General features: G+C 47.3%; 1 protein-coding gene across 2 annotated transcripts; it reads right to left on the bottom strand.

Annotated features, from left to right (window-relative positions):
* Positions 1 to 179,884: 179,884 nt before the first annotated feature.
* On the bottom strand, positions 179,885 to 831,268 carry ADGRG5 (adhesion G protein-coupled receptor G5). 2 transcript variants are annotated; one of them, XM_069654199.1, is made up of 14 exons: positions 830,947 to 831,268; positions 748,357 to 748,446; positions 634,293 to 634,404; positions 588,407 to 588,445; positions 516,680 to 516,830; positions 407,096 to 407,200; positions 391,506 to 391,622; positions 389,519 to 389,561; positions 363,034 to 363,137; positions 342,723 to 342,844; positions 328,495 to 328,763; positions 304,552 to 304,651; positions 289,321 to 289,586; positions 179,885 to 182,574 (listed from the first exon to the last, which is right to left on the bottom strand). In XM_069654199.1, the coding sequence occupies exons 2-14, from the start codon at positions 748,430 to 748,432 to the stop codon at positions 182,489 to 182,491; spliced, it is 1,590 nt and encodes a 529-aa protein (XP_069510300.1). In that variant the 5' UTR covers positions 748,433 to 748,446; positions 830,947 to 831,268; the 3' UTR covers positions 179,885 to 182,488. The 2 variants fall into 2 exon arrangements, with proteins under 2 accessions (XP_069510300.1, XP_069510310.1); XM_069654209.1 differs by lacking the exon at positions 588,407 to 588,445 and having other exon boundaries at positions 830,947 to 831,266.
* Positions 831,269 to 1,153,433: the final 322,165 nt, after the last annotated feature.

The following is a 1,153,433-nucleotide window of genomic DNA, read 5'->3' as shown; positions in this document are numbered from 1 at the left end:
TAATAGCCAAACGTTCCTTATCTGTAATGGTATAGTTGATTTCGGGAGCCGAAAATTTGCGGGACCAAAATGCCACTGGGTGTAACTGGTTTGTCTCTGGGTCTCTTTGCGAAAGCACTGCTCCCATTGCGAGACTGGAAGCATCGGTCTCAACGATATAGGGGAGTTCCGGACGAGGATGTTTTAAAACCGGAGCCGAGGTGAATTTTGTTTTTAGTTCTTGAAAAGCTTGTTCAGCCTCTGTCGACCACTCGAAACGTTTATTTTTTCTAAGGAGGGCTGTAATGGGTTGGACTACTCGAGAGAAATCTGGAATGAACCTACGATAAAAGTTGGCGAAGCCCAACATGCTTTGAACACCTTTCACAGACGTTGGTGAGGGCCACTTAATGATAGCGTCCACTTTCCTTGAGTCCATGTGGACTCCATTAGGTGACAAAATAAATCCTAAAAATTCGACCTCAGTGACATGAAAAACGCATTTCTCCAGCTTTGCAAAATGTCTGTGTTTACGGAGCCTCTCCAGTACTGCTGTGACATGTTTTCGATGTTCCGCCTCAGAGGACGAGTAGACCAGAATGTCATCTATATAGACAACTACACACACGTCAATGAGCTCTCTGAGGACGTCATTCATAAAATACTGAAAGGCAGCCGGTGCGTTGCATAATCCAAAGGGCATTACTTGGTACTCGAACAGTCCATATTTAGTACGAAAGGCCGTCTTCCATTCATCGCCCTCTTTTATTCGCACCAAATGGTAAGCTCCTCTGAGGTCCAGCTTTGTGTAGATACAGGCACTTTTAACTTGGTCAAGAAGTTCAGGGATCAATGGTAACGGATACCTGTTCTTAATCGTAATCTGGTTTAGGGCACGATAATCTATACATGTTCTTAGGTCTCCCTCTTTTTTTGGAACGAAGAACAGAGCTGAGGAGGCTGGGGACTTCGAAGGACGGATAAATCCATTAGCCAGGTACTGGTCCAAATACTGCCTCAGGTGAAGATTTTCAGGTTCTGTGAGGGCGTAAATTCGACTGCACGGAGGAGTGGATCCCGGAATCAAGTCTATCTGGCAGTCGTAGGATCTGTGAGGAGGCAGTGAATTAGCTTGATCTTTCCGAAAGACATCTTGAAATTCCCGGTATTCTGGAGGCAGTTGAGGATTCTCAAAAGTAGTTGCTGCCAGCTTAGTAAGGGGCTGAGGATAACAGGTAGGAGCGCATTCTGGAAACCGGATTGTCTTTGCTCGCCAATCAATTTGAGGATTGTGCTTCTCCAACCAAGGGATTCCCAGGATAACTTGAAACTGCGGAGCCTTGATCACGTCAAACACGATCTTCTCTTGATGTCCATCTTGGCTTATCAATGTCACTTCCATGGTGGTGTGAGTTACTGGTCCGGAAGCTATTTCCGTACCATCCACGGTGGTGATGACGTCTTTCACCATCTTAGGACAAAGAGATAGATTCATCCTGGCGGCCAATTCACAGTCCACGTAATTGCCGATTGCGCCACTATCAATGTATGCTTTAAGGGCATGCATACGATTAGGTTGTTCTGGACTCACGAGGACCATGGGCATGATGAAATGCGAGGTCAAAGAACTGGTTTTAATGCTCGGCAAGCGGACCTCTACACTTGTCGGGCGAGGTCGTTTTCCGACTCAGAACCTTCGGCACCTTTATCAGAAGCTCCTACTATCTTCTTCCTTGGTTTCACTGGGCAATCTCGAAGAAAGTGTCCAGAGTTTCCGCAATAAAGGCACAATTGCAATTGTCTTCTTCTTTCCCTTTCCTTTTGGGTTAGAGGTCCTTTCACAACCCCAATCTGCATGGGTTCCACGGTATCATTTCCTTTAGCTGAACTCTGTGGTCTAGAAAAAACTTGAGTTTCAAATCTGGAACGATCGGCCTTCCGATTCTGTATTCTATGATCCAATTGAACCACCAGGTCGATGTATTCGGAACAGTCTTGTGGAGGATTCACCACCTGAGCCAGAACGTCTTTAAGTTCTCCACGCAGGCCTCTGTAGAAAAGGGTGATTCTCTTGTCCTCAGGCCATCCGGTTTCAACCACTAATCTGTTGAACGATGCAATGTAGGCCAGAAGATCTTGATTGCCCTGTCGTAGTGAAAGAAGTTCATTGTCCAGGGCCTGTCCCTGCGAGTGTCTTGCAAACAATTTTTCCATACTAGCTTGGAAATCCTGGAAGTTATGAAGAACAGGGTCATCTCGAGTCACTAAAGGAATAGACCAATCTGCGGCGCTGCCACTAAGATATGAGAGCACGAAGGCCACCTTAGCGGTGGGTCTGCATAAAAAATGCAAGCGACACTGATTGATGAACACAGCAAATCTTTTCGGATCACCTGAAAAGCGCTCGGGCGGAGCCAAAGGTACATTTCCTGGTAGGTTAATGTGCACCGGATTGGTAGAGGTCGGATTGCCTACTCCACTAGGAGTAGGCAGAGGAGTTTGTCCCGCTTGGGCTTGCAGCAACTGTCTAGCCAAGTCGTCTGTTCGTTCCTTAGAGACCACTAACTCCCTCCTTAAGGCATTCGTTTCCTGGTGTGCTGCGTGTACTTCTGCCCTCAACTCCCCAAGTAACTGGGCCAATTGGTCTGTGTCTGAAGTTTCCATTGCGCCTGGGCGGGAAATATGTGGTAAGGCTTTGCGTTCTGTAACGCTCACCTGATTCCCTCTGAGGCGCGGGTCTTGACTGGGCGGTGAAACCGTCTTCAGCGTTAGGCGTAGGATTCGTTTGGCTCCCGGATTAGGTCCCTTCTTCACTGAAAATTTGACCCGAAGGGTGAGGTATCTGCAAGTAGAAAATCTAGGTATTAGTGGCTGGAAGGTTGGGAGAAGTTCCAAGCCCCTCTCTCCCTCTCTCCCCGTGGTACTGGGTTGTAGTCGCGCTCACCTTAAATAGGTGAATGCCGGGCTCTCCATCCTGCGTCTTGTGCAGGGGCGCTGGGTCCAGTTACTTCACTGGATTCGAGTTCAGCCTCTTGATTGCAGAGGGTGATTTGAGAGCGATGCCGCCGTTTGCTGCACGAGCGTGACTTGTAAGTATTAAAGTTCTTTTTAGATTGCTCTCTTATAATGTCTATGTCTTTTTCCTTTTCAGTTGCTGCCGGTGCCAAAGAAGATGCCCTCCCGGTTCGTGGCAATGAATAAAGCAAGAAGATGGAGAATAGGATGGCACGTAAGAAGAAAGGCTGCTCTAGGGCTGTAGAATGCACCTTAATGTCTCTTTTTGTCTTTACAGGTGATGGAATGCGGCGCGAGCAGAGTTGAGGCGAGCGTAATGCAGGTAAGTCGTTTTGCAACTAAGCGTTAGTAACCAATGTTCTTTGTCTTTGCAGGCCCGATGCCGGACGAGAAATGCAGAAAAAACGCCTTGGATGCTGCCGATGGATCGGGTAAGTTGAAGCGCCAACCTTGCTTTTGCCTAACCTGTGCCTTTTGTTTTTGCAGGAGTTGCTGAAGACTGCAGATTGGTTCCAGCAGGTAATTTTCTTATTCACAGGATCCGGAGCTGAAGATTCCCCGGAGCTGACACGGTGAGCGTCCTGCTGCAGATGCAGAATAACGCGAAGCACGTTGCACCAATCGGGTGTGGTTTAAATAGCCCACAGGAGTGCTTAGGTGTCTCCTTCCTCAGCCTCGCCCAGGAAAAAAGAGTTCCTGCTTCCAGAAGGATTCCAGCATCAATGATCCAGGGAGTGGTGCCTGCCCCACCCAGAAGAAAAAGTAGTCCCTGCCAGAAGAGAATGAAACATCATTCTGCTGGTAAGTAAGCAGCATGGTCTGCTGCAAGTAGGTCCACCCAAGCACTTTCACACTTGTTATGAGCCCGGCGCTTCCTGTGCCGGGACTGGTCCATTTTATGAGCCTGGCACCACCGGTGCCAGGACAGGGTCCAAAAGGTCCCCATTGGGACTGGCTGGCGCCGATGGTATATGTTATGAGCCTGCTTCCAAGGGTGATGGGTTGGTCCTGACTCCTTGGAAGCAGTGGTCATGACACTCTTTGCTCTTCTTCCAACCTTTGCATGTTCTGTCTGAACTGTGCATAGGCTACACATTGTTTGCGACTGAGCGGTTTTCCTTGCTCTTTGTGATATAGCTGTTCTCGCCTCAGCTCATCTTTCTTTTTTATTCCCTCGTCCCTCATTTCCTTTTCCATCTCCTTTTCCCTTATCTGTGCCTCATCAGACTTCTCTCTTATATCATCACTTTCTTTACCATCAAGTTTCAGCAATATCTGTCCTCCCATCCATTCGTCTTTTGTGAATGCTATCTCATCAGTTCTGCCTTCGCTTCCCTTCCATTTATTTCTCTCTCTTTCCTTAACAAGAGGTGCACTACTCTGTGCCTCGTCTTTCCTCTCATCATCGCATCTCTCCTTGTCCCTCGGGACTGCATAGCTAAGATTAATTTCCTGCTCCTTCTCCTTGATTTCGTCACTACTGTACATAGGTGACTCATACACAGGGTTGTTGTACCCTGTAGTTGCCTTAAGCTCTCTTAACGGGTAGAGTCCCTCTGACTTACTCCCCTCGATCTCTGGCTTGGGTGGGGCTGGTGGCGCAGTAGGCGTCTCACCCCCCTCCGTACATACGTTTAGTATCCAATCTGCAGGAGGCTCTTCCTCCCTTGGCTGTTCAAACATTTTCCACAGTTCTAGAACAGCAAGATGTTTCTCTAGTTTCTTGCCTGTGTATGTGGCATGCAGATAAGTCATCATATGCTATAAGACAGCTTTAGATAAAGACCCGTTATGTGGCCACGGCATAAACATTTTGTGAGCGGTACCCTTAACCCACTCCGCATTATACTTCTTGAGCTTGAGTGCGTGCTTGGGTAATTGCTTGCACAAATGGGCAAGTGGGGTAACCTCCTCCATTCTCAACTTTCGTTACCAACACTATTTTATGCAATTTTCACACATCCAACAGTATGAGCGAGCACCAAATACGCAAGCTCCAATCCAATCTTACCCGCCAAAATTCTATATCATCACTTTATTCAAGAACATCAATTCATTGGCGATTCCCTCTTAGATACGGAATTGCGTGAAGCCCAAACTTCATTTCAAACAATCAATGATACAGTTCTTTATGTTTGACATATAACAGGACACGTATGACAGACATTTGACAGACTAGACTACCAGCTGGACACACATATACCTGCCTTCTAATCAATACCCCGACATTGGGTTTAAACAAACCCCATTAGTGCTGTCTTTAATCGTCACCGTAGCCTAATGTTCCCCTATTATGTGGGCTCTGAGTTCACGTTTCTTCTGACCGCTGTATTAAAGCGCAGGAACAAGTCAAATGTTCTTACTTTTTCTCTCGGGTGCCCTCCCGGTATCCTCCACTTTTTCGTCTCGGGTGTCCTTCAGGTAACCTACTTTTTATCTCTGGTGTCCTCCCGGTAACCTACTTTTTATCTCGGGTGTCCTCCCGGTAACCAATTTTTTATCTCAGGTGTCCTCCCAGTAACCAATGTTTACCTATTATACTCGAGTCATTAACCCCATATATATATATATATAAACGTGAACAAGCGGTTTGTTACCGCGAAACGCGTCGTTTTTCATGTTTGTTTCTCCTGTCCTGGACATTGGATTTATTAAAGTATGAATTTTTGGCTGACATATTATGGTTTCCTGACTCAGTGTTTTGCTGTGACTACTGCATGCAAGACTGCTTCCCGGAGTGCCTTCCGCCTTCCCTGGACTTCTGGACAGGGTTCACTACATATATATATATACAGTCTTCTCTACTTCTGACTATTTTATTTCATTTTATTTTTTTCTCGGCCACCCTCCGTTACCTTTCCCTTACTTGTTCTAATGTCTACAAGACATTTGCCAAAGTAATGAGTTTATTGTTTCACTCACCGCTCGCATCTTTTCCTCTCTGGAACTTCGGGATCACCGCCCCTCCTTTTCCCGCTTCTTGCAGACTTTTCGTCCGATCTGCTGCCCGTGGGAAGGAGAAGGGTTATGCTTGGAAAGACAGGTTCCTTCAGACCTACTGCAGATTTGATGGACTTCTATCATTGTCCATGGGAAGCTTCTCAGTCTACTCAGCCGAATGGCGAAGGACTCGTGATATTGCCGAAGGCCTAGAGTTACTTCGTGCCATCGGTCTATGGGTGTCTTAGTATTAATTGATCAATAGTTGATGGTCGAACCATCCTCACGCTACCAAGTGTACAGGAGGGCAGAGCATCCTCTGACGGGCCCATAGGTCAGAGCTCACCCTCTAGTACCTGTAAGACAAGAAATCTGCACCATGTGAGGAATGGGGGTGCAGGATTCACTTACTCCAACACAACTCAATAATGAGGACTCAATAGCTTGCCAGAGGGAAGTCCGTTTAATGACAAGTACCAAAAACGGGGAAACAAATGGTAATCAACAATGATGCAATCACCTGTCTCGCTTCAACTCCTGAGTCCTTCATTCAGACAGCAACTTTTATGGGCAAAATTTATCATCAGTTGACATTAACACTCATAAGTTTGTCATGCGATTCTATTGGTCGGAAAGGTAACTCAAGTATAAGTGCTATATTTGTATATGGTAACAGAGCATGCGGATTGGATAGCTCTTATCGGGTGGGCATCTACGCCCATCCCACTACATCACTCGTGATAGACGTCACTACAACTACAACGTCTTATTGGTTCTTTCAGCTATAAGACCCTAGATTATTTGGTCCATTGTGATTGGGTGGGTTACACCCCTAGGCATAAATCTCCACTTTAATTAGCAGCATGCAGAATGGACACCCAGATGCGGAGTGCCCCATGATTCACCCTGCCACCCTTCCATCAATCAGTAGCCTTAGGGCTATGTGTCAATTAGTTGGCTAGGGATGGCCTCGAAAACTGTAGTTCTTATCGGGAAAAGTTATGGCATCCTCGGGTTCTGGGTGACATCAGACGTTGGTACTTATTTGCCCTTGGCTGATCACGTGTCTGTTCACCGTGAATCTGCTTAATTTTCCCTCTTATTCGTGTATTTGATTCTTCCATAGCCTCACCACCTTCATGGGGCCTCCTTATCTCGACCTTCACTGGCTGGCTGCTATGCTCTGAAGTTTCGATTCTTCAGATTTGCCGCTCTCCTCCCTTCCTGGAGTTGACCTCGAATTCCCAGGCATTGAGCTGCTTCTTACTGAGTTTTGATTCTACTCTTTCCTTCGTTTTTAGCTGGAATATGAATCTTGGCCTTGTTAGTCCCTTGCAGCCTGGGCTTAATTCTGCTTTTACAAAATGGAGTTGCACTTGTATAGCGTGCTTCATTGAGGTAGATATATACTTGGCGCATGCCGCTCTATTCTTCTACTAAGCATTGCAAGCAGTACCGTTTTTCTTAGCTTCTTGCATTCCAAGCCTATTCACATGCATTCAGTTAGTCGCATATTTTCATCTTACTTCATGGTTACGTTTCTGTTTGCTAACATTGTTTCTTCTTAAATGTCCATTACATCGTTACTCTTTGTTTTTAGTCCTTGTGTGTCAGTTTTTTGTTCGTTGTTTGTGTTCATTTGTTGTCACCATCTGCACTCCATTAAGGCTCTCTGGCTCTCTTCAGGGACTGTTTGTAAATAATCTTCATTTCATATCAGCTGCTGATATGGTTGTCTCAGTGGGTATCTTGCAGCCCACGGTTGTCTGGTTATTGGCGCTTCAATAGGTATACATGTCCCTCTGATGGGTACTGGACAGAGCCCCACTGTGGCTCTCTGTTGGTTCATTTGTTCCTTATATGTCACATATCTTGGCGAGTGCGCTTCTGGCATTTCGACATGGGTGGCTGGAGTGCAGGCCATATTTGGGTCCTCCTCTTCAATAGGACGACGTAGAAGACCAGAATTGATTAAAGACGATCTGAAAGAAATGGGCTTAAATTCCATGTCGGAATACAATTAGGGGCAGAATGCATCTGAAGAAGCAGATGGCATGAGATTTGTGTAGCCGGCTGGAGTCTGTCTTGTCCGTTTTATGTTTTATGTTTTTTCTCCTGACGTTATGAGCGTTATGAGGTAAAAAACATTTTAAAATAGCAGGAAAATTGGCCGATTGTGTTGATATGATGTTGCATGCCATGGATTGATGGCTGTAGTTAACAAAAGTAAAAGTGAGATTTTTGATGAAAAAACGGGATTGGAGCTTGCGACGATTGGTGCTCGCTCATATTGTTGATAGTGGTTGTGAAACGTAAAGCATAATAAAGTGTTGTATAGAGGAGAAGATGAACAGGTTGAGCATGGAAGACATTACCCCTTTGTGTATGCAAACAGCTGCCGAAACCTGCACCTAAGCTTAAACAGTACAGTGCAGAATGGGTTAAGGGGACCGCAGACAAAATGTTTATGCCATGGCCCCAGGGAGGATCGCTATCTAAAATGGTCCTACAGCACATGACAACATATTTGCACGCCACATTCACGGGCAAAAAGTTAGACAAACGCCTAGCTAGTTTAGAACTTTTGAAAATGTACCAACAAGAAAAGGAGGAGGAGCCACCGTTAGTTTGGATACTGAATGTATGCAGAGAGGGGGGTAAGAAGCCTTCTGTGTCACCCACCCCGTCTGAAGCGAAAAAGCGAAATTAGGAAAGACAAAGGATTATACCTGTTGAGGGAACTTAAAGCAGCCATGGGATATAGCAACCCAGCGTATGAGTCACCTACGCAAAGTAGTGACGAAAGCCAAGAAAAAGTCAGAGACAGAGATATTACCTCCAAAGTCCCAAAGGACAAGGAGAGGCGCAAAAAGGAAAAAGGAGACCAAACACAAGCAACTACATCTCTAGATACAGGATGAGAGGGAAAGAGATGGAAAGGAGATGAGGATAGGACTTATGAGATGGCATTCGCACAGAACGAATGGATGGGAGGTCAGATTTTATAGAAACTCAATGGTAAAGGCATTGAGGATATGAGACAAAAAGGAGAACGGGACGAATTAGAAACGAGGGAAAAGGAAAAAAGATCAAGAGACAAAGGGGCTAAGAAAAAGGATAGATAGAAACGAGAGCAGTCATATCATGATGAACAGGTCTGAAAACAGGAAAAGGCAGAAGAGCAGAGAAATCGCGCTCATAAGCAGAGAACAGCCGATGATCGAGATACAATAGAACAAAGAAGGATAGAAGAACAACAAAAAATAAGTGAGAAGAGAATAAAAAGATGAAGAGAGGAGGAAATGTGAAGGGCAAATGAACAGAGAAATGCGAGGAGACAAGAAGAAGATAGGGTCAGAGAGGATGCAAGGAAGCGTAGAGAGTTTGATGACGACATAGAACGTAATCAAAGACAGAGAGCACGGGATCTTGAATATCTGTAAAGAGAGGTTAAAAAGCCCGATCCAGTAGTAGGCTGGGAAGTTATTGAAGAATTCTTCCCTGAGTACAATTCAGTACCAGGCACGTCTAGGCCAAATATCGAAAATGACTTGGACACCAGCAGCATCGGAGAGGCGATCAATAGAATATATGATGAGATGGGGCTAGAAGGAGTACCCCAAAGGGAAGGAGAGGATGAGAGTCTGGAGAGCACTCAGTTGTACGATACTGAGGACGCCTCACGAAGTGCAGAAATAGAGAGCTGTCATTAGATAGGTTGACCCTAACCAGAAATGAGGAGGATGAAAGACGTTGCACGAGTTGGGCACAGACAATATCGAACGCAGAAAAAGAAGAATGTGAAGAAAGAGAAGACGAGAGAAGATGCGAAAAACACTTTCCTAGGGGAAAGGGAGTAAGGTGGTCAGATTCTAGTGGGTTCGAAGACATCAGAGTCAGCCACACCAGCAGATTGGCATGAAGGAGTATCATATGGCCAGAGGGGGGTGTATCCACCACCCTATGTGAGCAGACTAAGGACATTGCCAGGTAGACAGCGATGCAGGAATATTACCCCTGCGATAGATAGAAGAATGATGAGAGAGGAAAAGGGGTGTCATGTGTCCCAGTTCCCTTTACTAGAAACAGGAGTAGCTGGGCCACAATATATACCCTGGCCTCAGATGGACAGAGAGAACCTGAAAAATAAGCTCCCAATGCTGGCTTTGGGAGCCGGAAAATAGATACATGAGTTAGAAAAAATGACAGGAGGGAACACGTTAGCTATAGGGGATATTAAGGGTCTTTTAATTGCCATACTTGGTGATAGAGCTGACGATGTATGGGCACAAGCAGGTTACCCATGAGTGACTACAGTTAACACCGCGCATGACAGAGCGCCGTTTAACAATTGCTGAACCACGGTATATAAAGCGCTTCGAGTGCTATACCCGGACACTTCTGATATGGGAACTTTAATGACAGGCAAGATGAAGGAGTCAGATGATCCGTTGCTTTACATTCAGAATTTCCAAGACGCCTGGGTGCTGGAAACTCATGAATCTTGGGGAAAATCTATACCCCTGTTTTACCATATACTATGCCAAGGGCTGCCAGAACAGGTACAGAAGCAGCTCAAGAAATTGGTAGGGATCGAGGCTAAGCCATGGTTTGAAATACAGTTGACCATTGCGCACTATTGCAGGCTACTGCAAGAGAAGAATTGCAAAAAGGACGCTGCATGAAAAGGTGAAGAGGATAAATTAGTGCAGAAAAAATTATCAAAGTATGCCCTTGAGGGGGCAATGATAATCAATTCAGATGGATCAAACATGCAGCAGGCCAATAGCCAAAGACAGTTTGATCAAAGCAATAATGGGCTTTACCCAAGGGGAAGAGTCCTTCGAGGAAGAGGATGGCAGAGTAATCAGGGAGGTTTTCAAAACAATCAAGGATGTTTTCAAAATAAAATATGCAAAATGGAAACCAGGGTATGCAAAATGGGCAAATAATCAGACCACCACCAATAGGTTGGACGTGTGGAATGAAAGGTATGAAAGGGCAATTAGCACGTATGTGCAGAAGTCAAGGCATGGTGCAGAACAACCAAGTCACAAGAGGAGGGTTAGTGAATCCATCTGCGTTCTCACAGCAGGGTGGAAATGGAGTTGCGCAGAATCACACAGTGCAGCAGCAAGCGCCGGGAGTACAGCAAAGTCTACAACACCAGAATGTGACAAATCTTCCACAGAGACAGTCTCAACAGTCACCAATGCAACTGTCACAAACAGGTACAGGACAGATACTGAATTCAGGAATGAGAAATGCCACAAGTGACGGAGGAAATCCGTTCACTCAGAATGGGACAAGATTATATATAGAATAGGACAGCTCACTGGGAGACCTGATGTGCTCTATCCTATCAGTGACACCGAACCCTCATGAGGAACCAAGGGTAGATGGCTGTATAGGGGTTAAAGAATATCCTTTCTTAGTTGACACAGATGCGACACGCTCGTGTATACGTGAAGGCAAGTTTTCCTTGTCCGGTGATGCCATAAATACTCAGGACTTCACAGGAGCAACAAGTCGTGTTCCTTTTACAACAGAACTTCCAGTCTCCATAGGAGAATGTGACATGAACGTGCCACTGCTATATTCAAGGCAAGCCCCGGTGAACATATTGGGACGAGATCTGATGACAAAGTTAAATATGACAATCTCATTCACGGAGAAGGGCATAGTATGTTCAACTCATTAGTGCACGATTACCCTCCCACTATTTAGCACAAGCTGCAGTATTATTGACATTGATACTCGCACTGGAGAATCACACAGACCAGGAAGTGACAGTGTACAGTGACTCCGCCTATGTGACATCAACAGTGCACGCAGACTTAGCGCGCTGGAAAAGGAGGTGCTACCTCTGAGCGGACGGCACACGAGTGCAACACGCAGCCTTATTGGACAGGCTCATCAGCTCCCAGTGGGCATAGCGGTCATGAAATGCACCGCCCACACGAAAGGGACAGATTTTATCTCACATTGAAATGAAGCAGCAGACACTGAAGCCAAACGTGTGGCGGCTAAAGACGAAATAATCATGAGTGTGGAAATAACTGATGTGCATGAGAGAATGACTGTTGCACGAAGTGAGCCTGAAGGCTATAGCAATTTGGCAAGAACTCAGTTTGTAGAGCTCCAAGGGGAAGCTCCACAGGAAGAGAAGAACCTATGGAAGTGACAAGGGTGTTCTTTAAACCCCTCCGAGAGCTTGTGGCGACAAGACAACACTGGTAAACTGGTGATGCCTATAGCCTTATTAAAGATAGCACTGGAACAGTTACACTATCCAGCGCACATGACAAAGGAGAATCTAGCGTCGACGATTTCTGAAGACAGGTTCATACCGAACTTGGCAGAACATGTTGCATTTGTTATGGTGAACGGTATAATTTGTCAGCAGTTCACGGCTGGGCATACACTACGTGTCATTAGAGGAGTTATCCCAAGGTCTAATGGGCCTTTTCAGCACTTGCATATTGATTATGTCGATATGATTCAAGTATGTAATGGGTACAGATATCTAATTGTTGTGGTGTGTCCATTCTCTAGAGGGGTAGAGGCAGCTCGATGTACACACACAGACTCTACCTGTGCGGCCAAATTCTTGGTGAGGGAGGTTTTTCCCAGATGGGGAGTGTGTCAAGTCATGAGGTCAGACAATGGTCCTCATTTTGTTAATGCAGTTTTTGAACAGATTAGCTTGTTACTTGGTGTAAAGCACAAGTTTTCTTTGGCGTATCATCTTCAAGGGAATGGCATATGCGAGAAGCTCAATGGCTTGTTAAAGGAAAGGATAGCCAAGTTGAAGCTTACTCTGAAGTAGGGATGGCTACACTTTCTTCCACTGGCACTGTATGCACTCAGAAACCAGCATGGTTCTGACCATCATCTCACGCCGCACGAAATCGTGACAGGCAGAGGGATGTGCACGCCATTGACACCTCAAAATAGAGCTAGATGTGATGCCCAGCCAACAGAAGAAATGTTAGGATTGGAAATTCAAAACTACTTGAATTGCATGACATCTTGTCTTACTGCAATTTCAGGGCAGCTGCAGCGACGACAAGAAGGGTGCAGAGCAGCACTGTTACGCTCACCTGGTATCCACAGGGATGCCACCCAGCCGGGTTACTCACTGGTATGCTTCTCAGCTTTGCCCTGATGTGGTCTGCGGGGAAGGTTCTGCCTGAAAATACAGGACGACTGTGTTCAAGACTGACCGACTGGGGAAGTATCCTTCCTCCACCCCTGTATGATTTCAGTCCCTCTGGCGCCCTCTCCTCACCTTGTGGTAGAATTAGGCATGCTCTCCGTCCTGCCTTCTTTGCAGGGGCGCGTTGTCTTTCATGGGTGAGTGCGGTCCAGTTACTTCACTGACGCCGGCCCGTTTGCTATTGTTCAGGTAGGTCTTAATGCTGTTCTTTAGTTTGGTTGCTATCCTGCATGGCTTTCTTTGTTTAAAATGTCTTTTTTCTCCCTTAGGTATGCGGAGCTTCAGCACGGCGAACTGGTTTGGTTGAGCCCTGCTGGTAAATGATGGCGCATGAAGAGCGCTATCATGCGGTAAGTAAGCGCTATGCGCAGCGCTGCAAAGTCTTTCCTTTGCTAACCTGTGTTTTCCTTCCTTGTAGGTCGCGGTGTTCTTCAGCGTGAGTGGAATGTCCGGAGTGGTGCCAGCCGAGAGGCGACCAGCCAGGTAAGCCTTTTGAGCAGTTAGTAATTTGTAAATGACTCTACTGCTTTATTTAATGTTGCCTCTATCTTCCTCTTTCAGGTTGTACTGTCCGGGAGGTGTGCAGATTCGAGGAAGCTGTTCTCAGTAGCTGCGAGTGTTTAAATATGAAGACTGCAGGTAAGATGCTGCTTCTAATGATGTTCCTTTTGTCTACTTGCAGGTTCTGCTTCTCAGAGGTTCGAGGGAATAGCTGGACACGGTGAGCATCACGTTGCAAGCTGCAAAGTAATGCGAAGCGTGTTGTCTTGCTCGGGTGTGGTTTAAATAGCCCCAACAAAATAGTCCAGGTAAAGTAGTCCCTAGGCTGCCACACCCAAAACACTACACCACATAGCTTGGTTCATAGGAACCAAGCTATGTGGATGCCTCCATGTTGGCTGACAATACAATAAAGTAGTTCCCAAGCGCATTGTTTTTCATGGTGTATGAGCCTGGCGCCATAGGTGCCAGGACTGGCCCCATGAGGGCTTTTGAAGAGGATTCCAGGCTCTAGAGGCTCGAGTCCTGACTCCACCTGGCCAATGGGTTTGCAAGTGGGGGTTTTGGGCGAGGGTCATGACAGCACTCCCCCTAAGGCCCCTCCCATGGTGTTTCTTCTGTCTGGCCCAGGTTTGGTTAGGAAGTTCAGATGGAATTTCCTGATTAGACGTGGTGCGTGGATATTCTCACTGGGCTCCCAGGATCTATCTAGTGGTCCAAATCCTTTCCAATCAATGAGATAATATAGCTTGGTCCTAGAGTATTTAGAGTCCAAGATATCTTTGACTACGAATTCTGGTTCTCCGTCAACAAGTATGGGCTTAGGTGGTGTCCCAATCCGTATGCCGGGTTGCATTGGTTTCAGGAGGGACACATGGAATACCGGGTGGATGTGTAGATTAGGTAGTAAATCCAGTTTCACGGCAGCTGTGTTGATATTTGCCTTAATGGTATAGGGTCCTAAGAATCTGGGATGAAAGGACCGGGTTCCCTTGATGGGTACGAATTTAGCGGCTAACCAAACTTTGTCTCCTACTTGATAATCAGGGGCCTATTTCCGGTGTTGGTCGGCGAATCTCTTTTGTTTTTCTTTGGCATGAATAAGGTGTTCCTTTGCCCTTTTGAAAGCCTGAGTAATGGTTGTGTGTAGAGTCTTTACCGCTGGCATTTCCATGCTGGCTGGAAGGTCTAGTTCAGAGGTACGTGGATGTCTGCCATAAAGGGTATAGAAGGGCGTTTGTCCCGTGCTTGAATGCAAATAATTGTTATATGCATATTCGGCTATCCATAGCAGGTCTTTCCAATTCCTTTGTTCGTGGTGCAGCATGCACCGTAAATATTGCTTGAGTGTCTGATTGGTTCTCTCGGTTTGGCCGTCCGTTTGAGGATGGTGACTGTTAGATAGCCGAACGTCGATCTGCGCCATTGCACAACATTTTTTCCAGAAGTTTGAAACAAACTGGCTGCCTCTATCAGAGACCAGAACTGATGGGAAGCCATGTAGCTTAACCACGCCATCCAGGAACACTTTTGCTAAAGTGGCTGCGTCTGGGAGGCCTTTGAGAGGAATAAAATGGGCCATCTTCGAGAATAAGTCCACAACTACAAGGATGGTGTTGAACCCTTGGCTTGGAGGTAGATCAGTGATGAAGTCAAGGGAAAGAGTTTGCCATGGAACTGGAGGAATGTCCAATGGTTGTAGAAGGCCAGATGGTTTTTATTTCTGTGATTTATTTTGAGCGCAGACACCGCAGGACTGAATATACTCAATGATGTCCTTACGCCAGGTAGGCCACCAAAAGTTCTCTTTCACCTTAGCTAGGGTTTTGGTGATCCCAGGATGCCCTTCGATCACTGAATCGTGAAAGTTTGAAATAATATGCTGTTGTAGTTCCTTCTTGGGTACATATAGGCGATCCCTAAAAAAGGGTAGATGGTCCTTGATAGTATATTGTTCTCCTTGAGTTTGCCATGCGAGGTAGGCATCAGGATTCATTGTCCGTTGGATTTCTTTGCGTAGTTCTGCTTGTGTTAAGGCTGTTGTGATACCCAAGAGTTTGTCTTCAGGTATAATAGGTACTGGGTCTGGAGTTGTATATACTATTTCATCTATGCCCATGCGAGATAAGGCATCCGCCTTTCCATTTCTGACTCCTGGTCGAAATGTGATTACATAATCATATTCGGCGAAGAAAAGGGCCCACCATAATTGGCGCGAGGACTGGGCCTTAGCTGTTTTGATATATTGCAGGTTTCGGTGGTCTGTGATGACTGTAATAGTGTGTCTGGCCCCCAGAAGCTAGTGCCTCCAGGCTTTAAAGGCAGATTTGTTAGCCAGGAGTTCCTTGTCTGTGATGGCATAATTAATCTTTGTAGGCGAGAACTTTTTCGACCAGAAGGCCACAGGATGTAGCTGGCCGGTTTCCAGGCCTCTCTGTGAAAGGACAGCCCCCATTGCGAGACTGGACGCATCAGTTTCAATGACATAAGGGAGGTCTGGACGAGGATGTCGCAGGATTGGAGTGGAGGTAAACATTTGTTTAAGTTCCTGAAAGGCTTCTTCTGCTTCTTCGGTCCAAGCAAACTTTTTATTGTTTTTTTGTAATAGTACTGTGATTGGGTGCACAACCTGAGAGAAGTCTGGGATGAACCGGCGGTAGAAGTTCGCAAAGCCCAGCATGCTTTGTACCCCTTTCAGAGACGTTGGTGAAGGCCATTTCAGAATGGCATCTACCTTGTGCACGTCCATTCTGATGCCTCCTGGAGTAAGGATAAAACCAAGAAATTCTACTTCAGTGACGTGAAAAAAGCATTTTTCAAGCTTTGCAAACAAGCAATGTTGACGGAGCTTGGTGAGGACTGAACGAACGTGCCTGACATGATCTTGTTCCGAGGCTGAGTATACTAAGATGTCGTCTCTGTACACTAAGGCGCACACATCAATTAACTCCCTTAAGACGTCATTCATGAAATATTGGAATGCCGCAGGAGCGTTGCATAACCCGAAGGGCATGACTTGATATTCAAACAAGCCGTACTTAGTACGAAAGGCGGTTTTCCATTCATCTCCTTTTCTGACTCGGACCAGGTGGTACGCTCCTCGAAGGTCCAATTTGGTATAAGTCTGGGCATCTTTAACTTGGTCTAGCATCTCAGGGATAAGTGGCAAGGGGTAGCGGTTCTTCACAGTGATCTGGTTCAATGCACGGTAGTCAATACAGGTTCTCAAGTCTCCTTCCTTTTTCGGTACGAAGAACAAAGGACTGGCTCTCGAGGGACTTCAAAGGACAGATAAATCCGGTTGCAAGGTACTGGTCTAAATAGGATTTCAAATGAAGGTTTTCTGGTTCTGTGAGAGCGTAGATCCTGCCGCAAGGGATTTGTGCACCAGGAACAAGGTTCATCTGACAGCCATAGGGCCTGTGCGGTGGCAATGTATTGGCTTGGTCCTTTCGGAAAACATCCTGGAAATCATGGTATTCACTTGGCAAGGTATTAGTTGCTCCCAGGGTTGATACTGTCGCTCCAGGGGTCATGGGGATACAGACGTCGGGTTTCTCCTCTTGGTAATAGCAGGCAGGGTAGCAGTCACCGGGGAAGGTTAATTTTCATGCACGCCAGTCTATCAAAGGGTTGTGAGCAACCAACCATGGCATCCCTAGTATTAGCCTGAACTGAGGTGCCTTGATGAGATCGAATGAAATAGACTCCCAATGTCCGTCCTCGCACAGCAAGGTTACCCTGGCTGTGCACTGGGTTACTGGTCTGGAAGCGATTTCTGTCCCATCCACGGTGGTTACCTTGTCCATAGTTGGCTTAGAACACAAAGGAAGCCCCATCTCTGCTGCCAGTTCTTGATCAATAGAATTTTCAACTGCTCCGCTATCGATGTATGCTTCAACGGCATGCATTCTTGACGACTGTTGGTGGTTAATTAAGATTACTGGTATTGCAAAGTGCGAGGTCAGCAACTCTTTCTTCTCACTCGACAAACTGACCACTACGTTTGTCGAGCTTGGTAGTTTTCTGATTCCTTAGCTTCATCCTTCTCTGTGGCCCGACTGTTCTCCCTGGGGGTTTTACTGGACAGTCCTTCAGGAAATGTTCTGGTTTCCCACAATACAAATAAAGCTGTTGTCTTCTTTTGTCCCACTCTTGTTTTGTTAATGGAGGCAGTATCCCTCCAATCTGCATGGGTTATACAGCATTTTCAGGTACACGGGGTGTGTTTTCCCTTGGTCGAATATACACGGTCTGAGGGTCCGTCTTAGACCGGTCTGCCTTTCGGTCCTACAACCGGTGGTCTAGCTGCACGACCAGATTTATGAATTCTGCACAGTCTCTGGGTGGATCAAACACCTGGGCTAAGGCGTCCTTTAATTCACCTCGTAAGCCTCGATGGAATAACGTGGTTCTTTTGTTTTTTGGCCACCTAGCTTCGGCAACCAGTCTGTTGAAGGTAGCAATGTACGTTAACAAGTCCTGATACCCCTGTCGGAGGGACAAGAGTTCATTGTCTATTGCTTGTTCCTGGGAATGGCGAGGAAAACGGTTTTCCATTTCTCTCTGGAACCCCCCCAAAGTCATGTAATAGAGGATTGTCATGGGTTACCAACGGCACCGACCAATCTGCTGCACTACCACTCAGGTATGATAAGACAAAAGCTACCCGAGCTTGGTCATTTGGAAATGCTCCAGGCCTACAAATAAAATGAAGGCGGCACTGATTGATGAATGCCGCATACTTTCGTAGGTCACCTGAGAACCTTACTGGTGGTGCCAGGGGCACTGTTCCAGGTAACGTGATCTGTACCGGAGTGGGTGGTATAGCGGGGTTTTGCATTGTTGGATTTCTTCCAGGTAGAGACGTCTGTCCTGCCTGTGATTGCAAGTATTGCCTGCTAATCTCTTCAGTGCGTTCTTTGGTCACTATTAGGTCTCTCCGGAGGGCATTAGTCTCTTGTCGGACAGAATGAACCTGAGCACGAAGCTCTCCTAGTAATTGGGCCAATTGGTCCATTTCTGATGTCTCCATGGCGCCCAGGAGGATTTGTTATGGTAGGGCTTTACGTTCTGTTACGCTCACCTGGTATCCACATGGACGCCACCCAGCCGAGTTACTCGCTGGTATGCTTCTCAGCTTTGCCCTGATGTGGTCTGCGGGGAAGGTTCTGCCTGAAAATACAGGAGGACTGTGTTCAAGACTGACCAACTGGGGTAAGTATCCTCCCTCCACCCCGTATTATTTCAGTCCCTCTGGCGCCCTCTCCTCACCTTGTGGTAGAATTAGGCGTGCTCTCTGTCCTGCCTTCTTTGCAGGGACGCGTTGTCTTTCATGGGCGAGTGCAGTTCAGTTACTTCACTGACGCCGGCCCATTTGCTATTGTTCAGGTAGGTCTTATTGCTGTTCTTTAGTTTTGTTGCTTTCCTGCATGCCTTTCTTTGTTTAAAATATCTCTTTTTTTCTCCCTTAGGTATGCGGAGCTTCAGCGCGGGGAACTGGCTTGGTTGAGCCCCGCTGGTAAATTATGGTGTATTAAGAGCGCTATGATGCAGTAAGTAAGCGCTATGCGCAGCGCTGCAAAGTCTTTCCTTTGCTAACCTGTGTTTTCCTTCCTTGTAGGTCAGTGTTCTTCAGCACGAGTGGAATGTCGGGTGTGGTGTCAGCTGAGAGGCGACCAGCCAGGTAAGCCTTTTGAGCAGTTCGTAATTTGTAAATGTCTCTACTGCTTTCTTTAATGTTGCCTCTGTCTTCCTCTTTCAGGTCGTTCTGTCCGGGAGGCGTGCAGATTCGAGGAAGCTGTTCTCAGTAGCTGTGAGTGTTTAAAGATGAAGACTGCAGGTAAAATGCTGCTGCTAATGATGTTCCTTTTGTCTCCTTGCAGGTTCTGCTTCTCTGAGGTTCGAGGGAATATCTGGACACGGTGAGCGTCACGTTGCCAGCTGCAAAGTAACACGAAGCATGTTCTGCAGTCAGGGTGTGGTTTATATAGCCCAGGTAAAGTAGTACAAGGTAAAGTAGTTCCAGGCCTGCCACACCCAAAACACTAGACCGCATAGCTTGGTTCTTAGGAACCAAGCTATGTGGATGCCTCCATGTTGGCTGACAATATAATAAAGTAGGTCCCAAGTACAATGTTGTTCATGGTGTATGGGCCTGGCACCATAGGTGCCAGGACTGGCCCCATGAGGGCTTTTGAAGAGGATGCCAGGCTCTAGAGGCCCGAGTCCTGACTCCACCTGGCCAATGGGTTAGCCAGAGGGGGTTTTGGGCGAGGGTCGTGACAAGCACAGAACACGGAAGGAGATACTATAATAGATCAAGTTCCAAAATTACATGTTCCTCCAATGTTCCCTGGGGACACGGTCCTGGTGAGAAACCACACAAGAATAAAGTGGGACGAGCTGAGGTTCAACGGCCCCTTTAAAGTGGAGGACGTTACACCCTCTGCAGTCAAGCTACTGGGAAGAAGAGCTTGGATCTTTCTGGGCCACATCAAGCCATACATCGGAGAAGACCCTCTGCCCGCACCCCACCGCGTAGAGACTACAGACAACGGGGAAGAACCACAGCATGTGCAGACGAGATCCATGACGAGGAAGAAGGACGCATGGCCAGCAAAACAGAGACAAAGAACATTTTGTGCAAGTTGTGGCTTAGGTCGGACACTTCCTTTGAGCAAAATAAGGGAAAAAGGGACATACAAACATGGACACTCTGTGCATCCTAGTTGCAGGGTGAAGATGAGGAATTGCACGTATAAGCCACAAATTAGATTGTTGATTTAGACTTTGGACTGAGGCACAATAAAGCCTTGAAAAGAAAAGATATGCCAGATTTTGATCGAGGATATGTAAATTGGAAGAGAATACAGTATCTTGACTCTTTTGATACAGAAGCCTTAGTTGGACTTACTCATGGTATCATGCAATAGTGACCTCACCAGAAACATTCTGATCTATTTTGAGTTAGTATTGAGGTCATACGCATCGCTGGTGGGAAGAATCACAAGCATAACAGAGTTTCTTCAGGACCCTAAAAACGAAAAGACAATCAGGAGGCTGCTCACAGTGATTGTAGAGCAGTTTCTTTTGCTTCTGGAATACAGCGAGGACAAGACAAATGTCCCTGTCACGAGAAGATAGCAGACTAGCTAGTAACATTTTTTTTCCACTTAACTGAAGACTTTCCAGAACTCGTGATGAGACATACCAGTGTTGAGGTCCTCACTTTCATTAGAGACCCAGCAAACTCTGTACAGATGAGTATGCTCCTGCATGGTATCATAATGCAGGTCGAACTTTATAATCAGCAGCAGAATCACTGGAGAAGATCGTAAAAAGAACTTTCCGTCGAGGGACAGATCGTGAAGGCGTTGCCAAGGAATTCGTTTTTTTAATGCTGACAAAAAGGAACGCCATGTCATCCGGAGCGAAACAGATAAAGAAACATTGACTGGGAACTGGTCTATTTTGAACACACGGATTAAAAGACTTGCTGAATTTATTGCCTCATTTGGAATTTTCGTTTTCAGAAAAAGAACTGTTTCCAGAGAAAAGAGACAGTCTATTATTCAGACAAATTGTATAAGCAGTTTAGCATCTGTAACCTGCAAGCAGAGACAGCACAATCCAGATAAAAATGGCAATTGTTTAGCATGTATTAAAAGTTAATTTTGTTCCTCAAATGATCGAGATGGGAAACCAGAGCAGTAACGTTGTCCTCCCTCATCAGGAGAGACGTTCATATTGGCCAAGGAACAAATGCTGTAAACTCACTTATAAATGCATTATTTAAATATGCATAATATTCATTATCATATTACTGTCATTGACGATTAGAACTGCATTTTTCATTGGTGCACAGAGCGTTCAGGTTCCCGTGCACCCACCTAATGATGTACGCATGCAACCTACAAAGGTACCCAGACCATACATAGTCATTCCAGTTCCTAGAAAAAATGACAGAGTGACTGAATTTGAAATGGATGTGATAAATAATGACACACGCACTAAACTTGGGGTAACAAAAGAATTGCAACACCAGAGACGGGGTCGGCAAAGTAAACCCGAGAAGGGGTTGAGGGAAGGTACACATTCACAAATAATGAGCACATACACACCTGGTCTAGTGTCAACAACTGCAGAATCACATTCCAGAAAATGGGAAGAGGCCGGACAGGTCTCAACAAGAAGCATTTTACCAAAGGGTGGTACAAGACACATGGAAAAGGAACTTTTAAAGAGGCCAAAGACTCAAGAGAATGAACAAGCGGAGACAGCACCAACAAGCACGCCTGATCCAGTAATTAAAGGGTTGTGCACAAGGCCTACAAGACAATCACGTGCAGAAAGGATAGCAGAATCAATATGGTCATTTACAGCTATTGTCAGAAAGAGGCAGAGGGATAGAAAAGGCTTACTGAACTTTCTCCTACTCAAATAATACAGACGAAAATGCCTAGATCATTGATGACGATACCTGAGAATCCTCCATCAAGAAGAAGCTATACAGATGTGTTAAGGATGTGGTTATAGCAAACTACAGGAAGACTTTAAGAATTAGAAGGAGCACACAAGAAGACAATAACAAATTGAACAATTACTTGGACAGCACAGCACACTTGGGAAACAACATATGGTACCAACACATGAAGGAAGTTGGATGACGAACTTCAGAGCAAGAATGCTTTGTGTGTGCGCTCCTACCTTACAGCATGTGGAAGTCAACAATCTTTGTAGCTGTTGAAGTAGATGTGCAGACAGAACACTGTCTGTCACACATAGCAATGTGCAAGACCAGAGGTCAGTTCATGGGAAGGGATGCTTCACTCAAATGTGAAACTGAAGCGACTGATCCAGGTGAAGATGATTATGTACAAGACTTAAAGACAAGAAATAACAGCAAAACAAAGAACATTGTGATAAGATATGAAAAGCCTGGAGTTAATGGAGCAGAAAACAGAAGAGAAACAAACAAAAAACTGAAAATCAAAGGGAAATCTCCAGAAGAAGCGCGAAGATGGAAGAACAGAGGTCAAATGCAAAACAGTGCTTTCACCAGACAGATGGGAGAAAGGAGTAGTGATCTGCAGAGCATGGATGATCATTGGACACTATAAGGAAACCATTGAAAATGCACAGAGGGTTTGCAAACCATTGTGGCCAAGACTGGCAAGACTGCTAACATGGGTCAAAGACAGAGGAGGACCCCAACAGATAGTGCCATTGGAGAATTCCAAACTGTGCTTCAGAAACAATGGTACAAGAAAAATGGGAGAAAATCAGAACTGTGGACGGATCTTCGAAGCTACAGGAATGGCACATGGTATTTCAGTGATCATGGATCATTATTGGGCATGTGGATCTAAAGCATATATTAGGTTGCGAAAGAATTGGGGAGGCATATGCACATTGGTGAATGTCCATGTTCCAGCGTTGGTGATTCCAAAAGGTGACCTGAATTTTTACAGTTTCTCGAAAGCAGATGCTCACATGAGAAAGAGGAGATGTGTGGAACTGATGAGCCGAATCAAGAGAGAGAATTACTTCTCTGCCAAATCAGAAGAAGCCTTTCATGCAATCCCATATGAACACAGGTTGGTCAGCTTGACCTCATCAGTGTTCACGACAATCTTGATGCCAAGAGTTCAGATTGGAGAAAATGCTAAATGGTTGCAGATAACCAGATGGGAATTACTGCAGACCACCAACACAACAATAAAAGGATTCAATGCAATCAAAGAAGAGTTAAGAGCGATTCGACTAATGACTCTCCAGAACAGATATGTTCTAGACATAATCACAGCTATGGATGCAGGTGTTTGTGCAAAAATTGGAGAATCATGTTGCACATTTATACCATCTCATGATGATGAAAATGGAACCTTAACAGAAGCCATAGGTATGCTGACAAAACTACAGAATCAGATGATTGATGAAGCTGACGAAGTTGATGATGACAGTTGGTTTGGATCACTGTTTTCATGGGTTGCACAATGGATGGCAGATGCATTCAAGTTCCTAGGAGCCCTATTGGTGATGATATTGCTTGGATTCTGTGTTATCAAGATAATAATCTCTCAGTGCCAGAAAACTGCATAAAAGGCCATAGGAATGAAAATCATGATTGCTGTCGAGTCAGGATGGAAACCTAAGGACCTAACTGACAAAGACTTTGTGAAGGCCAGCACTTATGCACCAGAAGGAAGAAAGTTATGGTATCCGAGGAAACATAGAAAATATATGGGATAATGGATCTATTGCAATCCAAGTGAATGTCAACTAATGACATGGAACAAAGACGAGCACTTAAGAACCGCAGGATCTTTAAAGGGAGTGATAAAGATATGGACCCCAAATGAACAGTTCTGCAGACCTAGATGTCTAGATCCAGAAGATTAAAGAAAAGTAAATACAGAGAAAGAAGTAAGAGTGGTCGATGAATCGCCCAGAGGGGGGAGTGAAGAGGAAGTGCCAGGCATCATCTGCACTCCAGTCACCCCCTTTGAAGTGCCAGGAACATTCACGCCAAAATATGTGACGTATGGAGAACAGTTAAAACAGCAGAGAGCCGCAGTTGGGCAGCATCTATTGAAGTACTGACACCTAAGCAAACCTGGACAGTAAGGTACCCACTGAGAAATCCATATCTACAGACACGACAAAAGGACGTTTGTCAGAACGGAATACCCGAAGAAACCAGAAAGACACTAAAAGAAGACGACTGGTGACGTCATGAGAAATTGGACTGACGCACATATAAAATATATAATGACCTAAGAATGCTGATAAAGAGACAAAATACCATGGATAAGTGACATCTTGAGCCTAAGGTGAAACAGTTGATTTCAAGATGAAGAAACTTACGCCATATGCCCGATGAAGACATTAAGTCAGTTAAAACGTGTACATACGCGAGAAACCGCAAGAAGCAAAGAAATCGGGAAGGTTGCTTACGCTTAGTAGTGAAATAGATCGCAGCAAGAGCCAACTATATATATATTTACCTCCAAAGCACTTTATAGATGAGTGAAAATCCACTACGCACATGAGCAGAATTGAATAGAGGTTACTAAAGGCCTCAAGAGGAGAGGGCCGCAGTAACAAATCAAGAAGTAAAGACAAAGAGAAACCCCACTGAAGGTAACCATGAAAAGAGGCCAAGGTCGTATCAGGCGGGAATAGGATAGCAATGCCTACAGTTATAGAGAAGAATAACAGAGTCTCCTGTTTAGCAAGGTCAAGATAAGCCGCAGATGGTATACGACAGACAGAATTAAATTAAACACACAGAATTGCATGAAGAAGAGGCCAATTTCACGGTGTCCTAGTCACGTGGCAAGGCAGGAAGAAAGGGATGGGACTTTCACACCTACGCATGGAGCCTTGTCGTACCGATACTCCTTAACTTTCTCCGACCAAGAAGCAGACTCAAGGCCAAACTACAAAGCAGTAATTGACACACGGCCACTGAGGTGAAGAATGGTTGTAACATAAATTGAAGGGAAGCTGGGGTGCAGGCTTACTCCCTGCACCTGGCTAATTATTCTGCATGCTGCAAAGCGCAAGTGGAAAAGTATGTGTGGGATCAATGCCAACCCAATCATAGTGGACCATGTAATCTAGGGTCCTATAGAGAGTAGAGCCAATGGGTCGTCGTACTTTTAGTGACGTTTACAGTGGCCAGTTTGAAGAAAGGGCTTAGTTGCCTCACCTGACATTATCCAATCCCCTCTCACCGTTACCATATACAGATATAGTACCTATGTTAAAGTTACCTTCCTATAACCAATCAAGTTGCATGTTAGGTTTTTAAGATTACACATCAATGATGACGAGTTTTTTGTATAAATGTGATTTTTCTGAAATTAATTGGAGTTTAAGCGAGAAGGAAGATCGAGCAGTTGCTGATGTTCACTGAACTCCCTGTTTTTTGTACTTGTCATTAAACGGACTCCCTTTGCCAAACTATTGAGTTGTCATTATTATTTTATGCAAGAGCACGAATCTGCATCCCCATCTATCTTGAGGGTGCTGCTGCTCATCTTAAAGGGCTGTTTGGAGACCCCGAGTCTTATGGGCCATCTGGGGTCCATCCAGTTCAAAAGGATCAGAATATCAGTGGAGAGAACAGCAGTTGAAAGCCTTCGTAGAGGTCAAGGAGGGTATCACGCATGCGCCCTTCCTTCAGCCATTTAACCCACAGTGGAAAACGGTGATCACCACTGATGCCAGTTCATACGGATTGGGGGAAACATTAACCCAGAAGAAAGGCGATGAGGAGCACATTGTGGCTTTCGCATCAAAGGCACTTTCACACGCATAAAGAAATTACTCTACCATATAGAAGGAAATGCTGGCGTGTGCTTGGGCGGTGGACTACTTTCGAACATACATGTGGGGCACAAGATTTCAGTTAGTAATGGACTACAAGCCTTTGGTGCACATGCTGAGTCCAGGAGGTACCCGAACATCCAATCCCTGCCTGGTACGCATCACAGCAAAATTGCAAGAATATACTTACGGGATAGTGCATAAAACGGGTTGTAAAAATGCACAGCCGGACTGCATGTCCAGGTTGCCCAAACGAAGAGATTCAGAGAACAGCTTCCTCAAAGATGAATGCGTAGCCGTGTCTTTGGGTGACCTTAGGAGCAAGGAGTTCCTTCAGATGAGTGAGAATCACTGGAAGAAAGAGGCTGCTGAAGATACCACAATGACACAGGTCACAGAATGGGTCAGGAAAGGCTGGCCGGACAGACGAGAAGGCGGTCCCTGAAGGCCTTTGTCCATACTTGAAGGTGGCTGATGAGATTGTTTAACACAATGGTATGCTAATGAGAGGTGATCATGTGCAGGGCTCACGCAGGGCACCTGGGGAGCAACATGACAAGAAGGCGTGTGAGAGAATCCTATTTGTGACCTGGCATGGACCAGGACATAAGATCAATGACTGAAAGGTGTCATGCCTCAACAGCGACAAAAAAGTTAAGGTCAGGCAAGCTCCATTACACCCAATGGAAGTACCAGAAGGGGTGTGTCAAAAACTGGGGCTGCATTTCATAGGCCCATCAGACTTAATGACACAAGAACACAAGCACGGAATCGTGCTGGTAGACTACTACTCGAAATGGGTGGCAGTAGTTTGTCCAAGACATCACTAGACCCACTGTTTTCCACCTCCTCAAAAACATCTTCCAATGAGAAGGGTTACCAAAGGAACTGGTCACAGACAATGGGGTCCAACTATTCAAGATGGAACATTTTCTGAAAGACAACAATATCCACCAGATAAAGGCGGCCCTGTATCATCCTCAGGCAAATGGCCTGGTGGAACGCACAAACAGGTACATCAAAGTAGCTATGCAACCAGTCACAGCAGTGGGACTAGACCCTCATAGCACAGTTAAGGAGGCAGTGGCAGCCCATCGTCTGATCCCCAATGGGACCGCAAACATATCATCATTCCGCCCTCCTCGGAGGACGTGGAGCAGCGTCCACCATGGCTGTCAAAAATAGGGGAAGATGACACCATGGACATGGAGGAATTAGTATGGCGATTCAGAAGAAACAAGGACAGCATGAAACAGTGTAGCAACTGGAGGAGAGCTCCTCATCGAAGTACCGTACAAGTAGGTGACCTTATCAAAATAAAACTGTTACACAGAGACCCTGTGACGGGATCCAAGTTTAGCCAACCCGTGAGAGTATGTCAGCGAGGGACCAATCATGTGCATACTCAAGATGGAAGGAGATGGAACCTGGAACGTGTAGAATTGTATGAAAAGAGAACGACGAGGTGCACAGTCCAACGATTCAGGAACATGACAGTGTTGAGAGGAGTTTCGGCGGTGTCAAGTCGCTAGCTGAAGCGCAATCAGAATAGAAGATTGTGCAGTCAGAAAGAACTCAAGCACAAGAAGCGTACAGTCCAAGGAGGTGTGAAGTACAGCGGGAGAGAACAGCAGAGATGGAAATCCTGGCAGAGATGGAAATCCTGCCACGCAGTGGAGAGTTAGAAGGGACTTACCTCTAAAGAGAAAGGAGAAGACCTGGGCATTTTGCAGACTATGTGATGGAGTAACTCCTTGTAGCTCAACAAAGGTAGGTATGTAGAGCTGACATGCTCGCGAGAAGTCACTGCCGACCTCTCACGAGAGGACGCGACTTGGCGAAGGCGGAGCACTGCAAAGAGGGGGGTTATGGGTGCACACCTCTTCCTTAGTAGGAAAAAGAATCTGTTTTGGAGTATTGAGAATCTAGCATTGCTGACTTGAGGTATTAAAGGTGCAGGGGAGGAGAAGAGGCGTTACAAGGCCTCCACTAGATACAAGAAAAGAGACGAGAATCCAAGATTGGAATCCCCCCGTCCCCTGCACACTATATATCTGCTACCTCCTATAAGACGGTTAGTAATTTTGATTGAACACAAAGTCCTTCAATTTTTAGGTCATATAAGGTTCCAATGGCTAAGTTGTAGAATGATTAATCCAGCCAAATGTTGTGTAACAAAGTAGGCAATGTAATGGTGAGGAATATTCAAGCAGAATATGTCAAATAGTTCAATATGATCAGCTGACGCGTTGCGAGGGTATTCCTCTTCTTGAAAAGCATAATTGGACTGTTGAGAAAATGACACACAAAGAAACAACAGAAGACACAGTAAGTGTGTTGTCACACATGCCTACACTGTGAAATCATTATATGCAGAGCGAATGCATTCAGAATATGGGGATCTAACAGATAGTTCTTATATAAAGATTGATGTCATCAATCAATAGAGAACTTCCTAACTTGTGTGGAAAAAAAGGAAACCAGGAAAAAATGTGGTAGTTAACTGGCTCTAACTTCAGCAGGCCGTAAAATATCAAAACATGGTCGGGTGCATAAGAACCTAAGGAGGACCAAACGGAAATGAACATCGTGAATCCCTGTTTGAGGTCGTGGGTTGACTCGCATTTTCAGGGAGATAGTGGAAAAGTAATTTTGCTGTAACTTCTAGGCTGCAAGTCACCGGCTATATTCAGTTATCGCACTTTCCAGCCAGACATGACACATGGTACCCACAATACAAACCGCTCGCGCGCCCAGGCCTTCCAGAGAGATACCAGCGCCGGAAGCAGCTGCCGCCAAACCATTGACGTGCGGCGCATTATCCTTCGCGCATGTGGACAGACAAGCCCGAAAGCAGGGGTTGCCGAGAGGTGTGTGTGATGTGCTAATGTTGACACTCATTGGCATGTGAGGACATGCCTTTCTCAATATTTGTCACTTTACTTAGTAATCCCCCCTTCTCGTACGCCCCTGCATCCCTCCCGCTCCCACAGCTGTGCTTCAGTTGAGCGCTCATTGTTTCCCGCCAGCAGCTGGGCAAACATGGGGCTAATTACTGTCATGTTGCTGCGTCTCCTTACTCCCCATTTCTGCAGAGGTACACTTCACGGCCTTCTTGGCCCCGTATTCTGTATAGCGATTCACAGTGGGTACTTCTGGGTTCTAAGAGCTGTAATAATGGATGTAATTGTTAACAACTTTGATGATACTCGGGGTGACGTTCTGCCATGCCAGGTCTCGAACCTGTGTCGTGCAGGTGGGGCACAGAGGTTTAGTGAGCGCATACCTCACGGAGTTGTTTTACTGACATATCTCTGCTTGAGCCACACCCGTCTGCCCTGTCTCTGCGTTCCATATGCAAATCACTCGTAATCCCGCCACCAATGGGAACAGCCCAGTGCAGCTGGAGCTGGTCAAGCACAGTTCAAACGCCGCCCCCATGGGAATGCAAGCTACCTTAGAGATGGTGTGGTCTTGTTCGGTGTCATCAGTGTGGAGCAACTGGATTCCCTAGGCACAGCAAAGAAGAGCCTGGGCACCCCCTCTCCCACTTAGGGAGACTCACAAAACGCAATGAATGGAAATCGCATCTGGACATGCCCCTGCGACCTACGGAGGATGATAATAGACAGAAAAAAGTGATGACTGGAAACCTTTAAATTAATCATAAAGACTGGCAATTACCTGGGTAGCCTCCATTTCATTGTTTGCGCCATTGCAAAAGCTACCAGCAAAATGCCAATCTGGCCTGGTCCTGCCATCACTGGCCGTAGTCCTGCCCTCGCTGCTGGGCCACGTGGCCTCTGCACTGGAACACAGGCACCCCCAGATGAGTGTCTGCCTTAATGGGCTTCATTGGTGAGATGACGCTTGATGCCCCGGGCACCGCATGCAAGAGACTCCGAGCAAACCCATTCCCGCACCACAGACACCAACAAGTGATGAATGGAAAGCTTTGAATTAATCATAACATTTTCTAGCCCTTTTGCGCCACTACAGAAGGGGACCATCCATATGCAAATTAGTCTTGGCCCCGCCACTGAAGGGAGCCAGCAGTTCACCCCGAGCTGCTTGGCCTCATCCCCGTATTCCCAACAAAGGTTGGAGCGAGAGTTGCAGCTGTGAGGTCTTGCACAGTGCACTGCTGTTCAGGATGTGCAGGGCATTTGTAGCCATCAGTGAATGGGTGATTTTACAGAGAGGGAAGCCAATAATCCCCGGATCCAGCTTCTATAAAACAACATTAATGTTCCCCGGGGTACACAATTCACAGTGGCATTCTGTATACCACTACACAAGCTCCCAACTCACACAGATGAGCACTAAGACAAGGCCCCTCCAAAACAGCCAGGCTCTCATTTGGATGACCTCTAACGCTCGCTGGGGTGGGAAGGGGGACACATTAATGGGAGTATTTTGTGGCGCCGTGCTGTTTTCAGGCAAATGACCCTAGGCCCGATTCCGAGCTGTGGCAGTAACTGGAGAGAAAAGCCAGCCTTCGCCCCTGCAGTTTCCAGCAACCGCATTCTGAGGCGAGTGGAAAGCTTGGAGGGTGAGCTGCCAGGCTTTCCATCATCTCGTGCTGTGGGAGCTGCCTTGGCACTAGTGTCACTGCAAGGATTTCTAAAAAGTGATCCACTTTCTTACTTGTGAAAGTGTGCTTGCCCCTTCGAATAAATAAGAAAGTAAGACTGAGAAATGCCCTTATTACCAAATAAACAAAATGCGCAGTAGCTATGAGCAACATATCACAGGTGCCATATTGGAACTCTTTTTTTAGTTTTGGCTAGTAGGTGGTGGCAAAATGCCATCTATAAGTCAAAACTATTGCATTAGAATACAGCTAGGGAGAAATGGTATACAAGGAAGAGCACAAAGCTTGTAGGTGTTGTTTTATTTACCCATGCATTGACTGCCCAAGCCCTTGCTAAACCCTAACGCCATTCCCAACCACTTCCTACCCTTCCCCGCCCAAAGCACATCCTCCTGGGATCTCTTTGAACTAGCTTTAACAAGCCTTACCATCAAACTGTGTGCTCGAAGTGCCCGGCAGTGTTTTTTCAAAGCAATCTTCTGACAGTCAGTTACTTGATTGGAGTTGTTAGAGATTTGCTGATGTAATAAAAATGCCTTAACCAGGTCTGCCTTCAGCCCCTCGATTTACAAAGACTTTGCGTGTCCTTCACTGAAGTCCTCTTAGCAAGCATTGGCAAAGCCAACAATTTTAGCTTGTGCATAAGTGTTAGAAGTTTGCCAGGCATTGCTATGTCCTCAGGTACTCATACCATTTTACAGCTACTACCATTGATGGCCATTTAATACTACTATGGCAGCGCCTGTCAAATGCCTTTCCCGTGCCTACACATAAGCTAAATCTGTTGCCATTGTTTTTACATGCAAAACACGGGATTTACTAGGAGAATCCCCTCGTAGTGCCTGCCCTGAATTAGTGACTCTTGCTAGGGCTGTTGTCTGGCTGTGAATCAGGCACATGCAAATGTGATGCTTTGAAGCCAGGGTGCCACAATCTTCATTAACAGAATATGGTGCTTTTAAGAAAAGAGTTGTTCCTTTATGGAACAACACTTTTCTCTTTTTGGATGCACCTCAGAATCAGGCCTCCAGGACTCGATTTTGAGCTCTGGATAAAAGTAGTGTGGAAAGCCGACATTCTTCCCTCCAGTTTCCAGCCCACCCATTCTCAGGTGGGTGGAAGGATTGGCGGGGGATGTATTGCTTTCCAGCAGCAAACCCTACTATAAATATATCGTTTTGGGGGCAGCCTGTGCACCAGGGTCACTATGAGGATTTCCAAAAAGAGAGACACTTTTCTGAGTTACAAAAGTGTCATTTAGCATTCAATAAATCAGGTAAATGGTGCTGCTGTCCTGGAAATGCCTTGATAACAAAAGAAAACCTACGCAGTGTATGTTAAAGACACCTGAGCTCCTTTTTAGTTTTGGCTATTAGGTGGCACTACAGCACCACCTATAAGCCAACACTATTGCATTTGAGTGCAGCTAAGGATGCATGGCATCTGAGGAGTTAAGCAATGCTTTTAGGTGTTGATTATTTACCCACCCATTAACTGCCCATGGCCATGCTAATCCCTATGACCACTCCCACGCACTTCCTGCCTTTCTGCTCCCAAAACACATCCTTTTGGCTTCGCTTTGAACTAGCTCTATTAAGCCCTGACATCAAACTTTGCACTGGAAGTGTCTGCCTGTGTTTTTTAAAAGCAGTCTTCTGAGTGTTCATTACTTAATTGGAGCTCAAACACACTGCTGGTGTAATAAAATGTCTTAACCAGGTGCCTTCAGCCGCTTGATTTATAAGCACTATGCAAGTATGTCACTATAGTCCTGTTAAAAACAAGCATTGGCAAAGTCAACAGTGTTGGCTCTGGAAAACGTTAGGCATTTGCCAAACACTGCTACCATATGCCCAGGTTCTCACTCTATTTAGCAGCTTCCCCCAGTGTTCCTTAGTAGAACATGTCACCTGGAAACTGTAACATGCACTACATTTGGAGAGGGCACATATATAGGAAATCCAAGTATATATGTATAACCTGTATATGTTATGTATTACATATATGTCATGTACATTGCACCGTTGCATCCTCATGGCCATACTAATCCCTAAGGCCAATCCCATCCACTTCCTGCCTATCCCTGTCCAAAAACACACCCTCCAGGGGCCTTAAAATCAAAATTTGCACTCAAAAGCCAGATAAGGTTTTTTCAAAGCAGTCTTACAAAATTAAATGGTTTAATTGGTGCTGTAAAATCACTACCGGTTTAATAAAAATGTCTTAAGCAGGTCTGCCTTCAGCCACATGATTTATAAGCCGTATGCATGGCCTACATTGAACAACCATTAGCAAAGCCAACAGTTTGGGCTAATGCATAGGTTTCGGCAGGCACTGCTACCATATGCCCAGGTATGCACACCATTTTCCAGCTGCCCCCATTAATGGCCAGTTAATACCATTATGGCAATGCCTGGCAACTATCTTTCCGATCGCTACCCAGAAGCCTAAACTGTTGGCATTGCCAAAACTTGTTTAACGACCCTTTGCCCCACCGCCCTCCCCGGCTGTCCCTTGAAGTGGGAGAATGGAAGACCAGGCTCCCGTCCTTCACCTCTCGCGCTTGGCCTAGAGGGTCACGACCCAGACACCCGCCGCGAGAAGAGTTTGTCCATTTACCAGACGACCAGGTACCCTGGTACAGGAACATACGGATGTGTCCATCTGCCTGCCCAGCAGCCCGCACTGGCCATGCCGACACCTGCGGCACGGATCAACTAGACTAAAATCTACACGTCGTTAGAGATGCCATGACGACCTCGACAACGGGAAGCACATCTGTACAAATATACACACTGAACATTCCCACACCAATCTACACGAAGAATATACTCAGTGCTATGACGTAGGCGACAGGCATATTCACGGACGTGCATCTTTATTATTTTTACATAGGCTTTCAGAATGCAGAAACGCAAGACGCGTCATGAACTCATCTATAAAGCTTGCTCACGCTTCTCTTGAAACCCGTTACCACCATGAGAGGTATAATGAAGACACGATACTGGTCATGGAACTATATGCTACTATAACCTAAAGCACCTATGCACCAAACGGACTACTTATGCACCAGGCCCGAGTAGGCCTCAAACAAGAGCTCCCGTGGACATTAACAAAGCAAGAGTCAGGTTGCTGATCCTGCAGAAAGAGCCCGGTGAAGCAACCAGCCAAGGTCGCAATGTTGCAAACCCACATTCCAAGAACAAATCATCAAAGGCACGATGTTGCAACCTCGTACTCCGCGCACCAACGTTAAAGTCACACCGGCAAATTAAACCAGACGCACAGTGGAAAAGCAATATTAGTTGTGCAGAATTCTGCCTCTTTCACGGTCCCTCCCCACGTGACCAAGCCGAACCTGACGAGATGCCAAACCCAGGAGAGAAGAGGCGTCTGGATCTCTCGCTACGAGACACAGGCAGATACACATGAAAGGCTCAATGGACATCTGCGACAGTGGGAGCGGTCAGCCTTCCAGCTATGAATAAATCCTCACATTGTCTGCACGTACCCATAGTGAAACATTGTTGCAACTTGCAGGTACACCGAGAGCTGGGAACAGCGGTGGTCCCAGGCTGGGAAGCTCACGGGCGCACCAATCAGAACATGGGGCTCTTATCACTGACGCCAGTAATATTAACCAATCCCCAGGAGTCTTCATGTAACAATTCTCATGTATCTAATTGTAGGGACAACCCAGATATACCACCTGACTACCCTTTGTCCACTAATATCGTTCTCTATATGTGTGCTATACTAACCCTACCACTCGAGCAACCAATTAAGAGTGGCGATAGGTTTTTTGTTAACTTTCTGAAGTGACGCAAGTAACGCGTCATAATACAGTAAAAAGGGCCTGCGAGCCCCACGATTGTGTGTGTGTCAGGACGAACGCGTACGCTCCTTGACCCATCCCTGCCGTTTTGTCTAATAAACAGCAGAGTCACCTTGCTCCTTGTGTGTGTCTCATACTCTATCTCATCTGGGATATACGGGAGGAGTTGGGGCCTCCCTGCCCGGAGGTCTGCGGACGGCCCGGCCGACCCCGGCAGAATTTCCCCCCGACAAGTTGGAGGCACTGCTGAGATCTGTTTAAGATCGACTTTTTATTTTTTACTTTTTCCAGGCACTCCCGTTGCGAGGAGGCCCGGCGGCGCGGCCCCCTCTGCCGTTGCCCCCTTCTGAGGACTACAGGACCATCGCGGAGCTGCGAGAAGACCGGACAGCGCAATCCGGATATTGGCCCTCGGGAGCCGGTTGAGAAGTATCCCGCCCGCGGTCGGCGAGTGTCCAGACGTGGTCCAGATGAGGGGAGGTGGCGAGCCGCTTGGAGGGGTGCACGCAGTCGAGCGGCCCTGCATCGAGAGAACTTGGTGAGCATGACACGCACAACAAGCAATGCGAAATTGTGAGGGAGGGGGAGGAAGTAAATAAGGGAGGAGGGAGGTGTTGTGCAGATGCGCGGCGAAGGTATAACAACTGTTGGAAATGGAATGAATGGTAGCGAAACGAGTGCGAGAGCAGTCGGCTACGTTACGCGAAAGAGGGGGGCGGGGCACGAAAATATCACGTGCGGCCGCTCGTAAGACACTGATTGGCCTAAGTCGCGACTACGTGTGAGGGTGGGTGTGTGGTTTCCTACGATTTGGCATTTATTGATCAATGAGTAGACGAGGATCCCTATTGTTCGAGCAAGAAACTCGATAGGATGATGACGTTTCCCTGTAGACGGTAGCTAGTTGCCTAGTTGCCCAATACAGAAGATAATTGGCTGGTTAAGCCCTCCTGTTGAGGGGCGTATCACACGCGAGGCGACGCAGCGTGCGCAGTCCGATTATATTATTGATTTGATTACCTTGTTCCAGGAGAGACAGGAAGACAGCTGTAGGGTTAGCGGGGTAGATTGCAAGTGTATTTTGAACTTAAAGAACATAATAAGAATGTACCAGTAGCTCGAAGAAATCGGTGACGTCACCAGTAGGGATTTAATAGGATATAGCGAGCACAAGGAACTTTTGAGAATGGTGGGGAAGAGAAATATGATAAGGGAGCGGATACGTAAATAAACGATAGACGAGTGGATCGGAAGAGGAGAAGGGGAGAGGGGCGTGGCTGCGCACGGAGAACGCCGGACACGGCAAGTGTAAAAGGAAGAGGAGAACGGGGAAACAGGACGACTGTATAAGAGCGTCGTAAGGGGTAAGCAGCCGCAAGGGGCTGCGTGCGCTTCGGCCGCAGGGGGCCGTAGGGGAAGGAATATATAATATAAAATGATACATATATATATTTTGTTTTATGTTTTTTAATAAGTTTTACTGCATATTCTGTCAAAGGATTGTCGTAATCCCCACACTTGCGGGGCCAGGTAAACAATATAAGGTTGTATATTGTAAACTGCTAGTGAAGGGGAGGGTAACAAGGGGAGCGCCACTATGTCATACGGGACAGGGTCGGGAGGGTGGGGGAACACCCTCACTACCCCACTACAACACATATGCACCACACTCCCACCCCATAGGGAGAAATTAATTAAGTACAGTATAGAGTGGACCCAGGGGACGGACAACAAAATGTTAACACCATGGCCGCCTAATGGTAGTTTCGATCCATATGCCCAACATTCACTGCTAAACCATCTGCACAATACATACAAGGGGAAGAAGTTGGCAAACCATGTGGAGGTGTTTAACTTATGGAGGATGTTCCAGGGGTCCCGACCAGGACCAAATGGAATGTTCACTATGGGGAAAACACCGGAAGAAAAGGAGATTAAGAAAGAAGGAACGGATGGGGAAGAGGGGTGTGAGAGCAAAAAGAATACGGGGAACGGAGGACAGGGAGGAGAAAAGATTGATAAATCAGACGACATAAAAAAGGAACCGAGCAATGAGATACCCATTACACCGGGAGTGAAAACAGAGGGAGGAGGGTTGTACCCTTTAAGAGAATTAGGAGAAATAGAAGGACAGTTAAGGGCGGCTGAAGGATACTCGAACCCGGCATACAGCCCTCCACCATATGTGGCTCATAGGAAGATACCAATGGGGGAGGGGAGGATTGGAGAAGAGCAGACTGTAGAGATAGGAAATGATGAGTGGGTAGCTGCACAGATATTATTAAAATTACGAGGTTCACTAACTGGAGAAGAGAGGGAGGTAGTAAAGAGAACAGACGAGGATAGTACAAGAGAGAGTGAGATGAGGGGGGAGGAGCTATTACGACAAAAGGAAGAGATTTTGGAGGAAAGGTTAGCAAAACTAAGGGATGAGCAGAATGAATTGATCAAACAGCTTGAGAGGGAGGAAAGAGAGAGAGTGAGGAAAAGGAAAGAAGGTAAGGACGAATTGGACAAATTAAGGGAACGAAATGAGGAGCAAAGGAGAGAAGCTGAAAGGGTAAAAGCAGCAGCAGACAGGGTGTCAAGAGTAGTGCTGAGAGAAAAGAAGAAGGAAGAAGAAGAAAAGGAAAAGGAAATGGCAATATGGAGGAGGAGGGTACTATCAGAGACAGCTAAGAAATATGAAGAGGGGAAAGTAATAGAAAGAGAAAGGGTGAAATGGGAAAGGAAGAAAGAGGATGAAAGAATATTGGAACAGATGAGCAACGAAGTGATGGAGGAATTAAAAAGGAAAAGGGAGGAAAATAGTAGGGAGATGGAGGAGAGGAGTGAAGGAGAAAGAGAAGGGAGGAGTAGGGAGAGTGAAAAATGGGGGGATTTATATAGAAGTAGAGAAGTAGCAACATCATCAGCACTAGGGGGAGCAGTTGGTAACAAAGGAAAAGGAGAAATGGACCTAATAGACTTAGAAACAGTAACAATAAAAGGGAAAAAGGCAGAGTGGGGGATACCCTTTATGACTGATTTTTGCAGTGAGGAGGAAGAAGGAGTAGAGAGGGAAGGAAGAAAGAGTGAAAGGGAAAGCTTAGATAAGCTATACCTCACTCGAACAAACATAGACTCGCCATGGATCAGTAGGAGAAGGGAGGAGCTGGAGAGAAGTGAAGAGGGGGTGCAAAAACTAGTGGAAGAACAAACCCATGAAACCACGCCATCCCCATCTCCATCACGCCCTCCCCCATCGCACCCTACATGCTCAACCGCCACACGCTCGCTGCGCACAATAAAGCTCGCGCCCTTCATGGACCAACTGACTCCCTATGCATGTCGGCTTAGAGACCTCCCTAGTCGCAGGCAAGACAGACAAATAAACATGCCCACATTAAACACAGGAAATGATGAAAAAAGGGGAAAGGACGGAGAAGAAGGTAGGAGCAGGAGTAATAAGGACGAACTTGAAGAGGTAAAGGAAACGGGAGAAGAGGAGGGGTGTGAGGACTCGATATTATGGAACGTAAAGGGGGACACAAGACACAACTTAATGCCGCTGTTGGAGAGAGGAGGGGTTAGACCACAGTATGTACCTTGGAAACATACGGATAAAGAAAATATAAAATGTAGGCTCCCATCACTAAGTGGAGGTGCGGGTAAGTGGATATATGAAATGGAAAAACACACCGCAGGACAGAAACTAGCAGTAGGAGATGTGAAGGGCCTGTTAATATCAATATTAGGGGATAGAGCGGATGACATCTGGAAGAGAGCGGGATTCCATGGGGTAACAATAACGAACACATCGCATGATGGGGCACCATTTGCAAACTGCAGACATGCGCTATGGCAGGCACTGAGAGTACAGTACCCAGACACATCAGACATAGGAGCAATTACTTCCCGTAAGATGCGTGAGAATGAGGATCCTGTTGATTATATCCAGGATATTCAAGAGAAGTGGCGCATGGAAACTAGAGAACAATGGGACAAAACACCAGCCATATTTTATCATATACTAGTACAAGGGCTCCCAGAAGGAGTTCAGAAACAACTAAAGAAAGTAGTGGGAATGGAAGCAAAACCATGGCCAGAAATACAACTGACTATAGTACATCACTGCAGGACATGGCAAGGAAAAATGAAACAAAAGGAAGAGGACAGGAAAACAGAAGAGGCCAAACTAGTACAGAAAAAACTTACTAAATACACAATGGAAGGGGCACTAATAACTACGCCCACACCAATGGCCCAAAGCCCCACACAAGTAGTGGCTGCACAAGATCCCGCTCAAATAGCACCTCCACAAAGTGTAATACAGCAAGTGCCGCCTCTGCAATTACACGCACCAAACATGGGTGGAGGGTACCCAATGCAAGGAGCTGGGTATTATAGTTATAACAGGGGGAGAGGAGGATTTATGAGAGGGAGAGGATACGGATATAATACCCAACAGCAGGCGGGGGGACTTAGAAATTCCTACCCCACAGGGCAACCCGTATACCAGGACAACACAGGGAGCTTCCCATGGCAAAGCAGGGAACCACCCGTGTGTTGGAGCTGCGGACTATTAGGAAACATGTCACGTACGTGTAGGGTCAGGCCAGGAACACCAGCATGGAATGAACAAGCACAACCTAGGACCTCACAAGAACAGCAGGGCATACAACAACAGCAGATGTCACAACAAGGAAGTGACCCACAACAACAAACAACACAACAGCAGCCACAAACATATTCACTGCCACAACAACAAATAACACAACAACAGCCACTGCCACAACAACAAGTAGCGCTAATACAACCACCCCAAACTCAACAAACGCAATTGGGTAGGGTGACGGTGTTGGGACACAACCCTTACACAGGGAATGGCCAATCATTATACCCCCAATAGGACAGCCCACAGACGGCCTTGGTGTGTCCCATCCTGTCAGTAACACCTAATAGTGCGGAGGAGCCACGCATAGAGGTAACGATAGGTGACAAAAAATTATCATTCCTTGTTGACACCGGGGCAACCCGGTCTTGCATAAGGGAAGGTAAATTTAAGATGTCAGGCGAAGCCATGAACACCCAAGGATTTTCTGGGGCTAAAGGGTTGGTTCCATTTACTGATAACGTTCCCTTATCTATTGGAGATTATGATCTGTCGGTTCCACTTTTGTATTATAGTGCCTCACCAGTAAATATACTGGGGAGGGACATAATGAACAGGTTGAATATGACGATCTCCTTTACAGAGGATGGCATAATTTGCTCTACTCCAGGGATTAACATGCTCGCAGCACGACAGATTATGCAAGCATACTGTGGGCAGACAGCGATTAGGGCGGAGCCAGTAGATGGCGAGCTATTCCAGTATGGCACAGACATGGCATTTGCATGGATGCCAGGGATAGAAGGGAAAATATGGAGGAGGCCAGCAGCCTATCTGTTCCGACCAGAAACACCCGTTAATGAACCAGAAGGAAAGGTGTTTGTAATGGACATCGAGAGCATTATTGCAACAGCTGATTATGTTGCTGTGCACGCCCAAGATAAAGAAGGGAGAGCATGGAGGGCAGTGATAGCACTAGCAGAAGGATGTAGGTTGACCCAGGTGTCAGATGAAGAGCTGTTCTCAGAAGAAAAGGAGGAAGGTGAAATGGTGTTCATGATGAGTGTAGAAATATGGCTAAGAGTGGCTCACAAACAAGTAGCACAGAAAATTGCAATGGCACTTGAGGCACCCGCAGGCACCCCAGTCCCATTCTTTAAGGAGGATATGTCAAAGGTGCCCAAATCATTATGGACTATTAGCCCTTATGACGTGGGATGCATAAAAAGCATAGGGGGTGTAAGGATAAAATTGAAAAAAGGTGCCATACTACCAAGAGTGAAACAGTACCCATTGTCAAAAGAGGCAGATGAGGGCATTTATGAAACCATAACGGCCCTTATAAACAATGGCATATTGGTCCCCTCAGAATCACCATGTAACACAGCTGTGTACCCGGTGCGCAAGGCTAAAGGGGGGTCTTGGCGCTTCATACAGGACCTCAGGCCCTTGAACAACATAGTAGAAGCAGAGTATCCAGTAACAGCAAACCCGGCCACAATATTGTGTGGCATTCCAGCAGAAGCATCACGATTTACAGTGATTGACCTTAAAAATGCTTTTTTCTCAATACCATTACACCCAGACTCACAAGATTTGACAAGCTTCACTTACCGAAATACAAAGTGGAAACATACCAGATTACCACAGGGGTATTGTGAATCACCCTCAATTTTCAATAGAGTAATACAAATGGATTTGGGTAACGTTGAGCTGGAAAGCACAGTGTTACAGTATGTGGATGACATAATAATTTGCAGTACAAACGAAAGTAAATGTAGAGAGGACTCCTTAAAAATGTTGACAATATTGGCTGAAAAGGGGTACAAGGTAGACATGGAAAAGATACAATACTGTCAGGAACAGGTACTTTACATTGGCCAACTGATACCCAACATGGAAGAAAGATTGCACCACAAAGAGCACAGGCCATTTCAAGTACTCCCGTGCCACAGACTGTGAGAGAACTGCAGCAGTTTCTGGGGCTGTGCAACTACTGTAGAGCATGGGTATTTGATTACAGTTCATACATAGGACCCCTGCTTGAGGGTTTGAGGGATGCCAATAAAGGGGAGAAAAAGTTGGGGTGGACTATGGAAATGAGGGAGGCCTTTGACGAATTGAAAGACGCGATATCAACTGCTCCAGTACTGGCATCCCCAGACTATGAGCGACGCTTTTTTATATTTTCACATTGCGATTCAGCAGTGATGAAAGCAGTATTGGCCCAAAAAACGAGCATGGGCTATAAACCAGTAGCATTTTACAGCGGTCACTTAGACCCTGTGATGTTAGGCCACTTCCCTTGCGAACAAGGTCTCGCTGCAGCTGCTTTTGCAGTGGAAAAAGCATCAGCAATAACCATGGGGTGTCCAACTACACTGTTTGTGGAACATGCACTATTTGCAATATTGAATAAACCCAAGTCCACACTAACGACACAGAGGGCATCAGGTTATGAGATCATTTTGTCTAGAGCTGAACTAGCAATTGTTAGATGTAGCACGGTTAACCCTGCAAGGTTCCTAGCAGAAGTAATTGAGGAGGGAGATTACGCCCACGACTGCACCCAAATAACTGAAATGTACTCATGTACTAGAAAAGTTGAAGAAAACGCACTAGAGGGAGGTGAGCTTTTGTTTATTGATGGGTCATCAACTATTGATCAAGGAGATGGGATACAAAGGACTGGGGCAGCAGTAGTAAAAATGATGGAGGCGCCGGTGTGTGTGGCTATGAAGTGTGTACAATTACCACAGCATTACTCTGCTCAAGCCGCGGAACTGGTTGCACTAATATTGGCATTAAAGGAAAGTTTTAACAAACGAGTAACCATATATTCCGACAGTGCATATGTTACATCCACTGTCCACTCAGGGCTATCAAAATGGAGAAGAAGAGGGTTTAGGAGAGCTGATGGCACTCCAGTGCAACATGCCCTCTTGTTGGCTGAACTAATTGAAGTAATAAACGACCCCCAAGAACTAGCCCTAGTCAAATGCACCGCACACACCAATGGTGAAGACCACGTCTCAAAAGGGAATGCAGCAGCAGACGAACATGCGAAATATGCTGCATACTTTGGTGAGATATGGAACCCCACAGACTCACAGAGAGGGAGAGGGAGGGGAATGGCTAGGGAGATGTTAATAAGAGAAGGGTACACCCATCTCCCAGCCACACAGATTATGGAGCTACAAGCGGCTGCACCAATGGCCGAAAAAGAAATATGGGTAAAAAGAGGATGTACAATGTCACCAACCGACGCACTATGGCGCCAGGGTGGCACTGGGAAAGTTGTAATACCGTTGGCACTCTTAAATACCGCCCTGAGCCAATTACATCACCCAGCCCATACAGGCAAGGAAATAATTGCAGCACGAATTAGGGAAGATTGGTTCTGTCCTGAGTTAAATTCTCATGTGTCAAATGTTATCAGCAATTGTCTCACATGTCAACAGTTTACGGCCGGTCATACTCTAAAAGTGATAAGAGGTACCATACCCCGGCCAGAAGGACCTTTTCGGCACCTTCACATTGACTATGTTGATATGATCAACATATGTCAAAGTAATAGGTATATGATTGTAGTAGTATGCCCATTTTCTAGGTGGATTGAAGCAGGGCCCTGTTCACACCCAGATGCATTTAGAGCAGCCAAATTCCTAGTAAGGGAGGTCTTCCCCAGGTGGGGAGTGTGCGAGGTGTTAAGATCAGACAATGGCCCGCATTTCGCAAACGAAATGTTCCAGTATATCACATCCCTGCTGAGCATAAAACACAAATTTGCATGTGCATACCACCCACAGGCTAATGGTGTATGTGAACGCCTGAATGGCTTATTGAAGGAGGCAATTGCAAAAATACAACAAACAACAAAGAAAAGTTGGTTGTATTGCCTTCCGTTAGCCCTATTCGAATTAAGGAATAGGCCAGGGTCCGACCACCACCTCACCCCTCACGAGGTGGTTACTGGACGTCAAATGCGCCTTCCCCTAACGCCAACGTCAAGGGCATTCACTGACCACGAAAGTTCAGCGAGTGTGTTAGGTGATGAAATGTATCAATATGTGTCTTCTTTGATTACTAGTGTCGTGTTTGTGTCTCAACAGCTCGAGCGCACACGGGGCGGGTCTACCAGAAATCAAGAAGAAGGTGCCAGTACAGAATTGGAAAAAGAGAACTTGTGCAAACTTGCCAAAGGTGACCACGTGCTGCTTCGCAATTTCAATAGGAAGTGGAACGATAAAAGGTTCACCGGCCCCCACCTGGTAGAGGACATATCAACAAGAGCAGTAAAACTAAAGGACAAGCGTGCCTGGAACCACCTACATGACGTAAAGATCTACAAACTGCAGACCCACCCCAGCGCCAACGACAGGTCCATTGGAAGAACAGCAACAACATCCCCGACAGCGGAAGGAAGTTCCACCACAGACAACGACCCAATTGTTCCCTTACCGTGCCACTACCCAGCTACCCCGGAGACAATAACTGACGAAGAAAGGGGTGATCCCCATACTGCCCACCCCATGGTCACACGTTCAAAGAGTAAAAATACTCCCGCCATCTGAGCCCAAACCCCCCGCCCATTGACTCCCAAGTACAGTTATAACTGAAACTGAAAGACATTGCCTGCACAAATACACATGTAAACACGTGAATGTTCTCTTTTTTCTCTCGCACATACAGGAACTGCGTAATATTGTATTGCCAAGAAAAAGCTAACTAACAAGCTCACTGTCCAGGCGTAGATGGTACTCCCAGACGATAACTACCCAGAAGAATTGTCACACCAATTTGTATACGAAATAAAAAGGCCAACATACCTAAAAAGGAGAAGGGTACGTGTCTACTACACAGCATTCCTCCTGGCCATAGAATATTCCATGCCCCACCTCCGCCCATACTTGCCGGTCCTAAGAGACCGATCACTTAGAGTAGCGTGGGAGCAGCTCTTCGCCTGGGCACTGAATGACTATTTGATAGGGAGAGCTTAAAGGAAACAAAACTAACATTTAATAACAAGCATTTTGAGAATTTTTAGGCGGGCAACTTTAACGTCGCAAGAATACGCTGCCAGGACTGCAGAAAGGTAAGAGCAAAATGCCGGTGAGATTAGCATATGTAATAAATATAATAGGGATTTTTATGATCACCGGGTTCTTGGCTGCCTCTGTCTGGCAGTACAGCTATGCTATCAATTTTATTGCTGCACCCAAACCTAATATACCCCCGTTCCCTGCTGCAACAGGTGTTACGTCAGGTGGTAATAGTAACATTGCACCCAAGCAAAATAGAGTTAAACGCAGCACATACTCAGACAATAAAGGTATTGATAATTATATACAAGATTCAGCACACGTCACAAACAACATATGGTACCAACACATGACCCGCATTGGTAAGCAGACAACTGAGGATAGCTGCTACGTTTGCTCATTAATACCATACGCCATGAGTGCTTCACGAACATTTGTTGCCACAGAAATAGATGAAAAGACAGCACAGTGCATAATATACTTGGCACTGTTCCAAACGAAAGGAAGATTTCAAGGAACAGTAGTGCACATGACATGGAAAACACGAGACTCATACCCATATGAAAACAACTTCCTCAAGACCTATTTGAGTTATCACAAGACCAGTTTACATACTGAAGCATTCAAATACATAACAAGTGGCCCTGCAAAAGGAGAAACAAAGAAAGTAACACTGCAGTATCTACCATGTGATTGGTACGCCACTGAAGTTCCGGGTAAACAAGGATGCTGGGAGAGGCCGCTGGTGACGATAACAGGAAAGGTGTATCTGGACAACAGCTGGGAGATAGGAGTGATTGGCAGCAACATGGTAACAAAAGAAACTATCTCAACCATCGAGACACACAATCACCGATGTTGGACGACGTGGATCAAGTATGTACCAATGCTCACGTGGGTAGAAGAAGATGAAGACCCAATAACAATACTACCGTTGACTGCGCCCAAGGTATGCTACCAGCATAAAGGAGAGGTGGACGTAGGATATAACACCAATTGTGCAAGTGTGATGGAGTTACCTGAGGGGGGAGCGGGAACAGCAGTAATAATGGACCATTATTGGGCCTGTGGAGAAAAGGCATACCATACACTGCCTCCCCTGTGGAATGGTGTGTGCACAATGGTACACGTCAATGTACCATCACTAGTGGTACCTAAGAAGCACGTCAATGTGGCGAAATTTCCTAAAATGGATGAAGGGGATAAGAGAAGAAAGAGATCTGCACCACTTCAGGAGGAGCAAGGGAACAGGACCAACAGCAATGATACTGTCCTAAATAGGAGAAAAAGACAAGGAGAGCCACTGACAGGAAATTACCTGTGGGGAAGGTCGGAAACGGCACTAACATCAATACCGCCAGAACACAGACTATTCAGCAGAGCAGCAATGTTCTTCTCCTCAATAATACATCCGGGACTGCAGGCTTACGAAAACGCAAAATGGCTCCAAATAACTAGATGGGAACTAATGATGACCATCAATTCTACAGTAAATGGGTTTAACGCAATAAAAGAGGAGCTGCGAGCTGTAAGGATGGTAGCACTCCAGAACAGATATGTATTGGACCTTCTCACAGCAATGGAAGGAGGAGTTTGTGCAAAGATAGGACAATCATGCTGCACGTTCATACCTGCCAACGATGCTGACAATGGTACACTGACAGAAGCAGTTTCACAATTGGCCCAGATGCACTCCAAAATGATGGATGAAAGTAACGGTGTAAACAAGGATAAGAGCTGGTTTTCACTATTATGGTCATGGATGCCATCCTGGCTGTCAGATGGACTGAAAATAATAGTGGGTTGTACTATTTTGGCTGGAGCTACTCTGATCATAATTAGATTTTGGAAGGCCCGGAAGGCACGCACCACTGACGAGTTGCTGGAAATGGTGGGAATGCACCCCTTGATGCCAGCAGATGACGGCCAGCATACAGGTGTGATAATACAGGAGAGGGAGAAGTTGCGCACCCAAATAATAACCAACCATCTTGACCCACCATCAGTGAAGGTCGAGAACCCAAGAAACCCCAGGAGCTACATAAGAAGATGGGTATACTGTACTCCTGGAGGAACCTGTGAATATATGTACTGGTCATTTGAAGATCATGTAAACCATTATGGACATCTCGGAGGAATAACCAAGATATGGCGAGTAAGAGGAGATAACGAGAAGGATATGTTTGTGGTCGACAAGTCGACCAGAGGGGGGACTGAAGTGGGAGAATGGAAGACCAGGCTCCCGTCCTTCACCTCTCGCGCTTGGCCTAGAGGGTCACGACCCAGACACCCGTCGCGAGAAGAGTTTGTCCATTTACCAGACGACCAGGTACCCTGGTACAGGAACATACGGATGTGTCCATCTGCCTGCCCAGCAGCCCGCACTGGCCATGCCGATACCTGCGGCACGGATCAACTAGACTAAAATCTACACGTCGTTAGAGATGCCATGACGACCTAGACAACGGGAAGCACATCTGTACAAATATACACACTGAACATTCCCACACCAATCTACACGAAGAATATACTCAGTGCTATGACGTAGGCGACAGGCATATTCACGGACGTGCATCTTTATTATTTTTACATAGGCTTTCAGAATGCAGAAACGCAAGACGCGTCATGAACTCATCTATAAAGCTTGCTCACGCTTCTCTTGAAACCCGTTACCACCATGAGAGGTATAATGAAGACACGATACTGGTCATGGAACTATATGCTACTATAACCTAAAGCACCTATGCACCAAACGGACTACTTATGCACCAGGCCCGAGTAGGCCTCAAACAAGAGCTCCCGTGGACATTAACAAAGCAAGAGTCAGGTTGCTGATCCTGCAGAAAGAGCCCGGTGAAGCAACCAGCCAAGGTCGCAATGTTGCAAACCCACATTCCAAGAACAAATCATCAAAGGCACGATGTTGCAACCTCGTACTCCGCGCACCAACGTTAAAGTCACACCGGCAAATTAAACCAGACGCACAGTGGAAAAGCAATATTAGTTGTGCAGAATTCTGCCTCTTTCACGGTCCCTCCCCACGTGACCAAGCCGAACCTGACGAGATGCCAAACCCAGGAGAGAAGAGGCGTCTGGATCTCTCGCTGCGAGACACAGGCAGATACACATGAAAGGCTCAATGGACATCTGCGACAGTGGGAGCGGTCAGCCTTCCAGCTATGAATAAATCCTCACATTTTCTGCACGTACCCATAGTGAAACATTGTTGCAACTTGCAGGTACACCGAGAGCTGGGAACAGCGGTGGTCCCAGGCTGGGAAGCTCACGGGCGCACCAATCAGAACATGGGGCTCTTATCACTGACGCCAGTAATATTAACCAATCCCCAGGAGTCTTCATGTAACAATTCTCATGTATCTAATTGTAGGGACAACCCAGATATACCACCTGACTACCCTTTGTCCACTAATATCGTTCTCTATATGTGTGCTATACTAACCCTACCACTCGAGCAACCAATTAAGAGTGGCGATAGGTTTTTTGTTAACTTTCTGAAGTGACGCAAGTAACGCGTCATAATACAGTAAAAAGGGCCTGCGAGCCCCACGATTGTGTGTGTGTCAGGACGAACGCGTACGCTCCTTGACCCATCCCTGCCGTTTTGTCTAATAAACAGCAGAGTCACCTTGCTCCTTGTGTGTGTCTCATACTCTATCTCATCTGGGATATACGGGAGGAGTTGGGGCCTCCCTGCCCGGAGGTCTGCGGACGGCCCGGCCGACCCCGGCAGAATTTCCCCCCGACAAGATGGCCGGCCCCACAGTTTGAAGACCGCCTTGCCGGAGACAGGGCCAGTGAGTTCAAGAGCAAAACTGTTCTGCTCCTTAGGACACTGGGCAGCATTTTATCCCTACTTTTCTGAAATGCACAAGAGAATATGTAACTCACTGGAAGACCAGGCATGGCACACTCCGGCGAGGTGAGGGCACCCTCGTGCAAACCAGTGATATTTGTATCCCTCGATTCCAGCCATTGCCAGTTTTCTGGTTTCAGCATCACAGGGTCTAGCCAAAGAGAAACACAGAGGCCTGGCGGGGGGACGCTGCGGGGTCCCTCCAGAAGCACTTTGAACATGGACTGAAACCTCTGAGTGTGTATAATAGGTTGTGCACATCAATTCTTTGTTTTTGAGGGGTCTGTAATGTAAAGGGTAGATCTGCTGTGAACAATGGGAATCACAGAGTTCCTCCTGCTCCTGTGTGTTCAAGACTCCATTTAGTCACACCATAACTGCTATCCCGAGAGTTAACATAATGACCAAGCTTAACATATTCATGTGTTTACCAGAGACCTGTATTTTGTTCATTTATGTATCAAGGTGTCTGTATTTTCCCAAAAACATTTCCTTGTTAAAAAACATATAACCTAATACAGTTGACGAAATCACAATTCGCAAAATGCCCACATTCATTCTGGGTTAGTGTACATCGTGGCATCACATTTCTGCCATAGGGTTCTAGGGAACTCTTGTGTCCATGATTTTAGAAGTTCAAATTAGTGCCAGGACTTCTCATACAGGGCAACATGTAGTGGGGTTCAGAGAAAGGAAACAAATCACATATACATTTTTTCACTCCATTAATCACTGCACAGGTGTGTTTTTATAGCAAAGATAGACTGGTGCTTCCATACGTTTTCCTAAAGGGACTTGTCCTTTCTTAGTGTCTTAGAACCTTTTCTCCTTATACCCCTTTCGTTGTCTCTGAGAGGTACTGACTTCCTGTCACCTCTTTTTAATTTTTGTTTTCTAATGGATGTTTATACAGATGATGTGTTGACGAACTGCGTTTCGGCCTCTTCGTCTGAGATGGACCCCATTCAGAATTGGTCTTCTCATTGATTATACCAGGCCTTCCTCAGGACAGAAAGTGGATTATTAATTCAATGATCTTTAGTCTTCTAACCCCATATTTTTTCACAATCTTATTCAATGGATGAGACAGGGACAGCGTTCTGTAGAGGGCATTGCTCTGTCATGCTGAGTATCGAACGCCTTGTCAATTTGTTTGGTCTTGTAATTTTTCATGTAGTATTTCCTGACGAAAAACAAGGCGCACTGCAATACATCGTGTTATTTGTCGTAGCGGCTCCTATGTTATGCGCCGTGTGCACCTTTTTTTTAATAAGTTTAAATGGTAGCGACATGTCTTTTTCCTCGGAGGACAGTCAGGAAGCAGACAACTGCCAGGTAGGTCAGGCGCGGGGCGGCGTTTGAAGGGACACACATCTCATGTGGTTTGGCAAATAGGAGCCACCAATGGCCTTTTACACTGTCAGAATATGGGAAATGGGGTCGTGCTTGTGCACATTTATTCTAAGGTCTTTATTAGAATGAACACATTGCCAAAAACGCGAGCTAACGATTTAAACAGGCTGAACGTAAGTACCTCTAAAGTAGCGACCGCCGTAATTGATTTGTTTCAGTGTTTGTGCATTATTGAAGTCTATGCAAAAAGGATGAGTATACTGCTCCTTGGCACTTAAGAGGTTAAGATGAAAGATATTTCTTCATGCGACACCTGCACACAAAACGGAGCATTTGACTATTTCTGGACACACATGCTACTTGCATGTTGCCAACATACACTGTATGGGTAATGTCACTGTGCAGCGATTGCCCTGGTGGGGTGTGTGCTTGCTGCATTGACAGGGAAATGACTAAATACGGCGCATGTTTACACTGGCACAATGTCAGGATTTGTGTTTGTGTAAGTAACACCAAAATGCGCACTGACTCACACGCTGGAGTTAGCAGCGTCACTAACAGCAACACAAATCGGGCCATTGTGCTCACCGTAGTACCCGCACAAATCCTGTCACCAATGCCCGGTCAGCACAAACTGTGTCATTGCAACTGCAGTGCTCATTGTAGTGACAGCACAGTGACCACATGTGGCTGATCTTAGCCCTGCTGCAACGACATGTTCAGCAATGTCCGCACTGGACCTGACACCAGTGCAGGTGTGGTCATTGCATCAGCGCAACACTTTTGCAAATCCTTTCAACGTTTCAGCACTGAGGCCAGTATATAGCGGGTTGTCGGGCTGGCTCTGCAACAAGCAGCTATTGCACGCTAAAAAAGTAGTCTGGCAAACACAGTAGTAATCTGGCAATGCCAGTTTGCACAGGCCCGGCATACTCACAGTTTTGACATGGCTACATGACATGAAATGTCATCATGCTATGATATCTTGGAAGCAAGACAACGCAGAGCAAAACCGGTTCGACCACCGGGTCCACGCTTATAAATCTCTGGATATTAAGCGCGTTGCAAATAACTAATTATAATAAGTATAATCATGACATGACATCATGATATCAAGATATTACTTGACATCATGACATGACCACTTGATATGTATAGCATACCATGATATAACATAAAAATATCACTTGGCTCCCAGTTTAACAAACCTGGTATACTCAATTTGTTGCGGTTTATTAGGCGGTCACTCTAAACCGAGGGAGTCCTCCTAGCAGGGAGTCCCCCCCCCCTAGCAAGGTGGTGCGCATCCAAAGCGCTTTATACAGATTCAATTTTAGTTAGGCCTCCAAACCGTTTCACACCAACCCCAACAAACACCGCTAATAAGCTAGGTACCAGGGCGGTGTATAGTAAGAATATATATTTATTTAAGGTTTGACAAAGAAGACTAGCAATCAATATCAACCACCAATGCTGTGACACTACACAATATCACAAATCAAATTTCTTGCACCAATTGACTAACAGCTGTAAAGGACTTACAGTTTCGATATGACACAGGTAAAATTTCGAATTTGGCAGTGACAATTTCCATCAGATTTAATTACAAATTAACCAGCAGAAAACATTCACAATACAATGGAAACATCGTTTTGGCTTTATTTTTAGAAAGGCAATATTTGAGAAATAACTCAAATTGGGAAATCGTGTTCAGGCTTTTATTTGAAAGGCAATGTTTGAGAAAGAACTCAAATGGGGAAATTGTTTTCAGGCTTTTATTTGAAAGGCAAGGTTGGTAAAAAGTAACTCATACGGGAACATCGTTTTTCAACACACATTCCGGGGACATGTAATGCTTGGCAATTCTGGTTAGGGATGCACATACATAAGTGGGAAATTGGGATTCCACACTTTACATTCACTTGAAAGGTAGCATTTTAGGATTACTTCTTTTGGGATTCATGACCCCTGCCCCCTTTCTGGACAGGAGTCAGGGATTTCAGAAGGAGAGTCACCCAATTCTTTATTGCCTATACTGGCTCTAACACAATGGCCATGATCTTTGTTAGTTTTGAATTATAACAACACTCATCCTGTGATTTTCTATATGAGAATTAATTGATTTAACTTCAATTCAATGCGCTAAGGATCTACACAGCTTCCCCCCTCCCCACAATTTAATGGGAAGGATTAAGGCAGGATATCCCCAACACAATTCAATTTAAATGGATAGGGTGATTTGCTATAGTGGAATATATTTTAATGGGATTTAATAAAAAAGTACCAAGGGTCTTCCCAGTGCCACCCCCCCTACCCGCTATGCGAGATGGAGATTAAGGCTGGCAGTTTCCTCCCCACACACTTTTGATAGCTTTGAGATATATGTACCTACATCGGAGGCCTTTTTTAGGAGGCATCCAGGGAACAGCAAAGCTCCTCTGTGGTCAGCACAGGTCTGGTCAAGGGCTTCAGTCAAGGATTTTCTCCTGCACCCAGACTTCCTTTGGCCCCTCTACTGGGTCCCAGCTAGCTTCTAGATTTTCCTGTCACTGTCTCCAATGCAAGGATTGAGGCCTTTCGGCAGTAGACTATCTCCCGGAATAAAGTGGAAAGCCCCCTTCAGATGCAAAATTGACCTTTTATAGGGCTGATGACACTCTTACATTATCATTCCCATGGTAAGGATTGGCTTGCACTCTCCCTTCACCTCCCACAAAAACGCCCACTGGCTGCTGATAGGACTAGGAGTTGTGGGGTTTATGATGTAGGCTGAGGGAGGAGAAAGATTTGTCATCCCAAAATGACATTTGGGTTTTACCTTTTTGGGTTCTGAAAATCTAACAACATGGCAGCTATGCTGGTTTTTCAGACAACTACATAAGTCTATATATTTTCTAATTCTATATTTTATGGTGAGTCCAAAAATACTTCCTGGGCAGAGACAAAATTATTGTGCTTGGTGGCTTCCCCGTAATAGTCACAACTCTGAAATTACATACTTCCAACATTAATTCCACTGTCTACCACTTCACCAATTTTACAGCTCCTCAGATGTATGAGAATGCCAGAATCATAGTTTTGATCATAACGTAAGTAATGTACATCACAAAAATGTTGTTTATACATGGTCCCAACTGGATTTCTATCCCCTTTAAAATGAATCCAGGATGAGCTTGATGGGACACACAATGAACTTTTTTATTCTAGATAATGACAATGCATCACATGGGTCCATCAGTTTCAGATGGCCCCCACCAACTCTTTTATTTATCTTTAAACATGTGACCATCCATCTGCTGGCCCATGTTTATTCTACCCTCTTCTCCTGAGCTTCAAAGGGTCTTTGCTCAGAGCTAATGCGCCCTTTATAGGGAACTTGACCTTGAAGGTCATTTCTGTATGTCATGTTATCTGTGACACCATAGTTCCAATCTCTCTTGCAACATTTCTTATATTTTGAACTAAAGCTCCAAGCCTGTTTCCTTGATAAATCCAGCCCCAAAGGCCTTGGGCTCGAAATTTTAGCTCAGAGAGCAAAACAAGTTGCAGTTCACAATTCTGAAAGAATAGCATTTTAAATGGACAATGTGGGGAAACATGAACTTTTGTATTGCAACTGGGCCTGCTGGCAAGAAATAAACTCTTTCTTTACATCATGTTTGAACAGACATAAGTTCCCTCTGGATGTTAGTCACACAGATACGCCATAGTTACATAAGAAACCAGTGTTCATTTATGCAAAAACAAAATAAGCCTTTCCCTATAAATGTTGTCATTTTATGAACTGAAATTAAGTCTCTTTATTCCTGAAAACGCAGTCTGTCATTTGACTTTATTTCTTAAATGCGAGGCATCATTCCTCCTTTTTAGCTTGCAAATGCACAGTATTTCAAATGTATTTATTTCCTTCCATGTGCACTTCTGCAGCCTTAAATCTGTCACACGTGCCGTTACACAAAGTCTGCATCTGCAATGCCACATGTCTTTTTGGAATCCATTGGACAATGTTACTAATATTTCAGTTCTCAGTCGCACTTTTCTTCAGCTGAGTGGCTGTATATTCTAACAAAATGGACGGAGGCCCATTCTCGATGATTCACTAAGCTTTATGTCGAAATCACTGTTTTGCACTGGCTTTTATATTTCAATGCAACTCCACACTTAGCCAGCTTTACTTTCACAATGGGGCCTAGCACGACCTCTCCATCTCTGTCGCTCTGGGGCTTTTTACGCCACAAATTCTAGTTATCTCCCGGTTTACTGGTGCACAATTCCAATATATTATCAGTTTGCACCATTCCAGTATTTGCTCAGTTTGCACAATCGCAGTATGCTCTCGTATTAACAAAAACAGTATTCTCATAGTTGGGACTTTCAAAATCAGATTACATTACCAGTTTGTCAACCCCAGTATAATTCCAGTTTAAGAACCCAAGTAATGGGTTGTTATTTATTTAGCACTTACTCCTAAGCACTGTGCATACAACATATTTGCATACATTAATCATTCCAACTGAAGTTGGTACTAATTTTTCAACCTCGCAAGGATGAGTTGGCCTTGCCAGGATTCAAACCTCCAACCTGCAGATCACACATAGATCGCACCAGCAAGCACTCAACCTACTGAGCTATTTTACTGCAATCCCATTATATTCCCACTATTGTATTCCAACTATACACCAGGTTTGTAAAATCCCAGTTCAACAATTACATTATGTTTCCTGTTTGCCATTTCCAGTTTGAACAACCCAGTATATTTCCACGGACGCAACCCCCGTATAATAACACTTCACACACTATAATCCCATTACATTTCCACTTTGAAAATCCCAGCAGTCTCATCATTTGTTAAACTCAGTATTCTCCCATTATGAACACCCCAATATTTTCCCTGCTTGCACAATCACAGCATTTTACCATGTGGCACAATTTCAGTATATTTCCCTTTGACAATCCCAGTAAACTCCTAGTTTTGAAACCCAATATATTGACATTTTGTACCATTCCAGTAAATGTTCTGTCTGAACAATCATTGTGTACTTCATGTTGTGCAATCCCAGAATACTCCTAGTTTCACATGTCCAGTTTTTACAATGCTGGTATATTTCCTATTTAATCTCCCTGTACAATCCTAGTTTGACACACCTTGTGTTTGCCTAGGTGTACAATCTCAGTGTACTCCCAATCTGAGAAACGAAACAACGCACCCAGTTTCCAAAATACCACTTAAACAAACAGACTATATTTGCAGTCTTTGCAATCCCAGTTTGTTCCCAGTTTGCACAATCCTAATGCATTCCCACATTGCACGATTTCAGTATGTTCCAAGATTTATAATGCAGGTTGCAGAATTTCAGTAGATCCACAGTTTCTTGTTTCACAATCCCAGTATACTCTTAGGTTGCAAAATCCCAGTATATTTACATGGTGGACAATCTAAGTGTAAACCAGTTTGACAGTGCTAGCATGCACACAGTTTGTCAAACCCCAGCATGTTACTAGTTTGACATCCCCAGTATATTCTCATCTTGGATTATGCTAGTTAATACCACATTTTAAAGTTCCAATATGTTTCCCAGTTTGTATCCCAAAATACAAAATTCAACTTTACGCCCAGTTTGACATTGCACAATTGCTGTATGCCTCTAGTTTGCGCAATCCCAGTGCATTCTAATTTCTAAAACTCTGCTATTATATTCCCAGTTAATAGCCCAGTATTATGATTTTCAACAATCCATGTCTAATCACAGTTTACACAATCCCACTATATTTCCAGTTTGACCACCCCAATATACTGAACTGAAAATTCCCAAATCAGCCCAACACATCATGAGGAACGGGTTGCGGCTGGAGAAACCCTGATTGTACAGCTCAAACAGAAAAGACACAATAAAAACTAAACTAAACTAAACAATGCATATACTTACATCCCATAGGAGAGCCTGGCAAGCAGTGTGATGAGGCGCAGGACTCATTACTCTGTGTTTTCAAGTACCAGGGGAAAAAGAGTGCATTCACCTACCAAAGATGACAACTTGATTGATGGAGCATGGTTGTTAAATACTTAGGTGTGAAACCTGAACTTTCAAAGTATGGCTTCACATGAGAACATCTAAAAGATGAATTGCGGCAGGTTTTGTTACGAGTTTGGCGGTGTGGTAAATAAAGCGGCTGTAGTTGCATTGCTGCCCCTTTTTGGGGCAGAAATGGAATTAGTGCCATTTTTACTAAACTGCCAATCGCTGAGTTGGAAGGTAAAGAGAGGGATTCACCACCAGAAAAATGCTGGAGGTGACTCCATCACTTTCCCTCCAAAAACGGGCAAAATTACTGCCCCCGGTTATTCTGCCAAAATCGTAATGGAGTCCTTCGAGACTCCAAAAATGAGGTTTTACATCACCTACTCGTAATCCTGTGGTAAACCCACGACATCAAGTGCTGGTAACAGAAAACAGTGTTTCTGATAATTTGACAGATTTACCACCAAACGACCGCCAAACTCATAATGAGGCTCTGTGTATCATCGATGATACGCTTTCATAGCTCAATGGCCCACCTGCAGAGAAGGTGGCATAACTATCCTATTTGTTTCTTATATAGAATATGATGATCCTATTATCAGAGAAGACAAAGCTGATCTTCTGTAACATGCAGATTATTTGCACTAAAGCTTAGGATATATATTTTTTTACTATTACTTGAATTTAATCAGATATGATTTTTACAAGATTCTTTGTCAAACAAGTGGAAAAATTCATTAATTTAAAGCGTCTCCGTCAAACTAACACGGTTTCCGACATGTGCTGAGTATGGTTCAAACGTGGACCCGCTCAAAGAGAGGAGAGGAAGTTAAGGAGAGCACAAGCTCTAGAGGCCAATCAAAGTTTTTTGGCACCCTCTTTCGTTAGTTGGTTGATCTTTTTCAGTGCTAAGTCTATTAGTTTAACGGTTGCCAAGGTCCATCTTGTGGTCTCCCCTGATATCAGTCGATTCCAGAGAGTGTCTTCATCCGCCATTACATTGCCTGTAAGTAGGGGTGGCAAATAGATACATCTGTTTTTGTTTTGTTTTTGAACATGACATCACTAGATGGATTAAAGTTTCTGGCTGCTACGGATTTTTGCATAGGCTGCATCCATTCTCTGCCGATGGCGTTCTAATAGCCAACATTTCATGAGTCATTAGCAGATTTAATCTGGCTTTTATGAAAGTTTTCCACATCAGTTTATTCGGGAATTTAACACAGTACTTTTGAGGAACTTTTACTTTGTTAAATGTCGGCGGAAGATGGGCTAGTAGTTTATTCTCTCTTGCTTTGTCAATTGTGTCGATCCAGTCGTTGTATTCCATTTTCTTTTTACTCTTTGCAGGTTTTTTCTCAGATCTTCTTCTGAGCATGCCACCTGAATCCATTTTTCTTTTTGCCGAGCAACCCATATGTTTAATGCCTTGTATTTTTCGTTTTTAATTTCTTCAGCTATGAAGTTGTAAATAGGCAGTGTGTCGGCTACTAGGATTTTTCTGCGCAGTTGCATTGCACTTTGCTCCACCGATCCCGCTAAAGACACAAGGCCCAATTCGCACCGAATTGCTGCCATGGATGTTGACTTGGGTACTCCCAACACCGCCTTCCACACATGGCCTTCCAGTTTGTTCCATATTGACATGGGCATATTTAGAGTTGCATCCATTCCGTAGATTAGTGACGGTACAACTTTCGCCTTATAGAATTGGATGGATGGGAGGAGTGAAAATCTGCCAAATTTCTTGTCGACGGATCTAGTTTGTGGTGTTAACCTCTTTGTTTTTTCCCACAGCATTTCCTGCATCATGGTTTCTCTAGCTGAGCCATCAATTATCACTCCTAGATATTTGAAGTGAGACACAACAACAAAGCTTAGGATATTAAAAATTGCAAAAACATATCGACATAGAAGTATACATTGCTGAATCCCCGGCCAAAAGCTAAGTAGATCAGTTGAAAACTATTTGTAATGAAAGGGGATTACGTATCTCTGGCATGAGTTGAGCCAGAGACTAATGGAGCGCCAAGCATCTAGAAATGTTGCCCCCCACGAATGAGGGTGAGGCTGATGCTAGTGCAGCACCTAGGGATAGCACCCCCTTAGTGTTTATCTTTACTCCCAGCCTTTTGATTTCCAAATGTGAGGCAGAAGGAGTTTTGGATCTGGCAAAAGAAAACCTAAAAATCTAAGAAATGGAGCCTGGCCACATATTCACACAATTTAAAGCTGATATGAGAAGGACAGAAAGGGAGAGATCACAGTGAGAGGGAAAGTACCAGCTACAAAAGGTTAGGATGGAAACTGATTTAGCGAAGACAACATGTACAAGGTGCTCCACTGGGGGTTCCCATAATGGCCCTGGTTCCAATTCTCATCCAAGGTTTCCTGAGTATCTGTTGGGAGTCTATGATGAGAAGAATGGCACCATTGAATGGATTACTTATTTTGCATTTGCTTGGGAGGTGCATGGTGTAAGGGCTTCTGATCAAGTTGCCAGGTTACTCACAGCAGTGGCTGTGGTGTTTTTATTGATTTGTGTACACGTCCTGATAGAAAGAATTATACTAAGTTCAATAAGGCTCCCATTCTCAAGTTTGGGAAGACTTGTGTACAATAATTGTTGTAGAGCTCATAAAAAAGGACCATAAAACGTGGGTTATCTTTGTGGATAACTCTGTGAAGAACATCTCTGTGTGGATTGATTGGCATAAAATAACTACGTTTGAAGGCATGATCACTTTGGCCATGCAGGAGCGTGTTTTTGATTCTTGTTTCCCAGAACTGAAGCCGCATTGGCTGACTCCAAGGCGTTGGCAATAGCTGCTGATTTGTGGGTGTGCCTTAGAGTATCCAGCAAATCTGAGGTGGAAAAGAAGCATAAAGACAAGGAGGGGGGGTCCAAGTTAAAAACATCAATGCAGTAGGGCCAACAAAAAACCTATGGGGGCTAAGTCACAGGGTGACTATATAAGGGGTAGCAGGGCTTCTAGTGCCAAGGAGCAGTCTGGTCAGTAGAAGACCGCCTACTTCAAGTAGCTGCTGGCTAACAGAAGGGGCTAGCCAGATACAAGGGTAACATCATTGAGTCCTCTCTGTGAATCTGGCCTTCCTTCAGGAAGAGGGAAGCTTACTCACAAGGGGAATCCTTCTCTTCAGATTATGTACTCAGCTGTGTCAATGCTGAAGTTGTGCTAGTGTCCCTTGGATCCTCAGGGCACCGGGTGGCTGACACATATGCCTCCATGCATCCCTGACAATAGCCATTGCTAATGAAAGGATATTGTTCTCATTGATAGCCATGATCAAATGGCATCAGGGACACTGGGACCAGAACTGTGGACTCCACCTTGGTAAATGCAGTGGATCTTGCCAGAGCCCCTCTGCTACTTACTAAATGGGCTGATGGTCCCCCTCAAATGTCCACAGTTATGGCTGTGGTCCTCTCAGTAAATGTGATGACTGTGAAGATACCTGGAAGTGTTCAGGTGTTCAGGGGGAAGGCACAGGGAAGGTTTGTTAGGATATGACCCACAAGACTTAGTACCTGTGGGTGATACTCCAGATCCTCTCCCTAGAAAAAGGTATCACACTGAAAAGGCAGCTAACTTTAGAAAAGTTAAAATTTCGGACTAAGGCCAAAAAGGGAAGACGTCATAAAAAAGCACCTGTAACTGTTGTTGAGGTGCCAGTTCCCAATCCTGCTTCGGGAGAACTGGAGGAGGTATAGTTTCCTGATGTTCCCAACACCGGAGACCATCCAGAACTGCAACCTTTACTTGCAGAGGGTGGACCCTTCAAGGTGGATCTCAGTAAGGTTCAAAGAGTGTCCCTCTCTTGGAAGCCTAAGGAGGCAGCCTTGCTCCCAATTGTAGGGTGACCCCCTTCGGCCTGCAGGATGCAATTCATCTACTAAGAAGATGGGTACCTTCTATTGTGGGCCTATAGAGTACACAGCTGGTGGACATTGGAGTTTGGTAGTCTCCAGTATATGAGACCCTACTGCAATTGACCCGCAAGGAGCTTCTTGTGAAGCCTTGAGAACGACTAGATGACAAAACGCGTGTGGGTTTAGCGCTATCATTAAAGAGATCAATATCTTACAAAATGAACGGATGTTTTTCAATCATTATATAGATATCAATTATTGGAGAAGCGCAGTCTAAACTTCTGGGTGGCAATCTATATTGTTTACTTACGCTGTATTAGGGGATAGGGGCAGAATCCCTACCACCCAGAGACATCTCGTTGTTCTCAAGTGTGTCTTGTTGATAGTAAATTGTCCTGGTGTATTAAAAATTTAAACTTACCAAAGCCCCTGATATTTACCCACCACTGCCAACATCTCCGTCATATTGGGGAGGGAATGCCTCTCCACCACAACACATTTGTTAAGCTCTCGTAAGTTTCAACTCTCCACTAGACTTCTTCACTACCACCAAGGGTGACACCCATTCTACACTTCCCGCTTTCTTTATCAACCCTGACTTCCTCAGTTTCTCATGTTCCCTCCTCACACCTTCTCTCATCACCAAGGAAACAGCACTCCTCCTTAAGCACTAAACTATGCTTCATTCCCTTCACACATCCAATATTTCTCGAAAACACACTGGGATAGCTATCAACCCCACTTTCACACTCCCTCACTTGTAACACCTGTTTGACGGTGTTACGGTCAAGCCTTATGCCCAGCCTTTTCTGCTCCCACCATCCCAATCGCGTTTCACCACTCTTTGTGATATAAACCTTACCATAGGCCTCTCTCCCCTTAAAAAATATAATCTTGCAACAAGATATCCAAGCACATCGATATTTCCCAAATGATACCCACCCGATTTGATATTGGGGTGGGGTAGTAAGTCCTTTATGCATCCACTCACCTGTCTCTGAAACACTTCCTGCGACATCAAAGAAACTTTCACAATGGACTCTGCCATTATCCTCACACTTCTACCATCTACTCCAACTTCCCGACATGGGCTCTCACACATTCCTCATCACCTGTACATCTCACCATATTGACAGTAATTACTTCCACATGCTTGTCATCTTCATCTCCCGACGATTGCTGCAACTCCTCTGTAACATATAACACTCTTCTCTGTCCTCCAAGTGCGAAGTTCTTGCAGCAATTCGCATAATGACCCCATCTCTTACATTTAGAACATGTAACCTTCCTCCCTGGACGTGCCAGGACCCTTCAAAATTATTTGCACTTGTACATCTAAACCATAAGCATTCGTCTGTCCCTTGGCCTTATCACCTTTAGGCTCAGGGCCGTCCCATAGATGTTGACCATCCCCCCTCTGCTGCTTCTTCTTGCCCTTCCCTGCTTCACCCACTCTCAGAAGTTCCGCTGTTGCCCCTTTACCCCCCTCCTTTGTCACCTTAGCCACACATGCCATTGAATGCCCAACCCTTTTTGCAATACATATGACTTCATCCGAATTCAGCTCGTCTTTGAGCCACAGTTCCTCCCTTATTTTGTCTTTATTATTACTACAATGAATCATGAATTGATCTCTTATATGCACATCGAACTTGTCACAGAACCTGCATGACCGAGATACATGGTGGAGCGCACTGCACTCTAATGCCAAAATTATATCTCTCCAGTATCTCTCCAGTATCGTGCTGCTCTTTGGCTTAACATGCATATGCAATTTATGCAAGGCAGTGTCAAATTCATTGGAAACAGATGCCTCGTCCGACTGATCCAACTCTGGAAATATTTCTTCATATCCCAGGAAATGCATCAAGAGTGAAACATTGTGGTCTGTAGAAATGGTATTGCCACAAGCAGCCCTCAGATAGTGAAGAAGTCCCTTTTTCCATTGGGCCGATTTTATTTTTTCGGGACCAGGACCGGCCATACATATTGGAGGGCAGGCACTCCTGGCATAGCCATAGCAAATCCAGCAGCTCCTTTACAACCCACCAACAAGCTCTGCAGGAGCTATCGCAGACAGTTGTAGTCACCAGTGCTATGGGGATCCTACGCTTCGAGCAGGCTGCTCGGTACTCTGTGCAGGCTGCTTGCGGCGCAAACAAACAGTTGTCTTTCAGCTTCTGCAGTCCCATGGCTTTGCCATCAGCCGTGAGCTGTAAATTCAGCTTTTCCCTCTTCTTCTATCGGGGCTCCGGAGTGTTGGAGACATCACCAGTCTCTCACTGTCTTTACACGCAGCAGGACAGATTTAACCCCCAATTAGGTACGATTGGTTGCAGGGACAAACGCCACACTGCTGCAGAGAGCTGGGGTGCCCGGGCAGCCGGCTCCGGAAAAACTTCCGCTCACAACCTGGGGACAGAACGGGGAGGCGGCAAGCCTGGGTGCCGGGTGGCTCCTTCCCATCGCTTGGGTTCCGTAGCAGGTCTCACAGGAGTAGCCAGGTCTGGAGATCACGCTGAGCCGCCAGTTAAGATATGGAACATGCCGGTGGCCACGGAGTGTTTCCTGCCCTCATCGCCAGTGAAGTAAAGGCACTTACACGTCCAGGACTCCAGGTAAGCAAACTCTCATTTATTTAGAACAAGAGCAGACGCTGTGACGCCCAGCTCCAGTTAGCCCACAGCCCCAACCCCAACTGACTGGGTTCCATGGCACTTCAAGTTGAAATATTCCATAGAACTAAAAGGTGCTCCATTTATCCCTGGATAGCCAATAAAAAGAGTTTGTATTTGTAAAGTGTTGTGTAATCTCTCTTTGAGATTAGAAACTGAATATGTATATATATTTCCCACGCTTTTGAATCTGCTTGGGTTCACATGGTTTCCATAGGCCGCCATCTAGTGTTTGGTGCGGAGTATTACATCTGTTTTTTCTTTTTGGATTAAAAAAGCAGGCCATGACAGGGTTGTTCCTCTCTCACTATTCCTATCCTACATGTATGGGTATCCATGATCCCTCAGACATCTACGTCCTCTGTATGTTTTTTTCCTCCATTGGGTTGCACGCATACATGCAGAGTTCAATTCTATCGAGTGTTTTCTACTGCCGACGTTTGCCGGAAAATCAAGGCTGAGAAAGTTACATTTTTGACATTGAAAAACATGGATGAATCGCAGCACTCGATGACTGACTGCACTTGATGACACCATGCCGAAGGATGCAATAGTGGGGGGATCATAAGTCACATGCATCCAGGATATTTGCAGAATGCCTCTGTATCTCCTCCATTTCCACAACCTCAGCTCCAACGCTCCCAAGGAGGATACCCCTTTTACATTTTGCCCTAGCTGTAACTCTACAATCCCTTGGAAAGACATGCTCCATATGCGCAACCAATGGACAATAACGAAGATTGGGGTGGAACATGCCAGATTTTCAAACCCAAACCTCAAAAGAGTGCCGAACAAAGCACTAGGCCGAATAAGCCATGCAGGTCAAAGTTCTCAGTGCAAGTCTACCTCTACTATGCAAGGCCTCGAGGTCGAGTGTCGGTTTTGAAAGTGAAACCAAAGAGCTTCTTCTCGAGGAAAAACAATGGATGTTACCATAGGGCACACCACATGCCATGCCGTCGAGACAACATCTGGCATCCCCAAGGCTGTGCAACTATCAGGGGTGGCACTCTATTAAGAGTGGCACAGGACACCCAGAAAGGGTTTGGGTGGTTGTGCCAAATAAAGTGGACAGATAAGAAACACACACAGTGGAAAGGAAAGAGAACGAAGAGTAAGCAAGAGTAGCAAGGAAAAAAGGTACAGAATGAATACCCTCTTGGGGTGTATGCAGATATAGGAAAAGAGTATTCCACGAACCTTGGAAATACTCTAGCCTTCTGCACAGTTTGCTATAACAGAGGCCCACGCTGATTGCTCATGACTTGGAACAGCAGCTCTGGGTGTCTGTAATGTAGAAACATGACAAGGGAAGGGGCAGAGGTTGACTGATGGGAACCAACAGACAAGCTCTGTACAAAAGGGTCTACAAACAGTACAAGAGAAGATACTACAGACAAATCCAGTAAAGGAGGTGATAGCAAACTAGCAGAAGGAAATGAAAGGAAAGTCGTGTAACAGGATAGGATAGCAGAGGACAGTAAGGAACAAGGTTGAGAGCTCAGAGGAGCAGGAAAGCAATGAGTAAGCCCACAGGAGTAGGACTGTAAGGTAGAACGCCCAGAGGAAAAAGGGCTTAGGGCAGCAGAGTAAAGCAGAGAGAGGTAGGCTGCAGAGCAGGGAGCCCCAGAGGACAAGGGCTAAGGCAGCCGGAGTGAGGCAGGCTGCAGAGCAGGGGAGCCCAGAAGACAAGGGCTGAAGGCAGCCGGAGTGAGGCAGGCTGCAGGGCAGGGAGCCCAGAGGACAAGGGCTGAGGAAGGAAAGCAGCAGAGCGTGATCAGCTGCAATGTAGAGGGTCCGCAGGGCAAGGGCGGAGGCTGGAAGGCAGCAGAGTGTGATCGGCTGCAATGTGGAGAGCCCGGCAGGGCAAGGGCGGAGGCTGGAAGGCAGCAGAGCGTGATCGGCTGCAATGTGGAGAGCCCGGCAGGGCAAGGGCGGAGGCTGGAAGGCAGCAGAGCGTGATCGGCTGCAATGTGGAGAGCCCGGCAGGGCAAGGGCGGAGACTGGAAGGCAGCAGAGCGTGATCGGCTGCAATGTGGAGAGCCCGGCAGGGCAAGGGCGAAGGCTGGAAGGCAGCAGAGCGTGATCGGCTGCAATGTGGAGAGCCCGGCAGGGCAAGGGCGGAGACTGGAAGGCAGCAGAGCGTGATCGGCTGCAATGTGGAGAGCCCAGCAGGGCAAGGGCGAAGGCTGGAAGGCAGCAGAGCATGATCCGCTGCAATGTGGAGAGCCCAGAGGAGCAGGGCTGTGAGGCAGGGAGCCTGGCAGGCTATGGCTGGAGGCAGCAGGGTGGAGCAAGCAACAAGGCAGGGTCCAAGCAGGAGTGAAGGTAAGCAGCATACAAGATCCGTAGGAAGATGCAAAAGGTGGAGGAAGGACTCTCAGATGCAAGAGGCTGAGCCACTGCAGGCAGCAGCCTTTATACTGCCTAGCCCAGCACAGGGGCAGGCTAATTGGTTGCACCTGGCGAAGCACACCTGCAGGCAATCGGCCACCTCCCTTTCTGTTCCTGGGCTGGTGGAAGCAGGGCAAGTCCCTAGGGCTTCTGGGGGGTGTAGTTCCTTTGATAACCAATAGGAACAGCCAGGAATCGATGCTTGTAGCCAGGTGCATTATGGTATGCGTAGTTTGTTGGAAATAATAATAAAGCACCAAAGTCTCGCAAATGGGAAATAAAGTTCCCAAAGTAAATATAGATGGATCCGAGAGTCTGTTGTAACTAAATGATAAACATATAGTCCAAATTGAGCGTAAATGGATGCGCCCATGGCGCAGGCATGACAGTATGCCCCTCTCCAGGCCCCTCTCCAGGCCCCTCTCCAGGCTCCCTGAAGACCGACCTATAGGAAGAATGTCTGTCATACCGTACAAGAGTCTTACTCCAAAAAGGCACATCATGAAGCACCAGAAACGGGTTGCAAGGTGAGAGTCTTGAATGACGGAGATAGTACCAATGTTCTGAACTTTTGATGTAGAAATCAGAATAGACGAAGTCTTTGGAACTCAGACCCCAACTGTGGGTGCATGAAGAGAGGAACTGCGAAAAACTGCTGCAGGCTCCATGATAGATTTTGCTTTGACGGGCAACAATATGGTGCTGGAAAGTGGAGCCATAGGTACAGCAGAGTTGGTAGCTTTAGGAATCACAGTAGCTATAGCAACCTCAAGATTTGCAGCAGAGACTTGAGGGGTCTCAAATGTGGCAGGGAGTTTAGGAACCACAGCAGCAGGAAGATCATGAATTGCAGTTGGAGGTTCGGGTGCTCTAGCAGCTACAGATAGTACAGGTGTTGCAACTACTGGTAGATCGGGTACCACAACCACTGGCGATTCAGGGGGTATCGAAGAAACTGAAGATGTTGATTGCTCAAGAGTGTTGTCTGATAGCACAGCCACACTTTGGCAAGACCCGCTAGCCAACTCAGCATGCTCGGTGTGAACTGCGCCAGTCTCTTCAGCTGCCAATGTCATTTCAGAAGAGGTTGTAAGTGTGAGTACTGGACAATAGGCAAGGGTGAGGGCGGAACCATCCTTTGACTCAGAGGGATTTCCAATCAGAAGACCACCCTTGTTTTGTGGTGTAATGGCTGTGTGCGTGATTTGACCCACCGGAGGAGTTAATTCTTTTCTGTCAGTACAACAACCTGAGTTTCTGTGGCTGGAAGGTGAAAGAGCTGTGTCAGTCTTTAGAAGGGATACATATGCTATATTTAGGTCTTCCATTTGCTTGGTATAAGTCTGTATACGTTTCTGTATGGCAATTCCAGGCCTTATCATGTCGATCTCTAAAGATAAGATGTCAGGTGTTGGACATAGTGTCAGATGGTCTGGTGACTTGTGTCCCTTCATAAGATTCTTATAATGCAAATAAACAAAGTCATCATAGAGGTCTTCGGTCTTTCTTTTAAGGCGTAGGAGTTGTTCGTGTAGCAGGTAAGTATCATTAGTTTGATCTAAAGCTTCAGAAGCTGGTGTGGCAGAAAATTCGGTTGTAGCAATGGGAAGACTGACCTTACTTAGGGTTATTGTGGTTAGTAGATACTGTGGAAGCATTAAGACAACCGATGGTTAGTATAGGTCTTTTGTACCCAGGACCAGATGCACAAACCTCAGGATAATGACTGCCTTGTCCTGTCAAATAAGGGTTTCCAGCATTCTGGGGAGCTTGCCAAGCTGATCTTGCGCATATCACTCTGGCAACAGCGTATTCTGGTTTAGAGTCTCCCACAATGAGTGCTATATACTTGGCTGTTGCGGTGTTAGAAGGCTTGTCAGAAGACACAGGAGTGTTTTTCACTGTTTGGCTTAACAAGATCTGTAAGAATTCATTATCTTGCTGTAGCTCTGCAACAGATAAGGACTGCGGGTCATAGTCGCAAATGTCATAATAATTGTACATGGAAGAAGGGTCAGCTAGCCAGTGAGTATAGTACCGTGCTTGTAAATCTTTGTTTACTGAGGCGAGACTGTCCTCTAGACTAAGGTTCTTGTTTGCTGTCTTTAGGGAAACCATAGGTTTATGCAAAGGTTTCTTTACCCGAAAGGAAAGCATCTTTGTTCTGTGTGTGCCTTTCCGGCCTATGGAACAAGACATTTTTGGCTCTTGCATTCTATCAGGGGTGGCACTCTATTAAGAGTGGAACAGGACACCCAGAAAGGGTTTGGGTGGTTGTGCCAAATAAGGTGGACAGATAAGAAACACACACAGCGGAAAGGAAAGAGAACGAAGAGTAAGCAAGAGTAGCAAGGGAAAAGATACAGAATGAATACCCACTTGGGGTGTATGCAGATATAGGAAAAGAGTATTCCACGAACCTTGGAAATACTCTAGCCTTCTGCACAGTTTGCTATAACAGAGGCCCACGCTGATTGCTCATGACTTGGAACAGCAGCTCTGGGTGTCTGTAATGTAGAAACAGGACAAGGGAAGGGGCAGAGGTTGACTGATGGGAACCAACAGACAAGCTCTGTACAAAAGGGTCTACAAACAGTACAAGAGAAGATACTACAGACAAATCCAGTAAAGGAGGTGATAGCAAACTAGCAGAAGGAAATGAAAGGAAAGTCGTGTAACAGGATAGGATAGCAGAGGACAGTAAAGAACAAGGTTGAGAGCTCAGAGGAGCAGGAAAGCAATGGGTAAGCCCACAGGAGTAGGACTGTAAGGTAGAACGCCCAGAGGAAAAAGGGCTTAGGGCAGCAGAGTAAAGCAGAGAGAGGTAGGCTGCAGAGCAGGGAGCCCCAGAGGACAAGGGCTAAGGCAGCCGGAGTGAGGCAGGCTGCAGAGCAGGGGAGCCCAGAAGACAAGGGCTGAAGGCAGCCGGAGTGAGGCAGGCTGCAGGGCAGGGAGCCCAGAGGACAAGGGCTGAGGAAGGAAAGCAGCAGAGCGTGATCAGCTGCAATGTAGAGGGTCCGCAGAGCAAGGGCGGAGGCTGGAAGGCAGCAGAGTGTGATCGGCTGCAATGTGGAGAGCCCGGCAGGGCAAGGGCGGAGGCTGGAAGGCAGCAGAGCGTGATCGGCTGCAATGTGGAGAGCCGGGCAGGGCAAGGGCAGAGACTGGAAGGCAGCAGAGCGTGATCGGCTGCAATGTGGAGAGCCCGGCAGGGCAAGGGCGAAGGCTGGAAGGCAGCAGAGCGTGATCGGCTGCAATGTGGAGAGCCCGGCAGGGCAAGGGCGGAGACTGGAAGGCAGCAGAGCGTGATCGGCTGCAATGTGGAGAGCCCGGCAGGGCAAGGGTGAAGGCTGGAAGGCAGCAGAGCGTGATCCGCTGCAATGTGGAGAGCCCAGAGGAGCAGGGCTGTGAGGCAGGGAGCCTGGCAGGCTATGGCTGGAGGCAGCAGGATGGAGCAAGCAACAAGGCAGGGTCCAAGCAGGAGTGAAGGTAAGCAGCATACAAGATCCGTATAAAGATGCAAAAGGTGGAGGAAGGACTCTCAGATGCAAGAGGCTGAGCCACTGCAGGCAGCAGCCTTTATACTGCCTAGCCCAGCACAGGGGCAGGCTAATTGGTTGCACCTGGCGAAGCACACCTGCAGGCAATCGGCCACCTCCCTTTCTGTTCCTGGGCTGGTGGAAGCAGGGCAAGTCCCTAGGGCTTCTGGGGGGTGTAGTTCCTTTGATAACCAATAGGAACAGCCAGGAATCGATGATTGTAGCCAGGTGCATTATGGTATGCGTAGTTTGTTGGAAATAATAATAAAGCACCAAAGTCTCGCAAATGGGAAATAAAGTTCCCAAAGTAAATATAGATGGATCCGAGAGTCTGTTGTAACTAAATGATAAACATATAGTCCAAATTGAGCGTAAATGGATGCGCCCATGGCGCAGGCATGACAGCAACCTAAAATAAACCCCAAGATAAAATCAAACAAATCTCGTCGAAGTTGAGCATCAAATGCTCCATGTCTGTTGCAAAAACTAAAATGTATGAAAGCCACTCCAGAATAAGAAGTCCATTTTGCATCTGACGAAACATAACATGGAGGAAAGCCACTCCAAGTTCAGCTCAGAATACGCAAGGTCTGCAAGCAAAACATCAGAGGGACCCCTGACAAAAAATGTCTACTCCGGGAGATGCAGCTAAGCAACGCAAAGACACACACACAAAAACAGACATACCTATACCTGACGTTGCAACACCAGACGCCAACATTGTCAGCAGCCATGCTAGACTTTCTGGAATGAGAAGAAGAGTTCGAACAAAGGGAGCTTCTCATTACAGAAACCTCTTTCACCCAGTGAGAAAAACCAAAGGAAAAATATGGAACACACGAATTTCACTATGGCCAAAATGGTCTGTCATGAAACACTATGAGAAACGTCCCATCCAATGAAAACATGATCACAGTGAAGACCAAAATGCTAAATCTCAGAACAAATAGAGAAGGAAGATAGTTATTGTGGCGCGATGGAGTAAGGAGGCTGACAAGGTGATATCATTTTGGCTATATACTTTTATTAAATGAAGTAAGAAACCTATCTCTCCCTACTTTTAGAGGGGGTGTTTTCCCTACGTCATCATACAATAACTTGGGTGCTCATCAGAATGTAAGTCAAAAGAAATGTATATACCTTCCTCTGTCCAAACCAACTACTATATAACCCTGCCACTAAGAAAGTAACCCCAATAGCATTCAATAAAGTTCTTATTTAACCACCAGGAGAAATACTCCCTTCTCCTGGTCCGTCTGGAAAAGTTCCATAAACTGGTTCTTGGCAGTGCTTCTCTCAACTTTTGGAAAGTCTCTTTAGTTCCTTCCATGGACTTTTAAACAACAGTGTCAAGGTCTTATTCTCTCTTTTCATGGTTGCCAATACTTTACTGGGAAAATTACTTTCAGACTGTTCTTTATCCTTCTGGTGTGTCTCATATATTTTAAGGTTCTAACTGTGACGAGGGAGCTCACTCCCGAGACACTCTTGTACTCTGTGGCTTCTTATCTTCACAATACTCTGAGGGAGATCACCCCCAATGAAGACTTGACTTGTGGGTTTCTGGGTATCACTATTGTGATGAGGTAGTTCACTCCCAAAGTATATATGACTCTTGGCTCTTTGGGTATCACTACTGCGACCAGGGAGTTCACTGCCAAGGAAACCATGTATCTTGGTTCTTTGGGTTGATACCCAAAGAACTATTGTTATGTTATGTTTTGTTATGTTTGCATTTATATAGCGCCTTATGTACCCTTGGTATGGTCTCAAGGCGCTGGTAGGTTGAACACCCTCGGGAACCGAAGTTCAAGTCAGTAGAGAGAATAGAGAGAGTCAAAGGTGCGTGTGAGCACCGGATATGTATGCAGCTGGTGTGGCATTCATGTGATAGCTGCTTCTTAGCAGTAGGTGTAGTGGTTGAGAGATCAGGAGTATGTGTTCGTTCTGGCAGGTTTTTATCCAGACCGATTCTGGATGCATTAGGCCTGAGGAGAACGCCTAGGCTGGAGGGTGTGTGACCAGCAGTGTTTAGTTAGGGTAATGAGGAGTATGAGGCAGATGATGGTATGAGAACAGCTATACCGAATGGTGTCATAGTATCGCTGTGTTCTAGTTGAGTGGTGGTGTAAAGAAGAGAGTAAGCGTGGAGATGTGATATGGTGGTTTACAGTAGGTGTTTGAGATCGGGCCCACTCCAATAGTTCCATGTACTCCATCCGTTCCATGTACTCTGACTGTACCATGCATTACAACCGTTTCAAGCACTCAAAACCGTTCTTTTCCATGCTCTTTCAGACGTTCCATGCACTCCAAACCACTCCATGTAAGTCCCGCCATTCTATGCACTCCAACCCGTTCTATGCACTCCAATCTGTTCCATGTACTCCAATGTTATGTATAACATGCTGAAGTCTGCATATGTAATTACTGTCCTGTACTAGAACAACCGTGTGTATTCAACAACCATGTATATTCTTGCCTGCTTGTAACCATGTCAAGCGCCCAGTTGCCATTAGACTAAACTAACCTAAATCCGTTCCATGTACTCCTAGCCATTTTATGCACTCCAACCATTTTATGCACTCCAACCATTTTATGCAATGCTCCTTTCATTCGTTCTACCCACGTTATCCTTTTTCCATGCATCATCCATCCACATACATCATCTTCACACGTTCCATCCACTTCACTGGTTCCACCCATTTCACACGTTCCATCCACTTCATCAGTTACACCCACTTCACCGGTTCCAAACACATCACCCGTTCATCTACCCACTTCACCCATTCTACACCCGTTCCACCGACATACTTCACCCGTTCGATCCACATACTTCACCTGTTCCTTCAACATATTTCACCCGTTCCTTCCACACATTTCACCCGTACCATCCACATACTTCACCCGTACCATCCACATACTTCACCCGTTCCATCCACATACTTCACCCGTTCCATCCACGTACTTCACTCATTCCTTCCATGTACTTCACCCGATCCATCCACCTACTTCACACGTTCCTTCCACATAATTCACCTTTTCCATCTACATACTTCACCCTTTCCGTCCACATATTTCACACATTCCGCCCTGTTCACCTATTCCACCCTGTTCATCTTTCTGCCTTGTTCATCCATTCCACCCAGTTCATCCAGTCCACCCATTTCATCCGTTCCACCCAGTTCATCCATTCCACCCAGTTCATCCGTTCCACCTAGTTCATCCTTTCCACTCACATACTTCACCTGTTCCAACCCCATACTTCCTCCGTTCCAACCACATTTTTCACTTGATCGATCCACTTCACCCATTCCATCCACATACTTCAATCGTTCTATTTACAATATTTGACCCATTTTGTCCACATACTTCACCCGTTCCTTCCTCATACTTTACCCGTCTCATCTATATACATCACCCGTTCTTCCAGATCCATCGTCCGTTCCTACCACCCACTTCACCCATTTCTTCCCCTTACTACACCCATTCCTTCCAACCACTTCACCTGTTGTTCCATCCAAATACATCACCCATTCCATCCACATACATCACCCGTTTGCTCCACACTTTACACCCGCTCTGCACTCTACACCCGCTCCACACTCTACACCCGCTCTGCACTCAACCCCCGCTCCTCGCTCCGCACTCTACACCCGCTCCACACTCTACACCCGCTCCGCACTCTACACTCGCTCCGCACTCTACACCCGCACCATACTCTATATCCGCTCAACACCCTACATCTGCTCAATACCATCACGCCCTACATCTGCTCAACACCCTACATCTGCTCAATACCATCACGCTCTATATTCTCTCAACACCCTAAATCTGTTCAACACCCTACATGCGCTCCACTCTATTATCCACTCACACAACCTACATCTGCAGCACAACCTACATCCGCACCATGCTCTTATCCATTCCACGCTCTCATCTGCTCCATGCCCTCATTCATTTTGCGCTCTCATCCGCTCTACGCACTCAACCTCTCTGTGCACCCATCCGCTCTGTGCACCCATCCGCTCTGTGCACCCATCCGCTCTGTGCACCCATCCGCTCTGTGCACCCATCCGCTCTGCGCACTCATCTGCTCTATGCACTCATCTGCTCTATGCACTTCTGCTCTATGCACTTATCTGCTCTATGCACTCATCTGCTCTATGCACTCATCTGCTCTATGCACTCATCTGCTCTACGCACTCATCTGCTCTACGCATTCATCTGCTCTACGCATTCATCTGCTCTACGCACTCATCTGCTCTACGCACTCATCTGCTCTACGCACTCATCCGCTCAACGCACTCATCTGCTCTACGCGCTTCATCCACTCCACCGACTTCATCCACTCCACTCACTTCGTTCATTCATCCTGCATTATCGGTTCAGCCCATGTCACTTGTCGTACGCACTCGATCCGTTCCATGCTCTCCATCTGTCCCATGCACTACACCCATCTCATTTACTCGAATCGTCTATTCTGTACTTTCCATTTATACTATGCACTCATACATTCCATGCCATCTGTCTGTGTACTCATCCGTCTCCTGTATTCATCTTTCCATCCTCTTCACTTTGCTCATTTCGTCCATTTTGTTCCTTTCGTCCATTGCAATCATTACATCCATTTCATTAATTTCAACCGCTTTACTGCTTTCGTACAATGTATTCTTTTTATCCACTTCACTGGATGTACTTCACTCATTCTATTCTGTTTGTCCTTTTCGTTTACATTAGAGGTTATTATTTGTCGATTTCTCGCTTGGATCTTGATGTTGTATTGTCATTTGTTTTATTGTTAATTAAGATCTAGTAGTTTGGGTTAGTTGAATTGTTTTATCCACTTTATTCCTCACGTCCACATTGATCCTCTTGTCCATTTCATTTATTTTGTCCATTTCCTTAATTTCAGCCACTTTACTGCTCTCGTACAATGTATTCTTTTTATCTACTTCGCAGGTTTGATCCTTTTTACTCATTCTATTTTGTTTGTCCTTTTTAGCTAACCAATAGAGGTTAATTAGTTTCCGATTTCTCGCTTGGATCATGATGCTGCATTGCTATTTATGATCTAGTAATTGGTAAAGTCATTGAGATGCTGTTATCAAGTTTTAGTTAGTTTGAGTTCGGGGTCGGTTTTAGGGGAAGAGCCAAGTTTTCAGTAATTTGCCGAAAGACAGGAGGTCTTCAGTGAGTCGGATGTGGGGTGGGAGTGCGTTCCATAGCGTGGGGGCCAAGGCTGTGAATGATGATCTGCCTAACCTGACTGAGTTTGTTTTAGGTATGACTAGGAGGCCGGCTGAGCTTGATCTTAGAGTATGTGGAGGGTGATAGGGTTTTAGTTTGTCTTGAAGATATTGAGGTCCGGTTTTATGCAGTGCTTGGTGAGAAATGCATATGGTTTTGAAGGTCAGCCTTCGGGCCACCAGAAGCCAGTGCAGAGTTTTGAGAGCTGGGGAGATGTGGTCTCTCGGGCCAAGTGCTAGTAGCAGTTTGGCTGCAGTGTTTTGGGCTCTTTGTAGTTTGGTCAGTTGGTATGCGTGGACTCCGAGGTAGAGGGGGTTAGCGTAGTCCAGTCTTGATATAACAATTGATTGGACCACAGAGAGTCTGTTGGGAAAGGAGAGGTATGGAAAAATGCGCCTAAGAGTTTTAAGGTGGTAGTGGCAGGACTTTGAGACGTTGTTGACTTGGTGTGAGAGTGTTAGGTCAGAGTCTAGGGTGAATCCAAGGTTTTTTACTGAATTGGAGGGAGTTGGTGAGTTGCTCATGGCAGATGGCCAGGGTAGTGGGTGTGGAAGAACCCCAGCCACTAGCTCATGCAACTTCACAATTACACCCTTCCCTGTTTTGGCACAATCTTGAATGTACCATTTCCAGTTAATAATGCTAGCCTCTTTAGTCTGTCCTATTCAATGTGTTTTAGGAGATTGTGACGAGGGAGATCACTCCTGAGTTCCTCATGACTCTTGGTTCTCTTGGTATCAGTACTGTGATGAGGGAGATCACTCCCAAGTATCCCATGACTCTTGGTTGTCTGGGTATCACTACTGTGACAAGGGAGATCACTCCCTAGTGCTTCTTGACTTTTATCTTCACTTATGTACCTTGCCGGATCCCACCCACGTCGCCCGTTACCTTGACTGTGGCTGAGGCACTTTGCCGGTTTTTCCCGGGGTGTTGGATCAGTTCTTGCTCTGCATGCATTCTCTATGTGTCGTCTTTCGGCTTCTCTGTTCTCTGCACGGCTCTGCAATGTTGTGGCTTCCCCGGTGGTCTGAGCACAGTTTACGGCCGCACAGTCCACCTCGGAGATGTCGCACCACTACCTAGTTCCTTTTCACTGCCAGGGAATTTGGGCCTTTGCCAACTCATGGAAGGCTTCTCCGTTCCCTGTGCAAGGTCTTCTCACTTGAGGACCAACTGTCTCTCAGGACGTCCTCTGTTCCGGGTTTGAAGTTCCTGGGTTATACTGGAAGAATGCTAGCTTCCCTCGTAGCACTCTGTGCTTCTCTGCTCCCCTAGTACTTCTTTGATGTTTACTTTATACAGCTGGGCCCGTCCCAGCTTAAAGTCACCTTTGGCCACCAATGTCTCTGAGGTGATCTTCCTGCCTTCCTGTGGCCACCTCATCACAGTTCCTTTTTGTTTCCTCCCATTGCTAGTCTGTATGTTTCTTTGGTTCTTAGTGCTATTAGGATTTAAAGATGGGACAGTAGAGGTGAAAGGAAAGGTGAAAGGGAAGGAGCCAACAAAGGCAAGGCTTCTGGGGGCAAGGGTTTGGGAAGGACTTTCACCAGGTGGGAGTCCCCATTCCCATGAGAGGAGTCTCTCCCTATTAGGTCCTCACGCTTTTTAGCACCACTAGGGGTATTATTGCGTAGCAGCCTCACCTCACTAGCCTCAAAGAAAAGGGCTCCCCACTGGGGAGAAGTACAGAGATCTGGCGAATCATCACATTAGTCATATCAAGATGAGACCTAGACAGATGAGATTATATTACTTGAAGGGCAGGACATTGATCCTGATGAGTTTCCTTTACCCTTGCTAGATGTGGAACAGCCATCAATAACGTCCTTACCAAGTGAAGACCAGTGGTTATACACTGACCTACTTAAAAGAGCGGCAGTCGCGTTTGTTATGTATACCCATGAAACAGATAATGATACTGATTCCATGGAAGACATACTGCAAGACAGGAACCCAGTATCCCAGTGCTTTCCACTCCTTCGGCCTATCAAAAAACAGAGTCACCCCATCTCTGGTCAACCCAGTACTTACTAAAGCAGGTAACCATGATATAAAGAAAAATATAAACTTGTGCCCAGCGACCCACCATATATTAGAGGTCAGATACCCCTGTATTCCCTACTTGCAAGAACAGCTCGAAAGAGGGGTGGAGCATCATTGTCCAACAACGAGTACCCACCAGAAAAAGAGAGCCAAAAGATGCGCACCTTAGGAAGGAAGGTAGCCATTTCCATGGCACATGAGGCATGCATCACCAATGCAACAGCATTTATGGCAAGGTACAACATGACACAGTAGGATGAAATGGATGACCTCATTAAAGGGGTTCCTGAACCAGTAGAACCTCCATGAATAAAGTCATACACGAAGGGAAGTAATCAGTGAATGCAGTAATAAAAAAAATCACTGTATCACTGGATTCTGCAGAGAGAGCAGCCAACAACATTGAGAGGCCGTACTCATCAAAAGACATACAAGGCTAAGAAGTTCAAATTTGAAACACGTGTGAACTTGCCCGTTTGTGAAAGCAGTAGACAAGGCCCTCGAACAATCCACAAAAGAGCCGGAGGCAAACAAAAGCGTTGGCCAAATCAAAGGCATATCATGTTAGCACAGATGGATCTTCAGCCAATCGCACGAATGTGTACACCACTGAACACACATTTTACAACCCAATACACCTGTTAGCAAACAACACATGGTTTCCCAGTCAAAAGACACAGCATATAGGTTTCACAGGAGCTCAACCCTAACATAAACATGGCAGAAGCTGTGGTGGAGACCAACCCCCTCGCCCCCTAGAGAGACAGCCTCCACTGCAAAGCAATGACTCAGCTACAGCTGTCCCTTTCAATATTTCCCCAATAGAGGGATGAATAACTTCTTACACTCATGCTGGGAGGGACTAACTATGGAGGAGTGGGTATTAAGCATTGTCAAGGAAGGGTATTGCATGGAACTCTTAACAAAGCCACGCAGTCTACTTCCAGGAGACAGGAAAATTCCACCCAATCATCCTGCTCTACTACAAAGAGATAGAAGTGAAAAAGACCTGATAAAAAAGAAGCCACCAAACCAGTCCCTCAGGATCGTATACAAGAGAATTAACTCTTTAATTCCTTGTCCCCGAAAAAACGAGAAAATGAAAAGGGCATTGTTATACCTGCGACCAACAAACATGCCAAACTACAAAAATTCAAACCGAGTACCCTCCAAGCGGTCATTCCATTATTAAAGAAGGGAGATTATAATGCAACACTGGATAGGAAAGATAGGAAAAATACTTTCATATTTCACGGTCCAAAGTCATCGCAAATATCTCTGCTTCAAAGTAGATAAAAGACATTCCCAATTCAAGGTGCTTCCTTTGGGAATTGCTTCAGCACCTCATGTGTTCTACAAACTGCTGGTAGTGGTGGCAGCTTAACTGTGCCACGGTGGAATCCCAGTGTACCCTTATCTGGACAACTTGCTAATAACAGGAAAGTGCATAAAGGTGCCGCAGGCTCACATGTAACACAGTAAATCTCCTACACAGCCTAGGATTCTCCATTAGTGTGAAAAAGTCAACTCTGGTTCCAAGACAAAACAAACAATATCTTGGGGCCATGCTAGGAACGCAAAAAGCAATAGCTTGTCCTTCTCAGGAGAGAGTGCAAAAACAGCCCGCTCAAATACACATATCCAGTTGCCAGATAACCATCAGAAAAGTAATGCAATTCTGTGCATGATGGCGTCTTGCATTTTTATAGTGCTTGTGCCCGCCTCAAAATACGCTCAATGCAGCAGTGGCAAGTGGAGCAGTGATCTCAAGGAACAGGCGATTGGGACGATCTAGTGGTGGTCTCGCAAAATGTAGTAATGGCTCTCAAATGGTGGACAAAGGAGGACATGGGAGATCTTTTGTCAAACCTGCAAGTATGAATAACTATCACAGCAAATGCAACCATGACCAGCTAGGGGCCACATTGTCAACACCTCACTGGCCAGGGAAAGTGTTCAGCTCAACAAATCAAACAGCACATAAACTTGCTAGAGCTACTGGCAATGAAAATAGTGATATGCTTGTTTCAAAACATTCTGATGGGAAAATACATCCTCATCAACACAGACAATACCACAGTCATGTTGTTTTATCAACAAGCAAGTCGGATCACGCTCAATAGCATTGTTCATGCCTGCACAGCACATGTTGCAGTGCCATCTCCAAAGGAACATCCACATTCAGGAACAGCTTATTGCAGGGGAACACTATTGTCTTGTGGACAGTTTAAGCAGAGTCCTGGCAAAAGAACATGAGTGGATACTCAAAATCAGTGCACTTAAACTGATTTGTGCACAATGGGGACATCCAACAGTGGACCTGTTTGCAACAGAAAATGATGCGAAATGCCCAAGCATCGCATCCAGGGATCTCTAGGCAATGTTCTGTGGATCAGCCCACCGAAACACTGAAAAAGGATACTTGCTGCACCAATGTGTGTGAGGCAGCGGTGGTATGCCCACCTGTTGAATCTGCCCGTGTCCACCTATCACACTTTCATCCTCATGTAACCGGCTAACTGTAGGCAAGGCATGGTATCATAAGTATGACACTGACACAATGGGTACAGTTTGTAAAACCTTTATTGAAATTGTTGGGCTGGGGAAACACCTATTTTGCCCTATAACTAAGATGGGAGTAGACTCGACCATTGAATAATAAATAACGCAGTCCTAGTGTCAAATCAAAATGGCCTATGCTAACAAAACCTAATGGCTGCCCTATCTCTTGTTCAAAAAAGTGTAAAAAGGAGAAACGTATGGAAAAGGAAAAATCAGGGTTTAAATAAATGTGTGGTTGAACCAGCTTTTTTTCGCACGTTTGAACTCAGAGTAAGGCTGTCCCTGAAGGCAGGATGACACATTCTCACTCGGCTTCCAGTACAATAAACAATTCCAGAACGTGTATCGAGGCCCGTCTGGCCTCCACGTTTAGTCTCTTTTCTCTGTTTCCAAAATTGTGTTGCAACCAAAAAAGTTCACAAAGGTCCCATTCTGTCGGACTCAGACCTTTTACTACACAGTTCTCGTAGGTCCCCCTCTGCCGGGTTCAGACCTCTCATGATAAAGTTCAACACAAACTTGCAAGGAGGGCTCTCTTCCCCAAGCTTATTTCATTTTGGGTCTCCCTCTGTCGGGCTCAGACCACTTTCAGATGTCGCAGAGTTTCGAATGTGCGTGGTTTACTTTTCAGACCACTGCAGGACCACTTTGACTGAAAGCTTACAGTTCAATTTTCATTTGTCCCTTCTCTAGAAGTTAAACTTCTTTATTTCTCTTTTGCTGTTCATGTGCTTTATCGATTCAATCAATGCACCTTTCACAGAGACTTTTGAGTGGGCTACTTCCTTCTGCTGGACCACTCCGTTACATAGTATCACTGATATCACAGCTGTCTTTTACTTCAAAGTTCATTCACAGGTCTGCCTTTACTTGCATCTCACCCACACGCGTGCAGCCTTCACTTGCAATATACTGTTGCTACTTCAAACTTTAATGCATACCGGTCTCTCAGGTTGCTTGCCAACTCACCGGCTGTGTGAGTCTCTTTCTCGGTTTTGCGGTATCCAATTCACGAATCAAGGTCTGTACCACAGGTTTGGCCTCGCCTCCACAACTCTGCTGTTCACCCGGGAGGGTCAGAGGCATCCTTGAAACACAATGCAATCTTCACTTGTGGGATCTGGCCTTCTCCACATACTTTCCTTGGCCAGTCGGAGGCAACGACTTGCGATAGGGAACACTTGTGATTTTCGACCTGCTGCTCTTCCCCCTTGGTCCGTCGCTCTGCTCCAGTAGGTTTGCCTTTGTCCCAGAAGTTCTGCTCGTACTCGTGTTCTGCCTTGCTCAGAGTGTGTCTTTGGGTTCTGCCTTCTATTAGTGTGAGGAGAGCTAATTGGTATCAGGTGTGCACCTAGAGTCAAGCGCCTGACTTTGCCTAACCCAATTAGCGGGACATGTCAAGTATGATGTATGAAAGTTGATGTTGTTACTTTCAGTCACCCTCTTTCTCAGCCCAGTGTTTGTGTAAAAAGTGGGAGGGAGTTGGGACCTCTGTGAATCCTAAAAAATAGGATGGGTTGGATAAACAAAATTGGGGGGGAATACCGGGACTCACCATCGGCTGCCTCAACCCCACTCCCTGAAGACCCATCGCCCAGGTAATCCTTCCACACCTTTCCACCCCCAGGGGCTGGATCCAAAGGCAATGGCTTACCCTGGCCACCTAATAGAGAGATCCCTAGGGACTAGCAGGTGAGACACCCTCTGGTTTCTCACATAACACAACAACAGCCTCGCCCTCAGACAACAAGCTTGGAAGTGTGGCTCCTAACAGAGTCAGACATGGGCATAACATTGTCTCGAGCACCAATGAAAGTGTATCCCACGGTTGTCCTTTTGTGATAGACTGTTTGAGTATTAGCCAAGGGGAAGTTTTTTTAATAAAATGTGATGCAAATTGTGCAATTTAAAGAATATTTATTCAGCAACACTGGTCAAAACTACTAGCCGCACAGTGAAGTAACTTATCAAACTGGGCCACATTGGCCAAAAAAGTGTCCCACTTTAACCAAACAAACTGGTCCACACTAGCATTTTGTGTTGTTGGTTTGGGCATTGTCCTATTGCCCTATAGGCCAGTCCGAGACTGGCTCCTAAAATCATAGAGTTAGGTCATTTACAACTTTCCCCTTCGATGTGTGGACTTAGTGAAGGAGGCAAGAAATCGAAACACCATATGTTAATTCAATAAATTGAAGTGGTTTGTTGTCTGGTGTGCACAAAAACACATCCGCTCCATTAACTTCTTACCAACAAACATTGTTTTGACCTGTTTCCTTTATTCGACTCCGGTCTTGTATGCATTTCACTCAAGGTGCAGTTGGCAGCAGTAGCAGCAAACAAAACATCACAACACAAAATATATTGATGGATGGTACCACTTGACAAGGCTGTAGACACACATAACACCAGTAGCACATCTGCCACCAGGTTGGGATAAAACACAGTTCTATGTAAACCAATGAGACCCCCATTTGAACCAATGCGCAAAGCCCCCATAAAATAACCCTCACATAAAGTTACATTTCCTATTGCAGTCATCTTAATCAAAGGAGTTTGTGACCCTCAGGCATTATCAGTGTCAGAGACATTTGCCTCTGCACAAACACAATGTGGTTTTAAGGACACACACACTAGGATCTCTCCAAAAATGTCATTCAATCGGTCAACTGGTCAACTGAATTGCCAGCTTTCTTTCAAAACCCACAAAACATGGTTGAAAGGTCACTATATATACTTGACTTTCATAGGACAGTCATGTATTACCTCAGTAGAACCAAAGAACTTCAGATCAATTCTTTGTTACAATGACAACATGAATAGAGGGACATCCGGTCACAAATTCAACAATTTCAAGATGGATTGTTATCCCTCCCTTTTGCCCCAAAAGCAGACTCTTCATGCAGTACAGGAGCAATGCTCGTTTCCCTTACTAATGTCTACAGGAAGCAGTGTACAAAGCGCCAACATAGAGCTCTGGGCACACTTTCACACATCACCATTGTGCAGAAACCTAAGCAAAAACAGATTAACAAGTGGACAAGTGGTTGTAAACCATTTGTCACAACTGGTCCTCACCACCTTCATCAGGTTCTGCATGCTAGTCTATGCAAAGTGTGTGAATCTGTACAAGGCAATATTATCGCAGGCCGCAAGCTCCAAAAGGTGCTGCTACTTACACTGTCAAAAATGAATGAACTCAGTAGTGGCTCATTACAAATGTCTTTACCAAACCATATATACATTCTACTGTAACATGGCATGTTCTTGGCATGTGTCTTTGCAAACTTTCAAAGTTTGACCCTGGTAATCTTGTCTTTGCCCGATGAGTTTTTGTAACATGGCTGTTTCTTCTCTTGTCTTTTTTCCACATTGAATTTTAATGTTAAACCTCATTTCGTTACTGTATACAAACAACATTACTTAAAATGTTCTCACTGTTGATTTTGTACCCCTTCAAAAATGTAAGAACTATGGCAACAATTCAGCCCTACCTGTGAGAGCCTGAATATTCAGAAGAGGAAATACTGGAAAGAGAAAGAAGCCAAAACGATGAGGAATCAGATGAAAGTCACAACGATCAATCACCGGAGCCTGTACCCAGTCGCATGGAAGACATTTCCACCTGGTGTGCCTGCCATCGTTGTGAGCGTATGCCTACTATGGCAGAGAACTGCTGTTGCAGAGAAATCTTTGGCTGCTTGACCTACATTGCCGAAAGAAGACACACCACCGCTATGCGTTACCGAGCTGCATGACTTCAGGGCAGCCTGCCTTACAAGATCCGTGTTGCGAATGATGATGGTTTTTATGCGCAAACTTCGAGCTACAGTTCACCCTCGTGTCGTAACGAGTATGTTTACTCTATATACGTTGTCTGTTTGACAACGAGACGGCTAACATTATATGTTGTTTCCATACATCCTTATAACTTTGATAAATCACTGATTAAATACTTTTACTGTAAATCAAATACATTTCTCTTCCTAATCTGAAAACAAAGTATTCATCATTAGATTTAATGTCTGCAAAATTACATTTCTTTCACTTGGAAGTTAAAAACAATATTTCCCTAATTCCCAAACTGTTTTTGCTGGAATGGGCGTTCACATTTCTAATTGATCCCTACTTGATATCACAAGTACTGTCAGTACTTTGCACAAAAAGATAATTTTTAAAGCATAACAATGCCTTACATTTTTTTAGAGTGCAAACAAAATAAATGCAATTATTTGGTTCATTCAAGTAAACTATTTCTGTATCTCTTACACAGGTGGTACAGGTTTGTGGCCTAACGTGCGTTTACATGGTGGATTCATGGAAGAGTGGCATTCCGCATTCGATGAGTAATACTTGCCTGTGTGGTCCGAGCCATTTGTTAGAAATTCCCCAGTGACTACGGGCAATACTGGGGATTTATACAGACAGTACCTCGACTGCAGCAGTACAATTTGTAGTTTTTCACTGCCATCCACTTCACCAAAGTAAATTTTTTAAAAAAAAGAGCTGATAAGAAAGGTTCTTATACAATTTAAGTCTAAAACACGTATAAACATCTAAGACAATCATAAAAGATCAGTGTTCTTTGAACATTGATTCTGGGCCTATTGCGTTCCCCTCATCCACATCCATCCCCCCTCCGGTATCAATGGCAGTTTGCACCTGTGACCGTGCTCTCACAATGGGGCTGGGGGAATGGGAAGGCTCAAATACACCATGTACACCTCAAAGGGTTCTTTCGCATGGTGGCCATAGGCTGCATGGCCACTCTATGACCCGGTGTCTCCACACCATCCTTTGAAGACTCCGTCCCTCCAATCTACATATCACTATGTCCTTTGAACATTGATTCTGGGTTTATTGCACTCCCCTCATCCACATCCATCCCACCTCCGGTATCAATGGCAGTTCGCACCTGTGACCGTGTACTCGCAATGGGGCTGGGTTGATATCAAGGCTCAAGGTGCCAAATGCCTTGCACACCTCAAAGGGTTCTTTCTCATGGGGGCCATTGGCTCCATGGCCACCCCAGACAGAGTGTCTCCACAATCCCCTTTGAAGACCCCATCCCTGCAATCTTGATATCTGTGTCCTTTGAACATTGATTCCAGTCCTATTGCGCTGCCCTCATCCAGATCCATCCCACCTGTGGTATCAATGGCATTTTACACCTGTGACCGTACACCTGCAATGGGGCTGCCCTGGTGGGACTGAGGAGGTCAAACATTGTCATAGAGGCCTTGTGGCGGTCAACAAACACATCAGACAATCATCTACACGCCCACTTCTGTAAACACTGTGGTCGTTACCAAGAAAACATCTCTGAAATCGACAACAGATATCACCATCTATCCAGTTTTTACCCTGCTTGCTGAATTGGCTCCTCTGTTCTTCTAAGTAATGGTTAATCAACTGTTACTTGTGTTTTCTGTAGTGTCAACGTTCTCTGCTTAGCCACTTTGTTTGTTTGTTTGTTTGTTTATTTATTTGGTAATGCGCACCAAACCCTTGGGTAACCGGGCGCAGCAATGTACATGAAGACTTAAGCTTGTTACAATATTTGGCATGAATATGGCGAACACAAGGCAAAAAGAAATATATACAGTGATACAATATTTGGCATGAGTATACCGAACACAAGGTAAATAATATTGCGGTATACTCAATGTACACCCTATTCTCATTTTGATTCATAAATTCTTCACCATTATCAACCGTCCTATGTAATTGTATCTCTGCAATCGCACCTACACTAAAGAGTTTTGTTTTCAAATGTAATCTTTCCTAGTGCATGTTTTCAATGCATGTTTGCCTTAGGTGGCATGTTATACAATGTAAAGAAAATGTAATATCAAAGCAATGTGATGTTTGATTTACTCGCAGCGATACATTTGTAATAGTAATATGAATTTATATATTTTTAAAAGATCATATGGACAATCTAACAATGCCTTCTTGTATCATTTTGGGTTGCCTCAATATCAGCCATGCCAAAAGTCATAGTACAGTCCTGCATGTATTTCCAAAGGATTTAGATGTATTAGTATCCGGCGAGAGACAATCAGAATGCAACAAGCATTCTGATTGGCTATCGCCGGGTCATTACCCGGCCAAGAATCCTTCGATTCTCGGCCAGGATTCCAGCCGCCTTGTCCTCGGCGGGGGCATGGCAGCCCCTCAGCCAATGAGGAGGCTCGAAGCAGGGCCATCCCCGCTCCGAGCCTCCCCATGACTGAGAGGCTGCCTTGGCCCCCCAGCGGGGACTCGGGTAAGCTTTTTCCCTTCCTCCCTCCTTCCCTCATTCCCTCCCTCCCTCCTCCCTACCCCACTTTTTGCTCCTGCGTCCCCGCTGGGCAACGATAGCAGGCTCCAGCAGTTTGGAGACTAGGAGATATGTTTTTTTTTCTTCCCCTCCCTCCCTTCCACTCTCCCAACCCCACTTACCTTCTGCTTCTTTTTTTTTCTCTTTTTTTTTCGGGAGCGGACGCGCTGGGAACATCTGTGTTCCCAGCGCGTCCGCTCCCAATGGCTGCCATCCCTTTCCCGGTGGCCATTTTTTTTTTTGTTTTTTTGTTTCGAAACGCGGCGAAATAGAAAAAAAAATACCTTAACATCCCGACCTTATTGTGGCAATAAGACCCTCGGCGGCGGGCCAGTACCGCCCACGGTAATGCCCCCGGGGCTTCGCTAACTAACTACGGCCCGGGGGCATTACCTGGGGCAGTATTGTCCCGCCGCCTCGGCTCCTTTTGCCACAATAATAACATGGCTGTTGAACTGCGGATTACCAGTGTCTGATACTGAAAGCAGAACCAAGGATGTCTTGGATGAGGTGAGGGGCAATCGATTCCACGTCTGCAGCATGCACTTCTCAGAAGATATGTACGAACCATCAAAGCACACTAGAAAGAGTCACTGCAGTCTCCTTGGCAAATTACATCCTAATGCAGTTCCAACTGAATTTCAGCCCACACTGACCCAGGTGAGTAGTAGACACTGAATGTTTTAATGCATTCTACAATTTACTAAAACTGTCTATAACATATCGTCTAAATGAATATATTGAAATAGTCTGTGAACAGGTAACATAATGAACGGTTTTGAGGTTTTTGTGAATAGTTCCATCGATATTTTATGCACAAGTTTCCATTGTCACACAATGTACTGTGGTTTATACATTTTTCACTTTAGATTACTTTGGATATCCCTACTTTAGGTATACACTAATAGTTTAGTGCAATAGGAGCCTTTCTAAACACTTATATTGCATCCTTTAAAAATAGGTCATTTTGTTTCATGTTTTAATTAACATGTCTGTCTTTATGTAGACCACACTGATGGAAGTACAGACCGCTGCCATGGAGGAAACCACAGACACGTCCAACAACCAAATGGTGAGGCAAGCTACTTGTACATAAACTTATTTTGTAGCTTTTTATGTGGTCTAAATCATAATACTGACATACATTTTCTATTGAACACTGGTATGAACATATACGTTCATTAAAGGACTGAGAGTCTACATTGACCAGTATTCCATAGTCAACAACAACCGCACCCACCCGCACTCTTTTATACTACTCCTTCAGATGCGACTGCACAATATATTTATATGGTCAAGTTCAACTTAAAACATATTGATTATTGTTATGTATAATATTAGCTTTTGATGCATAGAGGCATGTAGGCTTGTATTTCAATATCGACCATCTTTTGCATGTAATGTTTCTTATTATTTTTAAAATACTTTGATATAAGGCGGATGCTGGAACTTCACCAGCGTACTATTCTTCTACTGCAACCGGTCTGGAGAATGAGGTATGAGAAGTGAGAATTTACCGAATTATATTAATAGTTGGTGATTAACAATATCTTGTTTAAATTTAAGATAAGTGTTATTTATTTTAATAATTTGCAATACTGTCAGCAAATCGCACAGCATTCTATCAACAACCTTGATGTATTATCACAGAAACACGTCCAACAATGAAAGTAAATCTTCACAAAAAGTACTTTGTTAATAAATAACATAGACCTTTCACTATATGAATGGTGTTTTGTTTTGTTCATAAACATTTGCTGCATTGCGAAAAATTGAATTGGTTTAAAAAAGCATTAAGGGGTCATACATTAAGGGGTCATAATTTACTCATTATGTTTTGTAGGATGATCTCACACCAACTCCGTGCGACATCTCGCAAGGTTATCAGTTACAATTTCAAATATGTCTTTTTAAAATATTACATATACACAGTGTTTGACTATGTGTTAATAATAACGTAAAAATTGTAAACCGCCTATTAATCGTATATTATTTTAAAATGTAATTGATATTGCTATGTCGGCAATCAAAATATCAACTTTCTCAAGATGTACTTTGTGAGATCAAGGATTTTAACATTAAATTGTTTTAACAATTGAACCATTTTTGTTGAATTTGTTATGTACAAGGAATGTACTACTGAAGCAGTCACAATTGAAGAGACACATTGGCTACAGGCAAACATAAGATATTGTAAATATCAGTTATCATCCATCTTGTAATATTTAATATGTTTGAATGGTTTCCATAGGGAAATGTGGTTATATTTGCAGGTATGTATAAATGACTCTTGAAGTGGAAGAACACATTGCATGGTTTATACATTTTAAAAATGTTGTTTTCCAGCTTGGTCTGGGGCTCAGCAAATCAAAATTGACAGCTTCAAGGTGAATTAGGAACACAAGGGTAAATAACAAACTTGTTTTAAAAAGAATAAGTTTAGTTATTTTATTGATATTACATTTTGAGGTTGTAATTCATATACTCCGTATGTGTGCTATAAATTAAGCATGTTTTATTTTAATTGATTAGAGGCCTAAGTAGAAGAGGAGCATAAAGACTCAGACAACAACACAAACTGATGTCACTTGCCAAACCAATGTCACTTTGGAGCGGCTACATTTTGACACTCAGCATGATCTTCTCAAGATGCAGAGTCATGATGCAGATCTCCAGTGGCCGTAATTTCAATGGAATGTCACCAGTGACCCATGTAAAGTCACCATGGATCATTGTTGCAGCCGACAACGTCACCCCGAAGAGACAGATAACATAGAAGATGTTTCAGAATTGCTTCCAGACCCGCTCCCACCCACCAAGAAATGTCAATCTATGAATAAGTCAATGTTCCCTGTTTCCCCACTACATGTGGACAATCCAGAAATATCACACACAGTAATAACTGAAGCATCTTCACAACTGATAGCACTCAAATGCTCATGATCTGGACTTCACTCTTCTGAGTGTGGAGGAGTTGTCCACCACCATGGAATCGCAAACAAGTGTACTGCAGGCCGATTGGCTATTAAGGGTGACAAAATACATTGTATTCGACTTCTGCTTGATGGAGATTATGAGAAGTATAAAGTGTGATCATCAATTACGTAGGGGAATTTGAGGCAAGCCATTGGTGAAGTTTACTCATGTAGTCAAAGGCACCAGCCTGAAGATAAAGGGTAACTGTGTACACCTTCATAACAATCATAATAACTTTATTGTACATAGTTCTTAAAAGAACTTTTACAATCAAACGTTACACCCTGAAACACTTGTGTACGAGCGCAATATGAATAAAATATCATTTCATTTCATTTACAAACATGATTAAACAGTAGCATACACTTTTAATAGCACATATGCACACTTCAAACAATCATCTTACAAATCACTCAATCAGGCACTCAAATACATTCAAACAAAATGACCCCAAGTTAAGATCCTATAATGTGGTACTCAATGTAGGATAGCATATTTGTTTAGTATCTATCCTAACTCGTGCATTTTAAGGTACTTCTCAATCATCCCACATACCTGAAATAGTGCCAGTAGGACTGACCTTGACTCTGAATTTAAACAAAATGTCCTCAAATCTGAGGATTTTATTGTAGTCATCGACAAATGGGCCCAGCAAAACCATATACAGTGTGCCCCGTTGCGGGCACTCCATGAGAACATGTTTGGGAGTCTCTAAGTTGGTTGGAACCCTACACATTCTACAATATCTGGTTTCTGGTGCCAGTTTCAGCTGTGGCCCTCGCACAGACAACACTGGCAGCTGGTTCATCCGTAGCCTCAATCGGAAATTACGTGCCGCTGGATCAGGATATAGTAGCAAATTAAGTTCCAGTTTCATAAACTGATATGCCACATTTGCCAGATTCACATTACTCTTTAACAAAGCAAGATGGTTAAAATTACAGTGGCATCCCATTTGACTACTCTGCGTGTAAGCACCCCTTTTAATGTTAAGAAAACGGAGCATCTGCCGAAATCAGGTATCCAGTCAATCTACGTGCATCGTTCCTGAAACTATTTCGACTGAGGGGAGGAATATTTCCCCCGCTTACAGAGGTCATGGCTCTTACCCAGGTTTGTTAACGGGGGACATATTGGGTCAGTTTTTGCCTTCAACATCAAGGAACCTCTCTGGATCAGGAGTTGTGACTTCAGGAACAAGAACGTAGCTCGAGCCGGACATATTCAATTGGGGTAGAGCTTAATAACCCCAAAACAACTTTCCAGAAGTGAGATTCCACTCTGTCTAACCATTTTAGATCTTTCATCCACAATGCTTCCAGTCGATACAACACAGTAGGGCATAGATACAAAAAAGGTAGCAGGCGCCTCTCGCTAGAAAGAAGATGGCATGAAAACCTGTTCTGTGTTTTTTTCCCACTTTGAGAGTCAGCAGTCCTCACTTTTAGCTCACTGTACTTTTCACAAAAGAGGAATATGCATTTGCATATCAGTCTTTGTCCTGCCCACAAGGGCAGTCCAGCACCGAAATGCCAGGCAAACCTCCTTTGAACAAGAGTACCAACAGCACCCTCATACACGTATTTAGCCTTGTTGGGCCTCATCACTGAGGTGGAGCAGTGCCTCTCTGAGCACAGTGAGCAAGGGGTCCATGTCTGGGTTCCCTCAGGTAACTTAGGGTGACCAACCCCAAGTCCCTTCAAAAAATACCAAAAAGGTGGTAGGCACCCCTCTCTAGAAAGAAAATGGCATGAAAACCTGTTATGTGGTTTTTCCCCACTTTGAGAGTCCGCAGTGTAAAGACTGGAGGGGGGTGTCTGTACTCCTGCTCTCTATATAGCAGAGGAGAGGCACAGAGGACCCCAGCCAAGATTCTCTATTGTTGGTAGCAATGGACGAGCAATCGGGGCCTAGCTTCTCAGGAGGTGATGCAGGCTGGTTCTTAAGTACAGTGTAGTCCCCAAGCACTCACAAAGGAATGTCCACACACTGTGTTAGTAAAAACACAGTCTTTATATAATTAAGGTTCAATGATATGTACAATATCACAATAACTCACTTTGTGCTCAGTTAATCTACAATGTCAAATATATACAGTTCTAAGTGGTCCCACAATTATTATCAGATTTCATTAAAGTGCATCAACTGTACTCTGGTTAAATGTCACACAAATCACTTAATAAAGGTAACCAACAATAGATAAAGGAGGAAAGCAGTTGGTTAGAACAATTGGCAGAATACTGGCCCCTACCACTAGACACAGTTCTGTGTGGAAATCCCCCCACCTGGGCAACCTGTAAAATAAAGATATACTACAAGCCCAGTCCAGATATTGTTCAATGAGTCTTATTTCCTTATGCAATGTTTCTACCACCCCAATGTACCTGGAATAGCAGAATTCGACGACAGGTCGTCGACAAATCCTTCTTGAGCGGCTCCCTTAAAAGCTGGAGCCACGGATGGTCGAGATCCCTCGAAGAAAGTGAACTTGGCGTTGAGGCGGCAGCTTTGGTCCCAGCGGTGCTCGTTGACGATGAAGCAAAGACATCCTGCAAGGAAGAGGTGTGCGGGGCACCTCGATGCTGATAGTTCAGGACCGCAAAGAGTTTGTGAAGAACTGTTGCCCAGCAAGAGTGTCGAATTGTCTGGGGTCTCTATGGTCTTTGGGTGGCGGGAAACTCACAGGCGGATGCTCCTCGGCATGCCGACGGCCTGACCTTCTCCGGCGGGATAAGGCGGGCGGCGGTGCGGACGAGCACATCCGTGAATCAAAAGTCTTAGGCAAAAGGAGCGTTGCGGCTCCGGTCATCGATGGCACGGCGTCAAGCCGTTCCCGCTTCTGGACAACACGGCTTCCACGGGCCTCCAGCGGTTATAGCAAACCTGCAAACCCTGGTCAACGACAGTGGATGGAATGTCCGGTGCTTCTCTTCATTCTCCTCAATGGTCCCCGTCTCTGGTCAGCAGCCTGTGGAGGGTCTGACTTCCAGGGAGCTTCGGCAAAGGTTAGCGGTGCTTGATGGTCCCTCGGAGTACGGGAAGAGGGTGCCTAACCAGGTCCTCTCTTGGATCAGTCTCGACCTCACAGCAGATTTCAGATTGTGGTGAAGGTAACAACAGTCAACCTTCTTCATTGGGCTCGGCTTCGAGATTCAGCTTCAGTTTCAATGTCAGTTTCAAGTCCAACTTCTGAACGTTTTCTAGCAGTGAGAGGCCCCTACATGTACTAGTTGATTTCCCATTCATTCTGCTGGGTCATACTCAGTCAACCAATCAGGTGCACAGTGCATTCAGGACATTCTTCTCCACACATAATGGATTCGGACAAGTACCACACCATTCAGCACTACACACTGCATTCAAACCAGTTTCGGGCAGGGCTGTCTCAGTCATTGTATCAAACACCAGATACTAGACATCCACAACATAGAATGCGTATTCATCACCCACTCCGTTCACCCAGGTCCCACCCACAGGCGTACCCACAACATACAGTCACTGGGAAGGCTCAAGCCAGTCTGGCCTGGAATTCACAACAACACCATATATGGAACTTCCACCCAACAGCCAGTCAGGGGGAAGGGACAGAGCCAAGGCTTCCCAGGTCTTTAGGAAAACAAGGTAACAGGCAATAGAAAGCAAGAGGCCCAGGGTCCATCTTGTTTCCTATCAGGAATCAACTGATTCCAATGGCAGGGCCTGGGTTTCCCAAAATGGAGGATAATCAGAGCACCTGTTAACTTCAGCATGGAGCTGCCACCAGCCCATAACCTGCTCTGTGGGCCACACTCAGTTGCCCAAAAACATACACTAGGGGCACAGGGTTGTACCCCCACCCATGGGTGCCATAAGGGTAACCCATGGGTCTGTACACCAAATCAAAAACAGGAAGAGCTGCACAGCCAGGAGTCCCACATGGACTCCTGGGCAGAAAACAATACAGAACACAAATGAAAAAGGACTACAGGACAAGGACAGGGAGGCCGTGTCCCTCCAGTGCATTTCCAGCATCACAGTCCCCCCCCCCGACTGAGGTCAGGGTGCCTAATCTCCCACGAGATAGACACCCTCATCCAGACGGTCAACATACCTTCTGGAAAGGCCATCTGCATTATTGTGACTCTTCCCTGGTCTATGCTCTATGGTGAAGTCTAGCCCTTGCAGGCTAATGGACCACCTTAGCAGTTTCGGGTTGTCACCCTTCATCTGCATAAGCCACTTCAGGGGCTTATGATCTGTTTGGACCTTGAAGGTAGACCCGGTAAGGTAGGGCCTAAAACGCCTAAGGCTCCTAACTATGCTAAAACATTCCTTTTCAACAGTAGCCCACCTAAATTCTCTACCCTTGAGTTGTCTACTGATGAATATGATCGGATGTTCCCTCCCTTTGTCATCTAACTGGGACAAGACAGCTCCAATTCCGGTGTCGCAGGCATCCATCTGGACGATAAAGGGTTTGCTGTTGTCAGGCACACACAACACAGGTGCCCTGCACAGACTTTCCTTCAAGCCATCAAAGGCCCTCTGACAGTCTTCCATCCAATTAACCTTCCTAGGCTGTCTGGGTGAATTCAGAGCTGTCAGCGGGGCAGCTATGGTTCCATCGTCCGCCATGAAATTGCGATAATACCCAGTGAGCCCCAAAAAGCCTCTCACCTGGGTTTGAGTAGTAGGAGTCTCCCAGTCATCTACATCCTGTACTTTACTGGGAAGAGGTTGGATTTGACTCCCTCCAACCTCATGACCATGATACGTGACTTTCCCCTCAGCTATCTGGCACTTGGTGGCTTTGATAGTGAGGTTAGCCCTTTTCAAGGCCTGCAACACCTTATCCAGATGTGTCAAATGCTCTTCCTTGGTGGAACTGTAGACAGCAATGTTGTCTAAGTAGGCCACACAAAAGGCCTCCAGCCCACTGAGTGCATGATTGACCAATCTCTGGAAGGTTGCAGGGGCATTCTTCAACCCAAAAGGCATGATCCCAAACTGGTAGAGTTCGTAATTGTAGGTAATTTTCCTTCCATGTGGCAACCCCTAAACTTTTTGCTGTTGTTTTTCACCTTGTTCTTGACTTTGCCAGAGAAGTGCAGCCTTCTGCCGCACTCCTCTGGGCTTTTGCTCCTTTCTTACGGGGAAACTGACATGCCCTTAAGACAGTCAGTACCGGGGAACGCTGTTTCCCGTAGTTTCTTTTATCATGTTGCGGCTTTCGTGCAACATGACACAAGAGGGCACTGTAAGCTAAGTTACAGCTCTCTTGGGTCTCTAGCCTTCTACAGGCCCTAGATACTCGTTTAGGATTGTATCTGATCGGTGCAAGTGATTCAGGGACGGGAATGGTGTTTTGAGCTCCTTTTGGCGTTCTAAGCGCGTTTTCCGCGCTTAACCCAAAATGGTGGCCTGTCTCCCAAAATGGCCAGACCACGAGGCTCCTTTGTCCTGTCCGCTGACCGTCTTGCTCCCTTCCCCTTCCCCAGGTCGAGCCGACCCGGGGCCTTCCTTATTTGGGCATGTACTTTCCCGTGAAACACGGATGCTTTCGTGGGCTTCTACATGTCTTGTGTGTACCTCCAGGATGTGGGCTGGGATGTCTGGTCCCAATACACATCCTGGGTGCCAGAGAGTCTAGGGTGGTGTGAATGCCTGGTACCACCGTGGTCCGTGATTGGTCCACGAATGGTGTGAGTGTCGATGAGCGGATCTCCCATTGGGTCCCCTCTGTTTTGGCGCGAAGGGAACCGTGGATAAGAGGGGGCTGGAAACACCACTACCATGTCAATCTCCTGAGTTCTCATGAACGAAGGAATACAGGAGCCAAGTATCCTGCAACCAAGAGGCTGGACCGAGGAATCGCTGGTGACCCGCTGAAGGACTTCTCCTCTGCACTGCTGTCGCCTTGTGAAACCCTTTTCACCTTTTATTGAACCAGAAGGCCTGTACTGGTACTTCGACCCTTGGAATAGCGGGAACAGCTATTCTCGGCATCTTCACCATCTCCTGCCAGTAAGCCTTCGGAAGCGTCTCTGGGCCATCCAGCTGACTGACCAGCTTACACGGGAGTCTTGCTCTGTAACCGCCGCCAGGTTGTGTAGTATTTCGAGTCCTTGTCACTCTCACACGCTTCGTACACTTGGCGTTCCCAGGTCTGAAGTGAGTAGTGTACATTTGGCTCAGATACACACGGCCGCTCCGTTGCCCTGCTGTGGTAACAAACTGTGCGGATTTCTTCGATTGGGACGTCTTTTTACTCAACACGACGACGAGGCGTTCCCTGCTCTTCTGAACCTGCCAGCTACTGAAACGGACGCAGAGAAGCCTGGGTCTGCTTGCATCGGGGACCGGTGAGTAGCATAGCCAGGATCTGGTCGCCCTCCTGCAGGAGCCCATTGCTTTTCCCCGCTGTGTCAAACAGCACCCTTTTCCGTACTCGCGCTCTGCTTCTGCCCACTGTGGAGGCTGCGCTTGAGTCGCGGAACTTGTTCTTCTTCTTTTGTGCACTAAACTGAACTGCCTGATTTCCCTCGAAGAGCTTCTCCTTTTGCCCGTTGGCACCAGCGCGTGCAGGTACTTTTGAGCACAAGGCTCCACTCTTCGCAGGGCTCGGACTTCCATCTAGTTAGGTGCCTCTGAAGGCGAACTGGGTCTAAGCATTATTGCGCACTGCCTGTTTTCCCTCCCTTTTAGGTGGACTACACATTTCGTGCATATAACGCTTGAGACTTGTTGTATTTGTATATATATTGTGTTGATATGGTATGTGTTGGTTTACTATCGTTATATTGTGATTTTCTCGCTACGGTCATTGTTTTAAAGGCCTTGAAATAAATGTGTATATATTTTTAATATAACAACTGTTTGGAGTAGTTTGTAAGTGATCTTGCTTTGTGTGCTCATTGCGGGCTTTCAGTCACCCTCACCCCTCTTGAGACCTAGTCTTGACCGCCGCGATCGCTACCTTGATTGGTCTGGCTCGTCCAGAGGTTACCCTGTTCCAAGTAATTAGGTTGGCCTTCTGAGCTTCTGCGCCACCAGGACAGAGTTCAGAAATCTGTCTTAACAGTCCGCCATGAAATTGCGATAATACCCAGTGAGCCCCAAAAACCCTTTCACCTGGGTTTGAGTAGTGGGAGTCTCCCAGTCATCTACATCCTGTACTTTACTGGGAAGAGGTTGGATTTGACTCCCTCCAACCTCATGACCATGATACATGACTTTCCCCTCAGCTATCTGGCACTTGGTGGCTTTGATAGTGAGGTAGTGCTGTAGACAGCAATGTCGTCTAAGTAGGCCACACAAAAGGCCTCCAGCCCACTGAGTGCATGATTGACCAATCTCTGGAAGGTGGCAGGGGCATTCTTCAACCCAAAAGGCATGATCCTAAACTGGTAGAGTCCCTCAGGTGTTCAGAACGCCGTCTTTTCCTTGGCATGGTCTGTCAGAGCTATTTGCCAACAGCCTGAGGTAAGGTCAAAGGTACTTACAAATTTGGCAGCACCTATGGTATCCACAATCTCATCAGCCCTGGGTAATGGGTGTGCGTCAGTTTTGGTGACGGCATTGACTCCTCGGTAGTCCACACTGAACCTCCAATCCTTGGTACCTGCCTGGGAACTTGCCTTGGGGACAAGGACCACTGGGCTGGACCAGGGACTGGTTGAGGGTTCAATTACACTCAGATCCAACATCTTGGCGACCTCAGCCTGGATGTGGTTCTTAACAGTGTCTGACATACGGTAGCACCTGCTTTTGACAGGCACACTGTCACCAGTGTCAATTTCATGCCTACACCACGGTGTAAGGCCTGGCGTCAGTGAGAACAGAGAGGCATACTGCCGGAGCAAAGTCCTGCAGGCCCTCTGCTGCTCTGTCGTCAGATCTGGAAAGAGATGTACTCTCTCAACTGAGCAATCCTGAGGGTTGCTATGCAGCAAATCAGGAAGGGGCTCACTCTCCTCTTCTTACTTTGAAGCTAGCAAGAAACATGTGACCTACACTCGCCTATGGAAAGGCTTGACCCTGTTGACGTGGAATACCTGAGGGGCTACCCCAGAGACTCCCATGTCAACCAAATAATTGACTTTGCCCATCTTGGAAATTATCCTGAAGGGTCCAGTCCATTTGTCTGCCAAAGATCGAGGCTTGGTAGGCTCCATTACAAGGATCTCCTGTCCTGGAGTTCAATCCACTTGTGTGGCTTTAAGGTCATCCCAGTACTTATTCAATTCTTGGCTGGCCTTGAGATTCGCTGTCGCCTGACCCATCATCTGTGCCATCCTCCGTCTGAGGCCTAACACATAGTCCCCCACTTGCTTGGCAGAACCTGGATGGATGGCCTCCAAACCTTCTTTGATCAAGGTAAGTGGCCCCCTCACGGGAGGTCCTAAGAGTTACTCAAAGGGGCTGAAACCAACACCCTCTTGAGGTACCTCTCTGTAAGCGAACAGCAGGCATGGCAGGAGGAGATACCATTTCCTCCTTCGGGGCTCTTCCAAAGCACCTAGAATGCCCTTGAGAGTTTTATAAAATCTCTCAACCAGACCATTGGTCTGGGGATGGTAAGAGGTGGAGAACTTTTAGGTTACCCCGCCCTCTTTCCACATGGTTTTCATGTAACTAGACATGAAGTTGGATCCTCGTCAGAGACAACCTCCTTAGGGAATCCAACCCAGGTGGAAATGCCCAGGAGAGCCCTAGCAACCACCTTGGCAATTACAGTCCGAAGGGGTATAGCCTCAGGGTACCTGGTGGCATGATCAACCAGGATGAACGGATGTCCACCTGAGGTGGGAGGGTCAAGGGGACCGACAATGTTGATGCCCACCCGCTCAAACGGTGTGCCAACCCCTGACAATGGTTGCAGTGGGGCAATGACACTGCCTCCAGTCTTGCCAGACAACTGACAAGTTGGGCAGGTCCTGCAGTGGGACTCCACCTCTACTCCCATCCGAGGCCGAGGTTAAAGATCTGACATTGAATGTGCTGACCATACAAACGGGTGGAATTGGTCCAGATTGTGTTTCCAGGGCCCAGTCTATGCCACAGAACATTGCAAAAGAGGTTTTTGTCCTCCCAAAATTGAACTTGTTCGAAGGTTGACTTCAAGATTCAAATTATGTGTGGCTGTCTTCACAATTTTTAACAAAGCCAGTTTCAAGCTTTTGCACAATGTTTGGACACTGTTTTTTTATTGTACAATAAATTGAATAGTATATGATTTGCAATGTAATTGTTCCATAATTTATTTTTAATTTCTTTTAAATAGGCATTTAAAGTTGGATTGTTTTGCCTTTTTTATTTATTTCCCTCAATATAATTGATTTATATTGCAACAATAAATGTCAATTAGATTAATTTAATTATGTGACTTTCTTTATAAGTCACTATAAAGTGATTACATGTATACTTTTTTTTATTCTCAAACAATTTGTAAAAGGGCTCTGCAAATTGTTTATTACACGAAATATAACATACACAGTAAGTAATGCAATCGCATACTTGAATATTTTAAATACAACAGATAAATGATGTACTATTACAATTGTTAGAATGTATCTTGCACACGGGAAATGGATTGATGGAACAATAACTATTAAGGGCATAATTCACAGAAGTGTTTGATAATGGCAAAACCCCATTGGAAAACGCTCTGGTGTTGGCTTGATAGTCAAGGATAAATATTTTGCAGCAGCCATTCCATGTAATGACAGAGCGTTCATAATGTATGCCTCTATATCATTTACCCTATTTTACATACACCACATCACATGGTGTTCATCCATTGCAACATGTCCTTGATGCCCCTTCACCCTACAATTACTTATGTAATAAGTAATATATGTCATACCTATGTCACAATTTTTCACCATCCCTTCACTCTTTAATGTCTTGCCTTCCCTTACCTGACATGCAACCCCTTTCATTTGCCCACATTGCCCTTTGGGTAATTGCTTGTAAATATCCCCCTTCCATTGCCCTGCTTCACATGTACATGCCAGTTCACATTTATTTGCCACTAATGTTATGCAAGACACAAGAAGAAGTTGTGGTTGGGCAGTTGATGATAATTGTGGCTATGGGGACTGCTCATGGACAAATAGTGAAAGACGCTCAGTGGACTTAACATTTAATTTTCAGACATATTGCACTCTCTTGTCAAGTTTGCTACATATTTCAATTCATGGAAGCAGAGGTAACTGTGGGGTGTCACCCATGGATATGGTGATGGAGAGGTTGTAAGTCTAACCAATAATATGTACTTGTGTTGTGCACTAAGCAGAAGAGCTTTCTTTCGAAAGACTTACTTTTTTCAGAAAGGGCTGAAAAGGATGGCATCTCAGATGTGGACATTCTCACAGCATTTCACAGGAAAAGCTCTAAGATGACAATATTGTCTATTATGTGTATAGAATATGACCATTATTGGAATTATAATATGTAATATCTGACTGTTACATCCCTCTGCACGTGTTGTTGAGCAGTGAACAAAATTGAGTACTACAATATACCATAATTCTATTATTCATGGTTATTACTGGGGGTGCTACCAAACTATTTATTTGTAATGAACTCACAATAGTTAAAGAATCTCAGCAGAATATTTGGAGCAGCAGACATACAGAATGAAAGCAAGTAAAAAGTATTTTAAGATATGTAGTCTAACTTCGTTGGCAAGTAGGAAACATGCTAAGTGGCTGCAGATTGCAATAGCCAACATTGAAATAATAGGCGAAAGAACATGTCACTTAAATGCATACTTTGCCAATGTGCACTATGAACATGCGCCTGTGGCCTTTGATCAGTTTCATCTTACTGTGGAGGCCCACATGTGGAGGACACCCAGGCATCAATGCAGAAATCAAGATGATTGCTGTAATGGATCTACACAGAAGCCAGTAATCATTTAAAAACTGAACTCATTCTAGGCATGCTAGAATTTTATTGATGTAATCTTTTTTTCTTTAATTGTTGCTCATTGCACGTGTGGACCTCGCTGCAACAGTCCGCCCAGCCTGGTGCGGAATGGACCCTTTGACCCACCTACCCTGTCCGCCCGTGCCGTCTGTATATATTAACCCACTGTGTTTCGTCCATCTATATCCATGCATCTAAATTTCATGCTGTAACCATATCTATATGTCAAATATGATTACTGAAATGAGTTTGTGTGTTTTAAATCCACACTGAAGGTGTGTACCGAAGAGCTACTTAGCTAACAGCAATACATACTTCTCAGTCATTGGAAACTGGGTGCATCGAAGTAATGTTGCAATAGGTTACTTAGTCCAACAGTGAAATTATTTAACCAATGGACAGAATTTACAAAGTCGTTGTATTGGGGTCAATGTGGAAAAACGTGTTTTCATGATGTGTATTTGAATTCTGTTTTTTGAGAAAAAAACGTGGCTCACTGTGACCAAAAAAACTGACCCACACTACAATTTTGCATTTTTGTCTCGGGCATTGTCCTATTTCTGTATAGCCCAGTCCAAGCCTGTGTGCAACTCACCTATGCACACCTGTGAAATAATCTGTAAATTTTGTGGTACCAGCCACCTTGATACCGTTCATGGAAGTAAATATTTGGCTATGTGGAATACTTTAAATATTTCATTCTGTTTCACTGCACAACTTTGCATTGAAAATGGTTGATAATATTGTTCATTTTTGTGGCAGGTGTTTCCGAAAAAAACTAAACCGACCCATAGCTCGCTGTGAACACAGAATAAAGGGCCTCATTGTTATTTGTCCTTGAAACAACCATTTTAACAATTTGAAGGACACAATGTGTCCATTATACACAAAGAATTGATAAGATTCACTATACTGAAAGCAGACAAAGGAAAGTTAAGTTTCTATTACTGAGATGTGTCTTTCAATGCGGTTGGTCATCCGTCACATAGAGACAATGGAAACTGAAGACATAATGTAAGCATACCTTTACCTAATATTTAGGCGAATGATGATGACATGTGTGCTGTATGCTACATGATTAACGATGTGAAGGGTGAATGTTCAATTTGACGCAAAGAATATACATCGAACATGTTAATTGTAATGTTAATTGATAGTTAACATATGTATCTACTGTGTATATTGCGTTGTAAAATGCACACTGAAGTATATTTTGGCATTCTCAATTTTTCATATTTATTTTCTACCAATATGCGCCTGTCATGGGTTCAATCTTCCACTTGACAGCTTCTACAAACCGTAATTGTACAATAATCATCAACAACGCATCTGTGATAACGATTATGTGGTACTATTGCAAGACAACAATCTCTCCTTTCGTGGTTACAGTAACAAGGAGCAACATGGCAGCCTATAGGGTCTGAAAACATGCGGATGCGAAATTACTCCTTTCGTTTCCCTAGCTGAAAGAATGCCATGTGCTTCGATGATGCATCCATGATGGAACAGAGCTTTCTCTGAAGAATGCAAAGACTGGGATTAATCAATCGATGAATGGAAGCAGCATTATAAGATCAGCTTTCACAGTTATACAAAAAATGCAAACCATGCAATGTTTGCTAGCTCTAACCTCTATTGCCAAAAATGTTACATGTTTTTGAGGACATAATCTCCTATTTTGAGCTTTTTGTCAAAAATAAAAGTACTTGTTACGTTCCCGACTATTGCTGTTTTTCTTCTTAATATAATTATTTTTATCCTTTTTGTGAAAAGAATCAAAACGTTTGTGTTTTTTGTGAATGTGTGTATTTATGTTCCTGGATCTGCGTTAGGTAACGTTATGACATGGGTGATGACAGGGGACGTTTGGCTACACTGCCCACGAACGAGATTACAATAGGTGGAGCATATTGTTCTGACTAGTGATCTCAGCTTTAGGGGTGGGTGATCTGAATTACTGCCACAAGGGCACTTGAACTTAGGACGATGGATCAATGGATAGAATTAGCACAAGATGGCAGTACCCGACACGTTGTTTTCGCATGTGTAAAAGTAAGAAAAATAAGGTAGGATGCATTGGAATTTCCATTAAGATCGATCTATGTATGCTCACAAAATACATGCCTGATCCATTTGGCCAATAACATTTCTGAGCAAATTATCTCTTGAACTATTACTTGGTGTGCAAGGAGCATACTGATGAATGTATTTTAAATATTGCAGGTGCATAATCCGATACCGTTGTTATCCCCATGCCAGCATCTCTTAGTGAGGAAGCAAAATCCTTCTAGAGAAGGACTATGCTAGTTCCAGAGTATGTGCCATGCACCTGAGACTAGTAGGAGAAATAGATCCTTTCCAGATAAGCTACCCCCAGCAGTCGATTAACCTGAGTTCCCATATTCTTTTTCATAGCTTGGCTGTGGTAGCTCATACTCTGGCCTACCCTGCCTCAGAGGATCTGTCTAACTCAGGGATCATTACCATGTTGAAGTCTCCTGCAAGTATGTCTCCTTCCACCCATTTCTGTAAACCCCAAAGGTACTGATTGTGAATATCCGAACCTTCATCTCCTTACATTTTATATTAAAAGCAGTCCCCTTAATCCCTTTTTTAAAGAGCCTGGGCCCTCCCTGAACACCCTTTGGACACTGCTTTTTCTACTATAGACACCTGTAATGTAACTGTACTATCCCGATCAACAAAAAGGCAGCTCAAAGCAAATTTGATTGGAAAGATGTAGAGATGACTATTACACAATTCTCCACCATCCCCCTGTCAAGGCTTTAGCCTAGTGGTGTAACTTGACCACCCGTCAGAAAAGTCAAGCGTCTTATTCCGGAAAAATTACATAGTTGGGTTCCTTTATGCATTTCTCCGTCCTATCTTGCCCGGTGTCCTCAGGACCCAATGCTGCTTCTGCTAAGTTTGAGCTTGGTGATCTGTTTTGTCTCTCTCATTGGCTTGAGGGCCCGAAGTTCAGCAGAAGCAGACTCTCCTCTTTCGTGGAGACGGCCACTTCCCGATCTTAAAGGCAAAACTGTCATCCAAACAGAAATGGCCATCTGGGCTGAAGCTTCCTGGCATTCCGGATGTCTGTGTCTGGCTGAATTCCATGCTGCTTTGCTATGTTCGTGGGAGAGAGATCTTGGGAGATTTTAGTGGACCCCGGCCGAATTCAATGTGCTTCTTTCTCTTAGCAGCTGGCAGTATTTTCTCCTTCACTCCAAAACCAGGTTGAGGATGTCAAGGAGAGGAGAGATTGGCTCTTTCTTGGGAAGTCCAACCCTGTCGCTCCGCTCCTATTTACACGGATGCCAACTACATTGCCATCTGTAAGAAGCAATCAGAAGATTCCCCTGACACATTCCAAAAGATGTTGCCCCTGTGGCCCCTTCTTCAGGAATTGAATGCATATATTTCCTCTTTGTGATCTATTTTCAAGATCTTCACATTTATCCCAAATGTACTTTGTCACTACTTGTGCAGCACCAACATCCGCGGGGAGTGATGGAAGGCATTGACATGTATGTTCATCATGTCATTCTCCCAGCTTTCCACTCAAGCGCCCAGAGTGCATGTCTTTCCTTTATTATCGGTAATGCCCTTGGTCTGGTCCGCTCTGAAGCTTAACCCTTACACTGAAAATTGATTTAAAATTGTACCCATGTGATGCAAAGCTTAGATTATTTTCTATGGCCCTTACCTCATTTCTTTTGGATGTTCACAGTTCCCTTTTATGTGAGGGCACCCTGAAAGCATCTGCCCGGCTAGCAAAATGCACTATGAAGGACAGAAACTCCTCACTTCATGTGGTCCCTTCATACACCAAACTGCCAGTCCAAGCTTGAGTCTGTGTAGCACCCCTGAGAGAAACCACCCCAATTGTCAAATAGGAATGTTATTGATAACAGTTGTGATAGCTGTGCCCACCTGAGAATGCCCTCACAACACAATCTGAGTCATGGCCAGGGCGGCCGCATCCCGCACATGGCAGAGCCTCCTCCACCCTTCCTGCGCAGATCTTCTCCCCTATCCCTACTGTACAGGAGCGGACCTAGGCTATGCAGTCTCCACTTTATTACGCTGCGTCCTGCCTCTGCTGCCATTTTGGGTGGGGGGGGGCTCTCATTGCATTGCCTTTGGGTGCATGCATATAATTCTCATGAGGTTCCCAGGTAACTAATGGCCCCTGATCCTGTGTGGCTGAGTGGTGTGCCTTGGGACTCTCTGTCTGCTGATCTTGTAAATGAGCCCCAGAACTACTCCAGGGAAACAGAGCCACTCTGAGAAGTTATTCTGATCAACACCGTTGAGGCCTGCAGGTCAGCCAGACAACCACCAAGTGATCTCCACCTCCACAGGTCTCGCTGCTTGCAGGTGCCAGGCTCTGCACCTATTCAACGTCACCATGTCACAATCTACTGCAATAGCTAGGCAATTCATGGGTAGTCTGGATAAGATTGCCTGCCAGCAGATCCGGGTATTTTCTGGCCAGCAGGTCCGGGTATGTAGCACAGGCTCCTTTCAGGGAGCCACTGGCCGAAAAAAGGAAGTCTGCAGATTTCCCAGTGAGCCTCCACACCATGGGCCTCTTGTGTGGGTATCCTACTTTTATGTCCCCCCTTACAGTCTCCCCCAGTCACTGGTCACTGCAGCCCCTTCTTTCCATCGCTCTTCATCCCCCACTTCTTTTTGAAGCAACACATTTGTTACAAAGCTCCCAGTATATTAGTCCTCACTCTTAGCAGATGGTCTATGTTGGTTATTTTGTTATGTTTAACTACTTTGTAATCTTTATATAGGGACAACTGTGCTTTAAAATTCACTAGTTGGGCACATTTTTCCAAATGTCGCGCCTTGAAGCACTTGTGCATAGGCGTGTTATAAATGCCATATCATATCATATCATGCAGACAACAGCCAAACCCTACTTAAAGTGGCTGTGCTTGCTTGCTACATTCGCTCGCGTGGTGTCATGTGGAGCCACTTTCAAAATCATTCCCAAGGCCTCTTTTGGTTCCCGTTCACCCCTGGTCACTTCTAATCTTGGGCTGGTTTTAATGGTGTGTTTTGGGCAGCGCAGGAAATTTCGATCCCTGTGAGTGAAGAGGACTGATAGGTATGTACTCCTAAGCCGCCATTTTGTCTCCCAGCGTTTCTTTTGCACCAGTGAACATTGAAACACGTTTCCCACACTTTTCCTGCTTATATCGGGTGTGACTAGCAGTGTAGTTCTCGCAACACAATAAATGGTCAAAGTTTAAGCATTGAGTGTCGCCAACATCTCCAGAATCGGGTAGGCCACTATCGAGTGGCAGGACAATTACGCACAACCAAGTGAGGCTTTGATGTAATTGCACACATGGTAAGCAGTGGTGTTACCAGGGTCTGACCCCAGTGGTAACCACCATCTGAGCGGCAGCTAAAACAGAGATTTCCCTAATAGTTTGGCCCTGAGATTTGATAACATTTGGATAGCCTCAGCTGTTTTTAAATCAAAGCCAAGTCGTGGCTTCTTCCTTGTCTGGTGTCCAGTACTTCAACTATCTCAGTTTCTGTGTGTGGATGAGCTAGGACGTGGTGTGGTCTGAGGTGGCAAGCCGGTAGCGCAGCCCAGGGGAGTTGCTAGGTCTGGAAAAGACCCGGGGCTAAGCTGATGTCGGAACTGTTGCGACTGGGGGCTAGCTGGCCTTTTGGCTGTAGCTCCTGAGATTCTATCCGAGGCTACAACCAAAAGACCAGTGGCTATAGTCCCCTTAGCTCCCCCCCAGCAACGCCCCTGGCGCAGCCGTACAGACCCACACCGCAGTCACCCTTCCACCGTGGCCAGCAAATTGTCTCTTTTCGTTCCTAGGCTTTCCTCACACGTTCGTTCTCAAATCAAACACACAAAGCACTTTTTTTTAATGTTCTCTTGCAAAGCCCCCCATCCACCTGTAGTAATGCATTTGTCGTCCAGAATTTCCCGCCAATGAATGGTGCCTTGGAAGTGAGACCTCGCTGCGGGCATGCCAGTGCGCCTGGCTTGGTCTTTTTGCTATAACAGTAGAATGCTTGTATACATTCGCGAGACAATGATTCCGCGTTAAGTCTTTTAACGTTGTGTGTGTGTGTGTGTGTGTGTCCCCGATAAAAGCCTTTTTGGCAGTATTTTTTATTTCATCATTACTGTTGGCATTATGACCAAACAAACATCACAGCAGGTATGCATTGACATTTTTCCACAATTGCCCGTTTCATGTGTTACAGGCAAGCTACCAAATCACGCGCTCTTTCAACATTCCGAAGTCTAGCCATTGCCTGGCGCGGGAATGCCAGGTCTAGTTGCTTAGTGTGTGTAGAGCACAGTTCTAACGAAACTGTTTCTTCAGAATTTATGTATTTTATTTTGCATTTTTAAAGTGCTCACACAGCCTGGGGGCATGGAGACGCTGCTGTTGCAGGAATATGTCTTAGTTGCGTATTTGTAACGAGCTTATACAAAGAGGTTTTCAAGCACGGACCCGGGGATCGAACCTGTGGTGCACCGTGTTGTCTTGCTTCCAAGGCGAGCACGTTGCTGCTGAGCTATCCTCCTGGAATGTTGTGCTGTGCCTATGCTGTTGTTTTTTCTTCTCCAGTAGGGTTCGCTATGGGACACACTAGGGTCAGCATCTCCCGGGTGTGCGGTATAACGTATTTTCACATATTTCTGAATGAGATGAAAGAAAACACATTTCAAGGTTAATCCATCTGAAAGCGGACGAAAACCAAGCAGAACCTTCTCAGTATTGTTAACATTAAAACATTATGAAAAGAGGTTGAGAAAGAGAAGAAACAACTACTCATATATTACCACATATAACCCCCCCCCAATATCAATGCTCTATATTTCATTGGCTCTCAGCTCGTACCTCGAGCGTCCCAGTTGGGCCTCTCGGCTAACTTCCAAAGATCGCAATTTTCGGATTGGACTAGCAGGGGCAAACACATTGCAATTCATGCCAATTGTGAAAGGCCCCTTTTTTTTGAGGCACTAAGTGTTACTGCGTTTATATGTTTTCTGGGGCTCAATGGCTAGCCAGGACTGCCTCCTCTCCCGCTGGGGTGTTGGGAGCAGTTCCCCATTTCACTTGCAATGGGAGGGTCACTTACACAGGGCCTTGAATCAGCGGCCTGCTTCCGAGTCAATTACACACTTGCAGATTAGGAATCAGGACATGGGAACCACCCTCCCTGCGCCAAGATGCCGCCATGCTGGACGCCCAACAGAGAAACCCGGGCAAATGTCCAGAACAAGAAAAGCTGCACCGCCAAATCAACAAAAATGCACGCAACGAGGCACCCACAGATGCAGCAGTGACTCCTGATCCCTCTTCCCCTCAGCATCACCCGCGCCCCAAGCCTCACACTTCCTTTATGTCAGGACTACTCAACATCCAGCCAGGTTTTACAGCAGGGCACCCCAGAATAGAGCAGTAAAGAATGGCTTTATCAAAATGGCAGGCCTGACACCGGGGTGGAGGGATAGGACTTGGGGAAAAGGAAGGAGGGGGCCAAATTCCCTACTGGCCCACAGGAGCCACAAAGAAGATCTGCACACAAGGTAGACCCTCCACCCCCCCCACAGACCACAGATCTTGCAAACAAGAGAAAGAGCAGGAGAAGGAGGGAAATGGAGAAGGTCGTGTCACACCCTAGCATGTGTTCAAGCTGTAATTAATGCCACCCTTCACCCTTCCTAAGAGTGAGGCTAGACTGCTCCGTCACACTACCATTGTGAGGGTCATGAATAACTCTCAAAGGGTGCCATGTCCAACATTATTGGATGACCTTCTCATGCGCTTCCCAGAGGACTTGTAAAACATCTCCCTAACAGATTGACCAGGGAAAAGGTTTGGTGAACCATTCAGGAAAAGGATCAGGGACTCGTGTCACAACCCCAGCTCTGCACTTTCATCCTAATACTTTAACCCTCCGCTTTGAGTCCAATCATTTTGAAACCGCTGGTTCGGAATGTGGCTCGGCCCACTGTATAACAGCCAATTCAAGCACAGAACCTTCCATTGATAATATGTCGCACAGAGATGTTTCTTGGGTCCTCTCTGTGGGAACCAGCTGTATCATCCTACTTGGTTTATGGGGGTCCTCAGCATGTCCTGAATCTCCAAGTGGTAAATGGCTAAGCAGTCGGGGCAAACTTTTAGGAAGGAGCAGGATTGTTTAATAAGTGCAGTCATTCTTTATATAAAAGTGCGCAAAGAAAAGATTTTGTGTCGTGTTAGTCCAGTTTTTAAAATCGCATTAAATGCATGTTTTGTTTCCTTTTAGTGCACTACGTAGACCTATTATGCAGACATGCAACACGCATTAGCTTTCAAAGTCCCATAGACTTCTTCATCAGATGGTGCAAGTGAAATGATCAGAAAAGTACATACTAGTTAGTTAATTCTATGTCATGACACAGAGGCAGGAATCCAAAAAAAGGGCAACACACCAACTTTTTGTTATCGGGGAACAATTCTCAAATGGGACATTAGTCAAGTAGCAGAAAGTGGTGCATAAAGCACAGAGAATTGAAAAACCCCTCACTCCTCCGCCCTATGGATAGTAGAGATTGAATGAATATCGTCACATACAACTTACTTTAATAATAAATATTAAAAACAGAACATATTCATACATCATACATCACAGAAAACACAGAAGGCATCTGTCTAAACAATAAGACATACAATACAGAAAGTGGAGGTTTAATGAATCCTGCTTTCACATAAAGAGATTTCGATTATCACAACTATATTTAGACGCTATTAGAGATAAAAAGTGTCGACATGTTTCGGCCCAAAACCAGATTGGACATGTTCTCAGGTGTCCATTCAGAAACAAGTATAGTGGCCATCTTCAGGACAGAGGATTTCTTTATAGTGAAGCTTGTGTGTAGTTTAGATGAGACATCATGGATCTAAAAAAATTGTATGTATGAATAATTAGTTTAGAAAAAGGGCATGGTTACAGAGGTTACAGTTGCCTTCTATTGATATCATCCACAATGATTTATAGTGTTTAAAAATAGACAGTACATGCAGTCTACCGCCTATACGAGGTATAAATCATGTTATAGCCTTAAAAATTAGATAACTTACAACAGACAAGCAAGATATAGTTCTATGACAGAAAATACAAAAGACAATCTCTTACTTATTTCCCCTGGGTCGGGTGTGATGGAGTAGATGTAAAATTGAATCCGTCTCGGAAATAATTTAAATACGTCTAGCGGCACAAGGGCGGCATGGATCGTAGGTTCTATGGCAAGGTTCACCTCGTCCTATTTATAAAACATATTGAATTATGTTCACAAACTAGTAGTAAATACCGGTTACTTAAGTGTGGGATACAATTCAAAAATATAGCACAGGTTGCTAGAAATTTAAAGAAACCAAAGGTGCAATCATACTGAACTCTATTAGGGATCTATAACGGAACAGCAGGGAAGACTTACAATTCGTTTAGTCACCCGGGCACTTTACACTGTGTGTTGACAAAGCATCTCTGTGTCTGCAGAAGTCGCGCACAGATGGGCCAAATGTACCCACAAAGAAGGTGGGGGCTGGGGGGCCGCCCCTCTGTACATGAAGATCAGACAGAGCAGAGGACAAACAGTGAGTGACTCGCACAACATGCCAAATTGTGAGAAGAAAGAATGCGAGAACTAATCAATAGTCAATAGCGGGAAAGCGATATATAGTTTACCTCGAGCGGCTTACAATATGTGTGCCATGAGCAGGAAAACGCAATAGTTTCTTATATTAATCAGGCTTGAACGCGGAGCATATGAGCGTCGGGTCAGAGCTAGCGCGTGTGCCAGACGAGAAGCAAGGGCAAGAAGACTGTAACAGCCTAAATGGATATGGAAAAGAATGAATGGGAAAATCACGTTATATCACTGTGCAATGTTTAAACAGATGCCGGATGAGTAAACTGGTCTCGGCGACATCGAAAAACTCTATATAAATCTACAACACTCAGGTCAAGTACGTGATCGAAAAGGGACCTGCACAGGCATAAATAATTTAGCCTTGGTGGTTCAGAACACCTCGTCCACTCCGGATAGTGGCTAGTCTCCAAGTGGGGAAAGCACGAGCCACCCGGTTTAAAAAGCACGTGCTGACGTGAGCGCTGTATCGGGTACATCGCATCTGACGCGAGTCACGTGAGTAACCCGCATAATATGAGTTACAGAGCTAAATGGCCGTGACACAAGGCTAATCAATAGCGTAGTAACCCAAACGCTTGCCAAGATCGATCAAGGCACCTCAATAAGCACTCAGTGAATCAATCCCACATAACTCACAAGAGATGCAATCGTGGCGAAATGCCAGGAAAACCTCAGTGTAGAAAATGTTGTCTCAAGGACTGCATGGTAATGAGTGGTGTTATCCGACCGACGAAGAAAAATGCACAAAAAGATGCACAAAATCCAAGAGGGCCAAAGAGGTGACATAGGGCCTCATTACGACCCAGGCGGTAAGTTACCGCCTGGGCCGTGACTTTACCACCATGGCGTAAACTACGTTTACGCCATGGTGGTTGGCGGACTTACCGCCCCATTCCGAGGTTGGCGGGGGCGGTAAGTCCCCAATCCCCATTTACCCTTCCCCATTCCCATTTTTGCCCCATAGGGCATAATGGGAGTGGGGAAGGCGTTAATTACGCCACCGTAAATTACGGTGGCGTAATTAACTCCATGGTCCCTTAGCGCCATGGATTTTAACACCTGCTAAAAGCAGGTGTTAAAAGCGCCATGGCGCTAAGGGACCTCGTAATTGGCGGTAAGGGGTCGGCGCAGCTAACGCTGGCGTAAACCCCTTACCGCCAGGGTCGTAATGAGGCCCATAATGTTTAAGATATGAGGCTGTTCCATTCAACGGATTAATTTAAACCCTGATTTACTGTATCAAGGCTATAAATCCATTTTTGTTCTGCCAGGCTTAATGACAAGTCTCTATTCCCCCCCTCGGTAAAGATGGAATTTTTTGGATGACAAACCAAGATAATTCTGTGTATTTATGGTTAGCTGATGTATAATAAGCTACAAGAGGTTTCTTTTCAGTTTTGTTTTTAAGACAAGATCTGTGTTCACAGATTCTTTATCTTATATTTCTACTGGTTTTTCCTATGTAGAGTAAGTTACAGGTGCATTTTATGCCATAGATCAGCCATTCGGAGGCGCAAATGGCACAGAGGGAGGCATTATGTTTTAACTCTTTTATGTTACTCCTCCAGCAGTCTTTTTAAAACCTTTCTTTTTTGTTTGTTTACAACAGTAAACCAAACTTTAAACAATCTCTTCCTCACAAGGGACTACAAATCCACAGAAGTCCCTGTACTGTGTAGTTGTGTACTTTTCCCAGTAACCAATCCTATCTCAGCACACTCTTCATGTCATATCCTGCCTTCGACTCCTCCTCTTTCTTTGATGATCCAATGAGAAAAAGTACAACGGACAAACTCTGCCTTATGAAGACTAAAAATGTAATCCACTGCAATGCGGGAACCCGTTCTGTCCCGAACCATGGCCACACCAGCATGACCTGCGGCAGCACCGACTAGCCCATCTGCTCAGCTGTTCTTGTGGTCATCACCTAGGAACCCAACAAACCCACAATTAGGGAGGGAATATGCAGCTCCAAATTCGCATATCCATACATCACTGCAATACCAGTACATTGTCATAATCACAGCTAAACCAGCTTTAACCCTGCAACCCGCACTCTGCGCATGTTGGGCCGGATAATGCTTGCCTCTGTGTCTTTGATAGAATCAAGACACCCGACGCTATAAGTCTGGGGGTTCCATGTAATTTCATCGCAGGATGTTTTTTTTTCACAGGGTTTTTTACCATGATTTGTTTTTATGGGAAACCCCATCAAATTTGTAAAAAAATATTTTTGGGGGGTTCTCCCAAAAAACCCCATTTTCTTTAATCTATATTTATTCCCAAACACCCACACCCCATATATATAATTTACTAACCCCCCCTAAAAAAGTAGATGGGTTTGTTTGAAAAAAAATTGCGGCAAAAAACCATCCTGCGAGGAAAGGACGTTGTACCAGTCTAGGTAATGTTCATTCTATGTCAAACTTGAGGGGAGTATTATGCTTGTTCAAAGCAGTCTAACACCAGTGAACCCAATGGCAAAACAGGCTTAAATAAAAGGTCTTAAAGGTCACCTCAGTAGACCAATCGTCAGACTTCAAAATATCATGCAGAGATGCCCCTGCTGCAAAAGCCTAAGATGCCACTGCCCCTCTGACCGAATGGCCCAAATATCTATACCTGTCATATTCATGTTATCTCTGACCCATCCGGCTATGGTGGCTGAAGCAACCGCGTGAAAAGGTTTCCTACGCGTCTAAGGTCGCCTTCTCATAATCCTTAATGCATTGAGCTACACCCAATTTTGGCTCGTCAGGAAAATACGGGAGAGAAATAATGGATGACTGACTCTTATTTCTCTTAGCAATAGGAAAAGCCACCCCTTCTGGGTAGAAAACCTTCTTATTAATCTCTAGGGCCTTAACCTCAAACACTCTCGTACATGTCACCACGCACAAAAGCATCACTAACTTACCAGATAGCCTGTGGCTGGGCAACTGATTGTTGGCCAACAACTGCTTGAAAAGGCAGAAGACCACTTCCACATCCCAGAGCATCTTATAGTTGGCCATATGGGGCTTGAGCAACTTCACTCCTCGCAATAGCCGAACTATGGCCGGTTGTTCACCAATCGGCAGGCCGTCACACTTCTCGTGTCCCACTGAAAGAGCAGAGGTATACACTCCTATAGTACAAAATGCCTGGCTATCCCTCGAAAATTTCGCTAGAAAATTGAGGACATGAACTACAGCAGAAACGGGGTGAACTCGCTGGAACGTGCACCACTTTACCCAATTGGGCCAAGAGGCGTCATAGCTCCTAAGGGTGAAAGGCACCCATGAGTCCTTTTTATACTCTGCAACGACTTCCGAAAGGCCAGGCAAAGTCCAGCGCTGCCTGAAATTCTGCACGCCAGAAGCTGCAGTGTCTCTGCCAGCACTATAGGATGTGCCTGACCCCCGGGCTGGTCAGCAGGTTCGGCTGGGACGGAATCACCCGTGGAAAATCCAAGGAAAGTTCCATCAGAATCGGAAACCACACTTGCGATTTCCATAGCAGTACTACCATTACTTAATCTGCTTCCTCCCTGCAGACCTTCGCTAGAGTTCTCGCCAGCATGATGAAAGGCAAAATACAGTGCTCCCTCCCAACTGTGAAGGAACACATCCGTTTCCAGCACCTCGGGATCCAACCTCCAACTGTAGTACCTGGGCATCTGCTCATTCAACCTGGAGGTGAAAAGATCGATGTCTAACGTCCCACAGAGTTCCTGTATCTTTAAGAAGACTGGCCAGTACATGGAATTCCATTCTGCTACCACATTCTGTTTCCCGAGGATGTACTCTACTGCAATCGCATTCTTGGTCTCTAGGCAATAATGGCAAAAGTCCTTTGCGAGCGCCACTAACATCTTTGACCGGGTCCCCCGTAATCGATTTATTTATCGCACTGCTGAGATGTTGCCCATCTTCAATAGAATGCAGAAATGCACTCTATCTCTGGCAAATGGTCTCACCATGAATGATCCCGCTAACAGCTCTAAACAGTTTATATGCAGCTGCAGCTCTTGCACAGACCACTTTCCTCCTGGCTGCAACTGCCCGCATCTTGCGTCCCAGCCGGACCTGCTTGTGTCTGACTCTATCAGTAACTCTGGCACATCCCTGAAGATGGCATTGTCGTTCCAGGCTGCCATAGTTTGCAGCCACCAGTCTAGCTCTATTTTCCCTTCCTCGTCTAACAGTACCAATTGGTGATATCTGACACACCCCTGTAAGTGCCTGATCTTCAGTCTTTGCAACGCCCTGTAATGTAAAGGGCCTGGGAATATGGCTTGAATCTAGAATCCCAGAATCCCTACCATCCTGGCTGAATTCTGAAGCGAAATATGCGACCTTTGAATCATAGACCTCAACACTTTCCTGATTGGTCTCATTTTCTGCTGCAGCAATTCCAATGTGGCTTTCCGGGTGTTTATAATGAACCCCAAGAACTCCATCTGCTGCCTCGGGACTAACTCGGACTTCTCCTGATTGATCAGAAAACCTAAGGAGGTCAGCAAAGCCCTCACCCATTGTACCTGCTCCCCTAATGTTGTCTTGTCTTGCTCTAGAATCAGGGTGTCGTCCAGGTAGACAATAATCCTGATTCCCCTGTCTCTGATGGCTACTGCTACCAGCCTCGTTACCTTGGTAAAAGCCCAGGGGGGTGATGGTAGCCCAAAGGGTAGACATGCAAACTGCCAACTCTGCCCCTTCCATAAGAATCTGAGAAACTACCTGTCGTCTGGTGCCACCGGTAAGGTCAGGTAGGCATCCTTCAAATCGAGTCTCGCTAGCCAGTCTGCTTTGCGAAGAACATCCCAGAGGAGGTGAATACCCTCCAGCTTGAAGTGCATGTAAATGTGCCGGCCATTCAACTCTTTTAAATTGATCACTGGCCTTGACTTCCCCTTCCTGTGGACCAGGAACATATTGCTGAAGAAGCCTGCTTGCCCTTGCAGGCATTGTTCTATCGCACCCTTCTCTAACAGGTTGCTTAACTCCAAATTGAGGAGCTCCTCCTCCACTGACATCCTGAGCTTTGTCGGTATGTGTGCTTGTTGCGGGTAGTCTAGGAACTCTAGCCTGAAGTCTGCCACTGTCTGCAAAACCCAAACATCACCTGATAGCTCCTGATCCTTGGGGTAAGGAACGCAGTGCGCACTTACCACTGGTAACGTTCTGCTGTCTAATAGCCTCCACGACATGTGTCCCCGCGTAGACCTTTCCCTTCCCTCTCGACAGGAAGAATGCGTCGTGTTGGCGACGCTCCCAGTACTGAGCTCTGGGTCCTTGGGGCCTCCTCGTCAAATTGAAGCAACCAGTTGACCTATCCCTGTATCGGCCAGTCCTTGCGAAAACTTGTACAGGGAATATCTTACGGATGTATGTATGTGCCTTTTCCAGGCAGTATATGTGCCTACACACCGGGACATCGCCTTTGCAAATACATCCCCAAATAGCATTCCTTGTGCAGCCTCCCCAGCTTCATAGTTGGCGAGATCCCAAATTTACTATCAATCTTTAGCAGTAGGCTGAGCCGTCTCTCCAAGGAGAGAGCGCAGCTGGCATTGGCCAGTAGGCATACTATCCTTTGCGACCAACTAGCTAGGGTGAAAGCCTCCACGGGTTCACCGGTGTCCTTAGCCCTCTCCGCTAAGTCCATTACCTTCGCCAGGGGCCCAGCCAGCTTTAGGACCCTGTCCTGGCAATTTATCCAGGTGTGGTGTACGCCTTTCCTGGCGTCTTTCGCTTTGGTGACAAAGGTAACCATTTTGGGGTCTAGCTCCGGCATGTCCATAACTTTGTTGGGATGTTCCGGCCTCAGACACTCCGCCTTCATTGTAAAAGGAAACTCCTTTTCCAGCATCTTTCTATTGCATTACGCTATGTACTGGGCCACCTTCGGAGAGGGAAGCCACCCCGAAAACTTCGGGTGTCTCATATCGTCGGGGTTAAACATCTCTCCCATGTCGTCCCCTTCCCGCCGTCTAGCTGTGGGCAATTGTGCTGTTTGTTTGAGCTGACTAGGCTTCCTGCTGCCATGGCCCACCACATCATCATCATATAGATAGTCATCTCCCTTCTCTTCTTCATCAGAGATTGAATCGCCTTCATTGGTGTCCCCTGTATTTCTGGCCCCTGGGGTAGGGGGTAAGAGGTTCGGCACACCCGTTAGCCCCAGAAAGGCACTTTTTAACTTGCCAAATGGGTCAGCTACCTCCTGGGGCATCTGATTGACCCCATCGTTTTTATTCGGGGGTAGAAGAGGGGGTGTTCTTCGGCATCTTGTCTTCCCCCTTTGACACATCCCTTTTCCTAGGGTGCTTGGATGACGTACCCTCGCCAGGGCTGAGCTGTCTCCTTCTTTTCCTAGGGGCCATGGTTTTTGCAGTCATGAGAGATTTCAGCGCGTGTAGGCGCTCTTGGAAGGGTTGAACCCGGCACTATAAGCCTAGGTAACCTTCATTCTCAAAGCAAGAAAAAAAAGTGTTTTTAGTTTAAGTCATATTATTGTGTGAAAGAATAGTAGTATGCATGAGATTCAGGACTGGAGTGGCTGCCTCATCGGAAGGACCATAAAACTACTGGAAAGAAGGAGCATGCAACAGCTTTCACTGAAAGCAGTCAACATTTTCATCTGATGGTTGCATTTTAAGAAACGAAACCTTATTCATATATAGCTATTGGATGTAATATGTTTGTAAAGCTAGGGCCAGGCAGTCTTAAAGCGCGCTGGAGTAATTGCCTGAAATGACTGATGTTCTTTCCGAAACATGTGATGGATTGCCATCTGTGAGTGTGTGAAAGCCTCAGCATTTTTAATTTTTATTGCATAAATTATAATTCTGTTGCTGAAAGGGATGTCTGCTAACCAGATTCCCCCACTCGAAAATGCTCAATTCCAAAATGATAGTGCAAGCAAGTGCATTTTGCTAAGACAGTCTGCAGGCACCCTCAGCCCCCGCTCTGTAGTGTCACAGTGCAGATTAACACTAGGCAGAAACTACAGCAAATTGGGTAGCACCAGTCTTGAAACTATGTTTCCCATAAATCTTAAAGGATTTGCAATTGACAAAATGTTCTGGCCAGTACACCCTCAACTGATGGACATTGGGAAGACTTGGATTCAGCGCAGAGACCTGACTTGTCTGAGGTAGACTTTTTAAGTAGACATTTGTAAAGTGCCTCATTGGGAGCAATGATAAGCTTTTCACCCACACACCACCTGGCATGGTGCATGCAGAATCTGGTCATTTACAGAGCCTTTTATAAATAATGTACATGGTATGTCTAGTACCCGAGACCAGAGGTTATGCTATTAGCTAGCATGTGTGGCTTGTATCTGTGTGCAGACTGCACACACTGGTGTCTCTGTCCCAGTGTCATTCCTCTTCTGTGCTGTTATTATAATGATAATGTATTATTATTATCATAATTGTAATTATTATTATTATTTGGGTATTTATTGAGCACAGGCCTATCTTCAGAAAGCAACAGAAAGCTTGAAGTCACAGGCGGAAGGACATGGTGAGGAAAACAGAGATATAAGGGAGCAGGGGCTAACAATGGAGGAGGGGGAGGGTGGGCAATTTGGCAGGAAGAGATCTACAAGCAGTTAGGGGAGGAAGCAAGGGGGAGCGGATCACCCAGTCTCGGGATCTTCAGTTATATCCTGGGCTAAGCATAGTTAAGGAGCCCCCATGAGTGAACATGTAAATCCTGACCGTACTTTAGGGTGACATTTAGTAAGCCAACGAAGGTAAAAGTCTTCACTCAAGTAGAGGGAGCAGAAAATGCAAAGAGTGGTTCATTTTCCAAGTCCCTGAAGTGCAAATGAAGGTGTAAAAGACATGCATAAAAGTCTTAAACCTGTCTTAACACCTCCATTCATGCACTGGGGCCTTTCATGGTTTTTGAAGGTGAATAAGGGCAGCAGAAAGTAATTGTAATTGGTTATTTATTACCTAGTGGTTTCTCCATTTTCCCCTCTGACTTCAAAAACCACTTGGTTTGATGCCAGCAAGACATCTTCATGCTGGCCTGAAACCGATGGCTTCCAATGGACTCCACCTGCTTTTTACACAAGCAAAACCCAGGCAGATTCCACTAGAAACCCTGCCTGCCACGTGTAATTGGCAAGCAGCGTTTGCAAAGTGTAAAAGGAGGTGCAAAGGTACGTCTGCCACCCTTTTACATCTCCCTTTTGTACTCTGCAGTGCAAATGACGAAAAGTGCCCAGAGGGGTCCGGCTTGCACATAAGTGCAAGCGCAAGCAGTCTGTTACCTCCGGACAATTGACGTCTTTATTTAAATAAGCTCCAGAGAAAAGAACCTGGTGGTATGGTGTCTAAAGAAGTCATGTGTTCGAGCTGTGCTCTCCCAATAGGGTGCTCAGGCATTTGCCAGGAAAGACAACAGAGTAAGAGGGGTATTTTAAATTTTTGTTGAATTGTTTACAGGGGACCAACCCCGTTACTACGTGCTGTGCGCTCTCCCGCATCAATTGTAAATGTCCACAATGTAGAGTGGACCAGGAAAGAGTAAAAGTGCGGCCCACTTGCTTCTACTCTTCCTTTTTCCACACCAGCGTGTACGAATGGATTCCTATGGAATTCGCCTGTTCTGGATCAGGTGCAAAAACGGAAGCGGATTCCATAAGAGCACGTTAGTGTACGCCTGCATGAAAACCTTACGCAGGCAGGCAACAAAACACACTGAGAAGGCAGACTATGAATACACGTCTGAGACATTACCCCGGCTGCATACCCCTCCTCCCTCTCATCACCGCTGGAATATGAGGCGAGCTGGTAAAAGGAGCATTACGCCTCGCTTTAATCTCCCCCACCTGACACCCCCCCCTCATTTAAAATGAGGCTGATCATGGGGACCTCCAAATGTTTTGTGCTAAAATTCCAATGATCTTTACCATGGTTTATGCTGGATGGGGATCACAGGTCTTGATGTCTAGACCATCCGGAGGGAACATATTGAGTTGCCATGCAAGCTGCGTGCCAACGGATGGCCAAGCTCTAAGAGTTGAAATCTGGGGTAAGCAGTTCTAATCAGCTCTGGATGGCATGCATAAGTTAATTACCTGAATGCTCATGCAAAGCTTATTAAAAAACGATATCATTGTATCAGATAATTACAAAAAAAAGATTCAAATAAAAATGGAGAAAAACAATAAAAAATGGAAGCGCATAAGCATACAGGGTATGTCCATACATCATCTTCTGGACTCACTGAAAATAACATATTGAGATGGTACTGTGCATGCGCTCTCAAAGCACCGGTACCACCCCTGTGATATCTGCTCACTTTGAGTGTCTCCTTACCAGCTTTGCAGCACTGGAGCCAGCCTGCACACCAGAGTCCTGCCTTTTGCAAAAGGGAACATTCTGCAGCATATGTGAGCCTCACTGAGCCATCTTCCATGGTTCCTACTCTGTGCTATCCTCAGGAGACCGCTCCTGCAGTGCCATCAAAGTCAACTAAGCCATGAATGCCCTTGACTGTAAGAGAGCAAGTATTTAACAGTTCTGGCTGACAGTAGTCATGGATTCCAGATAGCGAAGCATACATGCATTTGACAGATGGACGGAAGGGATGCCAAAGGGTTCCAACTGAGAGGTGCTGGCTGGTCAACCCCTACGTTTGAGAGTAACTGGTCCTCACCAGGGTTTGGTAATTCGGATCTCATGCTCTCTGGAATGCTCCTAAAGGTTTGGCCGAAGAGGATCGACCCAAGGGTTCCAACTGAGAGGTGCTAGTTGGTCAAAGCCTACGTTTGAGAGTAAGTTGTCCTCACTGGGGTTTGGCGATTCGGAATCTCATGCTCTCTGGTATCCTCCGAAAGGTTTGGCCAAAGCGGATCGACCACATCAACCACTAGATGAGCAAAGGGAAGTACAAAGGGCACGGTTAGGAAATATTGGGCTGCACCAGACCCTATCCAAGGGCCTGGAAAAAATACCTGACATCCAGCAGCAGCTGTGAAATTCATGAAGGGGCACAAGCTCTAAAAGCAATGTCAGCTTTGGAAGCTCGAAGGACGCAACCTCACACAAGGGTTGTTCATAGACAGCTTCTAGTTGTGCCAAAGGGAGCATGGATAAGCTCCGTTACCAAATCAATTCCAAACAATAAAATCAAAGAGGAGGGAGCGGACTGCACCATTCAGCCTGTCGCCTCTGCACCTTCCTCGAACCCGATCAATCCAATCATCCCTTGAACAGAAACCCCGCACCAGAGGAGAAATGAAGCATCTCAAGGCCCTAGAATTGAAACTTCAAGGAACTCAACTGGCAGAGCAAAAGACCCTATGAGATATGCAGCGAGACAATCTACAGGTGGAGAATAAGAGATTGACTGCTTATCCATAAGAAAAGGAGATGATTGTGCTGGGGAGGGGAAGGAGAGAGCCTTGGAAATGGAGCTTAAGCACCGGGAGATAGAAGTAGCAGAGGCAGGCACCTACAAAGGCAGGTAAAGGGAATACAAGCAGCACTACCATGACAGGTAATCGAACAAAACCATTGTTCTTCCCACATCACTCAAAAGATTTGGCTAGTGGGTTTATTTTGTGGGCTCCAGTGTTTTATTTTGATCAGCACAGCCTTGAGTTATCATTCACTCCCCATTGGCTGAGTGATGACTACAAGGCGGTTTGCTTATTGAGTGAACATGTATCATTACCACTGTCTGACTTTTCAGTTCTGAGTCTTTAAGTCTGGTGGACCAACCAAAGGGCCTCTGATAACACTGCTAGTGGTAATGGTACCTGTTGAGAGGGGTGGGGTGACAGTGCCTGCCCCTACCCTACACGACCAGCCATCTACTCCAGGGCCCAGATACAGATCTAAGCAACTAGACATCCCGAGACAATACCACTGAGAAACCTCACTACCCTGTGGTAGTACTGTCAGACCAAATGTCCTATTCTGTTCCTTCGCTGTAATATTCCTCTACATTTTATTTTTTTCCTGGCTGGCTTACCGACCTTTTCCCTGATTAGTTCTTATCTAAGGGCCTGTCACAGACATATGCCCCTAAAGTAACTTAAGACCCCTGTGTTATTTCTATGCAAATACCCGTGCAGCGGTGGCTAGGCGGGCTCCACTGTCAGGCAGCATATATCTAATTATAGTGATTAAAGTCCACTAGATCCGGGGGGGTGCATATACCAGCAGACCCCATTTAAAGTCTGCACCAATTGCTCTTGCATGAGAAAGAAAGGACCATGTGGCCATGGCTATGACATCCTTGAATTTCCAGCAATGGCATTGCCTCTCTGAAACATGAGGAGAACCATCTTCGTTTCCGGAAGCACCTCAAGACCTTCCTCTTTGCTTCTGCCTTCGCTACCCCTCTCCCCTGCTGAACTCCTGGCTAAAACTGAAACTGCACTGGTTACCTGGCTACCCTCTGATCTCGGGCCCAGGTCCCCTCCTCGGCAGTTGCACACATGCACTACCCCCCTGGCAACCCTTGCACTTTGGGACTGTTTCTGTATCCCTACAGCTCCCTACCAGCACTTAACACCTGCTGTCTGCACTTACCCAGCACTTGCCACCAGCTGGCCGCACTCTTTTTTTGTCGTATTTATTTTACTGCTTCTTTTCTTATGTACTGCACTGCCCCTCCTCCTTACCCCCCGCACTTCTCCCCTTCCCCCCTCCCCCTGTGCGATCTCAACGTCACCTAGCCTATTAGGATCGTTGTCTCTGTCTTCCCTCTGTTCCCCTCCCTTGCCTCGTCGCGCCTTGAAACACTTTTGTATAGGTGCATTATAAATGCTACATCATATCATATAATGTCATTGCCATCCCCCTTCACAACATGACATGTACACCAGAGCACAGATGCAGGTTAGCAGTGATGAAACAGGCAACTAGAGGCCCTGGAGCAGTAGCAGAGGAAAGGACCAGATGCGGCCAGTTAGTGGATGGGGTCTGCCTTCTATACTGTTTGCCCAGAAAGAAACTGGCAGAATGTCTGTCAATGCAGCAACCCCATTGATATGTGTGTTTCACAAAATCTTTGAATGAATGCAACCATGTGATTGTGTTTCTGTATCCACCCCCTCCCAATCCCTTATGCATATGCATATGGAGTGGCTGCTTTGGCTAAGTGTATACATGTCCCTGAGCACATAAGGAGAGGCTGACCCTAAGGGCCGGTGGAAGGAAGCCCTTCTGGAAATGCAACCTTCAAAGACAGGCCCCAACAATTCCAGAATAATGGTACCAGGCTAAGCATGAACATTATAAGGTAGATATCCATACCTATGCAATGAGACGATGCATTGCTAAGGTGATTCTTTGACAATATGTACTTAGAATCTATGATACTAAGGCGATTGTGTATAGGAACAACAAGGATTATACATACATAACATTACGTGTTTCTTTGTTTGTAAAAAATATCATCTAATCAATGCCTCTGATGAAGAGTGGAAAGCTCGAAACACATTGGGTGATATTAATAAATGGATTCTTTTGAATTTACATTAAGCATACCTCATTCTTGAATTCTACCTGTCTATAGTTGATCTACATGATTGGTTATAATTACTGCAAAAATAGAGTTATTAAGACTGTATAAGGACCGTTTCCATGGAATCCTCATGTTACGTTCCTGGCTGATCAGTTGGCCAGTGAGAGTGTGCAGGGGACGGGAGTTCCCTATTTATGGGAACCGTTCTCTTTTTGATATGATTGGCGGGCTGTTTATTTCTCCCCTGTACCTTAAAAGATTGAAGTACATAGCATTACCCATATCCCAAGTACTACCACCTTAAGTTCATTGTATATAGGTGTGCATTCTATAAAATTTCGGACACCAAGGGGGAGGGGACCCATAGAGAGCTACCACCTTGAATTGTAAGTTTTAGCAGCACTAAAACACGCTCATGCGCCCATTACGTCGAGAAAGAAAACAATTGGCCTCTTTTTTGGTGATACAGTATTTTTATATCAAAGAGTGCCCTTTGTGATGACACGTGTTTCGATGGTATTTCCGTCTTTCTAAAATCAGGGCCAGTCCTGTGTATTGCACTTTATTTTCTAAACATCTTTCAGATCCAGTCATGGGGTAATCCCAGCTACTCCTTAGTTTAACTGCTCTGGGTGTTTCTGTCAGACTCTAACGAGGACAGAAACATACAGCAGGTAAACTAAGGAGTAGCTGGGATTACCCCATGACTGGATCTGAAAGACGTTTAGAACATAAAGTGCAATACACAGGACTGGCCCTGATTTGAAAAAGACGTAAATACCATTGAAACATGTGTCATCACAAAGGGCACTCTGACATAAAAATACTGTATCACCAAAAAAGAGGCCAATTGTTTTCTTTCTCGACGTAATGGGCGCATGAGCGTGTTTTAGTGTAACTGCTAAAACTTAATTTTCTATCCAAACGGAGTTCAGGAACCAAGGACTCTGTTGTTACCTATGCTGATGCGACCTGGATATACATATTCTCTGAAAATACGATAGGGTGCTGACCTCTACCAAAAGGTACCCCAAAACAGGTTCCTCACAACAAGACACCTTGAATTGTATTATGGTTGTCTTAGCCCTCCCTCAACCCCCTAACACTGGCTAGTCTCACAGGTGAGTTAGTGCACCAGAGGTTCTCATAAAGCGGACTAACTGCAACAGAACCAACAAAGCAGAACATGTTTACCCACGTTGCTGCAAGTTAATCAATCAATCGACTTTAGTTTGACATTTTCATTTCATACAAGTACAGAATAAGCATACAAAAGGTTTCACATCCGATAAAAAAAAGTTTTCAAAACCGCTTGATTTTCTGAAACATTGAGCATTTTCAATAAAACCATAAAACGACTTAGCCACATTATTACATGGAAGGAAGCACACCAACAACTTTACTGCACCCAGCGAACAAACATTATATGTTCTGAAAATGGGTAAAAGAAACTTTCTTCGAGGCAACTTTAAAATAGGACAGATAAATAAAGAATGAATTAAATCTTCCACCGTTCTTCCATCACAGCCACAAAAAGGGGCTGCAGTCTGTGTCTTGTTGAAAGACCATTTTGCCACCACCAGAGCTAGCGGTAGGCCGTTTACTCTAAGATTAAACCGAATACCCCTCTTACGTATGCTGCCAATCCAGCTGGTGTAATTATCCCGACTCAACTGTGGGTTATGCTCCAGGATATCGCAATGTGGGCTTTCCTTTTTCACAGCTTTGACGTATTAGTTATTTTCACTGGATAAAGACAGCTTTTACTTTTGAGATAACAACTGCCCTTACCTTAATCGGACTCGTAAAATAATTCCTAAATCCAATCGAGAATAGAACTTGCTTTATAAACTTTATCCATGGGCTATACTCTACGGTACGACATCCTTTCATCGCCTGTTCATCCCCAGGCTTTTTAACGTGCACATTCCATCGAATGTGTTCATCAAATTATCACATTTTTTAAGGGGGTTGGAAAAGGGCAGATAAGGGTTGGGCGGGTTGGCAATTGCAAATAATTAGTGTGGGAGGGTGGCTTGGGGGTACCCCCCCCAACAAAAAGAGCATTTTCGATGGAATGTGCATGTTAAAAAGCCTGGGGATGACCAGGCAGGCGATGAAATGACGTGGAACCATACTCTCCCACCTCTGAAGCCAGTAGATCCTTTATGATCCAATGTGAGAGATGCTGGTCAGCTTCCCTCATGCACCACAGCCTTGCCCACAATAACAATGGTTTCAGATTTAGGGTATCAGAGATATAATCCCAACCAGCTTCCAAATGCAACAGATATAGAGGGACACCTAATGATACGCCAAACAAACCACGCAGGAAAGGTTTCTTTTTGTGTTAACAACAAAAGTCACCATGCTTGCATGGGCCATCGAGAGTACTGCTCCTCGGGATAATGAGGGGAACTCTTTGCTATGTCCTGTTATGCTATCTTATTGCATCATTTATTTGCGTCACAATGGGTGGGACTTATTATTATTACATGTTTTCGCCCCTTTCTCTTTTCTGTTGCAAAGCACTCTGGTTATGATCTCATGCATACAGGAGACTGTTGGTGGGGACCCAGGATTGGTTCTCGAAAGTAGACCTAGCCTACATAAATCACTGTAGCCCATTTTGCCTTAAAAGAGGGCTGAACCCCTCTTTTGGCAGATCATCTGAAGACTTTGTTACTGAGTAACAAGAACAACTCAGCATTGGACCCTGGCTGAAGGTAGAGTCTGCCTTACATATTCTGCCAGTGAAGGAAGGCCAGGACCTCCAAAAGGGAAGCAAGAACCCTCCCCTAAACATCTCCCAGGGAACAGAGGGAGAAGCTGAATCCAGAGGACCTTCAGGCAGCTTCAGAACCGGTACCCAGCCAGCACACAGCGTGCCCTGCTATGCTCTACAACAAGCTTCCTAGGTGGGAAGTGCCAGAGAGTCTCTGAACCAAACCAAGGACAATGCAGCTGCCGGCAACACTCTCCTCAGATTTGGGCCATCTGCCTTAAATTATGACACAAGCCCAGTGAAGATGCTAGGAGGAGTGCACTGACAACCATCTACGAGCGTCCGCCTTAAAGGACAGTTATGAGCCAGTCGAGCCCCTCGAGCTGCAACCGACTGCACCGCGGACTGTTGTTACACCACAGTCTCTAAAACCATCTGAGATGCCTCGACCAGTGCTTCAGAACCGCTGACCAGCACTGAGACAACGATTCTTGAGCCAGTGCCACTGTGTAGGCCAGCCAGCAGCGGCTTTCCATCTTTGGCCTCCAAACGGTCTGCTGCCTGATACCTGCAGCTGTTTGCCGTCTTGAACTCTGTTGCAGAAGCTGCATAGCACCCTGAAACTGATTCAACCCTTTTGAGCACCAAGAACTCGCACAGCAAAAGTTACATTGTGGTTCTGTCCCCCTGGTCCTTCTCCAAAGGCCTCTAGTGAAATTGTACAACCCATTGCTCCCCTTGTGTTGAAACAAAGTATCCTTGAAGTATTGCGATTAATACTATACCAACTGCCCTCCTGTCAGTATCCAGAGTGTATCCCTTCTTCTTCTTTGAAACTGTCTGTCCTCTGCATTCCTTACAGGGCAGTTTGTATTTTCTTGTGGGCTAGAACTGTCTGTTCTGTCAATAATTAAGTAGATATTTGTATACAACCTTGACTAGACAGTCCTTTTTATCATTGGGTAATCATTATATTTTGGCTTTGTTGCAACTAACCAACGATCCACGACCTTTCGGAGATAAGCCTGCCGTTCCGTCCACGTTAGCAAAATTGGACAAGGAGGTTTATAATTTGTTTGTGTTTCCAATCTGTTTGGTTCCCTTCTGGTGTACTAGAGGTGTGGGGCTGATTGATGTTTTAGAAACCGATATTCATCCCTGCATCACTGGTGCCCCGGAATTTGATTCATAACAGGGTTAGTCTGGTGTTTAGAAAAATTTAGTGCAGACACGTTCCTTCGGATGATGTATGTTCCATTGTGTAACCTGTGTTGTTTTGGCAGATGGATTATGTGCATTGTCAGTTAGGGTGGGAGGTAGATGATCATTGATGTGGATATTATTACCATATCTTTCTCCAATCAATGCCTCATTTGATTGCATGGATAGCCCATGCAAGAGTGGGAAGTTGAGACTTTTAAATGACACTTTAAGCAGCAAGAGCATCACAGAAAATAGAAGCCTTTTGCTTCCGGTTGTTTTTGTCGGTGACTCACCAGGGAGCCAAAGACCAAAGGATAGATGGACCAGAGGAGCAACTCACAAGGAAGCCAAGGACCAGGGGAGAGTGACTCGCCAGAGCTGCCAAGGGCCACAGGGGCACCTGAACAGCATTGCTTTTACCTGATTTTTACTTCAGTCTAGTTTTAGTTTTGGCTGTAAGCTGAAACTATTGCACTGGAGTACGGCTAGGGGGGCGATGACATGTGAGGAGTGGTGCATAGCTTGAGGGTGTTGTTTAGTTATGTAGCAACCCATGGCCAGGATAATCCCTATGGCCATTCCCACTAGCTATCTGCTCCTCCCTGGCCAAAACCCACCTTCCCACAATCTATTTAAGGTAGCTCTACCAAGCAGTCACATCAAACTTTGGCCAGCCGGTGTTATCTCTTAGTAGTCTGTGAGTTAATTGCTTAATTACAGCTGTACATGTGCTACTGGTGTAAGAAAAAGTCTTAACCAAGTGTGCCTTCAAACATTTTATGTATATCTGTTCCTTACATTGAGGTCCTCTTTAAACAAGCACTGACAAAGTCACCATGTCTGCATTGTGTATATAATAGATAGGCATATGCCAGGCACTCCTGTCATATGCCTAGATAATCGCACCAATGTCCATCTGCTGCCAATTTGTGGCCAGGTAGTACTGTTATGGCACTGTCTGGCAAATGCCTATTCCACACATTCACAAAAGCCCAGCTGTTCTCTTTGCCAATGCTTGGATTCAATGGAAGTGTCTGCAGCCAGATGTTTACTGGCAAGTATAAAGTGTGTTGAGTTTTACACAGGGGTATGGGATTGCCTTGAACCCTGAATTTCTATTTTATTTAATTGCCTTTTTCCCTCATAAAAGTATTCAGTAAGAGAAAAAGATACAGGCCCTCATTACACGGATGGCGGTAAGGATTTACCGGTACCGGTAAAATACCGGTACCGGTAAATCCTTACCGCCTTACTACGAGGTCCCTTTGCGGGTTGGGGGATTTAACGCCTGCTTTTTGCAGGCGTTAAAAACCAACCCGCAAAGGGACCCGGGGAGCTAATTACGGTACCGCAATTTGCGGTACCGTAATTAGCGCCTTCCCCATTCCCATTATGCCCTATGGGGCAAAAATGGGAATGGGGAAGGGCAATGGTGGAAGGGGGAATTACCGCCCCACCAACCTTGGAATGGGGCGGTAATTCTCCTTTCCGCCAAGGCGGTGCCGGTATTTTACCGGCATGAACCATGGCGCTAATAGCGCCATGGTTCTCCGCCATCCGTGTAATGAGGCCCACAGTAACAATTTAAAATGATCGTTAAATGTTCATCTGTTTTATGGATTAACTTTCTGGAGTATTCATGTAGGAAAATATCATGTTTACCTGCTGGCACTGTTTAGAAGCCTATGCAGGTGAACTATAATAACAATCAAAATGTGCTTAAGTTATGCTTGTAATTGTGTGTTTAGTGTGAATGTCGATTCACAGAGTACACTAATGAACATGTTCTAAAGCGATCCGTGTCAAATAGTATCTTTTTTACTTTGCATGCACAGGCGTGTCAAAGATTGAATGTATTGTTTTGATATTTGTCAGGGACAATCTAATGCCATTAGTGTTTTTATGTTGACTAAAGCCAATACTATTGCATTGGAGTACAGTTAGTGAGAAATGGCATATGAGGAGGGATTCAAAGCTTGTCGGTGTTCTTTGGTTATTTACCCGCCCATTGACTGCCTATGCCGTGCTAATACCTACGGCCATTCCCATCCACTTCCTGTCCTTCCCCACCCAAAACACTCCCTCGTGGGATCTCTTAGAGCTAACTTTTTCAGGCCTTAGCATCAAACTTTGCACTTGAAGTGCCTGATAGTGTTTTTTTAAAGTAGTCTTCTGAGAGTTAATGAATAAATTGGAGTTGTAAACGCACTACTGGTGTAATAAAAATGTCTTTACTAGGTCTGCTTTCACCGATCCAATTTTTAAGCACTAGGCAGTGCCCTTCACTGAAGTCCAGTTAAAAACAAGCATTGGCAAAGCCAACAGTTTTGGCTTGTGTGTAAGTATTAGGCATTTGCCAGGCGTTGCTATTAGATGCCCAAGCACTCGCACCATTTTGCAGCTGCTACCACTGCACAAAGGCCTGGTAAATGCCTTTCTCATGTTTACACAAAATCCCAAACTGTTGGCATTGCCAATGCTTGTTATAATTCCAGACAGTGCCTAGTCTAGCCACAAAGCAACAAGAACCATGGCATATTGAAACCAAAGGTCAAGCCCTGTCCAGCTCTGCCCCGCCACTCCTCACCTCCCCACTGACTCCTGCCACCATCTCAGTCCCTCCTTTTTAGGTGCAGCCAAAGAACAGCAGTTCCTAATTTCCGCATCAAACACTCAGTAGGGTTCAGAGTAATGGGATATCCAGTAAGCATTTACTCTCAACATGGCACATTAGAGTCTTTTTGCACATCACATGAAAACCTCTGCCTGGGTGACGCATCTGGTATCTAACTGTCTGGGGTCTCTGAGGGAGTAGGAGTGCTGCTACTGGAAAGCAGACCCTAGAGCACCCTCGTGCCTGGCCTGAACACGGAGGGATGATAGCTCAGGGGCAACGTGCTCTTCTTGGAAGCAAGACGATGCGGTGCAACACAGGTTCGATCCCCGGGTCTGCGCTTAGAAACCTCTGGGTATTAAGCACCTTAGAAACAACCCATTACAACACGGGAGTTCCGATGAATTCATGAGTGTCCACACCGCAGACAGATACGCTGGTGTCACGCACCTCCAGTACAGAAGACTACACGGGTTTCCACAGACGCAGACCGTGCTGGCGTAATCTCCTGCGCGTGAACACGTTTCTCAAGTCCTTCCTCGTGAAGAAAATATCCACAAATAGTCGCAGATCATGTTACCTCTCTTCGTTCCTCAATACGGATGCGCGTATACTTCTCATTAACACCAAGGAGGCAATAGTGAAACATTCACATCAGTGTTGCTTTGAAACCAGTGTTACGCCAGACAATGCACAACCGTCTGACTGCAACACCAGTCACTTCATGCAGAGTTACACAAGATTGCGTGGGGCACTCTGACCGCAGGGCCAGCCCCTTTATGCTGTGTTGCACCAGGCTGCGCGAGACAATCTAACTGCAACGCCAGTCCCCTCATGCAGTGTTTTACCAGGCAGTGTGAGACAGTGTGACTTCAATTTCCTACTGTAAGGAATCCTACACTAGACAGCGTGAGACAGACTTATCCAAACCCAGGCCTCACATGCTGCCTTGCAGCAGACAGCATGAGGCAGACTTACTGCCACACACCAGTCCCCTCTTCAGCATTAATCAGAGACAAACTATACCGCCAGTCCCTTCATGCAGCATTACACTAGACATCGGGAGAAAGTTTAACTGCAACACCAGCCAAGTCATGAAGTGTTATTCTAGATAGTGGGAGGCACTCTTTATTTAATTTTTTTATTTTTGGATTTTTAGAGCGCGCTGCAGCCCAAAGGCATCGAGGCGCTATGAGGAACATAAGAAGGCTTAATTCAGGGTTACAAGAATGCGGCCCAACAGGGTAATGCTTGGTACAATTTGTTTTGTTGCATAATACAGTTGATGACGGTTACTTAGATGAAGAACCGAGATACATACAGAGGATAAAAAAGCCTGTTCAAACAAGAGCCTGCTTTTAATGTCTTTCTGGAAGGCTGCATGAGAGTCAATCAATCTAATCTGGGATGGGAGAGTGAGCCAGAAGGTGGCAGCCATAGTTGGGAAGCTGGAGCCACCCGCCCGCATTCTGCGGGTAAGAGGAATGGTGCTTCTGTTAGAATAGGCCACCCTAGAAGGTCTAGATGGTGTCTGCCTGATAATCCTTTGAGCTAGATAGGGGGGAGCCAGGCCGTGGAGACATTTGTGTGTCAAGGTGAGGGTTTTGAAAACAATTCTTTCCTTGACGGGTAGCCAATGAACCTGCCTCCTGACCGCCAAGATATGGTCCCTTTGCGAAATGCCTGTTGCATCCCTCAAGGCGTTGTTCTGAGCTAGTTGAAGTTTGGCCAGATTCTTGTGGGAGGTCCCTACAAAGAGGGCATTACAGTAGTCTAGCCTAGACCCAATGATTGCCCTAGCAATGGTGAGGCAATTCTGTTGGGAGAGGAAGGGTCTGGCTGCATTAAGGAGTTTGGAGTGATAGGCTGAGGAGGAAGCAATTGCATTAACCTGTCTATCCATGGTCAGGTTGGGTTCAAGATACATGCCCAGTGTCTTGATAACTGTTGCGACAGCGATCGGGATGTTATCAACGGTGAAGGAGTAGTATTGCTTGTCCAGTTTACCCAACATGGAAGGGGAACCAATTAGCAGAAGTTAGTTTTTCTCACTGTTGAGACATAACCAGTTCTCTGCCATCAAAGATTGGATTTGAGTAAATGGAATTGAGGGTGTTCAAGTCCAAGAGATAATCACCCGAGAGGGGGATGAGCACCTGAGTATCATCTGCATAGTTAGTGTATGAGAGGCATCTACGATTTTGAACAGGGACCTCGTGAAGAGGTTGTAGATGGTAGGGGCTATGCAAGAACCCTGTGGGGCCCCACATTTAATGAGACTAGGGTTAGCACATGAGGATTCAGAGAAAACCTTCATCACTCTTTCCTGTGGGAACAAAGTTATCCATGCACAGGCCCTCGGGGAGAAATTGGCTGTGGAGGAGAGATGATGGCAGAGGGTCTTGTGATCCACCAGATTAAAGGCAGCGGAGAGGTCTAAGAGAAGGAGGAGCGCAGCTTTGCCTGCGTCTCTGAGGTCATCCGTTTGATTTTTTAGGTCAAGCAGTGCCGTTTCAGTGCCATGTTGTGGCCGGAACCCGGACTGCCGTAGACCAAGAATGTGGTTGTCTTCAAGGAATTTTTGGACTTGCAGGTAGGCTGCTTTGTCCCACATTTTTTGCAGAAAGGGGACAGTGGTAATGGGCCTGTAATTTCCTGGGACGAGTGGGTCAAGGGAGGGCTTTTCTAGAAGCTTTCGGACCCACGCTTCCGTGAGTCCAGTTGGGACATGGCCAGATTGGAAGGAGGAATAAATGAAGGCGGTGATAAATGGGCAAGGGAGGAGGCACAGTCTTTGATGACCTGAGCGGGGCAGGCGTCCCCTTTACAATTGGACGGCTTGATGGATTTGAGTAGAGCAATGACTTCCGGTTCGCCCATATCCTTGAATTCAAACACCAGTGATTGGCGTGATGGGTCACTGGGGCGGAGGTATTGTGACTGTTGGCCAGTATGTTAGACAGAGCCTTTTGGTGGCCTAAAATTTTGGAGTGCAAGGTATCAAGTTTATCAAGCATGGCAGCTTGAATGTAATTACACCAAGTCTCATCCTTGAAGAGAGTAGGAGGCAGGGGTGAGGGAGACTCCAATTCCCGAAAGATAGCAAAGATGTCCTTTGTCCAAGAATTCGCATTTTCAATCCTAGAGTTGGAAGAGGCAGCTTTGCCCTGAATGATAGCAGTTTTGTACTCTTTGGAGATTATCTTGAAGGCTGCTTTAGATGCATCATTAGGGTTGTTTTTCCACGTAGCAAGCGCTGCCCTTTTTTTCGAACAAAAATGAAGGAGCTCTTGTGTGAACCAGGCATTACAGTGCTTTGCTTTCTTGGCTTTTGTGGGGGTGAGCGGAGCAATAACATCTACCATTTGGGTAATGAACCTATTGAAAGCTTTTGCCAAAAGCTCTGGGTCATTAGCGAAGGGGGGCAAGAAGGTGGGTACCAGGAGGTAGGGGGCTAGATTTTCCATAGTGAGCTTCCGTGAGCTTCTCGCGAAGGCAGGAGGAAGAGGGATGGTAGCCTTAGTAGGCCCCTTGGGGGCAATGATGTCAACTTTGATGCATAAATGGTCAGACCAGGGAATAGGAGAAATTTCAGAGACGAAGAGGGAGCAATTGTGATCGAAAGCACAGTCAAGCGTGCAACCTTTAATGTGAGTAGGCTCAGAAATGGCTTGGGTAAACCCTAGGGTGGATAGGCCTTTTTGCAGGGCGGAGGCGTTGGCATCATTAGGGTCGTTGAGCCCAAGATTGAGGTCACCCAGGAGTATGACTTTGCAGGATTTTTTGAGGTTATCTGATACTTCCTAATGTTACCAAGATATACACCTAAGATTAGAATGTACCATGCCGAGTGGATAACAGGCATGACCAATAAAATGCTCATGTCGTGGCCTCAAGAAGGTTTGTTATCAAAAACAGTTTTGTGGCACATGACTACATACTTGCATGCTACATACACAGTTAAGGAAAAGGTTAGCAATTTTGGAATTCTGGAAGCTGTATCAGAGTGAGAAAGAAGACCCGCCTGAGAAAGAGTGGATGCTTAATCCGCAGAAAGAGGAGGACATAACGCCCTGAGCTCCTCTTTCTTCTCTTACAAGTGATAGTACAAAAGAAGATAAACAGGGAATATATCCTTTTAAAGCATTCAAAGCAGCAGTGGGGTATGTTAATCCAACATACACACCTCCTGCTTATAATAGTGAAGACAGCATGGAAGACAGTAAGAATAAAGAACATAAATATATGCCAATATGCGGCGAACATAAAGAGCGCGATGAGAGAAAGGACAGACACATATAAATAGAAGAGGAAGTCAAGAGATAAAAAAGGAAGAAAGACAAAGCAAGAGGAATGACAATAGTAAAGAACAAGTGGATGGTAGGACAGATACTACTTACATTAGATGGAAAGGGAATTGACGATGTTAAAGAGAGAGAAGAAAGAGAGGAAAGAGAATAGAAGGAAAGAGAACATACAAGGAAAAGAAAGAAAAAGAGAGAAAATGAAAGGAAGACCGAAGAAGGTATGAAGAACAGAAAAAAGAGAAAGAGAGAAAAGAAGAGAAGAAACAAGAAGACATAGAACCCAAAGATTGAAAGAGCATAGGTTGTAAAGAAGGTGACAGGAGGAAGAAAGAAGAGAGATGAGAAGGGAAGAAGAAATTAGAAGGAGTAGAGGACAAAAAGGTGACAAAATAGATCATATTGTTAATCGAGGCTGCCTACCGTTGCTAAGCAACAAACCCCCGGTTTGCCTACAGCATGGGTGCACAACATACGGCCCGCGGGCCAGTTGCGGCCCGCCATGCTCTTTTGTCCGGCCCGCGAGGCACAAAGACTTTCCTAATGGAGGGCGGCCCGCGGCCGCCCTCCATTAGGAAAGTCTTTGTTGTCTTCCGGGCCGGACAAAACACTGGCCCTCATTGGCTCAGCACACACACGCACCACGTCGCTCCTACGAGCCACGTAATGCGTGTGTGCTGCACCAATGGAGGGCCAGCACTACGGCTGGCGTGGTCCATAAGGCTTGATGCCGGAAGGCATTTCAACCTTGGACCACGCCAGCCGTAGTACGATTCCAGTGTTCCAGCTTACCTGCCGCTTACCTGCCTGCCTTCCAGCACGTCTCCGGTAAGTGGTCTGTTTGTGTTTGTGTGTCGGGTCTGTTTTGATTTATGTTTGTGTGTGTATGTTGCGAGGGGGGGTCGGATGTGTATGAATGTTTGGATTTTAATGTTTTTTGTGTGTATGTTGAGATGCGGGGGTGGGGGGATGTCGGATGTGTGTCGGATGTTTGGATTTGAATGTATTTTGTGTGTATGTTGAGATGCGGGGGTGGGGGGTGTCGGGTGTGTGTAGGATGTTTGGATTTTAATGTTTTTTGTGTGTATGTTGAGATGCGGGGGTGGGGGGGTGTTGGATGTGTGTCGGATGTTTGGATTTGAATGTATTTTGTGTGTATGTTGAGATGCAGGGGTGAGCGGGTGTCGGATGTGTGTCGGATGTTTGGATTTTAATGTTTTTTGTGTGTATGTTGAGATGCGGGGGTGGGGGGGTGTTGGATGTGTGTCGGATGTTTGGATTTGAATGTATTTTGTGTGTATGTTGAGATGCGGGGGTGGGGGGTGTCGGGTGTGTGTAGGATGTTTGGATTTTAATGTTTTTTGTGTGTATGTTGAGATGCGGGGGTGGGGGGGTGTTGGATGTGTGTCGGATGTTTGGATTTGAATGTATTTTGTGTGTATGTTGAGATGCAGGGGTGAGCGGGTGTCGGATGTGTGTCGGATGTTTGGATTTTAATGTTTTTTGTGTGTATGTTGAGATGCGGGGGTGGGGGGGTGTTGGATGTGTGTCGGATGTTTGGATTTGAATGTATTTTGTGTGTATGTTGAGATGCGGGGGTGGGGGGGTGTCGGATGTGTGTCGGATGTTTGGATTTGAATGTATTTTGTGTGTATGTTGAGATGCGGGGGTGGGGGGGGTGTCGGATGTGTGTCGGATGTTTGGATTTGAAAGTATTTTGTGTTTATGTTGAGATGCGGGAGTGGGGGGTGTCGGATGTGTGTCGGATGTTTGGATTTTAATGTATTTTGTGTATATGTTGAGATGCGGGGGTGGGGGGTGTCGGATGTGTGTCGGATGTGTATGAATGTTTGGATTTGAATATTTTTTGTGTGTATGTTGAGATGCGGGGGTGGGGGGGTGTCAGATGTGTATGAATGTTTGGATTTGAATGTTTTTTGTGTGTATGTTGAGATGCGGGGGTGGGGGAGTTGTCGGATGTGTATGAATGTTTTGATTTGAATGTTTTTTGTGTGCTGAGTTGGGGGGTGGGGGGTTCGGGTCTGTATGGGTGCATGTTTGTGTGTGTGCTGAGTTGGGGGTGGGGGGTTCGGGTCTGTGTGTGCTGATTTGGGGTGGGGGGTCGGGTCTGCATGGGTGCATGTTTGTGTTTGTGCTGAGTTGGGGGTGGGGGTTTGGGTCTGTATGTTTGCATGTTTGAGAGTGTGCTGAGTTGGGGGGTGGGGGTTCGGGTCTGGTTGGGTGCGTGTGTGTGCTGATTTGGGGGTGGGGGTTTGGAGTTTGGGGGGGTGCATGTTTGTGTTTGTGCTGAGTTGGGGGTGGGGGTTTGGGTCTGTATGTTTGCATGTTTGAGAGTGTGCTGAGTTGGGGGATGGGGGTTCGGGGGTTCGGGTCTGCATGGGTGCATGTTTGTGTTTGTGCTGAGTTGGGGGTGGGGGTTTGGGTCTGTATGTTTGCATGTTTGAGAGTGTGCTGAGTTGGGGGGTGGGGGTTCGGGTCTGGTTGGGTGCTTGTGTGTGAGTGCTAATATTTGGGGGGTGGGGGTTTGGAGTTGGGGGTGGTGGGGGGCTCGGGTCTGTATGGGTGCATGTTTGTGTGTGTGCTGAGTTGGGGGTTGGGGGTTTGGGTCTGTATGTTTGCATGTTTGAGAGTGTGCTGAGTTGGTGGGTGGGGGTTCGGGTCTGGTTGGGTGCTTGTGTGTGTGTGCTGATTTGGGGGTGGGGGTTTGGGGTTGGGGGGTGGGGGTTCAGGTCTGTATGGGTGCATGTTTGTGTGTGTGCTGAGTTGGGGGTGGGGGGTTCGGGTCTGTGTGTGTGCTGATTTGGGGGTGGGGGTTCGGGTCTGTATGGGTGCATGCTTGAGAGTGTGTGTGCTGAGTTGGGGGGTGGGGGTTCGGGTCTGTATGGGTGCATGCTTGAGAGTGTGTGTGCTGAGTTGGGGGGTGGGGGTTCGGGTCTGTATGGGTGCATGTTTGTGTGTGTCCTGAGTTGGGGGGTGGGGGTTCGGGTCTGTATGGGTGCTGGTTTGTGTGTGTGCTGATTTGGGGGGTGGGGGGTTTGGAGTTGGGGAGGTGGGGGGTTTGGGTCTGTATGGGTGCTTGTTTGAGAGTGTGCTGATTTGGGGAGGTGGGGGGTTCGGGTCTGTATGGGTGCATGTTTGTGTGTGTGCTGAGTCGGGGGGTGGGGGGTTCGGGTCTGTATGGGTGCATGCTTGAGAGTGTGTGTGCTGAGTTGGGGGGTGGGGGGCTTGGAGTTCGGGGGTGGTGGGGGGTTCGGGTCTGTATGGGTGCTTGTTTGAGAGTGTGCTGATTTGGGGGGGTGGGGGGTTCGGGTCTGTATGGGTGCATGTTTGTGTGTGTGCTGAGTCGGGGGGTGGGGGCTTCGGGTCTGTATGGGTGCATGCTTGAGAGTGTGTGTGCTGAGTTGGGGGTGGGGGGCTTGGAGTTCGGGGGTGGTGGGGGGTTCGGGTCTGTATGGGTGCATGCTTGAGAGTGTGTGTGCTGAGTTGGGGGGTGGGAGCTTGGAGTTCGGGGGTGGTGGGGGGTTCGGGTCTGTATGGGTGCTTGTTTGAGAGTGTGCTGATTTGGGGGGCTGGGGGGTTCGGGTCTGTATGGGTGCATGTTTGTGTGTGTGCTGAGTCGGGGGTGGGGGGTTCGGGTCTGTATGGGTGTATGCTTGAGAGTGTGTGTGCTGAGTTGGGGGGTGAGGTGGGCCAGGGTGAATAACATCAGAGACAACGGGCAGCCTTGCCTGGTGCCCTGTAGGATCACACAGGCAAGTGAAATGTGTTTGCCAGTGCGAACTCTGGCCACTGGCCTGATGTATAGCAACTGCACCCAGTGTGTAAATCCCGGGCCAAACCCAAATCGGCATCACCACGTAGATCCGTTCCCATTTAGTGATGCTCTTTGGCATTCGCTGCAGTCCCCTAAAGATCATACTCCTAGGTCCAGAATTGTCCCTGGACATGGTATGATAGCAACAAATGTTTGCCCCCCACCCCCACTTACTATCCCCTCTCCCTCTCCAGCACTATCTGAAATGTCGTCAGGCCTAGTACGATAAAAGCTTGTTTTGTTCCTCTCCCTCCTTTCTCCTCCCCTCTCCCTCACCTTGTGTAATTCTCCGGCTCTACCAGAAATAAACTATCATAGCATATCATTAGAGATGTTGGGCCAGAGTGTCAAGGGTCAGCAGTGGGTGTGGTTTATTTGTACTTTCCTAAAGCTTTCAATATCGGCTGCAGCCTTTTCTAGTATGGTCCTTGATGATGTCTGCTCCTGTAATTTTGCAACTAAACCTCGATCAAGCGTTTGAGACCCATTGAGTGTGGGTAATTGTTACCTTTCTACAACCCTATCAAGCATTGTTCAGCGGGATAGAAACACAAGCAGAAACTATTTCTCTGGCGCAATATGGTGGAGCTCCTGCCAGTTTTGCCCTGCCCAGGAAGAAACTGAGATCAGTTTCTTTGTATGTTCACTAAAGTAATTGGTCATCCTGTGATAATTCCTTTCAAAAGCTCATAATTTGGCAACAGCTTGTGCTTTGAAATGTTATTTTTTTTTTAAAGTATGTCTTCAATTTCCGCCTTAATCTCAAACATAGCAGGTTGATGTGCTATGCAGCCCGCTATTCCTCAAAGTATACATCAATAAGTGCATGAAAAGGTATGCTGGCAAGGCAATGTTCTTTATCTGATCTTGTTCTTTTGTCGCTTCTAGGATTCTCTAAAAAGTATATAATTTGTATATACTCTAGACTTGGACCGTCGTAGTGGGAGCATAACAGTGGATTTCGTATCTTTATCCAAAGATGTCCCTGCCAATGTTTAGTGCAGTAAAAAAAAGAAAGATTGACCAGGAGCACCGTCAATTTAAGGATGAGTGGACTGAAGTTTTTTTTCATCGAGTCCAAACCTGATGTGTACTCGTGTCTCATTTGTCTCGCACGCATAGCAGTCCCCAAGGAATATAATATCCGCCGCCATTGTGAATCAAAACATTCACAATATAAGGATTTGCAGGGGGAAGCGAGAATTAAGAAAGCTGGGGAGCTAAAAGAACAGCTGGCTAAGCAACAGGGTGTTTTTGCCCAGAAAAAAAAGAATCTGAATGTGCCACCTTTGCGAGTTAAAAGGTTGCACAGCTTATTGCAAGGTCAGCATGTCCTTTCACAGATGGGGATTTCGTTAAAGACTGCCTGATGGAGATTTGCGAGGCAGTGTGCAAAGAAAAAAAAGATGCTTTTACAAATGTTCCCCTTTCACGTATGAGTATCCAGCGGCGTATTGTAGATATGGCTGACAATTGTTACAGCCAACTGAAAATGCAGTGTAAGGATGTCAAGTTCTTTTCAGCTGCGCTTGATGAGAGCACAGATGCAAGTGACACAGCCCAACTCTTAATTTTCATTCGGGGGGTCGATAATCAATGCAAAGTATTTCAGGAACTGGCTTCCCTGGTATCTTTGCATGACAGGACTACTGGTGCTGACATTTTTAATGCCTTTCAAAAAGTCATTGATGATTTAAATTTGCCATGGGATGCGTTGGTAGGCGTGACGACTGATGGGGCGCCAGCCATGGTTGGGGAGCAAAATGGGTTTATTGGCTGCTTGAAAAGGCACTTAGGCGAGAAGGCTGTCCATTTAAAAAATTATCACTGCATAATCCACCAGGAGGCATTATGTGCAAAACATTTGAAATTCACTCAAGTGATGGACTTTGTTGTGAAAACGGTTAATTTTGTCCGTGCACGCTCTTTAAATCACCGATTGTTTCAGGCGTTTCTAGAAGAGGTAAAGGCGGATTATGGTGATGTCCTATATCACACCGATGTTCGATGGCTTAGTCGTCACAATGTGCTGAAGCGATTCTTTGCTTTACGACACGAAATAAAAGCATTCCTTGATGAAAAGGGAATGGACACTTCTGTCATGCTAGATATTGACTGGGTAGCCGACTTTGCTTTTCTGACTGAGCTGACAGGCCATTTCATTGATTTAAATTTACAGTTGCAAGGAAGCCAAAATCTCATATCGGATCTGTTTGAGGCAGTTTGTGCCTTTGAAATAAAGTTAAGGCTTCTGACAGCCCAACTGGAGAAAGGGATGCTGGCACACTACCCCGCATGTGCAGAGGTTTTCCCCCATGACAAGTATGGAGGGTGGTATCGGCATGTGAAGGTCCTGAAGGAACTGCAAAATGTTTTTGAGAATCGTTTCTCACAATTCAAATCCCAGCGAGCCTCTTTTAAACTTTTTGCAGACCCTTTCACAGCTGATGTTGACAGTGTGCAACCTGAACTGCAACTGGAACTGATTGAACTTCAGTGCTGTAGTGCCCTCAAAAATAAGCACAGAGAGATGCCTTTATTAGTCTTCTATCAGTCTCTGGACACTGCGCAATTCCCCAATCTGTCACGGGAAGCATTAAAGATGGTTTCTAGGTTTGGCAGTACTTACATTTGAGAGCAAGTTTTTTCACAAATGAAACTACATAAATCCAGCCTAAGGACAAGACTAACTGACCAACATCTCCATGCTATCCTGAGAGTAGGAACAACCTCACTGGAGCCCGAGATCCAGAAACTGACAGCTGAGAAACGCTGCAATGTTTCTCACTGATCAACTATGTCTGGTTCACCGTTTCATCCTGTATGATTTGGGGAAATGTATAGTACAACATGTAAGTTTTAAATACAAATAAAATGGTACACCTCCAAAAAGATGTTTTTTCCAACTGCCATAGTGTTTGCTTGGGGGGGTGAGGGGGCCATGGGGCATAGTGTTTGCTTGGGTGTGAGGGGGCCATGGGGCATAGTGTTTGGTTGGGGGTAAGGGGGCCCTGGGGCATAGTGTTTGAATGGGGGTGAGGGGGCCATGGGGCATAGTGTTTGCTTGGGGGTGAGGGGGCCATGGGGCATAGTGTTTGGTTGGGGGTAAGGGGGCCCTGGGGCATAATGTTTGGTTGGGGGTAAGGAGGCCATGGGGCATAGTGTTTGGTTGGGGGTGAGGGACATGGGGCATAGTGTTTGGTTGGGGGTGAGGGACATGGGGCATAGTGTTTGGTTGGGGGTGAGGGGGCCATGGGGCATAGTGTTTGGTTGGGGGTAAGGGGGCCCTGGGGCATAGTGTTTGCTTGAGGGGTGAGGGGGCCATGGGGCATTGTGTTTGCTTGGGGGTGAGGGGGCCATGGGGCATAGTGTTTGGTTGGGGGTAAGGGGGCCCTGGGGCATAACGTTTGGTTGGGGGTGAGGGACATGGGGCATAATGTTTGGTTGGGGGTGAGGGGATGGGGCATAGTGTTTGGTTGGGGGTAACGGGGCCCTGGGGCATAGTGTTTGGTTGGGGGTGAGGGAGATGGGGCATAGTGTTTGGTTGGGGGTAAGGGGGCCATGGGGCATAGTGTTTGGTTGGGGGTGAGGGTGCCATGGGGCATAGTGTTTGGTTGGGTGTGAGGGAGCCATGGGGCATAGTGTTTGGTTGGGGGTAAGGGGACCCTGGGGCAAAGTGTTTGCTTGGGGGTGAGGGGGCCATGGGGCATAGTGTTTGCTTGGGGGTGAGGGGGCCATGGGGCATAGTGTTTGCTTGGGGTGAGGGGGCCATGGGGCATAGTGTTTGGTTGGGGGTGAGGGACATGGGGCATAATGTTTGGTTGGGGGTGAGGGGGCCATGGGGCATAGTGTTTGGTGGGGGTGAGGGGGGCATGGGGCATAGTGTTTGGTTGGGGGTGAGGGGGCCATGGGGCATAGTGTTTGGTTGGGGGTAAGGGGGCCCTGGGGCAAAGTGTTTGGTTGGGGGTAAGGGGGCCCTGGGGCAAAGTGTTTGGTTGGGAGTAAGGGGGCCATGGGGCATAGTGTTTGGTTGGGGGTGAGGGTGCCATGGGGCATAGTGTTTGCTTGGGGGTGAGGGGGCCATGGGGCATAGTGTTTGCTTGGGGTGAGGGGGCCATGGGGCATAGTGTTTGGTTGGGGGTGAGGGACATGGGGCATAATGTTTGGTTGGGGGTGAGGGAGCCATGGGGCATAATGTTTGGTTGGGGGTGAGGGGGCCATGGGGCATAGTGTTTGGTTGGGGGTGAGGGGGCCATGGGGCATAGTGTTTGGTTGGGGGTGAGGGGGCCATGGGGCATAGTGTTTGGTTGGGGGTGAGGGACATGGGGCATAGTGTTTGGTTGGGGGTGAGGGTGCCATGGGGCATAATGTTTGGTTGGATGTGTGGGGGCCATGGGGCATAGTGTTTGGATGGGGGTGAGGGACATGAGGCATAGTGTTGCACTCCAACAGTGAACCCAATAATAAAGCTAAAACAGGCACAGTTAGGAGATGTTCATCTTTGGCTTTTTGAGGAAACCTGACTCAATGAAGGCCATACTCCTCTTGGGCAACCCAAATAGCAAACTGTAGCAGTCCAAAATAACGGCATGTCCAATCTAGGGTCAATAAAATATATATACGTTAACTAAACAGGCGAGATACAATAACTAAATAGAAATAAATTATAACAATGGAAAATGTGTAGTACAAAATGTAAGTTTGAAATGCAAATAAAAATCGTTACCCCTCAAAAACATTCTTTTTCTATGTGTTTAGTACAAATTGGGGGTTTAAAAAGCCTCCTGCCACGCCCCGCCTACCGCCCCGCCCACATTTACTTTTCGGCCCACTATAGCCCTCATGTAAGGTACTTTCGGCCCTCTGTCAAAATCAGTTGTGCACCCCTGGCCTACAGCAACATCCGCCGGCAGGCGGAAGCCGGCCACGAGAAGGCCCGGCATGAAAAGGCCCTGTTCTGCACCTGTTATGCGCTTGAATGCGCACCATCCTTATAGTCAGCGGCGACAGTATAAGGTATGATCCGCCGCCTCAATCCTACAATATCCCTACTCTCCCTATGCTCGCACGACGGTGAGCTGGCCCTACCATCCGTCTACTAGCAAATCCAAAACTATTAGCGGGCATATACGAACGCTCAGCCGTACACTCCTCCACCTGCTCAAATACCCTATGCAACTGATACTGGCCTACCTGTGCAATTTGATACTGGCCTACCTGCGCAATTGATATTAGCCTACCTGTGCAATTGATACTGGCCTACCTGTGCAACTTCATATTAGCCTACCTGTGCAATTGATACTGGCCTACCTGTGCAATTTCATATTAGCCTACCTGTGCAATTGATACTGGCCGACCTGCGCAATTGATATTGGCCTACCTGTGCAATTGATATTAGCCTACCTGTGCAATTGATATTAGCCTACCTGTCCAATTGATATTAGCCTACCTGTGCAATTTCATATTAGCCTACCTGTGCAATTGATATTAGCCTACCTGTGCAATTGATACTGGCCTACCTGTGTAATTGATATTAGCCTACCTGTGCAATTGATACTGGCCTACCTGTGCAATTTGATACTGGCCCACCTGTGTAATTGATATTAGCCTACCTGTGCAATTGGTACTGGCCTACCTGCGCAATTGATATTAGCCTACCTGTGCAATTGATACTGGCCGACCTGTGTAATTGATATTAGCCTACCTGTGCAATTGATATTAGCCTACCTGTGCATTGATACTGGCCTACCTGTGCATTTTGATACTGGCCTATCTGTGTAGTTGATATTAGCCTACCTGTGTAATTGATGTTAGCCTACCTGTGCATTTGATACTGGCCTACCTGTGCATTTGATATTAGCCCACCTGTGCAATTTACATCAGCATATTGAACATGCTTGACAACCTGAGAACCCAATCTTTAGCATTTACACTTAGCCTCCTAGTCACTATGTAACTAGCCACCCTCCTAACGCACCCTCCTCTGGAGAGAAATATGAGACTTAGATCCAGACTATCCCGGCTCTATGATCCTAAAAATACCAATAACCGAACAGTGTTACCCACTCCCAATAACCGGATTCGGTCCAATATAGTAAAAAAAAACATTGCTAGTCCTAATGAACTAGAAACCAAACCTCCTCCCTACTCTACAAATAAAGGCACCCTAACTCTATCTGGATCACTTATCAACGTCAGATCCCTAGTAGCCCATGCTCCTGAAATTGCAGACACATTACACAATGAGAAACTAGACTTACTAGCCGTAACTGAAACTTGGCTCCATGATGCGGCAGGTCCCGCCCTTATGATAGCAACACCCGAGGGCTACCAGATATTCAGAGTGGATAGGTCTAACTCTCGCCGTGGCGGCCTAGCCATTATCGCCAAAACAAGCCTCTCCATTAGACTTGCCACTCCAACTACATGTCCCTCATGCGAAGTGCTCACAGCTAAACTTCTCCTATCTAACAATCATACTTTAACGATCCACCTGATATACAGACCTCGTGGCCCACTAGGAACTTTTGAGGAGGACCTTAGAGATATCATAACCAGCAACACTAAAAACCACTCACAAACCCTGCTATTGGGGGATTTCAACATCGACTTCAATGAGAATGAAAACAAACACACCCAAGCCATAGCAACACTTCTTAAAGTTCATGGACTCTCACAAAAAGTCCTATCCCCTACCCACATCAAAGGCAGAACACTGGATTGGGTGGCTGACTTGAACTGTAACATCATTATTACTGATAATGCACCACAATTATGGTCCGACCATCACCTCATTACTTTCTCAGCCACACTCAACCTCCTTAATCCTAAAACTATCAAGATGGCACCCCCACTCCCCACAAGAAGTAAAAAGGACATCACAGCAGAAAAACTACTCCCTCACCTCCTCCCTTCTCTGAACAACACTAACAATAATGCTGACCCCAAATCCTTAGTGGAAATTGTTATGTAGTAGCTGTCTGGGTAATGCTGTCTTGCTGTGAGCATGTGATGTCACATGGAATGTCACTGTGTGGATGGTGGAATGTTTATCTGAAAGTTCCATACTGAGGCAGTTAGAGCTCCCCTGCCTGGGTGATGGGGCCAGTGCTGATATATGGTCCATACTCCTGTATTTACTTCCATGTAACTGTAACTGAAGTGTCTTGAATAAACCTAATATATAACCTAAAAAAAAAAAAAAAAAAGAAGAGGAATTACACGCTAGCAAAGACCCTTCGTTTTTTTTGATATTTTTCCTATATTTTGCTGTGCCAAAGACTGCGTTTATCCAGACAGTCTGTTTGGCATAGTACTCTTGTAGTTCTGTTTTAGGTCATCAGTAGTCAAATGCCTGGTACGCAGATGTGCTTGGGATGTCTGGCCAGTGTCTCATGGTGATCTGTGGTATTTGGTCGTGTTGACTAATCTGGTTACACCTGATAGGCTGCGTCTATGTGGAACTCTTTATTGTTTTGCCTGTGTGTGGGTGTGTTTGGTAGGCAAGGAGATGTGTTGTGTAATGACCTTCTGTGTGGGTGTCTGGTGAGGAAAGGACATGTGTTGTGTAGTTACCTTCTGTGTGGGTGTCTAGTAAGGAAAGGAGATGTGTTGTGTAGTGACCTCCTGTGTGTGTGTCTGGTAAGGAAAGGAGATGTGTTATGTAGTAGCTGTCTGGGTAATGCTGTCTTGCTGTGAGCATGTGATGTCACATGGAATGTCACTGTGTGGATGGTGGAATGTTTATCTGAAAGTTCCATACTGAGGCAGTTAGAGCTCCCCTGCCTGGGTGATGGGGCCAGTGCTGATATATGGTCCATACTCCTGTATTTATCCTTCATGTAACTGTGTCTTTAAGTCCTGTAATAAACCTAAGAAGTAACTAAGAAAGCGTGGAAGTCACATCACAACAGAAATCTTCAATACTTCCATGACCCAAGCCCTGGACTCCACTGCCCCACTAAAAATGCGCAAAGCTAGACACAAATCCCACCTCAACGCTTGGTTCACACCTCAACTCAAAGAGTCAAGACTACAGAAAAGAAAATTGCAAACTATCTGGCGCCAAGCCCCAACTACTGTCAATAAGGCTAAACTAACAGAACTCTCCAAACACTACAATAAAGAAATAACCAACACAAAAAATAATATATTCAATGACAGAATTGCAAAAGCAAGCTCCAATACTAAGGAACTGTTCTCCATCCTCCGCGAAATGGAAGCTCCAACTCCATCGGCAGACACTGTCCCTAAGGACAAGCCTTGGTACACTGCAATTCAAAAAGCCCTCCTAAACAAAATCACTACACTCCAACAGAAAATAGCAATTAAAAAAGCCTCTCTACCCCCATCTGAGCAACAACCATCCCCTGACACAGGTCGTAACACAGCCACACCATTTACCTTTATAGAAATCTCTATTCTTGATACGGAAAAAATCATTCTCTCTCTAAAACCATCTAACTGCAAGGGCGACAGCTGCCCAGCACAAATTATAAAGGATGCGGCTAGAGATCTTGCCCCATTTATCTCAAAGCTCATAAACGCCTCCTTTAAAACCAATACAGTACTCAATAACCTCAAAGAATATTGGGTCCTCCCCCTGCTTAAAAAACAAACACTAGACCCCACCATCCCCACCAACTATAGACCGATTACCACTGTCCCCTTTCTACTTAAAATCATTGATAGAGTAGCCTATATTCAAATTCAGGATTACCTAGAAGCTAATCACCTAATAGTATCATGATAGTCTGGCTTCCGCCCACTTTACAGAACGGAAACTGCCCTGCTAGACCTTAAGACTCAAATTGACGAGTTGAAGGACAAGGGACAAACAGCTATGCTACTTCTCCTGGACCTCTCTGCAGCGTTCGACCTAGTGGATCATGCAGTCTTATGTAATCATCTTAAGTCGGTGGCGCACTTTTCAGGGGAAGCCATAGCCTGGGTCCAATCCTTCCTGGGCCAATAGGACAATGCGAGTCTTTTCCCCTTTAACGGCAGCTGACCCAACTCAAATCTCCTGCGGAGTACTCCAAGGATCCTGTGTCTCACCCACTATGTACAACATCTTTACTAAGCCTTTGATCAACAAATTGGACAGACTGGGTATCACCTACACAAATTATGCAGATGATACCGAGATCCTCATTCCCCTTTCGGGCAACTTTTTGGAGGACACAGCCTTAGTAAACAGAGTATACCTCCTCATTCAGGCATGGATGGCATCCCATGGCCTCTGCCCGAATGATGATAAAACTGAGATACTAATCCTAGGCTCTGAAACTAACATAAAAAACCTAGCCCCAGCTATACCGCCTTCAATATCGACAACAATCTCATCAAGGTGATGCTAGTGGTCAAAACTCTAGGGCTCTACCTTGACGCCACTCTCTTGCTTAAGAAACAAGTTAACTCACTCGCATCCTTCACAGCTTATACCTGTAAGCTTATCCGAGCATGTAGACCATTCCTCTCCACCTCGAGTTGCATCACCCTGGCCAATGCCCTCGTAATGTCAAGATTAGACTACTGTAATGCTCTCTACTCAGGCGCCAACAAAAATATCATCGACAAAATACAAAGAATGCAAAATAACGCCCTAAGAGCAGCCCTGAATATCCCTAGGAGAGAACACATTTCAGATGCTAGAAGAGAGGTCCATTGGCTAAAAATATCTGACAGGATTCTCCTAAAAACAGCCTCCCTCACCTCCAAATGTTTAAACAACTTAGCCCCTCCCTACCTTGCTGAAAGGATAAACAGAAGATCCTCCACATGCCCAACAAGAGTAGCCAATGCCCATACCCTGAAAATACCTAGATTTAAACGTGTTACAGCTGGAGGATCTAGCTTCCCAGTTATTGCAGCACAAACTTGGAATGCATTACCACACGACCTCAGAAAGGAACAACCGTATCCCAAATTTAGACTCAATGTAATTAAATGGCTATGAACAAATGACTGCTAGTTTACCTTGTCGGTACCTCACATTCCTGTCTCTGCTGCATGCCTTTTACCGTGCTTCTGTCTGTATGCCACTGTAACCATACTGGCAGTACTTACTTCTCCAACTGTTTTGTATATTATATGCCTCTCTGTACACTTTCTGTAACTAAGCTTAAGTTGTCTTGACCTCTACTGCGCCCGGCTACCTAATGGGTTTGGCGCGCAATACCAAATAAACAAACAAACAAACAAACAAACAAACAAACAAATAGCATGAAGCACAAGAGAAAAGGGAAGAAGAGAGAGGGTTGCAACACCCCCGTAGGGATCTGCAAGGGACACCCAGGGTATAGACATGGGCCAACGAGCATGAGGCAGAAGGTATAGGGAAAAGGATTGGGGAGCTATATAGACAAATGAGAGAGAATGGTGATTACGAAGCTAAGGGGGCCATTGCAGGATCTCCACCAAAGGAAACAGGAGATAGACTGGACAAAGTATTGATGGACGAGCATAAAACGCTGTCCCTGAGTAGACTAGACCTTGATGATGAGGAAAGGGATTATAGCCATTCCAGTTGGGGTATAATTTTGCCAGTTGAAGATAGATAGGAAAATGAGAAAGCACAAAGAGAAGAGGCATGCAGTTTTTCGATAGATCCGAACATAGATAGAGGGGTAAAATGGTCAGATTTAGAGGACCCAAACGAAAAAACACCAGAACCTACACCATATTCTGAATGACCACCAGCATGGTCGCGTAGTGCAGTGTATATGTCCCTGCCCTATGTAAGCAGGTTAAGGTCATTGCCAGGAAGAAGATGAATGGGCAAAAATAACCCCACATGGAATACGCAAAGTGTAGATAGATATGACTTTGGACCAGGATTTACACAATTCCTGATATAAGAGAAAGGGGGGGGACGACTACAATATATTCTGTGGCCACAAATGGATAAAGAAAATATGAAATGTAAATGACCTAGTTGGATTGCGAGAAAATGGATTTATGAATTAGAAAGAATGACGTTAGCAGTGGGTGACATAAAAGGCCTACTGGCAGATATTGTAGGCGAGAGACCTGACAACATTTGAAGGTGAGGAGGATATGCAAGTGTAACAGCACACAACATGACACATGATGGAGCACCATTTAATATTTGCAGGGCAGCCATAAGGAGGGCGCTTAGAGTACAGTATCCCGACACATCAAACATTGATGCGATTATGACAAGGAAAATGGGAGAGGAGGAAGGTCCTGTTACTTTTATTCAAGAGATTCAAGAGCATTGGTGTCTGGAGATGAGAGAACCGAGGGATAAAACAGTGGCATTATTTTATCATATGTTGTGTCAGGGACTGCCTGATCCCGTGCAGCGGCAGATGAAGAAACAGGTAGGGATGGAAGTGAAGCCCTGCCCTGAAATACAGTTGAATATTGATATGATATGGCATTTATAACTTGCCTATACACAAGTGTTTCAAGGCACGATGAGGCAGGGGAGGGAGAACAGAGGGAGGACGGACAACGATCCTACTAGGCCAGGTGTCATTCAGATCACGCAAGTGCATGGGAAGGAGAAGGAGGAGAAGAGCAGGGGAGAAAGGGGAGAGGACAGCGCAGTACATGGGGTAAAATAAACAGTAAGTAAAAGTGTGGCCAGCAGGTGGCAAGTGCAGGAATAAATGCCGACACCAGGTGTCAAGTGCTGGTAGTGGGACTGTGGGATACAGAAACAGTCCTCTAGTGCGGGGGTTGCCAGGAGGGCAGTTCAGGAGTGCGACTGGCTGTGGAGGGGACCTGGGCTCGAGATCAGGGGGTGACCAGGTAACCAGTGCAAATTCAGTGCCAGCCAGGAAGTTAGCAAGGGAGAAGAGAAGAAAAAGCAGAAGCAAAGAGAAAGGTTTTGAGGTGCTTCCAGAACCGAAGATGATTCTCCTCAAGTTTCAGGGAGGCAGGGAGGCTGTTCCAGAGGCAGGCCCCAGCTGAAGAAAGACGTCTACCACCAAATCGTTGCTTTGAGAAGCGCCTGACCCTGAGGTAGTTTGAGGTAGATGAGCGAAGAGCTCGAGAAGGAAGGTATTTGGGGAGAGTGAGTTGAAGGTATTGAGGCCCCTGGCCCCAGAAGGCCTTGTGAACGATGCAGAGGGTTTTGAACTTAATCCTCGCAGGCACTGGGAGCCAGTGCAGATATTTCAGTCCTGGAGAGATACGATCCCTGGGCTTGAGGCCAAGGACAAGTCTTGCGGTCCTGTTCTGGATAAGTTGCAGGGGGCAGAGAGTACAAGTAGGCAGATTTAGAAAGAGGCTATTGCAATAGTCCAGCCTAGAGAGAACCAGAGCTCTGGAGACCGTGAGCTTCTGGGGGAAGGAGAGGAAAGGAAGAATACCTCTGAGGAGGTGCAGCTGGTAGTGTGACTTCTTAGAGACGTCAGAGATGTGAGGAGAGAAGGAGAGTGTAGAGTCGAAGATGACCCAAAGGTTTTTAGCCTCACAGGTGGGAGCAGGAGGAGGGCCAAGAGAGGCCGGCCAGAGAGCTACAGGGAAGGAGGGAGCGGGTGTAACGATGAGGAGGATCTCAGTCTTATTGGCACTAAGGCAGAGGTCATTGGCGGCACACCACTCCTGGATAGCAGACAGACACTCAGAGATGAGGGACGGGGAGAAGGCAGCAGAGGGTATCCTGAAAATTAGCTGGGTGACATTCACATAGCACTGGAAGTTGGGGTAGAGAGTGGTCAAATGATAAATGACCCTAAACTTTCTGGGGTACTCCTGGTTTCCCTTAGTCATGTCTTGTCAGAATTGCAGTTAGTGCAAGTCATTTGTGTTAGCATTTCTGGCGCCATGAGCAGTGTGTAGCTGTAGCCAAGTTATATTTGCCTTAGAAACCAGAGATGGTGAATTTGAGAGGTTTTGTTATTTTGGACTGCAGCCATAACGTCCCTTTAGCAAAGCTTGAGAGGTTTGTTTCAGATAAACGTAAGCATATTGTCCCTTTGATAAACCCGCTCCCACGCTCTTTGTTAGCTCCCCACTCCCTTGTATGGATCCCTTGCGACCCGGTGCCCTCGCAGTGTACTTTCCCATGTGACTTCTAAAATGTTGCGTCTCTTCCCTATGCCAAGTCCGCTCTCAATCAACACCATAAAGATAGTAATAATGATGACCCAGGAACTCCAAGCCACCAGCTGTGGCCATTCCCAGAGGCCATTTTGATTGTGGGAAAAGCTATGACCCACATATCCCAAGCTACCCCATTTAGCTTGTGGACAAGGAGTATGTCTATGTCGAGCGACACTTGTGCATCGGTTTGCGCCACTGAACATACCCCAGTCACCTACATGCCATGCGATGTGCCCACAGAGCATGGTGTGCGCCCTGCCCAATGGCCACTTTACTCAGGGCATGGTTGAAGGCCACACCCCAGGCTCCTCCCAGGCCTCACTAGGCTTGGTCTTCCTTCATTCCCATTGGCCACTTTGCTCAGGTCATGGCATTTGGGCGTGTCCCAGGCCCTCACGCCACCTGGTCCGGCCATGCGCAGTGGCTACTTTGGCAGGCCATGGACCAAGCACTCTAAAACCACCTGCTGTGCTCTCTGGGCATGGTCTACAGCCAATGCCATTTGCGGCTTTGCCCAGGGCATATCAAAGCCACCCATAGTACACAGCCAGTGCCAGTGGCCACCTTGCTCTGGGCATAGGGTCATGCCCCATCAATCATGACAAAATACAGGGACTGCGTGTGAAATATTACATTGAAGAAACTGTTATATGTCATATGACGCTGCAGACATATATTTTTTATGAAATAACAGAAATGTAATTGTGCTAAAAAAAAGAACGATTTCACTTTTTGATCGTTTTTTTACCAACCTGAACATCGCTCTTTATCACCGCCAAGTGGTTATCTCCCTTCTATTTGTTTCCATTCCTTCTTTAATTGACGAAAACATTGTTTCTCAGACTTTGTTCGCATGCTGCCATCTAGTGGATTGTTATAACATCAAGACACAGGTACAAATACAAATTGTATCTTCCCAATCCAACCTTTGAACTTTCTTAAAACATATGAATTTAAATATAAATCGACAGGGGGACACACCGAACCTCCTTCTTGCCGCCTTCCATCTCCCCACCACCCTACCCCTTGCATTTATAATAAAGGTATTTCCTGAACTATCCTTCCACACAATTTTTCCCAACGAAAATAAAAAAAATCGGTACATTTTGTTGTCTGTTTTTGAATACGTTGCTTTATATACTGACTAGTGTGAAAGCCTGTGTACACGGACCAAAGTGCAGGATTTTATTAACACAGTAGAACCTCTATATGGCCTAAGGCAACAACTCCCTCTAGTGGTGACAACAGGTGGGACAACAGGTGGAGCGTCTCTACTGCTCATGGCTGCATTGGACCCAGGACAAACATGCATCTGGCCTTTTATTATATTGTTAGATAAACTGACAGGATACTGAATAAACTAAGTCTCTTATTGGTATTTTTATTTATTTAAACATGAATGTATGGTATAATGATTCCAGTCTTTGTCCAGCATGGGTCACACAGGAACAATTTGTAGCAAAAGAATTTTAGTTAAAAAACAAAATACAAAAATAACACAGCTCTTTGAAATTTGCAAAAAAAAGGAGGCATGAAATGTATGTGCTTAACAATAGCATTAAGAGCCCCGAAGTAGAGCGGTTTGCCTCTTTTTCACCCGTTTTAGGATTCAACATAAGATGCAATGATGGATGCGATGCTCCATTTATGTTGGACAGTGATCATGGGCGTGATTTTATGGGGGACAAGGGTGTTTAATCCCCCCAACTTTGTGGCACACCAATTTGTCCCACTCCTTTGGCAGGGGCCCCTTTCATTTAGATGTCATGTCGCCTCAACAACTTCAGCAAAGTGACTCCACTGACTTTAATATAACATTTTATGTGTTGGGAGCATTGGACTGCACAATGTAGAGCTGGTGGCCCTCACACCTCAGAGGAGGTGTACAGGAACTGTAAGTAGTACCATTACCTCAATGTTCAGGTGACATGTGATGCCGACCTGACCATCACATACCGCTGTGCTTGCTTCCCAGGATCAACCCACGACTCCATGATACTGCGAAACACCACCCTGCCGGCATAGATGGCGCATCATTTCAAGACAAAGGACCTGGATGTTGGGTTAGTACATGTACAAGTACACACACATTGCTGAATGGGTCACAGGCTAAGGGGGGGGGGGGCAGTGGCACAAATGCATGTCCCACAATCACCATGAATTAGTGGGATCAACCACAGCACACCCAATTGACAGGCTACAACTCATTGGAGTATCACGAGGCTGAGGTAGTATCCAACAATGACAAATCTATACCAACACAAGAGGAGAAAAAACAGGCAACACACTACAGGTACCAGAATGCAACACTGCCACTCCACCACATCAAGTGGACCAGAAGAGTGTCCCACCCAGGTCCATGAGAGGCATGTCCTTGGGAGACATGGTGCATGCATGCATACGCTGACAGTGTAGAACCTGCAGTCACAGGCAACACCACTGCTGTGCACCATCTTCCATGCATGTCAATGCCATTGTCAATGTGAACGTCAAAGGGTATCATGTAGTGCAATATTGCCACTTGCGTAGATGCTCTGCGCTCGAGTGAGACTGCAATGTGATTAGCATTGGGATTGTAAATCAGTGGGATTGAAAGGGGGATGGCCAAGATGTCCATGTAGTGCCATCGCCAGCTTCAGTGATGCCAAACATGTCATCGGTTGACCGGGCCTACTGTGCATGTAAGCCTCCATGTGGCGTCGATGCATGTCAGTGAATGTGCCGACCACAGCGTGGGTGTCATGTGGTGTGTGCAGACACTGTTTCGGCAGAGGCATGGCGATGTCCACACCAGACCATGGGGAGACACATTGTACTGAGGGACCCCCGGCCGTCCCATAGGGTCAGGGTTTTGCCCTGCAGTACTTTAAGACGAGATAGCTGCACCTTGAGATGAATGGGGGTACAGGGTCTCTTACTCCAACACCAATCAATAAGGACAACTCAATGGTTTGGCAAAGGGGAGTCCGTTTAATGACAAGTACAAAAAATTGGGAAACATGGAAATCGACAGCAGTGCGACAGCCCGTCTCGCTTCAACTGCCCCGAGCTTCACAAACAACATAACTTTTATGCTCAAAATGCATCACAATCTGACGTGTAACACTCAAAATTAACATGCAATTCTATTGGTTGGAAAAAAGGTAACTTTAGTATAGGTGCTATATCTGTATATGGTAATGGAGTGAGGGGATTGGGTAAATACTGTCAGGTGGGCATCTAAGTCCTTCCTTCACAAATGACTACTGTAGACGTCACTAAAAGTATGACGTCTCATTGGTTCTACTAACTATAGGACCCTAGATTATTTGGTCCATTGTGATTGGGTTGGCATCATCCCCATGCATAACTTTCCACTTTGCTTAGCAGCACATAGAACGGTCAACCATGTGCAGGGTGTCCCCCAATTCACCCTGCCTTCCTTCAATCAATCATCACTTTATGGGCTATGTGTCAATTAGGTCACTGCAGTTTGCCTTGAAACTGCATCTTCTTGTCTCTAAAAAATGTTGATGTCTCTGTCTGGGTCGGTGCCAGGCGTAGGTGTGAAACCGTGTCTCTTCTCGCTCGGCTCATCACGTGCTAGGACACCATGAACTTGCCTAGTTTTGTTCCATTTATGCATTTGATTTTCGTTTCACCCTGCCACCTGCATTCACTTTCTTATCTCGGTTCCTTAGAGGCAGGATATTCTGTTCTTAGCTTCAATTAAAAGTAGCTACTGTCTACAGTTTTTATCTATGTGGTCTCGGCTTTCCTGGCACGAACTGCATCCGCCAAGTTTCGATTCAGCCTTTTTCCTCTTAATACTAAAATATGAAGATCCTTGCGTTTGACCTGGAATAACCTGGGTTGGTTCTGCTTTTTATGCAAAGTGGATTCACACTTATAATATCGTGCTTTGTTTTGACGTAGATTATGTACGGTGGCACTTGCTGCTCTATTCTTCTACTAAGCATTGCAAGCTGCACTATTTTCTTCAGTTTCTTGCGGTTCCAAGCATATGGACAGGCGTTAGTTGGTTGAGTATCTTCACCATGCTTTCAGCTTAAGCTCCCTTGTAATTTCAACAATGTTTCCTTCTTTTACTTTCATGATATCGTAATTGATGGCGTTTCGTCTCTTTGTGTCATTCTTGGGTCGTCATATCCTCCGTCTGTATGTTAGTCCGGGCCTTTGTGACATCACTATTCGCCCTCCATTAAGGACTTTCTGGTTTATCCCTGTACAGAACTTAAGTGATCTTCATTTCGTTTAATTTGCTGGTAGGGTTTTCTCAATGGCTACCCAATTGCCCATGGTTGTCTGGTTATTGGTACTTCAATAGGTGTCATCCTTCTAATAGGCCCTATTGCGGCTCTCTGTGGGTTTATTTGCTCATTATACATCACATATTTTGGTGTGAACTTTCCTGGTACTTCAAAATGGGGGACTGCAGCGCAGGCTATATTTGGGACCTCCTCTACACTCCCCCCTCTGTTCGATTCATCGACCACTTCCCTTTTCTCCTTTGAATTTGTCTTGCTTGGTTCATCTGTATTTATCTTTATTTCGTCTTCTGAGTTCATTCCTTCTTCATCCTCTGGTTCTGTACATGATGGCTTGAAGAAGTGTCGCTTTGGTGTCCATATCTTTATTACTCCTCTTAGGCTTCCTGCAGCCCTCACATGTTCGTGTTTGTTCCATGTCATCGGCTGACATTGTCCTTTTGGGTTGCAGTAGATCCCTTTTCCCACATCATTTTTTAGTTTTCTGGGATAGAGAAACTTTGTACCTTCTGGGGCATGCTTGCTAGCCTTCACAAAGTCTCTTATTTCTTCATCAGTCAGATCTTTGGGCTTCCATCCTGGTTTTATATCAATTTTGATCTTCATCCCTATGGCTTTCTTTGCAGTCTTCTGGCATTGTGAGATTATTATTTTGATAACGCAAAATCCGAGTATTATCATCACTAGCACGGCTCCTAGGAACTTGAATGCATCCGTCATAATTGTGGAACCCATGAAAACAGTGATCCAAACCAGCTGTCATCATCAACTTCGTCACTTTCATTGATCATCTGGTTCTGTAGGTTCATCAGCATACCTATAGCCTCTGTTAAGGTTCCATTTTCCTCGTCGTGAGAAGGTATAAATGTGCAAAATGATTCTCCTATTTTGCCACAAACTCCTCCATCCATAGCTGTGATCATGTCAAGTACATATCTGTTCTGGAGAGTCATCAGTCAGATGGCTCTTAATTCTTCCTTTATTGCACTGAATCCTTTAATGGTCGTGTTGATTCTCTCCCATCTTTCTTGTGTCATTTTTTCTGAAGCAGAATTTTGGGCTTTCCAGCGGCACTATCTCCAAGGGTCCTCCTCTGTCTTTGACCCATGTCAGCAGTTTTGCAAGTTTTGGCCACAATGGCTTGCAACCATTTTGCACAATGTCAATCATTTCTTTGTACAATCCCATGATCATCCATGCTCTGCAAATCACCACTCCTTTCTCCCATCCATCTGGTGAAAGCATTTGTTCCCCAAATCTGTATTTGGGCTCAATTTTTCCACTTCCGTGCTTCTTCTGGAGTTTATCCTTGGATATTTAGTCTCGGGTTTACTTCCCATTTTATTCCTGCTCCTTGAACTCCAGGCTTCTCATATCTGATCACATGATTCCTCGTATGAGCTCTGTTTCTTGTTTTAATGTCTTGAACATAATCATCTTCATCGGGATAAGCTGTTTTAGTTGGCCATATTAGTGAAGCATCACTTCCCATAAACTGGCCTCCAGTTTTGCACATTGCCACGTGTGAGAGGCAGTGTGCTGTCTGGACATTAATTTCTACAGCCACAAAGATCTTGGACTTTCCCATGCTATATGGTAAGAGTGCACAAACAAAGCATTCTCCTTCAGAATTTCGTCTTCAAAATTCCTTCATGTGCTGGTCCCAAATGTTATTTCCCAGGTGTGCTGTGCTGTCCAGGCAATCGTTCAGTTCATTGTCGTCTTCATGCGTGCTAATCTTGATCCTTAAGGATTTCATGTAGTTTGCTATAACTACATCTCTGAATGCATCTAGGTGGCTTTTTCTTGCTGGAGGGTTCTCAGGTAGCCTGGTCCACGATGCAGGCTTCTTCATCTGCGCCATTTGAGCAGACAAGGGTCTGGCATCCCTTTTCCTTTCTTCTTGCATTTTTTTTCTGCTGTGTGCAAATACGCATGCCAGCCAGCCTGACACTGGTCCGGTGTATGGCTGTACTGTGGAACTGGTACTTGTCCCTTGTGTTGGAGCATATATCCTTGGCAATACAGTTTCTGCTGTTTTGATCTTCATTTCCTCTTGTAGTTTCCTTGCTCTGGCCATATATGGGAATAGTACGTCTATTAGCATTTGTGTCTTTGTGGAGAGCTTTTCTGAGGCCACTTCTGGTTTCTTAAGAGTTTCTGATAGGACTGCTTCCATTGGCTTTTCCTTTAATTATTCTTGTTTTCTCATGACGGCTTCCGTGACTTTTCTCACAGTAGGAGGTATCTTCCCTCCTGCTGCTTCGGTTTGTGGTTCTCCAGTCATTGATGCTAGGCCTGCTTCGTGTACATTCAGTGTTTGTGTGCGTGTAGTTTTCAGTGATGTTACTTCATACATTTCGTGCCGACCCTGTCTCCGGCTTTCCTTCTCGTTCGTTACCACAAAAGAGTGTGTATCATTGCTAGTCACATCCATTTCAAGTTCACTCACTCCACCATCAGATCTTCTAGTGACTGGAATGACTATAAAGGGTCTGGGTGCCTTTGTGGGATGCATGCGTATATCATTAGGTGGGTGCACTGAAATTGGGACGCTTTGTGCACCTATATAGAATGCAGTTCTAATTGTTAATGACAGTAAAATAATGATAAACACAATGCATAAGTACATAATGGTTCGATATGTGAGGCGACAGCATTTCCTTCCAGAGAAGCCAGAATGCCTCTCTTCTTGTGGGAGGACCAGGTTGCTGCTCTGGGCCCCCATCTTGATCATTCACCACTGTTAATGTTAGTATTTCCTTATTCAATGTTGCCCTTCATGTTCAGAATTTACAAGTGTCTGTTATTAGGAAGGTGTTCCCCTTCCCTTTCTTGCAAGTGGCAATTGTCTTTTTAGTTCAGGATACAGTTCTTTTGCAAGACTATGGAGAAGAAATCAAATTAGCAATACTTCAGTGTGTCCCTTTACTGTGCGTGTTCAAAGTAGGTGGCCTCCCAATCCACCCCCCGAATCTGCTTCAATCCTGAGGACATGCTGGAAACTGATCAGTGTGAGGAAGCTAGCAAGGAAAAACAACATATACTACAAGTGAAGTTATCAAATCCTTTTCCTCGATCTGTCCCTCAGCAGAAGGTTTCACGATCTCCTCAGAAAACTTCTCTGATAATTTGAAAGTTCCACCTGTAGCATGATTCCATGCAGTAGCGTTCCCATTAGTGCCATGTTAGCTGGATCTTTGATGAATGTGAGAATGTCAACATCGATTGGTCTCCCCACTAGCTCTGGAAAGTCAGTAACTAGGCGAAACAGAACATCATCGCCAGCCTGCTGTCCTCTGGTGACAGGGACATTTTGTCCTGTCTTGCTGGGTTCAGGATTATGTGTTTCTTTCTTGATGTAAACAATGTCTGCACTGTCCAAGAAGATTATGTTGTTTAGGAGACGCCTTAGGTTTTCTGTATTCGTTGGATCTTGAAGGAATGTTAACGTATCCGTTGTTCTCCCGACAATAGAAGGACAGTCTTCAATTATGGGAAAGAACAGTATGTTGATGAGCTCATCTGTTTCCGCCTGTGTTGGGAGCATTTGCTTCTTCCTTATGTACTCGGTGAATTGTTCTGCAATGACAGTAAGCAGTTGCCATATTATCTTTTCGTTTTCAGGATCTTGAAGAAAGTCTGCAACACTTGTGATTCTTCCTACTAGTGACGGGCATGATCTGAGCACTAGATTGAAGTATGTAACAACGTCCTTCGTGATGTCTCTGCCATGGGACATCATATGTGATTTCCAAATAGGGTCTCGGTGTGGAATGAACTAGGGTACTGTATCTTGTTTCAATTGATGTGTTTTTGGTCAAAATTTGGCATAGTCTTTCTAATCAAGGCTTTAATGTGCCTCAGTCAAAAGTTCAAAATCAACAGACCCTGTTGTGGCTTATGAGCAAAATGTTCTTCGTGGATCCTGCTATGCCCACTGGGAGCTGTAGTGCCTTAATCAGCCTGTCCAATTAGGCTGCGTGCTGCACTGGCGTGCCGTCCGCTCAGAGGTAGCCCCTCCTTTTCCAGCGCACTAAACCTGCGTGCACTGTTCACGTCACATAGGTGGAGTCACTGTACACCGTTACTTCCTGGTCTACGTGATTCTCAATGGCGAGTATCAGCGCCAATAATTCTGCAGCCTGTGCTGAATAGTGAGATGGTATTCGTGCACTAAGAAGCACTCGAAACCATCCATTTGCTGTGTGTTTCATCACAGCAATGCCTGTGTATCTTTGCCCATCACCCTGCAACTAGGATGCACAGAGTGTTCGTTTTTATGTCCTTATGCTCTTTTTTGCTTACAGGAATGTCCAAAATGAAGCCACAACTTTTTGCAAAAAGTTTCCTTGTCCTTTACTTTGCTGGTCATGCGTCCTTCTTCCTCGTCATGGATCTCGTCCGTACGTACTGTGGTTCTTCCCCCTTGCTCGTCGATTCCTCTCGTTGGGGTGCAGGCAGGAGGTTTTCTCCGATGCAAGGTTTAATGTCCCCAAGAAAAATCCAAGCTCTCCTGCCCTGTAGCTTCACAGCGGACGGAGTGCAGTCCTCTATAATGAAAGGACCGTTGAATCTTGGTTTGTCCCACCTTTTCCTTGGATGATTTTTTACCAAGATGGCATCTCCAGGGAAGACGAGTGGAACTCATAGACCTTGAGCTGAGTCTGGTGTAGTGTCTGCTTCTGTGTTCTGTGCTGCGCTGCACCCTTTTTGCCGTTGCTGCAGCTGGTCTGAAATTACAGTAAGGCAAGATGTCATGCAGTTCGGATAGTTTTGCATCTCAGACCCTAAAACTCTCCTGTTGACTGGGCATCACATCTAGCTCTGTCTCAGGGTGTGAGGGGATTTCTCATTCTTCTTCCTGTGACTATCTCATGGTGCGTAAGATGATGGTCGGAGCCGGGTTGGTTTCGAAGAGCATACAGTGCCAATGGAAGGCAGTGAAACCATCCCCTCTTTAAAGTAAGCTTCAACTTGGCTATCCTTTCTTTTAACAAGCCGTCGAGCCTCTCACAGATACCATCTCCTTGCGGATGATACGCCGACGAGTACTTGTGCTTTTTACCAAGCAGCAAGCTCATCTGCTCAAAGACTGCATTTACAAAGTATTCCCCATTATCTGATCGCATAACTTCACACACCCCCCACCTGAGAAACATTTCTCTCACTAAAAATGTGGCCACACAGGTAGTGTCTGGGTGTGTACATGGACCTGCTTCTATCCATCTAGAGAATGGACACACCACAACAATTAAGTATCTGTACCAGTTGCATACTTGAATCATTTCCACATAATCGACATGCAAGTGCTGAAAAGGCCCATCTGGGCTGGGGATGACTCCTCTCATTACTTTTAATGTGTGCCCAGCGGCGAATTGCTGGCAGATTATACAGTTTACCATGAAAAAGGCAACATGCTCTGCTAAATTTGGTCTGAAACATTCTTTCGCGATCGTTGCTACTAGATTCTCTTTTGACATATGCGCTGGGTAATGTAATTGCTCCAGCACTATTTTTAATAGGGCTACAGGCATTACTGGTTTACCAGTGCTGTCTTGTCGCCACAAGTTGTCAGAGGGGTTTAAGGAACACCCTCGACGTTTCCACAGGTTTTTCTCTTCCTGCGGTGCCTCACCTTGGAGCTCCATTAATTGGGTTTGCCCAAGATCATTATATGCTTTGGAAGTTGTTTGAGTGACCAACATCCTTTCATTTGTGCACACCATTTCCACTTCCATAACCGTCTCACTTTTGCATGCCATACGCTTGGCTTCCGTGTCTGCTGCATGATTTCCACGCAAGATAAAATCTATCCCCTTGGTGTGGGCAGCGCATTTCACGACCGCTATGCCCACTGGGAGCTGTAGTGCCTTAATCAGCCTGTCCAATAAGGCTGCGTGCTGCACTGGCGTGATGTCCGCTCGGAGGTAGCCCCTCCTTTTCCAGCGCACTAAACCTGCGTGCACTGTTCACGTCACATAGGCGGAGTCACTGCACACCGTTACTTCCTGGTCTGCGTGATTCTCAATGGCGAGTATCAGCACCAATAATTCTGCAGCCTGTGCTGAATAGTGAGATGGTATTCGTGCACTAAGAAGCACTCGAAACTCTCCATTCACAGGAATGCCTGTGTATCTTTTCCCATCACTTTGTTCGATTCTCAAAGACCCGTCAATAAAGCCGATCTCTCCTCCTGCCAAGGCATTTCTTTTTTTTACCCTGGGAATTTCATTCTTTGAATTCTTCATAGTTTGCACAGTCATGTATTGGCTCTCCCTCAGTGACTGGTTCTGCAATTAACATAGCTGGGTTTACTATCTTACACCAAATTATTTTAATCGAGGGGTTAGATATGATCACTTCATAGGCAGAAGCTCTCTGAGATGTCAATGTGCCCTTTGGTTTCTCTAGAATGGCAAATAGTGAGTGCTCGACGTACAACATCATGGAGCATCCCATTACCATGGTTGTAGCCTTTTCTATGGCGAACGCTGCGGCAGCTAAACTTTGTTCGCATGGGAAGTGGCCTCTCATTACTGGGTCCAGATTCCCACTGTAGTATGCCAAGGGCTTGTACCCCAAGGAGGTTTTTTGAGAGAGTACTGCCGTCATAATGCTGCCATTTGTGTGTGAAAAAAGGTGAAATTCCTCTGCATAATTGGGAATTCCAAGAACTGGAGCTGTGCAAATCACTCTCTTGAGTTCAGCAAACCTTTCCTCCATGGCTTCAGACAATTTTTCTTTTGTCACTTGGGCCTTCTTTAAGGCCAGAAGTAAAGGCCTAGTATAAGAGCTGTAATCGAAAACCCATGCCCTAACGTAGGCCTAGAAAAGCTCTGCATTTGCTTTATCGTGAGTGGCATAGTCGTGTTCATTATGGCTTCAGCTCTTTCTGGGGTCACTTTCTTTCCTTCATGTGAGATCAGCTGACCTATGTAAAACACTTCTTGTTGACAATATTGTAACTTTTCCTTGTCAACTTTATATCCTTTCTCAGCCAATATAGACAGCAGCTGTATAGAATCGTGCCTGCACTGCTCTTCTGAGGTGCTGCAAACTAGGATGTCATCCATGTATTGTAAGATGACACTTTCTAATGCAATATTGCTCAAATCCATCAGTAGGACTCTGTTGAAAATAGATGGAGACGCACAGTACCCTTGTGGCAGCCTTGTGCTTTTCAGATGCATTTGTCTGAATGTGAATAACGTCAGATCTTGTGAGTCACGGTGCAACGGGATTGAGAAAAATGCATTTTTCAAGTCAATCACCGTGAAATACTTTGCCTTAACGGGTATGTTACATAGAACTGTAGACGGGTTAGGGACTAAAGGGAACTCGGCCTCAACAATATTGTTTATCGGCCTTAGATCTTGAATTAGCTTCCAAGACCCCCCTTTTGATTTCTTGACAGGATAAACTGACGTATTACATGGTGACTCTGACATCACTAAGATGCCCTGGTCCATCATAGCAGAAATTGTCTTAGAGATCCCTTTGTCTGCCTCTCGGGACATAGGATATTGTCGGGCTCTTGGTAGGATTGCTCCTGGTTTCAATTTAATTTTCACTTCTCCCACCCCCTTCAAGAGGCCTACGTCATAGGGTCCGGTAGTCAATACTGAAACAGGGACTTTGGCTATATCGTCATCAAAATATTCGGGACGTTTCAGTGCCAACATCATTCTTTGAGGTACTTCTCTTTTAAACATCATTGGCCAAAAGTTGACACTTACTTCAAATAGATCGTCATCGGTGACGTCAGTCACTCGAAATCCTTCTTCGATGGTGATAATCGCGCACCATTGTCTGCCCTCATCGTCATAACTGTCAACCAACACCACTTTCCCTCGCAGTGCAGCTGCGTGTATTATCAAGGGAAATACCTGTCCCTCCTCCTCACGCATAGGTATCCATTGTCTAAATAAAAACTCATCATGGGTTCTCACTACTTCCTCTGCAAGGCCTGGCAATCTCGCCATAAGCACATGCATGCCATATGCGAACATTTCTGGCTCTAATGGTATGGCCCTCATGGCTATGTGTCCTGAGTATGCTCTGATCATTTCACAGACATTCGAGTAGTGCATTCCTGGAGAGGAGCATATTATGCCCTTTTCCGTGAACGAAATTGTCATGTTAAACTTCGTCATTAGGTCTCGAACCAAAATGTTTACTGGGGTCTGACGTGAGTATAATAAGGGTACATTCATTTCGTACTCTCCTATGGAGACTGGGAGTGCGTTTGTAAAGGGAACTCGACTGTGAGCTCCTGTGAAACTCTGAGTATCTATGGCGTCACTGGACAAGGAAAACTTGCCTTCATGTATGCACGAGCATGTTGCACCCGTGTCTACTAGGAAGGAATAATCTTTACCCCCTATAACAACATCCACCCTAGGTTCCCTGTGAGGGTATGGTGTCACTGATAGGATAGAGCACATCAGGGTTCCCAGTGAGCTGTCCTAGTTTATATACAAATTTGGCCCACTGTGCACTTGTGGATTTCCTCCGTTCTCGTTGTTACTCCCTCTTCCAGGGTTTGGAGCTTCTCATGTGCTCATCGTGTGTGACACTTGCAATGGTGCTTGTTGGACTTGTCCTTGCGGGAAACTGCTCACACTCTGTGGTTGTACTCCTTGTTGCACTCCTGGCATTTGTTGTTGCACCGTGTGATTCTGTGCAATGCCCTGTTGTAAAACTGCAGTTGGATTTGCCATGCCTGCTCCCATCCCTTGGCCGTTCTGCATCATGCCTTGGTTTCTGCATGTGCGTGCCAAGTGCCCTGTCATTCCACACAGCCAACATACTGGCAGTGGTTGGATTATTTGTCCATTTGACATATCTGTGTTTCCATTTTGCATGTTTTGAAAACCTCCCTGATCATTTTGGAAGCCTCCTTGACTGCTCTGCCATCCTCTTCCCCAAAATCCTCTTCCTCGTGGGTAAAATCCTACATTGCACTGATTATTCTGTTGCGGATTGGCCACCTGCTGCATGCTTTGTTCGGCTGTGCTAGTTAGCATGGCTTCTTCAAGAGCATATTTTGACAGGTTTCTTCTGCACTGGTTTCGCTTCCTCACCCTTTTGAGTTACTTCCTTTTTACGATTCTTTTCCTGTAGCAGTCTGCAGTAGTGTGCGATGGTCAACTGTATTTCAGCCTAAGGTTTAGCCTCAACTACTACCAATTTCTTGAGTTGTTTCTGTACCGGTTCGGGCAAGCCTTGGCACAATATTTGATAAAACACAGGTATGGATTTTGTCCAAGATTCATGCATTTCGAGCACCCACGCGTCTTGGAAATTCTGTATATTAAGTAACAGATCTTCAGAATCCTTCATTTTTCTAGTCATTATAGCTCCCATATCGGAAGTATCTGGGTAAAGTATTGGCAGCGCTTTCTATGCTGCTGCTCTGCAATTGTTAAATGGCTCTCCGTCATGTGCGGTATTGATTGTGGTTATACCAGGGTACCCTGCACGTGCCCACACATCGTCTGCTCTCTCACCAAGTATGGCGATTAGGAGACCCTTAATGTCCCCTATGGCTAACATGCTTCCTCCTGTCTTTTTTTCTAACTCCTGTATCCACTTTCCCGCTCTCTGCGTCAGCATTGGAAGCTTGTTTCTCAAGTTTTCCCAATCCATGTGTGTCCATGGAATATATTGTGGTCCTACTCCCCCCTTTCCTAGTAGCGGAAACTGGAATGTGTAGCCCTCTTTTTCTTCTCTCATTGTTCTCTCTATCGCAGGGGTAATATTCCCACATCGCCGTCTACCTGGCAATGTCCTTAGTCTGTCTAAATAGGGCGGTGAAGGCACCCCCCTCTGACCACGAGATACTTCTTCATGTCATTCAGACTGCGTGGCTGACTCTGATGCCCTCAGTGCAGACTCGCTCGTGTCTGACCATCTTATCCCCTCTTCCCTTGGGAGTCGCCTTTCACTTTGCCTCCCTTCCTCGTTTTCTTCACGCTCTTCCCTTTCAGAGTCGGACATTGTCTGTCCCCAGTTTATGCTACTTCTTGTAGCCTCTTTATTCCTGCTTATTTCTAATCTATTCTTGTATAGCTCTCTATTCCCACTACTATGTGTGAGTTCCTCAGTGTCATACAGCGGAGTGCTTTCCATGCGCTCGTCTTTCTTCTCTCCTTGGGGTATTTGTTCTAACCCCATTTCATCATATATTTTATCGATCGTTTCTCTGATGCTTCTGGTGTCGAAGTCATCGTCAATATTCACCCTAGACGTACCTGATATTGAATCGTATGCAGGAAAGAACTCTTCAATATCTTCCCAGTCTACAGCTGGATCGGGTTTTTTAACTTCCTGCTCCAATCACTCAAGATCGCATGCTCTCTGTCTTTGCTTACGTTCGATATCGTCATCAAATTCTTTGCGCTTCCTTGCCTCTTCTCTGACCCTATCTTCTTCCTTTCCCTTTTCATTTCTACATTCATCTGCCCTTCACATTTCCTCATCTCTTCGTCTCCTTATTCTTTTCTCACGTACCCTTTGCTCTTCTTCTAACCTTTGCTGCTTCTGACTGTCTGGATCGTAGGCTACTCTTCGGTTGCGATCGAGCTGTTTTTCTTGCTCCTCGCGATATAGCTGTTCACGCCTTTGTCTGTCTTTCCTCCATATCCTTTCGTCTCTTAATTCCTTTTCTTTGCCTTTTCTCTGTGTCTCATCTAACTTCTCCTTTTGCCTTGCGTCATCAATGCCTTTACCATCGAATTTCAATAGAATTTGTCCTCCCATCCATTTGTCTTTCTCGAATGCTATCCCATCAGTTCTGTCTCTGCTCCCTTTCCATCTCTTCCCTTCTTTCTCCTCGCCGAGAGATACGCTTGTCTGCGCCTGATCTTTTCTTTCATCATCGCGTCTCCCCTTGTCCCTTGGGACTGCGGATGTAATATCCCTGTCCTTATCCTTCCCTTAATTTTCATCACTACTATGTATAGGTGACTCATATGCAGGGTTGCTATACCTTGTGGCTGCTTTAAGTTCCCTTAATGGGTATAACCCCTCATCCTTACTTCCTTCATCTTTCGTTTTGGGCGGGGCAGGTGGTGCAGTAGGCGTCTCAGCCCCCTCTGTGCATACATTAAGTATCCAATCTGTTGGCGGCTCCTCCTCCTTTGCTTTCTCGTACATTTTCCACAATTCAAGAACGGCAAGGCGTTTTTCCAACTTCTTGCCTGTATATGTGGCGTGCAAATATGTCGTCATATGTTGTAAGATGGCTTTAGATAAAGACCCATTTTGGGGCCATGGCATAAACATCTTGTGGGCAGTTCCTTTAACCCACTCGGTGCTATACTTCTTTAGCTTGGGGGCATGTTTTGGCAATTGCTTGCATAAGTGTGCTAATGGAATTGTGTCCTCCATGCTTAAACCTGTTCCCTCCCCTGTTATATGACACTCGTCAATGCTTTAGTGTGGTTTGAACAATTTGTGACAATATGAGCAAGCACCAAACACTGCAAGCTCCAGTCCAAATTTTCCCCAAAACTTTAAATATTCCATTTTACTCCATGTGCGATTCTGTCTCAGCTAGTGAATCACGCAAAAATGTTCACTCAGTTTAATAAAAAAACGTATGATGTCACAACGGAAAACATGTAAGACGGACGCTTAACAGACTAGACAGACACCTGCTGGACACAAATATCTCTGCATCTAATCATTACCCCTTCATGGAGTCTAAACAAACCCCTTTCACAACGTCTTTAAACGTTGTGGTAGTCTAATAGTTCCCCATTATGTGGGACTCTGGGTACAGGTTTCTTCTAGCTGCCGTATTTAAAGCGCAGGAATAAGGCGAATCCTCTCTCTTCTCAGCTGTCCGCCCTGTTAACCTCTCTCTTCTCGGCTGTCCACCGCGGTAACTTTTATTTATTTATTTATTCTCAAATCATTTTTTCCCTCCTCCCTCCATTACCTTTTTTCCCTTTACTTGTTCTAAGGTACGCACTGCTTGCCAAAGCACTACATTTTTCCTTCACTCACCGTTCGCATGGTTGCTCTCTGGATCCTCGGGATTACCGCCTTCGTTACCGCCTTCTTCATTTCTTCGCCCGATCAGCTGCCCGTAGGAATGGGAAGGGATATGCGGGAAAACGGGTCCCTTCAGGCCCTTACTGCAGATTTCTTCTACACTACCATGGTCTACGGGGAGCTTCACGGTCTACTCAGCCGAATGGCAAAGGACTCGAGTTACTTTATGTCGATGGTCATAGGTGTCTTATTTCAATTAATAATCGATAGTAGATAAACCATCCAATCTTTGCTACCAAGTGTACTGAGGGACCCCCAGCCGGCCCATAGAGTTGGGGTTTGCCCTGCAGTACTTAAAGACGAGATAGCTGGGGGTGCAGGGTCTCTTACTCCAACATCAATCAATAAGGACAACTCAATGGTTTGGCAAAGGGGAGTCCGTTTAATGACAAGTACAAAAAACAGGGAAACATGGAAATCGGCAGCAGTGTGACAGCCCATCTCGCTTCAACTCTCTCGAGCTTCACAAACAACAAAGCACACCTTTAACCTATAACTTTTATACTCAAAACGCATCATAATCTGACGTGTAACACTCGAAATTAACATGCAATTCTATTGTTTGGAAAACAGGTAACTTTAGTATAGGGGCTATATCTGTATATGGTAACGGAGTGAAGGGATTGGGTAAATACTGTCAGGTGGGCATCTAAGCCCTTCCTTCACAAATGACTACTGTAGACGTCACTAAAAGTACAACTTCTCATTGGTTCTACTAGCTATAGGACCCTAGATTATTTGGTCCATTGTGATTGGATTGGCATCAACCCCATGCATAACTTTCCACTTTGCTTAGCAGCACGCAGAACGGTCAACCAGGTGCAGGATGTCCCCCAATTCACCCTGCCTTCCTTCAATCAATCATCACTTTATGGGCTATGTGTCAATTAGTTCACTGTGGTTGGCCGCGAAACCGCATCTTCTTGTCTCCAAAAAGTTCTGATATCTCTGTCTGGGTTGGTGCCAGGCGTAGGTGTGAAACCGTGTCTTTCCTCGCTCGGCTGGTCACGTTGCCCTCCCGATATTCTGTGCAAGATGAACAAGGGAAGATGCTGTGCGGCCCAGGGCACGTGCGCAGCAGGCTGCTAGCTGTGATGCGCTCCCACATCAGCCTGGGTTTTGTAAGTTGCTGGCAGACCATATCCGCCATCTCTGTGTAAAGTTCCTCCATACAACATATACGTGCATCCTTCTCATGTATTTTGGGCATTGGTGGGTGTGGAGGACTGTGCAGGGTAGTGGGTCTGAAGGTGGCTGTAGTGTATGAGGTGTGATCCAGTGAGGTATCGGTGCCTTCCAATCCATCCACTGCCTCAGCCTCATCAGAGGTGGTGCTGTGATGGGACGATGGCTGGTGTTGAATTGGCGCATAGATAGTGCACATTGGCTGTTCCACTGGCAGAGGTGGTGCAGCAGGCTGTGCGGCTGGTGCCACTGGCAGCGGTGGTGCAGCAGGCATTGGCAGGGATGTGGTAGGGGTTGAGCCATCCTGCCAGATCTTGCACAGGCTGTGGAGGGTGCAGCGGTATTGCTGTCAGTGGATGTGCCTGTTAGGGTGAGATGAGCAAACAGTTAGACACCTGTGTGTCATGTCGACGCACTTGCATCACACAAATATCACATTGTATGAGCCCTAGCCTGGACATGATGTCTGGGGGTCCAATGTGCTCTGATGCGGCCATGCATGCATGTCTGGTGTGAGTCCACTTCGGTTGTTGTTGTGGCACGGTGGGTTGTAGTTGTCTGTGCTATGAGGAGGTGCTAATTATCTTGTTCTGCCATTGTGCACATGGGCAGTGCTCATGTGCGTCGATGCAATTGGTGTACGATGCATTTGTATGGCTTACTCTGACCCCAACCCCTGGCAGCTATGTCTGCACGGAACATTTTGATGTTGAGATCACGTGTCGTACCCCTTTCCTTGGACACATTTCCCTGATCTGTTAGGCGTATTTACAATTTGTGTCATGCTTGGAATTTAGATGTGGCTTGTTGTACTCACCGCCGTCTCCTTGTGTCCCTGTTCCGGCCTCTGCAGATCAGACCTCCTTAATCCCCTTCAGATGCATGATGGAACTGCATGTCTCTTCCTATGGCATCAGTTTGAGGGGTGAGACCATCCCACCTCCAGTGGTCTGGGATTCCCTATGATGTGCCGCCAGGATGTTGCATACTTTGTAGCCGCAGATCATCCCACCTTTTGTGGCAGTGCTTGGTTGTACAGGAGACGGGTCCCACTGCTGAGACCTTACGGGCCACCTCCTCCCATAGGGCTGTCTTGCGCCACTGGCTTAAACTACGGTTGTCCCACCCATGCAGTGCATTTGCATTGGCCACTATATTGTCCGTCAGGGCTGTTAGTTCTGCCTCTGTGAAGCAGGGCTTGCGTAGGCGGACCTCAGACAGGTGTGACTTTGCGCTTCCAGAAATCTTGCCGGTGTTGGCATCAGTGTTTGCATCATTGTGATTTTCATGACTGGGAACCGGGAAGGCTTCGACTGCCAGGATATGAAAGCAAATGGAATCTGCATGGTCTTGGGTGGCTGAGATTAAAATGGGCATACCGAATGTTCCTGTAAAACACTGGATGGAGCATTCAACTTCATCTTGTCCCTCATCGTGATTTTCATGAGCGTGAACTGGAAGGCTAAATGAGCATTTTCTTCGAGATACCAGGAAAGTTCCCGCATTACACCAGATGGAGACAAGGAGCAGAACATTACATTTACTTTAAAAATAATTTTCATCTATTCAATGTGGAAGCTTGGCACCGAGTGACCTGCAGCAACTTCGGCAAGCCTCCCCACCATGAGGCATGCCTCTAAGATGACTTCAACATCAACGCTGCAAGTTGCAGGTAAGCGCTGATAGGCTTAGGGGAATTACAAATTGCGAATCCTTCATTCCTCGACTTCGTCTTTGGACATCAGTTACATTTTAATCAGCCACGTGGTCTGGGGCTATACTTGGTGATATTGTGCAAACATGGTGGAAATCTACAGCAGTTGATCACATCTCACTAGCCCAGTTGGGCTGTAGAATTCAATTGTGTGGCACCTATTCCAATATGGTCGACACCATCTTTGCTCCACAAGTGCCTCCACAGCCCACCCTGCATTGGTCTTTCTGGGCCACTAAAGACCAATCAAGGAGTCGACAGGCTTGACCGGCCCTCCAAAGAAGGCCCACCAGTAAGGCCCCTGTCTGGCCATGTGTGGAGCTGGAGGGAGCCCCTCTCCATGCCTCGCTCCATTGAGTTGTCCCCGCCAATGCTCCACAAAGAACAAACTGGCAATGACCTCTGCATTCAATGACCAAGGAAAATCTGCTTTGGACTGCACCGGTAAGCACCCCGGATCGCCCTGTATTGGTCTATATCCCTCCCCTGGAACTTATGCACTTGGTGGCTTGGTTGAATCATGCCTCCCTTCCCCTCTAGCTTAGCTACAAACTGTAATTTCTGGACAACGTGAAAAATGTATCGTGCTGTGCCTCAAACTCACACATTGATTCCTTTCTGCTGCTTTTAGAACCTTGCTTAAAATTCAAATTTAGGTGTGCTTTTAGATCTGTCCATTCTCCATTGTGTGCTGCATTTTGGTGCCTTGCTTAAAATTCACATTTAGGTGTGCTTTGGGATCTGTCCATTCTCCATTTTGTGCTGCATTCTGGTGCCTTGCTTAAAATTCGAATTTAGGTGTGCTTTTAGATCTGTCCATTCTCCATTTTGTATTGCATTTTGGTGCCTTGTTTAAAATTCACATTTAGGTGTGCTTTTGGATCTGTCCATTCTCCATTTTGTGCTGCATTCTGGTGCCTTGCTTAAAATTCGAATTTAGGTGTGTTTTTAGATCTGTGCATTTTCCATTTTGGTGCTTTGCTTAAAATTCTCATTTAGGTGTGCTTTTAGACCTGTGCATTCTCCATTTTTGCTGCATTTTGGTGCCTTGCTTAAAATGTGCATTTAGGTGTGCTTGTACACCTGTCCATTCTCCATTTTGTAATGCATTCTGCTGCCTTGCTTAAAATTCGAATTTAGGTGTGCTTTTAAAAAATTTGCATTTAGGTGTGCTTTTAGACCTGTACATTCTCCATTGTGTGCTGCATTTTGGTGCCTTGCCTAAAATGTGCATTTAGGTGTGCTTTTAAACCTTTACATTCTACATTGTGTGCTGCATTTTAGTGCTTTATTCAAAATTCAAATTTATTTGTGCTTTTAGATCTGTGCATTGACTTTCCTCTATTGCATTTCTCCTGCTTCTGTGCTTGCCTGGCTGCTAGGCCACCTGGTGAGTTCCCGTGCATTGCGCAGCACCCCTGTCTGTCACTCTCTCTCCTCCACTACTCCATGGCACTCTCTATCTCCCCTATCTATTCTAACTGCTACTCTATTACCTATACTACCTCTCTCACGAAGTCTGGAAGTAAAATGCTGAAAAATCTCTCCTGGACTCTAACCCTGGCCTACCTATTGCTGATTCCTATGCCAGCGCTACTTCCAAGCCGATTATTACTGACATCCTCTTTTCTGTCCCCTCCCCTGACCTATGGATGCCCCATCTGGTCTCCACTCTCTCCCCTTTCTCCTCCTCACCCATTAATGGTGGCACTAGATGGGAAGTACTCCTGGCATACTTCTCATCCTCTAGGTGTATCATTAATGTCTATCACAATGGCACTTTCATGGCCTAAAGTTCTAAACCTACTCTTCTCCTCGCTCGGCACCTGCCCTCTCTCATAAACCCCCCCCCTTCTCCTACAACTGCTCCTTCTTCCTCTCCTCTCACCTCTCCACCACCATCGACGGAAGTACCATGCCCATGTACTCTCCCCTCGGAAAACCTTCAAAGGTTGTAACCAACTACACTTAGCTACCCTGAATGCTCGCTCTGCTGTCAAACATTCCTCTGACATCTGTCTCCTTCTCGAAGACTTTGACCCAGATGTCCTCACTCTTACCGAGATGTGGTTACATGCCAGCTCTGTCACTGCTCTTGACACTCTCCTTCCTGAGGGCTACAAAATCCTCTCCAAACCCAGACCCAAGAGGTCCGGAGGTGGAGTGGCTCTGATTTTCCATGAGTGGGTCCCTGCTTCCATCATACCTACTCAATTCTATTCCTCTTTTGAATGCCTCGTCTGTAGGCTTGGGGTCTCGTCTACTCTCTCTCTCACCCTCACCACTATTTACAGGCCCCCTTGTCCTATCTCTCTCTTCCTCTCAGAATGGACCGACCTTGCCTCCTCCCTCTCAACCTCTTCTTTCAAACACCTCCGTCTTGGTGACTTCAATTTCCACCTTGACTCCCTTGAATCAACCACTTCACAGTTCTGTGCCCTGTGACTCCATCTCTCTCACTATTCCGGCCTGACCCACTCAGGGTGCTCTCATTTCTGGTGACATCCCTATCCCTGATCCGGTCACCGCTCCCCTCTCCTGGTCTGAGCACTCTCTCCCCTCCACCTGCCTGGGGCCCTTTAGCCCTCTATCCGAGCCCCCCCAGCAATGCCAGACTCCTTCGCTATCATCCAACCGATTAAACGGGTGTCAGTCACTGCTTTTGCTTCGACCTTCATCCCCCCTCCAACCCCACCTCTGACTCTCCCTCTGAATCTGTCCTTGCTAACCTGCACTTCTCCATCGCCAACACCCTTGATATCATTGCTCCTGTCATGAGGATCTGGCTAAAACCTGCCGCCAAGAGCAACGGCTGGTATGACTCCGATCTAACATCTTTGAAACATAAGTGCAGAGTTGCTGAACGGAAATGGCATACCTTGGGTTTACCCTCTGACAAACTGGCCTGCCACCTGCTCCAAAGGGAATATTATTTCCTTATTCTCGCCAAGAAGAGGGCCCACATCCGAGTCCACATCTCTGGAACAACGAACACAGCCAAGCTTTTCCAAATCTGAAAGCAACTTGCCAATCCAGCTGCAGTCTCTACCTCTCTCCTTCCTTTCCAGACTCTCTGCACCTCTTTGGCCTCCCATTTCACATTCTGTCCTCACTCTCCTCCACCCCATCTCCCCTCCGACACCTGCTCCCCTGCCTCCAAGAAAGCCCACATCCAACTCCACCTCCGCAGAGGCATTCTCCCTTTTCTCACCTTCCCCCAGAAGCTCAATGTCTCTAGAGCTCTGGTCCTCTCTAGGCTGGACTACTGCAACAGCCTCTTCCTCAATCTCCCTCTTTCCTCCCTACGCCAACTCCAGCTAATCCAGAATAGGGATGCAAGACTTATCCTTGGCCTCAAGCACAGGGACCGTATCTATGCCAGCCCTAAAAGCTCTCCACTGGCTCCCAGTGGCTGCAACAATCCAATTCAAGACCATCTGCATCATCCACAAGACTTTCTGGGGCCTGGGACCATGCTATCTCCAACTTTCCCTCCATAAATACTCCCCTGCTAGAGCCCTCTGCTCCTCTAACTCCAACTCTTTGATTGTCAAACGATTCTGCAAGCAGAGAGTGGGAGCCAGGACTCCCTCCTTGGCTGGTGCCACCCTTTGGAACAGCCTCCCTGCCCCTCACACTTGAGCTGGACCACCTTAAGTTCCAGAAACTGCTTGAAACTCTGCTTTTCCCTACCACTTTCCCTTCCCTGCTAATCACCCCACTGCCACTGAGACCGGTGGCCTGGTCCTCATGAATCTCACAGGATACCAGGCCCTTCAACCCCACCGTTACCTGCACTTCCCCTGCTTGGTGGCTCCACATCCCACCCATGGGAGTCACCTGAACTAGCACTTAGTCTGAGGCCTCCTCCTTGGCTCCCCTTGACACTTCCCTCCCGGGCCCCCCACCAGCACTTGTCCATTCCTTGCCCCCCTTCCCTATCTCCTGCAGTTCTCTTCACTGCACTTGCACGTCCGAATACCACAAGGCCTAGAAGTACCACGACTTAATATTTACTGTTTTTCCAACGTTTTTTCTGTCCCCTTGTTCCCTTACAATTTAGCCTTGTAGCGCTTTGAAGCACAATTCTGTTGTATAAGCACCTAACAAATGATCAATAAAATAAATGGATGTCAACAGGAAGTGCCTGATTTTAAATCAAATGAGTTTTCCAAAACGGCCACCAGCAAACTTCCAGTTCCTGTGATGATGCTATTTCCGGTGCCGGTAGTAGCGTTGCTGATGTTACCGACGGATGCACCGGTGACATGCCGAAATCACTCTTACTGGCATGTTTGTTCACGGAAACACCAGCATTTCTCATTTTTGCCAGTGTTTCTGTCACACCGGTAATAACATTTCCAGCAATAAGGGGTGCGCACGATCGTCCAGTTGTAATATGCCAGTGGTTTCGTCGCTCGGGTTAACGGAAACGGTACTACCGGCATGACGGAATCACTGGCATTGTTCCAGTTTACTCACAATGAGGGCCTATTTCTTCCCCATTTCTATAAGGTTCTGAACGAGCCCGATGTTGATGTAGGAAAGAATGTTATCAATTATTCAAGTGCAGGGTACCTAATCTCACATGGATATTTACTATTCTTACTCTTTTGAGCACTGCTATATGCATACACACACACATCAAAAATGGATCACAACAGACAATAAATCAAACGAACTAACTCAATCAAGATAAAACAAGACACAAGAAATACCAAACAATTAAACCAGTGTTCCCAAAAAATGATGCATCCCTTTTCAGTGTTTGTGCACATAGCTAGTAGTCTTTAGACACGACAAGCGTGATTTGACATGGAATAAGCTCTATTTTAAATCGCTAGCCTTCATCAGAGTCTCTATTACTTTCATTGGGGCTCTTCATATTTAGTGGGGAAAACACCAATAATCTCTTTGGGTGCACACATCGACTCCATGTAAGTATCCACTCTGAGTGAAGTAGGATCAGCAACACTACTAGGCTAAACAGTTCCCACAGTTCATAATCAGTTGCATGAGAGTGCACTTGAAAAGACTGAATTTCAAGTAATTGATCATTCATTGCCAAACTTGTACATTTAAAGTATAGTCTTCATCCTCTAAACTCTGTGTATGTAATCACTAACATTCCAGATTGTTACCAACATCATCCTTGTGGCAACCCCTCACACCGCCACCCCACCCCTCAGGCAACTGGTTATACAGCCTTTGTACCCACTTGGCTCAGGTACCTCATAGACACCCTTATGCCCAGCTATTTTGGCCTTTGGCTATGCCAAGCGGCAATGCCCTGAACACCCCAGTCCACATGCTGTGGCCTCTGGTCATGGCCAGCAGCCGAAGGCTGCCACATGAGAAAAGGCATGGGAAGTACGAGTTTTGGGCCCCCTTCAACTCCTCCTTAACAAAACCTCACAAAACTATCTAATGAAATTCTTAGTCAGTGCATGTTCGTTTTGGATTGTTTTGTGAAGATGTATTGAAAAATGCCAACATTATAAGCAATTGCTTATACCTATACCTTTGGGAGAGTCCAACTTAACCATTACTACAAGGTCCCAGGTCCCCACCGGTCTTCTTTCTCACCACGAAATACCTCGGGTACACTCCGGAGCCTCATAGGTGCGATGGAACGACTTCTAGGACCCCCTTTGTAGTAGGGACTGAATTTCTTGTAGGAGGAGGAGCAGATGTTGCTCCCGTCTTCGTACTGGTGGAATAGAGGGGCATTGGTCTTTAAATTCCAGCATGTGATCATGCCGGATGATGTTGAGCACCCAATTGTCAGTGGTGATGTTGAGCCACTGTTCGACAAACTGTGAAAGTCAGCCTCCCAATGGGGGGCTTGAAACCCAGGGCTAGTCAGGCCTACTTAGAGGTTTGTGTGCAAGTGGAAGCACCACATCTTTGTTGCATACCTCTATAGGCTTGGAACCTCCCTCTGTATGCCTCCTGTGGTCTGGTTGCAGGAAGTTTGACGCTAGGCAGGTCGATAATCTCTAGAGGTCCAGGACAGCCTTCTCTGTTGCAGGGTAACCAGGGAACGAACAGTGTCTGTGTCCATAAGCTAAAAGGTCTCATCAACCTTTCCCAAGAGGTCTACCCCATCAAAGGGCATGTATATTACCTTAAACTGCACATCAGAGTGAATGTTTGTGGCTTTCAACCACCTCTGGTGCCTCAAGACCACTCCGTTACCCATCTGGCGGAAACCTGTGTCCGCAATGTCCAGAGCCAAAGTGATGGCGTGATTTATTGCTGCCTCTCCTTCACGTAGCAAACCCAAAGCCTCCTCTCACTTATCGTCACACACAAATCTAAGATTGGGGTCATCTTGTACCATAATTCCTTGTCATAACAGGAGAGGATAGCTAAAGATTTGGCTGCCTTAAAGTGGTTGCGACAGTGGGGGTTACATGCTTTCAAAAAGTGTCCAGCTGCTTGCCGTCCTAGTCTGGGGGCACCATGCAAGGGGAGGACGGATTTGCTGACCTTTTTTTAGGCCGCAGTGGACACCACTGAGTCGGGACCCGGCTGAGTGCAAAGACACTTGGGATCGGAGTCTATGACCGTATATGTTTTGTGCAGTCGGTCCTTCTTTGGCAGTGCAGAGGAAGGGTTCCTCATAACCAGTAGACCATCCTCCCAGATATTGTGAAGCATTGGGATGGCTAACACCGATTTCCTTGAGGCTTCCCACCTTTGAAATAGGAAACCTTCCTTCCTCAGGAACAAAGTCAAAAAGCTTCATAGCTGTGTAAGCAGAGCGTGAAAGAGCCTATTTCATCCAGAGGCGAATTGCTTGCAGGCATGTCTGTGCGCTCCACTTCTGCTGGGATCCAGTGTGATACTCGTCAGTAGGAGTATGCATGTCCAGAGATGCATTTGTATCTGGACCAGTATCTGTGTCACAGGGCAGGCAACAATTGAGAAGATGGAGCTTGTCTCGGAGGTCGGGTAGTGGAGTGTCATGACCAATCTTCATTCAAAGCAGGAGATGACTTCCCTCATGAAACGGGAGCGGCGGCGAACAACGGAACTTCAAACAAGATAAGCAAAGTTATGTTAGAGAGTATTCATACGATCCTCTCTCATAAACAACAAGCGCCCAAGGAAGGCAAAAGATTAACCCCTCAAGAACCAGAGTTTCTATTAGTAACTCATTTCTAGACAAAGGGAAAGTATTTACAAGTGTGGAAGAGCTGAGTTAGTTAGTCAGGAAAAATGTACTTAGCTCAGGAGTGAAAGTTCATAACCTTAAGTTAAATCTTCTTTTCTTAAATGAAGTCTTTTATTCATAAAATGAAATTTGTCTTGTATTCAGGTTACTTCAAGATAATGATGGCTTCATAAGAGAACCTAGGCCCAAAACTCAGGAGAAAAATAAAAACATGACCTGCACTCATGAAATCTAAATGAAAGGCAGTTTAGAATGTTCAATCCAGTCACTTGTTCTCCCATCCACCAATCATGACTCCTGTTCCTTTCCTCCATCTTGGCTTGGGCTCTCACCAGCATTCTGAAGACTAAAGTTAAGGCCCAAACCAACTCCTGGAAAACTTCACTGATTAACAAATAATTAAATGATAAACACTCTATACAGAGAAAGTGAAGCACAAAGAAGGTAATAGTGTATGAAAACATATTAATAACTTTTCCTGAGGCCTGAATTCTACTGGTTATTTACCCAGGGACGCTACTGGGAGCACATTTAGGGGCACCCTGAGAGGTTGGGGGAGGCAACCTCTGCTGTAGTTCAGTGACAACAGTCAGCAAAGTAGACAGAATGTCTAGCAACAGGTCCCTGGGTGCTGATGGAGTTCCCACAGGAACTATAGGCACAGCCATTGGTGGAACAGGTGTACGGACTGACTTGTGAGGAGCTGGCAGAATTGGATTTGGTTCATCCTCTATTTCTTCCTGCTCAGAGAATAAAGCCTCCAGAGGCCTTTCATCTTCTGAGAAAACACCTTCTTGTAATAGGTGAGCAGGTGGTCCTGCTTCATTTGACCTAGATACCAGGGTGAAGAGCTGTTTGGTCTTAGTAGGTCGTGATAGAAAGGGGAGTGCTGGAGGCATCTCTGTGTCCACATTTGTGCTCCTTGGAATGTAGCGAGCACTGGTGCTTGTGGAGTCGATGAAGTTGTTGTAGGCGCCAAAGGTGCTGATGCTGGCCTTTCTCCATACGATGAAACTTGTCTTGTATTCAGGTTGCTTCAAGATACTGATGGCTGCATAAGAGAACATAGGCCCAAAACTCAGGAGAAAAACAAAAACATGACCTGCACTCATGAAATCTAAATGAAAGGCAGTTTAGAATGTTCAAACCAGTCCCTTGTTCTCCCATCCACCAATCATGACTCCTGTTCCTTTCCTCCATCCTGGCTTGGGCTCTCACCAGCATTCTGAAGACTAAAGTTAAGGCCCAAACCAACTCCTGGAAAACTTCAGTGATTAACAAATAATTAAATAATAAACACTCTATACAGAGAAAGTGAAGCACGAATGTGGTCATAAACATGACGAAGTGGTCGACGAAGCGATTGCCGACGGAGCAGTCGTCGATGAGGAGGCTGACTTCACCTTTATTGACCGAAGATGGGGGCATCGACGGGACCGTCGCAGACGAGGTCATGGACGAAGTAATTGGCATCAAAGACGATTTTCTGGGGCTGGTCGACTGAGTGTGATTGGTTGACGGGGTTGTCGATATCGTAGTGGCAGTCGACGGGCGTCTCTTCTCTGAAGATTGGATGGCATGCTTCGTAGCCGTGGTTGTAGACAATGAGGCTGTACACAGTGCCGTCGACATGGATGTAGTCGACTGGGGTATCGGAAGCATGCAATGCATGACCCCATTTAGGTTTCTTCCACAAGAAAGTGTCCTCATGTGACCTCAACCTCTTTTTAGAAGGAGTCTGTTGTGCAGGTCTGCCAACCCCAACAGAGGAATGGCTTCGAACCAGCCAAGCCACCAACATTCTATGCAAGCCTTATGGGTTTTAGTGGGGAAGGACTGTGAAATGGAGTAGTTGTCCACATTGTGGTCCAAGTGAAGGCAATAAATGTATTTTTTGCATCAATTGTCAACATAAATGTTTTTCAGGTGACACTTAGAGCAGGACCTGAAGAGGCTTTTCTTGCTGGCGTCTGCCATGGTAGTGTGGAAAAGGCCAGAAAGTTGAGAAGAAGACCTCCCACAACAAGATCTTTGAATGTTCAGATCTTCGAATGTTCAGATCTTCACCAGCAACGGGTCCCTGCTACCAGCAGTCACAACGATGACATATGATGAAGTAAAAATCAAAGAAAGTCTCCAAAAAACAGATGAAGCATTGCGATTCTTGAGGAGCGAAACACAAGGACTCCCATCAGGCAAATGTGTGGGAAACATTTGAAGATGGCCACCAGCAGTGGAGCTAAAGAGGACCACTCTCATTGGCTGGGGCAGTATGAACCAAAGTGACAGTAATGGCCTATACAAGTCCAAGCAGTTTTACTGCTTTATTATTACCAATGATTCCCGGCCTGACGACTGGGAATATTCATAAGCATGTCAATCCATAAATGATTCCATGCTGGAAAATGCAAGAATCCTATTCCTAGCTGGCAGCATTTTATATGCTGGTTATGAAACTTACAAATATGTAAGGACCGGTGGAATATAATTAGTTGGATTTCTGCCTTTATTAGCAAGTTCACAACCATGCGCTATTACGGACCAACGTGTGGTCCACTATATGGATTCTGTATTAGCTCCCTTAACTCAGTTTAACACCTACATCACTTTCTTAACTTTTACACTCTCTATTGAAGCCAGCAGATAGTGGTTCAACAGTCATTGTTGTTTGAAGATTTTCCCACAAAAAAGAGGCAGTGAAAGCAACTTCTGCAACTTATTGTGACAGAAAGGAGAGGCCCTGCTAACATGTAGAGACTATCCTTCCGTCTCTGGGGCAATCACTGCACATGGCTATTTCCACCCTCTTACCTGGTGCCCTTCCAGTTAGTTTCAAGAGGGTAGGTTGGGGCTGCAGCATCTTCCTCCTGAAGGCATCCTACAGTGCTGTGGATTTCAGCTCCCTGATTAATGGTCTTCTGGCAATATGGGCGGTATCAGCCATAATTATGGGTCAAAATGATGTATTTATCAGTCCCTCTTTGCCTAGCCAAATGGCGACACACTGAGAGCTACTACCAAGCAACAAGCTGTTGTGGTATGGGCACCAAGTTCATGCTGCTGGATGGTGCCCCTTGGTATGCATAGCGCAGAAGCTCTTGGACAGGCTCAGTGGGTGAAGGGAATTGCGGAATGTCTGTGTTAGTTTGTCCGGTCATGAGCAGCTGTGCCCTCTTATGAGGGACCCTCAGACACTCCCTCATTGAGGTGCATGGTAAAATCCCAATAACATTACATAACATTGTTGCCCCCACAGATGGGGGATGATGTGCAAGAGGGGTCATGGTGGGACAGTGAGTTGTACACACAAGAACTATTCAGAACATGCCTGGACTGAGTGTGCTTGAGCAGTGTTGTGGTTACCAAGACACAATCCATGGGTTTTATACCGCCACTTGACTGTTGTCTTGCACAACCTGCATATCACAGTGGCTTTGTCCCCCTTCATAGTTTTTCACTTCAGCTATCCAAGGTAGTCCCAAACCGATGACAAACGGACACTGTCCCCAAGTCAGGATGTCTACTCTTCCTGAACCTTGACATGGGATGCCTGCACATACCTGACCCCCACAGCAACGGCAGGCATAGGTGTAGAGTCCTCAGTATCTTCCTCCTCTTGTTGCTCTTCGGTCTCCTGCCTCCCAACCATCTGCACACTATCCTTGCCCATTTCCGAGCAGCCCACACTTCTGAAGCATCCTAGCCCCCTGAGCTAGCACAATCTCCAATCCACTCGAAAGTTGATTAAATCATTGCCCACGAAATTCCAGTGTATCTGCCGGTATCTGCAGCTGTAATGGGATCCTTGTGTATTAATTAAAGAAAATGTATGTGCTTTAGGTTATGCAACACTTTACACATTGGGCCTCATTACGAGATTGGCGGTAACGTGCCGTTGTGCCGGTGGGTTGCCACCAACTCCTAACACTGTTTCCGCCGCATGATAACCCAGTGCCAGTGGGATATCATAAGTGGCGGCGGAACAGTAACTCCCCATTCCTGTGGAGTCCCATAGGACTTCATGGGAATGGGGACACTGAAGCACCAGCACCGTTGGTAATGGTGCTTCAGTGAGAGACATGCCAATAGGGGGCTGAAAACCTGGCAGGTCAGGCCTGCCGGGAGTTCCGTAGCCCCTACCGGCATTCTCGTAGTTTGACGGTCTGGAAAGGGTGCTGGTATATTGCTACCAGCACCCTTATTTCCGGACCGCCAAACCTGTATTGAGGCCCATTGTGTATTAAGTGAACCAATGCCAACCAGTCTCCTGAACATCACCAACTCCCTCCACAAGTTCTGGTACAAGGCCTTTCTGCATCAGTTGTGCCTTCTGCACCTCCCCCTTTGCCTGCACCACCTGTTGTAGTGGCAATCCTTCAATTGTCGGCCCTGCTTACCTTCATCACTGCCTCTATGGCGAACTCCCCACTGCCACCCCTGCCATGTCCACTTCCTCCTTCCCCCTTCACCCACTGTGGCAGTGGCAAACTCACCATTGCCAGCTTTGCCTCCTCCCCTATTTTTGAGCCACCCATGATTTACCAACCTTTTACCAAAATCTGCTGCATCTCTGGGAATATGGCATCCACAGTGACCACAACGACAAGGGGCAAACCATTCTACCTCAAGGCTGCCACCTGTCAACAACCAGCCTCGTCCACCGAGAAGTAATCTCCTCTTCCATCTCTCTCGTTCGTTCCAAATGTAGCCCCCCACTTCATAATTTCTATTCCTTTCTAAAGATGTACTAGATAAAAATCAATAGGGATAGGTGGCTGGCTAAAGAAAACAAATGAATTCACATAGGATTCTTTGGGGGACACAGGAAGGGGACTAAAGCACAGAAAGGATTCTCTGGTTCTCACATAAATGGGAAGGTTTTCAAGGTTTTACACACAGCAGGAATAAATAAAAGTTTTTCTTTCTTATTTTTTTTTACAGCCAAGGTAAAGGGACCAGTGAAATAAGTCAAACAAGGCCGCAGTTGACACACACATGGCAAAATGGGATAAGGAATACAAAAGGGGAATGTTTTTCTTCGAATTTTGCTTTTTGAAACTTTTTGAAGTAACACAATGTGGAAAGGAACCATCGAAAGTCACCAGGAGGGTACAATGTACAACTCCTGGGATCTAGCCTTCTGTGCATCTTCTCAAAGCCCAACCCTGTTAGACGCATGATCCGGGCAACTTCAGCGATGACCAAGAAAGATACAGCGAGGACCAAAAAAAGAGAGCACAGCACTATCAATCCAAAAGACTGTGAGTGACTGTTTGCTGCCAAGGGGTCAAACCTGAAGTGGGGCGAGAGGGAAGGACTGAGGACCATTGTCCTAAAGAAAGCCAGACTTAGTTGTGAAAGGATAAACCCATACACAGATGTTCTGTCAAATCCTGTGCTGTTGGTACACACTAAAAGGAAAAGTGACATCTCATTTGGTTTACAGTCATTTGATATTCTCTCAGCTGGAAGCACTGTAGGCTGTTTTTATATTATTAAGTAATTTCACACGATTTACTTCTATGCAAGAGATTAAACTCAATCCAGGAATCAACTAGTAAAGAAAGTAATTTATAGGAGATCAGTGAAATATGCCCTTCTGTGATGTTATTTGTAACTATCCTGTTTGGCATGTTGTGGAAGTGACTGCACAGAAGAAGTTACTTGATGAATGTTTTATTGGTATGGTCAATTCAGCAATTAATTACAGTTGTTTATGTACTAATTTTCCAACTCTGTGAATCCATTTAAAAAAAGCCATTTAAAAAAAAGAAATATAAAATGCAGCTTTTTATCAACATTACACTTTCAATTCAAGGTATTTCATAAGCAATTTCCAAAAAGATCAATACAAATGTCTTAATGTATTGCCATGTCACTTGCAGCTCAACATAGCTCACACACAGTATTAAAAGGGCAGTGGTAATGTTCACCAAAGCAGTATTGGCAAACCTTGTTCTACTCAGTGCATGATTTCTAGCATAACTCTGAGACCTGGGGATGAATGCTTCGGAGATTTAAAAGGCACATGTGTGAATATTTCACGTGTTCCTTGGGTATAGATGCTTCAGCTTGCCTTACTCTTGTGTACCTTCTTAAGCACCGTGAACCCGTGCCAGCTCAGTTAAAATAAATCTCAGTTCACCATGATCTATTGCATTGATGGCCACAATGGTTTTTACATGCCACCTTGCTGTCTTTTAATATCTCATAATTGTCGTACCTTTGGACATTTGTGTGTTGGATACGCAATACATAACTGCATGCGCCCAGCCATCCCCTGTGTCCCATTTCCCTATATGCACTGTGCTTCTCAAATGGGTATCCACTGCTTCATTCCGTTTCAACTTCCGGTTCAGTGTATGATGACAAATCTCTTCATCTTCTTGACCATTTCTTCCATCAATGAGCGAACAAGTGTCTTTAGTTTAAAGCAACCTCCTATTGAACATTTATTTCCCAATGGTTCCATTGCAGGACAAACTCATATCTTTTCTTCAAAATGTGTCCATTGAGTGAAATGCCCTCCAAAGTAATCCTGATGCAGAGAGTTATTATTCGGTTTGCCTTTTTATAAGTGATTACAATGTTAAGCCACCAATAACCTGCTAACAATCCTCTCAGAATAAAGGCCAGGCACTGAGACCTATTCTTAATGTTATTTCTATGTAGCCCTCCGGACCTGGTGGCTATCGATACAACATTTAAGTATTTAATTTGAAAGCATCGGTTCCACACTGACACCTTTACAATACCACTTACATACTCTGTACAGTCATTGCCTTTTTTTAAAAAATGTCTAGTAACCTCTATAAATTTAGACTGGTGTTCTTCTCTGAGAAAAGTGATTGCTGCTGTTATACTAAGTTCATGGCATTCAGAACATGACCTCGAAGGCTGCAGGAAGGAAGAGAAAGGTCTAAGGAGAAGCAGGGGTGAGGCTGGATGGGATTGGCAAGAGGAAATGAAGCCCTGTGCAGTTGCGGTTATTCTCCAGCTATGGGAGCAGGTTAAACTCTGCAGTAAGATAGCTCAGTAGATTCATTCACTTGCTATAGTGGTCTCTGTACAAACTGCAGCCCCAAGCTGTGAAATTGGGCAGGACCACCTCAGCAATTCATCTTTCCAAAGTTGACGAAGTTAGCAAGGTTCAAATGGACGGTTGTAAGATTTCCTATAAGACAAACAGAATCCGTCACATGTCACGCATGTCTGGGTTTGCTTTTCATGGTTCGGGCGACAGTGCATTCAGTATTATTGAGGTGAATAATGTTAGAATACAGAGAATTCAAAACAGATATGCACCTCTGAAAACCCTAAAGGCCGGCGAGGAGTCGGCCATGCATTAGGTGTGCATGAAGTTTCATCCTGCCGAGTTTGGTTTCCTGAGGATCTTTCAGCCTAGCTATTTTAGAATAGGGAGAGATCGAGGCTGCAAGTCAATAAACTCTGGCGGGTCAGTAAAGCTGAACGAGAGGGGGTCAAACAAAAAGCCTACATGATGCAGACTTTCCTCCGTTTCTGGATATTTTCAATATGTAAATTTCAATTAATTACAGATCAAGAATTGCCGTTGTGGTATATACAATCAATGTGGACAACAAGGATGATTTAGGAATCTATTTTTGAGCCATAACAGCTTTCGTAACAGTGGCATAATCCATCTCTGCGAGCAGAGGATTGGTCCTCCTTGGTAGCTTTATAAACTAGTTAAAGTATTTAAAAAACGTTTACTAACATGACCCGTCAATTATAACTTCATCTGCAGCGCAATCCCCACTGTGTTCGATTTTATTTTATCAGTCTAGTGATCTTGGTCTTTGTAATAGTTACAGAAAGATGCAAGGCCTTGGCCTTGTCAAACCTATCGAAGAAGACTCCGTTGATTTGCATCCAGCTGATCTTCAACCACTTCTGTATTCACCTGCACACTGCGTGGGATGCACGTCACAGGCAGAGCTGTATATTGTGCAAAGGAATAAAAATTCGCGCTCAGTCGAGGAAAGAGATTATGAAAGAACTGGACAGACAGAGGGAATAAACAAGTGCCCCTCCTTGTCGTACACACAACCCGATATGCTATGAGCCCTTGCTTCAGCTGATGGACTGTCCAAGCAAACTGAAAAACCTGTGTAACCGTTTCTCATTCTGTCAGCAATGAAGGTTTCAACACTGCACTGGTCTACCTAATTCATATGTCATTGGTTTCTTAGGGTCAAAGTAAAGGATTCTGGAACTGTGTCCTTCAGAGGCCAAACGTCTCCCTCCATCACTATTTCGTGATCTGTGTGGGGCCACTCTCAGAGGTGCCCCCTGCACGGGTCTGGACTGCACAATACCAGATGAAGATGAACAGCCCTACGGGAGACAGAAAGGAAAACAAGTTTAAGTGGTACCTTATTTGGCTCTGAATGTATACAAAAGAGCAATTTTAAAGCACCTTTTTAGTACTTTATGTTCCTCCCACCCATCATGCATTCATTGATTTCGGCTTCCATTCCTCCTTCCCTGCCTTGCGTATCCATCCTTTTCACTGTCTTTAGGCAGAAAGCTCCCAGTTCTGCCTCTTAGTTCTGCTCACAGCCTTCTCTATCTGCAAGCCTGTGACACTTCCACCTGCAACCTTCTACAAGCAATCCTACCCCGGGCATCGCCCAGGACAGATTCCACTTTCTGTTTGTTTATCTATGTGCTCCTCCAATTGTAGAGGTGAGCGCCTTCCACCTACAGCTCTCGCCATTAACTACTACTGCTTGTGTGCTGAGCTTCTCATGTCTTCAGAGTTTGCACTACACTTCTTCGACCTCCACCTGTGGTGCTGAGTTCCTTCCCAAGCTCATCTCAACTTTCACCTACGTCTTAAGCTACTATTGAAAGATGTTCACATGCTCATGTTTTTTACTGTTGCGATGAATTTCCATACCTGGTTCTGGGGACCAACAGAGTGGTGATTTAGGGAGCCCAATACCACAACGAGCTAGTGGATGTTGGGCCTGAGGGCAGTATGGTAAGGATCCCCTGGTAACTCTCCCCAGGCCGTGTCCCAGGGCAGGGAACAATCACTGTCCCTTATTAAAGGCCAGTCCTGGCAGCCTGGATTCTTCCCACTTCTCCCCTCAAACAGAGCAGGCCAGTTTTTAAAGTTTTCACCCTCCTAATCCCCATTGTGAGGCTATGCAGGGCAACAGTAATGGACCCTATCCCTACATGAGGGAGCCCAAAGCTCTCCCAGAGCAGATCCAAAGCTTTCTGTAAGGAAAATCACTTCCATTCAATCAAAATTAGCAGTGTGTGTTTAGATACACTTTCACCTATCGAGCACATCAGAGAAATATTTCCATACATACAATGTGGCAAGTCCATGGCTTCCCCAACAAGTAGCATGCAAGAAAAGCAACAAAGCACAATCCAGTTACACCATCCAAAGGTGGCCACAGCAAAATATAACTGGCAGGTAAACAACATTAAGATAGTAGCCCAGAGGCAGACAATCTATCTAGGCTTCCAGCTCTGGGAGAGAACATCGCGTGAGGGCAGCATTAAACAAATATTGAATAAAAGCGATCAAATGGTCTATCAAATGTAGAAGATCCTTTGCAAATTCTGCAGGTTCACAATTAAGCCACATTTGACTTATTATGTAAGTTAAGTGGTCCTCAAGATAATGTACGGGGTGGAAATTAACCCAGTAAGTCTAACTATTCCCTGGGTCAGGATCGAGGGTTATATATGGAAAAAGGTTCTAAATGTACCAATGGGGACACCAATGCCATCAATTCATTATAAACTGGGGCTTCTATCCTTGGCATATTGGTACCAATGGCAAGCGCTGACCCTAACAGAATTTTTTGAATCCAATGAGAAGCACACTTTTTGAGAATTTAGGAAAATAACTAGTGTCAAACAATTCACCATTTCTTACTGATATAGTCAGTAGTGTTGATACACTTCTATTTGACTGTGGTACGGGTAGACGAGAGTCCAGAATCAATCAGAAAACGAATAAAAGAGATGGACTGGATTTGTGCAATTACCATTGTCAGTAATTACAAAATTCATACCACATGTTTTAGGATTAACAACCCATTGGGCCTGTTGCCAACATATTCAAAGACATTCAGTGTCCAAGAATAAGGAGTCAATTCCTCCGTTTTCACCTCAATCTATTGCCTATGGAGAATTAGTGGCTAAGAGATCTATACGTACACCTGAAATTAAAGACAGGGTGTTGTTACAGTAAAGAGCCCAATGAGAACTTGCATCCTATAATGGTAGATTGCGGAGCTCTGAAAATAATCAGAACATGTTTTCTGAGTAGATTTCTGTCAATGGGCAAGGTAGATCTGGCACTAGAAGTCTGGGACAGATTAAGTGGAGATAATGAGGTATTTTTGACCGTAGAGGTGATCAGAATGTTGGACAAGCTTGGTTTCACTAGGCCTAACTAGGAACGTGGAGTATGCTTTGTAGGTGTGGAGAAGAAACTGATTAATCAAATAACTACAGAAGAGGGTTGCACATGTTGGTGTGTTGATTGTTTAATCAATGGAATGAGTGGTACCTATTTTGCCTGATTTGTAATTTTTATATTAATTGTGAACGTGTGAAGAATGTTAGTATGGTATATTTATTGAAGAGTGTATTAGTGATGAATGAATGTTATTCCTTAAAAGGATATATGACTGTTTTTTCGTTTATGTATTTTGAATGCATCACTTGCATTAATGTTGATGTGTAAAAGTTCAATTTTTGAACATAAGCACAATAAAATAAAATAAAAAACAAAGCAACAATGCATTATTCCCCGGTGGAATATTCTCATTTCAGGGGTACAATATTGCAATTTCACTACACGCACATTATTCTGAAGTAAAATAAAGATTGTAAACAGCTTACCGAATGTATTTCCAGCATTTAATTCACATGCATCAAGCCTCGTCTCAGCATTGGAAGCATAGAGGAGGGTCAGAGGGGCTAATGTAACTCTCAAGATGGCGCACAGGCATGTTATGGACTTGGTCCAGTCCCTTGAGCCCAAAGCCCCCTGATGCACCTAGGGGCAACAACCAATACCAGCTTCCACCCAGGTAAAAGCCACAGGTGCAAGCCCCCACTAAAAGCCACATGGGCAAACCCTCACTAAGGGCCTCATTAAGAGTTTGCTAGTCCGGAAACAAGGTTAAGTTCACCGGCACCCTTGTTCCCAGATCGGCAAACTCCGAGTCTGCCTGCCGTGGCCGCCGTGCCCGACAGGTCTGACCCTGCCGGGCGAGGCTGCCACTGTAAGCAGACCAGTCAGGAAGAATGCTTCTGTGTCCCAACTCCCATAGAATGGGGAATTACATTTACCAGCGCCTGACTTCCTGGGCCGCCAGAGATGTAATTTCCTGGTGGCAACAGGAAGTTCAGGCGCCGGTCAAATATTATGGGTCCGGCGGTAACCCGCCTGTAGCACTGGCAGGGTTGCAGCCAGGCCCGTCATGAGGTCCTAAGTGTCCATTCCAGGGTAATCAGAGACCCCAGAAAAAATGCATGCAGCGCCAGCTGATCAGAGCTGTTGGGAGGAGCAGGGGGCTAAAATGTGGTAGTTGCTGGGGCCCGGAGAGTGGTGGAGGAAGCAGAGCATGTAGACTGGAGAGCACTCGAGGAAGCAGAGGCTGGAGAGATTGTGAAGAGTGGAAAGGTGGTGCCAGTGAAGAGCAGATGGAGACGGTAAGAGGAATAGGGTAAAGGAGCAGGTGGCAACCTCACAAGAAGAACGTGAGTACAGAAGCAAGTGGTGAGAATTAAGAAGTCAAATGAATAGGTTTTAACATTAGAAGGAGGGTGGTTGTAGGAGGAGGTGATAACGGTATCCGGTAATTTTTTTTTAAAACTTATTTTCGAAACAGCATTTTGTCGAAAACATTTAGCCGATTTTTTCTTTTTGGTTTTGTAAGTACAAGAAAGTGTTTAAAAAAAGGGGGGTTTGAGGGGAACCCCCCCATTTCAAAAATCAAATTAAAAAAAATAAACCTTCGAAGAAAATAAAATTCGGCTCAATTGTGCAGAGAAAATGGCATTCGAAAATATGCCATTCGAAAAAATCACTATAAATCGGTGATAACATCAGGAGAAAGGGTGGAATTCAAGAGGAGGTGGCAAGAATCAGGGTGCAGGCAGAAGTGGTGAAACCCAAGGGGAAGGAGAACGTGATTACATCGGAGACTGGGTGGGACATAGAGGAGGCAATAACAATGAGGAAGACGATGAAGGAACATCAGAAGGAAATGGTACTAGTGATGTTACTATGGAGGCGGCTTGAGGGGAAACATCAAGAGAGGAAGGGAATAGCCTGGATGAGATAAAAGCCCAGAGGAGCCAAAGTGTTAGAATTAATAACAAGGGGTGAACAATCCATATAGATTACATGGTGACAACCTGAGAGGAGAGTGACCGGGCTACATCAGGAGCTATTAAAAGAGGAGGCAAGAACATCAGATAGTGGAGAAAGGCAAATGCATCGCATGATTTCTTAGATAGCTGGAGCAGGAAAGTTACTGTTGGGCCAGCTTGCTCTAGACAGGACTGGAATGTGCAAGGAGCACTGGGACTGGCTCACAGAGAATATTGTGAGATCAGAGAGGGGAGGAGAGGAATCAGGAGGAACCCTAGGTATGGCTAAAAAACTCTCTGGTTCTCCCCTTTAGCTATACTTACTAACTAAGCCGTCTTTCTTGCAAGATTTTGTGTCTGAGTACGTTTTGGTATTTGGGACTCCAGAATGCCCAAATCTAGATAAGATACATAAGAAGGATTTGGGTCACACTAAGGCTCACAAATCCAGGATGTTGTGCAGTAATCCCTCTTGAGCAACATGAACTGGGACAATTCATCCAGAGGCCAAGAAAACCTAGTAACCTGCAAATTGCCAACGAGAAATTGTGTAAGTGGAGGGCCTCTGACAGAAAAGGGACACAAATCCATCTAGGAAAAGAGCCAACTTGTCCATTGCTTTGTTTGGGAAAATCCCATTCTCATTTAAGTTGCCCTTTTTGTAAAACAAATCCCTACATAACATATGGACTTAGTGTACTTCTTGGTCCTATGACAGGTGATGTCTGAAGTGGGATCAAGAATGGTTAGGCTGGTAAGCTTGCCCAACAAGACAATACCTAGGATACGTACCTTCACCCTCCAATCCTGAGCCAAGAAGGATTATATTTTCCTGCTTCGTAAAGGAAACCGACAAACTTGAGGCCTCAAAACACATCATTCAGGGTTGTGGCCCACTCATCAACCCTATTAAAACCAATAAAGGAGTCCAAACTTAGTCAGTGAGGGCGTGAATCTATTAATGCACCCTTTCATGACTTATTAGGCTTTTCCTTCAAATCCCAGGTGCAGGATGCCTATAGACTCTCCTCACTGAACAAGACTCTGAGGATCTCTGGGAACCCAAAGGTTCATGCAGTGACTTGAAGGAGCTGTTGCAAGCCAGAACTCATATTTGACTAGATCACACAACTAGGAAGACTCTAGCAAAGTAGGACCAGCAGCAACCTCTGCACCCTCTAAACGGCTCAGTTTTCTTCATCATACCACACTGTAGGAGACAAAGGGGAAACAGGAACAAGTGCCTTTCCAGGTCAGCAACATCTTTGTATAGTATCAGTCCGACCCCACCAAGTCAGTGCAGAACGAGGAGGAGTCAAGGTCTAGCCTGTGTCAGTTGAGATAGTCCTTTTGGGTGGTTTTGGACTTTTCTTTCTTGCAATCACCAGAGTCTGTTGTATCAGTGTCCTTGAAGAGGTAGGGCCCATCCGGACCCGCCGCCACAATGACCTTCTGTAGGTAACCACACGTACGGCACAGTGGCAGTCAGGCAGGACGTGTCCCGAGATTGGGGGGAAAAGACTAAAGGCACATAAACCCTCCTTAGGTTGATGGTGGAATAATTCAGGCACACGGATGGATGGTAGTATTTGGAAGACTTTCCGGAATGAAGATGCAGGAAGATGCAATAGGAAATATGTCTTCTTTGATGATTGGATAAAGAAAGTTGAGGTAAGAAGTACAGAGCACATGAAGGGATGGAAAAGAGAACCGTAAGGAAATGGGAGCACAGGACAGTGACAACAGAAAGAGAACCAACGGGACTGAAAGGAAAGCAGGGAAAACTGAAGGGAGGAGAGCAAGCCACAGCGGGAAGCCAGGAAGCAAGAAGAAATCAAGTTCGCAGAAAGGGAGGGGAGCCGAAAGAAAGGCACTTGCGTCTTTACCCAAACAGTGGGGTGATCAGGTTTGCAACGCAATGCGCGTTGGTACTTCGCCGGCATAAGAGGAAATGCCTCAATGTGAGTGGGCATCTTGGATGAAGACTAGACCGTTGCAGCGGATAGGTGGACAACGTGATGGAACACTCTTAGCCCTGGAGCATAGTCAGTGCTTTAAGTGAGGTAAGAAACTGAGGAGGGGCCCTCATTTGGGGGCGTGGCCTAAAACACGATGGGCATGGCCTAATTGGTGGGCGGGCCTAAATGTGACATGGTAAAACTGGTCGGGCCTACATTACTAAGTACATATTGTGTAGCAGACTGCTTGCTACATGGCTTAAAGTATAACAAATTAAAGCTCAAGGTGATTATTTATTGGACCCTTAACTGGGCCGTTGACAAAAGGATAGGTGTTGAGGTACATTAACAGGTGCATTCAAATGTGTAAACAATTCATTGACAATTTCCCAGAACCCCACATAATAATCTTCAAGATAGTCCTTCTTTGCATGAGCTTGCTCGCAGTGCGTTTCCTCAGCGGTTTGTCTCCCTTTTGCCAGACAGCTTTTCACAAAGGAGAATGGGTTAAATGCTTTTACTGGAGGGCCATTAAGTTTCAGCCATAAACATGAGGAAATAGTGGCCACATGGAGGGATGCTTGGCTTGGCGAAGCAATTAAATTCATGGTGCTGAAGCCCCTTTCGCAATCTGCATTACTTGCGGGCAATGTTTCCATGTGAGCAACCAAAGCCCTAAATGCTTCAGGGCGCCTTTTGCCACCAAAGTCCTTAAAATCCCTGAAGTCATGGATGGTGTCTCTGATTGGGAGCTGAAATTTCGTGCACAGTCTCTGAATCTCATTTTCACCATAAAGTAATGTCTTCATCATTCGGTAAATTCTTTGCGCCCAAGACACTGAAACTGGCTACAAGTTCTTTATCCAAGTCTGGAGCACACCATTTGGCAAGGTTAACTGAAAGGCTTTGATAAAATTGCCTTTCATTCAGAGACACAGAGTTTGCTCTTACCTGGGAAATATGAACGCCCTTGAAGTGTCCACAATCAACTGCACTCTGAGCAGTAGAAGCAAACTCCCCCGGAGATTCTTTCATCGCAAAGAATCTCCGGACTTGCCCCACCAAGAGTCTGTGTGCATCCACAATTGTGATATCCGGCTCTGAAGAGCCAGAGACAAGTCTTTCAGTTCTTGAAGGGCATCGCACATAAGCCCTAAATCTTTCACAAAAGAGCAGGAGGTAAGCTTCTTAAGAAGACCCTCGTATTTGCTTCGGTCCCTTATGGGTATTGAGAGATCCTTAGCAGCTTCTCCGAAATGCTTACACAAAGCAGGGAAGCAGTTCCAAACAGCTTGAACCGTCCTATAACTTGATGCAACCCACCGTGTGTCCAGCATCTTCCCTATCTTCTGTATCTGCAGACCCAGATCACTGGCAGCCATTTCTAGCTTTCTTGTGTTTTTTGGTTACATGCTGTATGTGGCATATAAAGAGTCCATTAACATTTTAAAATGATTGGCCCCACCAACCTCATCAATAGTGTCTCCAACGGCCAGTTCAAGGCGGTGAGCTAGACAATGCCACGATAACACAAGATTTGGGAATTCCGCTCGCAATAATGTTATCACCCCCCCTTTGCTACCAAACATTACAGCTGCACCATCTGAACAAATAGCAATCCAGATCTCATGCAACAGGGTCTTTGTGATGCCAACATTCTCAAAATACCCCAGCAGAGCTTCATTTATGGCCAAGGCAGTTGTCTCTTGGAGCTCCACTAGGCCAAAGTAAATGGTGACTGGTTTACAATGAGCCCCCAAAAGACCCCGCAGATAAATAATCAAAGTTGATTTGTTGATTGATGCTCTCGTCCACAAACATAGAAATCTTCGGCTTGTGTTCTCTGATAACACACACTAACTTCTTTTGCATTTGTGATGCAATATGTCTCACTATCTCTGTTGCAGTAACATTACTGTGCAACACACGACCCATTTCAACGCTATTCACCTCCTGGAGGTCCACCAGATCAGGGTGATCTGTGAATGGCTGATTCTTTTTGGTCAGGTAGAAAACAGGGTGAAACACTCTGCATGTGCTTTCCAAAATGTTTGCCACTGCTTTGCTGCATGGACTTGAAATCTGCCTCTGCAAAAGAAAAGTACCAGAAAAAAGCCTTCTCTGCCTATGGCCCAACGCTATAGAACAACCTCCCAGTCAGCATCAGACTTGCCCCCACACTCCTAGAATTCAGAAAAGGACTCGAAACCCACCTCTTCAATGAGTCTCTTCCCCTCAACAACTAGGCCATCGTGTGGCCTACTGTGCCACCTGACTTGCTAGATGCCATACTCCCCTCTACTCCCTGCCACCCTGTACAGCTGTACCTCTCCTCTGTGTCCCTTTATATCCTACCCCCGCTGTATATCTGTGCTGTTATGCATCTCTACTGTTGTATACCACTGTAAAGCGCTCCATTGCTTCTCAAAGCTAGGTCGGTGCTCAATAAATACAATGATATATATATAATAATAAAATAATAATAATAATAATAATAATAATAATTATCCTGCTGCTCCTCCTCCTCCTACCCCTCATGTGGGTTTATATCCTGCTGAAGCACCTCCACAGGCTGGTAGTTCCCTTGAGACCCTCATGACAGTCCTTCCCTGCATCTGTTTGGTGAAGAAACCTTCCTTCTCTATGCCCCACAACGTGCGAGGTGCCAATAAAAACAACTCTACCAAGTTTCTAGCTGTGACCACATCCATGCCACACATGATGGGCAGGCCTGCCTGCTCCTCCACTGTTCCAGTGAGGACTTCCAAATGAGGCTGTCCTTCCCCTTCTTCTGTGCTTGAATCTGCCAGGTAATCTCCCAACAGCCTAGCCTTTTCACTGCCTAAAGAGTTGTTTCTCAATGACTAAATCACTCACCCTGAGGTGATGCGATGCTCTGTGGCTCAGGCTTGCAAACCAGCACTCTCAAATTGCACAATCCTCCTTCACCTCATCTATATAGGGAGAAACCATTTCCTCATGTGAGCAAAATGGCAGATTCTCCTCCTGTTCCACTCCACCAAACTTCATCTCCTTTACCTTCCCAAGTGTCAGCCGTTGCACCATTGGAAATAGCCACAAAGTCTGAGAAGCATGTGAACCAGGTGGACCTGAGAACCATAATAACTACCAGTACAATACCAAGCAGACAAAGATGTGGACAAGAAAGAGAGCAAACAACTGAACACACAAAACAATCCTGAAGCTATGACCGCAACTGAAACCTACAAACTACATGCACAATCTAAAACTGTCACTAACACCTACCACCTACAACTACAACAATACAATAACACAATACATTACAAGTGCACAGAGGGAACATGTATACTTTTGTGTTTTGGGTGTTTTTGTGAACACATACATGGGGAGTCATGTTCTTTTTTTTCTCCATTTTATAACAGGACACAAATTGGCAAAGGGACAAAATGAGAATTCAAACCTTGTTTTGCCTAACTGTCCTAACCTGTCAAAAACCCTCCATCCACCATCTAAGAAACCTGCAAGCAACCTCCAAGCATGAGTCTGCTCTGTGTTACTCCTTCTTTCATAAAACACATGCATGAACAGGAATGACCACTGCATTATTTAGGTGGACAAACTTTCTTTTAGTACGCACGTTGGATTGGTTGTCAGAAAGAGCATGACCAATCACTCAACAGGGACCTTATTAGCTAGACAAACTGGACAAACAAACCAATAATTCATCTTGAGAGTCGCGCCCCGGAAAACTGCCACAAGCTCATTGCGTGGGAACAACAGCAGAAAGTTTGGATGGGGAAAAGAAACGAAATAAAATGCATGCGAGGCTCGAATGCATTTTCTTTCATTCTCCATTCCAAACTTTCTGCTGTTTGTTCCCTTGCATTGCGAGGGAGCAAACAGCAGAACGGTTGGAACTGGAAATAATACATGAAAGAAAATGCATGCAACGCGAGGGAACAGCAGAAAGTTTGGATGGGAAAAAGAAAGAAGAAACATTTGGAATGGGGAAAAGAAACTAAAGAAAATGCATGCGAGGGAACAGAGAGCAGAAAAGTAAAGGGGAATAAAGGAAAAATACATGGTGTAAAAGCAACAGAATTGTCTGTTGCAGTTTCAGCTTTCCAAGGCGAACACATTGAAGTGCGAAGTTTGCCTTGACCAGCTGAAACTGCAACAAGAAACATTAAAGGCAGTGGCAGCAGTGACTTTCACTAACCTCGTGGTTTTGTAGCTTCTCTCGTCGGATGGGGGTCGTCGCAGGATCCAGTGCCAAGAAACCCAAACACATCTATGGCGCACTGTAACTTCTTCTGATAACCTCGCGAGCAGTGTTGCCAACTCCTCAGTGAAGAAAGTAGCTATTGGCTCCCCTAGAAGTCGCCAGAAGTAGCTAGATGACGTCACTGCCCAATTTGCATAATTACCTCCTCTTTCCCCCTGCGATTTATGGCTTTTACTGTGGCCCCCTCCCCTTTTAACACCTCCCTTTTAAGTTATAAGTGTGTTTTACTGTGGCCCCCTCCCCTTTTAACACCTCCCTTTTAAGTTATTTGTGTGTTTTTACATTACTCCCGTTAGAAAACGGGCGAATTACAGCACTTTTTTCAATTGGTTTGGAAACTTGCATAAATGAGCAAGTCTCCAAACCAATTGAAAAAAGTAGCTAGATTTCTCGCTAGCCGCTTTTTTATAAAAAAGTCGCTAGGGGGGCGTACTTTCTCGCTAAATATAGCGAGAAAGTCGCTAGGTTGGCAACACTGCTCGCGAGGGGTTGCCAGAGGAAGTCACGTCACCATTTCCAACGTGATGCCCTTCCGGCAGCAGGCAGCTGTGACTGGCAGAAGTGTCAGCCAGTCACAGTGTTGCTCAAGCTGTGACTGGCTGGCAAGTCTGTCAGTCACAGCTTTGCCTGTTTCCTGACTCTGCTGTGCCCGACCTCTTGATGGGGGATCGGCGGGCTCATCTCCCGTCGCGTCTGTGGTGGGAGATGCACCCGCCGTGGCTTTGGTGGGATCGGGGGGCGCCGGCAGGGCCCCGGCTCAGTCTCACTTTTTGGAGACTTCCGGGGCCCTGCCCCAGCAGGCCCCGGCCCACTTAAAGCACTGAGCATCGTAACACGCAGTGAAGCGCTCATTGCCCTTTACACCAGCAATGCCACAGTGACCAACGGGTCGCTGTGACGCAAGGCCACAGGAGAGCACAACGTTGGCCAGGTTCCTCGCCAAACAGGTGAGAAACAGGTGACTGCAACTGGCCCTCCTTTGCTATTTGGAGATCACGATCCGAGTACTCTCATTATCCTTACTACAGAAGTACATGGAAGGTTAGGAACATGAGGTAGACTTACATAATTTTAAATGGGTAACAGAGGCCGCCTGATGGGAGAAGACCAACTAGCCTCACTACATTCCAACACTATTTACAGGAGAGATCCAGTATACATAACAGGTGCTCAACACTGATGGACAGACTGATTATGACACTCTCTAGAATGGCATCAAGGAGAGACTGGGCAGAGACTCAGAATACCATTGCCAATTTATGAGCCAGATCCAGCTACAGACCCAGAATAGTCTGAGTCAGATGTCCTACTAGATATGGTTTCTGGTGGAGAAGTGACTGGGAAGAAAGATTTTGGATGAGATTACTGAAATACACATTCTGCAACAGTTCATATCCTCCTGCACATTCCAGCACAGAGACCTGCGAGGTAGCTCTGCAAACCAATCCTGGAGCTTGCCATCCAGTCAACCACAAGGATACCATGGGTACTGTATTGGAGGCACGCTGGATCAGACCTGCCACCCTACAAGCCAAGTTCAGTACTACTGAAAAGAGACCAAGGGTTTGTTCAAAGACCTCAACCACAGTTGGACATCAGACCCAGAAACATAGCCCTGCTCTCCAATTCAAAGAAAACCTCTAACAACAACATCGTCCAGAAGCCAGCTGCAGTGAGTGTGCCTGAGAAGGTCTGACCAGGCAGATAGATCTAAAAGACAGGTCCATCTACACCAAAGCGCCCCACAGTCTGGAATTATGCGTGTGGCCAGCTTGGGCATATGCCTAATGTCTGTCCCACCATACCAACATCAGAACTGATGGACATGAGCTATTTTGTCCCAGAGGACACATACCGCTCAAATAATAACTGGTGGCTGAAACTGGAATATCAGACTTTGTAGTAGGCACAAGACAAACCTGAGCGTTTGACAGTCCTTACAGAGAGGTCCAGAGAGCCTTCATGAGCACCATGTACCCAAATACTTGACCATTTATCAAGAGATCCCCTCCTCTATAAATGCACAGCATTACAATAGTATGCCACTGTACCCTGTAAGGGTGTGAAGATAGGAGGAAGACATAATGGTAAGTTTGTTGGCATCAACTTTTATTCAAAAGAAAATAAGAAAAAACCTACCTAGCCCTCTTACTAAGAGGAGTTTACCTGCCTCAAACCAAATACAGTATGTCTGTAAAAAGTATATAGTCGATCGTCCTTTGTCAAAATCCTATTTCCGTTCCTTATCAACCAAACTAGAAAGAATGTGGGTCTTCTTGATCTAGAAGAATGAATTAGAGTTCCAAATTGTGGAAAAACAAAGTTCCAAAGTAGCATGCTAAAGTTCTCTGGTTCAAAAGAAAGCGAAGTTCCAACTCAAAATTGTTGACACCAAGGGATTGGCTCCCTTCTCTTGGTCTCTTCTTCACAACACCAGGAAGGACGCGTTCCTACCCCTGGTCTTTTCTTCATACAAAACCAGAGAGGATGCTTTCCTTCCCCTGGTCTCTTCTTCACAACACCATTGAGGACGATTTCCTTACCCTTGGTTCCTTTTCACAAAATACCAGATAGGACGCACCCATTCTGCATGTCTCTTCTTCTCACCTTGCTTTCAAGTCTCGGGGGTACGGGTTCCAAACCTGTAAGGTTCTTTCATAATATTGCCTGGTTCACTAGCCTGCCAAATACTGCGACTATGAAGATGATTGACAATGGTAACCTTCATTAATGGTGGTTCTGTCTTGCGCACTCAGGAAGGTTACTTTACTACCCCGAGCTTCCATTCTTACCCTGTTTAGCTGGGTCAGGATATCCCACTGCTCCCTTCTGCCCCTATCACCTTTTGGGTCTCTCCTTGTAGTCTTTGGTCAGTCTTGGGGTCTTTCTACTTTGGGTTTCATCTTGTGCAGTCTTCTCCCCTTCTCCAGTGTGCTGCAGCAGGTCTGCAGTATGTGGTCCCTCGCAGCGAGCACACCACCTATCACCCGCACAGTCCCCTGGCTTCGCCCACATGGACTGCTGCTTCTCCCTCTAGCCAGACGGTCCCTCCACATTGGACTGCTTGGGAACACCTCTGCAGTCTCAGTAAGCTTCTGCTCCACAGCCTCTTCCCCTGCAGCAAAACTTTCCTGCTACCTTCTCCCCCAGGGTGGGCTTCTCTCATACTTATTGAGCATGTCTTCCCTTTTATACTGGCTCTGGCCAATAGGACTTGGCAAGACACTAGACCGCTCAACATGGTTCCTATGGGTAATACTCATGCCGCCACACTTCTCCCTCATCACAGTACTGATCTTAGGACTCCCTTGTGAGTCATGGGGGTTCTTCCTTGAAACACTTGTGTATAGGTGTGTTACAAATGCCATATCATATCATATCATTTCCTCGTCACAGAACTGGGAAAGGTACTTCAATTAGGCAACTCCTATTCTTCCTCATCCCAGTACTTTCTAGGGGAATGGTAGGGTGACTACAAGTTATGAATTTATTAGGGAAGTAGTTGTTCTCAAGGTTAGAGGAAGGGGGTCTAGGGTCTGGTGATTGGTGGGGATACCGCAGCATAAGGGGTTTCCTCTCCCATGTGATCCTCCCCCTGTTCACCACACCCAGGGGGTCAAGTATACTAAGGATTTTTATTCTAAGAAGGTTGTAAACTGCGTTTCAGCATGTATTGGTCCTGGTGTCCCCTCGGGCCCAATCTGGACAGAGATTTTACTGAGCCCTGGTGAGCCTAAACCCAACTGTGAATCTTGTGGTTGACTCTAACCCTGCAATTTAGGAGAAAACAAATGTTTGAACCTAACAACATTCTATCATTTCACTTACGTTTCACTGTAAAAAGAGATTTTCTTACCTGCAAAAAGAATAATAACAAGCATATTAAGATATAAAGTATATTATGTGGATGTGAATATCCTGGGAAAGGTCATTGCTATGAGGCTGTCCAAGAGTGCCGGAACTGGTACATCACACCAAAGTGATTTTGTGGGGGGAGGGAATACTTCCATGAATTTACGACGGCTGCATTATGTCATGGATTAAGTACGGTTGGTAAGAGCGGAACTGGCAATAGTGTCCCTGGATGCAGTCAAGGCCTATGATTTGCTGGAATGGGCCTGGTTTTTTGGGGTCTTGGAAGCATTTGGCCGGGGGGCGGGTATACTTCAATGGCTTTGATTGATGTACAAGAGTCCGAAAGCGACAGTGAAAACAGGTAGTTGGGTATCCTCTAGATGGACTCTATGGAGAGGTAGTTGATAGGGATGTCCAGTGTCTGCTATTCTGTTCGCAATGGCACTGGAAATTTAGGCCAAATACTTCAGGAAATATATATCGGAGATGGGGATATGCATACAGTGACTTCTCCACAACATATCCTTATATGCAGATTCTGTTTTATTATATGTAAGCAATCCGACATAGACATTTTGGAGAATTTTAGAATACTATCTGGATTCCTGATAAATAAGGACAAATTCATACTGTTCCTTCTGGCGGGTCCAAGGGATAGACACAGAGATCCATTGCTTGGGTGGGGGATAAAATAGGAGCAGGAATACTTTAAATATCTGGGTATTCAGTTATTTCATAAAACAGAAGAGACGTGTATATAACAAGGGCAGTGCTTTGATAGGCATTGGAGATGCTGTTGGCTTCTAGAAGCTGTTGCCATTGTCATTGATGGATCGGATAGCTCTATGCAAAATGCTGTTCCTCCCCAGATTACTATATCTCTTTGCTAATATTCTGAGTGCGATAAAATAAGATGTTTTTTATAAAATGCTGGATGCGAAGATTGGGGAACTACTTTAGAGGCAGAGAGTAGCACTGAAGACACTCCGAGGATCGTATCAGGAGGGCAGGCTGGCTCTCATCGATTTTGAGCTCTACTTTGTTGCAGCTTGATTACAATTTGCGGCCCAACAGGACAATTCAATGGAAGGAGAAATAAAAGGATTGTTAGGAACTCTCCCAAGGAACAGGCAGGGAATAGAATTGCTCTGGAATGCGATAGTTATTAGGGGGGCACAAGTATATTTTATATCCTGTGCACAGTGTGCAAGAAATTGCTAGCTAAATTTAAGATCAAGGGGATGTATAGTGCAGACCTGCCTTCACGGTTTGATGCCACCATTTTGAATACGCTCAGAGACATGGGCCTTTCGACATTGCGAACTAAGGAGTGTACAAGGGTAGGTGATTTTTTTGCAGACGGGAAACTGCTCACTTTTGAACAATGAATGGGAAAATCTGACATGCCAAGGGGCTTTTTCCTTGCATATGCAAGAGGGGTTAAGGGGAATGGCCGAATCCGGGAGGAGCCGGATACTGATCTGGTGTTACAGACAATGTTGGCCTTGAATGAAGGGAAGGGGGGATTTCATGATTGTATAGGGTATTGCAGGAGAGGAAACGTCTGTTGGACCTTGGGATCAAGGGCAAATGGGAAAGGGATGTGGGGTTTGAGATATCAGATAGGGAATGGCTTCGAATATGGAAACAAGTGAAAAAGGTTTTGCAAAATGCTAGATTCCGATTGGTCCAATTTAATTATTTACATAGGGCATATTTGGCCCCCAGAGAAACTCCTTGCTATAGATGCAAAATTGGCTCAGTGTTGCCCAAGGTGTAGATGGAGCTCGGCAGGGTTTTGGCATATGGTGTGGGACTGGCAATTATTACAGTTGATTGGGAGGCGGTGATGACCACGATAAATTGTCTAATGAACGGATCTTACGGATGGACACCATCTGTCTGCCTATGGGGATTGGTTCCTCAGAGAAAAAAGGATAAGACTCGGAAAAGGATGTGCAGTTTCTATTGATACTGACCAAAAGGAGGATCTCAATATCGTGGAAATGTCCTAAGGGCCCAGTGTTAGGAAAGATATCATATATGTGCATTTTCCCCTCCATTTATGGACCCCCCCAAACTTTATGCTTTTGTATGGCTATCCTAACCAGACTTTTTTTACAGTCGAGCCCAGCCTTCAGCTGAACTCCCCTGGGCTTTTGCTCACTTGGTATGGGGAAATGTACACGTCCTTCAGACTGTCAGTACTGGGAAACTATTTCCCTTAGTCTTTGACTATGTTGCATTTCTTGGTACATTTTTAACAGTGCAAAATGACCTTCCAGTACTGTGCGCTGGGGTCTTTTTCTATTTTATGGCCCTAAACACCCTTGAAGGATTTTTACGAGTGTGACTGGGACGAACTGGTGGCAGCAGTTACTTTTAATAATGTGCTACTTCTTTTTACTGAGTTTAACCGTGTTTACTACGTTTGGCTCAAGACTGTGGCCAGGTCCGAAAATGGCTGAGCCACAAAGTCTTTTGCTCTGTCCCATGCCCATTATGTCCCTTGCCTTCACTCAGGTCGAATAACCCAGGTTTTCCTTATTTGGGCATGCAGACTCCCACGAAAACCAATCTCCTTCACTGGTTTCTGCCTGTCATGTATGTGTGCCAAGGAAGAGGACTTGGACTGTCTAGTCCCAATCCACACTACTGGTGCCAGGATGTCTGGAGTGCTTCAATGACTGAGAAAGCGTGGGCTGTGATTGGTCCATGTCTAGGATGCCTGCAAGAGAACAGGTCTTCTTGTTAAAACACTCACCCGGAAAGCTGCGGGACGTTATTCCCCTTGGCAGCTTTATTCCAGGTATCGGTTCGCCGGGAAAGGGTTCTACCGTCATCCAAGCCCGCTACCTTGTTTCACTCGCGGGCGCGCACATGCACCGCGGACCAAGGCGACCGACGGCTTGTGTGCCAAGCCTCGATCTCGACCCGGCAGGGCCGCGGCGCATGCGTGGCCCATCCCGCGCTCCAAGCCTCGGCTTCATGCCGTGGCTGTAAATAGCGGTCGAGTGCAGGAACAAGTCGCGTCTTAACGCGGTTTGTTCCTGACTCGCCGTTGTTTTTAACCTCCTTTTTTGCCTGCTCCCGTTTAGCTCCTGGATCCTGCTCCTGTCCTCCCGAGCCTCCTGTTTTTCGGGCCTGGGGTTCCTGGACCTCCTTCCTGGGACCCAGTTGTCTTGTGGGTGGACCCACTACCTTGGTTCCCTTTTCCCGGGACTCTCTATTCCCTAGATTATCTCTCCTGATTTTTCCCCTGGCTTCCTTCCTTGCTGCCCTGCCTGAAAATAGTCCAGCCTGCCTCACCTCTACTGGCTCTCTGTTTCTCCTGGACATCCCTTCATTGCTGCCTTGCCTGGGGTACCAGTTCAGCCTGTCTCACCTCTACTGGCTCACTGTTTCTCTTGGACATAAGCCTTGGGCCGGATAACAGTTTCTTCTCAACAGTCTCTCCTGAGTCCAGTTATAGACTATCTTCTTGGAACTGCTATTGGAATTGTGCGTGTTTATCTTCACTGCAAGCGACGGAGGGCTTCATCTTCTGCCTACTATCATTGTACTGCATTCCTTGGACTTACCTCCAACATTGCCTTCTGTCCTGCCTGTGCAAGCACCATTCAGACATCTGATCGCAGGAGAGAGGTCTGTGGTGTCGGGAGGTGGTCCCTATCCATTCCTGTACCATCAGGACTGGGTTGAGGCTGCTTCCCTGTGCCATCTTCTCGACTACCAGTTTCCTGATCATCAGCCTGGCTGCCCCAATACGGACGTCATCCGGAACTAAAGGTACTTCCAAGTTACGTGAGACACAACTTAACACTTCTGTTGGAAGTCCTCGATTTTGGTGCAAAGCTAATCTTGGATAAGAGAAGGGGCTCTGCAGCCATACCAGGTTGATCCCCTGTGTTCTCACCGAACTACATAAGGAGCCAAGTCTCCTACACAAAGATACAAACTCATGAAACCACCAGAGACACTTTGGAACATTTTGGCACCCTTTGCCCTCTTTCTTCGATCTTCGGAGAAGTGTCAACCACTACTCTAGGTGCCCCCTGCTTACCTACTGAACGGGCCCCTTCGGAATTGTTTCTGGGCCATACACCGAACTGTCCAGCTCTACCTCAGTGTAACCCGCAGCTCCGCCTCCATCTGAAATGCAGACCCGAGACTTGGGGCATTGCTTGCTTCTTTTCCCATGCATTCTCCTGCCAAATTTCGCAGGCCTAGCCCCTCTTGTTCCCGAATAAGGAGAGTGCGTAACGCTGCCTGTATCCACGATTCCGCATCACTGCCTGGTGATGATGGTTGCTATAGTTCCTCTCTCCAGCTGCACCAGAACTTTCTTCATACCTCCTGAGAAAAGGCAACTGTCCCATCACAGACGTTCGTTCTCCCCCGCAGCTGCTGAGAGCCAGAGCACCGCAAAACTGCAGGACTCAAACCTACTAATGACCTTGACTGAATTGTTGAAGTTTGGTCCGGACTGTGCCGAGGGTCAGTGAGTACTTGCATAACTTACCGGTGGTCCCCTGGCACAGCCAATCGTTTTTACGCACGAGTATCCCTTAAAGGTATTCAAACTTGGTGCTCTCTACTTTGGCACACTACTTTGCCACCAAGGGCAGGGCCTACTCGAATAGTGGGAACCAATTCTTCATCGCCTCAATCCCATTCCTGACTTGCTACAGACCCTATAAGAAGACCCGCTTTTTGTTCATATGCACGATCGTGCGTTTTTACGCACAACAACGGTACTGTTGAGCACAAGGCTCCCCACTTCTTTGGGTTGGACTCGAAAGATAGGGAACGAACTCTGAAGAATTACCTAATGCCATTTTTGTGTTCATGTAACCCTCTCTTCACAGGTTGTGGTTGTGTCTCATCCCTAAATTACATTAGGACATGTATTGAATATATACTGTATAGATTAAGGATTTGTGTAGCAACTGTTTTTCTCATTGCTAAAATTACTTGTGTCTATTTGGTCCGGCTGACAATAAATGTATAGATATTTTTTATATACACTTGTTTAAGAGCAATTTGTGGTTCGTTGTTTTGTGTGCTCACTGTGGCCTTCCGATAACTCTCATCCCTCCTGAAACGTATTCTTGACTGCCTGCCAAGCTACCTAGATTGGTCTGGCTTGTCAAGAAGGTTCCCCTGTTTCACTAAAACCGAGGGTGGCCTCCTAAACCTATGCCCACCAAGTCTGAGTTTAGAAATCCATTTTAACACCCTGTTATACAACACCTGTTGGTGGGGATTGGCAGAGGTAGAGATTCTACAGAAATATAGAGATCTGGAGGAGGGAGTGTAGCTTTATTGGGATCAAAGGGTCAAATTCTGAAAGAGCCCACTTCTTCTCCAGACTGGAAACTGCCATGAGGGAAGCAGATGCTCAGCACAAATGCGAATAGTGGAGGGAGGACACATAACAGGAGGAATGTGGGAAGACATGTTGACAATGATGTTTGAAGGTATGATGGATTATGCAGACAGGGACATCCAGGGGGTGCAACAAAAAAGAAGGAGGGAGGGACTCAGAAGTTGAGGTTATGATGGAGACACCTTGGATTTAGATCTATATACTCAGGAATCTAATATTGCATAGTTACCACTTGATTGTATGTGGTGATAACACTTTGGCCCTCATTAGGACCCTGGCATTAAGGGGTTAACGGTGCCGTAAAAGGTTGCGGTGCCGTTAACCCCTTAACGCCTTACTACGAGGTCCCTTTGCGGCTCCCGACCTTAACGGCTGGTCTGGACCAGCCGTTAAAGTAGGGACCCGCAAAGGGATCTTGAAGGTAATTACGGTACCGCAATTTGCAGTACCGTACTTACCGCCTTCCCCATTCCCATTGAGCCCTATGGGGCAAAAATGGGTATGGGGAAGGCCCAATGGTGAATGGGGAATTACCGCCCCGCCAACCTTGGAATGGGGTGGTAATTCCCTATTTCACCATGGCAGTTTCGGTAAGTTACCGGCGTTAACCATGGCGCTAATAGCGCCATTGGTTAACGCCGGGGTCCTAATAAGGGCCTTTGACTCATTTATTTGTTTGTGTCACAAAGCAATATAACATAAAAACAGATTTATATTAACTATATGGTTGCAGGCATTTCTTTATTCTGGGGGTTTTACTTGAAATAAAAATAAAATCTGGATGTTTTTGTACACATTTGATGCTATTGAAGATGCAACTTAAAGTACTGTGCAATCTGGACTTCAATGCTCTATAAGCAAATGGTAAACAGAACACTCATTCGAAATCACACCAGTTATAGTTATGTGTTTTCAGCCAAAAGTATTGTTCAATAATTATTAGAAGTAAAAATGGTTGAGATTGACAATGTTCTCTTTTTGAATTTCACAGAAAACACCCTGTGCATTATTGAAATCCTGTGAATGTATTGAATGTATATACTATGAACTTCAACTGAACTGAAACCTTCATGTTACGGTCACCACGCCCATTAATCAATTATTTACAACAATATTTGGAAGATAAACAAATCAGCTGTTTTTTTAAGTTAATGTGCCTTGCTTCCAAACTGAAAATCCTGCTTCCTCCAGCTACGAACGCCCAGGAATTTTCTCGTGGTTCCTGGCATTTCTGCAGCCCTGTTTGCTCTCTCAATAATTTTTTTCCCTCTTTGCCGGTGAGCCCCTTGGCTCTGCCATACCGACTTGTGCCTCCAGCTTCTGCACGCCTCCAAGGAGATGCAACGTCTTCTCCTGAGCCTTCTGTGCTTTTTCTCACAGTTTGGTTTCCATTTTTAATTGTCCCTTGCATATGTGCTTTCTCAAAACAACTAGCACACTCATTGAGCTTGAGACTCCTGCTGTTTTGCGTCATTGCCTTCATCCCCCTCTTCTCAGTACTTCAGTGGTTGTGGGAATTGGAGTCCACTGATTTCAACTGATGCACATTACTTAGCGAACCGCTCTCAATGATTCCATATGAAGGATCAGTTCTATATGAGGGGGAATTAGAACTGAAAAAGGTTTCCTTGGAGCTTTTACTTTTCAGACCATGGATGGGAGTTTGGTCTAAATGATGTTGGGAAAAGGGTTCTCTATTCTCCCCAAGGGGAGGAACAGACACATGGCACTAGGCCATTAGGGTATTGGGCATAATGGGGTCTTTCTCATGGGCAAATGGGCGATACATGTCATAGCCAATGAAGTCATGACATGCCCCGTCAGTCTCCTCCCATGTGATCCTCCCTCATATAGCCGCCCTTACGGTCAGGATCAAGTAGGTAGCGGCTGCTGCCCCATGCCATGGGAGGATGCTACCACCAGGGGGTCCGTGATGGCTCCATTGGATTCATCACGCACCCGAGCCGGTGGGCTGAATCAGGTGGTAATGACCTGGGGCACTGGTGACATGAACACCCAATCCGGCCCGCCTGCATGGTTCTTATTGGTATTAACACCCCAGGTTGTTAATCTGGTTTACTGATAGCAATTAATGTATGAACATGATGAGCGCTAGTGTGGTCCTGTTTATTCAAACAAATACTTACCTAGCATGGCCACCATGGAAATGAAAGGCGGACCTCCATGCGTGCGGAGCTCCTCTTCCATTTCCAATGTGGCCAGGTATGTGGGAGCATTAGCATCCCCAGAGGAATTAGGTAAGTGGGGTGCGGAAGGGGGGGGAGGGAGTGTAGACCGGACATAAGGGGTGGTGGGGGCAATATGGCGAGGTGGGAGCTCGAAGTTCCCAGCTTGCTCGGAATGCAGGCTTAAATTGTGGGATTTAGCCTGTGAACCAAGCAATCTTATTGGCTGCACCATCTGCCCCAAGTGCTAATATTTGGTGGAAGGTCTATTTTCAAATGTTCCGTGGAAATCCCTTCACTATGATCTTCTTTCTTCAAGGAGATGATTGTGATGTTAGGGACTTGTTTATATCTGAAATGAATGTCCACTCTGTTTAGATGCTTTTTAATCAGGTGACAAGTCCTCTTTATACTGATGTGATACTGATGTAATTGGCACTTCTTTTTCATTTAATGTGGTGGCAGATTAAAGTCCAGAAGACCTGATTCACGCAATCTATCAAAAGCCTTTGGATTAGATCGTTCCCCAGTAAAAACACCATTAAAATTGCATAGTTCTCCAAGGATGGGCTTGAGGGCAATGCAATGATTTTCACCGCCTCTTTGGTTTGACATACTGAAATCAAGGTTGCCTGAGATCCTGTTCCCTACAAAAGCCAATAAGCCACACTGTCCCTGAACCTGGATCAGTGCGAACATTTTCTCATCTTCCACTTCTAGCCTACAGAGAAAATGCAAACTAGTGGGACATTTGTACTGTATCATTATTTAGGCCTGTGGAGTGTTGAATTTGACTTTGGGCACCACCATGTGGGACAGTGTATTTACCTCTATTGCGTATTATTGTTTACCCATATGGTGAGCACCTCGAATACTACTTATATTAAGCGTTGCACCACAGCACCATATTGACTCCCATTATGATTGCTACCACTACCAACCTTTGCCGTCCCCTCTATACACTGTACTCATGCTGTATTGACTCTTCCCCAGCAACCACCAGTCTATGCCTGACCCATCACTAAAAAATCGATTCCATCCATATGGTGTGCACCATAGAAATGGATCTTAGGCATTGTGCTGTCATACTTTGAAAATCGAATCTAGGCATTGTGTTAGCATACTTTGAAATTCGAATCTAGGCACTGTGTTAGCATACTTTGAAATTCGAATCTAGGCACTGTGTTAGCATACTTTGAAAATCGAATATAGGCATTGTGTTAGCACACGTAGCATCTAGGCTTTTGGTTGTGCTGCCTAGAAAGCCGGCTATAAATACTGTATTATGCTACATTGCTGCCACTGTTTCACCTGCCACCAGTACCCTATGCCTCTCTGAATCTCCTATCCAGGCTCTGCACTGTATTGATTGTGACCACACAGCCCAGCACTAATTGCACATTCTCATTATCCTCACATACACAGACACCCCTACCTACTTTCATAATGCTCACAAGTACACATCCACATCACAGCACAGGCAAACACCCCTGCAATCTCCTAGACACACTCCACCCAGCTTGCCTCACAGCCCTCGTCATAGCTCTCACTGTCATGGCCCCTATGCCTCCCCTCACACACCCATCACTCCTCTCTCAATACCAGGCACCTAACGAACAGGCCTTAGTATCAGACTATAACAGCTCACAGTCTCAGGCACCCAGCCCAGACGAGAGACTCTGTAATCTCAGACATTGCACACACCCTAGGTACTTTCACTGCTCACCCACACCCGTCACGACCAGAAATACCAGATTAGGCATCCGCACCACACCACTACCCCACTCTAATGTCAACAAATCGACTGCCCCTCTCTCTCCACCACCACAGCTGGCCTCTGCACCACCTCCATCTAAGACCTTCACTCCCACACACCACAACAAGCACACCCAATCCTACACTAGCACAAACAAAAACTTCAAAAGCACGCAATACCCTCCACTCAAATGTGCACTACTGAACGTACGCTCACTAACAGCCCACGCACTAGAGATAAATTATCAAATAGCCACACTGAATCTGGACCTACTCTGCATCACCGAAACATGGCTCAATGCTGCCTCCTGGCCAGCCATCGCACTTGCCCTACCCACAGGCTACACCATCCATAGACAAGATAGAGCTGACAACAAAGGAGGGGGAGTCGCCCTTATCCACAAAGATGCACTGTCCATTAGACTGGCAGACCACAGCACATGGAGTGGAAATGTTGATATCCTATCAGCCAAGCTCACGCTCTCCCCCAATAATCTTAGTAATATCCACAGACCGCCCGGACTACCAGCAGACTTCCAAGAACTCCTCTCCCACCGGCTCAGTAATAACATAAAAAAAACCTCCAAAATCCTTCTACTAGGAGACTTAAACTTAGGATTCAATGATCCAAAGGATAAACCTGCCACATCCCTTGCTAAAGAACTCACAGACCTAGGATTCTCCCAAAGAGTCCTTACCCCCACTCACTCCAAAGGCCGAACCCTTGATTGGGTCATGGATCACAACTGCTCCTCCAACATTATCTCCAACTCCGCTCTGCCATGGACGGACCACGCGTGCATTGAATTCCTCATCCCCACCGACCCCAGACAGAAAACCCTAACACACGCACCACCTGCCATAACAAGAAGCTTGAAAAAACTCAATGCAGACAATCTGCGACCCTACCTCAAAAATCCATGCCTAGCACCTCCCTTCTCCCAAGACCCTAATATACTCTCAGCCATCTCTAATGACAACCTCACCAATTCTATAAACTCTATAGCCCCACTGGAAAGCAAGAAAGCAAAAAAATAATTTCACTGTAACTCCTGGTTCTCGGACGAACTCCAAACCCTCCGAGCACAAAAGCGCCAGGCTCTAAAAAACTGGCAATCAGATCACAGTGACCTAAACAAGAGCATTTTTAAAAAGCTAGCCCTCCAATACAAAAAAAGCCACCCTAACAGCAAAATCCAACTCCTTCAATGATAGGATCTCCAAGGCTAACTCTCAAGCCAAAGAATTATTCGCAATCTTCAATGAACTAGTTACACCACCGGCTGCCGCAGACGAGATAACGAAAGACAAAGCATTGTGCGCTAGCATTCAGACCGCCATGCTTGACAAAATAAAACTCCTACAGAATAAAATACAAAACCACCGTAAGTCCCTCCCAAACCAAAATACCAACCGCCCCACACAAGACAAGTGTAACAATTTTAATCACGTGCAATTCACCTTCAGAGATGGCACTGAACCTGAGGTCCTTAACCTCATCAAAAACCTCAAACCATCTCTATGCAAAGCAGACATCTGCCCTCCCAAAATCATCAAGGAATGAGCTAATGACCTAGCTCCATTGAGTATTGCATTCATCAATGCATCATTCCAAACAGGAACGGTCCCAGATAATCTCAAGGAAGCCTGGGTGTAGCCACACCTAAAAAAAGCCACTCTTGACCCAGCGCAACCCAACAACTACAGACTGATAACGACAGCCCCATTCCTCCTCAAAATTCTGGACAAAGCAGCTCACAACCAGATCCAATCATACATAGAAGCTAACTGCACACTAGGCAAAAGGCAATCTGGTTTCCGGGTCGGCCATGGAACAGAATCCGCCTTATTAGACCTAAAAAACCAAGTCACACAAATCATGGACAAAGGCAAACCGGCCCTGCTCCTCCTCCTCGATCTATCAGCTGCCTTTGACCTGGTAGATCACCAAACACTCACCACCCACCTCACTCATGCAGCCCATTTCTCCAAACAAGCAGCTTCCTAGATCACCTCCTTCCTCGAAGGAAGAGCCATGAAGGTCTACTCTGATACAGCAAACGCAGACCCCACCACTATAAATTGCGATGTCCCCCAAGGATCTTGTACAGCCCCCACCCTCTATAACCTCTTCACAAAACCCCTTTTTGACCCACTTGATTCCATCGGTGTGGCCTATACCAACTACGCAGACACTCAAGTACTCATACCCCTAACTGGACTCTACAACCAAGACGCCACTAACCTTAACAATATCTATGTTACAATCCAAGCTTGGATGGCAATCAATGGCCTCTGTCTCAACGGAGATAAAACTGAAATCCTCATTCTTGGACAAAAAAACACTATAACGAAGCTAAACCCCCAATACGCCAACTTCAACATAGACAACTCTACCATACCGGTATCATCATCCATCAAGACCCTAGGTGTTCACATTGACGCTAACTTATCAATGAACAAACAAGTCAGCGCTATAGCCTCTGCTTCAGCATTTAGCACCAAAATCATCAATGCCATCAAACCCTACCTATCCGCCCCTAACCGTGTGGCCATAGCTAGAGCAACTATTGGTGCTAAACTCGACTATTGTAACACTCTCCTAGCTGGCACCGCTGCCAAAAACATCCACAAATTGCAGATCACTCAGAACAACGCCCTCAGAGCCGCTATGAGCATCCCCAGAAGAGACCACATATCTCATGCTAGACGCTCAGCACGGTGGCTTCAGGTCAAAGACCGAATTACGCTGAAAATCCTTACCATCACACACAGATGCATCAACAACACTGCTCCTACATACCTCTCTGAAGCAATATCAAGGACCATTTCCACCCGCCCTACCAGAGCCCAGTACACCAACCAGCTACACATCTCGCACATCAAGAGAACGACTGCTGGAGGCCTAGGCTTCTCCTACATTGCACCACAACTCTGGCACTCTCTCCCTGCCACCATTACAGCTGAAACATCCATCTCTGCATTCCGCAATAACCTCAAATCCACATTTCTTAATTAGTACTACGACCACCTCTTCCACCCATGCCATGTATATTGTATTATCATAATCAGAAATGTAATATAACTATTGTAATTTTTGTATATATATTGCCTATGACTATGTAACTAAGCATGTACTGTAACAAGTGCCACGATCTCCGCGGACTGATGTGCGCTATATAAATGCTAATAAAACAAAACAAACAAACAAACCGTTCCCAAGATCCAGTTTAAGTTGGTTAATGTCATAGATTCCAGTCTAGAGAATAATGTCATGATGAAGAAAGACCCTCATGTTACGGTCTCTTTATCAGCTCTATTTTAGTGTTTTTTATGTTTTAGCTTTGGTGGTATCTAGGGGTTTCTTGGTGAAACATGTACTTTTCTTTTAAGTTGATCTATTGTTCTTTCAGAAGTGACTCTCCATCCCTGAAAGAGAAAACCTCTGATACTGCATCAAATAAGTTCTCGTCTTTCTAACTGTAATGGCCACATTGTCTATTCTCTGAACTTCACGTTCTTGCTTTTTTTTACCTCAATGGATTTGTCAGCTATCTAAGGCGTGGCATATCCATTCTACCATATCCCCCTTTTGTTCTTCTTCTTGTGCATCTTCAATTTGGCATATTTTCATCCTGTAATTATCCACCCTGACCAGCTGATTCAGTATGGACTGTGAGCATTACTGCAAACTGTTTCATCTGTTGCTCCAATTGAGAAATCTTTTCTCGCTCGTTTGATTGTGAGGTGGTCTATGAAAGCTCTATTCCTTCTAAGACTATTTATCAGGGATCATGTAACACAACACAACAATGCAACTTCACACATCCATGTGCTCTTGAGCACAATCTGCGTTGCGAATGCGGTATTGTGCTGACATCAGTGTCATATAACTTGCATCTCCTGGCTTGGGCCACCAATTTGTAAGAGATTTCTAAGTCTTATTTATTTTATTTTATCCTGGTTCTTTTATGAGTGAGGAATGGTACCAATATAAAAACCCCCACTCCAGCACTCCCACTCTCCAACACGGAAAAGGCTGCCTGAATCTGGATATTTTTATTTTAATAATACATTGGTGAAACCACAGGTGGGCCCCTAATTCGCAAAGCTGGGAAAGTAACCTCAAAACACTACGAATTAATTCACACTACAATAATAATGAATGCACTGCATCCTTGTATCTTTTGTCCCACTAATATTTTCATTTAGCATAGACTATCACATTTATTTTACATATTCACGCAAACATCCATAAATATAAAAAAAAATATTAATGACAATTCTGAAAATCTTGAGGTATTTTACTATACAAATCTAAACATTCAAGGTACATGACATTTATAAAGACAATAAACAGTTTTGTTCTGTCAGACTGGGAGGCACCTCGAAAATGAGAACCCTTTGTCAAATGTATCTTCACCTAACTCTCCACACTTGAAATTAAACATTCAGCTTCCTTTTTCAACATAACAGATGACTCTGAAATAAACTCTTTAGAGGTGTGGGGAAAATAATCTAATCGGCTATTTAATTGGAATTTTATAAAGAAATCAGTGTATTATAATACAATGGAAATCAAAGATTTGTTTTAGGAACAAAAGAGTTTCTATTCAGAACTCATGGAAATAAATATTTGAAAGGGTGTGGGTTTTAAAGTGACAAAAAAGTAAAAGAACAGTTTCAAATGGTTTTGCTTTCTTTCGTAAAAGGGAAGGGAAGCCCTCCACCCATATTGTATCATTGGAAAATATGCAATTACATGACATTTGATTTTGATTTTATTTTATTTTATTTATAAAGCGCAAAAAACCAGGCCCAGGGGCAACCGGGCGCATACTCTTAAACATGTTACAAAGAGCAGTAGTTACAGTGAATTACAAAAATATACAGCATATATACATGTACCGAGGGGTACCATTAACAGCGTAAATACAGGGACAGAGCAGAGAGAAAATGTATATTTAGTCCTGTACCCCACATGGAGTCTGGACTGTGTCAAGGTCTCATGAGTCTTGGGAGAGCAGCCATGTTTTAGCATTGTTCTTGAAGGAGTGGAATGATGGTTCAATTCTGATAGGTGTGGGCAAGGTGTTCCAGAGTTTGGAGACCAGGACGGGGAAGCTCACCCCACCAGCTTTTTGGAGTTTGCATCTAGGCACGATGAGGCTGTGAGTTTGGGCTGCTCTGGTAGGTCGAGTGGAGGTGTGGCATGAGAAGCGAGCGGACTGGTAAGGTGGGGCGTTGTAGCTCAGACATTTGTGAGTCAAAGCTAGGGTTTTCAGGGCAATTCTCTGTTTTACCGGGAGCCAGCGTAAGTCTGATCTGACGGAGGAGATATGAGAGCATCTCGGGATGTTTAAGGCTGCCCTTAAGGCATTATTTTGTACAGTTTGCAATTTATTAAGGTTAGACGGACTGGTCCCTAGGTAGAGAGCACTACAGTAGTCGATTTTGGCCATAATAAGAGTTCTGGTGAGTGTGATACAGTTGGTGGAATTTAGGAAGGGTCTACAGGCAGTGATTAGTTTGCAGGTATAGGCCGAAGCTGACCTAACTGCATTTATTTGGCTGTTCAGAGAAAGCGAGGAGTCAAGATAGACCCCTAGCGTCTTAGTATCTTTGGAGACTTTAATGTAATTGCCGTCAATAATGAAGGACTTGTAGGTTTGGTCTAGTTTGTTGAGCCGATGATTTGATCCTAAAAGTAAGAGCTCAGTCTTATCATCGTTAAGGCAAAGTTCGTGCTGTGCCATCCAGGCCTGGATGACCGAGTAAACATCGTTAAGGATTTTGGTGTCAGCTGTGTAGTCTCCTGTGATAGGGATGAGTATCTGGGTGTCGTCCGCGTAGTTAGTGTAGGAGACAGCCAGATAGTCAAGCACATCGAAGAGGGGCTTGGTGAATACGTTATACAACGTAGGGGATACACACGAGCCTTGAGGAACGCCACAGTGAATAGGGGAGGGATCCGCTGATGCCAGCGGTGAGAAGACCCTCATGGATCTATTGCTCAGGAATGAATGGATGGATCCAGGCATTGGCAGAGTCGGAGAAGTGGGCTGGGGATTTGAGATGCTGGCAGAGTATTTGGTGGTTGACCAGATCAAAAGCCGCGGAGAGATCGAGGAGAAGATCTAGCTTCCCATTGTCCTTCTGAGTTTTCAAGTCGATCAGAGCTGTCTCCGTGCCATGTTTAGGGCGGAACCCTGATTGTCTTAAGCCCAGGCGATTGTTTAGTTCGAGGTAATCCAGAATCTGCAGGTAGGCTGCGCGGTCCAGGATCTTGAGCAGGAATGGGACTGCAGTGATAGGTCTGAAGTTAGTTGGGATATTAGGGTCAAGGGAGGGTTTTTTGAGGAGTGGGATAACCCATGCATCCTTTAGGTTGTCGGGGACAATACCCGTCTTGAAAGAAGCATTTATGAATGCTGTAATGAACAGGGCTAGCTCATGAGATGCTTCCTTGATAATAGGTGCTGGGCAGGGGTCGCCTTGGCAATTGGAAGGTTTTAAATTGTTTATGATGTTTTCTACTTCGAGAGTAGTGAGTGGGGAGAAGGAGACAGGTTTATGCGGATAGGTTAAATGTGTATTAAGTGTAGGTGTGGTCGGTGGTTGGTCAAGCTGTAGGGATTTCTGTTTGTCTCTGATTTTAGATTGGAGGGTAGCAATTTTACCCAGGAGTGCTGACTGAATATTGGTGCACCAAGTGTTGTCTTTGGAGCATGAGTCAGGGGGGGCTGCAGGTGTCTCGAGTTCCATAAGGATATTAAAGAGTTCCTTAGTATTGGACTGGGCTGACCTAATGCGGTTATTATAAGAATCTTTTTTTGCCTGGAGTACAGCTTCTTTATAGTTAAGGGTGGCTATCAGAAGACTGTCCTTGTGGGCATCAGAGTGGTGACTTCTCCAGCGTGACTCTGCTGTGCGTTTCTCTTTGCGTAACACTCTAAGCTGGGGAGTAAACCACGAGTTAAGGTGTGCTCGTTGTTTGGGTTTCCTCAGTTTGAGCGTTGCGATAGAGTTGATGGCTGCAAGCAGTGACTGGTTATACATGTCGGCTAGGTTGGTGGGGTCTGAGCAAGTGTCAGGAGAGTTATTTAGTGTGGGAAGGATAAGGGGGAGTAGTTTTTCTGTCGTAATGTTCTTTTTATTTCTAGTGAGGGTGGCTGGGGCGACCAAAGGCCTGGGTGGTGGGTCTGCTTCGATGCTGAAGGTGATGACATGGTGGTCAGATCACAAGCAAGGGGCGTTGGAGATTACGCTAATATTGCAATTGGTGTCACTAAGCCAGTCAAGGGACCACCCTTTAATGTGGGTGGGTTCATGTATGTGGTGAGTGAAACCTAAATCTGTTAAGGTATTAGCTAGGTCGAGGGCCGCAGGATCATTAGGGTCTTGGTGTCCTAGATTGAGGTCGCCAAGAATGATGGTTTGGGAGTTGGATTTAGCATTGTTGAGTACTAACATAGAAATATCATCCACAAAGGATGTGGGTGGACCAGGGGGTCTGTATATTAGGTGGATGGTAGCCGTTTGGTTAGCTGAGAGTCCGAGCTTGACAGAGAGTAACTCTGCAGTTTCCACCTTAGTGCTTGGGATGGTTCTAAGTACTAATGAGTTTCTAGCGATGAAAGCAATTCCTCCACCTCTCGAGGTGCGATCACATCTGATGATGGAGTAATCAGTGGGGATGGCCAATGAGAGTGCCGGGCTGGAAGCCGCATGCAGCCAGGTCTCGGAGATGGCGATGAAGTCGAGTTCCTGAGTTTTGATAAGATCAGCAATGTCCAGAGCGTGCGCAGCTAGGGATCTTGCGTTAATCAAAGCAGCTTTAATTAAACCAACGTTGCTTGATGAAGCTGTTATGGTTTGAGGGTGATGGGGCGTGGGTGAAGTTTTGAGGTATGGGCTCAGGTACATGGGGTGTCCCTTCTTACCCATAAGTCTAGATCCGAATCTTAGGTTTCTAAGAGTGATAGGACATGGTTGGTTGGGTGAGGGTTTTTTGGTGAAATGGTCGAGCCATAGGGCCGGATCGTTGAGGTAGATGTTGTGGTATTGAGGTGCAGTACTTTGGTAGGTATCAGGAGATCTGTGAGAGGTGGCCATGGATGAGGTGTGCAAGGAGCTAGGTGCAGCTAAGTTGGGAGGTGTGACGACCTGGTAATTGACCACACTGAGAGTAGTACTTGTAATGAGGAGAGCAGTGACCTTATGGAGGACCAGCGTGGTAGCATGTTACCGAGATTAGAGAGGAAGGGCCGCTGGGTCTGTGAGGCAGTTATAGGTAAGCGTTACAGGCGCTATTTGGCTAGGCAGTGCGTGCTCTGTACGAGCAATGCAGGCTAATGAGTTTAAGACAGGTTAAGTCTACTTATTCAGAGTCAAGCAATGGGGGTGCATCAGATCAGGGTACACAGGCAAAGCAAATACCAAAGCTTGCATATACATTAGCATGTTAGGCAGGGAACAATGCAGAATGCAAGAAGCGTGATCTAATTGTAACGGTGCAACAATTCAGGCAGAGAAGACATTCTAATGTCGGCAGCAAGTATTGGCAGATCAGGTAAATGTCAAGTTGAAAGGCACGTCAGAGTAAGGCATGGAACCCTGGAGTTAGCTTAGATCATGTGGACATGCCTTATGCGGAGCGATGCAACATATGCAAGCATAGATCAAGGTGTGGCACAGCAAATTAGGGAATACACAATGAGCGTATCAGGCAGGCAGAGTAGCATATATCATGGAGCTAACAAGTGGGTCCACGTTGCGATTCTGAGCAAGAGCTTAATCATTTCAAAAGCAAGCATGGGGTTGGCAGCATAGTAATTTCAAGGCAAGCACAGGCGAACAAAGCCACAAATGAAAGCAGTGCTGTGGTCATGCAATGGGAAGGTATGGGCTGGGTGGCAATGAGAACAGACATAGGCAATGCCAGCAAATAAGGCACTGAAATGGTGCGATCGCTTGGTGGTAAGCAACCGCAAATAGGTAGCGACTAGGGGCTCAAATATGCAGTCGGCTCAGCTGATTAAAGTCAGGACGCTCGTAATAGATGTGCAGACTTAGTACAGAGGTGTGCATGGAACACGTTGCTATGTTGCTACAGCTCGTCAAGTGACGTATGTGATTATATTAGCATAGTAAAGGCATTATCAACATCAGGATAGATAGTATGTCAGCTAGTTCAACAGGCAAGATAAATGCTTGTAGGGCAGTAGGCACAGAGCGGACAACTTATATAGCTATACTAGGTAGCAAGCTCGTGGGAATAAGCATAGCATCCGGAAGCGCTGAAATAGTTGATAACGTTACTAGTCTTACTTTCAGGATGATGAGAGCGCTAGTCCATAGGTTCACGAGGAGGAGAGTCAGCTGTGTAACCACAAGCAGGGATTAGTGCGAGGTGAAAAAGGGCATAGTGTCCAGGGGAACGGCGAGTAAGGCTGAGGACAGGCTAGGACAGGAGTCAGCCTTGTTTCACTGGGCCTTGGTGAGAGTGGGCCGGCTTCGCATAGAGCTGCTGCAGTGCCTCAGGGATTTTTAAATCTGTGAAATTGCGTGAAGAAATCACAGTTGTGGGTCCCCGTTTCTTCCTGGAACCAACACAGACCTCCTTTATTTTACTTTATATGGAGAGACAAGAGATGGCACCCCAGAGTTCAATCACTAAGGGATGTTTATTTAAATAAAGTGGGGTGGGACTTCACTTATATTTTTCGTGATTGAATTAGGTCTCATGGACTGGAATCACTCCTCACTGGGACATCTGAAAGCACCTGTATGGTTGGCACTATCCACTGCTTAGATTGTAGAAGGCACCAGGCATACAAGTCTTCTGGACTTCCTCAGCCACTTTGAACCCAGGTAAGAAGGTATCCCCGAGCTCCGTTCCCATTCCGACTCAAATGGGAAATCCTTCCTGAACCCAGTCCTCTTTCCCTTCTGAAAACCTTGGTATAGGTTCCTTCAGCCAAATTGTGTGTCTAGGCAAGCAATGACAAAATGGTGAATCCTGCCCACTTCCATCACTTGTTATTGTATGCTGAACACCACCAGTGTAACATCAATCGACACAACTCTTTGGATTGGGTGAGTTCTATGGTGGGTTTCTCTAATGACACGTCCACAAGGGCCCTTCCCCTAGATTCTATTGGTCCCTTTAACTTGATGGTTTATACAAGGGTTTTGTTAGCTGCAAACTAGCCTTTTTCCGGGAGTGAGAACAGATACTGAGCAGAAATATTGATCTTTAATATAAGTAAATATTTGATCATGGGGAATGTGACATATTTTTTTTTAAAAATAATATTCTGAAATCAAGGATATGATTTGGGTTTCTGTCACTTTGTACATAATAGTGTTATGAATATTTGCATATTATGCACACATTAAAAAATGTATAATGTAATTAGTATATTGTGTATGTGTCTTATTTGCCTGATCAAGCTGAGTTCATAAATGTATTCAGTTATTCAGTGGGTTTAATTCCTTTTCAATGGGTAATCCTGAAGTCATAATAGGTATATGCTGTATAGTTGCACTTGTTAAATCTTGTTAAATGGGGACCACACTATCTTCAACTTTATCCGACTAAATACTCTACCTGTAGACCACTTCACTCCTCTGGCACCAACTCTTTGTGTGTAAAGCGTTTTGCTAAAAAGAGGGCAGGTGGTCGCTCACTTTCTTCTGCAGGCTCCCTCCTTTGGAATAGCATCCCCCTCCACCTGTGTCTTGAGCAAGATCTTCTCAAATTCCAGAAGTTCCTTAAAGGCATACTCTAGTAAAAATGTTTATTGTCCCTATGGGTCGGCCATGTTTTTTTAAGGCTAAGTGGGTCGATTTTAGAAAACCTTCCTATGGACCTTACCCGAGTTTTCGTCCATTAAACGCACGTGAAAACAAGCACCTGTGAGCCGCCATTTTCTGATAATCCTATCTTTTCCCCGATCACCCTGGCTGACCTGCTTTTGCGGCACTAAATCAATTCCCCCGCCCCTGAGCCTGACATCAGCAGACTTGTACCGCCCATTTCCCAACGCCAAAGCACGTCTCGTGTCAACATTCGCTGCGCTTCAGCTAATGACGTGTCGCCATGGAAATGGCCGGACGCCTCTCTCCTCAATAAGTATAAACAGACCGTTCCACAACACACAGCAGCCGATTTTCGATTCCATTCCTCTCTCTGTGTTACTTTGAGTATTCTGTGACTCGTTTCAGTGCTCTGGTCAGCTACCTTCGCCGCTTGTAGCCCGTGTAAACACCTGTACCATCTCGGTAAATTATTTTACTCTGTTTACCACACAATGGCTACAATAATGCCCTACATGTACGAGCCCGAGTATACCTAGGAGGAACTACTGGAAAGGGAAGCACGCGAAAACGATGGGGATTCGGACGGCAGTTGGGAGGACGATTCAACAGATGAAGAGTCTGGGCCTAGTCGCATGGACGGCGTCTCCACCTGGTGCACATGCAATCGGTGCGAGCTAATGCCAACCGAGGACGAGAACTGCTGCTGCCGAGAAAACTCAGGATGCCTGGCCTACATTTCGGAAGGCGAGCCACGACCGCAATGCATCACCGAGCTGCCAGACTTCAGGGCAGCCTGCCTCACACGGGCCGTGTTGAGAATAATGATGGTGCTTATGCACGAACTTCGAGCAACTGTTCGTCCTCGTAATCCGAGTAACGAGTAAGTATACTCTGCATGTCATGCCACTCCTATTTCATGTTCTTCTACTATATCCAAAATTACATCTACATATCATTGTAACGCATGTAAGTCATTCAATAGTGTGCATTGTCTAGATAGCATTTGTCCGTGTAAAATGCCATTAGTTACAAGAATTGTCATTGACAACAAACATTTATTAAACTTATCTGGGTCATTTAAAAACAGTTTGTTTCATTCCTTTTCACAGGTGGTACAGGCTGGTGGCCTATCGTTCCTATACATGGTGGCTTCACGGGAGGCTTGGACACCGCGTTCGAAGAGTGATACCCGCCTGTGCCGTTCATGCCATTAGCGACACGTTCCCAAGTGACAGCGGTCAGTACAGGGGATTTTCTCTCGCTGTGCTGCAACCTGACCTGTATAACCTTTAAAGTCTTCTATTTTTTTTTTTTTTCATGAAAATAAGATACAAAATAAAACACCACATTTATTTTAACAACTTTTGTCTCGATTTTTTAAATGAATCACATATATCTATACTATCAATTACCATTGGATTATACAGGCATTCGGGTCTTGGCCACTATAATACACTGGTTGAAGTGTGGGTCTGTGCTCACAAGAATCTGCGGTATGTGGCATTTGTTATTGATAAGCAACGATATACTATCATTCATATATAGGCGATATACTTTATATTCATATAAAGGCGGTTGGCGTCGGTGGATGCTCGCTGGCATGGGGGGGGCTGTCCGGGGCGCGAACGGCCAAGGTGCCAAAGTACATGTACACTTCAAAAGGTGTCCCACGCCAAGGGGCCATTGTTCACATGGCCTCCTGTTAGGATTAGCCTTCCTTTCTATGGTTCACCTTCTGTATGCTGTATGTATGTGGTGATGTCATTAGTGGAATGCATGAGCTAGCGTGGAGTGTTTGTGTATGAATGGGTTCTAACCCAGGCAGTTGATCTAAGGAAGCCTGGGTGGTGGGAGCCAGTGGGTTTCTCTCATGATTTCCTCCTATCTCCTTATGGACTTGATGAGACCTGATTTGTACCTGTAACTGAAGAACCTGAATAAAGCAACCATTAAGCATACCTGCAACTGTATCCTGATTATATCACTATGACCCAGACCGGGTCATAACAATTGGCGACGAGGTCTGGTCTTGGAGGGGACTGGAGATGGATGGACCCTGAAGGCAACAAGGCAACAGGTACCTGTGTGTGTGGTCCAGGATAAAGAGAAAGGAGATACTGCTGTGGGGGGTGCAGAGCAGGAGGGAAGCTCAAGTGAGAGACTGTACAAGGAGAGGGAAACCACTGCCCCCCATGGTCCAAGAAGAGTCCCACCACCCAGGGCTGAGAAAGTGACAGTGCCTTGGTAGGCGCAAGGACAGCCACCCAGGGCGGAGTAAAGCAGGCTGTACTGGTAAGCATCCAGGTTTCAGCAAGAGTGGCATCCAAGGCAGAAAAGCAGGCTGTCCCGGTAGATTGTGAAGAGAGTATCCTGCCAGGCACTGTGCCTCCATTAGGCAGCAGTTCACAAGAGTAATGTTGCCCTTAAACTGGAGATCGAAGTGGGGCCCCAGGGCAGAAGATAGAAAGGGTGCTGCGTCTAGAAGAGTGATCGCTGAGTGAAGTTGTGAATGCTGGAAGTTGCTGTTTCTGCCGGCCGCGACAACCGAGGGGGCCGTTTGGAGCTGCGGAGCTCCGTGAGGTCTGGAGGACAGAGGCTGACTGGTGACGTCATGTGAGCATAAGTAGGATATGGCAATCAGATGGAATGATCATTCTACTTACATTCGCGCTAGGAAGTTCGTTACAGTTGGTGTTGCTGGCGCTGATGATACGAGGTGCAATGAGGAGACCAGTGAGAATGAAGAGTGACTTTGGAGTAAGGCACCTTAAAAAACGTCATAACGTGACCAGGAAGCGATCTTCGTTAAGTTTGTAGACTGTAGAGCAGTCACGGGGCAATTCTCGGGAGGCAGCCAAAACATATGAGGATAAGTGGGAAGCAGACCGCTAGGAGCGTACCTGTGTGGAGCGGCTACAATAGTTAACAGTTGCTCCTCTTTGGATTAAGCTGTTTTTTTGATGTCTAGTTGCTCCATCTATATGGTAAAAGATTTTTGAAGCCGATTTTTTATACTCATTATGGACGCTATGCAGCTCCCATTGTTTTGTCAAACCGATGAAAATGAAAATACCAAGGTTTTGAAAATTGCACTGCATCGTGGGGCGTAAATGACTAAATTAAGTGTTCTCTCCTGTACCTTAGTAATGTCATTTGAAGCATTACCTTGAACGGAAGGTTGTTGCGGATGCGTGGGTGATTGGAGGTGCAATTGTGGTTTAGGGATTAACATGTTAGTGTTTAACCAATTTTGAGGCATTGCAGGAGGGTCAGCTTTGGACTTTTAAAAATCACAATGAGTGTGGAGGTTTACACTCTTAATAACATTTGCTGAAATGTACAGAGTGTATTAAGTTACATTCTTTAATCATATGACAAGGAATTCATAAAGGTTAGGTTAGATGCAAGTTTGCGTATTTGTGCTGATGACTGGGTAACAATTTGTGGGGTGTGTTAAAAGGAATTGATTTGTATGCTGCCTAATATGTAGTGTTTAATGATGTTGAGGATTTGCAGCTTGTAGCGTTGTGTCATGGTTTGGACAACATGGACTTATAGATTTTGACTCTACAGACATTACTTCAGAGTAATGTCAAATTGATGTATTTGCTTTTGCTAAGTGAATTGTAGGAACATGTTCTTTTGATATGAGTGTGGGTAGGGCCCTGCCCGCACTCCACAATTTTCACCTGCTAATAACCAACATGTTTTTTTCTTAAGTGTTGAGTGGTTATGCTGCGAAACTGTTTGAAGATGCATGGCGTGCATGTAACCAGTGTGAAGTGTGTGTGCTCTGACTGGTTGTGGTTATTCTAGTGGCTCAGAGGAGTCTTGATAGTGATTTGTGTGACTAGTGGTAGTCTAGTCATGTGGCTCACAGGAGTCTTGATAGTGATTTGTGTGACTAGTGGTAGTCTAGTCAAGTGGCTCAGAGGAGTCTTGATAGTGATTTGTGTGACTAGTGGTAGTCTAGTCATGTGTCTCACAGGAGTCTTGATAGTGATTTGTGTGACTAGTGTAGTCTGGTCAAGCAGCTCTGCGGAGTCTTGATAGCGATTTGATTGACTAGTGGTAGTCTGGTCAAGCGGCTGCGGAGTTGTGATGGTGAATTGTGTGACTAGTGGTAGTCTGGTCAAGCGGCTCTGCGGAGTCATGGTAGTGAATAGTGTGACTAGTGGTAGTCTGGTCAATCGGCTCTGCGGAGTCTTGATAGTAATTGGTGTGGCTCTGCGGAGTCATGATAGTAATTTGTGTGGCTTTGCGGAGTCATGATGGTAAATTGCGTGGCTCAAGAGGAGTCAGGGTAGTGATTTGTGTGGCTCTGAGGAGTCAGGATAGTGTTTTGTGCTGAGCCATGATGGTGAGTGATTGATTATTATTGTTTTACTTGAAGTGTTGCTTCTGGGGTCATCCTGGATTATGTTCTGGGTGGTTCTGGGAGCATGGCAACAGAACATCTTAGTAGTGGGGTTACCTGGTTGTTCTTAGTAGTCATGAGGGCTCGAGGTGTCTGGCCAACTCCTCGAGGAAGTATGGTGGTATGGTTGACTGGTTCTCCACTGGTTGCCTCTGTTCTCCGTGTTGCTATGAATGTTGAGTGGTTGAGGATGAGTCAAGTGAGTGTGTTTTGGTTGATTGGAGGCGCCTGTCTCTTTAGTTGCCATGAGTCTACGGTCTGGTTTAGTAGGTTAGACATGTTCCTTGTAGGTGTGTAGCGGACTTCATGCCAACCCGTATAGGTGGCCGTTTGTGCTCAGGTGTGGCAGTCCTGAGGTCTACCAGTGGCAGTGGTGGACGGGAGGTGTTTTGTTTCCTCAGGTTGTGTATGGAATGCTGGTTAGTAGCCCAGAGGGGCAGGTCTGTGTTCCAGCGTGGCAGGCTGGTGACCCGTTGGTGGCGGCGACGGGTGGAAGGTGATGCGTGATTTTTTGAAGGACAGAAGTTTTGTTGTTTAGTTGGTGGGGTGCCGCTACCTGATTGTTAGTTACGCCTGTTTGTCCAGCTGTTAATTTCTTGGTCTTTTAGAGTGACTGGCAGGGCATCGGTGCTTGAGGCCCTTCCAATGGTTAGGTGTGATGACCGCTTTAGGTCACGGTGTGCTTGTGGTGTGAGACTGGATTGTTTGGGATTGTAAGGGAAGGAGGTGTTAGGATTAGCCTTCCTTTCTATGGTTTGTAAGGGAAGGAGATGTTAGGATTAATCTTTCTTTGCATGGTTTGTAAGGGAAGGAGGTGTTAGGATTAGCCTTCCTTTCTATGGTTCACCTTCTGTATGCTGTATGTATGTGGTGATGTCATTAGTGGAATGCATGAGCTAGCGTGGAGTGTTTGTGTATGAATGGGTTCTAACCCAGGCAGTTGATCTAAGGAAGCCTGGGTGGTGGGAGCCAGTGGGTTTCTCTCATGATTTCCTCCTATCTCCTTATGGACTTGATGAGACCTGATTTGTACCTGTAACTGAAGAACCTGAATAAAGGAACCATTAAGCATACCTGCAACTGTATCCTGATTATATCACTATGACCCAGACCGGGTCATAACACCTCCTCAGACCCCGTGTCTCCAGCCAGGCCTCCCCTTGAAGCAGGCCGCCCCCCTGCAATCCACATAAGTGTGTCTCCATTCAACAGTCTTCCTGTGCCTTATCTGCACGCCCCAGGCTCATCCATCCCACCCCCCTGTATCAAAGGCGGTTCGCGCCGGTGGATGCTCGCTGGCATGGGGGGCTGTCCGGGGCGCAAACGGCCAAGGTGCCAAAGTACATGTACACTTCAAAAGGTGTCCCACGCCAAGGGGCCATTGTTCACATGGCCTCCTCAGACCCCGTGTCTCCAGCCAGGCCTCCCCTTGAAGCAGGCCGCCCCCCTGCAATCCACATAAGTGTGTCTCCATTCAGCAGTCTTCCTGTGCCTTATCTGCACGCCCCAGGCCTATCCATCCCACCCCCCTGTATCAAAGGCGGTTCGCGCCGGTGGATGCTCGCTGGCATGGGGGGCTGTCCGGGGCGCAAACGGCCAAGGTGCCAAAGTACATGTACACTTCAAAAGGTGTCCCACGCCAAGGGGCCATTGTTCACATGGCCTCCTCAGACCCCGTGTCTCCAGCCAGGCCTCCCCTTGAAGCAGGCCGCCCCCTGCAATCCACATAAGTGTGTCTCCATTCAGCAGTCTTCCTGTGCCTTATCTGCACGCCCCAGGCCCATCCATCCCACCCCCCTGTATCAAAGGCGGTTTGCGCCGGTGGATGCTCGCTGGCATGGGGGGCTGTCCGGGGTGCAAACGGCCAAGGTGCCAAAGTACATGTACACTTCAAAAGGTGTCCCACGCCAAGGGGCCATTGTTCACATGGCCTCCTCAGACCCCGTGTCTCCAGGCAGGCCTCCTCTTGAATCAGGCCGACCCCCTGCAATTCACATAAGTGTGTCTCCATTCAGCAGTCTTCCTGTGCCTTATCTGCACGCCCCAGGCCCATCCATCCCACCCCCCTGTATCAAAGGCTGTTTGATACAGGGGGGTGGGATGAAGGGGGTTCCCCTTGAAGCAGGCCGCCCCCCTAAGACCACGACATACATACGTCATTCAACACACCCCTGTTCCAAATACTTTATAAACCACTTGATATGTCTCATGAGAACATCTTTGTGCTTTGCAAGTCAACTCCTGAACGTGTTACCTGGCAACCACCGAGATCTACGCTAATCTGGTCGTCGTCGTGCTATCCGTGAACTTCTGTGACCGCTTAGAGCAAACCCATCAGTGTGCTACCTGTGGCCACCCACCTATTCTCCTGCAACATACTGCTCTGCTTGCTGAATCCAACTGTTTGTTGGTCAAGGTAAGGCCATGTATCCTAGTCATATTTCGCAGATTTTTAAATTTCTATCTATTTGCGAGCAGAGTACACAATAGTGCTATGTTCATTGGTCCCATTGCTATTGACTAGAGTTTCCATTGCTATGCTATCAATAGATCTATTTATTTTCATCTGTGTCTATTGTCATCGAATTGCATTCTTCGGGGGTCCAGTCTATAATGTAAGCATGTTTCCTTCTCGTGCAATACAGAACATCCAAGGGATGAGTCACATGTTCAGATTTTAGTCACATCATTTATACATTTCTGCAATTTATGCAAATACTAAGCTGCACATAATGAACTGGTACAGTTCCTGCGACCAAAACAAACCTTGCATTGATCATTGTATGATTCATTTACTTTTGTATCAAATCTTTATTCTTGAAGATTGTATAATAATGTCGATATTTACTTTTCAGATTTATCAACAATGCCTGCCTGTTCGATTAGCGGTTGCCCTTCGAAGACCCATGCGAAATCTGAAGGAACTACAATGCATGTATTCCCGAAAACTGTTGATCAAATAAGAGAATGGGTCAGACATTGCGGATTTCCACTGGATGAGCTGGAAAGTAGAGTCCAACAAGTCTTACAGGACAAGAGGGGTGATCGATACCACATCTGCAGCCGGCACTTTTCCTTGGACATGTACACAACTTCTTGGGTAACAAAGAAGAATAAACGGCAAACTACACGGAAATTGCTCGAAAACGCTATTCCCACCCTATTCGTCCACATTCCGCCACCGGTGAGTCAAGTGTCCGGATTTAGCTTTAGGCCTTGCGGTAGTGTGTAGTCGAATGGACTAATAGATATTGTAGGTGTTCTATCCCTTGTAATAATTTCGATATTGATATGAGTGTATAGTTTTTTGAATAATGACATTTATCAATATATTCTTTTTCGATTTCATAACCCACAAACGCAATGTATATATATGGGAACAGGGAACTGTGCTGTATTGAGCATTTTTCAAGTATTCTGTCGGCTTACGTGGCTATTTTTTATATTGGCATTTCATTATCAATCATTGATTGACCTTTACAACTTCTTGACTATCCCTTGAATCTGAAGCAAGAACATTCTACATCCTTGACGTGGTCGCAGTTATCAACCACTTCTAGCGCGTATCAGGTAATCTTACTAGGCTAATCCGCTACATACTTGTGTTATGCATGTCAAGTAATAGTTTTATTCTATCGTGTAATTATTTTACCGAATGTTTGGTTACTGCTTTCCAATTAATATACACCTTAGTTATCGTCCACTAGTGTTTGTTTTCAGTTATAATTAATGTTATCCATACTAATGCAAGTACTGTCTTTCAGGGAGATGCTGAAGCGTCTGCCACATCTACAACGTTTCTAGATGTTCCTCACCAGCAGGAGGTATGGATACTGACAGCTCCATCGAGCGTCATCTTCAGAGCCGGAATTCCTGTCGTTTGATTGTTCTACACAATGTTTCATTTGTGGTTAGCCGTTGATATGTACCTGTGCTGTCGACCCCAGGTGTGTGTTATGTTTCCAATATTGAAAACCATACTAATGCAAGTGCTGTGTTTCAGGGAGACGACGGAGCGTCAACCCCTACACTTGATGCAGAGCCTGACATTCAAGTATACGAATCGGCGCAACAGCTTTCGGAAGTGCGCACTAAATTTACAAAATCCATAGATATTCTTCAGCAGCACGAGGTATGGATACTGACAGCTCCATCGAGCGTCATCATAAGAGCCGGAATTCCTGTCGTTTGATTGTTCTACACAATGTTTCATTCGTGGTTAGCCGTTGATATGTACCTGTGCTGTCGACCCCAGGTGTATGTTATGTTTCCAATATTGAAAACCATACTAATGCAAGTGCTGTGTTTCAGGGAGACGACGGAGCTTCCAACACAATCAGAACATCTCATTTAGATGATGCAGATGTAAAGGAATCGTTGAAATAAGTCGATGAAATGCGATCATATTTGGATTTTCCTTGATTCTTTTGGACAATGCATCTTTCGCGGTTATCTCTTTATATGTACCTGTGCCTTCGACCACAAGTGTGTGTTATGTTTCCAATATTGAAAACCCTACTAATGCAAGTGCTGTGTTTCAGGGAGACGACGGAGCTTCCACCACAATCAGAACATCTCATTTAGATGATGCAGATGTAAAGGAATCGTTGAAATAAGTCGATGAAATGTGATCATATTTGGATTTTCCTTGATTCTTTTGGACAATGCATCTTTCGCGGTTATCTCTTTATATGTACCTGTGCGTTCGACCCCAAGTGTGTGTTGTGTTTCCAATATTGAAAAGCATACTAATGCAAGTACTGTGTTTCAGGGAGATGCGGATGCCTCCTCTCCAATACACCCATTCATGGCAGTCCATGCAGAGCCAGAGGTATGGATACTGACGGTTCCATCGAAATAGATCATCACTGGTCGAATACTTGTCGTTTGATTGTTGCACACAATGTTTAAATCGTGTTTGGCTATTGAAATGTACCTGTGTGTCCTCACGTGTTTTATGCTAACAATATTTTGATACATAGTAATGAAAGTACTATGTTTCAGGGAGACGATGGAGCCTCATTCCTTGCTGTCTATGCGGATACAGAAAATATAGTCCTTGCAGCGCAAGCGGAAGGGAGGACAAGCAGAAACGAATCGGAGCTACAGCGTGCAGATGTTGAAGGTCGAGTCAAAAAAGTTGCAAAGAAAAAAAAACAAAAAAAGGTTAGTTACAAACAGTTAATAACTTTAAAACAATTGTTGTGGTGGGGACTATTTTATGTTTTTTTCTAGTCAATTCTACTACACTCCATCTTGTGTTTAAACTGAACATCCCTTTTCCAATCTCTCCTCCAGTTACCCGTCGGCGTCAGAACTATACACACACAGACGGTGAAGCGAATGAGAGATGTGGCTTGCCAGACCATGTACACTATGGAGGAACTATTAATTGAGGCGAGGCGTGTTCAGGCTCGAGATGCTTATGTCCAATGGCCAGAACATGAATTAGCTCTGTTTGGAGACTACAGCAAAGTTGCATTGGATCATAGCCACTGTGCGACCGGACCACCACAAGAAGATGTTATTGAATGTTTTGGAGATAGCTCGGAAGTAGTTGCAGATAAATTTGCACAATCTACACCAGCCAAAAAATTGCCACCAAAAAACATGTCGACATTGTTGTGTTCTCCCATCAATGTTGAATTAGCAGATGTTGAAATGAGAGAGAATGAACCAGCCGCAGCATCCATAGACGCAACAATACTTGATAGCAGCGATATTACTTTCCAATGTGTTGACATCCCCACAACGTCAAAGGCCGAAACAACGTTGACACAGGATGACAGTCTAATGAAAGAGAGCAAATACATTGTATTCGACAGTTGCTTGATGGAAATTATAAGTATGCTGAAATGTGTGCATTCCGTTAGAGGGAAAGTATGTGGGAAACCATTCATTAATGTGACTCGTAAAATTAAAGGCAGTAACCTTAAAATAAATGCCGCCTGTAGATTAAATCATAGGTTCTCATGGTCTGCACAACCAATGCTGGGGAAACTGCCAGCAGGCAATTTACTGTGTGCAGCGGCTTTACTTTTTAGTGGCTCAAGTTTTAGAAAGTTAGAGGCTTTCTTTCAGTTTGTGGGACTCCATTTCATTTCAAGTGCGCTGTACTACACATACCAACGTGATTATCTGTTTCCGGCCATTAGTGATGCTTGGAGAATTGAACAATTGTCTCTAGCAAGTACATTCGAAGGCAAACGATTCAGGCTAGCCGGCGATGGACAGTGCGATAGCCCTGGATTTTCTGCCAAGTACTGCACCTACCACTTTCAGGACATGGATAGTGAGAAAATTGTGAGTTCGGTTGTCGTGCAGGTAACACAATGTACCATCATCAGTGGCCATGGAGAAACTAGGTTTTATAAAATCAGTGGAATATCTACAATCGAGGGGAATGCACATCGACCTCATAGCCACGGATAGACACGTTTCAATTGCCAAGACAATGAGAGAGCAGTTCCCACATATTAAACATCAATTTGACGTATGGCATCTTGCTAAATCAATCAATAAGAAAATCTCGGCTGCAGGGAAAAAAAAAGGTTTTGAAAGTATTTTGCAGTGGTCACATTCTATCACCAACCATCTTTGGTGGAGCTCAAAAACTTGTGAGGGGTCAGTGGAAATACTACTTGAAAAATGGCGGTCACTGATGCACCACTGTACCAACGTTCACCGCTGGACAGCAAATGAACATTTCCACCAATGTGAACATGGCCCTTTGTCCCCAGAGGAGGCACGGAAGAAGAAGTGGTTGATTCCATCATCGCCGACACACAAAGCCATTGAGAAGATTGTTTTCGACAAAACTCTATCAAGAGATTTGAGAGGACTGACAGAATTCTGTCACACAGGAGATTTGGAGGTGTTCCACAATATGTGCCTAAAGTACAGGCCAAAGCGCTTGCATTTTAGCTTTCGGGGCATGAAACATCGCACCCTACTAGCGGTCTTGGCCCATAACAGCAATGTCGGAAGAGAACAATCTAGGACTAGGGGTAAAGTAAGGATGCCTCGCTACACCAAGGTGTTTTCAAAACGAAGTAAGCAATGGGTGATCAAACCAGTCTATGATGAAATGCAGTTCGACTTTGTGAAAGGCCTTATTGTTGCTGTGTTAGAGAAGCACAGATATGGAATTTTGGACGTTTCTGTACAGAGCAGTGATCCATTGCCACCAAACATTGCGACTGTGCCATGCCCACCCGATGCACAGCTGATTGTAAAGTACAAATCGCGGTTTAAATAATTGCAATAGGATTGTATTTTTGTAAATAAATGTTATTGTACAGTGTACCAGTAAACCTAACCCCCCACTTCACCATCATGGGTGGCGAAGAAGCTGGGTGTCATCTTTGAATTCTCTATATTCACCTCACATATGTGTATGTATATATTTTTCTCATGTCTCATCTCATGTAAATGTAAATGCTGCGCACTGTTAACGGAGGGGAGGCTTGCGTATTGCAAATAATAAAACAAACAAACAATAAATCTCACTTTTAACTCAACTCCTGTGGTACTTTATACTTTCCTGACCTTCCGCAAAAAATTAAATGTCTCAATTTGGGCTGCAAAGCTCGCAGACAACGGGGAAAAAATTGGGGCACTTAGAACGCACCAGCCAAGCAGGCCGTGGCATTTGGGAGAGAAGCCAGTTTGCATTTGCACATTGAGGCGCACTACATAGACGGGTTCAAAACTTCAAGTTCTCATAGATGCCTATGCTACGTGATGTGGCAAATAAAGAATGCGAAGGACAGTGCACAGATGAGGCCCACAAGTCGCACTGGAAGTATAAGGGTCTATTGTTTTTTGACCTTGAGACAGGGACCATGCAGAAAGAACTACATTTGAAGGGAGTGCGCAATAACGTAAGAGACGATAAGGCAGAGAATTCAGAAACTAGACCGAGTTTCAGTTTTAGGTCAGTATACGAAAAATCATTGTCAAGAGCACGGTCCGTTTTACAGACTGCATTACGAAGAGACACAATGGAAATTTCAAATATAATGTAAGTAAATCTTTACACGCTTTTATACCAGAATGAAGATTTAATGAATGGATGCATGAATAAATGAATGAATGAAGACTGTAAAAGATGTTAAAACTATTCGTAGTGGGCACATGGGCATGCAGGATCACTGGTGTCACCGATCTCGCTCCTTGGCCCAGCCACTTTTCCCTGCACCACGGGACTGTCTCTGTATCCTTCAGCCCCTTGTCCCGGCATTTACCTTGCACTTGCCAACAGCTGGCCCAATTATTTAATTTGTATTCAACTAACCATGTACAGCCCTTCCCCATGCGCGATCAGAAAGACACCTGGCCTAGTAGGATCGTTGTCTGTCTGCCCTTGGTCCCCACCTGCCTCGTCACGCCTAGAAACACTTGAGTATACGCGCGTTACAAATGCCATATCATATATCATATCATTCCTCATGCATGTAGAGTGTCGTTTATCATTGTGTGTTGCCCTCGATTTATCTCGTTACTTTTCGCATTTATGTTAGAGAAGAACATACTCCATTGAACTACCCTTGCAAGCAAATAGTTTCTTATCGGTCGTAATAAATGAAATGAGTAATATTAATGAAGTTTGGCTAGCGAGACTAATTATCATTTATTTGTTTTCTTAACAGGTATTTGATCCCGTTCTGCAACTGCCACCTGTTTGAGACACCGGCGGACGGATTCTTCAGCAGACACCTGCAGCTTCGTGTCAACAACTGGAGCACGATCACCATATTATGGGACGATCGCCAAGGGCCCACATGCCCTTACGCTGTACTAGTGGCTAGAAGTAACATAACACACTTTAGGCTGGACTAGTGCCTAGTTGATGGAACAGCCTTGCGGTTCACCGTGCTTACAAAGTGATTCTTTTTACGAAAATGAACACCCTGTGTGCCATAATGGAACAGCACGTGACTCAAGATGAAACGGAACAGTTATTGCGGATACAGATAAAAGAAAATAAATGGCTTCCGGAGTTCATATGAATAATCTCTAAACATTTGATGCCAAATAAATGTACTTTACCAAATGTACCGTGTTGCTGTTTCATTGTAAAGTACAGTTTCATATTCTAAATTGTGGCGCGCTGTGTTGTGAGTTGATCTGTGTTGGTTTCCGGGTTCTGTGTGGAGTCGCGCAGAAGACGACTGGGCGCGTTTGCCTACGCAGCACAGTAACGTCACGGGGAGAGCAGGGGAATATGAATGTTTTGATAATGTCAGGCTCAGGGGAATTGATTTAGTGCCGCAAAAGCAGGTCAGCCAGGGCGATCGGGGAAAAGATAGGATTATCAGAAAATGGCGGCTCACAGGTGCTTGTTTTCGCGTGCGTTTAATGGACGAAAACTCGGGTAAGGTCCATAGGAAAGTTTTCTAAAATCGACCCACTTAGCCTTAAAAAAACATGGCCGACCCATAGGGACAGTAACATTTTTTACTAGAGTATGCCTTCCCTCCTTCTCCCCGCTGCTAAAACCACGGTTGCTGAATTAGTGTCCTTGATCCTTATGCATCTTCAGGGCCTTGGCCTCCCACACCAATTCTTTACAGCTTCCGTCTATCCACAGCACTTTGCATCTGCACCCCCTCCGCTCACAAGACGTCAAATCGGTCCAGATAGGAAGGCAAGCAGCAGAGCTGCGCCACATAAGCCCGACCGAGGCCCAAGATGCCAGGCAGAGCCAGTGAGTCAGCCCAAGCGAAGTGGGAACCGTGGGGTGTTTCAGCGACCGCATCAAACACAATCTGAACTTTGTAAAGCCACAGAAACAAGAACGATAAGGAGATTGTTTGAAAGTCAAAAAGACAGAATACAAAGTCAACCCCTAACAACGTATGAGTGCATGGAATGCCGAAACATGGAGAAAACTGAAAGTGAACATTGAAAGCATTAGAAATACTGAATGAAGGAAAATATATATAATTGTGAATGTAAAGAGAGACTGTTACATATATAATGGGTGTTTAGAATTTGGGTGTGTCTTGTAAAGTCAAATTTGGGTGTGTTTTGAAAAGTCAAATTTGGGTGTCTCTTGAAAAGTCAAATTTGGGTGTGTCTTGAAAAGTCAAATTTGGGTGTGTTTTGAAAAGTCAAATTGGGATGTGTTTTGAAAAGTCAAATTCGGGTGTGTTTTTCATTACACTTCCCCTTCCACTTAATAGCCCAGTGACTATACCGCTTCTCTGTCTCTCACCACTCCCTCCCTCTACCCACCATGGCGCTTTTGGTCTCTCCCATCTACTCTAACTGCTTTACTATCGACTATCCCTCCCTTCTCACTAAATCTGGCAAGAAGAAATTTAAAAAGAACATCTTATCTTCCAACCCTGGTCTCCCCATCGCTGATACCTACTCCAGCCCTTCTGCCAGACAAACCCTCACTGACATCCTCTTTGTCGTTCCTTCACCTGATCTTTGGACCCCTCACATGGTCTCTACGCTCTGTCCTCTATCTTCCTCTCCCATTAATGGTGGCACCCGCTGGGAAGTCTGTATGGATTCCTTTGACTCCTCCAGAGTCTTCATTAATGTCTACCTAAATGGCTGTCATGGTGCAAGGCCCTCAGGCCAACCTACGTCTCTTTGACAGGCGGCTCCCCCGCCTCATCAATTTCCTCCCTTCTCTTGCTGTCCCCCCACCCCTCTCAGCTTCCATGTCTTCCACCACCTCCCCTCTCCCCTCTCTCACCCCCTCTACACCTACACATGACTTACCTCAGCCCTGCAGCCCTCCCCGTAAGGTCTTCAAGGCTGGCAACCTTCTTCATCTTGCCACTCTCAACCCTCGCTCTGCTGTCAAACACTCCTCTGACATCTGCCACCTTCTGGAAGAACTTGACCTTGATGTCCTCGTTCTTACAGAGACCTGGTTCACCGCCAGCTCTGTCACGAGTTTTGACACTGTCCTCCCTGATGGTTACAAGATCCTCTCAGCACCCACATCCACCCGACCTGGAGGGGGTGTTGCTCTGATCTTCCCTGAGTGGATTGCTACTTCTATCATCCCCACTCAGACTTATTCCTCTTTTAAATGCCTCGTCTGTGGGCTCTCTCTCTCTCCCAGCCACTCCCTCACTATCGCTACTCTCTACCGGCCCCCTGGCCAAGTCACCGCTTTTCTCTCCGAGTGGGCTGACCTCTCCTCAGCCCTCTTGGCCTCTACCTCTCAACTCGTCCACCTCAGTGATCTTAACATCCATCTTGATTCTCCCTCCTCTCCATCTACACTCTTCCGCGACCTCTGCGATTCTCTCTCCCTCTCTATCCTTCTCTCCGGCCCTACACACTCTGCTGGCCATACACTTGATGTCTTGATCTCCTCTGGCCTCCCCCTTAGTACCCCCCTCATCACTCCTCTCTCCTGGAGTGATCACTCCCTTCTATCCTCTTTTCTCCCCATCTCCCCCCCTCCAGCCAAGCCTTCTACAAGACTGCCACCCACCTTCTCGGACATCCGACCCATGAAGTATGTGTCAGTCGAAGCTTTTGCTGCCTCCTTCTCACCCCCTCCTCCACTTCAGGCTGACTCTCACCCTGACTCAGCTCTTCCCCTGCTCTACTCCTCTATTACTGCCACCCTGGACACCCTTGCCCCTGTCATGAGGATCCGCCTTAAGCCCAAAGCTAAGTGCAACACTTGGTTTGACTCTGACCTATCCTCACTTAAACGTAAGTGTAGGGTGGCTGAGAGGAAATGGAGGGCCTCTTGCTCATCCCCAGACAAACTGGCCTGTTGCCTGCTCCAAAGGCAATATCGCTTCTCTGTACGAACCAAGAAGCAAGCTCATATTCAAGCCCGTGTTTCTGCAGCCTCTAACAACTCGACTGAACTCTTTAAAATCTGCAAGGACCTGGCCAACCCTGCTGCAGTGCCCACCTCTTCTCTCGCCTCTCAGGCCCTTTGCAATCACCTTGCCTCACACTTCATCTGTAAAACCAAGGACATCCTGTCCACACTCTCCTCCTCTCCTTCTCCCCCCCTTCCCTCCTCTCCCTGCTGATCCTCCCTCTGATTCCCCTCCCCCCTGTTTCTCCTCCTTTCCTCTTTTCACCCCAGATGAGGTTGCCAGACAAGTCCGATCAATGAAAGCCTCATCAAAACAGGTTCATCCCTGTTCCTCTAAAACCATTAAGGACCATATTGACACCCTTGCACCTTCCCTTGCAGACTTCTGCAACCTCCCCCTTGCCTCTGGGTCTTTCCCCTCCACTCTGAAACACTCCACTGTGCATCCTCTACTCAAGAAACCCTCAGCTGATCCCTCCTGTCCAGCTAACTATCGCCCCATTTCCATCACCCCCTTTCTGGGTAAGCTCCTGGAAAAGCTTACAATCCCTCATCTCAACCTTCTTTCTGACTCTGTCGGCTCACTCCATGACCATCAATCTGGCTTCAGAGCTTCCAGAAGCATGGAAACTGCTCTCCTGAACCTCCGTGAAGATCTGCTCTCCAACCTTGACTCTAACACTCCCTCTGTCCTTATCTTACTTGATCCCTCCTCCGCCTTCGATACGGTCAACCACACCATCCTGCTCAACTGTCTCTGTGACAACCTTGGCATCACTGATCGGGCTCTGGCTTGGCTTACCTCCTTTCTCTCTGATCGACCCTACCAGGTATAACTTGGATCCTTCCTCTCCTCTATCTCCCTCTCTACCTGTGGTGTTCCCCAGGGGTCTAACCTCTCGCCCTGGCTCTTCAACCAATACTTGGCAACCCTTGCCTACTGCATTTCCATCTTCTGCTCCAACTTACAATGCTATGCTGACGACACACAACTCATTTTCAGGCTTCCCTCTGCCACTTCCTCTCCCTCCCTCATCTCTGACTGTCTAACTGCCTTTCAAAACTGGTGTGCCGCCAACGATCTCTATTTAAATGCAAATAAAACTGAGATCCTCCTCATCGGCACACCCTTTCCTTCCTTCCCCCTTACTCTCTGGCCTGCCTCCCTCGGCCCCCCTCCTACCCCTACCTGCGAAGCAAAGAACCTCTGGGTCATCTTTGATTCCACACTATCCTTCTCCTCACACATCTCTGAAGTCTCAAAAAAATCTAACTTCTTACTACACCTGCTCAGAGGTACCTTTCCCTTCCTCTCCTTCCCACAGAAACTCACTGTCTCCCAAGCTCTTATTCTCTCTAAGCTGGACTACTGCAACAGCCTCTTTCTAAAGCTACCTGCCCCCACCCTCCGACCTCTACAGCTAATCCAGAACAGAACTGCAAGACTTGTCCTTGGCCTCAAGCCCCGGGATCGTATCTCTCCAGCACTGAAATCCCTCCACTGGCTCCCAGTGGATGCAAGGATTAAATTTAAAACCCTTTGCATCGTCCACAAGGCTTTCTGGGGCCTGGGTCCAAAATACCTTCAACTTTCCCTCCGTAAATACCTCCCCTCTCGAGCCCTTCGCTCCTCTACTTCTAACTCCCTCAGGGTCTGCCGCTTCTCTAAGAAACGCGCAGGAGGCAGATCTCTGTCCTCGGCCGGAGCCCCCCTAAGGAACGGCCTCCCTGCCACCCTGAACCTGGAGGAAAACCATCTACGATTCCGGAAGCTCCTTAAAACCTTCCTCTTCGCATCTGCCTTTGCCACTCTCCTCCCCTGTTGATCTGCCGTTTCTTCTCAGCAATGCCTCACCTGCCAACGGGGCCCCCCTGACTCAGCTACCTGCCCTCCCGGGCATCCTCCGGCACTGCCTCTTGGCCACCCTTGCATTGGGACCTGTTATCTGTACCCTTACAGGTCCCCCCACTCCTCTCCTACACTTATCAGATGTTATCCTATCTGCACTTATCAGATGTTATCCCATCTGACTTGCCCTGCACTTCTCCCCTCACTGGCTGCACCTATCACTGCTCTTATCACCCTATTTATTCACTTATTTTATCCACTAAGTTATATTTTTCCTATTCCTTGCACTTCTTTGCCCCCCCTCCCTTTTTCCTTTGCACTTTTCCCCCTTTCCCTTCCCATGCACTTGCACGGTCTCAATGTCACTGGGCCTAGTAAGATCGTTTTTGTTTTTGTTTTGCTCCCCTGCTCCCCCTCCTTTTGCCTGGTCATGCTCTGAAACACCTGTGTATGGGCGCGATATAAATAAAATATCATATCATATCATATATGAAAATAAGAACTCCTGGCAGGCGAGTATACCAGGCAACTGCAAACCTGCAGATAAGTCCCAAGAAAGGACAGTGTGTGATTGAACAAAGAAGGAACATTTTAAAGAAAACCACAAGGTTGAACAACCTTATACCTAACAGGATTGTTGTGGGCCAAGAAGAGACCCAAGAAACTATTGGAACAAGAGACATTGTCATCCCATTGAAGAATTCAGAGGAAGAGAGCCACCATCTGAAACAAAGGTTCTGTTACCTTGGAGAACTCTTATGTTGGAGCTGTTATATTTTAATTTATGAAAATGTTTGCAAATACCAGGTTAAAGACAATTCTCTTCTCACCTTTTTATTTGGTATGTAGTGTGAGGGTCATGAGAAAACGTTTGGACAGAAGGACAGCGTTTAATTTCTGACTTCCTGACAAAGACAGATCCTTCGTTTTTTGGTAATAGGCAGGGAAACACCTCTTAGAGCAGGGTCAGAGAGGAATTTTCCCAAACCGTTTATGTTAATAAAAGTCTTTAACCAAACACATGACAACTTTGTGTCCGGCTTTCATTTCTGACCCCTCACAGGTGTTAATGCCTACATAAGATCTTCTCTATTTTGGATGGACATGATTTGAAGTTCAATCCATGGAAAATGCCTAGAGTGGTTCTAGGTCAATGAATGGATAACTCAGGAGATAGCATATTGAACTGTCTTGGTACTCCATAAACATTCATATATTTTAGTCTTAACCTGTGGGTGGTATCAGTGGGCATCACACAGTGAGGAAGGATAGCTCAGGGTCAATGCGTTTGTCTTTGAACCAAGACAATGCAGCAGAACACAGGTTTGAATCCCGATCCCATGCTTAGAAACCCCTCCCTGGTATTAAGTGTGTTGTAAAAGAACAATTATATATACATACATACGTACATAACATCAAGTACATTGATAACATCATACTATGGCTGCGTTATATAGATGATCTGTTCGTTCTATGGAAGGGTAGTGAAAAAGAGTGGAAAGAATGTGTCCTGATTCTTAATACCAAAATGTTGAATCTGAAATTTACTGAAACGCACAGTCCAAAAGCAATCATCTTTCTAGATGTAATAGTAAGAAATGGTCAAGGTGAAATGATAACATTGTTGCATCGTAAACCCGCCAGCTCAAATATGACATTGTTTGCCACCAGCAATCACCCTTCCTCTCTCAATAGAGCATATCTTATGGCGAATTTGTCAGAATACGCCAACACTGTACCCAACTGCACACGTTTGATAAACAGTGCCATACAACTGGGCGAAACCTTTTGAAACAATGCTATCCAATGGCAATACTGGAAAGAGCATATACCAAGGCGCGGAACCTACATCGTGATCTCCCTTTGATTCAAAACAAAAGACAAGACAGAGAACCAGAATCTGATCGGACCCATCTAATTCTCACCTTTGGGGCACATTCCAGCAAGATTCGACAAATTACACAGCGTTATTGTCATGTGTTGAAATTAGATAGTAATCTATCATCCATTCTAGGAGAAAGAGTGAGCATTACATTCAGGAAGTCAGCCTCCCAAAAGGATTCATTGGTTCAAAGCTTCATGCCATCAGATAATCCTAGCTGCTCTCTAACCTGGCTAAATCAAAATCTGCCAAATTCTACAAATGCATACACTGTAAGGTATGCAAATATGCTGAAAACAAGTCCAGCTAGCAACATCCAGTATTAATACACAAAGTCGAACTACATTACAATATCACATGCAACACATAATTTGTAGTTTACATTTTGACGTATCCCTGTGCATTGTGGTATGTCAGCAGTACTATTGGTAAACTGAAGCTATCATCCAGCACATGAGAGCCATCAAGGACTTTTATTTATTTATTTATTTATTTTATTATTTTTTTTATTTATTTGATTGATCCATCTTACCCTTTTCATAATATTTGTTATCATTACATTTCTAAGAAAAACTGATGGAAAACTAGAAGGTCATACACAATGTAGAAAAAAACTGCAGAGGAGGAAATAGAGCGCTTGAGCTTCAACAAATGGAGACGAAATACATCCTAGATCTTGAAACAAAGAAGCCAAGAGGACCTAATCTTGATGAAGAACTTTATACCTTTTTAGGAACATAACATAAGGATGCAGCGATTCGAAATTACTGAATATCTGTTTGGATCCATTCGAGCCCCGCTAATATGATCCTTTGACTTACAGACCTTCTCTAAATTTGTCTGACCTTCTCTGACTCCTCTCCATTTTTGACTCTATAATCTTTTTCAGACTTTTCTTTCCTCTAATCTTCCTTTTTTATTATTGATTGTTTTTAATATTTGAGTGTTACTCTGATGAATTATTCCACAAACAACCCCCTAGAACAATAAGCCTTGGAGGGTATTCCATCAAAGCCCACGGGGAATTTCTTCTCCCCAGTATGTCCTTTTAAAATACGGGTGCTAACTGGGAATAAGGTCGGATATTATCTCAACAATTTTAAGTTCATGCATTTCTTTTAGATATGATACATTTCAGAATTTAGATTGCTGACTTCTATTGCAATTGATGGTGATTGTAGTCTGAACTTGGGCAAATGTTTTAAGATGCATCAAGCTATTATAGCAAGTTGGTTTTTAATTTGCAACAGAAACATCACGAAGTGCCATGTACATTAACTGCAAGTTTGCACATAAATCTATCTACAGTGTATGCATTAGCAACACTGCACCATATTGATCGTCCCTAATGCATGAAGCCATCCTAACAAGTCTGGTTGCAATTCGCAGCAGATATATCATGAAGCACTATGCACTTTGATTGTGAGTTTGCACATAAACCAATCTGCAGCGCATGCATTAAAGCACATACATTAAGCAGTTACAGCTAGTTTGGTCCCAATTCTCAAGAGACTAAAAGTGAAGCAATGTGCACTCTAAATGCGAGTTTGCAAATACATTGATCCAAAGCAGATACATTCAGTAACTTTGCATAATGTATTTTATTTATTTAATTGGCTTACTTGAACACAAGCATGCCTATATTTGGACCTAGTCTGTGATACAATTGCGTTTAGTTCTGCAGCCCGATAAGCACTACGGAATTCACTCTGCAGCATATGCACCAAGCACATCTTTTCAGAACTACCCTATTTAGAGCTAGCCAGTTCATAGCTTGTTCTAGTCTGGTGTCAGTAGTTCGAGCAGACCGGTCTCAAATCCAGGCATTTAGCTAATCAATTGCAGCATAATATTTGAAGCACCATGCACTTATCTGTTATCATTACATTATGCATTTTCAACCACTGTCTCGTTCAGCGAACACGTGGCACTAAGCATTTCAATCAGTACTCATTGGATTAAGCGCGTAATTGTTATGACCCCATAATCAGATCCCTGTAGCACCTTGGATCCCCCACCCACGCAGGTTGCCAGCAAGCCACTTTGTGTTCCCCACAACCATTACTATTTCTATCATAGTAGTTACACTCATAAATGGCTGAAAGCTTTTACACCGATCTTACCCATGCCTCACAAGGTGAGCCTTTTGGTTGAGGAAATAGAAAATGGACTTGTTTTCTTTGGTACCATAGTGAACTGTCTTTTTAAGCACATTTCCAGAGTAACAGTGTGATTGAATATGTGAACAAGTAGCCAGTGGGCTATGAAAAGCATTGTATCTCTTTTTACCTATGACCTCAATAAACTGGAATTGGTCCGCTACAACTTCTTCTGGCTGATGGACATTTGATTTACTGGTAATTTTGTGGACTCTGATGAGTGCAATCCTCAAGCGCAGTAGTTTGTGCTGCTGTTTATTGGAAATATATGGTTTATAGTGATATTATCGAAAAAATAATAGCGAAAAGAAAACATTTTGAATATTTTTTTTTAATGTGAATATTTGGAAATTACATACATACAGTGGCCATAGTCATTTGTCCGAAAAAAAATGTCAAAAAAAATTTGAAAACGCAATGCTAAAATATCAATGTAAAATGTCCAAAACAGTAATGTTGTTATGGGAGGGGGTTCCACCCTCAACCCCCAACCCCCTGCGGAATTGTCTCACCCTCCACGAAAAATGGGCATATATTACACATTATGAATGACGAAACACACATAAAGTACGATTACTAAGGGTTAAACGAATGAATGAAAGCAAAGAGTAAAGAACCTTAAATGAACGCTGAGGAAGAGATGACGGTTGCAACAAACTGTCATTACCTGACAGAACCTGAGGTCAGAGCAAACGAAACAACGTACACTGCAGCTACTTCACGTAAATACAGGTAATATTACATTAATATACAAAAATCTATATAGGCAATTAGAAAACAAAACTATACATAATGTGTGACAAAAATAATGAAACGTTGTTTTCATTATTCTAGATATAAGATGAGCAAGAACGTGGACTATGTTACGTCTCAGAAGGGAGGAGAACAGCTGATTCATGAGGGATACGTGTATAATAAAGAATCCAAAAAAAAAGGAAAGAACATATTGGAAGTGCACAGAATATACAAAAACAAAGTGTACAGGAAGAGTAATAATGGAAAATGCCATGGTAAAAATAAAAGGGGAACACAACCATCTACCTGAAAGAACCACTATAGTGATTAAAAAAACGATGAATGAGCTGAAAAAAAAAGCAATAGAATACCCTACTGAGGCCAGCGGGTCTGTGATTGCTAGGACCTGCAACAGAATTCCATAGCACGTATCGGCACAAATGCCAGTGGAAAAACACATGCAACGTACAATAAATAGAACAAAACAACAAAAAGAAAATCTACCGCCAGCACCCAGAAATTACGACGAGATAAGCATACCTGAAATATTTAAAATGACAGAAAAAGGTGAACATTTTCATTACACAACATTACAAGTAAAGGATGAAAAAATTATAATGTTCACAACAAACAGCAATTTAAGACAACTTGGTGAGTGTGAGATTTGGCAAAGTGACGCAACATTCAAATCATGCCGCCAACCTTTCCATCAATTTTATATTGTACATGGATCCATCAATAACCATCTTATTCCACTAATCTACGTTTTGATGCCCAAAAAAACTGAAGAAATATACAAAATAGTGCTTCAGAAAATTAAAGACGCCATACCTGAGAAAACACCTGCCGCTATCATAATGGACTTTGAACTGTGACAAATCAAAGCATTCACAGCAATATATAAAGAGACAAATATGCAGGGATGTTTTTTCCATTTCACTCAGGCAATTTGGAGGAAACTACAAAAACTGGGGCTCCATACCAAATACATCGAGGATACCACTTTCCAACACAATGTAAAAACATTGTTCGCATTGGCCTTTGTAAAAGAAGACAAAGTTATTACATTTTACGAACATTTAATTGAAACAGATTACTTCAAAAACAATGAGGAACAGAACACAGAATTAATGGACTTATGGAAGGCACTTGGTTAGGACAATTGGCGCGAAATGGCACAAGAAGGATTTTGCTACAAAACAGTGATGGAAGGAAGGACAAAAACGAACAATATGTTAGAAGGGTGGCACAACAGGGTTAACAGAAACTTTAATACTGAAAACCCAACAGTGTGGCATTTCGTAAAGGACTTAATATCGGAACAATCACATCAGGAATTTAGATTATCCCAAAGTATTTCACTTGAAAACACACATTTGAAAAAAAAGAAATATCGTGACTATGAACAGAGAATTCAACAAATAGTAAAACAGTTTGAAACAGAAGAAACATACAACTATTTAGAATCAATTGCATATAATTTAAAATGTTAACATACTCCCAGATTGAAGAATCCACAATCCTCCATGGAAAATCCAATGTACCCAACAATGCCAATCCAACGTGCCCAACGATGCCAATCACTCGAAACTAAAATCCAGCCAAAATGAAAAACAAAATCCATATTCAATTCCATGCTCGAAAAGTGAAATCCAGCCAAGAAAAATCTAAATCTAGATCCCAATCCACGGTCGAAAAATCAAATCCAGCGAAAAAAAGTCCAAATCCATGCTCGAAAAGTGAAATCCAGCCAAGAAAAATCAAAATCCATATCCCAACCCACGGACGAAAAGTCAAATCCAGCGGAAAAAGAAAGTCAAAATCCATGCTCGAAAAGTGAAATCCAGCGAAAAAAAATCAAAGTCCATAATCCAATCCATGATCCAAAGGTACAATCCGGATAAAAAAACAATCCCTGAGTTCCAGGAATCCCAGGAAAAAAATCATCCAAAACCAAAAAATCTAAGAAACCGCAATGAGGACACCCGACCGGAATGAAAGAGTGGAACAAATGGACTTTAAAAATGGTGCTTACGTAGAAGTACAGTTACGTCAAGAATTTAAGAAATAACAATAATACGTTACATTGCAATTTGTTATACAATGGCACCATCTAGTGGTGAAAATAAATAGCAGTTAAACTAAGTTACAACTCACAAATACTACTGTTATTATTTAATAAAATATTTATTATAGCTACAACTGTTATTATTTAATAAAATATTTATTTTACCAGTTACAACTTAATAAAATATTTAATGGACCACTGTTACTTTTTATTATAATATAATTATAATATACCAATTTTACTGTTTAATAAAATATGTACTATATTATAGCACTTACCTTGTATTTCGAATTATTTCGAAAAAATTTGATTTATTATGTATTCAACATTAATATTTTCGAAGTAATATTTTCGACATTTTGACTTTTGAAATATTACATTTGAAAATATAACTGCATACCGAAATATATATATGGGATACATTACTCACTGTAATCGTATTTCTGATGCTTGTATCTGCTTAGATTCACATGCTATGCATAGGCCGACATCTAGTGGAAGCTGCAGAGTATTACAGTTGTTGTTTTCGAAACTCAAAATGGGATGCCGACAGGGCGTGCCAGTAATATTATCCCTTGTGTGACGTCCACTGTACCCATGGTTCTTCACGTGTCAAGGTCCCTCAGATTCTTTTGTTTCTGACATGAGGTTGCATGAAGTGTAGCATGAGTACAGGTGTATTAAAGCAGATATGTATCAGATAAAGCCCAATGACGCTCAGAAAAAACAGCTATGCAGCTTCTACTCCAAGGGGAGGAAGGGTGGGCGCATGTGAATCTAAGCAGATACAAGCATCAGAAATACGATAACGATGAGAAAGGCATCCTTTCAGAGGCTTGTGGAATCTGCTTAGATCACATGCTATACATAGATTAGCGAGCAGTGTTAGGAGAAGGTGGTGGGTTGTGAGAAGGTCGCTTGTCCCACCTCAGTATCTGTTTTAGAGTGTGTGTCAATGCAATAGTGCTTATTGGAAGTGTGTACTGAGCTCCATTTTGCTGCTTTGCAAATGGCGTCCAGGGGGACGTTTGCGATAAAGGCCAGAGTACCTGCTGTACCCCTTGTGGAGTGAGCATTTGGTGTGAAAGGCAGTGTTTGGCTTGATAAAGAGTAGCAGAGCTGTATGCATCTGACTATACATGTGGAGATGGCATTCTTGGAGATGTGGTCTCCTTCTCTGCCTTGAGCTACAGAGACAAACAGTTGGTCTGTTTTCCTGAGTGGTCTGGTCATGTTTACATAGTAAAGGACTGCCTTGCTTACATCTAGTGTATGAAGTTTTTTCTCTGTTGAGCTTGTTGGGTTCTGAAAGGCCAGTAGCTCAATGGATTGGTTTATGTGGAATTTTGAAATGAATTTAGGTGAAAATCAAGGGAGTGTTCTCAAAACCAATTGATGTTTGTGTATAGCAAAGAAAGGGTCGTGCACTGACAATGGTTGAAGTTCGCCGACTCTCCTTATGGATGTGATCGTCACCAAGAAAGTCGTTCTCTATGTGAGATGTTTAAGGCTTGACTTATGCATAGGCTCAAAGGGGGCTCCCATGAGTTTTGCAAGTACTACGTTGAGGTCCCAGACTGGCAGTGGGTTTGAAATAGGAGGGTGGAGTCTCTTTACCCCCTCCATAAATGCCTTAATGACAAATATTTTCCACCATGACACCTTACTTTGAGAGGTGGTGTATGCAGATAGCGCCGCCAGGTGAACCTTTATTGAGTTAAATACTAACCCTGAGTCTAATAAGTGGAGCATGTAGTGCAAAATGTGAGTTGGAGTACATTCTATCGTATTTATTTGTTTTGACTGGCACCAAATTACAATTGTCTCTACTTGTCAAAATAACAGTGTCTGGTGTTTGGTTTACGTGCCTCCTTCTGGATATCCGTACATCTTTTAAGTTAAGATGTCCAAACTGTATGACCTCAGGAGCCATGCTGCCAAGTTCAGTGAGTAAGGTTGAGGGTGTAATGTTGTCCGCCCGTGCTGGGAAAGCAAGTTGGTCAGGCACTGGAGCTTGATTGGATCACACAACGCCAGTTTGCGCAGATGTGGATACCAAGGTTGTCTCGCTCACATGGGAGCAACTAGGATCAGCATCATTTGTTCTTTGTGAATCTTGTACAACACCCTGCTCATAAGTGGAGTTGGGGAAAAAGTGTAGGCAAATTTCCCTGACCAACTCATCCATAGGGTGTTCCCCTTGGAGTCTGGTTGGGGAAACCTGGGCGTGAAGTCTGGGCATTGCTTGTTTTCTCTGGTGGGGAACAAGTCTAGCGTGGGGAAACCCCACTGTGATCAAAGGTGGTGTACGACATCTTTGTCGAGTCGCCACTCGTGATCTTCTGGTAGAAGATCTCTGCTTAATGAGTTTGCTAGGGTGTTGAGTTCCTCTGGAACATGTTGGGAAGTTAGGAACATCCCCTGTTTGAGTGCCCACTTCCATATTTTCTGTGCTAGCTTGGACAAATTTGGAGAATGTGTGCCCCCCCTGCTTGTTGATATAGAACATTGCAGTGGTGCTGTCTGTGAGAACTTGTACTGCCTGATTTTTTAGGTGTGCTTCGAAGGCTTGAAGAGCTTTGAATATTGCTAGAGGTTCCAGCAGGTTGATATGGTTCTGTGCTGTGATATGAGTCCACAGACCATGTGCTGTGAGATAAAGGTGATGGGCACCCCACCCGGAGCGTGATACGTCTGTTGTAACTACTGCTTGAACCGCCGGGCCGTGGAAGGGTTTTCCCTTCAATAGGTTCTCCTTTGTCCACCAGTGTAAGGCTTGTACTAGTGTTGGCGAAACAACCACTAGATCGTCCCACAGACCACTTGCCTGAGACCACTGTTTCGCCAACCACTCCTGCATCGGGCGCATGCACAATCGTGCGTGTGGGACCATGTAAATGCAAGATGCCATCATGCTGAGCAAATGCATAGCTTTGCGCGCACTTATCTGCTGACTGGCTTGATACTGAGGTATTTGCAGCAGTATGTTTTGGATTCGCTCCTGTGATGGAAAGACTAACCATTCTGTTTTATGACAGCTCCTAAGAACTGTTTTGTCTTGTATAGTAGGAGGTTTGATTTTTTCTCGTTTATCGAGAAGTCCAATTGAAAAAGAAGGTTGATTCTTCTTTGTGTATTTTGCTTGCAAATTTGGGTTGTTTCTCCCGTGATCAGCCAGTCGTCCATGTAAGGGTACGTTGGTATTGCTTCCATGCACAGGTGCGCTGCCACCACCGCCAGTACCTTGGTGAATACCCTTGGAGCTGAAGCTATGCCAAAGTGTAGTACCTTGAATTGGTAGTGCTGGTTTGATATCTTGATACGCAAGAGTTTTTCTGTGCGCTGGGAACATTGAAATATGAAAATAAGCATCTTTCATATCCAAGGTTGCCATGTAGTTCCCTTGCTTTAGCGGTGGGATTACTTCTTGTAGCGTTGTTATGCAGAATTTTTGTGGCTTGACATGGGTGTTTGCAGGACGCAGGTCTAATACAGGGCACATTGTCAGATCTTTTTTGGGCACAAGGAAGTACGTTGAATAAATACCCTTGTTTACCTAGTTTGCCAGGACAATTTCGACAGCGTCCTTTAACAGCAGCACTGCAACCTCTTCCGGGAGTATGCGCTGCTCCTACCTTGTGGTGGCTCTTTGTCGTAGCTGGTGGAAGGAGGGACGCTGCAGTAGTTCTTTGCAATAACCTCCCGCTACGGTAGAAAGCACCCACTTGTCCGAGGTGATTCCCTCCCATGCATGGTTGAAGTGTGTTATCCGTCCTCCTACTGGAGTGACATGGGAGGGTACCTGAAGCAGTTGGTCATTGCTTTGGCGGTGTGGACACATCTTTGGTAGAGGAGGATCTGCCCCGGCTGCGAGATCTTCGCTGGCCCCTATATCCGGATCCTCTCTGTGAATTTTGGCCCCCGAAACAATGACAATTATTACCGTCCCTTTAGCCGGAGGGCTTATTGGTGAGTTAACCTAGAGACTTAAGAGTGTCATACTCTTCCTTTGCACTCTTTAATGCATCCTCTGCTGCTCTGCCGAAAAGCATGTTAGGCTCTACTGGCATATTGAGGAGGGTTGCCTGTGTCTCCAATTTGAATCCTGACTGGCGCAGCCATGCTTAGCACTTTATAATTGTGCCCTCTGCTATAATTCTGCCTCTTTATCGGGGGGTGCTTCCGATGAAGTGAGGGATGTTACTGCCCTCTTTCTTGTTGTGGTAACTACCAGTGAATCTGGTTTTAATTGAACCCTTATGTAGAGGGGATCTGATGGGGCTGGGCAGAACATCTTCTCAATTCTGTGGTTTACTGCCTGCGTGAGATTAGGGGTTTCTATAGAGGGTTGAATCCTTCTTTGTACGGATTTTAATAATGGTATAAATTGGGTTACAGCTTTTCTGTTGCCCTATATGTCCTCAACTAAGTCTTTGTCAACTTCTGTTTCCTGTGTTTGAATTTGAAAATGCTCTGCTGCCTTTAGCAGCACGTCATTAAATTGAAGTTGGTTGTCAAATGGTAAATCTGCCACTGGTGGTTCTACATGATCTGGAGAGGGTAAGACGTAGACGTCTTCTTCATCGTCATCAAAATAATGATCTACCTCCCCTAGGTTCTCTTGATCATCAGAATCTGTATGAGGGTCATAGAGATCAAATTATTTTGGGTCCTGCTGAGTGGTGTCTTGAAAGGTGTCTGGCCGGGCTCTTTTTGCTGGGGGTTAAGACATTGTCGCCCGGTAGTTGATGTTGTGTTCAGAAGACTACCCATAGATTGAGGGTTTTTCTCAAATGAATCGGCCATAAAGGACATACGACTCATCACTCTATCTATATCCTCATCCGACCAATGTGAGGAACTTGGGATCGTGACTGGAGTAGGGGGTTGTTGTGGTGTAGGTTGCTTCTTGTGTTTCATAGTTGCAGGCAAGGTACCCTCCCCCTGGGAAACACTGTCTTTTTCCCTATGGGATGCAATCTCTTTCTCCCTATGTGATGCACTCTCTTTTTCCCTATAGGGTTTGTGGTTCTTTGAGGCATGGTGTTTCGAAGCCCGCCCTTGAAGCAGTGTTTCCGGGACATTTTTCTTGACTAAGTGCGACAATTTTAATGTTTGCGGGTGTTTTGCCAACTTCAACGTTATGGAAGATTGTAGAGGGTCGGTGGAAGGGCGTGCCGGAAACACGTCTCTCGCCCCTCGGCAACATTTTTGGACACAGCGTCCAAGTCGGATTTATCTCTCGACCATGGGGGCATGTTGTGCGGCGAGCGTGATTGCGAATGCCCAGTGGACAGGGAGCTTGTGGACCTTCCCCATGACGCTGTGTATGGCCGTGACGACAGTATTGTTGTCATCTGGCCTTGGGTTGTGTGTTTTGCGTGGGATGACATGACTGTGCTAATGCTGCCGGGTGTCGTCCCGTAACAGTGCCGTTTTACAATGGCCCTTGTTATGATCCCAGCGAAGGCTTAGGTTGCACACCTGGTGCAAATCCTTCTAGGGAAATTTCTTGTTACAATTGGGACAGAATTTAAAGGGTGTATTCTCCATTATTAATTGGTAGGGCAGCCTGGCATTTATAAAGGGGAGAAGGGGTAAAATGCATTCTCTTAGTAGGCTAAGATGTGTACCTTGTAAGAGGATTCAATCCAGCACTACAGCTAAGTCAATGCCTAGTCTGGGATACTGAATGGAAACCCTTATTGATATATCTTTATGTCCAGTTCATGAGTTCTGGATGACTACCCCTATATAACACCCCTCTCTTGGAACCCCCCTGACCTCACTGAGCCAAGAAGTAGTTCTGTTTTGCAAGTTTAAACGGTTTATTTGAGAATGTAAAAAATATATATATATCACACTTTATAATAAATTAATAATTAATATCACACTTCAGAACATGAGCAGTTAACAACAATGGGTAATGTTCTACTAATAAACTGATTTGATTACCCAGGAGTAGTATAAAAGATGAGGTAGCACGCTTGGGAATAGGAACAGAAGAATAAGGTGGTAGAGAATGCTTTATCTAGTTTCAGATGGATGCAATGTTGAATGAAAATGCAATACAGAAAATACTCAATATGATTTCAACAAAACAATGTAATCACTTTTCTCTGGCAATCCACTCCCCCCCCTTATGCAATGTAAGGAAATGAAGAGGAGAGCACACAGTTCTTAGAAATGCAATCAAATGTAATTCAGTTCACCCCAGCAAGCTTAGACTACAGAAGTTTGAAACACAGGCCCAAAATGCTTTTATATGTGCTGGCAGTGAAGTGAGCAATATGCTGAAAATGGTTTTAATTCCCTTCAGGAGATTCAGGGTGAGTGGTATCTAGTTAATATGAGTTCAGGCTCACTCTACCAATGATTCAGGGATGGTTCTTAAGAGGCAAACGAAATTTAGCAGTTCAGGCAAAAGCAGCTATCTTTTTACAAGTAAAGAAATCGGGCCCAATCGCAAATCCCAGTAAAATTCGTGAATGCGTGAATCGTGATTGCGGAGAAAGTATAAGGAGTAGGAAGTCGGTTCTAGGCTTGTTGGAAAGGTAAGATTCTAGGCTTTCAGAGGAAAGTTAAACCAAGTTCCTAGCCCAAACGGTTACGGGGTTATGAATGATTTTGTGAAGGTTGTTTTTCGGATTTGAAATTTTAAAAGTTCAAAGCGACAGGTTACAGCTTGCAGCTAGAAAATGACAGGTGACAGCTTTGCAAAATAACAAGTGACAACTTCTAGGAGGCAGTTCTGGTTAGATTAAAATAGTTTGGATTAGATTATTTTAACTAAGAGATTGGTTCTGCACAGTTCTGTTAGGTACTCACAATATATTCTTGAAATAGGTCTCGCCACGGATCTGGTCAGGTTTTGGACTGGACTCCGGTTCTGGTCTCGGCACTTCACAGTGATCTGGGTCAGCTCTCTGGTTCTGCGAACAGCGGTCTGGGTCAGCTCTGCTCTGCTGGTCTAGCCTCTCCGGATTCTGGATACTGCTCTGCTTTCTGGGTACTGCTACAGGTTCTGGAGATTGATGGATTTGAAGTCTGGATCTCTGGATGTGAAGTCGTCGGTCAGCATGCTCCGCAGCAAATGGAATTGAATGTCCTCTCTAGCTTCCAGTGGCTCTTTTTATGTCTTTTGAAAGTGGGTGTGTGTGCAGCATCACTAGCCAGCCCCTCTCTCAACTGCCCATTGGTCAAGCTTTCCGCACTGCTTTGATTGGGGGAAGGAAATGTGTGTCATGGTGATGCTGTTTTATGGTCTGCAGAAAGGATACTCCACTGTCAAATTGCACACAAATCTATATTTGACCTAAAGACATGTTTCATAGATACACAGTGGTTTGAAATTACATGCACCCATCACGTATCACATGAGGTATACTCTGTTCAAACTCTGATGTTTCTAAGAGCTCGCATTCAGAACTGGCAACATTTTGCCTTTTTTAACTGGTTTTGCAATATTGTTTTTTCATTAAAAATTATACACATATACACGGCCTGTCCATACATACTCCAGTAAATTCCCATGTCTCTAGCTTAAACACAGAGTCTGTGGTGTCAATAAATAGCGGGGTTTTGCCCCAGAACATCACACAAATTCCCAACGCGTCTTAAAACGTGCACAGAAAAATCACAAGAATGATGGTATCATTTAGATAATTTTGACAAGTCCGCACCATGAGTTATACATCTTTCTTAAAATCATATTCTGGCCAACAGGGGTGTGTCTTTTCAGGTCACATGGTGTAGAAACCAGTTTATCCAGTTTCTGCCAAGCTCAGAGACCCTGCCCCTCCCAGCTTCTGCCAAGAGGAAGCTATTTTACGGCCTACCCTATAAACCATCTGCCTGAGTCAAGGAAGGGCTTTGTTCAAAAGGAAGCCATTTACGACCACCCTAATAAACCATCTGCCTGGGCCCAGGGCAGGCCTTTGTTCAACTCCCTGTAGCTGCTCCACCCCTAATCTAATCAGAGAGGTGACAACTCCTTTTGGCAAGGGGAAGAGTGGCTGAGCAGGTTTTAACTCATGTGGGGGTAGATGTCAGGCAGAATTCAGTTTCATTAAGCCAGGTTTCAGATAAAATGTCACTTTTTGTTCCCCAGTTTAAGTCAAGACAATTTTTACACATGCAGCTAGAATGCTGATTCTAAGTTCAAAACTATGACATTTTAACAGTTACAAACTATGTGACGCTCAAAAGTAGGTCACTCAGTTAATTTGAAAATTTTCGATTTTGGTGGTTTTAATCCAATTTCAGTTAGGCTGCTGCAGACCTGCAGAGCTCAGCCAGTCTTGTTATGAACATTGTTTTGGGGCTCTTCAACTTCCCAGATTTAGTATGCACACATACTTCATTCTGCCAGATGTCCGCTGGTGTTCAGTGAGATTTTTGGATGTGTTGCAATGTTTGAAAATAGGCATTTTGAGCTGGCATTCAGAGAAACCAAAGGTAATTTTAAAGTGCGGTTTTTCCTTTGGCACACATTTCACTCATGGCACCCCGGCCCATCCTGCTCGCACTGGTGGGTGGCAAGTTAGGCAACCATTTTAGTGTGCACAAACTGCGTGGTTCCCCTGGATTCTGGCGCACATGTGGGCTTTTTGGCCATCTTGGATTTTCTAAGCCCACAGCACCAAATGTTGCAGCATGATAGCTCAAATGTGGGTCAGGACACCCAACAAAGCCCCCCCGCGCGACTGCACTTTGAATTTGAGTCGATGGGGAGTCGGGTGCACAAGGGTTTTGACCCACGCACTGGTATGTCCGCATAATCTTCTTCCAATTCTGCAAATGGCACAGTTCAGCATCTTTTCCTCCATCCCGTATTGATCGATCGGTTCTCCTCGCCGGTCCTGATGGGAATATTGGGCGGTACCCCGGCCCCCTTGCGTCTCTGCTCCCGGTCTCCGGATCGTCCTCCTTGGCCAGTCTCCAGGTTTTCTTTCTCCTAGGACGACAAAGGAAGAGCGGCAATACCTATTCATGGACATTTCTCCCCCACCATTGATATAGTGGGGTGGCATATATATTTTAGAACTCAACAGATATGCACATGCACATTTTTTTAAATTAAGCGACAGGAACACATAAACTTGAGAAACACAGAATTTGATAGGTTATATGTAGGATATTTTAGGGCTGGAATTGAATTACTCTGGAGCGGTACCCTCTGGGATTGCAGAGGACTCCTCCAGTTGCTGGAAAGTGTGCCTGGGATGGCAACACTTCAACTGGTTTATGTGGACCCGCTTGTCTTCCCCCTCTGCCAAACCGCCTTTGGGGATGCGGATCTTGTAGGCCACAGGGGAGATCTTGTCTATAATCTCATAGGGTCCCTTCCATGTAGGCAAACATTTTCACTGCTTTGCCTGGTTTCTTTGGAAGTTGTATAAATAGACCCGGTCCCCCACCTGATATTCCTTCCTGGAAGTTTTCAGGTCATAGTGGCTCTTCATACTCTCGGCTGATCTTTCTAGATTCCGCTGAGCATAGGCAAAAGCATGCTGAAGGTGTTTCCTTAAATTCTCCACATACCCATGAGTTGTGGAGGCATTTATCAACGTTTGCTCTTGGGTTCTGTAGAGCAAATGCTGAGGAAGCACCATCTTGCGTCCAGTCATCAACTCAAATGGTGACATTTTGGTTGCTGATGAAGTGGTAGATCTGATGGCCATTAGGACCAGAGGTAATCGGACATCCCAACTTGGCCCAGAATCTGCCACAAACTTTTTTAAGATGCTCACAATTGTCCGGTTGTAGCGTTCCACTGCTCCAGAAGAAGCTGGCCGGTAAGCAATATGCAACTTCCTTTTGACCCCCAGTATCTCCCACATCTTTGTCATTACTTCACTGGTGAAGTGGCTACCTCTGTCTGACTCAATCCTTTGAGGTAGACCAAAATGGGAAAAGATGTGGTTAATCATCAGGGCAGCTGCTGTTTCTGCCTTGCAGTTTGGGGCTGGGAGACATTCCACCCACTTGGTAAACAAGCATGTCACAGTCAACATGTACTTATTCCCCCTAGCGGAGCGAATCACGGAGCCTACAAAGTCGATTTGTAAATCTGACCATGGGAGTGTCATTCCCCTCTTTTGGAGAGGCGCCCGGTGTGTGAGGGATGTTGGCTGAAATTGTGCACACACAAGACAACCCTTCAAATATTGGTTGAGGTCCTGGCCCATGTGTGGCCAGTAGGCAACCTCTCTTAAGATCTCCAGTGTTGTGTGAAACCCCCTATGACCGGCGGTGGCCGCATCATGGGCGTGACTTAACATCAGGCTTCGGAATGAGGTAGGAACCACCCACTGATCATGGCCAGCTTGGGATTTCCTTACCAGCAAACTGTCTTGGATCCGGAACATTTTTGGACATTTCATCAACACTCTAAGGTCCTCTTTCCCGTTGTAATCGGTATCCGTCAGGGGAAAGTTCTCAGGGTCCTCAATGTGTTGGTAAAATTTACCAATTATTGGATCCCCCTTCTGAGCGGTAATCAAGTCAGCATCAGGGGTCTCCTTACTCCATTGTGCAATTGAAAGATCATTGTGAGCATTTGTCTGGGACCTAGTGATAGCAGTGACCTGGATTTCCCCCAACAGGGACTCAATCTCAATTAGATCCCCTTGGATGGCCCCGGTTTTGGCCAGCTGATCAGCTAAGTCATTTCCAGTTTTGTCTGGTCCCTCGACTTTGGAATGACCCTTGATCTTCTTCCAATAGATGGTCATCCCCTTCGAGGTGACCAGATCATCAATGTTTTGGATTAACTTCCCATGTTTCAAGGGTTTGTTGTTAGCACATAACATGCCTCTGGTTTTCCAATTAACCAGGTGCTCCACGAACCTGTTCCGTACATAATCAGAATCTGTGATTATGACCAGTTCGTGGAGTTGGTGTTGGACAGCAGTGAGGATGGCTTGATGCACAGCCATCAATTCTGCCACCTGACTACTTCGGGGACCAATTTTGTACCCAGCGGAGGGTTCTGGGGTCTCCTTCACCCATGCATTCCCTACGCCGGCCACCAGTTCTTTCTCCCCGTTGTTATCAACATGGTAAGAGCATCCGTCCGCATAGACAGTGGGCATTCCCTCACACTTGTCCTCTTCAAAGACTTTGTGTGGGGAATTCAGGTATGCCTCCATGTTGTCCTTGATTTTTAGACTTTCGTCCTCGAGACAGTTTTCTCTGGCACAATCATGCAAGTCAGCCAGACCTTGCGCGAGGGGACTCTTCTTGTTTTGGCCATATCTGACCTCCACAGGAAAGCCTTGCATTGACAGAATCCAGGAAGTAATTCGGGAATTACTCACATTTCCGGCCCGGATTCTGTCACTTTGGAGATATTGCAGAGGCTGGTGTGGAGTCTCCACTATGATGTGTTCCCCATGGATGAACGGGCGGTAATTCTTCAATGCCCACACCGTTGCCAGGAGTGCCCTCTCACAATTGTTGAATTTTTCCTCCACAGAGGATAAAGTTTTGCTCGCATAGGAGATTACTTTATTGACCTTGTCATGCTTTTGGTATAATACTGCCGTCAAGCACGTATTCGAGAACCCTGTCTCCAGGAAGAACTCCTTGTTTCTGACAGGGTAAGCTAGGCAGGACGCTTGTGAGAGGCTTCTTTTGAGTTGTCTTACTGCCTCGGCTTGTTCTGGACCCCATTCCCACTTGACCCCCCCCTTCAAGAGATGAATCAGGGGTCTAGTGATCTCTGCGTAGCCTTCAATGAACTTTCTGCTGTAATTAGTCAGTCCAAGGAGGCTCCTTAGTTCCCGCAGAGTTGTGGGGTCTTTCAGTTTCTGAAGTGCTTCCACTTTCTTTTCCTGGGGACAGAAACCCTGAGGAGTAATCTCATGCCCCAAGAAATTAACACGGGTTCTACACCACTGTGCTTTCTGAAAGGAAAGTTTTGCTCCGGCGGCCCTCAACTGGGTCAGAACATAACGGATCTCCGCTATGTGTTCCTCCACAGATGAACTTTTGATGAGGACATCATCTACATAAGCCAGGTTACCCCTTGCACCCAGGTCAGGCATGGCCTTGTGTAGGAAAATGTTGAATTCATTGCCGGAGTTGAGGTATCCGAAGGGAGTCCGGGTCCATGTGTACTGCTGGCCCCCAAAGGTAAAAGCCAGTTTGTATTGGTCCTCCCTACTGACAGGCATGGTCCAGTATCCATTGGTCAGGTCTATTGCAGTGAATACCTGTGACCCTTGGATCTGGGCCAGCCCTTGGTCAATGTAGGGCAGAGGCCATCGGGAAGTATGGACCCGTTTGTTGAACTCCCTGAGGTCGGCGCAGAGTCTCCACTGGCCGTTTGGCTTCAATATTCCCAGCACCGGATTATTGAAAGTGCTGTGGACTGGACGGATTATTCCCCGGGACTCAAGGTTCTTAATTATTTCAGTAAGGGACTCCATGGATGCGAGAGGCAAGCGATATTGCTTCACAAACACTGGAGTCATTCCAGGGTCCGTGGGGATTGTTATTGTGTGGATGTCGGTGCGACCACAGTCATATGAGTCTACCGCAAAGAGATCTTGGAAATCCAAGAAAACTTGTTTCAACTTTTGCTTTTGTTCCAGAGTCACACAGGCATCAGCTAGGTTGACTCTCTCTTCCACCAGCTGCCTGAAGCCTGGAAAGACTTCTGGTCTGGCTATCTCAGCAGCCTCCTCCAGCTGGGTGGGGAAGTCCCTGGTCAGAGTGCTGATTTGGACTGGGGGCTTCAGGTGGGAAAGGCAGCCCTCATGGACTTGAAAAATCACCTCATCCCTCCTGAAGTCACAAGTCACATCTTCCTTACCATAGGGGCAGGAAGTGTGCACCAGGAAGTTCCCCCCATGCCGGGTAAAAATCCTGTCTGGTGTTGTATTGTCCTCACTGTCACTGTCAAAACAGTCCTTGGGGATTGGTCCTAACAGTTCATTTCCTAGATCAATGGAAAAATGTCGGTCATCAACCGCCATTCCAATAATGGTGCCTGCGGCTAGAGTAATACTCTTTAAGTCGCTGTTATCCACCTCTATTGGAATGGTGTCATGTTCTATGTTAACTAATGGTGTTGGGTTTACCCCTAACCCTTGCTGTTGGAGAGAAGCATTTAGATGTATGTAAGCATCAGGGTTTTTCAAATGTTGTCCTCTTTTAACTTTCACTTCCAGGGAGAATTGTCAGGTCCTTTCTGGGATGGTGACTTCCTCTTTAATCTGAATTTCAACTGCATAAGGTAGCAATTGAGCTGACCTAAATGCTTTTTCTGGATCATCAAAGCCCATGGGATTGTCCGCTAATCGGGACCAAGCTTTGAAGTTTATTAGGTCCAAACTAATGGCAAAGCGATTGAGAATGTCACTGCCTAAGTAAAAGGCGGCAGTGACGTCTCGCACGACCCAACAATTATGGACTATGCTCTTGTTGCCAATGGAGATTTTGAGCATACACCTGCTTGGCAGGAGCTGTTTGGAATTAGGTGCTTCCAGGTCCATTTCCCATTTGTCTATCAGTTTGAATGTGGGAATGGCTGGATCTTTTGGGAGTTGGCGGAACATGGCTTTGCTGATGAAGCTCTTACCGTTGTTCACACACTCGAGCGAGAACAGAGTCCTTCCCATCATTTAACTGGACAGGGATGAACAACTCCTCTCCAATTTGCTGAATATCAGCCAGGCTCTGAGCTGATTTCACATCTTTCTGGACTATAGGAGTGGTAGTTTCTGATTGTGGATTAGTAAAGAATTTCAGGGTGTTTCCTTCCAGTGTGGAATACCACCTTAAACTGGAAGGAAGGTTGATTTTCAGAACTAGAGAGGACCCCCCCATCACCAGTCTGTTGTCCTACTGCTATTACTGTCACGTCTGGAATTTGGTTGTTCTGGAAGTGAAATTCTACTTGGTCAGATTTTTGTTCAACCATGTGGCAGGTGCCGTTTAAACTAACATGGTTGACACTCTGTTTTAATTTTATTGGTCGGCTAGTCTGGGTCCAGAGGACCTTGTTTCCACAAACTATTAGGGGTGACAACCTTCTCAGGAGGTCATTCCCTAGTAAACAAGGGGTGCCCTCTGGAGTCACTACTATGACCGGGTGTTTCACCTTGTGTCGCCCAATCTTAATGTCCAAGTCTGCAGTCCCCTCAACGGGAATTTCCTTCCCGTCAAAGTTCTGCAGTTGTCCAGGAAGAGAGGTGAGAGGAATTCAGTAATTCTCCCCCCTTCCTGCGTTTAGTTCCTCAAAGGCCCTTTTGGACAGAAGGGTAGCTTGGGATCCAGTGTCCACCAGTGCCAAAATTGTACCCTGCCCCTGTACTTGTACCGGGGCATAGTATCTTCCCTCCTTCTCCTCAAGGGGGCACAGATAATGCACATTTTTGGACAACTGGTGGGCTAACTTTCTGGTTTTGGACATTGCTAGAGAAGAGATTTGGGCAGAATTCTGTGGAGAGTCTTGGGAATCTGAAAGAAAAAGTTGGCGACTGGAGATCAGAGCCATTGTGGGTTCCTCTGGTTCCGGTTCTGGGCCGCCCCCCCCTTTTTGGAGGCAGTCATCAGGATGGGTTTGAACCAGGGGATTTTGGTATTGTCAGTTCTGGGATGAGATGATGGGCGGCGGTAGCTCCGTCTCCACATCTCCCCAGTCTGAATTGACATCCCTTGGGACCCATTTTTCCTTGGGAGGAGTTCCCCCATCTCTGAAGGAGAAGATCCTTTTCCCAGGATCTTCTGAGGATCCCTCTCCCTCAAATTGGAAGACCTGTACCTCCTCCACAAAGTGGGTCCGTTTGGGTCCTTTGTTTCTCCTACCCCCCCTCTGCTCCTTGGGAGGCAGGCTTTCAGGGGCAGGAGATTTTGTTTCCGGTTCCTGGTTTTCCAGGGGCTGTTTACAAGTTGGGAAGGAAGCTTCCTCCAAGGTTTTACACCCCCCTTCCCCTTGAGCCTCCTCCCTGGGAGCCGGTGTGTCATCGGGGTGCTGCCCCCGTCATTGTTCTGGAGCACCAGGTCCAGAGTTTGGGGCATTCTGCGGTGGCACGCTCATCTGAGGGTTCTGTTGAGCCCTTAGTATGTGACCCAGATCCCGTGCCATATTTTGGACCTGGCGCTCTAACTGGGAAACCCGCTCAGGCTGATACGGGGCTCTATTTTCTCCCCTGGGCTGATCCCGGGAAGGGTAGCTATCCCTTCTCTGGTAGTACCCCTGGTTGGGAAGATTTTGGTACCCCTCCACCCTTGGCCTCCCCTCTCCCGGATTAGGTTGTCTGGGCTCAGGGAATTGGGGAAAGAAGGATGGATGATTTTGGGGCTGGAAATTGGGTGGATACCTGGGGAAAAAGTTCTGCCCAAGATTTGGAGAATTTCTGCCCTCCTGGGGTAAGTTAGGAGGGAAGTTCCCCGGGTCAGGTGCTTGGCTGGATCCCCCCCCTTGGGCTGGAGGAGTCCACACATAACCCAGGATTGGTCGGTTTCCCTTGTAGCGGGGACTTACATAGTCAGGGGAGCGGGGGACCCCATTTGTGGGACTACCTCCTCGACTCCCTGTCTGTGACTGGCCCGAGGGCCTTCTGGGCTGTGAATTATTTGGTGCAGGCAGGTTTTTAGGCCCCCCCCATCTCCAAATCTAAAACGGGGGCAACCTTTACCTCTGCCACCTTGGCAGCAGCAGGGGTGCTGTTGGTTTTGGGGTTTTTTGGCGCATTATTTTTATTTTCTATGGGCTTCTGCACCTCATAGATCCGGGTAGCCTGTTCAATGACCCAGTCTAAAGATCTTTTCTCATGCAAATCTCTCACGAGCTGGGTCATTATATATTTGGGCAAGGCATGGAAAAATGTATTGACAAATTCTCTGCTGTCTGTGCGCACCCTTCTGGTGGTCTGCGCAAAGGCACGTTTCAGTTCTCGCACGAATTCTTGTGGGGCCTGATCCTCCCCACATTGCAAATTGTAGGCTGCCTTGCGAGCCTCTTGAGGATTTCTGTGAACAGAAAAATGTTTCAAGATGGCCGCCTTATAGGTGGACCATCTTAAATGATTTTGGTCCTCCAGCCCCGCAAAGAAACTGGAGTATTCTGGGGAGAATGTCCATTTGATGTACTGGATGCAGCTACTGCTGTCCTTCAAATGGAAAGTCTCCATCATTTGCTCATAGAGCTCCAAGTGTTCCCATACGGAATACTTGGCGTTCTTATGATAAGGCGTGAAAACACTCCTTATTGCCTTTATTTGCTTCAATGGGTCCTTAAGCAAGGCCCTTTTTGCCTTATTGGCCTTTTTGGTTCGGGTAACCCTGGTCCATTCATCCTCTGACTCGGAGGCACTGCTCCCAGAGGTTCCTGTCTGATCTTCCAGGTTTTCCCGGATTCTGCGGGCCTGGGAATGGCTGGCAGAATGTGGGGACCTGGTCTCCTGTGTCCTGCGCCATTCAGAGGAGTCTTCAGATTCCTCTTTGCTGCCAGGATTTGATGGGTACCCCCTCCCACTGACCTAACTGGGCAGAAGTTTTCAGGATGCCCTTAATGGGCCTATTCTCCTGGGTTTCCCCACTAAATTGCACTGTGCTTGGGTGCCCATACCCGGATGCCCGCCCATCCATTCCTGGGAGGTACTGGCCTATGAGCCCCATGCTTCTGGCTGGATAGTAATCTGCCATCCCTGTGGCCCGGTGCTCATGTGCGCCAGGGGACATGGGGCTGGCAGAGTCCAGGGACTGAGAGAGATAAAGGCCTCTGATACTAGGGCTCCTGAGGTTATGCTCAGGAGTTTTCCTTTCCCAGCGAACCTGGTCTCTATCCGCCCCTGCTCCCTGTTGCAATGCAGGAGCCTGCGACTTCAGTTCCTCAGTTAAGGCCTTACTAGACTCTATTAGTCTCTCCTGCATCGCTACCTGTTGTTGGAGCCTATCATTGTGCTGGCAGAGAGCCTCATTCTCTCTCTGCATTTCCTGATTGGTCCTGGAGCACTGGGCCAGTCTTTGCTGCAGGAGGGTTACCTCCTGAGCTGTGTCCCTATTGGCCTGCTCCTGTCTTGCCAGAGCCTCCTCCACCCTCCTGGTGTGCTCTAGCAAGTCCTGGTGTTCTTTTTGGAGGTCACCCAGTCCCTGGTGAACCAGGTGATTTTCTTCCATTTTTCTTCTTAAGTGGCAGACTTCCTGGCCTAAGGTGTCCCTTTCCTGACCAAGAGCTTGAATTTGTGATGCCAGGTCATCCCTTTGCCTTTGGAAGGCACCAGCTTTCTGGCGCTCCTGATCAAACTCTGCCTGGGTATCCAGGTCTTTCAGGATCAGTTTATTGCTCTCCTCTTTCTCTCTGTCTAGTTGGATTTGCAGGGTGGCTATCTGCTCTGTGCATGCCCTGTTGAAATTTATCTGTTGCTCCAGCTTTTTCTGGCTCTGCAGTAGGGAGTCCAAACTGTCTTGGCGTTCCTTCTGCAAAGCCAGAATTCTGGTATCCTGGTCAGCCTTTTCCTGTTGCAGGATATCCATATCCTTCTTTATTTTAATGATGTGCTGTCTACTCTCATTTTAGGACTCCTGGCTTCTGTGCAGCCTCTGCTCAGAAGAGTCCAGATCAGATTGGGCCTTCTGTAATGCCAGCAGTTGCCTACTCGCCATATCTTGGCCTTCAGCACATTTGTCCTGCATGGCTCCCATATGTAAATATAAATATGCTGCTACCCTGGCAATCTTGTGGTGCTCATCCTTGGCCTTAGGGGCCATATATAGTTCACTCAGGGCCACATGTAGGGGACCCTGATCTCCCCATATATCTGACCCTGTTTCAGTGATCTGGGGTGCGATTGCCTGCAACCAGACCGTCTGGTCCTGATGAGTCCACTCACCTCTCACAAATAGCTTATGTAAGAAGTGCTCTCTGGCTATTTTCATATCTACCAAGGTCGTCATTCTGGAATTTGAGTTCCTTCCTGACTTACAGAAGTTTGTCTTTTATTTTTGCAAAACAGACCTTTTCCTTAGAGCGTTCCTTTGAGGAGTGCTTTACAGCGTAACACAGCGTGGTGATCCGACCGGATATGTGTATCTGGTCAGCTGGCACGCTGTATTAATCTGCACAAGTGATAGATCTAACCCAAACGTCCCGGACGAGCCCCCAATTTGTAAGAGGATTCAATCCAGCACTACAGCTAAGTCAATGCCTAGTCTGGGATACTGAATGGAAACCCTTATTGATATATCTTTATGTCCAGTTCATGAGTTCTGGATGACTACCCCTATATAACACCCCTCTCTTGGAACCCCCCTGACCTCACTGAGCCAAGAAGTAGTTCTGTTTTGCAAGTTTAAACGGTTTATTTGAGAATGTAAACAATATATATATATCACACTTTATAATAAATTAATAATTAATATCACACTTCAGAACATGAGCAGTTAACAACAATGGGTAATGTTCTACTAATAAACTGATTTGATTACCCAGGAGTAGTATAAAAGATGAGGTAGCACGCTTGGGAATAGGAACAGAAGAATAAGGTGGTAGAGAATGCTTTATCTAGTTTCAGATGGATGCAATGTTGAATGAAAATGCAATACAGAAAATACTCAATATGATTTCAACAAAACAATGTAATCACTTTTCTCTGGCAATCCACTCCCCCCCCTTATGCAATGTAAGGAAATGAAGAGGAGAGCACACAGTTCTTAGAAATGCAATCAAATGTAATTCAGTTCACCCCAGCAAGCTTAGACTACAGAAGTTTGAAACACAGGCCCAAAATGCTTTTATATGTGCTGGCAGTGAAGTGAGCAATATGCTGAAAATGGTTTTAATTCCCTTCAGGAGATTCAGGGTGAGTGGTATCTAGTTAATATGAGTTCAGGCTCACTCTAGCAATGATTCAGGGATGGTTCTTAAGAGGCAAACGAAATTTAGCAGTTCAGGCAAAAGCAGCTATCTTTTTACAAGTAAAGAAATCGGGCCCAATCGCAAATCCCAGTAAAATTCGTGAATGCGTGAATCGTGATTGCGGAGAAAGTATAAGGAGTAGGAAGTCGGTTCTAGGCTTGTTGGAAAGGGAAGATTCTAGGCTTTCAGAGAGAAGTTAAACCAAGTTACTAGCCCAAACGGTTACGGAGTTATGAACGATTTTGTGAAGGTTGTTTTTCGGATTTGAAATTTTAAAAGTTCAAAGCGACAGGTTACAGCTTGCAGCTAGAAAATGACAGGTGACAGCTTTGCAAAATAACAAGTGACAACTTCTAGGAGGCAGTTCTGGTTAGATTAAAATAGTTTGGATTAGATTATTTTAACTAAGAGATTGGTTCTGCACAGTTCTGCTAGGTACTCACAATATATTCTTGAAATAGGCCTCGCCACAAATCTGGTCAGGTTTTGGACTGGACTCCGGTTCTGGTCTCGGCACTTCACAGTGATCTGGGTCAGCTCTCTGGTTCTGCGAACAGCGGTCTGGGTCAGCTCTGCTCTGCTGGTCTAGCCTCTCCGGATTCTGGATACTGCACTGCTTTCTGGGTACTGCTACAGGTTCTGGAGATTGATGGATTTGAAGTCTGGATCTCTGGATGTGAAGTCGTCGGTCAGCATGCTCCGCAGCAAATGGAATTGAATGTCCTCTCTAGCTTCCAGTGGCTCTTTTTATGTCTTTTGAAAGTGGGTGTGTGTGCAGCATCACTAGCCAGCCCCTCTCTCAACTGCCCATTGGTCAAGCTTTCCGCACTGCTTTGATTGGGGGAAGGAAATGTGTGTCATGGTGATGCTGTTTTATGGTCTGCAGAAAGGATACTCCCCTGTAAAATTGCACACAAATCTATATTTGACCTAAAGACATATTTCATAGATACACAGTGGTTTGAAATTACATGCACCCATCACGTATCACATGATGTATACTCTGTTCAAACTCTGATGTTTCTAAGAGCTCGCATTCAGAACTGGCAACATTTTGCGTTTTTTAACTGGTTTTGCAATATTGGTTTTTCATTAAAAATTATACACATATACACGGCCTGTCCATACATACTCCAGTAAATTCCCATGTCTCTAGCTTAAACACAGAGTCTGTGGTGTCAATAAATAGCGGGGTTTTTCCCCAGAACATCACACAAATTCCCAACGCGTCTTAAAATGTGCACAGAAAAATCACAAGAATTAAGGTATCATTTAGATAATTTTGACAAGTCCGCACCATGAGTTATACATCTTTCTTAAAATCATATTCTGGCCAACAGGGGTGTGTCTTTTCAGGTCACATGGTGTAGAAACCAGTTTATCCAGTTTCTGCCAAGCTCAGAGACCCTGCCCCTCCCAGCTTCTACCAAGAGGAATCTATTTTACGGCCTACCCTATAAACCATCTGCCTGAGTCAAGGAAGGGCTTTGTTCAAAAGGAAGCCATTTACAACCACCCTAATAAACCATCTGCCTGGGCCCAGGACAGGCCTTTGTTCAACTCCCTGTAGCTGCTCCACCCCTAATCTAATCAGAGAGGTGACAACTCCTTTTGGCAAGGGGAAGAGTGGCTGAGCAGGTTTTAACTTATGTGGGGGTAGATGTCAGGCAGAATTCAGTTTCATTAAGCCAGGTTTCAGATAAAATGTCACTTTTTGTTCCCCAGTTTAAGTCAAGACAATTTTTACACATGCAGCTAGAATGCTGATTCTAAGTTCAAAACTATGACATTTTAACAGTTACAAACTATGTGACGCTCAAAAGTAGGTCACTCAGTTAATTTAAACATTTTCGATTTTGGTGGTTTTAATGCAGTTTCAGTTAGGCTGCTGCAGACCTGCAGAGCTCAGCCAGTCTTGTTATGAACATTGTTTTGGGGCTCTTCAACTTCCCAGATTTAGTATGCACACATACTTCATTCTGCCAGATGTCCGCTGGTGTTCAGTGAGATTTTTGGATGTGTTGCAATGTTTGAAAATAGGCATTTTGAGCTGGCATTCAGAGAAACCAAAGGTAATTTTAAAGTGCGGTTTTTCCTTTGGCACACATTTCACTCATGGCACCCCGGCCCATCCTGCTCGCACTGGTGGGGGGCAAGTTAGTCAACCATTTTAGTGTGCACAAACTGCGTGGTTCCCCTGGATTCTGGCGCACATGTGGGCTTTTTGGCCATCTTGGATTTTCTAAGCCCACAGCACCAAATGTTGCAGCATGATAGCTCAAACGTGGGTCAGGACACCCAACAACCTCCCCCACTCTCCCTGCTGTCTGGGACGAGGCCTGGAGTGGCTTTTCAAGGCTGTAGGATTGTCGAGTCAAGTTCTTTGCCCGATGAAATTTGTCCTCAAAAACCGTCGTCGAAGTTGTTGTCAAGGTGCGGCTTCAAAAAGGACAGACAGAGAGAACTAGCTCTAATTATTTAGTTAATATATGGCATTAGCCAAAACGGAGCTCTGTGTTTAGCATCCGACAATGATGGTGGGAAAAACCAATCTGAGGCACTGCGATGCGTGAAGGACCATAGGTACAGTGAACGTCACACTAGGGATAGTATTACTGGCATGTCCTGTCCACATCCCTTTTCGAGTTTCGAAAACAACAATTGTAATACTCCGCAGCTTCCACTAGATGTTAGCCTATGCATAGCATGTGATCTAAGCAGATTCTACAAGCCTCAGAAATATATGTATCAGTGGGCATCGACACATACACCATTTGGTTACATTAACAGCGGGAATTAATTTAATACAGTACATCATAAGACCATACGTGACCTTGGAGAAGTGGGAACTTGGCCTATGTGGATGATTTGATAAAAAATGAAAACTGTGGGAGAACACTTGCCGGAGATCCACCACAAGCGGAATCAATTAAGAACCATTTTTACTCCAGAAAGCACAATGACGCAGAACCAAAGCAAAACATCTAGGCCACGATATCACAGCTGAGTGCCACAAACCTCAAACAAAGAAGGTTGAAACTTTACTAAGTGGAAGAACGCCAAAGAAAAATCAGCCCACTGTCCATCTATTAAAGACAGGACTGAAGTTGTATTGGAGAGACTCACAGACAGAGGCTGTGAATCAAATGAAAAGACGTCTTTCCCAAGCTCTGTGCTTGGCTTATCTCATCAAAAAGAAGGATCTGTTTCCAGGAGACAGGATTTTCTGACATCTATTTAACAGGTGGCTATTCAGAAGCCTGACTGCATTAATAAGATAATTTCATATGCAAGTAAGTCATCGCCACTTGTTGAAGTAAAAACAAAAACCGCGATACAGAACTCCTGACCTCTTCCATGGGCAACATATTACAGCTGAGACCTCTCACTAGCCCCTAGAATATGTGCATAGTGGCCGGAGACAGACTGGGAATGTCACTAATTCAAGAATTACTACCTGGAATCTTTATAAGCAAGGCTACCCTGTAGAGATCGGATATGCCCAACACGAAGAGAGTCCTATGGCTCAAGGATTAGCAGACCTCCATAACTCTCTAGAAGATGAAGAATTAAAAACAACTGCCAATATGGTGGCATATCTAGCCTCTCCTCAAAAGGTGAATGAAGTAAACATATCAGGAAACATTCACAGTATGTGTGCATGGATGTTCTGATCATTTCACTGAAAATGGTGAAAAGGAATTAGTAGCTGGTGTAAGAAATGCTTGCACCACTAAACACGGACCCAGTTATATAATTTGTCCCCAAAGTAGTCAGGTGGCAGACCGGATGGCCATATATCAAGTTGTCCTCACTCCTGTAAACCATCAACTCTAGGAACTGGTGATCATTTTTTATTCCGAGTTTGCTCAAAATGGATCTGTGGAACAACTGATCAATTTGAAACCCAGGGGTATGCGTTGTACTAACAACAGACCATTGAAACATGAAAAACTGATCCAAATGGCATGTGATTTGGAGAAATCAAACATGACACTATACTGGAAAAAGATTAAAGGTCCTGACAAAACAGGACACTATTTGACAGTCCAATTAGCCAAAACAGGAGCTATACATGGGGTATCCATTGAATTGGAACACTTCCTGGAGGAAATACAAATAACAGCAGTGACATCAGCAAAAACACATGCTTTAAGGAAACTTTCCACCCTTCAGTGTAGAGATGTTGTGGATATTGATTAAATTACTGTTCAAAACAGAGATCCAATTACTGGAAAATTTCATCAATACTTACAAGATCCAGAAAATGTTCCCCTATCTGACCAAGAATTCGAAGGAAGGAAGATTTGAGAATAGTAGCAACATTTCAGAAGCCATTACATATTTAAGGTTAGGAAACCTCAACCTGGCTTCGACCAGGTGGTGGAACCAACCTCATTTATAAGTATTATATTAAGCCCCGCCCATGATGCAGCCACCGCTGGTTAAAGGGAGTTTCAAAAGACGATGTTCCTACGTCAAGTCCCTTACTGGCCACACCTGTGACATGCCCTAAATATATATTTAAAGGGCTGTCTGGTGTTTGTACCGTTTCAGCTGGGTTCTCCTACAAGCTAGGTGCCACTAAAGAAAACAGAATTGACATTACTTTAGTCTGTTTTGCAGGTTGACCTGCAACTCATTCCGCATGTGGAAACAAGTAGATGTTGATAATGACTTGCCTATTGACAAAGTGGCTTGAATGTCATTCAGCCTCAAATGGTAAGGCTGAGACTGAAGTAGTCACTTTGCCAGTGAACTGATGACTTAGATGTTGAAATTCTAGGAATAAACGGAAACTACATATTGTCTAACACCTGACATCTAGCACGGATCAAGATAGAGCAATATAACAAGACAACTGTAGGCCTTCTAAAGCTATGTGTGGTGGATTCTGGATCCAGTTATGACTTAGACTGCCACTGGTTCTGATGACACTGAGCTATCCCCCTGCTTCAGCCACCGAAATTTCCCTTTTTGTACTCATGACTGGCAGAAAAATGGTTGTACCTCTGTATCTGTTATACCAAAAACAGTTGGACTAGCTTTAGCCAACTCAACTGCTTTATTCTTGTGTATATATATATCCAAGAGTTGTACCATTGAAGACCAGTCAGACACTTTTTTCTTTCTCATTTCTGTCCTCAGGGGTCCCCCCATTTTCACACATGTCTTTGGTCCTAAGGAAGGCGGACATTCCAGCACCCTGCCGAAACGTAGATCACCCTTGCGTCCCCATCCAGTCACGCACAAGTGGTGCGCCTTTCAGGAACAACTCCAGTGCTACACATAGACCCCAAGCAGATTCAAAAGACAATGGGCATCATTACGAGGTGGGCGGTAAGGGATTACCGGCACAGGTAAGGCACCGGTGCCGGTAATCCCTTACCACCCTACTACGAGTTCCCTTTGCGGGTCCTCCCTTAACGCCTGGTTTTTCCAGGTGTTAAGGACGGGACCCGAAAAGGGACTCTGGAGCTAATAACGGTACCGCAATTTGCGGTACCGTTATTAGCGCATTCCCCATTGCCATTGAGCCCTATGGGGGCTCAAATGGGAATGGGGAATGGCCCTGGTGAATGGGGAATTACCGGTCCCGCCAACCTTGGAATGGACCGGTAATTGCTCCATTCACCAGGGCGGAGTCAGAACGAGTTTGGAGGTAGCCATGGCGCTAAAAGCGCCATGGGAACCTCCAACCTCGTAATGAGGCCCAATGGGCCTCATTACGACCCTTGCGGTCCCGTAATGAAGGTTGCCGGTACGGGATCGGCACCCTTCATTATGGGAGCACTGATTACAAGGTTCCCTTTCCGGGACTAGGAACAGACGTCTGGTAAAACCAGATGTCCTTTTCGGGTCCCGCGAGGGGAAGAGGGAGGTAATAATCGGCCAATTGTAATGAGCCCTTTATTACCTCCTTCCCCATTCCCATTGAGCCCTATGGGGGCTCAAATGGGAATGGGGAATGGTTCCTGCAAGAAGGAATTACCGGGTCCTCCAATGTCGGAATGACCTGGTAATTCCTCATTGCAGGAACCCGGTATTGGAGCCCGGTTGGGCCTCATTAGGAGGTTGGAGGTAAGTAACTGTCCTTACCGGCAAGGAGCAATTACCGTGTCCGTGTAGCAAACAGCCCGCTAATAGCAGGCCATTACGAGTCCGCGAGCACGAGCTTTGCACCATGCCGCTAAGGACATTACCGACATGCCGCTAAAGTCCAAAAAATGGCCCTTAGCGGCATCAAGGAATGCACTGAAAGCACTTCTGCCATCGATGGATCCAGCATCAGCGGTTACTGCTAATAGTGGTCACCGCTATTAGCGGTGACCATAAATGAGCAGAACAGGAAGTATCGTCATCGCACAGGAACGGGAAAGAGCAAGACGGCCATCTTTAAAAACACAATCCATTGCCATCCTCAGCACCCAGGACCTGCATCAGCACAACAGCAGCCCCAACGTCAACTAACACTCTATCAGAATGCCCAAGACCCTGAAGAAAGGTGCTGCGTGCCAGCGCAAGGTCCGTTTCTCGGTGGAAGAGCTAAATATGCTTGCCGACACACTCGCCGAAAATGCGGAGGTCGTGTTTGTGCAAGACATGCGGTGTGCTGCCCAGATGAGAAAGAAGAAGATCTGGGAGGAGGTGGCACGCAAAGTCAGTGCGGTCAGTGCGGTGGGCAAGCACTGAGATGACCTGCGCCTACGTGTCAGGAGCATTCTTGCAGCCAATCGGAGCCAGGGCATGGGAACAGGTGGTGGAGGAGGCTCACCTATCAAGATGACACACTGGGAGGAGACATGTGCCAGCACAATTGGCATAGAGACAATTGAGGGAGTGGGGGAAATGGAGCTTGGAGCGCCGTCATCGGCTGATGGAGGTGAGTGTCCACACAAACCACTGTAATGCAAAGCATGATGATGTCCCCCAAATGAGCCAATGCATGGGGCATCACACACACATGTACACAGCCCTGCCTATAGGCTGTCCACAGCACCATCACATCCCCATGCATGCAGCACCTCATACATGTGTCACCCAGACATATGCCTGCATGACCCACCCATATGGCAAGCAATCTGTATGTCACAACTCAAAGTCCAAATAGCCTCAAATGTAGAGAACTGCAACAATACTAATATATGCATGATGCACGTAGAACCATCACCAATGCTGTCCCTCTCTTGGTCCCCCACAGGCTCACAATCTGACAGTGAGGACCAGGACTCTGTGGTGCAGGCCACTACACCCATGAAGAAGGCCAGGGGCATGGAAGGAGGCAACAGGCCTAGCACATGAAGGGGCTCTGGCAAACCAGGACTGCCGCAGAAGCCCAAAGCTGCTCAGGATGCAACGGCACCAAGGCGTGAAAGGGGCACTGAAACCGCCATAGCACCCACACCAGCCGCTATCACCACACAGGAACCAGTGGCAGAAGGCTCACTGTCCCCTGCCAACAGTTCGGTTGGAGAAGCAGCTGCCACGGCACCCCTATCGGATGAAGAGGGACAATGCCAAACACCCGTAAGACATGGCACACCCAGCCCGCAGCTGTCACCCCACCTCACCCCATACCCCACATCCAATGCCAGCAGCCATGAGATGTCTGGTGGTGAGTCATTGCCAGGGAGATGGAGCCCCAGGGAGAGCTCACCTGTTGGGGGAGCCATGCCGCACGCTGCGTCAACATCCACCGGTGTCAGGGACAGAGACCAGGGAATCAGCCTCATCCAACAGCGCCAGGAGGGCGCTGGTTGGCCAGCATGTGAGCGAAGGTGCCCTGGCGAGGGAGGAGTGCCGTGAATACGCTACGGCCATTAAACTCGCAATAGAAGCGAGTACCACACGCATCTGTGATGAGTTGGCAGCTGTGAGGCAGGTCCTCAGCCGCATCGTGGATGCCATGGAGAGCCAGCGTCCCGCACAGGGACTGGAGCAACCAGGCACCTCCTCCTCTGCCAGCTCCAGGCAGACCAGCCCCCTGAGCAGGTCCGCGTGGACCTTGCGGCGGCCAGACATGCAGCCACCCAATGCTGGAGAGGACATGGGATGTAGGGGCAGCCTGTTATTGCTAACTCTTGCGGACTAATGCAGCACTGAAGTGCACATCATGGGTGGGGGAGTTTTGGGGGGAGGGGGAGGGGAGAGAGGGTGTTTGGGGGAGTTGGGGGAAAGAGGAGGGAGAGGATGTTTGGGGTGGAGAGTTTATGCACTTTCTATACACTTTATGGTTAATACACCCGTTGTGTCAACAATAATCACATGACTGGACATTGGTTATTGTGTATCTGTGCTTTATTGGTGAACAGTGCACAGTGTCCATGTTCCCCCCACACCCAGTGCCCAGAGTCCCACCTCCATGGCACCCTCCGCATCCATGTACATTAGAAATATTGGTCTATCATATTCTGGCGCACAGCACGTCCCTCCTGTGCATCGCCACCTGCCTGACGTGCAAGCCCATCTTCTTTCTCCTCCTCAGCATCACCAGGCGGTTGCAGTTCAATGTCAGGGGGCAGAGGCACGTTCCGTCTGATGCACATGTTGTGAAGCATGACACATCCCATGATGATCTTGGCCACCTCCTCATGCCCGTACAGGAGTGCCCCACCCGACCTGCTGAGGCAGCGAAACCGTGCCTTCAACAGGCCAAAGGTCTGCTCGATCACCACACGGGTAGGGGTATGTGCTCGATTGTGGTCCTCTTCGTGCCTGTTCTGCGGGTTCCGGACAGGGGTAAGGAGCCACCTCTTCAAGGGATAGCCAGCATCACCTGCATGGGTGCAACATTGGTTATGTGTAAGTGATTTCATCAAATGGAACCTGTACCTATCACTCACAAGCCTGCAGTTATGTGTTGCTCACATCCACATATCCCTGCATGAATGGAGATTTTCAAAGTAACCCCAATGTGTGAAGTCACATGGTCCACAGGTGTGGGTAGCATTGTCTAGTTGATGCAGGGTGTCCTATTCCTTGCTAGTGTTCATGCACTGTGGTTGCCTGCGGCAGTTGTTGCCATGATCTATGTGATGTGTAGTTAATCGTATGCATTGATCCTGTCACCATTGGCACCAGACTCTTAATGATCTGCCATTCCACGCTTGATGTCCTCATGCTGGCATGCTGCACTTCTGTGGTGGTGTGCCAGTGACATTCTGTATATTGGCTTTGTGTGATTCCTTTGTGCGCACTCATGGACGCATGTCCGGTGTGATGATGTTCAGCGGTCATTTGCATTGGGCATACTGACAGCATATTGCTGCATTGTGTTGCAGAGGGTACGGTCTGATGATGTGCAGTGTACGTGTTGATGGATATGGCATGGTTGCAGTACTGGCATGTTGTCATTGTTGTGCAGCTTATGTCTTGCGTATTGGTTTCAGGTGTCAGGTTCAGTCTGGGATGCTTTGGGGCACAGTGTATTTCAGTATGGGCATTGTCCAGTCTCTCAACTAATACCACCCAGGTGAAGTATGCATCTCCCCCCCCTTCTCACCCAGGTGAAGTATGCATCTCTCCCCCCCTTCTCACACAGGTGAAGTATGCATCTCTCCCCCCTTCTCACCCAGGTGAAGTATGCATCCCCCCCTTCTCACCCAGGTGAAGTATGCATCTCCCCCCCTTCTCACCCAGGTAAAGTATGCATCTCCCCCCCTTCTCACACAGGTGAAGTATGCATCTTCCCCCCGTCTCACCCAAGTGAAGTATGCATCTCTCCCCCATCACACTGCCATGTGCTTGCCATGCAACTCACCAAGTAGCCAGGCATGTCCGGCATGTCGCTCCATGTAGCGTGGTATCGTGGAGTTCTGCAGGACCATTGAATCATGGGTTGATCCTGGAAATCGGGCACAACAATGTGTGATGATCTTGTTTGAGTCACATACCATTTGCACGTTGATGGAGTGGTATACCTTACGGTTGCGGTACACTACCTCCATGGCATGTGGGACCACCAATTCCACATGGGTGCAGTCGAGGGCACCGATGCAATTTGGCATGCCTGCCAGTGCATGGAAGCCAATTTTGGTGTTGGAGATCTCCTGGGCAGTCCGTGGTAGGGATATGTGGTCGCGTGTGCTTCAGGAGGGCATCGAGCACTTGGGTTTGCGTGCATGAAAATAATGGTTGTGATATGCCATGCATCTGCCCCAACGTGTGCTGGTAGTTGCCTGTAGCCAGGAAGTGGAGCACAGACACCACCTTCAGTAGAGGGGGGATGGCGGTACGGATGTCAATGAGGCTGGCGATGTTGTTGTGTATCATGTCCACAATGGTGGTGATGGTGTCCCGGTCCAGATGGCGCAGGGTGTGGATCTGCTCAGGGGTTAGGTTTAATGGACTTGCTCTGATGCGAGGGATTGGGGGCTGCCTGCGTGGTACGACTGCCTGTACTGGTGGGGCATGCTGTGCCTGTCTCACCCTCCTTCTCCTCCTGTGTCTCCTCTGTGCTGCCTCTTGTTGTTGTTGTTGCTGGTGTAGCAATGCAAGCATGTCCTCCAGCCCCAGTATTGCTACTAGTATTGGAATCATTTTGGTGTGGGCAGGGGTGTGGGAAGGGGTGTGGTGTGCTCCTTTTGTGCTGGCCCAGTCTACTTTGCCTCCACCTGTGCTGATTGTGTGCACCTGTGGCAGTTGAGAACACTGCACATGGCAGTTTACAGGTGTTCGCGATGCCGGTATTGCCGGCATGCCGGAATACACTTTTAGCACCTTCTTGATGCCGATATTTGCATGTCCGCCTGACTTGTGATGTCCTCCTGTTTACGGCATGCCGGTATTGCCGCCATGAAGGGCTGTGTGCCCGCGCCCATGCCGCTATTAGAGGCACCGTTATTAGCGGTGCCTCTAATACCGGGTTCTCATGTCGGAATAGCCCGGAGTGGTATGCGATGCCGGTAATCCTTTACCAGCATCGTTTTTCCCTTACCTCCAACCATGCAATGAGGCCCATTGTATGCATTTAGAAATTGTTAGTTTAACATTCTTTGTGATTTTGTTATTTAAAATAAAATGTGTGAAATTCATACATACGCTAAGTGGCCAGTGCAGAGTGTTTTAGCACCTGCATATCTGAGAGCATCACAAGGACATACCATTAGGTGTTATTTATTAACACAGGGTGCTGGCTCTCTGCTTCACAGAGAGCCACCACATGTGATTTTGTTATTGAAAATAAAATATATGAAATTCATACATACGCTAAGTGTCCAGCGCAGAGTGTTTTAGCTCCTGCATTTCTGAGAGCGTACACAAGGACATACCATTAGGTGTTATTCATTAACACAGGGTGCTAGCTCTCCGCTTCGCAGAGAGCCACCACAAGGACACCAGACTAGGTGTTAACTATATGCACCTAGCAAAGGGGCATCCTTTTTCAGCAATCATATATTGAGACAGTGGGCCTCATTACACGGTAGCCGGTAGGGGATTACCGGCACCGGTAAGGGCACCGGTGTCGGTAATCCCCTACCGCCCTACTACGAGGTCCCTCAGCGGGTCCCGTCCTTAACGTGTGGTCTGCCCAGGCGTTATGGATGGTTCCCGCTGAGGGACCTCAGAGCTAATAACGGTACCGCAAATTGCGGTACCGTTATTATCTCCTTCCCCATTCCCATTGAGCCCTAGGGGGGCTCAAATGGGAATGGGGAATGGTTCCCAGAATGGGGATTTACTGGTCCCTCAAAGGTCGGAATAGACCGGTAAGTCCCTATTCCAGGAACCCCGACTCCGACTGCGGTAAGGGGTAGCCATGGCGGTAATAGCGCCATGGCTACCGCCTACCGTGTAATGAGGCCCAGTGCACAGTGACTTTTTCCACTGTTAAAACACACATTTTTTCCTGTTAGGACACACTCTCTTGTTTGAATACCAAACACAGGAGCAGATGAATATTATCACCTCTTCTACTTAAGCAATAGGCCCGAGCAGGGGGGGATTACCATTTCAGGTAATGCCCCGGCACGAGGGCCTTAACAAAGTGGTACTGCCCCCCTGAGAGGGGCCTATTGCTTTTACTACCCCGGACCGTAAATCTGGGGTACTTAGAGCATTTCTTTCTGTTCTGAAAGGCTCCAGCGTTTCGGAACAGAAAAAAAAAAAGAAAATGTAAAAATAATGGCCGCCGGGGAAGGGAAAACGAAGTCCGTTTTCCCTTTCCATGGCGGCCATTGAGAATGAAGGACAAAAAGTAAACAAACAAAATGGCCACCATGGAAAGCGAGAAGGGACTACAAGTAGTCCCTTCTCGCTTTCCATGGTGCTCATTAAAAAAATAGGGAACAATGTAACCAAAAAATATGGCCGCCATGGAAAGGAAAGAAGGGACTACAAGTAGTAGTCCATTCCATGACGGCCTGTCGCGGATCTGGAGCAGACGCGTCCGCTCCCGAAATGGACAGAAAAGAAGGTAAGTGTTGTTGGGAGGGCGGGGAGGGAATTCATTGGATGGAGGAGGGGACATGGGGAAACTTACCTTGATCCCAGGCGAGGAAGATGGCAGCCTTCAGCCGTGTGGTGGCTCAGAGCGGGGATTAACCTGTTCCGAGCCTCCTCATTGGCTGATAGGCTGCCACACCCCCACACCCTGCCAGGGAAGGAAGGAACATTGTGGGATTCCCGGTCGGGTAACGCCCCAGCGAGGGCCAGTGAGATTGCATGTTACAATCTCATTGTCCCTCGCCGGGTCCTAATAATGAATACATTGAAAATCTTCAAATACAGTTGCAAAATGCATTTGCCTATACCCAACAAAACTTGAAGAGGTTTGTGGATAGTATGAAGACATACTATGATCTCAATAGCTTGAGGTCATAGTATGTCTTCATAAATTGATGAATTGTTTACTTTGTACTTAGTGTTGTTTCTGCCAAATAAAGCATTTCAAGAAGAAAAAGAAATACTAATTATGTGGCAGAGTCTAACTCTATAACTTTCAAAGGAACCAATTTTAGGAGAGAAAGCTTGTACTTTTGTGGAAAAGATTCTTCAAAATTACAGACAAGAAATCTCTAGTCGGCTACAAAAAAAACTGAAAGCGGATCAGACAGAGAAATGCTGTATACACATTAACCGACTGGGCAGTTGTAAATTCCTGTTCAACTCTTAGACAAGTAGAAGGATCCTCTTTAGCCAAAGCTGAGGTGGCTTCTGAAAGGGATCAGAGGGAACAGTCAACTGGAATCTGGATTAGCATGGTGAATAAGGATGTTAAATTGAAAGGATGAATGCTAGAATTCTAACATTTTGCTGGGATTATAATCTTAAAGTTATTACAAATAAAAAATAAATAAGTAAAATGTAGTGTAGGAAGCAAACGTATCGTTGGTTTCGATGCGCTATATTAAAACAACCGTTCTACTCCTCTATTGCAGTAAAAATCAAATGTTTTACCAGCTTGCATATGCAGCCTTGGAGAAGGTGAGTGGATGACCCCATCCCCAAAGGAAAGAGACAGAATTATCACAACAAAACAAGACCAAAATCTAAGAAGAGCCTCCAATTCAAGAAAAAGTAACAATGTACATTTTGGTAAATGTCATGATAAATAGAAAAATGTGTAAACCTTGATCCTGATACATAGTGCTTTGAACTTTCCAATGCTGCTGTACATTTTAATTTTCCCAAGGCCAAAAAAGTAGCTCCAAATCCTGAGACCAAAGAGGGCTCAATGAAAAGAGAACTCACCTTGTCCCTACTTTTTTACCTGCCAAATACAGAACAAAAGAGGGGGTTTTGTGGGGACTCCCTTGACATAAAAATATCAGTTGAATGTATTTCTACATTTATTTTAGTTATGTTCACATCTATAAAGCGCACCAAACCCTTGGGCACCAGGACACTGTTACAGAGATACAGAGTGTAATCACAGTTGGTAGGAGGTCAGTCCTTAAAGTAGAAGTGGACCATATGCAAAGAGAAGAGTCATGAGGGGTTTTCTGAATGACCAATAGGATTGATCTGCTTGAGTGCAGTGGGCAAAGATTTCCAGTATTTGGAGGCAATGACTGGGAAGTTAGATCCACTAGATCTCTTTCGGTTGTATCAGCTTAAAAGTGTTGGCAGCTCCGGAGGGTCTTGAAGACTGAATATTTTAACATTTGTGGGTAAAGTAGACAGGGACCGTGCTGGAAAGACATTTGTGCTTGATGGTTACAGTTTTGAAAATGATGCACTCACATACTGGGAGACAGCAGGCCCGGTTTCCTGGCAGCAGATATATGCTCCTGCTTGGGGATATTTTATGCGGCTCTGGGGGCATTGTTTTGTATGACTTGAAGCTTGTTAATGTAACGAGAGGAAGTGCCTGCAAATAGTGTGTTGCAATAGTCAAGCCTCAAGCCAATGAGTGTTCGGGACATGAAGGCAGCTATCCGGGGAAAGAAATGGTCTCCTAGCATTGATTAGTTTCATGGTATAGGCTGATGAGGAGGCGATGGCGACCTGAGGCACTAGCAAAAGGGTGGCATCTAGGTAGACGCCAAAGGTCTTTATGTCGCTCGATACTGGGATGGAGAGCCCCTTGATGCGAATGAGCTGTAAGCTTTGTCAAATTTGTTTAGGACTCTTTGGGAGCCGATAAGGAGGATTTCTGTCTTGTCGTCGTTCAAGCACAGCAACTGAGAAGCCATCCATGCCTGAGTAGTTTGGTATACTGCTCGCAAAGTATCAGAGTCAGATGCATAGTTACTGGAGAGAGGGATAAGGATCTGCGTGTCGTCCGCATAGTTGGTGTTTGAGGCGCCTCGTTCACTCATAAGATCAAATAACAGTTTGGAAATATATTATACAGTGTGGAGGAGATGCAAGAGCCTTGGGGGAAGCTACAAGTTACTGGGACGGGGTAGCAGCATTGTCCCTGAACACTCTCATGGCTCTATCAGCCAGGAAAGAGGAGATACACGCGATGGCGTCTGGTGAGAAGTTAGCTGATGTGGACAGGTGCTGGCACAGGATTTGGTGATCAACCAAGTTGAATGCAGCAGACAGGTCGAGAAGCAGCAGGTCTGCGGCCTTGCCTGCATCCTTGATATCATCCAGCTGTTTTTTCAGTTTAATAGCGCATATTCGGTTCCTTGGCCGAGTCTGAATACTGGTTGGAGTAGTCCGAGGATGCTGTTAGCTTCAAGGTATTGTTGAATCTGGAGATAGGATGCTCGATCGAGGATATTCAGAAGAAATGGGACAGCGGTAATGGGACGGTAGTTGGTGGGGACGTCTGGGTCTAAGGTGGGTTTCTTGAATAATGGAAGAACCCATGCTTCCTTAAGGCTAGATGGCACTTGACTGGTCACAAATGATTTATTACTTCAGCAATTATATGAGCAGACAAAACCCTGAGGTATCTAGGCGCTAGTTACAATGGATATGGTGTTAAAAGATGTTGAAAGGTGTTAGTCAAATTACATCTGCAGCACAAGGCTGAAGATCATGATAGGGTAGGTCACAGGCAGTTCATAGGAGCAGCACAATGCTGAATAGACATAATCAGGTGCTTTTAGACAGGTAATGTGTGCAGCAAAATGTTGCAGTCATTATTAGGTAGGTTACAGGTATAATTGCAGCACAGTGCTGACCAGTCATAATCAGGTGGTTACAGACAGGTAATGTGTGCAGCAAAGGCTGTAAGGTCATTATTAGATAGGTTACAGTTACAGGTGCAGCACAACTGAACAGTCATAATCAGGTGATTACAGACAAGTAATGTATGCAGCACAAGGCTAAAGGACGTTAGCAGGTAAGTTACAGGTACTTAATAGATGCAGCACGCGGCTCCAGAGTCATTTTCCGGTGCATTGTGGGCATGTCACTTAAGCAGAAGGCTAAGTGCAAATGCACTGGGCTTAAGCAACAGGCTACAGTACAATAAACAGGAATGGATGAAAGAGGTGAAAAAGGGCGGGAGTGCTTCGGTGCAGTGTTTTACGATGGAGGCTGGACATGTGTCCCCTATCCAGGGAGTGTGTTTAAGACCTTTCATAAGTTGAGAGACCTCTGCCACGTCCACAGGGCAAAAGTGGAATAGGGGCTGGTTGGGTTTGTCTGCGGGCAAAGGGGGGTTGAATGGATACATTGAGTGCCCAGCGCTGTATTTTTTTAGATGATCTTTTTTTGTAGGGTCTCAATTTTGTTGATAAGGGCATCTTGGATGCTTGATGCAGGAAGTCGGGGTGGCTGTAGGGGATTATAACTCGCACAAGATTGAGAAAAGCTCACCAGAGCTTGATTTGGCATTTGCGATTCTGGAGTTTTAAGTGTTGCTTTTTGCCTGGAGTCTGGTCAGTTTGTATTTTTATGCAATGGAGGCAAAGTGTGCTTTATTAGAGTCTGTGGGGGAATTCCTCCAGGTGGTTTCCACCTTGTGTTGTTCATGCCGGATGGTGTGTAGATCATCGGTGAACCTAGCCTTCCGGTGCTTGGCCAGTTTAGGGTTACGCATGGCTAGAGGAGCGATAGTGTACACGGCAACTGTGATAGGTTTGTTGCAGAGATAGACAAGGATGATCGGGTTAAGTGACTGAGGTAGAGGTGGTTGAAGCTTGTGCAGCAGGGTCAAGATGCCATCTTTGGTGAGGTTATGGGAGCCTCTGGCCAAAGAGGCTGGCCAGGTGGAGTGGGAGAAGGCTTAGGAGAAGAGGAGGGAATAAATATAGTGATGAGGTGATGGTCACTCCATGGGCAGGGTGAGATAGAGGTAATTAATGCACCATAGCTCAGGTCTACTAGCCAATCCAGGATGCAGCCGTTGCAATGTGTGGGACTGAGACTGTGTTGGGTGCAACCAATCGAGGTAAGGGAGGCATGACTGTCCTTGGTGTCCTGGAAGCCAAGGTTTTAATCTCTGCTGAGTAGGACTTTGGAGGAGGGTTTAGTTTCGGTAGACATAAGGTGCATGTTCTCTTCTTCAAATGAAAATGGGGGACCAGGGGAGCGATTAACCAGATGGATGGTGATTGATGGTGATTGAGCTTTAGTTTGGCTGATAGAAGTTCACCACTTGGTAAGGGAGATGAGGATACTTCTCTGAGTGGCAAAGACTCTTTATGAGTGCAACTCTGCCACCTCTTGCATCTTGCCTATCCTTCTGTAGGATGGTATAACCTGTGGGTAAAGCGATAGAAAGGGAGAGGCCGGACGCAGCCTGTAATGAGGTTTCAGATACCACTAGGATGTCCAGATTGTTAGTAGTGATGAAGTCGACGATGTCTAAACGGTGGGCTGGTATTCCTGGCATTCACTAGTGCACAAGTAAGCGAAGCGGGAGACGAAAGGTTGGTGTCTTTATGGTTATTGTGCAAACTGTGAAAGTTTGTGATGTCAGGGGGCTGGGGCTATCCTGCTTGGGGCTATACTTCTTAGGGTGAGCCTTCAAAGCATGACTATGGTCAGGAATGCTGGTATGGGCACAGGGCAGCAGTAAAGATGGTGCAGACTGGGGGGCATCCCAGGGGGGCATTAGTGGACCCGACATGCTTGGAGTCATCGTTCATGATCTGTGTGGATGTCACTAAGGTACTGTTTGCAGTGATGGGAGTGTCAGAGTGGTCGGCAGGGGAATTTGCTTAGGTCGAGTGCCTGTTTGGTGTCTTGGAGCGAGCCCTGGAGATGGGTTCAGTTGGTGCTTTGGGCCAGTTTGAGTACGTGTTGATAGCGCCTAAGGCTGAAGCTGTTGTGCAGTGAGGCGAGGTGTAGTGGGTGAAGAGAGTGGAGCGAGACTTGAGGAGGAGGTTCCATAATAACAGGGTTTTGGTTCAGTGACCTAGGAATAAGGAGCGGTATGTGCCAACAGGTGGGACAGTCCTAAAGAGCTACTGGCAGGCACACTAGGTAGATCTGGAAATGCACTTGTCACTGGTGCAGTCACCATAGGAGTTGGGGTCGTATGGTGGTGAGTGGGCGGTTGTGCGAACATGGACGGGAATCTCATGGAGGGGAGGGAGAAATGGGGTCGGGATGATGCTTACCTAGTGGGGTAACAGCTTAGTTAGGAAGCAATTTGGCTTGCATAGTTCAGTTGAATGCACGTACCTTAGGGATTTTGGGTCGAGGCAGCCATCTCGCCCCTGACTGGCCCAGACAGGGTTAAAATTGCCCCTTTGCAGTGGCCCTTCGCAGTGGACTGGATTTGCCTGCCGGTTCACTAGAAATGCTTTATGGTGATGTGAACAAATCTCCTCCCTTTCCTTCGATCACAGAGGTGGACCTTTTTGTGTGCCACGTCGCTGGAGGCACGGCCAGAGCGGCCATATTGGAATGGAGCTGGTGCTCCTCACAGCTAGTGGATAGTAGCCCCGGTGGGGCTGTTTAATGCTATTCAAGATGCAACTTGATAAATTGTGCAATTTGGACTTTAGAGCTTTATAAACAAATGGTAAACCGAACACTCATTCTAGATCACTTCATTATGTTTGTTCTATATGTTCAGGCTAATATATTGCTCAATTATCTTTAGAAGTAAGAATGGGTGAGATTGATCATTTTCTATTTGTAAATGCGACGGAAAACACTTTGTGCAGCATAACAAACCTGTCCGTTTATAAACTGTGTATTTCAGCTCATCTGAAACCTAAATGTTTAGTGTACCACACCCATTCATTTATCATTTATCACAATGCCTATATAACAGTTGTGTTTGTTTAAGTTAATGTGTCTTGGTTCCAAGCAAGAAAATATATGAAAATCCAAGTAGTATAGGTTAAAGCCAGCCAAAATAAGGGCTTGTATTTCTAAGCCAATCTAAAAGACCACCATCGCTTTGATAACTGGATGTGTGGTTGTCAAGAAATGTATTCTCTTAAGAATAGATACCCAGGAAGAAAACATTGGGCCCAATGAAAAAATGTACACATGTTCCAGTAGTCCAAAGCGAAGGTAAAAACGACCCTTAAATCATTCATTTGTCAAGTTAAATAAGCTCCTAAACAATAAATGGTCAACAATACATGGTCAACCACTGATAATGATCAGGCTGCACACATTAAATAAAGATTTTACAAGCTCAAATGCACAGCATACACCTAATTAAAATATACAGTAAGGATTACGCAATGGAAATCTTTTCTGCTGTAACATCGGACCTATTAATCCCACTGAAAACCCACATGCAGATCTGAATTCAGTATGATCAAGTGAATTAAACACATACACAAATGATATATTAAAACGTATACTTTGAGCATAATCTGCGTGTATTGATAAACTCACTGTGCACAAAGTAACAGAAACCCAAGTTATATCCTAGAATTCAGAGTACTCTCACAAATATGAATATGTCATTGTCCTAATGATCAAATATGTACTTAAGGAATAATATACAAAATAAATATTTCAGCACATTATCTGATCTCACTCATGGGGTGCTAGTTTCCAGCTGACAAATCCCTCTTATGACACACCAAGTTCCAGGGCCCGATAGAAGCAAGGAGGAGAGGCCTAGTGTGAGTGAGACAATGGGAGAATCATAGAACTCAACCAATTTAAAATGAAGGGTGAAATGGTGCTATGTTGGTTTGGTATAAAAAGTGATCTTCCTATGGGAGTAAGGAAGGGTGGCTCTTTTTGTCATTGCCTGCCAACACACAGAATTTGACCCAGGAATGTATGCCAACATCTGCAGAAGTAAAAAGGGACTGGGCCAGAAGGGATATCCCAACTGAGCCAGCAGCGGACTGGGGATGGGGAACACCTATAGACCTGGATCCATGAGGCTGAGGAGGACCAGATGACATGGATGCCCAGTTCTTCCACATTCTAACCAATGGAAACAGCCAACCAGAGGGGAACCCTGAAATATCCCAGAAGCTGATTCCTGACCATGAGGTTCAATTTGACAACCAAAACAAGTGAATTCCTACCACACTGCACGTGACCATAAATGCCTTCATAGCAGAACTATGAAAGAGGGCAGGGGTTATTTGTTGCTCCATATAAAGTAAAATATTACATTTTTTGGGTTTGGTTCAACAAGCAAAAGGGGACAGTAAACTGTGATTGCTTCACACAATTACACTGATTTGACCATGAGATTTCAAAAACATGGATGCTCTGCAGCAGCTCTAGACCATTACATTTCTTAATTTAGCATATTGTCCTTAGATACAAGATGTTTAGTTCTAGAAACCTGTTTAGAGTGTTTCATTGCTATGTTATTGAAATTTGTATAGCGCACGGTCACCCCAAGGTATCTTGGCGCTAGAGAGGGAAGTAACAGAAACCATCATCCAGCAGCAATGCTCAACTGAAACAGAAATGTTTTCAGAGCCTTCCTGAAAGTCAAATGATTTGGCAGATTTTGTATTGTCACTGGCAGATCATTCCAGATTTGAGCGGCAACAACTGAAATTGCCCTCGGGCACTCAGTGAAAAGTGGGCACAAACAGCAAGCCGGCTGAAGCCGAGCGCAAAGACAGAGTAGGAAAATACCGGGTACATTTGGGATGGAGGCATTCTGTCCCTTGTCCATGCAGCGCCCGATGGGCAATACAGAGTGCCTTAAATTTGACCGGCTGTGCCACTGGAAGCCAGTGCAGGTTACATAGCACTGGAGAAATGTGCCCAGTAGGGAGACCCTGTTGCCACCCGGGCGCCAGGTTTTGAAGGCGCTGAAGCCGTTGGATGATACCCTTGGGCTGAGCATTTCCTGAATTCTCCCCTGACCGTTTAATACAAAGATAAAAACCTGTTAAAACCTCCCTTTTAGCTATTCACTGCTTTAACACTCAAGCTCTTTTGAGTTTTTCTGACCATGGAGCTCATGTGGGTAATTTGGTGGTGGGGCCCCATTACGTTTACGCTGTGCCGTAAGCCGGTCTACGCCACTACATGTTCATCATTTGCATCGCGGATAGCAGATCTAAAGGGGGAAAGGCAGGGGCACAACGTGTGAGCCGCTTTTTGCCCTTCTCAATTTGAACCCTGCAGTGCAAACGTGTAAACGCTGTCTGGCATGCCAGGCAGCATTCACTTTTCATTGGCAACACCACTTGCCATGCGAGCCAATTGAAATGAACCCTCTCCAGCATGCAAGCATGTCGGGGATGATTTCATTTCAAGTGAGATCACTGCTTATCATGCGTGCATGACAAGCAGTGTTCCCAATTGAAAGTACACCCTCCTCGACATGCAAGCATGTCAGGGAGGGTTTCATTGTAATTGTACACGATCCCCTGAGGGTGTACAGTGGATCACTATGAGGTCCCCCTGTAAAGCCGGCAGGCCCCATAGGGATCTCCAGCATTTGCGCGGCCTGCAGCATTTCTAGGGTGGAGAGGAAGGGAGGTGGGGGAAATGCAAGTTGCATTCCGGCCCTCCTCTCCTCCATACAAATGATTGAATATGAACTGTAAAGTTACTGAATGCTGTAAACATCATTCAATTGTTTTACATTCTCATGTAACATGAATACCTGTGTGCTCTGAACAAAAACACTTTTTTCTTACTAGTAAAAACTTAAACCATTTGAATTCCATTTTATGATTTTATTCCAATACAAAGATTTACTGATAGAATTCTAACTACATGCCCACTATATTACATTTTCCACATTTCTATATCGTTTACTTTGAGTCATCTTTTATTTTGAACAAGGAAGCTGGATGCTAAATTAACTCAAGATACATTTGATATAATGTTCCCTTCAAGCGAGAATTATGAAGCTGTATTTTATTCCTATGTGAATGTCATTTTGTGTTGATAAATGTTTTCTCGTGTTGATAGCTCGCATTCTGACACAATAACACTGTTTATCTACACACATTTGATGTACCTTGAATGTTAATTCTTGAGATGAGAATTGCATAGTAAAATACCTTAGCACATATTAGCCATTAATATTTGGTTAAATATATATGGATGCCTGTGTTGTATCAAACTAAAATATTAGTGATAAAAAAATAGCCACATTAAGTGCATTAATTAAAATTGTAGCCTGGATTCATTTGTATAGTTTTGAGGTGACTTCTCCAGCATTGCGATTTGGGGGACCACCTGTTTATTTGCCAATTTATTCTTTTTGATAGAAGTTAAATACTCTTATTAAAGCAGCCTGGTTCATGTCGAAGATTGTGGTTTTGATTGTTATAGTGGGGGGAGGGTATTATATTGGTGTTACACCTCGTAATAAAAGCGCCACTGCAAAATAAAAATAAATTACATTTCAAATAGAACATCTCTACATTTCAAAATACTGAAGTGTTACCCTGCATTGTCTGCTTCACTACCACCTAAGAGCGTGCTTTTGCTTTGTTCACCATACTTAACCAATCGGTGAGTCATGGGAAACCTATGCCACAAGTGCCCTGCTTTTATCAGAAGCCTAGATGCACCCACCCCCTCGGCTCCCGGGAAAACCCCATATCAACACCTCCAGCTATGTTACTGAGACCTCCCCCAAGCAACCATTTCTTCAGCCAGACCTCCATCTAGTTGGAGTTCTGAACCATAAATCTACCCTTCCAAAACTCTGCACACAATCTCTTCAGACCTCTAGCTGAGCACCTGAGCTCTCATTCCCTTTCTACACTTGGTGTACTTTGCCCACACTCTGCCTCATTACTCCCCAGCCTGGGGCGTGGCTGTGACATTGTTCATTTGGCCAGCTGCCCTACTATCTCATGCTAAAATCCTGAACTCAGCTTTCACTCATTGTATCTACATTTATCTCTGATCATCTTCCATTGCCACAGCTAGGTTTCAATTCTCCACCCATCTACCAATATACCCGAGTTCTTTCAACTGCAAGTTTTGTGCCTGAACTCTTGCTCTTTCCAGTTACATTACTGAGTGTTGCTTCTTTCTCTTACCCTATGTGTACCAGACACTCAGACTCTCCAAATACAGTAGAGTATATTTGATCCCCACCCATATTTGCTCCCTTGAAAACACCATGTCGGCATTGCACCTGACAACGAGACGGTACACAGGATTGATTCTTTTATTAATTCTCATTTTCACAGTCGTTCAGCTTTTCACTCTGTAAAACATATGGCTTAAGGTGTTCCTGGAACAACACCTGACCTGCCACAATTATATGTTATCAAGAGGTTGATTTTTATGTGGGAGGACTGCCTGCATATAGATATGTGAATTAGATACTGTGTCTACTTTGATTCCGATGATAAAAGCATTACCGGGCAGTCTAGACTTTGTAAACCCTAAGTCTAGTTTACGCAACACTTGAGGGTTCGCTAGATATCCAGTGAACACAAACTCTTTCCTGCTACACAAAGGATTTGACAAGAAAAATACTAGAGAAAAATGTTTGGTTACTATCAAAATATCATAAACCACTTTTGGCAGAAAAAAAGAGTTCTTAACTGAGTCTTATTTTGGGGAACAAGTAAATGGATTGCAAATAATAATTTCACTAACTTTTCTTATTGAGCTAGTAGCCAAATAAAAAATAACGCAAGTCAAAAATATATATTTGCATTAATGCATAGACTGAAGAGCGGATCCCTTGAGCTTTGTATTACATTCTGATGAGATAGGATTTACAAGTGGCACCAGCTTTCTTTAGTCTCATCCTGAATGCAGGTCTGGCCAAAGGGATGATTTTAATAAGATCTGGCCAGTTGAAGTAGGCTGTGAGGGTGGTCATAGGTACTGCGATAAGTACATACAAATTTGTTTGGATGTATCCACTGCACATTATATCGGTGATCTGCATCAAATCCACGCATTCCAGCTTCAGCCCCCAGCTACTGAGGGTTTCGACTCCACCCGTTTGCGCATTCATATCACTCCATAACACAGACCTTCCCTCACCTGCATTGCCCCTGCCGCCACCAACCGCCTGGTTGATCCCTGGCACGTCCACTTGTTCAAGAACACCAATCGTGCACTGTTGCGACTTCAGCCAGTGGGGCGCTGTTTTCGCTTGTTAACTAAAGTCTTTCGGTTTATCACTCCCCTGTTCATACTGGATCCACCTCCGACGTACCCTCCTGCATTTTAATGTTTATGCCACCTACTTTGACTTCCACAGCTTGCTACTGCACATGGATTTAACCTGGAACTTACCTTATCTGATTTGCATGCCGCATTTTGCTGTATATGGTCCTAATCTGGCATTATGTAACATGTTGCTATCTACTGACGTTTCCTGCACTGCAACCCATCTAATGATGTATCTTATCTTTGCCCCCTAGTCTAATGTTAAATCTGCAACATACCTGTTATGGCCTTACCTTGACTCCTCATGCTGTAACCTAATTGTGTCTCTCACGCATCTGTATGCCTGATGTAGCCCCCGAACCATGAAGCGCGGCTTTGCCAAACTGTGCATTTACCTTAATTTTGTCTGTCATGCATTTGTATGCATGATGTAGCGCCCCTGTAACATGAGGCATGGCTTTGCCAGATTATGCTTATAAGAACCACCTGTATGTTGTGATCTGTATGTGTGGTCTTGCACTTTGAAGAATGCCACCTCACACTTAATGTAACTAGCACCCTGATGCCTGAGGGTTTGGCACTCTGCAATAAATGCATAAATAATCAATGGAGCACATTAAACTATAGCAATAACCACAGCTATGTGAGGTGGACTGAGTCGGTAACTGCCCGCCAGCCTGAGCCAGGCATACCCAACATTACAGTGTTTATCACTATTAGAATCCCGGACTCCCTCTGGGGTGCTGATAGGTTGGGTTTCTTAAGGGAAATTGTGGCTGTGACCTTTGATGCACCCTACCTACCCTAAAAAATGACATACTGTTGTGATGTGCTTTGCTGTATGAATGGATGGATGCAGGTTTGGAATGTATGAGATCAGAGTGAATGATAGGTTGTCAGAATGCATACGTATGAGTGTGAGAGTGATGTGTCCTTAGTGTTCTACTACGAGCAGTTGGAAGAATGTAGCCAGGGTGGTGGGAGCGAGCGGGTTCCTGTTCTGTATCTTATTGGACTTATTTAACATCTTAATAAAGAAACTAAGAATGGACTTACCCGCAATGCCCTGGATCATCCTTTATAACACAAACCAAGAAGATGGTCATGATGGAAAATAGTAAAAGGACAAAGGGCCTCATTATCAGTTCCCCGGTCCGGAGAAAATACTGGTAATTCCGGCACCGGCATTCTGTCTGGACCGGGGAAACACAAGTTTGTCATTGGGGCAGTGAAATACCAGCAGGCCTGGGGAAGGGATTTTCAGGCCGCTACCGGCAAATAAATGTAGGAATCACTGGTGCCGGTACTACCAGTGCTGGTAATTTCGGCAATCCCATCCATGGAATGGGAGCTTATCGGTGTCTCTGCTGCCCGTAATATCACAGTAACACCAGGATATCGGGCGGTGGAAACGATAAGGTAGCTTTGCTGCTATCCCGCTGGAATTAACGGCAGGTTACCGGCAAAACTGTAATGAGGCTCAAAGTCCCTTTTTTGCTTCCATGGTGGCTATTTTGGTGGGGCAGGGCCAGAGCGGCAAGTGCAGATGGGGGCCAGCAGGAATCCATGGGGGCCAGGTGCATGGTTTCCAGTCCCAGTTCTTTATTCCTGCAGGAGCAGATGATGGCCCCACACACCCCCTAGGTTCATCCTCTCTGTAATCCTCTAATTTACAATTGCAGGGCTGATAACCCTGGGGGGAAAGGGGAAGTGTATAAAATAACAAACCAGGTCCTGCTTTGCCACCCTCTGAAGCCTTGCTCTGGGTTGACGACTCATTTCGTCCTGTGAACAAACATACAGATAGTACATTACCATGTGGAAAACTTCCTAACATCCCACGTATATTTCCCAAAGCTCCCCTCTCATACCTGAGAGCCTTTGCTCTCTGCTGCAAGGCCTTTGGGTAAACTCCTTCCCTGAACTCCTCTTCACTTTACTCTGACTTGTCTGATGCTATTTCTACACCATACTAGACTTCTGAATTTTGCTTTAGTTCTCAGAAATGTCTTGAGTTAAATATTTACTGAAGAACCTCTATTAAACCTCTTAATTGTTCCTTCTAAAGGAAATCATGAATTATATTTTCTTTTTTCCCTTAAACACTTGAACTAGGATTTTCAAAAGAAAAATGAAACTTCCTAAAACGCTATGAGCAAACATGTTCCCTAAGAATCTATAATGAATGGTCCCAGGTATTTGTTCTGTATTTTCAAATGTCTGTGGATTGAAGTTTTTTTACTTGTTCTGGAAGTCAACTTGAAAAGCATTACCTTGCGCTCTTTTAAATCAGTTAACTGCTGGCTCTGAGCTGCCTCGCAAAACTGTGCTCACACTCACCGTGCAAATGTAAAAACTGCGTTCTCCTCAGAGGTATGCTTCTCTGACACGGCGAATCAAATGAGCTTTGCGAAGACCGGCGTAGTGCGCACACGCAAAAAACACAAACTCCATGGTCCCTTATTCGAAGGCCAGCGAAAACGTCTGACTCTCCAAAAAGCCTATTGCACAGAGAATGCAAGTTAAAACTCATGCTATAGTTAATTGTTTGTACGCGTGGTACACCGTGGCAGATTAGGTCATTAGTTCAATGGATTGCTGCCGCTTCACGCACTTGCTTTTTGTATTTAAGCGCACAAAGTTAATAATTCACTTCTGTACATGCCCCACAGAGTGAGTGAAAGCTTTTGGAAAACTTCCAGGAATAAGATGTGACCCAAACAAGAGTAGTACATTAAAGTCTTTGTACATAAACAGTTTTACTTTAGTCATTAAGTATTAACTTCACTTAGCTTCAGTTGTTGCTGTAGACTATGATTTCTCTAGAACACTGTCTCCAGTTGCTGCTCAATACTGTGAATCTTCTCAAAACTCAGTTCAGTCCTTCCTCTGGATCGTGACCTGCGTATTCTTTTCTTTTGTTTGGGTTTTCAATGCATTTTTCTGTTGAGCTTGATGAACTGTGACCATCTAAACTGAGTATCTGAATGAAAGGCAGTTTAGAACCTCTCTCAAAGTTCCAAACTACCTGACAGAAGTTGAAGAGCCAATAAGCTCTAAGCATTGCAGTCCCCATCTTGAACTGGGATCACTCCTGTCTGTTTGATTTTGACTTTCTAATATTCCATAACAACATTTAGAATCCCGCATGTTTGGTTCATTTCACACCTGCCCAGAGCTGCCAATGACCTTCCCTAGCTTGTAAGCTAAAGGGGAACCTGACACAAGGCAGATCAGGATAAGGGACAATGGGGCAAGGGGCCTGAGGTGCCGAGGCTGAAAAGAAAATGTCAGACACCTGCGGGAGAATAACCAGAAAATATGTGCCACGATGCACTCAATGCTTAAATGTTTTATAACACTGTCTCAGACTTCGATCTTGGTCATAGATCAAGAATGAATCATGAGATAACTGTCAAGATAATGGCAACTTCAAATATGATATCTTAAATCATAAGCAATTTCTATCTGTGTTCTTTTGATAGACCGTGAACACAAACTGATTGGCAGTTGACAGGAGTACAACAGTCTCCAAAAAGGTAATACTTGGGTTTGACAATGTGAAGGAGAATTTTATGGTGGTATGAATTGTTTTCACAAATGAAAGAAAATTCAACAAATGATCATCAGAGCCTGTCCATAGAACAAATAATTAATCAATATTCCATGACCATAACAAGCTTCCTGTGTGCCCGTCAAGGGAAGATAGAATCAGTTCTTCCTCCACACTTAGCATGAAATGATTGGCAGATGGAAGTGCAAATCATGCCTCCATTGTTGTGCCTTTGATTGTTGGAAAAATGCATTGTGGAATCTTAAATAACTGTTACGTAACACAAAACAAGTGTTTTAAGTGCAGACATTAAATTCAGTGATCATTTCATTATAGAGCAAGCTGAAGCAAAATGTTCTGTAATTTTGAGTTACATATTTATGTGTATGATTTGGTTTGGATAATGGTCAAGTGCTTACAGTTATTGATTTATTTTATTTAACAGTCACCTGAAGATGATCCTTTTAGATTGAAACATGTACATGTAGTGGCCCTTTATATTTCACAGGTCGCCTGATGATGTTTTCCAGAAATGATTTACATTTATTCAAAATTATTGGAACATCATAAATATATTGTGGAATAAGTCCAAGTGGTTTTAACTTATCATTTAAGGACCACCTCATCCTCAAATGTTCCATTATCTCGATAGTTATCTTATTGCACCTGGGGGATGTTCATATTGCTGAGAGAACACGGGCAGATTCTGTTGGATTCTGCCGACATTCCCTACCAAACAATTGGACAAACACTCTCTTGGGTGCTAATTCTTGGATATTCATTAGTAGCAAATCCCCATCTGTTCATAATGGTAAGAATTCCTAATGCAACATTTTCTTCCCACTTGGACAACCCACACAGATTTCTGGGGCAAACTCAAATAATGGTAATCAAGACGGCAGGCAAATTTCAATGGTGGTGGGTCTGGTTTGCGAATAGGCCTGATCTTGGACTGCATCTCCCCATTTCCAATCATCTATTATTGGCAAAATCCTTTCATACTTTCTCCACAGGCCAGTGCACCTCACCCCACCTCAGCACGGTCAGAATAATTTGAAAAGTTCCATGGACCTTTTGTACATAAACAATATTTTCTGATGTGCAACATACAGCTTAACTGAAGATAAACAAAGGTCATTTATCCATCCAAGATTCAGGGTTTCATACAAAATAAACATGCAATCAAGGACAAGGTGAGAAAAGTGGCAATCAACGTTTTCATGACTCTGCTATAAGGAAAATATTACAAACCTTGCAGCGAGTTGAGGATGGTGAAGGCAAAGATTTGTGTTTCTAGCATGGCCCCGAAGGAGAAGAAGGCCAGGCCCCAGGTGAGCCCCAAAAGACAGGTCAATGCCAGCACAGTCATTGTATCTCGACAAGCCTGTCCCTTCGCTGTGTGGAGATTTCGTATCTTCTTCGTCGCTATAATAAGGATGCTGGCATTGAAGACGAAAATGAAGCCCACATAGGCTAAATTCAGGCCATAGTTTACTTCCCAAGACACAACCCAGCACCTGCAGGGATAATCAGTATTAGCCATTTGATAAGGGCCACTCCCACAGAATCCCCAAAGTTATGCTTTCCATTTCAAAGTATATTTTCTGTTAATGATGAGAAAAGCAACAGGAGAATACTGCTAAGAAGTGGTAGAAGGGGCAAGGATCACAATGCACCACAAAGGTTAAATATATGAACTAGCACAGCTTAGCATAGAAATATAAAGGAAAAGAACACACACAAAAAAACCTTACATAACCTAATATGTGGAATTAGTCTTCAAATGGTGGTTAAGAACAGGCCATGATAACTCATAGATTCAGCATTCACAGGGGGTCAGAGAACAGTGACCTCAGGCACACATTTGAATTGTGAGTGAGCAAACACATAAAAACAAAAGAAATATCTGAGGTCACAGAAACAAAATCAATGGTGGTCGAGCCAAGTGCTTGTGGTTTTGGCATCTCGGTGCTCTTAAGACCTAGCTCAAGTGAAAGCTGGTAATGGTCCTGAGCCGCCTGACTCAGCCCCTCATCATTTTGTAGTCAGTAAAGTGAGTTTTATTGAGTTGGGTAAGAATAATGCCCGCTGTTATCGTGCTTAGAACTGTGAAGAATCTGGGATGGGGCTTTGTGGTAAACTGTGATATTATAAACATTATCCTTTAGTGATACCTTTCAAGGCTCATTCCATGGTTCTAGCATCTAAAAAAGTGCATGATCTGAAATCTTCATAACCAACATGGCACTTACATGGCTCCTAAGACTAAACAATGCTAATACTGACCAATCACTGCAGGACTCAAAAAGATTACAAACTCTCCACTGAACGTAATCTCTCTCAGGCAAAGGGCATAGTCGTGATCTTACTGAATCGTTGCTGTTTCTAATGGCTCTCTGCGTGTCGCTGGTGATACAAGGTATTGGTAGCCTGAACGCATCAGATACCCTTCATGCAAGCACAAGAGAAACAGGTAGTTCCAGCCCGTAGGTTGCATATTTTACCCGATATACAGATACCTCTCCATGTGATACGTGACGCTGTTGGCAAGGCCAGAGATTTCCTACCGCTTTGGTGAGATGTGCATTGAGGTGAAAGAATCCACTAGGGCCCATGTTCCTTGTTCTGAAATCAAGTTATACATTTTGACATTGATTGGCTGGTTGTGGTGCGCCAGAGTCAATGAGTCCAGCAGTACGTTTGTGTTACTCACTGTCTACACAGTGCCTTTATGCCATTGGCTGTTTGCACAGTGACTCTTCCACCCTTACTGCTTCATTTGGTGTCTGACAAGTACTCACACATGCCTCATGCTTCCGGGCACTCACTGTGTAAAAGAGTGCTATTCCTCCACTAGTTCTTTGCACAGTGTTTCTCCTCCATTCATGGTCAGCAGAGTCATTCTCCCACACTTGCTGGCTGCATGGTGTCTCCCTTCACATTCTTCTTAGTGCTCCTTCCTCATTCAGATTCAACAGCAAGCCTTCCTACCTTACTGCCTCTAATGTGGTGCAAAGCCGTTTGGTGATTGGAAAGTATTCCTGCATGCAGCTCCAATGACGATATAGATAATAATAATTACAATAAGGAGCACTTGTCACAAACCGAGAAAATCAAGGAACTCAAAATAGAGGTGTTATTATCACACAATTGAATGGTATTCGTTTCATAAACCTCAGGTGGCATCCCTTGCTGGGTTGGCATGGAGAATGATGAATGAACAGGCACAATAAACCTGTGTACTATAAACCGAGTGATTGAGGGAGTTTGGTATTACATGCTCTGAATGTTGGAGCATAAAGAGCTTCACCAGTGGAACAGATGGCGTAATTTGGCTCTGATCAAGTCTTGGCTTTTGCACTAAGAGGAGGCAGTGGTGGGCAGAGTGCTCTTCACTAATTGTACTTCTGGTTGAGGATGCAGGATGACCTTCTTAATCCAATTGAAATGGCTCCATAAAAGGCTTGTGCTGGTTTCGGAGGTGCACTGGCTTAGAGAATAATTGGAAGGCTGTGCCTCCCAATGACAGGTGCAGCTAGCGAAGCGTTAGACACAGTCCAGCTCAGTGATTCCATAAGATTGCTAAGAGTTACCCACATGCCACCCTTTTCCTTGCCACGCTGAATTTTGATTGTGTGTATATGTTGTCACATTGCCAAGGGAATACACAACTACTGACTCTGGAATAAAGTTAAAGGGTTTTATTAGGCAAAAGTAAAACATAAGACTATTGAATGGAAAGGGTTTCAGGATGGTTGTGACATAAAGGTTCTTGGGAAATGTAGTCTTTTATAGCACAATTATATATGGAGGATGGCAAATAAAAAGGCATACAGAAAGTTCCAGACACACAGGTCTGCTGCTTAGTGATTGATAGAGCTGAGTTCTTATCCTTTCTTCTGGGGACCATGAGGCATCTTTTTGTCTCTCATGCTCTTGGGGCTTTCTCCCTTTGCCAACTGTCCTAAAGGTCCTCACCTTACTGGGACTCTCCTTCTCTCCGTAATTTACTCCACCCTTCCGGGAATGGCCTTTCCTCCTCCAATACACGCTCCCTTCAATGCAGCACACCCCTCTTTTTGGCTTGCACGGCTCACAACCCCCTCACTGAAGCATGCCCCTCCTCTGGAGGTCAAGGGCCTCTCTTATGATACACGTACCCTCTTCTGGGGGTCCAGGTCACTCTCTCTCTTACTACTTCCCATACCCCCTTCCCTCAGGTATGGGGTCTCTTTCTTCCGGTCTCAATGGACTCTCTTTCCTGGAGCACGCCCCTCTTCTGGGGCCTGAGGGGCTCACCTCTTTCACAGAGACAAACCTCCACTTCTGAGGTTCAGGGATCTCTTCACCTCCTCACTTAAGCACACCCCTCTTCTGTGGCTGAAGGGGGCTCTCCCCCTCAAAGTAGCCCATCCCTCTTCTGAGCTTCAGAGGTTCCCATTCTCTTGTGCTCTCCAGTGTTCTCAACAAACTCCTCTCCTCAGCTCCCAGCTTGGTCGCTGTCTGTGGATCCCAGCCTCAACTTTAAAAATCTCAGTGTCATCTCATTGGCTGATGCAAACTTTCAAGTTGATTGGTTCATTGGCTTCCTATTCTAACCCACGGAAGGGAAGTCTTTAAAAGGCTTGCCAACATTTTGAATTTCTTTTAGTCGGTTTCCTGTGCAAGAACTGGTGTTTGTCTGCCGCTCTGCTACTGCCTTGCATCCTGGCTGTCCCCCTCCATAGAAGTTTGTTTTATGGGTTTCTGGTTTTAGAAGGCCATCACAAGGGACAGGAAATCCCATAGTAAGTTCCAATTTGTGCTAAACCGTTTTCCTTTGGGGAGGAGGAGTGAATCTTGTTATATGCTGCAGTGGGGGAAATAAAAGGTTATCTTTCACAACCACTGCTGCTGGGAACGGTCGGGGGTGGAGGTGGTTGGGATAGATTAGGTATTTGCCTTCGAGGAGATCCAGTACCTAAAACTCCGTCAGTTCTTTACCCGTTCCTCTCTCAGGCAGTTTCGGGAAGGGTCCAGGGCTGGTCCTCTCAGTCCTACTCTCAGTCGGACAGGGGACTGGATGCAATGCTAGCAGTGTGACTAGGTCACAATGTCCAATGTATAGCAACTTTCCATTACATTTGTCACTCTTCCACCATCACACGTGGATACCATTAGCACGCCAATATTTGCTAGCATAATGGCAAAGGATCCTGTGGGTATATAGATTAGTACCAAATGTGTTTGTGTGTGTCTGTGTGTCAGGAACCACATTTCCATTGTCGAGTGCACACTGAAATACAGTAATGCAGGGGCTAGGTGCTGCCACCTTCTATGTGATGCTGGACTCCGCCACAGTGTGGAGGGGATTCCTGTGCTACTCCATCATTCCCCAGTCCTTTGCTAGGGCTCATTCCATTGAGCAAGAACCTGCCATGTCCATTAATTGGAGGCTCCAAGCAGGTATATATTCAAGACATGAGCATCCTTGCTGTGCACCATTTCCTCAAATCTACCACATGCAGAAACCACCTGACCTCTGTTTTTGCAATGTGTGTTTACAGGCTATTCACACATCTTGGCCATTTGACAATGTGGTTGGCAGGAGACACGCATTTTCAAGTCCTGACCATATAGAAGAAACTGTGATCAAATGACCAGAACCAGGGGAGAATGGTGTTCATGGAGGAAGGACCACACCCATCTTTCAAAATTCTAACACCCTTGTGATGCTGGAAATGCATCAGAGGGACAGGGCCTCTGAATCCTTGTCCTTTACTGCTTTTTATCGTGTGTTCTGTCGTATTTTCTGCCCAGGAGTCCATGTGGGACTCCTGGCAGTGCAGCTCTCTCTTTTGGTTTGGTGAACAGACCCATGGGATACCCTTATGGCACCCATTGGTAGGGGTACAAACCTGTGCCCCTAGTGTATGTTTTTGGGCACCTGTGGGTGGCCCACAGAGCAGGGTATGGGCTGGTGGCAGCTCTGCCATTGGGATCAGTTGATTCCTGATAGGAAACAAGATGGCCCCTGTGGCCTCTTGCTTTCTATTGCCTGTTACCTTGTTTTCCCAAAGTCCTGGGAAGCCCTGACTCTGTCCCTTCCCCCTGACTGGCTGTTGGGTGGAAGTTCCATATATGGTGTTGTTGTGAAGGCCCAGCTAGACTGACTGGAGCCTTCCCAGTGACTGTATGTAGTGGGTACCTCCTGTGGGTGGGACCTGGGTGAATGGAGTGTGTGACCAATATACACTCCTTGTTGTGGTTGTCTTGTTTCTGGCATGAGAGACAAAGACTGAGACAGCCCTGCCCGAAACTGGCCTGAATGCAGTGTGTAGTGTTGAATGGCTGGGTACTTGTCCCAATCCACATTCCTTGTTGTGAGTGTCTGAACGGGAGGAGTATGGCCTGAATGCACTGTGTGCCTGATTGGCTGACTTACTGCATGAATGCCCTTCTGTATGATTGGCTGCTGAGTGTGTGCCAGCAGTGTGGATGAGAGACAGAATAGTATATCTGGGGACCTCTCACCACTGGTAATTGTTCAGAAGCGTTCAGAAGCTGAGTCTCCACTCTAAGAGTAACTGGAACTGCTGATCCTCGACGCCCAGCTGGAAGAAGAAGACTTGCTGTTGCACTTGCTTCGACCGATCTAAAAGCTGCCGAATACCTCGAGGACTGACCCGAGAGAGGACCTGGTAAGGCGCCCTCTTCCCGTGCTCCGAGGGATCATCGAGCACCGCTACATCTTCGCCGAAGCGCCCTGGAAGTCAGACCCTCGAAAGGCTGCCGACCCGAGACGGGACCGCCGAGGAGATCGAAGTGAAGCACCCGGACTTCGCCGCCGTCGAAGTCCATTGCCGTCGACCAGGGTTCGCAGGTCTGTGTAACCGCTGGAGGCCCGTCGAAGTTGTGTTGCCCAGCCGTGGGAACCACTTGACGCCGTGCCGCCGACGACTGGAGCCGTCCGCTCCTTGCCTAAGAACATTTGAATCGAAGGACTCCCTCGTCCGCACCGTCGACCGCTTTATCCTGCCGGAGAAAGTCGAGGACGACCAACGCGCCGAGGAGAAACCTGCCGGTGGGTTTCCCGCCACCCGAAGACCACAAAGACTCGAACGACTCGATGCCCTTGCTGGGCCCCCGTCTTCACAATCTTTGCGGTCCAGAACAATTGTCATCGAGGTGCCCCGCACGCCTCTGCCTTGCAGGACGCCAACGCTCCGTCGTCGACGAGCACCGCTTGGATCGAAGCTGCCGCCTCATTGACGCCGTTCTACCCTGTTTGTTGTCGGACGTTCGACGCCCCGTGTCTCCCGCTTGAAAGGGAAGGCATTCAAGAAGGGCCGTCGATTCCCCGCCGCCGAACGCCGAGTTCCTCGATGCTTCTCGACGCCTCTCGACGATCCGTGACTCCCGCTTGAAAGGGGGTCGCTCAAGAAGGATCTGTCGACGCCTCTTCGAAGAACTCGACTCCACCAGGTACATTGGGGCGGTAAAAACAATATAGGAGGGAATAAGACTTGCAGAACAATATATGGACTGGGCTTGTGCTATATCTTTATTTTACAGGTTGCCCAGTTGGGGGGATCTCCACACAGAACTGTGTCTAGTGGTAGGGGCCAGTATTCTGCCTATTGCTCAACCATCTTATTTTCTCTCCTCTCTCTATTGCTGGTTTCACTCTATTGATCTGTGTGACATTGTTACCGTATTGTTGATTTTCCTAAGTACAAAGTGAGTTATTATGATAAGTGTACATAACCTTGAATATTGATTATATAAAGACTGTGTTCTAACTAATACAGTGTGTGGACATTCCTTTGTGGGGGCTTGGGGACTACACTGTACTTAAGAACCAGCCTGCATCACCTCCTGAGAAGCTAGGCCTTGATTGCTCGACCATAGCTACCGAATAGAGAATCTAGGCTGGGGTCCTCTGTGCCTCCCCTCTACCATATAGAGAGCAGAAGTACAGATCACCCCCTACCAGTCTTTACAACTCTGCCCTATTAGCCGTGCGCAGCTATCCCTTCACTCCACAGACTGCATATGCAGAGGATTAGTGCAGTGGCTTTGGGTGGCAGAGCTAGTTGCAGCACCATTCCCACTTCAGGCATCTACAGCATGTGATTTCATAATAGTCGCCTGCATTAATCAAATCTTGTAGTTGTAGTGAGGCCCCATGCAGAGAGGTGAGGTGAGGTGCTACAAATGGGCCAGGGAAACTGCGGACACCCATGACTAACTAGTCTGCTCCCATAAACAATAAAAGTAAACACATGAACTTGGTTGACCAAGAGCCACTATATAGACCGCTGGCATTTACACCATAGTGTGGGTGTTCAGAGGAGGAGGGGAGCTTTGGAGAGAGTTGACAGTGAAAGCAGAAGGCGATTCAGGTGGATCAGGAGGAAGTAGGCTGGACAGACAAGACCAGAGAGAAAGAGAGGAGGAAGGATGTGCAGAAGAGTACAGAGGTGGTGAGGAAAAACGCCAGAAAAAGCGAGATGTCTGGAGTGAGAGCGAAAAGAGGAGGGGAGGCAGGAAGCTGCATTGAGGAAGTTGGATACGGCATCAAGTGAGAAGAGTAGAAGTGTATTTAGGAGGAGGTTGGAGGGCCATTACATTAAAAGGGGGAAGAAAGAGTGTGTTAAGGAAATAGGCCGAGGAAGAATCAAAGGGGGAAGGGCTACCAGAGAGAAGGTCAGATGAAAAGACCTGAGGTAAGTGAGAGAAGAGCAGGCACTTCCTAAAACTGAGGGGTATGAGTGGGATGGAAGTACAGCCTGTGACAAAGATTAGTGGAGGCAGCAGTGAGAACAAAAGGAGAGGAGAGGACAGAAGGTTCAGGAAATGTCCCCTCAGGCATAAGATCATTGCAACTCGTCGAGGGTTTTGATGACTATGGGTGTTGGGGACGAGAGCCAAGAACCCAAGAAAAAGAGGTGCAAAAGTCACGCCCCTGACCCAACCTGTAGAGAAGTTCAAGTGGCCAGCTTCTTGGTGAAAGCTTTTCGGGTTTATGCTGGTGTTGCCAAGCCCTTACTTTTTCCACTGTTTAGGCCAAGTGTGTGGAGACTTTTGACAGCACAGAGGATTTTACGAGACCCTGTATGACCACTTTGACCGATCTTTGCCTTTTCCCAAGGACTGGTTATGGTAGTCTCTGCCTTCGGGTAATCGTCCAGAATTTTCTGTGTGGGCACCCACGTGGTGCCAGATGCCTCTGTTGCAGGCTTCCCCCTCACTTTTTCAAAAGTTCCTTTAAGCTTCCCAAAGTTCAAATTAGCGGTTTGCCACTTCTCATTTAACACAGCCTGGTTTTTTATCGACTCCCCCTTGACTCACCGGCTGTAATGAACCGCTTGGCTTTCATCTCCTTCGAGTCAAGGTTGGTACCACAGAGACCAGCGTCTCTCCCTGGTTTGGCTATCAGCAGAGGAAGGTCTTGTGTACCATCGACATCTGCTGCAACACACGCTGGCCTTTGTTCGCGGTCTTCTGTTTCCGTCTCCTGCGGAGGTTTCACAGGCATTGATGGGAAGGGGCAAGGTTACTTCTACCCTTGTCACCCTTTCGGTATTCTCTGTCTTTCGCCTCCTCTTGAACTGCTGTGCCGAGTTGGCTCTCACGTTGTGCGGTCTGCCTTGCTCGTAGGGTGCCGTTGTGCTCCACCTTTTATCCCTGTGGGGAAGGGAAAGGGCCGTCAGGTGTGTGTGACTCTGGTCAATTGCCTGACCCTTGTATTGGGACTTGTCAGGTAGACGGCTCTGGTATTAGTCCATTGTCTTTCGTGTTGTGAGAAAGTGTTTGTGTCGGAAAAGAGGGGGACAGTGTTTTGGAATACCCTACATGGTATGATGGGGAAAAGGTGTTGTAAGAAGGGGATACAGCGTCTCACCCGTCTGTGTCCCACTCCCCATGGACCCCCATCCAGGTGGTCCTCCATCACTGGTCCACCCGCAGGAACTGGATCCAATAGCGATGGCCGTGTCCTGGCCACCAGGATGACAAACCCCCGGGGACTAGCTAGGGAGAAACCTTCAGGTTTCTCACATTAGTCAACCTACCTGTATAATGATCCCTAGAAAATATGTACCTTTTAAAACCTGAACTTCTCTGTCAGATTTATATTCCAATTGTTGCATCTGTGTAATCAAAAACTGCACAATGGTTGCTGCAGCTGTGTTTCAGGTGCAGAAAGGAGATCAAAAGTCCAGTGACCACATTCAACCTCAAGTGGACTACCACATTTGGGTGATCAGGATTGTCCAATACCTTGGAAGAAACGTATGTTGTATTATGTGGATTTTATGTTTTTGGGAGCACCCCTCAACACATCTATATGTGTCCAGCACCACCATAGTTTCCGGCTACAAAGTCTTCACTGTTGCCATCAACTAGATGACCCCTTAAAAATCTAACTTAGATGATATCACTTCTGTACAGTGGCAGCATGAAATTTGGAAATCAATAACTTGGCATTTCTTTCATGGGCAGCACCATACTTATCCCATGATCTATGGCCCTTAAGCTTTCTCTGCTTGGAGGTAAATCCTTACAATACAGTTTATTACCCGTGTCCATTTCAGTCACTGCCATAAGAGTAATGTTGTACTGCAATATTTCTGGTGATAAGTGATCGCTCACACTAACACCGATATGCAGCAAAATGAAATATTTAAGTTCCACATAAATAATTAGGGCCCTTTGGGAACTATTTTTTACATTGCAGCCCAGTTGCACAAAGCCAGTTGGAACTACGGATGTGCATTTGTTGGATTTTATCCCTTTCTTCTGGATTGACTCATCTCAAGGGACGATGCCCAGGAAGAACATCTTGGCAAATTAGAAAGATCATGCTTCTTGATACTAATCACTTTCTGTCTAAATCCAGTATCAGTATGCAGAATCCCACCATCTGAAAAGGATTACTTTAGTTTCCCTTCTAATCCATACTACCATCTTCCATCTCTGGTGAGAGGACTGAGCCTCGCCTTAGCAGCCTCCAGCCACTGATCCCCTACCAACGTCATTCCCTAAGGTTGCCATTAGCGCTCCTTGAGCTCCCCGACCCTTCAGGAACCTCACCACCTCTCCCCCTCCCACAGGCCCACAACCTGATCCTGAATGCCTGCCCAGGTCAGCACACCTGGAAAGCCAAGGAGGACCAGGACCAACAGACCGCATCTTGGTGTTTCCGATCTTCCATCTCTGGTGAGCAGATTCATCCTCGCTTCAGCAGCCTCCAGCCACTAACCCCCTCACCAGCAACATACCCTAAGGCTGCCATTAGCACTCCTTGCGCTCCCCAAACCTCACTGCGTCACCTGCTGCTTCCACGGATTGCACCACCTGATCCTGATTGGTTGCACAGGCCAGCAGACCCAGACAACCCTTATTTGAAGCAGTCTCCCATTGTAGCCTTGCCTGGGCAGCTGGCTAAGTGCCAGAGACAAAGGGCACCCCCCTTGGGCAGTCCCCATTTCCTGTTTGTTGCTGTTCGCCTGTGGACGCTTGATGGAACACCATACAGCTACAACTCAGGTCAGGTGGTACGGGCGGAGAGGGCACAGCCATTACGGTGCTCTGGTAAAACCCTGCCACTTTTACTCCTAATCATACTCTAGCTAGCCACTGTGTTAAACCAGGTTGTGCTCCTTAGGTAGCCATTGTTGCACATAGATGATTCTGGGGGATGGCAGTGAATTGCACCTGTGTGAATTTTGGGAGTGGGCGGTATGTTACACTCGGATGAGTTCAGGGGGTAAGCAATGTGTTGCACCTGTGAAGATTAACCATGTGTCACATTTAGAAAGAATTGTGAAGATTAGCCATGCAAGACATTTAGAAAGAATTGTGAAGATCGGCCATGTGTCACATTTAGAAAGAATTGCAAAGATCAGCCATAAATCACATTTAGAAAGTACTGTGAGGACTAGCCATGCATCACATTTATAAAGAATTGTGCAGACTAGTCATGCATCACACTTAGAAAGAATTGTGAAGATTGGCCACGCGTCACATTTAAGAAAGAATTGTGAAGATTAGCCATGCGCTTCTTTTAGAAAGAATTGTGAAGATTAATCTTGTGTCACATTAGCTATTTAATCTTACTGCACTCAGAAGCACACTTTGTGCCTACTAATTCTTGCTGTGCACAGAGGGGCTTGTGGGAGCAGCTAACATATTGCACTTATAGGAATTTGTGGGATTGGCTAGTCTGTTGACTTGGAGGGGTTGTGGGGGTGGCTAGTGTATTGCACTTGGAACAATTGGATAGTACCATTGTGCTGCAGTTGGATGAGCTCTGAGGACATACTTGGAAGAACTTTGAGAGTAGCCAATGTACTAACCACCCTGCTCCTGCTCCCCTCCAAGTACTATACACACCTTATTAGCTAGCCAAACTACACACAAACACACACCCAACATAACTAACATTCACATACAACAAACAGTCCAGACACTGGACCTGTCCCTTACGGATACAACACGCCAGTGCACACGATCAAAACTGCCAGCCAAACTACCCATGAAACACACAAACACACACCCAACATAACAAACATTTGCGTACAACAAACACTGGGCCTTACCCTTATGGCTACAACAAGCCAATGCATGGAATCAACTCATCAGCAAGCCAACACGCACAGACGCCAACTTCTCCTGGTTCTGGACCTATCCTAGCACTCTTCCCTCACTAACCCACCCAAACTCTTTCTTGCTGAGCCACATGAGAGCCAGTAGACCATGCCAATGTTAACAGTGCGTGCTATAAGACAAGTTAACGTAACATAACTTACAGTCAGGATTGAAAGGTTCACGATCTGCAATGAAAGATTGAAGCTTATGCCCACCAATTAGGATGTCCTTGATCAAGCTACTACTCGCCACACTCTCTGGGAAAAATAGGCCTTGTTCTCTGGTGCTCTTGAGAGCAAGCAACATGCTAAGCTGCCTCCCACATCCATACTGAATAGACCCAATATCACTCCTGTGCAGCACTGCCACCTGCACTGGCCCTACAAATGACTCAAAGAACCTGTGAGTATTTTAAGCAGTTTGGCACCTCTCAAGCAGCAAATTTGTGAATTTAAGTGGTTTGAATATTTTGTTTAGTTTTCTAAACAATCTATTCATCTTCTGATTGATATTCAGCCTCCATTACCTCTGATGAAGGTCTACTGACAGAAACACATCAAGTAGGAATACCCACATGTGTATTCCTTTGAGGCTATTGATAACTGTATATTTGTGATATAAAAATTACTTTTTTACTAGCAAAAATTGGCTCATTGTATTTGTATACTCTCACTTTTGTGAATTTGATACTAATGTTTGTACATGCAATATACCTTCATTGGATTATTTAGTGACTGTGTTGTATGAAACCAGTGTTACACAACACACATTAAACTTATAAACCATAAGAATATTGCTGGGTTGCGCATAAATGGCCTCTCAGAGTGACCTGTGTGCCCCTATGACTATAGCCTCTCTAGCAGCTTCAGTTCACCAGCACAACCCTTTTGGGGTTGAGCATTCTTTGTGTGCTATTGTCTTTACTCATGGTGTTATCAGGCAAGCCTTACACAGTGAAGGCACAGACTTCAATCACAGAAACTCCTTAGAGCACCAGGGAAAGTCCTATTGGTTGATAAGCACAAACACAAGCTAAAAGTTGGTTATATTTTTCATCACAATTAATTACAGCAAAGTGTAGCAAGAAACACAGGTTCAAAGCAGTGTAGGAAAGATCAAATGAATAAACGTCCTGGTGATATTAATAACAAATATATAGCCCTGAGATTCTGAAGAAAACACAAATGCTGCTGAACATCATTTTTGTAGATTTACGAAGAGTTAACACAGAATGTAAAGTTCTTGCCCATAGGCACCTTGGCACCCTATTACATACAAGTCATAGTTAAGCAAAAGCACAAAACACTGTTTGGTAAAAGCTAGTCATCAGACACCCAACTAAGCTTGTATAGATATCTGTGGAGCAAATGCTCAGAGCTGCAAATGACTGTTACTTGCACTGGCGATCTTGCCCAATCAGTTAACATTCCAAATCATGGCACTCAGTATGCATAGGTTTTTCAGAACCAGTACCAGTGTAGGGTTCCGGGAAGCCAACCTTACGGAACCTGTTACGGTTTGGCACAAAAGTCTCACTTTAGCTCTCTCTTAGTAACACAGACAAGTAGTAAGGCTCAGATTTAGGTGGTAAAGGTTTTGATGCAACGTACAATTAATTAAGACACAGAGGTTTGGAAATAAGAATGTCAACAAGGATACTGATAAGCATGTAAAGCAATATCTACAAATGTACAAAACACAGTTTGGTGTCCCACTGGGAACGCCACTGCACTTTGGAATTCACATAACTCAAGTAGCAGTTCAAACAATCCACAATAACAATAGCGGAGCAAAAAAGATGCTCCAATTTTACTAGGCTTCATATGTTTGATAAGGAAAATCAACACATTAGAACAAAGCTTCACCAGTCTAAACCCTATTCTAGAATCAAGGTCTCCAAAGTTCAAGGTGAGTAAACCAGTTCTTGGATACTTAAAGGATACGTTGCAAAAGTATTTCCATTTCTCCTGTAGCGAGGAAAGGGTCACAGTGCAAGCAGAAGACTTAGAGTCAGCGCATGAGCTTGTAATACAGTCAAGCCAGATTTCTCTTGTAGGGAAGCTGCATGTACCTTACACATTATACCAGAAGGTACTAGGAAGGGTGGGGGTGGGAGGCGGCAGACGTCCACCAGAAAACGTCAGGCCTAGGTAGCTGCAGGAATGAACGTTACAGCCATAGAAAACAAAGGGGACCAGTGGGGCTTCAAAACAGGTATGTACTCCAGCCCTTCAAACTCTGAATGAAGAAAACATCAACCTCTGGCAAGTGAGGGTCTTTGGGGACTGCTGCCCTTGTGGTTGGTTGCTGCAGATCAGGTCCCTGGGTCGCAGGTGCAGAGATCACTTGCGGTGCTGGGTTTGAATCGGCTAGGTGGTGGTTCTGTTTTCCGGTTCCCCGAGTGTTAGATGTACCTCCAAGTTGGACTACAGGATTCCAACAGTTAGGGAATCCTATTGCGTGACAGTACATTGAGAATGCAGCAGAGGAAGGATGCAGTTGTAGCAACCCTGCCAATCGTCAGCAGATACAAGGAGGAAAGACAAGTGAACTCAGGCTGCCAAAGAATTCCCTCTTTGGACAGAAGGCAGCACCCCCAGGGCAGCTAGGGTCCAGTCCCATGATGAACATGCCCACAACGTTACCAGCCCCAGGGAAGGATGAGATATGTGCAGTGAGTATGACCCTCTCCATTGGAGGCTGGTCAGGTACAGCCCCCGTGGCTCTTCCAAGGTCCAACTCAGGACTAGTTGTTCCCACTAGTCCAAGAGAGGGACGCATCAGGCAAGAGATCTCCCCTGTCAAAGAAGAGGTAGATATTCACCAGGGGATGGATTGGCTTGCCCAATGTAGGTTTCAGCAACAGTCCTCCTGACGTCCCCTGTTGGAAACATGATCCTTGTATTCTTGGCTCTGGCTGTCGACATCCAGAATGCATCGGGCCCTGACCTTTTATCTTGAAATTTGGGCAGGGGAGACCTCAGTCCATCAATACAAGGACCTGCAACATTCAAACAGGGAGAGGGTGTCTGATACTGGACATCCAGCAGACACAGCAGCTGCTGCTGAACAACCAACACAGCTCTATAACTGAAATGTGTATTGGGGCCAGACAGCTCCTCTATCCAGTTTCAGCCAGGTCTACACACCTCATTACGAGTATGGAGTAAGCCATGCTGCTTTTAGCGGCATGGCTAACCCCATCCCGGGTACCGGGTCCGGATTCCAGGAATGAGGAATTACCGGGCTATTCCAACCTTGGAGGGCCCGGTAATTCCCTTTCCTGGGACCCGGTACATCCCCATTCCCATTCGAGCCCCCATAGGGCTCAATGGGAATGGGGAGGATGCTAACAACGGGCCCGTTAATGACGGGCCCGTTGTTAGCATCCTGGTCTGCTAGCGAGTCCCGCTCAGGACACCTGGTTTTACCAGACGTCCTTAGCGGGACCCGTGAGCAGACCTTGTAATGAGGTGGTAGAGGGTTAACGGCGCCGGTAGATCTGCTGGCGCCGTTAACCCTCTACCGCCTCATTACAAGGTCTGCTCGCCTTCCTCGTAATGAGGCCCATGTCCACTTAATATCTAAAAAGGTCCTATTTGCAGGGCATCATTGGTTCTGCCATGGATGATTGGGTTTAGATTGGGGCTTTCGATCTCTGTCCCGAGAACTGCTTATATATTCCAAACTGATGTCAGAGACAGAGTTGATAAATTTCATGAACTGATTTTCCTCACTCCACTAACACAGGGACATCCTTCCCCCACCTCAATATGATAGCTGTCTTGGAGAACTGCATTTCAGGTTCATAGCCAAGTCAAATATATTGCATGCCATGATCACACTTACATTGTTCTGTTCTGGTAGCCTTCGTACGTGCCGATTGTGTGTGTCCCATAGGAATCTCCGCGAATGAGGGCAATAAGAATTACTGTAAGAATTGGAAGACCTGCAACGTTGTAGGGATGATGGGGAAGACCAGGAACAGAGGGAGGTGAAGGTATGCAGGTTTAAAGTGTGACGAGTTGGGATGAGAAAGGAGAGAAAATAAATATATAAATTAACATTGTCAGATCTGGATGGACATATCAATAGCTGAAACATTTCCTTACACCAAGGTCACATTAGATCAAAGATGTGACAGAACATAACACTTTGATAGTTATCAATCAAGCCCAGATAATGGAAACACATGAGCAGTCACCCCAGATGTTTAAATGTACACAGGTAGAGGTGTAATGCTTCCAGACTAATGTTAATGAAAGCTCCCACTGGCCTCAGAAATACTTTTGCTCAGCCACTACTAGTTGTAGCACGCTTTCAAGCTATGAAAAGCTTCCACCCACATGACAAACAAGAGATTGCACTACCACCAAAAAAGTGGCAGAGAAGTAACTATAACAGTTCTCTGCAGAGAAAGGTCAAGCTATTTCCTCACTAAACAAGATGTTGGTAAATATAAGTCAATGGCTCAATCAATGGTCTAAAGTGTCCCAACCCGTGGTTGACATTGTCTTCTATACTAGTGATGTTTTAATGGGTGGAAATAAATGCTCTGGCAGTTAACCAAACAACAGTGGGCATTTCTGACTCAATAGAAACCACGGACTACTTGCATCAATCAACCAACTCAACAGAAGAACCCTGTCAATGAATCAAAAATGTTAGCTCAGACGGTAGGTATCCTCCAATCTGATAAATAGTAAACAGCTCTGTCAGCAGCCAACAGATGGCAAATACCTCAGCCACAGCCGATATCAATCACTCAATGTGTCAATAGTAGAGGCTCCTGATGTACTGTTTTTAGGACTTTTCCCTCAAACCTGCACTGATTCTTGAGTTAATCCCTCTATGGACACCTGCCCAACCATTGCACCTACTGAATGATCCAAATTCTGCTAACCCTGCCCCCTGTTTCGACTATTTGATCTGTGTGGTTTACAGACATGTGGGTCCACTGATGGCATGTGTTTCATACTCATCACACAAGGTGCTGCCCCAATAACTGATAAACGTGAGTGTTATCGCAGGTTGGCGATTCAGGGCTGGGTGGATACATGTCTGGAAACAGAACTTGTGAACATAGATGAATGTGCAAAGATCCATAGTCTATTGTGCAGATACAATACAGTGATGGATCTTCCTCCGAAGATATGCTAAATACGATGAGTGAGTGCATGAACAGCCATAGAAACAGAGGTTTTTCATGCATGTATAGTCCATGTACTGCCACATTTGGGTTGGAGGAGGGTAAAAGTCATCACTGCCATATGCTTCTCACCTGGCATTTTTTATACTCTGCAAAGGTTGCTCCCATGTGGATTTCTCTTTAGATTGTTTGGCCTTGGATCTTCCCTGACTGCTTTCAAGGTCTTCCTTCACATTTGGTACCTCCCTCGAGATAATGCTGATCTGCCTCCTTCCAGTTTACCACACAGCATTGTATAGGTTCAAGATCACTGATAGGGGTCTCAGTGATTCTTCATAGGTGTAACCCAGTCTCTATTATATACGCCTAACCTAGGGAGGTTTCACTCTGTACCAGGTGAATACTCATTCATTCCTTAGGCTTGTATCTGTTTGCTCTCAATTGATAAATGCTACAGGAAGCAGGGCACCACCCCTAGGCCTTGTTCCTTAGTCACAATCACTGGATTACACCTGTTTTTGTGAATAAGTTGGTGGTATGCGTTGTCCCATTCCACGTGTCACTGGGTGGAACCTAGCAACCGCAGCAGAAACCAATTGCCTCTCATTCACTGTATGCAACTAAAGAAATGCAGCAATTTACCACAGCACAGGCTATACACCAATGGTGGGTATCTGTGATGGAATGCCATCTGCGACGGTTCAATAGGGTTAAATAGCCCAAGCATATTTGATCTGTGCCTTTGCTGTGACCTTCTCCTGACATCTCCAGCAACTGTGGCAGCAAGGCAGGTTCAAAGGCCACATGTGCCCTCCTAGAAACACCTGTGACACCCAAGTTCCAAGAGGCAGTGGTGGCTTTTTAATTGTCTGCATCTCTTATTCAAAGCATAATAATTGTGTACGCTAGTCAGCCGGGTGGCATGCTGAACTGTAAATATGGGCCATGTCTGGTTACGGCATGGAGGCCTCTGAGAGGTCACACAATTATACAGCCACATCACTTGGATGTTATAGTAGTGTCAGCTTGGTGAGCAGTGCTCCAGTCCTAACAAGGTGGGTGTGTATTAGCTGTCTGGCGTTTTTGTCTTCATCACAAGCATTTCGGACCTTGCCCCAGGAAGCTGCTCTTTTGATCCCCCTGAGGAAGGTAAAACCTTCCTTCAGGACACAGGAACTAGCCTTGAGGTTCCCTAGGAAATAGTGCTTCAATGACAGTCCTGATATAACAAAGCCACTCTCACACCAGGGTGCATCCCACTGAAGTACTTTTGAAGTAAGCAGACACAGGAAGAGAGTAGAGTTAGATTAGCTTGGGACAGAGGTATAGACCACTGAGCGGTTCCAACATCTTGGGTTGTGTTGGGGGCACCTGAACTCCCTGCCCCTCTTCAGTTCCTGTAGACAAAGCATCTGGTTGTGACATCAGAAAGCAAAGGACACTTGTTACAGCAAAACAAAAGGGCAAACCCCTACAACAGTGGAAGTTGGGGTAGTCAAAACTAAGAAACACCAGGGTCTTCCACCCTTAAAAGTTCATAAACTTAGTTAGAACTCTCTGTATGAGTCACACTAGTAAGCATCTGTGCAGTGCAGGTGTGAAAGAATTTTATCTGCATATTTTTGAGCCGATTAGAGAGCAATTTATGAATCTTGAACTCATATAATAAATATACATATATGTACAATATTCACATAGAAGTAAACATAAATGTGTCAATGTCATCTAATGGTCATGAGAACAAGTACAGACAGAAATGATCAGAAAAAAAAGACAGAAGAGGTGGTGAACCAGAGGCACAAGATATAAGTAATAAAAAAAATAAACCAATAAATAGTGAAGAGCATTGCAATGAATAAACAGCCCTTCAGAGAGCGGGGCTATCTTTGTGTGTTAGACAATATTATGCATTTCATATTGTAGTAAAAGCTTCATGGTATATTCCTAATATATTATAATAAAAATATACATCTTGGTGCCACCAATAAATGTATGGAGTGAAACTGATTTACATTATTTTCTGCAAACACATCTTTACCAAATGTGAATAACAATGTAAATTAAGGTTGTGGCTAATGTCGCCTGCAATCCCAACATTTTAAACATCCTCAAAAAGGGGCAGTATGTTGCTTTAATTCTAGAGCATTACGTGTGTCATCAGGTAGATAGTGTTCTAATGATCTTAAATTAGAGCATTGATTTTGTCATCAGAAAGTAAGGGGTCTTCTGGTATCGACTTATGTTGTTAGTTATAGACGCATGTTGGTGCACTTATAGTAATAATAAGCAACACATTTGGGAGGGAACCCGCAATATGGAACGTTTTAGCAGGAGGGCTTAGTAAAGACCGCCTTCGTCAGGATTTGACTCGTGAGCCATATCTCAAAGGTAAATGCAGAAAAATCTTTCAAAGGTAGAAGGAACTTGTTTCAAATTGTTTTTCCAGGTGGAAGACTTGGTGTTTCTTGCACTTGTTACAGCAACCTCGATTGGACTCATGATAGCAGGCTTGCTTTAGGCCAATACGCCGTAGCATTTTGCCTTCATAATTGGGGGGAAATCCTGCCCTTACTTGATTCATATTTGGACTCTCAGAAGAAGAATCAGAATTCACAAAATATATAATCTATTCCAAAGTCCTCTGCCAAACAAATGAAGACAGAAGACTCCAAGGTAACGGCAAGCTGTCCTTCTTATCCATACCATGGGCACATTTGGGGTGACCAGCTGTCTGGACGAGGCCTACTGACACTGAAAGTCTGGTACCCAGGACACTGCTAACTGAAGGTGTCAGAACACTGCATTTGTGCTCTGCACCTTCCTGACTTAATTGTAGGTGTAGAAAGACAGGACTCACCTTGACTGTGGAGACCTTGCAGAAGGCCTCCCAGCAACCCAGAAATCACGTACCAGCTCTGGCCCATGATGCCTGTATTAAACCACTTGTGATCTTCACTGACCAAGACATCGCCTGCCTGTCCCAAGCTTCTTCATATCCTGTTCCGTTGCTGCTTGTAAACCAAACTGTGTGTTGAACCCAGCTGCCCAGCTCTCCAACCCAACTATGAATCACTGCCTCAGTAAACTGCTTGAAGTCTGTCTTCATGCTGTTGAGTCACAGGAAGAAGACGAAAAGGTATTTGCGACAGTCCTGGCTGCTTGGCCCACCTCTGAGGGCTCTAGTGACTCGTAAAACCCCACTCTGTGCCTTTTTCCAAAGGCATGTTTTTAATGACATTTCTGATTAAATATTGCCTGTACTGCCCCTCTGTACAAAACCCACAGTAGCGTTTTCACTAGGCTAAAGATGTTTACGGTTTTTAATTTTGTGTATTTTTTTCTGATTAAAAGTCCTATTTTTATAGAGCTTTGATGTGATATTCTTTTATTTGCTGTATTCTACTGGGGAGGATGGAGAGGAGGACGTATATCTGAGGCCATTGTACACTATCATACGTCTTCCCACCTTCCTCCTGTTGAATCTATCTTACCCAAACCTACCATTCCCTCTGTATGTACCAAATTATCTAGGATCCCACACTCCGTTGCATTCAGAAACCATCTCTCACAGAATGCTTTCCTGTTTCCTATCTGAATACTACCCATCATTCTTCTTTAGGTCCCTCTGGTTATTCTGTCCCGAACACCCAGAATACAGCATTGACACCACACTACCATTCCCACAATCCCCCTGTTCAGATCACGATCAAAACTCTGGTCATTCTTGTTCATTCCACAACCCCTACCAACTCCCTAGTAAGAGATCTATAATCCTGTAACACCTTTTCTCCATCCTACCCCATAGGATACTCAAGAACTCTACCACCCCCCCGTTTCCAACCTGAACACTTCTTTAACTTTGTGACAGACAACGGACTTGTAATAAAACTGGAATTAGAAAAAGAAAGGGTTTGCTCTGAAACTGCGCACACACATAGAATAGTAAGCACAATGCAATTTAAATGAGTGGTTTTAATCAGTGCTGGTGCAGCCTGACAAGTGTTTTTCGAGCTTCCCGCTCTTCTACTGAGGCTGCTTGTACAGAATTATAAAACATTGATGTACAACAAAAACATATGTTGAGCATGATTCAATAATAAAACAAACAAGCCCCCAGACCCAGGGCAAGTAAGGCAGTTAGGGTATGCCAAACCAACACATAGGTATAGGTTAAAGTAACAGACAGTTACACCGAATGCACATTTCAAATCAACCCAGTTCAGAGAAAGGAAATTAAATTCACAGAAAGTGCGTAATTCGGTGGAAAAAACATATCACATTGTAAAAAATAAGGAGAGGGGGGGAAAGAGAGAAGAAAAAACAACACAATTATTCAGTGAGAGAAGATGCTCATGGTAATCAGCCAGAAATACATGTATAGGGCCACTGACTATTGAAATTTTACCTTGATCTTGGCTTGTATAAAGTCTGGGTACTAGAGAAAATGCAAAATTAAATGATTGTATCGAGGGGCAAATTTAAAAATAAAAAATCAAATGCGGTAAAACAGGGTCTGCAAATGTGTTGCATAATAAAAATTGTTTTAATATATATATAATTATGCCCCGCTTACCATTGATAGAGGTTGAATAATCTGACAAAGTTAGACGTGGGCTCCCTATAAAACAAAGAAGGGATGGCTGTTTGTATGGAATTCTGACTAACTAGATTTCCACCTAGCAGTCATTTAAAAATAAAGAAATGACATACCAATATTTTGCAGTTGCACGAAGAACGTTTCAGTAAATTATTAAATTGCTGCGGCACGGGCAGGAATCGAGGAATGCAGTTGCGGCAAGAACCAAAGAAAACAAAACAACAAAGGGTCAATTAGCTAGTTAAGTGGGCTATCTCTGCGGACATCTAAATCAACAATGATCGTAAAGTGATGCTCGCAGGAAGGGTCTGTGTACAAATTATCAAAGTTGACTCACCAGTGCGTTCACTGCTATGTGAAGAACTGGAGCCAAACGGAGACCCTCTGTGTCCCGAGTTAACTCGGAGCTGGGAGGGAAGCAACAGTGAAAACGCCCGTGCCCGGGCGAATCACCACAAAATTAAGGGGAAATCACGAGCGCCATGGTGGACTAGTGTAGGTGTAATGGAAATGAAATCATTAAGGCTACTCGATATGGGCAATGGTATATTTGAGATGTGCGTATGCCGGAAATAAATTGCGCATGGTAAATGCACAAATAGAAATGACTTGCAAACAGAATGCAAGGCAGAAAGACATACATCCGGAAGGAATTAACTAATCGATTGAAGTTTGAAGTCACTTGGGCTGTGCACGGATGGCAGTAGTGTATTGTGAATACACATGTGCCTGCATCTAGGATATAGGGTATCGCGCGTACTGGCAAAGATGCTAAATAAAGAAGGGGCGCCTGGACCTGGTTAGATTTACATAAGTTTTGTATAGGCGGTGGCGCCCGTGCTGGCAAGGATATTCATTAAAAATTGGGGGCTGCGCCCGGGTAGATAGTGTAATAGTTGGATAATGACATGTATATAACGGCTGATTACCATTAACATCAATACAAATGACCAATACCTGTTAGGCATAACATGTGGAAAGACCTTAAAAGACACATGTGCAATGACTTTTAGACAACATGCAATCACAAAAAGACAGATAGTTCATGGTCTGTGTTCAGGCCAAACTCTACAGTACGGTATTGACAAATCAAGCGGGCTTCCAATTGTCTGAGTTTAAGTATCTGGTTACCTCCACGTTGCGGGAGGGACACCTTCATGATCCCAGCAAACTGGATCATTGCCTTGTTATCCATTTGATGGGATCTTTGCCAATGCATAGCTAGGGGGTATTTGGAATCAGATTGAGTAATTGAGTACAGATGTTCCCTGATGCGAATTTTCAGCAGGCGTATAGTACTGCCAATATAGTAAAGACCGCAGACACATTTAATACAGTAAACACAGAATTTCAAATTACAATTGATAAAAGACATAATCTTGTGTGTACCTAAGTGTCCGAAGTCAATGGGGGTGGTCTCCAGTGCATGTGAACACATAGAGCAACCCCCACACTTGTGAAAACCAAGGCGTGGAGGCTGGTGTAACCAAGTATGTTGCTTGGGTGGGATTGACATGAATGAGGGGGAAAGTATGTTCTTAAGGTTGTTTGCCTTGGTATAGATAAAACTTGGTGAGTTGTCCACCCAAGGGGTGATATCACGATCAAGTTGTAGGATGTGCCAATGCCGTTTGATTATATTGTAAAGCACCGAACTATCCGAGCTAAATCTGGTGATGAATTTGAGTTTCTGAGAATGAACAGTCTCGTTCCTTACTTTCGGAGTGAGTAGATCGCATATCTTCATGGCCCGTACATCATGTTCTGCTTTTGCTACTGAGCGTGCGTCATAACCTCTAGCTATAAACCTTTGGCGTATCAATGAACATTCCTGGTCAAAGTCATTCGTAAGCAGACAATTCCGTCTTGCCCGAATTAATTCGCCTTTGGGTATATTAGAAACTACAGTTTTCCTCTGGCAACTAGTAGCATGCAGAACTGCATTCACGGATGTAGATTTTCTAAAAGTTTTAGTTACAAACTGGTTGTCTGATATACTGATAGTAAGGTCTAAGAAATTAACGCATATAGGGCTATACGTGTGTGTAAATTGAATGCCCCAATTGTTGGAATTGAGATAAGCAACAAATTCATTCAAATGCTCAATAGAACCATTCCAAACCAAAAGCACATCATCAATATAACGTTTCCACATGTGAATATGGGGCGTGAATAGCTGGTTAGAGAAAACGAGTTGTTGTTCATAGTTATGCATAAAAATGTTAGCTAACGCAGGGGCATAACTTGCCCCCATTGCAACTCCGATCAGCTGTCTGTAATAAGTGTTATTGAAAAGGAATACATTGTTGGTAAGAGCAACAGATAGTAAATCTTTGATCATTTCGATATGTTCGAAGAACAAAGCTAAATGGGCACGAAAGATAAAGTCTATACTACTGATTGCTTGCTGATGATTAATAGATGTATAAAGCGCTTTTACATCAAGTGTAACCAGGACAAGATTGGGTAACATAGGCAGTTGGTTAAGCATCTGGAGAATATGCATTGTGTCACGGATGAAAGTAGGTATATTGTTAACTAATGGTGAGATGCATTCATTGATATACAGGGAGGTGGGCTCCAGAATACCACTACCTCCACTCAGTATAGGTCTCACTTCCGGTATTTTGACAAACGGTTTGTGAATTTTTGGCAGGAAATAAGCAGTTGGTATTGTTGGCCCATCAACAGTTAAGAATTGTCTTTCAACATTGGTTAACACGCCTGCTGTATGCCATTTGTCAACCACTGATTTGATTGTTGCACGGAGGGAGGTCATAGGGTTACCAGGTAAAATTTCGTAACATCCAGGAGAATCAAGGTGGGCAAGGCCCATTGTAATGTAGTCTACTTTATCCAGAATCACAACATTGCCTCCCTTATCTGCCTCCTTTATGATGATCGTATCAATTGAGGCCAGATTGTGCAGAGCTTGTTGTTCTTTACTAGAGAGGTTAGATCTCGTGTTCTTGTGTTTGGCAGAGTCTTGTAATTTGTGGATGTCATTGGTTACGACTTGGTGGAAAGTGTCAATCAAGTTATCTTTAGGAAATACAGGAGTGAATTTCGATTTGTTTGATAATTCTTTTATTTTCAAAGTTTGTTGTTCGATATTAAGGTCATGCATCAAGTTCATTATATTCATGTTAGGGTCTAATCCATATTCATCAATAGACATGAGTACATGAGTACTCAACATGGTTTGTAGTGTGATGTCAGATGGTTGTGGTTCTTGGGGCTTACTTTTGTAAAGCTTAACTTGTGTAGCAAAAAATTTCTTTAATTTTAATTTACGAACAAATTTGAATAAATCAATCTGAATTTGGACATATTCGTTAAAGCCAGTAGGAGCAAAAGAGAGCCCTCGGTTAAGGACTGCACGTTCGTCAGAGGAGAGCGAATAACTACTCAAGTTATGAATTAAATCTATCTGATTTGGTTCCTGAGAGTCTGTTGGTATGATGCCCGGGTGACTCTGCGTTGGGCGATTGGGGCGTTTGTGCCTGGTTGGTTGGCCACTCCTTGTGCCCCTAGGCTGGGGTCTGGGGTTGAAATATTGGTGGGTTGGGGGTAATTGAAATCAAACCTTTTTGGCCGCTGCTAGTGCGGCTTGGCGGTTGCCTTTTTTGTACCTGCGTATTTGTTCTAAAAAAGGTGTGGGCTGAATAATGGGTATTTGTTCCCCTTCTCTGAACTCAATCTCATCAGAGGGATTAGGCTCAGAAGTAGCAATACCTACTTCGGAATTAGTCTCAGAAGATGGTTTGTTGCTTCCCTCCCAGCTCCGAGTTAACTCGGGACACAGAGGGTCTCCGTTTGGCTCCAGTTCTTCACATAGCAGTGAAGGCACTGGTGAGTCAATGTTGATAATTTGTACACGGACCCTTCCTGCGAGCATCACTTTACGATCATTGTTGATTTAGATGTCCGCAGAGATAGCCCACTTAACTAGCTAATTGACCCTTTGTTGTTTTGTTTTCTTTGGTTCTTGCCGCAACTGCATTCCTCGATTCCTGCCCATGCCGCAGCAATTTAATAATTTACTGAAACGTTCTTCGTGCAACTGCAAAATATTGGTATGTCATTTCTTTATTTTTAAATGACTGCTAGGTGGAAATCTAGTTAGTCAGAATTCCATACAAACAGCCATCCCTTCTTTGTTTTATAGGGAGCCCACGTCTAACTTTGTCAGATTATTCAACCTCTATCAATGGTAAGCGGGGCATAATTATATATATATTAAAACAATTTTTATTATGCAACACATTTGCAGACCCTGTTTTACCGCATTCGATTTTTAATTTTTAAATTTACCCCTCGATACAATCATTTAATTTAGCATTTTCTCTAGTACCTAGACTTTATACAAGCCAAGATCAAGGTAAAATTTCAATAGTCAATGGCCCTATACATGTATTTCTGGCTGATTACCATGAGCATCTTCTCTCACTGAATAATTGTGTTGTTTTTTCTTCTCTCTTCCCCCCCCTCTCCTTATTTTTTACAATGTGAAATGTTTTTTCCACCGAATTACGCACTTTCTGTGAATTTAATTTCCTTTCTCTGAACTGGGTTGATTTGAAATGTGCATTCGGTGTAACTGTCTGTTACTTTAACCTATACTTATGTGTTGGTTTGGCATACCCTAACTGCCTTACTTGCCCTGGGTCTGGGGGCTTGTTTGTTTTATTATTGAATCATGCTCAACATATGTTTTTGTTGTACATCAATGTTTTATAATTCTGTACAAGCAGCCTCAGTAGAAGAGCGGGAAGCTCGAAAAACACGTGTCAGGCTGCACCAGCACTGATTTAAACCACTAATTTAAATTGCATTGTGCTTACTATTCTATGTGTGTGCGCAGTATGAGAGCAAACCCTTTCTTTTTCTAATTCCATTTTCCAGTGGGAATTTGGCAGGCTCCTATTCAAGCTCTCAGCCGCAGCCCTTCCACAGCCACATAAGTTTCCGCCCTATGCGCTGAACCCTGCTGGCCCCTTTCTGCCACTCTTCCCTTGTAATAAAACTGTTTACCTGATATGTCCCGACAAAAGGGATAGGCAAAGTCAGGCAATAAATCAGAATCACACACAACTGACAGACCTTTACTTTCCCCACAGGGATAAAAGGTGGAACAAGAGAGCACAGTCGAAACAGCTATCCAGACCCAGCAATTCAAAAGGAGGAGAAAGGCAGTGAATATCGAGAGGCAGACGAGGAAAGGCAGGACCTTGCCTTTTTTTTCGACAACACCCAGCGAACCCTTTGCTTACAGAATTGTAAGGCTGTGGACAATAGCTCAAGTTTGCTGTAGCAGATGTCCATGGTACACAGCGTTTCGAAGCAGATAAGCTAGTGCGAGGGAGGCTCATGCTTCCGTGATACCGACCTTAACTCCAGTAAAGAGGAATGCCAAGCAGTTCATCACAGCCGGTGCGTCGAGGGGAGAGCCAATTAGAACAGGGCTGTGGTGAATGAAAGTCGTAAAGTAGCAAACTGAAAACTGTAACATTGTAAAAGGGAGACCAGCTGCAAAAGGGTGCTGGCACCACGTGGGTGCTACTTCGAGAAACCCTGGTAAATCCCCATCTGAATGAAACTACAGATACCAGAAGGCCTTGTGAGTGCCGCCACGTTAGGTCAAGGTGGTCATAGAGGTCAAGCAAAATACCTGTACAGTCAAAAGCCTTTGACCTAAGGAACTGTACAGAAAGTAAGCAAAGTGAATCCTGCCTCGTGAGAAAGCAATGGAAGCGAATTCAGCAAATTATTGAAAGCAAAGTGAATGTGAATTTGGCAAGAGTGAACTCGGAAGAGGGATGCTGACGCAAAGGGGGCAAGTCTAAAGTCCCAAGAAACAGAACGCCTCATTACGACCATGGCGCTCCCGTAATGAAGGGTACCCATACAGGACCAGCACCGTTCATTACGGGATGCCTGATTACGAGGTCCCCTAGCGGGACCCGGAACAGCCGTCTGGGAAACCCAGTCGTCCTTTCCGGGTCCCGCAAGGGGACCAAAGAGCTAATAACGGGCCCATTGTTAACGGGCCTGTTATTAGCTCCCTCCCCATTCCCATTGAGCCCTATGGGAGCTCAAATGGGAATGGGGATGGGTTTTTCCAAAGTGAGGATTTACCGGGTCCTCCATGGTTGGAATAGCCTGGTAAGTCCTCATTGGAGGAACCCGGTACTGGAACCTGGTATGGAGGCAGCCCTGCCCTTATTAAGGGCAGGGCTGCCTCCATACTCGTAATGAGGCCCAGTGTGTTGACAAAGGTGAACTCGACCGAGGGATGTCCACTGGAACTGTTTAAAAAGACATTGGGCCTCATTACGACCCAGGCGGTAAGTTACCACCTGGGTCGTACCCTTACCACCATGGTGTAAACTACGTTTACACCATGGTGGATGGTGGATTTACCGCCCCATTCCAAGGTGAGTGGGGCGGTAAATCCCCATTTCCCATTTTACCCTTCCCCATTCCCATTTTTGCCCCATAGGGCATAATGGGAGTGGGGAAGGCGCTAATTACGCCACCGTAAATTACGGTGGCGTAATTAGCACCATGGTCCCTTAGCGCCATGGATTTTAAAGCCTGCAAAAATCAGGCGTAAAACTCACCATGGCGCAAAGGGACCTTGAATCAGGCGTTAAGGGTCGGCGCCGTTTACGGCGCGGTTAACCCCTTAACGCCTGATTCGTAATGAGGCCCATTGAAATGCATGAGACTTTCAAGTGAAACGAAACTTGCCCATCGATGGTCCCGAGAGCTGCAAATGGAACTGTTGTCTCGTGCTGGGGAAGCTTGAGCCTGTACTGTGCTCCAAGACCCCAACTTACCCACTGCTTAAAACATGGGGGAGGTAGACCCAAGCTACCGCATCCTGACATATTATTTCTGAACACTTCTTTCTTTTCTTGAAAACTATCCCACACCCTTTTTGTATTAGTTGTAAGGTTTGGCACTAGGTTTCTTAGTATAGGCCCTTATTTTTACACAACGCCACTAGGACTGCCTTATTTTCATTTCATAGTCGACACACGCTCCCGTCTTAGATTTAGGTTTAGATAAGGCATTTTTGCCACCCGCATACAGTTTAATAAACACCCTTGAACTGTGATCACTTATGTCTGTCTTTGCTGTTGCCACCATGGGTTCCTTACAGTGAACTATGTCAGTAATAGGGACTTGCTCATGGCAGTCGGTTTAGCAAACCAAATTGCTTAAGAGTGTCCAAGCTTTCAAGCAAGCAAGTATTAGGGAGGTGGTCCTGGGGGTGGGTGAAGATCCTGTCCCCCAAAGCTGAGAACCCATTTGAGGGGGCGTGATAGAGGATGAGGTAGTGACAGTGGCAGCTGCTTCTGACATTCTTCCCAAAGCATGGGTAGTATTGTTTTCCATAAATCCCGAGCCTCAGTCATATATTTTAGTTAAGTCCCACACCTCTTCCAGGGTAGTCTCACTGGGGCTAATCTAGCTGCTAGAAAGCTCATTCAAGAAGAAAAGTGGTGGCCCTAGCAGAACAGAACAGAGAGATGAACACAGAAACAAAGGGATTTAGCAGCCATTGCAGAACTGAAACAGGGGCATCGGGTAATGCTGAACCTGCTCAAGCCAAAGCTTGAGGGGAAAAGGGAAACCTGCAGACAATCTTCTGAAGCGGAGGGAAGTGTCTCAAGCAGTGGCACCTAAAGAAAGCCTAGGCGCTATATCCCCAAGGACTTAACCAGGCCATATGAGGTGGGAAAAGACATCTGTGAGTGGTTTAGGGCACTAGAGTTATCCTTCTAATCCAATTGGTGGAAGAGGGATTTTGAGGTGCAGATCTAATGAGCGCTGGAACTGAAGTTATTATTAAGTTGGCTCCCGAGGAAAGGACAATTTATGCCAAAATGAAGGAAGTTTGGCAACACTCCATTGCAGTACCCCAGGAACTTTAGGGAGCTCACAAAAAGGGAGAATCAAACTTTTGAGGAGTTTATACATTTGTCACTGAAGTAAATGAATGGGTGGATCAGTGGTAACAAAGTAGACACATTTGAAGTAATGTTTAATTTGATTGCATGCCAGCTTCACCAAAGGATTGTGAGGCAGAGTTATGCCAGCATCCGGTAGACGAGACTATCACCAACCCTAGGGGGCTGGCAAGGACGGCCTATATGTATGAGAGTACCACTGGTTGAAGAAGTAGTGTTCCCTGCTGCTGGCCTTCCCCCGTTCAACCCAAACCCCATCGCCATGCCCTCTCCCATGCACAATCCAAACCCCCAAACAAGCACACCTGCTGTTTATGGGAAGTTTGAATGCAGTGCAGCGAGGTGCAAGTTTCAACTTCTTCCTACACTTTTATTTTTAAAATAAACCATTCCAGAACAGTTTCTTTTTTAATAGAAAAGTATAGGAACAGTAAGATAGAGAAGCACCGCTCCCAACCTTTCCCGCCCACTTCAACCACTGGAGAGTACTCATGTCGAGAAGAATGCTCAGGTGAGCGCAGCAGAGACGTCTGCTAAAACTAAACATAGGGAGGTTAAGGGCAAAGGTTTTGACCCTTCTTACCAACACCTGAAGGGAAATCACAGACATATGGCTTGTCAGCTACTACAGAAAAGGAAAGTGAGGCTATCTCTTGCACTTAGGAACTCAGACATTCAACACCCAAAGGATGCCTTCTTGTGAGGATTTGACACATAGGAAGAGTGATCCGGCCTGCCAGATTAAACCCAAACAAGCAATCCTGGTTGCTGGACTCATGGAAGAGGCCATAGTCAGTATGGGCATTTTAGCAGATGAAGCCTCACTAGGCCACATAGTGACTGAATGCTGCCTAGTTAATCTGAGTGGGACAGTACCGGATCCCCAGAGGAGGCTCGGGTTCTTTCCAAAACTCAGATATTTTGGGATCATTTATTCATAAATGAAGAAAATGCTCTCGCCTTGCTGGACGCAGCTTCTAGTGTCACATCTGTTAAGTGACAATGCATGCAAAAAAGGCAGAATATCCCAGGCCCAGACAACCCTGTCATGGGATTTAATGGCCTTAGCCAGTGTGCCAGATAAGATTTTGAAGTGGGAGTATTTTACTCCATATTTTTGAAAATTGGGAGTAAAATTGTTTATTAGGGATTAAAAACACAAGTCCCGTTCCCAATGGGAGTATTTTATAAACAAGTAAAAGTATGTTCAACTGTAAAACAGAAATGTTTTTGTGAGAAATACTTCTTTGCACCAAGTTATTCATGTATATTAAAAGATACACTTGACCTCTTCCATAATTGTAGTCAATTCATCTTGTGGTACTACATGAACTACTGGTACACACACATACATGGATTGGTTTGTGGGAAAGCAGGGACACAAGCTCCTATGTGTCAATTTCCCATTTTTTATTGGGAGTATTTTTTACTTTTGTTTTTTGAGAGTTTTTGCCTCCCATGCATTCCACTAGGGAGTTTGTTGGGTAATGACCTTCCTGAATCAGACATAGTCACTGCGGTCTATAAAGTAAGAGCTCTGAGAGCAGAAAGGAGAGAAGTGCTTGTGACCATCTGGCCCTGAAGCTTTTTCTGCTGGAGAGCACGAGAGACCAGTCTCACTGGTTGCTCCAAGTCCAGACCTGAAGTCACCTGAAGTGCTTGCTACTGCAGGAGAGAGCCCAGTGTCCACTGGCGTGCCTAATGTGGTAGCGCAGGATTCACTAATCTGGGGGTGCCCACTGATGTAGTGTCAGATGTAGTATCAGAACTTGATTTGGAGAACCAGGTAGCTTCAGACCGGTAGGGCCTGCAAGAACTGAGCAAATTATTCTGAGCTGGAGGCCCGGGTAGGATTGACTTTTGCCAATAACAGATAGACTGCCCTGCTCAGGGAGGGTCTGTGGGAGCTGGCCAGGGTACAGACGCAGGGTGAGGGCCCTGTTCGGTTCCAAATCAGGGAGGAGGCAAAACGGGAGAGCCAATGCATGCTCAAAACCACTGAGTCCAAGAATTCTGAGGCAAGGTGCAGCCAAAAATGGGTTGTTTTCCCCAGCCCAAAGAGGTCCATAACACACTTGGCTCCTGAAACACTGGCTGTGGGGCATGTCACATAATGCCTTCTTCAAGTGTTATATAGCCGAAGCTTTAACAATTTTTAGAACTAAAATGATGCCGGTAATTCTGTTTCTGAAAAGTAAGTCAAAACCCCCTTTCGTAATGCTTCATGCCAGAATGTTAGTGCATTCATGTACCTTTGCTATGATCATCTCCTGACAGCTCCAGAACTGTCCTGCAGTGGCAGCAGGCTAGGTTCTAAGGTCACGGGTGCATTGCTGACATTTGCTGGAACACCAAGTTCCAAAAAACAGAGGTGGCTTTTTAATTGTCTGCACCTCTAACTCAAAACAAAATAACTGTGTACCATAGTCAGCCTTGTGGCATGTTAAACTGTAAATATAAGCCATGTCTGGTTATGAATGGAGGCTACTGGAGTCACACCATTACAAAGCCACAGCATTAGGATGTCAGACTAGTGTCAGCTTGGTGAACAGTGTTTCGGTACGGACAAGACGGGTGTGTATTGGCTGTCTGGCCTGGTTGTCTCTGCCACACCACCACAACCAAAAGGGACCCTGCCACAGGAAGCTGCTCTTGAAAAAACAAATATGTTGGTTTAATATATTGAACTTCAGGACAGTCGCCAGCCTCTAAGTGCAGGACCGGGACTAGGTATCGAAGGCATGTTGCTGAGTGTAGTCTTGTTTCCAATATGAGCTTGTTGCCCCTGAGCTATCGTCCTTAGAAAGGTGACACCTTTCTTCAGGGCAGGTAAACTGTCCTCAGGAGGGAAAATGGTATAGAGAGCTTCAAAGAGAGTCCTGAAATAACAAAGCCATCCTCATATCATGGTGCTGATCACTGGAGTTCTTTTCAAGTAAGCAGTCTTGGGAAGGGGTTGGCGTTAGAGTAGAATTGTAGAGAAGTACAGTCCACTGAGTGGTTAAAAAATCTTTGATTCAGTTAGGGCTCCCCAGAGGCCATCTATGCTTCCTAGCAGTGACTAGGAAGGAAGAAAGAAAAGGACTGGGGTGAAAGGAAGAAGCAGAAATACTAGGATCAGGGAGGAAGAAATAAAAGTACTATTATGAAGAAGGAAGAAGTAGAAGGACGGGGTGAAAGAAGAAATGAGGAGAAAGACAGGAACGTAGAAAGAAGAGGGACTGGGATTAAAAAGGAAGAATTGTGACAATGAAAGAAGAAAGACTGGGAGAAGGAAGCAGATGAAGGACTGGGGTGAAGAAAGGAAGGATCGGGATGAGGAAAGAGAATAATTGGGATGAGGAAGAAGGACTGGAATGACAAAGAGAAACATTGGGATGAGGAAGGAGAAGGATTGGGATGAAGAAGGAGAGAACTAGGAGGAGGAAGGAGGACTGGGACGAGGAAGGAGAAGGAACAGACATGGAAGAAGAAGAACTGGGATGAGAAAGGAGAAGGGGAGCAGGTTTGAGACGAGGATGAAGGAGGACTAGGATGAGGAAGAAGTAGAAATACTGGGGTTGGGGGACTGATCTGAGGAAAGAAAAGGAGAAACACTGGGACTGGGATGAGGAAGGGGAAGAACTGAAATTGGGACAAGGAAGGAGGGGGAAGACCAGGACAAGCAGGGAGGAAGATTGTGACAAGGAAGGAAGTGCTGTGATGAAAAAGGAGAAAAAGGCACACTGGGATGAAAAAGGATAAAGGCTGAGACGAGAAAGCAGAAGGACTGGAATGAGGAAGAATGAGAAGGAGTGGGATGAGCATGAGGAAGGTCTAGGATAAGGACAACCACTGGGATGAGGACAGAGAAGGAATGGGGCAAGAAAGCAAAAGGGGAACATGGCTGATGCAGGAAAAGGACTGGGATGAGGCAGGAGAAGGACTGGGACAAGGAAGGAGAAGGTCTGGGACAAGGAAGAAGAAGGACTCGGGCGTGGAAGAAGAGGATTGGGATGAGCCAGGAGAAGCATTACTGGGATAAAGCAGAAGTAGGAGAGAGCAGCCTTGAAGAGGAAGAAGAAAGACTCAGACAAAGAAGAAGGACAGGATGAGGAAGGAGATGTACTGGGATGAGGAAGGAGAAGGAGTAGGATGAGGACTGGGATGAGAAAGGAGAAAGAGTCAGATGAGGAAAGAAAAGGAGTGAGGTGAGAAAGGTGGAGGACGGGGGTGATGAAAGAGGAGGACCTGGATGATCTGGCAAGAAGGTCTGGCAGAGATAAGGAGAAGGGCTGGGATGTGTATGGAGGAGGTCTGGGATGGGGAAGAAATAGGACTGGGATGAGGAAAGCGGAGGACTGGATTGAGAAAGGAGAAGGAAAAGAACTGGGATGAGGCAGGACAAGGACTGGAATGAGTCAGAACGAGAAGGCTTTGGACTGGACTGGGACGAGGAAGGGGAAAGACTTGTATGAAGAAGGAGAAGGACTGAGATGGGAAAAGAAGGACTGGGATGAGGACTGGGAATACAAAGGAAAATTACTGGGACAAGGATGGCAAAAGAGAGGAACTGAGATGATGAAGTGGGAGAAGGACTAGGATGTGGAAGAAAGAGAATTTCTTGGATGAAGAAGGATACGCACTGTGCCAAGGAAGTAGAAGCAGAAGGACTGGGATGAGGAAGAATGAGAAGGAGTGGGATGAGCATGAGGAAGGTCTAGGATAAGGACAACCACTGGGATGAGGACAAGGAGAAGGAGTAGGATGAGGACTGGGATGAGAAAGGAGAAAGAGTCAGATGAAGAAAGAAAAGGAGTGAGATGAGAAAGGTGGAGGACTGGGATGATGAAAGAGGAGGACCTGGATGATCTGGCAAGAAGGTCTGGCAGAGATAAGGAGAAGGGCTGTGATGAGTATGGAGATGGTCTGGGATGGGGAAGAAATAGGACTGGGATGAGGAAAGCGGAGGACTGGATTGAGAAAGGAGAAGGAAAAGAACTGGGATGAGGCAGGACAAGGACTTGAATGAGTCAGAACGAGAAGGCTATGGACAAGATAGGAGAATGACTGGGAAGGGGAAAGACTTGTACGAAGAAGGAGAAGGACTGAGATGGGAAAAGAAGGACTGGGAATACAAAGGAAAATTACTGGGACAAGGATGGTAAAAGAGAGGAACTGAGATGATGAAGTGGGAGAAGGACTAGGATGTGAAAGAAAGAGAATTTCTTGGATGAAGAAGGATACGCACTGTGCCAAGGAAGTAGAAGCAGAAGGACTGGGATGAGGAAGAATAAAAAGAAGAACAGGATGAGGATGGAGAAAGCTAAAGACTGGGCGAGTAAGGAGAAGAACTGAGGCAAGGAAGGAAAAAGAGAAGAACTTGCTTGATATAGGAGAATGACTGGAAAAAGACAAAAGAAGGGATGGGAAAAGGAAACAGAAGGCGGACAAGGAAGGAGAAGGTTGGGGAAAAAGAAGAAGGAGATGGACTTGGGTGAGGCGGAGGTAGAGGATTGTGATAAGGTAGGAGGAACTCTGGGATTGGGATGTGATAAGAAAAGGAGAAGGCCATGGGCCTTGTTGAGGAAGGAGGACTTGGATGAATCAGGAGAAAGAGAAGGCATGCAAAGAGGAAGAAGAAAGACTGGGATGAGGCAGAACGATGGTGAAGAGGTAGGAGAAGGACTGGGATGAGAAAGGAGGAAACTAAGATGCAGAAGTAGATGGACTGGGATTAGGAAGGAGAAAGACTGGGGTGAGGAAGGAGGAGGACTAGGATGAGGAAGGAGGAGGACTGGGATGAGGAAGGAGAAAGACTCGGACATGGAAGAAGGACTAGGGGGAGGAGAAAGATGTGAATAAGGAAGGAGATAAAACGGGGCGAGGAAGCAGAAAGGCTGGAACAAGGAAGGTGGAGGTCTTGAACAAGGAAGCAGAAGGGCAGGGACAACATAGGAGTAGGACCAGCTCGAGGAAGGAGAAAGAGTGGAACGAAGAAGGAGAAGTACTGAGACATGGAGAAAGGGTTGGGAGGATCAAAGGAGAAACACAGGGATGAGGAAGAAGGACTGGGATGAGAAAGGAGAAGTAGGACTGGGATGAGAAAGAAGATGTACTGGTACATGGAAGAAGGACTGGGATGGGGAAGGACAAGGACTGGAATGAGAAAGGAGAAGGAGAAGTACAGGGATGAGGCAGGAGAATTATTGGGACAAGGGAGGAGACGGACATAGATGAAGAAAGAGAAGAACTGGAATGTGGAAGGCGGAGGACCAGGATGAGGAAGGAAGAGGACCAGGATGAGGAACGATATGGATAGGGATATGGTAGGAGAAGGGCTGAGATGAGGAGGGAGAAGGGGAATGACTAGGATGAGGAAGGAGAAGGACTGGGACAGAGAAGGAAACAAAGACAAATTGGCTTGATTCAGGAGAATGACTGGGAGAAGACACGAGAAGGACCGGGACAAGGAAACGGAAGAAGGAATGGGACAAGGAAGGAGAAGGACTGGGAAGGGGAAGAGGAAGAAGGAGGATGGGGGTGAGGAGAGAGTGGAGGATTGGGAAAAGGTAGAAGGTCAAGGAATGGGATGGAGAAGGAAAAGGAGAAGGGCTGGGGACTTGTCGGGGAAGGAGAAGGAGGACTGGGATGAAGCAGGGGACACAAAAGGACTGAGAAGAGAAAGGAGAAAGGCTTGGATACGTTAGAATGATGGGGATGAGGAAGGAAGAAGATTGGCATGGGAAAGGAGGACGACTGGGAAATGAAAAGAGAAGGAGATGGAGAAGGATTGGAATGAGAAAGGAGAAGGACTGGGATGATGAAGGAGAAGGACTAGGACATGGAAGAAGTACCGGGAGGAGGATGGAAGAGACTTAAGTAAATAACGAAGGAGAAGAAACAGGAAGCAGAAGGGCTATGACGAGGAAGGAGGAGTTCTGGGACGCGGAAGGCGAAGGACATGGCCAAGATAGGACAAAGACTGGAATGAGGAAGAAGGAGGACTGCAAAGAGGAAGGAGAATGATTGAGACGTGTCAGAATGAGGAGGAGGGAGAGGGAGAAGGACTAGGATGAGGAAGGAGAAAGACTGGGATGAGCTAAGAGGAGGACAGGGATGAGAAAGGAGACGGACTGGAGGAGGAAGAAGCAGGACTGGGATGAGGAAGGAAAAGGAGTAAGATGAGGCAGGAGAAGGAGAATGACCGGGACAGGATGGGATGGGACACGTATGAGGAAGTAGGAGGACTAAGATTATGAAGGAGGAGGACTGAGGCAAGGGAGGAGAAGGACTGGGATGAGGAAGGACAAGGATGGGGACTGGGATGAGGAAGAAAAAGGGAAATGACTGGGCTGAAGAAGGAGAAAGCTAGGGACTGAGATGAGGCAGGGGCAAAGGACTGCAATGAAGTGGAAGGCTTGGGATGGAGAACAAGAAGTTCTGTGGCAAGGAAGTAGAAGGAGTAGGACTGAGATGAGGAGAAAAGAATAAAGAGAGGCACAGGGAGTAAAGAGAAAGCTAAATAATGGGGCAAGGAAGGAGAGGATCAGGTCTGAGGAAGGCGAAGAACTGTTAAGATGAAGAAAATGAAAAGAATTGGAATGAGGAGAAGGAGGATAACTGTAACTGGGATGAGGAGGGAGAAGGAGAAGTACCAGAACTGAGATAAGGACGGAGAAGTAGAAGGACTGGGATGAGGCAGGAGAAATCGAAGAACCATGATGACAGAAGGGCGTTGTTGGGGAAAGAGAATCGACTGAAGGATGAAACGGACTGGGATAAGGCAGGAGAAGCACTGGGACAGGGGGGAGGAGAAAGATTGTGATGAGACAGGAAATGGAGAAGGACTGCAATGAGGCAGGAAAAACAAAAGGACTGGGACAAGAGAGAAAAAAGACTGTGACGAGGAAGTGGAAGCATTATAAGAAGGCAAGAGGAGGATAGGGGTGAGGCAGGAGAAGGACTGGGAGCCGACAGAAGGACTGGGATTTGGAAGAGAAGGAGAAGGCCTGAGATGAGGAAGGAGAAGGAAAGGGTGAAAAAGGGTAAGGACTGTGACAACAAAGTAGAAGGACTGGGAAAGGAAGACATGAATGACAGGGATGAAGGAGAAGGACTGTGCCAGAGAAGTAGAAAGAGAAACACTGGGATGAGGATGAGGAAAGAGAAGGACTGGGATGGGTATAGAGAACGCTGAAGACTGGGACAATGAAGGAGCAGGACTGGGTTGAGGGAGGAAAAGAACTGGGGTGATTAAAAAAACAGAGAAAGATTGGAATGTGGAGGGGGAAGGGGAAGGACTGGGATACAAAGGAGAAAGAGAAATCCTGTGTCTGGGATGAGGAAGGAGAAGAAGAAGGACCAGGACTGAGATAAGGAAGGAGAAAGACTGGATGAGGCAGGAGAAACAGATTGACTCGGATGAAGAATGAAAAAGACTGAGATGAGGAGTGAGAAAGAGTGGCATGCGGAAGGAAAAAGATTGGTTTAAGGAAGGAGAAAGGCTGCGATGAGGCATGAGAAACAAAGGGACTGGGACGAGGAAGGAGGTCTGGAATGAGGAAGGAGAAGGACAGGGACAAGAAAGGACTGGGATGAGGAAAGAAAAGAATTGGGATGAGGAGGGGGAATGACTGGGGCTTGGACGAGAAGAAAAAGGGGCGGGACTACGAATGGGAAGAAGGGAAAGGACTGGTATGAGGAATGAGAAGGAATGGGACAAGGAAGGAGAACAACTGGGAACTTTCTTTCTCTCTGGCCCCGTAGGGATCAGGACCTCTGCACAGGGAGCTGCAGAACCAGGTAGGAGGAAGACAGAGGATGGGCATGCAGTGGCAGGATTGGGGCCTTCACTCTTTGTTGTCTGGCAATGGAAACTGACTCACTGCAGCGAGAAGAGCCAGTATTTATTTATTTATTTTATTTATGTATTGAACATTTGTATGGTGCCTATACAGCAGAAAGTGTTTCCAGGCTCCACAAGACAAAAGGGGAGGGCGAACATAAGAGAAAAACAACAGTAACGGTCCTACTAGGCCTTGTGATATTCGGATTGTGCAAGTGCAGTGTCAAGAAGTGCAAAGTGAAGCAGGGAAAGGATGTGAGGGGATAGGTGTGGACTGGGAACCAAAAGAAGCCCTAGAAATAATGTTCAAAGTGGCGCTATATTGCACCTTTTCAGCATGGCCAACCCTTTTCCTATGTGAAAATTATAAAATAACAGGTTACCACACAAAAGTATCCCAGGGTGCAGTGGCCTACCCTGAAATCTCCAGAGTTCCCTGTAGGCCAGTCCAACCTTGGAGGGGAGTAGCTCAGCAGCGCGTTGTATATGTGTTCGTGTGAATGATGAAAACCAGTTCTGTGGAGGGCACAAAAGCTAGAAAAAGCAAGAGAACGAGGGATGGAACTGTCCATTGCAGGGACACTTATTTTCTATCGGTAGTGCTATGATTGGTCTGACAGTAATCCATTAAGATATCCAGTCAGCCAATCATCGAGTCAGACGCAGTCATCCAAGCAGTCATCCAAACAGGGAGCTCCTGATGGTATCTTGTAAGGTTCAGCGACAAACCTGATTGGATGAATGCTCAATAGGAAGTTAACAGCAAGCCTAACTATTTTTTATCCTTACACAAATCTGAAAAGTTCATATACATAAAGCATACTTTGCCTGGCTTCAACAACTTTTTTCATCCTGAACTAAAAAAGGCCATCTATATTGTGGTTTTCAACTGACACTCACCATCTCATCACCCCAGGATGATAAACATCTCTCACCCAGTGTCAATGCCCCCCAAAGAGGATGATGAAGAACTGTCACATAACAAAGCTGCCCCCCTGTGGATGATGGATAAATGTCTTCCATCTTACACTAAGCAGGACACATGTTCGTTAGAACTCACCATAAATCTGACCGTCCACCACCAAAAGAGAGCATTCCATAGACTATTAATGTACTTCCCTGGAAGATGGCGGAGAGCTGTCACTTACTATAAAGACAGACCTCCAGAAAACAGGGCAGTGCTGTCATTCACCATCAAGACCTTCCCCAATGGGATGACACAGAGCAGTCAGTCACTCACCCCAGCCGACAGCTGAGAGCTTGCAGAGGTAATGCCTGACGTAGATGTTGTACACTTTAATCAGCAGTAGGTAGAGGTGGAACCCCTCGATGGCCATCCAGGTGAAGCAGCAGAGCAGGGAGCAGTGTAGAAGTGTGGCCGTGGCCATGCAAAGCCCCGGATGCCCATGGGAAGCGAGGGCCTCATTCGTTAGGAAGCAGAGATTAAGAAGTAAGATCGCTGCTACAAGGTTCATATGAATTTTTGTTGTACAGTCATTCTTGCGTTTTCTGAAAGAAAAAAACGACAGAAGTTCTGATGGAATATTACTCCAGTATGAAGAAATTATTTTTTTTATAAAGAACTTCAACATGATAAAATAGGTATTGTGATTATATATAAGCACAGATGGATATTGATGTTGTTAAAAAGAACAATAGTAGAACTCATACTAATAATAGTATTACTAATAGTATGTAATAGTATGCATAATATATATTATATAGAAGTATACTATAGAACATATATAGAATTGTAGATCGGTAACAATCAATCAAAAGCGCGGATACATTCCACTGAGAGGTTTCAGTGACAAAGTTATAAACAAATGATATCACTCAGAAATCAGGGGTGGAATGTATTTTATTTATTTTTAGTTACACAAACACAAAGTAATTTTGTGTGTGCCTTATCCCTGACTCCCTTTTCGACCAGCTATGCTGTCCCCATCAACTAGCAATGCCAAAGGGAATGGAGCGGGGAGGCAAGAGGAAAACATTACAACACAAGAAATACCTGGTGTCCTTTCACAATGCCGCAGCATCCTTGTGTGTTTCCCTCCGCTGTACCCCAAAAAGGAGAAAACTTACCTATTGTTCAACCTCGAATTCCCGCAGGATTCCATCCTCCTTGCCCATTGTCAGCAGGTTTACACTGACAGCTCTGGATCGTGCACCATGTTCCTGGCCCAGAGCCCGAGTGCACTAAGGAACGATATGCTCATCAACAGGACTAGGGAGCTCTGAGGTGAAATACTGAGTAAGGCACTGCTCCCCAAGAGCGTACGCAGGTCACCCCCGCATACATTTCCACTTTTGCATGGTGGAGTGCAAAAAAGGTGGCATACTCGGTTTTACGCCACCCTATTGTACTCCGCCGTGAAAAATTGATAAACGCTACCTTACTTTTAAGCATTGTAGAAGCGGTTTTATGGAATCCACCTGCTTTTTGCTGGTCTAAAAAGCAGATGATTCCCGAGGAAAACACAGCATTTGCAGCAGCATGAAAATACATACTGCAAATGCTAGAGTATTTGCATGTTGCAGAGGAAGAGCAAGGCAGAATTGTAACCTATGATCCGCCCCTCCTCTCTGCCATGCACATGGTTGAAAATGAGCCACACCGTTAATTGAATGCATAAAAGTCTTACGCAGGAATTTTACTCATTTAATTAATGTCAGGGCTAAACGAAAACGAGCCCTTAAGAGTACATGAGTCTGTGAACTATTATTACCCTAATTGCAGTTTGGGAGTCTCAAGGGAAGCCACAGTGAGGTTATTCCTGCTCCTTTTGCTACGAGGCCATCCACTGCACTAGAGAGAAGAGCTTGAACATGTCTTTACTATGAGAAACCTCTCACTGCCACTCTCTGCCTGGGCAAGTATGTGAATCTACATTCTTCTTCAACACTGCTTATTAGCACCATTTTTCTATTTCTAAGTGCTCCTAGTTTTAGCAGAAAGCGATAAACTGCTCTATTTAGGAATCAAACTGACCAGAGAGGGAAGGACGTCTTACCCCTTGCCTCTTTATTTGGCGCGTCCACAGCAATCAGTGGACATCCTGCTGTCTGTTCTCCTTCAAAACCAGTTATCAATCAGAATATCAAGTTCTAATCTAGAGTAGATGTGTAATTACACTTTCCCAGTATCTACCCGACGCAAAGGTGCTCTGAAGACCCCACAATGCAACATGTAACATTGAGCAATACTGAACAAGTGCACCCACATTAATATTGCAATTAGTGTTTTTATAATATTTGTATTATTATTATTGCTAGTACGACAACATTTAGTACAATCACATGTCTTCTAACTACCATTCTTTTTATGTTTCGTTTTTCTATTAATAATATTATAAACAATTCTCTTGTATTAAAAATGCCATTAATATCTGTATTTTTGATATCATCTGTATTGTTAAAACTGTTTTATTGGTACTAGTAGTATGTTTAATATTGTTGTTTTGATGGTGCTCTCATTTTTATTAGTTATTGATATTTGTATTATTACAAATATTGTTGACATAATTTATTGATATTATAGATATTGTGAATATTATTGATCATAATTATTTGAAAGCTATTCAGATTAATTAGTTCCAGAGTTTGCGTCCTAATGAAAAAAAGCTGTATGGTGAAAAAGGGGGAGATACGTTAGAATCAAATAATTAAAAAGTTCACCCCTCCACTCAGGTGGGCAGCCATCATACCCCTAAATCAACAGATCTTAAGCCATCATTTGTATAAGTACAAATATCGTTTTATCATTATTTCCATGACAGATTACCCAGAGAGAGAGAGAGGAGTACCAATGTTTATCCTAACTGGCATTGCTAGTTCCAGGCTCAGACTGTTCTATAGCGCAATACGGGAAAGCCGAAATGCCAGCCCATGATTCTAGGATGGACCGTTTTTTGGGGGCATAATGGGCCACTTTTCTGGGCCAATGTAGGCCAATTTTATAAGTTACTACACTGTTACTAATCGTATATACATTCAAATGCATTATTTGCAACATATTTTAGCAAAATCACCCCTTTGGGTAGTACTCAGTTTATTTTGAAAAGTGACAAAATTGTAATGTGTTATTGCGGGCCACTTTTTCATTGGTGCCAGTGGTTAGAGGATGGTTTACCAGTGGTACAATTAAAGGTTCAAGTCCACTCATCGAATTACAATGCTCAACCTGTTATGTTCAGTTGCCCACTGACTGGTAAAAGATGTAGTTTTTAATGTGTTTGACTGTTATAAAAATATATTTGTTTCATTATTTCCTTTGCAATTGGCAGAGAAAGAGCAGTGCTTATGGTTATCCCAACCAGCATTACTAGTTCCAGCCTCGTACTGGCCCATTGCGCAATGCCCGAAGTGCCAGCTATAATTCTAGTATGGGCCTGTTTTTTGGCCAGAATGGGACATGTTTCTAGCCAGAGAAGGCCAGTTTCATAAGTTGCACTAGCTTTAACCAATGTCAATAATCAGATATGCATTCCAATGCATTATTTGCAACATATTTTACCAAAAGCATCCCCTTGGTTAGTACTCAGTCTGTTCTGAAAAGTAACAAATAGCAAGCAGTGTGTGATTTTGGACCCCCTTTTCAATGGTGCCTGGACCTATTTTATATCCCAGTGCGACTCTGATTAGTTCCCAAATGCATCGTCATCCCTTACAACTCTGACAGCGTTGTCATAATGAAAGGAGATATGCCTTCTTAAGGGAGAATCAGTAGATCAGAGCTTGGGTTTATGCATTGCAAGAGCATAAGTCCACGTATTGGCTTGAGAATACTCAACCTAGTAGGTTGAGCTGTGCATTGTGAGGGTTTACATTACAATATTAGGTTTCAATGTTGCTTACTTTTATAAACTATTGTTTTATCATGATTTCCATTATAAATGACAGAGAGAGAGAAAAAGAGAGAGAGAGAGAGAGAGAGAGAGAATCACCTGTGTTTATCACAACCAGCATAGCTAGTTCCCAGATGCGTCATCATCCATTACTCCTTTGACAGCTATGTAATAAAACAAAAAGCTATGGGCCTCATTACACCAATGGTGCTAAGGGATTACCGGCACCGGTAAGGGCACTGGTGCCGGTAATCCCTTAGCGCCATACTACGAGGTCCCTCAGCGGGTCCTGTCCTTAACGTGTGGCCAGCCCACACGTTAAGGAAGGGACCCGCTGAGGGACTTCAGGGCAAATAACGGTACCGCCAGTAGCGGTACCGTTATTTGCTCCTTCCCCATTCCCATTATGCCCTTGATTCTGGCACCCGCAAATGGGCAATTACCGGTTCCGTCAAGCTCGGTATGACCCGGTTCTTGCCCATTCACGGGTGCCGGAAAAAATGCAACTCCGGCAGCAGCCGTGCCCTTAATAAGGCTACGGCTACCGCCAGAGTTGTAATGAGGCCCGATGCCTATGGAGTTGGTGAGACTCCATATCCATGAACACAAAAACGTACAACACATAGCCAAAAGAACATGTAAGATTGGGGAAAAAGGCTCACACTCTTACCAGGTGGAAAAAATACATCCTATAAATCCTGCAAAGCTGCTGAGGGACTCAGTAGGTAAGGGAAATTAGCCATTCTGGAGAATTTTCCCTAACAAGGGAGACCTAACAGCTTTGAGGTTAGAGTGTGTGTTTACCAGTGGCAAGGTTTCAGGTTCAAATCTAGTCATAGGGGGTCATTATGAGTTTTACTGGCGGGATACTGGTAAACTGACCCTACCTTTACCGGTGACTGATATCCCAGTATTTCCTGGATATTCCAGGTGCCGTAACAGTGGGAAATCCCCATTCCATGGAGTCCCAAAGGACTCATTGGTGGTGATTGCTGCAATTACTGATATCAGTAATATCGGTGCCAGTAATTGCAGCATTTATTTGCCAGTGGGGGCCTGATTTCCAGGCAGCTCAGGGCCAGCAAAACACCTGTGCTTTGCTGGTCCAGTAAAATTGCTGGTGCCGGAATTACCAACAATTTTTCCTGACCCGCGGAACTGTGATGACCCTGCCATTCTATAGAAAATGCTCAACCTGGTAGTTTGAAATGTGCATTAAGAGGCAATAAGTAAAAGTTGTAGTTATTAATGTTTTTTGTACTGTTATACAAATATCTTTTCATCATTATTTCCATCACAAATTACTAAGAAAGAGGGAGCAGCACCTATGTTTAGCCCAACTGGCCCTGCTACTACCAGACTTGGAAGATCCTATAGGGCAATTTGGCAATGCCTGAAAGGCCAGACATGATTCTAGAAGGCGCCAGTTGTTTGTCCAGAATGAGCACATTTTTGGATAGAATATGCCAGGTTTCATAAATTACTATACTAGTTTTAACCAAAGTTAGTAATGAAATATCCTTTCAAATGCACAATTTTTTTTTTTTTTAACCATAAATACGCCTTTGGGCAATACTCTGACATGGTCCGTACCAAAATGTAATGTAATGTAATTTGCTCTTATGTAGAGCCCTTTTGGCAATAATGGTGACCTTGCTGCACATGACTGTGAGAATTGAGGGCACAGAGTCTTTGTCAAATAGCGGGAAGGCACGTGCAGAAACATTCAGTGTTCATGAACGTAGGTCGGAAGTATCCATTATCCGTGTGCCGGTATGAAAAGCTCTATGCTGTTTGTGGGTAGTACCAACCAGGCAGGTTAGCCATATAGGCATCCGTTGGATTGTGGAGTGCAATTGTCAGTCTGGATGCTGATAGAAGATGCACAGGGTCTGAATCTGTTAAGTACACTATACCTGGAGTTCCTCTGAAGAAGTGTGGCAGGTGTAAGGATGCAGGCTTCTTGTGGTGAGGAGTTAGGTGAGGGATCAGCGGGGTCGAGTGAGGATGTTGTTGCTTCCTGACTCTTAGTTGTAGATTTCACATAGATTACGGTGTGGGCCAGTTTCACACAGCAGAGGATCCATGAATCAAATTGGTTTCACACAGATGGTGGTGACAAGAGTTTCAAACATTTCTTGTCATAAATTAGCCTTTAGTACACAGTTTTTAGTTGGTCGCTATTATTTTTAATTTCTTTCAGAATAGTTGGTTGGAATGCCAAGTCTTGAGCTGTTTCCTGAAAGTCAGGAACTACCAGGCGGATAGTTTTGGGTATGGTGTTCAACAGTTTTGTGGCTAGAACTGAAAAAGAGGATTCTCCTTGCCTTTTCTTGTTGAAGTTGGGGCTAGTACTGGTGCAGCATTGCTGGACCTAAGTGTTCTGGAAGGAGTTTAGTGTTGAAACTTACTTCTGAAGGAGGAAGGACCCCCTCCATGGTATGAAAAATGGACGATCCACAAGGTTTTGAAATCAATCCTTTTTTTGATGGGTAGCAAGTGGAGAATGTGCAACGCGGGTGTGATACATTTAAATCATTTAATTCTGAAAAGTAGTGTTGCTGCTGCATTTTGAACTCTTTAGAGTTTTCTCATTAGGTAATCTGGGAGTTCCAGATATAGGCTGTTAGGTGAAACAGCTTCTGATGATAGCTTTGACCTGTGGATTAAGAATGAAGGTGTTATACATTGGCGTTCCAACTGGGAAGTACAACAAAACAAATCGTATGTGCACTAGGTGTTCACTATTGAAATTAAGTTAAAAGAATAGTGCAATCAGAAATATTATTTGCTAAAATGATGGCCAACAGTCTAAAACATAGTTTAGACATATTTTGAATGAAAGTTCCTATGTAAACACTTTGAGCAAACGAGGCTCAAAGCGTTTACATGGGAGCATCCATTTTGCCATTTCAGGCAGCCTCATCAGCCCGGCCCTGGCTGCACTAAACAAGCAGCAAAAGCCCCATACTGGGAGCTTTTGCTTACTGCAGACAGAGCAGAGCTGAGGAGGCTGCGTTCACTTTCATTTTACGTATTCAGTGCTCCCCAAGCCCAGGGAAGCACAGAAAACGTAAAATGAAGGCAAAAAGCCGAGGCGCGTCAATTAAAAATACAACTTTGTTGTATTTGTGATTGCTGTGGTTAGAAAACCATGGAAATCATAAATAAAACAATGTTGTTATTCTGACTGCGGCGGCTTTTGCCATGAGACTCCAAGCGAAAGCTGCTGCATTCAAAATAACAACGTTGTTGTATTTGTAAATACAGCGGCATTTACAAATACAACAACGTTGTATTTCTCACTGTGGCAGCTTTTGCTTGGAGTCTCCTGGACTCCCTCAGGGTAGGGGGAGCCCAGGAGACTCCACGCAAAAGCTGCCGCAGTGAGAAGCACTGCAGCATTTCAAAACACACCCGCGTTGTGTTTCTACCTGCAGCGGCTTTCACTTTGGGGCTCCCGGGCTTCCTCAGGGGAACCCGGGGTGCTCAAAGTGAAAGCTGCTGCAGGCAGAAACACTGCGGCATGGAAACACAAACACGTTGTGTTTCTGCCTGCCTTGGCTTTCACTTTGGGTCTCCGGGCTCCCCCGGGGGAGCTCCAGAGACAGAAAGCCAAGGCAGGCAGAAACAGTGCAGCGTTTTTGAAACACAACTGCGTTGTGTTTCTGCCTGCCGTGCTTATCACTTCGGGTCTCCGAGGAGCCCCGGAGACCCAAAGTGATAGCCACAGCAGGCAGAAACACAACGCGGTTGTGTTTCAGAAATGCTGTGTTTTTTCTTTTTTTTTCTTTCGGAGGAGCGCGAGAAACTTAGAAAGAAATCCGCAGCGTTTTTAAATACAACAATGTTGTATTTATGTTTGCGGTAGCTTCAGCTTGGATCCCAAGCTGAAGCTACCGCAAACATAAATACAACGTTTTAAAAGCTGAGGTTTTCTCTCTAGGTTTTCCGGGCTCCGCCAGCCTGGCAAACGTAGAAAAAAAACTGCAGCTAGTGCTTATTTAAACAAAAGGAATTAGCACTTACCGAGATGCAGCTTTCCTGCCTGCAGTCTCTGGTCTCCGTCCTCGGCACCAATGAAGCAAAAGCCACCCAGTGGTAGCTTTTGTTTACTACAGCTGGCTGGCTTTTGCTTCATTAGTACCGCAAGGGCAAGCACAGGCGGCATCCATTTCACAAAATGGATGCCTCCTAGTGCTTCCCATTTTAAAGTTTGAGCTTCATTTGCTCAATACTTTACATAGGGACTTAAAAAATATATATTTTATAGATATTTATTTGATTATTGGCCATCTTTTTTGCCAATAATATTTCTGAGCGCACTATTCCTTTAAACAGTTGGTATGGGTGAATGTATAAACGGATTTGAGTTATGTAGCTATGTGCTAGGTAACAGGCAACACAGTGAGTCATCTATGCAGCTTTTGTCGAATTGAATTTAGTTATGTTATATATGCAGTTAAAAGAGCCATACACGTGTGGGACCAATGTAATGTTTCAATCTGCCTCTGCGTTGCGCATATGTGCACACCAAAAGAGTCTATGTGGCTATGTGCTTGTGTGGGAAGTTAATAGCCGGACACAAGGATTTAGTTTTAGAACCACAGGTGTTTATTTGAGAAAAGGAAATCAAAATAAATATATTGAATCCAGCTTCTCTTCAGCAAGTCAAAATTGAAATAACTTCTACAGGTTCTTTTTGTTAGTTCTGGACTAGGGATTTTCCAAAGCCTTCCTTTCATTCCTTCTGGTCTTCAGTCAAATAGGCATAGCAGTACTTGTAGCCTTCTGACAGAGGTTCTTCCTCTGCATCGTAAGGAATCCAAATGACACAATATAACCGTTTTGTTCGCTTTTATATGTTCCTTCCTGCCCATCCACCAACCAGCACCTTTTTGCTAGGACCAATAATCATGTTAATTTCCCAGGATCTGCCCCATGCCTTCCCGACATGTTGCTTTTTGCCCACCTGCATGGCGTCAGCCATCGCAGCCCTCCCTACATCTCTACAACGCAAGTTGCTCTTCTGTTCCCGTTTCTCTGGTAAGTGATACGGCAGGTTTGAGAATGCATTCCAGCGACTTCCCAAAAGTGTTCAACTACCTTTTGAGGGTTCCCCGCGTCGCAATGTTCCCTGCTTTGGTACGACTCAGGCTTAATTTCAGCCCCTGTACCTCGCCATGTCACTACAGCACTGGCCCCGCCTCTCCCACTGAGCCCAGGCATTCTTGCCTGCAACCACTGTTTTGCCCGCAAAGAACCATAGCCCCTCCACATCCCACGGCAGCCTCTGCCACCTCCCCCAGACCCGACCTCAGCATCTCTGATAAAACCTCTTCGGAAGGTTGGCAGGGACTCCCAATGTTCCCCCAGAGGATCAGTTCCCTGGGAAGCCACAGCCTGCAAGAAGCCACAGGCCGCATCCTCTTCTCCTCTTTCAAGGCGTCCATCGCTGCCTCACAGCTTGGTATGCAAGGAATTACAAAGAGTGAAATCCAGCTATGTGCTAGGTATTCAGTGAGCAGTATGGTGAGAACAAAATTGTTGTGATGACTAACTCAATGATTAGCAGTTTATCAGTTAGGTATGCATGAGGTAATATAGTTAGCTGTACGGATGTAGAGGAGGCTTAACACACATTCAGTCTAGATAATTGCTAGCCATGCAGTCAAACACGAGTCAAGATTTGTAGGTAGAATTTCAAGCAAAACAGACAGCGTAGCTATGTGTTATGGGTCCAGCAGTATAATCAGCTATACACATGTATTGGCTGCTAAACACAGATTCAGTCAAGATAATTGCTAGTCTAACATAATTAGTCAAGCGTTTAGCTGGAATTTCAGGCAAAACAGGGTCGGTCTAGCTATGTTATGGGTCCAGCAATATAGTGCGCTTTGAGATCAGACCTCTCTATAATGGTAGCTTGTGGCTGAGCAATTAGGCTTAACACAAGGGAGGGAGAACGGATGGCAGTAATTTAGAGTTAGTCCCAATAGTCCTCTCAAAAGAATATACTACACTTGTATACTGAAAAATCAAGCACTTTAAGAAAAATCGCACATAGAATTAGGTCAAATAATTATTTACGTTAAGCATACAGTAACACACAGAGTATGTATAAAAACAATAATGGTCAGTGAAGACCGTACCTACTTCAAACATTAATTGTTAGCCCACTACCTTGTGGTAGGCACTCTACATATTGGCTATGAGGTCAGAAGAAAAGGAAACCATAGACAACAAAAACATACAGTAATGATCAGGACCCAAAATGCCACACAGAAAAGAGTTGCAGCGATTTCCCCTCACCTCTAGCACATAGTAACATACACAATATAAAAGCACACTAGACAATAAATGTAGCCCCTAGAGGAATTACAAAGGAGTTAATAAGTCTACACGGCCACCAAATGTAAGGACACATTCAGACTGATAGAATCAGACCGATACAAAGGGTCGGACCGTGGCATAAAATCCATCCAGGCACCAATGAAAAAGTACTATCCAAGGAGGTGTTTTAGTTCGAATATGTTATGATGTATGCATTTTGAAACATATTTGCTTAATAATATTGGTTAAAACTAGCGAGTAACTTATGAAACTGGACTAGTTGGGCCAAAAAAGTGTTCCATTCTGCAAAAGAAAAACGGACCCACCCCAGAATCAAAGGCTGGCACTTCAGGCATTGCCCAATAGGACAGTCCGAGCCTGCTGATACATTCTCATCGCACCCCTAGAAATAGAGTTGTACAAATGTAGCCAGAAGGTTTACACAGTAGGATGAGATTACCAATACAGGAGTGATTTGTAGAAATGTAAAAATACATAAACATTTATGATACATGCTCAAAGTCCATATCTTTTGCTTAAAACTGCAAGGACAAAAGAGGGAGCCAGGAAGAATGTCCGTGTACAGGCGAGTACCTACCAAGTCACTTTAAAGGAGTTTCAGGTGAATTAAAAAGTCCTCCATCGGATGCAATGTGACAAAGTCTGTAGGTTGAGCTGTGGTTATGGGGAAGTGTATTTCCCACAGGTGTGGAGAAGACAGCTCCCGTTTAGTTGTGGAGGCCAAAGGTGACTATTAGGAAGAGTTGCAGTCCCAAGTTCTAGACCCAGAAACCCCAAGAAGAAGAGAAGTAAAGCAGGGTTTGGCCCAATATAATTCCATGACAAAATGCAGTACAATGGGACCTACAGAAACCCTTAAGAGTGAGTTTGGCGAATACTCCACCAGCTCAGGGCCATGAGGTAAGTACTCAGGGCAGCTGTACCTGAAAACAAGGCACAAGAAGGACGAAACAACTTGGACAGTAGGAATCTGCTGTTGTAAGTCAAGTTACGGAACTCGGTCACACAGAGACATGAACTACAGACCAACGAAGACCCAGACTATCCAAAAGAAGAACAATCCGCTTACTCCGAAGGGTGATCCACCTGCCAGGAGTGAAAACAACAGCGAGGAAGACCCTAGGAAAACTGAGGATATGACCAAGCATACCCGGGCGGGTCGATGGGTAAAAAAGAGTAGCCAGTCAGCAGAAAAAGGAGCAACAAAGGAAGTAGAGGCAACCCAGGAAGGGCCACACAAACAGCAGAGGTAGGGGGCTTCCTATCCCGAGGCGCATGCCCTGCCTAACCCCAGGTGCATCACCAGGAGGATAGTTCTGGAAGACGCTCAGGAGGACCAAAGGGAGGACCCAGGAAGGACACCCACTAACCAAAAAATTAAAACCACAGCTATGGGTAGGGTGGCAGGGCCCAACCAATATGGCCAAACCTGGCCGCAAAATTGCAGCAACACAGATTTGTGGCAAAAATCCTCTACCTGGGGAAGTTTGGTTAAATATAAAAATAAAGCTATATCTGATTTGACATGGGAGATACAAGTATAATTGACAATGTGTCATTGTACTGTCAATCTTGTTTCTAGTGACTCATACAACTGTCAGATTTTGTATGTATTACTCTGTGGGGCTGAGTTAAATCCACAACAAACATTTGGGTCCAGCCCTAGAAGCTTTCTCCCTCCCAGATTGATTGTTTATTTATTATGCACTTATACACAAGTGTTTCAAAGGGACATGATATATCCCCAGGGTGTAAGGAGGAGACTAGTGTTTCAAAGGAAACCCTGTCAGCAGAACAGGAAATCGCACCATGAATATGACTGGAGTCTATTTGGTGTAAGGCATACAGGGAGTGGGTGATGTTTAGAGTAGCCCAAGAAAGGAGATCCACCATCTAGAAAAAATCCTAGGCCACATACCCTGTGCTCCCTCCCCACTTTCTGCATACTAGAACCTCTGGAAACTGACATCAGAAGGCAATACTTAACAGCTGAGATTGTCTCCTTACAGCCTTACAGAAGGTTTGAAACGGCTCACTGTGGCAAAATGATTATATGAGGGGACGTGGCACCCTTAGGGTGAAGAAGAAGCTTTTCTAGAAGGGAGACAAATCCTCTCCTAAACCACTTCAGAAGAAAATTTGAAGTGACCTAATGTTGGAACAGGGGCTGTCTGCTGCATGGACAATGGTACCCAGGACTCTGCCTGCAAAAGCAGAAACAACTGCAAGTGTTTGTGGCAACATACCTGGCTTTAAAGGGCAGAGGAAGCCCTCACTTTTCCTCAGAGGACCTGGACAGGGCTTTACACCACACCAAGGAGCTTCTGCTGGAAATGAGCTGCCTGCTGCTTGGGCAGTAGTGCCAAATACTTGCCTGCCGAAGGGTCAGCCCTGCAAGTGTCCATGGCAACATTCCTGGCTGGGAAGGCCATAAGACTGACTCACCTTTCTTCAGAGACCCAGGAAAGGGTCTCTATGCACTCTGAGGAAGACACTAAGGTATCTAATTAACGTTCTGCCCCGAACCTTGCTCTATGACTCCTAGTAACATGTAAGATCTCACACTTTACCTTTTAAGACACATTCCTGAATTTGAACATTGCTGCTAAAGACAACTGCCTGTTACTCCTGCCTTCAAACCCCAAGTGCCACTTTCATCCAAATGCCTGCATCTTCTATGTATCCCTTTACATGGGTGGGTTATTGGCGCTTATATTAAGTTTGTTTGCATGTTCAGTTTAATGAAAAACACCTATTTTTAATAGAACCTTTATTGGACATTCCCTTTATACTGATACCACAATATTATGGTTGTTTGAATATTTCCTTGCTGGCTCACATCCCTCTTGAATAGTATAGCCTGCCCTTGGCCCATGCTAACTTAAAGGGGAGAAGGCAGTGTACCATTCACGTTGTAGCTGTGTTACCTTTATGACTGAGATCACTGCTAGCTCAAAAGTGGTGTGTGGCTTAGTAGGAGTTTAGAAACCAGTACTCATCCCGGCACTTCTACAGGTCAGTAGTCATTTTGTCACAGGTAAAACCAAAGATGCCTCTGTCTTTCAAGTCATTCCCAAACAAAACATTGCCAGGGACATTTTTTTGGATACTGACAGGGAAGGTTAACTTCCTATCAGCTATCACAATATGGAATGCTTTAAGGGGTCCACTAAACAAGTTGGTGGACGTCAGAGGAATGTTTGACAGAAGCTTGGGCCCAAAGAAAGTACTGTCTACAACAGTCATAATAGCAGCAGTGTCTCTAATTTGGTGGGCATATCCCACAGTATAATGTAATGGAAAAGCTGTTGAGTGTTAGGGAGAACCACAAAATCTTTTCTGGAACTTAACTTCACCACTAGAAGAGAGGCTGAAGAACTGTCTGGGATGTATGCTGCATAGCAACACATCCCCCTAGAGTAGGCCCATGCATAAGGCACTCATATCAGCTGTCTTTTTGGGACAGCTGGAGTGACCTCTGGGATGGTCCGTTTTTTCACAGACCCAATGAGTGCTAGTGTGAGGGAACCATTCAGGGTTCCTTTTTCCATACTTCTTGTGGGACCCATTCCAATGGGCTTACGCACCTCTATTATATGGACATTCAGCCAAAGAGCAATTTTGGCACCACCTACCATGCAAAAGGAAGAAATGTAATGCTGGTTGGGCCATTCTAGCGACCTTCTTGCACCAAACCAGTTAGTGGCACCTTTGGCAGCAGGCATGTATTTCCAGTCTGAAGCAGATCACCGCTAGACTAGGGGACTATACGGACACTCACCCGAGAGTAAGAGGTGTCACCCTCTACCATTGCTGAACTTAGGAATTTCAATTCCAACCATCCGGGAACACGCTAACCCTATATTTGTCACCTTGCACACTGTCACTCATGTCACTAATATGCAGCCTTGAGAAAGACCTCAAAGGTTGAAACACGTGTCGGCACTAATGGAATAAAAGTATATCACATACTCTGTACCACATATGAAGTTTTAGCAAAGAATATATTGGTCACAAGAGTGACAACCAATGTGTGAATTACTGAAGGAAAAATAAATCAACAAATGTTGCAAACACCTAATATGTGTGGAAATTGATACTCATTGGATACAAAGGAACCACTGTCCAGCGCTTAATTTCAAGTTTTTGGATCTCAGTAACCCAGAATAACCCTTGTATTTCCAGTCCCATGTGCTCAAAGCTGGTACACTCAGTTCCTGGGGATATTAAAAGTATAGGGTATGGAATAGCAGTTATGTCTTACCTGCAAAATATGAACATCAGGATAGTGAGGAGAGCGGCCACTGCCGAGATGCCACACCCAGCATAAGTGATGTATGTGGCTGACGCCAGAACCCAGGCATCCAATGGAGCTGTCGAGATTTGCTGCAAGTTAGATCATATACGTTAGCTTCTTAAGATCCAGATCATGAAGATTATTTCCATTTACATAGACCATATAGCTACCGTGTTTCCCTGATTACTTCACTTTCCCACCGCCACAGAAGAAGAGAGACCGAATGGCAGAAATGTTGAAAGAGTGGGAAAGTTTAAGGCAATGGATAAAAGGGAGCAAAGAGGCAGTTGAGAGGAAGAAAGCAAAGGGAGGTGGAGAACGAGACACAGTGAGAGGGCAAAAAGTGTCAGAAGAAAGGGAAGAACGTGATAGAGAGAAAAACAAATCAAAAGAAAAAGAGGAGGAAGTGGGACAAAGAAAGTGAGTTTTGTTGTAAGGCCAGATGTGGCCAATTTATGCACTTTGCTATCTGTTGTATTTATGCTTAAACCATCACCAGCAAAGGACGTGAATTGCTTTTTTCTTTTTTTAGGACCCTAACTATAGAACCTCTGAAGTGCAGGCACACCAATCATTTCTTCTGAACTGAAAAAAGTGTGGACGCTCCTCTGGCAGCTAAGTTTACCTTCGGTGTCTTTCTCTCATTTGGGGATGCCTGATTTATTTTGGGGGATATTTCCAAGATTATCATAGGTCATGCTGCATTTGTTGGGTCGGGATTTCTTCAGTCTGTTGTTCAGTTCATTTACTATGTTCTTGTGTAGGTCCATTTAATAAGCCTTGGTTCATGGTTCAGGTGTCCCTTTTTCTTTTCTTTGTCGAATGGGCTTTCCTGGATGCACTTAGGCTTTTCACTCCTGCAAGCTGCTGCTGGACATTTGCCATGTGGCTGAGCGGGCCCTGCAACTGTTGGAGGCAATTGCGAGCAGCGGATGCAGATGCCCCTGCACTTGGCACTACCTTGACTTGGCAGCAGTCTTGGTTTTGGGGGCTGGTGGGCATTGTGGAGCCAAGTCTTGTGGAGAATGGCAATTATTCGATAACCTTTAGGTCTTGCTAGACTTGGGGGACACTTGGTTTGGAGAACGTTTTAGTGGTATGAGATGTCTCATATGTAATAACATGATATATAACACGTTTTTACCAAGAATTTTGAAGTGTTCGGCTAATGCATTAGATACTTTGGTCAACACAAGGAACCTACTGGGGACATTTGTCTTGGGAAACTACACAGCCCATGATCGTTATAGCTAGAAAAATACTGTAAAACAATTCCAAAAAAACAGATTCAATTCTAAGCACGTCTCAGGTAAGCAGGATTTTGGGAGGGAGCAACAGCACAGGAATAAGGTAATACCAATTCAGACAAGGACAAATCCAGGTTGCTCACTGAATCAAATCATTCTATGAGTTAGAGAAAGAAAGACGGGAAGATTTCAAAGCCCCACTCAGGGCTACATATATGATTTAAAACAGTATTATAACAAATTGGCTCCCTAAATTGGCAAATGGCTGTGTCAGCCAGACGCATGGGTTCATCACCCAAAATGAATGGTGTCAGGCACAGCAAACAGAAGCCGTCACTTTCCAGAGTGAGTGCAATTTGTGGTTGTAAGAATGGAAGAGGATGATCTCCCTGAATTTGCCCTGCTTCGCGATAGCTAAGGTGTATATAATGGCATGGATGAAATTGGCAAAGAGACCTTAAGAAGTAAGCATTGTGGCGGACACTTCTTATTTTATTTATTTTATCGTTTATAGCACAAACCTAGCTTGAGAGTTATGGAGCATGTTACAATGTGTGGAAGCCAGTGTTGGGCATAGGGTTTCTGAACAGCATCCTTCTCCTCCAACACCATACCAAGCAATCTCAAAGAATCCTGGGTTCTGCCTCTCCTCAAGAAGCAAACCCTAGACCCCGCTATTCCCACTAATTACAGGCCCATCACCACAGTGCCATTCCTGCTGAAGATAATAGACAGAGTAGCATACCTACAAATGCAGCAATATCTTGAAACTCACAAACTCCTAGGTGCCGGCCAATCCGGATTCAGACCGCAGCACGGCACAGAGACAGCCTTAATTGATCTTAAAACCCAGATCAATGAGATCAACGACAAAGGAAACACCGCCATGCTACTCCTCCTCGATCTATCGGCGGCCTTCGACCTGGTAGATCACACGGTCCTGTGCGAAGACCTGGCCTCAGCTGCCTACTTTTCAAAAGAGGCCATAGCCTGGATCCAATCATTTTTGGACAATCGACCTATGAGAGTCTTCTCATCTCTAGCCTCAGCAGACCCCATCAAAATAACCTGCAGTGTACCACAGGGCTCCTGCGTCTCCCCAACCCTCTACAACATCTTTACCAAGCCCCTATTTGACAAGTTGGACAGACTGAGTGTTACATACACCAACTATGCAGACGACACCCAGAACCTCATACCCCTTTCGGGCAACTTCAATTCAGATACGACATTGGTAAACAAAATATACCTCATCATTCAGGCATGGATGGCCACACAAGGACTATGTCTGAATGATGAGAAAACCGAAATCCTGCTCCTCGGCTCTAACGCCAACCCAAAAAAACTCAGCTCCGACTACAAGGCATTCAACATTGATGGCAACACCATCACAGTTGCCAAAACTGTGAAAACTCTTGGTTTCCACCTTGACTCAGCCTTGTCACTAAAAAAACAAGTAAACTCACTAGCATCCTCTACCGCCTACACATGCAAGCTTATCAGGGCAAGCAGAGGATTCCTCACTCAAGCCAGCTGCATCATCATCGCCAATGCCCTAATACTTTCCAGACTTGATTATTGTAATGCCATGTACCTAGGAACCAACAATTACATAATCAACAAACTTCAAACACTGCAAAACAATGCACTTAGAACAGCCCTTAACCTACCTTCCAAGGAACACATTTCTAACAAAAGAAGAGAACACAAATGGCTCAAAATCTGTGACCGCATATCACTCAAAACGGCATCACTCACCTTCAAATGCCTAAACAACGCAGCCCCCGTAACTCGCAACCAGAATTGTAAAAAGAATCTCCACCCGCCCCACCAGATCCATTAACTCTTACTGCCTACAGGTACCCAAATTCAAACAAAAGAAAACGGGCGGTAGCAGCTTCCCTGTCATGGCAGTACAACATTGGAATGCTCTCCCACTCAACATTAGAACAGACCAATCCTACCACAGCTTCAGACAAAATACTCTCACCTGGTTACGATCCAACGACCCCCATGACTGATCCGAGCACTCCCACACCAACAGACCTTAGCCAACCTGACCCACACCAACAGACCTTAGACAACCTGACTGTACATATGTACATTCCCTTAATGACCAGCCGAAATGTAACCTACTGTATGTATATATGTATATATGCCATTTCACCAGATTCTACGAAATGCAATGTTTCTGCCTTATACTCAATTGTGCCTTACCTTGTAAGTAAGTTTTTATGCATTCTTATCTTCCTGTTCTCTGTTGCGCCCTGTTACCTCTGGGTTTTGCGCGCCATACTAAATGAATAAATAAACTAACAAACAAATTTTGTATTTGTCTGGAAACAGGCACTGCCACCCAGGTATTACAGCGCTCGACCAAAAAAATACTGTTGTAGAACACAGACTTATTGCTCTGTATATGGAAACCTAAAACAGAAACGTTTTCACTTTTCCATAATTTGGCTCCAATAACAGTACAGGATTTGCCAAGTGCTCTGCATATTTTGAATATCTTTAGAGAGATAGTATAGGAGGATGAGATGAAGTGTGTAGCTTTACTCTTTATTTGATGCAGTTAGAGGCATAACCAAAAATTAGAAGTTTAAAGGCAACTCTAGATTTAATCAGGAGGCATTGTAACCCGCAAAGGGTAGGTAAAACAGAACTCTGACCATCTCTACAGGAGTTGGTAACAATATGAGCAGTTGCATTTTGGAGAATGTGTAGATGTTGGAAAGTGCAATCAGCAGCTCCAGCGTATAATGCATTAGAATAATGTAACTTGGCTCCTATGATAGAATAGGGCAGATGAGATGAGCTTAGTGCTCAGTGGACACTGTGATGAATCCTGCAGAGTCATCACTGATCCCCAGCCTAAAGTCTCCTCCCAAGTGGCCAGGGGAAGGCAGCCGCTACCTGACTGTGACCCTGGGGGTGGCATTCTCGAGGGAGGATCACATGGGAGGAGATGGCTGTCAGGGAGAATTGGTGACTCGCTTAGGAGAGATGTGGTATTTGTACTTTTGTGAGGATGAAGATCCTATAATTCCCAAATACCTAATGGCATGATGCTACTGCGCAAAACCAACCCATGGTACAGCCCAACAGGTAGCATCAGTGAAACCACCCAAACAGAATAACCTTTCAACTTTGGGAATATATGGGTCACGGGTGGTACCCCCTGACTGCAATAGTTCTGTCTTAGGTAAAAATCCTAAACTTAAGGTTATTGCGCATGATGTTCATATGACATCTTCTGTTTCGTCTAACCATCAGTTGAAACAAAATAACTTGGGGAAATCTAAAAACATTATGGACTTCAATGTCCAGAATGCCTATTCTACTGGGATGAGGAAGAGAAGTGAAGAGTTAATGAGGATCAATGGTGATGTAAAGCAGACCATGCAGTCTAGTTGTTTGTATTCTTATCAGATGAGCAGGACATTTAAACTGAAAACCCAGCCGCAGGTGAAGGGCCGGCAAGAGAAGCAGAAGTAGAAGTGAAGGCCACGGAAGAGTTTGCAGTTGGAGTAGAAGTCGCAGGGTGCACCGAGGTCCTGCTTGCATCGAGACCACCCTGCAGCAACATGAGACAACACAGAGACGCTGAAAGAAGTTGGTGAGTCAACCTAAAGAGAGAGGTAAACCCAGGGCGCTCCATAAGGGACAATTACAATTCAGAGACAATTGTGAATACCAGCCAAGAAGAAAAGAAGGGGAAAAAGGGTGCACTTCTCCTCACATGGGGCATCAGTTTGGGGAAACCTGGAACCCGCATTGCCACCATCCAAGAGCCTATTAAGAAGAGATAGAAGGACAAAGGGTGCAATTCTCCTCACATGAGATATCAGTTTGGGAAAACCTGGAACCTGCATTGCCACCAGCCAAAAGACTATAAAGAAGAGAAAGAAGGGCAGAAAGGGTGTGGTTCTCCTCACAAGGGATACCAGTCTGTGGAAACTTGGAACCCACATTGCCAGAAGCAAACAAACAGACAACCATTGTACATTTCTCCTCCTATAAGATGTTGGTGGGGAGAAACATTGCCACATGCAGAGAAACCATTGACAGTTGTGTGTAGTTAAAATCATTCCTGGCAGGCAAGTAAACCAGGAAAAGAACAGTTGCTTTCAAGAAGAGAACTTTGTTGTCATAAAAAGAGTTGTGTATGAAGTTGAAATCATTCCTGGCAGGGGACCAGACCAGGAAAGAAGCAGTTGCCTTCAAGGAGAAAACTCTGTTGTTCTAAAGAGTACTGAGGAAAGAAGATATTTGCCTTACCATTATTTTATCCCCCTGAAAAACTATTGTGCATCAAGAGACATTTGCTGTGCTGTCCTGACAAATGTATTCTATGGAAAGGATGGTTGTGACATCAATCTAAGTAATCATTTTTGAATCTTGGAAATAATACTTTGTGAAATAGACATTTTCTGTGCTGTCCTGACGAAAGTATTCTATAGAAATGAGGTTCGTGATATCAATCTAAGTAAATTGGGAAGAATCTTTGTGGAAGAAACAGGTGCTTTGGTTTTTAACAAGGTTTTGTGAAAGAGACATTTCCTTTACCCATTTGAAGGAAGTGTTGGATGAAAGAGACATCTGTCATTGAACTGAATAGAGCATTGTTGAAACAGAACTCTTTCAAAGGTCTTCTTGAATTGATTCAGGGGAAGGGAATCAAACCATGGTCATAAGGATTGCTTTGCTGGAAATTTAAGTTTGAACTTTTGCACACTTCGGTTAAACTAAAAACAGACATATTTACCTTTGGCACTTTGATTGTATGTATTACTGTGAGGATCAGATACATTTGGACAAAAGGTCATCTTTCTTTAGCTTTTAGTTTGCTAGGTAGGAACCTTCAGATTAGGATAGAGACAGATAGGCATTCATACCAACCCCTTTTAATTTTAATAAATATGTCAACGTTGAGAAAACTACAACTTTGTGTCCATCTCTCATTTCTGACCCCTTACACCACCCATGGCTTAAACACCAAGTAGTAATTACAGGAGCTGATAACCAGATTATTAAGTGGAATCATTGATAGGGAAGAGTCAAGAAGCATCCCAGGGTTTTCACTTTCATTTGAGTTTCAATATTATTGTCTAGGAATGGATTTCACAATAAAGGTGTTGCATGACTAACAAAATAACAGTTTTGTCTTGCTTAAGACCAAGCAAATTTTCTGCCATCCATTTGTCAATTTGAGTAAATACAGATTGTATCTGAGAAAGTTGTAGTTCCCATTCAATTTAAACATGATTTGGGTGTCATCTGCATAATTCTGGAATATAGCACCCAATTCAATTAAGATATCATGAAAAGGCTTATTATAAATATTAAACATCAAGGGGGACATATATGAGCTTTGTGGGACTTCATATGTTACCGGGGTGGGATTAGAGATACAATTGTCTAATTTGACTCTCAAAGTTCCTTTTGTCAAAAATTCTGAAATTCAGTCTAAGCTATTTTTAGAAGCTATGATTCTTTTCCACATGTCTTAATAGTATATTAGGATACAGGATGTTGAAAGCTGCTTACAAATCCAGCATCAATAATTAGGCAATATGACCTTAGTCTACAATCAGAGAAGAGAGTGCTTGCTATCCAAGAGGATAAGTTCAGTCCCTCTGTGAGGGCAAAATCCTGATTGGTGATCGCCTAACAAAGAATGCTCTTCAAGGAATATTTGATGCTGCTGAGCAGCGACTTCGCCTAGTATTTTCAGCAGGAAAGTTCGTGATAGGGCAGTAGTCAGTGCAAGTATTAGGGTCCAAAGAAGATTTCTTTTCAAAAGAGGTGTATTCCAAGCGTATTTTAATATGGTTGGGGCAATACACTGAGGAAGTTGTACATTTACATGTACATTTAGTAATGAAAGGACTTATAACTTCTGCACAGTCTTTTATAATAAAAAAGGACAAATCTCTCCAAGGTAGGTAGTAGATAGGAGAGAAATGACAACATTTATAATTTCTAGAAAAGAAAAATGTTTGTGTTGGAAAGAAGATCCCTACAACAGTCAGGTAAAATTATTCAGGTAAGCTTTATTCATAGTTCATTACAGGATCTTATAGCAAACCTCTGGACCCCATCAGCCAGGCTAACTTCTACCAACTGACTAGTCCTAGAACCTTTACATTGCATTCACACCCATAAATTCCGCCACAGCACACCAACATTCTCTCAGCTCATCATACACATTCATACATTGCAAGCACTTCACAACACATCTCCCTCCCTACACACACACACACAAAACCACAAAAGGATACACATAGGGAACACACTAAAGCCATCTTTTTAAGGAGAGATGCAACTCACACAAAATGGTTGGAGAGCGTCCCCCCAACATGCTCTGCATCCGTACATGGAGAGCGTCCCCCCCGTCTCTACATTTGCTGGCTCCCATGCAGCACTCTTCAAACATATTGGGATGTGCCTACATCCCTAATTTGGTACGGAATACATTCTACTCACTCTCTCTCTTCTCTAACGGAAGGCGCGACCTCCAATCCTTGTGGGACACCACATGCACAAATACTCTGGGAAGGCGCGACCCTCCAATCCTCACCATACCAACACACACACACACATGGAAAGCGCTACACTTCAACCTTGTGCTACACCATACACCCAAACACTCTTGGAAGGCGCTAACCTCTGACCTTGTGGGACACCATACACCCACACACTCCTGGAAGGCGCTACCCTCCAATCTTGTGGGACACCATACACCCACCATACCCACATACTTACACTGGGAAGGCGCGACCCCACAATCCTTGTGGAAATCGTTTCCATCCACTCACTCATGCCTACATACTTCTCAACAGGCTTTATTAAAATACATTAACTCTTTTCTTATTAAACTTTAAAATTGAGTAGCTAAGAGTCCATGCTGATTATCAGCTCTAACCTGAAAATCCTCAAAAGATTAATTCTAGCCTACAACTCAGGCTCTCAAACTACTTCAGACACACCCTTGCCCCTTAAATAAAATGTCAACAAATACTAAAAGTCCATGGCGCGCTGCACCTCTAACCTGGAAAATCTAGAAGAAAGTTAGTCCCTGTAAGTATACCGTATGCTCACGGTAACAAAAACTTCCATTGCTCTGATGCACACAGAGAGGTTCTTGACACCTCTACATGTCACCTCTTGCCCCATCTGACACTACTCATACTGGATACTTAAACACAGGTAACACCCAAATATTACCACATGACACACGTTTTGAAAAGGATACACATACCACATTGTGCCATCTGCTTCCCCAACAATGCACAATGAAAAGAAAAACAATGTCATGACCGCGGCCCGTATGAACTCACTTTTGGACATGGAGACACGTCATCTGGAGTCAATTTGAACGTCTCATCCAGCACGTTACCTGACCTCTCACCACTAGATCAGGGCTCGTATATCCCAATGCTTCATACGCCACATGCTGCCTAAACTGCGCCCCAAGGATATGTGTCTCGTCGGCTGCCAAAGGGCTCACCAAGCACATATGCCACTGCTTCATACTCCACAGGCCGCCTGAACGGTGCATCAAGGATCTGGTCCACGTCAGCTACCGAGCTGCTCAGCAAGTACTTATTCCATATTTAATTTCAGTTTTCCCTTATCTTTTTTGTCAGAAGGGTATGCTACGCTCGGATGCTGTACCCTTCACAACATTGAAATCAACTTCTTCTTTTTGTATCTAGGCCACATCACTTACGTCATTTGGTCCTTTCTTCTGACCCTAATCACAGCAACTGCGCAGCACTCGCAGTTCATCATTAGAGAACGCTGACAACACAGCACTCCACTCCTTCACCATCTCACCCAGCGAACTCCCTGACGTCACCATAACCTTCTCACCTACGAAGCACACCGGAGGTCCCTGTCATCAACAGTTGCTCACTCACTTCCAGGCACAGTTAGACAAGGTGGGTGACGAAGGCCATGTCTCTGTGCTAAATACTCCCCTTGCAAGGCCTGCACACATAACATTAACATTGTTAAATGCCTCCTGCTAGCATGAGGCCACCTTGGGGTTGGTAACCCTGTACCTCTGCATATTTCACTTCATGCTCATGCCATTGTAAGCGCGTCTCATACCCCATCTTGGGTCCACCCTGGACAGCACCTCTGCTCCTTTTTCTCAAATCAGTCAATATTACAGCAGGATCCCTTTCCTTTAATGTATCCTGGCCCTTGGCTGGGGAAGAGTGTTCATTATTTTCGTCTGGTACTTTTCACCCACCATTTCTTTCTCTCTGCCCTGGGGTGTTCTTTTGTCTTGAAGCACCCGCACTTCTCTACCCATGAGCTAGTGGTGGGCTAGGCTCCTCAATTCTTCACTAGAATCACCAACTTGACAGCACCATTATGATTGCAGTTCCATCTTTTTTTCTCCTCCGTGGGTTCTACACTAGGGCTTCCCTTCCCCCTCTCTTCTGGGAGGAGGCCTGGGCTTTGCGCTGGTGATTAACTTCCCCCATCATTTTCCCCAGGGTGATGGGACTTACTTCTCTTGGGGGCAGTGATTTGTCTCCTTCTCTTCTGCTCTCCCCTCAGCATACAGTTACAGCGTTTCCTGTTTTCTTTTTCTTTGCTCGCAGGTTCTTTTTCACTGCTTAGAAGAAATCTTCGTCGTCATTGTTGGAAAGCAACACTCAGGTAAGCTTTATGCATAGTTAATTACAGGATCCTATAGAGAACCACTGGGTCCCATCACCCAGGCTAACTAACTTCTACCAACTGACTAGTCCTAGAACCTTCACATAGCATTCAAACCCAAACATTCTGCCACAGCACACCAACATTCTCTCAGATCATCATACCCATGCATACATTGCAAGTACTTCACAACAGTTTGAAAGTAAATTCTTCCAGTGATGACCATAGTCTGACTCAACTGTGACCCTGATGGTAAAGGGCACATGTCATTAGCAATAGTTGTTGGGGGGATGGTATTGAGAGAACATAGGGCTGTTCTTTCCCTTATGTGTTTCGATTTTTCTAGGGAATGCTATTTGGATATCATTGCAACATTTTACTGAAGGTTGAATGGAAGAGACATTTTACGTGGGCTGTTTTAATCATCAAGTATTGGGAAATTGTTTTTTGTAGAATTTTCTGAATTATTGATCTGGTTTGCATAATATTCACACTTGGTTTTCATGATGGCTGTCTTATAGTCTTATAGAATTGTCTAGCGAGTTTTAAATGTACGTTATTTTCCTCATTGGGTTTCTTCTCCAGCTACGCTCATGCTGGATGAGAACTATTCTGAAAGACTCCAGCACAGGTGAGTACAAGGTAAGTGCCAAGTGTTACCATGGCTTTAGCTATAATCATTTTAGATTTATAATGTCGACAAGATAGGTGAGACAGGAATTAAACAGGTCAACAAATCAATTCCAATGTCCAAGAACTGAGTGTTTACAATTTCTGGCTCTAATTATTTATATTTGATAACCTTATTCGAATCGGTGCAGGCTCCTTGCCGGAAAGGTAATAAAAACCCTTGCTATGAGTTGGATCTGTTGCTAAAACATGATAATCAAGGTCAGTATGTGTTTTCATCAGAGACTGTGCTTGTGTGTCATGTATAATCAAAATCCCCTTGAGAACACAAACATCTTTTTTATAGTATTTAAAATAGTTTCTAATAGTGTTTTGTTAAACGTGATATCGCATTGAGGTGGATGATAGACTATAAGACATTTGTGTCACTGGTTTCTTTTATTTAAAGGAATTGCCAAAGCCTCGCAACCAGGAATAACCGGGGTAAAAGAGGAGTGTATCTTAATAGATTTTCTAATAATGAGGGCAATGCCTCCACCACTGCCATGTAATCCATTAGTAGCATATGCAGTGTAGCCTTCAGGTACCATGGCTCAAATTGCCAGCCCAGAATAGTCTTTAAGCCACGTTTCCAATATGGCTAAACAGTCCAATCATGTTGATTAATGAAATCAAATATCTCAAGTGAGTGACTAGGGACTGATCGGGCATCGAGCAGTACCCATATGCATGCATTAGAAACTGTGGCCCTCATTACAACTCAGGCGTTAAGGGTTAACGCCACCGTTAACCCTTAACGCCTGATTCTGATTTTAACGCCTGCTTTTAGCAGGCGTTAAAATCCATGGCGCTAATCCGCCATGATGCTAATTACGCCACCATAATTTACAGTGGCGTAATTAGCGCCTTCCCCACTCCCATTATGCCCTATGGGGCAAAAATGGGAATGGGGAAGGGAAAATGGGAAATGGGGATTTACCGCCCCACTCACCTTGGAATGGGGTGGTAAATCGGCCATCCACCATGGTGTAAATATAGTTTACACCATGGTGGTATAGTTGGTGTACTTAGCACCAAGGTTGTAATGACCTTGGGCCTCATTACGACCCAGGCGTTAAGGGTTAACGCCGTCGTTAACCCTTAACGCCTATTCTGATTTTAACGGCTGCTCTTAGCAGCCGTTAAAATCCATGGCGCTAACCTGCCATGATGCTAATTACGCCACCGTAATTTACGGTGGCGTAATTAGCGCCTTCCCCACTCCCATTATGCCCTATAGGGCAAAAATGGGAATGGGGAAGGGAAAATGGGAAATGGGGATTTACCGCCCCACTCACCTTGGAATGGGGCGGTAAATCCGCCATCCACCATGGTGTAAACATAGTTTACACCATGGTGGTAAAGTTGGCGCAATTAGCGCCTGGGTCGTTATGACCCCCCTTGAGTGTGTTTTAAGAGGTCTCTTGTGGGGAGATTGGGTGGCTTGTCAGAGGTCTTAAACGGCCTGTTGTATAAATGGAAGGTACCTATGGGCTGTGGTAAGTTTTTTATAGAGCTTCAATAAAGATGGGAAGGCTGTACATTTAAATTGCTATCAGATGTTTGCACTCACCTTTAGGAGGGTGCCTGCTTGTGGCCAAAGCAAAAGACTATTTATTGATATTTAAAGTAAGCAACCACTTTGACGCCCCCACTTTGACGATCTAATAGAGCCTTGCTATGCCTGAGGGGTGAGGGAGGATGACACACAAACGTACTGTTGGTGGAAGATGGAAAAACATAGATTAAGTTATGCGTCTTTAGTGTTTTGCGAAACTGGAGGATGTTTGGCCATTCCAAACCTGCAGTTGGATAGGTTTCCAGATGGTGGGGCATAGTGGGAGAAGGACAGTTTGCAGGCCTTCTCTTTGCATTCTAGCTTTAACTCCATCCTTTTGATGAATTTGCTACAGAAAGTGCAAGAGCTCCCAGCGGTATAAAGATTAGTCACCAGATCTTTTGGTGTGCCATTCAAGACTGCTGTGTAGCTGATGCAAACAGTTTTAATAGGATCCTGGTGGGGAGGGGGAGTCAGTGTAGTTCGCACAGGGACAGAGGGAGATGTGGTCGAAATTCTGAGGGATAATAACGAGGTGGGTTTGTGGCATGGTGGACAGATTGATGGAGGCCAGGTGCATAGTTGGGAGCCAAGTTAAAAGGGTGTTTCGCCCGTCAATGTGGGAGATTACGAGAGCCAGAACCTTAGTGCAGAAGTGGTTTTGCGGAATGTAGCGATCTGTAGCCAGGCCAGTTGGGCTTTCTTGGCTATGTACTTTTGGAAAGAAGTGTTGTTGTGTACAATTAAGCATAGGGATTTGGCTGAGTCTCACCACTGTGAGGTGAAGCCTTCAAGTTGCATATCATCAAGCCACAATTTGAATGTGCTGTTATTTGACAAGGAGACAGATGAGGACACATTCTTGGTGGGGGTTCAGCTTAAGGCAGGCGTTTACATGGTGGATAGCCACTCACAGGTGGGTGATGTCCAGGGGTCTTTGACTTTTAGGTACAGGTGGGTGTTTTTGACTTATTGATGAATGGCTATATCTGTGTCTTTTAGGAACATTATCAAATGTTCTATATAGTAGTTCAAGTTGGTTGGGGAGAAGATGGAGCCTTGGGGGATCCCACATGTGTCTGGGAGTCACTTGGATCTGAACAGACCCATCTGTATGGCTTGGCGCCTTCTGAATAGGTAGGAAGAAAGCCATTTTAGTATGGTCCTTCTCTAAAAACGATGATTTGTACATACACATGATCAAAGATTAAATGGGAGATGAGATAAGTGGTTCTCTGGGCACACATCATGACCATTCAAGAGACTGATGTCCCATGACTAACATGTATAAATTATACACTATGGCTTTGGGAAACACTTGATAAACATGTACAAAATATTTTCGCTGGGGAACGTTCTTGACCAGCGGTGGAGCGATATTTCAGTTCCATCCCAGACCCTGAAATGTACAATCAGTATGTTGTTTTATTTGGCCAAGGCCCCCATGAAGAAATAGGCAGAGCCTTCAAGACACAGGTTGAGAAAGTAATGGATATGGTTGGACCTTCATTATACATATTACTAAGGACGTCCCTGTGGTTGCAACTCTGCTAAGAGTATGCTTTCAAAATGACTGAGTCTATCCTGTAATGCAATGCTGGTGCATATGCCAAGTATAGCCCAGGCAGGCTGTACCGAAGCATACAAGTCTTCCTGGTTATGTCCTTTACAGAGCTCTGAGGCAAACAGCTGCTTAATTGATGAAGGTACTGTTTAAAAACGTTTGCAAATAAGTGCGTTTATTTCTCTGTCTCAAGCAGGCCGAGACCTATGTGAAGAGTATTTTGGAGGTGTGGTCTCTGTGGTGGGAGGAGAGATTCTCCTAGTCATTTGCACTATCAGATGCCCCAGTGTCAGTCCAGGTGAGGATGATGGAATTTTTCAAATGGTACTAGACTGAGGCAGAATCATTTACATAAGGAAACATGATCTGGGAACTCCTGGAGTGCATAAGGGTAAGGAGAACAAATCCCTCGCCATGACCATAATATTTTAAATTCTCCTTCCAAGAAGCCCTTAAGGAGAGGTTGTCCGTATTTGCTTAGGAAGGAAAGAATGTTTGTATGCTGCAAACATTTAAAAATGAGAGACTCTCTACTGACCTTCCTCACACTTCCTCCTCCTACATTTTACACTCTGCCTACTCTACCATCATCTCCTGCCTCTATCTCCCACTTTAGTCACACTAATACTGACGAGGTGCTATCTCTTTTGATGAATGTTAACCCCTCGTGCGCCCATCATACCCTCTTGCTCCATAGCTAGTCAAGCGTATTGCCCCTTTAGTGACTTCTCACCAAGCTGAACTCTTCAACAAGTCCTTCGACGCCGCTTGCTTTGCCTTTCCCTCTGTTTTCAAAATAGCCATGGTCATCCCTCTCCCAAAAAAGCAAGGAGCTGACCTGAACCTATCAGCTAACTTTTCCCCTGTGTCTCTCCTTCTGCACTACTCTAAAGTGTTTGAAAGGGTTGTGTTGAACCGCCTTACCAATTTCGTAGACATCCACATTCTTTGAGACCCCCCATGATCAAGTTTCCGCTCCTGTCACTCCACAGAAACTGCTCTCATGAATGTGTCCAACTTCATTGCCTCTGCTAAGCACTCCAACTATTCTCTATCCTAATTTTCTTTGAATTGTCTGCTGCTTTGACACTGTCGATCACTCTGATCTCCTTAATACTCTCTTTCTTCTTGAGATTCATGATCGAGCCCTTTCATGGATTTAATCCTATCTTGCACCTCGCAAATTCTCTGTCCTCTGAAGCAACAACACCTCTCAACTCACTCCTCTAACGGTTGGTGTTCCACAAGGCTCTGTCTTGGGTCCGCTCCTCTTTACACTGTACACCTCTGCTCTTGGGGCAGGTTCTCGTACCAACTCTTCGCAGAAGACACCCAAATCTTCTTCTCTTTTCCTGAACTCGCCTCTGATCTCTCTATCAAAATTTCAAACTGTCTCTCTGCCATTAAACATTCGATGGCTTCCCACTCACTGATGTCAAACACTACCCAAACAGAGCTGCTCTTCTTCCCTGCCAAAAGCTCTCTCTCATCTCTCCCTCTGCCTATCCAGTTCCCACCTGACACTATCCCCTCCTCTTCTTCAGCTTGAATCTTCAGCGAAATTTATGACCCTTCTCACACCTGCTCTACTTACATCTCCAAAACTGGAACAGCAGATCGCCTCAATCTCCTAAATATTAGGAAAATCTGGCACCTCCTTCCTTTCAACACCACCAAGACTGTCTTAACGACTCTTGTATTCTCCAAACTGGACTACTGGACCAGCATCCTCTTAGATTCCCACAACTATGCTTTCTGTCTTCTAGACAAGATCATTAACTTTGCTACCAGGACTCTCTTTGAACTCCATCACTTCACACATACTTCCTCGTACCATCACCAGGCTGGATGGCTGACGATGCAAAACAGGGCTAGATTTAAACTTCTTCTCTTCGTTCACAACTTTATCAAGGTAAGGCACCACTGTATCTATCCTCCTAAATCCAACTCTACAAGCTCTCTCATAATCCCTGCTCTGCCTCCTCGACTACCCTTGTGGCTGCTCGTCCTCTCTGTGCTTCCTCTCGTTGCTGCTCTTTCTCTCTTCTTGCACCACTTGCATGGAATTCTCTTCCATCGAATGTCCAAAAAACATTCCACATGGATTTGCTCAAAACCAAACTAAAAGCCTACCTCATCGCCTCCAAGTTACCCACTTAACTTACCGCTCATCTGCTTGCTAGCTAACATTTTCCCTTTGCCTCTAACCTGCCTCTGTCCCTCACTTCCTTTGCCTCTACTCTAACACTTCACCCATCATGGTCATACCCCGAGCACAGCTGGCCTTACTGCACTTACAAATTTCCAATGTTCATTGTCCTTACTACTTATGTGTTGTCCCTGGCGACTGTTGTATTTACCCCCGTCCACAACCTGGTCAGAATGTCCCTCAAAATCGCCCCATTGTAAAAATCTCACTGCCTCCCGTCAAATCTGATTTCTTATCTACTGTACGTTCTTTTGTGATCAAAAGGGCGTTGCTCCTCTTATATATAAATAAATACATATAAAATAAATAAATGTTCTTGTATTTATTTATTTAAATTCTTGATAGAGCACCACATTGCCCGCAGGCCTCGAGGCGCATACAAAAACAAGACACGACAAACAGACGAAACAAGCAGAGAGGCCAGAAACACAGTGAGCTAAGCAGGACTTAAGGAGCAGTGAAGAGATGGGTCTTCAGTTTCTTTTTAAAGTCAGCCATGGTGGTGGAGGATTTAAGATGCAAAGGAAGAGAATACTAACAAGCTGGGGCGGTGACGTTGAAGTTGGTTTAGCCAAATTCAGCCAGACAAAAGCGAGGCTGGCAAAGCCTGGCTTGTTCAATTGATCTGAGAAGTCGCCCTGGGACATATCGTTCAATACGTTCTGCAAGATAGCTGGGTGCAGTGGCATTAAGACATTTAAACATAAGCGAGAGAATCTTGAAAGAGACCCTATGCTTAACAGGGAGCCAATGTAGGTTCTTTCGGGACTCAGTGGCGGAGTGCCGCCTTGACAAGCCATTATATTAATCCACCCCAGTCATATGAAAGGGTGATTAGGCATAATAAAGAATACTTCAATAGCAACTCAAAGATGACTATGGTCATCTTAAATGGAAGGTGCTCAAAACAGCATATTTCCATCACCCTTTCTCAGCCCCATGCCCTTCTCTAAACATGAGTAGCTATCCGAACATGGAACATAAGGCCCTGTTGGGATGCACATACAGCATCCCAACAAGGAAAAGAGGTTCACGTTGCGTAGGTTTTAGCAAGCTGTATGTGGCTTGTTTAAAACACGGTCATGTTGTAGTTAGTGTGTGTTCTATGTAAATTGGAGATTTGATATAGGTGTTACTTTGCAGCTAGTGTGAATACATTTTAGTTTGCATCATGTACCAACATATCGAGCAACAATGTAATCGCAAATGTCATCATGTGGGGTACAACTTTCTAGTGCATGGAAGTGGGTTGAGGTAAACTTGTGAAGTAGATGCATAGGTACTTAGGCTAAATGTGTGGTTAAATTGCTATGGTCTCAAGAGTTCTGCCATCTTTAAATAAAAAGTCTACTCAAAGATTGCAGGCTCATCATAGTTAGAGCCTTATGCTGCAGAGTTTCTGATTTGCAGCAGTTGAGTGCCCTTCCCTCTGCAAGTGTTTTGGATGATGAAGGCCATGTGAGGTGGAAGAAGCAGAGCACTATGGGCAGATGGCGATAGCAGGCCAAATGATTGCTGGAGGCAAGAATGGAATGAACTGCAATTAGGTTTGCTTTATGGTTAGATGGATGTGTAGATGTGAGGGACAAACTTCCTGGGAACACGAAGGGCTCATTACAAGTTGTCTGGTGCAGAATTAATGTGCTGGTATTAACGTATACTGGCACGTTTCTGCACCAGCCAACTACAAGTGTGCCAGTCAGGTGGCGGAATGACCTCCAGCTAAGAGCTGGAGATCATTCTGACACCTTACCGGCCAAAATCGGCGGTATAAGAGGTGCCGGTAACACCGGCACCAATAATATCGGCAAAATCCATTGGGACTCCATGGAATGGGGATTAACACTGTCATTCGGCACTCGTAATCCGGTGGACATTGCACCGAACCGAGTGCCAGTAACAGTAAATCCATTCACCGCCTATCCTGGCCGATTTAATGCCAGGATACCGGCAATGTTGTAATGAGCCCCAAAGCCTTGTTATTGAATGACCAATGGTTCTGGTTAGGTTGTGAGAATCAGATTGGGGTTAGTCAATAAATACATGAAATGGATGCTCAAGGGCAGATCTTGACCAGTGTTTTATGATTCCATTTGGGTTCTTAGGAAGATAAGTAGGATACGAGCTAGGGATGCCATATGATTTAAGCTGGAAGTCGCAAGAAGTGTTGAAAAGGAATGCTGAAGGAGCAGTTCGGTGCACCAGCTGGTCCGGGATAATGAGGAGACCATTAACCGCAAGGTACGGTGACGCACTATACCGGGATAAGTGTCCTAGGAGGCAATCCATTCCTGTTTCTGGGTACAAGCACATATCCTCACTAGGACAGCCCACATGGAACTCTGACATGTCCAGTCCTGAGCGTCACCACCGATCTGGAAGAGGAACCCCAGGTAGGTGTGACGATAGGAGACCGTGCATTTACTTTTATGGTTGACAACTAAATCTTGCATCAAGGAAGGTAAGTTTCCCCTGTCAGGAAGAATGATGAACAAGCAGGGATTCTCTGGGGCTATTCTATTGGTTCAATATATTGAAGATCTCCCTATTACAGTAGGTATCAGCTCCTTTGTTGTATTGAGCAGATACCCCAGTGAATCTTTTGGGCAGAGATCTCCTGAGCAAGTTGACTATTATGATCTCGTTCTCGGAGGAAGCTATAGTATGCTCAACACCAGGTTTGTATCCCGCTAGGACAATAGTGCTCATGCAAGCATGTTATAGTGACAGCGCAGTGTGTCTGTACATCCAGACATGTTCCTTTACACAGTAAAGATAGCGCTAGTATGGGTGCTTGGGATTTGAGATAAAGCACTGAGCGTGTCTGCTGAGTTTTGTATTTCAACCAGCTGTCTCCAGGCACTAGAAGCAGTGATTATGAAGAAGGACAAGGTTATTCTTTTAGGCACAGACAAGGAAGGAGGCATGGCGCATCGTGGACAGAGATTTTAGCACACAAGGTTACCGCAGGGGTATTGTGAGTCCCCTAGTATCTTTAATAGGGTGGTACAAATTGATTTAGGGAACTTACACGTTCCAAGCACAGTGATCCAGTATTTGGATGATTTGTTAATGTGTAGCATCACGGAGGAGCAGTGTGAAAAAGACTCAATAACGCTTCTCACTCTGCTCACCGACAAGCAGTACAAGGTGGACAAAGTGAAATTGCAGTATTGTCAGTAAACGCTAGTGTACCTAGGGGAAGTAATATCGCCGGCAGGAAGGAAAGTAATGCCAGAGAGAGCAGTCGCACTGAGAAACAACGCACATTCAGTTACCGTTAAGCAAATGCAACAATTGCTAGGGTACTGTAACTATTGTAGGTCATGGATCTCTGACTCCTCTAGCTACATGAGACCCCTATAACAAGGACTCAAGGAAGCATAAAAAGTGAAGAGTTCAACTTGCTGGACAGAAGAAATTATCACATGTTTCCAGGAGCTTAAAGCTGTGATCAGTAATGCTCCAGTTTTAGCAACACCGGATTATAAGAAACAATTTTTCTTATTTTCGCACTTAATTGCACAAGTGATGAAAGCTGACCTCAAGCAACGAACATCTATGGGTCACAAACCCTTGGCCTATTTTAGCAGACTCTTAGATCCAGCTTAGCAGCAGCAGCTTTTGAAATCCAGAAATCTTCGACCATTGCTATGGGCTGCCCAGGAACCATATACGAGGAGCATGCTGTTTTTGCAATCTGGGAAAAATCTAAATCAACCCATACTACGCAGAGATAGGGATAGGAAAGAAGGAAGTTGTAAAATGATTGGAAAAAGCATAGGGAGAGTTGAGTAGCAGGAGCAGCAGGAGCAAATGCATTGTAGGTGAGTACTGCAGTGTGGAGAGACAGCACGGTAATTGGTAAGCTAGCATACTCAAAGGTGCAGCAGGGAGGACGGTAAAAGCAAAGGCTCATAGGCAATGAGGCAAAGAAGCTGGTCAACGACTGATCTTTGCCCTTTACTGTTCTGCCCTTAACTGAGATGCCCCTGGCTGGGCACCCCTAGAGAGTACAGAAGTGATGTCACATGCTCTCATCAGCTGATCGCCTAGTCCATTAGTAGGTCGTTCCTGATTTAGTCCCTGGTGTTGCTGGGATGAGGCGATTTCTTACCGATTGGTGTTCCCAGAGGAGTCTCTTGATGGGGACAAGCAAGTGGGTCAAGACAAAGCAATGTGCAAAAGGACAATGCAGTATGAAATGGGGCTCCCATTAGAATGGGGTAGATACAGTAGGAGAATGGGAAGTAGAGGGTGAGGGAATTAGGACACAACTGTGGCTGACAGGACGAGTAAGAGACATTCACACATGTTGAGGTTGACCTAGCTCAGCACCACTTTTTTCATACCAATAACACTGCAAAGTAGGTCAGGTGATTACATAGACACATGGTGTGGTTTGGCTGGTGCACAGTTCTACAGCCGTCAGTGCTCCAATTGCCAGGACCGTTGCCTAAAGCGGGGCATAAAAAGACAGAAAACCTCAGTAATTGAAAAACAGTGCAATAAAATAGATACCCTTTATCTCGGCAAACATGCTAATAACTTCTAGTCATTTACTTCACAAAGAAACCAAGAATGTCGGTAAATAAAGTCACAGTCATATTTAGAGTTTCAGACAATTATAACCATATTTGGCTCTTTTTCTTTGTACAATTAACTCCATGCCCTCTACCTCATCATGAATTTGAGGTGGTTTGACCCCCTGAATAGTAACTCTTAAAAACATTTTGAAATTTTATTTTAAGTGTTCAAATATTTTAGCCCCGCCTAACCCCAAGGGAGTGGCATAAGAACCTCCCACAACCCAGAATCCTCCTGTGTGTTTCTTGTCTCATTGGATAGGAACTCTTTGGGGCATACCGTGCTTGCCCTGTTGCTTATTATTATTGATGTTTCCAGAAGATGAGGATACAATGGGCCTCATCACGAGTTGGGCGGTATCCCGACTGGTATTACCGCCCGATCAAGGGTTGGGCGGTAAACGGAATTTCCCATTCGCAATTGCTCCCGAAAATTGCAATCTTTCTGGCACGTTTACCCCCAGCTCGGAGCTGGGGGTAAACACGCCATACTCATGTTTGGGTGGACCCTTAAATGTGGCGGTAATAGCATTACCAATGCATTTAAGGGCTACCGCCCAACTTGTGATGATGCTCATTGTATCCAGGGAGATTTTGGATGATAGTCTCCATGGTATAGTGTCTCGAGCAATGGCTCTGTGGTATATCCACCTGCTCTCTCCCCTTACTTGGCTTGGGCTGAGATAGTAGCATTGTTTTGTGTTACTCTGAAATTATTTTAGTCCTAGTTTGAATCCAAAGGCTGCTATTTCAATGTCTACCAGCCCCTTGTGGACTTAAGAGTGGGTGGATCGATAAATGGATGCCAGTCACATGTTTGCTTGTGGATCCGATCTGGTGACCAGGGTTAGATACATGTTTGGTGCATATGAAGGAATCTCCTATTGTTACGCTCACCTGGCTCCCACAGGGGTGTCGTGCGGAATTGGACAGCCACGGTCTCCACCAACGTGATGCGTAGTGCAGAGATGACTGACTGGACTGGCCCACCTAGCTTCATCTGCTTGACCCGTAGAAGTAGTCTCCTAAAGACGGGGAAAGGGAATTAGCCACCCGTGGATTTGAGTATTAACACCTCACTGCGTCCCCACCTATCACTTCTGACATTCCCTTTCACAAAGCTCACCTTATAGTTTTGTATGATGAGCTCTCCATCCTGCGAAGAATGCAGGGGCGTGTTGATGGCCAGTTACTTCACTGGCTTGAGGATATTGGAAGAGTTCTGGACAAATCTTGGCTCCAAACCTCCGGGCCAAGCCTTGAAGGCGGATTTGATAGCTAATAGCTCCTTATCGGTAACCGCATAGTTTAACTCGGGTGCGGAGAACTTTCTGGACCAAAATGCTACTGGGTGAAGTTGACCGGTTTCAGTATCCTCCTGGGACAGGACAGCTCCCATGGCTAAACTGGATGTGTCGGTTTCAACTATGTATGGGAGTTCAGGACGAGGATGCTTTAATGCAGGTGCAGGCGTGAATTTCGCTTTCAGTTCTTGGAAGGCATTCTCAGCTTCTTCAGTCCAGAGGAAGCGTTTGTTTTTTTGCAAGAGCGCTGTGATAGGGTGTACAACGTGCGAGAAATCCGGAATGAATCTGCGATAGAAATTAGCAAATCCGAGCATGCTTTGTACTCCTTTAACTGAACTGGGTGATGGCCATTTGAGAATTGCGTCCACCTTTCGAGAGTCCATTCGAACTCCTTTTGGAGTCAGGATAAATCCAAGAAATTCAACTTCTGTAGTATGGAAAACGCATTTTTCCAATTTTGCATATAATTTGTGCTGGCGTAGTTTCTCACGGACTGCACGAACGTGCTTCACATGGTCAGATTCTGAAGAGGAGTACACTAGAATATCGTCTATGTATACGACAACACAGACGTCAATGAGTTCACGCAGGACATCGTTCATAAAATACTGGAAGGCTGCTGGTGCATTGCACAACCCGAAGGGCATCACCTGGTATTCGAATAACCCGTACTTAGTGCGAAAAGCAGTCTTCCATTCGTCGCCTTTCTTTACACATACCAGATGGTATGCCCCTCCGAGATCTAATGTAGTGTAGATGCAAGCGTCCTTTACTTGGTCTAGTAATTCTGGGATCAGAGGTAATCAGTATCGGTTCTTAACCGTGATCTGATTTAAGGCGCGGTAGTCTATGCACGTTCTGAGGTCACCTTCTTTTTTTGGCACGAAGAACAAAGCTGAAGATGCAGGGTACTTGGATGGAGGAATGAAGCTATTGGCAAGGTATTGGTCCAAGTATTGTCGTAGGTGAAGATTCTCGGGTTCCGTAAGTGCGTAGATCCTACTACATGGAGGTTGTGCACCAGGTATGAGATCAATTTGACAATCGTATGATCTGTGAAGTGGTAAGGTGTTTGCCTGTTCTTTTTGGAAAACATCCTGGAATTCTTGATATTCATGCGGTAACTGCACAACTGGAGTAGCGACTTTGGCCAGGTCCTGGTTCAAGGTTTTTATTGGGTAACAAGTATGTGCACAATCCGGGAAGGTTATTCTCTTCTCTCTCCAATCAATACAAGGATTATGTGTTTGCAACCAAGGTATCCCCAGTATTATTTGGAACTGCAGGGCTTTGATTAAATCAAACACAATAGTCTCTCGATGCCCATCCTGACCCAATAATGTCATCTCTGCGGTGGAATGAGTTACAGGCCCAAAGGCAATTTCAATTCCATCGACTGTGGTGATGACATCCGAAGTGGTCTTTGTGCAGAGAGGTAGATTCATCCTAGAAGCCAATTCGTGGTCCACATAGTTTCCTATGGCCCCGCTATCAATGTATGCCCTAACTGCGTGCAAACATGATGGCTGCCTTCGATCTATAAGGACCATTGGTATGATGAAATGCGAGGTCTGAGAATCCTTCTTCAAGCTCGGCAAGCGGACCTCTACGCTTGTCCGGCGTGGTCGTTTCCCGAGTCAGGCTACATATGGCTTTTATCAGCAGCTCCTACCACCTTCTTGGGTGCTTTTACAGGGCAATCACGTAGAAAATGTCCCGAAGTTCCACAGTATAGACATAATTGCATTTGCCGCCTTTTTTCTCTTTCCTTCTGTGTCAAGGGTCCTTTAACTCCTCAGATTTGCATGGGTTCTGAGGCATCTGTTCCTTTGGGGGTAGCGTTGGGTTTAACCAACACCCGGTTCTCGAACTTGGCTCGATCAGCCTTTCGATTCTGAAGTTTGTGATCTAACTGGGCCACTAAGTCTATATATTCAGCACAGTCTTGAGGTGGGATTACAACTTGAGCCAAAACATCTTTGAGTTCTCCTCGAAGTCCCTGATGAAACAACGTAATCCGTTTTTCCTCGGGCCATCCAGTTTCCACCACCAACCTATTAAAGGTTGCTATGTAGGTTAGAAGGTCTTGGTTACCCTGTCGTAGGGACGAAAGTTTGTTATCCAGGGCCCGTCCTTGAGAGTGCCGGGCAAAAAGTCTTTCCATGCTCGTTTGAAAACCCTGAAAATCCCGAAGAATAGGGTCATCCTGATTGACTAGTGGGATTGACCAATCCGCTGCAGTGCCGCTGAGATATGATAATACGAAGGCTACTTTGGCTTGATCGTTTGGAAAGGCTCCAGGTCTCCATAAAAAGTGAAAATGGCATTGGTTCATGAACACGGCAAATCTTTTCGGGTCCCCCGCAAAGCGTTCTGGCGGGGCTAAAGGGATATTGCCTGGTAAAATCACTTGCACAGGGTTGCTTGGTGAAACAGGGTTTGGAATCCCACCCGAGTCCCGGTAGGGGTGTTTGCCCTACTTGGTTTTGCAGTAATTGTCTAGCAAGATCATCAGTGCGTTCCTTCGAAACAATCAACTCTCTCCTGAGTGTATTAGTTTCTTGGCGAGCGGCATGTACTTCAGCCCTAAGTTCCCCTAATAATTGGGCCAGTTGGTCAGTTTCTGAGGTCTCCATGACACCCGGGTGAGAATTTGTAGGAAGGCTTCGCGTTCTGTTACGCTCACCTGGCTCCCACAGGAGTGTCGTGCGGAACTGGACAGCCACGGTCTCCACCAACGTGATGCGTAGTGCAGAGATGACTGACTGGACTGGCCCACCTAGCATCGTCTGCTTGACCCGTAGAAGTAGTCTCCTAAAGACGGGGAAAGGGAATTAGCCACCCATGGATTTGAATATTAACACCTCACTACGTCCCCACTTATCACTTCTGACATTCCCTTTCACAAAGCTCACCTTATAGTTTTGTATGATGGGCTCTCCATCCTGCGAAGAATGCAGGGACGCGATGATGGCCAGTTATTTCACTCGCTTGAGGATATTGGAAGAGTTCTGGACAAATCTTGGCTCCAAACCTCCGGGTGAAAGGCCGTAAGTATATACTTCTAATGTTCAAAATGTCAGATTAATCACTCTTGTCCAATTCCTTGTTTCTTTTGCAGCTTAGACCCAAAAGATGATCATCTTGTGGCAGCTGAAAGCGTTCAGGTCAGAGTCTGTGTTTTGTAACACTGTCCGGTAAATGATGCCAAGGTTTAACTCGCTGCTTTCTCTTTTCTTGCAGGTGCAGCGTAGGAAGATTTGGTGTGCTGGTGGATATTACCTCCTACGGTAAAATCAGGTAAGCATATGGTGGCAAGAGATTGTCCTTGTTTGTTCCCTTGGCTCACCTTGTTGTTTTCTTGTCCCCCTTAGGTGCTGGAATGCGGCAACCAGGTGATGGAGACAGCACCGGATCGTAGAGATGCTGCGAGGAACGGTGAGTATGGCGCAGCGCTGCTGCTGGCGATGCGATGCGTTTAAAATGAAGTCTGTTTCTGGTTCGAAGATGCGCTGAATTCCGAAAGCCGAAAAGGTAAGAAATCCAGTAAATTTCTTGTTCTAACCTTTCTTCTTCTTTCCCTTCTTTCTAGGCGCTCTGGACTCAAGGAGGGCGTGGCAGGATGCTGGATGTTTACTGCAGACACGGTGAGCGTTACGCTGCTGCATGCAGAATAACGCGAAGCATGTGCTGCTCTTCGGGCGTGGTTTAAATAGCCTTCAAAGTAGTCCCAGGTAAGTATTCCTCCACAGCCACACCCGAGTAACAAAATAGTCCCTAAGATAAAATAGTCCCTTGAAGCCTCACATGGGCTTGGATGCTTGGATCCCTTGCAGCATGGTCTGCATCAGGTAAGTTTTAACATATGAGCCTGGCGCCATAGGCGCCAGGACTGATGTCCCATATGAGCCTGGCGCCATAGGCGCCAGGACTGTACCCAGATAGCCCCTAACAGGGGTTGCTGGGTTTGCTCCAGGTAACATGATGCCTGCTTCTGGGGTTGATGGACTTGGTCTGGATGCTCGGGGGTAGGCATCATGACACCTATTTGCCATATGGACACCATCAAACACTGCATCAGCACCATACCAACCCCCGCAGTACCATGGAGAAATGCAATGCGATCAACATGTTCTTCACAGACTAATTTGACAAGGTCTGTTGCCACATTAATGACAACCTACCCACCATAGACACCTATACCATATCATGCCACAAGAGGATAACAATTCAAGATCCCAACCCTGAAAGAACTCACAAACATGCTTGCATCACCCAAGCGCACCTCCTATGAGGAGAAAGTCATCCAAGCCTTAACCAGGAAGAACACCACAGGAATGGTCTCACTACTCTGCTCCACACTATCAATGCCTCACTCATTCAAGGCATCTTTAAAAACTGGGCAGAGCCTATCTCTACCAAAGAAACCCACACACGACCCAAGCGACCTAGCAAACTGCCCCCCATCACCCATCTACCTTTCATTGGAAAGATCATCAAGAAGACTGTCATGCTCTAACTACACAAAAAGATTGCCCAACACAACCTATTTCCGAAATACCAATCTGTGTTTCAACCAAGATGTAGCACTAAGACCGCCACCATCCAGGTCATCGACAAGCCAATACTCATCATGGCCCTCAATTCGCCTCTGGTGCAAAGTTTCTCGGCTTCACCATTGATTGCAGCCTGTCCTTAAAACATATATTGCCACGAAGACACAAACAGAATACTACCAGTTCTCAATCCTGCACCTAATCAAACCCTTCATGCCCACCTCAGACTTCAGATCCATCATCCAGGCCCTGGTGCACTCCCATTTCGATGATGGCAATGCCCTCCTGGCAGGTGTCCCAATCATTACTCTGGCCCCCCTGAAAGCTATTAAGCATGGCACAGCATGCCTTATCTTTGGACTGAAGAAATTCAGCTGCATTTCCCCAACTTTCAAGATACTACACTGGTAACCCTTCCAAGCTTGTATTACTTACAAGGCAGCTCGCATCACATACAAAGCTCTAATGCCATCAAACATAGCTGAAAGGATCTCCCACTGAGGAGGTCAATGTGACACCAGGAGCCAAGAAGCGCCAGAATGAGTCCAGGAAGTGAAAAAAGGAAAAGACCAGATATCAAATATCCTTCAACTATGCTCCCATGCTCGGAACAACCTTCCTGCCAACAAAAGGCTGGCTCCCTCACTCCTGTGATTCAAGAAAGATCTGAAGACCCTGCTCTTCAAGGAACACTTCCACTGAAGAGTATGGACCACAAACTGACAAGACAATCCCCCACACACCCACTCGGTTCATTTATTGTACAGCATTTCACTACTTTGCAGCTAGGCTTGCGCTCTATGGATCATCTTGATACATACATATATGACTTGATACATACATATATGAAGTCATTCACCTCAGAGAAATGTGCCCATATTATCTTACTCTTTATGATAGTACTCTTGCATGCAGAGTAGCTTGCGGTAGGGAGGTGGCCCACATAGTGCAGGCATAAACAGAACATGAATGTCAGGATCAGGTACGGTCCCTTAAAGTGGATGATATTTGTGCTGCTCATATTAAGGGCACATTACACAGCAAGGAAGGAAACAATAGCATCAAACAGTGATACAATGTATATCCTAGGCTGGAGAGTAAAACGAAGAATTAAACATCCCTAATAAACAAAGGGGAGTCTCTAACAATCCAGGGCTTGTGAGGAACTCCACTGACCTTACGGGGACCCTAGGATAATGCCACAGGCCAGATAAGTACCTTGCAGTGTCACTTGTAGGTGTTCCAATGTTTATAACAGTGCCCCATGCAAGTATCGGTTTCTTTCCACAGGTACCCAGAAGAACAATTGACCTCAGGGGTACCAGTGGAGAACCAGAAGATGAGATCCTGTGGAAGGTTCATGACCCAGATCAGAAGTCTCAGGAGCACAAAAGCATAGTAGGATTCAGCCCTGTATGTTAAGCAATGCCGAATGCGGTATAAGGGGACCTGCTGATCCCGACGACCACAGAACGCAAGCCACCCTGAGAGTGAGTATCAAGAAAAATTCACCAACCCAAGGCCCAGAGGTAAGTACTAACAATGTTTGCTTCCGGAAAACAACCCATTAAGTAACAGCTTTTTGTTAAAGGGCAAAATGAAGGATGTGGTCACCCAGGGATTGGCGCCCTGAGCCAACAACGACCCCAATGGCCCCAAGAAGAGCAACCATGCTTTAGAAGAGTGGGGCTCACAATCTAGAAGTGGAATCAATGACAGAGAGGCCTCCAGGATGACGGAGGAACCTGTCAGCTCAGCAGGCAAATGTGGTCAGCACTCTCTGAGGGGGTCAAAAAATGAGAGACGGACGCAAAGTTGTAATTTTCTCATCATCACACATCTTTATCAAACAGAAATGGGTTGGCTAAACGCCTCTCTATCCCTATCCTAAGGAGAGTTTCCCTACCCAGGAAACTAAAACTAAACATCAGTCTGTGTTAAGCCATTAAACTTATAAACTCTCTGTCTGTCCCAAACATTTTAATCTAGCCCTCACACTAGAAATGAACAACTAAAGGTGCAAGGAAATGTTTCTGACTTATGGTTAGCAGAAAATGTTCATAATCAAAGTAAATAGATAAATCCAAAAGAAAAGTATTTTCCAAGGAGAAACCCTTGGATCAAAAGGGTGGTTCCCTTCTCCTGAATATTTAGGTAGAATAGCAAAAGTGTCTGTTCCAAACAACAGTTTCTTTTGGTTCTTGAAGCTAGGTGTAGAAAGTTCTTATGCAGACTCCTTGGTTTTGTTGTACTGGATTCAAAAAAGGGTCTTATAACATTTAGTTGTTCCTTAGTTTCTTTGTACTGGATTCCCAAAATGGTCTTATTCAGATGAGAAATTCCACACAAGGGTTTCATTACCTTCTCCTATATTTTGGTGGAGTCCCTGGTGTGTTTCTTTACCAGGAATCCTTTGTGAGCTCTTCAGATTTCCTGGTGTACTCCCCTGCCAGGTATCTTGTCATAATATTAAAAGTTCATATTCATTTTCAAAGTGCCTGGTCTATTTGGCCACCGGGACTTTTACAGCGTTGGTAGATCTCCTGGTGTACTCACTGCCAGGAATCCTTTTGTGGAGCCTTCAGATCTCCCGGTGTACTCTCCTGCCAGGTATCTTCCCAGTTTTGAAGTTCGCATTCAGTCTAAAAGTGCCTGGTCTATTTGACTGGGAGGATTTCCGCTTTGGGCTTCCTAGATCCCCTGGTGTACTCCCCTGCCAGGTATCCTGCCGCAATGTCTTATAACTGTTTTCTTTTGTGTGGATTGACTGGTATACTTCCCTGCCAGGAATCCTTCTTTGGGTTCCTACAAATCCCCTGGTGTACTTCTCTGCCAGGTAACCCTCCTCCGCCCATATGTCCACTGCCTGGTATACTCCTTTCACCAGCAATTCTTATAATTTACACTGTCCTTTAATATGGCACAGTTGTATAACTTTGTTGTATTTCTATTTTCTTACTTTACAGTAATAATTGTTCCAACTTTCCCCACATTGACACCTCATACATATGGACGTGTTCAAGTTTTGTCGCTGTCTTCATCTTATTGGTATTTGTTTGCTTAGGATAACACTTGCTCCAAATTTCCCAATATTGCAATATTGACATCTCATACATCAGGACTTGATCAAGTTTTGTCGTTGCACTTTATCTTGTTGGTATTTAAATATTCTTAATTCATTCATTTGTTGACAACCCTTTCGGTATGCTGCAGGATCCCCAATGGCTCTGGGCAGGCTCACCAGTGATTTGTAGCATCCCCGACCTGTGCCATGTTTCTACGATGAAGCTTCCTCTCTGGGACGGCCTCCTTTGCGCTGCCGACCTTCCGGCGTTTCTTTCAGCTCCGCGCTGACCCGCCGGTTTCTCACTCTGGCCTGGACCGGAGAATGCAGCTTTCTAGCACAGTGCCTGCAGCATCTCTCCTACCTTCGCACCAGGCCGGTACATGACTCTCACATTTGCAAGCTGACGCAGGAATCCGCCTGTCCTCTCGACTTCCTCCGGCACAGCCCTCACCCATGCTTACTGCATTTTGAGTGCGGATGCCATTTTTAAATGTCCCGCGCACTCGTGATTCAATGAAACAACTATTCTGCATATTCAGTTTTCGGTTTCTTTCAATACGCATCAATTCCCTCCTCCTTGTCCTCGTCTCAGTACTTGAGGCTTTATGGGAGTTGTAGTCCATAGAGATTATGGGATTTCTAGAATAATGTTGTTTAGAAGTCTTACTTAGAAAAACATCAGAAACAGGAGATATTGTAGGTGAGTTATATGTGTTTAAGGTCTGAATGGAACTTTGCCTAGAATGACTTCAAGGAAGGGGTTTCTGTGTTCTACAGTAAGGAGGATTTGTGGGGTGACAACAAGCCATCAGGAACTTGGGTATTATAAGATCCTCTTCAGGGGGAGGAAGAGAATAGCGTGTCTCTTCCAATGGAGCTAGCACCCCCCAACCCCGAAATCGTCTCCTCCTATATGGTCCTCCCTCATATTACCACGCCCACAGGTTAGGATCAGGTAGCGGCTGCCGTCCCCTGGCCACATAGGAGGAGGTCATTGGGGGGGAAATCGTGATGACTCCACAGGATTCATCACAACTCCAGCAAAAATGGCCCCTGCAGCAGGACAATGGTAGTTGCAACCTAAGAGGGCTGAGGCAAGCAGATTTAGTGGGTTTTTGGAGTCCCATTACCTATCCAGAGAGTGGCAGCTTCCAAAATCAACTCAGCACAACTTGATGGGAAACAGTGGTAAATTCTGGCAAAAAGTCCGGAAAATGGCCCCAGGAAGGAAGGGCTTGCCCCAGCAAAGGCCTTGTCCCTGCAGATGGGGAAGATCACTAGCAGGATGAGGACATTACAGGAAGGAAAGCAAGCAGCCAAAAACCCAAACCTGGGCTATTCCCAGAACACTGCATCCAGCCTATTTGGCCAGAACATGGCCTAAAAATGCCACAAGGGTGCGAAATCGCTGAAACTGTTTGAACAGGTAAGCAGACCTGCTCACCTTTCGAAAGTCCAGCAGCACTCAGCTCAGGAACATGGTTCCCCCTTGATATCCCTTCACTCATAGGGGCTTGTATCTGTCAGCCCACCGGTCCCATTAGGGAATTTAAAACCAAGGGTTTGGTGGCCAGCCAATCAGGTTGGCCTCATAAATCGCCAAACACTGAGGTCCAAATCCCTTGGGCGCAGTAGCGGCATTCCCAAGGCCAGGAACTTGTCTAAATCTGTCCAAACCACTATGGAGGCTGCATCTTGGGCTCACAAGGAGCCAACACCTCAGAACTGCCATTTTAAAGCCTGCCTCGTGGTTTCCCTGAACAAAGGAAGCCCCCTAAACAAAATGGCCAAGAGTAAGATCTAAAAGAAAACATGAGTATGCCAATGGTGAACCGAAAGGTACATTGGGCTACACATGCAGTAAATCATCTTGCGCCTGTGGTAAAGTCAAAACTAAATATTAGCAGCCACGAGCCTAAACCCTAATTTTGGAGGTGGGAGTACTAGTTATTGTTCTCATGAACGGAATGAAGTACCGCCTTGTCAAATAAACACTCATTGGAGGAAGAGGCATCTAAGCAATAAGGCTTGATGAAGGTATGCACTGATGCCCATGTTGCAGCTGAACAAATATCTGCTGCAGGGACTCCCCTCTTCAGAGCCGCAGAAGTAACCATCCCCCTAGTGGAATGGGCTCGAAGCCCATCCGGTGGGTCTTTTCCCGCCAATCTGTAGCACTCAATTATAGCCAGAATGATCCAGCGGGATATAGTCTGTTTTGTCACTGCTAATCCCAATTTATGGCCTGTATAACCCACAAAAAGTTGGTCATCTTGATGTAACTTTGACATTCTTGAAATTTAAAAACTGAGGGTCCTTTTGGGGTCCTGTCTATGTAGTCTCTCCTCTTCTTTGCCCAAATGAGGAGGAGGATAGAATGTTGGTAAAATTATTTTTTGTGACAAATGGAAGTCAGAAAGTACTTTTGGTAAGAAAGATGGTTTAACTTTAAGAACTACCTTGTCCTTGTAAAAAGTAGTATATGGGTGTTTACATGAGAGAGCCTGTATTTCACTAACCCTGCGGGCTGATGTTAAGGCTACAAGAAGAACAGTCTTTAGTGTTAGAAGCCTCAAGGGACAGGAGTGCAGAGGCTCAAATGGTATACAATTTAGAAACAAGTACTAGATTTAAATCCCAAGTTGGGACATGAAACGCTACTGGAGGGTATACATTAGTAAGCCCTTTCAGAAATTGAATGGTTAATGACATTTTGAAGTAGGAAACCTCTTCCGAGGAGCGCTTGAAAATGGACAGCGCAGCAAGATATCCTTTAATTGTTCCGATCTGGAGCTCCAGGTTGGCTAGATGCAGTAGGGAAGAGAGCACCATTGGGGTGCCACATTGAAAAGGGTCCACATCCTTATCTTTGCACCAGTTACTGAATTTGTTCCAACGACACCGGTACAAAAATTTTGTTGCTGGCCTTCTGGCCGAAAGCAAAATCTCCATTACATCATCTGGAAGATCCCAATCCTTGTATCTCAACCTCTCAGAAACCATACGTGAAGGTTGAGTGTCTTGACCTCTAGATGGAGAACGCGACCTTCCTCTTGCGAGAGAAGGTCCTCTCTTTGCGGAAGACTTATTGGAGGGCAGATGGACATGTCCAGAAGGTCTGGGTACCACGTCACCTGGCCCAATCCGGGGCAATTAGGATCATGGTTTTCCTGAACTTTCTCAACCTCCTGATTACTTGAGGAATCACGAGGACTGGAGGAAACGTGTACAGAAGTGGAAACTTCCAGTCCACCACGAACACTGTTCGCACTTCCTGTTTAGATCCACTTGAGGGGTTCCCCAAAGGGCGAAGATCTCCAGAAGGAATTCCTAAGCTAGCTCCCACTCGTGGGAGACTGTGCTCTGCCTGCTCAGAGCGTCTGCTGCCGTGTTCTGCTCTCCGGCTAGGTGAACTGCCGATAGAGAGATTCCTTCTCATATTGCCCAGAACCAGAGCTGCATTGTCTCTCTGCACAGTGGTAGTGACCCTAAGCCTCCTCTCTTGTTGAGGTAGTACATGACCACCGTGTTGTCCGTCATTATCAGGACATTCTTTCCCTGTACAGAGGGCAGGAAAGCTTTCAGTGCTAGTCTGATTGCTCTCAGCTCCAATAGGTTGATGTGTAGTTTGGACTCCGATGGAGACCAACAACCGCTGATTGTCAGATAGTTGGTATGGGCTCCCCATCCCGTGAGTGAGGCGTCCGTTACTACTGTTATCTCCGGCCATGGTTGCCAAAAAGTTTCTCCCTTGAGGATGTTGTCGTTGTAAACCCACCATAGTAGATCCTGAGCAACTGCGCTCTGGACTTGCAGAAGATCCGACATACTCCCTGAGAACTGGGACCACTGAGTTCTGAGGGCCCGCTGAAGGGATCTCATTCTCAATCTGCCCTCTAGCACCAGAATGATGCAGGATGCCATGAGGCCGAGCAACCTGAGAAAATCGAAGGCCGGCAGATGTTGGGCATTCTGGAATTTTGTTACCATCTGCAGAATGTGGAGAGCTCCTATCTCGGGAGGCGGGGCTTTGCCCGAGGAAGTGTCCAAAATGCTCCCATAAACTGGAGTTTTTGGGATGGTATCATTAGGGACTTCTTGAAATTGAGGGAGAAGCCCAGGTTGTGAAGGAAGTGACAGGGGATCGACAGATGTTTTTGAGCTTGTTCGGGAGAACGTACTCTGATCAACCAATCATCCGGGTAGGGGTAGGCGTGAATCCCCCCTTTCCTGAGACTTGCTGCCACCACCGCCATCAGCTTGGTGAAAACCCTCGGGGAGGAGGTCAGCCCGAATGGCAGAACTCGAAACTGATAGTGAGAACTGGCAACTGCGAACCTCAGGTACTTTTTGTGCCTGTGATGGATTGGCACATGAAAGTAAGCATCCTGAAGGTCCAATGATACCAACCAGTCTTGGAGTTGGAGAGCCTGAAGGATCTGAGAAAGGGTTACCATCTTGAACTTGTCCTTCCTGAGGAACTTGTTCAAGTTTCTTAAGTCCAAGATGGGTCTCAATCCTCCGTTCTTCTTTGGGATGAGAAAATAAGGGGAGTACCAACCCTTCTTCCTCTCTGCTACCGGTACATGTTCTATTGCACCTTTCTCTAGCAGGGTTAACATTTCCTGCAACAGGAGCGGGTCTGGAATTTTGGCAGAGTTGGCTCCCGGTGGATGATCCTGAGGCCTTTTTAGGAAGGGAAGGCAGTAACCTTGAGCTACTGTTTCCAGTGCCCAAGCATCTGAAGTAATGCCCCGCCATTCTTTCAGATGCTGAGAGATTCTGCCCCCCGCTGGGGTTTTGTGTGATAAGGCCTCAGAGTGATTTAGAGCCGGCTGCAGGAGCGGCTGAGGTTAAAGATGCCGTTCCTGAGGAAGGCTTTGCAGTCATTAATCGTCCACCACGAGTGACATTTCTTTTGCCTCTTTGAAAGGCCTGTCCTCTTCCTCGACCAAAAGAGGAGTAGTACCGAAAAGGACAATCCCTCCAGGAAGATGAGCCCGAATAGGGTTTCTGAGGCTGTCGCATGGAGGCACTAAGGGATTTAGCTGCCGTTTTTGAGGTCTGAAGTCTTTCTAGGCTTTCATCAGCCTTACTAACAAACAGTCTCAAGCCATCAAAAGGCATGTTGAGGAGTCTGGCCTGCACATCTGGTGCAAACCCTGACTTTCTCAACCACGCAAATCTGCGTAGCACTGTGCTTGTAGCCATGGACTTGCTGATACTTTCAGCATTGTGCAGTCAAGACTGGAGACATTCCCCCATTGCCTCCTTGCCATCTTTGACAATATTCAGGAAGCCTTCCCTTTCCTCGGCTTCTGGAATATGTTCAGCCGCTGCCGAAATGCAGCCCCACAGGGTATGTGTGAACCTGGCCAGGGTACAGGTGACGTTAGTTGACTTTAAGGCCATGCTACCCAAAGTAAAAACTTTATGGGCCCAAGCATCTACCTTCTTATCCTCTCTATCTTGAGGGATGGTTGGATATGCAGTCTGTCTTGAAGTAGTTTCAGTCTGAATAACCAGACTTTCTGGAGTGGGATGTCTGTTCAAATACTCAGGATCAGAAGTAGAAGTTCTATACTTCTTAGGAAAATTACTGTTTACTGCAGCAATGTTGTCAGGAGCTTCCCAGTTCCTTTCTACTGTTCTCTGAAGTGCCCTATGAAAGGGGAGAACTGGAACCTTCTGGGGGCCCCGATCTAGAATGTCCGTCATGTCATCCTGATCAAATGTGGGTGAGGATCTACCCCAACCCATATATTCCATCACTCTTTTCATTAAACTCCTGTACCCTGAATCTGCATGTTCTGCAGGGTCAGGTCTCGCAAACTCTAGCTCAGGTGACGTATCAATGCCACTAGCAGAGTGAAGAGTCTCGCACAGGTCTCTCATTTTAGATTATGGGTCTATTAATTCCTCTGGAACCTGTCTAGTGCCATATTGCACTCCAAAAGGAGAAGCCTCCTCATCTTCAGAGCCACTTTCTTCAAATATCGAAGACATAGGGCCTCATTATGACCCTGGCGCTCCCGTAATGAAGGGGACCGGTACGGGACCGGCCCCCTTCATTACGGAAGCGCCTATTATGAGTTTCCCTTTGCGGGACCCGGATCAGACGTCTGGTAAAACCAGACGTCTTTTCCGGGTCCAGCGAGGAGAAGATGGAGGTAACAACTGGACACTTGTAATGTGCCCGTTGTTACCTCCCTCCCCATTCCCATTGAGCCCTATAGGGGCTCAAATGGGAATGGGGAATGGTTCCTGCAAGGAGGAATTACCGGGTCCTCCTATGTCGGAATGACCCATTAAGTCCCCATTGCAGGAAACGGGTAATGGAGCCTGGTGTTGCGGCAGCCATGGTGCTAATAACACCATGGCCACCTCCAAACACGTAATGAGGCCCCTAGACTTAAAAAAAGTCTGATTTTGGTAATGGAGTAAATCTCCTGTCTTGTTCATGAGTTTTCGTTGAGGGAACGGAAGGATCCTTCGAAGGTATCGAAGACGCTTTAGGCTTCGATGTCGAAGCTGTCGGCGTCAATGGTGTCGACGAAGTTGCAGATGTTTTCGACAACTTCTGTTTTTATGCGGTGTCGGGGAAACACTCGACTCTCGAAGATTCCTCGACGACTTGGCGTCGACTCGAGTCTTACGAGTTTTACCCATACTACTGGCTTTTACTGCAGTAGTTCCTGACTTCCCTGTGTCGTCCGATTGAAGCGACAGGGGTCTGGCTCTTCTGAGGTTTCTTTGAAGGGTTCGAGGCTGCATTCTCGAAGACCTCCATCATCTTTTTTCTAAAATCTTCCCATTTTCTTGGGGAATCCGACTTCGTCGGGCATCATCCCAATTCGGTTGATGTATCGGATGATGATGAGGGAGATCTATGTCTCCTTTTAACTCTTTTAGAAGAGGAAGATGAAGAGCGCCTCGATCTACTACGAGATCGGGATCTCTTAGAGTGTTTTTTGTGACGCTCCGATTCTTTCAAATCGGACGATTTGTTATGTCTTTTCGACAAAGCCTTCAAAGAGGCCTTAGAAGCATCCCGCCCCACCACCAGTTTACCTTTCCTCTCACGAAGGGCCTTCTCCGTCATCGCGTGACAGGAGCCACAGTCGCTGGTTTGATGATCTGAACCTAGGCACCAAAGACAAATGCGGTGAGGATCTGTTATCGACATCTTCGAACCGCAGTCGATACATTTCTTGAACCAGGTTTTGGGTGTAGGAGGAGTAGATGAAGATGACATTTTCTGACAGAAAATTTTGAAGCGCGCCGTTCTCCAGAGCGAAGCAGTCATAAAAACGGAACTGAAGCCAACGGGCGCAGCACAAGCTATTTATACTGACGGCGATGTCGACACGGTACGGAGCCCGTCGAGGGACATCGACGCCACAACCTCGTGCACAGTGCCCTCTGCAGAATTTTTTTTTCAGAAGCAGCGAAGCTGGCGAATACGAATATCATAAGATGAGGAATACGTGGGAGGACACAATCTATTCGAAATAGCTCTCCCCTGCTGACGACTGTTCTCTAATTGAATCCCTCTGGGATAGGGAGTGTAGGGCACTTCAGCATCGCACTGAATGTCCTGGCCCAGAGTTTAAAGCTCCACTGCATTTATGCATCATAATTACTTAACTGCTATGGTAGCACTGTGAAGTATTAGTTTTTCGCCCATCACTAAGAAATGCCCTGTAGCCATGCCTTGCAGAGGACATCAAGCATCTCTGTGGGTACAAGTGGGCTGTTGATTTGTTTTTAGGTTTCATCTCAGTGTGTGGAGGATAAAAGTCTAGCATGAGTAATAATGAAAAATGAGAAATAAAGAGACACACCCTGAACCAGCCTGAGTGCCAAACAAGTGTATTCAGACACAAACGGAAGCTGAGATTTGGAGAGAGTGCCACAGCAAGTCTTGCAGAATTTCCATGACCATCTCTGAGGATTACACAGAAAGATCAGCTTATATAGGCAGTTCACTAATATAAATTAACATTGGCCCGCTTCCAGGTAGGAGCTACCAGACGGTTTTGCATAACGATAACAGTTTCTTACAACATATTGCTTAAAAACAGCAGTTAGGCCTTGCAGGTTCTACCCTTTCGTAAGTGGGTTCAGCTAGCATTGCTCCTGCATGTATTATATGGACAACAACACCACAATACTAGAATAGCAAATAAGGTCATGAACGAAGAAGACGAACAGTGAGATGTGACGTCAGGTTGCTGGGGCTCAGCAAAGTCTGCCAGGCCTGGCGTGTGTGCATTGTGTAAGAGTGGTTAACACAGAATGGGCCTAGGGGAGGCATGTATATATTCTGACACAACAGGTGTTGCTAGGAGACATCTATTTGAGCCAGAAATACATTTTATTACAGTGCAAGGGGAGGATCAGATTTGTGAAGTTTTATTTTGTTCAGTGCTTTGGCCATGTGCCAAGCCCACCCTCTCCAAACTCATGCCGCTCAGGGACTGGGAATCCATGTCAAAACAGGACATGAACAGCAGGATCCATGGTTCCTCACTGCTTTCTGCAGCTGCCCTTTAGATTTTGCAAGTGCCTTCTTCTAAAATACAGCTATGTTTCCTTCTCTTATCTCACTCCACTGTTGTCACTTTTACCTGACTTGTTTCCAGCTAATGGGCTGCAGAGTACATTACATTGGTTTCTTGCCCGCTAATGGGCAACAAAAGTGTGACAAATCTTTGCTATGTTTTCTAGCAGCCTTGAGAAGTAATATATCTGCCTTTTTGTTGCTTCTCTAAGTGTGGAAAGTCTACTTAGAAATGCACATGGAAGATAAGGGAATAGTTTCTTACCTGTAACTCCATTTCTCCAGCATTGGTATCTTTCATGGATTCACATGCTTAGAATATTCCCCATCGTCAGGCTGGGAATCCTCGGTAAGTTATATAGACATTTTCCATAGGAAAAAATTAGACACTTTTGTGTCCTATCTACGTCGTTTTGGGCCGCGCACGCCGGCGCCACTAGGACGTAGAGGTATATTTAGCCCCGCCCCCGCGGCTCCCTCAGATTTCGGCCCCCAAAGTAGTATGGGGGGATCTCTGGTTTGCATGCTCAGGGGAGGCAGGCAGGCGCATGTGAATCCATGAAAGATACCAATGCTGGAGAAATGGAGTTACAGGTAAGAAACTATTCCCTTCTCCAGCATTGGATCTTTCATGGATTCACATGCTTAGAATAGATTGTATAGCAGTATCCCCCAACATTGGAGGCGTGTATGCAAACCAACATCACGATAATCACAATGCATATTTACCATGGCAACAAATTACATTATAGTATGTTAACCGTGAAAGACACGACACTTTAAAGCATAGTTGCCGAAGGGTGTAACCCCCACTTGGGGCTTACCTTATTGGAACATGTGACGTAGTACTGCACGCCCCATCTGTGTATCTTCAGCATGTTGCTGTGCGAGACAGTAATGCCGGGTAAACGTGTGTGGTACCGACCAGGAAGCCGCCTGGCAGATATCCCCCAGCGGAATTCCGGACCACAACGACGTCGACGATGATGTAGATCTTGGACGCTTCTCTACCGGTTTTCCGGCCTTGGAATGACAATAATAAATGGCCAAAGACACCCATCTGGATAGTCCTTGTTTGGAGATCGCCTTACCCTTAGCCGCAGGATCATAAGCTACGAAAAGTTGTCTCGTGTCTCTGAAGCTTTGAGTGCGATGGAGATAAAATTTTAAAGCTCTTTTCACGTCCAATGTATGGAGAGTCTTCTCCGCCACTGAAGACGGTGTTGGAAAAAATGTAGGCAACACTATAGAAGCGTGTTTATGGAACATGGAAGGCAGTTTAGGTATGAAATGCGGGTTAGTGGCCAGCACAACTTTATTAGTGAAAAACCTCAAATACGGAGGGTCGATCACTAAAGCTTGTATTTCTGACAGACGTCGAGCTGAAGTAATGGCCACCAGGAAAGCCAATTTCCAAGACAAAAATTTTAATGATGTCGACGACATTGGTTCAAAAGGGGGTTTCATCAGGGCTGCCAGAACCAGGTTTAGACTCCAGATCGGAGGAAACTTCTTCGTGGGAGGAAAGGTTCGAAACAACCCTTTAAGGAAGTGTTTAACTAGGCGATCACTGAACAATGGAGTTGAATGTCTCGTCCGAGTAAATCTCGAGATGGCAGCCAGATGCACCTTTATGGATGAAACAGACAAACCGTTTTTAGCCAGGATCAACAAGTATGGTAGGAGCTGTTCCAGTGTGATCGTCAGCGGGACCAAACCTGGTTGACCTGCGCACCATATGCAGAACCTTTTCCATTTGTATGAATATGAAGCGTTCGTGGAAGGTGCCCTTGCAGCTTGCAAAATGCGACGACAATCCGCTGGAATCGCTAACGCGCCAAACTCGGAGAAGTCAGGAGCGAGGCCATCAGACTGAGGCTGTCCGGGTCGTGATGCCAAACGACCCCTTTCTCCTCTGACAGAAGGTTGGGGATCTTCTGGAACCTCATTGGTTCTGCCGCTGAAAGGTGAAGTAGATCGGAGAACCACACTTGTCTGGCCCAATACGGGGCCACCAGGATCACCCGACATGGATATCTGTGGATCCATTGCAGAGTCCGACGGATGAGAGAAAATGGGGGGGAAGGCATACAGAAACTTGCCCGTCCACGGGAAGGAGAACGCGTCCCCTAGCGAGTATTGTTGTGGCCACCTGCTCGCGTATTGTGAGCATTTCTTGTTGTCTCTCGTCGCAAAGAGATCGAGGGCCGGATGACCCCATTTCGCGAAGATACGGTGCAGTTGTTGGTCGTTCAGTTCCCATTCGTGTAGACGATTCATCTCCCTGCTGAGAGCGTCTGCTTGCACATTTTTTACTCCTGGTAAGTGGAACACCAACAGATGTATGTCATGTTGGAGGGCCCAATGCCAGATCTCCTGGGCTTCCGTCGACAGGATCCTGGAGCGAGTTCCTCCCTGCTTTCGTAGATAAAACATTGTTGTTGTGTTGTCTATCATGATTCTCATCACTGAGCCCTTTATCTGTGGTAGAAAGGATTTCAGGGCCCAATGCACCGCCCTCAACTCTAGCAGATTGATGTGAAGGGCGGATTCTTCTGATGACCAACGACCCTGAACCTGTAGGCACCCCAGGTGAGCTCCCCACCCAGTTAGAGAAGCATCCGTCACCACTGTCCTCTGGAACGCAGGTTCCAGCAGGGGCATTCCCTTCGTCAGATGTATGGAAATTCTCCACCATTGAAGAGCCTGCACGAGCTGACCGTTGATGGTCAACTTGTCCGACCAGCGCCCTTGACTCTGTGCCCATCGATCCGCCAAGAATTCCTGAAGAGGCCTCATGAAGAGGCGACAATTGTCGATCAAGGGTATGCAGGACGACATGGTCCCCAGCAGGGACATGTACCTTCGCACTGATACTCTGGTGTCGACCTTCCATTCTGATGCCTTTTTTTGCAGTTTGTGAATCCTTTCGAGGGATGGCCTCACCAGCCCCGACTGTGTGTGGAACTCTGCCCCCAAAAAGACCAAGGTCCTTGATGGCTTTAATGAGGACTTGTCGAAGTTCACTGCGAAGCCCAAACGTTGTAGGAGGGACATGGTGGCATCTAGGCTTTCTTGTGCCCTTTCCGGAGACAATCCCCTCACTAGCCAGTCATCCAAATAAGGGTACACATGGTGACCTTCCTTTCTTAACCAGGCTGCTATTGGAGCCAGACATTTGGTGAACGTCCTGGGGGACGATTTTAGTCCGAACGGGAGGACCTTGAACTGATAGTGGGTTCGTCCGATGACGAACCGCAGAAATCTTTTGTGTCGTCGACGCATCGGGATATGGAAGTATGCGTCCTGAAGGTCTAGCGACGACAAATAATCTCCGGGTTGTATCGATCGGATCACCTCCTGGAGCGCAAGCATTTTGAATTTTAAATTCTTGAGCAGTTTGTTGAGTGCTCGTAGATCCAGAATGGGACGCCATTTTCCATTTGGTTTCTTGACGACAAAGTAACGGGAGTACACTCCTGTCCTTTTCCTGCCACCGTGACCAGTTCTATAGCCCCTTTCTGCAGCATAAGCGCCACCTCCTGCAGTAGTATTTGAAGGTGGGGCTCAGCCGAGAACACTGGTGGAATGTGTGGTAGCTTGTCCTTGAACTGTAGAGAGTGGCCCAGATGAATCGTGTCCAAAACCCATTGGTCTGTTGTTATGCACTCCCACTCGTCGACGTGACGAGACACTCGGCTCCCCAGGACGTCCTGAAACATGTCATTGTTGGTTCTTGGCTTGTTTATCTTTCGTCGATGAAGGGTAGGCACCCCGCCGTCTAGAGGTTTGGTGATCTCTGCCTCTACGAGAAGACTGGGCCGCACGTCTGTAGCCTTGGGACGAGTAGGAGGGTCTGTTGAAACCTCGGTCTCTAGATGACCCAAACCGGAGTTACCAGAAGCCCCTCTGAAAGGATGACCCAAACCAGAGTTACCAGAAGCCCCTCTGAAAGGATGAAAAGAACGAAAATTCCTACCACTCTGGAGGGCTCCGAGTGACCGCGCCGTGTCAGTATCCTCTTTCATGCCCTTCAAGGCCTCATCAACTTTTTCACCGAACAGTTGTTCCCCTTCACACGGCATATCCAAGACTTTATATTGCACCTCCGGTCTGAACGTAGTGCACTTGAGCCAGGCTTGTCTTCGTAGTACTACGCCATTATTGATTTGCTTAAATCCGGACTCGGCTAGGTCGACAGCAATGTTTATAGCATGGTTGGAGGCCTCTTCTCCTTCCCGTACTAGCAACATGGCAGACTTTCTATGTTCTTCGGGCAAATGTTCCAAGATAGGAGCCAGCCGGTGCCACATTTCCCTGTCATACCTAGACATAATCGCCAAGGAGTTGGCTGCTTTAACTGTAGTCGCGCCGACTGACAGCACCTTCTTGCCAAAAGCGTCTTGCCTCCTGGCTTCGTTGTCCGGCGGGGTCGTGCATTTATGTTGAGACCTGACCTTTCTAGCCGCCGCATATACCACCGATTCCGGCGAAGGTTGAGACGTCAAGCACTTGGGAGTCGATTTCGGAGCCTTGAATTTCTTCTCCAAACGACCTTTTACTGCCGGTTCCGAGAAAGGATGACGCATGGTCTTCAGGCCCTCTTGCCAGACATGGTCTAAAATAGGGATGGCGTATATGGATTTCCTTCTCTTGCCCATATCATCAAAAAGAAAACAATCCTTTTTCTCTTCTTCAGGGACTAGGCCAAACTCAGCACACGCCTTACTCATCATGGCATGGAACGCCCCCACTTCGTCAGGTGGTGATGGCTGGGCCGGACTTCTCGGAGCTTCCATTTCCGCTTCAGAGTCCCATGTTGGGTCCCTTGAGGGGGATAGTGAGATGTCTGAACCCGACCCTTCGTGGTCTGAATCAGAGTCCGGTAGTTCTCCCTCTTTTTGTGGGCGAGGGCGATCTTCCGCAGCTTGGGAAGCGGCAGTAATCCTGGTCGTCGAGCGAGGAGCCGGGCCCGGCTCGTCGACGAGTTGCGTAGACTGTAGCAGTGCCGGGGCACTGGGCTGAGGAATCCGTGTCCAAACGCTCTAACAACTTCTGTAGCGTATCTAGCACCTCCAAGGACAGAACTGCCTGGGGGTTCAGTAATGACGAGGTCATAGGGATGGTACCCCCACTCAAGAGCGTCACCGCACTGGTTGGTTGCAACCCCAGATCGGTTGGGTGCGCGACCGGGCCACGTTCCTCGTCAGCCAACGAGATGGAAAAAGCCGCCTCTGGTTGCAGCAGGGCCTCAGGCGGAACGGGGTCAAAAACCTCCAGTTGCCATCCCATAGACGGAACCACCGTTGACGACGATATGTTTCCTACAGCCGCAGTCTGAACCGTTGGAGGAGCCGCGGATGATGCAGGCGTCGACGAGCGGGCCGTCGACGAAGCAAGTGGCGCAGGGATTTGAGGTGTTCCCGCCGCTTTCGGGGCCGACTTGCTGGCCGAGGCCTCTCAACTCAAGGTAGACTTATGACGATCTCCTGAGGAGGATTTAGATGGTTCTTTTCTCTCCTTTTTAGACGAGGAGGAAGAAGACGACGCCTTGTGTGAAGAGGGGGCCTTCGAATGTTTCTCCGAATGCTTCTCCGAGGGGCGTTTTTCGGCAGAACGCGCCTTCTTCGTCGGGGGTTCTGACTTACTTCTCGAAGCCGTGGAGCCCACCTCCGATGCCAGGTACGCACCCGCCCCGTCATTGAGTCAATCGACAAGGCGTCTTTTTCGGTCTTTGAGGGTCTTCTGGGAGAAGCCCTGACAGATTTTACATGTGTCCGCTGTGTGGTGAGGATGAAGACAGTAAATGCAGTCCATATGACCATCCCCTTCGTACACCTTCTTAAGACCACATGTAGCACACGGACGAAACAACGCCCTTCCAGAAATCTTTTCGAGAAGAAAAAACAGAAGTAGAAAGTACAACCTAACCAAATAGCAGATACGCGAGGTAATCCCACTACTTTGGAAGACGGTTGAAATCTGAGGGAGCCGCGGGGGCGGGGCTATATATACCTCTACGTCCTAGTGGTGCCGGCGTGCGCGGCCCAAAACGACGTAGATAGGACACAAAAGTGTCGGAATTTTTCCTATGGAAAATGTCTATATAACTTACCGAGGATTCCCAGCCTGACGACGGGGAATATTCTAAGCATGTGAATCCATGAAAGATCCAATGCTGGAGAAACACGATTGCATTAACAAGGCTCATGCTGTGTTCGCAGTGTGTGATGTAAATGTAATCTACGTCTAAAGAAATGTGCGTATTTAGTGTTCATGCAGACTAATGTAGATGTAGTGCTTAATGAGATGACTAAGCATATGAACATTTATGGTAGTATGACTTCAAAAAAACTGTGTTGATTACTGTAACAAGCTTACATTAAATAGAAACACATTTAAAATTAATTATGATGCGGTATATTTATGATAGCTTTTGCAATTATTAATATTTAAGGATGTCAGTTGAAAAGTCTCTGATAATATAGTGCCATGGTGACTGGGGTATAAACACGTCTGTTAATGGGGTGCTTCTTACATGGAAAGCATTCCTGGGGGAGAGGCCCTGAATATCTGTAATGCCTGTTGTTTTCAGAGATATAGTAGCTTTTTCAAATTTTGGAATTTAATGGAAAAACCCCAAGTGAAAATTCCAGGTGATGATTTGCATTTATTTTTCACTGGATCTAGTTATTTTTAATAGGGACATTCCCATTGTTGTTACAACTCAATCCAGTGAAAACCATTTCCTAGCTATCAACTGTGCGTTCCGGTAACATGGGCTGCTCACAGCTAACCTGATACCATTTCAGATATCCTACCTGTGCTTCAAACAGCCTCTGTTTTCTCACATTTTTTACTCAAAAGCAGGGTGTTCGGTGGAAATTCAACTTCACCATTCGCAAATGGCTTCTACTGTATCCAGTTTCTGACATATTCATTTTGATAAATCTCCTGTACTTCTATGAAAAAAGGTTTCAGTGGTGATTCTTCTCTATCCCTGTGCCCCGCACCACCCTCCCACTCATTGTCTGTACACCTCAGACATAACCCGGAATGCAGAACATTTTCCCTACAGCATCGTCCCACTTTTCTCCGGGACTCATCACCCCCTTGCTCCCTTACTCTTTATTTTATATTGAAGCAATCTGTTGCTGCCTTGTGTCTGCTACAAACATGAGCGCTCTGTGACTTTGCATGTACAGAACGTGAAGCACATACACGCGGACATACAATTTTGTTTGGCGGTGGGTGGCCGATAAGGAGATTTGTTTCTACGGCTGGCTTACTAGGCCAACATGTATTGATTTAAACAAGAAATACTGAAAAGCAAATTTAAAAAGTGAGTTTCCTCAAAGTCTCCAGTCAAAATAGTGTCAGACAAAAATAAAACTGTTCTTCTTGGGAAAAGGGACCTATATCATTCTTAATCTGTTCAAGAATTACCTGCAAAGCTAGACTTGAATTCAGTTATCTATTTGGAATTGTATATAGCATGTTATTGCAAATGGCATTTGCTGGCAGCAGCTGCACATGTGGTGCTACGTCTCACCTTTTGGAGACTATGAGAGGCAATTGATTGCATTATTGGGCCATGTGAGGCTGTAATTGACATATAAGAGCAACACCTATTGGCTTTACCAATGCTTGTTTGCACTCCGCAAGCTGATGGAAAGTCTGCATATCCAGTTCAATATTCTACTCCTGCATGTAAGAGTTACAGCACGATTCTGGGGTCGGTGGTGCAGCTAATACCCATCATGAGTGCCACTACAGGGCCTCGGGCAGGGGGCCATCTGCAAGTACATGGCAGACAATATTATTGAATTAAGTGCCAGCAGCCCGTAAAGATCTACATGGGGCCCACACGCCCATGCTGTGGGAGTTCTGCAAATCGTGCTTGATCAGTGACTGTGGAACTCAGGAAAGCGCTGTGGTAGCAGAGACTAAAAGACCATGGGAAATGTTGTGGACTCCTGACCTGAGATACTCTGCAATGGGCTGTCTGAGCTCAGACTAAAAGCTCCTGGGGGATGTGGAGCCAGCTCAAACTGAGATGTTCTGGAAAGATGTGTTTTGGGAGCATGATCTGAACCACCCCACTATCGAAAGCAAAAGTGCCTAAACAATATCTGTATTTGTGAGAATTTGGGGTAGGCTGGAGGAAAAGGGGAGTATAGATTCAACTACTCCCTACTTGTGACAACCCTATCCCAGCTCCATTTCACCCACAGGAGCAGGCATGAGGCACATGGGCAAATCATGCCCTATGTTTGAAGTGTCCCAAAAGCCTTCAGTCCAATCCGCTAGATGCACTGACTTTCACAGTGTGCTGATGGGAATGGTTACATTGAGCACAAATGATTATGTTGCTTTTGACCTGTAACGGCACGGTGTCCAGATGAATGATTCATTCATTTATCTCTCAGAGTTGCTTCCTTTTGTGCTGTATGGGAGCGTGGCATCATTAGTACACAATAGCTCCATATAAACATAACATAAATGAATAACTATGGGAAAACAAGATGGCTACCAGAAGATTGGGGCATAGCCCTAGAAACTCATCTCTGAAATCCAACAGTAGTAGGCTGCCTGGGTGGCCCAGGTCTACATGCCTACGTCCACCGGAAGTTCCATTTTCTAAATATTGCAGAGCCATCAACACAGATTCCTAGTCATTGTAAACACACCAAGACATAGTAGAGCATTAGGAAACTCTTCCACAGAGACAAAAGACAGGAGAAGGGGCTTGTCTTACCTGTCCCTGTGATCCAAAAGACACACTTGGCATTGGATTCATCCTGCAGAGAGAGGACAGAGATTGGGTCAGGCGGGAGAAGGGTCAGTGGATCTTGCGAACCAAGACAGAGAGAAGCTGATGGGAGTGAGTATCAATGAGAAAGGCAGTGAATAAGGGAATGAGTGAGTCAGGGTGGGTAATGTTTGAGGGAAAGAAGCATGAGGGAGCAATAAAGCAATAGGAGTAAAGGAATAAGTAAATAAGTGAGGAAGTAAATGAGAGCAAGGAGGAAAGGGATGGAGTTGCAGCTGATGAAGTGGACCGGCCACAACATTTAGATCTCTTGTGTTGATGGAGCAACAATTGGATCTGGGAACCCATTTTATGGGCATTCTAAAAAAAGGAACTGTGCCTCACTCAACCACAAAGAAGTGTGGAACAGACTCGAAGAAAAGGACAGGACTCAGAAAATGCGTCTGGATATATGAAGGGGGTAAAACATACCTGCACTGTGCTTGTCTAGTTCCAGATACACCCCAGGATATACAGGCATCAATCATACATTTTTAGCGAAAACAGGGATGTATTGTGGTACAAATCTATACATTATACGGCATTTATGCTCCATTGAAATAGTCATCGGTATCTACTAAACTTACATCATTCCAATCTGTGGTCCTCCAGCTTAAAAATAAACTTACTATGGGAGTTCCTTCATACATGGTACTTAGAAAACTGTTGCTGTGGGTTTCAGATATCAGAAATTGACATTGGGATGCCCTTCAGGACCTGTACAATGTGTCCAGGGGCCTCATTAAAGAAACTTTGCACCAGTGCAATGGCAATTTTGCATGGTATTAGAACTAGAGCAAAGACTACCCTAGTGCGCAGACATATTAGTACCATCATCATCGCCAGATGTACCCAGAAGGAAGAAGCACATGATGGGCACTGTGGATTATACTCAGACACAAAGGGGGGGGGGGTATTACATGGGCGCTAGCAGCACAAGTTATAGTCCAACATAGAAGGGTTTATAGCCACACTAATCAGACCACGCAGCCCACAGCGATTATATGTTCATGACATAAAAGCAAAACTTGTCATTTTCAAGTATGCCCCCAAATTTCTGAACTTCAGCTAAAAAGGCACAATGCACATCTAAAGCCTCAATACAGAAACTTTGCACCAGTGCAAGGGCAATGTTGATTGGTATTTGCAATAGGGCATTTCCCTAGTGCAAAAACATTTTCTTTCAATGTATTTTTGCACCAGACAAAGACCGCCCTGAAAAGAGGCTGCCTAGGAAATACCACCCATAGAAGCCCACAATGTAAAAGGAGGGGCGCAGAGAGCAGAGCAGGCCTAGATGAACGGAGACCAGGGTTTTGGAGCAGGTACATGTTTGTGGGGTTGAGGGGGATCTAGATAGAGAGGCGGCCTGAAGGGAGTAGGGGCGAGGGGGATGTAACATGGAGGGTTTGGACTGGGTGGGCATGGAGCCAAGTAGGATAAGATCGGTGGGCGGGGGCACTTTACATGGGGAGTTGGGGACATGCAACCCACTGATGGATGCATATCCTTGCTCGTTTAAGGCCACTCTGATGTGGTAAAAAAGACGTTTTAGGAGTGGCTTCAAGCATGCAGGATATTAACATAGAACTGTGATAATACCATGCAAGGTTGTCCTTGCACTGGTGCAAAGCTTCTCTACTCGGGCCCCTGGACAAGCAACAAGGTCTCAAAGGTGAACTCTCTGTGACTACCTTCAGTTATGGACAGTGACTCTGTGACTGTCTCCTGTAAGTGATGACCACTCACCTTGATGGGCAGGTGCTTTGTGACTGCTAGTTTAGCGCTTTTGCACATAGTTGTGCAGCGTTGCTTGGTGTGTGTGCTGTGCACCACCAATTCCTGCGCACTCCCCTGGTGGCATTCCAGATGAGTGTTGTCAGCAGAGCGTGAGCACCGGCCTGCTTTTCTGCTACACCCCATTCCTACTCACAAGTGATTGATTGTGCCAGAAGTGGACCTTTACATCGTTGCTGAGGTTGGCGACTGTTGATCCATACACTGTTGCACCGACGATGTTATCATTCAACAGAGAGCTGTTCTTCCCATCCTACAATTGGCAGAAGAAACCAACATGTAAAACCTGCACAGAAGTAGATCTTCCAAAGGACACAGCACAAGGCCCACATTGCAGGTCCAGCAAGACTCACACCCCTGCCTAAATCTGGCCAATGTCAAGTGTTCGGGTGTTGCCAAAGTCATATCTTCAGTATGGCCACTCAATGTTTACACGCAACTCATGTCAAAATCCATGAAGAGCAGCCTACCTGCCCACCCTTGGGGTTTGGCAAAAGGTACTAAGTCTACCATATTAAAGGCAGGAAACATGGGTGAAATATTCTACTGTTATCTTAAATTTCCTCTCACATTATGTGAAGAATTGGAGCAATATTATTCTAGGTTTTCGCTAGTATAAAAATGGAGCAATCACTTTGCACCAGTTTTGCTCTTTTCAAAATAGGGACTGCAGCAAACAGATTCTGCGCCGATTCGCTCTAAATAAAAATGTTTGCACAACCGCAACAAGGGAGCAAATGTTTTTTTCTGCTATGTTTGATACTCATAATAAAAATGGATGAATATTTGTTTGCCTGAATCAGAGGGTCGTCTTTCACATTTGCATGCTGAGCAATATTTATTTGCACTGTTCCTAATTATGCAAAATTGCAAACAAAGTAGAAAAAAAAGTTTGTTCCATTTTATTACCCTCCTGCAAAAAATGGGTATATGGTCCCCACACTAAATTTGCACCAAAGCCTGTCTACTACACCCCTCTGATCAAGTCTGGGGCTTTGTTTTTCCCACGTCCATAGTGTGTCATTTGCTCTGAGTCCTACTGGTGTCGCCTATGGGATACATGGTGTCCCTGGATTTAAAAACTCCATCCAGTGTCTAGGAACGCCGGCGCTTCTAGTGACAAGCAGGTCTTGCGCCGGTCCCGCCGGCCTCTATCTTAAAACCTCACCTGTCCTCACTTCACCGCAAGGATTGGAAAAGGTGGGTGGATCTAACAGGCACAAGGCTCATATCTTGGGTGATTGCTTTGCTTTGCTGGAACAGTGCCTTGTTACCAAGGTCACCAAGTACACTGCTGCAATTACTAATTACAAACTTCAACTTTACTGCAAACTATTATACCATCTCTCTGCATTTAAACTGTGTGAATTCACGTGCTGTGATCTTATAAAGCAGCACGTGCTTCACGTGATATTCGTGTTGAGCTTGTTTTGTATTGCTGATATTGTTTGATTGACAAACTGCGCAAGTGATCAGTGTCAGGGGCTGCCTTGACTTACTCCTCACCTAGTGCAGTAAATACCGTTCCTCAGCCTAAACAGGCATATTTGAGCATTACAGGACTACAAGTCCCAGAAGCACCGGCACCCTTCATCTAGATCCGTCAGGCGCTTCAGCACTGGTGCTTCTAGTGACAAGCCGATCTTGCGGCGGTCCCGCATGCCTCTCCCTTAAAACCTCATCTGTCCTCACTTCACCACAAGGGTTGAACAAGGTGGGTGGATCTAACAAGCACAGGGCTCATATCGTGGGTGCTTGCTTTGCTTTGCTGGAACAGTGCCTTGTTACCAAGGTCACCAAGGACACTGCTGCAATTACTAATTACTAACTTCAACTTTACTGCAAATTATTATACCATCTCTCTGCATTTAAACTGTGTGAAGTCACGTGCTGTGATCTTATAAAGCAGCACGTGCTTCACGTGATATTTGTGTTGAGCTTGTTTTGTATTGCTGATATTGTTTGATTGACAAACTGCGCAAGTGATCAGTGTAAGGGGCTGCCTTGACTTACTCCTCACCTAGTGCAGTAAATAACGTTCCTTAGTCTAAACAGGCATCTTTGAGCATTACAGGACTACAAGTCCCAGAAGCACCGGCACCCTTCATCTTGATACGTCAGGCGCTTCAGCACCGGCGCTTCTAGTGACAAGTCGGTCTTGCGCCGGTCCTCGCCATCCCTCGGCATCGCCCTAGACCCCTGCTCGTTTCTCTCCAGCTCTACCCCAGTATCTGGTAAGGATGGGAATTGAAGTTATGGGTGATTTTTGGGTTGAATTACATGACATGCAACACATGGAGGTTATCCAACAACATGCTATGCAAGTCATGGAAAGGGGTACAACACACCCTCACAATACCCTACACTGCGCGCTCCTGAAAAATAAACCTCTCCAAAAACAGAAGCATAAACGTAAAACAAGCAAGAGTATTTCAACCCGAAGTGAAACAACATCCAACATAAATTTAAAAGTATGTTTGCTTAACACGCGCTCCCTAAACCAACATGCACAAAACGTGCATGATTTCATATTAGAGGAGAACCTTGACATCATGTGTCTCACTGAAACATGGTTACAAGATCCGATTGGTCCCATTTGTACCATCGTGGTCCTCACAGGCTACACCATACATAGCACCAATAGAGACACAGGTAAAGGAGGTGGGGTAGCAATGATAATGCAAGATTCACTACTTATGTTTCCGTCTACCCTAACGTGCCATGGCTGTGAAACACTTCACTTGAAACATTGCCCTACCGACACTAATTGCGTGAATTTCGTCCTCATCTACAAACCACCTTCTCTTACGTCTGACTTCAATGAGGAGCTCACTGGACAGCTCAATGTACTTAAAAGTCCCAACTCATCTACACTGGTCCTAGGCAATCTCAATCGCTGGCGGGGCGATCACAAGGATAAAAAAGCGATAGACCTAGAGAAGGCTCTAATCGATCTTGATTTCCAAGTTAAAAACTCTGAAGCCACAATGGACAATGGTCACCAGCTAGACTTGATCATCGAGAACAATCTAACGACCACTCCGTATATCTGGTCTGACCACAACAAAATACCCTTCACACTGACCTTGCCCATTCCTCTCGAGAAAACTCCCAATGAACCCAAGAAAACGATATGTAGAAATATGTAGAAATATGTAGAAATTTCAAGACCCTTTCAAGAAATTTAGGACCCTGGCGTTAAGGGGTTAACAGCACCGTAAAAGGTGTCGGCACCGTTAAACCCTTAATGCCTGATTACGAGGTCCCTTTGCAGCTCCCGACCTTAACGGCTGGTTTGGACCAGCCTTTAAAGTAGGGACCCGCAAAAGGACTTTCGAGGTAATTACGGTACTGCAATTTGCGGTACCGTAATTACCGCCTTCCCCAGTCCCATTGAGCCCTATGGGGCAAACATGGGAATGGGGAAGGGCCAATGGTAAATGGGGAATTACCGCCCCGCCAACCTTGGAATGGGGCGGTATTTCCCCATTTACCATTGGCGGACTTGTTACAATACCGGCAGCAACCATGGTGCTAATAACGCCATTGGTTACCGCCGGTGTTGTAATGAGGGCCCTTGTGTCCTGTGTCAACAACATCCTAGCAGACATCAGCGAGGACGATACTTGGGAGAAAATCATATCTAAATATGAACAACATACCACATCTCTCATTGACCAAATAGCTCCTCTACGCCCAAAACAAGTTAGACCTAATACAAATCATCAGAAATGGTATACCTCAGATTTAGCAGTTCAAAAAAAGGAAAAAAGACAGCTCGAAGCCAGATGGCTACAAAAAAAACAACCATTAGCAACAAGGACAGCTGGAAGGAACTCGAGAGGTCCTACAAAAAGAACCTTGTAGAAGTTAAAAGGAATTACTTTAATACACAAATTCAGAAAGCTTCCAATGCCCCAGCCAAACTGTTCGAGATACTAAAATCGATCAACAAGCCTGAATCATTTACTCCGGCTTTTGTCCCGTCCCAAGCAGAATGTGAAAACACACGAGCCGCATTCTGTAACAAGATCACTAAAGCAAGAGAAGTAATAGCGAACGCCCAACTTAACAAAGCTAAATACCAACAACCACTCATGAAAAAGAAAACAGATAATCTTGGTAAATTCCGTTTTCAAGAAATTACGACCACAGACATGCTTAACACCCTGGCATCGATGAAACCTTCATCATGCGCAGAAAACATACTGCCTCCGAAAATCATTCTGGAAAATGGCAACATTTTTGCACCTTTATTAACTACAACGGTAAATTCTTTTTTCCAGGACCAAATGGTACCCAAGAATATAAAAAAGGTGACCATCACCCGACTGGTCAAAAAGCCCAACCTAGACCAACGAGAACCAGGAAACCTAAGACCCATAACTAACAGTAATTTAATTCTAAAAGTTATGGACAAAGTTGCAACTGCTCAATTGCAAGCTTATGTAGAGACCAATGAAATATTACACCACCAACAATCAGGTTTCCGTGCTGCACATAGCACTGAAACTGCGATGCTGGACCTGCAGACAAAAATGCTAAGGGGCAACACTGGTTTGCTGATTCTACTAGATCTTAGTGGTGTGTTCGATTTACTAGACCACCAACTACTACAGGAAGCACTGGAGAAAATTGCCAAATGCTCTAGTGAAGCTATAGGCTGGCTGTTGTCATTCTTAGCACACCGAATTGCCAGAGTTAATTGCGGTGGCAAATTCTCAAGCGAGTCTAACATCTTCTGTGGCGTCCCCCAGGGAGCCAGTCTCTCGCCACTTCTCTTCAACTTATATCTACGCCTCCTGTGTGAGGTTTTAGACAACATCAATGCCTGTTTCACGAACTATGCTGGCGACACTCAGCTAGAAGTGGAACTGAGTGGAGACCACGTAAAAGACAATAAAATGGTAAATGAACTCTACAACATCATTGAACAATGGATGGATCATAACTGGATGTGTTTGAACGGGAAAGAAAACGAGTTGATGGTTTTCGGGTCCAAACAAGCCAGGGCCAAACTATTATCCAGCTATGATTCCTTCATGATAAAAGAGCCCAACATCCAAGTAGTGACTAGCGTAAGAACCCTGGGCATGACTCTAGAAGCCTCCCTGAGCTCAGATACTCAAGCCTCCTACGTCAGCAAACATTGCTCATACTACTTAAGACTGCTAAAAGCCATCAGACCTGTTCTGAGTGAATCAAGCTGTGCTATCATTGCCAGAGCGACCATCCTGTCTAGACTGGACTATGGCAATGCCTTACTACTAGGGGCCAGTAAACAATGCCTGACAAAATTCCAGCATATTCAGAACCACGCTGTTCGGATAATCAAGCGGAAGGCTAAAACCGACCATATCAGTGAAGCACCAAAGGATCTACACTGGTTTAGGGTCGAAGACTGTGTCATTTTTAAATCTATGACACTTACACATAAGTGCCTATATGGTAAAGCTCTGGCGTACCTGAAGTCCAAGATCATGGGCTACACCCCAACCCGCACAATCAGATCTGAGACTCAAGGGCTTATTACAACTACTCTTCATAGGAAAACAAATGGGTTAGGCAAAGCCTTCCCAACCGATCAGCTCAGCAATGGAATAAATTGCCATTGAACTCGAGAGCGGAATCTAAACTCCTCAGATTCCGAAACCAATTAAAAACCTTCCGATTCAAATGAACCAGACATCCCTGAGTAGTACTTAACCTCTTCTGTGTCTTGGCATTCCAACCGTCTTGTGATCTGTTCCATTTAGTCAGCATGTTATGTGTAAGTCAATGGGCCTCATTACACGGATGGCGGTAGGGATTTACCGGTACCGGTAAAATACTGGTACCGGTAAATCCCTACCGCCTTACTACGAGGTCCCTTTGCGGGTTGGGGGATTTAACGCCTGCTTTTTGCAGGCGTTAAAATCCAACCCGCTAAGGGACCTCGGAGCTAATTACGGCACCGCAAAATTGCGGTGCCGTAATTAGCGCCTTCCCCATTCCCATAGAGCCCTATGGGGCAGAAATGGGAATGGGGAAGGGCAATGGTGGAAGGGGGATTTACCGCCCCTCCAACCTTGGAATGGGGTGGTAAATTCCCTTTCCGCAAAGGCGGTGCCGGTATTTTACCGGCATGAGCCATGGCGCTAATAGCGCCATGGCTCACCGCCTACCGTGTAATGAGGCCCAATGTCTTTATGTGGCACCCGATGCCTGCAGGCTTTCGGCGCTTCACAAACAAATAAATACATTTAAAAAACAAATAATAATAAATTGTCAAGATGATGGTGAGCACTGTTGATGAGATGTTTGTATTAACTGTCATCAATATCTATTCAGCAATGAATTTATAAAATTGATAATTGTCAGACAATCGCACAGATGGAGACTTTGCCCTTCAGTCTTCTGAAGATGGCTGCAGGCTACACATTGGTAAAAGGTTTTTCTTTTTTTCTTACACATCCACCCATTATCCAGAAAAATTGACGATTATCTACAGGTATGTGGACCTTTCGGAAGGAAGGCCTATAGAGATCTCATTTCCTGGGGTTTGCCGGATGATTGCAGACAACCACTGATCTCCATCTTTGGGTTATGGCTCTGATGGAGAACTTCCTTGAAGAACCCAACATGCAGAATCAGTCGGGCTCCTCAGGGTGAGTTTTCGGAGAGAACCAATATACTGCTGCCCTTCCAGGTGTGCACTGCTCTTCCATCCACCTACCTCACCTATGACTGTTTAATGCTTGCCAGCTGTGCAATCGCAATGCTGGAGATTGTCAAGGCGCAGTGTAAGTGCACAGCGTAGAGGCTTTATTCTGCTTAGCAGACTTTGGATGGCTATCCTTTTTGCCAGTTTTCTTGTGCAGGTTATGTTCTAACATTGATGTTCTATATCCCTGAATTTCGTATCCTTTGGATGAAAGATAGACTATATTGAGCTCACGGAGGAGGATCCATCACACTAGCCCATAATTCATTGTCAATTGCGATATATTGTGTTGGTTATCTTAATGCATAACGCTGCTTTCTTACGAATGGGATATGATCTGACATTTGTGCGCCAAAAACAAAGCGTATCCCATAATATAGTCCCACCCCTGCACACCACCTGTTCAAGGGAGGGTAGAAAAGCTGAAGCTTGCATGTGCTCAACTGGGCTGGATTCTGGGTCAAAAGGTGGGAAAGGAGTTTGGCTGGCTGAGCTATTGCAATCTAAAACTATCAGCGACCCTAAAGAGTATAATTATACACTTTGCATTGTTGGAATACAAGAGGCCATAGCGATCTAATAGGAATCAAGAAGTCCATACAAATTCTACGTCAGGCAGACATCTTTTTGATACAGTAAAGTTAGATAGTGGGGGACTTCCACCTGGACAGCTATAATGTGATCCTTCATTCTGCTAGGAGGGGTGTAGCCGGATGATGGCAGGAGGTCTGGTATTGGGGGTAAGAAATGTGTTTAGACTTGAGCACATGGAACTGAGTAACGTCACCCCCCACCTCGCGGCGGCAAAATTGGAATAGGCACTAATACATCTTTGATGGTTATTATTTTATACAGCCCACCAGGTGGGGTCCACACTACATCTATATTGGAAGATATTGAAAATGTACTGAACGTGGCAAGAACCTCGCAAGGTAACATAATTGCTCTTATTGAGGATACTTCAATGCCCACTGTGGGACTACATATGATAAATAACTGCTTGGGGATTGGGTCCCTTCTCAAATCCCTGTCATGCAATTGAAATGCAGCATGGGAAATAAAACAGGCATGGAATGGTTGTACTTTGTGGCCTGTCATGAATTTATTACGATGAACAGTAGAGCCTCAGGAGCTACCTCGGGCCACCCTACATGGCAGATTGCCAACAAAACGGCAATTCTTGACTATGTTGTCATGGACTGCAGTACAATTGCCTTAGTGGAAGAGCTGCTTATAATAAAAAATGTATTCAGTGATCATGCGCTTGTGGCCCTGACTCATACTCATGTCTCAAAAAATCTAAATACTCTGCAGGCAGAGGGCAGACAAACTCTCAAGGCAACATAATAAAATGGACATGTAAAAGTATCCATAACCCGAACTCAGCATTGGAATTGGCACACTTAGACATAGAATCCATTCCCTGGACTAATCCAGAGGCTTATAAACTATGGCGTGATCCTTATATAGGTTTTAGAGGGGGGAAAACATGCAATACATGCTAATAGATCCCATCCTCTTACTTATGATATGCAAATAGTTAGGTCAAAACATGCAATAAGGGATGAAATAAGAAAATTATGTTACTGCCCATTGTAATAACAAAGCTACCAGAGTCCAGTGAAAATAGTTAAAAACCAGTATAAAACGGGCTCACCATGTACAATAACGCTCATAGCACTAGACATTGGCAAAATATGCTTAAAATCTCAGTGACCGATGATGTGAAAAAGTTCTGGTCCCTCATTAACATCAAAACTACAGGAGTGGACCCATCTTTAATCAAGGTTGACATATTGGATAGGTTCCATAAGCAGCAGCCATGTGCTACTCAAGTTCCCTCTTTGCCATATAAAATGAAGGACATTGACGAGACTGATTTAGAAATCATAACCAGGAAACTGAAAAACTCGGGCACTCCTTGGTCAAATGGGTTGACGAATAAAATAATGAAAAGTGCTCCTTCCCTTTGGGCTACAATGCTTATGAGGCTCTTTAAGGCTGTAGAATGCAATCCACCCCACCCCTCGCCCCTAGATGGAAACTCTCTTTGCTTATACCTTTCCGTAAAGCCGGCAAGAGAGCCAATCCTCAAAATTACCGACTACTTGCGATGCTAGATGTCTCCAGCAATATATTTGCTACAGTTCTTTTGAAAGATCCCTCTATTTGGTAAAAAAAAACTCACTCCTTAGCCAACTGCAAACGGCCTTCAGAAAGGGCTGCAGTACTCTAGAATATACTTAATCTGCAAACTCTAACAGATAAGGCCCAAAAGAGTGAATTGCTACTGTATGTGGCATACATTGATTTCAGTAAGGACTTTGTCACTATTGATAGAGCTAAACTCTGGGAAAAATTGCAAAGTTAGAGGGCCACGCCTGGTCTGATTAATATCATCAACCAGTTGCACACCACGACGCAAGTTAGAGTAAGGCTGAACGATGCAGGTGATTTTTCCAATAAAGTCTGTACTAACACAGGGCTTAAACAAGGCTGGGTATTAGTGCCTTTACTTTTTAATCCCTACACACCCGACATGCCTCTGGCACTTCAAGGAGTCCATGTCTTTCCGCCCAGATGGGGAGATACACACATTAAAATAATGGCTAACGCAGACGATATTATAGTGATGGATCATACACCTATCGGTCTGCAAAGAGTGTTTTTCCCCATAAAGAGATATACCACTGAGAATAGTTTGATTATGAATCTCCAGAAAAAGTCATGAGCTTCAGCAGGAAAAAAAGCCTCCTCGTTTGTCTGGAACTGAAATAATCAGCCCCTCGAAGTGACCATAGATTATGTGTATTTAGGCATGTATTTCACACAGAAACAATCTGAGACGGATCTGCAGGCTCGTACGAAGTTGAAAGCCATTCAAAAATTGAGCGCCATTATGGAATATGTGAAATAAGGATGTGGCTATAGTTTGAACGGTCTCCTTCTGGTGTACAAACAGAGCATCACGCCGGCCATTTTGTTTGTTTGGAATGCTATTGAAAAAGTAACCTTAAGTGGATGGATACACTGGAAGCGGAAATACTTCATCACAAATTGGGACTCTCCAATTGTGTTCCCATAAATAGTATTCGATTGGAATTAGGACTTAAGGCCTTATTCATTAAGATAAAGAATTTAATTGTAAAGGTATACCTCCATTCAGTTTATTTAATGAGGAACTAGGTAGCATAATTAATTCCAAGCTTAAGGAGTTTGTGGATAGTGTAACTTGCTTCGCCCACCTAATTGAATGGAAAATGGACTGACCATGGAATTTGCATTATTATGAAAGCAACTCCTAGTAAAAGCAGTTGACTGGGATAGATGTCATAATATCACCTGGTTAACTAATTATAAGCTGACCCAAGATAGCATCCAATACACTTACTTCAAAAACAGACCTCAACGATACCTCATTACATTTCTGTGCCCGATCATATGTAGGCTGTTTATGCAACTTCGTTTTAACCTCTTACCATGTACAGCGGTCACTGGTACACGAATGAAAATAAAAACAGCAGAGTGACATTGTAGGATCTGTGGGGAGATTGGTCATTTTGAACCCACTAGACATTTTCTGACTCAATGTGCGGCCCTAATTGATACTAGAATCTTATACCTGGGCAAGTTTGTACACTCAATCGAGCATCTGGAAAAAGATTACGTTTGGATGGGCTGCCTTACAGGCTGCTATACGCCTTTAACCATTGCACTGATGAACTCTTGGAGATTGATTGTTGTGAATATGCTGACAAAAGAATGCTGTCCTGCCTAATAATTTAATTGATACTTTGTTAGATATGATGAATGAGGTGGAGAAGTTTGGCTTTTTAGACTAGATAAGAATTGGTGCCTTGGGAAATCGACTATTAAGAAATGTTTTTCTTACTTTTTGTATGTGCTAGACCCTGATTTTATGGTTTGTATTTAGACAATTTTACTTGGTTTTGCATTTAGAAAGTGGTTTTATGAATGTTCTTTTTTTATTTATATTTTTACATTTTATATTGTTGAATGTATAAAAAGTTATGAACTGTACTTCACTTAAACAAGTACAAATAATAATTGTCAAGCTGCAGTGGTAATCAATAGACACGCCAGGGCACAGCCAGAAGGAGCCGCGGTGCACTGCTTAAAGGTCTGCCTTTGAACCCCAGAGGTCCAAGTTCTGATAATACCGTCATTCAGCACATGATGAAAGTTTGAGGTGGTGAAGTTGCGTCGTAAACTGTAAATTGATTTAAAGTGTGTCGTCTGTAGACTGTGCTTACTCCCCACATTCTCCAGCATTGGTCACATGTAGGCTGCACTCCAGCTTGAGGCATCTGTGTTAAAAGAAGCAGTTTGTCTGTCTGTGGTTAGTGTGCTCAGAGTTCAGGATGAAGAGACGGAGCAGTGAGAGGCTCTAGCGGGTAGATCTGTTCTGGATGTGGGGGTCAATGAGAAGTCTCTAGGGGCTCCTTAAAATGGGAAGCACACTCTAAGACTGTAGCTAAGGGCTTAGAAACGAAGGGGACTATGCGGTGGAGGTTTACTGTGAGGGGGGAGTTCAATTTAGGGCTGGATGGTTTGTGAGTGAATATGGGAAAAGGGGCACTTTGGGGGTGGGGGGGTACATGGTAGAGGGCTGATAATGGCCTCAAATGGGATTATACCTCTGAGGGGCTCTGTCACTTATAGGAGGTCAGGGGGCAAGGGCCTTGGCATAAAGATGCAAATTAATCAAAGACAATGTGGTCTAGAGATGTTTGTGGGACATCATGCAAACCTACTTTAGGTGCATGGTAACTAGCTGAGAGCTTTGGGGGTACTGGGATATTCGAGAAAAAAGAGAAGGGGAAAATAAATGTAGATCAGTGAAATCAGTGCCATCAGTGTTGCCTTGCACTGTTATTTATTGATAGACTCAAGCTAGTAGCTCTATTATTGTTTGTTTTGGATGGTTGGGGGCCACTTAAGAAGCCGTGAATGGATCCGGTTTGCTAATACAAGTGTACAGAATGCTCAGCGATCAATGGGATTGAGTGCTACATTCCATAGCATTGCCTACTGTGTGCATCCTTCAGTAAAGTAGATAATGCATTTCACCCGGTTGCAAGTAGCGGGATGCAGATTTGCTGCCTTTGCAAGAGGAAGCCCCAATCTGGAAGCCCTCGCCATTTCTCTCACCTGATCAAGGCAGCACTCACCACTCTGTAAAATTGAAGGAGGCAAGGGATGCAAGCCATAGCCATGTCACATGCCTCAAACAACGGCAGGTAGGTGCTGCATACTTCCCTGATTTTTGTGACCTAAGTTGGCCAATGACAGTCATGCCCATTAATCCACCTTAAAGCTCACTCTCATGCTCTGCCCATTAGATCATGTCTTTATCCATTACTCCCCTCAGAATTTGGAGGGTTATGGTTGACTCTTTGCAGAAGACTTTCTTCACACTCTCTGCACACCACAACTGTCCTCAGATGCTGAGTTGCCGTTGCTGCTTGCACAATGCTATCTTGAACACCATCTGCCTCTGCTACAGCTGATCCCCCCTCATTGTCACAATATACTGCTCTGAGCGCTGTCTACCACGCTTTGCATCCAGTAACCTGCATGCCCATTGTTATCTTGAATACATTCAGTCTCTCCTAGTGGATCAGTTAATGAGCCCCACTTCCCTGCACTGAACACTGTCTGTTTCTCATATCATCGTTAACTGATGAGTCCCTTTCCATGCGGCCCCTGCTGCACTACACACAATTGGCCTCTCCTACTACCCAAGCCGAAAGATCCTCATGTGCTGCTCCAACTCTGCAACCCTGAACAATGTCTTCCTCTATAAATCCCCTGGGGTATGGAATCTCCCTTCTCTGCTCCTGGGGTATGGAATCTCCCTTCTCTGCTCCTGGGGTATGGAATCTCCCTTCTCTGCTCCTGGGGTATGGAATCTCCCTTCTCTGCTCATGATCTGCTGTCCTGCACACATCTTCTTCCTGTAACCCCGCAGCTGACGAGTCTCCCTCCATGCCCACACCCTGCTAGACTCAACACTTCTACCCCCTTCTCTGATAAGTTCATTTCCCTGCCAACACTCTGCTACCTTGAATGCTCACTGCATTTCCTACTGCTTTGAACACTATCTGCAGATCCTACACCCATCAACTGATGAATCCTCTTTCCTGGTCTCACTCTACCAGGTGAACCGTGTCTTCTTCTCTTAGCCCACAGCTGCTACATCCCTTTCTCTGGTCACAAACTGTTATTTTGAACACTAGTTGCCTTCTTCAGCTCATGACTCTTCCTTCCCCATTTGCCCTCTGCTGTCCTCAAAATCTTCTGATCCCCGTTCATAAGCTATCACAAGATGGATGTGATTTCTCTGCCCTGTTTTAGCACTCTTTCTGTTTTGCCTTTTGAGTTTTCACACACGCCTAATTCACCCAGGATCCAGAATTCACAATGGAAAGGAAACTGCCCCGGAGCTTATTGTCCTTGGATAGTTTGGCGCATCCTCCTAGGTGTCTGCCCCGCACAGCAACACACCTGTGAGTTTCTCTTTCTCCCTCTCAGAGAACCTCCCATGAGTTGTGAGTGCATGTTTTGAACGTAGATTTGTGGTATGATGCTAAAATATGCCATCAGGCAACTTGAAAGCACTAAAGTCAAAAGAAAAAGGGTCTAGCCTTGAGTTAGAAGTTAGAGATAGAAGAGAGCTACTAAGAGGGATATCTCCTACATGCAGCCCTCAGCCTCTTCCCCAGGATCTCCCTCAAACATCTTCATTGCTCCTGGCTCTCCCCCAAACAGAAATATTTTTCTGGAGACCCCTGTGCTAGTAATACATATTCGGAGGGAGCGCAGGGGGCACTGCTAGATGCACCCCCTTTCATTTCGTTAGGCTTCTGGAACTTCTTGGAGGAAAAAGAAGACATCAGGATTCTAACAGGGTCTCCCTCATCAGGGTAGGCCTCACCAGGGTGTAATGAATCAGGTCATGTCTCTCTCCTGCCCAAGGGTGGCCAAGTCTAGTCTGCAGAGCATAGGTTATAAACCTAAACTGTGTGGGTGACTTCACAATAGATGCTGCATTGGACTGAGGGCTGTGCCCAAAGAGGTGTGTGGTTGCATTTGAGAGCCTTAGGGGTACTTGGAGGACGCATAGCACATAGCTTTGCTCCTTTTGCTCCAAGGTTAGACCAAGACAGTGACAATGTCAGAACAGCAAGAGGAAGGGAGGCAGAGTGGGAGAGGGTCACTGAGCCTGGCCCATGTACATGGAGGGCAGGACGAAAACGTATGTTATGTCATAAGGGCATTTGCAAAGCAATACATCTCCATGGATGGCAGGCCTCTTAGCGACCAGGGCCATATGATAGTGCAGCGCTGTGCAAGTTCTATACTCGGGAGGTCAATACAACATACATTTGAATACAGCAAATCTAAACAGGCTATATTTATCTAGCCAGTGGTCAGTCTGAAATAAGCTAATCACCCTAATCCGACTCAGAGCCAACTTCCTCCCTGGAATCTGTAAATCATAATCATAGGCAGCTTCTTAGCTCACGCAAAGCCTAACCTGAGAACCCTTCGTCTCCTGTCGCTGAGCCTGCATCCACCTCTATTTTCACTGAGCCGCCTCCCCACCCACTTGAGCATTCCAATAGAGCTTCTTCAGCAAACATCCCTAATCCCCTAGAACTCCTCTCTGCACTTAACAAGACCTCCTGGATGACCCCTCACACTACACATATCAATGACCCTATCGTCTAGATCCCCACCTTTCAGCCAATCCCATTAGCTCCCAGAGCACATACTTGGGCTCCGGGTGAGTGGTCTCCCCTAGTGAGTGCAGCCTGACATGAGTCTGCTAAGAGGCCTGCAGCTTCCACTGTGTCACTGAGTGGGGCTGATGACAACAGTTGTCCTCTCAGCCACATAGTCCTGCTGCTGACCATGGCACAGGCAATGGGCCAGGGCGCCTATTCTCCTCTATTTTTCGTCAGTCTGAGAAGAGCAGGAAAAATGGGAGGAGATATTGTGTTAATTTCCTATGAATCCACACCAATGTAATGTGGCACTTGTCTTCAACTGATGTGACAATATTCAGAAAATTAAATATTTCCAAGCACAACAAAGCTATCACATCTGGTATCAAAATAGCACAATCAGCCATGTGAGGCTTTGTTAACAGCAGTAACAAAATCCTAGTGTCCCACTTCGTACTCTCTATGTGTATATCAAGGATTGTAAATACAGAGTATATTTTGGGCCAATGATTCATAAGCACATGATAAAGGTGCAACTTGAAGGAGAGTGCAGATGCTAGAAAGAGCAGCGGTTGACCATTGTGCGGGGTAATGGAGGAGAAAAAGAAATCTGACCCCTTGATCAATCCTCACTTCATAAATATTGGCCTCTGTTGCTTGAAGCAACTCCAGAGACTATGGAATGAAAGGGGGATACTGCAACAGCATCACAAATACTGAATTGCCTGTGCCATGCACCCTCACTTATATATTCTGCCTGATAAACCGGACAGTTACACAGCTCAAGTCTAGTAGACAAATTGGACTGAGGGGTTAAGGTGTGAATGGAATAGAAACACAATTCCAACAGGATCAGTGAAACTGCTAAACGCAAACTTGTGTTGCAGTAAGAAAGCACATTTCCAGGACCACAGGAAATTACAGTCTAGGCCCCATGCAACACTCAAAAACAACAGCTCACTCAGTTGTGCCATGCTCAAACACAGTACCAAAAATTGGTTTACCTGTGGATGCGCACAGGGGCTGTGCATGCATCTATGACCACATTATTGTTTGCCTTGGCACAGGTTTTCCCATCTCACACATGCATGTGTGGTCATGCTTGTGAAATGATTTATAAGTGCAGCCTTTGTTTTCTATGCACCCTGGCTGCCTGGCAACCCAACAGTATAGCACATATCATTGATATTGCCTAGTGTAATACCCTTTATGGCTCCACCATGGTGTCACAAATCTTTGCGTGTCTCTCTTACCCACTGATAACAGAAGTACCTGGAATAAGATAGAGGAGTCGAAGTAGATGCAGACGAGCCGACATTCCCTTGCTTTGTTTCTTCTTAGGATCTCTGCCGGAAAGCTCATGGCATGATGGTTTTCCTGTTAAAAGTAAATGATATGACAAATGATGATTTAGTAGGAGTTATGACTGGTTGCGAGATACATTATTTAAAATGCAAGGTAGGAATGTAAAGGGCTGCCTTGAATTTATCTCAGCCCCTAGAACAGATACTGTACAAATATGATCAATGTGAACCATCATCAAACCACTGGAGCGGAGATTGCAGACCAGACAATGAGAACCCCATCTTCTAACATAGAGTTGGGTATGCTGGTAAAAATGAAAACGTCTATGTTTCGAGTTTTGGCTCACTTATTCTCTGCTAGGAGAGCACTTTCCTTAATCAAATGCAAAGGCATTGCATCAACACTCTCTCTGCCCAGGGACCCAGAGCCAAAGATAGCCTGTGAAGTGGGATAAAGTTGGAGATCCTGTTGTGCACAGTGTCTGTTCACTGTATGAGCACTTTTGTTTCAGTGAATAAAGCAGCCATGGTAACAGCAGAGCTGGGAAAGTAGATGCACCTCCTCTACCCTAGTCAGTGCTCCCTAAGGATCACAGGAGTTCAGAGTCTGTATCTCAAACCTCCCTCTGCAAATCCCAGAAATCTATCCTGGACGACGGAGACAGAAGAAGGGCCAGGTGCTGCTCTTCGGGGATGCCGGAGAGGAGGCAATCGCCTCCCTAGATCTGCAGGAAGCGTCCCTTCTGGTGCTCACCATCTGAGTTCATAATTGGTTGCATTGACCAACTGCATTGATCCCTTGAACAGTATTTTGAGAGGAATTTGTATCTGGCAGAGCACACTGAGGTTTCAAAGTTCTTTGCCAATTATTTTGAGTGCTGCTTTTCCTCTGCCACTATATTCTCAGGAAACCATTCTTCCAGGACAGTATTCTCTTTTTCACAATTAGTACAGCAACTCAAAACCAAGGTAACATCACAAAAAATATTCACCTGTGGATTTACATCTTGCTGTCCCTGGGTGTGACTTAATACACCTTAACTCAGACAAGGTTGAAATGCTTTGAGACTACTAAGGTGGTAAACTGGTGCAGTACAAACCAACTAATAATAATAGTGATAATAATGGTGCACTGTCACCTTTAGTCGACAGTAGAATGGTGATCAAGATGCATATTGAGTGCATGTACTGAACAGACTGCTAAGGTTTTGCAGTCAGGGAGAGTTTAGAGACACTTCATTCTAGTGTACCGCTCCATGCAAATAAGAATCCTGCTAAGTGCTTAGAGATACTATTAGCACCTTTTAGCTGTGATATCTATATTGTTATATCTAAGTGCTCCAGACGTAGAATATCATGATGTAATTCAACATGGTAATGCAGTTAGCATCACCACTTTACAAAGAAAAACAAAGCAGAGAGCATGCACCAGGTGTGAGTCTCAATTACTCTGCAACACAGCGTGAATGTGGCCTGTGATCGTGCTGGCTGGGTGCCCGCCTAATAGCACATGCACAGATCAACACGGTAGGTGCCCACAAAAACTGGCAGCAAAGGTCAGGGGATCCCGTACACCCACAAAAACGAAAAACCTTAAAACACAGCGAAGAAATCAAGATTTTCATTCCACACCACAACAAAACTGTGCAGTGTGCTCTGCCCCACCCTGTGCAGATTGTGTTATCAGTGTGGTGCTGCTGCAAATCTCATTAGGTGTGTATTCCTGCAATCCCAGGCTGCAGTACAAAGGTAAGGATGTAGCCTCCCCAAGCCAAAGTGCAAATAAAATAGCAACACAAATAATATAAGTCAGTAACATAGGCTTTGCTAAATTCAAAGGAAGTGATACTGTGTTGGTGCCACTATATCCGCTCTTAAAATCTCCAGTCCTCCAAATGGGTCAGTCGTGTCATATTATTCTGTGACAGTTTGGAGACCTGTCACAACTCTGCTGCTCCACATGGTTGCTACCAAACTCCACGTCTGTTTGTTCCTGATGGCCATCTGTTCAGAGTTGGATTCTTGAACTCCAACTTCCAATAAGCAATCTGTGTTGCTACAGGGAAAGGTTATCTGTTTAAAAAAGGAGTCACGCCTCAATGCCTAGTAGAATAGTTCTAGTATCAGATTCACAAACTCTTTATTGCCCTTACGTTGAATGCAGAAATAAATTGAGGAAGGATGCATGAAAGGAAAACGGGAAGGGAATGTAGATAGCAGGGTGGGTAGATGAAAGGAAAACGGGAAGGAAACAGAGAAGGGTGGATTGGTGGATGAAAGGATAATTGGAAGGGAACAGAGATATGATATATGGCTGGATGAAAGAAAGGAGGAAGGCAAGGGAATGGAGACAGGATGGATGGAAATATGAAAGGACATTTCAAAGAGAACAGGGATATGATGTATGAATTAAAGCATGAAAGGAAAATGGGACTGGTCTGAAGATTCGTGGACAAAGGGAAAATTGGAAGGGAATTGAGATTGGATGCATGGGTGGGCGGATGGATGAAAGTAACATTTGAAAGTAATGGTGATATCATGGATGGATTGAAACAAGCTAGAAAGGAAAAGACTGGCTGCCATTGGGATAGATTTGTTTGTAACCACCGAGGGTCCTTTGTCATTAATGATTCCTGGGTTACACCACAAATGGAGTCTTGCCCCTAAATTCATTTATGGAAGATGGCAGTGATGGGGGGCAGGGCTGTCTTTGTGTAACTGGACAGGGAAATGATTATCCATATTTTTTTGTTTACCCCCATTACAAAATGATTGGGTTCAGATGGACTAGGCCCTTACTGCTCACTCAGCAGATTAGGGTTTGAAGCAAGCAATGCAATGGGTCTTCAGGACTGATTCCCCAACTGTAACCTTTGCGATTGCTAGCTTTTCCTGGAGAACCTTGAAATCAAGGGCAAGGGTATTTATTTAAGAATTCTATGTAGAGCATTAGTTTTGACTTGCGGGCAGCCACTGCTGAAATAATATGTACATAGAGCAACGTCCAACAAGAAAGGGCATAAAACCCACAGTAAGGGTGTGAAGATGTAAAGAAGAGAGAGGGAGGCACCACTGGGGAAAAGGCAGCACAGAGCACCGCAGTGATGAAAGGGTGCACAGCTGGCTGGAGAAGAGGGACAAGGGGAGTGATTGAGGGCCACAGTAGGAAGGATCAAAGGGCTGATGGGTCCCTTTCTCTTGTGTCGTTGACATGAAGCGCCGCAGGAGGTGTAGAGGTACGAGTGGGCGCAATGAGGGAGAAGAAAAGCTGGTGACGCTGTGAGAAGGCTCTTGAGGATCGGCCCGTGTTGGGGCAGAGGTACCAGTGAACTGTGAGAAGTTTTTGTTGCACCACGATAGTGCTGTTGAGTTAGCCCGCGTTCAGGGCTGAGGGATAGACAACGGAGAATGCGGTTATTGCGCAAATGCGTGCCCGCCGACAGAGGCCCAGTGAAGGATGACGGGCAGTGGGTGGTAGCGAAGGAAAGCTAGATCATACGCCCGCTTCCTCCTCCCTCCCCCACTGTGACGCTACGATGAAGGACAGTGAAAGTTACTTTGGCAATATCCCATCAGTCCTTTCAGTATCATAATAGACAAGAACTGATAGGAAACATGGAGGAGACCAGCAGGAGCCTGTTGTCTTGGGGTATTAGGGCAATACAATCTCAGTGCCTTTACAAAACTGTCAAGTGTTGGAAATTCTTTAAAGACTGTTAAAAATAAAGAAATGAGTATTAATAAAAATCTACTGAGAGTCTGTCCTTATTCCCACACCGCTGCGCTGTGACAAGTGGTTGCAAGCGGAGGGATAAGGAGGAAGACCATGGAAGCACTGACCAGGACCCTAAGCGAGGGACAGCACCAGCTGCAACAAGCGCTGCAATTGCAGAGTCAATAGGCGCAGGCTGACGGACAAGCAATTCAGCAGACCATTCAGGTACAGCAGGCCCAGATGATGGATGCAGCAAATTTAAGGAGGCACACGCAGGTAGCCGCTACGGTCCTACAGAAGTATGCACCTGGAGAAGACCCCGCACACTTCTTTGTGAACTTTGAAAGGGTGGTGTGCAATTTGTGGAGGCCCTTCCCCTGCCAATCGAGTGTTGGGTGCAACAACATCATAGGCCCAGTCTGACAAAGTCTGTTACCATACCCTCAGCCGACCAAAACGCGGGGAAGGGGAGGCTGATGACGTATGCTCCAACCGGACGAGAGCTAGAAGCAACGACTGTCACAATGGCCAGACCAACCGTCTGATGTTGCACCAACCCCATGAACAAACAACCGGAGTTAGGAGGTCCAAGGATACGACTAGGAGGTGAAGGAAGCATGCCAAGACGACCCCCTGGGATGTGGCCCAGGGGTCCCCAATGTTACAAATGTGGGGTCACATTGCCCGGGTGTGTCCCAAGAGAAACAAGGCAGAACCCATGGATATCGGAGTTTTCGATGTGCCCAAGGAAGGAACTATCCGGAGCTTGAAGGACCCCCGAAATCTCTCTATGGGTACACCTGCAAAGCAGAAGTGGATGGACGCCTGACCTGAGCCATGATAGACTCTGGAAGTCTGCAGATGGCAGTCAACGCAGAACTGGTAGGTGCTATCCATGAGACTGGCATGAGCATTCCTATCAGGTGTATGAATGGGGATGTGAAAAGATACCCTATGAAAGAGATCCAGGTTAAGTTAGAGGGAGAACAAATAGCCTTGAGGGCTGCAGTGTTGCCTGTGCTGCCTGACCCCCTATTAGTGGGCTCTGATGTGCCAAGCCTGCCTTGTATTATACAAACTATTGAGCAAAACTGGCTGGAGAGAGCCCCGTTCCACAACTATGAGATTTCTCCTCTTTCCGTTAAGGAACAGAAAAGTAAAACCGAGAAGATAGCGATACAGAGGAGATGGCAGGAGAAAACCATGCTCCCAGTAACAGTGGACTGGAAACTAGACGAACAGGAAGACAGCTTCCGGTTGGACCAGGAACTAGATCTAGTGCTGAGTAATGCCCGGGCATCAGCAGAGGAAGCACAAAGAGCCCATACTTTATCATACATACAGCAGTGTTCAGAGTGCCAGAAGAAGAACAAACCCAACATCTCAAAGGCCCCACTGCAACCCAGGACCTTGATTCGCGAACCCTTTCACCGAATAATTATGAACAATGTGGGACACCTCAACCCCATGAACAGGGGCCACATGTATTTGTTAGTATTTGTGGACTATGTGACGTGTTTCCCAAAGCCTTCCCCTTGAGGAGCACTAACGCCCAACACATTTGTGATACCCTGGTCCCATTTAAAGCCAGAGTTGGCATACTAAGAGAAATCATAACAAACAGAGGCACGAATTTCATGTCGACTGTCCTTAAACAAGTCTGTGAAACTTTGCAAATCAAACAGCTAAGGACCGCTATCTACCATCCCCAGACCGATGGGCTGGTGGAACGTTATAATCAAACCATTAAGCAGATGTTGAGGAAAGCAGTGAAGGCAAAAGGCCAGAATTGGGACGGACTAATACCCTGGATACTTATGACCATGCGGAACACCCCTCAGTCTGAATGCAGGTTGCACCCTTCGAACTGTTGTTTAGAAGGCCAGTCTAAACTCTGCTTGGTATATTGAAGGAAAGGTGGGAAGAAAACCCCAACAAGAGATTACCCTGACAAACTATGTGGCATAGCTCAGAGAGAGAGTGGAGAACCTACAAAGAATTGCCCAGACTTTTCTCCAACAAGCCCAAGGGAGACAAGAGCGAAGCTACAAGCAGGACACCTGAGTGCGGACATTCCTGGTGGGGGACACAGTGTTGGTCCCCCTACTGATGACAGAGAACAAGAGTTTAGTGGCCTGGAGAGGACCCTGTACTATAGAACAAGTCATCGGTCCGGCAATTTATAAGGTATGCCAGAATGATCGGAAGGTACCCGTACAAACCTATCATGTCAATCTCTTGAAAATATGGGTGGAACCCCCAACCACTGTCGCCTTCATCAACGTTGAGGAAGCTTCTACCAAGGACCTACCCCAGAATGGGGATCATGTCAGAAAGGAGGACCTCAAGATTAATCCAGACCTACAACATCAAGAAAGGGCAGAACTGGTGCAGCTAATCAATAGGTTCTCTCCAGTGTTCTCCTCATTATCCAGGCGTACCACCAAGGCCTACCATCAAATAGAGACAACTCCAGGGACCACGGTCAGACTACGCCCATATGAAGTGGGTGGTAGGAACGGAGGATGGATCTGGAAGAACGGGTGATGTATATGGATGAGACGGGTAAAGTATAAGGAAGGAACGGATGAAGTATGTGGACAAAATGGGTCAAATATATTGAATAGAACGATTGAAGTATGTGGATGAAACGGGTGAAGTGGATGGATCAAATGAAAAATGTGGTTGGAACGTAGGAAGTATGAGGTTGGAACAGGCGAGGTATGTGAGTGGAACGGATGAACTGGGTGGAACGGATGAACTGGGGGCCACGGATGAACTGGATGGAATGGTAAACAGGGTGGAACGGATGAACAGGGTAGAACAGATGAACGGATGAACAGGGTGGAATGGGTGAACAGGGTGGAACGGGTGAAATATGTGGACGGAAAGGATGAAGTATGTAGATGTAAAGGATGAATCATGTGGATGGAACGGGTGAAGCATGTGTATGGAACGGGTGAAGCATGTAGATGGAACGGGTGAATCATGTGGTTGGAAAGGATGAAGCATGTGGATCGAACGGGTGAAGTATGTGGATGGAGGGGGGGCGTGGCTTGGAAGCCATGTGAAAGGACGTGCCTGTACGGGAGCTCCCGCTGATCCGTACATAATCCGACTGTTACAGCACAAGGACCGCTGTGATTTGGCAGAAAGTGGGAAGACTGTGAACATGAAGTCCGGCTGCACGCGAGGACACATTTTTACACGGGTTTGTGGTGCGCACGTGTACTTAAGAGCCGAATGAAGCACTGGTGGCGAGATCACGACTGACGACAAAATGGCCGCCGCCGCTTGACGAGGGGACAAAGGAGCGGTGGATTGGGACCACAGCATACGTGCGCCCTCTCAGCGGAACAAAGGGGGCAGCGCGACCTAGCCCATCTGGGGGGAGCGCCGTACAACAGCGGTGCCCGAGGCTGTGGGGCGAGCTGGGACTCTCAACTGAGTCGTGGTGTATGGGCACGGTGCCTCCCTGGCCTGGACCGGAGCGCTGCCAGAAGGACGCTCCTGACTGGAGATATGTCGAACAAACCTCTGAGGGCGAAGAATAAGCAGCCTACGCTCGACGAATACGCCAAGACGTCGCCCGGCCTGGAAGGTGCCAGGAGCAAGGATAAAGCTCAGACCAAAGAGATGGCCGCCGGGGGTGCGAACCAGGAGGTCCTCGCTGCGATCGCGGACCTGAAGGCAACGTGGGAGACCAAGCTCCAACTTGCTGTGGTCGAATTGAAAACTGCTTTGGAACTACAGGTCGGGGCGGTGCAGGAGGACGTGAACCTCCTGAGGCAGGATGTACGAGCCCTTGCTGAGCGCACGGAAACTCTGGAAAAGGAGATGGGCCCTACTGTGGTGGACTGCACTGGATATAAGAGCGATATCCATGCCCTGGTGCAGCGGGTGGGTAACTTGGAAAGTAGGGCCGAAGAGGCGGAAGGACGCGCTCGGAGAAATAACGTTCGCATCGTGTGCCTGCCGGAGGGGGCTGAAGGCCAGAACCCCACGGAGTTTATTGAGAACTTGCTGTTGCAGGAGATCACTGGGGGAGCCGTGTCGCAGGGGTTTGCGGTGGAGAGGGCGCATAGGGCCTTGAACAGAAGACCACCGCCGGGGAACCCACCTAGGCCTGTGATCGCCAAGATCCTTAACTATCGGGATCGGGAAAGGATCCTTGAGCACTTTCGTAAGGGGGGCACCATACAGCGAGGAGAGGCGACCATTACTGCTTACCCCGACTACACCCTGCAAGTGCAGCGTAGTCGCATGAACTTTGGGGCGGTCAAGAGGCGATTGCGGGCAGCGGGGTACAAGTATATGTTGCTCTATCCGGCCAGATTGAAGATATTCTTTAAGACTAAGACACTGTTTTTTGACACTCCGGAGGAGGCCATGGAATGGCTCGATGCACAAAATTGTCTTCAAGAGCCAGATGAGCGGATGGCGGATGGAACGGGAAGAGATAAGTGATGCTGCGGGCCCGGTTGGGCGATGAATATTGGGACTGGAATATAGTTGGTGGGACTTTGTTATGGTAGTGTATGCGTTAGGACTTCGAAACATGGTCCATGTGTGCGGATACGGAATTGTGGGAGGGGAGCCTCTGGGGACTGTTCTTTGTACCCCAGTTTGTGTTTAGGTTAGTCACGGTGTGTGGGGTGACACCCTGTCGGGTTCTCTACTTGGGTTCCAGAGAGAACCGAACACAGGGATGCCTGAGATCCAGGGATGGAGCTGGGCAGTTGGTTGGGTTAGGGAGGTGGGGAGGGTCAGTTTTTATATGAGCCTGGGAGAGAAACTGGGGATGGGGGCCCTTGCGGTAGGGGGGAGGCGAGTGGACCTGGGAAAGGGATGGGAGCTACTGATGCATCATGGGGGACCTTAGGATACTAACTTGGAACGTTAGAGGGCTTAACAGCTACCTTAAGCGTAACAAGGTCATGTTGTACCTAAAAAGACAAAAGATAGATATCGCCTTGTTACAGGAGACACATCTGACACGGGATAAACTGGAACTGGTGGGGAGAAAGTGGAGAGGGACTGTAGTTGGATCCACATATTCGGCCTATGCTAGAGGTGTGCTGATTTGGGTTGCACCACATGTCCCGTTTAAGCTACTTGGGGAGGTTGTGGAGTCTGATGGGAGGCTGGTCATGGTAAGGGGAATTGTGGAAAATAAAGTAGTGTGCGTCATAAATACCTATGCCCCCAACCGTGACACGGCGACATACTTTAGGACACTGACCACTAGACTGGGTGAGGGGATGGGGGGTCCTGTGATTTGGGGAGGGGACTTTAATTGTGTACTAGACCCCAAGGAGGACAGGTCAGATGACAGGGTGGACAGGCCCAGCCCGACGGCTAGGGTACTGCAGGCGCTGCTGGTAGACCTAGGCCTGGCAGACGTGTGGAGGACGAGACACCCTGGCGTGAGGCAATATTCGCATTACTCGGCCCCGCACCAGTTACACACAAGGCTGGATTACTTTTTCGCCACTCCGGACGTTGTCGCGGAGTGTGACCAGATAGACTACAGGGCGAGAGTCCTTTCGGACCACTCGCCCCTGGTCATGCGTTGGCAGCTTTGTCCTCCACGTGCGCGAATTCCAACATGGCGCCTTAGGGCGGAAGCGCTCAGGGATCCAGTCTTCAGAGAGGAAGTGAGGGAGGAGATAGTTGCTTACTTTGAAGCGAACACAGGCAGCGTCAAGTCGGCTGGTACTTTGTGGGAGGCCTTTAAGGTTGTAATGAGGGGGGTTGCCATTGTTAAATCCAAAGGATTAATGGGAGGAGTCCTGGAAGATCTGCGGAGGGCCGAGATTGAGTTGGAGAGAGAGCTGGGGGAGGGGGAGACGGACATGGAGGAGGTCATTAATTTGCAACAGAGGTGCGCAGAACATTGGGACAGGCTTTGTAATCTGAATTACAGGAAGTATATTGAGAGGTTGCATGCCGGGGGAGACAAGACGGGCAGGCTTCTTGCTTGGCTGTATAAGAGCGAGACCCCAAGATCCCCGATCCGATCAGTTATCACTGAAAAGGGAGTGGAGCAGGACACCCAGGAAGGGGTGAATGGAGCATTCGCAGAATATTATCAGACATTATATGAGGATCGAGAGGGGGGAAGCCGGGAAGAGATAGAGGTAGTACTTGAAGACATAGGCCTGCCCAAGATAAGTGACGAAGAGCGGGAGGAGATGGATGCTCCGATCACTCTGGAGGAGCTGCAGGAGATTGTGCGGCAGCTACCCACTTGTAAGGCCCCAGGTGCAGATGGGTTCCCCAGTGAATTTTATAAAGCGTATGGGGAGGAGGTGCTCCCGCCCATGCTGGAGATGTTTAATGAAGCGTTCGAGGTGGGGCGGCTGCCGGAATCACTCAGGGAGGCGATTATAGTACCGCTCCCCAAACCCAATAAACCGGGGCATGATTGTAGCTCCTACCGGCCCCTGTCGATGCTGAACCAGGACAGCAAGATCCTGACAGCGGTCCTGGCGGCCAGAATGCGTAGGGTAATAGGCAAGCTGATCCATCATGACCAGACGGGCTATGTCCCGAACAGGAATATTACTCACAATCACAGGCGCCTTCACAGGGTGGTGGAATGGGGGGGCAGTGAGGACAGCGAAATGGCAATAGTGGCGCTGGACGCGGTTAAAGCGTTCGACTCCGTCGGATGGCCATGGCTGCTGGCGGCTTTGGGGCAGTTCGGACTGGGACCATGCTACATGAGGTGGGCCGAGTTATTATATAGTGCGCCTCTGGCTAGGGTCCGTACGGGTGCAGTAGTGTCAGATAGATGGCAGTTAGGCAGAGGTACCAGGCAGGGATGTCCTTGGTCCCCAATGTTGTACATACTGGCCCTCGAACCCTTAGCAGTTTACCTCCGGCAGCAGTATGATCCGGTGGGCATAGAGGTGGGAGGAGAGTGCCATCTTATATCCCTGTATGCAGACGATATGCTGTTATACCTGAAACATCCAGAAGAGAATTTGCAGTATATCTTGGAGGTATTGGAGAGGTACGCCTGGTTGTCCGGCATAGCGGTTAACCCTCAGAAATCCGTATTATTCCCGCTGGGCAGTTATGTGGGGATACCGGCGGAGAGGTTGCCGGTGCTGCGGATTCCGTGGGCAACGAGCTCCTTCCGGTACTTGGGCATTGACGTGTATCACACGACCGAGGAAGAACACAAGTATAACACTGAACTAGCTGTGGGAAAGATTGAGAGGTGCATGAGGTTCTGGGAAAGATTGCCTTTAGCTATGATGGGTCGCGGAGTTATGCTTAAAATGGTGGTGCTGCCCAGACTCCTGCATTACTTTAATAACATCCCGTACATGATACCTATGAAGTTTTTCGCTAGGTTACATAGCGTGTGTAGGAATTTCCTGTGGCACGGCACGCGCAACAGGGTCGCATTATGGAAATTGCAGAACTCTTATGAGAAAGGTGGCGTGAAGCTGCCGAACTTTGAGGCCTATTATATTGCGGCGCAACTGCAATATGTGGCCAGGTGGATTTCAGATGAAGAGACCCCCGAACATAGGCTGCTAGGGAAAGACTGCTCCCCCTTCTATCTGCGGGAGGTGATTTGGGTGACTGGCTCATGGATGACAGAGCGTCCTAAGATGCTAGCCCTTGGCAGGAATATATGGCGGCGTGCCTGTCGGATGGCGGGTGACCCCTTGCCGTGTATGCCGCAGTTCCCTCTGATCGCCCTGGCAAAGGAGGACGGGCAGCTGAGAACCATTATCCGGACGTATTGGGAGTCAGTGGGATTGATCACTATGGGCGACATCTGGCAGGATGGGACCCTGATGGAGTTCGATGAACTGGAGGCAGGGTCGGGACTACACAGGGGTCAATATGTAACATATCATAGGGAGGTCCGGGAGGTCCGGAGCACGTGGGCCGAAACTACTTTGGCCGATGAACCGGATGCCACGCTGGAGACGATGTATGACGCATCAGAGGGTGGACACGAGGTCTCTAGGTTGTACGAGATGTTGATGACAAAGGTTGGGAAGGATTTGGGGCACCTTAGACTGGAGTGGGAAGCGGAGATGGGGCCCCGATGTCGGATGGGATGTGGGAGCGCGCCCTGGGGTACCACAAAAAGGTATCGAGGAACGCCAGGTTCAAGCAGATACAGCTCTATATTACGCACAGGGCATATATGACCCCCCTTAGAATTTCCAAATTCCTAGGTAGTGGGCGCCAGGCGTGCCCCAAGTGTAACGAAGAGAATGCGGACATGATACACATGTTCTGGGCGTGCCCAGTGATTGCAACTTACTGGGGTGAAGTGGCGCGGAGGCTGGCAGGGAGGGGTATTACACTTAAGGTGGATTCGGCTTGGGCTTGTCTGCTGGGAGGGTATCCCAGGGCGCGTAAGCTTCGACATGTTGAGAAACTTAAAGATCTGGCCTATGTGCTTGTCAAACGTAGGATAGACATGGAGTGGAAGAAATGTCACAAGCCGCGAGTGGAGGTCTGGTGGCGGGATCTCCAAAAATGGGCGGATGCCGAAACGACAGCGTGGCAAGATGGCAGTATGGCAGGGGATGGGGAAGAAATAGGCTCTCTCACGGCATGGAAGTTGTTGTTAGCTGAGCTGTTTGGTGCGGGATCAGCCTCGGCTGGACTTGAGAGCGATGAGGCCCCACCGCACGGAACGGACACTGAGGGCGGACACTCTACAGGCTCATAGGGGGGAGGGACGGGGATTGCAGTGCCTTACTTTTTGTTTGTTTGGTTTTGTTGTTTGAAGTGTTTTATTTATGTTTTGTTGTAATGTTGTTTGGTTGAGATAAAATAAAAATATATTTAAAAAAAAAAAAAAGTATATGGATGGAATGGGTGAAGTATGTGGATGGAACGGGTGAAATATGTGGAAGGAAAGGGTGAAATATGCGGAAGGAACGCATAAAGTATGTGGATAGAACGGGTGAAGTATGTGGATGGAACGGGTGAACTGATGTAGAATGGGTGAAGTGGGTGGAACGGGTGAAATGGTAGAACGGATGAAATAGGTGGATGTACAGGTGATGTGTTCGGAACCGGTGAAGTGGGTGGAACCAGTGAAGTGGGTGAAATGGGTGAGGTGGATAGAACGTGTGAAATGGGTGGAACCAGTTAAGTGGATGGAACGTGTGAAGATGACGTATGTGGATGAATGATGCATGGAGAAGGGATATCGTGGATAGAACGAATGAAAGGAGTGCATTAAATGGTTGAAGTGCTTGGAACGGGTTGCAGTGCCTGAAACGAAGTAGAGTGCATGGAACGGATGCAAGTGCACGGAACGGATGCGATTGCATGGAACGGATGCAAGTGCATGGAACAGACTGGAATGCATGAAACGGATTGGAGTGCATAGAATGGAATAGTATGGAGAGCATGGAACGTTTGAAAGAGCATTGACAGGAACGGTTTGGAGTGCTCGAAACGGTTGGAATATTTGGAACAGTCGGAGTACTTGGAAGGGATGGAGTACATGGAACTATTGGAGTGAAGCACCTAATGTAAACCACCATATTCACAGCTCCACGCCTACTCTCTTCTTTACACCATCACTCAAATAGAACACAGCAATACTATGACACCATTCTGTATAGCTGTTCTCATACCATCATTTTCCACATACTCCCCATCACTCTAACTAAACACTGCTGGTTACACTCCCTCCAGCCTAGGCGTTTCTCCTCAGGCCTAACGCAGCCAAAATCGGTCTGGATAACAACCTGCTAGAATGAACACATACTATTGATCTCTCAACCTCCGCACCTACCGCTAAGAAGCAGCTATCACATGAATGCCACACCAGCTGCACACATATCCGGTGCTCACACGCACCTTTTGACTCTCTCTAGTCTCTCTACTGACCTGAACTTCGGTTCCCGAGGGCGTTCAACCTACCAGCGCCTTAAGACCATACCAATGGTACATAAGGCGTTATATAAATGCAAAATAACATAACACAACATGTAGAATCCTGGAAGCCAGAATCCACACTGTGAATCAGGAGGTGCAGTCAATGTTACAAATGGGAGTGATAGAACTGTCCCACAGCCAGTGGTGCTCACCCATCATAATAGTTCCCAAGCCCAATGGTAGTTCCAGGTTCTGTATGGACTTCCGCAAGCTTAATGAGGTCTCCAAGTTCGACGCATACTCTATCCCCCGAATCGAAAACCTCCTGGACAAGCTGGGTAGAGCCAAGTATCTGACCAACATAGACCTCTCAAAGGGATACTGGCAGATTCCCCTGCATCCTGAGGACAAGGAGAAGATGGCCTTTGCGGCCCCCTCAGGGCTATGCCAATTCACAGTCCTTCCTTTGGCGCCCCAGCAACCTTCCAGGAACTCATAAACACAGTTCCCAAGAGCCATGAACAATATGTGGGGGCCTAGTTGGATGACATCATTGTGTACAGAACCACCTGGGGAGAGCACCTGAAACACTGGAAGCTATTTTAGGGACCTTACAGCAAGTGGGGCTCCATGTTAACCCTAAGAAAACCCATATGGCCAACTTTCACACTAAATACTTTGGATACTTTGTGTGACAGGGTACAATACGACCTCAAAAAGAAAAATGGAGGCGATCCAGAACTAGAGTTACCGGCCAACACCTGCCAGGTAAGAGCCTTTCTCGGCTTCGTGGGCTATAACCGCCGATTCATTCCCCATTTCTCGACGATCGCCGCACCACTCTCTGATCTTCTTAAGACCTCCACCTCCCCGAAACGAATCTGGAGAAGTGAAGCTACTGAGAGAGCCCTCCTGGCGCGAAAGAACAACCTCACCGATCAGGCAGTGCTACGATGCCCCGATTTTTGGGCACCTTTCGTTTTACATACTGACGCTTCAGGAACCGGCCTGGGAGCCGTCCTGTTCCAAAATTAAGAAGAGTCTGAACGACCAATCCTCTTTATCAGCAGAAAACTACTACCTCCATGGGATGGGCTATGCCACCATCGAGAAGGAGTGTTTGGCAGTCAAATGGGCTGTTGAGTCCCTGCGGTACCACTTCCTAGGCAGGCAGTTCACATTGGTGACAGATCACGCCCTGCTGGTCTGGTTGGTGAGGAACAAGGACACGAATCCCCAGATCTTATGCTGGTTTTTATCCCTGCAACTGTTCTCATTTCAAACCAATCAGGGCATCAGATGGCTCAAGCAGACATGTTGTCACATGCTCCTGCCCTTCCCAAACGTAAGGGCCTGTAAAGGGGGGTCTGTGAAGACGTAAAGAAGAGAAAGGGAGGCACCGCTGGGGAAAAAGCAGCACATAGCACCAAGGCAACAAAAGGGTGTACAGCTGGCTGGAGGAGGGACAAGGGGAGTGATTGATGGCCACAGCAGGAAGGATCGAAGGGCTGATGGGTCCCTTTCTATTGTGTTGTCGACAAGAGCCGCTGGAGAAGGTGGAAAAGTATGAGTGGGTCTACTGGGGGAGAAGAAGAGCTTGTGAGGATCAGCCCGCATTGGGCCGAGGTACCAGTGAACCCGGAGAAGTTTTCTTTAAGCCACAAGAGCGGTGTTGATTCAGCCCGCGTTCAGGGCTGAGGATAGACACTGGAGAAGCTGGTTATGGCACAACTGCATGCCTGCCAACAGAGGCCCAGTGAAGGGATGACGGGCAACAGAGGGAAGCAAGTGCAAGCTAGATCATAGGCCCGCTCCCACCCCCTCCCCACTGTGACGCTAAGACGAGGCACACTGAAAGTCACTGTGGCAATATCCTGTCAACCCTATCAGTATCATAATAGACAAGAACTGACAGGAGACACAGAGGAGACTAGCAGGAGCCAGTTGTCTTGAGGTATTACTGCAATACAATCCCAGGGCATTTACAAAACTGACCAGTGTTGGGAATTCTTTAAAGACTGTTAAAAATAAATAAATTAGTATTAATAGAGAGTCTGTGCTTTTTCCCACACTTCGCTGTGACTGAGAGGTATTGACAGATGGAGTGTTTGCAGAATGACGGGCAGTGGGTGGTAGCGAAGGAAAGCTAGATCATATGCCCGCTTCCTCCTCCCTCCACCACTGTGACTCTACGATGAAGGACAGTGAAAGTTACTATGGCAATATCCCATCAGTCCTATCAGTATCATAATAGACAAGAACTGATAGGAAACACGGAGGAGACCAGCAGGAGCCTGTTGTCTTGGGGTATTAGGGCAATACAATCTCAGTGCCTTTACAAAACTGTCAAGTGTTGGAAATTCTTTAAAGATTGTTAAAAATAAAGAAATGAGTATTAATAAAAATCTACTGAGAGTCTGTACTTATTCCCACACCGCGCTGCGACAAGTGGTTGCAAGCGGAGGGATAAGGAGGAAGACCATGGAAGCACTGACCAGGACCCTAAGCGAGGGACAGCACCAGCTGCAACAAGCCCTGCAATTGCAGAGTCAATAGGCGCAGGCTGACCGACAAGCAATTCAGCAGACCATTCAGGTACAGCAGACCCAGATGATGGATGCAGCAAATTTAAGGAGGCACACGCAAGTAGCCGCTAGGGTCCTACAGAAGTATGCACCTGGAGAAGACCCCGCACACTTCTTTGTGAACTTTGAAAGGGTGGTGTGCAATTTGTGGAGGCCCTTCCCCTGCCAATCGAGTGTTGAGTGCAACAACATCATAGGCCCAGTCTGACAGAGTCTGTTAACATACCCTCAGCCGACCAAAACGCGGGTAAGGGGAGGCTGATGACGTATACTTCACCTGGACGAGAGCTAGAAGCAACGACTGTCACAATGGCCCGACCAACCGTCTGATGTTGCACCAACCCCAGGAACAAACAACCGGAGTTAGGAGGTCCAAGGATACGACTAGGAGGTAAAGGAAGCATGCAAAGCCGACCCCCTGGGATGTGGCCCAGGGGTCCCCAATGTTACAAATGTGGGGTCACATTGCCCGGGTGTGTCCCAAGAGAAACAAGGCAGAACCCATGGATATCGGAGTCTTCGATGTGCCCAAGGAAGGAACTATCCGGAGCTTGAAGGACCCCCGAAATCCCTCTATGGGTACACCTGCGAAGCAGAAGTGGATGGACGCCTGACCTGAGCCATGATAGACTCTGGAAGTCTGCAGATGGCAGTCAACGCAGAACTGGTAGGTGCTATCCATGAGACTGGCATGAGCATTCCTATCAGGTGTGTGAATGGGGATGTGAAAAGATACCCTATGAAAGAGATCCAGGTTAGGTTAGAGGGAGAACAAATAGCCTTGAGGGCTGCAGTGTTGCCTGTGCTGCCTGAACCCCTAGTAGTGGGATCTGATGTGCCAAGCCTGCCTTGTATTATACAAACTATTGAGCAAAACTGGCTGGAGAGAGCCCCGTTCCACAACTATGAGATTTCTCCTCTTTCCGTTAAGGAACAGAAAAGTAAAACCGAGAAGATAGCGATACAGAGGAGATAGCAGGAGAAAACCATGCTCCCAGTAACAGTGGACTGGAAACTAGACGAACAGGAAGACAGCTTCCGGTTGGACCAGGAACTAGATCTAGTGCTGAGTAATGCCCGGGCATCCACAGAGGAAGCACAAAGAGCCCATACTTTATCATACATACAGCAGTGTTCAGAGTGCCAGAAGAAGAACAAACCCAACATCTCAAAGGCCCCACTGCAACCCAGGACCTTGATTCGCGAACCCTTTCACTGAATAATTATGGACATTGTGGGACACCTCAACCCCATGAACAGGGGCCACATGTATTTTGTTAGTATTTGTGGACTATGTGAAGTGTTTCCCAAAGCCTTCCCCTTGAGGAGCACTAACGCCCAACACATTTGTGATAACCTGGTCCCATTTAAAGCCAGAGTTGGCATACTAAGAGAAATCATAACAAACAGAGGCACAAATTTCATGTCGACTGTCCTTAAACAAGTCCGTGAAACTTTGCAAATCAAACAGCTGAGGACCGCTATCTACCATCCCCAGACCGATGGGCTGGTGGAACGGTATAATCAAACCATTAAGCAGATGTTGAGGAAAGCAGTGAAGGCAAAAGGCCAGAATTGGGACGGACTAATACCCTGGATACTTATGACCATGCGGAACACCCCTCAGTCTGAATGCAGGTTGCACCCTTCGAACTGTTGTTTAGAAGGCCAGTCTAAACTCTGCTTGGTATATTGAAGGAAGGGTGGGAAGAAAAGCCCCAACAAGAGGTTACCCTGACAAACTATGTGGCACAGCTCAGAGAGAAAGTGGAGAACCTACAAAGAATTGCCCAGACTTATCTCCAACAAGCCCAGGGGAGACAAGAGCGAAGCTACAAGCAGGACACCTGAGTGCGGACATTCCTGGTGGGGGACACAGTGTTGGTCCCCCTACTGACGACAGAGAACAAGAGTTTAGTGGGCTGGAGAGGACCTTGTACTATAGAACAAGTCATCGGTCCGGCAATTTATAAGGTATGCCAGAATGATCGGAAGGTACCTGTACAAACCTATCATGTCAATCTCTTGAAAATATGGGTGGAACCCCCAACCACTGTCGCCTTCATCAACGTTGAGGAAGCTTCTACCAAGGACCTACCCCAGAATGGGGATCATGTCAGAAAGGAGGACCTCAAGATTAATCCAGACCTACAACATCAAGAAAGGGCAGAACTGGTGCAGCTAATCAATAGGTTCTCTCCAGTGTTCTCCTCATTATCCAGGCGTACCACTAAGGCCTACCATCAAATAGAGACAACTCCAGGGACCACGGTCAGACTACGCCCATATGAAGAGGGTGGTAGGAACGGAGGATGGATCTGGAAGAACGGGTGATGTATATGGATGAGACGGGTAAAGTATAAGGAAGGAACGGATGAAGTATGTGGACAAAATGGGTCAAATATATTGTATAGAACGATTGAAGTATGTGGATGGAACGGGTGAGGTGGATGGATCAAATGAAAAATGTGGTTGGAACGTAGGAAGTATGAGGTTGGAACAGGCGAGGTATGTGAGTGGAACGGATGAACTGGGTGGAACGGATGAACTGGGGGCAACGGATGAACTGGATGGAATGGTAAACAGGGTGGAACGGATGAACAGGGTAGAACAGATGAACGGATGAACAGGGAGGAATGGGTGAACAGGGTGGAACGGGTGAAATATGTCGACGGAAAGGATGAAGTATGTAGATGTAAAGGATGAATCATGTGGATGGAACGGGTGAAGCATGTAGATGGAACGGGTGAATCATGTGGTTGGAAAGGATGAAGCATGTGGATCGAACGGGTGAAGTATGTGGATGGAATGGGTGAAGTATGTGGATGGAACGGGTAAAATATGTGGAAGGAAAGGGTGAAATATGCGGAAGGAACGCATAAAGTATGTGGATAGAACGGGTGAAGTATGTGGATGGAACGGGTGAACTGATGTAGAATGGGTGAAGTGGGTGGAACGGGTGAAATGGTAGAACTGATGAAATAGGTGGATGTACAGGTGATGTGTTCGGAACCGGTGAAGTGGGTGGAACCAGTTAAGTGGATGGAACGTGTGAAGATGACGTATGTGGATGAATGATGCATGGAGAAGGGATATCGAGGATAGAACGAATGAAAGGAGTGCATTAAATGGTTGAAGTGCTTGGAACGGGTTGCAGTGCCTGAAACGAAGTGGAGTGCATGGAACGGATGCAAGTGCACGGAATGGATGCGATTGCATGGAACGGATGCAAGTGCATGGAACAGACTGGAATGCATGAAACGGATTGGAGTGCATAGAATGGAATAGTATGGAGAGCATGGCACGTTTGAAAGAGCATTGACAGGAACGGTTTGGAGTGCTCGAAACGGTTGGAATATTTGGAACAGTCGGAGTACTTGGAACGGATGGAGTACATGGAACTATTGGAGTGAAGCACCTAATGTAAACCACCATATTCACATCTCCACGCTTACTCTCTTCTTTCCACCATCACTCAAATAGAACACAGCAATACTATGACACCATTCGGTATAGCTGTTCTCATACCATCATTTTCCACATACTCCCCATCACTCTAACTAAACACTGCTGGTTACACATCCTCCAGCCTAGGCGTTTCTCCTCAGGCCTAACGCAGCCAAAATCGGTCTAGATAACAACCTGCTAGAATGAACACATACTCTTGATCTCTCAACCTCCGCACCTACCGCTAAGAAGCAGCTATCACATGAATGCCACACCAGCTGCACACATATCCGGTGCTCACACGCACCTTTTGACTCTCTCTATTCTCTCTACTGACCTGAACTTCGGTTCCCGAGGGCGTTCAACCTACCAGCGCCTTAAGACCATACCAATGGTACATAAAGCATTATATAAATGTAAAATAACATAACACAACATGTAGAATCCTGGAAGCCAGAATCCACACTGTGAATCAGGAGGTGCAGTCAATGTTACAAATGGGAGTGATATAACTGTCCCACAGCCAGTGGTGCTCACCCATCATAATAGTTCCCAAGCCCAATGGTAGTTCAAGGTTCTGTATGGACTTCCGCAAGCTTAATGAGGTCTCCAAGTTCGACGCATACTCTATCCCCCGAATCGAAGACCTCCTGGACAAGCTGGGTAGAGCCAAGTATCTGACCAACATAGACCTCTCAAAGGGATACTTGCAGATTCCCCTGCATCCTGAGGACAAGGAGAAGATGGCCTTTGCGGCCCCTTCAGGGCTATGCCAATTCACAGTCCTTCCTTTGGCGCCCCAGCAAACTTCCAGGAACTCATAAACACAGTTCTCAAGAGCCATGAACAATATGTGGGGGCCTAGTTAAATGACATCATTGTGTACAGAACCACCTGGGGAGAGCACCTGAAACACTGGAAGCTATTTTAGTGACCTTACTGCAAGTGGGGCTCCATGTTAACCCTAAGAAAACCCATATGGCCAACTTTCACACTAAATACTTGGGATACTTTGTGTGACAGGGTACAATACGACCTCAAAAAGAAAAATGGAGGCGATCCAGAACTAGAGTTACCGGCCAACACCTGCCAGGTAAGAGCCTTTCTCGGCTTCGTGGGCTATAACCGCTGATTCATTCCCCATTTCTCGACGATCGCCGCACCACTCTCCGATCTTCTGAAGACCTCCACCTCCACGAAACGAATCTGGAGAAGTGAAGCTACTGAGACAGACTTCCTGGCGCGAAAGAACAACCTCACCGATCAGGCAGTGCTACGATGCCCCGATTTTTCGGCACCTTTCGTTTTACATACTGACGCTTCAGGAACCAGCCTGGGAGCCGTCCTGTTCCAAAATTAAGAAGAGTCTGAACGGCCAATCCTCTTTATCAGCAGAAAACTACTACCCCCATGGGATGGGCTATGCCACCATCGAGAAGGAGTGTTTGGCAGTCAAATGGGCTGTTGAGTCCCTGCGGTACCACTTCCTAGGCAGGCAGTTCACATTGGTGACAGATCACGCCCTGCTGGTCTGGTTGGTGAGGAACAAGGACACGAATCCCCAGATCTTATGATGGTTTTTATCCCTGCAACTGTTCTCATTTCAAACCAATCAGGGCATCAGATGGGTCAAGCAGACATGTTGTCACATGCTCCTGCCCTTCCCAAACGTAAGGGCCTGTATAGGGGGGTCTGTGAAGACGTAAAGAAGAGAAAGGGAGGCACTGCTGGGGAAAAGGCAGCACAGAGCACCACGGCAACAAAAGGGTGTACAGCTGGCTGGAGGAGGGACAAGGGGAGTGATTGATGGCCACAGCAGGAAGGATCGAAGGGCTGATGGGTCCCTTTCTATTGTGTCGTCGACAAGAGCCGCTGGAGAAGGTGGAAAAGTATGAGTGGGTCTACTGGGGGAGAAGAAGAGCTTGTGAGGATCAGCCCGCATTGGGCCGAGGTACCAGTGAACCCGGAGAAGTTTTCTTTGAGCCACAAGAGCGGTGTTGAGTCAGCCCGCGTTCAGGGCTGAGGATAGACACTGGAGAAGCTGGTTATGGCACAACTGCATGCCTGCCAACAGAGGCCCAGTGAGGGGATAACGGGCAACAGAGGGAAGCAAGTGCAAGCTAGATCATAGGCCCGCTCCCACCCCCTCCCCACTGTGACGCTAAGACGAGGCACACTGAAAGTCACTGTGGCAATATCCTGTCAACCCTATCAGTATCATAATAGACAAGAACTGACAGGAGACACAGAGGAGACTAGCAGGAGACAGTTGTCTTGAGGTTTAACTGCAATACAATCCCTTGGCATTTACAAAACTGACCAGTGTTGGGAATTCTTTAAAGACTGTTAAAAATAAATAAATTAGTATTAATAGAGAGTCTGTGCTTTTTCCCACACTTCGCTGTGACTGAGAGGTATTGACAGGTGGAGTGTTTGCAGAATGACGGGCAGTGGGTGGTAGCGAAGGAAAGCTAGATCATACGCCCGCTTCCTCCTCCCTCCCCCACTGTGACGCTACGATGAAGGACAGTGAAAGTTACTATGGCAATATCCCATCAGTCCTATCAGTATCATAATAGACAAGAACTGATAGGAAACACGGAGGAGACCAGCAGGAGCCTGTTGTCTTGGGGTATTAGGGCAATACAATCTCAGTGCCTTTACAAAACTGTCAAGTGTTGGAAATTCTTTAAAGACTGTTAAAAATAAAGAAATGAGTATTAATAAAAATCTACTGAGAGTCTGTCCTTATTCCCACACCGCGCTGTGACAAGTGGTTGCAAGCGGAGGGATAAGGAGGAAGACCATGGAAGCACTGACCAGGACCCTAAGCGAGGGACAGCACCAGCTGCAACAAGCGCTGCAATTGCAGAGTCAATAGGCGCAGGCTGACCGACAAGCAATTCAGCAGACCATTCAGGTACAGCAGGCCCAAATGATGGATGCAGCAAATTTAAGGAGGCACACGCAGGTAGCCGCTACGGTCCTACAGAAGTATGCACCTGGAGAAGACCCTGCACACTTCTTTGTGAACTTTGAAAGGGTGGTGTGCAATTTGTGGAGGCCCTTCCCCTGCCAATCGAGTGTTGGGTGCAACAACATCATAGGCCCAGTCTGACAGAGTCTGTTAACATACCCTCAGCCGACCAAAATGCGGGGAAGGGGAGGCTGATGACGTATACTCCACCCGGACGAGAGCTAGAAGCTACGACTGTCACAATGGCCAGACCAACCGTTTGATGTTGCACCAACCCCATGAACAAACAACCAGAGTTAGGAGGTCCAAGGATACGACTAGGAGGTAAAGGAAGCATGCAAACCCGACCCCCTGGGATGTGGCCCTGGGGTCCCCAATGTTACAAATGTGGGGTCACATTCCCCGGGTGTGTCCCAAGAGAAACAAGACAGAACCCATGGATATCGGAGTCTTCGATGTGCCCAAGGAAGGAACTATCCGGAGCTTGAAGGACCCCCGAAATCCCTCTATGGGTACACCTGCGAAGCAGAAGTGGATGGACGCCTGACCTGAGCCATGATAGACTCTGGAAGTCTGCAGATGGCAGTCAACGCAGAACTGGTAGGTGCTATACATGAGACTGGCATGAGCATTCCTATTAGGTGTGTGAATGGGGATGTGAAAAGATACCCTATGAAAGAGATCCAGGTTAAGTTAGAGGGAGAACAAATAGCCTTGAGGGCTGTAGTGTTGCCTGTGCTGCCTGAACCCCTAGTAGTGGGCTCTGATGTGCCAAGCCTGCCTTGTATTATACAAACTATTGAGAAAAACTGGCTGGAGAGAGCCCCGTTCCACAACTATGAGATTTCTCCTCTTTCCGTTAAGGAACAGAAAAGTAAAACCGAGAAGATAGCGATACAGAGGAGATGGCAGGAGAAAACCATGCTCCCAGTAACAGTGGACTGGAAACTAGACAAACAGGAAGACAGCTTCCGGTTGGACCAGGAACTAGATCTAGTGCTGAGTAATGCCCGGGCATCCACACAGGAAGCACAAAGAGCCCATACTTTATCATACATATAGCAGTGTTCAGAGTGCCAGAAGAAGAACAAACCCAACATCTCAAAGGCCCCACTGCAACCCATGACCTTGATTCGCGAACCCTTTCACCGAATAATTATGACCATTGTGGGACACCTCAACCCCATGAACAGGGGCCACATGTATTTGTTAGTATTTGTGGACTATGTGACGTGTTTCCCAAAGCCTTCCCCTTGAGGAGCACTAACGCCCAACACATTTGTGATACCCTGGTCCCATTTAAAGCCAGAGTTGGCATACTAAGAGAAATCATAACAAACAGAGGCACAAATTTCATGTCGACTGTCCTTAAACAAGTCCATGAAACTTTGCAAATCAAACAGCTGAGGACCGCTATCTACCATCCCCAGACCGATGGGCTGGTGGAACGGTATAATCAAACCATTAAGCAGATGTTGAGGAAAGCAGTGAAGGCAAAAGGCCAGAATTGGGACGGACTAATACCCTGGATACTTATGACCATGCGGAACACCCCTCAGTCTGAATGCAGGTTGCACCCTTCGAACTGTTGTTTAGAAGGCCAGTCTAAACTCGGCTTGGTATATTGAAGGAAGGGTGGGAAGAAAAGCCCCAACAAGAGATTACCCTGACAAACATGTGGCACAACTCAGAGAGAGAGTGGAGAACCTACAAAGAATTGCCCAGACTTATCTCCAACAAGCCCAAGGGAGACAAGAGCGAAGCTACAAGCAGGACACCTGAGTGCGGACATTCCTGGTGGGGGACACAGTGTTGGTCCCCCTACTGATGACAGAGAACAAGAGTTTAGTGGCCTGGAGAGGACCCTGTACTATAGAACAAGTCATCGGTCCGGCAATTTATAAGGTACGCCAGAATGATCGGAAGGTACCAGTACAAACCTATCATGTCAATCTCTTGAAAATATGGGTGGAACCCCCAACCACTGTCGGCTTCATCAACGTTGAGGAAGCTTCTACCAAGAACCTACCCCAGAATGGGGATCATGTCAGAAAGGAGGACCTCAAGAATAATCCAGACCTACAACATCAAGAAAGGGCCTAACTGGTGCAGCTAATCAATAGGTTCTCTCCAGTGTTCTCCTCATTATCCAGGCGTACCACCAAGGCCTACCATCAAATAGAGACAACTCCAGGGACCACAGTCAGACTACGCCCATATGAAGTGGGTGGTAGGAACGGAGGATGGATCTGGAAGAACGGGTGATGTATATGGATGAGATGGGTAAAGTATAAGGAAGGAGCGGATGAAGTATGTGGACAAAATGGGTCAAATATATTGAATAGAACGATTGAAGTATGTGGATGGAACGTGTGAAGTGGATGGATCAAATGAAAAATGTGGTTGGAACGTAGGAAGTATGAGGTTGGAACAGGCGAGGTATGTGAGTGGAACGGATGAACTGGGTGGAACGGATGAACTGGGGGCAACGGATGAACTGGATGGAATGGTAAACAGGGTGGAACGGATGAACAGGGTAGAACAGATGAACGGATGAACAGGGTGGAATGGGTGAACAGGGTGGAACGGGTGAAATATGTGGACAGAAAGGATGAAGTATGTAGATGTAAAGGATGAATCATGTGGATGGAACGGGTGAAGCATGTAGATGGAACGGGTGAATCATGTGGTTGGAAAGGATGAAGCATGTGGATCGAACGGGTGAAGTATGTGGATGGAATGGGTGAAGTATGTGGATGGAACGGGTGAAATATGTGGAAGGAAAGGGTGAAATATGCGGAAGGAACGCATAAAGTATGTGGATAGAACGGGTGAAGTATGTGGATGGAACGGGTGAACCGATGTAGAATGGGTGAAGTGGGTGGAACGGGTGAAATGGTAGAACGGATGAAATAGGTGGATGTACAGGTGATGTGTTCGGAACCGGTGAAGTGGGTGGAACCAGTGAAGTGGGTGAAACGGGTGAGGTGGATAGAATGTGTGAAATGGGTGGAACCAGTTAAGTGGATGGAACGTGTGAAGATGACGTATGTGGATGAATGATGCATGGAGAAGGGATATCGTGGATTGAACGAATGAAAGGAGTGCATTAAATGGTTGGAGTGTTTGGAACGGGTTGCAGTGCCTGAAACGAAGTGGAGTGCATGGAACGGATGCAAGTGCAGGGAACGGATGTGATTGCATGGAACGGATGCGAGTGCATGGAACAGACTGGAATGCATGAAACGGATTGGAGTGCATAGAATGGAATAGTATGGAGAGCATGGAACGTTTGAAAGAGCATTGACAGGAACGGTTTGGAGTGCTCGAAACGGTTGGAATATTTGGAACAGTCGGAGTACTTGGAACGGATGGAGTACATGGAACTATTGGAGTGAAGCACCTAATGTAAACCACCATATTCACATCTCCACGCTTACTCTCTTCTTTACACCATCACTCAAATAGAAAACAGCAATACTATGACACCATTCGGTATAGCTGTTCTCATACCATCATTTTCCACATACTCCCCATCACTCTAACTAAACACTGCTGGTTACACACCCTCCAGCCTAGGCGTTTCTCCTCAGGCCTAACGCAGCCAAAATTGGTCTGGATAACAACCTGCTAGAATGAACACATACTCTTGAACTCTCAACCTCCGCACCTACCGCTAAGAAGCAGCTATCACATGAATGCCACACCAGCTGCACACATATCCGGTGCTCACACGCACCTTTTGACTCTCTCTATTCTCTCTACTGACCTGAACTTCGGTTCCCGAGGGCGTTCAACCTACTAGCGCCTTGAGACCATACCAATGGTACATAAGGCGTTATATAAATGCAAAATAACATAACACAACATGTAGAATCCTGGAAGCCAGAATCCACACTGTGAATCAGGAGGTGCAGTCAATGTTACAAATGGGAGTGATAGAACTGTCCCACAGCCAGTGGTGCTCACCCATCATAATAGTTCCCAAGCCCAATGGTAGTTCCAGGTTCTGTATGGACTTCCGCAAGCTTAATGAGGTCTCCAAGTTCGACGCATACTCTATCCCCTGAATCGAAGACCTCCTGGACAAGCTGGGTAGAGCCAAGTATCTGACCAACATAGACCTCTCAAAGGGATACTTGCAGATTCCCCTGCATCCTGAGGACAAGGAGAAGATGGCCTTTGCGGCCCCCTCAGGGCTATGCCAATTCACAGTCCTTCCTTTGGCGCCTCAGCAACCTTCCAGGAACTCATAAACACAGTTCTCAAGAGCCATGAACAATATGTGGGGGCCTAGTTGGATGACATCATTGTGTACAGAACCACCTGGGGAGAGCACCTGAAACATTGGAAGCTATTTTAGGGACCTTACAGCAAGTGGGGCTCCATGTTAACCCTAAGAAAACCCAGATGGCCAACTTTCACACTAAATACTTGGGATACTTTGTGTGACAGGGTACAATACGACCTCAAAAAGAAAAATGGAGGCGATCCAGAACTAGAGTTACCGGCCAACACCTGCCAGGTAAGAGCCTTTCTCGGCTTCGTGGGCTATAACCGCCGATTCATTCCCCATTTCTCGAAGATCGCCGCACCACTCTCCGATCTTCTGAAGACCTCCACCTCCCCGAAACGAATCTGGAGAAGTGAAGCTACTGAGACAGCCTTCCTGGCGCGAAAGAACAACCTCACCGATCAGGCAGTGCTACGATGCCCGATTTTTCGGCACCTTTCGTTTTACATACTGACGCTTCAGGAACCGGCCTGGGAGCCGTCCTGTTCCAAAATTAAGAAGAGTCTGAACGGCCAATCCTCTTTTTCAGCAGAAAACTACTACCCCCATGGGATGGGCTATGCCACCATCGAGAAGGAGTGTTTGGCAGTCAAATGGGTTGTTGAGTCCCTGCGGTACCACTTCCTAGGCAGGCAGTTCACATTGGTGACAGATCACGCCCAGCTGGTCTGGTTGGTGAGGAACAAGGACACGAATCCCCAGATCTTATGATGGTTTTTATCCCTGCAACTGTTCTCATTTCAAACCATTCACCAATCAGGGCATCAGATGGCTCAAGCAGACATGTTGTCACATGCTCCTGCCCTTCCCAAACGTAAGGGCCTGTAAAGGGGGGTCTGTGAAGACGTAAAGAAGAGAAAGGGAGGCACCGCTGGGGAAAAGGCAGCACAGAGCACCACGGCAACAAAAGGGTGTACAGCTGGCTGGAGGAGGGACAAGGGGAGTGATTGATGGCCACAGCAGGAAGGATCGAAGGGCTGATGGGTCCCTTTCGATTGTGTCGTCAACAAGAGCGGCCGGAGAAGGTGGAAAAGTATGAGTGGGTCTACTGGGGGAGAAGAAGAGCTTGTGAGGATCAGCCCGCATTGGGCCGAGGTACCAGTGAACCCGGAGAAGTTTTCTTTGAGCCACAAGAGCGGTGTTGATTCAGCCCGTGTTCAGGGCTGAGGATAGACACTGGAGAAGCTGGTTATGGCACAACTGCATGCCTGCCAACAGAGGCCCAGTGAGGGGATGACGGGCAACAGAGGGAAGCAAGTGCAAGCTAGATCATAGGCCCGCTCCCACCCCCTCCCCACTGTGACGCTAAGACGAGGCACACTGAAAGTCACTGTGGCAATATCCTGTCAACCCTATCAGTATCATAATAGATAAGAACTGACAGGAAACACAGAGGAGAATAGCAGGAGCCAGTTGTCTTGAGGTATTACTGCAATACAATCCCGGGGCATTTACAAAACTGACCAGTGTTGGGAATTCTTTAAAGACTGTAAAAAATAAATAAATTAGTATTAATAGAGAGTCTGTGCTTTTTCCCACACTTCGCTGTGACTGAGAGGTATTGACAGGTGGAGTGTTTGCAGAATATAAGTAACGGGTTAGCCAACAGGGATCATGTAATTTATGCATACACACTAGGATGGCCTCTGCATGGTTAGGGGACTAATAGAGGATGGCGAGCCATGTAAATCCACCCCATTGACTGCCTTTCTATGGAGGACATGTTCACAAGAGCCATAACGTGACTGGAAGGCATAAAAGCCTTGAGTAAGGCTTTAACGCCTTCCATTCAAGCCGCGGCTCATTTTCAAGCATTTGTATGGTGCAGAGGAGGGTCAGAACGCATATCAGTTTCCGTGGCTCTCTTTCTCTCCGCCGTAGAAATTCTCCAGCATTTGCGCTGGCCTGAATTTTCATGCACGTGCATTTGCTGGAGATCCCTATGGGGTCTGCATGTTTTATGGAGTAGCAGAAAACATGCGGACCCCATAGGGATCCATTGTACATGCTCCCTGCCATGCATGGTATGGAGCGTGCACAGTTACAAATAAACACTCCCTGACATGCTTGCATTTCGGGCAGGGTTTAATTGTATTTTTGAACACTGCTTACCATGCCTGCTGCTTGGCATGACAGTCAGAATTTACTCACTTTACACTGCGGAGTTACACCAATAGCCTAGGTGCTGTGAGAAACCTGAGGGTATTCTCCCAGCAAGACCTCAAGAATCCCTTTTTCAGGTGGCATGGGAAGGGCTGGCGCTCTCTGATCCCAACCCTGGGGGAGGACGAGCGAGGGATGATCACCTGGGTAGGGGAGCCCGTGGTTAAGCTCGGGGGAATGCCCCAGGTGAGACACGGTATGTTAGCGGGGAAGAAGAAGCGGAGGATAGGATCTCTGAGACCTTTATGGGCTGTACCACATCTGCCCCCTTACCTCCCATTGAATCTCTCTTAGCCAAATCCACTGACCCCTCTGTACATAACCAATCCCCTAGGGTCCTAAACCCCATCACATTCAGAAACCATCTCTCTCAGAATCCCTGTTGTCCTGTTTTCTACCCGACTACTCCCAATCATTCTTCTCCACGTCCCTCTGATAATTCATTCCCGAACATAGTCTACTTGGACTAAACACTACCATTCCCACAATCCCACTGGTTCTTTTCACAATAACAATCCTGGTCATTTCTATCAATCTTCCCCTTCTAAGATCATCAACCCTCCTGATACAAGGGTTGTAATTCCCTATAACACCTCCTCCCCATCTTACCCCGTAGGATACTCTGAGACTCCAGTCCTCCCCTTTCCCAACCACAGAAAATACTGGACTAACCCTAAAGCTGTTTACCTGACATGTCCCCACACAAAGATCAGGCAAAGTCAGGCAATTAACCTAAATCATACACACCTAATGGCCCTTTCTTTTTCCCACAGGGATAAAAGGTGGAGCAAGAAAGCACAGTACGAACGAGGCAGACAGCACGACAAGACAGCTATCCAGACCGGCAGTTCAAAAGGAGGAGAAAGGCAGCAAATATCGAGAGACTGACAAGGAGAGATGCGACCTTGCCCTTTTCGACTCAAACCACAAAACCTCTGCAGAGGGAATCATAAGGCCATGGACAATAGCCCAAGTGTGTTGCAACAGATGTCAACGGTACACAGAGCATGTCTATGCCAATAAACAGGGGCGAGACAAGCTCCCACTACCATGTAACCGGTCTTGACTCAAAATACGAGGAAAGCCAAGCAGTTCATCACAGCTGGTGAGTTGCAGGGAAAGCTGATAAGAACCAAACTGTGTTAAGTGAAAACCGCAAAGTGGCATAATGAGAAAAGTACAAAGAGACTTTGAAACAGTCAATTGTTAAGGGAGACCAGCTGCAGAGGGGACCGGCACTAAGTGGGTGCAGACTCAAGGAACTACTGATACCAGAAGGCAGTAGGAGAGCCGCCAAGACAGGTCAAAGTGGTCATACAGGAGGTCTAGCAAAATCCACGTACAGTCAAAAGTCTTTGACCTAAGAACATTGAAAGCAAGGGAAGTGAATCCCAAAAACATTGAAAGCAAAAGGAATTGTGAAGTGGCAAGAGTGAACCCGACAGAGGGATGCCAGTGAAAAGGGGCGAAGTCTAAAGTCCCAAGAAACAGTGTATTGACAAACGTGAACCCGGTAGAGGAATGTCCACGGAGAACTGTTTAAAAAGACATTGAGATTGGTGAGCAGCAGAAAAGCCATAGTGAACCCGGCAGAGGGAGCCTCATCCTAAATAACATTAGGAAAATAACTATTATTTGTTAAAGGAACTTTTTGGTTGTTATTTGCAAAATTCTATCAGGCCCTCGGAAGGAAGAGTATGACACCGAAGGTCCGGATATCGATAGAATTGAATTCTGGGATCTCAGCCGGGAAGAGGAGAATGCAGAGGTGAAAAGCCAACACCCTGAAAAGTGGCAAAAAAAAGCCATAGTCAACCCGACAGAGGGAGGCTGAAAGTAACCAGGGGTTAGCGCCCTGAAGATGGGGACCCATGGGCGAAGAATCCTCACCCTAAGTAAAACAAGGAAACAAACTTTCATTTTGTTGAAATAACTTTTGTTTTTGTTATCGTTAAGACATCAGGTCCTCGAAGGCAAGAGACTTTCAAGTGAAACGAGACTTGGCCATCGACAGCCCTGAATGCTGAAAGCGGAATTGCTCACTCGTGCTGGAGAAGCTCAAAAGTGTACTGTGCTCCAAGATCCCACCTTACCCCGTGCTCAAAACGTGGGGAAGGGAGCCCCAGGCTAACGTATCCTGACATATTATTTGTGAACACTTATTTCTTCTGAATACTATCCCACACTCTTTTTGTATTAGTTGTAAGGATTGGTAATAGGTTTCTTAGTATAGGCCTCTTTTATTTGACACAACGCTACTAGGACTGCCTTATTTTTATTTTGATGGTCGAAGCTTGCTCTCATCTTAGATTTAGGTTTAGATTAGGCATTTTCCCAACCTGCATACAGTTTAATAAACACCCTTGAACTGTGATCACTTGTGACTGCCTTTACTGTTGCCACCATGAGTTCCTTACAATGCTAATTTTCTTGAAATGAGTAATTTGACGCAGGGAGCCGTTACATTTACACTGGAACGTAATCGGATCCCCGCGGCCAAATCTTTGTCATTTGTACTGCGGGGTAAAAATGTAAAGGGCAAAAGGCAGCATACAAAGGTGCACACCGCCTTTTGCCCTTCACATTGCACTCCGCTGTGCAAAGTGAGTAAGCGATGCCTGTCATGCGTTTACATTTCGTTGTGAGCGCATCTTGTCCCCACCCTCTCTGTGATGCTATGACGAGGGACAGTGCAATATCCTGTCAGCCCTAGCAGTATCATAACAGACAAGAACTGACAGGAGACACGGAGGAGACCAGCAGGAGCAAGTTGTCTTGGGGTGTTACGGCAATACAATCCTGGGGCCTTTACAAAACTGCCTAGTCTTGGGAATTCTTTAAAGACTGATACAAATAAATAAATGAGTATTAATAAAATCCACTGAGAGTCTGTCCTTAGTCTCACACTGCGCTGTGACAGAGAGGTACTGACAGGTGGAGTGTTTGAAGAATTCAAGTAACAGGTTAGTCAGCAGGGCTAATGTAATTTATATACACACACTAGGGTTGCCTCTGCATGGTTAGGGGACTAATAGATGATGGCGAGCCATTTAAATCCACCGCATGGACTGCGTGTCTATGGAGCACATGTTCACGAGAGCCATAACGTGAATGTAAGGCGTAAAAGCCTTGAGTAAGACTTTAACGCCTTCCGTTCCAGTCACGGCTCATTTTCAAGCCTTTGTATGGCGCAGAGGAAGGGCAGAATGCAACTTCCGTTTCCGCCGTTCTCTACCTCTCCACCATACAAATGCTCCAGCATTTGCGCTGGCATGAATTTTAATGCAGGTGCATTTTCTGTAGATCCCTATGGGGTCCGCCTGCTTTATGCAGCAGCATAAAACAGGTGGAACCCATAGGGATCCATTGTACGTGCTCCCTGCCATGTGAGCATGGCAGGGAGTGTGCACAATTACAAATAAACACTCCCTGACATGCTTGCATGTAGGGCAGGGTTTCATTGCATTTGTGAACACTGCTTACCATGCATGCATGGTAAGCAGTGTTCACAATTGAAATTAAGCCCTCTCCGACATGTAAGGATGTTGGGATCGTTTATTTTAAATTGTGAGCTCTGCTTGTCATGCACGCTGCTTGGTATGGCAGTCAGCATTTACTCACATTACACTGCAGAGTTACACCAATAGGTGCTCATTTTCTTCAAATGAGCAATTTGACGCGGGGAGCCGTTACATTTACACTTGAACATAAAAAGGTCCCCGCTGCCAGATTTTTGTCATTTGAACTGCAGGGTACAAATGTAAAGGGCAAAAGGCGGCATACAAGCGTGCACGCTGCATTTTGCCCTTAACATTGCACTCCACTGTGCAAAGTGCAAAGTGAGTAAACGATGCCTGCCATGCGTTTACATTTAGTTGTGAGCGCTGCTTGCCATGCTTGCATGGTAAGCGGCGCTCACAAGTACAAAGAAACCTCCTTACCATACACGCACAAATACAATTAAGGGTGTATTTGCAATTGTACAGCGTGTCTGGAAGGGTTTATTTGTAATTTTACACGCTCCCTGACATGCTCACTTGACAGGGAGCGCGTACAATCGATCCCTATGGGGTCCGCCTGCATTGTGCTGGTGCATAAAGCAGACAGACCCCATAGAGATCTCCAGCATTTGCACCGACATGAAAATACATGCCGGGACATATGCTGGAGCATTAGTATGGCAGAGAGGGAGCGGCGGAAATGCACGCTGCGCCCTTTCAATCCTCTCCACCATGCAAATGCCTTACTCAAGACTTTTACAACTTCCATTCATGTTACGGCCCTCATGAACATGCGCTCCATTATGTTTTATATGTTATGTGTGGTGTAATGGGAATTTTTGCTGGGAGAAAAATCAAATGGACTGATTGCTTGAAACCTTGCTGAACATAAGTGAGAATGTTTGCCGATGGCAAACATTCTAGGACCACCATTGGACATGCTGTCGTTGTTTTACAATCTGATCCGTGTTTTCAGCCTCCCATCATATGGAAATAAGGAGGACAGAGTTAAAGTTAAATTTAAAAAAAACATGAGTTATGGTAACACCACCAGTTGATTCTGTGCATTACCAGGAATGCATTGGGCGGAATCCTATAGAAGGGCATGATTTGATCCTCAATGATATTAGTAGGCTGGACTTCCCTGGCTTTGTGGACAGTGCTTTTAAAAAAATCCTCTGAGTGTTGGAGCACCAGCGTATATACATTTATCCATCAATATACATGCCAACATGCTCCATTCCAGTCAGAAGTTGCTAATCCAGTGCTGGTTTCAACTACACATTCTGGGACACATAGTCCCAGATGTTCGTTCCCATTATAAACCTAGGAACACAGGAATGGAAAGTTAGAAACGAGACCGGACTAGCATCTCCCGGCTGAAATGGAGCACGTTGGCATGTATGCATCCATTTTAATCCCTATTCTGCACCACACAGAAAAAGGGCTGCCGCAAGGCTCCATAAACTCACAGGAATTGTCTCTGACAGAGAGTCCCACTGTTAAGGCGCGCAGTTCCTCCTGCATCTCCCTGAAATATCAAGCAACATTTAAAAAGAGAGGTGAATCCTGAGATTGCTGGTTTACATAAATGAAGACCGTATGAGAGTGATGCAGAGCAAGAAGCTTGGAGGGCGGTGTAGAAGGGAGGATGGATCGGAAGGGAGAGAGCGCTGGAAGGGCAGAAGTTTGGGGATGGAGCAGGGACTTCCCAACCCAACCCATGCTAGAGCACTGGAAATAAAAGAATTGCTGACTTATTGCTTGCACTAATTACTCACTTGGTAAAGTTGGTGAACTTTGGAGCTGTTGCTGCTGTTATCGACGTACAAGCCCGGTGACTGCAGGGACCAAAACCCTTCAAGCCAGTCTCATGATTGCCTACTATTCACAGCTGCACTACATAAACTGTGCAATCCAATGAAGCAGCGCTTCAGCGCCAGCAGCGCGCGCAATGCGTGCAAAGCGCATTGTTGTCATACGTTCTGCCGGAGATATGCAGACTGGAGCCCCGGGAAGAGACGGTGAGGCACCTCCTACACAGGTGAGTGGCCCCTGCCTCTAAAACAGCAATGTCTAAAGCTAGTGGTCTACACATGTATGAACTGAGGAATAATAAGAAAATATTAAAGACGAGTGCAGGGATGAGAGGGGAACATGTGGAAGACAATTCTTGCACCCCAACTTACAAGAAGGTGACTAATTACTTTCCATCTAATGCAAAGGACTTGTTGTGCTTGATGCTTACAGACCAATTAAGCACTTCAATCATTTGTTTGGGTTTGAAAATAATGGAATCCACCATGACTGCTCTTGGCATTGACAACAGTATGTATCCTGTTTCTAAAAATACACCAGACCAGGAAGATGCTGGCAAACAGGCAGAAGCATTCAAGACACTAATATTAAGAGTCCAGTGGCACCTGAAAGGGACAATTTAGTTGAATGGACATGTTTGATAGGATGGAAAAATGTATTTTACACACGCCAGCATTACCTACATTAAATTCCACAATTATGGGCTCTGAGCTCACTGAACACATAAAAGCAGGACAGCCTCCCTCGGACGGTTGTGTCAATGGAGCAAAGAGGATAACATTGGAAGAAGGAGGAGACTAAGGAAAAAATCTGTCGGAATCTTCGAGATTAGGCTCTATCTCATTAATTTCTAATAAGCTACTAACACAGAATTACCTGTCTTCTAGTTAAACTTTGTGAGAGCGCACACAAATAAGTTGTACAACATTCTCAAGCCCCGAACTCCACCATCAAAATTCTCGGTACTAAACCACTGTTAAAAAATATAGACTGCTATGCTTCAGAGCAAATTAGTCCCAAAGAGTGTCAGGTAATCGGTGACATTATGACTGAGGTGAAGACTATGACCCGTTCCCAGAAACCGCAGTTGGACAGTATATGACAACCAACCAGGCACGTACAGATTGATGGTGCTGAGAGAAAGGACTTCGAGGAGGAATCTCAGACTACCCAAAAAAGGGAAGAAAAAGGCTTTGCAGAAAGCAGTCTACATTAAAACAAGACTTTATTATATATAAAAAATCCTGGCAAAACAAATGAAGTTCACTTGAACCTTTTTGGTTTGAGTTCAGGTAATGTGAGTTTATGGTCTATAAATGGCCAGCATGACCTTGTGGAACATAACAAGCAGCATCATCAGAAGAAATATTGTACCTTTTTAAGGGAAATAATTCAGATGAAATCCCATTACCTGTTAAAACCAGAAAATAAAAACAAATAAAACAGAGTACATTTAAAAACCTTTGGTTGGTGAAGCAGAGGCAAGGTTACAAACAACAAAGTAGATACTATTGATTACACAATTCTTCTCCAGCTATTGAAGCAGACTGGGATGTCAGGTGCTCCTTTAGCCTGGATAACCTCTTTTCTTTTAGAGTGCCAACAGACTGCATCTCTGTTTCTGTTCTCCTCTGCCCCTTCCTCTGTCTCCTGGGGGTCCCTCATGGGTCCTCTTTGTCACCTCTTCTTTTCGATCTTTATCTGTGCCCTCTTGCTGACCTCACCGCCTCCCACGGCATCTGCTTAGACATGTATGCAGACGATACTCAACTGAATTTCCGCCTCTTACTGAGATCGGGCACTGAATGGCAGGAAACTGGCTGACATTAAATGGGGAGAAGACTGAGGTCCTGGTGGTCGGCTCCACACATCCCCTGTCCTTTTGGAACTCTGACTTTTGGCCTGACTCTTTTGGCCCATGTACGGCCCCCAGTGCTTGTCTGAAAAGCCTTGGGAAAAAGTTTCTTCCTACCGGTTTGTGCGGGGTTCAGATTGCCTCGGTTTGTAATGCTGGTTTTCGTAGGCTGAAATTGCTGAGGAAGGTTCTGCATTTCTGCCGCCACACTGCTGTTCCATGGTTGTCACTGCCTGTAACATGGGCTCTTTGGACTATTGTAATGGCATTTATCTGGGGCAGCCTGATTCTCTAGTTCAAAGACTCCAGATTCTTCAAAACTCTGAAGCTTGCTTGGCCCTAGGTGCCCCCAGGCTCTCCCATTTCGCCACGCTGCTGGCCGAGCTTCACCAGCTTCCAGTCAGAAGCTGGATCAAATTCAAGGTCTTGTGTATTGTACATCGTTCTGTCCACCCGTAGGTCCTGTTTTTCTTTGGTCAAAGCTCACTGGCTATGTCCCGGCACGCAGGCTCAGATCTGATTGTCAAAACCTTTTAGTTGTTCCATGCTTCTGCAGGTCAAGTTCTGGAGGATGCTCCTTTTCTGTTCTCGCACCGATGTTATGGAACGCTCTCCTGCAGGGTTTGTGAGATATCTCTGATCACTTGGGTTTTCTATTTTAAGGCTGCTGATTCTGTTGCTTTCCTGGTTTACTGCTAGTGCCCATGTACATCTGGGCCTGGTTTTTTTGCGCTCTACAAATATGAATACATACTTACATATAAGGTGCTGAGCCACTTCATGATATTCGTGAGATATTCCATTTAAATATGTGTTCAATAAGCGCAAAGCATAAGAAGCAGGCCATTTGAGGCCATTATCCTTCTTTTCAAGGATGGAGAAGACAATATATATCATAAAAAGGATGCAGGACGGCAGCTATCTGTGAGAGAAGCCATAAAATGATGGTCACAATGCAAAACATTCAATTTTTACAAAGGTCAAGGACAGACCAAATACGGAGCTTAAGTGAGATCTGTGGTAGAGAGAACAATTTAAGTCTGCAGCATACCTCTGTTGATGAGGTGCATCTCTTGGGGAAGGCTATTATTATACAAAGTTTATTTTCTTTGCCCAAACAGTGTAATCTGAACAGAAAAGCCCTTTTAAATTGATATTTCACCTGTGTTTGATTGACACTAATGATATAGCGATTGTGGATTAACTGCAAGAGGAACCACTGGCTACGGCCGTAGTAGATTTTTATTCTGATTCAGTTGTATTCACTATAGTAACATATCAGCAGGAATGTTTGAAATTGGGCCATGAATGCCGTAATGTGCTAATGCCATTAAGGAAAGGCCCAAGTGATACTGTATAGTTACCAAGTCATGAATTCCTCTTGCCTATAAGCATGAAACAAGAAGGAACTATCAATGTTGACATCTTCAGGAATAGTACCGGGAAAACCTTCATCAATCCCCCTAGAGCTGCAATAACTTTAAATGCAGAAAGGGAAGATTGGTCTTGGTTAGTCAGGGTCTTATAGTCTAGGAACATCCGGAGGCCCTAACACTCAGTCCCAACTTTTATCTTGGAGCACCAGGAGTCATTCCCATTATTCTGCAGAAGAAGATTTTTGGTCCATACTTGATGACATTGCAGTGGTTGGCTTCCAAGAAACATAGGCAACAGGAGTTCTAAACTGCAATGACAGTAATAACTTACACTCCCCAGCTAAGCTGGGGAAAAGGGGAAGACCCAAAGGAGGTATTTAAAAAAAAAACACTTATTCTGTGACTCAAATTAAGTGTGACTTAGTTTACATACTAGTGGGACCTATCACAGGGGAAAGGATGGGAAGTCACATTAACACTATTGTAGGTAATATATATGATCCTCTGGGAGAGGTCTACACTCTGAACATCTTGGACCATTTGGCACACTTAATTGAAACATATTCTTCTTGAAGCCATACTTCAATTATTATACAAGGATATTTCAATGCCAATACTGCTCAGGTGGAACCAGATTAATTGGGATTGGCAATGGATAGTCCCCCATACAACTGAATCAAGTTCCAAGTATGTCAAGGGGAAGAACTGGCTTAATTGGCTTAGAAGCCAGGGGTTCATTATACTTAATGGCGGATGTTAGGAAGTCACTGACTATAAGGCTACCTTCCTGGATTATTGTTTTCTTACAGGTCTGCATTTCCATCTAGTTAAAAGCTTAAGAATAGAACATAAGGATGAGAGTGACCATCACTCTTTAATCATGACATGCCACAGAAGTCTTCATAAAGAAAAGGAGGACCACATTGGATTGTTGGATATCAATGAGGGTACTAACCGTATATTTCTGCTGGGAGTAATGAGCATCTGCTCAGTGATAGCCTTAAAAACCTATCAGCAAGTTTCGTATTTTTGGAATCTGAATAATTCAGCTACTAACGCCTTGCAGGGTAATTCATAGAATTTCGCAGAAAAGTGTCGCAAGTGGCTGGCGCAGAGTGTCCGCGTGCGATTGTCTGCGCCAGGCACGTGCGCTAAAACCGATTTCCGCGCACAGCGTATTCATGGATTTTAGGCTCCCAAACCAGCCGTGGCGCAGAGTATCGCAGCGACCCTGCAGCAGCGCCAGTAACGCCCCCAAGAACGCCCTCGCGCAAGGAAAAGCCATCACAATCGCTAAATCATCGCAAAGGGCTGCGCTAACCCGGGACCAGTTTACAGGGCTGCCAAACAAGGAACGCAAAGCGGGTAACGTTCATATCAGGGGTACGCGGGAAGTTTTACACGCGATTAGCCAGGGTACGTGTATTACAGGGGTACGCGGGAAGTTTAACACGCGATTGGCCAGGGTACGTGTATTAGAGGGGTACGCGTGAAGTTTTACACGCGATTAGCCAGGGCACGTGTATTACAGGGGTACGCGGGAATTATCACACGCGATTTGGCTGGGTAGGTGTATTACAGGGGTACACGGGAAGTTTTACACGCGATTTGGCTGGGTACGTGTATTACAGGGGTGCGCTGGAATTATCACACGCGATTTGGCCAGGTACGTGTATTACAGGGGTGCGCGGGAATTATCACACGCGATTTGGCTGGGTACGTGTATTACAGGGGTGCGCAGGAATTATCACACGCGATTTGGCTGGGTACGTGTATTACAGGGGTGCGTGGGAAGTTAAACACGCGATTAGGCTGGGTGGGTCCTCACAGGTGTTCCCTGTACACCCTCCACGGCCCCTGCAGGCAGCCCACAAAACAGGGGACTACCCTGCACACCTGCTCATGTCCCCCTGCACCCCCACCCCCCAGCCACCAGGGGCAGCCTCCACCAGGCCCCCACTCATGTCTCCCTGCACCCCCATCCCCCAGCCACCAGGGGCAGCCTCCACCAGGCCCCCACTCATGTCTACCACCCCACCCCCACCCCCCAGCAGTGCAGGGGCACCCTCCACCAGGCCCCCACTCATGTCTCCCACCACCCCCACCCCCCAGCCACCAGGGGCAGCCTCCACCAGGCCCCCACTCATGTCCCCTATCACCCCCACCCCCCAGCCACCAGGGGCACCCTCCACCAGGCCCCCACCCATGTCTACCACCACCCCCACCCCCCAGCCACCAGGGGAAGCCTCCACCAGGCCCCCACTCATGTCCCCTATCACCCCCACCCTCCAGCACTGTGGGGCACCTGCCAGCAGGTCCCAACCCATGTCACCCACCACCCCCACCCCCCAGCAGTGCAGGGGCAGCCTCCACCAGACCCCCACTCATGTCTCCCACCACCCCCACCCCCAGCCACCAGGGGCAGCCTCCACCAGGCCCCCACTCATGTCTCCCACCACCCCACCCCCCAGCCACCAGGGGCAGCCTCCACCAGGCCCCCACTCATGTCTCCCTGCACCCCATACCCCAGCCACCAGGGGCAGCCTCCACCAGGCCCCCACTCATGTCTCCCACCACCCCCACCCCCCAGCCACCAGGGGCAGCCTCCACCAGGCCCCCACTCATGTCTCCCACCACCCCCACCCACCAGCCTCCAGGGGCAGCCTCCACCAGGCCCCCACTCATGTCTCCCTGCACCCCCATCCCCCATCCCCCAGGGGCAGCCTCCACCAGGCCCCCACTCATGTCCCCCTGCACCCCCACCCCCCAGCCACCAGGGGCAGCCTCCACCAGGCCCCCACTCATGTCTCCCTGCACCCCCATCCCCCAGCCACCAGGGGCAGCCTCCACCAGGCCCCCACTCATGTCTCCCACCACCCCCACCCCCAGCAGTGCAGGGGCACCCTCCACCAGGCCCCCACTCATGTCCCCTATCACCCCACCCCCCAGCAGTGCAGGGGCACCCTCCACCAGGCCCCCACTCATGTCCCCTATCACCCCCACCCCCCAGCAACCAGGGGAAGCCTCCACCAGGCGCCCACCCATGTCCCCCTGCACCCCCACCCCCCAGCCACCAGGGGAAGCCTCCACCAGGCCCCCACCCATGTCTACCACCCTTCCCACCCCCCAGCAGTGCAGGGGCACCCTCCACCAGGCCCCCACTCATGTCTCCCAGCGTGCTACGTGTATTTCAGGGGTGCGCGGGAAGTCCCACTCGCGAATAGCCTGGGCGCGTGTATTTCAGGGGTGCGCGGGAAGTTCCACACGCGAATAGCCTGGGCGCATGCATTTCAGGGGTGCGCGGGAAGTTTTACACGCGACTTCAGCAGGGTACGTGTATTTCAGGTATGCGCGGGAATTCTCACACGCGATTTGGCTTGGTACGTGTATTACAGGGGTGCGTGGGAAGTTACACACGCGATTAGGCTGGGTGGGTCCTCACAGGTGTTCCCTGTACACCCTCCACAGCCCCTGCAGGCAGCCCACAAAACAGGGGACTACCCTGCACACCTGCTCATGTCACCCACCACCCCCACCCCCCACCATCCAGGGGCACCCTCCACCAGGCCCCCACTCATGCCCGACTCATGTCTCCCACCACCCCCACCCCCCAGCACTGTGGGGCACCTGCCAGCAGGCCCCAACCCATGTCACCCACCACCCCCACCCCCCAGCAGTGCAGGGGCAGCCTCCACCAGGCCCCCACCCATGTCTCCCACCACCCCCACCCCCCAGCCACCAGGGGCAGCCTCCACCAGGCCCCCACTCATGTCTCCCACCACCCCACCCCCCAGCCACCAGGGGCAGCCTCCACCAGGCCCCCACTCATGTCTCCCTGCACCCCCATACCCCAGCCACCAGGGGCAGCCTCCACCAGGCCCCCACTCATGTCTCCCACCACCCCCACCCCCCAGCCACCAGGGGCAGCCTCCACCAGGCCCCCACTCATGTCTCCCTGCACCCCCATCCCCCAGCCACCAAGGGCAGCCTCCACCAGGCCCCCACTCATGTCTCCCACCACCCCCACCCCCCAGCAGTGCAGGGGCACCCTCCACCAGGCCCCCACCCATGTCCCCTATCACCCCACCCCCCAGCAGTGCAGGGGCACCCTCCACCAGGCCCCCACTCATGTCCCCCTGCACCCCCACCCCCCAGCCACCAGGGGCAGCCTCCACCAGGCCCCCACTCATGTCTCCCTGCACCCCCATCCCCCAGCCACCAGGGGCAGCCCCCACCAGGCCCCCACTCATGTCCCCTATCACCCCCACCCCCCCAGTCACCAGGGGCAGCCCCCACCAGGCCCCCACTCATGTCCCCCTGCACCCCCACCCCCCAGCCACCAGGGGCAGCCTCCACCAGGCCCCCACTCATGTCTCCCTGCACCCCCATCCCCCAGCCACCAGGGGCAGCCTCCACCAGGCCCCCACTCATGTCTCCCACCACCCCCACCCCCCAGCAGTGCAGGGGCACCCTCCACCAGGCCCCCACTCATGTCTCCCTGCACCCCCATACCCCAGCCACCAGGGGCAGCCTCCACCAGGCCCCCACTCATGTCTCCCACCACCCCCACCCCCCAGCCACCAGGGGCAGCCTCCAACAGGCCCCCACTCATGTCTCCCTGCACCCCCATCCCCCAGCCACCAGGGGCAGCCTCCACCAGGCCCCCACTCATGTCTCCCACCACCCCCACCCCCCAGCAGTGCAGAGGCACTCTCCACCAGGCCCCCACTCATGTCCCCTATCACCCCACCCCCCAGCAGTGCAGGGGCACCCTCCACCAGGCCCCCACTCATGTCCCCCTGCACCCCCACCCCCCAGCCACCAGGGGCAGCCTCCACCAGGCCCCCACTCATGTCTCCCTGCACCCCATCCCCCAGCCACCAGGGGCAGCCCCCACCAGGCCCCCACTCATGTCCCCTATCACCCCCACCCCCCCAGTCACCAGGGGCAGCCCCCACCAGGCCCCCACTCATGTCCCCCTGCACCCCCACACCCCAGCCACCAGGGGCAGCCTCCACCAGGCCCCCACTCATGTCTCCCTGCACCCCCATCCCCCAGCCACCAGGGGCAGCCTCCACCAGGCCCCCACTCATGTCTCCCACCACCCCCACCCCCCAGCAGTGCAGGGGCACCCTCCACCAGGCCCCCACTCATGTCCCCTATCACCCCACCCCCCAGCAGTGCAGGGGCACCCTCCACCAGGCCCCCACTCATGTCCCCTATCACCCCCACCCCCCAGCCACCAGGGGAAGCCTCCACCAGGCGCCCACCCATGTCCCCCTGCACCCCCACCCCCCAGCCACCAGGGGAAGCCTCCACCAGGCCCCCACCCATGTCTACCACCACCCCCACCCCCCAGCCACCAGGGGCAGCCTCCACCAGGCCCCCACTCATGTCCCCTATCACCCCCACCCCCCCAGTCACCAGGGGCAGCCCCCACCAGGCCCCCACTCATGTCCCCTATCACCCCCACCCCCCAGCAGTGCAGGGGCAGCAGGCAGTCAGGCAGCAGCAGGTGGGAGCGTGCTCGGGCTCTGGGGGGCAGTAGTTCGGCCTTCCGGGCAGGAGCGTGGTATTCCGTGTGCGTACGCGTGGCCAGCTTGGTACGGAGTGATTTTGCACGTGAAAATCCTGCACGTCAGCGTGAAAACTGAGGAAAGGCCCTCAGCGCGTAAGCGAGTCTGTGACGTGACCCGCACAGGTGTTTCCCACACAGCACGTGATGACAGAGCACACGTGGAAAGACTGCACGTCAGAGTGTAATCGCGTGTGATTGGTGGAAATGGCCCTACACGCAGAAGTGACAAAGCGTGTGATTGGTGGAAATGGCCCTACACGCAGAAGTGACAAAGCGTGTGATTGGTGGAAATGGCCCTACACGCAGAAGTGACAAAGCGTGTAATTGGTGGAAATGGCCCTACACGCAGAAGTGACAAAGCATGTAATAGGTGGAAATGGCCCTAGCGCGTACACGCCGCGTAAGTGACGCTGGACGTGTGGGCCTGTATAAAAGGTACGTGTAGAACACGTTTTCCTTGTACGTGCTTTTCGTGGAGAGCGAGTGGGTGAATTCTGTACTTCTTGTCGTTTCACACGCGATTTACTTCACGGCGTTTCAAGTTCGTATTCCCTGTTACCTCTGACAGCTTTTTCTCTTTTTTCTCTTTTACTGGTTTACCTGGGCCTGTTCCCTCAAACAGTGTTCCCTTCTACTGTTGTCCTGTCTCCTCAGACAGCGGACAAATCTTCTTTTGGCGGGGGTGTTGCCAACCAAACGTGCTCCTTTTACACGCTCGTTTACCAGGCAGACGGTGAGTCACGCACGTATCTAACATCTGTGCTTGCCCCGTGTGTAGCCTACCCCTTCAGAGGTCATTCTAGGCTGCGTGTGACACGCATACGTTCATTCTTGTGTTTCTGGGTGCCACAGCGTAGTGCAGGTTTTTCTTTCTGCACACGTGGTCTAGGAGGGGTTGCGTGCACGTCATCTCCCTTTTTTGGGCCTCCTGTGCGTTGCGTGACCCGTCATCTTTCCCCAGGGGTTACATTCAGCCTTGCTAGAGCACTAGGGTACAATTACCATCTGGTACCCAACCCCTTTGACCCCCAATTGCCCAGGACAATAGTCTACATCCACTCCCATACGCACATTAACATCAGTGCCATGGCTGGGAGGCGAGGATTCCGTAAGGGTGGCAAAGGTGGAAGAGCCACAAGTGGTGGCCGTGGTGGATCCGGTAGGGGACGTGGTCGTAACTTGCAGGGTGAGCCTGTCCCCCCATGTGTGGAGGACCAGTCACGGGCACCCATAATCACCCCCCTCCCCCCCTCCCATTGAGGCTGATGTGGCTGACACCATCCATGCTCAGCCCTTGTTGGACCAGCCCATTGTGGCACCAGACCTGGCTGACTCCATGGCTGACTTCCAGGTCAGCAGGGCTACGACACGTGCGCTGGTGCACGTTGATGCCATCATGCCACGTGGATCTGGGGCAGCAAGGTCATCTGCTGCACCAAGGAGGCAGGGCGGAGAGGCTGCAGGGGCAGCTGCTGCTCCATCCACCCCAGCCCTCACACACCCAGCCAGGACAGTGTCGGTCCTAGTCCATGCTGCTGACATTCCCCCTGACACCATCACACTAGAGCCAATGCCTGCACCAACTCCCATGCTGAGTGTGCAATCCCACACTCCTGATACAGAGTCCACCAGGGCTCCTGCCCCTAGTGTCCAGAGCGGCGCAGGACACTCAGGATCACCACCACCTTCCAAGCGGAAGAGGAAGAGTGCTCGTCCGGCACAGGCTGATGCCCCAGACACGGCTACACAGTCCGGCCCGTCCAGGAAGCCCAGCTTCACGGATGACGAACTGAATGCACTTGTCGAGTATGTGTCCGGACATGACAACGAGATGGTCATTGTTGCAGGATCCAAGACCACACCTGCACAACGCCAGGCACACTGGCAGACCGTTGCGGACATCGTAAGTGCCCTTGGAATCGTGAGGCGCACAGCCAATGATTGCTATAAGCGCTGGAATGACCTAAAGCGCAGGGCAAAGAGTAAGCTGGCCTCAAGTCATGCCGCAACTCTAGTGACTGGAGGTGGGTCTCCAGTAGTAGACATGGAACTCACTCCACATGAGTCAGTCGCTGGGACCTACGTCACGGAGGAACAGATCCAAGGCGTGGGAGATCTGGCTGATTACGAGGCATTGTCCGGTGAGTGCACATGCATGTGTGTGTCATCCATGTGCATGGTGTGTGTGTGAGGGCTTCTGTTCGGGTGCCAGGTGAGAGTGTGTGCGCCTGAGTCGTATGGGTCAGCCATGTGCTTCATGCAATCCTTCCTGCGCAGCTGCATTTGGCCATAGCAGTATCCCTTCTGCCAACAGTAGACATCTAGCCCAACTGCACGCCAGTTGCCCTTGAAGTGTCACCTTGCCACAACATATTTGCTTCTTTTTCACTGTTCATTCAGTCAGTTTGTTTGCATTCCACCACTTTCACTAGGCATGTCGCTGTCCACTAGTCACATGTCTGACATGGGTATGGTAAAGTGGAGTGACTTTGTTACCTGGATATCATTTGTACACACATGTCCCTGTGCAATTTGACCATTTCAGACTGGCAGCTCCAGGTGAAAAATCTGACCTGTTAGAATTAGAAAAGCAATTACATGCGGGAACTGGACTGAATGAATAGGTGCTGCCCTCCTCTCCATCTTCACTCAATAGCAATGGTACATGCCATCTGTGTGATGGCATGTGTGTTTCACCTGCCAATCACAGGCCAATGTGTGATGCCACTGCCAGGCAGCATGCAGAAAATGTGTTCATCTTCCATCTTGGTGTCATCAGTGTGTGCCATTTGCCTGCACTTCATACGCAGTGAGGGTGCATGCATGGGAGGGTTTTAGTCATGTGGGACATGTGTCAATCAAGTACTGGTTCTCTTGCTTCTCAGCCCTCAATGTGTGCCATGGTGCTAATGCCTGTTTCCATTTCTTTGTTTTCATGTCTTTGCAGGGGAAGACGCACCTGATACTGCTGGGGTTGTGGAGATGGTGCAGACCCAGGAGGGGTCCGAGGGCCGACCAACCACCAGTGAGGGACGTGGTGTGGTGGTGGGGGAGAACCCACAAGTGCTGCAGGTCGTGCTCTCAAGGGGTGTCTCTGGCTGCACCTCCCCCGAGCTGTACTCAGGTGTTGATTCGGAGGAGACCTACGTGCCGTCGCAGGTGAGTGTTCCAGGGAGGGATTCTGTTCTGTCTCACCCACCTGCACCAGGGTCAGAACCCCCCATGGGGATGTCAGTGTTGGCAGCTACGCCTTCGGTGGTTACGGATGCAGGGTCACACTCCGCGACATCTGATCCTGTTCCTGGGCCAGCAGATCAGAGGGGGAATGCAGTCCTGCAGCCTCAGGCAGTGCCGGCACAGCAAGGCGCAGTTCGCCTTGCCCCAGACAGGTGTGGTGCCCGCCGACGTGGTGGCCGTACGCCACCCGGCCATACCGCATGGGAGCAATCCATTTACGGTATGGCTACCCAACAGGCTGCATCATCCGAGATGATGGCTCAGGCCATGGATAGGGTGGCCACTTCCATTGTCCCCCCCAGAAAGGCTGATGGAGCGACTAGAGCAGGCAACCGACTCCATCTGCCAGTCACACAGGGAGGACATGTTGGGGTCCAACAGGGACAGGCGGGCGGCACTGGCGACTCTGCAGGAGGCCATCTCCATTGAGTCCCAGGGCCACAGGGAAGCCCTGAGGCAGGAGCTCCTTCACCTCAGGACGACTCTTGTTGAGCTTGAGGCTTCAACACACCAAAGGACAGAACAGCAGCTGGAGCGTCTCACCTGTACGCTCTCAGCTGAGATGCAGGCAACGAGGGTGGAGGTCCGGGCATCCCGTGAGTTGTTGCATGGGGACCTCCGCACACTCATCCTCCAGAACCAGACCTACCACACCCGCATGCTTGCAGCCATGGAGGAGCAGACTAGGGCCTTGCGTGGGCTGCCTCCCATAGTGCAACCACCTCCGGATGCAGCTGCACAGGGTGATAATAGCGACAGCAGTGATACTCCCACAATAGGGTAGCCGTGTGGGCCATGAGCCCATGGAGGTGTTTTATCTTCCCAGGATCCACGCAGGTGGGTTCTGGTGTGCATCCTGTCCTCGGACCTCCTGGGTGGCCTCCCCAACCCCCCCGGGCCCATCAATGGCCATTTTTGATTGTTTCTTATTTTTATTTTTATTTTTATTTCTTTTATTCCCAATTTTTTTGGGACGATCTGTTGGCTTCCGTGGTTCCTGTGGGCATACGCTGCATTGTGGCTGGGCACATGCAGGCTTGTAATGTATTTGGTTCAGATGCTTGGGTTTGAGTCACACACACCCCTCCTGCTTCCCGTTTCCATGGGCTTGCAAAGGGTGTGCCCAAGTGACAGTGAATTACACAGTGACGTTGGACTCCCATGAGCTGTGTGGGCAGTCTGTAGTCAATACTGTGTATACATTCCTAGTGCATATTGCTGTTGTGTTGTACACTGCATGTTGCATTGATGTGTAACTCTTCTTCTGTGTCTACCTCCCAATTTGCAGGTCCCTTCCTCATGTCCACACAAGGACCTCTAGTCTGGAGATGGGGTCCATGTTGGCAGCAGTGCACCTACAACTCTACATGGCGACAACACTGCACAGTTGGTAGTGGTGGGAGTGCAGGCATTTCCAGGTGGTGAGACTACTAATATGTAACATTTGTGATGTCATGTTAATGGTACTACGTGCTCATGTATGTTGTTGGTCCGGCATTGCTGTGAGCATTTCAGGTGTTTCAGGTTTCTAATAGTGCCACTGTACATAGTGAGACTGATGTCATGTTGTGGGGATTACTTTGTTTACCTGCATTTAGCATGACATGGCACGGTGTGTCGTGTGGCGGTGCTGGGGTTGGGTTGGCTGACATGGCACTGTCCTCTTGTTGCATTTTGCAAGTGGGTATTCATTTTAGCTGCTTCAATGTGTAACTTCACAAAACTGCATTGGTGGTGTCTGTGTGGGTAGGGATGCACACATTGTGACACTTCCAGGTGAACAATCTCAGGCTGACATGGTATTCCCGGTTCATTCTCCAGACATTCAGGATCAGTGTCAGGTTGAGTCATCATTGATTGTCAGATGGAATGTGCCAGGGCAGTGTGCACTCCACAGGGGTGTGATTTCTATGTGAAGTAATTAGCCACTAGCTGTGTACGGGCTGCCTCCCCCCGTGCCCTTTCCCCTCCCATGCGCAGCGGCTGTGCATGTGGTTGGGGATGTGGGGCCACCACCATGTCCATGGCCAGGCCCCGGCGTGTTGCAACGTTGTGCAGGACACATGCTGCCACTATGATCCTGCACACTACTGGGGGAGCGTATAACAGCTGCCCGCCAGAACGGTCAAGGGAGCGAAAGCGTGACTTTAGCACTCCAAATGTGCGCTCCACTATGCCCCTGGTTGTAATGTGGGCTGTGTTATATCTTACCTGGGGTGGCGTGGTGGGGTTCCGAATTGGCGTCATCATGTGGGGGCTGAGAGGGTAGGCACTGTCCCCTGTGGAGGTGGTGATTGGTATCATTGGTGGGGTTGTGACCTTGCTCAGTATCCAACATGCATGCATGTGCAGTGGCATACATACTCACCAAGCAGCCATGTATCGCCATGCCGCCCAGCTTCTAGGTCCCGGCTTAGGGTGGACATTCGGTAAATGAAGCTGTCGTGGGTGGAGCCGGGATAGTTGGCATATACTGAGGTGATGATTCCCTTGGCATTACATGCTACCTGCACGTTGATGGAATGCCAGTGCTTGCGGTTCCTATAGATGTGCTCAGATGCCCTGGGGGGACGTAGAGCCACATGGGTGCAGTCCATGGCACCTAGCACTTTGGGGAATCGTGCCACAGCGTAAAAATCCACGGCGGCAGCATGCCTTTTTGCAGGTGTTCTGGGCAGGTATATGTGCCTGCGGACTGATGGGCGTGCAGTGATGATGTTCAAGACCTGGTGTAGGCAGCGTGACTGGGTGGCCTGTGACACCCCACCCAATATGGCACTTGTCCGCTGAAATGATCCAGTGGCTAAGAAGTGCAGTACATTGAGGACCTTCTCCAGGGGGCTGAGTGCTTGGGAGCACAGGGTGGGTGATGTGAGGTCATCCTCCCACTCACTCACCAGGTCCAGTATGATGTGTGGTGGAAACCTGTACCTCCCATACACCTGGTCATCAGGCATCCCGAAAAGGCTGGTTCTGGGTGTGAATATTCTGGCCCTGACTATCCTCCTCCTCCTCCTTTGGTAGCCCACTGCCACTGCTGCTAGGAACTGTATGTTCATCCTGGCGTCTGAGCTTGTTATTGTTAAAGTCCGCAAATTTATGCTTTGCGCGTGTTCTAGGCGAGCGTGTGACCCGCGCACCCCTGGAATCCAGTTCCCAGTCCAATAGCGTGTGGAAATTCACACGCACCACGGGATACAGCGTGTGACCCGCGCACCCCTGGAATCCAGTTCCCAGTCCAATAGCGTGTGGAAATTCACACGCACCACGGGATACAGCGTGTGACCCGCGCACCCCTGGAATCCAGTTCCCAGTCCAATAGCGTGTGGAAATTCACACGCACCACGGGATGCAGGTTCGCTGACGTACTTGCGTGTGTAAGTGGCCGCGCACCCATTAAATACACGTACATAGGCCAATCGCGTGTACGCGCACTTTTGTCCAATTACACGCGATGACACTCTGACGTGCAGTATCTCCATGTGTGCCCCGTCATCACGTGCTGAGTGGGGAACACCCGTGCGGGTCACGTCACAGACGCGCTTACGCGCTGAGGGACTCTGGTCCAATAGAATCGCGTATGCGTGCTGACGCGCTTACGCGCTAAGGGCCTTTCCTCGGATTTCACGCTGACGTGCAGGATTTTCACGTGCCAAATCACTCCGTATCAAGCTGGCCACGCGAAAACACACAGAAGACCACACTCCTGCCCAGAAGGCCGAGTTACTGCCCCCCAGTGCCCCGAGCAGCCTCCCACGAGCCATCTGCTGCTGCCTGCCTGCCTGCCTGCCTGCTGCCACCGTGCCCTGCCATTTGGTGCCTGCACATCAGCCATCTGCAGGGGTCCAGTTGCTGTGTCCACCCCTGCTGGAACTGAAGACTCCCGACTGGGATTACATCGCTCCACAGCCCAGCCCCAGGACCCAGTTGCCCACCCACACCTGCCTCTGGGGTTGCCATGTCGGGCACTTCCACATCTGGCACCAGTGGCAACCCCAGGCCAGAGGGGCAGAGGGGCACCAGCTTCACTGTCACCGAAGTTGGTGTCATGGTGGAGCATGTCCTGGGGCAGTATGATGCCCTCTTTGGATCGTCCCGCGCCAGCAAGGAAGGACGGCAGAGGATCTGGGCCGACTGTGTGGTTGCCATCAACGCGGAGGGGGTGGCAACCCGCGACGTCCTGAAGATCAAGAAGCGCTGGGAGGACTTGAGGTCCAGGACCTTTGTGAAGGCCCGGCGCCTCGTGGAGGGGGGCCGGGGCCGCATGAGTTCCATCCAGATGAGGGTCCTGGAACGCGTACGCCCAGCGCTCCACGCCCAGATCCTTGAGAGGGAGGCCCGTCTGGAGTTGAGCGGTAAGTGTCCATGCATTACTGTGTGCGACAGGGCATGTTGCGGTGTGCTGGTTCTATGATACTTGCCTGTATGTGTGCCATAGGCCATGTATGCATGTATGTGTGCAGGGACATCATGGTAATGCATGTGCGACCAGTGATGTGTGATGCACATGGTTGTTGCATGTGTTGAAATGCCTCATGGGGAGCCCTATGCAGATTTTGAACATGAGAGCATGCCAGTCTCTGTACCTGGACATGGGTGGGGGTGAGGGATGGGTGCTGATGCCAGGTACATATATGGTAGCCATGTCTGTGTGCCTGACCTGCGTGTCTGTGACTTGTGCATGCCATGGATGCATGACACATGTGTGTGACAATGCACAGATTCAGTAAAGCAGCCAAATTACCCTTGTATCCGCTGTGTTTGGTGTGTTTGGGGCCAGATGGATGTGACTGAGGTGAAGTGTGTGCATGTGATAGGCATGAGCCATGATGCATGTGAGTTACATTTCATTGAATGTTTCAAGAGTCCATTGGTCATGCATGGAAATGTCCATGGCATGAACCATGCCTGTAACTGTGTGTGTTTTGCCTGGACTGACCCATGTGTTGTGGAGGGACATGATGGAAGTGTACTTTGACAGTGGTGCTCATCTGCTATTGCTTCCTGTCTAGGGGACCATTGTACAGTGCCCTGATGCTTGTGTTCTTTGTCTCCCTCTACGCAGCGGCTAGTGAAGAGGAGGGTGGAGACGGCGCTGTGGAGCAAGGCGGCGGGGATGCCCCCACGGCTGCAGCGGAAGGGGTGGGTGAGCCCCCACAGGGGCCTGCTACGGTGGGAGACGGTGAGGAGCCATCCAGGTTGGTGGTTTGCACAGAGGAGGAGGAGGCCGCCACTGGGGCACACATGGGGCCTGGTGGGGCATCCCTGCTGGTGCAAGTGGTGCAGTCCAGGGCCAGGGGCAGGAGGCAGCACAGGTCACCGTGGAGGGGCCTGTGCATGTCGCTGTCCCTGACCCTGTGAGTGCACCACCATGCACCAGCAGGGATGCCCCGTCCCAGGCCTGTCCGCAGGTAGAGGGGATGTCCATGTCACCTGACTCCCCTCCACCTGCGGACGTGGGAACCCCTGGCCGTGCGGAGAAGGTCCTGATTGGGGTCGCGATGCGCACGGCTGTGATTCGTGATGCCGTGCGTGCTTCCCGGGAGGAGCACGCACGTCATCACGAAGTGCACCGTGCCGACGTGGCCCAATTGGGATCGGCCATGTTCGGGGGTTTCCTGCATGTGTTGGCCAATGTGGCGGCCCTCTCCTCCTCTGTGCAGGCTATCCACTAGTCGTTCTCCTTGCCGTCTTCCAGCCCAGATGCCACCAGGGCCCCCTGTGGACCTGCCCCGACCAATGCAGCCAGCTCGGTGGGGATCCCATCCCTGCCACAGTCGGGAGTCAGAGATCCAGCAGGGGTGGACACCACAGCAACTGGACCCCAGCAGATGGAGGATGTGACGGCATCATCGGGCAGGGCACGTGCACGACGGCGTCGGTGGTTTCCATCAGCCTGGATGCCGTTGTGCTGGCACAGGCAGTTGCGTGGGAGGCAGCAGCAGGCTCAACGTGGGAGGCATCATGGCTCGGGGCCATCAACATCAGGGGTGCAGGCATCGGCCGGAGGGCAGGAGAACCCTGGAATGGGAGTGGCTTCCGTGTGGGAGCGGTTGTGCCAGCGGATAGGTGCGGAGCGGCAGCGGGCAGAGGAGGAACGGCTCACGATGGTCAGGGCGGAGGACTCCATGCGGAGGGCGCTGAGGCGGGCTGAGTGCCTCGAGGGTCTTCGCAGGGAGTTTGAGCTTGACACTGCGTTATCCCTGCGGGACCTCGGGGCCAGGGAACATGCCCGCCTCCAAGCCATTGACCAGGAGTTCGATGATGCCCTGGCCCATGACAACAACCAGTGAGCCGTCCGAATAGCCCGCTGCCTTTGTATATAGTTGTATAGTTAGGGTTAGGTTTCCTTTGTTTTTTTGATTTTTTTTTGGTTGCGATTGGACAATGCACCACTTTTTTGTATATAGTTCAGTTTTTAGTTAGTAGTCATAGTTAGGTTTAATTTGGTTGGGCTCATGGACCCAGGATGATCTTCTTCATGGTTCTTCATTGGCTTATTTTAATTTTTCAGATTATTTTCTTGGACATTCATCTTGTTTTATTTGATTTGCTTTGTGTTTTTTCTTATTTCATTTCCATTCTACTTGCTGTTCAATACATATTTATTTTTTAATCTTCAATGTGTCGTATCATCTCATTGCTTTCAGGCATGTCATGTTGGGTGTTTTGTCATTCACTTGCAGCCATTGTGTGTGACAGACATGTGTTCAATTGCATTATTTGAATTGGGGGTGTAACATGTAATTGCCTTTGATATGTGGGTGGGTGTGATAGTTGGTTGGGCCTTTTGGCAGGGGAGGATGGGCATTACGGACATGATTGGGGAATGTTGGGACCCAGGTGCAGGGGGGCATGGATTGGACATGGGTGGGGGCCTGCTGGCAGGTGCCCCACAGTGCTGGGGGGGTGGGGGACATGGGTGGGGGCCTGGTGGAGGCTGCCCCTGGTGGCTGGGGTGTGGTGGGAGACATGAGTGGGGGCCTGGTGGAGGGTGCCCCTGGTGGCTGGGGGGTGGGGGTGGTGGGTGACATGAGTGGGGGCCTGGTGGAGGGTGACCCTGCACTGCTGGGGTTTGGGGGTGGTGGGAGACATGAGTGGGGGCCTGGTGGAGGGTGCCCCTGGTGGCTGGGGGGTGGGGGTGGTGGGAGACATGAGTTGGACATGGGTGGGGGCCTGCTGGCAGGTGCCCCACAGTGCTGGGGGGTGGGGGTGGTGGGGGACATGAGTTGGACATGGGTGGGGGCCTGCTGGCAGGTGCCCCACAGTGCTGGGGGGTGGGGGTGCAAGGGGACATGAGTTGGTGTTCATTAGTTCAAGGAGACAGGTGCCTTTGCTGGGGGGCATGCCCATGGTGGGTGGGATGCCTGCGGGACATGACCAGGGATGCAGGGTAGTCCCCTGTGGTGTGGGCTGCCTGCAGGGGCCGTGGAGGGTGTACAGGATACACCTGGGAGGACCCACACTGTCAAATCACATGTGGAACTTCCCGCGCACCCCTGATATACACACGCCCAGGCTATTCGCGTGTGGAACTTCCCGCGCACCCCTGAAATACACGCGCCCCCAGGCTATTCGCGTGTGGAACTTCCCGCGCACCCCTGAAATACACGCGCCCAGGCTATTCGCGTGTGGAACTTCCCGCGCACCCCTGAAATACACGCGCCCAGGCTATTCGCGTGTGGAACTTCCCGCGCACCCCTGAAATACACGCGCCCAGGCTATTCGCGTGTGGAACTTCCCGCGCACCCCTGAAATACACGCGCCCCCAGGCTATTCGCGTGTGGAACTTCCCGCGCACCCCTGAAATACACGCGCCCAGGCTATTCGCGTGTGGAACTTCCCGCGCACCCCTGAAATACACGCGCCCAGGCTATTCGCGTGTGGAACTTCCCGCGCACCCCTGAAATACACGCGCCCAGGCTATTCGCGTGTGGAAATTCCCGCGCACCCCTGAAATACACGCGCGTGTGGAACTTCACGCGCACCCCTGGAATACACGCGCCCCCAGGCTATTCGCGTGTGGAACTTCCCGCGCACCCCTGAAATACACGCGCCCAGGCTATTCGCGTGTGGAACTTCCCGCGCACCCCTGGAATACACGCCCCCCCAGGCTATTCGCGTGTGGAACTTCCCGCGCACCCCTGGAATACACGTAGCCCGCTCCCCCAGGCCCGATCGCGTGAGGAACTTCACGCGAACCCCTGTAATACACGTAGCCCGCTCCCCCAGGCCCGATCGCGTGAGGAACTTCACGCGAACGCCTGTAATACACGTAGCCTGCTACCCCAGGCCCGATCGCGTGAGGAACTTCACGCGAACCCCTGTAATACACGTAGCCCGCTCCCCCAGGCCCGATCGCGTGTGAAACTTCACGCGAACCCCTGATATACACGTAGCACGCTCCCCCAGGCCCGATCGCGTGAGGAACTTCACGCGAACCCCTGTAATACACGTAGCCCGCTCCCCCAGACCCGATCGCGTGTGAAACTTCACGCGAACCCCTGAAATACACGTAGCCCGCTCCCCCAGGCCCGATCGCGTGAATTACTTCACGCGAACCCCTGTGATGCACGTACCCTGCTGAAATCGCGTGTTAGACTTCCCGCGCACCCCGGTATACACGCACACGTATTTTTTGTCAGCGGGTGTCCGTGTTTGTGGGTACCCCTTTGCACGTCATTTTTCCTGGAGGGCCACAGTATGGGACATTCATCATGGCAGTATATAGGTGCTATTTGTTGGCGCACCTTTTGGCGCACATTTCTTACAGCCGCAGAGACGCTACCGCCTGCTTTCTTGTGGCGGTCGTGTTTGTGCCTGTGCGCTGGTTTGAGCGTGCGCTTTTTTGCCCTATTCTATTCCATGAATACGTGTTGTAGGCGAGCGTGTGGGCGTTCCGCGCACTTGTGCCCTGTACTTCCCCCGTGACGCCCACGTTTTGGCAAGTTGTTCCCCATTCCGAGTGTTACGCCCGTGTTCCGCCTACTTTTGTTGCGTGCGCCGCGCTATGTGCGAATTTCGCTGTGGCCTGTGCGATTTTCGCTGTGACCTGGCACACGCTGTTAGATGGCCTGTGCGCCAACGTGCACCGCGCACTTTTTTATCGCACATCCGCTGGTTTTCTCGCGCACGGCCTTCCATGAATCGACGTGCGCTGCTTTTCGTGCGATTTTCGCAATTGCACTGCGATTTTCGCTATTCCACTGCGATTCGCACGTTTTTGCCCACTTGCGCCGCGCTAATTATTCCATGAATCTTGATATCATCCCTGTATATATGAGCTAAAATATTGAGAAGGTATGCTAAGAATACTATCTGCATGGACATCATCAAAGAGGGCATTATCTGGGAGCAGTGACTTAAACTTAATTTGAACATTATCTCCAGGGTGAAATAGAAAAGATTACCGAAGAATTCCATCACTGATCTAGATAGAGAACAAAATCGGACCAATTTAGCTACTAAACAATGCTGCAGAGACTACATTGGTAGTCGCTTGGCACCTGCACACCCATCACAAGATCTGAAAGAATTTCCAAACTCTTTCCTTCTATTGACTTATAGGAAAGTGAAATGTAATGTAGTTGATTGTCTTTAGCAAAAGAAGACAGAACTTGTAGGCTATGCAAGACACAAGAATTAGAAACAGACAAACACCTTCTCTGCTCTTGCTATCAATTAAGGGAATTAAAATGTGATGTTTTGATAGCAGTGGAGGGTGGGATTAACAAGAATATGGAGGCAGACACAATATGGAATCAATATATATAGGTGGTCAACCCGATCCCACTCATATTAGACACTTGGAAGGAAGAGAAGAGCTACTGTTAAGTGTGTGAAAAATGTTTTTAAATGTTTTGGAACTCTGCTTTGAAGATGAATGGTATGAAAAGCTGATTGGATTCTTATTAATTAATTGATATGATGGTTTTAATATTGTAATTTGGTACGTGGCTGTATTATAATTTAAATAAAGCAGACTTACCTAGAAGGGACTAATATTTTGGATAAAGGTAGTGAATATTTGTGGCCTACAGTTGTTACAATTTGGTAAATAATTTGGAGACCATCAGACTGGTGAAAATCTCTTACCATTAAGGTAACCTGGTAACCACCTTTAATTTTAAAGAGATGCCAAGGACTGAATGAAGATGACTTCACAATCTGACTTATTTTGTTGTCTTACCATAACTGATAAGGCAATGACATGGCATGCCAGAGCTTGAAACTCTGGGAATCGTCCACCACTGCTGCATGCTAACCCTGCTTTGTGTACTGTCATGATTTGTTTTAGCAAATGCAAGAGTAAACTACGTGTGCAAGTGAAACCTATATTCTTTTAACATTAACTAAAGACTAGCTTGGCAAAGCTGAAGAAAATGCCTGGAATTATAGTTATCAGGAATTCAATGCATCAAAGTACTAAAACATTTATTCCACCATTGCCCTATTAATGCTTATGACTTTGCTTGTGTAAAAGTATCAAGAAGGGGCCTAAAAAAGTGTAATGTTAAAGGTTTTCCTGGCAGACCAGAGTAGAGATGCTGACATTTTACTTAAACCATAAGAAGTTGAAATATAAGGTAAAACTCAAAGCTCATTTAAAATGTAAAAGTCGGGAGGCCACCAGGGGGCGCAGGCAGGATAGTCGCCTGAGCTTCGAGCACCGTACCCAGCCCCGGGTGAACGACGGTGCTAGCACGGAACGATGGTCCCACGAACTGCGAGACCCCCACCATACACTGTGGGAACCCGTGGCCACCCGCTGCATCTAACTCCGGTGCCGATCCGACACCCCTGGGCCGAGTTCTGCGGGCCTGGAAGTTCACGCGGCCCCTCCCCGCGGCTCGGCGCGGCGCACTGAAGGAGGCCGCAGCTCCCGCGCACACACGGCCACTGTGGGAGTAAGGAAGCCGAGGGTGAGAAGGAGGCGACGCTGCACGGAGGAAGACCCCGAGGCCGTACACCCGCAGCGCATCGGGGCTTACCGCCCCAGCCCTCGATACTGGGCACGGATCTGGCAGAGTGCGACTGACGCGGCCCAACGCAGAAGAGGCCTAAATCAGAGAGGGCCAACGGCCCACGGAACGGCAAAGTCGCCGGGGGGCCGACGGGGGAGTACACCCCCTGACCCCCCCTTTTTCCCCCATCGTGGCAGGCCACGACCCGGAAGGACCCCGGAGCCCCGGAGCCAGGTGAAAAGAGACGCGGGTGAGGCCGGAATCAGAGAGGGCCACCGGCCTCCCCTCCTCAGATCACACCGGGCCGCTACCGGGGTGATCCCGGGACCCCGGAAGAGCTGTGTCGGGGCCCTGGAAAACTGGACGCCCGCCCCCTCTCCACATTGAGCGGACCTACAGGCCACCAGGAGGCCATCACCGCACAGCGAGTCCCCTTAGACCCGGGGGGTCTGGGTGCCCGGGGGCCGACGCGGGAGTGTGCCCCCCAATACGCACCCCTCCCCCACGGTCACTAGAGGGGGGCATCCAGGGGCGCCAGTGATCCAGAGCCCCCGAGCCACAAAATCCGAGAACCACCACCACAGGTAACTAGCAGATCCAGACAAGCCGGACAGGTACAGGGACAACCACGGAAAACGCGCTACCCCGCCACCCTGCCATTAGCAGGTGGCCAAAACAAACCTCCCATGAGCTGGAAAGAAAACCTATCGAAATACCAATTTGTGGGCAGCGAGAACATCATGGCGACCGGGGGCCCCTCCACCCCGCCCCCAGACTTGGGTGCTATCCAGAACAATATCCAAACGATTCTGGAGGAGATCCGCAGGATAAGGACAGACATAGGTGCCAAATTGGCAGACCTCACGACTAAAGTCACCACCTTGGAAGATCGAATGGAGGGAGTCGAAAACAATCAGCTCTCCACAACCCTCCTTGAGACCCAAATGGAAATCAGATTCCGGGACATGGAAAGACACGAAGAAGAACTCCGGCTCAAGGTGGACGATATGGAAAACAGGGAGAGAAGAAATAACCTGCATATTTTTGGTTTAGTGGAGGCCGAGGGAGAAACCATACAAGGCCTTGAGGGCAAAGTACATGACATTTTAAGGATTGTCTTGGGGCAGACGCCGAAGGTGCGATTAAGTTTGACACGGTCCATCGGGCAGGAGGAGGGGGCAGAGGCCCGCGTTCGGTCCTGGCCCGGCTACACTATTACAAGGACAAAGATAACATTCTGGAGAAAGCGAGGAACCTTGGCAATATTCAATACGGTGACTCCAGGGTGTCCATCTTTCAGGACCTATCAGCTCTCACCCTGTCAATGAGAAGGAAATGTGGAAATCTCACAAGATGGCTTCAGGGAAAGGGGGTGCGATACCGCTGGGGCCACCCCTTCTATTGGGAATTTGAATGGCTGGGGGAAAAACATCGCTGGGTGTCTGAGGAAGACATTCAAAGGGCCACGGACGATCTGGTTGGCGACCAGGCGGGCCACTCAAATGGCCAAGAAGGAAGAGCCCGGGACCCCCCGAGGGGCCCCGACAGCCTGGGACAGCTTAGCGGCAAATCTAAAGTCAAGGGGGCTCGGAAATTTTGGAAAACCAGGCACCCATCAATGACCTCCGAGGACCACCCGAAGCCATAATAGCATTGCCCTTCCGGAGGTCGAGGAAATCCTACAATGAGCATCAGTTCCAGGATCTGGCAGTAAGAGGTCCTGGGTGCCCGGAGGGGTCACGCCTGGGCGCCGCGTTAGCGCGGCATCCGGCCTGCTGCTTTGGAGGGCGGGCAGAACTTTGTTAAATGTTGGTTGTTTTGTTGTGGTGACCCACGCAGAAAGTCTGAGTTTGGTGTTTACAGGCTGAAGCGGGGGTTCACGGTTCCAGAATTCTACCTTGGTCCTTTGCACCGAGGATTTGGTGGGGTTGACCTATATTGATTTTAAGATTTGAGATTCCCGAATGCAAAAATCCCGGGGCTGGGGTTAGAGTCCTTGGTGGTTCGTTGACCAACCCCGGCACTTGTTGGGGGACATGGACGAACGCCTTACATTACAAGGGAGGGGGCAAAGGGGGAGGCTTGGGCTTGGGGGGGCGGGGGTGGAATGACCAGTGAAAGAGATAGGGAGGAAGGGGGGGGGAAACCAGTTCAAATCACAGATACTTGCTTGGCTGCGGGCTCTGAAACGCAGATGTTACGAGGGGTTCAAGGTGCACAACCTAAAAGACGATAATGATTGAAGGAAGGATAGGCACGCTGAATGTCAAGGGTCTTAACGCCCAAAATAAGAGGTCCCTTACGAGCAATATGTTCCGAAAACAACATCTAACAGTCCTCTTCCTACAAGAAACGCATTACAAACGGGGAAGGGAATCCAGAATTAAGGGGAAGGATATTGGTTCCAACTACTGGGCCTCACATGCGAACTCCAAGAAAGAGGGGGGTAGGTATTCTCCTGGGAAGAGCGTTCCACCTCACGGGGGTAGAAACCAAGAGAGGTTTTGGGGGCCGATTCTTAGGCGTCAAGGGGTTCTGCGAGGGACAACGCATCACCCTGGCCACCTTATATGCGCCCAATTCGGGTCAAGCGCAGTTCCTCACTTGGATCTTTAATGTCATGGATGAATGGGCAGAAGGGGCCATGATACTAGGCGGGGATTTCAACTTGATAGATGACCCCCGCCTGGACTGGTGGTCTGCCAAATGAGGGGTGCCCAAGGGGATCTCCAAGGATAATCTGGCCCTGCAGGCCCTCCTGAGGGACCATTACTGGATGGACGTCTGGCGCAAGGCATAGCCGGGTGAGGGAGGTTACACCTTTTTCTCTCCCCCACATTTTACCTACACTAGAATTGACCTCATGCTAATCTCCGAAGAGGGGGACGGGGTGGTTCAACACCCGAGGGTGGAGGCCATAACGTGGTCGGACCATGAATTGCTTGTGGCTGACTGTCGCCCCAAGATCCACCCGTTGGCGGTGCAATGACACGCTTCTTAGGGATCCCGTGTTTCGGGACTTTATGAAACAAGAAATGTCGGCTTACTTTGAGACGAATGACAATGGTGAGACCGACATGTCCACAGTATGGGATGCTGCAAAAGCCATTTTTAGGGGTCTCCTCATAGCAGAGGGCTCGAGGCGTAAACGGGAAAGGGGCCTGATTGAGGGCAGGCTCCGGCTGGAGTTGGGGGTCTTGCGGGCCAGACTGGGTGCTCCCGGGATAGACAGAGACGCACTTCTGGAGGAGATGCAGGGCAAAAGACAAGAGTTACACACAGTTCTTATAGGGGAGGTTACAAAGAAAATGCGGTACACCAAGCAAAGATACTATGAACGGGGAGACAGGGTGGGAACTCTTTTGGCACAAAGGTCCCGGGGCTGCAGGGTGGAAAGGGGGGTTGCCCAGCTTAGCGATGGTGAAGGTAGGATTCACAGGGGCCGGGAGGAAATAGCAAACTGCTTTGCTGACTATTACAGCAAACTTTATTCCAGGCAAGCAGGCGAATCACTGGAAGATATCTCAGCCTACTTAGCGGAGCACCCCCTCCCCAAGCTATCCGACGAAGACCTAGGGGCCCTTGAGGGGGAGATTTCAGAGGAAGAGATGGAGAGCGCCATTAAGAGACTGAAGGCAGGAAAGGCACCGGGGGGGGCGGCTACACGGCTGATTTCTATAAACAGACCCAATCGATCTTGGTGAAGCCCTTTTCCAAACTGTTCAATCAGATTAGGAGCCGAAACTCAATTCCACCGACGTTTCTGCAAGCCCTCATCACCGTCATACCCAAGTCCGGTAAAGACCAGACAGAATGTGGGTCCTATAGACCCATCTCACTCCTTAACTTAGATGCCAAGATTTTTACCAGAATCTTGGCCTCCAGACTTGAGAACTGCCTTCCACGCCTGATACACCCTGACCAAGTGGGATTCGTCCTCAACAGGCAGGGCTCTGACAACGTACGGAAGACACTCCATATACTTGCCACAGTGGGGGTCCGGGACGAGGGGGCCTCTTTTACTGGCTCTCGATGCGGAGAAAGCCTTCGACAGGGTCAGCTGGGCTTTCATGGGGGAGGTTTTCACATCTCTGGGAATGGGTCCTAGGTGGCTGGGGTGGATGGCCGCGCTTTACTCTTCCCCCTCGGCTACAGTGGTGGCAAACGGGACAGAATCGAGAGAGTTCCCCCTCCAACGTGGCACAAGGCAGGGATGTCCCCTGTCCCCGCTAATTTATGCACTAGTAATGGAACCATGGGCAATCTCAGTCCGCAATGACGAGGCTGTTAGGGGAGTACAGATGGGAGACATGCAATGCAAAATCTGCCTCTTCGCGGACGACTCCCTACTCTATGTCACCAGACCGTCCCAAAGAGTCCCCCGGTTATTACAGGGCCTCTCGCGCTATGGGGAGCTATCGGGTTATAAAGTCAATCTGGATAAGTCAGTGGCGTTTATGGGTGGGAATCTGTCAGATCTGGAGATGGCTTTTGTGAAAGGGCTCCTCTTTAGATGGACTGAAGAGGGATTCCGGTACTTGGGAGTGCAGATTACCCGTGACCTTGAGGAACTGTACAGAGCTAACTCCCCCCCCCCTGAGTCCGCAATCAGAAGAGATGTGGAGAAGTGGGCGGGATCGGGGCTCTCCTGGATGGCGCGCCTTAACCTCATAAAAATGGTTCTCCTCCCAAAGTTTTTATTTCTCTTCCAAATGCTCCCAGTGATAATCCCCAAGACTTTCTTTATTGAAACGAAGCGAGTCCTGCTCAACTTCCTCTGGTCAGGCAAAAAGCATAGGATTTCCTATGAAGTGTTGACTAGGGCTAAGGAAGATGGGGGAGTGGGGTATCCTGACCTGGAAACGTATCTCAGAGCTTCTCAGCTGAGGGTTTTCGTCGATCACTTCTCCCCAGATACGAAAAAACAATGGGTTGCCATGGATAACAGGCCCCTTGCCCCGGTCACAATAGAGGGATGGCTTTGGGGCCCAAGGAAAAAGATCCCCAGAAGCGTCCTGAATCATCCAATCTTGAAGGTGTTGTGGTCCCTGTAGGGAGAGGGAGGTTACTATCGGTGGCTTACGACGTGGCCGTCCCCGTTGAGCTACATTTGGGCCCCTCCCTTCCTGCCCAAAATAGCAGAACCAGCGGCGTATCAGTCGTGGTTTGAGGCAGGCCTTAGCAGGACCGGCCATTTGTGGGTGAAGGGTTCTTTCCTGCCCTTAAGTGATCTTGAGGAGGCTCTGGGAATTGGCACCCTGTCCCCCTTTCGCTACCTCCAGTTTAAAGGTGTCCTCACCGAGCCATCTTGGGGCGACACCCTCAGGAGGGATCTCACGGAGTTTGAAAAGCTTCTCCTATCTGCGAGGGGTTCTAAGGGGATAATATCTCGCCTTTACAAACTCTTACTATTCTCTGTCCCCAGGGATCCTCCACCCGCACGCACACAGTGGGGTAGGGACCTAGGAGAGGAGATTGATGATGAAAGATGGGCGGAGATGTGCAGGCGGGCCAACCGATCCACGGCCTCCCTCCAATATCGCCATCAAGCCCTCAAGATACTACACTGATGGCACTACCCCCCACAGAGGATTGCTAGGATAAAACCAGGATATGACCCACACTGCTGGAAATGTAGGACTGAGAGGGGGGACTATATCCACATGTGGTGGGGATGCCCAGTGGTCCAAAACTATTGGGAAAAGGTACTCGCCTGGATCAAGGGGGTGGACGGGGTTGAGCGGTCTCCCTGCCCTTGGCTCCTCCTCTTCGGAATCGACATTGGGGAGGGTCAGTAGGGCACTCAAGACCATATGCTCCAAATCATGTTGGTGGCAGCCAGATGCTGCTTTGCACAAAAATGGAAACACCCGGAAATGCCGGGGGAAATAACGTGGGTGACCAAGGTGCGGGCCATATATAACATGGAGTTTCTCACACACCTACTCGATGAGTCCAAGTCCAACATCGAGGAAATCTGGCTCCCCTTTTTTGACAAATATGGCCGACCAACTTAACGCCCCGCGCCTGGGCCGGGGGTCTTCCCCCAGGGGCGCTGGACCGTTGCACACCGACCTGATTGTGAACTTCCCCTAGTTGGACCCATGACCTCGGTGCGCCAAGTGCACTGTATAACGATACTACTGTCTCAGGAAAGTCCATCAAACAAGCAGCAAGCAACTAACGAGAACTTGAAATGTAGGAGGGTGTGGGGAGGGACAGGGGGGAGGGGGGTGGGGTGTTACGATTGGTTGTTTGTTAACTCATGCTTACACATGCTATGTAATGTCGTACTACATATACAAAACTTAATAAAAATTGATTTTCAAAAAAATGTAAAAGTCTCACTGTTGTGCACACTAAACGGAAACATGTTGTAGTTGCATTTCCAGGCGTACCCAGCTTGGGAATGTGAAATAATAGACACATGGAGAATCACAACAGGACACAGAGGTCTTCTGTCCGTTTGGGGCCTGTTAGAACATTACTGCATTAATAGTCAGGCCAGATGGATGTTGGTCCACCCGGAACTGTTGATCTACTGTATTAAAGGCTGATTCCTAAGGAAATAACACCCAATAAACCTATTTCACATTCCAATAATAGGTTTGGGAGTCCTCAAATTCAAAAAGGTTTCATCATTCATCAAATTCAAAGGTTCATAAAAGTTGCAAATGAAAGGTGAGGGGGAAAATGTGACTAGCATACAGATGCTCAATACACACACATCTGCTTTGAATTATTCAACATAAAAGGCTATGGAAACTATGCACACCGTGAGACATTTACTTTGTAATTCGTACATTTATACATTTAATTTGGATAGCACTGACATAAAGAGGGAATATGTAGGTGGTGTATTGTCACTGCAACCAGCTGGCGAACAGCTGCAATTGCACAAAAGAAAATCTAATGAATTTACATGAGGTAATCTCACATTAAAAAGGAAATCTCTGATTGAGGTGAATGTTTGATACGTTGTAGTAACGGGTAGTATCTATCGGATTATGTAAAATAAAATGGAGGTCTCCATGTTTTGAATTTCCCGAAAAATGGTAATATGAAAAAGTGTCAGGGTTTATCCCATAATATTCATTAAAATCTCACAATCCTCATTCTTGCATGATGATTCAGAAAATATTGATGCCATTAAGCTGGCAGGTCCACAATCAAAATTATATGAAAAACAAAATCACCAGGTTTTTAGATACTAGTATTATTACCTCGCATCATGTGGATAAAAAAGCACGCTTCTTTGACAAGGCAGAGCTGAAGTAGAAAGCTAAAGAATAGCATACATACTAGGAGAAATTTTATGGAAGATTAGGTGAAGAAGATTAAGAAGGGGAACAAATTGGAGATTTGGTAGCAGAGAGACTAACACTACCCAGAGGGTAGGCCTGTCCATTGAGAGAAGGAAGACAGTCTAGGGAGGAGTGAACAATCCATGGAGATTGATTCCCCAATAAACCACCTGAACTGAGTGTTTGATGATGGAATGATGTCTTGCTGACTGGTCTTCTTGCTTTGTCTCCCAAAATCAGAAGATACATCTTAAAAGGTAAGTTAATAGAAACCCCTACCAATCCCCAAATTGCCCAATTTGATTACGGTACAATCTGGGAAGATACAAGAACTGGGAATGCAAGGTGTGCAATTTGAAAACAGGGAAACAGGTGACTCTGAATGTTCTGTATTGCTTATATATGCCCTGGAGTGGACGATTTACCGAGTTTAGCACCAGAGCTTCTTTTTTATCAAAAAATATATTTATCAGTTACCAAAATTATTCTTACTTTTCATAAAAATAACCAGTCACATGAATTTCATAAAATCATACATGATATATCACTCGTAAAGTCCTAATTGACTTTGTATTGAAAAACAAAATCAAAATCTGAAGGCATTCTGGATGCCACTTTAAGGTTGAATTGCCTATGTTAGTTAAGTATTGTTTGTGAATAGTTAGTGATTGAAGCCGGTGTTGAGTCAGTTAGATCATAGCCATGAGCCACTATAGTAGCAGAAAGACTGAATTTGCACAAATCCTCATGCATGAAATGTCAGGATGGGGAACTTTGGAGCAAAGATGATTACAAGCAAATACATATTAATGAAGAAGTTAAAATCCCTAATGTGTACAAGTCTCCATATCTGAGATGCCAGTATGGGGAAAGTTGGAACAAGCAGTAGCTAAAGTCAATAAAGTATAGACCGTGCAAGAGTACAACTGTGCTATACTGAAAAATAAGAGATTTATAAAAGAAGTCCTGGTAAATAAAATACATCAGACAGTGAGCTTTTGGGGAAGAGCTACCTGGCAGGAGAGTACACCAGGGGATCTGCAAGGCTCATAGGAAGATACCTGGCAGGGAAGTAAAGCAGGTAATCCTTGTAAATTATAGGAAAGGAAAAGACAAATACATTGTGAATAGATACCTTGCAGGAGAGTATACCTGGAGATCTAAAGAATCTGCTGAAGGATTCCGGGCAGGGGAGATGTTTCCAAAGTTCTTGAACAGATATGAAAACCATACACAACACACCTAGTACATCAGACAGAGTTAATGGCATATGACATGACCTCATTCTACTCTAATAGTGTTTATGTACTTCTGTGTCGAGTTGTGGGAAGGGCAAATAATTGTCCTCAATGGGAAAAGGACTAGTCAGTTGATGGTGTCTAGTTGGGTCTTGGTCGACACAATGTGTTTCGGCCTTCCTCTTGAGATATGCTTGTCCCCTTCGTTCTTGCGTTTTGTTAATATTGGGCCTTCATCAGGACAAAAAACGTTTTTGTTCTGCAATTTAATCTGATGTACCACATTCATTTGTGCCAAACTAAAAAGCAAACAAACATATACCTATTAATTTAAATATTCTCTGTGCTGTTCAAAAGATCTCTTCAATTTGATAGTGTGTCACCTACTAACCTTATTGTTGCTATAGCGCATGTAGGGAAGGCTTCTAATTGTTTCGAAATTGTTTCTTGTATTCAATAGCCAAGTACGATTCTGTTCTGTGGGTTGATATGAACCAGTTTTAGATATGTATTCAGTAACCCTGGTATATTCAGTTATTTAAGAACTTATTCTTGAAGAAGCATCTTTTATTCTGACTTCGTTCATACTTATACTAACCTTTCAAATGGAGTTCTTTCATTAACCACTTGATGTAGGTTCTTTGCATTTATTTATTCGTTTTCCATCCCGTTTAGTATATTTTCCTTATAGGCCGCTCCTATGATCAGGTCTTTTATCGTGCCGAATGAGAAGTCATGTTCTAATTGGTACATTTTCAACTTTTTAAACAGTACTTTGAGAAAAAGAAAGAACATTAAATTAGCATTTTCCCCCAATAATCAGTTATTTCGAAATGCTTGCTTTTTCGTTTTGCCCGTGCTACTGGGTTACATTATTTTATTTCCTTCCTTTTCTTACTGTACCACTGCACGCGTGTCACTCATCTTGATTCTTGGTAAAAACTGCTCGCAAACCAAGCGGCAGAGTCAGTACATGTTAAGAGGGGAACGGACGCTATATGTCATACAGACGTTGCGTCTGTTTCTGGTGACCATCTCAGTATGATATTTCATGTTTGCTTTTTTTTTCTGGTCATACAAATCTCTTTTCAGAGGGTTCATCAATATTCTAAAAGAAATATCAACCAACAAAGCACGTTTGTTTCTGTCACGGTATTATCACGTTTGAAACTCTCATTTTGTCAGTCGAGTCTGTGTTGTAAAAAGATTTTATTTCCTGATGATTTTGGACTTTCTTCTTAATGAAAATAACCCCATTTAAGGTTTAGTAGGCAGCCTGTTGTAATGCATTCTGGGGCTGGATGTGCTATACTTTGACCAAGTGCCTAAATGCATTTCCTGCCAATCAGTCACTTTTCAATCGCATCCAAGGGTGTGGAAACATTATTCAATCCATAAACTGTTCCTGACACTCACACTGGCCCTCATTACGACCTTGGCGGAGAACCATGGTGCTATTAGCACCATGGTCCATGCCGCTAAGGTTGCAATTCCGCCATGGTGGTTGGCGGACTTACCGCCCCATTCCGACCTTGGCGGGGCGGTAAGTCCCCAATCCCCATTTACCCTTCCCCATTCCCATTTTTGCCCCATAGGGCATAATGGGAGTGGGGAAGGCGTTAATTACGCCACCGTAAATTACGGTGGCGTAATTAACTCCATGGTCCCTTAGCGCCATGGATTTTAACACCTGCTAAAAGCAGGTGTTAAATCCGCCATGGCACTAAGGGACCTCATACTCAGGCGGTAAGGGTCGGCGCTGTTTACGCTGGCGTAAACCCCTTACAGCCTGGGTCGTAATGAGGCCCACTGTGTCTTTAATTGATTTTCCTCAGACTTACTACCATATGTTAACAACACCTTTCTATATACTAGGTTTCTTAGCATGTTCTTCTCTTCTGAAGGCTAAACTGCTTGATTACTGGAAGTCTTACACCTTATCTTTACCCATGCATGAATAGGCCTCACTCAGTATTTGTGTGTAATTTGTTCTGTACTGTATAACGTTTAAAAATCAATTTGTGTTCTGCTCACCGTAGAAGTAGATCCCAGTCTCCACCTCCTGGAGGGGCCTCAATTACCTGTATTACAAACCAAAACATGTCTGTAGGTTTATGCTTTAGTTGCATAAAGTGTGCCACCAAGAGTTTTCCGGACGCTTGGTTCTTCAGGTAAGACCGGTGTTCGCAGATAAACTGTTTTGCCCCCCGTTTTGTTTTGCCAATATAAATCAGCCCACATGGGCATTTAATGCCATATATGACCCACTGTGTTCTACAATTGGCAAATTTGTCCAGTCGCCAGTTTAGACCAGACAGGTCTATTTGTTTGATATCCTTGGTTAGACAGCATACCGAACATCGTCCACACTTAAAATGCCCCACCACTGCTGGCATTGCCCATAACGTTGTTTGTTGCACTAATATAATTCTTGGGTGTCGTAGGTGTGTACTAAACTGTCTTTCAATTTCTTTTGCCTTTTAAACCCAAACCTGAGTTTTTCCGGGGCAAAGTGTGGAGTTTTTACTATATGCCAGTTTTTTAGAATGGCCCTTCTCAGATAGTTGCTAATAGTGCTGGAGGTGGTAATACGTGTTATTATTTCCAGTTTCCTTTCTTCTTGTTTAGCCAGACATCTGTCTCTTTGGGTGTTGCAAGCCCGTTTCCAGGCTCCTCACATGATTTCTTGCAGATATCCTCACTCTTTTAAACATGTCATGAGATACATACTATGTAGGTCAAACTCATGTAAAACAGTTCCTTCGCACTCCGAAGAATTGTCCTACCGGTAGATTGTTCGTTAGACTCTCTGGATGGAAGCTGTTCTACCATAACAGGGTGTTTGTGTCCATTGGCTTCCTGTATAAAGTTGTTTCTAAACATCCTTCAGTAGTTTTTCGAATTAGCAAATCCAGAAAAGCCATATTCTTCTAGTCGTATGCCATTGTGAAGTTGATATATTGGTCTTGTTCATTTAACCATGTGAGAAGAGTCAAGAGATGTTGTTCAGACCCCTTCTAAATCAAGAAAACATTGATGCATCAATGCCACCCATTTATATTGGCGCTGAATGGATTTCTTTTGCTGTAGATGGTTTCACATTCAAAATGGTCCATATATAAATTTGCTATGTCCGGCGAAAATGGTTGCCCCATGCTAGTGCCATGCTTTTGGTTGTAGAATTTTCCCTCGAAGAAGAAGTCATTCTCAGTGAGAGCAATTTTAATGCAGCCCAGGATGAATTCTGATGGAACTTGATTTTGTATGTCCGTACAGCAATCCAGATATTGGGCCTCATTACAGGTTTCCAGACTGTAAAACTACGTGTTTGCCTGCCTTGGCCGCTGTTCCCGACAAGTCTGAACCTGCCGGGCGCAGCAGCCACATTAGGCAGACACTTCACGGAAGCTCTGCCACCGTTATCAACAGTGCCAGTGCTTCCGAGTCCCCAGTCCCATAGATTCCTATGGGACTCTAGGAATGGGGTCTGACATTTTACCGGCACCTAACTTCCTGGGCAGCCGGACTTGTAATCTGCCGATGGCCCTGGGAAGTCAGGCACTGGTAAAATAGTACGAGTCCGGCAGCAACCCACCGGAAACACTGGCAGGGTTACTGCCACACTCGTAATGAGGCCCATTGTCTCATTATTTCTGCACTAGCCATCTGAGAGATGCTAGTGTAGAGGGATTCTACGTCCAGGGTCACGAGAAAGTCATTTTGTTCAGTATTACTCTGGGCAAGAATATTGATCATCTCTGTTGTGTCTCTAACAAAGGATTTCATTTGATGTACAAAAGGACGCAGAAAGATATCTGTGTAAATGGAGAGAGGCTTGAGAATCTAGCCTATCGCAGAGAGTATAAGTATACAAGGTGGTGTTTCACTGGTTTTATGAATTTTTGGCAAGATGTAAAAAGCTGGGATGGTTGGATGTGTTCTTGTTAAAAAAAATAATAAGTCTGTGTCTATCCAGCCATGAAGAAAAGCATGGGCCATTAAGCTGAAGATCTCATCTTTTAGCCTTTGAGTAGGATCAAACTCTAACCTGGTGTAAAATAAAGGAGTACTTAATTGCCTTAAGGCATCTGTTTCATAGGCCTCTCGGGACCACAGAACAATTCCACCTCCTTTGTCAGCAGGCTTCACTATGAGTTTAGGATTATCTTGCAGATTTCTGAGTGATTGTCTTTCTGTCAAGATTCTCTGCTTCTGAGTCACTTAGCACAGTTGAGTCCCCCTCTTCCTCACCTGATTCTTCTTTTGAGGACAGTTGTGTCTTGCCCCTCTTCCTCCGGTCAGTATTCTTCTTTCGAAAGAGGTACGGCCTCCCTCGGATGGAAGCCACTATGCCACCATATAATATATGGCAGACAAAGGACCCCCCCGCCCGAGAACGCCTGGAAAGAGGAAAAAGCCAAAGGCTAACCTCTTGTAGTACCGGCCGTGCAAGGTGGTCTGTAGTAAGGGCAGCCTTGATTGGAGTGGAAGAACGGAGAGATTCCTGTGGAGTGAATTGGTATTGAGTAGAGAGCAGGCAATCAGAATCAGCAGTCTAGGTAAGTGTTCATATCAATAGTACGGAGCAATAAGAAAAGGCAGCAGAATCCCTCGAGCGCTGGTGGAAGAAATGGAAGCAAAGCGCCAGCCAGGAAGATTGAAGGCAGCTGCAGCGTTCCACGAAGCAAAAGCAGAAGTAACGAACAGAAAGTAAACAGAAAAAGAACAGAAAAAAGAAGATCAATAGAGGGGTAAAACAGAAACGGTAAGTGAGTACCAAGAGAGTACAGTAAGAACACGGAAGGAGGCAGGTGAGAAAGAAACAAAGAGAGCAATACAGCAAAGGCAACGCGGAGAGACCGCAAACAAAAATGAAACAAAAACAAACCTAGCTTCGGAAAACAGAGCGGGGTCCGTAGAAGAGAGGCTGGTGAAAGGCAAAAACACACTCTGTAGCTGGGGAGAGGATGAGAGAGTAAGAAAGGCAGAAACAGGTCAGCCGGAAGGCTGAAAGTGGAACACGTAGCGCTTGACCCAAAACAAAGGCACTGGAAGGGTTGCAACGAACAGAAAGGAGCAAGAGGCGGGGCTAAGCAGGAAAGAGGAAGCAGAAGGACCAAGAGACTACAACGCTGTAAGAGGCAGAATGAGAGACATGGTAGGGCATTCTAGTGGTGGCGAAACCTCCATGCGTTCCATAGGCGCCAGTACGGCAGGCGCGTGTCACTTTCTTCTCTACTTTCACAATGGTTATTTTTGTGTTCGAGGTGTTTTTTTCTTTCAGTAAGTATTTTATTTTCAAAAGCTAGTATTTTAGGGCTCACCATTTATGCCATTGGGAGGAAAGTAGAGGGGGTGGCGGGTTTAACCCTGTCACACTTTTCTCTCGCAGTTTGTCAGGGGTGGGTGCACAGAAAAAATATTTTAGATGTAATAATCTAAAACACATTTGTAATTCCACTTCTGTCTCAAATTGATCAGCTCTCGTTGTTGGTACAAAGCTAGGTCCGTTGCTGAGCATACCTACTTCATGAGTTGACAATACATGATCTCTCAAGTTAAACATGGGTATCACCATTCCTGTTGTGGTCTGGTGTCCCACTGTCTGGTGCACATTCTGGACCCTCCCTGTTGTCTTTTCCTGCCTCGTCGACCCTGTCCCCCAAAAAACTGGGGCTGTTGATTTTGTGGAGTACCAGATGATGTGGAGGACCCTGCATTACTAGGATCTGAATCGCTTCCATTTCCACTATTCGACGTGTCTGAGAAGGTGACAAATGACTTTTTTACTCAAATTCACATTATTTGGCCTACTGGTAATAAGGTGTGGAAATCTTGTTATTCGTCTTAATGGTGTAATCCGAATGTTATTGTGTATTAACCTGCTGATGGTTGTAGATCTTTGTGAGGGCTCGATCCCTACGGACGCCTGTGTTTCTGAGAAAAATACACCTTATTACCAGTTACAGGTTTTAACAAGAGGAATGATTTATCTTTAGATTGGAACAATCACTACACGTTATCTCATTGTGGCAAATTTATCTCGTCTATGCAGAGCATACAAAACTGGATGATTGCTTTGAAAACGACACTTGTAGTAAAGACATTACACTATATGCATATTAGATGCATCTGAATCTTGAAAAAGTTTTAAAACTAGTAATTTGGATATATTTACAAACAATGGGCAGAGCGTGTCACGCCAGTCACGCATTATCTGAACTAGATATGGATACATCTTTTCTTCTTTAAAACTATCAATATCTTTTTTCAGTTTCCATATACCAAGAGTCTTTATAGACAACCCTAAATATAAGGTCAACTTCAGTGGAGTAGGGAACAAATGTTCGAGAGATTGGGTGATCTTGATCATTGAAACTGCAGAAGAAGAAGCAAAGAAACACAAAACAGAGCTAGATGACATGGAGAACAAGATCCAAAAAGAGAACGTGATACCAGAGGTAAAGAAATTAAACTAGATAAAATTATTGATGAGAGGAACTGTTCTACATTAGCTGAGTTTAACCTACATAGTGTGAAGAACCAGGGATCCTGTACTCAGGTGGCTAGACAAAGGCCATCGCTTTTAGATCTTGACCCTGTGGGTGGAAAAGCGAGGGCGCATCACCTGGGTAGTAGTCCTCTGGAACTGGAGGAGAAGCACCTGATGGTGATACATGGTATCCCCCTTTTCCCACAGCTCATCTAACCCCTATCCATATCTATTTTATAGGAAACTACAACTCCCATAATACCTCCCCACTTCACACTGACAACACTACTGAGCCGAAGAAGATGAGGAAGGAGGACAGGAAGATTACCTGTCATGACTTGCAATGGCTCTGTCCCCTTAATGAGATCAGGCAGAGTCAGGCACGTAATCCCAACTGCACACACCTGCCACTTGTTCACACTCCCTGTTAGGATAAAAGGCGTCGTGCACAGGCACACTCTGAGCGAGGCTGGGTACAAGAAGGTGCAGCCCTTAGGGGGCTGATGCAAACCAGGCTATCGAAGTTGGAAGGCCAAGGGGCTGATCAGCATTTGCAGAGAATGAGAGAGAGACAGACGAGAATTCCATACTTTCGGAAAGCTGTAAGCGTTCCAAGACTGAAACCGATTGAGATGGAAGGATATACCTTCAAAGTGCTTCAAAGCAGCCCACTACCCTCTGGGGTGATCGACAAAGTCGAGGAGGAGCAGAGGAGGTATTGGTAACGGCCTTGACTGCCACATGAAAGGCATTGAAGAAAGAAACCTAATTAACACGACCGGTGAGTTATTGAAAGCAACAAATACCCGGTTTTGTTAAAAGCAAATGAAACTGTAGCAAGATTGGAAGGTTGCGCATGTGCGGACAAACGCGTAATGGAAAAGACAATGGCTGAACTGTGATGAGACTATACAAAGTAACAGAGTGGGCCAGCGAGGCATAATCACACATTCGAAAGTCTCTGTAGAGTGTTTGAAGTTGTCATAAAGCGCAAAACAAAGGCAAGAAAGTAACCGTGATCCTGAATGAAAGTTGATTGAGTGGAAATCCGAAGTATAGGAACTTTAAAACGCAAAGAGGGCAAAGTAGGAATTTTAAGCACGGCAAGAGGGCAAAGTAAAGGAACGATCATTCCAAGGAACTACAAGTACCAAGAAGCATTGGTGTTGAGAGTTGATGAAGATTGTTAAATAGGGGAAGAAAGGTCAAAGTGGTCCTGCAGAGGTCTACGTAAAATCCTTGCAGTTTCAAAAGTCTTCGACAGTGAAAGTAAAGTAAGATAGAAGTTGTATGGAACAAACCTTGGGGAAGGGAACCCCCACAAAGAAGTGTGAAAAGAAAGACAGTCTCAAGCTTGGCGGAGCGAAGCCTGTGGTAAACTAGGTGGTAAAGTAAAAGTCAAGTGTGAAAGGAAAGACAGGGTCGAGCTCAGCAGAGGGAAGCCTGTGTTGGATTGTGGTAAAGTACAAGTTAAGAATTGAACTGTGCAATTTTGACAAGGCAGACAAAGCCTAAAGAACTTGTTGAACTGTTGAAAGCTTGAAGCCCAAGCCTGAACTGTTGAATTGTACCAGTAAACCAAAGTGTGCCAGATTGGCAGAACTGTGCCAACCACCTATCCTTTTAAGAATCTCTGGAGAGCCTGTGATTCTGAACGTGGGAAAGGGTGTTGTTACCTAAGCCATTCTGACATTTCTTCTGAGACACTATTTTTCCTTTTTATATTCCCTTTACACATGTTTCACTTGAGAAGAAGGGCAAGGTTCGATTTTCTTTTAGTGTAGGCCTTTTTATTTTGACTAGACTGACTTGGACTTTTTTGTTATTGGTTTAATGGTCGAGACTACTCCCATTCTAGAGTTAGGGCCAGTTAGGAATTATCCCAACCTTATCAAATACAAAATAAAGGTTTTGGACTCTTGCATCTATTGTGTCTGTGTGTGCTGTTGATACCATGCCTTCCTTACAATACTAAGGATCTCAGGACACGTTTCAAAGAGCAAGAGTATCTGCAGAAAATCAAACGAGAGCCCCGAAACGGGCTTACAAACCTGCAGAGACAGATGCCTGGCTAAACAAGAAAAACGAAACTGGAAAGAATAACATGTATTACCACCTTCTGCCCTATTGGCAACAATCTGAGAAGGGCCATTCTAAAACACTGGCACATAGTAAAAACTCCAGACTTTGCCACGGGAAAACACAGGTTTGGGTTTAAAAGGCAAAAACAATTGAAAGACAGCTTAGTACACACCTACGAACACCCAAGAAATATGCCGGTGCACCAGAAAACTTTATGGGCAATGCCACCAGTGGTGGGGCATTTTTAGTGTGGACGATGTTCAAAATGCTGTCTAACCAAGGACATCAAACAAATAGACCTGTATGGTCTAAACTGGCAGCTGGAGAAATGTACCAATTGCAGAACACAGTGGGTCATATATGGCAATAAATGCCCATGTGGGCTCAACATGAAGAGGTGAGACCGGGATCTACTTCTACGGAGAGCAGAACAAGAATGGATTTCTAAACTTGATACAGTACAGAACAGATTAAACACAAACAATGAGTGGGGCCTATTCATGCATGAATAAACATAAGGTGTAAGACTTCCATTCATCAAGCAGTTTAGCCTTCAGAAGAGAAGAACATGCTAGGAAACCTAGCATATAGAAAGGTGTTGTTAACATAACGTGGTAAGTCTGAGGAAAAACAATAGTAGACACAGTGCAAGTTTCAGGAACAGTTTAGGGAATGAATAATGTTTCCACACCTTTGGGGGCGATTGAAAACATCGGCATTCAAGCGACTGATTGGCAGGAAATGCACTTAGTCAAAGTATAGCACATCCAGCCCCCAAATGCATTATATCAGGGTGTATATTTATCCTTATATAGGGTGTATTTTCATTAAGGAGAAAGTCCAAAATCATCAGGAAATAATGTTTTAAAACACTGACTCTATTGACAAAATTAGAGTTTCAAATGTGATAATAACGTGCCAGAAACGAACGTACTGTGTTGGTTTATATTTCTTTTAGATTATTGACGAACCCTCTGAAAAGACATTAGTATGAGCAGAAAAGAAACATTGAAGGACAGAAGAGTCCTGTGTAATTGGAACTGACATCAATGGTATGAACCACTGTAAAGAAAAAGTATCACTTTGGCAGGACCATACTAAAATGGCTGCCAGAAACAGATGCAACGTCTGTATGACGTGCAGCGTCTGTTCCCCTCTTAACAGGTACTGATGCCGCCACTCAGTTTGCAAGCAGCGTTTAGCCAGAATCGAGAGGACTCCCATGCAGCGGTACAGTAAGAAAAGCAAGGAAATAAAATAATGTAACCCGATAGCACGGGTGAAATGAAAAAACAAGCATTTCTAAATACATGATTTTGGGGTAAACCGTGAATTACATTTTTTTTAAATACTAACTAAAAAGTTGAAAAAGTACCAATTAGAACGTGGCTTCTCGTTCGGTCTCGTAGGAGACCTGATGATAGGAGCGGCATAAAAGGAAAATGAATAAATAAATACAAAGTACCTACATCAAGTGGTTAATAAAAGAACTCCATTTGAAAGGTTAGTAAAAGTATGAAAGAAGTCAGAATAAAAGATGCTTCATGAAGAATAAGTTCTAATATAACTGAATATACCAACGTAAAAGAATATATATCTAAAACTGGTTCATAGCAACCCACAGAGTAGAACAGAACCAGACTTGGCTATTGAATACAAGAAACCAGAACCAGACTTGGCTATTGAATACAAGAAACCATTTTGAAACAATTGGAAGGATTCCCTACACGCGCTACAGCAAAAATAAGGCTAGTAGGTGACATACTATCATATTGAAGAGATCTTTGAACAGCACAGAGAATTTTAAAATTAATAGGTATATGTGTGTTTGATTTTTAGTTTCGCATAAATGAATGGGGGTACATCAGATTAAATTGCAGAGCAAACATGTTTTTTGTTCTGATGAAGGCCCAATATTAACAAACGTGAGACCGCAGGGGACAAGCGTAGAGGACGGCTGAAAAACATTGGGCCTCATTACGTCTCTGGCGGTAATGCAACAACGGCGCCGGTCTCGTTACCGACGCCGCTGCTATCATGCCGCCACATTACGAGTTCTGCTCATGGGTGCCGCTCTGCACGCCTGGTCAGACGGTACTGCTGCTACCATCCTCCCCATTCCCATTGAGACCTATGGGAGCTCAAATGGGAATGGGGACGTACGGGCTCCGGGTCCCGCGCAAGGGAAATTACCGGACCCGCAAACGTCGGAATGGCCCGGTTGTTCCGCTTTCGCTGGACCCGGTGCCGGACCCGAGTTTGGGGGTAACCATGCCCTTTTTGAGGGCATGGCTACCTCCAAACTTGTAATGAGGCCCGTTGTGTTGACCGAGACCTGACTAGACACCATCAACTGACTAGTCCTTTTCCCATTAAAGACAAATATTTGCCCTTCCCACAACTCCACACTGAAGTACATCAAAAAACTATTAAGAACATAATCAGAGTATAATGAGGCCTTGTCATATGCTATACACTCTGTCGGATGTACTAGGTGTGTTCTGTGTGGTTTTCATATCTGTTCAAGAACTTTGGAAACATCTTTTTGAACATCTGCTATGTACTGATGTTTTTTTTAGTACAAACAAAACACATTGGCCCTCATTACGACCCTGGCGGATTTTTTCCGCCATCGACGGACTTTCCGGCCATGGCGTAAAGTCCGTTTACGCCATGGCGGATGGTGGACTTACCGCCCCATTCCGAGGTCGGCGGGGCGGTAAGTCCCCATTGACCCATTTACCCTTCCCCATTCCCATTTCGGCCCCATAGGGTATAATGGGAGTGGGGAAGGAGTTAATTACGCCACCGTAAATTACGGTGGCGTAATTAACACCAAGGTCCCATAGCGCCATGGATTTTTACGCCCGCAAAAAGCGGGCGGAAAAATGACCATGGCGCTATGGGAACTCGTAGTTGGCGGTAAGGGGTCGGCGCAGCTAACGCTGGCGCAAACCCCTTACCGCCAGGGTCCTAATGAGGCCCATTGTTGATATTAACCCCTGGGCACAAACAGTGAAGTTTATGCGCCTCATTACAGGTCCGGTGGTAAACGTGCCTGTAAAGTGCTACCGGCGGGTTGCCGCTGGACATGTAATGATTTACTGGCGCCTGACTTCCCGGTGCCACCGTGGGATTACAACCGCGGCAAATTGTAAGTCCCCATTGCCATAGAGTCTCATAGGACTCTATGGGAGTGGGGATCGCGGAAGCACCACCACGGTTGCTAATGGTGCCAGTGCGTCCGTGATGGTCTGCCTACCGTGGCCACTGTGCCTGGCAGGGTCAGACCTGTTGGGCACAGCGGCACTGGCAGGCAGACCCGTAGTTTGCCGGTCTGGAAACAACGGTGCGGGTAAGCTTACCGGCACCGTTGTTTCCAGACCGGCAAACTTAGAATGAGGCCCTATGTCTTTTTTTGTGAAATTATTTTTTCTTTGAAGTTTATGTATGATTTTGTGAAATTCATGGGACTGGTTGTTGAAGAAAATTAAGAATATTTTTGATAAATGATAATAAATATATTTCTCAATAAAAAAGAAGCTCTGGTGCTAAACTCGATGATCAAGGTAACATCGGGTGAATCTTGTGTGTTACCGTAGATTAAACAAGGGAAAAAAAGGGAGGGGTAACCTGTTTTCTTTCTATATATTGTGCAAAAAAACTTCCTAATACAGAACAGGTCCCCCAAAAACAAAAAATAGGGAAGTACCCATATATGTAATATGTGTGGAGGATTTACCTCCAGGATAATGCTGGAGGTAAATACTCCAACTCACTGCTGAAAAATCGTCAAAATCGGCAGAATTACTGCCGCAGTAATTCTGCCAGAAAATCCCCATAGAGTCCTATGGACCCATAAAAAATGGGGATTAACACTGCCACCGCCACTTCCAATCTGGCGGTAATTCCGCCGGACCAAGTGCCAGTAACAGTAATTCAGTTGGGTTGTATTTCAGCAGATTTATCGCCAGCATACCGCCCAACTCGTAATGAGGCCCACTGTTTGGAAAATACACCTTTGCCATTCCACCTGAAATATTCCTACTATTCTTAGGAGAACATTGCTTGGAAAAGACACTTTCACCACCATTTCTTAGAATAATCCAAGGAAAGGGAACCATCCATTGGATCAAAGGAAGTATCTTTGGAGAACATCATTTTGTTGCTTTATCTATTTGTTTGCATTTGAACACTTTTTTGGCTAAATCTTGATCAGTGAAAATCTACCTTAAACTTCTTATTTCTTTCATTTCTAGTGATATATTTTGAATATAAGGTCAATTTACTTAATTTTGAGAAGACACAGACGGATCTTTAGTTATAGTTTCATAGGTAGGTAAACTCTCTTTAGGATAGGGACAGAGAGGCCTTTATCCAACTCTTTTCTTTAAATAAAGGTGTCTGATGTTGAGAACATTACCACTTTGTGTCCACCGCTCATTCCTGAAATCTTACACAATGCACAGACAGAGTCAGGTGTAATATGGATGGGAAGGGTGTTTTCAGCTAATTATCTATTACTGGAGAATAGTGCCTCTCCATTCCAGAAATATAAAGAGATTGAAAGCATTACATGTAGCCCCCTTAAAAACTGTGCATGCATCTAGATTGAAAGGGATGCATGTGTATTCAAGCATAGTTACACATGCACACATATGCAATGATAAACGAAAAAAGCAAATCCAGGTTTAATGAATGCCACCTACACATGCTTATCGAGCGCTGCACCCACACATTCAAAGAACGAAGTATACATGTGGGTTCAGAACAGAACATATTGATTCTCGAGAACATTACCTATGAATTCAAAAGTACATGAGCCAATGCAAAAAAGCCACTTTTGCATATACATGGCTTAACACATAGGGCCTCATTACAAGTTTGGAGGCAGCCATGGAGCTATTAGCTCCATGGCTGCCTCCAAACCGGGCTCCATTACCGGGTTCCTGCAATGGGGACTTACCGAGTCATTCCAACATAGGAGGACCCGGTAAGTCCTCCTTGCAGGAACCATTCCCCATTCCCATTTGAGCCCCCATAGGGCTCAATGGGAATGGGGAGGGAGGTAACAACGGGCACATTACAAGTGTCCCGTTGTTACCTCCCTCTTCCCCTCGCGGGACCCGGAAAAGAAGTCTGGTTTTACCAGACGTCTGATCCGGGTCCCGCAAAGGGAAACTCATAATAGGCGCTCCCGCAATGAAGGGGGGCGGTCCCATACCGGCCCCCTTCATTACGGGAGCGCCAGGGTCGTAATGAGGCCATAGGCCCATGCTAGTCAGTCATTGGGCCTCATTACGAGTTTAGCGGTAGCCGTGCCTGTTTTACAGGCACGGCTACCGCCAAACTTGCTACCGGCAACGCCACCCACGATTGGGAACTAATCGGGCCATTAAAAGTTGAATGGGCCGTTAATTTCCCATTCGCGGGTGGAGGTATTGCCGGGCTCCCGGGGAGCATGGTTGCACTGGCACCGTTGATAACGGTGCCAGTGCAATAACGAGTTATGCTCGCGGGTGCCGCACAGCCTGCCAGGTCAGACCAGGACGGTCAGGCGGGGCGGTATGAACGGTGCCAGTGTCTTACCGGCACCGTTCATCCCGTATCCGCCAACATTATAATGAGGCCTGTTGTCTATATCTCAAGTGAATACGTTCACTTTGGTGGAACGGATGGCATTTTCGATTGTTATTTTTCCTTTAATTGTCTCCGGTACCATATTTGACTTGAAGCTAGAGAAAATCAAATGTTTATAACGATACCTGCATTATGTGAAATATTTCTATTGAGAAATTAGTGTTTGTAAAAAAGCCAATATTGAGCAGACAGAAATGTTAGAATGTCTAGTGTTTTTCAGATTACCATACTATTTAGAAGAAGACTGCATGATTGAAATCGGATACCTTTGTGAACTTGTGAGATTCATATAAGCAGGCAAAACTTCGTTTTGTTCAACTATTTATTTTGGATACATATAATACTGTACTGATCTCCAGGGTAAAGTTGGATAGTCAGTTGGTTAAAATGCCTTCTTTTTATAAAATTTCGATTTTTGACTACTTCACTGTCTGTCCTTTGACCTGATTTGTGGGAGTGGGATTGTACAGATGGGAGCATGAGACTGGCATGTTACATCTGCATGAGCCTATATCAAACATATATATAATTAGTTCAACAGTACCCAAAAGACAACTCAACATGCAGTTGTATACGTCTCAATCTTGTCTACCCCAACGCATGCAATTCAGTCTGGTAAAATTCACATTCAGTTGGCATTAATCCTCATGCTTAGTCCTGCCTACAAAGCAATGCTCTCTGGGCCTACAGTACCTCGGACTCTGCCTGCACTTCTGGAAGCTATACGGAACACTGTGGGCCTCATTACGAGTATGGAGGTAGCCATGGAGCTATTAGCTCGATGGCTGCCTCCATACCGGGCTCCATTACCGGGTTCCTGTAATGGGGACTTACCGGGTTACACCGTCAGAGGAGGACCCGGAAAGTCCTCCTTGCAGGAACCCATCCCCATTCCCATTTGAGCCCCCATAGGGCTCAATGGGAATGGGGAGGGAGCTAACAATGGGCACATTACGAGTGTCCCGTTGTTGCCTCCGTCTTCCCTTAGCGGGACCCTCTCCAATAAGTCTTCCTACATCACTAACCATTTTGAATCTTACCACCCTTAACTTTCGCTTCCTGCTATCACAAAAACCTGGATCTCCCCTCATCACTCTGCTACATTAGCACCTCTCCACACTAACTCTACCTTCTCCCACTCTTCCAGACCTTTTGGAAAGGGCAGTGGACTAGGGTTTCTTATCAATAAGGCCGGCAACACTGCCCCAATATCTCCCTCTGACATTAATTCTTCCTCTTCCACCGTTCAACTCCTCCCTCCTACTCCTCTCACTGTTCTGTCTCTCTATCGACCCCCTGGTCCTCTCAAGTCCTTCTTCCCTGATCGTACCCTTTTCCTTGAGTCACTTCCTGCCAACGTCCCCATTGTCATGCTGGGGGAGTGTAACCTTCCCAAGCACTCTGCATCCACCTGCTTTGAACTTAAATACTTCATATTGAAGCGCTCACTTTACTCCAATGGGTCTCCAACTTTTACGTTAGTAAGAACTACTTGTTGTTGTGAGCCAATAGTGGGAGCAAATGGCGAGAATGGGTGGGAGATGGTCATAAGCATGGAAATGTGTAGCAACATTTTTTGGGCTGTTTATTTCCTCTTTATACAGAAGGGGAAACATATGCATTCACAGTTATATAACAACTTCAAAAACATCTTTATTTCAATATTATTTATTAGCACATGCCAGCCAATCAGGTTGCTCTAATTGTGGGCTAAATCGCACGATCCGAGACTGCGTTCCGAGCAAACTGAAGGCTGCTCTCCCCCACCCTGGCATCTTCACCCCACCGTCCCCTTCTTTGCTTGTATCCCCAGCCACAATGGAAATGGAAGAGGAGCCCTGCCTTCCATCTCCACGGTGGCCATCTTCTATAAGTATTTTGTTTGAATGAACAGGACACCGCGAGCAAGTTCAGTTTATTCAAACAAAATACATCACTGTTTTTCGATTGAAAATCTGGGGTGCTAATAGCAAAAAAACCTGATCCCGTCTGCTGGATCAGGTAGTAATGGCACCTGGTACTACCATATTACTTGGTCCCGGGCCGTTGGGTCCCTCTCCTCCCCACCACCCTGTACAGCTGTACCCCTCTTCTGTGCCCCTCTGTATCCTACCCCCCGCTGTATATCTGTTCTGCTGTTATCTCTGAAAAGCACTCTGTTATGCATCTGTCCTGTTCTTTACCTTTTGTAAAGTGCTACCTTGTGTATTTGTTTTGTTGTATACCTCTGTGAAGTGCTCCATTGCTTCTCGAAGCTAGGTCTGCGTTCAATAAATACCATAATAATAATAATCAGGTTGTATTGCTATAATAGTCGCTGTCTGATAAAAAAGACTATCAGAAAATAGGAAAACGATAGGAACATTAATTGTGACTGCATGCTACCCACCCAGTGCAATGTAATATGGTGTTCAACAAAGTATCAATGTCCTGTTACCGCCTGCTACTATATTAGCATGCAAATCCATCACCTGTAAATCCTGAGGGATCCTAGACACCATAAAAATAGGAGCAGCATAAAAGGGCATAGACAAGAGTTTCACTCATTCTCTTTTGAGGCATAGCTCTAGACACCTGAGCAACTTCAGTGACTGGCAGCAGGGGAGAAAATGACTATTGGTGCTGTCTTATTCCTTCTGCTATACTGAAATCTCTGGTGCAGTGAACGGCTGGTGAGACTATGGGCCTCATTACACGGATGGCGGTAAGGGTTTACCGGGACCAGTATTTTACCGGTACCGGTAAATCCTTACCGCCTTACTATGAGGTCCCTTTGCGGGTTGGGGAATTTAACGCCTGGAAATTAACCAACCCGCAAAGGGACCCAGGGAGCTAATTACGGTACCGCAATTTGCGGTACCGTAATTAGCACATTCCCCATTCCCATTATGCCCTATGGGGCAAAAATGGGAATGGGGAAGGGCAATGGTGGAAGGGGGAATAACCGCCCCGCCGACCTTGGAATGGGGCGGTAATTCCCCTTTCCACCAAGGCGGTGCCGGTATTTTACCGGCATGAACCATGGCGCTAATAGCGCCATGGTTCTCCACCATCCGTGTAATGAGGCCCTATACATATCTACCTATCAAAGCAAATGATATGGGACTGAGAGAGGACAAGTGCAACAATAATGCAATTCTAGGTGACAGCATTGAAGGTGCATGAGGGTACACCATTTTGCCTCTACAATCATCAAATCTGCCCGCTGTTAAGTCAGGCTGAGATCATATTATTTGCTCATGATCACATTATGGAGAAACAGTCAAATACGGATTTTGACCAAATGCACAATTTAAGCATTGAACTCACCTTCCCAACTTTACTTGGCACAGATATTTAAGTTTGGGATTTTAAGTCTGACAATATTGTCATATAATTTAGTTGCAAAATACAGACATAACAGCAACTGTACAACATGTACATTCTTGACGCCCTGGTGGTGGGTCAAAGTATGGGGAGTCATGGCAATGGAAAACATCTGTGCCATAAAAACAGGGAAATATCTGAAATTCCTGTCTATTTAGGACCCCTTCCAAGACTATGTAGAGGACAAGGAAGCCCACTACTTCAAACCTCGAATACTCAGAAACATTCATATCCGATGAAGAACTTTGGGAGGACTTATCTTACATGCCGGCCCTGGGAGAAGACAGAGAGAGAGACCAAGGACTTTTGGCTAAAAGAGGAGAGAGTAGAGGGAGGAGAGGAGGGGGAAGGGGGGGGGGGGTTGATGTTAAATGGTATAAAAATTGAAGACATTTCCTTTGCATCCGACAACGTAAAATTTTGAAAGCAGACTCTAGTTCTGTATTATAGAACAAAGCATAAACTGTTGTATGATGTATGCCTCTTTTGAAAAATAAAAGTGGTTTAAACAATAAAAAAATGTACATTCTTATAGAAACACGTTAAGCGTAAAGAATATCATTGTAGCTTTATTTTTCATATCCTCAAAGGAAAACTGTAAGTCCCAGAAGGCAGAATAATGCAAGCCTGAAACAACGATTTAATACCACTGTACTTTCACCACTTTAAGACACACACCAAACTCCATTAGGTATGGAGATTGTCACAAACTTCCAGCTCATTTTTATGAATGTTAAAAATATTTCACTATAGAGAAAAAGCAAACCTTTTTTGCATGTCAATAAAGTAGACTTAATGGATATAAACACATTTTGAAAAGAGGGCTTTATTCTTTTACTCACTTGAACTGATTACTGATTTTTAAGTAGACACATATTTGCTAGGTATATTGTGCTGTGTTAGTCCTTCAGTACCATTGGTGCTGGTGGTTCCAGAAAAAATAAGTCCTTCTCCTGGAAAACCAATGGAATCTCTTTGAGTTCTGTGCATTCCATTCGATACCTTGGAATAACTTTCAACCCTTCTATCAGTGAACATCACTGGAAGTTGGACCTCACAAATCGGATGATTCAATTCAGTATTCAAGCCTCAAAAATAAATAAGCAATATGGCAAATTTTCTCTTGAACCGGTACAAATTTTTTACATTCAAAATGTAATACCCGCTATTACGTTTGGATCTGAATCAGGCTGGAATATTGATGCCCTATTCTGGCAGAAGCTTGAAGGCTTATTTTGGCGTCGGGTATTGCATCTACCCTCGTACATTTCAATGGTGTCTCTTCGATATGAATTATCAATAAATTCAATACATAGTTGTGTCATGTGGAAATCAATAATGGTGCTACGAAAGATGAAGCTGCACCCACTGCCTCCGTCATATCAACTTTTTGAAAATCGTCCAGGCTGTGGGCCACTGGGCCTTCTTGGAGACTGGCAGCAATTACTGGAAGCCACTCTAAACAATGCCGATTTGAACATAGCTGACTTGCTCAGCCAACCTCAGTGCGTAAAAAAGAAATATGACCGTTGGTGTTGGATCCAGAATTACGATCTGCTGAAAACGAAGCCTACATTCTTGAGATCGGGATTAGGCGTACACAAACTCAATGCTTATTGTAGCGACTTGGTAGCTTGTCCCACGCAACATCATCGTGACCAATTTTTGAGGCTGCGTTTGAATGCATTAAACACCAGGGAAATGCAATTTCTACGACACATTAACGAAGCAAACGGCAATCTTTCGAATCGAATCTATCGAACATCTAATTACCGGATGCCATGTGTTAACCTTACGTCGACTGCGTCACTTAGGAGACTTTACCCCTGTTGAATCAAACAATCAAAATTGGTGTTCTTATGCGGTTGCCGGACATAACATTAAGTTGACCTACGCAATTGTGAACTTCTTGGACTCTCTAAATTTAACTGAAAAATTATGTTGTATGGAACTCTTAAATTGTTATTAATATGATGACATGATACAACTTTATATGCTGGATTGCTGATTGTTTTATTTTCTTTTACACTGTAATGGATAACAAGGCACATATGACTATGTGTTGTAACAAAAGCTTGGTGACTTGTTGGTTTCCCAACAGGTTCGCTGCGCTGAAGTTTCAATAAAAATAAATAAAAAATGTAGTCCTTCAGTTGGAAATCTTTGATCACAAATGTGAAAGGCCCTGCTGATAATAAAATAATTATGTTTGGGAGGTTGTTAAGGTGCTGGCTGCCTGCAGAGCCAGTTTTAGTGATTGCTCGGAGAGCAGTTGATTCCTGTGAAAGAAAATTCAGTTACTTTGCAGGGATAAATCAGAGGGAAGGGGCAGCTGTGTGTGTGATGAGGAGAGGGTGTGGGAGTGAGTGACTGGAACGCCTCATGCAAGCTACCAGTCGCTCACGATTGACGAGTTGGACACTGCTTCTCTACTCCCTTCACAAACTGCTTACTCACTCTGGTGAGAACTCCCTTGATCTTGTCTTTCTTTCTAATTCACTCTCCTCCTCCTACCACTCCATTGACCCTGTGCCTCTGATAACGCCATTGTTCACTTTAACATCTCAATCCCTTCACCTTCTACTCCTCATCTCCCCTCCTCAATGACTAAGAGGACATTCAGGCAGGACTCTCTTTCCCATTACCTTGATGATATGAAGACCTCTCTCCTGCCTCTTTCCCCTTTTCATGTCTCTTGCATTGAACGTGCTTCCTTTGACTTTCACTATGCACTCATGACTCCATTTGACCAATAATATCCTGCTCACACATTCAGATCTTCCTGTGTCCGTCCACAGCCTTGGATCACCTCTGAAATCCAGACCCTCAAAACAAACATGCAACATGACCTGCGACCCTGGCGCAAATCACGGGCACCTTCCCTATTCCTAATCTACATAAATTCCCTTGCTGTTCTAACCTCTGCACTAGACTGCTAAATTGAATCTCCTCTCTTCACATTCACCCCTGCAAACTATTCATTTACCTTCCAATATTTGTTTGAACGCCTCTAAAGCCAATTTTCATTGCTTCCTTTCAGCTAATGGCTTTGCTCAATAATGTTCCTCTAAAATCTCTAAAATTCATGAAACTCACAACCCTCCTCTGTCTCCCTCCCCAAGCCTCCTTCTGTCCACCACCCCCTTACCTCTTCTGCACTCGACTACTTCTCCCCTACCTCTCTTATTAAATTAGCACCCATCCTTCGCAGTGCCAACCCATCTTGCGCTCCTATCAACCCTTTTGCTCCCCAAGTGTTCAAAGACTTAATCTCAATCACATGCCTCTAGCTCTCTGAGCTCTTTAACCACTCTCTCTCTGCTGGACTCTTCCAAGCCACCTTCAAATCTGCAACTGTCATACCCCTATTCAAGAAATCCTCTGCTGACCAAAACGTAACAGAAAACTATCACCCAGTTTCTCTCCCTCTCCATTATTCAAAAGTCTGTGACCGGGTGGTCTTCGACCGGATCACGAAGTACCTTGAGAATAATGGCCTTGAAGATCCACTTCAATTTGGCTTCCATAGTAAACTCTCCACTGAGACTGCACTCATAGATGTCTACAACTAGCTCTCTGATGTTCACCAATCCAAACTTTCTTCTATACTCTTACTTTTGGACCTTTGACACTTAGGGCCACTGTTCTCTCCTCCTCACTCTCCAGGACCTTGGGTTTTACAAATCTACTACGACTTGGATCACCTGATACTTGGATGTTCGATCATTTCAAATCTCTCGGAACTCGCAAACCTCTGACCCGACCCCTCTCCCTGTGGGCATCCCACAACGATCAGTCCTTAGACCTCTGCTCTTCACCCTCAATATCTGTGCCCTAGGAACACTTATCGCATCCTTTGGCTTTCACTATCACCTTTTTGCTGATGACACTCACCTTTTTCTCCTTTCCCTCCTCTACCCTAAACATCTCGCAACGGATCATGAATTGTCTCATTGCAATTCATCACTGAATCTTTTTCCACTGCCTCATGCTGAACTCTTCAAAAAGAGATGTCATCTTTCTCCCAGCTTGTTTTTCTTTAGTCACCTTGAGTGGGACGGGTATACTTAGACGTGGGTCCCGTGCCTGCTGGGCCTAGAGACCCAAGCTTGTTTGGGGATGCTTGTGGTCTCGTGCAGAAGAGATGTGACCTAACAGTTCGGGCTGGACTTCCCCTTTGGTGGGCGGACCAATCTTGATTTGCATATGGTCTTTCCCCTTTCTGTAATGGCTTGGCAGGTGAAGAACAATGGTCTGGAGGGTTGCTGAGAGCAATGCCAGAGGTTAAAATGTATTCAAAACCTTCCAGCCAACACCTTTTCTGTTTTAATTCAGTCACCCCGAGTGGGACGGGTATGCCCACCTGTGGGTCCCGTGCCTGCTGGACCTAGAGACCCAAGCTACTCCACACTGATGAGGCCCAACGAGGCAGAAATTTTGGGGATGATTGTGGTCTCATGCAGAAGGGATGTGACCTAGCGGTTCGGGCAGGGCTTTCCCTTTGGGGTGGGACCAAACCTGATTTGCATATGGTCTTTCCACTTTCTGTAATGGCTTAGAAGGCGAAGAACGATGCTCTGGAAGGTTGCCCAGAGCAATGCCAGAGTTTAACATTCATTCAAATCCTTCCACCCATCACCTCTTTTGTTTTATTTTTGTCATCCCGAGTGGGACAGGTAAGCCCAGACGTGTGTCCCGTGCCTGCTGGGTGTAGAGACCCAAGCTACTCCTAACTGATGAGGACAAACAAGGCAGAAACTTATTTGGGGATGCTTGTGGTCTCATGCAGAAGGGATGTGACCTAGCAGTTTGGTTGGACTGCCCCTTTGGGGGTGGAACTGAGCTTGATTTGCATATGGTCTTTCCCCTTTCTGTAATAGCTTGGCAGGCGAAGAACGATGGTCTGGATGGGTGCCCAACGTTGATTTATTCGAAACGTTCCAGCCATCACCTCTTTTGTTTTGCTTTAGACACCCCAGGAAGGACAGGTATGCCCAGACGTGGGTCCCGTGGCTGCTGGGCCTAGAGACCCAAGCAAGTCCTCACTTATGAGTCTAAACAAGGCCAAAACATGTTTGGGGATGCTTGTGGTCTCGTGCAAAACGGATGTGACCTAGCAGTTCGGGCTGGACTTACCCGTTGGGGCCGGGACCAATCCTGATTTGGATATGATCTTTCCCCTTTCTGTAATGGCTTGGCAGGCGAAGCACCATGGTCTGGAGGGTTACCCAGAGAAATGCCAGAAGCTAAGATTTATTCAAAACCTTCTAGCCATCACCTCTTTTGTTTTGCTTTAGTCAACCTGAGTGGGACGGATATGCCCAGACATGGGACACATGCCTGCTGGGCTTAGAGATCCAAGCTACTCCTTAATGACGAGGCCCAACGAGGCTGAAAAATGTTTGGTGATGATTGTTGTCTTGTGCACATGGGTTGTGACCTAGCAGTTCGGTTGGACTGCCCCTTTGGGGGTGGGACCGAGCTTGATTTGCATATGGTCTTTCCCCTTTCTGTAATAGGTTGGCAGGCGAAGAACGATTGTCTGGATGGGTGCCCAACGTTGATTTATTCCAAACCTTCCAGCCATCACCTCTTTTGTTTTGCTTTAGTCACCCCGATTGGGACAGGTATGCCCAGACGTGGGCCCCGTGCCTGCTGTACCTAGGGACCCAAGAAACTCCTCACTGATGAGTCTAAACGAGGCAAAAACATGTTTGGGGATGCTTGTGGTCTCGTGCAGAAGGGATGTTACCTAGCAGTTCGGGCTGGACTTCCCCTTTGGGGCTGCGACCAATCCGATTTGGATATGATCTTTCCCCTTTCTGTAATGGCTTGGCAGACGAAGGACGGTGGTCTGGAAGGTTGCCCAGAGAAATGCCAGAGGCTAAGATTTATTCAAAACCTTCTAGCCATCACCTCTTTTGTTTTGCTTTAGTCACACCGAGTGGGACGGATATGTCCAGGCATGGGTCACATGCCTGCTGGGCCTTGAGACCCAATCTACTCCTCACTGATGAGGCCCAACGAGGCTGAAACATGTTTGGTGATGATTCTTGTCTTGTGCAGAAGGGATGTGACTTCCCCTTTGGGGGTGGGACCAAGCCTGATTTGCATATGGTCTTTCCCCTTTGTGTAATGGCTTGGCAGGCGAAGAAACATGGTCTCGAATGTTGCCCAGAGCAATGTCAGAGGTTAAGGTTCCTTCAAAACCTTCCAGCCATCACCTCTTTTGTTTTCCTTCAGTCACCCCGAGTGGGATGGGTATGCCCAGACGTGGGTCCTGTGCATGTGCCCAGAGACCCAAGTTACTCCTCACTAATGTGGCCCAAAGATCAGAAACATGTTTGGGGAGGCAGGTGGTTGTGTGCAGATGGGATGTGGCCTAGCCGTCTGGGCTGGACTTCCCCTTTCGGGGTGGGACCAAGCCTGATTTTCATATCGTCTTTCTCCTTTCTGTAATGGCTTGGCAGGTGAAGAACCATGGTCTGGAGGGTTGGCCAGAGCAATGCCAGAGGTTAAGATTTATTCAAAACCTTCCACTTCCAGCCATCACCTCTTTTGTTTTGCTTTAGTCTCCCCAAGTGGGATGGGTATGCCAAGACGTGGGTCCTGTGCCTGCCGGGCCTAGAGACCTAAGCTACTCCTCACTGATGAGGCCCAACGAGGCCGACACATGTTTGGGGATGCTTGTGGAGCCATGCAGAGGGGATGTTATCTAGCAGTTTGGGCTGGACTTCCCCTTTAGGGGTGGGACCTAGCCTGATTTGCATATGGTCTTTCCCCTTTCCGTAATGGCTTGGCAGGCGAAGAACGATTGTCTGGAGGGTTTCCCAGAGCCATGCCAGAGGTTAACATTTATTCAAAACCTTCCAGCCATCACCTCCTTTGTTTTGCTTTAGTCAGCCCGAGTGGTTTAATGGTCGAGATTACTCCCATTCTAGAGTTAGGGCCAGTTAGGAATTTTCCCAACCTTATCAAATACAAAATAAAGGTTTTGGACACTTGCATCTATTGTGTCTGTGTGTGCTGTTGATACCATGCCTTCCTTACAATAGTAAGGATCTCAGGACACGTTTAAAAGAGCAAGAGTATCTGCAGAAAATCAAAAGAGAGCCCCGAAACGGGCTTGCAAACCTGAAGAGACAGATGCCTGGCTAAACAAGAAAAACGAAACTGGAAAGAATAACATGTCCTTCTGCCCTATTGGCAACAATCTGAGAAGGGCCATTCTAAAACACTGGCACATAGTAAAAACTCCAGACTTTGCCACGGAAAAACACAGGTTTGGGTTTAAAAGGCAAAAACAATTGAAAGACAGCTTAGTACACACCTACGAACACCCAAGAAATATGTCGGTGCACCAGAAAACTTTATGGGCAATGCCACCAGTGGTGGGGCATTTTTAGTGTGGACGATGTTCAGTATGCTGTTTAACCAAGGACATCAAACAAATAGACCTGTCTGGTCTAAACTGGCGGCTGGAGAAATTTACCAATTATAGAACACAGTGGGTCATATATGGCAATAAATGCCCATGTGGGCTCATTTATCTTGGCAAAAGAAAATGTGAGGTAAGACAGCGTATCTGCGAACACCGGTCTTGCCTGAAGAACCAAGTGGCTGAAAAGCCCTTGGTGGCACACTTTAGGAAACTAAACCATAATCCTGTATGTGATTGCGGCACCTCGAAGAGGTGAGACTGTGATCTACTTCTACGGAGAGCAGAACAAGAATGGATTTCTAAACTTGATACAGTACAGAACAGATTAAACACAAACATTGAGTGGGGCCTATTCATGCATGAGTAAACATAAGGTGTAAGACTTCCATTCGTCAAGCAGTTTAGCCTTCAGAAGAGAAGAACATGCTAGGAAACCTAGCATATAGAAAGGTGTTGTTAACATAACGTGGTAAGTCTGAGGAAAAACAACAAGTGCAAGTTTCAGGAACAGTTTAGGGAATGAATAATGTTTCCACACCTTTGGGGGCGATTGAAAACATCGGCATTCAAGCGACTGATTGGCAGGAAATGCACTTAGTCGAAGTATAGCACATCCAGCCCCCAAACGCATTATATCAGGGTGTATATTTATCCTTAGATAGGATGTATTTTCATTAAGAAGAAAGTCCAAAATCATCAGGAAATAATGTTTTAAAACACTGACTCTATTGACAAAATTAGAGTTTCAAATGTGATAATAACGTGCCAGAAACGAACGTGCTGTGTTGGTTTACATTTCTTTTAGATTATTTACGAACCCTCTGAAAAGACATTAGTATGAACAGAAAAGAAACATTGAAGGACAGAAGAGTCCTGTGTAATTGGAACTGAAATCAATGGTATGAACCACTGTAAAGAAAAAGTATCACTTTGGCAGGACCATACTAAAATGGCTGCCAGAAACAGATGCAACGTCTGTATGACGTGCAGCGTCTGTTCCCCTCTTAACAGGTACTGATGCCGCCACTCAGTTTGCGAGCAGCGTTTAGCCAGAATCGAGAGGACTCCCATACAGCGGTACAGTAAGAAAAGCAAGGAAATAAAATAATGTAACCCGATAGCACGGGTGAAATGAAAAAACAAGCTTTTCTAAATACATGATTTTGGGGTAAACCGCGCTTTACATTTTTTTTAAATACTAACTAAAAGTTGAAAAAGTACCAATTAGAACGTGGCTTCTCGTTCGGTCTCGTAGGAGACCTGATGATAGCAGCGGCATAAAAGGAAAATGAATAAATAAATACAAAGTACCTACATCAAGTGGTTAATAAAAGAACTCCATTTGAAAGGTTAGTAAAAGTATGAAAGAAGTCAGAATAAAAGATGCTTCATGAAGAATAAGTTCTAATATAACTGAATATACCAACGTAAAAGAATATATATCTAAAACTGGTTCATAGCAACCCACAGAGTAGAACAGAACCAGACTTGGCTATTGAATACAAGAAACCAGAACCAGACTTGGCTATTGAATACAAGAAACCATTTTGAAACAATTGGAAGGATTCCCTACATGCGCTACAGCAGAAATAAGGCTAGTAGGTGACATACTATCATATTGAAGAGATCTTTGAACAGCACAGAGAATTTTAAAATTAATAGGTATATGTGTGTTTGATTTTTAGTTTCGCATAAATGAATGGGGGTACATCAGATTAAATTGCAGAACAAACATGTTTTTTTGTTCTGATGAAGGCCCAATATTAACAAACGTGAGACCGCAGGGGACAAGCGTAGAGGACGGCTGAAACACATTGGGCCTCATTACGTCTCTGGCGGTAATGCAACAACGGCGCCGGTCTCGCTACCGACGCTGTTGCTATCATGCCACCACATTACGAGTTCTGCTCACGAGTGCCGCTCTGCACGCCTCGTCAGACGGTACTGCTGCTACCATCCTCCCCATTCCCATTGAGACCTATGGGAGCTCAAACGGGAATGGGGACGTACGGGCTCCGGGTCCCGAGCAAGGGAAATTACCGGACCCGCAAAGGTCGGAATGGCCCAGTTATTCCCCTTTTGCGGGACCCGGTGCCGGACCCGAGTTTGGGGGTAACCATGCCCTTTTTAATGGCATGGCTACCTCCAAACTTGTAATGAGGCCCGTTGTGTTGACCGAGACCCGACTAGACACCATCAACTGACTAGTCCTTTTCCCATTAAAGACAAATATTTGCCCTTCCCACAACTCGACACTGAAGTACATCAAAAAACTATTAAGAACATAATCAGAGTATAATGAGGCCTTGTCATATGCTATACACTCTGTCTGATGTACTAGGTGTGTTCTGTGTGGTTTTCATATCTGTTCAAGAACTTTGGAAACATCTTCTTGAACATCTGCTATGTACTGATGTTTTTTTTAGTACAAACAAAACACATTGTTGATACTAACCGCTGGGCACAAACAGTGAACTTTATGGGCATCATTACAGGTCCGGGTTGCTGCTGGACATGTAATGATTTACTGGCGCCTGACTTCCCGGTGCCACCGTGGGATTACAACCCCGGTAAATTGTAAGTCCCCATTCCCATAGAGTCTCATAGGACTCTATGGGAGTGGGGATCGCGTAAGCACCGCCACCGTTGCTAATGGTGCCAGTGCGTCCGTGATGGTCTGCCTACCGTGGCCACTGTGCCTGGCAGGGTCAGACCTGTTGGGCACGGCGGCACTGGCAGGCAGACCCGTAGTTTGCCGGTCTGGAAACAACGGTGCCCGCAAGCACTGTTGTTTCCAGACCTGCAAACTTAGAATGAGGCCCTATGTCTTTTTTTGTGAAATAATTTTTTCTTTGAAGTTTATGTATGATTTTGTGAAATTCATGGGACTGGTTGTTGAAGAAAAGTAAGAATATTTTTGATAAATGATAATAAATATATTTTTTAATAAAAAAGAAGCTCTGGTGCTAAACTCAATGATCAAGGTAACATCGGGCGAATCTTGTGTGTTACCGTAGATTAAACAAGCGAAAAAGGAAGGGGTAACCTGTTCTCTTTCTATATATTGTGCAAAAAAACTTCCTAATACAGAACAGGTCCCCCAAAAACAAAAAATAGGGAAGTACCTATATATGTAATATGTGTGGAGGATTTACCTCCAGCATAATGCTGGAGGTAAATACTCCAACTCACTGCTGAAAAATCGTCAAAATCGGCAGAATTACTGCCGCAGTAATTCTGCCAGAAAATCCCCATAGAGTCCTATGGACCCATAAAAAATGGGGATTAACACTGCCACCGCCACTTCCAATCTGGCGGTAATCCCGCCAGACCAAGTGCCGGTAACAGTAATTCAGTTGGGTGGTATTTTAGCAGATTTATCGCCAGCCTACCGCCCAACTCGTAATGAGGCCCACTGTTTGGAAAATACACCTTTGCCATTCCACCTGAAATATTCCTACTATTCTTAGGAGAACATTGCTTGGAAAAGACACTTTCACCACCATTTCTGAGAATAATCCAAGGAAAGGGAACCATCCATTGGATCAAAGGAAGTATCTTTGGAGAACATCATTTTGTTGCTTTATCTATTTGTTTACATTTGAACACTTTTTTGGCTAAATCTTAATCAGTGAAAATCTACCGTACACTTCTTATTTCTTTCATTTCTAGTGATATATTTTGAATATAAGGTCAATTTACTTAATTTTGAGAAGACACAGACGGATCTTTATAGTTTCCTAGGTAGGTAAACTCTCTTTAGGATAGGGACAGAGAGGCCTTTATCCAACTCTTTTCTTTCAATAAAGGTGTCTGATGTTGAGAACATTACCACTTTGTGTCCACCGCTCATTTCTGAAATCTTACACAATGCACAGACAGAGTCAGGTGTAATATGGATGGGAAGGGTGTTTTCAGCTAATTATCTATTACTGGCGAATAGTGCCTCTCCATTCCAGAAATATAAAGAGACTGAAAGCATTACATGTAGCCCCCTTTAAAACTGTGCATGCATCTAGATTGAAAGGGATGCATGTGTATTCAAGCATAGTTACACATGCACACATATGCAATGATAAACGAAAAAAGCAAATCCAGGTTTAATGAATGCCACCTACACATGCTTATCAAGTGCTGCACCCACACATTCAAAGAACGAAGTATATATGTGGGTTCAGAACAGAACATATTGATTCTCGAGAACATTACCTATGAATTCAAAAGTACATGAGCCAATGCAAAAAAGCCACTTTTGCATATACATGGCTTAACACATAGGGCCTCATTACAAGTTTGGAGGCAGCCATGGAGCTATTAGCTCCATGGCTGCCTCCAAACCGGGCTCCATTACCGGGTTCCTGCAATGGGGACTTACCGAGTCATTCCGACATAGGAGGACCCGGTAAGTCCTCCTTGCAGGAACCATTCCCCATTCCCATTTGAGCCCCCATAGGGCTCAATGGGAATGGGGAGGGAGGTAACAACGGGCACATTACAAGTGTCCCATTGTTACCTCCCTCTTCCCCTCGCGGGACCCGGAAAAGAAGTCTGGTTTTACCAGACGTCTGATCCGGGTCCCGCAAAGGGAAACTCATAATAGGCACTCCCGCAATGAAGGGGGGCGGTCCCATACCGGCCCCCTTCATTACGGGAGCGCCAGAGTCATAATGAGGCCATAGTCCCATGCTAGTCAGTCATTGGGCCTCATTACGAGTTTGGCGGTAGCCGTGCCTGTTTTACAGGCACGGCTACCGCCAAACTTGCTACCGGCAACGCCACCCATGATTGGGCACTAATCGGGCCATTAAAAGTTGAATGGGCCGTTAATTGCCCATTCACGGGTGGCGGTATTGCCGGGCTCCCGGGGAGCATGGTTGCACTGGCACCGTTCATAACGGTGCCAGTGCAATAACGATTTATGCTCGTGGGTGCCGCACAGCCCGCCAGGTCAGACCAGTACGGTCAGGCGGGGCGGTATGAACGGTGCCGGTGTCTTACCGGCACCGTTCATACCGTATCCGCCAACATTATAATGAGGCCCGTTGTCTATATCTCAAGTGAATACGTTCACTTTGGTGGAACGGATGGCATTTCGATTGTTATTTTTCCTTTAATTGTCTCCGGTACCATATTTGACTTGAAGCTAGAGAAAATCAAATGTTTATAACGATACCTGCATTATGTGAAATATTTCTATTGAGAAATTAGTGTTTATAAAAAAGCCAATATTGAGCAGAAATGTTAGAATGTCTAGTGTTTTTCAGATTACCATACTATTTAGAAGAAGACTGCATGATTGAAATCGGATACCTTTGTGAACTTGTGAGATTCATATAAGCAGGCAAAACTTTGTTTTGTTCAACTATTTATTTTGGATACATAAAATACTGTACTGATCTCCAGGGTAAAGTTGGATAGTCAGATGGTTAAAATGCCTTCTTTTTATAAAATTTCGATTTTTGACTACTTCACTGTCTGTCCTTTGACCTGATTTGTGGGAGTGGGATTGTACAGATGGGAGCATGAGACTGGCATGTTATATCTGCATGAGCCTATATCAAACATATATATAATTAGTTCAACAGTACCCAAAAGACAACTCAACATGCAGTTGCATACGTCTCAATCTTGTCTACCCCAACGCATGCAATTCAGTCTGGTAAAATTCACATTCAGTTGGCATTAATCCTCATGCTTAGTCCTGCCTACAAAGCAATGCTCTCTGGGCCTACAGTACCTCGGACTCTGCCTGCACTTCTGGAAGCTATACGGAACACTGTGGGCCTCATTACGAGTATGGAGGTAGCCATGGAGCTATTAGCTCGATGGCTGCCTCCATACCGGGCTCCATTACCGGGTTCCTGCAATGGGGACTTACCGGGTTACACCGTCAGAGGAGGACCCTGAAAGTCCTCCTTGCAGGAACCCATCCCCATTCCCATTTGAGCCCCCATGGGGAGGGAGGTAACAATGAGCACATTACGAGTGTCCCGTTGTTGCCTCCCTCATCCCTTCGCGGGACCCGGAAAAGACGTCTGGTTTTACCAGACGTCTGATCCGGGTCCCGCCATGGGAAGCTCATAATCGGCGCTCCCGTAATGAAGGGGGCCAGACCCGTATCGGCCCCCTTCATTACGGGAGCGCCAGCCTTATAATGTGGCCCTGTGACAGTCTCGCAGAATGACCTGCGGCACACTGCCTCTTATATTCAGACTCCTCTGGACATTCAGCCTAGACATCTGCAGCTAAGGGCCAAATGCAGTAAAGGATAGTTCCCATTTTGGCCTGTTGGAGCCATAAACCCTGCTCAAGCCAGAATTTCACCAAACTTGCCCTTTTCCTGACTTCGGCTTCCACGCATAGGGATCATTCCACCCATTGACTATTCATTCAGTGCAGAGCTCCTTTTACCTCACAGGACTAAGGGACATTGCTGCTTTGTGCCTGTGAATTGTCTTTTTGTTACCTGTGGACCCACTCTAGCCCAACTCAGAACAAACTCCTCCTTCTTCTCAGCCAATCATCCACCCCTTTCCTTTCTGCTCACCCATCCACCCTCCCTCTCTCTTGGGCTGCACCCTTTTTTCATTGTCTTCACTTGCCTATTTCTTCTACCCTTCTTCATGCATCCTGATTTCGCTCCAATTTTCCTCACTCTTCCCCTTCCCTTGTCTCATAGACTTCAGCCTCAACTTAGTGTAACTTCTGCATCAGTCTCTGGCCTCCCCATATTCCTCCTTCCGTCCTAATCGCTCACCCCTCAAGTAAGAAACGCCTGTGCTCCCAGGATGTCCAACCTCATCTATCCATCTCACCTACCACACAACACCTACTCCTCTCTGACACTTCCTATCACTCTTGCACTTGGCCTCTGGAATTGACAATCCCTTTCCAATGAGTCTTCCTACATCACTAACCATTTGACTCTTACCACCCTTAACTTTCGCTTCCTGCTATCACAAAAACCTGGATCTCCCCTCATCACTTTGCTACATTAGCAGCTCTCCACACTAACTCTACCTTCTCCCACTCTTCCAGACCTTTTGGAAAGGGCAGTGGTCTAGGGTTTCTTATCAATAAGGCCGGCAACACTGCCCCAATATCTCCCTCTGACATTCATTCTTCCTCTTCCACCGTTCAACTCCTCCCTCCTACTCCTCTCACTGTTCTGTCTCTCTATCGACCCTCTGGTCCTCTCAAGTCCTTCTTCCCTGATCGTACCCTTTTCCTTGAGTCACTTCCTGCCAACGTCCCCATTGTCATGCTGGGGGAGTGTAACCTTCCCAAGCACTCTGCATCCACCTGCTTTGAACTTAAATCCTTCATATTGAAGCACTCCCTTTACTCCAATGGGTCTCCAACTTTTACGTTAGTAAGAACTACTTGTTGTTGTGAGCCAATAAGTGGGAGCAACTGGCGAGAATGGGTGGGAGATGGTCATAAGCATGGAAATGTGTACCAACATTTTTTGGGCTGTTTATTTCCTCTTTATACAGAAGGGGAAACATATGAATTCACAGTTATATAACAACTTCAAAAACATCTTTATTTCAATATTATTTATTAGCACATGCCAGCCAATCAGGTTGCTCTAATTGTGGGCTAAATCGCACGATCCAAGACTGCGTTCTGAGCAAACTGAAGGCTGCTCTCCCCCACCCTGGGATCTTCACCCCACCGTCCACTTCTTTGCTTGTATCCCCAGCCACAATGGAAAAGGAAGAGGAGCCCTGCCTTCCATCTCCACGGTGGCCATCTTCGATAAGTATTTTGTTTGAATGAACAGGACACCGCGAGCAAGTTCAGTTTATTCAAACAAAATACATCACTGTTTTTCGATTGAAAATCTGGGGTGCTAATAGCAAAAAAACCTGATCCCGTCTGCTGGATCAGGTAGTAATGGCACCTGGTACTACCATATTACTTGGTCCCGGGCCGTTGGGTCCCTCTCCTCCCCACCACCCTGTACAGCTGTACCCCTCTTCTGTGCCCCTCTGTATCCTACCCCCCGCTGTATATCTGTTCTGCTGTTATCTCTGAAAAGCACTCTGTTATGCATCTGTCCTGTTCTTTACCTTTTGTAAAGTGCTACCTTGTGTATTTGTTTTGTTGTATACCTCTGTGAAGTGCTCCATTGCTTCTCGAAGCTAGGTCTGCGTTCAATAAATACCATAATAATAATAATCAGGTTGTATTGCTATAATAGTCGCTGTCTGATAAAAAAGACTATCAGAAAATAGGAAAACGATAGGAACATTAATTGTGACTGCATGCTACCCACCCAGTGCAATGTAATATGGTGTTCAACAAAGTATCAATGTCCTGTTACCGCCTGCTACTATATTAGCATGCAAATCCATCACCTGTAAATCCTGAGGGATCCTAGACACCATAAAAATAGGAGCAGCATAAAAGGGCATAGACAAGAGTTTCACTCATTCTCTTTTGAGGCATAGCTCTAGACACCTGAGCAACTTCAGTGACTGGCAGCAGGGGAGAAAATGACTATTGGTGCTGTCTTATTCCTTCTGCTATACTGAAATCTCTGGTGCAGTGAACGGCTGGTGAGACTATGGGCCTCATTACACGGATGGCGGTAAGGGTTTACCAGGACTGGTATTTTACTGGTACCGGTAAATCCTTACCGCCTTACTACGAGGTCCCTTTGCGGGTTGGGGAATTTAACGCTTGCTTTTTGCAGACGTTAAAAACCAACCCGCAAAGGGACCCAGGGAGCTAATTACGGTACCGCAATTTGCGGTACCGTAATTAGCACCTTCCCCATTCCCATTATGCCCTATGGGGCAAAAATGGGAATGGGGAAGGGCAATGGTGGAAGGGGGAATTACCGCCCCGCTGAGCTTGGAATGGGGCGGTAATTCCCCTTTCCACCAAGGCGGTGCCGGTATTTTACCGGCATGAACCATGGCGCTAATAGCGCCATGGTTCTCCGCCATCCGTGTAATGAGGCCCTATACGTATCTACCTATCAAAGCAAATGATATGGGACTGAGAGAGGACAAGTGCAACAATAATGCAATTCTAGGTGACAGCATTGAAGGTGCATGAGGGTACACCATTTTGCCTCTACAATCATCAAATCTGCCCGCTGTTAAGTCAGGCTGAGATCATATTATTTGCTCATGATCACATTATGGAGAAACAGTCAAATACGGATTTTGACCAAATGCACAATTTAAGCATTGAACTCACCTTCCCAACTTTACTTGGCACAGATATTTAAGTTTGGGATTTTAAGTCTGACAATATTGTCATATAATTTAGTTGCAAAATACAGACATAACAGCAACTGTACAACATGTACATTCTTGACGCCCTGGTGGTGGGTCAAAGTATGGGGAGTCATGGCAATGGAAAACATCTGTGCCATAAAAACAGGGAAATATCTGAAATTCCTGTCTATTTAGGACCCCTTCCAAGACTATGTAGAGGACAAGGAAGCCCACTACTTCAAACCTCGAATACTCAGAAACATTCATATCCGATGAAGAACTTTGGGAGGACTTATCTTAAATGTCGGCCCTGGGAGAAGACAGAGAGAGAGACCAAGGACTTTTGGCTAAAAGAGGAGAGAGTAGAGGGAGGAGAGGATGGGGAAGGGGGAAGGGGGGGTTGATGTTAAATGTTATAAAAATTGAAGACATTTCCTTTGCATCCGACAACGTTAAATTTTGAAAGCAGACTCTAGTTCTGTATTATAGAACAAAGCATAAACTGTTGTATGATGTATGCCTCTTCTGAAAAATAAAAGTGGTTTAAACAATAAAAAAAATGTACATTCTTATAGAAACATTTTAAGCGTAAAGAATATCATTGTAGCTTTATTTTTCATATCCTCAAAGGAAAACTGTAAGTCCCAGAAGGCAGAATAATGCAAGCCTGAAACAACGATTTAATACCACTGTACTTTCACCACTTTAAGACACACACCAAACTCCATTAGGTATGGAGATTGTCACAAACTTCCAGCTCATTTTTATGAATGTTAAAAATATTTCACTATAGAGAAAAAGCAAACCTTTTTTGCATGTCTATAAAGTAGACTTAATGGATATAAACACATTTTGAAAAGAGGGCTTTATTCTTTTACTCACTTGAACTGATTACTGATTTTTAAGTAGACACATATTTGTTAGGTATATCATGCTGTGTTAGTCCTTCAGTACCATTGGTGCTGGTGGTTCCAGAAAAAATAAGTCCTTCTCCTGGAAAACCAATGGAATCTCTTTGAGTTCTGTGCATTCCATTCGATACCTTGGAATAACTTTCAACCCTTCTATCAGTGAACATCACTGGAAGTTGGACCTCACAAATCGGATGATTCATTTCAGTATTCAAGCCTCAAAAATAAATAAGCAATATGGCAAATTTTCTCTTAAACCGGTACTAATTTTTTACATTCAAAATGTAATACCCGCTATTACGTTTGGATCGAATCAGGCTGGAATATTGATGCCCTATTCTGGCAGAAGATTGAAGGCTTATTTTGGCGTCGGGTATTGCATCTACCCTCGTACATTTCAATGATGTCTCTTCGATATGAATTATCAATAAATTCAATACATAGTTGCGTCATGTGGAAATCAATAATGGTGCTACGAAAGATGAAGCTGCACCCACTGCCTCCGTCATATCAACTTTTTGAAAATCGTCCAGGCTGTGGGCGACCGGGCCTTCTTGGAGACTGGCAGCATTTACTGGAAGCCACTCTAAACAATGCCGATTTGAACATAGCTGACTTGCTCAGCCAACCTCAGTGCGTAAAAAAGAAATGTGACCGTTGGTGTTGGATCCAGAATTACAATCAGCTGAAAACGAAGCCTACATTCTTGAGATCGGGATTAGGCGTACACAAACTCAATGCTTATTGTCGCTACTTGGTAGCTTGTCCCTCGAAAAAATCATCGTGACCAATTTTTGAGGCTGCGTTTGAATGCATTAAACACCAGGGAAATGCAATTTCTACGACACATTAACGAAGCAAACGGCAATCTTTCGAATCGAATCTATCGAACATCTAATTACGGGATGCCATGTGTTAACCTTACGTCGACTGCGTCACTTAGGAGACTTTACTCCTGTTGAATCAAACAATCAAAATTGGTGTTCTTATGCGGTTGCCGGACATAACATTAAGTTGACCTACGCAATTGTGAACTTCTTGGACTCTATAAATTTAACTGAAAAATTATGTTATATGGAACTCTTAAATTGTTATTAATATGATGACATGATACAACTTTATATGCTGGATTGCTGATTGTTTTATTTTCTTTTACACTGTAATGGATAACAAGGCACATATGACTATGTGTTGTAACAAAAGCTTGGTGACTTGTTGGTTTCCCAACAGGTTCACTGCGCTGAAGTTTCAATAAAAATAAATAAAAAATGTAGTCCTTCAGTTGGAAATCTTTGATCACAAATGTGAAAGGCCCTGCTGATAATAAAATAATTATGTTTGGGAGGTTGTTAAGGTGCTGGCTGCCTGCAGAGCCAGTTTTAGTGATTGCTCGGAGAGCAGTTGATTTCTGTGAAAGAAAATTCAGTTACTTTGCAGGGATAAATCAGAGGGAAGGGGCAGCTGTGTGTGTGATGAGGAGAGGGTGTGGGAGTGAGTGACTGGAACGCCTCATGCAAGCTACCAGTCGCTCACGATTGACGAGTTGGACACTGCTTCTCTACTCCCTTCACAAACTGCTTACTCACTCTGGTGAGAACTCCCTTGATCTTGTCTTTCTTTCTAATTCACTCTCCTCCTCCTACCACTCCATTGACCCTGTGCCTCTGATAACGCCATTGTTCACTTTAACATCTCAGTCCCTTCACCTTCTACTCCTCATCTCCCCTCCTCAATGACTAAGAGGACATTCAGGCAGGACTCTCTTTCCCATTACCTTGATGATATGAAGACCTCTCTCCTGCCTCTTTCCCCTTTTCATGTCTCTTGCATTGAACGTGCTTCCTTTGACTTTCACTATGCACTCATGACTCCATTTGACCAATAATATCCTGCTCACACATTCAGATCTTCCTGTGTCCGTCCACAGCCTTGGATCACCTCTGAAATCCAGACCCTCAAAACAAACATGCAACATGACCTGCGACCCTGGAGCAAATCACGGGCACCTTCCCTATTCCTAATCTACAGAAATTCCCTTGCTGTTCTAACCTCTGCACTAGACTGCTAAATTGAATCTCCTCTCTTCACATTCACCCCTGCAAACTATTCATTTACCTTCCAATATTTGTTTGAACGCCTCTAAAGCCAATTTTCATTGCTTCCTTTCAGCTAATGGCTTTGCTCAATAATGTTCCTCTAAAATCTCTAAAATTCATGAAACTCACAACCCTCCTCTGTCTCCCTCCCCAAGCCTCCTTCTGTCCACCACCCCCTTACCTCTTCTGCACTCGACTACTTCTCCCCTACCTCTCTTATTAAATTAGCACCCATCCTTCGCAGTGCCAACCCATCTTGCGCTCCTATCGACCCTTTTGCTCCCCAAGTGTTCAAAGACTTAATCTCAATCACATGCCTCTAGCTCTCCGAGCTCTTTAACCACTCTCTCTCTGCTGGACTCTTCCAAGCCACCTTCAAATCTGCAACTGTCATACCCCTATTCAAGAAATCCTCTGCTGACCCAAATGTAACAGAAAACTATCACCCAGTTTCTCTCCCTCTCCATTATTCAAAAGTCTGTGACCGGGTGGTCTTCGACCGGATCACGAAGTACCTTGAGAATAATGGCCTTGAAGATCCACTTCAATTTGGCTTCCATAGTAAACTCTCCACTGAGACTGCACTCATAGATGTCTACAACTAGCTCTCTGATGTTCACCAATCCAAATTTTCTTCTATACTCTTACTTTTGGACCTTTGACACTTAGGGCCACTGTTCTCTCCTCCTCACTCTCCAGGACCTTGGGTTTTACAAATCTACTACGACTTGGATCACCTGATACTTGGATGTTCGATCATTTCAAATCTCTCGGAACTCGCAAACCTCTGACCCGAACCCTCTCCCTGTGGGCATCCCCCAACGATCAGTCCTTGGACCTCTGCTCTTCACCCTCAATACCTGTGCCCTAGGAACACTTATCTCATCCTTTGGCTTTCACTATCACCTTTTTGCTGATGACCCTCACCTTTTTCTCCTTTCCCTCCTCTACCCTAAACATCTCGCAACGGATCATGAATTGTCTCATTGCAATTCATCACTGAATCTTTTTCCACTGCCTCATGCTGAACTCTTCAAAAAGAGATGTCATCTTTCTCCCAGCTTGTTTTTCTTTAGTCACCTTGAGTGGGACGGGTATACTCAGACGTGGGTCCCGTGCCTGCTGGGCCTAGAGACCCAAGCTTGTTTGGGGATGCTTGTGGTCTTGTGCAGAAGAGATGTGAACTAACAGTTCGGGCTGGACTTCCCCTTTGGTGGGCGGACCAATCTTGATTTGCATATGGTCTTTCCCCTTTCTGTAATGGCTTGGCAGGTGAAGAACAATGGTCTGGAGGGTTGCTGAGAGCAATGCCAGAGGTTAAAATGTATTCAAAACCTTCCAGCCAACACCTTTTCTGTTTTAATTCAGTCACCCCGAGTGGGACGGGTATGCCCACCTGTGGGTCCCGTGCCTGCTGGACCTAGAGACCCAAGCTACTCCACACTGATGAGGCCCAACGAGGCAGAAATTTTGGGGATGATTGTAGTCTCATGCAGAAGGGATGTGACCTAGCGGTTCGGGCAGGGCTTTCCCTTTGGGGTGGGACTAAGCCTGATTTGCATATGGTCTTTCTACTTTCTGTAATGGCTTAGCAGGTGAAGAACGATGCTCTGGAAGGTTGCCCAGAGCAATGCCAGAGGTTAACATTCATTCAAATCCTTCCACCCATCACCTCTTTTGTTTTATTTTTGTCATCCCGAGTGGGACAGGTAAGCCCAGACGTGTGTCCCGTGCCTGCTGGGTGTAGAGACCCAAGCTCCTCCTAACTGATGAGGACAAACAAGGCAGAAACTTATTTGGGGATGCTTGTGGTCTCATGCAGAAGGGATGTGACCTAGCAGTTTGGTTGGACTGCCCCTTTGGGGGTGGAACTGAGCTTGATTTGCATATGGTCTTTCCCCTTTCTGTAATAGCTTGGCAGGCGAAGAACGATGTTCTGGATGGGTGCCCAACATTGATTTATTCCAAACGTTCCAGCCATCACCTCTTTTGTTTTGCTTTAGTCACCCCAAGAAGGACAGGTATGCCCAGACGTGGGTCCCATGCCTGCTGGGCCTAGAGACCCAAGCAAGTCCTCACTTATGAGTCTAAACAAGGCCAAAACATGTTTGGGGATGCTTGTGGTCTTGTGCAAAAGGGATGTGACCTAGCAGTTCGGGCTGGACTTCCCAGTTGGGGCTGGGACCAATCCTGATTTGGATATGATCTTTCCCCTTTCTGTAATGGCTTGGCAGGCGAAGCACGATGGTCTGGAGGGTTGCCCAGAGAAATGCCAGAAGCTAAGATTTATTCAAAACCTTCTAGCCATCACCTCTTTTGTTTTGCTTTAGTCAACCTGAGTGGGACGGATATGCCCAGATAGGGACACATGCCTGCTGGGCTTAGAGACCCAAGCTACTCCTTAATGACGAGGCCCAACAAGGCTGAAAAATGTTTGGTGATGATTGTTGTCTTGTGCACATGGAATGTGACCTAGCAGTTCGATTGGACTGCCCCTTTGGGGGTGGGACCGAGCTTGATTTGCATATGGTCTTTCCCCTTTCTGTAATAGCTTGGCAGGCGAAGAACAATGGTCTGGATGGGTGCCCAACGTTGATTCATTCCAAACCTTCCAGCCATCACCTCTTTTGTTTTGCTTTAGTCACCCCGATTGGGACAGGTATGCCCAGACGTGGGCCCCGTGCCTGCTGTGCCTAGGGACCCAAGAAACTCCTCACTGATGAGTCTAAACGAGGCAAAAACATGTTTGGGGATGCTTGTGGTCTCGTGCAGAAGGGATGTTACCTAGCAGTTCGGGCTGGACTTCCCCTTTGGGGCTGGGACCAATACGATTTGGATATGATCTTTCCCCTTCCTGTAATGGCTTGGCAGACGAAGAACGATGGTCTGGATGGGTGCCCAACATTGATTTATTCCAAACGTTCCAGCCATCACCTCTTTTGTTTTGCTTTAGTCACCCCAAGAAGGACAGGTATGCCCAGACGTGGGTCCCGTGCCTGCTGGGCCTAGAGACCCAAGCAAGTCCTCATTTATGAGTTTAAACAAGGCCAAAACATGTTTGGGGATGCTTGTAGTCTTGTGCAAAAGGGATGTGACCTAGCAGTTCGGGCTGGACTTCCCGGTTGGGGCTGGGACCAATCCTGATTTGGATATGATCTTTCCCCTTTCTGTAATGGCTTGGCAGGCGAAGCACGATGGTCTGGAGGGTTGCCCAGAGAAATGCCAGAAGCTAAGATTTATTCAAAACCTTCTAGCCATCACCTCTTTTGTTTTGCTTTAGTCAACCTGAGTGGGACGGATATGCCCAGACATGGGACACATGCCTGCTGGGCTTGGAGACCCAAGCTACTCCTTAATGACGAGGCCCAACAAGGCTGAAAAATGTTTGGCGATGATTGTTGTCTTGTGCACATGGGATGTGACCTAGCAGTTCGATTGGACTGCCCCTTTGGGGGTGGGACCGAGCTTGATTTGCATATGGTCTTTCCCCTTTCTGTAATAGCTTGGCAGGCGAAGAACAATGGTCTGGATGGGTGCCCAACGTTGATTTATTCCAAACCTTCCAGACATCACCTCTTTTGTTTTGCTTTAGTCACCCCGATTGGGACAGGTATGCCCAGACGTGGGCCCCGTGCCTGCTGTGCCTAGGGACCCAAGAAACTCCTCACTGATGAGTCTAAACGAGGCAAAAACATGTTTGGGGATGCTTGTGGTCTCGTGCAGAAGGGATGTTACCTAGCAGTTCGGGCTGGACTTCCCCTTTGGGGCTGGGACCAATCCGAGTTGGATATGATCTTTCCCCTTTCTGCAATGGCTTGGCAGACCAAGGACGGTGGTCTGGAGGGTTGCCCAGAGAAATGCCAGAGGCTAGGATTTATTCAAAACCTTCTAGCCATCACCTCTTTTGTTTTGCTTTAGTCAAACCGAGTGGCACGGATATGTCCAGGCATGGGTCACATGCCTGCTTGGCCTTGAGACCCAAGCTACTCCTCACTGATGAGGCCCAACGAGGCTGAAACATGTTTGGTGATGATTCTTGTCTTGTGCAGAAGGGATGTGACTTCCCCTTTGGGGGTGGGACCAAGCCTGATTTGCATATGGTCTTTCCCCTTTGTGTAATGGCTTGGCAGGCGAAGAAACATGGTCTCGAATGTTGCCCAGAGCAATGTCAGAGGTTAAGATTCCTTCAAAACCTTCCAGCCATCACCTCTTTTGTTTTCCTTCAGTCACCCCGAGTGGGATGGGTATGCCCAGACGTGGGTCCTGTGCAGGTGCCCAGAGACCCAAGTTACTCCTTACTAATGTGGCCCAAAGATCAGAAATATGTTTGGGGAGGCAGGTGGTCGTGTGCAGATGGGATGTGGCCTAGCCGTTTGGGCTGGACTTCCCCTTTCGGGGTGGGACCAAGCCTGATTTTCATATTGTCTTTCCCCTTTCTGTAATGGCTTGGCAGGTGAAGAACCATGGTCTGGAGGGTTGGCCAGAGCAATGCAAGAGGTTAAGATTTATTCAAAACCTTCCACTTCCAGCCATCACCTCTTTTGTTTTGCTTTAGTCACCCCAAGTGCGGTGGGTATGCCAAGACGTGGATCCCGTGCCTGCCGGGCCTAGAGACCTAAGCTACTCCTCACTGATGAGGCCCAACGAGGCCGACACATGTTTGGGGATGCTTGTGGAGCCATGCAGAGGGGATTTGATCTACCAGTTTGGGCTGGACTTCCCCTTTAGGGGTGGGACCTAGCCTGATTTGCATATGGTCTTTCCCCTTTCCGTAATGGCTTGGCAGGCGAAGAACGATTGTCTGGAGGGTTTCCCAGAGCCATGCCAGAGGTTAACATTTATTCAAAACCTTCCAGCCATCACCTCCTTTGTTTTGCTTTAGTCAGCCCGAGTGGGACGGGCATGCCCAGACGTGGGTCCCGTGCCTGCTGGGCCTATATACTCAAGCTACTCTTCACTGATGAGGCCCAAGAAGGCCTAAACATGTTTGGGGATGCTTGTGGTTTCGTGCAGATGGGATGTGACCTAGCAGTTTGGGCTGGACTTCCCTTTTGAGGGTGGTTGCAAGCCTGATTTGCATATGGTCTTTCCCCTTTCTGTAATGACTTGGCAGGCGAAGAACAATGGTCTTGTGGGTTGCCCAGAGTACTGCCAGAGTTTAAGATTTATTCAAAGCCTTCCAGCCATCACCTCTTTTGTTTTGCTCCCAGCTTCCAATGCCATCTCTACCCACTCATATCTCCACTCAACCTGGACTTTTTTCTCCCTCACATAAGGCTTGCAATCTTGGCATCTTCTTTAATAACAACCTACAACTACAACAATTCATCACTAACACTGTCTCTGTTGCTCATATTAACTTCCTCAGAAAATATGTCCTTTTCTTACTAACCACTATACAAAAACTCTATTTTTCCCTCTTGTGCTCAGCAAACTGGGCTACTGCTCAAACCTACTCCTTTGCCTTTCTCTCTACTCCTTCCTCCCTCTAGACAAAGTCCTCACCTTTGCAACCTGCACTCTCTACAACCTACCCAGATCTTCTGACACTTCTACCTACCAACAACATGCTAGTTGGCTCTCCATGCATAACCAGTCTCTTAAACTTACTTCTCCTAGTGAACAAAGCTATCAATGATCTTTCTCCTCAGTAGCTGTCTAATTGCATCTCAGTTTACATACCATCTCCTTGCCTTCAATCCGCCTCTGTTCTCAACTTCAGCATCCCATAACCTCCCTGTGACTCCTTTCGCTTCCGCTCTTTCTCCCTGCTCACCGGCTCCACTGGAACTTGCTGCCAATAACAATCAAAGCCAGCCCAACTGTAGATGTCTCCAAAGCTCGGCGTAAACTTGCTAAAGAGGGAGCTCCCCAGACCCTTTCCCCATCTTCCCTACCTGACCCCACCACTGCCTCCAGTGATGCTTAATAATGTAATTGTGTATACTTAATTAGCTCTCCTCTTTAGTTTGAAGCACTTGTCTCCTTATGTTAATGTTCCCTTGTTAAGTCACCTCTTTACTTACATACATTTTGTTATTGTTTGTTTTGTTTTGTCCCTGATATATGTCTTAATTTTGTACACCCCATGAACTGGTTTACTACTTGCTCTCATCTTTATGCTATTATACAGGCACCCTTAGTGGGAATGCTTCCGCCATCTGTAAATGTGTTATTGTAAGTCATTTCTGATCGAAATTGACATCCCTGTTCTTCAAACAAAAACAATTTACAAATGTAATGCACTCAGTACAAGTTTACGAGGCTGCTGCCCCAAGGAGGAAACATCCACTCTTGCGCATCAACGCCTGTGCGGTGGGTAGAATGTCAAGCAGATAGGTTCAGGTTAAGTTTGGTTTCACATACGTGCTTAGTAGAATTATGGGTGATGTCCAGGCCTTTGAAGGTTCCAGGGTTGATTTTGAAGACCAGTGCCTGAACATGCGACATCTTCACGGATATATTTTGACTCGAGAGTGGATTTGTGCCCAGCAAGTTTTCCAAGATCAGGATTTGTCTGAAACAGATTAAAGAGATCAGTGACCGATAGCAGGACACATGTTTTCATTCTTCCTTTGATTTTTATTTCTAACAGTTTTGTAATGGCAGAGGAGGCATTTCTGAATACTTTCAGAGGCATTCCAGAAATACCACTTCTGCCACTGATGAACTTAAAATGAATTCCAGTTTGAAGGTGGAAATGGGAAATGCACAGTAGTGGTTAAAAACTCTTAATTCAGAAAAGGGTCAATACCAGCCCCTTTTTGCATTACATGGGTAAGATGATATGACGAGGCATTCACAATGCCCACCTTTAAACCCCCTTATTATGGACAGGGTATAAACTTACTTTAATGTACTGGAGGGAAGCGCCTGTGCCTCCCTGCAATACAGTCAAAAAAGTTTTTAAAATGTTTGGTCCACTCTTGAGTTTTAAACTCCACCTGAAGGCTGGAGGTAGAAATAGATGGACTTTCGAGAGAAATTGTGATTGGAATACCGCTGAACACTAGCAATATTTCACAAAATCCAGAATTTGGCAGAGGGTAAATATGCAAATGTTTGTCAAAAGCTGCCATTTACCACTACCACCAAAATCGCAATGAGCCCCTAATCCTTGAGGCTATGTCAAGGCATTTCTGGCACACTTTCTTTTTCCATACTCAATTTTAACCATTCTTTTCCTGAAATCCTGTGTGGTACCCTGGAAATCCAGTGTTGTTCAAGAAGCCCGTGGAACGCTGAATGCCATCTGTGGAACGCTTAGAGCCCATTGTCATTGTGTTGAACGAGAACCTTGAGTAACCCTTTTTGCATATATTTTCTCAAATCTTCCTCAGAGGAAGGTAGATTTTCCAGGAGACAACATCATAAAGGCTGGAAAAATCCCCTGTCTCTCTACGGTGGGCACTGTCATCATTGGCCCGATGTCCTCCAGACTGGGCTATGACAACAGCCTTCAACTTGGCCTCCCCTGCTTCAATATCAGAAGGCTTTAGAAAATACAGAACTCTGCTGCAGTCGTCTGCCCGTACTAACAATATGACCACTGATCTTATGCCCCGGCAGTCAAGAACTGACTTCCAGGGGAGAAAATAATTAAAATCAAAGCACTTTTGTGCTATCCATCAGTCCATCCATTAACTCGGCCTCCCCTTCCTGATGCAGACATGTACAGACATCTCCCTGACCAGAAGAAGGATCTTCTTCAAGTACATCAACACAAAGCGCGCGGCAGGGCTTTCTCAGTTACTGCTTCTCATCTAAGAGACAAAGTGCTGCACATCAAAGACATAGAAGACCACGTGGCCTTCTGCAAGGACAACAAAACTCTCCTTTACTCCTTGTAATTAAATCCTGCTACTCCTTGCCTTCTACATTTCCGAATTAATTGCATATACATAATTGACATGGGCCATAGGTGACTGAGCCATCAAACAACAAATATCTCAGTTCTCTTTCAATTCATTTAAAAATGTAACTGACCCCCTTACCCTGTTTATCCAGCATTAGCCCCTGGAGGGAAAAAGCCCACAAACTGGCAGAACATATTAGTCCAAAACCCCCAGAGCTAGAGGAAACACTGGTAATCCCCGCAACCCTGGTACTAGCTCTGTCAGGGAATTTCAGTTAGAACCTGTTGAATTTCAGACTTTACGATTGCAGGTACAGAAGAAATACACAAAATGAGTCAAAATGTAGGTGAATGCCAGCTTCCTGACTGGTACTTCTCCCATTCGCATGTCTAAGAGATGGAGTGGAGAAGTACACGTAGCACATTAATGGAGGGATCACTGTCACCACAAGATCACACAACTGGACACAAACAGTAACCTTATATACCATCATTATTTTTCGCTATTTCATTTCTATGTAAAAGAAAAAAATAAGACAGTGGCATTATTTTACACCCTTTAAACAAAATCCATGCAAAGATAAACTGATGAAAAAAGTCAAATAGTTCAAGCCTGTCCCAGTTTTTGAAAACTTACTGCAGAATATTAACTGTTGAAAAGAGCTCATATAAATACAATAGCTGAATTCCGAAAGGCAAAATGTCCAGTGACTACATTATATTTTAACTTTACAAAGGAGATTATAGCGATAAGCGGGTAAACACGGCTGGTAAAGTGAACACAAGGGCCACACATGGGTTCAGGGCTATCACCAGTCCTATCTGCCCCTAATGCAGTGTTTATCTCTACTAGCATGCTGGACCTTTTGTCCAGTGTGCTAGTATTTTTTGGGGGGAGTTTGGAGCGGTCCCTGCTGTGACATTTCATGGATGCCTAATTTCCCTAAAGAAACGTACAAAGATAGCCAGCAACAGAAATTGCATATGTCTTTTGCTTTTCTATTGCTAGGCCACAAGTGACTGTGAAATGGAGTTGGGAGCCTGGGGGAGAGGGGACAAAGCAGCCTGGAGAACTGGCAGCACAACAAAAATGGAGAGAGACTTGGGCGGTTGGACAAGACTGTGGGTGTTCACTGCCTGATTACTCCTGCACTTGGCTTCCACTGATTGAACAGCGCCTCTCCCAGGGTACTAATATTGAATCGGGAAAGGTGGTCAGTTGAAATGCCGCTCACAGGGCTTTCTCTAACATTCTGTTAGCACATGCCACATTATATGTTGACGTCAGGAATGCTCCAGGCCTCGGTGGTTTTCAAACTGTGGGGCTGGCCCACCTAGAGGGGCCCCAATGATGTCGAGGCATAAGGCTCGTCCAAAAGTGAGTACAGAAGGTGTGGGAGTAGCAGAATAGAATATGGCATTCAGGCCCATCAACAACATTTTTCCTCTGGGTAGGGGAGTGGGGGACTTGGCAACCGCATTTTTAGCCGAGGGGAGTGGGGGGTTCAGCATGAAACATTTCATTACCACTGTGCTAAGTGGTTGGAGGAGTGGTTGTGCTATGATATGATATGGTATTCATAACGCTCCTGTACACAAGTGTTTCTAGGCGTGACAAGACAAGGAAAGGGAAACAAAGGGAGGACAAAACAACGATCTTACTAGGCCTTGTGTCATTCAAATGGTGCAAGCGCGGGGGGGGGGGGACCAGAAAATGTGGGGTTAGGGGGAGTGGAGAAGTGCGCAAGGGATGGGAGAGGGAGAAGTACAGCTAACAGAGTGCTGCCAACAAGTGGCTAAGTGCCTGTAGTCAGAGGGTGCAGCCAGTGGTTGGCTAATAAGTGCAGAGAGTGGGTGGACTGTAGGGTTACAGATACAGACCACAAGTGCTAGGGGGCCAAGAGGCAGCCCAGGGTGCAACTGGACAGGCATGGACCTGATCCCAAGTTTCATGTGGCCATGTAACCAGGTGCGCGGAACAGATGGGTATTCAGCAGGGGAGAGGAAGAGAGAAAGAGGATGCGAAGAGGAAGGTCTCGAGTTGCTTCCCGAACCGAAGATGCTTCTGCTCAAGCTTGAGAGAGACAGGGAGGCTGTTCCAGGGGGAGGCCCCAGCTGAAGAAAGAGATCTGCCCCCAACTCTCTGCTTGGAGAAGCGGCTGACCCTCAGAGAGTTGGTTGTGGATGAGAGGAGAGGTCAAGAAGGGAGATACTTAGGAAGAGAGAGTTGGAGGTAGTCCAGACCCAGGCCCCAGAAAGCCTTGTGGACAATGCACAGGGTTTTGCACTTGATCCTTACCGCCACTGGGAGCCAGTGAAGAGATTTAAGGGCTGGGGAGATACGATCCCTGGGATTGAGGCCAAGGACAAGTCTCGCAGTACTGTTCTGGATGAGTTGCAGAGGACGGAGAATAGAGGCAGGAAGATTTAGAAAGAGGCTTTTGCAGTAGTCCAGACTCAGAGAAAGAGAGTTCTGGAAACTGAGGTTATGGGGGAAGGTGAGGTAGGGAAGAATACCTCTGAGGAGGTGCAGCTGGTAGTTTGACTTCTTAGAGACATTGGAGATGTGAGGAGAGAAGGAGAGTGTGGAGTCGAAGATGACTGAGGTTCCTAGCCTCACAGGTAGAAGGAAGAGGGCCCAGGGTGGGCAGCCAGAGAGTGAGAGGAAAGGAGAGAGCTGGTGTTCCAATGAGGAGGATCTCAGTTGTACTGGCATTAAGGGAGAGATCATTGGCGGCACACCACTCCTGAATTGCAAAAAGACAGTCTGGAATGAGAGAAGGAGTAGAGGCGGCTGAGGGGAGCACCAGAAGTTTGAACAGAGGGTGGCTATGTGGTGGGCAAGAAGTGCCAGGTATTGTTTGAACAGCCTGGGAGAAAGAGAGAGAGATAGAGGAGAGGGAGGACCCCAGTTGGACCCTGGAGGGACGATCAGTTAGAAAGAAGGGCCGCCAGGCCAAGGCCTGATCAGTGATACCAAGGTTATCAAGGAGCCGGTGGAGCAGGATGGCATGGTTCACCATATCGAATGCAGAGGAAAGATCGAGGAGTTTGAGGACAGTAGGAAGGTTTGAATCGAGGTTTGAGAGTAGGTATTCACGGATGTTCAGGAGAGCATTTTCCGTGCTTCTGGCCACTGTGAAGTCAGACTGATGGTCATGGAGACAACTAACAGATTCAGTGTGAAGGTTAGGCTGGGAGATGGACAACTTATCCAGGAGTTTGCCCAGCGAAGGAGTAATGGAGATCGGGTGATAGTTGGCCAGACAGGAGTGATCGGCAGAAAGTTTCTTAAGAAGGGGGTGCCCAAGGGAGTGCTTCAGAGGGGAGGGGAAGGTTCCAGTGGCGAAAGAGTGATTGCAGAAATTGGCCAAGGCTGGAGCGAGGGTGTCGATGCAGTACTTTATACTTTTGGAAGAACAGGGAAGAACCTGTTTTGACGTGACTTTCATAGATCAGACTTGTCTAGAAACGTCGTCAGGGGTGAACAAAGGAAAGGAAAAAGGAGGAGGAGAAGCAGCCGCAGGAGGGCCAGGAGAAGAGGAGGAGGATGGAGAGGTGGAGAGGGTGGACAGGATGTCCTGAGTTTTAGAGATGAAAGTGTAGAGGATGAGCCAAAGGCCTCTACCGGAAGTCCCACCCCTATTATGCCTATATGTTGGGAACCAGAAGTAGACACAAGCATGACACCTGTAATGATGCCCATAACATGAGCAGCCTTTGAAGCAAGGTATCCATTGAGAAAACCATTCATTATATATTCATGGAAAACTGATAATCTCTTGGGAAAGATCCCCAAAGAGCACGTAAAGACAGATGGAAGAGGAGTCTGGTGACGTCACATGAAGCAAGGTGACGTGCCAAGAAGAGGTGACAAAAGAGAAGGTGAATAGACCGTATAGAATCTGATGACGAATTAAAGACTAAAGTGACCCTTTACGTGCGGAATGAAGATTGCACGTGTAAAGAGTATAGAAGAAAATGCAAAACCGTTTTATAATTGTACAGATGCAGTAACGCAAGTAGACTAAGAATTCATGAAGGCTGGCTATACGTAATGAAAAGACTGCAGGCAGTACCGCCAATATAAATATATGTGTGTATAGAATCTGGATGTTCCACGATGCATTTGAGCAAACTTGGACCCTGTGAATAGAAGGGTTGAAAGTCTGGCGCAGTAGAATAAAGCAGCTGACGGCGAAGATTCGAGAAGGCTTGTCTGGCCCAGTGTCAAGGGTTGAGGCAGCCAAGAATTTGGTTATCTATCATGGAAAGATACAATGATGTGAGCAGCAAGATGGGCTCCAGTTGAGGTGTAATGGAAAAACACTAGAAGCAGCAGTTGTATTCATTTAATTGTATTAAGTACAACAAAGGAGCACAAAACGTGGTCTCCAGTCACATGGTCAGATGAAAATAGACTTTGGGCAAACTATGCCGAGACCAGACGATAAGGCCATGCTCACACTCCCTTCTATTCTCAGGCATAGTGATCCGTTGCAAGGCCGAGTTCAAAGGCCTAATGGCATGGCAGACAGTAGGAGTGATGATGGATGTTGGGCTAATTGGGTGGGGGGGGCATGACCAGGCCAACCCTCCAGCACCTGGGGTACCAGCTTGCGTGCTGCTAGTAAGTGGAATATTCCAGTAGGCTACAAGCGTGCCAACCAATTGTAGAGGGCCACGTATCAAACAGCCCTATAGTTTGAGAAGCCAATAAAACGTGTACTAGTATGACACAGAAGATGGCTTGCACTAAGGGTGGGCTTAGTTGTCCATCTGACCTTAAAGACCCAATCACGATCCCGTACCCCATAGAAAATATACTTAGATATTCCCCATAGACAAATCACAATCCCAAGTAGGTTTTCTTATTTTGCAACGTAGTATGATGTCACTCATGACAAGTTTTTACTATAAATGTTGTTTTTTCATAAAAATTCAGAGAGAGACTTATGACTGTGCAGCGTCCGTTGATGCCTGTTGTACTCCCTGTTTTACACAATTGCAAATAAAACAGGTGTGCTTTTGCCAACTTCCTTAATCGGTCTGATTATTGATGTTTGAGTAAGATCTGCATCCCCATCCATCTCAGATACTGCTACCTCGTCTTAAAGGGCCTCTGGGTTCAAAATGAGAAGCGAGAGCCGTGCAGAGGGCCTGGGAGGGGACAGAAGAAGTAGAGACTGCAGCAGGATTGCCCAGCTCCTTGCAGATTTTGAAGAGTTCGGGCGAGTTGTTAGATGCTGCAGAGACGCAGGCTTGGATGTGGACTCTCTTCTTAGCAAGGACAGAGAGTCTGTATTGCCTTTGGGGTGTACCTGGTGCCCTCCACTTCCTCGCAGCCACCCTACACTTGCGTTTAATGGTGACGAGGTCTGAGTCATACCAAGAGTTGCACTTGAATTTGGGCTTCATGCAGATCCTCATGACAGGGGCAAGTACATCAAGACTGTCAGAGACAGAGAAGTGAAGGTTAGAAAGGGCTGTGTCAGGGTGTGAGTCAGCCAAAGGTGCAGAGGGAGGAGAGAAAGTGGCGGCAAAAGCCTCAACTGACACACGCTTCATGGGTCGGATGACCGAGAAGGTGGGTGGCAGGGCTGAAATAGGCTTGGCTTGAGGGGTAGAGAGAGAGAGATGAGAGGAAAGGGGAAAGGGATCACTCCAGGAGAGTGGAGTGGTGAGAGGATTTGAGAAGGGGAGGTCTGAGGAGATCAGAACATCCAAGATATGCCCTGCCGAGTGTATCGGGTCATACGGGTGAATAGAGAGAGTCACAGAGGTTGCGAAAGAGTCCAATAGAAGGACAGGAAGCATCCATGTGGATGTTGAGGTCTCTGAGAAGGAGAAGTTGAGCGGGAGAGGCAAGGAGGGAGGAGGCGAGGTCCACCCACTCAGAGAGGAAGGAGGTTACCTGGCCAGATGACCGGTAGATAGTGGCCACAGTGAGAGAGAGGTCAGGAGAGGGAGAGAGCTTGCAGACCAGGCATTCAAAGGAGGAGTAGTCCTGTATAGGAATGACAGAGGCAGGGATCCACTCTGGGAAGTTCACGGCTACACCCCCACCAGGACATTTGGTTCTGGGCACGGAGAGGATCTCCTAGCCATCAGGGAGGAGAGTGTTGAAACTCGTGACAGAGCTGGCCGTGAACCATGTCACAGTCAGACCAAGAAAATCCAGGTTGAGTTCTTCAAGGTGACGGGAGATGTCAGAGGCGTGTTCGACAGCTAAGTGAGAGTTGTGAGTGGCAATGTGGAGCATGTTGCCTTCTTTGCAAGACTTCTGTGGTGGGGTACAGGTCTGGGGTACGCCCTGAGGAAGTGTAGTTAGAGCCCGATGATGGACAGAGGAGGAAGGAGGAGGGCAAGGTAGCCAAGGAGGAGGAGGAGGATGACAGAGGGGTGGCGGTAGAAGGAGGCAACAGGGTGGCCATAGAATCAGTAGAGGGTGCCAAAGAGGTGGTGGAGGATGGAGGAGGCAGAGGAGCAAGAGAAGGGAAAGCAGTAGAAGAAAGGAAGTTGATAAGGTGAAGGAAGCATCTATCAAAAGGAGGAGGTTGGTCTGAGGGTCTTGGACCAAGATGGTGCCATTTAGATAAACATTTATGATGGTCTTGGAGGAGTGGAAGGGGGCCAGGAGGGCCTGCCACCCGGTGCCACCATTAATGGGTGAAGAGGGAAAAGGAGAGAGCACAGAGACTATATGGAGGGCCAAATGCCTGGAGAGTGAAAGACAAAGAGGATGTCAGTGAGGGTCTGTCTGGAGGAAGCGCTGGTGTAGGTATCAGCGATAGGGAGGCCTGGGTTGGAGACCAGGATATCCCTTTTGAACTTCTTCCTCCCAGACTTAGTGAGAAGGACAGGGTAGTCAATAGAAAAGAAGTTGGAGAAGATAGGTGAGACAGAGAGCACCATAGGGGATGCCAGAGAGAGGGTGGGGGGAAGGTGGTGAGGAGAGTGGGTTTGGGTAGGGGTTGGAAACACTAGGGTTGGGACACAAGGAGGAGGGGAGCAAGCAGACAGACAATGACAACTCAGAAGAAATAATAGACAATAGACATTTAAGTTCACGTGGGACCTCGATGGAGGAGTGGACACAGCAATCCGTGACACAACCAAATTAACAGAGCAGGTGACCAAGGCAACCTAGAAGAAAGAAATGTCCAGCATGGATGCAGGCAGAGCAATGTGGGGAGACCACCGAGAAGTGGACTCCAAGTTAAAGAGCAATTAAATGAGGGGACCTAGGGGAAAGAGTGAGAACAACAAGAATGGCGGCAATACGATGTGTACAGTAATTAGGACAGCAGTCGACAGAAAAGGGAAACCTAGAAGAAGAAAGAGCACAACAAAACACAGGGCAGTATGATGTAAATAACAATCAGGATAACATGGCATCAAAAACACAGCAGTCGACGAAAGAACTGTAAGGGTAGCCCAATTTACAGGGGTAACCCTTAATTATTAGGGTACCCCTAATCACGCTCACACCAGAATAAATGCACCTCTCTAGGGAAGCAAGGCCAAGAGTCTTATCTTGCAAGGATAACAAGTTTAATCTTTACAGAAATAAGAATGGGGGAGTAAAAAACTCTGCTCCCTGAACGACCATCTGTCCTTCTGTTCCAAGCTCCTGCAGACTGGAACCAGACAGGAGCTTATATACTGCTTGACTTGGTCACTGGATACTGGTATGGCTCATCCAAAACTGTCCTTCTTCCCTACAGGGGGTGCTGCAGAGCCTTCCTTCCTTCATCATCAGCAATTTCTGGCAGCCATGCAACTTAACATATTAATACCGTACATAGACTTACACTGCAGCCCTGCAGAATTTTACAAACCTTGAGGCCTATCCCCAGGAAAAAACTAAACATTTCTATAACTCATTTTCATTCATACTCCACTCATCTTACTCATATTTTTATCTGGTCTAGTAATTTATTTTAAACCTGGTTTTCCACCAGTCTGCATGTCGTGCATTGAGCATGTACAAATCCCCTATTCTTAGTCTGCATGGGCTTTTGACAGACAGCAGACAGCTGCTAAGCTACCTTGTGCTCTCTGCCAGCCTTAGTGACACAACACTGCATGAGCTCTGCAATCAATTTTTCAGCACAGGCTGCATTCTTTCCGGGAAGGGAGCCTGATTCTGTCATGCGTTGAGATTTAAAACTAAATATAATAGTATTTACAAACGTATTCAGCTAATAGTTATTTACACCTTATATTTAAATAACTGCCCTCTTTTTAGTGCCCCCCTCCACCCTGAACTCTTGTAGTGCTTAGAAACAGTTATTTCCTTTTACCTTCTATAGGACGCTTATTTATTATGATTATGTTTATCATGATTTGTTCTGTAAATGGCCTTGAAATTAGAAGCAACAGGTTTGGTTGTGTTTGAAATCAAACAAGAATAACGGGGGCATTCATGTATGATTTAGAATGTCCTTTTATTAGATGCACAATTGAGCTAAAATGAGTTCAGCATTTTGTGATTGGACGCAAGGAGCATGTGAATTTTAGATATATGCTCTCCTACTTTCAAACAGAGGCTAGGCTGCTCAGATGGACTATGTTCACACAGAACCTTTAGGCATGACACACATGGACATTTGATTGACTGAAAACTAAACTTGAGTGACACCCAGAACAATCATGTGGCCTAAAGCCGTAGCAAAACCTTGAATGTCTAAAAAGTTGAAGACTGCCTTAGACATAACACATTTTTGAATGTACAAGATAGAGGCACCTGCCCGACATGCTAACACCCTGTGGGAGATCAGATCGATAGGGTAGATGTAGCCATGTAATAATACAGAAACCATTGGTAAGCTGACAAATTGCTGATTTTCGATAGGTTTTTAGAGTTATCTGGGGTGAGGAGAAGTTGGTGCTACTCTGGGAGTGGTGCTGGTAGGCTGAAATGATGGATCAGCAACATTGTTTCCAGTGCCTTTTGTTTCACTTGGGTGTTTGAAATATTCTTTTAATATATTTGAATTTTGACAATCATATTGTAAAGGGGGTTTTACCAGCATATTTTTGGGGGGTATTTATTTTAAATTTGACAAGCACATTCTAACTGTGCTTGTTGGTTTTTCCAAGTGGATGTTTCCAGTGGATGCTATCTGGGTGAGCAATACAGGACTACCATTCTAAGCAGCACTATTGTGAGTATCATTTACCCTGACATGTTTCAAATGACTTGGCACATTGCAGATTGGCTTCATATGCGAGGTAGGAAGAAAATAGGAATGATACAATGATATTCATGTACACTCTTACTAGTGATGGGAATAGTTTATAACTTTACTTTACTGTTTAGCATGTGTACCTTATAGACTACATATATTAATGTGAGCGAAGTGTGTGGAAGCATTTTATCTGTTTAAGTATTATGAATGTTAGAGACACATTAGGGCATGTGCACGTTTTTGATGGCTTCATGAAAACTGTGTTGGGGCATTCTACTGAAAAGGATGCACACAATGGGAAGTTCTACTTAGTTCTCATAGTACGCCCACAACTATATTTCTGATTAATAGTAGACCTGTCAAGTGCCCAAAAACAAAGGGTTTGCTCGCTGCAGAGATCCATACTCATTTTCACTGAAGTCCTGAATCAGATTTATACTGTTGAGCTTCCACAGGTGGGCATTCCGACTGCCTGTAGGGTGGCGGTAAGGCATTGGCAAGCAGGGTCTGGTTCGAAACCATGTTGGATGCAACCCAAACACAGAACTTTTTCATGTGACATTTTCTAAAAATCTCAGTTTTTGGTAATGGGGAGGAGCCAAAAGTGCTATTAAGACGAAGAGTTCAAAGATACATAAATACTATGCAAAGACACTAGAGTGGTGAATAGGTCAGCCCACACAGGTGTTTCAATACCTGAACAGTGTCACTGAGCAGCACATACATGGTAACATGATGTTGGAGCACGTCAACGCAATACGGTTTGACAGTGACTGTGGGACAGCAAGGTGGTTTGCCAGGGGAAATATTGCTCAATTCCACATAAATATCAGCTAATAGAGACAATGGACCCTATAATATTGTTTACATAAGGTGTAAGCAACACCAACTACAATATGTACCTTTTGGGTATTGTGAATTGGGGCTACAGTGTATATACTGTTGGACTTGCACACGGAGCGCTTCTGTAGGAGGAGATCCTTCCACAAAAAGAAGGGTCAAGGGAACTATCCCATATATTTCCAATGGAGCAATTTTATTCCCAAATCATCAATGACTAATAAAGGAGAACAAGATATACAACCAGTTTTGAAAAAGGCCCAAGTAAGGCCGGAAACATGTGTCACATGTGGGCATTTAGACAATGGGCATTTAGGAACAATAAAATGTCCACCTGCATTTAAGTTTCAAATCTTGGCGTATTCATTGAAACACTCAATTACTCTTATAACTTTCGAGTGTCTGGCACACCATATGGGTACATTACCAAAATACTGTTGGAATAGTTTTGCAAGAGGTTTAACATACTTTAAACCACCCTAATGCACATTTCGGACATTCACTATGGCAGGTCTACAGTGAATTTATTCCAGAAGGAAACGTTTGGAAGATTGTGCAACTGGAGGATTCCATTTCTAGGACAGGGAGCAACTGTCCAGAGTCACTTAGCCATTTAGTGGTGACTTGCGCTCTTCATAAATGGGAATGCCACTGGTAAAACCAGAGTGTTTAGGGGGTTGTGCCACCAGGTGCACGCAGGCACCTGTGCAAATGTGGAAGACATGCTGATATCATCTCTAGAGGGGGCTGATCAATGAAGAACTGTCGAGAATGTAGGCAGTGATGATGGAATGATGCACTGAGAGGATGACCGATGAAAGGACTGAGTTAGACACGTACACAATGTCTCACACTGCTATGGAGCGGGTAATGACGGTAAGCTGATAATCCATCAACCAATAGAAGTAGGTATAAAGACATATGACCTGATAACAGTGGTCCGTGAACTCAGGATCAGGACGGCCTTCATCACATGAATCACCAATGCCAAGTATATCTTTGGGCTCTAGTGAGACCCACCAAGAGAGAGGCAGGGTTCACAGGGAGCGCAGCAAGTCTGGAGAACTCTCGGCAGTCATGCTCAGAGTGATTTCCACAAGGCATGGACATAACCAGAAGGAACAGTTGAGAAGAATGATACTTGGATGAAATCGAGCTCTGTGTTTGCTTGGGAATGTTTACTATAGAGAATGGTGAAAATATAAGGTATCTGCATAGAGTTCGACAAGAATATGAGTACAGTGGGTGTATCCTGGAAAGCAACAGACCTTAATTAAATACCTTTGTGTGCAGCTGTGATGCCAGTGCGAAGACACCCACAGTTAGTTTGGTACTGAGGACCACTGTATTGGTCTAATTTATAGTATTTATATAGAGCTTATGCAAAAGTGTAGTACACATTACCAAAAGACAGGAAAGTGTTGTTTGGTGAGGCCTCGTCGGTCTGAACCCTGGTTTACTGCAGAGCTAAAAGATCTCAGACTTTGCCGCAGGCAGGCGGAAAGGAAGTGGAGGTTAGCGTACCTGCCGAGTGACCGTGCTTTCTATCGGCTGGCCACTCTTGAATATCATAAAGCTATTATGGTTGCTAAACAAACATACTTCAGCACCAAAATTGAACAGGCCATTAATCAGCCCACGGTTTTATTTTCGGTTGTTTAATCTCTATCTGTGGAGGCTTGTCTCAGCTTGCTATTGCTCTGTCTCAGGAACTCTGTGACTCTTTGGCCCTATTCTTTGACGAGAAGATAACCACCGTCCGCAAAGCAATTGACACAGTTTGTCCGCATGAGACTCAGCCTGTATCTCATCTCTGCTCTTCTAGCCCTCTAGTTGCCTTGGCCGATCGGTGGTCTTGTTTTCCAGTGTTTTCAGATAAGGAAATTCTGGCAGCACTTAACAGTCTTAAATCCGCTTCGCCGAGTGATTCCATTTCGCTCTCTGTACTAAAGAATATCGCTGACGCTATTGCCCCACGTCTCACTGAGGTGGTAAATGATTCCTTTTCTCCTGGGGTCATTCCAGACAATCTCAAACATGCCCTTGTTATCCCACTGCTGAAAAAGCCAGGCCTGGATCCTACAGTTCTGTCTAACTTTCAGCCAATCTCCCTGCTTCCCTACCTCATGAAGTTACTGAAATCTATGGTGTCCCCTCTACTTAGTACCTTTTTGGAGTCGTCAGGCGTCTTTGACCAGTTCCAGTAAGGATTTCGCCCCGGGCAGGGCACTAAGTCAGTGCTGGTATCTGTTATGGATGACCTGACATGCCTGGTTGATCAGGGTGGGGTTGGGGCCTTGATTGTGCTCGACCTATCAGCAGCGATTGACACCATTGACCACCCTACCCTGATCACCTGGCTTTCTTTGGCTGGTCTTTCTGGTCAAGTCTTGGCCTGGTTCTCCTCCTTTTTGACGGGGCGTTCTCAGTCGGTCTCTCTTCCCACCTTCTGTTCTTATTCTATCCCTTTGCTATGTGTAGTTCCCCAGGGCTCATCACTGTCTCCCACTTTATTCAATCTTTACATTTAACCGCTTTTGAGTATAATTCACGCTTTCAGCATTTTGTGTTATTCTTACGCTGATGATACTCAAATATTGTGCGGTTGGATTTAACCCAACCTGAGACGGAAGATCAATTGAAGAAGTGCCTGCAGGTGATTGGTGATTGGATGGCCTTAAACTGGCTCAAGATGAACAGAGAAAAAAACAGAGTTGTTGGTGGTGGGCACTGCACTGCCCTCTCTGTTTTGGACCCCTGAGTTCCGGCCTGAGAGTTTCAGCCCCTTCCCCCACCCGGTCTCTTCAGTGAAAGATTTGGGTATTAAAATCTCGGCCTCTTTGTCTATGGCCGACCAAGTTTCTCTTGTCTGCCAAAAAGCACATTTCAAACTTTGGACTCTCCACAAAGTTCTTCCCTGCATTCCCCAAAAATGTCATGCACCGGTGGTTTCCTCCCTGGTTATCAGCAACATCGATTATTGCAATGCTCTATATCTTGCTCTTCCACGGTATCTGCTTCAGCATCTCCAGCTATTGCAGAATGCGGCAGCTAGGGATGTTCTCCATCCTCCATTCAGTGCCCGGATGACTGCGTATTTGCGTCAACTCCATTGGCTTCCAGTGGAGCAGCGTATTAAATTAAAATCGGTGTGTTTGGAGCATAAAGCTCTCTATAAATCTGGAGCAGAATTTCTTCAGGCAAAGTTCTGTATCTACAAACCTGCCAGGCCTCTCCGCTTGCAAGCGTTGAAGACCATTCAGCCCCCGAGTGCCAGGCTTGCACGGGTGGGCGGCCATGCCTTTTTAGTGGTGGCAGCAAAGGCGTGGAACCTTCTACCATTTTCCCTATGTAACATTGAGCCTCACCTGCCATTTTCCCGGGCACTGAAGACCTTTCTTTTCTAGTTCTCTGCTGTTCTGGCTGACCTCTCTTCTTTAGCTCTAGTGCCAAGATGCCTTTTGGCTCACGCTGCGCTCTATAAATATGTTGAAGATGAGATATGATAAGGAAAAATAAATTATACGAATAAACAGAAGGTAGCTTTTTTAACAGCCAGAGATATGAGAAAATACGTTTTAGAAGGCAAATGAAAGGAGGCAAGAGTAGAGGCAGTGTGAGTAAAAACAAGTGTTCCAAAGCTTAGGAGATGGAAGAATAAAATAATGGAAATGGGACGGGGCACAGGGCGGGCGGGGATAGCTAGTAAGAAAAGAGAAGCTGACTAAAGAGGCAGAGAGGAGGAATAGATGGAGATCAAAAAAGAAAAATAAGCAAGAGCTAAGCAATGAAAACAATACAACCACCCAAACAAAGCTAGGACAGGTGCAATAGGTGAGCTGGGAGGAGCTCGAAACAGAAGAGGGGTGGCAAAAGGAGGCCAAGAAGAAGAGAGGAACAGTAATTGAGTTGGAAAAAATAGAGTGAGAAGAAGAATCCTGGCAACAGACACAGTGAGAAATGGGCATATCTTGCAGATGTTGAAAAGTTGAAAAGGGTAGAAATGGTCATGGGTAGATATATACAAAGAGACGGAAAGTGAGGGACCAAAATTATAGTAATGTTAAAAGCAGAAGAAGAGCGAAAGAGAAAATCATGGGGAAAGTGAATAAAAGAAGGAGTCATATGAAGAAGAGGCAGGAATGAAGAGACTCTGGGTCTTGGATGACCTAAGAAGGATAAGGCAAGGTAAGTGTGCTTGCAAAGTACCAATAATGTTGGCCTCAGTGTGCATTGTTCTGAAAAAAGACTGGTTTGTGGGACTGGGAGTGGGACAAAGGAAGAGGAAGATTCCGAAAACTGTAGTGTTGATGAGTGCAGGTCAGAAGCAGCCATTACTAGGCGGTATTGACAACCCACAGATAGGTGGGCAACCGCACCTACAAGTTTGTAATGGAAATTCAAGCTGTAGGATGGTGGTCTGAAAATGAGAGGAAAGCTTAGTGATGAAATCTTGGTGATTGCTTGGATAAGAACGAGTGATTCAGTCTGAGAAGGTTGTTGAAACATGGAACAATTGTGGACTGGATTAGTTCTATCCCTCCTCTGCTCTTATTAGCACGATTTTCACATTTGATCTTGTAGCCTGGCAGGATGCTTTCATGAATAACTGTCGATTGATTGTCAGAGGGTCATGTTTCAATGAAGATTAGTAGGTCTAGTTGGTCCTCCGAGAGGAGGTCAAAAGCCTCAAAGTTGTGTTTGGCAATTGAACAAGCGTTGATCCAAAGGTATCTGGTGTCAACCATTTGCTTGTGGGTCTTAGTGATCCCCAGAGTGTGGGGAGACCTTACATTTTGTTCTGATGGCTTCTGAGGCCTCTTGGTTAAAGCTTTCAGCTTTGTGATGGCTCAGTAGTTAATTCTTCTGGTCGGGGTCCTCATTCTCATGTCCTCTGTGGAGGTGGTTACAGCTGTTGATGGTTGTCTTGTGATGAATGGTGTAATAAAAGGAGGGCCTTAGGGATGTGTCCTTGTGTCCAATCAGTTGACTGGTGGGGTGTTTGCGACTTGGCTTGCTGTGAAATTGCTGTTACCTGTTGCTCCACGCACTGTTTCTATCAAGTGTATGGTGTCCTGGACAAAGTACCTTGACTTGGGTGAATGCTTCATGGGATACATGAATATATAGGCTGTTAATGGACTTTGAAGGTGTGGCACTGGGTTGCCTCCAGTATTTCTGGTTGATCTAACAGGGTTAGGTTACAAAGGTGGATTTCATTGCTTTCTTTTGCCTTTCTTATTCTCAGATTCTACTGTCTTTACAATTTCTTACCATGCTTGGAATGTCTTGAGGTGGAGCTGTGGGGTTTGGGTGAGGTAAAATCAAAAGGGGGGATGGGATAGGTCGAGGGTAGTGGTAGGTAGTGCTTACACTTGTATTAGATTTACAAGAGTATGATCTGGGTAGATTCGTATGGCCCTTTAGTTTAAAAATAGAATAACGAGAAAATCTAGACTACCCTTGGTATGGCATGATGTTGTCAGGCAGGATAGCTGAGCCTAGCGGTGCAGTTCAATTCCTTGGACTCAGACATAAAAATAAATTACACTGCTTGACCAAGGTTATCTGGCAGCAAGATAAGGTTGGTAACATAGGCAAGGAAAGTCCCAGGCTGCAGCCTAAGGAGCAGTTTGGGTATGTAGTCAGATGGCAGGCAAGGAGAATAATAGCAATGCAATTTTGCTCTCTGGCATTACATTACAGAAGGGCCATCTAGGGGCTGCACTTCCTGTCGGTACTGGCTATGTGAATGGATTATTAGGCCACAGGAACGTTAGATAAGTCTACCTCTGTATTGTGGCTATTCTGCAGTATGACACATTAAATATAATGCAGAGGCATGATTAGGGAGCAATTTAGGATTGCCGGAAAATGAGAGATCAGCTAGTGCTTTGTCTTGGGAATGCAAAGAAGACCAACAGTGTATACTATGCAATGGTCTTGTTTGGGAAGCTAGGAAGCAGCTCACAGTGCACACTCTTTGAGTAGGAGACCCAAGTGCAGAATAAGCACTTGCTCCATGCTCAGTTTAGCTCAGTCTGGGACATTAAATGAAGGACAGAACAAGCATAGTAGTGCTCTCTGAGTTGTACAAAAGAATATAGAAAAAGTCTAACAAAGTAACTGTTGGATGTTGAAAGGCAGAGCACAGTGCAAGACAGGGGATGTGCTTGGTCTATGCTATTTATACAGAACAATAGGGTAAATGCATCAACACAGGAAAAAAAAGTTAATGAGCTCAGTCTGTTACATTTAAATGCAAGAGATGCTATATAAACCAGTAAGCCAGTAAGATAGATCAGCGGGTTGAGCACCCGCTGCTGCGATCTGAGCGTGACCTGGCGGTCACAGATTCGAACCCCGGCAAGGCCAACTCAGCCTTTCATCCTTCTGAGGTCGATAAATGAGTACCAATTTCGGTTGGGTGATATTGTATGTAAATATGTGCTCTGTAAAGCGCTTTGGATTAAAGCGCTATGTAAATAACACATCATTATCATAATCATTATCATAAGCAATGTAATATGCTCAGACTATGTTATTTGAAAATGCAGAAATAGTACCAATAGGACAAAAGGCAATACAAGATCTAACCAGAATAATGTATCATATATAGGCAGAGCACATAGAGCAAACGTGTCATTTAATGTATACACAAAATATGCTGTCTTCACCTAACCTGATTGTGTATCAGATCAGGTGCGGGGCTTGGGCACTAGGTGAACAGGCAAACAATAGGCGACCTTAGACTCTGCATTTTGCTGGCTAGGCTAACTGGAGACATAGGACTGGGGAGGGTCAGCGGACATGCTGGGCCCACAGGTGGAGCCTATTTCTCAAAGCAATTCTCAGGGAGGTTGGCTAGATGGATGTCGGCACAGACTACGAGGGATTTTTTCAAGACTCCAAGAAGAGAAAAATATAGAAATCCAGAAATATGCACTCCAAAATACCACAAAGTAGGAAACAACAGCTCCTTGCAGCACTCGTTTCAGCTCCAAGTAGAGACCACTAGACCTTCTCAGCCTGTTGCTTGCGACCAGTGCACACTGAGACATTCCTGAATGTGAAGTGTGGCATGTGGAACTAGGTAAATGCAGGACACCGTCATGCCTAGCAGTTTCACCTTTCTTACTGTCATTTGCCCAGACGGCTTAGAACAGAGGAACAACCACCTAAAAAGCGTATACGCTTTCATTGGATGAGCAGGCTAGAGCTTTTGTTGTGTTGAATGCTGTCTCTAGAAATGTCACTTTGTGATGGGTTGACTATTCTGGCGCATTTATGGAGAACCCTAATTGATGAAAGGGTGTGTGCATGAAGCACTGTTCTGCAATGTTTCAATTATGAGCCAGACTACATAGGGGTAAACTGGCAAGCCCTGTCTGCGCAAATGCGTGGCAACCACTGCCAACATTTTGATTAATACACAAGGCATTGATGTTATGCCAAAAGGAGGATCCTTTATTCTGAATGTTTTGGCCTACTTTGAATAAAATGGAACTTCGATGGCTCTGGAATAAGCGAAGGGGAAAGTATGCATCTGATGTCCAAAGTTGACATGTAGTCTTCCTTCTTCAGGAGCGGTACAACTTCTTCTAGTGTGGTCAATTAGCAATTGTGATTAAATGTGTTTGCTTGCCATGGGCTAGTGCATGTCCTATGAATCAGTCTTTTGAGGGGGACCAGGAGGGAAATGGCATATATTCCAGTGTTCCTTTCTTCAAGAGGAATCTCTTTGAAGGCTCCATTTTGGAGAAGTGCTGCTACCTCTTCCTGTACTACTACCTGATGATCTGATTTAGTGCAGCTGTTTCTTGGAGGTATGGTATATGGTGTTACTTGACATTCAATACAAGGTACTTTTGCCCTGACCCGCTGGGTTGCCGATGTCACCAAGCTAGGAAGGGACCGCTATATGCCGAGCACCCTCCGCAGACTAGCTGTGAAAGGAAGACAGTGTTTGGCAACCTTGTGAGCAATTCGACCATTCGCACAGTGGGTGTGCGCTCGCCTGGGCTTTTTTGAAATTTTTAATTGAATTGAATGATGGTAGATCAACCTCCAGAAAATGTGTGGGGCTAATCCGCACACATTTTCCTATGCTCACCACGTACGAATAGACCTGTGTACTCTGGGTGGACACAGCTTACAGGCGGAGTCCCCCTGTCATATTTAGTTGGGTTATGACTGCCAGGAGTACACCATGTCATCTCAGAAGGGGGACGGCCAAACCTTCCCTCTGCCATGGCCAGTCTAATTAACTAACAAACGCTCCATGTATCCGCCCTGTTCTTTTGTTGAGCCACGTAGCTGGTGGCCATATTCGCATACTAATCAGAGTTTAATTCAAACAGGCCCACATGAGGCCTGGCTGCAGAGGCTAACAAAGGAGACAGGAAACCCCAACACCCTTTCATATGCAGTGTCAACCTGAAAGCAACTCATGCCCGCAGTATCGATTGACAGTGAAATGTCATGTCTGGGACTGCATGTTGAAAGTAAGCATCCCCGCAGGGAAACACCATTCAGAAGGTACGAGTATGTCGTTTGACAGAGCCAGAAAGTCTGGTCTGGAGACCTGCCACTTTTTGTAAGGAACCACAGAGAGCTCCATTAACCAGAGGGATCCTTTGGTCCACAACAGACAGGAAGATGGGTGGGACTTAGTATTACATGTTTTCACTCCTTTACCTTTTCTGTTGCAAACCACTCTGGTTATGACCTCACGCATACAGGAGACTGTTGGTGGGGACCCAGGATTGGTTCATTAAGGTAATCTTAGCTTACCCCCATCACTGTAGTCCATCTGGCTTTAAAAGAGGGCTGGGCTCCCCTTTTGGCAGATCATCTGAAGGCTTCACCAGAAGCAGAAGGAACAACTCATCATTGGAGCCTGGCTGAAGATACAGTCTACCCTACATCTTCTGCCAGTCAAGGAAGGCCAGGACATCCAAGAGGGAATCAAGATCCCTCCCCTAAACATCTCCTAGGGATCAGAGGAAGATACTGAATCCAGAGAACCGTCCAGCAGCTCCAGATCCGGTAGCCAGTCAACACACAGAGTGCCCTGCTAGGCTCTGCAGCAAGCTTCCTAGGTGGGAAGTGCCAGAGAGTATCTGAACTAAACCAAGGACAAGGCAGCTGCCTGCAACACTGTCCTCAGCTTTGGGCCATCCGCCTTAATGGACTACACAAGTCCAGTCAAGAAGCTAGGAGAGTTGCATCGACAAACATTTACTGATGTTCACCTTAAAGGATATTTTTGAGCCAGTCGAGCCCCTCGAGCTGCAACTGACAGCACCACTGTCTGTTGTTATGCTGCAGTCGCTAAAGCCATCCGAGACACCTCGGCCAGTGCTTCAGTACCACCGACCGGCACTGAGACAATAAATCCTGACCCCGAGCCGCCATGTAGGCCAGACTGCAGCCGTCCATTTAGCTTTGCCTGCCGCATGATACCCACAGCTGTCTCTCACCTTGAACTCTGTTGCAGAAGCTGCAAAGCGCCCTGAAACCGACTCGACCCTGTCGAGCACTAAGAACTCCTACAGCACAAGATACATTGTGATTCTGCCCCCTGGTCCTTCTCTCTAGATATTTTATACAACCTTGATTTATGGTTTAGAAACCGATATTCATCCCTGTACCACTGGTGCCCGGAAGTTGAATTTTATCAATCCTGCAACAATAAGTATTGTTAGAACGACTTAGCAGGTGATGGCCACACATGGACACATTACCCCAATGATCACACGGTATGGAAATAATGTTTTTCCCCAGAGGGGAACTGTATTTTGGGAACAATAAACAGTCACATCTTGGCATTCAATATGCGCTCTTACATTTTTATTTCCCATGGGCATTTCTATCCTGTGAGGCCCTGCTCAGCCTGACCCTCTCCCTCAAGGAAGTATTAAAGAGGACCCATCTGAGTTGGGCATTCAGAGCGGCACCCATTACAAAGCCTACAACACTCTCTGTGGTTGCCCCTGGTACTCGTGGTAGGAGCTAGCCCACAGCTGACCCAATTCTCATGTGTGACCTACGGGAGGCCACATTTCACACCTTATAGCAACAACTGTTCATGTTACTGTGCCGATGCTATGTCCCAGATACGCCTTGATCTGATCAGACAATTCCAGGGTATTCGGCCCACAATCTAACAATACATTGATTATCAGCTGCTGCAGACAACTAGCACCACCTTGTATTATCCTGTCAGTGTACTTGAATGGGGTCAAAATACACAGTACGCTGGCCGGAATGTAAAGGGCAGCCCCTCCCCAACATGCTTTGACTGGCTAAATAGGCAATGCCCGAAGGGCTGACCCAACATTCTAGTTTGTATCAGTTCTTTGGTCAAGGTTGGCCCGTTTCATTGCCCAAAGATGGCCAGTTTGGGTTACTGCAATAGTTCTAGAAAATGATACTAAGCAAATATACTTTAAAATGCACTATTTGCATTACATCTTACCAAAAACTCCACTTGAGTAGTACTCAAACTATCGTCAGGAAAAATAGTTCATTCTGCTGTTAGAGGGCCACTTTTTCAATGGGGTCCAGGGCAAAGTTACGTCCCATTCGGACCGGTTACATGTGATTTTCTCACTGAGAAAATCCGAGGATGGCTTTATAACGAGATGCTAATAAAGTTGAAAAAAATATTGCGAGTCACTTTTCGATGTGCCTATTTTCTATATACATTTACCATTTAAAAAAAAAAATGTTTTTTAATGTTTATGGTCAATCGTGAACTTTACACTATACTCTTCAAACAATTACACATATTACATTTTTTTTAACGAATTTAGAAATTAGGCTTAAAACCAGATCAATTCATTTAAAACAGTTAAAACAATCAATTTCATCAATGTGTACCAGCCTTTAGCAAGAGCAAGCACACACATTTACGGAGCAAGTATCCAACTAGTCTAATTTTCCCTCTACATGTGCAAAATCCACTGTATATAGAGAGTCGCACAGTGCAGCCAAGCATTTTTCCACCATATGTGAAGTGCAGCTGCGGTCATGACCAGGGACTTTGCTCCGTAAATAAGAATCCAAGATTGGTCTGATGTATAGTCCACAAACTTAGGATAGCCCCTTTCATAAAGAGGTGCTAACATACTGCATTGTGTTAGCAGGTGTCTAGCTGATTCCACTGTTGCCTTACACATACGGGAGAGTCGGACACTTCTTTCCAACCCAATCCACGACCCTATATTTTCGTAAACCGGTAAGGTTTCAAGACGCAGGGAAAGAATGAAGCACACTAGTTGTGGAGAATAGGTTTTACGAGGCAATCACGTGGGGCATCTACGTTCATTCCCTGTGTGGAATACAAGTTATATTTGCGTTTATTAGCGAGGTGATCAATGGAAATCCTGCGGTTATGGTCCTTCGACTTTCTTTCGAAGTCCAACGCATATACCTCACCTAGTGAATCTGGTAAGCCCATCATGCCAATTTCCACACAGTGATTTAAGACACGTTTTTGCATGTCAGAAAACTGCCCACAGTAGGCACTTGATTATGTTTGAGGGTCTGCCATTTTCATTGAAGTATATAGTGCCATACCCCTTAAAACAGCCAACTGCCAGAGATCGTGTAGGGATGGCAATCCTAGTTGTAGACGCACAGCCTCAACAGGTACTGATTTTGGAAGGCCCAGTACCAATCTCAATATTTTGCCCTCCAGTTTAGTCAGCCAGAGAACTGAACCCAAGGGCAGTATTTTCCAGTGCATATAGTATCCCTGGTACTGTGGATGACTTATATGCAGTGAGTTTTGCCTCCATGGATCTGCTCCCCTGCCTATTGATCACATTTTTTAGCAAGAGCCATTTGGTCCATGCTGAGGAAGAAAGCACCTTCGCTTGGTGAGTACTGTTTAGATCATGTGCTATATGCATCACTAGGTATTTCTAGGTCTCAACCTGTTCTAGTCTTTGTCCTCCCAATCGGCACGTACATTTCTTTCCCCGGTAGGCTCCTTTACCTATAGACATGATCTTTCTCTTCCCTATATTTACTCGGAGACCATTTGACTCAGCATACTTTGATAGGGAGTTGAGCGAGCGCTGAAGACCTATGGGAGTGTGGTCAAGTATGACAGTACCGTCCGCACAGGTAATTCTGCTTATTTTACCATTACTTACCGTGGACATGGTTTCTTATATAGTATCATTACTGGCATTATGTGCAAAGAAAACATGAGTATGGTCTTATATGGGAATACTGGCATATGTTTGTGCAGCCAGCAGGGAAATGTAAGGGCACAGCCAGCATGCACATGTTTTTATAAAAAACCAATAGTAAACTGTTTCACTTTTTACCAATTTTTTCAAAGAAGTGTTATGTAAAATGCACCATTTAGCCCATTATTAAAAAAGATTCTTGGAGGGGAGTAACCCTCCAAATCCCCCTTGATAGGTTTGGGCTCCCTCACTAAGCTTGGTCGCTAGGGCATATTTAGGGGAAATATTGATGCCCCTCCACTTAAAATATTCACCAGGCACCATGTGGGCATGGGAAAATTATCGAATGTCGAAATTGCATTTAACCTCCTAAAGTCGATACAGAAGCACCAAGATTGGTCAGGTTTTGCGACCAGGTCAATGGGGGAGGACCAGGGACTCTCAGAGAGCTGCATGATATCTGCTTTGAGCATCTCCTCTGTTTGTTCCTCAATCATTTTTCTCCTGGCCTCTGGGATTCTGTAGGGCTTTAGGTTTATTGTTTTCGCTGCCCGTGTTCCGATATAATGGAAGAAGCTAGTGACTCTACGCAGTTGTTCGGAGAACACTTTGGGGAACTGTTCTAGTAAGTCACTAAGGTCTTCCTGTTGGGAGCAGGCTAATGACTGGTGAATCAAACACATCTCTACTTCTGATTCTGTGAGGAGGGTGGCCATAGTAACCGTTGTTGCCTTGCTAGGGTCTACTTTCCATTCTTTTAGCAGGTTTATGTGATATATTTGTGTTTTCTGACATCTGTCTATTTGGGATATCAAATAGTTTAACGGACCCTTCTTTTCTAAGATTTTATATGGTCCATACCAAATCATCTTGTTCTCAGATGTGGGGAGGAGAACTAAGACTGACTAACCTATGGAGAAGGACTGGCCCTAACTCTAGAATGGGAGTAGTCTCGACCATTAAACCAATAACAAACAAGTCCAAGTCAGTCTAATCAAAATAAAAAGGCCTATACTAAAATAAAACAACCTTGCCCTCCTCAAATGACAAATGTGTAAAAGTAATATATACCTGCATTTGTATTTATCCTTATATTGTATATTTTCTGTACTTTGATGCCCTGTCATATGTAACCTTGTAACCTGATCTGCGCCCAGATGCCCACGGTCCAGGTGCGCACTACAAATGAATAAACAATTGCAATTACAACAATAAAGGAAAAATAGTGTCTCAAAAGAAATGTCAGAATGGCTTGGGTAACAACTCCCTTCCCCACGTTCAGAAGCACAGGTCTTGAGAGTTTTCTTAAAATGATTGTTGTCTGGCACAATTCTATTGATCTGGCACACTTTGGCTTACTGGTACAATTCAACAGTTCAGGCTTGGGCTTCAAGCTTTTGACAGTTCAACAAGTTATTTAGGCTTTGTCTGCCTTGCCATAAATGCACAGTTCAACTCTCAACTTGTACTTTACCATAGTTCAACACAGGATTCCCTCTGCCGGTCTCAAGCCTGTCTTTCCTTTCAAACATTCATAATTTCACTTCTCACATGGGTCTCCCTCTGCCGGGCTCAAACCCTCTTTTCTCTTTATGGGGTTCCCTTACCCAAGTTTCGTTCCATACAACTTTTATCTTATTTTACTTTCACTGTCGAAGACTTTAGGAACTGCAAGGATTGTACATAGACCTCTGCATGACCACCTCGACCTCTTTCTAACCAATTTAACAATCTTCATGAACTCTCAACGCCAATGCTTCTTGGTAAGTGTAGTTCCTTTAGAATGATCCTTTTTTTACTTTGCCCTCTTGGCGCGCTTAAAGCTCATCTTCATCAACTCTCAACACCAATACTTCATGGTACTTGTAGTTCCTTGGAATTATCCTTTCTTTACTTTGTCCTCTTGGTGTGCTTTAAAGTTCATCTACTTCGGGCTTCAAACAATTTCATTCAAGATCGCAGTTACTTTCTTGCCTTCGTTTACCGCTTTATAACAACTTCAAACACTTTACAGTACAGCTAGTGTTAATTGGGTTTCTTTCTTCAACGCCTTTCATATAGCAGTCAACGCCGTAACCAATACCTCCTCTGCTCCTCCCCAACTAGGTTGTTCCCCCGGGAGCAGGCCGCCTTGAAGCACTTTGAAGGTATAGCCTTGCGTCTCAATCGGTTTCAGTCTTGGTACACTTACAGCTTTCCGAAAGTATGGAATTCTCGACTGTCTCCCTCACGTTTACCTTCCCCAATTACAGAATCAAATCATCGCAAACTATCACGATTCATTAGTAGAAGGGCATCCGGGAATAGCCAAAACCCAAGCTAAAATAAAGGAAAATTACTGGTGGCAAACTTGGCGAAAAGACATTGTCCAGTTCACCGCAACCTGTGGCACCTGTGCACAACACAAGTATCAAAAACAAAGTCCTTCAGGTCTGCTACGTCCTTTAGAAGTACCCCCAGCAACTTGGCATACGCTATCAATGGATTATATTACAGACGTTCCCTCCTGTAATGGATACAATACCATCTTAGTCGTCGTAGATCTGTTTTCCAAAATGGCCCATTTTATTCCCCTGAAAGGTCTCCAAACTGCTTCTACTATGGCTACCGTGTTTTTGGAACAGATTGTCCGGCTACACGGGTTCCCATCAATATTGATATCAGACCGAGGAACTCAGTTTGTCTCTGCATTCTGGAAAAGGTGTTGTAAAACTGCCAAAATCGACCTCCGATTATCTACAAGCCATCACCCCCAAACCGACGGCCAGACCGAACGGAATAACCAGACCCTCGAGCAATACATAAGGTGTATGCTGCAACAAACTGAGGATACCTGGAAGGACATACTTTGGTTAGCAGAATATGCATATAACAACTCCATTCACACCAGTACGGGACTAAGCCCATTCTACATAGTATACGGTCGACATCCACAGACATCCGTTTTCGACCCACTCGAATCATTAGAAATGCCCGCTGTAACGACCTTACACAAAACCATCACCCAGGTTTTTAAGGAAGCAACAGAGCATCTTGCCAGAGCCAAAGAGAAACAAAAGCAGTTTGTGGATCGACACTGAAGGGAAGCTCCCAACTACCAAGTCAGAGACAAGGTTTGGTTAGCATCCAAAAACATCCCCCTGAAAGGACCATGGGCATTCCCTCCCAGATATCTGGGATTCTACACTATCAAGGCTGTGATCAACCATGAGGCCATGAAATTAGAATTACCGGCCCACATGCGGATCCACCCGGTGTTTCATGTCTCCCTCCTAAAACCATTGAGACCAGGGACGCAGATCGATACTCCACCGGATCCCAAAATAGTCGAAGGAGAACCAGAATACGAAGTTAAAAGTATCCTAGACTCTAAGATGGTCCGGTCCAAGTTATACTACCTTACAGACTGGAAAGGTTATGGACCCCAAGATCGGACCTGGAAACCCAGTGAGCATGTCCACGCTCCATGATTAATCAGGCAGTTCCACCGTAATAACCCCATTAATCCAGGGCCAGGGTGGGAACCACCCATGAGGAGGGCCTTGAGGGGGAGTGTTGTCATGGCCACAGGCCCCAGAACACAAAACCCACACCATCTAGTGATGGGGGCAATGGGTCACTTGACTCACTTATGTCCCTTTGGGACCTATAAACACAAGGGCCCTGGCTGGACTCAGTCCTAGCGCCTTTGGCGCCAAGCTCATATAGAGATGTGAGCAGGAACACTTTATTTCAGTGCAGGGGTGCTTTTACTTTATTTCAGTGCAGGAGTGCTTTTATTTTACAAGACCTTTCCAGGAGCTGAAAGTCTTTATTCTAGAGAACATCCTCATGTGCTGACTGTTCGGGTGTGGCTCCCTAGGCCTGGTCTTAATGTGATGACTCATCGGGTGTGGCAGGGTGTGGCAAGCAGGCTGAACCTGGTGGGAGTATCTTCAGAAGCTCAGCTATATAAGCTGCTCCATCCTTAAGGCTGGTGCTTCGCGTTACTGTGCACTCGCGTGCAACGTGATGCTCACCGCCGCTTGGACCAGTTTACTTACCTTTGGAAACCAGGCGTTCTCCTGCATACTCACCTCCAGGAAACCGGTGCTTCATCGCTTCAACTGCAGATTCAACTCCTGACATCCAGTGATCTTGATCCCGACGCCGCAGCATCGCACTCCACATCCACGAACTGAGACCCTGTGAAGAAGAAGAAAGACAAGGTTAGAACATCCGTCCTAGGGCAGCACTGCATTTGAACCCTGCGCGCCCCCTAGTTAACAACTTACCAGCTACTGTACCACTGCAGCTTCGTTCCTCATTACCTCCGGCTGTCGCCTCGAGCTCCGCAGCTTCTGCCGGGCCGGCAACATCAACTGCAAGGGATCAAAGCAAAAGAGCAAAAATCAAAAGTGGATCGGACAGCAATCCAAGACAACAAACAAAAACAGACAAGGAAAAGACAAAGGCAAACAGGAACACTTACCTGAAGTATAGTGGCTTATTCACAGCAGGACTGGACTACCACGTGCAAGGGACCAGTGAAGGAACTCGGTCCAGATAATACAAGCGCCCCTGCCAGAAGCAGCAGGACGGAGTGCTCGCCAAAACTAATCAACAGGAGAGCTTTCCAGGGCCAACGCATACCACGGGTATCACAGTTTGGGAGAAGGGGTCTGGAAGGGGATCAGGCGCACAAGCTGGCAAACTCACGCCCCCTATTCTACACGCAGGAGCAGTCCCGAGCAGCATCACCTATTAACACCAGCCACCACATAAGCACAGAGGGCGAAGTCGGACCAAGGGCAAGCTCACCCCCGGGAGGGCTGCAACCATGCCCCAACGCCTCTGCAGAGACCAGGTGAGAGTAACAGAATCATGGGAGCTGTAGCTTCCCATAAAATAGGTAGGGATAGGGGTTAGATGAGCTGTGGGAAAAGGGGATGGCATGTTTCACCATCATGTGCTTCTCCCCCACTCTCCGAGGACCCCCTACCCAGGTGATCCTCCCTCGCTTGCCAACCCCAGGGTCAGCATCCAAAAGCGATGGCATTTCACTGGCCACCTAAGTATGGGATCCCGGGGACTAGGTTGTGAAACACCCTCTGAATTTTTCACATATCCTTGGACGAATCTGTTTCACAGGGGAACCCTGAAAGGAAATTTACATTTCTCTGATCTTTACCTTTCCAATGTTCTACTGTGAAACAGTATGGTTGTAAGTCCAGGAAGTCCAGGAACCATCGAATAACACATGTGGATTGGACTCCTTTCGCTGACTTATCCAGACAAGGGGAGAATGGTCAGTAGCTAGGATTAATTTTCTTCCCAAGAGGTAATATTTGAGATAAAGGATGGCCCATTTGATGGCTAGCAATTCTAATTCTTACAATGAATAGTTCTTCTCTCTTGGAAATAATGTACGACAAGCAAATAATATGGGGGTTCTGAGCCATTGTGTATTTGGAACAGTACAGTCCCCAGTCCAGTCAGAGAGGCGTCAGTCTGGAACATAAACTCTTTTGAGAAGTCTGCCACTTTCCATATGGGGTTTTGACATAAAGTTTGTTTTAAGCTATTATTACAGACTTATTCCTCATCGGTCCAACAAATCTTTTGAGGTTCAGCGTTCTTCAGCTTGTCAGTCAGTCGGGATGTTTTTTCTGAGAAATTGGGGATAAAACTGTGCTAGTATCCAATCAGGCCCAAAAATGCTCTAAGGTCTCGTTTGGTCTTAGGTGTTGACACATTTGTTAATGTTAATGTTAAAGGATATTTGTACCACGCGATATCACCACGAAAATGGTCCCTTGGTGCTCTGAAAGAGGAAGGGAGGCAGAGTTAGTGGGAGGAAGCTGGAAAAGTGCAAGAATGCAGTGATGTGCTGTTGGCAGCCTCAGCCCGGTGGGTCCGTTGGCTGCGTCTGGGGTGTTTGCGGCCGGTAGTCGTCCTGCACTGTTGTGCGAGTCTATGTGTGTTTTTTGTTTTGTTGTTCCAGTGTAGTGAAGTTTGTGCGGTTTGTTGTGCTGTAGGTTTGTGGTTGTGTTTGGTTTGGAGTTTGACAGGTGTATGCAGAGGGGGAAATTGTTAGTGGAATTGGTTAGTTGGCATCTCTATCCTGAATTGACAGGTTGGGCTTGCGTAATCTCTCCAGAAAGGGTGGGGGGGCTCCCTGTGCCTCTAGCCTGATCTGGGCCCGTCCGGCATTCACTCCCACCTCCACCAGCCTCCCTCACAACCCCACCTGTCCTTCCTTCCCACTTATATGGCCAGTGCACCCACCAGTGTCCACAACTCAGTTAGTGTGGTGATTGGTAATATCTCAATAATTCCACAACACTGTGGTGTATAGTAGCAGCTAAGGGGGGAGTGAAGATGTTGGCTGGGATTGGCTGGGGTTGTTGACTCGGTCTCCATGGGTGTCGCCTGTGTTCCACTCTACCCGGCGTCACTCGTCCAGGTGCCATGGGTGCTTCTCAGTCGGTTCTGGGAGCTTGTCAGTGTCCTTTCCGGTTTAGTCATTCTTTTTACTTTCTGTTTTTTCGGTTTTCAGTTTGAGTCTGTGGTGTTGAAGAGCCAGGTTTTTAGTAATTTTCTAAATTTTAGGTGATCTTTGGTGTTTCTTATTTCTTTTGGGATGTTGTTCCAGGTTTTTGCGGCTAAGTGGTAGAAGGCAGCGCTTGCAAGTTTTTTCTTAAGGTATGGTTTTAGTTCCAGGCGGATTTCGTTGCTTGACCTGAGGAATCTTGTTGGCTTGTAGATTGTTATTTTCCTTTGTAGGAATTCTGCTCCTTGTCCACAGATTGTCCTGTGCGTTATGCACATTGTTTTGAAGGTGATGCAATGTTTTACTGGGAGTCAGTGTAGTGTTTTTAGGGCAGGAGTGATGTGGTCTCTTCTGGATAGTTTGAGGAGTAGACTGGCTGCTGTATTTTGGATCCGTTGTAGTTTCGTCAGGAGGTGTTCTGGTATTCCGAGGTAGAAGCTGTTTGCATAGTCGATTCTTGACATGATGAGGGCGATGATAGTTTTTTGTGCGTGAAGGAGAGGAAAGGTAGGATTCTTCTTGACGTGTGGAGGAGGAAGAAACATTTCTTGACTGTTGCATTTATTTGTGGTTCTAAGGTTAGGGTGTTGTCCATCACAACTCCCAGATTTTTACTACCTTAGATGGTGATGGTGCGGTTCCCATTTCTGTTGGCCACGGCATGGCGGTTTCGTTCTCTTGGTCTTTGGATATGATCATGATTTCTGTTTTACCTGGGTTGATTTTCAGGTTGTTTGTATTCATCCAGTTGAAGACTTCTTTTAGACAGTCGGTTACGGTTGAATGATCGGCTTGGGTGTCTTTGATTTTGTAGATGATTTGAGTATCATAGGCGTAGTTGTAGCATGTAATGTTGTATTTCTTGAAGATTCTGATAACTGGAGTCTGGTCGATGTTGAAGTACAGTGTTGATAGTGAGGATCCTTGTGGCACTCCACAGTCGTTAACTCGTGGGGTGGATTTGAAGGGTGTAATCCATACGGTTTCTGTTCTGTCTGCTAGGAATGATTTAGTCCAGTGTAGTGCTGTGTCTGTTATGCCTATGTCTTCTAGTCTTTTGTTTAGGGTGTCATGGTTAACTGTGTCGAAGGCTGCGGAGAGGTCGAGCAGAATAAGGGCTGAGGTAGTGTTTGAGTCTGCGTTAGTTTTGAGGTCGTCCCAGATGGATAGTAGTGCTGTTTCCGTTCCTCTTGCAGGTCTGAAACCGACTTCAGCTTGGTCTAGCAGGTGGTATTTTTCTACGTGTTCTTGGGTTCGTTTGTATACGTAGGTTTCCAGGAGTTTTGCCGGGTAGGGGATGTTTGAGATCGGTCTGTAGTTCGAGAGGTCTTCTACGTCGCCACTTGTGTTTTTCAGAAGTGGTTTGATATATGCTGGTTTGAAGGTCCTCGGTACAGTTCCTGTTGCTAGTGATAGATTTAGAAGGTTTCTGTAATATTCTGCTGGCGTTCATTGTGCGAGGATTGATTTGTAGATGTCCAGAGGACAGGGATCCATGGGTGACCCAGCTTTCTTGCTGTGTTTTATCAGCATTGCGAATGCCTCTGCTGATAGTTCAGGAAAGTTTTTGAGTTTGTGCTGCGGTTCTGAATTAGGTTTGTTTGGTTGTATGTTGTGGTTGGTTGGTCTCTGTTGAATGGTTTGTCGGATGTCATTGATTTTTTTCTTGAAGTGGTCTGCCAGGTCGTTGCATAGTTTCTCCGAGGGGTTTGGGGTGTTATCACAGCCTGGTGGGTTTCTCATTTCTTTAATGATGTTAAACATTTATTTTTGTGTGTTGGTGGCATTGGTGATTCTGTCATCATAATGCCTTCTCTTCGTCTTTTGAATTTCCTTCTTGTATGCGTGGATTTGTTTCTGGAACAGTGTTTTTTGGTCTGGGTTGTATTCTTTCCTCCATTCCAGTTCCGTCTTTTTGTTTTCCTTTTTCATTGTGCGTAATAGTGGGGTGAACCATTTTGCCATTGCTCTTTTTTTGATGGTGTGAATGGTTTTTCTGGGGTGATCTTGTCAATTGTCTCTGCAATCCATTTGTGTAATAGCTCTGCTTTCCCGTCTAGGTCAGCTAGCTCTAGTTCTGTAGTTGAGGGTTTGGTTAACCCCAGTTGTTCGAATAGGTTGCTTTCTTTGATGTCTTTCCAGTTTCTTTTTGTAGTGGTTATGAGTTTAGGAGGTTGGATGCAGACTTGAGTAAGCAGAGTGATCACGAATGGGATGATGAGATGGTCACTCCACAATATTTGTATCGGTGGTGCAGTGGTGATGAGTTTTTCCTTGGCGAAGATTGCATCCAGGGTGTGTCCTGCCGAGTGTGTTGCCCCTTTAACTAGTTGTCGTAGTTTCATGGTAGTGAGTTGTTCAATCAGTGAGTTTTGGGAGTTGGCGTGACTGTCTTAGAACCAGATGTTGAAGTCCCCCAGGATGATTAGGTGTTCGTGGCTGATGACTATGTTGGTGATGGCTTCTATGAAGTTGTCGACGAAGGATGCATCATATGTCGGTGGTCTGTACACCAAGATGAATGTGATTTTGTATAACCATGGTTTCGCAGTTGAGGATGTTTTTATTTTCAGGTGTTCTTTGAATGCTATTGCGATGCCACCTTCTTTTTTGTTTTTCCTGTTTATTTGAAGGCATTTGAAGTTGGTTGGAAGGCAGCTTTGGAGTGTGCTTTTGTAGTTGTCGTCCAGCCATGTTTCTGTGATGAATAGGATGTCAATGTCGTTGTCATTGAGTAGGTCGAAGATCTCTGTAGAGTGTTTTGACATGGATCTTGCGTTTATTAGATTGCAGTGGAGTTTAGAGGTGTAGTTTGGTTTGGCTTTTCTTGTTAGGGTTGTCTTCTGATCTTGTTGAGGTGTAGGTTTCGGGGTGTCGGCATCTTCGGATAGTTCTTCTAGGTTTTGTCTTGGGTTTTTGTTTTCATCGGGTTCGTCTTCCAGGAGTTGTGGTTGTCGATTGGAAGTTCTTCTTGCTTTGGTGATGTAAGGTGTTATCGCATCGGTCGTGTGTTTGTTGTTTCTGGTGTTGTTCAACCTTCTTCTGCGTGCTTTTGTTAGGTTGTTAAATGTTGCTGCTTCTAGCGTTGGGTTGATTTGGTCCGGTGACCAGTTGTCAGCAAGGTATGGAGTTAAGTAGAGGGATTTGTCTCTTCTCTCAGTGTTGGTTCGATTTTTGTTCCTGTCTGTGGGGGTGTGTTCAGTAGTTGTGCTCTCTCTGTTGCAGTTCCAGAGTGTTTGTTCTTTCTTCTCTTTTTCTTTCCCTCGGGATGGGTCATTTGCACAGCATTATAAGATTCAGAGTTGTTTAGTCTTCGTTTGTTTGCTGATGTCCAGTTGGTTCAGTTTTGGTCTGGTTGTCTTGTGGTGTAGTACTGGGTGTGGAGGGCTGTACGCTACCGGTTTTGGGCTCTGTATGTAGGTGGTATTTCCGGCTGATGTTGCCTATTCGTTCAGTCGCTATGGGAGGTGGTTAAGGGTTATACAGTTGGGTGTTATCAGTGGCTCTCTTTAGTGTCTGTCTCTCTGAACGCGGTTCACTGCGGTGAGTTAGCTATGTAGGTTTAAGAAGGATATGCACTAGTTGAAGAGTGACTTTGAAGGGCGCAGCTGGGACTTACGCCTTATGAGGCGTGAGCCTCTAATCGGAGTGTCACTCCACAGTAATTCACTGGTTCTGTCTCGCTTTAGAGTGAGTTGGTTAGTGAATTTGAGAGACCTGTATAGTGGGGGAGATGTTTATCAATGCAATCTAAATATCACTTAATGCAATCTGGAAACAGAATCCCTACTAGATTTAAGAGACCTGTATAGTGGGATAGAGGCCTATCAATGCAATCTAAATATCACTTAATGCAATCTGGACTCGGAATCCCTACTAGATTTGAGAGACCTGTATAGTGGGCAAGGCATAAAATAAGCAGTGTCGCTGAGCAATTTGCTATGCAATTCTGTAGGCTTGCTAATTAAATTGGCACTTGTGTAGCAAAGTTAGCTATTTAAGTTACCCTGTTCAATGAAAGCACAGCTCGCCCTGCATTAATCTATTGCCTTCAGAGCTCTCTCCACCCTCTTTTTGCTGCAAGTTCAAAGGGGCTAATGGGGGGCTTAGGGAGAGAAAGGGTAGAGGGGGAGAGGGAAGCAGTAATCATGACCTTCACTCATGTGCCAAAAGGCCTGTGTGGAGTGCTACACACATTTTATTTTTCAAATAATTGCAAACCAGACAAATCGGGATAATACTGTTGTTAAGCCAACTGTATCCTGTCTGCCAAAGACGAGTATGTTTTAGTTATTTTTTTAAGAAAAGGCTTTCAATTCCCATTCCAAAATTGTAATAGGTTACATAATGCATAATTAAAGTATAGGTTCTGTAAAACACTGTAAAGCATGGAGACAATGCAGTGAAGTGTATCTAAATCTCTCGGTAGTTGATGGTTGACGGCTGGCCACTGGCTTCCTCTGCTGACACTTCCTGGAGCCGCCTATGTTGGAGCCGCCCTTGGCCTTGGGGCCCTTAGCAGCAGGGGGCTGCCAGGAAGGGGCTGCCCTGGCCTGGTGTGTAATTAATCCTGGCCTTTCCAATCAGGCTCCGGGTGCGGGGTGGTAGGCGGAAGGAGGGAGGGAGAGGGAGAGAAAGGTGCCGGGGAATGCGAGCCGCGCGGGCCGCAGGGGAAATTAAACAATGGCCCAAAACTTAACAAGCTGGCCAGGGAGGGTCACAGGCCAAGGCACTCACCTGCAAACACTCTGGATGGTGTAAAGAGTGTGCAAGGGGCTGCTGGTGAGATACACCAGGAAGCTTGAGGGGCACTGCCCAACCAGGCTCCGGGGGCAGGGTGGGAGGCGGGAGGAGGGAAGGAGAGAAAGGTGCCAGGGAATGCGAGCGGTGCGGGTCGCAGGGGGAATTAAACAATGGGCCAAAACTTAACAAGCTGGCCCGGGAGGGTCACAGGCCAACGCACACACCTGCAAATGCTCTGGATGGTGTAAAGAGCGTGCAGGGGGCTGCTGGTGAGATACACCAGGAAGCACGAGGGGCACTGCCAATCAAGCTCCGGGGGCGGGGTGGGAGGCGGGAGGAGGGAGGGAGAGAAAGGTGCCGGGGAATGTGAGCGGCGCCGGCCGTGGGGGAATTAAACAATGGCCCACAACTTAACAAGCTGGCCCGGGAGGGTCACAGGCCAAAGCACTCACCTGCAAACGCTCTGGATGGTGTAAAGAGCATGCAGGGGGCCGCTGGTGTAATACACCAGGAAGCTCGAGGGGCACTGCCCAATCAGGCTCCGGGGGCAGCGTGGGAGGCGGGAGGTGGGAGGGAGAGGGAGAGAAAGGTGCCGGGGAATGCGAGCGGCATGGGCCGCGGGGGGAATTAAACAATTGCCCAAAACTTAACAAGCTGGCCCGAGAGGGTCACAGGCCAAGGCACTCACCTGCAAACGCTCTCAATTATGTAAAGAGTGTGTAGGGGGCCGCTGGTGAGATACACCAGGAAGCTCGAGGGGCACTGCCCAATCAGGCTCCGGGGGCAGGGTGGGAGGCGGGAGGAGGGAGGGAGAGGGAGAGAAAGGTGCCGGGGAATGCGAGCGGCATGGGCCACGGGGGGAATTAAACAATGGGCCCGGGAGTGTCACAGGCCAAGACACTCACCTGCAAACCCTCTGGATGGTGTAAAGATGGTGCTGCACTGCCTCTGGGCAGGACAAAGACTGATATGCAGGGATATTTCTCCTCTGTGAAAGGGACAGTGAGCTAAAGACTTGGTTGAGACTCTCCTGGGGCCAACCACCCAAGAACAGGTCAATGGGCTGTGTTTGTGCTGGTAGAGAGACTCCCAGACCCCCCCTTTGTTTTGCATATTAAGTAACTTTGGGTCTCACCCTAAGTTACTAGGGGAATCCAGACGTGGAGCCCTTGCTCACTGTTCTTAGAGTGGCACAGCTACACCTCACTGATGAGGCCCGACTAGGCCGAAACACGTGTCTGGGGTTGCTGTTTGTACTCTTGTCCAGAGAGGAATTGCCTAGCATTTCGGTGCTGGGCTGCCCCTGGGCAGGACAAAGACTGATATTCAGGGATATTTCTCCTCTGTGAAAGGGACAGTGAGCTAAATACTTGGTTTAGACTCTCCCAGTGGCCATCCACCCATGAACAGGTCAATGGGCTGTGTTCGTGCTGGTAGAGAGACTCCCAGACCCCCCTTTGTTTTGCTTATGGAATCTGGTATCAATTAGTGGATTGCAGCTTGATCAGGTGTACTGTAGGCAATGCCCAAAGCCCAATGCCAAAGCCAAGCGACTGAGCTTAAACACGATTTGTACACTGCTATCCATGCACATATTCAAAAAATCCTTTGCTCAATTTCTAATTTATTTCCTCACACATCAATTAGCAATTCCTAGCAATTTATCAGCCATGTACCATTGAATGCCCTGGGTCCCCAACTCAACAATATGTTATTTCCTGTTGCCTGTAACCTAATGTATTACATGACACACAAAGTTGCAATAGTTAATCCATAATATGACATTGAATGTCCAGTGTCCTTAGTTCAACAATGTGTAGCTTGTAACCTATTGCGTATCGCCTTTAGCCTAATCAGAAATATGACATTGAATGTCTTGTGTCCTTAACTCAACAGATGTTATTGCTTGAAGCCTGTCTATTGCATGTAGCCTGAAGCCAACACGTGTTTCAACCTCTGGTCTTTTTCAAGGCCATGACTTGGCTGTAATATATCAAAATATATTATACATTTTAGCAGTTAGAAACAGTCCAAGATTTACAGTACTGAAAATTCTAACGATTGATTCTCCAAAGCAAAACTACTGAGTGTAATAAAACTGCTATTACAAGTCTAACAATTGATTCTTGATATGATCAGAGTTGCATAAATGAGCAATGAACCACACAGTAACACAGGAGAGCTAAGAGAAGAGGAGGGGACAAAAGGAAAAGAAAATGTGTTAATAATATTATTCACTTTCCTCAATGCAAATTTCTAATCTATAATGCCATACAGTTGAACTCTTAGTCTACTCAAGATCACAATTTATTGATGTACAATGATACCACAACCATAATGACCAGAACAACCCACATCCTAGCCACCTTCTGCTTTCAATTCTATTGGCCTCCACTTCTAACACAGGCTTCATATTCAACTTAATTTGATACTTCAGTGTCACTGCAGGTGTAGGCAGGTACTGCCAGAGAAGTTAAACACTAGCCGGTTTCTACTTCCCCCGGTTCAGAGCCCACTTCTCTCCACGTGTACGATCTCTGCCACTTCAGGGAATGGTAAAACTGTTTATTTGTATTTCCTGAAGGATTCTGAATGAACCAAAGTGAAGAATAAACATAATTGACTCATGTTACGGTTGCGGAAGAACTAAATGAAAGTGTGATAGTGCGCAAATCAGTAACAAACTCCTTTGCTCTAAATACTTCTATCTCCCACTCTACAACATTATCATTGAGGTGTTCTTGCTCATCATTGGCATATTGGTTTTGGTGTACATGTACTGTTCTATCCGACAGCGATAATGCAAGACAGAATTTCCCACTACAATACTTGCACACCCAGATGACCATCTCTGCTTATGGACAGCAGTATTGTTCTTTCTGCTTGTGGGAATGTATGTTGCATATCAATGCATTGCCATTTTGTAAATAGTGTATTGATATTTGAACTGCATTTAAATCTTGTGTTAGGCAAGGCAAGAACTGAGACTAAGCAGAACTGAAGTTTTCAACATGGGTTTCTTTTTATCTACTAATCCTGATTCGAGCAGTGCCTGTGACTGTCATAAACATATCCCGTCGACCCTCAAAGAATACTGATGTACATTCATGGACTTAGGGTAAAAACTGTTCTTTGTATTTTATTTATATAGTGGCTGCGAACTCTCAAGTGGTTAATAACCACTGAACAGGTTATCATGTCTGTTCTTGCGAGAGAGGGGCGCCCGCTACCTTTGTAAAACTATTTGTATTTTATTGGTTTAGGTAGCACCTTCACCAACACACTGTCCAAAAACAGACGGTACCATATATATGAGAAAACAATTGTGGAAGGTTACACAATTAGCGGGTAGAAGAAAGGAAACGTTTTTCTAGATTTAAACTGTTAAAATTAAGAAGAGGATCTAATATAAAGAGGTAGAGAGAATATTTGGGTGCCAAAAGAGTGAAGGGCCAGAAACGAGATGAGGAACAAGAGGGTTTCAGAGATCGAAAAAAGGATTTGATTAGAAGGCTCTGAAAGCAGCTCTTGGGTATCCAGTATCACCTAGTAAGCAAGAGCTACTTCTGGGGAACCCGAAGCTGTTATATAGCGTGGTACCAAATTAACTCCCATCGGAGATGCCAAATAGACCTTTTCTTCCATTATATATGACCCATTCTGCTACAAATGTCTTTTGGTTGTTTTCTAATGCGCATTCATACATATTCCCAAATCGGAATAAATGTCACTTCGGTATGTTTGTATGGCACCGGTTGGGATGGAGAGCCAAACGTACCTCTTGGTAGCTGTTGCTATCAAGTCAAAGAGGCTGTCCTAGGAAATAACCAGGAGCTAAATAGCTCCCAGCTATTTCAAACCCTGGGCTTTGAATACAGCAAGTCAGAACTTACCTTCTGAGCGAAGGGAATGAGAAGGGACATGTAGGATGATCAGTGAAGAGAGATAAGGAGGGACAAGCCTTTGGACGCATTTAAAAAAATGCAACATAAATGGAAGAGAAGGCAAGACTCTAGGGAAAGCTAAGAAAGGGACTGAGGAGAGGAGGAAATTGAGGTACGGGAAGATAGACAGCATAAGGTAGGAATGAAAGGAGTTAAAGACTGGGCAGAGTGGGGTGAGGCGATAGGCTGGCAGTCCAATACACAGCAGAGCAGTAGTCTAGATAAGATAGTACCAGAGAGGAAGTAAGCAGTTTGTTAGCATGGAAAGAAAGTAAGGGGCACACTTTGTTTATATTGAAGTGTTAAAAACAAGAGGAACAAGCTATGTTGGAGATATGTGTATTAAATGTGAGAGAGGAATCAAAATAAATGCCAAGGTTGTAAATAGAGTCATTGAAAGAGAGATTAGATAGCGGGAAGGTAATGAAAGGGTGGAAGAAAAGGGGGAATCGTATATGCAGGGAAGAAAACAATCTCAGCTTTCAAGGCGTTGAGATATAAGAAATAAGCATACATCCAAGATTTTATCACTAACAGGCGGGAATATATATCAAAAATATCAGAGACTTCTGGGTTACATTGATTCAGGTTTTCGATTGGCATCAATTCCCTTCCATTGGGGAGACATCTACACTGATCTGGGATTAGTCTCCAGAACCCATTATCATGAGTACTGCTCTAGCTATAGTTCTTTGCTTGGGTTCACTGGCATATCAAACTTTCCCCCCTTCATGAACTTTTCAAGACGCCTGCTGCTTTTAGACTGTCTTCTGCCGTAAAAGGTGTCCCCAATAATCGTGTCACATTGTTTATGGGTATTATTGTTTGTAGAAATACTCTATACACTGAGAAGAACATTGCAATTAATGGCGCGCTCTTCTTCTTTAACAAAGGGGTTTCTTTACTTGAGTCAGGTTATGCCACATATCATAGCTGAACATCCTGTTATGAGGCACTTTACCAAAATACCTCCATATCCCAGGTACAGTAGGGAATCGGGTTGGGAGATGTTTGGAAGAGGTTTTCGGAAGGTATGGGTTATCTGCTACCTGGAGTAGGCATTAAACTGAATCATGATAAAATCCTTAAGTTATCTTTGCTGCTAAAAAAAAGGAGCGAATGACACATCAGATTCTTTATTGTTGATAGCCCTCAAATTGGTAGCTCTGCATTCTCGGGTGTTGCAGAACCATATGGGCTTAGATACAATCCTGGATTTCAAAGTAGGAGTGTGTGCTGTGGTGGGTTTCCGAATGTTGTACATTCACATCAAACTATGCAGGAATATAACTGATATCACACATATAAACACTCCACTGAATCTGCTCTTACCTATGTCCTTAACTCCCTCCTTACCGCTCGCTATGCTAAGCAATCCTCAATCCTCATCCTCCTCGACCTCTCAGCTGCTTTTGATACTGTCGATCATCCCTTACTTCTCAATACTCTTTCCTCCTTTGGATTCAAAGGCTCAGTCCTTAACTGGCTCTCCTCATACCTCTCCCACCACTCATTTGCCATTTCTTGGGGCGGTCAAATCTCTTCCTCCTTCCATCTGGACAATGGCATTCCCCAAGGCTCCGTCCTCGGACCCTTCTTATTCTCTCTTTATACTTCACTTCTCGCTCCTCTCATCTCCTCTTTCGGAATTTCTCACCACTTCTACGGTGATGATACTCAGCTGTTCCTCTCCCTCTCTCTAACTCACTTTCCTACCTAGACTGGCTTCCTTTCCACTCCCAACTTAAATTTCATTTCCTTTGTCTGGTCTTTAAATCTCTTCATGACCTTGCACCTCCTTACCTCTCCTCTCTTCTCTCATTCTATACCCTCTCTCGCTCCCTTCGCTCTGCTGATCTCTTCTTACTTTGTGTCCCCCCACCTACTTATGTTTCTTCTCGTTTCCGTACCTTTCAGCTCTGTGCCCCCTTACATTGGAACTCCCTTCCTTTCACTATCCGCTCCACTTCCACCTATTCCTCCTTCCGTTCCTCCTTGAAATCACTCCTTCTTCACTCCCCTCCCTAACACCTCTCCCCTTTCACCTCTCCTTCTCCTCCCAATACCCTCTTACTTGTTCATTTATCTTTCCCTGTCTCCCCTATAAACTTCATCCTCCCTAATACTCCCTTCACTCCCTTCTTCCTCTCCCTTTTCTCCTTCCTCTCCCCCTTCTTTTCTCTTCCTTCTCAAATGCAAATTGTTCCACAAGCTGTTTTTCTGGTTTGATTCATATATACTGTTATACTGTTAATGCTTCTATGTCTTATGTTTGATGTTTTCTTGTCTTGCTTTGGATTAAGGCGCTATATAAACAATAAAATACAAATACAAATATTAGATATTCTGCTGCCATTTTACACACCAAACGTTCATGTAGAATATGGTCCCATTCGACATGGCTCACTGAGTAATTTTGATCACTGGGAGCTTTCATAATTTATAGTATTTTACTAGTGTGTGTGATATTGCTTGGAATGTTTTGTTTGTTCCGGTTGATAAAGCAAGCTCTCAATTGTTTGTGCAAAAACACTCCAGATATTTTGAAAGTTCCAAGAAATACTTTTGATTATGAAGGTTTCAGAAGACATTTTGAGAGAGATGGCAATTGCTATTTAGAACAATTGACACAGAATATCTAAAACAATATCTGAGGCTGCTTAGAGATGGCTTTGGCAACCCCTCAAAGAGGAGTGACCAAAGCATAGCCCTCTGTAGATGCACGATCTCTGAAGACGCTATAGTCGGGTCTGATGCTTCAGATGGAGGCTGGACATTCCGTGACAAAGATGTATGGACCCAAGCAGAATGCCCTCTGGCACTTGTGAGCCATCTCAAGATATAAGGCGCATATGGGCACCTGCATCATGGTGGAAGTGCTGACTTTGTTTGGTGCACCCAAAAATACACCAAGTCTCACAGTTTGAGCAAATGGCAGGGCCCGTCAGCTGCTTCCGATAAGGCTTCCTTCATCTGGAATGAAGAAGTGTGTCAGTCTTTAAAATAGTTCAAGATAGTCTCATCTACCAGGTGGAGATTGATATTACACAAGGTTGGAAGAGGAGTGGTAGCCTTATGCATAGGGCATCTGGTTGGTAGTTCATGAGGTGACAGTCCATGTTTTTGGTTGGAGTTATTTTGGACATAGAGTAATATTAGGGGTTAAATAATCTGATTGCTTAGGGCTTAAGACCAGTCCCTTGGCAGAATTTGGACAAATGTCAACGCTCCTGTTTTTCACAAATGCACTAGACAGGGTGATAAGCACATTAAACATATTGGGTAATGCTCAGAACTCGGCAAATATCTCTGGCCACCATACCCATGAAGTGTGTGCCTCTGTTACTCTCTATCATAGGCCAAAATAGGGAATTAAATCAGTTGATATCTTTTTTGCAACAGTGACACAGTCTGCATTTGTGCATGGGTAGGCTTCACCCCACCTGAAGAACACATATCCATAACCCAGCAATACTTATATGATAAACATTTTACCAGCTGAATAAAGTCTTCTAGAGAGGAATGTGCAGAGGGTAAAGGCTTCACTGCCTGACATAAATTGTGGGCTAAGCAAATGGGATAGGTGCTACAATACAATAGAGCTACAGTGCGAAAGTAGGGTGCAAACCAATCATGGATAAAAACAGTGATAAATTCTTAACAGAGTGGGCGACAGAGTGGGCCGGTTAAGAAGATAGGGTAAAAGCGACCAAGGCACTAGGTAGCACTAGGTAGCAATCAGGACTGAGCCATAAAGGTTTCGTTAGATCAGTAATCATTCTCTTGCTCATGAGCTAGATCCTGAAACACAGTCAAACCAGAGGGTGGTAATCGGGGATTGGTTCACTACAACACAAATTAAGTGTATCATTAGGAGCAAAAAAGCCTTTAAGCGCCACAGTTCTAGCTGATTTTATCAGTCAAGGTGTTTCCACGAGCAACATCAGAACAAGATAATTAATGTGCCCTGCACTTGACTATTGGAAGGGCAGAAGGCAACAGCATAGCTTCTACTAAAGGAGCCACATAATTACCATTGCATATAGATGTACCAGCTGACGTTAGGAAGCTTTTCTGCATTCACAGTATGCCAAAGGCATGTGTGACGCTATGGGCGTTTTGCAGATTTATCTTTTGCCAGCTTACATGCATGAGTGAGAGCAGCAACCAATTCAGCAACTTAGGATAAATGGGCATCTGGTAATCAATATATTTCCAGCACATCCTCCTGTGTACACAGTGCATACCCCAAAGTAAGTAATTACTGAGAATCTGCCAGACAAGACCCATATACAAAGACTATCAACTCTGGGTTTTGCATGAGCATATCCTTGGAATCAATTTATGGGAGTGACAAGATGTTCAGTAACTAAGAAATGGATCATGCGGTTGACCCCTGAGAAGGAATCAGCAGCAGAAAAACAAGGTACAGAACAGCACAATTGTAGTGGGAAACAACAGTTTGTCATATTTTGCTAAATGGGAAATAGAAATATACTGAGATTTTCCTTTTAAGAGTAAATACATGTCTGCATGTGGATCAGATACAGCCATGAGATTACTTTAAACCAAAAGGTTAGCTTTCTCTACTAGCAGAGCAGTTGAATCAACAGATCGAAGACAGGGTGGCAAGCCTGCTGCAATGGGGTCCAGCGATGAGCGGTAATAGACAATAGGGTGGCATTTGAGTCAAAACACCAAGAGTAATAACATCATGTTAATCACAATAAAGGATGAAAGGTTTCTGATAATTGGGTAAACCGAAAGCAGGGGCTCTTGACAGCTCCTGTTTGATTTTGAAACATGACTCATTTGCTCCAGTTGACCATGGAAGAGGTTCAGGGTTTGAATAGAGGGTGAGGTTTTGCAGGTGTTTTCACAACTGAAGCATAGCCCATTATCCATCAGTGGTTATTGCCAGCTGCTCCAAATCTTCCCATCTGTTTTTGAGTTAAGGGTTTGAGCACCTGAAGGATAACATCAATATGGTCTTCAGACTATTGTCTGTCTCCTTGGGAGATATCATGCCCCTGATAAAGGACCCAAGCTTAACACGAGTGAAGCTTTTCTTTTGATGCTTTATACCTTTCAAAGCATGAGCTGATGATAGATCAAGAAAGTCATGTTGGCATTATTCGAATGATGGGGAAGCCAGCAGATAACTGTTGACATAATGAATTAGAACAAACCCTCCTTTGAACACAGGAGAAATTAATTAAATCTCTTTTCAAAGTCTGAGAAAAAAGGGAGTGGCTTTCCTTCAAACCTCTGTGGAAGACTTGTTAATGCATACTGCTTATTTTGATAAGTAAATGCAAACAAATATTGGGTGTCAGGATGTACAGGCATCAAAATAAAGGTAGCACATAGATCTACTACCATAAAATGGATACAGATAAAATAGAGGTTGGATTAGCACCAATAGGAAAGGTGGGCAGAATGGCTGCATTAACAACACAGAGATCGTGCCAGGCTTCTTCTTTGGCAAAATAGGGTTACTGCAAGGGCAGTAAGCAGGAACGATAATTCCTTGCTGAAGCAGGGATTCAAAAACAGGTTTGAGGCTGTCTCCTGCTTTCTCCGAGATGGGATATTGCAGCATACATGGAAGAGGGTTGGCTGGATTCGGCGTAATGCATAAGGTTCTTCTTCCAATAAGCACTCTGCCTCATATGCATGTGAGGACCATAATTGCGGAGGGACCTGCACCAATAGTAACATGTGGCAAACAAGGTAGTGTTTTCCCGTGGTCCATGCGTTTGAATTGGTAACTCCTGCAGCACAGCCAAAAGGACAGTTCTCTATACACAAGGAGATCCAAATAAGTACCACCAGGGGAACAATATTTAGTGCAACCATTTTACTTAGGAGATCCAATCCTAACAGATTTGCAGGTGTTAAAGCGCTAAGTACAAATTGTTCAGAAATGGAACATAGAGTAACAGTTTAGGGTCAAGATACAGGCAGGGGGGTGATTAGGTTGACCCAAAATCCTTCAGCATTGTAAACTAGGTTTGGACACGGAACATAAGGAAATTCAAAAACTTTCAATTTTAAGACTCTCCAGAATCTACTAAGCAAGATACGCTCTTCCTACTTTCAGATGTAACATGGTATGGGAGCTGGGAGGGCCCCAGTACCAGCTGCTATCCCCTGTGCCTGGTTGCATGACATCAGTACCACTATCTATCCCCCCCCAAGCCTGCACAGCCCCATTCTGGGCAGTGTCTTTCTCTTTTTCTCCTAGGATCTACGAGGTCTACAGCCTTAACAATGGCACAACCACCAGGCAGACAGGAAGAGGGAACGGTGAGTGAACACAAGCCAGAGAAAACAGAAAACAAGCCCAAACGTAGCAAGCCGCTACGTGGCCCCATCCAGCTTATCTATCAGCATGGAGAGAGCCAGCTGAATGAGCCTGTTCGGGTGGTGCAGGTCGCACCAACACTATACCAGTGTGAGACCTGGTGCAAATGGCCCAGTGGGGTTCACCCATGCAGAAACATTTTACCTACCAAATTGGGGGCCAAATAACTGCATCCTCCTCAAATCATTTACCAACAGGGGGACCTCAGACGAACTGGGATGCTGACTTTGGCAGGCCGCCATTGTAGTAGACTGAGATACCTGGGTACAGAAAAGGGATGGGACTTAGGACCCCTTTGGACTGTTTTTCTGATTGAAAAACCACCCTGGAGAAAAGGGCAGTAAACGGGTGGGCTGAGGAACCAGCAGAGGAAGATAGCCAATGCAAGGGGAATAATAAAAGGGAGGACAGTAAAACAGGAAGGTGTGGGTTGTTCCGGTAAGGTTAAGGGAGGAGAAGGAGGACCAAGAGACCAGGTGGAGCAATGACGAAGCACAGGAACGTGGAGGAGACTTGTTGGAAGAGTCTGCAAGGTGAGGCACTGGTTTGTAGGAGAGAGTGGTATTGATGTTTTAGTGGGTGTGAATGGTCTGGCAGTGAAAGTATTAGTGATAGAGTAGAGAGTGAAAGAAAGGTGACTGGTGAAGTGAAAGGAAAATGATTGCGGGGGAAGGTGTGAGTGGAGTAGCAGTAGTGTGGAGAGTAGAGGAGTAGCAGTGAGGCAAGGGGAGGAATAGAAAGAGTTTGGACAGGTGGTTAATAGTGTGTAGAGGGGAGTCGTAGTGTGGAGAGGGCATATTAATGTACAGAGGAAAGTAGTGGTTTGGAGAGAGTGGCAGTTTGGAAAGGGAGTAGTCAGAGTTTGGAAAGGGGAGTTGTAGTAGTGTAAAGAGAGGAAAGTAGAAGAAGCAGAATATTGGGGAGAGAGAGTACTAAGGAGTAAGATCAGAGTGGGAGGTAGACAGAGAGAGTATCATCAGAGGGACAGAAGAGGAAGTGTCAGGATGAGAGCGAAGAGACAGTGGGTGTCATTACGAGGTTGGAGGTAAGGGATTACCGGCACCGGTAAGGGTGCCGATGCCGGTAATTCCTTACCTCCGTATTCCAAGTTCCCTTTGCGGGTCCTTCGTTATCTCCTGCTTTTAGCAGGAGTTAAGTACGGGACCCGCAAAGGTACCTAGGAGGTAATTACGGTACCTTAATTTACGGTGCCGTAATTACCTCCTTCCCCATTCCCATTGAGCCCTATGGGGCAGAAATGGGAATGGGGAAGGGCAAAAGGTGAATGGGGAATTACCGGTCCCTCCAACCCTGGAATGGACCGGTAATTACTCCATTCACCATGCCGGATTTGGGACGGTTTCGGAGGCAACCATGGAGCTAATTACTCCATGGTTAGCTCCAAACCCGGAATGAGGCCCAGTGGGTGCAGTATAAGGCAGAATAGTAGAGGAGACAAGGGAGAGTGGCAGCTAGATCTAGGGAGAGGAATAGTCAGTCATGTAAGATTAAGACCAAGTGGTGCCTTAGTTTCTGAAAGGCACACAATCCACAACCAACGTTCCCTGTAAGGTGCGCGCCTGTGCGGCCGCGCACCTTTGATTTGGGAGCCGCGCATATTGCATATTTTACCGCGCACATGCTCATTTTGCTGCAAATCATGAAAAAAATTTTTTTTTTTTTTTTATAAAACAAATTTCGTTTTTGGGGACCCGTTGGCTGGGCTGGTAATGTGCTGAACTAGGAGGATGGCCCTTGCCGAACTAGGACGGGAGGATGGCCCTGTCAGCACAGCAGCACTCAGCACTCGGCATGAGTCTGCTTCGGTATCTAGGGCTTCAGGAAGGGGCCTGCTGGAGGAGGTGGAGTTTGCCAGGGCCTGGGAGGTGGAGTTTGCCTGGGCCCCGCGTGGGCTGGGCATGCTTGGAGGAGGTGGGGTTTGCAGCTTGAGGAGGTGGAGTTTTCCCGGGCTCACTGGAACATTCCAGAATTCGCGAAGGCACGTGAAACCACCTCACTGACAGTGTCAGAGACAGTTGAGCAGCACTCCATTCGGGACGGGCACCATTAAAAATCCTGTTGCCAGTGCTGTGCCAAGGATTTTAAAATGTGAGTGAGCACTGAGCAGCCCCCCCCCCCACACAGGACCGCTATATTGTTTTTCTTCTTCCCTCCCGTTCTTTCTTTCCCCCTGTCCGCCTCCGTTCTGTCCTGCAGGCCGCTTCCCCCTTCGGGTACTTACTGTGACGTGAGTGACCCCGTTCTTTCTTTCCCTCTGTCCGGTCCGCCTCCGTTCTGTCCTGCAGGCCGCTTCCCCCTTCGGGTACTTACTGTGACGTGAGTGACCCCGTTCTTTCTTTCCCTCTGTCCGGTCCGCCTCCGTTCTGTCCTGCAGGCCGCTTCCCCCTTCAGGTACTTACTGTGACGTGAGTGACCCCGTTCTTTCTTTCCCTCTGTCCGGTCTGCCTCCGTTCTGTCCTGCAGGCCGCTTCCCCCTTCGGGTACTTACTGTGACGCACGTGACCCCGTTCTTTCTTTCCCTCTGTCCGGTCCGCATCCGTTCTGTCCCACGGCCACGGGCTGCTTATTTCCCCTTTTTCTGCGAGAGTAAGGAAGTAACACGGGGCGAGAGCATCTCTGCACCATAAAGGGACGTACACCAGAATTAAGAGAAAGATAGGCCCATGCTTCAGCAAAGAAGGCACAGGGTGTCCCCAAAGAAGGCGCAGGCGTGTCCCCAAAGAAGGCACAGGAGTTTCCCCAAAGAAGGCATGAGAGTGTCACCAAAGAAGGTGCAGGCATGTCGCCAAAGAAGGCGCAGGCATGTCACCAAAGAATGCATAGTGCATAAAGCAATATTAACTGTGGCAGCTGGCATCTTACTCCATGTAATCCAGGGAGTCATCCAGTCCTGTATTTTCATGAAATTTTGATTCTTGAATTTTTTTTCTTTGCCATTTTAAACTAGAAGTCAAAGCGAGTAAAAACATGCATGGCTGGCGTTCTCTTTCACGGCAGGGAGAAACTTGCGAGCTCTGTGAACTTTCACAAAAAAACGTTGTACACCGTGACCTGACCAATGTGATCACTGCTGGAGAGAACATGTCATATTTTATGTTCCTGCGTACTTACATTTGGCACTGCAGTATTTGTCTAATTTGCCTAGCAAAGAAAGGTGTGATTGTGTGCGCGCGCCGAGTATGTGCAGGTGAGGGCATAGGAGTAACGTGGTCTCTGGGTGCAGGTCAGGAATCAGGATACCCGAGGTCCGACTCCCAGTCGAGCGCCCAGACTGAATGAACAATTGCTCAACGCATAAACGTAGACGTAGTTTTAATATGGCACATGTTCCCCTCTTGCCCTGTCCATTTCAGGGCAAGTTTTAAGATTGGTAAATAAAACACAGCGGGTGGAGAGGGACGGAATGGACGAAAAGTCTCCAGTCTGCACAGCTGGATTCGTGTTTACATTATAGTGGCACTTGACTTCAGCATCAGATAGTTTTCATGTTGTTGAAAAAAGAAAGATACGATTCTCGGACACAGGAATGGAGGTAGTTTTTCTTTTTCGTTAGTGCTTGCCTTGCCAGGCAAGTGCCATGCAAAATGGTGTAGGCTGGATGTTGCACTATTATGCCATTATACGAGTGGTGCAACAAGATAAACGTGTCTATGTTAAGTTGTGGGAAAGGCATGGGACTTACACCAATGCACAGCCATGTTAGTCTTAGTCCCTGACTGTCCCTGGGCCCAACAGGGCCATCACAGAGGACATTAAGAACAGAGCAAGAATAATGCCTTCATTCCCCTAAAATCCGGCAATAATAGACTCTCATAATCTGGTAATGGGTAGACTACTTCTTCTGGCCGTATCTTTTTCAATGAAATGTAAATCGATCTATAGTCCATGGGAGGCGCTCTCCTCCATTGTACAAGGATATGTTTTCCTACACCTAACATTTTAAGTTTACATGAATGTTGAGACACTGTGTAATAGGTCGAATGTACACGGAAACAAAATAGGGAAGGGAATACACGATTATATTACTCTAAATCTTAATCCTGTGATGATTGGTAAAAAAAAAAAATTGACAAAGTAATCGCTACTGCGTGATTGGAGGAGATTCTTCGCAGCCGCGTCACCCTTAGTGAACTACTGTTGTGTGTTTCTATACAGAGGAATAATGGCTGCCCACACCTTTATGCTTTGCTGATTATTATCTCAACATGACTTGTTGTGTCTATCCGATTGTGTATATCCTCTTCATTGCATATAGCGATCTACAAGGAGGCATGGGTGTACCTAAGTCAAAATGTTGGGGGGAGGAGGTCTAACCCTTTAAATGTGGGAGAGGTGCCAACTTCATAGATTGTGGGGTCAGAGCAAACTTACTTGTGTGGGGTCCTCCATCTTCTTCACACATTATAATGAGACTATTCTAGTGCAGCTTCAATGTTACTAGCAGTTAACTCTCTCCTTCACATCTGAAACCACAGAGTAAAGGAGTGCTGTGAGAATGAGCTGTCTCCTGCCCCTTAGTACCCTTCTAATCACTCCCACCCAGTCCCTGCCCTGACACTAACCCCATCAATTGCCTAAAAACGCATGCATATGAATGGGGTTGCTAACAATGAAACCCTTTACATTAGGAATTGCAGAACCTTTGTTAACTGTGCAGCTGCGGAGAGAGCACGGTTTTTCGTCTGTGCCCTGCCTGCCAAATGATCTGTAGTGTACGTCAGAAAGGTAATGTCAACAGACTCCGACTCACCAATCCATAACCCAACATTTCAGGGGGTGAGGGAGGGGGAGGGCTGACTCTCAACCTGGCCACTTGACATGGGTGTGGTGGTGGACTGATGGTGGTCTGGGAGGACAACCAACATTAGACATTTTCAAGCGCAACAGGCAGTGGTAATGCAGTTCTAGCCAGCCTTGTCCACACAGTGCTTCCCTAGACCAGGTTGTTATGGGCAGTCAGTCAAGTCCAACTGAGAGGTGTAAGGTGCTCATTTAGTCATCAAGTGTTCTGTAGCTCATATTAGATACGCATTTGGCTACTTGTACTTGTGTGGCTGCCTGTGGGTAAACAATTCAAGATGCAAGCGAATAGCCAGGCATAAAAGCATCTGCCCTTGGCCTGGGGTGTGATGAATACAAGTTCTCCACTTGCACATAGACAGCAGAAGCACAGTACTTTGTTTCAGTGCAAATAAATGCTATTTCTTTTTTAACCAGATAATGGATAAACTCTTCAACTTCAGAAGATCCAAGTCTTCTTCATCAAAGGAAGGGGAAGGGAGCGCTGCAGCAACTGCTGCACCAGCACCACCTAAGAAGAAATGTTGCGCTGCTTTCAAAGAAGATTGGTTAAAGGAAATAGTCGAAACAGAGTCCCAGAAATCACAAGATAAGGTACATGTGCGACTTGGAGAGATTTTTCAGTACAATGCTGATGTGGGCCTGATTTGCATAGTATGTGCGGAAGCTAAAGTTACTGGAGAATTTTCTACAGGAAAGAAATGGGCCGATGGTTGGAAATTGGACTACATGAAACGCCATTTAGTTGGAAAAGTTCATGGCTCTGCTGTACAGGCTCTCAGGCGCAAGAATTCAGCAGAGAAACTGGGGTTTGGATTGCGTAGTATGCTGGCACAAACGTCAACTGAGAGAGGTAATAGATTGGCCATGGTGGAGCGACAACGGTCCAAGCCTGAAGAGGTGAAAGTTCTACTGCACAATGTTTTGCTAGCTGTAAAATTAAACACTTCCATGCTATCTGTGCAAGAAATCCACAATCACATAGCGCAGTACACCAAAATACCAGATAGCTGGAGAAGTAAAAATTATGCGTTTGAATTCCTGGAGTCCATCAGCAGCGTAATAAAATCAGAAATCTTGGCAGAGGTTCGCAATGCTCCATTTCACACTCTGATTGTAGATGAAAGCACTGACATTTCAGTCAGCAAAATGCTAGTTATTTACTTTAAAATCAGATCTCTTGCACCAACAACACCACATTCAATGTACAAAACTGTGTTCGGTGGGATTGTCAAGTTAACATCTTGCAATGCAGAAGCTGTCACTTCAGCAATTACTGAATTTTACTCTGCCAATGGTCTGAGTCTGCAGAACATGGTGATGTTCACATCAGATGGTGCATCCGTTATGCTTGGCAAAAACAACGGTGTTGCTACAAGGCTTAAACAATCTGTTCCACATTTAATTGAGCAACACTGTGTAGCTCACCGTGAAGCATTGGGCATCGGGGATGCTTGGAAGAAGGTGCCAATGATTAGGGAAGTAGAAACCTTGCTAAGGACTGTTTATTCTGTGTTTTGCAGATCTCCATTGAGAAAATCTAAATTTGAAGAAATGGCATCCGTCATTGAATGTGATGCTTTGTCATTTCGACCCCTCAATGAAGTGAGGTGGTTATCAAGGCATTTTGCAGTGAATGCATTAATGCGCAATTATGAGGTGTTGCTAAAATACTTTGATCAGGAAATGAAGGAGGAAAATGATCCTATAGCGAAATACTGTTTCAAGAAACTGTCTGACCCCACTTATCACATTTCTTTGGCAGTGTTAAATGATATTCTTCGCGATCTAGCGGACTTGTCCAAGTTACTCCAAAAAAGCAGTCTTACCCCAATTGAAGCCATGCAGTTTGCACGCGGCAAGATCAATCAGATCAGGGGACAGTACCTTGGTCAGGAAGTGTTCTGGAGCAGCACAGTTAGAGATCTGATCTCAACATACTCTGACAATGAGAAGGACTTCAGTCCTGTATCTATTCTGAGCTTTATTGGCTTAGTGTGTGAGCATATGGAGAAAAGGTTTCCTGAAAACGAACTGAAGGACTGGGCCAGTTTTGATTTTGATTCACTAGCCACTCAACAATGCAGCTTTGACTTTGGAATAGAAAATGTTAAGCATCTTGTTGAAAAATACAAAGACATTTTAGATTGTAAGGAGGTGGACTGTTTAGAATCAGACCCTACCATGCTTGCGGTGGATTCCATCGTTACACAGTATAATGCCTTAAAGTACGTGGTAGCAGAGAGGAACAAGTGTGGTTCTTTAAAATGTTTTCAAGACATGGTGAATTTCACACTTCAACATGCCATGGAGTACAATGTAGTGGCACAGCTCATGGACATCTGCGCCACATTTCAAGCCTCAAGCGCAGAGTGTGAGCGAGGGTTCAGTCTTATGAACAGCATTAAGACCAAATCAAGGAATCGACTGGAAGAAAGTCACCTTGACATGCTCATGCGAACAAAGGTGTACCTATTACACAATGAAGTAAATCTTGATGATGTGTATCAGCACTGGAAGAGCGGCAACGACAGAAGAGAGAAGCATGTGAATCAGGGGGAGTCTGACAGGAGCTCAAAAGACTCAAGTTTCAGTAGTGCTGCTACGGCGGGCAGTGCACTGCCATTGGCGAGTGGTAGCACCACTGAAGTGTAGATACAGACACCGTCAACTTCTCATCAATGCCATTGCCAATGCTGACACTTTGTTTGGCCTGACTTGCTTCTCACTTTGTGGCTTTTAGAGTTTATTGATGCTTTGCTCACCAGAGAGAACTTTGACATTTAAAAACAAAAGCATATTAGAAAGAAGCTTTCAATGGAAACTTGTTTATGCTGTTGAAATGTTCCAACTTTAACGAACAGCAATTGGTATGTATGCCATTCACATATCCCTTCATTTAAATGAAAATGTTTAGATTTGTATTTTTTCTTGTATTAACATGTCATCAGCTTACAATATATGGCAAAACTGGTGGTGCTCTCTGTCCTGTTGTGATGATGACATTTGTTTTCTGTGTTATTTATATAATAGTTTAATTTATTTTCTTTATTGATTGTAAAACAATTTATTTTGTTATGTGCTACCTGGCTGCTAGTGCACTGTACCGGTCCCAGAGTCCCCCATGAATCCGATCCCCCAGTTCCTTCATCTTTAAATGTATTGTTCATGTTGAATAAAATAGTAAACATAATATAAACCCTTCCTTGTTAGAGTGTTGCCTCTTGCTGGACCTCTGATTTGGCAGACAGTCCTCTTTGATGCTGTACTAGTAGTCGTATAGGCAGGCAGGCACCCTTTTATTTGAAGACTCTGAGACTGTCGGGTTAACTAGTTCCAGGACAATCATCTGAGATTACATGATTACATGATTCAGCGCTTTTTATTTAACTGTCAGAGTCCAATGTCCATTCATACCCCCCTTCTATTAAGTCTTCTTTGTCATTAATCATGTTCATGTACTGTTTATTTCATTAAACCAATAGAAAGCATTTCTTTATATTCCATACATTTAGTGAATTTGTGAGGCAGAATCTGTGTTCCACTACAAGAACCCCTCTGTTCTTGTACCAACCCATCATAAAACGAAAGATCTTGCTAATGTTTAGAGAAGTAAAGGGACACAATTTCAGATGAGCTAAAGTCTTGGGAGGAGAATAGAGCACCTAAATGACCCTTGAAGTAGAGCTTTTTGTGCCGCAAATTCGCATTCCTCGCTTGCACACTGTGGAATCTGATCACTAAGCCTTGCTCACTGGTGGGGCGCTGCGCAGCCGCGCCGCCGCTCCGCGCCACCGCGCCGCTGCTCCGCGCCGCCGCGCCGCTGCTGACCACCACCGGTCTGGCAGCGCATCACTCAGTTGCGCACATGACTGAAAAACAGCCCGCACACAACTATTCTTTGGCACACACAACCCAAACAAATTAGAGGGAATATTGTCCACAACCTAAGGTGTCTTGAGGACTTCAGAACAGGGTGTATCTAAACTGTTACGGGAGGGAAACTTAGATAGATTAGGCATTCTGCCTTTAGGCTATCACTATTAGATGAGACAGAGCATAGATAGTAGGGGTTACCGGGCTTTAGTGACCATCCCAGGGTTGATGGTAAGAGAGAACGGCCACCTCTTTACGACAGAGGGATGGCCCTAAGTGAGCCCCTCGACTACAAAATCCCAAAAAATCTTTGAACTGTCTTTGGAATTTGGTGTGTTCTTGAGGCCATCTGTCACACAGAACATTCTACATAAGGGGCAGATGAATCAATCCGCATCAAAGGTGCAAGATGTTGGTGGCCCCCTAGCTACCCTGTTATGAATTTTAAAAAGCATGCGTGGAAGTGGTGGAGGTGACTGAAAAAAGCATCTGATGAAGGGACCAGGAATTATGTTAAGGGGGTGATTTGGGGATCCAGTGTCTGAATTTCTTGCAATAATTACACTGCTCATTATATATGTTGTACATTTATCAGTCCTAATTTCCACCATGCCCTATGTTAGGAGGAATTCTTCTTCCTCTTTTCTTTCCCAGCCATCTCAAGGTTGGTCCTACCCTGTATGCCATCCTTTCTTGTGAAAGTTGGAGTTGCTGAATATGTAAAGCCATCAACTTGGTTTCAGTCACCTCCTTCTTTCTCTCTGCCTTCTCATGACAGTAGCAGTACGTCTTGTCTTTCCAAAGTATGAGTGCTTGATCATGACTGTCTGTGATTTTGGGCTGCAGTTCCAACGTGAATTCAGATGCGATTGCTCATTGTGTTGTCCCAGCTGCATTCAAGATCCCAGAATATTGATTAAAACAATGCTTAAACCATTCTAAATTGCTGACCAGATTCTCCATTTTAAACTGCTTGCGTGAATTGCTTCATCGCTTGGCTACCATCGGACTTCTTAAGAAAGATTTCCAAAATGGCACAGAGAACTCTATCTGTGAATTCTGTCATATTTTCTCTCTGAGTTTCCTGTAGGTGCCGGTTACATCTCCTCACAGCAATAGGTTAAGGTCAGCACATGTTGTGTTACAGCAGTCTATTGCCACTTTGAGTTCTTCTTGGAACCTGACACAATCCTCTCGCATTTTAGGGAATCTTTGGACAATCTTAAAGAAATCTGTAGAGCTCTATGGTGCGTGGACAGTCATTAATGTGTTCGCTGTTCCGGGCTTGCCTTAAAGAATATGCTGCTGCATTACCTTGAGATGGGGTATTCAGAATCCCTTGAAACGTCGAGGATGCTCGTCCAGGGAAGAGGCACCAAAAAGGAGAGTTGGCCATATTTCACACAATGAATTAAGGGCTGAAAGCGATAGCATTGAAATGTATTTATTTATTTATTTACATTTGTATAGCGCACATACAGCCCAAAGGCATCGTGGCACTGTTACTTGTGGAATGCTTAGTTACATAAGGGTTACATACATATAATGGAGGCAGGTTACAGATAATCCGATAGCGGGTACATAAAGAGTCAACAATCGTTCAGAAGTGAACTATGTTTAGAGGGGGTTAATGCGTTCCAGAGTGATTAGTTGAAGAGAATGGTTTTAATCGCTTTTGGGAATGCTAGGTGAGAGACTTTAGCTTGCAGGGGTGGAGCTAGGGAATTCCAATGTAGTGCAGCTATGTATGGGAAGCTTGCCCCACCTGCTCTGGCTCTCTTGACTCTAGGGAAGGGAGTGAAGGGAGTATTAGGGAGGATGAAATTTATAGGGGAGACAGGGAAAGATAAAGGAACAAGTAAGAGGGTATTGGGAGGAGAAGGAGAGCTGAAAGGGGAGAGGTGTCAGGGAGGGGAGTGAAGAAGGAGTGATTTCAAGAAGGAACGGAAGGAGGAATAGGTGGAAGTGGAGCAGATAGTGAAAGGAAGCTTTCTGTATATTCAGAGCTTTGCGGATGTCTTCACCCTAGATTCTCATTCTACAGTTTAAGAGGTTCTCACACCCTAATCCTGTGATCATCTATCTCTCTGCGCCTCTCCTTGCTCTCAGTCCCGGTGTTCAGGAATCCTTCTTCTCTGGCCATTCCAGGGTCTCTCTTTCTCTACTTTTCTCTGTATCTCCTTCCCCTTATTCAGCAAGTGCTATGGTAACTGGCACAGTGTCATGGAGGCTGCAGGCGGCTTCACTAGTAGCTTTGGAGAAAGCAGGCTTTCTTTGCGAGCCACATGTTTGTCATTCTGCAGCCCAGTTGCCTTAAAGGGACAGCGCTCATCACTGCAACAGCTTTCTGAATAAATTAATGGTTTCTGTATGAAGAGAAGGGAAGCAGTGTGGCCTTGTTATCATTCAATATTCAAATCCCCATTGCAAGCACTTACTCATTTAAGGGAGCAGTGTGCAAATGTCTCAAGTTTCCATCTCTTGTCACGAGATGGGGACTAAGTGGTGTTATGTTGTGTGTGCTTGTATCGCGCCGGTAGCCTGCAGGCATCAAGGCGCTGAAAACATACAACAAAACTAGACATACATTAGGCCAGGCCTAAGGGCAACATTGCAGGCTCACTATTTCCTGAATAAGATGAATTCACTTGAACTATAATGTCTTCAGACATTTCCTGAAAATTAGATAATTCTCTTCCAGCCGCAAGGTGGATGGTAGTTTATTCCACTGTTGCGCTGCCCACACTGGAAAGGATCTGCCCAGTCCTGCCATACGATTGTATCGTGGCACACTGAGCAGTGCTTTATCCGCTGAACGTATTTGTCTCAGAAGAGTGTATCTTAAGAATTGTTTTTTTAAATAACGAGGTGCATCACCAAAGATGCACCTATGTACAATAGTCATAGACTTAAAATTGCCCATGGCTTCAATTTTTAGCCAGTGCAGGGATTTTCTTCCTGTTGTTGTGTTCCCTAATTTTTATCCTTTTTACTATGCGTACCACGTCGTTTTCCATTACTTGGCATCTCTCAAGGTCTTTTTTGGTTGCTATAAGTAACAGTGCATTTCCATTATCTAATCTCAACAGGATTATTGCTCTGGCAATAGTGGCTGTATTTTCCTCATTTAGGTCTAATTGCTCTCATGAGGTGTAGATAGTATGCATTGTTTTTATACAAATAATTAACCTGAGCCTCTGAGCTCACAGAGGCATCAACCATCATCCCCAGTGTCTCAACCTGGCTCATGACCTGGATTCTAGCATCTTTAATGGAGAAAGACTTATATTCCTCTCCTAATTTAGATCTAGCATGGCTGGTTCCGAATATCATTAGCTCTGTTTTAGTGTTATTTAAACACATCCAATGTTGCTGCATCCACAGGTCTATGATGTGGTAAACTTCAGCCATTTTAGCACTATCCCTGAGATAGTCTCCTTCCAGTTCAATAACAAGTTGCGTGTCGTCGGCGTAATTTGTAAAAAAGACGCAGATGCTATCCAACAAGTCACAGAGGCTTCTCATATAAATATTGAAAAGCAACAGGATCAAGTTGCCCCCTGAGGCACTCCGAAGATTAAAGATATAGCCTCTGAAAATGTTTCCCCCCAGTGAACTCAAGGCTCGGCGATTGGTTAGGAATGAAGTAAGCCAGGCCAAAGCAACAGGGGAGCACGCAGCTGTTCTCTTTAATGCTTTTACTAGGAACTGATGATCTAGCAGATCAAAGGCTGTGCTAAGATCAAGCAGCATCAGCATCCCTGTTTTACCCCTATCAACTAGCTGAAGAATGTGGCTTTGAATGTCTAACATAGCCGTTTCCGTGCTATGGACGGCCCTAAAGCCTGATTGCTGCTGGTGAATTGTCTCCTGGGCTTCTATATGTTTCTGTAGTTGATTTTTCGCTATCTTGTCCAATATCTTGAGAATGAAATTGGAGTTAGTGATCGGACAAAGGTTGCCCGGATCTTTTGGGTCAAGGCCTGCCTTTTTGACCAGCGGTGTAATGGTCACTTTCTTAATTTCTCTGGGCACTGTGCCTTCCTTCAATGAAGCATTGATTAATTAAAAACTGGTACAAAATGTCTTTATTGTCTAATTTGATTTTTGATGGCAGGATATTTTCAGCACACAATGTGGGTTTCATTTGAGTCAATACCGCTAGCAATTCTTTCTCTGAGACTGGTGTGAAATTAAAAGTAGCAATATCTCCCAAGTTGAGACAATCAGTATCCGAAATGATCTTTCCTGAAGTTTCTCTAGCATTAATGATGTTGTTTCGTGCTTTTTGAGTTTTCGCTGCAAAGGCATTTTGAACTCTATCGCAGTCTTCCTTTGACGGAGAAAAAGGGAGTGTGAGCGACTTTTAATTATCTCAAGAATGTTATTGGTGGTGTTAGATGCTGCTGCTATTTCCTTATTAAAATAATTTGCCTTTGCTTCTCTTATACATTCCCTATAATTTTTATTTAAAAGCTTCCAGTTGTCCTTATTTTCCATAGTGGGATATTGACGCCATTTTCTTTCCATGGCTCTTTTTTCTATTTTTTGTTTATTTAGCTCTTCATTGAACCACTTGTGGTGATTGTTATTTTTCCTAACCACTTTTGTTTTCAATGGAGCTTCTTGTTCCACCAGATTTTGTATCTGTGTTAAATATTTCTGTAGCATATCTTCACAACTATCTTGATCTTGGAAGGAGTCCAGGATTCTGGATATACAAGTTTTTAATTGTTCCAATCCTATTTTTTTTAATTTCTACTCTGCACTTTGATATGAGGGTTGTGTTGCTGTTTGGTGTTTTCAAGAATTACCTTGAAGAAAAACAAAAATATTATCACTCCGAATACACAGTTCGGTAATAACTTTCTGGGTCTGCAGATTTTGAGTAATGACCCAGTCTAATTCATTACCTTGTGGAGTTGTGGGTTCTTTATTGATCACTAGAAAATCAAGATTTTTAAAGTTTTCTCAAGTAGGATGGCTTCTTTCTGTACTACATTTCCTCTCCATCTGTTAAAATCTCCCACTAGTAGCTTGGAAGTATTAGACGACTTAAGATTTCTTAACTTGGGGCTCAGCTCGTTACAAAACTTTGAAACTAATGATGGAGGTCTATACAAGACTACAATATTGAGACAGTCATTGGGTGTAAATGTGAGTTTCAAGTGTAAAGTTTCGCATTCATTACAAGCGAGGTCGGCTTTAAATAGTTTAATTGATTCTCTTGCTATTACAGCCACTCCTCCACCTGACCCGCTGTCTCTGTTCTTGTTATACACTATGTAGCCGTCTGGTACCGCTTTGTCACAGGTGGGTCCTATGGGGTCTTTTAACCATGTTTCACAGCAAATCAAATTGTTTCTCTGTGATCAGCTCATGGATATTAATTGCGTGCTTACACATGGAGCGTGTATTTAATAATCCTACTTTGAGCATGTTAGGGGGCAAGATGTGGTTGGTTGTCTTAACTTTCTCATCTCCCAAATTTCGTTTGGTTTTAATTAAATTCAAACCATTCCTCCCTTCCTGCGACTCACCATTTGTTTTAGCATCCGAGTCCTGCATCTCTTTAAGAATCTGAAAGCTCAATGCTGCATATGTTGCTATACACGTTCGTCCACTCTTGAACCTCCTTAAACAGACTGCAACAGACTGTGCCTGCCCGTACGCAATGGCACGTTTGCGCCAGGTTTCTAGGGAAATGTTGGGCTCAGAACTACAAATCCACTGGGGATTTCAGTTTCAGAAGCAGTCTGTGGTGCGTGCAAGAAAAATCAAGCTTTTCTGCTTCATCTCGCACCTTTGTCTGAACAAGTAGAGTATATTTTAAATTTCTAAGTTCAATTGCAGTTTCTGCTGCAGTTAACTAAAATTGCACACAACTACAATTTTAAATCACAGCAGATAAAGAAATCACAATTTGTAAAAACGATTTAAGACCAACTAAAATAACAAGTTACAATTGCTAAGATACAAATACTAAGCTAACGAGGTCTGCTTGCTGGGTGCCTTATATACCTTCAACAGACAGTGCATGCACGTTTGCGCCGGGTTTCTAGGGTTTTTGGGCTAAGAACTAAAAATCCACTGGGGATTGTAGTTTCAAAAGCAGTCTACGATGCGTGCAGGAAAAATCAAGCTTCTCTGCTTCAACTCGCACCTTTGTCAGAACAAGTAGAGTATATTTTACATTTCTAAGCTCAATTGTAGTTCCTGCTGCAGTTAACTAAAATTGCACACAACTACAATTTTAAATCACAGCGCATAACAAAATCACAATTTGTAAAAACGATTTAAGACCAACTAAAATAACAAGTTACAATTGCTAAAATACAATGGTGGTGACCTAGAGATGCTCTCAACACCATCCTACAGCCCATGGTCCTCTAGCTTGGAGAGGACCCCCTTGGTGACCGCATTTGATGCCCCATAGCCAAGCAGCTTGTCCTCATCACAACTTGCATGTAAATCATGCTCAGAACTACAGAGGAACCCTGACCACGAAAAAGTGAATTGTAGCACTGGGTCTTTCCTGCTGAATGTCCATTAAATGAACTGCAGCATTGCAAAAAAAATCAAAGGACTGCTGTTATTTTATAACATTTGAGGTTGAACATGGGCAGTACTAAATATGTCCGACTTTGAACTCCTGACCAGGAAAACAACAGAAACAACCAGGAAAATTAAACTAAGGGATTGTTGCTGCAATTAAATACTGTGAAATTCTGAACTTTGGGGAAATGCAAAGCAAGACTGAAGTTAGCTTTCATTGTATGACTACCCAGCTGTGCTCTAAATGCAGTGTAAAAGAAAAGTGGTTTTCTACCGATAGATTTGAAACCTGCGTTTCTGGTGAACCCTATTTATCCAGTGATAATTCTAGACTGCTCATATACATATTTTACAGTTCTAACAGGGAATGTACTTGCCTCCTACTGTACGTTCTTCTTCCATACTGGCATACAACAAAGAGAAAGTATTATTTATGATAATTCAGTGGGGGCATTCGATTAATTCAAATTAATACATTGTTATATTGTTTTCAAACACCCACATCCCCTGCTTAGAGTTGTTCCTTGACTGCTCCACCCCTGCTACTCTAGGTGTGGAGAGAACATAGAGGGAAACCCACATTTTCGTACATTTGGGAGGTGCCCCTGTGCACCGAACACTGTCTCAGAGAGATTCTTTCTAGCAATGGATTCCAAGGTGGCCAATGGAAAGAGGCCAGGTGCAGCTGAAGGATGTGTGGAGTAGGTCTCCGACATCCTATTACTATTTACCTACATTCCCATGCTATACCTAATAAAGACAATTGTATTTTGTTCGTCTGCCTTTCGTAATTTCTTAAAGGCACATCTCCAGAACATAATTCAGTCCACAGATGAACAGGTGAAACACTTTTAGCTGGAACTCAGGCAGACTTCTAAGATTTCAACTTTTTTGTAAAGACTGCTATTTAAAGGACAATGCAAGGCCCTTCGCTAATAACCGTTCACCTTCACAATGAACCTCTGAAAGCTGTTGGCATTAGTCAAATGGACTAAAGACAAATGTTTGAAAGACATGTACTACACAATACCGCTAAATATTGACCTTAAGTGGGTGGTTACAAAAAATCCCCCCCATTACACCTCACTTGAATGAGGTTTCTTTATATATTTCTTAATTGTGGGGCTCTGCATAACATATCTAGGCCATAGTTCATGTCAAAATCCTGATGAAGAATGGAAAAAGTAGTACTAAGGCAGATAACACAATATTTGGTTTCGTTTGACATGCATTGAGGTGCACAATAATGCTTGATGAAAGCATGCTAAAGATTCTGGAATAGGATTGAAAGAGAAGATACATAACATGATCAGCATCTTTATTCATATTAAGTCGGAGAAACAATATTATATCGTCAAAAATTAATTTGAAGGTAGGAAGGCAAGCAGATGTAGACATGAAACATAAGGAAGACATTAAAGAAGAGGAGAAGATGGTTTGGGGAGTGCTGCATCTTGATGTATCAAAAAGCAGCATTGATTAGTGAACAATCTAATAACCGCAGAGGACAGGGATCATAGGAGAACAAGTAGAGGTAAATATGAAGGAGCAGATGAGCCAAAGAAGAGGTGATGTGCAATTGGGGAGGTGCAAATACTCACAAGATGGGACATGGAGTCTAGGTTAGGCATCACCCAAGAAAGTGTAGGGTATTATGGTATAGACCTGCATTTGACTTGGCAAAGGAGGTCTAATAATAGGAAGGTCCCTGTCAGCACATGAGTGAGAGGCATCATGGATGGTGCAAGAGGGGTGTGTAGTCAACATGCTACGGTGCTCATGAAGTTATACATTTTAGGGAACATCATTCCTTTTAAGCGAACTCCTTGTAGGCAAAGCTAAAAACAGACGTAGACAAATGGCACAATTCACAAAGTATTGAACTGGAGCAAATCAGGAAATGCTCTGAGCATTTCAGACTTAATCCTGCTCCCACATTCCTCATTGAAAAAGCCGAAAACTAGAGCATATTCGGAGCTGCATAGAATACCTCTAAGATGCTCTTGAGGAAATCTTTATGCAACATCAGCATGTCTTTCATCACTCTGTGAGTATGGCTCATATCCCCTGCGTGTCGCACCACGCAGTGCAGGCCATGAGTTGGACCAGCAAGGGACTCTTCGTCATGGCCGCCCTGTGCGGTGCACCGATCAGCTGTTTAGACTCCCACCAATGCCCCGGATGAGGCTTGCCGGATTGGCTGGCCCCAGAGCTAAACTTCCTGCCGACACCGCAGTCAGCAGGCAAATGCTGGCACCCTCAAAGGGTCACTTGAAAGGGTCTTGTCCTCCCCTGTCTGGTGCTGTCCGGGCCTGAGGGGCCAACCCCCTCCACATCGACAGTGTACTTGTGGCTCATCACATGGATTTTTACACCTTTACCTGGTAGGCTGCCGCATGTTCACTCTCAGCAAATAGCCCACCACTCCCCTCCACTATGGCCAGATAAATACCTCTCCATTCCTTCTGCTAACCTCCTCCCTCTCAGCACCCCTTACACCTCTTGGGTGCCGCTGCAACACTTCCTCCTTCCCAGGTCCCCCGTTCATGTCGCTCTTTCTCCCATCTTCACTCAGCATTCTCCTGCCTAATTGGGGCCTGACTGCGTTGCTGGCTTATTAACGTCTCTAGTTTCCTGCCGAATCCTGGTACCTGGTGATACAATTGTCTGCACTGCACACGCAAGGGTAAATTGTCCTTGTTACCACTGACCCTGAGCGCTCCTCCTCAGCTCGAGCCATGCACATTTCATACTCCTGGACTTGCGATCACTGCGGCAATACAGTGCTTGCCACCCTTGTCCTGATTGCCTGAAAGTGAATCTATCTTTGATTTTTACCTCTGCCAATGCACCTATATCTTGCATTATTTCTGGATTGCCTCCAAAACCAAATCTAGTTGTGTTTAAAAAAATATTGGTGCCAACTATGTAATCTTTACGTCCCGTGTAGCCTTGTATATCATAAGTAACCTACCTACTACTATGACTTGTGCAGATGCTGCTGCTAATACTACATACCTGTGGCATTTTACCTACTTGACCATACATATTTGTGTAGCGCCTTGAATTATGAGGTGACGGCAGCCCTATATTGTATTTTACTGAGTAATAGTAAAATAACTTTATTTCTGCCATAAAAGCACAAGCTAACACATCAGGAACAATATAACATATAAAACCTGATAAAAAAAATAAAAAAACAATAAGAACCAATTCATATGTAGCAGTTCAATGGCAGAGTACATTTCTTTCTTAAGCGCCATGCACTTTTTAGATAATATGATTGTGTTGGAAGCACAGCACTATTTTGAGTGCTTAAGAAAAATGTGAAGGCGTCTTTTTTACCATTCAAATTATACTTTTTGTACGTGGGAACAAGCCACTAAGGCACAGGCTCCTATACAGGGGACAAAGAAACAGGAAATGAATAAGATATTCAACAGCACTCCCACAAATTGTACACATAGATAAATCAACTCAGCCCCAAAAACTAACAACCCACGCAAGAGGGAGAATCCCTAACCTAGCTTTTAAATACAAAGTACGAGCCTCCTTATCTGGGATACAGGATAGGTATTTTTCTTGGCCCAACAATTGTTTCAGCTCAAAGTATTTTGCTTTAATGCCTACCCAACCGATATCCAGGATTTTTCCTCTGTAGTGCCAATCCTTGGTATTTTTGCTTAATGCAGTTTCTCGTTGTCATATGATCTTGAAAATTAGAAGCAAACATTGGGGGAAAACCAAGTTTCCTAATTAAGATAGAGACATACTTAATTCACGGTAATGTTCTAGCCCTGTCTTGTGCAAGGACGTCCAGAAAGGATTCTCTATAAGTGCTGAGGGCAGATGAAGAACATATTTTATGGTAATATAGGAGGGGCCACAATCTGGCATCAAAAGCCACTCGTCCACCCCAAGCTCTAATTTTAAGGGGAGAGACAGGGGACTTTTTGGTAGGGAAATTAGCTCTTTTAACATAATAGTTTCCCTTTGCTTCAATCTCCCAAGATCAGAGTGACTCCAAATCTCTGCACCATTCAGGGAAGACGAGTTGGCACAAGCCCTCAAGACCTCCAGTGAAGAAAGCACTGCATTTCCACCATAGTAGTGCCTAAAACCCTGCACAGTCACACCTTGTCTTGTATAATTAAGTGTGAATTTTTCATTGTTTCCCCCAGTGACCTCTTGCATCTAGGCAAAGCCCCAGGTAGTCATACAATTCTACCCTCTCTAACACATTACTCCCCAAACAGATTGAGGGAAAAGAATTACCAGCTCTCTTGGACCAGAGCATATACTTAGTTTTTGATAGGTTAATTTCGAGCCCCAGCCTGACTGATATTGAGTCAAAAAGAGTAAGAGCTTTCTGAATACTGGTTCTTGTTTTGCTGATCAGAACCATATTGTCAGAGTATAGAAGGATGCCCATTTTCCTCCCTCTTAACATAGGGGTATCCATGTCACAGAGTTTGATCTCCTCAGCTATCTGGTTTAAATATAAACTAAAGAGGGTAAGAGCGATAACACAACCCTTCTTAACGCCCTTAGATACAGGGAAAGAATTGGCCACACTTTTGCCTATGGGGGTATGCACACGTGCGTAGGTACCAACGTGCAGAAAACGGATTGCCACTAACAGGTTATCAGGGACACCCAATTGAAATAGATAGCCCCATACAGCCCTCCAGATAAGGTGCGTATGTGGCATTTTCATGCACTTAATTCTTGTAAATATGGCACCTTTCTTTTTCTTATTCGTATCCATTACGAGGCTATTCTTAGCAGCACCCCATAAATCATAGTTCACTGCTGATATCAAACTCGGTCGAGTCATGATCTGTTTATTTAACACTTTCCTGTGTTGATTATTTCATCTAGCGAATACTTTTAGAGTTTGTAAAGTGTAAAAGTTGAAAATAAATGAGTGTGTTTTTCACTTTGTTCAAATGCTTTGATTTTCTGTGTTATAATGTTATTTAAGAATTGTGTATCACTAATGTACATTGCAAATTGCTTTGAAACTTTAGGAAGTTTCCTTAGAATTGCCATTCTTATGGAGCTTGATTTTGAAGATTGGAGTAGTACAGTGAAAAAGTGTGTTCTAGCAAGGGCTGCATGTTGTGTTTATCGCCGCTGTCTTCATTGGTTTTTATAGAGGCCGCTCCGCTGAAGTATCATTTTTGCAAGTTTAATAGTGATTTTCGTAGGCATTTCATACTATGTTTTCTCTTTATCTCACAAACACATCAATGGCATTTAACGGCCTGCGATTTCTCATTACGAAAGGCTTTTGATGTTAAATTAGTAGATATGTATGGGATTGTTTTAAAATATTGCGAGTGCTTGCATGTGTGCATCTATCTGTGAGTGAATGCATGCAAAGACACTGTTTGTCACAGCAAGGGACAGCTGGACGCGTGGTCTGAATGTTACTTTTACTACCGCACCGCCCCCCTGACCAGGTATAATTCATACAGATAGGGAGGGTGAAAAATTACAAGTTACTCACCGTAGTGACTAGTCCTTAGTCCCCGGACTACAAACTCTACTAGAACACCAGAAAAAACAAAACATGGGCCGTCATTACAACTTTGGCGGTAGCCATGCCGCTATTGGCGGAATGGCTGCTGCCAAAATCGGGTCCGGGTTCCCAGAATGGGGAATTACCGGGACATTCCGAGTTCGGAGGGCCCGGTAATTCCTGCCTTCAGGAACCCAGGCCTGGCCCTTCCCCATTCCCATTTCAGCCCCCATAGGGCTGAAAGGGAATGGGAGAGGGAGCAACCAACGGGCCGATTACGAGCAGCCCGTTGTTTGCTCCCTCTTCCCCTCGCGGGACCCGCTCTGCACGTCTGGTGAAACCAGGCGTGCAGAGGGGGTCCCACGAGGGGACCTCTTAATCAGGCGGTACGGGGTTGACGGCGCCGGCACCTTTACTGGCGCTGTTAACCCCTTACCGCCTGACTTATAATGAGGCCCATAGGCTCTCTATTCAGGCATTGGGAAGTCGACATATGTTTCGTCCGCTGTGTCTTATGACATTATCCCCAATGCTTTCTGACTGTTGTCGACTGGCCTTCTTCAGGACAGTATAGTCTTTGTTAGACAACTTAATCTAGGCACCCGTTTGGTGTTTTGCGTGCAGACATCACAATATAAACATACAATTATATTTTTTAAACCATGAATAAACTAAAACAAAAGTGCTGGTGATCATTTTTTGTTTTGATGTTATTCGCAGTATGTCAGTCAATGACCTTCATTTCAGTGTTTGTGTGCATGGGTGCCATCTCTAGACATATTTCTTCTGTCTGAAGGTGGAAGAGGTTTCTTTTCTTTCGTGTTTTCTGAGAAGAATTGTTGTGTCAGAGGTCAATATCACATTACAAGTATTCTCCATATTGTCCTATTAACCCTAGCTTGGCTTTTTACTAACCTTATCTTGTCAGAGTCTCTTCTGTCAGTTAGAAATCTTGTACTTCTTTAAGTTTTCTTCACTGTTTGTTTCTCTAAAAATGAAGAAACAGAATGTCTTTTTTTTTTTACATCTTCTAAGTTTGGGTTCTAAAAACCACATTCTCTATGTTTTCTGAGTTGTTAATACTATTTTCAAAAGGATGTTTTTATATCCTTTCAATGCTTGACACACTGTGTCGGACGATACCAAATCATGCTATGCCCCAATTTATGTGTGTGTGTTCTTAGCAGAGAACGGAAGGTGGGATGATATTATTTCCGTTATGCTATCCAAGATTTCAATTAGAAAACATAGCAGGCTGTATCAGACAAAAGTTCCTCTAGCGTTTCAATTCCTTGTTTATTCAGGCGTGTTTTATACATCAACCTGAAACAAGCGTAGCGTTTGTGCAAATAATGATTTTATGGCATCTACTGCTATGTCTTACAAATGATCCTTGAGCACTTGAAAACTCACCTATTTAGTCCTTGCACGCCGTCTGTCTACTACACTCAGAATCGTGAGTCGCTTACTGAGATGTTGCCAAGTCTCCTGTAGCAAGGCTCCCAGCCACGCGCCATCTTGGTATGGGCAGTTATGGTAGATTTTTCGTTGTACTCATTTGTGGCTTAATCTACCAAATGCATTTTAATAGTAAGAAAGAAGTAATTCACTTATTCAAACTTACTGCCATATGGGTTGGGATGTTCTTTTGTCGAGATGCCGAATCGTGTTGCAGCCGGGATACGCACCGCACAGACCGGCAAAATTCACTATTTTAGGTGCAATCTTGAGTTGGTTATATTTATGCGATCAGTGTATCTCACCTGTGATTCTACTCGTCACATCATTGTTTTTAATTCTGATCTGACAGGTTTTTTATATTAGTTGACAATATTGAAAAAAATAGAACAAATATTTTGCAAAAAAAACAGAAATTTAAAAAAAGGGAGTTGTTCCCATCTTTTAACTTTAAATCCTTTCAAACAGGAAAAAACCCATTGGGCCTCATTACGGGTCCAGCGGTAACCCTGCCGGTGCTACCAGCGGGTTGCTGCCGGACCTTTAAAAAATTACAGGTGCCTAACTTCCCGGTGCCACCGGGCTATTCCAAGTCCGGTGGTCGGGAAGTCAGGCGCCGGTAATTTAGTTAGTCCCCATTCCCATGGAGTCCGATTGGGAATGGGGACACGGGGGGTGCCGGTGCTCCCGTGAAAACTCTCCTGCCCGCAGATTTGTAGTGTGCCGGTCCGGTAGGCTTACCGGCACCGTTGTTTCCGGACCGGCACACTTGTAATGAGGCCCATTATGTTTCCTGTTAAATAGAAAGCAATCTAATGTTGTTTTTTATTGATTTTACTTTTAAAGGGCAGTGACTGACCAGTGATTAGATTAAAAGATTATGAAACCTTTGTAGATGGAGATCTACTTAGAGACCATGACTACATAAATAGTCCCCATTCTACACAAGAGTCCAATTTGTAAATCCAATATTGTTCTGCTTTTCTTAATATTAAATCATGGTCTCCCCCTCTAATTGGGGCCAAAAATGACTTGTATCACAAACCAGAAAATGTCTGAAGTGGTCTCTAAGTAGCTCTCCGTCTACAAAGTTTCATAATCTTTCAATCTAATCACTGGTCAGGCACCGGCCTTTGAAAGTAAAATCAATAAAGAAAACACATTAGATTGCTTTCTATTTTGCATGAAACATAATGTTCTTTTTTCCTGTTTTAAAGGATTTAAAGTTGAAAGATGGGAACATCTTTTTTACAAATTTTTCTTTTTTTTTCAAAAAATATGTCAACTAATATAAAAAAAACATCACATCAGAATTAAAAACAATGATGTGACAAGTAGAATCACAGATGAGATACACTGATTGCATAAACAAAACCAACTGAAGATGGCACCTAAAATAGCGGGTTTTGCCGGTCTGTGCGGTGCATTTCCCGGCTGCAACACGATTCAGCATCTCGAAAAGAACATCCCAATGGCAGTAAGTTTGAATTAGTGAATTACTTCTTTCTTACTATTAGAATGCATTTGGTAGATTAAGCCACAAGTTAGTACACCGAAACCCCATAATTGCCCGTACCAAGATGCCGTGCTGCTGGTGGCATTGCTACAGGGGACATGAAGTGTTTGAGAGGCACGGCTTTTCCGTCAACGTCTCAGTAAGTGACTCACAATCCTGTGTGTAGTAGACAGGCGGCGTGCGATTACTAAATAGGTGAGTTTTCAAGTGCTCGAGGATGATTTGTAAGACATAGCAGTAGATGCCATAAAATCTTTATTTGCACAAATGCTACGCTCGTTTCATGTTGATGTATAAGACACGCCTGAATAAACAAGGAATTGAAACGCTAGAGGAACTTTTGTCTGATACAGCCAGCTATGTTTTCTAATTGAAATCTTGGATAGCATAACGGAAATAATATCATCCCACCTTCCGTTCTCTGCTAAGAACACACACACATAAATTGGGGCATAGATTGATTTGGTATCACCCGACACAGTGGGTCAAGCATTGAAAGGATATAAAAACATTGTTTTGAAAATAGTATTAACACCACAAAAAACAATGAGAATGTGGTTTTTAGAACCCAAACTTAAAAATGTTAAAAAAAGACATTCTGTTTCTTCTTTTTTAGAGAAACAAACAATGAAGAAATCTTACTGAAATAGAAGGGTTCTAACTGACAAAGGAGACTCTGACAAGATAAGGTGAGTAAAAATCCAAGCTAGGGTTAATAGGACAATATGGAGAACTTGTAATGTGATATTGACCTCTGACACAACAATTCTTCTCAGTAGAAAACACGAATGAAAAGAAATCTCTTCAACCTTCAGACAGAAGAAATATGTCTAGAGATGGCTCCCATATCCACAAACATTGAAATTAAGGTCAGTGCATGAAATAGTGCGAATAACATGAAAAATTAGCAGCAGCCCTTATATTTTGGTTTATTAATGGTTTAAAAAAAATGTATGTTTATATTGTAGTGTCTGCAGGCAAAACACTTGTGTACAGGCGCGTTATAAATGCCATATCATATCATATCATAAAGGGGTGCTTAGATTAAGTTGTCTAACAAAAACTGTACCGTCCTCAATAAGGCCGTCAACAACAGTCTGAAAGCGTTAGGGATAACGTCATAAAACACAGGGGCCGAAACATATGTCGACTTGCCAAGCCCTGAATAGTTGTATGTTTTGTTTTTTCTGGTGTTCTAGTAGAGTATGAACATTGGTATATGTCATTGAGAAGTGCTTCACTGTAAAATAAAAAAAAAGAAGCATTTCCTTGTTTGACAGTTTAAAAATACTGTATGTGTCGAAGGAAAATCAAGTCACATGCTATACTAACCCCACAGTAACATAACCTCATGGTTATATGAAAGTATATGTGTGCTCAATATTTGATAAAAAATATTGTTTTAATATTGTTTTAGTAAAAACTGAATACATTGAATAAATTGTGATATAAGGAAAAACGTGCATGGTTGCATACAGTGTCGAAATATAAACACAGTATTGAAAACTGTCAGTCCGAACCAGTGATGTGGTTATAAGGGAGGGGTAACCAGTTTCCATCTGCTGTCTCACCAATATGTGTACTCCTGCACTTCTCTTATGTACTAAGCACTTACTTTAACTGGCGCCTAGATGCTGGGCTTTGTGCGCTGAAATAAATGCAAAAATAAACAAATAAACATGGCGCCAGGCAGCACCAGATTTAATCTGGTGCAAATCTTTGCAAATCAGGTCCACAAGTGTAGTATCTACTGTAGAGTAAAGGGAATTTAGATGGTGAGGTGTTAATAAAAAAGTGTATAGGCGCATGCTGAGAGCCTGCTAGTGACCAGTTACTGAAATGGGAAGGTTTTAAGTTATTTCTAAAATGTAGTGAGGTAAGGAGCCGGGCGGAGGTCTATTGGCAGAGCACAGGTTGAGTACATTTGTTCAGGTGCCTTTTTGCTGTTTTAAACCAGGATTTCTAGGCATAACTTCTCTGTGCAAGTGAGCTCCTGAAAACGAGAAGCTTTCGGCTCGGTGTTGATTGCAATTGCACTGAATGGCCTTATAATTTAATCATACACAACGGGCTTCCGCAGGGAGCAAGTAGAGTCATAATTTGACATGTGCTTGGCTGTAATCTCATGTGCCTTTTATTGGCAGTTGAATATTGGCTTGTTTTCATTGGATGAGTCAGGGTTTTGCAATCAGTAGGGCATTTTCGTAGCCCAGTCTTGATTGCACCAGGGCTTGCGCAAGAGTTTGGAGGTCAGAGCTGGGGATGTAATCTTTCATGTGTTTGCCCAAATATGGTTGGTCTTAATCTCCATTCACCGTGTTCCTGATGTGTGGGTGAAGGTGAAGATTGCTGTTTAGCATGAAGACATGGCAGCTTGCTCTATGTACTACCGATGGGGAAATCCCTTCTGACACAAGGGTCAAGAGTCAGCTCTAGATTGGGAGAGAGGAGGGGAATGGTGGTGAGTGTGTAATGACTAGACATCTGTTCTTCCCAGCTAGAGGAAAACTAGCAACCAGGGTTAGGGGATCCTGCAAATTAAATACTTGCAACCAGGGTTAGGGGCTCCTGCAAATTAAATACTTGCAACCAGGGTTAGGGGCTCCTGCAAATTAAATACTTGCAACCAGGGTTAGGGGCTCCTGCAAATTAAATACATACTTACTGCATCTTTCTGTCACGGGCTGTTCCAAATGACATTTTTCTACAAGAAACAGATAAAGAAATAACAGCTAGACATGTCTGTAAGGCATTTGGTGTCTAAGGAGGCCACACATTACAAGAAATGGGCAAAGTAATGGCCAGAACATCTATTGGTCTAACATTCACTTATCCAACCATACAAAATGTTTGCATAATATATATGAAATAAAAACACCCTTAAGACTATGCACATCAGTCATAAGAGTGCATCTTGCACTGGGCTATCAAACCTGAACTTCAGCAACAGCTAACCACACCTCAGGAAAAAGTTATGCTCAACGTCACAGATCCTCCTTACGTGCACTTTGTTCAAAAAGATTTGCAATGAGGCAAAGACTATGGCAGTCGTCAGAACTAAAAACTGAAACTCTCTGCCTGAAGGCATCAGACGGAACTCCCCTTTTACCAGATCCAAAAGGAAATATAAAGCATGACACTTAACCCAGGCCAAGTGACTACTGGCCTGTCAGAGCTTCGTCCCCTTCCTCCTGTTCACAGGAGGATTAACATCTCTTCCGCTAGGCACTACCTTAGCATAGACATGACTTATTTCTTCAGCCATATTTGTAGCCAGAATGATCTAATCCGATTAACTAGGAATGTACATTTATTTATTGTGAGTGTTCGCCTTTGTACCTTATACTACCTTTAAATTATGTTTTATCTGCACTGTGTTACCCTGTTCCCTTTTGCGTCATGTAAAGAGCCTTGAAGCAATCTGATGCAATCTGGCACTATATAAAAAATTGAAGTAAAATACAAATATTGGAATCAAGAAGCCACACGCTAACTTATAACTTTGTGCATTGGTGGCCTCAAGAACAGAATACCTCTCACTGTGCACTAATTTGTCTGCAGACTGCAGCATACAGCCTTTTCAAGTACATAATTGATGCTTCATCAGCCCTGCGATGCAGGGAGTGGCTTCTGTCTTTCTGCCGGAGACTATGTCCTGACTGTGAAGTCAGGAGCAATGGAAGGAACCCTCAGATAAATACTTGTGCCATTAAAGTATATTCCTTGTCGGATTGTAGAAGATTGAATCGACAATATTGTAGCATAGAAACTCTTATGATGAGAAAGGAAATTCCAAATACATTCCCTAGTGAAAAAATACCAGATTTATTTCCATATCTCAGGCAGTAACTGTACAATGGGGTCTAATGAATTTTGGACACTAGTCCATCCTGAAGGCCCAAATCTAGGAATAAAACACACAGAAAAACAGTATCAATATATGTATTTATTTATTTATTTAGCATTTGTAGAGCACACCTAACCCGGAGGCATCTGGGCGCTAGTTGTGAGAATACAGGTTGCACGATAAACAGTTAGATTGCTTACAAGTAAGGCTCATTGCTTGTTACAGAGAAGCATGCTGCAGCTCAATGGTGTTTTCATTGGAATGAATCAGCGATTGACATACTGATGGAGTGCGGTACGATTATGGGATTGAATATTCTATATGAACAACTGTGCTTTGAGGTTTTTACGTAAGGACCAGAGGGATCAGTCAGACCTTAGCGATAGTGGGAGTGCGTTCCATTGTTGCTGCACCACCACAGGGATGCTGCTGCCCCCAGCCTTTTGCCGTTTAAATCTTGGGATGGAGAGTAGGTGCGCGTAGGCGGACCGAGTAGGTCTGTTGGATTGGGTTTTGACAATTGTGTTAGATAATTTTTTGGGAGCAGTGTTGGCTATGCATTTGTGTGTTAGTGAAAGAGTTTTCAACATAATCCGCTCCCGGACTGGCAGCCAATGGGCATTCGGTCTGGCAGCTGAACTGTGCTCTTTTTTCAGAAAGTTCAGTGCTACTCTGAGCGCGTTATTTTGTATGATCTGAAGTTTTTTGATGTTGCAAGCGGTTCAACCTGCGAAGAGGGCGCTGCAGTAGTCTATCCTGGATAGAATGAGTGATCTAGCAATTGTGATGCAGTTATCTGAAGTCAGGAAGGGGCTGCAAGCGTTGATAAGTTTGGACATGTATGCAGCCGCGGACACAATGGCGGTTACGTGTTTTGTTAGCGGGAGAGACGTGTCCAGGTAGACCCCTAGGGTTTTTACTCCTCTATAACGAAGGATGTGTATTCATTTTTGAGTTTGTTGAGTTTGGTTCGTCGCATTTGAGTTCCCACAAAGAGCAACTCTGTTTTTTCGTCATTTCAGCATATTTAAGCAATATGCACCGAGCAATATGACCTGAGTTGGTAATGCCCCCGCCGCGAGGGGCATATTGCTATTAGTAGCCCGGTCCACAATATCTGCGTGACCGGGGCACTAAAAGCATTTTTTTCTGTCCCGAAACGCTGCAGCGATTCGGGACAGGAAAAAAAAAGAAACAACCAAGAAAATGGCTGCCAGGAAAGGGAAAACGGAATCCGTTTTCCCTTTCCATGGCGGCCATCGGGAGCAGACGTGCTGGGAACAGAAGTGTTCCCAGTGCGTCCGCTCCCGAAAAAAAAGGAGCAGAAGGTAAGTGGGGGTTTTAAAAGTAAAAAAAAAAATAAACGTACCTGCGTCTCCAGTGGGGGACGATGGAAGCCTCCAGCCGTGTGGAGGCGCAGAGCGGGGATGGCCCCGCTCCGAGTCTCCACATGGCTGGAGGCTGCCATCGTTCCCCACCGGGAACGAAGGAGCAAGAAGGTAAGTGGGATGGGGAGGGCAGAAAGGGAGGAGGGAGGAAAGGGGAAAAAAAAGAAAGAAAAAGCCTTACCCGAGTCCCCGGCAGGGGGCGAAGGCAGCCTCTCAAACATGGGGATGCTCAGAGCGGGGATGGCCACGCTTCGAGCCTCTTCATTGGCTGAGGAGCTGCCACGCCCCCCGCTGAGGATAAGGCGGCTGGAATCCCGGCCGAGAATCAAAGGATTCTCAGCCGGGTAACGACCCGGCGAGAGCCAATCAGAATGCGTGTTCCATTCTGCTTGACTCTGGCCGGATACTAATGAGCCATCAAAGCTTAGATGATTTGGTATGTTTTGTTCAAAATGTCAGTGTCGGGTGTGTAATTGCCGGAAATGGGAAGTAGGACCTGGGTATCGTCTTCATAGTTAGTGTAAGAGACATTCAACTTGTCCAGGATAGGAGCTTCGTAAAGATATTATACAGTGTCAGGAGACACAAGAGCCTTGCGGAACTCTGCACGTAACTGGGGCAGGAGAGGCAGGAGGGGCAGCTGCTAAATTGGAGAAAACCCTCAATGTTTGATTAGTTAGGAAGGGCTCAATCCAGGCTATAGCCTTAGAGGAGAAGTGAGCGGATGAGGAGAGGTGGTGGCAAAGGATTTTGTGATCCACCAGGTCAAAGGCCACAGAGAGGTCTAGTAGGAGGAGGAGGCCAAATTCAGTGCCGTTTCCGTGCCATGGTCTGGTCGGAAGCCAGATTAGCGCAGGCCCAGGAGGTTGTTGGATTCAAGATATTCTTATATTTGCAGGTAAGCTGCTCTGTAAAGTATTTTCAGTAGGAAGGGTACAGTCGTGATTGGACAATAGTTAGTGGGAGTGTTTGGATCTAATGTGGGTTTCTTTAGAAGTGGCAGGATCCATGCGTTTTTGAGGTTGGCAGATATGTTGCCGGCGGAGAAGGATTTGTTAATGTGTGATGCCACGAAAGGGGCGAGTTCTGTTGCACAGTCTTTAATGAAGGATGCTGGGCATATGTCACATTGGCATCCGGACGGCTTCAGGCCTTTCATCATTTTAGTGACTTCTAATGTAGAGGCTGGTCTGAATTCAAATGGACTATCAGATTGAGGAAGTGGTGGTAATAGGGTGGCAGGAGCCGCGGTTAGTGAGAGTTTGTTCATGTTTACTGCTATTTTTGTTTGGAGTAGGGACATTTTGTCCATTGGTGTCTTTTGGATATTGGAGCACCATGTGAAGTCTTTGAGGCAACTGTCAAGGCTGGTGATTCGAGTTCTCGCAATATGGCGAAGAACTTTCTCGGGCAAGAGTTGGCTTTTTCTATTCGTTCATTGTAAGTTGAGCTTTTTGCTAAGAGGATGGCCTGTTTGTAGTATTTGGCTGACGTGGTGAAATGTTCTTTATTAGCTGCAGATGGTAAATTTCTCCACACAGTCTCTGCAGCTCGCTTGCTAACCCGTAGATTTTTGAGGTTGTGGGTGTACCAGGAGTTCAAATGGGCTAATGGTTTAGGTTTATATGTGCTCATGAGCGTTACTTTGTCGATAGCTGCAAGGAGCGTTTGGTTGAATAGTTCTACCATAGAGTTAGGATCAGTGGTGGAGGGTTGGTAGTCTGTTATTGGTTACAGCAGCAGAAGCCCACTTTCCTTGACATGGAGGCCGGTGCAGATTGCTGTGTGATACCGATTTGGTTGTTTTTGGGGATGGTGAATGAGATGATGTTGTGGTCAAACCAAGGACATGGGGTGTTTGAAGTAATGTTAGTGTTACAATTGAAATCAGCCAGCCAGTCTAGTGTGCGCCCTTTGTTGTGTGTGGGGCATGTTATTGCTTGGTGAAGCCCAGTGCTTCAATAGAGCTCGCTAAGGCCAATGCATTATCATCGGTAGGATCATTGAAGCCAAGGTTTACATCTCCCATGAGGATGATTCTAGGAGAAGCCTTAGTGTCACTTGAGAGGAGAAGTGCGATGTCTTCTTCGAATGATAGCAGGGGACCGGGTGGTCTGTAGCTGAGGTGGATGGTTAATGTGGCGATGTCAGAGATGGATAATTTAAGGGAGAGTAGTTCTCCAGAGTGGAAAACTTAAAAAGACATTTCTCTAATGGCCAGGTGATTCTTGGCTATGATGGCCCCACCCCCTCCTTTGGTGAGCAGTCTATCCTTTCTGAGAATAGTATAGTTGTACGGAATAGCGAGGGAGATGGATGGTCCCGTGGCTGCGTGCAGCCATGTTTCCGTGATGGCTATTAGGTCAAGGTTGTTAGAGGTGATGAGGTCGTCTATGTCTAGGGCGTGTACCAGGAGGGATGTAGAGTTGATAAGCACTCCTTTAAGATGGATTGGTTTCAATTTTGGCCTTGCTGTTAGCCGGTGTTGGCTTACCGTGTGCAAGGAGTTGGCTTCTTGGGGTTGCTGACGAGTTCAGTGGTATCCTGTTTGCAGTGGCAGCAGGCTCCAAGGGGTGAGGCTTATAGGCGTCAGGCTTTGAGGTGCATGTGGAATCACTACTTGTTAAGGTGGCTGTCACCTGGGTACATGTGGCATCAGGGTTAGCAGCGACAGTAGATTCTGAGAAGCCAGCGTCATCAGGAGCAATGGGGGCAATAGATTTTGAGTTACAAGTAGCATCAAAAACAGTATGGGCAGCAGACTTCGGGGTGCATTTGGCATCGAGGATAGTGCTGGCAGCAGGAACTAGTATACAGGTGACATCAGGAGCAAAGGGGGTGATCGATTTTGAGTAACATGTAGCATCAAAAACAGAATGGGCAGCAGATTTTGGGGTGCATATGGCATTGAGGATAGTAGTGGCTACAGAAACAGTGGACGACAGATTATGAATTACACGTGGCATGACAAAATGGGCAACATGTTTCAAAATGCATGTATCATCAAGAGTAGAAGGGACAGCAGGTGCCAGTTGCGAGTAGCTGCCAGCCTATAAGGGGTGGCAAGCACCAAGCTGTGTGTGGCGGCAGAAGGTGAAGGGGACACAAGTTGTGCGGTAGCTGTAGTAATGGTCACATCAGCTGTGTTGAAGCCAGGTGAGTGTCTGGCATATCTAGTTGTAGGTGGAACACAGTTTGATGTGCTAGTGTCTTTGGCAGTTGTTTGTATGGAGAGATCCAGTGCAGGTGATACGTCTAGCCTGCCGGTGTTGGTGGTGGCTAGGGTTGCCAACGGTGATCGAGAGTCAGAGGCCTTGGAGGTTGTGTAAACCATTGGATCTAGGCTGCTCGAGGCTTTGTTGAGTGAGAAGGAGGCTCGAATGGGAGCAGCTGAGGTAGGGGTAGTGTGTTTGGCGAAGGGGCACCGCAAGGCAGCGACAGGGGTAGTGTCACTGTGAATTATGCAAAATGTCTGGAAGATGCGTCTACAGCAGTCGGTGCCTGTGAAGCGCATGCTGGAATTGCATCTGCGCCGCTGTCAAGAACGTGATTGAGAACATATGTAATGCCCAGGAGTGCAGATGGGGGTAGTACTGCATCTGATATGAAGGCTCTAGGGCCATGACGCATAATTCTGAGGTTAGGAGTATACGTGGAGACAGGTTGTAAGCATGCAGTGCACAATGAAATGCGCATTTTCCTGTGTGATTGAACAAATAGGATGGAAGGCCGGCGTCATACGGTACATAGTGGTGGTTGCTCTCTGGCTTTGTAGGGAGTTGTGAGGAAGTGCGTCAGGTAGGATGATATAAGGTAGTACGTCTGAGGATTGGGGTAATTAAGACGATATTGAGAGAGCTATTAGATGTACAGGTTCTCCCTTATGGTACGAAACATACCTTGTATAGGGGTCTTGACGGTCCGAGTAGGCATCAGTCTTGGAGGTTCCGGGAAACACGGACTGTTGGAACGGTGCGAATGCCGAACGGGAGCGTAGCATGTTGTCAGCATAGAGGTAGGGGGAGCAGCAAATCCGTTCTGCATGCCGTCATACCCGGCAAGACAGGCAAAGACGGGGGCCTTAGACCCAGGCCTTTGGTCTGGGCCTCTGCATTTGCTGTGGAGGATGTCCGATTGGAGTGCTCATGCTGCGGAGTGGCTCTACAAGCATTTCGGATAGGCAGGACCAGCAGGGCAAGGCAACAGACATCTTCCGAGTGGTTTTTAAACCACCAATATCCATTGCAGTGGGATGTTCCAGACTATTTTACCAACAGTGTTTCAAATTCTGGTAACAAAAACACAACAATCAACTCTCCTACCTGCTTGTGTAGGTTCTTCTAATGTTTTGTTCTCATTTCTGTAAAAACATGTATGTATGTTTTAAGGATGGAAGATTGTGCATATGAATGCAAATGATAGATTATTTGTAGGAGAACTTCGTGCACCATCCATATACCAGTAATACAATTTACTTAAAAGACTTTGCAATTTGTGATAGTCAAAATGTAATTTACAGTATCGAATGCCCATGCAGCAAATAATACTATGCGGTACAATCTACAAGAAAGTCGAAACTTGGCGGAATGAGCATCGCTGAAACCTACGAACTAGGAACCTCAAATCACTGCTTACTAGACACTTTCTGGAGAAAGGACATCAAGGACTCAAGGACTGTCCACGATGCTCGCCAAAGCGAGAGGACCTCTTTGCTCCCCCTCCCACGACCCGACCCTGCACTGAGGGTAGCTTACTCCACTTGCATTAATGAAGGCAAGTAAGCCTATCAGGCGCTCGCTGCCTCGTGATGTTGCACATCACTTGAAATTAATATCCTGGGCAGTAGCAGTGCCCTTTGTCACCCGCACCCCAATGTTGCCTGCATCACCCTTTATTTTTCCCTGCCCCATGTGCATGTATCACCAGTTCTGTTGGTTCATTCATCACCATGGCATGGCCGCCGTCTTCCTCGGCACCGGAATGCTTCATAGGGTAACCATGCCAACGGAGTTGAAATGCTCCTCATTGGCCTGATGTTTCTCTTCTTGAACCAACCGGAAGCCGGCAGGCGAGGAAGCCGGACCGCAGTACTAAGGCTCACACAAAAGCCCATCTGAGCCTGTCAGGGCCAAGAGGGCTTGGAGGGCTTCCCGCGGCAGCTCGCGCTCCACACTTCTCTACCACTGGGCATTCACACAGCTTGCAGACAACTACCCTCACAAATTTTCCCCAGGAACGTAGCTCTCCAAATAGGATCACAGTGAGTCATGTCCTGGACACTGTTATGCTTATGCTCTAAATCACAATGCTGGTGAAGCTAGGCATACCTGTGCCATTCTGCCTTTCTATGCCTCATTGAATCCCTCACTTAATGCATTGCTGTTCTTTGGTAATTTCGAATTTAGGCATGTTTGTCCAACTTGCATTCCTCCATCTGTACTGATTTTAGTGCTTACTGAGAGATTTCAATTTGAGGGTTCTCAACATCCATGTACCTCTTGCCTATCCTGCCTGTCTACAACCTATCCTTCTCAGCATCCCATCTGTCCCACCCTCTATCCTAATTTATGTATCAGCACTTACACTCTCAGAAATGCCGTCAGGCCTAGTACGACAGTTTTGTTCTTTGTTTCTTCTGTAAAACAGTCTTTTGCTGTTCCATGTCTTGTTTGGTAAACATTATCGCACTTAATGATGTAGCCCTCGTAACATGAGGCATGGCTTTGCCAGAATGTGCATCTACCCTAATTCTGTCTATTGTATATATGCATACCTGATGTAGCCCCGTAAAATGAGGCGTTGCTTTGCCAGAATATGCACCTACCCTAATTTTGTCTGTTGCATATATGCATACCTGATGTAGCCCCCCGTAACATGAGGTGCAACGTGCATCTACCCTAATCTTGTCTGTTGCATATATGCATTCCTGATGATGTGCCCTGTAACATGAGGTGCAACTTTGCCAGAATGTGCATCTACCCTAATTTTGTCTGTTGCATATATGCATGACTGATGCAGCCCCATACCTTGTGGTGCAGCTATGCCAGACTATGACTCCAAGATCCACCCACATTTTGTAAACCTTATGGGTGGTCTTGCATTTTTAAAATGTCACTTTACATTTTCTGTAACTAGCGTCTAGATGCCTGAGGGTTTTGTGTGCCGCTATAAATGTGAAAATAAAATAAAATAAATTAAGTAAAGTCTCACAAATAAAGCTCCAGATACTTGAAGTGATCAATACCAAACCAAGAGGACAGGATTTGACGAGAATTGTGTACCAAAACAAGACTTTTTGGATCAATCGCCTGCTCATTGTCTCCATGTGGATTGAATGAAGAATGTAACTTTTTCTGTTGCATATGAACTTGTTCATAAGATACTTGACCTGTCCATTTTCATAACTTTTTTGGGGTATACCACTTCAGCTCTCTGTCCATAGGCGGTTTTAATGAAGAATGTAACATCTACTGTCACATATGAACCTGGTCATAAGATGCTTGACCTGTCACCATTTATGACATTATTTAACAATTGAAATTCTAAGGGTTGGCATATGGTCTAACTATATTATCTCTTCATTATGCACTCTGAAGTGTTGCTGCTATATATGCTATTTAACCTCATGTTCTTACTACATACGTCCATGGATTTTGCTTTATACATCTATGACCTGTGTTATTATGTTTTATTATGTATTGAACTTCCCCTTGATCTGGTAATTTTATGTTTGGCACCGTTTTGCTATAACTGAAGACTATACTACATATTCCCAAAAGTTGCCATAGATACATATCACATTAGAAATCCATCTCGATTCATAAAGATCATGCAATATTTTGGTCAATACTTTTAATCCATGACGTTCCCCATGTCCAAAGGTAACAATATTTTCTTTATGGTCAACTGGATCAACCACAGATCTTTTATTTATCATTTTCGTTTGTTTCCACGTAATACACTCACACTCCTCTTTTCATAGCTATCTTTATCTCACAGTATGTTAGTCATTGCATCAGTGTTTTAGTTTTCAATCAATTAACTTTCTTTACACATTTTTTCTATTATTGTCACGATTACACACCCAGGAACACATGCACAAACCACCCAGGTGGTGGGTGCCATGGGACAATGCGAAGAATGACCCATTTATGTCCCTTCGGGACACACAAACACGGGGGGGGGAGGATGGACTCTGTCCTGGCTCCTCTGGGGCCAGGCTCATGTAAAGAATTAACATTGGGCTGCATTTATTCAATTTGGGCCGCTTTTATCCTAGGCCTCTTCACGTGCAAACTGCTGGTTGTGGCTTTCTAGGCCCAACTTCACGTGCCAACTACTGGGGGTGGCTGGGTGTAGCAGGCAGGCCAGGCTAATGGGCGTGGTCAGGAGAGCCCAGCTATATAAACCGCTTTATCCTCAAAGCCAGTGCTTCGTGTTATCTTGCACTTAAAAGCAATGTGGCGCTTACCGACGCACAAACCTGCAGAAGAGACAGAATACTCACCCTGGAATCCTATGATCCTCGCTCTGGCATCTCTCCATGGCAATATCCTTCCACAAACCTCATTACTGCAAAAGAAGAAGACGAGGTTAGAGTGTCTCACCATCCGAAAAGCCGTGCGACGTTCATAAGCACGTCCGCAGCTCTACAATACAGCATACCTGTACCTGCAGCCGCGGATCCAGTTCCACACCGCTCCGGTCACAGCAGTCGTGCTCAGCAGCTCCAGGGTCCTGCTTCCGTCAACTACATGGGGAAAGAGCAAAAGAACAAGATTAGAGAAGGAGCAGACAATAACACACATACCGAACAACATAACGAGGATAGGCCCAGTGAAGGAACACAGTCCTTGGCAATTAAGCACCCCTGCCAGAAGTAGCAGGACGGAGTGTCCACAGACATTAATAACAAGGTGAGCCTTCTGGGACAAGTGCACCTACAGGGAGTGACGGGCTGAAGTACATGCCTCAAAACAAGAGACCAATGTCATGAGGAGAGAGTTAATCGTGAACCGGGAGCGTACGGACGATCTAGCAAGACAGCTGCTCCATTCATAGGTTGGCCAGGCCCCACTACCCGGGTCTGCACCTCGCGTCGCCACCTCACAATCTACGCCGGTGCAGGTTGTTCTTCCTGGGGCTGTTCCTCTGGCACCTCCCAAGCTCTTTACAGGCAACTCTAATAAATATGCCATTTTTATGAATCAATGTCGTCTGCATTTCCTGTGCAGACCGGGATTATTCCCCAACGATCAATCAAGAGTGGCATTTGTACTCTCCTACCTGCGAGGTAGTGCAGCAGACTGGTCACTACTCTTGGTGAACCAGGATGATCCTTTGCTTCGAGACTTCGGGGGTTTCCAGTGTGAACTGGAGAATCTTTTCGCTCAACACACCCGAGGTCAGGCCCTGGACAACGAGCTGTTGTCACTCCGACAGGGCAACCAGGACTTGAGAACTACGCTGTTCTATGGAGGATTGCAAAGGGAACTAAAGGACGTGTTAGCCCAGGTAGTCAACCCCCCCCGAAGGATGTGCAGAATACATTCATTTAACGGTGCAATAAGATGCAGGACTGCAAAACCGATGGAGCTAAGTCTGAGGTACGACCGGTCTACGCGTGACCTGGTGAGGCATGAACCAAACAACACGACCAGTGTGAACCTATGCAAATTGGGGGCTTGCAGAGTCCACTCACCAAGGCAGAAAGAGAGAAAAGGAGACAGCTGCAGCTTTGCTTATATTGCGGTAAGGCCGGTCGCTTACTCCGAGAATGCCCGGTGAAACCACCTAGGAAAACGGTCGGCGCAACCACAAAGTTGAAGAAGAACATGACTCGGAAAACTCCAGCGCCCGCCAAGCGTAGGGGTCCACTTGTCGAGCGGTGAGAAGGAACCTTTACAGACCTCACACAGTCATTCCAGTGCTTTTGGTCTGCCACAAACAACCGTTGAAGTTACATGCCTTAGAGGCGTACATAGACAGTGGAGCAGTGGACAATTACATCGATCAAGACCTGGCGAACCGGATAGGCCTTCCTCTCCGGCAGAAGCGGATATCGGAAAACGTCACAGCAGTTGATGGATCCCAGCTGTCTTCAGGCCCAGTGACGGACTACACTGAGAAAGTCACCCTTCAGTGTCAGGACGGCCACCGGGAGGACCTTGCCTTTGATCTCATCAGCACCCCACAGTTCCAGATGATCCCGTGGATGCACTGGCTGGAGACTCATAACCCCAAGATTGACTGGGAAACACAAGTTCTGGCCTTCTCCCAAGACTGTGCCGGCACCTGTTATGGTAAAGGATACCCTTCTAATGGCCCAACAGAACCAGGACTGAAAAAGGGAACCATGGTGGGTTTAACCAGAACGTTATCACCGGAATACATGGACTACATGGATGTTTTCCAGAAAGAACAGGCAAACACCCTACCTCCACACAGGCCATACGACTGCCAAATCGATCTTGTACCTGGAGCTCAAGTTCCCTGCAGCTGGATTTATGCTCTAACTGAACAGGAGAACCAGCACTTAAAGACTTACCTTGATCAATACCAGGCAAACGGCTGCATTCGCCCGTCCAAGTCACCTGCAGCCCCGCCCCTCTTTTTCGTGCCGAAAAAGGAGGGGGATTTAAGAACCTGCATTGACTACAGAGCACTCAACCAGATCACGGTAAAAAAAACGGTACCCATTGCCGCTTATCCCAGAATTCCTGGATCAGGTCAAAGACGCCCAGATTTATACGAAACTGGACCTCAGAGGAGCCTACCACCTAGTAAGAGTTAAAAAGGGGGGACGAATGGAAGACGGCCTTTTGCAAAAAATATTGCCTTTATGAATATCAGTTATGCCCTTTGGGCTCTGTAATGCCCCCACGGCGTTTCAATTCTTCATGAATTACGTGCTCCGTGAGCTTTTGGACGTCTGTGCACTAGTGTACATTGACGATATCCTAATATACCTGGCCACAAAAGAGGACCATGTCACCCACGTCCGAGCAGTACTGGAAAAACCCTGGCAACATCAGCTATACGCCAAACTGGAGAAATGTTTTTTTCCATGAAAGAGAAGTTGAATTCCTGGGATTCGTTCTCACTCCACGAGGCATATGCATGGACACACGCAAAGTGGATGCTATCCTCAACTGGCCCTCATCAACATCTGTAAAAGGGGTCTGCTCAGGTGTGCTCGGGTACGCTAATTTTTACAGCCAATTTCTCCCAGGGTTCTCTCAGATCTTTCACTCAATAACCTCCTTGTTGCTGAAGAATAAACAGTTCAATTGGTCTGCAGAGGCAGAGGATGCCTTCCAGAAATTGAAACAAGTATTCACTACGGTACCGATTCTGCAACACCCCCGGACAGAACTACCATATGTGGTCGAAACCAACGCCTCCAACATAGCAATGGGAGCAGTTCTGTCACAACGGGATCCCAACACCGGACAGCTGCATCCTGTGGCGTTCTGGTCACGCAAGGTATCCGCCCCCAATTGAACTACACCATTACTGACAAAGAGTTGCTAGCGATAAAGGCGGCATTCAAAGCCTGGAGGCATTATCTTTTGGGAGCTAGACACACGGTCACTGTAATCACGGATCATCGCAATCTGCAATATATGAAAACCGCCAAGGCACAGTCCTCACGTCAACTCCACTGGGCTCTCTTCTTTGCTGATTGCCACTTTGTCATTACCTACAAGCCCGGAGTATGCAATGGGAAGGCAGATGTCCTATGTCATATGAGAAAGGATGAGGATGCATTCGCTAAGGATCCTAGGCACAATTGCTGCGGCTTCCAATTTAGATGATTTAAAGTCTGATCTCCAACATCCCATGGATCAAACGACAAAGCAGGAATGGGTAGCAAAAGGAGAGAAATACACCATTGTGGACAATCTGCCATTCTATCAAGGGAGGCTCTACATCCCAGATAAGGAACGAAAGAATCAGATCATCACAAGCTATCACGATTCATTAGTGGAAGGACATCCGGGAATAGCCAAGACCCTGGCCAAGATAAAAAAAAAATACTGGTGGCCAACCTGGCGGAATGACGTGGCCCAGTTTATCGCACCCTGTGGTGTCTGCAGACAGAACACATCTCAAAAACAAAGCCCTGCAGGTCTCATCCATCCTCTGGTGGTACCACCCGCACCGTGGCACATTCTGTTGTTGGACTGTAACACAGACTTCCCTTCCTGCAACAGGTACAACACCATCCTAGTTATAGTAGATCTGTTCTCCAAGATGGCCCACTTCATTCCTCTGAGAGATCTTCCAACTGTATTTGCTCTGGCTAAGGTATTTCTGGAACAAATTGTTCGGTTACATGGCTTTCCATCAGTGTTGATATCAGATCGGGGAGTTGATATCAGATCGGGGAAGCCAGTGTGTCTCGCATTTTGGAAGAGGTGCTGTAAACCCACCAAGATTGACCTTTGTTTATCCACAAGCCATCATCCCCAGACCGACTTTCAGAGAGAACGGACTAACCAAACACTGGAACAATACGCGAGATGCATGCTGCAACAAACTGAGGACTCCTGTAAGGACGTACTGTGGTTAGTGGAGTACGCATACAACTCTACCCACACCAGTACAGGACAAAGCCCATTCTACATTGTATACGGACGACAACTGCGAACATCCATCTCCGACCCACCCGAGTCATTGAAAATGCAAGCAGTAATGACACTAAACAAGACCATCACCCGGGTCCTCAAATAAGCTACAGAACACCTAACCAGGGCCAAAGAGAAACAAAAGCAATTTGTGGATCAACATCGGAGAAAGGCTCCAAACTACCAAGTCGGAGACAGGTTATGATTGGCATCCAAATACATTCCTCTAAAAGGACCACAGGCATTCCGCCCCAGATACTTGGGACCTTACACCATCAAGGCTGTGATAAACCCTGTCGCCATGAAACTTGACCTGCCACCCAATATGTGAATCCATCCTGTATTTTATGTTTCTCTCTAAAAACCAGTGCAGCCTGTTACACGGATCAATGCACCACCACATCCTGTAATTGTGACTGGGGAGCCAGAATTCGAAGTCAGGAACATCTTAGACTCCAAATTGGTCCGATCCAAGTTATACTATCTCATAGATTGGAAGGGCTACGGACCCCAAGACCGGACCTGGAAACTCAGTGAAGGTATCCACGCCCCACGGTTAATCCGAAGTTTTCATCTCGATCACCCAACGAAACCGGGTCCAGAGAGAGGGTCACCCTTGAGTGGGGCCTTGAGGGGGAATGCTGTCATGGTCACACACCCAGGAACACATGCACAAACCCCCCAGGTGGTGGGTGCCATAGGACAATGGCGAAGAATGACCCATTGATGTCCCTTCGGGACACACAAACACAGGGGGCTCGGCTGGACTCTGTCTTGGTGCCTCTGGCGCCAGGCTCATGTAAAGAATTAACATTGGGATGAATTTATTCCATTTGGGCCACTTTTATCCTAGGCCTCTTCACGTGCAAACTGCTGGGAGTGGCCTTCTAGGCCCACCTTCACGTGCCAACTACTGGGTGTGGCTGGGTGTGGCAGACAGGCCAGGCTAATGGGCGTGGTCAGGAGAGCCCAGCTATATAAACCGCTTCATCCTCAAAGCCAGTGCTTCACGTTATCTTGCACTTAAAAGCAACGTGACGCTTACCGACGCACAAACCTGCAGAAGAGACAGAATACTCACCCTGGAATCCTACGATCCTCGCTCTGGCATCTCTCCACGGCAATCTCCTTCCACGAACTCGAACACTGCAAAAGAAGAAGACAAGGTTAGAGTGCCTCACCATCCCAAAAGCCGCACTGCATTCATAAGCACGCGCGCAGCTCTACAATACAGCATACCTGTTACCTGCAGCCGCGGATCGAGTTCCTCACTGCTCCGGTCACATCAGTCACGCTCAGCAGCTCCAGGGCCCCGCTTCCGTCACCTACACGAGGAAAGAGCAAAAGAACAAGATTAGAGAAGGAACGGACAATAACACACAGAGCAAACAACATAACGAGGAACGAACGAAAACGAACAGTAACGGGAGACAAACGATACAGAAAAACAAACAAGAGAAGGCTAAAAACAATAACGCAAAGACAGACAAGAACACAAGTTAGCAGAAGAAGTGGGTTAGTCACAGCTGGACTGGACTACCACCCGGATAGGACCAGTGAAGGAACTCAGTCATTGGCAATTAAGCGCCCCTGACAGAAGTAGCAGGACGGAGTGCCCACAGACATTAATAATAAGGTGAGCCTTCTGGGACAAGAGCACCTACAGGGAGTCACGCCCTTGGGAAGGGACCGGAATGCCGCAAAGTCGCTGGATAGCTTCACTCAACGCCCTTTGTATTTACACAGGTGCGTGGCCCTAAGAAGCATCTTCCCATCTACCACAGCCACCGCTGCAGAAGGCGAACGCAGCCCCGGGACAAACCTCATCCCTGGGAGGGCTGCAACCGTGCCCCAACGCCCCCGCAGAGACAAGATGAGCATAACAATTATCCCATTACTATAAACTACGGGATGATGTCACAACGCTGATGTGTACATTTTGATTTTTGGTTCCTTTCTTTCTTTCATCTGGCATTGATCTAGTCTTCCTACACACACACACACACACACACACAGGGAGAACAAATGAAGACCCCACGACTGTGAGCTTTAATCATTGATGATACCTGTACCAATAAACTATTATTTGTATTCATATGCACAAATCTTCCATCCTTAAAACATAGATACATTAATGTTTTCTTTCAGAAATGAGGACAAAACACTAAAATAATGTTGACAGGCAAGTAGTACAGTTGATTGTTGTGTGTTTGTTACCAGAATTTGGCACATTGGTGTTAAAATGCTCTATACATTGATACTGATTTTCTATGTATTTTCTACCTAGGTTGGGGTCCCTGAAGATAGGCTTGTGTCTGAAATGCATTGGACCACATGCCTGTGCCTGTGATATGGAAATAAATCCCTTATTTTATCACTAAGGAATAGATTTGGAATTTCATTTCTCATCATAAAACTTTCTATGTTACAATATTGCCTATTTTCCTACAATCTGACAAAGAATACACTTTATTGTTACATGTATTTACATGAGGGGTCCTTCCATTGCATCTGACTTTACAGTAAGGACACAGTCTCTGACATTTCCTAGCCCTCAGTGCCTAGGTAGTCTCTATTTGCTAACTGATGATTTCAAATCCTCACTACCTAAACTGCAGGGGTGTCGCTGTGCTGTGCTCATGCAACACCTCAGGTGCAGTTGAAATCTCTGTGAAAAAACTCCCTTCTCACTTCACTGGGTTTGGGAAGTTTTGCAAGGATGCTGTTGGGCATGAACTGAATGAGTGTTACCTTAAAAAGCAGAGATCCCTTCTGAGTGTCACAGCCGCCACACATCTTAAGAGGAAGAAAGACCTGTTCTCCTCATGTTGTGCAAACATCAGATTTGACCGTTTGTTTCAGGGAACTGCCTTCTGTGTACTACACAGATGTATCATTACATGGATTAAAGGAGAGTGTATTTTTAGTTTGGGTTATTGTGCGCTGCTTGCGACACCTATAAGCCAAAACTATTGCATTAGAGTAGAGATAGGGAGGAATGTCATATGAGGAGGGACATAGCCTGTAAGCGGTGATTGGTTGATTGCCCAACCACTGACTGCCCACGGCCATGATAATCCCTAAGGCCATTCCCATCCAGTTCATGCCCCTCTTTGTCCCAAACACCTCCTCATGGGAACTCTTTGATATAGCTTTATTCAAGCCTTACTTACCATCTAAGTTTGCACTGGAAGTGCCTGCCAGTGTTTTTTCAAAGCAGTCTTCTGAGAGTAACTAACTTAATTGGAGGTGTAAACCCACTACTCATGTAATAAAAATGTCTTACCAGGTCTGCCTTCAGCCACTATTTATAAATACTTGGGAAGTCCTTCACTGAAGTCCTGGCAAAACCAACAGTTCTGGCCTGTGCATAGGTATTAGGCATTTGTCAGGCAGTGCTATTAAGATGCCCAGGTACTCGCACCATTTTGCACCGGCTACAATCAATGGTGAGTTAATAACACTATGGCTGTGCCTGACAAGTGCCCTTTCCCATTTGTACACAAAAATCCCAAACTGTTGGCATTGCCAATGCTTGTTTTCTGCTCCCAGTGAGAGTTTAGTTCTTCCTTTAGGGACAGTGTCACTTTAGTTCGTTTTTTCAGATTGAATCAAAACAGAAAGTTATGAGTGTATGCTTGTATCGCCCATGTGTGTTGCAATATAGGTCTTTGGTGATGAAGATGCTAATTGTGTGTTGAGCAGGTTCCCTGTTTATGGTTGCTGTGTATCAAGTGAAACATCTTCAAACAGCTGATGATAAGAAAGCGTCAGTCTTGATAGAATAATGAATGCACATCTGCTGTGTCTCTCTCAGGTGGCAAGAGCGGCCATGGAAGACCAAGGTTTGTCCGTCTCGTTAGGGAGGTCTATTGTACTAATTTGAAGGACTAAAACCCTCTCCAATAAAGTCATACAATTCTCCTTTAACTAGAGACTATATGGAATGTTTGTATACGTTGTTGTACAGGTTGGAGGTAACACACTTCAAGATTGTTTGGAGATTGTGTATTGTCCATCTGTGTTCTCTGGCAGTGTTTCTAGGAAATCTTTACCAAATTAAATTCACCCGAGATTCAAGTCCATTATTTTTTTTTATTGTGCATTTAGTCACAAAAATTGACTTTTTACACATTATTTTTATATCAAATCATTAACAACTCAACAATTCATTATTTACCTTTCGGTCAACTTCTAACAAAACAGAATAACAACTGTTTTATCCTTCAATTCATGCGATTCAATAGAAAAACATGGAAAAATAAGAATTCATATCACAATTCATATTAGTAACAATATTCAATCTTTGTTCTCGATTTCTTATAATGGCAATGATAGAATTTTTAGTCCATTTAATAATTTTAATAATGCAATGGACAACGGGATTCCTTTTCCTGAAGATAATCTAAATCAAAACTCTTGGATTGAAATCCATGTAATGTCATGAACATAAAATGAAAAATATTTTTCTCTTAAAATTTGGGTTGCTGAACACGAGATTAATATGTGGTGTATATCCTGCGGGAATCCCTCTCCACATAGGTTGCATTCCCCCATGCCAGCATCAGCTTTGTTCCAGATTCTTTCTGTCCCTATAGTTTTTACCAGGCCTAATATGAAACGCAGTAATTCATTTCTCCACCAGGAATTAGGCCTTTAATGTATAGTACTACATGTGAGCTTGATTTCTCACGAATGGGGATATTCTTGTTACTCTTTAAATTGCTGATCATCGCTCTAGTCCTAATCCAATCTGAACGCATTAAAGCTTTTTTTTTACTTTCTCTGGATTTTCTATAAGATTCAGTGTTGTGCATTCGCATTGAGTTAAAATATTTGTAGTGTCATCATATAAGTCATTTAAAAACTTTTTTTTCAAACAGTTTTGTATGTCTTCGTATAGAGATTGGTCTGGTGGAACTAAAATCAATCTACGCATAGTTAGCAATTTCCAATAATAGTGTGACTGTAATGATTGCAAACCAAATTTGTAACGTAATTTAGCAGGTTCCGTGTTTTTTCCATAATTGACTTTCCATTTGATCCCAGTTAATGTTACGTGAATAGACTGTACACTCCATTCCATACAACAAAGCTGCTATAATTTATCCTTTGTATGGTTCTACTATGGGAAGTAGGGAAAAGCAGCAATATGCATTCAGTAGTTTTTTCAATTGGCAAACGTATTGCTGTCCTTTCCTTTCCAGTTGTTGTTTCAAATCTTTTAACAATGGTTTTCATCTCAAATTGAAGCCTAAATATTTCACATTTTTGAGTATTTGGATTAATTCTTCTGATATGTGCCATTTTACTTTCTGTAGCCCAACATTCCAAAGATTGCAATGTTAGATTTAGTTGGATTCATTTTTGCGTATTCTTCCATCGCTACAAAGAGATGTTTTAAACATATTGGGGTGGTATCTATTAATGCTATGTCATCTGCGTATGTGAGTAGATGGGTTGTACTCTTTCCAATCATAGAGGACTCAAATGTAGCATTTTTCAGGAAGGGACTCAAATCAGCGAGATACAGATTGAACAATAGTGCTGCTAAGAGACACCCTTGTTTTACGTCGTTGTTGGTCTGAAATACGATGAGAGATCTCCCTGCTGGTTCAATCCCTCCCGAATCGACGTTTCGGTATGTAATGTTATAATTATTTGTAAAAGTCCTTCAGGAATATTTCATGATCTTAATTTTTGCGATAATTTAGACCTAGTCACCAAATCGAACACATTCGATAAATCTGGAAAGTCTATATAAAGTTAGTAAGGATTGTTTTCTTCGACTGTGGGCGTGTAAGATATTGATCACTAGCCCATTTAGTATAGTGGATAGTCTTTTTCTAAATCCCACCTGATATTTAGATAGTATTTGATATTTTCATGACCCAGCATTGTAGTTCCTGAAGTATAATGCAAGCAAAGATCTTACTATCACAATCTGTAAGTGCTATTGAGCGATAATTTGAGGGGTCGAATATATCCCCTTTTTTAGAACTAGGGATAGCAATAGCTTGTTTTCAAGAGTTAGGTAGTGTCTTACTTATGATTATTTTTTTGAACAATTTTGTCAAAATAGTAGACCAAGTCTGAGGATCTGATCTAAATATCAGATTTGTTCAACCATTTGGTCCTGCGGCACACGATATAGAGGCAGTCTCAATTAGTTTAAGAATATCATCCTTGTCAAATTGTAGAGTCCATTCACATTGGATATCAGGATTGGGACCACCTGAATGGAATTCAGTTGAATTCATTTTGTAATATGCCTCCCATGTAACCGAGGGAAGATTACATATTTGTTGTATACTCTGGGATTTGCTTTAGTTATTTATTAATGCCCAGAAGTTTTTTATTTAAGATTTTTAACATATTTTGAGCATCATTAATCTTACGCATTAATCAGTGCCCGTGTGACCGATGTTTGTAGTTGTTTTTTAACTTGTTTTTTTTTAGCATTGAAGGAGATTGTATCACATTCCTTTTTTTCAACTCTCTTAAATTTCTGTTTAGGTTTTTTTTTATATAAGTTTGTTGGTCAAACGTATGAGTATAATATTTTTGTTGTTGAATTTGTTTAGTGTGTGGTGGATTTACTCCCAACAAAAATTCTACATATGAACCTGGTGTACTTAGTATATCTATTCTCTCAGTTGAACCTTTGTAAGAGTATACATTTTTTAATCTTTTATTCAACTGACTTTGATTATGGTCACTTTGTTTCCAAGGAAGAACTTCAAAGCATTTACATCTGAAAAATAATTCGGAGGAAACTACCAACTAATCTATAGTGGAGGAGCTTTTCTTGTTAGACCAGGTTATTGCAGGTAGATTGTCAAAAGCGATATTACCATTAATAATATACAGGTTCCAAGTGTTAAATAATTCCTCCCACAATTCTCCTTTGTGATTAATGATAGAAGATTTTGAAACTTGTCTAATTGTTGACACACACTTGCATTAAAGTCTCCTCCTATAATTATCGAGTCATTTGGGAACTTAATATGTGTCTCTGTTAGCATTGAGCAAAGATCTTCAAGAAAAGTAGATAGTATACAGGAGGCAGGATTCCAATAAAAGCTAAATAATAGGATCCCTTTATCTTGTGTATCCCATTTGATGGTACATCTGGCTACTAATATACCCTGTATGTCCTTGCTAATACATTCCATATTGTCAACCGTAATGTTTTTCATTGCGATTAGAAGACCTCCAGATGGGCGCCCACGTTTCGAGCTAATAGCTGGTTGCGTCAAAGTTGAAAAGCCATCAAGATGCAAGACATTTGTGAGCCACGTTTCCTGAAAAAATACAATATCATGCTCCTTAAAGATTATTTCAGTCATTTCTTTATGTTGGAATGATAAGGGCCCACGAGTATTCCAGATGAGGAGTTTTAAACAGTCCCTGATCTACGGCTGCGCATCTGCATTTGTTAATCGTGAGATTACTTGAGTTAAAATGTCTGGTAGAAGTGATAGTTATTGATCACTGTTCTTATTTGTGTGGAAAGCACGTATTCCTTTTTCTCTAATCATTTCCAGTTCTTTTACTTGTTTCTCATGTTTAGATTTTAGTTGTTGATTTGTATCATTTGTGGAGGAATTGGCATTTTTTAGTTGTTCATATTTCCCAGGTAAGGTAGAAAAGATCTCAATTCCTACCTCTTAATTCTTTAGCACATGCCAAGAGTGCTTGAGCTCCTTCTGCAGTTTTCAGAATTAATACAGTAATGTACGTTATTTTTTCATACGGAAATGACAATCTTTCTATGTCTTCCGACGAAAAGTGATGTAGATCCGGAATTCTTTTCGTATACATCATGATGTTGCTTCTGTTTAATGCTTTATGTTTATTTGACTTGTTGACCTCAGCCATACTTTAGGGACTGCAAATGGTTTCTTTAGGTCGATAAATTAGTTACTTTATTCAACAGAGATTGATTCTTGTGACGTTGATGGTTTGGTTTCTCTATTTCTAGTTGGTTCCTTAGGTTGAGTTTAATAGTCGATCTTGCATTCTAAATTTTTGCTTTTGTCTGTTGGTTTTATATAATCTTTTTACAAAATAAAGTGCTAATCTCAATACTTTTTCCGGTTTTATGTTATTCTTTATCACTGATTCTTCTGTTTGTGACCCAGTCGTTATTTTGTTTGCCTCTGTCCTTGGTGGTATTTTTACTAAGGAAACTGGGTTTTATCAACATCTTTTGAAGGTTCCAGAGATGTTTCTGGACTGGCATCTTTTAACTGTTTTATTTTTTGGGTATTTTTCTTATTTGCATTGTCGAGTTCTTTAATGAAATGTTTTTTCCCAGTGTTTTTTTTATTTCTTATTTGTTCTTACCTTTGAGGATTCATCCACAATGACTGCATCATCTGGTGCCCCACTGATTTTTCCCCCTTTTTTCAGCTTTTTGCTGTTTGTAATGTATCTGTTCCTCTACTTTCGTTGGTCACTGCAGCCGTTATAGATATTTCTCTTCCCTGATTGGATATTTCTTATGATATTGTTGTTTTTTCTACCAACTTTGATTCATCAGTGGCCGAATTTTGAGGTAGGTTGGTTATTATGCAATCGGTAATTTGTGACAGTCGTAAATATTCTTCAAGAGTAGATGCATTTAGGGGGTATCATCCCGTTCATATTGTTCGTTAAAAGTAGTAGTGATTTTACATCTGCTACACAGGCTGAGTGACTCGTGAGGGAGAGTCTGTCTACAGCCTGTACTGCTGCGGCGTGGATTACGTTCCTCTGAAGAACATTTAAAATACTGAAATCACGGCGGAGCCGCGGCGGAGTGTGGCTGGGTCTGGCTGAGTGACTTGTGACCCGTGACAAGGCGCACATTGCCTGGGCAGCCACTATGGTGATGCTGGCTCTGAAGTGACCATTGGCAGATGAACACGTGTTGCAGGCTCCAATCTCTCAGGTGAGCGCTGTTAAGTCGGAAGCCCCGAATTGAAAGTGACTAGCTGTTCGCAGATAGCAATGTTGTGAATAAGCTCTGGGTGAAACCTTTGGGTAATTGAGCAGCCTGATCTCCGTACGACTGTAATCACAGCACAGTGACCGACTTATTGCTACTATTTGAAGCTATACGAGATACGTGACTGTATGTATAATCATTTCCAGCTTGGAGTGCAGTCTGATCTACAATAGTAAATGCTTACTTGGTTTTAACTGACTGGATTACGTTCTGGGATAATCACTAGCCCAGTGACTTTCTACTTGATTACCTACTTGACCGACTGTTGGATAGCAAATTATGAAACTAAAATCTGTAAGTCGTGTGGGGCTTAGGAGCGAAACCCTTTTAAAGGGTAAACGCCAGCGGAGCCCTGGCCCCTCCCATAAACAGAAGGATCTCTCCAAGAGAAAAAGAGGGAAGAGAGACCATTCGTCTACACGCCCCATAATTTCTGGTTACTTCTCCAGGACTGGTAGGGAGCGTGCCAAGGGTTGTGTGCAGGAAATCAATGGACTGCCTGACTCGGGTTTGCCTTCAGCGTAGAGGGTCCATCCGGAGCCCGCTATGGTGATTGAAATGGCTGACAGCCAATACACAGCTCCACCCGAGACAGGATTTGGTGATGCACAGGAATGAAATAAGTTGACAAATGCTGATTTCTCAGCCTCCATGCACTCCTTGGATAATAACGGCTCCTTGCTAAATATTTGTCAATCCTTGCAGCGCAACTCGACTGGGGTGATCTCACAATTGAATGGAGTACCCCCTCTGGTAATCTATCCCTGAGCCCTGACTTGGACCACCTGTTTGGCAAAACGGCATTTAGGGGATCAAGATTTGAAGATAAAGAAGGAGAGGTGCCGCCCCCAGTGGCTAAGGGCCTCTTTAATAGTGAGCTCAAAGCCATTTCGGAGAAATTAGATGTTCTCACGACTTGTACTAATTTGGTGATAAATCATTTGAAGGCTCAACAGCTACTGCACATTGTAATTAAGGCTGTGGGATTGCGACCAAACATGGCAGAATACCGAGGTGAGTATATGAAGATACCTAGTCTCCGAAACTAGACAACATGGCTATATAGACAAATGGTATAACGGAATCTGGCAAGACACCACATGAAACGGGAGAGTTGGAGGAAAAAAACAATGATGAAACTGGAAATACAAGGATGACAGAAGACTCAGTTAATATAGCAGCTGCAAATGGGGATGATGCACTTGAGGCACTCTGCACTGAAATATCATTGATGGGAAGATCTGAGTACTCACAACCCGAGAAGTGCCCAAAGGTATGTTAGGACTCCAAAATTAGAAACAAGCGCTCATGAGCAGAGTTCCTTCTCCTCACGGAACACTCTGCAATGACACTGCGCCATTAATGTCATTAATTTCGTCTAAAGAATGTGGTGCCCTGACCCCGATTCATTGGTTCAAATTGTGCCCCGGAAGAGCAGCAGATGAGCCCTCTTAGTGCCCCAGGGCCATCAAAGAAGGTATGACAATTTGACTTAAAGTGGACCTCGCTAGGTGGAGTGCTAAAGCCGTTTTTATTCAAAGGATAGTACAGTAAATATTTAAAGTTGACTTGTTCCTCATTTGTTTTGTTTTATTGTGTCTGTCTAAGGACATTGTTACTCTGGATCTGTTAAAAGTGCACTCTTATGTCTGGTCAGGACAGTCGGCTGTCGACAGTAAAAGTAGTTCTACTCATGCACCAGATTTAAATTGTAAATCATCAGTGTAGGGAGACGGTATTCTTCATGAATAATTCTTGGATGAATACAAAAAAACCTGCAAAAAGGTCCAAATCGTCAGACAGCCTCGCATTCTTCCTGCAAATATAACCAGACGTTATAACCTGAAGAAAGGACTAATGGCAGGCAGAGAATACTGTACAGGTGCTGTGTGCAAAAGTTTGTTGTATTTCTGGCTGCCCATCCCCAACCCGATTCATCGGTGCAGCCATAGACCTGTTGCTTCAGCAAGCGCAGTATAAGTGAAGATTTTCATTTCCGCTCTTTCTATCACAGCAACGAAACCTGATCATGCTTATATTTCTACTCCTATGCGTATCACTCATCTATTTGTCTACCTCGTCTATGGCCCACTGCTAAAGCCGATGCAATGTGAGCATAAACCATGCCTCGACACTACTGCAAGTGGCATGGATATTGGGTATCAAAAAATATATGGAAATGGGGGCAGAACGTTTCTTCAGCACTGCTGTTTAGCATACTGTTACTGAGCAGTAAATCAATGAAATCAGTGTCGGGTCCAGCAGTATCTCATCGCTATTACGCGGAGGAGTGCAAAAAGGATGCACAGACTTCTTTAATAATCAATCCTTCTCTTACCTCTGTGGGAATGAAATAAGCCAGATTAAAGCAAGTGGCACTTCCCACTAAAGGTTGACCAAGAGCAGTGCGGTCCATTCATTGACTAGTATGCAGAGGCGAGTAAAAGGCTTCCTGAGTCCAAGACCAGAGCCCTTATAGAGACCCCGGGGAAATCCAAGAGCAGTTTAAGAACAAAAAGCAGAGCAAAAAAATGTGTGGGTCCCTAAGAACAGAAAAGGTTATAGTCGGCTTTATCAGGCACTTCAAGGGGTAACCGTGCCCAAAGTAAAACCAAAAAGGTGATGGCTGGAAGGTTTAGAATTAATCATAACTTCTGGCATTGCTCTAGGTAACCCTCCAGACCATCGATCTTCGCCTCCCAAACCATTACAAAAGGTGAACAACCATATGGAAATCAGGCTTGGTCCTGCCCCAAATGGTGCAGTCCAGCCCAAACTGCTTCGTCACATCCCTTCTGCACGAGACCACAAGCATCCCCAAACATGTTTCGGACATTTGAGCCTCATCAGTAAGGAGTACCTTGGGTCTCTATGCTCAGCAGACATGGGACCCACACCTGGGCATACCCGTCCCACTCGGGGTGACTAAAGCAGGCACTCGACCAGTCCCAAACAGCTGCATCCGCCCAATCATCCACACTGGGATGATTGGATTCAATCCCAGAGCTCAGAATCATCCCATAGAGAAACACCAGCATACATGCCCTAATCATGAGTTACCATAACTGCCCTTGAGTTTGGCGGAATTACTGCCAAAAATGAGTTCCCAACAGTGACTTTGCCCGGAATCAGCAGAATTACCTATACCGCTGCCACATTCTGTGCAAATTCCACCAGAGGAGTTATTGCAGAAATAGCGACAACGCCGGAACGGGAAGCAGAGCAACGGCCATCTTTAAAAATCAAATCCACTCTATAATTCCCCGTTTCTAGTTACCTTCTGAACCCATAAGGAAGACAGACCATGTCACAGGACAAAGGCAAAGAAACACGTTATTTACCTATAACTGTTTTTCTCCAGCATGGGTCTGGCATGGATTCACATGCTCATGAATATTCCCCATCGTCAGTCCGGGAATCCTCGGTAACAAAACTGTATTTCTCCCACAAACCAATTACTGTCCTCAGGGTCATACTGCTCCCAACCAATGATAGCCCGCTCCCTAAGCCACCCCTTTGGTAGCCATCTTCTCAGAGTCCTCGAGTTTTGCTCTGTGAGCTACTTCTAGGTTTTTCGTACATTTGCCTTTTGCATATCAAAAATATTTACAGATATGTTATGGACCACTGCTCTACACAATCCACTACCATCTTCAAATGAAATCAGGATAGAAATTAAGAGAATAAAAATTAATACAAGTGGATTTTTTTCTAATACCATGCAGTTTGCAGTTTGATAGTAAATCCCTTGGCGTACCTACTGGTAGAGTGGTATCCCTGTTATTGGGCTGATTTTTCAGATTATCATAGGTAGTAATTGCCAACACCGCTTATTTGAATCCACCCAGAAATGTGCTGAGTCTGCCATGAGACCCCACAGCCCAGAGGATCCTGTGTGACTATATCACATGCTTAGACATTCTTTGACACAGTCATGTATCTTGTTTCTGTACACAACGTGCAAAACATCTGTATTCCACAAAAAGGTCTAACACTTTTTTGCACATCAAACAAGCAACAAGCGGTCTCATTAAATGCCAAGGGCCACTCTGAACACAGCCGAGCTGTGGCCTGAATGAAAGGTTGGGCCGTGAGGCAATGAAGCAGAGCCGTGCCTCTCATGCCAAACCCTGTAAACACCTCTGCTTGCAGTCTTTAAAACAGGCACTAACTAAGGACTCGGGCCAGTTCCCCTTGACCACCGACACAAGGCCCGACTTAAAGACTGTGTGTTAACTAGTAGGATTGTCCAAGCCGGTACATCGTTGTACGTTCCTTTTATTGAGATGGTACAAGTGTAGGAGTTTAGATGAGGGGCTGGGCCCCACGAGGGGAAGGGAAGGGAGACACATAGACCCACTGGCACCCACCACTCAGGCTTACATCTTCAACTGTCAGTGATGGAATACATACGCATTCCAAGCACTCACTCAACATTCTCTCAATGACCTCATGCTCTCAGGAACACAGGGACAGAGAATATAACACATCTCCCTCGTTTGCAAACACAAAACTATTTGAAGCAAGAATCCAGATGAGGACATGACCATAGCACACCAGGCCAGTATGCTTCCACTAGATACCAACTTTCCACACCAACTAGGAGAATGTGCACCGTCCATCTGATCCTGCCACAATCAGACTTTGGGCCTGCCACGCCAAAGAGTTACCCACCACAGCGTTCAGCTACACAACTCACCACAACATTGGGCTACTAATGCAACAGGCTAAACTATCACAAGAAAAATGATGCTCCTCATATCTGGTCCTTATTATAACAAAGGGTGTCCTGCCCAGTTATTTTTTACATACATCAGTATTGCATGGTAGTAAATGTATTGTTTGCTATATATTGCAATTCCAATTCCCTTCTTAGAAAGACTCCTAGCTTTTCCTCGTATTTGGTAGTACATACCAAGTCGTACTCGTTCATTGGTCTTTTTAAATTGGCCTATATTTATTTATTTTTATTTAGTCCATCTATTTTGTATCACTAAGATGCTCAAAACGCTTGGTTTTACATCATAGTACATTCTGTGTTTCAATCTTTGTACAAAATATTATAGCAAAACATAAAGGAAAGTACATAAAACATGAAACATTTGTGAACATCACATTTGTACATCAAACGTTGTAAAAGGATTTGAATTTCATAGCTACTAATAATTCAAATGTTCATCTTGTCAGGAGTGTTTCCTGACCAGACCTTGGTCGACGTCACTTTTAATAGTGTAGAACGTATGTGACTGGTGTCGATAGTGGTTCGTCCTAGACTTTAGACGTTTCGGCAGGTGGTGTGAGTGCCTTCATCTGGGCTTTGGATTGGTATTCTCTGTAGGTAAAGACAAAGTTATATATGTAACCTACAGGTTCTCGTATGTTTGTTTGCACATAGTTTTTTCTAAAAAGGTGATCTGGACCTGAGGTCTTTAATTTAAAAAGGGGTTAAAAATTTGGGAGGGTTTTCATGAAAGCCCTCTTGAATTCCACTGATCTTGTTTAGCTGCTCACGGTTTTGCTTGCTAGTAAGCTCGGGATATGTTCTCATCTGTGTAGCCTTGTTGAGATCGACTTACTGTGGATCATTTAGATGTTTTTGGATATTTTGGAAGACATAATTAAGGTAGGCTACCATTAATGTTAAGTCGGGAGAGTTCCTGAAATTGTTAGGTCAGAGTCACTGGAAGGCAAAGGATTACCTGGATATCAGTGTTTGGAGGCAGGTCCGGAGTTTCCCGCATACATAGACTCTAGTGGGTAGGTTGGTCGTCTTTGTCTGTGGGAATGATAGGAAACCGCGTCACTAAATGTTCTAAATAGTACATCATGTGGAACCCAGCGTGGGAGAGAAGGATATTTGCTTACTTGTGTAAAATGGTTCCTTTACAGCTTGATGTTTAGCGTCCTGCAGTGAATCATCGCTTAGTTGTAATCCCGTTGTTTCTGTATGAGCGAGAAGGACCAAGTTACTTACCTGTAACTGTTGTTCTCCAGCATGGGTCTGGCATGGATTGACATGCTCATGAATATTCCCCGTCGTCGGGCTGGGAATCCTCGGTAAAGAAAAAATCAGTTTCAGTTTTGTTTCTGAATTGTCTTTCTACTAGTAACCAATGACTGCCCTCTACCTAAGCCCCTCCTCTGGCATCCATTTTCAGATTTGGTAGCACGTAAAGTGGCAGTAGGACCAAGAGAAGAGCCGCAGAGGGGAAGACGGGAGGGTTTGCATGTGAATCCATGCCAGACCCATGCTGGAGAACAACAGTTACAGGTAAGTAACTTGTTCCTTCTCCAGCATGCGGTCTGGCATGGATTCACATGCTCATGAATACAAGAATAAATAGCAGTACACACATGCACAACCACGGGAGGTGGCAAGGCATTTAAACAACTCAACATTAAGCATCTCTTACCTCCTCACCAGGCTCACCTTCAAGCGAACAGGTTGTGCAGCACTGCCTGACCGACTCTGGACTCCTCCCTGGAATCCCGGTCGACGCAATAGAATCTCGTGAAGGTGTGCGTCGACCTCCACATAGCAGCCCTGCAGATGTCCAGCAGAGGCACACCAGACAGGAACGCCGTAGTAGCAGTGATCGCTCTGATTGAATGGGCTCTCGGACGGCCAGGCAACGGTCGTTTTGCCAACCGGTGACAGTGCATGATGCAGCCAGAGAGCCATCTGGAAATGGAAGCCCTGGAGAGGGCCTTCCCTTGGTTCACAAAGCCAAAGTTCACAAACAGCTGTGATGTATTCCGAAAACTCCTTGTGCCGTCCACATAGAACTTCAGTGCTCTAGCCACATCCAGCGAGTGCAAAGTCCTCTCAGCGGGCGACAAAGGCGACGGGAAGAAAACAGGTAACACCAAGGGCTTGTTGAGATGGAAGTCCGACGGCACCTTGGGCATAAAGGAGGGGTGCGTCCTCAGCACTACCCTCGTCTCGTGGAATGTCAGATATGGAGGCTTACAGGAGAGGGCCTGGATCGCTCCCACTTGTCATGCGGAGGTGATGGCCACAAGAAACGCTGTCTTCCACGATAGGAACTTCAGGGGTGCCGAATGCAAGGGCTCGAATGGCGAACCCATGAGCCTGGTCAGCGCCACATTGAGCTCCCATGCCGGGGCCGGAGCCTTCACCAGCGGGAACGAGCGGAACAGTCCTTTCATGAACTCCTTCACCAGGTGATGAGACCACAGCGACAACCGCCCCGGAGTTCTGGTGTAGCGGGAGATAGCCGCCAGATGGATTTTGATGGAGGCATGTGCCAGCCCTGCCTTGGCCAGCAACAGCAAGTACGACAGCACTTGAGGGCCGTAATCCGTAGCGGGTTGATCTTCTGTGCACGGCACTAGACGGAGAACCTCTTCCACTTATGTCAATAGCACTTAAGAGTCGAGGACGCCATGGCCTTTGCAAGCACCTCCTTGCAGTCCGCCGGGATATCGTAGCCTCCAAACTCTAGTGCTGCAGGAGCCAGGCCTGCAGGTTCAGCAATCCCAGGTCGTGATGTAGGATGGCGCCTCCTTCCCTGAGAAGAAGACCCGCATCCGTCGGCAGTTTGACTGGGGGAGACGCTGACAATTCCAGAAGATCCGGGAACCATATCTGCCTCGGCCACGCCAGTTCGACAAGGATCATCTTGCACCGGGACCGTCTGAGTTGACTGATGAGTCGCAGCAGCAATGGTGGGAACGCATACAGGAACAGGCCATCCCAGGGGAAGGAGAAAGCATCGCCCATGGTCCCTGGTTGGGGAAACCTGCCGGCGAACCTCCGGCACTTGGTGTTCACCGCTGTCGAGAACAGATCGATATGGGGATTGCCCCACCGTCGGAATAGGAGATCCACTTGATCCTGACAAAGCTCCCACCCGTGGCAAGAGTGCAGCCTCCTGCTGAGTGAGTCGGCGACGATGTTCTTTACTCCTGCCAGATGAAAAGGTACCAGGAACATCCCCTTCGTGACGGCCCAGTGCCACAAATCCTGTGCTTCCTTGAATAGGGCCGGGGATCTGGTGCCTCCTTGTTTCCGGTTGTAGAACCTTGTGGTGGTGTTGTCGCTGAAGACCCATACCACTTTGCCCTTGAGGGATGGAAGGAAAGACCTGAGGGCCCAGAACGGAAAGCCTCGTTGAGGGAGATCTTGTCTTCGAAGCTTCCCGCCACTTGCATTCAAAAGGCGTCGAGGAACTCCTGCAGTGGCCACATCCTCAACCTGCACAGACGCACGAGGTAGATGCACGATGACATCATGCCGAGCAGGGACTTGATGGACCTCACCCTGGCTACTTCCATGGTCGACAGCTGTTGTCCCTTGCCCAGGATGGCCTTTGTCCTTTCCTCCGACGGCGAGGCCAAGCGCGCCACTGTGTCGAGTCTGGCTCCAAGGAACAGGGCGTCCTGCAACAGTACCAAGTGGGACTTCGCAAAGTTGATTGAGAATCTGAGTTCCATGAGCAGGCGGACCGTCTTCGCTGTGTGGTCGACGACGAGTTCTCTTGACTTTGCTCGGATGAGCCAATCGTCCAGGTAGGTGTATACGTGGATCCCCTGCAGGCGCAGCCGCACTGCCACCGGTGCCAAGCACTTGGTAAAGACACTTGGCGCAGACTTCGAACCCGAAGGGCAGGGCCTTGAACTGGTAGTGCCGCCCTTGGACCACGAAACGTAGGAACTTTCGTTTATGTATGAGGATGTGGAAGTAGGCATCCTCCAAGTCCAGCTACGATAGGAAGTCACCTTCCTCCTGCTGTCCCCGCACGTGCTGAAGGGTAACCATCTGGAATATCTGGGATTTGATGTATTTGTTGAGGTGACAAAGGTCTAGGATGGCCCGTCAGCCACCGGTCTTCTTTCAGACGAGGAAGTACCGTGAGTATACTCCGGAGCCCCAGAGCCTCTTTGGGACGAGTTCTATTTTGCCCTTTCACAGCATGGCTCGTACCTCCAGAAGCAGCTGTGGAACGTGGTTTTCTTTCCTGGCCACAGGTGGGAAACAGGGACACTTCCTTTAGAACTCCAGAGTGTGCCCGTGGGCCAGGGCATCCAGCACTCAACTGTCAGTGGAGATGGACTCCCACACGCCGATGAAGTTCGCCAGCCGGCCTCCCACCGGGGTGCTCAGGTGGGGGCCCGACATCACAGCCGGTTCAGTCCTGTTTCGCCGAGGCCTTGCCACCCTGGCTCCTTGGCGATGACAACGGTATCCAACGGCCTTGCTGCGGCCTCTGTAAGCTTCCTGCGACGTGGAACGGGCCACTTGGCGGTACGACGAGGAACTGCTGCCAAATCCTTTGGAGGCACCTTAAGATTTGCCTCCAGAGGTCCAAAAAAAACGGCCGTCGCTGATGGAGAGTGCCCAAGGCACGGGCCGTTTCAGTGTCCACCCTGATGGCCTGCAGTGACTCCTCCACTGCTTTGCCAAACAGGTTGTTTCTGTCGAAGGGCATGTCCAGTACCCTGGTCTGCACGTCCTGACGGAAGTCGGTGGCCCTGAGCCAACTGCGCCGTTGCAGGCAAACGCTGTTGCCCATCTGATGAAATCTGGTATCACGATGTCCGTAGCTACCTTGATGGCGTGATCCGAAGCCACCTCCCCTTCTTGCAGGATTTACAGGGCTTCTGCCCTCTTGTCGTATGGGAGGAAGTCCAGTATAGGAGCGATCTTGAACCACAGCTCCCTATCATAGTGGGCCACGATCGCAAGGGCGTTGGCCGCCTTGACGTCCCATGGCATCTAGCTTCTTCCACTCGCCGTCTGGCGGCGAAGTGGAAGATGATGCTGCCGCCCCTGCCGCTTTCTTCTTGGCTACCGCGGAGACCACTGAAGCCGGGGTCGGTTGCGCCCTCGGGCACATAGGAGCGCAGTCCGGGACCAGGTACTTCTTCTCGTACCGGTCTCTCTCCCCGCAGGGGCCATGGATGGGTTTTTCAAAAGGGTACGGCCCTTAGTCCCATATGTCGTCCAACAGCGGGACTGAGAGTACGGTTTTCCTCTTGGCTTCCCGTCGTTGGTAAAGAAATCCCTCTTTCTTCTGCTCCTCGTGGCACAGCTGGAAGAGCTCTGAGGGCCTGGCGATCATGGCGTGAAAGGAGCCAATTTCGTTGGGGGGGGCGCCCGGGCTCGAGTTGACGGGAGATCCATTCCGTCGTCACCACCATCTCCGTCCCTGTCTCCGTCTCGTCCCTCGGCAGAGGGGATGGAGTTGAAGGATGGAAGGGAGGGGGAGGATGGACTCACCTCCGCTTGTTTGGAGGGCTCCCTGACGGTCCAGGCACCGCTGGATCGTCCGCTGGGGGTAAGGACAACCTTGTCCTTATCTCTGTTCACAGGGTCTGCAAAGCCAACAAGATTGCTCCCGAATTGTCCTGCGGCGTAGGCATCAGTTGCGACGGGAGTGACGGCTGGGGCGTGGTGTCCTCAGTTTCCTCCACGGCCCGCCGCTCCTCGTCGGCTCCACTGTCGCTCTCTACGTCCACCTCATCGGGATCCTTCCCGTAGGTCCTGACCTCCTCAAACTTCTTGTCCAGGATAGCTTTGACGCCAGACAGCTCAACCTTGGGAGGAGGTATCTGAGTCCCTTAGGGCTACCGTGCCCCCCCCCATCCTTCTCATCCTGGGGTTTCACGGGGGTCTTCTCGATAGGCTGGAAAGACGATTCCCTCTGGGGTGGCAGGGAAACTCTAGGCCCGGAAGTCGTCTCCACTGGGGTCACCCCTGCAGGCTTCGCCAGGGCTGTGAAGACTCCCTCAATCGAGGCCTTAGCCGGTTGAATCAGGGCCTTCACGACCTTGGGCGCGTCTGAGGCTTTCACCGTGGGGGGATTGTCACTGCCTCGCCCCCCCTTCTTGGCTTTCTCCGTCAGGATCGACAGGGGCTTCTCCTGAAGCTTACCTGGGTTCTCCGACTTCCTTTTCACCGAGCCGGAGCGATGGCTCGTGGTTGACGGCACTGTGACATCGCGCTCTGCCTGGCAGCCAAGGAGCCCAAACCAACAGCGCTCACGGTGCCCGTAGACTCGCGGTGCTTTGCTTTTTGTTGAGCCCCCGTCGCCGGAGCGCCCTCAAAGGTCTTAGAAGACTGCTGGGACTTCTTCTTCTCACCTGCTGCTGGGCTCTTCGCCTCCAGCCAGTCAGCGAGTCGTTTACGACGGTCCTTCATGGTCCAGACGGACATGTTCTTGCAGAACGCACAGTCCTCCTCCACGTGCAACTTGTTGGCGTGTAGGCAGTAGAGGCACCGGGAGTTTTCATCCTCCTTAAAGACGTTCAGCAGTCCACATCCTGGGCAGTTCCTAAACAGCTTGGATCCAGTAGGCTTCAAATCTTCTTTGTCCTGGGCCATGTCCAACGCAGGGTAGGCCTCAAAGATCTTCCGGAATCCTCCAAGAAGTGGAATTCGAAGAAAATCTACCCATGAGGGGCGTAGAGATTTCCAAAACGGGTCCCTGTTAATCGGAAGAAGAAAAGGTGGAGCTTGAGGCTCGAATTGACCAAAAAAATAAGAGTAAACGCTTAGAACAAATGCAATACGCAGTAAAACTTGAGAGCTAAGCACAAGGACTCCCAACACTTGAACGTGCAGTAAAAATCTGAAGATGGCTGCCAGAGGAGGGGCTTAGGTAGAGGGCAATCATTGGCTGGGGGCAGTATGACCCAGAGACCAGTGATTGGTTACTAGTAGAAAGACAGTTCAGAAACAAAACTGAAACTGATTTTTTCTTTACCGAGGATTCCCAGCCTGACGACGGGGAATATTCATGAGCATGTGAATCCATGCCAGACCCCATGCTGGAGAAGAGCGTGTTAGTGTCGGGGTTGAACAGCGTGTCAGGTCTAGCTCTGATGTGAGAACACTGGTGGAAAAATGGAATTGGACTCGGATGCAACTCCATCGTCAAGTGTAAGTCTCGTAGTATTGAGGATGTTTTGGAGGAGGAACCATGGTGGAAGGGTGCTCTACATGTACCCAAAGGGACGGGCAGTCATGGCTGCTGAGGGAGCACCTGCGGTGAGTTTGAGCTAGGTTGAGCGCTTTGAAACACATTATGTATAGGCGCTGCATAAATAAACAATCAATTCATTTCTATTCTAGGTGACACCATGAGTGGTCTACTGTTGGCCATATTGTATCTAAGGCCTTTGTGGCCCAGATGGGTGTACTAGGATGGGCTTAGAATCCTGTGTAGGTTGGTGTTGTTTCATTTAGCCCATTGGTGGTTGTTTTGAATCTATGGATCCACCATGCTTCTTTATGTGCTAGAGCATTGCTTGTATCAGTGTTGTTTCCTACTAGGTCCACTATCCACCACTTGTTATCATCAGGGCTGTGTTGTAGTTCCATATAGTGTGTGACCATAGGGGCGTTGCAGATTTTACACCTGATTCTTGAGCAGTGCTTCCCAATTCTTTTGTTCTCTGCTCTTGTAGTTTGTCTTATATATCTAAGTACACATGGACATTCGATTATGTAGATGGAATTTTGGGTTTTGCAGTTAGAGAAATTCTTTAGTGTCCGACACTGTGAAGGTTTTTGTCTTTTTGGTGAACCTGCAAACAGGACATGCATGGATGGTTACCTGTGATTTCTTCTAGATTCCATAAACTGTTTCTGGTATCTTTCTTTCCAAGTCTTGCATGGGTGAGGTGTTCTTTCCAGTTCTTGGCATGTTTAAGGGCCATTCTGGGTGTTGGTTCGGCTGGGATACTAAGTTGCACTAGCGGCCAGAATTGCTTAATTATCTGTTCGATTTTACCGGTGTCTGGACCAAAAGTGGTTACACACGTAAGTATGTCATCATTTGTTATCCTTTCTTTCGGGCTTAGTAGGGCTTCCCTCTGTGTGTATTTGGCTCTTTTAAGTGTCGTCTTGAGTATTTTCTTGGGGTATCCTCTGTCAGCCAATCTCTGCTCCAGGTCTTTGCCATAGTGAGTGTATTGAGTTTGTTCTGTACAGTTTCTGCAAATACGCAGAAATTGTCTGTAGGGCAGATTGTCCTTTAGATTCTTAGGATGGTTGCTTTGAAAGTGGAGTAGTGTGTTCCCTCCTGTCAGTAGTTTTCTTGTAGAGTGTACATGTTAGTTTACCTTCTTTGTTGGTGATTGTAGGATCCAAGAAGTTGATCGACTTCGGGCTGCTACATAGAGTGAATTGGATCTCTGTAGTTTGGTCATTCAGCATTGGTAGTATTCTTGAAGAGTCTCAGTGTCTCCTTCCCAGATGAAGATGATATTGTCAATGTATTGCTTCCATTTTCTGACACATTATAGGAATGGGTTTGTATTGCTGAATACATAGCTCTTCTCGTACTCTTTCATGACGATTACTGCTAGGCATGATGCAAAAGCTACTTCTACGGCAGTGCCACATATATGGAGGGTTTACTTGTTATTAAAAGGGAAGAAGTTCCTGGAAAGGGCCACCTCTAGTAAGGAAATTGACTGGTGCTCTTTTCTGTGTCATGTAGTTAGTAAGGTGGTTCCTTATGCATTTGAGTGCTGCTTCTTGTGGCATGTTGGTGTAGAGAGCTTTGATGTCCATGGTAGCTAGGAGCTGGCTTGTGGGGCCACAGGGAGTATTCACAAATTCCTGGCCTGTCACCCCAGACCTTGGGTCTGCGACCCACCGAGCACAACATTGGAAACCGGAGAGGAAATACCTCGACAACCTTGACAAACATCATGGCAAGGATACCCCAACAACGAGCCCTACTAGGATGGCAACAATGGGCAACAACTGAAGAGGAAAACTGCAAGAGATGGAAACAACCAGAAAACGATTATCATCCAAGTTACATGAAGACACGGGAAGAAACCATTCACCTGAAAGCACCCTGTAAACATCCACACTCACACAGCTCCCCATTTTTCACAAAATGAGTAAGTGGAAAAACACTGATCAAAGCTCAATCCTTAAAGTGATGACACATAAGGTTGGTTAGATAGAAAAGATATTCAAAAGGATGATATTATTTCATGAAGGGCTCAGTTCTATAGAGGCCTATGTCAATGTTTGTACATTAACATAGGCGGAAGCCCTTGCAGCAGAATGTTGAATTACTCTGATGTTGCCCATGAATCAATATGTTAGATGTCCTAACGTGCATCACTAAATAAAAATATTATTTCCCCCTTTTTCTTTATTTGTCCCTTTAACATTAGTGTCAACTCCACCATGGAGCGGGCATCACTTAGCAGAATGCATATGCATATTTCGGATCAACATGAAGCACAAAGTACCAGCGTCACACTCGCCGCAGAAGAGGGTCCCGCTCGTTACGCCGTCCTGTAAACCATGGAGTGCTGCATCGCTCGCGCGCACAATCCTTAGCCATGTTAATCATCTGTGAATCACAGAGTAACAAGAATAAGGGAACAGCAGAACTTTGAAGTAAGGGGACCATGTAGAATTCCCATGCGACATCACTTGACTTAATTTTTCTTAAAGGGTGAACTCTTTACGCCGAACACAGTACCTCGTAGATGCCAATAATATTGAATTCTGTCATGCTAGCACCCAGGCAAAAACGTTCAACCTTGTTCACCACTGCTATGCCACAGACAATAAGGTACAGAGCACCGGGGCATTAAACAGGGATCCTCCTGTTGGTAACTGTTAAGTTCCTCTGTACAGAGGCGCATGGCGTCAGTGCGCTGTATGCCCGTTGAAGGGTCCTTTCTCCCGAGAAACTATCTGTAGGAATATGTTGATCGTGGAATGCTATTGAGCGTTCGAAGCTCTTCCAAATCCCCCAGCAACAATTACTACATAATCAATAGCTGCAGACAGCCATAGTGCATAGGAGCAATGGGCCAACAGCCTCAGTCAAACGGTCAGACTCACATACAAGCATTGTGATTGAGTTAATTTAACAAAGCACCATACGCCCCATGGCGTGCAGCACTCGCTCCAGGCACAGAACAACTACAAGACTGCCACGGATGGGCAAACACAGTCAAATCAGGGACAGTATATGCAGCGGTATGGCGTAAAACCCTGCATATTATTTTAAGTCCTTGGCAGCCCTTGGCATGCTTCCATGGCTCAGGTCACTTTTATTGAGTGCTGGGCAATGTACTATATGCCTATCAGGCCAGGCTCAAGATGAAGTCCTTCTACCCTGCACCTTTCCATTAACAAGGGGTAAGGGTCCTTTGCAATTGTAACTGGACAGGGCTCTGTAGTTCTGGGTTCCCCTTTTCCGCCCTGAGCACTGCATCCCAGACCTGGGCAGTCACTGATAGGACTGGGGTGGCCCTTCCTGCTCAGGGTGGCGCCTCACTGGCCAAGGAGCACTTTTACTGCCCTGTGGATGTAGTACTGGGACCCAGACAGATACACCTTGGCCCTGTATAGCCACACTATGGTCCTGGGGGGCCGTACATTGGCCTTGGGTGGTGGGCTTTCACTCTGGGGGGCATTGGGTCCCCTCGTACAATCCCTCCTCCATCCTGCACCCCCTGCAGCAGGTAACACTTGCCTCTGTCTCTCTGCAGATCTCCATGGGTCCGGTACTCCAGCTCTGCACCAGTGTTAAATAGTAGGATTGTCCAGGTACATTGTTTTAAGTTCCTTTTATTGAGATGGTACAAGTGTAGGAGCTTAGAAGGGGTCTGGGCCCCAAGAGTGGAAGGGAGGGTAGACCCATAGGCCCACTGGCACCCCCCACCCAGGCTTGTATCTTCACCTGCCAGTGATTGAACCAGTGGAACACACATTTAAATATACACATTCCAAGCACTCACTCAACTTTCTCTCAATGACCTCACACTCTCAGGCACCCTGGGTGGTGGGTTCACACTTTTAGGGTCAGTGAGTCTGCTATCTTCTTTTCCTGCACCCCCTGCAGCAGGTAACTTCTTCTTTTCTGCCTCTTCTTCGGGTTTCAGCACTGCATGTACTGACCATGTAGATGAAAAAAACTCAACTGCTTAAGTGGTTCAGGTCTTAAATGTACTATATAATAAACATAGTCACTGGAAGGAAGCCCCGTGTTTATATCATTCAGAGATGCAGGTGTTCAGATCACCATCAAATAAGTAAACAAATGTTTAAGTAGAAAAACAAATTCAATTGAACACAAGGTAATACTGTGTGCCATGGTTTTATGTGGGACACAAAAGAAAAGATAGTGTCTATGCCCGTAGGGGGAATCGAACTGACTGAGCATGACCCCAGTTGAAGGAAAGGATTCTAAACTGAGCGTGCCACACTCTGGCGCCCCAATGGGACCTCCAATTCGCTGGGAGTGACATGTGCTTGAACGCATACGTGCATGAGAGCAGAACTCCTGAGGTTTGTGGCCAGGGCCTGCAGGTGCAAACACTACTACACCCCTGTTGAATGGTGTATGCACAGATATGAGGAACTACAATGTTTCAAGATAAGACCCTGAAACATTTAAAGAACAGATGCAAACAAATCTTGGCTGTGATTCAATCACGTGAAAAGCATTTAGAAACTCTAGCTTTTGTCCACCTGCTCTAAGATACAAATATTCCTTCATACCAGGATTTTGTTGCAATTATGAACGCCCTAGAAGCAAGCAAGACATCTGTGTAGAGTAATGAACAGAAACTGCAATTCCGTCAGGTAGATAGGATATCTGGTACTAAACGATTCTTTTTCATTTAATTTTTGTAATTTTTATTGTATTTAGTTTATTAGAAACTTTTAGCATTTCCACTTCTTATATACCTCCTTCCCAACACCCCCTTACAATTAATTTAAAATTCAAAGATTCTTTTAACCCAGAAATCTAATTGAGTGCCATCAAGTCCCTATACAAAAGCTTTATTTAATAAATGCAGGCTAAACACACTCCCTTTGGCCAAAATATAGTTTACTCTGCTCCTGCCGCGTAAACCGACCTTGTAATTCATTTCTTTTTAAGTGCCCGCGATATAAAGCTCAAAGACGAAAGTGGTTGCTCCCGTTTGTGGCCAATGCAACGATAGGAACAACAGGGCCCGGACTTTATGTCTGCAAAAGAGTAAAACCACCCTCTAACATTTATGCTGTTTCAAGTTTATTTCAGCAGTGCATGGAAGCTCTGATTGAGGCTTACAAATTGTGCTGGTTCTAAAAGATTCGTACTATGAACCGTTAGTCACTAGCGGGAAACTTTCAGTTTGTAACAATGTGATTTATTTAACTCTTGTTCATTTTTTTTAAATACATGTTTAAGTCGAATCTTGTGCTATAAATGTATAGTTCAAAGAATGTGCTTTGTGTTAAGGTTTTGCAGTGTTTTTTATGATTTTTTTACTTTGGAGTGTTACATGTTGATTTAATAGCTTTAGGGACAAAATAAAGCTTTTCTGATTCTTACAAGAAGCAACTAGGTGGTGTGATGACAGTTTCTCGCACAGCTGTATCAAAGATAAATAGGGGCCAAAATAGTGGCGTAATGTGTTGATGAGATGGAAATTTTGCTCACTACAATAAAAGAATACATACCAATACCGCTCTCAAGTACAGTACAGCAAGGTATTCCCATCACTGCAAAGCCCCAGTACCTATAGCTAGTAGAGCTGTGGATGGGCCTACATTGATAGTCTTTGATATTATTGATTCTGTCCTCTGTAATCTGGCTACTTTGATGTCACGCTCAATAGCTTTCGGCCCTTTCCGGTGTAAAGAGTTGCCACATTCTACAAATGGTTAAACCTCAGATGCGAACTTGCACTACTGTTCAGGAGAAAGTAGTAGGACACGAATTACCCATTCACTATCAGGAGTACCAAGATACATCTTCAGAAAAAAATGGTGGAAATCCCATTTTTACAACATTCTTCTATGGGTATCCACCAACGTTTTGCATCATTTGTTTTCCATCCAAAACGTGTTCATTAACTTTTTGACTGAACGTTTGTCGTTAGTACAGGAAACTCAAAATGCTGTAGTAACGCATTGACAAACTGTTGAGCAATCGTACAAATGTTCTGCAGACAGAAAACAGACAAAGGAAATCCTCATAATTCCAGTTTCCTGTGTCCACGTGTGAGATGGCCATCCGGTCCTGTTTTGTTTGGAATTCTGTGACTTTTCCTCAATTTCAAATGAGAAAGAAAAAACGGTCCCAGAAACCAGAGCGAAAAAGGCAAGGCTCGAGGGACTTCTCAAACATGGCATGACATTTTTACAGCTCGGATATTATACTGGACATTTAGTTTAGCTTTCTACACTGTTTTCACTATTTCTCTGAATATCTTATTGTTGTGAAAAAACATTTTAATGAATAAGACTATCGCAAGTACAGTATATAAAATGAAGACAAGGAATGTATCAAGAATTATCAAACTATTTGATAAACTGTCACCTATGGCAACGCATAAACGCTTTAGTCTGCATAAACAACAGAAAAGATAAGTAGAACAGATATTGGATATCTAGGCAGGAAACAAGACTGCAGTACAATACAAAATAAGGAAGAGAAAGAAAAAAAGAGGGCCATTTCCTAATTGTGAGCCTAGTAAAATCATTAGTCATGAAGTTACATTTCTCTGATACTTGGCATATGCTCCAAGTAGTTCTTGTGTCCTTGCTCAAGTCAGTGGTAGCTGTGTTACAGGGAACAACAGGTCCAACTCCGTTACTGGTGGACAGTGCAATTGAATTTGAAGTTCAATCTATTTTGGATTTTAAGTGGCGCAAGGAGCCAAGCCTGATTTGCATAGGGTATTTCCCCTTGTATAATGGCTCAGCAGTTTGAAAATAACGATGGTCTGGAGGGTGGCTCGAGCTATGCCAGTGGTTATGATTGATTCAAAACCTTCCAGCCATCACAAGTATTTCCAGAAGTGGGTCCCGAGCCTACTGGGCCTAGAGACCCAAGCTAATCCTCACTGATGACGCCCAATGAGGCCGAAACATGTCTGGGGATGCTTGTGGTCTCGTGCAGAAGGGATGTGATCTAGCAGTTAGAGCTGGACTGCCCCTTTTGGGGTGGAACCACGCCTGGTTTGCATATGGTCTTTCCCCATCTGTAATGGCTTGATAGGATGAACAATGATAGTCTGGGGGGCTGCCCAGAGCTGTGCAAGTGGTTATGATTGATTCAAAACCTTCCAGCCATCACCTTTTGGTTTTGCCAAGGGCCATCTTCAGCATTTTATTAATTGGAAGAACTGTAGACAAGGACAGAAATGATACCAGTTTCTTTAGAGAATGCCCCTCATTACTCTTTTTTTCACCACATTGCTCGCATCCCTTTAAAATCCCAGAATGCATGCCTCAAAATGGTGAGACTGCATAATATTGGCGCATGTCTCCATGGACACTTGGCGACACTAGTCTTACTCATTCGGGAGCACCCAGATATGCAATTGCTATCAGCCCAATCTTCTGATATTAACACATTGCCTATAGTTTGATAACTCTCTACCACATTTGTTCAGTTCTAGTCACTATGTACTCTCGATTTTGCCTTTTTTCTGTCCTAACCTTAGAAAGTACAGTCCTGAAGAAGTTCCATCCATGGCATGAAGCAAGTGAAAATGAATGCTAATTTTGACTACTGTTCTCTATGGGTATGATTCGCCTATCTATCTACAAAAACAACTACAAGTATTAAAGAATATCACATTTTTCACAACCTCTGAATAATTTTTCCTGTACGTTCGAATAATTTTTCCTGTACGTTCAGACCTATGTAGGGTGGGGACATTTCTCAACTAGCAGTATTTACACTATTTACCAGCTATGTCAGTTCATGAGGAACATGATATATACAAGGCTATATCTTAGCATATCTTAGCATAAACATCCGTGAAGATCTGCTCACCAACCTTGACTCTAACATTCCCTCTGTCCTCATCCTCCTCGATCTCTCTTCTGCCTTCGACACGGTCAACCATACCATCCTGCTCAATCGTCTCCGTGAAAACTTGGGTATCACTGATCAGGCTCTGGCCTGGCTGACCTCTTTCCTCTCTGATCGACCCGCCCAGGTCCAACTTGGGTACTTCCTTGCATCTATCTTCCTCTCTACCTGTGGTGTTCCCCAGGGGTCTAACCTCTCGCTCTGGCTTTTCAACCAATACCTGGCAACTCTCACCCACTGCATTGCCATTTTCTGCTCAAATTTCCAGTGCTATGCTGACGACACTCAACTCATTTTCAGGCTGCCCTCTGCCACCTCCTCTCCCTCTCTCATCTCTGATTACCTAACTGCCATTCAAGATTGGTGTGCCGCCAATGATCTTTGTCTGAATGCCAGCAAGACGGAGATCCTCCTCATCGGCACACCTTCACCATCCTTTCCCCTCACTCTCTGGCCGGCCTCCCTTGGCCCTCCTCCTACCCCCACCTGTGAGGCTAAGAACCTCGGGGTCATCTTTGACTCTGCCCTTTCCTTCTCCGCCCACATCTCTGAGGTCTCTAAAAAGTCAAATTTCCGACTGCACCTCCTCAGAGGTACTCTGCCTTTCCTCTCCTTCCCCCAGAAGCTCATGGTATCTCAAGCTCTGGTTCTCTCTAGCTTGGACTATTGTAACAGCCTCTTTCTAAATCTACCTGCCTCTACTCTCCGCCCTCTGCAACTAATCCAGAACAGGACTGCGAGACTTGTCCTTGGCCTCAAGCCCTGGGATCGTATCTCTCCAGCTCTGAAATCTCTTCACTGGCTCTCAGTGGATGCAGGGATTACATTCAAAACCCTCTGCATTGTCCACAAGGCTTTCTGGGGCCTGGGTCCAAAATACCTTCAGCTATCCCTCCGCAAATACCTCCCCTCTCGAGCTCTTCGTTCCTCTACCTCCAACTCACTCAGGGTCAGTCGTTTTTCTAAGAAACGAGCTGGGGGTAGATCTCTGTCCTCGGCTGGGATCTCCCTCTGGAACAGCCTCCCTGCCACTCTAAAACTTGAGGAGAACCATCTCCGGTTCCCGAAGCACCTCAAGACCTTCCTCTTTTCTTCTGCCTCTCCCCTGCTGATCTGTTCTCTCTTAGCACCGTGCACCTGGCCACCCTCTGTCTTTTGGGCCCAGGTACCTGCTCATCCTGTCACCCTCCCGCACTGCCTCCGGGCCACCCCTTGCACTGGGGTCTGTATCTGTACCCATACAGCCCCCCCTTTTTCTTCCTGCGCTTATCGGACCTACCCTGTCTGCTGCCTTAAACCTAGCACTTGCAAATTGCTGGCTGCATTACCACTGTTTGCTGCCTTTATTATTTATTTATTGTTATTTATCTGTTTCTCCTCTGCTTCGCACTTTCCACCTCTCCCCCTTCCATGCACTTTTCCCCTCCCCCTCTCTCATGCACTTGCACGTTCTCAATGTCACTGGGCCTAGTAGGATCGCTGTTTTGTTCTCCCCTATTCCCCTCCCTTGCCTTGTCGCGCTCTGAAACACTTGTGTACGAGCGCAATTGAAATAAAATATCAATCAATCATACAAAAGGGTTTGTTTATTAAACTCATTTTGAAGAAAATCCTCCAAAACATTGCACAGTACATTAGCATCAACAATTGTCAGAAAAATGTGTCAATTTAAAACTAATTATCAACCACCACCAACACCAGGTTAGCTTAAAACTTAAACTCTACATGTGTGTACCGCTTGTAGCCTACATAAACATTTGTTTTTAATGAATGCCGCCTCTCACTCGTTCAAAACATGTCCTCGTAGGCTGGATTACACCACATACATGTGTCAGCCTCCTAGTGAGTCTACGGCATTCATCAAGAAAAACTAGATTCCACAGTCAAATGACAATTTGCAAAAAAAACATGCTGTTTTGGGTCTATCACATCCTAGATATGGGACCAGCATAATGACCAACACAACTGAGACTTAGAATGCATGATTTGAGGACAACCAGAAATGTTTCTCTGGCCATAATTCTACTGAACGATTTCATGAACGAGTAAAACGTGTCATGCAGGAGGATGTAGTGTGAGATGACATGGGCCTTGGGGATAGATTCATGAGGTAAAGTCTGAGGGGCTCATGTTCCATTGTGGCGTAACGTGAATGGAAGGCGTAAAAGCTTTGAGTAAGGCTTTAATGCCTTCCTGTCACATCGCACCATATTTTCAATCATTTGTAAAGTGGAGAGGAGAACGGAACGCAACTTGCATTTCCGCCCGCAGTCTTCCTTCCTCTCTGCCATATAAATGCTCCAACATTTGCAGAGGCATTCATTTTCGATCCGGCGCAAATGCTGGGGATCCATATGGAGCCCACCAGCTTTATGCACCAGCATAACGCAGGCGGACCCCATAGGGATCCATTGTACTCAGTGCCTGGCATGCGAGCTTGGCAAGCAGTGCTTACTCAATTTGCATTGTGTACGCCTCCTTCTGCTCTGCACCTTTGAACACCACTGTGCAAATAACAAAAATGTGGGACATGTTGCAGTGCTAACATAACGGCTCCCCGCCATCAAATTAGAATGAGGAGCAAAATGATCTCCTGGGTTTGTGTGTGTTCACATATATATGTGTGGGGGAGGGGCGGACTGGGAGGAAAGCGAGCAGTGAGCCGGGTCTACATTTTCCTTCCCAATGTAACCACACATGGATTGCTCTTACAGAAATATCTACCATTGCTAGCCCCACCTGGAAACAAATACCCGCTCTCGGTCCTGGTTGTTTCCCATTTTGGGCATTTAAACGTCTCCTTAAGGCCTCCGACCAAACATGTAAACAATTGAACACCAAAACATTACATCCATACGACCCCCTTACATCTTGGGCTCAAGTTCTTCTGAGGGTTCCTGCTTCCCTAGGGTGATGTCATTCAACAGATCCACCTGTTTCACAATATCGCGCATCTCCGAAGAATGATCAGGATGGGGGCCTGCGGGAAGAAAGATGACAGTGAGAGATGTCCTCATAACTCAATGCACCATTTGGATGCTTACATTAATTAGTTAAAACAGATGGTACCAATTTCCAAAATTCATAGAATAATTCCCTCTTCAGAGTTGGACTGAACGAAATGTCCAGGAACTGCTTATCCAAATGTTGCTTTAAATATTGGGACGCTACTGGCACACTGCAAACTAAACTTCTCACTTAAGTTGCAGTCTGCATGTCAATATTTGCACTTGGAATGCTTTGTTTCAAAGGCAAACACTAATGGCTTCTTGAAACCCAGAGCCGTGCTGTGCATGTGTACAATGCAGGGCAAGTGCGTATTGACAGCTAACACGCGCACAGCAGACGGTAGCACGGAGGCAAGGGCTGCCAGATGATGACATTGGCAACACATTTCACTGGAATTGGTGCTTAGTAATGTGCCTCTACCAGGACAAGAGGTTACCTGACAGAATGAGGAGCAAAATGATCAAGGGGCATGCGATGGGAATCACCCAGCACTAGTTTACTCCACTCCTAAATTGGTCTGCCCAAGAGGGGAATCACTCAGTGCTGAGTGACCCTTCGCTCTGGCCTGTATGTGTCCTAGGGATGGCAAGGAAGGACAGATAACCACAACATTATATATATATATACATATAACGGAACATTGCCCTATGACACCATCTCACAATGACAACAATATAGCAAATGGCATATAATTAACCTGTTATGGAAAATAGAAAGATCTTTGGTACCTACAGACTCAAAGCTAGTGTTCAATAACTGCACTTGACTGCATTTGATTAGAGTCTGTCACCTGCAGGATATTCGCATAGCTCCCCAGAAAGTGAAAACACACCCACACAATTGTGTTGGTAGTGAAACCTGCAGGTTACAGTTCATACGTAGAATGCAGAGGCACGTATGCCCTTGCTCTATTATTGGGACATGTGATTTACAAGTTACCAATGTAATTTCCGGAATGGAAACTTTCAACCAGGTCTCAAAGGAGTTGGTCGACACACATACTGCTTTAAAAGAATGGGGCATCAGATTCAAACCCTTCACCCCATGATACACACAGGAATTAATTGAGAGCAACTATTGGAGCACACAAAAAATGTTGGCACCTAGACTCGATAGACGTTTGGAGTCCCTCAGAGACCCACCTGCACTATGTATAAATTGGAAGCCCCGAAACCTATTATATGAAGGACCTGTGTTATTTGAAATGTGTATGGAGAACCGTGCTTAGAGAATGCTTGTATGCCCGATTGATGTGATTGTATTAATTGTCGTTAATTTGTATGTTTATAAAATCAATAAAATATGTTATCAAAAAAAAAAATGTTGCCACAAAATTCGCAAATCTGAGTACGCCCTCATCCTTAAGGCCATAAACCTGTCATGCCTGGCCCTGATTATTAAAACCAATGTCTCTAACTATTCCCAAATAATTGAAACCACCTCTAATAGGCGCTCACAACACCCACGAGACCCAGAAATACCAGAGTCATAGGAAAATTCAGATTTCTTCATTAGCAAAATCAACACAATTAGACATCACTTTGATGCCTCCAAATCATCCGCGACAACATTATTTATGGCACCCGGGGTCTCCCTTCCCCAGACATCTCTTCCATGACTGCCAGGGATATCAAAAGCCCGCTCATGTCATTAAAGCTAACCTGCGATGCCAATGGCCTCCTACCTCCTACCACCCTGAATAACACCTCTGCTCATGCTCTCATCCGGCTCCTTCAGATTGCTAATGCCTTCCTCGGCCAGGGCATATCCCTGAGCTGCTTTTAACAAGGCTGATCTGCCCACTCTTTAAGAAAAATACACTTGACCCAGCAGACTTTGCCAATTACAGACCAATATCCAGTCTCCCGTTCATTGGTAAAATCACTGCGAAGGCAGTGGTGAATCAACTTTACCAGCAAATCAACCGGTCCGCATTACTCTAGGACTACCCATCCGGGTTCTGTGCCAAATACAGCACCGAAACATCCACCATCCAGGTCATCGACAAAAGGGGATTCTTTCTCCCTGGCCATATCCACTGCCTTCAATATAGTAGACCTCCCGAATCTGATCAGCAGCCTCGCACACAGAATGGGCTTTGCAGGATCAGCTCTTTACTGTTTCTCCTCCAACCTCAAGGACAGATACCAGGCTGTCCGCATGGGCACCATCAGATAAGGGCATTGCTCGGTTACTTAAGGAGTGCCACACGCATCAATCCTCTGCCTGGTGAAGTTTCATTTATAAATGGAGCCAATACGCGATGATACCCCTAAATTTCCCCCAAAACACTCCTTGCCTCCAGAAATGCTTTGCCACCATTGAAACGTTAATCACAAGCCCACACCTAAAACTGAGACCAAAATGGAAGTTGAACTATGTGGCCCCACCAAACAGTAAACCATCCAGGGATTGTTGAATGAGAGACAGCCAGCTGGACCCCCCTCGCCCAACATGCCCCATCCACCAAACCGCTTGGGTTCATCGTGGACTGCAACATCTCCTTTCAGAGGCACATCAACAGGAAAGTCAGGGATGCATGGAACGAGATCAAGCTGCTACTCAAGATTCAGCCCGTTCTCTCGCCCCAGGATTACCTAACTGTGGTAGAGGCTCTTGTGATTGCACAAACTGATGGGGGTAATGCCCTCGTCATCGGGCTCGCTGCAGTACACCCTGTTCCCCTCAAAGCAGTACATCATTACACAGACCGCCTTATTACTGGTTCTTAACAATATGACTAATTCACTAACAAGCTGCGTGACCTTCAGTGGCTCCTTATCCCTGCAAGGATCCTTCTCAAAATTGACTTTACCACCTACAAGGCACCCAGCGCCCAGATGCCTGCCTACCTTGCAAACACACTTAACACCGTGGGAAGTTAGGAAACAAAACAACTCCACCAGGAAAAGACCCGGAAACAAACCTTCTGCTATGCTCAAGCATACTGAAAGAGCATCCCAGTGGCAATCAGAGACGCTCCAACGCTCCTACAGTTCAGGAAAGAACTGTAAACCCTGCACTTCAGGCAACTCCTAGGTCTGCCTTTGATAAGTCTGTATCCTGTTCTTCCACCGCTCTGGCCCCATTGTTAACTGCCCTCCTGTCCCATTAACTCCTTTAGAGCACTCTGTTGCTCTAGAGCTAGGTTTGCGCTATATAAAACACACATACCAATACAAAATACTCCAAAGCAGATACCTTAACCCACTGAGCTATCTTTTTAGGATTGGAACCGTTGACATGCAAGTTGCACATATATCCTGGCAGTGTGCGCTCAACACCCTGAGCTAAAGTATCTTTCTAGTTTATCCAAAAGTCAAGCAGTATGGAAAGAGCTCCATGCTTTAGCCAGGGCTGGAGGGCTACTTTTTGCAACATTATAGAGTGGTTCATATAAACACGTAGAATGTGCAGATACATAAAACAAAGTTACCTAAAGGCGGTGGATGACATTTGTGACTAATGGCCCTCTAAATGCTACCCATTTTAGCAACCTCAAAAGGATTATAGTCCATGGATAGCCATTTAGGGTTACACAATGTGAACCTGCGTGTTACTTCAAGCTTTGAAGAAGCTGTTTTGACTCCCTATCAGCCAGAGCACTGTGGATATCTAAGTCAAGTCAAAAAAAGTGGATATCTAAGTACTCAGGTACTAGTGCATACTGCAACTCAGGACAGGAGGCCTGTTGTGAGAGCTCCAGGTATGTCCCAGTACTGGTATAAGGGTGAATGGTACATATTGGACTAGAGGTCCATTGTGGAGTTCTGTGTATAGCTCAGTACAGATATCGTGATGTACATTATTCGTCAGGATACCAAGACAGGCGTTTCTTTTGAAAGCTTCGTCTACTTATCAGCGCATGGCATAGAAGAAGAAGCAAGTTAGAGACCTTTGAATCTGGTACATTCACCCTCTGAGTTATCTTAGGAGAAAGAGGGGTGCACTTCAACTTTGCAAAGAAAAGTGTTGAGTTGTATGTACTTTAAGAGTGATTCAGAACTGAGATACCAGTCCACCTGCAAGCCAGGATAAAAGTGCACTGGAACATCTGCACCTGTCTTGGTAGTGAGCTACTAGTAGTGCACACAGTAAGTAGTGGTAGCTGCTAAATCTTTAAAATAGATGGATGGAAAAGTCCATCCTCAAATTGGTGATAGGTAGCTCGTTCACGAAATGGAGCAATTTACAAAACAATATTCCAAAAAAATTGATAAACTGTGTAGTATTTACAGGAGACTCGTGAGAGGAACGTGCGGTGCTCCACCGTGCACAGGATAATTTCTCTGCAGAAAATCATGTACGTGCCCAGGGTTGATAGTATTTGCAAGGGTATTACCATAATATTGCTAAAATAATTTGTGACGCTTCAATAATATCAGCCTGACCCACAAAAATTCCAGGTTGAAGCTGCTCAAATACACAAGGGTGCTGGCCAATATGGTAGATTTCAGCTCAAAGTGCCAGTGTGGCATTTCAAATCAACCTAGGCCAATTCACAAATTGCCAAGCCAGTTTCATAAACCTCATTTATCCCCATAATGGCATGCCAACTTCAACTGTACCATGCTGCCTTTACCCTAGTTTAGTGTTAACCACATTAGAAGACACGTTTTCTTCATTGTCTCCAGAAAAATGACCACCTGGTTTCAACAGTGCCAAGACAATGTTCCCCGATGTAAGTGCATTGATACTTTATATCAACATCCGATGTCCTTACTTGACAGACACTTGAACAGTTGCTCTGTTTTATATTGTTTGATAAAAATCCTTTGTATTTATTCTGCCTGATGCAAGCATTTTTCATGCAAGAATATAGTTATTATATTAATGATATAGTTTATAATTCGTCTGTAGATGGAATAAAACATGTACAACCAATCACTGTATCGATACAGTCCATTTTGATCAAAATAATAGCCAAAAATAAAAAATATAAAATACCAATGCTCCTACCTATCTTCCTTTTTAGCGTTTCTCTATAATATCTTTTTAACCAACCTGGGGCCAGATTATTTAACATTTCCACAGCTGCTAAACGCTGATTACATTCATTTTGCAGCAGGTTAAGTTCCTAGGTAATACAGAATGGAGCAAACAGGTTTTGCCTCAATTCATATTATCGATAAACATTTCCCCTGTGGCAAAAATGAAAAAGACTGCATTTTTATGTGTTACATAAAAAGAAATGTGCTTTTTTATGTTATGCAGCAAACACATTCGATTTGATTTATGCCCAATTGAAAACATTTTTATATAATTCAGATTGGAGCAGAACTTGTTTGCTCCTTTCCCAATGTTCTCAATTTTTTACACGAGGGCAAAGTTCAGGCAATCTGGCCACAGGTTGCTGCAGATTCAAAACAACAGACTACAGTAACATGATATAATGACTTAAGTGGTCATTAAAGTATGTATCAGTCCACAAGAAGAGTCTAACCTTGATGCGTGGTATTGTGCCTTCAAAACACTACGTCACATTGAGTGTGCTCAAGTAATGTCCATGGTGCAATGGTGATCAACCTGTCATGGAAGTATGTGCAATAAGTGCTACTGTATGGTTGTTTTCAGAGACGGTTTTATGAGTGGGCAAAAGGGGCACTTGCCCAGGGCCTCCACCTTAGAGGGGGGCCCCACAAGACTGCCTGATCTGAAGAAGTAACATTCCATTGTTCGCCAGTCTTAAATAGCACACATCAGGATATTTTATGGGGTGCTGCTGAGGCTCTAAAGCCATTGCCTTTCAGATTTGACAAGTGCATTCTGCCTTGATCAATTCATCATGTATTGATTTCTGTCTTCACTGTGGTATCCATAGTTTGTGTGTTCCTTACAGCACAATTCGGTAGCATTCTTTCCTTCCTGTGGGAATTATGTTGATCATGTGCAATAGGCAACAGTGAAATGCATATTGATAAACTGAGTGCCACAATGGTTCAGAAGTTAGCTCAGTGTGTGAAGCACCCATTGCAGAGATCTGTGTTCATATGGAAAATTAGAATATCACAATCCAGCAAGGCTGGCTGAGCCTTTCCTATGTCTGAAGTTTATAAAACTGCCTGCATATGTACTTGATTTTGCAGAACAACAGGTGCTGGTATCAGCATTGTTCCAGCACCAGATGGGGAATACTATAAAAACGAACATATCTTCCATATGGTGAAGGTCTAGAAAATTGCTTTGTTCAGATGGGGTGTTGTAAAACCTAGGCAATCGCCTCCAACGATGGCATAAACTGTTAGTCCAAGAGGAGAATAACTATCCAAATTCAAGTTTATGGAACGAAAGCGTCCATGCTTGTATCCTGGATTTGCCAGCAGACAATACAGTGATCCTGGTTAAATCTCTAATATATTTTACATTACTTTGCTGTCTTCTGTAAGGTTGGCCTTCTTGCATGCTGCTGGTATCGTTCAGCCCCATTACTTGATCTTTCTTCTTATCATATTTTAAGGTCTGCTTGTTTGACACAAAAAACGGTTTGCTTTTTGGTAAAAGTCAAAGGTTTTTATGTACGTTTATAAATGAAAATACCACAGGCCATTGTTTTGGAAGTATTTAAAGCTTTAAAATACAAAAGACAAACCCAGATTAAATGTGTTAAATCCCATTCATTGGTATGCTGGTACTTATATACTTCCCTTGATGATGGAGAGAGTGAAGCTAGAAATATTTCCATTCTGCATAACACCCTTCTATAATATTTTGTTAAAAGAATTGTCATATTTTGTAATGTGATTTGTGTACTTTCCAAGTCCGTTTTTATAAAATGAGATTGTTTTAGTTCATGGTAAGAACTGGAAAAGAAAGTGTTCAAATGCAGAAATTGCAGAGTTGGCACAAATCCCAGCTTCATCGATTCAGCCCTTAACCAATGTGTGATCCTGGGCATCTCATTTAATCTTATATTGCCAGTCCCTAAACCTTTAAAAATTGTCAGCCCTTCAGAGTGAATTCCTTCTCATGGTATGAGCTTCATAAAATACTTATTCATGGTTACACTGGTCATAGGGTTGCTTTCACTTTAACAATGAGCATTTGTATAGTGCACACCACAGGCATTTGTTCCTTTGATATCTAATGGCAACTCTATTTGAAAACCATATCCCACTTCTCATCACAGTCTGTCTGCATAAAGACACCTTCCTGGTAGCTTCTAATCTGCATCCACTGTCCATGCTATGGTATGTGTAGCTTTCTCCTTTCTTTCAATTGGTCTGCTCTATCCATGCATGAGCACTTTTGCATTCTGTGAGGCAGCTAATGTGAGTTCTCTGTCTATTATGGGTTACATGTACCCTTTACATACAGTCCTGCATTAATACTACAGGCTGCATACCTTCCCAGATGATATTGATAAAACTTTTCCTGTATGCACTGGAACAGTAACCTCTTCGTAGACTGCTACTTGTTTATCATTCTAATTAGAGCAAGAATGAAGAAGCTAAGGGGACTTAAAGGGAATAAACATGCATATTATGCTGCGAGACAGCATATCAACCTATAGGTTGTGAGCGCGAGGGGTGGGGGGGCACAACGGGTATTATTGATCCCTTCATTGCTTTGGTTTGGTGGAGGGGGGCCCCAAAGATGTCCATGCCCAGGGCCCCAAAAGTGCTTAAGATGACCCTGGTTGTTTTGTGAGATACAAGTGATGTGGTGGGGCAGAGGTGGAGAGGTTGGGATGGGGTAGGTAATGGAGGTGGCGGGAAAGTGTGTGGATGAGAACTGTGTGGTGTGTGTATCTGTGCGTGCATGTGTGAATGTGTCCAAAAGGTGTGAGATCATATTGTGCCTTGGTTGGGTATTGTGTAGGTGTGTTAGTTGAAGTTTGTTGGATAGTTGGCTTGCGAGGCATTGTGTTGTGATAAGTAAATTGGGAGATATGAGCACTGTGCATTGCAGTATGTATTTAGTGTTGTTGTATATGAGTTGTGTGTGTTGGCATCATCATTTTGTGGGGCGTGTGTGCTGTGTGATATTTTAATTGTGTGGTATGTGTGCTGTCTGGCACATGTTTTGCATTGTTTGTTATGTCCATTTTGCTACTGTAGGTGTGTTGAGTGGAATTTGTGTTGCATGCTATGTTTGTGTTGTGTCATGCTATGAGAAGAATGTGTTGCTTACTTGGAACTGTAGCTCTCCAGCATTGGTATCTTGCATAGATTCACAAGCTTGAATTATTCCCTGTCATCAGATTGGGAATCCACTGGTGGGTGTATATATTGTTAAAAACCCAGCAATGTAATTGCTTTATAAACCCTAGAGAGTCTCCAATTACAGCCCATCCTCCTCATTTTGGTTCTTTTCTGTATCAGCCAATGAGGTAGACAGGGCTTCAGCTTCAGCCAGGACAGCCATCTCCAGATTTCAACCTCTAGTGGAGTGATTGACGGTATTCTAGGAGCAGCCTCACAGGGGAGGCAGGTGGGCCCATGTAAATCTATGAACAACACCAAGGCTGGAGAACTACAGTTACAGGTATACAACTAATTCTTCCCCAGCACTGGATCGTTCCTAGATGTACATGCTTGAATGTGGCCTCTCTGCAGGTGTCCTTCATGGATAGACCTGCATGGAAAGCTGCAGTTGCTGCTTTGGCTCTGGTGGAATGATCTCATGTCAATGGGTGATGCAGCTGGAGACCCAGCTAGCTAGCCTTTGCTTGGAAATGGGGTGGACCTGCAAAGCAAGGAATAAGTGAGAGGAGGCATGAAAAGAACTTGTGCCCTGAACACAGAACTTGAGCATACTCTTCACATGCAGGGAGTTTACATTGTGTGAGCCTGCGTCAAGTGATTACCAAAGAATGTCGGCAATACAATGCACTCAGTAAGCATAATTTCTGGGACCACAATGGGCAGGCAAGAATTACGAATGAGGCTTAAGTATAATCTTGTTCTTGTGAAAGACTATAAACGGTGGACTGACGCACAGAGCCAGAAGCTCACTCATACTCCTGGTCAATGTTATGGCAACTAAGAAAGCTACTTTCCAGGAGAAGAACGTTATGTTCCACTTGTGGATCGATACGAAGGTGAGTCCATTAGGACTACTAGTACTGGGTTGCCTGCCAAAGTGGCGTGGGTCGCTGCAATGGCGGGAAGGTCCACATAAGAACTTTAAGGAACGCTTTGATTGTAGGGCCAGACAGGAATGGAGACTTAGGACCCCTTGTGTAGAAAGTAATTGCTGAGAGGCAAACTTTCAGGGACGCCAGAGAGAGCCCCACTTTGGCAAGATCTAGAAGACAAAGAGTTGGCCCTCTGACACCTTGACAGGATTTAGGGTGTGTCTACAGCACCACATGATAAAACGCCTCAATTCTTTGGTGTAAGGTTGACGTGTGAACGGGGCCATAGCCGCTTGAAGGATCATCCAGAAAATCTAGGTTAGCGTGTCTTGCCTGTCCAGGAGCCAAACCCTAAGTCGTAGGGAGGCTGGATACTGATGGTGTATCTGGCCATTTGTGTCAACAATGCCTCATGTGCCCTGAGGTGGATGGATTACCCAACCCCACATCCTCACTAGGGTGGGGCACAAAATTTGCTTAGCCCATGAGGGAGCGTGATTATCATTCTGCACGGTTGTTCCTGGACTCACCAGATCACTCAGGACACAAATGGAATTGGTGAAAAAGCATAAAAGGAACTTGCTGCTCCATGGAAGGGAGAATATGTGCACAAGTAATCTCAGCTCTGAGTATCTCATTGTGAAGAGGGGAATTTGGCGTGTGACAAAAAAGTCCACCTGCATGGTGCCTAACACCGCAAAGAAGCTCTGTAGGTCCCCTTTGTCCAGTTCCCACTCGTTTGGCATTGAGTGATCTCTGCTGAGGTGATACGCTAGGACGTTCATTTTTCCTGGAAGGTGTTCTGCTCAGATGTAGGTCCCCTCTTTCAGAGCCCAATTCCACATATGTGCTTTCACATACAACAGCGCAGAGCTTCTGACACCCTTCTTGTTGGTTTAATGCATTGATGTTGTATTGTCTGTCTGCAATGTCATGGCCTTCCCCTAGAGGATGGGCTGAAAGGACTTCAAAGCCCAAAGAATTGTCCTCAGCTCCAGGATGCTTAAATGGAGCCTTGGCTCTGCTGCTGGGCAGGTGCACTTCGTTTGTAGCTGACCCAAGTGCGCTCTCCAACCTGTCAGAAAAGCATGTGTCCTCAAAATAAGGATGGACGTGGGTGATTGACAAGGCATGCCTTTTTGCAGGTTGCTTTCTTTCCTCCACCAATACAGTCCCTGATTGAATCGGTGACTCATTTGGATGATGTCCTCCCAGAAGCCTATGGTCTGGGCTCACTGCAAATCTATCTCTTCTTGTATGGGGCACATTCTTTGTCTGCAGTTTAATACCAGCAATATACAGGACAACATCATGCCCAGAAGGGACTTGTATCTTCATACCGTGCCAGTCTTTGGCAATGCAAAAAGGTTTGCAAATTGTGGGAGGGCTACAATTCTCTCAGGTTATGGCCTTATTTGCAGAATGGTTGTGTCCAGATCTTCCCCTGAGAAACCTGGTGGTCTGAGCTGGAGTGTATGTAGACTTTCCAGTGTTGATAGAGAACCCTAAAGTGCTGAGGGTTGCCACTGTGCGCTGCACATCTTGGTGTGCCTGGGTTCTGGATAGTGCTTTTATCAACCATTCGACCAGGTATGGATAGACTTCCAGCATTGACCTTTGCAGGTGAGTTGCCACCAGCGCAAGACACTTTGTGAAGACCCTCGGGCAGACTTGAGGCCGAAGGGAAGCAAACAGAACTGTTTGTGATGAGCACCCACCATGAACCTTAAATAGCACTTGTGGGGCAGGTGATGGATATGTCAAAGTATGCATCTTCCAAGTCCATGGTTGCTAGAAAATCACATTCTTGTACCCATGGGATGACCTACTAGAGGGTGGTGATTTTGAATTGTATACATTTTACGTGTTTGTTGAGACAGCACAGCTCTAGGATCGTGTGCCATTCTCTGCTTTTCTTTCTAACTAGAAGAAATCAGTAGGAACCTTTCCCTCTATGATAGGGAGGTACTTTTTCCATGGCTGTTTTTTCAGCAGTTTGTGCACCTGTAGCCAGAGTTGGCTGAGGTGTGCTGGCTTTACTTTTTCGAGGTGGAGATTCTGGTGGTGGTTTAACAGATTCCAGCATGTGCCCTTTGGTCACACCTAGCACCCAGTTGTCTAAAGATATCTTTCGCCACTGTTCCAAGTGGGGGCTGATCCTGCCTCCCACAAGGGTGAAATGCTGAACAGTAGTAAGTCAGGATTGCTTAGATGTTTGAGGTCGAGAGTGGCTCAACCCTCTTGTATCCCTCTAAGCAGTCTATATGGTGGATTACTATTGGTACCTTGACGATAGAGAATGCACGCAGAAAGAGCGGTGTATGGGTTAGCTTCTGCTGGTGGATGTGCAAAATTATTTGCGCTTCCTCGAAAGGATGGTAATGGCCTTCTGTCTCAGTCTTTTAAAGCGCTAAGAGCTCTGGCTGTGTCATTCTTCCCGAAGAGGACTTGACCATTAAATGGCATGTCTAGTATTGGAGCCTGCAACAAAAGTTGGTTGCCTTCCGCCAAGCCTGACTCTTTAGTACAGAGCCATGCACCATCAGCCTCTGTGGAGCCCACTGCCGAGTCTACTGAATGGTCTGATATTGTCTCCTCTTACCTCACAATGGCTCGGGCCTCGTACTACAAGTCTGATGGCAGATGATCCAGAAATCTATTCATCTTGTGCCAGATCTCCCAGCTGTAACGGGCAGTCATAGCTAAGGCATTGGCTACTCTTATGGATAGCAATGCCGACGAGAAGACATTGCAGTCTATGGCCTCCTTAACCGGGGTAGCTGTAAGCAGAGAAGCTAGGTTACGTAGCTTCTGTCTCACTGCTACCGTGTTGGCCGAGTCAGGTTTCGGGTGCCCTCTTAGGCAAACCGGTGCCGGGTCAGGGGCTTTATATTTGTTTTCTGCCGGGGCTGTGGTAGCTTGAGGTGGGAGGGGGATCTTGAGTATGGCCTCACCTATGTCCCATATGGCATCTAGAATTGGTATGGCTGTGTTGGTTCTTTGCCTTTTGTCCCATGTTCATAAAGGATGGATTTCTTACCTTTCTTGGACAGCTGGAGGTTGAACATGTGAGCGGCTTTGCTGTTATGGTATAAAAACATGTAAAATCATATGGTGGAAAGGATCCACTTGGGGAGTCATGTTTTTTCTGTTTGTTAATGACGTAGTCCTCCCATTCCTCCCCCTCCTTTTGAGGTGATTGCTACAGAATGTATCCCTCTTCTGGTTCCTCCACTGGTGATCTTGTCACGACTGTGCACTACCGGACCAATTGGCACCCATCGTGAACTATTTGGGACTCATTCATGTCCGTAATACTCCCTGGACAACACCCATTCATATTATTGTCTGTACTTTCCATTTGCAGGGTTTAGGAACGTTCTTATTTACTTTTACAAACGACATGTCCCATAATGCACCTTGTGGCAGTTCCCATTCCCTGGCTATTCCTATGCAGCAGTTCTAGCACTACAATCCCCAGAAGCCTTAGAGAACAGTGCAGCTTTCGCTTTCCCAGGACTAGAGAGGGAGGAGGCCAATTACATTTAGGTGTGCTGCTCCAGGTGCTGCTAATTAGCCTTCTTCAGCACAGGGCAGGTCAGTATTTAAGCATCTGCCTGCAGGAGCACAGGTCTCTTGCATTGAGCTTCCAGCCCCTTGTTCCTTGGAATTCTGCAGTGTCCTGTGGTTTCCAGTACCTGCTCCTGTTTCCAGAGCCCTGTGCTTCTCAGCCTTCTCTCCCCTGCCTTTTGCCTGCACCTCTGTGCTTCCCATACTGCAGCTCTGCTTCCCTGCTTGTAGCCCTCTGTTCCCTGGCTACAACCCCCTTGCTCTCTTGCTTGCTTTCAGCCCTCTGTTCTCAGTCTACAGCCCCTTGTTCTCTACCTTCTATTATCTTGTTCCCTTCTGTGTGCTGCGCCAATTGCCCATGTTAACCTGTCCTTAGTTTCCTTGAGTCTTCAGTCCTCACTGCCCCTTCCATTGTTGCATTTCAGTGTTGTACTTCGTGTCATTGTTAACAGTGTACTGGTTCCTGTTTCAGGAGGCAGTCATTGTTTGGTTCCTGCTGGACCCGTACAGGCTTCAGTCTTGTGAGTACTGTTACCTTGTTTGTGCCTTAGGGTTCAGACACAGACACCCACTGCTGTTGCTCCTTTCCATGAGCATTCAGAGTGGGTCCTGTAATAGCATTCTGCTCAGAAGGCTGGAGTTTCCCTGGTTCCGTGGGACACTGTTCCCCCATTCTGCGTACACCACTAGAGGGAACCAAACGTGATTGTCCTATTTGTATTCTATGCCCCTTTTAGTTCACAGCCTCTGTTGCATATCCCTTCTTGTCTGCAGGACTCCTTGTACTCCCGCTTCTTGTTTGCCTTTCTCCCTTTGACTTTGTGAGCACGCCTCTATCCTCAGGCCCTTCCTGCCAAATTCATCATCTGAGAACTTATGGTATGAAGTCTCCCAATGGGTCCTCCCATGGAGCAGAGTCCTTCGGGCCCCAGATATTATCTAACAGGCCCTAGGCGATGCAAAGAGTGATGGGCTCCTTTGCCGCAACACAATCGTTCCTGCTGAGGGTTTCTGACCACCTTTGGGTGTTTGTGACAGTGTTGTCCAGAGCAGGTCGGAGGTGTTGTCTCCTCGGGAATTGAGTCAGAAGTATTTGAAGAGATTGAATGAGGGTGCATCAGGAGTGCAAACCAAGGAGGCCTGTTTTGCTAGTGGAACACCAAAGGTGCCAGGGGATACTCCTCATTTGAGTCGATTCACACATTCCACAACACCATCTAGTAGCCATCGCTGGAAGTTGCCCTCCAGTTCTGAGCCACAACAGCAAGGCATTTTAGGTATGAAAATTAGCCCAAATGCAAACCTTTTCTCCAGGAAATTGTCTTTGTCTTAGAGGGCAGTGCTACCTTATACATAGCTTAATCAACCCAAGACAGACATTTTGCAAGGCTGTCAGGACCGGTACATACCTGGTTTCACCCTTATTAGGGATCATCAGTGCAGTAAAGTATAGTCCTGACAGCCTTGTGGTTGGAAAATTGGGCCATGTTTTCAAAACACCAAGAAAGTTATAGTGGGTTTAAACAGTTTGAAAAAAACTTTGACCTAAAATGTCAAAGTAGGATAGTCCATTTGAGCCAAGTCACACATTCCACAATGCTATCTAGTAGCCATGGCTGTAATCATATCTATATCTATATCTATATATATATACATGGGCCGTGTAATATATATAATATATATATATTACACGGCCCATGGTTGCAGCCTGTAGTTATGGTTAAGTTGCTAAATCTATAGGAAGAGCACTTTTTGGGCGGCTTATAACTTTGCTCCCCCTGGACGAATCCTCACCACACTTTGCAAAAGAAGTATATGGCTCGGTCTGAATATGTTTTCAAAGTTTGGTGAGGTTTCGTCCAGGGGGCAAAGTTATAGAGGGGGTCCCAAAATGTTTGTTTTTCCATAGACTGAATGGAGAATAACTTTGCTCATGCCTACAGCCGAAACCATTGGATGGATTTTCACCAAATTTTCCGCAGGAGCGGCGGTTTGATCCCGAAAGCATGCTTTTGTGGATTTGGTGGAAATCCATCCAGTCGTTTTTTTTTTAAACAACCAAAAATAGGTCCAAATAAATCAGTGGTATCTGGGTCTGCTTCGCGGACACATTTCCCTGTTCGCTCCGCGGACAGGACACCGATTGGCCAATGGGCTTACTCATGTCTGCGGGCAAGCAACGTTTTTGCTGATTGGTTGGAGTGAAGCGTGAGGTGCATCACATTTTCCTGATGCACCCGCCATGTTGGATTTGTGGATATCGGCGGACAGCGCAGCATGGAACAGAGCAGAAATCTAATTTTGGGGAGTGTGTTGGTGTGGAAGAGTGGCTGGAGAGGGTGGCGGAGTGAGAGATGGGTCAAATGCTGTATTGGTTTAGGTGGAAGAAGGCCGTGATGTGATCGCGGTGTCCGCAGACATACCAACCACTGATCGCACTACTGGGTATTTTACTATGCTCTGATGTATTGGTTTTGGGTAGTTAGTAGAGTATTGGGTGAGGACAAGGCATGCATTGAAGAGTTTGTGCATTGGCTGCAAGTACTGTCTTAGTATGTCAAGTGAAGTGGATAGGGCTTGAGGTGGTTGTGTTATGTTTGTGGGTTGTGGTCAGTTGGCAGGTGTGTTCTTGCATGGGTGTGTTATGCTGTGGTGGTTGTTGCCAGGGCCTAGAGTCTTGGGTGCATAGGCCTTCGGCCAAGCACCCAAGACTCTAGGCCCTGGCCACAACGACTGCAGCATAACACACCCATGCAAGAAAACATTTTGACTGTGGTATGTGAGTTGCATAGGAGGTATGTTTTTAAAAGTTTGTGTACTGGTTGCCAGTAGTGTAATAGTATGTATAGGACAGTGGACATGGTGTGTGGTAGTTGGTTTGTTGGACTTTGTTCAGAATGTTGGTACCTAAGACTCCAGGAATTCTGAGTTGTAGTTGGTGGTCAGGTGTTTGCTTGCATGGGTCTGTTATGTTGTTGTGGTCATTGTATACCTACTGGTTGCTTTGCTGAGGCAGTATGCAGTGTTTTGCCCAGGCCATGCACCCAAGACTGTAGGCTCTGGCCACAACCGCCGAAGCATAACACACCCATGCAAGCAAACATTTTGGGTTGTGGTCCGTGGTCATATGTTTGCTTGCATGGGTGTGTTATGTTGTGGTATTTGTGACTCCAATCATTGTATACTTACTGCTGCTTTGTTGAGGCTGTATGCAGTTTTTTCATGGTATGGGAAATTGGAGTAGACATTGTTTTTTCATTCTCTGTGATTAAAAAAAAGATCACATGTTAGTGTAGGTAGTTTGTAATGAGTTATTACATTGCATAGTAGACATTTCTGTACTTTGTCGACCCTCGTAGTTAGTACTTTACAAGCACTATGCTTCAAACCAGTGTACTGTGCAATTTGCTAAATTCCTGTGTTTGTTTGTAAAATCATTGGGTGTGTGGGAAAAAAAAATCCATGCAAAATTAAAAAAAGACTTTCTAAGTTATGGTACAATATTTTTCAGTGGTTGATTTCAGTAGGGGGAATTGAATAGGTGTATGGTTTTGGTTTTGGGAGTGGTGGTACTATTGTTGCAATTAGATACCAGTTGGCGTATTCTAATTGTTTATTTCTAGTTGCATTTTAGAAGTATTCATTTATCTGGTTGGATGTTGCTGAATTTTGGGGCAGTTAGATACCCGTTGGCGTATTCTAACTGTTGATATTTTTGAAGTTGTTGAGGGTATTTTTATACGTAATAAGTGTTGCAGGGTTTCCTTAGAAAAATGTATATTCCGGTTTTCTGGTTGCAGTTAGATACCAGTTGGCGTATTCTAACTGTTTATAGTTTTTCACTGTTATATAGCTGTTGTCCTATTCTATTAGTTTATGGATTTAAAGGTTATTGAGTACATTTTGTACATGTGTATACTCAGATTAGTGAATACATTTTGGTCTTAAGAATATAAAGTAAGCGTTTATAAGATTTGCTGGTAATCTCTGTTTTAGAGTAATGGAAGTATCATTACATTCAAACCATCCACATTTCTGTTTTATGTATGACCTGCATTGGTTGTGGCTCCTGCATGGTAGATTATGCCTACTGTTGTGAAGGTTTTCTTACCAAGTGATACTTGTCCATGTGGTGTTTTGGTACCATCTGCATTGTAATGCAAAAGCATTACTATTACGTATTCACTATGTGACTGTATTTGTAAGGTGGAACGATTATCAGAATTGCAAGTAGTACATAATTTGCCATGGTTTGCATTTTGTACAAGTTGCTGAAATGGAATGGATTCACAGTTAGTTATGGATACATGCACGAAGCATTCACTAGGGGCTTGTTCCTGTGCCACATGGCTGCAGAGAGTGCATGTATGCTTCCACATGTATGAAATCTGGAAGATTTCATTTATAGGTATGTTTTGGTTTTCCAGTACTTGTTGTAAGTACATTAGACATTCTCGTGGATCTTCTTGTGTGTTTATAGTGAATCTGACTATTCCAGCAAAGTAGTCCAATACCTTATTCCAGAAACACAAAGTGTCATGAGGATTGTTGGTTGCATTTCTGTGAAGGACTAACATTTGCAAACATAATTGATCTGCCCCGTTTAAGTAAATGTTTTGAACAATTGGTCGCAATTGGAATAGAATAATGATTGCTACATTTGCATAGCAATTTACACCAGTTGTATTGGAAAATTTGAATGGACCAGACAGTTCTGTGTCTAAGTTATTTGTTGGAAGTGTGCGTTGTTTCTTTGAAGAGGTAGTTGGTTTTGTTTGTGCAGTAGATCCTTCTTTGGTTGTGGTCATTGATGAAGTATTAGCTTATTTTAATTTCTTTGGAGGTATTGTGAGATCCTGTATTATTTGAGTCTGAACTAGTTTTCTTTTACAAACTTTTGCTTTACTTGCATGAAAGTTGACTAGAAAAAATCCTTCAAGTGTACGTAGGCGTGATGGTGCTACATAGTTCATGCCTTCTTTAAACGCTCTGCTGTCAATATCTAGCAATGCTTGATCTAGGGTAAGACCTTGTGATTTATGAATGGTGACTGTGTATGCTAGAGATAGAGAAAATTGTTCGCTGCGTACATACATGTCTTTGAAAAGAAGGAATCGGGCTGTTGGTCGTCCTATCCTTTTAACTTCTGACAGTTTGTCAAAGTGAATATTGACAAACTGAATGCTGTCACATGTTTGAAAGCCAACAACTGTACCAAGTGCTCCATTAACTAGTCCTTGCTGCACGTCTCTAAACCAGCTGTGTTAGAGATAGTTTTCTAAGGTATTTAGTCGTGCTGTGGCTTGTTCACACATCGGTAGTGTCATACCATGCAAGTCCAGTTTGTCTGTGGAGTAAATTTGAACTATTGGATGCATTTCTTTTTCAACATTGTTTAATTGAATTGTGCACAGCTTGCAAAAGTTGGCATCAAGGACAAACAGTTTACATTTTTGTGTGCTAATTGACCCGTGACATCAGTAGCACATGAGTTATGCCCGTAGAGTGGATAGATGTGCATGGTATTTAATATAGATTGTGCTTCTTTGGATAGTACACCAACTCTAATACTTTTTAAAATGTTGGCGTAGGTGAGGTCTGCAGACTGACGCATGTTTTCAGTTAATTCTTTGTATTGGAAATGTTGCCAAAGATTGACACTTCCTATGCAAACTATGCCGAAAGAGTTTTATGGCATAGTTTGTGCCCTAAGGTTTTAAAAATAGGTTCACCTTTAAGATCTCCGAAAACAATAATGTGTTTTCCTCCAAAGAGTTCTTTGTAGTCTGTTTTGAAGACCTCTTGTAATCTGAGGTGAATCAAAGCCAACATTAGGTTGGAGACCATGCTCACCTCATCTATTAGCAGCATTTTCATTTGCTTCAAAACTCTGCGTAGTTCCATTGCAGCTTCTGGAGAAAGTTTGTAGCAGTCTAATTTGTTTTGGTGTTCTACTGGAAGGAGTAGTAATCGGTGGAAAGTGACACTGCCTATGTTGTAGGCAGATAAACCTGTGGGGGCAGTTACAACAGCTGACAGTTTGTTGTTTGTCAATTGTTGGAGGAACTTTCTGATGATTTTTATTAAGAATGTTTTCCCTGAACCAGCTTGGCCACTCACATATAGCAGTATAGGCTTGTAGTCTTGACAGGTACAAGTTTTAGTTTCGTGCTGCATACCATGTTTAATTTGTTTTGTTATTTCAAGAAAAATGCTACACTGTTCATTGTTTAATTGTCATTTGAGTATAGCAAAGTCTTCTGTAGACCCTTCATACTGGTACATGGTGTTTTCTACTTCAGTCATGGCTAATTCAGCCTCATTTGCTATGAGTGGCTGTCCAAGTGGTTCTTGGCTTCCTGTTAGAGAAGGTTGACTGCTGTCAGGAGTGTCTATATTTAGTTGTGCCTGGAGTTCTTCTTCTTGTTGCTGTTCATTGTCTACCATTGTTTTGTACTGCGTAAAGTTTATATCTGTTATAGTGCTTTCATTTGCTTTGAAAGCATCTTCATAGGAGATATGGGTATCTAATACATCTTTTCTTCATGGTTTAAAAAGTTGTAGTAGGGACATGTAATACCGTTCTTTATGTTGAGGAGTTTTAATGACTATTTCATATGATTAATTAGGCTGCTTTTGGTACGTTTCACTAGGCTGCGTTTTCGACTCTGTATCTACCTTTCTTCTCATCTGGTATAATATTTTTGTATGTGAAGTTTTGGGCTACGTGGTATAGACACATGGTTTCCAAAGCGGTACTCCTGTTTGGGTAGTATGTGTCTAGTAAGTTGTTTTTCAAAATGTCTTGGCTGTTGGGATCATTTTTGGCTATTGTTTCTATGTCTTCATATGATTTAGATCTGCAGCTTCGTAGCAGCCACATTCTCTACGGGAGAGCATTTTTATGCCTAAGCTGTACAATTTCTGTGGCAGTATTTCGTCAGATGATATGTCGTCCCAGAGGTCTTTGAGCTCTGTTTTTCTGCTTTGGTTAAGTAGGCTGTGACATATCGTGCAACTGGAGTAGAATTGTCAGCAATGTATTGCACATCTATATTTGCATTCCATAGGAGGGCAATGATTGCATTGTAATCATTGATGTACTTTGATCATTCTGTTCTTTTTATGCAGTATGTGTTCTTAGGTGATTTAACTTTGACACTATGTCTAACTGAAGACATGAAGTTGTTCACTTGAAACTGGTCTAGGGAAACCAAAGCAGCATTTGGTGTAGTATTTCCCTTTGTTTTTATATTTGCGCCGACAATACTTCCCACACTTGTTTCTTTGAAATTGTAAAATGTGTGCATGTTGGTCACTATATGTAATTTGTGAAGGGATTTCACAAGTGACATATTTCTAAATGAATTGAAAAACAGTGGCATCACTGTCCTGACCAAATTTAGGAGCATCTTTAATCCACAAAAGCATGTGGATGTGTGGTGCTCCTCTGGCTTGATATTCTTTTCTCCAAAAGAAGTGTTGCACTTCTCCGAGGGGAGGAACTGTTTTATTACAAGGCATGTAGCATGGCAATAAAGCGATGATGGAAATATCTTGATACATTTACAGGATCTAGAGAGCAGAGTTCTCCTGGTGTTTTTATATCTATATTTGTTTTGTTTTTGTTTGCTATGCGTAGAAAACCGTGCAAATCTTCCCATGCATACTCTGCACAACCTAATGTCACAAACCACGCCAAGGTTTCATATCATACAGCGTACTTCTGTGTGTCGTCGAAACCAGTATTCTTTTGTACCACGCATGTTTGCTAAAAGATTTGTAATGCTTGACTGTAAAACTTCATCTTTTTCTTGGAATTTTTGTAGTAATTGCGTAGCAGACATATTTTGAAAATTGGTACCTGATTTCAATGTGTGTGCAACTCTGTAGCATAGAGTTGCTAGTTCACTTTCAAAGAGAAGGTGGAATATGTATTCCACGTTTTGTCTGAATCTGGGGTCTTCAGAATACATTCGTAAAGATTCACTATATGATTTGATGTGATTTGTATTTGTTGACATGCTAATAAATAGATGTTTTAATAAGAATACATTTGTAAAGAGCAGTATTCTGCTGCTGTTATTTGGGTGGGTCTTTCATCGTACCTTCCTCCTTTTCCAGTAGGAAAGAGTAGACGAAAGGCTTGTGCTTCTACACCATTTTACCATATGCTGAGAGATCCCTTTGCTTGCCGCATTTGGTAAGTTTCCAGTGCATCATCTATGGTGTCTTTAGAGTGCAATGGGTGAATTGTATAATGGTCTAAAATATTGGATTCTTTCGTAGGATTTAGAAGTTGAAATTGGCCAGCTCCTGACAAGTCTTCAATTATTTCGGTGGTTTCCCTCAGGTTTTCTTCAATGCCTATTTCTTTGTAGTATTCATTGCTGTCTTTTAGATATTGCAGGGCTTCTCTAACTTTACGTAAGTCCACTAGTTGCTGCCAATTTTTTTTTGTCTTTTGTAGGTACGCCATTGACTAGGATAATCAAAGATTGATCTATTGGACATTGAACTCTCAGATTGTGTGCATTTTCTCTGAGATCTAATAGCAAATGAACTACTTTGCCACAAATGCCTTTCAGTAATTCAGAAGGAGGTAGTTTTGCTGTTTCTGGTTGAAGGTGTATTATTGCTTGAAATGGGTGCGCTGTTTGAATTATAATGCTCTCATACAAGTTAAGTTGTTTTAGTGGTTTTGGTAATGGGAATATTTCCAAGTTATTAGTGAAAGCACTTGAAGGTATTTGGTTGTTGTCAAGGTTTGCAGTGCAGTATCTGCAAAGTATTGAGGGGTTAGTAATTTCGTCTTTGTTTTCTGCTATGAGATAGCGAGCTAATTGGAACCACTTGGAATCTTCATTGTCTCCTATTTTGTACATTATGTCTACAGTTTTTGTGCTATTTTTATAAAGTCCTGCGGCAACACACACACACATCGTTTGGTACTTCAGCAGATGTGCTTTTAAACTTTAGTATTTCTTTTTTGTATGTGTGTAGTAGAAAGTTGCCATCTGTAAAGTTGTTGCTACTCTGTTCTAAAGATATTGAATTTTGTAAGTGGGTTTCACTTCCAAAATATTTTCTCTGGATGTGCTCTATTTCTTCGAGTAGTTCTTTGGCTGTACCATGTAGAAGAATGTTATTTAAATTGGCCAGTGCTAATGCAGGACCTTTAGCATAGTACAGTTTATGAACGAGATTTCTTACAGTTGAATGGTGTGTTCCTATCATTTTGATATGGTGGAAGGTGCTTTTGCAAATAGGTCCAGAAATGCAGGCTAATGAATGTCCTTGTACTTGTCTGTGTATTTTCGCACTGGACAGGAGTCCATAGTTTGCAATAGTTTTATTTTCAATTTGTCTTTGCCTTTCACATACTGATTGAGGAACTGTCTTGTACGTTAGACGCTACTGGTTTTCAGGAGTGTGGTCTTCACTGCAATTGTGAAAGAAGGAAGTTAGTACATATGTGTGTTAATGTCACAGTAATTTCACTTGAAGAATAGATTAGTTACATTTGCAAAAGAAATTATTTCTAGGAAGAGGTACTGTATGTGCTAAATTGCATAGCTTTGTATATGAATGGGGATTTTGGAGCATCAGCTTCATTGCTAAGGGGGTTAGTGGAGTATTTATAGGTGTGTCCTATGAGGAGCACTTTTGAAAGTATGTGTTCCTGTTGCATTGTTTAGTGTGGTAACAGATTAGTGGGAGTTGTAGTAGGGCGAGAAAAAAAGCTTGGAAAATGTACAGATTGAAAAGGAGAATGTTTTTGTTTGTGTAATTCCATTCATTTTTGTGTGCATAATGTTTCCTACATGAGTGCTGGAAACCTTTCAGTTCTTTGACTTTGTTATCAACATTCCTATTAGCACTGTTCTGAATGTACACTTGTATTTGTTTGGTTTTGCAAGTATGGCAAGTGTCAGGCATTCTGTTTAAATAAATGTGTTTTATGTACTTGTAATGCTTTTGTGAGATACAAGCTGGTCACTGTTTTGTGTGCATTCTAGGAATTTATAATAGTGTGTTAAGGGGTAAGTGGTTGTGAAAATGACAGAAGGAAATAAGAGAATTATAGGTTGGACATTGCAATGAGTAATATGGGTAAATTAAAATTTGGAAAGCAGACAGATCTGTAAGTGAAGTTGATTATAGGAGATGGGAGAAATAAGAGTATGCTTTTGTTGCAGATTATGCAGGGTCAATGGCAGGTACCCTGTTTCGATGCATTTATAAAAGAGTTGCACATTTACTGTAAACAAAATATTCATACCTGTAGTTTGAATTGATGTATGTAGATGTAGTTGAATCTGGAAGGAGAAATCTTGAAGAGTTTTACAGAAGTGCTAGCTGTAGGTGCTTTGCAATCACAGAACACTTGTACTCGGAGTGATTAACAGTTCATCTAAAGTGCTGAATTGTGATAACACAGTTAGATGAAGAGTTCTTGTATGTGATTGGTGGATGTTTGTGTGACTGCTTATGTGTGTCCAATGAGAGAGTGGTGCAGACAGTGATGTGGAAAGTGAAAAGGGGCTGCCCCTGTGATGCGGGGTCCGAGGACACCGCGGCTGTTCGCGAGCAGGGCGTGCCACATCCAGGGTTTCTCAGCATATCTAGCATGGAAAAGGGACTGTGGGGATTAGCCAATCACGGGTTGAAGTTGTTCTTTGCGGGAAGAGAGGCTGTGTGTGTAGTGAAGATGGCAGAGGTGAAGAAAGTGAGGGTGTTGGTAGTTGGAGATCTGTTTGTAAATGTTTTAGAGAGGTATGCTATGTCTAAACATATGGCTGCCAGTTTTGGTTTGGAAGGAGTGGCGGTTTTGTGGTCAACTGTGCCTGGTTCCAATATGCAGGCAGTGGTTGGAGTTTGTAAGAGTTTCTCCATGTGGAACAGTCCAGATGTAGTGGTACTGCATTGGGGTGCTGTCCATTTGGGATACATCAGTGCTCCTAGTTTGTTGAGTGCTCTTGAAAACTTGGTTCAGGCAGTGATGGTGGTTCTTCCAAATGCCAAGGTGATTTTTTCTGAAAAGTTGCTTAGGGTATTATGGTACAATTGTAATGTTTTTTGCCCCCAGCAAAATGGAGCAAGGTGTTTGGTTAACAAAGGGATGTATGTTTTCTTGTTTAGAGCTGGAATGTTGTCTTGTAACAATGACAATATTGTTTTTGTTAATGGTGACTATTTCAAAGCAGATGGCATTTCTTTATCCATATTGGGAAATGCTATGTTATTTCAAAATATAAGGAATGCTTTCGAGAGTATAATGTGAAGACATCAGGAAGAAAATAAGTGAAACAAAAGAATTAACAAAATGAAAGGTGCTTTTTTAAAAGCACTTTAAAAAAAACAAAAGAAAAAGTATCTTTTCAGAGCCACCATCAAAGGGGAAGTGGAGTAAACTATTTAAATTTTCATTCCCCAATGATTTTCACGATTTGTCCGCGGCTGTCCGCGGATCACGTGCGTTACATACAGGGATTTTGAGGCTGAGAGGCATGCAAATGAGACTGTGCTGGCCAAGGGATTGGTCAATAAGGTTTACTGGGTGTGATGTGTAAGGAGAGACTTTGGCAGAAAGTTTCCTGAGAGGAGAGCAGATAGCTATGCCTGTGTCCTTCAGAAGCCAGATTGTCTGGATTTTGGGTGACTCGTGAATAAATTGGTTGGAGGTTCATGCAGATTGCTGTGGAGTGGCTGCACATCTTGGATTCCCTCATGTGATTGTGCACTGGCATGGATTGCACGGAATGAAATGGTTAGATTTGGTTCCTCTTTGTGCCACTTTGATAACACACTGTTATCCAGACATTATTATTATTCATTGTGGAGTAATATTTTCTCGTATTGCGCAGAGACAAATGTGGCTGCGTTCTTCTTCATTTGGTCCACAAATGGAGAAAGCGAGGCACAATGTCAACAAGGCTGTTTGTGCTTTTTTGAGAGATGTTGGTATGTCCTCTTTTCATAATGAAAATATTATGTTTCGTAGCACACACATTTTTCGCAGAGATGGAGTCCATCTTACTCATGCTGGGAATCAGATTTTTCGGCTAAATATACAAAATTGTATTGTATTGTTTATTTATTTATAGAGCGCACCTGGCCGTTAAGCAACTGGGCGCTTGCAGAAAATAAATCTTAGGTTACAAGTACATAAATAAGTTACATTTATAATGTTACAGGATCATATATCAAGCATTTCTTATGTTACAATGTCAGAGGACTTAGATGTGGGATATGTTACATATATCAAACATTTCTCATGTTACAATGTCGGCTGACTTACATGTGAGATATGTTACAGTTACATATGTTACAGTTACACGTATTTACAATAAATGTACAGCGTACAGCGTATTTGGTGCAGTTGGGGCATGCGATTCTTTGTGGAAGTATAGCAATCCTTTTTCCAGTAGGTGTTGACCACTTGAACTTTTTGAAACACAAAAAACACCACAAAAAGGCACTTTTCAGATCCACCACTTCCTCCCGGAGAAGAGTGCAATGGTTTTGATAGCGCAGTACCCCAAAAATGTTAATGTCCGCAGACATCTAAAAATGCACAGGGCCCTGCAGCATTTCATTGGCACTTCTATTTTTAAACTGTGAAAGGTGGCTCTGAAAAGAGCCTTTTTTTGTATTTTTTGATGTTTTTTAACAAGACACACAAGGAAAGGAAGGGAAGGGAGGATAAGAAAGAGGCACTGACCACAGGGATAAGAATGGGCAGGTTGAGAGAGGAAGATGTTGGGTGGGCCTTATTCAGGTAGGTGGCAGATGTTCTCATGCTCCCGGACCGTAGTCTCGAAAGCACTTCGAATTATCTCCCTCTGGCACAGTACCGCTTCGCAGTACATACACAATACCGTGACCCTCGAAAGGTAAGGATCTACTGCGTCGCGTATGGCCTGTGAGGCTTGTTCAGGGATGCGCTGCCCCGCAGGAGTGTTTATTGTGGTGGCAGGAGCAGAAACAGAGGATGTTGTAGAGGAGCTCAACCTACTACTAGGGGACGACCCTCCGAATTGCCGCCCTGTGGAATGATCTTATGTGTCGCTGCATGGAAGTGGTCCCGTAACTGTACAAACCAGGTTTGCCATGACTGAGCACAGTGTTGCACTCAGTGTAGCGCACCTTGTGTGCACGTGCCTTGGGTACCCCTCCAACGGTGGCAGAGAGCCTCCACACCCAAGACTCACAGTGGCTGGCAGTAGTAGGGACTTCCACTACCTCATTCTCGTCATCCTCTTCATCACTCTCTGCATCTCCACGCCTGTTCCCCTCTCCAGGCCCTTCGGAAGGTGGCGGTGGTGGAGGGGGTGGGGGTGGTGCTGAGGCACAAGTAGCACCAGCAGCAGGAGCAGCCATGGATGCCATCTTCAAAGGTGTTAGGTTCCACCAGGATGTCAGCAGGCTGCAGCAAGAAAGAGCAATCCAGCAATGTGCAGCAGTGTCTGTCCTGGAAGTCCAAAAACAGAATGAGGAACAGCTCTGAGGTGCTTCGTGGACAGCCGTGCTGTCTGCGGACATTTCGAACACCAAAAAGGGCTCAAACTGTTCCAGAAAGTATCCAGATCGGTAGGGGTATAGTCTGGGACCTCTACAGCGGTGAATTTTCATTGAAAAACATCTTCCTCAAAAAAGTGCTTTTTCGGTGTCCAGGGGCGCGGACTCTGTCCGCGGTCGAGGGCCTATGCTTAGCGTGGGTGCGGTCACATGATGACGTTGTGGACACGTTCGCAAATGGGACGGGTGTCTGTAGGACACCTATTGGGCAGGGTCGGTTGTACGCATGCGCACATGTGTTCTACGGATAGAGTTTGGGTCCCCGAACTAATTAAAAGTGCATCACAACTTTGCAGATATGCGGACGGGTTGTGTGTTCTATGGGCATCTCCATTTTGATTGCGGACAATACGAACAAGGAGAGTGTCCTTAGGACACCCCCATTTTGGTTAATTACAACAGAAGGACAGGTTATGTGTCCTACAGACAGCCCCATTTTGATTGCGGACTGTACAAACAGGCATAGTGTCCTTAGGACACCCCCATTTTGGTTAATTGCGGACATCCTGGAAAATTCGCACCGTCCGCGCTCTCCTAACCAGCCTTTTAAAAAGAAATAACACAGACACATATAGGAATAGTATGCATAATACCTCATTAATATACAAAAATATAGAAATTATGAAAGAGAGGGGGAAGCAGAAATGGAGACATATACAGGGGAATTAGGGTTTTCTACAGGTTGGATGGTAGGGGGGGAAGGGATTGAGGTCTCATCATAACGTTTTTGGTGATGGAGAATTTTTGGGGATGGTTGACTGGGACATGGAGAAGGGGTACAGGTGCACGTGGGACAGTGATATTTATTTTTTTCCATGATATGGTTTTCCACAAAGTTCTTCAAAATAATGAAATTGGTCATTAATTGATCCATTTTTTGTTCTAAATGCTGTAGGTGATTTTCCACAGTGTCTGTTTCTTGTTCCATTACTACATTATCTACTGTTTGGGTATTATCCTTATTTTCTGTATGTACTGTTAAAGGGAAAGAAATGTGTTAGGTACATGTGAAATAATGTGTATTACTTGCCTTACATTGAAAACTGTAGCGTCTACCATTAGTATCACTGTTTTCACTCATTACATCCCGGGGAACATTTTCTTCAAGCCACTCCAAAGTGCTAGCCATTTCTGTGTAAAAAAAAAAAAAGAGACATTATTTTTTAGTGTATCCTACTAAAGAACGTTTATAACTATAGGAATTAATGTAGTGTACTTACCAGTTTGTTTTTCAGTTATGCTGTTACTGATTTGTAGGTGTGCTGTTGATATTTGCTGTGCAGTTTGTGTATAAAGCATCAGTGAGGTAATTCTGCTGGAGGCATATGTTATTGGTATGTTCCTTTATGTTTCATATGCTATGTAATTGGACTGTTGATGTCTTACATATACAGTTTGTACTTCTAATTTGTTTTTAATGTAATTTATTTATATGCTGCTCTTTGAAAATGTTCAGTGTGTTTGTTGTATGATACAACAATGTAAGATACCCCCTGAGCTTTTGGACAGTGTTGATGTTGACCGAGTATGTCCGCTGGCGTTCGCATGGTCCACGGACATTGCAGCCACTAGCATGGGACACGGGGCTCAGTATGTTGTATGGTATATCTATATAAACTAAGGGTATATCAAATTCATGATATCTATATCTATATTCGGTGGAAAGAAATTGTTTAAGGGATGTTATGGTTAAGTTGCGCTACTAAAAACCTATGAAATTCAGTGAAAAAACTTTGTTAAAGGGACGTTATGGATAAGTGTTAGTCTTAGCAGTGCACGGTGGTGGCGCGAGTTATGGTAGCTTAGCTTACCATAACTGGCGAATTTCAGGGGTTTTTTGGTTTTACTTGGAACCATAACGTCCCTTTAACAAAGTTTTTTTACTGAATCTGATAGGTTTTTAGTAGCGCAACTTAACCATAACGTCCCTTTAACAAAGTTTTTTTACTGAATTTCATAGGTTTTTAGTAGCGCAACTTAACCATAACGTCCCTTTAACAACATTATTTTACTGAATTTCATAGGTTTTTAGTAGCACAACTTAACAATAATAACTTTGACTTTATGTACATGTAATATGGAACATACTGAACCCTTTCTACTGAATTTGACTGTCCGCGGACATGTTCGGACAACAGTACCACCACCTAAAAACTCTGGGGGGTATGTGTAATTGTATATCATAACATAGGAACATTTAACAAATTCACAAAGCAGCACACATACAAAGTATATGTAGTAATACTTAAGAAATGTAACCCATATATGTAACACACTAACCATTCAATTAAATACAATATGTTCTAAAATGGAATATACCAAAAGAAGATAAAGTGGCTTCCAACATAATTACCTCACAGACACTCCACAACTAAGAGCAAGACCAAACGTACAGACTACTCATCACATACTTTCCTGAAATAGTAAGTGCACTTCATTTTACTCATATATTTATAAACTTTCTGTATTAGATAAAAAAAATATATTACTTTTTTGTTTTCTCACAGAAATGTGTAGTACTCTGGAGTGGCTAGAGGAGGATTTCCCACGAGACGAAATGTCAGAAGATAGTGCACCTAATGGTACACACTTTACTATATAAACCAATTAATAAATATTATTTTGTATACATTTAACATATACATTTATTTTTTTTTTACAGACCATACAAAAATTGCCACTACCACAGAAAAAGAAGCGGTGGATAACACTCTGGAACACAATAACCAAAAAATGGACCAACTTATGGCAAATTTTAACGATTTAAAGAACTTTGTGGAAGATCACCTAAAACTACCAACAACATACCATTGTCCCACCTGTACTTGTCCCCCCTCACCATATCCCACTCATTTAACCCCAAACCCTCTCCATGGACCAAAACGTTTTGATGACATTTCCATCCCTTCTTCACCTGATCCCAATTATGTTGAAATCCCTAATTCTCCTGTTTTTGTTTCCGTTTCTGCCCCACCTTCTCAGTCATAAATTGTTTATATATGTCAAATAAAGTTACTTTTTATATTGTGTTGTAATTACTTTCAGTTCTTTGTGTTAAAACGAATTTAGGTGTCCACGGACGACGCGGTGGTTCGGAAATGTTCGTAAATAAACGAAAATGTAAGCGTCCTGAGGACACTATATCTGTCCGTAATGTTCTCATGCAAGTTGAAACTGTTCTAAGAACACTCGTACTGTCCTGAAATGTTCGTAAATAAACGAAAATGGAGGTGTCCTTAAGAACAATATGCCTGTTCGTAGTGTTCGCTAGCAAGTTGAAACTGTTCTAAGAACACTCGTGGTGTCCTGAATTGTTCGTAAATAAACGAAAATGGAGGTGTGCTTGGGACGCTATGTCTGTCTGTATTGTTTGCAAGTAAGTTAAACTGTGCTAAGAACAAACGGCTGTCCGTAACTGTTCGTTTTACGTGTGACGCACTTTTAATTAGTTCAGGACCCGAACACTGTCCGTAGAACATCAACACGCATGCGCAAAACAATGTCCGTACATTGGGTGTCCTGCGGATGGCCGTTTCCTTAGCGAACATGCTCACGAAGCAATCATGTGACCGCGCCCACGCTCATCGCGTGTTCTGAATGCGGAAACTGTTCATGTCCCCGAACAGTTTAAAAGTACATTTCCAAGTAATCCACAATATGTCTCATTAAAAACTCACCATACCACATATCCCACATACTAATCCTAAGTTTCCACATAGTTTTTGTGACTTTTTGAACCTTTTTTGTTGTTCGATCTGTCTTGCGGACGGCGCGCATGTCCGCGAACCGCATACAAGCACCCCTATAAAAGACCACGCCCTAGAGCTCATTCTCATTGTGTTTCTGGCTATTCCACAGAGCACACTGCATTTTGCTGCATACTTTGCAGATTGTGAGATTTCCATCTCCAAGTCGATGACATCCATGGCTCCACTATTGCCACCTGGTGCTACATCTGCCTCAGCAGCACCCCCACCCCCTCCACCACCACCATCTCCCCAAGGGCCTGAAGAGGGGAACAGGAGTGAGGATACAGAGGAGGAAGAAGAGGATGACGAGAATGAGGTAGAGAAAATCCCTACTACCCGCCCTCGGCATGATTCTTGGGTGTGGCGGTTGTTTACCGTTCATGGGAATGGTCCTAAGGCTCATGCGAACCGTGTCACCTGCAATGAGTGCAAAATGGTACTCAGTCGCGGGAGGCATGGTGCGTACAGCTTTGGGACCACGACCATGAAGCGACACCTGAACTCATTCCACACTGGGACCATTCGCAAAGTTGTACCTTGCGAAGAGCGTAGTAGGTTGATTGCCTCTACTTCATCCTCCGTTTCTGATCCTGTCACCACAAGGAACACCTTTGTGGGACAGCGTCTTCCTCAAGCTGCCTCACAGGCCATGCAGAATTCTGATGACCCTTACCTTTCGAGGATCACAGTTGTATGTATGTACTGTGACACAGTACTCTGCAGGGGGGAGCGACTTCGGAGTGCTTTTGAGACTATCATCTGAGAGCACGAGAAGACCTGCTCACTACCCAAATAAAACCCACTCTACATCTTCCTCTCTCAGCTCGCCCTTTCTTATCCCTGTGGTTGGTGTCCCCCCTTTACCCTCCTTTCCCCTCCTCTCCTAGTGTGTCGTGTATAAAAAAAACAAAAAAAATACAAAATAACAAAAATAAAAAAAAAAATAAGGCTCTTTTCAGAGCCGCCTTTCACAGTTAAAAAATAGAAGTGAAGATAAATAAAGCAGGGCGCTTTGTATATCTTATAAATGTGTGCGGACAGTTCGCGAACATAAAGAAAATTGGGGTGCTACCCTATTGTAACCATTGCATTTTTCTCTGGGAGCAAGTGGTGGCTCTGAAAAGAGCCTTTGGGAGGTGTTTGTATGTCAAAAATTATAAATACTTAACACCTACTTCAAAATGGATGCTGTATTTCTAAAAAAGGTCGCAATGAATTTTGTACATTTCTCAGAAAAATCTGATTGCCAGCATAAGTAAGATGGACTCCATCTCTGCGAAAAATGTATGTACTACGAAACATAATATTTTCATTGTGAAAAGAGGACATGCCAAAATCTCTTAGGAAGGCACAAACAGCCTTATTGACATTAAGCCTTGCTTTCTCCATTTGTGGACCACATGAGAAAGAACGAAGCCACATTTGTCTCTGCGCAATCCGTGAAAAAATTACTTTGGAGTTTGGAAAAATGTCCCTGATCTTCTGAAGTCCTTCTTTCATTGCAAATTGCAAAGAAATTCCAGACACATGTCCTAAACTGTTCCCTCCACAATGAATTACAATTATGTCTGGATGTTCCTCTATCTTCAAAGTTGCACAGAGAGGTAGCAAGTCCAACCACTTCATTCCACGCACTCCATGCCAGTGCACTTCCACATGTGGGAATCCAAGATCTATAGATACTCCACAGCTTTCTGCATGCACCTTCAACCAATGTATCCACGAGTCTCCCAAAATCCACACAATCTGTTTTTTAAAACACTCAGCCATAGCTATCTGTTCTTCTCTCAGCAAAAAGAATATCTGAGAAAACCTCTCCTAGCACAACACACTCACTAAACTTTACTGACCAATCCCTTGCTACATTCAATCTCATTTGCATGCCTCCCCACCCCAAATTCCCCGGATGTAATACGTGGTGTCCTAGAACTACCGCCATGTCCGCGAACATATTGTAACATGGACAGCCCTTCTACCATTTCCACTTCACTCTCTGTGCCATTCCCTCATTGGATGTAGCTAAGAAATCGCATGACCATCCACCAATCAAATCCAAGACCTCTACATGTAACTGCATCATCATAGATCAGCACTGCAAATGTACAGTGAATCTCTCCGAGTACAAGTCTCATACCATTGGCAAGCACGATCTACGAGAAATACTATACAAGTCTCCAAGATTTCTACTTGCAGCTTCGTCCATATTCACATGCATGAACACAAACTACAGGTATGCATATTTTCTATACAGTACATAAACACATTTTCTAACCGACTTTTACCTTGTATAATCTGTAAAATGAATCTACGATCTTGTCCTAAATTGTCCTAAAATGAACTGTGACTTACAAACCTTTATACCGTTTAATTTCTTCATACACACACACACACACGCAAATAATGTTAAACTAACATTTTTGAAATAAAATATATAGTCTTCATATAATCAAACAAAATTACATGCACACTCTATGATCAAATCTCAAATAATAATATTTGTACAAACACATAATTGGTTTTAATTTTTTCAATTTATATAACTACTTACATTTATATAGGACAAGCAGGCTATGACATTGACTCACTATTACGTGGAAAGGCAGGCTATGACATTGACTCACTATTACGTGGAAAAGCTTAGTTACAGGAATAGTGGTATACAGTGGTACATTATGAATTTCACAAGCCATAGTAAAGATATTTTCTTTCCTACAGTTAGTGATAAGATAGTTTTAATGGTTTTGAGGAAGGTGCTGAGCATTTCAATTTAAAAAATCTATGTCTAAATTAAAAACAGTGCTATATACAAACCAAATTACTAATTTCTTTCTTTTACAATTGCAGTGAAGACCATTCTCCAGAAAAGAAGCAGCCGAATTTGAAGTACAAAGAACTACTAAGAAGCAACTTGCTCATTTTAGAAAAAAAGTAAGTAGAATGTTACCATAATATTTGAATTATTACTCAAACACACTGTAAGGTTAATTCATGCTATTTCTGTGCCTAAAAATAGAGATTGTGCCCAAAAATCCCCCCGTCTTAAACAGTGATTTACTGGCAGAATGGCCCACAACTTCCTATTTTTCGACACACAAATTACCCAACTCAGCCGCTAGAATTTAGATGTTGTAGAACAAACAACTGTTTTAATTGTACAGCTTTAGATATACTATTTATACTTCTCCAAACCACTGGCTTACTTTTTTTCTGTCATCTGAACCTCAGTTTAGTAACACATTAATTCAAGAATACCCATCCCTAGTACTTCCCAATGCACAATCACACACCATTACATACATCTTTATCATCTTACTCAAACACTCATGCACACAACACACATGCATTGCAGAACACCCCAACCCATCCCTTCAGTATTTTTTTCAACAGACCCTAAAGAATGCCTACCAAAAAGCAACTCCCTAGATAGGAACGCAGAAGTAGAGCAGATGAAAAGAAAACTCTCCAACATAAACATCCATCTATAGCAGAATTTGTAAAAAAAAGTTGAAACACAACAGCTAATACAGTCATGTAGTGAAACAGAAGAAGTTTGTAGTACAAAAACTTTGCCTCCTCTATCAAAAAGTAAAACAAACCAAAAAACAATTAACAGAAAATCAACTATCACTACAAATAAAACTTCTTCTATAAATCTTGATGTAGTACAAAGTAAGCATACCAAGAAAAGTATTTTAGCCAAAATGTTCCGTCACAAAGTCCTTCAAAATCTTATGAAAACAGGAGAGAAACCAGGTTCAACACTTCAAACCTATCGTAGAAAAGTAATCTTAGCAGCGTTGATAGACAGTGCAATTCTTCTCAAAAGAAAGTTATTTACTTTAGTGTTAAACAGAATGAAACCACTAACAAAACTAATAACTAAATAAAAAAAAAGACTTCTCAATAAACGAAATGTCAACAGAAATAACTTCTTAAATATCTGTGGAGGTGAATGGAGTCACACTACAAGCACAGAACCATACTTTAATGAAGAAGCGTACAAACAAAAGCAAACAAATACAATTGCCATACATAGCAGTGGTCGAGGTTATGAAAAAGTTAATAATACCATAATGGAACAAGAAGTACTCCTTACAAAAATATACCCTGAAAACGTAGATTTACCCCTCCATTCAACTGAATCAGAACATCTAGTGTACAAATGGCCATGCACATCAATGTGTAACATACCCAAAAAAATGTTCAAGTCTTTACGCCAATTCCTCAATCAATATGTGAAAAGCAAAGACGAAATCAAAATGAAACTACTGCAAAATATGGATGCTTGTCCAGTACGCAAGTACACAGGACTACAAGGACATTCATTGGCCTGCATTACAGGACCTACTTGCAAAACAACCTTCCATGATATCAAAAGGATATCAACACATCATGCAAGTATAAGAAATCTAGTTTATAAACTGTACTATGCTAAAAGTCATGCTTTAGCACTAGCCAATTTAAATAACATTCTTCTACATGGTACAGCAAAAGACCTACTAAAAGAAATCGACTATATCCAGACAAAATATTTTGGAAGTGAAACCCACTTACAAGATGAATTAGCTGTAAACCAACTTCGTAACAATTCTGCACATGGCAACCTTTCACTACACACATACAAAAAAGAAATACTAAAATTTGAAAGTACTTCAGCTGAAGTACCAAACCACGTGTGTGTATGTTGCCGCAGAGCTTTTTATAAAAGTAACACAAAAACTGTAGACCTATCATACAAAATAGAAGACAATGAAGATTCTAAATGGTTTGAATTAGCTCTCTACCTTATAGCAGAAAACAAATACGGAATAACTGACCCCATAATACTTTGCAGTTACTGCACTACAAAACTTGACAAAAACCAAACTCCTTCACGTGCTATCACAAATAACTTGGAATTATATCCACTACCAAAACCCCTTCAACAACTTAATTTATATGAGAGCATCATAATTCAAACAGTGCACCCATTTCAAGCAATAATACGCCTTCAACCAAAAACTGCAAAATTACCTCCCTCTGAATTAGTGAAAGGTATTCGTGGAAAAGTAGTGTATTTACCATTAGATCTAAAAGAAAATGTGCACAATCTAGGAGTGCAACGTCCAATGCAACAATCTTTAATTATCTTGGTAAATGGAGTACCTACAAAAGACAAAAGAATTTGGCAACAATTGGTAGATTTAAATAAAGTTAGAGAAGCCCTGCAATATCTTAAAGAGAATAATGAATATTACAAAGAAATTAATATTGAAGAAAACTTGAAAGATGCTACTCAAATAATTCAAGAGACACAAGAAGCTGGTCAATTTGAGCTCCTAGATCCTGCTACAATATCAAACACTTTAGAACATTATACAATTCATCCATTGCACTCTAATGACACCATAGAAGATGCACTGGAAACGTACCAAATGCGTCAAACAAAAGGATCACCAATCAGCATATGGGACAAAAGTATAGAAGCATGTGCTTTTCCTCTACTCTTTCCGACTGGCAAAGGAGGAAGATACGATGATAGACCTATTCAAATATCAGCATCAGAATATCGCTCATTACGAATGTATTCTGAAGATCCCAGATTTTGACAAAATGTGGAATACCTATTCCACCTACCCTTTGAAAGTGAACTAGCAACTTTATGTTACGGAGTTGCACACATATTAAAATCAGGATCACACTTTCAAAATATGACAGCTACACAATTATTATAAAAAGTTCAACAAAAAGATGAGGTTTTACAAGCAAATCTTACAAATCTATTAGCAAATATGCGTGGTACTAAAGAGTACTGGTTTCGACGTCATGGAGATGTACGTTGTATGATCAGAAACCTTGGTCCACCCACTTGGTTTGTTACATTAAGTTGTGCAGAATATGCATGGGAAGATGTACATGCTTTCCTACGCATATCAAACGAAAACAAAACAAACATAGATATACTAACGCCTGGGGAACTTTGTTCTCAGGATCCTGTTAATGTTTCAAGATATTTTCACCATTGCTTCGTTGCTATGCTACATTTTATTTGTAATAAAACTGTTCCTCCCCTTGAAGAAGTACAACACTTCTTTTGGAGAAAAGAATACCAAGCCAGAGGAGCACCACATGTCCACATGCTTTTATGGATTAAAGATGCTCCTAAATTTGGTCAAGACAGTGATGCCACTGTTTTACTGTTTATTGAAAAATATGTCACTTGTGAAATTCCATCAGAATCCACAAATAGTGATCTTCATGCAAATATTTTACAATTCCAAAGACAGAAATGTGGCAAATATTGTCGTCGCAAATACAAAAACAAAGGGAAATACTACACCAAATGCCGATTTGGTTTCCCTAGACCAGTTACAAATACAGGTCAAGTGAACAACCTCAAAAATCAATCTCAAACACAGCAGGCTTGGAAAAGATATTAAAATTATCCTTAAATTGCAGAGTAATGCTGAAACGTAACCTTGACGTGGACCAAGGACAAGTTAATGGAGCACTGGGTACAGTTGTTGGCTTTCAAACATACCCACGTGAAAACAAAATTCAGTTTGTCAATATTCTCTTTGACAAACTTTCAGAAGTAAAAAGAATAGGACGCTCAACAGCTCTATTCCTTCTCTTCAAAGACATGTATGTACGCAGAGAACAATTTTCTCTAACTCTTGCATACGCAGTCACCATTCATAAATCACAAGGTCTTACCCTAGACAAAGCAATGATAGACATTGGTAACACAGTCTTTAAAGAAGGCATGAGTACATAGCACTATCACGCTTACGTACACTTGACGGTCTATTTCTAATCAACTTTGATGCAAGTAAAATAAACGCTGATATTCCTTGCATTTTAGAATACAATAGACTTCATTCACTATACACCCCCCATCTAGAAACATATCCTGTTCCACAAAAAGGAAAATGTTCTAAAAGAAAACTAAATCAAACAGAAATGCAACAGGATGTCACTGCAAATCCTCCAAAGAGAGTAAAAGAAACTAAAACTTCATCAAGTACCACAAGCAAAAAAGAACCACTTAGGGAAGGTAAACCAAGTACTTTGTCAAAGAAGGAAGACAAACTAAAAAAAAAATCACTCAGATACAGAACTACCTGGTCCATTTAAACTTATAAATGAAATTGGTGTAAGTTGCTACGCAAATGTAGCAATCAATATTCTATTTCAATTACCAACAATTGTTGACAACATTTACTTACACTTTAGAGACCCATTGTGTATGCAAATGTTAGTACTTCATAGAAACGCAACAAACAATCCTGACAACTCGTATAGTGTTCATGGAATAAGACAAGAATTGGACTATTGTGCTGGAATGGTGAAATTCACTATAAACTCACAGGAAGATCCACAAGAATTTCTAATGTACTTACTATTAGTACTAGAAAACAAAAACATACCTATAAATGAAATCTTCCAGATTTCATACATGTGGAAACATACATGCACTCTCTGCAGCAATGTGACACAAGAACAAATCCCCAATGAGCGCTTTGTGTATATATCAATACCTAATTGTGAATCCGTTCCATTTCAGCAACTTGTACAAAATGCAAACCATGGTAGATTATGTTCGACCTGCAATTCAGATAATCACTCCACGTTAGTAATACAAACACATAGTAAATACGTAATACTAATGCTTCTACGTTACAATGCAGATGGTACCAAAAACAACTGCAAGCTGACTGGATTCACACATGGTCAAATATCACTTGGTAGGAAAACCTTCACAACAATAGGTATAATCTACCACGCAGGAGCCACAACCAATTCAGGGCACTACACTGCATATATAAAAAAGAAATGTGGATGGTTTGAATGTAATGATAGTACCATTACTCTAAAGCAGAGATTACCAGCAAATCTTACAAACGCTTATTTAATGTTCTTAAAACCAAAATTTGATAACTAAACTGTACTTAAACCTTAAGTACACTTGTAGTAAAAAAATATAAACTGTCACAATATTCCAAAAGCTATCTAACTGCCCAAAGATGCTACAACAACTAATCAGATAAATTAATACCACTCAAATAGAGCAAACAACAGACAGTTAGAATACGCCAATTGGTATCTAACTGTCCCAAAATTTAGAAATATCCAAACAGATAAATCAATACCACGAAATTATATAAAAAAATAAACAGTTAGAATACGCCTACTGGTATCTAACTGCTCAAAAATGTTACAATATCCAAACAAATACCTAATATCTTACTGCTCCCAAAAACTGGAACAATCCAATGTATAAAGCATTAGCCAGAAACAACAAGTAAACACTGAAAACAAACAAACAAATAAACTGTAGCATAACAGAGAAAGTTTTTTTTTTTAATCCAACATGGATTTTTTTTCTCCCACAGACCCAATGATTTTAGCAACAAACACAGAAACTGAGCAAATTGCACAGTACTCTGGTTTGTTATCTACTAAATGTCAAAAAAAAGAAGAAAATGTTGATTGTACAATGTAATAAGTCTTTATAAAATACTAATAGTAACATGCTATTTTCTTTTATCACAGAAATGAACAAGAAAAACATGGACTCCCGTTACTAAACCAAATAGTAAGTATAACATGATAAATACAACCATCGCAGCATATCACACCCATACTGGCTTATAACAATGTTCCTTATAAATTTGTTTTTGACCCAAAGTTATAAGCCACTATGAGTGTGATATGCTGCGGTGCTTGTGGCCAGGGCATAGACTCTTGGGTGCATGGCATATGAGTGTGAAATGCTGTGGTGGTTGTGGCCAGGGCATAGAGTCTTGGGTGCATGGCCAAATGGCCATGCACCCAACATTCTATACCCTGGCCACAACCACTGCAGCATATCACACCCATAGATTCGAGCATTGCAACCATTTTAATGTCCGCGGACACAAGGAAGTTCCTAGAACACATTCAACTTGCCAGAGGATGATACAGACAGCGTCCTCCGGACACCCCCATTTTCTTTATGTACGAACATTTCAGGACACCCCGAGTGTTCTTAGAACACTTTCAGCTTGACAACGAACAATACAGACAACGTCTTCAGGACACCCCCTGCGAACATTCCAGGACACCACGAGTCTTCTTAGAACACTTTCAACTTGACACTGAATCCATTCTGTTTATTTACGAACATTTCAGAACAGCCGTGTTGTCCGCAGACAAATCGAACACAATAAAAGCATCTAGCACATAAATAAAATACAACATTGCACCTATCTCATACTCCCCCACCCTCCCCAAACACTCTTACACACCAACACACTCCACTAAATACAATTTTTAAACCAAGTTTCACCTCGCTGTCCGCGGTCGTCCGCGAATGCAAGATGTCGGGCGCCACCAAAAATCTGACGCGCTCCACGCCCCACGCCGTCCAATCAGCGAACACGTCGGATGTCCGCGGACATCGCGCAAGCCACTCGGCCAATCAGGGCACTGTCCGCGGATCGAACCGGGAAGTCCGTCCGCGAAGCGAACGGAGATGTCACTAATTTTTTTGCCTTACATTTTGGTCATTTTAAAAAAAACTACTGGACGGATTTACACCAAATTTGCAAAAGCACGCTTTCGGGACCAAGCCCCCGCTCCTGCCGCAAATGTGGTGTAAATCCGTCCAGCGGTTTGGGCTGTAGGCGTGCGCAAAGTTTTTTCCCATTATGTCTATGGGAAAAAACAAAAGTTTTGGGACCCCTCCTATAACTTTGCCCCCCCTGGACCAAACCTCTCCAAACTTTGCATAAAAATTCAGAGTGGGCCATATACTTTCTTTGCAAAGTTTGGTGAGGATTCGTCCAGAGGGAGCGAAGTTATAAGCCACCTAAAAAATGCTCTTCCTATGGAAACACCAACTTAACCATAACTACATGGACGCTACCGCGTCCATGTAATATATATATATATCTGTATATATATATATATATATATATATATATATATATATATATATATACATTACTTTCTGATGCTTGTTTCTGTTTCGGTTCATATGCTATGCATAGGCCGACATCTAGTGGTAGTCGCAGAGTATTACATTAATATTTGTTTTATTTATTTGCATTTATAAAGCGCACAAAACGGCCCTGAGGCATCGTGGCGCTGTTACAGCGAGCTTGAGTTTAACATATGTAGGATTTAACATAGTCGGTTGAAGTAGCATAACAAGATTACGTACTTTGAGTGCAGCATTGAGAATGACTAGTAGTAAAAGACAGAGTGGGTCAAATGTTATGCTTAGCTATGGTTCCAGTGCAATAGCATAACTATGCAGGCTGGTTTTAAAAATTAGCGGAACAAGAAGGTTTTTAGGTTTTTGCGGAAGGTGGTGTATGATTTCTCATTCCTTAGTGAGGTTTGCAGGGCATTCCAATTTTTGGGTGCGAGGTGTTGGAAGCTAGACCCTCCGGCTTTAGTTCTTTTGAACGTAGGAACATAGATCTGGTTGGCGCGGTGGGCTCTAGTGGGTCTGTTAGAGGAGTGGAGGGTGATTCTTTCCGAGAGGTAGGGTGGGGCATCTGATGTAAGGCATCTGTGTGTGATGGACATGGCTTTAAAGAGTATACGTTCCTTTACCGGTAGCCAATGGGCCTCTTTCCTTGCTTGAGAGATGTGTTCCCTTTTGGGAATGGGCAGAGCTGCCTGGAGCGCGTTGTTTTGCGTGATTTGGAGTTTTTTTAGATTGTTGACAGAGGTGCCTAGGAATAGGGCATTACAGTAGTCCAGATTAGTACCTATTGTGGCTCTGGCGATGGATAGTCAGTTTTTGGTGGAGAGAAAGGGCTTGACTGCGTTGATCACCTTGGTGATAATACTATCGCTAGTGTGACATCCACTGTGCCCATGGACCTTCACACGTTGTGGTCCCAGATTTTTTTTTTTTTCTGACATGAGGTAGCATGAAGTGTAGCATGAGTACAGATGTAATAAAGCAGATAGGAAGCGATAAAGCCAGAAGAACATCTATGCACCTTCTACTCCAAGAGGGGAGAAGGGGTGGGCGCATGTGAATCTAAGCTGATACAAGCATCAGAAAAACGATTACGGTGAGTAATGTATCCCTTCTGAGGCTTGTGGATCTGCTTAGATCACATGCTATGCATAGACTAGCGAGGAGTATCTGGAGAAGGTGGTGCGTTGTGAGAAGGTACAGCAGCAAATAGATGTTTTAGCACTGCTTGTCCCACCTGTGAATCTGCTTTAGAATGTGTGTCAATGCAGCAATGCTGAGTAAAGGTATGTATGGAATGTATGCTCCATGTTGCTGCTTTGCAAATGGTGTCTAGAGGGACGTTTGCAATAAATGCCAAAGTAGCTCCTGTACCTCTGGTAGAGTAACCTCTAGGTGTGAAAGGCAGGGTATTGTTTGATAGGGAATAGCAGAACTGTATGCATTTTACTATCCATCTGGAGATGGCCTTGTTTGAAACGTGTTCCCCTTCCCTGCCAGGTGCTATAGAGACAAATAGTTAATCTGCTTTTCTTATTAGCTTAGTTTTGTTTACATATTAAAAAACTGCCCTCCTTACATCCAGTGTATGGAGGTTTTTCCTCAGCTGAGTTGGATGGATTTTGAAAGTAAGTGGGTAGTTCAATGGATTGGTTAACATAGGAACTTGGATATGAATTTAGGCGAAAACCTAGGGTGCGTTCAAAGTACCACTTTGTCTTTGTGGATAACAAAGAAAGGGTCTTGCACTGACAAAGCTTGGAGCTCAATAACCTGTCTTATTGAGGTGATGCTACTAGGAAAGCTGTTTTGTATGTTAGGTGTTTGAGGCTGGATTTGTGCATAGGTTCGAAGGGTGGACCGATGAGCTTTGAGAGTACTACATTAAGATCCCAACCTGGAGGAGGGTTGGAAAAGGTGGGTAAAGTCTCTTTACTCCCTCCATGAAAGCCTTAACAGGAACTTTCCACCAAGACACCTTATTTTGTGAAGTGGTGTACGCGGACAGAGCCGCTAGGTGAACTTTGATGGAGTTAGATACTAGGCCAGAGTCTAGTAAGTGGAGCATGTAGTGGAGAATGTGTGATGGGGTACATTCAACAGGGTTTACATCTTTTGATCGGCACCATATTACAAATCTTTTCCATTTGTTGAAGTAGCAGTGCCTGGTGTTAGGTTTGCGTTCCTCCTTGACGATATCCATACGCTTTTGAGGTCATTTTAAGTGTCCAAACTCTATGACTTCAGGAGCCAGGCTGCCGAGTTCATAGACTGAGGATGTGGGTGGAGTGTTGTCCCCCGTGCTGGGATAGCATGTTGTAGGGGAACGTGAATTTGATTGGTTCACAAATTGGCAGTTTGTGCAGATGTGGAAATTAAGGTTGTCTCGCCCACATAGGAGCAACCAGGATTAGAGTAGCTTGTTCCTGGTGCTTTTTGTGGACTAACCTGCTCAGGAGTGGTGTTGGTGGAGAAGCATAAGCACATTTCCCTGCCCAGCTGATCCACAGATCGTTCCCCTTGGATCTGGGCTAGGAAACCTGGATGCACAGTCTGGGCATGGTGCATTTAGGTTTGTGGCGAACAAGTCTAAAGGAGGATAACGCCAGAGCGAGAAGACATTGGGCCTCATTACAGGTCGGACGGTCTGGAAATAACAGTGGCGGTAAACCCGCCGCCACTGTTAATTCCGGACCGCCCGATCACGACTCCTGCAGGCGGGAGGTGATATTCCCGCCAGGTCTGACCTGGTGAGTTTAACACCGGCCCGCCTGCAGGCGGACGTGGAAACACCAGCACCATCACGCGATGGTGCCGGTGTTTCCACTTCCCCATTCCCATTGAGTCCTATCGGACTCAATGGGAATGGGGATTTACTGAATTCCGCCTCCGGAATTCCCGGGACACCAGGGTCGTAATGCCCTGGTATTTCCGGGAGTCACGGTGGCGGAATGGTAATACGAGTCCGGCGGTAACCAGGCGGTTTTACCACCTCGGTTACCGCCAGACTCGTAATGAGGCCCACTGTCTTGAATTCCTCTGTTGAGTTGCCACTCGTGTTCCTCGGGTAGAGGATTTCTGCTTAGAGAGTCTGCCAGAGAATTGAGTTCCCCTGGAACGTGTTGAGACACTAGGAACATGTTCCGCTTGAGTGCACACTTCCAAATATTGTGGGATAGCCTGGACAGACGGAGAGTGTGTGCCTCCCTTCTTGTTTATGTAGAACATGGCAGTGGTGCTGTCTGTGAGGACTTGCAACGTCTGGCCTGTTAGATGCAGCTGGAAAGATTGTAGGGCTTTGAGTACCGTTAGTAGTTCTAAAAGGTTGATGTGGTTCTGGGCTGTGATATGCGTCCACTGGCCATGTGCTGTGTGGTGCAGGTAATGGGCTCCCCATCCGGAGAGTGAGGTGTCTGGTGTTAGTATTGCTTGGACTGGAGAATTGTGGAAGTGGTTTCCCTTTAACAGATTTTCCATTGACCACCAGCGAAGTGCTTGTACTAGGGTTAGCGAAACAACCACTAGATCGTCCCACTGACCACTTGTCTGAGACCAATGTTTTGCTGACCACTCCTGCATTGGGCGCATGCACAATCGTGCGTGTGGAACTAGATAAATGCATGAAGCCATCGTCCCGAGCAGGCTCATTGCTTTGGATATGGTTATTTGGCGACAAGCAAGATAATGAGGTTTTTGCAGCAGTATGTTCTGAACTATTTCGTTTGAGGGGAAGACTAGCCCCTCTCTTGTCTTTATGATAGCTCCTAGGAACTGTTTGTTTTGGCTTGGAACGAGGCTTGATTTTTTTCTCATTGATTGAAAACCCCAATTGGAACATAAGGTTGATTGTTCTTTGGGTATTCTGCTTGCAAATTTGAAGGGATTCCACTGTTATCAGCCAGTCGTCGAGATAAGAGTACACTAGGATTTATTTCTCTTCGTAAGTGTGCCGCCACTACCGCCATTACCCCGGTGAATACCCTTAGAGCTTAGGCTATGCCGAAGGGGAGCATCTTGAACTGGTAGGGTTGATTTGCTATTTTGAAACGCAATCATTTTCTGTGCGCCGGGAACATTGGAATATGAAAGCATGCATCTTTCATATCCAATGTTGCCGTGTAGTCCCCCTGTTTTAGCAGTGGGATTACTTCTTGTAGCGTTGTCATGCAGAACGTTTGTGGCTTGACATATGTGTTTGCTGGATGCAGGTCTTGGACAGGGCGCATTGTAAGGTCTTTCTTTGGCACAAGGAAATACGTTGAATAGATACCCTTGTTTACCTGGTTTGCTGGGACGATCTCTATAGCGTCCTTTTACAGCAGTGCTTTGACCTCTTCTAGCAGAATGCATTGTTCCTCCTGCGTTGTTTGTCTCTGTCTTGGTGGGTGGTTGGATGGTCTCTGTAGGAGTTCTATGCAATAGCCTCCCACCATGGTGGAAAGTACCTACTTGTCTGATGTGATCCCCTCCCATGCATGGGTAAATTGACAAATGTGACCTCCCTGGGAGGGGACCTGGAGCTGGTGGTCATTGCTATAGGAGGGGGGGGGGTGGAGCCTCTGGTTGGGGAGGTTCTGCCTCTACTCCTAGACCTTCTGTGCCCCATTTGACAATGTTGCTGGGAGGACTGCCCCTGCGAGGAACCCCAAGATGAAGTTTGTCCACCCTGACTATAGTTAGAGGACCGTTGGGAGTTTTGTCCTCGAAATCGGCGTGTATTAAACACGCCTCTTTGCACAAAAGGTTTGTTAGTCAGCTGTCCCTGGACTTGAGGGTGTTGTACTCTTCTTCAGCACTTTTCATCCTCGACTACTTTCCCAAATAAGGCATTTGGTTCAATTGGCATATTAAGTATCGTGGCTTGTGTTTCCAGCTTAAAGCCGTATTGTCTTAACCATGCATGGCGCTTAATAAGAGTACCCTCCGCTACTATATGGCCTACATTATCTGCTGCGTCCAGATTATTTTTCAGGATGCCGTTGGCCACCAGCTTACTCTCTGCCATTGTTTTTAAAAGCTGTGTTTTAAGGGGCTCTGGGGCGGAATCGATTTGTTGTATGATCTCGTCCCATTTATGGCAGTTGTAACTTGCCAAGAGCATGGTGTTAAATAGCTATTCTTACTTGGTATGCAGTCAAGGAAGCTACTTTCCTGCCCAGTGTATTTATCTTTGTGCTCTCCTTGTCAGGAGGGGCTTCAGCAGAGTCTACGGGCATGCCTGCCATTGTTCTTGTGGTAGTTACGACGAGAGAGTCAGGTTTTAATTGACCCCTGATGTATAATGGGTCAGAGGGTGCTGGCTTTCAATACAGGGGTTAACGGCCCTCGTAAGGTTGTGGTGAGTCGAGAAGGCTGAAAGCGCCTCTGGATGGACTGCAGAAGTGGTATAAACTGTGCTGAAGACCTCTTATCCCCAAGTATGTCTTCCACTAAATCGTTGTCCACTTGTGTTTCTTGTGTATCGATCTTGCAATGTTCGGCAGCCTTTAGGAGGAGCTCATTATACTGCAGCTGATTATCCACAGGGGAGTCAGCCACGGGTTGGTCATGATGGTCCAGAGATTGTATGATGTAGACATCATCATCGTCATCATAATACTGTTTTTGTGTCGTAAAGGTACCCTTGATCTGCTATTTAATCAGGATCTTGAAAGCCTGAAGTGTCAATATAATAGAGGTCTTGGGACATGTCCTGCTATGTACTTGGATGGGCAGTGTCTGGTCGTGGTCTTTTGGCAGCAGGTTGGTCTTTAGCTGCCTCCCCTTGTGAGGGCCAATGGAGGTCGGACAGTTGATCAGGGTGACGATCAAACAAGTCAACAAAGCATGACATTCTTAGCATTATTTTGTTGCATTTTTCAGGGGTCCTTTGGGTGGATGTAGAGGGTTGTTTATGCTGCATGGCCCCTAAAAAAAATACTTCGACGTCTGTTTTGGGTGCCTGTCATGTGGAGAACATGATCGCGATGGCCCAGAGGACAGGGATTTTTCGGACCTTCCCTTCGACACCGTTTGTTGGCGAAGCGGTCGACTGTCGGCCATGGGGGGTGTGCTTTGTGTGGCATGCAGTGTGGGTGCCTGAGCCGCCGGGTGTCTTTGCCGTAGCAGAACTGCCGGGTTGCGTGATGGAGTCGGGGGCTCACATGCGAGAAACCGTCGGGTCCCGATCGCCCTCGCCGTCACTTAGGATACCGACGCTGCCATCACTGGAGGCTCCCTCCAAGTCCATAACGGCCTCGGCCTGCATGGCGTGATGGGCCCAGCACTTAGTCTTATGGTCCTTAAGTGTCTTGTGCCAAAAAGGTTTTCAAAACTTGCTATGTTTTTCGGGGTGGTACCTGAGGAGGCAGAGGTTACATACCCTGAATGAGTCCTTCCAGGGAAACTTCCTGTTACAGGAAGGGCAACATTTAAATGGTATGTTTTCCATAGTACGGAAAGATGGCAGGCCGGCGATGGAAAAGGAAGAATAGGGAAATAGGCATTCTTCAAGGAAAGAAGTTATGACCTCCCCCCACTCTCCCTACTGTGAAGGGGCAATGCCCATTGAGGCCTAAGTAGGCCGCAGTCAAAGTTTGTCGAGACGGTCCAAGTAGTCGTTGTCGACAAAGAATCTGTCCTTGCAAACCGGTGCCAAAGATCTTACGGTGGTACGGCCGTCGAAAGGATTGAAAGAAATCTAACTTTTAAACTTGTATAATCAAAGGCATTGGCAAGAAAGAAGGAACTCTGCAACTTGCATCTGACTATGATGGCGGAAAAAAACAATCTGAGGGACCTCGAGGCGTGAAGGACCATGGGTACAGTGGACGTCACACTAGCAATAGTATTACTGGCACGCCCTGTCTATGTCCCTTTTTGAGTTTCGGAAACAAATAATGTAATATTCTGCGACTACCACTTGATATTATATATATATATATATATATCATTCCAGCGATGGCTACTAGATAGCGTTGTGGAATGTGTGACTTGGCTGAAATGGACTATCCTATTTTGACATTTCTGATCCACAAGCCTTGGAAATATATATGTATGTGGAAATGTGTGGGTTTGTGGCAAAGCGTATGTTCCCTATCCAATTCCACACCGTTTCACCAATCTATGCCACATTTTGCACAGTCACATGTTAGGAACGACCAGACATTACTGGCTACATGACATCTGGACACCCCACCCCTTTCCCCAGATTTCAGCAAAAGTGAAAATGTGGCTGTGGGTTTGTGGCTTTGCATATGTCCCCTAAACATTTCCACACTATTTCACCAATATGCACCACATTTTGCAGTCACATGTTAGGACCCTCTGGACATTACTGGCTGCATGACATTTGGACACCCCACCTCTTTCCCCGGATTTCAGCAAAAGTTAACATTTGTTTGTGGCTTGGCAAAGCGTTGTTCCTTATACAATTCCACACTGTTTCACCAAACTACACCAAATGCATAGTCACTTGTACCTATGAGGGAATGAAAGCCCAGGCAACACTGGGTATATCAACTAGTATAAATATCAAATATAGTTAAGTATTGAGTTCCATAGGAAACCCGAAAAAAGGAATTGCTAATAACTTTAGACTGGTATGACGGATTTGGGAAAGATCCGTTAAAAAATTAAAAAAGTTATTAAAGTAAAAGCCTAGTCCCCATTCGTTTTCCCATAGATATAAGTCCAATGTTTGCTCAAGTGCACAGCCAAAGCCGCTGGATGGAATTAAACCAGGTACAAAACAACTTCGAAACAACTTCAGCACGAAGCGTTGACTCAATTTCCGTGATGGGTCTGGGGTTATTGAGTCCAGTAGTTTTAAAATATTTAAAGGAGAATGGAGAATGGGGTGTCCCGTTCTCCCAAAATATAGCTATATCTCCCATGGTGCATTGCAGCAGAGTGGCGTACAGGATTTTAAGGCTTGAAAAAACATTAATTTCCCCCTAAAATACTATTGCTAATAACTTTAGACTTGCTGGATGGTTTCGGATGAAATTTTCTAAACAAATAGATTGTCAAGGACCCCCTCCCCCTAGCCCGCACCTGCACACGTTGGGAACAATACATTATAAAATGAAAAGGTTATTAAGAAAACAAACCACCACAGTTTCACTGTTTTCAGCCCATTCATTTTCCTATAGAGAGAACCGCTGGACAGATGTGAACCAAAGAGAAACAAACATGGGCACAAAGCGTTGACTTAATTTCCTTGACCGGTTGTGGTAAATCCATTCAGTAGTTTTTAAAATATTCAACAGAGAACGAGGTGCTCCCTACCCCTTCAAACCTTTATATCGGTATTGGTACTTTGCAGCAGAGAGGCTGAGGGAGGTTAATAACATTTGACTTGCTTGATGGATTTGGATAAAACTTTCTAAATCAAGGGATTGTCAAGGGTCTCTCCAAACAGGAGGTTCTGGGAACAATTCATACAAAAACGAAAAAGTTATTAGGAATGGTGTGAATGGTGTATAGTGGTCACCTAGTTATTTATTTTTGCATTTATAGCACCAAATCCTCAGGCATCAGGGCGCTTGTTACAGAAAGTGTAAACAAACATTCTTCAAAGTGCAAGACCACGCATAAGGGTTACAACATACCGGTGGATCTTGAAAAGCATAAACTGGGAGAGCCCCGGTTCATGGTGCGGGGGGCTACTGCAGCTGTACAGGTAAGCATGAAATACAGAATTGGAGTAGGTGTACGGTCTGGGAGAGCCACGCCCTATGGTACGGGGCTACATCAGGTATACAGATATGCAAAAGGACAAAGGTAGAGGAGGTGCACAGTCTGGCAAAGCCATGCCTCATGGTGCGGGGGGCTACATCAGGTGTACAGAAGACAAAATCAGGTAGGATACAGACAGCTAAGGTTACATAGAGAGCACAAGGCTGTTGGTGAAATCAGGTGGGTTTCAGGCAGATTAAGATAAAATAGGTGTGTGTACACGGACTGGCAAAGCCTCCCTTCAGGTGCAGGGAGCTACTTCAGACGTGCAGACAAGCATAAGACAAAATAGGTGTGTGTACACGGACTGGCTGGCCTTACTCCATGGAGCGCGAGTGCACAGGTCATGATAGGTAGATTGCATTAGCAGCATGGGGCTGCACAGGTCATAATGGGTAGGTTACATACAATGGTCATACAATCTTTGTGAAAGAATGCATCCTCTTTTAACTGCTGGTAATTGAGGAGTTACTGAAGCTTTAATTGCACTCGAAGCACTTCTAGGTGTTCCACCAGTGTATATCCTCTGATAACTTTTCAGATGAGAAGAGCAACTAAAGAGTTTATTTCACTCAGAGTAATTTTAGGGCTTACCCCCCCTATGGATCCACTGGTGTCTTCGCAGAGTTGAGGAATGACTGAAGCTTTTCTTGCATTCTGTTCACTTATGGGACTTCTTGCCAGTCTGGACAATGAGATGGCTTCTGAGATTTGTAGATTGATTGAAGCGTTTCTTGCATTCTGTGCACTGGTAGGGCTTCTTGCCAATATGGATAATGAGATGGCTTCTCCGTTATGAGCAGTTACTGAAGCTTGTCTTGCACTCTTTGCACTTGTAGGGTTTCTCCACGGTATGGGCATGCAGGTGGATTCTCAGAGCTGAGGAATGGCTAAAACTGTTTTTGCATTCTGTACACTTGTAGAGCTTCACCACAGTGTGGATCCTCTGATGGCATCTCAGAGTGGGGGGGGGTCACTGAAATGTTTGTTGCACTCTGGCCTTCTCCCCAATATGGGTCTTCTGATGGGTTATGAGGTTGGAGGATTTACTAAAGATGTTCTTACACTCTGTGCACTTCTGAGGTGTCTCCCCAGTATGGACCCTCACCTCTGATGGATTTTGAGGGCAGAGGGGTCACTGAAGCTTTTCATTCACTGAGCACTTGTAGGGCTTCTGTCCTGTATGGGTCCTCTGATGGATTATCAGGTTTGAGGACTGACTGAAGCTTTTCTTGCACTCTGTGCACTTGTGAGGGTTCTCCCCAGCATGGTTCATCTAATGCCTTCTCAAAGCTCTGGAGGGATTGAAGCTTTTCTTGCACTCTGTGAACGCGTAAGGTTTTTCACCAGTATGGATCCTCTGATGCTTGTAGAGTTTTGAAATCTGTGTGAATATTTTCTCACACTCTGAACAGGTATAGGGTCACTCACATGTGTGACATCTCATGTGTGTGTTTAGATTGTACCCATCAGTGAAGCAAATATCACAAACCCTGCAGGCAAATGCCTACTCCTTTGCAGAGCTTGTCATAGATGTGCTGGGCATTGGGCCCTCCTGAGAGGATGTCAATTTATTTACAGGTTCATTGATATAATGCTGCACATCATTAGCTGTATTTTTCTTATTCGTCTGGATATCCCATCTTGTGTTCATTTATCGGCTCTTAGTTTCAGTAATGCCTCTGTTCTTGTCTGAATGTGAGCAATAGATCTAGTGGGTCCAAAAGAAACCTATTGGGGGAACATGTACAGTAGAGACGGATGAAGGCGGTGGCCACACTGGCCATGGCCAAAAGGCCATGGCTAGTGGCCCGGTAGTGTTTTAAAATATACATTGGGCACGGCCGAAAACCTGTGCTCAGTGGCCAAGGCCGAAGACCCTGGCAACTGGGCCCCTAAGACATGTTCAGCTGTGGCCATCCAATGGGTGTAAAAGAAATATATTGGGGGAACATATACAGTGAACATGGCCGTACGCCATGGCCAAGTGGTTGGTAAAAAACGATGGTGTAACAAAACCCTCGAAATTCACTGAAAATACGTTAAAGTGCAGTTTAAATTTACCAGATTTAACGCAACAAAACCCTTGAAATTCAGCGGATGTGGGAAGTCATGACCAGCTTAACTCGGCGCTGAATTTGTGTGGATGCTGCTGTCCGGGCCCTCGCCCCATAGCTATCATCAAGGGTACCTTTTCCTTGCATTGCATCCCAAGTAGACAGAAATGGTTTCAATGCCAATTGTTAACCCAAGCCTTCAAAGTCAACCTGGCAAAGCCCATAGTATACCATCAATGAAAAGGAAAATATTTTGCATAAGTGAGTTTTCAATAATGCAGTCATCATACACATCAGTGCTTTGGGCAGCTGCTGATACCATAACACATGGGCATCAACAGCTACCTCAGGGTGGGAGAACCTTAACTGTACTGTGGGCTTTGTTACAAGTTTGGTAGTATTTGGGGAGTAAATCTGTTGAAATACCCCCAAATGGATTTACCATTCCCGCCACTTGATCCGGCGAATGGTAGTGGTGGTAAGCAGTGTTAGTCCCCGTTATAGGACTTCATGGTGATTTGGATGGAATTACCACTTGTGGTAATTCTGCTGATTTTGACAATTTTGGGCAGTAAAGCAGAGGATTTACCTCCAGATTTTTGCTGGAGGTAAATCCTCCTATTCACTGCTGAAATTGTAGTATGGTGGTGCTGTAATGCAGCGGTAATGGAGTTACCTTCATTTTACTGCTCTTTTCTACCACACCGCAGAAATTGTAATGAGGCTCTGTTCAGCAGGTGTAGGTTCATAAGCAGTCAGGCATGCCTTATGGGCAAAGAGTTGTGGACCAGAGGTTATAACACTTGCCTAGTAAGCAAATTACCCAGGGAGCTGTTGTTTCCTACCCATCGATGATCTCCTATTATTTAAGCCACCACTTTAAAGTAGCTAGAACTTGCTCTACAGTGAAACACCCACACATATCCACTTTAATGTCCTGAACAAGAAAGTAGGCTAGCCGAGAATGTAGTTGCCTGTGATCTCTGCAATTAAATCGTTAAAATATATTCTTCTAATATTTATTTTTACTCCACCTATGGGAAATGGTGAGGACCTGATAATTAGTCTTTAATGTGTCAAAGTGACTGGGAGAGGCAAACATTTTCCAACAGCATCTAGTGTAATCCCCGGCCTGTAAAGTTCACCCCTTCAAGATGACAAAATGCTCCTTTTATTTAGTGCAACTCAGTCACCATGTTCCAAAAAGAGTAACGTAATGGCAGTAGCACAACCTGCTTCTAGCAATAATGTGTCCAGTTGCCTTATTTCTACCACTCCTTCAATGTAACATCATAGCTCTGAGCAAGGTGGTTATAGGGTTTCAATAGGGTTGTGAGCTTCTTGACAGCATATATGCTGTCTTCTATGACTTAACTCCTGCTCACCTCTTCTCAACCATGGTTTTTTGGTAGCCCAGGCGAAATGATAAAGGTGTAAACATAAGACTTCTCTCTGCATGTTAAAATCCTTGGTTAAGCTGGGTCCCCTAGATGACCAAGGAACAAGTTACTTACCTGTAACTGTTGTTCTCCAGCATGGGTCTGGCATGGATTCACATGCTCATGAATATTCCCCGTCGTCAGGCTGGGAATCCTCGGTAAAGAAAAAACCAGTATCAGTTTCGTTTCTGATCTGTCTTTCGTAGTAATAACCAATCACTGGTCTCTGCGTCATACTGACCACAGCCAATGACTGCCCTCTACCTAAGCACCGCCTCTGGCAGCCATCTTCAGATTTGGAAGCACGTGAAGTGGCAGTATGACCAAGTGAAGAGCCGCAGAGGGGTAGGCGGGAGGGTTCGCATGTGAATCCATGCCAGACCCATGCTGGAGAACAACAGTTACAGGTAAGTAACTTGTTTCTTCTCCAGCATGGGGTCTGGCATGGATTCACATGCTCATGAATAAAGAATACATAGCAGTACACACATGCACAACCACGGGAGGTGGCAAAGGCTCAACATTAAGCATCACATCAACTCAACATTAAGCATCTTACCTCCTCACCAGGCTCACCTCAGGCGAACAGGTTGCGCAGCACTGCTTGGCCGACCCTGGACTCCTCCCTGGAATCCCGGTCGACGCAGTAGAATTTCGTGAAGGTGTGCGTCGACCTCCACGTAGCAGCCCTGCATATGTCCAGCAAGGGCACACCAGATAGGAACGCCGTGGTAGCTGCGATCGCTCTGGTGGAATGGGCTCTCGGACGGCCAGGCAGCGGTCGGTTTGCCAACCGGTGACAGCACATGATACAGCCGGAGAGCCATCTGGAGATGGAAGCCTTCGAGAGAGCCTTCCCCTGATTGACAGGTCCAAAGTTCACAAAGAGTTGTGACGTCTTCCGAAAACCCTTCGTGCGGTCCACGTAGAACTTCAGCGCTCTAGCTACATCCAGCGAGTGCAAAGTCCTCTCAGCCGGCGACGAAGGCGACGGGAAGAACACAGGTAACACCAAGGGTTCGTTGAGATGGAAGACCGACGGTACCTTGGGCATGAAGGAGGGGTGCGTCCTGAGCACTACCCTCGTGTCGTGGAAAGTCAAGTACGGGGCCTTGCAGGAAAGGGCCTGGATCTCTCCCACTCGTCGTGCGGAGGTGATGGCCACAAGAAAAGCTGTTTTCCACGATAGAAACTTCAACGGGGCCGAGTGCAGAGGCTCGAACGGAGGTCCCATGAGCTTGGTCAGCACCACGTTGAGCTCCCACGCCGGGGCCGGAGCCTTCACCGGCGGGAACGATCTGAACAGTCCCTTCATGAACTCTTTCACCAGACGATGAGACCACAAGGACGTCCGCCCCGTGGTTCTGGTGTATCGGGAGATCGCAGCAAGATGAATCTTGATGGATGCGTGTGCCAGACCAGCTTTGGCCAGCGTCAGCAGGTACGGCAGTACTTGGGGAGCCGTAATCCGTAGAGGGTTAATCTTCTGTGCGTGGCACCAGACAGAGAACCTCTTCCATTTGTGTCCGTAGCATTTAAGAGTCGAGGACGCCCTGGCCTTTGCAAGAACCTCTCTGCAATCGGCCGGTATGTCGTATCCTCCAAACTCTAGCGCTGCAGGAGCCAGGCCTGCAAGTTCAGCGACTTCGGGTCGTGGTGGAGGATGGCGCCTCCTTCCCTGGAGAGTAGATCCGCGTCCGCCGGCAGCTTGATCGGCGGGGACGCTGACAAGTCCAGAAGGTCCGGGAACCATATCTGCCTCGGCCACGCAGGTGCGACGAGGATCATCCTGCACCGTGACCTCTTGAGCTGGTTGACGAGCCGGATTAGCAGAGGCAAGGGAGGGAACGCGTAGAGGAACAGGCCCTCCCAGGGGAACGAGAAAGCATCGCCCATGCTCCTCGTCTGGGGAAACCTGCTGGCGAACCTCCGGCACTTGGTGTTCGTCGCCGTCGCGAACAGGTCGATCTGGGGTGTGCCCCACCGTCGGAAGAGGCGATCCACCAGATCCTGCCGTAGTTCCCACTCGTGGCACGAGCGCAGCTCCCTGCTGAGTAAGTCGGCGATGGTGTTTTTTATCCCTGCCAGATGAAACGGCACCAGAAAAATCCCTTGGGCGACGGCCCAATGCCACAGGTCCTGCGCCTCCTTGGACAGCGCTGGGGACCTGGTTCCGCCCTGTTTCCTGATGTAAAACATGGTGGTGGTGTTGTCGGTGAAGATCCTCACCACCTTGCCCTTGAGGGACGGAAGGAAGGACCTGAGGGCCCAAAACACTGCACGGAGCTCCAGGACGTTGATATGCAGGGACTTCTCCGTCGGGAGCCAGAGTCCCCTTGCGTGCAGATTTTCGGTGTGCGCTCCCCACCCTTCCAGGGAGGCATCCGTGGTCACAGTCTCCTGGTGGGCTGGGGTCTGGAAGTCCATGCCCGCCGTCAGATGCGCGCGGGTGCCCCACCACCGTATCGCTCGTCGGAAACTCTCGTCGAGCTTGATCCTTTCCTCGAAGCTGCCCGTCGTCTGGATCCAGCGCGCATCCAGGAATTCTTGCAACGGGCGCATCCGGAGCCTGCACATGGGAATGAGGTAGATGCAGGAAGACATCATCCCGAGGAGGGACTTGATGGACCTCACTTTGGCCGCGTCGGCCACCAACATCCGTTGCACCTTGCCCAAGATGGTCCTGGTCCTCTCCTCCGACGGGGAGGCCAGAAGGGACACTGTGTCGAGCCTCGCTCCCAGAAACAGTGCGACTTGCGCGGGCACCAGGTGGGATTTGGCGTAGTTCACGGAGAATCCCAGGTCCGTGAGGAGTTGGACGGTCCTTGCCGTGTGGACCACGGCGAGCTCCCTCGTCTTGGCGCGGATGAGCCAGTCGTCCAGGTAGGGGTAGACGTGAATCCCCTCGCGGCGCAGCTGCGCCGCCACCGGTGCGAGGCACTTGGTGAATACCCTGGGTGCCGACCGTAGTCCGAAGGGAAGGGCTTTGAACTGGTAATGACGCCCTTGGACCACGAACCTGAGGAATTTTCGGTGCCCCTTTAGGATGGGAATGTGGGAGTAGGCATCCTCCAAATCCAACGACGATAGGAAGTCTCCTTCCTCCAGTTGACCCAGGACGTGCTGGAGGGTGACCATCCGGAACTTCTGCGCCTTGATGAACTTGTTCAGCCGTCGCAGGTCTAGGATGGGGCGCCATCCTCCCGTCTTCTTCTTCACGAGGAAGTATCGCGAGTAGACTCCGGAGCCCCGAAGCCTCTTTGGGACGAGTTCGATGGCGCCCTTTCTGAGCATCGCCTTTACCTCCAGGAGAAGTTGAGGGACGTGAAGTTCTTTCCTGGCCACGGGGGGGACGCGCGGGCACCTTCTTTGAAACTCGAGCGCGTGGCCCCGGGCCAGGGCGTCCAGCACCCAACGGTCGGTGGAGATGGATTCCCACACGCTGACGAAGCCCGCCAGCCGGCCTCCCACCGGGGTGCTTCGGTGGGGGCCCGACCCCACGGCCGGTTCAATCCTGCTTGGACGCGGCCTTGCCGCCTTGACCTCCTTGGCGACGACGGCGGGGTCTGCTAGACTTGCCTCGTCCTCTGTAGGCCTCTTGCGACGACGAGCGGGCCGCTTGACGGTAGGAAGCGAAACCGCCGCCGGAACCTTTGGAGGCGCCCTTGCCTCCGCCGCTCCGAAAGGGCGTCCGTCGTTGCTGCAGGACTCCAAGGGCCCGGGCCGTCTCAGTATCCGCCTTGATGGCCTGAAGGGAATCGTCCACTGTCTTCCCAAACAGGTTGTTCCCGTCGAAGGGCATGTCCAGGACTCTGGTCTGGACGTCCTGCCGAAAGTCCGTAGCTTTGAGCCATCCACGACGTCGAAGGCAAACGCCGTTGCCCAGCTGGCGGAACCCAGTGTCGGCGATGTCCGTCGCCACGGTGATGGCGTGGTCCGAAGCCACCTCACCTTCCTGCAGGATCTCAAGGGCCTCCGCCCTCTTGTCGTCCGGCAGAAAATCCAGCAGGGGAGCTATCTTGTACCAGAGCTCCCTGTCGTAGCGGGCCACGATAGCCAAGGCGTTGGCCGCTTTAATCGTCGTCGCTGCCGACGAGATGACTCTACGTCCCATAGCATCCAATTTCTTTCCCTCGCCGTCCGGCGGGGAAGTCGATGTGGAGGCCGCACCCCCCCCGCTTTCTTCCTGGCTGCCGCGGAGACGACGGAGTCCGGGGTAGGCTGCGCCCGGAGGCATAGGGGGGCCGTGTCCGGGACCCGGTACTTTTTCTCGTACCGGTCTCTTCTAGCTGGCGTCGTGGAAGGGTTCTTGAGGAGGGAAAGGCCCTCATCCCAAATGTCGTCCAACAGAGGCACTGCGAGGACCGTCTTCCTCTTGGCCTCGCGCCGCTGATAAAGGAAGCCTTCCTTTTTCTTCTCCTCAGGGCAGAGTTGGAAAAGCTCGGAAGCCCTGGAGATCATGGAGTGGAAAGATCCGATCTCGTCGGGCGGAGAAGCCCTGGTGGGAGGCGACGACAGAAAATCCTCGTCGTATGCCTCGTCGTCCGTACCCGTCGCTGCCGTGTCAGTCCCCGTATCATCCCCTCGGGTGAACGGGGAGGAGGGCTGGACGGGGCGCGACGGTTGAAAAGGAGGTGGTGGATGGATCCTTCTTTTCTTGGTAGGGGGAACACCAGAAGGTCCCGGTTCTGGATCCCCCGACGGGAGAGGTTCCTCCGTCGGTAACGGTAGCCTCGTCCTTATCTCGGTGCATAAGGACTGTATGGCCAACAAAATGGCCGCCGAGTTGTCTTGCGGCGCTGGCAGAGGGGAATCCGACGGGCGAGCAGGGGCCCCGTCGGTATCCTCGACGATGTCGTCGTCGTCACCTGCGTCGGGGTCCATTCCGACGGGCTGGCCTTCTTCCACGCCTAGGCCGTGGCTTAAGACCTCGATCAGCTCCTCTTCTGAGGTTGAGGCCGAATCTACGACGACGCCCTGCCCCCCCTTCTTCTTCCCCACGGAGGGTTTCACGGGGGTCCTATCGATGGGCACAAAGGAAGACTCCCTCCGAGGAGGCAGGGAGATTCTGGGCCCTGAGGTCGCCACCACTGGTGCAGCCACCACAGGCTGAGCCAGGGCCGCCGCGACCGTTTCGATAGAGGGCTTGGTCGGATGGATCAAGGCCTTCACCACCTTAGGTGCGCTCACCGCCTTATCCTTGAGGGAGGGGGCACTGCCACGCTCCTCCTCTGCCTTAGAGCTCGACCGGGGCCTCTCCAGGAGCTTCGCCGGGTGCTCGGCCTTCCTCTTACCCGACCCAGAGCGTTGGCTCGTGGTTGATGGTGCCGGGGAGGGTGCGCCCTGCCTGGCGCCCGTAGAGCCCGACCGTTCGGCGCTCCCGGTGCCAGCGGACTCGCGGTGCTTGGCCTTATGTTGGGCCCCCGTCGCCGGGGCGCCCTCAAAGGTCTTAGAAGACCGCTCGGATTTCTTCTTCTTCTCGCCAGACGGGCTCTTACCCTCCAGCCAGTTGGCGAGACGTTGATGGCGGTCCTTCATGGTCCGTTCCGACATGTTGCCGCAAAACGCACAGTCCTTCTCCACGTGCGTCTTGTCCTCATGAAGGCAGTAAAGGCAGAAAGAGTGTTCGTCCTCCTTGAAGACGTTCTGCAGCTGGCATCCAGGGCAGACCCTGAACAGCTTTCCGGGCGTCGAGCTTCCCTTCTCCTGGGCCATCTCCGAGACCGGGCCTGAGAAGCTTCTGGAGTCCTCCGAAGTGTAGCTCGACGAAATCTTCACCCTTGAGGGGGCACAGATGAATCCGACACGGGTCCCCGTTGATCGGATGTAGGATCGGTGGAGCTTGAGGCTCTTTTGACCGAAAGAATCGAAGTTTTTTTGTGAAAAAGCGCGAAAAATAGCACTAACGCTCGAGAGCAATAGCACGAGGATCCCAACACATGAACGTGCGGTAAAAATCTGAAGATGGCTGCCAGAGGCGGTGCTTAGGTAGAGGGCAGTCATTGGCTGTGGTCAGTATGACGCAGAGACCAGTGATTGGTTATTACTACGAAAGACAGATCAGAAACGAAACTGATACTGGTTTTTTCTTTACCGAGGATTCCCAGCCTGACGACGGGGAATATTCATGAGCATGTGAATCCATGCCAGACCCCATGCTGGAGAATGCTCCTTTCCTTTTTTAGCATCTAAGTACAGTATGTGCATGTCCCTTGCCTTTGAGATTGGACTAAGTGAAGGTGGTTTTTTGAATTCCCTGTGTACTTCTTTCAGGCCCAACATTCTCTAGCTTGGGGCAGCACCCAGCCCGTTCAACTACCACCTCCCGACAGCCCCAAAGTTAGACAGGGGGCTTTGTCACTTATGTTCTCTTAGTCAAAAGAACCTGCTCTTGTTGTTGCAAGGATCTCCTTCAAGAAGGTTGGTCTTTGAAAGATCCTGGGCCACTCCAAAACGTGAAGAGTTCACTGACCAATAAGTCATATCCTGGATGGAACATTACACCTATTGGGTTGGGAGGTGTTTTCTGTTGATCAGCTTCTCTGGCGGTGCAGGCAGGACAGACAGTTCATTGGCATTGGTCTCCCCTTTACCTGGAATTTTATAATTGGCCTTTAGATAGGAGTCATGCACACAGATGATCGGTACCAGCCGCCATTGCTTTACATATTCTGACAATACCAGTTTGCCCAGATGGTGGAATGACGACTCTGAGAATTCAACAGGGTCATCATTTCTTCCGCTTTGATTTTCATTGGCAAGTAGGGGGGCAATAACTTCTGTCCATTGGTTGTGGCGGAGGTAGAGTAGAACATGAATGAGCCAGGTATCTGAGCTGTGCAGAGGTTTAACAATGGCTGACAGGATTTTCTGGCTAAATGGGCAGGGTAGCTTTTAGTTCTACAAACACATGCTTGGTCTTTGTCAGGGTCCCTGATGTCATCAACAGATTATTTGGCCCCCATTCAGATTCAGTAACCCATTCCATATGTCTCAGCCGCAGTACTGGCACTCGTTTGGGTGGTACTAAAACCAGCTGTTTGGACATATTTCAAAGACTCTGGGTCTCCACTGCGGTGCCCTCTGCTGCCTTGTAGCTGTCCGGATCTACCGCCAGATCCGCCCGGGCTCCCCGGCATTAGCCATCTCTACTGATGGGGTGGACTGAATTTGGTTAAATAAATAATGTAAAAGTATTGAAATACATTTCGGGGGGGCCCTGGCTTTGTCTGGGTTGACTCCTGTGCTGACAGGACAGGTTCAGATAAAGATCTAGTTATGTCAATCTTTTTGGGACTGTCATTCCCACTACCGCTGGCCACACCTCAAGAGATTGACTTTGATGTCAAGGCAAGAGACTGACTTTGATGTCGATGAAATCTGATTCCTCTGTGGTAGGCAGTCTGGAGGGAACCCCAGGATTCCAGGCTAGGCTAGTGGGAGGTTCTGTCTCTTAAGTATCTTGGCTTGGCGTTTTGGGCCTGCAATTAACTAGCTGTAACCAATCCCACATCTGACACGACCTGTTTGTAAGCAGAAATGAGACTGATCCACAATCGGTTCCTGTTTTGAATCTTTTTTGTATGTACAGGAACATGATGGTGCTGTCAGAAATATTATTGTCCCTATGGTTCGGCCATGTGTTTTTAACCATAAGTCGATGGATCGTACAAAAACTTCCTATGCACCTTACCAGAGTTTTCGTCTCTTGAACACAAGCGAAATTAGGCAGCAGGGCGTGGCCATCTTGTGATAATCTTATCACTTGCCGCATCGCCCTGGGTGACCTGCCTTTGCGGCACTAAATCATATACCCCGCCCCTAAGCCTGACAACACTAGACGCATACCGCCCATTTCACAACGCCAAAGCACATCTCGTGTCAACATTCTCTGCGCTTCAGCTAATGACGTGTCGCCATGGAAATGGCAGGACGCCTCTTTCCTCAATAAGTATAAATAAACCGTTTCACAGCACACAACAGCAGCTTTTCTATTCCATTCCTCTCACTGTATTTCTTTGAGTATTCTGTGACTCGTTTCTGTGCTCTAGTCAGCTACCTTTGTTGCTTGTAGCCCGTGTGAACAGATACCAGTACCATTGCTATACATTATTTTCATTTGGTTACCACACAATGGCAACAATAATGCCCTACCAGTACGAGCCCGAGTATTCCAAGGAGGAATTACTGGAAAGAGAAAGATGCGGAAACGATGGGGCTTCGGTCGACAGTTGGGAGGACTATTCAACAGATGAAGAGCCTGGTCCTAGTCGCATGGACGGCGTTTCCACCTGGTGTACCTGCAATCGGTGTGTGCTAATGGCAACCGAGGAGAACTGCTGCTGCCGAGAAAACTCTGAATGCCTGGCTTACATATCGGAAGGCGGGACACGGCCGCAATGCATTACCGAGCTGCCAGACTTCAGGGCCGCCTGCCTCACACGGTCCGTGTTGAGGATTTTGATGGTGCTTATGCACGAACTTCACAACAGTTCGCCCTCGTAATCCAAGTAACAAGTAAGTATACTCTGGTTGTGATGTCAGTTAGGCCACTACTATTTCATGGTTGTCTCCTATATTCTCGTAACTTCAATATATCATTGTCATATCAATTTAGTCTTGCAATTCTCTAGTAATAGTCGTATAAAAGTAGTTCAATATTGTGCAGTGTCTAGTTAGCATTTCTTCTAGCAAAAATGCCATTGGATACTAGAATTGTCATTGACAACTAAGGTTTAATACACTTATCTTGGTCATTTAAAAACAGTTTCAATCTTTCTCTTTCACAGGTGGTACCAGCTGGTGGCCTTTCGGTCTTTTACATGGTGGCTTCATGGGAGGATTGGACACCGCGTTTGATGAGTAATACCCACCTGTGCCGTTGGTGCCATTAGAGAAACTTTCCCCAGTGACAGCGGTCAGTACAGGGGATTTTCCCTCGCTGTGCTGCAACCAGACCTTTACAATGTGTAGTAGTTTTGTACCATCAAAATAAGAAACAAAATAAAACACAACATATTTTTTATCAATGGTTGTTTCAGTTTTTAAGTGAATCAAGTGTGTCTCCATTCAGCAGTGTTCCGGTGCCTTGTCTGCACGCCCCATGCCCATCCATCCCCCTCCACTATCAAAGGCAGTTCGCACCAGTGGATGTGCGCTGCCAAGGGGTGCTGTCAGGGGCGCGAACAGCCAAGGTGCCAAAGACCATCTACACTTCAAAGCCATCTTTCGCGCATGGGTCATTGTTCACAAGGCCTCCTCAGACCCCGTGTCTCCAGACAGGCTCCCCTTGAAGCAGGCCGCGCCCCTGCAATCCACATAATACCACGACATACATACGTCATTCATTCACAAACACACCCCTTTTTGTAATTCTTTATAAACCACTTGATATTTATCATGAGAACATCTTTGAGCACTGCAAGTCAACTCGTGAACGTGCTACCTGAGAAGCCCAGTGACCGATGCTAATTTGCTCTTCGTCGTGCTATCTGTGAACTTCTGTGACCGCTTCGAGTGAACTCGTCAGTGTGCTACCTGTGAACATCTCCCTGTTCTCCTGCCACTAACTACTCTGCTTGCTGAATCTAACTGTTTGTTGGTCAAGGTAAGGGCATGTATCCTAATCATATCTCCTTCTTTTGTAAATTTCTATCTATTTCGAAGTAACGTACTCAGTAGTGCTATGTTCATTGGTCTCATTGCTATTGACTTGAGTTTCATTTGTTATGTTATCGATATATCAATTTTTATCAGTGTCAATTGGCATCGAATTGCATCCTTCGCGGACCGTGTCTATAATATAAGCATGTTTCCTTTTCATGCACGATAGTACATTCAAGGGACGAGTAACATGTTCTGATTTTCAACACATCAATGAACTGTTTGTGAAAGCTATCCTATAATACAGCCGCCCACGCTGCACTGGTTTTGCTGTGGTGCCCAAAAGAAAGTGTGCATTGAACAATGTATGGTCTAATTCCTTCTTTCTCACATTTTTATGCAAAATACATTTTGAATAATGTTGACCTTTATTTTGCAGAATTTACAACAATGCCTGCATGTTCTATTTTCGGTTGCCCTTCGAAGACCCATGACAAATCTGAAGGCCCTACAATGCATGTATTCCCTAAGACTGTTGATCGAATAAGAGAATGGGTCAGATATTGCGGATATCCACTGGAAGAGCTTGACAGTAGAGTCAAAAAAATCTTGGAGGACAAGAGGGGGGATCGATACCGCATCTGCAGCCTGCACTTTATCCCGAATATGTACGACACATCCTTGTACACAAAGAAGAATCAACTGAGAACGACTCGAAAATTGCTCCCAAACGCTATTCTGACTTAATTCGTTCACTTGCCGCCACAGATGAGTCAAGCTTCTGGATTTAGCTTTAGGCCTTGCGGTAGTGTGCAGGTAACCAAATGGATTGATTGGTATTTTAGGTAAATGTCACTTATAATACTTTTGATATTTATATGATTGTATAGCTTTTTAAATTACTATTTTGCTAAACATCAGTTCTTGTTTTTAGAACCCTCATAGAAAATTGATTTATGGGCACAGATAACTATGCTATATTATGCATTTACATAGGCATAATTTTCTCGTATTCAGTCTCCCTACATGCCACTTTTTAATGTTAGCATTTCTAAATCAAATAATACTTTCCCTTTACAACTCCATAACTATCCACCGAATATGAAGCAACAAGATTCAACATCCATGTCTTGCCTGGAGTCATCAACCACTTCGAGCGCATATCAGGTAATCTTACTTAGCTATTCTGTTCCAGACTTGTTTTATGTATGGAATTTGAGATAATGTGATCATATTTTCGTATCGTGTCATTACTTTACACAATGTTTTTCGTGGTTTGCTATTGATATGTACCTTTGACCGCGTACCAATGTGTGTTCAATTTCCAACATTTTCATCCTTATTAATGCAAGTACTGTGTTTCAGGGCGATGCTGAAGCGTCCACTACAATTATCCCTCGTAGTAGATCCGGAGCCAGAGGTATGGGTCTTGACAGTTACATCGAACGAGATAATCTGATCAAATTTACATATCGTGTAATTGTTTTACACAATGTTTCATTCGTAGTTTGCTATTGATATGCACCTTTGTTGTCTTTCCAAAGTGTGTGTTTAGTTTCCAATATTTTCATCCATACTAATGCAAGTACTGTGTTTCAGGGAGTTGCTATAGCGTCCTCTACAATTACATCATCCCTTGTAGTCGATCCGGAGCCAGACCTTGTAGTTGATCCGGAGCCAGAGGTATGCGTACTGACAGTACCCTCTAATGAAAGAAAGTCGGTCTACTTTTATGTGTAATGCAAATGACTTATTTTAAATGGATACTCTTTTCTAGGGATGTAAGCAAGATCCGTATATTGAACGGGAGGCACGTGGATCTGAGCCGGTGCACCAGCTTGCTGATGGTGATGTTAGAGAAAAGAAGGTTTCAAAGAAAAGAAAGAAAAATTAGGTTAGTTATAAGCAGTTTATATTTTTAGCAATTGTTTTGTGCTGAGGACTTCATTATATGCTTTTTTTAATGTAAATTGTACGATACTGTATGTTGGATTTACACTGAACACCCCTTTTCCTATCTGTCCTGTAGGTGCCCGATGGAGTACGGACTATGCAGACACAGACAGCGACACAAATGAGAGATGCTGCTTGCCAAACTGTTTTCACCATGGAGGAACTATTAATTGAGGCGCGGCGTGTTCACACTCGAGATGCCTTTGTCCAATGGCCAGAAAATGAATTTAATGTGACCGGCGAATCCAGCAAAGTGTTTTTGGACCATTGCTACAATGCGACTGCTTCACCAGATGAAGATGAAACTGAATGTATAGAAGATGCAGAGCACTTGACACAATCGACACCCGCCAACAAAATGCCCCCCAAAAAGCAGTCGACATTGATGTTTTCTCCTATCAATGGTCAAGTAACAGATGTTGAAATGACATAGACTGAAGCATCAACACTATTGACCGACGAACTAGACAAAGATATCAACTATAGTATGTCCAGTTTGGCTGATATGTCCACAATGGTTCAGTCCGAAACAACAGTGATGCAGGATGACAGTCTAATAAAAGAGGCCAAATACATAGTATTCGACAGCAGCTTGATGGAGATTATAAAGATGCTGAAAAGTGTGCATTCAGTGAGAGGGAAAGTATGTGGGAAGCCATTGGTGAATGTGACTCGTCTAACACAAGGCAGTAACCTCAAAATACTTGCCAACAGTCAAAAGTTACATAAAACATTTTCATGGTCCACTCAACCGATGCTGGGGAAACTGCCAGCTGGCAATCTACTGTTTGCAGCAGCTTTACTTTTCAGTGGCTCTAGTTTCACGAAGTTATCCAGTTTCTTTCAGTTTGTGGGACTCCATTTAATTTCTAAAACGCAGTACTACAAATACCAGTGTGATTATCTATTCCCTGCCATTAGTGAAGCTTGGAAAATTTAACAATTGTCTATTCAAAGTACATTCTCCGACAAACGGTTCAGGCTAGCTGGCGATGGACAGTGTGACAGCCCCGGATTTTCTGCTAAGTACTGCACATACCATTTTCAGGACATGGAAAGTAGGAAAACTGTTCGGTGGTCGTGCAGGTGTACCAATGTAATTCCTCAGTGGCCATGGAGAAACTTGGTTTTATAAAATCACTGGAATATCTACAATCGAGGGGAATGCAAATCGACATCATAGCCACGGACAGACACGTTTCAATATCCAAGACAATGAGAGAGGAGTTTCCAAATATTAAACATCAATTTGATGTATGTTTCCCTATTGATGTACTATTTCACTTTCCATCTGTTTCCCTAAGAACAGATGGAAAGTGAAATAGTATCCCACACACCAAACATAAGAAGGTGGCAGCACAGGAGGTGAAATACCCAAAGCATACGCATTTCAACAACCTAGCAAGCAAACTACCCATAACATTAAACACTAATATTATCCCCTCCTGGGGCTCACAGTTTGTTATGTGGTGGGCTCAGTGAAATCAATTGTCAGTTTAACAGGTCCCGTAATATAAAACATAATGCAGTCCCACTCCCACTAAAGTCAAAAGGTAGGTTAAATAAGACAGATGTTCCTGTGGCTCATAACCTTGCAAGGTCCATAGTCGAAAACCTCATGTTCGGCCAGTGGTTAAATCCTGTGGTGAAAACCTTAGCCAATGCAGACCATGATCAAATATAACCGTGTTCCCATAGAGACCACAGCAGGCACACTCATAGGGCATCCAACGCAAGCATACTGCCTCCACATCACAACTAGACAGCACCTGTATTGGTTCCAGCTAATAGCGCCGGGTCACGGGTTGTGTGTTAACGGTAAATCCCCATTCCCCATTGGGTCCATTGGATGGCATAGGATCACCATTTTAACTTCCTTAGCTGCTGATTACAAGCCCGCTTTTCCCTCTCTTCATTCATTTATTTGCACTATACGGATCAGTGACACTGTGGGCCTCATTACGAGGTTGGAGGTAACAATTTGCAGCATGGTTACCTAAATACCGCATACCGGGTCCGGGTTCCTCAAATGAGGACTTACCGGGCCATTCCAACCTTGGAGGACCCGGTAATTCCTCATTCGAGAAACCCGGACCCGGTACATCCCCATTCCCATTCGAGCCCCCATATGGCTCAATGGGAATGGGGAGGAGCTAAAAACGGGCCCGTTAATAACGGGCCCGTTGTTAGCTCCCTGGTCTCCTCGCGGGACCCGCTAAGGACGCCTGGTTTTACCAGGCGCCCTTTGCGGGTCCTGCGAGGAGACCTCGTAATAGGGGGGTAAGGGGTTAACGGCGCCGGCACCATTACCAGCGCCGTTAACCCCTTACCGCCCACCTCGTAATGAGGCCCTGTATTTTTACTTGTAATATCAAGGTGCTAGATTACAAGTTCTGTTTTCACATAGGCTTTATTTCCACACCCGTTTACCCTAGCGCCTGCCGCAGTAATCCCCCCCCTGACACCTGTATCCCTACTCCTACTGGCTAGTATGCCTACCCCTCCTTCACCTTCATTTTGTGCCTCTTCCTCACATTCCCACACCCGTGCCACCAGACCTTTACGTTTTATCTTGAATTTAGCTCTTAAGGAATCACCAGGCTCGATATATAGGGGCTTTTTTGCATCAAACACTTGCACAGGTAACATTGGCGTTGCTCTGACATGAAGTAATTAATCCTTATCCAGTGCTTAATGTGTAAAAACAATAAATGTCAGGGCCCAAATATTTTCTAGCATGCCTGTGACTCGATGTGTAGGCAGCTCCCTGCCATAGCTGCTCCCCACAGTGTCAATATATTTGGCGTTAAAGCTGCAACTCACACTTGCTCATTGGCGGTGATGGATGCACTGACTATAACAGATGTGCGATTTAGAAGTACCAATCAACAATACATAAAATAACGTAATATACTAGATGTGTCGTAAAATGAGATACCATGTTTAAGTGCTTCTTTAAACACATAGGGCGTCATTACAAGTGAGGCGGTAATGGGTTAACGGCGCCGGTAAAGGTGCCGGCGGCGTTAACCCCATACCGCCTCACTACGAGGTTCCCTCACGGGACCCGCTCTGGACGTCTGGTCAGACCAGACGTCCTTTGTGGGTCCCGCGAGGGGACCAGCATGCTAACAACGGGCCCGTCATTAACGGACCCGTTGTTAGCATGCTCCCCATTTCCATTGAGCCCTATAGGGGCTCAAATGGGAATGGGATGGTCCGGGTCCGGGTTTCCTGAATGGGGAAATACCGGGCCCTCCAAAGTCGGAATGGCCCGGTATTTCCCCATTCAGGGACCATGGACCCGAGTTTGGAGGCAGCATGCCCTTATTAAGGGCTTATTAAGGGCATGGCTGCCTCCAAACTCGTAATGAGGCCCATAATCATCATTAAAACTTGCTTGGTTTGTTGTAAAGTCAATAAACACACCTTGCACTGTCTGATGCCGAGCACATGGTTATTTGTGGCAGACGCCCTGTCACATGTGATTCCATAGGTTGAACATGTAATTTATTGATGGACTAGCCACAGAAAATAGAGGAAAGGTGCTTTGCTCAAATGCTAAATTGATGAGCATAAGTGAACGGATGACATTTTCTGTCAAACACTGTAGCAAGATCATCTTGTGTAGTTTGGCACTCAGGGCAGGTGCTCCTCCTCGTGAATTTTATTTTATTATTTATTTATTTTTATTTTTATTTATTGCATTTGTTACACGCCCAAACGTTGAGGTATCACGGTGAGGTTAAAGACAGCTTAATAAAACATACAATCAAATGGCCATTACGGCGCAATTACAGTTACAGATCATAGTATATTAACACGAAGTACAAAAATGAGACATAGTTCTTTACAAAGCAAGGTGGTATACACCAGTACAGAACTATTTACAAGTAGTATGATGGCAGTTATTAATGCTATAGATTAAATAGCCAAGTTTTTAACCGTTTTTTGAAGCCGGTGAGGGTTTCCTAATTTTTGATGTTGAGCGGTAGGGAATTCGTGTGTTTCAGGGCTAGATATTGGAAGCTATTGCACCCTGCTCTGGTGTTTTTGTAGCGGGGTACTGCTAGAAGTGAATGGTTGTTGGATCTTAGGGATCTGGTGATTTCTTTTGTGGCAGTCGCATGGTTGTGGTAGATAGGAGCATTTTTATGGAGGCATTTGAAGATGATACCAAGAGTTTTCAAGATGACTCTTGCTTTGATGGGTAACCAGTGGTGCCCATGTACTGGTGGTGCTGGCTGTCCTGAGGTTGTTCCTGCTGTGGCACTATTCCCAGTTATTATAGTAGCACAGCAGCACCACTGTCAGGTGGGCTGACTGAAGCGGTGTGCATGCATGGCCATAATGAGTGCCTATCATTGTTACCTTCGAACTCCATGCTATTCATGAAAATGGATACCTAGCACTGACGCCCCAGCGTGCGTCATCAGGCTCATGAATTACAATGAGCTAGTCCGAGATGCAAAGATGTGTGGCCAGTGCACACTGTTGTTGCTTGTTGTGTGGCTACTGCTGATTGACAATTAAAATATTAAACATGCCACAATACCACTGCATAATCAAAGTCTGAGACAATCTGTGCCGGGGCTCAAAAATAAGTTCCATGGCCAAACACCCCAACAAATTAAGCACAGACGCTTGCCTCCTGAAGTGGGGTGCTGAACTTCTAATTTGTTTCCTGAATACACTTAAACTGTAGCAGAAGACTCAGATGTATCTTGTTCCCCCCCCCCAGCAGGCCTCTGACACCTGGTAGAGGGCCTTCTGTCTCTCCTTGGGCAATGACCTGCAAGTCAGCTCAGCCCATCTGGGTGACATCAATCTGTGATGTATCAAAGCACAGAGAATTCTTTTTTTCTGTCTCACATGGACCTTGCTGTTGTGGATGGCTACCCTTGGGGTACATGACACCAGGAAGGCTGTAAATAGTAGTCTGGACCAAAGCCTGGACCACTGAGGACACTAAAAGACAGACTTGAATGAATCATCCATGTCCCCAGGGAAACAGGGGGACACTGGTCAGCCTTCAGTTCTTGTAATCCAGGGAAGTATTTTCATTGGGGCTCATTACGAGGAGTGCAGTAGGGGGTTAATGGCGCCGTTAGAGCTGCCGGCGCCGTTAACCCCATACCGCACCATTACGAGGTCCACTCGTGGGACCCGCTAAGGACTCCTGGTTTTACCAGATGTCCTTAGCGGGTCCCGTGAGCGGACCAGAATGCTAACCGGGCCCGTTGTTAGCATCATCCCCATTCCCATTGAACCCTATGGGGGCTGAAATGGGAATGGGGATGTACCGGGTCCAGGTTCCCTGGATGGGGAAATACCAGGCCCTCCAAGGTCGGAATGGCCCGGTATTTCCCCATTCAGGGAACACGGACCCGGTACCCGGAATAGGGGTAGCCATGCGGCAAAAAAGCGGCATGGTTACCTCCAGGGTCATAATGAGGCCATTGTAACTGCTCCTTAGATACTTTGAACTACCTTAAAGGAATGGTGCGGTCAGAAATATTATTGTCCCTATGGTTCGGCCATGTGTTTTTAACCACAAGCGAAATTGGCAGCAGGGTGCGGCCATCTTCTGATAATCTTATCACTTGCTTCAACGCACTGCGTGACCTGCCTTTGCGGCACTAAATCATATCCCCTGCCCCTGAGCCTGACATCACCAAATCATTGATATTCTCCGCCTCTCTCTGTGACGTTACTGGGCAGCGTAGCAAAACGCGCCCAGTCGTCACCTACGTGACTTGATGCAGAACCAGGAAAACAACACACATCAGGCCTCATTACGAGGTTGGCGGTCCGGCAATAACAGAGCCGGTAAGGCAATACCGGCCTCCAATACCGGTCCATAGTATTACGACCCTAGACGCCGGTCCCACCGGCATCGACAAGGACCCGCTGTGGCCGTGCACCACCGTACCGGCATGCAGGCGCGCACGAGTGGCGTGCCCGTAATACCGGCATCCCGCAACGAAGAGGACATCACAAGTCACATGGACATGTACATACCGACATCGAGATGCCGGTAAGAAGGGCCACCATGATGCCGGAAATACCGGCATCGTTGACCACCCGTTAACAGCAAACTGCTGTGTAACCAAGTGCCACAGGTGCACACAATCAGCACAGGTGGAGGCAATGGAGTCAGCGCCAGCACAAAAGGAGCACACCCACACCCCTTTCGTAACCAAAATGCTACCACTTGCACTTGCCATACTGGTGCTGGAGGACATGTCTGCACTGCTGCTCCTTGAGCAGGCAGTACAACAGGCAACACAGAGGAGACGAAGGAGGAGAAGGAGGGTGAGACTGGCCCAGCAAATCCCACCAGTGCAGGTAGTTGTTCCCCGCAGACAGCCATCAATTCCACGTATAAGGGCCAATCCATTTGACTTAACCCCAGCACAGATCCACACCCTGCACCGGCTGGACAGGGACACCATCACCAACATAGTGGAATTAATACAGGAAGACTTGGTCAGCCTGATCAACATCCACACAGCCACCCCCCCTCTGCTGAAGGTGGCATCTGTGCTCCACTTCCTGGCCACAGGCACTTACCAACACAGTGGGCCAAATGCATGGCATGTCGCAATCATGCTTCTCTGTTGTGTTAAACCAAGTGCTGGATGCACTACTGAAGAACGCAAGTGCCTACATATCCCTACCACGGACACCACAGGAGGCAAATGCCACCAAAATAGCATTCCATGCACTGGCAGGCATGCCCAATGTAATTGGTGCCCTCGACTGCACCCACGTAGAGTTGGTAGTCCCACATGCCGTGGAGGTGGTGTACCGCAATCGGAAGCTATACCACTCCATCAATGTGCAGATGGTGTGTGATGCCAGCCAGATAATAACACATTGCTGTGCCAGATACCCAGGATCCACGCATGATGCCATGGTGCTGCGGAACTCCTGACTACCCCGCTACATGGAAGGAGACGTCGTACAAAGTGGCTGGCTGTTGGGTGAGTCTGCCCCCTGGGCCATGGGAGGAGAGGGATGGGGGGGTACATGCAAATGCAAGGGGAATGCCCCATGGCCCATGGGAGGAGAGGGTTGAAAGTATCTTGAGTTATCCCCAGCCACAAAGCCCTCACATGTGCGTACATAATGGACCTAGCCAAAATGCATCGGGGGCCGGGTGGTTTAAATGCCCAGGACCCTAAGTCATGTATGTCACGCAAGGCTCGCACCATGGATAGGCATGCACTGTACAGGGATGATAGTCATGTGGATGTGGCTGCCATTGACGGAATTGTGCATATGAACTTGAAAGATGTACAGGCTGAGCACACATGGCAACTGAGCATTATCCTTACACATACCTCCTTCTGCTCCCATGTAGGTGATGCTGGATATCCTCTGAAGGCATGGCTACTCACCCCTGTCAGGAATCCGCAGAACAGGCACGAGGAGGACTTCAATTGTGCACATACATGCACGCGTGTGGTCATTGAGCAGACATTTGGCCTTTTGAAGGCATGGTTTCGCTGCTTCAGCAGGTCAGGAGGGGCACTCATATACGGGCCTGAGAAGGTGGGCAAGATCATCATGGTATGTGCAATGCTGCATAACATGTGCATCGGCGGAACATACCCATAACACCTGACATGGAGCTGCCACCACCTGGTGAAGTAGAAGGAGAGGAAGGAGTAGATGTTGGACATAGGCCAGGACGCGATTCACTTGAGGATCGCGCAGTGCGGCCATTGGTCATAGACCAATCATTCTGATGTACTTGGATGCAGAGGGTGCCATGTATTGGGAACTGTGGGCACTGGGTGTTTGGGTAAATGGGCACAGTTCACTATGAAGCAATACATTGACAAACAACAAATAAGCAATGTCCACTCATGTGATGTTTTGTACACAACAGGTGTATTAGAGTGATTTTTTGTACTACATGATTTAACAATCCACGTCCCCAACACCCCCCACACACCCCCATTCTACCCCCACCCCCCCAACACCCCCAGTACTACACCCACCACCACCCTCCCCCTAACACCCAAAGTCAACAATGGCACAACATGTGTCTGCATGTATTCCTAAGGAGAATCTGCAGGGTGGCCCTGCTACTGTGGAGCCCCCTTCGGAAGTGGGGGTTGGATATCTGAGCATCGTGCACTTCGCAGGGACCTGCGCACGGCGCTGGTCTGCCTGGAACTCACTGGCGTAGTCGACGTGGATGAGCCAGATGGTTGTGACCCAAAAGCCAGAGTTTTCCGCTCCTCCATGCTGTCAGAAATCCTGGTGAGGATCTGTCCCAAGGCATTGAAGCCGTCGCGCACTTGCTGTGCCCTTGAGTTGATGGCTTGGATTACGGCCGGACTGCTGTCATGGATGACACAGGGTGTTGTCTCTTCTTCAGCAAGGTACTGCTTGACATAGCCTTGCATCTCCTCCTGCCGACCCTCCATCCTGGACAGACGTCCCTCAAGGTCCTGTATGGCAGTGTGGGTGGTGGCTGGTGGGTTATGTGGAGGTACTGCATGCAATATGGGCTGTGCAATGTCAGAGACCACTCTCCATGGCTGCCCTGTTCGGTTGAATCCCGGCGAGGTGTGTCCTGTGGGGTGACCTGCGGGCTTGGTGTTCGACGTACAGGCTCTGAGTGGATGAGTCGTGCATTGCCGTCATTGTCAGGGTCAGCTTCCTCGTCGACACTATGCTGTGCCGATGCAGCCATCTCCCCAATTGTGCTTGCAACAGCAGACTGTGTGCCATCGTCCATGCCAGATGTGTCCTCGGCCTGTGTCGATTGTGTGTCCAGCGGTGAAGGGGCAGGTGTCTGCTGGTCCTGTGTGGGTTGCAGTGTGGCTGGTAGGCCACTGGTTGTTGTCCTGCGTGCCGCTTGGCCCTTCCTTGGTCCTCTTGAAGTAGATGGCCCGGTGCCATCAGCTTGCCTCCTTGCCCTTTTGGCTGGTGTTGTGCATTGTGCACTTCCCTCTGCTTCTTCGCTGTCTGCATCTGTACCTGTGGGGGACAGGGAGTGGCAGGGCATCAGTGATGGTGGTGCTTGCATCATGCATGCGTTTGTCTTTGTGCAGGTGGCGCCATGTGATCAGTTGCATGCCTGGCTTTGCAGCGGACTGGGTACATGCAAGGTTGGGGGGTACTGTTTGGAATCGTGCAGGTGTTCACATGTACACCATGGTGGCTGCTGTTGAGCCTTGATGTGTGTTGGGAGTGACGTGCTGTGTGACACATGCAGGTCATATGTGTGTCGGGTGTGTATTCGTGTATGGGCGCAGCATGCATTGGGATGTGATAGTGGTGGGCCCAGCATGTGTATATGGATATGTGTCGGTGTGCATGATGGGCCATGTATTGGCTGGCGTTGCTGTCACATTTGGAGGTCAATGGTGATGATTAGTTGTCGTGTGTTTGTAGGGACACTCACCTTCATCTGTTGGCATGCCAAACTCAGCTCCACCGACTCCTTCAATTGACTCCACATCTATGACTGAGCTGCAAGTCTCCTCCCATTTGGCCAATTTCACTGGTGAGTGAGGTCCTCCACCTGTTGCCAGCCCCTGGCTCCGATTGGCCGACAAGATGTTCCGTACTCTCAGCCTGAGGTCATCCCATCGTTTTTTGCAATCGCGCACTCTGCGTGCGGTGGTGCCGACTGCACTTACTTTCCGGGCTACTTCTTCCCAGATGGCCTTCTTCTTCAGCTGGGCTGGACGCCTGTGGTCGCTGCAGAACACCACATCAGCATTCGCCACTAGGGTGTGAGCTAACGTGTTCAGCTCCTCATCCTTGAACCGTGGTTTACGCAGGCGGGCAGTGCCTTTCTGGGTAGACTTCGACATGTTGTCCGTGGTGTGCCAGGAGTTCTGGTGGTGAAGGTCCTGTATGTGGAGGATGGCAATGGATTGTGTTTTTGAAGATGGCCGCCTAAGCATTTCCCGTTCCGGTGCGATGACGTTACTTCCCGGTCCGGTAATGACGGGCCCGTTCTTAGCACTATGTTAATACCGGTACCGCTATTTGGGGGTTGCCGAGGCCGGAGCCGTTATGTGCGCATTCGTTGATGTCGCTATCTGGGGGTTTGAGGGTCGTTACCGGCATGCCGGTACGCCCGTTACCGGCATGCAGGGGTGCGCGTGCTCGCGCACTCTTAATCACCCGCTGTTTGCATGTTCGAGCCAAGATGGACATGTTATTAATGGCATGCAGTTAATGGCTGCTTTTTAGCGCCAATCTCGTAATGAGGTCTCACAGCACTGCGCGTCACAATTAGGAATATAAAACTGTACTTTAAAAGGAAACAGCAAGACTGTACAATTGGTAAAGTACATTTATTTCACATTAAATGTTTTGATAACATTCGGGGTCTGACATATTCAATCAAAATGGAACTTTTTTCTTTGCTCTCCATCCGCAAATCTGCAAATGTTTATCGTGAGTCACGCGCTGTTCCTTTTTGGTACACAAGGTGTTCGTTTTGGGTAAATGAAGCACTTTGGTCGCACGGTGAATTGGTAGCCTGGTGCATCAATTTGGCATTAGACCACCGTAAAGGTTGTTATGTTGCTCCTAATCGCTGGTACAGCGTAAGGGCATATTGGCCCTTGTCGATCGTCCCAAAGAATAGTCAAATAAATCCAGTGATTGACATGTAGCTGCAGCTGGCGATTGGGGAATCCATCGGCTGGGGTCTGGAATAGATGACAATCGCAGAATGGCAGGATGTACCTTTTTGCAAAACATAAAAATAGAAATGTGTCTCAGTAGCCGATCTTTATTACAGTTAATCATTTTCTTTATTTGCGCAGAGGTGACACAATGTGAACCGAAAGAATACAATGTGGAATATAAAAGTACTCCGCTATTTGCTTCCGAGGATAGTGCAATGGAGTATGTTGAGCTCTAAACATAATGCGTAAACGGAGGCAACAATTCGTGGTGCACACACAATGTAATGATTTATTAGCGTAGAACTAGGGGGAAACGAGTGGTGGTCTACATGCGTGTCGATGCTGGACTGCCCATGTGCCCGGTAGAAAGACCGGCACACAAAGGTTGTACTAGCACTTCATTGCAATATGCCACACAGAACGAACAAGTACAATGTAACCCAGCAATAACGGTCAGCTATTCGTATTTTGACTAGTTCTGGTATAAAATCGTCTAAAGAGAAACTTACATTATATTCGGCATTTCCATTCTCTTGGCGCAATGCAGACCGTAATGCAGACTCCTCCGTTCGTGTCAACGATTTTTCATAAACTGAACTTACATGTAACTAGGTCCAGTTTTGGAATGGACAACCTTATCATATCATACGTTATTACGCCCCTCCTTCAATTCAATCCCTTTCGGAATGGTCCCTGTCTCTCAAGGTAAAAAAATAATAGAACCTTATACTGTGTGTGCGACGCGTGGGCCTCCCCAGCTCCCAAGCAAATATTCAAAGCTGGTGACCTTCACTCACAATGAACATACATTCTTACTTTGCAACATCCCGTGTCAACGCATCCATGAGAACTTGAATTTTGAAGTATGGGCCCTGGAGGAAAAACATGGGGGCTGTCACTGCTCGCTGTTCGTGGCGCTGCTGAGGGGTAGTGGAAACTTGCCAATGACAGAATGCCCCCTACTCCAAAATGATAGTCGATGTAACACAAAAACAGAGTCAAAGTGTGTCTAGTAATAGGCCCACCTCTGCTTATCTCACAGCCTCCTACCCCATGGCATGTTTTCACAGTCAGTACTTCTTGCGTGCCTAGTATGTTATGTAGCCTAGGTCTCATTCCTTTTGTGTGACGAGCAGATATTCAGCTGTTTGGGGAACTGTATGGCAAGGCAACTGCCAAAACCCAAAGCAGAGCTCGTTGAACAGTTCAAATCCCGGTACAAATGATTACCATCTGTTTTTATTTTTGCCAAAAAAGTTTTTATATAGTGTCCAAATAAAGTATGCAATTTTTCTTTTGAAATCTATCCTCTTAGTCAGTTTAAAAAAAAAATAGTACAATTATTACGATTGACATACAATGTAACACTGCTTTCACATTTCACAGTTTAGTCGAGCTACTGTGGGACCTTCATTTATCCTGTTAGTGCCCGATGGATAACAGTGTGTAAGAATCTTTGGGTTTTGGCAGTTGTCTTGCCATATAGTTCCCCAAATAGCTGAATATCGGCTCGTCACACAAAAGGGATGAGACCTAAGCTACATAACATACTAGGCACGCAAGAAGTACTGACTGTGAAAACATGCCATGGGGTAGGAGGCCGTGAGATAAGCAGAGGTGGGCCTATTACTAGACACACTTTGACTCTGTTTTTGTGTTACATCGACTATAATTTTGGAGTAGGGGGCATTCTGTCATTGGCAAGTTTCCACTACCCCTCAGCAGCGCCACGAACAGCGAGCAGTGACAGCCCCCATGTTTTTCCTCCAGGGCCCGTGCTTCAAAATTCAAGTTCTCATGGATGCGTTGACACGGGATGTTGCAAAGTAAGAATGTATGTTCATTGTGAGTGAAGGTCACCAGCTTTGAATTTTTGCTTGGGAGCTGGGGAGGCCCACGCGTCGCACACACAGTATAAGGTTCTATTATTTTTTTACCTTGAGACACAGGGACCATTCCGAAAGGGATTGAATTGAAGGAGGGGCGTAATAACGTATGATATGATAAGGTTGTCCATTCCAAAACTGGACCTAGTTACATGTAAGTTCAGTTTATGAAAAATCGTTGACACGAACGGAGGAGTCTGCATTACGATCTGCATTACGCCAAGAGAATGGAAATGCCGAATATAATGTAAGATTCTCTTTAGACGATTTTTTACCAGAACTAGTCAAAATACGAATAGCTGACCATTATTGCTGGGTTAAATTGTACTTGTTCGTTCTGTGTGGCATATTGCAATGAAGTGCTAGTACAACCTTTGTGTGCTGGTCTTTCTACCGGGCACATAGGCAGTCCAGCATCGACACGCATGTAGACCACCACTCGTTTCCCCCTGGTTCTACGCTAATAAATCATTACATTGTGTGTGCACCACAAATTGTTGCCTCCGTTTACGCATTACGTTTAGAGCTCAACATACTCCAATGCACCATCCTCGGAAGCAAATAGCGGAGTACTTTGATATTCCACGTTGTATTCTCTCGGTTCACATTGTGTCACCTCTGCGCTACTAAAGAAAGTGATTAACTGTAATAAAGATAGGCTACTGAGACACATTTCTATTTTTGTGTTTTGCAAAAAGGTACATTCTGCCATTCTGCGATTGTCATCTATTCCAGACCCCAGCCGATGGATTCTTCAATCGCCAGCTGCAGCTACATGGCAATCACTGGATTTATTTGACTATTCTTTGGGACGATCGACAAGGGCCAATATGCCCTTACGCTGTACCAGCGATTAGGAGCAACATAACAACCTTTACGGTGGTCTAGTGCCAAATTGATGCACAAGCCTACCAATTTACTGTGCGACCAAAGTGCTTCATTTACCCAAAACGAACACCTTGTGTACCAAAAAGGAACAGCGCGTAACTCACGATAAACATTTGCAGATTTGCGGATCGAGAGCAAAGAAAAAAAGTTCCATTTTGATTGAATATGTCAGACCCCGAATGTTATCGAAACATTTAATGTGAAATAAATGTACTTTACCAATTGTACAGTCTTGCTGTTTCCTTTTAAAGTACAGTTTCATATTCCTAATTGTGACGGGCTGTGCTGTGATACCTCATTACGAGATTGGCGCTAAAAAGCAGCCATTAACTGCATACCGTTAATAACATGTCCATCTTGGCTCGAACACGCAAACAGCGGGTGATTAAGAGTGCGCGGGCACACGCACCCCTGTATGCCGGTAACGGGCGTACCGGCATGCCGGTAACGACCCTCAAACCCCCAGATAGCAGCATCAACGAATGCGCACATAACGGCTCCAGCCTTGGCAACCCCCAAATAGCGGTACCGGTATTAACATAGTGCTAAGAACGGACCCGTCATTACCAGACCCGGAAGTAACGTCATCGCACCAGAACAGGAAATGCTTAGGCGGCCATCTTCAAAAACACAATCCATTGCCATCCGCCACATACAGGACCTTCACCACCAGAACTCCTAGCAAACCACAGACAAAATGTCGAAGTCTACCCAAAAAGGCACTGCCCGCCTGCGTAAACCACGGTGCAAGGATGAGGAGCTGAACACGTTAGCTGACACCCTAGTAGCAAATGCTGATGTGGTGTTCTGCAGCAACCTCAGTCGTCCAGCCTAGCTGAAGAAGAAGGCCATCTGGGAAGAAGTAGCCCGGAAAGTAAGTGCAGTCGGCACCACCACACACACAGTGCGCGATTGCAAAAAACAATGGGATGACCTCAGGCTGAGAATACGGAACATCTTGTCGGCCAATCGGAGCCAGGGGCTGGTAACAGGTGGAGGACCTCACTCACCAGTGAAATTGGCCAGATGGGAGGAGACTTGCAGCTCAGTCATAGATGTGGAGTCAACTGAAGGAGTCGGTGGATCTGAGTTTGGCGTGCCAACAGATGAAGGTGAGTGTCCCTACAAACACACGACAACTAATCATCACCATTGACCTCCAAATGTGACAACGCCAGCCAATACATGGCCCATCATGCACACCTACACATAGGTCACACAGCACGTCATTCCCAACACACATCAAGGCTCAACAGCAGCCACCATGGTGTACATGTGAACACCTGCACGATTCCAAACAGTACCCCCCAACCTTGCATGTACCCAGTCCACTGCAAAGCCAGGCATGCAACTGATCACATGGCGCCACCTGCGCAAAGACAAACGCATGCATGATGCAATCACCACCATCACTGATGCCCTGCCACTCTCTGTCCCCCACAGGTACAGATGCAGACAGCAAAGAAGCAGAGGGAAGTGTACAATGCACAACACCAGCCAAAAGGGCAAGGAGACAAGCTGATGGCATCGGGCCATCTACTTCAAGTGGACCAAGGAAGGGCCAAGCGGCACGCAGGACAACAACCAGTGGCCTACCAGCCACACTGCAACCCACACAGGACCAGCAGACACCTGCCCCTGCACCGCTGGACACACAAGCAACACAGGCCGAGGACACATCTGGCATGGACGATGGCACACAGTCTGCTGCTGCAAGCACAATTGGGGAAATGGCTGCATCGGCACAGCAAAGTGTCGATGAGGAAGGTGACCCTGACAATGACGTCAATGCACGACTCATACACTCAGAGCCTGTAGGTCGAACACCAAGCCCGCAGGTCACCCCACAGGACACACCTCGCCGGGATTCAACCGAACAGGGCAGCCATGGAGAGTGGTCTCCGACATTGCACAGCCCCATATTGCATGCAGTACCTCCACATAACCCACCAACCACCACCCACACTGCCATACGGGATCTTGAGGGACGTCTGTCCAGGATGGAGGGTCGGCAGGAGGAGATGCAAGGCTATGTCAAGCAGTACCTTGCTGAAGGGGAGACAACACGCTGTGTCATCCATGACAGCACTCCGGCCGTAATCCAGGCCATCAACTCAAGGGCACAGCAAGTGCACGACAGCTTCAATGCCTTGGGACAGATCCTCACCAGGATTGCTGACAGCATGGAGCAGCGTAAAACTCCGGCTTTGGGGTCACAACCATCTGGCTCATCCACGTCGACTACGCCAGTGAGTTCCAGGCAGACCAGCCCCGTGAGCAGGTCCCTGCGAAGTGCACGGCGCTCAGATATCCAACCCCCACCTCCGAAGGGGGCTCCACAGTAGCAGGGCCACCCTGCAGATTCTCCTTAGGAATACATGTAGACACATGTTGTGCCATTGTTGACTTTGGGTGTTAGGGGGAGGGTGGTGGTGGGTGTAGTACCGGGGGTGTTGGGGGGGTGGGGGTAGAATGGGGGTGTGTGGGGGTGTTGGGGACGTGGATTGTTGAATCATGTAGTACAAAAAATCACTCTAATACACCTGTTGTGTACAAAACATCACATGAGTGGACATTGCTTATTTGTTGTTTGTCAATGTATTGCTTCATAGTGAACTGTGCCCATATACCCAAACACCCAGTGCCCACAGTTCCCAATACATGGCACCCTCTGCATCCAAGTACATCAGAATGATTGGTCTATGACCAATGACCGCACTGCGCGACCCTCAAGTGTATCGCGTCCTGGCCTATGTCCAACATCTACTCCTTCCTCTCCTTCTACTTCACCAGGTGGTGGCAGCTCCATGTCAGGTGGTATGGGTACGTTCCGCCGATGCACATGTTATGCAGCATTGCACATACCATGATGATCTTGCCCACCTTCTCAGGCCCGTATATGAGTGCCCCTCCTGACCTGCTGATGCAGCGAAACCATGCCTTCAAAAGGCCAAACGTCTGCTCAATGACCACACGCGTGCGTGTATGTGCACAATTGAAGTCCTCCTCGTGCCTGTTCTGCGGATTCCTGACAGGGGCGAGTAGCCATGCCTTCAGAGGATATCCAGCATCACCTACATGGGAGCAGAAGGAGGTATGTGTAAGGATAATGCTCAGTTGCCATGTGTGCTCAGCCTGTACATCTTTCAAGTTCATATGCACAATCCCGTCAATGGCAGCCACATCCACATGACTATCATCCCTGTACAGTGCATGCCTATCCATGGTGCGAGCCTTGCGTGACATACATGACTTAGGGTCCTGGGCATTTAAACCACCTGGCCCCCCGATGCATTTTAGCTAGGTCCATTATGTACGCACATGTGAGGGCTGTGTGGCTGGGGATAACTCAAGATACTTTCAACCCTCTCCTCCCATGGGCCATTCCCCTTGAATATGCATGTACCCCTCCATCCCTCTCCTCCCATGGCCCAGGGGGCAGACTCACCCAACAGCCAGCCACTTTGTACGACGTCTCCTTCCATGTAGCGGGGTAGTCAGGAGTTCCGCAGCACCATGGCATCATGCGTGGATCCTGAGTATCTGGCACAGCAATGTGTTATTATCTGGCTGGCATCACACACCATCTACACATTGATGGAGTGGTATAGCTTCCGGCATGTGGGACTACCAACTCTACGTGGGTGCAGTCGAGGGCACCAATTACATTGGGCATGCCTGCCAGTGCATGGAATGCTATTTTGGTGGCATTTGCCTCCTGTGGTGTCCGTGGTAGGGACATGTAGGCACTTGCGTTATTCAGTAGTGCATCCAGCACTTGGTTTAACACAACAGAGAAGCATGATTGCGACATGCCATGCATTTGGCCCACTGTGTTGGTAAGTGCCTGTGGCCAGGAAGTGGAGCACAGATGCCACCTTCAGCAGAGGGGGGATGGCTGTGCGAATGTTGATCAGGCTGACCAAGTCTTCCTGTATTAATTCCACTATGTTGGTGATGGTGTCCCTGTCCAGCCGATGCAGTGTGTGTATCTGTGCTGGGGTTAAGTCAAATGGATTGGCCCTTATACGTGGAATTGATGGCTGTCTGCGGGGAACAACTACCTGCACTGGTGGGATTTGCTGGGCCAGTCTCACCCTCCTTCTCCTCCTGCGTCTCCTCTGTGTTGCCTGTTGTACTGCCTGCTCAAGGAGCAGCAGTGCAGACATGTCCTCCAGCCCCAGTATGGCAAGTGCAAGTGGTAGCATTTTGGTTACGAAAGGGGTGTGGTGTGTGGGTGTGCTCCTTTTGTGCTGGCGCTGACTCCATTGCCTCCACCTGTGCTGATTGTGTGCACCTGTAGCACTTGGTTACACAGCAGTTTGCTGTTAACAGGTGGTCCACGATGCCAGTATTTCCGGCATCATGGTGGCCCTTCTTACCGGCATCTCGATGCCGGTATGTACATGTCCGTGTGACTTGTGATGTCCTCTTTGTTGCGGGATGCCGGTATTACGGGCACGCCACTCGTGCGCGCCTGCATGCCGGTACAGTGGTGCACGGCCACAGCGGGTCCTTGTCGATGCCGGTGGGACCAGCGTCTAGGGTCGTAATACTATGGACCGCATTGGAGGCCGGTATTGCCTTACCGGCTCCGTTAGTGCCAGACCGCCAACCTCGTAATGAGGCCTGATGTATGTTGTTTTCCGTGTTCTGCGTCAAGTCACGTAGGTGACGACTGGGCGCGTTTGGCTACGCTGCCCAGTAACGCCACAGAGAGAGGTGGAGAAGATCAAAGATTTGGTGATGTCAGGGGCGGGGGATATGACTTAGTGCCGCAAAGGCAGGTCACGCAGGGCGATGCAGCTAGTGATAAGATTATCACAAGATGTCCTCACCCCCTTGCTGATTTCGCTTGTGTTCAAGAGACGAAAACTCCAGTAAGGTGCATAGGAAATTTGTGTACGATCAATCGACTTATGGTTAAAAACACATGGCCGAACCATAGGGACAATAATATTTCTGACCGCACCATTCCTTTAAGGTAGTTCAAAGTATCTAAGGAGCAGATACAATGGGCCTCATTACGACCCTGGAGGTAACCATGCTGCTTTTTTGCAGCATGGCTACCCCATTCCAGGTACCGGGTCCGTGTTCCCTGAATGGGGAAATACCGGGCCATTCCGACCTTGCAGGGCCTGGTATTTCCCCATCCAGGGAACCTGGACCCGGTACATCCCCATTCCCATTTCAGCCCCCATAGGGCTCAATGGGAATGGGGATGATGCTAACAACGGGCCCAGTTAGCATCCTGGTCCACTCACGGGACCCGCTAAGGACATCTGGTAAAACCAGGATTCCTTAGCGGGTCCCACGAGTGGACCTCGTAATGGTGCGGTAGGGGGTTAACGGCGCCGGCAGCTCTACCGGCGCCATTAACCCCCTAATGCACTCCTCGTAATGAGGCCCAATGAGAATACTTCCCTGGATTACAAGATGAAGGCTGACCAGTGTCCCTCTGTTTCCCTAGGGACATGGATGATTCATTCAAGTCTGTATTTTAGTGTCCTCGGTGGTCCAGGCTTTTGTCCAGACTACTATTTACAGCCTTCCTGGTGTCATGTACCCCAAGGGTAGCCATCCACAACAGCAAGGTCCATGTGAGACAGAAAAAAAGAATTCTCTGTGCTTTGATACATCACAGATTGATGTCACCCAGATGGGCTGAGCTGACTTGTGGTGCTTCTGTGCTACTATAATAACTGGTCATTGCCCAAGGAGGGACAGAAGGCCCTCTACCAGGTGTCAGAGGCATGCTGGGGGGAAGAGAAAAAAACAAGATACATCTGAGTCTTCTGCTACAGTTTAAAAGTATTCAGGAAACATATCAGAAGTTTAGCACCCCACTTCAGGAGGCAAGCGTCTGTGCTTAATTTGTTGGGGTGTTTGGCCATGGCACTTATTTTTTAGCCCCGGCACAGATTGTCTCAGACTCAGTTTGATTATGCAGTAGTATTGTGGTAAGTTTAATATTTTAATTGTCAATCAGCAGTAGCCACACAACAAGCAACAACAGTGTGCACTGGCCACACATCTTTGCATCTCGGACTAGCTCATTGTAATTCATGAACCTGATGACGCACGCTGGTGCATCAGTGCTAGGTATCCATTTTCATGAATAGCATGGAGTTCGAAGGTAACAATGATAGGCACTCATTATGGCCATGCATGCACACCGCTTCAGTCAGCCCACCTGACAGTGGTGCTGCTGTGCTACTATAATAACTGGGAATAGTGCCACAGCAGGAACAACCACAGGACAGCCAGCACCACCAGTACATGGGCACCACTGGTTACCCATCAAAGCAAGAGTCATCTTGAAAACTCTGGGTATCATCTTCAAATGCCTCCATAAAAATGCTCCTATCTACCACAACCATGCGACTGCCAAAAAAGAAATCACCAGATCCCTAAGATCCAACAACCATTCACTCCTAGCAGTACCCCGCTACAAAAACACCAGAGCAGGGTGCAATAGCTTCCAATATCTAGCCCTGAAACACACGAATTCCCTACCGCTCAACATCAAAAATTAGGAAACACTCACCGGCTTCAAAAAACGGTTAAAAACTTGGCTATTTAATCTATAGCATTAATAACCGCCATCATACTACTTGTAAATAGTTCTGTACTGGTGTATACCACCTTGCTTTGTAAATAACTATGGGCCTCATTACACGGTAGGCGGTAGGGGTTTACCGGTACCGGTAAGGGCACCGGTACCGGTAAACCCCTACCGCCTTACTACGAGTTCCCTTTGCGGGACCCGACTTTAACGGCTGGTTTTACCAGCCGTTAAAGTAGGGTGCCGCAAAGGGACCTCAGAGCTAATTACGGTACCGCAATTTGCGGTACCGTAATTAGCACCTTCCCCATTCCCATTATGCCCTATGGGGGCAAAAATGGGAATGGGGAAGAGCCTTGGTGAATGGGGAATTACCGCCCCCGCTCACCTTGGAGTAGGGCGGTAATTCCGCCATCCACCAAGGCGGACACAGTGAAAATACCGGCGGCAACCATGGCGCTATTAGCGCCATGGTTACCGCCTAGCGTGTAATGAGGCCCTATGTCTCATTTTTGTACTTCGTGTTAATATACTATGATCTGTAACTGTAATTGCGCCGTAATGGCCATTTGAATGTATGTTTTATTAAGCTGTTTGTAACCTCGCCGTGATACTTCAACGTTTGGGCGTGTAACAAATGCAATAAATAAAAATAAAAATAAATAAATAATAAAATAAAATTGACGAGGAGGAGCACCTGCCCTGAGTGCCAAACTACACAAGATGATCTTGCTACAGTGTTTGACAGAAAATGTCATCCGTTCACTTATGCTCATCAATTTAGCATTTGAGCAAAGCACCTTTCCTCTATTTTCTGTGGCTAGACCATCAATAAATTCCATGTTCAACCTATAGAATCACATGTGGCAGGGCGTCCGCCACAAATAACCACGTGCTCGGCATCAGACAGTGCAAGGTGTGTTTATTGACTTTACAACAAACCAAGCAAGTGTTAATGATGATTATGGGCCTCATTACGAGTTTGGAGGCAGCCATGCCCTTAATAAGCCCTTAATAAGGGCATGCTGCCTCCAAACCCGTGTCCATGGTCCCTGAATGGGGAAATACCGAGCCATTCCGACTTTGGAGGGCCCCGTATTTCCCCATTCACGGAACCCGGACCCGGACCATCCCATTCCCATTTGAGCCCCCATAGGGCTCAATGGGAATGGGGAGCATGCTAACAACGGGTCCGTTAATAACGGCCCCGTTGTTAGCATGCTGGTCCCCTCGCGGGACCCACAAAGGACGTCTGGTCTGACCAGACGTCCAGAGCGGGTCCCGCAAGGGAACCTCGTAGTGAGGCGGTACGGGGTTAACACCGCCGGCACCTTTTGCCGGCGCCGTTAACCCATTACCGCCTCACTTGTAATGAGGCCCATATGTGTTTAAAGAAGCACTTAAACATGGTATCTCATTTTACGACACATCTAGTATATTATGTTATTTTATGTATTGTTGATTGGTATTTCTAAATCGCACATCTGTTATAGTCAGTGCATCCATCACCGCCAATGAGCAAGTGTGAGTTGCAGCTTTAACGCCAAATATATTGACACTGTGGGGAGCAACTGTGGCAGGGAGCTGCCTACACATCGAGTCACAGGCATGCTAGAAAATATTTGGGCCCTGACATTTATTGTTTTTACAAATTAAGCACTGGATAAGGATTAATTACTTCATGTCAGAGCAACGCCAATGTGACCTGTGCAAGTGCTTGATGCAAAAAAGCCCCTATATATCGAGCCTGGTGATTCCTTAAGAGCTAAATTCAAGATAAAACGTAAAGGTCTGGTTGCAAGGGTGTGGGAATGTGAGGAAGAGGCACAAAACGAAGGTGAAGGAGGGGTAGGTATACTAGCCAGTGGGAGTAGGGATACAGGTGTGAGGGGGGGGATTACTGCGGCAGGCGCTAGGGTAAACGGGTTGGAAATAAAGCATATGTGAAAACAGAACTTGTAATCTTGCACCTTGATATTACAAGTAAAAATACAGGGCCTCATTACGAGGTGGGCGGTAAGGGGTTAACGGCGCCGGTAATGGTGCCGGCGTCGTTAACCCCTTACCGCCCTATTACGAGGTCTCCTCGCAGGACCCGCAAACGGCGCCTGGTAAAACCAGGCGTCCTTAGCGGGTCCCGCGAGGAGACCAGGGAGCTAACAACGGGCCCGTTATTAACGGGCCCGTTGTTAGCTCCCTCCCCATTCCCATTGAGCCCTATGGGGGCTCGAATGGGAATGGGGATGTACCGGGTCCGGGTTTCTCGAATGAGGAATTACCAGGTCCTCCAAGGTTGGAATGGCCCGGTAAGTCCTCATTTGAGGAACCCGGACCCGGTATGCGGTATTTAGGTAACCATGCTGCAAATTGTTACCTCCAACCTCGTAATGAGGCCCACAGTGTCACTGATCCGTATAGTGCAAATAAATGAATGAAGAGAGGAAAAAGCTGGCTTGTAATCAGCAGCTAAGGAATTTAAAATGGTGATCCTATGCCATCCAATGGACCCAATGGGGAATGGGGATTTACCGTTAACACACAACCCGTGACCCGACGCTATTAGCTGGAACCAATACAGGTGCTGTCTAGTTGTGATGTGGAGGCAGTATGCTTGCGTTGGATGCCCTATGAGTGTGCCTGCTGTGGTCTCTATGGGAACACGGTTATATTTGATCATGGTCTGCATTGTCTAAAGTTTTCCCCACAGGATTTAACCACTGGCCGAATTTGAGGTTTTCGACTATGGACCTTGCAAGGTTATGAGCCACAGTAACATCTGTCTTATTTAACCAACCTTTTGACTTGAGCGTTAGTGGGAGTGGGACTGCATTATGTTTCATATTACGGGACCTGTTGAACTGACAATTGATTTACTGAGCCCACCACATAACAAACTGTGAGCCCCAGGGGGGGATAATATTAGTGTTTAATGTTATGGGTAGTTTGCTTGCTAGGTTGTTGAAATGCGTATGCTTTGGGTATTTCACCTCCTGTGCTGCCACCTTCTTATGTTTGGTGTGTGGGATACTATTTAACTTTCCATCTGTTTCTTAGGGAGTTGCGTCTAGGGACCCTGTCACGAATGGTGCCTGGATGTGCTTGCTTTTTGCTTTTGAGCTTAGTGTGCGCTCCTTGGTGTGAAAAGGCATCCCTGCTGCACGTGGCGTTCACTGGTGCACAGTCAGCTGTTTGCTTGCCGTTACTCTGCTTGTGTGTTGTTGTGCTTACTGTCCTAGGTACTTGACAGTGAGCGACTGTGCTTTGGACTGCTTTTGAATGGGTTGATTACTTGGTGTGGTACCCTTTTGATTAAGACTCAGTGTGCCACCCTCACCTCCTGTTTGCTCAGTTTTCCTTAGGCGTTGTGGGGTCCCGCAGCTGTTGGGATTTTATTTCCTAGATGTTTATTTCCCATCTTGTGGGACCTGCTCCAGATGATTCTTGAGGAAGTCTGAAGGTTGCTGCCTGGGGATGTGTTGCTAGGTTTGAAGCATGCTTTCCCCTGGCAGTAAAGTTATTGAAAACCCTTGTGAGAGTGGCATTAGTGTGCCACGCACGTGTGGATGTGGCAGAGGGATCCATTGGTTGCATGTGAAGGGGTTTTTATTTATGTATTTATGTATTTAATTATTTATGGTGCATTTGTAAGGCACTTATACATAAATTAAATTGTGTTTCAAAGCACCCACAGGGCAACAGGGAGGGAACATGGCAATGAAAAAAGCAATGAAAGATAGAGGTGAACCTACTAGGCCTTGTGAGCATTCAGAACGTTCAAGTGCAGAGAGAGAAAGGATGAGGGAGTGGGTTGGTAAGTGCTAGGTGTATCAAGAGGGAAGTGCTAGGGAGTGAGCACATGTAAGTGCCAAGGTAGAGTGGTCAGCCGCCAATAAATAGGTAAGTGCAGGCCTGTGGTGACATAGGCCAGTGGGTCCCAAGGCAAAGTGCTAGGAAGTGGTGAAGGCTGTAGGCGATTGGGTATGCGAGGCCAGGACCCGAGAGGACAGTAGGGCCCTGGTCACCAATCTCAGCAACTGTGGGATTTAGCAGAGGAGGGAGGAAGGGATGGAGGAGGTGAAAAGGCATGTCTTGAGGAGCTTCCGGAATTGGAAGAGATCTGGCTCAAGACGAAGAGGAAGGGGGAGGCTGTTCCATAGGAGGGAGCCTGCTGAGGAAAGAGATCGGCCACCAGCTCTCTGTTAGGTAAAGTGCTTAACACACAGAGAGTTGGTGCCAGAGGAACATAAAGATCTGGAAGAAGAGTATTCAGTGAGAGCAAGTTGTAAAGATCTGGAGGAAGTGTATTCAGTGAGAGCAAGTTGTATATAGCGTGCCCCCAGCACCAGACCGCCTTATGGATGATGAAGAGGGATTTCAATTTGATCGTTGCAGCAACCGGGAGCCAGTGGAGAGTTTGTAGGGCTGGAGTGATGCAGTCCCTGGCCTTGAGACCAAGGATAAGTCTCACAGTCCTGTTCTGGATTAGTTGAAGGGGCCCTAGAGAAGAAGAGGGAAGATTAAGGAAAGGCTATAGTCCCAATAGGAAGGATCTCAGTCTTGCTGGCGTTGAGGCAGAGGTCATTGGAAGTACACCAGGACTGGATGGCAGATTGGCAGTCAGGAATGATGGAGGACGTAAGAAGAGGAGAGTTGTGTGTCACCTGCATAACACTGGAAGTTTGGGGAGAAGATGGGAATGAGGTTTGCAAGTGGAGCAAGGTAGTTGTTAAAGAGCCAGGGGAAAAGTTGGAGCCCTGGGGGACGCTGCAGTTGGAGAGAGATGTAGAGGGAGGAGAAAGAGCCCAGAATAACCTGGGACGGCCAGTCACTGAGGAAGGAGGTCAGCCAGTCCAGTGCCCTCTCCCAGATACCTACGGTATCGTGGGGTCATTTTATGAGGATGGAGTGGTTGACTGTATCAAATGCAGAGGAGATCAAATAGAAAACAGCCAGAGAGTTGGAATCAAGAGATGCAAGCAGTTACTCATGGTTGTTCAGAAGAGCAGTTTCTGAACCCAGATTGATGCCCGGAATCCAGATTGATGGTCGTGGAGGCAACCAACAAGTTCAGTGTGCTGGGTCAGTTGGGGAAGATCAGCTTCTCCAAGAATTTCCTAAGGAAGGGGGTGATAGATATGGGGCGGTAGTTGGCTGGACAAGACAGGCCTGCAGAAGTATTTTCAGGAGGGGGCGCACAAAGGAGTGCTTGTCAGTAAAGATCTTGGGTTGGTCAGTTGTGGTGGTTGTTTTATGTGCATGGGGTGGTTCTCTAACATGTTCTATCTCTCTCTCTATTATGAGTCCCTTTTTAGGTTTTTTCTTTTCTTGTGTTTTCATACGGATGGAAATGTGTAGTGATGTGCTTTCTATCTACTCTGTCTTCCCTGCCTGCATGCAAGTTATGAGAGTTCTGGGTGTAGAATGGGGGGGATTGTTGGAGAGAGGCTGGCTGAGGGAGAGGGGGTGACGATGGATGTCCCTTTACCTATCCTGTGCCTTGTACTTATACTTACCTGTTGGGTCTGAACTTACCTGCTACCTGTAATCAAGAAAATAATGTCACCATCTTTTGCACCTGCAGCTCTTGGCTTATTTACCTGGGCTTGCCTCAGCACCATGCAAAGGTATGTTCTGAGCCAAATACTCATACAAGACCAAGATACGCCTTCATGTAATCCCAATCACAATACATAGTGGTTGTGTACTAAGTTTGAAAATGGTGCTTAAAATGAGGCTTGTGCACATCCTACATCACATGATGACAAAGCACCACTTAAACCGGCCGTTGTACCAGAGCACAGGGAAACAGAAAAATCCCCAAGTTCAACTGCATATTGGCGTGGTAGTATGTCCAATAGCTCAACACTATTGAGGAATCCCATTTAACATACAGATAAACGTGGAGGAAAGACTGCAACTCCTGATCAGGCAGAACATAATTGAACCGGCATCGGGTGCCCACTCCATGGGTCTCCCACATAGTGTCTGTCCCTAAGATAGGATCATATCAACACAGTCAGATTTGCGTCAACATGAGGATGCCAAACCAGGCAATTCAGAGAGAACAACGCCAAACCATGCACATATCCAACATTATTCATCTGATCAATTGAGCCACTAAGTTGTATCTGAATAAAGGCTACCACCATCAACTCGAAGTTGCACCAGAATCCGGACACATCACCACGTTTCCTACACATATGGACCTGAATCATTGTGAATGCTTTTGTTTCAGCACTTCTTCAGTGGTGGAGCGCTTCCAAGAGGAAATACATAATGTGATATGACATAGCCCCAGCTGCATGAACTGTAACAATGCTACAGCACAACAGGTCAATCAATAACTGTTATGTTATCCCCACTCATAATTGGGGTTCCTCCACCCACAGGGTATATTTTTATATCACAAAAGGAGGGTGGATGATCCCAACACTTTTAAAAAGTCCTACTACTAAGCTATATATGTCCCTCAGAAAGAACTCTCCTGTCCCTTTGCCCAGCTTCCCCTAGGTATCGCTGATAGGCAGCCTATCTAAAAGGGTATAGATAGAAGTGATCTTCCTATTCCTAAGTTGCACTAAATACCATCTCAGTTCGTAGCAAGACTATCATATACTATGTCTTGCTCCAAGAAGTAACACTTGACGTCACTAAAAAGACAGAGAACGGGTCTCCTCTCAGAAAAAACAGATAACATGAAAAATTAGGCCTACATAAATTAATTCTAATACTTCTCTCAGATGCTTATCCTACACTGTATTGTGCCAGTTCTAAGCGATGGACCCCTATTTAATTCAAAAGGATATCACTTGTCATGGTCGGTTGACCGGTTTCGTTGTGCCACCTTGTTAATGCCACATTCTTCAGGACCTATGAAAAGGAGATCATGTACCTTAGTACTTTATTCGAGATGCAACATGCATCTATGTTGTTATACCGGCTTTGTCCACTTCATGTCATCATGCAGTATAGTGCCGCTAGATGTCTCGGCCTTGTCGGCTTCCAAAGCCATGGTCGCCATGCGACTGCACATACATTGAAGTAGGTTCACCATGGCTTAGGAAGCTGACAGGGATGATACATCAAGCAGCATTCCACAGATGCAGGCGAAAAAATAGGACAACAGATCAAAGACTGCAGTGACAAAAAAGATATGGGAAACACTATACTACAAGGTGACATGAATTGAACAAAGCGGTATGAACAACATAGATGCATGTTGCATCTAGAATAAAGAACTAAGGTTCATGTGAGTTATACAGCTGCGCACCCCAAAAGAATTCAAAGGCGAAAGACCGTCAATCTCCTTTTTATAGGCCCTGAAGAAGGTGGCATTAACAAGGTGGCACACCGAAACTAGTCGACTGACCATGACAAGTTATATCCTTTTTTAATTAAATAGGGATACATTGCTTAGAACTGGTAGACCGCCAGGGTGTTCTAGGACATACCAGTGTGGTCATTTTTACAATATTGTGTAGGGTCTGTGAGAAGTAGCAGAATAAAGTTATATAGACCTGTTTTTTCATGGTATCCGTGTTTTATGAGGGGAGACCTGTTCTGTCTTTTTAGTGATGCCAAGGGATACCAGGAAGACCCCTTGGAGCAAGACCATAGTATAAGATAGTCTTGCTACGAACTGAGATGGTATTTAGTACAGCTTATAACATTCTCGTCTTTGGAACTTCACAGCTGTCACACGATGATATCTTACATCAAGTTTCCATAGCACTAGAAGAAGCTGATTTGACACTGAATCGTGACAAATGCGAATTTAGAAAGCAATCACTTAAATTCTCTTGCCAGAGAGATCCTTTTCATTGGGGCCGCTGTTTCATCTTTCCATCCCACACTCTGGCTACCCTCCATGGTCCACCTCCCCTTACCCTCCTGTGAGGCAAAAAACCATGGTGTCACCTTCGACTCCTCTCTCTCCTTCTCTCCTCACATCACGGACCTTGCCAAGAAGGCCCAATTTCAGCTGCACCTCCTCAGAGGCATTCTCCCTTTCCCCTCTCACCCGCACTTCTTATTACTGCACTTGCACGATCCGAATGTCACAAGGTCTAGTTGGACCGCTCTTGTTTATTCATCCCTGTTCCCGCCCCCCCCTTGTCTTGTTGCACCTTGAAACACTTTGTGTATAGGTGCATTATAAAAATCCAATAAATAAATAAAATAAATCTTTCCAGACAAGGGGGTTGAACCAAACCCTGAAACGTTTCTAGCCCTGACAATGACTTCTTGTCCATCCAACCTGTCTACTTTACAGTTCTTCTTAGGAATTGCCAGCTACTGTACAAGATACATCAAGATACATCAAGAATGTTTCCACTAACAGTGCTCCCCTCTGCAATCTGGCGAAAAGTGTCAAGAATCCCGCAGGAGTGAAGCTGGCCTACCAGACCCGCTAAGCTTGCCAGCCCAACAATCCTGCTTCTTAAAAACTATTGGACAGGCAAACCCAAAGGGAAAGGGGAATGGAGAAAATAATAAACTCAGGATCTTCTACTGTTTTGTCTTCTGCCTGTCTTTTCATGATTTGGCCTGGTCAGTAGAGTTCCTAAAAGGGAATTATAACATGTGTTAATTCTGCTAATATTACCCTCCTGGAAACTACCTCCGCCTCCAACTCAATCCTCCTTTACCTGTGGCCTAAGCTTTATTTCTTTTAGGCTTTCGATAACTTCTTGAATTAACTGCTGTGAGAGTCTTTCATTAGTCACAATGGCTCTGCATGCTCAAACGGAAAACCCTCTTAGCCTCCTCAAGCATCTTCCTCTGTTCTCTCTCTCTCTCTTTCTCTCTAGTGTGACCTTCAATTAAATTAGCCCAAATGTCATTTTAATCTTTACTCACAAAAATATTTCTGCGTGTCTTCTCAATTGTCTTTATTTTACTTGTTCAGAACATGATATTTTCACACGACTACACCAAAGTCTCTTCTTAATATCCACTTACTGAAATTCTGATCTGGAAAGTCACTTGCTGCTGCACGAAGTCCGGAATTACAGAGATTCCTTGTCAAAAAGATATTCAGTCAGAATTATTCTCTCTCTTCTGAAAATGCCGCGGTCGCAACAAAAAGACAACGATCCTTCCGCAATATAGCTGTGATGCACGTGCCACGTCGTAAAGTCCCTTCCTCTAACTCGCGCTGGATGGAAAGCTATAGTTAAGCGCCCGCCGTCGCAACGAACTCCAGGAAAAGTTGCCCATAGCAAACGTTAGTACTTAATACATTAAAATAATTAGTAACACAAGTTCTTGTCTGCTCGCCCAATTAATAAGCATTGTATATGTTGCACACGCCAGATGATTAAAGTGAAAACAAGCTTATTGCTCTAACTGCTCTCTCCACTGAATTCAGCACCTTCTTAAAAAACTGCTACTTTATCTCCTCACAGAATTGCATTCACAGGCTATTCTTATAGTAGAAGATACAGCTCTCTTTACAGTTTACTCAAGACTTCATTTGTCTCTCAGTTACAAATATTAGCACACATAACTTTCACTGGTCTTCAACTGCCACTGCAAATCTGCTTTCTCTGCTACTTTTGTTTCTTCAAATGACCTCAGCTGCAGACTCCTTTCACCTAAACATGGATTGGGCTTTAAACTATCACTAAACAAAGGGTCTATAGACTTTCTAAGGAACTTAAAAACTTGTATTTACTGCTGACCTACTCTGATGAAAACTAAAATGAAAGGCAGTTTAGAATTCCACGGAGAGTTCTAAGTGGTGACAACACAAAGTCAGAGCCAATCACTGTTGTAGTATTGATCCTCCATCTTGGCTTGGGGGAACAAAGGCTTCCTGATAAGGAAAATGAAGGATAACAAACTCATAAGCCCAAACCTGCCACCCAAAGCAAACTCTCTCTCTCCCAACCAACCTAATACTTAAGCAGAATTCCGTTTCTACACCTCCAGAACAAATGCCTAAAACGCCAAAAGTTACCTGAACCCCTAACAGTGTGCAGATTATAGTGTGGAATCCTGATGAAAAGAGGGCCAATCATTTGTGTGGTCCTGTGACTGTCAAGCTGAGTTTTAGAAATTTGACAGCCACATGAATCAGCAGTTTGCATGTAATACCTCGATCCAAATATTGATACTGAAGTCACAGTCAATGCTAGCCATATAGGATTAAGAGCTATATTGGCGCAATTTAAAAAAGAGGATAGTATCCTATGCAAGTCGGAGCTTAACAGTAACTGAACAAGCTTATTCACAGTCACAGAAGGAGAGTTTAGCCGTTGTGTGGGCTTGTTAATATTTTCATGCTGTACACTATCCATTTCAACCACAAGATGAGGGTGGAAATGGAAAAAAACACAGGTTCTATTTCATATCATTGACATCCATTTTTACAACAGTGTTTTTACGAAAGAATTTTTCCGAAAAAGGTCGACATTTTTATTTTTTATTTTTGGGGGCTCCCATCTACACGGTCGCCATCCTCCACCTATTTTTAACTGTTTCTAAAGATGGAAACATAAGATATATGTTTTGTGAGTCTATGGCATGACCTAGGAATTGTAACATTCATTTAATAATCTTTCTTTTTTTATATACTTGTGGGTTTTCTGTCATTATAAATTCGTATTTTAGTTGTGTTTTCTGGAAATAAAAAGCAAACACTGTCCTGCTCTCTCTTTTTTTCCGATGCCAAGTACAAGTTACAAAAATGTGTTTTTCAAAACAGTTTAATGCTAGAAAATCTGCAAACACACTTTTCTTCACTAGGAAGAAATGGTCATCTTGTAAAATTCTGTAGAGCATAAAATGAATAGTGAGTGGTTGTAGAAGTAGTCCGTTGTAAATTATTACTAAGGTTATGGAATAATATGCACATTCATTAAAATTATGCTTTTACAACATTTATCGAAGAAAAAATCAAGAAAGAAAAAATAATCAAGAAAGAATCATGTGCATCCACATAACTCCCTCTTAAAATGGATTTCCAACATCAACCCTGGGGGTAGATTTTGGGAGGCCAACCTATTATGGTGAACACGGAGATACTGAGAATAGACAAACCCAATCAAGGTAAGGTAGCAGAGGGCAAGGCTTGGTCTCAGGAGGGCTGTGAGTGTGGTCTAAAGTTACAATTAGTCCCCACAGCACAACACCATTAACTTCAGTTATACAGGTAAGTACAACAAATGCACTGATTTATTAGGCATTTAAAATACACACTAAGCAGGTAAAACCTCTAGTCAAATATTGTCACACCTTTACTATAAAACATCCTTAGGAGATTAAAGACATCATATTATTCAATAGCCAATGCAATACAGGTAAGGAGTCAGATGCATGAAATTCAGTAAAGTGACTTTGTAAAAAACACACAATAGTTTACCCAACCCTTTGTGAGTCCTGCCCTAAGACGGTTTGGGGCCTTGTGCCCTAAAGTCATCAGTTCCAAAGTTATACTTTTCAGGTAGGTTTACGAAGATATCGGGCAAAGCCAGCGATTATGATACAAAAGTAAAAAAGTAAAGTGAAGTTCAGGTAAGTAACTTCATTCAATCCAAATACATTAGGGTAGGCCTAGGAAGGCCTCCACCGACGAACGTCAGGGAAGAGTGATTTAGGGACAGGATTTTACGCCCATGTGACCCTATGGATAACAGAGGGGGAAACTGACAGGTTTGTTAACTTACCCTCCTGACTCCAGGGCTTAGGTATTGGTTCCAGGCACCTTCCAGCTGAACACCCAAGCAAAGAAGAGCTGGTGCAGGTGACCTCAGGACACCTCTAGAATGCCTCTAATTTCTCCTCTTCTGTCCTCTTTACTGGAGTCTTCTGCGGTGCTCGACCCTTTTCAGTCTAGCTTTCGTCCCAGAAGGGGTACTGAGAGTGTCTTAGTAACGGTCATGGATGATCTTACCAGGCTTGTTGATGGTGGGGTGGGGGCCCTGATACAGCTCGATCTGTCAGCGGCTTTTGATACTGTTGACCACCCCCTCCACCTCTCCCGCCTGGCCTCTCTTGGAATCTCTGTTCCCGTACTAGCTTGCTTCACCTCGTTCCTGACCGGTCGTGGTCAGTCTGTATCTCTACCTCCCTTTCTTTCTTCTTCTGACTCTCTTTCTTGTGGGGTCCCCCAAGGCTCCTCCTTGTCCCTGATGTTATTTAACATCTATGTCTGCTCCCTGGTTGCTCTTATCCACTCCCATGGCTTTAGGTGTTACTCTTATGTGGACAACACGCAAATCCTAGTCCGATTAGATCTTGACCAGGATGGAGTGTTGTCTCGCTTGTGTGACTGCCTATCAGCCGTGGGCGATTGGATGAGCGCCAGTTGGCTCAAGCTTAACGGAGAAAAGACGGTCGTCCTGGTGGTGGGAACCTCAGCTGCATTTGACTCCTGGTCCTCTCCCTTCTGGCCTACCTCACTCGGTACCTTCCCCATTCCGGTGATGGTGATAAAGAACCTGGGGGTTTATCTGTCTGCCTCACTGTCCTAACAGGTGAGCGCGGTATGTCAGTCTGGACACTTCTTGTTGCGGGTTCTCCCTAAAATACTACCCGTTCTTCCATTCTCACTTCGTCTGCTAGTGGTGGTTGATCTTGTTTCTAGTAGGATTGACTACTGCAACACCCTCTATCTGGCCCAGCCGGCTGGTCTTATCCACCGGCTGCAACTGTTTCAGAACCTAGCTGCTGAGTTTCTACTGCAACCCTGTATGGCTTTCACATCAGCCCGGTACTGCACCATCTACACTGGCTTCCAGTGCAACAGCAGATTGCTTTCAAATCTCTATGTCTTGTTCACAGAGCCTTCAATCAGGTTGGACCGGAATTCCTTCTGTACAGGTTCCAGCACTATATTCCCCACCGGACTCTTCGCTATGGTGGTGACTGTTTGGTCGTGGTTCCCAAGTTTTGCTTTCAGAGAGTTGGTGCTCGGGCCTTCTCTGTAGCGGCTGGTAAACTTTGGAATAGTCTCGCTCTTAAACTTAAGTCTATCGAGAACCATCTGAACTTCAGTCGCCTACTTAAAACTACTCTTTTCTGCTGATTCTTGTTGTGTCTCTCCTCACGCCAAGATGCCCTTGGGTGTATGTGCGCATTACAAATTTTCCTAATATAACAAGGAAGATGGATTGCAACTGGAGTTACCACAGTCGGGCAGTGACAGGCGATTATCCAGAGACGAACAAACAAGCAGGTCCACCATGGCTTCCGTTGAAGCAAGAAGGCATCTTGTTGTATATGGTGAAGATCCTCCGGGTGCCAAGGATGCACTCAGAACGGTGATGGCTGCATTGAGGTAGCCCAGAGGTCGAGTATAGTTGTTACCACAAGTCTAGGGGTCGAAGCACGGACGAGAGTCTTCTTGAGATCAGGCAGAGGAGAAGGGCTTCAGTGGTGCTTCACCTTAAAAAAAACCCAAAAAAACAAACATGCCAATGCCTGATTCACCCAAGAACTAATGGAATTCCGTGCTAAAAAGAGGGCAGCACTTGCCATTTGGAAAAAACACCCCACAGACGCCTCCAAAGCAGCCTTCAAAACCATCTCCAGAGATTACAAAAACTCTGTCACTCAGGCCAAGGCGGCATCTTTTAACACCAGAATTGCCAACGCCAAATCAGTAACGAGAGAAATCTTCTCCATCTTCAGGGAGCTTAAATCTCCCGCTCCCCCCGTGTAAAGACTGGTAGGGGGTGTCTGTACTTCTGCTCCCTATATGGTAGAAGAGAGGCACAGAAGACCCCAGCCAAGATTCTCTATTACGGTAGCAATGGACGAGCAATCAAGGCCTAGCTTCTCAGGAGGTGATGCAGGCTGGTTCTTAAGTACAGTGTATTCCCCAAGCCCCCACAAAGGAATGTCCACACACTGTAGTACTGAAAACACAGTCTTTATATAATTAATATTCAAAGGTTATGTACACTTATCACAATAACGCACTTTGTGCTCAGGAAAATCAATAATGGTAAATATCTACAATTCTAAAGTGGTACCACTAATATTAGACCTCATTAAAGTGCATCCACAATACTGTCAAAATGTCACACAGATCAATAAGAAGGAAACCAGCAATAGAGAGAGGAGAGATAACAGAGGGTTGAAACAATAGGCAGAATACTGGCCCCTACCACTGGACACAGTTCTGTGTGGAGATCCCCCCACCTGGGCAACCTGTAAAATAAAGAGATATAACACAAGCCCAGTCCATATATTGTTCAATAGTCTTATTCTCTCCTACAATGTTTTTACCCCCCCAATGTACCTGGTGGAGTCGAGTTCTTCGAAGAGGCGTCGACAGATCCTTCTTGAGTGACCCCCTTTAAAGCAGGAGTCACGGATTGTCGAGAGGCGTCGAGAAACGTCGGGGAACTCGGTGTTCGGTGTCGGGGAATCGACGGCCCTTCTTGAATGCCTTCCCTTTCAAGTGGGAGACACGGGGCGTCGAACGTCCGACAACGAACAGGGTAGAACGGCGTCGATGAGGCGGCAGCTTCGATCCAAGCGGTGCTCGTCGACGACGGAGCGTTGGTGTCCTGCAAGGCGGAGGCGTGCGGGGCACCTCGATGACAATTGTTCTGGACCGCAAAGATTGTGCAGACGGAGGCCCAACAAGGGCGTCGAGTCGTTCGAGTCTTTGTGGTCTTCGGGTGGCGGGAAACCCACCGGCAGGTTTCTCCTCGGCGCGTTGGTCGTCCTCGACTTTCTCCGGCAGGATAAAGCGGTCGACGGTGCGGTCGAGGGAGTCCTTCGATTCAAATGTCCTTAGGCAAGGAGCGGACGGCTCTGGTCGTCGGCGGCACGGCGTCAAGTGGTTCCCACGGCTGGGCAACACAACTTCGACGGGCCTCCAGCGGTTACACAGACCTGCGAACCCTGGTCGACGGCAATGGACTTCGACGGCGTCGATGTCCGGGTGCTTCACTTCGATCTCCTCGGCGGTCCCGTCTCGGGTCGGCAGCCTTTCGAGGGTCTGACTTCCAGGGCGCTTCGGCGAAGATGTAGAGGTGCTCGATGGTCCCTCGGAGCACGGGAAGAGGGCGCCTTACCAGGTCCTCTCTCGGGTCAGTCCTCGACGAATTCGGCAACCTTCAGATCTGTCGAAGCAAATGCAGCAGCAAGTCTTCTTCTTCCAGCTGGACGTCGAGGATCAGCAGTTCCAGTTACTCTTGAGTGGAGACTCAGCTTCTGAACGCTTCTGAACAATTTCCAGTGGTGAGAGGTCCCCAGATATACTATTCTGTCTCTCATCCACACTGCTGGCAAACACACAGCAGCCAATCACACAGAAGGGCATTCATGCAGTCAGTCAGCCAATCAGGCACACAGTGCATTCAGGCCACACTCCTCCCTTTCAGACACTCACAACAAGGAATGTGGATTGGGACAAGTACCCAGCCATTCAACACTACACACTGCATTCAGGCCAGTTTCGGGCAGGGCTGTCTCAGTCTTTGTCTCACATGCCAGAAACCAGACAACCACAACAAGGAGTGTATATTGGTCACACACTCCATTCACCCAGGTCCCACCCACAGGAGGTACCCACAACATACAGTCACTGGGAAGGCTCCAGTCAGTCTAGCTGGGCCTTCACAACAACACCATATATGGAACTTCCACCCAACAGCCAGCCAGGGGGAAGGGACAGAGTCAGGGCTTCCCAGGACTTTGGGAAAAACAAGATAACAGGCAATAGAAAGCAAGAGGCCACAGGGGCCATCTTATTTTCTATCACGAATCAACTGATCCCAATGGCAGGGCCTGGGTATCCCAAAATGGAGGACACCCAGAGCACCTGTCAAATTCAGCATGGAGCTGCCACCAGCCCATAGCCTGCTCTGTGGGCCACCCACAGGTGCCCAAAAACATACACTAGGGGCACAGGGTTGTACTCCTACCCATGGGTGCCATAAGGGTATCCCATGGGTCTGTTCACCAAACCAAAAGAGAGCTGCACTGCCAGGAGTCCCAAATGGACTTCTGGGCAGAAAACATGACAGAACACACGATAAAAGGCAGTAAAGGACAAGGATTCAGAGGCCCTGTCCCTCTGATGCATTTCCAGCATCACAGTCGCCCCCCCCAGACTGAGGTGGAGGGTGTCTAATCTCCCACGGGATAGACACCCTCATCCAGACGGTCAACATACCTTCTGGAAAGGCCATCTGCATTATCGTGACTCTTCCCTGGTCTGTGCTCTATGGTGAAGTCTAGCCCTTGCAGGCTAATGGACCACCTGAGCAATTTCGGATTCTCACCCTTCATCTGCATAAGCCACTTCAGGGGCTTATGATCTGTTTGGACCTTGAAGGTAGACCCCGTAAGGTAGGGCCTAAAACGCCTAAGGCTCCAAACTATGCAAAAACACTCCTTTTCAACAGTAGCCCACCTAAGCTCTCTACCCTTGAGTTGTCTACTGATGAATATGATAGGATGTTCTCTCCCTTTGTCATCTAACTGGGACAAGACAGCTCCAATTCCGGTGTCGCAGGCATCCGTCTGGACGATAAAGGGTCGGCTGTAGTCAGGCGCACACAACACAGGTGCCCTACACAGACTTTCTTTCAAGCCATCAAAGGCCCTCTGACAGTCTTCGGTCCAATTAACCTTCCTAGGCTGTTTGGGTGAAGTTAGAGCTGTCAGGGGTGCAGCTATGGTTCCATAGTCTGCCATGAAATTGCGATAGTACCCAGTGAGACCCAAAAAGGCTCTCACCTGGGTTTGAGTAGTGGGAGTCTCCCAGTTCTGTACATCCTGTACTTTACTGGAGAGAGGTTGGATTTGACCCCCTCCTACCTCATGACAAAGATAGGTAACTTTCCCCTGAGCTATCCGGCACTTGGTGGCCTTGATAGTGAGGTTAGCCCTTTTCAAGGCCTGCAACACCTAATCCAGATGTGTCATATGCTCTTCCCAGGTGGAACTGTAGACGGCAATGTCGTCTAAGTAAGCCACACAAAAGGCTTCCAGCCCACTGAGCGCATGGTTGACCAATCTCTGGAAGGTGGCAGGGGCATTCTTCAACCCAAAAGGCATGACCCTAAACTGGTAGAGTCCCTCAGGTGTTGAGAAGGCCGTCTTTTCCTTGGCATGGTCCGTCAGAGCTATTTGCCAATAGCCTGAGGTAAGGTCAAAGGTGCTCACAAATTTGGCAGCACCTATGGTGTCCACGAGCTCATCAGCCCTGGGCAATGGGTGCGCATCAGTTTTGGTGACGGCATTGACTCCTCGGTAGTCCACACAGAACCTCCAATCCTTGGTACCCGCCTGGGAACTTGCCTTCGGGACAAGGACCACTGGACTGGACCAGGGACTGGTGGAGGGTTCAATAACACCCAGATCCAACATCTTGGCGACCTCAGCCTGGATGTGGTTTTTGACGGTATCTGACATACGATAGCACCTGCTTTTGACAGGCACACTGTCACCAGTGTCAATTTCATGCCTACACCACGGTGTAAGGCCTGGCGTCAGTGAGAACAGAGAGGCATACTGTTGGAGCAAAGCCCTGCAGGCCCTCTGTTGCTCTATTGTCAAATCCGGAGAGAGTTGTACTCCCTCCACTGAGCCATCCTGAGGGTTGCTATGCAGCAAATCAGGAAGGGGCTCACTCTCATCCTCTTCTTGCCCTGAAGCTAGCAAGAGACATGAGACTTCTGCTCGCCGGTGGAAAGGCTTGAGCCTGTTAACATGGAATACTTGAGGGGCTACCCCAGCGGCTCCCATGTCAACCAGATAATTGACTTCGCCCATCTTGGAGATGATCCTGAAGGGTCCAGTCCACTTGTCTGCCAAAGCTCTAGGCTTGGTAGGCTCCATCACAAGGATTTCCTGTCCCGGAGTCCAATCCACTTGCGAGGCTTTAAGGTCATGCCAGTACTTATTCAATTCCTGGCTGGCCTTGAGATTCGCTGTTGCCTGACCCATCATCTGTGTCATCCTCCGTCTGAGGCCTAACACATAGTCCCCCACTTGCTTGGCGGGACCTGGAGGGGTGGCTTCCAAGCCTTCTCGGATCAAGGCGAGGGGCCCCCTCACGGGATGTCCAAAGAGTAACTCAAAGGGGCTGAAACCAACACCATCTTGAGGTACCTCTCTGTAAGCAAACAGCAGGCATGGCAGGAGGAGATCCCATTTCCTCCTTAGGGGTTCTTCCAAAGCCCCTAGCATGCCCTTGAGAGTTTTATTAAATCTCTCAACCAGACCATTGGTCTGGGGGTGGTAAGAGGTGGAGAACTTGTAGGTTACCCCGCACTCTTTCCACATGGTTTTCATGTAACTAGACATGAAGTTGGATCCTCTGTCATAGACAACCTCCTTGGGGAATCCAACACGGATGAAAATGCCCAGGAGAGCCCTGGCAACCACCTTGGCAGTAACAGTCCGAAGGGGTATTGCCTCAGGGTACCTGGTGGCATGATCTACCAAGACCAGGATGAACCGATGTCCACCTGAAGTGGGAGGGTCAAGGGGACCGACGATGTCGATACCCACCCTCTCAAATGGTGTGCCAACCACTGGTAATGGCTGCAGTGGGGCAATGACCCTGCCTCCAGTCTTGCCAGATGACAAGTTGGGCAGGTCCTGCAGTGGGACTCCACCTCTACTCCCATCCGTGGCCAGTAGAAATGGGCAGAGAGCCTCTGCTTAGTCTTCTTGGTCCCAAGATGACCAGCCAAGGGCACCTCATGCGCCAACTGCAGTAAGAAGGGCCTGTAAACCTGGGGTACCACCAACCTCTTGAGGGCACCAGGTTCAGGCTTAGTGGGCTCACTAACAAGGAGCTCACCCTCCCAATAAATCCGGAATGTCCTAGGCACTTCTCCTTGTGCCTGGGACAGGGCCTGTTTCCTCAGTCCCTCGAGAGAGTGGCACTCTCTCTGTCCCTTACAGAAGTCTGCCCGGGAGGGTCCCCCTTCAGCTAACAAGCATTGAAGGTCGGGATGATCCTCCGGGTTGAGAACCTCTCCCACAGGAGAGTCTTCTGTCTCTTCTCCCTCAGGAGTTGAGTTTGGGTTTTCCACTGGACCCAGGCCGTCCGGAGCATGGATCCCAATGGGTGCTGTCGGAACAGCAGGAAGAGAAGGTGTTCCCCCCACAGAGGTGGCCTTCTTGGTCTTCCTTCTTCTTGCCTTAGGCCTCGCCTTTGGCTCGGGGACCTGACTCACAGCCAGACCCGGTGTCACCTGTGACCTAGTGACCGCAGCAGCAGTCAGGGGAAGACCATCCGAGATCAACCCCAACTCTACTAGATCATTACCTAACAGAATGTTAGCAGGGACATTGTCCTGAACCAGGACAGGAAGCTTTGCTGTCTTGTCTCCAATCATGAGTGTGACTAGGGCTACAGGCGATAATTTGGGAGGCCCCCCAGCTAACCTGGTGGTTCTCAGAGGAGCACCTACATAGTCCTCTGGCTTGAGCAGGGTCCTGTCCACCACTGTCATGCTTGCCCCAGTGTCTCTCAAACCAGTAGAATGCTGGCCATTCAAGAGGACACTTCTTAAAAACCTACGGGTGTTCTGTGGGATAGTCGCCAGTACTTCTGCATACTGGTCCCAGGCCCCAAGGCACACTAAGGAAATCTCTACCGGGGCACCAAATGTGATCCCGGTAGAGGAGGGGAGGACAGTGGCCTCCACCTCAGACACGGGGTAAGGGTAGGTCAGGCTGACAGCCTGTACTCCAAGTGCCTTACCTTTACACTTGGAGTCACCCCTTTTGTGATCCAGAGCCCCACAGTCCCAACAAGTGCCAGGCGTGCGGGGTACGGTACTGGAACCACTGGGAGCCTGCTTTGCAGCAGGTGGACCACTACTCTTATTCCCACCCACAGATGACTTATCCCCACTAGATTTTTGGGTCTTGGGAGAGGAAGGTTTAGGTTTACCCGACTGTGACTGCTTGTGGGACTCCTCAGCTTTCTGAGAGGCCCCCTTTTCTTTGTCCTTGTCCTTCCCACTGGAGTCCTTAGGGGACACCCGGTGGGAGACCCACTTGTCAGCCAACCTAGCCAGCTTAAAGGGGTCCAAAATGTTCTGGTCAGCCACATACTGACGCAGCTCTGGTGAACAGGCTTCAAAAAAATGCTCAAAAAACAAGAGGTGGGACAACTCAACAAAAGTCTTAACCTTGTATCCATCAATCCACCCCATCATGTTCATGTGCGCAGTACTCACCCAGTCAACCCAAGACACATTCTCTCTTTTCTTAAAATCCCTGAACCTTTTAAGGTATTGGGTAGGTGTCTTGCCAAACTTGGCAATCAAAGCATACTTCATACACTCATACTGACCCCTTTCTTCCACACTCAGCTTCAGAATACAGTCATATCCAGTTTGAGGCACTTGCTTAACAAACACTTAGCCCAATCTCTTTTATCCACATCATGAATTGCACAAGCCATTTCAAACGCTTCAATCCATTGGAGGATATCTGAACCCTCCACAAACACACCAACCAAGTCTTTCATAAACTTGGTGGCTGGGGACCTGACACTCTCACTGGTTTTAGCTGAAGTCTCCACTCTAGCTTTCTCTAGCTGGATTCTCTGACATTCAGTGTCCTGGCTCTTGAGTTCAAGGTCCTTATTTCTGAGTTCAAGATCCCTATTCTTGAGCTCCACTTGTTGAGCCAACTCCTCTTTCTTAAGCTCAGCATCTATTTCCAACTTGCGGTATTCAAAGGCCAATTTCATCCTTAATAACTCAAGCTCCAAGGAATTGCTGGGGTTTGGAACAGAGGCAGCAGGAATGGCGGCATTCCCAGAAACAGATTCAGCAGAAACCCCAGGGGCAGAGTCCTCATTGGTTGCATTCCCCCCCTCATCAAGAGTTTCACTATCAGTCTGGTAGTCCACCAGGGCAGCTATCAGCTCAGCCCTAGACCTATCCACAAAGTCTAACTCCCTGGCTTCACAAGCACTCTGGAGAGCCTCCAAGCTCATCCGAGTCAATTTGCCATTTGCAATAGACTCCATTGTTTGTAACGCAGTTATCGTGTACACAACTAAACCTTAATTTAATAAAGTGCAGATATTTTGTAAGTGGCACGGTTATACACTGATTCTTAAAACCATAAGCATCCCACCGCTGCCACCAGCTGTAAAGACTGGTAGGGGGTGTCTGTACTTCTGCTCCCTATATGGTAGAAGAGAGGCACAGAAGACCCCAGCCAAGATTCTCTATTACGGTAGCAAGGGACGAGCAATCAAGGCCTAGCTTCTCAGGAGGTGATGCAGGCTGGTTCTTAAGTACAGTGTATTCCCCAAGCCCCCACAAAGGAATGTCCACACACTGTATTACTGAAAACACAGTCTTTATATAATTAATATTCAAAGGTTATGTACACTTATCACAATAACGCACTTTGTGCTCAGGAAAATCAATAATGGTAAATATCTACAATTCTAAAGTGGTACCACTAATATTAGACCTCATTAAAGTGCATCCACAATACTGTCAAAATGTCACACAGATCAATAAGAAGGAAACCAGCACTAGAGAGAGGAGAGATAACAGAGGGTTGAAACAATAGGCAGAATACTGGCCCCTACCACTGGACACAGTTCTGTGTGGAGATCCCCCCACCTGGGCAACCTGTAAAATAAAGAGATATAACACAAGCCCAGTCCATATATTGTTCAATAGTCTTATTCTCTCCTACAATGTTTTTACCCCCCCAATGTACCTGGTGGAGTCGAGTTCTTCGAAGAGGCGTCGACAGATCCTTCTTGAGTGACCCCCTTTAAAGTTGGAGTCACGGATCGTCGAGAGGCGTCGAGAAACGTCAGGGAACTCGGTGTTCGGTGTCGGGGAATCGACGGCCCTTCTTGAATGCCTTCCCTTTCAAGCGGGAGACACGGGGCGTCGAACGTCCGACAACGAACAGGGTAGAACGGCGTCGATGAGGCGGCAGCTTCGATCCAAGCGGTGCTCGTCGACGACGGAGCGTTGGCGTCCTGCAAGGCGGAGGCGTGCGGGGCACCTCGATGACAATTGTTCTGGACCGCAAAGATTGTGCAGACGGAGGCCCAACAAGGGCGTCGAGTCGTTCGAGTCTTTGTGGTCTTCGGGTGGTTTCTCCTCGGCGCGTTGGTCGTCCTCGACTTTCTCCGGCAGGATAAAGCGGTCGACGGTGCAGTCGAGGGAGTCCTTCGATTCAAATGTTCTTAGGCAAGGAGCGGACGGCTCCGGTCGTCGGCGGCACGGCGTCAAGTGGTTCCCACGGCTGGGCAACACAACTTCGACGGGCCTCCAGCGGTTACACAGACCTGCGAACCCTGGTCGACGGCAATGGACTTCGACGGCGTCGATGTCCGGGTGCTTCACTTCGATCTCCTCGGCGGTCCCGTCTCGGGTCGGCAGCCTTTCGAGGGTCTGACTTCCAGGGCGCTTCGGCGAAGATGTAGCGGTGCTCGATGGTCCCTCGGAGCACGGGAAGAGGGCGCCTTACCAGGTCCTCTCTCGGGTCAGTCCTCGACGAATTCGGCAACCTTCAGATCTGTCGAAGCAAATGCAGCAGCAAGTCTTCTTCTTCCAGCTGGACGTCGAGGATCAGCAGTTCCAGTTACTCTTGAGTGGAGACTCAGCTTCTGAACGCTTCTGAACAATTTCCAGTGGTGAGAGGTCCCCAGATATACTATTCTGTCTCTCATCCACACTGCTGGCACACACACAGCAGCCAATCACACAGAAGGGCATTCATGCAGTCAGTCAGCCAATCAGGCACACAGTGCATTCAGGCCACACTCCTCCCTTTCAGACACTCACAACAAGGAATGTGGATTGGGACAAGTACCCAGCCATTCAACACTACACACTGCATTCAGGCCAGTTTCGGGCAGGGCTGTCTCAGTCTTTGTCTCACATGCCAGAAACCAGACAACCACAACAAGGAGTGTATATTGGTCACACACTCCATTCACCCAGGTCCCACCCACAGGAGGTACCCACAACATACAGTCACTGGGAAGGCTCCAGTCAGTCTAGCTGGGCCTTCACAACAACACCATATATGGAACTTCCACCCAACAGCCAGTCAGGGGGAAGGGACAGAGTCAGGGCTTCCCAGGACTTTGGGAAAAACAAGATAACAGGCAATAGAAAGCAAGAGGCCACAGGGGCCATCTTGTTTTCTATCAGGAATCAACTGATCCCAATGGCAGGGCCTGGGTATCCCAAAATGGAGGACACCCAGAGCACCTGTCAAATTCAGCATGGAGCTGCCACCAGCCCATAGCCTGCTCTGTGGGCCACCCACAGGTGCCCAAAAACATACACTAGGGGCACAGGGTTGTACCCCTACCCATGGGTGCCATAAGGGTATCCCATGGGTCTGTTCACCAAACCAAAAGAGAGCTGCACTGCCAGGAGTCCCAAATGGACTTCTGGGCAGAAAACATGACAGAACACACGATAAAAGGCAGTAAAGGACAAGGATTCAGAGGCCCTGTCCCTCTGATGCATTTCCAGCATCACACCCCGCCCCCTCCACCATACTAAAAGACACAGCATGGTGCAACAAGATTCAAACAGCCCTCCTGGACAAACTTGAAGCATTGCATACCAAAATCCTAAACCACCAAAAAGCACTCTCGGACCACCTTCCCAAACCGCGTGACATGGCGCCTCCAACTATTTCTGAGAACCCCTCTCCTGTGTTTAACTTCAGGGATATGACTGAATCTGAGGTCTGTGCTCTCCTCAACTCCATCAAAGCCTCCAACTGTAAAGGCGACGCCTGTCCTACTCAGGTCATCAAAGACTGCACTTCTGCCCTCACCCCAGTCATTACCGCCTTTATCAACTCCTCCTTCCAGACAGGCCACGTCCCTACATCACTCAAAGAAGCATGGGTCCACCCACTCCTGAAAAAACCATCACTGGACCCTCTAGTCCCTGGGAACTATAGGCCTATTACCACTGTGCCGTTCCTAGTAAAAATTCTGGACAAAGCAACTAATCTGCAAGTCCAAGAATTCATCGAGAACAACCACCTCCTCGGTCTACGCCAATCCGGCTTCCGTCCGAGACATGGCGCGGAAACTGCCTTGCTTGATCTAAAAAACCAAATGGACGATCTCAGAGACGTCGGCAAACCTGCGCTCCTTCTCCTACTGGACCTCTCCGCTGCCTTCGATCTGGTGGATCAACAGACCGTATGTCACCACCTCTCCACCGCAGTTAATTTCTCTCCAAGCGCCTGTACCTGGATAACCTCCTTTCTACAGGATAGAGTCATGAAGGTTTTTTCTGACTCTTCATGTGCCGACCCTAGTCACATCAAATGCAGCGTACCACAGGGATCCTGTATTGCCCCCACATTATACAATCTCTTTACTAGGCCACTCTTCTTAATTCTGGACGCCCTAGGCATCTCTTACACCAACTACGTGGATGATACTCAGGTATTAATCCCACTCTCAGGTGACTACCAGTCTGACCTTAACACCCTCAATACCATCTACTCTACCATCCAATCTTGGATGGCAGAGAACTGGCTCTGTCTCAATAGTGAGAAGACAGAACTTCTACTAATTGGATCCTCAGGCACCCTAGGAAAACTGGACGAGCAATACTTATCCTTCATTATCGACAACCTCCCCATTGCAGTCTCCAAAGTTATTAAGACTCTGGGAGTGTACATCGAATCTGACCTATCCATGAACAGGCAAGTTAATGCCGTCGCCTCTGCATCAGCATACCACTCCAAACTGCTCAAGGCAGCTAGACCCTTCCTCTCCCAAGAAAACTGTCTCACTATTGCCAGGGCGATTATCGGCTCCAGGATCGATTACTGTAATGCACTCTTTGTAGGGACCTCTCGCAAAAACCTGGCTAAACTCCAATTAGCTCAAAACAACGCTCTTAGAGCCACCACAGGCACCTCAAGATGCGACCACATCTCGGAAACCAGGAGGATGGTTCACTGGCTCCCCGTCAGGGAGAGGATTGTGTTCAAAACACTGGCCTTGACGCACAAATGCCTCCATGGGCTGGCGCCACCCTACCTAGCCCACAGAATCATCCCCCACACCGCTTCCAGACCATCTAGAACGGCCTACGCCAACAGAATAATTGCACCCATCACACACAAAGTGCGCGCTGGCGGCTCAAGCTTCCCCAACATGGCTGCCACCCACTGGAACGCTCTCCCACCAGAACTGTGGCAGATTGACTCTCACGCTGCCTTCAGGAAAGCCATCAAGACTAGGCTCTTTGTCTAAACAGATGCCTGAATAGCCTTAAGCAGATGCACTCACTGTTTGCCTCCCTGGAATGCCGATTGTAACTGTTCACCATGTATTTTATCATTCTGCACCATGTATTTTTGTGGGGCTGCATTCTTGTAACCCTTAATCATGCCTTCTTACATGTCCTTCATAGTGCCTCAATGCCCGAGGGCTGCAGTGCGCTCTAAAAATAAATAAAATAAAAATAAAAACTGGAGTTGATGCTTGTCAGCTGCTGGTGTCACCCTGAGGTCGTCAAGAAGCTGCTCTTCTTCGTAGAGGATTTGCCTCCAAGTATGATCTGAAGAATAGCTGCAGGGACACTCTTTTTATCCACAATTTGGACTGGAAGTGCACCCAGGTCGACCAATGGTAAGGATCTACACCATTCAAACTGGCAGTGGCTATCCAGTCATGGATAGTTACTGGCCACAACATCTGCCCTGCAACAGACATTCAGGCACCAGGATGTGTACTGAGACCAGACAGTGCCAGCACCCACATCCGGGTTAACAGACAACCCGCCTCCTTTCCCAGGAAAGTAGCTGCTTTCTACCAGAAAAGGACTTCCAATATATGGCAATTCCAGACCGCAGAGGGCAGGAAGAAGGACCCAAAAGACCCAAAAGACAAGCAAAACCTTGTGACACAGCCATGTTAGGGTGCTAGTCACCTTAAGTAGCCCTTTGCGGTAAATGCAAATGTACACAAGTAAAAAGAATAAAATATGGTGAAAGATATCCTCTGCCACCTGCTCATCCAATGCACATTGTAAATGTAACAAAAAAGCCACTACAGAAAAAGTCAAAATGATAGAAAGTATTCTAACCACACTAGAGCGTAATGTGTGCAATTCTAATAATACAAGAAATTCACAAAGAGAGACATATATGGGCCTCATTATGAGTTCAGCGTTGTGGCCAAAAACAGTAACTCTGTTACCACTGCATTACCGAACAGTCGAACTATGGGTTTGGCGGTAAGGTGTAGGAAAAACACAAAATGCTAGAGGTAATTCTGCCACCTTACCGTCAACAAACTGCAATTTCTGCAGAATTACTGCCAGTGGTAATTCTGCCAAAATCCCCAGGGAGGCCCATGGACTCCATAAATTTGGACTAACACCGCCATACCTCTACTTGCAATCTGGTGATATTTCCGCTGGACCAAGTGGCAGTAACGGCAAATCTGTTTGGTGGTATCTCAGCGGATACCACCAAACTCATAATTATAATTGTTCTTTTACAACGCGCTTAATACCAACAATTGGTTTCTAAGCACGGGATCGGGACTCAAACCTGTGTTGAGCTGCGCTGTATTTGTATTTGTATTTATTGATTCATAAAGTGCCTTACACCAAAGTGCTGTACAATGGAACAACATAATACATAAAACATAAACAATATAAAGGTTGAAACAATTACAATATGAATCAATCAATCAACAAAACAGTGAGAAGAGAAATTAACTGAAGGGGATAGGGAGGAAAGGGGAGTGGGACTGGATGGGGGAGAGTGGAGGAGAAGAGTAGGAGGAGGGAATGGGAAGGGTGAGAGAGGGGAGGCAGGAGAGGGGGGAGATAGTCAGGGGAAAGAATAAGGAGGGGGAAGCAGAAGGGGGGAGGGGTTTCAAGGAGGAGAATGGAGGAGGAGAGATTTAAGGGAAGTGCGGAATGAAGTGAAGGTGGGGGTAGAACGGATATCAAGAGGAAGGGAGTTCCAGTGTAGAGGTGCTAGGAGTTGGAAGGAGTGGAAACGGGAGGAGGCACAAGGGGACGGAGGTACAGTGAGAAGGAAATGGTCAGCGGACCAAAGGGAACGGGAGGGGGAGTAGAAGGTGAGAAGGGAGGAGAGATAAGGGGGAGCGAGACCATGGAGAGATTTGAAGACAAGAAGTTGGGAGTGAAAAGGAAGCCAGCCAAGGTAAGAGAGAGAGGTAGAGATGGAGTCACGGGAGGTAAGGAGACAGAAGGTGCGAACAGCAGAGTGGTAGATGGATTTAAGAGGGGCAAGATGAGAAGTAGGGAAGAGCAGTAGAAGAGGCGGGAGAAGATGAGGGAGGAGATTAAGAGTTTGGTAGAGTGGAAAGTGAGAGAGGGTTGGATTTTGTGAATATTGAAGAGTTGGTAGCGACAGGTGCGAGAAGTGAGGGAGATATGTTGGGAGAAGGAGACACAGGAGTCAAAGAGGAGTCAAAGAGAACGCCTAAATTACGAGCTTGAAGAGGGATAGGAAGATTGGAGGGAGGAAAGTGGATGAATGGGGGAGGAGAGGGAGAGGGAGAGGGAAGAGAGTCAGAGGGAAAGAATACGACTTCGGTCTTGTCAGTGTTAAGAGAGAGAAAGCGGGAAGACATCCAGTTCTTAATGGCAGTAAGGCAGGAAGAGAGTTTTTGATGAAGGTCAGATGAGAAGGGGGAGAAAGAGAGAAAGAGTTGAGTGTCGTCGGCATAGAAGTGGTGGGAGATGCCAAACGAGTAGATAACAGGAGCAATGAGGGAGGTGTAAAGAGAGAAGAGGAAAGGACCAAGTACCGAACCTTGGGGTACGCCATATTCAAGAGGATAGGTAGGAGAGGACCGGCCACCCCAGGAGACAGTAAAGGAGCGGGAAGAGAGGTAAGAGGATAACCAGTTGAGAACAGAGCCTTTGAAGCCAAAGGAGGAAAGAGTGTGAAGGAGGAGGGGATGATCAACAGTGTCAAAGGCTGCAGAGAGATCGAGGAGAATAAGGACAGAGGATTGTTTGGCATGGCGAGCAGAAAGAAGGGAGTTAAGGATAGAGGTGAGAGCACTTTCAGTGGAATGTTTGGGACGGAAGCCTGATTGGTAGGGTGGTAGGAGAGAGGAATTAGTGACAAAGGATGAGAGTTGAGAGTAGGCAAGGCGCTCAAGAAGCTTGGAGAGCAATGGGAGAAGAGAGATAGGTCTGAAGTTAGAGGTGAGAAGTGGATCAGCAGAAGGTTTCTTCAGAATAGGGATGATCGTAGCATGCTTGAAAGCAGGGGGAAAGGTAGCTGAGGAGAGACAGATGTTGAAGAAGGAGGTGAGGTAGGGGACAAGAAGCGGGTAAATCTTAGGGATGAGAAGGGAAGGGAGAGGGTCAGTTGGGGCGGACGTGGGGTGGGATTTGGATAGGACGGTGGAGACTTCGGAAGGGGAGACGGGAGAGAAGATGGACATGCAGGATGAGGGAAGGGGGAGGAGAAGATGTGAAATCTGAGGGGTGTGGATTTTTTGCCAAAGGGTAAGAATCTTAGAGGAGAAGAAGTTAGCGAAATCAGAAGGAGAGAGTGAAGAATTGGAGGAGGGATCAGGAGTAGGGGGAGAGAGAAGTCGAGAGAGAGTTTGGAAGATACGGTGAGGGTGAGTGGCTTGAGATTAGAGTAGGTTAGAGTAGTAAGAGGATTTAGCTGAGGCAAGGCAAGAGTCGTAGATTGTGTGGTAAGAGAAGTAAGAGGTTTGGTTAGAAAGCGAGGGAGTTTTGAGCCAGAGTCTCTCGAGACGTCGGAGAAGGCGCCTCATAGAGAGGAGTTGAGGAGTAAGCCAAGGTTGAGAGGGTTTACGGTTTGGGCGGAAGAGAGAAAGGGGCTTCCAAGACAAACAGGATGCCCTGGAGCTATCCTTCCTCCGCAAGGAGGTCTTATATATATGGTCTCTCAGTACTGATAGTTTTATGGACTGATCAGTTTCCCCACAGGAATGAGCACATATTGAAGGGAAGTAAAGCAGAAGGCTTAACCTACATCCAAAAAGTCAGGTCAGGAGTCAGGTCAGGAGTCAAAAGAAAGCAAAGATAAAGGGTGTCCCTCAGAAGGCTATGGGAGTAAAGCAGCAAAAAGAAAAGATTTCATAACACTCCCCCAAAAGGAAATACCCTGCGCAATTTGGTACTCTCATTTCCATCAATATACCGCTACTCGTCCAAAATAGAAAATCCTGAAACTAAGATGGAATGCATAAATCTTGAATGAAAACATTTCACTCTCAGAAGAATTAATTTCTAGATATCTGGTATTCATTTCAAAAATAGAATTTCAAAGATTAACGTTTAAAGAAATCGTTTGAAAACATAAAAGTTTGAAAACCAAAAGTGAGAAAACGTCTGAAGGAATGAAGCTACCCATGAAAAGTAATCAAAAGGAAGTGGTAAGGTGACGGCAGACACGGGGTGACAACTGGTTTCAATAATAAAAAAAGTAGGAGGGCACACTTTTGGGGCGAGGAGGAGGGACTATCAGCTGGGTAAATGTTAAGAAGTAAGTGCATGGTTGCAGGGTGGGGAACATGAATTAGAAGATACAAAGGAAGATGCAACAGTGTAATAGCAGAAGGATAGAAGTCACTTTAGAAAATAACATGAACACATTCAACACCAGAGCAAGTAAAGACATATTTTCAAATTCACATTTTTCAAATCATACATCAGGGGCCCTTTATTACTTTCATTTTCGACATTTCATTTTCAAACTTTGATGTTTAAATCTTACGGTTCTCATAGTGATCATCTAATTTAATCATGAGTACAATCAAACAAAAAAGGTTACATCGAATAGTTTAAGAAATGAAAAATAATCAGTTTTGAAATGTTTCTTTGAAACACATGATGGCTCATGTAACCCTTGCATTGCTTACATCGACGCTTTCTGAATTCTGTTATACCAATAAATTCTTCAATGGGGTGACGTCACATCATAAGTACCTCCATTACCCTCATCTAACCTCTAGCCAACAATACTGTTGCTGTCTGCATTATCAGTCTTTGCCCTTTTTCACCCCTCCGATAAGTCATTTTAAAATTCAACTGTTCTGTTTATTCTGTATTTTCAAATCAAGAATTTTGTGTTTTGCAGATTTTTCAATTGGCTTTTCAAGCATTCTATCTTTCAGTCTACATTTGGAGCAGTTGCTGTGGTAGACGAATGACATAACGTATTTGAGTGTCTGTTTTCTTCCCCTCATTTATTCAACATGTTCTAGTAAATAAAATCACTTACCTTCGGCATATTGAAGGCGTATGAACAGCAGCAGGGGGACAGCAAACAACATCCTGCACCAGTTCACGGATGCCATCGGACACGACAGTCCTACGGAAGACATGGGACAGGCTTTGCTGAGTCACAAACCGTAGTATTGTCGTATTACATTGAGCAAGACTGGCAAGCTACTATTCTACAAGAGAAAGCTAGCCCTGGTCCTTCAAGTGTGAGAGACATGTTGAACAACATTTCCCTCCGATGAGGACACTGGCTTTGTTGGGAGTCACCTTTTAAGCTCAGGGAGCAGAGACTTCAGCAATCAGACCAGTTATCAAGACCAACAGAGTAGGTCCAATTCAGAAAGAAGTCCATCTGAGGATGAAAGGTGTGGTAGGTGCAAAGTGCGCCTACGACCACCCATACATTTTGCATCCATAGTGATTCACAAATATACACCTATGTATCTCATGCAATTTGCCCCTACCCTACCTTTCACTAGCAAAGGGATCTGATTCACAAACTGGTGCAAGTAGCTTGAAGTTAAAAATAAAAAGGGGTTGGGGTAAACTCTTTCCCTACATGGGGAAGCTATGCAATGTGACGTGCTATGGATGGACTTTGTAGATAAATACATGCCGGGAGTATTAAATTAATCAGTCAAGGTGATACCAAGAGAACGACCCGCCCCTTGAACGGATACAGGCTAAACTATGAGCTGAATGATGTTGTAAAATGTGAAACTGGAGAAGCTTCTAGCTAACAACTGAACACGATTTCCCCATCAGGGGAGTCTCGTGAAGTTCTAACTGTGACCATTTCAATGCCAACGCACACTTCATCGTATGGGGATTGCTCTTCTCAGGGGGGTGGAGAGAGGGAGATGGGAAAAATCGTTTTGAGGAATTCCAGTTCAAAGCTGCTAGAAGTTATATATATATGGGATACATTAATCACCGTAATCGTATTTCTGATTCTTGTATCTGCTTAGATCACATGCTGTGCATAGGCCGACATCTAGTGGAAGCTGCGGAGTATTACAGTTTGTTTTTCGAAACTCGAAAATGGGCGTCGACACAGGGCGTGCTAGTAATACTATCCCTAGTGTGACGTCCACTGTACCCAAGATCCCACACGCGTCTAGGATCCTCAGATTGTATTTTTTCTGACATGAGGTAGCATGAGGAGTAGCGTGAGTACAGATAATCCAAGCAGATAGATAGAAAGGTAAGGCTACAAGCAGCCATGCGCCTTCTCTCGGAGGGGAGGAAGGGTGGGTCGCATGTGAATCTAAGCAGATACAAGCATCAGAAATACGATTACGGTGAGTAATGTATCCCTTCTGAGGCTTGTGGAATCTGCATAGATTAGCGAGCAGTACCTGAAGAAGGAGGTGGGATGTGAGAAGGGTCATGAGCAAATAAGTGTCTTAGAACCGCTTGTCCCACTTGTGTATCTGCCTTGGAATGGGTGTCAATGCAGTAATGCTGAGTAAAAGTGTGAATAGAGCTCCAAGTAGCTGCTTTGCAAATGGTGTCAAGGGGTACATTTGCAATGAAAGCCAGAGTGGCCCCAATGCCTCTAGTAGAGTGGGCTCTTGGCGTTGAAAGGCAGAGTTCTTTCAGAGAGTGAGTAACACAGCTGGATACAGTTAATAATCCACTTCGAAATGGCACCTTTAGAGACGCGATCCCCCTCTCTGCCTGTAGCTACGGAGACAAACAGTTGATCTGTTTTCCTTAGCGGTCTGGTTTTATTTACATAGTAGAGGACCGCCCTACGCACATCTAGGGTGTGTAGTTTCACCTCAGCCGAGCTTTGAGGGTCCTGGAAGAAAGCCGGAAGCTCGATGGACTGGTTTAAGTGGAATTTAGATATAAACTTAGGTGAGAACCTAGGGTGTGTGCGTAAAACCAGTTTGTCTTTATGGACAGTAAAGAAGGGATCCTGCACTGACAGAGCCTGAATTTCACTGACCCTTCTTATAGAAGTAATAGCTACTAAGAAGGCCGTTTTATAAGTCAGGTGTTTGAGACTGCTTTTATGCATGGGCTCGAAAGGGGGTCCCATGAGCTTAGATAACACCACATTAAGGTCCCACCCTGGTGGTGGGTTCGAAATAGGAGGGTGAAGTCTCTTTACTCCTTCCATGAAGGCTTTAACTACTGGTACTTTCCACCACGAGACCTTGTTATGGGAAGTGGTGTATGCCGACAGGGCTGCCAGGTGTACTTTCAGTGAGTTAAAAACCAATCCTGCGTCTAGCAGGTGGAGCATGTATGTAACAATAGTGGAAGGAGTGCAATCAACTGGGTTGATTTGTCTACTCTGGCACCAGATAACGAATCTCTTCCACTTGTCAAAGTAACAGTGCCTTGTGTTTGGTTTCCTAGATTCCTTTAGGATGTCCATACACCTCTGTGGTAAATTGAGATGTCCAAACTCTATGACCTTAGGAGCCATGCTGCCAGGTTCATTGAGTTGGGTTGCTGATGCACTGTTTGACCTTGGTGCTGGGACAGTAGGTTGTACCAGGCTGGAAGTTTGATGGGCTCGCACACCGCCATCCTGCGTAGGTGTGGGAACCACGGTTGTCTTGCCCACATGGGAGCAACTAGGACGAGCGTCATCGACTCACTGTTCATCTTGTTCACCACCTTCCTGATAAGAGGAGTTGGTGGAAAAGCGTACGCAAACATCCCTGACCAGTTCATCCACAGGGCGTTCCCCTGGGAGTCTGTTTGGGGAAACCTGGATGCAAATTCTGGGCATTGTCTGTTTTCGCTTGTGGCGAATAAGTCTATAGTGGGGAAACCCCACTGAGAGAAGATATTTTCTACGACCTCTCTGTGTAGAACCCATTCGTGTTCCTCTGGAAGGGAGTCTCTGCTTAGAGCATCCGCTAGGGAATTGAGCTCCCCTGGAACATGTTGTGATGACAGGAAGATGTTCCGTCTGAGTGCCCATATCCAGATTTTCTGGGCAAGCTTGGACAGATTTGGCGAACGAGTCCCTCCTTGCTTGTTCAGGTAGAACATGGCTGTTGTGCTGTCCGTCGGATTTGCACTGACAGGTTTAGTAGGTGGGGCTCGAACGCTTGAAGCGCTCTGAATACTGCCAGAAGCTCTAGCAGGTTGATGTGGTTCTTGGCCACTGAGGGAGACCAGAGACCCTGAGCTGTGTGGTGGAGATGGTGAGCTTCCCACCCCGTCAGACATGCATCGGTAGTGACTACTGCCTGTACTTAAGGATCGTAAAAGGGTTTTCCCTGTGCAAGATTCTCTCTTGTCCACCAGTGAAGGCTTTGTACTAGTGTTGGCGAAACGATCACTAGATCGTCCAGCTGACCACTTGCCTGAGACCACTGTTTCGCCAACCATTCCTGCATGGGACGCATGCGCAGGCGCGCGTGGGGGACCAGGTAAATACACGACGCCATCATGCCCAGTAAACGCATTGCTTTGCGTACCGTTATTTGGTGACCGGACTGATATTGCGGAATTTGCAGTAGTATATTCCGAATTCTTTCCTCTGAAGGAAAGGTCAACCCCTCTTGAGTATCTAGGATTGCTCCTAGGAACTGTTTGGAGGTGCTTGGCACCAGGCTTGACTTTTTCTCGTTGATTGAGAAGCCTAATTCGTGGAGGAGGTCGATAGTCCTTTGAATGTTTGTCCTGCAAATTACTGGGGTTTCCCCCGTTATGAGCCAGTCGTCCAGATAAGGGTACACCGGGATTGCCTCCCTGTGTAGGTGTGCAGCCGCCACCGCCAGTACCTTGGTGAATACCCTTGGTGCCGAAGCTATCCCGAAGGGCAGTACCTTGAATTGGTAGTGCCGACTGTCCACCTTGAAGCGCAAGTACCTTCTGTGCGCTGGGAACATGGAAATATGAAAATAGGCATCTTTCATATCCAAGGTTGCCATGTAATCCCCCTTTTTTAGGAGGGGGATTATCTCTTGTAGCGTAGTCATACAAAACTTTTGGGGCTTGACATACTTGTTGGCAGGCCGTAAGTCCAATACTGGGCGCATTGTCAAATCTTTTTTTGGCACAAGGAAGTAAGTTGAATAAATACCCTTGTTTACCTGGTGTCCCGGGACAAGTTCTATCGCGTCCTTTGCTAGCAGAATGGCGATCTCCTCGAGGATAATCTTCGGTGTTCTAAAGAGTGTACTCTTTGTCGTAGAGGATGGTTCCGGGGACGCTGCAGTAGTTCTATACAGTACCCTGTGGATACTGTTGACAGCACCCATCTGTCTGATGTGATCCCTTCCCAAGCCTGGGTGAAGTTGGAAATGCGTCCCCCTACTGGGGTTGCGTGAGAAGGGACCCTGAACTGAGGTTCACTGCTTTGGTGGAGGCGTGCCGCCTCCTTTGCTGGGGCTGCCTCTGCCTTTACCACGTCCTCTCCTATTACCCCTGCAGTAACCCTGGGTAGACTGTTGGCTGTTGTTCCACTGTGTACCCTGCCCCTGGGAATAGTTAGATCCTCTCTGGGAATTTTGGCTGCGTGGGCGACGAAAATTACTATTCCCTCTCTGGTTAGGGGGTTTATTGGTTAACTGGCCAAGGGACTTGAGTGTCTCGTATTCGTCCTTGGCATTCTTCAGTGCGTCCTCGACCGCCTTACCAAACAACAGATCGGCTTCCACCGGTTTGTCCAACAATGATGCCTGGGTTTCTGCCTTAAAACCAGACTGCCGTAACCACGCATGTCTCTTGATAACAGTGCCTTCTGCTATCAATCTGCCTGTGTTGTCCGCGGCGTCAAAGGTTGCTTTTAAAATGCAACCAGACACGGCTCTACCCTCTGCGGAAATCCGAGCTAACTGGCCCTTTAAGGGTTCCGGTGCAGAGGCTATGAGTGCCGCGACTTCTTCCCACTGATGGCAGTTGTAGCTGGCCAACAGGGTGGTGGAGTTTTCAATCCTTGCCTGATAGGCGGACGTTGAGGCTACTTTCCCGCCGAAACCATATCGTTTTTTGCTCTCCTTGTCTGGAGGAGCTTCGGACGATGACAAGGGTGTTCCAGCCCTCTTACGAGTGTTAGTGACAACTAGGGAGTCTGGCTTCAGATGTCCTCTTATATAGAGAGGGTCAGACTGGGCTGCCCTGAAAAGTTTTTCAACTCTGGGATTGACTGCTCTGGTGAGGTTCGGGTTCACCAGGGACGGGTCTATTCTTCGCTGAATAGACTTGAGGATAGGGATGGTCTGGGCAACAGGCCTCCTTTCTCCTACTAACTCCTCGGTGAAGTCCCTCTCCTTCTGGACACCGTGGGTGTCAATATGGAAATGTTCTGCTGCACGTGCAAGAACCTCGTTCAGGAGGGGTTGGTTATCGACAGGGGAGTCGGTAACCGGGGGTTCCTTTTCTACCGGGGAATCTACTCTGTAGGTTTCGGGGTGTTCTTCCTCCTCTTCTTGGTCCTCATCGTCCCCATAGTAGCCCGTCCCGGGTTTGCTCTTCTACCATGCCAAAATCTTGGTCCTCACCAAAGGAAGTCTCTCCTTGATATAGTGAGTATGGTCGTGAGTATGGTTGTACCTCGAAGGGGTCTGTAGACCTCATCGGTGTCTCAAACCGGGGCTTCTTACTCGGGGGGATAGGATCATTAGAGCCTGAGGGTGTAGCCCCTTGTGGATCATATGAAAGGAAATGGTCTGGATTTTTATCGTAAAAGTCTGCCAAGGAAGACATCCTTGACATGACCCTATCTATGTCATCACTGGACTATTTTTTGGAACTGGGAATGACTCTCTCAGAAAGTTTTGGAGATTTATCTTGAGTAGATTTGCTCTTTGAAATATCAGCAGACCTGGTCTTGTCTGCCTGTTTAGGAGGAGTGGAGTGTTTTACAGGTGTGGAAGAGTGCAGAGGCTGCTTCTTCTGCTGTTTTCCCCCCTCCCCGTGAGTGGAAAAGTGTTTTCCCTGTCCCTTTGTGGCTCCGGAGGTTTTCGACGCCTGGCGTCGAGGATCGGGGGTAGAGTCCCTGTCCTTCGACCATGGGGCCGTGCTGATCTTGTCTGCGGGCTCCGACTCCTGGAGTGCGGCCTGGGGGTGGAAGTCGTCTTCGTCTTCCGACAATCGAACTTCCGTTAGCGTAGGGAGCGAGGCACTCTTGGCAAGAGTGGATGATTGCCTGGAGTCATGCGGCGATCTCGAACGCCCAGAGGACACCGATTCGGACCGTTCTGTTCTGTGCCTCTTTCCGAGCACTCGACGTCGTCGAGTCTCGGTTTGACTTCGTGTGTTTAGTGTGGGTGGTGTGTGAAGCGCCTGTGTCGCCGCGGGTCTTCCCCATAGCCGCCCTGTCGGACGACCTTCCGAGGTCGGGGACCTGCGCTCGGCTGTCTTTCGACGCCGTAATGCCCTCGCCGTCCGAAAGCACGGCGTCGCTGCCATCGCTGAAGGCACCCTCCGCTGCCATGGCCGCCTGCCTGGCGTGGTGGGCCCAACGCTTCGTCGAACGGTCCTTAAGTGTCTTAGGTTTAAACCTACTACACGCTCTGCAGTTCGCTTCGGGGTGGTCCCTCGGCAAGCAGAGATTGCACGTGGCGTGCCCGTCGACCCAAGGGTATTTGTGATTGCACTTGGGGCAGAATTGAAAAGGGGTACCCTCCATACGCACCTTGAGGCAGCGGGCTGTTAAGTGTAGGAAATGTATAAGGTGTACCTGTATACCAAGAGTGTAGAGTATGTCCAACCCCCCACTCTCCCTACTTGCAGGGCCGAAGCCAGAGGCCTTCCAAAGCCCGGGCCGAGGCCAGAGGCCTTCCGAGGCCCAAATCCGTCGTGCAGCAGCCGACGATCGATTTCTTCTCCAGCCGGCGTCGAGTGTCGAAGTTCGACGTTGGGATGGGGAAGGATGTCAATAAATCAATATTTTAGCAAAAGTATGGCTAAGGCCAGGGGACTCCGCAAAATGCTTCCGACCAGTATGGCGGAAAAAAACAATCTGAGGATCCTAGACGCGTGAGGGATCTTGGGTACAGTGGACGTCACACTAGGGATAGTTTACTAGCATGCCCTGTGTCGACGCCCATTTTCGAGTTTCGAAAAACAAACTGTAATACTCCGCAGCTTCCACTAGATGTCGGCCTATGCACAGCATGTGATCTAAGCAGATTCCACAAGCCTCAGAAATATATAATATATATATATATATATATATATATATATATATATATATATATATATATATGTCAATGAGAAGCGTCTTCAGCTTCGTTCTGTAGTGCTCTGCCTTTGTTTTTTCCTGACTTGTATTTTTGAAAAAAATTCATAAAACTGAATAAAAAATAAAAATAAATGTACTTAAAACTGGTGTCAAACTTTGGGGAACTTTCAGGGAATTTTTTTATTTAAAGTTATGTTTGCTTCTGTTGACTTCTCCACATTCCAAATCTGGTTTATAGAGCTGCAATGTAACAGAAATGTGTACAGATAGCACAGACGGTAAGCTGTTACTAGCCCCAGGAAAGGAAAATAATCTACATTTGAAAAACATATTGCAAGCTATTGTAAAGGGAGACAGTTATTGATTTAGAACTGTAAGCCTGAAAATGAGCTAAAATGCAAACCATCTACAGGAGAAAGAAAATGAATGCCAGAGAACAAAAATGCATTTACTCATTTGTTTTTTTTTATACTTTGCTATCAAGCACAATTAGCTTTAATAAATCCTGGCATTTGATATAACGAACAATTTTGTACCAGTGGGCCTTGGATTTTTTGGCCCAGATTGGTACTCTTAGATGACGACAGACGAAATCCCCTGGAGCAACTGGACAATCTAAGAAATGGTTTGTCTTTATAGGGATTTGCTGACGTGTAGGCCCATGGCTCAAAAGATACCCCCTGGCCCACTGGGAAATGATCTGTTTTATTCAAAGGCCAGTACGGAAGATTTAAGACAAGCCTATTTGTTTTGTTTATTGTCTTTTGTTAAATGTTATCCTGGCTCTGTCCTGGTACAGAGTGTGACAAATCATCTTGCGGGGCACCAGTGGTCCAGGGATGAATATTGGTTTCTTAACCATCAATCAGCCCCACACCTCTAGTACACCAGAAGGGATCAGAACAGATTGGAAACAAAGGTCAATTATAAACCTTGTTGTCCTTTTTTGGTAAAGTGGACAAACAGCAGGCTTATCTCTGCAAGGTTGTGGATCGTTTGTTAGTTGCAACATAGCGAAAATGTCCTTTAAGGTGGCTGTCGGTGGAAGCTTGTCGATGCACTCCTCCTAGCTTTTTCACTGAGCTTGTGTCGTCCTTTAAGGTGGACACCCAAAGCTGAGGAAAGTGTTGCAGATAACTGCATTGACTTTGGTTTGGTTCAGAGACTCTCTGGCACTTCCCACCTAGGAAGCTTGTTGCAGAGCCTAGCAGGGCTGGCTGAGTACCGGCTCTGGAGCTGCTGGAGGGTCCTCTGGATTCAGTATCTCCCCTCTGCTCCCTGGCAGATGTTTCGGGGAGGGATAGTGCTTCCCTCATGGAAATCCCAACCTTCCTTCACTGGCAGAAGTTATAAGGCAGACTGTACCTTCAGCCAGGGTCCAATAATGAGTTCTTGTTACTCCTTGCAATGTCTCCAGATGAGCTGCTCAAAAGAGCCACAGTGATTGGTGTAGGCTATGCCTATCTTAATGAACCAATCCCAGGTCCCCACCAACAATCTCTTGTATGCATGAGGTCATAACCAGAGTTTTTTTCAACAGAAAAGGTAAAGGGACTAGGGGTACCAGCCACGCCGGTGCCTCCAACAAGCCCTCTGGAAGCACTCCAGGCCCTAAGGCTCTGAAACTGTTCAAACTGGCAATCTCTTTGGACCTCGATCGGGTAGTCGCTGAGACTATCTCGGGATCAAGAAGATCATTACCCAACAGACATGGGACAGAGAGGGAATCTTTCAGCGCGACACAGCGCTGGGTCTTTCACTTCGCCAGCTGAACTCTACTTTTGCCAAGGGGCACTTAGTCTTTCATCAAACCCACTGACGCTACAATCAGGCTCATCAATATACCGGCCTGGCTATACCCACTGCCCGGTGACAGCAGTGAGGCTAGCCACAGTGTCTCGGACCACAGGAGATTTGTGTCCATTGATATACTCATATTCTAAATAGAGTTCAGTATTATTGGGAACTGGGATCTCTTCTGGAGACCGAGTACGGTTCCCACTCGGAGTAACCAATCCACATTCGTCCACTCCTTGGCCTTGTGTGAAGTCCTCCTGTAGCAGGCCCACACTAATGATGGCCTCTTCCACAAGTCCAATATTCATTATGGCTTGCTTGAGTAGGCCCTTGCAAGCAGGATGCCCTTTCAAATGGGCCAGTTCCTTACACACGAAACAACCTTTGGATGGCGAGAACGTAGGTGTCCTAGTGTTAGGAGTGTCTGTGCTCTTCTTTTCGGTGTGTACAGCTGAACTAAACATTTGGGTTGGACCTTTGTCCTTGTTAACTTTTTTGTCTGAAGATTTCTCTTCTGGTTTAGGTGTGCTTGCCTGAGCCTTTTTCTGGACTCGAGTACTTACAAACCTGCCGGCAGCCCTTGCAAGCTCCCTAGGGTCTGTAAATGTATTTTCCACAAGATGCTGGTGTAGGTAAACCTCACAATTCTTCAATACATTCTCACATGCAATTAAATTGTACATCCCTTTAAATGTGTCAACTTTGTTACCAGACACCCACCCAATCAGATATTTCAACAAGTGTGTGAACGCTTCAAATGGCTGGCCACTTTTATTTCCGAGCTCTCTGAAGCTCTTGAGATACTGTCTGGGATTTTACAGAACTTTGTGAGGAGAGCCGCCTGCATGCTCTCATAAACGGGCCTTTACTCAGGAGTTAAAGGGATGGTCTAGTAAACATTTTTATTTAAAAAATAGATACGCAACATAAAAAGAAAAATACTAGCATTCTCCGTTTTAAAATTTCCTATGTAAAATTTTGAGCTATTCAAGCTCAAAATTCGCAAAAGAAAGCACATGGGCGCATCCATTTTGCTGTGCTGGCTTTTGCTTTTGTGGCACTAATGAAGGAAAAGCCAGCCAGCTGTAGTAAACAAAGGCTACCGCTGGGTGGCTTTCCCTTCATTAGTGCTGGAGGCGGAGGACGGGGACCGGAGACCAGAGCAGGAAAGCTGCAGCTGAATCTCGGTAAGTGCTATTTATTTATTTTTTTAAAATAAGCACTAGCTGCGTTTTTTTTTCTAAGTTTTCCGGGTTGGAGGAGCCCGGAAAACTTAGAAATAAAACCGCAGCTTTAAAAACGTTGTATTTATGTTTGCGGTCGCTTTTGAAGCGACCGCAAACATAAATACAACGTTATGTGTTGGAAAACGCTGCGGTTTTCTTTCCAAGTTTCTCAGGCTCCTCCGGCTCGGAGGAGCCTGAAAAACTTGGAAAGAAAACCGCAGCGTTTTCCAACACAACCGCGTGTGTTTCTGCCTGCTGTGGCTATCACTTTGGGTCTCCGGTGCTCCCAGGGGAACACCGGAGACCCAAAGTGAAAGCCACAACAGGCAGAAACACACGCGGTTATGTTTACATGCCGCTTAGTGTTTCTACCTGCAGCTGATTTCCCATTTGGGGCTCTCGGGCTCCCCGTGGGGAGCCCGAGAGCCCCAAATGGGAAAGCAGATTCAGGTAGAAACAACGCGGTTGTTTTCCGCAATGCCGCATTGTTTCTGCCTGAATCTGCTTTACCATTTGGGGCTCTCGGGCTCCCCGGGAGCCCGAGAGCCCCAAATGGTAAAGCAGATTCAGGCAGAAACAACGCAGTTGTGTTGGAAAACGCTGCGTTTCTTGAATCTGAAAAGCATGTCTTTCTCCTTCGTGCCTGTACTTCTATTTCCTTTCTTTACCCTATCTCTGCATTGCTCTTCTGAATATAGACCATCTGTGAAAGATCGACTCGCCAGGAACACTCAACACCAGATAAGCAGATCTCAAGGTGTCTTTATTTGAAGGATCATCAGGGTAACCACAATTTGTGCATTGCAGGCACTAAGTTCTCCTCTTTCTCTTCTGTGGGTTTTCTTCCTCTGGGTACTTGTGTGTCACGGAGTATAACCTGTGGTGCCTTTGGCATTGATGGTCTTTCCGCCATTAGCGTACCGTCATGTTTTCACCCTGAACATGCTGTAACGCGATAGTCCAACCGTCAGACTGGATTTCTTCTCCGGGCCAATGCAGTGCAGCACGTTTCAACCCCGACTTTGTTCTACGGGTAAGACGCTAGTGATCACGGATCCTCCTTGTCCTTTTGAGCCTCTTGCTCGCCTCTCGCTTGCCTCTTTGTTTTCCTGTGCCCTCCACCCCCCATTTTTGGGCTATGGATCTTTTCTCTGTGGTTCCTCTCGTCTCCCTGGTTCTCCGGATTCTCTCTCAGCTCTCTGGTTCCATTCCTCCCTCGATCCTCCTGTTCGTTTCTGCTGTTTCATTTGGACTCACAGTGCAAGCACCTTGTCTGTTCCTTCCTGGCAGGCCTTGGATTTGAGGCATACAAAGCATTGTTCTTGCTTCCTGAACTTTTACTTGGACAACCAATTAATCTTTGCTCCGACACTCCAGTTTTATTTTGCCTTCATTGGCTTTTTCCCCCAGCCCGGCAGTACCGAGCAAGGGGCCCTTAGTCTGCTTGGCCTGGTAAGCAGGCATAGTGGCTTCCCTCCGTGACAGACCCTATCTCTTTAAAGACAGAAAGACCTCCAGAAAGAAGAAGAAGGGAAGGAAGGATTTGAAGAAAGGATCCCCCTCTTCTAGCAAGGAAGGATAACGTGAGGAGCAAGGGGACTATTCCGACAGTTGTGACAATGTGGTCTTCAATAGGATCAGATATATTCCATCGGCTATACTTCCTGTTTCTCTTCTAGTTGCAACAAAATAGCCAACAACAGTCATTCATGTTGTCACCCTTTTATACACGCTTCCTCCTCCATGATAGGCCTCCGGGTTCCTTCCTCAATTACTCCCTCCCTCTTTCTTGTCATAAAGGCTGTCCTAATCAAACAGGCAACCCCTTCTTCCTCCCTCTCCCTCTCTCTCTCTGATGTTGAATGGAGTGCTGCCCCAACAGTTCTGTGGCATGCACGTGATGCTAAGTTTGCTTTGTGGACCCCGGCTTCTCCTGGTGCATCCCTGATGTTGCCCCCAGCCCTCCCTGGTTCCATCGGTAGCTGTTCGGGTGCAGCCCGGAGGGTCACCCGCATTTGAAACCCGCTGTTCGATGGTGTGGCAGCTCCCCCCTCCTCGGCTTTTGGCCCAGCCTCCTCCAGGTAGGCCCGGGTAGACCTTCATCTTCCACCAGCGGCAGAAGCTTCTATCCTGTGTTCCATTGCTCTGCTCCCACGAGCTGGTGTCCTTGCTGAGCTCACTTTTCCCGTCGTGGCCCTCTTCTGGCAGGCCCGGGCGGACCTCCATCTTCCGGTGGCAACTGGAGTTGCTGTTCCGCATTCTGTTGTTCTGTTCCCACGAGTGGTTGGTGGTGTCCTCACTGTGCCTTTCCTCCCCGGCAACCCCCAGATCCTCACACTGTGTCTCAATGTGATTGCGTGAGGCATGACAAATGAGCAGCAGCCATGGTCTACTAGTGCCTTGGCACAATTGTGCGTGGCATGCTGAAGAGTGGCACAGACTTCCTTCCCAGCCTTTCCTTGTCTTAGCCCTTTGAGAATGGGAAAACGTCAGTCAAAGCAAGTTCCACTTCCTCCTAAAGGGAAATCTGCCTATTTTATGCGCATACATTATTCGCCCAAGACATGCACGTTTCTGGATTAAAGGCATTATTTGTCATGCAGTGATATCACTAAGCTATTCCCAGAGAAGGTACATTAGATTTCAATAAAATCGTTTATTGACAGGGTGCTTTAGAATCCAGCTGGTGCAAAAGTACATCAGAAGCAGTGGGATGCATTTTTCGACTGGTACACTGAACCTAATAGGAAATGCACCACATTTAAAAGCAGACCTGTTAAAGATGCTGAGGGAAGTTGCAGGAGCATCTAAATGAGTTAAAGGGCTACAGGGCAAATGTTGCCCTCCGTAAGAATAAGAAAGCCTATAGTTGGCTTTATCCAGCACTTCAAAGAGTACCCCACTTAAAGAATCTCCTGTAGATAATAGCAACAGTTTTAATCCTGCTGTACTAAATCCGATCTTTGATTAGTCACAACTGCAGGCATCGCCATTTGGGTCTAACCAAAGCATTTCCCACCTCTACATGCCCCCGGTAAAGGTGGATTGACCAATTTAGGGGATCCCTTAGACCAGGATTGATGCTTGAAGGTGTCTGTGAACAGGCCTATAATTAGGGTCGTAATTGGGGTTGGGATTTAACGAATCCGGTATTCCATTACCGGTAACGTTAATCCCTTAACGCACAACGTGTAATGAGGCCCTTAAGCTTGGATGGGCACTGACTCCTTCATAGCTGCCACCATATCATTCATGCCTGCAAGCACCCTTTGCTCTAGGAAATAATCCTCCCTCCCCTCATACACAAGGCTGCACCCCTCTGTATTGTAAGAGTGAAATGTTTACTGTGTGGGAAAGAACCCCAGAAATGTAGCAGTAGGGAGAGCCTAATCAACCAGGGGGAGACACCTGTCTAATGACCCTACTCATGTCTGTCTTGTGATACTAAAAATTCATTGTCAGTTCCAGAGAGTTTCCTGAGTTGATGAGAGTTTGGGCACAACCAGACAGCACTTGGAGAGGCCAAACATCAAAGAACGTTATTGTTACATACGTGTTGACATTTTCTTGGCTCTGGGGGTGGCTTATCTATGAGGTTTAAGAATGGAATGCTACTCTGATGTTTAGAATCCTCTCGATATTGGAAGCATCATTTCAAATCAGATATTGGATAACACTCCAACAAAAAGCCTGTGTTTGCACCCAAAGGTGCCAGTAGCAGTCTGAACGGATGCTAGTGAGAGTCAAAAAAGAACCAGTTAGCCATTCTGACTTGGCCACATTTCTTCTGTCAAGTCTCCTCCTCTTCATAGTACACCACCTCCCAGATTTGGAGAGCAGGAGGAGCAGCTGATCCATAAATCATTCATAGTTTTGCAGCAGGCCCACAACAATTTTACAGCAATAAGCTTTGTGAAGGTAACGTAACGCCCTCGCTCCTTGTTGCATGTTGGAGATTTGCATGTTGTGGTGTATGTGATTGTAAAATGCACTATGGGAGGAAGTTTGAATGTTTGTGGGAATGTAAACACATGATGTGAATGTGGGAGGGTGCAGGAGGAGTCCAATAGGGTTAGGCTGGTAATGTGTAGTCATTCTAGAATAAGCTGTTGCACATGCAAAACCTTTGTGTTCTCTGTACCATTTGCCAATAATACATGAAAAGCATGCATCTACTAGGTTACTGTGGAACATTACCATGGTAGTGCTTTGGCAGCAGATATACCTGTTGTACCACTGCACCGCTTTGTGGACTAAGAGGAGGTCCTTGACATGCCTGTTGATGACATTCCCAGGGGAGGATAAGAGCTAAGGTAGGTATTGTGAAGGTTTTGCAGAGGTGCCCAGTCCAGCGCTCATAGAGGATGAACCCAAGCAGGGGTAAATCAGTCAGTTAGGCCCAGCACACGGATAATTAATCTGACCAGATGGCACAGCACGAGACCACATGACCTGCAGGGTGTGCACCTTCTACTGCTTTTCTAAGAAGCCATTGAAATGAATGCTTTCTTTTTTTTATATTTGTAAAGCACTACTGGCCCATCAGGCATCTAAACATTGGGAGGGAGTAGTTAGTAGTCAGAATATTTAAAGTGTCAGGAGCTGGTCAATGCCTCAACCATCCCCTGAAAAGAAGCTCCAGAGCCTAGCAACTAGGACGTGAATGGAGAATGCCATAGCCTTAGCAGAATTGAAGAGGGAGATCTTTGCCTGAAGTTGAGGCTTGGAATCCAGGTCTCTACCAAGCAGCTACAATTTGATTTTGTTCTGCAGGTACAAAGGGGTGGGACCAAGGAGTCCTTTGCAGAATGGGATAAAGGCCTTAAATGAAATCCTTGGTTTTACTGCGAGCCACTGCAGTCTCCTCAAGACCGGCTTGATGTGTTCCCTCCTTGGAAAGATGATCCCCATTCAAACAGCCGGGTTTAAAAGAACCTGGAGACAAATTATGATGTTTAGTTGGCAGCAAGAAGCAGGGCATAAAAATAGTCCAGCTTGGTACCAATAATGGCCTGCGCTATCATTGCACAAGTTTAATCTGGCCGAGGAGCATGAGGTGGAAACTGGTCAAGATTGTGTTTGGATAGGCTGTCATGGACAGTGAGAAGTTATGAAGGATGAATAGTGGCTAAAGATTTCACCTGTTTTTGAGTGTAGGGTGCTGCATTCATGAAGGGCCTTCGCGCATACCAAAAGGATGAAGTTCTCAAAGGTTTAGATGTATTTACAAAATCTAAAATATCAAGGAAACTCCCCATATTTCTATTGTGCCCAAAAGAAAATGTTTCTTGCAAGGCACTTGGCTTTGGGCTCGTCCTGGCCCCTGACTACAGTCCAAAATAATTGGATTACAGGTTTTTTGGATTGCTAAACACTCTTCCGTCATGCAATCCAGATTCGTCCAGGTCAAAATTTTATATATACGGCAAAGTCTTTGTTTCCTTTTGTAGTCCCAGGCATAGTGTTGTTCCTGTGTCACCAGCTGCCACACTACAACTGACATAGCATTCTTGACCCAGCGCTGTCTTGTTCCTCCTCCCAGCTCTAATAACTGTATACTGCTGACCTGGCCCATTGTAACATTGATATGATATGATGTGATATGGCATTTATAAGGCGCCTATACACAAGTGTTTCAAGGCGCGAACCTTCCCATTCTGATTAAACCATGCCATTCTGATTGACTAAATAGGTTGCCAGTCCTCCTCCCACCTTCGAAATCTAAGTGAAGATCTCTCCCCCTTCATTCTGATGGTTTGGGTCTATCACTTCCCCTGGGCAGCCAGTCTCTGCTTCCCTTTACCACGTGGGTTCCTCGGCCTCACCAAGTATGTTTCTCTTTCCAACTTCCTAACAATACCCTTCTCGAAACAATAATATGCTCTCTCCCGCTCTCCTTTTGTTATACTTTTCCCCTCTGCCCCACTTTAGCTAACTGCCAAAGCTGTCTCATCACAATGACTTCCTTCCACCTTCTCTTTTGTATCACTTCCTTCTCCCGACGCTGGAGCTCAGCATCTGCAAGGTTTTGGGCACCTCTACTGGACTACTGCTGTGTGTCCCCCTCTATCGCTTTTCCCTCTTGTATTACAGGGTCTGTAAACCACCTCCCCTAGTTTCTCAGTCTTCTTCAGTGTCTCGGCTCCAGCCATCAACTCCCTCGCTCTAACATCCTCCCTAAATGACAACCCTGCTCCTCCTTCAAACACTTTTCTCTCTGATAACAACTCCCTTTTGATGACACCTCATATTAACCATCGCACCATACTGTAGATAGTACCTCTCCTCCACCAATATCTCTCTTGCTAGATGACAATCTTCCTCCACTTCCAATACAACACTCCTCTCCCAACCTCCAACTCTCTCCTTCAACATCCTCTCTCCTAAATAAACCTCGCCAATCATTCCAATCTCCTTAATCCTGCTCCTTTCATAACACTCCAAACTGCCAGACTGAGGTGGCTGACATTTATATTCTGGTCTCCCCTCCTTTGTGTAGTGCTGTCATGGGATTGTGCCATGGGCTTGTGGCCATGTGGTTTGAAAGGAGTTTGGCCGGAGGTCAGATTAAGGCCTATGCTGTCTTGGAGTTCAGAGGCCTTGTGAATGGCATATGTGTGGTCTCCTTCCCTCCCCTTTGAACCTCTGCTGCCATTGTCTGCTTTGACAGGGGTCCTTCGGCTCTCTAAGTGTGTAAATGTATAGTAAGAAAACTATCCGGTAAACATGTGAAGCTCAAAATTGTACTTGCTATGTCTTCTTCACTGGGAACCTGAAACTTTTTTGCCTTAAACCTCAAATACACGAGGGGCCATCATTATCACAACAGAAATTGTATTTACCAACCGAAAAGAAATCCAAAAACAAGCCCTGTGTTGGAACCATGACACCAAGTTTGCTGGCCATCTGGGACAGCAAAGGACCTCAGCCTTTTTGCAGTGACGTTGTTGGTGGCCCCATATGCGTTGCAATGCAATAGACTATCTGCCTCATCACAAGTCTGGCGGTATTCCGGCGGTAATACTTCCCGAGATACCACCAGCACAAATAGCGTTATTGATACTCGGTCCAATGCAATTTGCGCTGGGTCCCGAGTAGTGGTAAGGCGGTAAATTCCCATTGGACCCAATGGGGTTGGGGGCACTATTAGCGCTGGAGCAATTAGCATTACTACCGCATTTAAGGGTTACCGCCCAACTCGTGATGAGGCCCTATGTATTGTCTTTTGCTGTCTGTGCCCAATGCAAAGTTTCTTGGGGGGAAACCGGTAGGCCTTTTGCAATATATGTCTATTCCCCCGAAACCTTAGTTCACGGTATTGATAAATCTTTGCAAAGAGTTGCTGCAAGTCAATGGGCTAAACATCATTTGGATAGTGGGCGATTCATTTTCTAAGATGGCTCTTTTTTCCATGTGCAGGTGTTACTTCCATTCCTGCATTGGTTGGTTTCTTTGTGTGCATGTTTTCAGATTTCATGGCCTCCGATCCTGTGTTATTAGACCGTGTTTCACAGTTCATCCTGCATTTTTTTATAAGGAAGTTGACTGAATTACTGGGCCTGGATCATTGGCTTTGAACTACCTGTCACCCACAGACAGACATGCAAACAGAATATCTAAATCAGGCTTCTGAGCAGTATGCACGTTGTTTTTCCTAGGTACATCAGGAAACCTTTTAACTCTTCTGTGCACTGCTGAATTTGCACTCCACAATTCCATTCACTCCTCTAGGCACCGCCCTGGTTTTTGCAGTATACGGGCAATATCCCGGTCTACCACCAATTGAATACTCAGGTCCCACATTGAATCCTGCAGCTGACGCTTGCCTAAAGCATAATCAGACAGTTCGTGTTTCCATTCTCCAACATCTTGAGATGGCCCAACCACTTTGGAAGGAATATTCCAACCATCACAGGCAGACACACTGGTTTATAAAGTGGGTGTTGCTGTATGTTTGTTCATGACCCATCTTCATACTCCTGGTTCGTGTAAGATGCTGCCCCATTTTGTAGGTCCCTACAAGATCATAAATTTGTGTGATTCAGGGTCATTCTATTTTTGTTTTACCTAACAAATTTAACAACACATGCAATACCAAAAAGTCAATAATCAAAATGTGTGAACCGCAGGTCAAAGCATATGCTTAGTCAAGTGAAAAAGAGAAGAAAAAGAGGAAATATTGTTAAGTGTTAAAACCAGCTCTGCAGTACAATCTTCTCACAGGTTTCAGCAAACATATTTTTCACAACATCAAATAAGCAACTAAAAGAATTACGAGTTTTGCAATCTATGTTTGAGCAAGATTAATTGACTTATATAGAACATCATTGTAAGACTACCCAAAGATATAGGAACTATATCTATCAAAATACCTGATAGACAAGGTATTCTGCGGGTGATAAATGGATCCAAGAGCAATACATTTAGGGAAATAATAGATGGCACTGTACTTTACACTGTAGCTCAAGATGTATGTTCTACAGCAGAATCTTCCTGGTTGAATTTGTTTGGGAAGATCTGTATTATTAATTTTCCAAATGATAACTACTAGGCAGTGTTAAGCCCTGAGGAGAGAAAGGCTGAGATATCCCGCTGTTTGGCTGTTACCTGGAGCAGAGAAGAGAAGAGGAGGTGCATGTGTCTTCAACTAATTCAGCTGGCTCTCAGCAGCTGACTATAAGTGGCCGGCTCCACCGCCCTTGCGGCGTTAAGCCCTGAGGGGAGAAGGGCTGAGATATCCCGCTGTTTGGCTGTTACCTGGAGCAGAGAAGAGAAGAGGAGGTGCGTGTGCCTTTAACTAATTCAGCTGGCTCTCAGCAGATGACTATAAGTGGCCGCCTCCACCGCCCTTGCGGCGTTAAGCCCTGAGCGGAGAAGGGCTGAGATATCCCGCTGTTTGGCTGTTACCTGGAGCAGAGAAGAGAAGAGGAGGTGCGTGTGCCTTTAACTAATTCAGCTGGCTCTCAGCAGATGACTATAAGTGGCCGCCTCCACCGCCCTTGCGGCGTTAAGCCCTGAGGAGAGAAGGGCTGAGATATCTCGCTGTTTGGCTGTTTGGCGAGTTGGTGAGCCAGGACACATTGATCATGTCGGACTCCATGCCATCTGCCCTAAGAACAAGGGCGCAAATACGACGCGAGGAGAAGGCGCAGAATGAAATCACTCCTCGTGTACCTGCAAGTAAAGTAAGCTGATTCTTTTCATGTTCCTCAAATCCTGACTCTGTTGTGGATGAGCAGCTTTATGTTTGCCAGGAAATACCTGACGCCGGGGATTCCACTCGCATGTCTGAAAATCGCACACTTCACCCAGACGTGGTGTCGTTTGATTCTAAACTTGGTGGAGCGGATCACACCCTTTCATATGTGAGCACGTTGGACGAGGACGTGATCAGGGTCGATGTCCCCTTAGTAGCTCCACAGGCGGGTCTGTTATCCGCGGACACCAGCGGCTGTGAAGGTAATGTGTGCATAGTTGCTCAGGACGCGTGTGTGAATTTAGAAAAATCGGTTGGCTTACCTGACGCTGGGCTCTTTGATGTTCCGCTTCTGGATGAGGCGGGTGGTGGCGGTGGGTTGGCCGCCTTGGCGGGGGTGCAGGGCACTGGAGCTGGCGGTGTTGGCGGGCACGCCGTCTGTTCGCCCGCGGAGGCTAACTTGGGGGTGGCGCCTGTGGGCGCGCGTGCACCCGACAGGTCTAGCGGTGTGCTCATTGCTGCATGCGTGAGCCAGGCTGACGGATGGAGAGACGGCGATCCGCTGTTGTTTGCAGCAACTCCTGGTGTGCTGCAGCCCGGTAGCAGCCCCGTCCAGCTTACTCCAATAAGTGCTAGTTCTCCTGTTCATCTGTCCCGCACGGCCTTCTGTCCGACTTTTTCAGCCGATGAGATTACTCACTCTATGCAGTCAGCGATGAGCTTGGGTCAAGATTGTGCTGCACGCCCACAGGATCTCCATTCTGACAGATCTGTGTGTATGCCACAAGCTGACCCAAGAGCACAGTTCACTGAAACAGGAGAAACTCCCTAAGTTTTGTGACTAAGGTTCTGGAAAACTTAGTAGCAATGAATAAAGAGTGTCTTGCAAACACTAAGAAAGGTCCTACTTCTCCTACGTTGAAACCCGACAAACACACCACAAAAAGGCAAATATCACAACTAAGCGGCTCAAATGAAGACATATGGTCTAAGGTGTGTTACAAACGTTTCAAAACTAACAATCACATTGCAAGTAATTGTGAACCACACGAGGGACACGATCATGTGTTGACCTCTCAGAAAACAACACTCTAACAGGTCCCTTACGTATTTTACCCATACCTCACAGCGTTCAGCCACCAACGAATGTCTGTCGGAAGACTCACAAGACTCCTCGTTGATGGAACGTCCATTTCCGAAAATACGCCACACTAGAGGATAGTCGGAAACGGCTAATCGACTTCAGCCACCAGTGTTTAGTGCCGAAAACAGACCCATTATGCCTCATGCTGAGCTACAAACCTTAATAATCTCATCTATGACGATGTCTATGACCCCTTATATGAAATTATATGAAGCCATGCATGAAGCCACTAAGGACCTGACAACTGTTGTGGCTCTAATGCATTCGAAATTAATTCGGATTGAACAAGTCTGTGATCAGGCTTACAACGACCAATAAGAAGGAATGAAAAGATTAGACGGATCATGTACTCTGTTAAATGAGCAAAGGAAAAACGATGCAATTGACAAAAAACTCTTGGCTTAAGTAGGGAGATAGGCGCTAGCTTTGCTTAAATACGATGGACTGACTTCAAACCTGCAAAAGCATCAAATCACTTCACCAACTGTGAGTAAGCTATCAACCCGATGTAATAAGTCCTCAAATGAACGCTGTTTAGGGGATTTAAATCAAAATACTCATGAGCACTTAGACGTGATTGTAATCCATGAAGACGTGTACCCAGGCCCGTCGTCCTCAACGGATCCTATATTGAAAAAGCCGGCGACACCGTCAACTATAAGTGCGGTAATTCCCCCAAGCCTGACATCCATTACGGGGAATCTGCCCATGCAAGACTCAGAAACCATGCCTACAACGACAACAACATCTGAAGATACGACTCCTGACATTTCATTCCACACTGCATTTGAACAGGCGAGGGGGAATTTGAACCAAGCATTATGTGACTCCCAGGTGGCATCTTCCTCTCAGGGAGATTTGGGCACTGATGCTTCTAATATTATTCCCTCTGCAATACCTGCAGTGGCTTCAGTACCCAATTATTCGGTCTTTAACAGGGTGCCACAACCGAAGGTGTCGACTTCAAAGCCCCTAGCTAATCCGCCTGCAAAACAGGCGAAGAAACCTAAAAATCAAAAAGGTCTTAGAAACAAGGCACTACATGGTGCACGGAAATTTATATGCAACATAAACGTGGTCCAGAACGTGGCAAGTAACATCAACAAGTGTCTAAAGGCAGCCTCTTCAATCAGTGAAAAACCGCAAACAAACCCTTCAGACACAGAATCTTCTGTAACTCCTGACGCGGTGGCTGCGTCAGGTTCGAATCATGACTTATCAAGTGAGCTGTTGAACCTATCAACATATGACGAAGTGACACACGATATTCAGGACGTGGAGGCTGACTCTTCCTACGGAAATAAAGAGGTAGAGGTCGTCCATACCTTGACAGATGTAGAGAAAGTCAACCAAATTGACATTGACGCTTCAGCACATGGCCCTGGAGGTGAACCTCTTGCTGTCCAAACCGTTCCAAGTATCACCAATTCAAGCTCTTGTTCCGTGACTGGCACGCAAACGACTCAAGATGTATGGTCCTCTACAAGAAGAACTTGTCAAATAATTAATGAAAAGGAAGCCCATCAGGGGCATCTGAAATCGTTGGACAGTCCGGTGTTTATGACTCTACACAAAAAAAGGATGCGTGTCACTACGGAGCAGGGGTCGTTGGCCCCTGGAAATATTCGGACAAATCCTTATGTCCCCGCTAATCTGGCGGCAGCAATGCTGCATAACGATGCCGTAAAAATCTCAAACATTGATATGACTGACCATGGTGATCATCAAATACGCAATTCAAAGGCTTCCCTGAATGACGTTCGAATATCTCAGCCCAGAACGTCGAGAGGCTCGAGTTCGATGTGCCCTATTTACAAACTGGTCATTGAAAAGCTAGATTCCTCTGATAATCTTATACTGAATCGAGGCAACATAATCAGGCTTTTACACCTCGTGCCAGCCCTACGGGCCATAAGCTCAAACGACCTGAAGATCGTGGAGTTTTTCAACAAAAAAAGGAACGATAAGGTGGTGCTTCACGTCTCGTCGCCTATTGTTGCTTCAACAATACTGGACGCTAATATTGCTCTGTTTTCCCTAGGCTTTGAAGTCTTTAAATACTCTGAAACATCTCATAAAATACCTAGTGGAGTAGAGGTCCCATACAGCCATAAAGTCCCAAGTAAGGACGCTTGCGTAAGTATGCTGAAACCCATGCATCAGAGTGTCATCGACGTTCAAGCACCCCCTTGTTCATCAAATCAGAAGGTATCCTTGGTTGGAAACAAACAGAAACAACTGGGAAACTCTTGCCATGACCAGATACTGGAGGTTTCTAAGATGGAGCAACAAAAAGATAACATACAAATTACTATACTCTGTAACGTCAAACAAGATGGATCGGGTGTTCCTAGTAATAAATCCTTCAGCCCAAGTGGCGGTAAGCATGAGTGGCAATAGTTGTCTGCAGCCCTATGCAGTAAAAAGCCCCAATAATGCCGGATCGAGGCACCCAAATCTCTGTGTAGATTGGCTTCTTGGAACACTCGCAGATTTTCACACCTGTTCAAATCAAATTGGCTTGCAACAATCAATATCACATGTCTCCAGGAAACCTGGCTACGAGAAACCCCAGTCGTGGACGACTTTGAGGTGGCCTTAAATCCAGCTCTAAAATCTTTAAAAGGACGCCCAATGTCGGGCATGGCCACCATGGTTAGGAAATCCTTGGGCTGGAGGATTGCGAGTTCGACTAACTACTCCCCTTTCAGTCAAGTAACCTTACTGTCAAAATTAAAACACGAAGTGTCGCTTACAGAACAGTTATGTGTTGTAAACCTATACTGGCACCATACGAATGCTGGAAAACAGGTATTCATCGATCAGATCATGGAAATAGTTGATGAACTGTTGGAAACGAACGGCTGGCCGAATGTTCTCATCTGTGGTGATTTAAACATCGACCTATTCAAACCATCTGGCCCCGAAAAAACTTCTTTGGCCAAGTCTTGGTCGGAAGAATTGACCCTAAGAAATGTACAACTTTTAAATGGGAACACTTGTGACGATATGCCGCCAGCCTCCACGTGGCATTGTGATGGGCAAAGGTCAACAATTGACTACATATTTGTGTCAGAAGCCCTACACCCACGGATAACATCGCTGAAAATTATTAAAAAGACTGAAAGCGACCATAACATGCTAATAACAGAATTTACAACTGTGCCAAATCAGAAACTCGAGCTATGGCCCCATAAAATCCAGGTGGACTCCAATAGAGTAAGATTGAGACTCGAAATACATGATGTGGGACATCTGGTAAATCTCTACTGCAAGACCTGCCCAAACGTTGACTATGATCACCTTTTGACACATTATAAGCCAAAGCAAACGGGTTTTAAGAATATGGCCTTTGTACGCCAACACAGCTTTGACCGGGAATTGCTGACACAAAAGCGTCTAATGCATCAAGACATCCGAAGGCTGAAGTGTACAAAGGGTTCAACATACTCATGTGACGTAAAGGCGGTTAAGCAAAGATACAAAAACTGGCTAAGAACTCACAAGCATGTAATGTCCCAAAATGATGCAGAATTGATGTTGATGGTACTAAAAAATAAGAACACTAGAGACTTTTGGAGGCTTATGGCTACGAGAAACCCCAGTCGTGGACGACTTTGAGGTGGCCTTAAATCCAGCTCTAAAATCTTTAAAAGGACGCCCGATGTCGGGCATGGCCACCATGGTTAGGAAATCCTTGGGCTGGAGGATTGCGAGTTCGACTAACTACTCCCCTTTCATCCAAGTAACCTTAATGTCAAAATTAAAACACGAAGTGTCGCTTACAGAACAGTTATGTGTTGTAAACCTGTACTGGTACCATACGAATGCTGGAAAACAGGTATTCATCGATCAGATCATGGAAATAGTTGATGAACTGTTGGAAACGAACGGCTGGCCGAATGTTCTCATCTGTGGTGATTTAAACATCGACCTATTCAAACCATCTGGCCCCGAAAAAACTTCTTTGGCCAAGTCTTGGTCGGAAGAATTGACCCTAAGAAATGTACAACTTTTAAATGGGAACACTTGTGACGATATGCCGCCAGCCTCCACGTGGCATTGTGATGGGCAAAGGTCAACAATTGACTACATATTTGTGTCAGAAGCCCTACACCCACGGATAACATCGCTGAAAATTATTAAAAAGACTGAAAGCGACCATAACATGCTAATAACAGAATTTACAACTGTGCCAAATCAGAAACTCGAGCTATGGCCCCATAAAATCCAGGTGGACTCCAATAGAGTAAGATTGAGACTCGAAATACATGATGTGGAACATCTGGTAAATCTCTACTGCAAGACCTGCCCAAACGTTGACTATGATCACCTTTTGACACATTATAAGCCAAAGCAAACGGGTTTTAAGAATATGGCCTTTGTACGCCAACACAGCTTTGACCGGGAATTGCTGACACAAAAGCGTCTTATGCATCAAGACATCTGAAGGCTGAAGTGTACAAAGGGTTCAACATACTCACGTGACGTAAAGGCGGTTAAGCAAAGATACAAAAACTGGCTAAAAACTCACAAGCATGTAATGTCCCAAAATGATGCAGAACTGATGTTGATGGTACTAAAAAATAAGAACACTAGAGACTTTTGGAGGCTTATGAACAATCAGCATGCCCCACAAAAAGTCATTCAAGTCTGGAGGGTGTCTGAATCAGATTGGATAATTCACTTCGAAGGCTTATACAAAGAATCTGTGTCAACTGATGGCCCAGTTAAACCAACATCTAAACCGTGGGCCTTGTCTTACCCAAAAGATGAAATAGTGACCATCATTAAAAAAGCGAAAAATTCACGTGCACCTGGTCCTGACAGCCTGACAAGCTTTACTAATAAACGACATCCAGAGCTATGGGCAGAGATCTGTGTAACGTTGTTTAATCGAGTAAACTTAAGTGGCCAGACGCCAAAATCCTGGAAGACCGCAATAGTTGTACCTATCTTTACAAAAGGCGACAGAGCAAACCCGAAAAACTATCGTCCAATTGCTCTATTAGACGTCCTAGGTAAGATCTATGCCACCATGCTCCAACAAAATCTCGTAGCCTGGTCCCTAACTTCGAACCACGTGGATAAGCGACAATCAGGTTTCGTGAAGCAGGTGGGATGTTCGCTGAATTTACTCCTGCTAAACATTATGAAAATGGAAGTGATAAAGTCAAATACGAGGGTCTATCTAACCTTTATAGACTTCTCATATGCATTTGACACCATCAATAGAGCGATCCTGTGGGAAAAACTGAAGCGTTGGGGATGCCCGTCAGACCTATTAGCGGCATTCAAAGAACTGCACACAAACACCTCTATCCGAGTAAGGCTGGATCAATTGGGGCAACTATCCAAAGTTATAAACACCTCCAAAGGAGTTAAACAGGGGTGTCCGTTAGCTGCAGTACTATTCAGCCTTTTTATATCGGACATAGGTGAAGCAATCGTGCCAACAAAATCATTTCCGCCGAAAGTGGCCAAATCACATTTAAACTGGCTTCTATATGCTGATGATTTGATCATTCTGGACCGGACGCCCATTGGGTTACAAAGAAAGTTAAACACGGTTCAACAATATGTCAGTCACATCTAATCAACTACTGATCAACACAAACAAAAAAATGTGAAATATTGGTCCTGCAAAACCTAAAAGGAGGCTGGGTGGTGCGGAAACGCACCCCAAATTGGACGCTAGGCCATGAACCTCTGCAAATATCTGCCAGTGTTAAATATCTGGGAATGCTCATAAGCTCATCAATAACGAATGGACCGTGGCAGGCCGACCTAAGAAGAAAATGCAAACAACTTGCAAACCAAGCACTAATTATCCACAAATTTCGTTAAAACCTGTTCTGGCCTTCTACCATCAGAAGGTAATCCCTGTATTGACATACGGGGCTGAAAATGCCTTCGGCTGCTCTTATGAAATTTGGGACTCATTAGAGAACTGCTTTTGGTCTAAAGTCTTAGCACTCCCGAAAGGCGTGAAGACTGCCTGTATAAGATACGAATTGTCGATAATATCGATCCATGCCAGGATTAGCTGGAGTTTGCTAAATTTGTATCGCAATACACATCCTAGAGCACAAATCCCTCAATTTGACATCTTCTACGACGGTTCAGCTGGTAACTCCAATGTCATCGCAATGTGGTCAAACAGATGTGAAGAATTATTACAGAATTACGACATCAAGATTGAGTTGTTCCATGAAAATCCGGATACAGCAAGGCTTAAAATCTGGCGCATTGACTGGGATCATACATGAACAAAGAGAGCGATGGCCAAATCGATGTGTGATGTGCCATTGGAAGCACGGGCCTTCAATACCCAGCAGCATTACATCACTCTGTTTCCAGACCCACAAGCACGAAAGCTGTTCTTACTGTTTAGGCTAAATTTGTTCAAAACTACTGAACGTCTTCGCTTATGGAAGAATAACGAGCACCTAAAACCTGAATGTAGACTTTGTCTGCTAGCCAAAGAGTCACTCAAACACTTAGTGCTATTTTGCCCCAAGCTAAAATCTGAAAGATCAATGCACTTGAGCGCATGGAGTGTAATCCATCCATCCTTATGTGCTGATGATTGGTGGAATCAGATGTACCAAGGAACAGACTGGAAACTGATATTTCCATTAACACGTTTTTGGAGCAAATAGAAAAATGCCTGATGTTGGCACCAGTGGGGGAAACAAATTAGTAAAACCTGATACGGTATAATCTGTTTGATAACCTTGTGGATGGAGCTCGCCCAAAAGACTATTACTGATGATTGTCTGTATGTCTACATGTTGTTTTGTTATTTGTACATATGTTGTCATTTTAAAGGTTTGAAAAAACCAATAAAATAAAAAATTATATATAAATTAAAAAAAAAAAACTAGGCAGTGTGCGACGTTGTTGTCTGAGAGGCAGCAGTACTGGCACAGTGGGGCGAGTGGCTGGAGCATTGTTGGAGCTACAGTTTCCCTTAGCAAGAGGAGGAGTTGCAATTATAAAACATCACCACAGGCGCAGAGCGCGCGCAGTGTGCAATGCTGTGTGTTGAGAGGCAGCAGTACCGGCACAGTGGGTTGAGCGGCTGGAGCATTGTTGGAGTCTTGCTACAGTTTCCATTAGCAAGAGGAGGAGTTGTCATTATAAAACATCACCATCGGCGCGGAGTGCCTGGGATGTGCGACGCTGTGTGTTGAGTGTTGGAGTGCTTGGAGCCTTGGCCTGGGACCCTGCTTCAATCTTTCTTCAACTGATCCTCGACACTTGCAGTGAGTGAAATTAATTCTTCCTATGGAGCTAGCCACTTCCCACCCCGCACCACTCTGATCCTGGTACAGCAGATTAGTAGAAGTCGGGAGAGGTGTCCTCCCAGTGGTAGTTTATTAATTGGTGGGCAGCCTCCGTGACATCATGGAAAGTGATTGTTGTGGCACATAAATCTCTCGCCAACCAAGTCATCTGGGGAAGGTATGCATGAATGACCTCACAAGTGGAGGGAACATTGTGTCAACTTGCTCCAAACCCGTTACGGGGCCAACATGTAAGCTGCCATGTCCTTGCCCCTTGCCCAAAGGAGATATATCCGCTGCTCAAGAGGATCTTTTGATTGCTTCCACGATGAAAACGCCCCACCGCAAGAAAAAGAAAAACGATCTTATTACATCATCCTTTTCACCAGCACAGGAACCTTTGAACACGCTGCCTGCAGTGCAGTGCCAGAGGTGGTGGGAGGGCGGGGTGAAATAGCAGCGAATTACATGGAAAAGAGCAACAGGGGAATTAGGAATTTGGGCAAAGCTGCAAAAGGTGTGGCCATACTTGTCAACTATACATAGTGCTCCGATTAACTTAAACTTGTATGACACTCTGCCGGATCTGAGCCTGCTGTCTAATTTACCTGCTCAAAATGGGCACCTCCTTTCGGGGTCTGACTTTTTTTTCTCATCACCGGCCCCTTCCTTGACTCCCTTACCTCAAAGACTCCTGTCTGCTGTGATGCAAAGAATGGGGAAGGGATCCAGGGAAGATCAAGAGGGTTTGCTTGCTGAAATAAACCAAGTCCCGTGCATATTGGTCTCGCTTTACGAGGGCCTGCAGCGAGAAAACAAATCTAATACAGTATTGTTAGAGTCACTATTGTTGCAATTTGATCACGTAAATCTCCATCTGGCAGCAAAAGAATTCCATTTTGCCCACAGGTCAGCCCAAACCGACTTTAATAAGACAGAGCTGGAACCCCTCCAAACATCTGATCCCGATGGCAAGAAGGGTGCAGTGTCCCTAAAGAATACAGACAACAACGGCATCTCCTCAGTTGATTGAGAGAAATTATGCCACTCATTCACCAAGAGGTCCCATGTCTTGCAATGCAAGTCACTCAGGAGTTACCCAGTCTACCTGCACAGGGTGTGGGCAAATCTGCACCAAAACAGACAAATCCATTAGTTGCTCAACTCAATGGTCGCCTGGCATCCTTGGCCATGGCAGACGTCATCTGTGTGGAGGAGGACTCAATTGAGGAAGTACCTAGTTTGGCTGTTATGGTACAGACTTTGGAAACCACAAAGGAGTCCACATGTGGAAAAAAGGTGGAGGTGCAGACGAAGAAATCCAAAAACTGCCCCCAAAACCGGTCAAAAAAACAATTTTTGCACAACCGGCAGTAAAATTGGCATTCTCTAATTCAGTGCCTAGACCAAACTCAGCACCTGAGGCAGCTTCCTCAATGCCAAGGTCAAGCAGTCAAGACTCTTATATCGCCCAAGTTGCAGAAGGGGATGGAGGGGCACACAATTGTCCAAAATTCTTTGTTGCCTCCAATTTAAAAAACCCTTGAGGAATGGTAGAGGTCCATGCAATGAAGTCTACTCGGGAAAGGGAAGCTGCTCTCCTTTTCTTGGCAGGAAAGGAGAATAATCTGACCTGGGCTACAGCCGTTCCAACAACTACTAGAGGCTCCCAGATCCTACTATCACAGACTCCTCGACAAACAGCTGTGCAAACTGAATCCCCTGCAGTTAAACGGGGGGATCCACTCACCTGATCTAAGGGTTCCTATCCCTCATCATAGCAAAAATCAGCAGCAGGCGGGAGGGTATTTTCCACATCTGACAGGTCTGAGTGGACTAAATGTAATTAACCCTCAGAGAAAACGTCAGGAAGATCATTTTACCACAAGCACATTTAGGATTTTGTTGAAAGTGTGAATCCAGACACTTCCTCTGTTGTGCTGAATCCCTCACACAATCATTATTGAGAGAGATTGCTGCATTGATCACAATTAACTCTAATAACCTAGACAGGATTTTTGCAATAGAACATGACAGAACAGATTGCACAGTGATTTGTCTGAACTCTAGAATTCTGTATGATATTCTTCCGAATGAGAGGGACAATTTTTGAAGGTTGGGCTTTGATTTGGTCCCTTTCACTGACAGGAGAGCATTGAGGGAGGGAGTTGGGGGTGAAAAGAGACAACGACAAAGTCAAAAGTGCGTTACCTCTAGAGGGGAGGAGGATTTGTGGAGGAGCAGTTTCTGATATTAAAGAGGAAAATCCTTGCATCAGAAGAAAACCGAGACTGGTCTTGGTTGCTGGGCACTTCTTCGAATTAGATTGCCCAGCAACAAGTCCGGAGCAGCGGCCTACATGGTCTGGGATGCTTTTCATTGAACACTCGAGGGAACAACCATCTATTTAACAATGTTCCGTTGTGCCAAAGATTTAGGGCCCACACAATTATTATGATTCAGGAATCTTGGCTGACGTTCCCCTCCCTCCCTTGATGGTTATAGCATGTCTTTTCAGGAAGCCCGACAAGGAGATCATGGACGCCCGCATGGTGGTCTACTGACCATGGAGAGAGCATGCTCTGCGGTCATGGTGTTGGCTAATGTTGATATTTCCTTTGGGATTATGGCGACCCACATAGTAATTCAGACAAGGGGAGGTATTAACATTCTGATTATAAATGTATACTGGCATCTAGAAATGTGCTCTTTGTTGGAGGCTACTGAATGGTCTGATAATATTCCTAGGGAGCACGTACTACTGATAGGAGACTTGAACTCTGATTGTATTCAAGGTCCCAAGGTCCCATGATCCCTAAGGGCCACGAGGGCTCCACCCAGCAAGATTTAAAGAGGGTACTAGGGAAAGGTTGCAGGAAGGTTTGACATGATTGGGCCTGACTCCCCTCAACGGTACAGTCCCTGGCGATATTCCGCCACAGCCTACTTGTACTAACGCGCTCCCCAAGTCCACTATTAACTATATGTTTGCGGGAAGTTGGTCTGCGATTTGAAATAACTAGTACAGAGCTTAGTGATCACTCCTTTCTAACTGCATATTTTGACATACTGGATATGAGTGGGCCTATCAGACATCTATTCCGATAGACGGATTGAAACCACAGTGAACAGTAAGGGTAACCGTATTTCGTGGTCCCTAGCATTTGCCAGACGAGTTAATAAGTCGATTAATAAATGTATCGCCCTTACATCCTGGGCATGGCAGCTCACTACTTTTTCAGTTGACAAATTTGAATGTTTTGTGGTAGACATTATTGAGGCTAGTCTATCGAGGAAAAATAATTCTGGGTCTGGGCTTAGGAAACATTCTCATTCATATAGCAAAGCTCTTGTACAAAGGGAAAGAGAGCTGAGAAGGCATATGAGGAAGATAGAAAATAATGACAACAACTGAGAAAAGTGAACATCTAAGGAAAGCATGCCAATTTTATAAAAATTGGTTGCGTGCATCTCATGCTTGTAGGCATCAGTTGGATACAGAGGCTATGTTGCCAGCACCTTACAACGAAAAATCCCAGGCCTTCTGGACAGTGATTAATGATACAGATACTCAGAAATCCGATAGGTTGGTGAATGCAGTTTCTGAGGACAAATGGGCACGCCACTTTGAAACCCTTTATGCCTTGCCTCAGAGGTCTTGGGCTGAGAACATTGCTGATCCTGTAGTAAGTAAAGGCCAAATGTATATCAATGTTAGCACAGAGGTCGTCTTCGAGGTAATTAAAGATATTAGTACTTCACGGGCTCCCGGGCCAAATAGATTATCAAACTTTCTATTTAAGTCTGATCGCATTACCTGGTTGTGCGTGCTGTCAGCTCGTTTCTCTCAGCTGCTGCTGACAGAGAAATTTCCCTCCACTTGAGCACAGGCCCATGTAATACCTATCTATAAGAGGGGTGCTCGATCAACTCCATGCAACCACCAACCCATTGCAATTCTGGATGCTGATAATAAAGTATTTGCTGGCATTCTACTTCAGCATCTAGAAGCGTGGGCCGGTGGTTCAGGGAGAACTTCGAAGTGGCAAATACGGTTCAGAAAGAACATGGGCACATCACTAAATGGTCTAGTGGTTAAATGCATTCAAAAACTAGCATGGGTGAGGGGGAGTAACCCTGTTTATTTTTCCTCGGTAGATCTCACAGCAGCATTTGATGCCACTGATCAAGATCTACTATGGTGCAAATTACAAGCATGGAGCATTCCATCCGGACTGCTATGGTTGATAGCTGGCTTATGTGAACATTCCACTATTCAAGTCTGGTTAAATCAACAGGGACTGCTGCCTGACCAATCTTTACTTTTGGGGATGTTAGTCAGGGATGCATTCTAGCCCTCTGCCTATTCAACCTGTATATGGCAGAAATAGGAGAATATCTACAACCTAAAGCCCTGATAACACCGAAACATCACAACATAGGCTGCTGTGGTTAGCCTATGCAGATGATTTGTTAATTTTCGACAGCACACCCATAGACCTACAGCATCTCTTAGAAGGCTTTACCAACTTTGTGAACGTACACTCCTTATCGATTAATCCTACTAAGACCAAAGTGATGCGATTATCCCGCTCGAAAATTACTTTAAAAAAAAAAAAAAAAAGCTGTTTGTCTTGGCTCCTTGAATAGGCAACGAAATTAGCGAATCAGCTTTGTAGAGTGGACTCTAGATACGGCAAATTTCACCGTTTACCATCAGTTTGTTTTTACAAAGGAAAATTGTCCTGAAAATCATATATGGGATTGAAGTGTACGACCTGTCAATAGTTGATTACTTGTTGTCCTTAGAGGCCCTGATTTGGAGGAGAGTTCTTCATATACTTTGCTCAGTCACACCTTCTGTAATGCGCTATGAATTGCTTCTTATTTCCTTGCAAGCTAGGTCACACTGTAGATATCTCTCATTATATCAGAAAATCCTAGAGCCAAGAGAAAAATCTCTGTTTGAAGTAATTTGCTTGGAAAAAGGCTTGGGGTCAGTGAGAGAACTGGAGGAATTATGCTCTGACTTCTTGTTCAAATGTGTCTCTGATCCTGCAGAAATGATCGGCAATCCGAGTAAGGTGACAAGAGCATTGTATGACTTGTACTGGGTCCAATCAGTATGACACAATGAGTCACTTGAGAGGCAACCACAAAAGACGGGGAATATTGGCCCCCTTCGTGTCAATTTACCCTGAAAAGTCTGTTCGTGAGGTTCTGGTGGAACTTAATGCACACAAGGGAGGTGTTGGCTCGATATGGCCTGGCTATTGAGGAGCTGTTCCCCTGCAGATTTTGCCAGGATAGCGAGCAATGGGAAACAACTAAACATTTCTTGCGGTATTGTACTGCGTTGTAACGCCTTTAGGAAATATGATAATAGGTTTAATAATAGTGGGTCTGAATCTTTGTGGAATTTCTGCCTGTCCGGATCCACGATTTCTGTAGTTGTTGAAGTTGTAACATTTTTTAAAGCTGTGAATATGGATATTCATTTTCATGGTTAATCTTTTTTCTCTTATCTCTTTTCTTCTTTTTGTTTTATGTATTTTTATTTTCTTTTAGAAGATAATTTAGTTTTAGCATGTTTTGCTTGTTGTTGTTTTATGATGTTATGGGTTAAATTGCTTTTTTTGTAACCAATAAAACAAAAATAAAAAATAAACCAAATAACTACAAGGCCATCCCAGGGGCGTGGCCTGGCAGCCATGTAGTAGGCTGTTTCCCGTGAGCTCCTGACCATCCTAGAATGATCCTGAAGTATGCGATGATCAGCTATGACTGAGAAAGTATCTAAATAGACTGGCGGCCGTCGGAACACTAGAGGCTTGTAACAAACCTCCCACAGTGTGCAACCGCGAAGCAGAAGAGAAGCTGTGAGACTTTTCATGATGGACCAGATCGGCGAATGTGAAGCCAAAATGGCGGACACCCAAGAACAAAGGAAGGCACTGGTATGAGGAGCTGGGCATGAACGGTGCCCGCTGTACAGTGCACGGCAAGACGAGTGTGCCCGCTGAAGAACCGCAGCACTCAGGTGCCTGAGAACACCTGTACTTCGGCGAGCCTTCGAGACACGAGGGCCGCTACATTGTCGCATGCTACTGCGGCGAGACATTGTTGCACGCAATAGACCAAACCTCAGCAAAGTACGGCCAGAGCAGAAGCTATTGCGGTATGCCAGCGGACGTTGTGCCAAAGAGCCCTGACATGCAATCCGCCTGCACACACCGCAGAGATCAAGGGCTTGGAAGCCAGACATACTCGCGAGAGTGTATGAATGAACAGCTGGCCAACGACGGTCTATGGAAGTGGCGGACATATACAATAGGAAGTCCCTGGAACATGGAGACCACGGAACACTTATATGTCACCACAACACACATGAGGCGACATCAGAGGTAGCGATCCGTGTGAGGGCCCAGCGCTGAGCACCAAGAAACGTGGAAAGACAAAAGACACGTGCAGCACTGCAGACAACTAACGCAATGCACTAAACACTGGAACCGCAACGAATAAATGCCAAGCTCAAGTGCAATAGCACGAGGGTGATGCGGCTGTATTGAAATCGGTCAGCCACGGATTGACACTGGGAGACGGGAGCGCAGCAATGGGTAAATGCGCCTTTGAATGCCACAACAACCAGTGATTCCTGATTGCAGCTGGGCATTGACACGGCTGAGAGGCGCCGGCGGCAACAAGGAGGCCCTTGGCAAGTGCCCAGTGACACAGTGGATTGGCCCTTTGCGCTATACCCATGGATCCATGATACACTATCTGCCTGATGACACTGGCCTGAACAGCACCACACGGGTGCAATGAACAAAGCCCATGAACCGCCGCATACTGATTACATATGAAAATAAGGGTGTACGGAACGTGACGGGTGCGAGACCAGAGCAACACTGAGAAGGTGGCACACACACAAGCCCGCGGGCCAGTAACCCACAAAGAACAACAGTAATAACATAGAGACAGCACAGGAAATACTTGACGCGGATTCTATCAGGACAGTAGTAGGGCAAGATTGCTCGTGCCACACAGTACCCCGAGTGGCCCCTCAGTGCCTGCACTAGATAAATACAGAGTTGCCCTTGAAGTGAACTAGGGGAAACGGGGGACCCCCTGACCCCTGTAAAGGCCCCCAAAAGTGTCACCGGTCGGGGAAGGAAACAACATGGCATAACCACAGCAGCATAATGCCCACAATACGGAGGAGCACATCCTAACCCTCTCCGGCTGCGCCCTTGGCCCATGAGACCGTCAGGGTTCCATAGTATAACTGATAGAAATCAGACCCCAGCCATTCTGAACTGGAACAAACTGAGACATCGTAATGGCATCCAAACCCCCCAAGATTAAAGGAAAGCAATCCACACTGGAGGAATTCACGAAGACCCCACAGCCATCGGAGGGGGCCAGGAAGACAGGAATCCGCTAATAGACACAACCCCAACACGATCCTGGACGCGATTGCAGACTTGAAAGCAACGTGGGAAACGAAACTAGAGGCAGCCATGGCCGAACTCAAGGCAACGCTGGAGCTTAAAGTGGGCGCAATACAAGAGGATGTCAATCTACTCAGACAAGACACACAAGCAATAGCAGAGCGCACAGGCGAGCTGGAGAAAGAAGTGACCACAAATACGGCTGCTCGTGCATCCCACGCCCCGGAGATCCATGTACTGAAGCAACAAGTAAGCAACTTGGAGAATCGAGCGGAGAAAGCCGAAGGACACGCCCAGAGGAATAACATACGCATAGTGAGTCTTCCGGAGGGCGAGGAAGGACCTAACCCAACAGACTATGTCGAGACAATGCTGCTTCAGGAAATCGGAGAAGGGACACTCACTCAAGGGTTTGCGGTGGAGAGAGCGCACAGAGCCCTTACAAGAAACCCCCCCGGCCCCCGGGTCCCCTCCAAGGCCAATAATTGCCAAGATACTGAATTATCGAGACAGGGAGAAGATCATGGAACACTTCCGGAAGGGAGGCACAATACAAAGGGCATCAGCGTCTATCACGGCATATCCAGATTATACACTTCTGGTGCAAAGACGGCGACTGAACTATGAAACAGTGAAGAAAAGACTGCTACAGATATTTGCTGATTTACCCGGTGAAATTGAAAGTGTTTCACAAAAACAGGGCCCTGTTCTTTGAGACCCCTGAGGATGCAACAGAGTGGTTAGATGCCCAGAGTTGCTTGTTGGGAACAGACAGCCAGAAGGAGGGCGGAACGGAAAAGTGAAGTGTGATCCCAGAAGCTGAGGTGGGTATAAACTGTGACATTGGGACTTGAATATAAGATAGGGAAATGTAGACTTGGAAGTAATGGGCTGGGGGCTGAGCATGTAGAATTGAACAAGCATAGCATAATGAGGCATAATAACAGGAGGCACAATGGACTCACTCCTACACCCCTATAGATAGTTTAGGCGAGTTGCCGATAGCGTGGTACCTGCTGGGTCCCTAGTATTGGCGATGTCGAATAGGTACTAAAATGCAGGAAGGCCTGAGATCCAGGGATGGAGCTGGGCAACAGTTGGGTATGGGAAGGGTGGAGGGTGGGAAGGGAGTTGGAGGAGGGTGTGCTGTGGTTTTAATTAGGGAATGAGTTTACGACCATGCGCCGAAGCGCAAGATACAGAAGGTGAGCGGGGACAAGAGCGGAACTGGGTATGGATAATGACCTTAAGATAGTGACCTGGAATGTCAGGGGGTTAAATAGTTATCTGAAGAGAAATAAAATCATCATGTACCTGAGGAGGCAGAAAATAGATATTGCACTATTACAAATAACCCACCTCACAAAAGAAAAACAAGAGGTGATAGGGAAGAAATGGAAAGGGACCACTGTGGGGGCAACATACTCGGCATACGCTAGAGGGGTAATCCCCTGGGTAGCACTGCATGTCCCCTTTCAGCTGCTACGATCTGCGGCGGAGTCGGATGGGAGGATGGTGACAGTACAGGGACTAATAGAAAACAGAGAAGTGTGTATTATTAACACGGATGCCCCAAACCAAGATACTGTGGCCTACTTTAAGACCCTATATAGTAAACTAAGCCCAAACTTGGGAGATGCGGTCATATGGAGAGGTGATTTCAACTGTACGCTGAATCCCATAATGGACAGGTCTGATGGGAAATTGGACATACCCACCCCTGCAGCTAGAACCTTGCAGACCTTGGTGAGAGACTTTATGCTGGAAGACATTTGGAGGTTACACCACCCGTATGATAGACATTACTCGCATTACTCGGCCCCACATAATTTGTATACATGGTTAGATTACATGTTTGCCTCCCCAGAAATGATAGGAGAGATAGTGCAGACTGAATATAGAGCGAGAATTCTTTCAGACCACTCACCACTGGTCTTAACATGGCAGTATTAAGCCCCTAGAGCCAGAATTCCCACGTGGCGGCTGAGAGTTGAAACATGAAAGGACACAGTGTTTAGAGAGGACCTGAGGAGGGAGGCTGTCGAATATTTTGAAAACAATACTGGAAACGTAAAGTCGGCCGGCACCCTATGGGAGGCATTGATAGTGGTGGTGAGGGGGTCGGTGATAGCTAAATCCAAAGGACTACAGGGGGGCATATTGCAAGAACTGCAAAAGGCAGAGGAGGAACTTGAGGCAGCCATGCGCAGTGGAGGTGACTCCCTAGACGAGGCGGATACTATAAACCATTTGCAGGAAGTATGCGAAAGACACTGGGAGAGGCTATGCAACCTAAATTATAAGAAATATAGAGAGAGCAGGACGGTGACAGAGACAAACCGGGTAGGTTGTTAGCATGGCTGTATAAAAGCAAAACACCAAGACAGACGATTAGAGCTATACAAGGGGAGGGAGGACAGATACTCGATACCCAGGAGGGAGTGAATGAAGGTTCCTCGGGTTTTACAAATTATTGTATGGAGATACAGATAAAGGAAAAGGCAGTAGTGGAAACACTAGAAGATATTCGCCTACCCAAATTGAGTGCTGAAGAGAGAGAAAACTTAGACACCCCTATCACACTGGAAGAATTAGAAGCAGTGATCGAGGAATTTCCCACTTGCAAAGCCCCGGGGGCGGACGGACTCCCTAGCAAGTTCTATAAAACATATAAAACAGAAGTGCTTCCCTCACTACTGGTTATGTTAAATGAAGCTTTCGAAATCGGAATGTTGCCAGAATCCCTAAGAGAGACGATAATCATCCCGATTCTCAAACCCAACAAGCAGAGCATGGACCGCGCACCGTATAGACCACTATCCATGCTGAACCAGGACAGCAAAATACTCATGCCCGTGTTGGCCGGGAGACTGAGACGGGTCATAAGCAAACTCATACATCCTGATCAAACTGGTTACGTCCCACATGGAAGCATGTCAGACAATCTTAGGAAGCTTCACCGGGTCATAGAGCAGACAGAAGGGGAGGCGCAAGAAGTCGCAATAGTTTCATTGGATGCAGTGAAGGCCTTCGACTCTGTTAAATGGCCGTGGCTGATAGCGGGTTTACAGGTATATGGTATAGGACCTGAGTATCTAAATTGGGTCAAACTGGTGTACAGTTCACCACTGGCCAGAGTTAAGACAGCAGCTGTTATTTCAGAAAGGTGGCAACTTAGTAGAGGTACCAGACAGGGGTACCCTTGGTCCCCGATGCTATATATCCTCGCATTAGAGCCCCTAGCGATATACCTCAGACAACAGTACGGAAAAGTGGGGATTTTCACGAAAGGAGGGCCGCACCTAATATCGTTGTATGCGGACGATATGTTGTTATATTTAAGATACCCGGAGGAAAACCTGCAATACATCCTAGAAGTAATGGAGCGATTTGCGTTGCTCTCGGACATCGCGGTCAACCCCAAAAAATCATTCATATTCCCCCTGGGAAGATATAAAGGGATCCCGCAGGAACATCTACCCATACTACAAATACCCTGGGAGACCAAAACCTTTAGATACCTAGGGATACATATCTATCACACAGTGGAGAATGAACACACATACAACACAGAGAAGGCAATAACAAACATTGAGAATAGTATGAGATTCTGGTCTAAGCTCCCTCTGGCTATGGTAGGGAGAGCGGCCCTGTTGAAAATGGTTGTACTACCAAGACTGGTACACTTTTTTGGAAATATACCATACATGATACCTAAAATATTCTTTACCAGACTCCACTTTACTGTTCTATCCCGCTCCCCGCATCCACATCCACTCCCCCTCCGCTATCAATGCCAGTTTGCATCTTTGGGCGTACACTCACAAGGGTACTGGGAGGATGATAATGCTCATGGTGCCAAATACCATGAGCACCTCAAAGGGTTCTTTTGCATGGGGACCCTTATCCACATGGCCACCCCATGAGCACATGAAGACATCTCAACAGAGGGAGGGCAAAACCCTTCTCCTGCCATGGCCAGCCTAATGAAATATCAAAGGTTCCAAGGATCCTCCCTGGCCATTGTCATTTCTGCTGGTGGTAGCGCATACTGATGAGTTAAATGAAGCAGACCTGCGAGAGGCCTGATCGCAGAGCTGACAAAGGGGAAAGGAAACCCAACACCTTTTTAATATGCATCTGTGTCAACCTGAAGTCTGCGTCCGCCACTTAGTATCAAGGGCATGTACTGTCATGTCTGGGACAACTGTTTACAGTAGGCAACCCCCGCAGGTGGACCGCCATACAGAGGGTAGAAGTATGTGATTTGATGGAGAAAGAACATCTGTTCTCACACAACTTCAAGGGAGACCTGGGCTTTGATCAGGAACCACAGAAAGTTCAAGTAACCAGAGACCCTTTTTCCACAACAGACAGGAAGATGGGTGGGACCTAGCAGTACATGTTTTCACCCTTTACCTTTCCTGTTGCAAAGCACACTGGTTATGACCTCATGCATAACAGAAGATTGTTGGTGGCGACCCAGGATTGGTTCATTAAGGTAAGCTTAGCATGTGCCAATCACTGGTGCCCATTTGGCTTTAAAAGGGGACTGAGCCCCTCTCTTAGCAGATCACCTGAAGACTTTGCAAGGAGTAGCAAGGAGAACCCATTGGGACCCTGAATGAAGGTACAGTCTGCCTTACATCTCCCACCAGTGAAGAAAGGCCAGGAAATCCAAGAGGCAAACAAGATCCCTCCCCTAAACATCGCCCAGGGAACATAGGGAGATACTGAATCCAAAAGACCCTCCAAGCAGCTCCAGAACGGGTACCCAGCCGGCACACAGCGTGCCCTGCTAGGCTCTGCAAGCAAGGTTCCTAGGTGGGATGTACCAGAGAGTCTCTGAACCAAACCAGGGACAAGGCTGTTGCCTGCGACACTCTCCTCAGCTCTGGGCTGTCTGCCATAAAGGACATCACGAGCCAAGTGAAGAAGCTAGGAGGAGTGCATCGACAAGCATCAACCAGTGTCCGCCTTAAGGACAATTTCGAGGCAATCGAGCACCTCTAGCTGCAACCTACTGCACGCTGACTGTTGTAATGCTGCAGTCGTTCACGCGTCCTGGATGCCTTGATCAGTTCTTCAGACCCTCCAACCAGCACTGAGACAACGATTCCCCACCCGAGCCGCTGTGTGGGCCAGTCTGCAGCCGTCCGTCCAGCCTTTCTCGCCGAATTGCCTGGCGCATGATACCCACAGCTGTCTCCTGTCCTGCCCTGAAATTACTCAACGCTGTCGAGCACCAAGAACTACTCCAAGCACAAGGTACATTGTGGTTCTGTCCCCCTGGTCCTTCTCCGAAGGTCCCAGTGACATTTTATGGCCCATTGCTCCCTTTGTGCTGAAACCAAGTACCCTTGAACTACTGCAAGTAATTACTTTTCCGACTACCCTCCTGTCAGTATCCAGAGTGCATCCCTTTTCCTTCTTGAAACTGTCTGTCCTCTACATTCCTTTACAGGGTGGGTTGTATTTTGTAGTACGCTAGAACTGTCTGTTAAATAATAATAAAGTAGACATTTTTATACAACCTTGACTGGACAGTTTATCCTTGGGTAATAATTGTATTTTCGCTGTGTTGCAACTAAACAACGGTCCACACCCTTGCAGCGATAAGTCCATGTTACCAAAATTGGACATGGAGGTTTATAATTTACTTGTGTTTCCAATCTGTTCGGATCCCTTCTGGTGTACGAGAGATGTGGGGCTGATTGATGGTTTAGAAACCGATATTCATTGCTGGACCACTGGTGCTACAGGAGTTGATTCGTCACAATTCCTTCAGATGCGACTATACAAAATATGTATTTGTTCAAATTCAATTTAAATCATATTGATTATTGTTATGTATAATATTAGCTTTTGATACAAAGTGGCTTGTAGGCTTCTTTGTCAATAACAACCATCTTTTGCACGTCATTGGTTATTTTATTTTACATCTTTATTATTACAATTACTGTTACATAGGCATGGGCTGGACTTTCAACAACGTATTATTCTTCTACTGCAACCGGTCTGGAGGCTGAGGTATGAGAAGTGATAATTTATTGATTTATACTGATTGTAATTGATTAACAATATCTTTTTTATATTTAAAATAACTTTTTTTTTGTTAAGTTACAATCCTGTCGGCAAATTGCAAAGCATTAGATCAACAAACTTGATGTATTTATCGCAGAAACACATGCAACAATGAAAGCAAACCTTCAGAAAAATTGACTTTGTCACTGGATAACATAGACCCTTTCACTTTATGAATGGTGTATGTTTTTGTTGATAAACTGCAGAAGAATGGAATCGGTGGAACAAAATAACATTACAACGCATTAAAGGGGCCACAATTTAATCAATATGTTTTGCAGGATGATCTTGCACCAACTCCTAGCGAAATCCCTGAAGGTTATCAGGTACAGTTTTCAAATCTGTTTTTTTAAAATGTTACATGTACCCAGTCATTGACTTTAGGTAAATACTAATTAAAACATTTTAATCAGACGCAAACCGTATCTTTATACATAGTTTAACTGATATTTTAAGGTTGACAATCGTTAAATCAACTTTCTCAAGATTTACTTTGTGAGATCAACAAAGTAAATTTTAACATTAAATTGTTTAACAATTTAATCAATGTTCTTTGAATTTGTTATGTACAAAGAATGTACTACTGAAGCGGCCGAAATTGAAGAGACAAATAGACAAGAGGCATACATACATACGATATTGTAAAATATCAGTTATCATCCATTTTAACTGTGATGTAATATATATGTTTCAATGGTTTCCATAGTGACATTTTGTTATATGTGTATACATGTATATATGATTCTTCAAGTGGAAGAGCAAATATCAAAGTTTATACATTTTAAAAATGCTGTTTTTCAGCTTGGCCTGGGGTTGGAAAATCCAATTTTACTGTTTCAAGGAAAATTTGGAAAACAAGGGTACATAACAGGTTTTTTTTTTTAAATACTTTGTTTAGGAGTCATTTCATTTATATTACATTTTGATGTTGTAATTCATATATTCTGTGTGCTATAAATTAAGCATTTTGTTTTCTCTTCGATTAGAGGGCTAGGAAGAAGAGGAGCATAAAGACTCAGACAACTACAAAAACTAGATTCAGTGTTGTGATGCAGATGTCCACTGGCCGGAATTTGAATTGAATGTCAGCAGTGAGCCATGGAAAGTAACCCTGGATCATTGTTACAGCACGCAACGTCACCCAGAAGAAACAGACTGCACAGAAGATGTAGAGGAGGTCCCAAATCAGTGGTCGGAATGTACAAAAAGAGGTACTGGAACTATGTTCCCTACTGGCCTGCACCTCTCCCCACAGACGCCTTTGCCACGCACCCTCCCATGTACAATAAAAAACCCAAAACACATGTGCCTGCACTACAAGGAAACGTCCTGTGCAGTGCATTGAAAGTGCAAGTTCCAACCTCTTACTACACTTTTATTTTAAAACGAAACCGTTCCGGAACGGTTTCTTTTTAACCATGGGCTGCACGGTACCCTTTGAGACAGCCATATCAGCAGCTGACGCGAAATGAAGAATACTTACAAACTGTTCCAGAAGAGACCCAAAGGGCCCTAATTGAAGGTGAATGGTGACGACAAAATGGCCCGGACAGACTGTCAGATAAAAGAAATGACAACCAAAAAGGTGATAAAACAAAGATGAAATGTTGCTAATAATGATGTAATGGACATAGATGAAGAAACAATGCTGAACTTTAAAGAAACGTAACCATTGAAAGCAGGATGGAAATGTGTAACTGGCCAAATGCTTGTAAATAGGCTTGGAACGCAAGAAGCGAAGGAAACGGTACTGCTTGCAATGCTTAGTAGGAGGATAGAACGGCAAGCGCCAACTATATATCTACCTCAAGAAGCACATCATACAAGTGCAACTCCATTTTTACGAAAGCAGAATTAAGCCCAGGATGGTAGGGGCCTAACAGGACAGGATTCATGTACCAGCACAAACCGGACGAAAGAACGGAATCGAAAGATAGCAAGAAGCAGCTCATGGCTAGGAATTCAAGGTCAACCCAAGGAATGGAGGAGAGGGGCAACTCGGAAGAATTTAAACTTAAGAGCATAGAAGCCTGCCCCGGGAAGGTCGAGATGAGGAGGCCAAGGCAGGTGCCAAGGCCGAACAAAGAATCAAATACACAAATAGATGGAAAATGAAGCAGCTTCGTAGTGTACTGACACGTGACCAGCCAAGCGTGAAGAGGTATCAACGTCTGATGTCACCCAAAACCGGAGGATGCTATAACTTTCCCTGATAAGAAGCTACAGTTTCGAGGTCATCCTGAGCCAACTAATTGACACATGGGCCTGAGGGTAGTGATTGATGGAAGGGAGGCAGGGTGAATCTTGGGCCATCCCGCACCTTGGCGACCACTCTGCATGCTGCTAATTAAAGTGGAGATTTATGTCTAGGGGTGTAACCGACCCAATCACAATGGACCGAATAATATAGGGTCCTATAGCGAGTAGAACCAATAAAACGTCGTACTTTTAGTGACGTCTATCATGAGTGATGTAGAGGGATGGGCTTAGACTCCCACCCAATAAGAGTTATCCAATCCCCACACTCTGCTACAATATACAGATATAGTACCTATACTTAAGTTACCTTTCCAACCAATAGAGTTGCATGTCAAACTTATGAGTTTTACACGCCAGTGATGATGAGAATTTTCTATAAAATGTACTGTTTGCATGAGGAATTGTAAGAAGAATTTGGAAGTTGAAGTGAGACAGGCAATCGCAACACTGCTGATTACCATTTGTTTCCCCGTTTTTTGTACTTCTCATTAAACGGACTTCCTTTTGCCAAACCATTGACTTGTCCTTATTGATTGGTGTTGGAGTAAGAGAATCCTGCACCCCATCCTCCTCAAGGTGCAGCTATCTCGTCTTAAAGTGCTTGAGGGCGAGTAGACTGTGAAGCTTCCCGTGGACAATGATAGCATAATACGTTCCAAATAACTGCAGTGGGTTGAAGGAACCCGTTTTAAAAACTGTAACGCTCACCTGATTCCCGTAGAGGTGCCGGTCTTGACTGGGCGTATACCGTATCTTCACAGGTGATGTGTAACACACGGCTGGCTCTTTGGGCTGGACCTCTGTGCACGGTATATCTGACACGAAGGGTAAGATGTCTGCAGATAGAAAATATGGGATTAAGGAACTGGGCTATTGAATGTCTCTCTCTTCTTCCCTTTCTCTTCTCCTGTAGAACCCCAAGGTTAACGCTCTCACCTTAGGTAAGTGAACGCTGTGCTCTCCATCTGCCTCGGGGCATGGTGCTGTAACCAGTTTCTTCACTGGATAAGGGGAGCAGGCCTCTTGACTTCAGAGGACTGCTGTCCGTTGTTTACTGCACGAACGGTAAGTTTCAAGTAATTCTAATGTCTTTAAAGTCTTTAGTAATGATGTTTCTTGTTTTGCAGGGTTCCGGCGATGGTGGATGACGGGCTGAAGTGAGTTGAAGATGGAGCCCGTGTGATGAATAGAAGCGCCTGGAAGCACGTAAGTAAGCGCTTGTTGCCTGCTTCACGATGCGCTCTAACTGTCTTTTTATTTTGCAGGTATAAGTTCGGAGCGGCTGCAGGGTGCCGGAATACCCACTGGGTTAGATGTGGAAAGGAGTAATGGCACGTGAGTATTAAAGTTCCCCAATGTCTTTAAACGCACCTTGTTTTGTCTTTCAGATGCGGGATGCAGCGCCGAAGGCCTCCGGAGCGTGCGAAGGGTTGGTAAGCTTTTGTCTTTCAGATGCCGGAATGCAGTGTGAAGACCTCCGGAGCGCACGAAGAGTAGGTAAGCCTTTGTCTTTCAGATGCCGGAATGCAGCGCGAGGCGTTGGTGACAGCCGATGGACCAGGTAAGTGAAGAGCTGTCACTGAAGACCGTAATGCTAACCTGTTCTTTCTTGTCTTTATAGGTGTTGCTGAAGACTGGATTCAGGATGGTAAGCCTTTTTCCTTAGGCCCAGGATCAGATGCAGAAGACACGATGAGCGTTCTGCTGCAGAGGATGCAGAATAACGCAAAGCAAGATTCATCCATCGGGTGTGGTTTAAATAGCCTCCTGTAGTGCTTAGGTGTCTCCTTCCACAGCCACGCCTAGGTAAGAAAAGAGTTCCTGCTTTCCAGAAGAGTTCCAGTGTTCTGATTCTAGGGAGTGGCTCCTGCCCCACCCAACAGGAAAAGTAGTTCCAAACAGAAGAGGATCAGAGGCTCAACTGGCAGGCAAGTAAGCAGCATGGTCTGCTGCAGTTACGTCCACCCAAGCATTATGAGCCCGGCGCTTCCAGCGCTGGGACTGGGCATATTTATGAGCCTGGTGCCACTGGCGCCAGGACTGGGTCCAAAAGGTCCCAATTGGGACTGGTTGGCACTCGGAACCTGGGTTATGGCTCTGCTTCCAAGGGAGTTGGGAAAACCCTGACCTTTTGGAAGCAGAGATCATGACAGTACCCCCCCTCAAGGCCCCTCCCAAACCGGGCTTCTCCGGGGGTTTTGGTTTGTCAGGAAATGTTCTGTGAAATCTTTTGATTAGGCGAGGAGCGTGGACATATTCAGCAGGTTCCCAGGATCTCTCTTGGGGGCCGTAGCCTTTCCAGTCAATTAGGTAAAATAGTTTAGATTTGGAGATCTTGGAGTCCAGAATGCTTTTGACTTCAAACTCGAGTTTTCCATCAACTAGGATAGGTTTTGGAGATTTAGTTAGTCGGGTTTGAGGTTGCACGGGTTTTAATAGAGGGACGTGGAAGACCGGATGTATCTTCATGTGCGGGGGCAAGTCCAACTTGACCGCTACTGGGTTTACTATGGTAGTGATGGAATAGGGACCAAGGTATCTTGGGTTGAATGTGCGTGGCCCTTTTAGAGGTAGATATTTGGTGGATAACCAGACATGATTCCCTACTTGATATTGAGGGGCTTCCTTCCGATGTTGATCTGCTCCTTTCTTGTATTGTTCTTTAGCCCTTTGAAGGTGAGAAACAGCTTCCTTAAAGGCTTGGGTGATTGTAGAATGCAGCTAGTCTACTGCTGGTGTTTCAAGATCTTGGAGGGGATCCAACTCCGAGGTTCGAGGGTGACTGCCGTACAAAAGAAAAAACGGGGTTTTCCCAGTTCCCGAATGGACAGAGTTATTGTAGGCATATTCGGATATCCAAAGGATGTCTTTCCAAGTTTTTTCAGTTTGTTGCAGCATGCAGCGTAAATACTGTTCCAGAGTTTGATTGGTCCTCTCGGTTTGTCCGTCGGTCTGAGGGTGGTGACTGGTCGATAGTCTCACATCAATTTGAGCCGACCGACAGCAACTTCGCCAAAAATGAGAAATAAATTGACTACCTCGATCCGAAATTAGAACCGAAGGAAAACCGTGCAGTCGGACGATGTTTTCGAGAAATTCTCAGGCCAGCGTTGCTGCTGTTGGCAAGCCTTTGAGCGGAATGAAATGCGCCATCTTGGAGAATAAGTCCACGATTACTAGAATCGTATTGTATCCGGAGCATGGAGGTAGATCGGTGATGAAGTCCATAGAAAGCGTATGCCAAGGGCGAGGTGGGATGTCAATAGGGCGTAAGAGGCCTGCTGGTCTTTCCTTTTGACTCTTGTTTTGGGCGCATACTCCACAGGACATTATAAAGTCTCTGATATCTTTTTTCCAAGACGGCCACCAGAAGTAGCGCTTGATCTTTTCTGAGGTCTTGGCCATACCGGGATGTCCTTCCATTAAAGAATCGTGATAACAAGAGATTACTTTTTTCTGTAAATCTGTGCTGGGTAGGTATAATCGTTCTTGGAAATACAATAAGTTGTCCTTTACTGCAAAGTCCTTTCCCTGCAGATGCCAATTCTGTATGTCTGCTGGAGTTACAAGTTGCCTGGCTTTATCCTTAACTTCCTCTATGGATTCTGAGGCGATTACACCCAGAATTCTTTGTTCGGGAATGATTGGTACAGGTTTAGGGTTGATCAAGTGTTCTTCCACTCCCATCCGAGAAAGGGCATCAGCTTTACCGTTCTTTGTACCAGGTCGATAGGTAATTATGAAGTCAAACTCGGCAAAGAATAATGCCCAACGGAGTTGTCTAGAGGATTGGGCTTTTGCGGTTTTCAAATATTGCAGGTTTCGGTGATCCGTAATTACAGTAACGGTGTGTCGGGCCCCCAGCAGATAATGCCGCCAAGCCTTAAAGGCAGACTTGATAGCCAGAAGTTCCTTGTCAGTAATCGTGTAATTGATTTCAGGAGGCAAGAATTTGCGGGACCAAAATGCCACGGGATGCAACTGATTGGTTACCGGGTCCTTTTGTGATAGAACTGCCCCCATGGCAAGGCTTGAAGCATCAGTTTCCACGATGTAGGGGAGTTCGGGGCGAGGGTGTTTTAGGATTGGTGCAGAGATAAATTTAGTCTTCAAATCCTGGAAAGCTTGTTCCGCCTCGGTAGACCATTCAAATCGTTTGCTTTTCTTTAACAAGGCAGTGATGGGCTGGACTATTCGAGAGAATTCGGGGATAAACCTGCGGTAAAAGTTAGTGAAGCCTAACATGCTTTGCACACCTTTTACGGAGGATGGTGATGGCCATTTGAGAACTGCATCGACCTTCTTTGAATCCATACGCACTCCGCCAGGTGAAGAATTCAACTTCAGTCACGTTGAAAACACAATCTTTCGAGGACCATTTTCACGTGTTTCCGATGTTCAGATTCCGATGAAGAATAAACGAGGATGTCGTCAATGTAAACAACAACACACACATCTATGAGCTCTCTGAGGACATCGTTCATAAAATATTGAAAGGCGGCCGGGGCATTGCAAAGTCCGAAGGGCATGACCTGATATTCAAATAGCCCATACTTGGTGCGGAAGGCCGTCTTCCATTCATCGTCCTCTTTTACTCGTACCAAGTGGTAAGCTCCTCTAAGATCCAGCTTTGTATATATGCATGCTTTTCTGACTTGGTCCAGGAGTTCAGGGATCAAAGGTAACGGATATCTATTCTTAACGGTGATCTGGTTCAGGGAGCGATAATCTATACAAGTTCTAAGGTCTCCTTCCTTTTTTGGAACGAAGAACAAAGCTGAAGAAGCAGGGGACTTGGAAGGACGAATAAACCCATTTGCCAGGTATTGATCCAGGTATTGTCGAAGGTGAAGGTTCTCAGGCTCGGTGAGGGCATACATTCTACTACAAGGAGGAGTAGATCCAGGTATCAGGTCTATCTGGCAGTCATAAGACCTATGAGGAGGTAGAGACTTAGCCTGATCCTTCCGGAAAACATCTTGGTATTCTAGGTATTCGGGAGGTAACTGGGGAGTCTCTGAAGAAATTGCTGCCAGTGCAACACCAGGTGGAGGGTGACAAGTAGAGACACATTCTGGAAACTGGACCGTTCTTGCTCGCCAATCGATCAGAGGATTGTGTTTCTCTAACCAAGGTATTCCTAGAATAATCTGAAACTGAGGGGCCTTGATCACATCGAACACGATCTTCTCATGGTGTCCATCTTGACTTACTAGCGTCACCTCTTGAGTGGTATGCGTTACTGGCCCGGAGGCTATCTCCGTACCATCCACCGTAGTAATGACGTCCTTTACAGCCTTGGGACAAAGAGTTAGATTCATCCTCAAAACCATTTCATGATCCACATAATTGCCGATGGCACCACTGTCGATGTAAGCTTCAATTGCATGTAATCGATCCGGATTATCAGGGCTAATTAGGACCATAGGTATCACGAAATGCGAGGTCACAGAACTGGTTTTCACGCTCGGCAAGAGGACCTCTATTCTTATCGGGCGAGGTCGTTTCCCTGCTCAGAATTTGTAACTTTGGTAACTGCAGCTCCTACTGCCTTCCTGGCAGGTTTCACCGGACAGTCTCGAAGAAAGTGCCCTGAGTTTCCGCAATAGAGGCATAATTGCAACTGTTTTCTCCTTTCCCACTCCTTTTGTGTTAGAGGACCTTTCAGACCCCCTATTTGCATGGGTTCCCCGGAGTCTACTCCTTTGGAAGGATTTGGCGGTTTGGAAAATACTCGAGCATCAAACTTGGAACGATCGGCCTTCCTGTTCTGCAGTCTGTGATCTATTTGAACGACTAAGTCTATATAGTCCGAACAATCTTGTGGGGCATTCACTACTTGGGCTAACACATCTTTGAGCTCTCCATGTAGACCTCTATAAAACAGCGTAATCCTTTTGTCCTCAGGCCATTGAGTTTCCACTATCAGTCTGTTGAAAGACGCAATATAAGCCAAAAGGTCTTGATTACCTTGTCGCAACGAAAGAAGCTCATTGTCCAAGGCCTGCCCCTGTGAATGTCTTGCGAACAGTTTTTTCATACTGAGCTGAAAAGCTTGAAAATCATGGAGGACCGGATCATCTTGATTTACTAGAGGGATCGACCAGTCTGCCGCATTGCCACTAAGGTACGAAAGCACGAAAGCTACTTTAGCTTGATCAGTTGGAAAGGCTGCTGGCCGGCATAAGAAATGCAACCGGCACTGATTGATGAATACTGCAAACCTCTTTGGGTCACCAGAAAATCGTTCGGGCGGAGCCAGAGGTACATTCCCAGGTACGTTGATCTGCACTGGATTCATAGAGGATGTAGAAGGAAGATTTCCCCCAGATGCGGGTAACGGGGTCTGTCCGGCTTGTGACTGTAGCAATTGTCTAGCGAGATCATCTGTTCGCTCCTTGGAAATAATCAGTTCCCTTCTTAGAGCGTTCGTTTCCTGACGGGCTGCATGCATGTCTGCCCTTAGTTCCCCAAGTAACTGGGCTAGCTGGTCGGTATCCAAGGTTTCCATAGCGCCTGGACGGGAGTTTTGTGGTAGGCTTTGCGTTCTGTAACGCTCACCTGATTCCCGTAGAGGCGCCGGTCTTGACTGGGCGTATACCGTATCTTCACAGGTGATGTGTAACACACGGCTGGCTCTTTGGCTGGACCTCTGTGCACGGTATATCTGACACGAAGGGTAAGATGTCTGCAGATAGAAAATATGGGATTAAGGAACTGGGCTATTGAATGTCTCTCTCTTCTTCCCTTTCTCTTCTCCTGTAGAACCCCAAGGTTAACGCTCTCACCTTAGGTAAGTGAACGCCGTGCTCTCCATCTGCCTCGGGGCAGGGTGCTGTAACCAATTTCTTCACTGGATAAGGGGAGCAGGCCTCTTGACTTCAGAGGACTGCTGTCCGTTGTTTACTGCACGAACGGTAAGTTTCAAGTAATTCTAATGTCTTTAAAGTCTTTAGTAATGATGTTTCTTGTTTTGCAGGGTTCCGGCGATGGCGGATGACGGGCTGAAGTGAGTTGAAGATGGAGCCCGTGTGATGAATAGAAGCGCCTGGAAGCACGTAAGTAAGCGCTTGTTGCCTGCTTCACGATGCGCTCTAACTGTCTTTTTATTTTGCAGGTATAAGTTCGGAGCGGCTGCAGGGTGCTGGAATACCCACTGGGTTAGATGTGGAAAGGAGTAATGGCACGTGAGTATTAAAGTTCCCCAATGTCTTTAAACGCACCTTGTTTTGTCTTTCAGATGGGGGATGCAGCGCCGAAGGCCTCCGGAGCGTGCGAAGGGTTGGTAAGCTTTTGTCTTTCAGATGCCAGAATGCAGTGTGAAGACCTCCGGAGCGCACGAAGAGTAGGTAAGCCTTTGTCTTTCAGATGCCGAATGCAGCGCGAGGCGTTGGTGACAGCCGATGGACCAGGTAAGTGAAGAGCTGTCACTGAAGACCGTAATGCTAACCTGTTCTTTCTTGTCTTTATAGGTGTTGCTGAAGACTGGATTCAGGATGGTAAGCCTTTTTCCTTAGGCCCAGGATCAGATGCAGAAGACACGATGAGCGTTCTGCTGCAGAGGATGCAGAATAACGCAAAGCAAGATTCATCCATCGGGTGTGGTTTAAATAGCCTCCTGTAGTGCTTAGGTGTCTCCTTCCACAGCCACGCCTAGGTAAGAAAAGAGTTCCTGCTTTCCAGAAGAGTTCCAGTGTTCTGAATCTAGGGAGTGGCTCCTGCCCCACCCAACAGGAAAAGTAGTTCCAAACAGAAGAGGATCAGAGGCTCAACTGGCAGGCAAGTAAGCAGCATGGTCTGCTGCAGGTAAGTCCACCCAAGCATTATGAGCCCGGCGCTTCCAGCGCTGGGACTGGGCATATTTATGAGCCTGGTGCCACTGGCGCCAGGACTGGGTCCAAAAGGTCCCAATTGGGACTGGTTGGCACTCGGAACCTGGGTTATGGATCTGCTTCCAAGGGAGTTGGGAAAAACCTGACCTTTTGGAAGCAGAGATCATGACAAAAACATAAACCCTTCCATTCCTACTGACAGTGGATCAGACGAAAGACCAAAAAAAGGCAGTAACAGAGGCAGTGATCCCGAGGATTCAGAGAGGAACGATGCGAGCGGTGAGTGAAATGAAAATTGATGCTTTGGCAAATGTCCTTAAGCAATAGAACAAGTAAGGGGAAAGGTAACGGAGGGAGGTGGAGAAAACAAAATAGTCAGAAGTAGAGAAGACTGTATATATATATATATATATATATATATATATATATATATATATATATATATATATATATATATATATATATATATATAGGGGGATAATGACTCGAGAATAACTGAATAAAGAGAGAGGATACCAGGGAGGACACCCGAGATAAAGAGAGAGGATACCGGGGAGGACACCCGAGATAAAGAGAGAGGATACCGGGGTAGACACCCAACAGAGAGGATACGCCTTGTTCCTACGCTTTAATATAGCGGTCAGAAGAAATGTGAACTCACAGTCCCACATAATAGGGAAAAATTAAGCTACTACGACGATTAAAGACGTCGTAAAAGGAGTTTGTTTAAACTCCATGTCGGGGTACTGATTAGAAGGCAGAGATCTCTGTGTCCAGCTGGTGTCTGTCTACTCTGTCTAGTCTGTTTAACGTCTGGCATACATGTTCTGTCGATGTGTCACACGTATGAAAATTTGTCTCCTTGTCGTTTGAAATTGATCAAGGGATTTAAGCAATTCTGTAGTTGAGAGAGAATCGCGCACAAAATGATGTTATTGAATAAATTGGTGATATAAAATTTGGCAGGAAAAGATTGGATTGGAGCTTGCGATATTTGGTGCTCGCATATATAGTTGGGTGTGGTGAAGTTGCATGAAAGTATTGCTAGAACAGATTTAAGCATGGAAAATATTACTCCGCTAGCACACTTATGTAAACAATTGCCTAAACATGCACCCAAGCTTAAGAAATACAGTACAGAGTGGGTTAAGGGTACCGCCCACAAGATGTTTATGCCGTGGCCACAGAACGGGTCCTTATCTAAAGCCGTTTTACAGCATATGACGACTTACTTGCATGCCACATATACAGGCAAAAAACTAGAGAAACGTCTCGCTGTTCTAGAACTTTGGAAAATGTTCGAACAGTTGAACGAGGAAGAACCACCTGCAGACTGGATATTAAATGTATGCATGGAGGGGGGTGAGACACCTACCGCGCCACCTGCCCCGCCTGAAACAGAAACCGAGGGAAGTAAGTCAGAGGGACTCTACCCATTAAGAGAGCTCAAAGCAGCTATGGCGTACAGCAACCCCGCATATGAGACACATACGTACAGTAGTGACGAAAATAAAGGGAAGGATCAGGATAAGAATCTCACCGCCACAGTCCCGAGGGACAACGGGAGACGCGATGATGAGAAGAAGGATCAGGCACAGACAAGTGCACCTCTCGATAAAGAGAGAGAGGGAACGAAATGGAAAGGAAGTGAAGACAGAACTGATGAGATAGCATTTGCGAAAGACGAATGGTTGGGAGGACAGATATTGTTGAAACTCGATGGTAAAGGAAGTGATGATGTGAGACCGAGAGAGAAGTATGATGAGACACAGAGGAGGGAGAAGGAGAAGGAAAGGGAAATAAGGGACAAAAGAATAAGAAGGAAAGATAGTCTAAGGCGAGAACAGCTATACCGCGAAGAGCAAGGAAAACAGCTCAGTCGCAAACAGAGTGCAGCCTATGACCAGTACAGGCAGAACCTGGAAAAACTGGAAGAAGAGCAAAGAGCACGTGACAAAAGGATAAAGAGGCAAAAGGATGAGGAAGTTTTAAGGGCAGATGAACGTAGAAATGAAAGGAGAAGGGAAGAAGATAAAGTCAGAGAAGAAGTGAGGAAGCGCAAAGAATTCGATGATGATACTGAACGTAAGCGTAGACAGAGGGCACGCGATCTTGAATATCTGGAGCGGGGAGTTAAAAAACCCAAACCTGTTGTAGAATGGGAAGACACTGAAGAATTTTTCCCTGCGTACGATTCAGTACCACGCAATAGCGGGACGACTTCGACACAAGAAGCATCGGGGAAACGATCGAGAAGATGTATGATGAAATGGGGTTAGAACCAATATCTCAAGGGGAAGATGAGTGCTTGGAAAGCACTCAGCTGTATGAAACTGAAGACGTCACCGGAAGTAGTGGGAGCAGAAGACTTCCCTGGATAGGCTAGATATCAGTAAGTACGACAATGACACAAGGAGTTGCGTGAATTGGGAACAATCACTGTCCGACTCCGGAGAGGAGACGGAGTGCGAGACAAATGAAGAAGGGAGACGGCGCGAAAGGCGGCTGCCAAGGGACAAAGGGGTGAGATGGTCAGACGTTAGCGAGTCCGCACCAAGGGCATCAAAATCTACATCACAGTCTGACCGACACGAAGGAACACCCCGTGGTCAGAGGGGGTGTCAGCAAAGGCCTATGTGGACAGGTTGAGGATTTATCAGAGGGGGGTGCCAGCATAGGACTATGTGGACAGGTTGAGGATATTGCCAGGTAGACGGCGATGCGGGAATATTACCCCAGCGGTAGACAGGAGAGCTATGGGGAAAGAGAAGGAAGTCTGCGCGTTCCAATTTCCGCTTCTAGAAAAAGGGGGAACAAGAACGTAATATATTCCATGGCCACACATGGATCAAGAGAACTTGAAAAACAAGCTTCCAATGCTGACATCGGGAGCTGGGAAGTGGAAACACGAGTTAGAAAAGATGACAGGGGGCGTCACGTTAGCTATAGGGGACATTAAAGGTGTCCTGATTGCCATACTCGGTGAGAGAGCAGATGATGTATGGGCATGGGCTGGGTACCCCGGTGTCACCATAATTAACACTGCCCACGACAGAGCACCATTCAACAATTGCAGAGCAGCAGTATGGAAAGCGCTACGAGTGCTTAACCCAGACACTTCCGATATGGGAGCTATAATGACTCGCAAAATGAAGGAGTCAGAAGATCCATTAATTTATATCCAGAATTTCCAAGGCGCGTGGGTGCTCGAAACACATGAATCTTGGACAAAATCCATACCTGTGTTTTACCACATTTTATGCCAAGGGTTGCCAGAACCAGTGCAGAAACAACTCAAGAAATTGGTAGGAGTTGAGGCCAAACCTTGGGCTGAAATACAGCTAACTATTGCACATTACTGTAGATTGTTTCAAGAAAAGAATCGGAAAAAGGAGGCAACGCGGAAAGGTGAGGAAGCGAAGCTGGTGCAAAAGAAATTATCAAAGTATGCTCTTGAAGGAGCAATGCTGACTAGCCCAGCTGAACAGAACGTAAAACAGGTCACTAACCCACAGCAGAACAACCAGGGTAATGTAGGATTGTACCCGAGGGGAAGGGGATTTAGAGGAAGAGGATGGCAGAGTAATCAGGGAGGTTTCCAAGGGAATCAAGGAGGTTTTCAAAACGTGCAAAAGGGCAACACAGATATGACGAATGGACAACTAGCCCGACCACCGCTGGTGTGTTGGCTGTGTGGAATGACTGGGCATCTGTCGCGCTCATGCAGAAGCCAAGGAACATGGCAAAATAGCCAAGAAATGGGAGCAGGCAGGGCAAATCCACCTACAATCTCCCAACAGGGCGGTGCACAGAATCACACAGTGCAGCAGCAAGCACCAGGCATGCAGCAGAGTGCGCAGCAGGGGGTTCAACCCCCGAGCATGGGGAACTTGCTGCCAGGGCAATTCCAACAGGCACCACCGTAAATGTCTCAGGACACAAACTCCGGAAGGGGAGGCAACCCAGGGATTGGAGAGAATCCACAAGTGTACAGTGGACCGAACTTATTTATGAACTAGGACAGCTCACTGGGAACCCTAATGTGCTCTATCCTATCAGTGACACCAGACCCTAATAGGGAACCTAGGGTGAATGTCGCCATAGGGAGTAAAGAATATTCCTTCTTCGTTGACATGGGGGCAACACGCATGTGCATACGAGAAGGCAGGTTTTCCTTGTCCGACAAGGCTATAGATACTCAAGAGTTTTACAGGAGCTCACAGTCAAGTTCCCTTTACAGACGCACTCCCTGTCTCCATAGGGGAATGCGAAATGAATGTATCTTTGCTGTATTTGCCTCAGACCCCAGTAAACGTTTTGGGTCGAGATTTAATGAAAAAATTGAATATGACCATCTTGTTTACAGAGGAGGGCATAGTATGCTCTACTCCGGGAATGCATTATTCGAATGTGTGCGATATGATCAGAGCCTATTCAGGACACAGAGCCATGAGAGCTATACCACTGGAACCTGAGGTTTTCGCATATGGCATACGTGTACTTATGGTGGGATTACCAGGCCTTGCAGACAAGGTCAGGAGAACCCCTGACGAATTTCTATTCAGGCCGAGAATACCAATGCATGAAGAGGAGGGACAAATATTTCCCTTGATGATACATGCTGCAGCAGTGCGATGGAGGATAGCATTAGTTGAGGCTACGATGATGAAGGCAGACAATGGTGTGCGATTATCGCCATTGAAGAAGGGTATCGAGTGACTGACTTCACCGATGACGATCTGTTTGAAGAACAGCCTGACTCAGAAGAGATGAGGGTAGAAGTGAGTCTCATATTTTGGGTAAAAATGATCAATAGAGAAGTGCCCCAGAGAATGATGTTGGCACTGATACGCCCGGAATACTTTGATGACGACATGGCCCAGGTGCCTGTCTCAGTATGGACTACAGGACCTTATGACGTAGGCCTCCTGAAGGGGGTGGAGAAGTGAAAATTAAGCTGAAACTAGGAGCAATTTTACCAAGAGCAAGACAATGGGCCTCATTACGACCCTGGCGGATGGACCATGGTGCTAATAGCACCATGGTCCATGCCGGTAACTTTCCGACTCCGCCATGGCGGAATGGGGAATTACCACCCCATTCCGAGGTTGGCAGAGTGGTAATTCCCCCTTCCGCCATGGCCCTTCCCCATTCCCATTTTTGCCCCATAGGGCATAATGGGAATGGGGAAGGCGCTAAGTACGGTGCCGCAAATTGCGGCACCGTACTTAGCACCAAGGTCCCTTTGCGGCGTGGTTTTTAACGCCTACAAAAAGCAGGCGTTAAAATCACCATCCTGCAAAGGGACCTTGTAATCAGGCGTTAAGGGTCGGCGCCGTAAAACCCTTAACGCCTGACTCATAATGAGGCCCAATATCCCATGTCCAGGGAGTCGGATGAAGGGATCGCGAAGACCATTTCCGCCATGATGGAACAGGGCATCCTAGTGATGTCAGTCACCATGTAATACAGTGATTTATCCTGTCAAGAAATCAAAGGGAGGGTCTTAAGAGTCTAATCCAAGATTTAAGAGCATTAAACGATAAAGTTGAAGCCGAGTTCCCTCTAGTCCCTAATCCATCTACAATTTTATGTAATATACCAGTCGAGGCAAAGTATTTCATGGTGATTGACTTGAAAAATGCCTTTTTCTCAATCCTGTTGCACCGCGATTCACAGGATCTGACGTTGTTCACATTCAGACAAATGCGTCTGAAAAGCACAAGGTTGCCCCAGGGGTACTGTGAGTCCCCGTTCATCTTTAACAGAGTCCTTCAGATGGACATGAGCAATATTGCAGTAGAAAGCGTTGTCTTGCAGTATGTGGATGACATTCTAATCTGCAGCACAACAGAAGAGCAATGCAGGCGCGATTCTGTTCAGCTACTGACCATACTGGTTGAGAAAGGATATAAGGTTGACAAGGAAAAGATACATTATTGTCAACAGGAAGTGCTGTACATAGGCCAACTCATCACGCATGAGGGAAAAAAGGTAACCCCAGAAAGGGCTGAAGCTATCATGAACACGGCAAAGCCACTCATGGTAAAGCAAATGGCAAGCTTTTTAGGCCTGTGCAATTATGTTAGAGCATGGGTCTTCGATTACAGCTCATATACCAAGCCCTTGCTCCAGGCCCTAAAGAAGGCCCAGGGGGCAAAGGAAAAGATTGAATGGACTGAGACAATGGAAAAGGGGTTTACAGAATTTAAGAGAGCGATTTGTAGGGCTCCAGTTCTCGGAATTCCTAATTATGCAAAGGAATTCTACCTGTTCTCGCACACAGATGGCAGCGTTATGACGGCAGTGCTCGCTCAGGGAACCTCGTTGGGGTACATGCCCCTGTCGTATTACAGTGTGAATCTGGACCCAGTGATGAGAGGCCAGTTCCCGTGCGAACAAAGCTTAGCTGCCGCAGCGTTCGCCATAGAGAAAGCGACAACCATTGTAATTGGATGTTCTATGACGTTATACGTCGAGCACTCACTATTTGCCATCTTAGAGAAACCAAAGGGTACGTTGACATCTCAAAGAGCTTTTGTCTATGAGGTGATCATATCCAATCCATCGATCAAAATAGTTCGATGTAAAATAGTAAACCCAGCTACGTTCATAGCTGAGCCAGTCACTGATGGAGAACCGATACATGTCTGTGCCAACTACGAAGAATTCTATGATGAAATCCCCAGGGTAAAAGAAAATGCCCTAACGGGAGGAGAGATTGTTTTCATTGACGATTCTTCGAGAATCGACCAAGAAGACGGACACAGATACACAGGCGTTGCTGTGATGAAACACATAGCAAACAGAGAATTTCGAGTTCTCGTCAGTGCACAAATACCATCTCATTACTCAGCACAGGCTGCAGAGTTATTCGCGTTGATACTCGCCATTGAGAATCAAGCAGACCAGGAAGTAACGGTGTACAGTGACTTCGCCTATGTGACATCCACAGTGCACGCAGGCCTAGCGTGCTGGAAAAGGAGGGGCTACCTCCGAGCGGACGGCACGCCAGTGCAGCACGCAGCCTTATTGGACAGGCTGACTAAGGCACTACAGCTCCCAGTGGGCAAAGCAGTCGTGAAATGCGCTGCCCATACTCACAGGACAGATTTTGTGTTGCGCAGAAATCACGTAGCAGACACGGAAGCCAAGCGTATGGCATCCAAGAATGAGACAATCATGGAAGTGGAAGTGGCGTGCACCCATGAAAGGATGATGGCAGCACAAACCACACAAGAAGCATATAGTAATATGGGGCAGACACAACTAATGGAGCTTCAAGGGGAGGCACCGCAAGATGAAAAGAACCTTTGGAAACGTCGAGGGTGTTCTTTAAATCCCTCTGACGGATTGTGGCAGCAAGACAGCACTGGTAGGCCAGTCATGCCTGTAGCCCTACTAGAAATAGCATTGGAGCAATTGAATTAACCATTACATTTGTCAAAAGAGAATCTGGCAGCAACGCTTGCAGAACACTGGTTTATACCGAATTTAGCAGAGCGTGTTGCATTCTTTATGGTGAACTGCATAATCTGCTAGCAATTCACCACTGGGCACACATTAGAAGTAGTGAGAGGAATCATCCCCCAGCCAAATGGGCCTTTTCAGCACTTACATATCGACTATGTCGACATGATTCAAGTGTGTAACGGGTACAGGTACTTAATTGTAGTGGTGTGTCCATTCTCTAGATGGATAGAAGCAGGTCCTTGTACACATCCAGACTCAACCTGTGCGGCCAAACTCCTGGTGAGGGAAGTGTTCTCTAGATGGGGGGGTGGAGCAGTGAGGTGATGAGGTCAGACAACGGGGCCCATTTTGTTAACTCAGTCTTTGAGCAGATCAGCTTGTTGCTTGGTATAAAGCACAAGTTCTCGTTGGCGTATCATCTGGAAGGTAATGGCATATGCGAGAGGCTCAACGGTCTGTTAAAGGAAAGGATAGCCAAGTTGAAGCTTACTCTAAAGAGGGGATGGTTTCACTGCCTTCCACTGGCATTGTATGCTCTTCAGAATCAACCAGGCTCCGACCATCATTTTACGCTGCACGAGATAGTCACAGGAAGGAGAATGAATGCCCCACTTACCCCACGAGATAGAGCTAGATGTGATGCCCAGCCAACCCGAGAGGTCCTGGGAACTGAGTTACAAGAGTACCTGAACTGTATAACATCCAGCCTTACTGTAATTTCAGACCAACTGGAGCGACGACGAAAAGGGTGCAGCACAGCACAAAGCATTGCAGAAGACTCTGCAACAGACCCAGCTCAAGGTCTTTGTGTTACACTCGTTTTCCCTGGAGATGCAGTCCTAATCAAGAACCACAGCGGGAAAAGGTGGGAACAAGCCAAGATTCAATGGTCCTTTCATCGTAGAAGACTGCACTCCATCAGCAGTAAAATTGCAGGGCAAGAGAGAATTGATTTTTCCCAATGACATTAAGCCCTACATCAGAGAAAACCCTCTAGCTGCACCCCACCGCGAAGAAATTACAGACAACGAGGAGGAACCTCAGCATGTGCAGATGAGATCCATGATGAGGAAGAAGGACGCATGAGCAACAAAGTCAAGACCAAGAACTCTTGAGCAAATTGTGGCTTAAACTGGACATTTCCCCTAAGCAAAAGAGGGGATAAGGACATAACGGACACTCTGTGCATCCTAGTTGCAGGGTGAAGGAGAAAATTGTGCATCTAAGCCACAACACGTTTGTTGACACAAACTTGTAAATCAATCACACTGAAGCGTTGGTGAGAACGAGACTCAAATAGATTGTGAACAAAGACTTTCGCCCTAAAGAGCTAAAACGTAGCATCCTGAACCATCAAGGATCAAGACGTCACTTTGCAGCATTTATGGTGTCACCCAGCAGAAATATCACAAGGGATGTGCTGTCCTGTTTCCAATTAGTGCTACAGACATATCCATCACTTCTAGGGAGAATCACCAGTGTCACAGACGTCATCCAAGATCCTGCCAACAAGAAAGTAATTTGGCAACTGCTTACTGTAATCGCGTAAGCCTTCAATGTGTTGCCAGAATACAGTGATAAGGACACAAATGCTTCCACCGCGGGCAATTATAGATGAAATCACTTATACACTTTTCTTTCGCATAATCGAAGAGTGCCCAGCTCTTATCGGGAGAACCACCGACACTCTTACATTCATCAGAGATCCAACAAACACTGAACATTTGAACCAGCTGTTGGTCAAACTGAACTACATAGTCGCAATCCACACGGCAGGAAAGTGCAAGGACTGTTCACGCCAAAAGAAGGGCATGTAATCCTGAACACAGCAAAACAAGACAAATGCCCCTGTCGCCCGAGGACAACCGACTGGCGCACACTGTCCTGTTTCACCTAGTCACTGACTTTCCGGAAATGGTGGGGAGACCTATCGAGGTTGACGTCCTCACTTTCATCAGAGATCCAGTTAACGTCGTACAGATGGGAAAGCACCTCCACTGCATCATGCTACAAGTGGAGCTGTCCTACTTTCAGAGAGATTACATGAAGAGATTCCAGTGAAACCTTCCACCGAGGGACAGATCGAGGAAGCCGAGGCAGGCATTTCATTTTTTCGCCGAGGGAGAGATCGAGGGAGCAGAGACTAGAACTTCACCTTTTATTATTTTTGATTTTTGATTTTCCCATGTTTTCTATTTTTTCGCATTGAACTAGTTCCAGCATGTTCTCAGAACTGAAGCAGATTCGGGCTGTGGACTGGGAATGCACCTATTTTGAATATATACAGTACAATTGACTTATTTAAGTGTTAGTCTAATCTATTTTCCATAGTCTAGCAAGGATACTGAATCCTGTATCAAGAGACAATCGCCACCCGTAAGAGGGGGGACACTTGCGAAGCACCAGGCACTTTAAGATACAAACTTTTCGTGAAACAATAATCGAGTGAGTGAAAAGAATAAAACATTGACATTTTGCTATGATTGAAATGGGGGCCAAGAACAGTAACCTGGTCCTCCCAAAAACAGAGGGGCGCCTTAGCTTCCCTGGAAGGAAATGCTGCCAATTTTCGTACCACACGATTATGTGCATATGCATAGTGATTATCATTGTCTTTCTGTCATTAACAATCAGAACTGCAATCTTTGTTGGTGCACGAAGCGTTCCAATCTCCGTTCTTCCACCGGAGAATGTACACTTAGGTCCCACAAAAGCACCTAGACCCTATATAGTTATTCCATTTCTGTGAAAATCTGATGGTAAGATAAATGAACTAAAATTGAATGTAATTAGCAGTGATACACACACACTTGAGTTTACGAATGAAGAGAAAAGCTGGAGACAGGGTCAGCACGGAATGAATGAAAACATAGCACTGACCACTACACGCACCCACACACTGAATGCACATGAACTAGGGCATGTGTCAATGGCTGCAGATACTGCCTACTGGACAATCAGTCCCAGTAAGTAATGAGAAGGATCGAAAGGAATTAAGTGAAAGGCCAACTAAAGCAGACATAGCAAAAGCCCTCGAGAAGACGCTACTCGAGAATTCCTTGCAAAGACACAAATGATAATAGAACATTTACTCCCGTTCATAGCTAGAGCGAAGAAGCGACATGAGGAGCTGAGAACCAAAACCACAGAGACTAAAGTGACAAACACACAAGTTCTAACCCAAGGGATAAGCATCAGACTTACCATGCAGCCATATACAGGACCAGTGCCAGGCTGGATAGCATGGGCACTTGCATGCAGAAAAGAAAAAATGCATGAGGACCAGTAAAGAGCAGACAGAATCGTGTCTACTCGAATGGCACAGATGAAAAAGCCTGCACCATGGACTGAAAATGCCTAAGAGTCCTCCAGCAAGAACAAGCCATACAGATGCTTTTAGGGATGTAGTCATAGCGAACTACAGGAAGACACTAAGAACCAAGAGAAGCCTACATGAAGATAACAATGAACTGAATGATTACCTGGATAGCACAGCGCATCTGAGGAACAACATTTGGTACCAACACATGAAAGAAGTTGGAAGACGAAATTTAGAAGGAGAATGCTTCGTGTGTGCACTCCTACTGTACAGCATGGGAAAATCCAAGATCTTCGTGGCTGTAGAAATTGATGTCCCGACAGCACACTGTTTGTCACACATAGCAATGTGCAACACCAGAGGACAGTTTATGGGAAAAGATGCCTCACTGATATGGGCAACTGAAACAGCATATCCTGATGAAGATGATTATGTCCAGAACATTAAGACAAGAAATAGAGCTCATAAAAAGGAATCACGTGATCAGGTATGAAAAGCCAGAAGTGAAAGGAAATTAACCCGAAACTGAACGCCCAAGGAAAAACTCCAGAAGAAGCCCAAATTTGGAAGAACAGAGGTCAAATGCAGATCTGGGGAACAGTGCTGTCACCAGACAGATGGGAAGCAGGAGTAGTGGTATGCAGAGCCTCGATGGTCCTTGGAGCCTTCAAAGAAGCAGCAGAAAACTCACAAAAAATGTGCAAACCTCTATGGCCAAAGTTGGTAAAGTTACTAACATGGGTTGAAGACAGAGGAGGACCCTTGCAGATAGTGCCGCTGGAGAGCCCACAGTTGTGCTTCAGGAACAATGGCACAAGGAAGATGGGAGAGAATCAGAACTGCGGACGCATCTTTGAAGCTCCAGGTATGACTCACGGAACCGCAGTAATTATGGATCATTATTGGGCGTGCGGTTCCAAAGCATACATAAGGCTGCCGAGAAACTGGGAAGGAATATGCACAATAGTGAACGTCCACGTTCCTGCACTAGTGATCCCGAAGAGTGACCTGAACATTGACAATTTTCCGAAAGCAGATGCCCACCTGAGGAAAAGGAGATCTGCAGAACGGATATCCCGAATGAAGAGAGAAAATTACTTCTCAGCCAAATCAGAAGAAGCATTCCATGCAATCCCATATGAACACAGGCTGTTCAGCCTCACCTCATCAGTATTCACAACAATCATCATGCCAAGATTCCAAGTTGGAGCAAACACTAAATGGTTGCAGATAACCAGATGGGAGTTATTGCAGACCATTAACACTACCATCAAAGGGTTCAACGCGATTAAAGAAGAACTAAGAGCAATCCGACTGATGTCGCTCCAGAACAGATACGTACTTGACATGATAAATGCGATGGATGGAGGTGTTTGCGCAAAAATCGGAGAATCATGTTGCACATGTTTACCCTTGCATGATGAAGAAAATTGAATTTAACAGAAGCCATAAGTATGCTGACAAACCTACAGAACCAGATGATCAATGAAATTGACGAAGTTGATGATGACAGCTGGTTTGGGACTCTATTCTCATGGGTCCCACAATGGATGGCAGACATATTCAAGTTTCTGGGAGCCCTGCTATTGATGATAATACTAGGGTTTTGTGCTATCAAGATAATCATCACACAATGCCAGAAAAGTGCGAATGAAGCCATTGGGATGAAGATCATGATTGACGTCAAACCAGGATGGAAGCCGAGAGACCAGACAGATGAAGAAATAAGAGACTTTGTGAAGGCCAGCGAATTTGTGCCAAAAGGAACAAAATGTGTGTACCCCAGAAGAAGTAGGCATTATGAAGGAAAATTGATCTATTGCAGCCCAAATGGACAATGAGCCTCATTACATGGTAGGCGGTAAGGGATTACCTACTATGAGGTCCCTTAGCGGGTCCCTCCACTAACGCCTGGTTTTACCAGGCATTATGGAAGGGACCCGCTAAGGGACTTCAGAGCTAATAACGGTACTGCAAATTGCGGTACCGTTATTAGCTCCTTCCCTATTCCCATTGAGCCCTATGGGGGCTGAAATGGGAATGTGGAATGGTTCCCGGAATGGGAACTTACCGGGTCCTCCAAGGTCGGAATGACCCGGTAAGTCCCTATTCCGGGAACACGGACCCGGAATGAGGTAAGGGGGTAGCCATGGTGCTAGTAGCGCCATGGCTACCGCCTACCGTGTAATGAGGCCCAATGTCAGCTTATGACCTGCAACAAAGACGAACATGTAAAAACAGCAGGAAGCCTGAAAGGAGTGATACAAATATGGACTCCAAAGAAACAAACATACACACCATCATGTACAAACCCAGAAGACGAAGAATTGGATTCAGAAGAACCAAGTAAGAGTAATCTAAAGGAGGAAGAAGAAGTGGTCGATAAACCGACAAGAGGGGGGTGTGTAGAGGAGGTCCCAAATATGGCCTGCACTCCAGCCACCCATTTTGAGATACCAGAAGCATACTCGCCAAGATATGTGACGTATAAAGAGCAAATGAACCAACAGAGAGCCGCAGTGGGGCCCTGTCCAGTACCCATCAGAAGGACTTGTATACCTATTGAAGCACCAATAACCATACAACCATGGGCTGCCCGGTACCCTTTGAGACAACCATATCAGCAGCTGACTCGAAATGAAGAATACTTACAAACTGTCCCAGAAGAGACCCAAAGGGCCCTAATTGTAGGCGAATGGTGACGACACAATGACCCAGACAGACGGTCAGATGAAAGAAATGACAACCAAAAAGGTGATAAAACAAAGACGAAATGTTACGAATAATGATTTAATGGACATAGAAGAAGAAACAATGGTGAACTTTAAAGAAACGTAACCATTGAAAGCAGGATGGAAATGTGTAACTGCCCAAATGCTTGTAAATGGGCTTGGAACGCAAGAAGCGAAGGAAACGGTACTGCTTGCAATGCTTAGTAGGAGGATAGAACGGCAAGCGGCAACTATATATCTAACTCAAGAAGCACATTATACAAGTGTGCCTCCATTTTTTACGAAAGCAGAATTAAGCCCGGGATGGTAGGGGCCTAACAGGCCAGGATTCATTTACCAGCACAAAGCCGGACGAAAGAACGGAATCGAAACTTAGCAAGAAGCAGCTCATGGCTAGGAATTCGAGGTCAACCCAAGGAATGGAAGAGAGCGGCAACTCTGAAGAAATGAAACTTAAGAGCATAGAAGCCTGCCCGTGAAGGTCGAGATAAGGAGGCCCAGGCAGGTGGCGTGGCCGAACAAAGAATCAAATACGCAAATAGATGAAAAATGAAGCAGCTTCGCAGTGTACTGACACGTGACCAAACAAGCATGAAGAGGTATCAACGTCTGATGTCACCCAAAACCAGAGGATGCCATAACTTTCCCTGATATGAAGCTACATTTTCGAGGCAATCCTCAGCCAATTTATTGACACATGGGCCTGAGGGTAGTGATTGATGGAAGGGAGGCAGGGTGAATCTTGGGCCATCCTGCACCTGGGCGACCACTCTGCATGCTGCTAATTAAAGTGGAGATTTATGTCTACGGGTGTAACCGACCCAATCACAATGGACCAAATAATCTAAGGTCTTATAGCGAGTAGAACCAATAAGACGTCGTACATTTAGTGACGTCTATCACAAGTAATGTAGAGGGATGGGCTTAGACGCCCACCCGATATGAGTTATCCAATCCCCACACTCTGTTACCATATACAAATATAGTACCTATACTTAAGTTACCTTTCCAACCAATAGAATTGCATGTGAAACATATGAGTTTTACACATCAATGATGATGAGAATTTGCTATAAAAGTTACTGTTTGCATGAAGAATTTGGAAGTTGAAGTGAGACAGGCGATCGCATCACTGCTGATTACCATTTGTTTCCCCTTTATTGTACTTGTCATTAAATGGACTTCCCTTTGCCAAACCATTGACTTGTCCTTATTGATTGGTGTTGGAGTAAGAGAATACTGCACCCCATCCTCCTCAAGGTGCAGCTATCTCGTCTTAAAGTACTTGAGGGTGAGCTCTGAATCTCATGGGCCCGTTCAGAGGTCGCTCCGCCCTCCTGTACAAACATGTTTCAGAATTGTTTGTAGAAACGCTCACACAATCCACACCCTCTACATGAATTATATCTAAGAAACAGACAATGTTCCCTGTTTCCCAAATACATATGGACAAATCAGAAATTTCACACACAGAAATAACTGCAGCATCTTCGCTACTGATTGACAATTGTGCTTGTGGTGTGGACTTCACTCTTCCTAGTGTTCAGGACTTATAAACCACCATGAAATCGGAAACCACTATACTTCTGGAGGATTGGCTATTAAAGGAACCAAAATATATTGCATTTGACTGCTGCCTGATCGAGATTATGAAAATGATTAAATGTGATTATAAATTGCAGAGGAGGATTTGTGGGGAGCCATTCGTGAAGTTTATGTGTGTAGTGAAAGGCACCAACCTGAAGTTCAAGTGTAGTTGTGTACAGCACCATAACTCATTTTCATGGTCTGCTCAACCTATACTTGGATGTGCCTGCTGCAAATGTACTTTGTTCATTTGCTTTGTTGTTTAACGGATCAACGCACAGTACAATTCCAAGGTTTTCTAACTTGTGGGACTCAAGTTCCTTTCAAAAACCTAATACTACAAATATCAGAAGGATTTCTTGTTCCCCGCTATTAGCCAGGTATGGGCACTCAAACAGATGTCCATGGACAATGCTGTAGCTGGCAAAAGGCTCTGGCTTGCTGGTGCTGTGACAGTCCAGGTTTTTCTGATAAATACTGCACTTATCACTTCCAAGACATGGAAACAAAAAGAATAGTGAGTTCAGTCGTCGTTCAAGTATCTGAAGGCACATCCTCTGTTGCCATGGGAAAATGTGGTTTCATTAAATCCATTCAACTTCTGCAATCCAGAGGAATGCAAATAGACTTGATGGCCACTGACAGGCACATTTCAATAGCCAAGGCCATGCAAGAGCAATTCCCAGACATAAAGCATCAATATGATGAATGACACATAGCAAAATCAATTTTGAAATGAATTACAGCTGCTGGAAAAAAAAGGTTATAGAAAACATTTTAAATTGGTTGCAGTCGATCAGTAACTATCTTTGCAGGAGCTCAAAAACTTGTTATGATCTTTGGATATTCTGCTTGAAAAATGGCATTCATTGATGAACCATTGTTCTGACATACACTCTTGGAAGGAAAACAAACATTTCCACAAATGTGCACACGGACCATTGAGCAAGGAGAAGGAGCGTAAGAAAAGGTGGTTGGTTCCAGGCTCCCCTCTTCACACCGCACTTGAGAAGATTGTGTACGTCAAAACGCTTTCAAGAGACATGAGGGGACTCTCCAAGTTCTGCCACACTCTAGATTTGGAGGTGATCCATAATATGTGCATAACGTGCAGGCCTAAAGGGTTGCATTTTGGCATAGACGGTATGAAGGCCAGAACCAGACTGGCTGTACTTGCACACAAGAATGGTGCAAGGGAACAAGCAAAAACAGAAGGAATTTTCGGTATGCCTCGTTACAACAAGGAGTTTACCAAAAGAAGCAAACGTTGGGTGGGAAAGCCAATCTTTCAGCAGATGGATTTTGAATTTGTGAAAGATCTGACATTGAATGTACTGGCAATGCAAACACATGGAATTGATACAGATTCTTTTTCCAGGGCCCGGTCTATGCCACAGAACATTGCAAAAGAGGTTTGCCCTCCCAAACATGAACTTGTTGAAAGGTTGACTTCAAGATTCAAATGATGTGTGGTTCTCTTCACAATGTTTAACAAAACCAGTTTCGGGCTTTTGCAGTGTTTGGAAACTGTTTTAATTGTACAATAAATGGAATAGTATGTGACTTGAGATGTAATTGTTAAATAATGTATTTTTAATTAATTCCTGTTCGTGAAGTAATGTCACTAGATAGGCCTTACCATTTCTATTTTTCTTAGCTTTTTGTATTTTTTAACCATAAATATAAATGATTTATAGTACAACAATACATGTCAGTCTGATTTTTTTCAAGTATGTTACTCAAATCAAATCAAATGTAGAAGAGCCTGGTAATCTTACAACCAACAGTTACCAGGAGCTACGTTTGGTTTGGCTCCCCAGGCCCACTAATGTAACTCTATAAACTAGCTCCTTGTTCATTAGTGGTAGCTCCTGGTGACCGGTTACTGCTGGATACCCAGGCGCTGCTTGTAATTCCTGCTTATCCAATCCTAATTTCAAGACCTGTTTGTAGTGAACACACAATGGTTGAAGAATCTAAGAAGAAGATTGAGGCAGGAGACATACAGAAACTCAATGGGGCTGATTCATGGAATTATTTGCGCCGAAAAACAGGGATTTGTGTGCTATTCTGCCCGAAAATCCCATTTATTAAACAGGGATTTGCGGGCAGAATGGCGCACAAATCCCTGTTTTTCAGCGCAAATAATTCCATGAATCAGCACCAATGTCTCCAGTACTCTGGTCCTCTCAAGGCTGCACTACTGCAACAGCCTCCTCCTCAATCTGCCTTTATCATCCTTTCGTACCCTTCAACTAATCCAGAACAGGGCTGCCAGACTTATCCTTGGCCTCAAGCCCAGAGACCGCATCTCTCCAGCCCCAAAATATCTCCACTGGCTCCCGGAGGCTGCCAGAATCAAGTTCAAGACTCTCTGCATCATCCACAATGCTTTGTGGGGCAAGGTATCCCACTACATCAGACTCATGCCCTATATACCTCCCTCTTAGAGACCTTTGGTCATCTAGCTGCAATTCTCTGCAGATCAGACGTTAGTCCAAGCAGAGAGTGTGGGGTAGATCTCTTTCCTTGGCAGGAGCCTCCCTCTGTAATGGCCTACCTGTCCCTCTCAGGGTTCTGTCTTATCTCCTTAAGTTCTGGAACCTTTTCATGACCCACCTTTTCTCTTCTTCATTCCCCCCTTGCTAATGTCCCCCTCTGTCGCATTGACTGGCTGCCTGGTCCCTTGTGAGCTCCAAAGGGTACCAGGCCCTCTTCGCCCAGTATACCCCAGAACCCTGTCTTCCTGCTCCCCCCCACACAACCTGCACTTGCCCTTCCGGGCCCCTTTCCTCTGAAAAGCCTGGCAGGGAATGTATCCCAACCGAGCCTGGTTCAACCCTGTCCTCGTGCTTCACATGCGGTCTTCACTCCCTGCTTCCCCTGGCACTTGACCACCTGGCCTTCCCTTAGCACTTGCCTAGCCCCATTTGCCCTCGTCTTCCCCTCCTCCTCCACCACCGCCTACACTGGTATACCTCCTCTTGCCCTGCACTTCCCTTCCACCCTAGCATTTTCCCTTCTGCCCGACCTACTACACCTCCTCCTTCCCCAATCCCTCCCCCCGCATTACTTGTTACTGCACTTGAACAATCCGAATGACACAAGGCCTAGTAGGGCCATTATTGTTTTTCTCTTCCCTGCCCCGCCCCCTCCCCCCGATTTTTGACTTCTGGCAGCTCGAAACACCATTTGTTGTAAAGGTGCTTTACAAATAACCAATAAATAAAATAAATGAAGTCTAACCTCGGTGGAATGTAGGAATTATGATAGTGGCTGCAGATTGCAATAGACCAAAGGTTGATGAGCCACAGTGTTAGCCAACATTGAAATGACGAGCAAAGGAATATGTTGTGCCAATGTGCACTATGAACAAGGGCACCTGCATCAATGTGGAAATCAATATGATTGCTGGAATAGATGTACACAGAAGCCGGTAAGCCTTTCAAAACTGTACTCATTGGAGGCCTGCTGGTATTTTAGTATGTTATGTATTTGTTTTTATTGTTGCTTATTGCACATGTTGCTCTGGGTGCAACAGTCCACCCAGCCTGGTGCTAAGTCGCCCCTTCCCTCCCCTTCCCGGTCCATCCGTGCCGTCTCTGTTTATTAACTCACTGCTTTTTATTCATCTATATCCATGAATCTGTATTTCATGCTGTAGCCATCTCTATATGTCAAGTATGATTACTGAAATGAGTTTGTACTTTTTTAATGCGCACTGATGGTAGGTAGCAAATAGGTACTTAGCTAAAAGCAATACATATCAGGTGTTGGGTACTAGGTGCATAGAGAACTGTTGAAATAGTATGCATAGTCCCAACAGTGAAATTATTTAACCAAGTGACAGAATTGCCAAAGTCGTCTTATTGGGCTCAAGATGCAAAAGCCTGTTTTCCTGATGTGTATTCGAATTCTGTTTCAGAAAAGAATTGGACCACTTTGACCCAAAAAACTGCCCCACACTATTAATTAGGCTTTTTTTCAGACATTGCCCTATGGAAGCATAGGGAAATCCGAGCTTGTCTGCACCTCGCCTAAGGTCATCTTTGAAAGAATGCGTAAATGTTGTGGGACCAGGTGCATTGTTACCATTAAAATGGAAGTAAATATTTTCATATGTGGGATACATGAAATATTTTGTTGCTTTTCACTGAATAGCTTGCCATTAATATTGTTCATTTTTGTGTCATGTGTTCTGGAAAACAAAACTCACTCTGACATGCTGTGAATACTGGATGAAGGGTCGCAATATTATTTGTTCTTAAATCTACCGCACTAACAATTTGATGGACAAAATGCATCGAATATCCACAAAGAATTGATAAGATTCACCATATTGAAAGCTTACGTAGTAAAGTTAAGTTTCCATTACTGAGATCTGTCATTCGAAGCGGTTGGTCATCCATCACATAGGGAGAATGGAAACACAAGATACAATGTAAGAACATTTTTTAAATAATATGTATGCAAATGAGGATGGCAAGTGTGCTGTATGCTACATGATTATTGTTGTGACAGTTGAAAGTTCAATTTGAAGCAAAGAATAGACATTGGGCCTCATTGCGAGACCGGCGGTAACCCTGGCGGTGCTACCAGGGGGTTGCCGCAGGACTCGTAACATTTTACCGGCACATGACTTCCCGGTGCCACAGGGAGATTACAAGTCTGGCGACGCGGGAAGTCCGGCGCCGGTAAAATCTGAGTCCCCATTCCCATAGAGTGCATAGGACTCTATGGGGGTGGGGAATCGGAAGCGCCAGCACCATTGTTAACAGTGCCGGCGCTTCTGTGAAGGGTCTGCCTACCGTGGCCGCTGCACCCGGCAGGGTGAGACTTGTCAGTTGCAGCAGCCACGGCAGGCAAACTAGTAGTTTGCCGGTCTGGAAAAAAGGGATACAAGCACCCTTGTTTCCGGACCGGCAAACTTGTAATGAGGCCCATTGTACGTGTTAATTGTAACTTCAATTGATAGTTATTTTCAATTATAAAGTGGGTACTGAACTATATTTTTCCATTCTAGAATTTTACATAGTTATATCATACCGATGCGCGCCTGTCATGGGTACAGTCTACCGGTCGACGGCTTCTTCAACCGTAATTGGACAATAATCATCAACAACGCATCTGTGAAAACCATTATCTGGGACGATCACCAGACACCCATCTGGCCTTTTGCGATTGCAGTAATACGGAGCAACATGGCAGCCTACAGATTCTGAAAATGTTCACATTTCAAAGTATTGCATTTGAAATTAACCACTAATTTCTTCTCTGTAATGGAACGCCATGTGCGTCAATCAAAAATCGTTGATGGAAGATAACTTTCTGTGAAGAATGCAAAGACTGGGATTAATCAATCGATGAATGGAATCGGCATTACAAAATCACTGTTCACAGTTAAACAAAAAATTTGAACCATGCAAAAAGTTCATGTTGGAAAAAGTTACGCATGTTTTCGTGGACTTAATTACCTTTTTGTTCAGCATTACGTCAAAATTAAAAGTACTTGTTACGCTCCTGACTAATGTTGTCTTCTTCAAAATAAACAGTTTTTATCATTTGTTTTAAAAAGAAACAAACTTTTTCCATCTGTTGTTGATGTGTGTGTCTATGTTCCTGGTTTTGCGTTAGATAACGTTATGACTTTGGTGGTGACAGGCTATGTTTGGCTACGCTGCCCACTACCATCATTAAAATAGGTGGAGCTCATTGTGAGCGTCTAGTGCTGTCAGCGTTAGGGACGGGCAATCTGAATTAATGGTGCAAGGGCAATTGAACGTAGGGCGATGGATCAACGGATAAGATTAGCACAAGATGGTGGTACCAAACCTGTATTTTTGGCATGTGTTAAACTGAGAAAAACTTGGGTAAATTGCATTGGAATCATTTTTAAGAACGATCAATATATGCTTGGAAATGCATGCCCGATCGATTTAGCCAGTAACATTTCTGACCGAACTACCCCTTTAAGCCCCCTGGTTCCAAAATCACATAACTATGCGAGTTACAATCCTGGAGGCAGTTGTAAACTGTAAATATAACCCCATCTCCAGGCCACAAGAGGCTCCTCTGGGAACACCAATCACAAACAAATCGCCTCATCCCAACAACACCAGGGACTATATCAGAGAGACCAACCAGTGATGGACTAGGCGATCAGGTGACAAGTTTAGGTGTCATCCCATCTGAACTCCCTACGGTAACCCAGCCATGGGGCAGAACAGCGAAGGGTGAAGACCAGCTGTTAGCCAGCCTCTTTGCCTATGGGCGTTTGCTTTTGCCTTTCTCCCTGTTGCACCTGTGAATACCCTAAGCTTCCTAATTACTGTGCTGTCTCGCCACACTGTGCTACTCACCTATAATGCATTCACTCCTTCTGCTCTTCCTAATGAATCTCCCTATGCTTTCTCCAATCATGCTACAATGTCCTCTTTTCCTGTCCCTACTATAAAACTCACAACTCGAAATTCCCACTACTCTATCTCTCTTCCACTTTATTCCAACAAAGCCGACAAGCTGATCATACCTCCTCGAACACAGATCCACCTCACCTCTCTTCCTCTGAGACTCAACTTCTTTACTCTTCCTTACTTCATCAACTGAACATTGCACTCTGGAATGCTCAGTATATATGCAACAAAACGTATTTAATCACTTACTACTTTCACTCCAGCTCTTCTCCCCTAGAGCTTCTAGCTATAACTGAAACATGGATTTTTCCATCTGACACTGCAGCCCTACACGACTCCAAACTATCCTTCATTCACTCTCCAAGACTGACTGGCAGAGGTGCCAGACACCTACTCTCTTCCCACCTAAATGCCTCACAAATCTCCAATGCCACGTCCTCTTCTACCTCTTTCCCACTAAACATCACCTTATTCTCTTAGATGACTTTAATGTACCCTCTCCAACAACTTCTTAGAAATCTGAACGTCAGTCTTTTATTAGTGACCAGGCTCTCCACTCTATCCAAGAACTGCCTGCCCACACAGGGTGTAACTCTTTGCCTCTCTTACTCATCTCCACCTCTCTCCCAGCCACTAATACTACTGTCACAGCATTCATATCTAATCACTCAACTGTTTTCACCACCATCTCCTTTCTACCCTCTGGCCTTTCCTCACCACTTGCTTCACCTATTACTAAAAGGAAATTTAAACCTTCTGCCATTGCCCCCCTTTCTCCCTGACCTAGTTTTCACTCTCCTCCTTCACACCTAATGCCTCTTCCACCAACACTGCCTTCTCCAGCTTCCAATCCCTAGTATATGACTCATTTTCCTCTCGCTTCCCACTGCTTACTTCCACCCCTAAGTCTCAGCATCCTCAACCATAGATCACCCCATTCATACGCTCTCTCCGCAAATATCTGCGTTGGCTGCTGCGCAAATGGAGGCATACTAACTTGCACGAGGACCTGCAACTCCACCACTGCCCTGAACTCTCTCTCTCGTCCACTCTTGATAGAGCGAAAATGGAATTATACCTAACCCTAATTGACTCTCACTCCAACAATCCTCGATGGCTACAGGGCACCCTAAACTCACTCCTTACTCCTCCTAAGCCTATCCCTTTCATCTCAACTCTCACAGCTAATGACCTAGCTGAATACATCATAGCAAAAATGTCCAAAATTAGAGACTCTCTCCTGATCTTCCTCACCCACTTTAGTCACAACAAAACTGACAAAGTGCTATCTCTACTGATGAAGGCTAAACCCTCTTGTGCCCCATCACACCCTCTTACTCCTCAGCTCGTCAAACCTATTGCCCCTTTAGTGGCCTCTCACCTCACTGAACTCTTCAACCTATCCTTCGACTCTGCTTGCTTTCTCTCTGTTTTCAAAACAGCCATGGTCATTACTCTCCTAAAAAAGCAAGGGGCTGACCCAAAACTACCAACTAACTTTTGCCCTGTATCTCTCCTTCCACACTACTCTAAAGTGCTCGAAAGGGTTGTGTTCAACTGTCTTACCAGTTTCCTAGGCATTCACAACCTTCGAGACCCCCCTACAAGCAGGTTTTCACTCCTGTCACTCCACGGAAACTGCTCTCATGAATGTGTCCAACTTCATCGCCTCTGCTAAGCACTCCAACGTGTCCTCTATCCTAATTCTCCTTGACCTGTCTGCTTCTTTGACACTGTTGCTCACTCTGATCTCCTTAATACTCTTTCTTCTTGGCATTTGCGATCAAACTCTTGCCTAGATTGAATCCTACCTTGCACCTCACCAATTCTCTGTCTCCCGGAGAAAGAACACCTCTCAACTCACTGCCCTAACAGTTGGTGTTCCACAAGGCTCTGTCTTCGGTCCACTCCTCTTTACACTCTACACCTCTGCTCTTGGTGCGCTAATCGCCTTCTTTGGGTTATCGTACCAACTCTTTGCGGACAACACCAAAATCTTCTTCCCTTTTCCTGAACTCTCCTCAGATCTCTCTATCAAAATGTCCAACTGTTTCTCTGACATTAAATAGTGGACGGTTTTGCACTCGCTGATGTTAAAATCTACCAAAGCAGAGGTGCTCTTCTTCCCTGCCAAAAGCTTTTTCTCATCTCTTCCTCTCTCCCTATCCAGTTCCCACCTGACACACTCCCTACTCTTATTCAGCTAGAAACCTTGGCATCATCTTTGACCCTTCTCACGCCTGCTCTACTTTCATCTCCAAAACTGGAACTGCAGCTTGCCTCAACCTCCTGAATATTAGTCAAATCAGGCACCGCCTTCCTTTCATCACCACCAAGCATCTCAACTACTCTTGTCTTTTCTAATCTGAACTACTGTGCCAGCATTCCCTTTGGTCTACCCAACTATGTTTTCTGTCCTCTCAACAAGATCAATAACTTTGCTACCAGGACTCTCTTTCAACTCCCTCACTTCACACCTACTTCCTCGTACCGTCACCAGGCTGGATGGCTGACCATGCAAAACAGGGACAGATTTAAATGTCTTCTCCTGGTTCACAAATCTATCCACAGTAAGGCACCACTGTATGTATCCTCCTCTATCCAACTCTACAAGCCTTCTCATAATCTCTCTGCCTCCTCAGCTACCCTTGTGGCTCCTGTCCCTCCCTGCGCTTTCTCTCGCTTCTTCTCTTTTTATCTTCTTGCTCCACTTGCATGGAATTCTCTTCCCTCGGGCATCTGAGAAACAGCCCACACAGATTTGTTCAAAGCTAAACTAAAAGCCTACAACCTTGCCTCTGAGTTACCCTCTTAACCTACCTCTAATCTGCCTGCAACATTTTTTACCTCACCTCTGCATCTGTCCCTCACTTCCTCTGCCTCCACTCTAGCACTTCACCCCCCATTGGTCACATCCCGAGCACAGCTCACCGTACCCCCTACATGCACTTAAAAATATCCAATGTTGATTGTCCTTAATATATTTATGTCCACTTATGTATATGTATTGTCCCCGGTGACTGTTCCATTTACTGCCCTCCACAACCTTGTCAGAATGTCTCCCAAACTCACCCCATTGTAAGAAGCTCACCGCTTCCTGTCAAATCTTATTTCTTACCTATTAAACATTATTTTGTGATCAAAAGAGCATTGTTCCTCCTGAATATAAATAAATAAATAAGCCATAACTGAGTTTAAGGTATAATGGCTAGTATTTCTCAAAATTATCCAGGGCACATCAGTTTGATATCAAACGTGTGTGCACTGTGAGCCCAGCTCAGCTGTGGAATGTAGAAGGGTTATGTATATGCTGGTCAGACAGCCTGGTCCTGCCAAGTGAAAGGGCAGGAGACTGGATGGCTATACCGCTATTTGATACTTTGGAAGGTCGGCAACACCTCTCTCCAGTGAGCCAGCCTCCCAGCAGTAGGTGGGATTGGAAACAGGACTCAAAGGGCACATCCATCGCAAAACTTCTACAATTGCTCATGAGACCCAGAGTGGACTCACAGTAACTGAGAGTCATGTCAAGACAACAAGGATTCCTGCACATTTGCTGTCAAGCCGCTGTGAGCTATGATTCAAGCCCATTCGACCCTGCTTGAACCAACAGGACCCTCTGGATCTGCCTTTGGAAATCACCCACCTTCGGACTGCTGTACCACACATTCAAACCAGTTTGCTGCCGCACTTTGCCAACTGAAGCACACTGTTGCCTCGGCTCGAACAAAGAAGCATCGCTACACCTGCAATGCTCGAAATTCCGTTCTTACTACAAGATTCTTTGTCGCCAATCCAGTTGCTGGTGGAACCAACCCTGCTGCTCCAGGAACTGCACCCTTTGAGCACTGCATCGAATTGACTCGCCTTGCGCATCCTGACATCAGCCTGTCCACCCGCCGTCGAACTTCGCTAGTTGAACCGAACCTGATATCCACGATCTGTATTGCTTGAACGTCGGTTTGAACCACAGCAACCTTTAGTTCGACCCTGAATCGAGCAAATAATAACTGCTGAAAACTGCCCCCCTGGTCCATGTCTGCACCCTAGAGTCTGGCTAGGTCACTTTTAATCCCTTTGGCATTGATGAACATATCCTTTTTGATTTGAAGAACACTGTGCTTTTTATTGTCTTTCTCTCCCTTTCTCATTACCCAGAGTGCTGCATCTTACTTTCTTTGCATATTCTGTGTTCTTTCTACAGGTGGTTGGGGGTCAGTGTTTTCTATCTAGTTATTATTCTATATGGTGCGTTTAATTAAAGTATACATTTTTAGAAACTTGATTGGACATTCCTTTATTTTGAACTATTGTACTTTGCTGGTTGGGTTGCTACTGTTTCACATTCACACCCCTTTGAGAGTATAGCCTTCACTCAGCCCACATTGCCATAAAAGGGGAAGGAGGAATATCTCTTAACTGTGTCTATTTTACCTTTATGATTGGGTACACTCTTGTTTTGTAGAAGTGTGAGGGCTGAGTACGTGGTTTAGCCTCTACTCATCCTTGTGCTTCTGCAGGGCAGAAATCAATTTGTCACTGGGTGCACGAAACTCACTTTACCCTCGAAGAGATGTTTAAATTTTCAGTTTCTGGCTGCAAATGAGACTGTGCACAGTATCAGTCAGTCAGTGAATCACTTTATTTCGGCATTGAGCTATAAAAGTATTACACAACAAACACAAAACATCACAGGTAATTTAGACAAAAGCATTTCATTTGGAATAAATTGAGTTGAGTTAAATGCAGTAACCCTGAGCCCAGGTTGTATCTTGTAGGGGGTTCTGTTCGATAATGGGGGCTTCTCAGCAGGGGTTAGAAAGAGATCACTAGAACATTAGTGCACTGTTTCCCATACTGGGAATGGGTCTGAGGGGTTCAGTCAGTGTCCTTTTCCCCAATGAGACAGCGTTTGCTCCTGAGAGCGCAGGTCAAGCTAGTGTATTTTCCAGTGGGTATGCACTTAGTTCTATTGCCCTATTTCCCGGGGGATGGCATCTCCTGCGAAACTCAATATACCCATGGTCATAGCTGGGTGTCCCTAAAACCAATTCAGACAGAGTCAAACTCATTTCCCACCGGTTGGCGAATCCTGGTGCAACCTACTATTCGATCCCAGGTTACAAATAGGCACCCCCTTACTCCAATCTAGGTATTTCTTTAAAAGTGCTCCCCTGGTTCCTTAGTGATGATGTGGGGCCAGTTTGGGGACCTTATTAAAGTATATTGACCTCCCAACCCAAAATGCAGTTGGCCTGCTTGAGTTGGCAATGTGGGCAGATGGAACACAACTCATCCTACTTGCTACTTTGGCAGATGGAATTTTTGCCCTGGGTGCACTATTTTCCTTCTGTTTAAAGGGCTGAGTCAATGGGGAAGAGACAAGGTGTTGTGTACTCTTAACAGAATCGCAATCCCTCGCGACTGTTATGGATGGTAGCCCTATACCGGCTCAAGTACGTGTGGTGTTCACACATGCTTTGTTTCCGCTAGTAAGCCCCCTCCGGCCCTGGGTGGTTCTAACTGACAATGCGCATTTCTGGTGGAATGAATCCAGCTTTCACCGCCATGTTTTCGTCCCCTTTTCCAACCTCTCGGATACTTAGTGAGCCCCTTGTCCACTCCCCTGCCGACTGCTTCAAGCAGGGATAAAACTAGGTTTTTAACATTGAAAGTTCAGATAGAATGGTACTACATTGACACTCCTTCGTCACTGGGCCCCCCTCACTAGTCAGTTCAAGAGTAGGCTTTGCCACTTGTTCCCAGGGTGGTGGTAGAGTAGGTGATCTACTGTGCGACAAGATGTCAACGCTCGCCCCTGTTGGGAAGACCTGCAAGCACTTGCCCACATTATCTCTGTTTGCGGTCTGGCAGTTCTCTCCACCCATCAGTGCCCTATTGTGGGGGTGCTGAGGGCAGGGGGTTTGCTTGATAGGCCATGGGTGCTCATCTGTTCTGTCCATCTTGAATAAAGTTGTACGCCCTCACCTACTTCGTGCACCCATCTCAATGGTAGCGGGGGAATCGATGATGCTCCAACAAGTACTGGGTGGAAGATGGTGCAGCGGGGGGAACGGGGGTCACAATGGTGGATATGTCAGTGTCATGATCATGGACTTCCCCTATTAGCGCACTCAGGACAGATCCAACAATAGTCAAAGTCGAAGGTGGGCTACTAAGAATCCCCCCCAGGGTGTGACCAATACAGAGGGGTCTTGGGCCCAAGCCCTAAATGCCACTTAGAGCCCATTTCTGTATTTGATAAGGGTCAGGGTCATTCGCTTTGGTAGTGGCGTTCATATTTTGTACAGTGGCTCCCTCTCCCACAAGAGATCCAGGATAGCCGAGGCGTTGAATGAGCCAAGGAACTGATGAATCTCGTTAATTAGAGAATGGGCTTCCCCAGAGGCCTTGCAGAGATGCTAGAATTGATTTTGATGGCACATGACAAGGGCATTGGTGAGGACATTGTGCTTGTTGGGAGCATTTTCCTTTTTACACTCACCATTTTCCGTTTAGTTGTAGGTTTAAATATGGGCGTGGGTGCGGGCACAGATGAAGGTACAAGTGCTGTGGACATGTTAGAAATTGCCTTAACAAGTTTAGCCAGGAATTAAGGAGGTGCTGTTTAATGTTTTAATGTTTGTGGGGGCCACTGCGCAGGTCCGTAGCCAAGTGAGGCCTCAGGCGTGTCTGCAATATCTGTTAATGGGGACTTTATAACTTTATTTAAGAACTATAGCGTGCACAGTCACGGGTCCATGGAGCTACTCCTTTCTGGGTGCAGTCTCAGTAGCTGTCTGGTATTGTGTTGGATTTTCCAGTCAGGGCAAGAGCTCTTAGTTTCCAAGCTAGGCGCAAACACCTCTGCCCTTTCCCCCCGGTCATGTACATGAACGTCACAACAGATCCATATCTGATGTTGAATTCTTTGAAGATAGAGCAACACGCCCTAAATTAGAAAGCTCCCAAGATAGATCAGCAGGTTGAGTTAATATTGCTGAGATGTTAATATGTTTAAAGCTGACTGTAAATCTAACGGCTTTTTGCAATTCCATAGGTGCTGTAAAATGCGCCCTTTGGCCAGGGGATCAGTTGAGCTGATCGAATGCTCATATTCCGGGCTGGGGTGGGGGAATTTCTGCCCCCATAGTGAAAATGAAAAGTTGACACCCATGAACACACTGCTCAGTTTACCAAAAACATGTACTATTGGCTGAGCAATTTGACAAGCAAATGGCATCTTTTAAAAGTAAACCTTGTGATAAAATTCAAAGGAAGGGGAACAAAAATCACAGGGTATTTGTGGGGGTAGTCCAACAAAAAATGAAACACAATTTAAAGCAGACTGGTGAATTGAAGTTTGAAAAGCATGTTTCACTTCGGAAATGTATTTTGTGTTGGTTTGTCAGCGGCACATTTAGAACACCAGTGTGTTCCCGGTATGTTGTAAGCCTGACTTTAACATAGATAGTCCTCACCTCAATGATATTCAAGGGGCATCTATTCCTGTGCTGTCTTGCTCAGGCCAGAAGAAAGAACAGGCTCAGCAAACAAAAGGACTGTAAACGTGATTGACTGCTCATTGAAGGAGCACCTTTAAGACTCCTAAAATTGTTATTTGCCAGAGAGAGTACAGGGCACCAATTGGAGGAGCAGGGGGGCTATTGCCCCTCTTTGCCCCACCCCCGAGACGCCTATGCATGTTGGCCCTTAGTGAGGTGGATTTCATTTGTTTTTTTCCATAACCCAAGGACACTTTGGTGGCAGGTCCAGGAGGTAGCGGTTATTTGCACTGGCTATGGCATTATTGCTGGTAGCTGTTGACGGTCAGCCTGGTCTTCAAGTCTTGAGTATTGGTGAGGGTATGGGGGGAGGATGAAGTCGTTTATGCTTTGGGAGGGGCATGGAGTTGGAACTTGGGGGTTGCGGTAGATTTGCTTTAGAAATATGTACAGATAAGCTTAGGGAAGAATTGGTTAGCTCTGGGTGGGGCACCGACAGGCACGGTCCTCAAATGGGGGCTTTGGAGGGAGCAGAGCATGACAATGGAGTTCAGTTTGGTTGTGGTGAGGGAGGTGATGTGTAGAATGTGGGGAGGGGAGCACGTGAAGAGGGCAATTTAGGGGAGGTGGAGTTAAGAGGAAGTGATTGTTAACACGATAGGTTAGTTAGTAAGGCATAGACCAGATGGTTACAATTTGATGTGCGTTTATTCTAATAACATTAAAGTGGCCTTTTCCACACAACTTGAGTGTCACGTTTATTTGCGCACTGGTGCCCAAGACATCTGCTATTGCATAGACAAGATCCACAGACGAGTCAGAGACAAGACTAATCCTCCTTTGCTGGCTTTGCAGGTAGCACTGAAACCAGTATGTATCCGCGGAAATGCGTGCATACGCCCACAAACACACACACACGTATGTTTTGCTTGAAATCCATATTATCTAAAAATGTTTTCACTAGGGCAGAAATAACATTCTTTTTTACTATGATTGCTGCGTAACAAGAACACATTTCTTGTTATAGTACAAAAGCAGTCATTCATGTTTGCCCTGGAGCAAATGTGTTCAGATACGGCACGTTAGTAGAAAACCTGCACGTTTTCCATATTATCCTAACTGTATTTGATCATTTCAGCACCAGTGCAATTGGTTGCCAGACTCTAGGGTTAGGCCTCCTCACGGATTGTGAAAGTGCTGCTGCACAAAGGGAACAGGCTCCACTGAGCTGGCTCACGTCAAACATACAGGCCTCCAGCACACATCAGGGTGTGTGAGGTCAGGGATCAGTTGCATAACGTTTCTGAAAATGTTGGGGGGGCATGACATCTAAAGGAAAGGGTCCCCTGCCAAATGAGAGGGACAAAATGGCGTGCCACAAAAGTTGGGGGGGACAAACAACCTTGCCCCCCGCCCGCCGAAAATTACGCTCATGCTGAGGGTACACAAATGGGTAGTACCAAAGGGCAGTCACACCCCACAGCAGGGTGTGTGAGGTAAGAGTACAGAAATGGGCAGCACCAAAGAGCAGTCACACCTACGTTGGAGCAGAGCACGTAAGAACTGCCCAGTAGCCGGCTGCTCACAGTGGGAGGCGGTATGGTGGAGAACAGACATTAGAGTGAGCACTGCCCCCGTTACTGCGTAGAGGCCACTGACGGCCAGGACTCTGTAGCTTTGGCCTGCATACATCAACACCGCCTCAGGGTGAACACCTGCCTGCACTTCCATTTATCCCATTAAAAACCAAACCTTTTTCAGGACCATAACCAACAGAGCCGCCAAAATGGCAGAGGAGCGCGTTAAAAGACGACTTTGCACTTCATTACACTGTGGTACTTAGGCCTGCCAATGCCCTCTACCATTGGCCTGCCTTCGAGGAGGATTTTACCAAGAAAACAGTGCTACCTACCTTGCTCACTCACGTGTCTGCCACCAGAAGAGAGCCCGATGCCAATAACACCTTCCCTGCTATTGTCCATGTTCCCCCAACGCCAAACCATACAAAATTAGCATTTCCTAAAAGTCAGTGCCAGAGTCCAGACCCTGCTGGGTCGAGCCAATGGCAGTCACCGGCTTCAGGTCAGAAGAGCGACCATGCATAGAGGACAATGTCACCTACCCTGCTGCGAGGGGTCATCTGCCCGTGGCCCACCACAGAAAAAGGCCTTCTTTTCACGGACACGACCGCGCCCACGCCGTTCTGCGCGATGGATGGGAAGAGCGCCCTCCAGAAGAGAGACAGAGGCAGTCCCGCCCGTGGGCCCAGGGGGCGTGTTACGAAGAAGGCACAGGAAGTGGCCCGCTTTACCCAGGAACAGGCTGGCTTCTGTTAAGCCCGGAGATGTTTCTCTTAAACATTTGATTAACAAAAATCTGCAGCAGTCTGGGTTACATTCGTTCAAAGCGACAGTTTGTCGTTATAGCCTAGGGCATTGTAAAGGGAGGGCAGCGGCAGGGGGGCGCTCTTCTTTGACCACTCACACTAGTAGGCAAACTCGAAAATGTACCTAAAAAAAGACGTACTCTTCAGAATGACCTGGACCCCCCCCTCCCACGTCGCGTCACTCGATGGAAAAAAAGAGTTGCGAAGCAGGCGAGGAGCGGCAAATTTAGATCAAAGATTAAGGTAAATGGAAAACCACACACTTCCTTTCTGGTGTGTGCCCGGGCGTGAGGCAGCTGCAGCTTTTGCCGCGTCCCTGGGTGCATGTCGAAGCTCATGGCAGCTGTGTGTTAAATTCACAAGGGCTTTCAGTGTTTACTACCCCGAATCCGCAAACAACACCTACATCCACACGTATTTTAACTTGAGTACTTGCTGGTCCCTCCCGGCGTCATCCATTTACCTATAACCAGCGATCGAAGGAATACGTTTTCATCATAAGCGTCCGGGCGTCATTACTCGACCCATAATATACGGGAAGTCAATTTTCATATAAAGTAAACGCACATTGTTTTCTTTTTTCCATAATAATTAATTTATTATAAACTTTATTTATTAAAGATGTACTCCTATACCAAAATCAAATATTTTGCGGGATACTTGTAATTGATATCCCAAAAGTATCAGTTCGCTGGGCGTAATATCAGCTTAAATGTTGATAGCAATTCTCGTCCTACCATTCCGTCCCTTGCAGCCCCACATATGCCCCCTTAAATTACTTCCGGAAACCACCCAGCCTTGGTATGCGTCATGATACCTGTCCATTTGTTGAAGTAAGTGGGTTTAGGGTCCTTCCAATGCCTCTTAATTGCTGTCTAGCCCTGGCATCTAGTGTTAGCTAAGGCCATGTCTCTCCAGCACCTTTGTTGATGCAACATTTGTGATCTGTCCCAACCCAGTATCACAAGGCCCTTTGGCATTTCAATCTGTTCCTCAAGAGCTTGTGAGATAACTGTGAGGAGTTCGACCATCCGCATGGTGGTCGTGCGCTCGCCTGGGCTTTTTAAAAATGTTTAATTAAATGAAATGTTGGTAGACCAACCTCAGGAAAATGTGTGGGGCTAATCCACACACATTTCCTTATGCTCACACCACGACAAAAGCATAGACCTGTGTACTCCGGCTGGACTCTGCCTATAGGCACAGTCTGCCTCTGTCATATTTAGTTGGAATATAACAGCTAAGGAGGGTGCAATGTCATCCCGAGTAAGGGGGAGGACCAACCGCCCCCCTGCCGTGGTCAGCCTGATTAATTGACAAAGGCGTCATGGAAACTCCCTGCTCTTTTGTCAGGCCCTGCAGCTGCTGGCAGCGATTAACATTCTAATAGAGGGTAGTTCAAACAGGCCCCTATGGGGCCTGGCTGCAGAGGATAGCAAAGGAGAAAGGAAACCCAACAAACCTTTCATATGTAACTGTCAATCTGAAGCCAGCTCCCACCTCTCTGTATTAATGACAGTGAACTGACATGTCGGAGTCTAGTGTTTCAGTAGACGACCCCTGCTAGGGGGACCCCATTCATGAGATACCAGAATGTGGTTTGCAAAAGTCAGAGAGTTTTCTCTCAGCATCTTCAAGGGAGACCTGCTGCTTTAATCAGGAACAACGGCGAGATCCATTAACCAGAGAGACTCTTTGAACACAACAGACAGAAAGATGGGTGGGACTTAGTAGCACAAGGGAGTGAGCCAAGAGCTCTTTCTGTTTAGAGAAGGTTTCCTCCAAATTAGTTCCTGGGCACACCTTGTTCCTGTTTTCACCCCTTTACCTTTCCTGTTGCAAAACACTCTGGTTATGACCTCACGCATACAGAAGATTGTTGGTAGGGATACCAGGAGTGGTTCACAAAGGTAGGCTTAGCCTACACCAATCACTGTAGCCCACTTGGCTATAAAAAAAGGCTGGAGTCCCCCTTTAAGCAGGTCATCAGACGACTTCACAAGAAGTAAGAAAAAAGAACTCCACCTTGGACCCAGGCTGAAGGTACAGTCTGCCTTACTTCTTTTGCCAGTGAAGGAAGGCCAGGATATCCAAAGAGGGAAGCAAGATCCCTCCCCTAAACTTCTCCCGGAGAACAGAGGGAGAAACAGAACTCAGACACCCTCCAGCCGCTCCAGAGCCAGTAGCCAGCCAGCACACTGCGTGGCCTGCTAGGCTCTGCAGCAAACTTCCTGGATAAAGAGTACCAGAAGGTCTCTGAACCTAAAACCAAGGACAAGGCAGCTGCCTGCAACCCACTCTACAGCTTTGGGCCATCCGCATTAAAGGACGACACAAACCCATTGAAGAAGCTGAGAGAAGTTTCTCGACAAGAATCTATCGCCGTCAGCCTTAAAAGACTTTTTTGAGCCAGTTAAGTTCCTCGATCCACAACTGACTGCAACGCTGACTGTAGTCAAGCCGCAATCGCTTAAAGACATCAGAGACATCTCGACCAGTGCTTCCGAATCACATATCAGCATGGATTCCTGACCCTGAGCCGCCGTGTAGGGAAGTCTGCATTCATTTGTCCAGCTCCACTCACCGGATGGTCTTGCCACCTGATACCCGCAGCTGATTCCTTTCTCGAACTCTGTCACAGAAGCCTGCATAGCGCACTGAAGCTGGCTCAACCCTATTGAGCACCAAGAGCATCTGCAGCCAAATGTACATTGTGGTTCTGTTCCCCTGGTCCTTCCCAGAAGGCCCCTGGAGACATTTTAAGACCCTTTGCTCCCTTTGTGCTGAAGCCAAGAAACCTTAATAAACTGTTGTGCTTATTATCCATACCAACTCCCCTCCTGTAAGTATCCAGAGAGCATCCCTTTTCCTTCTTTGACACTGTCTGTCCTCTGCATTCCTTTACAGGGTGGGTCGTATTTTGTAGTTTTGATAGACTGTCTTTTGTGATTAATAAAGTAGATGTGTTTGACACAACCTTGACTGACACTCCTTTTCTCATTGGGTAATAATTATATTTTCGCTGTTTGCAACTAGGCAACGATCTACGACATTTAGGAGATTAGCCTGCTGTTCTGTGTACGTACCAAAATTGGACAAGGAGGTTTATAATTTTAATTGAATGCTTGTTTATGCCAATCTGTTCGGATCCCTTCTGGTCTATTCGAGGTAAACAGGAACCACAATCTGTGTGTTGTCAGCGTACTTATAAAGCCAAAGGACTGTCTATGTTTTGCAAGAGGTTGGTGTCAGTGCTTGCAGATGTTAACCCCCTTTTCCGGTCCAACCCCTCAACCTCCTCCTCACCTGAAGTCTCGGGGTCCACAGGTTGCATGAGTTTCTGCTTCCACAGTGCCTTTTTTTGTTAGCAGATAAGGTCTGCCCTGGAAGGAAGCCCCCCTAACCTTAGGGCAGAGAGGTCTGGCGGGCACCTCTTCCGGAACAAACAATTTGGGGGGAAAAGCCTGACGGCACAAAAAAAACCCTCAGGGCAGGAGTAGTGCAGGTACAGGAAGACGTAGCCTTCTGAGTTGAAGAGTTAGCCAGGAGTCAAGACCGGTAGCACCCGCATACGGATGGAAAGAAGAAGGGTGGTAAAGGAGTCAAAAGGCAAACTGAGCAAACTGGGAGAAAATGGTGTCTGCAGAAATAACGGTCTGGAATAAAATGACAAACATCAGGAGAGGGCAGAGCTGAACTGGCTAACACACGGGAGGAAAGAGAAAGGAGAAATGACCGGAGCAGGGTGAGGCGGCAGACAAGGGAAAGGGGGAAGAAAACATGGACGGATAGGAGGAAGGACCGAAGAGAGGGACATAAGGTCAGAGAAAGCAAAAACATGCGAAGCGAAGTAACTCACGGGGCGAGGAAAACTCGGGAAGCGTTTCACCCGGAGCCTAGCGTGAATGGGTTGCAACGCGCAGGCTTCCGGGTGAAGCAGACGGAAAAGGCTTCTCGCTAGCCAAGGATGCAGAAGCTAGACCGTCAAAATGCAACGTGGAGGAAACGTGCTGGGGATCTCAATGGCTGCCAAGGCGCCACTGAGACCGCACACATAAGTGTCTTCTGTGTGTGTCAGTTGGTGATATACATTAAAAAGAATGGGTGAAAGAGTAGATTCCTTGGTAACACCATGCATTACACAATGTCTGGATGTAGTGTAGGGAGACAAAGAAAGAGTTTGAGAACGATTGGCATGGAAGGAACCAGGCCAGCACTGAGCCCGAAATGCCATCCATAGCTAACCTACAAAGTAAGATGGAATGGTCTATGGTGTCAAAGGCGGCCAACAGATCTAATAAAATCAGAGTTCTAGTGCCACCAAGAGCCAAAAGTCTTTAAAGAACATCCACGACAGACATCAAAACGGACTCAGTGCCACGGCCCAATCTGAAACCTGACTCAAAAGGATTAAAGAAAAAAAATAATTATCGAGAAAAGAACTGAACATAGGAGTGACTAAAGATTCCAAAGGTTTTATCAGAAAGGAAAGCAAAGAGATTGGACAATAGTTAGAGGGAAGCAAAGGGTCAAGAGAAGCCTTTTTCAAATGTGGAATAACCAGACCGTGTTTGAGAGGGACATGAATAGAACTAGTAATAAAAGAGTGATTTACAGCAGTTGTAAACAAATGAGCAATATTGGATATAATTAGTTTCAAAATTGAAAGTGGTATAGTGCAGGTATAACCCTGGAGTTATGTTTAAAGAACACCAACCTTGCAAAAAGAAGGTTTCATATAAAAGATTGGGTAGAAATTAGAAATGTCATTTGAAAACTTAATATGATTAACCAACGCAGTGCCATAGAAAAACTGCATGGTGAATTTCCAGGATATCTGCTTACATTTTCAAATCTCATATGGAGAAGATATTTTATAAGGCTGCGCTTTAATTTGTATCCTACATATGAAGTTCTGGGAGAGAGAAGGAGAATTTTGAGATCAGACAGTTTGACTATGTAAATCTAGAGAAATAGAAACTCTGCAACATCTGTTTTAACATGCCCGTGTTTCATATGCTTAAGAGAGAAATATTTTAGCTACTTTGTACATAATTTCAATTGAGTTTTTGGTCAAGAATTTTATGGGGCGTTTCGATGTCCCTAGCACTAGCAGCTATTTGCTTTCCTCTGTTCTTATTTAAGGATAATTAATTACATTTGGATATCATTTGTAGTATGAAATAAGTGGATACATGTGTGTATAAATGACCTCTTTATTTTGATATGTAATTATGTATGTGTACTAAATGGGTAAGGTTTATCGACACCAATTCACAATCAAAAGAAATAAGTACTTATTGGGCCTGATTCACAGATGCGTTTTATAATGGTTTAATCCCAGGGGCAAACACTCTGTGAATCAGGCCCATTGTGTCTAATTTACGGGAATACAAACTTGAGATGACGCTGCTGAGAGTCAAATGTGTGATTTGCAGGTGATGCATGCATTTCTGCATTTTTTGGCACTTACCTGTCTATAAGGTATGAGACCATGTGAAATACTAGTCACACCAAGATCTCTGCAATAGCTTCTGGGGTATTTTACTGTTAATTGACACTTTCATGAGCAGGCATTTAACAGATGTGTACAGAAAAGGTGGCTTAACCCACTCAAGTATCTTACTGCAATGTATTGGAATAACACTGAAGGAAATGGGTTATGCACAATTTTCTTTTTTTTCTTTTTTTCTTTATAACATACTGGTTACCTGCAGACATCAGCAGACTATGTGTGAATGCAGTAATACTTTTGGGAAAGTGTTTTACTTTTAAATAGTAACAAACCCTTATCAGAGAGAAAGACTGTGACACATTGAATTCTGCTCCACACGAATACAAGGATGAGTAGGAGTAAAATGGCCACCTGAGCCCTCACACTTCTACAGACCAAGACCCAATGCAATCATAAAGGGAAAACAGTGACAGTTAAGAGAAACACCACCTTCACCCTTTGTGGTTAAGTGGGCTGAGGGAAGGCTATGCTCTTAAGAGGGGTGTCATGATGAACCAGTAGTGGCCCAAACAAGACAGTATCACAGTAAGAACAAAGGGAATGCCCAATGAATGTTCTATACAAATATATATAATTTAATCAAACACACAATCTGCAAATAGAACAGATAGAAAACACTGCACTAAAACCCACCCCGAAGGAAGAACAGAGAAGACGCAACAGACTGGAGAAAGTAGCACTCTGAGAGTAGTTCCAGGGGTAGTAGGTAATTCACGAGCTACAATAAGCATATTGGTGATGAAAACAAGAGTGAACATGACCTAACCAGTCTCTATTGTCCTTGTGGATCGAAGGGGCAGTTCATAGTCATCGGAAGCTGGATTCAGCTCTTGATGGGTTGTCTGAGTCAGACCCAGTACCGAACGAAGATGCGAGTGAATCAAACTCAGTTTGGGCATGTTGGATCGTGTGGGCCCAAGCAGCAAGCAGACTTTGAGTAGGGGAGAAGCCAGTCGCTCTGTTCGGAAGAAGTGCGGCTCTCAAGGATGCAGGTCAGGGCGATCCCAAGAACACTTCGCAGTTGACCAGGCTGAGTCAGACTTTAGAAAATCATACTGACCAGATGTCACTGACACAAACGGAAAATCACAGTGAGTTCAAAGAGTGACATGTCATTTTTTCTCCTTAGGGTGCAGAACATCAGACATAAAGAGACATGCTTTTTGCAGAGAAAACAGAAAATCACAGTGGCTGGTGAGACATAGACACAGGGCTAGAATCTTGTTTATTTTTACACAAGTGTTGAGATGTGCTGTACATAGCTTCATTTTCCTCAATGAAAGATGCACGCTGTGCACAGAAAGCATCTGAATATGGGCATCAAAGATGTGCACATCGTGTGTATGTAGTGTGGTAGATCAGAATTAGGAGACAGAGGTGGTGGCATGTTGTCTGAACGTGTTCTTTTAATGGAAAGCACAAGGCCTAAGCTATCCCTAAGTCTAAGATTTTTGCCGTATTCTTTAAAGGAAATAATAACGGGTGCTTGTCAGGATGTCTTACAAAGCAAGAAAAAGTCATTTGTCTGGAAACCTATGTGAATCGGTCTTCTGTCCCTACCACTACAACAGAAAATGACACATTTTACATGTGTACATTTGGGTCCCTGGCCCAAGCAAAAGAAAGGTAGCTGGTTTCTGGAACCCCCCCTCCCCCCACCCTCGTGTATCAGTAGCAATATGGGCTCAGTTCAGCAAGTATATGTTCATTGGAGTCTTTGTCTGCTTGGCACAGTTCAAAAAATTACACTAAATGACTCTCGTCCACTTTCCCACTTAGAGACCTCTGAGTCGGGTCCCTGCTCCGAGTGGTCTCCTTGTGTTTCTTACCAAGCAAAGTCCTGGCGTTTTCTCCACCTGGGCAGTTCCTTGGCGTTATCCCATCATGGCGTCTCATTCTTCTCACCCCACCTTGGTGTCTCATCTGTCTCACCGAGCCTTGGGGTTGGGGTTCTCTCACCCCGCCTTGGGGTCTGGTTTCTCTCGCCCTGCCTTGGGGTCTTGTTTCTTTCAACTCACCTTGGTGTCTCATTCCTATCACGCCGTCTTGGGGTCTGGTTTCCTTCACGATGTCTTTGGGTCTTGGTTCTTTCTGCCCCCTTTCGGGTTTCCTTTTCTGTCGGACCACCTTTGGGTTTGGTTTCTCTCACCCGCCTTAGGATCTGGTTTCTTTCCCCATGCTTTGGGGTCTTGTTTCTTTCACCCCTCCTTGGGGTTTCATTTCTTTCTCCCTGCATTGGGATCTGGTTTCTTTCACCCCACCTTGCGGTCTCATTTCTTTTACCTCGCCTTGGTGTCTCATTTCTTACATACCTTCTTGGAGGTCTGCATTCCTTCACCCTGCCTTTGGGTATAATTTATTTCTCCCTGCCTTGGGTTTTGGTTTACTTTACCCTGCCTTCAGGTATTGTTTCTTTCTCCCCGCCTTGTGCTCTGGTTTCTTTTACCCCACCTTGGGGTTTCATTTTCTTCACCCCGCCTTGGGTTTTCGTTTCTTGCACCCCACCGTAGGATCTGATTTAGTTCACCCCGACATGGGGTCTCATTTCTTTCACCCCACCATGGGTTTTTGTTTCTTTCACCTCACCTTGGGGTTTGGTTTCCTTCACTCTGCCTTTGGGTTTAATTTCTTTCCCCCGCCCTGGGGTTTCGTTTCTTTCATCCCGCCTTGGGGTCCCCTTTCTTTCACCACACCATGGGATCTTGCTGGTCTTTGCAGCCCTCCTCCCAGTTCCCCAGAGCCACAGCATGCCTCTAGTCCCTGGACAGTGCTACTCTTGAGTGTGGGGATGGCCTCTGCCAGCCCACAAATCACACTCCACGCAGGCAGACAAAGGGTTGTAGGCCGGCCAATCAGGTTCACCTTAAAAACAACCAATTACAGATGCACTTGCACGTTGAATGTAGTTTGGGAAGTCTGAAGGACTTAAACCAGTCTACTCCTGTTTTCCCCACAACTGAGGGTGTCTTTGTAGCCTCAGGATGAGCTCACATCAGTAAAACAGTAATTTTGGATGTGCCTCTTGGGTTGGCTGGCCAGATTTTCAAAATAAAGCACGGCTACAGGCAACCGACATTGAAGTAGGACTACAAATTCAGTGGCCATAAACCGGAAAGAAGGACAGAAACACAAACAGGACTGATAAAACTGTAGTCCTAATTCTATGTCGGTGGCCGGTCCCAGCACAAGGTAGGGGTTTGTATTGTTGGCACAGAAGTCTGTCATTGGAGGAGAGAGCACACAGCGGGAGAGGCAGGGTATGGGGAGTGAAAAGCAAGCGGGTGAGCTGTGGCCAGCCGATGTTATTTTTTAATCTGGTCCCGGCAAAAATCACAGCTGCCACCAGCCTACTCCACAGTACACTTTGAGAGCTGTAGAACCGGAGTGGAACAAATATCGGGTGCCTTAAAATCCAGAATACTAAAAATAAATGTCTGCTCTAAGAGACTGGCTGCGAGGGACGGACATGATTTTTACCTGAGGGGGCAGACAATCAGTGACTGGCTGTGAACCTGGCACACATAATATTTTTTCCAGGGGGAACATAAGCTGATAATGAAAAAACCTCTTCCTTTATGAATCTTACCCATGTAGACTACAGAAAAACGTCAGATACAAATTTACAATCAGACAATGCGCTGACTTGCATTATACACAAGTAAAACTAAAAATAAATGAAGCCCATTTTCCCACTCCGGTGAATTTAGCAGAAGTTACAAAGTTGCAATTCTTCCTTCACGGGTAGTTTTAGTTTCTAAATTCACACACAGGGAAGGCAGAGGGAACCACGTGAAACCAGGCCATGGCAGTAGGGCTTCTAGTGTGGGAGAGGAGAGCACCTGTGCGACAGGCCGCTTTTAAAATACAAAATGGTGGTTGAGTGTAATGTAAGCTTAGACCCACCCACTTTTAGCCCACATGACCCTGAGCACATGGTCCAACCATAGACCAGCCCAACCCGTGGAGCCCAGGTCCAACCAATATCCCTCTGCACCAGCAAAGGTGGTGAGAGACTATCATTTAAAAGGAAGCCAGCTCAGTCAGTAATGGTCCGTTGCTGGGAGAGCTAGAGGGAGGCAGGCATCAGACCCGGGAAGTCGGCAAGTGTGGAGTACTGAAAGCCTGAAGGTGGGGACTTGGATCAGAGACATCTTTAGGGGAGAGCCAAAGGTGCATGTGCACCGGGCCCCCACCTTGGAGGGGGGTCCCACAAGGCTGTCTGATCTAGAGGAGTCACTTAATATTGTTCACCAGACTTAAATAGCACACATCAGGATATTTTATGATGTGCTGATGAGGCTCTACACCTATTGCTTGTGTGTTGGTGACAAGTACATTCTGCTCTGATCAATTCATCCTGTAATGCTTTCGTGTGTCTATTGTGGTGGACATAGTTTGCGCTGTCACTACGGCACAACTCCTATAGCATTCTCACCTTTCTGTGGGAATTATATTGATTATGTGCAATAGCCAAAGTTGATACAGTTGAGAGGGTTCCATGTAATAATGTCGTCACAAAAATATCGCCATACAAAAATATCGCCGAAACATTGTCGTTTTTTGTGCCGACATTATTGCATGGAACATGCGGGGGACACCCCCGCAACCCCCAATTTTTAATTTTTTTAAAAAACATTTTTTTTTGCCCCTGTCACCATATATATGGTCACCCAAATAATATCGCCACGAAATTTTCCCGGCAATATTATTTACGGTGACCATATATGTGGCGATATTATTACCTGATACCGTTGAGAGCTGTGATGGTTCAGAAGTTAGCTCAGTGTGTTAAGCACTCATTGCATAGATCTGTGTTTGTATGCAAGATTACAATAACAAATTCTATCAAGCCTAACTTAGCCTAACTGTACGTCACACACAGGGCGTATGTGACCACTCACAGGATATCACAGTTCCACGGGGCAGAGCAGCGGGATTGCCCTAGATGTGCAGACAATAAGGCAGATATTATGCGTATGTTCTGGGGTTGTCCGGTGGTTCATAGGTTCTGGTCGGCAATTGATAATAAAGTAACCAGAGGGGGCTTGAAATGCATGCGTGGCCCCCAGAGGCCTGCCTGTTGGGGATGTTTTCTCGAGGCAGGGAACATATGAAACATCTTGCCAGGATGAAAGACTTCATTTGTGTGCTGGTTAAACGCAGGATTGTGATGGCCTGGAAGTCAAAGGAGGGACCTAATGTTGATGCATGGTGGAAAGATGTGCAGAGATGAGCAATCGTGGAAACCTCTGTCTGGCACAGAACAGTATACAGAGGAATGAGAGAAGTGAGTGTCAACGTTATGATATGATATGTATGACATGATAGCTTATTTATATAGCGCCTATACACAATGTGTTTCAAAGCGCTTCAAGGCAAGGGAGGGAACAAGGGAAAATACAATGACATTCTTACAGGCCATGAACAGTAAGGATGTGAAATTAACTATCGTACTCGGCCTGACAACATTTCAGATAGTGCAAGAGCTAAGACATAGATAAGGAAGGGAGGGGGAGAGTGGGAAGGAAATGGAAACAGACAGGCAACTACCATACTAGGCCTGACGACAAGAGGTGAGGGAGAGAGGTGCAGAAAGGTAGGGGAGGAACAAAACAAGCGACTATCATACTAGGCCTGATGACATTTCAGATAGTGCTGGAGGGAGGGTGGGGAGGAAAAAACCAGTAAGGGGAGGGGGAGGACACAGAGGAGGTTGCTATCATACTAGGTCCAGAGACAATTCTGATAGAGTAAGTGCATAGAAGAAAGGGCAGGAGATAGGAAAAGGGAAAAGGGAAAGGAGGAGAGAACAGAGAGTTAGCAGTCAAAAAGAGTGGAGAAGCAAGAGGGGAGAGAATTGCAGAAGTCAGTAGTAACACATAATGTTACAAGCCAGGATACAAGATGAAGATTGGAACAGCATGATTCAGGGCCACCATGAGTACAAGATGAAAAGGAAGTCCGGCATGAAAGCTGAGAAAGGGTGACGCACCGTGAATGAATGAAGTCCACAAAGTCAAAGACTCCTGCAGAAGTAGGCTTGAGGAGGTTGACGGGGGAGCAGGGTAGAAGAATCAAGCAAAACAGGCAACACCTGTGTGCGAGAATGGTGGGGGCACAAGGGAACATCACGGGGGACCAGAGGGGGTGGGGCTGGCCTGTGAGGACAGAGGGACGTTACTGCATGTAATGCCTTGACAAAGGTGCTGTTTTCCCCTTCAGACAAAATGCCTCCATAGAGGATTATTGGGGAATAGTAGATGATCACGGAAATTATTATTACACCATGAGTTTGCCTGGGATATGGAGAAGTTCCACCTCTGAAGGATCAAGGAGGGGAACCGGAACTGTATACGCAGGGGTTATTGTATGTTTTCTTTGGTTGCTTTTATGATTTGTCTTCGTTGTTAGGATGGCCTCCTGCATATTGTACTGATTATTATTACGCATTGAAAAATTAAGCAAATTGTAGGTCACCTGTTGTGTTTTTTGTACGTTTGAGCAAAAGGAAAAAATAAAAGCTGTAAAAAAAATACTCAGCCTTTCCTATGTTTGAAGTTGATAAACCTGCACGTTTATGCACTTTCTGTGTAGCTCAGCAGGTGCTATTGTGAGCAATGTACCTGCACCAGATGGCAGTTGCTATTAACACTATCACAGCATCAGTATTTTTTTTTTTATTGATAGTGCACAGACACGGAGGTATCATGGCGCCAGAATGGTTTCAATACAGGGTACAATGTTACAGTTTACATTACAGGCAGTACATTTCAGGTGAGGTAATCCTTTATTTTCAGGTATATTTGTTAAACAGTGCAGTTATTACTTTTTTGCAAAAGATCAGATAGGAGGGTTATTCTTGGATACAGGATGTGAGGGTGTTCCAGAGTGTGGGAGCTATAATGGTGAAGCTCGTTCCACCAGCTCTCTTTCTGTTGAATCTGGGGGTAATTAATGAGGTGGAGCAGGAAGATCGCAAGCTGCATATGTTGAACTTGTTTTTAAATGTGATGGGTGAGATATGGTGGGGGCAGGGTTGTGGAGGCAGCAATGAGTGATGAATAGGATTTTGAACTCCATGTACGCCTTGATTGGTAGGGAGATGTGATCAGATTGTTTCATGCACCACTCTGCCTTGATTCTGTTGTTTTGGATCAGTTGTAGTTTATTGAGGTTTTTTGTGGAGGTTCCTGCAAGGATGGCATTGCAACAATCTAGTTGACTTCCAATAATAGCCCTGGCTAGCGTGAGGCAGTGGTTTGTAAGGAATTTTCTGGATAGGTTGATGAGTTTGGTAGAATAGGCAGAGGACGGCGCGACCGCTTTGGAATATTTCTGCATGTTTATATCTAAATCGAGATAAACTCCCACTGTTTTTACGTGGGTTGATGTAGGGGTGATGTTCCTTTTGATGCAGAAAGTGGCCGTCTTTTCGTCATTCAGGCAAAGGTGGTGTGTAGTCGTCCGGGCCTGGATGATGCTGTAAATACGGTTGATATTCGCGCAGTCAAGTTCATGGTTTCTGATGAGTTTGAGGAGGGCCTGTGTGTCGTCGGCTAAGTTTGTGTACAGGATATTTAATTAAGCTGTCCAGATGGTCAAAGAGTGGGTTGCTGTACATATGGGGTCGGCTGCTTCAGCCCCAGCGAAGACCCTGGAGGATCATCCACTCAGGAAGAACTTGATCCAGTTAGCTGCTTCGATGGATAGGTTGTAAGTGGCAGTGAGGTGGTGGCATAGGATGTTGTGGTCCACAAGATCAAAGGCCGCTGAGAGGTCTAGTAGGAGGAGGATGGCGAGGTCCCCAGCATTGCGGATGTGATAGTGCTGAATATTAAGGTCGAGGAGGGCTGATTCTGTGCTGTGCTGTGTCTGGGCCTGAACCCAGATTGGGAGTGCCAAGTAGACTGTGGGTTTCTAGATGGGTTTGAAGTTGGGATTAGTCAGTGCGGTCAAGAATTTTCAGGAGGTAGGGCACCGTTGTGATGGGATGATAGTTGGTAGGGAGGGTGGGGTCGAGAGAGGGTTTTTGCAGGAGCAGCGGAACTCAGGCATCTTTGATGGAGTTCGGTACTTTGTGGGAAATGAAGGATGCGTTAATGAAATTAGCAATGTTGGGAGCGAGGGGGTCTGCGCACATCTTGATGAGATGGGCAAAGCAGATGTCACATGTGCAGTTGGATGCTTTGAGACATTGGATGGTGGTGAGCACATCCGTTGGGGAGATGGGGGAGGAGTGAAAAAGAGGGTTGTGGGACCAGGGGAGGCAGTGAGTATAGGGGTTTCTGAATCTGTGGTGGGAAGTTGAGATTTCTTGAGGATAGTTTTGTGTCTGAGGAGGTGGGTTTTGTTAGCTAGGGCTGATTGTATAAGGGAGCATCAAGCTTTGTCTTTCATTAACCTAGCGATTGGAGGGGCTGGGGTTTCGAGCTCCTTGAGGATTTTAAAGAGCTCTTTTGGGTTAGAGCTGGCTTCATGAATTCTGGTGGTGTAAATGCTGGCTTTTGTAATGGTCATTGCTGTTTTGGACGAATTGGCAATGGTGCTAAAGGCCTCTTTGTGGGTGGGGGTGGAGATTTTTCTCCAGAAATGTTCTGGTGCACGTTTAAATTTGCAGCGGGATGTTAATTCCTCAGTGAACCAGTTATGGTGGTTACTTTTTTTACATGTCATGGTTTTGAGGGGGGATGCTGATCTAGAGGAGAGCAGAGTTGTAGGCAATGAGAATGGCTTTGGGGTCAGTGCTGCAGGTCGTCGCGACTCAAGGAATGCACAGATGGTGGGCTCCAATAGTCAATTTGCGGGCGTGTCTAGCAGTGATAGGTGGGCGGTCACCAGTTTTTAGGGTGGGGGTGGATGCGAGGGACATGCTAAAGCGGATCAGGGAGTGGGCTGTCCATGGTACAGGATCAATGGAGATGACCTGGACGGGTGTGTTGATATATAGGATCCAGTCAATGATCCAGCCTTTATCGTGAGTGGGGGAGGAAACAGCTTGGGAGAAGTTCATCTCATGGAGAGCTGTAGGGAGGGCAGTAGACTTCTGGTATGTGGGGTCTTTGAAACCTAAGTTAACGTCGAGTAGGAGCAGAAGTTTGGTTTTGGGCTTAAGGATAGGAACAATGAGAAGGGGGATCTCAGCATCTGTGGCGCTGAGGTTGTTAGGTTGGCGGTAGAGGAGTAGGATGGTGATGGTGGTCTGGGGTTTGGGTTCAATTTTAGCTAGTAAGTGTTCCTTGCCAAGTAGGCAGTGGGAGGGGGGGGCTTTGATGGGGAGGGAGGATTTGGAGATGATGGCAACTCCTCTGCCTTAGTTACCATCTCTGTGGGATCTCAGAATGGAATAGCTGGTGGGAATGGAGAGAGATAGAGGGAGATCAGATGCCTACTGCAGCCATGTTTCTGTTATGGCCAGTAGATCAAGGTCATTGTCTAGCATGAGATCATGTATGTCAGGAGCATGGGCACAGATAGAGCGTGTGTTTTTGAGGACGCAGGCGAGGTGGTTTGGCCTGTTGGAGGTAGTAGGCGGAGGTGGTAGGTAGTCCGGGATGGTTTTAGATGGGGGTAGCTCCATGGAGAGGCAGGTAGTAGGCCGGGTTGTTTGTGGAGTTCTTTGAGGAGCCATATGAGTGGATGGTTTGGGCGCATATGTTGAGCATCAGAGACGTTTGTGCTTCAAGGGGTTGGAAAGGCCAACCAGTCTGGAACAAATTCTGTGTAGGCAAAGTGCACCCAGGCGGGGTGATGTGTGCATATTGTAGGGGATAGTAGTCAGGGTGGAGGGGGAGGTTTGGCGTATGCAGAATCTGAGATGTGCAATGGCAAGGCTGTTGGTGGGGGGCCAGTTTGGTGTTTCTAGCCGGTGCTAAGGGGATAGCAATCAATGCTGTGGAGGGTGGCAGAGTGGCAAGGTGAAAGGCAAAGCTGTCTTTGTGTGGTCGGGGGCCCAGTTTTGGTGTGAGCCTGCTGGTGGAGGGCTCAGGAGGAGCTATCTAGTGACTGGGGGCTGCTACTAGGCCCACCTGGAGCGTTGGTGTGCCGATCCATTCAAGAGTGGGCAAAAAGGATGACGGTGGATGGAGGGGGTTGTTCTGGGCGGTACCTAGGTAGCGGTAGGGAGTGCTGTTAGGCTGCTGCCAGTGGTTACAGATGGGGGGGGAAGCAAGAGCCCGAGGGGGAGTGACAGTCAGTAACGAGAAGGACATCATAAGTATCGCAGTCATATTTGGCAATGCAGATCCAACTGGTGCAAGGCAGGGGGGCAGATGTGCATTGTTGCAGGCCTCAGGATATCATTTGCATTGGAAATATAATTTGCATTGCGGAGCAGGGTGAGCGCAGGGCAGGGGGGCAGAAGAACATTCTTACAGGCAACAGAAATATAATTTGCATCGGCGCAGGGAGGGGGGCAGAAGTACATTCTTGCAGGCAACAGCAACGTCATTTGCATCGGCGCAGGGAGGGGGGCAGAAGTACATTCTTGCAGGCAACAGCAACGTCATTTGCATCGGCGCAGGGAGGGGGGCAGAAGTACATTCTTGCAGGCAACAGCAACGTCATTTGCATTGGCGTAGGGTAGGGGGCCCAATGTATATTGTTGACGCGATGAGGTGGGTGTGAGTAGGAAAAACAGTCAGCAGGGTTACAAGGAGTGACAGCATTTTGCTTGGCATAAACAATAGGACAGGTCTTAGTCTCAGGACTGGAGAGGCATGTAAAAGTCATGGCTTCGGGGTGATCAGAGCCAACCCGTGACGTCTGGCTTGTTGCGGACGCGTTGCAAGATGGCCGATGCCGGCTGGGAGGATTGGGTGCAGGATGGAATGAGCTATCTGTGTGAGGCTCAGTGGTCACGGTGATGCTGAAGGCGGCATTCGGGGCCTGGGTGGATGGGCCACTACCTCCATAGGCAGAGCGCAGGTAGTACACGTGTTTTGAGCAGCAGGGCTCAGGTGGTCGGGGTCGTGCAGCCTGGGGGGTGGGAGGGGATCTGTCCGCGGGGTTCCAAGTGACAACAACAGGCGCAGGCTATACGGCTTGCGAGCATCGGCGTAACGCTCTGGGACAGGCGGGCAGGAATCAGCTTGGTGGAGGTGGGGGCGGGAGGTTACGCTGAGCTGGATCGTGGAGAGTACGCAGCTCTCAGCAGTATCAGGGCCAGGAATAACAGGTGTCGAGAGAGGAGTACCAGTGGCTATTACACGCTACAAGCCGGTTCCTGATCTTAGTAGAGGAGCAGTTGCACCTCTCACCCGAGAAAGGAGGCAGGATGCATGCTGTTAGTGGAAGGGCAGTTATGATGAAGCTCTAGAAATCAGCTCCTTCGGACGGGGGTTGTAAATCCTAGGTAGCCACCTCCATTGCTGAGCATATAGTGGTAGTCCGTAGAGGTGATTAGGGACCCAAATTCAAGACTGTGGAACCAAAGTTTTCCTGCTTCATACGATGCAGTGAACCTCGTCAAATCCTCATATATAACTTACATTGTTGTGCTGTCTACTGTTCAAAAGTTTGCCTTCTCACATGCTGGTGGCAATGTTTGTCGAATTACCTGTTCTTTCTTTTTATTATGTCCATTTGAGTGGAATGGGTTCTAGACAGAAGATAGCTGATCAGATATTCTTGACTTCTGACAAGCATATGTTAAGGTCTGCTCATTTGACAGAATAAACGGTTTGCTTTTTGTTAAAAAAAAAAAAAAAAATGGTTATTCTGCACGTTTATAAATTACAACTTCACAAGCATGTGTTTTTGACGTATTTAAAGCTTTAGAATGCAAAAGAGAAGCCCAGATGAAATCTTTTAAATCTCATCAATTAGTATCTACTTCGCTTAATGCTGGAGACAAGGAAGCTAGAATAATTCCCATTTTGCACAGTACACTTCTTTTTGTTTTAAAAAATGGTCACGTTTGGTTTTGTGATTTGTCTACTTTTCAAGTCAGTTCTATAAAATGGAATTCTTTTAGTTCATGGTAAACACTGGAAAAGAAAGCGTAAAAGTGCAGATATTGCAGAGTAGGAGCAAATCCGAGCTTCATCTCTTAACGACTGTGTGATCCTGAGAATCTGATGTGATCTCTCACATTGCCTAACCTGTCAAATTGCCAATCCCTAAACCTTTCGAAATGGTCACCCTTCATACTGATCTGGTTCTCAGGGTATGATCTTCAAAAACGTCTGTCGTGGTTTCACTGGCTATAGGGTTGCTTTGTCTATTATAATAGTGAGCATTGCTATATTGCACCCCACAGAGCCAACACCACTAGAAAACCCTCTTCTCAGTACATCTAGATACAGACACCTTCCTGGTAGCTGCTAATCTTCATCCAATATCTATGCTAGGGTATGTGTAGCCTTCTCCTTGCTTCCAGTTTGTTCCCTGTATTCATGCGTCAGCACTTTTGCATTCTGCGAGGCAGCTAATGAGTAGTCTCTCTATTCTGGGTTATGTGTTGCTTTTTTATACGGTCCTGTATCAATATTGCGGGCCACATAGCTTCCTTGTGGATGCTAGTGATAAAGTGACCTGCACCTACATGGTAACACAAGCAACCTTGTCATGGACTGTTAATGATGGCCTTGAAATGCCACTTGTTCATAATTCTGATTGCAGCAAGAATTAAGAGGGCGAGGAGAGTGAAAGGAGGAGCTATGCTTATTTTGATTGCTGCAAGGCAGCATATCAAGCTATGGGTTGTGAGCGCGGCAAGGGGCCGAAACCAGATATTCTGTATCCCTTAGTTCCTATGGTTTGGTGGAGGGCGCCTCAGAGGTGTCTATGCCCGGGCCCGAAAAGTGCTTAATATGGCCTTGCCTGACTTGGATACTGGTGTTTGGTGAGTTGAGAGGGAAAGTTGTTGTTGGAGAGAGAAAGGAGAGAGATATTGATTTGGTGAAGGAAGGGGGCTTGAGTTAGAGACAGAGAAAGGGAGTGGTTGGGAGCAGCAATAAAGGAAGAGGAAGGGTGCCATCTGTAGAGAGGAGGAGTTGACTGTTAAGAAGGAAGGAGAGAATATCAGGTGGGAGACAGTGGTATGTATGCAGGGTTAGAAATTAAAATTTGATGATCAGGAGCTAAAACCAGCTCATATGTGTCAGGCATCAGCCAGTAGGCAGGAGCTACCACTGGGGAACCAGGAGCGAGCACACAGCACACTGAAAATCTAACTTCAACATGAAATGCATACTTTACCTTTCTGCCCATCATGTATGATCCATTATATCTAGATGTGTCCTAATTCTTCTTTATTTGCATTCTAAAACACTGAAAACTATTGCCTCATATGCATATTTGTAGGGCACCAGTTGACCTGTGCAGCCCGAAATAGCTCATTGTAACTTTTGGTTTTCAGCTAACAGGCTCTGGGAGGCAGAAGCAGGAGCTAAATAGCTCCCAGCAATTTCATACCTTTTGTTGTAAGGAAGCCGGCCCACGGCAAAGGCAGGGGCAAAGGCACTTGTGCTCTGCCTGTCTGTGCCTAAGGATGCTATGAGAGAGGTCCCAGGCCCTCCTTCACCTGGTCTTGGAGACCACCTCACCAGCCGGCAGACCCTTGCAGCATTTGGAATCTGGAGCCCTGCTACATTCTAAGATGGTGGACCCCAACTACAGTGCAGATTTATTGGCTGGGCTTCCCGCTTTCCATGCAACCTGATTGGCCGCCTCAATGCCTTTGTCCAGCCCCCACAAGCCGGCAGGCGAAGCCAGCATGCAGCAAAGTCATGCGCAAAGACACTTGTGTTCTGCCTGTCTGCACCTAAGGATGCCGTGAGGGAGGTTGCAGGCCCTGCTCCTGCCGGCCTGGGAAACCCCATCACCAGCCGGCAGGCCCTTGCAGCATTTGGAATCAGGAGCGCTGCTACATTTTAGGATGGCAGACCCTACCACTGTGTCCAACTACAGTTCAGGGACCCAGCTTCATTGGCTGGCCTTGCTGCTTTCCACGCAACCTGATTGGTCGCCTCGATGCTGTGGTCCAGCCCCCACAAGCTGGCAGACGAAGCCGGCCTGTGGCAAAGGCAAGGGCGAAGGTACTTGTGTTCTGCCTGTCTGCGCCTAATGATGCTGCGAGGGAGGTCCCATGCCCTGCTCCACCTGGCCTGGGAGACCCCCTCACCAGCCAGCAGCCCCTTGCAGCATTGGGAATCTGGAGCGCTGCTACATTCTAAGATGGCGGACCCCACCAGCATGTCCAACTACAGTGTAGGGACCCAGCTTTATTGGCTGGCCTTGCTGCTTTCCACACAACCTATTTGGCTGCCTCAATGCCTTTATCCAGCCCCCATAAACCGGCAGACAAAGCCATCCCACGTCGAAGGCATGGGCAAAGGCACTTGTGTTCTGCCTATCTCCGCCTAAGGATGCTGTGAGGGAGGTCCCAGGCCCTGCTCCACCTGGCCTGGGAGACCCCCCACACCAGTCAGCATACCCTTGCAGCATTTGGAATCTGAAGCACTGATACATTCTAAGTGGCTGACCCCAGCACTGTGTCCAACTACAGTGCAGGGAACCAGCTTCAGTGGCTGGCCTTGCCACTTTCCACGCCACCTGATTTGCTAAATTAGCATCCAAAATGGCAGACGTGTGAGATTGCCGCGAATGCTGCTGCCCAGATAAGATTACAGTCAGTTACGGGAAGATTGTAACAATGCTTAGGCAAGAGTATCGACAGTATCTGGACTTAAGATAATAGACCCCTGACTAATGGTAATATATCATTTAGAATGCCTTACTTATCTGGCCAATTCTGTTTATACACAGTTGCTGATAGAATTGATCAGGATAACTTACAGAATTTAGGCTTAGCCCGAGTGTGCAAAGGGTGATTTGCAGTGTCACTAGACTGCTGTTTGGCTGTTTGCTGCTTGCTTTGCACTGTGTGTGGAACACAGGAAAATAAGACCCGCATTCTAATCCACACAGTACTTGTTTATTTTAATTTTATTTTCACTAAGAGGAGCTGCACGATGTTTACAAGCCGGCGCAGGATGAGTACGTTGTCAGCTCCGGAGACTGAAACTAGGATTAAGACCCGCCAACAGGTAAGGCAGCGTCTGGCTTCCTTCCCTGCACCTCTGACACTGAAGGCGCCTGCGTCCAGATCAATTCCCAAAGCCCCCTTATCACTGAAAAAGTCTCACCTACCCTTTGCTAGCAAATCAGCAGAAACGGACGGGTTGCCCTTGTCCACAAGTGTGAGGGGGGAACTGGTAAATTCACCACCGGAGGTCAGTCCTGAGGCCATGGAAGAGGTCTGGCACCAGGAGGCATCCTCATTACTGACCTTGGGAACGCTGCTGCCTCAAGGGGAGGTGCAATATCCATCTGACCATAACACCCTCTGAACTGACAGCCCCCCGCCTCACTAGATATTTGTGGGGGGCGGAACAGTTGTCCTCCCCGGTAATTTACCCAATGTGATGGGGAACCTTTTGCAGGAGGACGTCTCCCCCAACAGATCCACCCAAAGACAGCTGGACCAGCCTAGAAACAATCAGGAAGACCTTAACTTAGAGAGACAACCTCTGGAAAAAAACGGCTCTGAAAAGGTGACGGTCCCAATCCTTGGCCACCTCCCTCTTAAAGTGCCACTCACTAAAATCCAAATTGAGGCAATCCAGGACCCTCAGACCTTAGAAGAAACAGAAGGAAGGTCTAAATCAGGTGCACTGGATCATACGCCAACACCAAATCCACCTAACTCGGGGGGAGAGCAGCCCGAAACCGATCAGCTTAACCTAAATGCAAGACCAGCTTAAAGAGGCTCCAATACTGAAAAGATTTTTAAGGAAGTTAGTAAGGACCAATCAGGAGATTATAAGGACCCTGAGGGGGAAGAAGATATTCCCTGGGAAACATGGCCCGACCTCCCCAGATCTTTGCCGTGTATTGAGCAGACAAAGGAGAAAAATAAAATATGGCTGGACCTTGACATGACTCAGCATGGCATTATTGAGCATGCCGGCCAGAAGATATCTGCTCCCCATCTGATGGAACGCATTACACACTGACACTGATGGCTCCACGATCCCCTGTTCAATCAAAGGGACCCCCGGGGTTGGGAACCCCTTTATCATCAAATGCATGCCTGGCAAATAAACTGATCCAAGACATCTCAAACCTTACGGGGAGAATCATGTCAGAAAAAAGGAGAAGTCTTTCGTTCATCATGGACAAAATTGCAGCCCTCGATGAGGAAGCACCTCCTTGTTGCCATACCCTGAACGAAAACCCTCAAGTGGTAGATCATCTAGACACCCAAGTAAGATGATTGGAGGAGCCATTAAGTCAACCTGTGCACAATCGGACCACAGAGGTTCATCCTATAACGAGTCACGCGCCTTCCTTGACAAAAATCAGTGAACTATGTAGTAAAGGAAGGATGGATGATTTTATCCACATTCAAAATGTAACGATGGCAGCACTTAACATCGTGATTGCTCCAGTCTCGAAACTATATGAGAATATCAACGACTCTCTGACCTCGGTCCAGGTATCAAATCTGTGCTTAAAGGAGCCGGTCAATGAATTGGTAAGTTTTGTGAACAAAATGGACGCAAGAAACGAAAAGGAAGCGGATAACTGTCACGCTCACCTGAGTCTCTGCGGAAGCGATGAGGTCCTCCTGTCCCTGCCCGTGATTCCTTTCTGTCTCCGGGGGTATTGGAGTAATCACCTAATAGGGAATGATAGGTCTGTTAAACTAGAGGAACAACCCTATGGACCCCTCGCCCACTCCCCCTCTGTGTTCCTAGTAATCATGGTCAGTGGTGGTGCAAAGGCTAGTGGCTCACATTTTGAAGTGATTTGGTGAGCTCTCTGTCCTGCATATGCAGGGGGGCTATCGTCTCGATGTCCTCTCTCTCTGTGCGGAGTGGATGGCCGCACTGCTGCACTTTGGCAGTCCTCACGCCGGTTCAGGGTTTGATGAGTGCCGGAGAGTTTGTTCTCCCAGTTGCCATACTGGGTATGAATTACAGTTCCAGGTGAGTTTGTGGAATCAGGTAAGTCTCTACCAGTTGCTTCACTGGTATGGAATGCTGAGCCAGGTAAATTCGTGGAATCAGGTAAATCTCTACCAGTTGCTTCACTGGTATGGAATGCTGAGGCAGGTAAGTTCGTGGAATCAGGTAAATCTCCACCAGTTGCTTCACTGGGTATGGAATGCGGGCTCAAATAACTCGTGAAATTGGAAGTTAGTTTGTTCTAACCTGTTTCCTCTCTTCTTCTTGCTTGCAGGTTTCCGTAGCGCTGCTGTGGGACTGCTCCGAAGATTTGAAGTAGCGGAGTCGACGAAGAGATCAGGATTCTGCTGGCGGTACCACCGACGAACGCACTACTGAAGAGGTAAGCAAACGACGTTGCACTCGAAGACTTACTAATGCTTCTTCTTATTTTTCAGGTGCGCAGAGTCCGTGAGGGAAAACGTCCAGGCGGGGCACTGGAACTGGAAAGGATGACCGGGAATCAGGTAAGCGTGTGCCTCAGGCTGCAGAGTGTACGCGAAGCATGCATCATCCTTTGGCCGTGGCTTAAATAGGCCCCTGTAACGCTCACCTGATTCCCGTAGAGGCGCCGGTCTTGACTGGGCGTATACCGTATCTTCAAGGTGATGTGTAACACACGGCTGGCTCTTTGGGCTGGACCTCTGTGTACTGTATGTCTGACTCGAAGGGTAAGATGTCTGCAGATAGAAAATATGGGATTAAGGAACTGGGTTATTGAATGTCTCTCTCTTCTTCCCTTCCTCTTCTCCTGTAGAACCCCAAAGGTTAACGCTCTCACTTTAGGTAAGTGAACGCTGTGCTCTCCATCTGCCTCAGGGCAGGGTGCTGTAACCAGTTTCTTCACTGGATAAGGGGAGCAGGCCTCTTGACTTCAGAGGACTGCTGTCCGTCGTTTACTGCACGAACGGTAAGTTTCGAGTAATTCTAATGTCTTTAAAGTCTTTAGTAATGATGTCTCTTGTTTTGCAGGGTTCCGGCGATGGCGGATGACGGGCTGAAGTGAGTTGAAGATGGAGCCCGTGTGATGAATAGAAGCGCCTGGAAGCACGTAAGTAAGCGCTTGTTGCCTGCTTCACGATGCGCTCTAACTGTCTTTTTATTTTGCAGGTACAAGTTCGGAGCAGCTGCAGGGTGCCGGAATACCCACTGGGTTAGATGTGGAAAGGAGTAATGGCACGTGAGTATTAAAGTTCCCCAATGTCTTTAAACGCACCTTGTTTTGTCTTTCAGATGCGGGATGGAGCGCCGAAGGCCTCCGGAGCGTGCGAAGAGTTGGTAAGCTTTTGTCTTTCAGATGCCGGAATGCAGCGCGAGGCGTTGGTGACAGCCGATGGACCAGGTAAGTGAAGAGCTGTCACTGAAGACCGTAATGCTAACCTGTTCTTTCTTGTCTTTATAGGTGTTGCTGAAGACTGGATTCAGGATGGTAAGCCTTTTTCCTTAGGCCCAGGATCAGATGCAGAAGACACGATGAGCGTTCTGCTGCAGAGGATGCAGAATAACGCAAAGCAAGATTCATCCATCGGGTGTGGTTTAAATAGCCTCCTGTAGTGCTTAGGTGTCTCCTTCCACAGCCACGCCTAGGTAAGAAAAGAGTTCCTGCTTTCCAGAAGAGTTCCAGTGTTCTGAATCTAGGGAGTGGCTCCTGCCCCACCAAACAGGAAAAGTAGTTCCAAACAGAAGAGAATCAGAGGCTCAACTGGCAGGCAAGTAAGCAGCATGGTCTGCTGCAGGTAAGTCCACCCAAGCATTATGAGCCCGGCGCTTCCAGCGCTGGGACTGGGCATATTTATGAGCCTGGTGCCACTGGCGCCAGGACTGGGTCCAAAAGGTCCCAATTGGGACTGGTTGGCACTCGGAACCTGGGTTATGGATCTGCTTCCAAGGGAGTTGGGAAAACCCTGACCTTTTGGAAGCAGAGATCATGACAGTACCCCCCCTCAAGGCCCCTCCCAAACCGGGCTTCTCCGGGGGTTTTGGCTTGTCAGGAAATGTTCGGTGAAATCTTTTGATTAGGCGAGGAGCGTGGACATATTCAGCAGGTTCCCAGGATCTCTCTTGGGGGCCGTAGCCTTTCCAGTCAATTAGGTAAAATAGTTTAGATTTGGAGATCTTGGAGTCCAGAATGCTTTTGACTTCAAACTCGAGTTCTCCATCAACTAGGATAGGTTTTGGAGATTTAGTTAGTCGGGTTTGAGGTTGCACGGGTTTTAATAGAGAGACGTGGAAGACCGGATGTATCTTCATGTGCGGGGGCAAGTCCAACTTGACCGCTACTGGGTTTACTATGGTAGTGATGGAATAGGGACCAAGGTATCTTGGGTTGAATGTGCGTGGCCCTTTTAGAGGTAGGTATTTGGTGGATAACCAGACTTGATCCCCTACTTGATATTGAGGGGCTTCCTTCCGAGGTTGATCTGCTCCTTTCTTATATTGTTCTTTAGCCCTTTGAAGGTGAGAAACAGCTTCCTTAAAGGCTTGGGTGATTGTAGAATGCAGGTAGTCTACTGCTGGTGTTTCAAGATCTTGGAGGGGATCCAACTCCGAGGTTCGAGGGTGACTGCCGTACAAAAGAAAAAACGGGGTTTTCCCAGTTCCCGAATGGACAGAGTTGTTGTAGGCATATTCGGCTATCCAAAGGATGTCTTTCCAAGTTTTTTCAGTTTGTTGCAGCATGCAGCGTAAATACTGTTCCAGAGTTTGATTGGTCCTCTCGGTTTGTCTGTCGGTCTGAGGGTGGTGACTGGTCGATAGTCTCACATCAATTTGAGCCGACCGACAGCAACTTCGCCAAAAATGAGAAATAAATTGATTACCTCGATCCGAAATTAGAACCGAAGGAAAACCGTTGAGTCGGACGATGTTTTCGAGAAATTCTCGGGCCAGAGTTGCTGCTGTTGGCCAGCCTTTGAGCGGAATGAAATGCGCCATCTTGGAGAATAAGTCCACGATTACTAGAATCGTATTGTATCCGGAGCATGGAGGTAGATCGGTGATGAAGTCCATAGAAAGCGTATGCCAAGGGCGAGGTGGGATGTCAATAGGGCGTAAGAGGCCTGCTGGTCTTTCCTTTTGACTCTTGTTTTGGGCGCATACTCCACAGGACATTATAAAGTCTCTGATATCTTTTTTCCAAGATGGCCACCAGAAGTAGTACTTGATCTTTTCTGAGGTCTTGGCCATACCGGGATGTCCTTCCATTAAAGAATCGTGATAACAAGAGATTACTTTTTTCTGTAAATCTGTGCTGGGTAGGTATAATCGTTCTTGGAAATACAATAAGTTGTCCTTTACTGCAAAGTCCTTTCCCTGCAGATGCCAATTCTGTATGTCTGCTGGAGTTACAAGTTGCCTGGCTTTATCCTTAACTTCCTCTATGGATTCTGTGGCGATTACACCCAGAATTCTTTGTTCGGGAATGATTGGTACAGGTTTAGGGTTGATCAAGTGTTCTTCCACTCCCATCCGAGAAAGGGCATCAGCTTTACCGTTCTTTGTACCAGGTCGATAGGTAATTATGAAGTCAAACTCGGCAAAGAATAATGCCCAACGGAGTTGTCTAGAGGATTGGGCTTTTGCGGTTTTCAAATATTGCAGGTTTCGGTGATCCGTAATCACAGTAACGGTGTGTCGGGCCCCCAGCAGATAATGCCGCCAAGCCTTAAAGGCAGACTTGATAGCCAGAAGTTCCTTGTCAGTAATCGTGTAATTGATTTCAGGAGGCGAGAATTTGCGGGACCAAAATGCCACGGGATGCAACTGATTGGTTACCGGGTCCTTTTGTGATAGAACTGCCCCCATGGCAAGGCTTGAAGCATCAGTTTCCACGATGTTGGCAGTTCGGGGCGAGGGTGTTTTAAGATTGGTGCAGAGATAAATTTAGTCTTCAAATCCTGGAAAGCTTGTTCCGCCTCGGTAGACCATTCAAAACGTTTGTTTTTCTTTAACAAGGCAGTGATGGGCTGGACTATTCGAGAGAATTCGGGGATAAACCTGCGGTAAAAGTTAGCCAAGCCTAACATGCTTTGCACACCTTTTACGGAGGATGGTGATGGCCATTTGAGAACTGCATCGACCTTCTTTGAATCCATACGCACTCCGCCAGGTGATAATATGAATCCCAAGAATTCAACTTCAGTCACGTTGAAAACACATTTTTCCAACTTAGCGAAAAGTTTGTGTTGACGCAATCTTTCGAGGACCATTTTCACGTGTTTCCGATGTTCAGATTCGGATGAAGAATAAACGAGGATGTCGTCAATGTAAACAACAACACACACATCTATGAGCTCTCTGAGGACATCGTTCATAAAATATTGAAAGGCGGCCGGGGCATTGCAAAGTCCGAAGGGCATGACCTGATATTCAAATAGCCCATACTTGGTGCGGAAGGCCGTCTTCCATTCATTGCCCTCTTTTACTCGTACCAAGTGGTAAGCTCCTCTAAGATCCAGCTTTGTATATATGCATGCTTTTCTGACTTGGTCCAGGAGTTCAGGGATCAAAGGTAATGGATATCTATTCTTAACGGTGATCTGGTTCAGGGAGCGATAATCTATACAAGTTCTAAGGTCTCCTTCCTTTTTTGGAACAAAGAAAAAAGCTGAAGAAGCAGGGGACTTGGAAGGACGAATAAACCCATTTGCCAGGTATTGATCCAGGTATTGTCGAAGGTGAAGGTTCTCAGGCTCGGTGAGGGCATACATTCTACTACAAGGAGGAGTAGATCCAGGTATCAGGTCTATCTGGCAGTCATAAAACCTATGAGGAGGTAGAGAGTTAGCCTGATCCTTCCGGAAAACATCTTGGTATTCTAGGTATTCGGGAGGTAACTGGGGAGTCTCTGAAGAAATTGCTGCCAGTGCAACACCAGGTGGAGGGTGACAAGTAGAGACACATTCTGGAAACTGGACCGTTCTTGCTCGCCAATCGATCAGAGGATTGTGTTTCTCTAACCAAGGTATTCCTAGAATAATCTGAAACTGAGGGGCCTTGATCACATCGAACACGATCTTCTCATGGTGTCCATCTTGACTTACTAGCGTCACCTCTTGAGTGGTATGCGTTACTGGCCCGGAGGCTATCTCCGTAACATCCACCGTAGTAATGTCGTCCTTTACAGCCTTGGGACAAAGAGTTAGATTCATCCTCAAAACCATTTCATGATCCACATAATTGCCGATGGCACCGCTGTCGACGTAAGCTTCAATTGCATGTAATCGATCCGGATTATCAGGGCTAATGAGGACCATAGGTATCACGAAATGCGAGGTCACGGAACTGGTTTTCACGCTCGGCAAGAGGACCTCTATAAAACAGCGTAATCCTTTTGTCCTCAGGCCATTGAGTTTCCACTATCAGTCTGTTGAAAGACGCAATATAAGCCAAAAGGTCTTGATTACCTTGTCGCAACGAAAGAAGCTCATTGTCCAAGGCCTGCCCCTGTGAATGTCTTGCGAACAGTTTTTCCATACTGAGCTGAAAAGCTTGAAAATCATGGAGGACCGGATCATCTTGATTTACTAGAGGGATCGACCAGTCTGCCGCATTGCCACTAAGGTACGAAAGCACGAAAGCTACTCTAGCTTGATCAGTTGGAAAGGCTGCTGGCCGGCATAAGAAATGCAACCGGCACTGATTGATAAATACTGCAAACCTCTTTGGGTCACCAGAAAATCGTTCGGGCGGAGCCAGAGGTACATTCCCAGGTAGGTTGATCTGCACTGGATTCATAGAGGATGTAGAAGGAAGATTTCCCCCAGATGCGGGTAACGGGGTCTGTCCGGCTTGTGACTGTAGCAATTGTCTAGCGAGATCATCTGTTCGCTCCTTGGAAATAATCAGTTCCCTTCTTAGAGCGTTCGTTTCCTGACGGGCTGCATGCACTTCTGCCCTTAGTTCCCCAAGTAACTGGGCTAGCTGGTCGGTATCCGAGGTTTCCATAGCGCCTGGACGGGAGTTTTGTGGTAGGCTTTGCGTTCTGTAACGCTCACCTGATTCCCGTAGAGGCGCCGGTCTTGACTGGGCATAAACCGTATCTTCAAGGTGATGTGTAACACACGGCTGGCTCTTTGGGCTGGACCTCTGTGCACTGTATGTCTGACTCGAAGGGTAAGATGTCTGCAGATAGAAAATATGGGATTAAGGAACTGGGTTATTGAATGTCTCTCTCTTCTTCCCTTTCTCTTCTCCTGTAGAACCCCAAAGGTTAACGCTCTCACCTTAGGTAAGTGAACGCTGTGCTCTCCATCTGCCTCGGGGCAGGGTGCTGTAACCAGTTTCTTCACTGGATAAGGGGAGCAGGCCTCTTGACTTCAGAGCACTGCTGTCCGTCGTTTACTGCACGAACGGTAAGTTTCGAGTAATTCTAATGTCTTTAAAGTCTTTAGTAATGATGTCTCTTGTTTTGCAGGGTTCCGGCGATGGCGGATGACGGGCTGAAGTGAGTTGAAGATGGAGCCCGTGTGATGAATAGAAGCGCCTGGAAGCACGCAAGTAAGCGCTTGTTGCCTGCTTCACGATGCGCTCTAACTGTCTTTTTATTTTGCAGGTACAAGTTCGGAGCGGCTGCAGGGTGCCGGAATGCCCACTGGGTTAGATGTGGAAAGGAGTAATGGCACGTGAGTATTAAAGTTCCCCAATGTCTTTAAACGCACCTTGTTTTGTCTTTCAGATGCGGGATGCAGCGCCAAAGGCCTCCAGAGCGTGCGAAGAGTTGGTAAGCTTTTGTCTTTCAGATGCCGGAATGCAGTGTGAAGACCTCCGGAGCGCACGAAGAGTAGGTAAGCCTTTGTCTTTCAGATGCCGGAATGCAGCGCGAGGCGTTGGTGACAGCCGATGGACCAGGTAAGTGAAGAGCTGACACTGAAGACCGTAATGCTAACCTGTTCTTTCTTGTCTTTATAGGTGTTGCTGAAGACTGGATTCAGGATGGTAAGCCTTTTTCCTTAGGCCCAGGATCAGATGCAGAAGACACGATGAGCGTTCTGCTGCAGAGGATGCAGAATAACGCAAAGCAAGATTCATCCATCGGGTGTGGTTTAAATAGCCTCCTGTAGTGCTTAGGTGTCTCCTTCCACAGCCACGCCTAGGTAAGAAAAGAGTTCCTGCTTTCCAGAAGAGTTCCAGTGTTCTGAATCTAGGGAGTGGCTCCTGCCCCACCCAACAGGAAAAGTAGTTCCAAACAGAAGAGGATCAGAGGCTCAACTGGCAGGCAAGTAAGCAGCATGGTCTGCTGCAGGTAAGTCCACCCAAGCATTATGAGCCCGGCGCTTCCAGCGCTGGGACTGGGCATATTTATGAGCCTGGTGCCACTGGCGCCAGGACTGGGTCCAAAAGGTCCCAATTGGGACTGGTTGGCACTCGGAACCTGGGTTATGGATCTGCTTCCAAGGGAGTTGGGAAAACCCTGACCTTTTGGAAGCAGAGATCATGACAGCCCCCCCGCCCAGGGACTGAAACGAGCAGTAAGTATGAAGATGGCATCGGGGAAACCATGTTGGAGGGAAACAGGAAGTGCCTCAAGTATACTGAGTGTCTATGGGATATATGCAGGAAGCTTTATTCCTAGCCTGCCAGGCTTACACCCGAGATGCTCCTACCAAGCCCTCCCTTCTACTACCCCCAGTGCGACATACCAGCCTCGTACTCATGACAGTCCTCCCCCATCAAGACCCCTCCCAAAGGCGTGTTTCCCGGCCCAGGTTTAGTGGGGTTGTCCCGATGGAATTTGCGTAGCAATCGGGGGGCATGGATATTCCCACTAGGTTCCCAAGATCTATCCTGAGCTCCATAACCCTTGCAATCTATCAGGTAGCATAGGGTACCTTTAACTGTTTTGGAATCTAGAATCTGCTTTACTTCGTACTCGGTTTCAATATCCTCAGCATTCACGGGGGCTGGGGTGTTGGTATTATGGTTCCTGGGTATACTGGTTTTAGAAGGGGGACATGAAATACCGGATGTATGTGCATTTGAGACGACAAGGTCAATTTCATGGCTGCAGGAGAGATCACAGCTTCTATTGTGAAGGGTCCCAAGAACATGGGTTGGAATTTTCTGGTTCATTTTAGTGTGATGTGTTTAGATGATAACCACACTGAGTCTACCACTTGATAATCAGGGGCCTTTTTCCTATGCTGATCAGCATATTTTCTCTGCACTGTTTTGGCCGCTTTTAGATGAATCATTGCTTCTTGGGTTGCCTGAAAGATTTGTTCATGTATGGTTTTGATGGCTGGCATTTCGATACTCTCTGGTGGATCGTAAGCTGATGTCCGTGGATTTCGCCCATGTAGAATATAGAACGGAGACATATGTGTGGAGTTATGTGTTGAGTTGTTATACGCATATTCAGCCATCCACAGGATGTCTAACCAGGGGTGTTCGGTTTGGTGCAAAAGGCAACGGAGGTATTGCTCCAAGATTTGATTTGTGCACTCTGTCTGCCCATCGGTTTGCGGTGGTGGCTTGTGGACAAGCAGATTTCAACTCCAGCCAAAGTGCAGCACCTTTTCAAAAACCGTGACACAAACTGGCTGCCTCTGTCGGAGATTATTACTGAGGGAAACCCATGCAGTTCTACGATAGTATCTAGGAAGGTCTGAGCCAAGCTCTGGGCAGACGGGACCCCCTTTAGGGGTATGAAATGGGCCATTTTGGTGAACAGATCTACCACCACCATAATGGTGTTGTATCCAGACCTGGGAGGCAGGTCTGTGATCAGGTCCATTGAAAAGGTGTGCCAAGGAGTAGGGGGCATTGCCAATGGTTGCAACAGGCCAGCCGGCCTTTGCCTTGAGGCTTTGTCCTGTGCACAGATTCCACACGAGTTGACAAAGTTGGCAACGTCCTGTCGCCATGTTGGCCACCAGTAAGGCCTCTCTATCTTCTCTGCGGTCTTGGCTATTCCAGGATGCCCTTCGATAGGCGAGTCATGATAATTAACGAGTATTTCCTCCTGCAAGGCGTGTGTGGGGAGATATGTAACGCTCACCTGATTTCCACGGAGGCGCTGGGCTGGACTGAGCTGTCGCCGTGTCTTCTAGTGTGACTCGTAGATCTCGGCCTTCTCCTAGGGCTGGTCCCCTTCTCACGATGTACCTGACGTGTAGAGTGAGGTGTCTGCAGACGGAAGAACAAGGATTTAGGAACTGGATTGACTGAACTTCTCCTTCCTCAGTCCTCTTATTCGAACCAAGGGCGTGGCTTGCTCACCTTAGATATATTAAGGCCGGGCTCTCCATCCTGCGTCTTTGCAGGGGCGCAAGTACCAGTTACTTCACTGGTTCACTGACAATCCTCTTGATTGCAGAGGTTGATGCTGGAAGATACCGCCGTTTACCGCACGAGCGGTTTCTTGATAGTTATTGGAGCACCCTTAATTTAGTCCCTTGCTCAGTCTCAGGGTGTCAAGATTGAAATTGTAGAGGAATGATGCGGCGAGCAGGTGAGTAGGAAAGATGACCGGTTGCTGTCACCCTTTCTAATGTCTCTCTTTGTCCTGCAGGTTTAGGTGCAATGGACGCTGATGAATAAGTGCCCAGGGTCGTGCAAGCGCGTATGTACGAAGAAGATGAAGCGCGGTGCACGTAAGTAAAATGACTGCTGTTTGTTTCAAAAGCACGCCTTAATGTCTCTTTTGTCCTTGCAGATCGTGGATGCAGAGAGCGTTGTTAGATGGATGCCGGCGAACGTGCGAGCGCGTAAGTAGAAAGTTTATGGTTGGCTTAGAATGCGCCTTAAAATGTCTCCCTTTGTTTTGCAGATGCCGGCATGCAGCGCTTCTTGAAGTTCAGAACGTGCGGAGTGCAGGTAAGCAATTCAAGAATGCAATGCTTAATCAAGTCCTTTTCTTTGCAGATGTCGATGGGGAGCCGAAGAAAGCGGCGGAAGGCTTTGGAAGATGCCGCCGTATTTGGTAAGTAAGAGCGCTGCTCTCGAATTGAATTCTGCTAACCTGTTGTTTTGTCTTGGCAGGTGCAGCTGAGGATCGGATCTCTAGCAGGTAAGGAATTCGTTTTCACAGGAACTGGAGCTGAAGAATCTCAGGAAGACTGGAGCTGACACGGTGAGCGTCCTGCTGCAGATGCAGAATAACGCGAAGCACGTTTCATCAATCGGGTGTGGTTTAAATAGCCTTCTGTAGTGCTTAGGCGTCTTCTTCCACAGCCTCGCCCAGGTAAGAAAAGAGTTCCTGTGTTCTGATTCCAGGGAGTGGCTCCTGCCCCACCCAGACAGGAAAAGTAGTTCCAGGCAGAGAAGGATCAGAAGACCATCGAGCTGGTAAGTAAGCAGCATGGTCTGCTGCAGGTAGGTCCACCCAAGCACTCTTAAGCATTATGAGCCCGGCGCTTCCAGCGCCGGGACCGGTCATCTTTATGAGCCTGGTGCCACTGGCGCCAGGACAAGGTCCAAAAGGTCCCGATAGGGACTGGCTGGTACCCAGGATCAAGGTTATGGGCCTGCTTCCAAGGATGTGAGGCAAGTCCTGACCCCTTGGAAGCAGGGATCATGACAGCACCCCCCCTCAAGGCCCCTCCCAAGCTTGACTTCTCCGGGGGTCTTGGTGTGTTAGGAAATGTTCGATGAAATTTCTTGACTAAACGAGGTGCGTGGACATGTTCTGCAGGTTCCCAAGACCTTTCCTGGGGGCCATAACCTTTCCAGTCAATCAGGTAGTATAGCCTTGATTTGGAGATTTTGGAATCTAAGATGTTTTTGATTTCAAACTCGAGTTCTCCATCAACTAGGATAGGTTCTGGAGATTTAGTCAATCGGGTCTCTGGCTGCACAGGTTTTAGTAGCGAGACCTGGAAGACTGGGTGCATTTTCATATGAGGGGGCAAGTCCAACTTGACTGCCACTGGGTTTATTATGGTAGTGATTGAGTAGGGTCCCAGGTATCTTGGGTTGAAGGTGCGCGGTCCTTTTAGGGGTAAATGTTTGGTGGATAACCAGACTTGATCTCCTACTTGATATTGAGGGGCCTCCTTCCGATGTTGGTCTGCTCCTTTCTTGTATTGTTCCTTAGCCCTTTGCAGATGAGAAGAGGCTTCCTTAAAGGCTTGGGTGATTGCAGAATGCAGGTGGTCTACTGCTGGTGTCCCTAGATCCTGAGGTGGATCCAGATTAGAGGTTCGAGGATGGCTACCATATAAAAGAAAAAACTGGGTTTTTCCGGTTCCAGAGTGGACTGAATTATTGTAAGCGTACTCGGCTATCCAAAGGATGTCCTTCCAAGTTCTTTCTGTTTGTTGCAGCATGCAGCGTAAGTACTGTTCCAAAGTTTGATTGGTCCTCTCGGTCTGTCCATCGGTTTGGGGGTGGTGACTGGTTGAAAGCCTTACATCAATTTGAGCCAACCGACAGCAACTCTGCCAAAAGTGGGAGACAAATTGACTTCCTCTATCCGAGATTAAAACTGAAGGAAAACCGTGCAACCGAACGATGTTTTCGAGAAACTCCCGGGCCAGGATTGCTGCTGACGGTAGACCTTTCAGTGGGATGAAGTGCGCCATCTTGGAGAATAGGTCCACGATTACTAAGATCGTATTATATCCGGAACATGAAGGTAAGTCGGTGATGAAATCCATGGAGAGAGTATGCCAGGGACGAGGTGGGATGTCAAGTGGGCGTAAGAGGCTTGCTGGTTTCTCCTTTTGACTTTTATTTTGAGCGCACACTCCACAGGACATTACAAAGTCTCTGATATCCTTTCTCCAAGACGGCCACCAGAAGTGACGCTTGATCTTTTCCGAGGTCTTGGCCATACCGGGGTGTCCCTCCATTAGGGAGTCGTGATAACAAGAGATGACTTGATTCTGTAAACTAGCACAGGGTAGATATAACCGTTCTTGGAAGTACAATAGGTTGTTCTTCACCGTGAAGTCTTTTCCCTCAACATGCCAATTCTGTATGTATGCTGGAGTTATAAGTTGTTTAACTTTGGCTTCAACTTCTTCGATGGATTGTGTGCCGATTAGACCTAGGATTCTTTGTTCGGGAATGATAGGTACGGGCTCAGGATTGACCATGTGCTCTTCCACTCCCATCCGGGAAAGGGCATCAGCTTTACCGTTCTTGTTGCCTGGTCGGTAGGTAATGACGAAGTCAAACTCGGCAAAAAATAGTGCCCAGCGGAGTTGTCTGGAGGATTGAGCTTTAGCTGTCTTTAGGTATTGTAAGTTGCGATGGTCTGTAATCACTGTGACTGTGTGTATGGCACCCAGAAGATAGTGTCGCCAGGCCTTGAAGGTGGACTTAATAGCCAGAAGTTCCTTATCGGTAATGGTGTAGTTGATTTCAGGAGCCGAGAATTTGCGGGACCAAAATGCCACGGGGTGTAACTGGTTTGTTTCTGGATCTCTTTGCGATAGGACTGCACCCATCGCAAGACTGGAGGCGTCGGTTTCTACGATGTAAGGAAGCTCTGGGCGGGGATGTCTCAAAACAGGAGCGGAGATAAACTTGGCTTTTAACTCTTGGAAGGCTTGCTCCGCCTCGGTAGACCACACAAAGCGTTTGTTTTTCCTTAGAAGGGCAGTAATGGGCTGGACTATTCGGGAGAATTCTGGAATGAATCTGCGGTAGAAATTGGCGAAACCCAACATGCTTTGGACTCCTTTCACCGACGTTGGTGATGGCCACTTAAGGTAGCGTCTACCTTTCTTGAATCCATGTGGACTCCATTTGATGACAGAATGAATCCCAGAAATTCGACCTCGGTGACATGGAAAACGCACTTCTCAAGCTTGGCAAAGAGTTTATGTTGGCGAAGCCTCTCGAGAACTGCCCTGACGTGTTTCCGGTGATCGGCCTCAGAGGACGAATATATAAGGATATCGTCGATGTAGACAACTGTACACACGTCAATTAGTTCTCTGAGGACGTCATTCATGAAGTACTGGAAGGCGGCCGGGGCGTTACATAGTCCAAAGGGCATTACTTGATACTCAAATAATCCATACTTGGTGCGGAAGGCCGTCTTCCATTCGTCGCCCTCTTTTATTCGGACCAAGTGGTAAGCTCCTCTGAGATCCAACTTTGTATAAATGCGAGCATTCTTGACTTGGTCTAGAAGTTCAGGGATCAATGGCAAAGGATATCTGTTCTTGACTGTAATCTGATTCAGGGCGCGATAATCGATACATGTTCTGAGATCCCCTTCCTTTTTCGGAACGAAGAACAGAGCTGAAGAGGCTGGAGACTTAGAAGGACGAATAAATCCATTGGCCAGGTATTGGTCCAAATACTGCCTAAGGTGGAGATTTTCTGGTTCGGTGAGAGCATAGATCCTACTACATGGAGGAGTGGACCCAGGTACCAGGTCTATCTGACAGTCGTATGACCTGTGCGGGGGTAGGGAGTTGGCTTGTTCTTTCTGGAAGACATCTTGGAACTCTAGATATTCAGGAGGCAGTTGGGGACCCTCGGATGTGATTGCTGCCAGCTTAATGTCAGACTTCAGATAACAAGTGGAGGCACATTCCGGAAACTGAATCGTCTTTGCTCGCCAATCAATTTGAGGATTGTGTTTTTCTAACCAAGGGATCCCCAGGATAATTTGAAACTGAGGGGCCTTGATCACATCAAACACGATCTCCTCACGATGTCCATTTTGGCTTACTAACGTCACTCCCTCGGTGGTATGGGTAACTGGTCCGGAAGCTATTTCCGTACCATCCACTGTGGTAATAACGTCTTTAACCATTTTAGGACAGAGAGGTAGATTCATCCTGGATGCCATCTCGCGATCCACATAATTGCCGATTGCTCCACTGTCAATGTATGCCTTGATGGCATGCAAACGATCTGGCTTCTCGGGGCTTATTAGGACCATGGGCACGATGAAATGCGAGGTCAAAGAACTGGTTTTAACGCTCGGCAAGCGGACCTCTACACTTGTCGGGCGAGGTCGTTTCCCGATTCTGGCTTTTCGATGCTTTTGTCGGAAGCTCCCACGGTCTTCTTAGCAGGTTTCACCGGGCATTCACGAAGAAAATGTCCTGAATTCCCACAATAGAGGCACAATTGCAGCTGTCTTCTTCTTTCTCGTTCCTTTTGTGTTAATGGCCCTTTCACGACTCCTATTTGCATGGGTTCTACGGTATCGACCCCTTTGGCGGAACTCTGTGGTCTTGAAAAAACCCGAGCTTCGAATCTGGAGCGATCAGCCTTCCTATTCTGTAACCTGTGATCCAGTTGAACCACCAGGTCAATATATTCAGAACAATCTTGCGGAGGATTTACTACTTGGGCCAGGACATCTTTGAGTTCTCCACGCAACCCCCTATAAAACAGCGTAATCCTTTTATCCTCGGGCCATCTGGCTTCAACTACCAGTCTGTTAAATGATGCAATATATGCCAGAAGATCCTGATTACCTTGTTGTAAAGAGAGGAGTTCGTTATCTAAGGCCTGTCCCTGAGAGTGTCTGGCAAATAGTCTTTCCATACTGGACTGGAAGGCCTGAAAATTACGAAGAATCGGGTCATCCTGGGTTATCAGGGGAATGGACCAGTCTGCAGCACTGCCACTTAGATATGAAAGTACGAAGGCCACTTTGGCCTGATCAGTGGGAAATGCAGCTGCCCTACTGTAAAGACCGGTAGGGGGTGTCTGTACTTCTGCTCTCTATATGGTAGAGGAGAGGCGCAGAAGACCCCAGCCAAGATTCTCTATTACGGTAGCAATGGACGAGCAATCAAGGCCTAGCTTCTCAGGAGGTGATGCAGGCTGGTTCTTAAGTACAGTGTATTCCCCAAGCCCCCACAAAGGAATGTCCACACACTGTATTACTGAAAACACAGTCTTTATATAATTAATTCAAAGGTTATGTACACTTATCACGATAACGCACCTTGTGCTCAGGAAAATCAATATTGGTAAATATCTACAATTCTAAAGTGGTACCACTAATATTAGACCTCATTAAAGTGCATCCACAAAAATGTCACACAGATCAATAAGTGAAACCAGCAATAGAGAGAAGAGAGAAAATAAGGTGGCTGAACAATAGGCAAAATACTGGCCCCTAACACTAGACACAGTTCTGTGTGGAGATCCCCCCACCTGGGCAACCTGTAAAAGAAAGAGATCTAACACAAGCCCAGTCCATATGTTGTTCAATAGTCTTATTCTCTCCTACAATGTTTTTACCCCCCCAATGTACCTGGTGGAGTCGAGTCCTTCGAAGAGGCGTCGACGGATCCTTCTTGAGCGACCCCCTTTCAAGCGGGAGTCACGGATCGTCGAGAGGCGTCGAGAAACGTCGAAGAACTCGGGGTTCGGCGACGGGTAATCGACGGCCCTTCTTGAATGCCTTCCCTTTCAAGCGGGAGGCACGGGGCGTCGAACGTCCGTCGACAAACGAGGTAGAACGATGTCGAAGAGGCGGCAGCTTCGTCCGAGCGGTGCTCGTCGGCGTCGGCATCCTGCAAGGCGGAGGTGTGCGGGGCACCTCGATGACAATAGTTCTGGACCGCAAAGATTGTAGAGACGGAAGCCCAGCAAGGGCGTCAGGTCGTCCGAGTCTTTGAGGTCGTTGGGTGGCGGGAAACCCACCGGCAGGTTTCTCCTCGGCGCGTTGGTCGTCCTCGACTTTCTCCGGCAGGATAAGCGGTCGACGATGCGGTCGAGAGAGTCCTTCGATTGAATGTTCTTAGGCAAAGGAGCGGACTGCTCCGGTCGTCGGCGGCACAGCGTCAAGTGGTTCCCACGGCCGGGCAACACAACTTCGACGGGCCTCCAGCGGTTACACAAACCTGCGAACCCTGGTCGACGGCAATGGACTTCGACGGCGTCGATGTCCGGGTGCTTCACTTCGATCTCCTCGGCGGTCCCGTCTCGGGTCGACAGCCTTTCGAGGGTCTGTCTTCCAGGGCGCTTCGGCGAAGATGGAGCGGTGCTCGATGGTCCCTCGGAGCACGGGAAGAGGGCGCCTTACCAGGTCCTCTCTCGGGTCAGTCTTCGACGATTTCGACAGCCTTCGGATCGGTCGAAGCAAATGCCACAGCAAGTCTTCTTCTTCCAGCTGGACGTCGAGGATCAGCAGTTCCAGTTACTCTTAGAGTGGAGACTCAGCTCCAGGATGCTTCTGAACGTTCCTGAACGTTCCTGAACCTCCTGAACAGTGGTGAGAGGTCCCCAGATATACTATTCTGTCTCTCATCCACACTGCTGGCCTACACTCAGCAGCCAATCATACAGAGGGGCATTCATGCAGCCAGTCAGCCAATCAGGCACACAGTGCATTCAGGCCACACTCCTCCCTTTCAGACACTCACAACAAGGAATGTGGATTGGGACAAGTACCCAGCCATTCAACACTACACACTGCATTCAGGCCAGTTTCGGGCAGGGCTGTCTCAGTCTTTGTCTCTCATGCCAGAAACCAGACAACCACAACAAGGAGTGTATATTGGTCACACACTCCATTCACCCAGGTCCCACCCACAGGAGGTACCCACAACATACAGTGTCGGATTGTTAAGTAGGGCTATGCAGCCCGCCCACATCGTTGTGTGGGCAGACCGCCGTTGCGGTCTCAGTTCCCGGGCAGGGAAGTGACGTTGGGCTAGGGAGGGGGCGGACAGGAAGGGAGGTCGGAGTTAAAGGAGGAATAAAGTGGTCGCACGAATCCCCGGCTCCCGCGTACATTATTCCGCGGTTCGGGGGACCCGCGCAAAACCCCACAACTGGCGACGAGGAGCACACGAACCCGCAGGAGAACGGGTGAGACGCTTTGGCGCAACGCCACAAAAGCTCCGCGGAGGTCCGCAGTCGAGCGGCGTGGCGCGTCGGCGCACCTCCCAGTGCCAGCTGAGGCCGCAGTCACGGGCGGCCGCAGCGTCAGGAGCCGCGAGGGAGCGGGTGCGGAGGCGCCTGCAAAAGCACGCGCAGGCCCGGAGGCAAGTCGCCAGGGTCCCGCCCCCCCTCCCCCAATCCCACACGCGATCAGCGGGAGGCCCTGAGGGGGGCCTCAAGAAAAAAAAAAAGAAAAAAAAATTTTTTTTTCTTCCTTCTCCTGTCCTCGAGACCTGCAAGGCCAGCACACGCACCAGCCACGCCAGAGCCGGCAAAGAGGCTACCCATAGCCACGAGGCACCGCCGGCACGCACCAACCTGGGCAGATCACAAGGGCAAGCTACAGCCAGCCAAGAGGCAACACACTGTCGCACGGAGCGACAGGCACGGCGACCATGTCAGGCCCAGCAAGCCCCGTAGCCTCCTCGTCAGATGGGTCGGGAGCAGCGCACGATGGAAATCAACAGGCACCGACTTCAGGTACGGCTGCCCATAACTTACCACTACCGGGCCCATTTGATGTGAGAGACACTTCCAACCTAGGACCCAGATGGGTCATATGGCTCAGGGATTTCAAGTTCTACACGGGGGCAATAGGTTTGACAGACAACGCAATGCTGAAAAATACCCTCTTCATGACAGTAGGCCCCGCTGTCAGCGATATTGCAGGCGAACTAATGAACGTAGACACCGTCACCTATGCGGAACTACATGGGAAATTATCGGAATACTTCACGCCCCATACAAACATTGACTACGAGCGCCACGTCTTTCACACCACGCGACAGGAGAAAGGGGAATCCCTCGACAATTTCGTGATGCGTTTACGCATCAAGCTAAAGTACTGTGAGTTCCATAAGTACTCTAATGATGAAGCGTTAAGATCTCAAGTGATAGCGGGATGCATCTCACAGCCATTCAGGAAACAGCTTCTCCAGAAACAGAGGTCCCTGGAGGAAATCCTTGCACTTGCCAGGATGGAAGCAGCAGTGGAGTCGCAACTCGACAGCCTAGGCAAGGTCACTATTCAACACCCGCCACCGACCGCTGAGTCCATCAATAAACTATACACGGCCCCCTCACAGAGTGGGAAAGGAACGGACGCCACGTGCTACAGATGCGGATTCGAATATCCGCACGCGGGAGACTGCCCTGCACTTGGACAAAAGTGCGCCGCATGTGGCGGAATGGACCACTACAGAGCCGTTTGCAAAAATCCACCGGGGCAGGGACCCAGCAAAACGAGACACCTAGAGAGAAGGAGAAGCTCGCGACACAGCCCACCAGCAGGCAGAGGTGAGGAAGACCAGCCGGGACCCAGGAGAGAAGAAAAACCACGAAGGAGCGCATACGCCAGAGACGACAGAAGGCCCCCGGACGGATCGAGGCGATCGCAAAGAAGACGGTTCGTCCGGTACATCGAGATGAGATCCCCATCAGGCAGTGAGTCCCAATCTTCAGAGGAGGATCAACGGAAAAAAGGGTATGTGTGGGCTCTCAATAATGCCACAGCCACCCAGCACAGCCCAACGCTCCAGCTTCAAGTAAACAACACACCGTTACAATTCCTCATAGACACGGGGGCAACTGTTAATATCATAAGTGAACAGGCGTACAACTCGCTCCCCAACCCTCCAAAAATCCGAAAGGCAACAGTGGACATTTACCCCTACGGTGCCACGACCCCGCTGCCATGCAAAGGAACCATATCAGCATGGTGCGTGCACAAATCGCACGCCGCAAAAATCACGCTACACATCTTGAAGACGGAAGCCAATAGCGGGTGCATTCTCAGTTTCAAGACTGCCGTTGAGATGGGTTTAGTGCACATCCTATATCAGTTAATGGCCCATAAATACTTTGCCAGACCAGATGCCATCGAGCAAACATTCCCCAACCTATTCAAAGGCCTAGGAAAACTAAAGCATCGCAAGGTACAGTTGCACATAAACCCAAAGATACCGCCCGTAGCACAACACTACAGGGGCATTCCGATAAATATACAACGCCAAGTCGAGGAGGAGCTGGACAAACTGATTAAACTCAACGTTATTGAACCTGTCTCAGGACCCACTCCATGGGTATCCCCCATCGTCCCCGTCCCCAAGAAATCACCGGACGGATCGATACGCCTGTGTGTCGACATGAGGAGGGCCAACGTGGCCATCGAAAGGGAAAGACACCAGGCGCCCAGAATTACGGACATGATACACCTGCTCCATGGGGCCCAGGTCTTCTCGAAACTGGACCTCACCAAAGGCTATCATCAGATTGAGATCGAGCCTGAATCCAGGTACATCACGACATTTGTTACACACCTGGGTCTATTTCAATATAAGAGACTTAGCTTCGGGATATCCTCCGCCGCAGAAATATTTCAGGAGGAGATACACAGAGTCATTAGGCACGTACCCAACTGCCTAAACTACTCCGACGACGTCCTCGTTTTTGGAAAGACGCAGGAAGAGCACGACACTGCTCTCCACAGAGTGTGTGCTGCATTGCAGGAGGCAGGACTAACGCTCAACAAATCCAAATGCGAGTTCGGGAAGGGCTCCCTACGATTTTTCGGCCACATATTTTCCGACAAAGGGATGCGACCAGACCCGGAGAAGGTGGCGGCACTCAACTCAGCTACACCCCCGACGAACACGACGGAACTTCGATCTTTCTTAGGACTGGCCAGCTACTGCTCCAGATACCTAAAGGACTACGCAACCATCAGTAACCCGCTGCGCCTCCTAACGCGCAAGGATCAACCATACACCTGGTCCACGGACTGTCAAAAGGCATTCGAGGCGATCCGTGATGCCATCTCCAAAGCTGAAGACATGGCGTACTACGACGCCAAAAGACACACCGAAGTGATAGTGGACGCCAGCCCCGTAGGTTTGGGCGCCATACTAACGCAAGTTGACCCGCTGGAACCGACAAACATATTCGTGGTCGCATACGCCAGTAGGAGCTTGACCCCGACAGAACAAGCATACTCCCAAGCGGAAAAGGAGAGCCTAGCGGTGGTATGGGCATGCGAGTATTTTCATCTGTTCGTATATGGCAAGGAGTTCACCATCATCACCGATCACCAGGCACTGATCACAATATATGGAGACCCCAAATCACGCATGCCGCCCAGAATAGCCAGATGGGGCCTAAGACTGCAGGATTACAAATTCGTCATCAAGCACAGGCCGGGAAAAGAAGACAATCCCGCGGACTATCTATCACGTCATCCAATCGGCCCGGCCAATCCACGCCCATCCATTGCTGACGAATATCTCAATTACGTAGTGCACCATCTACAACCACTACCAGTCAGCTGGGCAGACATCATCGCACACTCGGAACAAGATCCGGCTCTACGCATCGTGCGTCACTGCATACAGGCAGACAGAAGGGCGCACATGCGTCAACAGGCGCAGCACGAGTCGGAAGAGGTCCGAGCAGACGTCAAACTAATAGACCAGGTCCGGGACGAACTTTCCATCGTCGACGATCAAGTAATACTCAAAGGGTGCAAAGTACTCCTTCCGAAATCGCTACGCACCAGAACGATCCAAGTAGCACATGAAAGCCACCGGGGAGTGGTGGCCACCAAGAGACTACTGAGGGAAAAAGTGTGGTTCCCCAAACTGGACTCGATGGTTGAGGAAATCATAGGCCAATGCGCAACGTGTGCACAGGTAGCACCGCCCCCGCACCCAAACCCACTCCACATGTCGCCACTACCGGAAAAGGTATGGGAAGAACTGGCGGTGGATTTCTTTGGACCCCTAAGGAATGGCACATATGTGTTAGTGCTAATAGATGAACACTCACGATTCCCGGACGCACAGATCGTCGATAGCACAGCAGCAACCAGCGTCATCCCAGCACTAGATCGCATGCTGTCCACATATGGGATACCCAGGATCATCAAATCTGATAACGGAGCGCCATTCATGAGCACAGACTTCGAAAACTTCGCAAAGTACATGGGCTTCCACCATAGGAAGATAACCCCGCGATGGCCTCAGGCCAATGGAATGGTTGAGAGGTTCATGGCCAACGTCAAGAGAACTCTGCAAATAGCGACCATCCTCCACAAACCTTTTGAACAAGCACTGTACCAGTTTCTCCGGGACTATCGCCACACCCCCCACAGTACAACGGGCGTCTGCCCCGCTGACCTGATGTTCCGCAGGCCAGTACAGACACGACTGCCAGAGGATGCCCGCGCAGCCGAAGCCACGCCCCTGGAAACAGAGGCTAGAAGCAAGGATGACACCGCTAAAGCCAAGATGAAGGACATGGCGGATCACAAAAGAAAAGCACAGGAGTCGAATGTGGAAGTGGGAGACCAAGTGTGGCTACGGCAACCGAAACAGCGCAAGGAGGACGCCACGTTTGCACCGGAACCGCTGACGGTCACGCAAAAGAAAGGCACAATGATCACGGCCCAGAGGACCGACCAGTCCTCCGTCACAAGAAACATATCGCATTTCAAACCCAAGAGGCGCTCCACGGATAATACCTTACATCAAGAAGCCGACAGCGAAGATGACATCGCCCTTGACAGGTATTATGTGGAGGAGAGTGAGTCCTCAGAAGGCGAGGACAGGTCAACACCCCCGGGTCAGGATGAGCATACACCGGGCAGCAGAGGTCGCCCTCAGAGAAGTCGCTTCAAGCCCCAGAGACTCATAGAAGAAATGGAGTAAGTTATACAGAGACATGTGGTTGTTTAAAAAGGGGGGAGATGTCGGATTGTTAAGTAGGGCTATGCAGCCCGCCCACATCGTTGTGTGGGCAGACCGCCGTTGCGGTCTCAGTTCCCGGGCAGGGAAGTGACGTTGGGCTAGGGAGGGGGCGGGACAGGAAGGGAGGTCGGAGTTAAAGGAGGAATAAAGTGGTCGCACGAATCCCCGGCTCCCGCGTACATTATTCCGCGGTTCGGGGGACCCGCGCAAAACCCCACATACAGTCACTGGGAAGGCTCCAGTCAGTCTAGCTGGGCCTTCACAACAACACCATATATGGAACTTCCACCCAACAGCCAGTCAGGGGGAAGGGACAGAGTCAGGGCTTCCCAGGACTTTGGGAAAAACAAGATAACAGGCAATAGAAAGCAAGAGGCCACAGGGGCCATCTTGTTTCCTATCAGGAATCAACTGATTCCAATGGCAGGGCCTGGGTATCCCAAAATGGAGGACACCCAGAGCACCTGTCAAATTCAGCATGGAGCTGCCACCAGCCCATACCCTGCTCTGTGGGCCACCCACAGGTGCCCAAAAACATACACTAGGGGCACAGGGTTGTACCCCTACCCAGGGGTGCCATAAGGGTATCCCATGGGTCTGTTCACCAAACCAAAAGAGAGAGCTGCACTGCCAGGAGTCCCACATGGACTCCTGGGCAGAAAACATGACAGAACACACGATAAAAAGCAATAAGGGACAAGGATTCAGAGGCTCTGTCCCTCTGATGCATTTCCAGCATCACAGTCGCCCCCCCCAGACTGAGGTGGAGGGTGTCTAATCTCCCACGGGATAGACACCCTCATCCAGACGGTCAACATACCTTCTGGAAAGGCCATCTGCATTATCGTGACTCTTCCCTGGTCTGTGCTCTATGGTGAAGTCTAGCCCCTGCAGGCTAATGGACCACCTGAGCAATTTCGGATTCTCACCCTTCATCTGCATAAGCCACTTCAGGGGCTTATGATCGGTTTGGACCTTGAAGGTAGACCCCGTAAGGTAGGGCCTAAAACGTCTAAGGCTCCAAACTATGCTAAAACACTCCTTTTCAACAGTAGCCCACCTAAGTTCTCTACCCTTGAGTTGTCTACTGATGAATATGATAGGATGTTCTCTCCCTTTGTCATCTAACTGGGACAAGACAGCTCCAATTCCGGTGTCGCAGGCATCCGTCTGGACGATAAAGGGTCAGCTGTAGTCAGGCGCACACAACACAGGTGCCCTACACAGACTTTCTTTCAAGCCATCAAAGGCCCTCTGACAGTCTTCGGTCCAATAAACCTTCCTAGGCTGTTTGGGTGAAGTTAGAGCTGTCAGGGGTGCAGCTATGGTTCCATAGTCTGCCATGAAATTGCGATAGTACCCAGTGAGGCCCAAAAAGGCTCTCACCTGGGTTTGAGTAGTGGGAGTCTCCCAGTTCTGTACATCCTGTACTTTACTGGAGAGAGGTTGGATTTGACCCCCTCCTACCTCATGACCAAGATAGGTAACTTTCCCCTGAGCTATCTGGCACTTGGTGGCCTTGATAGTGAGGTTAGCCCTTTTCAAGGCCTGCAACACCTTATCCAGATGTGTCAAATGCTCTTCCCAGGTGGAACTGTAGACGGCAATGTCGTCTAAGTAAGCCACACAAAAGGCTTCCAGCCCACTGAGCGCATGGTTGACCAATCTCTGGAAGGTGGCAGGGGCATTCTTCAACCCAAAAGGCATGACCCTAAACTGGTAGAGTCCCTCAGGTGTTGAGAAAGCCGTCTTTTCCTTGGCATGGTCCGTCAGAGCTATTTGCCAATAGCCTGAGGTAAGATCAAAGGTGCTCACAAACTTGGCAGCACCTATAGTGTCCAGGAGCTCATCAGCCCTGGGCAATGGGTGCGCGTCAGTTTTGGTGACGGCATTGACTCCTCGGTAGTCCACACAGGACCTCCAATCTTTGGTACCCGCCTGGGAACTTGCCTTGGGGACAAGGACCACTGGACTGGACCAGGGACTGGTTGAGGGTTCAATAACACCCAGATCCAACATCTTGGCGACCTCAGCCTGGATGTGGTTTTTGACTGTATCTGACATACGATAGCACCTGCTTTTGACAGGCACACTGTCACCAGTGTCAATTTCGTGGTTACACCACGGTGTAAGGCCCGGTGTCAGTGAAAACAGAGAGGCATACTGCTGGAGCAAAGCCCTGCAGGCCCTCTGCTGCTCTGTTGTCAAATCTGGAGAGAGATGTACTCCCTCCACTGAGCCATCCTGAGGGTTGCTATGCAGCAGATCAGGAAGGGGCTCACTCTCATCCTCTTCTTGCCCTGAAGCTAGCAAGAGACATGAGACCTCTGCTCGCCTGTGGAAAGGCTTGAGCCTGTTGACATGGAATACCTGGGGGGCTACCCCAGAGGCTCCCATGTCAACCAGATAGTTGACTTCGCCCATCTTGGAGATGATCCTGAAGGGTCCAGTCCACTTGTCTGCCAAAGCTCTAGGCTTGGTAGGCTCCATCACAAGGATTTCCTGTCCCGGAGTCCAATCCACTTGCGAAGCTTTAAGGTCATGCCAGTACTTATTCAATTCCTGGCTGGCCTTGAGATTTGCTGTTGCCTGACCCATCATTTGTGTCATCCTCCGCCTGAGGCCTAACACATAGTCCCCCACTTGCTTGGCGGGACCGGGAGGGGTGGCTTCCAATCCTTCTCGGATCAAGGCGAGGGGCCCCTCACGGGATGTCCAAAGAGTAACTCAAAGGGGCTGAAACCAACACCCTCTTGAGGCACCTCTCTGTAAGCAAACAGCAGGCATGGCAGGAGGAGATCCCATTTCCTCCTTAGGGGTTCTTCCAAAGCCCCTAGCATGCCCTTGAGAGTTTTATTAAATCTCTCAACCAGACCATTGGTCTGGGGGTGGTAAGAGGTGGAGAACTTGTAGGTTACCCCGCACTCTTTCCACATGGTTTTCATGTAACTAGACATGAAGTTGGATCCTCTGTCAGAGACAACCTCCTTGGGGAATCCAACACGGGTGAAAATGCCCAGGAGAGCCCTGGCAACCACCTTGGCAGTAACAGTCCGAAGGGGTATTGCCTCAGGGTACCTGGTGGCATGATCTACCAAGACCAGGATGAACCGATGTCCACCTGAAGTGGGAGGGTCAAGGGGACCGACGATGTCGATGCCCACCCTCTCAAATGGTGTGCCAACCACTGGTAACGGCTGCAGTGGGGCAATGACCCTGCCTCCAGTCTTGCCAGACAACTGACAAGTGGGGCAGGTCCTGCAGTGGGACTCCACCTCTACTCCCATCCGTGGCCAGTAGAAATGGGCAGAGAGCCTCTGCTTAGTCTTCTTGGTCCCAAGATGACCAGCCAAGGGCACCTCATGCGCCAACTGCAGAAGGAAGGGCCTGTAAACCTGGGGTACCACCAACCTCTTGCGGGCACCAGGTTCAGGCTTAGTGGGCTCACTAACAAGGAGCTCACCCTCCCAATAAATCCGGAAATTCCTAGGCACTTCTCCTTGTGCCTGGGACAGGGCCTGTTTCCTCAGACCCTCGAGAGAGTGGCACTCCCTCTGTCCCCTACAGAAGTCTGCCCGGGAGGGTCCCCCTTCAGCTAACAAGCATTGAAGGTCGGGATGATCCTCCGGGTTGTGAACCTCTCCCACAGGAGAGTCTTCTGCCTCTTCTCCCAAAGGAGTTGAGTTTGGGTTTTCCACTGGACCCAGCCCGTCCGGAGCATGGATCCCGATGGGTGCAGCAGGAAGAGAAGGTGCTCCCTCCACAGAGGTGGCCTTCTTGGTCCTCCGCCTTCTTGCCTTAGGCCTCGCCTTTGGCTCGGGTATCTGACCCACAGCCAGACCCGGTGTCACCTGTGACCTAGTGACTGCAGCAGCAGTCATGGGAAGACCATCCGAGATCAACCCCAACTCTACTAGATCATTCCCTAACAAAATGTTAGCAGGGACATTGTCCTGAACCAGGACAGGAAGCTTTGCTGTCTTGTCTCCAATCATGAGTGTGACTAAGGCTACAGGTGATAATTTGGGAGGCCCACCAGCTAACCTGGTGGTTTGCAGAGGAGCACCTTCATAGTCCTCTGGCCTGAGCAGGGTCCTGTCCACCACTGTCATGCTTGCCCCAGTGTCTCTCAAACCAGTAGAAGGCTGGCCATTCAAGAGGACACTTCTCAAAAACCTACGGGTGTTCTGTGGGATAGTCGCCAGTACTTCCGCGTACTGGTCCCAGGCCCCAAGGGACACTAAGGAAATCTCTACCGGAGCACCAAATGTGATCCTGGTAGAGGAGGGGAGGACAGTGGCCTCCACCTCAGACACGGGGTAAGGGTAGGTCAGGCTGACAGCCTGTACTCCAAGTGCCTTACCTTTACACTTGGAGTCACCCCTTTTGTGATCCAGAGCCCCACAGTCCCAACAAGCGCCAGGAGTGCGGGGTACGGTACTGGAACCACTGGGAGCCTGCTTTGCAGCAGGTGGACCACTACTCTTATTCCCACCCACAGATGACTTATCCCCACTAGATTTGTGGGTTTTAGGAGAGGAAGGTTTTGGTTTACCCGACTGTGATTGCTTGGGGGACTCCTCAGCTTTCTGAGAGGCCCCCTTCTCTTTGTCCTTGTCCTTCCCACTGGAGTCCTTAGGGGACACCCGGTGAGAGACCCACTTGTCAGCCAACCTAGCCAGCTTAAAGGGGTCCAAAATGTTCTGGTCAGCGACATACTGACGCAGCTCTGGTGAACAGGCTTCAGAAAAATGCTCAAAAAACAAGAGGTGGGACAATTCAACAAAAGTCTTAACCTTGTACCCATCGATCCACCCCATCATGTTCATGTGCGCAGCACTCACCCAGTCAACCCAAGACACATTCTCTCTTTTCTTAAAATCCCTGAACCTTCTAAGGTATTGGGTAGGTGTCTTGCCAAACTTGGCAATCAAAGCAGACTTCATACACTCATACTGACCCCTTTCTTCCACACTCAGCTTCAGAATACAGTCATATCCAGTTTGAGGCACTCTGCTTAACAAACACTTAGCCCAATCTCTTTTATCTACATCATGAATCGCACAAGCCATTTCAAACGCTTCAATCCATTGGAGGATATCTGAGCCCTCCACAAATACACCAACCAAATCTTTCATAAACTTGGTGGCTGGGGACCTGACACTCTCACTGGTTTTAGCTGAAGTCTCCACTCTAGCTTTCTCTAGCTGGATTCTCTGACATTCAGTGTCCTTGTCTTTGAGCGCAAGATCCCTATTCTTGAGTTCCACTTGCTGTGCCAGCTCCTCTTTCTTAAGCTCAGCTTCTATTTCCAACTTGCGATATTCAAAGGCCAATTTCATCCTTAATAACTCAAGTTCCATGGAATTGCTGGGGTTTGGAACAGAGGCAGCAGGAAGGGTGGCATTCCCAGAAACAGATTCAGCGACAACCCCAGGGGCAGAGTCCTCATTGGTTGCATCCCCCCCTTCATCAAGAGTTTCACCATCAGTCTGGTAGTCCACCAGGGCAGCTATCAGCTCAGCCTTAGACTTATCCACAAAGTCTAGCTCCCTGGCTTCACAAGCACTCTGGAGAGCCACTAAGCTGATCCGAGTGAATTTACCATTTGCAATGGGCTCCATTGCTTGTAATGCAGTTATTTGGTACACACCCAAACCTTAATCTAATAAAGTGCGGATATTTTGTAAGTGGCACGGTTATACACTGATTCTTAAAACCATAAGCATCCCACCGCTGCCACCAGCTGTAAAGACCGGTAGGGGGTGTCTGTACTTCTGCTCTCTATATGGTAGAGGAGAGGCACAGAAGACCCCAGCCAAGATTCTCTATTACGGTAGCAATGGACGAGCAATCAAGGCCTAGCTTCTCAGGAGGTGATGCAGGCTGGTTCTTAAGTACAGTGTATTCCCCAAGCCCCCACAAAGGAATGTCCACACACTGTATTACTGAAAACACAGTCTTTATATAATAATTCAAAGGTTATGTACACTTATCACAATAACGCACCTTGTGCTCAGGAAAATCAATAATGGTAAATATCTACAATTCTAAAGTGGTACCACTAATATTAGACCTCATTAAAGTGCATCCACAAAAATGTCACACAGATCAATAAGTGAAACCAGCAATAGAGAGAAGAGAGAAAATAAGGTGGCTGAACAATAGGCAAAATACTGGCCCCTAACACTAGACACAGTTCTGTGTGGAGATCCCCCCACCTGGGCAACCTGTAAAAGAAAGAGATCTAACACAAGCCCAGTCCATATGTTGTTCAATAGTCTTATTCTCTCCTACAATGTTTTTACCCCCCCAATGTACCTGGTGGAGTCGAGTCCTTCGAAGAGGCGTCGACGGATCCTTCTTGAGCGACCCCCTTTCAAGCGGGAGTCACGGATCGTCGAGAGGCGTCGAGAAACGTCGAAGAACTCGGGGTTCGGCGACGGGGAATCGACGGCCCTTCTTGAATGCCTTCCCTTTCAAGCGGGAGGCACGGGGCGTCGAACGTCCGTCGACAAACGAGGTAGAACGATGTCGAAGAGGCGGCAGCTTCGTCCGAGCGGTGCTCGTCGGCGTCGGGGCGTCGGCGTCCTGCAAGGCGGAGGTGTGCGGGGCACCTCGATGACAATAGTTCTGGACCGCAAAGATTGTAGAGACGGAAGCCCAGCAAGGGCGTCGGGTCGTCCGAGTCTTTGAGGTCGTTGGGTGGCGGGAAACCCACCGGCAGGTTTCTCCTCGGCGCGTTGGTCGTCCTCGACTTTCTCCGGCAGGATAAGCGGTCGACGATGCGGTCGAGAGAGTCCTTCGATTGAATGTTCTTAGGCAAAGGAGCGGACGGCTCCGGTCGGCGGCGGCACGGCGTCAAGTGGTTCCCACGGCCGGGCAACACAACTTCGACGGGCCTCCAGCGGTTACACAAACCTGCGAACCCTGGTCGACGGCAATGGACTTCGACGGCGTCGATGTCCGGGTGCTTTACTTCGATCTCCTCGGCGGTCCCGTCTCGGGTCGACAGTCTTTCGAGGGTCTGTCTTCCAGGGCGCTTCGGCGAAGATGGAGCGGTGCTCGATGGTCCCTCGGAGCACAGGAAGAGGGCGCCTTACCAGGTTCTCTCTCGGGTCAGTCTTCGACGATTTCGACAGCCTTCGGATCGGTCGAAGCAAATGCCACAGCAAGTCTTCTTCTTCCAGCTGGACGTCGAGGATCAGCAGTTCCAGGTACTCTTAGAGTGGAGACTCAGCTCCAGGATGCTTCTGAACGTTCCTGAACGTTCCTGAACCTCCTGAACAGTGGTGAGAGGTCCCCAGATATACTATTCTGTCTCTCATCCACACTGCTGGCCTACACTCAGCAGCCAATCATACAGAGGGGCATTCATGCAGTCAGTCAGCCAATCAGGCACACAGTGCATTCAGGCCACACTCCTCCCTTTCAGACACTCACAACAAGGAATGTGGATTGGGACAAGTACCCAGCCATTCAACACTACACACTGCATTCAGGCCAGTTTCGGGCAGGGCTGTCTCAGTCTTTGTCTCTCATGCCAGAAACCAGACAACCACAACAAGGAGTGTATATTGGTCACACACTCCATTCACCCAGGTCCCACCCACAGGAGGTACCCACAACATACAGTCACTGGGAAGGCTCCAGTCAGTCTAGCTGGGCCTTCACAACAACACCATATATGGAACTTCCACCCAACAGCCAGTCAGGGGGAAGGGACAGAGTCAGGGCTTCCCAGGACTTTGGGAAAAACAAGATAACAGGCAATAGAAAGCAAGAGGCCACAGGGGCCATCTTGTTTCCTATCAGGAATCAACTGATTCCAATGGCAGGGCCTGGGTATCCCAAAATGGAGGACACCCAGAGCACCTGTCAAATTCAGCATGGAGCTGCCACCAGCCCATACCCTGCTCTGTGGGCCACCCACAGGTGCCCAAAAACATACACTAGGGGCACAGGGTTGTACCCCTACCAAGGGGTGCCATAAGGGTATCCCATGGGTCTGTTCACCAAACCAAAAGAGAGAGCTGCACTGCCAGGAGTCCCACATGGACTCCTGGGCAGAAAACATGACAGAACACACGATAAAAAGCAATAAGGGACAAGGATTCAGAGGCTCTGTCCCTCTGATGCATTTCCAGCATCACACCTACACAGGAAGTGCAGACGACATTGATTGATGAACACTGCAAACCTTTTGGGATCGCCTGAGAAGCGTTCGGGTGGAGCCAAAGGCACATTTCCAGGTAGATTAATTTGTACAGGATTAGTGGAGGTCGCTGGGATATTACCCCCCACCGGGGTCGGCAGCGGTGTTTGCCCCGCCTGCATTTGTAACAACTGTCTAGCAAGATCATCTGTGCGCTCTTTGGACACAATTAGCTCCCTCCTTAGGGCGTTCGTTTCCTGGCGCGCTGCTAGTACTTCTGCTCTTAATTCCCCTAGCAACTGGGCTAGTTAGTCAGTATCTGAGGTTTCCATTGCGCCTGGGTGGAGGATTTGTGGTGGGCTTCGCGTTCTGTAATGCTCACCTGATTTCCACGGAGGCGCTGGGCTGGACTGAGCTGTCGCCGTGTCTTCTAGTGTGACTCGTAGATCTCGGCCTTCTCCTAGGGCTGGTCCCCTTCTCACGATGTACCGGACGTGTAGAGTGAGGTGTCTGCAGACGGAAGAACAAGGATTTAGGAACTGGATTGACTGAACTTCTCCTTCCTCAGTCCTCTTATTCGAACCAAGGGCGTGGCTTGCTCACCTTAGATATATTAAGGCCTGGCTCTCCATCCTGCGTCTTTGCAGGGGCGCAAGTACCAGTTACTTCACTGGTTCACTGACAATCCTCTTGATTGCAGAGGTTGATGCTGGAAGATACTGCCGTTTACCGCACGAGCGGTTTCTTCATAGTTATTGGAGCACCCTTAATTTAGTCCCTTGCTCAGTCTCAGGGTGTCAAGATTGAAATTGTAGAGGAATGATGCGGCGAGCAGGTGAGTAGGAAAGATGACCGGTTGCTGTCACCCTTTCTAATGTCTCTCTTTGTCCTGCAGGTTTAGGTGCAATGGACGCTGATGAATAAGTGCCCAGGGTCGTGCAAGCGCGTATGTACGAAGAAGATGAAGCGCGGTGCACGTAAGTAAAATGACTGCTGTTTGTTTCAAAAGCACGCCTTAATGTCTCTTTTGTCCTTGCAGATCGTGGATGCAGAGAGCGTTGCTAGATGGATGCCGGCGAACGTGCGAGCGCGTAAGTAGAAAGTTTATGGTTGGTTTAGAATGCGCCTTAAAATGTCTCCCTTTGTTTTGCAGATGCCGGCATGCAGCGCTTCTTGAAGTTCAGAACGTGCGGAGCGCAGGTAAGCAATTCAAGAATGCAATGCTTAATCAAGTCCTTTTCTTTGCAGATGTCGATGGGGAGCCGAAGAAAGCGGCGGAAGGCTTTGGAAGATGCCGCCGTATTTGGTAAGTAAGAGTGCTGCTCTCGAATTGAATTCTGCTAACCTGTTGTTTTGTCTTGGCAGGTGCAGCTGAGGATCGGATCTCTAGCAGGTAAGGAATTCGTTTTCACAGGAACTGGAGCTGAAGAATCTCAGGAAGACTGGAGCTGACACGGTGAGCGTCCTGCTGCAGATGCAGAATAACGCGAAGCACGTTTCATCAATCGGGTGTGGTTTAAATAGCCTTCTGTAGTGCTTAGGGGTCTTCTTCCACAGCCTCGCCCAGGTAAGAAAAGAGTTCCTGTGTTCTGATTCCAGGGAGTGGCTCCTGCCCCACTCAGACAGGAAAAGTAGTTCCAGGCAGAGAAGGATCAGAAGACCATCGAGCTGGTAAGTAAGCAGCATGGTCTGCTGCAGGTAGGTCCACCCAAGCACTCTTAAGCATTATGAGCCCGGCGCTTCCAGCGCCGGGACCGGTCATCTTTATGAGCCTGGTGCCACTGGCGCCAGGACAAGGTCCAAAAGGTCCCGATAGGGACTGGCTGGTACCCAGGATCAAGGTTATGGGCCTGCTTCCAAGGATGTGAGGCAAGTCCTGACCCCTTGGAAGCAGGGATCATGACAAGATAAAGGCGATCCTGATAATACGGTAAACCATCTTTAACTGAATAGTGGATTCCTTTCCCGTTCCAGGATTGTAATTCCTCTGCGGGCAGACTGTTCTTGACCCTTTGCTTGAGTGATTCCCATGTGGACAAGTCCTCTCCACAGATTCCCAGGATCTTATTGCCCGAAATGATGTCTACCAGGTCGGACATGCTGTAAGCTTGCTCCCCTTTACCAATACGTGATAACGTGTCAGCCTTGCCGTTCTTGACTCCTGGTCGGTAAGTGATCACAAAATCGTATTCTGACAGGAACAGCACCCAGCGGAGCTGTCGGGAAGACTGAGCCTTCACTGAGCAAAGATATTGAAGGTTACGATGATCAGTTATTATTGTGATTGTATGTCTTGCCCCGAGCAAATAATGCCTCCATTCCATGAGAGCTTCCTTAATCGCCAGTAGCTCCTTGTCTGAGATTGCATAATTCAACTCGGCAGGAGAACATTTTTTTGACCAAAAAGCTACAGGGTGTAGGTAGCCAGTGTCGGGGTTTCGTTGGGACAGGAGTGCTCCCATGGCTACACTTGAGGCATCAGTTTCAACGGTGTATGGTAAATCTGGCTCTGGATGTTGTAAAACAGGAGTTGAGGTGAATCTGCTCTTCAGGGCACCCAAAGCCTCTTCTGCTGCTGGAGTCCACTCAAACTTTCGGTTCTTTCATAGGAGGGTGGTAATAGGGTGTACCAGATGTGAAAAGCCAGGTATGAAATGTCGATAAAAGTTTGCAAAGCCAAGAAAACTTTGCGCCCCTTTCAAGGACGTTGGTGATGGCCACGTAAGGATTGCCTCCACTTTTCAGTTGTCCATCTTGATGCCTTGCGGTGATAATACGAATCCCAGAAACTCCACATCGGTGACATGGAAGGAGCATTTCTCAAGTTTGGCATACAAGTGGTTCTCACGTAACTTGCGGAGGACTGCCCGTACGTGTGATACATGTTCTTGTAGGGTGGTTGAGTAAATCAGGATGTCATCTATGTATACTACAGCGAAACATCTAGTAGCTCTTGCAGGACATCATTCATAAAATGTTGGAATGCTGCCGGGGTGTTGCATAGCCCGAACGGCATTACATGGTACTCGTAGAGACCATAGCGGGTACGAAAAACAGTCTTCCACTCGTGCCCTTTTTGAACACGCACCAAATGGTAAGCACCTCGGAGGTCTAATTTTTGAAAACCTGCGCCTGTCTCACTTGATCTAACAATACCGGGATAAGAGGTAACGGGTACCTGTTCTTAATTGTGACCTGGTTTAACGCCCAGTAGTCGATACATGTTCTAAGATCCCCCTCCTTCTTCGGAAACAAAGAAGAGAAGGGAGGCCGCCGGGGATTTGGAGGGTCAAATAAAACCGTTGGCAAGATATTGATCCAAATAGTTCTTCAGATGAGCATTCCCCCCTCTGTTAGGGCATATATTCGACTGCATGGAACTTTTGCCCCTGGTATCAGGTCGATTTGGCAGTCATAGGGGCGATGCGGTGACAGTGTGTTAGCCTGTTCCTTGGCAAACACATCCTGGAAGTCTTGGTATTCAGTTGGTAAAACTCCTAATAACCCCAGGACGGACGCCGTCTTGGGAGCTACGTACAATGAATCTCGTGACTCTTGCTTAGTCTCGTAACAACGGTTGCACTCCTTTGGAAACGTTAGTATCCTCTTACGCCAATCTATTGACGGATTATGCCTTTCGAGCCAGGGTATACCCAGAAACAACTGGAACTGCAGGGCTGAAATGAGGTCAAAAGAGACATCTTCCTTATGACCATCTTGACAAAGCATTGTGACCTTTGAAGTGCAATGAGTTACCGGGCCAGAGCGCAATTGAGTGCCATCTACGGCGGTTACATTGTCCACGGTGTCCTTGAAGCAAATAGGCAATCCAATGCTGTCCGCCGTTTCCATATCCAGGTAGTTCCCAATGGCCCCGCTGTCAACGACAGCCTCCAGAGCGTGTAACTTAGTCGGGAATCTTTGGTCTATGATAAGTACTGGAATGTCAAAGTGTGAGGTCTAGTGATCCTTTACCGAGCTCGACAGAGCGACTCCTATGTCTGTCGGGCGTTGGACTTTTCCGACTCCGTTGTTGCCTTGTTTCCATCTAAAACTCCTACTGTTTTTCGAGGAGGCGTAGCCGGACAAGCACGAAGGAAATGGCCAGACTTGCCACAATACATGCATAATTGTTCTTGTCGCCTCCGGTCCCGCTCTGCCTTTGTGAGCAGGCCTTGAACACCACCCAGTTGCATTGGTTCAGGATGTGTCTCTATGGGCTGACGGACTGAAGCTTCCTTTGGCCGGAGGTAGAATGTTCGGCTTTCCGAGCGTGCGCGATCTGCTCTGCGGGTTTGTAGGTGATGATCAAGTTCAATTGCTAAATCAATGTACTCTGCACAGCCATCTGGGGGGGTTAACTACCTGTGCCAAGACGTCCTTCAGTTCTCCTCTTAGTCCTCTGTAAAACAGTGTGGTTCGTTTCTCCCCAGGCCTATTCGTTTCCGCTACCAAGCGGTTAAATGTTGTTACATAAGCCAAAAGGTCCTGGTTGCCCTGCCGAAGGGATAACAATTCATCATCCAAGGCTTGTCCTTGGGTGTGTTGAGCGAAAAGTTTTTCCAGTTCTCGCTGGAACCCCGCATAATCCCGGAGTAGAGGGTCGTCTCTATTTACAAATGGCACCGACAAATCTGCAGCATGTCCCCCTAAGTACGATAATACAAAGGCTACCTCTGATTGATCGGATGGAAATAAGCCTGGTTTGCATAAAAAATGCAATCAGCAGTTGCTTAACTGGTATGGAATGCTGAGCCAGGTAAGTTTGTGGAATCAGGTAAGTCTCTACCAGTTGCTTCACTGGTATGGAATGCTGAGCCAGGTAAGTTTGTGGAATCAGGTAAATCTCCACCAGTTGCTTCACTGGGTATGCAATGCAGGCTCAAATAACTCGTGAAATTGGAAGTTAGTTTGTTCTAACCTGTTTGCTCTCTTCTTCTTGCTTGCAGGTTTCCGTAGCACTGCTGTGGGACTGCTCCGAAGATTGGAAGTAGCAGAGTCAACAAAGAGATCAGGATTCTGCTGGCGGTACCGCCGCCGAATGCACTACTGAAGAGTTAAGCAAACGACGTTGCGCTCAAAGACTCTTTTCTTATTTTTCAGGTATGCAGAGTCCGTGAGGGAAAGCGCCCAGGCGGGGCAGTCGAACTGGAAAGGATGACCGGGAATCAGGTAAGCGTGTGCCTCAGGCTGCAGAGTGTACGCGAAGCACGCGTCATCCTTTGGGCGTGGCTTCAATAGGCCCCCACGCCCAGAGACTGAAACGAGCATTAAGTATGAAGATGGCATCATGGAAACCATGTTGGAGGGAAACAGGAAGTGCCTCAAGTATACTGAGTGTCTATGGGATATATTCAGGAAGCTTTATTCCTAGCCTGCCAGGCTTTCACCCAAGATGCTCCTACCAGCCCCTCCCTTCTACTACCCCCAGTGGGACGTACCAGCCTCGTACTCATGACAATAACTCCTGCGAGTGGCAAAACCGCCTATGCGATCTGGCACGGCAGGAGTCAAATGACAAACAACTACTCATGGAGGCTATCTTGGAAACTCATAAATTGATAAGATAATCTACAGAAACAAAGGCCGCCGTGGACACCAACTCATCGGGTAATCAACAGGGGTATCTTCTACCTAAACCCCCAAAAAGTAAGACACCCCTTAAACATGCTGGGGGTCCAATGATCCTAGGTAAAGGCCTGGTAGGTCCGGGAACAGGGAGAAAAACATTTAATGCTAAAATGGCAGAGAAGGAACCCAAGCCAAACTATTCATTATTTCAAGACCCGAACCAAGTGACCCAGCCTACAACAGGGTCAGCTGGAACTATCCCTTTTCCAGTCCCCTTGACATCTGTTAAAAAGAAAACTAAAAAACAATCTATCAAGCGGAAAGCAAATGGCTCTCGGCTTTTTTAAGGAATATACAAATTCCACCCCTGGACGAAAGGCTACCTCCAGCAAAAAAGCAAAGACGAGAGATAAAACGTAGTCAACCACAGGAAAATTCTCCTCTACAAAGCCAGGCTGATAAGCGGCCTCGCAAATGGAAGGAAAAAGAGCAGCAGTTGACCTGGACTCATCAGACTGCCTAAGCGACTTGATTGAAATAATTAATATCACCCAGGAGGATGAATCCTGGGAAAACATCAGTCCTACAGACTGGCAAGTAATTGATGAGTGCACAAATCAGGAAGACACTAAGGACAGACAGGCCAAGGCAAAATTTTGACAGGAAAAAGATCAGAAACCTAGACACGACTGCAAAATCCAAGTCCAGGGTAAAAGAACATCATTCAAGCCAGGCAAACTGAATGATATCCTCCAGGATCTAGAGGAAATAAGAATACCACGAAGCAAACACCAACATCACCCAGCAAGTCAAACTGGACGGAAAACAAGCCTCATACATCTGCAAAAACCACAAAAACCACAAAAACCTGTAAATCCTCACAGACAAAAACCCAGGATCTCCTGAACTGTCTGGAACATCGAAGGCAACAACGATGCCAGGAAGGTAGACCTGCCACTAGATCAAGTAACAATATAGAGAAACAGACAGAGAAGGAGTCTGAGTGGACACCAGAAGGGGTAAAAGAACGATAACCCGAACGATCCCTGGGAGGGAAAAAGTTGTAAAAACCTTTCAAGTGAAACTAGAAAGTCTTACAAGAGACCATAAAAAGATCCTCCTAAACAGGAAAAATACAGTAATTCTGCTCAACTGGGTGATTGCTTCAGGGAGACTCGAACCCGATGATATAACAATCATCGAATTTACAGATGAACGCAGATTGGACCTTATCACCATTCATTTTAGATCCAAGATAATAATGGATAAGGTGATGAAAATAAAGGACAAGCTCAGGGATCTGGGCTTTAGGCTCAAGAACTTAGACGCAGTGAGGCACAAGGATTGAACAAGAAATACTCGCGATCCCAACATGAACAGCCGGCCGCAAACTCACACTCTATCAGAAACCAATATATGGAACATTCACGCAATGCAAAAAATGGCAAAGGCTCTACGCGAGAAGAACAAAGGCAAGTTGAAAATAACATCCTGACTAAGTTAAGGTTTACAGTCGATAATTCAAGATCAAAGGGGAGCGGCTCTGGAAAGAATGTCCCTAAACAAGTCCGAGATGGAAAGATCCCACTAAAGCCTGATACACGCTGGGAAAAAAAGAAGCAATAAAGTGCAAATGAGGGGGAGAGAACAAGACCCCTCCTGGCCTCTTGGAACACCAGGGGCTTTGGTCATCTCTACTCTGGGGAATGTGATTTCCTGAGGGACTTTGAAATTATCTGCCTGCAGGAATCTTGGGTGACAACCAGACCGCTACGTGAGGGATATCAAATTTATATCAATCCCGCCTTAAAAGGGCTTCTGGGTAGACCACGAGCGGGACTCATGACCCTAATCAAAGAGGATAGTGAACTGCAAGTTCGAGTACATCAAACACCCAACCCATTCACCCAGGTGCTGAAACTGACTAAAAATAAAGGGAATCAGGAGATTAAACTCCTGCTAATTAACATTTATCGGAGCAGCCAATACTGTGAAATGATATGTTCCACTCAGACACCATGAAAGCCATCGATGAGTCCATGATTGAAGACCCTAATCAGATGATCCTAATCTGTGGAGATCTGAACCTGAAGCTCCTTGATAAAAAGGGCTGACTGAGGAAAAGATCACTCCTGGAGCCTTCGGAAAACAGATGGATCACGGAAATGACCATCAGAGATATGGTAATGTTAAATGGGCAGACGCTGGGTGATATCCCAGGTGCTGATACTTGGTTTTGTAATCAAAGTAGCGCCTGTCTGGACTACTGTTTCGTGGCAAAAAATACCCTTGTGTGGATTAAATCATTCACTGTAAAAAAAACAGCTGATTAGTGATCGTTATTGGAAGTCAAACTCAGCTGGAAATCAAAGGAGACAAACCAACAAAATATGCGCCCAATTGAACTATCGTGGGGAAGAAATAGACTGAAAATTAAAGCATCAGTGATCCCTAAACTCACGCAACATCTGGACAATAAGATCAAAAAGTCTGCAAATGCAGTGGAATATAGATGGATGCTAAAGGAATACGAGATAAAGAGAAGCTCAACTAATAACATATCTATTGTAAGAAAACATGCCTACAATAAGGATCTGGTTAAAAAGAGAAGAGACCTGCGTGCTGATCTTAGAAGATTAGGTCGAAGTAACTCGCCTAATAGAGAGGTAAAAATAAAAGCAATGTAAACAACGGTACAAGAACTGGCTAAAATCATCTAAGATCTGGAGAGCCCAGGCAGATGCAGAATACATGCTAGCTGCAGTAAGTACTGCTAATACAAGATCCCTATGGGAAATCATCAATCAGGGAAAAGACGTCCAGATGGCCCAAATCACCAACCAAGTCTCAAAGGAAGAGTGGGTAAAGCATTTCACAGCTCTATTTAAAACGGATGAAATCCTCAAGCCCCCCCCAAAAAAGAGTACAGATTTGCCTCAAGAGCGGCTGGCCCCAACGGCATTTCGAACTATATGCTGAAACAAAATGGGGAGGCATGGGCAGACTTCATCCTGGTTTTGTTCCAACAGATCTTGAAACCTAGATCAATTCCGCAATCCTGGAAGGAAGCCCTGATAGTCCCAATCTACAAGAAAGGCGACCGGCTTAATCCGAGGAACTACAGGCCCATAGCCCTCTTAGACTCAATAGGAAAGATTTTCACCTCTATCCTTCTAAGAGATCTTGGGCCTCATTCCGAGGTTGGAGGTAAGGGATTACCGGCGCCTGTAAGGGCACCGATAGCGGTAATCCGTTACCTCCGCATTCCGAGTTCCCTTTGCGGGTCCCTCTTTACCTCCTGCTTTTAGCAGGAGTAAATTACGGGACCCGCAAAGTCACCTTGGAGTAAATTACGGCACCGTAATTTACGGTGCCGTAATTACCTCCTTCCCCATTCCCATTGAGCCCTATGGGGGCAGAAATGGGGAAGGGCTATGGTGAATGGGGAATTACCGGTCCATCCAACCTTGGAATGGACCGGTAATTACTCCATTCACCATGCCGGTATTCCATGGAGTAAATAGCTCCATGGTTGCCAACCATGGAGCTATTTACTCCATGGTGTAGTCCTAACTCGGAATGAGGGCCCTTAAAAATTGGGCTATGTAGTGGGTGCATTATTGAACCTTTTTCTATTGAACCTCCTAAAATTGCAAGCCCTTGAAACAAAAGGGAAAATGTTTCTGGGATTCATGGACCTTGAAAAGGCCTTCGACACAGTAAGCAAAGAACGCATATGGGCTAAACTTGAAAAATGGCAATGCCAGAAGATCTTCTGGAAGGAATTAAAGCACTTACAACAAATACAACAATCAAAATAATTCTTTCAAATGGGGGGCACAACGGATACAATATCTACAAGGGCATCAAACAGGGCTATGCACTGGCTCCCTTCCTCTTTATCTTGTACCTAGCAGATCTAAAAGATTACCAGCATAAAATCCGAGCTTTTCCACCAACTCTGGAAGGGACTGAACTCCCTTGGGTCCTCTATGCTGACGATACCTTCTTTCTCGACCAAACGGCTATTGGGCTGTAGCGCTGAATAGTGGAATTTAAGAAATATCTGCATATGAACAAAATGAAAATCAATGACGACAAATCGATGATCCTGGTAATGCAATCTGCCAGAGGGGAGAAGAGGAAAAAGAAGGCCTTCACTTGGAGAATTGAACAACAGGAGCTGAAAGTTGTGGAAACTATAACATATCTAAGGGTCAAAATTAAAAAAATATCAATGAACGAGCTCAAAGCAACTTCATTAGAGAAAGACTGGAAAAACTAACCAATCAGGGGTGAGCCCTGCATAGGAGATATGGCACATCTCCAATCATCTCCTTCTATAAGCAAAAGGTTTTACCTATTTTGATCCATGGTGCTGAGACCTGTCTAAATCTGTCCTGGGAGGAATGGGGAAAGCTAGAGGCCTATTTTTGGCAGAAAATCCTAAAATTACCAAACTGCTTGAAAACTGAAACAATTAGACATGAGCTAAGGCTTCAATCTATGGCCTCGATAGTCCTTTGGAGAACCTTCTCCCTCTACCGTAAATGTCTATTGGACCCACCTCCTATTCCATTTGAGATACTGGCAAATCCAGGGAATAACAACCCTGAGAAACCTCTATGCAAATGGAGACAAAACTGTAAAGATCTATTACAGCAAAACAATATCTCAATAGATACCCTGAAAGATAATCCGGAGAAGGCGAAGAAGCTACTACGCGAGAAGGACTGAATTGACACTGACTCGCATAAGGCGCAAAATATCTACTGCCATAATATCATTTGGGAAAAGAAACAACTAAATCATCCACCTCCCTATTTTACAAGATTCCCATCACCTCAACATAGGAGCCTGTTGATGCGCAGTAGACTCAACTTACTGCCATCAAGACAAGTGCAGTATCTTAGAAAACAGATCACCGTTCAAGAGGCAGGTTGTCGTTTCTGTAATAACTCAGAAATTCTAGAAACGTTAAGACACTTGACACTCTCCTGCCCGAGACTTCAAAAAATGAGGAGAATATATCTGGAGAACTTCTCGGATACAATGGACAATATAACCGAGGAAGAAGGGTGGAATGCTTAATGACGGTGGACAAACTTGGGCAGACATTGAATGCCTTAAAACTGATAGTACAGATCTACTCACTATTGGTGATGGCCAACGAGCAGCATAGTGAGGACCTGGAGAATCAGGAGGATTTTTAAAAGGCCCACACGGCCAGAAGATCATGGAAACTGGAATTCTATCCTAATTTGGACATTGGAAATTTTCGCTCTATATGTTAAAGTTTGAAAATTGTATTTGACCAATAAAATATATTTAAGAAAATAAAAATAACTAACAGAACCAACTTGATGCTTCGTGCTCATGACTTCATGTGACTTGAATATTGGGTGAGAATACTTTTAATGTTTTATATCATAATGTAACAGATTTAGATGCCAAATTATTAGATAGTTGTTAAATATCAATGGACTATTGACATTTAAAGCCATGTATTCTCTTTTAGGACAAGGGATGAGATAGACAAAATTGGTGAGTTAAATTGAGAGATGTTTTATTGACAGATTACACCAACGTATTGGCAGCACTAACACGGTGTGGGACACATCTTAGCTAATTCCAATTTATTTACCAGAAAATTGGTTTCACAATAGAATTAATTGGGAATCATTAAAAGGCGCAAACTGTGGGGCTCATGTTACATATGTATGGGTGTGCCACTTATCACTGATCCGACCATTTGGTGATATGATTGCATGAATCTTGAAAATGTATTAAGATGAATTGCATCCAATTTATTAAATGCAATTACAATAATTAACTTAATAACATAGTAAAAAGTATGGTAAGACTAATGGAGTTCTATAACCCCCCCTTTTTCTTTATTATTTTAATATGTTTATTTGATCTGCTTCCATTTTCCGAAATCTTCTCAACCTCTATGAAATGATGACATTTGGATACAGAATGGTAATACGGATGATTTTATAATTGCTGCATTTCATTATTGTTTTAGTACTGTACATGACATTATTTTTGAAATCTGTAATACTTGATCATGTGAAATGACTGTATATAGGAAACCTTGAAAACGACCAGTGCGTCAAAACACGTGTTGGCAACAGTGAAACAGTCAAGCAATCAATACATTGCAAATATAGATTATTTTGTATCTTAGAATCTTTGTAGGGACAGTCACGCAGCCGTGGAAGTGTACATGTACTTAATCATTAGGAATAGAGATTTAGAGGGTTAATCCCCATCTTCACACTGTGCAGCTATCCAAGCCAGTGATTACTATAAACCAATAGCTTATTTCCCAAGCGCTTCTACTATCCACATTTACCCCAACAACATTTTTTCCACTAATTCTATCATAGCTATTGATTGATCCCGATATATTGAGCAAGCTAAAGGCAAAAACGCTAATTTGGGATAGAACATCCTCCATCTCCAAACTAAGTGGGAAAAAGAGATACCTTGAATATAGCACACACAGCTTCCTTCCTAACACTCCTTGCACATTCATAACCAAAATATGTGCTAAAGATCTTAGAAGGTTTGCCTGCTATATGAGGTTTAACATCTTACCCACATATGACTATGTTGGTGAGTGGGCGAAGGCTCCTTATACGGATAGAGCTTGTAGAACGTGTAAGGGTGTGATTGAGACATTGTGTTGTGTGTTAACACAGTGCCCCAATCTCTGTTTACAATATCAAAGGGCTACCACACATTTGTGACACATATACTGGATATACAGACCGATCAGTTCTGGAGTACTTTGATTGGGGCTACTTCATTGGTGATCATTTGTGCAACAGATAATATCTGGCAGGAGGTGCTGAGAATGATATCAGGGGCTGCTTATGCATAGCGTAATGGTCTTCTTCACATTTTGATGAATTGGATACTGCTTTTTATTTTATGTGAACAGATTATATATAACTTATACAATTTATTGACATCATGAGCTTGGAACAAGGGAATGTGAAAAAGGATTTAATATGAAAAGTGATCGATTTGACTCTGATATTTGATGTATGGTACTGAATTCTTTTATATGTTTGAATATTTGTGTACATGCTCTTACAGTTATATCAACTTAACCAAATGCACAATAAAAAAAGAAACAATGCTTAAACTTTGGAAAGGGACCCCTAAGCAAATGTTTTTTACTGTTTGGCTGGAACTGTATCCTGAACTTGCGAAGGGGGCTAGAGACTGCTCCAGACTTTATGTTGGACACTATTTAAGTTAGAACATCTCTACACTACATTTCTATATTAGACAAGTGGACAAGCATAGGTTTTGACACAGACAGATGTTTGAGTTGGACATATGGACTTAGACTTTTCCTTAGTTTCTTTAGGTAGGGCTATTCCCACCATAGCTTTAGGGCAAGTTAGGCATTACACCCATCCTGATATTTTAATAAAGGTTTTCAAAACTGTTACATCTGTTTCTTTATGTCATCTCTTGAAACCATGCCTGTCTCACATATGGTGTCAGGTGTGCGATGTAACTCAACCGAAACAGGTTGGGGGGCCCTGAAATATGAAAAACTAGGTGACAGTTTTAAAGAACATATCTATACATACTTCCATTAACTTAAAAATATAAATTCCAATTTTCTTTCTGATTGTATAAAACATTTACATTGTTTATGATTTTCCAAAAGATTATTTTTCACGCTAAACAAACAAATAAGTATAACTTCAAAATTCTTTATAAATAATTTCAGTCATTCCTTGGATTGCTGTCTGTAATTATTGCACTAATCCTCTTTCTGTTGATGACAATCAATGTATTGTAGTAAACTCTATGCATTTCGAAATTAGATTTCTTCATACGGAGATCATTTCCATCAACTTTATATTATTGTCTATTGCAAAAATATATAAAAATACTATATGAATGCTCCACCAATATGACCTTGTTCTTAAATCCAAAATGTATACCTCAAAACTTAAAAATTACTCACCAACCGATGATTGTTTATTCATATAAATCTGTAAGAGATGCTTCAAAACGCTAAAATTATTCTATTTCATGACTCTTGCTGCAAGTTATGTATATCATTGAACTGTAACAATCAAAAAAAATATTGTGTTGTGAACACTTTGCAACACACAAGACTGTTCACCATGAGCAGCACATCTTCCAGTTTAGATTGGTGGTGAAGTTGTCAGAAAACCAAGTCTCCGAAATGCATACAGAATCAATTTATAATTCGTCTAACAGAGTGTAGATACTGGGGGCAATTTGGTGGAGGATTTAAGGTGCTATTAAAATGGAGGCACGAAGTTTTGTGTAACTCTGCAGGTAATTTTCATGTGTTGTTAGTATGGTTTGGCTCACAATGTTCATCTGAGTGTCTATAGAGTGGTGTGACAATGTTGTTTTTGCCATAGAGTATGGCTGGATTCTTTTAATTTCTTGGTTCTGAGGTTTTGAGATCTGGCCCCACCTCAGAAGTAATTTCATATGGTCCAGTCCTGGTGCTAGGGTATGCCAGAGGTGTCTGTGAGATGACAGAGTGGTTTCATCTCGCCTAATAGTTTAAAGTCTGGTATCGGGAGATCCAAAGCTGATCTCTTGAGGTGTGGGACGATATTGAGAGGGCTAGGAGGTGGGCATGTTTTGCTTGAAGCAGAATGGTTCTGTTATCATAGAGGTTGATGGTGATCTCATGGTTGCCAACAAAATGAACTCCAATCTGTAGGTGCTTATTCAGTGCTGATTTTTTGGTGCATTAGGTGAGATGTAGTTCTGCTTTTCCCATTAAAACTCAGACTACAAGTGGCAGAATGCAAAGAGAAGACATCATGGGAGCATATCAATGTACCATAGTAGAAGCAACAAATACTTTAGCCCCCCCCTGACGAGGAAGTGGGTTGTGGAAAGAATGAGCAATTCTTGGTTTTCCTCAGATCTCCAAAAACTCAAATCACTGAAAACCAAATGCTTTTATACTTGGAGGTCCTCCCATTAGATTCAATATAGGGAGGCGTATAAGAGGGCTGCAAAACCTATAAAACAGCTGTTTTTGCGGCAGAAAAAATATCTCTTGATGTCAGGATTGACAAAGCTCAATCACAATCAAAAGAATTATTCAAAATCCTGAAAGAATTGGAACATCCATGCTCCAATAAAGTAGACACTATTGTGAAAGATGTGGCCTGGCGTACCTCTATTCAGGAAGCCTTGTTAGGGGAGCTAAAGGGCATCAAACATAGTATAGAGATAAGCCAGACACTCAGTAAAGTACACACCTTGACACCAGCTGCTGATGCCAGTTCATCCAAGAGCCTGACAAATCAATTCAGATTGATGCACTCATCGATAAGCTTAAACCAACCAACTGTAAAGGGGATGTCTGTCCTCCCATGGTTATTAAAGCATGTTCTACCACTCTGATAGATATCATCTGTACATTTGTTAATGCTTCATTTAGGGAGCATTACGTTCCGTGAAACCTTAAAAAAGCGTGGCTCTCCCCACTGTTAAAAAAAACAGGCCTATGTCCAGAGACACCAACCAACTAACGGCTGATTACTAATACTCAGTTTCTGCTGAAGATCCTGGACCGGGTTGCCTATGAGCAGGTTTCGATGCATTTGAAAGATTAGGGAATCCTTAACAAATGGCAGTCAGGGTTCAGACAGGGGCATGGGATGGAAACGACCCTGCTCGACCTGAAGTCCAGTTTACTGCAGATTATGGACATGGGGCAGACTGCGCTACTCATGCTCCTTGACTTATCCTTGGCTTTTGATCTGGTGGACTTTAGGTTACTGGTCACCAGGCTAAAGGATGTGGCAGGTTTCTCAGACAATGCTGCCCAGTGGATTTGCTCGTTTTTGAACAACCGCTGGTGCACAGTCTGTAGTAATGAGGCAGAGGCGGAACCATCGCTCCTGGTCTATGAGGTGCCACAAGGGGCCTGTTTATCCCCTGCCCTTTATAATATTTTCACGGTTCCCTTCTTTGACCTCCTTGAAGAAAATAAAATTGGCTTTACAAACTATGCGGATGACACACAGTCTGTCATCCCACTGTCTGACCATTACTAAGAGGATGAAGAGTCTGTCAATAGAACATATAATCTTATTCAAACCTGGATGCTAAGTAACGGCTGCTCCGTAAATAAAGAGAAGACAGAACTAATGTTGATAGGAACAGAGGACAAATTATGGAAAATGGGCAAGAATTATACCCGTTTTGTAATAGCAAGATACAACATCAAAATTAAAGATGAAGTGAAGGTGCTGGGAGTGTATCTGGACAAGAATTTGAATATGCGGGCCCATGTGGTTAGCCTAGTTTCATTCACTGCCTATCATCTCAAATGATTAGCACAGATGCGTCCCTATATCTCTCAGACCAGCAGTGAGACACCAGCCAGAGTCATCATCGCGTCACAAATTGACTACTGCAGTAGCCTACTTGTGGGCATCAAGACTACAAACTGTGCAAAATAGCGCTCTTAGGGTGTTCATGGGACTCAGGAGGAGGGATCATGTCTCGGAAGCCATGGGCCTCATCACGAGTTGGGCGGTAACGCCGGCGCTATTAGCGCCGGCGCTAATAGCCCTACCGCCAAACCCCCTGGCGCTTTTAGCGCCGGATCACAGGTTTGGCGGAAGGGTTAGTTCCCATTCCCCATTGGCCCATTCGGGAATTCCTCATTCCCCATTGGGCCCAATGGGGAAAATTTGCGCTATTACTGCCGGCGGATTTCCCGCCGGCAGTAATAGCGCTGAAAATCAGCAATTTTGCTGCAGATTTCCCCCCAGCTAACAGCTGGGGGGAAATCCGCCAAAGTCATGATCTGGCGGACCCTTAAATGCGGCGGTAATAGCGCTACCGCCGCATTTAAGGGTTACCGGCAGACTCGTGATGAGGCTGCAATGGCTTCCAATTGAGGCCAGAATTCAATTTCTCCTCCTGCTGATCAAGCATAAATGCATGACCAGGGTTAGCCCAGTATACTTAAGTGAAGGGCTGGTAAATAATGATAGTACACCGACACTCAGATCTAACACCCTAAAACAACTTAAGATACCTGCTTTCAAACGCACACAGGTGAAGAAATGTGCTTTCTTCCTTGCCGCTCCGAGAGCGTGGAATGCCATCCCACCTGATCTCAGGGCAATCAGCTCTACTCCAATCTTCAGAAAAGAATTGAAGACTTGGATGTTGAGATAATGCTGACAGGTTTGCCCTTCCCTGCCTGGTTTGCCCCCTTTCTGGGTAGCCCCATTGTTTATTCTTCATGTTAAATGTTGTCTACGCTCCTAAGCCTCCGGGTCATTTGGCGCGCTATATAAATATACTAAAGTAAAGGACTGAATAAGCACCTGCGGATTGAATTGTATCACCTATGTGATCTGTTTGTGTTTCATTCTGGGAAGAACAGCATTTCAGCCAATTCCCCCCATTTAGACGATCATTTGCCTGGAAAGGGGTACTGCTGTTAGGTTGGGTAACATGAGGATGGGATGATAGTCTCAAAGCTGCTTTGAGAGTGTGTACACGCAGCCCGGACATGCATTTCCTGCTCTGATGTTTATCTGATGAGTCACTGTTCGAATCCTCACAATTTCACTATGCTCCCTTTCACTGGGACTTATTTCATCGGCTTCTGAAAAATGAAATGCAAAGACAGGCACGCCTGACAGTTGAATCGTTCATGCCCAGCTGTACCCGTTACCCCTAGGACTGCACTTTCCAGTGTTTCTCCTGTGTCTTCTCTCCCATCTGCCCTGCGCAGCAGTGTCATTGTGGAGGCAGCTTTTAGTGCCAGGAAGAGAGCAGATAATAGGGTGCCAGCGGGAGGCACACGGGGGGCCCTGGGGGGAATGCGAAGCGTTTCCCCCCGGGGATTATTTTGGCGCTGCACACGGCCAGCGAGTGGCTGTGGTGGGGCAGAGCGCCTCTGTGGGTATATAAGGTCCCAGGGAAGGTTTGGGAGGCAGGCGACGGTTGGACTTGGAGATTGTGAAGTCCTGTCGCCTGCTCCCGAGCCTTCCCTGGTATTTAGCGGGGCCTACAGGTGTGCGAGTTAGTGAGGTGAGGAAGAGGAGGGTTGGTAGAGTGGTCGGGTAGGTAGTTTGTTAGCTTATGTAAAAAAAAAAAAAAAAAAATATTTAGTTAGTTTATATTGGGGAACGTGTAGTAGGGGTGCCGTAGATAAGACACCCCTTGTCGGCTTACCGGCGGGTCCCGCGTTGTGTGGGGTGCGGCATTGGGAAGCCTAGGGAGTTGGTGTCTCGAGGTCCCTGGGGGGTGCTGTTGGGGAGTTTCTGGGCAGGCGCTTCCTTTCCTCGTGGGGGCCTCGGAGTGTTGGGAGGACCCGGTGCTGGCGCCGCTTCGTTCCGTGGCTTCTCCCCGGGCGCTGGTGCGGGGGTGAGGCTGGGGTGGCCGTTGTCGGAGCCCGTGTGTTCCGGGCTCGCTAGGCCGAGTGCGTGGTGACGGGCTTTGTCATTAGAGGGCAGTGCGGTCCTCTTAAAGGGACCGCTCCCCTTTTTGCTTCCAAGGAGCGGCAGGGCACTGCGGTGTGGCGGGAGGGCCACCAGGGGGCGGGCTTCAGAGTAAAGAATATGCACAGGGGTGCTCAGTAAAAAAATAAAAAAAATAAAAAATAAAGAAATAATAAAGGAACAGGAGAGAAAGGAAGGGGTTTTCTGGGGGGTTCCCAGCTCTATGGGTGAGTGGGGGGGGGCTTTGGGGGTCTAAGAGTAGGTTATCAAGCGAGCTGGGAGAGAGGGTTTCTCTCCAGGCCCAGGGGGTGTTGGCGAGGAGGGGGGTTTTTTATAAAAAAAAAAAAAAAATGTTTTCTTTTCAGTTAGAGATAATAAGGTTGTAGGGACCAGGGGTTATTTAACCCCTGGGGTATTTAGCGGTTAGCTCAACTTCGTTGGGGTTTCGCCTCTAGTAGGGGCCTTTTCTTTCCACGGGTAGGTCCCGGCTCGGGGGCATAGGTAGCGGGGAGCGGCAAGGGGCGTATTGTAGTGCACCAGTAAAGGTTGGGGCACGATGGTAGGACAAGGTGCAAGCAGGGAGGGGTTGGTGGATGAGGGGCGCCCTGGCCATAATTAGCAGGGCAACTAAGGCCCAGCTGGAGGGGGCGGTGGGGGAGGTCACGGGTGAGGGGCAGACAAGTGTGGGTAGGCCGCAGCGGAGAGCGGCAGTTGATGGGGCTCTCGCGGCAGTGGGGCTTGCACCCCTGCAGCGGGGAGAGGGGAGGTTTGGGAATCCAGGGGCAGGAAGATGAGGAGGGAGATAGACAGGAGGGCGTCCGGGGAAGAAGGGATTTCGGGTGGGCAGCCACGTGGGGAGGGAATGGGGGATAGCACTAAGGGAGCAGCGAGTGCTTAAATGGAGGTGGCTCAAAGGAACCATGGTGGGGCTATGGTGGAGGGGCAGAAGGGGGTGCAAAGGCAGCGGGGAAGAGGGGGGAAATACCTACGGAAGAGTGCGGGTGGGAGAAGGAGAGGGAGGTCCCCATCAATTGAGGTGGATAGGGCGGGGTGCGGAACGGCCCCCCCGGGTAGGGTGAGTGAGGGCGGTGGGCGCTGCGCAGCCCCCGCTGGTCAAATGGAAGTAGAGGGTTTGAGAGCGGCCCCTACTCGGTCAGCGTACGGAGAGCCTAGAGGGTGCAGCACGGCCCCTAGCAATGAAGAACCCAGGGTGGAGGTCAGAGCGCCTCGCCTGAGAGAAGAGGACCAGGCAGGGGTTTCCACGGCCCCGCCGAGAAGACGTCAGAGGAGTGGCGGGGTGGACACCCCGGGCTCGCAGGAGGAGGAGCAACTCGACTGGGGCACGAGCTCGCAGCCACAATGGTATTTGATGGGTGATGAAATGGGTTTGGAGGATTATGTGGGGCAGTGGGAGGTGGATGGTTATAGGTCGGCGGGGGTAAAGGGGGAGGAGAGAAGGAGTTGGGCTTGGGATAGGGAAAGACAGGTGCAGGGGGGTCGGGGGGCAAGCGGGAGGGGGAAAGGTTGACTGGGTGAGTCTGCTGACATGTTTTGTCCCCGCAGTAGGAGCCCGATGAGGAGCATTGGTGTGGACGCAAGGCAGCAGACGGCGGGTGCAGAAAGAGGTGAGCAGGAAAGGGATTGGTCATCTGCATGGCAGAGAGGGGTCCCAGGAGGGGGGCGGGAAACGAAGAGTCGGGTTTGCAAGGGCTGAGGAAAGAAGTTGGTGTGCAGGCCATTGGAGCCTTGGGGGTTGAAAAGAGCATTTGCTCAGTGGAGATTCAGACGGACAAGGTGGTAGAGCCATTGGGGCTCGAGGTGCAAGGGGGAAAAGAAAAGGAGGTTGAAATGAAAGGAAGGGAGAAAAAACTGCCATACATGGGGATAACAAAACAGTTGGGGGCGCACTTGATGGCGGCGACCAGGGAAAAGATCCAGGCGGGGGAATTTGTAGATGTTTTTAAATTGCTCCATAGGGAAGTGAGAGCTAAGGAGGGGTCTAAAGAAGAGGAGAGTGAACTGGCTGCGCGACCAAGGGTACCGGTGACCATTGAGAATTGGACGTCAGCATTTATCATTTACGCCAGTGTTTATTGTGAAAAATGTCCTGAGCGTTGTGTGGCCCTACTTAAATATATGGACGTAATTAGGAAGGCTTTCACGAGTTTTGGGGGTTTTGCATGGGTGAGGTATGACGAGGAATTCAGAGCGAGAATGGCGGAGGACAGTCAAGCGGTCTGGGGGGAGATAGACATGGATCTTTGGCTGCAATGGATGGCTCCAACGAGGCCTGCCCCGACATTGCACACAGCAAGTGGGCTGCCGGTGCCCTTCCGGCCCTTTCTTGGTCGCTCCGCCCATGAAGGGGTGGGGAGAGGGGGCAGAGGGCAGTCCTCAGTGGCATGTTGGGCGTTCAACAAGGACGGCTGCACTAGGACCCTGTGTAGGTTCAGGCATGAGTGCAGCAAGTGTGGTGGAAAACACCCGCTTACGCAGTGCTTCCAACAGGGAGACAGGGGGAGGGGGAGAGGTGCGGGCAGAAGGGTTGTGGGGAAAGGCTTTTACGCCAATTAAGGTGGGGGTTCTGCAAAAATGGTTGCAATTTTATCCGGACAGGGATGGGGCGAAGATTTTGAGTGAGGGATTCAGTCAAGGTTTCAGATTGGGGTATCAGGGCCCAAGGGTGCGCCGGTGGGCTGAAAATCTGAAGTCAGCCAAACAAAATGTGGAAGTGGTAAGGCAAAAATTGAGCAAAGAAATAGTGGTGTGAAGGATCGTGGGGCCAGTTGATGACCTGCCGGGTGACCTAGTCATATCTCCATTGGGGTGGTGCCCAAGAAAGCTCTGTGGGAGTTTCGGTTAATACACCATTTGTCTTGGCCGGAGGGCATGTCGGTGAATGATTTCATTGCCCCGGAAGAAGGTGGGGTTGTAAATGCAAGTGTTGACCAGGCAGTGGAGCTGGTAAGGAAAGAAGGGCGGGGGGCCTTCATGGCCAATTGTGACATCAAAGTGGTCTGCCTGTGCCTTACCGGCCCTTTCTTGGTCGCCCCGCCCATGAGGGGACGGGGGGAGGAGGCAGAGGACAGCCCTCAGCTGCGTGTTGGGCGTTCAATAAAGAAGGCTGCACAAGGTGGATGTGCAAATTTAAACACGAGTGCAGCAGGAGTGCGGGTCGGCATCCGGTGACAGATTGTTTGCAGGCAGGGGACAGTGGGTCAGGGCGAGGAGCGGGGCAAGGAGGTGGGGGGGAAGAACCGCATGCCAGGTAAATTGGGGTGTTCTGGTAGGTCAGGCTCAGTTTATCGGAAAAGGAGGGGGGGGCACAAGGTTGATGAGAAGTCTTGGGGGGGCGGTCCAAAAGGGGTAGGAGAGGGGTGAGGAGGAAGACGCTTAGGTAGGGTAGGGGAGGGCCGCAGGGGGGATGTAACTGTGGAAATGGTTAAGGGGTGGTGGCCATTGTTTTGGAGGGCATGGACGACGGTGGGAACCCTCACGCTTGCCTCACGACAAGGTGAGTAAGTTTCAGGCTGCATGGACGGAGGTGCGGGAGCGCTTCTGGTGCAGCAGAGGGAAGTGATGAGATTGGTCTGCATGGACGGGGGTGCTTTAGGGCCCCTGGTGCAGCTGGGGGAAAATGGAGCAACGAGGCAAGGTGCTGGAAGAGGAATTTATATAGAATGGACTGCATGGACGGGGGCGCAGGTTTGGCCCCTGGTGCAGCGGAAGGCAAAGAAGGGGCCTGCATGGACGGGGGTGCACTAGGGCCCCTGGTGGAGGCGGGAAACAGGTGATAATGGACGCAAGGAGCTTGAAGATTAGTTATAGGGAATGGACTGCATGGACGGGGGTGCAGGTTTGGCCCCTGGTGCAGTGGCGAAAAAGAGTAATAAAGAAAAGGGCCTGCATGGACGGGGGTGCACGTGGGCCCCCGGTGCAGGGTGGGCAACGCAGGGACATATTAGTAAGGAGGGAAGGGGGGCAAGGGTGAGCAGGAGGGTAATAGATTAGGGGAAAATGGGGCTCTAAGTGGGTTTAGTTGTATTGTTGAAAGGTTAGGTGAAAGGTGCGAAATATAGGGGGGCAGGTAGGAGAGGGCCAGGGGTGTTTCCGGAGAGGGATAAGGAGATGGCCAGGAAGGACAGGTTACTGAGGAAGGCGTTACTAGTGGAGGGGAAAGGTTAGGAGGTTGGAACTCATTCAGTGGGAGGGGTGCAGCATCTGAAGGTAGCAGGCTGGGCTATTAAAAGGAGTAGTTGCAAAGGTTGGGATGCTGGAAGTAAGGGAGATACAAAGGGTATGTCAGGGACCGGGGCAAACAGGATGTCTTTAATACATTTTCAGTAGGTAGCAGGAGTGTTGTAGTTATTAGGATGTTGTTGATTTGTAAGTGATTTTGTAATTTCTTTTTTCAGATGCTGCTAGGAGGTCGGGTCAGATGTCAGATACCTGGTTTGTGGGACATTATATGGTTAAGTGGGCGGGGAAAGAAGCTGTGAAAAGGGTTGTTGGCAGGCAACTGGGTTGCAGCTATAAAGATGTTGTGGTAAATTGGTCCGGGTTTAGGGGGCTGCGCTGGGATCGGTTGCTTCCTATGTTGGCTGGGGGAGGGAGAGCTATGGGCCTCCAGATGGGGTGAATATTTATGATGGGAAAAATGATGGTAAGGGATACGGGTGTGGCTCTTCTTAAGAAAATAAAAAGGGATTTTGTTATGGTTCCGAGAAGTGTGGCCTCAAGCATCTGTAGTAGGGACTAAGTGGTTGCCCCGGAGAGTTTGGAGGGGAGCGAGAAGTGAGGGAGCGACAGAGCGGGCTAGGAAGGGGATAAACAGAGATATGGTAAAGTTTGTGCCTCGGTGGCGGTACAGGTTATGGACCATAAGTGAATAGTGTATGAGGGTTTCATGATCTTTGGAGAGGATGGTGTACACTTGTCGCTTTATGGGAATAATCATTATCTGGCGGATTTGGGCTCTTGGCTGGGAGATTGGTTAAGGAGTTGGAGGTAAAGAGAACTGGTGGGGGGCGTGGGGCAGAAAGAACACCTCGGTTGAGGGTTTTTCTGGTGCCGGGGGCATGGGCCCTTTAGATGTGGGGCGAGGGAAGCACAATGGGGGAATGGCACGGGAAAGGATGGGGTGGTGCTGTTTGCACAACGGCCCACCCCGGGGGAACAGGTATTGAGCCTGGAGGGGCATGGCCCCGGGGAGAAAGCGGGACGCCTGGAAAAGGGGTAAGGAGACGGTAGGGTCCAAGGGATAGTTAGGGAGGAAGTGGCTTTAATTAATTATTTAATTGTTGGGGGGAAAAGGAAAATGTTTAATTCTTTAATTGGTTGTTTAAATTAGTTCTTTAGTCTGTAAGGCCATGGAGCCAGGTAAGCGTTTAATTGTAAGGTTTGGCCTGTCACATTAAAGCGACCTTTTCCACTTTTAAATGAGTCTGGGTTTTTGTGCAGTAAGCCAAAATGGGCACCACGAGGGAGCCGGGGGTATCGGGGGCAGACACCACCTGGCCCTCCCTGGCACCGCCACTGGCTGTTCTCCTGTACTAGCCCAGCCCCCCTCTCACTCCCCCTGTCTCCTCAATTTACCCAATTCTGCCAACATGTGTGTGCGCGCATGTGTGGACAGCTTTCTTTATGTGAAACTGTAGTGTCCTGCCTCAGGAATCGTGTAAAGGAGTCACAGAGAGTATCTCAAATATTCCACACAGAAATGTTATATACCGTAAAAAATACATGTGTCGTTATCATACAGACATAACAGGAACACATACTTAGCATGTAAGACAAGTATACAGAATTCAAAGTAAAACAATAACAAATGATAACATCAAGCAAAAATAATGACAGTGAAACATGTCAGATCAAACGCATGGAATTCTATTATTATGCCAAATTAAGGGTAGAATTACCAATACCCTTTAGTACAAAGGACTACAAAGAATGAATGTACTATGTGTACATCTTTAACCTGTTTCACTGTCATAATTTATTATTGCTTGATGTTATTATTTGTTGTTGTTTTACTTTGAATTCTATATACTTGTCATCACGCACGCTAGCGTGAAGAGGTGCCTTTCTCGAACGTCACCTCTTCTGCAGACCGAACCTTCAGCAAGCGGCAAACAGAAGTACTCTGCCCTTCGCCATACCCGATAAATGAGTTGGTGACGTCATCAAAAGCCCCACCGGCTCCGTGGACTATGGAGCTCCTTGAACTGAGATTGCACTAACGATCTCCTGCTACGGAGACCAAAACACCTGTCCTGCGCTGTTACCTTGCGCTCGGGGCAAAACGTCCTCACACTGCTTCTGGCAAAGGACTTCATATTTATAGGGTCTGGCACTCCTACCAACTTTGTACTGCAATCCCTGGACCCTGCTCGAGCGTAACAATGTGGTCTAACTGCATTTTCTCGGCTCTGACTCCACGGCTCCATGACAACTCTTGCTGCAGGGCTGCACCTCATCCAGAACCAATAACTCCTTATCAGCATTTTATTGCTGCAATGGGGCATAACGGCTCTCCATGGCTGCCCCTCCTCTCGCTCTCAGCAATTAAAACCTGCTCTGGCCAAGCACATTAACAGGGTAATTCATAGATTTCAGCGCAGAGGCAGCACACGCGAGCAGCGCAGAGAGCTAGCGTACGCTAGCGTGCTCCAGATGTGTGCGCTAAACAGCATTCTGGCGCACACGCGTATTCATGGAATATCAAAGCCATTTTGAGCGCTGGCCCAGAGAACATCCTGCAGTGCCAGTTACGCCCCCAGGAACGCCCCTTGCGCAAGGATAAGACATTGAAATCCCCAATGCAGCGCAAAGGGCTGCACTAACCCTGCACCAGTTCACAGGGCCGGGACAGTGCATTTGGGGGGTGCGCGGGAAGTTTCACACACGATAGGCATTGGGCGAGCGGGGTACGTTTATTCTGAGGGGTGCGCGTGGAGAATCACATGCGATAGGCCTTGGGGAGCGGGGTACGTGTATTCCGAGGGGTGCGCGGGGAGAATCACATGCGATAGGCCTTGGGGAGCGGGGTATGTGTATTCCGAGGGGTGCGCGGGGAGAATAACACGTGATAGACCTTGGGGAGCGGGATACGTGTATTCCGAGGGGTGCGTGGGGAGAAGCACACGCCATAGGCCTTGGGGAGCAGGGTACGTGTATTCCGAGGGGTGCGCGGGAAAAATCACACGTTATAGGTCTTGGGGAGCGGGGTACGTGTATTCTGAGGGGTGCGCATGGACCGGGGTACGTGTATTCCGAGGGGTGCACGGGGAGAATCACACGCGATAGGCCTTGGGAAGCGGGGTACGTGTATTCCGGGGGGTGCGCATGGAGAATCACACGTGATAGGCCTTGGGGAGCGGGTACGTGCATTCCGAGGGGTGCGCATGGAGAATCACACGCAATAGGCCTTGGGGAGCGGGGTACGTGTATTCCGAGCAGTGCGCGCGGATAATCACACGCGATAGGCCTTGGGGAGCGGGGTATTTCATGGGTGCGCGGGGAGGTTGACTGTAACCCTCACCTGGTATCCACGGGCGATGTCACTCAGCCTGTTCTGACCTCTTACGACCTCGAACCCTTCCCTGGAGTCTACTCGACTGGAGACTGGGCCTGAAACACAGGATTGGTAGAGTTTAACTCCCTACTGTCTCTGTGTGCTTGAACCCCTTCTTCCCCCGGGTCCAACCCTTCCCTTTGATCCACAGCTCACCTTGTTTTCTTGGAAAGTGTGCTCTCCGTCCTGCTTTCAGCGCAGGGGTGCGTTGATTGATGCGGGCTCGTTGCTACCTAGTTACTTCACTGGCAAGAGTCCGACAGGTAAGTATAATGAGTCTTTTGAACAGTTCTCTAACTTCGTTCCTTTCCTTCCTTAGATGATGGCCGGCGTCCGGGGATGGCGACGTGCTGCTGAGATGAGTAGCGCTGAAGGTGAGTGAGAGCGCTATGCGCGATGCGACCCTTCCGTATTTGTATTGAACTGAGTTCTTTTTCTGTGTCTTTTAGGTGCTGCGACGTTTTCAGCGTGGATGCCGGTTATGAAGAAGAAATGCGGTGAGTAAGCGCGGTATGCGGCACCTCTAGATGTTTCCACGCTAACCTGGAGTGTCTTTTCCATCTTGTAGATGGATGAGAAGTTCCGGAGACAGAGTTTCCCCAGAGCGGCTGGGATTCAGGTAAGCGTTTGAAGCTCGTACAGTCTTTAAAAATAAGCAAAGATTTGCTGAATGCTTACTAATGCCTTTTTTCTGTTCTTTTCCCTTTTCCTTAGGAAGCGGCATGCCGGGATGGGAATGACACCGCCGAAGATGCCCGCAGAACAGAAGAAGCGATGAATGATGGATGGGCAGAAGCGCTGCAAGGTAAGGCTGTTCCTAACAGTGTTCTTGTTCTTACGGGAGCTGAGCGCAGAAGAAAGATGCAGGCCTACTGGAGACAGATCCGAACACGGTGAGGGTCACGCTGCAGGTGCAGAAAACACAAAGCATGTTTCTCAGCCTGAGCGTGGCTTAAATAGAGTCTGGGTATCCCAGGTGTCTCTGGGCTGAACCACACCCAAAAGACTAGACTGCACATGCAGTTCTAGGAACCGAAATATGTGGGGGCATCCATCTTGTCCCCATCAATGCACTACAAGTCCAATCCCCAATGTTATCCTATGGGAGTGAGTGAGTCTGGTGCCACAAGCGCCAAGTCTGACTCCAAGGGGGTCTTTGGAGGGATGGAGAGGCCCTTGAGGGCCATGTAGGTGATCGTGGCCTGGCTCCAGCCTGACATCTTCGAGGGCTGGGGACATGAGGGGCAGGAATCATGACATTTACACGTGTTTTCGCTGCCACGGAAGGGGTACGTGTACTCCTGGTGTGCCCCAACAAGAATTGGCAGTGTGTGTCCTCCCAGGTGCGCCCTCTCACCCCTCCCCAGGCCCTGCAGGCAGCCCACAACACAGAGGACTACCCTGCACCCCTGGCCAGGCCCCGCAGGCAGCTCATCCACTCTGGCCATGCCCCCCAGCCACCCCACATGTCACCATGCACAAGTGAGCACCGACACATGTCCCCCTGCACACCCACCCACACAGCAGTGACAGTCACCAGCCAGCAGGCCCCGACTCATGTCCCTCTGCACCCCCAGCTACCCAGCAGTGACAAGCACCTGCCAGCAGGCCCGACTCATGTCCCCCCACCCACTCACCCACCCAGCAGTGACAGCCATCTGCCAGCAGGCCCCGACTCATGTCCCCATGGACCCCCACCCACCCAGCAGTGACAGGCACCTGCCAGCAGGCCCCGACTTATGTCCCCCCACCCACTCACCCACCCAGCAGTGACAGTCGCCTGCCAGCAGGCCCCGACTCATGTCCCCCCACCCACTCACTCACCCAGCAGTGACAGTCACAGGCCAGCAGGCCCCGACTCATGCCCCCCCAACACCTCATGATCCACAATCATGGCCTTGTGGCCACCCAAATCACACCCCAAGCCACCCCAGTCCAAACACACAACCAGGTATGACATCCACCCCACAACGAAATCCCCATCACATGATACAACCCAAATGGCAAGTATGCACATCAACATATTTCCGTCACACCCACACAATGGGTGCATGTGATTGAGAAAACACGCATTGTGACATGCATGAAACCAAAGAGAGAATACCACACATTGAAGTAGGAAATAAAAATGTATTAAACACAAAAGCAAGGGAATGAAATGAAACACACAAAAATGGAACTAAATAATGAAAAGCTGCATGTCCAAAATATAAATCAAAAATGCATGATAGCAAAATCCAAAGCAATCCAAAAGCATGTGTCCAAAGTCTCAGTCCGGCAAAACAAATCCAAAGTGCAAAAACAATAAAAAACCATTGATCCATGGAAAAAAAAAAATAAGAAGCCAAATCCATTGTCAAACTATTTACAAAGTACAAATCCAGGGTCCATGTGCCCAATCATTGAAATGAAACCTATAAAAAAAAACCTACCTAATGAAGAACTTTCTACAAAACGTGGGGCATTGTCCAAGCACCCCAAAATAAATAAAAACAAACGGAAACCTACCACTAACTAACTATATACAATGGCGGCGGGCAAGTCCTACTGCTCACTCTGTGATGTCCCAGGCCAGGACATCATCGAACTCCATGTCAATGTCCTGGAGGCGGGCCTCTACCCAACCCCTGAGGTCTCGCAGGGATGCAGTCATGGCCTGTTCCAACTCCCTGCGAGTTGCCTCGAGGCACTCAGCCTGCCTCAACGCCCGGCGCATAGAGAACTCCGCCCTGACCATGGTGAGACGCGCCTCTTCCGCCTGCCGCCGCTCTGCATCTATCCGCTGGCCCAACCGCCGCCACACGGAACACACTCCCATTCCAGGGTCCTCCTGCCCTACGGCTGATGCCTGCCCCTCTGATGTTGATGGCCCGAGCCATCATCGCTCCCACCTTGAGCCTGCTGCTGCTGTCCATGTGCCCTGGCCGATGATGCCGGCACATCCTCCATCTGCTGGTCTCCAGTTGGTGGTGTGTCCACCCCTGCTGGACCTCTGACTCCCAACTGTGGCAGGGATGGGAGCTCCACCAAGCTGGCTGCGTTGGTCGGACCAGGTCTACAGGGGCCCTGGTGGAATCTGGGCCGGAAGACGGCAGGGAGAACGACTGGCGTATAGTCTCTACAGAGGAGGAGAGGGCCGCCAGAGTGCTCGACACATGTAGGAACCCTCCAACCAGGGCCCCTCCCAACTGTGTCACGTTACCAGAAAGCTCTTCGTGATGGCGTGCGTGGTCCCCCCAGGAAGCACGCACGTCAACACAAATGACACGCGTGCGCAACGCAACACCAATCAGGACGGAACCCATAAGGTCAGGGGTCTCCTCGTACGCAGGTAGTGGAGTGCCAGATGACGTGGGCCTCCCCCCTACCTGCAGACGGGCCTGGGACGGGGCATCCCTGCTGGTGCATGGTGGTGCAGTCACAGGGCCAGGGACAGTGACGTGCACAGGCCCCTCCGCGGCGACCTGTGCTGCCTCCTGCCCCTGGCCCTGGACTGCACCACTTGCACCAGTGGTACTACCCCCACCAGGCCCCATGTGCGGCTCAGTAGTGGCCTCCTCCTCCTCTGTGGAGACCACCAACCCGGATGTCTCCGCACCGTCTTCCGCCATCGCAAGCCCCTGTGGGGGCTCACCCGGCCCTTCCGCTACAGCCGTAGTGGCAGACGCGGCACCAGTCCCCTCGCTCCCAGATGATGGCAATTCCTGGGAGGGTGGCTGGGCCTTGTGTCGCCGCCCGGTGGAGGCATCCCCGCCGCTTTGCTCCACAGCGCCGTCTCCGCCCTCTTCTTCACTCGACGCTGCGTAGAGGGAGACATAGAACACAAGCATCAGGGTACTGTACAATAGTCCCCTAGACAGGAAGCAATAACACATGAGTGGGACTGTCAAACGTCACTTCCATCCTGTCCCTCCACAACACATGGGTCAATGCAGGCAACACACATGCAGAAACAGGCACGGCGCATGCAATCAACATCAGCATCCATGTACATGGGCCTCTATTGACAGAAATGTTGGTTTCAAACTCACATGCATCATGGCTCATACTGATCCCATGCACACACATCACCGGAGGGTCATGCATCAGGGCTTGTACACCACAGATACAGTGGATACAAGGATGACTAGACTGCATAAGTGAATCAACACATCGTCACGGAAATGTGTCATGCATCCATGGTGTTTCAAAATCACACACACGCTTCTCAGACACACAGACATGTACACCATACATGTACATGAGAGCAGCACCCACCTCTCACACCCCATCCATGTCCAAGAACAGAGACAGGCATACATTCATGTGTGCATTCCGAATGCTGCTCCCCATGTTGCATTGGAACACATGCACCATCCATGTGGTTCACGCATGACTGGTCTCACATGCATTACTATGATGTCCCTGCACACACACATCCATACATGGCCTATGTCACACATACAGGCAAGTAGCTGACTACCAGCACACTGCAACATGTCCTGTTTCACACAGCAATGCATGGCCACTTACCGCTCAACTCCCGATGGGTCTTCCTCTGAAGGATCTGGACGTGGTGCGCTGGGTTTATGCATTCCAGGATCCTCATCTGGATGTTGCTCAGGCTGACCCCGCACCCCTCTGCATCCTTTGCCTTCAAGAGGTGCCGGGTCTTGCTGAGGGTCCTGGCCCTGCAGTCCTCCCAGCGCTTCCGGACGTGCTTGATGTCGCGGGTTGCCACCCCCTCCGCTCCGCGTTGATGGCAACCACTACGTCCTCCCAGATCCTCTCCTGTCCTTCCTTGTTGGCGCACAATGGTGTGAAGAGGGCATCATAATGCCCAGAACTTGTTCCACCAGGGTACCAACTTCCTTGTCGCTGAAGCTGGTAGCCCTCTGCCTCTCTGGCTGGGGTCGCCAGTGGTCTCGGATGGTTTTTGCCCCGACATGGCGACCCTCGAGGCAGTTGTGGGTGGGCAACTGGGTCCTGGGGCTGGGCTGTGGAGCGATGGTATCCCAGTTGGGAGTCTTCTGTTCCAGCAGGGGTGGACACAACAACTGGACCCCTGCAGATGGCTGACGTGCAGGCACCAAATAGCAGGGCACGTTGGCAGCAGGCAGACAGGCAGCAGCAGATGGCAGGTGGGAGTGTGCTCAGGGCTCTGGGGGGCAGGAAAATGGCCTTTTGGGCAGGAGTGTGGTCTTCCGTGTGTTGTCGGGTGCCAGCTTGATACGGAGTGATTTGGCACGTGAAAAAACTGCACGTCAGCGTGTAATTCGAGGAAAGGCCCTTAGCAAGTAAGCACGTCTGTGACGTAATGCGCCTGGGCGTTTCCCTCAACACGGGTGCATAGTGAATCAGCACGTGAAAACACAACACGTCAGCATGTAATTTGAGGAAAGGCCCTTAGCGCGTATGCACGTCTGTGACATCACGCGCAAGGGCGTTGCCCTCAACACGGGTGCATGTTGATTGTACACGTGTAATAACTGCACGTCCGGGTGTCACTGCGTGCAATTGGAGGAAATGGCCTTAGTGCGTACATGCGTAAGTGACGTTGCATGTGTGGGCTGGCTCAAAATGCACGCGTATGACGCCATTTTCTTGTACGTGCTTTTTGTGGAGAGCGAGCGGGTGATTCTTGTACTTCTTGTCAGTTCACACGTGATTACTTCATAACGGTTCCAGTTCGTACTCCCTGTTTACTCAGACAGTGTTCAATTCTTCTTTTGGCAGGGGTGTTGCCAATGCGCACGCGCGCCTCTTTTTCTCGTTCTTTTTCCAGGCAGACGGTGAGTCACGCACATATTTTCCAACTGTGGTTGCCCCCGTGTGTTGCGTACCCCTTCAGAGGTCATTGTAGGCTGCGTGTATCACGCGTATGCTTATCTTTGTGTTTCTGTGTGCCACAGATTAGTGCGGGTTCATTTTTCCACGCACGTGGTCTACCAGGGGTTGCGTGCATGTTTTATATTGTTTTCGGGGTGCCTGTGCGTTGTGTGACCCGTCATCTTCCCCCAGGGGTCACAGACAGTCTTGCTAGAGCACTAGGGTACGAATTCCATCTAGTACCTACCCCTTTCACCCCAATTGCCCAGGACAATTGTTTACTGCAACTCCCATACACACAACAACATCAGTGCCATGGTTGGGAGGCGACCAAGCAGTAAGGGAGGCAAAGGTGGCCGAGCTCAAAGAGGTGGGCGCGGTAGGGGACGTGGCCAGGATGTGCAGGGTGGCCCAAGAGGCCAGTGTGTGGAGGACCAATCGGGGCCACCTATGCCCCAATCCCCCACCCCCAATGGTTGGGGGAAATGTAGCTGACACCATCCCAGCTCAGCCCTTGTTAAACCGGCCCATATTGTCAACTGAACCGGCACAGGATGACTCCCAGGCTGACTTCCGTGTCACCAAGTCTAAGCCACGTGTGGCGGTGAAAGTTGCTGTCACCAGGCCACGTGGATCTGGGGCAGCAATGTCATCTGCTGCCCCAAGTAGCCAGGGTGTGGAGGCTGCAGGGGCAGCTGCAGCTCAATCCACTCCAGCTCTGAGTCTCCCAGCCGGGACAGTATCGGTCCAAGTCCATCACACCGAGGTTGGCCCTGCCAACATCACCCTGCAGCCAATGCCTGCATTGAGACCTTTGGTCACTGTGCCTTTGGAAACTTACAGTGCCCAGTCCACCTGCGCTACTGCCCCTACCAACCAGAGCGGCGTAAGCCACTCAGGATCCGCACCACCTTCCAAGAAGAAGAAGGGTGCTCTTGAAGTACAGGCTGGGACCCCAGACACGGCTACACACTCCCGCATGTCAAGGAAGCCTAGTTTCAAAGACGCGAACTAGATGCACTTGTGGCCTGTGTGTTGGCACATAGCCGCAAATTGGTGGTGACTGCTGGGTGCAAGACTACGCCTGCTCAACGTAGGGCCCACTGGCAGACCATCGCGACCCGCATTAGTTCCCTTGGATTCGTGAAGCGCACAGCTGATGATTGCTCTAAGCGGTGGAATGACCTGAAATGCAGAGCAAAGAACAAGCTGGCTTCCAATCATGCCTCTACTCTGGTGACTGGTGGTGGGTCTCCACCAGAGGACAACCAACTCACTGAACATGAGTCTGTCGCTGGAGACTTCATCACAGAGGATCAGATCCAAGGCGTCGGAGACCTAGCAGATCTTGAAGCATTGTCCGGTGAGTGCCCATGCATGTGTGTGCAATCCATGTGTATGTTGCTTGGGTGGTGTGTTCTGATTGAGCGCCAGGTGAGGCTGTGTAGTCATGACTGGTAGGGGTCACCCATGTGGTCCCTCCAAACCATTCCCTGGCCTTGGGTTTGGGTATGACAGTATCCCTTCTGACCACAGTTGCCAATTTGCACCAGATTACTGCAGTTGCCCTTCAACTGTCATCTTGCAACAACATTGTTCAAAATGTTTTCCTGTTCATTCAGCCTGATTGTTTCAATCCTTGCCATTTTTACCACGCATTGTTTTGCCGTACTGCCACAAATGTAACATACTGTCATAGATTACACCCCACAATGGCCCACATTTATTACCTTGTTATGGGAATGATTTAACCATTCAGGCTGATTAGGTAATGGCCTGCACACAATCGTTTTTTGGGCCCTATTTGAATGTTGAACATGACTGTTGTCTTCTGTCATGTTGAAGTGACCAACCATTGATGTATCCATCTGCCTGCCATCACTGCATCAGTGAACACTGGATTTGTTGCAGCGTGTGGCACATGCGTGTTTTGTCACACTATTTTGCATGTTTTATCTCATGATGTCCATCTCACATGGATGGTTGACAGTACTTATTTCCTACCATATGGCTGTACTTGTCAAATGTACCATGGCTATGCTACGTGCCATCTATGTGCTGGCATGTGTCATGTATGTGTATTGGACATGCCACTCACAGGCTAATGTGTGATGCCAGTGCTATCCAGCATGCAGCACATGTGTTGCTTTTCCATCTTGGAGTCCTCAGTGTCTGCTTTTTGCCTCCCCTTCCAACCCGTTGACAGCGCATGCATGCCAGGGTTATTGTCATGTGGGACATGTGTCATTTATGTACTGGATCTCTTCCTCGTCAGGCCTATGTGTGTGCTATGGTGCTCATGCCTTTTTCCATTTGTTATCTTTCATGTTATTGCAGGTGATGAGGCACTTGATGCTGTTGAGGAGGAGGAGATGGCGTAGAGCCAGGAGGACTCACAGACACAAACGGGCACCAGTGGAGGACGTGGGGTGGTGGTGGGTGAAAACCCAAACCTCCTGCAGACCATACTGTCCACGGGTGTCTCTGGGTACACCTTCGCAGACCTCTATGAATCAGGTGCTGAATCGGACATTGAGACATGTGTCCCGTCGCAGGTGAGTGTTTCTGGCAGGGATGCTGTTTTGTCAAACCCACCTGCACCGGGGGTAGACCCCTCTATTAGGATTGCAGTGTTGGAAACTCTGCCTGTGGCGGTTACGGATGCAGGGCCACACTCCACAATATTTGCTCCTGTTCCTGGGCCAGTAGCTTAAAGGAGGAATGCAGTCCTGCAGCCTCAGGCAGTGCCAGCACAGCAAGGTGCACATCACCTTGCCCCAAACAGGTGTGGTGCCTGCCAACGCGGTGGTCGTGCGCCACCAGGCAATACTGTGTGGGAGAACTCCATCTACACTATAGCAGCGCAACAGGGGCTATCGTGTGAAATGATGGCTCATGCAATGGATAGGGTAGCCACTTTCATTCTCCCCACTGAAAGGCAGATGGAGCTCCAGCAGCAGGCAACAGAGTGCATTTGCCACTCATACAGTGAGGACATGTTGGCCTCTGACAGGGATTGTTGGGCTGGACTGGAGACTCTGCGCACAGCCATATCTGTAGAGTCACAGGCTCACAGGGAAGCCCTAAGGTTAGATCACAGGTCCGTCAGAGATACTCTGGGTGAACTTGAGGTGTCCCGGAGTACAAGGGCAGAACAGCAGCTGGAGCAGCTGACATGTACATTGTCAGCTTAGCTCCAGGCAACCCGTCAGGAGATCCGGGCATCACGCGAGGCCATGCAGGCAGAAATGCGTGCTACCCATGAGGTGCTGCATGGGGATCTCCGTACCATTATCCTACAGAACCAAACCTTCCAGACCCGCATGCTTGCTGACATGGAGGACCATACCAGGGCTTTGCATGGTCTGCCTCCCATATCACGGCCACCTCCTGATGTAGCAGCAGAGGGTGATGACAGCGACATCATTTCTCCCACTGTAGCGTAGCCGTGCAGGCCATGAGCCCATGAGCCCATGGAGGTTTTTTTTTCTGTCAAAAGCCACGCATGTGGGTGTTGGGGTGCACCCTGTACCTCGTCCCTCCTGGGTGCCCCCCCCCCGGTCCACACATGGTCATTTTTGATTTTTTTTTTTTAAACATATTTTTTTTACAGTGTGTTGCTTTGTGTGGCTCCCGTAGGCATCCACTGTGTATTCCAACTGGGCACATGCAGGCTTGTCCTGTCTTTGGGTTAGATGCTTGGGTTCCTGACACACACACCCCTCCTGCTTCCCCTTTCCATGGGCTTGCAAAGGGTGTGACCAAGTGACAGTAACTTACACAGTGACATTGGGCACCCATGAGTTGTGTGGCCAGTCTGTAGTCAAAACTGTGTGTACATCCCTAGTGGGGATTGTTGTTCCATTCTCCACTGCATGGTGGAATGATATTTGCTTGTGAAACCATGTCTTTATCCTTATATACATGTAGCTTTTTCATGTTTTAACAAGCCCATCTCCTTTGCAGATGCAGTTCATGTTGTATGCAGTACACTGGCATATTTGCCTGACAGCAACACTCTGCAGTTGGAAGGGGTCGATGTGCTGCCTTAGTCAGGTTGTTACACTTGCAGTACTTGAATTTTTTGCTGTCATATATTGCCACTGTTTCATCCTGTACTGATGTTTTGTGTTGCTGGTAAGTATTTGTTCATGTGTGCTGTTTCTTATTGATTACTGAGACCATATTGTCTGTGGCCTGTTTACATTAGGGACAGTGCACTTTGTGACACTTGTGTCATGTGTTGTGCATTCATTTGGTTGCTTTCACATTGCATGCCATGCCATGGTGTGTTGGGTAGCTGAGATTAGGAGGGGTTGGGTGACATGGCACTATTTTGATGAAGTATTTTGCAAGGGGGTAGTGATTCATGCTGCATGAATGTGTGTTTTTTTGTGACACAGCATTGGGTGTCTTTAAGTAGGTAGGGATGCACACAATGTAACACTTCTAGGTGAACAATCTCAGGCTTGTATGGTTGTGACAGTTGACTGTCCCTTTTGTCATCATCATTGATTGTCAGCTGGTATGTGCCAGGGCTGTGTGCACTCCGCAGGGGTGGGATTTTAGGTGAAGTAATTTGCCACCAGCTGGGTACGGGCTGCCTCACCACGTGCCCTTTCACCTCCCATGCGCAGCAGCCGTGCATGTGGTTTGGGATGTGGGGGCACCACCATGTCCACCGGCACGCCCCGGCGGGTTGCAACATTGTGCAGGACACATGCTGCCACTATGATACTGCACACTACTGGGGGCGCATATAGCAGCTGCCCACCAGAGCGGTCAAGGGAGGGAAAGCGTGACTTGAGCACTCCGAATGTGCGCTCCACTATGCCCTGGGTTGCAATATGGGCGGTGTTGTATCTTACCTCGGGTGGTGTGGTGGGGTTCCGAATTGGCGTCATCATGTAGGTGCTCAGAGGGTAGGCACTGTCCCCTGGGGAGGTGATGATGGCTATCATTAGTGGGGTTTTCACATTACTCAGTATCTGACATGCATGCATGTGCAGAGGCATTTATAATCACCAATCAGCCATGTGTCGCCATGCCGCCCAGCTTCCAGGTCCCAGTTTAGGGGTGACATTCTGAATATGAAACTATCATGGCTTGACCCTGGATAGTTGGCATATACTGAAGTGATGATTCCCTTGGCATCACATACTACCTGCACGTTGATTGAATGCCAGTGAATGCGGTTTCGATATATATGTGCTCAGTGGCCCTGGGAGGACGTAGAGCCACATGGGTGCAATCAATGGCACCTAGCACTTTGGGGAAGTGTGCCACCCTGTAAAAGTCCTGGACCATGGCTTGCTTTTCTGCAGGTGTTCTGGGTATGTATATGTGCCTGCGGACTGAGGGGCGTGCAGTCATGATGGCCCACCCCTGGTGTAGGCAGCGTGACTGCGTGGCCTGTGACACAACCCACACTATGGCACTTGTCCGCTGAAATGAACCAGTAGCCAAGAAGTGCAGTACATTGAGCACCTTTTCCAAGGGGCTCAATGCTTGCAAGCACAGGGTGGGTGATGTGAGGTCATCCTCCCACTCACTCACCAGGTCGAGGATTATGTGTGGTGGAAACCTGTACCTCCCTTACACCTGGTCATCAGGCATCCCAAAAAGGCTGGTCCTGGGTTAAAAAATGCAGGCCCTGGCTATCCTCTTCCTCATGCGGTGTCCCACGACCACTGCTGCGGGGAACGGTATATTCATCGTAGCGTCTGAGCTTGTTTGTTGTTTGCGCGCACTTTTATGCTGTGCGGGGCTGCTTACGCCTGCTTCCTGCTGGCGTACGTGTTTCCAAATTGGATGAATACGTGTTGTTGGCGCGCGTGTGGGCGTTGCGAGCATTTACCTCCTGTACTTCTGTCAAGACCGGTGGGGGGGTCTGTACTTCCGCTCTCTATATGGTAGAGGAGAGGCACAGAAGACCCCAGCCAAGATTCTCGATTACGGTAGCAATGGACGAGCAATCAAGGCCTAGCTTCTCAGGAGGTGATGCAGGCTGGTTCTTAAGTACAGTGTATCCCCAAGCCCCCACAAAGGAATGTCCACACACTGTATTACTGAAAACACAGTCTTTATATAATTAATATTCAAGGGTTATGTACACTTATCACAATAACGCACTTTGTGCTCAGGAAAATCAGCAATGGTAAATATCTACAATTCTAAAGTGGTACCACTAATATTAGACCTCATTAAAGTGCATTCACAATACTGTAAAAATGGCACACAGATCAATAAGAAGGAAACCAGCAATAGAGAGGGGAGAGATAGCAGATGATTGAAAACAATAGGCAGAATACTGGCCCCTACCACTGGACACAGTTCTGTGTGGAGATCCCCCCACCTGGGCAACCTGCAAAAAGAGATATAACACCAGCCCAGTCCATATATTGTTCAATAGTCTATTTCTCTCCTATAATGTTTTTACCCCCCCAATGTACCTGGTGGAGTCGAGTTCTTCGAAGAGGCGTCGACAGATCCTTCTTGAATGACCCCCTTTAAAGCAGGAGTCACGGATCGTCGAGAGGCGTCGAAAAACGTCGAAGACCTCGGGGTTCGGCGACGGGGAATCGACGGCCCTTCTTGAATGCCTTCCCTTTCAAGCGGGAGGCACGGGGCGTCGAACGTCCGTCGACAAACGAGGTAGAACGATGTCGAAGAGGCGGCAGCTTCGTCCGAGCGGTGCTCGTCGGCGTCGGGGCGTCGGCGTCCTGCAAGGCGGAGGTGTGCGGGGCACCTCGATGACAATAGTTCTGGACCGCAAAGATTGTAGAGACGGGAGCCCAGCAAGGGCGTCGAGTCGCTCGAGTCTTTGGGGTCGTGAGGTGGCGGGAAACCCACCGGCGGATTCTCCTCGGCGCGTTGGTCGTCCTCGACTTTCTCCGGCAGGACAAAAGCGGTCGACGGTGCGGACGAGGGAGTCCTTCGAGTCAAATGTTCTTAGGCAAGGAGCGGACGGCTCCGGTCGTCGGCGGCTCGGCGTCAAGTGGTTCCCACGGCTGGGCAACACAACTTTGACGGGCCTCCAGCGGTTGCACAGACCTGCGAACCCTGGTCGACGGCAATGGACTTCGACAGCGTCGATGTCCGGGTGCTTTACTTCGGTCTCCTCAGCAGTCCCCTTCTCCGGTCGGCAGCCTTTCGATGGTCTGGCGTCCAGGGAGCTTCGGCGAAGATTCAGCGGTGCTCGATGGTCCCTCGGAGCACGGGAAGAGGGCGCCTTACCAGGTCCTCTCTCGGGTCAGTCCTCGACGATTTCGACAACCTTCAGTTCCGTCGAAGCAAATGCCACAGCAAGTCTTCTTCTTCCAGCTGGACGTCGAGGATCAGCAAATCCAGTTACTCTTGAGTGGAGACTCAACTTCTGAATGCTTCTGAACAATTTCCAGTGGTGAGAGGTCCCCAGATATACTATTCTGTCTCTCATCCACACTGCGGGCACACACACAGCAGCCAATCACACAGAAGGGCATTCATGCAGTCAGTCAGCCAATCAGGCACACAGTGCATTCAGGCCACACTCCTCCCTTTCAGACACTCACAACAAGGAATGTGGATTGGGACAAGTACCCAGCCATTCAACACTACACACTGCATTCAGGCCAGTTTCGGGCAGGGTTGTCTCAGTCTTTGTCTCTCATGCCAGAAACCAGACAACCACAACAAGGAGTGTATATTTGTCACACACTCCATTCACCCAGGTCCCACCCACAGGAGGTACCCACAACATACAGTCACTGGGAAGGCTCCAGTCAGTCTAGCTGGGCCTTCACAACAACACCATATATGGAACTTCCACCCAACAGCCAGTCAGGGGGAAGGGACAGAGTCAGGGCTTCCCAGGACTTTGGGAAAAACAAGATAACAGGCAATAGAAAGCAAGAGGCCACAGGGGCCATCTTGTTTCCTATCAGGAATCAACTGATTCCAATGGCAGGGCCTGGGTATCCCAAAATGGAGGACACCCAGAGCACCTGTCAAATTCAGCATGAAGCTGCCACCAGCCCATACCCTGCTCTGTGGGCCACCCACAGGTGCCCAAAAACATACACTAGGGGCACTGGGTTGTACCCCTACCCATGGGTGCCATAAGGGTATCCCATGGGTCTGTTCACCAAACCAAAAGAGAGCTGCACTGCCAGGAGTCCCTCATGGACTCCTGGGCAGAAAACATGACAGAACACACGGTAAGAACAGAAAAAGGACAAGGATTCAGAGGCCCTGTCCCTCAGATGCATTTCCGGCATCACAGTCGCCCCCCCCAGACTGAGGTGGAGGGTGCCTAATCTCCCACGGGATAGACACCCTCATCCAGACGGTCAACATACCTTCTGGAAAGGCCATCTGCATTATCGTGACTCTTCCCTGGTCTGTGCTCTATGGTGAAGTCTAGCCCTTGTAGGCTAATCGACCACCTGAGCAATTTCGGATTCTCACCCTTCATCTGCATAAGCCACTTCAGGGGCTTATGATCTGTTTGGACCTTGAAGGTGGACCCCGTAAGGTAGGGCCTAAAACGCCTAAGGCTCCAAACTATACTGAAACATTCCTTTTCAACAGTAGCCCACCTAAGTTCTCTACCCTTGAGTTGTCTACTGATGAATATGATAGGATGTTCTCTCCCTTTGTCATCTAACTGGGACAAGACAGCTCCAATTCCGGTGTCGCAGGCATCCGTCTGGACGATAAAGGGTCGGCTGTAGTCAGGCGCACTCAACACAGGTGCCCTACACAGACTTTCTTTCAAGCCATCAAAGGCCCTCTGACAGTCTTCAGTCCAATTAACCTTCCTAGGCTGTTTGGGTGAAGTTAGAGCTGTCAGGGGTGCAGCTATGGTTCCATAGTCTGCCATGAAATTGCGATAGTACCCAGTGAGGCCCAAAAAGGCTCTCACCTGGGTTTGAGTAGTGGGAGTCTCCCAGTTCTGTACGTCCTGTACTTTACTGGAGAGAGGTTGGATTTGACCCCCTCCTACCTCATGACCAAGATAGGTAACTTTCCCCTGAGCTATCTGGCACTTGGTGGCCTTGATAGTGAGGTTAGCCCTTTTCAAGGCCTGCAACACCTTATCCAGATGTGTCAAATGCTCTTCCCAGGTGGAACTGTAGACGGCAATGTCGTCTAAGTAAGCCACACAAAAGGCTTCCAGCCCACTGAGCGCATGGTTGACCAATCTCTGGAAGGTGGCAGGGGCATTCTTCAACCCAAAGGGCATGACCCTAAACTGGTAGAGTCCCTCAGGTGTGGAGAATGCCGTCTTTTCCTTGGCATGGTCCGTCAGAGCTATTTGCCAATAGCCTGAGGTAAGGTCAAAGGTGCTCACAAATTTGGCAGCACCTATAGTGTCCACGAGCTCATCAGCCCTGGGCAATGGGTGCGCGTCAGTTTTGGTGACGGCATTGACTCCTCGGTAGTCCACACAGAACCTCCAATCCTTGGTACCCGCCGGGGAACTTGCCTTGGGGACAAGGACCACTGGACTGGACCAGGGACTGGTGGAGGGTTCAATAACACCCAGATCCAACATCTTGGCGACCTCAGCCTGGATGTGGTTTTTGACGGTATCTGACATACGATAGCTCCTGCTTTTGACAGGCACACTGTCACCAGTGTCAATTTCGTGCTTACACCACGGTGTAAGGCCCGGTGTCAGTGAAAACAGAGGGGCATACTGCTGGAGCAAAGCCCGGCAGGCCCTCTGCTGCTCTGTTGTCAAATCGGGAGAGAGTTGTACTCCCTCCACTGAGCCATCCTGAGGGTTGCTATGCAGCAAATCAGGAAGGGGCTCACTCTCATCCTCTTCTTGCCCTGAAGCTAGCAAGAGACATGAGACCTCTGCTCGCCTGTGGAAAGGCTTGAGCCTGTTGACATGGAATACCTGGGGGGCTACCCCAGAGGCTCCCATGTCCACCAGATAATTGACTTCGCCCATCTTGGAGATGATCCTGAAGGGTCCAGTCCACTTGTCTGCCAAAGCTCTAGGCTTGGTAGGCTCCATCACAAGGATTTCCTGTCCCGGAGTCCAATCCACTTGCGAAGCTTTCAGGTCATGCCAGTACTTATTCAATTCCTGGCTGGCCTTGAGATTTGCTGTTGCCTGACTCATCATTTGTGTCATCCTCCGCCTGAGGCCTAACACATAGTCCCCCACTTGCTTGGCGGGACCTGGAGGGGTGGCTTCCAAGCCTTCTCGGATCAAGGCGAGGGGCCCCCTCACGGGATGTCCAAAGAGTAACTCAAAGGGGCTGAAACCAACACCCTCTTGAGGTACCTCTCTGTAAGCAAACAGCAGGCATGGCAGGAGGAGATCCCATTTCCTCCTTAGGGGCTCTTCCAAAGCACCTAGCATGCCCTTGAGAGTTTTGTTAAATCTCTCAACCAGACCATTGGTCTGGGGGTGGTAAGAGGTGGAGAACTTGTAGGTTACCCCGCACTCTTTCCACATGGTTTTCATGTAACTAGACATGAAGTTGGATCCTCGGTCAGAGACAACCTCCTTGGGGAATCCAACACGGGTGAAAATGCCCAGGAGAGCCCTGGCAACCACCTTGGCAGTAACAGTCCGAAGGGGTATTGCCTCAGGGTACCTGGTGGCATGATCTACCAAGACCAGGATGAACCGATGTCCACCTGAAGTGGGAGGGTCAAGGGGACCGACGATGTCGATGCCCACCCTCTCAAATGGTGTGCCAACCACTGGTAATGGCTGCAGTGGGGCAATGACCCTGCCTCCAGTCTTGCCAGACAACTGACAAGTTGGGCAGGTCCTGCAGTGGGACTCCACCTCTACTCCCATCCGTGGCCAGTAGAAATGGGCAGAGAGCCTCTGCTTAGTCTTCTTGGTCCCAAGATGACCAGCCAAGGGCACCTCATGCGCCAACTGCAGTAGGAAGGGCCTGTAAACCTGGGGTACCACCAACCTCTTGCGGGCACCAGGTTCGGGCTTAGTGGGCTCACTAACAAGGAGCTCACCCTCCCAATAAATCTTGAATGTCCTAGGCACTTCACCTTGTGCCTGGGACAGGGCCTGTTTCCTCAGGCCCTCGAGAGAGTGGCACTCTCTCTGTCCCTTACAGAAGTCTGCCCGGGAGGGTTCCCCTTCAGCTAACAAGCATTGAAGGTCGGGATGATCCTCCGGGTTGAGAACCTCTCCCACAGGAGAGTCTTCTGTCTCTTCTCCCACAGGAGTTGAGTTTGGGTTTTCCGCTGGACCCAGCCCGTCCGGAGCATGGATCCCAATGGGTGCTGTCGGAACAGCAGGAAGAGAAGGTGTTCCCTCCACAGAGGTGGCCTTCTTGGTCTTCCTTCTTCTTGCCTTAGGCCTCGCCTTTGGCTCGGGTACCTGACTCACAGCCAGACCCGGTGTCACCTGTGACCTAGTGACTGCAGCAGCAGTCATGGGAAGACCATCCGAGATCAACCCCAACTCTACTAGATCATTTCCTAACAGAATGTTAGCAGGGACATTGTCCTGAACCAGGACAGGAAGCTTTGCTGTCTTGTCTCCAATCATGAGTGTGACTAAGGCTACAGGCGATAATTTGGGAGGCCCACCAGCTAACCTGGTGGTTTGCAGAGGAGCACCTTCATAGTCCTCTGGCTTGAGCAGGGTCCTGTCCACCACTGTCATGCTTGCCCCAGTGTCTCTCAAACCAGTAGAAGGCTGGCCATTCAAGAGGACACTTCTCAAAAACCTACGGGTGTTCTGCGGGATAGTTGCCAGTACCTCTGCGTACTGGTCCCAGGCCCCAAGGGACACTAAGGAAATCTCTACCGGAGCACCAAATGTGATTCCTGTAGAGGAGGGGAGGACAGTGGCCTCCACCTCAGCCACGGGGTAAGGGTAGGTCAGGCTGACAGCCTGTACTCCAAGTGCCTTACCTTTACACTTGGGGTCACCCCTTTTGTGATCCAGAGCCCCACAATCCCAACAAGTGCCAGGAGTGCGGGGTACGGTACTGGAACCACTGGGAACCTGCTTTGCAGCAGGTGGACCACTACTCTTATTCCCACCCACAGAGGACTTATCCCCACCAGATTTTTGGGTCTTAGGAGAGGAAGGTTTTGGTTTACCCGACTGTGATTGCTTTTGGGACTCCTCAGCTTTCTGAGAGGTCCCCTTTTCTTTGTCCTTGTCCTTCCCACTGGAGTCTTTAGGGGACACCCGGTGGGAGACCCACTTGTCAGCCAACCTAGCCAGCTTAAAGGGGTCCAAAATGTTCTGGTCAGCCACATACTGACGCAGCTCTGGTGAACAGGCTTCAGAACAATGCTCAAAAAACAAGAGGTGGGACAACTCAACAAAAGTTTTCACCTTGTAACCGTCAATCCACCCCATCATGTTCATGTGCGCAGTACTCACCCAGTCAACCCAAGACACATTCTCTCTTTTCTTAAAATCCCTGAACCTTTTAAGGTATTGGGTAGGTGTCTTGCCAAACTTGGCAATCAAAGCAGACTTCATACACTCATACTGACCCCTTTCCTCCACACTCAGCTTCAGAATACAGTCATATCCAGTTTGAGGCACTCTGCTTAACAAACACTTAGCCCAATCTCTTTTATCTACATCATGAATTGCACAAGCCATTTCAAACGCTTCAATCCATTGGAGGATATCTGAACCCTCCACAAACACACCAACCAAATCTTTCATAAACTTGGTGGCTGGGGACCTGCCACTCTCAATTGGTCTAGCTGAAGTCTCCACTCTAGCTCTCTCTAGCTGGATTCTCTGACATTCAGTGTCCTTGTCTTTGAGCGCAAGATCCCTATTCTTGAGTTCCACTTGCTGTGCCAGCTCCTCTTTCTTAAGCTCAGCTTCTATTTCCAACTTGCGATATTCAAAGGCCAATTTCATCCTTAATAACTCAAGTTCCATGGAATTGCTGGGGTTTGGAACAGAGGCAGCAGGAATGGTGGCATTCCCAGAAACAGATTCAGCGACAACCCCAGGGGCAGAGTCCTCACTGGTTGCATCCCCCCCTTCATCAAGGGTTTCACCATCAGTCTGGTAGTCCACCAGGGCAGCTATCAGCTCAGCCCTAGACTTATCCACAAAGTCTAACTCCCTGGCTTCACAAGCACTCTGGAGAGCCTCTAAGCTCATCCGAGTCAATTTACCATTTGCAATGGGCTCCATTGCCGGTAATGCAGTTATTTGGTACACACCCAAACCTTAATCTAATAAAGTGCGGATATTTTGTAAGTGGCACGGTTATACACTGAGTCTTAAAACCATAAGCATCCCACCGCTGCCACCAGCTTGTCAAGACCGGTGGGGGGGTCTGTACTTCCGCTCTCTATATGGTAGAGGAGAGGCACAGAAGACCCCAGCCAAGATTCTCGATTACGGTAGCAATGGACGAGCAATCAAGGCCTAGCTTCTCAGGAGGTGATGCAGGCTGGTTCTTAAGTACAGTGTATCCCCAAGCCCCCACAAAGGAATGTCCACACACTGTATTACTGAAAACACAGTCTTTATATAATTAATATTCAAGGGTTATGTACACTTATCACAATAACGCACTTTGTGCTCAGGAAAATCAGCAATGGTAAATATCTACAATTCTAAAGTGGTACCACTAATATTAGACCTCATTAAAGTGCATTCACAATACTGTAAAAATGGCACACAGATCAATAAGAAGGAAACCAGCAATAGAGAGGGGAGAGATAGCAGATGATTGAAAACAATAGGCAGAATACTGGCCCCTACCACTGGACACAGTTCTGTGTGGAGATCCCCCCACCTGGGCAACCTGCAAAAAGAGATATAACACCAGCCCAGTCCATATATTGTTCAATAGTCTATTTCTCTCCTATAATGTTTTTACCCCCCCAATGTACCTGGTGGAGTCGAGTTCTTCGAAGAGGCGTCGACAGATCCTTCTTGAATGACCCCCTTTAAAGCAGGAGTCACAGATCGCCGAGAGGCGTCGAAAAACGTCGAAGACCTCGGGGTTCGGCGACGGGGAATCGACGGCCCTTCTTGAATGCCTTCCCTTTCAAGCGGGAGGCACGGGGCGTCGAACGTCCGTCGACAAATGAGGTAGAACGATGTCGAAGAGGCGGCAGCTTCGTCCGAGCGGTGCTCGTCGGCGTCCTGCAAGGCGGAGGTGTGCGGGGCACCTCGATGACAATAGTTCTGGACCGCAAAGATTGTAGAGACGGGAGCCCAGCAAGGGCGTCGAGTCGCTCGAGTCTTTGGGGTCGTGAGGTGGCGGGAAACCCACCGGCGGATTCTCCTCGGCGCGTTGGTCGTCCTCGACTTTCTCCGGCAGGACAAAAGCGGTCGACGGTGCGGACGAGGGAGTCCTTCGAGTCAAATGTTCTTAGGCAAGGAGCGGACGGCTCCGGTCGTCGGCGGCTCGGCGTCAAGTGGTTCCCACGGCTGGGCAACACAACTTCGACGGGCCTCCAGCGGTTGCACAGACCTGCGAACCCTGGTCGACGGCAATGGACTTCGACAGCGTCGATGTCCGGGTGCTTTACTTCGGTCTCCTCAGCAGTCCCCTTCTCCGGTCGGCAGCCTTTCGATGGTCTGGCGTCCAGGGAGCTTCGGCGAAGATTCAGCGGTGCTCGATGGTCCCTCGGAGCACGGGAAGAGGGCGCCTTACCAGGTCCTCTCTCGGGTCAGTCCTCGACGATTTCGACAACCTTCAGTTCCGTCGAAGCAAATGCCACAGCAAGTCTTCTTCTTCCAGCTGGACGTCGAGGATCAGCAAATCCAGTTACTCTTGAGTGGAGACTCAACTTCTGAATGCTTCTGAACAATTTCCAGTGGTGAGAGGTCCCCAGATATACTATTCTGTCTCTCATCCACACTGCGGGCACACACACAGCAGCCAATCACACAGAAGGGCATTCATGCAGTCAGTCAGCCAATCAGGCACACAGTGCATTCAGGCCACACTCCTCCCTTTCAGACACTCACAACAAGGAATGTGGATTGGGACAAGTACCCAGCCATTCAACACTACACACTGCATTCAGGCCAGTTTCGGGCAGGGTTGTCTCAGTCTTTGTCTCTCATGCCAGAAACCAGACAACCACAACAAGGAGTGTATATTGGTCACACACTCCATTCACCCAGGTCCCACCCACAGGAGGTACCCACAACATACAGTCACTGGGAAGGCTCCAGTCAGTCTAGCTGGGCCTTCACAACAACACCATATATGGAACTTCCACCCAACAGCCAGTCAGGGGGAAGGGACAGAGTCAGGGCTTCCCAGGACTTTGGGAAAAACAAGATAACAGGCAATAGAAAGCAAGAGGCCACAGGGGCCATCTTGTTTCCTATCAGGAATCAACTGATTCCAATGGCAGGGCCTGGGTATCCCAAAATGGAGGACACCCAGAGCACCTGTCAAATTCAGCATGGAGCTGCCACCAGCCCATACCCTGCTCTGTGGGCCACCCACAGGTGCCCAAAAACATACACTAGGGGCACTGGGTTGTACCCCTACCCATGGGTGCCATAAGGGTATCCCATGGGTCTGTTCACCAAACCAAAAGAGAGCTGCACTGCCAGGAGTCCCTCATGGACTCCTGGGCAGAAAACATGACAGAACACACGGTAAGAACAGAAAAAGGACAAGGATTCAGAGGCCCTGTCCCTCAGATGCATTTCCGGCATCACAACTTCCCCCGTAACGCCCACATTTTCACACGTTGTTCCCCATTCCGCGTGTTACACCCTGTGTTCCACCCACTTTTCTTGTGTGCGCTGCGCTATGTGTGCTTTGCCTGTGCGCGTAGCGCACGCCGTTTAATGACGTGTGCGCCCACATGCGCCACCCACAATTTTAGCCCACATCCCAGGATTTACACGCGCACTGAATTCCATGAATCGATGTGCGCGGCTTTGGCATGTGTGCGCTGCGATTTTCACGCTTGCGCTCCCCTTTTCGGCGCACATTTATTCCATTAATCAGCCCGTAAATCTGTTGCTGCCTTTTACAGCAACATGCCCATATATCTCTCATATTGCTGTCTCAAATCGCATCCTCGTCGCCAATTTGTAGTGTCCTTTCTCAGGAATGGCAGACAGGATGCAGGAATCACAGAGGCGCCAGAAAGGTACAAAGGTAAGTGAGCTTTATTCCAGTTGCAGGGTAACAGGCTAGAGGGATGGGGAAAGCATAGGTAATGGCATCTTTCCAGTCATATCTCCCATCCTGAATCCCAACAGTAATCTGTGGAATCCTGAGGGAACCCAAGGTTCCAGCATTGAACACCATTCCATGGCTTTCATTGTATATGGAATGCAAGCCCCAAACTACAGAAACCTAAACTACGGCCTTTGCCAATATAGCCTTATAGATCGCGGGCAGGGTCATCATTGAGGTATAATCACCTACCACCATGTTCACACCAGGTCCATAAATTGGGACGGGTCCTCCCGAGGTATATGACTTGCTAGACCATGAACAAATTCCCTGGTCCCTGGAGCATGTGGGTGGTTTCTCTTCAAAAGCTACCAGATGGGTACTATCTCTTCTTACAAGTGGAAGATCTAAAATTCACTGGGGCAATGCCTTTTTGGCCTTGGCATCTATTGACTGTGGAGTTCCATAGGGGGCCAGCTTGTCCCCGCTACTTTTCAATCTCTATTTTAGGCTACTTTGTACAGTCGTTGAGGGCACTGGGGTGTTCTTCCCGAACTACGCTGATGATACTGAGCTGATGATGGAACTGAGTGGTAACTATAAGATATATACCCATAACCTAGAGACCGTGTACAACACCATAGAGGCATGGATGACATCCAATTGGATGTGTCTGAATGGGAACAAAACAGAGTTGCTTATATTTGGCTCACAGCAGGCACGAGCTAAATTAGGCCATGAATACGAAAACTTTCAGATTAGGGAGTCCCCTGTCAAGGTTCAAGAAAAGGTGAAGACCTTGGGCATTACTTTCGAAGCCTCACTCAATGCAGACTCTCATGTCCGCAACTTAAACAAAAGCTGCCAATATTATTTGCGTCTGCTCAGTCACATCAGACCGTTAGTGAATGAACAAAACAGGGCCACTCTTGCTAGGGCCATTATTCTATCCAGGCTGGATTATGGAAATGCGTTAATGATTGGAGCAAATAAGGATTGCATCGCGAGATGTCAGATCATCCAGAACAGCTCAGTGAGAATCATTAGGAAGAGAACTAGAAGGGGGCATATAACGGCAGACAGAAGAGCCCAACATTGGCTGCGAGGCATGCCTGCCAGCTGTCCTAACGCCAAATGCATACATGAGTGAACAAAAGAACTCACAAATGAGTGGCTGATGAATATATGAATGCGCTACACGAACAACTGAATGAATGAGTGAATGAATGAACAAAAGAACGAATGCATGATTTGATGGGTGACTTTATTAATATAGCTTTATAGACCTGCAGCAAGGGCCATACCGGGCTTTATGGGCCCTGAAGACCGAGGTATGAGGGACCATAACTCCTGGTATGGCCCTCGCTGCAGGTCTATAAAGCTATATTATTAACTGGGTGCAGAGATTGAACTTGTGATGTGTATGTGAGTAGCCTCTCTATTTGGGGAAGTAGATCAGATTCTTTTCGTGACCTGCCCCCCGCTAGAGATCCCCAAAAATAAATCTTGAGCGGATTCATTTTTAGTTTTGGTTATTAGGTGGTGTGCCACTAAAGCACGACCTATAAGCCAAAACTATTGTATTGGAGTGCAGCCAGATGGGCGATTGGATGAGGGGAGTGACACACAGCTAGTGTGTGTTGTTTCGTTATTTACACCCTATTGAGTACCCATGGCCATGCTATTCCCAATGGCCATTCCCACCCACTACCTGCCCCCCTGTTTCCAAAGCACATCCTGCTGGGATTTGTTTGAGCTAGCTCTATTAAGCAGCAACATCAGATTTTGTGATGTGAGTGCCTGCCAGTGTTATTTCAAAGCCGTTTTAAGAGTGTATGGCTTCATTGCAGCTATAAATGTGATACTGGTTTAATTAAAAAAGATCTTAATCAAATATGTCTTTGCCCACTTCATTTATCAATTTAAGCACTATTATTTTATTTATTTAATTGTTTAAAGCCAGAGTGTGGGTAGCTGCATTTGGGCTTGCATCTTTTAACAGTAGCACAGTACTGTGAGGTCTGGTCCATCTTTGCACACTGGCACAACAGACAATAAAGCCATCCGGTTGTCCCCCCCCCCCCAGTTAGCTAACTCTGACGAATGGAGGGATCCCTCCATTGCTGGTGGGGCTCCACCTCCTGTCCGATTACCCCTTTTGAGTCCACACCTTAAGCATGGTCCTGGTTTCACAGGCACTTTGGACCCAAGGTTATCTGGCCCCAATTCAATGGCATTGGGGAGGGCAAGGAGGTTTGAATCAGTGAGCAACCATCAATGGGGAGTGGATTCTGAAAATGAGCAGGGCTGTTCTGTCTAAATGGTGAATGTAACTAGATTAAAGAATGGAGCTTTTGAATCCTCAGAATCACTGAAAAATTAATGCCCCCTTCGATTCGGCACACAAAGGGTTGTTTTTTCCATTCTAAGGGATGGCATTGTTAGATGGCGGCAGGGTGCGATTCCCAATTCAGGTTGCGATTTTATCCATTTTGTCTTTACAACAGAGACCTTCGTCAAGGGTCTCTTAAGCATTCATTTTAGATGCTTCCCACGTGAAAGAGTTACAATTGTAATTAGATCTCCTGATCTTTTCCTTTCTGAATATATGTTTCCTGTTATGCCTGGTGTCTCCAGGTCCATAGGACAATAACCCAGGGGTGGAGTGCTTTGAATCCTAGGAGTAAGGAGCCTCCCCAAGGGCAAGCCGCGTACATTAGAAACGTGGAAGCAGTTGATTGACTGGCTGAGGGGTTGACAGACCCTCTCACGGCCTCCCAATGTTTCTAAACTTCTCTCTTGGAACATTGCAAGGATTTGTAAAGCCTTGGATGTCCACGACTTGTGTTCTTTTCTCTGCAGGTTTCACATAATTGTGTTTCAAGAGACCTGGGCGGTTGACCATGTTGTGTTCCATGGATACCAGTCCTTTTATATTCCAGGAATTAATGGCCCCAAAGGGTCCGCCGTCTGGAGGTTTATTAATTTGGATTGACGTGCTATTTGATGGGAAGTTTAAGGTAGAACAAACTAACTGCACAGACCTTCAAATGTTGCTTATCTGGGATGCTAAGGAGGAATTGTTTAGTTTAATTAATATCAAGGTTTGCATTGATAATAATTAAGGAAAAATATATTATCGTGGCAGGGGATTTTAACCTCGAGATAGAACCCCTGAGGGAACTTATGGGGCTCTGGGATCCCATCCCTGAAGGCCAATGCACCCGCCAGAAGACATTGTTTTGCCTTTGAGTCTTCTTTCTAGATGTTTAATTTAAACCGGAGGGCCTGTAACGGGCGGTTCACAAACGACCAGCCTGCTTGCCATACTTTCAATGGTCACAATGGGTGCTCCCTCATTGATTACATTTTTATTTCAGCTAAAGATTGGGCTACATTTAGAGACTTTGAGATATTCCATAGAGTGGCGAGCGATCACTTCCCCCTGTTGATTTCTATCCCAATGTCTAACCCATCTTGTCTTAAGATTCACTCGGCCCTCTGTTCCCAAAAGATATGGGCAGAAGGTCATTCCTGATAATCTTTGCAATGGTCACATTTAATTGACCGTGATGTGAAACCCTACATCTATGATGCAATTTATCCTATCTTGGAGACAATTACTGAGGCACATATCACTGGCAATGCAATGTTGGCTGGGTTTGAAATGATGATGATAAACATTCGTCCTATCAAAGCAATAAGAAACGGTACCATTGAAAAGGTTGGTTGGTACGACGATGTGTGTCACCTTGTGAAGAGAAGAATTGAAAAGCGTGTTGGTTCCAGAACAGGGGTTGACATGACTAAGCTACGTGATGCAAGAGCTAATTAAAAAAGCTTGCATTTGTCCAAGAAGAAAGAATTTGAAGTTGAGAGATGGGGAGCACTGCATAGTGCCTATAAATCAGGGGATATCCCCTCCTTTTGGAAATCGGTTTCCAGTAGAGACTTTAAATCTTTTCAGCCTCTGTTATGTTACATTAGTGGTGAGCTGTGGAAAACCCACTTTTATACTGTGACACCTCGCCTTTTTAATTTTCTGGTGTTTGCTCCCCTCCGAGTGGTGTAGTTCCTCTGTATATCACTGTAAAAGAGGTGGAAGTAGCTTTGGCTACATCTAAAGGTGCAAGGCCATATATAAAAAAAAAAATTAAAAAATTAAAATAAAATAAAGGTGCAAGGCCCCGGGCCCAGAACTAATACCCCTAGATTCATTCAAAAATGAAGTTTAAATCTGGGCTCCGGTTCTATTCAAAGTCTTCAATGCTATCCTCACCATGGGGGTCAGCCCTGACTCCTGGCGTAAAGCGGTGATTGTTCCAATTTACCAAAAAGGAGGCAGGGACAACCCCACAAACTGTCGCCTGATTTCTTTGCTAGATGGATGTGGGCAAGTCATTTGGTAAGAGCATCCTAAACCACCTTCAAGGCTGGGTGGACAGTAATAATATAAAACATTTGGAAAAACAGGGGCATTATGGACCAGTGTCTGATTCTGTTTTTGATAATACAAAAGTATACACCCCTTTGGAAAATTAACCTACATGTGGCATTTCTTGATTTAAGCACTGACTTTGACTCTGTCTCAAGGGGAACATTGTATCAAATGTTGTTAACCCGGGGGACTCCGTCTAACTTGATTAATGTTTTAACTCCATTAAATTCAAACACAAGTGCTTGCGTCCGTTATGGACTGGGAGTGAGACAACTGACCAGTTTGAAGTGTCCATGGGTGTCAGACAGGGCTGTGTCCTGACCCTGCTCCTTTTTAGCGTCTATATACAAGAGATCATTGATGCTCTACTGAGCGGGTGCCAGGACTGTCCGATACTAGCCTTCTGTTAATATCTGACACTCTTTTACATGGAAGATGTGGTTTTAATCTCAACTACTCCACAGGGCTTAGAAACATCTCTGTCTATTTTTCTGGCTACATGCACTGAGATTTGTTTTAAATTGAACGTTGGCAAAACTAAATCAATGGTGTTTAGCCCTCCTTTTTCCAAACACAAAGCGGTCCATCTAAAAGTGAAGGTGTTTCAATCGAACAGGTGGACCGCTTTGATGGTTTTGGGGTGAGGTTCCAGGAATACCCTGGCTGAGTGGCTCAGGTTGACAAGGAAGTAATTAATCTGGAAAAACGAAGTGGTGCTATTAGGTCCTACTTTTTTACTCATGCTAGCAGTGCTGTGTCTCCAAGCCTGGATTTATAGAACAAGCACGATTTGCCAGATGTACTATGCGCGTAGCAGCTCTGGGGTTATGTGAAGGCTGGTCAACTCAATATTAAAGAAAACACATTTTTAAAACAACTTTTGCTGCTCCCTTGTACGCGCCCTCTGCATCTACCTATCTGGAGTATGACATTTTTCCCATAGGTACTCTGGCCATGTTTAACGCAGTATTCTTTTGGATAAGGCTCTGGTATCAACCAGGTCTGGAAACGTGCAGGGAGCCACTGTTACACCTCATGTCTTTAAATGGAGGCAAAAACCACAAATGGTTTGCTCATATCAACACCTCGCTGCAAAACTCTGGACCAACTCAAGGGGTAGTTGTTGATCTGTTATGAATAAAGCTAAAAGTCTCTGCTAAGCGGAGAGCTATGGACTATCTCTTTGTAGATGCCGCCACGTGTAGCCTGGGCTGTGAATATTTTGTTCATAACAGTGAGCTCGGTTTTAAGCAATATTTAGATTAAATCATACCCCCCTTCCAGGGATCCCTCTATATGTGCTTGAGATTGGCCATTTTTTTCCAGTAGCTGTGTGGACTCATTTCTGGTGTACCTCAGCATCTGATATCTGTCCTATGTGTGGGAACGCTAGAGAAAGAGTACACTTCTTTCTGCTATATGAAAAATCACAAAGGTTGAGATGTTGGTATTTGAAACTGATCCTAAGAGACGCTGGAATTCGTACACTAAGTTCTGCTATGTTGTTTTTGACTCATTCTTTGTCTCCTCCTGTGACGTCTGCGACAGCGCGATATGCTTATAGGACGTGGCTGCTGAGAAAGAAGTTTCGGATCTAACACTACGATAAGGGTGCCCCTGCCTGGTGTCCTAGTCTTCAAGGCTGCAAGCTCTGCTCTCCTTGTACATTATACTATTTCTTTTAATATTTACGGACTGGTCTTTGAGGAAGGTTTAGAATACTAAAGTGTACTGTTTTTCTCTGTTTTTGAAATGTGTATTTTATTGTAAACTTGAAGGTTTTTTTACCGAATAAAAGTATTTCGATGATGGTATGTGTGTCCATTGGAATTAGCCCTTGGTCAGGTGTTGTTGAAACAGCACAGTCTGTGCGTCCTTTCACTGAAGTACTGTTAGAAAGAAGCATTGACAAGGACTACAGGTTTGGCTTGTATATAGGTGTTAAGTAGGCATTTTCAGGCATTGGTACTCCCATCGTGGCAATACCTGGCGAATACCCATCCCATACCTACAGTTGCCAAAACAGGTATAATTATATGAACACGTGTTGTACGTTTTGCTATAAAAGGTAAGGATGCATTTTATGTACTCATAAATTGCACCGGAAGGGGCCGTGTCTGTTTACACTTAAGTGCAAAAGGTCCTCTCAGTGCCATTTTGGTAATTTCCAAAACACAGTGGAAATATAAAGAGAAAAACACTGTCTTAATCACCTTTACTCTTTACATTTCTGATCTGTTTTGAAAAAAGTGTAAATGCTGTCTGCAAATTATTCCTTGCGGGTGGCACTTGCAGTGGATTCCTATGAATTCCACCTGCTTTTCCCTAGTGGTTCAGTCGGGCGGATTCCATAGAAATCATTGCTTTTCTTCCAACTGTTGTAACCTAAGCCTAAGAATAAGAATAAATACCGACAGACAGCTTCCCGCCTGCCAGGTGCATCCCAACTACCTGTTTGGAGAGTGTTTGTGTGCTCTGGCGCGAGGGTGCCATGGCCGTAGACAGGCCGCCCTGTCTCCTAGGGCAACCTCATCTCGGTGGGGGCTCCTACAACAAATGATGATGAGGATGTGATACGAGGATGTGATCTGGCCCCACCGATCCCGGGGTCACAGCCTGCCCTGCTGTGCCACTAGGGGTGCGGTGAAGCTCGCTCATGTGATGGGGGAGCTCGAGCACGGCATCAAGGGAGTGACGCCTCCCCGCTGTGCCTCTCTACCCGGCCTGCCCTGGTTGGCTCTGAGTGGTATGAGCCAAATACGGGCCCGAATAAATGCACTGCCCTACCTTGGTCTGCTCCCACATGGCAGAGCCATGTAAGAAGCAGCACAGCTTCTGCCACGGCTGCGCAGCTTGAAAGGGAATCTCCCGCATGGGTGAGCCCGGACAGGGCACAAAGAGGATCGCTGCCTGCCGGTCGGTGAAGCCCCGGCCACTGATATCCACACTCCTGACTGGGGGAGCCTGGAATGGCGTGGCGTAGGTTACTGCTGGAGAAACAATAAGCTTCCGCCTGGGAGTGAGAGGGGGCAGTGCGGTCCTTTGCCTCTGCCATACTAACTCCATCTTGGGGAGCCTGGCATGCCCTGGACCGCTGCCTTCAACGTCTCTGCAGCCACCACAGTCTGTATTAAATCACTCCAGCATCGGGGTGTATGGGAGTGGTGCAGCCTTTGCCGCTGCCGTACTAACTCCGGCCTGGGGGAGCAAGTCAGTGGACCGCTGCCGGTATAAATAAATACATCTGCCGCTGGAGGAGAAAGGAAGTGTGCCGATGCGGAGGTAGTGCCCCCCCCCAACTGTAGTATCTACAATGGGGGCAGAGGAAGTGCCACGGCCTGTACCTAGAGAAGGGCTCTATCAACTCACTGCCCACCCCCCACAGACTATACCAATCCAACATATGTGCCCCCGGCAGGCATCGCCCCAACCCCATATCGACCAACCTCAAATAGCATTTCACAGCAGGAGACCAAAACACATAAGGAGTTTGAAGAGGCATTGGAGGCAACACAAGCAGAGTTAACCCAGTTGAGGGTAGTAAAAGAAGGGGAGAGTAAACAATGGTGTGGGTTGGATGAGTGGAGGGCCGGGGACATCTTTTTCAGATTGGAAAGCGAAGCATTGGAGTAAAGATCAAGGGGTGGAAAGTGCATGTTATGGGACAGTGAGGTCAGACAGGGAAGCGCACCAGAAGGGACAGGAAGGAGACTGGGAGAGTGTGGAAGAATGTGAGGACAAGGGAAGTAAGTTGCAAGGGGCTCCAGAAATGACACCAAAGGTAGAACGTTTGTGGGGTGAGTGATTAAGGAGTAGGGTTGAACGGGTAGCAGTGGCAAGGAAAAAGGGAAATGGCGAGAGGAGAGCAGGGCGAGGACTATGCAAGCAAATGCTGTAATAAACAAGGGACATGGAAGGGTGAATTATGCAGAGCAACTAAGAGGCCGGGATTTAGATATTGTTAAGGTGGACAGCAAGACTACAAAGTATTAAACACAGCCAATTACAAACATGACCACATGAACATATAACTTGGTAGGAAGTGAAAGAATTGAATTCACATTGAATTATGTGCCATGGGCGCAGATGGATACAAATAACTGATTTAGTATTTATTGATTTAGAATTTATGAAGGGACTATGAAGTGGATTTACACCTTTGAGAAACAGACAGCAGGGGTTCCTTTGGCGGTAGGAGACATGAAAAGCTTACTTGTCTGAATTGTGGGGGGCCAGGCCTGGGATGTGTGGGTGAAGGCAGGGTGCCCTGGAGTAAAATTAGATGATGGTGTGCATGATGGGGCACATTTTAATAACATTAAGGTGCAAATGTGGGACGTACTGCGACGGGCGTACCCCAACACACCTAATTTACAATATATAATGCAGTATACTATAGGGGACGATGAAGATGCTACTCAATACATTTTAAAAGTGCAGGAGATGTGGCGAGCAGAGTAGGGTGACCAGTTATCAAAAGGGTTTTTTCCCAAGGAAGTTCAGAAGGCGCTTGACAAGATAGTGGGCATGGAGGCCAAGGGGGTGGGCCGAGGTTCAAACTATAATAATACACCATTGCAAAAGGATTAAACAACGAGAAAAGGAAAAGGCACAGAGGTTGCAGGTGGAGGAAGCAAAACTAGTATAGAAAAATGTAACTAATATAGCAGTGGAAGGGGCGACAATGGCAAACATTGAGACAAATTCATCGGAGCAGGCTGTAGCTAATGCGGACGTATGTATAGCAGCGTTTTGGCCAGGTGGAGGACAGGGGCAGTGGGGTGGTGGACACCCGCATCAGTATCCTGAGTGGCATCAAGGTGGTCAGCAATGGGAGGAAGGTTCAGGCATAGGGAACAGAGGGGGCTGAGGGGGCTTTAGTGGGATGGGACCTAGAGGTGGTATGGGACCGTCTCAGTGCTAGAGCTGTGGGAAATTAGGACATTTCACAAGAGAATGCAGAATCAGGCAGGGTCAGGGTATAACGCATGTAGTCAACATACCCTAACACTACCGCAGTCGCCCAGGTTCACCTCCATACCTTAAAAAATATACCAGGCCTACACCCAGTTTTCCCCAAAACCCCCACACATGCAGGCCCAAGCACTGCCTAGTGTGCAGCAGCAAGAGCCCCAGAAGAATGCTTTATACTGAGGTCAGATGCCCGCACCCAATGCAGTGCCAAATGGGACAGCGGCACCCTACTGAGGGTTCAGTGTCATGGGTGAAATTGCTTCACGGTTCCAGTTAACAATATGTATCCTGATTAGGACAGCCCACAAAAAGCTCTTGCATGTCCAGTCCTGTCCATGAATACCAACCCTGATGAGGAACCCTTGGTGGGTGCTGAGATAGGTAATTAGCAACTAATCGTTATGGTCGATACAGGTGCAACTAAATCACACTATCAGGTGAAACTCTTGACACGCAAGGATTCTCTGGGGCTGTCACCACGGTTCACTACACAGAAGAGGTAGCTATCAAAATAGGAGGGAAAGTGGTTCATGCAGCCTTATCATACTCAGAGGCCTCCCCCATAAATCTTTTGGCACAGGATTTGTTGAGCAAGCTGAACATGACAATTCCCTTTACAGACTGTGGGGTGGTAGTTACCACCCTAGGTATGTGTGACTTAAGGGCAATGGTCATCATTCAGGCCCAAGGAGGGGAGGTGGTGGTCCGCAGTATCCCCATAGACCTAGAAATGTTTGTCTATGTTTGCGGTGTTGCTTTATCTGGTGTCTCAGATAGGCAATGTAACGCTCACCTGATTCCCGTAGAGGCGCCGGTCTTGACTGGGCGTATACCGTATCTTCAAAGGTGATGTGTAACACACGGCTGGCTCTTTGGGCTGGACCTCTGTGCACTGTATGTCTGACTCGAAGGGTAAGATGTCTGCAGATAGAAAATATGGGATTAAGGAACTGGGTTATTGAATGTCTCTCTCTTCTTCCCTTTCTCTTCTCCTGTAGAACCCCAAAGGTTAACGCTCTCACCTTAGGTAAGTGAACGCCGTGCTCTCCATCTGCCTCGGGGCAGGGTGCTGTAACCAGTTTCTTCACTGGATAAGGGGAGCAGGCCTCTTGACTTCAGAGGACTGCTGTCCGTCGTTTACTGCACGAACGGTAAGTTTCGAGTAATTCTAATGTCTTTAAAGTCTTTAGTAATGATGTTTCTTGTTTTGCAGGGTTCCGGCGATGGCGGATGACGGGCTGAAGTGAGTTGAAGATGGAGCCCGTGTGATGAATAGAAGCGCCTGGAAGCACGTAAGTAAGCGCTTGTTGCCTGCTTCACGATGCGCTCTAACTGTCTTTTTATTTTGCAGGTACAAGTTCGGAGCAGCTGCAGGGTGCCAGAATACCCACTGGGTTAGATGTGGAAAGGAGTAATGGCACGTGAGTATTAAAGTTCCCCAATGTCTTTAAACGCACCTTGTTTTGTCTTTCAGATGCGGGATGCAGCGCCGAAGGCCTCCGGAGCGTGCGAAGAGTTGGTAAGCTTTTGTCTTTCAGATGCCGGAATGCAGTGTGAAGACCTCCGGAGCGCACGAAGAGTAGGTAAGCCTTTGTCTTTCAGATGCCGGAATGCAGCGCGAGGCGTTGGTGACAGCCGATGGACCAGGTAAGTGAAGAGCTGTCACTGAAGACCGTAATGCTAACCTGTTCTTTCTTGTCTTTATAGGTGTTGCTGAAGACTGGATTCAGGATGGTAAGCCTTTTTCCTTAGGCCCAGGATCAGATGCAGAAGACACGATGAGCGTTCTGCTGCAGAGGATGCAGAATAACGCAAAGCAAGATTCATCCATCGGGTGTGGTTTAAATAGCCTCCTGTAGTGCTTAGGTGTCTCCTTCCACAGCCACGCCTATGTAAGAAAAGAGTTCCTGCTTTCCAGAAGAGTTCCAGTGTTCTGAATCTAGGGAGTGGCTCCTGCCCCACCCAACAGGAAAAGTAGTTCCAAACAGAAGAGGATCAGAGGCTCAACTGGCAGGCAAGTAAGCAGCATGGTCTGCTGCAGGTAAGTCCACCCAAGCATTATGAGCCCGGCGCTTCCAGCGCTGGGACTGGGCATATTTATGAGCCTGGTGCCACTGGCGCCAGGACTGGGTCCAAAAGGTCCCAATTGGGACTGGTTGGCACTCGGAACCTGGGTTATGGATCTGCTTCCAAGGGAGTTGGGAAAACCCTGACCTTTTGGAAGCAGAGATCATGACAGTCAAGGCGTGTTGGCGGGTACCATGAGATTTCATTTTCTGACCCATTGTACAATATTGTACCTAGATTTGCAGGGCCTGCTTGTGCTGGCTAAAAGGATTGTTGTGGTTGGGACAGATACGCATGGGTGTGAGTGGCAGACAGTGCAGGAAGTACCCAACTGTGCCCCTGAAGGAAGTGACAGATGCAGAGTTGTTTGAGGACAGGGGTAATGATGGAGAAAGTGTGTTGGCAATTTGTACCCTTTGCAATATTGTGGTACAATACCAGAAGGTACACTGTTCTTTGATGGCCCTTGTCAACACGCCCCCATTTACTGAGAGTAATTTAGAGCAAGTACCTGAAAGGTTATGGACAACCAGCACCCACGATGTAGGGCTTTTGCAGGGAGTGGCGCCAGTTAGGATAACACTAAAGACAGGTGCAGTGCTCCCTGAGTTAAACAGTACCCACTGTCCAAGGAAGTGGACGAGGGCATACAGGACACCATTGTGGCATTCCTTAATCAGGGGATAATAGTTCCCTCTACCTCCCAATGTAACACGGCAATCTATCCGATAAAAAACACAAAAGGGGGTATTTGGAGGATGATGGAGGATCTTTGTTCTCTGCACGACATTGTCCAGGCAGAATTTCCTATAGTTCCAAACCCTCTGATGATACAATGCAGCATCCCTAAGGTGGTGATCCACTTCAATGTGGTAGATCTTAAAAATGCCTTCTTCTTCATACCCCAGCATCCTGATCTGGATTACCTCACCACGTTTCTGCATGGGGGAATGCATTTTGAGCACACAAGATTGCCCCAGGAGTACCGTGAGACCCAGCATCTTCAACAGGATACTAAATGCTGACTTGGGGAACATCCAAGTGTGCAGTACCATCATTCAGTACGTTGATGATTTGCTGGTGTGTAGCAACAGTGAACAGCAATGCAGGAAGGATTACATCACCCTCCCGCAGCTACTAGTGTACCTAGGGGTACAAGATAGATAAGGCGAAGCTGAAATATTGTCTCCAAGATGTGCTCTATTTGGGCCAGCTAATTTCTGCACATGGGAAGAGAATTATACCTAATCGCGCTGCTTCATTGCGCAGTACTCCACAGCCCAAACATGTCAAAGAGATGCAAACATTTTTAGGGTTGTGCAATTACTGTAGGGCATGGATCCTAGCCTCTGCAGCATACACCAGGCCCCTGCTCCAGGGCCTCAAAGAGACTCAAAAGAATGACCTTAAAATTGCCTGGACAGAGGACATGCTCTTCAATTTTAACACTATGAAAGAAGTGATCTCCACAGCCCCAGTGCTGGCCACTCCTGGTTATATGCAATAGTTCTCTCTCTTTTCCCATTCAAATGCCAATTGATGACTGCAGTACTGACACAAAAAAACACAATGGACCTCAAGCCGTTGGCCTACTACAGCGGACTGCTAGATTCTGTAATGCAGGGCCAGTTCCCCTGCAAACAGGCACTTGCTGCAGCTACATTTGCAATTGAGAAAAGCTCCATAATTGTTATGGGGTGCTCTGTGACACTGTACGTGGAGCACGCAGTGTTTGCCATTTTGGAGCACTCGACATCTACTCTGTCCACGAAGCAGGCATCTACGTAGGAAATCATCCTGTCCAGCCCCAACATTCATACCATGAGGTGCAAAATTGTAAATCTGGCCACCTTTTTAACAGAACAGTGCACAGAGGAAAATCTGGTAGAACATGATTGTGTGACATTTGAGGGGGAGGACAAAGAAATCCCAAAGGCAAGAGATAGCACCATTGATGGGGTGAAGTGCTTTTTGTTGATGGGTCAGCAACTATCGTTCAGGTTTGAGGCATACTGGGGGAGAGGTAGTATTCCTGGTGGACAGGGTATACAAAGTATTGGTGCAGAAATATTACCTACGCACTACTTGGCCCAAGCAGCAGAACTCATAGCACTCATTGAGGCGCTTTTCTCAAGTGTGCCATGTCACCATCTATTTTGATTCAGACTACATCACCACCACGGTGCATGTGGGCCTGGCACAATGGATGAGGAGGGGGTTTGGGAGAGCTGATGGGTCCCCGGTACAACATTCTCTATCACAGACATCCTTGAATATGTTGGTAAAATGCACCACCCATTCTAACAATACAGATGAGGTCTCACTCTGCAATGCTGTTGCGGATGAAGCGGCCAAGAAAACAGCATATTTACCGGTGCTGGGTTTCCCTGAGAAGAGTAGTGGTAGCGCAGAGCAGAGAGCATTACCAGTCTCCTACAATTCCATACCGATTGCCCAATTAATAGATCTGCAGGGACAAGCCCCACAGGAAGAGAAAGAGTTGGAGCTAAAAAAAGGATGTAAGCAATCCCTAACAGATGTATTGTAGCAACAAGAAACATCAGGCAAGGCAGTTACGACATACGCGTTGCTGGTGGTTGCGTTTGACCAGCTGCATCATCCTTCTCATGTATCCAAACAACACATTGCCGCAAATATACAGGAGGACTGGTTTGTTCCCAATCTGCAGGAGGCAATCACCAAAATGGTCATCAACTGTACCACCTGTCAGAGTTATATTACTGGCCTCACTTTACGAACTATCCGATGTACACTGCCCCGCCCCACTGGGCCATTCCGCAAGTTGCACATCGACTATGCAGATATGGGTGAAAGGTGTAATGGACCATGCTATTTAATAGTGGTTGCGTGTCCTTTCTCACGGTGGGTGGAGGCTCATCCTTGTGCGCACCCTGATGCCAAATCTTTAGTGAGAGAGGTCTTTCTTTGATGGGGCGTGTACTAAGTACTAAGGTCCAATAACAGCACGCATTTCTTTAATGAGCTTTTTAAGGAAATTACTGCATTGTTGGGCATCAAGCATCGGATGTGTACAATATACCACCTCCAGGCCAAAAGAGTTGTGGAGAGGATCAAGGGTCTTCTCAATAGTAAACTTTCCAAGCTTTGCACTGTACTAAAAATAAATTGCGTGCACTGTTTAGCTCTCGCTCTGTTCAGCATGCGTATGCAGCCCTGTATGGATCATCATTTATCACCCCATGAGGTGGTAACAGGACGCCGCATGCACACACCTCTATCTCCAATCAGAAGAGCATCTGATGCTCACAGGGCTGCGTCCGTTCTAGGAGATGAATTTTGTAGCTACTTGTGTATCCTTATACCCTAACCAAAACCATAAAATGGATCTCTTAACAGATCATGCCACCAAGGACTGAACAGACAGCTAGCGCTGCATCTGACACTCCAACCACAACACCCTCTTCAGCTCTTGCCTGGGGACCATGTCTTCTTCAGAAATTGTGTCCACCAGTGGCACAAGCCCAGATATAATGGCCCTTTTGCGGTGGCATATGCTACCCCTCCTGCAGTAAAAGTTTGTGAGTTAAGGTACTGGGTGCACTTATCTGATGTCCGCAAGGCACCGCAGGCCACACCCTCACCCAAAATCAATAAAGGTTTAAAGAGCACACGTTAAGGACTTGCCAAATAATACCTTGTTCACATGCGAAAATCTTATAAATGAATGGTCAACGGCAAATTGGCAAATTCTTTAACTGGTTAAAAAAATTAGAATATATATATATATATATATATATATATATATATATATATATATATATATATATATCAACAAGCATACCTCTGTGATAAATAAAAACACTGATATGCATTATTTGCACTGAGGACGCTTTCTCTTTTGCCCTCTCTTTCTCTTTCGCACTTTCTCTCTCTCTCTCTCTCCCTCTCTCTCTCCTTCTCATGGGCTCGCTATTGTTTTTGCTGGCTTTCTCTGGCAGTAGCCTTCTCGTAGGCTTGCCAGTGCTTTTGCTGGCTTTTTCTGGTGACGGCCTTCCTGTGGGCTCACCAGTATCTCTTCTTCTGGTTTTCTCTAGTGGTAGTCTTCTCGTGGGCTCACTGGTACCTTTTCTGCTGGCTTCCTCCAGTGACAACTGTCTTGTGATCTCACTGGTATCTCTGTTGCTGGCTTCCTCCAGAAGCAGCTTTCTCGTGGGCCCACAAGTGCTTTCCCTGGCTTTCTCTGGCGGCGGCCTTCTCGTGGGCTCGCCAGTGCATTTAGTGTCTTTCTCTGGTGACAGCTGTCTCGGAGCTCGCCGATATCTCTTCTTCTGGTTTTCTTCAGCAGTACCCTTCCTGTGGCCTTGCAGGTACCTCTTCTGCTTCCTTCCTCCAGCTGCAACCATCTTGTGGGATTGGTGGTACCTCTTTTTTGATTTTTCTCCAGCGGCAGCTCACCAGTGCTTCTTTCTCTAGCTTTATCAGCCTCTCTTTGGACGTGAGCGGAAATATTGCTTTGTCGGCATTCCTGGACTTGGCAAGGGGCTTGCAGAACACATACACTCTGTGGTCCTGCCTCCAGGAAGCACCAGTTCCTCACGATGGTGGCCCCTTCCGCTCTGTGCATCGCCTCCCCAGCTGATTCACTATGTCAGCTGGTCTCTCTCCCCAGGTGAGGATGGGAAGGACTTTATATGGGTCTCTGTAATGAGAGACGAAGTTACGTTGATTACAGGATTTCAGAGTTAAGTTGTGGTAAGCATTAATGCTAGACAGAAAATAAGGCCTTTTCTTTTTGACAATCTTTTCAACATCCATATAGACAGAGAACACGGGATTTAGGGAAGATTTTGATAAAAATTGTGATTACTTGTTCCCTATGGATGAGTCATTCCCTCCGAGATCCCTATGGCCCAAATCCCTTGGGAGAGTCTAGCTTAGAGGGCTCAGCTTCCTAGTCTCAATGGGGATGGCTCCCCCTCAGGGAGAAGGGACAAATACCCTAGGTGTGTCACAGCGCACAGGTGTGAGGCAGGACAACACTGCCTCACACCTGGAAGTATTCAACATTATGTACAACTTCAAAAACCCTGCCACCTGTAATACAGCACCAACACCATCTCAACAACTCTGCAACTTCGTTGTTGCACACTTGAGCAACAGAATCCAACTGATTTTGGAACATCTGGACAGAAAGGACCAGCTCAACCAATCCCAGCAATGGAAGCAACATTGTGGAAAACACCTATCCTAATGCTGATAGATTTTTGCCACTTATCTACCCAGGACTTCATCACCCTAGTCAATGCTAGCAATCCAGCAGGCTCTCTATAAAATATGTTTCTCCAATGACTACAAAGCAATAACAAAGCAGCCTGAAACACTGCCCTTATTCCTAACCCTTCTGTATGCCTTCCTTGAACAAAGGGTTATCCCTTGTGCATTCTAAACAGCTTCAGCAAAGCCCCAGCTCACAAAACCAAAGCAGATATCATTGACCCTGTAAACTACTGACAAATCTCCAACACAACGTTCACTGATGAAATCCTTGAATTTTATTTACCAACTGCTGCGGGTATAGGTTGAAAGCAACAGCCTCTTCTGCAAATGACAACATGGATTCAGACCAACAAGAAGAACAGAATACACAATATGCTCATTATGGGATGTCCTAAGAAAGAACTCCAAAAATAACTAATCTATTTTTCCAACATTGGATCTTTCATAGATTCACATGCTGTGCAAATATTCCCCATGCCACGCCGGGAATCCTCTTTAACATTTAGCAGTGCCGTAGAAAACCAAGAAACTGCATTCGTTTGAGTCTAATGTCAGTGTTGTTTTAGGTCATTTAGTCTTCAGCCAATAGGCATTCTTCCCTTATCTCCACCCCTGGAGGTCATCTTCAGATTCCTGACTGCATGTTTATAGCTGAGAGTCCTCTCCAAAGTTCTCAATTTATTCTACGTTTTCTAAAAGATCTTCATCACTTGACTTTACTCTTCACATCAATAGAAAGTAACAGAAAAGCACTTTACTTTTGTGGTGGTTAGAAGTTCCTGAACTCATTTGGTGCTCCATAGAAGGGGCATTGGTTTGTCCGTATTCTCCCGGGTTTGGGCCCATGTCCCTTCTTCCCCGCTGTTAAGGATTCCAATCGGGTGTCACACACCAGGCCAGGACTCTTCCCTTAGCCTAGGAGGTAGCGCACAGTTAAAATACTTTTTCTTTATTTCCTAGAATTTGGATTGAGCTGGCACCCAACCCGTCTCACACCCTCTTTCACAAATACCCTGGGTCACAATGGACCACGAACCAGGCCGATGGGTGGTAATACAATATTTATTTATTTTAAATTCAAAGAAACTCACACAATTTTAATATTGGCCAGCAATCACCAATGGGATGATAATTGCCAGGTAAATGATAAAATACACTTAGTTGACCTTCTACTATAACATATCCAAAGCACAGATGAATGGGAGCAATTTTACTGTTCGGGCAGATAGCAGCCGAGTTAAAATTTCCCCCGGCAATGCTCCCTCAAACCCCTATTAATTGAGTGGATAGAAAGGAGCAGCAAGGAGTCAGGAATACTACTCAGCAAACAGAATTAAAATCCAACCTTCCCACAAATGGGAGGCAACATCGTATTTCAAAACCTTTGCAATTGTATTAATAGCGCTCGGAATTACTAAATATTTGATTTAATGTGCGGTTAAATGAATGAGGCAAATAGGAGTTCTAACAGTATCAGGGATGTAAGAACACTAGCAACTACAAGGCAAGATACTAACAACGGGCATACAGTTAAAAAATGACATTGAAATGAAAACACAGTGCAGCCAAATCACACATTGGAAAATTGCATTTTCTTCTTATTACAGGTTTAAATGTCAAAACGCTTTGAAAAATGGGTGAAATAGACACAATCGGAATGCGGTTTTTAGGCTGGGTGATAGATGCACATCACAGGGATAATGTGAAAGTGAAAGAGTGACTCTACCTGAATAACTGGATGAGGTTTTCAATGTGAAAGGAAAGTCGTTTTTTAAAAATAAAAGCAATTAACCGAAAATCGGTTTAAGAAGGAAAGGACAAGTTTTACAGAAACTATATTTTAATGGCTAGAAAAGAGAGACGCCGCCTGCAACACAGGTTACTTTGCAAGTGTAACCCCGTCGCGCCGTGTGGATCTTTATGTGGGAATTAATTAGTTTAATCAAAATAGGACTAAGGACTTACACAAGACAGAAATGAGTGGAAGAATGGCGCTAACACTAGAAATCAAGGACAGGATGCACAGACAATTCTGACAGTTTTCAACAAGTTATCAGGGTATTGATGGGATTGCTTGGAAGGTGGAACAAAGACAAGGTACCAAGAGAGGGTAGGCTATGGGTTGCTATGGGATGACGAGATACTCACAATCAGCGCTTGAGTTTGGGATTTGGGACAGCCAACCGCGTTTCTGGACTCAAAGGATCTGGTCACGGCACCACAGCGGGGATCTCCTAGCAGAAAACAGCTGGGCCTGTCTGGTCAGAGCACAGCGGCATGCAGGTAGTGGGGCAAAAAGCAGGTTTGTTCACAGAATACTCTCAAAAAGGGTACCACAGTAGGATTTTGTTATGGGGTTTAGTTCTGAAGTGTGGTACTGCCTGGATAGGGTCAGCTATGCTCTGGCCTGGCAGTGGATCTGGAATCTTGCAGGATGAATATGAAATGTCTGGATATGCAGGAGCTGGAAAATTCAGAAGAGTGTATGTCCTGTCTCTGTGAGCTCCCCCCTTTAAAGAGGCGAGTGACATCACAGGATTATACAATGGGGGCAGGCTTTGGCTAGATCTACCCCCAAGAATCGGATAGGTCAGCCAATATATGTCGCCTCCTCCCTGTAAGCAGATTGGACTTGAAGGAGAAGACTCAGTTTTGTGGGGTGTTTTTACAATGTACTTTGTTCAATCAAAGTAACTTTTTGCCAAAATAGGTTATGGAGCAAAACACTCATATTCACACATGTCATCATCAGGAAACTTATATGGGCAGATTACATATGTTATAATACACATGCTGATCCAAATCCCAAGACAGTGCAATTTCCATGAAAAATAGTTCACCTATAATTCTACAATTCGGTACACTGAAGCACATTAATGTGGGTCATATTTTCATCCAACTTTCATAACCGGGTCCTTTGTACTTTTCCCAAAAATGTCATTTTTCCGCATTTGAGTCTGCAACCTGTCAGAAAGGTCCACATCAGCAGTATTCAAACTGTGGGGAGGGCCCCCAGAGGGGTCTACAGGTGCATCCCTGGGGAGCCCTGAGAGCTCAGCATGAAATGTAAAAAAATATATATATATATATATTTATTTTCTATTTTTTTAGATTGGAAGAAATGGGCAGGGAAGCTCACATGGTCAGGCTGAAGCATGAAACTGTCTCAGGCAACAATGAAAAAGTGGCCCACATTTGTAAATGGATATTCATTCCTTTAGTCCCAGACTGTTTCAATGGTACCCAAGGGGGTGCTTTGTGTTAAAATGTAAGTAAATTGTGATATTTAAAGAATATTTATTCAGCAACAATGGTCAAAATTACTAACTGCAGAGTGAAGTAACTCATCGAAATCGCCCACATTGGCCAAAATGGTGACACATTTTGACTGGCCCACACTAGCATTTTGCATTTTTGGTACAAGCATTGCCCTATAGGCCAGTCCGAGCCTGGCAGCTCATCCATAATGGCGAGGGGGCACCCACCCAGTGGCCCCCTCACCCATTATGGAGGAGCTAAGGTGCCAGCACAGTGAAATAGTGAGCACTCCCTCAGCTGCTTTTTTTAGCTGAGGGAGTGCTCCCGGGCTGGCTGAACTGTCAAAGGGAAACACTGTTTCCCTTTGACTGTTCAGTTCAGTTCCCCAGCCGCACATGCTCACTGAGCCATGCAAGACTGGGGCGTTTTGCTTCGCCAGCATTGCATAGCTTATTGGAAATGCTGGCTGGGGCACTGCATGTCTGTATGTGCGAGGGGGAGCACCTGCGCCTCCTCGCACATACGGACAGAGCGGCCTGGAGCATAGTGTTTCAGCACCCACACGCAAGCCAATGCCGAAGGTATTTTTATGTTCATTTTTGTTATTTAAACATGTGTATGGATGCGTGGATGCTTGTGTTATGAGTGAGCGAGTATGGTGATGGATGCTTGTGTGAATGATAGAGTGATTGCTGTATTAATGTGCAGTGCCTTGTATACACACATAATCATGTTGATTGTGTTAGGCCCAGTGGGGCCCAGGCGACAGGGATGGTATCTTTTTACTGGAAATTATATCATAGATGTCCAGTAAAACATGCAATGCCTGCCCCCTGAGCTCCCCAGCACCAATTGCAAACTGTTTGGCTATTTACCCATTTTTATTAAAGTATGCTCTACAATGCAACATTTTAACCCATTATTTAAAAAAAATTCATGGTGGTGGTTCGGGCTCCCTCACTGTGCTCGGCCGCTATGGAGTTTTTGGGGTAAATAGTTGCGCCCCTCCACTTAAAAAAAATCACCAGCTGCTGCTGGCCCTCGGACTATGTTGGAAACGGGATGGGGGAGCCCAGGGTCTGTGGTGGGAGCACGATGGGCGGGAACCATGGGATAGTGGTGGGTGCAGAGTGGGGAGAGCCCATGGTGTTTGATGGGGTGGGGAGAGACCAGGGACTGGGTAGGAGTGGGATGCAGGAGCCCAGCGACTGTGATGGGAGCAGGTGATGGCGCGCAATACATACTGTCCATTTGGCAATTCTGGGGGGTCCGGCCTGCCCAAATTTTGCTCAAGGGGGACAGGCCAAAAATGTTTGAAGACCACTGCTCTACTTCGTCTTATTTTAAAAGCTTAACATCTACATTCATACTGTCTAAATTTCACATGCCTAACTTCTCAATTTACAAAAATACAAGTTTTTAAAAGAAATGCCTATGGAACTAAGTGGGCCAGCTCTATCCCCAAAGAGGGGCAGTCTTCTAACCCTCCAAGCCAAATGTCTTTCTCTGGCCCACTGGCACAGAGGTCATCATGACGAATTCTTTGATCCTGGCAGTTGCAGCAGAGGAAAGGTCTTACCTGGACTTCACACCTAAGTGTCCCAGTAATCTATTGTACCAGGCTAGAGCCCAGCCACAAAGTCTAATGAGCGTGTGAGATGCTTCCTCTTGGTCCATTCATAGTTTCCTAGGGGCTGGCCCTCTGGGGGAAGGCAAATCCTGTTCCCAGAAAGCAAATGTGCTTCGAAGCAAGGCAGGAAAACCTGTTCTGTGGCTCCACAGTAAATGCACTTATTTATTTACTTATTTATTAGAGAAATAGGGCTTCTTGTTGAAGAGTTCAGCTGTAATATTTTGTTGCGCAGTACAGCATTTTTCCGTACGGCTGGGAGTAAAGTACTTGGTGATTTCACAGCCTGTCATTCAATGAGAAATGCCCCTTTTTGTTGGAGCACAACCTGAATATGGCTGGGCATAACTGGGTTTCCCTGGATCAGCACTGTGTATTGTTAAACAGTTGAAAAAGGGCATCACGGTACCATCATTGTAAATGTAAAATATTTCCTTTTTCAATGGGAAATCTTGAGCTAGCAGCAAAGCAGTGCTACTTTTCATTTATTTTCTTTGGTGCACATAAGGAAAACACTGGCAGCCTTTGTCGGTGTGTTCCCTGTTCCATTTTGCCCAATAGGTGCTTGGCAAAGACAGCGCAGCCATCATTTTTGTAGCTGCAAAACGCAGTTTTGATGCAAGGGAATGGCGCTCTTCAGAGCCAGCACAGCCATTCTGCTGGTAACTGCTGAAGTACAGATTGGTGATGGAGGGAAATTCTGCTGGGTGGGTAAATGTACCCCACAAATTCCCCCCCCCCGACTCTCCCAATACTTCTTGTTGAGGGAGAGTAGGGCAAAGTGGGGTTCATCAGGTGGATTCCTTCTTCCGTCAGGGAGCGGTACGGCACAATCCTCCGGTTGTATTTTGTTGGAGTGTGGAGCGGCACCCACAGATTTTCCTTTGGTCTTTTCTTGGAGTGTGGAGTGACACCCACAGATTTTCCTTCAGTCTTTCCTTTCCAGGTCCCCAGGGAAGTCCTCCTCAGCATATGAAGAAGCAGAGTCAGTACTAATCTAGTGAATAAATAAACACAGGTTACAACATTTTCCCACTGACTTTCTTCCCGAAAGGTTGACAGCAGTGGGACACACATACATTGTAGTCATTCAAGTACTTGGGTATTATCAACAATGAATTCCTTACAATACACAGATAACTATTGATATTTTTACTAGGGTATTTGGTCATACCCTTTTGCACTGACAGTGAAGAAAAGAACTCCCGGTTAGATAGATATACCAATGGACCTACCTGTTCTCTTCTGGTTCTTCTTTTTCTTGTTCTCATTCTCCAGATGTCTCCTCTATTTGACTTTCTCTTGGCTCCTCAATCAGCTGTAAAGTGTGTCAGGGGTGACAACTCTTTAACTGATTATGGACCCATTTCTCTTCTGCCAACTCTCCTTTGGGGGTGAGGATTCTGTAGGTGGCAGGTGAAATTTTATCTACAATTTCAAAAGGACCGCGCCAGCTAGGGAGAAATTTCCACTCCTTGCTCTGGTTCCTTTGAAAATTGTACAAGTAGACCCTGTCTCCTACTTGGTATTCCTTTTTGGTTGTTTTTAAGTCATATTGAGTCTTCATCCTTCTGCTGATTTTTTCCAGATTCCACTGAGCGTACGCAAAAGCATGCTGAAGGTGTTTTCTTAGATTCTCAACATATTCATGTGTTGTGGAGGTGTTTATCAGTCTCTGCTCTTGTGTTCTATAGAGCAGATGCTGAGGTAGCACCATTCTTCGCCCAGTGATTAGCTCAAATGGAGACATCTTGGTCACAGAAGATGGTGTAGATCTGATGGCCATCAGGTCAAGTAGTAATCGGATGTCCCAACTTGGCCCAGAATCTGCCACAAACTTTTTTTAGAATGCTCACAATTGTTTTTTGTACCTATCAACTCCCCCACTAGAGGACTGCGGTATGCAATGTGAAGTTTCCTTTTTACCCCAAGTATCTCCCACATCTTTGTCATCACTTCACTCTTTGGGGTAGGCAAAAACGCGAGAAGATGGGGATGATCAGCAGGCAGCTGCTGTTTCTGCCTTGCAATTTGGGGCCAGGAGACATTCCACCCATTTGGTAAACAAGCATGTTACTGTTAACATGTACTTGTTCCCTCTAGAGGAGCGAATCACGGGCCCGATGAAATCTACTATATATCTGACCACGGCAGTGTCATCCCCCTCATCTGGAGGGGAGCTTGGTATGTAAGTGAACTTGGCTGAAATTGTGCACATACAAGACACCCCTTCAAATATTGGTTGAGGTCCTGCCCCATGTGTGACCAGTATGCAACCTCCCGCAAGATTTCTAGAGTAGTATGAAACCCCTGATGACCGGCTGTGGCCGCGTCATGGGCATGACTTAGCATCAGGCTTCGGAATGATGTAGGTACCACCCACTGGTCACAACCAGAGATGGATCTCTTTACCAACAAACTGTCTTGGATTTAGAACGTTTTGGGACACTTCATCAACACCCTGAGGTCCTCTTTCCCAATGTAATCGGTATCCGTCAAAGGAAAGTTCTCAGGGTCCTCAATGCGTTTATAAAATTTCCCAATAATCGTATCCCCTTTTTGTGCTGTGATTAAATCAGCATCTGGGGTCTCCTTACTCCATTGGGCAATTGAGAGTTCACTGTGAGCATTTGTCTGGGACCTAGTTACAGCAGTGACCTGGATTTCCCCCAACAGGGACTCGATCTCGAGGAGATTCCCCTGGAGGGCTCCGGTTTTGGCCAGATGATCAGCTAGGTCATTTCCAGTTTTGTCTAGACCCTCTATTCTGGAATGACCCTTAATCTTCTTCCAATAGATTGCCATCCCATTAGAGGCGACCAGATCATCAATATTTTATATTAGCTTGCCATGTTTGAGTGGTTTGTTATTAGCACACAGCATGCCTCTGGTTTTCCAATTAACCAGGTGATCCATGAACCCGTTCCGGACATAATCTGAATCAGTGATTATGACCAGTTCGTGGAGTTGGTGTTGGACGGCAGTGAGGATGACCTGATGAACTGCCATCAACTCCGCCACCTGACTACTGCAGGGACCGATTTTGTACCCAGCGGAGGGCTCCGGGGCATCATTCACCCAGGCATTCCCAACGCCGGCCACCAGTTCCTTTTCCCTGTTGTTGTCAACATGGTAGGTGCACCCGTCCACGTAAACTGTGGGTATCTACTTGTCTCATTCATAGACTTTGTGCAGGGAATTCAGGTAAGCCTCCATGTTGTCCTGGGTTTTAAGACTTTTGTCCTCGAGACAGTTTTCTCTGGCACAATCGTGCAAGTCAGCCAGACCTTGCGCAAGGGGGCTCTTCTTGTTTTGACCATATCCGACCTCCACATGAAAGCCATGCATTGACAGAATCCAGGAAGTAATTCTGGAATTACTCACATTTCTGGCCCAGATTCTGTCACTTTGGAGGTATTACAAAGGCTGGTGGGAAGTCTCCACTATGATGTGTTCCCCCTGGATGAACGGGCTGTCATTTTTCAATGCCCACACTGTTGCCAGGAGTGCCTTCTCACAATCGTTGAATTTTTCCTCCACAGAGGATAAAGTCTTGCTTGCATAGGAGATGACTTTATTATTTTTTTTATTTTTTAGGTTTCCTTTTATAACATATTTTATTACATTTTGTGCGGTAATACAAAAACATACAAAACGTAACCATAGAACTTTGCATACAAAAGGCAGAGTAGTACAATCGGATATGATCTGGATATAAGCAGACGTGGAGACACAGTTGTTGTGAGAAATAGATGCGAACAAGTCAGCAAATGGCCGTTTACGTATTAGTCTTTCTCAAGCAGCCTCAAAAAGTGACATTATCGTTCGTGGCCTTGGCAGAGTTGCGCAACAAAGCTTGTTGTCCATTCTGGATCTGAGTTATAATGTCTGTTCCCATTTACCCCAGATTCTATCTGCTTTACCCGGACAGCCTCTAGCTTGGTAGACTCGGCGTTCCATTAGGATGATGGCGTCCACATCTGACATCCATTGGTCATATTTCGGGGTAACTTCTGAGCCCCACAATTGCGCAATGTTCCTTTTGGCAATTCCTGTTGCTGACGAGAGAAGAAGCTTTTCAAAGTGAGACATGTCTACTGCATCTTCAATACCCAAAAGAAGGAGTTTAGGGTCTGTTGGGATCGGGCGGCACATAACTTTAGTGAGTCTTTCGCTACACTTATGCCAGAAGTGTTGTATACGTGTACATTGCCAGAGGATGTGATAGAAGGTCCCTTCTTCCTGTTTGCAGCGTAGGCATTTGGGGTCAGTCGTTTTACCCCAATTATACAAAGCCACTCAGGGATAATATATCCTATGAAGAATCTTCAATTGAACGAGTCTGATTCTTGCGGAGATGGCAGAGTCTCTAGGATACATCAGAGTCGAGATCCAGTCTTCAGGTAATATTGGACCCACATCGCATTCCCATTTCATCTTCAGATTCAGCAGCTCTTTTGTGGCAAATGAGGAGATAGCGTTGTACATAGTAGACATGACCTTGTTATTCACACTGTCTATGACTATATTCCTTTCCATAGGTGTACATTCCGGCATGTCCGCCATTTGGGCCCTATGTAAGATGAGTGCATGTTGTAATTGTCCATAGTGAAAGTGTTCAGTGTCCGGGAGACCATATGATGCCACGAACTCGGGGAACTGTATCAACTGATCGTTCACGAATACCTGCTGAATGGTCAGTATGCTGACTGTTACCCAGTTTGGCCATTTCGGGAGATTGCTGAGGCTCGAGAGGTGAGCATTGTTCCAGATGGGTTGGACTGGGGTAATTTTGTTGTCCCATCCTAAGTGTTTGTGTACTTCCTTCCACACCACGGCTGTATGTGCTACTATCGTACGTTCAGGAGGGCGAGTCTGTTTACAGTAGAGGCTTTCAATCGGGGACATACCGTGTTGTGCAGCTAATTCAGCTTTTATATGGGGAATGGACGGGTCTCCTTGCAATATATCATTGACTGTCGCCATCTGTGTCGCCCAGTAGTAGATCTGGATGTTTGGAAGTCCTATTTCCCCCTCCCAGACTGGGCGTTGGATGGTTTTGAGGGCAATTCTCGGGTGTTTCCTACCCCAAAGGAGTTTACGTGTTGTTTCATCTATTCTACGGAACTCTTCGGTGGGGACATGGAGAGGGGCGTTTTGAAGGATGTAAAAGAACCGGGGTAGGGCCAGCATCTTAAATAGCGCCGCCCTGCCTAGCAATGTCAGTGGCAGTGCTTGCCAGTGAGCTGCATCTTGCTCGTATCTTTTAACTAGTGGATGCAAGTTTTGTTTTACATAGCTATCCAGCCCATTGGTGATTAGAATGCCCAGGTAGCTGAACTGAGTGGTTTCTACTTGATATGGGAAGCCCGATGCTGGTATGCAGTCTACCCCTTTTACCAGAAACAGTACAGATTTGGACCAGTTTACTCTGAGTCCACTGAAGGTTCCATAGTTAGTCAGTAGCTGCGTGACCACGGGGCAGGAGGTCGCTGGGTCACCCAGGTATACTAAAAGGTCATCCGCATAGAGGGATATCCTATCTTCCCAGTTCGGCCCCCATCTGAAGCCAGGCCATGTGGTGGTGTCCCGCAGAAGGACTGCCAGTGGTTCCATTATCAGTGCAAACACCATTGCCGAGAGTGGGCAATCTTGTCTGGTTCCTTTCCCTAATCAGATATTACGTGAGGGCCACCCGTTTACTCTAACCTCCGCCGTTGGATTGTTGTAGAGGAGTTGTACCCATTTTATGAACGGGTCCCCAAATTGCATCTTGCGCATTATTGCCCATAAGGCCTCCCAGTAAACTGAGTCGAATGCTTTTTCTAAATCTATGGCCAACAATGCGAGTGATTGTTGCAATGCAGGTGCTCTCTCCAGCACCAGGTGCAGCCTGCTTATGTTCATTTTCGTGGACCTTTGAGGCATGAAGCCGCATTGGTCAGGGTGGATCAGTGACGTAATGACCAATTGTATCCTGTTGGGTAGTATTTTGGCTTCACTGTTGATTAGGGATATGGGTCGGTAGGAGGTGCATTCCTCCGGGGGTTTGCCCTTTTTGGGGATCACTACGATGGTGGCTTTACGGAGGTCTGGTGGGAGTTTGCCCTTAGCTAGGGAGTGTTCGAACATGTTGAGCAAGTGCATGAGTATATCTAGATGGTTCCGCTTTTTCCAGATGTCAAGTGGGAACCCATTGGGACCTGGTGTCTTGCCTGTTTGGAGTTGGGCAATGGCTGTTGATATTTCGTCAGCCGTAATTTTGTTGTCTAGAGTGGTAGCTTGTTCTGTGGTAAGTGTTGGGAGGTCAATGTCGTTCAGTATGGTGCTGACTGCAGCGTTGATGGGGGTTTGTAAAAGTCCTCGTAGAATTCTGCAAAACGTTCTGCAATCTCCGCATCGGAGTAGACAAGATCTGCATTCGAGGTTCTGATGCACTTCAACTTCTGTTGTCCTTCGTCGTGCTTTTCCAGCCATGCAAGCTTTTTGCCTGCATTTTCCCCCGTTTCGTACAGACGTGCTTTCATAGCAATGTGTGCATTTTTGGCACAGTCTAAGGCTAAATTGTGGAGCTTCTTCTGTGCCATTATAAGGGCTCTGTTCGTCTCTGGGGTGTCTCTGGCAATGTGATCTAATTCCTTGGACGTGACTTCGCTTTCGGCTTCCGTGATTCTCCCGCGTTGTACTTTCTTCTTTGCCGATGTCCATGAGATGATTTCACCGCGTAGGACTGTTTTGTACGCTTCCCATAGTGTATTGGGATTGTCAACCGAGCCTGCATTCAACTCAAAATAGTTGGAAGTTGCTGCCTCCATCTTTTCTTGAAGGTCTGGGAACCCCAAGTAGTATGTGTTCAGCCGCCACAAGGGGGGCGGTCGTGGTCTTGCCGTTTCCAGATCGAGTACCAGTGGGGAGTGGTCGGAGATCCCCCATGGGAGGATCAATGCGCTGGATACTTTATGAATATTTTGACATGGTAAGAAGAAGTAGTCTATTCTGGACATCGAGGCATGGGCCCCAGAATGAAAAGAATACTATCGAACCTCAGCAGGTCTCTCCATGCGTCACACAGGCCCAATGCTGACGTGAAGGAAGCCAATTTGGTAGTGGTGGCGGGATTCCTGGCTCTCAAGTGGTTGCGATCGAGGATATTGTTCATGACTTCATTGAAGTCCCCTCCTAACACCCAAGTGTCTGCGGGGTTTGCTGCCAGGATGGGGGTAATTTCGGTTAGCAGGTCATTAAGGAGAAGTGGCGGGGAGTATAATGCCATGAGTGCCAGGGTTTGGCTCCATAGCGTTGCTTGGATGTGTACATAGCGGCCTCCTCTGTCTTGTAGCATGTGCATGATCACAAGCAGAAGTCTTTTATGGATCAGTATGAGCACCCCTCTCGCACCCATGGAGAAACCAGCGTGCACTGCTGTGCGGTAGTTTGATCTTTGGAAGAATTTGCACACATTTCCTGCAAGGTGTGTTTCGGACAGAAAGACTATATCCGGGGAGTGTCTATTTAGGTGCTGCAGTACCAGTCTTCTTTTGATGCTGGATCCCAGCCCATTCACGTTCCATGACAGGAGTTTGAGCCTTCTCTGGGTTGAATTAGTCTCAGGTGCCATTGGCTGTTTGGGGTGTAGATTCGTGCATGTGTTTCCTCGATTGTGTACGCAGCAGTTGTACCGCGTTTGATCTGTACAGCGTACCCATCGTGCCTTTGCATGCTAAGCATTGAAAACAGAAAAAAAGTCATCCTCAACTCCCCCCACCCCATACTCCACCCCCAACTGAAGCATCTGTTGACCCAATATAAACATTCAACCAATTAAATCTTTAACTTTTGATTCGTTGCCTTGGTTGGGGGGCGGCTGTTCGGTCGGCCGCCAGCCTAGATATGTCTTATGTTTCAGTTTCCATTCTGGAACGTGAGCTCTGTTGCGTTACTTGTGCGATGTTTCAGGCATCTTCACTGGCTGTTGTAGCTCCTTATACGTTTTCTTGGTGCTGATTCTCAATTTGTTGCTGCTGTTGCAAATCCATGTCGGGTGGGTGCTCAGGATGTGCTCTATTGCGTTCTCTTCTCCCCCCCCCCTTCCAGGGCCCCAGTCTCCATCTATGTGCCTCTCGGCCCAACTCCACGCTTCCTTGGGATCTGTAAAATGCACCGATGTCCCCTTATGGTAAATCTTAAGCTGGGCCGGAAAGATTAGTCCGTATTTGACACTCAGTGAGTGGAGGCGCCTCTTGATCAGATCAAATGACTGGCGTGCCTTTTGCACCTCCTTGGTAAAGTCAGGGAAGAAGGCGATTTTTGATCCATTATACGTGATTGTCCCTTTTGATCTCGCCAGCTGCAGCACCGTATCCCTATCACTATAGTTTAGAAATCTTGCGATAACTGCGCGGCGGTGCTCCCGGGGTGACCCTGCCAGTTGGGATGTGATGGGCCCATTCGATGGAGAAATATTTCGAGAAGGATTGTGCGTCATATGTGTCCACAAGCCATTCCTCGAGGAATAGTTCCATACAATCCCCCTCCGCCTTCTCGGGAAGGCCAAGTATGCGAACATTTGTTTCGCCTGGATCTGCCTTCGCTATCGTCCACTCTAGCCTCCAGGAGCTTGATGCGTGCCATCATGCCGGACACATTGCGTTTTATCCCTCGTAGGCTGTCTTCGGTTTCCGAAATTCGTGCCTCTGCCTCCCCAGTGCCTGAGGTCAGCTTTTGCAGGTCATGTCTTAGTAGGGACACGTCCGCACCGATACTGTCCATCTTTTTTTCCATTGAAGTTCTGGAGCTGGCAATGGCACTCATTATATCTCTAAGGGAGATATGCTCTTCCATGCGGTCTGACTCAGATATTTGCGGCCTCTCCGGGGAGCGAGTCAATAGCGTGGTAGCGTATTGTTCAATTCTGCTCTGCGTAAAGGTCTTCCTGGGTTTATCTTTCGCCATTGCCGGGTATCTAGCCCGGCACCGGCCGTGGTTCGTCGCGGGCGGGACGAGAGGGGACAGCGGCGGGGCAGGAGGCTGGTAGTGCTGCTGGGCCAGGAGTGTTGTCGCCGAGTCCAGGCGTCTTGTGGGCAGAACACCCAGGGAACTGCACCAGTTGTGATGTTGTTGGTCCAAGGACACTTTGTGATCGATGCGCCCACCAGTCACTGGGACCCACACGGATCTGTTGTGCTGTGGTTCCTTTCACTGGGTGGGGCAGGGTCAGGGCAAAGATGTTAGTCTGTGCTCCGGGGGCAGGGCCCGTGGGTTCTTCCAGTCCCGAGCCCCTTCCGCCCGTTGCGCAGTTGCCTGCTTGCCCAGTCCACGATTCCCCCAAACCCGCTTCGTAGATCCAGGGGGGACACCAGCGCTTCAGCAGGGCCGTTCCAATGAGCAAGGGGGGGTCAGGGGAAGGGGGGGTTGACAGTGTCTTGAAACTCGAGCCCCCGCTCATTGCCGCCCCCCTCTCCTTACCGCACAGTTGTTCTCCGGAACGGAGCAGCAGGTGTCAGTGACTGCGGGGCGTAGATGACTCTGCAGGTGCTCTACACAATGTGGATTGCCCGCCCCGTTGCAGGCGGTGTATCAGGTAGTGGCCGCTCCGCTCCCACGCTGCTGCAGCGACCCGATGAGGAGGCCTTGACGCGTCTCAGTGTGTGAAGGACGCCGCCAGGGGTGGGTAAGCGGCGCACAAACATGTCCCCTCTGTCGCAGAAGTCGGATCAGTGCCGTATCACCCCTCGCTTCGCGGCGGGAACCACCCGGCTCTCTTCGGCCTTACAGAGCAGCCAGGGCACAGTTGGTCATGCAGTGTCGCTTCAGGGGCAGCAGCGCCGGTACCACAACACGTGCGCCGGTTCGCACAGGAGGCGAGGGCCAACAGGCGCTCCTTGCTCTCGCCCATCCCTCGTGTTCACAGGCACCAGGAGGATCGGTGTCTCGCTGCCACAGGCGGTCCCCAGGCACCGGCGCAGGCTTGTTTACACCTCCCTGTAGCTCGCCTTCCGCTGCCGCGTCTTGATCCCTCCGTCCACTGCTTACATCAGTCTCATGGCGGCCATCTTGGGAGCGCTGCTTGGCACGGGGACTGTGGCCACAAAACTACAATTCTACAAGATCGTACAGCACCTCTGCTCCGGTTTTCATCGGAGGTCGATGCAGCATATAATCACACAGCTGTAGGAGGAATTTTAAGCCATCTGGGGTGGGTAAATGCGCAGGATGGATGCAGGATTCGGCTGGTGGCACATGAGCAATGGAGGTTTACGTCTCCATCGTTCGGCAGTTAGCCACGCCCCCGAGATGACTTTATTGACCTTGTCATGCTTTTGATATAATACTGCTGTCAAGCATGTATTCGGGAACCCAGTCTCCAATAAGAACTCCTTGTTTTTGACAGGGTAACCTAGAAAAGGCACTTGTGAGAGACTTCTTTTGAGTTGCTTTACTGCCTCGGCTTGTTCTGGACCCCACTCCCACTTGACCCCCCGCTTCACCAGATGGATCAGGAGTCTTGTGACCTCTGCATAATCCTCAATGAACTTCCTACTGTAATTAGTCAGTCCAAAGAGGCTTCTTAGCTCATGCAGAGTTGTGGGGTCTTTTAGTTTTAGGACTGCTTCCACTTTCTTCTCCTGGGGACAGAGACCCTCAGGAATTATTTCATGTCCCAAGAAGTTGACACGGGTCCTGCACCACTGTGCCTTCTGGAAGGACAGTTTTGCTCCGGCAACCCTCAACAGGGTCAGAACATAACGGATTTCCGCTATTGACGGGCACGGTCCAGTATCCATTTGTCAGGTCAATAGCAGTGTATACCTTGGACTCCTGGATCTGGGCCAGCCCTTGGTCAATGTAGGGAAGAGGCCATTGGGACATGTGGATCCATTTGTTTAGCTCCCTAAGGTCTGCACAAAGTCTCCATTGGCTATTTGGTTTTAAAATCCCCAGCACCTGATTATTAAAGGTGCTGTGGACTGGACGAATTATCTCACGGGACTCTAGATTTTTAATTATTTCCGTCAGGGACTCCATGGATGCGAAAGGCAATTGATATTGCTTCACAAACACAGGAGTCATTCCAGGGTCAGTGGGAATTGTTGTATTATGGATCTCGGTGCGACCACAGTCGTACGAGTCCACAGCAAAGAGATCTTGAAAATCTAAGAACACCTGTTTCAACTTTTGCTTTTGTTTCTCAGTCTCACAGGCATCAGCGAGGTTGACCTGCTCTTCAACCATTTGCCTGAAGCCTTGAAAGACTTTGGGCTTTGCTATCTCAGCAGCCTCTTCCAGCTGGGTGGCAAGGTCTCTGGTTAGAGTATTGACCTAGACAGAGGATTTTAGGTAGGGGAGGCAGTCATTGTGGACCTGAAAGATCACCTCATCCTGCCTGATGTCACAGGTCACCTCTTCCTCCCCGTAAGGGCAGGAAGAGTACACCAGGAAATTCCCCCTTTGCCGGGTGAAGATCCTGTCTGGTGGTATGTCATTGTCACTGTCATTGTCAAAGCAGTCATTGGGGATTGGTCTTTTCAGTTAATTTCCTAGATCCGTGGAAAAATGTCGGTCATCAACCGCCATTCCAATAATGGTGCCTGTGCCCAGAGTGATACTCCTAGGGTCACTGTTATCCATCATTATTGGAATGGTGTTGTGTTCTACATTGACTAATGGTGTTGGGTTTAGTCCCAACCCCTGCTGTTGGAGATGGGCATTGAGATGTACATATACGTCAGGATTTAGTAATTTCTGCCCTCTTTTAATTTTTTATTCAAGTGGGAATTGTCAGGTCCGTCCTGGATGGTGACCTCCTCTCCAATTTGAACTTCAACTGCATACGGCAGTAATTGGGTTGACAGAAATGCTTTCTCAGAATCATCAAAGCCCATTGGATTGCCCCCTAGTCGGGACCAGGCCTTGTAATTTATAAGATCCAAATTAACTGCAGACCAATTGAAAATGTCACTGCCTAAATAGAATGCAGCAGGGACATCTCGCACGACCCAACATTTATGTTCTATGCTTTTGTCACCTATAGAAATTTTTAGCATACACTTGCTAGGCAGGAGATGTTTGGAGTTGGGAGTTTCCAGACCCATTTCCCACTTTTCGATCAATTTAAATGTGGGAATGGTTGGATTTTTTGGGAGCTTTCTGAACATGGCTTCGGTGATGAAGCTCTTTCTGTTGTTCAGGCACACTCTGGCGAAAACAGACTCCTTCCCCTCATTTAACTGAATAGGCAGGAACAGCTTTTCCCTAATTTTCTGAATGTTAGCTGAACTTTGAGCTGGTTTTTCATCACTTTTGACTATAGAATTGGGATTTTCAGATTGTGGATTGGTATAAAATTTCACAGTATTTCCTTCCAGTGTGGAATGCCACTTAAAACTGGAAGTAAGGTTGACTTTCAGGAATGGAGAGACGTTTCCATCACCAGTTTGTTTTCCTAGAGCAATTACTGTCACGTCAGGTATTTGATTGTTTTGGAATTGAAACTCAATATGATCAGATATTTGTTCAACCATGTGGCATGTGCCATTTAAACTAACATGGTTGACACTCCGTTTTAATTTTATTGGCCGGTTAGTCTGAGTCCAGAGGACCTTGTTCACACAGTCTATTAGGGGAGATGAAGGATGTCATTCCCTAATAGACAGGAGGTTCCCTCTGGGGTCACGACTATGGCCGGGTGTTTCACCTTATGTCGCCCAATTTTTATTTCCAGATCTGCAGTCCCCTCAACAGGAATTTCATTCCCGTCGAAGTTCTGGAGTTGTCCAGGAAGAGGGGTGAGAGGGATCTGGTGGCTCTCCCCCCCTTTCTGAATTTAGCTGCTCAAAGCCCCTTTTGGACAGAAGAGTGGCTTGGGATCCAGTGTCGACCAGTGCTGAAAATGCGCATTGCCCTTGCACTCAAACGGGGGCATAGAATCTCCCCTCCTTCTCCTCAAGCGGGCAAAGGTAATGGGCATTTTGGGCAAGCTGGGTGGTCAATTTCTTTATTTTGGACTCCGACACGCTGGGGTTTTGGACATTTTTCTGTGCCAGAGTCTGGGAATCTGTAACAAAAATTTGGCATTCTGAAAAAGGTGGGATTTTGGAATATCCTTTTCACCTTAGCTCTGTGCTGCCCCTCTTACCTGGTGGCAGTCACTAGAACCAATCTGTGGGGGGATCCCTCCATTACTACTTTGTTCTCAGGATGACAATTCTGGGGGTCAGGGATGGGTGACTCTGAATCAGTCCACACACCCACCCAGTCTTCATTCGGATCTCTTGGGACCCATTTTTCTTTGGGAGGAATTCTCCCGCCCCTGAAGGAGAAGATTTTCTTCCCAGAATCTTCTAAGGATTCTTCCCCTTTAAATTGGAGGACACTCACTTCCTCCACAAAATGGGCCTTTTCGATGTCTTTATTTCTCCTACCCACCCTCTGTTCCCTGGGTTGCAGATTTTCAGGGCAGGAAATTTTAGTTCCAGTTTCAGGGTGTCCAGGGGCTTTTCACGAATGAGGAAGGAAGCTTCCTCTAGGGCTTTACACCCCCCTTCCTCCGCTGCCTCCTCCTCTGGAATCGGTGGGTTGTTGGGGTTCTCTCCCTGTCATTGTTCTGGGGTGCCAGACCTTTGGTTTGTGAGGTTCTGAGCCGCCATGTTAATTTGAGGGTTCTGCTGAGCCCTCAACATGTGGCTCAGATCCTGCGTGAGGTTCTGGACCTGGCGCTCCAGATGGGACACCCGTTCTGGCTGGTACAGCGGTCTCTGTTCATACCTAGGTGGATCACTGGAAGGGTAACTATCCCTTCTCCCGGAGTACCCTGGGTATTGGGTATTTTGGTAACCCTCCACCCTTGGCTTCCCCTCTCCCGGATTGGGTGGTCTGGACTCCTGAAACCGGGGAAAGAAAGGAAGGTTGTCCTGTAGGTTGGGGTTTGGTAGATACCGGGGAAAGAAACTTAACCCAGGATTTGGGGGATTACTGCCCTCCTGAGGGAAGTTAGGAGGGAACTTTCCTCGGGCAGTACCTACCTGGTTGGACCCCCCCCCTTGGGCTGGGGGATTCCATACCTACCCCAAGATAGGCCTGTTGCCTGTGTATCTGGACCTATGTAATCAGGAGAGTTAGGGGTCCCATTGGTGGGGCCTAACTCCCTGACTGCCACCTGTTGCTGATTGATTAGAAGGCCTTCTTTGCCTCTGATTTTGCTTGTTTTGGGTAGGTGCATTTTTAGGCCCCCCAATTTCTAGGTCCAAAATGGGGGCAACCTTCACCTTCGCCCCCTTAGCAGCAGCAGGGGTGTTGGTTGGTTTGGGGTTCTTTATCTGATTTTTGTTTTCTGCAGGTTTTTGAACCTCATAGATCCGGGTAGCCTGCTCTATTACCCAGTCAGAGGTCCTTTTATCATGAAAATCCCTCACCAGCTGGGTCATTATGTATTTTGGGAGTGCATGAAAGTAGGTAGTTATAAACTCCCTACTATCCGTGCGCGCCCTCCTGGTATTTTGTGCAAAGGCGCGTTTTAGCTCCTGCACAAATTCTCGTGGGGCCTGATCTTCTCCACATTGCAAATTGTAGGCCGCTTTGCGATCCTCTTGGGGGTTTCTGTGGGTGGAAAAGTGTTTCAAGATGGCCGCCTTGTAGGTGGAACACCTTGAATGGTTTTGGTCTTCCAGTCCAGCAAAGAAGCTGAAGTACTCTGGAGAGAACGTCCATTTGGCATAATCCATGCAGTTCTGCCTATCTTTGATGTGAAAAGTGTCCATCATTTGTTCATAGAGTTCCAGATGCCCCCAGACAGAATAGTTTGCATTTTTATGGTACAGTGTGAGGAAATTCCTAATAACCTTGATCTGCTCTCTTTTGTTTATTTCCCTTCTTTTTCCACGTCTCCTGGTTCCACTCGCCCTCAGACTCAGAGGTGCTACTGTTTGAGGTCCCCTTCTAGGCGCTCCCTGATTCTGTGATCTTGTGAGGTGCTCGCAGAATGGTGGGGCCTAGTTTCTTCCCCCTGTGGCGCACAGGAGAGTAGTCTTCTGACTTCTCCCTGCTTCCAGGGTTGGCAGAGAAGCCCCCCACTGCCCTGATTGTGTGGAGGTCTTCAGAATGCTCTTTTGGGGCCTCATTCCACACTGTTTTTCTGCAAATCGAACCCAATGGTCCCTTTGGAGATAGTGCTTCTATACAGGGATGCCCGTCCATCAATTTCTGAGAGGCTCTGACATGTCAGCTCCATCATGCTAGGCCTATCTACTTCTGATGGCCTCATGGTTTCTGGCTCTTATGAACCAGTAGACATGAAGTCAGCAGTGCACAAAGTATTGAATGGGTTTGAGTCACTTAGTACAGAAGAGGGCATTACACTGTGATGAGGGGTAGCCCTGTCCCTTTCTACTTGTTCAGTGTCCCTCAAGTTTGGAATTAGCCTGGCATACTCTTTCTCCAACCTCCCTAGTTTATCCTTCTCAGCCCCTACTTCTTGATTATAGGCAATGGTCTGAGCTTTTTGCTCCGCTATCAGGGCTTAACTGGTCTCTGTGACCCGCTCTTGAGCTGCCACCTGCTTGTGGAGTCCATTGTTCTCCACACAGAGAACCTCCTTATCTCTTTGCGCTACCTGTATGGTCTGGTAACACTGAGACAATTTCTGTTGCAGGAGGTGAACCTCTTTTTTCTGCACATTTAGAGCCTCTATGACCTGCTCTAACTCGAGTTCCATTTGTCTCCTATGTCCCATTAATTGTTCACATTCTTCTTTTATGCCAGTCAGTCCCTGAAGGTCTGACTCCCTTGTCTCCAGATTGGTTTTTAAATTGCACATTTCCTGGTGGAGGACCTCTTTCTCCCGATACAGAGCGCCCCTTTGTTCAGTCAGGTAATCCCTTTGTTGTGTTACAGCGCCTAATTTCTGGCGCTCTTCATCAAATTCTGATTGAAAGTGGAGTTCTTTCATAATTAATCTATTACTTTCCTCTTCCAATTATTTTATCTGATTCTGTAAAGTGACCATTTGCTCTGCGCTGGCGTTATTGTATCTCACTTGCTGTTTTAATTTCAGGTGATTCTCTTCCAAAGAGTCAACCTTTTCTCAATACTCCACTCTTAATGCATTTAATTGGGCCTCTTGTTCTGAATTATTTTTCTGTTGTACAGCCAAGTCCTCTTTTAGCTGTTTAATATAATTTTCCAATCCTACCTCAGTATCTTGGCTCTTTTGCAATTTTTCTTCCATTAATTATAATTCAGTCTGGATTTGGTTTAAGAGCCCGGACTGGTTTTGCGCAAAGGTTCTGTTTTCTTCATGTTTTGCCTGCATCACTCCCATATGAAGATACAGGTAGGCTTTGATTCTTGCAATTTTAATGTGCTCCTCTTTAATTTTTGGATTCATGTACAACTCGCTCAAAGCTTGACGTAATAGGCCACAGTCCTGCCACGTATCCATGGCGATAACCTGTTGCCTCATTTCTTCTAGCCAGACTTCCTCATCTTGCTGTGCCCATTCCCCCCTGACAAATACCTTGTGCAAAAGGTGCTGCCTAGCATGTTGATCTCTACTGTGGTCATTTTGGAAAGTGTTCTTTCTTTATTAATTTATTTATATAAGGGTAATCTGTATTCTGTTGCTTTTTGTCTAGTTTGTGGTTGATTTTGCTTTAGTTTTTTTTTAACATAGTTTATTTATTCCGCAGATTCATTCAGAGAACAAGCATTTAGAAATATTCATGAACAGTTATCTTTCAACTTTAACTAACAACCCCTTTGGAGTCCCATGAAGTGTCTCTGCTGGATCCGTGGGCTTTAACTTTTCAAAATCCCCAAACCAACGTCCCCCCTTTCCCAACTTATACGGTTCTGAGTTTATTTATTGCTGTCATGATGTATGCTCCGAAACACCTGGAACTGTTGAGCCCACCCCAGTCCCTGTCACCCAGAAGGACTTGTCAGGCCCCAAGGAAGTGCCCCAGAGCCTCATGGACTCAGTCGTTGGCGCCAGGCTCATGAAATGGGCTGCACTTATGGAACTACTTAATCTGCCTAGTGAGGCTGAGCTTTCTGTATATCCAGGGTGTGGCAGAGGGACTACTTTTCCTGAGAGACAGGGTGTGGTAAAGGGACTACTTTACCTGGAACTACTTGCAAGGCTATTTAAGCCACACCCTGCAGGCAGAACACGCTTCGCGTTTGTAGAGACTGGTAGGGGGTGGTCTGTACTTCTGCTCTCTATATGGTAGAGGGGAGGCACAGAGGACCCCAGCCTAGATTCTCTATTCGGTAGCTATGGTCGAGCAATCAAGGCCTAGCTTCTCAGGAGGTGATGCAGGCTGGTTCTTAAGTACAGTGTAGTCCCCAAGCCCCCACAAAGGAATGTCCACACACTGTATGGGTTAGAACACAGTCTTTATCTAATCAATATTCAAGGTTATGTACACTTATCATAATAACTCACTTTGTACTTAGGAAAATCAACAATGGCAAATATATACAATTCTAAAGTGGTACCACCCTTTGTATTAGATCTCATTAAAGTGCATCAACAATACTGTAACAATGTCACACAGATCAATAGAGTGAAACCAGCAATAGAGAGAGGAGAGAAAATAAGATGGTTGGGCAATAGGCAGAATACTGGCCCCTACCACTAGACACAGTTCTGTGTGGAGATCCCCCCACCTGGGCAACCTGTAAAATAAAGTTATAGCACAAGCCCAGTCCATATATTGTTCTGCAAGTCTTATTCTCTCCTATAATGTTTTTACCCCCCAATGTACCTGGTGGAGTCGAGTTCTTCGAAGAGGCGTCGACAGATCCTTCTTGAGCGACCCCCTTTCAAGCGGGAGTCACGGATCGTCGAGAGGCGTCGAGAAGCGTCGAGGAACTCGGCGTTCGGCGGTGGGGAATCGACGGCCCTCCTTGAATGCCTTCCATTTCAAGCGGGAGACACGGGGCGTCGAACGTCCGTCGAGGAACTCGGCGTTCGGCGTCAGGGATTCGACGGCCCTTCTTGAATGCCTTCCCTTTCAAGCGGGAGACATGGGGCGTCGAACGTCCGACAACAAACAGGGTAGAATGGCATCGATGAGGCGGCAGCTTCGATCCAAGCGGTGCTCGTCGACGACGGAGTGTTGGCGTCCTGCAAGGCAGAGGCGTGCGGGGCACCTCGATGACAATTGTTCTGGACCGCAAAGGTTGTGGAGATGGGGGCCCAGCAAGGGCGTCGAGTCGTTCGAGTCTTTGTGGTCTTCGGGTGGCGGGAAACCCACCGGCAGGTTTCTCCTCGGCGCGTTGGTCGTCCTCGACTTTCTCCAGCAGGATAAAGCGGTCGACGGTGCGGACGAGGGAGTCCTTCGATTCAAATGTTCTTAGGCAAGGAGCGGTGGGCTCCGGTCGTCGGCGGCACGGCGTCAAGTGGTTCCCACGGCTGGGCAACACAACTTCGACGGGCCTCCAGCGGTTACACAAACCTGCAAACCCTGGTCGACGGCAATGGACTTCGACAACGGCGATGTCCGGGTGCTTCACTTCGATCTCCTCGGCGGTCCCGTCTTGGGTCGGCAGCCTTTCGAGGGTCTGACTTCCAGGGCGCTTCGGCGAAGATGGAGCGGTGCTCGATGGTCCCTGGGAGCACGGGAAGAGGGCGCCTTACCAGGTCCTCTCTCGGGTCAGTCTTCGACGATTTCGGCAGCCTTCGGATCGGTCGAAGCAAATGCAGCAGCAAGTCTTCTTCTTCCAGCTGGGCGTCGAGGATCAGCAGTTCCAGTTACTCTTAGAGTGGAGACTCAGCTCCTGAACGCTTCTGAACAATTACCAGTGGTGAGAGGTCCCCAGATATACTATTCTGTCTCTCATCCACACTGCTGGCACACACTCAGCAGCCAATCATACAGAAGGGCATTCATGCAGTCAGTCAGCCAATCAGGCACACAGTGCATTCAGGCCACACTCCTCCCTTTCAGACACTCACAACAAGGAATGTGGATTGGGACAAGTACCCAGCCATTCAACACTACACACTGCATTCAGGCCAGTTTCGGGCAGGGCTGTCTCAGTCTTTGTCTCTCATGCCAGAAACCAGACAACCACAACAAGGAGTGTATATTGGTCACACACTCCATTCACCCAGGTCCCACCCACAGGAGGTACCCACAACATACAGTCACTGGGAAGGCTCCAGTCAGTCTAGCTGGGCCTTCACAACAACACCATATATGGAACTTCCACCCAACAGCCAGTCAGGGGGAAGGGACAGAGTCAGGGCTTCCCAGGACTTTGGGAAAACAAGGTAACAGGCAATAGAAAGCAAGAGGCCACAGGGGCCATCTTGTTTCCTATCAGGAATCAACTGATCCCAATGGCAGGGCCTGGGTCTCCCAAAATGGAGGACACCCAGAGGACCTGTCAAATTCAGCATGGAGCTGCCACCAGCCCATACCCTGCTCTGTGGGCCACCCACAAGTGCCCAAAAACATACACTAGGGGCACAGGGTTGTACCCCTACCCATGGGTGCCATAAGGGTATCCCATGGGTCTGTTCACCAAACCAAAAGAGAGAGCTGCACTGCCAGGAGTCCCACATGGACTCCTGGGCAGAAAACACGACAGGACACACGATAAAAAGCAGTAAAGGACAAGGATTCAGAGGCCCTGTCCCTCTGATGCATTTCCAGCATCACAGCGTTATTCTGCACTCCTGCAGCGTAACGCTCACCGTGTCTGCTCTGTTCTTGAGTTTCTACAGCCACGCCCGTCTGAGAGTTCCATCCATCGGTGCCTGGAAGAAGAAAAAGAGAAGAACAGGTGTTACTACAGTGACCAAGGCCTTAGCTGCAATTCCGTCCATCGGTCTCGTCTCCAGCTAGTCTTTCGACCGCCGCCCCTGTTGGGAAAGGACTTCTGCGCAGTCTTCCAATACTCACCCGGGATTCTGCATCCCTCCGGAAATTCTGAGCTGTTCTTCCATTCTTCATCTTGGGGCCGCGCCGCGCCTGCAAAAACGGAACAGAAAACAGCATATTAGTCGCAAACAATACAAAACAAACTATTGTTCAGCCATCCAGCGCCACTCATCCGCGCTAATACTCACCTGGAGGCAACTAGTTCAGCATCCTAGTAGAGTGAATTCTTCTTCTAACCCTCCATACGAAACCGCGTCTGCAAGAAAGACAAAACACGTTTAAACCTTGGAGCAATAAGACTTTGAGCATCTATACCAAGCTGTCATTGGGATAGAGATTTACCTGAGTAATCCAAGCATTCCCGAAACACAGCAACAGACACTCCGGAACAGTGAAGTAACTGTACCCAGAGAAACACTGAGCCTACTGCGCCCCTGCTGAAGGTCAAGCAGGACGGAGAGCCAAACTCACCAAACTCAAAGGTGAGCAGGAGAGGAGTTGGGCATCAAGAGGTTGCAGGAAGTGGGACCAATCCAACCCACTCATTAGCTAACATCTTGCTTCAACATTGCAGGCTAACGTCTCCTGGGGAGATAACAGGGGAGAGGACACCATCATACCATCAAAACTATGCCTGTACAGATACCGGTCATACGACTACGTGCTACGCCCCCGTGGAGACCAGGTGAGCGTGACAGAAAGCGAAGCCTTCTACAAATACTCTACCTGGGCGTCATGGAAACTTCAGAAACAGACCAACTAGCCCAGCTTTTGGGGGAACTCAGGGCTGAGGTACATTCGGCCCGGCAGGAGACCAATGCTTTAAGGAGGGAATTGATCGAGGCTAAAGATCTTATCGATGAGCTCCCTAAACAATTACTTCAATCCCAGGCGGGGCAAACACAGTTACCTGGATTGGGGTCAACGGTTCCGACCACACCCAGCAATCCAGTTCAAGTGGTCCTTCCAGGAGCCGTACCTTTGGCACCTCCAGAACGCTTTGCAGGAGACCCAAAAAGGTATGCGGTTTTCATGAACCAGTGCCGACTACATTTCCTATGTACAAAATACAAAAAGGATGCATAAACACCCAAAAAAGATCCAGGACAGTGCGCCTTATAAGGTTTGTGAAGTATATATTTAATTCAATCATAAATGAGCCCTTACAGATACACGTGTTTCGGCCACTTGGCCTTTCTCAAATCTGGGCTGATATTAACAGACTGTTCGGAATTGAAAAATAAATGTGAGCACATGTATTACATCATACATTAGGAGCAAACAATAATCATACAAATTGACCATTAGGTCACGTAAAAGTCATAGATTTCATTATATCAACATAAAGCATAATTATATGATCACCGGTAAATTCAAATATAAATATAAGTAGGCGAAGAGAGATAAATGGGAGAAAGGGGAGAGACAAAAAAGGGTGGGAGGGGGAACAAAACGAACAAGAAACAAAGAAAGCAGATGAAATAATATTAGTAAGCATTTACTCCGTACTCATTGAACATAAGTTACCAGAAAATTATTATTATCAAGCTCACGTCTATCCCAAGTCCAAAACTCACCCTAACCGGGGGTCATTATATCCTTATTCAAACGCAAACATTTTATTGGGTCAAATCCCATAGCAGTAATATTCTGTTAGGGTAAAAGAAATATGCAAATAGGTTATTGAACAGGAAAACCTGTTAGCCGCGTTGAATATGTCATTAATGTGTGCTAATAGTGCACTACTAGAAACCATATTATTGTGAGCATTAACCCTAATTGGCTGGATTTAACCTAATGAGGGCTCACCACTTTCTGCCCTGTCTCGTCTCATATGGGATCTAAATATTGGTGATATTTCACTAAAGCCACTCATTCAGTACCGAGTGTGCTTACGGACACGCAACAGAGTTAAAAACTATTCACACGCTAATCGAAGATTATAGTATGGCGCCGTGTCTCCACTTGCATAATATTAAGCAGAACAACATATAAGTCTAGTAACTGGATTCCCCATCTCCTTTTCTGACTAACAGGAGTATGTCGCTTACCTAAATCAGACGAAAATCACTCGCGTCGGCTTCAAACTGATGGCGAGCGCCATTTTGGAACTCTTTTAAAGGTTTCCATAGTAACTTAATGCTCTGCGCAGGCCGGCGTGTCGTTGCTAAGCAACTAACTAAAGAGACACACAAAAATGTGTATAGAGCGGTTCAATAGGACTAATTTATCCAAACCATCATCTGTCATAAAAACAGGTGCAAATCCCTATTGTATTTTGCTTGTTTTGTAAATTCAAAATAAGCTTTAAAAAAAGGTGCAAAAAACACGCCGGAGCAAGTATAACAAGTGGGAACACTAGTTTTAAAGGAACAGTCACACAGAAATAATGTAGAACTGAAAACATGTTTAATTTTCCCTAACTTTAAGTTGGGAAAATACCTAATTTAAATTTCTCTGATTTAAACTGGCTAAAATGAATAACTGTATTGTTATTAATCAGGCGCCACGTCTAACCCGAAAAGATGAATAGAGAGTAAATAACCCTGGATAGGGTCAGTATTACCTGTTATTACGGTCCTCTTTACTTGCCGAGTAGGTCTCAACAATTACAGGGTGACAAACGGGAAAATAAAGAAGAGGCATATAATCCAACATGGGCGTTAATATAAACGAACCTAAACAAAATCCTTAGCATAAATAATGTAAGAAAATAATTAAATGACAAGATACACTGTTATTAGAGGCATACTATCTGCTTAGATCATACATGGATTAAGTTCTCTGAAAATCTTCAATTAACAATGTTGTAAACATTATAAAAATGAGGACATTTCGTAATCTAAATTTAGACCCAAAACAGTGGTATTGAAAAAACAGATCATTCTCGCTTCTGATTGTCGCAGTGTCTGTACTCTATCTCCTCCCCTTTTGGATAGGGTAACATGTTGTAGGCCACTGAATCGTATGTTGGCCTTATCATCCATCTGATGAAACTCTTGCCAGTGTACTGCCAAAGGTAAGCTTGGATCTTGGCTACCTATTTTGGCCAAATGTTCACGAATCCTAGTTCTCAGTTCTCTTTTTGTACTCCCAATGTACAGTTTGGAGCAAGTGCATCTGATTGCATAGACAACATATTTAGTTCTGCAATTGATTGTATGTCTAATCGAAAATATTTTCCATTTGGTCCTGTTATCGAGGTAGATTTGTCTTCAGCGAATTTGCACATTGTGCAATAACCACATTTTCTGAAACCTGGTTCTATTTTAGGAAGCCAAGTAAGTCCTTTGTCCTTTTGTGGATCCGGTAATAGGGATGGACTTATAATAGTTTTCAAGGTATTTGTTCTTTTGAAAATAATTGTGGGGTTAACATCAATATGTTCTCGCAGGTGTTCATCCAACCGTAATAGGTACCAATGCTTATTTAAAATTCTTCTAATTAACTGGTGGTCTTGGTTGTATTGTGTGATGAACATAAGTTTCCTTTGTAGGGATTCTCTTGGTGGTTTGGTCTTCAAAGTTTCCTCTTGTTTTAGATTCTTAGTTTTTTCGAAAGCCTGTTGTAGACATTTGTTTGGGTATCCTCTCTGTTTAAATCGAGACCTCAAATGTTGACATTCATTTTTAAATTTCAAATCATCTCGACAGTTTCGTCTTGCACGAATATATTCCCCCAATGGAATGTTCTGAATTGTGGCACGTTGGTGACAACTCTGTGCATGTAAGACAGAGTTGACCTCTGTAGGTTTTCTGAAGGTCCATGTTTCAAGACAGTCATCCTTGACATGAATTGTTAGGTCCAAGAAGTTTATTGAGTGATCATTATATTCTCCTGTAAATTCAATTTCAAATTTATTACAGTTCAGTCTTTCAATAAACTCCATGAGACTGGGGTATGTACCATCCCAAATCAAAAAAATGTCATCTATATAGCGTGTCCAAAGTTTTACTTGGGCTTGGAAAGCCGGGTCCGGATACACTGTATGCTCTTCTAACATTCCCATAAAGATGTTGGCGAGTGAGGGTGCATACTTCGTCCCCATTGCCACTCCCTTCAATTGTTGGAATAGGCAGTTATCAAAGGTAAATAGGTTTGAATCCAGAGTAATCTGTAACATTTCTTTTAACATTGTTATTTGACAATAGTAGGAGGCTGAGTCATCTTTGAAACTATGGTCAATGGCTGCCAATGCCCATTTGTGCTGTATCAACGTGTATAACGCCTTGACATCCAGGGTTGCCAATAGGAATGTATTTTTCCAAACAAACGATTTTAATGTTTGTATGAGACTCAAAGAATCCCGTAGGTAAGATCTGACTTGGGTTGCACGTGGTTTCAGTATCTCATCTAGATATTCTGATAGGGTCTCTGAGGCCCACCCAATCCCGCTTAGAATTGGTCGACCTTCCGGTATATCTTGAAAACTTTTATGTATCTTTGGTAAGAAATACATTGTCGGGGTTATTGGGTTGTGTGTAATAAAGAAAGCTCGTTCGTCATCCGTGATGAGACCTTTTCTGTGCCAGCTCATTATTGAGGTGTCAATTTGACTCAAGATTTGTTTTTGATCCATTAGACTGAGTTGCCTATAGCATCCTGGTACCGTCAAATAGTTGTTTGCCATTTGTAGATAATCTTTTCTGTCCATTATGACAATATTTCCTCCCTTATCAGCCTCTTTAATGACTATTGATGTATCTTCAGAAAGAGTTTTTAATGCTTGTCTTTCACCTTTAGTCAAATTATCCGTATTATGTTGATATTGTTCATGCTTCTTTGTGTGAACACATAATGAGTATAAATCTTGTGTCACCACTTTATAAAATGTATCAATAAGGCTGTCAGAAGTTAGTTGCGGATTGAATTTTGATTTTGTTTTCATTTCCTTAATGTTCATAAGATCTGGTTGAATTCTTAGTTCATTTAGCAAATGGTGCATTTCGAAATTCTCATCTTCGTTTTAACCCTTTAAGTGCCATGGGTATTTCTCCCCAGTGCAGGGCCTTTTTTGGTGATTTTGGTATGTGGCCATTCAATGGTTTGTAACTTTTTTGTTACATGAGATATCTTGGCCAAATTTGGCTCCTTTTTTTCCCACATGTAGGCGGTCGTAACGGCACCCAGGAATCCCAGGTTGCTGTAGGGGGGTGAGAGAAAATAAGGAAAAAGTGTGAAAATTTTGGGTTTTTTCAAAAAATACCAATAAAATGATGTGCAAAGAAGCCTGTGTTTTTTTCCTTGTAAGAGCTAGGAACAAATGGTTTGCTGTGCTGAGTTCCCCAATGTTGTGACTTTCAGGGACAGGTTGAGTGGAAATGGAAAAAAATTATTTTGATGTGGTTATCAACCGTTTTGTGAGTGGTAGGCGATTTTTGCCATTTTTGCCAATTGGACATGCATGGACGGAATGGAAGAAAAGGGCAGGAAAGCCAAATTGGAGGACAGAAAGGCATATATTTCTGAACAGTAGACAAAATTCCAAGTTTAGGAAGGGGTGATTTGCATAGGTCAGGTGTAAAGACTGGTAGGGGGTGGTCTGTACTTCTGCTCTCTATATGGTAGAGGGGAGGCACAGAGGACCCCAGCCTAGATTCTCTATTCGGTAGCTATGGTCGAGCAATCAAGGCCTAGCTTCTCAGGAGGTGATGCAGGCTGGTTCTTAAGTACAGTGTAGTCCCCAAGCCCCCACAAAGGAATGTCCACACACTGTATTGGTTAGAACACAGTCTTTATATAATCAATATTCAAGCTTATGTACACTTATCATAATAACTCACTTTGTACTTAGGAAAATCAACAATGGCAAATATATACAATTCTAAAGTGGTACCACCCTTTGTATTAGATCTCATTAAAGTGCATCAACAATACTGTAACAATGTCACACAGATCAATAGAGTGAAACCAGCAACAGAGAGAGGAGAGAAAATAAGATGGTTGAGCAATAGGCAGAATACTGGCCCCTACCACTAGACACAGTTCTGTGTGGAGATCCCCCCACCTGGGCAACCTGTAAAATAAAGATATAGCACAAGCCCAGTCCATATATTGTTCTGCAAGTCTTATTCCCTCCTATAATGTTTTTACCCCCCCAATGTACCTGGTGGAGTCGAGTTCTTCGAAGAGGCGTCGACAGATCCTTCTTGAGCGACCCCCCTTCAAGCGGGAGTCACGGATCATCGAGAGGCGTCGAGAAGCGTCGAGGAACTCGGCGTTCGGCGACGGGGAATCGACGGCCCTTCTTGAATGCCTTCCCTTTCAAGCGGGAGACACGGGGCGTCGAACGTCCGTCGAGGAACTCGGCTTTCGGCGTCGGGGAATCGACGGCCCTTCTTGAATGCCTTCCCTTTCAAGCGGGAGACACGGGGCGTCGAACGTCCGACAACAAACAGGGTAGAACGGCGTCGATGAGGCGGCAGCTTCGATCCAAGCGGTGCTCGTCGATGACGGAGCGTTGGCGTCCTGCAAGGCAGAGGCGTGCGGGGCACCTCGATGACAATTGTTCTGGACCGCAAAGATTGTGGAGACGGGGGCCCAGCAAGGGCGTCGAGTCGTTCGAGTCTTTGTGGTCTTCGGGTGGCAGGAAACCCACCGGCAGGTTTCTCCTCGGCGCGTTGCTCGTCCTCGACTTTCTCCGGCAGGATAAAGCGGTCGACGATGCGGACGAGGGAGTCCTTCGATTCAAATGTTCTTAGGCAAGGAGCGGACGGCTCCGGTCGTCGGCGGCACGGCGTCAAGTGGTTCCCACGGCTGAGCAACACAACTTCGACGGGCCTCCAGGGGTTACACAGACCTGTGAACCCTGGTCGACGGCAGTGGACTTCGACGGCGGCAATGTCCGGGTGCTTCACTTCGATCTCCTCGGCGGTCCCGTCTCGGGTCGGCAGCCTTTCGAGGGTCTGACTTCCAGGGCGCTTCGGCGAAGATGGAGCGGTGCTCGATGGTCCCTGGGAGCACGGGAAGAGGGCGCCTTACCAGGTCCTCTCTCGGGTCAGTCTTCGACGATTTCGGCAGCCTTCGGATCGGTCGAAGCAAATGCAGCAGCAAGTCTTCTTCTTCCAGCTGGACGTCGAAGATCAGCAGTTCCAGTTACTCTTGAGTGGAGACTCAGCTTCTGAACGCTTCTGAACAATTACCAGTGGTGAGAGGTCCCCAGATATACTATTCTGTCTCTCATCCACACTGCTGGCACACACTCAGCAGCCAATCATACAGAAGGGCATTCATGCAGTCAGTCAGCCAATCAGGCACACAGTGCATTCAGGCCACACTCCTCCCTTTCAGACACTCACAACAAGGAATGTGGATTGGGACAAGTACCCAGCCATTCAACACTACACACTGCATTCAGGCCAGTTTTGGGCAGGGCTGTCTCAGTCTTTGTCTCTCATGCCAGAAACCAGACAACCACAACAAGGAGTGTATATTGGTCACACACTCCATTCACCCAGGTCCCACCCACAGGAGGTACCCACAACATACAGTCACTGGGAAGGCTCCAGTCAGTCTAGCTGGGCCTTCACAACAACACCATATATGGAACTTCCACCCAACAGCCAGTCAGGGGGAAGGGATAGAGTCAGGGCTTCCCAGGACTTTGGGAAAACAAGGTAACAGGCAATAGAAAGCAAGAGGCCACAGGGGCCATCTTGTTTCCTATCAGGAATCAACTGATCCCAATGGCAGGGCCTGGGTATCCCAAAATGGAGGACACCCAGAGCACCTGTCAAATTCAGCATGGAGCTGCCACCAGCCCATACCCTGCTCTGTGGGCCACACACAGGTGCCCAAAAACATACACTAGGGGCACAGGGTTGTACCCCTACCCATGGGTGCCATAAGGGTATCCCATGGGTCTGTTCACCAAACCAAAAGAGAGAGCTGCACTGCCAGGAGTCCCACATGGACTCCTGGGCAGAAAACACGACATAACACACGATAAAAAACAGTAAAGGACAAGGTTTCAGAGGCCCTGCCCTCAGATGCATTTCCAGCATCACAGTCGCCCCCCCCAGACTGAGGTGGAGGGTGTCTAATCTCCCACGGGATAGACACCCTCATCCAGACGGTCAACATACCTTCTGGAAAGGCCATCTGCATTATCGTGACTCTTCCCTGGTCTGTGCTCTATGGTGAAGTCTAGCCCTTGCAGGCTAATGGACCACCTGAGCAATTTCGGATTCTCACCCTTCATTTGCATAAGCCACTTCAGGGGCTTATGATCTGTTTGGACCTTGAAGGTAGACCCCGTAAGGTAGGGCCTAAAACGCCTAAGGCTCCAAACTATGCTAAAACACTCCTTTTCAACAGTAGCCCACCTAAGTTCTCTACCCTTGAGTTGTCTACTGATGAATATGATAGGATGTTCTCTCCCTTTGTCATCTAACTGGGACAAGACAGCTCCAATTCCGGTGTCGCAGGCATCCGTCTGGACGATAAAGGGTCGGCTGTAGTCAGGCGCACACAACACAGGTGCCCTACACAGACTCTCTTTCGAGCCATCTAAGGCCCTCTGACAGTCTTCGGTCCAATTAACCTTCCTAGGCTGTTTGGTTGAAGTTAGAGCTGTCAGGGGTGCAGCTATGGTTCCATAGTCTGCCATGAAATTGCGATAGTACCCAGTGAGGCCCAAAAAAGCTCCTACCTGGGTTTGAGTAGTGGGAGTCTCCCAGTTCTGTACATCCTGTACTTTACTGGAGAGAGGTTGGATTTGACCCCCTCCTACCTCATGACCAAGGTAGGTAACTTTCCCCTGAGCTATCTGTCACTTGGTGGCCTTGATAGTGAGGTTAGCTCTTTTCAAGGCCTGCAACACCTTATCCAGATGTGTCAAATGCTCTTCCCAGGTGGAACTGTAGACGGCAATGTCGTCTAAGTAAGCCACACAAAAGGCTTCCAGCCCACTGAGCGCATGGTTGACCAATCTCGGGAAGGTGGCAGGGGCATTCTTCAACCCAAAAGGCATGACCCTAAACTGGTAGAGTCCCTCAGGTGTTGAGAAGGCCGTCTTTTCCTTGGCATGGTCCGTCAGAGCTATTTGCCAATAGCCTGAGGTAAGGTCAAAGGTGCTCACAAATTTGGCAGCACCTATGGTGTCCACGAGCTCATCAGCCCTGGGCAATGGGTGTGCGTCAGTTTTGGTGACGGCATTGACTCCTCGGTAGTCCACACAGAACCTCCAATCCTTGGTACCCGCCTGGGAACTTGCCTTGGGGACAAGGACCACTGGACTGGACGAGGGACTGGTTGAGGGTTCAATAACACCCAGATCCAACATCTTGGCGACCTCAGCCTGGATGTGGTTCTTGACGGTATCTGACATACGGTTTCACCTGCTTTTGACAGGCACACTGTCACCAGTGTCAATTTCATGCCTACACCACGGTGTAAGGCCTGGCGTCAGTGAAAACAGAGAGGCATACTGTTGGAGCAAAGCCCTGCAGGCCCTCTGTTGCTCTGTTGTCAAATCCGGAGAGAGATGTACTCCCTCCACTGAGCCATCCTGAGGGTTGCTATGCAGCAAATCAGGAAGGGGCTCACTCTCATCCTCTTCTTGCCCTGAAGCTAGCAAGAGACATGAGACTTCTGCTCGCCGGTGGAAAGGCTTGAGCCGGTTGACATGGAATACCTGAGGGGCTACCCCAGAGGCTCCCATGTCAACCAGATAATTGACTTCGCCCATCTTGGAGATGATCCTGAAGGGTCCAGTCCACTTGTCTGCCAAAGCTCTAGGCTTGGTAGGCTCCATCACAAGGATTTCCTGTCCCGGAGTCCAATCCACTTGCGAGGCTTTAAGGTCATGCCAGTACTTATTCAATTCCTGGCTGGCCTTGAGATTTGCGGTTGCCTGACCCATCATCTGTGTCATCCTCCGTCTGAGGCCTAACACATAGTCCCCCACTTGCTTGGCGGGACCTGGAGGGGTGGCTTCCAAGCCTTCTCTGATCAAGGCGAGGGGCCCCCTCACGGGATGTCCAAAGAGTAACTCAAAGGGGCTGAAACCAACACCCTCTTGAGGTACCTCTCTGTAAGCAAACAGCAGGCATGGCAGGAGGAGATCCCATTTCCTCCTTAGGGGTTCTTCCAAAGCCCCTAGCATGCCCTTGAGAGTTTTATTAAATCTCTCAACCAGACCATTGGTCTGGGGGTGGTAAGAGGTGGAGAACTTGTAGGTTACCCCGCACTCTTTCCACATGGTTTTCATGTAACTAGATATGAAGTTGGGTCCTCTGTCAGAGACAACCTCCTTGGGGAATCCAACATGGGTGAAAATGCCCAGGAGAGCCCTGGCAACCACCTTGGCAGTAACAGTCCGAAGGGGTATTGCCTCAGGGTACCTGGTGGCATGATCTACCAAGACCAGGATGAACCGATGTCCACCTGAAGTGGGAGGGTCAAGGGGACCGATGATGTCGATGCCCACCCTCTCAAATGGTGTGCCAACCACTGGCAATGGCTGCAGTGGGGCAATGATCCTGCCTCCAGTCTTGCCAGACAACTGACAAGTTGGGCAGGTCCTGCAGTGGGACTCCACCTCTACTCCCATCCGTGGCCAGTAGAAATGGGCAGAGAGCCTCTGCTTAGTCTTCTTGGTCCCAAGATGACCAGCCAAGGGCACCTCATGCGCCAACTGCAGTAGGAAGGGCCTGTAAACCCGGGGAACCACCAACCTCTTGAGGGCACCAGGTGCAGGCTTAGTGGGCTCACTAACAAGGAGCTCACCCTCCCAATAAATCTGGAATGTCCTAGGCACTTCTCCTTGTGCCTGGGACAGGGCCTGTTTCCTCAGTCCCTCGAGAGAGTGGCACTCTCTCTGTCCCTTACAGAAGTCTGCCCGGGAGGGTCCCCCTTCAGCTAACAAGCATTGAAGGTCGGGATGGTCCTCCGGGTTGAGAACCTCTCCCACAGGAGAGTCTTCTGTCTCTTCTCCCACAGGAGTTGAGTTTGGTTTTCCACTGGACCCAGGCCGTCCGGAGCATGGATCCCAATGGGTGCTGTCCGAACAGCAGGAAGAGAAGGTGTTCCCTCCACAGAGGTGGCCTTCTTGGTCTTCCTTCTTCTTGCCTTAGGCCTCGCCTTTGGCTCGGGTACCTGACTCACAGCCAGACCCGGTGTCACCTGTGACCTAGTGACTGCAGCAGCAGTCATGGGAAGACCATCCGAGATCAACCCCAACTCTACTAGATCATTTCCTAACAGAATGTTAGCAGGGACATTGTCCTGAACCAGGACAGGAAGCTTTGCTGTCTTGTCTCCAATCATGAGTGTGACTAAGGCTACAGGCGATAATTTGGGAGGCCCACCAGCTAACCTGGTGGTTCTCAGAGGAGCACCTACATAGTCCTCTGGCTTGAGCAGGGTCCTGTCCACCACTGTCATGCTTGCCCCAGTGTCTCTCAAACCAGTAGAAGGCTTGCCATTCAAGAGGACACTTCTCAAAAACCTACGGGTGTTCTGTGGGATAGTCGCCAGTACTTCTGCATACTGGTCCCAGGCCCCAAGGGACACTAAGGAAATCTCTACCGGAGCACCAAATGTGATCCCGGTAGGGGAGGGGAGGACAGTGGCCTCCACCTCAGACACGGGGTAAGGGTAGGTCAGGCTGACAGCCTGTACTCCAAGTGCCTTACCTTTACACTTGGAGTCACCCCTTCTGTGATCCAGAACCCCACAGTCCCAACAAGTGCCAGGAGTGCGGGGTACGGTACTGGAACCACTGGGAGCCTGCTTTCCAGCAGGTGGACCACTACTCTTATTCCCACCCACAGATGACTTATCCCCACTAGATTTTTGGGTCTTGGGAGAGGAAGGTTTAGGTTTACCCGACTGTGACTGCTTGTGGGACTCCTCAGCTTTCTGAGAGGCCCCTTTTTCTTTGTCCTTGTCCTTCCCACTGGAGTCCTTAGGGGACACCCGGTGGGAGACCCACTTGTCAGCCAACCTAGCCAGCTTAAAGGGGTCCAAAATGTTCTGGTCAGCCACATACTGACGCAGCTCTGGTGAACAGGCTTCAGAAAAATGCTCGAAAAACAAGAGGTGGGACTATTCAACAAAAGTCTTAACCTTGTATCCATCAATCCACCCCATCATGTTCATGTGCGCAGCACTCACCCAGTCAACCCAAGACACATTCTCTCTTTTCTTAAAATCCCTGAACCTTTTAAGGTATTGGGTAGGTGTCTTGCCAAACTTGGCAATCAAAGCAGACTTCATACACTCATACTGACCCCTAGCTTTCTCTAGCTGGATTCTCTGACATTCAGTGTCCTGGCTCTTGAGTTCAAGGTCCTTATTTCTGAGTTCAAGATCCCTATTCTTGAGCTCCACTTGTTGAGCCAACTCCTCTTTCTTAAGTTCAGCATCTATTTCCAACTTGTGGTATTCAAAGGCCAATTTCATCCTTAATAACTCAAGCTCCAAGGAATTGCTGGGGTTTGGAACAGAGGCAGCAGGAATGGCGGCATTCCCAGAAACAGATTCAGCAGAAACCCCAGGGGCAGAGTCCTCATTGGTTGCATTCCCCCCCTCATCAAGAGTTTCACCATCAGTCTGGTAGTCCACCAGGGCAGCTATCAGCTCAGCCCTAGACTTATCCACAAAGTCTAACTCCCTGGCTTCACAAGCACTCTGGAGAGCCTCCAAGCTCATCCGAGTCAATTTGCCATTTGCAATAGACTCCATTGTTTGTAATGCAGTTATCTTGTACACAACTAAACCTTAATTTAATAAAGTGCAGATATTTTGTAAGTGGCATGGTTATACACTGATTCTTAAAACCATAAGCATCCCACCGCTGCCACCAGTGTAAAGACTGGTAGGGGGTGGTCTGTACTTCTGCTCTCTATATGGTAGAGGGGAGGCACAGAGGACCCCAGCCTAGATTCTCTATTCGGTAGCTATGGTCGAGCAATCAAGGCCTAGCTTCTCGGGAGGTGATGCAGGCTGGTTCTTAAGTACAGTGTAGTCCCCAAACCCCCACAAAGGAATGTCCACACACTGTATTGGTTAGAACACAGTCTTTATATAATCAATATTCAAGGTTATGTACACTTATCATAATAACTCACTTTGTACTTAGGAAAATCAACAATGGCAAATATATACAATTCTAAAGTGGTACCACCCTTTGTATTAGATCTCATTAAAGTGCATCAACAATACTGTTACAATGTCACACAGATCAATAGAGTGAAACCAGCAATAGAGAGAGGAGAGAAAATAAGATGGTTGAGCGATAGGCAGAATACTGGCCCCTACCACTAGACACAGTTCTGTGTGGAGATCCCCCCACCTAGGCAACCTGTAAAATAAAGATATAGCACAAGCCCAGTCCATATATTGTTCTGCAAGTCTTATTCCCTCCTATAATGTTTTTACCTCCCCAATGTACCTGGTGGAGTGGAGTTCTTCGAAGAGGCGTCGACAGATCCTTCTTGAGTGACCCCCCTTCAAGCGGGAGTCACGGATCGTCGAGAGGCATCGAGAAGCGTTGAGGAACTCGGCGTTCGGCGGCGGGGAATCGACGGCCCTTCTTGAATGCCTTCCCTTTCAAGCGGGAGACACGGGGCGTCGAACGTCCGTCGAGGAACTCGGCGTTCGGCGTCGGGGAATCGATGGCCCTTCTTGAATGCCTTCTCTTTCAAGCAGGAGACACGGGGCGTCGAACGTCCGACAACAAACAGGGTAGAATGGCGTCGATGAGGCGGCAGCTTCGATCCAAGCGGTGCTCGTCGACGACGGAGCGTTGGTGTCCTGCAAGGCAGAGGCGTGCGGGGTACCTCGATGACAATTGTTCTGGACCGCAAAGATTGTGGAGACGGGGGCCCAGCAAGGGCGTCGAGTCGTTCGAGTCTTTGTGGTCTTCGGGTGGCAGGAAACCCACCGGCAGGTTTCTCCTCGGCGCGTTGCTCGTCCTCGACTTTCTCCGGCAGGATAAAGCGGTCGACGATGCGGACGAGGGAGTCCTTCGATTCAAATGTTCTTAGGCAAGGAGCGGACGGCTCCGGTCGTCGGCAGCACGGCGTCAAGTGGTTCCCACGGCTGAGCAACACAACTTCGACGGGCCTCCAGCGGTTACACAGACCTGCGAACCCTGGTCGACGGCAGTGGACTTCGACGGCGGCAATGTCCGGGTGCTTCACTTCGATCTCCTCGGCGGTCCCGTCTCGGGTCGGCAGCCTTTCGAGGGTCTGACTTCCAGGGCGCTTCGGCGAAGATGGAGCGGTGCTCGATGGTCCCTCGGAGCACGGGAAGAGGGCGCCTTACCAGGTCCTCTCTCGGGTCAGTCTTCGACGATTTCGGCAGCCTTCGGATCGGTCGAAGCAAATGCAGCAGCAAGTCTTCTTCTTCCAGCTGGACGTCGAAGATCAGCAGTTCCAGTTACTCTTGAGTGGAGACTCAGCTTCTGAACGCTTCTGAACAATTACCAGTGGTGAGAGGTCCCCAGATATACTATTCTGTCTCTCATCCACACTGCTGGCACACACTCAGCAGCCAATCATACAGAAGGGCATTCATGCAGTCAGTCAGCCAATCAGGCACACAGTGCATTCAGGCCACACTCCTCCCTTTCAGACACTCACAACAAGGAATGTGGATTGGGACAAGTACCCAGCCATTCAACACTACACACTGCATTCAGGCCAGTTTTGGGCAGGGCTGTCTCAGTCTTTGTCTCTCATGCCAGAAACCAGACAACCACAACAAGGAGTGTATATTGGTCACACACTCCATTCACCCAGGTCCCACCCACAGGAGGTACCCACAACATACAGTCACTGGGAAGGCTCCAGTCAGTCTAGCTGGGCCTTCACAACAACACCATATATGGAACTTCCACCCAACAGCCAGTCAGGGGGAAGGGATAGAGTCAGGGCTTCCCAGGACTTTGGGAAAACAAGGTAACAGGCAATAGAAAGCAAGAGGCCACAGGGGCCATCTTGTTTCCTATCAGGAATCAACTGATCCCAATGGCAGGGCCTGGGTATCCCAAAATGGAGGACACCCAGAGCACCTGTCAAATTCAGCATGGAGCTGCCACCAGCCCATACCCTGCTCTGTGGGCCACCCACAGGTGCCCAAAAACATACACTAGGGGCACAGGGTTGTACCCCTACCCATGGGTGCCATAAGGGTATCCCATGGGTCTGTTCACCAAACCAAAAGAGAGAGCTGCACTGCCAGGAGTCCCACATGGACTCCTGGGCAGAAAACACGACAGAACACACAATAAAAAACAGTAAAGGACAAGGATTCAGAGGCCCTATCCCTCTGATGCATTTCCAGCATCACATCAGGCAGCAACTAGGTAGGCGAAACTGCCATCGAATGGGGGAAAAGCGGGAAAATGACTGAAAAAAAAGGTATGTGTTGGACATGGTTGGCTTGGTACGGCAATGGCTACTATGAAATTTGAGAAAAGCAATGCTCCGCTACATTCCCCCGACTCTTGCAGTTAGGAGAGCATACCATTTTTGTAGTGTTTTTACAAAACAAGCAATACCACAAGCCAAACACTGAGCCATGGTACACAGGAGTTTTACGCTCACGGCCTGACCAGACGCAATTAGCATGTGTAAATTGGGAAAACCAATGTAGTGAGGAATGGCAGCCATACATTTTTTGAAAGAGCACAGGCAGACCTTTTCAAGGGTAGGTGACTTGTGCAGGTTTCAAAAGTGTATGGTGGCTAAAGCAGCGACTAAATTTAGGGCACATTTGGGAAAAGAAAGGGTTGTGAGACAAAGGGCACCAGCAAATGGGTCAAAACGTTATGAAAACCACAGAAACACAACACATGGCCTACCGTCCCGCGTTCCCACAGGTGTCCCGATGAAAACGGTACCCCACATGTGTGGGTGCACCTACCTGGCCGCCAAGGGGAAAGCCTAAAACACAAGTAACCCCAAGTCTGTTTTCAGAGCGAAATCTCAGACATTCTGCCGACCGGCACAACGTACAGATATGGGCCTCGGGTGTCCAAGCCACTGAGGGAAACAGGGAACCCCATGCATTTCCGAAAAGAGGACAGCCGTGGGAATCCGCAGAGGTATGATTTGCGCACATCGCCCCAGATTTTATTACCCAGACAGCCCCGCAAAGTCCGAAATGTGGGGAAAAAAATGCTTTTTCCGCACATTTCGCTCGACGCACCCATCGAAACACGCCCCCAACAACACATGGCTTATCGTCACACGTTCCCACAGGTGTCCCGATGAAAACAGTACCTCACATGAGTGGGTACACCTACCTGTCCGCCAAGGGGAAAGCCTGAAACACAAGTAACCCCAAGTCTGTTTTCAGAGCGAAATCTCAGACATTCTGCCGACCGGCACAACGTACAGATATGGGCCTCGGGTGTCGAAGCCACCGAGGAAAACGGGGAACCCCATGCATTTCCGAAAAGAGGACACCCGTGGGAATACGCAGAGGTATGATTTGCGCACATCGCCCCAGAATTTATTACCCAGGCAGCCCCGCAAAGTCCGAAATGTCGGGAAAAAAACGCTTTTTCCGCACATTTCGCTCGACGCACCCATCGAAACACGCCCCCAACAACACATGGCCTACCGTCACGCGTTCCCACAGGTGTCCCGATGAAAATGGTACCTCACATCTGTGGGTGCACCTACCTGGCTGCCAAGGGGAAAGCCTAAAACACAAGTAACCCCAAGTCTGTTTTCAGAGCGAAATCTCAGACATTCTGCCGACAGGCACAACGTACAGATATGGGCCTGGGGTGTCCAAGCCACCGAGAAAAACAGGGAACCCCATGCATTTCCGAAAAGAGGACAGCCGTGGGAATCCGCAGAGGTATGATTTGCGCACATCGCCCCAGATTTTATTACCCAGACAGCCCCGCAAAGTCCGAAATGTGGGGAAAAAAACGCTTTTTCCGCACATTTCGCTCGACGCACCCATTGAAACACGCCCCCAACAACACATGGCTTACGGTCACACGTTCCCACAGGTGTCCCGATGAAAACAGTACCTCACATGTGTGGGTGCACCTACCTGCCCGCCAAGGGGAAAGCCTAAAACACAAGTAACCCCAAGTCTGTTTTCAGAGCGAAATCTCAGACATTCTGCCGACCGGCACAACGTACAGATATGGGCCTCGGGTGTCCAAGCCACCGAGGAAAACGGGGAACCCCATGCATTTCCGAAAAGAGGACACCCGTGGGAATACGCAGAGGTATGATTTGCGCACATCGCCCCAGAATTTATTACCCAGGCAGCCCCGCAAAGTCCGAAATGTCGGGAAAAAAACGCTTTTTCCGCACATTTCGCTCGACGCACCCATCGAAACACGCCCCCAACAACACATGGCCTACCGTCACGCGTTCCCACAGGTGTCCCGATGAAAACGGTACCTCACATGTGTGGGTGCACCTACCTGGCCGCCAAGGGGAAAGCCTAAAACACAAGTAACCCCAAGTCTGTTTTCAGAGCGAAATCTCAGACATTCTGCCGACCGGCACAACGTACAGATATGGCCCTCGGGTGTCCAAGCCACCGAGGAAAACAGGGAACCCCATGCATTTCCGGGAAGAGGACACCCGTGGGAATACGCAGAGATATGATTTGCGCACATCGCCCCAGATTTTATTACCCAGATAGCCCCGCAAAGTCCGAAATGTCGGGGAAAAAACACATTTTCCGCACTTTTCGCTCGACGCACCCATCGAATCACACCCCCAACAGCACATGGCCTACCGTCATGCGTTCCCACAGGTGTCCCGATGAAAACGGTACCTCACATGTGTGGGTGCACTTACCTGGCCGCCAAGGGGAAAGCCTAAAACACAAGTAACCCCAAGTCTGTTTTCAGAGGGAAATCTCAGACATTCTGCCGACCGGCACAATGTACAGATCTGGGCCTCGGGTGTCCAAGCCACCGAGGAAAACAGGGAACCCCATGCATTTCCGAAAAGAGGACACCCGTGGGAATCCGCAGAGGTATGATTTGCGCACATCGCCCCAGAATTTTTTACCCAGACAACCCCGCAAAGTCCGAAATGTCGGGAAAAAAACACTTTTTCCGCACATTTCGCTCGACGCACCCATCAAAACACGCCCCAACAACACATGGCCTACCGTCACGCGTTCCCACAGGTGTCCCGATGAAAACGGTACCTCACATGTGTGGGTGCACCTACCTGGCGGCTAAGGGAAAAGCCTAAAACACAAGTAACCCCAAGTCTGTTTTCATGGCGAAATCTCAGACATTCTGCCGACAAGCACAACGTACAGATATATGGCCTCGGGTGTCCAAGCCACCAAGGAAAACGGGGAACCCCATGCATTTCCTAAAAGAGGACACCCGTGGGAATCCGCAGAGGTATGATTTGCGCACATTGCCCCAGAATTTTTTACCCAGACAGCCCCGCAGAGTCCGAAATGTCGGGAAAAAAACACTTTTTCCGCACATTTTGCTCGACGCACCCAGCGAAACACGCCCCCAACAACACATGGCCTACCGTCCCGCGTTCCCACAGGTGTCCCGATGAAAACAGTACCCCACATGTGTGGGTGCACCTACCTGGCCGCCAAGGGGAAAGCCTAAAACACAAGTAACCCCAAGTCTGTTTTCAGAGCGAAATCTCAGACATTCTGCCGACCGGCACAACGTACAGATATGGGCCTCGGGTATCCAAGCCACCGAGGAAAACAGGGAACCCCATGCATTTCCGAAAAGAGGACACCAGTGGGAATACGCAGAGGTATGATTTGCGCACATCCCCCCAGATTTTATTACCCAGACAGCCCTGCAAAGTCCGAAATGTCGGGAAAAAAACGCCTTTTCCGCACATTTTGCTCGACGCACCCATCGAAACATGCCCCCAACAACACATGGCCTACCGTCACACGTTCCCACAGGTGTCCCGATGAAAACGGTACCACACATGTGTGGGTGCACCTACCTGGCCGCCAAGGGGAAAGCCTAAAACACAAGTAACCCCAAATCTGTTTTCAGAGCGAAATCTCAGACATTCTGCCGACCGGCAAAACGTCCAGATATGGCCCTCGGGTGTCCAAGCCACCGAGGAAAACAGGGAACCCCATGCATTTCCGAAAAGAGGACACCCGTGGGAATCCGCAGAGGTATGATTTGCGCACATCGCCCCAGATTTTTTTACCCAGACAACCCCGCAAAGTCCGAAATGTCGGGAAAAAAACACTTTTTCCGCACATTTCGCTCGACGCACCCATCGAAACACGCCCCCAACAAAACATGGCTTACCGTCACACGTTCCCACAGGTGTCCCGATGAAAACAGTACCTCACATGAGTGGGTACACCTACCTGCCCGCCAAGGGGAAAGCCTGAAACACAAGTAACCCCAAGTCTGTTTTCAGAGCGAAATCTCAGACATTCTGCCGACCGGCACAACGTACAGATATGGGCCTCGGGTGTCCAAGCCACCGAGGAAAACGGGGAACCCCATGCATTTCCGAAAAGAGGACACCCGTGGGAATACGCAGAGGTGTGATTTGCGCACATCGCCCCAGAATTTATTACCCAGGCAGCCCCGCAAAGTCCGTAATGTCAGGGAAAAAACGCCTTTTCCGCACTTTTCGCTCGACGCACCCATCGAATCACACCCCCAACAGCACATGGCCTACCGTGATGCGTTCCCACAGGTGTCCCAATGAAAACGGTACCTCACATGTGTGGGTGCACCTACCTGGCCGCCAAGGGGAAAGCCTAAAACACAAGTAACCCCAAGTCTGTTTTCAGAGGGAAATCTCAGACATTCTGCCGACCGGCACAATGTACAGATCTGGGCCTCGGGTGTCCAAGCCACCGAGGAAAACAGGGAACCCCATGCATTTCCAAAAAGAGGACACCCGTGGGAATCCGCAGAGGTATGATTTGCGCACATCGCCCCAGAATTTTTTACCCAGACAACCCCGCAAAGTCCGAAATGTCGGGAAAAAAACACTTTTTCCGCACATTTCGCTCGACGCACCGATCAAAACACGCCCCCAACAACACATGGCCTACCGTCACGCGTTCCCACAGGTGTCCCGATGAAAACTGTACCTCATATGTGTGGGTGCACCTACCTGGCGGCCAAGGGGAAAGCCTAAAACACAAGTAACCCCAAGTCTGTTTTCATGGCGAAATCTCAGACATTCTGCCGACAAGCACAACGTACAGATATATGGCCTCGGGTGTCCAAGCCACCAAGGAAAATGGGGAACCCCATGCATTTCCTAAAAGAGGACACCCGTGGGAATCCGCAGAGGTATGATTTGCGCACATTGCCCCAGAATTTTTTACCCAGACAGCCCCGCAGAGTCCGAAATGTCGGGAAAAAAACACTTTTTCCGCACATTTTGCTCGACGCACCCAGCGAAACACGCCCCCAACAACACATGGCCTACCGTCCCGCGTTCCCACAGGTGTCCCGATGAAAACAGTACCCCACATGTGTGGGTGCACCTACCTGGCCACCAAGGGGAAAGCCTAAAACACAAGTAACCCCAAGTCTGTTTTCAGAGCGAAATCTCAGACATTCTGCCGACCGGCACAACGTACAGATATGGGCCTCGGGTATCCAAGCCACCGAGGAAAAGGGGGAACCCCATGCATTTCCGAAAAGAGGACACCCGTGGTAATCCGCAGAGGTATGATTTGCGCACATCGCCCCAGATTTTATTACCCAGACACCCCTGCAAAGTCCGAAAAGTCAGGAAAAAAACGCTTTTTCCGCACATTTCGCTCGACGCACCCATCTAAACACGCCCCCAACAACACATGGCCTACCGTCACACGTTCCCACAGGTGTCCCGATGAAAACGGTACCTCACATGTGTGGGTGCACCTACCTGGCCGCCAAGGGGAAAGCCTAAAACACAAGTAACCCCAAGTCTGTTTTCAGAGGGAAATCTCAGACATTCTGCCGACCGGCACAACGTACAGATATGGGCCTCGGGTATCCAAGCCACCGAGGAAAACGGGGAACCCCATGCATTTCCGAAAAGAGGACACCCGTGGTAATCCGCAGAGGTATGATTTGCGCACATCGCCCCAGATTTTATTACCCAGACACCCCCGCAAAGTCCGAAAAGTCAGGAAAAAAACGCTTTTTCCGCACATTTCGCTCGACGCACCCATCGAAACATGCCCCCAACAACACATGGCCTACCGTCACGCGTTTCCACAGGTGTCCCGATGAAAACTGTACCTCACATGCGTGGGTGCACATGCCTGGCTGGCAAGGGGCAAGCCGAAAACGCAAGCAACCCCCAGTCTGTTTTCTGAGGGGAATCTCAGCCATTCTGCCGACCGGCACAACATAGAGATATGGGCCTCGGGTGTCCAAGCCACCAAGGAAAACAGGGAACCCCATGCATTTCCGAAAAGAGGACACCCGTGGGAATCCGCAGAGGTATGATTTGCGCACATCGCCCCAGAATTTATTACCCAGACACCCCCGCAAAGTCCGAAATGTGGGGAAAAAAACAACTTTTCCGCACATTTAACTCGGCGCACCCATCGAAACACGCCCCCAACAACACATGGCCTACCGTCCCGCGTTCCCACAGGTGTCCCGATGAAAACTGTACCCCACATGTGTGGGTTCACCTACCTGGCCGCCAAGGGGAAAGCCTAAAACACAAGTAACCCCAAGTCTGTTTTCAGAGCGAAATCTCAGACATTCTGCCGACCGGCACAATGTCCAGATATGGCCCTCGGGTGTCCAAGCCACAGAGGAAAACAGGGAACCCCATGCATTTCCGAAAAGAGGACACCCGTGGGAATCCGCAGAGGTATGATTTGCGCACATCGCCCCAGAATTTTTTACCCAGACAACCCCGCAAAGTCCGAAATGTCGGGAAAAAAACACTTTTTCCGCACATTTCGCTCGACGCACCCATCAAAACACGCCCCCAACAACACATGGCCTACCGTCACGCGTTCCCACAGGTGTCCCGATGAAAACGGTACCTCACATGTGTGGGTGCACCTACCTGGTGGCCAAGGGGAAAGCCTAAAACACAAGTAACCCCAAGTCTGTTTTCATGGCGAAATCTCAGACATTCTGCCGACCGGCACAACGTACAGATATGGGCCTCGGGTGTCCAAGCCACCGAGGAAAACAGGGAAACCCATGCATTTCCGAAAAGAGGACACCCGTGGGAATCCGCAGAGGTATAATTTGCGCACATCGCCCCAGAATGTTTTACCCAGACAGCCCCGCAAAATCCGAAATGTCGGGAAAAAAACACTTTTTCCGCACATTTCACTCGACGCACCCATCGAAACACGCCCCCAACAACACATGGCCTACCGTCCCGCGTTCCCACAGGTGTCCCGATGAAAACGGTACCCCACATGTGTGGGTGCACCTACCTGGCCGCCAAGGGGAAAGCCTAAAACACAAGTAACCCCAAGTCTGTTTTCAGAGCGAAATTTCAGACATTCTGCCGACCGGCACAATGTACAGATATGGGCCTCGGGTGTCCAAACCACCAAGGAAAACGGGAAACCCCATGCATTTCCGAAAAGAGGACACCCGTGGTAATCCGCAGAGGTATGATTTGCGCACATCGCCCCAGATTTTATTACCCAGACACCCCCGCAAAGTCCGAAAAGTCGGGAAAAAAACACTTTTTCCGCACATTTCGCTCGATGCACCCATCGAAACACGCCCCCAACAACACATGGCCTACCGTCACGTTTTCCCATAAGTGTCCCGATGAAAACAATACCTCACATGTGTGGGTGCACCTACCTGGCCGCCAAGGGGAAAGCCTAAAACACAAGTAACCCCAAGTCTGTTTTCAGAGCGAAATCTCAGACATTCTGCCGACCGGCACAACGTACAGATATGGCCCTCGGGTGTCCAAGCCACCGAGGAGAACAGGGAACCCCATGCATTTCCGAAAAGAGGAAACCCGTGGGAATACGCAGAGGTATGATTTGCGCACATCGCCCCGGATTTTATTACCCAGATAGCCCCGCAAAGTCCGAAATGTCGGGAAAAAACGCCTTTTCCGCACATTTCGCTCGACGCACCCATCGAAACACGCCCCCAACAACACATGGCCTACCGTCACGCGTTCCCACAGGTGTCCCCATATAAACGGTACATCACATGTGTGGGTGCACCTACCTGGCCGCCAAGGGGAAAGCATAAAACACAAGTAACCCCAAGTCTGTTTTCAGAGGGAAATCTCAGACATTCTGCCGACCGGCACAACGTACAGATCTAGGCCTCAGGTGTCCAAGCCACCGAGGAAAACAGGGAACCCCATGCATTTCCGAAAAGAGGACACTCGTGGGAATTCGCAGAGGTATGATTTGCGCACATCGCCCCAGAATGTATTACCCAGACAGCTCTGCAAAGTCCGAAATGTGGGGAAAAAAACGCTTTTTCCGCACATTTCGCTCGACGCACCCATCAAAACACGCCCCGAACAACACATGGCCTACTGTCCCGCGTTCCCACAGGTGTCCCGATGAAAACGGTACCTCACATGTGTGGGTGCACCTACCTGGCCGCCAAGGGGAAAGCCTAAAACACAAGTAACCCCAAGTCTGTTTTCAGAGCGAAATCTCAGACATTCTGCCGACCGACACAACGTACAGATATGGGCCTCGGGTACCCAAGCCACCGAGGAAAACAGGGAACCCCATGCATTTCCGAAAAGAGGACACCCGTGGGAATACGCAGAGGTATGATTTGCGCACATCGCCCCAGAATTTTTTACCCAGACAGCCCCGCAAAGTCCGAAATGTCGGGAAAAAAACACTTTTTCCGCACATTTCGCTCGACGCACCCATCAAAACACGCCCCCAACAACACATGGCCTACCGTCACGCGTTCCCACAGGTGTCCCGATGAAAACGGTACCTCACATGTGTGGGTGCACCTAACTGGTGGCCAAGGGGAAAGCCTAAAACATAAGTGACCCCAAGTCTGTTTTCATGGCGAAATCTCAGACATTCTGCCGACCGGCACAACGTACAGATATGGGCCTCGGGTGTCCAAGCCACCAAGGAAAACAGGGAAACCCATGCATTTCCGAAAAGAGGACACCCGTGGGAATCCGCAGAGGTATGATTTGCACACATCGCCCCAGAATTTTTTACCCAGACAGCCCCGCAAAGTCCAAAATGTCGGGAAAAAAACACTTTTTCCGCACATTTCGCTCGACGCACCCATCGAAACACGCCCCAACAACAAATGGCCTACCGTCCCGCGTTCCCACAGGTGTCCCGATGAAAACGGTACCCCACATGTGTGGGTGCACCTACCTGGCCGCCAAGGGGAAAGCCTAAAACACAAGTAACCCCAAGTCTGTTTTCAGAGCGAAATTTCAGACATTCTGCCGACCGGCACAATGTACAGATATGGGCCTCGGGTGTCCAAACCACCAAGGAAAACGGGAAACCCCATGCATTTCCGAAAAGAGGACACCCGTGGTAATCCGCAGAGGTATGATTTGCGCACATCGCCCCAGATTTTATTACCCAGACACCCCCGCAAAGTCCGAAAAGTCGGGAAAAAAACACTTTTTCCGCACATTTTGCTCGATGCACCCATCGAAACACGCCCCCAACAACACATGGCCTACCGTCACGTTTTCCCATAGGTGTCCCGATGAAAACGATACCTCACATGTGTGGGTGCACCTACCTGGCCGCCAAGGGGAAAGCCTAAAACACAAGTAACCCCAAGTCTGTTTTCAGAGCGAAATCTCAGACATTCTGCCGACCGGCACAACGTACAGATATGGCCCTCGGGTGTCCAAGCCACCGAGGAGAACAGGGAACCCCATGCATTTCCGAAAAGAGGAAACCCGTGGGAATACGCAGAGGTATGATTTGCGCACATCGCCCCGGATTTTATTACCCAGATAGCCCTGCAAAGTCCGAAATGTCGGGAAAAAACGCCTTTTCCGCACATTTCGCTCGACGCACCCATCGAAACACGCCCCCAACAACACATGGCCTACCGTCACGCGTTCCCACAGGTGTCCCCATGAAAATGGTACATCACATGTGTGGGTGCACCTACCTGGCCGCCAAGGGGAAAGCATAAAACACAAGTAACCCCAAGTCTGTTTTCAGAGGGAAATCTCAGACATTCTGCCGACCGGCACAACGTACAGATCTAGGCCTCGGGTGTCCAAGCCACCGAGGAAAACAGGGAACCCCATGCATTTCCGAAAAGAGGACACTCGTGGGAATTCGCAGAGGTATGATTTGCGCACATCGCCCCAGAATGTATTACCCAGACAGGTCTGCAAAGTCCGAAATGTGGGGAAAAAAACGCTTTTTCCGCACATTTCGCTCGACGCACCCATCAAAACACGCCCCGAACAACACATGGCCTACTGTCCTGCGTTCCCACAGGTGTCCCAATGAAAACGGTACCTCACATGTGTGGGTGCACCTACCTGGCCGCCAAGGGGAAAGCCTAAAACACAAGTAACCCCAAGTCTGTTTTCAGAGCGAAATCTCAGACATTCTGCCGACCGACACAACGTACAGATATGGGCCTTGGGTATCCAAGCCACCGAGGAAAACAGGGAACCCCATGCATTTCCGAAAAGAGGACACCCGTGGGAATACGCAGAGGTATGATTTGCGCACATCGCCCCAGAATTTTTTACCCAGACAGCCCCGCAAAGTCCGAAATGTCGGGAAAAAAACACTTTTTCCGCACATTTCGCTCGACGCACCCATCAAAACATGCCCCCAACAACACATGGCCTACTGTCATGCGTTCCCACAGGTGTCCCGATGAAAACGGTACCTCACATGTGTGGGTGCACCTAACTGGTGGCCAAGGGGAAAGCCTAAAACATAAGTGACCCCAAGTCTGTTTTCATGGCGAAATCTCAGACATTCTGCCGACCGGCACAACGTACAGATATGGGCCTCGGGTGTCCAAGCCACCGAGGAAAACAGGGAAACCCATGCATTTCCGAAAAGAGGACACCCGTGGGAATCCGCAGGAGTATGATTTGCACACATCGCCCCAGAATTTTTTACCCAGACAGCCCCGCAAAGTCCAAAATGTCGGGAAAAAAACACTTTTTCCGCACATTTCGCTCGACGCACCCATCGAAACACGCCCCAACAACAAATGGCCTACCGTCCCGCGTTCCCACAGGTGTCCCGATGAAAACGGTACCTCACATGTGTGGGTGCACCTACCTGGCCGCCAAGGGGAAAACCTAAAACACAATTAACCCCAAGTCTGTTTTCAGAGGGAAATCTCAGACATTATGCCGACCGGCACAACGTACAGATATGGGCCTCGGGTGTCCAAGCCACCGAGGAAAACAGGAAACCCCATGCATTTCCGAAAAGAGGACACCCCGTGGGAATCCGCAGAGGTATGATTTGCGCACATCGCCCCAGAATTTTTTACCCAGACAGCCCGCAAAGTCCGAAATGTCGGGAAAAAAACGCTTTTTCCACACATTTCGCTCGACGCTCCCATCGAAACATGCCCCCAACAGCACATGGCCTACCGTCCCGCGTTTCCACAGGTGTCCCGATGAAAACGATACCTCACATGCGTGGATGCACCTGCCTGGCTGGCAAGGGGCAAGCCGAAAACGCAAGCAACCCCCAGTCTGTTTGCAGAGGGGAATCTCAGCCATTCTGCCGACCGGCACAACATAGAGATATGGGTCTCGGGTGTCCAAGCCACCAAGGAAAACAGGGAACCCCATGCATTTCCGAAAAGAGGACACCCGTGGGAATCCGCAGAGGTATGATTTGCGCACATCGCCCCAGAATTTATTACCCAGACACCCCCGCAAAGTCCGAAATGTGGGGAAAAAAACGCCTTTTCCGCACATTTAACTCGGCGCACCCATCGAAACACGCCCCCAACAACACATGGCCTACCGTCCCGCGTTCCCACAGGTGTCCCCATGAAAACGGTACATCACATGTGTGGGTGCACCTACCTGGCCGCCAAGGGGAAAGCATAAAACACAAGTAACCCCAAGTCTGTTTTCAGAGGGAAATCTCAGACATTCTGCCGACCGGCACAACGTACAGATCTAGGCCTCGGGTGTCCAAGCCACCGAGGAAAACAGGGAACCCCATGCATTTCCGAAAAGAGGACACTCGTGGGAATTCGCAGAGGTATGATTTGCGCACATCGCCCCAGAATGTATTACCCAGACAGCTCTGCAAAGTCCGAAATGTGGGGAAAAAAACGCTTTTTCCGCACATTTCGCTTGACGCACCCATCAAAACACGCCCCGAACAACACATGGCCTACTGTCCCGCGTTCCCACAGGTGTCCCGATGAAAACGGTACCTCACATGTGTGGGTGCACCTACCTGGCCGCCAAGGGGAAAGCCTAAAACACAAGTAACCCCAAGTCTGTTTTCAGAGCGAAATCTCAGACATTCTGCCGACCGACACAACGTACAGATATGGGCCTCGGGTATCCAAGCCACCGAGGAAAACAGGGAACCCCATGCATTTCCGAAAAGAGGACACCCGTGGGAATACGCAGAGGTATGATTTGCGCACATCGCCCCAGAATTTTTTACCCAGACAGCCCCGCAAAGTCCGAAATGTCGGGAAAAAAACACTTTTTCCGCACATTTCGCTCGACGCACCCATCAAAACACGCCCCCAACAACACATGGCCTACCGTCACGCGTTCCCACAGGTGTCCCGATGAAAACGGTACCTCACATGTAGGGGTGCACCTAACTGGTGGCCAAGGGGAAAGCCTAAAACATAAGTGACCCCAAGTCTGTTTTCATGGCGAAATCTCAGACATTCTGCCGACCGGCACAACGTACAGATATGGGCCTCGGGTGTCCAAGCCACCGAGGAAAACAGGGAAACCCATGCATTTCCGAAAAGAGGACACCCGTGGGAATCCGCAGAGGTATGATTTGCACACATCGCCCCAGAATTGTTTACCCAGACAGCCCCGCAAAGTCCAAAATGTCGGGAAAAAAACACTTTTTCCGCACATTTCGCTCGACGCACCCATCGAAACACGCCCCAACAACAAATGGCCTACCGTCCCGCGTTCCCACAGGTGTCCCGATGAAAACGGTACCTCACATGTGTGGGTGCACCTACCTGGCCGCCAAGGGGAAAGCCTAAAACACAAGTAACCCCAAGTCTGTTTTCAGAGGGAAATCTCAGACATTATGCCGACCGGCACAACGTACAGATATGGGCCTCGGGTGTCCAAGCCACCGAGGAAAACAGGAAACCCCATGCATTTCCGAAAAGAGGACACCCCGTGGGAATCCGCAGAGGTATGATTTGCGCACATCGCCCCAGAATTTTTTACCCAGACAGCCCGCAAAGTCCGAAATGTCGGGAAAAAAACGCTTTTTCCGCACATTTCGCTCGACGCTCCCATCGAAACATGCCCCCAACAGCACATGGCCTACCGTCCCGCGTTTCCACAGGTGTCCCGATGAAAATGATACCTCACATGCGTGGATGCACCTGCCTGGCTGGCAAGGGGCAAGCCGAAAACGCAAGCAACCCCCAGTCTGTTTGCAGAGGGGAATCTCAGCCATTCTGCCGACCGGCACAACATACAGATATGGGCCTCGGGTGTCCAAGCCACCAAGGAAAACAGGGAACCCCATGCATTTCCGAAAAGAGGACACCCGTGGGAATCCGCAGAGGTATGATTTGCGCACATCGCCCCAGAATTTATTACCCAGACACCCCCGCAAAGTCCGAAATGTGGGGAAAAAAACGCCTTTTCCGCACATTTAACTCGGCGCACCCATCGAAACACGCCCCCAACAACACATGGCCTACCGTCACGCGTTCCCACAGGTGTCACGATTAAAACGGTACCTCACATGTGTGGGTGCACCTACCTGGCGGCCAAGGGGAAAGCCTAAAACACAAGTAACCCCACGTCTGTTTTCATGGCGAAATCTCAGACATTCTGCCGACCGGCACAACGTACATATATGGGCCTCGGGTGTCCAAGCCACCGAGGAAAACAGGGAAACCCATGCATTTCCGAAAAGAGGACACCCGTGGGAATACGCAAAGGTATGATTTGCGCACATCCCCCCAGATTTTATTACCCAGACAGCCCCGCAAAGTCCGAAATGTCGGGAAAAAAACGCCTTTTCCGCACATTTCGCTCGACGCACCCATCGAAACATGCCCCCAACAACACATGGCCTACCGTCATGCGTTCCCACAGGTGTCCCGATGAAAACGGTACCTCACATGTGTGGGTGCACCTACCTGGCCGCCAAGGGGAAAGCCTAAAACACAAGTAACCCCAAGTCTGTTTTCAGAGCGAAATTTCAGACATTCTGCCGACCGGCACAACGTACAGATATAGGCCTCGGGTGTCCAAGCCACCGAGGAAAACAGGGAACCCCATGCATTTCCGAAAAGAGGACACCCGTGGGAATTCGCAGAGGTATGATTTGCGCACATCGCCCCAGATTTTATTACCCAGACACCCCCGCAAAGTCCGAAAAGTCAGGAGAAAAACGCTTTTTCCGCACATTTCGCTCGATGCACCCATCGAAACACGCCCCCAACAACACATGGCCTACCGTCACGTGTTCCCACAGGTGTCCCGATGAAAACGATACCTCACATGTGTGGGTGCACCTACCTGGCCGCCAAGGGGAAAGCATAAAACACAAGTAACCCCAAGTCTGTTTTCAGAGCGAAATCTCAGACATTCTGCCGACCGGCACAACGTACAGATATGGCCCTCGGGTGTCCAAGCCACCGAGGAGAACAGGGAACCCCATGCATTTCCGAAAAGAGGACACCCATGGGAATACGCAGAGGTATGATTTGCGCACATCGCCCCACATTTTATTACCCAGATAGCCCCGCAAAGTCCGAAATGTCGGGAAAAAACGCCTTTTCCGCACATTTCGCTCGACGCACCCATCAAAACACGCCCCCAACAACACATGGCCTACCGTCACGCGTTCCCACAGGTGTCCCGATGAAAAAGGTACATCACATGTGTGGGTGCACCTACCTGGCCGCCAAGGGGAAAGCCTAAAACACAAGTAACCCCAAGTCTGTTTTCAGAGGGAAATCTCAGACATTCTGCCGACCAGCACAACGTACAGATCTTGGCCTCGGGTGTCCAAGCCACCGAGGAAAACAGGGAACCCCATGCATTTCTGAAAAGAGGACACCCGTGGGAATCCGCAGAGGTATGATTTGCGCACATCGCCCCAGAATTTTTTACCCAGACAGCCCTGCAAAGTCCGAAATGTCGGGAAAAAAACACTTTTTCCGCACATTTCGCTCGACGCACCCATCGAAACACGCCCCCAACAACACATGGCCTACCGTCCCGCTTTCCCACAGGTGTCCCGATGAAAACGGTACCCCACATGTGTGGGTGCACCTACCTGGCCGCCAAGGGGAAAGCCTAAAACACAAGTAACCCCAAGTCTGTTTTCAGAGCGAAATCTCAGACATTCTGCCGACCGGCACAACGTACAGATATGGGCCTCGGGTATCCAAGCCACCGAGGAAAACAGGGAACCCCAGGCATTTCCGAAAAGAGGACACCCGTGGGAATACGCAGAGATATGATTTTCGCACATCGCCCCAAAATTTTTTACCCAGACAGCCCCGCAAAGTCCGAAATGTCGGGAAAAAAACACTTTTTCCGCACATTTCGCTCGACGCACCCATCAAAACACGCCCCCAACAACACATGGCCTACCGTCACGCGTTCCCACAGGTGTCCCGATGAAAACGGTACCTCACATGTAGGGGTGCACCTAACTGGTGGCCAAGGGGAAAGCCTAAAACATAAGTGACCCCAAGTCTGTTTTCATGGCGAAATCTCAGACATTCTGCCGACCGGCACAACGTACAGATATGGGCCTCGGGTGTCCAAGCCACCGAGGAAAACAGGGAAACCCATGCATTTCCGAAAAGAGGACACCCGTGGGAATCCGCAGAGGTATGATTTGCACACATCGCCCCAGAATTGTTTACCCAGACAGCCCCGCAAAGTCCAAAATGTCGGGAAAAAAACACTTTTTCCGCACATTTCGCTCGACGCACCCATCGAAACACGCCCCAACAACAAATGGCCTACCGTCCCGCGTTCCCACAGGTGTCCCGATGAAAACGGTACCTCACATGTGTGGGTGCACCTACCTGGCCGCCAAGGGGAAAGCCTAAAACACAAGTAACCCCAAGTCTGTTTTCAGAGGGAAATCTCAGACATTATGCCGACCGGCACAACGTACAGATATGGGCCTCGGGTGTCCAAGCCACCGAGGAAAACAGGAAACCCCATGCATTTCCGAAAAGAGGACACCCCGTGGGAATCCGCAGAGGTATGATTTGCGCACATCGCCCCAGAATTTTTTACCCAGACAGCCCGCAAAGTCCGAAATGTCGGGAAAAAAACGCTTTTTCCGCACATTTCGCTCGACGCTCCCATCGAAACATGCCCCCAACAGCACATGGCCTACCGTCCCGCGTTTCCACAGGTGTCCCGATGAAAATGATACCTCACATGCGTGGATGCACCTGCCTGGCTGGCAAGGGGCAAGCCGAAAACGCAAGCAACCCCCAGTCTGTTTGCAGAGGGGAATCTCAGCCATTCTGCCGACCGGCACAACATACAGATATGGGCCTCGGGTGTCCAAGCCACCAAGGAAAACAGGGAACCCCATGCATTTCCGAAAAGAGGACACCCGTGGGAATCCGCAGAGGTATGATTTGCGCACATCGCCCCAGAATTTATTACCCAGACACCCCCGCAAAGTCCGAAATGTGGGGAAAAAAACGCCTTTTCCGCACATTTAACTCGGCGCACCCATCGAAACACGCCCCCAACAACACATGGCCTACCGTCACGCGTTCCGACAGGTGTCACGATTAAAACGGTACCTCACATGTGTGGGTGCACCTACCTGGCGGCCAAGGGGAAAGCCTAAAACACAAGTAACCCCACGTCTGTTTTCATGGCGAAATCTCAGACATTCTGCCGACCGGCACAACGTACATATATGGGCCTCGGGTGTCCAAGCCACCGAGGAAAACAGGGAAACCCATGCATTTCCGAAAAGAGGACACCCGTGGGAATACGCAAAGGTATGATTTGCGCACATCCCCCCAGATTTTATTACCCAGACAGCCCCGCAAAGTCCGAAATGTCGGGAAAAAAACGCCTTTTCCGCACATTTCGCTCGACGCACCCATCGAAACATGCCCCCAACAACACATGGCCTACCGTCATGCGTTCCCACAGGTGTCCCGATGAAAACGGTACCTCACATGTGTGGGTGCACCTACCTGGCCGCCAAGGGGAAAGCCTAAAACACAAGTAACCCCAAGTCTGTTTTCAGAGCGAAATTTCAGACATTCTGCCGACCGGCACAACGTACAGATATAGGCCTCGGGTGTCCAAGCCACCGAGGAAAACAGGGAACCCCATGCATTTCCGAAAAGAGGACACCCGTGGGAATTCGCAGAGGTATGATTTGCGCACATTGCCCCAGATTTTATTACCCAGACACCCCCGCAAAGTCCGAAAAGTCAGGAAAAAAACGCTTTTTCCGCACATTTCGCTCGATGCACCCATCGAAACACGCCCCCAACAACACATGGCCTACCGTCACGTGTTCCCACAGGTGTCCCGATGAAAACGATACCTCACATGTGTGGGTGCACCTACCTGGCCGCCAAGGGGAAAGCATAAAACACAAGTAACCCCAAGTCTGTTTTCAGAGCGAAATCTCAGACATTCTGCCGACCGGCACAACGTACAGATATGGCCCTCGGGTGTCCAAGCCACCGAGGAGAACAGGGAACCCCATGCATTTCCGAAAAGAGGACACCCATGGGAATACGCAGAGGTATGATTTGCGCACATCGCCCCACATTTTATTACCCAGATAGCCCCGCAAAGTCCGAAATGTCGGGAAAAAACGCCTTTTCCGCACATTTCGCTCGACGCACCCATCGAAACACGCCCCCAACAACACATGGCCTACCGTCACGCGTTCCCACAGGTGTCCCGATGAAAAAGGTACATCACATGTGTGGGTGCACCTACCTGGCCGCCAAGGGGAAAGCCTAAAACACAAGTAACCCCAAGTCTGTTTTCAGAGGGAAATCTCAGACATTCTGCCGACCAGCACAACGTACAGATCTTGGCCTCGGGTGTCCAAGCCACCGAGGAAAACAGGGAACCCCATGCATTTCCGAAAAGAGGACACCCGTGGGAATCCGCAGAGGTATGATTTGCGCACATCGCCCCAGAATTTTTTACCCAGACAGCCCTGCAAAGTCCGAAATGTCGGGAAAAAAACACTTTTTCCGCACATTTCGCTCGACGCACCCATCGAAACACGCCCCCAACAACACATGGCCTACCGTCCCGCTTTCCCACAGGTGTCCCGATGAAAACGGTACCCCACATGTGTGGGTGCACCTACCTGGCCGCCAAGGGGAAAGCCTAAAACACAAGTAACCCCAAGTCTGTTTTCAGAGCGAAATCTCAGACATTCTGCCGACCGGCACAACGTACAGATATGGGCCTCGGGTATCCAAGCCACCGAGGAAAACAGGGAACCCCAGGCATTTCCGAAAAGAGGACACCCGTGGGAATACGCAGAGATATGATTTTCGCACATCGCCCCAAAATTTTTTACCCAGACAGCCCCGCAAAGTCCGAAATGTCGGGAAAAAAACACTTTTTCCGCACATTTCGCTCGACGCACCCATCGAAACACGCCCCCAACATCACATGGCCTACCGTCCCGCGTTCCCACAGGTGTCCCGATGAAAACGGTACCCCACATGTGTGGGCGCACCTACCTGGCCGCCAAGGGGAAAGCCTAAAACACAAGTAACCCCAAGTCTGTTTTCAGAGCGAAATCTCAGACATTCTGCCGACCGGCACAACGTACAGATATGGGCCTCGGGTATCCAAGCCACCGAGGAAAACAGGGAACCCCATGCATTTCCGAAAAGAGGACACCCGTGGGAATACGCAGAGGTATGATTTGCGCACATCCCCCCAGATTTTATTACCCAGACATCCCTGCAAAGTCCGAAATGTCGAGAAAAAAACGCCTTTTCCGCACATTTCGCTCGACGCACCCATCGAAACACGCCCCCAACAACACATGGCCTACCGTCACGTGTTCCCACAGGTGTCCCGATGAAAACGGTACATCACATGTGTGGGTGCACCTACCTGGCCGCCAAGGGGAAAGCCTAAAACACAAGTAACCCCAAGTCTGTTTTCAGAGGGAAATCTCAGACATTCTGCCGACCGGCACAACGTACAGATCTAGGCCTCGGGTGTCCAAGCCACCGAGGAAAACAGGGAACCCCATGCATTTCCGAAAAGAGGACACCCGTGGGAATTCGCAGAGGTAAGATTTGCGCACATTGCCCCAGAATGTATTACCAAGACAGCCCTGCAAAGTCCGAAATGTGGGGGAAAAAACGCTTTTTCCGCACATTTCGCTCGACGCACCCATCGAAACACGCCCCCAACAACACATGGCCTACTGTCCCGCGTTCCCACAGGTGTCCCGATGAAAACGATACCTCACATGTGTGGGTGCACCTACCTGGCCGCCAAGGGGAAAGCCTAAAACACAAGTAACCCCAAGTCTGTTTTCAGAGCGAAATCTCAGACATTCTGCCGACCGGCACAACGTACATATATGGGCCTCGGGTATCCAAGCCACCGAGGAAAACAGGGAACCCCATGCATTTCCGAAAAGAGGACACCAGTGGGAATACGCAGAGGTATGATTTGCGCACATCCCCCCAGATTTTATTACCCAGACAGCCCTGCAAAGTCCGAAATGTCGGGAAAAAAACGCCTTTTCCGCACATTTTGCTCGACGCACCCATCGAAACATACCCCCAACAACACATGGCCTACCGTCACACGTTCCCACAGGTGTCCCGATGAAAACGGTACCACACATGTGTGGGTGCACCTACCTGGCCGCCAAGGGGAAAGCCTAAAACACAAGTAACCCCAAATCTGTTTTCAGAGCGAAATCTCAGACATTCTGCCGACCGGCACAACGTCCAGATATGGCCCTCGGGTGTCCAAGCCACCGAGGAAAACAGGGAACCCCATGCATTTCCGAAAAGAGGACACCCGTGGGAATCCGCAGAGGTATGATTTGCGCACATCGCCCCAGATTTTTTTACCCAGACAACCCCGCAAAGTCCGAAATGTCGGGAAAAAAACACTTTTTCCGCACATTTCGCTCGACGCACCCATCGAAACACGCCCCCAACAAAACATGGCTTACCGTCACACGTTCCCACAGGTGTCCCGATGAAAACAGTACCTCACATGAGTGGGTACACCTACCTCCCCGCCAAGGGGAAAGCCTGAAACACAAGTAACCCCGAGTCTGTTTTCAGAGCGAAATCTCAGACATTCTGCCGACCGACACAACGTACAGATATGGGCCTTGGGTATCCAAGCCACCGAGGAAAACAGGGAACCCCATGCATTTCCGAAAAGAGGACACCCGTGGGAATACGCAGAGGTATGATTTGCGCACATCGCCCCAGAATTTTTTACCCAGACAGCCCCGCAAAGTCCGAAATGTCGGGAAAAAAACACTTTTTCCGCACATTTCGCTCGACGCACCCATCAAAACATGCCCCCAACAACACATGGCCTACTGTCATGCGTTCCCACAGGTGTCCCGATGAAAACGGTACCTCACATGTGTGGGTGCACCTAACTGGTGGCCAAGGGGAAAGCCTAAAACATAAGTGACCCCAAGTCTGTTTTCATGGCGAAATCTCAGACATTCTGCCGACCGGCACAACGTACAGATATGGGCCTCGGGTGTCCAAGCCACCGAGGAAAACAGGGAAACCCATGCATTTCCGAAAAGAGGACACCCGTGGGAATCCGCAGAGGTATGATTTGCACACATCGCCCCAGAATTTTTTACCCAGACAGCCCCGCAAAGTCCAAAATGTCGGGAAAAAAACACTTTTTCCGCACATTTCGCTCGACGCACCCATCGAAACACGCCCCAACAACAAATGGCCTACCGTCCCGCGTTCCCACAGGTGTCCCGATGAAAACGGTACCTCACATGTGTGGGTGCACCTACCTGGCCGCCAAGGGGAAAACCTAAAACACAATTAACCCCAAGTCTGTTTTCAGAGGGAAATCTCAGACATTATGCCGACCGGCACAACGTACAGATATGGGCCTCGGGTGTCCAAGCCACCGAGGAAAACAGGAAACCCCATGCATTTCCGAAAAGAGGACACCCCGTGGGAATCCGCAGAGGTATGATTTGCGCACATCGCCCCAGAATTTTTTACCCAGACAGCCCGCAAAGTCCGAAATGTCGGGAAAAAAACGCTTTTTCCACACATTTCGCTCGACGCTCCCATCGAAACATGCCCCCAACAGCACATGGCCTACCGTCCCGCGTTTCCACAGGTGTCCCGATGAAAACGATACCTCACATGCGTGGATGCACCTGCCTGGCTGGCAAGGGGCAAGCCGAAAACGCAAGCAACCCCCAGTCTGTTTGCAGAGGGGAATCTCAGCCATTCTGCCGACCGGCACAACATAGAGATATGGGTCTCGGGTGTCCAAGCCACCAAGGAAAACAGGGAACCCCATGCATTTCCGAAAAGAGGACACCCGTGGGAATCCGCAGAGGTATGATTTGCGCACATCGCCCCAGAATTTATTACCCAGACACCCCCGCAAAGTCCGAAATGTGGGGAAAAAAACGCCTTTTCCGCACATTTAACTCGGCGCACCCATCGAAACACGCCCCCAACAACACATGGCCTACCGTCCCGCGTTCCCACAGGTGTCCCCATGAAAACGGTACATCACATGTGTGGGTGCACCTACCTGGCCGCCAAGGGGAAAGCATAAAACACAAGTAACCCCAAGTCTGTTTTCAGAGGGAAATCTCAGACATTCTGCCGACCGGCACAACGTACAGATCTAGGCCTCGGGTGTCCAAGCCACCGAGGAAAACAGGGAACCCCATGCATTTCCGAAAAGAGGACACTCGTGGGAATTCGCAGAGGTATGATTTGCGCACATCGCCCCAGAATGTATTACCCAGACAGCTCTGCAAAGTCCGAAATGTGGGGAAAAAAACGCTTTTTCCGCACATTTCGCTTGACGCGCCCATCAAAACACGCCCCGAACAACACATGGCCTACTGTCCCGCGTTCCCACAGGTGTCCCGATGAAAACGGTACCTCACATGTGTGGGTGCACCTACCTGGCCGCCAAGGGGAAAGCCTAAAACACAAGTAACCCCAAGTCTGTTTTCAGAGCGAAATCTCAGACATTCTGCCGACCGACACAACGTACAGATATGGGCCTCGGGTATCCAAGCCACCGAGGAAAACAGGGAACCCCATGCATTTCCGAAAAGAGGACACCCGTGGGAATACGCAGAGGTATGATTTGCGCACATCGCCCCAGAATTTTTTACCCAGACAGCCCCGCAAAGTCCGAAATGTCGGGAAAAAAACACTTTTTCCGCACATTTCGCTCGACGCACCCATCAAAACACGCCCCCAACAACACATGGCCTACCGTCACGCGTTCCCACAGGTGTCCCGATGAAAACGGTACCTCACATGTAGGGGTGCACCTAACTGGTGGCCAAGGGGAAAGCCTAAAACATAAGTGACCCCAAGTCTGTTTTCATGGCGAAATCTCAGACATTCTGCCGACCGGCACAACGTACAGATATGGGCCTCGGGTGTCCAAGCCACCGAGGAAAACAGGGAAACCCATGCATTTCCGAAAAGAGGACACCCGTGGGAATCCGCAGAGGTATGATTTGCACACATCGCCCCAGAATTGTTTACCCAGACAGCCCCGCAAAGTCCAAAATGTCGGGAAAAAAACACTTTTTCCGCACATTTCGCTCGACGCACCCATCGAAACACGCCCCAACAACAAATGGCCTACCGTCCCGCGTTCCCACAGGTGTCCCGATGAAAACGGTACCTCACATGTGTGGGTGCACCTACCTGGCCGCCAAGGGGAAAGCCTAAAACACAAGTAACCCCAAGTCTGTTTTCAGAGGGAAATCTCAGACATTATGCCGACCGGCACAACGTACAGATATGGGCCTCGGGTGTCCAAGCCACCGAGGAAAACAGGAAACCCCATGCATTTCCGAAAAGAGGACACCCCGTGGGAATCCGCAGAGGTATGATTTGCGCACATCGCCCCAGAATTTTTTACCCAGACAGCCCGCAAAGTCCGAAATGTCGGGAAAAAAACGCTTTTTCCGCACATTTCGCTCGACGCTCCCATCGAAACATGCCCCCAACAGCACATGGCCTACCGTCCCGCGTTTCCACAGGTGTCCCGATGAAAATGATACCTCACATGCGTGGATGCACCTGCCTGGCTGGCAAGGGGCAAGCCGAAAACGCAAGCAACCCCCAGTCTGTTTGCAGAGGGGAATCTCAGCCATTCTGCCGACCGGCACAACATACAGATATGGGCCTCGGGTGTCCAAGCCACCAAGGAAAACAGGGAACCCCATGCATTTCCGAAAAGAGGACACCCGTGGGAATCCGCAGAGGTATGATTTGCGCACATCGCCCCAGAATTTATTACCCAGACACCCCCGCAAAGTCCGAAATGTGGGGAAAAAAACGCCTTTTCCGCACATTTAACTCGGCGCACCCATCGAAACACGCCCCCAACAACACATGGCCTACCGTCACGCGTTCCCACAGGTGTCACGATTAAAACGGTACCTCACATGTGTGGGTGCACCTACCTGGCGGCCAAGGGGAAAGCCTAAAACACAAGTAACCCCACGTCTGTTTTCATGGCGAAATCTCAGACATTCTGCCGACCGGCACAACGTACATATATGGGCCTCGGGTGTCCAAGCCACCGAGGAAAACAGGGAAACCCATGCATTTCCGAAAAGAGGACACCCGTGGGAATACGCAAAGGTATGATTTGCGCACATCCCCCCAGATTTTATTACCCAGACAGCCCCGCAAAGTCCGAAATGTCGGGAAAAAAACGCCTTTTCCGCACATTTCGCTCGACGCACCCATCGAAACATGCCCCCAACAACACATGGCCTACCGTCATGCGTTCCCACAGGTGTCCCGATGAAAACGGTACCTCACATGTGTGGGTGCACCTACCTGGCCGCCAAGGGGAAAGCCTAAAACACAAGTAACCCCAAGTCTGTTTTCAGAGCGAAATTTCAGACATTCTGCCGACCGGCACAACGTACAGATATAGGCCTCGGGTGTCCAAGCCACCGAGGAAAACAGGGAACCCCATGCATTTCCGAAAAGAGGACACCCGTGGGAATTCGCAGAGGTATGATTTGCGCACATCGCCCCAGATTTTATTACCCAGACACCCCCGCAAAGTCCGAAAAGTCAGGAAAAAAACGCTTTTTCCGCACATTTCGCTCGATGCACCCATCGAAACACGCCCCCAACAACACATGGCCTACCGTCACGTGTTCCCACAGGTGTCCCGATGAAAACGATACCTCACATGTGTGGGTGCACCTACCTGGCCGCCAAGGGGAAAGCATAAAACACAAGTAACCCCAAGTCTGTTTTCAGAGCGAAATCTCAGACATTCTGCCGACCGGCACAACGTACAGATATGGCCCTCGGGTGTCCAAGCCACCGAGGAGAACAGGGAACCCCATGCATTTCCGAAAAGAGGACACCCATGGGAATACGCAGAGGTATGATTTGCGCACATCGCCCCACATTTTATTACCCAGATAGCCCCGCAAAGTCCGAAATGTCGGGAAAAAACGCCTTTTCCGCACATTTCGCTCGACGCACCCATCAAAACACGCCCCCAACAACACATGGCCTACCGTCACGCGTTCCCACAGGTGTCCCGATGAAAAAGGTACATCACATGTGTGGGTGCACCTACCTGGCCGCCAAGGGGAAAGCCTAAAACACAAGTAACCCCAAGTCTGTTTTCAGAGGGAAATCTCAGACATTCTGCCGACCAGCACAACGTACAGATCTTGGCCTCGGGTGTCCAAGCCACCGAGGAAAACAGGGAACCCCATGCATTTCTGAAAAGAGGACACCCGTGGGAATCCGCAGAGGTATGATTTGCGCACATCGCCCCAGAATTTTTTACCCAGACAGCCCTGCAAAGTCCGAAATGTCGGGAAAAAAACACTTTTTCCGCACATTTCGCTCGACGCACCCATCGAAACACGCCCCCAACAACACATGGCCTACCGTCCCGCTTTCCCACAGGTGTCCCGATGAAAACGGTACCCCACATGTGTGGGTGCACCTACCTGGCCGCCAAGGGGAAAGCCTAAAACACAAGTAACCCCAAGTCTGTTTTCAGAGCGAAATCTCAGACATTCTGCCGACCGGCACAACGTACAGATATGGGCCTCGGGTATCCAAGCCACCGAGGAAAACAGGGAACCCCAGGCATTTCCGAAAAGAGGACACCCGTGGGAATACGCAGAGATATGATTTTCGCACATCGCCCCAAAATTTTTTACCCAGACAGCCCCGCAAAGTCCGAAATGTCGGGAAAAAAACACTTTTTCCGCACATTTCGCTCGACGCACCCATCAAAACACGCCCCCAACAACACATGGCCTACCGTCACGCGTTCCCACAGGTGTCCCGATGAAAACGGTACCTCACATGTAGGGGTGCACCTAACTGGTGGCCAAGGGGAAAGCCTAAAACATAAGTGACCCCAAGTCTGTTTTCATGGCGAAATCTCAGACATTCTGCCGACCGGCACAACGTACAGATATGGGCCTCGGGTGTCCAAGCCACCGAGGAAAACAGGGAAACCCATGCATTTCCGAAAAGAGGACACCCGTGGGAATCCGCAGAGGTATGATTTGCACACATCGCCCCAGAATTGTTTACCCAGACAGCCCCGCAAAGTCCAAAATGTCGGGAAAAAAACACTTTTTCCGCACATTTCGCTCGACGCACCCATCGAAACACGCCCCAACAACAAATGGCCTACCGTTCCGCGTTCCCACAGGTGTCCCGATGAAAACGGTACCTCACATGTGTGGGTGCACCTACCTGGCCGCCAAGGGGAAAGCCTAAAACACAAGTAACCCCAAGTCTGTTTTCAGAGGGAAATCTCAGACATTATGCCGACCGGCACAACGTACAGATATGGGCCTCGGGTGTCCAAGCCACCGAGGAAAACAGGAAACCCCATGCATTTCCGAAAAGAGGACACCCCGTGGGAATCCGCAGAGGTATGATTTGCGCACATCGCCCCAGAATTTTTTACCCAGACAGCCCGCAAAGTCCGAAATGTCGGGAAAAAAACGCTTTTTCCGCACATTTCGCTCGACGCTCCCATCGAAACATGCCCCCAACAGCACATGGCCTACCGTCCCGCGTTTCCACAGGTGTCCCGATGAAAATGATACCTCACATGCGTGGATGCACCTGCCTGGCTGGCAAGGGGCAAGCCGAAAACGCAAGCAACCCCCAGTCTGTTTGCAGAGGGGAATCTCAGCCATTCTGCCGACCGGCACAACATACAGATATGGGCCTCGGGTGTCCAAGCCACCAAGGAAAACAGGGAACCCCATGCATTTCCGAAAAGAGGACACCCGTGGGAATCCGCAGAGGTATGATTTGCGCACATCGCCCCAGAATTTATTACCCAGACACCCCCGCAAAGTCCGAAATGTGGGGAAAAAAACGCCTTTTCCGCACATTTAACTCGGCGCACCCATCGAAACACGCCCCCAACAACACATGGCCTACCGTCACGCGTTCCGACAGGTGTCACGATTAAAACGGTACCTCACATGTGTGGGTGCACCTACCTGGCGGCCAAGGGGAAAGCCTAAAACACAAGTAACCCCACGTCTGTTTTCATGGCGAAATCTCAGACATTCTGCCGACCGGCACAACGTACATATATGGGCCTCGGGTGTCCAAGCCACCGAGGAAAACAGGGAAACCCATGCATTTCCGAAAAGAGGACACCCGTGGGAATACGCAAAGGTATGATTTGCGCACATCCCCCCAGATTTTATTACCCAGACAGCCCCGCAAAGTCCGAAATGTCGGGAAAAAAACGCCTTTTCCGCACATTTCGCTCGACGCACCCATCGAAACATGCCCCCAACAACACATGGCCTACCGTCATGCGTTCCCACAGGTGTCCCGATGAAAACGGTACCTCACATGTGTGGGTGCACCTACCTGGCCGCCAAGGGGAAAGCCTAAAACACAAGTAACCCCAAGTCTGTTTTCAGAGCGAAATTTCAGACATTCTGCCGACCGGCACAACGTACAGATATAGGCCTCGGGTGTCCAAGCCACCGAGGAAAACAGGGAACCCCATGCATTTCCGAAAAGAGGACACCCGTGGGAATTCGCAGAGGTATGATTTGCGCACATCGCCCCAGATTTTATTACCCAGACACCCCCGCAAAGTCCGAAAAGTCAGGAAAAAAACGCTTTTTCCGCACATTTCGCTCGATGCACCCATCGAAACACGCCCCCAACAACACATGGCCTACCGTCACGTGTTCCCACAGGTGTCCCGATGAAAACGATACCTCACATGTGTGGGTGCACCTACCTGGCCGCCAAGGGGAAAGCATAAAACACAAGTAACCCCAAGTCTGTTTTCAGAGCGAAATCTCAGACATTCTGCCGACCGGCACAACGTACAGATATGGCCCTCGGGTGTCCAAGCCACCGAGGAGAACAGGGAACCCCATGCATTTCCGAAAAGAGGACACCCATGGGAATACGCAGAGGTATGATTTGCGCACATCGCCCCACATTTTATTACCCAGATAGCCCCGCAAAGTCCGAAATGTCGGGAAAAAACGCCTTTTCCGCACATTTCGCTCGACGCACCCATCGAAACACGCCCCCAACAACACATGGCCTACCGTCACGCGTTCCCACAGGTGTCCCGATGAAAAAGGTACATCACATGTGTGGGTGCACCTACCTGGCCGCCAAGGGGAAAGCCTAAAACACAAGTAACCCCAAGTCTGTTTTCAGAGGGAAATCTCAGACATTCTGCCGACCAGCACAACGTACAGATCTTGGCCTCGGGTGTCCAAGCCACCGAGGAAAACAGGGAACCCCATGCATTTCCGAAAAGAGGACACCCGTGGGAATCCGCAGAGGTATGATTTGCGCACATCGCCCCAGAATTTTTTACCCAGACAGCCCTGCAAAGTCCGAAATGTCGGGAAAAAAACACTTTTTCCGCACATTTCGCTCGACGCACCCATCGAAACACGCCCCCAACAACACATGGCCTACCGTCCCGCTTTCCCACAGGTGTCCCGATGAAAACGGTACCCCACATGTGTGGGTGCACCTACCTGGCCGCCAAGGGGAAAGCCTAAAACACAAGTAACCCCAAGTCTGTTTTCAGAGCGAAATCTCAGACATTCTGCCGACCGGCACAACGTACAGATATGGGCCTCGGGTATCCAAGCCACCGAGGAAAACAGGGAACCCCAGGCATTTCCGAAAAGAGGACACCCGTGGGAATACGCAGAGATATGATTTTCGCACATCGCCCCAAAATTTTTTACCCAGACAGCCCCGCAAAGTCCGAAATGTCGGGAAAAAAACACTTTTTCCGCACATTTCGCTCGACGCACCCATCGAAACACGCCCCCAACATCACATGGCCTACCGTCCCGCGTTCCCACAGGTGTCCCGATGAAAACGGTACCCCACATGTGTGGGCGCACCTACCTGGCCGCCAAGGGGAAAGCCTAAAACACAAGTAACCCCAAGTCTGTTTTCAGAGCGAAATCTCAGACATTCTGCCGACCGGCACAACGTACAGATATGGGCCTCGGGTATCCAAGCCACCGAGGAAAACAGGGAACCCCATGCATTTCCGAAAAGAGGACACCCGTGGGAATACGCAGAGGTATGATTTGCGCACATCCCCCCAGATTTTATTACCCAGACATCCCTGCAAAGTCCGAAATGTCGAGAAAAAAACGCCTTTTCCGCACATTTCGCTCGACGCACCCATCGAAACACGCCCCCAACAACACATGGCCTACCGTCACGTGTTCCCACAGGTGTCCCGATGAAAACGGTACATCACATGTGTGGGTGCACCTACCTGGCCGCCAAGGGGAAAGCCTAAAACACAAGTAACCCCAAGTCTGTTTTCAGAGGGAAATCTCAGACATTCTGCCGACCGGCACAACGTACAGATCTAGGCCTCGGGTGTCCAAGCCACCGAGGAAAACAGGGAACCCCATGCATTTCCGAAAAGAGGACACCCGTGGGAATTCGCAGAGGTAAGATTTGCGCACATTGCCCCAGAATGTATTACCAAGACAGCCCTGCAAAGTCCGAAATGTGGGGGAAAAAACGCTTTTTCCGCACATTTCGCTCGACGCACCCATCGAAACACGCCCCCAACAACACATGGCCTACTGTCCCGCGTTCCCACAGGTGTCCCGATGAAAACGATACCTCACATGTGTGGGTGCACCTACCTGGCCGCCAAGGGGAAAGCCTAAAACACAAGTAACCCCAAGTCTGTTTTCAGAGCGAAATCTCAGACATTCTGCCGACCGGCACAACGTACATATATGGGCCTCGGGTATCCAAGCCACCGAGGAAAACAGGGAACCCCATGCATTTCCGAAAAGAGGACACCAGTGGGAATACGCAGAGGTATGATTTGCGCACATCCCCCCAGATTTTATTACCCAGACAGCCCTGCAAAGTCCGAAATGTCGGGAAAAAAACGCCTTTTCCGCACATTTTGCTCGACGCACCCATCGAAACATACCCCCAACAACACATGGCCTACCGTCACACGTTCCCACAGGTGTCCCGATGAAAACGGTACCACACATGTGTGGGTGCACCTACCTGGCCGCCAAGGGGAAAGCCTAAAACACAAGTAACCCCAAATCTGTTTTCAGAGCGAAATCTCAGACATTCTGCCGACCGGCACAACGTCCAGATATGGCCCTCGGGTGTCCAAGCCACCGAGGAAAACAGGGAACCCCATGCATTTCCGAAAAGAGGACACCCGTGGGAATCCGCAGAGGTATGATTTGCGCACATCGCCCCAGATTTTTTTACCCAGACAACCCCGCAAAGTCCGAAATGTCGGGAAAAAAACACTTTTTCCGCACATTTCGCTCGACGCACCCATCGAAACACGCCCCCAACAAAACATGGCTTACCGTCACACGTTCCCACAGGTGTCCCGATGAAAACAGTACCTCACATGAGTGGGTACACCTACCTCCCCGCCAAGGGGAAAGCCTGAAACACAAGTAACCCCGAGTCTGTTTTCAGAGCGAAATCTCAGACATTCTGCCGACCGCCACAACGTACAGATATGGGCCTCGGGTGTCCAAGCCACCGAGGAAAACGGGGAACCCCATGCATTTCCGAAAAGAGGACACCCGTGGGAATACGCAGAGGTGTGATTTGCGCACATCGCCCCAGAATTTATTACCCAGGCAGCCCCGCAAAGTCCGAAATGTCAGGGAAAAAACGCCTTTTCCGCACTTTTCGCTCGACGCACCCATCGAATCACACCCCCAACAGCAGATGGCCTACCGTGATGCGTTCCCACAGGTGTCCCAATGAAAACGGTACCTCACATGTGTGGGTGCACCTACCTGGCCGCCAAGGGGAAAGCCTAAAACACAAGTAACCCCAAGTCTGTTTTCAGAGGGAAATCTCAGACATTCTGCCGACCGGCACAATGTACAGATCTGGGCCTCGGGTGTCCAAGCCACCGAGGAAAACAGGGAACCCCATGCATTTCCGAAAAGAGGACACCCGTGGGAATCCGCAGAGGTATGATTTGCGCACATCGCCCCAGAATTTTTTACCCAGACAACCCCGCAAAGTCCGAAATGTCGGGAAAAAAACACTTTTTCCGCACATTTCGCTCGACGCACCCATCAAAACACGCCCCCAACAACACATGGCCTACCGTCACGCGTTCCCACAGGTGTCCCGATGAAAACAGTACCTCACATGTGTGGGTGCACCTACCTGGCGGCCAAGGGGAAAGCCTAAAACACAAGTAACCCCAAGTCTGTTTTCATGGCGAAATCTCAGACATTCTGCCGACAAGCACAACGTACAGATATATGGCCTCGGGTGTCCAAGCCACCAAGGAAAACGGGCAACCCCATGCATTTCCTAAAAGAGGACACCCGTGGGAATCCGCAGAGGTATGATTTGCGCACATTGCCCCAGAATTTTTTACCCAGACAGCCCCGCAGAGTCCGAAATGTCGGGAAAAAAACACTTTTTCCGCACATTTTGCTCGACGCACCCAGCGAAACACGCCCCCAACAACACATGGCCTACCGTCCCGCGTTCCCACAGGTGTCCCGATGAAAACAGTACCCCACATGTGTGGGTGCACCTACCTGGCCGCCAAGGGGAAAGCCTAAAACACAAGTAACCCCAAGTCTGTTTTCAGAGCGAAATCTCAGACATTCTGCCGACCGGCACAACGTACAGATATGGGCCTCGGGTATCCAAGCCACCGAGGAAAAGGGGGAACCCCATGCATTTCCGAAAAGAGGACACCCGTGGTAATCCGCAGAGGTATGATTTGCGCACATCGCCCCAGATTTTATTACCCAGACACCCCTGCAAAGTCCGAAAAGTCAGGAAAAAAACGCTTTTTCCGCACATTTCGCTCGACGCACCCATCTAAACACGCCCCCAACAACACATGGCCTACCGTCACACGTTCCCACAGGTGTCCCGATGAAAACGGTACCTCACATGTGTGGGTGCACCTACCTGGCCGCCAAGGGGAAAGCCTAAAACACAAGTAACCCCAAGTCTGTTTTGAGAGGGAAATCTCAGACATTCTGCCGACCGGCACAACGTACAGATATGGGCCTCGGGTATCCAAGCCACCGAGGAAAACGGGGAACCCCATGCATTTCCGAAAAGAGGACACCCGTGGTAATCCGCAGAGGTATGATTTGCGCACATCGCCCCAGATTTTATTACCCAGACACCCCCGCAATGTCCGAAAAGTCAGGAAAAAAACGCTTTTTCCGCACATTTCGCTCGACGCACCCATCGAAACATGCCCCCAACAACACATGGCCTACCGTCACGCGTTTCCACAGGTGTCCCGATGAAAACTGTACCTCACATGCGTGGGTGCACATGCCTGGCTGGCAAGGGGCAAGCCGAAAACGCAAGCAACCCCCAGTCTGTTTTCAGAGGGGAATCTCAGCCATTCTGCCGACCGGCACAACATACAGATATGGGCCTCGGGTGTCCAAGCCACCAAGGAAAACAGGGAACCCCATGCATTTCCGAAAAGAGGACACCCGTGGGAATCCGCAGAGGTATAATTTGCGCACATCGCCCCAGAATTTATTACCCAGACACCCCCGCAAAGTCCGAAATGTGGGGAAAAAAACGCCTTTTCCGCACATTTAACTCGGCGCACCCATCGAAACACGCCCCCAACAACACATGGCCTACCGTCCCCCGTTCCCACAGGTGTCCCGATGAAAACTGTACCCCACATGTGTGGGTTCACCTACCTGGCCGCGAAGGGGAAAGCCTAAAACACAAGTAACCCCAAGTCTGTTTTCAGAGCGAAATCTCAGACATTCTGCCGACCGGCACAACGTCCAGATATGGCCCTCGGGTGTCCAAGCCACAGAGGAAAACAGGGAACCCCATGCATTTCCGAAAAGAGGACACCCGTGGGAATCCGCAGAGGTATGATTTGCGCACATCGCCCCAGAATTTCTTACCCAGACAACCCCGCAAAGTCCGAAATGTCGGGAAAAAAACACTTTTTCCGCACATTTTGCTCGACGCACCCATCAAAACACGCCCCCAACAACACATGGCCTACCGTCACGCGTTCCCACAGGTGTCCCGATGAAAACGGTACCTCACATGTGTGGGTGCACCTACCTGGTGGCCAAGGGGAAAGCCTAAAACACAAGTAACCCCAAGTCTGTTTTCATGGCGAAATCTCAGACATTCTGCCGACCGGCACAACGTACAGATATGGGCCTCGGGTGTCCAAGCCACCGAGGAAAACAGGGAAACCCATGCATTTCCGAAAAGAGGACACCCGTGGGAATCCGCAGAGGTATAATTTGCGCACATCGCCCCAGAATGTTTTACCCAGACAGCCCCGCAAAATCCGAAATGTCGGGAAAAAAACACTTTTTCCGCACATTTCACTCGACGCACCCATCGAAACACGCCCCCAACAACACATGGCCTACCGTCCCGCGTTCCCACAGGTGTCCCGATGAAAACGGTACCCCACATGTGTGGGTGCACCTACCTGGCCGCCAAGGGGAAAGCCTAAAACACAAGTAACCCCAAGTCTGTTTTCAGAGCGAAATTTCAGACATTCTGCCGACCGGCACAATGTACAGATATGGGCCTCGGGTGTCCAAACCACCAAGGAAAACGGGAAACCCCATGCATTTCCGAAAAGAGGACACCCGTGGGAATCCGCAGAGGTATGATTTGCGCACATCGCCCCAGAATTTCTTACCCAGACAACCCCGCAAAGTCCGAAATGTCGGGAAAAAAACACTTTTTCCGCACATTTCGCTCGACGCACCCATCAAAACACGCCCCCAACAACACATGGCCTACCGTCACGCGTTCCCACAGGTGTCCCGATGAAAACGGTACCTCACATGTGTGGGTGCACCTACCTGGTGGCCAAGGGGAAAGCCTAAAACACAAGTAACCCCAAGTCTGTTTTCATGGCGAAATCTCAGACATTCTGCCGACCGGCACAACGTACAGATATGGGCCTCGGGTGTCCAAGCCACCGAGGAAAACAGGGAAACCCATGCATTTCCGAAAAGAGGACACCCGTGGGAATCCGCAGAGGTATAATTTGCGCACATCGCCCCAGAATGTTTTACCCAGACAGCCCCGCAAAATCCGAAATGTCGGGAAAAAAACACTTTTTCCGCACATTTCACTCGACGCACCCATCGAAACACGCCCCCAACAACACATGGCCTACCGTCCCACGTTCCCACAGGTGTCCCGATGAAAACGGTACCCCACATGTGTGGGTGCACCTACCTGGCCGCCAAGGGGAAAGCCTAAAACACAAGTAACCCCAAGTCTGTTTTCAGAGCGAAATTTCAGACATTCTGCCGACCGGCACAATGTACAGATATGGGCCTCGGGTGTCCAAACCACCAAGGAAAACGGGAAACCCCATGCATTTCCGAAAAGAGGACACCCATGGGAATCCGCAGAGGTATGATTTGCACACATCGCCCCAGAATTTTTTACCCAGACAGCCCCGCAAAGTCCAAAATGTCGGGAAAAAAACACTTTTTCCGCACATTTCGCTCGACGCACCCATCGAAACACGCCCCAACAACAAATGGCCTACCGTCCCGCGTTCCCACAGGTGTCCCGATGAAAACGGTACCTCACATGTGTGGGTGCACCTACCTGGCCACCAAGGGGAAAGCCTAAAACACAAGTAACCCCAAGTCTGTTTTCAGAGGGAAATCTCAGACATTATGCCGACCGGCACAACGTACAGATATGGGCCTCGGGTGTCCAAACCACCAAGGAAAACGGGAAACCCCATGCATTTCCGAAAAGAGGACACCCGTGGTAATCCGCAGAGGTATGATTTGCGCACATCGCCCCAGATTTTATTACCCAGACACCCCCGCAAAGTCCGAAAAGTCGGGAAAAAAACACTTTTTCCGCACATTTCGCTCGATGCACCCATCGAAACACGCCCCCAACAACACATGGCCTACCGTCACGTTTTCCCATAGGTGTCCCGATGAAAACGATACCTCACATGTGTGGGTGCACCTACCTGGCCGCCAAGGGGAAAGCCTAAAACACAAGTAACCCCAAGTCTGTTTTCAGAGCGAAATCTCAGACATTCTGCCGACCGGCACAACGTACAGATATGGCCCTCGGGTGTCCAAGCCACCGAGGAGAACAGGGAACCCCATGCATTTCCGAAAAGAGGAAACCCGTGGGAATACGCAGAGGTATGATTTGCGCACATCGCCCCGGATTTTATTACCCAGATAGCCCCGCAAAGTCCGAAATGTCGGGAAAAAACGCCTTTTCCGCACATTTCGCTCGACGCACCCATCGAAACACGCCCCCAACAACTCATGGCCTACCGTCACGCGTTCCCACAGGTGTCCCCATGAAAACGGAACATCACATGTGTGGGTGCACCTACCTGGCCGCCAAGGGGAAAGCATAAAACACAAGTAACCCCAAGTCTGTTTTTAGAGGGAAATCTCAGACATTCTGCCGACCGGCACAACGTACAGATCTAGGCCTCGGGTGTCCAAGCCACCGAGGAAAACAGGGAACCCCATGCATTTCCGAAAAGAGGACACTCGTGGGAATTCGCAGAGGTATGATTTGCGCACATCGCCCCAGAATGTATTACCCAGACAGCTCAGCAAAGTCCGAAATGTGGGGAAAAAAACGCTTTTTCCGCACATTTCGCTCGACGCACCCATCAAAACACGCCCCGAACAACACATGGCCTACTGTCCCGCGTTCCCACAGGTGTCCCGATGAAAACGGTACCTCACATGTGTGGGTGCACCTACCTGGCCGCCAAGGGGAAAGCCTAAAACACAAGTAACCCCAAGTCTGTTTTCAGAGCGAAATCTCAGACATTCTGCCGACCGACACAACGTACAGATATGGGCCTCGGGTATCCAAGCCACCGAGGAAAACAGGGAACCCCATGCATTTCCGAAAAGAGGACACCCGTGGGAATACGCAGAGGTATGATTTGCGCACATCGCCCCAGAATTTTTTACCCAGACAGCCCCGCAAAGTCCGAAATGTCGGGAAAAAAACACTTTTTCCGCACATTTCACTCGACGCACCCATCAAAACACGCCCCCAACAACACATGGCCTACCGTCACGCGTTCCCACAGGTGTCCCGATGAAAACGGTACCTCACATGTGTGGGTGCACCTAACTGGTGGCCAAGGGGAAAGCCTAAAACATAAGTGACCCCAAGTCTGTTTTCATGGCGAAATCTCAGACATTCTGCCGACCGGCACAACGTACAGATATGGGCCTCGGGTGTCCAAGCCACCGAGGAAAACAGGGAAACCCATGCATTTCCGAAAAGACGACACCCATGGGAATCCGCAGAGGTATGATTTGCACACATCGCCCCAGAATTGTTTACCCAGACAGCCCCGCAAAGTCCAAAATGTCGGGAAAAAAACACTTTTTCCGCACATTTCGCTCGACGCACCCATCGAAACACGCCCCAACAACAAATGGCCTACCGTCCCGCGTTCCCACAGGTGTCCCGATGAAAACGGTACCTCACATGTGTGGGTGCACCTACCTGGCCACCAAGGGGAAAGCCTAAAACACAAGTAACCCCAAGTCTGTTTTCAGAGGGAAATCTCAGACATTATGCCGACCGGCACAACGTACAGATATGGGCCTCGGGTGTCCAAACCACCAAGGAAAACGGGAAACCCCATGCATTTCCGAAAAGAGGACACCCGTGGTAATCCGCAGAGGTATGATTTGCGCACATCGCCCCAGATTTTATTACCCAGACACCCCCGCAAAGTCCGAAAAGTCGGGAAAAAAACACTTTTTCCGCACATTTCGCTCGATGCACCCATCGAAACACGCCCCCAACAACACATGGCCTACCGTCACGTTTTCCCATAGGTGTCCCGATGAAAACGATACCTCACATGTGTGGGTGCACCTACCTGGCCGCCAAGGGGAAAGCCTAAAACACAAGTAACCCCAAGTCTGTTTTCAGAGCGAAATCTCAGACATTCTGCCGACCGGCACAACGTACAGATATGGCCCTCGGGTGTCCAAGCCACCGAGGAGAACAGGGAACCCCATGCATTTCCGAAAAGAGGAAACCCGTGGGAATACGCAGAGGTATGATTTGCGCACATCGCCCCGGATTTTATTACCCAGATAGCCCCGCAAAGTCCGAAATGTCGGGAAAAAACGCCTTTTCCGCACATTTCGCTCGACGCACCCATCGAAACACGCCCCCAACAACTCATGGCCTACCGTCACGCGTTCCCACAGGTGTCCCCATGAAAACGGAACATCACATGTGTGGGTGCACCTACCTGACCGCCAAGGGGAAAGCATAAAACACAAGTAACCCCAAGTCTGTTTTTAGAGGGAAATCTCAGACATTCTGCCGACCGGCACAACGTACAGATCTAGGCCTCGGGTGTCCAAGCCACCGAGGAAAACAGGGAACCCCATGCATTTCCGAAAAGAGGACACTCGTGGGAATTCGCAGAGGTATGATTTGCGCACATCGCCCCAGAATGTATTACCCAGACAGCTCTGCAAAGTCCGAAATGTGGGGAAAAAAACGCTTTTTCCGCACATTTCGCTCGACGCACCCATCAAAACACGCCCCGAACAACACATGGCCTACTGTCCCGCGTTCCCCTAGGTGTCCCGATGAAAACGGTACCTCACATGTGTGGGTGCACCTACCTGGCCGCCAATGGGAAAGCCTAAAACACAAGTAACCCCAAGTCTGTTTTCAGAGCGAAATCTCAGACATTCTGCCGACCGACACAACGTACAGATATGGGCCTCGGGTATCCAAGCCACCGAGGAAAACAGGGAACCCCATGCATTTCCGAAAAGAGGACACCCGTGGGAATACGCAGAGGTATGATTTGCGCACATCGCCCCAGAATTTTTTACCCAGACAGCCCCGCAAAGTCCGAAATGTTGGGAAAAAAACACTTTTTCCGCACATTTCACTCGACGCACCCATCAAAACACGCCCCCAACAACACATGGCCTACCGTCACGCGTTCCCACAGGTGTCCCGATGAAAACGGTACCTCACATGTGTGGGTGCACCTAACTGGTGGCCAAGGGGAAAGCCTAAAACATAAGTGACCCCAAGTCTGTTTTCATGGCGAAATCTCAGACATTCTGCCGACCGGCACAACGTACAGATATGGGCCTCGGGTGTCCAAGCCACCGAGGAAAACAGGGAAACCCATGCATTTCCGAAAAGAGGACACCCATGGGAATCCGCAGAGGTATGATTTGCACACATCGCCCCAGAATTTTTTACCCAGACAGCCCCGCAAAGTCCAAAATGTCGGGAAAAAAACACTTTTTCCGCACATTTCGCTCGACGCACCCATCGAAACACGCCCCAACAACAAATGGCCTACCGTCCCGCGTTCCCACAGGTGTCCCGATGAAAACGGTACCTCACATGTGTGGGTGCACCTACCTGGCCACCAAGGGGAAAGCCTAAAACACAAGTAACCCCAAGTCTGTTTTCAGAGGGAAATCTCAGACATTATGCCGACCGGCACAACGTACAGATATGGGCCTCGGGTGTCCAAGCCACCGAGGAAAACAGGAAACCCCATGCATTTCCGAAAAGAGGACACCCCGTGGGAATCCGCAGAGGTATGATTTGCGCACATCGCCCCAGAATTTTTTACCCAGACAGCCCGCAAAGTCCGAAATGTCGGGAAAAAAACGCTTTTTCCGCACATTTCGCTCGACGCTCCCATCGAAACATGCCCCCAACAGCACATGGCCTACCGTCCCGCGTTTCCACAGGTGTCCCGATGAAAGCGATACCTCACATGCGTGGATGCACCTGCCTGGCTGGCAACGGGCAAGCCGAAAACGCAAGCAACCCCCAGTCTGTTTGCAGAGGGGAATCTCAGCCATTCTGCCGACCGGCACAACATACAGATATGGGCCTCGGGTGTCCAAGCCACCGAGGAAAACAGGGAAACCCATGCATTTCCGAAAAGAGGACACCCGTGGGAATCCGCAGAGGTATAATTTGCGCACATCGCCCCAGAATGTTTTACCCAGACAGCCCCGCAAAGTCCGAAATGTCGGGAAAAAAACACTTTTTCCGCACATTTCACTCGACGCACCCATCGAAACACGCCCCCAACAACACATGGCCTACCGTCCCGCGTTCCCACAGGTGTCCCGATGAAAACGGTACCCCACATGTGTGGGTGCACCTACCTGGCCGCCAAGGGGAAAGCCTAAAACACAAGTAACCCCAAGTCTGTTTTCAGAGCGAAATTTCAGACATTCTGCCGACCGGCACAATGTACAGATATGGGCCTCGGGTGTCCAAACCACCAAGGAAAACGGGAAACCCCATGGATTTCCGAAAAGAGGACACCCGTGGTAATCCGCAGAGGTATGATTTGCGCACATCGCCCCAGATTTTATTACCCAGACACCCCCGCAAAGTCCGAAAAGTCGGGAAAAAAACACTTTTTCCGCACATTTCGCTCGACGCACCCATCGAAACACGCCCCCAACAACACATGGCCTACCGTCACGTTTTCCCATAGGTGTCCCGATGAAAACGGTACCTCACATGTGTGGGTGCACCTACCTGGCCGCCAAGGGGAAAGCCTAAAACACAAGTAACCCCAAGTCTGTTTTCAGAGCGAAATCTCAGACATTCTGCCGACCGACACAACGTACAGATATGGGCCTCGGGTATCCAAGCCACCGAGGAAAACAGGGAACCCCATGCATTTCCGAAAAGAGGACACCCGTGGGAATACGCAGAGGTATGATTTGCGCACATCGCCCCAGAATTTTTTACCCAGACAGCCCCGCAAAGTCCGAAATGTCAGGAAAAAAACACTTTTTCCGCACATTTCGCTCGACGCACCCATCAAAACACGCCCCCAACAACACATGGCCTACCGTCACGCGTTCCCACAGGTGTCCCGATGAAAACGGTACCTCACATGTGTGGGTGCACCTAACTGGTGGCCAAGGGGAAAGCCTAAAACATAAGTGACCCCAAGTCTGTTTTCATGGCGAAATCTCAGACATTCTGCCGACCGGCACAACGTACAGATATGGGCCTCGGGTGTCCAAGCCACCGAGGAAAACAGGGAAACCCATGCATTTCCGAAAAGAGGACACCCGTGGGAATCCGCAGAGGTATGATTTGCACACATCGCCCCAGAATTTTTTACCCAGACAGCCCCGCAAAGTCCAAAATGTTGGGAAAAAAACACTTTTTCCGCACATTTCGCTCGACGCACCCATCGAAACACGCCCCAACAACAAATGGCCTACCGTCCCGCGTTCCCACAGGTGTCCCGATGAAAACGGTACCTCACATGTGTGGGTGCACCTACCTGGCCGCCAAGGGGAAAGCCTAAAACACAAGTAACCCCAAGTCTGTTTTCAGAGGGAAATCTCAGACATTATGCCGACCGGCACAACGTACAGATATGGGCCTCGGGTGTCCAAGCCACCGAGGAAAACAGGAAACCCCATGCATTTCCGAAAAGAGGACACCCGTGGGAATCCGCAGAGGTATGATTTGCGCACATCGCCCCAGAATTTTTTACCCAGACACCCCCGCAAAGTCCGAAATGTGGGGAAAAAAACGCCTTTTCCGCACATTTAACTCGGCGCACCCATCGAAACACGCCCCCAACAACACATGGCCTACCGTCCCGCGTTCCCACAGGTGTCCCGATGAAAACGCTACTCCACATGTGTGGGTGCAGCTACCTGGCCGCCAAGGGGAAAGCCTAAAACACAAGTAACCCCAAGTCTGTTTTCAGAGCGAAATCGCAGACATTCTGCCGACCGGCACAACGTACAGATATGGGCCTTGGGTGTCCAAGCCACCAAGGAAAATGGGGAACCCAATGCATTTCCGAAAAGAGGACACCCGTGGGAATCCGCAGAGGTATGATTTGTGCACATCGCCCCAGAATTTATTACCCAGACAGCCCTGCAAAGTCCCAAATGTGGGGAAAAAAACGCTTTTTCCGCACATTTTGCTCGACGCACCCATCGAAACACGCCCCCAACAACACATGGCCTACCGTCACGCGTTCCCAGAGGTGTCCCGATGAAAATGGTACCACACATGTGTGGGTGCACCTACCTGGCCGGCAAGGGGAAAGCCTAAAACACAAGTAACCCCAAATCTGTTTTCAGAGCGAAATCTCAGACATTCTGCCGACCGGCACAACGTCCAGATATGGCCCTCGGGTGTCCAAGCCACCGAGGAAAACAGGGAACCCCATGCATTTCCGAAAAGAGGACACCCGTGGGAATCCGCAGAGGTATGATTTGCGCACATCGCCCCAGAATTTTTTACCCAGACAACCCCGCAAAGTCCGAAATGTCGGGAAAAAAACACTTTTTACGCACATTTCGCTCGACGCACCCATCAAAACACGCCCCCAACAACACATGGCCTACCGTCACGCGTTCCCACAGGTGTCACGATTAAAATGGTACCACACATGTGTGGGTGCACCTACCTGGCCGCCAAGGGGAAAGCCTAAAATACAAGTAACCCCAAGTCTGTTTTCAGAGCGAAATCTCAGACATTCTGCCGACCGGCACAACGTACAGATATGGGCCTCGGGTGTCCAAGCCACCGAGGAAAATAGGGAAACCCATGCATTTCCGAAAAGAGGACACCCGTGGGAATCCGCAGAGGTATGATTTGCGCACATCGCCCCAGAATTGTTTACCCAGACAGCCCCGCAAAGTCCGAAAAGTCAGGAAAAAAACGCTTTTTCCGCACATTTCGCTCGATGCACCCATCGAAACACGCCCCCAACAACACATGGCCTACCGTCACGTGTTCCCACAGGTGTCCCGATGAAAACGATACCTCACATGTGTGGGTGCACCTACCTGGCCGCCAAGGGGAAAGCCTAAAACACAAGTAACCCCAAGTCTGTTTTCAGAGCGAAATCTCAGACATTCTGCCGACCGGCACAACGTACAGATATGGCCCTCGGGTGTCCAAGCCACAGAGGAGAACAGGGAACCCCATGCATTTCCGAAAAGAGGACACCCGTGGGAATCCGCAGAGGTATGATTTGCGCACATCGCCCCAGAATTTTTTACCCAGACAGCCCCGCAAAGTCCGAAATGTCGGGAAAAAAACACTTTTTCCGCACATTTCGCTCGACGCACCCATCGAAACACGCCCCCAACAACACATGGCCTACCGTCCCGCTTTCCCACAGGTGTCCCGATGAAAACGGTACCCCACATGTGTGGGCGCACCTACCTGGCCGCCAAGGGGAAAGCCTAAAACACAAGTAACCCCAAGTCTGTTTTCAGAGCGAAATCTCAGACATTCTGCCGACCGGCACAACGTACAGATATGGGCCTCGGGTATCCAAGCCACCGAGGAAAACAGGGAACCCCATGCATTTCCGAAAAGAGGACACCCGTGGGAATACGCAGAGATATGATTTTCGCACATCGCCCCAAAATTTTTTACCCAGACAGCCCCGCAAAGTCCGAAATGTCGGGAAAAAAACACTTTTTCCGCACATTTCGCTCGACGCACCCATCGAAACACGCCCCCAACATCACATGGACTACCGTCCCGCGTTCCCACAGGTGTCCCGATGAAAACGGTACCCCACATGTGTGGGCGCACCTACCTGGCCGCCAAGGGGAAAGCCTAAAACACAAGTAACCCCAAGTCTGTTTTCAGAGGGAAATCTCAGACATTCTGCCGACCGGCACAACGTACAGATCTAGGCCTCGGGTGTCCAAGCCACCGAGGAAAACAGGGAACCCCATGCATTTCCGAAAAGAGGACACCCGTGGGAATTCGCAGAGGTAAGATTTGCGCACATTGCCCCAGAATGTATTACCAAGACAGCCCTGCAAAGTCCGAAATGTGGGGAAAAAAACGCTTTTTCCGCACATTTCGCTCGACGCACCCATCGAAACACGCCCCCAACAACACATGGCCTACTGTCCCGCGTTCCCACAGGTGTCCCGATGAAAACGATACCTCACATGTGTGGGTGCACCTACCTGGCCGCCAAGGGGAAAGCCTAAAACACAAGTAACCCCAAGTCTGTTTTCAGAGCGAAATCTCAGACATTCTGCTGACATGCACAACGTACTGATATGGGCCTCGGGTGTCCAAGCCACCAAGGAAAACGGGGAACCCTATGCATTTCCGAAAAGAGGACACCCGTGGGAATCCGCAGAGGTATGATTTGCGCACATCGCCCCAGAATTTATTACCCAGACAGCCCTGCAAAGTCCCAAATGTGGGGAAAAAAACGCTTTTTCCGCACATTTCGCTCGACGCACCCATCGAAACACGCCCCCAACAACACATGGCCTACTGTCCCGCGTTCCCACAGGTGTCCCGATGAGAACGGTACCTCACATGTCTGGGTGCACCTACCTGGCCGCCAAGGGGAAAGCCTAAAACACAAGTAAGCCCAAGTCTGTTTTCAGAGCGAAATCTCAGACATTCTGCCGACCGGCACAACGTACAGATATGGGCCTCGGGTATCCAAGCCACCGAGGAAAACAGGGAACCCCATGCATTTCCGAAAAGAGGACACCCGTGGGAATACGCAGAGGTATGATTTGCGCACATCGCCCCAGAATTTTTTACCCAGACAGCCCCGCAAAGTCCGAAATGTCGGGAAAAAAACACTTTTTCCGCACATTTCGCTCGACGCACCCATCGAAACACGCCCCCAACAACACATGGCCTACTGTCCCGCGTTCCCACAGGTGTCCCGATGAGAACGGTACCTCACATGTCTGGGTGCACCTACCTGGCCGCCAAGGGGAAAGCCTAAAACACAAGTAACCCCAAGTCTGTTTTCAGAGCGAAATCTCAGACATTCTGCCGACCGGCACAACGTACAGATATGGGCCTCGGGTATCCAAGCCACCAAGGAAAACGGGGAACCCCATGCATTTCCGAAAAGAGGACACCCGTGGGAATCCGCAGAGGTATGATTTGCGCACATCGCCCCAGAATTTATTACCCAGACAGCCCTGCAAAGTCCCAAATGTCGGGAAAAAAACGCTTTTTCCGCACATTTCGCTCGACGCACCCATCGAAACACGCCCCCAACAACACATGGCCTACTGTCCCGCGTTCCCACAGGTGTCCCGATGAGAACGGTACCTCACATGTCTGGGTGCACCTACCTGGCCGCCAAGGGGAAAGCCTAAAACACAAGTAAGCCCAAGTCTGTTTTCAGAGCGAAATCTCAGACATTCTGCCGACCGGCACAACGTACAGATATGGGCCTCGGGTATCCAAGCCACCGAGGAAAACAGGGAACCCCATGCATTTCCGAAAAGAGGACACCCGTGGGAATACGCAGAGGTATGATTTGCGCACATCGCCCCAGAATTTTTTACCCAGACAGCCCCGCAAAGTCCGAAATGTCGGGAAAAAAACACTTTTTCCGCACATTTCGCTCGACGCACCCATCGAAACACGCCCCCAACAACACATGGCCTACCGTCCCGCGTTCCCACAGGTGTCCCGATGAAAACGGTACCTCACATGTGTGGGTGCACCTACCTGGCCGCCAAGGGGAAAGCCTAAAACACAAGTAACCCCAAGTCTGTTTTCAGAGCGAAATCTCAGACATTCTGCCGACCGGCACAACGTACAGATATGGGCCTCGGGTATCCAAGCCACCAAGGAAAACGGGGAACCCCATGCATTTCCGAAAAGAGGACACCCGTGGGAATCCGCAGAGGTATGATTTGCGCACATCGCCCCAGAATTTATTACCCAGACAGCCCTGCAAAGTCCCAAATGTGGGGAAAAAAACGCTTTTTCCGCACATTTCGCTCGACGCACCCATCGAAACACGCCCCCAACAACACATGGCCTACCGTCACGCGTTCCCAGACGTGTCCCGATGAAAATGGTACCTCACATGTGTGGGTGCACCTACCTGGCCGCCAAGGGGAAAGCCTAAAACACAAGTAACCCCAAGTCTGTTTTCAGAGCGAAATCTCAGACATTCTGCCGACCGGCACAACGTACAGATATGGGCCTCGGGTATCCAAGCCACCAAGGAAAACGGGGAACCCCATGCATTTCCGAAAAGAGGACACCCGTGGGAATCCGCAGAGGTATGATTTGCGCACATCGCCCCAGAATTTATTACCCAGACAGCCCTGCAAAGTCCCAAATGTGGGGAAAAAAACGCTTTTTCCGCACATTTTGCTCGACGCACCCATCGAAACACGCCCCCAACAACACATGGCCTACCGTCACGCGTTCCCACAGGTGTCCCGATGAGAACGGTACCTCACATGTGTGGGTGCACCTACCTGGACGCCAAGGGGAAAGCCTAAAACATAAGTAAGCCCAAGTCTGTTTTCAGAGCGAAATCTCAGACATTCTGCCGACCGGTACAACATACAGATATGGGCCTCGGGTGTCCAAGCCACCGAGGAAAACAGGGAAACCCATGCATTTCCGAAAAGAGGACACCCGTGGGAATCCGCAGAGGTATGATTTGCGCACATCGTCCCAGAATTTTTTACCCAGACAGCCCTGCAAAGTCCAAAATGTCGGGAAAAAAACACTTTTTCCGCACATTTCGCTCGACGCACCCATCGAATCACACCCCCAACAGCACATGGCCTACCGTCATGCGTTCCCACAGGTGTCCCGATGAATACGGTACCTCACATGTGTGGGTGCACCTACCTGGCCGCCAAGGGGAAAGCCTAAAACACAAGTAACCCCAAGTCTGTTTTCAGAGCGAAATCTCAGATATTCTGCCGACCGGCACAACGTACAGATATGGGCCTCGGGTATCCAAGCCACCGAGGAAAACAGGGAACCCCATGCATTTCCAAAAAGAGGACACCCGTGGGAATACGCAGAGGTATGATTTGCGCACATCGCCCCAGAATTTTTTACCCAGACAGCCCCGCAAAGTCCGAAATGTCGGGAAAAAAACACTTTTTCCGCACATTTTGCTCGACGCACCCATCGAAACACGCCCCCAACAACACATGGCCTACCGTCCCGCTTTCCCACAGGTGTCCCGATGAAAACGGTACCCCACATGTGTGGGTGCACCTACCTGGCCGCCAAGGGGAAAGCCTAAAACACAAGTAACCCCAAGTCTGTTTTCAGAGCGAAATCTCAGACATTCTGCCGACCGGCACAACGTACAGATATGGGCCTCGGGTATCCAAGCCACCGAGGAAAACAGGGAACCCCATGCATTTCCGAAAAGAGGACACCCGTGGGAATACGCAGAGATATGATTTTCGCACATCGCCCCAGAATTTTTTACCCAGACAGCCCCACAAAGTCCGAAATGTCGGGAAAAAAACACTTTTTCTGCACATTTCCCTCGACGCACCCATCGAAACACACCCTAAACAACACATGGCCTACCGTCCCGCGTTCCCACAGGTGTCCCGATGAAAACGGTACCCCACATGTGTGGGCGCACCTACCTGGCCGCCAAGGGGAAAGCCTAAAACACAAGTAACCCCAAGTCTGTTTTCAGAGCGAAATCTCAGATATTCTGCCGACCGGCACAACGTACAGATATGGGCCTCGGGTATCCAAGTCACCGAGGAAAACAGGGAACCCCATGCATTTCCGAAAAGAGGTCACCCGTGGGAATACGCAGAGATATGATTTTCGCACATCGCCCCAGAATTTTTTACCCAGACAGCCCCGCAAAGTCCGAAATGTCGGGAAGAAAACACTTTTTCCGCACATTTCGCTCGACGCACCCATCGAAACACGCCCCCAACAACACATGGCCTACCGTCACGTTTTCCCACAGGTGTCCCGATGAAAACGGTACCTCACATGTGTGGGTGCACCTACCTGGCCGCCAGGGGGAAAGCCTAAAACACAAGTAACCCCAAGTCTGTTTTCAGAGCGAAATCTCAGACATTCTGCCGACCGGCACAACGTCCAGATATGGCCCTAGGGTGTCCAAGCCACCGAGGGAAACGGGGAACCCCATGCATTTCCGAAAAGAGGACACCCGTGGTAATCCGCAGAGGTATGATTTGCGCACATCGCCCCAGAATTTATTACCCAGACAGCCCTGCAAAGTCTGAAATGTGGGGAAAAAAATGCTTTTTCCGCACATTTCGCTCGACGCACCCATCGAAACATGCCCCCAACAACACATGGCCTACCGTCACACGTTCCCACAGGTGCCCCGATGAAAACGGTACCTCACATGTGTGGGTGCACCTACCTGGCCGCCAAGGGGAAAGCCTAAAACACAAGTAACCCCAAATCTGTTTTCAGAGCGAAATCTCAGACATTCTGCCGACCGGCACAACGTACAGATATGGCCCTCGGGTGTCCAAGCCACCGAGGAAAACAGGGAACCCCATGCATTTCCGGAAAGAGGACACCCGTGGGAATACGCAGAGATATGATTTGCGCACATCGCCCCAGATTTTATTACCCAGATAGCCCCGCAAAGTCCGAAATGTCGGGAAAAAAACACTTTTTCCGCACATTTCGCTCGACGCACCCATCAAAACACGCCCCCAACAACACATGGCCTACCGTCACGCGTTCCCACAGGTGTCCCGATGAAAACGGTACCTCACATGTGTGGGTGCACCTACCTGGCGGCCAAGGGGAAAGCCTAAAACACAAGTAACCCCAAGTCTGTTTTCAGAGCGAAATCTCAGACATTCTGCCGACCGGCACAACGTACAGATATGGGCCTCGGGTATCCAAGCCACCGAGGAAAACGGGGAACCCCATGCATTTCCGAAAAGAGGACACCCGTGGTAATCCGCAGAGGTATGATTTGCGCACATCGCCCCAGATTTTATTACCCAGACTCCCCCGCAAAGTCCGAAAAGTCAGGAAAAAAACGCTTTTTCCGCACATTTCGCTCGACGCACCCATCGAAACATGCCCCCAACAACACATGGCCTACCGTCACGCGTTTCCACAGGTGTCCCGATGAAAACGGTACCTCACATGCGTGGGTGCACATGCCTGGCTGGCAAAGGGCAAGCCGAAAACGCAAGCAACCCCCAGTCTGTTTGCAGAGGGGAATCTCAGCCATTCTGCCGACCGGCACAACATACAGATATGGGCCTCGGGTGTCCAAGCCACCAAGGAAAACAGGGAACCCCATGCATTTCCGAAAAGAGGACACCCATGGGAATCCGCAGAGGTATGATTTGCGCACATCGCCCCAGAATTTATTACCCAGACACCCCCGCAAAGTCCGAAATGTTGGGAAAAAAACGCATTTTCCGCACATTTAACTCGGCGCACCCATCGAAACACGCCCCCAACAACACATGGCCTACCGTCACGCGTTCCCACAGGTGTCCCGATGAAAACGGTACCTCACATGTGTGGGTGCACCTACCTGGTGGCCAAGGGGAAAGCCTAAAACACAAGTAACCCCAAGTCTGTTTTCAGAGCAAAATCTCAGATATTCTGCTGACCGGCACAACGTCCAGATATGGCCCTCGGGTGTCCAAGCCACAGAGGAAAACAGGGAACCCCATGCATTTCCGAAAAGAGGACACCTGTGGGAATCTGCAGAGGTATGATTTGCGCACATCGCCCCAGAATTTTTTACCCAGACAACCCCGCAAAGTCTGAAATGTCGGGAAAAAAACACTTTTTCCGCACATTTCGCTCGACGCACCCATCAAAACACGCCCCCAACATTACATGGCCTACCGTCACGCGTTCCCACAGGTGTCCCAATGAAAACGGTACCTCACATGTGTGGGTGCACCTACCTGGTGGCCAAGGGGAAAGCCTAAAACACAAGTAACCCCTAGTCTGTTTTCATGGCGAAATCTCAGACATTCTGCTGACCGGCACAACGTACAGATATGGGCCTCGGGTGTCCAAGCCACCGAGGAAAACAGGGAAACCCATGCATTTCCGAAAAGAGGACACCCGTGGGAATCCGCCGAGGTATGATTTGTGCACATCGCCCCAGAATGTTTTACCCAGACAGCCCCGCAAAGTCCGAAATGTCGGGAAAAAAACACTTTTTCCGCACATTTCACTCGACGCACCCATTGAAACACGCCCCCAACAACACATAGCCTACCGTCCCGCGTTCCCACAGGTGTCCCGATGAAAACGGTACCCCACATGTGTGGCTGCACCTGCCTGGCCGCCAAGGGGAAAGCCTAAAACACAAGTAACCCCAAGTCTGTTTTCAGAGCGAAATTTCAGACATTCTGCCGACCGGCACAATGTACAGATATGGGCCTCGGGTGTCCAAACCACCAAGGAAAACGGGGAACCCCATGCATTTCCGAAAAGAGGACACCCGTGGGAATTCGCAGAGGTAAGATTTGCGCACATTGCCCCAGAATGTATTACCCAGACAGCCCTGCAAAGTCCGAAATGTGGGGAAAAAAATGCTTTTTCCGCACATTTCGCTCGACGCACCCATCGAAACACGCCCCCAACAACACATGGCCTACTGTCCCGCGTTCCCACAGGTGTCCCGATGAAAATGGTACCCCACATGTGTGGGTGCACCTACCTGGCCGCCAAGGGGAAAGCCTAAAACACAAGTAACCCCAAGTCTGTTTTCAGAGCGAAATCTCAGACATTCTGCCGACGTGCACAACGTACTGATATGGGCCTCGGGTGTCCAAGCCACCAAGGAAAACGGGGAACCCCATGCATTTCCGAAAAGAGGACACCCGTGGGAATCCGCAGAGGTATGATTTGCGCACATCGCCCCAGAATTTATTACCCAGACAGCCCTGCAAAGTCCAAAATGTCGGGAAAAAAACACTTTTTCCGCACATTTCGCTCGACGCACCCATTGAATCACACCCCCAACAGCACACGGCCTACCGTCATGCGTTCCCACAGGTGTCCCGATGAAAACGGTACCTCACATGTGTGGGTGCACCTACCTGGCCGCCAAGGGGAAAGCCTAAAACACAACTAACCCCAAGTCTGTTTTCAGAGCGAAATCTCAGACATTCTGCCGACCGGCACAACGTACAGATATGGGCCTCGGGTATCCAAGCCACCGAGGAAAACAGGGAACCCCATGCATTTCCGAAAAGAGGACACCCGTGGGAATACGCAGAGGTATGATTTGCGCACATCCCCCCAGAATTTTTTACCCAGACAGCCCCGCAAAGTCCGAAATGTCGGGAAAAAAACACTTTTTCCGCACATTTCGCTAGACGCACCCATCGAAACACGCGCCCAACAACACATGGCCTACCGTCCCGCTTTCCCACAGGTGTCCCGATGAAAACGGTACCCCACATGTGTGGGTGCACCTACCTGGCCGCCAAGGGGAAAGCCTAAAACACAAGTAACCCCAAGTCTGTTTTCAGAGCGAAATCTCAGACATTCTGCCGACCGGCACAACGTACAGATATGGGCCTCGGGTATCCAAGCCACCGAGGAAAACAGGGAACCCCATGCATTTCCGAAAAGTGGACACCCGTGGGAATACGCAGAGATATGATTTTCGCACATCGCCCCAGAATTTTTTACCCAGACAGCCCCGCAAAGTCCGAAATGTCGGGAAAAAAACACTTTTTCCGCACATTTCGCTCGACGCACCCATCGAAACACGCCCCCAACAACACATGGCCTACCGTCCCGCGTTCCCACAGGTGTCCCTATGAAAACGGTACCCCACATGTGTGGGCGCACCTACCTAGCCGCCAAGGGGAAAGCCTAAAACACAAGTAACCCCAAGTCTGTTTTCAGAGCGAAATCTCAGACATTCTGCCGACCGGCACAACGTACAGATATGGGCCTCGGGTATCCAAGCCACCGAGGAAAACAGGGAACCCCATGCATTTCCGAAAAGAGGACACCCGTGGGAATACGCAGAGATATGATTTTCGCACATCGCCCCAGAATTTTTTACCCAGACAGCCCCGCAAAGTCCGAAATGTTGGGAAAAAAACACTTTTTCCGCACATTTCGCTCGACGCACCCATCGAAACATGCCCCCAACAACACATGGCCTACCGTCACACGTTCCCACAGGATCCCCGATGAAAACGGTACCTCACATGTGTGGGTGCACCTACCTGGCCGCCAAGGGGAAAGCCTAAAACACAAGTAACCCCAAATCTGTTTTCAGAGCGAAATCTCAGACATTCTGCCGACCGGCACAACGTCCAGATATGGCCCTCGGGTGTCCAAGCCACCGAGGGAAACGGGGAACCCCATGCATTTCTGAAAATAGGACACCCGTGGTAATCCGCAGAGGTATGATTTGCACACATCGCCCCAGATTTTATTACCCAGACAGCCCCGCAAAGTCCGAAAAGTCGGGAAAAAAACGCTTTTTCTGCACTTTTCGCTCGACGCACCCATCTAAACACGCTCCCAACAACACATGGCCTACCGTCACACGTTCCCACAGGTGTCCCGCTGAAAACGGTACCTCACATGTGTGGGTGCACCTACCTGGCCGCCAAGGGGAAAGCCTAAAACACAAGTAACCCCAAGTCTGTTTTCAGAGGGAAATCTCAGACATTATGCCGACCGGCACAACGTACAGATATGGGCCTCGGGTGTTCAAGCCACCGAGGAAAACAGGGAACCCCATGCATTTCCGAAAAGAGGACACCCGTGGGAATCCGCAGAGGTATGATTTGCACACATCGCCCCAGAATTTATTACCCAGACAGCCCTGCAAAGTCTGAAATGTGGGGAAAAAAACGCTTTTTCCGCACATTTCGCTCGACGCACCCATCGAAACACGCCCCCAACAACACATGGCCTACCGTCACGCGTTCCCACAGGTGTCCCGATGAAAACGGTACCTCACATGTGTGGGTGCACCTACCTGGCCGCCAAGGGGAAAGCCTAAAACACAAGTAACCCCAAGTCTGTTTTCAGAGCGAAATCTCAGACATTCTGCCGACCGGCACAACGTACAGATATGGCCCTCGGGTGTCCAAGCCACCGAGGAAAACAGGGAACCCCATGCATTTCCGGAAAGAGGACACCCGTGGGAATACGCAGAGATATGATTTGTGCACATCGCCCCAGATTTTATTACCCAGAGAGCCCCGCAAAGTCCGAAATGTCGGGGGAAAAAACGCCTTTTCCGCACTTTTCGCTCGACGCACCCATCGAATCACACCCCCAACAGCACATGGCCTACCGTCATGCGTTCCCACAGGTGTCCCGATGAAAACGGTACCTCACATGTGTGGGTGCACCTACCTGGCCGCCAAGGGGAAAGCCTAAAACACAAGTAACCCCAAGTCTGTTTTCAGAGGGAAATCTCAGACATTCTGCCGACCGGCACAATGTACAGATCTGGGCCTCGGGTGTCCAAGCCACCGAGGAAAACAGGGAACCCCATGCATTTCCGAAAAGAGGACACCCGTGGGAATCCGCAGAGGTATGATTTGCGCACATCGCCCCAGAATTTTTTACCCAGACAACCCCGCAAAGTCCGAAATGTCGGGAAAAAAACACTTTTTCCGCACATTTCGCTCGACGCACCCATCAAAACACGCCCTCAACAACACATGGCCTACCGTCACGCGTTCCCACAGGTGTCCCGATGAAAACGGTACCTCACATGTGTGGGTGCACCTACCTGGCGGCCAAGGGGAAAGCCTAAAACACAAGTAACCCCAAGTCTGTTTTCATGGCGAAATCTCAGACATTCTGCCGACAAGCACAACGTACAGATATATGGCCTCGGGTGTCCAAGCCACCAAGGAAAACGGGGAACCCCATGCATTTCCTAAAAAAGGACACCCGTGGGAATCCGCAGAGGTATGATTTGCGCACATTGCCCCAGAATTTTTTACCCAGACAGCCCCGCAGAGTCCGAAATGTCAGGAAAAAAACACTTTTCCCGCACATTTTGCTCGACGCACCCAGCGAAACACGCCCCCAACAACACATGGCCTACCGTCCCGCGTTCCCACAGGTGTCCCGATGAAAACAGTATCCCACATGTGTGGGTGCACCTACCTGGCCGCCAAGGGGAAAGCCTAAAACACAAGTAACCCCAAGTCTGTTTTCAGAGCGATATCTCAGACATTCTGCCGACCGGCACAACGTACAGATATGGGCCTCGGGTATCCAAGCCACCGAGGAAAACGGGGAACCCCATGCATTTCCTAAAAGAGGACACCCGTGGGAATCCGCAGAGGTATGATTTGCGCACATTGCCCCAGAATTTTTTACCCAGACAGCCCCGCAGAGTCCGAAATGTCGGGAAAAAAACACTTTTTCCGCACATTTCGCTCGACGCACCCATCGAAACACGCCCCCAACAACACATGGCCTACTGTCCCGCGTTCCCACAGGTGTCCCGATGAAAACGGTACCCCACATGTGTGGGTGCACCTACCTGGCCGCCAAGGGGAAAGCCTAAAACACAAGTAACAACAAGTCTGTTTTCAGAGCGAAAAATCAGACATTCTGCCGACGTGCACAACGTACTGATATGGGCCTCGGGTGTCCAAGCCACCAAGGAAAACGGGGAACCCCATGCATTTCCGAAAAGAGGACACCCGTGGGAATCCGCAGAGGTATGATTTGCGCACATCGCCCCAGAATTTATTACCCAGACAGCCCTGCAAAGTCCAAAATGTCGGGAAAAAAACACTTTTTCCGCACATTTCGCTCGACGCACCCATTGAATCACACCCCCAACAGCACATGGCCTACCGTCATGCGTTCCCACAGGTGTCCCGATGAAAACGGTACCTCACATGTGTGGGTGCACCTACCTGGCCGCCAAGGGGAAAGCCTAAAACACAAGTAACCCCAAGTCTGTTTTCAGAGCGAAATCTCAGACATTCTGCCGACCGGCACAACGTACAGATATGGGCCTCGGGTATCCAAGCCACCGAGGAAAACAGGGAACCCCATGCTTTTCCGAAAAGAGGACACCCGTGGGAATACGCAGAGGTATGATTTGCGCACATCCCCCCAGAATTTTTTACCCAGACAGCCCCGCAAAGTCCGAAATGTCGGGAAAAAAACACTTTTTCCGCACATTTCGCTCGACGCACCCATCGAAACACGCGCCCAACAACACATGGCCTACCGTCCCGCTTTCCCACAGGTGTCCCGATGAAAACGGTACCCCACATGTGTGGGTGCACCTACCTGGCCGCCAAGGGGAAAGCCTAAAACACAAGTAACCCCAAGTCTGTTTTCAGAGCGAAATCTCAGACATTCTGCCGACCGGCACAACGTACAGATATGGGCCTCGGGTATCCAAGCCACCGAGGAAAACAGGGAACCCCATGCATTTCCGAAAAGAGGACACCCGTGGGAATACGCAGAGATATGATTTTCGCACATCGCCCCAGAATTTTTTACCCAGACAGCCCCGCAAAGTCCGAAATGTCGGGAAAAAAACACTTTTTCCGCACATTTCGCTCGACGCACCCATCGAAACACGCCCCCAACAACACATGGCCTACCGTCCCGCGTTCCCACAGGTGTCCCTATTAAAACGGTACCCCACATGTGTGGGCGCACCTACCTAGCCGCCAAGGGGAAAGCCTAAAACACAAGTAACCCCAAGTCTGTTTTCAGAGCGAAATCTCAGACATTCTGCCGACCGGCACAACGTACAGATATGGGCCTCGGGTATCCCAGCCACCGAGGAAAACAGGGAACCCCATGGATTTCTGAAAAGAGGACACCCGTGGGAATACGCAGAGATATGATTTTCGCACATCGCCCCAGAATTTTTTACCCAGACAGCCCCGCAAAGTCCGAAATGTCGGGAAAAAAACACTTTTTCCGCACATTTCGCTCGACGCACCCATCGAAACACGCCCCCAACAACACATGGCCTACCGTCCCGCGTTCCCACAGGTGTCCCGATGAAAACGGTACCCCACATGTGTGGGTGCACCTACCTGGCCGCCAAGGGGAAAGCCTAAAACACAAGTAACCCAAAGTCTGTTTTCAGAGCGAAATCTCAGACATTCTGCCGACCGGCACAACGTACAGATATGGGCCTCGGGTGTCCAAGCCACCGAGGGAAACGGGGAACCCCATGCATTTCCGAAAAGAGGACACCCGTGGTAATCCGCAGAGGTATGATTTGCACACATCGCCCCAGATTTTATTACCCAGACAGCCCCGCAAAGTCCGAAAAGTCGGGAAAAAAATGCTTTTTCCGCACTTTTCGCTCGACGCACCCATCTAAACACGCCCCCAACAACACATGGCCTACCGTCACACGTTCCCACAGGTGTCCCGATGAAAACGGTACCTCACATGTGTGGGTGCACCTACCTGGCCGCCAAGGGGAAAGCCTAAAACACAAGTAACCCCAAGTCTGTTTTCAGAGGGAAATCTCAGACATTATGCCGACCGGCACAACGTACAGATATGGGCCTCGGGTGTTCAAGCCACCGAGGAAAACAGGGAACCCCATGCATTTCCGAAAAGAGGACACCCGTGGGAATCCGCAGAGGTATGATTTGCACACATCGCCCCAGAATTTATTACCCAGACAGCCCTGCAAAGTCTGAAATGTGGGGAAAAAAACGCTTTTTCCGCACATTTCGCTCAACGCACCCATCGAAACACGCCCCCAACAACACATGGCCTACCGTCACGCGTTCCCACAGGTGTCCCGATGAAAACGGTACCTCACATGCGTGGGTGCACATGCCTGGCTGGCAAAGGGCAAGCCGAAAACGCAAGCAACCCCCAGTCTGTTTGCAGAGGGGAATCTCAGCCATTCTGCCGACCGGCACAACATACAGATATGGGCCTCGGGTGTCCAAGCCACCAAGGAAAACAGGGAACCCCATGCATTTCCGAAAAGAGGACACCCATGGGAATCCGCAGAGGTATGATTTGCGCACATCGCCCCAGAATTTATTACCCAGACACCCCCGCAAAGTCCGAAATGTTGGGAAAAAAAGCCTTTTCCGCACATTTAACTCGGCGCACCCATCGAAACACGCCCCCAACAACACATGGCCTACCGTCACGCGTTCCCACAGGTGTCCCGATGAAAACGGTACCTCACATGTGTGGGTGCACCTACCTGGTGGCCAAGGGGAAAGCCTAAAACACAAGTAACCCCAAGTCTGTTTTCAGAGCAAAATCTCAGACATTCTGCTGACCGGCACAACGTCCAGATATGGCCCTCGGGTGTCCAATCCACAGAGGAAAACAGGGAACCCCATGCATTTCCGAAAAGAGGACACCCGTGGGAATCCGCAGAGGTATGATTTGCGCACATCGCCCCAGAATTTTTTACCCAGACAACCCCGCAAAGTCCGAAATGTCGGGAAAAAAACACTTTTTCCGCACATTTCGCTCGACGCACCCATCAAAACACGCCCCCAACATTACATGGCCTACCGTCACGCGTTCCCACAGGTGTCCCAATGAAAACGGTACCTCACATGTGTGGGTGCACCTACCTGGTGGCCAAGGGGAAAGCCTAAAACACAAGTAACCCCTAGTCTGTTTTCATGGCGAAATCTCAGACATTCTGCCGACCGGCACAACGTACAGATATGGGCCTCGGGTGTCCAAGCCACCGAGGAAAACAGGGAAACCCATGCATTTCCGAAAAGAGGACACCCGTGGGAATCCGCCGAGGTATGATTTGCGCACATCGCCCCAGAATGTTTTACCCAGACAGCCCCGCAAAGTCCGAAATGTCGGGAAAAAAACACTTTTTTCACACATTTCACTCGACGCACCCATCTAAACACGCCCCCAACAACACATAGCCTACCGTCCCGCATTCCCACAGGTGTCCCGATGAAAACGGTACCCCACATGTGTGGGTGCACCTGCCTGGCCGCCAAGGGGAAAGCCTAAAACACAAGTAACCCCAAGTCTGTTTTCAGAGCGAAATTTCAGACATTCTGCCGACCGGCACAATGTACAGATATGGGCCTCGGGTGTCCAAACCACCAAGGAAAATGGGGAACCCCATGCATTTCCGAAAAGAGGACACCCGTGGGAATTCGCAGAGGTAAGATTTTCGCACATTGCCCCAGAATGTATTACCCAGACAGCCCTGCAAAGTCCGAAATGTGGGGAAAAAAACGCTTTTTCCGCACATTTCGCTCGACGCACCCATCGAAACACGCCCCCAACAACACATGGCCTACTGTCCCGCGTTCCCATAGGTGTCCCGATGAAAACGGTACCCCACATGTGTGGGTGCACCTACCTGGCCGCCAAGGGGAAAGCCTAAAACACAAGTAACCCCAAGTCTGTTTTCAGAGCGAAATCTCAGACATTCTGCCGACGTGCACAACGTACTGATATGGGCCTCGGGTGTCCAAGCCACCAAGGAAAACGGGGAACCCCATGCATTTCCGAAAAGAGGACACCCGTGGGAATCCGCAGAGGTATGATTTGCGCACATCGCCCCAGAATTTTTTACCCAGACAGCCCTGCAAAGTCCGAAATGTCGGGAAAAAAACACTTTTTCCGCACATTTCGCTCGACGCACCCATCGAAACACGCCCCCAACAACACATGGCCTACCGTCCCGCGTTCCCACAGGTGTCCCTATGAAAACGGTACCCCACATGTGTGGGCGCACCTACCTAGCCGCCAAGGGGAAAGCCTAAAACACAAGTAACCCCAAGTCTGTTTTCAGAGCGAAATCTCAGACATTCTGCCGACCGGCACAACGTACAGATATGGGCCTCGGGTATCCAAGCCACCGAGGAAAACAGGGAACCCCATGCATTTCCGAAAAGAGGACACCCGTGGGAATACGCAGAGATATGATTTTCGCACATCGCCCCAGAATTTTTTACCCAGACAGCCCCGCAAAGTCCGAAATGTTTGGGAAAAAAACACTTTTTCCGCACATTTCGCTCGACGCACCCATCGAAACATGCCCCCAACAACACATGGCCTACCGTCACACGTTCCCACAGGTGTCCCGATGAAAACGGTACCTCACATGTGTGGGTGCACCTACCTGGCCGCCAAGGGGAAAGCCTAAAACACAAGTAACCCCAAGTCTGTTTTCAGAGGGAAATCTCAGACATTATGCCGACCGGCACAACGTACAGATATGGGCCTCGGGTGTTCAAGCCACCGAGGAAAACAGGGAACCCCATGCATTTCCGAAAAGAGGACACCCGTGGGAATCCGCAGAGGTATGATTTGCACACATCGCCCCAGAATTTATTACCCAGACAGCCCTGCAAAGTCTGAAATGTGGGGAAAAAAACGCTTTTTTCGCACATTTCGCTCGACGCACCCATCGAAACACGCCCCCAACAACACATGGCCTACCGTCACGCGTTCCCACAGGTGTCCCGATGAAAACGGTACCTCACATGTGTGGGTGCACCTACCTGGCCGCCAAGGGGAAAGCCTAAAACACAAGTAACCCCAAGTCTGTTTTCATGGCGAAATCTCAGACATTCTGCCGACAAGCACAACGTACAGATATATGGCCTCGGGTGTCCAAGCCACCAAGGAAAACGGGGAACCCCATGCATTTCCTAAAAAAGGACACCCGTGGGAATCCGCAGAGGTATGATTTGCGCACATTGCCCCAGAATTTTTTACCCAGACAGCCCCGCAGAGTCCGAAATGTCGGGAAAAAAACACTTTTCCCGCACATTTTGCTCGACGCACCCAGCGAAACACGCCCCCAACAACACATGGCCTACCGTCCCGCGTTCCCACAGGTGTCCCAATGAAAACAGTATCCCACATGTGTGGGTGCACCTACCTGGCCGCCAAGGGGAAAGCCTAAAACACAAGTAACCCCAAGTCTGTTTTCAGAGCGATATCTCAGACATTCTGCCGACCGGCACAACGTACAGATATGGGCCTCGGGTATCCAAGCCACCGAGGAAAACGGGGAACCCCATGCATTTCCTAAAAGAGGACACCCGTGGGAATCCGCAGAGGTATGATTTGCGCACATTGCCCCAGAATTTTTTACCCAGACAGCCCCGCAGAGTCCGAAATGTCGGGAAAAAAACACTTTTTCCGCACATTTCGCTCGACGCACCCATCGAAACACGCCCCCAACAACACATGGCCTACTGTCCCGCGTTCCCACAGGTGTCCCGATGAAAACGGTACCCCACATGTGTGGGTGCACCTACCTGGCCGCCAAGGGGAAAGCCTAAAACACAAGTAACCCCAAGTCTGTTTTCAGAGCGAAATCTCAGACATTCTGCCGACCGGCACAACGTACAGATATGGGCCTCGGGTATCCAAGCCACCGAGGAAAACAGGGAACCCCATGCATTTCCGAAAAGAGGACACCCGTGGGAATACGCAGAGATATGATTTTCGCACATCGCCCCAGAATTTTTTACCCAGACAGCCCCGCAAAGTCCGAAATGTTTGGGAAAAAAACACTTTTTCCGCACATTTCGCTCGACGCACCCATCGAAACATGCCCCCAACAACACATGGCCTACTGTCACACGTTCCCACAGGTGTCCCGATGAAAACGGTACCTCACATGTGTGGGTGCACCTACCTGGCCGCCAAGGGGAAAGCCTAAAACACAAGTAACCCCAAGTCTGTTTTCAGAGGGAAATCTCAGACATTATGCCGACCGGCACAACGTACAGATATGGGCCTCGGGTGTTCAAGCCACCGAGGAAAACAGGGAACCCCATGCATTTCCGAAAAGAGGACACCCGTGGGAATCCGCAGAGGTATGATTTGCACACATCGCCCCAGAATTTATTACCCAGACAGCCCTGCAAAGTCTGAAATGTGGGGAAAAAAACGCTTTTTTCGCACATTTCGCTCGACGCACCCATCGAAACACGCCCCCAACAACACATGGCCTACCGTCACGCGTTCCCACAGGTGTCCCGATGAAAACGGTACCTCACATGTGTGGGTGCACCTACCTGGCCGCCAAGGGGAAAGCCTAAAACACAAGTAACCCCAAGTCTGTTTTCAGAGCGAAATCTCAGACATTCTGCCGACCGGCACAACGTACAGATATGGGCCTCGGGTATCCAAGCCACCGAGGAAAACAGGGAACCCCATGCATTTCCGAAAAGAGGACACCCGTGGGAATACGCAGAGGTATGATTTGCGCACATCCCCCCAGAATTTTTTACCCAGACAGCCCCGCAAAGTCCGAAATGTCGGGAAAAAAACACTTTTTCCGCACATTTCGCTCGACGCACCCATCGAAACACGCCCCCAACAACACATGGCCTACCGTCCCGCGTTCCCACAGGTGTCCCTATGAAAACGGTACGCCACATGTGTGGGCGCACCTACCTAGCCGCCAAGGGGAAAGCCTAAAACACAAGTAACCCCAAGTCTGTTTTCAGAGCGAAATCTCAGACATTCTGCCGACCGGCACAACGTACAGATATGGGCCTCGGGTATCCAAGCCACCGAGGAAAACAGGGAACCCCATGGATTTCCGAAAAGAGGACACCCGTGGGAATACGCAGAGATATGATTTTCGCACATCGCCCCAGAATTTTTTACCCAGACAGCCCCGCAAAGTCCGAAATGTCGGGAAAAAAACACTTTTTCCGCACATTTCGCTCGACGCACCCATCGAAACACGCCCCCAACAACACATGGCCTACCGTCCCGCGTTCCCACAGGTGTCCCGATGAAAACGGTACCCCACATGTGTGGGTGCACCTACCTGGCCGCCAAGGGGAAAGCCTAAAACACAAGTAACCCCAAGTCTGTTTTCAGAGCGAAATCTCAGACATTCTGCCGACCGGCACAACGTACAGATATGGGCCTCGGGTGTCCAAGCCACCGAGGGAAACGGGGAACCCCATGCATTTCCGAAAAGAGGACACCCGTGGTAATCCGCAGAGGTATGATTTGCACACATCGCCCCAGATTTTATTACCCAGACAGCCCCGCAAAGTCCGAAAAGTCGGGAAAAAAATGCTTTTTCCGCACTTTTCGCTCGACGCACCCATCTAAACACGCCCCCAACAACACATGGCCTACCGTCACACGTTCCCACAGGTGTCCCGATGAAAACGGTACCTCACATGTGTGGGTGCACCTACCTAGCCGCCAAGGGGAAAGCCTAAAACACAAGTAACCCCAAGTCTGTTTTCAGAGGGAAATCTCAGACATTATGCCGACCGGCACAACGTACAGATATGGGCCTCGTGTGTTCAAGCCACCGAGGAAAACAGGGAACCCCATGCATTTCCGAAAAGAGGACACCCGTGGGAATCCGCAGAGGTATGATTTGCACACATCGCCCCAGAATTTATTACCCAGACAGCCCCGCAAAGTCCGAAATGTCGGGAAAAAAACACTTTTTCCGCACATTTCGCTCGACGCACCCATTGAATCACACCCCCAACAGCACATGGCCTACCGTCATGCGTTCCCACAGGTGTCCCGATGAAAATGGTACCTCACATGTGTGCGTGCACCTACCTGGCCGCCAAGGGGAAAGCCTAAAACACAAGTAACCCCAAGTCTGTTTTCAGAGCGAAATCTCAGACATTCTGCCGACCGGCACAACGTACAGATATGGGCCTCGGGTATCCAAGCCACCGAGGAAAACAGGGAACCCCATGCATTTCCGAAAAGAGGACACCCGTGGGAATACGCAGAGGTATGATTTGCGCACATCCCCCCAGAATTTTTTACCCAGACAGCCCCGCAAAGTCCGAAATGTCGGGAAAAAAACACTTTTTCCGCACATTTCGCTCGACGCACCCATCGAAACACGCCCCCAACAACACATGGCCTACCGTCCCGCGTTCCCACAGGTGTCCCTATGAAAACGGTACGCCACATGTGTGGGCGCACCTACCTAGCCGCCAAGGGGAAAGCCTAAAACACAAGTAACCCCAAGTCTGTTTTCAGAGCGAAATCTCAGACATTCTGCCAACCGGCACAACGTACAGATATGGGCCTCGGGTATCCAAGCCACCGAGGAAAACAGGGAACCCCATGGATTTCCGAAAAGAGGACACCCGTGGGAATACGCAGAGATATGATTTTCGCACATCGCCCCAGAATTTTTTACCCAGACAGCCCCGCAAAGTACGAAATGTCGGGAAAAAAACACTTTTTCCGCACATTTCGCTCGACGCACCCATCGAAACACGCCCCCAACAACACATGGCCTACCGTCCCGCGTTCCCACAGGTGTCCCGATGAAAACGGTACCCCACATGTGTGGGTGCACCTACCTGGCCGCCAAGGGGAAAGCCTAAAACACAAGTAACCCCAAGTCTGTTTTCAGAGCGAAATCTCAGACATTCTGCCGACCGGCACAACGTACAGATATGGGCCTCGGGTGTCCAAGCCACCGAGGGAAACGGGGAACCCCATGCATTTCCGAAAAGAGGACACCCGTGGTAATCCGCAGAGGTATGATTTGCACACATCGCCCCAGATTTTATTACCCAGACAGCCCCGCAAAGTCCGAAAAGTCGGGAAAAAAACGCTTTTTCCGCACTTTTCGCTCGACGCACCCATCTAAACACGCCCCCAACAACACATGGCCTACCGTCACACGTTCCCACAGGTGTCCCGATGAAAACGGTACCTCACATGTGTGGGTGCACCTACCTAGCCGCCAAGGGGAAAGCCTAAAACACAAGTAACCCCAAGTCTGTTTTCAGAGGGAAATCTCAGACATTATGCCGACCGGCACAACGTACAGATATGGGCCTCGGGTGTTCAAGCCACCGAGGAAAACAGGGAACCCCATGCATTTCCGAAAAGAGGACACCCGTGGGAATCCGCAGAGGTATGATTTGCACACATCGCCCCAGAATTTATTACCCAGACAGCCCTGCAAAGTCTGAAATGTGGGGAAAAAAACGCTTTTTCCGCACATTTCGCTCGACGCACCCATCGAAACACGCCCCCAACAACACATGGCCTACCGTCACGCGTTCCCACAGGTGTCCCGATGAAAACGGTACCTCACATGTGTGGGTGCACCTACCTGGCCGCCAAGGGGAAAGCCTAAAACACAAGTAACCCCAAGTCTGTTTTCAGAGCGAAATCTCAGACATTCTGCCGACCGGCACAACGTACAGATATGGCCCTCGGGTGTTCAAGCCACCGAGGAAAACAGGGAACCCCATGCATTTCTGGAAAGAGGACACCCGTGGGAATACGCAGAGATATGATTTGCGCACATCGCCCCAGATTTTATTACCCAGAGAGCCCCGCAAAGTCCGAAATGTCGGGGAAAAAACGCCTTTTCCGCACTTTTCTCTCGACGCACCCATCGAATCACACCCCTAACAGCACATGGCCTACCGTCATGCGTTCCCACAGGTGTCCCGATGAAAACGGTACCTCACATGTGTGGGTGCACCTACCTGGCCGCCAAGGGGAAAGCCTAAAACACAAGTAACCCCAAGTCTGTTTTCAGAGGGAAATCTCAGACATTCTGCCGACCGGCACAATGTACAGATCTGGGCCTCGGGTGTCCAAGCCACCGAGGAAAACAGGGAACCCCATGCATTTCCGAAAAGAGGACACCCGTGGGAATCCGCAGAGGTATGATTTGCGCACATCGCCCCAGAATTTTTTACCCAGACAACCCCGCAAAGTCCGAAATGTCGGGAAAAAAACACTTTTTCCGCACATTTCGCTCGACGCACCCATCAAAACACGCCCTCAACAACACATGGCCTACCGTCACGCGTTCCCACAGGTGTCCCAATGAAAACGGTACCTCACATGTGTGGGTGCACCTACCTGGCGGCCAAGGGGAAAGCCTAAAACACAAGTAACCCCAAGTCTGTTTTCATGGCGAAATCTCAGACATTCTGCCGACAAGCACAACGTACAGATATATGGCCTCGGGTGTCCAAGCCACCAAGGAAAACGGGGAACCCCATGCATTTCCTAAAAGAGGACACCCGTGGGAATCCGCAGAGGTATGATTTGCGCACATTGCCCCAGAATTTTTTACCCAGACAGCCCAGCAGAGTCCGAAATGTCGGGAAAAAAACACTTTTTCCGCACATTTTGCTCGACGCACCCAGCGAAACACGCCCCCAACAACACATGGCCTACCGTCCCGCGTTCCCACAGGTGTCCGGATGAAAACAGTATCCCACATGTGTGGGTGCACCTACCTGGCCGCCAAGGGGAAAGCCTAAAACACAAGTAACCCCAAGTCTGTTTTCAGAGCGAAATCTCAGACATTCTGCCGACCGGCACAACGTACAGATATGGGCCTCGGGTATCCAAGCCACCGAGGAAAACAGGGAACCCCATGCATTTCCGAAAAGAGGACACCCGTGGGAATACGCAGAGGTATGATTTGCGCACATCCCCCCAGATTTTATCACCCAGACATCCCCGCAAAGTCCGAAATGTCGGGAAAAAAACGCCTTTTCCGCACATTTTGCTCGACGCACCCATCGAAACATGCCCCCAACAACACATGGCCTACCGTCACACGTTCCCACAGGTGCCCCGATGAAAACGGTACCTCACATGTGTGGGTGCACCTACCTGGCCGCCAAGGGGAAAGCCTAAAACACAAGTAACCCCAAATCTGTTTTCAGAGCGAAATCTCAGACATTCTGCCGACCGGCACAACGTACAGATATGGCCCTCGGGTGTCCAAGCCACCGAGGAAAACAGGGAACCCCATGCATTTCCGGAAAGAGGACACCCGTGGGAATACGCAGAGATATGATTTGCGCACATCGCCCCAGATTTTATTACCCAGATAGCCCCGCAAAGTCCGAAATGTCGGGGAAAAAACGCCTTTTCCGCACTTTTCGCTCGATGCACCCATCGAATCACACCCCCAACAGCACATGGCCTACCGTCATGCGTTCCCACAGGTGTCCCGATGAAAACGGTACCTCACATATGTGGGTGCACCTACCTGGCCGCCAAGGGGAAAGCCTAAAACACAAGTAACCCCAAGTCTGTTTTCAGAGGGAAATCTCAGACATTCTGCCGACCGGCACAATGTACAGATCTGGGCCTCGGGTGTCCAAGCCACCGAGGAAAACAGGGACCCCATGCATTTCCGAAAAGAGGACACCCGTGGGAATCCGCAGAGGTATGATTTGCGCACATCGCCCCAGATTTTATTACCCAGATAGCCCCGCAAAGTCCAAAATGTCGGGAAAAAAACACTTTTTCCGCACATTTCGCTCGACGCACCCATCAAAACACGCCCCCAACAACACATGGCCTACCGTCACGCGTTCCCACAGGTGTCCCGATGAAAACGGTACCTCACATGTGTGGGTGCACCTACCTGGCGGCCAAGGGGAAAGCCTAAAACACAAGTAACCCCAAGTCTGTTTTCAGAGCGAAATCTCAGACATTCTGCCGACCGGCACAACGTACAGATATGGGCCTCGGGTATCCAAGCCACCGAGGAAAACGGGGAACCCCATGCATTTCCGAAAAGAGGACACCCGTGGTAATCCGCAGAGGTATGATTTGCGCACATCGCCCCAGATTTTATTACCCAGACACCCCCGCAAAGTCCGAAAAGTCAGGAAAAAAATGCTTTTTCCGCACATTTCGCTCGACGCACCCATGGAAACATGCCCCCAACAACACATGGCCTACCGTCACGCGTTTCCACAGGTGTCCCGATGAAAACGGTACCTCACATGCGTGGGTGCACATGCCTGGCTGGCAAAGGGCAAGCCGAATACGCAAGCAACCCCCAGTCTGTTTGCAGAGGGGAATCTCAGCCATTCTGCCGACCGGCACAACATACAGATATGGGCCTCGGGTGTCCAAGCCACCAAGGAAAACAGGGAACCCCATGCATTTCCGAAAAGAGGACACCCATGGGAATCCGCAGAGGTATGATTTGCGCACATCGCCCCAGAATTTATTACCCAGACACCCCCGCAAAGTCCGAAATGTTGGGAAAAAAATGCCTTTTCCGCACATTTAACTTGGCGCACCCATCGAAACACGCCCCCAACAACACATGGCCTACCGTCACGCGTTCCCACAGGTGTCCCGATGAAAACGGTACCTCACATGTGTGGGTGCACCTACCTGGTGGCCAAGGGGAAAGCCTAAAACACAAGTAACCCCAAGTCTGTTTTCAGAGCAAAATCTCAGACATTCTGCTGACCGGCACAACGTCCAGATATGGCCCTCGGGTGTCCAAGCCACAGAGTAAAACAGGGAACCCCATGCATTTCCGAAAAGAGGACACCCGTGGGAATACGCAGAGATATGATTTGCGCACATCGCCCCAGATTTTATTACCCAGATAGCCCCGCAAAGTCCGAAATGTCGGGGAAAAAACGCCTTTTCCGCACTTTTCGCTCGACGCACCCATCAAAACACGCCCCCAACATTACATGGCCTACCGTCACGCGTTCCCACAGGTGTCCCAATGAAAACGGTACCTCACATGTGTGGGTGCACCTACCTGGTGGCCAAGGGGAAAGCCTAAAACACAAGTAACCCCTAGTCTGTTTTCATGGCGAAATCTCAGACATTCTGCCGACCGGCACAACGTACAGATATGGGCCTCGGGTGTCCAAGCCACCGAGGAAAACAGGGAAACCCATGCATTTCCGAAAAGAGGACACCCGTGGGAATCCGCCGAGGTATGATTTGCGCACATCGCCCCAGAATGTTTTACCCAGACAGCCCCGCAAAGTCCGAAATGTCGGGAAAAAAACACTTTTTCCGCACATTTCACTCGACGCACCCATCGAAACACGCCCCCAACAACACATAGCCTACCGTCCCGCGTTCCCACAGGTGTCCCGATGAAAACGGTACCCCACATGTGTGGGTGCACCTACCTGGCCGCCAAGGGGAAAGCCTAAAACACAAGTAACCCCAAGTCTGTTTTCAGAGCGAAATTTCAGACATTCTGCCGACCGGCACAATGTACAGATATGGGCCTCGGGTGTCCAAACCACCAAGGAAAACGGGGAACCCCATGCATTTCCGAAAAGAGGACACCCGTGGGAATTCGCAGAGGTAAGATTTGCGCACATTGCCCCAGAATGTATTACCCAGACAGCCCTGCAAAGTCCGAAATGTGGGGAAAAAAACGCTTTTTCCGCACATTTCGCTCGACGCACCCATCGAAACACGCCCCCAACAACACATGGCCTACTGTCCCGCGTTCCCACAGGTGTCCCGATGAAAACGGTACCCCACATGTGTGGGTGCACCTACCTGGCCGCCAAGGGGAAAGCCTAAAACACAAGTAACCCCAAGTCTGTTTTCAGAGCGAAATCTCAGATATTCTGCCGACGTGCACAACGTACTGATATGGGCCTCGGGTGTCCAAGCCACCAAGGAAAACGGGGAACCCCATGCATTTCCGAAAAGAGGACACCCGTGAGAATCCGCAGAGGTATGATTTGCGCACATCGCCCCAGAATTTATTACCCAGACAGCCCTGCAAAGTCCAAAATGTCGGGAAAAAAACACTTTTTCCGCACATTTCGCTCGACGCACCCATTAAATCACACCCCCAACAGCACATGGCCTACCGTCATGCGTTCCCACAGGTGTCCCGATGAAAACGGTACCTCACATGTGTGGGTGCACCTACCTGGCCGCCAAGGGGAAAGCCTAAAACACAAGTAACCCCAAGTCTGTTTTCAGAGCGAAATCTCAGACATTCTGCCGACCGGCACAACGTACAGATATGGCCCTCGGGTGTTCAAGCCACCGAGGAAAACAGGGAACCCCATGCATTTCTGGAAAGAGGACACCCGTGGGAATACGCAGAGATATGGTTTGCGCACATCGCCCCAGATTTTATTACCCAGAGAGCCCCGCAAAGTCCGAAATGTCGGGGAAAAAACGCCTTTTCCGCACTTTTCTCTCGACGCACCCATCGAATCACACCCCCAACAGCACATGGCCTATCGTCATGCGTTCCCACAGGTGTCCCGATGAAAACGGTACCTCACATGTGTGGGTGCACCTACCTGGCCGCCAAGGGGAAAGCCTAAAACACAAGTAACCCCAAGTCTGTTTTCAGAGGGAAATCTCAGACATTCTGCCGACCGGCACAATGTACAGATCTGGGCCTCGGGTGTCCAAGCCACCGAGGAAAACAGGGAACCCCATGCATTTCCGAAAAGAGGACACCCGTGGGAATCCGCAGAGGTATGATTTGCGCACATCGCCCCAGAATTTTTTACCCAGACAACCCCGCAAAGTCCGAAATGTCGGGAAAAAAACACTTTTTCCGCACATTTCGCTCGACGCACCCATCAAAACACGCCCTCAACAACACATGGACTACCGTCACGCGTTCCCACAGGTGTCCCGATGAAAACGGTACCTCACATGTGTGGGTGCACCTACCTGGCGGCCAAGGGGAAAGCCGAAAACACAAGTAACCCCAAGTCTGTTTTCATGGCGAAATCTCAGACATTCTGCCGACAAGCACAACGTACAGATATATGGCCTCGGGTGTCCAAGCCACCATGGAAAACGGGGAACCCCATGCATTTCCTAAAAGAGGACACCCGTGGGAATCCGCAGAGGTATGATTTGCGCACATTGCCCCAGAATTTTTTACCCAGACAGCCCAGCAGAGTCCGAAATGTCGGGAAAAAAACACTTTTTCCACACATTTTGCTCGACGCACCCAGCGAAACACGCCCCCAACAACACATGGCCTACCGTCCCGCGTTCCCAAATGTGTCCCGATGAAAACAGTATCCCACATGTGTGGGTGCACCTACCTGGCCGCCAAGGGGAAAGCCTAAAACACAAGTAACCCCAAGTCTGTTTTCAGAGCGAAATCTCAGACATTCTGCCGACCGGCACAACGTACAGATATGGGCCTCGGGTATCCAAGCCACCGAGGAAAACGGGGAACCCCATGCATTTCCTAAAAGAGGACACCCGTGGGAATCCGCAGAGGTATGATTTGCGCACATTGCCCCAGAATTTTTTACCCAGACAGCCCCGCAGAGTCCGAAATGTCGGGAAAAAAACACTTTTTCCGCACATTTCGCTCGACGCACCCATCAAAACACGCCCCCAACAACACATGGCCTACCATCACGCGTTCCCACAGGTGCCCCGATGAAAACGGTACCTCACATGTGTGGGTGCACCTACCTGGTGGCCAAGGGGAAAGCCTAAAACACAAGTAACCCCAAGTCTGTTTTCATGGCGAAATCTCAGACATTCTGCCGACCGGCACAACGTACAGATATGGGCCTCGGGTATCCAAGCCACCGAGGAAAACAGGGAACCCCATGCATTTCCGAAAAGAGGACACCCGTGGGAATACGCAGAGGTATGATTTGCGCACATCCCCCCAGATTTTATCACCCAGACATCCCCGCAAAGTCCGAAATGTCGGGAAAAAAACGCCTTTTCCGCACATTTTGCTCGACGCACCCATCGAAACATGCCCCCAACAACACATGGCCTACCGTCACACGTTCCCACAGGTGCCCCGATGAAAACAGTACCTCACATGTGTGGGTGCACCTACCTGGCCGCCAAGGGGAAAGCCTAAAACACAAGTAACCCCAAATCTGTTTTCAGAGCGAAATCTCAGACATTCTGCCGACCGGCACAACGTACAGATATGGCCCTCGGGTGTCCAAGCCACCGAGGAAAACAGGGAACCCCATGCATTTCCGGAAAGAGGACACCCGTGGGTATACGCAGAGATATGATTTGCGCACATCGCCCCAGATTTTATTACCCAGATAGCCCCGCAAAGTCCGAAATGTCGGGGAAAAAACGCTTTTTCTGCACTTTTCGCTCGACGCACCCATCTAAACACGCTCCCAACAACACATGGCCTACCGTCACACGTTCCCACAGGTGTCCCGATGAAAACGGTACCTCACATGTGTGGGTGCACCTACCTGGCCGCCAAGGGGAAAGCCTAAAACACAAGTAACCCCAAGTCTGTTTTCAGAGGGAAATCTCAGACATTATGCCGACCGGCACAACGTACAGATATGGGCCTCGGGTGTTCAAGCCACCGAGGAAAACAGGGAACCCCATGCATTTCCGAAAAGAGGACACCCGTGGGAATCCGCAGAGGTATGATTTGCACACATCGCCCCAGAATTTATTACCCAGACAGCCCTGCAAAGTCTGAAATGTGGGGAAAAAAACGCTTTTTCCGCACATTTCGCTCGACGCACCCATCGAAACACGCCCCCAACAACACATGGCCTACCGTCACGCGTTCCCACAGGTGTCCCGATGAAAACGGTACCTCACATGTGTGGGTGCACCTACCTGGCCGCCAAGGGGAAAGCCTAAAACACAAGTAACCCCAAGTCTGTTTTCAGAGCGAAATCTCAGACATTCTGCCGACCGGCACAACGTACAGATATGGCCCTCGGGTGTCCAAGCCACCGAGGAAAACAGGGAACCCCATGCATTTCCGGAAAGAGGACACCCGTGGGAATACGCAGAGATATGATTTGTGCACATCGCCCCAGATTTTATTACCCAGAGAGCCCCGCAAAGTCCGAAATGTCGGGGGAAAAAACGCCTTTTCCGCACTTTTCGCTCGACGCACCCATCGAATCACACCCCCAACAGCACATGGCCTACCGTCATGCGTTCCCACAGGTGTCCCGATGAAAACGGTACCTCACATGTGTGGGTGCACCTACCTGGCCGCCAAGGGGAAAGCCTAAAACACAAGTAACCCCAAGTCTGTTTTCAGAGGGAAATCTCAGACATTCTGCCGACCGGCACAATGTACAGATCTGGGCCTCGGGTGTCCAAGCCACCGAGGAAAACAGGGAACCCCATGCATTTCCGAAAAGAGGACACCCGTGGGAATCCGCAGAGGTATGATTTGCGCACATCGCCCCAGAATTTTTTACCCAGACAACCCCGCAAAGTCCGAAATGTCGGGAAAAAAACACTTTTTCCGCACATTTCGCTCGACGCACCCATCAAAACACGCCCTCAACAACACATGGCCTACCGTCACGCGTTCCCACAGGTGTCCCGATGAAAACGGTACCTCACATGTGTGGGTGCACCTACCTGGCGGCCAAGGGGAAAGCCTAAAACACAAGTAACCCCAAGTCTGTTTTCATGGCGAAATCTCAGACATTCTGCCGACAAGCACAACGTACAGATATATGGCCTCGGGTGTCCAAGCCACCAAGGAAAACGGGGAACCCCATGCATTTCCTAAAAAAGGACACCCGTGGGAATCCGCAGAGGTATGATTTGCGCACATTGCCCCAGAATTTTTTACCCAGACAGCCCCGCAGAGTCCGAAATGTCGGGAAAAAAACACTTTTCCCGCACATTTTGCTCGACGCACCCAGCGAAACACGCCCCCAACAACACATGGCCTACCGTCCCGCGTTCCCACAGGTGTCCCGATGAAAACAGTATCCCACATGTGTGGGTGCACCTACCTGGCCGCCAAGGGGAAAGCCTAAAACACAAGTAACCCCAAGTCTGTTTTCAGAGCGATATCTCAGACATTCTGCCGACCGGCACAACGTACAGATATGGGCCTCGGGTATCCAAGCCACCGAGGAAAACGGGGAACCCCATGCATTTCCTAAAAGAGGACACCCGTGGGAATCCGCAGAGGTATGATTTGCGCACATTGCCCCAGAATTTTTTACCCAGACAGCCCCGCAGAGTCCGAAATGTCGGGAAAAAAACACTTTTTCCGCACATTTCGCTCGACGCACCCATCGAAACACGCCCCCAACAACACATGGCCTACTGTCCCACGTTCCCACAGGTGTCCCGATGAAAACGGTACCCCACATGTGTGGGTGCACCTACCTGGCCGCCAAGGGGAAAGCCTAAAACACAAGTAACCCCAAGTCTGTTTTCAGAGCGAAATCTCAGACATTCTGCCGACGTGCACAACGTACTGATATGGGCCTCGGGTGTCCAAGCCACCAAGGAAAACGGGGAACCCCATGCATTTCCGAAAAGAGGACACCCGTGGGAATCCGCAGAGGTATGATTTGCGCACATCGCCCCAGAATTTATTACCCAGACAGCCCTGCAAAGTCCAAAATGTCGGGAAAAAAACACTTTTTCCGCACATTTCGCTCGACGCACCCATTGAATCACACCCCCAACAGCACATGGCCTACCGTCATGCGTTCCCACAGGTGTCCCGATGAAAACGGTACCTCACATGTGTGGGTGCACCTACCTGGCCGCCAAGGGGAAAGCCTAAAACACAAGTAACCCCAAGTCTGTTTTCAGAGCGAAATCTCAGACATTCTGCCGACCGGCACAACGTACAGATATGGGCCTCGGGTATCCAAGCCACCGAGGAAAACAGGGAACCCCATGCATTTCCGAAAAGAGGACACCCGTGGGAATACGCAGAGGTATGATTTGCGCACATCCCCCCAGAATTTTTTACCCAGACAGCCCCGCAAAGTCCGAAATGTCGGGAAAAAAACACTTTTTCCGCACATTTCGCTCGACGCACCCATCGAAACACGCGCCCAACAACACATGGCCTACCGTCCCGCTTTCCCACAGGTGTCCCGTTGAAAACGGTACCCCACATGTGTGGGTGCACCTACCTGGCCGCCAAGGGGAAAGCCTAAAACACAAGTAACCCCAAGTCTGTTTTCAGAGCGAAATCTCAGACATTCTGCCGACCGGCACAACGTACAGATATGGGCCTCGGGTATCCAAGCCACCGAGGAAAACAGGGAACCCCATGCATTTCCGAAAAGAGGACACCCGTGGGAATACGCAGAGATATGATTTTCGCACATCGCCCCAGAATTTTTTACCCAGACAGCCCCGCAAAGTCCGAAATGTCGGGAAAAAAACACTTTTTCCGCACATTTCGCTCGACGCACCCATCGAAACACGCCCCCAACAACACATGGCCTACCGTCCCGCGTTCCCACAGGTGTCCCTATTAAAACGGTACCCCACATGTGTGGGCGCACCTACCTAGCCGCCAAGGGGAAAGCCTAAAACACAAGTAACCCCAAGTCTGTTTTCAGAGCGAAATCTCAGACATTCTGCCGACCGGCACAACGTACAGATATGGGCCTCGGGTATCCAAGCCACCGAGGAAAACAGGGAACCCCATGGATTTCTGAAAAGAGGACACCCGTGGGAATACGCAGAGATATGATTTTCGCACATCGCCCCAGAATTTTTTACCCAGACAGCCCCACAAAGTCCGAAATGTCGGGAAAAAAACACTTTTTCCGCACATTTCGCTCGACGCACCCATTGAAACACGCCCCCAACAACACATGGCCTACCGTCCCGCGTTCCCACAGGTGTCCCGATGAAAACGGTACCCCACATGTGTGGGTGCACCTACCTGGCCGCCAAGGGGAAAGCCTAAAACACAAGTAACCCCAAGTCTGTTTTCAGAGCGAAATCTCAGACATTCTGCCGACCGGCACAACGTACAGATATGGGCCTCGGGTATCCAAGCCACCGAGGAAAACAGGGAACCCCATGCATTTCCGAAAAGAGGACACCCGTGGGAATCCGCAGAGGTATGATTTGCACACATCGCCCCAGAATTTATTACCCAGACAGCCCTGCAAAGTCTGAAATGTGGGGAAAAAAACGCTTTTTCCGCACATTTCGCTCGACGCACCCATCGAAACACGCCCCCAACAACACATGGCCTACCGTCACGCGTTCCCACAGGTGTCCCGATGAAAACGGTACCTCACATGTGTGGGTGCACCTACCTGGCCGCCAAGGGGAAAGCCTAAAACACAAGTAACCCCAAGTCTGTTTTCAGAGCGAAATCTCAGACATTCTGCCGACCGGCACAACGTACAGATATGGCCCTCGGGTGTCCAAGCCACCGAGGAAAACAGGGAACCCCATGCATTTCCGGAAAGAGGACACCCGTGGGAATACGCAGAGATATGATTTGTGCACATCGCCCCAGATTTTATTACCCAGAGAGCCCCGCAAAGTCCGAAATGTCGGGGGAAAAAACGCCTTTTCCGCACTTTTCGCTCGACGCACCCATCGAATCACACCCCCAACAGCACATGGCCTACCGTCATGCGTTCCCACAGGTGTCCCGATGAAAACGGTACCTCACATGTGTGGGTGCACCTACCTGGCCGCCAAGGGGAAAGCCTAAAACACAAGTAACCCCAAGTCTGTTTTCAGAGGGAAATCTCAGACATTCTGCCGACCGGCACAATGTACAGATCTGGGCCTCGGGTGTCCAAGCCACCGAGGAAAACAGGGAACCCCATGCATTTCCGAAAAGAGGACACCCGTGGGAATCCGCAGAGGTATGATTTGCGCACATCGCCCCAGAATTTTTTACCCAGACAACCCCGCAAAGTCCGAAATGTCGGGAAAAAAACACTTTTTCCGCACATTTCGCTCGACGCACCCATCAAAACACGCCCTCAACAACACATGGCCTACCGTCACGCGTTCCCACAGGTGTCCCGATGAAAACGGTACCTCACATGTGTGGGTGCACCTACCTGGCGGCCAAGGGGAAAGCCTAAAACACAAGTAACCCCAAGTCTGTTTTCATGGCGAAATCTCAGACATTCTGCCGACAAGCACAACGTACAGATATATGGCCTCGGGTGTCCAAGCCACCAAGGAAAACGGGGAACCCCATGCATTTCCTAAAAAAGGACACCCGTGGGAATCCGCAGAGGTATGATTTGCGCACATTGCCCCAGAATTTTTTACCCAGACAGCCCCGCAGAGTCCGAAATGTCGGGAAAAAAACACTTTTCCCGCACATTTTGCTCGACGCACCCAGCGAAACACGCCCCCAACAACACATGGCCTACCGTCCCGCGTTCCCACAGGTGTCCCGATGAAAACAGTATCCCACATGTGTGGGTGCACCTACCTGGCCGCCAAGGGGAAAGCCTAAAACACAAGTAACCCCAAGTCTGTTTTCAGAGCGATATCTCAGACATTCTGCCGACCGGCACAACGTACAGATATGGGCCTCGGGTATCCAAGCCACCGAGGAAAACGGGGAACCCCATGCATTTCCTAAAAGAGGACACCCGTGGGAATCCGCAGAGGTATGATTTGCGCACATTGCCCCAGAATTTTTTACCCAGACAGCCCCGCAGAGTCCGAAATGTCGGGAAAAAAACACTTTTTCCGCACATTTCGCTCGACGCACCCATCGAAACACGCCCCCAACAACACATGGCCTACTGTCCCACGTTCCCACAGGTGTCCCGATGAAAACGGTACCCCACATGTGTGGGTGCACCTACCTGGCCGCCAAGGGGAAAGCCTAAAACACAAGTAACCCCAAGTCTGTTTTCAGAGCGAAATCTCAGACATTCTGCCGACGTGCACAACGTACTGATATGGGCCTCGGGTGTCCAAGCCACCAAGGAAAACGGGGAACCCCATGCATTTCCGAAAAGAGGACACCCGTGGGAATCCGCAGAGGTATGATTTGCGCACATCGCCCCAGAATTTATTACCCAGACAGCCCTGCAAAGTCCAAAATGTCGGGAAAAAAACACTTTTTCCGCACATTTCGCTCGACGCACCCATTGAATCACACCCCCAACAGCACATGGCCTACCGTCATGCGTTCCCACAGGTGTCCCGATGAAAACGGTACCTCACATGTGTGGGTGCACCTACCTGGCCGCCAAGGGGAAAGCCTAAAACACAAGTAACCCCAAGTCTGTTTTCAGAGCGAAATCTCAGACATTCTGCCGACCGGCACAACGTACAGATATGGGCCTCGGGTATCCAAGCCACCGAGGAAAACAGGGAACCCCATGCATTTCCGAAAAGAGGACACCCGTGGGAATACGCAGAGGTATGATTTGCGCACATCCCCCCAGAATTTTTTACCCAGACAGCCCCGCAAAGTCCGAAATGTCGGGAAAAAAACACTTTTTCCGCACATTTCGCTCGACGCACCCATCGAAACACGCGCCCAACAACACATGGCCTACCGTCCCGCTTTCCCACAGGTGTCCCGTTGAAAACGGTACCCCACATGTGTGGGTGCACCTACCTGGCCGCCAAGGGGAAAGCCTAAAACACAAGTAACCCCAAGTCTGTTTTCAGAGCGAAATCTCAGACATTCTGCCGACCGGCACAACGTACAGATATGGGCCTCGGGTATCCAAGCCACCGAGGAAAACAGGGAACCCCATGCATTTCCGAAAAGAGGACACCCGTGGGAATACGCAGAGATATGATTTTCGCACATCGCCCCAGAATTTTTTACCCAGACAGCCCCGCAAAGTCCGAAATGTCGGGAAAAAAACACTTTTTCCGCACATTTCGCTCGACGCACCCATCGAAACACGCCCCCAACAACACATGGCCTACCGTCCCGCGTTCCCACAGGTGTCCCTATTAAAACGGTACCCCACATGTGTGGGCGCACCTACCTAGCCGCCAAGGGGAAAGCCTAAAACACAAGTAACCCCAAGTCTGTTTTCAGAGCGAAATCTCAGACATTCTGCCGACCGGCACAACGTACAGATATGGGCCTCGGGTATCCAAGCCACCGAGGAAAACAGGGAACCCCATGGATTTCTGAAAAGAGGACACCCGTGGGAATACGCAGAGATATGATTTTCGCACATCGCCCCAGAATTTTTTACCCAGACAGCCCCACAAAGTCCGAAATGTCGGGAAAAAAACACTTTTTCCGCACATTTCGCTCGACGCACCCATCGAAACACGCCCCCAACAACACATGGCCTACCGTCCCGCGTTCCCACAGGTGTCCCGATGAAAACGGTACCCCACATGTGTGGGTGCATCTACCTGGCCGCCAAGGGGAAAGCCTAAAACACAAGTAACCCAAAGTCTGTTTTCAGAGCGAAATCTCAGACATTCTGCCGACCGGCACAACGTACAGATATGGGCCTCGGGTGTCCAAGCCACCGAGGGAAACGGGGAACCCCATGCATTTCCGAAAAGAGGACACCCGTGGTAATCCGCAGAGGTATGATTTGCACACATCGCCCCAGATTTTATTACCCAGACAGCCCCGCAAAGTCCGAAAAGTCGGGAAAAAAATGCTTTTTCCGCACTTTTCGCTCGACGCACCCATCTAAACACGCCCCCAACAACACATGGCCTACCGTCACACGTTCCCACAGGTGTCCCGATGAAAACGGTACCTCACATGTGTGGGTGCACCTACCTGGCCGCCAAGGGGAAAGCCTAAAACACAAGTAACCCCAAGTCTGTTTTCAGAGGGAAATCTCAGACATTATGCCGACCGGCACAACGTACAGATATGGGCCTCGGGTGTTCAAGCCACCGAGGAAAACAGGGAACCCCATGCATTTCCGAAAAGAGGACACCCGTGGGAATCCGCAGAGGTATGATTTCCACACATCGCCCCAGAATGTATTACCCAGACAGCCCTGCAAAGTCTGAAATGTGGGGAAAAAAACGCTTTTTCCGCACATTTCGCTCAACGCACCCATCGAAACACGCCCCCAACAACACATGGCCTACCGTCACGCGTTCCCACAGGTGTCCCGATGAAAATGGTACCTCACATGCGTGGGTGCACATGCCTGGCTGGCAAAGGGCAAGCCGAAAACGCAAGCAACCCCCAGTCTGTTTGCAGAGGGGAATCTCAGCCATTCTGCCGACCGGCACAACATACAGATATGGGCCTCGGGTGTCCAAGCCACCAAGGAAAACAGGGAACCCCATGCATTTCCGAAAAGAGGACACCCATGGGAATCCGCAGAGGTATGATTTGCGCACATCGCCCCAGAATTTATTACCCAGACACCCCCGCAAAGTCCGAAATGTTGGGAAAAAAACGCCTTTTCCGCACATTTAACTCGGCGCACCCATCGAAACACGCCCCCAACAACACATGGCCTACTGTCCCGCGTTCCCACAGGTGTCCCGATGAAAACGGTACCCCACATGTGTGGGTGCACCTACCTGGCCGCCAAGGGGAAAGCCTAAAACACAAGTAACCCCAAGTCTGTTTTCAGAGCGAAATCTCAGACATTCTGCCGACGTGCACAACGTACTGATATGGGCCTCGGGTGTCCAAGCCACCAAGGAAAACGGGGAACCCCATGCATTTCCGAAAAGAGGACACCCGTGGGAATCCGCAGAGGTATGATTTGCGCACATCGCCCCAGAATTTATTACCCAGACAGCCCTGCAAAGTCCAAAATGTCGGGAAAAAAACACTTTTTCCGCACATTTCGCTCGACGCACCCATTGAATCACACCCCCAACAGCACATGGCCTACCGTCATGCGTTCCCACAGGTGTCCCGATGAAAACGGTACCTCACATGTGTGGGTGCACCTACCCGGCCGCCAAGGGGAAAGCCTAAAACACAAGTAACCCCAAGTCTGTTTTCAGAGCGAAATCTCAGACATTCTGCCGACTGGCACAACGTACAGATATGGGCCTCGGGTATCCAAGCCACCGAGGAAAACAGGGAACCCCATGCATTTCCGAAAAGAGGACACCCGTGGGAATACGCAGAGGTATGATTTGCGCACATCCCCCCAGAATTTTTTACCCAGACAGCCCCGCAAAGTCCGAAATGTCGGGAAAAAAACACTTTTTCCGCACATTTCGCTCGACGCACCCATCGAAACACGCGCCCAACAACACATGGCCTACCGTCCCGCTTTCCCACAGGTGTCCCGTTGAAAACGGTACCCCACATGTGTGGGTGCACCTACCTGGCCGCCAAGGGGAAAGCCTAAAACACAAGTAACCCCAAGTCTGTTTTCAGAGCGAAATCTCAGACATTCTGCCGACCGGCACAACGTACAGATATGGGCCTCGGGTATCCAAGCCACCGAGGAAAACAGGGAACCCCATGCATTTCCGAAAAGAGGACACCCGTGGGAATACGCAGAGATATGATTTTCGCACATCGCCCCAGAATTTTTTACCCAGACAGCCCCGCAAAGTCCGAAATGTCGGGAAAAAAACACTTTTTCCGCACATTTCGCTCGACGCACCCATCGAAACACGCCCCCAACAACACATGGCCTACCGTCCCGCGTTCCCACAGGTGTCCCTATTAAAACGGTACCCCACATGTGTGGGCGCACCTACCTAGCCGCCAAGGGGAAAGCCTAAAACACAAGTAACCCCAAGTCTGTTTTCAGAGCGAAATCTCAGACATTCTGCCGACCGGCACAACGTACAGATATGGGCCTCGGGTATCCAAGCCACCGAGGAAAACAGGGAACCCCATGGATTTCTGAAAAGAGGACACCCGTGGGAATACGCAGAGATATGATTTTCGCACATCGCCCCAGAATTTTTTACCCAGACAGCCCCACAAAGTCCGAAATGTCGGGAAAAAAACACTTTTTCCGCACATTTCGCTCGACGCACCCATCGAAACACGCCCCCAACAACACATGGCCTACCGTCCCGCGTTCCCACAGGTGTCCCGATGAAAACGGTACCCCACATGTGTGGGTGCATCTACCTGGCCGCCAAGGGGAAAGCCTAAAACACAAGTAACCCAAAGTCTGTTTTCAGAGCGAAATCTCAGACATTCTGCCGACCGGCACAACGTACAGATATGGGCCTCGGGTGTCCAAGCCACCGAGGGAAACGGGGAACCCCATGCATTTCCGAAAAGAGGACACCCGTGGTAATCCGCAGAGGTATGATTTGCACACATCGCCCCAGATTTTATTACCCAGACAGCCCCGCAAAGTCCGAAAAGTCGGGAAAAAAATGCTTTTTCCGCACTTTTCGCTCGACGCACCCATCTAAACACGCCCCCAACAACACATGGCCTACCGTCACACGTTCCCACAGGTGTCCCGATGAAAACGGTACCTCACATGTGTGGGTGCACCTACCTGGCCGCCAAGGGGAAAGCCTAAAACACAAGTAACCCCAAGTCTGTTTTCAGAGGGAAATCTCAGACATTATGCCGACCGGCACAACGTACAGATATGGGCCTCGGGTGTTCAAGCCACCGAGGAAAACAGGGAACCCCATGCATTTCCGAAAAGAGGACACCCGTGGGAATCCGCAGAGGTATGATTTCCACACATCGCCCCAGAATGTATTACCCAGACAGCCCTGCAAAGTCTGAAATGTGGGGAAAAAAACGCTTTTTCCGCACATTTCGCTCAACGCACCCATCGAAACACGCCCCAACAACACATGGCCTACCGTCACGCGTTCCCACAGGTGTCCCGATGAAAACGGTACCTCACATGCGTGGGTGCACATGCCTGGCTGGCAAAGGGCAAGCCGAAAACGCAAGCAACCCCCAGTCTGTTTGCAGAGGGGAATCTCAGCCATTCTGCCGACCGGCACAACATACAGATATGGGCCTCGGGTGTCCAAGCCACCAAGGAAAACAGGGAACCCCATGCATTTCTGAAAAGAGGACACCCATGGGAATCCGCAGAGGTATGATTTGCGCACATCGCCCCAGAATTTATTACCCAGACACCCCCGCAAAGTCCGAAATGTTGGGAAAAAAACGCCTTTTCCGCACATTTAACTCGGCGCACCCATCGAAACACGCCCCCAACAACACATGGCCTACCGTCACGCGTTCCCACAGGTGTCCCGATGAAAACGGTACCTCACATGTGTGGGTGCACCTACCTGGTGGCCAAGGGGAAAGCCTAAAACACAAGTAACCCCAAGTCTGTTTTCAGAGCAAAATCTCAGACATTCTGCTGACCGGCACAACGTCCAGATATGGCCCTCGGGTGTCCAAGCCACAGAGGAAAACAGGGAACCCCATGCATTTCCGAAAAGAGGACACCCGTGGGAATCCGCAGAGGTATGATTTGCGCACATCGCCCCAGAATTTTTTACCCAGACAACCCCGCAAAGTCCGAAATGTCGGGAAAAAAACACTTTTTCCGCACATTTCGCTCGACGCACCCATCAAAACACGCCCCCAACATTACATGGCCTACCGTCACGCGTTCCCACAGGTGTCCCAATGAAAACGGTACCTCACATGTGTGGGTGCACCTACCTGGTGGCCAAGGGGAAAGCCTAAAACACAAGTAACCCCTAGTCTGTTTTCATGGCGAAATCTCAGACATTCTGCCGACCGGCACAACGTACAGATATGGGCCTCGGGTGTCCAAGCCACCGAGGAAAACAGGGAAACCCATGCATTTCCGAAAAGAGGACACCCGTGGGAATCCGCCGAGGTATGATTTGCGCACATCGCCCCAGAATGTTTTACCCAGACAGCCCCGCAAAGTCCGAAATGTCGGGAAAAAAACACTTTTTTCACACATTTCACTCGACGCACCCATCTAAACACGCCCCCAACAACACATAGCCTACCGTCCCGCGTTCCCACAGGTGTCCCGATGAAAACGGTACCCCACATGTGTGGGTGCACCTGCCTGGCCGCCAAGGGGAAAGCCTAAAACACAAGTAACCCCAAGTCTGTTTTCAGAGCGAAATTTCAGACATTCTGCCGACCGGCACAATGTACAGATATGGGCCTCGGGTGTCCAAACCACCAAGGAAAACGGGGAACCCCATGCATTTCCGAAAAGAGGACACCCGTGGGAATTCGCAGAGGTAAGATTTTCGCACATTGCCCCAGAATGTATTACCCAGACAGCCCTGCAAAGTCCGAAATGTGGGGAAAAAAACGCTTTTTCCGCACATTTCGCTCGACGCACCCATCGAAACACGCCCCCAACAACACATGGCCTACTGTCCCGCGTTCCCATAGGTGTCCCGATGAAAACGGTACCCCACATGTGTGGGTGCACCTACCTGGCCGCCAAGGGGAAAGCCTAAAACACAAGTAACCCCAAGTCTGTTTTCAGAGCGAAATCTCAGACATTCTGCCGACGTGCACAACGTACTGATATGGGCCTCGGGTGTCCAAGCCACCAAGGAAAACGGGGAACCCCATGCATTTCCGAAAAGAGGACACCCGTGGGAATCCGCAGAGGTATGATTTGCGCACATCGCCCCAGAATTTTTTACCCAGACAGCCCTGCAAAGTCCGAAATGTCGGGAAAAAAACACTTTTTCCGCACATTTCGCTCGACGCACCCATCGAAACACGCCCCCAACAACACATGGCCTACCGTCCCGCGTTCCCACAGGTGTCCCTATGAAAACGGTACCCCACATGTGTGGGCGCACCTACCTAGCCGCCAAGGGGAAAGCCTAAAACACAAGTAACCCCAAGTCTGTTTTCAGAGCGAAATCTCAGACATTCTGCCGACCGGCACAACGTACAGATATGGGCCTCGGGTATCCAAGCCACCGAGGAAAACAGGGAACCCCATGCATTTCCGAAAAGAGGACACCCGTGGGAATACGCAGAGATATGATTTTCGCACATCGCCCCAGAATTTTTTACCCAGACAGCCCCGCAAAGTCCGAAATGTTTGGGAAAAAAACACTTTTTCCGCACATTTCGCTCGACGCACCCATCGAAACATGCCCCCAACAACACATGGCCTACCGTCACACGTTCCCACAGGTGTCCCGATGAAAACGGTACCTCACATGTGTGGGTGCACCTACCTGGCCGCCAAGGGGAAAGCCTAAAACACAAGTAACCCCAAGTCTGTTTTCAGAGGGAAATCTCAGACATTATGCCGACCGGCACAACGTACAGATATGGGCCTCGGGTGTTCAAGCCACCGAGGAAAACAGGGAACCCCATGCATTTCCGAAAAGAGGACACCCGTGGGAATCCGCAGAGGTATGATTTGCACACATCGCCCCAGAATTTATTACCCAGACAGCCCTGCAAAGTCTGAAATGTGGGGAAAAAAACGCTTTTTTCGCACATTTCGCTCGACGCACCCATCGAAACACGCCCCCAACAACACATGGCCTACCGTCACGCGTTCCCACAGGTGTCCCGATGAAAACGGTACCTCACATGTGTGGGTGCACCTACCTGGCCGCCAAGGGGAAAGCCTAAAACACAAGTAACCCCAAGTCTGTTTTCAGAGCGAAATCTCAGACATTCTGCCGACCGGCACAACGTACAGATATGGGCCTCGGGTATCCAAGCCACCGAGGAAAACAGGGAACCCCATGCATTTCCGAAAAGAGGACACCCGTGGGAATACGCAGAGGTATGATTTGCGCACATCCCCCCAGAATTTTTTACCCAGACAGCCCCGCAAAGTCCGAAATGTCGGGAAAAAAACACTTTTTCCGCACATTTCGCTCGACGCACCCATCGAAACACGCCCCCAACAACACATGGCCTACCGTCCCGCGTTCCCACAGGTGTCCCTATGAAAACGGTACGCCACATGTGTGGGCGCACCTACCTAGCCGCCAAGGGGAAAGCCTAAAACACAAGTAACCCCAAGTCTGTTTTCAGAGCGAAATCTCAGACATTCTGCCGACCGGCACAACGTACAGATATGGGCCTCGGGTATCCAAGCCACCGAGGAAAACAGGGAACCCCATGCATTTCCGAAAAGAGGACACCCGTGGGAATACGCAGAGATATGATTTTCGCACATCGCCCCAGAATTTTTTACCCAGACAGCCCCGCAAAGTCCGAAATGTCGGGAAAAAAAACTTTTTCCGCACATTTCGCTCGACGCACCCATCGAAACACGCCCCCAACAACACATGGCCTACCGTCCCGCGTTCCCACAGGTGTCCCGATGAAAACGGTACCCCACATGTGTGGGTGCACCTACCTGGCCGCCAAGGGGAAAGCCTAAAACACAAGTAACCCCAAGTCTGTTTTCAGAGCGAAATCTCAGACATTCTGCCGACCGGCACAACGTACAGATATGGGCCTCGGGTGTCCAAGCCACCGAGGGAAACGGGGAACCCCATGCATTTCCGAAAAGAGGACACCCGTGGTAATCCGCAGAGGTATGATTTGCACACATCGCCCCAGATTTTATTACCCAGACAGCCCCGCAAAGTCCGAAAAGTCGGGAAAAAAATGCTTTTTCCGCACTTTTCGCTCGACGCACCCATCTAAACACGCCCCCAACAACACATGGCCTACCGTCACACGTTCCCACAGGTGTCCCGATGAAAACGGTACCTCACATGTGTGGGTGCACCTACCTAGCCGCCAAGGGGAAAGCCTAAAACACAAGTAACCCCAAGTCTGTTTTCAGAGGGAAATCTCAGACATTATGCCGACCGGCACAACGTACAGATATGGGCCTCGTGTGTTCAAGCCACCGAGGAAAACAGGGAACCCCATGCATTTCCGAAAAGAGGACACCCGTGGGAATCCGCAGAGGTATGATTTGCACACATCGCCCCAGAATTTATTACCCAGACAGCCCCGCAAAGTCCGAAATGTCGGGAAAAAAAACTTTTTCCGCACATTTCGCTCGACGCACCCATCGAAACACGCCCCCAACAACACATGGCCTACCGTCCCGCGTTCCCACAGGTGTCCCGATGAAAACGGTACCCCACATGTGTGGGTGCACCTACCTGGCCGCCAAGGGGAAAGCCTAAAACACAAGTAACCCCAAGTCTGTTTTCAGAGCGAAATCTCAGACATTCTGCCGACCGGCACAACGTACAGATATGGGCCTCGGGTGTCCAAGCCACCGAGGGAAACGGGGAACCCCATGCATTTCCGAAAAGAGGACACCCGTGGTAATCCGCAGAGGTATGATTTGCACACATCGCCCCAGATTTTATTACCCAGACAGCCCCGCAAAGTCCGAAAAGTCGGGAAAAAAATGCTTTTTCCGCACTTTTCGCTCGACGCACCCATCTAAACACGCCCCCAACAACACATGGCCTACCGTCACACGTTCCCACAGGTGTCCCGATGAAAACGGTACCTCACATGTGTGGGTGCACCTACCTAGCCGCCAAGGGGAAAGCCTAAAACACAAGTAACCCCAAGTCTGTTTTCAGAGGGAAATCTCAGACATTATGCCGACCGGCACAACGTACAGATATGGGCCTCGTGTGTTCAAGCCACCGAGGAAAACAGGGAACCCCATGCATTTCCGAAAAGAGGACACCCGTGGGAATCCGCAGAGGTATGATTTGCACACATCGCCCCAGAATTTATTACCCAGACAGCCCCGCAAAGTCCGAAATGTCGGGAAAAAAACACTTTTTCCGCACATTTCGCTCGACGCACCCATCGAAACACGCCCCCAACAACACATGGCCTACCGTCCCGCGTTCCCACAGGTGTCCCGATGAAAACGGTACCCCACATGTGTGGGTGCACCTACCTGGCCGCAAGGGGAAAGCCTAAAACACAAGTAACCCCAAGTCTGTTTTCAGAGCGAAATCTCAGACATTCTGCCGACCGGCACAACGTACAGATATGGGCCTCGGGTGTCCAAGCCACCGAGGGAAACGGGGAACCCCATGCATTTTCGAAAAGAGGACACCCGTGGTAATCCGCAGAGGTATGATTTGCACACATCGCCCCAGATTTTATTACCCAGACAGCCCTGCAAAGTCCGAAAAGTCGGGAAAAAAACGCTTTTTCCGCACTTTTCGCTCGACGCACCCATCTAAACACGCCCCCAACAACACATGGCCTACCGTCACACGTTCCCACAGGTGTCCCGATGAAAACGGTACCTCACATGTGTGGGTGCACCTACCTAGCCGCCAAGGGGAAAGCCTAAAACACAAGTAACCCCAAGTCTGTTTTCAGAGGGAAATCTCAGACATTCTGCCGACCGGCACAACGTACAGATATGGGCCTCGGGTATCCAAGCCACCGAGGAAAACAGGGAACCCCATGGATTTCCGAAAAGAGGACACCCGTGGGAATACGCAGAGATATGATTTTCGCACATCGCCCCAGAATTTTTTACCCAGACAGCCCCGCAAAGTCCGAAATGTCGGGAAAAAAACACTTTTTCCGCACATTTCGCTCGACGCACCCATCGAAACACGCCCCCAACAACACATGGCCTACCGTCCCGCGTTTCCACAGGTGTCCCGATGAAAACGGTACCCCACATGTGTGGGTGCACCTACCTGGCCGCCAAGGGGAAAGCCTAAAACACAAGTAACCCCAAGTCTGTTTTCAGAGCGAAATCTCAGACATTCTGCCGACGTGCACAACGTACTGATATGGGCCTCGGGTGTCCAAGCCACCAAGGAAAACGGGGAACCCCATGCATTTCCGAAAAGAGGACCCCCGTGGGAATCCGCAGAGGTATGATTTGCGCACATCGCCCCAGAATTTATTACCCAGACAGCCCTGCAAAGTCCAAAATGTCGGGAAAAAAACACTTTTTCCGCACATTTCGCTCGACGCACCCATCGAAACACGCCCCCAACAACACATGGCCTACCGTCACGCGTTCCCACAGGTGTCCCGATGAAAACGGTACCTCACATGTGTGGGTGCACCTACCTGGCCGCCAAGGGGAAAGCCTAAAACACAAGTAACCCCAAGTCTGTTTTCAGAGCGAAATCTCAGACATTCTGCCGACCGGCACAACGTACAGATATGGCCCTCGGGTGTTCAAGCCACCGAGGAAAACAGGGAACCCCATGCATTTCTGGAAAGAGGACACCCGTGGGAATACGCAGAGATATGATTTGCGCACATCGCCCCAGATTTTATTACCCAGAGAGCCCCGCAAAGTCCGAAATGTCGGGGAAAAAACGCCTTTTCCGCACTTTTCTCTCAACGCACCCATCGAATCACACCCCCAACAGCACATGGCCTACCGTCATGCGTTCCCACAGGTGTCCCGATGAAAACGGTACCTCACATGTGTGGGTGCACCTACCTGGCCACCAAGGGGAAAGCCTAAAACACAAGTAACCCCAAGTCTGTTTTCAGAGGGAAATCTCAGACATTCTGCCGACCGGCACAATGTACAGATCTGGGCCTCGGGTGTCCAAGCCACCGAGGAAAACAGGGAACCCCATGCATTTCCGAAAAGAGGACACCCGTGGGAATCCGCAGAGGTATGATTTGCGCACATCGCCCCAGAATTTTTTACCCAGACAACCCCGCAAAGTCCGAAATGTCGGGAAAAAAACACTTTTTCCGCACATTTCGCTCGACGCACCCATCAAAACACGCCCTCAACAACACATGGCCTACCGTCACGCGTTCCCACAGGTGTCCCGATGAAAACGGTACCTCACATGTGTGGGTGCACCTACCTGGCGGCCAAGGGGAAAGCCGAAAACACAAGTAACCCCAAGTCTGTTTTCATGGCGAAATCTCAGACATTCTGCCGACAAGCACAACGTACAGATATATGGCCTCGGGTGTCCAAGCCACCAAGGAAAACGGGGAACCCCATGCATTTCCTAAAAGAGGACACCCGTGGGAATCCGCAGAGGTATGATTTGCGCACATTGCCCCAGAATTTTTTACCCAGACAGCCCAGCAGAGTCCGAAATGTCGGGAAAAAAACACTTTTTCCGCACATTTTGCTCGACGCACCCAGCGAAACACGCCCCCAACAACACATGGCCTACCGTCCCGCGTTCCCACAGGTGTCCGGATGAAAACAGTATCCCACATGTGTGGGTGCACCTACCTGGCCGCCAAGGGGAAAGCCTAAAACACAAGTAACCCCAAGTCTGTTTTCAGAGCGAAATCTCAGACATTCTGCCGACCGGCACAACGTACAGATATGGGCCTCGGGTATCCAAGCCACCGAGGAAAACGGGGAACCCCATGCATTTCCTAAAAGAGGACACCCGTGGGAATCCGCAGAGGTATGATTTGCGCACATTGCCCCAAAATTTTTTACCCAGACAGCCCCGCAGAGTCCGAAATGTCGGGAAAAAAACACTTTTTCCGCACATTTCGCTCGACGCACCCATCAAAACACGCCCCCAACAACACATGGCCTACCGTCACGCGTTCCCACAGGTGTCCCGATGAAAACGGTACCTCACATGTGTGTGTGCACCTACCTGGTGGCCAAGGGGAAAGCCTAAAACACAAGTAACCCCAAGTCTGTTTTCATGGCGAAATCTCAGACATTCTGCCGACCGGCACAACGTACAGATATGGGCCTCGGGTATCCAAGCCACCGAGGAAAACAGGGAACCCCATGCATTTCCGAAAAGAGGACACCCGTGGGAATACGCAGAGGTATGATTTGCGCACATCCCCCCAGATTTTATCACCCAGACATCCCCGCAAAGTCCGAAATGTCGGGAAAAAAACGCCTTTTCCGCACATTTTGCTCGACGCACCCATCGAAACATGCCCCCAACAACACATGGCCTACCGTCACACGTTCCCACAGGTGCCCCGATGAAAACGGTACCTCACATGTGTGGGTGCACCTACCTGGCCGCCAAGGGGAAAGCCTAAAACACAAGTAACCCCAAATCTGTTTTCAGAGCGAAATCTCAGACATTCTGCCGACCGGCACAACGTACAGATATGGCCCTCGGGTGTCCAAGCCACCGAGGAAAACAGGGAACCCCATGCATTTCCGGAAAGAGGACACCCGTGGGAATACGCAGAGATATGATTTGCGCACATCGCCCCAGATTTTATTACCCAGATAGCCCCGCAAAGTCCGAAATGTCGGGGAAAAAACGCCTTTTCCGCACTTTTCGCTCGACGCACCCATCGAATCACACCCCCAACAGCACATGGCCTACCGTCATGCGTTCCCACAGGTGTCCCTATGAAAACGGTACCTCACATATGTGGGTGCACCTACCTGGCCGCCAAGGGGAAAGCCTAAAACACAAGTAACCCCAAGTCTGTTTTCAGAGGGAAAACTCAGACATTCTGCCGACCGGCACAATGTACAGATCTGGGCCTCGGGTGTCCAAGCCACCGAGGAAAACAGGGACCCCATGCATTTCCGAAAAGAGGACACCCGTGGGAATCCGCAGAGGTATGATTTGCGCACATCGCCCCAGATTTTATTACCCAGATAGCCCCGCAAAGTCCAAAATGTCGGGAAAAAAACACTTTTTCCGCACATTTCGCTCGACGCACCCATCAAAACACGCCCCCAACAACACATGGCCTACCGTCACGCGTTCCCACAGGTGTCCCGATGAAAACGGTACCTCACATGTGTGGGTGCACCTACCTGGCGGCCAAGGGGAAAGCCTAAAACACAAGTAACCCCAAGTCTGTTTTCAGAGCGAAATCTCAGACATTCTGCCGACCGGCACAACGTACAGATATGGGCCTCGGGTATCCAAGCCACCGAGGAAAACGGGGAACCCCATGCATTTCCGAAAAGAGGACACCCGTGGTAATCCGCAGAGGTATGATTTGCGCACATCGCCCCAGATTTTATTACCCAGACACCCCCGCAAAGTCCGAAAAGTCAGGAAAAAAACGCTTTTTCCGCACATTTCGCTCGACGCACCCATCGAAACATGCCCCCAACAACACATGGCCTACCGTCACGCGTTTCCACAGGTGTCCCGATGAAAACGGTACCTCACATGCGTGGGTGCACATGCCTGGCTGGCAAAGGGCAAGCCGAAAACGCAAGCAACCCCCAGTCTGTTTGCAGAGGGGAATCTCAGCCATTCTGCCGACCGGCACAACATACAGATATGGGCCTCGGGTGTCCAAGCCACCAAGGAAAACAGGGAACCCCATGCATTTCCGAAAAGAGGACACCCATGGGAATCCGCAGAGGTATGATTTGCGCACATCGCCCCAGAATTTATTACCCAGACACCCCCGCAAAGTCCGAAATGTTGGGAAAAAAATGCCTTTTCCGCACATTTAACTTGGCGCACCCATCGAAACACGCCCCCAACAACACATGGCCTACCGTCACGCGTTCCCACAGGTGTCCCGATGAAAACGGTAACTCACATGTGTGGGTGCACCTACCTGGTGGCCAAGGGGAAAGCCTAAAACACAAGTAACCCCAAGTCTGTTTTCAGAGCAAAATCTCAGACATTCTGCTGACCGGCACAACGTCCAGATATGGCCCTCGGGTGTCCAAGCCACAGAGTAAAACAGGGAACCCCATGCATTTCCGAAAAGAGGACACCCGTGGGAATACGCAGAGATATGATTTGCGCACATCGCCCCAGATTTTATTACCCAGATAGCCCCGCAAAGTCCGAAATGTCGGGGAAAAAACGCCTTTTCCGCACTTTTCGCTCGACGCACCCATCGAATCACACCCCCAACAGCACATGGCCTACCGTCATGCGTTCCCACAGGTGTCCCGATGAAAACGGTACCTCACATGTGTTGGTGCACCTACCTGGCCGCCAAGGGGAAAGCCTAAAACACAAGTAACCCCAAGTCTGTTTTCAGAGGGAAATCTCAGACATTCTGCCGACCGGCACAATGTACAGATCTGGGCCTCGGGTGTCCAAGCCACCGAGGAAAACAGGGACCCCATGCATTTCCGAAAAGAGGACACCCGTGGGAATCCGCAGAGGTATGATTTGCGCACATCGCCCCAGATTTTATTACCCAGATAGCCCCGCAAAGTCCAAAATGTCGGGAAAAAAACACTTTTTCCGCACATTTCGCTCGACGCACCCATTAAAACACGCCCCCAACAACACATGGCCTACCGTCACGCGTTCCCACAGGTGTCCCGATGAAAACGGTACCTCACATGTGTGGGTGCACCTACCTGGCGGCCAAGGGGAAAGCCTAAAACACAAGTAACCCCAAGTCTGTTTTCAGAGCGAAATCTCAGACATTCTGCCGACCGGCACAACGTACAGATATGGTCCTCGGGTATCCAAGCCACCGAGGAAAACGGGGAACCCCATGCATTTCCGAAAAGAGGACACCCGTGGTAATCCGCAGAGGTATGATTTGCGCACATCGCCCCAGATTTTATTACCCAGACACCCCCGCAAAGTCCGAAAAGTCAGGAAAAAAACGCTTTTTCCGCACATTTCGCTCGACGCACCCATCGAAACATGCCCCCAACAACACATGGCCTACCGTCACGCGTTTCCACAGGTGTCCCGATGAAAACGGTACCTCACATGCGTGGGTGCACATGCCTGGCTGGCAAAGGGCAAGCCGAAAACGCAAGCAACCCCCAGTCTGTTTGCAGAGGGGAATCTCAGCCATTCTGCCGACCGGCACAACATACAGATATGGGCCTCGGGTGTCCAAGCCACCAAGGAAAACAGGGAACCCCATGCATTTCCGAAAAGAGGACACCCATGGGAATCCGCAGAGGTATGATTTGCGCACATCGCCCCAGAATCTATTACCCAGACACCCCCGCAAAGTCCGAAATGTTGGGAAAAAAATGCCTTTTCCGCACATTTAACTTGGCGCACCCATCGAAACACGCCCCCAACATTACATGGCCTACCGTCACGCGTTTCCACAGGTGTCCCGATGAAAACGGTACCTCACATGCGTGGGTGCACATGCCTGGCTGGCAAAGGGCAAGCCGAAAACGCAAGCAACCCCCAGTCTGTTTGCAGAGGGGAATCTCAGCCATTCTGCCGACCGGCACAACATACAGATATGGGCCTCGGGTGTCCAAGCCACCAAGGAAAACAGGGAACCCCATGCATTTCCGAAAAGAGGACACCCATGGGAATCCGCAGAGGTATGATTTGCGCACATCGCCCCAGAATCTATTACCCAGACACCCCCGCAAAGTCCGAAATGTTGGGAAAAAAATGCCTTTTCCGCACATTTAACTTGGCGCACCCATCGAAACACGCCCCCAACAACACATGGCCTACCGTCACGCGTTCCCACAGGTGTCCCGATGAAAACGGTAACTCACATGTGTGGGTGCACCTACCTGGTGGCCAAGGGGAAAGCCTAAAACACAAGTAACCCCAAGTCTGTTTTCAGAGCAAAATCTCAGACATTCTGCTGACCGGCACAACGTCCAGATATGGCCCTCGGGTGTCCAAGCCACAGAGTAAAACAGGGAACCCCATGCATTTCCGAAAAGAGGACACCCGTGGGAATACGCAGAGATATGATTTGCGCACATCGCCCCAGATTTTATTACCCAGATAGCCCCGCAAAGTCCGAAATGTCGGGGAAAAAACGCCTTTTCCGCACTTTTCGCTCGACGCACCCATCGAATCACACCCCCAACAGCACATGGCCTACCGTCATGCGTTCCCACAGGTGTCCCGATGAAAACGGTACCTCACATGTGTTGGTGCACCTACCTGGCCGCCAAGGGGAAAGCCTAAAACACAAGTAACCCCAAGTCTGTTTTCAGAGGGAAATCTCAGACATTCTGCCGACCGGCACAATGTACAGATCTGGGCCTCGGGTGTCCAAGCCACCGAGGAAAACAGGGACCCCATGCATTTCCGAAAAGAGGACACCCGTGGGAATCCGCAGAGGTATGATTTGCGCACATCGCCCCAGATTTTATTACCCAGATAGCCCCGCAAAGTCCAAAATGTCGGGAAAAAAACACTTTTTCCGCACATTTCGCTCGACGCACCCATTAAAACACGCCCCCAACAACACATGGCCTACCGTCACGCGTTCCCACAGGTGTCCCGATGAAAACGGTACCTCACATGTGTGGGTGCACCTACCTGGCGGCCAAGGGGAAAGCCTAAAACACAAGTAACCCCAAGTCTGTTTTCAGAGCGAAATCTCAGACATTCTGCCGACCGGCACAACGTACAGATATGGGCCTCGGGTATCCAAGCCACCGAGGAAAACGGGGAACCCCATGCATTTCCGAAAAGAGGACACCCGTGGTAATCCGCAGAGGTATGATTTGCGCACATCGCCCCAGATTTTATTACCCAGACACCCCCGCAAAGTCCGAAAAGTCAGGAAAAAAACGCTTTTTCCGCACATTTCGCTCGACGCACCCATCGAAACATGCCCCCAACAACACATGGCCTACCGTCACGCGTTTCCACAGGTGTCCCGATGAAAACGGTACCTCACATGCGTGGGTGCACATGCCTGGCTGGCAAAGGGCAAGCCGAAAACGCAAGCAACCCCCAGTCTGTTTGCAGAGGGGAATCTCAGCCATTCTGCCGACCGGCACAACATACAGATATGGGCCTCGGGTGTCCAAGCCACCAAGGAAAACAGGGAACCCCATGCATTTCCGAAAAGAGGACACCCATGGGAATCCGCAGAGGTATGATTTGCGCACATCGCCCCAGAATCTATTACCCAGACACCCCCGCAAAGTCCGAAATGTTGGGAAAAAAATGCCTTTTCCGCACATTTAACTTGGCGCACCCATCGAAACACGCCCCCAACAACACATGGCCTACCGTCACGCGTTCCCACAGGTGTCCCGATGAAAACGGTACCTCACATGTGTGGGTGCACCTACCTGGTGGCCAAGGGGAAAGCCTAAAACACAAGTAACCCCAAGTCTGTTTTCAGAGCAAAATCTCAGACATTCTGCTGACCGGCACAACGTCCAGATATGGCCCTCGGGTGTCCAAGCCACAGAGGAAAACAGGGAACCCCATGCATTTCCGAAAAGAGGACACCCGTGGGAATCCGCAGAGGTATGATTTGCGCACATCGCCCCAGAATTTTTTACCCAGACAACCCCGCAAAGTCCGAAATGTCAGGAAAAAAACACTTTTTCCGCACATTTCGCTCGACGCACCCATCAAAACACGCCCCCAACATTACATGGCCTACCGTCACGCGTTCCCACAGGTGTCCCAATGAAAACGGTACCTCACATGTGTGGGTGCACCTACCTGGTGGCCAAGGGGAAAGCCTAAAACACAAGTAACCCCTAGTCTGTTTTCATGGCGAAATCTCAGACATTCTGCCGACCGGCACAACGTACAGATATGGGCCTCGGGTGTCCAAGCCACCGAGGAAAACAGGGAAACCCATGCATTTCCGAAAAGAGGACACCCGTGGGAATCCGCCGAGGTATGATTTGCGCACATCGCCCCAGAATGTTTTACCCAGACAGCCCCGCAAAGTCCGAAATGTCGGGAAAAAAACACTTTTTCCGCACATTTCACTCGACGCACCCATCGAAACACGCCCCCAACAACACATAGCCTACCGTCCCGCGTTCCCACAGGTGTCCCGATGAAAACGGTACCCCACATGTGTGGGTGCACCTACCTGGCCGCCAAGGGGAAAGCCTAAAACACAAGTAACCCCAAGTCTGTTTTCAGAGCGAAATTTCAGACATTCTGCCGACCGGCACAATGTACAGATATGGGCCTCGGGTGTCCAAACCACCAAGGAAAACGGGGAACCCCATGCATTTCCGAAAAGAGGACACCCGTGGGAATTCGCAGAGGTAAGATTTGCGCACATTGCCCCAGAATGTATTACCCAGACAGCCCTGCAAAGTCCGAAATGTGGGGAAAAAAACGCTTTTTCCGCACATTTCGCTCGACGCACCCATTGAAACACGCCCCCAACAACACATGGCCTACTGTCCCGCGTTCCCACAGGTGTCCCGATGAAAACGGTACCCCACATTTGTGGGTGCACCTACCTGGCCGCCAAGGGGAAAGCCTAAAACACAAGTAACCCCAAGTCTGTTTTCAGAGCGAAATCTCAGACATTCTGCCGACGTGCACAACGTACTGATATGGGCCTCGGGTGTCCAAGCCACCAAGGAAAACGGGGAACCCCATGCATTTCCGAAAAGAGGACACCCGTGAGAATCCGCAGAGGTATGATTTGCGCACATCGCCCCAGAATTTATTACCCAGACAGCCCTGCAAAGTCCAAAATGTCGGGAAAAAAACACTTTTTCCGCACATTTCGCTCGACGCACCCATTAAATCACACCCCCAACAGCACATGGCCTACCGTCATGCGTTCCCACAGGTGTACCGATGAAAACGGTACCTCACATGTGTGGGTGCACCTACCTGGCCGCCAAGGGGAAAGCCTAAAACACAAGTAACCCCAAGTCTGTTTTCAGAGCGAAATCTCAGACATTCTGCCGACCGGCACAACGTACAGATATGGCCCTCGGGTGTTCAAGCCACCGAGGAAAACAGGGAAACCCATGCATTTCCGAAAAGAGGACACCCGTGGGAATCCGCAGAGGTATGATTTGCGCACATCGCCCCAGAATTTTTTACCCAGACAACCCCGCAAAGTCCGAAATGTCGGGAAAAAAACACTTTTTCCGCACATTTCGCTCGACGCACCCATCAAAACACGCTCTCAACAACACATGGCCTACCGTCACGCGTTCCCACAGGTGTCCCGATGAAAACGGTACCTCACATGTGTGGGTGCACCTACCTGGCGGCCAAGGGGAAAGCCTAAAACACAAGTAACCCCAAGTCTGTTTTCATGGCGAAATCTCAGACATTCTGCCGACAAGCACAACGTACAGATATATGGCCTCGGGTGTCCAAGCCACCAAGGAAAACGGGGAACCCCATGCATTTCCTAAAAGAGGACACCCGTGGGAATCCGCAGAGGTATGATTTGCGCACATTGCCCCAGAATTTTTTACCCAGACAGCCCAGCAGAGTCCGAAATGTCGGGAAAAAAACACTTTTTCCACACATTTTGCTCGACGCACCCAGCGAAACACGCCCCCAACAACACATGGCCTACCGTCCCGCGTTCCCAAAGGTGTCCCGATGAAAACAGTATCCCACATGTGTGGGTGCACCTACCTGGCCGCCAAGGGGAAAGCCTAAAACACAAGTAACCCCAAGTCTGTTTTCAGAGCGAAATCTCAGACATTCTGCCGACCGGCACAACGTACAGATATGGGCCTCGGGTATCCAAGCCACCGAGGAAAACGGGGAACCCCATGCATTTCCTAAAAGAGGACACCCGTGGGAATCCGCAGAGGTATGATTTGCGCACATTGCCCCAGAATTTTTTACCCAGACAGCCCCGCAGAGTCCGAAATGTCGGGAAAAAAACACTTTTTCCGCACATTTCGCTCGACGCACCCATCAAAACACGCCCCCAACAACACATGGCCTACCGTCACGCGTTCCCACAGGTGTCCCGATGAAAACGGTACCTCACATGTGTGGGTGCACCTACCTGGTGGCCAAGGGGAAAGCCTAAAACACAAGTAACCCCAAGTCTGTTTTCATGGCGAAATCTCAGACATTCTACCGGCACAACGTACAGATATGGGCCTCGGGTATCCAAGCCACCGAGGAAAACAGGGAACCCCATGCATTTCCGAAAAGAGGACACCCGTGGGAATACGCAGAGGTATGATTTGCGCACATCCCCCCAGATTTTATCACCCAGACATCCCCGCAAAGTCCGAAATGTCGGGAAAAAAACGCCTTTTCCGCACATTTTGCTCGACGCACCCATCGAAACATGCCCCCAACAACACATGGCCTACCGTCACACGTTCCCACAGGTGCCCCGATGAAAACAGTACCTCACATGTGTGGGTGCACCTACCTGGCCGCCAAGGGGAAAGCCTAAAACACAAGTAACCCCAAATCTGTTTTCAGAGCGAAATCTCAGACATTCTGCCGACCGGCACAACGTACAGATATGGCCCTCGGGTGTCCAAGCCACCGAGGAAAACAGGGAACCCCATGCATTTCCGGAAAGAGGACACCCGTGGGTATACGCAGAGATATGATTTGCGCACATCGCCCCAGATTTTATTACCCAGATAGCCCCGCAAAGTCCGAAATGTCGGGGAAAAAACGCCTTTTCCGCACTTTTCGCTCGACGCACCCATCGAATCACACCCCCAACAGCACATGGCCTACGGTCATGCGTTCCCACAGGTGTCCCGATGAAAACGGTACCTCACATGTGTGGGTGCACCTACCTGGCCGCCAAGGGGAAAGCCTAAAACACAAGTAACCCCAAGTCTGTTTTCAGAGGGAAATCTCAGACATTCTGCCGACCGGCACAATGTACAGATCTGGGCCTCGGGTGTCCAAGCCACCGAGGAAAACAGGGACCCCATGCATTTCCGAAAAGAGGACACCCGTGGGAATCCGCAGAGGTATGATTTGCGCACATCGCCCCAGATTTTATTACCCAGATAGCCCCGCAAAGTCCAAAATGTCGGGAAAAAAACACTTTTTCCGCACATTTCGCTCGACGCACCCATCAAAACACGCCCCCAACAACACATGGCCTACCGTCACGCGTTCCCACAGGTGTCCCGATGAAAACGGTACCTCACATGTGTGGGTGCACCTACCTGGCGGCCAAGGGGAAAGCCTAAAACACAAGTAAACCCAAGTCTGTTTTCAGAGCGAAATCTCAGACATTCTGCCGACCGGCACAACGTACAGATATGGGCCTCGGGTATCCAAGCCACCGAGGAAAACGGGGAACCCCATGCATTTCCGAAAAGAGGACACCCGTGGTAATCCGCAGAGGTATGATTTGCGCACATCGCCCCAGATTTTATTACCCAGACACCCCCGCAAAGTCCGAAAAGTCAGGAAAAAAACGCTTTTTCCGCACATTTCGCTCGACGCACCCATCGAAACATGCCCCCAACAACACATGGCCTACCGTCACGCGTTTCCACAGGTGTCCCAATGAAAACGGTACCTCACATGCGTGGGTGCACATGCCTGGCTGGCAAAGGGCAAGCCGAAAACGCAAGCAACCCCCAGTCTGTTTGCAGAGGGGAATCTCAGCCATTCTGTCGACCGGCACAACATACAGATATGGGCCTCGGGTGTCCAAGCCACCAAGGAAAACAGGGAACCCCATGCATTTCCGAAAAGAGGACACCCATGGGAATCCGCAGAGGTATGATTTGCGCACATCGCCCCAGAATTTATTACCCAGACACCCCCGCAAAGTCCGAAATGTTGGGAAAAAAATGCCTTTTCCGCACATTTAACTTGGCGCACCCATCGAAACACGCCCCCAACAACACATGGCCTACCGTCACGCGTTCCCACAGGTGTCCCGATGAAAACGGTACCTCACATGTGTGGGTGCACCTACCTGGTGGCCAAGGGGAAAGCCTAAAACACAAGTAACCCCAAGTCTGTTTTCAGAGCAAAATCTCAGACATTCTGCTGACCGGCACAACGTCCAGATATGGCCCTCGGGTGTCCAAGCCACAGAGGAAAACAGGGAACCCCATGCATTTCTGAAAAGAGGACACCCGTGGGAATCCGCAGAGGTATGATTTGCGCACATCGCCCCAGAATTTTTTACCCAGACAACCCCGCAAAGTCCGAAATGTCGGGAAAAAAACACTTTTTCCGCACATTTCGCTCGACGCACCCATCAAAACACGCCCCCAACATTACATGGCCTACCGTCACGCGTTCCCACAGGTGTCCCAATGAAAACGGTACCTCACATGTGTGGGTGCACCTACCTGGTGGCCAAGGGGAAAGCCTAAAACACAAGTAACCCCTAGTCTGTTTTCATGGCGAAATCTCAGACATTCTGCCGACCGGCACAACGTACAGATATGGGCCTCGGGTGTCCAAGCCACCGAGGAAAACAGGGAAACCCATGCATTTCCGAAAAGAGGACACCCGTGGGAATCCGCCGAGGTATGATTTGCGCACATCGCCCCAGAATGTTTTACCCAGACAGCCCCGCAAAGTCCGAAATGTCGGGAAAAAAACACTTTTTCCGCACATTTCACTCGACGCACCCATCGAAACACGCCCCCAACAACACATAGCCTACCGTCCCGCGTTCCCACAGGTGTCCCGATGAAAACGGTACCCCACATGTGTGGGTGCACCTACCTGGCCGCCAAGGGGAAAGCCTAAAACACAAGTAACCCCAAGTCTGTTTTCAGAGCGAAATTTCAGACATTCTGCCGACCGGCACAATGTACAGATATGGGCCTCGGGTGTCCAAACCACCAAGGAAAACGGGGAACCCCATGCATTTCCGAAAAGAGGACACCCGTGGGAATTCGCAGAGGTAAGATTTGCGCACATTGCCCCAGAATGTATTACCCAGACAGCCCTGCAAAGTCCGAAATGTGGGGAAAAAAACGCCTTTTCCGCACATTTCGCTCGACGCACCCATTGAATCACACCCCCAACAGCACATGGCCTACCGTCATGCGTTCCCACAGGTGTCCCGATGAAAACGGTACCTCACATGTGTGGGTGCACCTACCTGGCCGCCAAGGGGAAAGCCTAAAACACAAGTAACCCCAAGTCTGTTTTCAGAGCGAAATCTCAGACATTCTGCCGACCGGCACAACGTACAGATATGGGCCTCGGGTATCCAAGCCACCGAGGAAAACAGGGAACCCCATGCATTTCCGAAAAGAGGACACCCGTGGGAATACGCAGAGGTATGATTTGCGCACATCCCCCCAGAATTTTGTACCCAGACAGCCCCGCAAAGTCCGAAATGTCGGGAAAAAAACACTTTTTCCGCACATTTCGCTCGACGCACCCATCGAAACACGCGCCCAACAACACATGGCCTACCGTCCCGCTTTCCCACAGGTGTCCCGATGAAAACGGTACCCCACATGTGTGGGTGCACCTACCTGGCCGCCAAGGGGAAAGCCTAAAACACAAGTAACCCCAAGTCTGTTTTCAGAGCGAAATCTCAGACATTCTGCCGACCGGCACAACGTACAGATATGGGCCTCGGGTATCCAAGCCACCGAGGAAAACAGGGAACCCCATGCATTTCCGAAAAGAGGACACCCGTGGGAATACGCAGAGATATGATTTTCGCACATCGCCCCAGAATTTTTTACCCATACAGCCCCGCAAAGTCCGAAATGTCGGGAAAAAAACACTTTTTCCGCACATTTCGCTCGACGCACCCATCGAAACACGCCCCCAACAACACATGGCCTACCGTCCCGCGTTCCCACAGGTGTCCATATGAAAACGGTACCCCACATGTGTGGGCGCACCTACCTAGCCGCCAAGGGGAAAGCCTAAAACACAAGTAACCCCAAGTCTGTTTTCAGAGCGAAATCTCAGACATTCTGCCGACCGGCACAACGTACAGATATGGGCCTCGGGTATCCAAGCCACCGAGGAAAACAGGGAACCCCATGCATTTCCGAAAAGAGGACACCCGTGGGAATACGCAGAGATATGATTTTCGCACATCGCCCCAGAATTTTTTACCCAGACAGCCCCGCAAAGTCCGAAATGTTGGGAAAAAAACACTTTTTCCGCACATTTCGCTCGACGCACCCATCGAAACATGCCCCCAACAACACATGGCCTACCGTCACACATTCCCACAGGTGCCCCGATGAAAACGGTACCTCACATGTGTGGGTGCACCTACCTGGCCGCCAAGGGGAAAGCCTAAAACACAAGTAACCCCAAATCTGTTTTCAGAGCGAAATCTCAGACATTCTGCCGACCGGCACAACATCCAGATATGGCCCTCGGGTGTCCAAGCCACCGAGGGAAACGGGGAACCCCATGCATTTCTGAAAAGAGGACACCCGTGGTAATCCGCAGAGGTATGATTTGCACACATCGCCCCAGATTTTATTACCCAGACAGCCCCGCAAAGTCCGAAAAGTTGGGAAAAAAACGCTTTTTCTGCACTTTTCGCTCGACGCACCCATCTAAACACGCCCCCAACAACACATGGCCTACCGTCACACGTTCCCACAGGTGTCCCGATGAAAACGGTACCTCACATGTGTGGGTGCACCTACCTGGCCGCCAAGGGGAAAGCCTAAAACACAAGTAACCCCAAGTCTGTTTTCAGAGGGAAATCTCAGACATTATGCCGACCGGCACAACGTACAGATATGGGCCTCGGGTGTTCAAGCCACCGAGGAAAACAGGGAACCCCATGCATTTCCGAAAAGAGGACACCCGTGGTAATCCGCAGAGGTATGATTTGCACACATCGCCCCAGAATATATTACCCAGACAGCCCTGCAAAGTCTGAAATGTGGGGAAAAAAACGCTTTTTCCGCACATTTCGCTCGACGCACCCATCGAAACACGCCCCCAACAACACATGGCCTACCGTCACGCGTTCCCACAGGTGTCCCGATGAAAACGGTACCTCACATGTGTGGGTGCACCTACCTGGCCGCCAAGGGGAAAGCCTAAAACACAAGTAACCCCAAGTCTGTTTTCAGAGGGAAATCTCAGACATTCTGCCGACCGGCACAATGTACAGATCTGGGCCTCGGGTGTCCAAGCCACCGAGGAAAACAGGGAACCCCATGCATTTCCGAAAAGAGGACACCCGTGGGAATCCGCAGAGGTATGATTTGCGCACATCGCCCCAGAATTTTTTACCCAGACAACCCCGCAAAGTCCGAAATGTCGGGAAAAAAACACTTTTTCCGCACATTTCGCTCGACGCACCCATCAAAACACGCCCTCAACAACACATGGCCTACCGTCACGCGTTCCCACAGGTGTCCCGATGAAAACGGTACCTCACATGTGTGGGTGCACCTACCTGGCGGCCAAGGGGAAAGCCTAAAACACAAGTAACCCCAAGTCTGTTTTCATGGCGAAATCTCAGACATTCTGCCGACAAGCACAACGTACAGATATATGGCCTCGGGTGTCCAAGCCACCAAGGAAAACGGGGAACCCCATGCATTTCCTAAAAGAGGACACCCGTGGGAATCCGCAGAGGTATGATTTGCGCACATTGCCCCAGAATTTTTTACCCAGACAGCCCCGCAGAGTCCGAAATGTCGGGAAAAAAACACTTTTTCCGCACATTTTGCTCGACGCACCCAGCGAAACACGCCCCCAACAACACATGGCCTACCGTCCCGCGTTCCCACAGGTGTCCCGATGAAAACAGTATCCCACATGTGTGGGTGCACCTACCTGGCCGCCAAGGGGAAAGCCTAAAACACAAGTAACCCCAAGTCTGTTTTCAGAGCGAAATCTCAGACATTCTGCCGACCGGCACAACGTACAGATATGGGCCTCGGGTATCCAAGCCACCGAGGAAAACGGGGAACCCCATGCATTTCCTAAAAGAGGACACCCGTGGGAATCCGCAGAGGTATGATTTGCGCACATTGCCCCAGAATTTTTTACCCAGACAGCCCCGCAGAGTCCGAAATGTCGGGAAAAAAACGCTTTTTCCGCACATTTCGCTCGACGCACCCATTGAATCACACCCCCAACAGCACATGGCCTACCGTCATGCGTTCCCACAGGTGTCCCGATGAAAACGGTACCTCACATGTGTGGGTGCACCTACCTGGCCGCCAAGGGGAAAGCCTAAAACACAAGTAACCCCAAGTCTGTTTTCAGAGCGAAATCTCAGACATTCTGCCGACCGGCACAACGTACAGATATGGGCCTCGGGTATCCAAGCCACCGAGGAAAACAGGGAACCCCATGCATTTCCGAAAAGAGGACACCCGTGGGAATACGCAGAGGTATGATTTGCGCACATCCCCCCAGAATTTTTTACCCAGACAGCCCCGCAAAGTCCGAAATGTCGGGAAAAAAACACTTTTTCCGCACATTTCGCTCGACGCACCCATCGAAACACGCGCCCAACAACACATGGCCTACCGTCCCGCTTTCCCACAGGTGTCCCGATGAAAACGGTACCTCACATGTGTGGGTGCACCTACCTGTCCGCCAAGGGGAAAGCCTAAAACACAAGTAACCCCAAGTCTGTTTTCAGAGCGAAATCTCAGACATTCTGCCGACCGGCACAACGTACAGATATGGGCCTCGGGTATCCAAGCCACCGAGGAAAACAGGGAACCCCATGCATTTCCGAAAAGAGGACACCCGTGGGAATACGCAGAGATATGATTTTCGCACATCGCCCCAGAATTTTTTACCCAGACAGCCCCGCAAAGTCCGAAATGTCAGGAAAAAAACACTTTTTCCGCACATTTCGCTCGACGCAACCATCGAAACACGCCCCCAACAACACATGGCCTACCGTCCCGCGTTCCCACAGGTGTCCCTATGAAAACGGTACCCCACATGTGTGGGCGCACCTACCTAGCCGCCAAGGGGAAAGCCTAAAACCCAAGTAACCCCAAGTCTGTTTTCAGAGCGAAATCTCAGACATTCTGCCGACCGGCACAACGTACAGATATGGGCCTCGGGTATCCAAGCCACCAAGGAAAACAGGGAACCCCATGGATTTCTGAAAAGAGGACACCCGTGGGAATACGCAGAGATATGATTTTCGCACATCGCCCCAGAATTTTTTACCCAGACAGCCCCGCAAAGTCCGAAATGTCGGGGAAAAAACACTTTTTCCGCACATTTTGCTCGACGCACCCATCGAAACACGCCCCCAACAACACATGGCCTACCGTCCCGCGTTCCCACAGGTGTCCCGATGAAAACGGTACCCCACATGTGTGGGTGCACCTACCTGGCCGCCAAGGGGAAAGCCTAAAACACAAGTAACCCCAAGTCTGTTTTCAGAGCGAAATCTCAGACATTCTGCCGACCGGCACAACGTACAGATATGGGCCTCGGGTGTCCAAGCCACCGAGGGAAACGGGGAACCCCATGCATTTCCGAAAAGAGGACACCCGTGGTAATCCGCAGAGGTATGATTTGCACACATCGCCCCAGATTTTATTACCCAGATAGCCCCGCAAAGTCCGAAAAGTCGGGAAAAAAACGCTTTTTCCGCACTTTTCGCTCGACGCACCCATCTAAACACGCCCCCAACAACACATGGCCTACCGTCACACGTTCCCACAGGTGTCCCGATGAAAACGGTACCTCACATGTGTGGGTGCACCTACCTGGCCGCCAAGGGGAAAGCCTAAAACACAAGTAACCCCAAGTCTGTTTTCAGAGGGAAATCTCAGACATTATGCCGACCGGCACAACGTACAGATATGGGCCTCGGGTGTTCAAGCCACCGAGGAAAACAGGGAACCCCATGCATTTCCGAAAAGAGGACACCCGTGGGAATCCGCAGAGGTATGATTTGCACACATCGCCCCAGAATTTATTACCCAGACAGCCCTGCAAATTCTGAAATGTGGGGAAAAAAACGCTTTTTCCGCACATTTCGCTCAACGCACCCATCGAAACACGCCCCCAACAACACATGGCCTACCGTCACACGTTCCCACAGGTGTCCCGATGAAAACGGTACCTCACATGTGTGGGTGCACCTACCTGGCCGCCAAGGGGAAAGGCTAAAACACAAGTAACCCCAAGTCTGTTTTCAGAGCGAAATCTCAGACATTCTGCCGACGTGCACAACGTACTGATATGGGCCTCGGGTGTCCAAGCCACCAAGGAAAACGGGGAAGCCCATGCATTTCCGAAAAGAGGACACCCGTGGGAATCCGCAGAGGTATGATTTGCGCACATCGCCCCAGAATTTATTACCCAGACAGCCCTGCAAAGTCCAAAATGTCGGGAAAAAAACACTTTTTCCGCACATTTCGCTCGACGCACCCATTGAATCACACCCCCAACAGCACATGGCCTACCGTCATGCGTTCCCACAGGTGTCCCGATGAAAACGGTACCTCACATGTGTGGGTGCACCTACCTGGCCGCCAAGGGGAAAGCCTAAAACACAAGTAACCCCAAGTCTGTTTTCAGAGCGAAATCTCAGACATTCTGCCGACCGGCACAACGTACAGATATGGGCCTCGGGTATCCAAGCCACCGAGGAAAACAGGGAACCCCATGCATTTCCGAAAAGAGGACACCCGTGGGAATACGCAGAGGTATGATTTGCGCACATCCCCCCAGAATTTTTTACCCAGACAGCCCCGCAAAGTCCGAAATGTCGGGAAAAAAACACTTTTTCCGCACATTTCGCTCGACGCACCCATCGAAACACGCCCCCAACAACACATGGCCTACCGTCCCGCGTTCCCACAGGTGTCCCTATGAAAACGGTACGCCACATGTGTGGGCGCACCTACCTAGCCGCCAAGGGGAAAGCCTAAAACACAAGTAACCCCAAGTCTGTTTTCAGAGCGAAATCTCAGACATTCTGCCGACCGGCACAACGTACAGATATGGGCCTCGGGTATCCAAGCCACCGAGGAAAACAGGGAACCCCATGGATTTCCGAAAAGAGGACACCCGTGGGAATACGCAGAGATATGATTTTCGCACATCGCCCCAGAATTTTTTACCCAGACAGCCCCGCAAAGTCCGAAATGTCGGGAAAAAAACACTTTTTCCGCACATTTCGCTCGACGCACCCATCGAAACACGCCCCCAACAACACATGGCCTACCGTCCCGCGTTCCCACAGGTGTCCCGATGAAAACGGTACCCCACATGTGTGGGTGCACCTACCTGGCCGCCAAGGGGAAAGCCTAAAACACAAGTAACCCCAAGTCTGTTTTCAGAGCGAAATCTCAGACATTCTGCCGACCGGTACAACGTACAGATATGGGCCTCGGGTGTCCAAGCCACCGAGGGAAACGGGGAACCCCATGCATTTCCGAAAAGAGGACACCCGTGGTAATCCGCAGAGGTATGATTTGCGCACATCGCCCCAGATTTTATTACCCAGACAGCCCCGCAAAGTCCGAAAAGTCGGGAAAAAAACGCTTTTTCCGTACTTTTCGCTCGACGCACCCATCTAAACACGCCCCCAACAACACATGGCCTACCATCACACGTTCCCACAGGTGTCCCAATGAAAACGGTACCTCACATGTGTGGGTGCACCTACCTGGCCGCCAAGGGGAAAGCCTAAAACACAAGTAACCCCAAGTCTGTTTTCAGAGGGAAATCTCAGACATTATGCCGACCGGCACAACGTACAGATATGGGCCTCGGGTGTTCAAGCCACCAAGGAAAACAGGGAACCCCATGCATTTCCGAAAAGAGGACACCCGTGGGAATCCGCAGAGGTATGATTTGCACACATCGCCCCAGAATTTATTACCCAGACAGCCCTGCAAAGTCTGAAATGTCGGGGAAAAAACGCCTTTTCCGCACTTTTCTCTCGACGCACCCATCGAATCACACCCCCAACAGCACATGGCCTACCGTCATGCGTTCCCACAGGTGTCCCGATGAAAACGGTACCTCACATGTGTGGGTGCACCTACCTGGCCGCCAAGGGGAAAGCCTAAAACACAAGTAACCCCAAGTCTGTTTTCAGAGGGAAATCTCAGACATTCTGCCGACCGGCACAATGTACAGATCTGGGCCTCGGGTGTCCAAGCCACCGAGGAAAACAGGGAACCCCATGCATTTCCGAAAAGAGGACACCCGTGGGAATCCGCAGAGGTATGATTTGCGCACATCGCCCCAGAATTTTTTACCCAGACAACCCCGCAAAGTCCGAAATGTCGGGAAAAAAACACTTTTTCCGCACATTTCGCACGACGCACCCATCAAAACACGCCCTCAACAACACATGGCCTACCGTCACGCGTTCCCACAGGTGTCCCGATGAAAACGGTACCTCACATGTGTGGGTGCACCTACCTGGCGGCCAAGGGGAAAGCCTAAAACACAAGTAACCCCAAGTCTGTTTTCATGGCGAAATCTCAGACATTCTGCCGACAAGCACAACGTACAGATATATGGCCTCAGGTGTCCAAGCCACCAAGGAAAACGGGGAACCCCATGCATTTCCTAAAAGAGGACACCCGTGGGAATCCGCAGAGGTATGATTTGCGCACATTGCCCCAGAATTTTTTACCCAGACAGCCCCGCAGAGTCCGAAATGTCAGGAAAAAAACACTTTTTCCGCACATTTTGCTCGACGCACCCAGCGAAACACGCCCCCAACAACACATGGCCTACCGTCCCGCGTTCCCACAGGTGTCCCGATGAAAACAGTATCCCACATGTGTGGGTGCACCTACCTGGCCGCCAAGGGGAAAGCCTAAAACACAAGTAACCCCAAGTCTGTTTTCAGAGCGAAATCTCAGACATTCTGCCGACCGGCACAACGTACAGATATGGGCCTCGGGTATCCAAGCCACCGAGGAAAACGGGAAACCCCATCCATTTCCTAAAAGAGGACACCCGTGGGAATCCGCAGAGGTATGATTTGCGCACATTGCCCCAGAATTTTTTACCCAGACAGCCCCGCAGAGTCCGAAATGTCGGGAAAAAAACACTTTTTCCGCACATTTCGCTCGACGCACCCATCAAAACACGCCCCCAACAACACATGGCCTACCGTCACGCGTTCCCACAGGTGTCCCGATGAAAACGGTACCTCACATGTGTGGGTGCACCTACCTGGTGGCCAAGGGGAAAGCCTAAAACACAAGTAACCCCAAGTCTGTTTTCATGGCGAAATCTCAGACATTCTGCCGACCGGCAGAACATACAGATATGGGCCTCGGGTGTCCAAGCCACCGAGGAAAACAGGGAAACCCATGCATTTCCGAAAAGAGGACACCCGTGGGAATCCGCAGAGGTATGATTTGCGCACATCGCCCCAGAATGTTTTACCCAGACAGCCCCGCAAAGTCCGAAATGTCGGGAAAAAAACACTTTTTCCGCACATTTCACTCGACGCACCCATCGAAACACGCCCCCAACAACACATAGCCTACCGTCCCGCGTTCCCACAGGTGTCCCGATGAAAATGGTACCCCACATGTGTGGGTGCACCTACCTGGCCGCCAAGGGGAAAGCCTAAAACACAAGTAACCCCAAGTCTGTTTTCAGAGCGAAATTTCAGACATTCTGCCGACCGGCACAATGTACAGATATGGGCCTCGGGTGTCCAAACCACCAAGGAAAACGGGGAACCCCATGCATTTCCGAAAAGAGGACACCCGTGGTAATCCGCAGAGGTATGATTTGCGCACATCGCCCCAGATTTTATTACCCAGACACCCCTGCAAAGTCCGAAAAGTCGGGAAAAAAACACTTTTTCCGCACATTTCGCTCGACGCACCCATCGAAACACGCCCCCAACAACACATGGCCTACTGTCACGCGTTCCCACAGGTGTCCCGATGAAAACGGTACCTCACATGTGTGGGTGCACCTACCTGGTGGCCAAGGGGAAAGCCTAAAACACAAGTGACCCCAAGTCTGTTTTCATGGCGAAATCTCAGACATTCTGCCGACCGGCACAACGTACAGATATGGGCCTCGGGTGTCCAAGCCACCGAGGAAAACAGGGAAACCCATGCATTTCCGAAAAGAGGACACCCGTGGGAATCCGCAGAGGTATGATTTGCACACATCGCCCCAGAATTTTTTACCCAGACAGCCCCGCAAAGTCCAAAATGTCGGGAAAAAAACACTTTTTCCGCACATTTTGCTCGACGCACCCATCGAAACACGCCCCCAACAACAAATGGCCTACCGTCCCGCGTTCCCACAGGTGTCCCGATGAAAACGGTACCTCACATGTGTGGGTGCACCTACCTGGCCGCCAAGGGGAAAGCCTAAAACACAAGTAACCCCAAGTCTGTTTTCAGAGGGAAATCTCAGACATGCCTAAAAGACAAGTAACCCCAAGTCTGTTTTCAGAGGGAAATCTCAGACATTATGCCAACCGGCACAACGTACAGATATGGGCCTCGGGTGTCCAAGCCACCGAGGAAAACAGGAAACCCCATGCATTTCCGAAAAGAGGACACCCCGTGGGAATCCGCAGAGGTATGATTTGCGCACATCGCCCCAGAATTGTTTACCCAGACAGCCCGCAAAGTCCGAAATGTCGGGAAAAAAACGCTTTTTCCGCACATTTCGCTCGACGCTCCCATCGAAACATGCCCCCAACAGCACATGGCCTACCATCCCGCGTTTCCACAGGTGTCCCGATGAAAACGGTACCTCACATGCGTGGATGCACCTGCCTGGCTGGCAAGGGGCAAGCCGAAAACGCAAGCAACCCCCAATCTGTTTGCAGAGGGGAGTCTCAGCCATTCTGCCGACCGGCACAACATACAGATATGGGCCTCGGGTGTCCAAGCCACCAAGGAAAACAGGGAACCCCACGCATTTCCGAAAAGAGGACACCCGTGGGAATCCGCAGAGGTATGATTTGCGCACATCGCCCCAGAATTTATTACCCAGACACCCCCGCAAAGTCCGAATTGTGGGGAAAAAAACGCCTTTTCCGCACATTTAACTCGGCGCACCCATCGAAACACGCCCCCAACAACACATGGCCTACCGTCACACGTTCCCACAGGTGTCCCGATGAAAACGGTACCTCACATGTGTGGGTGCACCTACCTGGTGGCCAAGGGGAAAGCCTAAAACACAAGTAACCCCAAGTCTGTTTTCAGAGGGAAATCTCAGACATTCTGCCGACCGGCACAACGTACAGATCTAGGCCTCGGGTGTCCAAGCCACTGAGGAAAACAGGGAACCCCATGCATTTCCGAAAAGAGGACACCCGTGGGAATTCGCAGAGGTATGATTTGCGCACATCGCCCCAGAATGTATTACCCAGACAGCTCTGCAAAGTCCGAAATGTGGGGAAAAAAACACTTTTTCCGCACATTTCGCTCGACGCACCCATCAAAACACGCCCCCAACAACACATGGCCTACCGTCACGCGTTCCCACAGGTGTCCCGATGAAAACGGTACCTCACATGTGTGGGTGCACCTACCTGGTGGCCAAGGGGAAAGCCTAAAACACAAGTGACCCCAAGTCTGTTTTCATGGCGAAATCTCAGACATTCTGCCGACCGGCACAACGTACAGATATGGGCCTCGGGTGTCCAAGCCACCGAGGAAAACAGGAAAACCCATGCATTTCCGAAAAGAGGACACCCGTGGGAATCCGCAGAGGTATGATTTGCACACATCGCCCCAGAATTTTTTACCCAGACAGCCCCGCAAAGTCCAAAATGTCAGGAAAAAAACACTTTTTCCGCACATTTCGCTCGACGCACCCAACGAAACACGCCCCCAACAACAAATGGCCTACCGTCCCGCGTTCCCACAGGTGTCCCGATGAAAACGGTACCTCACATGTGTGGGTGCACCTACCTGGCCGCCAAGGGGAAAGCCTAAAACACAAGTAACCCCAAGTCTGTTTTCAGAGGGAAATCTCAGACATGCCTAAAACACAAGTAACCCCAAGTCTGTTTTCAGAGGGAAATCTCAGACATTATGCCGACCGGCACAACGTACAGATATGGGCCTCGGGTGTCCAAGCCACCGAGGAAAACAGGAAAACCCATGCATTTCCGAAAAGAGGACACCCCATGGGAATCCGCAGAGGTATGATTTGCGCACATCGCCCCAGAATTTTTTACCCAGGCAGCCCGCAAAGTCTGAAATGTCGGGAAAAAAACGCTTTTTCCGCACATTTCGCTCGACGCTCCCAACGAAACATGCCCCCAACAGCACATGGCCTACCGTCCCGCGTTTCCACAGGTGTCCCGATGAAAACGGTACCTCACATGCGTGGATGCACCTGCCTGGCTGGCAAGGGGCAAGCCGAAAACGCAAGCAACCCCCAGTCTGTTTGCAGAGGGGAGTCTCAGACATTCTGCCGACCGGCACAACGTACAGATATGGCCCTCGGGTGTCCAAGCCACCGAGGAGAACAGGGAACCCTATGCATTTCCAAAAAGAGGACACCCGTGGGAATACGCAGAGGTATGATTTGCGCACATCGCCCCAGATTTTATTACCCAGATAGCCCCGCAAAGTCCGAAATGTCGGGAAAAAACGCCTTTTCCGCACATTTCGCTCGACGCACCCATCGAAACACGCCCCCAACAACACATGGCCTACCGTCACACGTTCCCAGAGGTGTCCCGATGAAAACGGTACATCACATGTGTGGGTGCACCTACCTGGCCGCCAAGGGGAAAGCCTAAAACACAAGTAACCCCAAGTCTGTTTTCAGAGGGAAATCTCAGACATTCTGCCGACCGGCACAACGTACAGATCTAGGCCTCGGTTGTCCAAGCCACCGAGGAAAACAGGGAACCCCATGCATTTCCGAAAAGAGGACACCCGTGGGAATTCGCAGAGGTAAGATTTGCGCACATTGCCCCAGAATGTATTACCCAGACAGCCCTGCAAAGTCCGAAATGTGGGGAAAAAAACGCTTTTTCCGCACATTTCGCTCGACGCACCCATCGAAACACGCCCCCAACAACACATGGCCTACTGTCCCGCATTCCCACAGGTGTCCCGATGAAAACGGTACCCCACATGTGTGGGTGCACCTACCTGGCCGCCAAGGGGAAAGCCTAAAACACAAGAAACCCCAAGTCTGTTTTCAGAGGGAAATCTCAGACATTCTGCCGACGTGCACAACGTACTGATATGGGCCTCGGGTGTCCAAGCCACCAAGGAAAACGGGGAACCCCATGCATTTCCGAAAAGAGGACACCCGTGGGAATCCGCAGAGGTATGATTTGCGCACATCGCCCCAGAATTTATTACCCAGACAGCCCTGCAAAGTCCCAAATGTGGGGAAAGAAACGCTTTTTCCGCACATTTTGCTCGACTCACCCATCGAAACACGCCCCCAACAACACATGGCCTACCGTCACGCATTCCCACAGGTGTCCCGATGAGAACGGTACCTCACATGTGTGGGTGCACCTACCTGGCCGCCAAGGGGAAAGCCTAAAACACAAGTAAGCCCAAGTCTGTTTTCAGAGCGAAATCTCAGACATTCTGCCGACCGGTACAACATACAGATATGGGCCTCGGGTGTCCAAGCCACCGAGGAAAACAGGGAAACCCATGCATTTCCGAAAAGAGGACACCCGTGGGAATCCGCAGAGGTATGATTTGCGCACATCGTCCCAGAATTTTTTACCCAGACAGCCCCGCAAAGTCCAAAATGTCGGGAAAAAAACACTTTTTCCGCACATTTCACTCGACGCACCCATCGAATCACACCCCCAACAGCACATGGCCTACCGTCATGCGTTCCCACAGGTGTCCCGATGAAAACGGTACCTCACATGTGTGGGTGCACCTACCTGGCCGCCAAGGGGAAAGCCTAAAACACAAGTAACCCCAAGTCTGTTTTCAGAGCGAAATCTCAGACATTCTGCCGACCGGCACAACGTACAGATATGGGCCTCGGGTATCCAAGCCACCGAGGAAAACAGGGAACCCCATGCATTTCCGAAAAGAGGACACCCGTGGTAATCCGCAGAGGTATGATTTGCGCACATCGCCCCAGAATTTTTTACCCTGACAGCCCCGCAAAGTCCGAAATGTCGGGAAAAAAACACTTTTTCCGCACATTTCGCTCGACGCACCCATCGAAACACGCCCCCAACAACACATGGCCTACCGTCACACGTTCCCACAGGTGTCCCGATGAAAACGGTACCTCACATGTGTGGGTGCACCTACCTGGCCGCCAAGGGGAAAGCCTAAAACACAAGTAACCCCAAGTCTGTTTTCAGAGGGAAATCTCAGACATTATGCCGACCGGCACAACGTACAGATATGGGCCTCGGGTGTCCAAGCCACCGAGGAAAACAGGAAACCCCATGCATTTCCGAAAAGAGGACACCCGTGGGAATCCAGAGAGGTATGATTTGCGCACATCGCCCCAGAATTTTTTACCCAGACAGCCCTGCAAAGTCCGAAATGTCGGGAAAAAAATGCTTTTTCCGCACATTTCGCTCGACGCACCCATCGAAATATGCCCCCAACAACACATGGCCTACCGTCACGCATTTCCACAGGTGTCCCGATGAAAACAGTACCTCACATGCGTGGGTGCACCTAGCTGGCTGGCAAGGGGCAAGCCGAAAACGCAAGCAACCCCCAGTCTGTTTGCAGAGGGGAATCTCAGCTATTCTGCCGACCGGCACAACATACAGATATGGGCCTCGGGTGTCCAAGCCACCAAGGAAAACAGGGAACCCCATGCATTTCCGAAAAGAGGACACCCGTGGGAATCCGCAGAGGTATGATTTGCGCACATCGCCCCAGAATTTATTACCCAGACACCCCCGCAAAGTCCGAAATGTGGGGAAAAAAACGCCTTTTCCGCACATTTAGCTCGGCGCACCCATCGAAACACGCCCCCAACAACACATGGCCTACCGTCCCGCGTTCCCACAGGTGTCCCGATGAAAACGGTACCCCACATGTGTGGGTGCACCTACCTGGCCTCCAAGGGGAAAGCCTAAAACACAAGTAACCCCAAGTCTGTTTTCAGAGCGAAATCTCAGACCTACTGCTGACCGGCACAACGTACATATATGGGCCTCGGGTGTCCAAGCCACCAAGGAAAACGGGGAACCCCATGCATTTCCGAAAAGAGGACCCCCGTGGGAATCCGCAGAGGTATGATTTGCGCACATCGCCCCAGAATTTATTACCCAGACGGCCCTGCAAAGTCCCAAATGTGGGGAAAAAAACGCTTTTTCCGCACATTTCGCTCGACGCACCCATCGAAACACGCCCCCAACAACACATGGCTTACCGTCACGCGTTCCCACAGGTGTCCCGATGAAAATGGTACCTCACATGTGTGGGTGCACCTACCTGGCCAGCAAGGGGAAAGCCTAAAACACAAGTAACCCCAAATCTGTTTTCAGAGCGAAATCTCAGACATTCTGCCGACCGGCACAACGTCCAGATATGGCCCTCGGGTGTCCAAGCCACCGAGGAAAACAGGGAACCCCATGCATTTCCGAAAAGAGGACACCCGTGGGAATCCGCAGAGGTATGATTTGCTCAAAGCGCCCCAGAATTTTTTACCCAGACAAGCCCGCAAAGTCCGAAATGTCGGGAAAAAAACACTTTTTCCACACATTTCGCTCGACGCACCCATCAAAACACGCCCCTAACAACACATGGCCTACCGTCACGCGTTCCCACAGGTGTCCCGATGAAAACGGTACCTCACATGTGTGGGTGCACCTACCTGGCGGCCAAGGAGAAAGCCTAAAACACAAGTAACCCCAAGTCTGTTTTCATGGCGAAATCTCAGACATTCTGCCGACCGGCACAACGTACAGATATGGGCCTCGGGTGTCCAAGCCACCGAGGAAAACAGGGAAACCCATGCATTTCCGAAAAGAGGACACCCGTGGGAATCCGCAGAGGTATGATTTGCGCACATCGCCCCAGAATTTTTTACCCAGACAGCCCCGCAAAGTCCGAAATGTCTCAAAAAGAACACTTTTTCCGCACATTTCACTCGACGCACCCATCGAAACACACCCCCAACAACACATGGCCTACCGTCCCGCGTTCCCACAGGTGTCCCGATGAAAACGGTACCCCACATGTGTGGGTGCACCTACCTGGCCGCCAAGGGGAAAGCCTAAAACACAAGTAACCCCAAGTCTGTTTTCATGGCGAAATCTCAGACATTCTGCCGACCGGCACAACGTACAGATATGGGCCTCGGGTGTCCAAGCCACCGAGGAAAACAGGGAAACCCATGCATTTCCGAAAAGAGGACACCCGTGGGAATCCGCAGAGGTATGATTTGCGCACATCGCCCCAGAATTGTTTACCCAGACAGCCCCGCAAAGTCCGAAATGTCTCGAAAAGAACACTTTTTCCGCACATTTCACTCGACGCACCCATCGAAACACGCCCCCAACAACACATGGCCTACCGTCCCGCGTTCCCACAGGTGTCCCGATGAAAACGGTACCCCACATGTGTGGGTGCACCTACCTGGCCGCCAAGTAGAAAGTCTAAAACACAAGTAACCCCAAGTCTGTTTTCAGAGCGAAATCTCAGACATTCTGCCGACCGGCACAACGTACAGATATGGGCCTCGGGTATCCAAGCCACCGAGGAAAACAGGGAACCCCATGCATTTCCGAAAAGAGGACACCCGTGGGAATACGCAATGGTATGATTTGTGCACATCCCCCCAGATTTTATTACCCAGACAGCCCCGCAAAGTCCGAAATGTCAGGAAAAAAACGCCTTTTCCGCACATTTCGCTCGACGCACCCATCGAAACATGCCCCCAACAACACATGGCCTACCGTCACGCGTTCCCACAGGTGTCCCAATGAAAACGGTACCTCACATTTGTGGGTGCACCTACCTGGCCGCCAAGGGGAAAGCCTAAAACACAAGTAACCCCAAGTCTGTTTTCAGAGCGAAATCTCAGACATTCTGCCGACCGGCACAACGTACAGATATGGGCCTCGGGTATCCAAACCACCAAGGAAAACGGGGAACCCCATGCATTTCCGAAAAGAGGACACCCGTGGTAATCCGCAGAGGTATGATTTGTGCACATCGCCCCAGATTTTATTACCCAGACAGCCCCGCAAAGTCCGAAAAGTCGGGAAAAAAACGCTTTTTCCGCACATTTCGCTCGACGCACCCATCGAAACACGCCCCCAACAACACATGGCCTACCGTCACACGTTCCCACAGGTGTCCCGATGAAAACAGTACCTCACATGCGTGGGTGCACCTACCTGGCTGGCAAGGGGCAAGCCGAAAACGCAAGCAACCCCCAGTCTGTTTGCAGAGGGGAATCTCAGCCATTCTGCCGATCGGCACAACATACAGATATGGGCCTCGGGTGTCCAAGCCACCAAGGAAAACAGGGAACCCCATGCATTTCTGAAAAGAGGACACCCGTGGGAATCCGCAGAGGTATGATTTGCGCACATCGCCCCAGAATTTTTTACCCAGACAGCCCTGCAAAGTCCAAAATGTCGGGAAAAAAACGCTTTTCCGGCACATTTCGCTCGACGCACCCATCGAAACATGCCCCCAACAACACATGGCCTACCGTCAGACGTTCGCACAGGTGTCCCGATGAAAACGGTACCTCACATGTGTGGGTGCACCTACCTGGCCGCCAAGGGGAAAGCCTAAAACACAAGTAAGCCCAAGTCTGTTTTCAGAGCGAAATCTCAGACATTCTGCCGACCGGTACAACATACAGATATGGGCCTCGGGTGTCCAAGCCACCGAGGAAAACAGGGAAACCCATGCATTTCCGAAAAGAGGACACCCGTGGGAATCCGCAGAGGTATGATTTGCGCACATCGTCCCAGAATTTTTTACCCAGACAGCCCCGCAAAGTCCAAAATGTCGGGAAAAAAACACTTTTTCCGCACATTTCACTCGACGCACCCATCGAATCACACCCCCAACAGCACATGGCCTACCGTCATGCGTTCCCACAGGTGTCCCGATGAAAACGGTACCTCACATGTGTGGGTGCACCTACCTGGCCGCCAAGGGGAAAGCCTAAAACACAAGTAACCCCAAGTCTGTTTTCAGAGCGAAATCTCAGACATTCTGCCGACCGGCACAACGTACAGATATGGGCCTCGGGTATCCAAGCCACCGAGGAAAACAGGGAACCCCATGCATTTCCGAAAAGAGGACAACCGTGGGAATACGCAGAGGTATGATTTGCGCACATCGCCCCAGAATTTTTTACCCTGACAGCCCCGCAAAGTCCGAAATGTCGGGAAAAAAACACTTTTTCCGCACATTTCGCTCGACGCACCCATCGAAACACGCCCCCAACAACACATGGCCTACCGTCCCGCTTTCCCACAGGTGTCCCGATGAAAACGGTACCCCACATGTGTGGGTGCACCTACCTGGCCGCCAAGGGGAAAGCCTAAAACACAAGTAACCCCAAGTCTGTTTTCAGAGCGAAATCTCAGACATTCTGCTGACCGGCACAACGTACAGATATGGGCCTCGGGTGTCCAAGCCACCAAGGGAAACGGGGAACCCCATGCATTTCCGAAAAGAGGACACCCGTGGTAATCCGCAGAGGTATGATTTGCACACATCGCCCCAGATTTTATTACCCAGACAGCCCCGCAAAGTCCGAAAAGTCGGGAAAAAAACGCTTTTTCCGCACATTTCGCTCGACGCACCCATCGAAACACGCCCCCAACAACACATGGCCTACCGTCACACGTTCCCACAGGTGTCCCGATGAAAACAGTACCTCACATGCGTGGGTGCACCTACCTGGCTGGCAAGGGGCAAGCCGAAAACGCAAGCAACCCCCAGTCTGTTTGCAGAGGGGAATCTCAGCCATTCTGCCGATCGGCACAACATACAGATATGGGCCTCGGGTGTCCAAGCCACCAAGGAAAACAGGGAACCCCATGCATTTCTGAAAAGAGGACACCCGTGGGAATCCGCAGAGGTATGATTTGCGCACATCGCCCCAGAATTTTTTACCCAGACAGCCCTGCAAAGTCCAAAATGTCGGGAAAAAAACGCTTTTCCGGCACATTTCGCTCGACGCACCCATCGAAACATGCCCCCAACAACACATGGCCTACCGTCAGACGTTCGCACAGGTGTCCCGATGAAAACGGTACCTCACATGTGTGGGTGCAGCTACCTGGCCGCCAAGGGGAAAGCCTAAAACACAAGTAACCCCAAGTCTATTTTCAGAGGGAAATCTCAGACATTATGCCGACCGGCACAACGTACAGATATGGGCCTCGGGTGTCCAAGCCACCGAGGAAAACAGGAAACCCCATGCATTACCGAAAAGAGGACACCCGTGGAAATCCGCAGAGGTATGATTTGCGCACATCGCCCCAGAATTTTTTACCCAGACAGCCCTGCAAAGTCCGAAATGTTGGGAAAAAAACGCTTTTTCCGCACATTTCGCTCGACGCACCCATCGAAACATGCCCCCAACAACACATGGCCTACCGTCACGCGTTTCCACAGGTGTCCCGATGAAAACAGTACCTCACATGCGTGGGTGCACCTACCTGGCTGGCAAGGGGCAAGCCGAAAACGCAAGCAACACCCAGTCTGTTTGCAGAGCGAAATCTCAGACATTCTGCCGACCGGCACAACGTCCAGATATGGCCCTCGGGTGTCCAAGCCACCGAGGAAAACAGGGAACCCCATGCATTTCCGAAAAGAGGACACCCGTGGGAATCCGCAGAGGTATGATTTGCTCACATCGCCCCAGAATTTTTTACCCAGACAAGCCCGCAAAGTCCGAAATGTCGGGAAAAAAACACTTTTTCCGCACATTTCGCTCGACGCACCCATCAAAACACGCCCCCAACAACACATGGCCTACCGTCACGCGTTCCCATAGGTGTCCCGATGAAAACGGTACCTCACATGTGTGGGTGCACCTACCTGGCGGCCAAGGAGAAAGCCTAAAACGCAAGTAACCCCAAGTCTGTTTTCATGGCGAAATCTCAGACATTCTGCCGACCGGCACAACGTACAGATATGGGCCTCGGGTGTCCAAGCCACCGAGGAAAACAGGGAAACCCATGCATTTCCGAAAAGAGGACACCCGTGGGAATCCGCAGAGGTATTATTTGCGCACATCGCCCCAGAATTTTTTACCCAGACAGCCCCGCAAAGTCCGAAATGTCTCGAAAAGAACACTTTTTCCGCACATTTCACTCGACGCACCCATCGAAACACGCCCCCAACAACACATGGCCTACCGTCCCGCGTTCCCACAGGTGTCCCGATGAAAACGGTACCCCACATGTGTGGGTGCACCTACCTGGCCTCCAAGGGGAAAGCCTAAAACACAAGTAACCCCAAGTCTGTTTTCAGAGCGAAATCTCAGACATTCTACCGACCGGCACAACGTACAGATATGGGCCTCGGGTATCCAAGCCACCGAGGAAAACAGGGAACCCCATGCATTTCCGAAAAGAGGACACCCGTGGGAATACGCAAAGGTATGATTTGCGCACATCGCCCCAGATTTTATTACCCAGACAGCCCCGCAAAGTCCGAAAAGTCGGGAAAAAAACGCTTTTTCCGCACATTTCGCTCGACGCACCAATTGAAACACGCCCCCAACAACACATGGCCTACCGTCACACGTTCCAACAGGTGTCCCGATGAAATCAGTACCCCACATGTGTGGGTGCACCTACCTGGCCGCCAAGGGGAAAGCCTAAAACACAAGTAACCCCAAGTCTGTTTTCAGAGCGAAATCTCAGACATTCTGCCGACCGGCACAACGTCCAGATATGGGCCTCGGGTGTCCAAGCCACCAAGGAAAACGGGGAACCCCATGTATTTCCGAAAAGAGGACACCCGTGGTAATCCGCAGAGGTATGATTTGCGCACATCGCCCCAGATTTTATTACCCAGACAGCCCCGCAATGTCCGAAAAGTCGGGAAAAAAACGCTTTTTCCGCACATTTCGCTCGACGCACCCATCGAAACACGCCCGCAACAACACATGGCCTACCGTCACACGTTCCCACAGGTGTCCCGATGAAAACAGTACCTCACATGTGTGGGTGCACCTACCTGGCCGCCAAGGGGAAAGCCTAAAACACAAGTAACCCCAAGTCTGTTTTCAGAGGGAAATCTCAGACATTATGCCGACCGGCACAACGTACAGATATGGGCCTCGGGTGTCCAAGCCACCAAGGAAAACAGGGAACCCCATGCATTTCTGAAAAGAGGACACCCGTGGGAATCCGCAGAGGTATGATTTGCGCACATCGCCCCAGAATTTATTACCCAGACAGCCCTGCAAAGTCCCAAATGTGGGGAAAAAAACGCTTTTTCCGCACATTTTGCTCGACGCACCCATCGAAACACGCCCCCAACAACACATGGCCTACCGTCACGCGTTCTCACAGGTGTCCCGATGAAAACGGTACCTCACATGTGTGGGTGCACCTACCTGGCCGCCAAGGGGAAAGCCTAAAACACAAGTAAACCCAAGTCTGTTTTCAGAGGGAAATCTCAGACATGCCTAAAACACAAGTAACCCCAAGTCTGTTTTCAGAGGGAAATCTCAGACATTATGCCGACCGGCACAACGTACAGATATGGGCCTCGGGTGTCCAAGCCACCGAGGAAAACAGGAAAACCCATGCATTTCCGAAAAGAGGACACCCCATGGGAATCCGCAGAGGTATGATTTGCGCACATCGCCCCAGAATTTTTTACCCAGGCAGCCCGCAAAGTCTGAAATGTCGGGAAAAAAACGCTTTTTCCGCACATTTCGCTCGACGCTCCCAACGAAACATGCCCCCAACAGCACATGGCCTACCGTCCCGCGTTTCCACAGGTGTCCCGATGAAAACGGTACCTCACATGCGTGGATGCACCTGCCTGGCTGGCAAGGGGCAAGCCGAAAACGCAAGCAACCCCCAGTCTGTTTGCAGAGGGGAGTCTCAGCCATTCTGCCGACCGGCACAACATACAGATATGGGCCTCGGCTGTCCAAGCCACCAAGGAAAACAGGGAACCCCATGCATTTCCGAAAAGAGGACACCCGTGGGAATCCGCAGAGGTATGATTTGCGCACATCGCCCCAGAATTTATTACCCAGACACCCCCGCAAAGTCCGAATTGTGGGGAAAAAAACGCCTTTTCCGCACATTTAACTCGGCGCACCCATCGAAACACGCCCCCAACAACACATGGCCTACCGTCCCGCGTTCCCACAGGTGTCCCGATGAAAACGGTACTCCACATGTGTGGGTGCAGCTACCTGGCCGCCAAGGGGAAAGCCTAAAACACAAGTAACCCCAAGTCTGTTTTCAGAGCGAAATCGCAGACATTCTGCCGACCGGCACAACGTACAGATATGGGCCTCGGGTGTCCAAGCCACCAAGGAAAACGGGGAACCCCATGCATTTCCGAAAAGAGGACACCCGTGGGAATCCGCAGAGGTATGATTTGTGCACATCGCCTCAGAATTTATTACCCAGACAGCCCTGCAAAGTCCCAAATGTGGGGAAAAAAACGCTTTTTCCGCACATTTCGCTCGACGCACCCATCGAAACACGCCCCCAACAACACATGGCCTACCGTCCCGCGTTCCCACAGGTGTCCCGATGAAAACGGTACTCCACATGTGTGGGTGCAGCTACCTGGCCGCCAAGGGGAAAGCCTAAAACACAAGTAACCCCAAGTCTGTTTTCAGAGCGAAATCGCAGACATTCTGCCGACCGGCACAACGTACAGATATGGGCCTCGGGTGTCCAAGCCACCAAGGAAAACGGGGAACCCCATGCATTTCCGAAAAGAGGACACCCGTGGGAATCCGCAGAGGTATGATTTGTGCACATCGCCCCAGAATTTATTACCCAGACAGCCCTGCAAAGTCCCAAATGTGGGGAAAAAAACGCTTTTTCCGCACATTTCGCTCGACGCACCCATCGAAACACGCCCCCAACAACACATGGCCTACCGTCATGCGTTCCCAGAGGTGTCCCGATGAAAATGGTACCTCACATGTGTGGGTGCACCTACCTGGCCGGCAAGGGGAAAGCCTAAAACACAAGTAACCCCACGTCTGTTTTCATGGCAAAATCTCAGACATTCTGCCGACCGGCACAACGTACAGATATGGGCCTCGGGTGTCCAAGCCACCGAGGAAAACAGGGAAACCCATGCATTTCCGAAAAGAGGACACCCGTGGGAATCCGCAGAGGTATGATTTGCGCACATCGCCCCAGAATTTTTTACCCAGACAGCCACGCAAAGTCCGAAATGTCGGGAAAAAAACACTTTTTCCGCACATTTCACTCGACGCACTCATCGAAACACGCCCCCAACAACACATGGCCTACCGTCCCACGTTCCCACAGGTGTCCCGATGAAAACGGTACCCCACATGTGTGGGTGCACCTACCTGGCCGCCAAGGGGAAAGCCTAAAATACAAGTAACCCCAAGTCTGTTTTCAGAGCGAAATCTCAGACATTCTGCCGACCGGCACAACGTACAGATATGGGCCTCGGGTATCCAAGCCACCGAGGAAAACAGGGAACCCCATGCATTTCCGAAAAGAGGACACCCGTGGGAATACGCAAAGGTATGATTTGCGCACATCCCCCCAGATTTTATTACCCAGACAGCCCCGCAAAGTCCGAAATGTCGGGAAAAAAATGCCTTTTCCGCACATTTTGCTCGACGCACCCATCGAAACATGCCCCCAACAACACATGGCCTACCGTCATGCGTTCCCACAGGTGTCCCGATGAAAACGGTACCTCACATGTGTGGGTGCACCTACCTGGCCGCCAAGGGGAAAGCCTAAAACACAAGTAACCCCAAGTCTGTTTTCAGAGCGAAATTTCAGACATTCTGCCGACCGGCACAACGTACAGATATAGGCCTCGGGTGTCCAAGCCACCGAGGAAAACAGGGAACCCCATGCATTTCCGAAAAGAGGACACCCGTGGGAATTCGCAGAGGTATGATTTGCGCACATCGCCCCAGATTTTATTACCCAGACACCCCCGCAAAGTCCGAAAAGTCGGGGAAAAAACGCCTTTTCCGCACATTTCGCTGGACGCACCCATCGAAACACGCCCCCAACAACACATGGCCTACCGTCACGTGTTCCCACAGGTGTCCCGATGAAAACGATACCTCACATGTGTGGGTGAACCTACCTGGCCGCCAAGGGGAAAGCCTAAAACACAAGTAACCCCAAGTCTGTTTTCAGAGCGAAATCTCAGACATTCTGCCGACCGGCACAACGTACAGATATGGCCCTCGGGTGTCCAAGCCACCGAGGAGAACAGGGAACCCCATGCATTTCCGAAAAGAGGACACCCGTGGGAATACGCAGAGGTATGATTTGCGCACATCGCCCCAGATTTTATTACCCAGATAGCCCCGCAAAGTCCGAAATGTCGGGAAAAAACGCCTTTTCCGCACATTTCGCTCGACGCACCCATGGAAACACGCCCCCAACAACACATGGCCTACCGTCACACGTTCCCACAGGTGTCCCGATGAAAACGGTACATCACATGTGTGGGTGCACCTACCTGGCCGCCAAGGGGAAAGCCTAAAACACAAGTAACCCCAAGTCTGTTTTCAGAGGGAAATCTCAGACATTCTGCCGACCGGCACAACGTACAGATCTAGGCCTCGGGTGTCCAAGCCACCGAGGAAAACAGGGAACCCCATGCATTTCCGAAAAGAGGACACCCGTGGGAATTCGCAGAGGTAAGATTTGCGCACATTGCCCCAGAATGTATTACCCAGACAGCCCTGCAAAGTCCGAAATGTGGGGAAAAAAACGCTTTTTCCGCACATTTCGCTCGACGCACCCATCGAAACACGCCCCCAACAACACATGGCCTACTGTCCCGCGTTCCCACAGGTGTCCCGATGAAAACGGTACCCCACATGTGTGGGTGCACCTACCTGGCCGCCAAGGGGAAAGCCTAAAACACAAGTAACCCCAAGTCTGTTTTCAGAGCGAAATCTCAGACATTCTGCCGACGTGCACAACGTACTGATATGGGCCTCGGGTGTCCAAGCCACCAAGGAAAACGGGGAACCCCATGCATTTCCGAAAAGAGGACACCCGTGGGAATCCGCAGAGGTATGATTTGCGCACATCGCCCCAGAATTTATTACCCAGACAGCCCTGCAAAGTCCCAAATGTGGGGAAAAAAACGCTTTTTCCGCACATTTTGCTCGACGCACCCATCGAAACACGCCCCCAACAACACATGGCCTACAGTCACGCGTTCCCACAGGTGTCCCGATGAGAACGGTACCTCACATGTGTGGGTGCACCTACCTGGCCGCCAAGGGGAAAGCCTAAAACACAAGTAAGCCCAAGTCTGTTTTCAGAGCGAAATCTCAGACATTCTGCCGACCGGTACAACATACAGATATGGGCCTCGGGTGTCCAAGCCACCGAGGAAAACAGGGAAACCCATGCATTTCCGAAAAGAGGACACCCGTGGGAATCCGCAGAGGTATGATTTGCGCACATCGTCCCAAAATTTTTTACCCAGACAGCCCCGCAAAGTCCAAAATGTCGGGAAAAAACACTTTTTCCGCACATTTCGCTCGACGCACCCATCGAATCACACCCCCAACAGCACATGGCCTACCGTCATGCGTTCCCACAGGTGTCCCGATGAAAACGGTACCTCACATGTGTGGGTGCACCTACCTGGCCGCCAAGGGGTAAGCCTAAAACACAAGTAACCCCAAGTCTGTTTTCAGAGCGAAATCTCAGACATTCCGCCGACCGGCACAACGTCCAGATATGGCCCTCGGGTGTCCAAGCCACCGAGGGAAACGGGGAACCCCATGCATTTCCGAAAAGAGGACACCCGTGGTAATCCGCAGAGGTATGATTTGCGCACATCCCCCCAGATTTTATTACCCAGACATCCCCGCAAAGTCCGAAATGTCGTGAAAAAAACGCCTTTTCCGCACATTTTGCTCGACGCACCCATCGAAACATGCCCCCAACAACACATGGCCTACCGTCACACGTTCCCACAGGTGCCCCGATGAAAACGGTACCTCACATGTGTGGGTGCACCTACCTGGCCGCCAAGGGGAAAGCCTAAAACACAAGTAACCCCAAATCTGTTTTCAGAGCGAAATCTCAGACATTCTGCCGACCGGCACAACGTCCAGATATGGCCCTCGGGTGTCCAAGCCACCGAGGGAAACGGGGAACCCCATGCATTTCCGAAAAGAGGACACCCGTGGTAATCCGCAGAGGTATGATTTGCACACATCGCCCCAGATTTTATTACCCAGACAGCCCCGCAAAGTCCAAAAAGTCGGGAAAAAAACGCTTTTTCCGCACTTTTCGCTCGACGCACCCATCTAAACACGCCCCCAACAACACATGGCTTACCGTCACACGTTCCCACAGGTGTCCCGATGAAAACGGTACCTCACATGTGTGGGTGCACCTACCTGGCCGCCAAGGGGAAAGCCTAAAACACAAGTAACCCCAAGTCTGTTTTCAGAGGGAAATCTCAGACATTATGCCGACCGGCACAACGTACAGATATGGGCCTCGGGTGTCCAAGCCACCGAGGAAAACAGGGAACCCCATGCATTTCCGAAAAGAGGACACCCGTGGGAATCCGCAGAGGTATGATTTGCGCACATCGCCCCAGAATTTTTTACCCAGACAGCCCTGCAAAGTCCGAAATGTCGGGAAAAAAACGCTTTTTCCGCAGATTTCGCTCGACGCACCCATCGACATATGCCCCCAACAACACATGGCCTACCGTCACGCATTTCCACAGGTGTCCCGATGAAAACAGTACCTCACATGCGTGGGTGCACCTAGCTGGCTGGCAAGGGGCAAGCCGAAAACGCAAGCAACCCCCAGTCTGTTTGCAGAGGGAAATCTCAGCTATTCTGCCGACCGGCACAACATACAGATATGGGCCTCGGGTGTCCAAGCCACCAAGGAAAACAGGGAACCCCATGCATTTCCGAAAAGAGGACACCCGTGGGAATCCGCAGAGGTATGATTTGCGCACATCGCCCCAGAATTTATTACCCAGACACCCCCGCAAAGTCCGAAATGTGGGGAAAAAAACGCCTTTTCCGCACATTTAGCTCGGCGCACCCATCGAAACACGCCCCCAACAACACATGGCCTACCGTCCGCGTTCCCACAGGTGTCCCGATGAAAACGGTACCCCACATGTGTGGGTGCACCTACCTGGCCTCCAAGGGGAAAGCCTAAAACACAAGTAGTCCCAAGTCTGTTTTCAGAGCGAAATCTCAGACATACTGCTGACCGGCACAACGTACATATATGGGCCTCGGGTGTCCAAGCCACCAAGGAAAACGGGGAACCCCATGCATTTCCGAAAAGAGGACACCCGTGGGAATCCGCAGAGGTATGATTTGCGCACATCGCCCCAGAATTTATTACCCAGACAGCCCTGCAAAGTCCCAAATGTGGGGAAAAAAACGCTTTTTCCGCACATTTCGCTCGACGCACCCATCGAAACACGCCCCCAACAACACATGGCCTACCATCACGCGTTCCCACAGGTGTCCCGATGAAAATGGTACCTCACATGTGTGGGTGCACCTACCTGGCCAGCAAGGGGAAAGCCTAAAACACAAGTAACCCCAAATCTGTTTTCAGAGCGAAATCTCAGACATTCTGCCGACCGGCACAACGTCCAGATATGGCCCTCGGGTGTCCAAGCCACCGAGGAAAACAGGGAACCCCATGCATTTCCGAAAAGAGGACACCCGTGGGAATCCGCAGAGGTATGATTTGCTCACATCGCCCCAGAATTTTTTACCCAGACAAGCCCGCAAAGTCCGAAATGTCGGGAAAAAAACACTTTTTCCACACATTTCGCTCGACGCACCCATCAAAACACGCCCCCAACAACACTTGGCCTACCGTCACGCGTTCCCACAGGTGTCCCGATGAAAACGGTACCTCACATGTGTGGGTGCACCTACCTGGCGGCCAAGGAGAAAGCCTAAAACACAAGTAACCCCAAGTCTGTTTTCATGGCGAAATCTCAGACATTCTGCCGACCGGCACAACGTACAGATATGGGCCTCGGGTGTCCAAGCCACCGAGGAAAACAGGGAAACCCATGCATTTCTGAAAAGAGGACACCCGTGGGAATCCGCAGAGGTATGATTTGCGCACATCGCCCCAGAATTTCTTACCCAGACAGCCCCGCAAAGTCCGAAATGTCTCGAAAAGAACACTTTTTCCGCACATTTCACTCGACGCACCCATCGAAACACGCCCCCAACAACACATGGCCTACCGTCCCGCGTTCCCACAGGTGTCCCGATGAAAACGGTACCCCACATGTGTGGGTGCACCTACCTGGCCGCCAAGGGGAAAGCCTAAAACACAAGTAACCCCAAGTCTGTTTTCATGGCGAAATCTCAGACATTCTGCCGACCGGCACAACGTACAGATATGGGCCTCGGGTGTCCAAGCCACCGAGGAAAACAGGGAAACCCATGCATTTCCGAAAAGAGGACACCCGTGGGAATCCGCAGAGGTATGATTTGCGCACATCGCCCCAGAATTGTTTACCCAGACAGCCCCGCAAAGTCCGAAATGTCTCGAAAAGAACACTTTTTCCGCACATTTCACTCGACGCACCCATCGAAACACGCCCCCAACAACACATGGCCTACCGTCCCGCGTTCCCACAGGTGTCCCGATGAAAACGGTACCCCACATGTGTGGGTGCACCTACCTGGCCGCCAAGTAGAAAGCCTAAAACACAAGTAACCCCAAGTCTGTTTTCAGAGCGAAATCTCAGACATTCTGCCGACCGGCACAACGTACAGATATGGGCCTCGGGTATCCAAGCCACCAAGGAAAACAGGGAACCCCATGCATTTCCGAAAAGAGGACACCCGTGGGAATACGCAAAGGTATGATTTGCGCACATCCCCCCAGATTTTATTACCCAGACAGCCCCGCAAAGTCCGAAATGTCAGGAAAAAAACGCCTTTTCCGCACATTTCGCTCGACGCACCCATCGAAACATGCCCCCAACAACACATGGCCTACCGTCACGCGTTCCCACAGGTGTCCCAATGAAAATGGTACCTCACATGTGTGGGTGCACCTACCTGGCCGCCAAGGGGAAAGCCTAAAACACAAGTAGCCCCAAGTCTGTTTTCAGAGCGAAATCTCAGACATTCTGCCGACCGGCACAACATACAGATATGGGCCTCGGGTATCCAAACCACCAAGGAAAACGGGGAACCCCCTGCATTTCCGAAAAGAGGACACCCGTGGTAATCCGCAGAGGTATGATTTGTGCACATCGCCCCAGATTTTATTACCCAGACAGCCCCGCAAAGTCCGAAAAGTCGGGAAAAAAACGCTTTTTCCGCACATTTCGCTCGACGCACCAATCGAAACATGCCCCCAACAACACATGGCCTACCGTCACGCGTTCCCACAGGTGTCCCAATGAAAATGGTACCTCACATGTGTGGGTGCACCTACCTGGCCGCCAAGGGGAAAGCCTAAAACACAAGTAACCCCAAGTCTGTTTTCAGAGCGAAATCTCAGACATTCTGCCGACCGGCACAACGTACAGATATGGGCCTCGGGTGTCCAAGCCACCGAGGGAAACGGGGAACCCCATGCATTTCCGAAAAGAGGACACCCGTGGTAATCCGCAGAGGTATGATTTGCACACATCGCCCCAGATTTTATTACCCAGACAGCCCCGCAAAGTCCGAAAAGTCGGGAAAAAAAAGCTTTTTCCGCACTTTTCGCTCGACGCACCCATCTAAACACGCCCCCAACAACACATGGCCTACTGTCACACGTTCCCACAGGTGTCCCGATGAAAACGGTACCTCACATGTGTGGGTGCACCTACCTGGCCGCCAAGGGGAAAGCCTAAAACACAAGTAACCCCAAGTCTGTTTTCAGAGGGAAATCTCAGACATTATGCCGACCGGCACAACGTACAGATATGGGCCTCGGGTGTCCAAGCCACCGAGGAAAACAGGAAACCCCATGCATTTCCGAAAAGAGGACACCCGTGGGAATCCGCAGAGGTATGATTTGCGCACATCGCCTCAGAATTTTTTACCCAGACAGCCCTGCAAAGTCCGAAATGTCGGGAAAAAAACGCTTTTTCCGCAGATTTCGCTCGACGCACCCATCGAAATATGCCCCCAACAACACATGGCCTACCGCCACGCATTTCCACAGGTGTCCCGATGAAAACAGTACCTCACATGCGTGGGTGCACCTAGCTGGCTGGCAAGGGGCAAGCCGAAAACGCAAGCAACCCCCAGTCTGTTTGCAGCGGGGAATCTCAGCTATTCTGCCGACCGGCACAACATACAGATATGGGCCTCGGGTGTCCAAGCCACCAAGGAAAACAGGGAACCCCATGCATTTCCGAAAAGAGGACACCCGTGGGAATCCGCAGAGGTATGATTTGCGCACATCGCCCCAGAATTTATTACCCAGACACCCCCGCAAAGTCCGAAATGTGGGGAAAAAAACGCCTTTTCCGCACATTTAGCTCGGCGCACCCATCGAAACACGCCCCCAACAACACATGGCCTACCGTCCCGCGTTCCCACAGGTGTCCCGATGAAAACGATACCCCACATGTGTGGGTGCACCTACCTGGCCTCCAAGGGGAAAGCCTAAAACACAAGTAACCCCAAGTCTGTTTTCAGAGCGAAATCTCAGACATACTGCTGACCGGCACAACGTACATATATGGGCCTCGGGTGTCCAAGCCACCAAGGAAAACGGGGAACCCCATGCATTTCCGAAAAGAGGACACCCGTGGGAATCCGCAGAGGTATGATTTGCGCACATCGCCCCAGAATTTATTACCCAGACAGCCCTGCAAAGTCCCAAATGTGGGGAAAAAAACGCTTTTTCCGCACATTTCGCTCGACGCACCCATCGAAACACGCCCCCAACAAAACATGGCCTACCGTCACGCGTTCCCACAGGTGTCCCGATGAAAATGGTACCTCACATGTGTGGGTGCACCTACCTGGCCAGCAAGGGGAAAGCCTAAAACACAAGTAACCCCAAGTCTGTTTTCATGGCGAAATCTCAGACATTCTGCCGACCGGCACAACGTACAGATATGGGCCTCGGGTGTCCAAGCCACCGAGGAAAACAGGGAAACCCATGCATTTCCGAAAAGAGGACACCCGTGGGAATCCGCAGAGGTATGATTTGCGCACATCGCCCCAGAATTGTTTACCCAGACAGCCCCGCAAAGTCCGAAATGTCAGGAAAAAAACGCCTTTTCCGCACATTTCGCTCGACGCACCCATCGAAACACGCCCCCAACAACACATGGCCTACCGTCCCGCGTTCCCACAGGTGTCCCGATGAAAACGGTACCCCACATGTGTGGGTGCACCTACCTGGCCTCCAAGGGGAAAGCCTAAAACACAAGTAACCCCAAGTCTGTTTTCAGAGCGAAATCTCAGACATACTGCTGACCGGCACAACGTACATATATGGGCCTCGGGTGTCCAAGCCACCAAGGAAAACGGGGAACCCCATGCATTTCCGAAAAGAGGACACCCGTGGGAATCCGCAGAGGTATGATTTGCGCACATCGCCCCAGAATTTATTACCCAGACAGCCCTGCAAAGTCCCAAATGTGGGGGAAAAAACGCTTTTTCCGCACATTTTGCTCGACGCACCCATCGAAACACGCCCCCAACAACACATGGCCTACCGTCACGCGTTCCCACAGGTGTCCCGATGAAAATGGTACCTCACATGTGTGGGTGCACCTACCTGGCCAGCAAGGGGAAAGCCTAAAACACAAGTAACCCCAAATCTGTTTTCAGAGCGAAATCTCAGACATTCTGCCGACCGGCACAACGTCCAGATATGGCCCTCGGGTGTCCAAGCCACCGAGGAAAACAGGGAACCCCATGCATTTCCGAAAAGAGGACACCCGTGGGAATCCGCAGAGGTATGATTTGCTCACATCGCCCCAGAATTTTTTACCCAGACAAGCCCGCAAAGTCCGAAATGTCGGGAAAAAAACACTTTTTCCGCACATTTTGCTCGACGCACCCATCAAAACACGCCCCCAACAACACTTGGCCTACCGTCACGCGTTCCCACAGGTGTCCCGATGAAAACGGTACCTCACATGTGTGGGTGCACCTACCTGGCGGCCAAGGAGAAAGCCTAAAACACAAGTAACCCCAAGTCTGTTTTCATGGCGAAATCTCAGACATTCTGCCGACCGGCACAACGTACAGATATGGGCCTCGGGTGTCCAAGCCACCGAGGAAAACAGGGAAACCCATGCATTTCCGAAAAGAGGACACCGTGGGAATCCGCAGAGGTATGATTTGCGCACATCGCCCCAGAATTTTTTACCCAGACAGCCCCGCAAAGTCCGAAATGTCTCGAAAAGAACACTTTTTCCGCACATTTCACTCGACGCACCCATCGAAACACGCCCCCAACAACACATGGCCTACCGTCCCGCGTTCCCACAGGTGTCCCGATGAAAACGGTACCCCACATGTGTGGGTGCACCTACCTGGCCGCCAAGGGGAAAGCCTAAAACACAAGTAACCCCAAGTCTGTTTTCATGGCGAAATCTCAGACATTCTGCCGACCGGCACAACGTACAGATATGGGCCTCGGGTGTCCAAGCCACCGAGGAAAACAGGGAAACCCATGCATTTCCGAAAAGAGGACACCCGTGGGAATCCGCAGAGGTATGATTTGCGCACATCGCCCCAGAATTGTTTACCCAGACAGCCCCGCAAAGTCCGAAATGTCTCGAAAAGAACACTTTTTCCGCACATTTCACTCGACGCACCCATCGAAACACGCCCCCAACAACACATGGCCTACCGTCCCGCGTTCCCACAGGTGTCCCGATGAAAACGGTACCCCACATGTGTGGGTGCACCTACCTGGCCGCCAAGTAGAAAGCCTAAAACACAAGTAACCCCAAGTCTGTTTTCAGAGCGAAATCTCAGACATTCTGCCGACCGGCACAACGTACAGATATGGGCCTCGGGTATCCAAGCCACCAAGGAAAACAGGGAACCCCATGCATTTCCGAAAAGAGGACACCCGTGGGAATACGCAAAGGTATGATTTGCGCACATCCCCCCAGATTTTATTACCCAGACAGCCCCGCAAAGTCCGAAATGTCAGGAAAAAAACGCCTTTTCCGCACATTTCGCTCGACGCACCCATCGAAACATGCCCCCAACAACACATGGCCTACCGTCACGCGTTCCCACAGGTGTCCCAATGAAAATGGTACCTCACATGTGTGGGTGCACCTACCTGGCCGCCAAGGGGAAAGCCTAAAACACAAGTAACCCCAAGTCTGTTTTCAGAGCGAAATCTCAGACATTCTGCCGACCGGCACAACATACAGATATGGGCCTCGGGTATCCAAACCACCGAGGGAAACGGGGAACCCCCTGCATTTCCGAAAAGAGGACACCCGTGGTAATCCGCAGAGGTATGATTTGCACACATCGCCCCAGATTTTATTACCCAGACAGCCCCGCAAAGTCCGAAAAGTCGGGAAAAAAACGCTTTTTCCGCACTTTTCGCTCGACGCACCCATCTAAACACGCCCCCAACAACACATGGCCTACTGTCACACGTTCCCACAGGTGTCCCGATGAAAACGGTACCTCACATGTGTGGGTGCACCTACCTGGCCGCCAAGGGGAAAGCCTAAAACACAAGTAACCCCAAGTCTGTTTTCAGAGGGAAATCTCAGACATTATGCCGACCGGCACAACGTACAGATATGGGCCTCGGGTGTCCAAGCCACCGAGGAAAACAGGAAACCCCATGCATTTCCGAAAAGAGGACACCCGTGGGAATCCGCAGAGGTATGATTTGCGCACATCGCCCCAGAATTTTTTACCCAGACAGCCCTGCAAAGTCCGAAATGTCGGGAAAAAAACGCTTTTTCCGCAGATTTCGCTCGACGCACCCATCGAAATATGCCCCCAACAACACATGGCCTACCGCCACGCATTTCCACAGGTGTCCCGATGAAAACAGTACCTCACATGCGTGGGTGCACCTAGCTGGCTGGCAAGGGGCAAGCCGAAAACGCAAGCAACCCCCAGTCTGTTTGCAGCGGGGAATCTCAGCTATTCTGCCGACCGGCACAACATACAGATATGGGCCTCGGGTGTCCAAGCCACCAAGGAAAACAGGGAACCCCATGCATTTCCGAAAAGAGGACACCCGTGGGAATCCGCAGAGGTATGATTTGCGCACATCGCCCCAGAATTTATTACCCAGACACCCCCGCAAAGTCCGAAATGTGGGGAAAAAAACGCCTTTTCCGCACATTTAGCTCGGCGCACCCATCGAAACACGCCCCCAACAACACATGGCCTACCGTCCCGCGTTCCCACAGGTGTCCCGATGAAAACGGTACCCCACATGTGTGGGTGCACCTACCTGGCCTCCAAGGGGAAAGCCTAAAACACAAGTAACCCCAAGTCTGTTTTCAGAGCGAAATCTCAGACATACTGCTGACCGGCACAACGTACATATATGGGCCTCGGGTGTCCAAGCCACCAAGGAAAACGGGGAACCCCATGCATTTCCGAAAAGAGGACACCCGTGGGAATCCGCAGAGGTATGATTTGCGCACATCGCCCCAGAATTTATTACCCAGACAGCCCTGCAAAGTCCCAAATGTGGGGAAAAAAACGCTTTTTCCGCACATTTCGCTCGACGCACCCATCGAAACACGCCCCCAACAAAACATGGCCTACCGTCACGCGTTCCCACAGGTGTCCCGATGAAAATGGTACCTCACATGTGTGGGTGCACCTACCTGGCCAGCAAGGGGAAAGCCTAAAACACAAGTAACCCCAAATCTGTTTTCAGAGCGAAATCTCAGACATTCTGCCGACCGGCACAACGTCCAGATATGGCCCTCGGGTGTCCAAGCCACCGAGGAAAACAGGGAACCCCATGCATTTCCGAAAAGAGGACACCCGTGGGAATCAGCAGAGGTATGATTTGCGCACATCGCCCCAGAATTTTTTACCCAGACAGCCCCGCAAAGTCCGAAATATCTCGAAAAGAACACTTTTTCCGCACATTTCACTCGACGCACCCATAGAAACACGCCCCCAACAACACATGGCCTACCGTCCCGCGTTCCCACAGGTGTCCCGATGAAAACGGTACCCCACATGTGTGGGTGCACCTACCTGGCCGCCAAGTAGAAAGCCTAAAACACAAGTAACCCCAAGTCTGTTTTCAGAGCGAAATCTCAGACATTCTGCCGACCGGCACAACGTACAGATATGGGCCTCGGGTATCCAAGCCACCGAGGAAAACAGGGAACCCCATGCATTTCCGAAAAGAGGACACCCGTGGGAATACGCAAAGGTATGATTTGCGCACATCCCCCCAGATTTTATTACCCAGACAGCCCCGCAAAGTCCGAAATGTCAGGAAAAAAACGCCTTTTCCGCACATTTCGCTCGACGCACCCATCGAAACATGCCCCCAACAACACATGGCCTACCGTCACGCGTTCCCACAGGTGTCCCAATGAAAATGGTACCTCACATGTGTGGGTGCACCTACCTGGCCGCCAAGGGGAAAGCCTAAAACACAAGTAACCCCAAGTCTGTTTTCAGAGCGAAATCTCAGACATTCTGCCGACCGGCACAACGTACAGATATGGGCCTCGGGTATCCAAACCACCAAGGAAAACGGGAAACCCCATGCATTTCCGAAAAGAGGACACCCGTGGTAATCCGCAGAGGTATGATTTGTGCACATCGCCCCAGATTTTATTACCCAGACAGCCCCGCAAAGTCCGAAAAGTCGGGAAAAAAACGCTTTTTCCGCACATTTTGCTCGACGCACCAATCGAAACACGCCCCCAACAACACATGGCCTACCGTCACACGTTCCAACAGGTGTCCCGATGAAATCAGTACCCCACATGTGTGGGTGCACCTACCTGGCCGCCAAGGGGAAAGCCTAAAACACAAGTAACCCCAAGTCTGTTTTCAAAGCGAAATCTCAGACATTCTGCCGACCGGCACACCGTACAGATATGGGCCTTGGGTATCCAAGCCACCGAGGAAAACAGGGAACCCCATGCATTTCCAAAAAGAGGACACCCGTGGGAATACGTAGAGGTATGATTTGCGCACATCCCCCCAGATTTTATTACCCAGACAGCCCCGCAAAGTCCAAAATGTCGGGAAAAAAACGCCTTTTCCGCACATTTCGCTCGACGCACCCATCGAAACATGCCCCCAACAACACATGGCCTACCATCACGCGTTCCCACAGGTATCCCAATGAAAACGGTACCTCACATGTGTGGGTGCACCTACCTGGCTGGCAAGGGGCAAGCCGAAAACGCAACAACCCCCAGTCTGTTTGCAGAGGGGAATCTCAGCCATTCTGCCGACCGGCACAACATACAGATATGGGCCTCGGGTGTCCAAGCCACCGAGGAAAACAGGAAACCCCATGCATTTCCGAAAAGAGGACACCCGTGGGAATCCGCAGAGGTATGATTTGCGCACATCGCCCCAGAATTTTTTACCCAGACAGCCCTGCAAAGTCCGAAATGTCGGGAAAAAAACGCTTTTTCCGCACATTTTGCTCGATGCACCCATCGAAACATGCCCCCAACAACACATGGCCTACCGTCACGCATTTCCACAGGGTCCCGATGAAAACAGTACCTCACATGCGTGGGTGCACCTACCTGGCTGGCAAGGGGCAAGCCGAAAACGCAAGCAACCCCCAGTCTGTTTGCAGAGGGGAATCTCAGCCATTCTGCCGACCGGCACAACATACAGATATGGGCCTCGGGTGTCCAAGCCACCAAGGAAAACAGGGAACCCCATGCATTTCCGAAAAGAGGACACCCGTGGGAATCCGCAGAGGTATGATTTGCGCACATCGCCCCAGAATTTTTTACCCAGACAGCCCTGCAAAGTCCGAAATGTCGGGAAAAAAACGCTTTTTCCGCACATTTTGCTCAATGCACCCATCGAAACATGCCCCCAACAACACATGGCCTACCGTCCGCGTTCCCACAGGTGTCCCGATGAAAACGGTACCCCACATGTGTGGGTGCACCTACCTGGCCTCCAAGGGGAAAGCCTAAAACACAAGTAGTCCCAAGTCTGTTTTCAGAGCGAAATCTCAGACATACTGCTGACCGGCACAACGTACATATATGGGCCTCGGGTGTCCAAGCCACCAAGGAAAACGGGGAACCCCATGCATTTCCGAAAAGAGGACACCCGTGGGAATCCGCAGAGGTATGATTTGCGCACATCGCCCCAGAATTTATTACCCAGACAGCCCTGCAAAGTCCCAAATGTGGGGAAAAAAACGCTTTTTCCGCACATTTCGCTCGACGCACCCATCGAAACACGCCCCCAACAACACATGGCCTACCATCACGCGTTCCCACAGGTGTCCCGATGAAAATGGTACCTCACATGTGTGGGTGCACCTACCTGGCCAGCAAGGGGAAAGCCTAAAACACAAGTAACCCCAAATCTGTTTTCAGAGCGAAATCTCAGACATTCTGCCGACCGGCACAACGTCCAGATATGGCCCTCGGGTGTCCAAGCCACCGAGGAAAACAGGGAACCCCATGCATTTCCGAAAAGAGGACACCCGTGGGAATCCGCAGAGGTATGATTTGCTCACATCGCCCCAGAATTTTTTACCCAGACAAGCCCGCAAAGTCCGAAATGTCGGGAAAAAAACACTTTTTCCGCACATTTCGCTCGACGCACCCATCAAAACACGCCCCCAACAACACTTGGCCTACCGTCACGCGTTCCCACAGGTGTCCCGATGAAAACGGTACCTCACATGTGTGGGTGCACCTACCTGGCGGCCAAGGAGAAAGCCTAAAACACAAGTAACCCCAAGTCTGTTTTCATGGCGAAATCTCAGACATTCTGCCGACCGGCACAACGTACAGATATGGGCCTCGGGTGTCCAAGCCACCGAGGAAAACAGGGAAACCCATGCATTTCCGAAAAGAGGACACCTGTGGGAATCCGCAGAGGTATGATTTGCGCACATCGCCCCAGAATTTCTTACCCAGACAGCCCCGCAAAGTCCGAAATGTCTCGAAAAGAACACTTTTTCCGCACATTTCACTCGACGCACCCATCGAAACACGCCCCCAACAACACATGGCCTACCGTCCCGCGTTCCCACAGGTGTCCCGATGAAAACTGTACCCCACATGTGTGGGTGCACCTACCTGGCCGCCAAGGGGAAAGCCTAAAACACAAGTAACCCCAAGTCTGTTTTCATGGCGAAATCTCAGACATTCTGCCGACCGGCACAACGTACAGATATGGGCCTCGGGTGTCCAAGCCACCGAGGAAAACAGGGAAACCCATGCATTTCCGAAAAGAGGACACCCGTGGGAATCCGCAGAGGTATGATTTGCGCACATCGCCCCAGAATTGTTTACCCAGACAGCCCCGCAAAGTCCGAAATGTCTCGAAAAGAACACTTTTTCCGCACATTTCACTCGACGCACCCATCGAAACACGCCCCCAACAACACATGGCCTACCGTCCCGCGTTCCCACAGGTGTCCCGATGAAAACGGTACCCCACATGTGTGGTTGCACCTACCTGGCCGCCAAGTAGAAAGCCTAAAACACAAGTAACCCCAAGTCTGTTTTCAGAGCGAAATCTCAGACATTCTGCCGACCGGCACAACGTACAGATATGGGCCTCGGGTATCCAAGCCACCGAGGAAAACAGGGAACCCCATGCATTTCCGAAAAGAGGACACCCGTGGGAATACGCAAAGGTATGATTTGCGCACATCCCCCCAGATTTTATTACCCAGACAGCCCCGCAAAGTCCGAAATGTCAGGAAAAAAACGCCTTTTCTGCACATTTCGCTCGACGCACCCATCGAAACATGCCCCCAACAACACATGGCCTACCGTCACGCGTTCCCACAGGTGTCCCAATGAAAATGGTACCTCACATGTGTGGGTGCACCTACCTGGCCGCCAAGGGGAAAGCCTAAAACACAAGTAACCCCAAGTCTGTTTTCAGAGCGAAATCTCAGACATTCTGCCGACCGGCACAACATACAGATATGGGCCTCGGGTATCCAAACCACCAAGGAAAACGGGGAACCCCATGCATTTCCGAAAAGAGGACACCCGTGGTAATCCGCAGAGGTATGATTTGTGCACATCGCCCCAGATTTTATTACCCAGACAGCCCCGTAAAGTCCGAAAAGTCGGGAAAAAAACGCTTTTTCCGCACATTTCGCTCGACGCACCAATCGAAACACGCCCCCAACAACACATGGCCTACTGTCACACATTCAAACAGGTGTCTCGATGAAATCAGTACCCCACATGTGTGGGTGCACCTACCTGGCCGCCAAGGGGAAAGCCTAAAACACAAGTAACCCCAAGTCTGTTTTCAAAGCGAAATCTCAGACATTCTGCCGACCGGCACACCGTACAGATATGGGCCTTGGGTATCCAAGCCACCGAGGAAAACAGGGAACCCCATGCATTTCCAAAAAGAGGACACCCGTGGGAATACGTAGAGGTATGATTTGCGCACATCCCCCCAGATTTTATTACCCAGACAGCCCCGCAAAGTCCGAAATGTCGGGAAAAAAACGCCTTTTCCGCACATTTCGCTCGACGCACCCATCGAAACATGCCCCCAACAACACATGGCCTACCATCACGCGTTCCCACAGGTGTCCCAATGAAAACGGTACCTCACATGTGTGGGTGCACCTACCTGGCCGCCAAGGGGAAAGCCTAAAACACAAGTAACCCCAAATCTGTTTTCAGAGCGAAATCTCAGACATTGTGCCGACCGGCACAACGTCCAGATATGGCCCTCGGGTGTCCAAGCCACCGAGGGAAACGGGGAACCCCATGCATTTCCGAAAAGAGGACACCCGTGGTAATCCGCAGAGGTATGATTTGCACACATCGCCCCAGATTTTATTACCCAGACAGCCCCGCAAAGTCCGAAAAGTCGGGAAAAAAACGCTTTTTCCGCACTTTTCGCTCGACGCACCCATCTAAACACGCCCCCAACAACACATGGCCTACTGTCACACGTTCCCACAGGTGTCCCGATGAAAACGGTACCTCACATGTGTGGGTGCACCTACCTGGCCGCCAAGGGTAAAGCCTAAAACACAAGTAACCCCAAGTCTGTTTTCAGAGGGAAATCTCAGACATTATGCCGACCGGCACAACGTACAGATATGGGCCTCGGGTGTCCAAGCCACCGAGGAAAACAGGAAACCCCATGCATTTCCGAAAAGAGGACACCCGTGGGAATCCGCAGAGGTATGATTTGCGCACATCGCCCCAGAATTTTTTACCCAGACAGCCCTGCAAAGTCCGAAATGTCGGGAAAAAAACGCTTTTTCCGCAGATTTCGCTCGACGCACCCATCGAAATATGCCCCCAACAACACATGGCCTACCGCCACGCATTTCCACAGGTGTCCCGATGAAAACAGTACCTCACATGCGTGGGTGCACCTAGCTGGCTGGCAAGGGGCAAGCCGAAAACGCAAGCAACCCCCAGTCTGTTTGCAGCGGGGAATCTCAGCTATTCTGCCGACCGGCACAACATACAGATATGGGCCTCGGGTGTCCAAGCCACCAAGGAAAACAGGGAACCCCATGCATTTCCGAAAAGAGGACACCCGTGGGAATCCGCAGAGGTATGATTTGCGCACATCGCCCCAGAATTTATTACCCAGACAGCCCTGCAAAGTCCCAAATGTGGGGAAAAAAACGCTTTTTCCGCACATTTCGCTCGACGCACCCATCGAAACACGCCCCCAACAAAACATGGCCTACCGTCACGCGTTCCCACAGGTGTCCCGATGAAAATGGTACCTCACATGTGTGGGTGCACCTACCTGGCCAGCAAGGGGAAAGCCTAAAACACAAGTAACCCCAAATCTGTTTTCAGAGCGAAATCTCAGACATTCTGCCGACCGGCACAACGTCCAGATATGGCCCTCGGGTGTCCAAGCCACCGAGGAAAACAGGGAACCCCATGCATTTCCGAAAAGAGGACACCCGTGGGAATCAGCAGAGGTATGATTTGCGCACATCGCCCCAGAATTTTTTACCCAGACAGCCCCGCAAAGTCCGAAATGTCTCGAAAAGAACACTTTTTCCGCACATTTCACTCGACGCACCCATCGAAACACGCCCCCAACAACACATGGCCTACCGCCCCGCGTTCCCACAGGTGTCCCGATGAAAACGGTACCCCACATGTGTGGGTGCACCTACCTGGCCGCCAAGTAGAAAGCCTAAAACACAAGTAACCCCAAGTCTGTTTTCAGAGCGAAATCTCAGACATTCTGCCGACCGGCACAACGTACAGATATGGGCCTCGGGTATCCAAGCCACCGAGGAAAACAGGGAACCCCATGCATTTCCGAAAATAGGACACCCGTGGGAATACGCAAAGGTATGATTTGCGCACATCCCCCCAGATTTTATTACCCAGACAGCCCCGCAAAGTCCGAAATGTCAGGAAAAAAACGCCTTTTCCGCACATTTCGCTCGACGCACCCATCGAAACATGCCCCCAACAACACATGGCCTACCGTCACGCGTTCCCACAGGTGTCCCAATGAAAACGGTACCTCACATGTGTGGGTGCACCTACCTGGCCGCCAAGGGGAAAGCCTAAAACACAAGTAACCCCAAGTCTGTTTTCAGAGCGAAATCTCAGACATTCTGCCGACCGGCACAACGTACAGATATGGGCCTCGGGTATCCAAACCACCAAGGAAAACGGGAAACCCCATGCATTTCCGAAAAGAGGACACCCGTGGTAATCCGCAGAGGTATGATTTGTGCACATCGCCCCAGATTTTATTACCCAGACAGCCCCGCAAAGTCCGAAAAGTCGGGAAAAAAACGCTTTTTCCGCACATTTTGCTCGACGCACCAATCGAAACACGCCCCCAACAACACATGGCCTACCGTCACACGTTCCAACAGGTGTCCCGATGAAATCAGTACCCCACATGTGTGGGTGCACCTACCTGGCCGCCAAGGGGAAAGCCTAAAACACAAGTAACCCCAAGTCTGTTTTCAAAGCGAAATCTCAGACATTCTGCCGACCGGCACACCGTACAGATATGGGCCTTGGGTATCCAAGCCACCGAGGAAAACAGGGAACCCCATGCATTTCCAAAAAGAGGACACCCGTGGGAATACGTAGAGGTATGATTTGCGCACATCCCCCCAGATTTTATTACCCAGACAGCCCCGCAAAGTCCAAAATGTCGGGAAAAAAACGCCTTTTCCGCACATTTCGCTCGACGCACCCATCGAAACATGCCCCCAACAACACATGGCCTACCATCACGCGTTCCCACAGGTATCCCAATGAAAACGGTACCTCACATGTGTGGGTGCACCTACCTGGCTGGCAAGGGGCAAGCCGAAAACGCAAGCAACCCCCAGTCTGTTTGCAGAGGGGAATCTCAGCCATTCTGCCGACCGGCACAACATACAGATATGGGCCTCGGGTGTCCAAGCCACCGAGGAAAACAGGAAACCCCATGCATTTCCGAAAAGAGGACACCCGTGGGAATCCGCAGAGGTATGATTTGCGCACATCGCCCCAGAATTTTTTACCCAGACAGCCCTGCAAAGTCCGAAATGTCGGGAAAAAAACGCTTTTTCCGCACATTTTGCTCGATGCACCCATCGAAACATGCCCCCAACAACACATGGCCTACCGTCACGCGTTTCCACAGGGTCCCGATGAAAACAGTACCTCACATGCGTGGGTGCACCTACCTGGCTGGCAAGGGGCAAGCCGAAAACGCAAGCAACCCCCAGTCTGTTTGCAGAGGGGAATCTCAGCCATTCTGCCGACCGGCACAACATACAGATATGGGCCTCGGGTGTCCAAGCCACCAAGGAAAACAGGGAACCCCATGCATTTCCGAAAAGAGGACACCCGTGGGAATCCACAGAGGTATGATTTGCGCACATCGCCCCAGAATTTATTACCCAGACAGCCCTGCAAAGTCCGAAATGTCGGGAAAAAAACGCTTTTTCCGCACATTTTGCTCGATGCACCCATCGAAACATGCCCCCAACAACACATGGCCTACCATCACGCGTTCCCACAGGTATCCCAATGAAAACGGTACCTCACATGTGTGGGTGCACCTACCTGGCCGCCAAGGGGAAGCCTAAAACACAAGTAACCCCAAGTCTGTTTTCAGAGCGAAATCTCAGACATTCTGCCGACCGGCACAACGTCCAGATATGGGCCTTGGGTGTCCAAGCCACCAAGGAAAACGGGGAACCCCATGCATTTCCGAAAAGAGGACACCCATGGTAATCCGCAGAGGTATGATTTGCGCACATCGCCCCAGATTTTATTACCCAGACAGCCCCGCAAAGTCCAAAATGTGGGCAAAAAAACGCCTTTTCCGCACATTTCGCTCGACGCACCCATCGAAACATGCCCCCAACAACACATGGCCTACCATCACGCGTTCCCACAGGTATCCCAATGAAAACGGTACCTCACATGTGTGGGTGCACCTACCTGGCCGCCAAGGGGAAGCCTAAAACACAAGTAACCCCAAGTCTGTTTTCAGAGCGAAATCTCAGACATTCTGCCGACCGGCACAACGTCCAGATATGGGCCTTGGGTGTCCAAGCCACCAAGGAAAACGGGGAACCCCATGCATTTCCGAAAAGAGGACACCCGTGGTAATCCGCAGAGGTATGATTTGCGCACATCGCCCCAGATTTTATTACCCAGACAGCCCCGCAAAGTCCGAAAAGTCGGGAAAAAAACGCTTTTTCCGCACATTTCGCTCGACGCACCCATCGAAACACGCCCCCAACAACACATGGCCTACCGTCACACGTTCCCACAGGTGTCCCGATGAAAACAGTACCTCACATGCGTGGGTGCACCTACCTGGCTGGCAAGGGGCAAGCCGAAAACGCAAGCAACCCCCAGTCTGTTTGCAGAGGGGAATCTCAGCCATTCTGCCGACCGGCACAACATACAGATATGGGCCTCGGGTGTCCAAGCCACCAAGGAAAACAGGGAACCCCATGCATTTCTGAAAAGAGGACACCCGTGGGAATCCGCAGAGGTATGATTTGCGCACATCGCCCCAGAATTTTTTACCCAGACAGCCCTGCAAAGTCCGAAATGTCGGGAAAAAAACGCTTTTCCGGCACATTTCGCTCGACGCACCCATCGAAACATGCCCCCAACAACACATGGCCTACCGTCACACGTTCCCACAGGTGTCCCGATGAAAACGGTACCTCACATGTGTGGGTGCACCTACCTGGCCGCCAAGGGGAAAGCCTAAAACACAAGTAACCCCAAGTCTGTTTTCAGAGGGAAATCTCAGACATTATGCCGACCGGCACAACGTACAGATATGGGCCTCGGGTGTTCAAGCCACCGAGGAAAACAGGAAACCCCATGCATTTCCGAAAAGAGGACACCCGTGGGAATCCGCAGAGGTATGATTTGCGCACATCGCCCCAGAATTTTTTACCCAGACAGCCCTGCAAAGTTCGAAATGTCGGGAAAAAAACGCTTTTTCCGCACATTTTGCTCGATGCACCCATCGAAACATGCCCCCAACAACACATGGCCTACCGTCCCGCGTTCCCACAGGTGTCCCAATGAAAACGGTACCCCACATGTGTGGGTGCACCTACCTGGCCTCCAAGGGGAAAGCCTAAAACACAAGTAACCCCAAGTCTGTTTTCAGAGCGAAATCTCAGACATACTGCCGACCGGCACAACGTACATATATGGGCCTCGGTTGTCCAAGCCACCAAGGAAAACGGGGAACCCCATGCATTTCCGAAAAGAGGACACCCGTGGGAATCCGCAGAGGTATGATTTGCGCACATCGCCCCAGAATTTATTACCCAGACAGCCCTGCAAAGTCCCAAATGTGGGGAAAAAAACGCTTTTTCCGCACATTTCGCTCAACGCACCCATCGAAACACACCCCTAACAACACATGGCCTACCGTCACTCGTTCCCACAGGTGTCCCGATGAAAATGGTACCTCACATGTGTGGGTGCACCTACCTGGCCAGCAAGGGGAAAGCCTAAAACACAAGTAACCCCAAATCTGTTTTCAGAGCGAAATCTCAGACATTCTGCCGACCGGCACAACGTCCAGATATGGCCCTCGGGTGTCCAAGCCACCGAGGAAAACAGGGAACCCCATGCATTTCCGAAAAGAGGACACCCGTGGGAATCCGCAGAGGTATGATTTGCTCACATCGCCCCAGAATTTTTTACCCAGACAAGCCCGCAAAGTCCGAAATGTCGGGAAAAAAAAACTTTTTCCGCACATTTCGCTCGACGCACCCATCAAAACACACCCCCAACAACACATGGCCTACCGTCACGCGTTCCCATAGGTGTCCCGATGAAAACGGTACCTCACATGTGTGGGTGCACCTACCTGGCGGCCAAGGAGAAAGCCTAAAACACAAGTAACCCCAAGTCTGTTTTCATGGCGAAATCTCAGACATTCTGCCGACCGGCACAACGTACAGATATGGGCCTCGGGTGTCCAAGCCACCGAGGAAAACAGGGAAACCCATGCATTTCGGAAAAGAGGACACCCGTGGGAATCCGCAGAGGTATGATTTGCGCACATCGCCCCAGAATTTTTTACCCAGAAAGCCCCGCAAAGTCCGAAATGTCTCGAAAAGAACACTTTTTCCGCACATTTCACTCGACGCACCCATCAAAACACGCCCCCAACAACACATGGCCTACCGTCCCGCGTTCCCACAGGTGTCCCGATGAAAACGGTACCCCACATATGTGGGTGCACCTACCTGGCCGCCAAGGGGAAAGCCTAAAACACAAGTAACCCCAAGTCTGTTTTCAGAGCGAAATCTCAGACATTCTGCCGACCGGCACAACGTACAGATATGGGCCTCGGGTATCCAAGCCACCGAGGAAAACAGGGAACCCCATGCATTTCCGAAAAGAGGACACCCGTGGGAATACGCAAAGGTATGATTTGCGCACATCCCCCCAGATTTTATTACCCACTCAGCCCCGCAAAGTCCGAAATGTCAGGAAAAAAACGCCTTTTCCGCACATTTCGCTCGACGCACCCATCGAAACATGCCCCCAACAACACATGGCCTACCGTCACGCGTTCCCACAGGTGTCCCAATGAAAACGGTACCTCACATGTGTGGGTGCACCTACCTGGCCGCCAAGGGGAAAGCCTAAAACACAAGTAACCCCAAGTCTGTTTTCAGAGCGAAATCTCAGACATTATGCCGACCGGCACAACGTACAGATATGGGCCTCGGGTATCCAAACCACCAAGGAAAACGGGAAACCCCATGCATTTCCGAAAAGAGGACACCCGTGGTAATCCGCAGAGGTATGATTTGCGCACATCGCCCCAGATTTTATTACCCAGACAGCCCCGCAAAGTCCGAAAAGTCGGGAAAAAAACGCTTTTTCCGCACATTTCGCTCGACGCACCAATCGAAACACGCCCCCAACAACACATGGCCTACCGTCACACGTTCCAACAGGTGTCCCGATGAAATCAGTACCCCACATGTGTGGGTGCACCTACCTGGCCGCCAAGGGGAAAGCCTAAAACACAAGTAACCCCAAGTCTGTTTTCAAAGCGAAATCTCAGACATTCTGCCGACCGGCACACCGTACAGATATGGGCCTTGGGTATCCAAGCCACCGAGGAAAACAGGGAACCCCATGCATTTCCAAAAAGAGGACACCCGTGGGAATACGTAGAGGTATGATTTGCGCACATCCCCCCAGATTTTATTACCCAGACAGCCCTGCAAAGTCCGAAATGTCGGGAAAAAAATGCCTTTTCCGCACATTTCGCTCGACGCACCCATCGAAACATGCCCCCAACAACACATGGCCTACCGTCACGCATTCCCACAGGTGTCCCAATGAAAACGGTACCTCGCATGTGTGGGTGCACCTACCTGGCCGCCAAGGGGAAAGCCTAAAACACAAGTAACCCCAAGTCTGTTTTCAGAGCGAAATCTCAGACATTCTGCCGACCGGCACAACGTCCAGATATGGGCCTGGGGTGTCCAAGCCACCAAGGAAAACGGGGAACCCCATGCATTTCCGAAAAGAGGACACCCGTGGTAATCCGCAGAGGTATGATTTGCGCACATCGCCCCAGATTTTATTACCCAGACAGCCCTGCAAAGTCCCAAATGTGGGGAAAAAAACGCTTTTTCCGCACATTTTGCTCGACGCAGCCATTGAAACACGCCCCCAACAACACATGGCCTACCGTCACGCGTTCTCACAGGTGTCCCGATGAAAACGGTACCTCACATGTGTGGGTGCACCTACCTGGCCGCCAAGGGGAAAGCCTAAAACACAAGTAACCCCAAATCTGTTTTCAGAGCGAAATCTCAGACATTCTGCCGACCGGCACAACGTCCAGATATGGCCCTCGGGTGTCCAAGCCACCGAGGAAAACAGGGAACCCCATGCATTTCCGAAAATAGGACACCCGTGGGAATCCGCAGAGGTATGATTTGCTCACATCGCCCCAGAATTTTTTACCCAGACAAGCCCGCAAAGTCCGAAATGTCGGGAAAAAAACACTTTTTCCGCACATTTCGCTCGACGCACCCATCAAAACACGCCCCCAAAAACACATGGCCTACCGTCACGCGTTCCCACAGGTGTCCCGATGAAAACGGTACCTCACATGTGTGGGTGCACCTACCTGGCGGCCAAGGAGAAAGCCTAAAACACAAGTAACCCCAAGTCTGTTTTCATGGCGAAATCTCAGACATTCTGCCGACCGGCACAACGTACAGATATGGGCCTCGGGTGTCCAAGCCACCGAGGAAAACAGGGAAACCCATGCATTTCCGAAAAGAGGACACCCGTGGGAATCCGCAGAGGTATGATTTGCGCACATCGCCCCAGAATTTTTTACCCAGACAGCCCCGCAAAGTCCGAAATGTCTCGAAAAGAACACTTTTTCCGCACATTTCACTCGACGCACCCATCGAAACACGCCCCCAACAACACATGGCCTACCGTCCCGCGTTCCCACAGGTGTCCCGATGAAAACGGTACCCCACATGTGTGGGTGCACCTACCTGGCCGCCAAGGGGAAAGCCTAAAACACAAGTAACCCCAAGTCTGTTTTCATGGCGAAATCTCAGACATTCTGCCGACCGGCACAACGTACAGATATGGGCCTCGGGTGTCCAAGCCATTGAGGAAAACAGGGAAACCCATGCATTTCCGAAAAGAGGACACCCGTGGGAATCCGCAGAGGTATGATTTGCGCACATCGCCCCAGAATTGTTTACCCAGACAGCCCCGCAAAGTCCGAAATGTCTCGAAAAGAACACTTTTTCCGCACATTTCACTCAACGCACCCATCGAAACACGCCCCCAACAACACATGGCCTACCGTCCCGCGTTCCCACAGGTGTCCCGATGAAAACGGTACCCCACATGTGTGGGTGCACCTACCTGGCCGCCAAGTAGAAAGCCTAAAACACAAGTAACCCCAAGTCTGTTTTCAGAGCGAAATCTCAGACATTCTGCCGACCGGCACAACGTACAGATATGGGCCTCGGGTATCCAAGCCACCGAGGAAAACAGGGAACCCCATGCATTTCCGAAAAGAGGACACCCGTGGGAATACGCAAAGGTATGATTTGCGCACATCCCCCCAGATTTTATTACCCAGACAGCCCCGCAAAGTCCGAAATGTCAGGAAAAAAACGCCTTTTCCGCACATTTCGCTCGACGCACCCATCGAAACATGCCCCCAACAACACATGGCCTACCGTCACGCGTTCCCACAGGTGTCCCAATGAAAACGGTACCTCACATGTGTGGGTGCACCTACCTGGCCGCCAAGGGGAAAGCCTAAAACACAAGTAACCCCAAGTCTGTTTTCAGAGCGAAATCTCAGACATTCTGCCGACCGGCACAACGTACAGATATGGGCCTCGGGTATCCAAACCACCAAGGAAAACGGGGAACCCCATGCATTTCCGAAAAGAGGACACCCGTGGTAATCCGCAGAGGTATGATTTGTGCACATTGCCCCAGATTTTATTACCCAGACAGCCCCGCAAAGTCCGAAAAGTCGGGAAAAAACTGCTTTTTCCGCACATTTCGCTCGACGCACCAATCGAAACACGCCCCCAACAACACATGGCCTACCGTCACACGTTCCAACAGGTGTCCCGATGAAATCAGTACCCCACATGTGTGGGTGCACCTACCTGGCCGCCAAGGGGAAAGCCTAAAACACAAGTAACCCCAAGTCTGTTTTCAAAGCGAAATCTCAGACATTCTGCCGACCGGCACACCGTACAGATATGGGCCTTGGGTATCCAAGCCACCGAGGAAAACAGGGAACCCCATGCATTTCCAAAAAGAGGACACCCGTGGGAATACGTAGGGGTATGATTTGCGCACATCCCCCCAGATTTTATTACCCAGACAGCCCCGCAAAGTCCAAAATGTGGGCAAAAAAACGCCTTTTCCGCACATTTCGCTCGATGCACCCATCGAAACATGCCCCCAACAACACATGGCCTACCATCACGCGTTCCCACAGGAATCCCAATGAAAACGGTACCTCACATGTGTGGGTGCACCTACCTGGCCGCCAAGGGGAAGCCTAAAACACAAGTAACCCCAAGTCTGTTTTCAGAGCGAAATCTCAGACATTCTGCCGACCGGCACAACGTCCAGATATGGGCCTTGGGTGTCCAAGCCACCAAGGAAAACGGGGAACCCCATGCATTTCCGAAAAGAGTACACCCGTGGTAATCCGCAGAGGTATGATTTGCGCACATCGCCCCAGATTTTATTACCCAGACAGCCCTGCAAAGTCCGAAAAGTCGGGAAAAAAACGCTTTTTCCGCACATTTCGCTCGACGCACCCATCGAAACACGCCCCCAACAACACATGGCCTACCGTCACACGTTCCCACAGGTGTCCCGATGAAAACAGTACCTCACATGCGTGGGTGCACCTACCTGGCTGGCAAGGGGCAAGCCGAAAACGCAAGCAACCCCCAGTCTGTTTGCAGAGGGGAATCTCAGCCATTCTGCCGACCGGCACAACATACAGATATGGGCCTCGGGTGTCCAAGCCACCAAGGAAAACAGGGAACCCCATGCATTTCTGAAAAGAGGACACCCGTGGGAATCCGCAGAGGTATGATTTGCGCACATCGCCCCAGAATTTTTTACCCAGACAGCCCTGCAAAGTCCGAAATGTCTGGAAAAAAACGCTTTTCCGGCACATTTCGCTCGACGCACCCATCGAAACATGCCCCCAACAACACATGGCCTACCGTCACACGTTCCCACAGGTGTCCCGATGAAAACGGTACCTCACATGTGTGGGTGCACCTACCTGGCCGCCAAGGGGAAAGCCTAAAACACAAGTAACCCCAAGTCTGTTTTCAGAGGGAAATCTCAGACATTATGCCGACCGGCACAACGTACAGATATGGGCCTCGGGTGTCCAAGCCACCGAGGAAAACAGGAAACCCCATGCATTTCCGAAAAGAGGACACCCGTGGGAATCCGCAGAGGTATGTTTTGCGCACATCGCCCCAGAATTTTTTACCCAGACAGCCCTGCAAAGTCCGAAATGTCGGGAAAAAAACGCTTTTTCCGCACATTTTGCTCGATGCACCCATCGAAACATGCCCCCAACAACACATGGCCTACCGTCACACGTTCCCACAGGTGTCCCGATGAAAACAGTACCTCACATGCGTGGGTGCACCTACCTGGCTGGCAAGGGGCAAGCCGAAAACGCAAGCAACCCCCAGTCTGTTTGCAGAGGGGAATCTCAGCCATTCTGCCGACCGGCACAACATACAGATATGGGCCTCGGGTGTCCAAGCCACCAAGGAAAACAGGGAACCCCATGCATTTCCGAAAAGAGGACACCCGTGGGAATCCGCAGAGGTATGATTTGCGCACATCGCCCCAGAATTTATTACCCAGACACCCCCGCAAAGTCCGAAATGTGGGGAAAAAAATGCCTTTTCCGCACATTTAGCTCGGCGCACCCATCGAAACACGCCCCCAACAACACATGGCCTACCGTCCCGCGTTCCCACAGGTGTCCCAATGAAAACGGTACCCCACATGTGTGGGTGCACCTACCTGGCCTCCAAGGGGAAAGCCTAAAACACAAGTAACCCCAAGTCTGTTTTCAGAGCGAAATCTCAGACATACTGCCGACCGGCACAACGTACATATATGGGCCTCGGTTGTCCAAGCCACCAAGGAAAACGGGGAACCCCATGCATTTCCGAAAAGAGGACACCCGTGGGAATCCGCAGAGGTATGATTTGCGCACATCGCCCCAGAATTTATTACCCAGACAGCCCTGCAAAGTCCCAAATGTGGGGAAAAAAACGCTTTTTCCGCACATTTCGCTCAACGCACCCATCGAAACACACCCCTAACAACACATGGCCTACCGTCACGCGTTCCCACAGGTGTCCCGATGAAAATGGTACCTCACATGTGTGGGTGCACCTACCTGGCCAGCAAGGGGAAAGCCTAAAACACAAGTAACCCCAAATCTGTTTTCAGAGCGAAATCTCAGACATTCTGCCGACCGGCACAACGTCCAGATATGGCCCTCGGGTGTCCAAGCCACCGAGGAAAACAGGGAACCCCATGCATTTCCGAAAAGAGGACACCCGTGGGAATCCGCAGAGGTATGATTTGCTCACATCGCCCCAGAATTTTTTACCCAGACAAGCCCGCAAAGTCCGAAATGTCGGGAAAAAAAAACTTTTTCCGCACATTTCGCTCGACGCACCCATCAAAACACGCCCCCAACAACACATGGCCTACCGTCACGCGTTCCCATAAGTGTCCCGATGAAAACGGTACCTCACATGTGTGGGTGCACCTACCTGGCGGCCAAGGAGAAAGCCTAAAACACAAGTAACCCCAAGTCTGTTTTCATGGCGAAATCTCAGACATTCTGCCGACCGGCACAACGTACAGATATGGGCCTCGGGTGTCCAAGCCACCGAGGAAAACAGGGAAACCCATGCATTTCGGAAAAGAGGACACCCGTGGGAATCCGCAGAGGTATGATTTGCGCACATCGCCCCAGAATTTTTTACCCAGACAGCCCCGCAAAGTCCGAAATGTCTCGAAAAGAACACTTTTTTCGCACATTTCACTCGACGCACCCATCGAAACACGCCCCCAACAACACATGGCCTACCGTCCCGCGTTCCCACAGGTGTCCCGATGAAAACGGTACCCCACATATGTGGGTGCACCTACCTGGCCGCCAAGGGGAAAGCCTAAAACACAAGTAACCCCAAGTCTGTTTTCAGAGCGAAATCTCAGACATTCTGCCGACCGGCACAACGTACAGATATGGGCCTCGGGTATCCAAGCCACTGAGGAAAACAGGGAACCCCATGCATTTCCGAAAAGAGGACACCCGTGGGAATACGCAAAGGTATGATTTGCGCACATCCCCCCAGATTTTATTACCCACTCAGCCCCGCAAAGTCCGAAATGTCAGGAAAAAAACGCCTTTTCCGCACATTTCGCTCGACGCACCCATCGAAACATGCCCCCAACAACACATGGCCTACCGTCACGCGTTCCCACAGGTGTCCCAATGAAAACGGTACCTCACATGTGTGGGTGCACCTACCTGGCCGCCAAGGGGAAAGCCTAAAACATAAGTAACCCCAAGTCTGTTTTCAGAGCGAAATCTCAGACATTCTGCCGACCGGCACACCGTACAGATATGGGCCTTAGGTATCCAAGCCACCGAGGAAAACAGGGAACCCCATGCATTTCCAAAAAGAGGACACCCGTGGGAATACGTAGAGGTATGATTTGCGCACATCCCCCCAGATTTTATTACCCAGACAGCCCTGCAAAGTCCGAAATGTCGGGAAAAAAATGCCTTTTCCGCACATTTCGCTCGACGCACCCATCGAAACATGCCCCCAACAACACATGGCCTACCGTCACGCATTCCCACAGGTGTCCCAATGAAAACGGTACCTCACATGTGTGGGTGCACCTACCTGGCCGCCAAGGGGAAAGCCTAAAACACAAGTAACCCCAAGTCTGTTTTCAGAGCGAAATCTCAGACATTCTGCCGACCGGCACAACGTCCAGATATGGGCCTGGGGTGTCCAAGCCACCAAGGAAAACGGGGAACCCCATGCATTTCCGAAAAGAGGACACCCGTGGTAATCCGCAGAGGTATGATTTGCGCACATCGCCCCAGATTTTATTACCCAGACAGCCCTGCAAAGTCCCAAATGTGGGGAAAAAAATGCTTTTTCCGCACATTTTGCTCGACGCACCCATTGAAACACGCCCCCAACAACACATGGCCTACCGTCACGCGTTCTCACAGGTGTCCCGATGAAAACGGTACCTCACATGTGTGGGTGCACCTACCTGGCCGCCAAGGGGAAAGCCTAAAACACAAGTAACCCCAAATCTGTTTTCAGAGCGAAATCTCAGACATTCTGCCGACCGGCACAACGTCCAGATATGGCCCTCAGGTGTCCAAGCCACCGAGGAAAACAGGGAACCCCATGCATTTCCGAAAATAGGACACCCGTGGGAATCCGCAGAGGTATGATTTGCTCACATCGCCCCAGAATTTTTTACCCAGACAAGCCCGCAAAGTCCGAAATGTCGGGAAAAAAACACTTTTTCCGCACATTTCGCTCGACGCACCCATCAAAACACGCCCCCAACAACACATGGCCTACCGTCACGCGTTCCCACAGGTGTCCCGATGAAAACGGTACCTCACATGTGTGGGTGCACCTACCTGGCCGCCAAGGGGAAAGCCTAAAACACAAGTAACCCCAAGTCTGTTTTCATGGCGAAATCTCAGACATTCTGCCGACCGGCACAACGTACAGATATGGGCCTCGGGTGTCCAAGCCATTGAGGAAAACAGGGAAACCCATGCATTTCCGAAAAGAGGACACCCGTGGGAATCCGCAGAGGTATGATTTGCGCACATCGCCCCAGAATTGTTTACCCAGACAGCCCCGCAAAGTCCGAAATGTCTCGAAAAGAACACTTTTTCCGCACATTTCACTCAACGCACCCATCGAAACACGCCCCCAACAACACATGGCCTACCGTCCCGCGTTCCCACAGGTGTCCCGATGAAAACGGTACCCCACATGTGTGGGTGCACCTACCTGGCCGCCAAGTAGAAAGCCTAAAACACAAGTAACCCCAAGTCTGTTTTCAGAGCGAAATCTCAGACATTCTGCCGACCGGCACAACGTACAGATATGGGCCTCGGGTATCCAAGCCACCGAGGAAAACAGGGAACCCCATGCATTTCCGAAAAGAGGACACCCGTGGGAATACGCAAAGGTATGATTTGCGCACATCCCCCCAGATTTTATTACCCAGACAGCCCCGCAAAGTCCGAAATGTCAGGAAAAAAACGCCTTTTCCGCACATTTCGCTCGACGCACCCATCGAAACATGCCCCCAACAACACATGGCCTACCGTCACGCGTTCCCACAGGTGTCCCAATGAAAACGGTACCTCACATGTGTGGGTGCACCTACCTGGCCGCCAAGGGGAAAGCCTAAAACACAAGTAACCCCAAGTCTGTTTTCAGAGCGAAATCTCAGACATTCTGCCGACCGGCACAACGTACAGATATGGGCCTCGGGTATCCAAACCACCAAGGAAAACGGGGAACCCCATGCATTTCCGAAAAGAGGACACCCGTGGTAATCCGCAGAGGTATGATTTGTGCACATTGCCCCAGATTTTATTACCCAGACAGCCCCGCAAAGTCCGAAAAGTCGGGAAAAAACTGCTTTTTCCGCACATTTCGCTCGACGCACCAATCGAAACACGCCCCCAACAACACATGGCCTACCGTCACTCGTTCCAACAGGTGTCCCGATGAAAACGGTACCCCACATGTGTGGGTGCACCTACCTGGCCGCCAAGTAGAAAGCCTAAAACACAAGTAACCCCAAGTCTGTTTTCAGAGCGAAATCTCAGACATTCTGCCGACCGGCACAACGTACAGATATGGGCCTCGGGTATCCAAGCCACCGAGGAAAACAGGGAACCCCATGCATTTCCGAAAAGAGGACACCCGTGGGAATACGCAAAGGTATGATTTGCGCACATCCCCCCAGATTTTATTACCCAGACAGCCCCGCAAAGTCCGAAATGTCAGGAAAAAAACGCCTTTTCCGCACATTTCGCTCGACGCACCCATCGAAACATGCCCCCAACAACACATGGCCTACCGTCACGCGTTCCCACAGGTGTCCCAATGAAAACGGTACCTCACATGTGTGGGTGCACCTACCTGGCCGCCAAGGGGAAAGCCTAAAACACAAGTAACCCCAAGTCTGTTTTCAGAGCGAAATCTCAGACATTCTGCCGACCGGCACAACGTACAGATATGGGCCTCGGGTATCCAAGCCACCGAGGAAAACCGGGAACCCCATGCATTTCCGGAAAGAGGACACCCGTGGGAATATGCAAAGGTATGATTTGCGCACATCCCCCCAGATTTTATTACCCAGACAGCCCCGCAAAGTCCGAAATGTCAGGAAAAAAACGCCTTTTCCGCACATTTCGCTCGACGCACCCATCGAAACATGCCCCCAACAACACATGGCCTACCGTCACGCGTTCCCACAGGTGTCCCAATGAAAACGGTACCTCACATGTGTGGGTGCACCTACCTGGCCGCCAAGGGGAAAGCCTAAAACACAAGTAACCCCAAGTCTGTTTTCAGAGCGAAATCTCAGACATTCTGCCGACCGGCACAACGTACAGATATGGGCCTCGGGTATCCAAACCACCAAGGAAAACGGGGAACCCCATGCATTTCCGAAAAGAGGACACCCGTGGTAATCCGCAGAGGTATGATTTGTGCACATTGCCCCAGATTTTATTACCCAGACAGCCCCGCAAAGTCCGAAAAGTCGGGAAAAAACTGCTTTTTCCGCACATTTCGCTCGACGCACCAATCGAAACACGCCCCCAACAACACATGGCCTACCGTCACTCGTTCCAACAGGTGTCCCGATGAAATCAGTACCCCACATGTGTGGGTGCACCTACCTGGCCGCCAAGGGGAAAGCCTAAAACACAAGTAACCCCAAGTCTGTTTTCAAAGCGAAATCTCAGACATTCTGCCGACCGGCACACCGTACAGATATGGGCCTTGGGTATCCAAGCCACCGAGGAAAACAGGGAACCCCATGCATTTCCAAAAAGAGGACACCCGTGGGAATACGTAGGGGTATGATTTGCGCACATCCCCCCAGATTTTATTACCCAGACAGCCCCGCAAAGTCCAAAATGTGGGCAAAAAAACGCCTTTTCCGCACATTTCGCTCGACGCACCCATCGAAACATGCCCCCAACAACACATGGCCTACCATCACGCGTTCCCACAGGTATCCCAATGAAAACGGTACCTCACATGTGTGGGTGCACCTACCTGGCCGCCAAGGGGAAGCCTAAAACACAAGTAACCCCAAGTCTGTTTTCAGAGCGAAATCTCAGACATTCTGCCGACCGGCACAACGTCCAGATATGGGCCTTGGGTGTCCAAGCCACCAAGGAAAACGGGGAACCCCATGCATTTCCGAAAAGAGGACACCCGTGGGAATACGTAGAGGTATGATTTGCGCACATCCCCCCAGATTTTATTACCCAGACAGCCCCGCAAAGTCTGAAATGTCGGGAAAAAAACGCCTTTTCCGCACATTTCGCTCGACGCACCCATCGAAACATGCCCCCAACAACACATGGCCTACCATCACGCGTTCCCACAGGTATCCCAATGAAAACGGTACCTCACATGTGTGGGTGCACCTACCTGGCCGCCAAGGGGAAGCCTAAAACACAAGTAACCCCAAGTCTGTTTTCAGAGCGAAATCTCAGACATTCTGCCGACCGGCACAACGTCCAGATATGGGCCTTGGGTGTCCAAGCCACCAAGGAAAACGGGGAACCCCATGCATTTCCGAAAAGAGGACACCCGTGGGAATACGTAGAGGTATGATTTGCGCACATCCCCCCAGATTTTATTACCCAGACAGCCCCGCAAAGTCCGAAAAGTCGGGAAAAAAACGCTTTTTCCGCACTTTTTGCTCGACGCACCCATCTAAACAAGCCCCCAACAACACATGGCCTACCGTCACACGTTCCCACAGGTGTCCCGATGAAAACGGTACCTCACATGTGTGGGTGCACCTACCTGGCCGCCAAGGGGAAAGCCTAAAACACAAGTAACCCCAAGTCTGTTTTCAGAGGGAAATCTCAGACATTATGCCGACCGGCACAACGTACAGATATGGGCCTCGGGTGTCCAAGCCACAGAGGAAAACAGGAAACCCCATGCATTTCCGAAAAGAGGACACCCGTGGGAATCCGCAGAGGTATGATTTGCGCACATCGCCCCAGAATTTTTTACCCAGACAGCCCTGCAAAGTCCGAAATGTCGGGAAAAAAACGCTTTTTCCGCAGATTTCGCTCGACGCACCCATCGAAATATGCCCCCAACAACACATGGCCTACCGTCACGCATTTCCACAGGTGTCCCGATGAAAACAGTACCTCACATGCGTGGGTGCACCTAGCTGGCTGGCAAGGGGCAAGCCAAAAACGCAAGCAACCCCCAGTCTGTTTGCAGAGGGGAATCTCAGCTATTCTGCCGACCGGCACAACATACAGATATGGGCCTCGGGTGTCCAAGCCACCAAGGAAAACAGGGAACCCCATGCATTTCCGAAAAGAGGACACCCGTGGGAATCCGCAGAGGTATGATTTGCGCACATCGCCCCAGAATTTATTACCCAGACAGCCCTGCAAAGTCCCAAATGTGGGGAAAAAAACGCTTTTTCTGCACATTTCGCTCGACGCACCCATCGAAACACGCCCCCAACAACACATGGCCTACCGTCACGCGTTCCCACAGGTGTCCCGATGAAAATGGTACCTCACATGTGTGGGTGCACCTACCTGGCCAGCAAGGGGAAAGCCTAAAACACAAGTAACCCCAAATCTGTTTTCAGAGCGAAATCTCAGACATTCTGCCGACCGGCACAACGTCCAGATATGGCCCTCGGGTGTCCAAGCCACCGAGGAAAACAGGGAACCCCATGCATTTCCGAAAAGAGGACACCCGTGGGAATCCGCAGAGGTATGATTTGCGCACATCGCCCCAGATTTTATTACCCAGACAGCCCCGCAAAGTCCGAAAAGTCGGGAAAAAAACGCTTTTTCCGCACATTTCGCTCGACGCACCCATCGAAACATGCCCCCAACAACACATGGCCTACCGTCACGCGTTCCCACAGGTGTCCCAATGAAAACGGTGCCTCAAATGTGTGGGTGCACCTACCTGGCCGCCAAGGGGAAAGCCTAAAACAGAAAGTAACCCCAAGTCTGTTTTCATGGCGAAATCTCAGACATTCTGCCGACCGGCACAACGTACAGATATGGGCCTCGGGTGTCCAAGCCATTGAGGAAAACAGGGAAACCCATGCATTTCCGAAAAGAGGACACCCGTGGGAATCCGCAGAGGTATGATTTGCGCACATCGCCCCAGAATTGTTTACCCAGACAGCCCCGCAAAGTCCGAAATGTCTCGAAAAGAACACTTTTTCCGCACATTTCACTCAACGCACCCATCGAAACACGCCCCCAACAACACATGGCCTACCGTCCCGCGTTCCCACAGGTGTCCCGATGAAAACGGTACCTCACATGTGTGGGTGCACCTACCTGGCCGCCAAGGGGAAAGCCTAAAACACAAGTAACCCCAAGTCTGTTTTCAGAGGGAAATCTCAGACATTATGCCGACCGGCACAACGTACAGATATGGGCCTCGGGTGTCCAAGCCACCGAGGAAAACAGGAAACCCCATGCATTTCCGAAAAGAGGACACCCGTGGGAATACGCAAAGGTATGATTTGCGCACATCCCCCCAGATTTTATTACCCAGACAGCCCCGCAAAGTCCGAAAAGTCGGGAAAAAAACGCTTTTTCCGCACTTTTCGCTCGACGCACCCATCTAAACACGCCCCCAACAACACATGGCCTACTGTCACACGTTCCCACAGGTGTCCCGATGAAAACGGTACCTCACATGTGTGGGTGCACCTACCTGGCCGCCAAGGGGAAAGCCTAAAACACAAGTAACCCCAAATCTGTTTTCAGAGCGAAATCTCAGACATTCTGCCGACCGGCACAACGTCCAGATATGGCCCTCGGGTGTCCAAGCCACCGAGGGAAACGGGGAACCCCATGCATTTCCGAAAAGAGGACACCCGTGGTAATCCGCAGAGGTATGATTTGCACACATCGCCCCAGATTTTATTACCCAGACAGCCCCGCAAAGTCCGAAAAGTCGGGAAAAAAACGCTTTTTCCGCACTTTTCGCTCGACGCACCCATCTAAACACGCCCCCAACAACACATGGCCTACTGTCACACGTTCCCACAGGTGTCCCGATGAAAACGGTACCTCACATGTGTGGGTGCACCTACCTGGCCGCCAAGGGGAAAGCCTAAAACACAAGTAACCCCAAGTCTGTTTTCAGAGGGAAATCTCAGACATTATGCCGCCCGGCACAACGTACAGATATGGGCCTCGGGTGTCCAAGCCACCGAGGAAAACAGGAAACCCCATGCATTTCCGAAAAGAGGACACCCGTGGGAATCCGCAGAGGTATGATTTGCGCACATCGCCCCAGAATTTTTTACCCAGACAGCCCTGCAAAGTCCGAAATGTCGGGAAAAAAACGCTTTTTCCGCAGATTTCGCTCGACGCACCCATCGAAATATGCCCCCAACAACACATGGCCTACCGCCACGCATTTCCACAGGTGTCCCGATGAAAACAGTACCTCACATGCGTGGGTGCACCTAGCTGGCTGGCAAGGGGCAAGCCGAAAACGCAAGCAACCCCCAGTCTGTTTGCAGCGGGGAATCTCAGCTATTCTGCCGACCGGCACAACATACAGATATGGGCCTCGGGTGTCCAAGCCACCAAGGAAAACAGGGAACCCCATGCATTTCCGAAAAGAGGACACCCGTGGGAATCCGCAGAGGTATGATTTGCGCACATCGCCCCAGAATTTATTACCCAGACAGCCCTGCAAAGTCCCAAATGTGGGGAAAAAAACGCTTTTTCCGCACATTTCGCTCGACGCACCCATCGAAACACGCCCCCAACAAAACATGGCCTACCGTCACGCGTTCCCACAGGTGTCCCGATGAAAATGGTACCTCACATGTGTGGGTGCACCTACCTGGCCAGCAAGGGGAAAGCCTAAAACACAAGTAACCCCAAATCTGTTTTCAGAGCGAAATCTCAGACATTCTGCCGACCGGCACAACGTCCAGATATGGCCCTCGGGTGTCCAAGCCACCGAGGAAAACAGGGAACCCCATGCATTTCCGAAAAGAGGACACCCGTGGGAATCAGCAGAGGTATGATTTGCGCACATCGCCCCAGAATTTTTTACCCAGACAGCCCCGCAAAGTCCGAAATGTCTCGAAAAGAACACTTTTTCCGCACATTTCACTCGACGCACCCATCGAAACACGCCCCCAACAACACATGGCCTACCGCCCCGCGTTCCCACAGGTGTCCCGATGAAAACGGTACCCCACATGTGTGGGTGCACCTACCTGGCCGCCAAGTAGAAAGCCTAAAACACAAGTAACCCCAAGTCTGTTTTCAGAGCGAAATCTCAGACATTCTGCCGACCGGCACAACGTACAGATATGGGCCTCGGGTATCCAAGCCACCGAGGAAAACAGGGAACCCCATGCATTTCCGAAAATAGGACACCCGTGGGAATACGCAAAGGTATGATTTGCGCACATCCCCCCAGATTTTATTACCCAGACAGCCCCGCAAAGTCCGAAATTTCAGGAAAAAAACGCCTTTTCCGCACATTTCGCTCGACGCACCCATCGAAACATGCCCCCAACAACACATGGCCTACCGTCACGCGTTCCCACAGGTGTCCCAATGAAAACGGTACCTCACATGTGTGGGTGCACCTACCTGGCCGCCAAGGGGAAAGCCTAAAACACAAGTAACCCCAAGTCTGTTTTCAGAGCGAAATCTCAGACATTCTGCCGACCGGCACAACGTACAGATATGGGCCTCGGGTATCCAAACCACCAAGGAAAACGGGAAACCCCATGCATTTCCGAAAAGAGGACACCCGTGGTAATCCGCAGAGGTATGATTTGTGCACATCGCCCCAGATTTTATTACCCAGACAGCCCCGCAAAGTCCGAAAAGTCGGGAAAAAAACGCTTTTTCCGCACATTTTGCTCGACGCACCAATCGAAACACACCCCCAACAACACATGGCCTACCGTCACACGTTCCAACAGGTGTCCCGATGAAATCAGTACCCCACATGTGTGGGTGCACCTACCTGGCCGCCAAGGGGAAAGCCTAAAACACAAGTAACCCCAAGTCTGTTTTCAAAGCGAAATCTCAGACATTCTGCCGACCGGCACACCGTACAGATATGGGCCTTGGGTATCCAAGCCACCGAGGAAAACAGGGAACCCCATGCATTTCCAAAAAGAGGACACCCGTGGGAATACGTAGAGGTATGATTTGCGCACATCCCCCCAGATTTTATTACCCAGACAGCCCCGCAAAGTCCAAAATGTCGGGAAAAAAACGCCTTTTCCGCACATTTCGCTCGACGCACCCATCGAAACATGCCCCCAACAACACATGGCCTACCATCACGCGTTCCCACAGGTATCCCAATGAAAACGGTACCTCACATGTGTGGGTGCACCTACCTGGCTGGCAAGGGGCAAGCCGAAAACGCAAGCAACCCCCAGTCTGTTTGCAGAGGGGAATCTCAGCCATTCTGCCGACCGGCACAACATACAGATATGGGCCTCGGGTGTCCAAGCCACCGAGGAAAACAGGAAACCCCATGCATTTCCGAAAAGAGGACACCCGTGGGAATCCGCAGAGGTATGATTTGCGCACATCGCCCCAGAATTTTTTACCCAGACAGCCCTGCAAAGTCCGAAATGTCGGGAAAAAAATGCTTTTTCCGCACATTTTGCTCGATGCACCCATCGAAACATGCCCCCAACAACACATGGCCTACCGTCACGCGTTTCCACAGGGTCCCGATGAAAACAGTACCTCACATGCGTGGGTGCACCTACCTGGCTGGCAAGGGGCAAGCCGAAAACGCAAGCAACCCCCAGTCTGTTTGCAGAGGGGAATCTCAGCCATTCTGCCGACCGGCACAACATACAGATATGGGCCTCGGGTGTCCAAGCCACCAAGGAAAACAGGGAACCCCATGCATTTCCGAAAAGAGGACACCCGTGGGAATCCACAGAGGTATGATTTGCGCACATCGCCCCAGAATTTATTACCCAGACAGCCCTGCAAAGTCCGAAATGTCGGGAAAAAAACGCTTTTTCCGCACATTTTGCTCGATGCACCCATCGAAACATGCCCCCAACAACACATGGCCTACCGTCACGCGTTTCCACAGGGTCCCGATGAAAACAGTACCTCACATGCGTGGGTGCACCTACCTGGCTGGCAAGGGGCAAGCCGAAAACGCAAGCAACCCCCAGTCTGTTTGCAGAGGGGAATCTCAGCCATTCTGCCGACCGGCACAACATACAGATATGGGCCTCGGGTGTCCAAGCCACCAAGGAAAACAGGGAACCCCATGCATTTCCGAAAAGAGGACACCCGTGGGAATCCACAGAGGTATGATTTGCGCACATCGCCCCAGAATTTATTACCCAGACACCCCCGCAAAGTCCGAAATGTGGGGAAAAAATGCCTTTTCCGCACATTTAGCTCGGCGCACCCATCGAAACACGCCCCCAACAACACATGGCCTACCGTCCCGCGTTCCCACAGGTGTCCCAATGAAAATGGTACCCCACATGTGTGGGTGCACCTACCTGGCCTCCAAGGGGAAAGCCTAAAACACAAGTAACCCCAAGTCTGTTTTCAGAGCGAAATCTCAGACATACTGCCAACCGGCACAACGTACATATATGGGCCTCGGTTGTCCAAGCCACCAAGGAAAACGTGGAACCCCATGCATTTCCGAAAAGAGGACACCCGTGGGAATCCGCAGAGGTATGATTTGCGCACATCGCCCCAGAATTTATTACCCAGACAGCCCTGCAAAGTCCCAAATGTGGGGAAAAAAACGCTTTTTCCGCACATTTCGCTCGGCGCACCCATCGAAACACACCCCTAACAACACATGGCCTACCGTCACGCGTTCCCACAGGTGTCCCGATGAAAATGGTACCTCACATGTGTGGGTGCACCTACCTGGCCAGCAAGGGGAAAGCCTAAAACACAAGTAACCCCAAATCTGTTTTCAGAGCGAAATCTCAGACATTCTGCCGACCGGCACAACGTCCAGATATGGCCCTCGGGTGTCCAAGCCACCGAGGAAAACAGGGAACCCCATGCATTTCCGAAAAGAGGACACCCGTGGGAATCCGCAGAGGTATGATTTGCTCACATCGCCCCAGAATTTTTTACCCAGACAAGCCCGCAAAGTCCGAAATGTCGGGAAAAAAAAACTTTTTCCGCACATTTCGCTCGACGCACCCATCAAAACACGCCCCCAACAACACATGGCCTACCGTCACGCGTTCCCATAGGTGTCCCGATGAAAACGGTACCTCACATGTGTGGGTGCACCTACCTGGCGGCCAAGGAGAAAGCCTAAAACACAAGTAACCCCAAGTCTGTTTTCATGGCGAAATCTCAGACATTCTGCCGACCGGCACAACGTACAGATATGGGCCTCGGGTGTCCAAGCCACCGAGGAAAACAGGGAAACCCATGCATTTCGGAAAAGAGGACACCCGTGGGAATCCGCAGAGGTATGATTTGCGCACATCGCCCCAGAATTTTTTACCCAGACAGCCCCGCAAAGTCCGAAATGTCTCGAAAAGAACACTTTTTCCGCACATTTCACTCGACGCACCCATCGAAACACGCCCCCAACAACACATGGCCTACCGTCCCGCGTTCCCACAGGTGTCCCGATGAAAACGGTACCCCACATATGTGGGTGCACCTACCTGGCCGCCAAGGGGAAAGCCTAAAACACAAGTAACCCCAAGTCTGTTTTCAGAGCGAAATCTCAGACATTCTGCCGACCGGCACAACGTACAGATATGGGCCTCGGGTATCCAAGCCACCGAGGAAAACAGGGAACCCCATGCATTTCCGAAAAGAGGACACCCGTGGGAATACGCAAAGGTATGATTTGCGCACATCCCCCCAGATTTTATTACCCACTCAGCCCCGCAAAGTCCGAAATGTCAGGAAAAAAACGCCTTTTCCGCACATTTCGCTCGACGCACCCATCGAAACATGCCCCCAACAACACATGGCCTACCGTCACGCGTTCCCACAGGTGTCCCAATGAAAATGGTACCTCACATGTGTGGGTGCACCTACCTGGCCGCCAAGGGGAAAGCCTAAAACACAAGTAACCCCAAGTCTGTTTTCAGAGCGAAATCTCAGACATTCTGCCGACCGGCACAACGTACAGATATGGGCCTCGGGTATCCAAACCACCAAGGAAAACGGGGAACCCCATGCATTTCCGAAAAGAGGACACCCGTGGTAATCCGCAGAGGTATGATTTGTGCACATCGCCCCAGATTTTATTACCCAGACAGCCCCGCAAAGTCCGAAAAGTCGGGAAAAAAACGCTTTTTCCGCACATTTCGCTCGACGCACCAATCGAAACACGCCCCCAACAACACATGGCCTACCGTCACACATTCCAACAGGTGTCCCGATGAAATCAGTACCCCACATGTGTGGGTGCACCTACCTGGCCGCCAAGGGGAAAGCCTAAAACACAAGTAACCCCAAGTCTGTTTTCAAAGCGAAATCTCAGACATTCTGCCGACCGGCACACCGTACAGATATGGGCCTTGGGTATCCAAGCCACCGAGGAAAACAGGGAACCCCATGCATTTCCAAAAAGAGGACACCCGTGGGAATACGTAGAGGTATGATTTGCGCACATCCCCCCAGATTTTATTACCCAGACAGCCCCGCAAAGTCCGAAATGTCGTGAAAAAAACGCCTTTTCCGCACATTTCGCTCGACGCACCCATTGAAACATGCCCCCAACAACACATGGCCTACCATCACGCGTTCCCACAGGTGTCCCAATGAAAACGGTACCTCACATGTGTGGGTGCACCTACCTGGCCGCCAAGGGGAAAGCCTAAAACACAAGTAACCCCAAATCTGTTTTCAGAGCGAAATCTCAGACATTCTGCCGACCGGCACAACGTCCAGATATGGCCCTCGGGTGTCCAAGCCACCGAGGGAAACGGGGAACCCCATGCATTTCCGAAAAGAGGACACCCGTGGTAATCCGCAGAGGTATGATTTGCACACATCGCCCCAGATTTTATTACCCAGACAGCCCCGCAAAGTCCGAAAAGTCGGGAAAAAAACGCTTTTTCCGCACTTTTCGCTCGACGCACCCATCTAAACACGCCCCCAACAACACATGGCCTACCGTCACACGTTCCCACAGGTGTCCCGATGAAAATGGTACCTCACATGTGTGGGTGCACCTACCTGGCCGCCAAGGGGAAAGCCTAAAACACAAGTAACCCCAAGTCTGTTTTCAGAGGGAAATCTCAGACATTATGCCGACCGGCACAACGTACAGATATGGGCCTCGGGTGTCCAAGCCACCGAGGAAAACAGGAAACCCCATGCATTTCCGAAAAGAGGACACCCGTGGGAATCCGCAGAGGTATGATTTGCGCACATCGCCCCAGAATTTTTTACCCAGACAGCCCTGCAAAGTCCGAAATGTCGGGAAAAAAACGCTTTTTCCGCAGATTTCGCTCAACGCACCCATCGAAATATGCCCCCAACAACACATGGCCTACCGCCACGCATTTCCACAGGTGTCCCGATGAAAACAGTACCTCACATGCGTGGGTGCACCTAGCTGGCTGGCAAGGGGCAAGTCGAAAACGCAAGCAACCCCCAGTCTGTTTGCAGCGGGGAATCTCAGCTATTCTGCCGACCGGCACAACATACAGATATGGGCCTCGGGTGTCCAAGCCACCAAGGAAAACAGGGAACCCCATGCATTTCCGAAAAGAGGACACCCGTGGGAATCCGCAGAGGTATGATTTGCGCTCATCGCCCCAGAATTTATTACCCAGACACCCCCGCAAAGTCCGAAATGTGGGGAAAAAAACGCCTTTTCCGCACATTTAGCTCGGCGCACCCATCGAAACATGCCCCCAACAACACATGGCCTACCGTCACGCGTTCCCACAGGTGTCCCGATGAAAACTGTACCTCACATGTGTGGGTGCACCTACCTGGCGGCCAAGGAGAAAGCCTAAAACACAAGTAACCCCAAGTCTGTTTTCATGGCGAAATCTCAGACATTCTGCCGACCGGCACAACGTACAGATATGGGCCTCGGGTGTCCAAGCCACCGAGGAAAACAGGGAAACCCATGCATTTCCGAAAAGAGGACACCCGTGGGAATCCGCAGAGGTATGATTTGCGCACATCGCCCCAGAATTGTTTACCCAGACAGCCCCGCAAAGTCCGAAATGTCTCGAAAAGAACACTTTTTCCGCACATTTCACTCGACGCACCCATCGAAACACGCCCCCAACAACACATGGCCTACCGTCCCGCGTTCCCACAGGTGTCCCGATGAAAACGGTACCTCACATGTGTGGGTGCACCTACCTGGCCGCCAAGGGGAAAGCCTAAAACACAAGTAACCCCAAGTCTGTTTTCATGGCGAAATCTCAGACATTCTGCCGACCGGCACAACGTACAGATATGGGCCTCGGGTGTCCAAGCCACCGAGGAAAACAGGGAAACCCATGCATTTCCGAAAAGAGGACACCCGTGGGAATCCGCAGAGGTATGATTTGCGCACATCGCCCCAGAATTGTTTACCCAGACAGCCCCGCAAAGTCCGAAATGTCTCGAAAAGAACACTTTTTCCGCACATTTCACTCGACGCACCCATTGAAACACGCCCCCAACAACACATGGCCTACCGTCCCGCGTTCCCACAGGTGTCCCGATGAAAACGGTACCCCACATGTGTGGGTGCACCTACCTGGCCGCCAAGTAGAAAGCCTAAAACACAAGTAACCCCAAGTCTGTTTTCAGAGCGAAATCTCAGACATTCTGCCGACCGGCACAACGTACAGATATGGGCCTCGGGTATCCAAGCCACCGAGGAAAACAGGGAACCCCATGCATTTCCGAAAAGAGGACACCCGTGGGAATACGCAAAGGTATGATTTGCGCACATCCCCCCAGATTTTATTACCCAGAGAGCCCCGCAAAGTCCGAAATGTCAGGAAAAAAACGCCTTTTCCGCACATTTCGCTCGACGCACCCATCGAAACATGCCCCCAACAACACATGGCCTACCATCACGCGTTCCCACAGGTGTCCCAATGAAAACGGTACCTCACATGTGTGGGTGCACCTACCTGGCCGCCAAGGGGAAAGCCTAAAACACAAGTAACCCCAAGTCTGTTTTCAGAGCGAAATCTCAGACATTCTGCCGACCGGCACAACGTACAGATATGGGCCTCGGGTATCCAAACCACCAAGGAAAACGGGGAACCCCATGCATTTCCGAAAAGAGGACACCCGTGGTAATCCGCAGAGGTATGATTTGTGCACATCGCCCCAGATTTTATTACCCAGACAGCCCCGCAAAGTCCGAAAAGTCGGGAAAAAAACGCTTTTTCCGCACATTTTGCTCGACGCACCAATCGAAACACGCCCCCAACAACACATGGCCTACCGTCACACGTTCCAACAGGTGTCCCGATGAAATCAGTACCCCACATGTGTGGGTGCACCTACCTGGCCGCCAAGGGGAAAGCCTAAAACACAAGTAACCCCAAGTCTGTTTTCAAAGCGAAATCTCAGACATTCTGCCGACCGGCACACCGTACAGATATGGGCCTTGGGTATCCAAGCCACCGAGGAAAACAGGGAACCCCATGCATTTCCAAAAAGAGGACACCCGTGGGAATACGTAGAGGTATGATTTGCGCACATCCCCCCAGATTTTATTACCCAGACAGCCCCGCAAAGTCCAAAATGTGGGCAAAAAAACGCCTTTTCCGCACAT

This window comes from Ambystoma mexicanum, chromosome 1p (genome assembly GCF_040938575.1).
Source record: "Ambystoma mexicanum isolate Mex_15411 chromosome 1p, UKY_AmexF1_1, whole genome shotgun sequence".
Classification (NCBI taxonomy): Eukaryota; Metazoa; Chordata; class Amphibia; order Caudata; family Ambystomatidae; genus Ambystoma; species Ambystoma mexicanum.
Note: the sequence above shows the minus strand (reverse complement) of the source record. Positions and strands in the feature narration are given on the sequence as shown.

Excerpts from the sequence above, each read along its gene's own strand:
- ADGRG5 (XM_069654199.1), bottom strand. The coding sequence starts at position 748,432 with ATGGCATCCGTGAACTGGTGCAGGATGTTGTTTGCTGTCCCCCTGCTG. Across the intron at positions 342,845-363,033 it reads CCTACTTTGCAGTGTTATTG|CAAATCTCGACAGCTCCATT; the intron begins GTATGAAAAAAG and ends TCTAACTTGCAG. Across the intron at positions 304,652-328,494 it reads GCTCTCAGCTGTCGGCTGGG|GTCTTCCAATTCTTACAGTA; the intron begins GTGAGTGACTGA and ends ACAACGTTGCAG.